Raw genomic sequence first — 1,085,000 nt, forward strand, 5'->3', positions numbered from 1 at the left:
ATTTCATTGTGCGCCTCTAAATTGCGAAGCAAAGATCTCACATTTCAAATCTCATCTGACTTGTAATAAACTTGTAAGCTGTGTTTTAATAGTGAATGAGAAAATTACATACATTTCATACACAATTTTTATCAAAATATTTATATAAGTGAAAGTATAGTAAAGACTCTATTGTGTTTTTATATAAATTATAGATATAAATATGAATATGTAATTAACTATTTTTTTTACTTTATTGTAAATACATAACTATAAGTATGTATTTACAAAAGAAAAAATAGTATATGTAGTATATCAGTTGTCTGTTTACCATAGTACAAGTTTAATTTGCGATCGGATGGCCGTGTGTGAAAAATGTCCCAAGATATTATAATGTCCCATGATATTATATTCGTATCAATACTGATATTATATATGCGAAAGTAACTTTGTCTGTCTGTTACGCTTTCACGACTAAAAGACTGAACCGATTTTGAAGAAAATTAGTAAAAATAAATCTTAAGCCCCGAGGACACAGACTCAATAACAACACCCCTCCCAATATCTCCTTACGTAACACTTATATGATATAAAGACTACCTCGTTGATCTAGTGGCTTGATGTACGGCCGCAGACCCGAAGGTCCTGGGTTCAATTCCCAGGTCAGGCCAATAAAAAGTTATTGGGTTTATCTGTCAGTAAATTTCCGCAGCCCGGATTGTGGAAGTTGGAAGTGTGTACACTCCCATGCCTCGGAAAGCACGTAAAGCCGTTGGTCCTGCGCCTGAACTCTTTCCGGCCGTGTCGGATTGCCGTCCCATCGGATTATGAGAGTTAGGGAATAGAGAGTGCACCTGTGTTTACACACACACTTTATATCACTTAACGAGACAATAACGAAATTACATTTCGTGCAGACACATCTGTACGTTCGTAAATTAATGTTTCAGTAATCGTATAATATTATTTTATTCGACAAACAGTATCCACTTGTAATTATCATTTATCGTTCGGAGTTCTGATTAAATAATATTCATACAGTACGTAACGATTCTCTTGTTTTTCATTACTCGTTCGAAACCGATGTATTTAACCACATCCATATCAATTTATAAAATTAATTTATTGAATCATACTTTACAGACTTTCATGCGTACACACTCGAATATTGTATCAATTTGTACACACACGCATACACTTAAATTTGGATCTTTTTTTTAAATTAATTTATTTAAAATTGGAAATATATACACACACACATACATATATAATTTAGGAAAGGTGTTTGATTGACAATGTAATGAATCATCATTCTAAAATAGGATATTAAACTTCCTGACCAATTTTGGTCATAGCTACACATAGGCATATTATAATGCACAAGTGTGAGTGAGAACACAGTTACAGAGAGTGAGAGAGTTCAAATACAGGACCAATGGCTTTACGTGCTTTTCAAGGCACGGATGGTTTAAAACTGTCAACGTCGGGAAAATAGTGGAGGTTTCTTATATTGGCCCGACCCCGATATTATACCTCGGAATCTGCAGCTTTTAAGCTAGAATAAACAAACAATTAGATTAGCTATTGAAGAGCAGAATAAATAGGGAGGCTTATCAACCAATCTTAACCAGTGGTGTTTTAAAAGTCCGATGCCAAAGAAATGCAATACGACACGAGAATGATCACACGCAGCACGCAGTATGCCTATATATACAAATCTTATTTTCATTTGATACATTTTGTTGTAATATAATGTGGAAAATGTTCCATTTCTGTTCTAAATCAAATGTAAAATATATTTGGAAACAAAGAAGGAGACCTTGCGTAACGTGAAACTTGAATTTAAATTTTTGAACGAACACGTCCGAATCCTGCTTGCTTGAAACATTCACTGCATACATTTATTTAGAGGGAGCACTTGTCTCTTTATAATTTTACGAAGTTTTGATTTCAGCAGACAAATTCTGTTAGAACAAATTTGAAACTGAAAGATCATTCAGTAATGGTGAATTATAAAAGGTCATAATTTTGATAAAATTTACATATTACTTACCACGTTATTCTAACATCAAAAAATATTGCTAAGAACATATTTTACTAGATCTAATGAGTCTGGTATGATTCTATTTAATTTTTTTTATACATAATATACATAAATAGACAAAAACAAAACCGTGCGGTACCTTTTTCTTCTCTGTTTTTCAATCGATTTTCTTTCCTTTTTTTTGTTCGATCACGATTTGGAACAAAGAGTAAAAAAAACATCTTGTGTTGTGTTTTATTGATTGTTACATCAACAATCAATCAGTCACAACACAAGATTATTTAGAGAAATTTAATTATATACAATAGAAATTAAACATTGGAACGATGTTTAAAATAACAATTTTATATATTTATAATTTAATTATATTCACTAATGATCTTCCTGATAAATATTGTTTAGCGTGTAATCAGTTAAACGATGTTGTGTCTCCTTCTTTCGAATAATATGAAATCAATAATGACAGAAAAAGACAAATCAGTGTTTAACCAACCAGCCGGTAAACAAGCTGCTTGTGAATTAAAGTTACTTTAAAAGATACATTTAATATTGTTTTTATTATACATAGTGTTATAATATATTATTATTATATTTATTAATTATATTGTATGGATAACAAAACGCCTCTTTAGATTTAAAAGACGGTCTACTATTGTTCAGTCGCCATCTTGATTCTCTCTAAAGTGACCAATTTACAAAAGTAAATAATTGATAGAACGGATAATTGTGTTAAAATATAAGCCAGGTTTAGTTACAAAGTGGTTTTTCTTTTGTGAAATGAACATATTTTTTCTCCTACAGACATTCGAATCGGTAATATTTGTATTGTATTGAATTGGGGAAACTAAAGATCAAACTGCCGTACCATGGGAGAGGTCTAAGTCCAATAATGGATTGCCAATGAGAGTACAATTAAAAACGATTCTAAGTATAAATCACTAAGACTTCAGCAAATTATATATGGATCGTCTTGAACAATTTTACATCTACGTTTGCAGCGCCTCCACGAGAATGCCCCTTTTCCTTATTCGAGTATATTTTAGACGTTATGTCAGGAGAGAATATTCAGACTTCAGAATAATGTGAATCCCTTGGAATGAAACGGGACAACAGTAAAAGGCACATACAGCTACAACGTTCATTTTATAAATTAATAATATTTAAAATGCGCATGATTTGATTATTGTTTAAGGTCGGAAAAAAATGTTTTTGACGCAAAATTTAATATATATTAAATTTATTATTTAATTTATAATAAGAACTTTAAATAGTAAAAATGGTGTAATTACTAAATACTGCAAATACAAATACCAGATATTATACATAGAATCCCTTGAAATTTACAAATTAGTATCTTGATATGACAGTTTAAAAGATTTATTTTATTTTTTTTATTTCTATTAGGTAGATGGACTGGCAAATGGGCCACTAATGAGTAAGTGGTTACCACCTTCCATAGATATTGACAATGTAAGAAATATTATCCATCCCTTACCTCGTCAATGCGCCACCAATCTCGGGAACTAAGATTAAAAACGATCTAAGTACGTCCCATGACCTTGAAGGTCATTTTTATATCAAACCCACCCGAAAACCTTGTATTTAATAAATTAACCCTTGTCTTGTCTTTAAATCCAGAGTGAATAGGTTTTTTCTAGGCAAGCGTGCTACATCCTAGACCGTTTCGATGCTTAACATCAGGCAAGACAACGGTCAAACGCTGGCCTAATAATGGTAAAAAAAAAAAATTGGAATACAAACAAAATATTTTTTCTTGAGGACAGTGTGTAGCTTAAAAGAGATGAAACTCCCTTGACATTGGAGTCTGTCTCATATAATTAGTCGAGTAAATGAGAACTGAATGACATTCATGACTTTAAATGCAAAATTCAAATTTCGGCTTCCTTATAATATATTCATGTGCGAAAGTTGCGATGACTCAGTGGACAGAACACATGGCTCGTAAACTATGATTGCCGCTTCTAATCTAGATGTCGCTGTCTAATACAATTGGTTACCAACTCACCACTGACCATATACATTCGCGCAATGCCTTACATCACCATACGCCACCAATCTTATGAAAAGAACTGCCTCGTTGGTCTAGTGGCTTGATGTAAAGCCGCAGACTCGGAGGTCCTGGGTTCAATTCCCAGGTCGGGCTAATAAAAAGTTATTCGGTTTTTCTGTCTGAAAATTCTCAGTAGCAGCGCGAAGTCTAGAAGTTGGAAGTGTGTACACTCCCGTGCCTCGGAAAGGACGTAAAGCCGTTGGTCCTGCGCCTGAACTCTTTCCGGTCGTGTCGGATTGCTGCGTAGTTGGCTAATCTGTCTTGAGATTGGCCGCCGTGGCCGAAATCGGTCTGGAGGACATTTATAATCTTATAAATACACAGGGTTAACAATTTTTTGCGGAACAATGTATACGCTTTTACAACAGGATCCCATAAAACATTAAAAAACATTCAATTGTGAAATTTAAAAGAATCGTTAAGGAACGTTGGTATACTAAAGGATATTGGACACAACCAATCACTTTTTAGATGATTACACATAGGAAATGAAACGAATACCTCCAGGCCATTTTAAAATAAATATATATAATTGAGTAATACCTATAATTGTAAAATATGAGGAGGAAATTTCCGCTGAGTTCCTTCACTGATTCATCTCACGTCTGCGGTGTTTATTTCCGAACCGGTGGTAGATTTTTGACAGTCAATAAGCAAGTGTAACGCTTTAAATATTTGGAATAAAGATTAATCTCCTTTGACATTTTGAAAAAACTCAGAATTGTTTGCAATAAGGTTCTATTTTTGTTATTTGATATTGTATTGTGTTGTTTTATAGCTAAAAACTGTTGAAGCTCGATATTGAACTGCTGCTTTGACTAGTTCGTGTTATGCTTTCAGTGATACTGAGTATTCGTTTCAAGCGTAGGTTGTTCTTTTCAATAACAATGTTATATAAAAAGTTTATTATTTTTGTTACTAACAGCTCTATAAACTTTGCTTAGCAGGCGATAAGTTAAACAACGCTGTGTCTTATTCTTTCGAATGTCAAATCAATAATGAGAGAAAGAGCGAAACCAGTGTTTACTTAAACAGCCGCTAAGCAACGTTTAGAAGTTAAGCCGTTATTGTTTATGCAAATTTAACATTCGTTTCGAATTTGGAGATTTGAAGTTAAATAACAAGATATATACTTGACTTTATACGTTTTATGACGTCACAAGAAAATTTTAAAATGGCGGAACGTAATCCCATATGTGTTTCAGTAAAATTTGTTTTAATTGTTGCTTCATGGTCGTGTTTACAGTTCTATTTTTGAATTATAATTATTATTACTATTCGTATTCTACTGCAGATTCATACTAATGAACTAAATCTAGACACAACGACAGTCGCATTGTAGAAACTTCACCTGATCTAGTCAGACCGTGTCGAAGTACGAACCCGTTGTGGCATATTGACAAACTATCTCATGTATATATTTTATATTTTAAGTTTATTCAAATAAGATTCGTTTGTTTGTTTGTTTGTTTAATGGATTTTCTTAAAAACATTTAATACTATCAACGAGTTATTTAAGACATGTTAATTATTGCATTATGCATGCATTATTCATTTACCTAATAAGAGACATACGGCAAAACTAAACCAGTTAAGTGACCGAAAAGGTGTAGAAAAGGGGATTAATTAAAAATGATAAGTTCAAAAACACGCAAACACCTCTAAGTTTTCTGATTACTTACATTAATATATATAATTTGTGTTTATTTTACATCAGATACACGTTGAAGGACAAATCGTACTCGTAAACTGGCTTGTATCGGATGAAATTATGACATATAAGTACCTACACCGAGTAATTTGAAATGTTACAATAAACTCCACTGTGATCGTCTGTGATGAGCAAGGGCATTTATTATCTGTAACAAAGTGTTTTCATAATACAAAGCTTATATGCACAGAGTACATAGTTATTTTATTTATACTTTAATTCAAATTCTAATCATAACAAAAGTGAAAATGGTACACAAATCGCTAAAAGCGATTTCTATCATATAACATGAAGTATGTTCTTGGGTGAATAAGTTTGATAGATAAATATTTTAGTGAGAAAAGCAACAGATTTAATTAAAATATTAATAAATATATTGACTTATAATATGAAACTTTGTTGTAACGCATCCGATGTTCTAAGTCGAGTAGCCTAAAATGGAGTCCTAAAATGGAAGCCATATTTCCAGATAGACCAGGAGCTTATCTCTAATTTTATGACGTAATTTAAATGTCCCATAAATTATTATGAAATGTTTATTTTATTCAAATTTACTTTGTGCCAGGCTTACAAAGGGTTAATAATAGTTTAAAGTATAGAATAGGAATATTCTGGAAGTTTTTAGATTAAATGTTCTTGAAATGTCTGACCCTAATTATTATGGTACTCTTAATGATAATTATAAGTTATTATTACTTCGGTTTAAAATTATCAGTAAAGTCTTACATATAAAATGAAAATCTTAATGTTTTCCGTTAAAATGGTGTTGATTTTTTATTAACTTATTCATACTTATATATCTAAAAAGTATTTATTCAATACGAAAGCAATTTTTTTTGACGAATGTAAGACTTCTTATTTATATTTGATATTTTGTAATTATTAAACAAGCTACTGTTTCTACATTAAAGTTTTGGATGAACAAAGCCATGAGAAAAGTCCTAAGCCGTATTTCCAGTTCAATGATCACATAAAAGTATCAAAATCCCCTCTACCTTAAATAAGTAGTTTTTCAATTTAATTGAGATTATCTTCAGCGAATATCGTGAGAAAACCTACATATCATGTTTGATAAAATTCTTTCCCATGTATATCCAAGCAGCAATGAAACAGCGTGGTGAATTAAATTTCAAATCAACTTCTTTTCAGGAGTTAAGCCTTTGCCAATTAAACATATTAACCGGAAATGAAAATAGTTATAATGCTACCACTAATTTCGGTCATCCATATTAATTATGATAAACTAAACACAAATAAACCCGAGATGACCCAGTGGTAAGAACGCGTGAATCTTAACCGATGATCGTGGGTTCAAGCCCGAGCAAGCGCCACTAAATTTTCATGTGCTTAATTTGTGATTACAATTCATCTCGTGCTTTACGGTGAAGGAAAACATCGTGAGGAAACCTGCATGTGTCTAATTTCACTAAAATTCTGCCACATGTGTATTCCACCATGCGGGTTGCATTGGAGCAGCGTGGTGGAATAAGCTGCAAACCTTCTCCTCAAAATGGACATTCACAGGCTGTTACGGTAAACACAAATAATTTTACAATCGCTCCTCTGCCTAAGTGAAAATAGCAGTTAGGTATTATATTCACGTCGAAGACACTCTCGATAAACTGTTTAATGCGCCACAACTTTCGATTGAGTCGAGATTAGACCGGTTGTATGAAGACTTCGAAGAATGTTAATGCATCAAGCTATGGAAAATATTGATAAGATTAATAAAGCGACGCCATTTATATGGATAAGAGAACATTAAAGGAGAAAGTGCTACAAGGAACTTAAAAATAAATAAGCGTATTTTAACCCAAATAGCTTCCTATTTGGGTTAAAATATGCTTATTTATTTTTTTTCATGTAAATTGGTTACATTTTTTAAAATCTATATTTTGGCAAATCTCTTCGTTGTCAGGTTTGAGAATTTCGTAGAAGGATATCTTAGTATGTATATAATACATGTACGCATGTGATTGAAAACATTTCTCTTATCTCGTCATTAATCACAAAGCTGAAATCACTGCTGGATAGAGGATCCTCCAAGGATCTTAACGATAACTGGTCTTAAGCTTTCCTCATCCAGTAGTTTCTGCTCTCAAGATCGTCTGTTCACCTTGTACTGCCTAATTGGGGTCAAGACCTCACGTCACGTCCTTCGGTTTGTGATCACCACTCGAGGAAGTTTTTTGTACCCCGGCGAATTTCGAATTCGATCTTGCGTAGTACTCTCCATAGCTCTGTTTTTTATTCAAACTAACAAATTTCCACAGAAGTTTCGTCCGTGCTTTAATTTAAATAATTATTGATAAAAGTAATTACCTAATTAGCAAATCAAATAAATCAACGATCCACAAAGCATGTCGTTATATTTAACAATTAAATTAGTTCAACAAATGTTTATACTACAAAACAGATACGCCGTAGTTTTCGACGGAGCTTAAATTAATTTACGTATATAGTTTTCCACTAATTCGAACTAGTTTTAACTTATTTTGGATATACCTACCCGTTTGACTATTTAATTAATGGTTCGAGTTTTCATAACAATATTATAAATGTAATTTGTCTGTGTAAGTCTATTCGAAACATACACGCGCTTGTGTGATTAATAATACGCGTGTGTGTGTGTGTTATAATTCTATATTTGAATATTCTTTTAATTGGCTATTTTATAAATGGGTCGACTTTTCATAATGAGATTATTACCCAAATTTGTCTTTGTAGGCGTGAATCTTACAGATGTATGTGATAAATATTGTGGAGTCTCAGTGTAAAAATAAGTATTAAATTAAATGTATTTATATAATAATATACACTGCTTGTATATTTCTGATATCCCAATAGACACATTTACTATTAAATTAATGTTCAGAGTTCGGCTTACCAATGTAATATATTTTAGTGTTAGTCTAATGGTTCCCTATGCGCTTCGTTTTTGGTTTCAGTTTATCAGTATTATCTATTATGATTTATATACAACCAATTAATTATTAAAACATAAAGATATATCTCGTTGAAATAGTTAAACAGTATGTTAAATATAGCATTCAAAGTTTTTACAATAAGAACGAATTAATTTTATAAAAGTCTCGTATTTTTAAACAACATTTATTATTTAACAATATCTTTAATTTTTCTAGTAAATAACTTCACTTGCCACTGGAAGCACGGAAAACAGGTTCGTCCTGCAACTGAACTGTTTCTATAAACATTATTGGAGATTTCATCTTCAATTTCAACTTAAAACAGATAAATCGATCCAATTTTCAATAAACAAAACTAAATCCACAGTAAATTCTACCGTCTTGATAACGTAAGTGTGGTATAAGCTTAAAATTACTACAATGGCAATTCTTGCCATCCTGAATATACAATAAAAAACCCTTACTACGCAAGTTTATACACCCCTTGTTTGAGTTGCGAACTGTTAACGACTAAACTTGTGGCGATAGATTATTCCCTTCCGATACTCTTGTTGGTTTAAGAATACCCTTTTTGTTTTGCCTTTAAAAGTTCGAGCATCCATCACGGTCCAAACGTTAACGGTCTCTCTATTATATTTCTGTAACTACGTCGCGTCCTATGCCTAAAGGGTCTGTGGAAGTGATTGTTTTTAAGCGATAAGGCCTTTCTCAGTCTTTTTTTGCTGATATAGGTAATATAAGTAGACGTTAATGATAAATACATCTCATAAACTCAAGTATTTGCTGTTGTTTTCTTAAAAAATATGTATGTATTAAGATAATAGCCTCTAAAAGTCCCAAAGCTGGGCCAGGCCTCCTCTCTTTTTGAGGCTTGAAGCTCATCCAACAATACTATTGGATAAACATTTGGTAGATTTTCATCCAGATGACTTGTTGATTGTCTGGCATTGAACCCGCAATCATTGGTAAATATTCACTTATTCTTTCCACCATCCGTTATCAAAAACTTTTATTTAACAACAGTTATTGTATGGATCAAATCTCGTAACTGAATGTTAAATAAGGTATTCCCAAAAAATTGAGCTAATTTTTTGCACACATTTTTGGTATTGATGACAGTACAATTTAGTATATTAAATATTATTGGTTGGATTAAAGAAAGTGTGTTTAAAAAAAACTGTTTATTTATTATTATTTTAAGTGTCGATAATACATTTATTTACATTTCCTATATATATATATATATACATTAAAGCTAAATATATACAATTACAAATTAAAAATAGCAACTGTACAAATCATGCCCACGTTGAATTGAATATTTTTTTATTAGTAATATGTAATGTAATGTAATGTAATACGCGATGTTTTTATTTTATGTACAAAATTAATTTCGATAATTGTGTATTTCGACCTATGTATTTTTATACCTTTATATATCCTCATGTAAAATGAACTTGAAAATACTTAGCACAATCTGTGTGTGTGTGTGTGTGTGTGTGTGTGATAAGTGTTCAATTTACAAAAATTTTAATGTAACTATTCCGGATCTAAACTGATTCAGAGTGTATGCACCGAGAGAAACTGGCAAGAAACTCATTACTTATATCCTGCATGAATTAACAAATGTAATTACGTGCTTCTTCATTATATACAGGATTGAGTTTTTTGACAAAGTAAGCCAGAAATGTTAGTCAAAATGTGTATGTGTGTGTTCATGGTGTGTGCAAATGCGAGAGAGAGAAAGTATTTATAAATATATGTGGTTCCTGCATGATCATATATCCAAAATTCAGAAATCAAGTTAAATATTGCATATTATTTCTTTTTTTCAATACAAAATAATAAAATTCACGCCGAAAAATATTGTTTATGAAACGTTTCGAAAAATATTCTCGCTTCGAACAGCGAAATTTAGGCACCAGCGAGCGATTATTTTCATTGATCGAAAAAAAAAGACCGCAACAGCTGACAATGTACCAACATGGCTGCGACAAATTCAATCAATGTTGTGACAGGCATATTTCCACTACAGTAAACTATTCCGTTCGACGTAACAGTTTCAAATATACGAGGTAACAAGTCACCGTGAGTTCTTCAAACATTAAGCTTTATTATAAATGAGTAAATACTAACCACGATTATTTTTTTTTTTTTTTTTTTATAGAAAAGGAAGGCGGACGAGCATATGGGCCACCTGATGGTAAGTGGTCACCAACGCTCTTAGACATTGGCATTGTAAGAAATGTCAACCATCGCTTACATATCCAATGCGCCACCAACCTTGGGAACTAAGATTTTATGTCCCTTGTGCCTGTAATTACACTGGCTCACTCACCCTTCAAACCGGAACACAACAATATCAAGTATTGCTGTTTTGCGGTAGAATATCTGATGAGTGGGTGGTACCTACCCAGACGAGCTTGCACAAAGCCCTACCACCAGTATATTTATTAGAGCATTAAATACATACATTATTAGAGCATTAAATACATGCCGTCATAAGTTTTTCAGGCATTTTGTTACATACAAGATAACTGTATCCGATATGGTGTTTGTTGTTATTTATTTATTTATTTATAATACCTTATTTATTTATTTATTTATAAAACCTTCAGCCTTTCACGCTGAAGGTTGTGGGTTCGATTCCCACCCAGGACAGACATTTGTGTGCATGAACACACTCGTCTGTTTGTCCTGAGTCTGTTTGTCCTGAGTCTGGGTGTAATTATCTATATAAGTATGTATTTACAAAAGAAAAATAGTATATCAGTTGTCTGGTTTCCATAGCACAAGCTTTGTACAAGCTTAATTTGGGATTAGATGGCCGTGTGTGAAAAATGGCCCAGGATATTATTATTATTATTATAAATACCACTGCTGGTGTGCTGGTTAGTGGTCATCACCGTCCACAGATATTAGCGCTTTATGACATATTATCCATTCCTTACATCACATACAAGTGTTTCATATTTCCTGTAAGTATTTTTAACGAAGAAACTTGTAAAAAATAACATATAAAAAAAAATTTACATCCAAAAAAATTAATTTAAAAAATAATATTAGGTACACAAAATTGACAAATAATATTCGCTCTGGCGTAAAAAGGGGATAAATAAAAAACCTAAATGCCTGCCAATTTACTACTAACGAGCACAACCCTTTAATCTCTCGACGAGCTTCAAAAAACCTGTCCCAGAAATTACAGTTTGACTTTTCTCTGATAAAAATAATTGCTATTTCGTAGCGAACTCCAGGGACGCGGTTTAAATTGGCCAATCAGCGCGTGACATTTTTTCAAAATGGCGGCAGATCGTATTAGCGTAACGACATATGCCTCTAATTGCACATTACAAGGGCGACGCTCTCGTAATAACGCGTGGTGACAATATATACTTTATATTAAATAATCAAATTTGAAGAAATAAATTTGCAATTAGTCACGATTTTTTATTTTATATATATCAATTTAGCTGTTTGTTCCTTTTTTATTTGCAATACAATCTTCGCAGACTGTGATCCGATTTTGATAAGCATTTCTATTGAAGGGTGATTGCGTTTAAATATGATGAAAAATACCACGCGTGGAATACTAGGGTACTCACTACTTATTTCCTTTGATCGGATCATTATATTTGATGATGAAAAAAAGTATTATATTATATAAAACTAATTCAATAATATAATTATAATACGCGCTCTCACTTACATACGTTGCTTAACAACTGTTTCGTTAAATACGATTCGTCACTTTCTGTCATTAGTGATTTGACATTCGAAAGAAGAAGACGCAGCATTGCTTAACTAATCACCCGCTAAATAACGTTTAGAAGTAAGGCCAAAGAACCTTTGGGTATACCCAAGTTTCATTTAAAGCAAGGTAATAATATGTAAATATTACTTTAAAGTTTGTAGTGTACGAACACATGCAGGGTATCTTTAGAAGCTGTTTTTCTAATGTTTCTAGTAACGTGTATGACGATTCCCTTCCGTCACGTCTGTGTACACTGATCACTGGTGGCAGGGCTTTGTGTAAGGTCGCCTGGGTAGGTACCAACCACTCATCAGATATTCTACCGCAAAACAGTAGTACTTGGTATATTGTTGTGTTCCGGTTTGAAGAGTGAGTGAGCCAGTGTAATTACAGGCACAAGGGACATAAAATCGTAGTTCCCAAGCTAAGTGGCACATTGGCTATGTAAGCGATGGTTAACATTTCTTGCAATCCCAATGTCTATGGGCGTTGGTAAGCACTTACCATCAAGAGGCCCATATGCTCGTCCGCCTTCCTATTCTATAAAAAAAAAGAAGCTGAAATTTCACACATCGTAAACATACGCTATTTATCGTGGTTATTCTCGAACCGCACTATATTTGGTTCAAGGCATGCGTAATCCTATTCCTTCTAAGCCATTGCATACTACACGCTCGAGTTACAAGATCCATCTATTTTCAATTTTTCCTTCCCCCACGTGACGCCAAATTGGTTGTCTACCCAAGTTTACGCATGACATGGGTGAGATTGTCGAATTTTTAATTTGAACGGCTTAGAGACAGATCTCGTAATGGGGAAAGGAATTTAAGCATTGATTTTATATTCTTAGGGGTATTTTTAAATCGTTGAATAAATGGCAAGTTAGTTTCTCTTTGTATATACAAAAAAAAAAGATTACGAACTGAAATACAAATTGATAATAAATCATAAGCTTAATTTGTGTTTATATTTCATCTTGAATTCAGCGGTGAAGGGAAACATTATAAGAAAATGTGGGTGATAAAACTTGCCCTCCCCCCTACCCCTCACACACTGACGAACCCACGTGCAGAAAGTAGTTTTTGATAAAAACAACAAATCAAATCAAAATTATTTATTAAACATATAAACATTACACTCCATAACCCACAATGGAATAAGCTCCAGACCTTCTCCTCAAAAGGGAAAGGAGGCCTTAGCCCAGCAGTGGGACATTAGCAGGCTGTTACTTTTACTGTTACGGTCGGATATACCCTGATCTAAAAAGAACCGGCGAAAGAAGCCCAGAACTACTTGAGGATTATTCCTCGGTATTATTATGACTGTGAGTCTTTTGTTTTGTTTATTCAACAATTTACTATTTACGTATTAATTAATAAAGAGAGGTTTCCATTAGAAGGGTCTATATATTATATTTTTATACAGCCTTGTGGCGTTCTATCAATACTATATACTACAATAATAAAAATCAAATCACAGATATTTAGATGAGACCATAGATAATTTAATACTTTTTAATGATTTGACATATTTACTTTACAGAACTATTGTTGGAAATACTTATCGATGTATTTCAATTAATATATTTAATAATTACATATTTTTATATTGTATTGTACCGATTTAATAAAAAAATATAATCGTTTTCAGAACGGCATTGCTTTCCCGCGCTTTTATTAAAAAAAAAGAACTGAACGACTGTCATCGAATTCGCGATGTATGATATTTTGTTTTAATTAGACTTATAAATATCTCAGAAGTTTAAAATACTAATATTAACAATTTAAAAAAAATACTTTTACTGTTGTATTTATTATTATTAAGAATGAATTAAATAATTTTATTTTCAAAGTTTTTTTATCACAAAACTATTTATGAACTATCTTTTTAAATCTATAAACTGTCTGTGAACTATAAAAGAACTGGTAATCCTAAGATGTATAATCTGTGCTAAAAGTAACTTCGAAAGTCTCGATTTCTCAAAGAATGTAATGAAGAAAATAAATTCAATTGAAGCAAATTGAACGTTTCAAACAAACGACATCGCTATGACTAACGAGTTTTATCGAGTAAAACATACCGTCTATCACACCGATGTCAGAATTGCTATTTTTAATAAACTGAATACATGTTTTCATTAAATCCTTTTTGTTGGCTATTAGAGAAATTAAAAAAAAGAACACTAGAATGAAGGCAAATTTATTGATTCCCGTAAATAATAATTAGCCTCAAAATAAGGGTTTAACACTAAGTTATGTAATAAGCCAGAGTTTGCTACATACCATCAAGTAACAAAATTCTTAATTGTTGTATTTCATCCGCGAAACGTGATTGGACCAGTCTAATTACGTAAACAAGATGTTACTCGTAAATTTGTCTCGTGACGCTTTGGTAGTGCTTACGATAATGTTATTTGGACGTATAATTTATTTTTAAGCTGCTGTACTATATCTTTTAGGCCGAGATGGCCTAGTGGTAAGCCGAGATGGCCTAGTGGTAAGAACGCGTGAATCTTAACCGATGATCGTGGGTTCAAACCCGGGCAAGCACCACTGAATTTTCATGTGCTTAATTTGTGTTTATAATTCATCTCGTGCTTAACGGTGAAGGAAAACATCGTGAGGAAACCTGCATGTGTCTAATTTCATTGAAATTCTGCCACATGTGTATTCTACCAACCCGCATTGGAGCAGCGTGGTGGAATAAGCTCCAAACCTTCTCCTCAAAAGGGAGAGGAGGCCTTAGCCCAGCAGTGGGACATTAACAGGCTGTTACTGTTACTATATCTTTTTAACATTAATAATACATTTGGTTTTTTTTTCAGTTTTATCTCTTATTAAAATTATTATTTAAGCAATTGTTTATATTTTTAACTTATCGTTGGAATATTTAATGTATTTTTTATTTCATATTCTACTTTCATTATTTTAAAACGCTTTTCAATTTATTGTTCCTCATTGTCACAAATCACAATACTTTAAATAATTATACAATGGTTTGACACTGACGTGATATAAAATGAAACTGTCTCCTTATTAAGTGGGAACTTTAAATAAATGTGTTATTTTTAATATGTACGGTGTAATCGAGGAACAGTGTAAAATTCGATAAAATTAAGTCGACTAGAAACTTTCTGTGTCAGGATTTAATAAAGAAGCTGCTATAATATACAATAATAAATTAATGTAAATAATCTTTCATTGCAAATGTTTATTTCTATATCACTCTTATTATTAAGCAAAACATTTATTAAGCCTATGACTACCTTTCATTACCTTTAATTACTGGTGGTAGATTACGGGTTTGAACCCACGATCATCGATTAACGCGTTCTTACCACTGGGTTTAATATATGTTGGTAAGGGACTGGAGGACATAACCGACTGGAGCAGCTAGGTATAAAATTCAAATTTATAAACTATATATGATCCAAAGCCAGAGCGATTAGCTACTTTTATAATAGCCAAACTTTGGGACTTAAGGTTAATTGTGGCCGTTGGTACATATCGGTTATAGATGTTCCGTTTTAGTGTTAAGTAAGAAAGAAGAAGTGAATCATTTACTGGTGGTAGGGCTTTGTGCAAGCTCGTCTGGGTAGGTACCACCCACTCATCAGATATTCTATACTACTGCAAAACAGCAGTACTTGATATTGTTGTGTTCCGGTTTGAAGGGTGAGTGAGCCAGTGTAATTACAGGCACAAGGGACAAACCATCTTAGTTCCCAACGTTGGTGGCGCATTAGTGATGTAAGCGATGGTTAAAATTTCTTACAATGCCAATGTGTATGGGCGTTGGTGACCACTTACCATCAGGTGGTACCATATGCTCGTCCGCCTTCCTATTACATAAAATAAAACAACAATAACAAACACTCACTTCACTTAAAAGATTACCAGTAGGACTATTCAGTAAATCGGTCGTGAAATGTCAGAAATTGAAATGCGATATTGACCATAATAATTATAACATTTCAAGAATACAAGCATCAAAATTGTATATCATCATAAGTTTGACAGCATTTCACGGGTGAGTCAGTCAGAAGTGATAGCTTGTGAAGTGATAGCACAATGATTACATTTTCTAATTTTCACGCGTGAAATATTAAAAACCGATGTACGTTGATGCACTATTTTAATACGTGTATCCTATAAATTTTATAATTGTTGGAATTAATTGCGCACTCACTTTTCTGACATTTTAAAAGTCTTGGCTCAGCCATGGAACATTTAGAGGCTGTCATTTGTTTTTGACTAAGTGTATGATTATTGTTTGTAAAGCCTTCGTTCGCCCGCCGGTTTTAGACAAGAATTTTCTTTCAAAGTATAATTGCTTTGTTTCTAAAACCATTCCATAATGCTGAATTAGTTAACACTATAGAAGTACCTCCTCAAACTTATCCTCGAAAAGGAGCCTTAGCCCAGTAGTGGGTCATTTACAGTTTACTTAGGTTCATTGCACCGACAATATTGCAACGTTTTCATTTATGAATTATGTACGCCCATAATATTATACAAATTTAATTATTTTAGTCTGCGTCTCAGCCGATAGCACGGTGGACGCGTCTACTCATTACTCATTTAGCATTAGCGTGTACGTACAGAAGTTTAATTTTACACTTAATAGATGCTTAGGTAAACGACGTATACATTTTTTTTTTATAGAATAGGAAGGCGGACGAGCATATGGGCCACCTGATGGTAAGTGGTCACCAACGCTCTTAGACATTGGCATTGTAAGAAATGTCAACCATCGCTTACATATCCAATGCGCCACCAACCTTGGGAACTAAGATTTTATGTCCCTTGTGCCTGTAATTACACTGGCTCACTCACCCTTCAAACCGGAACACAACAATACCAAGTACTGCTGTTTTGCGGTAGAATATCTGATGAGTGGGTGGTACCTACCCAGACGAGCTTGCACAAAGCCCTACCACCAGTAAAATATATACCACCACATATAGGCTGTCGCTTTACTTTTTTTTTACTTTAAAGAAGTACTAGTACGATTTTCATTAAAAAAGCTACAAGTCGTTTATTTCGTAATTAATTTCATCCATATTACGAAAGTATTTATTGTACAGCGAAGGCTGTACTATTTTATTACCTTTGTACTATAGTAGTGAAGCGGATTTATTTATACATATACTCAATATAATTAAATCCGTGCCAGCTCATTGATGGATAGTTAATGAATAAATCATCAAGAAAATCGTATTTTTTATTAAAAACAAACAATCACCAAAGTATATCTTGCTGCTTGCTTTTCATTTAGGCCTTTACAAAACTTTGTATTGTAATTTTAAACGTGAAACTTAACTACATTGTTTTCAAATGTATCTTAAGCAGAGAAAAACCAAATTTAAAACTCAGTAAGTATATTTTATATGAGTCATAATAGATACTACACATAACAATGTTTGTTTTTTTAGTAAGAGACAGTGAACAGGAGCATATAAGCGTACGCTTGGACAGAAGCTAGACTTTAAGCTCTTAGGAGGTTCACAAAGATCTGACGAGACATATTTGTATTATGAAGATTCAAAAGGGCTTATAAAATCCTATTATAATGATCGACTATGACAAGAGTTTTAAAATTGTATAAAAAGAAAAACACTACGTTCTTAAACTGGATAGAAAATATCAAATCTTTCATATATGTTTACTTTAAATATTCTGATTAGCTATAAGCTTCCAAAATGCCTGTGAATTTTAAAACGATAAAACTAGCATTTACCAACATCCAATGGAGTATTGTGGCTGAAGAGCTCTAAACACTTCTTAAAGAGGTCATTGTTCTGCAGTGAGGTACGAATAGACTGTCACTTCACGTTACTTTGTAAAAATATAAGAAGTTCATCTCCAAACATTAAATAAAGAATCCACAATTGTAAACATCAAAGAAGTATTTCATTAACAACATTTGCATAAAGGATCTACCGTATTAACTCAAACGTTTGCGATATTGAAAAACAAGATTCGCATTCAACATGCGAATGTATAAAAAAAACTTCGAAGCCAATAAACGCCTTTGTGGCTTCGGTAATTCCAGTGAGCCTTTGAGAGCGTCGCTTAGGATTCTTCGAGTGTATTTTTTTGGCCGCGAAATTTGCTTGCAAAGTTGCGTCGGAGCGTTTGTCTTATTTCAGAGGCGTTGTAAATCCGTGACTGAAATAATGCGAGTTCCACTACCATTGTTCTCATTGTAAGTTATATTACAATAACGACGTGTGAAAACCAATAGTTATTTTATTGTAAGTTTTAAAAGAAAAGCACAACTTTTTTGGGTACTATGAAAGTAAAATTTCAAGATCTTTGTATAACATTACTGTAAGCTAAGGTCTGTGTGTTCTGTTCTAGTTTGTTGAAATCACGGGCCAGATCAAGCAAAGGTAGGCTACGTTCATATGGTGGCTATTTCGATTCGACTTTAACGTACGTTAAAAAAATGTATTTTTTGGTTGTATGATAAAATAGTTTCGCGATGCGGCCTATTAAGTGATAATTTGAAACGATATACTGGAAAAAGTAGTTATTTATAATATTTTACTGAAATAAATTACGAAACAAAAATCGTTAAAAATTAAATATTTATATAAGTAATAAATAATAGAGAACAAATAGTCTACTATTTGTTCATCATGTTGGCATTGATTTAGTTTGCTTTGCTTAAGAAAGAATTATGCACGTAAGTGTCAAGCGGAATATGAAATACTCGGAGTTCGTAAAATGTTTTCCGAAGTTCGAAGAATTGTTTTACGAGAAGAGAATTAAAGATAAATCCATTTTACGTAAATCCTTTGTTTTTGTGACCTCTTTTGCTCATTAATTTAATTATTACTCGCTATTCTGTACTAACAATAAAAAATAAATAACAGAATAAAGGTAAGTGCAATCGTTCGCAACAAAATCTAAATATTTTTCATTCAGCACCGCAGGCACTTTTGAATAATCATTACAATATTCAATTACAGTTATCGTCGGTTTGGAAGTTCATTTATTGCTCTATTTCAGAAATTAGATACGTACTCGCATGTTAATTAAATCATATCGATTTATTAGTTAATGAAAAAAAACAAAAGCTAAATTCGAGCTGTTTTATCAAGGATATAATCTTTTAACGAATAATTCGCCTTATTAAACAATGCATTTCTTTTTACATTTGTATTCTTCAACTTCGAATTTGATAAGCTATTTAATTTATTATGAGTATTTATTTACCTTACAACGTTACCACTTCCTCTGATCCTACAGAGATCAAATTTTACATATAATTTCAGTTCAGATGTTTTATTTTGGCATATATGACTTATGTACCCAAGATTAGCTATATAGCAGGGTTTGGCAGGATAGGCATATAAAAGGTTATTTTTAAAAAGGTTTTTATAGATCATGTCATCTTAATATTGAACATAAAGGAAATGGTTATACAATAGAAAGTTTATCTCTATAAAAAAAAATCTTCGAGCACCCTGGAGTGTGAGTAATATGAATATGTTTACATGTACGAATTTATGTAATATAATTTTTTTGCTTCGATATTAATTTTGTCACAGCTACTTTCGGGCGCATTAATAAAATTAAGAGCTTAGAAACGCTCTTTTTGTAACTTTTTCATCCAGCCATCTGTTGTGATCAACGTCCGGTTCGTAGAATTTTCTCGTTCTGGCAAAATTATATCGTTTGTGTACTTTTAAATGGATTCAAACTAACTAGATTAATAATGAATGATGAAATAAAAGCAAGAATAATTATGACAGTACCTTATGGTATCTTAAAATCCATTTCTGAGCTCAGCCCTAGTCATCTTTTCTAGGAGAAAGAGCGGGTATTATCCGCCATATTGCTCCAATGTTCGGTTGGATACATAAAGGATATTTTATTATTATTTTACATTACCAATAACTTCGTTAAAAACTCATGGTATTTTTTTAAATAAATAAGGCTTACAGGGTTATAAATGATAAACTTGGAGTTAGTATTCATTGATGTTCATACAGGATATATAAATTATAAATTATGATTATTACATGTAGTTTTTTGATTGTCAAAACGAGTGACTACTGAGTATCTTGCTGATTCTACTCGGTAGAATCTACATTACAAACCCGTGGTAGCTTTATATTAAAAAATCGTAAAATTTAAAGTGCTCGCGAGAGCATACTTGAATAAAGTATATTTTACAAATAAACATATTTACACACAAAAAATACAACGCAAATTACTGTTTACCGAATTTCAAGGCGCAATCCTATTAAAAAGCTCCCACAGTTCGTCTGAAAATAAAATGTTTTAACGAAAAAACAAAGAAATCCAAAACACGTCCCGTCAAAGACAGAAGATCTTACGTGACTTGGAATTCAATAAGTTGAGATTCAAGTAACAATGAGACAGTTTTTATTGCCTCATCAGAGCCTTATGTCTTTCGAATTCAAAATTCCTCCTGGGAACGCTTCGTGGGGAGAAATCTTAAAGTAAACGTGTTGTTAATTTTTCTTTTCACCATGTATATAATTTTATAATTATCAGTCTAATGACAATTTTTTTTTAATAATGCTTTTACCATAGTCAAAGAACTGCCCTTGAACATCCTAATTTTTTTTTTATTTATAGTCGAGACCGTGTTTCATAAAATCCCGCGTGTATAACCAACGAACCATCACAGCATATTTATTAAATATATTTTACTTATAACCATAAATACAACAATAAAAGTGATAATGTTCTAATACTATGTATAGATAGATATATTATCTATAAGACAATGTCTTGATCTGAGTTCGCAACGCTTAAATCACGTTTTGAAAGTTGTACGAAAATTTTTTTACACTGCAAGTAGTCTTTTTCAGCTGACGTTCCCCTTCCTTGGGAATTATTTAGCTTTACGGTTGGATAGCTTTTACCATATGTGGGGAGAGCGTTGGTTACGTGTTTATGTGCTTACCATATCTATTGGAACAAAACACATTGAACTCGTAACATGGAAAATGTTCTTTGTGTCGTGTGTGTGATTTTTTTTTTTATAGAATATGAAGGCGGACGAGCATATGGGCCACCTGATGGTAAGTGGTCACCAAACTCCCTTAGACATTGGCATTGTAAGAAATGTCAACCATCGCTTACATAGCCAATGCGCCACCAACCTTGGGAACTAAGATTTAATGTCCCTTGTGCCTGTAATTACACTGGCTCACTCGCCCTTCAAACCGGAACACAACAATATCAAGTACTGCTGTTTTGCAATAGTATAGAATATCTGATGAGTGGGTGGTACCTACCCAGACGAGCTTGCACAAAGCCCTACCACCAGTAAATGATTCACTACTTCTTTCTTACTTAACACTAAAACGGAACATCTATAACCGATAAGTACCAACGGCCACAATTAACCTTAAGTCCCAAAGTTTGGCTATTATAAAAGTAGCTAATCGCCCTGGCTTTGGATCATATATAGTTTATAAATTTGGATTTTATACCTAGCTGCGCCAGTCGGTTATGTCCTCCAGTACCTTACCAACATATATTAAACCCAGTGGTAAGAACGCGTTAATCGATGATCGTGGGTTCAAAATCGGGCAATTTGTGATTATAATTCATCTCGTGCTTTACGGTGAAGGAAAACAGCGTGTAGAAACCTGCATGTGACTAATTTCACTGAAATCCTGCCACATGTGTATTCCACCAACCCGCACTAGAGCAGCGTAGCGGAATAAGCTGCAAACCTTCTCCTCAAAATGGACATTCACAGGCTGTTACGGTAAACACAAATAAACCTTCTCCTCAAAAAGGGAGAGGAGGCCTTCAGCCCAACAGTGGTCCATTCACAGGCTGTTACGAAATAAAAAAAATAGTACTGTGCCGTATATGCATGTACCATCTTTATTCAATTTATACCCATCCATATTTGGAAGAACAACTAACTAAAATGGACAAGATGATAAACGAGTATATCAGAGGAAGACTGAAAGTAGCACCAATAGATGAAAAGTTGAAGAGTAATAGATTAGGGTGGTATGGGCATTTGACAAGGAGGGATGAAAAGCATGTTACTAGAAATATGAATGTTTATGGATATAGGGGATGGAGGAGGCCGAAGAACGTGTGGATGGATTGCGTAAGAAAGGACATGTGTATGAAAGGGGTAAATACTGAGATGACGAGTGACAGAGAGAAGTTGAAGGAAAATACATGTTGTGCCGACCCCACGTAGTGGGATAAGGGCAGGAAGAAGAAGAAGATATTTGGAAGAACATTTCTATAAATATGTTTTGATAATCTTAAAATTGTGATCAGTTTATAATATTGATGTGCAGTTTATTGCATGACTGGTTATTTTCTATTTAATTTATTCGTATAAAATAATAAACATAGATAGTAAACGTGTGCAAATCTAGTGTCAGCATCGTCTATCTGAATAATTGCAATGATCGGGTATCGAATCCCTGATCAACATTAATAAAACGTATTGGATAAAATACACAGCCATTCCATGTTCGTGCCAATCAACATTTTATGCTACGTTAAGTTGCGGCGAGAGTGTTAATCCGGTCACTTTATAAAACGTCCGCAAACTATTAATTTGATACTGCCGCGGTCTACGTCATCAGATGCTGCAGTGCGTTCGCATTATAACTGTCACTGGCTTCATACTAATTTATTTTAATTTTTAAAACCAGCTTCATTATGCAACATTAAACGTACGTTACATGAGAAAATGTTATATTAAGCTTTTACTTTTAACATTAAACCACAATCACTGGTGGTAAGGCTTTGTGCAAGCTTATCTAGGTAGGTACCACTTACTATTAATCACAACCTATTTTAACACAAAACGGCAGTAGTTGATATTGTTGTGTTCCGGTTTGAAAGGTGAGTGAGCATAACATTTTAGCTTCCAAGTTTGGTGGCGCATTGGCGATATAAGCGATACATTTCTTACAATGCCAATGACTATGAGCGGTGATGACCACTTACCATCAGGTGGCCCATTTGTTCGTCCACCTACCTAATCTATAAAAAAAACAACCCAACTATATTTTTTAGTTGTCGTGGAATACGATATTGCTTAGTAAGTTGTAATGATAAAAACCGTGACGTCAATTGTTATGGTAATGGCGGTACGCGGACAGAGTCGTATAGGAGAGTGTTTAAGGGCTTAATTTCGAAATCAGTAGAAATTCATAATTTTGTATGTAATTATTAGGCCATGAATCCTGAATTACCCAACCAAGATGATGACGATATCGCTCAGCCATCGCTAACGCCGTCATAACCATCACTTATAATTTGAAATGGCACCGAAGTATGTCCAGTTGTAAAATGAATGCCAATAAGCTAAATAAAATTAAAAACTAATTTCAAAATTATTTACACACCCAGACCTTGGAACCTGTGGCCAACGAAGCAGAGAGAAAAAGAAAATTAAAATATCATTGATGCCACATATTGGGATATTATACAAAAAATACTGACAACATTTTCCCTTATAGTCTTTTTTTTATTAATTTAAAATCCAAAGGCAAAGCCATATTTGCAGAGTGTCTCGCTGACGTTGAATACACAAAAATGCTCAATCCATTATCAAATTGTAAAAACTCATCAATGATAGTACTAGAAACTTACTTAAAATTGTTCATCGATAATTAACATTTTCGCTGTAACAGCTCTTTCTTTATACTTATTTACCGTGTATATTTTTTTTTCTTCTTCAGAATTTTGCTTCTGTGACTTGTAATGTTACCGTTTTATGTATATTTTGATAATTAGTGGTCACGTTACATTGCTATCAATAATAAAATTAATTGTATATCAATTTTTAATGTCATTCTTAATTAATAATACACGATTTTCATTGTTATATAACCGCAAAAATCCAATGATGAATTTGAATGCTTGCGCTAAGGAAGTTGGATTGAAGCAACCCGAGATTTTGTCAACCTCTCAAAAATCGTAGTATCTCTTTTTTATAACAATTTTCATGTTATCAAATAAATCAAAATCAATATATGCGTTATTCAAGTATACTTTTGAAACGAAGCGTCATTTCAAATTATCTTACAAGTGCGCCTGGAGCTAGCAAAGTTTTAGATTTTACCTGCGCTTCTCGTTCATGCCTGCGCTCTCGCGACGCGATCTAATTTTTATTTTTTCTTTCTGCAATGACGGACAGTAATGTATTTTTTTTTCGTGATGCACATATTTTATTATATGAAGAATATGACATAGTTCTTCTAATTAAAATAAAACAAAAGCGTTTTCAAAAAAATCCCTAGATGCAGCCCTATATAATTGCTAAGGCACAACTTTAAAAATAAAGCTTTAAAATTTACCAAAATAAAATTGAATAAAATATCAGCAATTTTGCTTTAAACTCCTCTTAATTATAAAGATACAACCGGTTCGCAATATAAATTCTACCGAGCAAAACCGACAAAAAACACAGTAGTTACTATTTTCCATCACTTAAATGACAAAGCTGAAATAAAATACAATTAAATTTATACCAACCAACCACCTACCGTGGACATAAGTACCAGTTGGCCCATATGCCAGTCCTTCTATCTATATTAAACAATAATCATAAGATACGTTTCAATAATCTATATGAATGTAATCGTAATTGACTGCGAATGTCCCACTGCTGGGCTAAGGCCTCCTCTACCTTTTTAAGGAGAAGTTTTGGAGCTTATTCCACCACGCTGCTTCAATTCGGGTTGGTGGAATACACATGTTGCAGAATTTCAGTGAAATTAGACACATGAACAGACACTAAAAAATAATTAAATAAAAACATGTAATTAACAGAACAAACCATGAGAACCAAACGAAAAACTAATTCGGTTAAGCATATCAAGTGTGCAACAGCAGCGTCATAGCTCGAAGTTTGAATCTCAGTTAGGAAAAGCTATTAAAACTTAATCTGAATTTTGTACGACAGCTTTGTATTAGTATTGGAAATCAAATTAATGTACTAGACGCGTTCGCTGAATATTATAAACAATACAATGCGAATCAAAGTGTTTCGCCGGTCGTTTCAGACAATTTCGGTACTTGAAACAACACTGAAATATCTCGACGGCTTATAATAGACAAGTACTTATGAATCGTCAAGCACTACCACCGGTTCGGAATGTGGATTCTACCGAGAATAAATTATATGTAAGTTTATATAAATATTCAATCGTAAATTTAATAATAAATTTACAACATTTTTATATATATTTGTATTTTTATGGACTTTATTTAATGACTATTTATAATTCGATGCTTTTACGAATGATGTGATAACCTATAATTAGTAGAAAATTTGTCAAAAAACCTTTTCAACCTCTATTTAACTGTCTATCTAATGTATCTACTGTTGGTTATCCAAAATAAATAAAATAAAACCAGCAAGAAACTAATTGAAGCCTGCTTTGTGGCAACTCGAGTATAGACTGGGAAATTTTATTAAAAATGCATATACCTAGCCCTAAAAATAACTTATATATCATATCTACGCCTCTGTGACGTTATCGATGCATGGGTCGCTCCAGACACTTCAATGATTAGCAGAGTAACAAGGGCCTGATCTCCTGCTCTTAGTGAGACTTTCGTAATCTACAAAAAAACAGCAGTGCAGGATATGCTAGTTTCCTTTGATAAAAAAGCTGAAGCCAAAATACCATCATGAATATTGTCAGTTTTTTTTTATTGTAATGAACTTTAAGGAAAAATGTATTGTTTATTATAATCGATACTTCTATTATACTTCATACTATGAGCATTTTCAGGCTTTCAATAATCTTGCAAGATAAGGTGTTTTCTCAGACGACAAAAGTCAATTCTGACATCTCTCGAGGGTATCCATTTTTACGATGAACTCTTTGTACTAGGAAACCTGACGCTATCAAAGTCATTAGAACCATAAAAACTAAAGTTTTACCGGAAAGACGAAAGCAAAGAAATGGAAAGTGTTAATAAAATACAGATTTTTATGACTTTTACAACTTCTTAGTCAACCTCATAGTAACGTGAATAATTTAACAATTTGGTCGTAACCGTTTGGAAGACACCCAATAAAAACAGGTATTTCCAATAAAATTTCACTTAAACACGAAATTTTAAATTTTCACGTTACGGCATTTTCGACACGTTTCCAAAGCGACACATTTACTTTTATAGAATTTTTAAATTCAACTCTATTTCTTGCGACAAAAGGCTTAATTTTAATTAATTTTAGCATTTTTATATTTCTTTTTAGCATAAAATGTTAGAATTGGAAGTCACTGTCAGCGAGTAATGGCTGTTCGTGAGAGGAATGCCATTTGAATTTTGTCGATACACTTTGCCTTGCATGTAAAGCTCTATCTTATGGACGATAGCGATATAAAAAAAAAACAAATTAAAAAATCGAACGTTTTAAAAATTGTTTAACCCTCGAGTCTAGTTCCATCTAGAAAAAAAAATATTCTTTATGTTACGTTAAGAAAATCAAAATAAAAAATATTTAAACAGAAAATTACGCTTAAAACTTTTAGAATGCGAGAGCCGCGCACGAGACAAAGTGTAAACATACATTAAGAATATAAAAATTCGTGATGCTTGCCCGAATTTGAACCGACAATCCTCAATTATGATTCACGTGATCTAATCACTGGGTCATCTCGAATCTTTAACAAGAAAAAAATAATAATCACATACTCTTAAAATTTGAAAAATATAAAACCATAACGTATAACATTGGATTTTTTTTCCGTCAAATTAAAATTGACATCTGTCCCTAAGGAAGAAAATTTGTCATAATTTATTAGACTATACTGAAAAAAGGTTTTATTTACGTCGAATTCTTACGAAGTTTAAATTATGGTTTGTATTACTGACACATTTTTTTCTAATGAGTATGACATAATCAAAGAATATCTCATGACTGTGAATGTTAATACTACTTACAATATTAGTTAGTTGGAAAATCTTCCCTTTTTATAAATTTAACATAAACTTTTTCTTATTTAAACTTAGCTTAGTATCGACTAATTTCTTGCTTCAGCTACAGCTGTAGTCAATTTTTATTTTGTAATGTCATCATTTTGAGTTCCAAAACTAACTTGGAACTCAAAAACTCTTTCGAAGGGCTTATAGAAGAGAACCGGAATGTCGATTCATTAAACAACTTGCTGTGCACAGTACTGACGGAGACCACGAAAAGACACATAGGGGGAAAGAAGCCACATAAAGAGGCGAAATTAACATCTCATACGCTCTCTCTCCTATCCCAAAGAATTGAAGACTGGTAAAACATCAGATCAGAGAGAGAGATTAATAAGGCTGGGTAGGTACCACCCACTCATCAGATATTCTACCGCAAAACAGCAATACTTGATATTGTTGTGTTCCGGTTTGAAGGGTGAGTGAGCCAGTGTAATGACAGGCACAAGGGACATAAAATCTTAGTTCCCAAGGTTGGTGGCGCATTGGCTATAAGCGTTGGTTGACATTTCTTACAATGCCAATGTCTAAAGGCGTTTGGTGACCACTTACCATCAGGTGGCCCATATGCTCGTCCACCTTCCTATTCTATAAAAAAAAGGCTATAAAGCAGGCAATCCGTAATGACTTAAGAAATTATAACACCAAAACTATTTCAAAAACCATCCAATACAATAGGGGCCCGAAAGTTTATAGAAAAAAACTTTGCTTGGGCATGAGGGAAATAAACAAGCTGACGGATCATGCCGGCAATATTGTGTCTGATCGTGACCAAATTATAAAGATCGTCGAAGAGTTTTACAGGGACCTGTATACCTCAAAAATACCGCAATCGATACAAGATGCGACGGACCCCAGAGCAGCGCCAGTAGAGCGAATCGAAAAAGGCGAATTACCTCATATAACACCTGATGAAGTAGAGCATGCGTTAAGCAATATGATAAAAGGTAAAGCCTCTGGTGAGGACGGGGTGCATGTCGAAATGTTGCGGGCAGGTGGTCAATGGAAGAATGCGATTGTCACGATACTTTATAAGAAAGGCGACAAAACAAAACTGACAAACTACCGTCCAATAAGCCTTCTCTCTCAGGTCTACAAACTGTTCGCTAAAGTCCTGTGCCACCGACTCGCTAACACCCTCGACGAATACCAACCTATCGAGCAAGCTGGCTTCCGGAGTGGATACTCAACTATGGACCACATCCATACTGTCAAGCAGCTAATGGAGAAGTGCAATGAGTATAACCGACCCCTGTGCTTTGCCTTCGTTGATTACGAGAAGGCTTTCGACAGTGTCGAACATTGGACCGTGTTTCAATCTCTCCATCGCTGCGGTATTGACAAGCGATACGTAGATATCCTCCGAGAGCTGTACAAATTCGCAACTATGCAGGTGCGCATGCACAAAAACACCAACCTCGTGTCTGTTGACAGAGGGGTCCGACAAGGCGATAACCTCTCGCCGAAACTCTTCAACACCGTCTTAGAAGATCTGTTGAAGACGCTGGATTGGAGGGAGAGAGGTATCAATATAAATGGAACACGCATGACGCACCTTAGGTTCGCGGACGACTTGATTCTTGTCACCGAGAGCACCAAAGAACTTCAACTTATGCTAGCAGATCTGCAAGAAGTTTCACTGAGGATCGGTCTGAGGATAAACATGTCCAAGACCAAAATCATGACTAATCGCCACATACGTGCACCTAACAAAATCGTAGGTAAGGACACCGTACAGGTGGTCAGCGATTATATCTATCTTGGACATCGTTTATCATTTGATCAGAAATCTCAAATACAGGAGATCGAACGACGCATTGGATTAGGGCTGCTTTTGGAAAGCTCGAAGATACGTTGACATCCAAACTCCCATAATGCCTCAAGACCAAGGTGTTTAACCAATGTGTCTTGCCTATACTCACCTACGGTGCCGAAACATGGACGCTTACTAAGCATAACATGCACAAAATAAAAGTGCTGCTGGGCTCAGGCCTCCTCTCCCTTTTGAGGAGAAGGTTTGGAGCTTATTCCACCACGCTTCTCCAATGTGGGTCGGTAGAATACACATGTGGCATTATTTCAATGAAATTAGACACATTCACTGGTGGTAGGGCTTTGTGCAAGCTCGCCTGGGTAGGTACCACCCACTCATCAGATATTCTACCGCAAAACAGCAATACTTGATATTGTTGTGTTCCGGTTTCAAGGGTGAGTGAGCCAGTGTAATTACAGGCACAAGGGACATAAAATCTTAGTTCCCAAGGTTGGTGGCGCATTGGCTATAAGCGATGGTTGACATTTCTTACAATGCCAATGTCTAAGGGCGTTTGGTGACCACTTACCATCAGGTGGCCCATATGCTCGTCCACCTTCCTATTCTATAAAAAAAAAAACATGCAGGTTTCCTCACGATGTTTTCCTTCACCGTCAAGCACGAGATGAATTATAAACACAAATTAAGCACATGAAAATTCAGTGGTGCTTTCCCGGGTTTGAACCTACGATCATAGGTTAAGATTCACGCGTTCTAACCACTAGGCTATATCGGCGTTGAAGTTCATTTATTTATTTTTATTCTATCATGTGTTCTATATATTGTAACTATCGTTCAGAACGTCCAATAGGAGTACTGTATGTTTTTGATAAATATATAAATAAAAAGGCGCATGTGCTTGCTGACAAACGCGACCAAAGCGCCATAGGTTGACGCGCTTCGAATCCACATTTATTGTTAGTATTGCAAAACTGTGGAATACTTCGCCTGAGTCTGTATTTCCTTATAGGTACAACGTTGGTGTCTTTAAATCCAGAGTAAACAGGCTTTCATCTAGGCAAGCGTGCTACGTCCTAGACCGAGTCGATGCTTTACATCAGGCAACTCAACGGTCAAACGGCTTATATGAGATAAAAAATCATATAATACAGGTTGGACATTTCACAGAACACGTATTGTATGTGCGGTGCTAGCCGATCATGAAAACCGTAACGTCGGCAATTCGAATCGCCCGCTCATTAGCACCCGGAGTTGTGTTGAAGCGGGAAAACGTCATATGCTTAATAATCCTTGCCACTCTAAAATAATCCTAGCACACTTTTATAGAATGTTTTTTATCATATCTATGACTTTTTGAGGTTTTTATGTAATATATCATAGCTACGTTACTTCAATGTTTTTAATATATACATATAAATTGTACATAATATCTCGGGATTCAAAATCCACTTTGATGTAAAACGTCTATTAGCGCGCCTTTTCCTGTAAATTATTTCTATAACTATTAATTTATTTTTTTATTGCTTAGGTAGACGGACGAACATATGGGCCACCTGATAGTAAGTGGTCACCAACGCCCGTAGACATTTGTGCGGTAGAATATCTGATGAGTGGATGGTACCTACCCAGACGAGCTTGGACAAAGCCCCACCATATTGCGCATATGACGACGTATCGTGATGGATACCATTATTTGTACAAAGCAAGCTTAAAAAATTTTAGTCTTATATTTCTTTATTATAATTTCTAGGGTATATAAAGATTATTAATATGATAATACTGGTGTAACATATAGGCTACATATAAGCTTGACGGTATTATTGTTGAGTTGATTTGCCAATATGGACCAGTGGTACCATAAGACTATGGTAGTAGCGTAATAACAATTCCATATTAACCGAAAATCGTGGGTCAGAATCCAGGTAGACAACTTAACTTTATGTGCTTAATATGGTTTTAAAATTCATCAATTTTATATTATCTTTAAAAACACGAAAGTTCCATATCGTTTTTTTTTTAATTTTACATTTAAACATTTTTGGACGTTTATGAGATACTGTTGTAAAAGATGTACATATGTATACATTAACAAACTTATCGCACGTAACAATTTCTAGAAAAATCTTTAATGTTTTAAAGCCTTTATAAGTGAAACTTATGTGTCAAATAGTAGTTTTTTTAATACAGTAAAATATATTTGAAGACATAAATGGTATAAGGTAATACGTAGAATTTAAAAATATATATATTTAAGGTTTTAAAAGAAGTTGTTATGTCCTTATACGTATTCGCTAACGATTGTCTTTCGAACGTCATAAAAAATGTGCTTAATTTATCTATTAATTACATTTACTTTATATTCGTGCATTTACTGATTATATTACCGACGTAATGGGGTTATTTTTTATCATTAAATCTATTTTTTAAGTTTTATTTATTTTCATACTATTTATCATACAATATAGTATATGTATATCAAAATCACGCATTAATCAAATGTTCGAACTGAAATTTTGATACTTATTTCTATGAAATTACGAATTTGTGACTTATTACACTCATGTCATTTACCTATATCACTCATGTCATCATTCACATACGTACATAATTATCTAAACTACTGTTTCAGTTCACTCCGCATTTCGAGAATAGACTCAAAAAGTTCATTGAACGCTTTCACACAAGCCGCCTTAATTTGCCTTTGTGAAGTATACGCGTACGGAATATTGATGTATGTTAAATTTGAAAATAATCATTGCGACATATTCGTTTTAGGAAAATCTTTTGTATCTTCATTCATTTGATCCGTTCATTAGGTCCGTTTTGTTAGAAGCGTTTTTACCCAATTAGCACATTTCATATACAACATTTTCTACTTTATTTAAGTAGGTTTTTACAATCAGTAAATAATAAATAATAACACTCCTTATAGAACAGTTTAGAGTGTTTATATACTATATTATACATATAATTTATATATATATATATATATATATATACATTTTTTATTATCTAACTACTCAAATACAAACTGGCAACATACAAAAAATGTTATTGATATATTTTCAAATTCCGAATAATATTGAGAATGCCGTTCAATTAAAATAAAAAAAGTAATATTACATAGATATTTGATATATCTGATGACTCAGCTTCACATTACTTCTCTCCATTTTTTGTCCTACACGCCCTTATTAAGGACGTCGTTTGTCACTAAACTTGAAGGCCTGACGCGACATCCTTTAAAAACATAAGGGTGCACTTTTCAAACGATAATTACAAGCTAAAAGGAACGAGCGTGACTTTTGATATTCCTGAATGAAACTTAAACGCTCACACGTTAAAAAAAAAACTCACCCAACATGCCTCCGACTTTCATTTATTATCCAGTCACATTAATGTAAGAACTCCTTTGTGCTGAGAAAAATATGATTATGACACAAACCGTCCCTCCTATTGTCCTTTATTCGATTTTTTTCTCGCACAAAAAAAACCTCAATATGGCTCGCCTTTTTGCTGCCTAAGCCCAGCCGGGAAATTAAAAAAGGCTAGTAATCATGGCCGCATTGTCGCTGTCATTTTTATTGTATGTTAGAATTTGGGTGACTATTATGTTATTTAATTATATAATTTAACAATTTAAAGAGGTGATATGGCTCAGTGGCTAGAACATGTGAATTTTATCTGAAGATGTTTCGCGTTCAAATCTGGGCAAGTTATTATAATGAAGATTGCCACGTTGAGAATAAAATTCTTCACATATGTATCCACCAACCTGTAATGGATCGGCGAAGTGAGAGCTATTATATATATGTACTTCTCATGTTTGCGGCCTTATTAACAGTTTAATCAATTACATATTTTTTTTTATCTACACATATATATGATATATAAAAGATTTTATTATTATTAATTAATATTTATTGCCTATAAATTTGAGCTCTTAATATTAGAAATCAAATTATTTTGTTATTAAAAATGCCCGTACGGCCTGAACATGATTTTACAGTTTATTAAGCTTGCTTTAATTAATTACAATAAATCTCCTTCAATGTTCTCGTTTCTTCGAAAATCCCTTAATAAATTACTAATTATCCTCAGGTGTTCCACTTCGGTTATTTTACTTTTATTTATTTATTCGTTTAAAAAATCTCATTGTGCCACATAACCTTTGGATACCTTTAATTTGTAGGCAAACGCTTGTAAGCTTTCGATTTGATGATTAATTAAATCAATCAATATTTTTTAATAATTATAAATAAATTTATAATTGTATCCGTTGGTAAAAAATCATCGGCTTGAATCCAAACAATTTCTCGGAGCAATCTGTGAATAATGCGAAAATATCTCACAATTGACGTAGATTATTTTCAATAGTATAAATAATAAAACTCAAGGTAACTGATATACATTTTATTCTACTTCTTAGTGGCTTCTTCTTTCAAGAGCTGGTATATAAATGAGAAATCCTTCTGTCCGTACCCACGAGATTGCACGATGCGGTATAGTTGAGTTGCAACAGCTCCCAGGGGTATGGGAGACCGGATTCCTAGTGCCATTGAGCTAGCTAGCTCCAAGTCCTGAAAACAATACAATGTTTATAATAATACATATATTATAAATTTGGCAAAATTATATTATAGTTAGTGCAATATCTGCCAGTGCCAGCAGGCACACAATAGACTATCTAGGAATATAACATTATTTTTAAAACTACATTAATTATTGTAAAACATAGTTCATTATATTTAGAGTTTTACATAAATATGTAGTTTTACATAAATATGTAGTTTTACATTTTAAAACTGAAACCAGTTTCACTCAATGGTATTTTTGCAAACATATTATGCTGGTGAAAATATCATATTTATATCGAATAATTTGTCGATCCATCGAAGGGTCCTCCCATAAGTAACACAGTTAAAATCTCTAATCATCAATCATCATACATTTATTTACGTACTTTTAATTTACTACTCAACTAACTACTTCGATATTAAATTCATGAGAAACTGTAGGTACGAAATCTTAATAAGTAAATTTTCTTCATAATTTATCTTACAAAAAAACAAAAACATACCTTAACCATCAGCTCATTCTTGAATCCACCATCGTAGTCCCTGCTGGATGGCGCAGTTGGCACCAACCCAGGAACAGGACAGTACACTTCAGTGGACCATGATCTTGCTGATGAGTTGTTTAGCACATCCAGCAAAACTTTCGGGTCAAGTCCCATTCTAAAAGTTAAATATATTCATTTTATTAAATAAATAGGCGGACTTGCATATGGGCTAGCATATGGGCCACCTGTAAGTGTCAGTAAGTGATCAGTAATGCTCATAGACATATCATATTAGCATTATAAGAAATGTTAATCATCGCTTACATCACCAATGTTCTATCAGCCTTGGGAACTAAGATGTTTTGTCCCTTGTGCCTGAAATTACACTAACTCACTCACCCTTCAAACCGGAACAAAACAATACCAAGTATTGCTGCTTTGCGGTAGAATATCTGATAAGTGGGTGGTACCTACCCAGACGAGTTTGCACAAAGCCCTACCAGTAAAATATCTTATATTAATTTGTCGTATATATAGTAAAGTACTGGTGTTAGGTAACATATGTGTTAGGTCAGGGTTTAAGTTACAGTAACAGTAACAGCCTGTTAATGTCCCACTGCTGGGCTAAGGCCTCCTCTCCCTTTTGAGGAGAAGGTTTAAGTTAAAGGGTTTAAGTTAACTAATCCAAATTTCATCCAAATCCGTTATGTAGATTTCGCGTAAAAGAGAAACAAAGATCAATTGATTCTCATAAACTTTTTTTTAGTAAAGAAAGACTTCAGTGTTTATAATATTGGTATGATATTTCTGATTTTGCATTTTATTAAAAACTTCGAATGAATAAATTTGTTTTTATTTCTCCAATGATTACAAGAGAAATTCTTATCAGCTATGTACAATACTGTATTGTTGGTGCTTAAGGTAAAAACTAAAAGGTGAAAGGTCTTGTTCAGGTCATTAAGCTCTCGATACAACTTTATTTATACGTTCAGACAAATATTTAAATGTTAAAATTCTGGATAACAAGGCTTATAGTTAGACTTAGGTGATTTTTTATTTATTTCATAACCATTTAAAAACTATGAAATTGCTCAGACAATATGTCGGACACGTATTCTTTATCCAACATTTTGGAGAGCTGTTTCAAGTGAATTCAACCCTTTAGCTGTTACAATAGAAATTTTTCAACAGTATTTTTAGAGTGACTCGTAAAATTGCACTTGCGATATTTCACAGAGCGCACGACCTTTTAAAGGACAAGAGCGTACCAAAGTGTACTTTTAAACATTAATAGCACAACGGTTTACCGGTTGCTTAGCAATGTGAAAGGTGCAGGTTCGAATTTGGGCTTATTTTATTCCTACTCCTAACACAAGATTTAATATTAACTGTAGAGTGAAATAATATTAGTAATCTACTACAGTTAGTCTCTTCATTTGAGAAAATGAAAGGCGAAAAGCGAAATGAAATTCAACACGCCAACCAGACGTGAATCTTCAACGAATTGACGACAAATTTCACTTCGACTTGTTTAATAAAAAAAAACCCTACACCCTTTCATTTACATATAAATATGATTGGAAAGGTTTCATTTTGTCCGGACTGTCTGGTAATATAACTGGGATCGGTAGTTTCCTTATGAATTAGGGCTGAGACGATCGGAATATCAATTTGCTTTGACTTCGAAATTCTTGTCACAAATAGCGCATATAACGTTACAATATAATTTATTTATCATTATACAGTAAATTAATTGTAACAAACGTGACATTGTTCGCAAAAGGAAAATACTAATTTTTAGAAATAAAATCAACGTAAACAACAGGCACATGAAAATGTATACTCACAAGGTTTAAAAATATGATAATCATCATTTTTTTACAAAAAAAAATACATCAAAATATCAGAGATAACGTTACGCGACATTTTGTCTGATCTATATACATAATTTATTATACAACCATATCTATTTGTCTTTGCGTTGTTAAATAAACAATTTAGGGAGATCGTAATAAAATTTCTCAATATTGAGTGAACCTCTTAATTACACAAGGAAGGTTTTCTTCAAATCTCATCCACATCTTATAGCTTGGGATAAGCATTAACAATTTACCCAGTGTAGGAAAACAAATATAGAATATATAAAAAAAATTTGAATTAAGAATTACCTAAAAAGCTACGAATACACCAAGTAATTACTGTATGTTGGGATGTAAGAATTACACAAAGCAAAGATGATATAGTCAGCTAATTACGTTATTAGTATGATTAACTACAAAACAAGAGGATACAACCAAGTAAATTGCATTTATGCATCTATCTTACTTAATTAAATTAAGCCGCACGCGTGTCTAGAGATGAAGATAGCTTCGCGTAGGGTTATGGAAATTACGTCTTTAAATAATGCAATACATTATTATAGCAATAACAATATTTAAATGATCTAGTCAATTAATAATCGAAGTCAAGCAATAATAGAATAAACTGGCTAAAATAATTTATAAAATAAAAACTACTAGTAATTTTATTTTACCGTTTATAATGTGATGCTTGTGTCAGAAGTGTGGACGAACCCTAAGTAACAACCTGCAAATGTCCCACTGTTAAGCAAGGAGTCTCCTTTTGAGGATTAGGCTTACAGATACACTATAACATTAACATGTAAGCATTAAACTTATTGATAGTCAAATTAGAAACTACATCAAACTTTACCTTACATCATGAAGATTCAAAAGCACTTGAATAAGTATTTTTATTTCAATATTTATATTAAATAAAGCTTGATTGTTTTTTTTATTATTTGTCTCATTAAAATATACAAGGAACAAATCGCTAGCCCTAGTTCAATGCACGCTAAATATAACCATCATATTATTATAACATCACTTCAAGCAGCCCTACTGAGAAGCTTTTGTTATTACTCCACGTGACTATATTTCCGGCTTTCATGAGAAACTGATGGGCAAATTAACTATAATGAAAAGCTATGAACTCGGACGTCTGTAAATGGTGATTTTCCTTTGATTTATTTTGCACTAAATTTAATGGATATTCGTAGAATAAATCAAAATTAAATACCGTACCTAAGCTAGACACATCAATAAAGGCATTTCTTGCAATAAAATTACTTATACTTACTTATATTATAAATATTGAAAGTCAATTTGTCTGTGCATCTGTTACTTGTTATACCTTATCTGAAACAGCTAACCTAATATATTTTGATGATGTTTGACAAAGAGATAGCGCTTATCTCGGAAAAGAACAAAGAATACTATATTATACCCCCCCCCGCATTTGTTATTCCTGTATGATGCAAATATCAAGTCGTTCAAGTTCGATTTCCAACACGTCACCTATTCAATGCTGTCAAGATCAAAGCAAACAATTTACCGACATAGAATGTCAATCAACTTTTTGCCACATGCTGTCAACGACATAGTAATACTGACAATAAGTTTTAATTGCCTAAAGTAAACGGTCATTGTTTGCAAATTACCAACCCTTGAAATCTTTAGATATACATACATATATGTACATATTGATAGATTTAATTACTGGGCCTTCTCAGGTCAGTAGACTTAAACATGTGAGCTACTAACCAATTATTAATATTTAAAGTATACGCCTTGGCCCTGCAGTGGGACATTCACAGGCTGTTACTTTATTTTTAAAGTATAGTAAATGAAAGTAAAGCCTGTAATTGTCCCACTGTAGGGCTAAGGCCTCTTCTCCCTTTGAGGAGAAGATTTGGAGCTTATAACAACACGCCGCTTCAACGCTGGTTTGGGAGATACATACACATGTGGCAGAAATTACTAGCACGAGATGAATTATAAACACAAATTAAAACATGAAAATTCAGTTATTCTTGACTGGAATTGAATATGCAACCATCATTTAAGATTCACGCGTTCTAACCATTGAGTCATCTCAGAATTTTTTAAATATTTACTCACTTGATGCCCATGTTCATACACTCAGCTGTTGCCATACCAGTGATGCCCATGAGCATATTGTTGCTCAACTTGGCAACTTGTCCGGCTCCACTGCCTCCACAGTGGAAATGCTTGGCTCCCATTGCTTGGAGCATTGGTAGAGATCTGTCAAAATCTTCCTTATTACCACCGACCATGAATGCTAGTGTTGCATTCTGGGCGCCCATTACACCTGCATCAACAAAATATCAATTAATTAAAATATCTTTAATGACGCGATCCTCCTTTCGACATAAGATCTAATCAATATTTTTTATCGAATCATTAATCGATTTTTTTACTGGTGATAAACGTCTTTGTGCAAGCTCGCCTGGGTAGTTACCACCCACTCATCAGAAATTCTACCGCAAAACAGCAGTACTTGCTTTTGTTTTGTTCCGGCTTGAAGAGTGAGTGATACAGTGTAATTACAGGCACAAGGAACATAACATCTTAGTTCCCAAGGTTGGTGACGCATTGGCGATGAAAGCGATGGTTAACATTTCATACAATGCTAATGTCTATGAGCGTTGGTGACCACTTATCATCAGGTGCATATGCTAGACCGCCTACCTATAATATAAAAAAAAAACTAATTTTTAATATGTATGCGAATAATAAAATAATATAAATTGATTATAAACTTGACACAATTTTGTAAGTGGCAATATAATTGCGTAATTATTATTCGTCATATTGTAATTGTATTCAACAGACAAAGGTTAATAAGTTATCGAGCAGTTATATTGTAATCAGTATAACAATAATATGTCACAAGAGGAGCGGAGACGGCGTAGTGGTTAGAATACGTACATCTGACACAAGATTTCAGTTTCAAACCCGGGCAATCAAAACTTTTTTTTAATATTCTTAAATTGTTTATTTATCTCAATTTTAAATAAAGTCAAGGGTTTACTTACTCTAAGGGTTACTAAACATTACATATCTGAAGCGCTATACACCAAAATCGTGACGTATAACCTAAATCGACATGATCCATTTGAACTTTCACGCCGAAGGTTGTGGGTTCGATTCCCACCCAGGACAGACGTGTGTGCATGAATATGTCTGTTTGTCCTGAGTCTGACTGTAATTATCTATATAAATATGTATTTACAAAAGAAAAGAAGTATATGTAGTATATCGGTTGTCTGGTTTCCATAGTACAGGCTCTGTCCCAGGATATTATTAACGTTATGGAATACGAAAAAATCATATAGCAAAATATTGTCTAGCTTACTGTCATGTTTTAATATTACTGGACCGTTCAGGATATTTATACACAATTTATACACAAGTATCATTAAATACAGGTGAAAAAAAAATATACCTCCAGAAACTGGGGCATCAATGAAGCCTACGCCACTCTCGGTAGCGACGGGGAATATCTGCTTGGGCACATTTGGATCCACAGTACTTGAGTCGATGAGTAATGAACCCTTAGGAACCTGAAAAAACCGTTTTTTTTTTTTTTTAATTATTAAATTAAAAATATAAAAATATTTCCAGTGGTTCAAACTGGTTATCCTTAACCTTAGAATACGGGTTCAACGCCGGCAAGCACCACTGAATTTTCACTTTATTTGTGTGTATAATTCATCTCGTGCTCATAATTTCTGACATATGTGTATGTATCTACCAAATCGCATTGGAGCGGGTAGGGCCCAGCAGTAGGACATTAGCTTTTAAAAATTTCCACTACTTTTTTACACAGTCACAAAAGTTAACAGTATTTGTTTGATAGAGTTCATAATGAAAATCAGAAAATGGCTGAAATTTCAACCCATATTTGATAGACTATAGTATTACTAACTATGCTGATATTTAGTTAAATACGAATACAGTTTATAAATCTTGATGTTTATAATTTAGTAAAATATTAGTGATTTTATTATCACTGAAACAATATAGATAAGCTTACAACGTCATTAATTTATAATAGAATTATATTACATTCTTATTAACCATGGGATTGTAGAAACAAAAATTAGATGGCCTTGGAATTATAGAACAATCTCAGAATCCGAATTGGTATATTTAATAAATTCTCTAAAATGACGATTCAGAATTGCTTGTAAAACCCACTTGAATAAAGTATATTCTGATTTGATTTGATATCACTTATTTACGTCAATCTCTAGCGTTGGTATATGGTTGCTTATTCTGACTATATATATACAGTATTTGCGCCCTGATGAATTTTGTTATTTTGTTTGAAACGAGTAACACTATTTTATATTAATTATATCTAAATAATGAAATGTATTTTAATAGTTAGTTTTTTTATATTTGCAACAGCTGTTTAGTTACACACTGATTTCGCTCTTCCTGTCATTATTGATTTGAAAGAAGAAGCCAAGGTATAGTTTAACTAAACAATAACAAATTTTATAAGTAAGGCCGTTAATGTTTTATAGTGCACTATAATAATTGTAAATAATAAATGTGATCAAATGACAAAAACATTAAATTTCATACCTTTTATTACTAAATTTACAAAACATTTACAAATGCAAAAAAAAATCTGATTGTTTATTATTATTACTAACCGAAAAATAACCTTTTTGAAACTAGAATAATTGCCTAAAAATATTTTACGTCGTCGTTCATAAAAATTATTCCGCATTTCTTTTAAAATTGCTAGCGACTTGACTTCTCCGTCTGTTTCAAATAGCCTTTCATCAGGGGCCTATAGAAATTCTGTTTCACTTCAAGAGAGAGCGTAGATTCGTATAAAGAAAACATCGCGATACAGCATTTTTTTTTTAAGTTTTATTTTTCTTTTCATTTTATTTCATCACGTAAATATAGTCTAGCTTTATAAATGATCTTAAAAAGAGTTACTATTATTTAATACTACGGTATTATATTGAAATATTATATTTAAGTCCAGTTGAAATGTGTATGATTTATCTTTGATCAATACAAATAAATGTTTGTATGTATCAAAGATAAATCATTCATTCGGCTGTGAAGAAATACTGGTGAAACTGCAATTTCTCCCAAATGTTCTTGGGCCTAAATTTTTAATATGCCTATCCTTCAATATAAAAGATTTATATAGACGTTTATTCTGCCCGTGCGAAGCCGGGATGGGAAGTCGGGTTACCTACCTATAAATCATGATTGAGAGTAATCAATAATTGGTTGTCAACGTTTGGTGCACTGTATCGAGAAGGAAGTATAGTCTGTGACTTATTGCATAATTTTAAATATTATTCATTTCTGTGTTAACGTGTAAAATACTTTAACTTAGATATAATATTTATGTTTCATTTGTTCAGATACTTTAATAATCAATTTTAAGCGACTTTACTGTACACATATATACTATTTTCGTTTAAAAATAACGTTATTTATATCGAAGGTAGATTTAAAACTTGTCTTGTTTATAGTTTTTATAGTAGAAATTACTGTGACGTAATAAAGTAGTAATTAATAAAGAAGTCTTATAAGAATGATTTATCGGGTAAATTTTTGCTCTGGTAACATTATCAACGAAAAATTTTGTATTACGAATTAAGAGCCTTCATCATTTAATAAACATGTCGTTTCATCATCTAACTTCATCGTCGAATCTTATCGTAATAAATAATTTAATGAAAATCGTAGTACTTCGGATACTTTTTGTTACTTACATGTTTAACAACTCCATCTTGGCCGAGATATGCGTCAAGAACGACTTTGTTGCTAGGAAGTATTGACACAACGACATCAGCGCCATCTACAGCTGCGGCGATTGAGGTAGCACCGGTTACACCGTCCTTGGCGGCGGCTGTCAAAGCATCCTTTGATGGATCGTAGCCACGTACATTGAAGCCCTGAAAGAAAGGTACAGTGTTCTTTTACAACTCTTGTTAACAATCATTTTTTATTCGGCGAAATCAGAAACAATTTTTTTTTTCTTACAAATCAAAAAATATTTACAAAATAAATTGTTAATATGTGCGTTTGAAAATGGAATATAAAAAACGTTAACAAACAGTAATAAATTCGTTTGTATTAATTGGTCGATTATTTAGTTAATACTGGTCCCGTGCCTTTTTACGGAGCAAGTAAAGGGCCTGCGCCTAAACTCTCCGGTCGTGATGGATTTGGCTTATCATCGCGTTAATAGAATGAAGGGAAGGGATTTTTTGCACACACTTGTGCACTATAATAATATTTTTAATTTACATGTAAAAAAAAACCTAAACTTATTAATAAAAATTTATCTCTAAGCTTTACTGAACTCAAGGCAAAAAGAATCGTCAATCACGGTTCTTAACAAATAATATATATACGAACTTATACATAGATGAATTTAGCATTCCTTTTTTGAAATTGGTTAATCCCATATCGAGCATATTATTCGTTATATAACTGATCTTATATAAAGATGAAATAAAACTTATTATCTAGACTTAACCTTGTTGTGCCGTAATGTATAATTAACGTTAAGACTGTTGACAATGTGATAAAAACGAATTGTACAATTTAATTAAAATTATACGTCTGACGTAATTCATAATAATATCAGCACATATATAGTTCCTGTACTGTTACATTACACCTAACGCTGACGGAAATTCGGAAACATATAAGAAGAACACATTGCCCTTCAGTGAGATATATAAGCATGGTAGGTGCACGCGGATAAATCATTATAATTGTTTTCTAACTATCTTAGTTTCATATTACAAATTGCGACGCCGTTCAATGTTTGTACGCTACTTGAAACATTTAAACCAACTCATATTGCTATAACAATAGGTTTAGTCTACACTAATTGTTTTTTTTTAATTTGAAATAAGAAACTGATGGTAAGTCACCCATAGACAATAGTAATGTAAGAAATATTACAATAAAATTCAGCTTGAGATTAAACATGCAATCTTCGATTAAGATTGAAGTAGTCTAACCACTGTGACATCACGTAACCCTTACTTGAGCCAAGATTCCCGAATTTCATCTACCTGCCCATCCTCGTATCACGTCAAAGTAATATGAAATAATTGAACTCTCGTTATTGATATCGAAGTACGTAAGCGACTTTATAACAATAATATAAGGCTAATGTATTTTTCATTACTATTCGACCTTAAACATTAACGCGAAAAGCGCCCATCTGCATTATTTAACATAATATTTGCATTAATTGAACTGATTTTAATTTTAAATACCAGTAAAAGCCAGTATTAAATGGTTTCTCAGACTTTTTAGGGTTCAACTTCTAAATAGAAATGATGATCATCTGATCATGTGAATATTTTAAGTACATTAAGGATTGATAATAATTATTGTAGCGGGTATCCGTCCGTTCCAGCTTTTGCTTAATTTTTGATGTGTGTATGATAGAGTAAATTACTAATCGGTAGCGATAGATGGTGTTGATTGAATTTCTCACATTCCTAAATCGCGCTGTCTAGATTCGCTTCCGAGTATACATAGTGTAGTAAGTTTTTATCTTTAAATGATAAAATACGTTTTAAAAAAGACATAAGTTCGGTGTGAACAATATCTATTTGCGTGCTTTGGGGGAATACGCTCCAAACCTTCTCCTCAAAATGAGGAGAGGAGGCCTTTAGCCCAGCAGTGGGACATTCACAGGCTGTTTCGGTTCGGTCGGTTTCGGTGCCTTGGGGGTAAGACCAGCTCGAATGCCGTGACGGTAAACGGAATAACGCTTTCTTACGACGTTATTCTCCCTCTCCGCTTCGGCTTTCTACTCCCTTGTGTGTGCGTGGCACGTGCTCTAAATACTTCGTAGCTTTGCCGTGTATGTATTGCACACGCAATTGGAGATCAATTCAAACAATTTGTAACCGTTACGATTCTATATACGATTACGATAATGTTTAGATACGATTGCAATAAAGTTATAATTTACTAGTAGAACCAGTCCGTTTTCTTACTCTGTTTTTCAACCGATTTCCTATATTTTTTGTCTGATATTTGTTTGCAACCTTTAGTATTATCAATAACTTAATTTCAAGTTTTTAAGTATAATTATGGTCGAATTTCGACTACTGACGATACACTAGTAAAATTAATTCCTACATGTGCGGAATCAACAGAATTTAACATGACTCGAATGCAAGTTTTTTGCTTTCTTAGTCCTTATACAGTTTGATTACCCGTTTTAAATTTTTAATTGTGAAAGCGATTTCAAATGGATCGCTTTCAGTGCGATCAAATATTAGTTTATGACATTTATGCGTTATTTTTATCGGCATTTCAAGGAAATTACTCTTTTGAACTGAAATTTTTCTTCTGATATAATTAATTAAAAGTAATAAACCAACTTATTTTTGCTGACAATTTTTATTTTTATTATTTACTTGTAATCAACAGCGATACAGAAATTTTTGTACAGTCATTACTAAAGGCCGCATAGGATAGGAAGTGTTTATATGTACAATAGAAAACAATTGTGCGTGAAAATAATATGCGTGCGCGCGTGTGTGCGTTTGTGTGTATGTGTATACATATATAACGGAACTGCTACATATTTTAAAGTTTGTAGATCCTCACGTCATAGGTTCAATTCTCGGATCAGATAAATAAAAAGTTATCGAATAGTTCTGACAAGAAATCCAATAAGACCAACTAGTTTCGAAACATCTATACCGCAATAAGCACATAAAGTCTTCGGTTACGCGTCAGCGGCGATGTCGGTTTTGCCGTCCCTTTGTATTATCATGACGGAACAGTGCGTACTTGTATTTGTTCACAAATACGCAGCATCTGGATCTACTCTTTGAGATTCTTTAATATTCTGTCAAGAGGAGTTCATATTATAACAATTAAGCATGAACTCAAAATCAATTTCAAAGTGCGAAATATTAACAAAAAAAATATATACAGGTTCAAAAGATTAATTAAATTAATACATACTTCGTCTAAGAAGTCGCTTTTATTCCTCTATCATTAACTATACTAATTACTCTTTAGCGTTAATAATTAATGCAAAATAATTTATTTAAATTTTATATACTTTTTATTAACAAATGACTCTTTCACTTAAAAATCCTCATGAAACATAATTATTGTACAGTTTTATATCATTTTTAGCGTCTGAGTGTTCATCATTTAGGATAAATACTATCTGTGCGGTCATACCGATTGCAACGACATCAACCATTCGTTATCACGTTGCTATTATCATTTAAAACTCCGCGATAACATATACATTAATACAAACATTTATTGTATTCACTCTGATATTAACTAAACTTGCGTTTCAAGGGCAAAGTTATATGTATATTTGTGACATTTATATTTGTGTGCGAGGTGAAAGGCTGAAAGACAAAGAGACAAGTGGACTTAGTATGTGTTATCACTCATGTCAGTGAATGCATGATTGTATAATTGTATGAATGAACATGAAACTCTTAGTATGAGAACAACTATTAAATGTCAATTGTTCGTCTTTTCCATTTTATTAGCAGTGTTAATAAAGGCAAATTTATTCATTAAAAACGTATAAACCAGTTATTTTCAAGCGAACATACCTATTCTGACATTAGGCTGTTCTACAATAACAAATTTGAAACTTAGCATGATCTCGATAGTAAAATGCCTAAAAATGATATGCTATAGTGTCACAAAATATTTTGCTGAACAAATATCCAATGTATTTATTTATGCTCTTGGCTGTCCATGGTATGCGAAATATCCTTCTCCAAAACCACTTTATAGAACGCCTATCTTTTTCCGAACGTCTATCTTTGTCCGGATCGTCCAGTATTCCGTTCCATAGAGCAATATTGAGCAAAGAAACATAAGGGTAAGCTTTTTCTTGGTTTACCGGACACGGCTGCTTCGGTAAGTACCTGCACAAGATTGCGCGGCGGGAAATGTCACCTTACGATACTAATGTCGATTACGACACGGCGCAACACACCACCCCGCGCGTGGGGGCCCCAGAGGCATTCCCCTGCGGCAGTTGTCGGCGGAGACCTCTCTTTGCCGAGTATCATCAACGCGATGCTCGAAAGCGATGGTAATCCCCCTAGAGAATGGAGGCCTGCATAGGCAGGCCGCCCGTCAGAGTGTCACGATAGCATGCGCAAGCGATCCCGTGGCGCTCCTCGTTATGACGGAAAGGGTACCGCTGATTTTTTAGTGGGTATTCCGAGCCCCACATACCCCCCCCCCCACTGTTTACGTGGGGAAAACGCGTAATGCGTTTTTCGAAAAAAAAACCTTTTTCTAGGCGGTGTTAGAAGCTTTCCGAGCTTGTCAAATATATGTTAGTCTGCTCATAGCAGACTTGACCATTTGTGTCTGACCATTTTATTTTTCTTGTTCACTTTCTCCCTGAATGAAATCCGAGGTACACAAATTCCTTTACAAATTCTATCTCCAAAAGTTTTCTAGTCCTAGAATTGACCAGTTCTGTCGATGAGCATTACTTTAGTCTTTTACTTATTGATAGAGAGTCCAAGTACTCCACTCTCATATTCTACTCATCAGCATTCGTAGATTTTTACCATAGTAGATCAGATTTTCGAACGTAGATAGCGATTACTGCTAAATGCTTTCCACCATAGCACGCGATCATGCTTTGTACAATAGCAATTTTTATTTGTTCCTCAATGGCAATGATTCTTTTTTTTTATAGAAGTGGAAGGTGGACGAGCATATGGGCGACCTGATGGTAAGTGGTCACCAAAGCCCTTAGACATTGGCATTGTAAGAAATGTCAATTATCGCTTACATAGCCAATGCGCCACCAACCTTGGAGACTAAGATTTTATGTCCCTTGTGCCTGTAATTACACTGGCTCACTCACCTTTCAAACCGGAACACAACAGTATCAAGTACTGCTGTTTTGCGGTAGAATATCTGATGAGTGGGTGGTACCTGACCAGATGAGTAAGCACATGCAAATAAAGCTTTGAAGGTGATTTAAATTAATAAATGCGTATTGATTCACAGTATTTAGTATATTTATAATCGATTTAAATAGGTATAATAGATTCATTTATAAACTTTAACCGCATCAAAATTACGATGTCATTATCGTTGTCTCCATTCAAACGTTAAATCAGATAACACTTAAACTGACAATATTATGTTCGTCAACATTTAAACGAGTAATTCAATTATCTTCCGAAAATATATAATAGGGAAATCAAATTAATATTACAATCTAAAGTAACTTCTAAATGTCCCACTGCTGGGCTAGCTTCTCGCCTTTTGAGGAGAAGGTTCCCAGCTGGGATACACATGCTGTTCATATGCATATGACACATGCAGCTTTCCTCACGATGTTTTCCTAGCCTACTCGGCTCGAAATGAATAAAAAAACACAAATGAAGCACGTGGAAATTCTGTGGTGCATGCATACGTTTCAACTCGCAATGATCGAATACGATTCACAACTGATTAAAATCGTATCGATCACGTTTTTATTTTGAAATTTTAAGCTTAATCTGGGAGACTCGAATTGATTTCGTTTATACTGAAAAAACTTATTGATATTTATTTCGTTCATCTTATATAGATGTACTTATACAACCATATTATTTAAACAAGTTCTATGTTACAAAATTATTATCACCATCGATTTTCTGACTATATATTTAAATAAAATATATTTTAATGAATGTAGTAAGTAGCTATTTGTATGCAAATTATGTAAAGTTTTTATCACATATTATGGCGTAAAAGAACCGAGATAGCACAGCGTTGACTTTAGTTTGAGCTTAACCAAAGTTTGCAGATTCAAATCCAAGTAAGCACTTCTCAGTGGTACATTATCATGTGCTTAATTTTAGTGGCGATTAAAAACATCACAAGGGATCTGCATGTATTGCGTGGTGGAATATGCTCCAAATCTTCTTTTAAAATAACTTTACACAAATATGAAATGTTTGATTTACTGAAATGTTAGAATTTGTAAAACATGTTCCAATAATTTAAATTCACGTAAATAAGCCATCGTTTTAAAAATACAAAATTAAAAGTCGGTGTTTGTATCGCCTACGCATTAATAATAAATATTGAAAGTCTAACAAACTAATATAAGAAACTTAAGTTTGAACGAGCTAAGGGATAATATTATATATAATTAGGTACTTAAATGTATTATCGATTGTACGCATATATACATATACGGCAAAGCTTTAAGAAAATAATTTGATACTCGCAATCGTAAAAAACTAACTTACGTAAATACGCTATTTTAATCTTTCTATCCTTTAAATGTTATAATTATTGGAGTAAATATCGCATATCACGTTTTAACATTGCAATATCGTGTACCGTCGAGTTTCGAATTATAACTACATAATAAGTCAATACCAGAACAGGCGTATTAGTTTAATATAAATGCGACCAATTGTCAGTTAATAGAATATAATTAAGAATACGAATCGATAGAATGAATATATTAAAATTTTAATTACCTTTTTGACAAGATTTGCCGCCATATAACCTCCCATGTTCCCAAGGCCGAGGAAAGCGACATTTTTATCTGTCTTCGAGCTGTAATTCCTCGTGGACACAATAAAACACCGGCTGATCGTACGCGCCGCCATTTTGTATGCTATGAATAACACGTTCGTTACCGGCGTGTGCGCAACGCGACTGGCTATGGGCTGGCATAGCAGCAACGGGTTCTCGCACACGTTGTTTACAATAAATTAATCTATGATAAGAATTATAATTTGTGTTTGTTCTTAATTCCTGTATGTTTTCGCATTACGTAAATTGTTTAAAACAGACAATTTATTGGTCTAATTAACTCTTATCACTAGTACCTATCTAGTCTAAATTAATAAAAATAGTTTTATTCTTAAGATAAAGCAAATTAACTAGTTGCTGTTATCTTAAGAATAAATATTATATTCAATTCATTATCTGATGATTGCAGATTCAAACCGGGCGTTCTCAGCTGTTAACGAAAACATTGTTAGGCAACCTGCATGGGTCGAATGTTGAGTCACTTCAATGTGTCTCCACGAACCCGCACTGGAGCAGGTTTGTGGAATAAGCTCCAAGCCTCCTCAAAAGGAAATGAAATCTTAGTCCAGCGATTGCATATTTATAAACATTAATCTTTATTTATTATGCGAAAAACCACTTTAAAGCACGTTTTGTTCTTTAAAATGATACCTCAATTAAGTTTTTTATTAAATAGATTATATTACAAAGCTATCTGGAGTCGAACATACGCGTCAAACGTCTAACACATAATGTCTTCAGTATTTGAAATTGTTTAAAAACCAAAGTTCATCGAAGGATAGGACGTCTGCATCGAAGTTGACTGAGAAGTGATTTAACACTGCCAGCATATTATAGATACTTTATTAAGTATATACTTTTAATAAATAATTTAATTTTTCATTAGTTATTATAACAACTGCAACCTAAGGTGTGTAGCTAAAAGTTGAAAGATTGTGTTGATATTGTGTTTTAGAAGCATGTGTTTTTTTTTATAGAATAGGAAGGCGGACGAGCATATGGGCCACCTGATGGTAAGTGGTCACCAACGCTCTTAGACATTGGCATTGTAAGAAATGTCAACCATCGCTTACATATCCAATGCGCCACCAACCTTGGGAACTAAGATTTTATGTCCCTTGTGCCTGTAATTACACTGGCTCACTCACCCTTCAAACCGGAACACAACAATATCAAGTATTGCTGTTTTGCGGTAGAATATCTGATGAGTGGGTGGTACCTACCCAGACGAGCTTGCACAAAGCCCTACCACCAGTAAGTGTATGTGTATGTGTGTGTTTACACATGTGCTACAGCAGCAGGTTTTATAAAATTGTAATCATATGTGGCTGTACTTTAGTAATAAGTAATAACTGTACAAACATTTCTGTAACGCTGTTGATTACAAGGAAAAATAAATAAATAAATAAAACTCTGCGATGCTTGACCGGGTTTGAATCGCTGTCGACCAACTCCAATTTTCCTTTTGCCAGTAACAAAAAGCGATATAACTCAAACTGCCAATATTGTAGATATTAGATTATCAATATGCTTCCAAAAATGGTACCTAAAGCTATAAATTTACTATAAAACAAGGGCTAATTAAAATCATACGAATAATTAAATGGTTAGTACTTCGTGGTATAGCTCAATAATGAATAAATTGTAATTAAAAAAAATCCATATCTACTATACTACCTTCTCATACTAAGCTGCCAGGACGAACTGTTCATCTCTCCCATTGCAGCTATCAATGATACATCAAGCATACTAATAATATTTCTGTTGCTATGATAAAAGCGTACGTAAGGAATGTTAATAGTGTGTAATCGACCTAATAGTGCGTTGTTTATTCATAGATTCGGGCCACTCAAGGTTACATGACATCAGAGAAGGCGTTACATTTATTATTATAATCTAAAACACGGAAACCTGTATTTGAATATTATCAAATGGATTTTTATTCTTATATTTTTAATTCCTGTATTATTTTTACGAAATTCCAAATACTGATTGCAAACAAATAACTTTATAATTGTCTGTGAAACTCTTGCTTTAGTAAAGATATTGAGTTTTAATTATGACTGTAAAAATATTTATTTAAAATGGTAATAAAATGTATTATCGAAAAAAACCTTGTATCGAAAAATGTATTTTTTTTTTATTAGACGTAATTGCTATTTATTTAATTGAGGCAAATATATGATAGGTGCGAGTAATAAGGCCTGTCGGCTAATAAGGCTTTAATAACAAAAATGGTATTTAAAAAGATCGTATGCACTCGAAGTCATCCTTGTAGGTAGTTAACTCTCATAAATGTCGCTTCAAACTTGTCGCTACCTGTTTGCTTGCTCTCTGCCACCAAAGTTACGTTATTTGTCGTGAGGAGCAGTTGAGCGACTCAAATAATAAGAATTCGTCCAAATCAATTGTGAGTATTTTTTTAAATATTATGCTTATATTTACCCTTTAGTTTTCTTTTATTCTTGGTTTCTATGAACTTGATGTTTAAAAATGTATCATGAGTCTAATAATGATTTATTTAATCTTTATTTATACATGATCAGCGGGTATTAAGACCTACCGAAATTTTTCGTAGGCCTTATTACCTATTATTATAAAAAAAGTCAAGATGGCCCAGTGGTAAGGACGCGTGAATCTTAACCGATGAACGTGGGTTCAAACCGGGGCAAGCACCTCTGAATTTTCATGTGCTTAGTTTCTGTTTATAATTCATCTCGTGCTTTTCGGTGAAGGAAAACATCGTGAGGAAACCTGCATGTGTCTTATTTCATCGAAATTCTGCCACATGTGTATTCCACCAACCCGCATTGGAGCAGCGTGGTGGAATACTTGCCTTCCCAAAGGTTGTGGGTTCGATTCCCACCTAGGACAGACATTTGTGAGCATAAACATGTCTGTTTGTCCTTAGTATGGATGTAATTATCTACATAACTATGTATTTACAAAAGAAAAGTAGTATATGTAGTATATCAGTTGTCTGGTTTCTATAGTACAAGCTCTGCTTAGTTTGGAATCTGATGGCTGTGTGTCAATAATGTTCCAGGATATTATTTATTATTTATTTATCTAATGAAATATTTTATATCAATCATTCGAGATTTCAATCAGCATTTTGCGTAATATTTACTGGTGGTAGAGCTTTGTGCAAGCTCGTCTGGGTAAGGACCACCCACTCATCAGATATTCTACCGCAAAACAGCAGTACTTGGTATTGTTGTGTTCGGTTTGAAGGGTCAGTGAGCCAGTGTAATTATAGGCACAAGGGACATAACATCTTATTTCCCAAGGTTGGTGGCGCATTGGTGATATAAACGATGGTTAACATTTCTTACAATGACAATGTCTAAGGGCGTTGGTGACCACTTACCATCAGGTGGCCCGTATGCTCGTCCGCCTTCCTATTCTATAAAAAAAAACTTTCTTCTTTTTATTTACGGCTCGGTCATTGGACTTATATAAATTTTGGCTTTGAAATTTCTGGGATACTACTACCAACGTGTTCATCAATGTGTCTATCTGATGTTTTCGTCTATTCTTTCTTTATTCGTTCGAGGGCCTGTATGGGCATCTTGCGACTTGCTGGCATTATACACTATAACAAACACACACAAATAGACTAAATTGTTGTACTTTCTGATGAAAAGCGGTATACCGATAATTTATTTCTTCTTTAAGTATTACAATCATAAAACGCGTATATATTTCTTATAAATAAAAAAAAAATGCAGAATGAAATGTCAAAATGACGCGACGTTTCTCGTGAGTTGCGCATGTTAGATGAAATTCGATAATGCGGACGTAACGCCATCTGTCATTGAACACTATGAATATACAAAACAAATTGCATAAAAATCGGTCGAGCCCTTTCGGATGAGTTCGACCACGAACACCGTGACACGAGATTTTTGTATATTAGAAGATTAATATTACTACAATATAATATACGTATAATATATTATATAAATACAATAGTATATAAGACGTAATCCAACATTGGCGAAAAAAATTTTTTTTCTTAATATATAATATTATATTCATGTATTTCTTTTATAATGGCTGTTCATATCCACTAAATATATACTGATCTATCTATTAGTTACTATAAATACACTTATATACCAAACATTTTGGAGTATATACATATCGCATTATCCAGTGAACTGATTGTATCAACATTTTGTATTCAATTCGCCTGTGACCTAGATAAGGTCTAAGTATATAAGGCTATAAGGCATACAAGTTACGGGTAAATATACAGTTATACGAGTTCCTTGAATTCTTGAATTCCAGTAATGTTGGATCAAATTCAACTGAAACGTCAAACTAGCACCAAACTAAACTAAAACCTCGTGAATTTCTCAACATCAAATGTGAACTTATACATACGGATTCAAGTAATTAAAAATTGATATTAATGTAATTCTGATATCTTAATAAAATAGTAATATTATAATCTATTAATTTTAAGCTATGTACAATCATTTTATAACATATAAAATTAAAAAGAAAAACGAAATACGCATTACAAATTTATTGAAAAAACACGTCGTCTAAAAGATTGTCCTGTGGCATTGTACTCAAGACGCTGGCACTATTGCCTCTCTGCACCGCTAGTCTCAGCCTTTGGGCTAACTAATTTAAAAACCTTGTAAGTGAAGATTATCCATATGACATAATACGTATACTCTATTCCAATCGGAGTAGGAATAAAGGTAAAAAAACCGTAGATTTACAAATTGGCTGCGATTTTCTAATTGTTCTGCTGTATTATGCACTATAAACAGTTCTTGATTAATTTACTTTCATTTATAATACAACACTATTCCCCTTAACTAGTTATAACCACATTAATTTAACTATCGAAGTTCCGATTACAACTTCGCGGACATTGAAAACGCCATTTTTACGCGAATCCATAGTGAATATCATAAATTATTCAAGATCTCAACCAATGATATCGCGACAATTGATATCGGTGACCAATGATATCGATGTTTAAGTTGTTTATTTAGGTTAACTCCTCGTGTGGTTGGCTATAGGCTCTAGATTGTAACTTGAAATCGCGGGTTCGAATTAGCAAACTATCGTGTTTCTATACGGTTATGTATTTATGTTAGGAATATGTCAGATTTTTAAAAAGTACTTAATTGTCTATGGTCTCATACTATGTGTCTGTCATATATGATATGTCTGTTAAGTCAGTGGCAATCAACAAGTAAATAGTGAATAGTTAAATAGGATAAAATCTGTAACAATAATACAGTTTTAAATTAATTATATTCGGACTAAAATAACAAATGATCAAATGTTACAGGTTAGGAAAGATCTTTTTTAAAAAAAGCCCTCGTACCCGCTCAGCTTAAGTTAAAACGGATTGCGAATTTTCAGACGCATGAAAGTAAAGTCATATTTACACATACATACGTGCATACCCAAAGTGACCGGAAGTTTGCCTTGGTAAGCTCTGTGTCTCATTCGCCTAAGTACTCATGATAAAAGTTCATTTTTGAAATAATATACAATATCCATTGATATATATTAAGATATAAATTAAGGCATATTAAGGTATGAACATCTTCTTCTTCTTCGTCGTGACACTCATGTCAGAGCGGTCGTGGTCGCCATGAAGTATTATAAATTATTCGGCGCAGATGTTATTTGCCTCACGAATCGATGAACATGTAAAAAATCTTAATTTTCCGCTACCAAAAGTATCCGCCCGTACATGTATATGACGCAATTTCTTAATCGCAATTAATGAATACAGAGCATAAAATATAACTGAACTTTTTTAATGGTTTATCCGCGCCAAACTATTCTCATTAGTCGTCATTCGTCCGCTTTTATAGCCGAAGTTCTTAATTATGAATACTTAGGCGAGGAATAAATAATATTACGAGCAACGACCCTGAGGAAATTGTAATTAAGAATATAATTAATAAATCTTTTTTATTTAACACTTTATTACACAATACGGGCTTAATGCTTAAAGCATTTTTTACCACCCTGCCTTATGTTTGTTGGCTTGTAAGCGTCCTTTTCCACACCTACAAATTGCAGCTGTAGAAAAGAAAAGTAAATGAATTCAAGACGATAAAAAAGGTACTCAATCTCTTACATACAAATATACACATATACAGATATATAAAAACACAAATATATACATATAAAAATATACATTTAAAGACTGTTCTCGGTGTTTAAAATGTAGAATGTGTGTAAAGAACTGCAAACATTATTGTTATTTTCAGTGATTAACATAAATATGTTAATCTTATTCTATATTGCGTTGATTTAATTACTTAATTTATAATAACAGACATTTTTAGTCGAGGTCAATTATATTTTTGAAATTGTTGTATACTGTCGATCTTTGGATATTTATTTGAAGATAAATTCTCCTTATTCATTGTAAAATAATATTCGATAAGATAATCGTTCCATGTTTTATACGTTGGTGGTATTATCTAAGAAATTTCAAAGCCAAAATTTATACAAGGTATGCCATGCAACTGGCTCCATATAATATATGAATAGTGTATGTGGGTGTAAGCCGAGATGGCCTAGTGGTTAGAACGCGTGAATCTTAACCGATGATCGTGGGTTCAAACCCGGGTAAGCACCACTGAATTTTCATGTGCTTAATTTGTGATTATAATTCATCTTGTGCTTGACGGTGAAGAAAAATATCGTGAGGAAACCTGCATGTGTCTAATTTCATTGAAATTATGTCACATGTGTATTCTACCAACCCGCATTAGAGCAGCGTGGTGGAATAAGCTCTAAACCTTCTCCTCAAAAAGAGGAGAGGAGGCCTTTAGCCCAGCAGTGGGACATTCACAGGCTGTTACGGTACGGTATGTGGGTAAATAAAAATGTAAAATCCAATGACCGAGCCGTAAATAAAAAGAAGAAAGCTATTGCAAAATATATAAGCAAAATGCTGAAAAGAAATCTCGAATGATTGATAAAAATTATTTCATGAACTTTAGTTTTTATGAAATACATGATTGTTTTTAAACTCATTTACTTAAAGCGTGTAAACATTATTCCGTACGCAAGTTTTAATCATAATTCTTATTTTATACCCGAAATACATTATGATAGGATAAATTTCATGCATTAATAAAATACTTTGCAATATCGTACAGTCGCTATGCTTACCATTTTTAAGTGACCAAATATATTTATAATATATTTTTTAAATCCATTCAAATTTGCAAGAAATAAAATGCTTCTGACATATTTCTTGCAGGAAAATTTTTAGTGTGACGGCTTCTCTGTTCATAATAAGCTCGTCTCCATATAGATTGTAATTGTAAATTGCTTTTATTTGCTGATGTATTGTAGATCTCAAAGTCATAACAGAAGATTGATTTGATACTCTAACCACAAAGGTAATTGTGAGTTCGCATCACATTCATGATGTGCTTTATAAATGCGATGAAAATTGTGGAACGTGAATTTCTTTGTATCTTGTTATTTGAATAGCTTCTCGAGAATTAAAGAGTTGTGATGACGAAGTTGATATTTGGAACAGTAAAGAAATATCATAAAAAGAATTAGAAACTGGTTTTACAGGTGTAAAAGGACTAATAAAATGAATACTCATTAAGCCATTTTTACCAAAATGTCAGCCAGGGTCACACAATCTCGATAACTTGCCAACTGAACTGGATATATTTTATTGCACGAATGTGTGCGCTATCAAGTGAATTTTTAATTTCTTTACTCTAATAGTTTTGCGAATTTCGTTGCGAGTTTTGTCGAATTGCAATTCGACAAAACTGGAAAGTTTGATCGTAGGATCAACGTCTTTCACGGGTGTGTAACTGACAGCTTCCTAACTGCCAAACTGTATGCTATTACTCAAAGTATTCATACATGAGCCTTATTATAAATATTTAGTTCTATTTTATAACTGAGCAAGTTTTTTAGCAATCATCCACAGACATATTTTGCATACTTTTTGTTCACTTTTTCTATTATTTGGTGATAGAATTTTATTTCCAGGCAATCATATAAAAATAGTAATAAATCCGGTTATACCAATATGAAGCTAGATAAACGTAAGAATATTTCGAATCAATGTTACCGAATGAATTCTAAAATATCAAGTTCTCAAATATCAGTAAAGGAACACGAGGAACGGGAACTGCTTCTTATTCATCGTATCATTGTTTCAACCCGAGATTAACCGATTTTGAATGTATTAAGTTCATTTGTGCTGGTTTTATCTTAATTTTGCAGCGCTTTATCTTTCACAATGAGCCGTGGTGAGTTTTAGTCAGCCATTATGGACTTTTGCTTTGTTCTCTTACGCGCTACGTGACTAAACTTATAAAATATAATACTTCTTATTTATTTTATTCGCGTAAATCTACAAATTATTTTATAGCTTTAAATAAGTATATATTATACAACACAAAAAAATGATTCTTCGAGTTAAGGTTTTTTTTCATATAGCAATTATTAAGCGTAATGACTTTTTGCTATACTTTTTCATTAGGATCAATCTTATTTTTTAATAAATATCGTAGTTTTGTTAAAAAGTTTAATAACAGTAAATAACAGATGTTGATTATTTACATTCTTAGTTTAAAGATAAAATATATATTACATTTATAGCAGATTGGAAAGTATTATGGCCCACAGATGATCAAATTGTACCTCTAATAAAACAGACTCATACTGCAAACAGGAACACAAAAAGTATTTATGTTTTTGTAATTAAGAAAGTATTTCAACAATATATATTGCAATCATAAAATTATATACATTAATGTATTTTTAAAGACGATTAATTTAATTAGAAATAAGGATGTTAGTCAGAGAGACAGAGTCATGAAAGATAAAAAGAGATAATTCAAAGAGCCATAGACGCCTGTGTAGGGAGTATAAGGTATGGTCGAATTACGTATGGTAGACGTAGAGTGTCTGGTACCTAGATGAGCCACCACAAATCCCTGCCACCACCCAAATACGAGGTTAACAATTCGACCAATATATATCATTAAAAAAAGTCGTTTCTTTAATTTGTGGAACGTTCGTTATGGTTAGAAAGTCACGACTATTGATTAACTGTGTACATTTGAGCTTAATAAATATACGTTGCATCGGGACGATTTATCACGGAACAAGCGGCAGCGACTCTTGTTTTAGGTTCAGCCATCGTTTATCGCTTGATTAATGTAATAATTAACGGTCTACGGATTTATAATAAAGCCTGCCAAACACCTCCATTGTTTAGTATTCGCTTTAGTTTAAAGTACAGAATAATAAGGTTTCGAAATGTAAATTTAATAAATCTCTCGTTAAAAATATTAATATTCATAAATAAATAATAAGTGTTTATATAATTTTTAATATGTATAAATATAGAATATTTTAATTATATTTTATATATTTATAATTTAATTTGAAATGAGCGGTAAGACGCGATCAATGGGGAAAAACCGATTCATTATAATTATGTACGTATCAACACATATGAGACGTTTACTTGTATAGTATACCTATGTTTGAGACATTTGCTATTAATTGCCAATAATAAAAATAGTTTTGCATTAACTAATTCATCATAGAAATATAATAATAATCCTATAAATATTTCACATAAGAAAGTAAAACAAACCAAAAATTTAAACGTACAATGAATCGTTACGCTCATGATTTATGGTCAGGTTATTACAGGGCCGTTTTGATTTACTGCTTTCGGGAACGAGTCTCACAGAGGGTAGTGACGTGTAGGAACCAATAAGGCATACTTTAGTAGCATATATCATTATCATTTTGTATGTACTATATTTATATAGATATTATTATAATTTTGAGACTGTTGAAGCGCGCTTAGTGACGTCAAAGTCGCTGGATTGGTTTAAAAATTGTGATATCAACTCGAAACTTTTATACTTAACTAGAGTGAAAAGTGAAATATTAGTAATCTTCTATTGAGAAGTAAGCATAAATTAAATGGAGCAAACCGGAGCGAAGTAACATGTCAGTTTTTAGTTCAATCACCAAAAAAACTTTTCTACGTGGTAGAACTTTGTGCAAGCCCACCTGGCCAGAAAAACTTAGTATTGTTGCTTTCGTGTTTGAAGAGATAGTTAGAGTGTAACTACAGGCACAAAGGACATAACATCTTGTTCCCAAGATTGGTGGCGGGTTGGCGATATAAAGAATGGATAATGTTTCTTGTATTACCAATGTCTAATGGTGGATATCACTTAACATCAAGTGGCTCATTTGCCGTCCGGCTAACTATAACACAAAAAAGCTAAATGGGAAAAATGGGTAATGCAACATTTACACCTCACAGTTCTTCGAATTCCAGATACAGTCATATTCGCTAACGCTTTTGAACGTAAACTGAACACGCTTTCGTGTAACGCACTATTTTATGTTCAGCTTTAATTTGATCTTGCGAATTCTCGAAATATATAGAATCATAAAGTAAATAACAATAACCTTCTGCGAGTTAATATATAAGGCACTTTGTGAAAAGGTAAACAGGATATAAAAACGACTTTGAGATTTTGAAAATAAGATCTATTTTAGTTTGCGATAAAACTGATCTGATAATTTGATTTAGACTTCTAGATTTACCTCATACACCTCCTGAATTAATCTAAAAACTTGTGTAGATTTTTGGTACTACCTGATTGTTGTGCGCCGAGTTTATTTGTTTTTTTTTCTTATAGAATAGGAAGGCGGACGATCATATGGGCCACCTGATGGTGAGTGGTTACCAACGCCCACAGATATTGGCATTGTAAGAAATGTTAACCATACATTACTACATACATACATACTTACATCACCAATCGAATCCCAGGTCGGGCCGATAAAAAGTTATAGAGTGCTAATCAGTAGCAACAGGAGTCTTTAAGTTGGAAGCTTGTACACTCCCGTGCTTCGGAAAGCACGTGAAGCCGTTAGTCTTGCACCTAAACTCTTCCAAATCGTGTCGGATTGCCGTCCTATCGGATTATGAATGAATGAAGCGAGGGAATAAAGAGTGCATCTGTGTTTGTAACAATATTTTAAAAGAAACGATAGTCATGATTTCGACATTTTATTTTATTCTCATTTCTGAAATTGCATATTAATTGAATATCAATTACAACGAGAAGCTATTGTTACAAGTTACTTAAATTGTTATAATATTACAACATTATAATAATTTAAGTAACTTTTACTTACATAATATTACTTGATAAACCACCCAGTCATAAGTTAAACAAAGTTGTAATTGAAGTTGAAAGTAGTATCACAATAATAAAGCAGTTCGAAGATATATCAAGCGCCTGGCGCGCTCTGGACGGCCGACATCAATATAAATGAAGCAAGTTAAGCCTTATGTGTTGTTTGTAACCAAAGGAGGGCAAGGCAAGGCAAATCAAGACAAGAGAAATCTGTTTATATATTATGAACACCTAAATATAACTAATTAGGTATTGTAAATATTGAGTTTAAATTTCAAGTTTAAATGCAGGCAGTTTAGTTTTTTTTTATTAATTAATATTTTTTTTAAGATATTTGTGTTATATTCATAAACAGCAAAGCAAATCCCCGGATATCGGCCGATTTAAGCGCGCTCTCGTAAACAATTTTTTTTTTAAATTCCCAACCGATTCCCATGTCATACAAATAATACCTTAAAACATTTTCATGTGCAAAATTCATATTGTAATTAATTATACGATGTAGTATGAATTGAAACTTATTCTAATACATACATATTATATATAAAGGTTGTATTTAACCAAGTAACCCTCATAACTTCGCCAAGTATCGCCGACGTTCGTTGCTTATGACTGAAACTCAATATAATAGTTACGTTCACATTAAAGTTATATGACATGATTGCCAATAGAGAAATAGTTCTATACTATATAACATGTATACTACTATTTATACTATATATATGTGTGTTGTATTTTAAAAATAATATCATATTTTGGTGACCTCTTTTTATTGAGAACAAAATTTTGCTCGAGGCTTCATCAAATCAACAGCCAATCGTTGTCCACTGCTGAACATAGGCCTCTCCCAAGGTGCGCCAAAGCTCCCTGTCCTCCGCCTTCCGCATCCAGTTGGTGCCCGCCACCTTCTTAAGGTCGTCGGTCCACCTGGCTGGAGGGCGCCCTACGCTGCGCTTGCCGATTCGCGGTCTCCACTCTAGGACTCGTCTGCTCCAACGGCCATCGGTCCTACGACATACGTGACCAGCCCACTGCCACTTCAGCCTGCTAATTTTGCAAGCTATGTCGGTGACTCCGGTTCTTTTCCGGATAATCTCATTTCTGATCTTATCCTTCAAAGATACTCCGAGCATAGCTCGCTCCATAGCACGCTGAGCGACTTTGAATTTGTGGACTAGTCCCGCAGTTAGTGTCCACGTTTCGGCACCGTATGTCATGGCAGGTAAGACGCATTGGTTGAAGACTTTCGTCTTCAAACATTGCGGTATAGACGACTTGAGGACTTGACGAAGGTTGCCAAATGCTGCCCATCCCAAGCGAATTCTTCGATCGGCTTCCTTCTCGAAGTTGTTCCTACCGACTTGTATTATCTGTCCTAGGTAGGTATATTCACTAACAACTTCGAGAGGTTTCCCCTCGACGTATATCGGTCCCGGCACGACATGCCTATTGAACATGACCTTGGTCTTGTCCAAGTTCATACCGAGACCGACACACCGGGAAGACTCGCCTAGGCTACGCAGCATTTCGGTGAGTTGTTCCAACGACTCTGCTATGATGACGATATCGTCGGCAAATCGAAGGTGTGAGATGTACTCGCCGTTTACATTGACTCCATACCTAGTCCAATCCAGCGTTTTGAAAACGTCTTCCAACGCGTTGGTGAACAGTTTCGGGGATATTACATCCCCCTGTCTCACCCCTCTGCGCAGTTGGATCGCCTTCGTCTTACAGTCCTGGATGTGGACAGTCATTGTAGCGGCGTTGTACAGACATCTCAGTACCTCGATATATCTCCAATCGATATGACATCTCTGCAATGAGTCGAGCACTGCCCAGGTTTCGATGGAGTCGAAGGCTTTCTCGTAGTCCACAAATGCCATACACAGCGGCTGATTGTACTCTTCGGTCTTCTGCACAATCTGCCGAACAGTATGGATGTGGTCCACGGTGCTGTAGCCTGATCGAAAGCCGGCTTGCTCTGGGGGCTGGAACTCGTCAAGTCGTCTGGCGAGACGGTTCGTGACGACTCTTGAGAACAGCTTATACACGTGACTCAGGAGGGAGATTGGTCTGTAGTTTTTCAAGAGGGTTTTATCACCTTTCTTGAAAAACAGTACCACCTCACTCCCGCTCCACGTTTCCGAGGTCTTGCCATGTTGGATGACGGAATTAAAGAGGCTTGCTAGCTCTTTCAGGACCGGAGTCCCGCCTGCCTTAAGCAACTCTGTTGTGATTCCGTCATCTCCCGGAGCTTTGTTGTTTTTAAGCTGTTCTAGAGCCGCCCTAATCTCTCCTTGGTCAACGACCGGGAGCTCCTCGGAGTAATGGCGCATAAGAGGGGCGCGCTGGTCATCAATACTGATTCCCACGGGTTTATCCGATCTTGAAGAGAACAACTGCCCATAAAACCTCTCTACTTCTCCGATAATCTCAGGCCTAGAGGTAACGACCCCACCATTTTCAGTTTTAAGTTTTGTCAGACGCGGCCTCCCAAACTTGCGAGCGAACACTTTCGATCCCCGATTTTGCTCAATCGCAGCCTTGATGGCACGGGTATTGGAGCGTCGGAGATCGCGTCGCGTCAGCATTTTTATTGTTCGGTTTAAGGCCTTATCTGACAAAAACGATGGTAGTTCTCGTCGTTTTCTCATGAGCTCGAGTGTCTCAGCAGAGAGTTTTGGTGCGTTGTCTCTTCTCTGTGGCGGAAAACACTTGCGGGATGTGTTTTGCAGTATTTTGACCAGCGTGTCGGTTCTCTCATCAATGCTGCTTATGGTTTCCAACGCGGTGAATTGATTTTGAAGTTCCATTTGGAACTTTTCGGAGCCTTGAGCAGCTTGGAGCATGGTAGGTCGGAGAGTAGACCTCATCATTCTCGATCTTTCGGCTTTTAAGTTGATATTTAGAGTGCCTCGAACCAAGCGGTGATCACTTCCGGTATTAAACCTGTTGATCACTGAATCATCTCTAAATATGTGCCTTTTATTCGAAATGATAAAGTCTATCTCGTTCCTTGTCACGTTATCGGGGCTTCGCCAGGTCCACCTCCTCTGAGGCTTCTTTTGAAAGAAAGAATTCATCAAAAAAAGCCCCTGCGCTTCGAGAAAGTTTACCAGCATTTGCCCCCTGTGATTTCTGCAGCCCAAGCCGTAAGGTCCGACTTTCGATTCACCGCTATCTTGTACTCCCACTTTAGCATTAAAGTCTCCCATAACAACATTGTAGTGGGCCCTCGAGGTGTCGTTGAGGGCCTTCATCGCATTTAAGGAAAGCAGGTGGTACATACCCTCTCTACTCCTTCGTCCACCATACCTCTGATAACATATAGCCAAAATTTCATGACGATCGGTTCATTAATTTAAAGGTTTATCTTGAAGAAAAGAAATTGCCGCGTTAAACAATTAAATCGAATGTCATTATTAGTTTTGGGGATAACTTTTCGATGTGATGTGTATGCATCCAAAGGTTCAAACATATTTTTTTGATAGGTAGGCAGCATATGGGCCACCTGATGGTAAGTGGTCACGAACGCCCATAGACATTGGCATTGTAAGAAATGTTAACCATCGCTTACATCGCCAATGTGCCATCAACCTTGGGAACTAAGATGTTATGTCCCTTGTGCCTGTATTTACACTGGCTCACTCACCCTTCAAACCGGAACACAACAATACCAAGTACTGCTGTTTTGCGGTAGAATATCTGATGAGTGGGTGGTACCTACCTAGAAGAGCTTGTACAACCCTACCAAATACAAACACACCGACCACATTTAACAAAATCATTATATAGCTGAATTTCGGTAGCATCTAAATGTACGATGAAAAATTTTTGACTTACAAAAACGCCAAGACGCAATGATGCTTATCTGACAATCTTATTTAAGACACTAAGAGTCCTAAAACTAAAACTAACTAAACTAAATACCATTTAGTTAATTAACCTTTAAAGCATTAAAAACCGTCAATACAAACTGTTGACTAACTTTTGTACATAAAATAAAATAAACTCTTGGAAACTCAGCTTCCCATACCGTGTTTAGTTCAATCTTAATAATTAAACAAATTGATTGATCATTCTTAGAAGTTAAGAAACTTGAAATCGATCGCAATTTTATCAACCGATTTCAAAGAAAATAGGAGGTTCTCAATTCGGTTGTTTTTAATTAGCTGCCTCACAACACCGTCATTTATGAACCGATTTAGAAAATTCTTATTTTTGTTTTGGTGGATACATTTTTATTCTATTTAGTACCATTTAAATTTTAAGTCGAATTTTATTTGAATTCGATTAATTGTTCAAACAGATAATTATTTGCAGCTGTATATTTCTTTCTTGAACTTGAATGACCTCTAATATAGTATATATAATAAGAGGGTTCAAAACGCCGCTTGAGAGTTCAGGCGCCTCCAGTGATCATGTTCGAGAGTCATCCGACACTCAAAGAAATTAATTAAACCGGTCATTTTTATTTCATAATGTAACTTGAAAACATTTTAAGCAAGCATGGTGTTTGCGTCTAAAATCTGCAAATAATTAACCAAATAATTAATTTAAATAATAGAATAAGGTTGATTACTCAAGATGACCGATTGGTAAAAACACGTAATTTTTAACCTATTACATATACTAAGATGGCCTAGTGGTTAGAACGCGTGAATCTTAACCGATGATCGTGGGTTCAAACCCGGGTAAGCACCACTGAATTTTCATGTGCTTAATTTGTGATTAAAATTCATCTCGTGCTTGACGGTGAAGGAAAACATCGTGAGAAAACCTGCATGTGTCTAATTTCATTGAAATTATGTCACATGTGTATTCTACCAACCCGCATTGGAGCAGCGTGGTGGAATAAGCTCTAAAACCTTCTCCTCAAAAAGAGAGAGGAGGCCTTAGCCCAGCAGTGGGACATTAACAGGCTGTTACATATACTAAGATTGTATGATCGGTTTCATTTGCAGTTATCCAAAAATTGTGACATATATACCATAATTAACGCAAACATAAATTTACAACTCCTACTATCCCGGATGATGAGTGTTACTAGCACAGTGCTTTTAAAGCGCGATCCTAGAAAACGATGCAAATTTTTCAACTGTAAAATTTTAAAACTTGAAGGATATTACTAAACCAATGACCTTTTAGCTTATAGCACACCTTGGTAAAGAAACGATCGCCTACAAGTCAAATAAATATATAAGAGATATATAATAGATATACATAAAGATATAATTTTATCAACCTTATTGTAAAACATATGTATATTTAATTTACTCCAGCTCGTCAGTTTCTTTTCGGAACAGTGGTAGATTTTTGACAATCAAAAAGCATGCGCAACACTTCCATATTAAATAAACATATTTTCTTTGACTTTGACATCAGTGACCTAATTAATATTATAAAGCATTACGTAGAATGAATTAACAAAATTAAATATATAACAGAATTAAAATAACAATATATAAATAAATATAGCGGCGATATGAAGATAAAAAGTATAATTAAGATAAATAATAATTTTATTGTCTTCATTTGCCTACTCGTATATATATAATTTAATTGTTGGAAAGGAGTACCTACACCTTATTCCCATCGAAGACGAAGTAAACATAAAGAAACCATAGATTTACATATACCATGCGATTTGCTAATAGTTCTACTATGTTATGCACTACAAACAGTTCTTGATTAATTTACCTTTATTTATAATTCAACACTTTTCCACTTTACTACTTATAACCACTTTAAATTAACTTTCAAAGTTTCCATTTTTTCGCGAATCACGAAGTTAATATCATAGATTCTTCAAGATCTCGACCAATAATATCGAGTCAATTCACTGTCAAAGTGGATTTGTGTTTACACCTCTGATGGTTGGAATAGGCTAAACAGTTCCCTTTCGATCTTTTCGTTTATCTACATTCCGAACGGTAGCTAACTTTAATCAAACTTGCAAAAAGCGATTTAAAGTACTTATAAGAAACTTATTAATTAAATCAAGTATATTCTAATTTAGGTTAACTGCGATTGGATGAATGAAACAGGAACTTAGGAACAGAAGCAGAGTAGAAGAAACATTTTTTTACTATTTACTACCAAAAGCTGACAGACGTTGTCGCAGATGGTTTTTGTGCGGACGGGCAAAGGGGCCACCTGATGTTTAGTGATCATTACAAAACACTGAGCTCCGTTTATATCAAAGATGGATTGCCAAATATTATATTATCGGAGCTGTTTTGTAAAACAGCTAGCGGTTTCATAAAACGGTTAATAAATCAATCTACATTCCGAACCGTAGCTAACTTTAATCAAACTTGCAAAAAGCGATTTAAAGTACTTATAAGAAACTTATTAATTAAATCAAGTATATTCTAATTTAGGTTAACTGCGATTGAATGAATGAAACAGGAACTTAGGAACAGAAGCAGAGTAGAAGAAACATTTTTTACTATTTACTACCAAAAGCTGACAGACGTTGTCGCAGATGGTTTTTGTGGGGACGGGCAAAGGGGCCACCTGATGTTTAGTGATCATTACAAAACACTGAGCTCCGTTTATATCAAAGATGGATTGCCAAATATTATATTATCGGAGCTGTTTTGTAAAACAGCTAGCGGTTTCATAAAACGGTTAATAAATCAATCCTTCTGCGGCATGCATATGTCAATTGTTATAACTATCGTTTGACCGGTTCAATGTTGATGTGCTGCAGCGCCATCTAAAAATGTAAAAGCAAAATGGCGTATAAAAAAGTTCGCCGTGAAAAAGTACATATATACCTATTGTGCCAACTTTCACGGTAATCAATAAAATAATGCCCACGCCTATTAAACTACGAACTACAAAGATCGATTTCTTTTTTATATTTGTAGAAATAGTATAAAAAACGGACAGTCCAAAATGGTGAGTTGTTAACGTCGCTTATGAATTATCTACAACATACCTGCGACAAATATGTTATCAATCACAAAAATATATCATGTGGACGATATAACATACTATCTTATCGCCACTAATAAATATTATTACATCAAATGTTACCGGCCTTGATAAGTATCAAATATTGTTAAATTATAACACGTATATGTCAAATGTATTTTAACCAAGTACATACTTATGCACTCATATGTACTTTTGCATTGTCACCATTACAAAGGTTTATAATATAACTACCGGTCAAATATGTTTTTTATTTCATCATCATGATGTACTTTTTTTTCTAGAATAACCAGGAATAAAAATGTATTTGCTTCCTTCATACAAATTAAAACGTTTGTACTAATTATTAATTCACAGCAACTATAAAATTTAAATGAAATAACATATTGAAAGATTTGCGTTATTTTTTTTTTTCGTCTTTTAGAATTTAAAATTAGAATCGTTTATTTTTCAGGGGAAAAACCCCAAAATGTTATATTGAATGGAAGTAATATCGATTTCAGGTATTTGATTCAAAACCTTTAAAACCAAATTATTATTCTAATTGAATATATTTATAAAAATGATATACATAAACACAACATTATATTTTAACTTATATTATATTAAGTTATATACATTATTCACATCATTTATTTACAATAATTTTTAAAACAATAAATCTATATATTACTATAGAAATCTGCTTAGAGATTCATGAACTAAACAGCAAGGGGATCACATCCTACGTTTCCAAACGGCGACATGTTAGGAACTTAATAATTATATAAATAAACACAGACAAATAGCTCGTATTAAAATATATAAAAAATATGAAAAATATATACACAAAATTAAATAGGACAAATATATTAATTTGATTCATACATACACTAAAAACTGATTTTATATATTATTTTCTGTACAAATTATAATAATATTTGGTATGTAATTAGTAAAGTGAGCTATATTTCTTAATAACTAAGTAATGCTTGATCTAAAAGTGTGAACATCCCTCATTATCTTTGCTGATTGAAGGATATTTTAAATCTAGGCCTCGTAGTTTTGAGGTTATGAATTCTTCTGCTTGGATCTCCATCTCTGCATCGAAGTGCGTCCTCCAGCCTCCAGCTTCACCTGACAATGTTGTAAAATCGAAATATTCTTTATTCAAGTACGGTCATAAAAAGTGTTGGGGACGATAATAGAGGATTCCGCTGAAATTTCGACTTTTTTATAATTACACTTTGTCACATAAGATAAGTATGTAAAACTTGAGAATATTATTTTTAACCAGTCTTCGCCCACTGTCGATATGATATAAAAACAAAATCGCTTGACAAACTTAGAAAAAAAAGGTACTAAATTGTTTCTCTTTGCATATTTATATATAAAATAGCTGTTAAATATTATCAATACGTTATCAGTTACTTTTGGAATCAAAAGCAAAGTGCTTTGGCTGGCTGATTCTAATATAACAAAACTGAACTTAACACCTGACGTCAAATATTTGTTAGAGGTTTTTCTATATAAATAAAAACTACTTAATAAGTATAACCAAACGTACTACTTAAATAAAACAGAACAGCTTAGGGAAACAAGTTATGGTACCTTAAGATTTCGACTCTTATTGGAGTAAAGATTTTATTCTTTATTTCACTGGTAGAATAAAGATCTACCTAAAACGTTTATATAGTCATAGCCGAGATGGCCCAGTGGTAAGAACGCGGGAATTTTAACCGATGATCGTGGGTTCAAACCCGGGCAAGCACCACAGAATTTCCATGTGCTTAATTTGTGTTTATAATTCATCTCGTGCTTTACCGTGAAGGAAACCATCGTGAGAAAACCTGTATGTGTCTAATTTCATTAAAATTCTGCCATGCCATGTGTATGGGTTCAAACCCGGGCAAGCACCACAGAATTTTCATGTGCTTAATTTGTGTTTATAATTCATCTCGTGCTTTACGGTGAAGGAAACCATCGTGAGAAAACCTGTATGTGTCTAATTTCATTAAAATTCTGCCATGCCATGTATATTCTACCAACCAGCATTTGAGCAGCTTGGTGGAATTAGCGCCAAACTTTTTTCTCAAAAGGGAGAGGAGGCCTTAGCCCAGCAGTGGGACTTTAACAAGCTGTTACTGTATGGGCATACGCGGCCCATACAAGCAAAGCTCCCAGTCGTCATGATTTTTTCCGCAATTTTCAACAATCATCTTTACACAAAACCTTAATAAATTATACATTTAAACCTTCCTTATGAATTACTCCGTCCATTGGTAAAAACCGTATGACAAATGACTTCGGTAGTTTTTGAGTTTATCGCATACAAACAGACAGACTTGTAGGTAAGACATTGGTTTTTAATATGTAGTGATTTAAAATTAAACTCTCAAATAGCGTATTACATAAAAATACATTACAATCAGTACAGTTTACAATCAGTAACAAAATCAGATATGTAGAAACAACATATAAGTCCACTAAAAATACTCTAATCATGCATAGTATTTTTCCATCCTTTAGTTTGACGTATTATTTTATTTCCCCGTAGAATTATTCGGTAAGAGCAAACTCGAAATTCACCATAGAACACGGTAAAAAAATGACAGAAGATGATAAGCGTCGTTGACTGTATTTTTTTTTAAATAGACTAGCGCTTGACTGTTATCACACCTGATGGAAAGTGAAGATACAGTCTAAGGTGGAGCGCGCTTGTCTAGAAGCCTTGCTTGTATAATTCGGATAATCGGAATAGTGTTTCAACAGTATTTAATTCAACATTACAAGAATGAGATTGTAGTTAATTCTTACAAGCACACCTTAATCTATAAGCTTACGTTAATATGTCTTATCCTTATCAAATGAGATAATAGTTTTAAAGTAAATTCTCAAATAATAAAACAGTTACATGTTTGTGATATGGATCTAATCACAAAATACCTTTTCGTATGAACTGGACTTCGCCATTTTCACTTGTACTGTTATTAACGGTCTTGTTTTTTCTTAAGTTGTCGAAACTGAGATGATCCGCTAAGATATTTACTTCCTTTTCAGCCAAATCTCGGTTTAGGAATTTGCTCACGTCACGAATGATTTTCGGTAAATCCTGATAACAAAATATATACAATTACAATTTAATAATCTCAATTTAAAAGCGATTTGGTCATTGTTGTCGAAAATATAACGTAATATTATAACATGATTTTACTTCTTCTACCTGTTAGCTTGTCTTGGATTCTTTTAGTTTCAACATAGTTCAATAAAAGCATGACTTTTAAAAACAAACTGCCTTTGTATTAAGCTTGACACAACTTGCACTCAAGTCGGTCTGACGGTCTACATGCTGTGACGGTAAACTCCATGACGCTCTCTTATGCAGTCATGCCCGCTCTCCGTAACTCTCTATCCCATAGTAAACGTGCCACGCACGGACAACTTCGTCATTTAATATCATTTGCATAATAATAAATAAAAAAATATGTGTTCTCTAATTACAACTTTTTTCATAAACCATTAATTTCGATGTTTCATCTCTGTCGGGCGTCATGTAAATCGTGGCTGGAATCCCACCGGAAGTATTATATTGGCGCCGACTACTTACTTTAATCATTTCTTCGTAAAAAATAAAATGGAGATTTTCATTATGTCGCTGTTTCCAAGCTTCATTTGTGTGCTCAATGATTGGGGTCCAAGGCACTGAAAGCAGAACATCGATTTCTAAATTATTTGATTTTGCATTTTTACGAGACGAAAAGTAATCTATGAAGTAAGATATGGTTTAATAGGATTTATATTACATAGGAAGGGAGACTTTTGCCCAGCTATGGGATATACAATGGGAAACCTAAAATTTTGAATATGGAACTTCTTGCGTCGATGGTCTAGTGGCTTATTATAAGATATTTGACCGACTTGTCTTATCTTCATTCTGGCGTGCTATATAGAGCACAAGTGCGCAAGTACGGGTGCACTCTATTCGCAGTTTATACCCAGGACTAATGGCCTTACGCTCCGACGCACCAGTGTTTAATTGCCAATTACCAAACGCCAGAATTCTAGCTAAGCTAGCAAAGCAATCATATTGCAAATGTTAAATATTGGCGTTTGCTTCCATGTCAGGGCGTGGGCAGCCTATGTTCCTCCTCACGGTTCAAGCTTGCTTCATATCGAATTTCATAAAAATCGGTTCAGTTGTGAAAGCATAACAAACAGACAAACAACCAGAGTTACTTTCGCATATATAATATTAGTTTAGATATAGTTTTCATTTCAACTATCCGTATACTGATTAGTTTTAACAACAAATTATGCAATAAACATGTCACTTGATTTTGATAAATATTTCAACCAATTATATTTAAAAAAAGAATAAATAGTTTCATTTATCAATACACATATCAATTTTATCTGATTTTTTTAAAGCGTGAAATTAATCATTAATATTAGTACATTTGCACTTAAAAGGAAATTAATTGAATCCGCTAGAATAATTCCGTATATCTTATGTGACATTTTGTAAGTGTTGCCAGTAGAAAACCAATATACAGACAATATATAGTTGCATAGATTTGGACTTTACTTCTCGACATTGACTGATATGAATTTCTTGTCGATACTTCTTGGTAATCTAAAACGGTGGTAAATTTACGTTCTATTTTATATGATCGTGTAACATTACGATTTATATAAAAGAATGAGTGATTGATTGATATATCAACGTTCAGCCCAAACCACTGGGGCTAGAACCATGAGAAATTGCAAACGGGTTCGCACAGTAGGTTAGCACTAAGTAGTTTTCAAAATTAAAAACCTAAGGTATTTTTTTAAGAAAGAGCTATATGGAAATTGGTATTATGCAATTCTGAATTGTGACGCGAGCGAATCCGTGGGTAAAACGCTAGTAAGTTTTAAAGAATAGTAGAAGTAGTAGAAGAAGTAAAAGCCTATTTGAATAAAAAAAATTTTTGATATATTTTAGCCCTATCGTAACATGTAAACTCAAGAAATACAATATGACATTAGATGAATATTCTAATGATATTGATGTATACAAATGAATATATATCACTTTATATGCATTAAGATCTGACTATTTAACATCTAGATTTAATACCATTTATCGATGGATAAATACTTAAAACAAATACCAACTAAGGTATAGTGTAAGCCCGGAACTCACTCACGAATTGTCCTACCGTTGTTTGATCAATGTATGAGATAGTATTAACAGTCATCGCAGACAATATATTTTCAACCCCGTAGTTGAATGTCCTACTGCTGGGTTAAAGACCTCCTCTCCCTTTTTTTGAGGAGATGGTTTGGAGCGTATTCCACTAAGCTACTCCAGTGCGGGTTGGTGGAATACACATGTGGCAGGATTTTAGTGAAATTAGACACATGCAGGTTTCCTCACGATATTTTCCTTCTCCATAAAGCACGAGATGAATTATAACCACAAATTAAGCAATGAAAATTCAGTGGTGCTTGCCGGGGTTTGAACCCACGTTCTTACCAATGGGTCATCTCGGCTTAACTTAAGTTTACACTTCATAAAGTTCCAATATCTATAAGGGGAGGTGACTAATTAGGCGGTTATTTCTTGCCTTTTAATAAATTTAAAAAAAACACTCACGCAAATCTCTTCTGAATGCTTCCCAGAAATTTTGGAAAGTAGTCCTCACGAAAATTTTGCCAACCATTTTGTGTAAATAATAATATGAAACAGCAACATCTCTTGGATCTCTAGCTACGTATATGACTTTGGCAGTGTTCAATAGACTTGGGGGCAACATAGATAGGGGCAAGTGAGTTTTAATCAATCGCGGAGAAGGTGCATCCTCAATCGTCTTCAAACTTGAAACTTTAGTTGCTTGATTTAACCCTTGAAAATTTTTCAGATTCATGAAATTATTTTTAATAAGCTTAAACGCTAGCTCGGGTATCTGTGAGGTCAACCTGGAATTGAACAATTTTATATAATTATTATATTTAATTTTATATCAAGGATTATTTTATGATTTATATTCGGCTTGAATAATATTAGATAATGTATATGTAATATCGATAATAGTGCTTATATGTCGTAAACTGTAATTAGCACATGATAGCAGGAGTATTTATTATTTAATTGGACAATTAATTCGTCTTTAAACGTTGTAATTTATATCATAATTTTATTTGTATGTTATATGACCAACGGGTAAAGCTTTACTAGCTTAGCTGCTAGGCTTAATCAAAACTAACCGCAGAACAAAAAATATAAAATGATATGCGACGTTGACGATATTTATTATTGAATTCATGGATCAAGTAAGTTCTAACAGAATAGCTGCCGTTTTGAATAATTTACCGTGTTGGTTTTCGTTTATGATTACTAATCAGGGTAGTACCTCGTAAAATATACTTATATAGTCTTATATATTACTCAATTAATAATATATCGGTCAGACCAAGTAAAAACGTGTTGAACGTGGAATACGTTCAACGCTCGTAGGTATGAATGCATGAGTAGTAGGCATGAATTATTGATATAATCTAAAACTTTTCGTAATAAATAAGATATCAAACAATAAAATAGTTTTCCAAATCTTCCTGCTAATGTCTGTGATTATCGTTCAAACAAACTTCACTCTTATATTAGTAAATACATATGTAAATATATAAATAACTTACTCCAACATAGGAAAGCGTTCATAGAGAGGTTTTTCTTTAGCTGCTTCGAAGTCCAAATCATTTTCAATCAACCAAACCATTTCCTGTGTCCACGTCGTACCTTTGATAAAAAAATCATCAACAGGAAATCATATAATTATTTATTCTGAGTCGTATTTTTATTTCGTTTCCCTTTCCCATATTTATGTACATGTTTTAAAATACATATGCCTTGTTACTATATTAAAAACACGAATCGTTTTTATCGAGGGTAGTAGAAATGTTTAAAATAAATAATTCAATGGTTTTATTTTTTTATTTATTGTTTATAGAAAAGGACGGTACGCGGACGAGTATATGAGCCACCTGATAGTAAGTGGTCATCAACGCTCATAGACATTTATAATAATAGTTCCTATAAACAACGTTCCGTTTAGCTTGTAACGAATACTCATAGGGGCCTTACTTATAGACGTTGCTTAAGGAGTTAGACAATCCTGTGTCTTCTTCTTTCGAATGGAAAATCAATAATGATAGAAAGAGCGAAATCAGTTAACTAAGCAGTCACTACGCAACGTTTATAAGTAAGGCCATTCATGTTATCTGTCATTTCATGTCATCAACATATAATTATATGTTATAAAAACTTAACCTTATTATTAGTTTCATTAAAATAATATTCTGTTTATTCCTATTACTATTAAGTTCATATGCTAATTGCGAGCATTTTTATTTTAATTTTGAAAAAAACGATTACTTTCTTTTCTATTCTTATTTCAAGTTGATTTTCATTGATGAGACTTAAAGCTCCTTAATAGCTACCAAACAAAAGAAAATTATTGACAGACAGACGAGAAAATGCCACTGAATTGTTTTGTTTTTATCTTTTTATATATACACATTAGTCTTTTTTATTGTATATAGGTTGGCAGACAGGCCATCTGTGAGAAATATTAAGCATTCATGTATCAACAACACGAAATATTGCTGTTCGGCGGTAGAATATCTGATGAGTGGGTCGTACCTTTCCTGGTATTCGCACAAAACCCTACGAGTATATTTATATGTGAATTCTTACCTGATCTAGGGAATGTGATCACCCAGATATCATCCGGTCGGACTTTAAGGTTGTATATGGCCTCCGCGTGATTTCTAAACGCGCCCGGCATCACGTATCCCTTCTTGCCACATTTCACGAATGGTTTCGTGTAACCTTTAAAAATAAACAAACTATTAATTTCCTTATAAAATACATACAGTAACAGCCTGTTAATGTCCCACTGCTGGGCTAAGGCCTCCTCTCCCTTTTGAGACGAATGTTTGGCGCTTATTCTACCACGCTGCTCCAATGCGGGTTGGTAGAATACACATGTGACAGAATTTCAATGAAATTAGATACATGCAGGTTTCCTCACGATGTTTTCCTTCACCGTCAAGCACGAGATGAATTATAAACACAAATTAAGCACATGAAAATTCAATGGTGCTTGCCCGGATTTGAACCCACGATCATCGGTTAAGATTCACGCGTTCTAACCACTAGGCCATCTCGACTTAAATATATACACATTTAATAAAATAATCAGTAATTACATTTTTTCCAATCACAAACTGTCTTGTAGTATTAGTACACGAGCCTGTGTACACACACAGTGTACACACTGTGCCTTGTTCCTTTAGGTACACTGACTCACTCTAGAATATGTAATGATTGTAATGTATTACATAACCAAACGAGCTTCCACATAGTTCTATCACCAAGTAAAGCCATTTTTAGGTAACTATGAGTGTAAATGAGTTTTTTCAAATTGTTTTAGTGGCTGATAAATTAACTATTATATTTATTTTTAATTAATTTAATTGTTATTGCGCTACAGGATACAACTGTACTTTTTATCCAAAAAAAATATTTTATATTAAAAAAAAGCAATTCGTTTTGCTTACAGATAGTAGAAACGTGTATGAGTCGTAATTAAAAGCGTTCCAATATATATAGTAACCAAGCAATAATTGTTTCGTAAGCTTGAGTAGCTTAAAGATACAATGCAATCATTTTTATCTACATTTTTCAACTTTATTTTTAATAACGAAACCAAACCCCTGGAATAAGAATAATCAAAAACTTTTCGTAACTCAAAAACGATCGGTTACTGATGCAAAATAACGATGCGTTAAATATAGAAACCAACTGTAGAAGAATTTCTTATAAGCTTAAGCATCCATTAGTCGATGGCATACACCCCTCAACAACCGACCGAGTGACAGGTTGGAACTAATCACCTACAAACGTCAATCAGCAGACCAGACTTCGACTATAAACAAATGGAAAAAGGCAAGCGAATTGCGAATAATATTGAATATTTTTCGATAAATATTAATGACTAATAACAAATAGGCGTTAGTAATTCTTTGTCCTTTCTGTAACGCTTAATAAATAAGGCGTTACGTAAAACGTAATAAATAAACAAACTAGCTTTAACATTTATAATAATACTTTTCATATGAAATAATGAAAATGAATATATATATCTTTATATTTAATTTTGTTCTCATTAAAGTCGGAGCGAGAATTGCGAGAGTCTCTCAAAGGACTTGACTTTCTAGTGTCAATTACTGGCCACTATAATGTCAAAAAGTGTAACATTACATTGTTTTTAAAGTTATTTTCATTTTACAATTGTAAAGATACTTAACCAATTGTTTTAGTGTAACTAAATCGAAATACCCTAAAACGCAAAATAAGGTTAAAACAAAAAAAAATTAATCGTGAAACATCGAAATATAATTTTATTAAAAGAATTTATAAATTAAAAGAGAACAATAACAATATATTTGGTAAAATAAACAAAGACATAGTTTTTCTTTAATAAAATAATAATCAGTATTTTGATTCATATGCAGTACATACACTCAAACAGAAAAGAAACGAAGTGGCGTACAGGCACCACGCACACATACATGCGTCATCGAAGAGACAATAGGGGCAAGAGGCATAAGAGTGTCACGCCATTTGCAGTTTTTTTTTTTTTTTATATAGAATAGGAAGATGGACGATCATATGGGCCACTTGATGGTAAGTGGTCACCAAACGCCCTTAGACATTGGCATTGTAAGAAATGTCAACCATCGCTTACATATCCAATGCGCCACCAACCTTGGGAACTAAGATTTTATGTCCCTTGTGCCTGTAATTACACTGGCTCACTCACCCTTCAAACCGGAACACAACAATATCAAGTATTGCTGTTTTGCGGTAGAATATCTGATGAGTGGGTGGTACCTACCCAGACGAGCTTGCACAAAGCCCTACCACCAGTGCCGATTACAGATTATAATTTTTTTTAAGTTTGTTAATTGATCAATTACGCTATACGATTTTCGATTATAATGTAAGGATGTTTCGGATCGACTTCTAGCTAATTCAAAACAAAAAAAAAATAAAAAAATACTTTTATTTTTGTTATCAAACTTCTTGAAATTTTAGATTGAATTTATTGTCCCTAATTTATTTAATGACGCATGTATGTATTGTTTTGAAACGTTAATCTGATTGCTTAATATCACTACTAATATATTAAGTGCAAAATAGATAAAAGTACATCTGTACCGAGCCTAAGGGCAAACAATATTGCTTAATTAATTTCAGATGATAACGAAATATTAAATAATATATTACTAGTTTAAAACTCGTGGCTTTATTTCCGTGTGGATTTAAATATGGAGTTAAAAAGTTTGTTAGTTCGTTTTAAAAAAATATATAAATTGCATTTTTTTTTAGAGAATTGGAAGGCCGACGAGCATATGGACCACCTGATGGTAAGTGGTCACCAACGCCCATAGACATTAGCATTGTAAGAAATGTTGACCATCGCTTACATAACCAATGCGCCACCAACCTTGGGAACTAGGATTTTATGTCCTTTGTGCCTGTAATTACACTGGCTCACTCACCCTTCAAACCGGAACACAACAATACCAAGTACTGCTGTTTTGCGGTAGAATATCTGATTAGTGGGTGGTACCTACCCAGACGGGCTTGCACAAAGCTCTACCATCAGTAAGATATATATAATTCATAATATCTAATTTTTAGAAACTGTGTATTTCAATACTAGGGCATATGTTTGTTTGATGATGCTTTAACAATCATCATCATCATCACGTCAGCCGAAAGACGTCCACTGCTGGACAAAGGCCTCCCAAAATCCCAAAGATTTCCATGTTGGCCAGTCTAGCGCTGCCCGCATATGCTTTAACAAATTAGATATTAATCACGTCTAATCACATACATACGTCATGTTTTCATTGTTATTGCAAAAATTTTAGTTTTACTTATTTGTATTTTTTTTACTTTTGTTTTTTATATTGTCAAATGAAATCTTACGGAATCCCCTTTGTTTAAAGCAATTGACAATTTTTGTTAACATTGTGTAACTTGAGAGAAGTTAAGCCAAATGTTGATGACCATGATGATTTCCTCCTGACCTTTATCCTCTAAGAAGGACGTATTATAGCAACGTCGGCTTTACGTGCCTTTAGATTCCTCGACAACTTTTTTTTTATTAACAACTAGATTAACAACACAGCTTAAAAATATGTCAAAATGTTTTGTCAAGATTATTTTATTAATGTTCATTCATATAATAAATTTCTAGGACAGATAAGATATTTTTTACGTAATTATATATAGTATTATGTATTTGTTTAATTTTTTAGTGTCTACTTCTATCTACTTTCTTCCATACTTTAAGAAGTTTTGAGTGTTTTTTTTTAATCCTCAAATAATGTGTTGTTTATATTTACAGTTGCAATATACATTATTTTTTATTTATTTTAGCAATTAAAAAAGGAGTATTCGCAATTAAGTTAAAAAATATCTGTGGACATTCAATTTAAAAAAAAACAATTAATTGTTTATTCGAACTCAATATATTGCATCTATTTAAAGATGTACTCGGTGCACTTAATGAAATATTTTCAACTGATCAATACATTTTTGATACGGATAATCGATTCAGCTCAAGGCTGAAAGGAGATCACCGTATCTTTGATATCTTGACTTCAATCTATATAGATTTACTTCATTTAGTAACTAGATAAGATAAATTTACAAAACCCTCTCAAAGGATTATAATATTTACGTTAATAGCAAGAAATATCAAATTGCATTGTTAAAATACCAAAGCTACGACGTTATACTGTGAAACTTGTGTTACCACTTAAATAATTGGAAATTCTGTGTTTAACTGCTTACAATACTTCAGTGAATTGACAACTTTTGTTTAAATTTTGTTGAAATAGAATTAGAATAAGCCTAACTGAAAAATTGTACAACGCACGACTATTATTTCATAATATCTTAACCGCTTAAAATGAAAACACGATTATGAACATATGCATTATTTTGATGTTAAACATTTATTGGCGTGCCTTGGCTATTACGGTAGACATACATACGACCCAATCTACTATGCCAAGACATTAAGCCATTCGAATGAAAACTTCAATGTAGTCCTGTATAATAAGAGTTTTGTTTCTTTTTCTGTGCTAAAATTGTTCAAGCTAATCCATTGAAATCAATGGATTAGCTTGATCAATAGGTTAATAATCTAATGTACTGGATTGTATCCATTTAGACGAAGCCAATATTGGATTGGCTAAGTGGATTGGCTCAGCTATTGGCCTCTGACTGACTCGTATGCCGTGACAGCGAACGGCATGACCGTCTGTTATGCCGTCGTTACCTCTCTCCACCACCGTTTTCTACGCTCTTTTGTGTGTAATACATAATTATATTGTTATAATATAGAATAATATAATTTATTTTATTAATTAAACTATGTTTTTATTTATTGTACACAATATTTATTTGTTATTTCCCTTTATTTGAAAATTATTTGGTTAACTTCGATTACGCGTAAAAGTTGCCAGTTTCAGTTAGTGGACTCGGCCTAAATGACCACGAAATAAGATTTAAAACACCCGGTAATCGTGTACAATGGGAACCATTTGAGTAAGAACAGGAACAGTCATTAGGACTTTGATTTGTCGATTAGCACTTGAAATGTACGGTTTGCAAAAAAGTATTCTGCATACATAGCTTTTTTCCCTACATCGTTTAATTCTTTATCCGAATAATAAAATTTATCTTTACATACTTGTCTGGTATTTTATTTTGAAAATAAATTTAACGGGTTTTTTGTTTTAATATAATATTATACTACTAATTAAGACAGTGATTATGATAATTTATCATCATCGTTTTTGCTACTTGCGTGGAAGACTTTTAAATAATGCAGATTATTGCGAAATTGAAAAACTGGATGCATATATAATTTCATTCATGATTAATAAAAAAAATTGTTTTCAATATTATTTTGCCATCTCTACCTAAATGGTTTCATGACGTCACAGTATGCCGTCAGTTCGTACAGTGAATACATTAAACTTGCTAAGTATATTGTTACGTAGTATGAGTAATAAATTCCAAGTTGATACTAGCTGAAATGGTTTCGAAAACTCGATTAGATTGGAATGCACACTGATATAATGCTGGATTTTTTTAATATATTTTGTCAATCTTTCACGCCGTGTTTGACAATCGAACATATCAATATGATACGTGATAACAAGTGATATAAAACATAAATAGTAAATAAATGTAACGTAAGTGTCCCACGGCTGGGCAAGTGCTAGAAGAGAGGCGGTTCTTTTCTTTAGGATTAAAAGGTTATATGTATTTGATAAATAACTACTTCGCAACATTATAGTGAGGCGGAGGAACCGTCTGCTATCGTTTTTTTTTTTAATTCGATCCATTAAATAAGTAACAAGTTTATTAAATAAAAGGGACGTTTGAACCTTTGCCTTCTTTTATTTATCTTTTAATTTCTATAAAATACTTATATTGATTTTATTAAGAGTTTAAATTCACACGACTAAGTAAGGATTCCTTTTTTTATCCTCGCTGTCGTTATAAAGTAACAGCTTATGAATGTCAATCTCCCTTTGAAGAGAAGGTTCGGAGCTTATGCCACCACGCTGCTCCAATTCGAGTTGATGGATACAGGTATGTTCAGTGAAATTCAGACACATGCAAGCTTCCTCACGATGTTTGCCTTCACATCGGAGAACGAAATGGATAAACACAAGAAAAATCATTGATGCTGGCCTAGGTTTGAACCCGCGATCATCGGTAGTGATAAACGCGTTGTAACTACTATCTTGGCTCTCATATGTTATAAAACACTAGCATACAAAATAAAAATATCCGTTACGAAAATAGTTTTTAAATTGATCTTGAAAAATTCTGAATTTCCACCAGAATTGGTCTGAAGATACCATTCGCGTGGAGGGATAACAGGGACTTTTCAGTAGGAAAGGCCTATGTCCAGTTGAGATAGTAAATAGAAAATGTTTTAATAATTTTCTTACTATATTATTCCATTGAAATAGAATGATGACTTTCCGTGACAAATTAAAGACCAGATGAAGCAAGCCGCGAGCCTAAGTCACATAACCCTTAATTTATATATTGAAGCATATTTCCTTCAAAAATATTTACGGCCTTACTTATTATTTAGCGGGTGATTAGTTAAACAACGTTTTGTCTTCTTCTTTCGAATTTTTAAATCAATAATGACAGAGCGAAATCTGTGTTTAACTAAACAGTCGCTAAGCAACATTTGTAAGTAAGGCCATTAAAATTATCTGTCATATTATATCTTATAAAAACTTAACCTTATTATTAGTTTCATTGAAATAATATTTTACTAATTAAAATATTTATATTTTATATGCTAATCACTAGCATTTTTATTTAAATTAAAAAAAAAAAAACGATTATCGCATTTTCACGCTCATTAAATATTACATTGTATAAATTAATTACACGTTTAACCTCTTTCGTGTATTTCGTTTTTTTTTTTAAATTACTAGTGTCAATAAATCAAACAGCACAGTTTATCGAAAAATAAACACGCCAAAGGTATTCGAAATTTAATAATAAAATCACCGTACCTTACCGTACAACAACTAAAAAAATATAAAATAAACAGGAGATGTAACAAAGCACAACACTACACATCGATAACGCACCTAATAGGCATTTCTTAATAATTTTATCTTCCTCTTTGGTCACGTCCCATATTTCATAGGGTAGTTCTAAGCAAGGTGCCATTTCGACCAAGCAGAGCACTGTACTGCTGTGGAATTGTAAGATCCAGCGGTTTTCAATAAAGCATATCTAATCAATCTCCTATCGATCTACTATTTCGATAAAATTACTATTGCCTACATGTATGACGAAGTCATACCAACTGACAATTATTTCGTCGAAAATTTCACTAATTCGAAATTTGAAACTGAAAACTGTATATTTTTAATTTTTATCCTTATTCACAAATGTTTAAAGTTCGAAATTGTCTATTAAATTGATAACAAAAGCCTTGAATAGCGATATGAGTATGTTAATTTTGTTTTAACCAAAAAGAGTCAAGTTTGACTCTATCGTTATTGAAAATTTTAATGAAAATAAAATTGTGCTATATAATATATATGATAAAATTTACAATCAAATTCAATGAATAATTAAATACATTGCATAAGTTCAATGGTTTTTATTATAGATATTACCTACAAACGAATTCATTACTCGCTATTTTCCCGCTTCTTTGGTCTATTTCCAAAATATACGCAAAGGAATACTGTTAAATCAATACATAATACTTGTATGCTGATGGAATAACCGATAACAGATAGCTTAGGATAATAAAATCGTTATGTTATCAGTTTACCAAAAACACTATGAGTCGACTTTTCTGGGGGTAACCCACACACGCTCATCAGTCATACTACCGCCATGTATACTACGTATTATATTATTTTATTATTATTTGTATTACTCTGTTCTAGTAAGATAGATGAGTAAGTCAGTATAATCAAACGTACAACGGAATGTTATGATTAGAGGTGCATTGATGATATTAGAAGTGAAGTTCTTGCAGTGCCAGTGTCGTCGAAAAACTACTTAATATCTGGGGTTTAAAAAGATGGTAAGAAGTTTTTCGACCACTCACTTGCCCCACCAATAACTTAAGAAATATTTTGGTATCGACACTATTTAATGTTTAGTAGCTTACAAATAATTATTTGAAAATAATTTATCTTAAATAGACATTTCATTCAGACACCATTTAGAAATGCGACCTACTTGCAATCGCTAAGTCATTAATTCAGCCCACATGATAACAAATAGTCAAAGCGTTACAGTCAAACTAACAATTTGAATAAAATATTGTCTAGCTATTTCGTTTTCACAATCCACACCCTCTAAAAATATGATTAAGGATGTGTGTTTGTTAGTTCGTGCTATTTAATGGATGGATTAAGACAAAACAATCCTGTATTTGTGATGCAGTACGAAGCAAGGACTGCAGGGAAAAGGGTGAAATCGATCTGTCATCCACTGAGTCACCTCAGGAAGTTACAGGAGAAGTAGCGGATGCGTAGTGAGGAATAGTTCCCACGGCCTCTCCGATCCGTGCCGGTGACGGCCATCGCATGAGTTTCAATGGATAAGATTCCCACATAATGCGATTGTAGTTTTCACCTATGTAAAAAATGTTATAAAAATTGACGAAGACTGATAATTTCCATAATTAAAACGGTTTAATGGTCATTAACTGCACCGCTTTATATTAAAATAACGAGTAACTAAAGAAAATCTACAGAGCCATTCGTAAATAGAACGTAAAAAGAAAAATATAAAATATTCTCTCGCAATACTCTCCATACAAAACCTTCTTAATTCTCAAAACATTTGTTACAAATTATATATTACTAAGAAATAATTTAAACGTCTCCTTTCAATTATAACGCAAACTGACTATATCCAAGCGTCTAGATTTGATCTTCTTTATCGCAAGACAAACATAGCAAATCGCACTGCATAAGCAATAAAGTTGCTTCCAACGATAATTTTACTACAATCTGCGATTTAATAAAAGAGATTGTAACAGTCCCGCTGTTGGGCGAAGGTTTCGTCTGGTTTGAGATAACTTAGGCCGGCCATACACGGACTGCTCGAGCAGTTAGCCAGTGATCAACATACATGGACCGCTCTTGCAGTCATTGTCAACAGCTTGAAGCTGCCGTTGATAACTGCTCAACAAGTCACAATTTCATTAAAATCCTCACGTTGAATGAAGAGCGCGGGCGAAGGTAACTGCGCGCGAGCAGTCGACAACTCGAGCAATCAGCGTATGCCTGGCCACAGCTTGACCGCACGATGAAATATCACCGCACTGCCAATCGTCCGAAGAAGTCGCAACTGCTCGAGCGGTTCCACGTATGTGTGTACGTAGAAGACTGTAGTTCACTATGCAGTCGCAAGCTGTCCGTGTACGGCTGGCCTTAGAGTGTATTCCCTGTGTTCCATTGGAACCAATTATTGTAAGGGCTCACGGAAATTCAGCGTTGGGACTCGAGTACTCAATATGGCTTTTAGGTTGCAGACATAAAATAATTGATTTGTGACGTCTTTCTTCCGTCCTCTTTGTAGTTAAGTTAGTTTTAGGTTTTTATTATCATTTATAAGTTAAGTATTTGTTTTGTTTATTTTGTCTGCTATTGTTGTGAAATTCAACCGATGAATGCGGCCTTTGAACTAATATTTCTTAGTTGTTACTTTACCGCTCTTTTTATAGATCAAATAAAGGAAGCATGTAATAGTCGAACGTCTTCCACATAAACGTAGTGTACGAAAACAAAATAATATATCGGATATAATGGGAAGGTTTTTACTATCAGAATACAAGATATAATCAATAACGCTACGGTTAACATCCTTATCATTATTATCAGCGATTTTTGCCTACCCAGCAGTATATGTCAATAGGTATAATAATATTATTCTGTAAAAATGAATCTTTTTGATTTATTTTTAGGTTAGAGTGTGATTCATTGTAATGAGCCTGGGCTTGATTAGCAGAAACTCTTTGGAAAGCCGTCTGGAATAGCCGGCACACGATGATGATGCTATACGGAACGATAGGAAAAAAGCCAGGATCGTGATGAATTACTTCCCTCTCCTAAGTGAGATTTACCTTCGACTTGACCTTGAGGACTTGGCTTGATGTGAGGCCAAAGCGCGCGAAGCATGGCACGGCAAGAGGTACAGATGCGCAAAATAAAAACTACTTTTTCACTATAATTATCTATCTACCTAACGAAGACAAAAGTCGTGTATAATAGTGAAAACGATTTTGAACAAAAACATTAACATACAAATATTGTTAACAAAAATAGGACAAACAGCGAAACGGAGAACAAAACGGATGAATAACATATGTTATTCTTCTCGTATGACCAAGAACCGACTACGGTAAAAAATGTATTATGTAATATATATTATATATACGGTACAAGTTATACGAAGGAGACCCACAATTATACAATGAATTACCAAATAGCATTAAGGCAAATTTTAATTCTTCTTTTTTTATAGAATAGGAAGGCGGACGAGCATATGGTCCACCTGATGATAAGTGGTCACCAACGCCCATAGACATTGGCATTGTAAGAAATGTTAACCATCGCTTACATCACTAATGCGCCACTTGAGAACTAAGATGTCATGTCCCTTGTGATCTGATGAGTGGGTGGTAACTACCCAGACGAGCTTGCACAAAGCTCTACCACCAGTAGCTAATGTAATTTAGCTGATGTCGGAGGAAGTATATCTTCACTAGTACTAGCGACCATTCTACATATTGATTTAATTATTGTATATTATTGTACTGTATTATTTTAACAAATTATAATTTGTTAATAAAATCTTATTGTTATAACACAGACGATACGTAATATTGCATCTTGGTTTGTACATTATTTAAATGAAAAGATTAATTTATGTTGTTATTTATTTGTGAGTACCGTCCGTGTGCTGTGTATAAAACATTTAAGTATGTCTATCTTTTTTTCTCAAATCGTTAAAGTGAATTGTATTAATTTTTTTCTGAGTTTCTGTCGCCAGTTCTTCTCAGTAATGTGTGTTTCTTTTCCGAACCGGTGGTAGTTTCTGGTTCGACTATCAATAAGCAAGTATAATGATTCAATTTTGAATAAATCATTTCGATTTTGACTTTTTTAGGAATAAATTCTTAAACCGTAAAAACGATCTAGAAGTCTATCCGACCATAGCAAAGAGTGAAATCGCAAGGCCTGTTTTAAAAACAACAGTTTTATCTTAAACATTTGTTAACTAAAATAAATAATAATAATGTCCTCCAGATCGATTTCGGCCACGGCGGCCAATCTCAAGAGAGATTAGCCAACTGCGCAGGAGATTAAAGTGCACAAGTGTGTGCGCAAACACAGGTGCACTCTCTATTCCCTCTCTATTTTCTCAATCCGATGGGACAACAATCCGACACGACCGGAAAGAGCGCCTGTAGCGCAGGACCAACGGCTTTACGTGCTTTTCGAGGCACGGGAGTGTACACACTTCCAACTTCCAGATACCGGGCTGCTACTGAGAATTTTTTGACAGAAAAACCCAATAACTACATATATACTACATATATATATTTTAAAAGTATATTTTAATTATTTGTCTTATTTAAATCCTTTGAAAAACTGTAAAGAATAATTTGCAATTTTCTGTTTCTAGCTTGAGTTTAGCTTATCGTTTTATAATCTGAAGAAAAAAAAACTTTAAAACTGAAAATGCTCTCTCAGCATATTCTTTATGTAAATTGAGTTTCTGTTGGTCAGACGACGATGTAGACAGATTAATTAGCTATTAAACTTCTTCCAAACTTCAAGGAATCTTACGAGAAATAGAATTCTCTGGAGTACAGTTTTAAATTTATACAATTTAGATAAAAAATGAACCTTATACTTTTAATTTTAAGGGTTAATTTTGCAAAAGCCTCATGCACAAAAAAAATTGTCAGAAGTGTCTTCGCTATATGACTTTTTTCGTCCTTATTGCTTTGATATTAGGGGTTATATTCGAAGAAGAATGGTAATAAATAAAGTTGCTAGGAGTTTTAGTTTTGAGAGGCCTCAGTTCTGAAATCAGATGAGTGGGAGCGATATCAGTTAATTAGTTCGAAAACGTGGCTATCGGTTTAATCATAAAATTTATATCTATGAAAACTTCAAGCCAATTTTCTAGTTGAACGCTCTTTTGTTTTTTCAAAAACTTTTTGTGATATATTTATTCTTTATTTAACAGTATTGTAGACACAATTATTTTTCTCTAAGTATACCGAAAAGGCAATCAATTAAACATGCTTCTATTGAAGTTATTAGAGGAAGTCCTTTTGAACTAATTTCAGCAAAGGCTGCAAATTTAAGGGAATATCAACTGCGCAAGAAATATTACAATGCACAAAATAAATATGCACTCTCTATTCCCTTATAACTCGAAAAGACTTCAAACTAACCTGAGCTGAGCTCCCATTATCCCTGAGAATGGAACCAAGCTTCCGAACTCCGACCTTCTATTGAAAATTTACGAGAGGTCAATAATTTTTTATGCGCCTGATCCATTCTCTTTTACAATGCACGACTGTCTAAAAAAATACACATTTAATTAAATATGCTTCTATGTATTTATCAGAAGTGACAAGATCTAAAAGAAAGGAGAATAACAATATTATAAAAATAAAATTGTTTGATGTTTTTAAAACCCAAAGTTAGATTAATCCTAAAACATTAAACTTGGAAAATTATTCAACATGACAGATAGGATAGAAAGGTAGATATATTTTTTGAAAAATCTTTAAAAACTTCAATGAATATTAAGGTTGTTATTTTTCATGCAACACATAATTCCTTTGATTCTGAACAATTATACAATAATTTAGGCCGGTGAGAGTAAAGCGAGTTTAATTATGAAATTGTTGCAAAGCAACCAACTGCTGCTGACTGTGTTATTATTTGCTTCGTTTTATTAAAATTTAACATTTAATTAAATTCTTCGTGTATTTCAAATCCCGGATATTATGAACATAATAATATTTTGTCTAGTTTGAGTCAGGAGATGGAGGAAGCTTTTACCAATAGGGATCCATATCAAATACTAATAATAAATGAAAGGAAATTTACTAATTTACTAATTTCCTTTCATTTTTTATTATTATACATTTGATTTTCTTACCACATTGCAAAAAAGATATAAAATAAATAAAGCTGTATTATTATTATAAATGATTACTTTCTTTAAAAATAAACCTATTTTATCCCCAAAAAACTTACGTCCATTAAGCGTCCATTTTAAATATAATAATAGGCAAATTGAAGGTAAATGGTCACCTTTGCCCTTTACATTGATGCTTAATAAAATATAATTAATTATTTAAACGGTAAAGCGTCAGAAATACTAGTTCGAGAAAAAAATCTGTCATACGGTGAAGCAACGAAGCATATAGCACCACGCACACGCAAGGGAGTAAAAAGAGACGGCGATGAGTGAGCAAGACGGTATACGAAAGTGCCGTTTACCGTCACGGCATACGAGTCTTACCCTCAAGACGCGCCATAAGATGTCTCACATAAAAAAAACAATACATTTGTAAGAATAACTGAAGGAACTTGTGAATGAGTCATCAATTTTATTAATTTATTGTCTTAATCGACTTTGACTCTGACTTGACGCTACTCGTACTAATATTTGCGGATATTCAAGCTGTAAAGTTTACACAAACATCATCGATCCGTGTTCAATTGATCACGTTCCGTTCCACCGAATCTGTGGACGCAGTTTACGGTTCCGTTACACGGATCAATTAATTTATTTATTCAACAAAGGGCTTATTAAATTTTCAAGTGATTTATAATAGACTACGGATTGCTTTCGACTTTAGATTTATATTTATTAACAGTTAATGCTCGTAAATTTTGTTATGAAATATATTTTATGGCTTACAATAATGTATTTTAATAATTATTTTTCATATTAATTAAATATAAATATCGACATAACAGGAGTTTATTTACAACTTAATATATTTTTTTATATCTGTACAGTGTCATTTCTTCGCTTCTGAATACGCATATGAACCTTATATACGGTTGTTATATTCAAGAAACGTAATTCAAAAGTGGCCCTATAAAAAATGTTCCTAAATATCGATGTTACATGTATCATATATTTTATTGAAAACTTACAGAAAAAACGATTTTAACGAGTCGTTAATCGTAACTCAAACGATATGTTAAGCCGGGCGTTAAACATAAATAAATTCTCACTAGTAGTGCTAATCTGAAAGAATACGATATTCTACCACCAAACAGCTATACTTTGTATTATTGTGTCATAGTTTGTAGGGTGAGTGAGCCAGTGTTACTACAGGTACAAGGGACATAACATCTTAGTTCCCGAGGTTGATGGTGCTTTGGCGAAGTAAGGAACGTATAATATTTCTCATAGCGCAAATGTCTATTACATTTAAAAAAATATATTAATTACATTTTAATTTTCCCTGTCCAAAACGCAAGTAGGTACTAGTAATATTGTATATACGGACTTACGATAAAACAATAACCAGTATGATACTATTCATTGAATCCTAAAAAAAAATTCTATCCCATAAGCGTCACAGGAATAAAACCTTTTTACATCAAAAATGTTACTTATACAAATTCGACCTTGTATTCTCATCATGCCTAAAGAAGTTGTCCTTAAATAAAAACTTTCATAAAACGAAATCAGGTTTAAATCGGGGCAAGGAAACACACACCAAGACAATCACAACAGACGCCCTCAATGTCTTGTGGAATCCGTGACGTGAAATTAATTAATGTTCTGCTCGCTAATGAAGTCCCATTGTTACACCATTTATCACTAAGCACGTGTTTCCAGTGACGTACGCGCTAGGGACGACGTAGACGCTACAGACTAATTAGCTATAGCGTTTTTAAATTAAAATGTATTATAATTATCTGTGCAATTAGTGTTACAGATTAAATAAAGCAAATTATTATCATTTTTTAAATTAAATATTAAAAGCGGTCACGTAACTATTATGTCATGTACAAGAATTAAGTATGGGAGGATTTGTGCAAAATAAAGTGTTTTAAAGACCATTTAGACCCGACTTAATGTCATATAATAATAATAATATTGCTGACATTATTATGTCTTATTTTTAACGTTAATTTCTGTTAACTGCTGACAAAAAAAAACAATCTTCAATATATAAAAACTGCGTAACATTTATAAACCCAGATTTAAATAATTTAAATAATTTATTTATTTATTTTGCAAGCCCAGGTGCATTTTTAATTCCCTTACTCTTATAACTTGATGGTGGCAAGCCAGCATGTACATGAACAAGGCGCAGAACCAACGCATTACCTTTGCAACCGTTGGGTCCAGAGAAAAACCTATGTGACAAGAAGAGTTTTATTAAGACACACACGAAGAAAATAAATCCCACTTGCTGTTTTGCGCTGGACTGACCTGCTGGACGACACTGCTTCACTTGATCCGATGTGTGTGAAAGTCCCAACAAATATACATGCAAGAGGATTATTGGCCGAAACGTATAGTGTTCCGGCTATTCCGTGGCCGGCTACCGGACACCGCATGTTACACGACACTGACAATTTGTATAAATTTGAATTTTCGTGTTTTCTATTTTATTATTTATACCTATACGGTATTTATTAAGTAGATAAGATTGTTATATTATTATATCGGTCTAGATTCCTGAAATAAAAAAATAGTTGAAAAAAATTACACTATGTTTTAGTTTAAAGGGTGAGTTGGCCAGTGGAACTACAGACACAAGGGACATAACATCTTAGTTTCCAACGTTGGTGACGCATTGGCGATGTACGAAATGGCTAATATTTCTTACATTGCCAATATAATGTCTTTGGGCGTGGTGACCACTTACCATCAGACGGCCTGCTAGTGTGTGAACTCGATAGAAGTCAGCCCTACGATTTAACTTGAATTAATTTTATTATTTAAATGTGTTATCTTCAGTTGAGTTTCACTGGTGGTAGGGCTTTGTGCAAGCTCGTCTGGGTAGGTACCACCCACTCATCAGATATTCTACCGCAAAACAGCAATACTTGATATTGTTGTGTTCCGGTTTGAAGGGTGAGTGAGCCAGTGTAATTACAGGCACAAGGGACATAAAATCTTAGTTCCCAAGGTTGGTGGCGCATTGGATATGTAAGCGATGGTTGACATTTCTTACAATGCCAATGTCTAAGAGCGTTGGTGACCACTTACCATCAGGTGGCCCATATGCTCGTCCGCCTTCCTATTCTATAAAAAAAAAAAAAAAAAGTTGAATATCGAATTCCATCCATAAGCTCTCACGGGTCATGTGATGCACACGCACACATAATATTTATGAGCATCTTTTTACATAATTGAAAAAAAAATTTTTTAACGAGAAATATAAAATTGATATAATTTGAAAAATAAATATAACAAATAAATATATTTTTCTAAGTAAGGCCTCAGAGACCACCGCTTATTGGAATTGGCACTGTTTGAAATATAAGCTTTATACAATGATAACCAATATTGTAATCATGGAATGGATATTGAAGATTCCTTATACCTTTAAATACACCAGCCGCTCATACCCACTGATCCCCACCCATGCGGGCCAGCTAAAATCACTACCACGAATCTTTGTTTAATGCACGCCGATATTGTGAACTTTCAAACATACAAAATGCTTTTGTCTTTTAGATATTAAAATTATATATGCATAAATAGTTCGTTGATTTGTGTTGAACTAACAACGAAGAATTAATTATAACATTTTATTAATTCTTCCCCAATATTACCTTAACAATTTATTAAACTAAGCCACCTGTACTCGAATATTATAAAGTGAATCTTATTTTTTAAATGATAAAGTTTAAAATTACGTACGAATACCTTCCATTGCCTCATTAGTATCTCTTTTGTGCAGCAAGCTCGAAAAATTGCATCTGTATGCTACAATGCCCAATTCAGTATTAATTAGTGATTCAATTTGGTATACTGCTACATGATTGTAACAATTGCATGGGTGATACAATATCACTACCCCTGACAAAACCCTCGGCTTCGCCAGCATTAAATTTAGTAAGACTTTTTTTATGTTATAGCTAGGCAAATGGGCCACCTGTTGTTAAGTTACCACCGCCCATAAACATTGCCGATGTCAGAAATATTAACCATTACTTACATCCAATGGGCCACCAACCTTGGGAATAAAGATTTTCTGTCCCTTGTGCCTGTAGTTACCCTGGCTCACTCATATTTCAAGCCGGAACGCAACAATACTAAGTATTGCTGTTAGCGGTAGAATATCTGATGACACGATAACTTCAAATCTACCTATTTGAATTAAACACATGAAATATTTAAATGGCTGGTAACTCGCAAACAGCCACATTACCTTAAATGGAGTCAGTTATGTTGAAATCACAGAGAGACATTTCAATTTTATTTATTTGTATCGATGTATAGATTAGGTAAGTACTAATAATATGTACAGTTTTTGATGCGAAACCCTAACATTAAACAAAAAGCGAACTTATAGTGAGGTAGACTGTTATAGCTTCAGGGGTAAAGATAGAACTAGCGACTATCACATCATTAAATTAACAGCCAGGAAATGTCCCATTGCTGGGCCAGGCGAGGATGATTTATCTCCTCTCCTTTTGAGTTTGGAACTTATACTGCAATGCGATTTGCTGAATTGGTTTGACGAGTGGTTTGAAAACAGAACTTCAAGGTCTGCGCTGCGGCCTTATAAGATAGGAAAAATGAAGCAGGTTTATCTAGAGGCTCTCAGATCTATCTTAATATCGTAAAACTCAATTGACTGCATGTAATGCATCAGAACTTCCTCCGTCATATGTAGACTTCGTGATGAAGTGTCTCGTCGAGGAAGATTACGAGAGACATTATTTAACAAAAATGAAACAATTATACTAATTTTGGTTATTTTTTTCCATCTACTGGTCTATTTTAAGAGCTTTAAAGATAAGCGAGTAAACCCTTTGAACATGCCAATCGCAACATGTATTTTTTATATCAAATATTTGCCCAGCGTCTGCTCATATCTAGCGATAATATTTCAGTACGATGATGTCAGCATTGCACTCAGCCGGAATACGATAATTATTTTTATTTTCGCTTATTGAATTGTGTGGTGCAAATGGAAGAATGGTAAGTTTTTTTTTATTAAACTAGCTTCTCCGCTTCGCACGGGTAGGTGGTCTACATTAAACGTTTATATCGTAATACATGACTCAATTGATTTACGCGGCGCACGCCAGTAAAGCTCCCATTTTGCATGATTTTTCGACATCAACAACTATCGTTATATTTCAGCGAATATTACGCAAAACATTAATGAATTATATACCTAAACCTTCCTCACGGTTCATTCGTGTATTAGTGAAACCGTATTATAATCCGTTCGGTAGATTTTGCATTTGTCACGTTCAGACAGACAGACGCGGGATGACAGACTTTGTTTTATGAAATATTGTGATAATAAGTTATATATCATTGTAGCCCAATAAAGAAAAGAGTAAAAGGAAAGTCACTGCTAGTAAATGCCCCATTGCTGGGCAAGGGTTTTCCGAAGAGGAAGTAGTAGCTCATTCCACCAAGCTGATTCATTGTGGCATAATTTCATCCGTCACATGCAGGTTTCTGTTAAAAAGGTATGGTAGGTCTAGTTCATGAGACATTAACACACGCTCTTAAATAAATTTATTCTGACCTTTGCGGAGACAATATATCACAATGCGTATGCGCAAGCTAAAGTGCACTCTCTATTCACTCACTCTCATAATACGGTAGGTAGGACAACAAATTCAGCACGACGGGATGAGTTCATTTCTGTGAAAAATAAACTATTCAGACAAATAAAACTTGTCAACTATTATGTGTAATTGAAATAGTATGAATTGATAATCTTAGTTAAATTAAAGTAGTACTTGAATTGATAAAATATAAAGTTGCGAGATTTGAGGCAGATAGAGATGTTATCTGATAACAACAGAGTATTTTTGGGATGAACGATTCTGTCGCTATGATGTAATGTAAATATACAATACTAGTTTCTAACCGCGACTTCGCTCGTGTTTGAGTAAGGGCTCAGGGTACCCCCTGATAATATGTAAGCAAAATTTCATGATGATCATACCGATCTTCAAAACGTGAAAGCGTAACAAACGATTTTCTTTCGCTGTTTAGAAATCACATCAAAAGGACATAATTATGATCATCCAATTTATAAACCAAAGTTTCGTCTTGTCTCGTACAACGACGTTTCAGACGAAGCATTAGTCATAAACTAGCAAATTATTATTTATTAGTAGCGCTTCACCCGCGGCGTCGCTCCCGTCATAATTCTGAATTGCTAATTACAAATTTCCATAACTTTTTCCCCAAAAAAGAAGGATTTACATTTACCTTAGGGGTAATATTTTCAAAAGTCCTTCCTTAGTACTAAACTACTGTGTAAAAGGAAACTGTATGCAAATTTTCATGGTGCCCCAGCAGTTTGGGCTGAGCGTTAATATGTCTATGCCTAATGTACTCTAATGACTACAACTTAAAACGGGCTAAAAAATAAAAACAGCGCGGTATTTGAGGAGCTAACCAAATCTCGCTTTGGTTAAATCCGCCTTATTTAGTGCATCATCACGGAGCCATAAAAGAACAACAATTAAAAATAATAAAAAGAGAACCCAAAAAAGCTCGGATGCAAAGTGAGTGGAGAAAAATTAAAAAAATACATCCTTACGAATAAACTACATGTACATGGATTTTCATTAGATAATATATATAATATATAGATATTACATAATATATAAAGACGACAACTGATTCACAGTAACAGTACAGTAACAGCCTGTTAATGTCCCACTGCTGGGCTAAGGCCTCCTCTCCCTTTTTAGGAGAAGGTTTGGAGCTTATTCCACCACGCTGCTCCAATGCGGGTTGGTGGAATACACATGTGGCAGAATTTCAGTGAAATTAGACACATGGTTTCCTCACGATGTTTTCCGAGACGAATTATAATCACAAATTAAGCACATGAAAATTCAGTGGTGCTTGCCCGGGTTTGAACCCACGATCATTGGTTAAGATTCACGCGTTCTTACCACAGGGCCATCTCAGCTTTTAAAATTTATCAACTAAGCTTAAACAACTTAATAGTATTCTAATAATATCCTTGTTTGTCCTTTTGGTTGAAAGCGGAGATAGTCCAGTGCTTTAAACGAGTGCTTCAAACCAAGGCAGGAATGACTGAATTTCTATGTGTTTGGCAGTTAAGAATAATATCGTGAGGTATGTGTCGGATGAAGATCTGACACCTGTGGTAGATTGTGCTAAATCGCAATGGATCAGTGTAAAGGAATAAGCTCCTAACCTTCTCAAATGCAGATGAGATTTTAGCACTTGACATTTACAGAATACTTCTGTATTTATAGAGCAATAACAAACATGTTACATACAAAACCATACTATAAATACAGATGAACAAGTTACAGATCAAATGTTTCCTACCCGGCCAACTCGGCTGGTTAACTGCAAGCATGCCTCATGATGTTGAAGGATATTAAAAAGTCAATAGCGCAATGGTTTTCGGGCCGCCTGGCGAAGTAAACGTTGTCGGTTCGATTCTGATTCCTTGGGCAATTTTTGTCCCCACTCCTAGCAAAAGCTTTACCATCAATTGGAGGAGTAAATAGAAATATTTACAATCCCTTAAAACGGAGATTGCTAGATAGCAATATAATATTGTAATTTAAAAAAAAAACTTACGATATTATTGTTATATATTACGATGTATCATCTTACTAAATCCTTGCAATCCTTACATTGTCAAAATACTCGGCCAAGACCTCAATAATTTGATATGAAGACCCTTATAGAAATTACACATAATACAAAATTATTTTTAGCTAAAATTAAAATTTATATAAAACTGTTATGGTATAGAAAATTTTAAGGATGTACTCAAAACATTTTTCGTGACGTCATGATTTTCTGAAAGCTTCGAAAAATATAAAAGCATTTTTGTATTAAACAAATTATAGTGAATTAAAGCGAAACAAAAAGTTCAATAAAGTTAAGGAGAAAAAAACAACCCGAAAATGCTGCTAAAGCTGGGCAAAAGCCACACTCCTCTTAAAAAAAGGGTTGGGAGCTTATTCCACAACGCCGCACTAAGGCGGGTTCGTAGAACCACATGTAATAGATTTCCTTATATACACAATTTATATATAAATTAAGTACATGAAATATCACGCTATCCCAGGCTTGAACCCGCGATCTCAGATTACGTACTGTCACTGGAAGATATCGACTCAACCCGGTCATTTAAAATCTATAATATATATATACATTTTGTCAATCGCGCAAACTAGTCTGCAAATACATTCATTGCAAACCACACTTATATTATTCCTAGTCCCGAGTGCACGTATTTCGTAATACCACTTCGTATCACTTAGTACCACTTCGAGATTAAGGTAAGTTTTCGTATTATATATTATATATATTTATATTATGAAAGTATAATTTAAGGCAAGAGCCCTTACGGAGAAAGCAAAAGTTTTGTATAAATATTTCTCGTTTAATAAAATCAAATGAAAAATATTTACTTGTTGAACATCACACTAAGAGAATTCGATCCTGGATCCAGGTCGTTTATAGTCTCGAAAATTTTCGGGGTATTTGACCAACCTCGGGATTGACAAAAATAAAAGAAACGCGAACTTAAGCCCTCCATACCTTTGATTTTATAAAGTTTAACGTCTTCATTTTAATTGTTTTTTACTAACGCTTACTTCATTTATTTTAAGAATACTTTTATTTGTGATAAAATAATTTACTCACACTGTGTTTTGTAACGAATCTGGTCATAATCAGTACTAATACTGTGTACACGAATAATAACGTGTGTCCGAGTTAATTTTTGTTTTTAAACTTTAAACAGAAGCTGTTGTTTATTTTAAAATACTTTAAATTTTATTTTGATTAAGTTTAACTTCTGTAGAGTTATTATTTTATGAATATTCAATTATTACTTCTCTAATCACACTAAGCACTTTAAAATAAATATAAATATTAAAAAGTATAGGAAGTAAGATAAAACAGTTCATATAATATAAAAAAGGGATTGAGAAAATTAGAAAGCGAGTTAATGTTTTTTTTAAATATATAATGAAGGTATAATTTTGTCATTCGCCTTAAATTCTGTAGTTGCAATATTTTTTTATAAATAGCCACTACAGTTGTTACTAAACGTTCAATTTATCAAACAATACATTATTGTTCTAAAATACCGAGTGCCGTTTAAGCATTCACAACATTGTTCATTTTATTTTACATCATACATTACTACATATATTATACTGTTAGTAAATCTGTGTACACTGGCTGCAAACATATCGTAACTGTCACGGCCTTTTTTTATAGGCATTCGCCTATTATAATTGTTGTCTTATACACGCCAGAAAAAAAACAGTTATCTGTCAGTGTCAGATATCGATATGATCTATAAATTATTTTTATCGCATAATTAGCTTATTTGAATTGTTCTTTCGTATCTTGACAAAAATGTCGTTAAATTCGTAATTTTGTGATTAATTACTTTTTTTATTGATATTTTCACTTTTGTCCTAAAATTATGACGTGTGCACAAATTCTCTAATCATTTAGATTTAAAAAAATGTGAAATTTCAAAAATAAAGGACAATTTTCAAGAAAATGACTAGTAAATTTTAATTTTAAAAAATTTAACTATTTTTTTAATTATATTTTATAAAGTGAATTTATTTTAAAGACTTAAATATATACAAGTAAAAATTAATAATAGCTACAGTACCAATCGTGACACCGTGGTTTAGCGGCAAGGAATCTTCTAGCATTTCCCTGTTGAACTAATAATATTGCTTTACGCATACAGTAAAGTAACAGCCTGTGAATGTCCCACTGCTGGACTAAGGTCTGCTTTACGCAAAACTCATCAGAACTGCGGAGTGTAAATATCGCATTAAATATAGTGATTGTATTCATTAATAATTGCTTTTTCTGACATTTTGTATGCCTTAGATTCTAATTGCGAATTCATCTCAAGAATATGAAAGTTCGGTTGTTTTTATTATTAATTTTAACCATTTTAAAAACGATTTGAACTCAAAGGGGATAGCTTATATGTAATATTCACCCTTAAACCGTGCATTAGCTCAAGTCGTACTATCGGTATTACAAATTAAATAATACATATTATGTTTTATATATCAGCTCGCTATGCACACACACCGTCTTCACTTCGCGCCAATACCGATATATATATAACTGGTGGTAGGGCTTTGTGCAAGCTCGTCTGGGTAGGTACCACCCACTCATCAGATATTCTATCGCAAAACAGCAATACTTGATATGGTTGTGTTCCGGTTTGAAGGATGAGCCAGTCTAATTACAGGCACAAGGGACATAAAATCTTAGTTCCCAAGGTTGGTGGCGCATTGGCTATAAGCGATGGTTGACATTTCTTACAATGCCAATGTCTAAGGGCGTTTGGTGACCACTTACCATCAGGTGGCCCATATGCTCGTCCTATTCTATAATATATATATATATATATATATATTCAATTTCCCGCGCTCCGCGATGTGTGTCACCCGAGATGACAGATGGATAGACACACAGATAATAGATCAAATTATAAAATTCTAATTAATACATTACTGTAGATGTGTGTACACTACATTATATATTATTAAGGTACATAATTAACAGATGCAGACAATATAAAATCTGTATTTGCCTATTACTTTTCTTAACCTACGTAACTGCATCTACAAAATTCGATCATGTCCTACAAGTTCTAAAAGCAAATAAAACAAGAGTAAAAAATAAATAAATTCTACAACATTTTGAAATCAGTGACAGTGTGCAGTGACAGCCTGTGAATGTCCCACTGCTGGGCTAAGGCCTCCTCTCCCTTTTTTTTTTTGAGGAGAAGGTATGGAGCTGCCACCACGCTGCTCCAATGCGGGTTAGTGGAATACATATGTGGCAGAATTTCAGTGAAATTAGACGCATTCAGGTTTCCTCACGATGTTTTCCTTCACAGTAAAGCACGAGATGAATTATAACCTCAAATTAAGCGCATGAAAATTCAGTGGTGCTTGCCCGGGTTTGAACCCACGATCATCGGTTAAGATTCACGCGTTCTTACCACTGGGCCATCTCGCTATTCGCTATCATTTTGAAATCGCTGCCGAGTATATAATAGTTTAGTTCAGTTGCGTTTCTTTATATAGATGATTAGTTAAATAATTCTGCGTCTTCTTTCGAATGTCAGATCAATAATGAGAGAAAAAGAAATCAGAGTTTAATTAAACAGTCGCTATGCAACGTTTATACATAAGGCCGATAATATTATATAATGCGTTGCTTATAATACGTTCATTGTACATATTATGATTGATATAATCGACAATTCATTATTAATTTGTTATTAAGATTTTTAATCAAAACAAACGTTTTTTGTTAGTAAATTATTGAATAAATGGTAAAAAAACGTTATATCGCCCTTAACAAACTAATACATCAAAAATAAAAGACTCTAAATGTGGCAGATTTTCGTATAATAGCTGCATGCAGTTTTCCTATGTTTTCTTAACGTGATGAATTATATACGTAAACTAAGCAAACGAAAAATTAATCGTTTGAACCTGCAATTTTGTGCATAATTTTCTTAATATTCATTTTGTTTACTTTAAGTTAATAATTGAGTTAAAAACTGACTTTGATTAAATATATCAAATACGTTAAATCCATAGCAAAATTAATTGTAAATCATAAAGACGAGTTTCGCGTACACAGCTCTCTAAAGTCGCCGCACACGCGCTCATTAAACTCGATGACACTTCAAAGCAATCTAACCTTTGTTACCTCCTCTCTACTTTGATCTCAAACACGGATCGATGACGTTTCAGCTTTCTTGTAATTAAAATTGAGCAACTATCTCGGAATGTTCTTACAAATTTTACACCGCAGGACAGGAAAAGTGCGCATAAATATAAATAACATTATTACGTAAATATATTTTGCGGTGAGCGTAATTTCGACATATGGTAATTTGATATATTAAAATATGTAAAACAATCACATAAAACCGCTCTTAATTTGAATCCTGAATCCGTGGCTTTAATTAAAACCACTTTGTTATTAAAATCGTAGAAGATAGTGCGCTTGTAAAGCGATATGCTCCAAAAATTCTTGGCTCAATTCCAAAATATAATAATTGAAAAATCCTTTTTCAGTCCGTATAATATTCCGTTTGATAGACCGAGTTCGTGACTGGAAAGTATATTTTATTGGAGGATTCTAAAAAAAATATATCGTTTGATAGGTTTTACTTAATATAGTCTGAACAGTATAAGTTGATATACATCTCTAATTCAATTTGTCATATCAATGTCTTTTCTGACATAGCTTTTACGCTCAACGTTTTTCAAAATGTCCATCCATATTTTTTTTTCAATAATTTTGCACATGTTTCTGGTCGCGTGTTGTATGGGGGGTGGCGATTTTAGGTAATCAATTCCCGTTTCTGTATAACTGACAATATATATGTAAAATTTCTATATATCAAAAGTTTTATAATCATAATTGATTTTTTTTATACTATATTATGTTAGTAAATGAAAATCAATAGATTTTTATGATAATAAAAACTACAATAAACAACGAACGACTTTCAGAAATTGATTTTATGATTATTAAATTATATAATATGATACAAAATAAATGGCGACATTTGTCTTAATATTTATAGTAACAGTTCTATTTTTACAAATAACATCATAACGATTCTATATAAGGCCAAATTAATATGTTTAGTACCAATACTATTAGACTACTTTAGTACCAATACTAAAATACCCACATTTTGTATCTTTAAATCCAGAGTAAACGGGTTCCTTCTGGGCAGGCGCGCTACATCCTAGACCGTGACTATGCTTAAGATCAGGCAAGTCGTATAAAAAAACAAAACATAGTTGATATGACGAACTCAAAAAGCATGGAACGAACAAAACAAACATGGAACAAAGTCTTGTTGTAATATCTACATGAAGATCAAAATAAGCGAAACCATTGCTTAAAATTAGTTTAAAAAGACAGTTATAATTAATGTTCCTTGTTGCTTGTGAAATGATTAAAGAAGTATCGTAATATGATAATACAAAAATAAAGGTTGATGTCAATGTTAAAGCAATTATATTTATATTTATACTTAATTTGATAGCAAGTGTAGACACTTTATAAGGTGGCAAAATGAAGGAATTTATACCTTCCATTATCAATAACTACGTAAGTACATTGAATTGAGAATTGTTCGTCCCCTTTTAAACTTCTCGTTCCGACTCCTTCGAACCGAAGAGCTTTCTTGAAATGCCAATAATACTCACAAACATTTATTTTGTAAAATGACTCAAATATATTTTTAGAAAAAGTATTTTACATTATTAGTGAACTGTTCCATGTTAAAATATCTAATGATGACAAGGAAATCAACAAACGACACGTCTAAACTTTTTTTATTATATAGATAGTTGATAGAAAGATAGAAAGCCGTCATTACCTCCCTGGAAGAAATATTACCATTGCTTATATTTTTAAGTTGCCACCAACCTTAGGATGTTATGTGCCTTGTGCCTATCCGTAACCGTACCGTAACAGCCTGTGAATGTCCCACTGCTGGGCTAAAGGCCTCCTCTCCTCTTTTTGAGGAAAAGGTTTGGAGCTTATTCCACCACGCTGCTCCAATGCGGGTTGGTAGAATTCACATGTGGCAGAATTTCAGTGAAATTAGACACATGCAGGTTTCCTCACGATGTTTTCCTTCACCGTAAAGCACGAGATGAATTATAATCACAAATTAAGCACATGAAAATTCAGTGGTGCTTGCCCGGGTTTGAACCCACGATCATCGGTTAAGATTCACGCGTTTTTACCACTGGGCCATCTCGGCGGATTCTTGTGCCTATAGTTACACTGAATCACCCAAACTTCAAACCGGAACTCATGGACCTAGACCTAGATATAGTACCTATCCTGGCTTAGCAGTCTTACACCAAGTTAATTTATGGTATCTTTCATATTATTTTCATTTATGCTATTTTTTGTGTGCCTGCATAATTTGGCTTTAATCTTATAAAATGTTATTGGATGTAGGCCTATATTCTGGTGTAATATTTACATTAGTACATTAGTTAGTGTCTATGCATGATCTTTTTTACTTATTATGGATATACTGAAATTCCTATATTATATTCTTACTTCCTTTTTATCATTTCTTTATTATATTCATATACTAATAATATTAATCTAATATTGAGGATAACATTACTTAATATATTGTAGAGAAAGGTTGGGGCATTCTTGAGATATTAAAAAAACAAGCAATTATTTTTAGACCATAGGTATTTAATAACATAAATTCCGTCTCGACTTCGCACGGGTAAACTTTGGATTTATACTCAAATTATGTTATTACCAGACTAGCGTATATCTCCTTCAGCGTCTTTTTCCATAAATTCAAATTTCTTTTAATATGAGTGCTTCTTTGGTCCAGTCAACAACAAAGTTATTGAGTATTTCTGTCAACAAATTCTCAATAGGGGAGTCCCGTGCTACTCGGGCAACGAGTCTTTTCGAAGGGGCGGCTTAAGCCTTCTGAATATGTCCTTTAGTACGTCGTATTGTATGGACTTTAAAGCAATGAAAAGATAAAATAGTTACAAGCAATTCTTTTTTTTTTTTTTTATAGAATAGGAAGGTGGACGAGCATATGGGCCACCTGATGGTAAGTGGTCACCAAACGCCCTTAGACATTGGCATTGTAAGAAATGTCAACCATCGCTTATAGCCAATGCGCCACCAACCTTGGGAACTAAGATTTTATGTCCCTTGTGCCTGTAATTACACTGGCTCACTCACCCTTCAAACCGGAACACAACAATATCAAGTATTGCTGTTTTGCGGTAGAATATCTGATGAGTGGGTGGTACCTACCCAGACGAGCTTGCACAAAGCCCTACTAGATTTAGAAAGTAGGTAGTTTTACACTCCCCATGCCTCGGTGATTAGATTTCTTTGTTTGTCGTTTGTAAACTTTCGTATTGTATGGACTTTAAAGCAATGAAAATATAGAAAGTGAAGAGAGTGCACCTGTATTTGCTCTTACGTGCTGTAATCATTCCTACGCCGGCGACTTGACTGTCCTGTACTGTCCTGACTGTAATATGACCGCTGTGCACGAATTTCAGTTAAGTTATTAATATGTCCAAAAATAATTGTTTAATGGGAAAATAAAGACGGTTTCATACACAGAAAACACTTGAAATTAATTTTCGATGTTGAAATGTGTTATTATTTAACTTATGTATCTATGACTCTCTGCGTGATATTGTAGCTGTGTAGTTAATTTTTTTTTTTTTTTAATGAGGATTTATGAATTTAAGTCAAAACTTACATTCTCATTAGGAATATAATCACACAGGAAACATATTCAAAATTATGCTTTCATAAAATAACGCACACTGAACAATAAGTGCAACAAGCTTGAGTCGCCAAAGAACTAAGTATTGAAAAAATATATAGTTCGAAGGAGTGTGAATGTGTACATTAACATAAGTTACCCGATGTGATTGTAAATAGTGAAAGTTTTACTATATTTAAGAAACGCCTCATTGTATGTACAAAATAGCTGTTAGCCCACATTGGTCTCACCGCTATGCGTTGTGTTGTCAGTTTTCTATAATATATATTATTTTTTCTAGTACTACCTTCATCTGTTTTGAGTTTCTATATATTTGATTGTATCCAAAAAATTTTGAAGCTATATTAATGTAGTTTCTCATTTTAATTGACTTTTTGTATTCTTTATGAGAAATAAATGTCTTTATCTTAAACAAAATGTTCTTTTCTTAAACAAAAAATTTATTACTGTGATTATTATATGTTGTATTCAAGTAAAATAAAACGAAAAGAAGTTTATTAGAAAAGACTAAAGACTCTTGATTTCTGACTCCGAATATTAGTAGTAAAAAACCGTAAAAAATCTAACTCCAGGCTCATACGGATATTATGCTTCGTAATATTAATATTATAAAATATATAATTAATTATAAAAAAAATATTGTCTTTGATATAATCTTTTTTAAGTAGTATAATAACATATATACACATGTATTTTGTACCTTGAAAATGCATGTTGTGGCCGCCTTGAAGAGTCGCGCACTTTATGTCAAAAGTCGAAAATCTTTATTGAATATATGCGTTACACTTACTTATTTACTGTCATAAATCTACCACTTATGTGTGTATTCTATATTAAGTCTGAATGTGTTTTTATTATTACATGCATAAGTTTAGTGAACGCTGTTGGTATAAATTGGATAAATAATGGGTAAATAAATAAATAAATAATCTGACAATTTACTGCTGAAAAGGCTAACGAGTAGACCAAAACGTTGCTTATTTTTAAATAAGTAGGTAGACTGGAAATGGGCCATCAGGCAATAAGTGGTCACCACCGCCCATATGTCGCCAATACACTACCAACCTTGGAAACTAAGCTCCACTAATGTAATACCTTTTAATACAATTTCAGTTATTCAGACCATGTCACATTATCTCAACAAATTGAACTTTTTCTTAATCTGATTCTGAAGTTAATAATAGTATATGTATCATATGTTTCTTTTTCGTTTACAGAACAAAATGGCGGAAAAATTAATATATCCGTATGAGATCAAAAACGTCACGGAAGAAGAAGATAAAGTGGTGAAAAAATACTATAAAGGTATAAAATAAAAGTTATTACTTTACTAGAAACTATTTTGAAAAATATATTTTTTTATGTGGCTAAGTTAGAAATTTCACCCAATCTTCGAATGTCTGTCTGCCTGACTGTCTAACTGTCAGATTGTATTTGTTCTGACGCAATGATGACTAAATCCTTTTAAGCCAGCCCTCTTCTTAATAACTACAACTTATATATTTTATATATCTTAAGCAAAGCTTTAGATAGGAATGTATATCATAAACACTCTAAGAGTTAACTGTGGGGTAATTAATCTGAACCAAGTATTGATTATTCATTCATTTTCCAACAACACTAAGGGAATTCGTCAATGTACCGCTTTTCTGGCATCCATTTTCATGACATCAACACATTTGCTATTACTAAAGTTAGAAAACTGATCTGTATTGTGAAAGGACCTTAGATATGTAACGACTAGGGAATTTGTTCTCAATCAATCTGTATAGGTTATTGTACAGATTCAACTTCAAAAACTAAATTTCTTAAAGTATGCACAAAGATCTTCGCTAAGAGTTATGATTTTTAAACCTTACTGATTCTCTACTGAACGACTTTATAAAAACTATGAATAAACTCTTCCGAGAATATTATACTCGATATAAAGGTCGATAAGTGCATACTTCCGTTTGTTATTATGACTTTAATAAATTAAACTTGAGAAATGAAGAAAAAATGTAGGTTGTTTTACTCTTTGTTCATGAATTCTAACCTTGATCGAAAAATCGAAAAATTGGTAATCGAGAGCACGTTAATATTTTATCTTCCATACTTGGTTGACCATCAGTCGCTCAACTTCGAATTACCATTATACATATACCACGATATATTATCAATCAATTGAATTATTTTGCTTTATAATAAAATAAAATAAATATTAGAAAGCTTTATTTATTCGTTATATTTTATTTAGATTACGTATTATATTAGTATTAAATATATTAGTAGGAAAATCCTTTTCAGTGTTATGAGTATTACTTTATGTTAATATTTGATATAGATCCCGCTTGAGTAAAAACACCGTTCTCTGTGGTAAAGAATGCTCCCCCAAGGCATTGTCAAGGAAACAGTGGGCTATTTCCTTGGTCTACCTTTCTTTCTTTTATTTTTTAAAATCGGGTTTGCTCAATCTGAACTCCAACTGCATTTTGCCATAATTAATGTGATTATTCTTGTTAACATATCACACAACATAAATTGACTAAACTTCCTATTATGTTCCTGATAAAACCACTTTTATTAAACCTTTGTTTCGCAAGCAACCTTAGTCTCAGTCGATTTTAGCTCAATTTCATAGCCCAGTATCCTTTGAAATATCCAATTTGCGTTCCACGTCACTGCACACAAAATTATTGTCATAATAACGCTGTCAGATACAGCAAACATTTTGAGATTAGAAATTTATAAGAGAAATGTTTTGTGCAAGTAATGCATCGAAAATGCAACACGAACGTAATATTTTTAACTTATTCCGTTTGAAATACGAAATGCAACTTTTTAGAAATCACCTAACTTTTTTTTTTATAGAATAGGAAGGCGGACGAGCATATGGGCCACCTGATGGTAAGTGGTCACCAACGCCCATAGACATTGGCATTGTAAGAAATGTTAACCATCGCTTACATCACCAATGCGCCACCAACCTTGGGAACTAAGATGTTATGTCTCTTGTGCCTGTAATTACACTGGCTCACTCACCCTTCAAACCGGAACACAACAATACCAAGTACTGCTGTTTTGCAGTAGAATATCTGATGAGTGGGTGGTACCTACCCAGACGAGCTTGCACATAGGTCTACCATCAGTGATGTGAATGTTTTATAATGAGTGTTTTATAGTCTTACTACGTGAACGTGAACTTTAATGATATTAATTTATTTTGAATGTAATATTTATCTACCTCCTTGGTCTAGTAGCATCTCGAGAAAGTCTATTATTCAAACCCCGGATCTGAGAAATAAGAAAGTATTTTTATTTGTCATCAGCAATGTTAGATTAGGTATGTAGGGTTCAATCAGGCTTATTTTTAAATACCCTTTAGCTTACAACTTACGAAATTAAGTAATAATATAACCACTCAAACTTAATCTTACAATTATATAATATATTTCGCATTTAACTATCTATGTGAATAAATATATGTTTTTTTTAAGACTATATTCGCCCGTTCATCCGTGTCGGGCCTCATGGGTACTTCTCGATGGCGGGTTTCGGTGACCACGCTGCAGACATCTACAACCTTGAAGTGAGACCCGATGATATCTGGGTCGTCTCTTTTTCTAGATCAGGTAATACATCTGAATAAATAGGAGATACCAATGTAGTCGTCGCTGACACATTGCTCATTGGAATCGCGCAAGCTTATATTGCATAAAAAAGACTTGACAGGCTTTTATAGCCGGGCTCCTGCTTGCCAACAAGTCATCCTTAGAATACTTTATTAAATGAAGCATACTTCAGAACTGCGATCGAAATTAAGTTGATTTCTTATGGCTTAATTGTATTTACTTTGTGTGTGTTATATTTAGATCTTCAATGTCTCAAAAAATTTGAGAAATGAGATGTTCAAATGATTGACTACTTGCCCAATGGGCACAGATTACTTTGTGAATGTCGTACGGATGGAAATTGTAAATAAAGTTATTGATGCTAAATTCTTTAATATTATATTAAATACAATTGTATGTGAGTTAAGATTCCAATATAATATTAAACAAAGACTGCATTGTAGAATTTCACATAAATTTTTGGTATTTTCACATGTTGACATTTTTTTGGTTATTTCCTCGTTATCCTTCTACAAAATTCATACCCAATAAAAGTCAAATGGTCGTACAATATACATGTTTTTCATAAGGTACCACGTGGCTACAAGAACTGGCGTGGTTGGTTGCTAACGATCTGGCTTACGATGGTGCTGAGTCCACATCACTTACAAAAAGATACGCATTTATTGAGTAAGGACATTTTAATTTCCTTTTTGCAATTTGAAAACCCATTTATCGAATTTAACATTACGTTACGAATTACAAGATAGCTAGTTGTTTATAATTATCAGATTTTTTCCTATGAATCCTATGATTCCAGTTTACGATTGCAGAATAATAATTAATTCAAAATCATCTACTACTTAGATATCCTACACAGGCTTCAGAAATAAGAAAAGGAGAGCCATCAGTTAACAGCCATCATCGAGCTACATTCGATGACTTCAGAAATCTCCATACATTGACTTCGCCGCGTTTTATTAAAACTCATCTGCCGCTGTCTCTATTGCCGCCGAAGTTACTCGACACTGCCAAGGTACCATCATTTTATAATTTATACAGCATTGTATCCTGTTTCTGATATAATTTTTAGGTTTGACGTATATTAGAGCCGAACAATTTTATTGCTGTTTAACCGAACACCATATGTATAGAAGCCACACATAATTTTTCAATGATGAAGGATTTTATACCATTCGCCTTGTAACTTACCGCTCGATGACGCTGCACATCAACTTCTATACCGTGATTTTTTTTCTTTATTTATCTAGTAAAAATGAATTAATATTGAATTCACAGCATAAGCTTTATGTTTAATTGGAAAGGTAAATTACTAAAATTCCTAATATTAGTAAATTTGATTGATTTAAAAAAAATACTAAAATAATGTACGCGAGGGAAGCCGCGGATGGATAGCTAGTGGCAGCAACTCGAACGCACACAAACTCAATCACTGAATACACTCAAATCACGCAGTGAAAATCACTGAAATTTCACATAAATAAATATATAGTTTTATTGGATTTTGAGATATATAGCCTAGCCTATTGAATTGCTTATCAAAAATAACAATATTTTCAGAAAAAGTAAAACGATAAATTACATAATAGAAAAACTATCAAGATTGCTTAATCACGCGACAGCTCTGTGTCGTAAACTCAAGAACCCGATCGAGTCGTCGTCGTGCGTAAATACCTAATTTTGAAAAATGAAATTTGTGATAGGCCTCTTAACTTGTACAAAGATAAATCCACAATACTGAGCCCTTATGCGGAAGTTATATTTAGCTGGTCATCATGACATCAGAATGACTGGCGACTTTCAAACATTTATTTGGTATGAATGAGTACTAGATATTCAAACAAATATTTTGTATATTACTAAACAGATATTGAACACTGATAATATTTTGACATTTATCTTTATATGACGCACACCCAAACTTTTCGCTATGGATGGCATTCACCAATAAGGATAACGATCCTGTCAGTCAGTCATTTTTATTTTATATTATTTTTATTTGGGAAACATGCAACACATTGAATTAAACAATTATTTCTAATAGATAAACCATTAACTTTAAACTTATAGATACAACAAATTAGAAATAATTCTCTGTAAATAAGCATTGCTATAATTCTTCTAACTGTATATACAAAGATGAAAGCCTGTTGGTTATTGGAAATCAAACAAACAATAAAATTACTTAAACGTAACATATTTCTCAGGTACTATACATAGCCAGAGATCCTCGCGACGTCGCCGTGTCATTCCATTTTATGCACAAACTATTCAGATATTTCGACGAAGGCGTCACATTCGAAGAGTTCTGGGAACTCTTTAAGAAAGACTTGTGTAAGTTTCATACTCGTATTTACCATCATTTTAATAATATTATTAATGCTAAATGCTCCAGTCATATATTTGCTATATAGCAATTAGAAAATATAGACTAATAATAAAATAAAAATATAGACTGTGTCAGTGTAATGTAATCTAGATTTGATACAGAAAAACGAAAATTGCCTTGATTTTTATAGCAATCATTTTGAACTATGAGAAAAAAAGATCGAATTCGGTAAAACTGAGGAGTTTTGACTGCACATTATCTATTTATAATTATAGCATACATTGTTTTAAAGTATATTTGATTATTAAAGTTATAAATCATTTAATAATAAATTGAAAGTGGTAATAATAGTCAAAAGGGAAAATTAGTTTAGTGGCAGACAACTAGCGAGAAAACTCACCATTCAAATGAAATTTTCATAACAATTTCTCGTTTTCAATTTACTAAATTAAACCACAATAGCTTAAAATATAGGCATTTTCCATTCTGACCCCTTAGGCTATTGTTGTGCCCGCTTCGAGTAACTTCAACGCTTAGTTGGAGAATGGAATGGCTTTAAGGCTTTATTAATATTCTTTGTCAAAATTTCAGAACAGTCTTTTGTAAATATAGCGCTTTCGAAACTAGTGATATTTTTTATTTTTTTTTAAGTGAAAAAGACACTGCAGGTCTTTATTAGGATATGTCACCTGGTCGGGATTTAATAAGCATAGCGAAAGCTACAAAGTTTTCAAAAATAACTTTTGCTTTTGTTTTATAAGAACAAAATTTACATCATAAGATAATGAAAATGTGTCAAGCTGTGATTGCTATCACTACTTGATACATTTTCGTACAATGAGAAAGATTTATTTAAGCATGCCGCGAAATAAATTCTGGGAATAAGTAGTATAAGTGGGGATACGATGTACAGCTCAACATCACATGATCAAATACTGATTCAAGAGAAAATCCTCACCAAATTGATGACTTTTCTCTCCATAGAGATGAAAGCTTTACTTTTAATTATTTATAATCAAGACTACAAAATTAGTAAATTAATTAATAAATGCTGCATTTTTGAATACAGATCAATAACTGTAGCATGGAATTTGTTTGTCAGTCCTACAGTTGTATTTTATTGATTGATGAATGAATGTTATTTTATTGATAAAATAGAGATACATTTTCTAATTGGTGGTGTATTTTCTACAACTAAGCAAGTTTTCTTGGACAACGATTTAATATTGCTGGTACCGTTTATGTATCGTATTCTTTCTAACACTTGGGTATATTTAAATACTATCATATGGTTCTGTGTTTAAAATTATTTTTGGTAATATTTTATTTACTGCACTAAATTAAATAAAGTTTTGACAAAAATAAATTTCCAGTGCTACACATGCCAATATTCCCGCACATAGAGGAGGCTTGGGCGAAACGAGATCATCAAAATATGATGTTTTTGTTCTACGAGGAAATGCAAAAGGTATTTATTTTTGATTTAAACATTTATAGAAATAATATAAACGGTATGTTGTATAATATTTATGTAAACCTAGTAGTAGTAGGTTTTTTAATAGATTCACAATGCTTTCTCTCTTTCTTTCAAATGACTATTACTAAGAAGAGAAGAGAGATATCGGTGTATAATTAATCACTCGCCGGTGACACTCTTCTCAGGTCAGACTATTTTCTTTTGCGAACCGGTAGTAGATTTTAATTTAACAATTTTTATATATTTTTAATTTAATAAAGTGTAAAACTTCTATATTGAATAATTGGATTAAATTGAATATAATTTTCAACTTATAAAATGGTAATGTAGGTACATATATAATTATATACAATATAAGGTTTTACCAATGGTCGCTTGATTGATGGTGTTTGTATAGCAAGCAACCATTTAAGTATGTATATGATGCAACGCAAGAAGTCACAAAATGCTATTTACCTATCGTTTGCTTAATCTCAGTATTTTTATTGTGTAGAGCTCGTCACCTTTTTTTAAGTCAAAGACTTGAATAAGTTTCTATCTATGGGGTTAAGTTTTTTGAATCCGTACAAGGAATATAACTCATATACCCGTTTTAATAGTGTAGCATAATTCCGATGTCTTTAATACTTAATATTGTAAACTCTAGTCTGATCTTATTATTTATTAGAGCCTTGGTCCCAAATGTTGTTGGTGACGAGCCGGTTGGCTTAGTTGGTAAATACTTGCCTTTCACGCCGAAGATTGTGAGTTCGATTCCCACCCAGGACAGACATTTGTGTGCATGAACATGTCTGTTTGTCCTGAGTCTAGGTGTAATTATCTATATAAGTATATATTTACAAAGAAAAAGTAGTATTTGTAGTATATCAGTTGTCTGGTTTCCTTCCACAGTACAAGCTCTGCTTAGTTTGGGATCAGATGGCCGTGTGTGAATAATGTCCCAGGCTATTATTATTATCTTCAATTATGTATTAACTAATACGTTATATAATTATGTATATAGTATAATTTGTTTTTTCGAATGTCGAAAATTGGTCATTTTTATTATAAATTTCTAAAACCAAAAAAAAAATATTACAGAATCTACGATCTGTAATCGATAAAGTATCCAAATTCCTCGGCAAAGAATATACACTCGAACAAAAAGAGAAATTGGCTGAATATCTTAGTTTCGAAAACATGAAGAAATCATCTGGTTTTAAATTTGGCAAATCGGACAATAAGGACAACGAAGTAACATTTATGAGAAAAGGTATATGTTTTAGTATTTTTCATTGATTATTATATATATACTTTAATAATTAAATAAACGCAATTTCTTTATATTACACGTGTGAAAATGGGTAACAAGGTTAAAAATAAGTTTGATCTTTACTGCTTCTTCGTAGTTTTAAGTCATAGTCTGCTAAAGATTAATAATATAACAAGCAGTCACAGACAAACAGATAGACAGACAAATTGACACGAAAAAATTTAAGACTTAAGCTAACTAATAAAATGATTTACAATTGTATAATTAATAATATTTATACATATGTTATATAAAAAACTGCGTTCATTTAATTATTAAAGTAACATAAATCCAATATTTTGCAAGCCAAGACACCAATAAATCCCTAACAAATTTAAAAAGCATGGAGGTACACTAATTTCAAAGTCAAACAAATCTGAATTGTGAGTGGAACTAGCGCAATGTGGGTTCAAGTAAGCAAACATGACTGTTTACCGGATGCAAGCGAGTTCCAATCTAATTTATGTTAAGGTTACTTTTAAAGTGATTTATTTACATTTCTGATATAACTAGTACTATACATCTAACCCACTTAGCTGATACACAATAGCAAGCATGGCTCTATACTTATCGTGCTAATGTATTTACTCGAGAGATTATATAGATAATAAAAAAGTGTAGTTATCATTCGTTCATTTTCATGCAGGATGCAATATAATTTAATATTAATTAACTAAGAGATTTTTTTTATTTTATCGACAAGGTATCGAAATAACCACCACCATCTATCTAGCTTGAATTTCTTGAAAACCGTTGTTCACCCTTATGGTCAATTTTATATTTATTTTTATACTCGCAGAGTCTGAAATCTACAGAAATAAATGTTACATTATTTTTCATTTGTGTATTTTATTATTTTTAAAGAGATAACAGCCATTGTCAGAGATTTACCCAACTGTCTTAATTAATTTTTGTTGTTCGCTATCTGGTTTCGCGTTCATTCGTTTTAATTTGTTATTCGTTTATATAATTTTTAAATATATAGTACATATATGCTTCAAGTTAATATTAAAAAAAGTAACAGAACACAATAAGGATAAATAGCTAAGGGTAAATCATTGGCCCTAGAATCGTTTTCGTTTTCCTGAAAATTTATTATTGCTTAAACCATCTCTATCTAAATCAATGATCAAACTAGTTGCAAAGTTGTACTAGGCTTATACCCGTGTTACTGAGTTCTCCGCTCTTCCACCAAGACAAACAAAAGCTATCAATAATGTGTGTGTGTTCAACTTACTAAAAACTTTATTTATATAATAAATATATAATAATAATAAATAACTTTATTCACCAAAACGAAACAAAGACAAAAAAATTAAGGTACATAACCATAAAAAAAAGAGTTAACAATATCATAATTTGGTGAAAAGGTCGTAGTCTCAGCTAGGCTGCTTTTCAGTCTACGCCTTGTACATATGCTGCCAACACAAACGCTACATTCAGTGCAGTAAAAGGTAAAAGGAGATAAAATTACTTAAATAATAAAAGTTAATACAATTTATAACACGCACAATAGGCTAAAATAAAAGAAAACATGCAAGCATTACTAAAACAGTGAGGTCTTTTTTTTATTTTTTATTTATTCTAGAAAAAGGAAAATATTTCATATTGAATAAAAAATGAAAATAAAATAGTAATAAAATGTTTAAAATGTTTAAACAAATAGAGATATATGTTATAATAAATTACAATCAAAGTAACAATTAAATATTGAAGTTTAGTTACACACATTTGTCCAGACACATTGCGTCTTTTGCATAGATAGAAGCGATTGCCTGCATTGTGCCTTAAACTTATTTTGTATAATAATAATCGAAGCATCTCTTTGTATACGTCGTTTGCGGTGTTTTTTTTTTGAGGGTTTAATAAGTTAAAGTAACTTGCAGAGCTCATTCAAGAGCATGAAAGATTAAAACTGTCCATTATTTTGTTTTTTTCACGCAGTGGATACCTTCAGAAATGGACCTGCTTCCTTCGGCGGAGGAACCGGGTTATGTGGAATTCTTACAAACTAAAACCAGTGCGATGGCTTTCTCGGAATGGATTTTAGAAGCTGCGGGATCGTGTTGATATAACACATCCAAAGCCCTGCGGCTCGGCGGAGCTCCTCACAGGGGGCGAATCTAATCTCGTCCGCCACACTCCTCGCCAGTGCGTACGGCAGCGCAAGTCCATCCCGGCTGCTGTCCTCTTCAGGACCGTCTGAAATAGGACACGTGAAGCCGACGTCGTCTCCGCCAAGCAGGATCGGGTCTTTCCCGTTCCGCCGTTCCTTCCGGACTATTACGGTCTCCCAGAAGGAGGCTACGGCCCTACACATATTCGCTCGCAGTGAGAGGTCCTGTAAGACCTGGCATCCGATATAATGGATACCTGCGTAAGTCGGAAGGTGACTAGTCACTTTCGTCTCATCCAGGCTTCGAAGGCCGGTCCGCGTTTGCGCGCGTACCACTGTTTGCAAAGACAACACACCACGTGGCAAGAGCCCTCCACTATTCCCGCCACTTCAACGCCTCGAGACCTGCTGAAAGACCCTCGCATCCATATCCTTCAGAACGTCCAAAGGCGATAAAGACTATCCATGTAATAACAGTTCTCAATAAAATCAATGCCGGCTATGTTCAGACAGGCCTTGGGACTTATTGATTGTCAAGGGAAGCAACTCTTTAAAATGGAACTATATACTTTGACATTCGAATGAATATCTCATGGATGGTATTCTTGGAAGGAAAACTACCTAAACTTGCTAATTCCTAGCTTTACTACCATAATGAAGTTTGGATAAAGAAAACGTATTTCTTGCACGCGCTTTCCCCAGAGGATATCGATATTTTGTAGACATTTTGTATTTTGCATTTCGTTATTTGCACCCAGAAGTATGTAAATGTAGTTTTATTAGTGAATATATCCATATAATCGTATTAACCCTTCAAAAGAAAAACAAAAGTCGCCAACCGTTTAGGTGGAATTTCTAAAAACATTAATCTCATGTTTATTAGTTAAACAAAAATAGTAAATTTCAAGCAGATTAGATCACTATTCATTTTTATACTAAATTTTCCACCCAATTTCTCCCGTTTGGGGTCGATTTTCCAAAATCGACGAAATACGTATGAATTTATCTTTATATCATTCTTCTTACTTCAAAAATGATGGACTCCCCATATAAACCTTCAACCCCTATTTCACCCTCTTAGAAATGTTAATAAGTCTTCTATGGTTCTAAGAAAAGTAATTTATGGCCTTTCATTGTTTTGCTGAAAGATCCACGAGGATACCATATCTTTAATTTCATTTTTGAACTCAAAGACTTTTTTAAAAACTGTTGTTTTACATAATAACTCTGTACGTCTCTTTAACTTTATTTGTTATATTTTTCAGGTAAATCTGGCAACTGGATTAATTATTTTAATACGGACAAAATGAAGGAAGAGGTTGACGAATATTTTGAGAAACACATGAAGAATTCTGACCTACGCTTCCCAGAAATCAATTAAGAAGATATTGATGTTTCCGTTTTTTTTTTGTAATTTACGATCAATACAATTTTATTAAACAATAAACATTATTTATTTACGGTCGATATGTTTTAATAGTCGTGTCATGCAAGAGTGCTGGGTACATGGATGTTTGTTTTCTTCTTAGAGATGTCAAGAATCTTTTTTTAACGAATAATAAATTACAATAAAACAACATCGTACATTTTTAATCCATTTATTATTTTGCATTGTAAACCCATACACTTGATCTATTCATCAACCGTTTATAATTTACCTTATACAAGTCATTACATCACCATAGATAATTAATTAACCAACCTTTATACATTACAAGAAATAAAAAACGTATATTGTAAAAAAAAGCAATGAAAAAAAAACCGCAGTTATAATTATGTTATGCATTGGAGGAGCGTGGTAGAATAAGCTCGTAACCAGTGGGACATTCTAAATCGGGCGCGAAGTATCCAAAATTACAATAACTACGTAAAACACTGTAATTAACTCTCTGGGCAATTTTTATGAAAACTAAAACTGTATTGTCTTGTCATGAATCAAAGATTCCTTTATTAAAAAAAAACTACCTAAATCAGTAAAAATTTTAGTTATAAAGACTTACATCGGAAATATTGATATAAGGATAAATATTTTAATGACAAAAAATTATTTCAAACTAACGGATACTAACATTTAATAAAAAAATATATACACATACATGCATATATATTTCTTGTAATGTGATAAGGTTGTATATGTATAAATTTAACATACTCGCACCATAATTGACTTGAAAAAGCAAAATAGTAATGCATAAAGCATATGATTTTAAAAACAAACAATATTATACATGTTTAAAATAAATTATATAAATTAACAAAAGTATATTCTAAATTCAAAAAATCGTTACAGAACAAACAAAAAATTGATTCACTTTATAATTTTTACGATATATTTATTAATGATGATACTATATTCGAGAAAGATTAATTTAAAAAAAAAATGTTTAATTTTACAATACAGTATGGCACGTACATTACACTCACACGTTCACAGGATATTAAATATGAAATAACCCACACTTTGGTAACTTTGTTTCATTTATTCATTTATGTACGGACCATTGTTTATTGAAATAATGTCGAAATGTTCATAATTGCAAACTTTTAACATAAAATCAATTTAATTTATAATATCAAAAATGTTACACCTGCCTAATTATTTAATAAGAATTTCGTTAAATAGTGTGCATTTATTACATCGAAAGACAGTGAACTTACACATAATATAGCATTATATATTTTGTTATTGCGTGTAGTTTTTTTTTTTTTAATTTTGACAAAAAAAAATTAATAGCGAAATAAAAATATGTATAAAACATGCGATATTCAAATTATACAAGTTGAGCATTTTTTTTTAATTAAAATATTGCAACATACGCAACAATGATGTCTGACTGGAATTAAACATTTGTTTAGAGATTTTTTTTTTTCGTTAAAAGCCTAGAGTTTAATTAAATAAAACATATGGCAATACGCAGCAGCCACGAAAATCTAAAATCTTACATTACACTTACGTTATCTATGCTTATATAAAATTATGCATTATCTTTGGCGAATACACTGCTTACGGTACCGTGAAGTTACGATGAGAAAAAAAGAATATTACATTGACCATATAAAATGTACCAACGTCGTTGTAAAGTCTCACAAAAATTATCTATCATAATACTGAATAAAAACTGGTACCATCCCTATTAACACTTACATACAAATTTACAACTAAGAATATTACGTTCGAAAGATGATCGCGAAAATTACAATATTTGGCGCGAAAATACTTGAGCTGTCATTTCTTTTTCTTTTTTTTTAAACGAGCTTAAATTTTCGGTACAAGAAACTTCCGTGATCATATTCCGTTGATTATAAAATACGTTTTGTGGTGTCACAGTGAGAACATACTTTGTTCATTAATTACTAAACGATCATTGAATGGCAGTTTAAATTTGCACCTTATAACCATACACTTAGGTCGATTTCAGATTACCTTCCTACCAATTCCACTTTAGCTATACTTGATGGAATGTTTTATTGAATATTTCGATTTTAACTATAAATCGAATATTAGTCGAAATGAAAATATACCTAATAAGTGTATATACAAATAGGTCCACTATTTTGAACTAGTTAAAACCGCTTAAATTGAGCCGATTTTAATTACATAGGTAGACAAATTAAGACTATATATTTCATTACGAGATTCTTATCGCAATATATGTGTTCAATCCGATTATATACCTAGATGAGGGTAAATTTAAAAGTCGATCACACGTTACAAGCATACAATCGTCACAAGCGTCATTCGACTTTCAGTAAATTGAAATCATTTGACATTATTTAATATTACCGTATGATATATGTATTAAATATATTTATAAACAATTGATCTATACGATGTACACATCCACTGAACTGTCTTGAAGGCTTCGAGCCTCTAAAACACCAATCGATATCAAATACAATTGTCTATGGCCTATCGCTTATCTTCCTTTAGCTATTCATAAACACATTACATTATTAAATCGAATATGTTCACATAATTTCGATTTATTCCTACATTACTTAGAAACTACACGATTATTATTTATAAAATCCGAATTTATTTTTTAAAAGATATAAAAAAAAATTGTTATTCGTTATTTGTTTCGAAGAGAATTTTTCTTCAAGTCTTTTTTTTTTATATATCAGTGTTTACGTTAACTTTCCTAAGAGAATTTTAGGTTACCTTACAGCTAAGTTGAGCGAAAACCGATTCGATAAATCAATGAAAAGACAGTTTAAACGTATAAAGATATAAGTTATAACGTCATTTAACATAACGTTACAACTTAAAACGTTATAACGTCTAACGTCATTTTAGATGACGTTATTATATACCAAAATCGTATGAACTTTTTGGTCAATTCTTCTGATTATTAGCACAGCCTTTTGTGGACTCCTTATATATTACACGACATTTACAAAGTAATATATGAATCTTTAGATTACTGTCTTTATAATTCCAGTATATCCGTTTTTATTTTAATGTGTTACTTGTGGTTTGAATGAAATATGATTGGAAGATGTCATTTTACTTTCAGATTGTTTGTTACAGTTTTAAAAAGATCACATTTAGATATTTTTAAGCTATGACCGGGCTCCTTTCTTCAGTATAAAATTATAGGCCATACTAAAAATTATCAAAACAATGTCTCGATAATGAATAAATTTCTAAAAAACTTTTGTGCCGAATATATTCAATACGCATACACTAGTGCTACAAAAATATTAGACCACAGTTTATATAAATGATAAACAATTGAACTACGATTGAGCATATTAAAACATTTAAAAATAAGCAAGTTCAAACCCTGCAAACATTATGAAAAATATTTTCAGAGTCAAGGCAACCTTTAAGAGGTCGATGCGGAATAAATTTAATAAATAAAATTCGTTTTCGCTTAATCGTCATCAAATCGCGTCGTCGGACCATTACAACTCTCTTCATTACTATGATAAGCATAGCTAATGTTCGAGTCAATAATAAAATATGATAAATAATTAAATACTTTCGTTCCCGATAAACGAGAAAGTCAACGTGTCCGATGGTTACCAACGAGTAAAATGTTTCGCTCTACTCGTAACTTCTGTATCGTTTCTTGTCGAGTTATCGTAAGCCGATCATTTCATCACTAGAATGTCACTTTCGTAGAAATCACTTTCACCTGAGAACCGTCGACCTAGTGAGACTTCGTAAAACGAATATTCGATAAAAATGTACACGATACACGTTTAGAGTTTCGTAGCCGTTTTATAATCGTAGGAGCTCCGGAGATGCACAGATAGCTGCTTCGTCCCCGGCAGCTGCTCCTACAACTCCGTGACCGCGTAGAGATCCCGCTGGTCCCGCGCGTCGCGCAGGTCGCGCAGGTCGCGCGTGTCGCGCTGGTCGCGCTGCTCGTGGCGGCGCCGGTGCTGGGCGGTCGCGTTCTGCTGGCGGCGCGGGCGCTGCAGGCTGCGGTACTCCAGCGCGGCGGCGGACAGCGGCTGCGGGTCGGCGCGGCGCTGCGGGCGCACGGTGGCGTACTTGTCGGGCCCGACGTGCGCGTGCGGCGCGGGCGGCGCGTGCGGCGCGCGCGCGGCGTGTCCGGCGTGCGCGGCGTGCGCGGCGTGCGCGGCGTGCGCGGCGTGCGCGCGCGGCGCGTCGGGCGAGAACGTGGCGAGGGCGGGCGGCGGCGCGGGCGGGCGGGGGCGCGGCGCGCGCGGCCCGAACGAGGCGTACTTCGGGTCGAAGCGGTTCAGCGAGCCCGAACGATTCGTCTGACCTGGAACGATGGGTTGCAGCGCCTCGTTAATTTCATATTCAAAATTAACATATTTTATATTTGTATCCTCTGACAAATCGGTTCGATTGAACTCTTTTTGAAGAGCGAGCAAATGATCGTCGATTCAGTGACGGCCGAACTCACCCGCCGCGTGTTCAGGAGCCGCGCCGCCCGCCCGCTCTCAGTAGAAGTCGTTGCTCTCCAGCGTCTTGCACTGCTTGCTGAGCGTGGCGTACTTGCCGTTGTGCGGCGGGCGGCCCAGCGTGTGCGAGCCGCCCAGCGCGCCGCCCAGCGCGCCCAGCGCCGGCGCCGCACCCGCCGCGCGGCCCAGCGTGGCGCTGCCCGACATGCGCGACCTGCCGACCGGACCGCGCACGTTCGTATACTCGTCACTACGGTGTGAATGAATACTTCGCACGTTTAAATCATTAACGGGTACACATATTACTTAATTCATACACGAATCTCAATTGAGTCACATATTTCTTATTCTTTCTTTCTTTTACAATATTTTAAAAACCGTACCATTACAATGGGAAAAAAAGCTAACTCCAAAGTTATAATATTGAGCGATAAATAATCATTGATTATAATGGATCGCAGTATATCTTAGTTCATTTTAGCCGACCTGGGTCGCTCGCGTTCCCGGTCGCGGTCGGCCAGGTCCATGAGCTGCACGGCGGCGCTGTAGGAGGGCGGCTTGCCGTTGGGGAAGGGGGCGGGGCGCGGCAGCGTGCGCGAGCCGGCGCTGCCCGTCGACAGGAAGGGAGCCTGCTCCTCGCCGGACACGCTGCGTCTGGAAAGTACAGAGATGTTTCATATCGTGCGCTTATTAATATCTCAACATAGTCAAATAATATTTCATAATTTATTAATACCGTCATAAGGTTAAAAATGAGTACTCACTTGGGGTTGATGTAAATCCAGGCATGAGAATCGACTAGAACGATCGCCGTGAACAGGATGCCCGCAACAATGGTAGCCAACAGTTGCAGAGATAGTGCCTGAAATAACGCGACAGATTGTTAAAACACAAACAGACGTTTCAATTACAAAGACAATAAGCAGCTGGCCGACTGCGGCTCGAGGCGCACCTGCAGGCCGCCGTCGCAGGCGGCGCGCGCGGCGCCCACGAAGTACGCGCGCGCCATGCGGCACTCCAGCGCGCCGCTCAGCGACACCAGCGCGCGCTCCGCCTCGCCCGTGCCGGCGCCCAGCGCGCCCAGCGCCGGCTGCAGCCCTGCGCACACCGCCTTACAGCGCACCGAGCGGGGACCGCGGGCGGCCTCGCTCGAGGACTTAGAAGGGACCGGAGGACGATGAGTGTTCGTCGTTTTTTTAGAACTACCTTCTTCAATTGAACTCGAACATTTCGAGCAGCGGAGTGTCTATGGTCAATCGTTCTATTATTTTTAGTACTTCGAACGTGATACCGCAGCCGAATCGACACCGCACCGCAAGCGCGGTTTAGGAATAGACACCTTGTTAAAAAAGAGCAGGGAAATTGTTTTGCATTTTTTATACTCATTTCTATATATTATAACAAATGCGTTCCTAATATGTACGCAGGTGCACGTACCGGGGTCGTTGAACAGCTGCGGCGCCCCGCGCGACAGCACCGCGAGCGCCTGCCGCACCGCCACCACCGCTCGTTGCGCGTTGCGGAGCTCTGCCGTCAGCACGTTCTCCCGCGACACCTTGCACGACAGATAGTAGTGCACCATCTGGAACGACCAGCCGATACGTTCAACCACGGCTCTGGGCATCGCAACTATCTATCGGAAACATATCGATAGTCGCCGGAGGTTAGTTAGAAGGAGACAGCGAGAATGAGCAAGTGAGAGCGGGCCACTGACGTCGACGGGCAGCCCGTGCGGCGCGTGCAGCGCCAGCGCGCGCGCGGGGTCCTGGCACGCGTCCGCCGCCGCCGCCGCGCCCGCCGCCAGCGCCGCGCTCATCGCCCAGCACGCCACCAGCGCGCCCAGCGCGCACACCTGCGCCACAGCTCCGTTACAGATACATCGACATAAACTCGTAGCACCTAGTTATTCACTCGGGTGACGAAAGTCGTTCCCGAGGACGTAGTTTGCATTGATAACTTTAGGACTTATATTGAAACGTACACGAATCGACGTGAGATATTGAATTGAATCCAATTATCCGTCTTCACTCACTGAACAACAACATTATTGAATCATTCTATCGACAGTTATTGTAATTCTTTATGAAGTCCGGGGTTAGGAAGTAGGACGTAACCCGCCGACGCTATCTCCGGTCACTCACACAGAGCAGCAGCAGCGCGCGGCGGCTGCGGCGGGCGGCGGCGGCCAGCAGCGCCACGCACACGGCGCCGCCGCAGCACCAGCCCACCATGCCGCTCCCCCAGCGCGCCGCCTCCCACACCCACAGCCGCTGCGGAAACATCGACCGTTATTTACTCGCTCATCTTATTCAAATCGGATCGACTCAGACTGACTTGTCCGAATTTTCAATATTAACATAATAAAAATTTTCTTTTTAAATTTAAAGATTTTGTATTTGTAAAATTAACAACATTGAATAATAATGTTCATTCAATAAAAATATTCTCTTTACTTTTTTTATATTAAATTATTGGACAATAATTTTACTTTAATAATGATCGACTTGTTACGTTTAATTATTTACTTTTTCCCATCAAATACGTTTCACATATTGATTATACCTTCATGAACACGTCGAGGTTAAGGGCGGCAAGCGGCCTGCGCAGGTTGTCTGCGGCCGAGACGGCGGCGCTGGCGTTGTTCCGGAGCGCGGACAGCGCCCTCAGCAGTGTGCCCAGCGCGGTCTGGTTGGCCACGGGCGCGTCCAGCGCGTCCGCCAGCCGAGCGAGAGGGGCCCGCGCGCGTGAACCCATCGCCTCCTCCAAAATACTCGACTGGAAGACGATAGAAGGCAGGCATAAAAACATACGTCACGTATAATTTTATGGTTACGATTCAGTAAATTAGATCATTTAACGGGTTTACAAATGTATTTTAGCTTAACCATGCTGCATTAGCAATCAGCCACATGTGTGCTCCAAAACCTTCTCCTCAAAAAGGGAGAGGAGGCCTTAGTCCAGCAGTGGGACAGACACAGACTTTTATTGGATGCTGTGTCTTCTCCTTTAAATTTCAAATTAACGATGACAGAAATAGAAAAAAAACATTGTTTAACTAAACAGTCGCTAAGCGACGTTTGTAGGTGAGGCCGTTAGTGTCAAAAATAAAATATATATTTTCCGAAAGTCGCTTTTAACCGAGCTCGAAGACTTTTTACAATTTAAAGTTGCTGCTGACCCACACCTCGAACTCAATCGAGAAAAATTAAAAAATTCGATAATTATTATTGATGCCGATTATGTTTATATACGATTTATATGCTGGACTGCGTCGCTAAGATTTGCCTATGTTCACACTACTGTACCTCGGAAAGCAAGTAAAGCCGTTGATCCATTGCCTGATTGCCATCCCATCAGGTTATGAGAGTGAGGTAATAGAGTGGACTTGCACATTATAAAACGCTACACACATATAACTAACTTAACTACGTTGACAAGTTTAACATCTATCTCTTTCACACGTGTGAGGTAAACAAGAATACCAAATCTATTGAAATATGACAATTATTAATGTTCCAATGATATTTACGACAAGACCAAACAAATGACAATTATATTTGAGCTTAGACACAGGATAATAAAAATAACTCTTCTTTTGCTTCGCCGTAATCGAGTATTAGCAGAAGTAACACTGACAGTAATCATTTTTTAAATAATATATAATTACTCATAACATACAAGTTAATGGACTTGTTTCAATTTCTTTTATTTTTCAGATTTTGTATTGCACGAGCTACTTTCATACTTACTCTAAACTCATTTCATATTCTTCGAATAAGGACCGTTCATTAATTATTAAAATATGGTAGTATACCTGATTCTTGACGGTGTTGACGAGAGAAGCCAGCTGGTTGCCGGCCTGGATGCTCTGCAGCATCGCATTGTGGAGGTCGTCGTTACCAAAGAGACCGACACCGATTGCGCCGCAGCACAGCACCGATAATATCATCAAAGTTATCTGAAAATAAATTATCAAGTTGATTAAGAACTTTAAAAAACAATATTTTTATTTAATACATTTATCTCAATCGTTTCCTTGGTCTTGCGTCAAAATTCAGTTTCAGAGTTTGACCTATACAACTTCAACTAAGAAATGAAGTTAAATTAATCGTGGCATTAGTAATGGATGCACCTCATTCAGCAAAAAGAAAGTCACTGCTTGAAAATGTCCCATTGGGCCAAGGCATCATCACTCCTAAGGAGAAACTTAATGAGCTTATTATATAAGAGTACCACTACCACAAACCTACAGTGGTTTTTAAAGTTTAAAATTGGAATCAATTTAAAAATAAATAAGAAAACAAAGATGAATTACAGACATAAAAATCGTTACCTAATTATATTACCCAATACGATACAATGTATTTATAATTAACAAGCAATTCATAAACATAACAGTAAACGTTCGACCATGTGAGAAGCGTTAAAACATATGGCGTTTCAAGCAAACCGCATGTGAGATTCGATCTCTTTCACAGGGACGGATAAAATAACATACTCGATAGACATAGTTATATATACAGAACACATACAGGGCAGTTTTATTACAATTTTAAATTAATCGAATTAATTAATTAATAAGTATAATAATTCAATCAATCTATACATGGGAACAGTGCTTCCAACTATCCGATGACTTTGTTTGTTTGTTAGCGCACGTTAATATCTGTGTCTCCGAGAACGATTTGAAAAAAATAGAAATTTTATCGTTAGATAAACCAATTATCGAGAAAGGATACATACTATATAACACCATTCGCTGACTCTCATAGTACAATTTATATTCGTTTTCGAGTCAGAGGTCCACCATCAGTGTTTCTAATATAAAAACTCTAGATTTAGATAATACTGCAAACAAATTGTGTACATATTTTTTTTGGGTGAAAAAAAATGTTATTATTACAATTAAAAGACCCACGAAGACAGAACACTAATGTTTAAGGCGGCTAAAACTGCTCGTAATATATCAGATACATATCAATAAACAATAAAAATGAGAGTAGTTTCTGGTCATAACAGTGATTAGGGTACACACCGAGCTTTCCTATTTTTAATATCCATTAATAAACACAAATCGGACTTCTTATATCATATTGTCAATATTGATCGTTTACATTAACAAAGTTAGATAGAAAATAGAATTTAAACGTCTTTAACGACACGTTTTTATAGCTAAAAAAAGTTTAAACAAAAATAAATTTAAAATTTTATATGTACACGAGATAAAAACCTTGGCCTTTATGAGTGTTAGAAAAACATTTTATCACTAAATAAATTGTCATTTTTAACAGTTTCATTATTTACTATTTCTGTTTCATTTATATTATTTACCAATAGGTGGCACACGAGTCGTACCGTAAAAACCAATGCAAAGCAAGCCGAGCAATTGCTAGTATCGTATGCAATTGGAAACTGACTTCATTATTCATCCATTTTCGTTGACAAATCATTAAAAAATATGTGTTTAATTTCGATTTTAAAATCAAAATATACTTCCATTTCAGTACAAAAACAGCCTGTGAATGTCCCACTGCTGGGCTAAGGCCTCCTCTCCCTTTTTGAGGAGAAGGTATGGAGCTTATTCCACCACGCTGCTCCAATGCGGGTTAGTGGAACCTAGTTAGTGCGGGTGGGTGGTTCCATTTAAGTAGATTCTTACAAACACTTTTGAATCGTAATTTTACAAAAGTCCGGAATGTAGTTTCTAACGAGAAGCACCGTCAAGAAACTCGACAGTTTTAATGTAAACGTACCTTGAGTGCAGTTATGCTTTTCGGCGGCCGCTGTTTCCTGTCGCAACATCTCGTTAGTAGGTATATGAGGAGCACCGTCAGAGTCAAGATGAGCCATGCACCGGGTATGGAGCCGAGGATTCCCAAGCTCTGGAACGATTAATAAACCATCATCATTCGCCATTCATCATTCGCATTAGCTATAATACCATTCGTTGGCGGTCGGTGTGGTGCCGTGCATTATATGTCGCCACGTATATGTTATGTATGTCATTATGTTATTTTAATGTACTTTAAAAGACTAACGCCGATTTAATTTATTATTTTGATATCAACTTGATGGCGTCGTAATAATTATTATTAATGAAGACGGCTCATCTTAAATTCTATTTTAGAATATTATTTCCTGAACTTAAATCCCTAAAATTAAAATATTGTATAGTAAATTTATAATACTACACTATATACATCATGCTAATCCTTCACCAGCGCTTGTCTGGAGATTGCCGATTTGCCTTTTATCCTGAGTGACTTTACCTCGAGGTATATGGGCGAATTGGGCGCGAAAGTGTCGTTGACGCGGTGCAGCGTCACGTTGATGTGCGGTAGCGCGTGCAGCAGCCGCGCCAGCCGTGGCGGCGAGTACTCGTCCGACACGCCCGCCGCGCCCATCCCCGCCGCTCACACTGACACCTACAATGAAACAATTACTGTGATTATAGTAGGTCATTCATTATATTATTATGTATATAAGATTTTTTCTCTCAACTTTATTTCATACATTGCCGTTTCATTGGTTTGTAATAAAGTGTATTTGTATTATATAGCATATCTCAATTAAAAGACATACTGTAACAGCCTGTGAATGTCCCACTGCTGGGCTAAAGGCCTCCTCTCCTCTTTTTGAGGAGAAGGTTTGGAGCTTATTCCACCACGCTGCTCCAATGCGGGTTGGTGGAATACACATGTGGCAGAATTTCAGTGAAATTAGACACATGCAGGTTTCCTCACGATGTTTTCCTTCACCGTAAAGCACGAGATGAATTATAATCACAAATTAAGCACATGAAAATTCAGTGGTGCTTGCCCGGGTTTGAACCCACGATCATCGGTTAAGATTCACATGTTCTTACCACTGGGCCATCTCGGCTTTTTTATTTTTTCATTCATTCATTTCATCTCGGCTAAAAGACATAAAGACATGTAAATGTCGTGACCGTAACCTAAAACATCAATGTTTGGAGATACAATTAAGTAGTACCTAATAACGTAGTGTTATATTATAATTGATGCAGTGAGAGCAAAATGACATCAATCATCGTGTTATACATTGATATATTATATTTATTTTGAATATCGAATATCGTCATATTTATAATTTGAATGAAAGAAAAGAAAAAAACTTAGCGAACATGATGAGTATAACATTGTTTACTGTCTAAACTATAAAACATATTGATTTAAAATTTGGAGAAGGCCTTCGATTCCTAATGATGGGCATTTTATATTATAGTGGATGTATTCTTTCAACCATCAACTTCATCTAATCGGTCCTGTGTCAATATTTTCAGCACACCAATACAAATAAACATCATTGTTATTATATATACACTAGATAAACGTGTCACGTTAAAACGCATTACATTTTTTTTAACAGTTAAACATATGAAGACCTTGTCAACAGCTGTTCAAACATGTCATTTTTTTGTTTAAAATCCTAACTAATATTATAAATGAGAAAGTGAGTTTGTATGTTAGGCATTCACGTCTTAATTACTTAACCTCAGTGTTATAGAAAAGGACATAGGGTACCAAACACGCCCCCCCCTCACAAACGGACACATTTCGTAAATTAGTGCTAAATAAAAAAAAATCTCCAAGAAGAACAATAATATTTTTTTTATAAAGCATATTGTTTATTCCGTCTCTAGTGATCACCGGCCTTGCCTACGCGGAGACATTGTATAACTTATAATTAGCATTCTCTGCGAGTAACATCTGGCTGTGAAAAACATTCGCATCTCGCACACATTGCTGGCGAACGATGTTCACCGTCTCGTTTTTATCTCATCGATCGTAATGCTTAGATAATCTTTTTTTTTATGAATGAAGTCAAACAGATGGCTTATCTATTTCCTTTCTTAGCCAGTATCGAGGTATGGATTAAGTTAAAATGGAACTTTTGTACATATTTCAAGGACTAATAATAAAATGATTGAAAAGAATTGTAACAAAAAAATAAATATGACAAGTAAGCCACAAATTACCGGATGGTAAGCCATTGATAGTCGAGCTGTAAACATTAACGGCCTTACTTATAAACGTTGCTTAGCGGCTGTTTAAGTAAACACTGATTTCGCTCTTTCTGACATTATTGATTTGACATTCGAAAGAAAAAGACAGCGTTGTTTAACATATCGCCCGCTAAACAAAGTATATAAGCAAGGCCGATAATAAATAACTTTATGCCTGTAATTAGGTTATAATAGAGGAATTCACCTCATCTACCCAAAGCACGATTTGTTCATGTTTTTTAAACACATTTTTTTAATCTCCAGTCTATAGGAGTTGTTATAGGCAATTTAAACTAATAAAGGGAGTAAAATAATATATCGACTATGGCATGTTTTGTAAATACACACAACATCAAATTCAAATCGAAGTATAGATAATCCAAGGTAATTCTAAAATATTAATATAATCCATCATACATACATTCGGTTTAATAATCTTAGTAATAATAACACTAGAGAACAATCTATGAAATATTATGAAATATTATCGCAAAGACAAGCGCTATCGAGAATCATCGATTATCTCTGCAACAATACCCTTAATAATTAGCCGTCATATGATCGCAAAATGTTTCACGTAATCGAAACAGTACTCATTTATATTACGCTAATTACACAAACAATAATTAAAGCGAACCGAAATCGCTTAAATATCAGATATTTTATTGTATCGAACATTGCTTGACCGCTCGGTGTATTGTATTACATTGATCACGTATTTGCAACTCCGAAACGTCATGTATTACTTTATAACATAAAACGTCATACGTCTCGGTTCCGCCCTTAAGCGAGTCTCCTAGACGCTCGCTATATCATGACTTTTATTGTTATACATAAGACCATTTAAACAAATTATATGACATTAGAATGTTTATCAGTTCAGGTCAAATCATACTAATTAAATACATAATTGTATGCAGTTGTAATCGCATTAAAAAATCTGACATCAGAAAATCTTCGATGTCCTTTTTTTTAAAAGAAAAGTTAAAGATCTATTTTTGATTATTGTATCGAAATGAAGGGCATCTAATGGGTAGACAAATAAACTTTTACTCACCGCTATAAATAACGCTACGCTGCTTACGACGCCATATTGTTGATAACCTAAGAGATCAGGCCTTTACGGAGAGCATATCTGTAACAAGAGAAGTTTTAATCAGTTAATTACTTGAAAAAGCGATTTATATAAGCTTTCCAAATGCTCCTGTTAACATTCATATCATTCAGTTTACTGATGGTAGAGCTTTGTGCAAGCTCGTCTGGGTAGGTACCACCTACTCATTAGATATTCTACCGCAAAACAGTAGTACTTGCTATTGTTGTTTTCCAGTTTGAAGGGTGATCGAGCCATTGTAATTACAGGCACAAGGGACATAACATGTTAGTTCCCAAAGTTGGTGGCGCATTGGTGATCTAAGCGATGGTTAACATTTCTTACAATGCCAATGTCTATGGAAGTTGATGACCACTTATTATCAGGTGGCCCATATGCTCGTCTGCCTTCCTATTCTATAAAAAAAAATCATACACATACACTACTTCACTGGTGGTATGGTTTTGTTTAAGCCCTTCCTCATCAATTATTCTACCGTATGAAATAATCTTAAAATAATAAGTTATTGTTGTGTTGCGGTTTAAAGGGTGGAATAAACAGCAAGCAAAAAAGGACATAGCATATAATTGGTTTATTTTTTTTATATTTTGTCTTATATTTTTACAATAATTATTAAAAATACAGAATAAACATACATTTATATTTTCAATCGGAGCCCACATTTCAAAACCGAATGAAACACCCTAAGCGTTCGAACACTACTTGTGTTATATATATATATGGCCTATTAAAACTCGCCTATCTAAACTGCGCGTGTCCAAGGAGCCGATATTAAATTTTAAGTGCACCAGCGAATACGAGCTCGTAAAGTATTTGCTTTATAACTCCACTAGCCCTCCCCGGCTCCCGGCTGCGTCTCAACGCTCTGCTGTTATTAAAAAGGTGAAATGGTTACGTCATAAAAAGCAATGAGTTTCGTTTTATGCCTTGAGAGTTTTCGAGCTTTGACTCGGTGCCACAGTTACAAGTTTCAGTCATTACAGCAATAAAATTAACGGTTTATAAAACTCTAATATTCGGTCTGTGAATATTAAAAAGCGAGCCTTTTTTATTACCCGCAAATCATTTTTAATGAAATATGAAACATTTCAACCGGCCGTAGGGCTTCGAACAGGCCCGCCTGGATGGGTACCACCCACTAACCAGTTATTATAAAACAATAATTGACGGTTAATGAAATGATTAATATTTCTTACAGTGCCAGTGTCTATGACAAACGGGACCCAGTTACCAATTATTATAACAATAGCTGATCCATTGCTCGTCTGCTTTCCTAAATGAAACTAAAAAAGCAATGTAAATCAAATTTACAAATGCAACAACACATGTAACACGTTTTTAAGATGCAAATAATAAGTATAATGAATAAGAAACAGGCCAAGCGTTCTCTGTCATACATATAGCGTGCTATTTCATAAATCGGTAAATGATATTTTGTTGTGTTAAAAACACATAATAAATACTCTATAGCAAATTTACTTGACTAAAAAATCGTCGTCTATTTATTTTACAGCGAAAGGTTCTACAAAAACAAAAAATATTGCCATATCAAACAATTTCGTCCACAGATTTAGACTTCCATATACTGATATATAGATAAATAAGATTTAACGCTAAAGACATGGATACGTTGAATTAAAGGCAATGAATATGCAGCAAGTAGTTCTGACACACTAAATATGGTAGGAATACTTTAAAAAAAAAAACAAGTACGAAAGCTCTGACTCAAAGCGATACCGGTCAAACTAGTTTACAATTCCTAGACACGTAGGAAAGCTCACACTTTTTATGGAACTAAATCTAGAACACCTAAGTGGTCCCATTAAACCGTTCAAACAGCTTGACACGTATATTCTGGAAAAAAAAACTACCCAGCGTAGACGCCACGATCTGTCGCCACGTGACTTATCATTACATTAAGATAAATTTAATATGAGTAACATACGTTTAACAAAACTTTATATAGCTTGTTCCAATCAAAGGTAAAGTAAAGCGAGCAAACAAATAACGTTGACATTAATTTGACGCAATATAATTGGTCGAAATTTTGAATAAAGTATGGTATTCATTACGGATTCGCGAATAGATGACGTTTTGAATAACCGTTATATAATTAAAGTATATATAAGTAGTTTAATCGAATAGTATAAAAAAATATATTAAATGTTTGCAGGTAGCAGAGCAATTTGCAAATCATGGGAGTATGTAAATCTAAAGTTTGTTTATTTGTTTACCTTACTCCTTGTTCGATCGTAATAGATCGTCTATCACACGAATGTTTCTCACTGGGATAGTTGAAAACAAACAGACCCTAGTTCTCATAATGAATCACGATCTTGAACGTAATTTCGAAACCCACATGGCGATCGGGGATTTATTGCTTGGTATTTAAAATGTCAAGAGCCGCTCTCTCGATTATATAAGCGAACATTATCCGTTCGTATAATTCATTGAAAGGTTATTATTTCAGTTAACGATTTAATTTTATATTTATATTAAATGGATTCCTTATTTAACGAACACGTTTTAGTTTATAGCGTATATCAATTAACATTCACGAGGTTAAATATCTAATTGATTATTGAGGACAAGTATTGGAGTTTATTCCACGCTGCTCCAATGCGGATTGGTGGATACAAATGTAGCATTTTCATCAGACACATGCAGTTTTCCTTACCATGAAAGTCTGAAAGAAGCAACAATAGATGAAAAGTTGAAGAGTAATTAAGATTAGGGTGGTATGGGTGAATGAGGAGGGATAAAAAGCATGTTACTAGAAGGGTGATGAGTATGAATGTTGATGGATACAGGAGACGGGGGAGGCCGAAGAAAGTGTCCATCCGGATTGCATAAGAAAGGGGTAAGTACTAAGATGACGAGTGAAAGAAAGAAGTGGAAAATACATGTTGTGCCGATCCCACGTAGTGGGATAAGGGCAGGAAGAAAAAAAATCCGAAATAAAACGCAGGCTCTGAACTTACATTGTTACTACTACTCAACTGCTTTAATATTTAATTTTGAGACACAGTGATTAAACAAGCATACAGCGAAATAACATTAATAAACAGCACCGAACGTATTATCAATCATCAATCATACCGAGCGTAATGCACTTCGATAGTGATCTATAAGCTATCATGGATCATTGTTTACAAATCGAGTTCGTGGAACCATTTAATATTTTGATGGAACGTAACAATGAGTGTGATGAAAATTAATGTCAGCTACGAGTATCAAAACAAACAGGTCGTGGTGTAATGGTCTAACAATCATTTTCATACGGAGGGTGGAGACTGCTTCATCGAGCAAAATAAGAGATTACAAAATTAAAAAATTAAAAATAGAGACTTAAAGACAACCTTTCTTGAAGCTAAGAGAGCGACTTAGCGACTTGTTCGCTTCTCTCAGCGAAACATATGTTGCTTAGTATCCACAGCTGCTCAATATATGTATGTACATTGTAGAAATAAAAATGTAGCATATTATATATTTGTAATTGACTAGTTTCTAAAATTTAATCTAAAATTTAATTGAATACTGGAATAAATATATAAGGTCGACGACGTATGTACGATATAATAGTTATTTAGTTTTTGTAATTTCAAATTTGAAGCAAACATTTAATACTAATCAAGAAAGTAAGCCCCAAGTAACGGCTTAATTATAAGGATAATAAAAAGAAAGAAAAAAAATATAATGAAAAGAATCGACAATGACAGAAAGCGAGAAATCAGTGTTTGTTTGAAACTAAACAGTCGTTACCAACTTTTATAAGGGCATAAAAGTAATACTTAGTTTTTTAGTAAAATTAGCAAGTTCCAGTAACCCAGCGAAACATTTTGCACAAAGGAGAAGATATCAATTTTTATTTTGTATAATAAAGTCGTTTATGGTCCACGCCATCTCGTTGTTGGCAATCCGCCATATCTTCCTAGATATTAAACTGCATTACACTTTCAAATAGATTTATAAATATCACAATATTAAAGTCTGTATATGTTTGGATTTGATGTTATTTTATTTATTTTAACATTACAGGTGACCCATTAGGGAATCAAATACAAAAAGATAAGCAGTTATTTTTTTATATTAACTTCATTATTGTTGATTGATTGTATAGATACATGTTCTTTGGTTATATCTCCTTATTATACATATATATAAATTATAATAATAACAAACAAAGAACAACAAGTTTCCGCACGTGTGTGAGAGTAAAAGTACTTGTAGAATACTATTTTAATGAAAATATCTTGATTTGATTTATACAAAAATGACGTAATAAAAAATTCTGATGTCATTTTTCGATGTATAATAAATCAAAACAGGCTTCCCTCTTCTAATTTCCCGTCCAATGTAATGTTTCACGTCGGATTTCCTAAACGACAATTTGTAATTCCATATATATATTTAGCATGAAGTAAAACACTCCGGACTTCAAGATCTAAGAGAATCCAATAACTACTAAAACAATTTCATTAAATTAAAGTGAAATGGAGATAGAGGAAGAAAACTCGAGTGCAGTCGACGTTGAAGGATGCACAGAGCTTCCGGCCAGCTCGTGACCACAACATGAACAACTCCGTCGAAATGTTGAGCAAAATAATAAACAAGGTATGTTCGTGGTTAAACCCTGAATATAATATATGAACGTATAACACGCTGAAATTAACAATTAAATCATATTTACCAAACCTGACTCGAGATAGCCCAGTGGATGAATACAAGGATCTTAGCCGAAGATTACGAGTACAGTTCCAAGCTATTGAATCTTTCTTTGCTTTTCCGGTCGATATTCCATGAAGCCAGATTATCGCTTATCTGAAACTATAACATAGAATTTGTTTCTTCAACGATAAAGGACTATATAAGCTCTGCATACTATCGTGGTTATACTAACTTTTATATCCATAAATCTAATTTCAACAATAAATGTTCTATCTAATTATAACAACGCGTGTGCTGGTAATACCATACAAACAGAACAATGTTTTCATTTTTCAGTTCAATCGAGTTTCTAAATTTTTATTTGTTGATTATACGAATCGATTTAAAATGTTTGCCACAGAGTACCTATACGCCTCATAAATCAGCATATCAGAGCGAGGAAGCGACCGCCGGTATCAGAATTCCGGAATTTCCGGACATCGATCCGCTTCGGATGTACCCGCCTCCCTATATAATATCAGACTTGCTAATGTTTCAATTAGCACTAGCTACATGTTCCGGCTTCGCACGGGTAGATTAACGGTCTACATATAAAGTTTAAATCGTAATTTATATTAGTTTAACTTAATTGGTTTACGCGACGCACGCCAGTTTATATCATCGTCATATTTTAACAATACATCGTCATATTTTAATTATAATTCATTAAAGGTTTTGTGTAATGTTCTGTTGTTCTGAAACACTTCAGATGAACAGTCCCTTGGCGAAACCGTTTGAAAATCCATTCAATAGTTTTTGAATTTATCGCGTTCAGACAAACAGACGCAACAACAACAAAAACAAAACCATAACTGAACACCTAACATTACTTTACGTACGAATATGTGTGTTACGTATAAGGCAAGATGTCCTGTATGGATCGAAATGGCTAGAACACGCGCAACTTGACTGAAGATTGCGAGTTCAAACCAGGTCAAGTTCTTCAATCTATATAATTGTGTACGAAATAATATGCGTTTGCCAGTCATATAATTTTTTTACAAACCTTTACATTGTAAAGTATAAAATAATCTGTGGAATTTTGTTATATTATCGAATATCCCATTGAATGTCCCACTGCTGGGCTAAGGCCTCCTCTCCCTTTTGAGGAGAAGGTTTGGAGCTTCTTTCACAACGCTGCTCCAATGCGGGTTGGTGGAATACACATGTGGCAGAATTTCAGTGAAATTAGACACATGCAGATTTCCTCACGATGTTTTCCTTCACCGTCAAACACGAGATGAATTATAAACACAAATTAAGCACATAAAAATTCAGTGGTGCTTGCCCGGGTTTGAATCCACGATCGTCGGTTAAGATTCACGTGTTCTAACCACTAGGCCATTTCGGCTTTGTTACTGTATCCCATTATCATATTTTCGAAACCGCAAATTTGGAGTTAAAAGTTTAATTATTTTTTCCCCGTAATTCATATAAAAACAATCATACACATGTGACATAAATCTGTCTCATCAGGTTTACATAAATGGACGTAAAACTATATCAACTTATATTCTGACAGGTCGAGATCTCGCGTTACCTTTTTCAACCCATTCGGACCGGCTGATGTCTATATGAGTTTTACTCTCGCTGTGCCGTTGTTACGTCATCGCCTACAAAACGTAACGGCAGTGGTGACTCGTGACCTATATTTTGAGTAACTTTAATAACAGACACATTTATGGTTTGTAAAACCTCGCATAGGTATGAACATTGTTTTCAAGAAATCTTAGAAATATTAAAAATGTCACGTATCTTTTGGAAATATAAGATTTTTTATAACTAATTTATTGCTTGTTATCGAAAAATTTATTGCCCTAATCTGGTTAAGTTATCGGATTTAAAATATAATCTTTCCAATTAGATTAAAATGATTTTGCAGTAGTCTTCGTAAATTGACATACGTATTTACGGTGGCATCATAATATATTAACCACAATATTATTTATAATAATATTAAATATTTTAATAGAAACATTGACAAGCATTGTATAAATACGAGAAGTAAAGAAAAACTTCTAACAGGTTTCCGTTCATTTTTTCTTGTGCGAGGTATTTGCTTCTACTTTTAGCCAATGAATAAAAAGTCTCATGTTGATAAAAAACACATTAAATAATAAGGCGTATTACTCTACAAAATATTGTATAAAAAAAGCACGGAGTTAGCATTCGTTGGAACTGAGGTAGTTTTTTTGATCAATAAGTGTAATGACTTTATTGATTTCCACACCGGATAAATAATTATTAAAATTGTATTTAATTACTACCACGTAATTTAAATGTCGGCAAAGAGTAACTACTGATTTTATTACCAGTTCTCTCGGAAGAATCTACATTCTAAACCGATGGTAACTTCAAATTTATATAAATCTTATAAAAAGACGATACAAAACTGCTCGTAAGAACCTTTGAATTATCGTTCAAACATTCCCAAGACATGTTCCTCTAGAATCGATTACCACTGCTATGTTCCACATAGAAACAATTTATGCTTTAGTTTCAGCTGAGGAAGTTTCCAATCAAATGCCTGGTCGAGGCAGTTGGCTAATTGAATAATCTGCATACTAGACGTTCTTGAATACCCAGGCTGTCCCCCACCGGTTGTAAGAAACAAGACCTAGGATATAACGAATTTAGTAATATGTCTCAAATTCGATAGGTACTTATAGAAAAACAGAACGATGCTTGAAAATCTAATATTATACGAACTCAATGAGTACGTGTTCTCGTGTATAGTTAAGGTAGTCGGACGGACAAATTGGCTCTGATGGTAAGTGGTCACCACCGTCCATAAACGTTCGCGCTGTGGGAAATATTAACCTTTCCTTACATCGCCAATTTGAACTAAGATGTTATGTTCCTTATGCCTATAGTTACACTGGCTCACTCACCGACTCTATAATGTTGCAGATATTATAACTAATTATGTGCCAATGAAAACATGAAAGCAATTAAGCGTGTACCAATGTAAATGTTCAATTTGTTGCCCTAAAAGGAAAGTCCGAGGTTCTAATTAAAATACAAAGCTATATTTCACGAGGGACGTTAGCACTAATAGCCTTTGGGTTTCTTTGAATGACGCATGCGCGCTTGTAATTTAGAACAGAATTCATGTTGAAATTATTCTTTGAAATATCGTTCATGCAGAAGAGACTAACGTTATGTATGATTTGTTTGATTACATTTCATTAATTTTCATAAGGCAATCATGAAGTCCCACTTTGGGCGCCAATCAACAATCAGATTTATATTTGTAATACACATATTATAATAAATTTGTATTTGTAAAATACAAATCACTAAATATAAAAATCAGAATCAACATACAAAACATAATTATTTTAGTTTCATGGTGTTATCATTTATCTATAATGATGCATAACAATGATAACATTATATTAAATACATTATCTAATATTTAAAATGACTATTTGTTATAAGATTATTATCACTACTTCATTTCATTTAGTGATAGTATGTTTAAGCACACGTGGTTTGTCAGTGAATGGAACACGTGGGGTGCGGGCGCGGTCGCTCGATATCGCGGAGGCTGCGCGATGAGCAAATGCCCGGACCTACATCGACCAGACAACCTAGATCTTCACAGTCCCCCTTAGCAACACCGATCATAGGCCATCGAGGTGTTATTTCATAGTGAGCGGAGCTCTCGAATACTGGATGACGCGTCGCGTGCCAATTACTCGAGAGCTATCACGCTGCAAGAGTACTACTGCGAGTGTTACTCTACGTGATCTATATTTGATAGGCAACTGGATGCCATTTAAAAATACTTGTACTGCGATTCAGGTTGCATTTGATATAAGGGGATAGTTCTGAGAGCTCTTTAAAAGCTTCATATTTTCTTTAATATCGTATGAATGTTTATTTTCATTAATACGTTGTAAATGTACGTTTAAACTTCTTTTGATCTTATAAGAGTCGGTTGCCCTTTGATATGTAATTTGGTATTGAGAGCGTAACTTTCTACCATCAATCGGTATTGGCCTATCTTTAATCTTACTAATCATTTTTATAATAGACTTTAATAGTATGATGAGAGATCAAAAAAATCTTGGCCTCGTTACGCCTTAATGGTACTAAAAATATACTATAAGTATAATCTTTTATAATCGGAATAATAACCACTTTATTTAAGCGAATATAAATTAAGTAGTTTTTTGTTCTGTGTAGCTGTTCATGAAATGTTTTTTTAGAAAAGATTAATGGTGGATGGTATTATTCTGAATACGAATGTAGATCAAACAAGCTGCTTTCGGTTAGTTTATTTGTATAATAATTGCTGAAACACTTTAACAAAATTCAAAAAGATTTTTGATATCTGTAAAAGATTTGTATTATGATATAATTGATGTGATAAATTAGACAAAAAATGATTTTCTAGATGATAAACGAACCCTTTATTGAACTTTCTCACAACGTTACAGGCACGTTGAGTAAAAGTAACTTGATATACAATAAATTGGCGTAAATTTGAGCCGGTTGGCGTGGTTGGTAGAACACTTGCCTTTCACGCCGAAGGTTGTGGGTTCGATTCCCACCCAGGACAGACATTTGTGTGCATGAACATGCCTGTTTGTCCTGAGTCTGGGTGTAATTATCTATATAAGTATGTATTTACAAAAGAAAAGTAGTATATGTAGTATATCAGTTGTCTGGTTGCCATAACACAAGCTTTGTACAAGCTTAATTTGGGATCAGATGGCCGTGTGTGAAAAATTTCCCAGGATATTATTACTATTAATTCTCGTTGCTCAACGAATCCTTAGAATAACGCGAAGAGGAACTGATTATCTTGAAACGGGTCACACTAACACCAAAATTAGCTAGGATATTTCAGACATATAAAAAAACAGTTCACGCGTCTGGGAATCAGAACAGTCGTCAAACTTATAACACTTCTCGTTTTTCGCTGTCGGGGCTTAAAAAGACAAAAGCTAAGTAAAACAACTTGCATTAAGATTGGATCAAAAAGGAACATCAAGATCACGAGTCCGAGAAATAACGACAATTGTATCCCTAAAAGCGCGAAGCACTTTCACTCGACAACAAAACATGTTCCAACATCGAGACGCCAATAAACCTAGTTGTTTATTACATTGTCAGAGAATTACAACGAAGTTGACTGGTACAAGGTAAAGAATTTAGCGGACTTCATTCAAATGAAACAATAGGTTCTTACATATGAAATTAGCGTTTTGTCGTACTGACCACTTTGATCTGAAATATCTCCTCTTAGGTTAAGAATTCCAAATTCAAATATATACATTCATTTAGCTGGTACATTTGAGTTTAGAAAATAGTCATTCATTTGTTTTTTCCTCATTATTTTTTTTTGGCGTCGCTTATTACAGCACAATGGAAAACATGAAATTTCGGTATATATACGAGTACGAGTTCTACCGTGGCACCAGTGCTACAGAAACAGCCCCCATGGTTTTTTTAGTAAAGGGATCAATGAACTACCTATGAGATGGCAAAAGTGCATAGATAACAACGGTGCATACTTTGATTAATTAAATATATTTTACAAAAAAAATGGCTTTATATTCCTCCCGTACAAAACGCCAAATTCATATGTAAGGACCTAATATTAAAAATTTAGATATCTTTTGGATACTTTGTCGTGAAAATATTTCTAAAACAATTTGATATGGAACTTTGAAATTATTATCGCTATCAGTATTACAATATTTTCATGTGTCGCATACTGTATGTGGTAAAGCTTATGTCAAAGTACACGTACTGCTCATATATTTAGAGAAAAAAGGACAATCCAAACGTCATGAAAATCGACAAACTATAATAGAAATAGTAAATTTGTATGAGAAAGTTTTGTAGATATTTCTTACATGAATATAAAATATAAGTAACTTTCGCTTTATATGTAACAAGGTATTAATCTTTATAAGATTAAATAACATACATTTAAGCTTACGCCATATATAAACATTGTCGATTAAAAATTTCAATTTGGAACAGTGGTATCATAGATGTTACAAGACATTTGAAATGAGTGAAAAAAGACATAGGGCGTGGGTTAATATGCATCAACCAAGTTAATAGATCACTTTGCTATTTCATTGTATTAGAATATTTTTATATCATATAATTATTATGATGTCGAAACGTATAGCTACTACACGTACGTATGTAAAGTGGCTGAACTTTAAGCTACACTATGTTCAACACATAAATTTACTCTCTATAAAAAACTCATTTTGAATAATAAACCTTCATAATTACAAGCTAATTAAGTGCATTGTAAAACAATGCAATAAAACATTGTACAAACAATAATAAAATAAATTAAAACTAACTACGTCTAAAATAACATAACGGCTACATTTCTTACACTTGTGCCTTATTTCATTGCAACGTACCGCCTTCGACGTATGTGAGCGTCGTAAATTCTGTAACTTTAAGAGCAGCCTGTTCGTTTTGGTGTCACACACTGGAATCAGATCTGAAGGGTGGCTCGTAAGTTTTATTTGTAAACTACCGAATACATAGTAGCGAATAGCGTTGAATTGTGAGAAGTTTCTCTATAATGTCTATTGTAATGATACCACCAGTTGATTCCAGGTATATTAAAATGGAACTATATTATTAATTGAAGAGACTTATTATTTAAGAGAAAGATTTTATTAGTTTTGGTTCCATATATAAATTAACAAAAAGTCCCATTTCATTTAAATATATTCCGAATTTAAATTATTATATATATAAAATAAAAAATGCTGAAAATAAGAGAAAAAACACCTAAAGATGTATCACGTTTAGTTAAAACCAAAAAGATACGAGAATATATATTTGTTCAGGCTGGCTTATTTTCGCTGCAGATGAACTGAAATCCTGCTCGAAGGACCAGTAGTAGTAGACGAGATTCAAGTCATTTCACTCGAGTCTTATTTACGGCACGACACTATTTTCTAACAGTAGAAATAAAATGGCCATTTTCTAACGTAACTGACTTAAAACTTATTAAAGTATATTATACATATAAATGTTCGTATTATACGTACTCGTTTAAAAACATTAAAAGCCTAGACTAAACTATGGAAATTGATACTTTCGAATGCTTGTAAAATATAATTTCCAAACGATTTTTTATGTAATTAACAGCCTGCGATTGAGCCACTGCTGGGATTAGGATTGGGCTGACTTACCGTCGAGCACGAGATGTATTGAAACAAAATAAGCACATGTGTTTAACACAGAAAATTCATATTTGCTTAAGATTAATATCCTCTAACTTCTGATCTAAATAATTGTATGATTAGATTTAAATCTCCTGTGGCACGAGCGGTATTTCGCTTTTTTAAAACATTTCACTTGAAGCTGCGGAGATATAATCTTTACAAGAGAGCACCTTAATTTATTATTTTTAAGATTACCTTACATCAAGTCTAACAAACCAACTTCTCTGAAATGTTTATAATTTTAGAATGTTTTATTAAGGTAGATATCGTGTTGTTGTTTTGCTTGTAATTTCAACCGTTTATACATTTACAATGCAGTTTGTCCTCTTGGGTTATTGTACTCTAACGAGTTTTGAAGATTATCTGTTTCTCGTCGGTCTTAAACCGAATATATTTATTTTATTGAATTACGACATAATACGTATCAACAAATTTTTTGTTGCCGTCCTAGAAATTATTAACAATTACGTTTTATGCCGAGCCGAGATGGTCTAGTGGTTATAACGCGTGAATCTTAACCGATGAACCGATGATGGTTCAAAACCGGGCGAAGCACCACTGAATATTCATGTGCTTAATTTGTGTTTATAATTCATCTCGTGCTTGACGGTGAAGGAATACATCGTGGGGAAACCTGCATGTCTAATTTCATTGAAATTCTGCCACAAGTGTATTCTACCAACCCGCATTGGAGCAGCGTGGTGGAATAAGCTCCAAACCTTCTCTTCAAAATGGAGAGGAGGCCTTAGCTCAGCCCACTGTACACATTTTATTTTTCGTCATAAATTTGCTTCTGTACAATATTTTTTAACATACACATTCTGACTCGTGATTTCATTCTGGCTGGTAAAGTATTGTTACTAATTATGCCTTTAAAATTATTTAACTTACAGGGAAAAATTGTACTGTACTATACGAATCTAACTTTGTCTAGTAAAACCTTTCAACGGATTGAATACATTTTAAAGTACCTACTCAAACATTCTATGCATTCAGATTTTATGTATCTGATAAGATAATTATCTTTTTCTTTATACAAGAAGTCGTGCCGAAAAATCGAATCAAAACGCATGTCGAATTTTTTTTATGACGATGTATTGCATTGCGTGCTGCACGTGCTCACTGCTCATAGCTAAAGTGGGCGGTTCTTTGAACACGCTATTGCCGCGTTATTGAAACACACTGTACAATAAATCGTCGAATATGTGTATTTATATACATAAGTGTGACATATGGTCGTGGGGAGGCCGTCAGGTAAGAGGTGACCGTACCCACTGCAAATGGTAATCAATTCTTTTTTTGCGGTGACTACAATGTAACTCTAAACTTTATAACAATATAAATGCTTTTTTTTTAATTTAAATTACAATATTGGGTCGGTTGGCGTGGTTGGTAGATACTCGCCTTTCACGCCGAAAATTGTGGGTTCGATTCCCACCCATGACGGACATTTATGTGCATGAACATGTCTGTTTGTCCTGAGTCTGGGTCTAATTATGTATATAAGTATGTGTTTACAAAAGAAAAGTAGTATATGTAGTATATCAGTTGTCTGGTTTCCACAGAACAAGCTCTGCTTATTTTGGAATCAGATGGCATGTGTGTAAATAATTTCCCAGGATATTATTATTATTAGTAATGTGTAAAAATGTTTCGAATTAAATTATGTAACAAAGATAAAGCGAATCAAAGTGTTTAAACAACATAAATGAATTAGTTAAGTTAGGTACGTATAAGTTTTGTTAGTTTTTCAACTTTGCATGCATGTGCATAAATGGATATGATTATTATTACTACACACTGCATACATACATTATTATATTATTACATTTATTGATTGTTAAAACGATATAACTCAGTTTCTTGCCGGTTCTTCTCGGTAGAATCCACATTCCTGACCGGTGTTAACTTTATATTAAAAATTGAAATATAATAATATATAATACGGCGTGTTTTTTCTGTAAATGTCCAATGCTTTTTTTTGTTTTTATTTTAGTTTTAGTTATAGAATATATGGATAGAAATTATTGTAAAATGGAAAATTTTAAATTGTAAAATGACGATTCATTTATTGTGAGAGCATAGAAATAAATAGTTAAAAAAAACAATTAATCACTGATTACTGATAATAAATTAATAATAATAATTAATCAATAATAGATTTTTATAGTCTTTTATAATAAATAAAAATATTAACCTTTTAACACAGGCAAGAACATTTGCTATAATTTTGTAATGTGTATTTTGTTTTTTTACTTTATAATAGTTAAAAATATATTATAAAAATGACTGTACATAGTTTCCTTAAGAACATTTAAAATTTTATAATAAAGTAATATTACATAATAAAGTACAATTGACACTAATTAATAATTAATTAACATGAGCCATTTTAATATAATTTTAATCGATCGAGTATAAAATCAAATGCGATTTAATCTTTGAGATTTCTACCAAATTGAAGAAACGTGCCATCCTACAACCGTTTCGATACATTTTAAGTATTTACTTATATTTTTATTTTTAGTATTGACAACAAATATATTGACCAACTTAAATGGAACTGTCTGAACCTTCCATTACAAACATGATTGAGTGTACCGATGGTTGAACTGTAATTGTATCAAATGTAGCGCTACTAGATACAAGTATAAAGAGTTATATAAAACATTTATTATATTCCAGACATCTAACTCCTTGTTTTTTTATATAGTATTGACGATGTATTTATTTAAACTCGTGTTCGCCCGGTGTTTGAAATTCGACCGAATTCGATTCCGATTCTAATTTGAATTCAAAAGAATAAAATCTTTAATATAAAATCCATAAACATATAAATTTCTATTTATCGAAACTTTTTTTCCGACTCTTACATTTAATTTTTATTTATTGATACATTTGACAGTAAGACTCGTGAATAGTTAGTTACCAAAAAAAATTTTTAAAAAAACCTATTGTAAGCAGAAAAAATAATTACTGAACTGTTATTCTGTCTTTGCCTATTTATATATTGATATTTATTAAAAAAAAAAAACAACACAAAATAAATGTGCAACAGTTTTCTTTTAAACTAAAATCATTCTCTAAAAGCCACTCTTAGGAAGTGCGGAAAAGAACATCTGACGTATTTGGTCGAAGGACAATGTTATTACTACGTATTGCTATTGTTGTTATTATATCGTTGTTGCTGTTAGCTGTTGATATTTCTTGGGCTTAAAAATGTTGAAGTCTGTTTCATTGATATTCTAATTAATTTTAAATTGAAATTTATTAAAAAAGACAAACTAAAATTGTTTCTTTATATATCTTGTAAATCCTAATGGCTATTATTTAATTAACGGATGAATATATTTTAAATGAACATCACCTCACCCTCCTAGTTTGGTCGCTTAATTTAAATTTAGAATACTACATCATATCTAATTTATTTCGACGTCCAAAAATTGCCTTATATTTTTTAAAGACGTTTTCATAAGTGATATTCTTATTCATCGTATATATTTTATATATACTGTAAACCGCTTAACGTACCGGTTTACGCAAATAAAATACAATGACTTATACGTACAATAGTCGTAATATTATTCCATGTAAAATATTATATCCAAAACGATATTCAACGCTACGTGGGTACTGATTGATATCTATTTGAATCGAAAAACCGACGAGAACGTGATGAAATGATATCAGGAACACATCGTTACGTGTACGGAGGAAAATAAGCGGTTTTTTTACGTTCAGTATGACCTCAAATGACCTTTTGACTGTGATGAAAAATGTCACCAGTCATTATGCACATGTCATTATACATATGTAAAGACTATTACGTTGTATTTATTATTAAATAGTAGCTTATATAAATGGAAATGCTTTATGCTATAAATATGGACATCAAATATCGGTCAAATTTCGTCGAAAGTAATTTCGACTACGCAATTCTAATGAACATTAATAACTACAGCGTTTCCAACTAACATTGCGGTTATATTTATTTGTGTTTATTTAATATGTATTTGATATTACATTACTTTAACCAACAAATACAAACTGTGGCTTATTTCGATTTGTCATTCATTAATATTGTATTCCCAGAATTAATTACGACGTCACAAAACCACAACACGACTGCGATACCAACTAATAACTGCAATATTGATATCATCTCTGGCTTGTCGAAATGATTTAATTCGTCGATTGGTCTATTTTTTAATCGCCACATAACTTTAACAGCACAACATACTTTATCTAGCAGTTTTTCTGTAAGAAATATTAACCATTACTTGTATCGTCAATACGAAGTGATTGATGATTGACTTGGTAACTGATGTTAAATATCCTAGTGCCTGCTGTTACACAGCTCACTCATCTTTCAAATACAACAATACTGATTATTATTGATTGGCGGTAGAATATGTAATGTTGTGTGTAGGTCCGTCTTTGTAGTACCTACACCAAGTAAAAACTAAATTTTACTTCTGCTAAAGGATATCTTACTTTGCAATTGGAAATTGAAAATCGACCGTTAGTTCAATAAAGATCAAGAATCATGTTTGGTAATGAAATGGAGCTTAGACAGTTTACCTTCTATGGATCTTTTTCCAAATTGATTACAATAATTGTTGTTTGTAATGGCCCTAATAGACTGTACAAGCAGTAACATCTATTTAATAAGCTTGTGGTTAATATACCTACGTAACCTTTAGGAAGGAAGGCACCTACTAAATAATACAATCCAATGTAAAATTAATTTACAGATCACTAAAATTTTAGTTATAAATAAAATTAAAAAGCGAAAGGGTTTTTTTTTGGTTTGTCTGAGAAGGGTGTTCTGTTCACTTTAAATCTGTTATGTTATTGAATCTTTTAAAACTTTAATTTATTATATTCTAGTAAGGACGATATTGCCATTTTATTTTCCGTTTAATGTCGTTAAAAACATGATAAATTTAAGTCGAATTCGGTTGCGACGTTACTGCGTTTCCAATGCAAACACGTTTCAGCTCTCTTCTTATCAATATATTAATTGATTTATATGTTTAAAAATAATAGCAGCAATATCTTCTGTTCTGTCTTAAAGGCTAAATATGAGTCATTCTGTGAGTCAGCGAGGAAAACCTGCTGCTTGTGACCTTTATTTAAATAATTGATCCACAAACTTACAAAAGCTCGACCGTCTAGCTGTAGCGTTTACAAAACCATCTTGACTCACTGGTATTAAGATCAGTAATAACAAAAGTTCAAATTATATATATATGATATATATAATTTGAACTTTTGTATTTATTTTTTGTTTATATATATATATATTACGCCTCAATATTTCAGTTTCAGTCACCTCTTACCTCTTACCTAAACGCTACCGCTGTACCCCCCCGAAACCTCCCCATACTTATCAATAGAGCACCTAAAGAGTTTTTTGCCAAATTATTTATCTTCTAAAATTCCCATTCAAAAATGTTTGTAAAACACTACCTGACTAAAGAATATTTTTCATTTTTATTTGTGTTAATGCAGCCGTTTTTTAATTTATTCTATGTTTATTAATATTACAGGTAGCGTGTTACACAGTACGTAACGTGACGTGACAGAAGTGACACTCCTTTGAAGCCAGAAGGGTTCACTTTAAAAAGTAACATAACATAGAACCTATGCACAAAAATTGTACTCTCATCCTATAATTTTTTTTAAATAGATAATAAATAAAAGTGTAACGTCACATTCGTTTTTAAACGACTTGGATAAGTTGAAGAAATTATTGAAATTAATTCCAAAGCAAAGAGTAAATAAATTATGTCCCGATCATTTGCCTATCCTTACTAATATTATAATTGTGAAAGTGAGTGAGTTTGTTTGTTACGCTTTCACTCTACTCAACCGATAAGAATGAAATTTTGCAAACACGCTGACTGGGGTACAGAAAAAGACACAAGATCCCATCAAAAACCCCTAGTCTATATGAACAGAGCGAAGCAAATAGCAATTTTCTGAAACCATTAACGAACTTAACATCCATTACATACATACTGTTTTTATTGGCTCTCATTCCAATGTCAACTTAGTCCAATAATTTCACACTCATTTCCTCCATAAACATTATCGATCTGACTTGAAAACGTGGCTTAGCGGGTTATTTGTTAAACAACGCTGTGAACTTTTTTTTTTTTGAGAATGTCAAATCAATAATGTTAGAAAGAGCGAAACCAGTGTTTACTTAAACAGCCGCTAAGCAACGTTTATAAGTAAGGCCGTATATTTTCAACACATTTTCCCCCGATCATTTAAACAGTTCACGCAATTGTGGTTTTTAAAATGGAGGTGGTTGACACGTTAACATTAATTATAAAGACACGAAGCTAAGGTCGTCGACCGCACGAGTTCCTCTATACTGTTTTTCAAGGCTCACCTAACGAAGCGCTGGCTAACGACTTCAGTCTCCAACCCTCATTGTCAACGTCATATCTTGACTTCATAAAAAGTTTATTTCGGAATGTTTTTTGCCGCTTTAACGAAATGCCTCGTCTCAAACGGAACAAATAGTTCTTACTAAATCAGAGTCACACCAATATTAATATAATCATTCCTAGATAGTGTGATCAAAAGCTTTGGAACATACAATCTGTACTATAATTTTAAATGCGAATGTAACTGTGTCTGTCTGTCTTTATCGCTTTCACGGCTAAACCGATTTTGATGACATTATGAATATATGATATGAAGCAAGCTCGAAACTCCAAGGAAGGACACACTACCTAACACCTATAAATGCAGCAGACGAAAGCAAGCGTTTCATAAAATACGAATATCGATTATAAATAGCTGCCTGTCCAGACTTCGTACAGGTAAAATTTTCATTTTTTCCAAAAAAATTGGATTTTTCCTTATAGAGCTTTCGAGGCACAATAGTTTTGATTGTGTGTTAATACTTAATCACCTCAACACAACACACAACCAATACTGTCTATAACAAGGACTAATATTATATCTCTCATGCTTGTTTATTTATCTATTACACTAGTTCACTCAATTGTCAACAAAAACCAATATAGCGTATTGACGTTTGGCGGTGGATGAGTGTTAGTATCTAGTCGTGGATTAGCTGCACAAATCCCGACCAACGGTACTTTCGAACTAGTTTTAAAATCTCCGAAGAACGGACTACTTCATTGGAAATACTAAACCCTAAAATAATAGTATTGATATTAATCGTAATATTTTTAAGGTCTCAATTCCGGTATAATAATAATTACATTTCAATACTAAATGAACTGTAAATGTTATAGCTATATTATTAATATTATTATATAATAGGAGTTCAATTACAGTTCAACGACCTACGGAGCTGAAGTCTTCCCGGAACATATCGAGTAGTTCATAATAAATAAAGTTAGTAAGCCGTATTACATTATAATTTTTTTTATCATCGCATAGGTAGGCGGACGAGCATATGGGTCATCTGATGGTAAGTGGTCACCAAAGCCCAAAGACATTGGCATTATAATAAATTTTAACCATTGCTTACATCGCCAATGCGCCACCAACCTTGGGAACTAAGATGTTATGTTCCTTGTGTCTGTAATTACACTGGCTCACTCACCTTTCAAACCGGAACACAACAATACCAAGTACTGCTGTTTTGCGATAGAATATCTGATGAGTGGGTGGTACCTACCCAGACGAGTTTGCGCAAAGCCCTACCACCAGTAAAAATAATACAAAATTATCCGTTATATTTGTCGCTTGGTTTAAAATCAATCTTACAAATCAAACGTGCGCGAGAAAATTAGACAGACATGTGTGTCGAGAACGCAATCTTATAGTCGGATCAGAGAATGAGATGCAAATGGGTCGTGTGTTCCAATTGTTTATATTTGAATCACAGAACAGAACCATTAAACCGGAAAATACATCAGTATTACATTATATCTCTTAAATCAACCCGTCACAGAGGTTATTAATGGAGTCATTAATTTATACTTATAATTTTATGATATATTTTCTATTTAATTTATGTACCTGCTTATATTTCTTTAAAATGTAAACTTTTCCGTTTTTGATATTTTATGACTCCATTACATGATTATTAAAACTGCGAATTATTGTATATTAATAACGGAGTTTATGTGATATATAATATGACTATATTTCATATCACACGTTTTATAACTAAAACAAGGTCAATTATAATACTAATATTGGAGTCAAAAATATTGATTGAAGTAGAGGAAAATTTTATTAGAAAAATTGTGAGAATTCGATGTCGTGTAAGGCGTTATTACCGGTTTGTACATACACAGTTCACACTGATATTAACATATCATTAGATCGCCTTTGACTTGCATGTGTTATTATGCACGTGCTACTTCGATCACACCCTGTTCTGAGGCTGGAACACCGCCATGAATAGTAACAGAATAGAAAAGGCTTTCTATGTATCAACCATGAAAAATGACATTAAATTAATCATCATTTAAAGTTTTCAGAGTTGAAATGGTCCAGTGGTTAGAATAAGTAAATCTTAACTGAAAATAGCGGGTTCAAAACCGGGCAAGCACCACAGAATTTTCAAGTGCTCGGCGGTGAAGGAAAACATCGCAACGCACATTTTAACTGCTGCATTTGAGGTGATATACGCTCCAAACCAAAAGAGATCTTAGCACGGCTTTACAGACTGTTACTTTACTTTACTTAAAGCTTCAGACAAAGACTTATATTCAGGCTGTGATTATTAATTTTGCATCACAAATCTTACTGTACGAGTAAATAGATATTGGTTATCTAAAAATTAAAACGTTGTGCTTTAATAAAATACTCCATTTTAATACAACTAAACGTTATTTCCACGTAGTGTCCGCGCGATGTCTGGTAATACAGCGTACAGCGTGACACGCGATCTCCCTTCTTATCGATTTGCTCAACCGTCTGGCTATATTCTGTCAAAGCACGCTTATTTCACACTTTCATTGACAGTTTATATCCCGTACTCCTATTCAATGAAGATGCATTGCACTTGTCAATTGAGATAGATATATTGACAAATACCCTCACATCGTAGAAAACAGAACAGGACAGAATACACGTTCTCACTTCAAGACTCTGGATATTGTTTTAAAGTACCAAATCTATCCCCATCATTTGCGTTTAAAAATATAATTTTTGTTTATTTTATTTAAAAATATATATCATATTCACTTAATATTTAAACGGAATGAAAAGAATTATCCTACGTGAATATAACGTAACGTAACGAAAAAAAAAACTTTTTCTTTTATACTAAATCCAGGATTCATACAATGGTTGGTACGTACAAACAGCTCTCCATACTCTCCGCTAGGGAAATAGATAGGCAGGTGTTAATTTTAGTAATTGGTTAGCGAGCGTCCTGGCATTCACGTTTGAGGGCCACGAAGTCAGTGTATTATTTTTAATTAATTAAAATATATGTTACATTAACTCGTTAGCATTAAAATGTAAATAGAGGATGAATAGAAAACAAATGTACAGGATGAATAGAAAAATTTACGTGAGTGTGGGTAATAAAATTCCATTGTGATAATGAGTAATTTATTACCACAGTACACAAAATACAGTCACCAGTTACTGATTTGACAATGAGTAAGTGTAATGCTTATACGTTGAATAAAAGATTTTGATTTCGAAAAAATATTAATATTCGATTTACTAAATCGCTTAGTATTTTACAGCAGTAAGAACATTCGATAAAGCAGCCATTTTCCATTTCGTTTCCCAAAGACGTTTTCATTATCGCTCCAGAAAGTAAACTAAACATCGTCACGGTAATCGCTATTTAAATACATAAAATAGCGTATATATACACATTATAGATGTATTTATGGAATAATAATAATAAAAAAAATATTATGTTTATGACTTTTTGTTTAGATACCGAGTAATTTATCTATTATTTATTTATATGTATAATATAGTGGGCATCGAAAACGAGCTACAAATAGCTTGCTTCAATACTGTCACGGTGCTAAATTAGTTATATAAAAATACCACAACTAATTATGACAGAAATAATTCTTAGTAAGGGATGAAGAAGAAACTAATAGCTTGAACAGGGCGTCTAAAAATAAAACTTATTTAAGTTTTCAATTTAAAAAAATCACAAATGAACAATATTAGTCATTTTTGTTTTGACGGTTTAATTTTAGGATTTGACAGTCCGATTTGAAATTGAATTGCGTTACATAGCCCATTCATTGGGAAAGGTTTAAGACTATATAATAATAATAATAATAATACGCTGGGACGTTTTTCACACACGGCCATCTGATTCCAAATTAAGCTTGTACAGAGCTTGTACTATGGAAACCAGACAACTGATATACTACATATACTATTTTTCTTTTGTAAATACATACTTATATAGATAATTACACCCAGACTCAGGACAAACAGACATGTTCATGCACACAAATATCTGTCCTGGGTGGGAATCGAACCCACAACTTCGGCGTGAAAGGCAAGCATCTACCAACCACGCCAACCGGCTCGATATGCTATATAAAATCACGCTACGATGTCTGGTGTAACTAATTACATAACATATGATGAAATCAATATAATCGCGTTTTCCATCGCCCCATGTAATCATAAAGACAGCTCCATTATGTTCACCTATTACAATAGCGGCGCCGACCATACGCTGACAGACGGATAGACACGTCAATGTCAACGGTTGAAAGGCATTACGTGTGAACATGTACAGTGAACGCTCTATACCTTTCTTAGATCTCGGCCGGTTAAAACTTTATACAGGAAACAGTACGGCTGTTTTTGATACCTCCTTAATGTTTAATCCAAGCGGAGGCGCTTATGAGATAAGCCAGGGGCCAATAATTTCGTTTACGTGATTAGGGATAAGATTTTAATGGTTGTAATAGTAAGTTAAAAATAACTAGTTCATCCGTCTAGCATATACCGCCTGCGGTTGGGTGTTCAAATGTCGAGTGAGGCCAGTACAAATTTTACAGGCAAGAAATTTAAAGCTTATAAAAAATGTAGTGTTCCATAGCTTTAAAAAGATTGAGATACCACTGGTATGTACTTAACTCAAATAGTCTTATTTATATACGTACACACAATAACAATAAAACATATACAAAAGCATTTGCCTTTTGTCTATATGAAAATCCCTAAATATTTGATAGATACACATTTGTAACAATAATATTAAAAAAGTTAGTAACATTAATGAAATGCAATGGAATACAACGGAATAGACAGCGGCGCTCCTGGCTCCTTGATCAGTGTAGCGCGAGATTGTCTTTCAGCGCACTTTGGTCGACGCTTTGACGTCACATAAATTGCATTTCAGTTAATGTTACATGTATAATAATTACCACATTTGTAAAAAAAAAAAAACAAATAACGTTTTATGAACCCCTTGAATTATTATTTTTTTTTGACATATTCGCTTGCTACCTGGTGCCTAGAGCGATAGCTCCTCTCGCTCTATCCTAGGGCCGCGCCGAAAATAGAAAAGGATAGAATAGTACTAACATTATTTGGTAACAATAAAGTATGAACTGTTTAGCGGGTACGAAAGAAATTAACTCTGGTATTCGTGTAAATACTTATAATATCTATTGGACGTATTTAAATTATTCAGTGAACACTTATATTAAATCGCAACAAGTGCTTTCACTTCGAGAACAATTTACACCGAAACTTCAGTGGGCGACGCGTGGGCTGTTATTTATTATGCAATCGTTTATGAGAAATAAGACACGCAACAAACATTCCGGTACTAAACATTTCTACTGTATGCAAGCTTAAATGCATGTAATTATTTCATTTTAGAGTAATTCGATAAGAAAAACCAAACTAGTTTATTTATATTTATTTTGCATCATGAAGAATAATTGCCGAATCCTGAAAAGGTTATTGCGGCAAAGTCTATGGCATATATAAGGGCGGTGGTGACAACTTACCATAAGAGGACCCACTTGTAATTCTGCCTATCAAATACAAAAAAAAAACATCTTATTATCGCTTTTTTAAAAATATAATAGCGGTAACATAAACATATTTCTAAATATATTCACAGAATCTAATCTCGAATCGGAATGAGTACAATTTTTTAAGTAAAAGCTTTAGACGATGACTAAGTAACCGCACCAATTACTTGAACACGATTACTTCGCGGAATTAAGTCTTACGGAAACCTCGTGGCACTTTTTAATTTTACGATAAAACTCATAAACTCATAATCACATTTTAATAAATATAATTATAGCGTAAGAAGGAATTTGAGGATAAGGTTTGAAGCTTATTGCACCAAGCTTCTCCAATGCGGATTGAGGGATGCACGTGGCATATTTTCTTCCACCACATGCATGTTTCTTCACGATGTTTTCCTTCATCGCCGAGCACGAAATGAATTATAAACACAAATTTAACTAAACTAATTCATCTTCAATTGTGCATTGAAACCCGGGCAGGTTTCAAATCATCGTTTAAAATTCTCGCCTTCTAAGCACTAAGCTATTCACGTGCATGTGGCACGCATCTCCCAAATTATACATACCTATATATACACACAATTTAGCACATGAAAAAACGTGTGAACACATTAACATAAATAAGGCTATCATGATTACAAGAAGTAATTTTATTGTCATGTTAATCAAAAATTTTTAATAAATGAAATTAATATGGCGAAGAGGATATAAACGTCTCGAGCTGGTGAAACTTCGAACGGAATTCCTTAACTGCATTAAAAGATCGGAGTAAGATAAGCTGAGCAATAACTTTAATTAAAACACAAACATTTTTTAAAGTTTTAAGTAAAATTTCATGTTTACGAAGGAATCAAAACAAATCACTTCCTTTATTGGTCTTTTATATTACGTGTATTATATTATATTACAAGGTACATTATAATATAATGTGCAGAGATGTTGTAACATACAACAATGCATTTCACAAATGTTATGTCCAGACCTCTAAGCGGGTCTTGCGGGGCTTGAAGTTATACCAGTGCGAAATAATAAACTGAAAACCGCCGCGCACCGTATCGCGTAGCGCGGTCAGCTATCGATTTCAGAGTAAACATAACCTCAGAGCAGCTGCGCGCACGTGGCCTCTATTTCCGTACCGGTCGGGTCGACGTCCGGTGGCCTTGCCCCTCAAAATGAACAAGATTACCCAAACGTTGCTGATAACAATATGCAATGGACACGCAAGGCTGATCTCAAACAGCCGGAATATCTCCCTGAATACCGATACATTGTACCAAAACGTATATCAATTTTTTTAATCGAGAATTCGTAACGCTCATCAATGTCAGTCTGTCGGATCAATTTGAATAATGAACAACAATAAAAAAAAAAATGGGCTTACTTTTGGCACGCATTTGGAGCAGAAATTTGTGTGTATATAGAATGTTAGGTTAGTTTTACGTTTACAAAGCAAAGTTTATAAAGCAGCCTTATATATCCGTAAGATGTTATAGCCCCGTAAATAATATGAATAACATTTCTTTCACATTGTTTTCTACCAGCCACACATTTGATTGTTTACAAATCGTCGAAACTAAGCTCTTCAAAACTAAATGTATGATGACGAAATGTCCCTACCTCACTTTTCAAAGCCGTTGCCTATGACCAACCTGTACTAACCATTACCAACCGAGAATTAAAGATGGAGGAGAAATTGCTAACACGCCTATCTGCCACGGGTGACGACTATTCTCGATCTCACTTACAGTAAAATTAAATAGACCATTGTGACGATCTATAACCCTGAACATTTCGATTGGTTACTACCTAATACCAACTATAGCAATTCATTGTTACTATTATTGCTGCAGTTATTATCGTCAACTCGCAGCAATCGTACATATTCATTTTAAATCTGTCATTCGGACGTAGAACGGGATTATTTTCAGCGGATACTGAAAACTTTGGAACAAAATATGTGCTGGTTAAAATCAGTTTATACACAACTGAGTTTTCACTTGGCTAATTCAGTTCAACTCTGAATTCATCGTGACGATACTTTAATGCGTCTGCTACCAGTATATCCACCAATTCGCGAGGAGCAGCTTGGTGCAAAAAAGTAACGTCATGCTTAAGAGATCAGGTCTTTGCCAGGGTATTCGCACAAATACGGAAATTTTAGAAATGTTTATAGTAATAACAATAATAACGAATAATGAGTATGAAATCCTTCATAGAAGATCGCGCGGAAGACAGATAAACATACTTAAAAACCATGCTAACAAATATCTAATGTGGCATCCTGCAAAAACAAAACTCACTTTTATTTATAAATCAATGAGATGTATATTGTATGTATGTAGTTTCATATTAAATAATGGAGAGGAGCCTTTAGCCCAGCAGTGGGACATTCACAGGCTGTTACGGTAATGGAGATATTGAATTGTATTATGTATACAAATATATATGAATATACAAATTTCCTCAGCCTTAAAATTGCCTCGAAGAGCTCTTTAACGATAAAGCCGCCTTTTGTACCGTCTATTACTTTGTTTTCGCTGTAACTGTTTTGTCTTTGTGTGCATAAAGTCATTTAATGCTTTTCTCTTTTCAATTATTCCTTTTCTTAAATTTTAATAAATATTTATAAAGATAATAAGATTCTTTGTTTTAGAACTTTATGTAAGCCCATCATTGCGGGTACCACCCACTCATTCTGCTGCCAAAATAATACATTGTTCCGTCATTAAGAGTGAGTCTTCTTTTTTTGTTATTTAATTATTCGGCGTAATGACGGGCACAATTGACATAACATCTTAATTTCCTTGGTTGGTGACGTATTGACGAATGTAAGATATTGTTACATTTCTGACAGAAGCAATATCAATGTGTGGTGCTTTTCTCGTGTAATATTAAAAACAAAACAAATTGTTAACAAAGATTTATTTAAGATTTCGATGACTTAGATCCCTACAATGCGTAACGTCTCAAGCGCCTTCTGCACCGGTCATTGCTTGATTTTTGGATCAAAGGTATTCCCAGACAGTCTTCGCTTTTAGTCAATTTCTATAAAAGTAAAAACAATCGATATCTCTAATCTAATCGATTCACTATAACTGTGTCAGGTTTATTCGCTGTCCCCCTAGGATTTGGCGACCCGCAGAAGCGGGCCTTTAATTTAAAGGTTTATTCGCTGTAACGTTCATGTCAATGATTATGGGCCAATCCCCGTAGAGCTATGCATGATTATTGAGAACTGGTATAGAATTACGAGTATATTATAACAGTCGACGTAAGTGTTTTTCAATACAAAAACTACATTATTTTTATCAATAACCAAACAGGCTTATGATTGTCTTAAATAAGAGCCGTAAACAGCTTTAATATCACAGTTCAACGAACTTATTTTAATGACAGCAACCATCTTGGAGACGGTAATACCATTAGTTATCTATCATATGGTCTTATCAAAACATAAGTTATAAAAGCAAATTGAGTCGCGTTTAGAGCAAAGCTTATAAATGTCCCAGTGCTGGTCAAAGACCTGTTGGTTTGGAATATATTCTAAAACCGCTTCACAACTTGTTGATAATACATGACAAGTTTAACAAAACTTATGCAGGTTTCTTTGCCATATTTTCGATTTTATACAATATTTTTTTATTATTATTTAATAAACCAGTGTTAAAGCAAATTCACAATTACTTTTCAATGATATAAATTTCGTTACCCTTCTTTTCAACAAGAAATAGTGTCATACTTGATCACAAAAAAAAATACGACGAATTTTGACAACATGCTATGCTAGTAATTGGTTTAATTAATTCGATGTACCGACGCGATAATATTCATGTATGTGGGTTATTGGCCTTATCTCGCCGACTTGAATAGCGGCCGAATAAGCAAAGCCCATTCATAGTGATTACAAGCGTGGCGGCGTCTTTGCTTAATTAATTACATGGTACTTGCCTAGTCGTTTAGCAATGTTTATATTAATGCAGGATTTAGTTTGTTATAATGGCACACTTTAATCGAGATTATTAACGACGCCTCAAAGTAAAAACCTAGTATGTGCAAATCACCTAAATTTATATAAGACCAAAAATATCCCATATACATTTAACTAACGTAGAATATTTAATTAAATGTATTTTAGTGTGAATTTTTATTTTAAATAAATAAGGAAAATCACATAGAAAAATTGTTTACCATTAGTCTAAATGGAAATTAGTAAATAGTATCATTTTAATATACGAGTCATTTGATTGCCGCAACAATAATAATAGCTTACTTTCCATATTTATGTATCGCATTGTAGTAGGTATTAAATACGTATTAATACGTAGTACAATGCAATACATAAGTAGCACATGGGCTTAACCTATTATTACGTCTGTACAATGGGAAATGTTTCAAGAAATTGTTCGACACAGTGGCACCGTCGCTTGCCACCATCGCACCCTTCGCCTTTGGTTTTCATCCACAGCAAAAGGACGATTGGCTCATATACATTTGTCAAGATCATTCAATGTATTTTTTTATATTTTTACAAAGTTATAAAAAAAAGGATTAATTAAATATTCTATATATGTCCATCCGTTATTAAGCGGTTCAATTTGAAAACATAAAATATCGCAGGTCTAAACTTTTGCTAGTTAACTTATAGATTCTATACTTTTTAATTTATTTTATCTCGTCGACGTTCCAACTGATAAGCGATAGTCCTGTTAATCCACAGACATAAAGAAATTGAAACCACTTCTTATACCGCCAATGCACCGCCAACAACGTGATCCATTGTGCGTGTACTTACACTCAGCATTCGAACCAAAACAGCAATTTAAAGCTGTTTAGCGGTATACTAACTGGTCATAAATTTCCTCTCAGACAGACCCACACACAGCCGTACCACCACGGAGCTGTTAACTTCTGACTAATTATTATATAACTATCAAAATACATACCACAATATCAATGACGAACATCGTAGGTGTATCTGTAACAACAAAAAATAAATTAAGAATACAATTAAGTATTATCTTAAGTATAACGATATGTACGGTGCATATCATATGTACTTTCGTAGAAAGTAGCAAAGATGCTATTGAAAACATTCAAACACAGTTCCGTTTCTTTGGGAAAAACAATGAAACGGTCAAGGGTTGTTATTGGTTTATAGATAACAATCATATTATTTATTTATCGAGAAATACTCGACATGTTTCGAGACTAGCACTCATCTCACTCAATCTTATTTACAATTTACCTGGTGTTAAGTAAATCACTTGCGAGCGAATTCACGCAAAAATAGTTGATTATATTCAACCCGTATCATAATTGCATATCATTGTAAGTTTGTTTATAAAATGTTATCTGATCTATGTCAACTATAATCAGCCTACCACATGTCTTGTACTTAGATTTTGTATATTATAATTGTGTTTTTATTTTTTTATTATTATTTCTTTACTTAGTTATATAAAAACTGTTTGTGTAAGGCTATGTTTTTTCTCAATAAATTATTATTGTTGTTATTATCTGTCATAAAGTGTCAAATTTGTTTGCACAGAAAATCTTCGCTGTACATTTACTAGTGGTAGGGCTTTGTGCAAGCTCGTCTGGGTAGGTACCACCCACTTATCAGATATTCTACCGCAAAATAACAGTACTTGTTATTGTTGTGTTCCTTGTTATTATTGTGTGTTTGAAGGGTGAGTGAGCCAGTGTAATTACAGGCACAAGGGACATAAAATCTTAGTTCCCAAGGTTTTTGGCGCATTGGTTATAAGCGATGGTTGACATTTCTTACAATGCCAATGTCTAAGGGCGTTTGGTGACCACTTACCATCAGGTGGCCCTTATGCTCGTCCACCTTCCCATTTTATAAAAAAAAATGTAGATAATCCGGCTTCCAGAGGCGCGCTCGCTACTCGTACTGTGTTTTAATAATCAAGTTTTCATGAATATTCAAGTAATTTAAGACGTCTTTCGTCCTTGTGCTGTTACGTTCTCACCGTTTAACTCTTACTATGTATTTACAGTTCATATTAATCACGTATAAGCATACGGCACCGGTCACTGACCTTTTGAAATTTTTCCTTTAACATTTTATTTTACGAATTGCTTTAAATAAAAATAATAATATGTTTAAATCAATTCACTATATTATCTTGAACTGTTTGACATACAATCAAGAGTATTGTTATCAATGCAACAATACTGATATACTAACTGCTAGTTAGTGAAATTATGAGCAGTCAAATATTAACTAATTTAAAGGAATGAACGCTCATTGGCCGCCTATCGCATCGTTGCCACAGCCAATAGTCATTCAGATAAATTAATCTAACTTTGATTAAGGTAGTTCAAAATTTATATATAAAAAGATAATTCTACTCGTAAAAAAAATTAGTTTAGACATTTAAAAAATTCAAGAAAATAAATACCTTCTTTCGTTTTAATGTTTTGGGTTGACGTATTCTGAATGAACAATAAGCAAACTGATCGTTTTAAGGCATGTTTTTTTAAATCGAGTAAGCAAAAAAGTTAAAATTGTACACTAATATAATGTTGATCCAATCTCGTATATTAGATTCGTTTTACGTAGCAATATAAAAAAAATACTTTCCAGAGTAGTTACATCACGTGACATACCAAGTTTAATTTGAGTATTAAAAAAATATATAATATTAATAGATATATAATATTTCAATCATAGTTAACAAAGAAAACTTAACAAAAATCCTAATTCTTTAAGTCTCCATGACAACGAAATAGTACGGAAACCGTTTAACGCGACTCCGAATCAACAAACATTTATAAATAGATCTCACACGAATATGAGTATAGTATATGAATGAAATATGAATATATAATATACATACATACAGTTACGCATACAAAGTTACAATATATCATAGAAAATTCGTGACGTACGATTTCTCACGCCTTTCAAAGGCTTTGTATCGCCATACTCCAATGTAACAATGAATCCCCCCCCACGTTGACCCATTTACAAGTTGCAAATGACGCATGACCATTGATCATCAAAATTTATTGTACCACAAGTTGGCATTAGATACTATTCACTGAACCACTGAACCTAGAATGACCTAAAGGTAAATTAATGAATTAAATAAAACTATTTTATATCAATTAATTATAAACTCGAAGTGAAACTGATACGACTTATAATTAACAAGATGTAATAGTGATAGTAATAACACAAATACATATTAAGATTTTCATTAAATATTTTTGTATCTGTGAACGGGTGTTGTGCGTTATTTAAATCTGTAAATCATATAGAAATGCCAAGACTGCCATGATTAACATTATTTTTGTATGCGTTGCAAAATAAAACGAGCACAAAACTTGATAATAACAATATATATATATGTATATATATGTATATTCCTTTTGCTTAGGATTAAATATCAAGTTCGTTACCCAATACCGATTATATACTGATAACAATTTCATTGATATTTTATTATAGATATTATTAAATTTTAAACACACACGGACAAATTTTTAAAGAAGTTTATTTTTGAATTAAATTAGATTATCATCCAATCTACATTGGTTCATATATAGTTACAGTATTCATATCAAATCGAGATGTAAATACTGCACAGGCAAAATGAGGTCGTATACATTTTTTTAAATACTACATAATTATCGATGTGGTATGGTATCTATCATATCATATGACCAGGCTCACCACAAATCGGAACCAACAGCGAACGCTCGTGAGGCGAATAACATCTGCACCGAACAATTTGTGACACTACGTGGCGACCACGACCGCTCTGACAAGATTGCTACAATGAAGAAGAATAGATATTTAAGCTGCATTCGCGGTAGATGCAGTCGGTTACGACAGTGTCAATCGCAATCACATGTTCAGTTTATTATTATAGGCCTTCGAATCGCCAAATGCCTTCACAAGTACACATACGTTCAACAACACTTAAGCAATCAGTAACAGCCTGTTAATGTCCCACTGCTGGGCTAAGGCCTCCTCTCCCTTTTAAGAAGAAGGTTTGGAGCTTATTCCACCACGCTGCTCCAATGCGTTTTGGTAGAATACTCATGTGGCATAATTTCAATGAAATTAGACACATGCAGATTTCCTCACGATGTTTTTCTTCAGCGTCAAGCACGAGATGAATTATAATCACAAATTAAGCACATGAAAATTCAGTGGTGCTTGCCAGGGTTTGAACCCACGATCGTCGGTTAAGATTCACGCGTTCTAACCACTAGGCCATCTCGGCTTATCATTCACATATCACGTTACATTATTAAATTGAATATAAAATTATCATCGAATTGGAATAAAGATTTTAACGAGAAAATCCAACAAAACTCATTATTTACTATTTATTAAACAATATATGTTTTGAAATTATTGCACTTATTTGCATATACATGATTTTATATTTAATTTCTTAAATACATTTCTTCCATGGCTGGTTGTAGTTATACAATATATATATATATATATATTAAAAAACATAATTTACATTCGAACAAATAATATTTTAAGCGAGTAAATTTTAAACTACAAATAGAATGAATAACTCATCGGAAACAGCTGTTATTCGATTATTCCGAAAGCAATTTAAACAATAGACATTATTATTAATGGGTTGTACCAAATTTCGACAATTTCAAAGCCCCCATTTTCACAAGATTGATGTAACTTTGAACCGTAAAATACGAATCAACCCGATCGTTTGTTGAAAATTATTTCAAATGACAATTCACAAAAGATTCACAGGCAAGTGAAAATCTATCGATTAACATTTCTATTAAATTTCTGGAACCAGTTTTGTAATAATTGTTCATAATACACGCCGAGTTTGTATCCTGTATTTTTGGTCTAGTTTTATAGTTTAGGCGTAACTTTTTAGGAAGGTAGACGAGCAAATATGCTACCTGATGGTAAATGGTCACTTTGCCTATAACCACCGGCAATGCATGTAATATATACATGAATATAAATATGTACATATACAATTTACATGTGCCTGTAATTATTCTGGCTCAGTCATCCTTCAAATCGGAACAAATCAATAATTAGAGTCATGATGTTTAGCGCTAGAGTCATTGATGTTTGGATATAAGTTGTTTATATATTTCTAGTCAGTCATCCTAATATTAATTTAAAAAAAAAACTCAAATACGCAGAAGTCGTGAGCACGGGTGTTTTTATTGTCTTTTGCTTGACCTCAACACGCCGAAAGAAGCCGAGATGGAAAGAAGCCGAGATGGCCTAGTGGTAAGAACGCGTGAATCTTAACCGATGATCGTGGGTTCAAACCCGGGCAAGCACCACTGAATTTTCATGTGCTTAATTTGTGTTTATAATTCATCTCGTGCTTAACGGTGAAGGAAAACATCGTGAGGAAACCTGCATGTGTCTAATTTCATTGAAATTCTGCCACATGTGTATTCTACCAACCCGCATTGGAGCAGCGTGGTGGAATAAGCTCCAAACCTTCTCCTCAAAAGGGAGAGGAGGCCTTAGCCCAGCAGTGGGACATTACCAGGCTGTTACTGTTACTGTACTGTTACAACACGCCTGATGATAGGTACAGACGCAGTCTAAGACGGAACGCGTTTGCCCATACATATTCCTTCTGCCTTGCTTTGCTCTTTAAATAAAATCAAAATATAGAAATACGAGTAATATCGTACCGTCAAGCTATACCAGCAGTTCGGAATGTCCACAATATCGATAAGAACCAATAAAAAAATCCCTAACCAAGATTGCATTCACACAGTTAATATCGCTTAAATACGTAATAGTGAACTATTATTTTATAAAAAAAAGTTTCTATGAGGGGGAGCGGGGAGCGTTTTGCTTATGGTGTTAGGTACCCTATGTGTTTTGCTTATTTCGTATCCCTGAGAATGTGTATGCAAAATTTCATTTTTAATCTTTTGTGTAGTTAAGACGTGAAAGTGTAACAAACAAACAAACAAATATTAAACTTTATAATATTAGTTAGGATGCGTAATTGCTTATAAAGTATTACTAACTTGTTATCAATATTTTACAACGTCAGACGCTATTGTATATATAAATGGGTAAATACCCAACGTTTGCATTTTTATGTGTAAGCGTTATTCAAATAGTTATTATTTATTATCACATTAAATATGTAATAAATAAAACACTCACAATTAAAACCAAAGTCATTGCAATATATATTGATTTTAAACTAAACACAAATAGGTTAGGATACATAAGTAAATAGATATAAATGAACACTTGTTATTTGCTATGTATGTTATTGTTATGTGCGTTTGTGTTTCTTTCATCCGATTGACAAGTTGTCTATCATCAGACGTCAACGTAGAATAAGCGCAAGTAGTATTGGTAATTGTTTAAAAAATGCAAGTAACATTGCAATGCATACCGTTTATGGCTATAAAAAGAAGTAAGAAGCAAAACAAAGTAAAGGCTTTGATTGACTGCCCTTTTCTTGATAAAGTTTTGGAGCTTATTCCATTACGCTGCTTCCATGCGATAGATGCACATGTGGCAGAATTTCTTAAATCATCTTCTTTTTTAGTTTTCATCCATAGTCAAGCCTACACAACAAATACTTTTTCAAGAAAAAATGTTAGTTTTTCGTAGAAAAAATCATTTAAATTAAATTATTATGTATAAAATAATGAAATAAATACACATAAGGGTATCCAATGTTACAGATACTTTTTCATTTCAAATGTTAAAAAGAGACAACTATATTTACTAACTTACGGCGTTCTTATTTAACAATGTTTAGCGGGTTTAATACTGATTTCTCTCCCACTACCATCATTGATTTACCATTCGCAAGTATAAGAAATTTATTATTTAAATATTCACCTCGAAAAAAACATTTTTGATAATTTTATTATGGAAATGTCACGACGATCCGTTGAGTAGTTCAGACGTGAAATTGTAACAACCACTTTAGTATTTATAATATAAGTAAGGATTACATTTTTGTTTATTTTTAAATTGCTACAATTTTACATTCAAAAATATACAAACAATTACAATAATAATAACATTTAGCGATCTCAATTTTTTGAGGCATCGATCGTTCCGCTACTATTTCGATATACACTCCCAAAGTTTCATTACCCGTAGTAGTGCTACCTATCGACTAAATGCGTTGTAGCATGTAATTCGCCAATCAACTTGCGACATAACATATATACCTACAAAACTAGGCAGACGTGGAGTTACAAACATTATTCAAATTGATGTGAAAAGCCATCTAGCGGCGAGTTGCGAATGATAGTTTAAAAACCTTCATGAAATATTACATAAGATATATACTGACTTTTATGGGGTTCGGTTTAACGTTGTCGAAGTCTATTGATTTCAAACAGCATATATTTTTATACATAAAACAAATACGACGTCAAAGAACAGTGTCTTATACAGATATACATTCAATGACCCTTTGGATGAACGTGAAACACTTAAGCAAAGGTTAAATGTTCGAGTAAATAAGTAAACGCCGTAGTTTGTAATCAGATTACCCGAAGACTGAGGTGGCGAGTTTTACGGATATATGTCATCCTATTAAGCCGAACTTGATACAATGACCCAAACTACTGGAACCTTTCTAAGACTTCTGATGATTTGAAGATATTACATTCTTGCGGATTCGTCCTACCTCGTGTTTGATACCTTTTCTTTTTGAATTAGCATACATGATTTAAACACTTAAGTATTATTAAATCGTCAAAAGAAATAATAATCTCGCTCATCTGGAGAGATACCACTCGCTCATCAGATATTCTACCGCGAAACAGCAGTACTTAATAATATTTATGAGTGATGGTGACCACTTACCATGAGGTTGACCCGTTCACCAACCTATTATATAAAAAAAAGATAAGCCCAAACTCAAGTAATCAATTAGTAGCCTGCCCTGACCCGGTAATGGCATCATAGCGGTTCCATGGTACTCACTTATTTCATTGACTTTCGCATTACTATTGTAATTAACATAATTCAGCTATATTGTATTAAATTACTAAGTAAGTTACATACAATTAAAGCTTATATAACTAACTGATTTTAGGTTCGGTTGTATGTAATGTTTATCTATATATAAATAAAATTCCTTTTTTAGATTAAGAAAAGCTACAAAGTATATAATATTAATAGATTGATTATATTAATATATTGATAGATTTTTAACAGGAAGTAAAGATCAACTTTGAACTTCATGTTACCGGTTCCGCAAATTCAATAAATCTTTTCGGAGGCAAGGTCGTTTCTTTAATAAAATCACACATATTGAGTTTTTTTTAATTATTTAAGATACTTAAAACTCGTTTTTTTTTTTTTAAATATTATTTTATTATATTTTTTATACTATCTATTCTATGATCTAAAAATATTATTGACAAAAAATCCGAATCTAGCATAGAGTAGAATCTAAAAAAAAAAAACAAATAGATGGTGACTTTACATTGTATATTATAAAAATGAAGAATCAAAAATGGTCGTAGAAGCTTACGTGAAGAAAGTATGTTTTCATGTTCATCCTATTCAAAACTTATGTATATAAAACACATAATAAACGGAAGATCGACCGTTTGAAGGCTCGAAGGAACCCTCGTTCAAAGCTGCGACTAAAGGCATAAAAGAACACGTGAGCTTCTGCGCACATTTACCGACCTAGCAAAACTACAACAAAGAATATTTAAGCACTCAAAAATAAATCAAAATATAATATGTATAAGGTCGACTTTTAAATGTAAAGGATTCGTAAAAGATTAAAAAGGTTGCGATTGGAGTCAGAGTTCAAACTAGAAGTATATATTATATATCGTTGACTAAATGAACCTTATTTGTCTATTCAAAAGGTTCAACATTGAATGAATAGTTTCTTACAATCGTATGGAAAAAGATGAATATTGGTTTGTAAGTGGTAGTAGGTGAAGTTTTTGCTCGCCCTATGCCGATAGCTGTTTTATATTTTTCGAAAGATTTTTTTTTGTATTAATGGATCAGCAATGCTATCCTGGTAGTAGGGTTTTGTGCACGCCCGGCGAGGCACCGATCACGACCAACCACCACCACCGCCACAAGCCATCGATCACCTATTCCTTTTTTTATTATTTCATGTGTTTAATATATGATGGATGACTTCTGTTGGATGTTCTACATGAATAAATATTCTACCGACAACCAGCAATACTTTGTATGTTTGTGCTCCGGTTGGAATCGTTAGTGAGCGAGTGTCCAACTACAGGCACTTTTTTTTATAAGGTTTACTTTACCTAGTCTTTAGGTCTAAGTCATTATTAAGTATCATTACGAATAGAAACATAATAAGCGTGAGACGAGGACACAAGTTACAAATTCCACCGTCCAAGACGGTAAAGTTAGGCAACAGTTCAATGTTAAAAAAAAACAATCATATTTCCTCATAATATTGTATAGAGACGAAAATGAGTACTATTACGACGAAATCAGCTCTGTAATGATTCAGAAAATAAAATATACATAGATTAATTCGAGTTTTGAAATTTTCTCATTCACTAGGCTGTTTAAATCCTTCCCTTCACAATAAAACTTATTCAATCAAAGGGAAATCAGCATAAGAAAAGAACCAAGTCGTGGGTTCAACGACCTCTCTTATCTCGAACATGAAACTCCCACGTATTCGAGATCCCCATCCAGTTCTAAAGGAATCTATTCAGAATTACCAACCTTATCGCTAAAGGAATAACGTTTATTACATCACTGAATAATACTAAATTATGCAATCATTTATAGTATGTGTAAGATATACGATTCTTCAATTTTGCGATATTCTATTTCAATATTATTATTATGGCGATACGTCAAAAAAAAACAAAATCCAACGAAATCTTATTCTGCATTAGAAATTAGAATGACATAATGAAACCAATTATAATTTTGTCACCCAATTTTTAAATAGTAATAAATAATACGGCTTCAGATTTTCAAAACACCTTTTTCTAATTATAACAATTATTGGAAAACCAATAAAGCTAGTTTCTTTGCCATGTAAAATAAATAATAACATAAAAATCGAAATTTAAAATGCATGAACTCCAAATGACGTTAATAATAATGGCATGGATTTCGAATACGAAATTCAGACACGCGAAGCCTCTGTAAACTCTAGCCCATTTGGAGACGCCCTGAAAATGGAGCGAGCCAACCGGGACACACGACGACAAACCCATTATATTAGTTATAAAAACAATGAATACAAAAGTAGTTCAAGTTAGTAATGGTTACGTTTTAAAAAATACATTAAGCGAACACGCTACGTGTTAACATTCACCTAAAAACCTTTTTGACTACTAAATTTAATATAACCATCATACAAAGTTAATTGTGTGACTTTAGTGGATATACAATTATTCTATACAGTCAAATTAAGACCTCATAAATTCTAATAACATTGTTAAGGCTAACTGGTTACTTTGAAGACGTTGAATCAAAACAAAAAATACTTTTTTTATGCAACATGGTCATAGTATTATAGTAGCTAAGATGGATCTTGCGTAACTGACTAGCGATGAGTCGTCCATATAGTCGCGACCTCCGTCTGTTCTCGAGATGTTTCTACACATAGTGAAACAAGTGGAATTCTGAGGGGTAGGAGAGATCAAATTTGTCTGGTCGGTTGGAAGTTCCGGGCTACAGCTCACAGCGCAGCCTCCGCTGTATCGAACGACCGCGCCCGCACCCCACGTGGTCCATTCACCGGCTTACCACGTGCAAACCGAATAATCTCAACAATATTTACACATAAAATATCAAACATCACGTTTTCTTAATAATATATCAATTTCGAAGTTGCAAGAATTAATCAATGAATGAAATCATCAACCGTTTAATGATTAAATCCTAAACGTACGAAACTAATCGCTCTTCACAATCACACGAGAGGTCGAACATATCAATGTCACAGCTGATGATAATGTACGGCATAAATCCTGCTCCAGTTTCCGACTAATTAATTGCAACGGAAACAATAGTGACGGCGCATATCCGTCCGATCCTGATTGTGGTACCAACTGCAGCGACTTCTTTAAGTCAAAACTGATTGAATATATTCCGCATCGCAAACATTCAAGGCATTCAATATTCAATTCAATGTTCCAAAAAAAATCATTTAAAAACAAAACTTGCATAATCTTCACTTAAAAATATTTATAACGTTAACCTTTGAAGAAAAAAAAAAGAACAAAATAATACAAGAAATGAATATTGAAATCTCATCTTCAACCGCTGGACTAAGGTTTACACGACAAAGGTTTGTAATAAAATCAACGGTCCCGACACCGGATGTTTTATTGGCTACACGACATATATTTTAAATAACCAGTTTCAAGTAGACTTGACTTTCAACTGTCTCACCGTGTATGTGATTTAAGGCACAGTAATAGAATTTTGTTTGGCTGTAATAGACCATTTGATACTACTTTAATATTCTAGAAATCTACTGGCGTTGTAAAAGTACAATCGCCTATTGACGCTCCTTATTTGAAGGATATATTTGCGGTGCCTTCCTTATTGAGATCGCCGCGGAGCCTTTTGCTCAAAGTACGTGCGTATAAAAATATTTATAACCAATCCTTTAATGTTCTAGCAATAAAGTTTTAGATAAATTCCTATACATATAAAGTAATCTAGTTAGCTTTTAATATTTAAAGCCCGTGTTAAATATCAAATCAAAAAATTGGGAGACGATTGCAAATAATTTTATTATGAAATAAATTCCTTAATATGCTTTAAAAATATTTATGAGTGTATAATATTAATATATATTTAAATTCATTTATTTGTGTTTTATATAGGTATTAGGTACGATTGTGTCACGTTGTAAAAATGGATGATTGAGACCAAGCAGTTTACAGTACTAGGTATATAAATATTATTATGTGTTACTATAGGAACAATTTGTCCAGAGGGTGGATCTACCAGTTATCTGCCCGATAGCTGGTTGGAATCACTACGGGTACGCGACCCCGGACTGCTCTAGCTACTAGTGTCACATTCCTGTATCTTCCGTGATCACAGTATCCTCACCCCTCTCCTTGATACGCTGTTTCCCAAAATTATCCCAGCGTCACGCCAAAGAAGAAGGAAAACTAATATTAAACCCGGAGCGGTGCCTCCGTTTAGGCGTAAGCCAGTCACCTGCGGCCAAACCAGCACCATACGTATTGACTCGTCATTCCTGCGGATCCTGCTGGGGAGGAGGAGAGGGTGGCATGGGTACTGGGCAAGCCCGTGTTGCCACAAAGTCGCCTGGCCCAGGCGTAGCAGCATCCACGGAGAGGTTTTCAGTCATGAACGCAAGTGCCTTCGCGATGCCGCTTAAATCATCTGTCAAAGATGCAGAGGCCTATATATATAGGAACAATATGTATAAAAATGAAACAAACCTTTATAATTTTAACACGAATACGAATTTTTATGCTACTATAGCCGATATCATTACAATAGTGTGATTTGTGATCTGCAGATCGTTGAAAATAATAGCATTCATTTTTCAATTCATACTATTATACATTCGTTAAATAATATTTTAAACTTACAATATAATATCGTGGCAATGTTGAATGTCTGCAAAGGTTACTTAGCTGAGATCGCCCAGTGGTTAATATACGTGAATCTTAACCTAAGATGATGAGTTCAAATCAGGATAAACACTACTGATTTAGCGAGATCGGATTAAACGTATGATAGCGCGGATAAAATGAAATTGATTGTTGTATATAAGTTTAATGGTTCTTGATGATTTATATATAAATTTAAATTTTATTACCGTATCAATCGAATTTTATCATATTTATCCGCTTGTCTTAAAAAGGGATGCTCGACTGTATAACGGCGGTATTGCATCGTAGTGTAAGGATCTACTGGAATTAATTATTGACTTTTTTTTTTTTTTTTTTTCACACACGGCCATCTGATCCCAAACTAAGCAGAGCTTGTGCTATGGAAAACAGACAACTGTATATACTATATACTACATATACTATTTTTCTTTTGTAAATGCATACTTATATAGATAATTACACCCAGACTCAGGACAAACAGACATGTTCATGCACACAAATGTCTATCCTGGGCGGGAATCGAACCCACAACCTTCGGCGAAAGGCAGGTATCTACCAACCACGCCAACCAGCTCGTCTATGACGCGTATATTGACTATGTTTTATAATTTTCATCGTGACCCCAAAAAGTCTTACATCAATATCATTATCTCCAAAAACGTAATCCTCGACAAGAGTTGAATCAAAGTCTAGCAGATATATGTATTAACATATTGATACTGATTATATTTTACTAATGAATTTCAACCATATCGTTATGTGTTTGTCATATCGTTAGTACATCAAGCTTTTAGTTTATATTCATAGAATTACTCGTTTGCGTCACCGTCATTATGTACAGCATAACATATTACTATTTAATTGACTATATTGCTGGTAACAAGCACGCGCCGTAACGAGTTTTAGTTATTAATTGAGTCTAAGGTTTTCAAAATCACTTTCATACCGAATCATCTGCATTCAATCGTCAGTTATTTTTTAGACAAAATGTCGATGTGTTACTATATCTATTATTATAAATAATATTCAAAGAGAATTTATGATATAAACAATATTGTTAGCGTTTATCTGTGGACTTGGGCGTAAAAATACCCACACGATGGCTATCTCGGGATGGCTTCATGTACAGCGTCATTATCGTAGACCATTTGTTCAATTTCGATATTCTGGGATCGTTGTGATTGATGGATTATTTATTATACATATTTCATGTTATTGTTGTTATTTTATAGTCCTGTTCATCTCTATTTTTTTTAATAAATAACTGAATATTAAAACAAATAAGAAAAGAATAACGCAAACAAGCGATAAACATATAAAACGATATTATTTCGAAGTGAATATAAAACATTAAAAGCGTATAAATCTGTCGCGGCACATTCATCGTGAAACAAATGCCGCGAATTTACTGATCCACAAATTGGACTTGATTTGCAATGAAATTCAACGAAATTGAATCGTATCCGATTTATTTGTTGGTAAACATTAAACCCAATGCCTGTGGGAAACATCACTCACAAATGTAGATCATTAAAATTTATTACGACGTAAGTATGGTTAATAAATTATTTATATATTATTATATAATATTATTGATGGAAGCTGGGATTTCAAACTGGCCACTTGATGGGAAGTCGTCACCTCCACTTAAAGATGTTAACACTAAGAATTATTAGCCATTCACACCGTTGAAGGGGAAAACAACTCAAATTACTGCTGTTTCGCTTTGGAAAACCTGATGAATCGGTGGTACGTATTCAGACGAGCTTCTACAACATTAATAGACTAATAATTTGTCCATATAATAAAAGTTAAAAAAGTAACAGTAAATGTCTCACTGCTGGGCTAAAGCCTACACTCCTTTTTGATGACAACGTGTAGAGCCTACTAGAGCCTACAGCCAGCACGCTGCTCTAATTTGGGTTGGTGGATACATGTAGCAGATTTTGAACTAGTGTTTGCCCAATAATCAAAATTCAACCATTATCATTGTTGAAAATTTGAGGAAATCTTATATAAAATTGCATATTTCGAACATTTTTTTCTTGATAACACTGCTCGTCAATAGATCAACTATAAAAAATTAATATATGTTAATAAACAGAGGACAAAAAAGTACTGCACTATTTTGGCTTTGCTTAATTATACATAGGCAATAAAAATTAAACAAGCGGCCATTTCTTAACGTGAATTCGGATGTATCTCTTTCGAAATCATATATTCTGTTGGTATGGTCCCGAATGTAGTGCATCAGAGAGGTTGTTTTTTAGGCATTTACCCATCATCAGCATCTCTGTTTTTCACATCTACCCCTGCACCAGCAAATGTACCTGTTGCGCTGCAGAATCGAGGACACACCAGAATTCTAAATTGATCATTATATTGTACATATGCGAAGATCATCGTAGGCCATTTAGTCGGTCCATTAAGAGCTGGCGTAAGAGCCTTGGCAGTAAGCCCTAAGCATTGTAACGAAGCCTATTCTCTTTTCGATACGATTATTATTTATTAACCATTAAGGAATCGGCGTTGCATAAATAAATAAGTTTATATCGAACGATTACACAACACGTTCCTTTATTGAGCAATCAATAACAGTTCAAAAGTTTCGCTGACACGACACCGTGTTCTCATGATGGATGATGGGTATCGGGTTTCTTGCTTACAACGAGGCAATTGAAATAAGATAGAGTGCTCCAATTACTTGAAAATTTCGAAGTCCTTTGCTTTATAATGTTTCTTGATTGTTTTTATTTTTATTTCTTATAGCATTTTGTTATAGCATTCTATTGATTTTGTATTTATAATTCGTCACGTGCTCGGTGGTGAACGAAAAAATCGTGAGAAACCCTTCATGGTATGTCTACCATCACAGAGATACTGCAACATGTATATCCACCAATCCGCATTGGAGCCACGTGGTTGAATAAGTTCCAAACCTTCTCTCAAAGAGAGAGGAAGCGTTAGCCTAGCAGTAGGACTTTTACATACTGTTACTTAGTAATCTTGTATTATTTTAAAAGTTATAGTGTATTTATTTAACAACAATAAAAATACATGTCTTGTATAAATTACGTACAACTTGTTAATCCCTCTTACGCGCCATTACTCCGAGGAGCTCCCGGTCGTTGACCAAGGCGAGATTAGGGCGGCTCTAGAACAGCTTAAAAACAACAAAGCTCCGGGAGATGACGGAATCACAACAGAGTTGCTTAAGGCAGGCGGGACTCCGGTCCTGAAAGAGCTAGCAAGCCTCTTTAATTCCGTCATCCAACATGGCAAGACCCCGGAAACGTGGAGCGGGAATGAGGTGGTACTGCTTTTCAAGAAAGGTGATAAAACCCTCTTGAAAAACTACAGACCAATCTCCCTCCTGAGTCACGTGTATAAGCTGTTCTCAAGAGTCGTCACGAGCCGTCTCGCCAGACGACTTGACGAGTTCCAGCCCCCAGAGCAAGCCGGCTTTCGACTACAGGCTACAGCACCGTGGACCACATCCATACTGTTCGGCAGATAGTGCAGAAGACCGAAGAGTACAATCAGCCGCTGTGTATAGCATTTGTGGACTACGAGAAAGCCTTCGACTCCATGGAAACCTGGGCAGTGCTCGACTCATTGCAGAGATGTCATATCGATTGGAGGATATATCGAGGTACTGAGATGTCTTTACAACGCCGCTACAATGACTGTCCACATCCAGGACTGTAAGACGAAGGCGATCCAACTGTGCAGAGGGGTGAGACAGGGGGATGTAATATCCCCGAAACTATTCACCAACGCATTGGAAGACGTTTTCAAGACGCTGGATTGGACTGGGTATGGAGTCAATGTAAACGGCGAGTACATCTCACACCTTCGATTTGCCGACGATATCGTCATCATAGCAGAGTCGCTGGAACAACTCACCGAAATGCTGCGTAGCCTAGGCGAGTCTTCCCGGTGTGTCGGTCTCGGTATAAACTTGGACAAGACCAAGGTCATGTTCAATAGGCAAGTCGTGCCGGGACTGATATACGTCGAGGGGAAACCTCTCGAAGTTGTTAGTGAATATACCTACCTAGGACAGATAATACAAGTCGGTAGGAACAACTTCGAGAAGGAAGCCGATCGAAGAATTCGCTTGGGATGGGCAGCATTTGGTAACCTTCGTCAAGTCCTTAAGTCGTCTATACCGCAATGTTTGAAGACGAAAGTCTTCAACCAATGCGTCTTACCTGCCATGACATACGGTTCCGAAACGTGGACACTAACTGCGGGACTAGTCCACAAATTCAAAGTCGCTCAGCGTGCTATGGAGCGAACTATGCTCCGAGTATCTTTGAAGGATAAGATCAGAAATGAGATTATCCGAAAAAGAACCGGAGTCACCGACATAGCTTGCAAAATTAGCAGGCTGAAGTGGCAGTGGGCTGGTCACGTATGTCGTAGGACCGATGGCCGTTGGAGCAGACGAGTCCTAGAGTGGAGACCGCGAATCGGCAAGCGCAGCGTAGGGCGTCCTCCAGCCAAGTGGACCGACGACCTTAAGAAGGTGGCGGGCACCAACTGGATGCGGAAGCCGGAGGACAGGGAGCTTTGGCGCACCTTGGGAGAGGCCTATGTTCAGCAGTGGACAACGATTGGCTGTTGATTGATTGATTGTTGTTAATCCACGCGAGATCCAGCAATCCCTCAAACCAGGCACGTATCAAATATATCTGATACAGGTTTTAAAAACGAGATTATTTTTAATATAATATTAGTTTAATGGACGTTCAATGCGGTAACTTATCCTAAAAAATATTAACTAACCTCATGAAGACGATAGCTTGGCTTGAGAGTTTATTTTCATTTCAATTGATTAATAATAATTAATATGATAACGTGTATAAAAATACGGTGGAGTGATTGAGCCAAATATCCAATTTAGAACTGATAGGTATAAAACTATGTTAAAGCTCATAGACATGTTACTGTAACGGTTATCAACTTAATCCGGATAAAAGTTTCAGACAGGGATCTTCCGACGTTCACTTCAAGGAAACTTCACCGGAACCCCTGTGTTAAACTTCCACTATTCAGGGGACAAGCTCCTTGCGAACTCAAACAATGTACGAGTAATAACGGGTATATAGAAAGAATCTGATCAATTACACTTTGCTAATGACTTTCAATACAACTAGTTCAACTCGGACGAAAATTTCGTTAATTATTATTACTACAGGGTCCAATAATTATCAACTAATTATATATAAATTTTAACATTGTAAATTAAAGTTTCCATTGATTCCTATTTCAAATATATCACAATAGTCGAGATAGTTCAATAGTTAGAACATTTAAATGTTAACATGTAATGCGGGTTCAAGCCAGAGCAAGCACTACTGGGTTTTTATGCGTTATATTTGTGTTTATAATAATTAATCTCGGTGATTAGTGAAAGGAGATGGCCTTTGCCCAGCAGTATTACTAATACATTAATATTTGAAGATTCTTTGTAATTAGAATAAGTACATACTATACATTAGAATATTGGGACAAACACAAAAACTGTGAACAAAATCTTGTAAAAAAAACGATCTTAGTGCTACAAAATCTCCTACCGGCCAATCTTAAGATGCGTAAGACAGAAAGTTAATAGGTAAACATTCACACATACATACAAGTAAGTAAGCAAACATACATACATACAAACAAAATGGCACCCAAATACCGAGTATTGATGTTTGACAGGAGAAGGTAGGTATGGATCCACACATGGCATGTTATTTTTTAATATGGTGATTTTATTTAATTGTTTTTGCTTCGAAGTTGATAAGGAAAGAATATACATTTTGCGTTTTAAAATATCCTCCTTAAGCTACTGAACGGTGAGAAATTGAGGAACTTATCTTAAATAATAAATGTTACCAATTTTTAACTGACAAATCGCCTTCCCAAAATGTTTATTTGATGAAATAAAAACTTACTTCTTGCAATCATCTACGATTTCCATTACAAAAAGGTTATAAATGTATTGTCCCCAATACAATAGACCGAACGCTTCATTGCACTATAGACTGACGGATCTCCAACAACTGCACGCTCGGTCGAAGCTGAAAGAAACCCAATACGACCAAAATGAGTTGCCAATATTGCGTCAGCTTCACTCCATCTATAAGTTTAAAAATAACAACAAAATCTTTTTTATTTAATTAGGCTGATAAAGGCACTTTTGAATCGTCATTTGTTGAACTCAATATTAAGTTACCACCGGTTTAGAATGTAGATTCTACCTAAGAACCGGCAAGAAACTCAGTAGTTTCTTTGAATAACAATCGATTCAAAAACTATAAAAATTCTAAAATAGAATGCGTAATTGTTCCAACATCGCATCGCAAGATTGAGAGTATGATATTAATCTACTCATATTATAAATGCTCAAGTAACAGATTCTGTCTGTTACGCTTTCAAGGAACTCTTCTACTTTTTGTATGAAACAAGCTTGAACCCTAAGGAAGAACATAATTTTTTTTAGAAGCAGACGAAAACTAGAAAGTTATAGGAAACAATTACTTTTTACGGTCTTGTAAAGCACGTAATTTCCTATGAAGGCGTAATCGAAACCCGTCCTCGATCTATAACCACAAATCATTATTATTAATGATTCCCAACAAATTAAGTTTAACCGTATTCGTAACACAATTTGATTTTGTACCTCCAAAATTTCATTTCGATCAAGCAATCTTTCTTATGCAAGTTGCAACATCCATCACCAGCAATCTTTAGATACACCACGCTCCTCTCGTTCATTAAAAACAAAAATAAATTCCGAACACCGTCTACAAGGAGAACGCTTTTAATCTTGAGCTTAACGCTTAAATCTTTTTTTTTTTTTTATAGAAAAGGAAGGCGGACGAGCATATGGGCCACCTGATGGTAAGTGGTCACCAACGCTCTTAGACATTGGCATTGTAAGAAATGTCAACCATCGCTTACATATCCAATGCGCCACCAACCTTGGGAACTAAGATTTTATGTCCCTTGTGCCTGTAATTACACTGGCTCACTCACCCTTCAAACCGGAACACAACAATATCAAGTATTGCTGTTTTGCGGTAGAATATCTGATGAGTGGGTGGTACCTACCCAGACGAGCTTGCACAAAGCCCTACCACCAGTAGGGCTAGAAAGTAGAAGATAAAAACGGAACGAATGAATCACTAGTCCGGAGCAACAAAGACACGAGTCAATTAATTCAATTCATTCGATGAAGCAAATCCGTTCTGAACGGGGCGGCCATTGTCGGTCGCAACCCAATAATAATAAAAACGCAAAGAATTACACAATCATTTTGCATCGACTCAATAAAAAATGCGTTTTAAATGACGTCCAATAAAACGATTTCAAATTATTGAAACAGGGTCAATATTCATTTATTTACATATTAATAAAATAATATGAATTTAAAATTGATTCTATCTACAGAATATAAAATCGGTATGTCTTAAATAAACCAACAAAGGTCCTTATATATAGATACTGATATTTTAAACATTTGGATATAGAACTAGAAGTTAAAACTAACATAAAATGATAAAATAAATAAAATGGGTATATGTTATATATATTTATTATTAAGTATGGATATTGGTACATATCTGTTTGTTGGAATGGAAGCTGGCACATTCATATGTAGGTATTTTTATTGAGATTTTTCTATTATTGACTTTGATGTAACCCACCATTCGTCTATTGCCGAACATCTAGTTTACTCGTATGCCATTCAAGCGATCGATATGACGTAAGGATGGATCTTTCACGCAAATACTACTGAATGGATTTGGATGAAATTTCGAATAGATATACCTTTTTCCCTGACTTAACTCATAAGCTACCGAACATTTGCCCCCTCCCCTCAAACGCGGGCCGTAGCCGGGGGCGAAAGCAGCTGATATAATATAAAATTGTGCTCAGATATATCATAAAGATTTACTGCATACGAAATATTATTTTTTTTTAAATATTAATTAATATGTGTTTCATGTATACATATGTAAGTAAGCGAAAGCGATCTTTTTGCGATAAGTAAGAAAATCCAGGAAAGATAGACTGGGCGATTGAGTGACCCCACTTCTATTCCTATCCGCCTATTAATGTTGATGATCAAACATTAAATCAGTTATGAGGTGGAATATTGGTACAAGTATTTAATAAAATTATGTACATTTTTATCAGAATAAACAACAGCTTTTTAAAAATTTATTGCAGATGAATAAATATGTTATTTTATCTGCACAAGTATTTCCTGTGTGAATTTATCGTGATCATGTTTTTAATGTCGACATTTCGGCAATTACACCGGCAACGATCACGAAAGTCGTGAACGGTCGACTCAAGATGTTTAAAAGTAAAGTTCGCTAAAGGTTAAAATTTATTTAAATGTATGTATTATAGCAATACCCCCAAGTCATTCGTTAAAAAAATAATGAGACAAATGCATAAAAATTGTCTTAATGCATTTGATATTTTTTATTTAAAATTGGAATGGCGACTAACAAATGTTTCATCTGATGGTAAGTTATCGCCACCACCCTTGGACTTTTTTCTTTTTTTTCTCGCAGTGGAAACCTTCAGAAAGGTACCCGGGTCCCATGGAGGTGGAACCGGGTTATGTGGAATTCCTACCCACTAAAACCACTGCGATGGTCGTCCTCAGCACGGATCTTAACCTTAATCATTACAACCACCAACCTTAAGAACTAAGGTGGTATGTCTCTTGTGCCTGTAATTACATTGGCTCACTCACCGGAACACAACAATACCAAGTTTTACAGTTTGGCTGGGCTTGCATATAGCCCTACCGCTAAGTTATGTGTACGCCGTTTAGCATGCAACGCGTGTTGTACAGACGAAATTAACAGCCTGTGAATGTCCCAATGCTGGCCTAAAGCCATCTCTCGTTTTAAGAAAAATGTTTGGAACTTATTCTAACACGCTGCTCCAATGCGGGTCAGTGGTTACACATGTGGCAGATTTACTTCCGACACGTACGGGTTTCCTCACAACCTTTAGCTTCACCACGGAGCACGAGATGAATTATAAACGCAAATTACACATATGAAAATTCAGTGGTACTAAGGTACCACTGAATTTTACGTATTTTAATTTTTTGTATTTTTTATTTTTTACGTTACGTACCGTTGCGTACCACTTATGGTACTTAGTGGTGGTGCCTAGGTTTGAACCCGCACTCTTTGAAGAGATGGTGTTCTTAGTTCCGAAAACTAAATACAAGCCGCTAATATAAAAAAAACGCGGGTTATGATTCTGCAGTGCGACTTTAGCATAAACGCACCGAAATATATGTAACAACAATTACGTCATTGACACTTACAACCAAACTTATAGCTAAACGTTGATTGCGGCTGTTCAGATAAACACTGATTTATCTCTTTCTGTCATGATTGATTTGACATTCGAAAGAAGAATACACAGCATTGTTTAACTAATCACCCGCTAAACAACGTGTATAAATAAGGCCGTTCATGATTAAGTAAACTTGTACCTACTTAAGTTTTCTTTTATCCAGAAACTTCAATGATTTAAATGAAAATAATGGTCGAAACGACTTCAAATTCAATGAATCAATAGGAGCCGGAAAACTATTTGTTTAATAGTTTTAAATCAGCATCGTTACATCCAATTAATTGAATCAAAACGATGACATCACAACAAAGTACCTTCTGACGTGGTTCATTGATTGATATATGACCGACCTTCAATATCAATGACAAATAAATTATTCAAGGTACGGGATAATGGAATAATACTATGAACAAATATTTATTTACAAATATGATCGAACAGTCGTGGTAAACTTATATGAAATTGCGTGTTTCGATTATGTTTTCCTGGTCGAAAGCTGGTCAATAGCTACAAAAAGACTAAAAAATGTTGGAGAAAAAGGTACGGAGCTAATATATTCAACATGATATTTATAGAGAAGTAAAAAGCCGTTTGCAGTTGAACTCTTTGACAATTGAGCCAGGAGCAATATATATATATATATATATAAAATTGGAACATTCACTTACAACTTCCTAAGCTTTGTAAATGAGCTCGATATCCCATCGGCCTTTCTACATTATATTCGTAGGGATATACATATGTATAGGGGAGCAAGCCTAAATACAATTTTTTTTTTTATAGAATAGGAAGGCGGACGAGCATATGGGCCACCTGATGGTAAGTGGTCACCAACGCTCTTAGACATTGGCATTGTAAGAAATGTCAACCATCGCTTACATATCCAATGCGCCACCAACCTTGGGAACTAAGATTTTATGTCCCTTGTGCCTGTAATTACACTGGCTCACTCACCCTTCAAACCGGAACACAACAATATCAAGTATTGCTGTTTTGCGGTAGAATATCTACTAATATCTACTAATAACTATTCTTGATACTTTTATTACAAATGTTGTAATAAAAATGTCAAGAATAGTTATTTTTACCTACCTAAACTGAAATCGTATTATAAATCCGTATTTCTTTAATTTAAATTTATATATAATTGTTATGTACAATTTTATGGGTAAAAGAGAAAGTGAAGTTCATTCCGAACCGATAGTAGTTTTGCATTTAATTTAATCTTGTTAATAGGAACAGAAATGGTTGATAAATAACGTGAAGTTAACATTTATTTTAATTATAATTAGCACTCTTAATTAATAACCTCGTATTACACTCAATTAGTTACGTATATAAGATTATTTTAGATATGATAAAGAAAAATTATAAATATATATATATATATATATATATATATATATATAATTATGCGTTACACACGTTGACCAAAACTTCCTCTTGTTAGTTGATCCACACGTGTAGACATATTTGGGCAGCATCGAATAAGGAAATGCCGCGATTCAATGCACTCTGCGTCCGGTCGGGATAATTTAGGCCCAAGTATTGTCTATGATTCTGTTGTCTATGCATCCTGTACGCTTTTATGGCGCGTTAACTGACAGATATAATGACGAAGCTATTAATAGCGATGAAATGAAATCATAATAAGTAAATAATCATAATAAATTAATCATATTAAAACCTTTGGTTTCAAAGTAACATTAGTACTGTTAAGCTATATAAATATATATAAAATATCCCTTCATATCTTTATCCTAATTATTTGTTTAAATTTTTGAGCGTAAGAGGTACTGACTCCTGACTTATCCTTAAGTGTCTAGCTGTCATAATATTAACAATATATGACATTTTCGAATAACGAGAAAATAAAATGAATATTCTATACCGGGAATGTCTATTTATAGGCTGTATTTTAGTCTCTTGGCAATAGTAGATACATAAATTCGTATAAAATATAACGAAGTTCCGTATCTCTTACGGTCAGTGTCGATTAATACGATAACTTGTCACCTGAACGGGCTTCGCGGCAAAAACTTGCACCGTATATCGTAACATCGCAATTCGCAATCGCAGTAGAAAATTAGCTCCGACAAATTGCGTATTGACTTTTTATATTGATAAATTATCGCAATATATGAAGGAATTTGTACGTTAGTTCCAAGCCTATTATGATTTTACTTATTATTTATACGCCATTTTTCTCCTCGGCATTGTAATAAAAATTTAAAAAAAAGCTTACATCGTCAATGCACCACCAACCTTGGGAACTAAGATGTTATGTCCCTTATGCCTATAATTATACTGGCTCATTCGTATCCCTTATTCATCCTTCAAACCAGAACACAACAATACCAAGTTCCGTTTTGCGGTAGAATACCTGATGAGTGGGTGGTACCTACCCAGACGAGCTTGCACAAAGCCCTACCACAAGTAAATCATCATCAATCATTATTAAATTTAAGAATAAACTTCCAGGTTATGAAACGCGGATGAAATTTAAATTAACGAATTTGACTTTAATCTCTATACTCACTGGCTTCGACGGTCAATCTAACGAACTAGTCATTTGCGTAGGAGATATTATAAAGCACGAATAAGTGTGCAAACAGAGATGCAATCTCTACTCCCTCACTCTCATAGTATGGTGAGACCACCAACTGATCCGACCGGCAAGATCAAGCGCAGGATCCAACGGCGGAGTATAATACTAACCACGGGTTGTCAATAAGAAAAAACCGAAAACCTTTTTTGTTTTTCCCTTCCTAGATCGAATACAAGACCGCAGGATCTACAGCTTTATAGATAGCCAATTCACCAGAGAGACAGTTGAGTCACTACCACTGCAAGGTCAAAGAGTTCAACTGCAAACGGTTTTGTACTTCTCTATAAATATCATGTTGAATATTTTGTAACTTGTTCGTTACACAGTAAGAGATAACTGCTCATTGTTGTGTTTCCTAACAATTAATTTATTATCATATTATTAATAAACTATAGTCCATTGTACATAAACAATATATATTGTTAAGACGTTTATACAATCAGAAAACAGTACAGTTATTCATTTCAAATTTTATGGACTATGTCTGCTTATCATAATTAAGATAGAGGTTCCAACAAAAAAGGTTTTATTGTTAAAATTGATAAGCAATCACTACATAAAACAAACGTTCCGTCAGAGGAATATTATTTGTATTTTTATTGTTGAGTTTGAAATTGTCTTTGTAATGTTACAAATATGCTCTTTGACAAAATTTTGAATCATTTAAAAAAAAAAAAAATAATAACCGCCGCTACTTTTTTAAAACCTGACATTGAAAACTAATTTATTCGTTTGTGTTGAAAAAATACGTAGCTTTGTCTATTTTATTAGCCTTAAAAAAACCTGAAGTACTAAGATTTTTATTGCACTTTTTTTATTTCTATCTATACCCTAAAGTCATTTTTATAGAACTGCTTTTAACTATACTTCAAATTTTTTGTCTTATAATTTACAATGCTAAAATGTAAATACTATAAAAATAATATAATAAAATGTTTTTTTAATTCGATAAAATAAACGAAGTTATTTAAAAAAACTGATATAAAGATACGAACGTGATTCAAAAAAATATTAAATTGTTATAAAAAAACTAGTAATTAATAATATCATCGAAAGCGTTTTTTATCTCGCGTTAAAATAAATCAACTGCAATTAGGTGCAGTTGAACATTTGCTATCTTGGTTCTCCAAACAGATAACTTGGTTGGTGCCAATTGAAATTGGGTTAGCGCAATCGTTTGTAGCTAGACAACTACTGCTACACATTATCGATATTTTAAATTAAAAAAAAAAAAACAACATTACATATTTACTTAAAAAATAATGTCTACGTTATTATATTACTTTTTAAAGAGACAACACACACACATATATGCATAAAAATATAAAAATCTATTTTTATTATTATTCTTTCAAATTCCTCGCTGCTACTTATTTTTTGGGGACATTTTTCACACACGGCCATCTGATCCCAAATTAGGCTTGTACAAAGCTTGTGCTATGGAAATCAGACAACTGATATACCACATATACTACTTTTCTTTTATAAATACATACTTATATAGATAATTACAACCAGACTCAGGACAAACAGACATGTTCATGCACACAAATGTCTGTCCTGGGTGGGAATCGAACCCACAACCTTCGGCGTGAAAGGCAAGTATCTACCAACCACGCCAACCGGCTCGTCATATTGATTGACTTTACTTTCCAATATATATATATTGGACCGACCCGGGGTTTAAGACATGACTTCGAGATCTGCAACTTTATGAACTAGCAACTACACTACCGAAGCAGTTTAGCTATAAATACTAAAGCTTTATGAACCACTACACGAAGAGAGATGAGATGAGGATCCAAGAGGATAACGCAACGCCCCGATAAAAACGATAAAAAAGTATGTATATATTTTTTATTTTTTTTTACTTTTACTTAATCCAAGACTATAAATCTGACTTCGTGAGTTCTAAAGATAATTCGAAACCTTTTTAAACACCGGTGCTATTAATTTGAGGATTATGCTGTCGTATCTGTGCCATCGCAGTTCCAGAAAGCATGATTTCAATGCGTTTTTTAACGATTTTACATTGTAATTATGTTTCAATTTACTAATTATATATGATACAATTTACTAACAGACAGGGCCATGCATACAATGACACCCACTCATCAAATATACAACAACAATGGTTTATATAAGCTTTAAAACTAAAGACGGTTATCAAATCGAATTAGTTTTTTTTGTGTTTGTTCGATTCGATGTCTTAATATATAAAATACGAGGCATATAATTTGAATTCGTCACTCATGGCATCGACATCGCTTTTAGATAGCACATCCATGTTTAATATATGAATTTATTAAGAACTAACATCAGAGTAGGGATTTTTAAAAGTTTAAATTACCATATAATATAATTATTTCATGACTTGGTCAAAGTGAAATCATCTCATGTCGTAATTACGTTTTGACACGTATATACGTCTTACCGAGGAGACCAGGACCCCCTCTGAAAACATCGTGAGGAAAGAAAACATCGTGAGGAAACCTGCATGTGTCTAATTTCACTGAAATTCTGCCACATGTGTATTCCACCAACCCGCATTGGAGCAGCGTGGTGGAATAAGCTCCAAACCTTCTCCTCAAAAAGAGGAGAGGAGGCCTTTAGCCCAGCAGTGGGACATTCACAGGCTGTTACGGATAATTATTTCAGACAATAAATTTAATTTAATGGAATAGCTTTTTTTTAATCAACTAAGTATCGTGTCAAATATAATCCATATGAAGTTCCATTCAAAGTTATGGTATAAAATCAATAGGGTACAATATCAAGTTAGTGATATTACCGATCCATGTGAGCTTGTAAAGCGCATACAACGCTTTCGCGATTAAGGCTTGCAAAATATATGCTCATGTTATCTTTATTCGCGACATAGCTATGTAGTAGCCGATCCACCGATATCAGTCCGGACACCGCCCACCCGCTGATAAGCGTGTGTGAACGGTTGGCTCGTGCATAGATGCATTCACGGGAACTTTGTATTGTGATTACAATACTGATGTCATTGTTTAATAGTATACATAATGTAGAACATTGATAAATGGAAATACAAATATGCTATTTGTAAAACAAATAATAAACGAATATACGAAGATAAAATAAACGTTACAAGACTATTCAGCTATAAAAGCGCTTTGAACACTTCAAAAGGGATTCCTGAAAACCTTCGTTTGAGGACATGAAAATCAATAAAGCGAGGAGGTAATCCAATAACCTGCATTAGAGTAACATGATGGAATAAGCTTCAAAACTTATCCTCAAATGAAGTGGCCTGTTAAGGTGTTACACTTACAGGCTGCTAGTTTTACTTTGAGTAATTTAACAATGCATATATAATATAATACACCTTTAGTAAATATATTTATACATACTCAATATACAATACATATAACTATCTCATTGGTCTTGCTGACTAACGAGCCTGCAGATCTGTGAGAGAGTTTTTATGTGTCGATAAATTCTCAGTAGCCCGATTTGGCTAGTCTCGTCTCGTTAAGAAAAGTCGCAATGGCCGAAATCGGTCAAACGTATTCATAATATACGTAATAAATATATGAAAATTTAATGATTGCTTCGTGGAAATTTGCTTCACATTTTTAATAATTTAATGACATTTTTTTAAAACTACTCTTAGTAAATTATATAGTATTTAATCTTCAAGTGTAGCGTTTCTTCATATCAGACATGAATTATGAATTAAAATTATAATGTTTAAATATATCTACATATTAAATACCATTCTGAAATATTCTTTTATATAATTTTAAATACGGTTTCCGATACGGTTCAATATGCTGCATACTGGGGTTCATGACCTATTTGCACCTGTGAGATGAAATATAGAGACGCAGTTAAAATATTCTACGTATTAAAGAACGTCAAACGATGAATGTAAGAGCAATTTCACATAAAAGTTATATAACATTGTTAAACGTAAAGCTTTTTCTATTATAATTATAATTAATTATAAAGCAATAAATTTATGCTCTTCAGAATATTCACCAAAAATAATGTATGTAATTTATAATAATTATGTACAAAAAATTATACCAAATGAACGATTACATAATTTCTACGTATTGATTGATTTCTTTTATTTGAGCCAAAATTTTGAACATAATAAATTTAAGCGACAAAATATGTAATATGTCTTGCTAAAATCCGAAATGTTCTTAGTTGATGTTTAATAACAAATAGACATAAATTTAACAAAACTTAAAATATATTCTACCGGAGTAAAATAGCCCTTTAAACACTTCCGATTCGTAATCTTACAAGCTAAATTAAATTTAAAACAACTGCCGGTTCGATAACTTCGACTACTTTTACAGAGAAGAAGTAGTAAGAAACTCAAGACAGTCGGCAGTTAGTCGTACAGACACTGTTTAAAATCTGACTTTAATTACTGACTTATTCTTACGAATAAATTTCACTTGTAATGTTCACAACATCACCGAGCAAAAGCCTTTTTCTTACCACCAAATATTCCACCACGTTGATTTACTACAAGATGGTGGTATATATGTGGCAGTTATAGTTCGTTTTGGTTTGGGTAATTCGCAAATAGACATTTTTACTTAAAAAGAGATAGTTCGAAATCACAAACAGACACTTCGATTATATAATTTTGTATAGGTAGGTAGTATATATAAGTAATATTACAAACTTATAAGCATAGAATGTAGGTCATCCAATTCAAAGTGGACGTAATTTTAACGACACGCAAAGCCTCTGAATAATTTAATTAACGAAATTGTCAGACATCCGGCTTAAGCTGGATTTTCGCCATTTTAATTTGGCGTCCGGCTATAAATTTGCATGTCCATGTGTTTGTATGATAGAATAGCATATAATATAACAGCAAAAGCTGGTCGAAATCAGTTCTATTATCAAGTCTCTGACCCCGAAATTCATGACCGTTTATAATTGTATGTTGCAAGTTATCTTTGTAACTAGAAGAGAGGACTGTTAAAGTCACACTTATATGTCAAGGTATCATTTACCGCTCGCTTAAGGCCATAATAAGTAATTGTTTAATACTCATATATTAGTAATATAAAATATTTGTCTTATATCCTTTATTATTTAGAATTTATTTGAAGCGTTAGTTATAAAAACATATATACAAGAAAGTATTTCTATAACGGTTTTATTATAACTTACTATTTTTATTGAAACTTTTTTAAGTAACTGCTAAGTAATTAATTGTTAATATTTAACAAACAATTGCAATGTTATTACGTTATCGACGTCTGTATAAACATTCATTGAAATAACGTAACATACTGTTGTTTTATTTTGTTCTAACAAATTAAAATAGAAAAACAAACGAAAATTTTAATTATCTTTTCTTAATTTTTTTTTTTAAATTACAAGAACGATGTCGGCAAGCGAATTACATTCCCCACAAAGTATTTGTACGGTCATTTGGTTCACAGCCGCGTCAAGCAAGTCGTCGAAACGAATTGAGAGAGCTCACTCGTTGTGGGGAAGTTGATTGGATTTCCACCCCGGCGTCAACACGAACAAGTATTGCTTGTAAATCGAAACATATCAAGATTATAACTTAAAGAATATCAACAAAAAGCACTGGCATTTAGTTAATAAAATAATTACTTTAACGTTACATTGCAAAAAATAAAAGCCTGCGATAAAATTTGCAATTAAAAAACAAAAAACGAATTTGCATAAGCTTGTTAATTCATCACGTATATTCACTTTATTCCATCCAGTGGTTACCAACGCCCATAGGCATTGTAAGAAATGTTAACCATCGCTTACATCGCCAATGCACCACCAACCTTTGGAACTAAGATGTCAAGTCCCTTGTGCCTGTAGTTACACTGACTCACTCACCCTTCAAACCGGAACAGAACAATACCAAGTACTGCTGTTTTGCGGTCGAATATGTGATGTACTACCTACCCAGACGAGCTTGTACAAAGCCCTACCACCAGTAAATTAAGTTAAACTAATGCTGTGCTATATATAATACGCCCATGGCGTGTCACGAGAATGACGCAATGGGTCAGTTTCCATAGACTTACAAAAATGCGATCAATTATAACCATAATTGTCGACTTTTAATTTCGTTTGTTTTATATCGCGTCACACAAGGCGATTTCAGTCGAAGGTCGAAGGAATATTTTTAATATAAATCAATTACATATTTCTGAGCTTTCTACAAACAAATTAATCCGTTTGAACGCTGATTCCCTTCATCGTGGGGTAATCGACTGAGAAAAATATATTACACGAGTTTCAAATAAGAAATACTGAGATATTTGAATGAAAATTTGAACAAATAATAATAATTAAAATAAGTGTGTTCATGTCTTATTATATATTATACAAACGTAATAAACTTTTAGCATTTATACTTTCCGTCGTATAATAATTATAGCACTCTATTAGACAGAAAGTAACCAGTAGTAGTAAGTAAGTAGTAGTAGTAGTAGTAGATTCTTGGTGTTACACACTCCTCATAAATTCTACCTCTAACAGCAATAAGTTTTTTTTTTTTTTTTATATCGCCGGGAGGGCAAATGACTCTACTCCACCTGATGGTAAGTGGTAGTAGAGTCCAAACGCGACGACGGCCAGTACAGACGGGAAAAACGTTCTGCACTAGCCGCCTTCGCCTTGCCGGCCCGCAAGATGCCTCTTCACGCCTCGTTTGAAGGAACCCGGGTTGTAAGAGGAGGGGAATACGTGAGCTGGTAAGGAATTCCATTTTTTGGAAGTGCGACAAAGAAAGGAGTTGCCAAATTTCTTTGTTCGCGATGGAATTGATGTCACAGTTAGGCGGTGACATCGAGAACCAGCTCGCGTGGACTTAAGAAGGAAGGGGGAAGCAGGAATTAGAGAGAATAATTCCTCAGAGCACTCGCCGTGATACAGTCGATAGAAAGCGCTCAGTGCTGCTATCTCACGACGCAATTGTAAAGGTTCAAGGGTGTTTGTGACCTTTACGTCGCCAATAATGCGTACGGCACGTCGCTGCAACCGGTCCAAGGCCTCAAGTAGGTACTTAGCGGAGCCATCCCAAAGGTGCGAGCAATATTCCACGCAAGACCGTACCTGTGTTTTGTACAGCAGGCACAGTTGTTGTGGCGTGAAAAAGCGCCGCACCTTGTTCAGAACTCCGAGTTTTCGTGAAGCTGTTTTTATAACAGCCTCGATGTAATCCCTTGGACTAAGGTCGCAGCGAACGTCAATCCCCAGCATGGCGATTTTGCTTTGCATCACCAGCGGAGTACCACAGAGGGAGGGAAGAGGGGAAAATGTTGACTTTTTCGCCGTGAGAGCGCATACCTGTGTTTTCTTGGCATTAAACTCAACAAGATTATCAGAGCCCCATTTGGCGATGAGATCTAACGTCCTATCGAGTTCAATGACAAGATTCTCCCGCCTCTCCTCAGTTTCCGCCCGCCCAGCCACTGCGCGTCCGTGGTATCCACCATGCACTGTACTATCATCTGCATCAGTATTGTTACGTTCCAGCTTGAAGGGTGTGTGAACCAGTGTAACTACCGGCACAAGAGATATTTATGAGGTTGGTGACGCTATGGCGATGCAAGAAGTTTCTAATAATTAATATAATAGTTAATATTTCTTCTTTTTATTTGTTGCTAATATTGGCCAATGTTTGTAAGCAGGAGGTTACCAGTTATCAGGTCGCCCATTTACCCGTCAACCTTTTTATACACTGGCCTCCAAAAAAATCGACCCACCTACATTTTTTGTAAAAAAGCTATCGTATGGTTTTAAACTACCACATATTTATATTTTTAAGATTGATAATGAAAAAATGCAATTGTAGGATTGTACAAAAACAGAAATAGTGCGCAAAAAATAGGTTTTTAGGTAAATATGTGACAAAACACGAAAACACAAAATTTTACGCAATTTTATTTTTTTGTGTACAAAACGATTATGCCGTTTGTTTTTAAATTTGGGTGCCTAAATCTTACTTTAATAGGGAGTGTTTCCTCCTCTTGACCTAATCACTGCCTGCATACGCCTATTAAGTGACCTGATTAGCTTTTTAATGTCTTTCTGTGGGGTCCGTTGCCATTCTTCAGTTAGGGCAGCTTCCAGTTGATTCAGGGTTTCTGGAATTGGATTTCGTGCTCGAACCGTACGTTTTAGCTGGTCCCAGAGGTGCTCTATCGGGTTTAAGTCCGGACTATTGGCTGGCCACTGCATAACTGGAATTTCGACTTCCCTGAGATAGTATTTAACAATTCTAGCGACGTGAGGTCGTGCGTTGTCGTGCATAAGTTGGAAATTATCCCCAATATATCCAGCGTAAGGCATCACATGAGGCTCCAGATTGTCCGTTATGTAAGTTTCAGCATTAACAGCACGATTACGGAAAACAACCAGCTCTGTGCGTCCCGTCAAAGAAATACCTCCCCAAAACATTGTAGAGCCTCCACCAAATCGGACTGTTTCTCGAATGCAATACTGAGAGTAGCGTTCTCCTGGCCTTCGCATGACGTTACGTCGTCCATCAGAGCCTACTAGAGACATTCGGCTTTCATCACTGAACAATACTGTCTCCCATTGGTCCAGTGTCCAATCGACGTGCTGCCTAGCAAATTGTAGTCTTGCTTGTCGATGGGATGCTGTGAGTTTTGGTCCTGTTGCTGGCTTGTGAAGGGTTAAGTTTTGCTCTCGAAGTCTTTTTCTTACAGTATTTTCACTCACAGACACTCCACGACTTTCTCGGAGTCTACCTTGAACGTCAACAGCCGAAAGATGTCGGTTTCTTAAAGACGTCAAACCAATAAAACGGTCATCGGACGGGTTCGTGACACGCCCCCTGCCAGATCCTGGTCTCCGGCGATACTCCTCAGTCTCCAAGTAGCGTTTGTACACTCTTCGCACCGCTGAACGACTTAATTTTAGTGTTCTAGCCACATTTCGCTGACTTAACCCCTCATGAATAAGAGCTACGACTTGAGCAGCTTCTGCTTCAGTAGTATCCATTTTTTATGTTTAAACTTATTAAAATTATTGTTTCAACAAAGTTTCATACACTTAATCAATAATAAACATCGAACCGAGATGACTCCGCGTTAAGAACTGGAAATAAACTAACAATGCACTTTGTGCACAAAGTAACGTTTTCTTATCAATACTTTAAAAATATTCCAAATATCCTCAATAACACTTACAACTCCTCCAAATCAATATCAAGTGGGTAATAAAATGTTAAATGTATGTCCCATAAGTAATACAATCCACCTAGGTCGTCGCATAGTTAAGATAACAACTTTGTAAGTAAAAAAATCCGGGTGGGTCGATTTTTTTGGCGGCCAGTGTATGATATAAAAGAAATCCAAATGCAAAACAGTGCAATATAAACGACAAATCGATTAGCCACAAAAACAGACAGTCCTATTTGGGGAAACGAGAACATTCAAACGTTCCCACAGCTGGGCCATTAGCACATAATACAATACTGAAAAATAAAACATTAATCCAATTCAAAGCGTTCCAGCCCCGAGGCGAACCCGCTCGAGAACTGCAGTGGACGAATGCTTGAACAAACAATAATTTTAACTCGCTGCCTTTTACAATTCAACGTGCAACACTGCGGCCCATTTTTCGAATAGCACTTTTTATCGCTTCATTTTCATACTCCTAGAACGGACCCGACGCTCTCTTACATTATAATTCGAATTGCTCCCAACGAAATTTTTTCGTCACACCAAATTATGGAAGCGCAAACGAACCGCTACGCCCGCATTACTGTAATGGTAACGAACTCGTTTGAATTATTTGATCGCAATAAACGGCAGTTATAATGTAAGCTTTGAGTCAGCCTGCCGTGCTGATGTCACAAAATAGATTAAACATTTCAATAACAAGTAAAATGAAATCATTGTTAAATTTTTAGGCATATGTTGTTAGTGGTATGCACATATTGTTAGTGGTAGAGCCATGTGCTCATCCATCTCATCACATAATCGATCTAAAATAACGAATTCTAATTTAGTCAATAAACTTTTTCGTTTACTATATAATGAGTTTTTTATTTTTATTTATTTCTATTTTGCAAATTATTTGAAAAGAATGATAGAGAACAAAAACACTAAACAACAAGATACAACCAATAACAGAAACGTTTTTCTTCAAAACATTAATTCTAACATTTCTTAATATTATTAATTAGCTTCAATAATAAATATAATTTCATTAAAAGTATGATTCATTAAATACAAGGAATTATAACTAAAATAATTAACATATAAATGAAAGGACATTACCGCTAGGGAATAAGCGTAATAAAATAAACAATTCACAGCTGGATGTAGCCAATAATAGGCGACCCCATGTTGGTGATTTATGACCTAGATATTTGTGAACGCATTGCCAAACGGAGGGCTTCGAGATCCGTCGTTATACATATCAAGGGATTTAAAAAGAAATATAATGGTTTTAATATACAGAAAGGCGATGGTCTAAATTTCAAGAATATAATTTCAGCGATGGTTTCATTATTGCGGAAAAATATATAGTGGATTTTTCCAATACCACTTACTGCTCCGTCCTAGTGGGTCGTGACGTAATTTTATAGTCTATAAACTTTCCCAATAAATGCGCTCTGTAAAGCAAGAAGGTTTTTCAAATCAGACTGACGGATCCAGAAAATAGAGTTTTCAAACAAACCAACAATCTCGTCAGCTTTTAAATAAAAGTTAAGTACAGATGTAAACAAACATAAAATTGATTGTGTATACAAAATAGTTAGTTAGAAAACGAGAATCATTTGACTCAAGCAAGTATCACTGAATTTTCATGTGCTCAATGTGTGTTTTTGTGTTTGTAATTCATATCGCGCTCGATAGTGAAGGCAAACATCGTGAGCAAACCTACGTACCACTAGCCTGCATTGGAGCAGCACGGTGGAGTAAGCTCCGAATCTTCTCCTCAAAAAGGAGAGAAGGCCTTAGCCCAACAGGCAGTCTTATCGGCAAGACAGCGATCTTTTTTAATAATATCGATATAGATAATTATATTACGGCGGACGGACGAGAAATTTTACGCATTAAACGATTAATCTTGACTTATAGATAAAAAAAAATTTAACAATTTAAAAAGTATAATATTTAAAAAAAATTAAAATTCGTCTATATTATTTGTATACGAAATACGAAATTATGACAAGTTTTAAAAATATTTAGTCTTCTACAGACGGCGACTTTTCCAGAGTCGGTGCACGCAGGCGCGTTTTAGAGGACTCGAAAGCCTCGGCTGTTTCGTTTTGAACTCTCGTTGTTATTTCAGCTCGACTCTATTTATTTTTTGAAATGCAAATGCTTAATATTTTAATTAAGGTAATTAATACTTTATTACTTTTGTATAAACTCTCGAAAGCAGCGCTTCAGTGAGAACGATCGTTTACGGTCTTTCAAGTTTCTAAAGGTTGATTTGTACAACAAATGTACATTTTAACTGAATCTCAACAGAATTAGATAGATAGATAGATAGATAGATAAAGTCTTTATTTGGATCACACCACATGAGTAAAAATAAGAAGAAATGACAAAAGTAACACAGAGTTTAAGTTAATTTATGTCGTAGAAAAAGATAAATAAAAAATTAACTAACTTACAAAAATATTTACAAAAATATTTTCAAAAATATTTTCAAAAATATTTTGCATCCAATTTTATTTAATCTATATCTATTAAATATAATTGGATGCAAAATGGGAATTGCATTATTATGGAAACACAAAGAAAAGAGAAAAAAAAATTAATGCCTTTTGGCTTTGTTTAACTGTAAAGTAGAATACAGATTTTTCAAAAAAAAGGGACATTAATGTATGTATGAAGATTGCCTATCTGGGTTTAGCGCTTTTAGTCGAGTCCACTGTACAAATTCACTCGTCCCGGCACCAGCCAGCGCTCATCAAGGTCCAGTCTCCGACACGTATTGCCATTGATATCAAATATGTAGTAAGCTAATTGAGTTATTAGAACTATAATATGATATGATGCTTTAAGTTGAAAATATTATTATTATTAGTTATTAATTTGCGTGCGCAGTTTCGCCCACAATCGTGCTTTAAAAACTTTTTTTTTTTAAATAAAATTATAATTACACCAGTACGAAGTCGAGACGGGCAGATACTATGTTTATATATTTCATTCATTTCACGTTCGTTTAAAGTATCCTGATCTAAAACTAACAAAGGGTTTAACATGCTTCTTACCAATCACCGCACGTCGTAAAGTCGCAAAAGAGAAATATGGAGCCATGAACTTACACAGGCTGCATATACAGACCAGCAGCCAGTAGCTAACTTGAGAATGTCTAATATGCGTTTTCAATAACTTAGCAATTTCTGTAACTGCATTAAACAATATCGTATGGTAACTTAAGTTATTGTAAAAACTTTTGTTAGCAACTAACGTTGACAACACAAATGTCGCCTGATTTGTGATTATGGAGACGCAATTACATTGTCAAAATTATGATTCGTTCGAACCCACGAATAACAATCATTTAATCGAGATGAATTAGTTGATTTTACACGGCAATCTGAACCGTAAATCGCGAGTTCAGATCCGAGCAAGCGAAGCACGTTTTCTAGTGCTATGTATGTATTGAAATAAATTCAATATATGTTCCTTCCAATCTAAAGAATGCAGTAAAGCAACACGACGGGTAACTTGCCGTAATCTATATAAAATATAGATTTTCATACTAAAACTATACATTATATTAACTCGTTATTTAAACATTTACGTAATAGGTACTCAAGCAATGCTGTCTTCTTTCGAATGTAAAATCAATTATGAGAGAAAGAGATAAATTGTTTAACTAAACACCCTTTGATGATAATTTTATCAAACATTATGGAAGTTTTATAAGCTTTTTTTTTTTAAATTCTGCCTAAAAATATTATGTAACCAACGATTAAGACAGTGCAAACTAAACCCCAATTGACTATATGTGACTCATGAGGGGTGAGAATGAACATTGACTTCACCCTTATTTATGGATGTTATCTCCAAGGTCATGGGGCTGGAAGTGGTATTGAAAATACTTAGTTAATTATTTTTATTACCAACCCTCATCCAATCGAAGAATAAATCGAGCTAGGAAGTTTTTAAACCAGTAGTGTACATTTTTTCTTTCATTTTTTAATACATAAAATTAAACAAATCATATAATACAATATATCAATCTCATTAAACAATTATCATTATTATTTTTACTTCAACATTATTATATAAAAATATACATAGAGGCGTTCAAAACTGTTCAACATAATTTATTTATGAAAGCCAAAAAGTTTACCTAAATAAATTATTTTCTATAAATACAAATAGGTAAGGTTATTGTAAGAATCAAATTATTAAATCAAAATATGAAGAGTATTAGTAGACTAATAAGTAGACTACAAACATCTTGATTTTTTGGGACATTCTCAAATAGAGGGGAGGCATTAGTCCAGCAGTGGGACATTAACAGACTTCTACTTTACTTAATAGGATTTAAATTAATGTATAATTATGTATATGAACTAGTAAGAAACTAAACATTTTTATAATATTCAATAATTTCACCATCAACTTTCGATTAAATGATTATATTAGCATAATTAGATATCAAGCAGTACTGGGCCTAATAAATTTTTATCTCTATTTTGGTGTCAGTTTTGATTTAATTCAAAAAGAGGTTCCAAATCTTTTTTTTTCTAAACAATTTTCTAATCTTACAATTAATACACCAATCAAACTCCTTTGTATCTTCTCCATCTGAGTAACATGGTCGAAATGTGCCTCATCGGCACAATCAAATCTTACTAAGGAAAGAATTGTGTTGAATAGTACATCATGTATATTAATTGATATAAATGTAGGTCAATGAATCTACTTCATTTGATACCAGCAAGCAGGTAAGTCATTTTATAAAATGAAGTGAATCTTATTTAAAATATTTACTTAAATTAATTTAAATTGAGGTCAACATATCTTGAGTAGTATTGTGGAGAATCTTAAATCTAAAATTTAAAATAAATGCCCGTATTTATGCTCTAGGTATAATTATGGGAGTCACATTAGCATAAGCTATCTAGTTTTTATAAATGATAAAATTTTTATTTCTTTATAGTTAATTTTATTTTGTTCAACTTATATTAAAAGTATTATATTGTGTGAAATTATCATAATAGTAAGAACAGAATAAATTTTAATTTCAATTAATTTGGTCATATTTCTATATCTGTATTTTGAATTTTAAAATATTAAACTAAATTAAGTCATAATATATAAATACTTTACAAGAATTTTGATTGGAACAGCAATTTAATATTTAAAACATTATTGAAGTTTTAAATAAAAAAATAGCAAAGAATAATGAATGTCATTCGTATATTATACGAAGACTGAGATTTAGTAAAATATCGACTAAGGGTGGAATAATCCAAGCTTACTATGGAATACTCGTCGCAGCATGTTCGGATAACTTAACTAAACAATCTTGAATTACAATATTAACAGGTTCAATCTTTATATAAAAACTACAAATACGTGAAGTATTTAAAACAAATTACCTGTAAATAACTTTGAACGAAGATTAGGCTCCGGTTCTCGTACCTTGTCTTACAAAACCTTGCACAAGCACTAAACTCAATTTTTTCTAAAATAAAACACACCTGACACTGATGTTCACTTGAAACTTTTATGAAATTAAAAATTCAACCTGTATCACAATGTAATTGTGTTATAAAACGTCCAATAGTCTGTTACAAAATGGAAAAAATGTAGCATCTCCCTATATAAGTACCGGCACACGATTGACACTACCTCAATCCAGAAAACCTATTTAAAACTGACAAAAAACATTTAGCGCGGCGCTACTGTCGCTTTTTGGCGCAAGCGCTAATGAAAGGTTTTTTTTTAATGATTTCAATTCTTATCTATTTGTCCATTTTTGAAATTAAAACAAAAAATATGATGGTCTGTTTTTTTTATTAATATTATCCATATGCATTAGTTCTTAAGACTATATATTGATTTTCAACATTAAATATGTTTATAGCATTAACTTTTGTTGAAATCTTTTTAGGATTAATTAAATAGTTTCCCAAAAAAAATGCACGGCGTTTATGTAAAAATATGATAATTAATCCAGTTATTTCCATAATTTAATAATTGTAAAAAAATGTTCCATACTAAACATTTGTTTCTCAAAAAGTTTGTAAGTATGAGCAATTTAATAATTAATATAAATAAAATATGCGACGGCGACCAATTTTTTCATTTATTAATAAGCTAGTAAAGTGTATAATTTCAAAATTCCTCCAAAACAAGATATATTATTATAGTCATATTTTTTTAAACTTTTTTATTTTATTCCTGAAATTAATAATTATAATTCTGTAGTGTTAAATAATGGTAAGTGATAATTTCAGAACACTTTTACTCACGAATAGTGGTAATAACACTGATAACGGATGAGTGACAGTGACATTAGTTGCCAGAACTTTTTATTTTAGTGTTTATTTTTCTTTTATTGGAAATAGGAGTTTATTATTTTCAATAAAATGTTAGAAGACGTAAAACAAGTTATATTAGTTCTATCAGGAAAAGGTGGAGTGGGAAAATCGACAGTGAGCACACAGTTAGCTTTAACTCTTAAAGAAAACGGATTTAAGGTTAGGCATTTTGATTAAATATGAATAATCATTTTGTATGTGTAGTTTCACATACATAGCAGCATATTTCATCAAATTAATATTTACAGGTTGGGCTACTCGATATTGATTTATGTGGACCGAGTGTTCCCTATCTTCTAAATTTAGAAGACCAGAACATTCATCAAGGTCCAGAGGGTTGGATTCCGGTGTATTTAGACAAGGAAAAAAAGTTAGGTGTCATGTCTATTGGTTTTATTCTGAAGTCTCGTAATGACGCAGTTGTGTGGAGGGGACCTAAGAAAACATCTATGATTAAACAGTTCTTGGAAGATGTCTCTTGGCAGGATTTGGACTATCTCATAATCGATACTCCTCCAGGTAAAAAGAGAAATAAGTAAAGTGTTACAATAAGCTTATGATATTATATATAAATGCATATGAAAGTACTTACAAATATTCTATACAATATAAGAAATTAAATATTTACATGGAAGGTTATTTTTTATACACACAGGACAGCTTGTGCAAACATTTACACAAAACTGTGTAAATGAAGTAATTTTTGGTGGTAGAATAATAGAAAAAATATTAGTAATAGTAATAACTGAGTAAGAAATATTAATAATAAGACTCAAAACCAGAGCTATGTAATGTTATCTTAATTTACAGGAACGTCAGATGAACACATCACAGTGATGGAGAACCTACGTCAGGTGCCTAAATGCTCTGCAATACTGGTTACAACTCCACAACAAGTTGCTATAGAGGATGTCCGTAAAGAAATAACATTTTGTCGAAAAACTGGTATACCAATCATGGGCCTCATTGAAAATATGAGTGGGTAAGGCAAAGTTTCTTGTAAATAAATAATGATGAATATATTTTTTTGTTTTGTTTAAGCGTAACCATCTCTTTTAGATATCTGGTAAGTAAGTCACTATTTCTTTTATTAATGTCAGAAAGCAGTCAGGCAAATTGGATACCTAGTGTTAAGTGGTCATTGCTAATATTATATTCCTTGTACACTGACAGAAAAGTTGCCACATGGGAGTAGAATAAATGATAAGACAATGGTCTCAACACAGACTGACTTTCACAAAGACCTAGCAACAAGTTAAATTTGATTGTAATCTGTAAACAAAATAAATTTAATAATTAAGGACATTGACTTACTAATTATTAATACTTATTAATACTTATGTTATTAATACTTATTAATATTTATGTAAATAATTATTAATACTTATGTTAAGATTTCAATTGGAAATTGTAAGTTTATATTTATGTTACAGATATGAATGTCCAACATGCAGTGAATGTACAAATATATTTTCAACGGGAGGAGGGAAGTCCCTTGCAGAGATATCAAAGATAAAATATCTGGGAAGTATACCCATAGACCCTAGAATCGGGGCATTAGCTGGCAAAGGTGTTGCCGCTGTGAAGGAGTTACCAGAATGTACAACAAGCAAAGTTTTTAATGACTTAATAAATTATTTATCAAACACAACTCCAAATGGTTCATAAATTGTAATATTTCAATTTATATCAAATTGGGACTGAAAGTAACCAATTAGTTATTAAGATAATTTAAAATATATTTGTTTTATATATTACTTGTGAAAATATTCAAAATATATTTTTATTATATATAGAAATAAAAACCATTATAAGTACATAATATTTACTATATACAATTAAGTATGTTGAATGAAGCATCATCTCCGAGCCGTACCTATTGAAGCTTTAAAGTTGTGTAATTTCTTCTGTCTTTATCCGTTACAGTGGAGAAATAGGTATTGAAAGATTGTATTAAAGAAGAATATAACTTGAAAATGGATATTTGTTTTTTTGATTTATAGCAAAATGGCAGATCTCATCGAGAGCATCGGTTACATTTGTTATTATAATTACAAAATTTCACCACACAAAAATCGTTATATTATTTTGGTGGCGTTTCACCAAAATATTCTCCTCTCCTTATTTTTTAAGAAGGTATGGCTATATATTAATTATCATATAAACATACTACATAACCTACATCTACCTTAAATTGTAAGTTGTCTAGTTTTAGGAAGAATAAAAAACAATTACTAAATTATAATATTAGTGAGATAAAATGTTTATAAAATGACGCAATTCAATTTGTTATCATTAAATACATTGGTTTAAATAAAACAACATTTTATTTTATCACATTTATTAAAATATTAAATACAACATCAATATAAATTACGAAATTATGTATATATTTCCAAGTATGTCTTGTGGATGATTTTTATATAGACCTTATTTATATATGTATACAGTGACTTTCAGTATATAAATTTGTTTTTTTGTATAAGTAATACTGCTCCGTTTTTTTATCACAAGATTATTATAATAACTAAAAAATTAAACCAATTTTATCATTACAACAACAGTTTTTGCAATACAACATACATTTAATTACTACCAACTAAAGTACATATATTAAAGAATAATAATATTACAGTTCAAATATTCAGAACATCATATAAATTATCGATAACTTGTATTATATCTAACACCGACACATTTCTAAATATATTCTCTAAAACAGTTATAATAATGATCTGCTTAAAACTATAAAAACTTGCAACACTTGTGCAAAAAAAATTAAAACGTAAGTAAAAGCAAATAACAAATTATCATTTAGTACCACTGATATACATAAAATTATCTTTTTATTGATTAGTATCAAAAATATTTAACTAACTTTTTTGCATGATGAAATGCTTTTAACTTCATAAATGCAATCAAATATTTTAATTTAACTATAATAAATTTATTTTAATCACGAAATATGTATGTTTTTTAGGCAAGTATAAATAATAATAAAAGAACATGATCATATTATTTCTGTTACTTTAGTGTTTTTTTATGAATTAAATTATGCCAGAAAAATTATGCCTGTACTTCAAGATATACATATAAATATATATATGATTAATATAGCGCTTCACAATTAAATAAAGGAAACTGGACCTTATTGGGAGTAAAAATAAGAACGCAACCTTATAAACATGGATATTGAGTCCATTAAATCGAATGAACTAATAAAAATACATTAAATTACATGATATAAAATGTGGAAAAAGTTAGGAAATAAATCTTTAGGTTAACAACATACCGGCAACCAGACAAAATATCTTTAGTAAATGCTGAAAAAAAAATCGTTTAAATATTCCAACAACAAATATAAATGCAAATATTTGACATTGAATAAACGCGATATCATTGGATTCTGAACAATCTATGTTAGGTATTAATTCATTCATTATAGATATCGGTGAATTTTTTATCGAAACTGGAAATAAAAATATGCAAATGGAAAAATTTTGTATTATAAATGACGATTTATTAATCACGAAGTGTTTGTAGTTCATAATATACCAGAGTTATTATCAAATCGCATGGAATAAGTAAATCTAAGGTTTGTTTGTCTTAACTCCTTCTCCGATTGGAATAGACTATAAGTACCAGACGATGTAGTCGATCTATTTAGGCGCTGGGTATATCATTCTGGGTCTCATCGCCGAGCCACATGAACTGACGGACTTCATCCTCCGAAGACGGACAGCAGTGAGGCGGTGCCTTCTCAAGCATTTTACGCAAATCCTGTGAAAAATACAATGTATATCATGTAGCCCCAATATTGAACCGAAACTGCTGCTATTGAAGTAGCAGTGTTTATTTACTTTTTATAAAATTGGTAGGCGGACTGGCAAATGGCCCACCTGGTAGTAAGGAATCACAGTTAATACACATTGACATTGTAAGAAATATTAACTATTGCTCACAACGTCAATCAACCTTGGGAACCAAGATGTTACGTCTCTTGTGCCTATAGTTACACTGGACCACTCACCCCTCATATGAACACAACAAGGCTAAGTATGACCGCTCGGCGTCCTGCGCCGAACGCGCTGAGTGCGCGCTGACGGTATCTGCATGTTGGCGCGCTGACGGTACCTGCATGTTAGCGCGCTGACGGTACCTGCATGTTAGCGCGCTGACGGTACCTGCATGTTGGCGCGGTTGCGCTGCGCGGCGGCGCGGTGGTCGACGACGGGCGCGGGGTAGTGCCGCCCCACCACGCAGCCCGCGCGCTCCTGCACCTCGAGGGGCGCGTTCCACGGCTCGTAGCTGACCACGCGACACAATTTATTGCATATATCAATCATATCGAAGACATCAAGACGACTCCAAAAACAATTAATACTTCTATGAACTAGCTAGGCACCAGATATATCTCAATAATCATTGCAGTAGTCCTGCAACGGTTCACCCGTTCTCCGACCCGGCACAGAGCAGTACCTCCGAAGCATCCATTACTCTTACTGGCCACACGGCCATTTGGCTCACATGTAGTCGACGGGCATGTGCGCCAGCTCGGGCACGTAGCGCCGCACGTAGTGGCCGGACGGCTCGAGGCGGCGGCCGAGGCGCACGGGGCACGCGCACTCGCCGGAGTCCAGCAGCGCCTCGAAGGCGCTGGACGACACCCACATCCAGTTGCCGGCGCACACCGACCTAGCGACGCGCACCGGTTTTATTCTGTCTCCATAAGTTCTTTAAGCTTGAAAATTCTGCGTACGGACTGGGTACGTAATAATTATGAAGTGCACTTTTTGTGAACGCGACGGTTTTAAAATTTTAAGGTCGAATTTGATCACACAGTTTTGAATAAAACATTTCGGTCTCGTCATTTTATTACGCAATGTCAGCGTTTAGATCGGCATTCTAGTAGGTAGTAGTCAGTTCAAGTCCAATCACCCATCTATTCGGTTCTCAATACCGAATACCAAATAATTTAACTATTTAACCAGTTAAGATAATTAAGATTAAGATTGTGTTAACCGTACATGTTTTACACATCTGTCCTTAGTAGTTAATTAAATAATTTCGTTATAAATTTTATATAAGTAAATTATTGATGGTATATTTAATGAATTATACATAGGTATATACATGGGTTATGGGTGGCTATATATATATATTGTTTTTTGATACATAATTGACATCAGCAAACCACGCTATTTTGTTCAAAATCGTTTTAAATAAAACGCCCCCACGACGGCCACAGACTATCACACCGCTACAATAATAAACGAAGTAAGAAGTGTATCCCGAGTCGGCGGCGGGTACCAGTCGGCGTCCAGCAGGTACTTGAGGAAGTGCGCCAGGCCGTGCTCCCACGAGAGCCACAGCGTGCCGCGCGTGAGGAACGACGCCACGGTGTTGCGCACGGCGTGGTGCAGCCAGCCCTCCGAGCGCAGCTGGCGCATGGCCGCGTCCACGAACGGGAACCCCGTGCGACCCTCCTTCCACCTGCGGCACCCGCCTCGGTTACTGATACTGTCACATAGCGATACTTTACATTACTGCAGATAGCGATCTGCAGGCAATATTGCCTTCATATTTTATACGTTAGAAGTTTTCGAGGGGCGTGAATGGCTTACTATAAAAAAATATAAGATAAAGGTGCTCCGATTTTTCATATTTCGTTTTATGTTAGGTATTATATCTCAGACATTATCAAATTGAGTTTCGTAGGGTCTAAAATCCGTCATCACTTTGTAAATTAATATTTGTTTTTCCAGCTGTACCTTTGCAGCTCATCACTCTCCGGCTCCTTCCACGGTATATCCAAGCAGATCGGGTTGTTGGCCATCTGCGCGTAGTTCGGATTGTTCACGCTCATCGTGTAAAAATACTCACGCCATATCAATTGACCTTCAAAAACAAAGCACAGGTTAATGTTTTACTTGAAAATAAAGAATTTGAGACTTCACTCATTGACTGAAAAAGTAGAAGTTCAACTATTATTTTCGTACACATCTAGGGCACGTTGGTTTTCGAATGATATATAAGTGTCTCAGCTATTGGGAAACCTAGAGGTTCTGTCAGCCGGAAGATGTAACTATTATGCCGGAAACCAGACGTCAAGTTTGTAAAATTCAATATCAGAAACTCTTCGTTTGGCGTATCTAGTTGATGATAATCGCCTAGTCCAGTTAGAAAATGTTTTTGAAAAAACGATTAAAAGGGTGTCTGTTTTAACTTTTACCTAATCAAGGTTGAAATATTTTAATTTATTTACCCGTTATAAACTGAGTCGACGCGAGTCGTCCCTGATGCACTTGTTGGAACAGATCTTGGACGCACCAATAGAAACTTGAAAAATGAATTTTATTTTAATTTTAACCAGTGTTGCTAATTTAAATAAAAACCCTAGATTTAGATAATACTGCAAACATATTGTGACGATTCTTTTGGGTGTAAATGAAAAATATTATTTTTATTATTATTAACTGTTTCTTTTTTTAAATCTTTAATTGGAAATAATAAAATAAAAAACAAATTTGTCTATTCCATAATATCATGACATGACAATAAAAACAAAAGGGATATATATATATATATATATATATATATATATATATATATATATTACACTAATATATATATATATATATATATATATATATATATATATATATATATATATATATATATATATATATATATATATATATATATATATATATATATATATATATATATATATATATATATATATATATATAATTCTACACTAATATATATATATATATATATATATATATATATTAGTGTAGAATTATGCAGTTTAACAAAAATATATTATATACTAACGTGTTTGTTTGTGTGTGTTGATAGTGTAAATAGTAGTAGTAACCAAACAGCATCGCATCTATAACATTAGTAATAATAATATCCTGGGACATTCTTTCCACACACGACCATCTGATCCCAAATTAAGCTTGTACAGAGCTTGTACTATGGAACAGACAACTGATATACTACATATACCATTTTTCTTTTGTAAATATATACTTATATAGATAATTACACCCAGACTCAGGACAAACAGACATGTTCATGCACACCAATGTCTGTCCTGGGTGGTAATCGAACCCACAACTTTTGGCGTAAAACGCAAGTATCTACTAACATCATTAATATGAGTAATATTTTTGACATTATCCTCACCGGCGCACAGACAGACAGCCGAACCGCAAGGCCGGACTCAGGGATATCGGTGGTCCGAGCAGGTCAGGGTTACCATGCGTCGGTAAATAGGAACCCCTGTAGGAATGTATACACATATATTAAATAAAAATAGGTATTATCCTAATCATTAGTATTCCGAATAAATATTACTTGTTACGCCAGGAATCTATTTCTTTAACCAAAACATGAAAATTTGTGGGTCGATGGAAAATAAATCTTGCTTTTGGAACTTTGTGTAGGCCTGTCTGAGTATTACGTAAAGCGATTAGTACTTTTTACTACCACTAGTGTCTAAGGGTGAAAGTTTGTACCACTCACTATAACTATAATCAGATATTTATATTTTTCTTTGAAATAGCTAGGCGGACGGGAAAATGTGCTACACGATGGTAAGCGGTCACCATCGCCCATAAACATTGGCATTAAGAACTATCCTTACATCGCCAATGCTCCACCAATCTTGGGAACGAAAATGCCATGATTATATTATATACCCTGTGCCAGTAGTTCCATAAAGAAAAATCGAAAATTGAAACGTTAAAATTCTGTTGCAAATATCGCATACGTATTCCGAAGTCACAATACAAATTAAATAAATAATAAAACTATCCTAGTAAGTATACTAGCGAGTGCTGTCAACCTGCAAAAGGTCTCGTACTCGACGGCCAGGCGGTTCTGCATCTGTTTCAATGCAGCTGTCTCACCCCCCACCCAGCGTATCATACGTATGTCTTCATTCTCCAAAAACACCCCCAAGTCTTCCGGTTTGGGAACCTTGGTAAATATAACAATATGCCTTAAATATGATAATAAAATGAAGTACAAATATTATTCAAAATAGATTGCTGTGCGTTTGGTTCATAGACTAGAAAGAAATTAATATTTAACCCAATGAAGACGAAGGCTTTACGTGATCCGTTTATATTTCTATTCTTAAGCAGATGGTTGTTATTTTAGTTTTAAAAAAAATATATAATATTTTATATATATTATTATTTCTAATATCCATTAAAATATAAAAAATATTTACCTTATGAAACTAAAATCCCTTTTACAATTAAAATAAAATCTCTGTGGGAAGATCTGTCCTTAAACTATTTAAAGACCTATAGGTTAATACACGTCAATAGGGCAAACTTACGGCCCGCCAAGCGATGTAAAAAGGAATATTGTCGTTCCCACACCTGACACGAGCTGTACACTTAATTGGAGGGGTAAATATGAATGTTAGTTGACTATTATTTCATCTGAATTAGATGAAAAAAAAAATGAAAAACAGTTATTTTTATTAATCGTTGTAAATTTCACCAATCATTGTTTTCAGGTTGATAAAATATCAACAAACGACTAAACTTTCTTCTTATTAACGACTTGGTCAAAAAGTCGAACAAAATAAATATAACCGATTTCAAAATCTGAGTGACGTATAAATATATAAATTATACATTTTTATACCTCTTCAAAAATAGTGAACTCGTCGTAGAAACTCCTTGGAAGACTCGCAAAGTTGACTCCCTTCAAGTCCACGTCGCCCACGGGGCGAGGCGGGTCTCCGATAATGGCAACGGTGTGCTAAAAACAATATATATCTTATTATTATTCTGACTAGCTACCCGACCCGGCTTTGCACGGGTAGAATAAAGGTCTCCATAATACTTTAATATCAAATACATATTGGTTAACGCTGGTGATTTTTTCCGACATCTTCGAAAAACCATAATGTATATACATCTAAACCTTCCTCATGACCAATACGTCCACTGGTGAAAACTGTACAAGAGATCGTTTAGTAGGTTTAGAACTTATCGCGTTTACACAGACATACCCAGCGGAGAGACCTTGTTTTATAATATGTAGTGATTTTTATACGTATGTATTACGATAAATAATTTAAATTATAAAAATTATTATATATTCTAAATTAGGCTTAAAGAATCGCAACTCTAGTAAATAACAGACTGTATATGACCTGCTGGGCTAAGGCTCCACTCCTTTTGGAGAGGAAGATTCAAGGTATTTGAAATTTATGTAAATCTACCTCAAAGCCTAATACTAACCAGAAACATTTGATAAGTCAATGGTGGGATTCCACCATTAGCCTGGATGACGCTGTCTGGATCCCATAGTGTATGGGAAACGTTTTCGTGACACGAAATTCCAATCTCACGGCAGAGGTTTCTCACGCAATCGTCACGTGCGCGCCATATTGGCTCACAATCTTGCTCGAAACAAATCTTGCGTATACCTGTCGGAAATGTTTTGTACAATACGTGTATTTTATTTTCTTATTCACTCACAATTTACAAACAAAAATAAAAGAAGACCGGACAGATTTATTTTTACTTGATAGGGCATTGTGCAAGCCCTTCTGGGTATGTACCACAAACTCATCAAATATTCTAATGCCAAGTTAAGTTAATGCTTAGTATTGTTGCGTTCCGGTTTGAAGGTTGGATGAATGTGTTGTGGGAGGGTGTATATATTACCTAACAATGTATAATAACCTATACCCTTTCTTTTGATTATACCCTAAACTCACTATATATTGCTGCAATATTATTCGTCTCGATTTCACATTGCCTTTTTCAAAATAAATCAACTTGTCCGAATTATCGTTTTTGCCCTGTAGCTGAATTTTGCCTACACTTATATGGGTAGTTACCACTCGCTCAACAACACCAAACAACAATAAATAATTAGTATTGAAGTAATCCGGTAATAACGGTGAGTGAGCCAGTGTAATTACTGATTATTTGTTGCCTATTGTAATTACAAAAGGGACATAACATTTTAAAATGCCATGACTGGCATACACAGCATTACACTCTTTAAAATGCGAATATGATGGGCTATGGTGACCATTTACATGTATAACTGTCGCTAAGCTAATTGTCTACAAATAATTCACATATAAAAAAAAAAAAACTTGTATACTAACCTAATACTTCCCAGAAGCGCCTGAACACATGTTCAGGCTTGCCTTTTATCAAGTGCAATTTCCCGCCATACTTCTTAAACTGGAGATCCAAATCGTTCAGCGCCTCCAACAAGTAACGCATGCGATTGTACCCCACGATCTTGGTACCTAGTTAAAGAATAAACCTTTTACGAATATAAAACTAAGTTAGGTTTTCCTTTTTAAGCTAAATCAAATCCTATATCATAGTATGTATTTAAATAATTGACTGTCTTTGTTCTAGTGGCTAATAAGACCGCAGACCCCGAGGTCGAGGGTTAGTTTGATTTTCAGTTCGGAAAATAGAATTGCCGAGTAATTTTACCCGCTGTCTCTCCGTCAAAAATGAAGATAGGGAATAATGGCGTGTTAATATCTTCAAGAGCGTTTTGCAACGACGGATTATCGTGCAGACGTAGCCCATGCCGGAACCAGAGCACGCTACCACCGACCATCTCCGAATTTTCAGGACCTACTAAAAACAATAGAAATATAAAAAAACAAAATAAAATAAACATTCCTTCGAATAAATGTGATAGTAATAAGTTTTTATTTTTATTTAAATAACCACTGAATGCATGGATAGATTAAAAAAAAATAATTAAAATTTACTAATGGCTGAATGGCCCCGGGTCCATAGAATGAATTACAACATAAATACCTAATTAATCGCTAATCTCTGAGCATGCTACTAATACATGATACATATTTTATTCATAAAAATGTTTTTTTTTTTTATAAATTTATGCTCATACAGTTACGAAATTTGTTGTGTATGTGATCGATGGTAATACTTTAACGCACGAAAATTTTTTTGTTGAAGGCATTCAAAAAATGTTCAGTAAACTTCGTCAGAGTGTATGTTATATTATATAGTGCATAAACAAGTCAAAATACCAAATTTAAGTTTTAAAAATGGAACATAGAATAAAATAAAAAGTGTTGTTTATACCCACTTTATTTGAAGTATGTATTTACTTCAAATAAAGTTGTTGCGAAACGGAGAGACCCGTAAGAACAAAGGATCGGGCTCTGAAATATGAAGTTGAAAGCAATAACTTTATAAAGGGAAACAATTGAAGTCAAACTCAAGTTGCTATTTACGTAAATTCTGGAAACAAAGCTCTACAATTTTGATTGCGAAAACAAGTTATCATAAAGTACATATTCCGGTATCACGTTGACGAAAACACGTTTCAGCAAACAAATTAAAATTATTCATTTCGATTCAATACCTATTTCCTAGCATCCAATTACGTTCTGTTTCAGACAGCCGTCGAAGACATTCATCGTGTCAACGAACACAATAACCAGTTGTTAGGAACACGCGCCCCGTAAAAGGGAACTTCAGGTGACCTAGATGGAAACTATACACGTGTTTAGTTGACAAAGTTGGGACATTTTCATTCGGGATGCAACTATTCCAAATTTAAATTGTATGAGTCTCATCGTTACATATATAAATATCAAATAGTATTTCCGTTAGTCCTTTATTCATCGGAATATTTAATATAATCTTTGATAATATACAAAAAAATGTATATATCTTTAAATATATTTCAATGACCACCAGAACACCGGCTCTGTGGTAGAGCAGGAGGAGCATTTGCTCTAGGCGCTAAGCAAGAAAGGGCATAAAAATGTCAAAAACAACAAAAAACGAGGAGTACTTACATAAGCGTTGTTAGATTTTTCTTTATGTGGAAATAATTATTTATATAAAATTCACTGTAATGTATTTTCTGTGAAGTTAAAGCTTCGATCAAAGGGCGCTGAAAGACAATCTCATTATACCCTGAACGAGAGCCAGGGCCGGCGCTGAAGATACATAAACTAATCAATAAAACTGTTGATTCGAAATTTATGCAAAGCAGTCACTTTACATTCATACCTCACTATTTAATTGGATTAACGTACTATAACGACTTCTCGATATATCTTTTATATACTAGCAAAAGCTGGCAGACGTTGGCACGTTGGATGGTATAGATGTTTATATACTGCTGCATCACCTCATGGCGTCAATTATCGTCAATATCGGTCCACAATTTACGAACATATCGCGTAACATATGTAACCTCCTTATTGTTTAAATTCGCCTAATATCAATAATTCATTTATTACAATTAAAATGAAAAATAATTTACTTTACATTTATGTAATGAGTATCATACTAAAAGCGATATAGATTCACCAAACTGTTACGTAATTGTTATAACCACTTGGAAAATATAGCCTTTGCTCAACTTAATGTTTGTGTTTTCAATATCGCACAATAGACGACCATTGTATTAATAAGCCATTGAAGATTGACCTTTAATATATAAGTGAAAACATATTTCGCAAATGGTACCAATTACAGCAGGCAGATCAGTGTTAGTTTGTCACGGGCAAGCTATATTAGAGCATTGATTAAATCATTACTCGAATATTTATTTAAGTTTAAAGTATTATAATCTGTAAATATTCTAACTTACAAATAATAAGTAAGTTAATTATCTTAAATTTATCATTACCGAACATGTTTTTTTACAAAATAAGAAAGCGGACGGGCTGATGGGCCTCGTGGTAAATGGTCACCATCGCCTATAGATATTGGCGCTGTAAGAAATATTCATCATTCATTGCATTACCAATGTACCGCCAACCTATATATAATATGTAATGCCCTTGTGCCTATAGTTAGACTGACTCAAAACCGGAACATAACCATTCCAAGTACTGCTGTAGGTACTTACCTATAGTAATATTTTATTATCATTAGATAATCCGCAAAAAGAAATAGAAACCTCAGACATTGCACAAGCGGGAAATAAAGAACAACAATATTCCAATAATGTTTTATGAATAAATCAATTCATTTACTAAAAAGTCTATTTTTAACGATAAAATAGAATAACTATGCAAGCATGCGCTTGGAAACTACTAAATGAATGATAAATGAAATGTTTAAAGATGTATATGAAGTGCAATCGTATCTGTAGCAGGAATAGCACTAAATTATAATTTAAGGTAGCAATATAAGGATAAAAGGCGTTGTCAGGTAGGAACCTACCAGACTGTGAACGAACCCTATAAGAAATACGGCACTCTGCCCACATAATTATCTAAAATTATGAAACCCAGGAAAGTGATTAAATATAATAATAATTACAATTGATTATAGTGACATTTCACGAAATGTTGATACAGAAAAATTACAACATTTTCTAGTTAAGACAAAAGACCTATCTCCTATCGAATTAGTAACTACATGGAAAATTATAAAAATCAGTGAACATGGTTATTTATAAAAAACAAAACCTAAACAAGCTAACTGAAAATGTTAATAAATTTGTTGGGAAGAATAAAATAAAACAAATGAATATTTCGAAATATCTCCAAACACGACATTACAACCAATTTTATTTGAAACATTTCACAACGATTGCTTGTTTCGAAAGTTACAAATAAACAAAGGCGATCTTTTTAAAAAATTAGGCTTCGTATACTTTAAAACATTGATTTGCTTGATTCTACGTTTTTACATACGAAAGTTGTTAATTTTTTAACAAGCAGCATAGGCATGAAACTCAAGTTCTTATAAAGCAAATAAGTTAATTTAAGGGATTCTTACAATTCAAGTTCTTATAAAGCAAATAAGTTAATTTAACCGAGCCGAGATGGCCCAGTGGTTAGAACACGTGATTCTTAACCGATGATCGTGGGTTCAAACCCGGGCAAGCACCACTGAATTTTCATGTTAAGCACATGAAAATTGTGTTTATAATTCATCTCGTGCTTGACTGTGAAGGAAAACATCGTAAGGAAACCTGCATGTGTCTAATTTCATTGAAATTCTGCCACATGTGTATTCTACCAACCCGCATTGGAGCAGCGTGGTGGAATAAGCTCCAAACCTTCTCCACAAAAGAGAAAGGAGGCCTTAGCCTAACAGTGGGACATTAACAGGCTGTTACTGTTGTAAGGGATTCTTATGAATAGAAAAATTCAAATGCCGTTTGTCTATAGAGTTTGAAATACGGCTATCTTTCATTTGCGAGAATGACATACAAATATTATGTATCTTTTTGGGAGATAGATATTTGTCCAATTCGAATGTCTGGACTAACGATTTGCATCTCGAAGAGGTTTTAAAGCTTATCATGCACCACACTTCAAAGCAGGTTGGCGGATACACATATGGAAGAATTTTCATATGATATTTGGGCCAAAACCAAACAGTCAGTTTGATAAAAACACATACACACATCATTATATACAATAAATCAATATTCAATGTTAGATTGATTAAGTAAAGTCATAAAAAAACGATATGAATATAATTTAATTATTTCATACGAGGTCCGGCGAGATGCGTAAAGAAATAAACCTTCTAATAGGATATAATTTATTATTTTATCTTTATTTATTGAATATGTACTACCACATTGTTCCCTTAGAATAATTCATTTATTGTTAATTTGGAAACTTTTCGCTCGTTTGTCGCTTGTCGTACTATGTTAAATGGCGGGTACTGGTTTTACAAGGAGCGTCTGCCGTCTGACCTCCCCAACCGAGAATACGGAACTAGTTCAGAATAGAGGGACATGATGTTGTGAGGGACGATATAAGAGAGCACGATCTCACTAAGGAGGACGCTTTAGATCGCGGAAAGTGGAGGCATAGACGCAGGAAAGCGGACCCTGGCGTTACTGGGCCGGGAAAACGCTAGGCAGAAGAAGAAGAAGTCGCTTGTCGTACTATATTTATTTCCAATCGAAGAAGGAATAAAGGTAAACTAACTTTAGATTTATGTTTTCCAAGCGATTTGCTAATAACTCTGCGCTACTACTACTAACACTTATATGCGCTTTAATTTTAGTTCAAAATTTTCGATGTCAACTTTACGCAACATTCAAAACGTATTTTTTTCGCAAATCTATAATGAAAATCATAGATAATCCAAGTCGACCAATGATATCGCGTCAATTCAATGTCAAAGATGTTTATTTGTGTTGTTCCACTTGTTTTTTTTTTTAAATTGGCTTCAGGTAGGTACGCTTGAATTGCGCAACGTATTCGAGTTGTTTCAAAAACTTTGACGTTGTGAAATTTTATTCATACTCCATTTCTTTCTGGATATTTATGGACTTCTCTTTATATATTTAGGGCTTCACAAATAATTAAATAAAAAGTTAAAAAGTCTTCGCTACTTCGAAAGGTTATTGTTGTGAAATACCTTCGAAAACATTTGTAATTTTAATTTAGCAAGCCAGTTTATTCTACATTTTATTTGAATATGGACCTTGTTAACATAGGTTAGTTATATTTTTGTCAGGCCAATGAAGTTCACGAAAACCTATTATTGACATTCTCAAAGAACTAGGAACTACAACAGGGATTTTTTTTTAATTTTATAGCATAAGTAGGCGGACGAACATATGGGCCACTTGATGGTAAATGACCACCAACACCCATAGACATTGGCATTTTAAGAAATGTTATTCATCGCTTTCATCGCACATGCGCCACCATACTTGGGAACCAAGATATTATGTTCCTTGTGCCTGTAATTACACGGGCTCCCTTCAAACCAGAACACAACAATACCAATTACTGCTGTTTTGCGGTAGAATATCTGATGAGTGGGTACCTACCCAGACGAGCTTGCACAAAGCCGACCACCAGTAAAAAGTAGGAATCAGAAATACTTTGACTAAGTTATTTAAGTACTCATATATGCTCTCTCTACCCGATTTCTTGTTGCTTGGGAAGCGTTACGTAGGGACCTCGAACGTCTTGAGATATAAAAAAATAATCTTTGATAGTTCTTAGCGCCTTTTTAATAAATTAAATAGCACACCTAAGAATATTTATATAAAAATAATACAATTTATGTTCTATTATATAAGACTTCCACTTCTTCAGAAAACCACAAGCAATTAAAGGTGGTATCATTTTCTAGATGGACATTATTGATGGACGTTGTGCAAGCCCGTCTGGGTAACTAAACAGCAATAACCAGTTTTGCTGTGTTTCGGGTTTCGAAGGGTGAGTGACCTAGTGAAACCAGCACAAGGAACGTTTTAGATCCCAAGCTTGGTGACGCATGTCTGGTTAATATTTCTTGCGCCAATATCTCTGGACGGTTGGTGACCACTGACCACTTACCATCGGGTGGTTAATGTACACATCTGCTAACCATTATTATAAAAATGAAACGTCGATGACTATTATGGTCTTATTTTTGCCACTGGAAGAACACATATTATAGTTTATTTTAAGGTAGCCCAATTGAACCTTAAGGAAATTAGTCGTCATCGCTCTTTGAAAATAGCTCTATAACACCCCCCATAATATCACATTCATCGATATTTTTAAAAGATGGAAAATGATGGAATTAATTGAAGCCCTTTTGAGATAGAGCCGTGATTCAACAAACTTACCAAAATTATAATATCGTACACGAAAGTTGCGAGATCGTAAATGAATGAGATACTCTGGTCTATCTACAACGTGTAAGACAAGAGGGAGCAATTGTTCTATCTAATAGGACATGGGTCATTTATGTGTTAACGTCCATCATCCAATTTTAAGCATATAAAGGTATACAAAGCGTCTATATAAGTAATAACGGTTGCAACTGAATTTTGAAACCGATCTGTTTTTTTATGTAAAACATCTATTGGCGCGCCTTTGGGATAATACCGACTCGTATATCGAAATGGTAAACGGCATGACGCTCTACTAAATTCTTCTCCCTTGAGTGTGCATAGCGCGTATACTATATAGTCTCAGTTACACATTATTATAATAATAAGAAAAGTATATCCATTTTATAAAAAAAAAACTATTATTTAATTAATTTTACTCAAAATTATTTACATTTTCTGTAATTACAAATTCTTTTATTAGCCATTAATTCTGATGTTTCACATATATACTGGGAGTCCCAGGACAATCCATTTCTTTTGCTTTCACAAGCCACCATGGTTATTCTACGAGTTAAAATTATAATTGTTGAATAGTATGTAAAGGATGGTATTGTCTTAAATTTATGATCAACAAACTCAACACTTGCATCCAAACATCCTAATATGGTAATTTCAAAATTATGATTTAGTAAAAAAAAATAAAATGACTAAATAGAAAGCCTGTGTTTTTTTACATGAATTTATTTTTCAATGAGAGCATTTGTATTTTTTCTGTAAGTATATAATTTAATTTGTTCTCAAATTATACTTGTGAGGTAAAATCAAACTGCAAGATTTCATTAATTTTTACATACAGATCAAATTGATAAAAACATATTAAACGAATATTAATATTATTATTATTATACAAATAGTACACATAGTAATGTTTGCAGTTATAGTGGTCGCTACTAAATTGTGATGTATATATAACTGCATATTATATGTAATAGTTAATGAAAATTAACATTATTTTAGCATTAGTTATAAATGAAGAAAATGCTCTGATTTTTGTAAATGCAATAGGAAAAATTTCAATAATATTAATAATTACACAATTCAACAAGTAGCAGAGAACAAGTTCAAAATTTGAAATTATATTTAAAAATCACCTTAAAATCTTTTTAAATATTATAATTTATATTGAAGATTGAATTAATTAATTGGAATGCTAATAAGGGTGAATAATTTGTTATTCAAAAAATTAAATAATATATAAATTTTGTATAAAAAAGTTTTATTAAAAAAATACAAACACTGTTACCACTTACAGATACTTATTTATAATTCAATATAATTTGAAGACTTAAGCTACGTACTTACCTTGAAAAATAAAACCGAAAGAAGCTCAAAATTAAGCTAAAATCGATAATATGATTTCCAAATTAATTCTGTTCCTATACCATTGGTTATAAATAATTAAAAATCTTCTAATCAGAATACTTTTGAATATACGACTGCTATCCAGCGAGTCCTGATGTGGAGTGAGGACTGTGCTGTGGTAAACAGATACACATAATAAATAAAATATACATAATTAAAACTTATATACCTAGTTTACATTTACATCAACAACTACCAACAGTTTCATGTCATCTGTCAAAATTGACATGCGCAAGGATATCGTGAAAAAAAATTTAATAATTTGTTAAATAAATTTATTACAATATTGACAATTCATAAATAAACCTAACAGAAGTATTAAACTGGCGTAAATATCATTTAAAAGTAATCAAATGTGCTGCACTCATTGCATTGTTCTGCCCTATCGTACTGTAATATGTGTCAAATTTTAAAATCATTGTTTTATTTGTGCCCATTTACTTTACAACAGTTTTACTTGGTAGCTTCATTATTTAAATAATAATATTTAAGCACTTACATTGGAATTTAGGAAATACCTGATAAGAACAACTTAAAGAATTTTTAAATGCCGAACTTAACAAAATAAAGTTCTTGAACAAATATTACATAAAATATATCATGGAAAGTTTACACTGTCTTCTTGATACCTAATTTTTTTTCTTATTTTAAAAATTGGCAATTCCTTTTGCTTTTATAGTAATTAGTGTTGCTATACTTTAGTGAATAAAAAGAAAAAGTAAAAAAGTGGAAATCAGTGGAAAGAGCAGGCGGTATCGAGACCATTGAAAATTATAAACTAATAACATAATATTACATTAAGTCATCATGAATAGCATCAGATTATTAAGAGTACTTCCCACACGTCAGTGGCGTTCATTCTCACGATGGTATATAAAAATATCTTCTTTATATTTTATAGGTTATTTATCGCTGTAATAGTCAAACAATTTTTTTCTTGACTAGACTAATTAAAAATAATTGTTCAATGAATTGATAAATCTATATCTAGCTTTATTATCACTGTACAAAATTCGGCTTTGTTATTTATAGCAAATGATTCGATGACAATTGTATTCTCGAATAATGTAAATATTTTCAGCACTGTTCTACATCAAGAGGTAGCGGAAGCGATTAATCCTCTCACTATCCCACCTCCAGAAGGTGTGGACAAGCCAGTTTCTCCTAAAATTGAAAAGATAGTATCAGAAATAACAACCTTAAACTTACTTGAAGTGTCAGAACTAAGTCAAGTTTTGAAGAAGAGGTTGAATCTCCCTGACGCACCGGTCATGCCTATGGGAGGTTTTACTGGAATGGTAGCACAAGCACCTCAAGACGAGGAGGAAGCTGCACCAAAGGCAGTGAAGACAAGCTTTACAGTATGTATATTAATTATATGTATTGGCCTCCTTTAATTTTTGAGGAGGAGGTTTTGAGCTCATTCTACCATGCTGCTCCTATGGGTTGGTGGAGACATAGGTGGCAGAATATCAGTGAAATAAGGCACATACAGGTTTCCCTTCACCAGTGAGCATGCAACGAATTATAAATTAATAAATAATTTGGTCCACCAATATTTGGTTGCATATGTAAACTTCTTTCACTATACAAAAGTGTTCAAGAAGTTGGTTAATATCTATGTATTTCTCTCTAAATTTGAAATAAAAAATTTAAAATTAACAATTTAAACTAAATTTATTTGTGATTTCAGGTTAAAATGACCAAATTCGATGACAAACAGAAGGTGGCACTCATCAAAGAAATTAAGGGTCTTCTAGAAGGGTTCAATTTAGTCCAAGCCAAGAAGTTTGTGGAGAGTGTACCTACAGTAGTTAAGGCTGATATTTCTAAGGATGAAGCCGAAAAATTAAAAGAGGCTTTAACTAAAGTTGGAGCTGTTATAGAAATTGATTAAGTGTAAAGATGATTTTTAATTTTAGTGTATATTAAATTAGTAATTAAAATATTAAACACCATTTTATCTTTCATTACATACATTGACTGGTGGTAGGCCTTTGTGCAAGCTTGTCTGGGTAAATATCAACCTCTCATTAGATATTCTACTGCAAAACAGCAGTCCTTGGTATTGGTGTGTTCCTGTTTTAAAGGGTGAGTGACTCTTGTAATTACGGGCACAAGGGACATCTTCTCAAGGTTGGTGATGTAAACGATAGTTAACATTTCTTACAATGCCAAAGTCTGGACCTTGGTGACCACTAACCATCAGGTGACCCATATGTTCGTCCGCCTACCTATTCTATAAGAAAAAAAGATTTAAAGGCACATTAACTCAATATTATAACAATGATATCTTTCAAGGATAAGAAATGGTTCAAGCCTGTCTGATACTCATTCAATATTTATTCTACAGCTAAACAGCACTATGGCAAAACAGCAATACTTGATATTGTTGTGTTCCGGTTTGAAGGGTGAGTGAGCCAGTGTAATTACAGGCACAAGGGACATAAAATCTTAGTTCCCAAGGTTGGTGGCGCATTGGCTATAAGCGATGGTTGACATTTCTTACAATGCAAATGTCTAAGGGCGTTTGGTGACCACTTACCATCAGGTGGCCCATATGCTCGTCCACCTTCCTATTCTATAAAAAAAAAAAAAATGGCCTATTTCAATAAAGGGTAAAGATAAATAAACAATTTTGACATTGAATTATCATTTTTTTTTTTTTTTTATAGAATAGGAAGGTGGACGAGCATATGGGCCACCTGATGGTAAGTGGTCACCAAACGCCCTTAGACATTGGCATTGTAAGAAATGTCAACCATCGCTTATAGCCAATGCGCCACCAACCTTGGGAACTAAGATTTTATGTCCCTTGTGCCTGTAATTACACTGGCTCACTCACCCTTCAAACCGGAACACAACAATATCAAGTATTGCTGTTTTGCGGTAGAATATCTGATGAGTGGGTGGTACCTACCCAGACGAGCTTGCACAAAGCCCTACCACCAGTACCATACCATACCATACCATCATATCATTGGACAAGATATGGAATAGGCTATTCATAACGGATATATGAAAAAATGGCGAATTTAAAATGTCAGCGAAGTTGTTATTGGACCTTTCGAAGTAAAATTAAAGTGGATAAGTAGTTACGTAGAATGATATAGTACTATGTTTTGACATAATAATTTTATATTAAGAACTATATGTAGTGCATAATATAACAGCTATTAGCATTATAATATATAAATCTAAGGTCTATTTATACTCCTGCTGATTAGAATAGGCTATACTTGAATTACTTCATTCTCAAAATAATACAATGGTCGGCAGAGATTTGGTGTTGCAAGGAATGATTTAGTGCCAACCTCTAATCTCTGAGCAAAGATAACCCCTTACTATCAGGTGGATCATTTTATTGTCTGCCTTCAAATATTAAGTATAAAAATATATATAACTCCATGAACAAAACTGTAACCCCGTGGAGATCTGACAGATAAAGGAATAATGATGTAGGTTAAATATATAAGTAGTCGAAAGTAAATAATTATTACCAGATTGGAGAAAGATACTTTTATAAGACGGAATATAATTCAGGATTAATAATAACCGTGCTGTTTCTTTTTATAAATAAATAATAAAGAAATTCAAACTTTTACCAGACAATATATTCACAAAAATATATATATATACTAGCGCAGAACATTTTTCCCGACTGTACTTTCCGTCGTCGGCTTTGGACTCTACTACCACTTACCATCAGGTGGAGTAGAGTCATTTGCCCTCCCGGCAAATATATATAAAAATATATATATATTTTAAAATGTCCTATGTAATCTAACTACTAATTTGCTATATTACATAATCTCAGTAACAATCTAACGCGTTAATCTCATCATTAATTTCATATATACCTAAAAAATCATCTAATAACGATGAAAGACTTTTAATTCCATTTTTCCAATTATGCTTCTGTTCAATAACTTTTTTGAAGTCTTCGCTTCTAATAAATGAGACAAATAAATATGGCGACGCAAAACTGAGGAATTTCGTTCGGTTTACACTGATTGGGTGTGGTTCATTAGGCTTCAGACTCATGTGCCTTTCATATATGTTTGCTAATAAATTTATATCATCCGCTTTTAAAATACTCTCAATAACATTTTCCGCTTTCTCCAAGTCCTCCGATTGTTCACCGACACAATTTTCCACGTTAATGTTATCCAATTTGATTTTATTCAGCAAATCATTTACATTTTTCGGTTCATTCTCGCTAGGGGTCAAACTTTGTGGAACTTTATATCTATCAAGAATATCTAATAGTTCTGTGGATATTGCGAGAGCGGCGTCCATAATCTCCACTTCGGTTTCATCATGAAGCAATTTCACTAGGACGGTCAGGCATCCAATCGACGCGAGTTCTTCGAGGATTCTTGTCAAACGTTTTTGGATTTCTCCTTGATTGAGTGTGACAATTTTCCGGGTTTCCCTAGAGAATGTCACCGGTGGGAATGTACCATCGAGCATGCCTTGATCGTTTAGTAATGACTGTATAACAATCTTCCAGAATTTGAGTGCAGTCAGCTGAACTTCCCAATGGAAGTCGCTCAGGGCCGCGGACACCATATGATCATATAGAGTTATTTTGAAGTTACGGTTTAATTTAACATTCTGATAAATCTCACAAAGAACGTTGCAGGCTTCTTTGCGGACGATGCCTTCCGGATTATTTGAAAGTATAAATAGAAGTTTTTCCTGTAAACAAAAAAACACGTAATTTAATATTTAAAGAAATAAAAAGATAAGCGAGCTGGCATAGTGAATACAATACGGGCATACATCTGACAATAATGTATTCACCCAGTGTCTGATGATGAAGGAAAATATCGCGACCAACCCACAGCGGAGAAGCATGATGGACTAATAAAATGAAGTCACCAGAGTCATTTATCACGGTCACCATGCAACGTACCTGTACGTCCGGGAACTGCTGCTTGAGGTGTTCCCACAGCGGGACCACCTTGCTGGCCGCGCCCACGCACTTGAGTGCGGACACGTGCACGTAGTACTCATGATCGTTCAGCGCCATCGTCATTGCCACGTTTATAAGATCATTGGCGATAATCTGCTTTTGGAATGGCGGAAACTCTGAAAAATATATATATTAATAGTTGTTTAAAGTGTGTTAGATAAATAAACATAATACATACTTATACTTTTATTATACAGAAAATTTGGTTTAGAGGTATACACAATAACCCAGTATTGATAAGCCGAGATGGCCTAGTGGTTAGAACGCGTGAATCTTAACCGATGATCGTGGGTTCAAACCCGGGCAAGCACCACTGAATTTTCATGTGCTTAATTTGTATTTATAATTCATCTCGTGCTTGACGGTGAAGGAAAACATCGTGAGGAAACCTGCATGTGTCTAATTTCATTGAAATTATGCCACATGTGTATTCTACCAACCCGCATTGGAGCAGCGTGGTGGAATAAGCTCCAAACCTTCTCCTCAAAAGGGAGAGGAGGCCTTAGCCCAGCAGTGGGACATTAACAGGCTGTTACTGTACTGTTACTGTGATATGTTATATAATAATAAATGCACTAAATATATATGCACTATATACATAATTTACAGTATAATGATACTATCGGTAACAGATAATGTATATGTAAATATACTTACAAATACATTGTTTTTTTATTGTATAGATAGGCGGACGAGCATATGGGCCACCTGATGGTAAGTGGTCACCAACGTCCATAGACATTAGCACTGTAAGAAATGTTAACCATCGCTTACATCGATTACAACATTACATGTTATTATATGTCCCATGCGCCTGTAATTACACTGACTCACTCACCATTCAAATTGGAACACAACAAAACCAATTACTGCTGTTTTGCGATAGAATATCTGATGAGTGGGTACTACCTACCCAGACGAGCTTGCACAAAGCCCTACCACCAGTAAATTAAGTAAAACTAATGCTATGCTATATATATGTATGTATGCCAGTGTTATGTGTATTTATACATATATATTATCTGTTACCGATGCTAACGTTAATTAACTTTTTCGGTAGGCGTAGATGACGTCATACGGTGCTGTCCTATTCAAACAGCATTTGGAACGAATAATAATGAAATTCAAAATACCTTTTTACTAGTAATATACATTATCCTCGAAAATATAACAAAAGTTTTATCTTACTTATGAATGAGATGTCTGTGCAAACGTACAGCAGCTCTAGCGCCGAATCTCGCACCTCCCAATGGAAGTCGTTCATCTTCATATAGATAAGTTTCCCGAGCTCGTGCATTGGCGACCCTGGCTTTGAATCCAACAAAAGAGAGAGGTTTGGCGGGAGAAACTTCTTAACTGTCATTTCTATTACGTTCAATGCTGTCACTACAAACTGAAAAAGAAAAAAAAATTGCTGACGAGCAAACAGGTAACCTGATAGTTAATACACGTCGCCTTAGACACTGGCACCGTAGGATATATAAGCTTCCTACACCGTAAAAGTGCTGCCAATGAGTTTATCTAAGATGTTATGTCCCTTGTGCCTGATATTACACTGGCTCACTAACTAAGCCCGAACTCAGCAACACTGTACGTATGTATGTAAGTTAACTGGTTGAGTGGTTGCAATACCGAGGCATGCGTTTAAAAATACATATATAAATTTGTTAAACAAGTGTTTTTAAAAGAAAAATTGGAGTTTCCATCAATTCCTTCACTGACCTTGCATGTAAGATTCTGCCGCTTCAAGACTTTATAAACAACGCTGTAAAGACATAAGACTTCGAAGCTCTCTTGCCAATTTATATTGTAGTTCTTAACAAGCAACAGCAACGAGTCCAAGACGTATGTCATCACGAGTACTTTCTCTTGATCGTCTTCAATATCTTCCTCGTGCTTCAATTCACCTTGATCATCCACCGGATTGTACTCTTGCAAAACGTAGAATAGAGTTTGAAACACTAAATTAGCTTGTTCATTATTCAAATGATCTTTTAAGCAAGTTAAGCGCTTAACACTTTGTAAGGTGGTCGCTTGTATATCCAGTTGCATCATCAGATCTCTCAAGGCATAAGCAGTTCGTGCTGTATGTTCACAAGATGAATCCATTATCTTTGCAATAATGTCGTTAACCCTATCGTCATGTTTATCCATTGATGGTCTCTTATATGTGGCATAAACCAAAGATGGTACGAGGCAAATCACTAACAATTGCTTCTGCAACTCAACTTTCCTACCGTCCAACTCCCACATCGCTGGTTCTGGTTTGTCCCAAATACAACCCCATATTAAATTGCATGCATTACAGAAATCGAATATCAATGTTGCACAGCGACGCTGAATTAGAAACTGTATAGCATTAAAATAGGTCACACTGACTTCTATTAAATCTTCCCGACTGTATTCTATGTTGGTCGCCATGGGTTTCACGACTAATATTTTCCCTATAGTCATCCAAAATACAAATTTCATAATAATCAGAATTATATCTTCTCCACGCAATCTATCCAATATGACGTAACAGTATGTAATAATTTTGAAATCTTTCAGCAAAACATTTATAATGCAATTTGAGGATTTTATATAACCTTTGTAACTCACAACCGCTAAAAGTATTTGAAACATTGGCTCGAGTGTTTTGCGAATGACATCCTCTTCTTCACAGGTTAACGAATCGATTCTCATAAAGTCGTGATCTGAAATCGGCTTTAATATAAAAGTCAGTATTTCCTTGACACTGGCTTCGTTTCCTATACTATTTAATTTCCAGAGAAATAAAGTTGCAAATTTATAGGTTTGACGTACAACAAAAACGGTACGGTTTTCATTGCACAGACTGAGAATTTCTTTCCAGACCCCACTCTCTAAGAGCCAGTAGACGCCTGAATTATGATTAACAAGAGCAAGAGCTACTTCCATGTAGGCTACTCTCAAGCTTGTATCCATGTTCTTTGAATTTATCTCATTGAATGATTTAGCAATCTCGTCACCTTTTTTTGAAAAAATTTTAGAAAAATGTACCTCTCCTTGTGCGATAACTCCTAATATTCTCGTGAGAAACACTTTGACTGTATTATGGTATTTTTCCATGTGATTGAGTGCTTCTATTAGTAAATCAGGTAGTACAGGCCATGTTTTCAAAGAGGTTACATCTACAACAAAATTAAAAAGAAAATATATAGCTACGTGTATATTATATTCATTGTTTGACATTCATTCATTCACAGACAAATGGATAAGGTTCTCTCTAAGCATGGAATATTTTACCCATCACTTGTTGTACACCAGTGCTAGCATACATATGTGATTCGATATTATATTACCGAAAACGCCTTGTACATATGTTGCTATTACAATACAAAAAATTCCATCGTGTAACTGTAAAGCTTGGAATGAGTGCAAAAGATAAAACATTACGTGTAGCGTCTTATGTGACTTCCCAGCCAGAACAAAATATGAGCGAAATTAAATCTTATTCCCAGATATGTTAGGTTTTTATTTGAGTAAAGCTTTTTATAACATTAAGTAAATAACAAGACGTAAGAAAGTAATAGGCCATGATAAAGCTATAAGTAAATTTCAATGTCCGAAACCAGACATCAAAAGATAAAGAATTGCTTACTGCTACTCATAATGATAACATTGAAATATGATAAAATAAATTGGGTTCAAAAATTCTAATGTTTTTTTTTCTGACTTCTAAAATACTTTTATTCTCAGACAAAACCAATCAATATTTTTGACTAATTTTATCTTTGCAACTTAACTTCTTTTAGAAAAATTTAAAATTTTCGAAATCTCCTGTATTTATCTAAAATCGTGAGTCGTAATCATTTAACTACTTCAGTCAATGTGGTCACATTTAGTTATGTTACAATGTTTTCTGAATAATCTTAAGCTCGTTGGCGAGCCAGTAGCCTAATTCTTAGCTATATTATGCTTGAATCACTTCAAGTATTTATAATGCTGGAATCTTCTAGTGTATGTCTCTGCTGTGCGTCGGTATGAAGGAAACTTCATTGAATAGTTATTATTAACAAAATAGTCTTATATCTTATAGCAATTTAACCCCACATTTATAATAAAAGTTAAGTCAAATGTAAGAATATATCTTGATTATTAGTTTCTTATGCTGATATACAAGAAAAAGTCTCAATGCCTGCGTTGGGAAATATATGGCAATTTTTTTGTGAATTTTTTTAAAAATTGAGTAGGCCACAATATCATTAAAAGCTAATAAATCTTTAGAATATTTTTAAAATTAAAGTTAATTTTACAAATTAAATTAATACACATTGCACAGATTCATAAAAGTAGTAAAAACTTAAATTAATAATTATAATACTTTACAAACCTGGATCAGAAGAATTTATTTTAATAAAAAAGTGATCAGCATAATAATTGTTCATAACATATTTTGGGTCTGATATTTTCTCAAACAAAATTTTTATTTTATTTTGTATAAGAACATTTTCCATGATGATAATTTAAAGATAACTTGAGTCAATATTTCATATCATATAAAAAGTTACTTATCAGTTTCAAAAAAAAATGAATACATATGACTTTGGAAAGTGCATTCAAAAGTAAATTTAAATGAAATCGGACTATAATTTTCTTAAATGCGCATATAAAAATACACTTAACTCAAGTTGTACAGAACTTGATTCACATAAGCAAAGTGTATACTATCAACTATCACTGCAATCTATTACTTAGGATTGAAATGACAATGACAACTTGACAATTGACATGTGTTAATATTGACATTTGACGTTAACAAGAATACAGGTTATAAAAATTACAATGTTAAAAATGCAACATTAATAAAGCATTTCTATATGTATCGAATAAAATAATTTGAAAATGAACTATTTATTTAATTTTAGAAAGAGGAGATGTATAGCTATATAAACAATGACGTAACAAGACTTGTACAAAATGCCATTAGGATTTGGATTATTAATAATTAATGATTAGGATAAACGCTTAATAATTATCAATTTTGATTACAGTATAAAGTAATCCCTAGAGGACCTCCGCGCAACCTCTTCATAATTATTCAAAGTTAATCTGTAATCGTGATTGATGATTACACTTTGTAATCCTTAATATGATTTCATTTTGCCCAGTCTGGACGTAACTAGCTTTAACTGTTCCCAATACAGAAACTGGGTGTGGCCTTTTGCCTATTATGAAAACTAATATTGACTGTTGAGTATTGGACTAGAAGTCGACTTATTGCCATTAAGCAACTGAAAGCTGAGTTTTATTATAAGTGAATGAAAACTGAAATTGCAATTGTTTATTATTTTTAAATTTTATTTTATATACGACACAATAAAGGGCTTGTAGTAGAGGTAGATAAACTGAACTTAGACGACCATACGATGATGTTCACAATGATCTCGAATAAATAATGTAGCTTAAATTATGAGTGTGGAATTAAATTACCCATAAGACAATTTTCATGGGGTTTCTTATAGATAAAATAATATATACACGTTTGTGTCTCCCCTACAACCTTCAAAGTTAAATTTTCTGAGTTTCGATATGTGTTTCAATTTTTACTGCTTAAAGCTTTTACTATTAACCAGTGTCTATAATCACTACGTTTTTGCAGAGTATCTAACTCCAACCAAGACGTAGTCGCTATGTACTCTGTGGCTCCAGCTAATGTTTCTATATTTTTTCATAATTAAGGCAATAGTATAACACTATACAACCATAAAGTAAAATTAATAGACTTGAAAACATCACATTATTTTTCATTACCTGTATTTTTTCAATATTTTAATTATAAGATAAAAAATATATTGAATTATTTCAGATACATCAAATATTATTTAACTGAAACACTTAACTGTATGTAGTATGCATGAAATGGATTTTTTATGTGATTGTTCTAGAAAGGAGAATAGTTCTGTCAAAGTTTATCTGCTGAATACGGCGAGTGAGACGGACTAAATTGTTTAGAAATTGTACTATTGTAGTGACACGAGTGAATTTGTTTCGTTTAGCAAATTTGAATTTTTAGTGAAAAACTGTGCATTTTTGTTGTTTGTGAGTGAAATGCCCCTTCGAGGAAGAAGTTTCGTGAGTATCTTATCACTGTTATCTGATATCTAACATCGTTTAGTTTTTTCGCTTTGCACATGATTTTTTATGCACGTTTTTAACACCTTTTTCTATAATGGGTATTATGCAATACATTTTTGGCCTTCATCCCATATTTGTTTACTAATCTCGCGAATTATTTTGACATCGTCGTGCTTGCACCATAATTGCATCGATGATATTCAGTTTTGTTCGCTTCAGTACAAGATACCTGGCATGGGTCCAAGTGTAGTATCCTTGACTGCTTAATAATTATGAGCAATTATTTTTTATAAACTAATATGGGATATATTAATGGATATGCAAACATTTGATATGGTTTTTCACAGGACAGTTGAAGCCTGCCTATAACACAAGTGCTCCTGAGTGCCATCTAACTGCTTGTTTGTGAGGTTAGTTTTATTATATATTAATTTTTTTTTTTTAAATGTTCATACTTTAATTTTTTTTTAAGTTATATAATAATAAAATATGTTACGGAATATACAAAAAAATATTTAACAAAGTATGTATATTATTTTTTTTCGAAATAATGTGATCTAACAATGTTGTCAATCTTGTTAATTATTGTTCGAGTGTTGGTGGTGGATAAATATATTGGCAATAAAATATTTATGCTAATTATGTAAAAGACTGCATCTATTATTCATTGCTTAATGCATCAGATCAATCAATTATTAACGTAACTAACAGTTTCAAAGTATGTCCTATTAGATAGTTAGGACTATATAAAAATTGATAAAAATTTTGCATTTGTCAAGTTAGCCATTATATGGTCGTACTAAGAATAGTATATTTTACTAAACATTTTCGGCCATACTTTAAAATGTTGTTTTGCAGGTAAAATGGGTAAAATTGTTATATAACATTTTTTATTTCCTTGGACTATCAAAAATAACAATCATCTTTTTTTTTAGCCCTTCATTTAATTTTTACTAAAGTTAATGAATGTCATTTTTTCCATGAATAGTCTCTACATAATGTCAAGTAATTAATCTCACGAGAGGATTCCGTTACTCTGACTGGCTATGTATATTCATTATGGGATGTTTTATTATCTGTCGACGTGACCTTCTGTTATGTTTTTCTTAGAATAATTATGTTCAGGTTATTGTGTCATACAGATTCCAGTGTTATTGTTTGCGTTAATGTACAGTCATATGCTGAAATGTTCCATTTTAATTCTTTATAATTAAGTCTAACGATCAATATGTTTTAAAATGCTGGGTTTAAAATTTTGTGATACTAAAATATTTTGTAAGAAACTGTATTTCTTAACTCGATTAATTCCTTTTTGAAAATAAATGTAAAAGCATGTTAATGTCGGCTGCATGGTCTCTTTCCTCATAAGGAGAAGCACTGGAGTTTCATTTATTTAAACAGGTCCAATAATAACAAATTGCAAACAGTGAAAAGTCAGTAACGATTTCCCGGGCTTAAATCTACAATTTTACTCAAGTTACTTTTTTGATGGGATAAATAACAGATGACCTGTATTTCTGTATGATTTGTTATAAACTCTCAACTTAACATTCACATTTCCGGGCTTTACAATAATTTGTAATTCTGTATACTCATTTTTAATTAATTACCTGCCTTAAAGACGTAGTGTAAAATATACACTTAAATCAAAAATTACTAATTATTAGTTTTTCCTGAATTTTTTAATTTTACAAACACTTTTCTTATTTTCATATCTTTAAAAATCTAATTTGGAGTAATATGATTAAAAAAAAAACAAGGATACTTATCAGTTCAGTTCGTGATGTGCTTACTAACTACCAGCACTCGTTTTTATTTATATACAAATAGATGTTTCGGCAACTTCCATCAAGTACACTACGCTATTTTACGGTAATGGCCTCGTAATTACTGTTGACACAATGATTTACAGCAAACAATATACTTAAATGGTCTAAAAATATAGCAGAAAACAATATGTTTTGTTCTGTTCATAAATCAGCCTGTAGAATTGGTTTGCTAATTTACATTATATAAAAAAAAGATCAATTCCTTGACTTTAAGTGTGATATTTATTCTTATCAAATAATTTCGCGTACATAATAAAGCGATATTTTGTTTTTTTTTTGTCACCGATAGTTCCATTGTTCTCGAAATTTATCAGCGATTCTGTATATATTTATTCACATACCATATCTGGTATTACACAGTCTGAGCATCGAATGAAAAAATTGAAACGTTTAAGGTGAGTGACATCTGCCTCATAGTTGGCTAAGTTATGGCTCGCCTTGAGAACATTCCGAGATCACATACTGACTTACGTGTTTAATATAATAGATGTATCAATGAGTCGCATTCAATCGGGTAAGGTTTAATCAGTTACCGTGTTGCATTAAGATAAATAAAGTATAACATAATGCTGATATACAAAGATTTAAATATTAAGCCAAATGATTTTTAGTATCTTGCTAACTTTTTACACTTACTATATGCCTATATATTTTAACTGCCTCGTTGTTCTAGTGGCTAGATATAACGCCGAAGATCCCGAGCTCCTGGGTTCAATACCCGGTTTGGGCTGATAAAAAAGTATTGGTTTTTTTCTATCGAAAAATTCTGTTTAGCATCCCGGAGTATGGATAGATCGAGTCTCTGAAGTGCCTCATTGTTGTAAATAAAACTATCAAAACTTAAGTTTATTACTTATTTCTTCAGAGAATTCCTTTTGACATTATGTGTACGTTCATATTTTGTACGTAAATAATTTTTTTTGTCTCGTCTGTACATGGCAGGAAATACCGTAGACAAACCTATTTGCTTTGTACTTGATAATGGTGTAGTACCAGATATCTGAATATTCTAGATTCAAAATGGATTTTTTTCTTTTTATTTCCTTATTGTCATTCTAACCAGTTAACAGAACGGTAAATACAAATAAGCATATATATAATCAAATAAAGATCTAGTTGCTCACCAACATACGTGTACAGAGAGAACAAATATACGTCCTTCTATTTACAAATTCAAGGCATAACTACTGAAAAATTAAACATGCAGAACAGCGCTTAAGCTAGAATGATTTATATTTCGATAATTCTGAAGTATTTCCGGTCGTGTCAGATTCACCGTCGCATTGGATTATCACATTATGAGATTCATGAAAGAGAGTGCAATTGTGTTTTCGCAAACACATTTATACACACACTGCCCAAACAGCTAATATCTGAGAGAATGGGGTGCCGTGTCCGTAATCCTCTCGGAGGATATCAATATACTATTTATAATACAGATGTTGCTCACTTCTTGTACGTGTCCATTTACTTTATATAAGATTGATATAATACAGAGATTTAAATTAAGAAGCTTGGCATCACTTGTGAGCCCAATGTAAACAAACAATGGGTCAATGACTTTATAATAAAAGTGAATATAATTGTTATTGTTTTAAATAAAAACAATTAAACATCATCTCATAATAGCTGTAATGTATTATAATTTTGTTAATTTGAGAAAAAAATGTACGTAATAATTCAAAGTTAATATAAACTGTAACAGCAATAAATGTCCCACTGCTGGGCAGTTTGAAAAGTTGTTTGAAAAGTTTTGAAGGTTATTCCAACAAGCTATTACTGAAAGTTGTTATCAGGTCATATTAAGTCACCAGTATCATCATCATCATGATGTCAAGGTCAGTCGAGTCCATTCTGGTCCCTTCTTCGATTCATCTGTTCACCTGTTTATCATTAGAAAACATATTAGAGGATGTAATTCTTGTTTTCCTTCACCGTCGAGCACGAGACAAATTTTATAAAAAAATTGATCACTCAGTGGCTTTTGAATTTTCGGATTTGACACATGGGTTTTAAAGTAACAGTCTGTAAATATCTTACCATTTGGCTAAGGCCAGTATGATGTGTACAGTATGAATTATAAACACAAATTAAGTACATGAAAATTTTCCAATCCGATTCGATATGAACTCAGAATGATCGGTTAAGAACATTCACGTCTCCTAACCAATAGGCCATCATGACTAAAGTGTTATTTATTAGTTCTATATTTATAATGTAATAGTCATATTTTGTTGTCACAAGCATTATTTGAAACTATTCTGAATATATTCGCTGATCTATATTTTGATCAGGTGACGCTATAATAAACTCACAACTCGGACTCACACTCACGGAAATCCCCAAGCGTCTAATGCAATTTCATTAAAAATAAATCAAATAAGCTTTATGGAAGTCATGTCATATCATGTCCCGGGTTCCTTCAAACGAGGCGTGAAGAGGCATGTTGCGGGCCGGTAAGGCGAAGGCGGCTAGTGCAGAACGTTTTTCCCGTCTGTACTGGCCGTCGTCGCGTTTGGACTCTACTACCACTTACCATCAGGTGGAGTAGTCATTTGCCCTCCCGACGAATATAAAAAATAAAAAATATGTTATTGGATTTCATTGAATGTAAAACTACCGCCGTTTTCGAAAGTATCTACCGAGAAGCATCGGCATTGAACTTAGTATCTACTCATTATCTCAAATGAAATGACTAAGTCAACTATATATAATTATATTTGTATATAAACAAAGTATAAATCTAAAATAAATGAGTAACACATATACATGTGTGTGCCAATTTCGCACACACGTGTTAGTATTTGCCGCAGCGGATGCAATATATATTTTAGAGGAATCGTTTTCGTTTGAGCTTTGTGAATTTCTATGAGATATTGTTATGTTTGAAAAGAAAAAAAAAACTGTACATTTGAATTTTCATCCGCAATCATGGAATGAGCAATTTTTTTGTTGTTTTCCGTATTAAACTCGTTTATTAATAAATAGTAGTAACGACAAACATAATAAGAAAACTAGAAGTTTTCTTTGAACCAGAAATCTTTTCAACAACTAAGCAAGTTTTCATCACAAGCGGATCAATGGTCTAGGAACGCATAGTGGACAAACATACTAACTTTCATTTTTATCTATATGGAAGAAGTTTGGTATGCCTAAAAATATTTAATCAATTGTATTGAATGAGTTTTGAGTTAAACTACTTGAAATATAAATAGTTCACCCACATAAAAAACAATTTGGTAATGGTTATTAGTATTTACAATTTGGTATTACAATTTGGTAATGGTTATTTGTTTTTTTTATTGTTTATTTCTTATATAAAACCCTATATGTATTTTATCGACCATCATGTGATACTGTTTCACTATATTTAAATGGTTAGGGAGCATGTATTATTACAGATTTAATTATTGCTAAATTACTTCCAAAAACGTGAAACAGAAGGTGAGCCAGGATAGCGAAAGAAGTGTTGTGTTGTTATAAACAATATTCATTAAAGAGGCGTGTGCAACCTAATGCACGCGACAGAATTTAAAATGCTTACCGAATGAAAATTTATAGTTCAGTTATTATGTCGGAAAAATATTATAAGGCTGCATTTTTGATATATACAATATATTTTTAACTCAAATAGTCCAGCGTTTGAACCTTGACTGTTGTTTAATGTGTAGATTTTGCTTAGCGGAGGCTTAGAAAAGCCCAACTTTAAATTTTCGACATAGATAACTAGGAAATATATTCTCGCTTCACTTGCATTTTGTAATTTGAAATGTATTTAAACGTTACATAATTATAGAAAGGTCACAATGAAATTCGACGTCAATTATTAAAATTTGTTTATCAAAAAGAGATTGAATCAAAAAAATCTTGGTATATTTATCACGCCAGCTATTTACGTATATTGCATCCGTTTTTGTACACGTATATAATTATTTAAGTTCAAGGTGATGTCTATTAGCTAGACGAGACAAATTTAATAACCATTGAATCGATTTGATATGGGTCATATAAGTCATTCGTTACAGACGAATCAGTAATCTGCTTCCGTTTCTTAATAACTCAATATGTATGTCAAATATATATAATTGTAAATTCTGTCGTGTCGTAAATCGTGTGTATGATGATATGATTATAGAATTTATTTTCAATGACAATTATTTTTTTTTAATTTATATTTAATTCCAAAATCATTAACTTTAAGTGTTCTCGAATAATTTCAAGGCCAGGATTCTGTGTTTCCTATAACTTTTATTTGAGTTATTAAGGGTTGAACTCACTTCCAACTTTGTAATTGACCCACCATGGAGTGACCCAGGGGGATGGCCTTTGTGATTCGATCCATTCGTAATGGTTGTTATGTAACGCGATGAAAACGAATGTTGTAATGTAATGTAACTAATAGACTGCATATTGTTAACGGAAATAAGACCTTTTCAAAAGTCATAAGACAAAAAGCGCGATAATAGAACAATTTAAATTTCGAATTTGAATAAAACGGCTAACGCAAAAAGGTTTTATATCTTTCAATTGAAGGTAATTTAATTTTATTTTTTCTTTTTTGATAATAATGCAAGTCATTCATATTTTCGTCAAATTGGATCGTATTACATGTATTCGACACAATTTTCTTATGTAAAGATTTTATCATTCGAAATTTGTGAATGCGAAACATCACGATGAAGCCGAGCGTCTTAAAACTTGTAGATTGTAAGAAGTTTCAGTTTCTTTATCTATGCCAACAATCTAGGATGAAGCCTAAAATAACATAATGATTAATAACGCAGTTTAAAAAATATTCCGTCATTAAATATGTTTTTTGTGCCGGCGATATTATTTTGGGTTGAAAATAAATTGTCTTTGTAAAATAAAGTGTAATTGTATTTTTTGAAACATCTAATGTCGAAGCTTAAAGAACATTAGACGTCTCTTTTGACATACTTCTGTTCCATACATTTTATATTTTCAACTCTTCGATAAAATAAAAAAAAACAAAAACGTTCATTCTAATTATTGAATAACTTACTTTGTGTTATGTATTATGTTAAATTTTAATACCTTCGCAATAAATATGCCTCGTATATAGTTTATATTACTTTTTAATTTTGTTTAGATATATAAAAGGTGCACAGAATAAGCAATGTTGACGAGCTTTCTCCTACTGTTCATAAATCATATATACAACATTCATGCTTATATTAAGATATGTTATATTTATATTTACTGGTGGTAGAGCTTTGTGCAAGCTCGTCTGGGTAGTTACCACCCACTCATCAGATATTCTACCGCAAAACAGCAATACTTGATATTGTTATGTTCCGGTTTGAAGGGTGAGTGAGCCAGTGTAATTACAGGCACAAGGGACATAACATCTTAGTTCCCAAGGTTGGTGGCGCATTGGTGATGTAAGCGATGTATAACATTTCTTACAATGCCAATGTCTAAGGGCGTTTGGTGACCACTTACCATCAGGTGGCCCATATGCTCGTCCGCCTTCCTATTATATAAAAAAAAAACAAGCCCGCCCGACCTGGCCTTCCCACTTCGGCTAAAATGATGACCTATAGTTTCGGAGATATTCGAGTCAGTCAGGGGTATTTATATATAGATAACATATTAAGGTTGTAACATTATATCATATAATGTATAAATACTGTGTATATAATATACATATTTATACGTGATTCATTTTAATTATAAATCAATACTCAATTCGGCCCGATGTGATTTATAATAGTCTCGCATTGCTTTATAATCGCGTGACATAATTATAGCGTGACACGAATATTTTTCATATCTATGTTAGTATTCCTACCTGGGCACGTAACGTAACGGCTTACTTATTTGTTATTCAGCCCACGTCGTACTTGAAACTATTTTAATACTAACAAATTGATTATATTAATTGTGATGTGATAATAAATACTATTACATTTAATAAACAGTAACAGCGTGTAAATATCCCACTACTAGGCTAAGGCCTCCTCTCCCTTTTAAGGAGAAAGTTTTGGAACTCAATTTACCATGCTGCTGCAATGCAGGTACGGGGATACAAGTGGAAGTTTCCTAATGTTTTTTTCTTTACCGCCGAGAACTAAATTGTTAACACAAATTAAGCACATGATAATATAGTGGCGCTTGCCCGGGTTTGAACTCGGAATCATCGGTTGGGATTTACGTCTTCTAACCACGAGGCTATCACGGTTCAATTTAACACATCATCGTATATGACATCGTATAAATCTATTGATTGATGGGCACAGATTTCCTCTTCCATTGAGAATATTTGGAGCTTATTTTGCCACGTTAATCTGAGGACGAGTAGGAATAAACTTGGATCCAATATTTCACCCAACACCCGTTTTCAATTACCATTAAACATTGGATGAATTTCAACATCCAAAGTTTGGCATAAATTAAACACGTGAAAACATCGATAGTGCGCCTGGCTGTCTATGAATTTGCGCTTTTTTTATTATAATCCGAGTTTTTATTCACTTCTTCATCTCGGCAACAGTATTTTAGACATAAAAAAAATGTTGGGAGTGCCCATTGTAAATCCAACTCATCAGTTCAATCGCTAAACAACAATACGAGTTTTATTATATGTGAATTATAGTGAGCCAGTGTAATTTCAGATACAGAGAACTATACAATTTAATCTCGCGGTTGGCGGCGCATTCACATTATATTTGCAATACTTTAGATATGTACTAAAGAGAGCATGACAATCAACGTTTAAAATTAATATATATTTATTGTCGAAATAATAAAAAGCAGTCTTAAGATATTAAAAAAACCTTATTATTATTGTAAGAAAAGTTAGACCTCCTGCCCTTTAAAATAAAAAGCTTCGTAAGCATAAAACGTTTATATCATGATATGTAACTATTGGTTTACCTGGCGCACGCTTGTGATGCTACCTTCTCGGCATATTTTTTCCCGACATCTTCAATAATCATCGTCATATTTCAGCCACTTTACACAAAACATTAATATACATCTGGAAAAATAATGTCCACACCCCATTGTATGTAACAGAAGCGGGGTACTTCTGTCCTCAACATTAAATATTCCATAACTCCACAGCGTTGCCATCGTCACTGCATCGCCTTATCAACCTTCTTCGTTAAGAAAGGATTTTGATAACTACGAATTTGCGATGATTATTTAATTAAATAATAGAGTCGAGATACCCAATGGTAATAATTCGTGAATCGTAACCGATGATTGCGAGTCCAAATGCCTGCATTCACTGCCTATGTTTGAACTAGCATCAAGTACAAAACATTAAGTAGCGATTCGTATGTCGTGCCTTTCATCGTAACAAATTTCTAGCCGTTCCGTTTTCTCCAAATCAAAACTTACAGCGTAATTAGTAAAGTATAGTAATGAGTAAAATCGAATTGCAGGGGAGCTGTTTGTTTTTTTTTTTTTTCAAAGATACTTTGAAAATTAGTCGAATATTTATTAACGTTCGTTTGCGACGCGATTTTGAAGTGTAAGGGCACAATGAAATACTAAGTTACATAAGAATCGAGACATTTATAATGACTATTATTTGTCTTAGATTAGTTCGGTGAATACTTGGAATTCCACAGCCCTGCAAACCGTAAGCGCAAGGTTATTAGAAATTGGATGGTAGAACATAAAGTTCTATATTTAGCAGATTATATAATTATGTTAGTTTTTAGACATAAAAGGGACGTGACGTAACAGCTACTGAATCTTTACATAAATAAATAAGCAAACAGCACACTTGACTTATGTTACTGCATGTTTCATATTTCATACGAATGAGGTTAAGGAGTCCCGAGTCGCAATAGCCTGAAGTAATCTTACATTAACTCTACCTTTACGACCAATAACGATTTCGCTTTCAAGATTGTTCTAATATTTATTATAAAATGCGGTCATCCTGCAATTGCGCAATAGCCGTAACTCGTTTATCATTATTATACTCGATACAATAATATATTTATCCGCTATAGTAGGGTTGTCTATTTATAATAATGTATATTTTAAATACGTAAGTTATCAATTTAAATTATTTGGTTAAGAAGAATGAATGCATGTATAAAATATAAAATAAACTGTTTCTAATAAGGTAAAATTGATAATAATTTAACTTAACAATGTAAATGTTGGAATGTATTTTGATGATGCAATAAGCATTTTCTACTTGTTCATCCTAAATAATATCAAAATGTATATAATATATATAATGTATGTAAAAGTAAAATATTTATATATCATTGGTCTTTGGGTTTGGTTCAGCCCTAATGTGAATTACGCTGCGCTATTGCAGTATGGGTTAGTAAAGAACTACGATGTCGACCAATCACACTGATGGAAGCGCGCGTAGGCGCTAATGATTCACGACTGTGGGCCCAAGGATTATCCTTTTACTGCACGTGTCGAGGAAGAAATGTGAGGTGTGCACGTGTACCGCAGAGATATCGCCAAAAAAAGCGATTAATATAAATATAAAATATCATGGACTGTTCAGGCATATAGTAATAATAGTCATACGTTTGTTTACTGATCGTATTGTCAACATTGTTTCCCATCGTCGGTTGAAAATTGTCTATGCTGATGTTTGGATATCTATTACGCAATCCCGCCGATTATATTACTATTAGGGATCATAGGTTGCAAATGTACTTGTATGCGTAAAAATACTTAAAAGTATCATAGATACGAGACATTCCGACATACGTCTGCTCTTGATCTTCATCTCGTCAACAGTGACGCAGGAATATAATTTGTGTAGCGTTATTCCAAAAGTTCTATTTCGGGGTTACGTCTCACCCACCCACCTTGCATGTAAACGCAGAGTCGAACGAGTGAGCTCTGCTGGAGGCGACTTATCGAAAAAAATTAAAATAATTCCAAAGAAAAACGATCATATTATTTTATGGTTTTACGTACGTCCAATGATAAAAGTTTGAAAATGAAGCGAAACGTGAGTACAATGGCAGTTTGTTAGTAATCGTACAATAAATTGGTTTTAATTGTTTCGTTGGTGGTGTTGCCAACAATCAATGTTTATAATATTTAAGAAACTGTTTTATTATATGATGATAAGTATTTTATCGTGTCATCATAATTGCGTAGGTGTTTTTTAGAATTATAGAACTACTCGATAATTCTCGATAAAAACAGTCGAGAATAATATGGAGTAATAATTCCTTATTACGCAATATATTTGTGTGTTACAAAATATTAAATGAAAACTGGTATTTAGTTCTCAGACACAGGGCCTCCTACGTACGCCCCAGTTAGCGTGTTTATAGTTTAGTGATTAACCCTGAAGTATTTTGAATTTAGAAAGGACTGTTTGTGGTATCATTCCATACTGACCATAATATACTCGTCTGCTGCTGGTGCTAATATATTGTGTTCATTCTAAATAATACAACGACGAGGTAGTAACGGTCTAGTTAAATTTTATATAAATAATTTGGATGATACAATTTGTTTATTGTGTTTTTTTTATACGTTATTAATGATTTAAATGGTATTCCGTTTGGTTAATTGCACATGACGCTTCAACTGTTGATTTTCCACTAAGAATACGCCCCCACAGTTTATTTTTGAAATACTGCTTTATTATACATATTTATATTATTAAATTTAGCCATTTATTTGTTAAGTATGAATTTAGTAAGTTTTTTTTTACATTGCGAATTTAAGGTTTAATTTTCTAAAACTATTTTGTTTTTAATAACGCGATGTGCTCGTAATTACAATTGGCAAAACTTCCTAATTACTTAACGGCAGTAAGTACTAATTCGTTGGGGAATTTTATTTACATTGCTTTTAAAAAAGAAGTATTTTTTTTGTTAAAAATGCATGTTTAAGAGTTATAAGTAAAAAATTGTAAAATTGGTACAAACTCATTTTACAAACAAGTGAAGAAACCAAAATATTTTCAGCTTTACGAGAATTAATTAACCGTCTACTTATTATTTTACGATAACTTGAAACGTAAATTGTTTTATCTTTAAAGTTATATTAAGGCGATGACGATATGTGACAATACATTTTATTCTAAGATTCATAGATAAAACAATAAAATATTATTGAACAAAAATGACGCAATACAACACGCTGCTGCAATGCAAGTTGGTGCAAGATGCAAATGTGGCAGGGTTTCATGTAGTTTTCCTATCGTTTTTCTTTCACCGCCGAGCGAGTTAATCCTTTTAATTAAAAAAATACAATTTATCAACGCCACTTTATTCTAATCTATTGAATTGATTCATATTATTGCATGTCAATCGTTACGCTCATTGAATATGGAATTGTATTGCCCGTTGTGTTCCGAGCCTCGATTAATTTGATATGCTCTCTGCGTGTATTCTGATCAGGGCAACGACCGTTCATTAGCTATCGACAGCTGCCAAAATCAGCCAGCTGAACTATGGTGAATGGTGATATGAGATAATGCATGCTTATTAAGATAACATTTAATTTCCATGGAATGTATTTTTTTTTGTGTAATATACATGTCATGATATATAATAATTAAATCAATCTGGTATTAAATTGATAATACGTGCATATACGGATTATATTTTTCTATATAAAGGTGAGCATAAATCGTTATTACTTTTATATTCAATATTAATTAATTACAAAATGACTAATTAGTTACTAGACAAAAATTTTATTATTTCCAAAATAGGAGCACCTATGTGACATTTACAGAACTCGCAATTGTCCCGCAAAGGATTCGTCCTCTTACAATTCTATTTTTGTGTCATCCTTTGAAACTTGATGAAGCAATTTATTGTGTGATTACGTCGAGTTCATATATAATATCTATATTTTAATGGCGGTAGTTGGACCCGTCTGACTGCACACAGATTTAAAATAAATGCTGTATTCCGGAAATCTTGTTAAATATCTATCCTATGGCGATTGAAAGACTTTAATAAAAAATATATGCGTCTAAAAATTTGTGAAATCGGTGCCAAAAGAAGTACTAAATATATAATATTAACGATATATGATAATGAGAAAATGTACAAGAGGGATGACATAAAAGACGTCCATTTAATTAATATTGATATTTATGATTCCTTATAATGCGATAAATGCTAAAAATAATATGATTATTTTGTATTACTTTTTATGTCGGAAAAATACACGGAAACGAAGTTGTGTTTGGTAATTACTAATGGAGACAAGGCAGAGGCATTTTGAACATTGACAGCTTGGTATACACAACACCGGCTGTAACTGTGCTTATGTCTTAATTTTATCACGAAAACAATTCAATTGTATATTTGTGGCAAAATTAAAATCATAAGTGTCTGCCTTGGAATATTTCCCAAAATGCCATTATTAGTTTGAGTAAAGAGCTGGTCGGCCAAGACACATTTACCGAACGGTTTGCTATAATTTACCTGTTGAGTCGGATATTATTAGCATATGGTTTTGTATTGCGCCATCTATAAAATTATAAACACGACATAAAATACAGAACTGATGGTCCAAAACCAAGCGAATCAGCTCTAACAGCAATCATTGATGTTACTTATGCCTCTATACAGGCGATCCATAAGCCTATAAATAAAATTCGCAAATTTGATCTCACTCCTTGGGTAATTGTTATCCCCACTCCTAAAACAAGCTTTACGCTTAAAAGAAGGGGATAAATAGAAGTATGAAGTATCAGTAGTTCTTTGGAAGAAAGGAAGTTGTCGGGGTGACACAGTTGTGTGCGTGAGAGATGTGACGTCCCACCACGTGGAGAAGTACCGCTGGTTCTTAGTGCGTAATCTCTCTTGCAGTAGGAAGAATGCTTAAAGACGTTGCCTGCCATTCTAGAACCAACAAATAAAATCATATTTTTTCCTAATTCTTACTAAGAAATATAATATTTCATAAGCTTATGTATTGTGTTCATACAAGTTACTTGATACTTGAAATCCTATAATCCTTTATGTCATATCATATCGTATAATTTATCTTAAGGATTATAATTATAGCTTTGTAATTAGAACTTATTCAAGTGTTCGGTTACTATCGACATTCATAACAGCATTAATGTCTAGATGCGAATCGTTAAGTATATTGCCAACTTTTGTTATGTTTGCCAACGTGATAGTTCCCATTAAATGTTTCATTTTATTACTGCCTGTCTTAAATTCGTGTGGATATTGAGTGAGGATTTTATCCCGGAGAAATTTTGAAACAATTATATTATTAACATTCGCCAACTATTCTCTATGTGGGAAATCCAAGAAAAAGTTGTTCGAATAATTTAATAAAAACTGCGTGTCGGCAACTTAGCCACGTATCAGGTATAACATGGGTCCAACTATAGCTCATTATCATCATAATCATCAAAGCTGGTTGGGCCGTTTAGGATGGTAAGAGCGCACACCAACATTTTATTTATATGCATACGATAATATATAATTCACGCATAAAATACTAAGCAATAAAATCTAGATTCCTATTTCTTTTTAAATTTAAAATGAAAGTGTTAGGAGATGTGGACATAACAACCTTACTTCCCATTCTTGCGCTTGTAATTTGACTGGATTACTTTCCTTTAATAATATTTAATACATTAAATTTTAAGTTGAAAGACAGCAACACCTCATTACACTTTTATATCGATAAGATTCAATTAAATGAAAAAAAATACTATCCGATTGGATTGCGGTTGGTTGTTAACGGCAAAAACAGGCAAAAATCATCATTGTCTTCATCTAATTAGAGAATTAAACTACACAATATTATATTCACCGTGATATTCATTGAAATACTGTTTGAAAATTGACGAATTCTATATTAAAGCTTATACAGATGATAAAAAGCCAAAACTGATAATGTTTGATTATCAACATAATCTTAGTGTTATGACAATTTTTTTCTTACGATACGAATACATGGACCAAGAAGGGATGGGATGTACTATTAACCTTCTTGACATTATTATGCAATGTGCACTCGTTTTTATTTTTAAATATCTCGCTGTTTAGTGCTATTCATTTAAAACAATAGAATCGAAATATTATTTGTTTACAAAAATGTTTTCTAGCTTTTATTTGACTAATAAATTGTTATTGCCGATCCCATAGAAATAAGAAAAGTGCAAGAAAATAATTATATTAACTTATATAAAAGAAATAATTTGATTCCCTAAAAGTAACTTCTAGTGTTTTTTATATAAACAAAAATCCCTCATCCCTCCCTCTGTGGCACACCGCTGATGATACAAAGCAAAATCGCCATGCTGGGGATGGACGTTCGCTGCGACCTTAGTCCAAGGGATTACATCGAGGCTATTATAAAAACAGCTTCACGGAATCTCGGAGTTCTGAACAAGGTGCGGCGTTTTCACGACACACACGCCACAACAACTGTGCCTGTTATACAAAACACAGGTACGGTCTTGCGTTGAATATTGCTCGCACCTTTGGGATGGCTCCGCTAAGTACCTACTGGAGGCCTTGGACCGGTTGCAGCGACGTGCAGTACGCATTATTGGCGACGTAAAGGTCACAAACACCCTTGAACCTTTACAATTGCGTCGCGAGATAGCAGCACTGAGCGCTTTCTATCGACTGTATCACGGCGAGTGCTCTGAGGAATTATTCTCTCTAATTCCTGCTTCCCCCTTCCTTCTTAAGTCCACGCGAGCTGGTTCTCGATGTCACCGCCTAACTGTGACATCAATTCCATCGCGCACAAAGAAATTTGGCAACTCCTTTCTTTGTCGCACTACCAAAAAATGGAATTCCTTACCAGCTCACGGGTTCCCCTCCTCTTACAACCCGGGTTCCTTCAAACGAGGCGTGAAGAGGCATCTTGCGGGCCGGCAAGGCGGACGGCTAGTACAGAACATTCTTCCCGACTGTACTGGCCGTCGTCGCGTTTGGACTCTACTACCACTTACCATCAGGTGGAGTAGAGTCATTTGCCCTCCCGGGGCATATTAAAAAAAAATCAGTGCAGTAAGTTTAATCTGATATACATATAAACTAAACTATCTAAAAAAAAGAAAGAAAGACAAAAGCAATATAAAAGTGCTTTCGATATTTTACGTAAAGAAAATAAGAATCGCATTATATTTTTGATAATTTGTAATTGTTTGTATTTCATCGCTTCAAGTGCTTTTAGAAGTATCATTAATTTAAGTGGACTTTTTAAAAGAGCGTACGTTATATTTATACGATTCGGTTTTGTAGCGTCTCTTCCGCATGTTTAAGAAAATGTTATTATTTTTAGACGGTCTGCACTATCAATCGACCACAAATGTAATGGATGCGTTGGATTAAACAATTCTTCTCGTTTTATTCATAGTAGCATATAATATATATATATATATATATATATATATATATATATATATATATTTCAATTAGAACTTATTGTTCTAGCCATATGCCATGACTGCCCAAAAAGGTTTGTAATGTTTTCGGGGTGATTTTCTTTATTCCAACATAACTTTTAAATACCTGAACAGATCTGGTTACCTCATAGGTATCATTAGAATGGCGACATCCTTCCGAGTGATGAAGTTAATTTATTCAGGGCAGTCATGATTATTATAAGTTTTATGGCACAAAGTTGATTATTCTGTCGCATCTCTTGTCAAGTCACATGAAACACAATGAATCTACGCCATAGAAAGATTTAACACTATTATTTTTGTCCTTTGTGATTTTGTATAAAATATTACTCACATTATTCCAAGAAATCAAATTTTCTCTATGAATTATTAGAGTTCAACTTTGTACTTTTTACTCGTTGAGAAGAAATAGTCGTGCCAAGTGAGTACAAATTATTATTCATCCAATGTCACGTAGTACTCTATAGAAGTAACGTCCTTTATTGAAAGTGAGTAAAAACATATATTTTATATGCTTAAATATATTTACTTCAATAAAAAAACGGTAAATTATTTATTATTCCTTCCCATAAGCACTCAAGGGCCATCGAATTTTTTGTTGAGTATGAAATTTTCGAAGTAAATAAATATGTACACGTTCCGTCATTTTGTTTAATATTGTCACTTTAAATAAATTATTGCGAAAATGATTCACACGTGTTTACGAAAATAAAATTTATTTTCATTTTCGTTTTTAAAATAACAGTTCGATAATACTTTGTGTAACTTCTGAAAGTACATAAATTAAGTGCTACAAGCTGTCAGAGTATTTTATTTAATACATCTAAAATATAAATATCCATATATACTTAACTGCTCGAAAATTCGGTTAAGGCACATTCCTTTCAGGAATAAAACAAAGATCTTGTTAATATTTCAGAATACATTGCTTGTTGTCGATGGTAAACGTCTCGGTCTTTAAAATTTTAGTCGCTTCAATGCGGCAATGTAAGATTACAAATCCATAAACCCATACAAAAGAACACTTGAATCGATGGACCGTAGCCACGCTTCTCTCGAACAATCCAGACTTTTCGAGAAATCGATGCGTTTGTATAAATACAACCGCTGACTCTACGCCAGCTCAGTTCATATTGTAACACAGTGACGAGCATTTCGCGTTCGTGTTGTGCCATATATATTTTACGATAACTTTTCGTATTGAAGTGTTTTGTGTATTTCTGTGATACATTCCAGTGTTTATTGAGATATGGAATCACCTGTTGTTTTGGATAAACCTCCAGAATATTACGGAAGCGCTACAAATGAGGTAGGTTACTGAATGGAAATCTTTTTCATCGATAAATACTTCTAATTTATGATTAATTATTTTATTTAATTAAAAATTAAAACAATCGAAATGTAATCTAATCTATTCAATTACAGAAAGGTGTAGTAAGTAAATTTATTAATAGTTTTCCAATATTCGCCTGCCTTCAAGTTAGGAAAATGTTATGATGACAAAAATATACATATAAGTATCGATTTAACCCTTATGATAAGAATGTTTTCATATTGTAATCTTTGTAATCTGTCTCTTGTTGATTTGTTTTTTATTACTTGAAAATAATTTTAAATATAAAGTGTATAATTTCCAAAGCCAACAAAATCCAAATTACTGTTGATTGATGAGTTATAAAAAAAGTACATAAATTATGTTTTTATCATATCAAAGTCCGATTTTAATTCAACAGACCATGAACATCTTAAGGCATATAATGAGCCATTCACATGGGCGATAGTCACGTGAGAATTTTGTTATTTAAAATCTTTGTTTTAACTCAAAATAAAACAAAATCCATGTAAACAGTCACGTCGCGCGCCGGTCATGAGTCAACGGCGCGCGCGCAGCTGTTATAGAAACTCCATTTATAGATGTGGGTTCTTTAATAAATACTGTTTTCTACTGAAGTGGCCTTTGGGGACGAGGTCGCTGAGACAAAATAGATGGTACTTTTTTGTAAATATTAAAAGCACATTGATTTGAACTTTACTTTGTTTATTCGAATGCGATATACTTTACTATTTATGAATGATATAATATTATTACAATTAATACAAATAAAAAAAAATACTGTCTAATGATTTAATATCAACAATGTCATTAATATTTAAAAAAAAAGAATAACTTGGAATATTGTAATTGTGTTTTTGAACGTAATGTTAAATTTATTTGGCCTTATGGAAAGAGTGTTTTTATAAACTCTTGTAAAATTAATACTCGTCTCGATCTATATTTTGCGTAACTATTATATAGTCTCGTAAATGTTCATAATATCAAATATAAAATCAACCTTAAACATTTTAAAATCAATAATTTCTTCAAAAAACACGTTTTTATGTATAATTTTTTCGTTCAATATTTTATATATGTATCGTCCAGCGCCGAAAATTTAGCATCTCGATGTGGTGAAACTGGTTAAAGATCAGATACAGGATTTGACGCACACATATTCAACAAGTCACGTTACTTAAAAACTAATAAAAATTGGAAACTTATGCTTTGAAACTGAATTTCTTGTGATAATATCTTTAAATATAAAACGCGAAAATTATAAATCGTCGTTAACATAATTGGCGTCCGTTAAATGTTTAGGGGATGATAAGTTAAACAATGCTGTGTCTTCTTCTTTCGATTGTCAAATCAATTATGTAAGAAGGAGAGAAATTTTACGTTAATAAGTAAAGGCCTCTTTACTGCTTTTTGGAGAGGTGCATACCTATATCAAATCTTTAACGGCAGTTTCACTTAAACATTCACTTATAGTCTCATCTGCTGCAGATAATTCCGCGTCTGCGTAATTTAACATTTTAAGTGCTGCTCCAAATACAGTATTGATAGGAAGGCGCCGCTTTTGAATGCAGTTTCGATTCGATTAAATCGTAACTGTTTTGTGTTATTCAGAGGTTCATGACCAATTGATATATTACAGAGTTCCGCGTTTAGTTAAACATACGTAGCGTTGCAAGTGGCGACTAAAATGTATTGTAATTAATAATTAAAGCATCGAACAAATTTTTTTTTTCTTCGGTTTTTGGTCGTCGTCTATATTAATTATTCAAATACGCTCAATTCAATTTCCTTATCGTCTTAATGTCACCTTCAAAATGACAAAACGTCTTTAATTTTAGAATGTAAATTTTTATTCCATTTGAAAATTATTTATTCAAATATATATAGAAAAATATAAACAATAACCGTCTGTTAGGAATTGAAATCCATCAGTTTTTTTTATTTCTTTTCATATATCATGTTAAATATTATATTAAATTAGTTTTAAGTACAAATAAATATATATATTGACAAAGATATTCCTGACGATAATGTTTTAGCGCTTTGTAAATACAAAAATGTGATATTGATATTGTGTGTAACACCGGACAAGTTCATGGATACATACGCGAAGACCGGCTTCATCGATTCCTCGTTTCAAGTAAACACTAATCTAACTTTAGCCGATGATGTCAGTTCTGTTGGTCTTAGAAGGTAAAATATCGACTACAAACGATCCGGCGTCTCTGTAATGCGTCACATCGCCTACGTATATGATGCAAATACGGTATGACAACGAGAAATCATTCGAGATTAATACATTATTAGTATACCCGTAATCACCGGACGTGTTTCTTGTACCATATAAAGCACGACCTGTCGTTTTCTTATTAACCTCATTAACTTGACACAGACGAAGACAAATGATAATTGGTGTTTCCTTTTAGTTATTAATTCGATTATTTCTTATATCCTCACAATTTGTAATATAGCCATCACTTGCCATGTTTCTGCGTCTTTTCCGCAGTTTGATATAAACAGCATTACCTTTAAAGATTTTGACAACGATCGAGTATTAATATTCTGAGGAAATTATATTTCTGAACGTATAAAGTAACTTGTGATCGTGCTTAGTCACTTATTTTTTAGCCTTATTGTATTAGCTGTCTTCGCATCGCTGTCGATATTAAATTGAATCGAAGTTATTTGCAGGTCAACGACTTAGTACGTAGTATATTTAGTAATATTTAAATGCGAAATTTTAAAATTAAAAAAAAGTAATTTTACGCAGTTTTTAAAGCTCATTTGAAACAAATGCCACCTGATACTAATTAAATCAACTTACATAAAGAAAATTAATGATTTTTTTATTTCAAAACAAACTTTAAACAATTGACTTTACTATCTTACCTTAGGAAGGATGTCGGAAGTCACGGTAACATGCGTAAGTGATCCCGTGGCACTCCTCGTTAAGATGGAAAGGGTACCGCTGGTTTTTTAGTGGGTATTCCGATGTTCGGGGCGCAGTCTATTCCTCTTGGGGAAACGCGTAATGCGTTTTTCCAGAAAAAAGGAAGGATGTCGGAAGCTTAAGCAGTATATAATCGTACCCGATATTTATTCATATCTCTCATCTGTGACGCGGATCTCATCTCCTACACGCGCTGATGTCATCCGCAATAAAAGAATTAAATAACAGCTGCATAAAATGAAATGTTTACTTTAAGGACGCGTTCGTTAGGTAACTTTTGTGAAAGTTCGGCGTGGGTTGTCGTATGTTGTGTGTTTTCTAATCTTCAACGAATAATGACTTAGATTCTTATGCCTTCTAATTTATTATTATCATTGTTTTATTGTTACAAATTTTCTTAAAAAGTGGTTGCAAGCTTTTTCTTAAGATTAATCTGGTTTTTTTTTTTAAATCAGTAGGATTTATTAACCATTTACTAGTACTGTAAAATACGAATGGATTTGATTCATTAATATAATATATAAAAGATAGGTATATGACATAATATACCAATACTATATAAAGAAACTCCACCTTTTTTGAAGTCGGTTCAAAACAGTAAATATAGATCTCTGCTCGTTATGCTAAATATGTTTTTTAGCATGTGGTTGTAATGTTATCGTGTTAGAAATAGTATTATATTTCTAACACGATAACATGATCATGTGTTCATAATAATAATAGTAATAAATGATATTTATATACACTATAAAACAATATATTTATTTTATTTTTTTATTTATGTACCAACAGAGTATACAGAAAATTATATAAATGAAAAATGTGTACAAAGGGATAACTTATCTCTAACAAGAGATCTCTTCCAGAAACCCTGAATCTAGTGGAGATTATTTGTAATACATATTTATGGTGTAGGTACAATATCAATTAGTTTTATATTATAAAATTCAAGTAGACTTAACGATAAATGAATATATTACACACTAAATACAAATAAATATATTAATATATACCATTATCTATAATATATATATATATATACATTCAACTTACATAGATACAAAAAAATATATATACATACATATAAAATAAATTAAACTCAAGTGGAAAGAAAGTGTTGCTTAACTCTGATTTTAAACGATCTTATTGTAACATTATTATGGAAAATATTATCTGGAAGAGAGTTCCATAGGCGAGCGGCAACAACGGAAAACGAGTTACCAAAGGAAGTAGTATTAAAAAATGGTACCTCAAGAGTTTTCGACGCCACACATGCGCGTACTGGTCTTTCACGAGCAGGACAAAACAGAAAACGCTCATGTAGGTAATCAGGGCTACCATGGTTTAATATATTAAAAAGAAGCGATAATATGTGCAACCTCCGGCGGAGTCGGATAGGAAGCCACTTTAACTGACGTCGATATTGAGAAATGTGATCAAATTTCTGATTCTGTGATCTATTCAATAATAATAAATTAGTTCGAAAAAATATAAAGGAAGACTGACTGGCCGGGTCTGCGACCTTACATCAAGCCACTAGACCAACGAGGCAGTCAACCTCACAGAGCCTATTTAAACACTCGGTGTTGGTTAGTGAAATTATGCATTGGTGCAGCAAAATTATTTGGATTTAAACAAGTTTTCTCACGATATATCCCGTCGCCGTCAAGCACAGCATGAAATATAAATACAAATTATGCACTTTTAAACTCATTGGTGATGGACTCGATTTCCGCTTAAGACTAATAATCTATTTTGTGTATAAAATATAACTACACATATAAAAAAGAAATAGTGAAATGTTTAGGCTTGTCTTGCAATTCGTCATAGGTAAGACTAATCTGTCATAATCATAATGAAAGTGTGTTTGTCTTAACAAATCAATAATTATGAAATTATATAAACGCATTGTCAGGGATAAAGAAAAGACATAGCGTACTTGCCCCCAAACGCGGACGGCAACTAGTTTCATAATATTTATAATTTTTTTCCCCCTTTTCTGGCGTGTATCTACGCTATTTGAGCGCAAAATATTCTGCCAATGTCACGTTTAAAATAGATTATACATATGATATGAGATTATTCTGTTTCAAATTTTGTATCGTTTAATGATGGTGAGTTGAAACTATGTAATTCTACAGTAGATTGTTCTAGAAACAATATTATAATTAAATTAAATAATTAATTGAACACAACATATAAATAAAAAAAATATTTATAAATGTTAACGCGAACGGTAGTTACAATCTGGAGATTTATGACAGTCTTCTGTTGACGTCCATTGTTAGTTATTGACTATTCTGTATTATAAAATAAACTTAATTGACATTTCAATATATCGAAGCTATTTTATTCCCATAAAACTATAAAGTTAATAAAATAATTGATTGAATTAAATACGAGTTATTATCAATTCTTGTCGCAAACGTCGAACTTCAGAGGTTTTAGTCGCGGACTAGAATTATCACTTACGGCTTCGACCGAGTAAAGTAAAAAATTATTAGCATTTTCGGCGTGAGACGTTGGCTAATCCGAAAAAGGTATACGACCATTTTTATTTGTCACGCTGTGGTTACAAATAATAACACTTACAAAATATCGAATACAAATAAAACTTTCCAATATCTTTGGCGATACGAAGATCTCTTTCATTTTTCCATTTATAAATTAAAGCTCATATAATAATTACATATAATTAAAATGTATTTTTTTTTTCATTGCCGTATTAAACATCAATACGCCCACATTTTATGTCATGAATAATACGTTCTAAAAAGTAAAAGGAAATATTGTATCGTAAAAACGAACGATGTTATATTAATATTAATATGTCCTCCCGTAAATTGTGTTGTCCTTATTAGGTTATCAATTTATTACTTTGTTTACTTATTCAGTTAGTGAGCCAAGATGACCCAGTGGATAGAGCGTATGGAACTTAATCGAAGGTCGAAGGATTTTATTATTAATTATTGTGAGGATAGTTACAATTCTGCGATATTGCAGCAAATAATATTTAATTAGATTTCCCATTTTTTTAAAGCAGGACTTATAGCTTACTCTTGCTTATTACTTTATTATATTAATTACTGGTGCTAAATGTTATTGGCGGCTTTGTGCTGACACGACTTGGTACCATCCATCAGTTATTCAACTATTCGAATCTTAATCGATGATTTTGAGTCAAACCCGCGTAAGCACCACTGTAATCATCATCTCGTGGTCAAGTCTCATGTGGCGGATGAAAATCTGCCACATGTATCCATCAACCTGCATCGGAGCAGCAAGCAAATAATTAAGAGGCTTGTTGTTCATCTCAGGTTCCATCTATATGTATACAATATAATTCACTTAACTTTACCATACCGGATATACGTGATAATGAGAAAAGCAAATCCATGCACGTGACTTTGTCCTTATGCGTGTCTTTACATGTCTTATCCTTTTTATTATCTTATCATTCTTACTATGAACTAACTGGCATACGAGCGAATAATTAAATTTGTGTCTTATTAGTTACTAGTTTCTGCCCGCCGCTTCGAACGCGGTTTGGGAGGGTATTAGGATAAAAAAGTAACCTATGTCCTTCCTTATGACGAGCCGGTTGGCGTGGTTGGTAGATACTTGCCTTTCACTCCAAAGGTTGTGGGTTCGATTCCCACCCAGGACGAACTTGTGTGTGCATGAACATGTCTGTTTGTCCTGAGTCTGGGTGTAATTATCTATATAAGTATGTATTAACAAAAGAAAAAGTAGTATATGTAGTATATCAGTTGTCTGGTTTCCATAGCACAAGCTTTGTACAAGCTTAATTTGGGATCAGATGGCCGTGTGTGAAAAATGTCCCAGGATATTATTATATTATTATTATTATTAGGTTTCAAGCTTGCTTCATACCAAGATTCATCAAATTCAGTTCAGTGGTTTAGTCATGAAAGGATAAAAGAATGACAGTTACTTTTGATTTTTTTTAAATTTTAGTATAGATTACGCTTGTATCGAATGTAATACCAAATTGTAGGATATTTTAAAACTGTCAAAATAAATATTTTCTTGGTTGTGTTTATTGCGCTCAACTATTAAGCAGATAGAGTATAATAACGATTACAAAACATCTGATGAATTTTAATTTTTTTTTTTACATATTGCGAGTAACTTGTACGTAATTAACGAGCATTTTTATGATAAATTAATAAATAGTTTTATATCTTCAGTTATTTAATTGCTATTTTAATTGTAATTAAACGTCTCATTAAACATGATAATCGTATTTTCACGGAACTGAGTCAGAACAATGGCGCCTCTTTCAAGAATCGGCATTTATCCTATCAGCACGTCCATGTTTTTAAGTACATATTTATTTAGGTATCGACGTAATTATAAAGCATTGTCGTTACTATTACTGAACAAAGGAAGGGTTAGTCATTTTAAATTTCTTTCCAACTTCAGTGCGACTTAGCGTCGAAATACAAATGCGTTTATCCAACTGTAACGAATTGAAACGCCAACGCATACACATATATACGCATTTAATGTCTTTGTTTTAATCTACACTCAGATCTCGAAAAGGCTATGTAAATCTTTTAGGGGATTTTTTATATTTTATCTCCAAATTAAAAAAAATATATACTGTTGAGTAACAAAATAAAATAAATGTAACAATCAGCAAATTGTACATATATTTTCCTGCAATGTATTTTCAATTGTCAGATTTCAGACATGTCGATGGAGACATTTCGTTTGACATGCGATCGTGTATATTGAAACTATAAATTTATGGTGCAGAATGAGAAAGTCCGTGATAATTCCATAAATGCATATATTACGTAAAAAATGAAAGTAATTTTTTTATTATTCGAGGCGTCTGAAGCTTCGAAGATCCCTCGTGGAATGTTTAAGAATATCCGTGTGAATGAATGAGGCGCGGAACTGTATAAATAATCATTTAATTATAAGTCGATAAAACAAGGATCATTTCCATATGTATTTCCTATCGTATCCGTCATCTCCATGTATATTTTTAATAACGCAGTAAACGCAAACGGCCGTTTAACCGAAGGTCTTCAGTTCAATGAATTTTGCATTGATCAATGTTTATCGACGTTTGCGAATATAAATTAAATCGTTGAACCTATAATTATTGCTTTTATCCATCGTCGCTGCCAGCAATAAAATTATTGGAAATGATATTTGATTATACCTCGGCGTGAATAAGCATATTAACCGATTGTTATACGAATTGAATACGAATTTCGTGGATATAAACTTACATGAATTAAACTGATATAGTCGGCGTAATACAGAAGTCTAGACTAGGAAGGCCGTTACTCGACCTCACCTGCCAAATATGGACGGTTCTTCGCCACGCAAATGACACTACTTACTGTACGACATTGTTTTCATTCACTTTGTTATCGTTTATATTCATTCGATATTATTTTCCTAAATACAAAGTCCAAGGTAAAGGATACTGTTGATTGTAATTTAATATTTATTGATATTAAACAATTTTGAAAGTCTACCGCATTTAATTTGTAAACGTCACATTAATTCTTCCCAATTTTTTTTTATACTTATATATATAATTTTATGCAAAACCGATAATTTTGACGAGTAAAGTATTAAATATCCAAGTATATATTATATATTCTACAAACTAGAGCCGTAAATGTCGTTTCAAGCTGCATTATGATTTATATAATGTTAACTACATATATAAATCATTTTGACACACTATATTCTACCAAGGTTGGTAGCGCATTGGTCTATACCAGTTTTAGTGATAACTTACCATTAGATGACCTATTTTTTCGTCCGCCTACTTATTTTATCTATAAAAATGTACTCGTATTATATTATTGAATTATATGGCTAATGTAAAATATGTTTGTTAACAGCGCGGATTTCCATTTGATGAGGAGGAGGGATCGGGCGCGTGGAGCGAGCTCGCGGCGCGCCATCCGGACATAGCGGCGCGGCTGAGGCAGCGCCCCGCCACCTGGGCCAGGAAGCGACGCCCTTCCAGTCAGGACGGCATCGACGGTCCGTGCATTACAATTGATATTTTACCTCGCAGATAACAGTTAAACTAGACATACGTTAATACGTCACAAACACGTCACAACATGATTGCCTGCCATCGAGTTATTTAAAGTTTATAGCTTAAATAGTGTGTTACATACATTGCAAATTGAAAAATATTATGGACCTCGTATCAAATCAAATTTATTGAAGAATTCTTAGTCAAAGAATTGAACCATTTTTTTAAATTGTATTAACAAAGCGCGTAATCGTTACAGATACCGCAGACAGCTTCGGAGGTTTCGACAGATTCCCATTCGACGATATCCCGCCTGAGTTTAGAGAGCACTTTCCTTCACATTGGAATCGAAGATTTGGCCCCAGAGAGGAACAGTATCAGCAACCATCCTCGCCACAACCACACTCACCCCAGCAACAGACAGCAGCCACACAGACTGAACAGGACACGGAACAGTTACAAGACGAGCAGATACCACTACCACAGTACGGTTTGAGAAATACAGTCGACTTAGGACAGAAAAGCCCAGCAGATCCCAGTGTGGTTGATGCGGACGAAAGATCGCACAGGTCAATGTCAGCACCTCCTGATCATCGTACAGTAAATCCAAATTGTAACAAAATGAGTGGACAAAACCACCAAGAACAACAGCAACCGCATCAACCCGAGCAATCTTCTAATGTAAGACACATACCAATTTTCGTCGAAGGAAGAGACGAACCAGTGATTAATAAGTCTGTCGATCATGGGACTCATTTCGCAGAGGCGAAGCCCGCTTATGTACCGCCTCCGCAGCCACATATCGATAGGGAACAATATTTCGCGGATGACGGTCCAGTAGGATTTCCTTTTGCTAAAAGCTTCGATAGACCCTTCTTTAGACAAGGTCCACAACCGTTCACAAAACAGAAGATGTATCCACAAGCCGCGTTCAATAGAGGTCCATCGCCGCAACGATCTCAGTCCCCTAAACCGCAGACATATCAGGAACAAACTGCGCCGAGAGCAGAAACTCCGTCCAGACCGCAACAAAAGCAAGCTCCACCACAACAAAAGCAGCCTTCGCCGCAACAGAGACAAGCACCGCCGCCACAACAGACAGCCCCTCAGCAACCACCGCAAAGCCAAGCTCCCCCTCAAGCCCCTCAGACTCCCCCACAGCCACAAGCACCGTCGGCTAACGATCCCATTACACTGATTCTTAGTATTCAAACCGACGTCCTCAATCTAATGACGGATGTTGAGAACTTCAAAGGTACCAAAAAAGACAAAAAATACTTATATCTAGATGAGATGTTGACTAGGAATCTCATTAAATTAGACAATATTGAAACCGACGGTAAAGAAAACATAAGGCAGGCAAGGAAGGAGGCTATAAAGTGTATTCAAAAATGTATAGCTGTGTTGGAAGCTAAAGCTGAAAGCAACAACAAGGCTCAAGCTGCTACGCCTCAGTCTCAAGATGTAGAAATGCAAAATAGGGATAGTGAAAATGCTGCAGTTACACAAGAAAATGTTCAAAATGGTGATGTAGAAATGAAAGAAACTACCAAAGAAAAAGAGTCTTTGACGGCACAAGAAACGCAAGATACGACTCCCTTATCGGAAGGACAAACTGAGGAGAACATTCGAGAACAAAAACCAGAAGAACCAAAAAATGAAGAAACGCAAGCAACGGACAAAATAGAAAAAGATTTAGTGCAACCAGTGGTAGCCGATACACGACCCGATGAAACCAAAGCCCCCGATGCAACTTCAGAACCTACCACTGAAACCCAGAAGGCTCCAGAAAATGCTGAAAAGAAGCAAAGCCCCAAGAAAACCGTTAAGAAACGAGACAAGAGCAAAGATAAGAAAGATGTTGCTAAAGAAAACAAAAAAATTGATGTGGCCACCGAAAACAAAGAAATCAAGGACAGTGAGAAGGAAGACAAAAAAGAAGTTACAGATAAAGACGCAGTCAGTGAAACTGTAAATACAAATGAAGCAACAGTTGATAAGCAAGATAAGTGTTTAGATAATAAAGACGGAAAGGAGGAAGTGATGCAAGTTGATGCTAATGCTAAGGGAGATTCAAATAAAACAGATGCGCAGGAAATGGAAGTCGACGGTGCTGCTAGTCAATAAATTTAGTTTGGATTAGTGAATTGTTTTAGAAACACGGTTAGATACCGCCGCACGTGGCCTACGACCTGCCTTTCCCTTCTTCATGTTAATTCTTTGTGCTATTTAACACTGGTGTTGCCACATATATTGTTTATGTTTGTACATTTTAAGTTTTAATATTGCAATTTGGCATTAGAGATGCTGTATGTACTTTAGGATTTGGAATGGTCACCTCTAATTTAAAATCCTAATATTTAAATTAATTTATTGTTTATCATTACTTGATAACACAATTTTCTCAATAAACTTATGAATCCATATTTTTGTTTTTGTTTGCACCTACATATACATATATTAATAAGTTTAATTGCATAAATAATGTAAATATTGTTTCAGATTTATATTTGTACACACTTTAAAAAAATGTTTGTGTTCTATCAGATAATAAAAATTTATTATTACCTTACCTCATTAAATAAAACTATATATATATAATATTCGTAATTATTTATTACAATTTAAATACATGAATAGAATAAGCTTATGATCACAGTATTTATTATTATTATTTTATTATAATAGCTTATACAGATGTAAAAAAATTAAACGAAACGAATAAAATAAACTTTCACTAATAATATAACTATGGAACTATTGAAAATAAGACATTCTTTTAAATAAAATTAACCCACTACAAAATATTCTTAAGTAAATTTTCCTATTAATATAAATGTAGAATAGATAAACTCTACTTCCACATCATGGAATAATATTATAACTATTTCTATAAAATAAAGGCAATTATATAATAAAATACATTTCACCAAAAAGCCACAGTAATATTTTTTTTTTTTTGTGAAAGCATATGTATGTGTGCTCACAATTGCCATTTTTCTTTGATTGAGACACCACTATATTGGAAACATTTTTGTATTATGCATAACTTATTTATGTATGTAAATAGATAATAAATCTTATAAGCGTCCAACGAGAGAAAACTTTGACCAGCAGTGAGTTATAAATAATACTTTAAAACACAATCGAGTCGACTAATATGATATAGATTTTTATACACAAAGATTTTCTTAATGGCCATGAATAAAAAAATATTAGTTTTCTTTCATTGGTTTTAACCAATCCTTGAAGCCGAGCTCTTCTAACCAAAGCTATATTATAAACGACTATATCATTCACTCCCATTCCTTCATGACCCGGTCCCAATCTTCGTCTGCAATGAACGGTTTGTCGATGCTAGCGATCATGTGTTCGCCGCAGAAGACGCACTCGCTGGCGACGATGTCGTCTATTTCATTCTTTAGCACTTCCCTGAGAGGCAGCCCGGTCGACGTGACCGTGGACAGCTCTATGTTCGACAGAACTGCGAGCTGGCGCTGCAGATCGGTTAACTTGTTCCGGCGTGCCGGCGCTGTTCAACAATTTGTTTCATATTTAAAATAGTGTAGAAACGGCACAGCCGAGATGGCCCAGTGGTAAGAACGCGTGAATCTTAACCGATGATCGTGGGTTCAAACCCGGGCAAGCACCACTGAATTTTCATGTGCTTAATTTGTGATTATAATTCATCTCGTGCTTTACGGTGAAGGAAAACATCGTGAGGAAACCTGCATGTGTCTAATTTCACTGAAGTTCTGCCACATGTGAATTCTACCAACCCGCATTGGAGCAGCGTGCTGGAATAAGCTCCAAACCTTTTCCTCAAAAAGAGGAGAGGAGGCCTTTAGCCCAGCAGTGGGACATTCACAGGCTGTTACGGATTACGGCACAGTCACAAAAAATATCTATTAATGTTTGCTTGCCAGCGTCTCTTAAGTGTAAATTGTGTAGAAAAAAGTTATGGTGAAATTTCACGCCAACCGTTTCTGGGGTAATTATCTTGCTTCTGGATTAGTTTTCTGCCCACTATACGATTAGTTAAAGCATCGAACTGCTCCACCGATTGATTCCTTTAACAAATACCTTAGCTCTAATCACCCCAATTTGTTCAAATTATTCACACTATAACCCAAATGACGGAAGGAAATGGTTTTCATCCGGAATAAGTACAAACATATATGTTTCATAGAAATAAGCGAAAATCTCCTGAATAATGAGTAATCTTCTGTAGGTAAACCTGTAAGTCTGGCTAACCCTATACTTTACCCAATATGTATATATATTCAAGACCAAGATAGTGGACGAATTTATTTTAACGGTAACCATTTTATACAAAGCATGTATAGCTTATGAATAAAGATGGTCTAAACTTTTTGAATTTTTGAGTGCGATTAAATTAAAACTGTCCCTATGGACCCCGAGGTCGCCGTACCCAGGAGGGGCGACATCTCGGCCAGCAGGCAGTCGCTGTGGAAGCGGTGCGCGCACGGGAACAGGTAGAAGGGGCGCAGCAGCAGCGCGATGTCGCACAGGCAGCACGCGTCGCCCACCGACACCAGCACGCTGCGGTTGCGGAACGACTGGATCTCGTTGCGGACCTGCGGCGCCACAGCGGCGCGTTAGCGTTATATTTGCAAGCATTAGTGCGATTATTATTACATACATAGTCGATTATCGCTATTATAAATTTTGGATCGAGGTGTCTTTATTGAATTTTTATTTGTAATCGTGTGTAATTGTAATATTTAAAGCAAGCGTAAGGTTTTTAAGAAATATATTAGGAAGTGATTTCGATTATATACATTAAAGATTTTATTTTATTTATATAATTAGGTAACACATCTGCATTTTTATTTTAATATTACTAGGGATGTTTCTGAGACGTTAATTAATTTTAAAACGATTGTGAAAGAGAAAATTACATAAAATTAATTAACTAAATCTCCCTAAACAACATATAAAAGTAAGGCCACGTTACTTTAATATAAATAAAAATTACTTTCCAATATTATTACGGTATAAATTAAAAAACTACTTACATATTCGGCTGATTTCGTTGCATCTTCCATCTCAGCCTTCAACTCCTCTATTTGATTATTGTACTCCTAAAATAACACGAATCTTTTAATTACGCTATAGTAAAAGAGGTAAGATAAATTAATTAAAAAAAAACTGAATAAGTTTCAGGTCTTTACTTATAGAACACCTAAAAAATAAAGTTAAACAAGATCGTACCTGCAGAGATTGACAAATAGGTTCTCTAAAGTGGTCGATGGTGACCACGTCGCTGAAGAACGGCAGTATATCTTCTATTTTAATAAGAGGGCACTCTTCAAGTAGAGTCATCGCTTCCTTTATGTCTTGATTCTTCGTTATCACATGTTCCGCTGAAACATTATTTACTAAATTGCCGAAATTATCATTGTATGATTTTAAAAATTTTCAGTTTGGACTGTGGTTTCCGTTTCAACTTAAGCTTTAAAAATAATTAAAAGGTTCAACTTTATAACATTGTCAACCCTCATTAATATTGACGCGCTTAATGGTGAGAACGAAAATAAACAAATAATAACAAAATCATAGAAAAATAAATGCCGCCTAGCGTTAAGGGCTTTTCGTGTGACAAAGCGCGTTACACGTTCGTCCTACTCGCACGTTCCAAGGCCAGCGCCTGTAACGCTACTACAGCGCTGCGTTAGTTACCGATGCCCAGCCACAGCCTGCGCTGCAGCGCGGCGTCGTCCGGCAGGTCGGCGAGGCTCTTGGCGAGCGCCACGTCCACTCCCAGCGCCAGCTCGGCCGCCGACTCCCACAGCCCGAGCAGGGCGGACAGCTTCACGCAGGCCTCGGACAGGCCTTTCTCTCTGCAGAGCCTGAAATTATTTTTAAAATCTTTAGTATAATATGAAATCTGAATATACTTTATTTGAGTAGGCTCTTACAACTTTTCGCACGTCCAGTGATAATATTTTGATAGAATAAGTTTTAATTATTTTATTTATAAAACTGCACTTCATGTCTGTCCACAAATGCAATATGAAGAACAAATGATTGGCAACTAACTAGTTATTTAATGCTCACCTCAAAGCGTAATGAACATCGTAGTTCACCATCGACAGCTCTTGGCCTTGCCTCGCCAGGTACCTCATTAGAGCTAGATGGTCGTGTTCAACGTACAGCGTCAGTAAATAGTTATGTATCGCCCGATCCTTTACATTAAAGTTTTGTAACATAAATTCCAAATATCTTATAATTTCAGTCACGTGGGCTTTATCGTTCTCGCACGAAAGAAAAGCCGGTAGGAGTTTCGAGGGGCTCAGCAGCGGTCCTTGGTCGATCAACGCGTTCACCGTTTGCTTCGGTACTTCCTCCATAAGAGCCGGAGCGAATTGATAGAACAAGTCGGACTTTTTCAAAGACAGAAGCATATTCAGTGCTTCTATATATGACTTCTTGTAAATATTCTGGGCGACCACGTTCTCGTAGTCCTCGTTGATCACAGTTAGTTTGATTAGATTCTGTTTGTCTCCATGGGAGGACATGAGGTCGTACACGACTGACTTTATATGCTGCATGCACTTCACCACCTTCGGCTGTAGTAGAAAAACTTCAAAGTCGCTTTGTATTTGGTGGTATTCTCGCGAATCGCCTTTCCCCATACGTCTAAATGTGCCCAGCTGTGATAAATACAGCTCAGCCATCCAGATCACGATCATCGATATGAGAGTTTTATCGTCTTCCAAGGCGTCCAATCTTTTCCCCAGGTAAACTTTCAGGGCATTCACTTGTTCGACTTCTAGGAACTTTAGGCAGACGGTCTCGAAGCTGCTTTGGGTTTCTGCGTAAATTTCCGCGCTCTTATCGTAATCGCCTTTCCCGAAGAGCAGTTCGGCTTGCTTTACGTTGATAATATCGATGAACGCGGGATTATTTTGGCAATACTGTTTAGCCAAATCGAATTGTTCTTTATCGGAATAAATCCTCCATACATTCCTCTCTTCTCTACTGACTTTGTATCTGAAGACAGCGTTTCCGGTAACCGCCCAAATCGTCCGTCTTATAGGATCCTTGACGATATTCTTTAACTTTCCATGAACTTCAGAATATTTGTCTTCATAAACTAGCTCTTGATTCAATAGAGACACGGCTTTTACTCTATCCGAGTACATGAGAATCGCGTGAAATTCAGTTAAAACAAAGGATATCGGTATCGTTTCTTTACTATTTGCATCGGATGGATAGTTAATGAGTTCGCTCTGCGTGAAAAGTGAGTTCGAGTTTTGTTGCGACGTTGGATCCAACTGCAAATCAAAACAAGAATATTAATTGCATAAGTATTTAGACACAAGAGCGCTTCTATGGACAATATCTTACCTGACCGTAGAATATACCAGGCTCCGTTAACCATGCAAATGTTTTTGGAGTGTTTGTTTTATCAAAATAGAACTGAAGTTTAGAATATTTCAAGGTGGAAGGTATTTCTTGAAATCCAGTCTCCGGTGTGGTCAGATATGAATGGAATATGGACTGGAGGGATGGCTTGTCATCCGTTATTATTGCATGCCCTATAAACTGGTACAATCTTTTCGGAGTAGTGACGAATATAAAGTATTTGCTTGTATTTGTTACTCTATGGAATTGAATTCCTGTAATTGGTGTATCTGTACCTTTACCGATATCAAATATCTGCAAATTAAAACAATTAAAATAAGCTTAGAGTAAGGTGACAATTTTAATATATATTTTTAAGAAAATTAATATTTAATTTATTACTTTAATTTTAAATTATTACTATCCGTTGATTATATATTAAAACACTTCGATTAATTTTTAAGTGACAAGAACAAATAAGAAAATAATGTGCAAAAGATAAAAAAAAAATTGTTACCAAACCATCGATTTCCCTGCCTCCATATAGAGGCATATAATTAGGCAGCTTAAGGAAATAAAAACAAATTTATATAAAAGATGTCAAACAATACATATTTATAAGTCATATTATATAGTGAATCATTAGATTATGTGACGTAATAAATGCAAAGCAAGCTCTGTGCGGTCATTTGTTATAACCAATAAGAAAAAAAAAAACTTTATATAGAAGCACTACACTTGCTTATTGTTATTCAGAAATCTACCTTGAACAGAAGAAATGTCTCAGCATTGAGAACTGGCAAAAATAAATCAGTGGGTTTTTTAACTGAATTTCCAAAAAATCAATTTATTATTGAATCGATACAAAATAAAATATGATTACAATAAAATTTTTATCTGTTATTTTATTATTAGTATTGCAAAATAAGAAGCTAAGCTATCAATACTAATATTATAAATAAAAGTAACTCTGTCTGTGATGCTTTCACAGCTAAACCGCTGAATTGATTTTTATGTTTTTTATTTTTATTTTAAGTATGCAAGCTTGAGCCCCAAGCAATATATAACATGTGAGATTGGTCCCTTACCTGTCTCCAATACTGCTGGCTAGCTGTAAACATTCTGTCAGTATCAGCCTCTAACTCAGTTTCCAGTATATGCCCTTGAGACGTGCCCAACAGTATAGGGCCTGTTGTAACTGTAGACCTGTTTTCATAATTCCAACCAACTTCCGTTACTTCATAGTTTCTAGATTTTGCAACAGATTTAAGCTTGCTACTCTTGCGATGCAAGTATACTAGTTCTGGGTTACCATCTTTGTTCCTTGCAGCAAAGGCCATGAGAAGGTGGTATCCAAGAGGGTCGAGGAAGATGGAGGTTAGTTTTGAGTTTGGTTGCACAAATTTTGTATAGTGTATTTCTGAAAATGTATGATAGAAATATTACTTACACAATTTAATAAGCAAATTTTAATGATTAATTTTTTACTTTATATTTTCCTATTATAGAAATTAGTTAAATTAATAAACTGATAATGTTTTAAGCTTTGTTATCAATGTAAACAAATTTAATTTGAACAAACGATCAAAAATATAGTTGATTGAAGAATAATGATTTGAGTAAAATTTTATTGTATTTTTTTACAAAAACTGAAACTTTATATGCATGTTTAGTTTAAATACATACACAAAACTTCAAGTAGGTTTCATTGTATTGCTTACCTTCATGCTGATCAGGCATTTTTAAATCAAGTCTAAACAGCTTTCCATTAGCCATAGCAAGTACAAGAAAGTCACTAGACACTGCAACATGAGTTATTAAGTCTGAGGGATTGAAATTCATCTTCTGTTTAGAGAACATTGGTGTGTTATCATTTAACTGCATGTTGATATATCCAGAAGATGTCATTTGTTCTGATGCAGGAACAGAGCGTTGGGACACCTGAGATGCTTGCTCGTATTGATCAAAAATCGATGTCATCTTAAAGTTCTATTGATAAGCGCTCCTATTGAAAATGTTTTAAGTTTTTAAAACTAATATTACACTAAGACACTTATTAATCTATATGAATTTGGTAAATTACTACACAACTAAAAAAAATACATAATGATTTTAGTTTATTTATTTTCATAAACAAATCTATCATTTATAGGTAGTAGACCTGGTATTGTTTGACATTTGACAAATGACAATTGAGAATTTACCATTTCGGAGAGTTGACGTTATTGACTACGTTTAAATACCAATTAGTGCGGATAATTCCATTGTTTGAAAACTATAATTCTATATTGTACAATATACTAAACTACTATATTATATTTAAATGAAAGAAAGTTTATAATAATAAGCAAACCAATCGTTTTCTTATTAAAAAAATATTTCATAACACCTTAAAAATCAACTATAGAAAATACTTTCATATTATAAAAAAAACGTAGGATTGTATGTGTACTTTTGTGATTTTATCAAGCTCAAGCCTTAACCTTGGCCTTATGGTTTCTATATAAGAATTGATTTTTCATCAGTACAGTAACAGCTTGTTAATGTCCCACTGCTGGGCTAAGGCCTCCTCTCCCTTTTTGAGGAGAAGGTTTGGAGCTTATTACACCACGCTGCTCCAATGGTGGGTTGGTAGAATACACATGTGGCAGAATTTCAATGAAATTAGACACATTCAGGTTTCCTCACGATGTTTTCCTTTACCGTCAAGTACGAGATGAATTATAAACACAATTTTTTTCATCAGTGATCCCATAATCTTAAAATGATAGCTACCGACAATCAGGGAAGTGAGGTATTGTCATTTTTTTGTATTATATCGTAAACAAAGTAACTAATTTTATTTATAGCGTTTCATTATTATTGAAACGAGTACTTTCTATGATTTGTCAAAAAAATGATTTATACAGACAGACGTTGACAGTCGACACATGACTTTTACCGCTTGACAAATTGTTGACAATGATATCTGTTGAAAATGAATTACCTACCTAAATGAATATTATTTTCATTTGATTATTTATAATTTACCGTCAAATTCATTTTGTTTTAAGAGACTAGCTTAGGTGAGAAGATAGTGTAACTCCTTAATTAAATTTCGTATTGTAGTTTAAAGTAATAATCTTAAAGTTCGTATTTTTTGCAAAAGTATTAAAAATCAGGAGAAATTCAATACAGAATAAACTGACGGGCCCTTAAATTAATTCGACGTGTGACCTTGGTCATTATCATTATTTATCATATGCCGCTTATATGTAATTTCACGACATTTGAGTAATATCAACTTTATTTACAGTCAAAGTATCAAAATGGTTGCAGGCGCGTTATTAACATCAACAAAATTTAGTAAGTAGTTTAAATTTATATTTATTATAGTGACAAATATAAAAATATTAGAATTAGGTTTCTAAGCATAAAAAAAATATATATTGAAATAGATAAATAGACAGTAAATTGTTAAAATGAAGCATATCTTAAAAATATCTTGATCTGATTTACTTGGAAGTCAAGAAATTATCCTATTTACTAATTAATTCAGACTAAAAACTCAACATTACAGAACAGATCTTATTTATATTTATGTATATAAATTTTTTTCAGTCAATCTTTCACAATGCATGAAAGTATTAGTTTCACAAAACCGCAGATTCACCAGCAAGTTGAATGAACAACAGCTTGCTATACAGGAATTGGCTAGAAATTATACTAATCAATATCTTAAGCCTAAAGCATCTCAACTCGACCTACAAGGAAGATTTCCTTTCAATGAGGTAAGTATTATAAAGAATATACATTTAAGATACCGTACATAGTATGTATAAACAACAAAATATTATATGAAAAATTTATTTATTGATATACCAAGCATTTATTTTATTATTTATGTGTCAATAATTAGCCTTATAATATTTAATACTAGTTATAGTAGTATGTGAAGATGTTAGGTCTTTGTACCTTTGACATATAGTCAAAATGCAAAAATTCATGATAATCATTTGAATATTACAGATGTGAAAGTGTAACAAACAAATAAACTCACTTTTACATTTATAATATTAGTTAGGAATAAAAGATAGTTGATTTATTTTTTTCAACTACCCTTACCCTTGAGATGAGATAAGTAACACTAAAATATAACACTTATCATATAATTACTTAAAAAATATGAAAGAAAGAAAGAAATCATCTTTATAACAAATCTAAAAACTATCAACTGATTGTTTTATTTTATTTATTTACTTGTTAGAGATGTTAACAATACGGGAGTTGTTTTGACAACGAGCCGCAAGCATTGTTAGTGTTACATAATGCTTCGACGGAGTCTAGATGGGTCAGTGCGAGTCGGCGACACTAGATTTCAGTGCTAGCCGCCGTACAGACAACAAGTCTGGAAACTGTCTTACGACTCATTGTTATCTTTTACCCGTACCCTCATTTCGCCCACACGTAATGTCTGATGGTGAGGAAATCCGCTCACATGGACCACCTAATCCGTTATCAGAAGTGGGATCGCAATCTCACGTGCTCTGCTATATATATATACGCTTAGCTTCCTGAAATAGGACCGTTGTCTATGCAAATTAAATTAAAGCAGTTACGATTTATTTTACTACCCTACGAAAGTATTATTATTTAGTGAGTGCAGAAAATTTGTGGTAACATACGAAAAAGATCTGGTGAGTACTTTTCAATTTGTTTAAAAGCGATAGACATTGTGTCGTACTTTATAAGTTTCTTAGTAACTTTACAATTTGCTTTGTACATTGCGATAAGTTCTTTATTCACCTACCCTGCTTTGGATTATTAATTAACAGTGATCTTGCGCAATAATAGCTAAGAAACTTGCCTAATAACGGTCAGATGACCGTGACTGATGTTCCAGAAATTGATTAACGTTGTTGGAAGAATAAACCGTTCACGCGGAACGCTGCTGCGACCGCGTGTCCACGGCCTATGGAGGAACATCGGGACCCTACGGCATTGTCTTCGCCAGGACTACCGTGAGTGCTGCCACGAACCACGATACTGGTGCGACCGATCGTATCATTGATGCTATACGACCTATCAATACTACGGTAAGATCCAACCAAAATTCCAATTTCGATCCTAGCATTAATATTTTATGCGAGGAGGTAGGTCGCGCTAAAAATCAAAATATTTTTGGTCGGGGACTTTAGTTTTTAAGGGGCCAAATTTAAGGGACCTTTCGAGGTCAGAGAAATTCTCGAGGGTGACCGTTGTGTAATTTAAAAGCATTTGAACTCTAGGCGTATGTACAAATACGCACACGATAAACTACGAAAAATTCCAGAAAATCAAAGACCAACTTTTTTTTTACAGTTAATAAGCAAGCGCTTCAGCGTTGACTTGCCTGATCTTAAGCATAGTCACGGCCTAGGATGTAGCGCGCCTGCACAGAAGGAACCCGTTTACCCTGGATTTGAAGACACAAAACTAACCAACGAAATTAATATAGAACCATCAAAACTATTAACGGAGGTCGGGTTTCGGTGGAAACCGTAGAGGCAATCCCGTGGGGGTTTGTGTAATTGTGGGGGTATGCGATTCAGGATTTGTTATCTGTTACCCGTACCCTCATTTCGCCCACGCATAATGTCTGATGGTGAGGAAATCCGCTCACATTGACCACCTAATAAGTTATACTTTTAATCAACAGCATTACATAAATGACTGCACAGTTATAACTTATTACTTAATGTACACAGGATTACGATTCTCATTATAAAAATGAAAATGTATAAAAAATACAATGAAAATAAAATAAAAACGTAGTATAAGTATTAATATGTACAATAAAATACATTCTTACCGAATAATAATGTAAGTAAACCATATATTGACAAAGCATTTTTCTTCAGTAAATTTGATACTTTTTTTCAGATAAAAAAAACTATTAAAATAAATATGTATTATATACATAATAAGAGTGATCTTTGAATCGGTTAAAAGTAAAATACATTACCTATTGCTATATAAATGAGAGTAAATTAAATATGATGATTTATTATAACTCAAATTTGGTACAAAATTACTATTTATATCTCATAGAGTAATGACCTTTACAAAGGTAAGGCGATTTCATGGCCTGACGAAATTTATCAGTCGAGTTATAAATATTTACATTTCTTTCAAGGTGTTTGTCGGTACCATAAGGAGGTACATTACCTTTATCATACGTTTTTATCTTAAGTACAAGTCAGCATTTTAATCCCTTAGTACCTTTTGTTCATATACTTGTAGTAAAGAGGGTTTAGTAAATCAATAAAATGAAATAAGAATGCTTGATATATCTTTAAAAAGATTCTACTTGTCACCTCTTTATGAAAATAATACGCTATTCATTCAACAGCTATCTATCTTTTATGCGTGTTTTTGATATTGGATACATACATCCGGCGTTAAATAGATAATGCTATGACATAATAAGATACTGTTATTTTTGTCTTACCTTCTTTATATACATATGTTTTGTTTAGTTTTCGCATTTGTGTGGAATGCTATGACATATAGTTTGAAACAACTAATAAATATTGATTATTTTACTGATGGTAGGGCTTTGTGCAAGCTCGTCTGGGTAGGTACCACCCACTCGTCAGTTATTCAACCGCAAACAATACCAAGTACTGACTTGGTATTGTTTTGTTTCGGTTTGAAGGGTGAGTGAGCCAGTGTAATTACAGGCACAAGGGACATAACATCTTAGTTCTCAAGGTTGGTGGCGCATTGGCGATGTAAGCGATGGTTAACATTTCTTACAATGCCAATGTCTCTGATCGTTGGTGATAACTTACCATCAGGTGGCCCATATGCTCGCCCGCCGATTTCTTTTTCTATAAAAAAGTAATAATAAAAAAATGATTTTATTTAAGTTTTGTAAGAATAAGGTGTGATTATGTTCTCCTGAATGATTTCCGGCCTTGCTCAAAGGGTACTAGCCAATTGCACGGGACATATTATCATGCACAGTGTGTACGCAAACACAGATGCGATCTCTGTTCCTTCACTCTTATAATCCGATGGGATGGCAAATTCCGTTCGAAAATAGTTCAGACGCAACAACAACGGCTTACAACATCAATACAATACTTCGTTGTTGTTTTAACTGATACATTGTAAATAAATATTCTTAGCTGTTTTGACCAATTTGGTTGTTGTAAATAAGTAATTGCCTATGGCGCTAGTCTTCTTTTTAATAAGGTCTTTTTTTTAAATATAATGTTCTTTGTTAATCAAGGGTTGAATATATATTTTTTAATAAGGTTGGCATCGTTAAAATAAATTCGAATTACTTTGTAAAATATTTTCTCTTGATTAATTTAGGTACAAATTATTTTGTATTGTTGTTTAGTTTTGCATCCTCGTGTTAACATAATGTTTGTGATGCAAGCGTGTATTTACAAAGTAGGTATTCGTACTTCGTAAATACATCACGCAGTATCGATTTCTAATATTATAAATAGTGACCATTACTTCAACGAGATATGCCACCATATGAGATATTAGAAAAATAATTGGTTGATTTGTCGATTATCGATCAATATCAATGCCAGTTAGATATTCTTATCTATATTAAGTTTAGTAACAAAACTATAACAAATAAATTAAAAACGTGTTTTATTTATGTAGGATTTCGTGACATTTACATTTAACAATGAATATAACGTCAATATTTAAGCTTTAGACAAGCGTTTCGTGTATCACACGACATAAAACTACGATAAACCACAAGATACACCGATAGTTGAATGTGTTAGTTTGAAGCGAAATACTCTATTTTATGTCTTTATTAATATTATTGAAATATAAGCTTATAGTACCTAATACTCCATTCGATTAATATCTTAAATGAAATAAAGACTATAAAGTTTAATTAATGTTTTTAAGTAGTCCATATTGTTAATTGAAAAAGTTTATTTGCTAGATAAAACATATCACAAACCTTGGTTTAATGGGGGCGTGTGTGGATGACAAGTATGGCGGCCTCGGTCTCGACTACCTGTCATTAGCTGTCGCGATCGAGGAAATATCACGCGGTTGCGCCAGTACCGGCATGATAGTCTCAATACATAACTTCCTGTACGCGAACTTGGTTAACGAGAAAGGCACGCCAGAGCAGAAGGAGAGGTTCCTGAGCGATTTCACTAAGGGATCAATTGGGTGCTTTGCACTGAGTGAACCAGGTCAGTAATTCCTCTCGCTCGCTCCTCTTCGCCCGTTCCCAAGTTTCTCTAGGGATCTGATCAAATCCCTTGGGATCAGGGAATGGGAACTTTGGTTAAGATAAATCGATTTATTGCTACTAGAAAGATGAAATGATCACCATGTCATAGACATTGGCTTTGTAAAAAATCTCAATCGCTTGCTGTAGCGTCAATGCGCTGATCATTATTGCTTCTATATATGTATATAGCCCTTGTACTTGTAATCATACTTACTTACTCTTTGAAATAAGAGATGGCCTAGTAGTTACGACATGCAGGAGAATAAGCCCCAAACCCTCTGCCAAAGGGGGAGTAGACTTGTAGCAAAGCATTTATGAATAAATCAGCTTGGAGAGGTTTTTGCGTTTGTAAAAGTGTAATACATACAAAGAGTAAATTACTAAAATCGAAATAGACCAGTTTGTGCTAGTTACCACGTGCCTCGAACTCCCACGTAAGTAGCGTTAGAAATGTCATTTTGTTTATTATTATTTTAACTGCAAGTGCAACTATTAAAGTATAAGTTTAATGAGTATTTGCGGTACTGTATATGATATTAAATTATAATCAAGATGCGGGCAGTGACGTAGCGAATATCAAGACAAGAGCTAGGCAGGATGGTGACTACTGGATTCTTAACGGCAAGAAGAGTTGGGTAACCTCCGCCGTTGAAGGCTCGGCGGCGGCGGTCTTCGCCACCTTCGATCCCGAACTTAGACATAAGGGACTGGCGTGTAAGTGCAAAATAACTTATATAACTAAAATATTCTAACTTTTATAATATACTTTGCATAATAAATGTATAATATTTTTTTTGTTTTAGTTTACATATTTATGCTAATCAAATATTTTGATATTTGATTAGCATAAACTTAACTAATTACTAATATGTAATTACTCAACAGTAACGTTTATATTTGAGAATTTCTTGTAGGCTTTCTCGTTCCTCTTGATGCGGAGGGTGTGTTTAGAGGGAAGAAGGAACCCCTCATGGGCGTGAGGTGTGTATTTAATTTCTATCGGAATACTACCTTTATTTTTATCTATATTAATCAATTTCTGGTATTGTATTCCTGATTTGAGATGTAATCTTATTAGAATCAGTAATGACCTAATATTAATTACTGGTGGTAGGGCTTTGTGCAAGCTCGTCTGGGTAGGTACCACCCACTCATCAGATATTCTACCGCAAAACAGCAATACTTGACATTGTTGTGTTCCGGTTTGAAGGGTGAGTGAGCCAGTGTAATTACAGGCACAAGGGACATAAAATCTTAGTTCCCAAGGTTGGTGGCGCATTGGCTATAAGCGATGGTTGACATTTCTTACAATGCCAATGTCTAAGGGCGTTTGGTGACCACTTACCATCAGGTGGCCCATATGCTCGTCCACCTTCCTATTCTATAAAAAAAAAAAAATATCCAATAAGAATGAGTTTCTCGTCGGTTCTTCTCGGTAGAATCTACATTCCGAACCGGTGACTACATTAATTTCAATACTGTAACATGACGATTCAAAAGCGTCCTTATAATTATATTTGAATAAAGAATTATTTGATTTAATATACGACCAATACTACTAAGCATATCGTTAGATTTTTAATAACCAAAGACTATATATATACTCCCACTCGTATCTCTATACTTGTAAATCCCTCCAAGCCGTCCATCAAACGGGGCATATAAAACAGAATTGAAGCTCGGGTCACAGGGCGGCCACGGCGTGCGACCTGACGCTGGACGACGTGCGCGTGCCGGCCAGCTGCCTGGTGGGCCGGGCCGGCGAAGGCTTCCGGATCGCCATGCACCAGCTGGACCAGGGCCGGATAGGCATCGCGGCGCACGCCGTCGGTTCGTATACCGTGTACAGTGCTAGCGGAGTAAGATCTGCGATGATAATTACTTAAAGTTATCGGTTTTTGTTTTAACCAATGTGCGAATTATATTCGATTTCTAAAGCGAGTGCCGTCACGGTCTCATTTCACGCGTGTAACTTGTTTTTATAATAATTAGAGAAGAAGACGAGGGGAATTCTTAAAATCACTACAAACATCATTGACGCTCGAATTTTCTCATTTCCTACTCAAAAACCTAAAGAAAAAGCAACGACTCGTGCTCGGTGAAGTGAAGTAAAATCCTCATATGAAGAAACGGTCATACGGTCATCAAAATTTACGCATAGGTCGTTCCTCGCACAGGAATCGCCCAGGCGGCCCTGGACACGGCCGTGATCTACGCGAAGGAGCGGGTCGCGTTCGGCAAGAGTCTGACGTCGCTCCCGTCGGTGAAGGTGAGCACGAGCCGGCACGCGCGGCGGGCGGGCGGCCCAACACTCAGGACGAGTGCGCTTCGCAGGAGCGGCTGGCGGACGCGAGCGTCGCGGTGGACAGCGCGCGGCTGCTGGTGCGGCGCGCGGCGGGCGACGTGCGGCCCAAGCACAGCGCCACGGCCAAGTACGCGGCGGCGCGGGCGGCCTGCACCGCCGCCGCGCACTGCGTGCAGGTGCTGGGCGGCCGCGGCCTGTCCACGCACTACGACGCCGAGCGACACTACAGGTGACTTGACACCCCCCCACCCCCCCTCTACTCCACGTTCGATCCTGATTCCTAGGAGATGAATTACTCGAGTGTAATCCGTACATATATTTTAAAATTCAGTTCTGTCGAATCGTTTAATGTTCGTAATATTTTTCATCAACAATTTACGATAAAATTATTTTTCTAATCGATCATTTAAGTAGTCGTTAGTTCGCGACTGATGCGCGCATGGTGTTCAGTGACCTATAATTCCAGCAAAATGATATGTGTCGATAGGGACGCAAGAGGCACCCAGATATACGGCGGCGTCACGGACGTCCAGAAGCGTCTCGTGGGACACTACCTTCTCAAAGAGTACGACGCCCTCTGATGGACGAGAACTCGGTCAATTAACTTTAGCAGGTTTCAGATGGCCACTCCTAACATATTATAATGGGTATTAAATATTCAATATAATAATAATAATAATAAACTGAGCAACACTTATACAACTTGGCATTAGCCTCTTCACCTTTGAGAGTAGATTATCCGCTCACGTCAAATACAAATACTCTGTATATCTGTATCTGTTCCCCCCCTCTAAGAATAAGTATGGTAACATATTACGAGGGATGTAATATCTTGGAGCTGAACTATAAATGAAACTTGTGCAGTGTATCTTACATGCAGAGGTAGACGTGTAGTCATTTTTTTATGTTATAGGTAAACGGACGGGCAAATGGCCCACCTCATGATAAATAGTCACCCCCCATAGATATTAGTACCGTGAAAAATATTAACCATTCCTTGAGTCGCTAACGCGCCACCAACCTTGGGGGCTGATATGTCCTTTGTGCCTGTAGCTCACACTGGCTAACCCTTCAAGCCGGTATACAACAATACTAAATATTGCTGTTTAGCGGTAGAATATCTTATGAGTCGGTGATACCTACCCAGATGGGCTTGCACAAAGCCCCACCACCTAGAAAACATTTGCTATTTTTCATTTTATTAGGCAAATGTATCTGACATTTGCCAGTCCGTTTATTTATTAAATAAATATTTATAATCTGTGTTTTTTTAATGACCATAAACAAATATATCTATAATGGTGCGAGGTAGAAAGTCGCGATGTGCTCTTGTTGTATGTCAGGCTCGTCTGTAAACTGTTGAAGTAAGTGACCAAATGAACAAAAGCGGTATTCTAAATATATTTTATATGTTAAGGGTTCTCTCACTCATATTGCGGTGTGTAAAGTAATAATAATCTTCATTTGTAAATTTTTTAATAATGCTTTATTTTTTGGTATTTTTGTCATAAAATATGAATTTGCCAAATGGTTCGACTTTTCGACACTGGTTTGGAAAATAGATTCCTAATTAATCTGATTCACATACAGACAGCAGACAATGATTTTTAAAGTTATTTTTACCTTTTCTAGTACTTATTTAGTTATAAAATCCTTCTACGAGCTCTTTTGTGGATATAATATAATGAACTATAATTCCTGAACACTTTTTATACTGTTGCAATTATATTATACATGTACAAAGAAGTAGATATGCTGCCAGCGCGCGCAAATTTAAGTCTCAAATACGTCCCAATTGGGACTTCGCTAATCGTTCAGTTCACTCGTTGTTCAACTCGTATTGGATTATAGAATAGCTGAGACAGTTGTGCAATATTACCGCCTATTTTTCAAATAAAGTACTGTGTTTGTATATAATATTGTATATCATAGTACCTACTGCGTAAGATAAATGTCCCTTCTGTCTATTTATTTTTACTAGTCCTTACCATAAGTACAGTGATCGGTTGATTTGCGTAAAATCTTCGCATAAGTGACAATACTAGCTGTCTTCTTCTTTTGTACTTGTTTAAATACGCACTATTTACATCTCTTTCACACGACATGGCAATGTAGTAAAATGTAAGTAAGATAAAATTCGTTCATTCAATTCGTATGTGTGCTGTCACGGAATATATTTTTCGTTTGTGTTGTTAGAGTATAACAGAAGTATAAATAAATTTTAAAAATCATTGTATTGTTGTCTGAAAAAGATTATTCAAAACATTATAAATTGTTTGAATTTATTTCAGCATTGGTCTAGTGTGAAAACGTCTGTATAAGGCTGATGTTAGGCATTTCTAGTTTAAGATTAAAATGGGCATTCCAAATAAATTTTTTTTGTTAATTTGGCTGTAAATCAGGTTGAAGGCAATTTTTTTTTAATATTAATTTATACTTGTTTTGTTAAATTAACTTATTGTTAAAATTGTAAGTTTCATGTCAAATGAAATTTGACAATAAAAATGTGGTTTTTTAGTAAAAATATTGTATCAATTTTAAAGATTAATCTTCATAATAAAATTGTATAAAAATATATTTATATTAAATAAAATCAGTACTTATGTAACATGTGATTTCAATGCTATGTCGGTAATTTTAATAAATAAATAATTAAAATCTGTATATATTTTATTTGAATATTTTCCATCTTAACCTTATTGGTATTTTTATTTAAAAAAAAATAACGACGTTAAAAAATATAAACGTTACATTCAAAATGGGTAAAAAATTATCTATACTTATAAATGCGAAGGTAATTCTGTCTGTTACGCTTTCACGGCTAAACCACTGAACCAATTTTGAAGCAAAATTGAATTTCAAAAAATGGCTTTTTTAAACAGACAAATTGTTTATTTAACTAACTGGTTTATTTCGGTTCTAGTCGCTGTGTGTTTTACATTACTACGGTTCTGATGGTAGGGCTTTGTGCAAGCCCGTCTGGGTATGTACCACCTACTCATCAGACATTCTACTAGTCTATGGGCGTTGGTGACCACTTACCATCAGGTGGCCCATATGCTCGTCCGCCAACCTATACTATAAAAAAAACTACGAATGCAAAAACGTCACTAACCTGCGAATCGCCCCCCTCTGAAACGCGGGTGAAAACTAGTATGTACATATACATACCGTAACCGTAACAGCTTGTGTATGTCCCACTGCTGGGCTAAAGGCCTCCTCTCCTCTTTTTGAGGAGAAGGTTTTGGAGCTTATTCCACCACGCTGCTCCAATGCGGGTTGGTGGAATTCACATGTGGCAGAACTTCAGTGAAATTAGACACATGCAGGTTTCCTCACGATGTTTTCCTTCACCGTAAAGCACGAGATGAATTATAATCACAAATTAAGCACATGAAAATTCAGTGGTGGTTAAGATTCACGCGTTCCTACCACTAGGCCATCTCTGCTCTTACATATACATATGCAAGTATTATTATAATGTGACTGTGAACTGTTTTATCAAAACTGATTAAGGTAACTACTATTGATAAAGTGACTAGAAATACTAGGGTTTTCAAGCAGTGATTATTGTCAGATAAGTTTTATAGATAAAAAATATAATTGTGTTAAACGCAACTAATAATTTACTCGTATTTTGTGGAGCTGCGTGCATTATCTGTTTCGTTGCAACATATTACTATCTTGGATGATAATATTCGATTTTTAATAATCATTTCATTAATATCGACTTTCTTTTAATTAAATTTTTTTTTTATAGAATAGGAAGGCGGACGAGCATATGGGCCACCTGATGCTAAGTGGTCACCAAACGCCCTTAGACATTGGCATTGTAAGAAATGTTAACCATCGCTTACATCACCAATGCGCCACCAACCTTGGGAACTAAGATGTTATGTCCCTTGTGCCTGTAATTACACTGGCTCACTCACCCTTCAAACCGGAACACAACAATATCAAGTATTGCTGTTTTGCGGTAGAATATCTGATGAGTGGGTGGTACCTACCCAGACGAGCTTGCACAAAGCTCTACCACCAGTATTAGTAGTAGTAGTATATATAGCTTTGACAAATTCGTTTACGTAATTACTGTATTTCATAATTGTATCGCCATGCAGATTTTTAACCGCTACTGTAACAAATTAGTTAAAGGCGCAAGCTACAGATAGTAATTATTATCAATGCATAAATAGCTCATTATTACGCTTCAAATGTCGCAGATCCCGAGGTCCTTGATTCAAATCCCGAATCGGCCAATTAAACTGCGCCTAAACTTTTGCCGGTCATCTCAAGTTTGCCTTCCTATCGGATTAAGAGTGCACCGGTTTGCGCACACACTTGTGCAATATAGGTAATAAGTCCTGCGAAGTTGGCTAGTCTCCCTTGAGATTGGCCGCCGAGGCCGAAATCGGTCAGGAGGACATCATACTATACATTTCCTATTTAATTTAGAAGGAATATTGATAGAAATTAACGAATATATATTTTTTACTAACTGCCTCCTGAAATCAGGCGCTGATACTATCTCTGTGAAACATTTTAAATCTTACTAGTACTGCGGGTTCTTACAAATAGTCTATTAAAAAAATTAAATTGACTTTCAAAATAACGCAAAAAACGCTAAAAAATAACGCAAACTACAAAATTATCAACATTTTTCTGATAAATTGACTTTGTGCCATTGAAAGTAAAACTTCAATAATCCAAATCGATCTAATGCATGACATACAAATGGTGCGTCAAACATGTCTTCCTTTTTTGATGTCGGTTAAAGACCAATTCAGTGACATTGTGGTCAATATAGCGCTTACCTTACCTCGAGGTTGCCTACCTATTGGTAATGAACATTATATTGTTTGGCTCGTGCGACTACAATACGCCTCTTACGTTTCACCCACGCGACATTTATAGCTTCGAAGTTTCTGTTCGCGAATATTTTGTGTTTTAATATTATTATAGTGTTTACAGTTATAAACTTTGTGTTACTATGCATAACAATTTTGAATGTAGGTTTTGAATAGTTTGTTAAGAGGAAGTTGATGTTTAATGTTTATCTTATACACCAACCTAACTTTTAGTATTCTAATCCCTTTCCATCGAGTCTACGTCATTTTCAGCAATGTACACACGCATCACCAATGCCGCGATAACGCAAAGATAAAAAGAATCTTATCATTCCACCTCGATATCGAGCCGTACGTAGATGTGTTAATGTAAAGATTTAAAACATACAACATTGAACATGCGCGCCATAAACAGTTTGACATTTTATTTTTTAATTTTCAATACCGTGCTAGCTCAAGAGGAAGTGACAGAGGAAGTGCACAGATTAATAAAAGTGTGTGAATATTGTACGTGCAGTGAAATACCAGATGTTGATGGTACTCATTTGGTTTTAAATATTCAGTGTTCTGAATTGGACAGGATTGAAAATCTTGCCGATTTAGACAAAATACAGTGGCCCGATAATCCAAATGGATTGAAAATTGCGGCAGCATTCGAAGGCTTGGGACTTTCCACTCTAGGCAAGTGAGTAAACAATTTATGTACTCTATTTTATCTTTAATATATGAATTATTTTTCCAGGGTTACAGTAAAGCACGTTGAATCATCATAAAGATAATATTTTCTATGAAATGTGTTGCGATCCTTTCGCAGGAATTCTATCTTTCAACTTTAAATTGTAATTTTTTGAATGCATTTCGATAAGAGCTATTTATTTCTTCTATTTAAGAAACTTAATTATGAGGGTTGAGTTTCACTCTTACCCAATATGTGTGTTAGATGTTTCATTATTGAGTCAGCTAATAGGTATAATCCAGATCGTAGGTATAAATCGCCTCGATTCTCTTAACTGTTTTATCTCCAATCCCATAAATATTACTTTAAAAGCGATAAACCTTTGAATGATATTTATTCCTTTTTAACAAATACATATATATTCAGGTTGCCTACCTAATCATCATCAGATTATGTTTATAACGAATCTTATTATATTTTTCATACTATAGCCTAGAAAAAATACTTATTATAAACACAGACTTACAAAATTTTACTAGCTAACACAAAACTTTTAGCTGTAACTAAGACACATTTTTATATGTTTCATAATAAGAAAATATATTAATAAAATAAAAAATATATATTCATAAATCTGCGAAAAGTCAAAGTCCTAATGTTAATATGGACAGCAAAAAATGAAGTGAATATATATGAAGTATGTAGAATGCATAAATAATGTTACCTTTTATTATGTAATAAAATGAATTGTTGATGTTTTGTTATATTTTGCAAGTAAGTAAATGAAAAAAAAAATCTTAATTATACTACAATGTAATGTACGTAAATACTTATTTTGAATGAATATTTAAACTTCAAATGATTACGGTTTGCAATTTTTTTTTCTAACCATTAAGAGTTCAATAGAAATACAAAAAATATGTGCGAGTATCATAATATCGGCAGCTACTTATAAATATTTTCTTTATTAGTACAGGTTATCCTATCCTATACCTATCTGCTAGTAGTTAATGTATATCATATTTTTTATGAAATAAAACTAAATAAATGTCTTTGTCATATTTCATGACATAATAGACTATAATCCAATCCTTATAATATTTCTAGACGTGTTAAAAAACATTGATGAAATTTAAACATTGAAATTTCACCTAAAAAAGTTAAGACGTCCATGCGACTACAAAAAAACATTAATTTTGTCTATGCGCACCAACTGCTGTCTAGGACTAGTACTATTATACAGTTCTGTCATCCTTATTTTAATATCTCTATTATTATTAACGAAGAATACTGCAAAAAAGTATGAACAATGAAACGCTTAACGTTTCAATAATACCTACATGTATCACCATACTTAAAATACACTTATATGAATGATATTATCGGTTGTTATCAAATACTTTTACTTACCTACCTTTGTTTATTCATTGATATATTTATATTAATAATATATTATTCTGATTCATTCACGCAATCAAAGCGTTTTGGCCTTTATATGACATTTGTGACTACCCACGTGGAGCTGTTCTAGCGAATTTAGGTACCTATTATACTATTAATCACACCATCTCTGTAATGAGATCTCTTCATTTTGAACCAGTAATAGCTTTACGTTTATTAAATATTGTGAAATGACAGCAAAAAATGCTTGTATTTTTATTGACATTGAAAATGTTCATGTAAATAAATAACAATAAATCAGTATAGTTTATGTGTATGCATATGTCATCAAAAATTCAAATAATATGAGTAATGAGTAACCAAATGAAACGCCTATTGCGAGATAAATAAAACAAAAAAAAGTAAGCACGCCAGTCGCCAACTACATAACGGTTATCGGTTTAGTTTGGTTTTGGCCAGAATGTAAAAGTTCAGTAATTTTCTCTTGAGATTCGCAATTTAAACATCGTAATATTGCTAACTTGATTGATGGCGTTAAAACAAACATGACAGTTCAGTTAAAGGTCATTGACACTCGTGTATCTAATTAAAAACTACTACTATGGAATGGATATGAGGATAAATATCATATTGCTAGGAGACATTTAGTGTGTGATACAAATGCGTGTGGCTGTAAGGGTTACACCAAAGGCAAAGATGTATGGACTGATGATGATGATGTATTGTGCAAGGGATGACATTTCGAAGAAGCAGTGATGGCAACTTGGGGGTTTTACCCCCAAATTTGGGAGAAATCAAGATGTCCAGGGATTTTTAGGGGGTACATATATTTAGGAGGACTTTTTAGGGGGTCTATTATACGATAGAGTCGTATTTTTTTTAAGACAACAATTTATATTAAGCCTCGAACGCAACCAACAAACTATATCAAATATAAACTCCAAGCGTGGCTATAACTGAGATATCAAAAAACTATAATATATTGAGATTGAAATAATAGCTCAACGGTCAGCGTGCTTGTACAATACGTAGGAGGCTCAGGGTTCGCTTCCTGGTCACTGAATTAAAAATAAAAATCGTTTAAATTCATTGTTATAATCATTAGGTCATTAATTAATGAATGTAAATATGTAAAATGCACCTGCATAAATGACATTCATACATAAACAGCTATTTTATACTACTTAAATTTATTTTTAATTTGTATTTGAAATTACCTCTCAAACCGAATGTACGACAAAAAAAATTAGGGGCTCTTAATCGATATTTAGGGGAATTTGAAGTTGGTCCTAGGGGGAATATTCTGTAGGAGTTGGCGTCATTGAAAGGAACTGACGTATTAATGAATAGTGAATACGTAGCTACTGAATAGTGATAAATAAATGGAACAGAAAGTTTAGGAATTAGAATTCGACAATAACAAGGAATGTGTTAAGTCATTAAAAAGTTTATTTTAAAAAGTCAATTAACATCATGTTTTCATCATGAAAAATATTGCTAAAGATTAGAGTATTGACAGTATGCCACAAGGTTCCTTGTGAGTAGGGTCTATAACGAATAACTCTTTAATACCTAATACGTTATATACAAGACAAAAGACATAGGTAGGTATAATAAAAATAATACACAAATAAACAAGTTGTATTTAAATGTCTTCATAATTAGAACTGCTAGATTTGTTAAAACAAAACGTACAATAAATAATGAAGGAACAAGAAATTCTTAAACCGCACCTAACCCATAATTACACTTACCGAATGAGTTGAAAAAAATGTCCTATTATACTCAGTATATTTCACTATCTTTGTTGTAAAATTATGAAAAAAATAAAAATTCTTATGAGATATAAGTATAATGAGATTTAATATAAAGGTTACTTATCATTTTATGTAAATTTGCTTTACTACGTTTAGCTTACGTCATCATTATCAAATAACGGACAAAACACATATCACACGATACCCAAGGACCCTGTTTGGAAAACTTTAAGGTTAAAAATAGTTGACTTTTTAATTAAATCGATTTTCCTATGTTAATTAATTGTATTGAGATTTACACCTTTTGTAATTATAAAACATTAATTGATAAATGATAAATTAAATCTTCCATATAACTGCTAGCTTTTCAAGAATGTTAATTTAACTCACGATCGGTTAAAAGTTACATTTCCTCTAGGAAATACAAAATTCGACTATCATTATTTATATCACACAGGATCACGAGTCAAGACTCAAGTGGTAAATTACTACGACATTAAAAATAGATTACATGATGTAATCTGGACTTCTCGTAGTTTAGATCCCAGTAAATTGTTATAGCTCGTATTTATTTAATGACACCACCACTGCAAGGACTCCGCATTGTCCTCAACATGGCTGTATTTTACATAATTTTAGAATGATTATTATCATACCATACATATATCATATTTGTGTACTGGTGGTAGGGCTTTGTGCAAGCTCGTCTGGGTATGTACCACCCACTCATCAGATATTCTACCTTAAAACAGCAGTACTTGCTATTGTTGTGTTCCGGTTTGAAGGGTTAGTGAGCCAGTGTAATTACAAAGGACATTACATTTTAGTTCCCAAGGTTAATGGCGTATTGGTGATGTAAGTGATGGTTAACATTTCTTACAATGCCAATGTCTATGGGCGTTGGTGACCACTTAACATCAGGTGGCCCATACGCTCGTCCACCTTCCTATTCTATATAAAAAAAAACATTCGTCTGCCTTGTTGAATGAAAAAAAAAATTATGTCATCATCATTAATCTTTATTAAGAAATTAAACCTATTTTTGATCTCCGTGTTGAGACTTACGTATTCCGATTATAATTTTTTTATATAAAACTGTTCAGGCTTTGACAATGGAATATTTGTGGTAGTGGGAGAAATATATTTTAGTTATAATAACTACACAAAATTGCGTACCTTGGAGCGTTATTATTAATGAAAGGTTTAGTTATATTAAACATTTTCAAGGCCTATGAACTGAACCGATTACTTATAGCGGGAATTCCATTAACCACGTTAGTAAAATATAAATTGTACCTGGATTGCTCTAAGCCATATTTTAATAAATTGCAGGTTACCGCCTAATTCGCAAGTAGAAACCCTGAGGTTCAGTAACAATGCCATCAAGACGTACTGGCCGGACCCGTTTAGCGATGTCCCAAACTTGAAGAAACTATCATTTACCCAAAACGAACTAGCTGAGATGACTCCTGATCTCTTCACCAATATCGAAAGTTTGGAGGATTTAGATCTTTCTTACAATAAATTAACAGATCTAAATCCATTAGATTTTAAATTTCTACGTAATGTAAAAAGACTGAATTTACAAAGCAATCTTTTGAAGAAAATTCCTGTAGATGCAATACAGCCAATGATTTTACTGGAGGACTTGGATCTCAGCAAGAACGGCATATTCGACTTGTTACTTAGACGAATTGAAAGTGAACCACTGAAAAGAATCACGAGATTAAATTTGAACGGAAACAGAATTCGATCGATCGTAAAAGAATCATTCCCAGAGAACAACAACATGTAAGTAGATGTAATATTGAACAGTCGACACATGATTTGAATAATTGCTAATTAGATATATATGTATTTGTTCATATAAATCAAGTAATAGTTTTAAGGGCTAGTTATCAAGGAATAGTGTTATGAGAACAATATAGTACAGTAACAGCCTGTGAATGTCTCACTACTGGGCTAAGGCCCCTCTTCCTTTTTGAGGAGAAGGTTTGGAGCTTATTCCACCATGGTGCTCCAATGTGGATTGGTGGAATACACATGTGGTAGAATTTCAGTGAAATTGGACACATGCAGGTTTCCTTACGATGTTTACCTTCATCGTCAAACACAAGATGAATTATAATCAGAAATTAAGCACATGAAAATTCAGTGGTGCTTGCCCGGTTTGAACCCACGATCATCGGCTAAGATTCACGCGTTCTTACCACTAGGCCATTTCGGCTTAGTATAGTGTTATGAGAAAATTATGCAATGTCTTTTAATACAATAAACAACACAGTGGCCTTCTTTCAGAGAGCTCCTGGATTTATCTAACAACATAATTGAGGTAGTCGAAGAGGATTCTTTATTGTCGTGCACTAATTTAAGAGAATTGAATCTTGCACAGAACAACATAACGTTCACTTTCGCTTTACCGCCGACGCTTCAAATCGCTATATTGAAGATAAACACTTTATATCACTGGCCAAAGTTTCCAAGCAATATCACGTATATTGATTTATCATACAATCGATTGTCCGCTCTATACGATGAGAACAATGTTAACTTCAATAATTTAGAGGTAAAAATAATGAATACTCAATAATTGTAAATACTGTGTACTTATAAATTTAGTCTAATTGGTTTTTTTTTATAGGTTCTTAGTATTGGCGGAAACCAAATTAAAGATTTTCATTTGGAAAATAAATTGGCCAAACTTTTTAGTCTTGATATATCATACAACCTCATTTCCGATGTACCAAAATGTTTGAACAGCCAAATATTTCCCAATTTAGAGGAGTTACGGTTAGATGGCAACCCAATAGAAAATATTTATTTTAAAAATATTTTGGCACTAAAAAGTTTGTATATGAATGATCTAAATAAACTATTTGTGGTTGAAGACAAGGCTTTCAGCAATGTGATCGGGCGTAGTAATGAAGAGTTATCGGATTATAAGAATTGTTTTACTCTATTTTTATCAAACTGTGCCTCGTTGCACAGTATACAAGAAGGTGCTTTTGATGGAACATCTTTATGCATGGTAAATATCTTTTACTTTTAAACATATCATAATGAATTAAACGTAAAGTACAAAAAATACAATAAACTTTATACTAATCTTTTAATTTTTAATGAATATGTAAAATTACCATTTAAAAGTACTTGTGAGAGCCTACTAGATTATAATATATTTTGATTTCGCTTAACTAGATTCCGTAACTGTTATCTGTGAAAGATCACGAGCTATAATATACACTGTTTTCAGTTAGACATAAGCAAGAACAATTTAACAAGTCTGTCCAAAACATTACTCGACTGGCCATCGTTGTCAGAGGGCGCCAATTTGCAGTTCAACCCATGGCATTGTTCTTGCGAGCTGCAGTGGCTGCTAGACGACTTACTACCTCAAATGTACCGGGCTAACTCGAGACTTCTAGCCGAACTGAGGTATACAATTATTATTAAGTAATTGTAAGTTATTTTTTATTACTAGAGTGGCATCTTAAGTATTATTAAGCTAGTGATTGATTTCTGAAAAATAGTGAATGCTACTGAATAAGAGAGACAAATATCTCGGGGCGTAGTGCCGATCTCTCTGGGTGGATGCCATTCTGCCACAGAATAACAGTATTCTATATTTCTCTAGAACACAGCTCGTTCGAAAGGTGAGTGCTCCAGGGTAATTACAGACACAAGGGATACAACATACTAATAACTAGTATATGGAAATTAATAATTTATAAGGACTACTACGACGAGCCGGTTGGCGTGGTTGGTAGATACTTGCCTTTCACGTCGAAGGTTGTGGGTTAGATGCCTACCCAGGACAGACATTTGTGTGCATGAACATGTCTGTTTGTCCTGAGTCTGGGTGTAATTATCTATATAAGTGTGTATTTACAAAAGAAAAGTAGTATATGTAGTATATCAGTTGTCTGGTTTCCATAACACAAGCTTTGTACAAGCTTAATTTGGGATCAGATGGCCGTGTGTGAAAAATGTCCCAGGATATTATTATTATTACTACTATTGATGTGAGACAATTATGATCCAGATGTGGGTCCCCGCGTGCTTACGAGGGGCTGCGCCTCGTGCACTGGTACAACTGGACCGAGCAGGCCATGTGCAACGACCTCTACATGCGGGCCGGCCCGCACGGCACCTACGTGGTGAGTTACAATACAGCAATTCTGTAATTTCTGTTCTAATCTAAATAGCTAGAACTCGATCCCGTGTTTTAAAATGAAATTTTATTAAATTTTATTTCAGAGCTTGCAATTTACACCGCATTTTTTGCATAGATTTCTATGCAAATTGTCTTTTTTGTTAGAGAGCGTATTTGAACCTGCTATCTTTAGCAGTTTCACTCGTTTACCGAAGAGGTTTATAGAAATTCGAGAATTTCGAAATGACATCTCTCTGGTTATTGATATTTTTAAAATATTGTATTTTCCAGGTTGAGTCGTCATCAGACCCAGGATCGCAGGTGACATCTCTGACATTGATCCTCGCCGGTTGTATCCTTGTTGCATTGCTTATCGCAATCGCCTTATTCATTTACCTGGTGAAGAGTCGAAGGAGACATAGAATCAGGCAGGCTGCTTTGAACAGAAAGAGACAGAGTATGTCTGACGAGAAAAACTCTAATGGTTTACAAAGAGAACAGTTCACTGCGTTGAACAAAGCTTAAACATGGTGCCATATATATACCTCGTTACCAAAATTTTAAAATAAAAATACGTTTAAGAAATATGACGGACGATGATAAAATCCTAATTGGTGATAAATCACGTGAATGATAGAGTTAAATTTAAATAATGTTCATATCATTTTTAAAAATGAATATAATTTTTCGATCTTTACCTTTTAGTTTTAGGAAGCTAATCTTAATTAAACATGTACCCTTTTTGTTCACATTAGGTGTTAGTTTTAACAGGCCATTGCTAGTCAAACATATATATTTATGTAAACATGTATTCTTAAATTCTTATCTGTGTAATTTATAACAATAAATTAAAAAGTTAATTAATTCATATTTCGGGAACTTCCACTATTACTAGATACATAAAATGTTTTCATAGTTAAATACACGCGTACTTTAGACAAGAGTGCTTGCGCAGATATCGTTGTTAAAATTTAAAAAAACGCGTTTTGCCATATTGCGTCTAACAATAACGTATACACAGTACAGTACAGTTTATCATTGATATTATTTACCATATAACACGAACATCTCTGACAGTCGTGCAATCTAATTTGGCAACTACAGACTGACTAATTTAACAGTCCGTAGATTGTACTTTAAGTTAAGGAATATTTTTTATAAGTAATAATATAATGTAAAAAAGTACCATAAAGTTTAATGTGATTGAAAGTTATAACCACGGGATACACATTGTGCAGTTTTCTATCTTAATATAGCTTAGCTTTGCGCGTCACAAATTAAAAATACCGACCCTATATTGCTTCCGACGTAAATAGATATTTGTAATTATTATATGTGCGTGGATTTCAAGCCGACAACCACTGAATTTTCACGTGCTTAATTTCTGATTATAAATCATTTCGTGCTATACGGTGAAGGAAAACATCGTGAGGAAACCTGCATGTGTCTAATTTCACTGAAATTCGCCACATGTGTATCCCACCAACACGCATTGGAACAGCATAGTGAAATAAGCTCCATCCATCTAAGCACCTTCTCCTCAAAAAGGGAGAGGAGGCCTTAACCCAGCAGTGGGACATTCACAGGTTGTTACTGTAGTGTGGATGTTGACCATAATGTTCCTGACCCGATCTTCGCCATTCATGACCCACAATATTGTAAGGTTGTGATGCACGTAATGTTTACATGTATACCGTATAGATATATATTTTTATAAAGAAGTTCCACAGACAAAATATATTTACAAGAAATTATAGTCTAAAAAGCAGTAACATAGTTTTATTTTAAAAAGTTTGTATATTTTATGCCATTGAAACCACATAGTATTAAAATATACGATATTTTTTTATTAACGTAGCCATGATTAATGTAATTTGTTATGTAGTTTTTAATAAAAAAATAATAATTTTATAATTGTATCAGTTTTTATCTTCCAAAGGGATTAATAAACTTGCGCAGTGTCGTAGGACCATTCCATTTGCCTTTTATTAATTTATTCCAATAGATGTATGGCAACACTTCCTTATTCAAGTAATAAATTGAACGTCGTTCTTTACTCTGAAATAATGTAACGACTATATAAGTTCGCTATACTAAATTTAAAACAAAATACTACATCCAGGTTATTATTTAATAAGAATAAACTATGAAGATTATTTTGTAGTTACAAATCTACTAATAATTTAAATGCGAAAATAATTCTGTCTGTTACGTTTTTGATGGAATTTGGTATGAAGCAATCTTGAACCCCAAGGAAGTACATAGGACATATTACTTTTATATACCAACCTAACCTAACTTGCCCTAACACGCAGGCAAAACCTAGTTACTAATGTTGTGTATTTGAAGAAAAACAAAAATGCAAAAATTTATTAATAATTAGGTACATTATTAGTACTTATTATATTCATTGTGATGAAACGGCAATCTGACATGACCTGAGAACTCTGATACTAAAGATTTATTGACAGAAAATCCCAATATATTTTTGGAGGTGGTGTTTAAATCCTCGGTCAGCTGTCTTTTAAGCTGGTTACTAGTCGCCATGATATCCTCTGAAGCAGTTGGGAGGTTGGCATTATCCACTCCCGTGCCTCATATAACACTGACATCCGTTTATCCTGTATCTGAACTCTCATTTGTACACGGTGTCTCACTTTCTAGTCTACATCATAAGTGGAGCTTACTGCTCATAGACAATGTCATTGTAAGAAATATTCAACATCTCTTACATTGCCAATGCGTCACAAACCTTTGTTTCTGAACTAACCTGATCAAATGGAAACGTTTCACAGAGCTTTTTGTCATATATGAATTCAGCTAGAATGCCGGTCTTGTAAGAGGTGAGCATGGGACAAGCGCCATAGCCGTCGTACTTAGCAGAGGGCTCTTTGCCGTAAATGGTGTCCCATAGGTTGAGCTCTAACACGCGACTTTGTTTAGCTAAAATATTGAGATTTGTAATATATGATTATAATTAAGCAACTATAATGGCATTTATCGTATTATTAAAGTAATTTAGTTTCCTAATTATTTGAAATAATTTTAACAATAAAAGCTTCGATTTATTGTAAAAAAAAATTAGTAAAATAATAAAAAGAAAAAATAAACATACGTTTTTACTTATTACTTACCAAAAAATATTGAACATACAAAGACCCACATACCAGAATAATTGTGAGCCATTAGACAAGTACTTTCGAATCGATTGTCATTACCGGCTGTGGCTTTATCGAGAGGAACCGCCAAGAACAGTAAATCCTAACATTTTATGATACTTATTGAAATCATAAGTTTCTTACCAACAGCAGCCGCAGTCTTGCTGTTAGGAGTATTAGTGCAGTCACCCAATCCGTATATGTTAGAGTACCGCCTGTGCTGCAGTGTGTGGTGGTCGACGTCCAGGTAGCCGGTATCGTCCGCCAGCTGCCTGCACTCGCTCAGGCAGCGCGGCGGAGACATGGCCGGAGTCACGTGCAGGAAATTGTAAGGTAGCGTTATCGTCTGGACGTGGATATAATTTATATGGAATTTGACAAATAGTAGTGTATAAATCAAATCGTAACAGTAGTGTATAAAAACGGCATATTATCAAATGATAGCTAACGTAGCCGGATACGTCAGATTATCGTCACATCGCACTATAATAAGGAGAGTGTACTTGAAAAGCTTGCAAATTCTCCATTTGGTATGGCTGCCGAGGCCAGAATATAGGAAGTCCAAAAATTTAATACCTGACCATTGACATCAAGAAAGACAGCCCCCTGTGGAGTCACCTCTATCAGATCAAGTTGATAGTTCACGATTATGTTCCTATTGCGAGCGACCTTCATTAATGCAGCTGCATATTTTGGTACTCCGAATATAGAGCTTGCGGCAGTATTGTACGTAATATTTGATACTAAATTGATATTTTTCTGTAATATGATCATATTTAATTGATTACGTGGAAATAAAAGATATAAATTATGTTATTACGTGTAAAAAAAATTAAATTACCTGTTTCCAAAAATCATGTGCGAGATACATGATTTTCTGCGCTGCACCGGAGCACTTTCCCGCTTGTTTAGGAAATGTAAATATGGCATGTCCCCCTTTGAACCTCTGTATACAACACCAACATTTTTGGCAGTATTCGGGCGAGTATATTGTAGAGACTGGAGCAAGGGGGTTGCTTAGAGCATGTTTCAAACCTAGAATCTTAAAATAATGTAAAATCAGTGAAACAAGAATAATAAATTGAAAATCTTTATTCAATAAAGAACATATTTAACAAAAATATTTAGTAGGTCACGTTAATACTCACTCTAGGTACCTATAATATATTGTTAATATATAGTGTTATATTATGCAAAAAGTATATAATGTATAAATAGAATATGTAGGGATTAAAGCGTTTAATTTTGAATAAGTCTTAGAGGCTCTCCAAGATGATTTCCATGGCAGATGAAGAAAAGTTGTCATTATTGATCAATGTAATTATTGATTGGTGTATTTTGAGAAGTAGAGGTAAGCGGAATTAACACACACGCCCTTTTGTTGTAGTATGATACTGTCAAATAATATAGATACAAGGTCTAATCAAAGACTATGATGATCCCTTGGACAACTACTCCTTTTTATCTAGCTAAACATTTCTAACAATAGCTACTAAATTAAATCGACCAAACCTGATCGTAATCATTTTCCAAGCCGACTGCCAAAACCATATGATCATATCGCACTTTGGATCCACAGCCAGTATGTACTACATTGTTGCAAGGGTCAAAATGGCTTGCGTGATCTCGAAGCCATATCACATTATGGGGCAACACAGATCTCAAAGGTTTGTGACTTTCAGGGAAATTCTTAATACCAGCACCCACAAGCGAAAAAAGCGGTTGGTAGTAATGGTCCTGTGAGTTTAAAGCGGATTATATTATCCTTATTAATAGTTTTTTTTTAATCTAACTGACCTTCTTTATTCAATATATTTATTACGTTATTCAAGTTTGTGATATGTATGTAACAATGCGCCTCAACTACTTCGCGTCATGGCGGATTGCTGTTCCATTGAAGTGCATACTCATTTCCTTCGCAGAAGGCTAGTTTTTGATATTGGTCAACAGCCTTTACTTAATACTAGGGTAGAAAACATCTATTCCTCATATATTCTGTCGCCATAAACAACAGCAAATTGTGTTCCGGTTAGAAGGTTGAGTGAGCCAGTGTGTAAGTGAGCCAGGCACAAGGGACATAATATCATAGTTAATAAGGTTGGAGACGCATTGGCGATATAAGGAATGGTAAATATTGCTCCCAGTACCAAAATCTATAGTGCTGGTGACCACTTACCATCTGGCACATTTGGCAACCTTCCTAATTTTAAACTCAAATAAATAAAAAAATTATCGATTCGTAGTTCGTACATAAACATCAAAAGATAAATTTATAAATATTTATATGAGATGGCAATTTAAAATTCGTATAGCGCTACACTTGTGTACTGTACCTCATTCGGTTCCAATACGATAATGTCTTTTTTATTTAATTTCTTGGAAAATCGCCAAGCCACACTACACCCACCAGCGCCGCCACCGACGACCAACAGTTTACATCTGCAGTTACACTATACAATGAAATATTGTTTAAGAGCTGTAACGGTCCAGGGGGTAATAGAAGTAAGGGTAACCCTGATAGTTTTAGCTGTAATGCTTCTACATTAAATAAATGAATATTACAATAACATCTTAAGCTCACTTGAATACTTTACACGTGCTTAATCTGGAACAAAGGTTTGATTTAATCTGTCCGTGTATTAGAGGCCTAATTATTCCGTTCATTATTATTGTAAATTATCGATATTTTAATATTCGTTTATAATTTAACTTTTTTTAAGACATTTTGTGTTTTGTGTAATTTTTTAAGCCAACTAGATTCTTACATTGCCCATTATACTCAAGCGTGTGAAAAAAAGTAACCTATATTTTGTAATGTTTACTTTTTTAAATCACTTTAAAAGATCGGCTAAGAGTTATTTTTTCAGTTATATATAGTAATAAAACGACAATTTTAAATGTTACGGTTTTTTAAAGTTTCTGTATCATATACATTAATTTATTTGACCGCATTTACAGCTTTATATTTTATTAATTCCAACAAAAGTATTTATTTTTGTTCTTGGCAACCCGTAAGCCTTGTTTGTTTGAATTTAATAATGTAACATTTAGGTAAAACGCTCCTGAAGACGAAGGGCGACAGAAGTGATGTGGCATATATACGGAATTCAACACGCTGTACTTTTATACAGTATACACAAAAAAAAAACAAATAATATTGTTTCAAAAATTTATTATATCATCATATTGCACAATTCATAAAAAAATATTTTATTATCTCTTTATACACCTACAACCTAATATGTAATGTCAATATGCTTAATCTACAACGGCGTTAGACGTCCTTGTTTTTTCAACAATTTAATTGTTTCATTTCAAATGTCGAATAATTTAAAGCCAAACATCTAAACGAAAACCAATATTTTATTAATTTATGTGAAGAATTTTATTCTAATATAAAATTTTGATACATATTTCATAAAGTTTTTGGAGTATTTTGGCATATATGTACTTTAAAAAAAAAGTAAATAATGCAAATCTTTTTACAATATATCAACAATATATACTCAATATAGTATCAATGTAACTCTCAAGTTCATATTCATCTATTTTCAAACTAATATGCACTCGCCCTTCTAGTAATCACGTTTACTTATAATTAAAAAACGATTCGTTTTGCTCACGGATAGTGAGGTTGACTAATAGACGTTTTACTATTTTTTATAAATTTGTCGTTTGCTCCTACCATCTGTGATTCGTAGCCTCCTCATACATGATTAGTAAGCCGATGGAAAATTCTAAACTACGTTACATAGACCATCCGTAAGTGAAACGAATCGTTTCTCAAATACAGTAACCGGACTTTACAATTTCAATACTTGTCAATTCGAATTAGTATAATTAAATAAAGTGTGACGTGTTTCTTCTATAAATTTGTAATGCGTATTTTGTTTTTATTTTAGTTATAGAATATATTAATATAAATTATACTGTTTATTAAATTAATAAATTTAAAACAATTATTATTTTTAATTATAGAAAAACAAGTATTTGTTATGTAAGGTATGTGTGTATACAATCTAATATAAATCTTATTACAAGTACATAGAGTCGAAGTCAGTCGCTCGTGAGGTTACACAGGATATAAGTAAGTATAAGGTAACGATTTTCATTTAGCAAACGGGTTGATGATCCTCCTGACAAACTCCGGTCCATCGTAGTATCCTTTCAACATGAAGTTCCAATATATGAAAGGAAACAGGTCTCTCTTCATGTAGTACGAGATCACGCTTTCGCGCGCCTGTCGACGTTACAGTTTTATTTAAATATATTATTAAATTGTAATTATAATTCACTCGAAACGTTTGAGGATGTCGACAATCGATTTGTCTACAATTTGATCGAGTCGATAGAGGGGGGAGGCGACGGTACCTGGTTGACGGGGAAGGTCTCGTGCGGCACGCCGTCGTACAGGAACTCGGCCAGCACGCACGTGCGGTACGACGTGACGAGCGGGCACGCGCCGTAGCCGTCGTACGCGCGCCGCCCGCCGCGCCCGCGCAGCGCGGCGCGCGCGTTGTGCTCCACCACCGCCGCCTGCTTCGCTGCGGCGGACGGGACGAGCGTGACCATTGGGCGAGTTGGGAGCTTATGATGCTCCGCAACCGACTCATCTACCCATTTTTTCCCCGAAAATCACGAGCACCGACCAAAAGCAGACGGGCGGCTATCGGGCGGACGACGTCCGTCAAAATTTGCCGATTGCTTTCCATGCCGTTTGCAAAACTTCGCCGACCGCAAACGAATGAGGTAAAAACGAGCGAGTGACGAAGATTTCGGGAAAAGATACCAAATAATACGGCTCCGAGCCCCAAACTCACCGACGGCGGCCGCGGTCTTGCTGTTGGGCGTGTTGGTGCAGTCCCCGATGCCGAATATGTTGGGGTAGTGGATGTGCTGCAGCGAGAACTTGTCCACGGCGAGGAACCCGGCGCTGTCGGCCAGGTGGGCCGCGCTCCGCAGCACGGCGGGCGGCGCCATGGGCGGCGTCACGTGCAGCAGCGCGTACGGCTGGCTCCACTCCTGGAGCGACGTTTGAGTGAGAGTTTTATATATACATTAACGTGGTACTCTTATTTGAAATTTAAATTTCGAAAGACTCACGCCATCTCCTCAAAGGAGCCCAGTAGTGCGACATTTGCAGGATGTTACATTTTTATTTATTTATTTATTTTTAACAAAAAAATATTTGTTCAAATCATTTTTATAATATTTTGTGTCGTTTATTAAAAGGGTAACGGGTGTCGTAAACGTTAGTTCCGCGATTGTTATTTATTTTATATATAAATACTGATTTTTATTTTCTTCCTTAACTCATTCGCACCTTGTGGTATAGCACCTCACCTTGGTCCTGTCGTCCGCGTTGAAGAACACCGCCTCCTTCTTGTCGGGGCGAACCTCTTTTAGCACGGTCTTGTAATTCACATTGATATTCTTCCGCTGGGCAATTTTCATGAGCACGTCGGCGTACTTCTTGACGCCGAATATAACGGGCAGGAACGTGTTGTACGTTATATTGGACTTTGAACGCACGTTCGTCTGGACATCGGAAAACATTTTATTCATCATATATTTATATAATCAACGAGTATTAACTTCGAGCTTTTTATCGTCTGCATCTTGTATATAATTTAAAAAAAAATGCCCTATTTTTTAACATTTGCTTTATTTATTGATTTGCTAGTTTTTATTATATCGTCTAGTTATTATTAATAGAATACTTTGACTTTTGACTTTGAAAAGTTAAAATTTGGTAGAAACACCAAATTTATCTTTCGCCTTATTTATGTATGAGATGTGTTTAACATAAAGCTGATTCACGAACGAATTGGTTAACCATTACCAACTGTAACTAGATATCAGGGAAGGCGAATTATTAAGTGACGTTGGGCGTGTAGTTTATTTCAATAAGTATTAGAAGAAAAATATTGTCACCCAGCATGTTTGAGTAATTAACATCGACTATATTTGATAAATACCTTTGTAAAGTATGAATCAGCCATATATGCGATCTTTTGCGGCGCACCGGGACACTTGATGGGCGTATCCGGGTAAGTGAACACCGCCTCGCCACCCTTGAAATTCCTAAAGTCTGACCACGTCTTCTCGCAATAGTCGGAGGAGTATATTGTCGATACTCCGCTATTTCTGTCTTTTAACGCTTCGATCAGACCGGGAACCTGACGACAGTAGAAACAATTACTGGAATTATTCGTCACACGAACAACGCCGATAACTTTTAATAACTTATTTCCACAATTTGCTAACTTGCTGGTTAGCGGTTATATATACAAATAAAAATAATGGCATACTTTGGCATAATCATTGACCAATCCAACCGCCACGATGAGATATTCATAGTTGATAGTGTCCCCTGTGGCGGTTGTGACCATATTCTGTTCGGGGTGGATGGTCTGGGCCGCGTCCTGCAGCCAGCGCGCGGCGGGCGGCAGCACACTGCGCGCGCTGCGCCGGGTCGCGGCCACCGACGTCACCCCGGCGCCCACCAGCGTGAACAGGGGCTGGTAGTAGTGATCCTGGAAGGGAATGGCAATTTATTCATGTTTATTGTAAAATGCACAATGCTTCATATATACTGCTTGTACTTTTTCCATTACCTACTAAAGTGGCTAACCTACAGCCCTTACCTGTAGTGCTTCGGATACCACGTAAAATCATTGGTCATGCCGCTTGCTTTTTCGAGTTGTGATTCGAATTCGTCGGATTATCCTCCCATTGGATTAAGATATTTTTTTATAGTATAAGTAGGCGGACGAGCATATGGGTCACCTAATAGTAAGTGCTCACCAACGGCCATAGACATTGGCATTGTAAGAAATGTCAACCATCGCTTACATAGCCAAAGCGTCACCAACCTTGGGAACTATGATGTTATGTCCCTTGTGCCCGTAATTACACTGGCTCACTCATCCTTCAAACAGGAAAACAACAATATCGAGTACCGCTGTTTTGCGGTAGAATATCTGATTAGTGGATGATACCTACCCAGACGAGCTTGCACGAAGTGCTACCACCATGTAGACGATGAACGAATAATAGTATGCTGATTTCGCACACACTTGTGCACTATAATGTTATTGGCAGCCGTGGCTAAATACAATCGGAACCTCATCACCAACATCGTGAGTTCATTACTCCATACAAACATACATAATACAAACTAATTGAAGTAAAATAATAATAATATCCTGGGACATTTTCACACAGGTCATCTGATCCCAAATTAAGCTTGTAAAAAGCTTGTGCTATGGAAACCAGACAACTGATATACTACATATACTACTTTTCTTTTGTAAATACATACTTATATAGATAATTACACCTAGACTCAGGACAAACAGACATGTTCATGCACACAAATGTCTGACCTGGGTGGGAATCGAACCCACAACCTTCGGCGTGAAAGTATTTACCAACCACGCCAACCGGCTTATCAATTTATTTAATAACATTTCTCATCATTCAACAACAGCTCACTTGTCTTTGTTCTCATACAAAGTTTTTGTTTCGACTAACGATAAGTACGACACACGTTTGAACAGGCAGTTAAATTCAAATACATTCGAAGAAAATTTAATTTGAAACAAGTTGTCTTTTCTGACATTAGAGTATATTAACAAAGTGTTACGATATATATGATTTTTTATATAATATAGATAGGGCATATCGGCGACCTGATGGTAAATGGGGTGGCATGGGGTTGCACATAGACATTGGTGCTGTACAAAATATAACCGTTCCTCATATCTCCAACGTGCCACCAACCTTGGGAACTCATTATGCCCCTTGTGCCTGTAGTTACACTGGCTTACTTACCTGGGACCGTTACATTTCGAACAGGAACAAGACAATACTACTACGTATTCCTGTTTAGAATACCTAATAAGTGGATGGTATTTCCTTTAAATATGGAAAATAATCAGTAGTTAGTATGAAGTAATTCCTAAATCTGCTATGTAATATAAAGATTACGAATTAATTGAAAATATAAACGTCCAACAAAAATACCTCACAGATAAGAGATAACGTTAATGTGAATTAAGTTGACCTTCGTTACTAGTTGGTCGCGTCACGTAATCACCGCTATTTGTTCGTCGTTATCCATTGTTTTTTTAGCTCTATTCTAACCGATAGCCAACGCATAAAAATGATTATCCATAATATAGAGTGACTCAAACAAACTACTTCAGATCAAATATATATAAAAACATGTATCGAATATCACTTGAACGTTCACCCAAGAACCTGTGTATAGATACCACTCGATGCTTTGTACCTTAAGGTAATAACGATGGCTGAGCATTACAAGTACTCGTGTATGTTTTTTTGGGTATTACCAATTTAAACGTCAAATCTGATATAATGGAATATTGAAAATCAATATTCTTATGGCATAGATACACACAGATAAACGTATGAGTCGTATATTGTTGATGTAGTCATTGAAAGTGTATCTGGTTTGGTGTTCTTGCCGGCGGCTAGCTTATATAGTTGTAGATTTCGAGGTTTAAACCTCAGATCCATCAGCCATAGTTGTTTAGTATTCGATCAATTTTTTTTTTAGTAGCAGCCCAAGGTTGGTTAGACTCACACTTGAAAAAACCTTAAAAGCTGTTAGCAACGCGGTAACGGATCATCTCAATCAAATTGAAATGGCTTCAAATAACAAGGACATTTTGGTGAACGAAAAGTTGACTAAAACCAAGGACTGCAATACGTTATTTTATTTTCTTCGTGGAATAGCAATGCCGCGGGATTTACAGCTGCATCAAGGCACAACGTAAATAAAAAAAAGGAATTATAATGTCCTAATTATAATGCAAATTTTATATTTGTAACCTATAGAAATACTTCCATGTGGTCTGATGCCATCCACCTTGCCTTGAATAACATCCTGGGCATCGCATGGGCATCCTTCCACGTAGTCTGATGGCATCAGACCAAGTGGAAGGACGCCCATGCGATGGACCGACCAAATAAAAACAACTGTTGGCGGTCCTTTGCATGAATGCACGAGGCTTACCACTGACAGGGACATATGGCGCAGGCTCGTGAGGCGAATAACATCTGCGCCAAATAATTTATAATACTTCATGGCGACCACGACCGCTCTGACAAGAGTGACACGACGAAGAAGAAGATAGAAATACTCGGTCAGTAGCGACAGAAAAAACAAAGTTGTACGCAAACATATATTGTATGACTGGCCTTACTAATTTATTGCTACTCTAGCAGTTGCCGTCCCCTATTTTATTACCGAGGAAAATAAATAACACATATTAACAATAACTTCAAGTACTTATTGTTGTTAAATCAAACAGCTATTGTATTCGTCATGTACTATTTGTTTTCAACCAGGTAACTCTACTTAAGGTAATTAAATAGGTCTATATTTTATTACAAACTATGAAACTACTATTCACCCCAGAGTTTAGAGGGAAAAGAGCGGATATAAAATAAAACTCACTTAGTGAGTTAGTAGGGCTAAGTGCAAGCTCGTCTGGGTAGGTACCACCGACTTATTTGTTCCGGTTTGAAGGGTGAGCGAGCCAGTGTAACTACAGGCACAAGGGACATAACATATTCGTTCCCAAGGTTGGTGGCGCATTGGCGATGTAAGGAATGGTTAATATTTCTTACATCCCCAATGTCTATGGGGGGTGGTGACCACTTAACATCAGGCCCATTTGCCCATCCGTTTATAACATTATAGGATGTTGAACATGAAAAAAGTAGCCTACGTCCGTCTTTAGGGTTCAAGCTTCATACCAAATTTTAGCAAAATCGGTTAAGTGGTCTAGCATCGAGAGCGTACTTTCGCTATACATATATACTATAGATTTACATCTACACCAATATCGTTGGCCTGACTGACTATCAACGCGCAGATAAAACTATTAACGCTAGAAAGCTAAAAATTGGAACACAGTTCTATTTTATATAATAAGGGCCCGAAAGTAAGAAACAAAGGAATGGGAGATGCATAAATATTACCCGTACGAAGTCGGGACGGACAGCGATTATGTTGCCCTTAAATCTGCTTTTACGAAACTCACTAACATTAACAACATACCTCGGAAAGATTTTTTTACGAGTTCCTTTATACCAAATTTCAATACCTCCGAAATTTCTGTTCCAAATTATGAAGTCGTAAATGTATTAATACGTTATTTAAATATAATTAATATTTCTGTTCAAGTTTCACGTTATCTATTTTATAGTTATGTTAATGTGAGCCTGAAAACACTTAAATCCGATTTTGTTTTCGACTATATTTCATGTAATAAATTACATCTTAAAAAACATTCAAAACCATCGCGACGCAACCGCGAAGTTTCACCCGCGTTAAACGTAACACCACAATCGACTGAGTGGATCAGAGCAGTAAAGTGGACCACCGTATACCTCATTTCTGGTGTTATTTACGTATTCTATTCTTTCGAAATAAATGTTCCATCTGACACACAAAATATTCTTCAAATTGGACTAGGAGGTTGGGAGGAGGACGTTGAGGTTAGCATCTTCAAACCTCCTCCTATTGGCCTCTGACCGGATTTCGACAACAAAGGCTAACTAGGAGGTATTGTAGAACACAAGGATATGCAAGCAATATTTTTTTCTACAAATGTGAATTTTGGACAGTGTAATCACAAAATAAAGTGCATTTTTAAGAGCAGAGAGTGGTCTAGCATAGAACCTACAACCCTTTTACAAATTTGAACCTGGAGTCTTATGCTCTGTATCCTTAGAAATTAGTCACCAGATCAAGAAGGCAAATATTAGTATTTAATATTACAGTGTCAATATGCATATAAATTATCACTGTTATTAGTTTCAAAGTTAAATATAAATGTTTTAATATATACACAGTGCCACTTACCGAACTGGGTTCTAATACAATAACAGAGTCTTTTTTCAAATGTCTTGCAAACTTAGCCGCCATCGTGCAGCCTCCGGATCCACCGCCCACCACAAGTAATTTGCATCTGTAGTATGTGATAAGTCATGTGTCCATATGTAAAATTTATTTTTTTTAAAAAAAATATATATACAAATATAGAAGTAACAAGTATTGGTAATTTACTTTGCTTAAAACATACCTAATAAAAATGAAAGAACAATGATGTATTGTTTGGAAATAAAAGAATGTATAATAAATTAAAATCACTATTAATTTTTAACGTTAATAAATTATTGGAAAAATATATAAAGTATGCGTAAAATATTATATGAAAACCTTACAAATTTTTATTAAGTAATACAAATTATAAATTTTTCAAAAGATTAAATACATTTTTATACTTACGAATAATTGGCATTTTGAGCCGCTGACACGGAAAAATGTCTAAATATTCCTGCGTTAGTACTTATACAACTAACTTTATATAGAAAATTATTCATATTTACAATACACAAATTCAAACTTTATTTGAGCATGAAGATATATTTTTTTATATTTGTCACATCCAACCTTATCACTTACGCAAGGAAAAATGAATGTTTTCTTTTACTACATAATCATAATGATTTATTATTTTGAGAACTTGCGATTTGTTGATAATTGATATTCTGCCGATCAGTGACAAATTGACAATTAATGCAGTGACAGTTGACGTTTAGTAATTTGCACTTGAATCATGATGGTAAAGTAGTTGTGTGACTAAAACTTTATTTTATCGTTAATATTGTAAATACTGGTACATACAGTAGAAGTATTTTTACTTTAATTTTCAAGTCAATTTTTGTTTTCTAATAATATGTTTAATATAATGTATGATTAAAAACACGAATATTAAAACTATATATCATTAATTATTTAATCTATGATATTGGTAGTTTTTGTTATTTCAACTTTGTCTATTTTATCAGAAAAATGGCGGACGAAGACGAAATTGACGTACTTGGAGACTTTTCTTTTAATTCTTGTTTCGCACAAAACAGTCAAGGAATGTAAGTATTTAAAATCAAATTTTGGTGTTGTAATTCATTAATTAAATTATACATATTCCATACATCACACTTATTATTATTCATTTTATGTTGTTGTTCTACTTTGACACTTATTTACAAAACAAAATATTATGGTATAATAATAGGCAATTAAATGTTTTCATACCTTTTTCATAGGTGCTCAGATTGATAACATTGAGAAAGTTTAAAAGCATTGCATTAGAACGCGTTTTGTTTGTTTTCTAATAATATTTTTTGCAATTTTGTTTCATCTATTTTAGACCCTCTTGTTCAGACAGGGAAGACACAGTGCACCCTCAGTGGCTGCTCGATTTACCAGCGACCAATTGGTATGATACACAGAATATAGATAAAAATAGGTAAGCCTTGATAAAAGGATAAAATTAAAAGAAAAAGCAATTCGGTTTCGGAAGGGGGGGTTCAGCCATCACATTGTTAATATTAATATACTATTTTATGAGAGCATAATTACTATGAGTGTATTTCTATTGTTCTAGGCTTACGGAAGGGCCGTCAAGAAAACTTTCTGGACATAATACAACAGCTAAGTACAACACAGAGCAACGTACCACATGGACTCAAATAGAACGAGATTTGCTTAAGACAGAAATGGTAACAGTAATATATAATTTATTTGGTCATTTGCATGGTATTATGTATAAAAGATATATTTAAAATTTGAACTAACATATAACATATTTTGAAAACTGGTTTTACAGACAAGAGTTTGAACACTTGTAAATTAATGTTTACAGATAAAATATGGTAGAAATGCCCATAAAATTGCAAAAACAATAAAAACCAAGACAGAAGCAGAAATACAGGCATTAATTGAAGCAGAACATGGAATTCATCTCGATACACAAGATCTTCAGAAAACCGAAGAAGAAATACCTCCCGTTGTTCACGAAGAAATTGTTTCAGAGAGTCTTGTTAGCATGAATGATGTCTTGACTATAGTCTCAACTGGAGTTCCAACAATACCAGTGACAAAAAAACCATTCAAGAAAAAGAAATGCAATCAAAATGTGAAAAATAGTTTATCAAAACCAAAAATTAATTTAAACATAAATTCAATTAATTCCGGAGAATTGTATTATGAAGATGATCTTGTCGTTGGTTCTACGGAATCTGTAGGCTCTGAGTCAAATGTAACTCAGGCGTTAACAAAAAAAACCTTTAAGCAAAAAAAAGAAAAAGTTACAGCTATGAAAAAGATTGGCAATCATAGAAGAAAAGTATCCAGGAATTACGAAAAGGGAAGAATTAGGAACAACAGCAATGATAATTTAAAATCCCCTCAAGGTAGACAAAGAAAGGATTCCAGCCTTTCTAATGATAGTGTGAAAAGTCCTCAAATGCAAATAGTTCTCGGCTCAGGACAAGCATTACCCGTCTCGGAGGGAGAGGAAGTTGTAAGTGTATTTAAATATATACTTTCATAAATATAATAATAACGAACTTTTATATATACTTAGAGAAGCTACTTAGGTAATAATATTATATACCTTTTTTTTTTTTTTATATATGCCCCGGGGTGGCAAATGACTCTACTCCACCTGATGGTAAGTGGTAGTAGAGTCCAAACGCGACGACGGCCAGTACAGTCGGGAAGAATGTTCTGTACTAGCCGTCCCCGCCTTGCCGGCCCGCAAGATGCCTCTTCACGCCTCGTTTGAAGGAACCCGGGTTGTAAGAGGAGGGGAACACGTGAGCTGGTAAGGAATTCCATTTTTTGGTAGTGCGACAAAGAAAGGAGTTGCCAAATTTCTTTGTGCGCGATGGAATTGATGTCACAGTTAGGCGGTGACATCGAGAACCAGCTCGCGTGGACTTAAGAAGGAAGGGGGAAGCAGGAATTAGAGAGAATAATTCCTCAGAGCACTCGCCGTGATACAGTCGATAGAAAGCGCTCAGTGCTGCTATCTCGCGACGCAATTGTAAAGGTTCAAGGGTGTTTGTGACCTTTACGTCGCCAATAATGCGTACTGAGCGTCGCTGCAACCGGTCCAAGGCCTCGAGTAGGTACTTAGCGGAGCCATCCCAAAGGTGCGAGCAATATTCCACGCAAGACCGTACCTGTGTTTTGTATAACAGGCACAGTTGTTGTGGCGTGAAAAAACGCCGCACCTTGTTCAGAACTCCGAGTTTTCGTGAAGCTGTTTTTATAATAGCCTCGATGTAATCCCTTGGACTAAGGTCGCAGCGAACGTCCATCCCCAGCATGGCGATTTTGCTTTGTATCATCAGTGGTGTGCCACAGAGGGAGGGATGAGGGTAAAATGGTGACTTTTTCGCTGTGAGAGCGCACACCTGTGTTTTCTTGGCATTAAACTCAACAAGATTATCAGAACCCCATTTGGCGATGAGCTCTAATGTCCTATCGAGTTCAATAACAAGATTCTCCCGCCTCTCCTCAGTTTCCGCCCGCCCAGCCACTGCGCGTCCGTGGTATCCACCATGCACTGTACTATCATCTGCATAGCAATGTATGTTCCCAAGAGAGAGCATATCATTGATACGCAAAAGAAAGAGTGTGGGAGATAGCACAGATCCCTGGGGGACGCCAGCATTCACTACATAGAATTGTGAAGCGCAACCATCTACTAAAACACGAAGGCTACGCTTGTGTAGGAAGCTGGCAATCCAGGTGCATAGCTGAGCAGGCAGACCATATGCCGGTAGCTTGGAGAGAAGACTTCTGTGCCAGACCCTGTCGAAAGCCTTGGAGATATCGAGGCTGACAGCCAACGATTCTCCATGCTTGTCGATAGCTTCACCCCAGAGGTGCGTTACGTACGCTAGAAGATCACCTGTGGACCGTTTTGGTCGAAACCCGTACTGACGATCATTAATTAGACAGTGATCTTCTAGGTAATGGATCAGTTGGTTGTTTAGAATCCGTTCCATCACTTTACAAAGTACTGAGGTGATAGCTATTGGCCGATAATTTGCCGGGTCAGACCGATCCCCTTTTTTGGGAACCGCTTGCACATTAGCTCTTCTCCAAGCCTCCGGCACACATCCCGAAGAGAGAGAAAGTTGGAACAGGCGAGTTAACACAGGAGACAGCTCCGCCGCGCACTTCTTCAGCACAATGGCTGGTATTCCATCGGGACCGCTAGCTTTCCGTATATCGAGTGATTGCAGCTCCGCACGCACATCATGTTGCCTGATTTTGATGTCAGGCATCGTGTGGCCACATAAAGGTATTGTTGGTGGCTGCGCACTACAATCATCGATCACAGAGTTGTCGGCAAAGAGTTTAGCCAGGAGGTCGGCTTTCTCCTGCGGACTGTGAGCTAGCGATCCGTCCGGATTTCTGAGCGGTGGCAGCGAAGGTTGGCAGAAGTTGTTTTGCACAGACTTGGTCAGACGCCAGAAGCTACGGGAGCCCCTAGGATGCGAAATAAGGTCATGACCAATCTGTACAATGCGCTGTGCATCCGCTCTCGTGTATGCCTTCCACAGGACTTGGAATTTTTATTGTAGTTTGCTTTCAGTGAGTCAATGTTAGATGCCCCGCTAATGCAGCCGTTGATCCACGCGCGATATGCCGCCTGCTTAGATGATACAGCGTCGGCACATTCACGCGTGAACCAACGGTTACGCGTACCCCTATTGATGAGATCTGAGCTAGGAATGTAGTATTCCATTCCTAACAGGATCTCACCAGCAACAGCAGCGGCCCTAGCTGTCGGGTCATTGCCACTGTAGCAACGTTCCTTCCAAGGGCCTGACGCATAGTAATCGCGCATACCGTCCCAATCTGCCGACTTATAGTGCCAAACGCGACTTTTGCATACCACTGATGGCGGCAGCTTGGCCTGTGGCACTTTGGTAGATATAAGGCCGTGATCCGAAGAACCAAGTGGAGCTTGAACCACAACCTGATATTCCACCGGGTGAGAAATCAGCAGAAGATCCAGTAGAGAAGGCGCTTGCCCATCAATGTCTGGGGTCCTGGTGGGCTGATCAACCAGTTGGGTCAAGTCGTGTGTGAAAGCAAAAGCATGAGCAGTTCTTCCAGCTTGGTCAGTTTTGAGGGATTTCAACCATGATTCATGGTGAGCATTAAAATCCCCCAAAAACACCAATTCCGCGTTAGGAAACTGCTCTTGCGCAGCATCTGCCACCCGACTAAGATGGTCGAATAATCGGCTTGTCTCCAAGTCACCATTGTGGGATCTGTAGAGGCACACGTAGACTCGACAAAAATTACCTTACTGAAAATGCATTACTGCATCTTCTGGTATAAGTTTATTTATTTTATTAAATAGGATGGCAATGCTGTATATATAATACAATTTTGTTTCTTATTTTAGAGTACAATCTTAAATAACTTAATAATATAATAATAAAAATGGCATAACTCACTTATAGGCTAATTTAATATGTATAGGAAAAAAAAATAGTACAAACTTTGTAAGAAAACTTAAAAAAGAACTAAATTACCTAAGCAAAAAAAGAGGAACTGTTATATAAAAACAAAACACACAAAAATTATAACAAAAAAAGAAGAAAACGTCATTAAATAAATTGTCAATTCAATGAATTAACCTAAATAAAAGAATTTAGGAACTTACTATGACATACATATAATGACGGAAAAATCTTAGAATTAAATAAATGAAGGCAATGCTAAGTGGTTAGATACTTATTTAAAATTTTATGTATGTTTAGTAGTTTTTTTTTATATAGAATAGGAAGGCGGACGAGCCTATGGGCCACCTGATGGTAAGTGGTCACCAAACGCCCTTAGACATTGGTATTGTAAGAAATGTCAACCATCGCTTACATAGCCAATGCGCCACCAACCTTGAGAAATAAGATGTTATGTCCCTTGTGCCTGTAATTACACTGGCTCACTCACCCTTCAAACCGGAACACAACAATAACAAGTACTGCTGTTTTGCAGTAGAAGCTCGTCTGGGTAGGTACCACCCTGAGTGGGTTGCACAAAGCCCTACCACCAGTATTTTATTATATATATTTTCAGTTGGACATTACAAAAAAAAACTTCTCATTTATTAGTTACGATTTTTAATTACATACTGCGGCTATGGCACTTTATATTAAACATATGTATAACATTTACAGATAAAAATTGAAAAGAAGGATTCAGAGTGTGAAAGTGACATAGAAGTGGACATTGATAGTGACAAAGACAGTTCACCAGTAAAGTTAGAAGTGAAGAGACAAGAGAAGGAGAAAGAGGCCGATGGACCAATAGCAGTTCCATTGAGAAAATTCGAACCGATGCCTAAAAGAAACCGAAAGATTAACCTGGTAATTGTATTGTAGAAATTCCGAATGAAATGAAATTCAATTCAGATTGTATTTTTACTTTAAAGTAATATTTGTTAATGGAATCAACTAAGATCTATTTATATTTGAAAATGAATTATTAATATTTTTTTAGGACGGAGGAGGCGGATACACAATAATGCACACGGAATCCGGCGATCTTTACGAAATAGGCCAGGAGCCACGTAAAGAGCGACAACAGAAGAAGCCCGCGATAAATCTGATTCCATGCCGCTTTTACAATGCAGAGAAACCGGTCAGTGCGTCTCGATAATTATAAAACGATTAAGTTTCAACGTAACAGACGTCATAAGGAGTCGTCTAAGTGGCTAACCCCGGCGTGCGCAGGCGCCGTGCGAGGTGGGGCTGCACGTGTCGGCGCTGCTGCACATGGACGCGCACGCGCACGCGTCGCGCGGCGAGGTCATGGGGCTGCTGGGCGGGCGCTGGGCGGCGCCGCGCCTGCGCCTGCGCCTGTACCGCCGCGTGCGCGCCGTGGCCGCGCCCACGCACTGCGACATGGAGCCCGTGTCGCAGGCGCGCGCGGCGGGCTGGCTGCGCGCGCGCGGCGCCGCCGTGTGCGCGTGGCACCACTCGCACCCGCGCTTCCCCGCCGCGCCCTCCGCGCAGGACCTGCGCACGCAGCACGCGCTGCAGGCCGCGCTGCGCTGGCCGCTGCCCTTCCTGGCGCTCGTCACGTCGCAGCACTGGCCGCCCGGCCGCCGCGCCTCCACGCTCCGGTGAGGCCGACGACGGGCCCGGTGCGTCCAGACCGGAAACTGAAGTGCCGAACGTGGCCGTTGAAAGCTTTTCTATTTTAGATGTTTCCGTGTGGAGGAGTACGACGAGGCGGCGGACTTGCCGGTCGGCTACCAGCTGAGCGTGAAGATCTTGCCCGACCTCACGGCGGCCTCGTTGTCGGAGTTCCTGCGGGAGTTGCGCGACCTGCTGTGCAACTTCAGTGATCGCGACCACCTGAGTGTCGATATGGTGAAGGACGTCTGCCCGGAAGCCGGTCTCACATATTTGGAGAAGGTGACACATTTAAATTACCAATTGAATTAAATTTAGAATATATTTTTGGAAACCTAATCAAATAAATATATCTTTTTAGTGCATATCCAGTATTCGTCATCACATGCACTCGGCGGGATACGACGACGACGATCCTCTGATAGAACAGTTGATACAGGGAGTACGAGACATATTCAGATAGAGAACTATTTCAAGACCGTAGAGAAATTGAGCTCAATGAGTTTCCGTTTTAAAACGGCAATCACCTTAAGATCGTATGGTGCTGATTGTGCGAGAGACAAGTGCCTCGTTGAAGGACATGAACTCTGTATAAACTAAAAATAATTACTAAATATTATTTTAATATGGATATAGTTTAGATCTTTGCTTAAAATATGCATATTAAGAAGAAATCGAATGTCGAATATAATGAATTTTATATATGTCTAGTGCTCATAATATGTACCTGTTTAAGTTATTAAGAATTAAAATGTCGATGTATCTTTTGTATATCGTCACCCTGCCATGAAAACAGTAACACGAATTCACAGAAGACATATCTTCATAATATATTTTATATATATTCGTATAGTTACGCGAGCCTGATCAGATGGTGCATAGCTCTTCAAATCAGACGTATGCGAAAAATGATGTCACAAATAATTGGTTATTGAATTTGTTATACGATTAAGAACACGCGTTTAATGAGCGATCGTGAACTATTTAAATGAATTAATAATATTGGCGGAATTGCTCGGTAGCAATTACTCAATGTGTGAGTTACACCGTGCAATGACGTCACTTACGGACGTCTCCCTAGCTTTTATCTGCAGTAGATGACTTTCCATCTCAGTGAACATTCTTTTTGTAGATGCCTTACGAAAATTCCCACCCAATTAGTAAATAATAGCAAGAACTTTCTAATGCAGGTCGATGGTATTCATATTAATTGCTTTAAAATATCATTTAAGTAACAAAATATATTGATAGTTTTTTTATTTATTATTTCGTGTAAAAGTATTTAAATGTAAGTACCTTAAAAATGTTTATTACTGTACTGATTGTAGCCAATAGTTATTATCATATAATTGTCATTGTTTGATTAAAGATTTGTCGAAATTTGATTTGTAATTTTATTTAAAAAAAATATTGACCAAATCTTTAAGTGACTATAAATAAATGTTTATATATAATGTATAATTCTGTGCATCTGTTAAACTATTTGAATAAGGAAAAACGCTTATTTTGAATTTACATTTACTTCAAAAAGTTTTTATACTTTTAATGCAACAATATAGAATTTGCAGATGCACGAGATTAACACTTAAAGGTTAACCGAGACCGCGGCCAAATCTAGACAGGATGCATTAGGTATTTTTGGTATAATAATTATTTTAACGCAAGGTCATTGTCTACTGACATATATATATATATATACACGTGTTAAATAAAAATTGGTGCACTGTGAGGTCAGGACGATGTTATAAATATCTTAAGCGCAATGTTGCTGAATCAAAGACAAAGGTATATGGCACAGTTCCAGTTTATTTTTAAATGTTACATGTGCTAGATAAAAAAATAATACAGTCCGATTAGTGAAACTCTTTTACTATTAGACAAAAGGTCGATCCGACCGCGATTCATCATTGTTGTCGGTAATACTAATTATTTTATTATTACAAATCGATTATTTCCACATTCGTATACACTCTAAACTTGAAAAACATTATACTTTTTACAATTTTTTAACAAGCAATTTTAACTTCGACATATTTGAGCCCACGAGGACTTTTTGGTACATAATTTTTGATAAGGTACTTTTAGACGCTACAGTGTACTGAAAGTGCCTTATTGTATAATTACAACGATATAGTTCATCTATTTATACATTTGGCGCGACTGGTGCAGGCCAGTCGTTTATGTCGCATCTATACTTATATCTGGACACAGACGCCCCGCACTCGTGTTACGCATCATTTGGGTAAAAGTGAGAATTGTACCCTAAATTTAAAAACAAGAATCGTTAATTTTTCGGTGCAAAAGACACTGAAATAATAAAATATATTACAAGAATAAGGAAGACGGAGCGAGTAACTAGGGACCAAGTGACGCGGCACACGAGGCCGTGACGATCTTACGTTATAACAGCCGGCGGGTCTCACTCAACCCGCGACGCAACCTTAGGCAATAAATTAAAAATTAATTAAATAATTAAAAAATAAAGTGTTCGAATCGAAGTAGCGTTACATCTATATTTACAACTGTTAACTTACAACTAATTAGAAGCATCAACTATGAAAAATTTTATCAACATTGAAGGCACATGATTACGCACCCTATTCTCAATATTGTGCAGTAGAGGTGCACTCGTCTCGCTGGCAACTCAACGTCTTACTGTGGACTGGACGTGACGTGACACGCTAAAATAAGTCTTATTTTATGAGAAATAAGTACTATTCGCTCGACCCGCAAACTCGTCGCTGCATTGAAACCTACAACATCAATGTAAACTTTCGATGAAGTTACGAGTGTGCGAGCGTGGACTAGCCATTGTCACTCGAAGGTATAGGGAACTCAGTCTGATTTATTAAGAATATTACAAGCCGCTATGTCAACATATTTAATCATCTACAAACTTTTTTTTTTATATAGAAATAACAAAAATCGTTAAATAATTGACATAGTCAGCTCTGTCATCTGTACTATGACTGACAATAACAAAAAAATGAGTTATATATAAGTCCTATTCACAGCTGTTGAACGGAAACGATATTTACTGTCCACTTATACATTATTTCATTAAAATATATTTTTTTATATATTTCATTGAGATCCCTTCATATGATGGAAGATTTATTACTACACAGTTTTTGATGAACAATTCGACGAAAAAGATACTGATATTTGTAATATATAATAATTAACGAAATTAATTGTCATTCAAGAAATCTTTAAAACTATAGTTATTAATTTTGTTCATTAATATACAATATCTTCTTCGACAATTTGTCTTTACAATACAATTAACAATACTCCCAAATATGATATCTCCATATTTAATAGACATTGAAACGGAACACATGATATTCTATTATTGAATAATGTACAAACTAAGCAGTCATTCAAGTAAACACTAAGATTAAGAAAGAAATTGCATACGACAATTAAAAAATTCGCATTTTAAAAATATATCGTACAATAGTAAGCGTACTCAACTAGCTGAAGTAAAACGTAATATTAAAAATAAAAAGCTAAAATCGTTGAGGAACAGAATTTACATTGTATCCGCCGTATTTATATATAACGTTATAACTATCGTCATATATTTCTTTTTATAATAAATAATTTACAATATATTTATACCGCCCTGGCTGTACTTACTGGTACCGTTTCGTTCACAGGACGAAAATTATTTCATTGTAAATAATCAATATCAATACATACATTACTTATAGTAAAGTCATATACAGGATTATGTACTTTATTATTAAATAATTATTACTCATTCACTACTAATAAATTAGGAAATTATTATTAAATTGTATTAATCTTATAATAACGACATTTTAGACTTAGTTAAAATGGCGCGTTTTGTGAGTCGCTCAATTATTTTTTTTTAACCTATGCTGTCTCACACAATTGCTTTCAGACTGGTATATTTTTTTATTGTTAAGGCCTATAGTAGTAACTGAACAGCCAGGGCGACGTTTAGAATTAGCATAACATAGCTAGTTTAGAGGAGCGAATTCGGGCGATATGTCTGGCAGCTGGGCGGCGGGGCGGCGGGCGGCGGGCGGCGGGCGGCGGGCGGCGGGCGGCGGGCGGCTCGCTCACTCGACGCTCTTGACGCGCGCCATGACCTTCCCCTCGAACATGGGCAGCGTGTCGTTGTCGTTGCTCACTTCCTCCTGGATCACGGTGTTGTCGAGGTCTGCGCACTCCGTTTTAAAGAAGTATCTGAAGGAAAACAAAATTAGTTATTATGTAGAAAACAAAATACTTTCCAATTAAAGTGTGTTTAAATATAACTATTGTAAACAAAATTATCTTTACAAGATAACATTTTTAAGTTGTATTTATATATGTATTAATACTTGAACATTGAAAATAGTTGTACAATTTTGTGCATATATTGTATACGGAATGAAATTTTTATAATTATTATAAATGTGTATGCCATTTGTGTGAGTTACTTTTTTAATTGTCTATTTTTATATATATTATTTACATACTTATAAATTGACCAAAGATATCGGAATATGTATAAAATAAAATTATTCTTTATTCAAGCAATTTAATGTGATGCTACAACTGGTTCATAGATTTTACTGATAAGAACCGGTTGAACCTCCAAACCAGCAGTTACTCCAAGTTTATAAATAGTAGGAGGCATAATATAAGGATGTCTTTAGTTTTTTTTAAATATATATTATAGGTAAATGGACGAGCATATGGGCCATCTGATGGTAAGTGGTCACCAACGCTCATAGACATTAGCATTGTAAGAAATGTTAACCATCCCTTATATCGCCAATGCGCCACCAAACTTGGGAACTAAGGTGTTATGTCCCTTGTGCCTGTAATTACACTGGCTCACTCATCCTTCAAACCGGAACACAACAATACCAAGTACTGCTGTTTTGCGGTAGAATATTTGATGAGTGGGTGGTACCTACCCAGATGACCTTGCACAGAGCCCTACCAACAGTAAATTTTAAGTGTATAGTACCTATAGTTGCCCTTCCTGGGCAAATAGTCCTTGAAGGTGCGCAGTGTGAGCGGCGCAGCGGGCACCTTGAACCGGTAGGGCACGCTCTCGTCCAAGAAGCTGACCACCACCACGGTGTGGTCAGCGCCGCTCGCGCTAGACTTGCTGCCCGTGCTGCCGCCACCACCCACAGCGCTGAAATCAAGTCATAATTTTCATGTTGGTGGGGAGATATTTGTATAAAGAATCTTGAAGTTACTCCTAGTAAAATATATGATGCATTAAAGTTTCATAAAAGCCGCATGCAAAAAATTGAGTTCAATAAATGAAATACTTCTAATGACCTTAAAATAGTAACAGTAGCCAAACTAAACCCAAAATATATCGGGGATTAATTACTCTCTTCGAAGCATATAATACAATCAACACTAAAATACAATCGTTGCTCAGGCGCCGACATCAATTGTCTACTGTTAGGGTTACTCACCGACTTCTCTGCGCCTGTTTTTCTCTCCTTCGATGCTCATCGCGATCAGCTGAAGATCCCCGGGACGAAAGTTCCCGGTAATTCCTACGGTCCATCCTCTCCGAACCCTCCGCTATCCACAATAGGATGCGGGGTTCGACTCCCGCCGCGCTAGTGGTGCCCTCGCTGACCACCGATACGCCACTATCCGTCAACTCGGTGACGGTCTTCTTTGAGAACGACCTAAGATAATATATACAACATCAAAACTGATCTTCTACAGAGAAAAGATATTTTATAAATAAACAAAAATTATATTATTAATTATTTTAATTTAGATTATCTTCAAATCCTGGAATGGTATATACATATTTTTTTTTACATAGGCATAAAATGAGCGCCACCTTGGATTAAAGGTATCGTTGAAATTCGAAAAATTTCGAACAACCTCTACATACCATATAGTTTTAACTGTTTATGATCTACGATTTGCATACTCCAGTAGATGCAGTTTGTCTGTCCGCGTATTTAGCTAGTCGTGTACGACACAATTCGTGATTCCATTCTTTGTTTCAAGTAAGATGCCACTGGATCCCGCAATAAGTCCTTTTGTAGCAATATTATCGCATACCTTCTTGTAAGCGAGTGCGGAAGGTGTAGAGAGTCTGGCGGAGCGTCGTAGTGGCCCGAGTCGGCTGACAGCGCGGACTGGGCGCGCCGCGACCCGTGCGACCCGTGCGTCCCGTGCGTCCCGTGTGACCCGTGCGACCCGTGCGTCCCGTGTGACCCGTGCGACCCGTGCGACCCGTGTCCCCCGTGCCGCGGCCGCGCCCGCCGCCCGCCCGGGGGGGACGCGCCCGGCGTGCGCTCCGACCACACGCGGGATACGTGTTGGTCTGTACGTTCAAATGTTGGTTATATTTTATTATATATTAAATATTATGAAAACTGTTCTTCCATTAGTGGCATAGTGTATACTCAACTTATAACAGCCAAAAGCTATATGTTATACACAATTTTTCAAGAAAAAAATCGGTATCAGTCAAGTTTTTTAACAGTAATAAGATAATAACGTCTAACTCCGGGCCAGTAGTACGGGCGCCAGTAGTACGGGCGCCAGTAGTACGGGCGCCAGTAGTACGGGCGCCAGTGTACGTAACTGTACTCCACAATGTACGGTACGTTGTCGAGAGCTCACCGAGTATGTCCTGGTCGTTGTCGTCGTCGATGTGCAGTTTTTCGCGGATGGCGGCCGCCACCAGCTGCGGTGGCAACATCTCATCACCCTCGCCCTGTAACAAGCATTTGTAAAACACATTTAATATTAATATTATTAACCGGTTATGTAATATAAATTAAAAAAAATAGTATAACATTTCAATTTCCATATATTTAAATCTTTCAACTCGCATTGGAGTTGTGTGATGGGATGAGCTCAAATTCTTATCATTAAGAGCCATTTTAGCCAGTCGTGGGACATTATCGGTATATAACAGTGAGGCAATGATCGGGCATCACCTCGGCGAGCCTCCTCTCGAGGCGCTCCTTGTTCTCCTGGTCGCGCTTGACTCGCTCCAGCTTCTCGATGAGCAGCGGCGCGAACTCCGCCGGCGGCAACACGCGCAGCTGCTCCGCCTGCATGCGCTGCGTGCGCGGGATCACCTGCGGAGATCGATTCATTTATTCGTTGCTCGGACGACACTTTCATTCATAATTATTTTCAAATAGACATAAAAAACACTCCTCTCAAAGATCGTAAAAGCACCAGATGACATAACATTTTACAAGGTAAAATTACCATCGAGAAAAACGGGGGGCGAGAACCAGGAGGCGCTTTTTTTAAAATGAAATTACAAATATACAATTAGCTTATATACGCGTAGCACGACACCACGTACCATGGCGGGGTCGTGCTCCTTGTTGATGACGGCGAGCCGGTCCGGGCCGGGCGGGCGCCGCCGGCCCTCGCGCGCCGGCCGCGCCCCGCGCGCGCTCGCGCCGTCGCTGCGGACACGCACACGATCAGCGGACTCGCTCACACTCACGTGTGTCGCACTTGTTGTCTTGCTTTGAATATGAGGTCGGTCGGCGAGGAGTTAAAAATAAATGAAGCGAAAACTTTAATAGAAAAATAACTTAAAAGGGGAAAAATGAAATGGTGCAAAATTAGTGGGTATCTCTAAGTAAGCGCGGGGGTGGGCTACTCACACGCTGCTGCCGGAGAGCGACACGGCGTCGCTGTCGGTGCGGCCGCTGCTGAGGCTGGCGCGCTCAGAGTCCTGGCGCGACGCGGGCGTGTACCCCGCGTACGACACGTGCGCGCTGTACACCGAGCGCTTGCGGTGCCTACTCGGGTGCGGGTATCGGGGAGGGGGAGCACAATGTGGCGGCCAACATGCAGCGCGGGGACACAAACATGGGGGAAAAACAATATAACGAAAAAAATCAGTAAAGCGCTCGAAAGTAAATTAAAATAAACGAAGCTCGGGTGCTCGCTCATGCAATGCGGGGTCACACTCGGGGAGCTACAAACGACTGCGGCACGCGCGCGCGAGTACTCCTGGTGACACTCAACATAGTCACGAATTTATCGACACATCTAACGTGTCATGTAACTCGAAACGAGCCGGACGGGGCGAGACGTGCCACGCGCGCGTGCGTGTGTGTGCGTGTGCGTGTGCGTGTGGAGACTCACGGCGCGACGTCGGAGTGCAGGCGGCGCGACTGCGTGGCGAGGAGCGCGTCGTGCGTGAGGCGCGCGCCGCCGCCCGCGCACAGCTCCTCGCCCTCGTGCAGCGTGGCCAGCCCGCCCGCGCACACCTGCGGACGAGCGGACGAGCGGACGAGCGCGTTAGAGCGGCTGCACGGCGACCTTACCGCTAGGCGAGCGGGCCGAGCGAGTACCTCTCGGGGGTGCGGCGGCGAGGCGTCGGGCGACGACAGCGGCTGCGTGGCGGCGCTCACGTACGACACGTAGGCCTCGGAGCGCAGGAAGGCCTGGTACGTGGACTCCGTGATGGCGCGCGTCACCTGGGCGGACACACTGTACAGGCACTCGCTCGCTATCGCGGGCGTTTGTGGTCGGCGCGTCGACAGCCGACCACCCGCTCGACGCGAGCCTCACAATAGGCATGATGACAGTATTAAAGAATTAAAAAATAAATGATTTTAGAGAAGAATTTATTTCAAAAGGATTATAAAAAATTCTAATTCAATTTTAATATACACATTTAGATCAATAAGATTTTTAGTAAAATAAAAATATAAAATTCTGCAATCGGCCATTTTATTTGAAACAGATCCAATCAGAGCGAATGACGTCACGCCTCAGTATCTATAACCGTTTCTCTTGAACAGTTATTGTCTTTACGCGTTTCAAAATTAATTTTGCATCATTTAATCGGTTGAGTCGTTGGTTATTCGCGTGTTTGTGAAGAAAATAAAACATCCAAGATGTATCAATGATAGAACAAAATTTTGTTAAGGCTAATTCCTCTAATTTGCCCAGGATTTGTTAATGTTAGGAGATAGAGGATGTTTTTTCATCAAATAAACACTTGCTTATCTGAATTCATCAAATAAACACTATCCGTGCAGTGACGGAGAAAGAATACATTTCACTGCCCCTCTCTTTCCCATGGGTGTCGTAAGAGGCGACTAAGGGATATCTGAGCGACCATCTGCTCACCTGGTGGTAGGATGCTAACATCCGCCTGGCTTGTTACCACCGTACGCATGGTGAAAAACTCGTGAAGTGGCTTGCAGCCGCGTTTCGAGGTCAGCCAGCGTACAGCCAGAGCCCGAGCGAGTATTGCCGCGATGGGTGTTGGTCCGGTTGGAGACGGCTGTTGAACCAATGCCGGGGGAAACTGTATTGACCTGCCGGTCAGGGAGACCCGAAGAAACGGCTGTTCCGCTGGCCGCCCGTGGCATAGTACAGGGGCCCGAGCGTGCCTAACCAGCTCGTGAGGCTGCCCCACCAGGCCACGCATAATCTCGGGGTGGACCGTCGTGCCGGTTGGTGACCGGTAGGTGGGGTCCCGGCGGCCACTTCCGGGGGGGTTCGGGGGCCCTTCCGTCCGGCGGGTCAGTGTATTTTTCCTTTTGGCAACCACTTGGGGAAACACGCCTCCACACTTTGCCCATCCCTATCGTGGCAATACATCGCTCGCTTCACGTCTCTTTTCCATTTAATTTCTCCCAAATGGCGCAACAAAAAAGAAATAACGGTCGTACAGCGGTGCTCACCCCCACCATACCCTCGCTGTTTGAGGTCGAGTTCTCTAACATCCGAGGACTCCACACTAACCTCAACGCTGTCCACCACCATCTCGAGACAGCACGGCCAGCAATGTTGTTTCTCACGGAGACACAAATACTCCGTCCTGCCGATACCAGCTACCTTAATTATCCCGGCTACACGCTTGAAGAATCCTTCAAAGCGAAAGCCGGAGTATGCTTGTTCGTCAGGACGGATGTTTGCTGTCACCGACTGCGCTGCTTGGAGGACCCCTCCTTCTCCATGTTGGTGGTACGTGTGGACCTGGTTCGTCAGAGCCGAGTCTACGTGTGCCTCTACAGATCCCACAATGGTGACTTGGAGACAAGCCGACTATTTGACCATCTTAGTCGGGTGGCAGATGCTGCGCAAGAGCAATTTCCTAACGCGGAATTGGTGTTTTTGGGGGACTTTAATGCTCACCACGAATCCTGGTTGAAATCCCTCAAAACTGACCATGCTGGAAGGACTGCTCATGCTTTTGCTCTCACACATGACTTGACCCAACTGGTTGATCAGCCCACCAGGATCCCAGACATTGATGGGCAAGCACCTTCTCTACTGGACCTTCTGCTGACTTCTCACCCGGTAGAATATCAGGTTGTGGTTCAGGCTCCTCTTGGCTCTTCGGATCACAGCCTTATTTCTACCAGAGTGCCACAGGCCAAGCTGCCGCCACTAGCGGTATGCAAACGTCGCGTTTGGCACTATAAGTCGGCGGATTGGGACGGTATGCGCGATTACTATGCGTCGGTCCCTTGGAAGGAACGTTGCTTCAGTGGGAATGACCCGACAACTAGTGCCGCTGCTGTTGCTGGCGAGATCATGCTGGGAATGGAATACTACATTCCTAGCTCAGATCTCGTCAGTAGGAGTACGCGTAACCGTTGGTTCACTCGTGAATGTGCCGATGCTGTATCAGCTAAGCAGGCGGCATATCGCAAGTGGATCAACGGCTGCATTAGCGGGGCATCTAACATTGACTCACTGAAAGCAAACTATAATAAAAATTCCAAGTCCTGTAGAAAGGCATACACGAGAGCGGATGCACAGCGCATTGTACAGATTGGTCATGACCTTGTTTCGCATCCTAGGGGCTCCCGTAGCTTCTGGCGTCTGACCAAGTCTGTGCAAAACAACTTCTGCCAACCTTCGCTGCCACCGCTCAGAAATCCGGACGGATCGCTAGCTCACAGTCCGCAAGAGCAAGCTGATCTCCTGGCTAAACTCTTTGCCGACAATTCCGTCATCGATGATTGTAGTGCACTGCCACCTACAATACCTGCATGTGGCCATACGATGCCTGACATTAAAATCAGGCAACGTGATGTGCGTGCGGAGCTGCAATCACTTGATGTACGGAAAGCTAGCGGTCCCGATGGAATACCAGCCATAGTGCTGAAGAAGTGCGCAGCGGAGCTGTCTCCTGTGTTAACGCGCCTGTTCCAACTTTCTCTCTCTTCGGGAAGTGTGCCGGAGGCTTGGAGAAGAGCTAATGTGCAAGCGGTTCCCAAAAAAGGGGATCGGTCTGACCCGGCAAATTATCGGCCAATAGCTATCACCTCAGTACTTTGTAAGGTGATGGAACGGATTTTAAACAACCAACTGATCCATTACCTAGAAGATCACTGTCTAATTAATGATCGTCAGTACGGTTTTCGACCAAAACGGTCCACAGGTGATCTTCTAGCGTACGTAACACACCTCTGGGGTGAAGCTATCGACAAGCATGGAGAATCGTTGGCTGTCAGCCTCGATATCTCCAAGGCTTTCGACAGGGTCTGGCACAGAAGTCTTCTCTCCAAGCTACCGGCATATGGTCTGCCTGCTCAGCTATGCACCTGGATTGCCAGCTTCCTACACAAGCGTAGCCTTCGTGTTTTAGTAGATGGTTGCGCTTCACAATTCTATGTAGTGAATGCTGGGGTCCCCCAGGGATCTGTGCTATCTCCCACACTCTTTCTGTTGCATATCAATGATATGCTCTCCCTTGGGAACATACATTGCTATGCAGATGATAGTACAGTGCATGGTGGATACCACGGACGCGCAGTGGCTGGGCGGGCGGAAACTGAGGAGAGGCGGGAGAATCTTGTCATTGAACTCGATAGGACGTTAGATCTCATCGCCAAATGGGGCTCTGATAATCTTGTTGAGTTTAATGCCAAGAAAACACAGGTATGCGCTCTCACGGCGAAAAAGTCAACATTTACCCCTCTTCCCTCCCTCTGTGGTACTCCGCTGGTGATGCAAAGCAAAATCGCCATGCTGGGGATTGACGTTCGCTGCGACCTTAGTCCAAGGGATTACATCGAGGCTGTTATAAAAACAGCTTCACGGAAACTCGGAGTTCTGAACAAGGTGCGGCGCTTTTTCACGCCACAACAACTGTGCCTGCTGTACAAAACACAGGTACGGTCTTGCGTGGAATATTGCTCGCACCTTTGGGATGGCTCCGCTAAGTACCTACTTGAGGCCTTGGACCGGTTGCAGCGACGTGCCGTACGCATTATTGGCGACGTAAAGGTCACAAACACCCTTGAACCTTTACAATTGCGTCGTGAGATAGCAGCACTGAGCGCTTTCTATCGACTGTATCACGGCGAGTGCTCTGAGGAATTATTCTCTCTAATTCCTGCTTCCCCCTTCCTTCTTAAGTCCACGCGGGCTGGTTCTCGATGTCACCGCCTAACTGTGACATCAATTCCATCGCGAACAAAGAAATTTGGCAACTCCTTTCTTTGTCGCACTTCCAAAAAATGGAATTCCTTACCAGCTCACGTATTCCCCTCCTCTTACAACCTGGGTTCCTTCAAACGAGGCGTGAAGAGGCATCTTGCGGGCCGGCAAGGCGAAGGCGGCTAGTGCAGAACGTTTTTCCCGTCTGTACTGGCCGTCGTCGCGTTTGGACTCTACTACCACTTACCATCAGGTGGAGTAGAGTCATTTGCCCTCCCGGCGATATAAAAAAAAAAAAAAAAAAAAAAAAAAAAAATTCGAAATGTGAAAACTTCCTTGTAAGTACATTTTTATTTATCTTTAATGTTATCATACGTTTTTTTTCTGTTAGCTATATAGTATTACTCGTATATGAAGCCCCAATATTTTTACCAGTAAGAACTTTTAAGACAATATTTCATTTAGCTCCACAAGTACTGAATTTGTGAATTTACATATTTACGAATACTTCTATAAATCTAAATAAATCATAAATATTTATTAATCTCTGCCTCTATTTGCAATTTCTTCAAAGTGTTCTGTAACCATACTTTCTTTTAATTGTTTTTCACATTCTTCAAGAAACATCATCTTTCGTTTCTTACTTATATATGGTCGTTCTGCTTCTGTAGATTATTCTTCGATCTGGTTGGCATTCGAATGTATTTTTACACAAAGAGGCCGCGCATCACTTGTAAACTTTGGAATTAATTTTTAACCTTAGGAAATACGCAATACTTTCTGCCTTTCTTCGTTGAGTATACACCATACAATGTTTACTGTCGTTTACTGAGGCGTGACGTCACGTATATGACACCTGCGGGTGTTTTCGAGCGAAATTCAAAATAGGTAAATGAAAATGCAATTATTTACGTAAACAGTTAGTTTATTACTGAAATAAAATTATATTCAGTAATAGTAGACGTGTACCTACATTATAGAAGGTTATTTCAAAATCAGTCATTATGCCTATTGCTGTTGCTGGTGGATCTCTGCGCCACCATATAACCACCCGGTTAGGACGCTTAGTACTGATAAAATTAAATGCGTGTAACGCTAAAACTTCACTCGACCTACCGACACCAACGAGGTGAGATGACGTAGTAGTGACGTTTTCTTTTAAATAAAATAGATCACTAATATACTGATTATATATATTGGATGGTATATATAAGGCATATAATGAAGTTTGAAAACTTTCGGCCTTACTTATAAAAGTTGCTTAGCGGCTGTATCGTGAAATACTGATTTCGCTCTTTCTTTCATTATTAATATGACATTCGAAAGAAGGAGACAAAGCTGTGCAATATTGTGTGACTAAGTATCCGCTAAAGAACGTTTACAAGTAAAAGCCAGCCAATTTATATTCAGGCAAATTAAAGAAAGAGACATAAATAGAAGTCACGATATTGATGGCGGCAGTCACAAAATACAACGACTCGTACCTCCTGTTCCATGTTATCGAAGATCGTCTTCTCGATGTTGGCGCCATCTTTGAGCCCTTGCTTGACGCGCTGCTTTAACTCCTCGGGCATCGCTAGCTGAGACTTGCGCAGGAACCTAATCGACAACATTTAAACACCATCAAAAAAAATTCAAGAATTTCTAGAAGCGAATGGACACAATCACCTTTTGTCCATTTCGCTCACCCGTGCACCAATTTTAACTTCGACAAATATCTCTAAACAGTATCGATACTGTTAGAGTACATGGACTTTGTTTACCTATGGCGTGGTCTTTGAAGTACATAGTTTACTACTAAGTAAATAAAGCTTTAGTGTTCAAAATATTATTATTACGTCAACTCGATGTCGTCGCATCAGCTCCATGATAATGGAAACCGTAGTCTCGTCGAAACCTATCCGTTCTTCATTGATAAAATGTGAAGTGAATTCGGAATTATACATATGTATATTGATTATTAGTTAATCACGAGCTTTTAAATTCAATAACAACCAGAGGTGTGGATGACATAAAAGGTACTGACTTGTATATCGCGGAGACGACCTGGCGTATCTTGGCGGGCTCGGTCTCCTGGCGCAGGCCCTGCACGGCGAAGTAGAAGTTGAGCCGGTCCACGTGCAGGCCCCCCGCGCCCCCCACGAACTTGCGGAACAGCCGCACCCCCTCCGCGTCCTGAGCGACACATACGTTACATCGAACATATATAATTTTACAACGAAATAACTCAATAATTGGAATCAATCTTTATTTCTCATTCTTTAGAAATAAATTAATTATTATAAAATGGATGATTGAAATTTCAATTATGATATCGCCAATTGATTTTTTAATGATTTTTATTATAACAATGACATTATGATTTATTACTGCTTTTAATTTGAATTTGACTATATTGAATCTGAAAGTGCTGTGTACACTTGTAATTGACATGCATATTAAATATTGTTTTATAAGTTCTTTTGTAAATGCCTAATGTATATTGTAAGTGTACTTTTACAAACAAAAAAATAATTGATTTGTCGCCGACTAATTTGTTATGACGCTTCTTATACGTAGAACTGTTCTTCTTGGTGGTGGGGCTTTGGGCGAACTTATTTCTAAATGTAAGTACGTATCCTACCATCGGTTACTTTAACGGCAGACATCAATACCATAAACTGTGATGTTCCTGTTATGGGGTAGATAAGCCAATGCTGGTGGTAGAGCTTTGTGCAAACTCGTCTAGGTAGGTACCACCCACTCATCAGATATTCTACCGCAAAACAGTACTTGGTATTGTTGTGTTCCGGTTTGAAGGGTTTGAAGGGTGAGCCAATGTAATTACAGGCACAAGGGACATAACAACTTAGTTCCCAAGGTTGGTGGCGCATTGGCTATAAGCGATGGTTAACATTTCTTACAATGCCAATGTCTAAGGGCGTTTGGTGACCACTTACCATCAGGTGGCCTATATGCTCGTCCACCAAAATGCAACGGTGTCCAGTCCTGACTTGTCACGTAGTTTTACAAAACACGAGCCGAGTGATAAACACATGAGGAAGACCTTCTCCCATCGGAGGCTACTAGTTACCTCGAGCAGGTGGTGCAGCGTGCGCGCCCAGCGGATGTAGGGCGGCGAGGCGGGCGAGCGCGCCGAGCTGCCCGACGAGCCCTCCGTCTCCTCGCGCCACGACGCCATACCCGCCCTGCGCGCGCACACACACAGGCTGAGTTACGACCGCATTTATTATATTATATTATATCCAAAGAAACATTCAAAACTGGTGTCAACGCGCATCGGTGACAAAAATGCCACAAAATTTATTGACTAAAGTTTACAACACTAATTGCTTAAATAGTTTGTTTATGATTTGAAGTAATGCAAAGGTAGCAAACATAAATATTTTCTGTAAAAATGCACCGTAACGATACAAATATGCTTATTATATACAAAATATACAGGAGGAGGAGGAGTTTGTAGCGTTTTCTTTTTGTTTTAAAAAAGAAAACACTACAAACTTTGCATATTACAGCAAAAAAAATGGCTGATATCTTTATTGTTTTAGACTTCAGCCAAACATTGAAATTATATTTATTCAAGCGACTTCAGCTAACATTGGATATTGGGTGATAACTTAAATAATATTGTGTATTTTTCTTTCGAACATCAAATCAATGACGACGTAAAGAAAGAAACCAGTATTTAATTAAACATCCGTTGAACAACAGTTTATATGTATGGCCGTCAGTAAATAACAATAGGAAGCGTACTTAGAGAGATGTGGCTGAGTGAACACATGTCTGGACTGAGATTTGCACTTCTCCTCCCCTGACGCCGGCGGCAGCGACGACCTGTCTGCAAGCTTGTGCTCCCAACCTGGTATTCGAAAACATATGTACCATGTTACATTCACTAGATAAAAAACTAAAATGCAAACTAAATAAAAAATATATATAAATATATAGAATACATTTGTAAATATTTTCGTCAATTTATTTTAATAAAATACGTAACGTTTTTTAAAAGATGAATATTATTTTCACACATATCGCTTTACCTTGCGGGTGGCCGCCTATAGGAGTGTGGCTCATGGCGCACAGGCCCTGCTCCCACCCGCGCGCTGCATGGCGAGACAATACCTGCATCAAATACAATAATATAAGCCTTTAAATCTCTTCTAACATTTGGATACCATAAGTACCCTACATAAATACTTATTAATTGTAAAATCAAGTAGATTAAAATTTTAACACACACACTTATACAATCACAATATTTTTTTAAATCAATCCTATTGTAAGGAACAATTTTTATTTATAAATAATAAATATACAGATCGAATTGAACCTCCTATTGTTTCCAATATACACATGTTTTAATGCTAATAATAATTTAATTCAGTTTTTTTAAACTTAAAATAAAAAATTACTATACAAATCAGATGTTATTAAAGAAATTTATCACTAAAAATAATATTAGCAATTTCGCATCTTTTTACACAATGTGCTAGAAGCAAACTTAGATATCCTTACTTTTTATAATTATAAAACCAACAGAGTTATTATAATATTTTGTTATAATCATAAAGGGAAATACATTTCATAACAGTCGACATTATTTTAGGCCAGAGGGTAAGAACAAGGGTAAAAAATCAATATAACAAATAAAAAGGATCATGGCATTACATCTGGTACGTAGTGTGTACATGATAGAAAGAGAAAGCAAACCAAAGATGAAGCAACGGCCACAAGTCAAGAGTCTACATCATCGATCGGCGTTGGATGAAAACATATTACACGGACAAAAGTTATAAAACTCCTTTCAAATAGATTATCCCAACACAAACCTTACCACATACAAATTAAAGTTATTTTAGAGCATAATAAACTCAAGTATCACATTTCACAAAAAAGTTAGGAAAAAACTTCATACTGCCTAAGTGTGAATGTTGGGCAATGTACCTCAAAAAACCTTCACTCAAAATATCCCAGTAATATTATACAAAAAGGGATAATCCATAATAGGATCCTGTCATAACAAATTATATCATAACTTCACGGTTCAATAAATATGGAAAAAAAACACAATGCAAAAAATATAAAGGGCCTTACCATGTTCATTGCTTTAACACAAACAATAGAATAAAGTACTTCACCACTAATAAGAATTTATATTAAATATTTTGAGTCTTATATTACTTATATTTTTTGCTATGAATGTATAATTGAGAGTAGCACGACTGCGCAGTGCAATGGCAGTGGTCCGAGTGAGAATCGGATGCTGAAGTACAATAGACTCCGATCGAACATTTCTCGTACCCCTATTGAATGTGTTATAGATATGGTTATGATAGGGTTTAAAAAAATATAAAATCAATATCTTAAAAAACTGTTTTGTAAATTGGTGCAGTGCCTTCTCTTTATACAAATAATACAATTATGAAATTTTTATGTTTCTATCGGTTAAGTGTAGACTGTGGTTTATAAGTGCATGTGAATGTAAATATAATCATCATATATTATATTTTTTGTTTTATGCAAGAACGGCTATAGCTAAAAATTAACTTTGTACTAGTTCTTAAATGATTCATACTTACTGTTTGATAAAACTATTAAAAACAATATTACAGGACACTCATATAACAGTCAGGCAGCACGTTGGAGGAAGTTTGCACGCGTACCATATACTTTTTAATTGACAATGACGGGCATAAAAATTACTAACAAGTTGTACACAAAGAGAAAATTCATAAATCACTAGATAGACGAAAAAACGGACGTTAAAATCGTATGCAACTTTCAGTCATAACTCGATCTTTAAACCTTCGTAACTGTACATTAGCGTCGAATTAGTTGTTGTAAACACCGAATTCCTTCTCGGAAACCCGGAAGAACTATATTTATGGAACATATTGAGTGAAACGCTATATAAAAATTGATACACACACTTTCTACTGAAACGTGATCATAACTATTAAACAAGAATAGAAAACGTGTAAAATAGAAAAGTTAACGTAAATAAATAATAGATTAGCTTGGCTCGGTCTGCTTTTGTATACAATAGTGACAAGTTTGACACTTGACATTATTAAACAGGTTGACATTACAAGCTAACACCGCCATCTAGTGGAAGAGTAGAAAATCTTACGCAGAGCCGACGCTTCGTTGGCTTGTCACGACCAAGATTTGCATAATGTCAAAAGTCACCAACAGATGACGGGACAGAGTTAAAAAACTAATCTTAAAATATGTTATTTCAGCGGAAATGAAATAAAAATTAACACAATCGATACATATACATAATTGATAATAAATACAGTATTGAATGTATATTTATTAAATAATGATTAAACTTACCGTTTAGCAGCTTATTGCCGCTGCATTTTTGTTTTGTTGTGCCAATTTTTGAGTTGATTATGTCTGAAATATATAAAAAAATATTATAGTATACAAATTATAAAAAATGCTCATATAATATATTTACTTTATATATTATACTAGTACACGTAAAATATATTTTTTTATTAATGGCAAGATTTGCTTGTTAAATAAAAACTTTATCAAAGATAATACTTATAATTTATTTGAACGATATTTTGGTTGGAATTTGTACAATAATTATGAAGATTTAGATGTTTATTAAGTAGGTATGTAATGTTATTTATTTATTAGTAGGGCAGTTATCAGCTAACTCCTAAGCTAACTCCTTCGCTAGGATGCTTCGTAAAATGGAATAAAACGTTTTATATAAATAGTTTTACATAAACGTACATAACAAAGTACAAATATAGAATGTTAAGATCACATCTCATAGGCTGTCCCACAGCATTCATATGTTCTTTTAACCCCCGACGCAAAACGAGGGGTGTTATAAAGTTTGACGTGTGTCTGTATCTCTGCTTGTCTGTCTACATGAGATCGTAACTCTCGAACGAATGAAACAGGATTTTTTTTAAATATTTGATTTGACCTATATTTCATTTTGAAACAAGACAATGCCTCTTACCTAAATCTAAGTTTAAAACGCGTAAAATAAAACTTAAATTTAAAAATCCCCGACACTAAAAAAAAACAAAATAAAAGTAAAAATAGGTAAAAAGTAAAAAAAACATAAGAATATTATAAACGTTTTAACAATAAAAAAAATAGTAAAGTTTACATACAAATGTCGACCGAATACATTATATTATAATTTATAATACAAGATAATATAATTATTTAAATTAAAACTTTGTCGTGTCGAGGGACCGCTCAATACCAAACTACATGACTACTTTCAAATATCTTTGTTAGGTACAAAGATATATGTATGATTACCTACATATACCTAATGTTAATTTTTGGTAGGTGGTTAGGTTCATAATTAATTTTATTGTTTAATTTATTTTATTAATTTATTATGTAATATTATTTTAATTTTGTATTAGTTTTTGGTTTTTAAAATTTTTAACTTAAGTTTTATTTATATCTAGTCAAGATATAGACAAAACTTGAGTTAAAAAAAAAAAAATCCTGTGTGATTGTAGTCACAAATAAGCAAACACGCGAACATTCGAAAAAATACATTATTCGTAAGATCAGCATTCGAATTATTTAATCAACGACTTCTGTTGATAATTAAATTTAAAGCGTATCTACCGACTGGAGTACTGGTCCATATTTGCCATTTAAATTAATTCGTTAACATAAACAATAATGAGACAATGGTAGATAAGGAAAAAGTTACTTTAATTCAAATGTAATGAGTAACAGATGGCCTAAGAACCGTGATGACCCAGTAGTTGGCAGACGTGAATCTTAACCGATGATTCCAAATTCAAACCCGGGCAAGCCTACTGATTTTTATGTGATTATAATTCATCTCATGCTCGGTGGTGAAAAAACATCATGGGGAAACATGCATAAGATGAATGAAAAATTGCCACGTGTATCCACCGGCATTGGTGAAGAGTGGTAGAGTAAACTCTAAAGCTTCTCAAAAAAGGAGAAGACGCCTTAGTCCAGCATTGGGTCATTTACAGGTGTTGCCATAAAAGAAGTCCATTAAAATAAAACAAAAATACGTTGCGTTCATAACAAGAGCGTTCATTATTCTTTTTTATCATTGTCTATTTGAGTGATATCGTTTGAAATACTTCCATTATATAATACAACTTTGTAAACATACAAAGATATTCATATTAATAAAATCACTAGTCGACACAGGATATGGCAACTGCTGATTTTATCGACAATCTATTTAATTGACATATTCACATCACTGAAGCTTCATTAGCCTGGCACGCACTAAGCGACTCTTTGATGTGCACAAACTTTCCGTTTTCCTTTGATTGCTATAATGGAACTGCGATGTTATTACACTAATTGAATTTTCGCAAAGTCCGAGCCGCATTAATGGGACGGATTCGGACAATACTGTTAATACCTTCAAAAGCGATATTCGTTCGCTCTCGATTAAAAATATCGATTTTATCATACTTTAATGTTTGAGGTTCGCTTTTCCAACAGGATGTTTACAATGAACGGTTTAAAACGTTCGAACAATCGACGTACACAATTTTATATACATAGTAAATTTAACGTGAACATTATGAAAAAACTTACGTCGGAAAATATAAACGTTTGATAAATATAATTAAAACGATCACAATCGGCGATAGCCCTTTGAAGACCGCACAGATCAGAATGGGGGTCGTTCAGTGGCGACCGTAGACAAAAGAGCACTTTGAACGGACTCCTCGGGAATACCTCCGAGTCGTAGGTACTAATCACTCGTACGTATATCCGATCGGAAAAGGCATTAAAGGCAATAGTTTCAGCTTGCGGTGAACTGTTTGCGAGGGTGAGGGGGCGAGCGGCGCGCGCGGGGGGTGTGGGAGCTCCTCGGCGTACATCAAAGGCGAACCGAGACAAAGCTCGAGGAGCCTTTTAACTTTATTTAGCGGAGTGGTAAGTTTAGCCGGTCGCGAATCGCTCAGGTTAAAGAGTAACACACTCACTTTGAGCTAGGGAGAGGTCAGGGCTGTCTCCGCAGCTTTGTCGCCATAATGATCTACAAAGTCTCGAGGAAACATTGTTGCAGAAGGGCGAGACGCGCGATGCGATGTAGGTTACATGCAAAAACTAGACAGCTTGCTGATCTTAATATTTATGCTTACGTAACACGTAAAATTTTATAGGTACATACACTGTTGTAATTAACACGTCATCGTCGTTTTAAAGCGGCTTAAGATTTACATAAATCGTTTTAATAAAAGTTAACAAATTAAATTTATTTATTTTAATTCATTAACAAATATAGATTAAATCTCACCACTATATATAATCTAAGGGATTACATCAAAATGAAATTGGCGCTTCTTAGAACTCAACTTTAAAATGTTATCAAACAAAAATTACATTTATATTTGAATGGTTTTCATTTACTTTAAACGTATTCTTTGAGTTTAAAATCAATTAATTATTACTGTTATAGGGCTACTCCTGTATAAATTTTTTAAATATACATATTCTACAAAAGTATATATGTATCACTTACAATTTCGAACATGTAATAAGACGCAAAAATGTGGTAACTTTTTTCATGTTATCAGTTTTTTTATTAAAAATATGTTCAAAGTTAAGATAATAGTTCCGGTCTAGCCGATGATCGAATAATATCCACTCGTGTGAACCCGACATAAGATTAAAAAAAACGGGGTCACGTTCTATTTTCCAAACTATAGTTAGTCAATGTATGTAATGCCCTTTCAAGTGTTAAACTAACGTCACGTATTCACTAATACTCAATTTCTCACTTTAAGTTTATGTCTTACATAATATAATTCGTCATTATAAATATTTAATATTACGAACACTTTTATTCGTCATTCTCATTAAGGTAAGTACTTGTATTATAAGAGGTTAAAATTCACCTTTATTAACCTTTTTTATGCTTAGTAAAATTCAAATGATATTTTAGTTTACCTTACATTACAACAGTATTAAATAAACGTATATGTTCAATGTTCACGTATTAATATAAATATTGCTCATGATATAAAATGTAGTATTGAACATCGCACAACCCTGTCGAGGGAGGCACCGCAGCGGCCCGGTAATGCGTCCGTACTGCGCGGCGTCTCTTTGTCGGCTTCCTTTGAGCGCTGATACCACCTAAACTGCGAACAATAACGATTGACAATGTGCGTATTGTGCACTGGCCATTCGCTATTATGTGCATCGATTTAACAATAAAGTACAAGCGGAAAATGAACAATAAATTAATTAGAAATAATAAAATATTACTGCTAAAGTACTTCAAGCGCCACCTGTCTAAATTGCACTAAAATTAAATACTAATATAAGAATATCATATTCTTTAATTTCGTGAAGCAAAATAAGGCAAACACGCTTTGTTAATCTGATCTGGGCAATTTGTTTTATTTTTTTTAAAGCAAAATCGTGTTTTTTACATATTTTTTTTTTACATTAATAAGGAACAAAAACCAATTAACAATAGATTTTTATTTGTCGCAATCAAATAAACTGTTACGATTATATCCACTTAACACAAGCGCACGACATGCTTATTAAAAATAATATAAGTATTAAACCTTAATTACATTCCTATAATTAAGAAACAAATTGCTGCTCTCACTTTAAATCTGTCAAACCGAGAGGTCGCAAAATTTGAATACGATTAACTAGATCGTGGGGCGGCGTACCCTTTGATAAATTAGCCACAGACATTACTTTGCCATCTTAAAAGCACAACCTGTCTTACATAAGAAATTCGCAAAGGCAAAGAAATTCAATTTAAATGTAGACTGTCTTGAAATTATTATCAATAAAATTGTATTTTTTAATATTAAAATTTTATTAATATTAAAAGTCATATTTTTCGAAATACGACTTTTTTAAAACAAATACGTTACTGGTAAAGTTTCGGCATGTAAAGTTTCTGACGTTTCACTTGTATTACATGGTTTTACATTTATGATTTCATTTTAAATCGCGTCTTTGCACAAACCTGTTTACTACTTTATTACTTATGAGATAGTTACTAGTGAGCTGCTGACTGTTTCTTACGGCACCGGCCGAATGGAATTATTTACGCCCCGTTCACACTAGTTGCTCCACAATAGAACAATGTCTCATATGTACATAAATATAATTATGTAAAAGGCCATTTCCTTACTATCAACCAACGGCTTAACTATTTATTTATTTTTTAAGGGAAATATAAAGTTGCTTTATATTTATATTTTTTTAAATACTAGATAAGCAATAGCCAAATGAAATTCCACAGATAATTAAGACATGGTTTAAATCATGCAGAATAATAATTAAGATTAGAACTTTAAGAATCAAAATCAAATTAAATAATAAAAAAAATATACATAAATAATAATTACTTATATATACATATAGTACATATACCTATAATACATAGATAGATAAAAACTTGTAGATATTCATTACTACATGGTCGTATTAAAAAACAAATTTCCGATATTTTCAATGACAAACTATTACGAAATACAGCAATTTCTTTTGCTCTTAATTTTCATCTTCATCTCGTCTCTTTTCCAGGGTGTATGGTGTAATGGTTTAGCTGTATCAGAATTTCACCCTACACATGCAGGTTTCCTCACGATGTTTTCCTTCATCGATATCGAAATGTATTATAAACTCAAATAATGTACAAAAGTCATTTACTCTTGCCCGGGTTTGAACCAACAATCTTCGTTTACCATTCACGTGTACCTTTGAACCATCTCGACTCGTTCTGATATTTGCTCTTGCATAAAAAAAAATACATAACCTGCCACGAATTATATATTAGAAATCATGAAATAATTCATAGTGCTATAAATATACAAACAAATTAAGATTTATTAGTTAATTATACTTTTAATTATGATAATAAGAAACAAAATTCACTTCAGAGCTAGTCCGAGCTAGGTGAGTGAAATGAGACCGGTCGCTGATTACCATGAGTTGGCACAAAGGGCAGCAAGCCCTTTGACGAATTAGCCATACCAACATTACCCAGTAACCTAGCAGCTTTAGCGTTGAGGTGTATTAAAAATATATTGCCTCTTTGTATTCCTGTAAAGTTAATTTGACTGTAATATAATGTTAAAATAATCTTTGATGCAACCGTATTTCTTATTATATACATAAAAGAAATACAGATGCCTCAAAGATAAAACGTATTATATATTATGCAGTTACTAGAATAGGTTCTAAATCATTCGGAACATTATCATCGAAAACTACTGTTCCATAGAAATTTACAAGAAATAATGTTCTAATGTCGTTCTAAAAAAATCATAATAACAATTAACAACAATGTTTTCTAAAAAATGTTTTGACGAACAAGGGCAATAATTAATTAATCGATTTTCTTTGTTCCTTAAAAAAAAACACATAACCAATTATCGAAGCAAGCGATGTTTTTATTTGCGTAATACGTACGAATCTTGTTTATGCATTTTTTAATTCTTCTCAAATATCACACAATGGTCAATGGTAAGTGAGTTCCGTTTTAGATTAAATGTCGCTTAAACGAAACCGACTAATGGTAGGGGCGACGGAATTGATTTCGCGATGATCAAAAGAATCAAATTCTCAAAGGAAGGTAATTTATTTGACCGGGCGCCCGCCCGCAGACCGCTGCCGCGCGCCGCGCTGCTCTCGCCGGCGACACGTACCACGTTTAGAGTACCTACACTTCTCGATTATATATTTTTCCTAGATATTTCTACAGAGATATTAATTTTCTTGTTATTTGCTTTCGTCTATAAATACAACTTCAAATGGGATTCTCTCATTATTTCGGCGTGTAATGAATTTTCTATCGTCGTAATGAAAGGTTATATTATTAAGTATGTACTAAAAGCCAAATAACGTATACAATGGCCACATTGCGCAAGTTATTTCTTTTGCATTGACCAAAAAAAAAAACAATAAGTCGGTTTCATAAACAGTATGCAATAATTTCATTAAACGAATCATTGAACTTTTATCAAATCAAATTAAAAATATACTTTTTACAACCCTTACGCGTTTACGTTTTATTCGTCTTTTTATACGATTATCTTGAAAATAAAACTAGTTACTACTTCATCTCCATCTGCGTTAGCGTTATTATTATCGCATTAAAAATTATGCTCTAAACCTGAGCCACGTTAACGCATTACTTGCAAAAGTTATAACATTAAGTCGTGGGTTAACTGCGCTCAACGGCTGCGCCGGCCGCTCTAATGTGACCAACAAGGTTTTATGCGTAATTGAATGCGTTAAAACTCTTTAATATGTTAAAAACCGGCAACCGAGTTATTGTGTAGTGTGTAGAAGCATTATAAATATAATTAGCAAATGAAATCCTTAACAGTTGACTTAATATTACGCGTCAGGCGCATATCGAGCAGTAAGCATAACATTTGAAGTAAAACAAACAATGCAATCATAATCTATTTGTTTTAAACGACACGAAATATAAATTTGTTTGGGTGCAGAACATTCCACCGGGTACTTAACTTCTGCCTCCCCTCACACTCCTCACCTCAATACATAAAAGCTAATTATTTATAAAAGACAACGCCTCGTAGGGTTGAAATCAAGTCATAGCTTACATCAAAAGATATAAAAAAGACACTCGAAACTTCAAGAAGATATTCGTATTGTAATTGAGTCGTACTAAGAAAATACTGCGATATTTTGATATTATGAAAGCATCCCTCTATTATCAATTTCATCCAATCGACTCGTACAGTTAATCACACCTTTGCGTGAGACAAATAAACATATTTGAGATAAGACTGAAGCGTCACGCCGCAAACGCACTCATATATTTATATCAACGTTACGCTGATCAGCCATTGGTAATGCTAGTCAATACTAACATATATGCACTAATATTATATATGAGGAAGTAACTCTGTCTGTTATGACAGACAGAGACGCTTTCACCAGTTAAACGATTTTGTTGAAATTTGGTACGAAGCTAGCTTGTACCTCATGGAAGGTCATATGACATTTTAATACGTAACACTTCCTCCCCTAAAACGCGAGCGAAGCAACCGACGAAAACTAGTAACAAATAAATCGCAAATACCCATTCGTACGTATATTACATTACTACAACACACGCACGAGATGTATGCCTTAATAAAATCACCTGACATAGGCAGCACGCAAACTAAATCACCGCGAGACGTAACAATATTAATGACTATATTTCGCAGGCGACATTATGCGACTATTTCGCGTACGTCGAACGACACTCGCATATCGATATAATTACCTTCGTTAACCGCTACGCCGCCACCGTAATGTAATATGTATTCTTATTTTCAGGTATGTTTTAGTTTACCGGTATATAATTTAGACGTTAATTGCAGTTTTACTGTAACTACGATAGGGATACTTAACGTAGTTACAGTTATCCCATTGATTCTGTCTTCGTTAAGTATTATCTTGAATTCAGTAATAATTATAGTTTTTCTTTATTCGCTTTTACACTAAGAAAGCTTATATATGATTATAATATATTCTATATTATTTGACTGCCTCGTTGGTCTAGTGGCTCGATGTGAGGCTGCAGACCCGGAGGTCCTGGGATCAATTCCCAGGTCGGGCCAATAAAAAGTTATTGGGTTTTTCTGTCAGAAAATTCTCAGTAGCGTCCCGGAGTCTGTAAGTTAGAAGTGTCTACACTCCCGTGTCTCGGAAAGCTCGTAAAGCCGTTGATCCTGCGCCTGAACTCTTTCCGGTCATGTCGGATGGCCGTCCCATCGGATTTTGAGAGTGAAGGAAGAGAGAGTGCACCTGTGTTTGCGCACACACTTGTGCACTATAATATCTCCTGCGCAGTTGGCTAATATGTCTTGAAATTGGTCGCCGTGGCCAAAATCGTTCTGGAGGACATTATTATTTATTATATTATTTGATATTATATTCTTATTTATGTAAACAGTTCTTCGTAAGCCGATAAAGAGAAAAAATTACAAAATTAATTGCATAGCTACTTAGCTTGTCAACAACTTGTATGGTAGGGGTAGCTGGAAACCAATAACAGGAACTGAATACAGCGTCCCTAACACAGTGGGCTTCAGGAAAAAAAGATTGTAAAGATCTACTAAAACCCTTTTCATGTTAATTTATACTAACATTAAAAAAGTGAAAATAACTCTGCTTACACAGCTGAATCGATTTTGATGAAATTTGATATGAAGCATGCTTGAACCTCAAGGAAGTACATAGACTACTTTTTTTATACCTAACAACTGTACCACCTACCCCTAATACGCGAGCGAAAACTAGTTTCTAATAAATTCAAAAGGTCATGTGAATGACGATAATATTTTTTTACATTTTGAGAAACGTTTCGTACGTATATAAACATTATATTATGGTTTAGTTTTAAATTAATTGTATATATTTATTACATGTACATATATAATTGATAAAAAAAAGAGTAAATACTTAGTTTCTTACCAGTTCCTCTCGGTAGAATCTATATTTCGACCTTTGATAGCTTTAAGCTTATCTTGTAAAATATGACTTGTGCAAAAGTGTTTGAAGAGCCTAATCTAAATATATATGTATAAGCAAAATACCACTCATCACGAGATCTCCTAAACTATGCGCCCGATTCACTTGAAATTTGTCACTTAGTTACTCCTTCCCGGACGTAGACGCTCACTAAAAACGGATTTTACGCAAATCCTATACAAAATACTTTTTTTTTTTGACTACTCGTGCGAAGCCGGGAAGCGAAGCCGATTAGCTAGTTGAATATATAATTTGATATATAAGTATAGTCGAGATGAAAGTAAATAGAGTTGAGAAAGCCTAGTGGGTAAAGCACCTGAATCTTAAATTAAGATTGCGTGTTCAAACCCGAACAAGCGCAGCTGAATTTTTATGTGCTTAATTTGTATTTATGATTCATTTCGACAACGAAATCATCGTAAAGAAACCTGCATGTGTTGGATAAAAATCTGCCAAATATGTATCCATCAATCCACATTACAGAAGCGTTTTGGAAAAAGCTCCTCAAACGGAGAGGAGGCCTTAGCCCAGCACATTTATAGGCAATTTTATAAACAACAATATTTTTTATAAGCAACTATAATCCAATGATTTAAAAGATGAAATAATATTTATAATATAAATACTTAAATTAATGTAAAAGTTGTTTTAAAAGCTGATAACACCTTAACAGCACAAATATTTTTTTCGCAATGTGACTTTATCGTATCATGCTCTAAACCAGAGCTGAGGTCACGTTCATGTATTGTGCTAAAAGTTCGATGAGAGAAAAAAGGAAAAGTGCAACATCACACTTAAACGGTGTCGCCTGAAACTCTGAGGCGCGAATAGGGCTGACAGATAACTTACGTGTTCGGATAATCCAAGTCTCGATCAGTTTACGTAGAGGCGGCAGGAGAGTGAGGAGTAATATGGATATTATTAAAGTTATGTGAGGCTTTAACACTTCCACTGTAGATATGTAGGCGTGTATATGTCCGGTCTAATACAAAGCCTTTGTTTTTTAGGTACTGACAGCCCTAGACGAGAAGTATAATACTCTTTCTTATGAACATCTTCGGTGCTCTACTTTTGGGTAAAGGCTTTCTAGTTTACTGGCATCAGACACTAGTCATATATATACATATATGGTTAATAGGAAAATAGCTATATATAAATATTAATACGTACAATAGAACTTAAAACTACATAATGTTTGGTACTATCCATACATACATATATTCCAACCGAAAGAGTAAATATAAGCAAACCTTATATTTACATATTCTATTTGATTTGCTCGGCTTTATACTACCAAACACTTCTTGATTAATTTATCTATTTATAATACAACACTACTCTAGTTACCTACACCAATATCAACTTTAATTTAACTTACAACACACTCACAAGTCAGGATTACTACTTCCGGGAAATTCAAAACGTACGTGGTACGTTTTCGAGAACCCATTATGAGACAATATAAAACATTATTCAAGATAAAAAAATGATATCGCGACATTTTGATTTCATAGTTGTATTTGTGTTTACTACTCCTGTGGTTACAATAGCCTATAGGTTAATTAGAATTATAACAGATATCTTTATGGTGACCACCAAACTAGACGATAAGCCTTTCTCGTTTTTACATAAAATGTCTAAAAGTCGGTAATAAAAACGATCGTAACATAATATAAATAACGACACATTAATATGTTAAATAAAGAATATAAATTATCTGTTATAACTCTAGTGACCTGCATCGACTTCGTCCGGGTTGAACGATTATTTATCTTGGTAGATATAACGTAGGTATAATTCATTTTGAAACAGGAAGTGTTCGTCAGAAGACGCCGCACTCTCATAGTTATGGCTGAACTTAGAGTTCTATGGCTTCTGCGTGTGACCGCTCACAGTGGCTCATCGTATATTCGTTCCAGATTATGAGACAGACTTCTTAAAAAGTCCGCCCGTTGTTGGTAGGAAGACTAGTATGTGGGCCATCCCATCGTTAGTGGTCACAACCACTCATATATATTGGCACTATAACAAATATTGATAATGTTCCTTGTGCTTGTAGTAACACTGGTTCACTTACCCTTCAAACCGGAACACAACAATAGTAATCGTAAGTGTTGCAGTTTGGCGGTAGAATATGTGATAGATGGGTGTACCTAGATGTGATGCACGAAGCCCTGCCACAGAGTAAACTCTATTAATAATATTAATAATAATAATATCCTGGGACATTTTTCACACACGGCCATCTGATCCCAAATTAAGCTTGTACAAAGCTTGTGCTATGGAAACCAGACAACTGATATACTAAATATACTACTTTTCTTTTGTAAATACATACTTATATAGATAATTACACCCAGACTCAGGACAAACAGACATGTTCATGCACACAAATGTCTGTCCTGGGTGGGAATCGAACCCACAACCTTCGGCGTGAAAAGCAAGTGTTCTACCAACCAATATATAATAGGCAACCGGCGTCAAATATTATAATTTAATTTTTTATAAGAGGCATCTTGTGGGCGGGCAAGGCGGGGGCGGCTAGTGCAGAACATTCTTCACGACTGTACTGGCCGTCGTCACGTTTGGACTCTGCTACCTCTTACCATCGTGTGGAGTAGAGTGATTTGCAATATAAAAAAAATTTAAATCAAGCAAATAGTATAAAGGACAATGTTCTAAGTTTGAGAGATACAGCGAACGTTGTATTTTTAAAGAGCGTTTACGTTTAAAAAAAAACCACGAACGTACTATTTTCATGTTTTTAGTCAGATTTGAATAATTTAATGAGGAATTTACATTAATTTTGAAACTATTAATTGTGAAACTATTTAGTTGCATAAGGATTAATATCATGATACCCATGTCATCATATTTCGATTGTACTCGTGTTTTGATTTGACTAATTTGAACAAAGAGCAGTTATTCTGACATAGCATAATTATTATGAAATATTTAGATATATAACCTCAGTTTTTTTGTAGGTAATGGTGAGTACATGATAAACATGTAATACATTATTTTAGGTATCAATAAGTTTTCGCAGCACGCGCCAAATAATTACTTTTATAGAAAATTTGAGGAAACCCTGCGGTACATTATTGTAAATTTTAATGATATACCACCTTTATTGATAGGTGAAATTAATAAGTTAAAGAATAATTATTTTTAATCTATTAACTATTATTTATATCTATATTATACAAAATAGATTCAACGCGATTCCAACGACGATTCGTTTTACCACTCATATTTATACTATCATGAAAACATCACACAACAAAGAAAACGCATCATCAATAACAGCCTGTGAATGTCCCACCCCGTATATATTTTAAATAACAATAAACAAGAAAACATTTTTTTTTTTCAGAAATTAGAAGATTCTATATTTAAGCGTGTTTGATATAATTTCAACGATTTCGTTTTGCTTCTCAACAACGTGACAAACAACATCGGTTACGCAAACACAACCTTTATATTACCGATATTTCGGCGTTATTACGCATTTTCTTATCACGTCTTATCAGCTCCGTTTTGAAGGAGATAATATAAAACTTCGAGCAAAACGGAAATCTCGATCGCACGCAAAAATACAAATATATCTGATCATCGAAGCGTGACGGCGCACGTCGCCGGCAGATCTTCAGTCAGGCGAGAACATTTTTATCTTCGCATCTTGACCACGACATCACCGACGATTGCGTTCGCATCATATGAAATACCACTATACGTATTTCCATATTGAATATTTTGCATACTGTTCGATTGGAAGCATTTGCAATTTCAAAATTCCGATCGAACATAAAAATTCCTACGTTTATCATTAGTATGATAGTACATCAATCTATACTATATAAATGGCAAAGTAATTATATTCGCCCGTTGTCGCTACGAGTAGCTGAACAGAGTCAATAGTCGAACATGATTCTTGGTCGTAAATTCAAACTCGTATTTTAGTATTCATTGTGAATACTAATTGTATAAAATTAATGTTAATTTAACGCCAAGTTAAATAATTTGGAACTCATTATTTTACATATTACTTATAAGTAGTTTTGGACATATAGAGATAAATACAATATAACTAACAATAAGATTAGACAATAGATAATATAAAAAACACTTAGATTATACGATTACAAAACATAGGCTTCATACAATTGAATACTTTCGATTTGATTAATAAAAAATATCGAAACATGAAAATAAAAAACGAAACGATCCCAGTGTTTAATTGAGATGGGTTTCACAAATCAAGGAATCCGATCGGGCGTGTTGGAGTGTCGCCTGCCTTCCGTTCCGACTGGACGCGATTCGTCCATTTACTCGCCGAAGGGAAATTGGCCATCGCACGTGCTGAACACGTTAATCTCACGTGAATAAACGTATTATGACATACAAAGGAGAATAGACCTTACTACTACGGTATAACTATTCAATGAACCATTGAAACTAGGAATAACCATTGAGAGTGAAATCATACGTGCCGAATATATTTCAAACGAATTGGCTCCTTAATCAAAATACAGTTACATGAACGCTATTTGAAATCATTTTGTAATAGGATTATTTGTTTTATTCAATAGGTAGGCGGACGAGCATATGGGCCACGTGATGGTAAATGGTGACCGACGCCCATAGACATTGGCCTTGTAAGAAATGTTAACCAAACGCCACGACGCCAAGGCGTCAACAACCTTAGGAACTAAGTTGTTATGTCCCTTATGTAATTACACTGGCTCACTCACCCTTCAAACCAGAACACAATCATACCATGTACTGCTGTTTTGCGGTAGAATATCTGATGAGTGGGTGCTGCCTACCCAGATGAGCTTGCACAAAGCCCTACAGCCGGTTAATGATGCTCCGATATGGACAAAGACTAATTTACTCGATATTTTTAACTGGATTATTTACGTCACTAACAAATCTCAAGCGAGATAAGGACATAACGCTAATTGACATAGAGAAAACGAGCCCGCAGGCATACCTACCTACCTGTCTAACCAATCTGCCAGTGCGTATTGTTTTTCCAATTGCAAGCCTGATTAAACTTGTAGACCGACCTGGCAAAGGATTCCTGCAATCAGCCGTACAATGAAATACGGAACCCCGGGGGTTTAGAATAATGGAATCCACCTTAATCTTGAAGAACAATGACATCGCTTGCACGCGACGTTTTGCATACAATGACTTGTCGCGTGACAGCCCGAGTGGGTCGAGATGGGGAAAACGTGACAGGTCGTTTGCGGTTTTTTAAGAACAGGTACATTATCTAACTTTACGTAAACAAAATATATAGCTGTGATTTAAAAGAAAAGCCAACATACTCTATGTTGGCTTTCTTCGATTCATATATTTTTTACAGTCAATCGAAGTCGTTTGCTCGACAAAATCATTGAAAACGAGGAAGGGACGCAATATGATGCGGTTAAAACTGATTTAGTTTTGTCATGTTTCGAATATAACTTGTTGTATGAATCGACAGGTTCGATAGGTTTTCACCGCAACACATCAAAATCGTGTGCACGGAGCGGCGCGTCAACGTCACGGCGCCATCAAATAAAACTGATAACAAACATTGAAACAATAATTGTTTTCATAAAAACTTGAAATATTTCGTAAACATGAATGTAATTAAGCAGCGGTTAACTAAGCCAATAATTTGTGGTCTCAGCGCTGACGTCGCTTTTAACGAGGAATTATTAACAACATTTAAAGAGGGTAACAAAAATGATTTCGTGTCTGCGACGCCTCTAGATGGCACTCTGTGGTATGGATGATTGGATTGATGAATAAAAGATACAGCAATTTGTATAATATAAGGCGAGCGGACAATTATGCACCATTCAATTATTCTGGACTCGAATAAAATCACTGAAGATTCTAAACGTATGAATGTTAAATAAAAATTGTTTGATATTCAATTATATATTTTATGAGAAAAGTTATATATTTTTCAGGAAAATTACTCCGTCACATACAAATGTTACGGCAAATTTAATTACAATCTATTCAGCCGCTCGAGACACACAAAACTATAAAATTCATTATAGTAGTAAGACTAAGTTTTTTTGTATTTAATACATATTCATAAAGCAAGAACTCGAAGATTGATTCGAGAACAAGCCGAATTGTCTGCCAAATATTCTTCTTTCACGCAGCTGATGACAATGATGACATTTTCATTAAACTCCTAATTAATATAACTTTGCGTACGACAGATAAAGTTCACGAATGTAATTAATCGCAAATGACAATCTAACTGTACGCTTTTTCTGTACAAGTCATTGAATTCCATTCATGCGTTTCGATTGCGCCTGACGCATGTCTATTTCACGAGTAAGGGTTGAATTATACGACGTTAAAATAGTAATATGCTACACTGTTTTTAATTATAAAAAATAATATGGTAATTGATTTCGGTGCACATTAAGATTTATAAATTCTTTTCAAAAAAATTGATCTAATTAAACCAAAAAAAAAACATTATACTTGATTAAATGGACGAACTAATAAATATTACTTTAATTATTATTTTTATAATTAATGTAAATGGCATTTTTTTCCTTTAGGCGCAGTAATACTAGTACTAGCAATAATGGCAATAACAAACAATATCGGCCTCAAGACTCGGCCCTGCGAGGGACCGCCCGTCGACGCAGTCAGGTGCATCTGCGGCTGACATCTATGGCTCTCGGTATCGTGAAATGAATATTTAATGTAATGAAAACAAATGAGCGGTGTCTCTTGGAAATACTGACTATTTCATCATTATTCAAATAAAACGAATTCGTTTTGTTTTAAAATGTCAAACTTTTCGAAATAAGTATACGGTACATACCCATTCGTACTAGATTGCATCTACAATACTTTTTTGCCATCTGACAGTTGGTATGTGGCAATTCCGCGATGCATCAGATGCATTTCATATTTCCTTCTTTTTTCATGAAATACACTAAGTATAAACTAGTTACATTACAAAATACAATTTCAGACGTGGATATATCTCGTACAAATGAATATAATTTTTTAAAAGTCATACATTCAGCACGGCGTCGATAGACGAGTACCCTCGTACGATACGTAATATAAAGTTCAGGGGTTATACCAGATCTCATTTGTAGACTGTAGGCTACGAAGCAATCCGCGGTAATCATATTGCGGAGACATGAAAATACGGGAGTGCACATTTCTTAAGTTATCTACGACTGTACATATCATATCTATTGCGATACACAATGTTGATGAGCGCTGATACTGTTAGTAAATCAAATTTATGAATTAGCAAATCAAAGTCGAACAAGTTTCAATAAATGAAATAAAATGTATGCAATCAAATGTTATAAAAATTATCAGAAATATATTTAAGTAAATATAATACCTACTTTATAATAATAATATATACAACTAACAATAATATACCATAATAACGAAATCGATTAAAGAACAATGAAATTTAAGTAGCAACAAGCGTTTATTATTTGCTGTCGAGTCTGTACGAAAAAATGTTCTTTTTAATAAAAGGGGCTGAGCCGGTACGTTAATGGAAAGTCCGAAAGCAATTATCCCAATATAAAGGTTCATCGTCCACTATGCGACACAATGCTTTAATCTACCGCGTTATTACACCGGGAAGACGTTGCAAAAGCCATTGTGGACACAGTATAATTGTCAGAAAAGCCTCCCGGGATAGAAGAGTTGAGGGGCTTTATTTTCGCTTGTCTGCCTCACTTTGTAATAATATAGAAAAAAATTATCTTGATTCAAGTAGACGAACGGTAGAAAAGAATATTAGTCTTTTGATCCTAGGTTATATATCTTGGTAATAAAATTTACGGGTAACAAATTTTTCGGATTTTTTTTCATAAATACGAATGATGTTTTACTTAATACTTTATATGAAAGAAATACTATAGTTAACGTATTTATGACCACATTCAATAACCTTTTCATTTAATTGCATAACAAAACAAATCTAAAATAAGCTAGAAAAAACATTGATCGCCTTAATTTTTGTAGAATTAATACTGGTGGTAGAGCTTTGTGCAAGCTCCTCTGGGTGCTTTGTGCAAGCACCCACTCATCAGATATTCTACCGCAAAACAGCAATACTTGGTATTGTTGTGTTCCGGTTTGAAGGGTGAGTGAGCCAGTGTAATTACAGGCACAAGGGACATAACATCTTAGTTCCCAAGGTTGGTGGCGCATTGGTGATGTAAGCGATGGTTAACATTTCTTACAAGGCCAATGTCTAAGGGCGTTTGGTGACCACTTACCATCAGGTGGCCCATATGCTCGTCCGCCTTCCTATTCTATAAAAAAAAAAAAAAGAATGGAATAAATAAAAACTACAAATCGAATACAGAATACACAACGATACAAAGCTGCTACAAAAAATAAATCGAAAAGAAATGAGAAAGAAATTAGATAAAAGCTATTTCTTCAGGAAACGCAGCTGCCTTATACGATGTCTGTAATTGTGCAAAATGGTGCTCAAAACTTTTCAATTTAAAACAATTTCTGTAACGATTGTTTTGGATTTCTTCTTTAGGCCCAACATTCTAGCTTAGTTTAGTCAATAAATATTCATAACAATCATATACTTCTCATATATATTTTAGTGGCTTCATTAAGTATTGATAAATACCACCGATATAAACAAAAGAGTACGGTGATATTTCACTTATTCAATTAAGATTAATAAATTGATGCAAGTCTATAACTTCCTTGTCCTTGCGTTAAAATACTAAAAAGCTATTTAAAAATAACAGGTTTAGAAATAGGCATAATAAATATCACGATGGTAGTAGCTCGTTGTTTTGGCTCCACGAAATGAAATGTGTGAATTGACTCCGCTTCATGAAAAAAACCGTATTTCGCACGTTTTGTATAAGTTAACCGCACTTGTAGCCAAACAAAGCGCTTTTCGACTACAGCTTCATTCCTCGCAACGATTTTCATCCTAGATTTACGACTATATGGACTGGGCCAACCACGCACTACTGCGACTACCGTTGCGTTGCGACTTGCCTACGGGACTCAACAATTCTACACCAGCGAGCATTTTCTTACGGAGAAAATTAAGCATTTTCGGGGTAGTAATAGCGACGATATTAGCCTGAACGGTGCTGCTGAGCGGTGTAATCCGCGTTGATTGTCCTCAGCACTCGGCTTTCACGTCTCCCTCGACCGGCATTATGCCTCTAATGTCACTTAATTTGCCGTCTAGAGGCTCCTCAGGTGAATGCAGCTTACGAGAGCTGGTTTAATATAAAAATTCGCTCGTTTTTTTTTCCGTGACGCGGATTATACGTTTTACTGTTGCCTCTTTTGAGAGTAAACGCGTAGAAGTAATGGGATTATGAGATCGGTAGTTTTGGTTTTCGCTAGGAAGGTTTTAAAGGGAAATATAAATTATATAAAGCTAAATTAAAATCAAAATTCATAGGCCCGATGGCGAAGTGGAGTACTATACGTCATTAATACTTCACTTGTTCGAACTCTTTAATCCATTCGCTGAATGACGATAATCAAAACCTAATAAACCAAACAAATGTGCTTGCTTGTTAAGTAAAAACACACTGAGCAAGTTATTTACCTCTTATCATATTTTTAACTCAAATAAATAATATTTACGCTTTAAACGATATGATGATCACAACGACCATACCTATTACGTAATTGTAAAAGAAAAAACTAAAAATAAGTCAGCTAAACTCAGTAACGGAAAATGTACGACAAAAGTTTGGGTTATTATGACGGCTAACGAGACTAACTAAGGTATCGACAACGTTACAAACGCTGACGTTGACAATTATTGACCAACAACTCGCAACTGGCGCTATTTATATTTCTCTTTGTTGCCGACGAAACTACAAATGGTTATAGAATTCAATTAGAAGCGATTACTGTGTTCACACTTTTTTGTTTATGAAAAGGGTAGGCGGAACGGAAACATTGCCTCTGTAAGATAAAATTAACCATTCCATACATCGCCAATGCACCACTAACCTTGGGAACTAAGACTTTCCTTGTGCCTGTAATTACACTGGAAGGTATTGCTGTTTAGTGAATACCTACTGGTAGTAGGGCTTTGTGCAAGCTCGTCTGGGTAGGTACCACCCACTCATCAGATATTCTACCGCAAAACAGCAATACTTAATATTGTTGTGTTCCGGTTTGAAGGGTGAGTGAGCCAGTGTAATTACAGGCACAAGGGACATAAAATCTTAGTTCCCAAGGTTGGTGGCGCATTGGCTGTAAGCGATGGTTGACATTTCTTACAATGCCAATGTCTAAGGGCGTTTGGTGACCACTTACCATCAGGTGGCCCATATGCTCGTCCACCTTCCTATTCTATAAAAAAAAAAAAAACCTGATGTGTAGGTGGGATCTACCTAATCCGATAACCCTACCACCAAGTAAACATGTCATTACAATTAAGCTTCATACATATTACGTACGAAGTAGTTATCACGAAACAATAACAATTATAGTTGTTTCATTATTATCAAAAGCGAAATTGGTTACTTTTAATTCACGTAACTAAACTTTCAAATACAACGCTATTAAGATGTGAACAGCTAATCCAAATGGAACTGATAAAACACTTACTTTTTTCCGACGCAATTTCCGACAAATCATATTTTTAAGTTTATCAAATTTATACGTAGGTATTTGATTAACGCCAGGTATATTTCTAATGACACAAATGAAATACAGCTAAACTAAAAAGCTATTTTATTTGATGTCAGCTAATATGGGATCATAGCTATCATATTTTAGCGGATTTAAAGGAAAAATAACATATTTACGTTTAAAATACAACAAATTACTAAAAAAATATTAATTACCTTTAAACTTCAGCTGAAAGGTGCCGTGTATGAGGAGAATAACATCCTGTGGACAAAAAATTAGTTATGTAATTTTTTTAGAGATAAATCTTTAATATAAAGCCCAAATTCGTTAAACATAGCCGAAACTAAACACATGCTAAAGCTTAGTATTTTAGATCTGATAGGTTCAAACTTATATTTCCTTTCAATCACACTAGCACAACACGACGCAATAACTTACGAGAATTTTTAAAAAACAATATTAATTTTTAACTCGACACGTTTTTCAAATCTCAATGACGACGAATATGACCATATTTAATAATAACTTTGGTCGTATCGGTTTGATGGAATTTAATATTGAGCACAATGCATCCCTTTTAAAACTAAGATTACAAAACGAATGACTTGTTCAAATTTCAAGTCTCGTGTTTTATGCTTTTTATAATATTATATAATATTTAAATGATAATCCGCGAATCAACTTTAGCTTTGATTATAATTGATATTAGACATAAGACATAGCAGTGTTATGAAAACGCTTAGTTAATATTCTAAAAAGTCCCACTATTATAATAAGTAAATAAACAAACAAGACGCCGCTAGCGCAAACAGACAGGTACCATGATAATCAGCTAATGGCAGATGATCTCTGCTGTTTACAGTGCTATTCAGAGCCAGTCTAGTGCACCTCGCGAGTAGCGGTACTCTCGCGAAATAATATATCTTATTAACATTATTTAGACAAATTAAGAAATGTATAGTATATAAGCCTTATTTGAATAAATGAATTAATGGAAATGCATTGTCGATTGTGTAGAGATAATTTAGTCAACAAAGTCAAAATACAATTCATCACAATCTGTTAATAATCTTAAGTTATAATCCGACGATATATAATATTATTTATTCTAATTCTATTTATTTAATTCAGTATTTTTTATAATAAAACTTAAAAAAAAAACAGTTATAAGAAAAATAAACTTTAAAAATTTGGACAATCTTACTATATTGAGAATAAGCAGCAATATTTTTTTTTTACTATAGGTGCTTACCAATAGTATAAAAAAAGGACGAGCATATGGACCACTTGATGGTACGTGGTCACAAACGCCCATAGACATTGGCATTGTAAGAAATGTTAACCATCGCTTACTTCGCCAATGCACCACCAACCTAGCGAACTATGTTATAATAGATGTTATGTCCCTTGTGCCTGTAATTACACTGGCTCACTCACCATTCAAACCGGAACACAATAATACCAAGTACCGCCGTTTTGCAGTAGAATATCTGATAAGTATCAGACGAGCTTGTACAAAGCCCTACCACCACTAAAAATTAAGAATATTTTATTGTTTTTCTCCAACAAAATATATAATTGAATGTGTATGTCTTGTAAGGAAATCATTACTAACTCTACGCATTTTTATTAATATATTCCTTGTACTTTAAAATATGTCTTATATTTTAATGTCGGAATTGAAATTTATTAATAAGTGAATTTAAAAATATCTGCGGAATTTGATTAGAAACGAATACGTTGTATTGTCTTCGCGAAACCTTTACGCGAGGTTTTAATAAGTGAACATCTCGTGTACATACACGATACAATTGGACTGTCACTGATTCTATCAAACAAAATTTTATAAACATAATGTTAACATATTCTGAGGTAACTGTATGTATTCTTATTTCGTTAAAAATATCCCGAAGCGAGTTCTAAGAGTATAATTAGGTAATACACTCCATTTTGTATATAAAGAGTAAAGATGAAACGCAATGCACTGGACTGGCTATGTGTACGGCAATAGTTTATTAATTTCTCACTACTGGGCAGAGTATTATAACAACCATTAACACGTATCAACAGACTCAGTATTTATTATTTACTTTATTTAAAAAAATAAACAGCAAAATCGTCACTACAAATTAAAGCATGCCTTAAACAAAAAGGTCCTCCATCGTACCTTCCAAAACAGAAATAAATTTCACTACTTGTTAATCATAAACTAGTCCTGAACAAACTCAAATGTCACGATAAAAGTATAAGGTTACATCAAATATTTGCAACGTGTCCTTTATCAGGCACCAAATGAAGGCAGCGACGCTGGCGCCGGCGGGCCGAGGGACGACCGCGTGGGCAGCACGCATCCAAAGCAAAAAGCCGCTGGCACTGCTGCATTCCGCCACGAAACCGGTCTCGGCTCAATGGAAGCCGATGCGAGCATTTACACGTGTCATGCTCAATCAAAAATCAACCTTCCTCGTGAATTGTAGAAGATTGAAAATCGTGTAAACAAAACAAGTCAATGTAGCAGATGTAAGGATATTATAATCATATTACAAGAGCAATACCGAACAAAAAGTTGAATGATAGCAGCGATGCAGAATATCAAATGGACGTTAGTGTTCGACTTCTAACTGATGGAGATTTGATTGATGAATTGCCAATGAAATTTAAAAAGGTTTCAAATATTTATTCTTTTTAACTTCAAAGATATGAGAAGGTTCACGAAAAAATTTTCTATCAATAGTGTTTTAGTTTACGTAAGAAGTAAGGAATTCCATGATAGTAGTGTGTCATTATCGCTTCATGTAAGAGGCTTCTCTGGTGGTCTCGCAGTCACGATAAAAACTAGTTTGAACAAGGTGATCACTAGAGCTAATAGGTACCTATTGGATGCTCTATCATACCGAGATAACATACCATCTCTTCGAATGTTCACATTTCGAATAACTTACCAGAAACCATTTAAAATATTTCGTCGTAACGTTTTTTTTTTCTTTTAAGAACTGTAAATGTGAAACGAAGTAACTGAGGCGTTTTTTAAACATTGCCCACAGATCAAATAATGCAGACTAAACATGTAGACGGCATAGTTCAATTAGGGGTAAGCATCGGAACCAAGTTGTGGTGTCGTCACAAAAGGGCGTCGTAGGTAGTTGCCTGCCGTTCCTGGAAACGGGCCGTGTGCACAATGCCGACGGTCGCCGCGCGCCGGACGGCAACAGATAATATAAGATGGTATTTGATTTTTTTTGCTTCCTTTGGAATGATAACTTTTGGTTAACGTTAAAATAAATTCGGTATGTTTGATGTCTGCTAAAACGAATTAGAATTCAATTTGAAGAATAGCCAACATCTTGTTTATAGAATGACCATGTTCGGAAATTAGCCGAATTGGTGCAGCTGTGAAAACTGCAGTCGTGAATCTTAATCGAAGACTTGGGTTCAGGCATACATAATACGATTTTCGTAATACCTGTAGCTTACCAGGATGGTTCCAATGTACAGAATATATATATTTTTTAAAGTAAAGTTTTTTTTCATAACAACTAAAATAAAATTATATTTTATAGACGATCTATCCGGCCTGGCTTTACACGGGCAGATTAAGGATCTAAATTAAACATATATATTGAAGAACGAACATACAACAAAGAGAAAAACTACTCTTTTTTAGGCTAATGACCTTGACGGTAGTACGCAGAACAATTCGCCAAAGTTACATCACAATCGGATGAATTATTTAAGAAAACATGAGGAAAAACATACAAAAATTATAAATATTAAGACTCTAGTAATAAATAACGAAGACACTACAGTGAATTAACTGAGACAGAACGAAAACTTATTAACACTTATATATTAATTAAATCATTACGTTTATGCACTCTATTAAAAAGTAAAAAATGAGACTAAAAAGTAAAAAATGAGAAAACAAATCTTGAAAGCAACACGAGCAAGTTTTTGCAAATAAGCGAAATGGACATGGGCGAAGATAAAAAGGGTTTCAAAAGGGAAGTTCCTTTGAGTTAATTTATAAAAATACTTAACAGATTTCTCTTTTTAAAGGCACTGTGATCTGCGAATATTTAGCAAATAAATAACTTTCCTTTTTTCAGATAAAATAATTTCAATCAAATCTCTCATACTGAATTAACGCTATTAAATTAATTGCAGTTTTGATCTAAAATGTTTATCAGTTCGTTTTTCACGTAGCGATTGTTATAATTCTTTAATATAAAAACTTATACTATTAGGACAATAGCGTTAAACATTATTTTTGTTTCGATTTTGCTATATATATTGTTTAATAAAGTTATTTTTGAGCTTTGTGCAAGTTCGTCTTGATAGGTACCACCCACTCATCAGATATTCTACCGCAAAACAGCAGTACTTGGTATTGTTGTGTTCCGGTTTGAATTGTGAGTGAGCCAGTGTAATTACTCGGCCTTCAATTATTAGAAGATTCCAAGTTCTTGAATTGGTACTCTCATTAACAAGTTGACGAACGATTTGTTTTAGCTTTGTTATGAAATATAAGCAACCCCATCGGCAGACGATATAAAATGCGCATTATCTTCTGGTTTAAGTGTTATTAACCTATATTGGTTTAGTAGTTTTCAGTTAGGGTTAATTATATTATATAAACAACGTTAATTACGTAATTTATTAGTAAAAATTATTTATATAAAAAGCAAACAAACAAAACAGCAGAAAAATTAATGCAAATATCAACGGCGAGATCTTATTTAAAAAAAAAAGACATTTTTCCGAAATATTCACACAATCAAAACATTCTTCGTAACAAGATATTTTGAAACGAGTTTGTTTTTAGGGCTTCGTAACTTTGGGAAACCTAAGCGGGCCTTTTACATTACAGTTCTATTTTCAAATTTATTCAATGTTCATTTACAAATTCATTCAAAACTCAAATTAAATTTTAGAACAAAACGATTCAGTTTTGTAGGTCTTGATTAGCTAACGAAAGGCCCGGTTGTGATATTGACAAATACTTACATTTAAATAATTTGAATCTGTAATTGAATCTACGAGGCGCTAAATCTACTGGATCCTAGTTTTGTAATTAGTTAAAGGTTCGTACAAGCGTAGAGTTGAACACAAGGTTGAACATGAGAACACAAGTATTCTGTATTTGAAAAGCAATTCCATCAATCTCAGTAGCTAATTAAAGACATTACATCCAGGGACGGGGTCGCCCGATTAGTTTCCTTACAGTTGAGCCGTGTAAGTGTATATCAGCCTTGCGGGAGTTGAGAGTTGATAGGACATTCCGTATTAATTAACTAAATAAGTCTGCCAAAGCGAGCGAGCTTCTGAAACAGACGACGTTGGCGACTTGCAAGTTGTCAGTCGCGTGTCAATAAGACAGCTAGAGACACGGCGGATTTAAGTACGGGGCCGGGGGCGACGGGCGGCGCCTCCCCGGTGTGTGGTTTCCTTTTGATGTCATCTTCGCGCAAACTTTACTACGGATCGGCTTTGAGATAGAGAGACGGAGAGTGACTAATTTGGCCCAGCATTTGATCTCGGGAACTCCGATGACGGCGTCTCGCTCACACCGCCTCCCGGCCCGCCGCCGCCGGGAAGCTCTTTGCAAAATTTCGCTTTGATCGCAAAGTTAAATTATATGGGAATTGAGCATTAAATGGATACACATGCGAGACGTACGCGTACGTACATCGGGCCCGGCCTTCACTCTGACCGAACGGGTGATATTGTCAAAAATAAATCTCGAGGGAGCGTTTGACGATTACAACGACTTACATAAATAATGAGCGAGCGACTTTCAAAGTTATACATTTGTGAGAGCGGCGCTCGTATTTAACTCCGCCTAATTTGCCGCGAGTACGCAGTACCTTTGAGAGCTTCGTTTTTACTAGTTTACGAAACAGATATTTGCGCCCGCCTTTCCCTTTGATACAGCACTTTGTGGAGCATTTTACACGAGTTTCTTTTGAGGCCATTCAGACGGTGAATAACGAAAGGCTGTCTTTGATAAACACGTGCGAGGACTCTTCAGTACTTATTAGGGGTGCTCTCTTTGAAAGTGCTTCTTCTGAAATCTATTTGAAACGTTCAAACTCAAAGCGGCTCCGATGAAAGCTGTGCTAATTAAACTGTCACTAATATAATTATGCGAAAAAATTAAATGTTTCTTTACGACGTTTAAGTAATGAACACGAGGAGACAGATATTAGACTAATTCTCTTTGACGTCTATCTAAAAATATTTACTGTAATTAATATCATGTTGAACTAAGCAGACCCATAATTACTTATTCTATATGTAAAAAGATTAGCTAAAAAGAGCTATTAGTCGGTTATTAATGTTATATCACACACGATCCCTAGACTCAAAGTCGCAGTCAAAGAAGACTCCACAAAGTGGCGCCTTTGTGAGCGCCGCCGCCGCCGACGCGGGAAACACCGTGTGTTCCTATTCGCTACATACGACAAACCCTTTGTCTTCCGACGCCTTAACAATACAATTCTAAACTAGTACTAGATTAATCGATTTAATTCTATAAACAAATAAGGACAAAAGGTAACTCGCAGATGTAATCAAGTTTGTCCAATGAAATTTGAAATTCACGGTACGATTAAGATTTATTGAAATAATAGCTCCTCTTTGAAGTCGGTTAGTACACGTACAATTAACATCAGAAGGCACGATATTACTTGAGCTCAGCTGTATCGATGATGTTGGAGATCAAAGACCCTTAGGTACACTTTGATGTTTAATTCTAAAAAGACTGGAGTGATGTCTTTGTCGTTTAAATTCGTATGAGCTCTGTTTTAGTTGGAGGTAACTTTGTGCCGGCCTCTTAACGCGACGGGACTTGGGACAAAGACTGGACGACAACCGGCCTCTGATGAAAAACCAACGGACTCACACTTGCATATTAAACATCCTCATTACAGAACTAAATTACAAGATTGTGTAGGACTTTATGAAAAATATAATTTCCATTTCAAAACCGTTAATGTATATATGTATCTTTTATACTATACTTTATATTTTATTAATATATTATATTTAAAAACATTTTATGGTATTTATAGACATTATAGAATATAATATTATTTTTTTACAATATATTTTTATTCAAAGAATATCTATTTAAAAATAAGAATAATAAAGAGTTTTACTAAATATAAAAGCTCACAAAATGTTTTCAGTGAGAATAAAGAATATGCTTTTAAGTATCTGAATATAGTTAAGTTATTATAATAGACAAAGCCGTTCTAAGAAACATTCCTCGTTGATTCTTCGAAGCGACCGTGGAAGGACACGATAAGAACCAATAAAAGTCTATTAGACTACGAATAAAAAATTTAAACGAAATCAAAGGTAGCTCATACCATTGCAATTACGTCCGGAAGTCGATCTGCCAGCTGAGGGGTGAAAAATTTAGAAACAGATTACGGACACTAAATTTAATTAGAGAGCGAACTCGAACACAACAAATTGAAGAGGATAAACGCGACAAAGTAAAAGAGAAAACACATCGAAGGAAACTCGCAACATTGATATAAACGAAATTTAAATTAAGTACAAAGGGAAAGAAGATGAAAAAATCCTTTCAATGAAAGCTCTCATCCCCGAAGTCAGAGGGCCGGGCGGTTACATCAAAGACACCTCCCGTTTCTAGCCTTATCTGCGCGTACCGAGTTTGGAAATTAGCAGAGCGATCCTTCTCCTTGGCGAATCAAAGACGCTTGCGCACCCTTTCAGTCGCTTTTAGCATTACATTTTCATGACAAGTTTTTCTCTACAAACGGACAGAGGTAATGCGATAATGTAGCTAATGACATATTTTATTCAGGCTTTAAAGCGCCGAGTTCGCTTAATTCAAAGGCGAAACGGTAATGTGTCGGGATTATGCGGAGCGGAGTGCTGTGTGAATGATTTTTCAAGTTTTAGCCGGCTTTTAATGAAATGTAGGTTTGGCTGCACTCCTGCTCGTTTCCTTACTTCATGTTTTAATTTAAATACGTATTTTTGAAGGGTTCACTTTGATGTTGCACGGGTTAGACAAACTCCCGAGTAGTAAATGAAATGCTTTCGAGTTTAACTATAAATGCGAATGTTGGCTAATTTTGATCTATGTTTTACTACCGTTGCTAAAACATTTTAATTTCTGGGAACTCCCCGCGGTATAATGTTGACAGAGCTTATTGATATTAACTTCAAGGAAAGGTTATATGAGCCCTCGCAGCATCCGCACTACTATTTAATAGTTCGACGAATAACTTTATATTGAATTAAGTATATATATATATATATTTATATTTATACATACATCGCTTAATATTAATTATAATATATATTTACTGAAATTTTCTTTTTATTTTTTGTTTATAATAAATCTAAATATAACTTTTTTAAATTGATGCTACTTTTTTGTAGCAATTATTTTTTGTAAATTAATTACAATTTTTTTTAAACTAACGACGAGATATTAGCTACACATAAAATTTAATATTTACATATGTAGCTTCTTAGATATGGACGATAACCAAACTTGATAAGAATAAGATCGCGTTGATGTCTTTTCTTTGAAAGTAATCAATAGAAAAAAAAATCAATGAAATACTCTCAAGACACACATGCATAAAAGCTCTAACTTTTTATATAATAGTGTAACGTTTATGGAATAAAGGCAATCAAAATTCAAGTAACGTAATTTAAAAATAAATAACACGATAAAACAAATGAACATAAAATCAAAGTATTACTCAAACAATCAATCCACATTTTAAACAAGCAAAGCTTTTTAAAACAATAGGCAACAATGAAAGGGTCTAAAACAATAGGTCATTCTAATAAACATTTGACACGAGGACTCTATAAGTCCCTTGAAACAATGCCTGCGTACCGTCGAGGGATGCCGGCGACGTAACGCTGCTAAAATCTTATAGTCCCTTATAAATCAACACAACCTCCCAAAAACTTCAATCATTTATACCTGACTTATCGCGTTCAAATCCAAATATTAAAGAAAATCCTCTCAAGCTTATTTAACACTTAACTCACTAGCCACTACACAACTTTTACAACACGCATTCTAATTTAATTAACCGCTATTTAATATTAACCAAGCGAAAAGTTTGAAACAATCTTTCACAGAGTTACGTATATCGTCACACGAAATATTTCTCCGCGCGAAGATACCAGCCCGTACCGAGATACAGAAGGAACTGTCAGAAGAGCGCTGCAAACGTGCGCGCGTCGCACGTGGCCCTAAAAGAAGGCGGGGCTAGCCACGAACGACGTAATCTATTGGACGAGCGTTCCTTTTGATATGCCGCCGGCAACTAACAACGTCTCTTTGCGCCTTAATCTCGGTAGTAACGTCCTTTAAAACAGGTAATTTTATTAAAAAACGTGGATACTTTTTACGAGCAGTCGAGCAAGCATTGCGGCCGGTAAAGTCCGTCGGTTTGGGGCTGTTTCTCTATGCAGGTCCACGGGGCAACTGACGGCGAATGCAATCTCGATAACGTATTACGCAGCCCTGGTCAAAGGATAAAAGGTAGCCTTTTTTGTCGTACTAAGCCATTTTTAAAAATTGTACGCATCCCTTTGATATCCGGACATCAAAGACATTGCATAGAAACCAAAGAAAGAGGTTACTGTGTTCTAAATGTACAGACTGAATTTAATATTGGCTCGAGTCATATCTAATAAGGAGACGCTAAGACAACTCCCACACGAAGATAAGTTCATTACCGTTCTGAAATAGAACATATATCACAGGGACTTACAAAAATGGGTATTGTGTAACAAGTGATACGATATTTTATTTTAACTCTTAAATAATGTAGGAAGATAGGAATAATTACTTGATAAAACGACAGATGTTGTCGTATACTTCACATACGATTTCTAAAGAATATTATTACTTCTCTACATTTAAGGTAGTTCACTAAAGTTAGTAAAAAAGTATACAAAATGTCAAAGATTATTCATTTGTGAACGATTTCCTCATAATATTAATTTAATTTATAGTAATAATATTATTCAAAAAAATATAAGTAACAATACGACGCACGACGTGATCGTTTCACGAATTATTGTAAAACACGACACATTGATTTGCTATTGTTTTAATAGATTTATTTTAACAACATTTTTAATTTTAAAAACTATTTTGAAAAGAACTATCTAATAATAATTAATCCATGCTGCGTAATATAATAATATTATATAATATGAAACCAGTTAATTCGACTTGAAATTCTTTTAAACTGTGCGATGTTGAATTCCATAATATATTTTTAAACCGTTTGAAGTCACACGCAAGTTAACTGGTTGTATTAATAAGTTAGCCCAAAACTTCGAGGTACCAAAAGAAATAAATATAAAAAAAAAATTACGTAGAAATTATTAAAAAAAACTTACGATTCATAACAGATAATAATGTTAACTAAATTAGCGATTTCGCTTATGTATTATTATAGTTGGTAAATATAGGTTCCTATTTACGTAAGTATCTCAATTAGAAAAACAGTTGGACAACATGCAAAACTTTTTATTAACAACAAATATAAAATGAATTAATAATGCCAATGGCATAATTTTCATATAAGAATTAGTTATTTCCATAGATTCCTATTGTCGGATTACAATAATATGGTATAATCAATAAGTACAACCCACTCATAGTATATTCTACTGCCAAACAGCAATAGTTAGTGTTCCCGTTTAAAGGTTTATGAGCCAGTGTGACTACAGGCGAGGGACAGCCCCACGACTTTTGTTGTGGTAACTGCATCGATCTTGTGTCTTGTTGATAAGGCCGCAGATAAGATTCTGGTGTCGGATTGCTGTTATATCGGACTATGAGGCTGAGGTTCGATCTCTTGGGCAAATTGGGATGTTCAGTCTTTGACATCAACTCAAGTGGTTAAAATTATGTAAGGAGGTTATTATTATTATCGAAGGGGATTCAATAGCAATTTTCCTTTGACAATATACTCTTATAAAGTACACGTTAGAGAAATCACTTTAAAACATAGTAAAACAAGGGATTCTTGATGATTAGATTTTTTTTTTATATAGAATAGGAAGGTGGACGAGAAAATGGGCCACCTGATGGTAAGTGGTCACCAAACGCCCTTAGACATTGGCATTGTAAGAAATGTCAACCATCGCTTATAGCCAATGCGCCACCAACCTTGGGAACTAAGTATTGCTGTTTTGCGGTAGAATATCTAATGAGTGGGTGGTACCTACCCAGACGAGCTTGCACAAAGCCCTACCACCAGTAAAAGATATATATTCTTTTTTTTAAATTCAAAGTAGATAAGCAGACTGGCATATGGACCACCAGATGTTACCACCACTACCACCCATACAAAAATATTAACCAGCCACCAACCTTTGGAACTGAAATGTTAGAAAATATATAATTACTTATTATTATTGTTTATACTACTATTTGTTATTATTAAAAAAATAAAGAAAAATAATTGCGTATAATGCAATTATTGATAAAATAATTGCGTATAATGCAATTATTTTATCAATAATTTTATACCTAATAACATGTTATTAATAAAGTGTACGACTGGAAAAAGAACTCGGGTCTGAATCGATATTCTTTCACAAAGAATTTTAAATGAACAATCAGACCTCATTAAGCGTCAACTGCTTGCGAATTACCTTTAAGTATGTCGTAATAAACAACGCGCAGATGTATGTTAAAAAGATCTAATAGTTAGAACACGTGAAACTATATCCAATATTGCGCGTTCAAAACTCTTACAACACTTCAAGTTTTCCAAGTTAGTTTGCTTACAGCATCTTTGAGCGGCAGTCAAGGCACTAGCAATAACTTCACTAACCCGTACTAATGATCGTGGTGAAACAAACTCAAAATTTGTTCTTACCCGTCCGCTAAGCAGTGGGACAGGCTTCCTTAAAGCTAAGGGAGCGATTACAAAGCATATGTTGCTTAGTACCCACAGCTGCTATGTTGATAATATGTGTATGTATTTTGTAGAAATAAGTATATATCATATTATTATATATATATGAAGTTGACTAGTTTGTAGAATTTAATCTAAAATCTAAATGAAAACTAAAATAAATATATATGAGTACGATATAATAGTTATTTAGTTTTTGTCATGTTAAAATCGGAGCAAACGTTTAGTAAGAAACCATATACATATAACCCAAAGCACGGACGCACTATGCCTTGGTGTGAAATCGCATTAAAAAAAGCAGTGAGACATTTATTTATTATAATATATTTATATATTTGTATGAAATCACTAATATCTTTGCCTTTTTTTAAACCTTGTTGGGGATACGAAGGACTTACGAAGGGATCACATAATGTGACTTTGATATGGCTAGGCGATTCTTGTTCCATTAGGCTATGTACAGACACCAACAGATAAGTACGTCTGTTACATAGAATATTTGCAAGTAAAGCTCATAAGGCAACGGTGACTCGCAAACGCATCGCAATAGGATCTGATATTAATAAAGATATCGACTCGAGCGCAACTGCGGCTTGTATCAACAGAGTATTCAAACAAAAACGCTCACGTCTGGAGCTGTGTACGTACACGTTCTTAGATATGAAAAGGCTTTCTGTTCGTAATGAAGTGTTGGAAGAGATCTCATAAGCTTTGAGATATCATTAGTATATAAATATGAGTCAAAAGTCATAAATCTTTGCTAAATATAGAAGCATTACACTTACTTATTGATTGCCAAATAATCATCGCATTATATAATATTGCAACCCGTCATTTAAAAATAATAAGCTTCACTCCTCTCAAAGAGAAACAATAGTAATTGTACGATAAAGTATTACGTTTTTACATATTTCGCGAGGATCTCACGAGCATGACGTCGGGACGGGTTGCGGCTAGCTAGCTTGCATTATTACTAGCTCCCGCACGCCGCGCCACCCGTAGCGCACACACTTGCAGCGCTCGCACACGCGTTCTCATATAATGTCAAAGGGTGAGCGCGCCGCCTCACAAAGCGTAAGTGCAACCACTAAAAGCCAATCCTAAGTTTTATTGATACACATTGTATTGCGACAAAGTCTCCGTCGGCGGCGGCCCGCCCCACCCCACGCGCCGCACAAAGACAATATCGCGACGTCAAAGGAGAGCCGTCCCGCGCCCGACTCGCCGCCCGCCGCCCCGCGCCCGACTCGCCGCCCGCCGCCCCGCGCCTAGAGGAAATGAAAAATTAAATTGTCAACACATTTAATATCTGCGAAAACGTGCACGGCGTCGCCTTTGAACGCGTCTCCTTTGCGGGGCCGTCGCGGCGAAGGCTTTGCGTATTAAAATTTCAAACGTAAAATTGAAATTCTGTTTAAGTTTAATTAGACGTCGCCGGAGTTCGAAGTTGCATTAGATCAGCGGCGCTAATGAGGCCCGCGGTGAGCACACGTCACGGATGCGGGGAAGCCCGGCGCGAGAGGGGACGGGTGGGTGTCCGCCCCGCGTTTGATCGGTGCCGCCGCTTTGACAATTATTAAAATTTGCCTCGTACCTCTCGGGTCTCATCTTTTTCCGTCGCCTCGATTACGCCACGGGTTTGTCTCATTAGGGCTTTTGTATAGTATCGCGAGCTTCCCTTTGATGTGAAGCGAGGAGACACGGGGCGGCTGGTCCACCTGCACTTTTATTGTTCCCGCTCGGCCTCGAATTTGCACGCTCCACTTTGAGCCGTCTCTTTGAGATTAGCGACCGCGCTCTCTGCCCTCTGACCACTGAGACGTTAACGCCGGACGGGACTGAGCGTTATTACGACGCCAACGTCACGATATTGAAAGTCACTCGACGGCTGTTAGTTGTCATTCAAACTATCATAATTAAGAAATACACACTGTAAATATTAATATAGAGTAAATATGTCAACCGCTTTTAAGATATTTTGTTTGTTCAAATATAGTCCGGCTATGGCCATCAATTTTACGGCGTACGTTAGTTTAGTTGTTAGGAAAGTACAAAATATGTCAATTACGTTTGTGTCGACTGAATATAACAAATCATATGTTCAACAAATTGTGTTCATAAAGAAGAGATATTATGTATTAAAAACCCGTTTATTATTTGCCTTAATCCAACAGATTTCAATCAATGTGAATCGTTCCGGTGATAATGTATCGCAGGTTTCCGGAGCGCTATGTTTGCGAGCAAAGCGAGGGCGGTGCGCGATGAACACTTGACACCCCTTTATTACTTTTGTGCCCTTTGTGCGCGCCATCATCATCGAGCATACGACTCGAATTAAAACTTTACACAGCGATTTGTCACGCGTTTATTGAAGCCTGATGGCGCTTTGCGTCAATACTGTACAATGAAGCATTTTATATTACAAACCTTCCACCAATTACCCTCTCAATTCGATTACGAATTTTTAATCGACGGATGCTGGTAGAAGTGTACTGCCGGCCTTGAGACACTCGTGTCGTGGAATATTCTAACTAAGCACACATGTCCAGCGCTATACGTACAAATAAAAAATTTAAAACAGAATTTCCTACAAAAGAGTCACGGACGTCATTAAATACAAGCATTAATTACTAAACAAATACTCCGTGTGTGCACATACTTGAAGCGGCGCTCACAAAGGGGCCTTGGCAATTCTAGTCGAGTTATCACAGACTCCGTGTAATAAGAGAACAGAATCTTCGCGTTTTTAAAATAAAGCTCAGTGGAACACGGGGCACGGACGGAGGATAAAAGAGAATTTTCTCGTTTGTATTAGTAGGTAAAATATACGCGACATTCGTCGGTACACAGCGGCGCCTTTGTGATGCTTGCGTATGCTTACTGAGGGCCTCGACCAAACTCAGGATATTGTTCGAAATATAGCTGATGTCTAGTAAAATTATGTTATTGTGTCAATACATAAAACACATTATATCAGAGCTCTTCTCTTAAAAATAGATATAATAATAAAGAATACATATCAAACATCGGAGCACAACATAGTTACGACTGTTATCATGTAGCGATATATGCATTATAAGATACAGTTTATATGACACAATGCGTGATTGTTGTGTGCAATTGTTACAGACATATTAAACATACATGTTACAAAGGCGTTTATTTGTATTAGTGCATTTATAAATAAATTAACGTACATACAAATACAAAATACAGAGGGTCATTAGAGTGACATCAGTATAATCTAGGCGACTGTACTTTGAATGTGTGAAAAAGTTAACCATCAAAAGCGCTATATTGTACAACTGTACCATCCACTACGTCACTTCACAAGCGCCCTTTAGACAACAGCCCTTTGTCATACATATGGGGTTCTTTTGAACACCTTACACCATATTTTCACGTTAAAAATACGAAATAAATTACCCGCTCGAAGCTATCGCGTTAACAATGTTTTGTAGCTTATTGTATATGAAATCCATTCATTAAATAAGTCGTCGGTTTTAATTATTTACTTAGACATATAATGTTGTAGTAGAATTGAATGTATTCGTACCCAGTACAGTTTTAACAAGTGCCTTCCTTGTATCAATTCAATTTCAAGTAAAGTAAAAAACTGTAAATGTCCCACTGCTGGTTTATGTTCACCTCTCACTTTAAGGAGAAGCTTTCACGCTGTTATTCAGTGAAATCAAGACACAATACAAGGGCCTAATTATTTATACAATGAATAAAGCTAATATACGTTCTATAAAAGAAAAATATATACAATGTAATGCGATGAATGTGTTTAGCGGCATATATTTATAGGTAGTATAACTTTCCGCGTACCTCATTCACAAATAGTAATAAAAGTTCCATAAGCGCGACATTTGATTGTCCCCGAGCTGCAGTCGGAGCGGAGTCGTGATTCAGATTGAAATAGTAATTTGGGCGGGAACCGTGCAATTCGCGAGGCTAAGCAAATTCACTTCGAAGAGCGCCGATATGTGGCACGCGGAATACAATAATGAAGCTACTGCAAAACGATTTGGAAAGAGATGAATTATTTAATATCCGATAAATTATAATTTCGTAACAGAGGATGGTGAGCCATGCTTATACTCCTAGTGTTTTGTTCATTTATATCCTACCCGTCATAAAAAGTAACTTATAAAGTTTCAATTGAACATTAGCTGTGTAAGCACAAAAAAAAGAAATTAATTTTAATCTACGCTCGATTATACAAAGAAAATATCGATAATATCTTATCGTTATAATTCCCACGACAAATGTATGTATATATATATATTACGTATCAGAGGATTTAATATTGGAAATTCTAATTATTGACAAGTTTATAGCTAGATCAAACAAACCACGAACTAGATATGTCCTACTCATCCTTATAATAACTAAATCCTTGAGGAATTCTCTTTAATAAGTTTGAAGATTCATTCGGTATAAAATCACGAACCGTCTGGTATATTCAACCCGATCTACAGTTTACACCTACACCAGTCGAGAATATTAGCCACTACACGCTAACGGAATGTTAAATGGTCATCACTTCAGTGATATGAAATATTAACAATTTTTTATACTGTCAATGATCACGGGATGTAATGTATGTTGTCCCTTTAAATAATCTGGATCACTCAGCACTCCAACCAGAACATTAAACAGCAATATCGTATACTTCATATTAATGTTTAGCGGAATATATCGGTAGTCTAATTGATGTGTGAGGTGCTACCCATTAAGAAGGTATAAAAAGATACATTTTCAAAATTGTTAATAATACTTTTTTTCTAGGTGTACCAGTTCACGTTGAGCTAAAAGATAGACCGTGGGAAAACATCCATTCACATTTAAGTACTTTTTGTATAAAATATTTCACTCATTTTAATTGTTTTAAACAATTGTAGTGCAATGTTTATTCGATAAGTCTCTAAAATTAAAATCAAATTATATCAGATAGAGATATAGGTACATACGATTCCAAAATCACTGCATGCTATTTCAATAAGATGAAACATGCAAAAGTTAATATTAAAATGTCAATTTAGTAAAATATATAAATAGAAAGAAATTTCAATTTCACCACTGTCGAGAGGCACTCCAGTACATTTTTCTATTCAGCGGCAGGCAGATGTTTCTCGCGAATTGAATAGTCAATGCGATAAATTCGGTTTGCGGCAGACGGCGCGGCGCCCGCGCCTTCGATGCCAACAATCTACATAATGCACGAGCCGACGGATAGCGGATGCCACTAAATTGCATTGTTACCAACATTAGACCATTTTAGAGGTGGATTCATTGGAAGGATTCCTTTATATTTTACTTTCAGACAACATTACGGTGACAGTTCCTTAAGATTTTTATGGTTCAGTCCCAACGAATATTTTGATATAGATATCATTTCAAAGTTAATGTGAAATTGAATATTCACATATGAAAAAAAACGTCAGCAAGGATTAAAGTTCAGATCGATTTTATCCAACCAACTAATCAAAAGTCAAAAGTCGCTGCAATTACGTGTTTAGGCGCTTTCAATTATAAAAAAAAATACAAGAGTACAATTATGATGACCATGTCTACCTCTGGGGCCAATGATAAATATCATTGTAAAATATAAAAAAACTACCAGGCACTACATTTGAAAAAGGAAACATCGAGCACTTTGCTCTCTGATTAGGTGCATATATTTTTTTAAATACATATCATTAAGCTTTTATTAATTCGATCGAAATTATCGAATGCGCTTAAATATTTAGTACACGTATATTTTTCACTCCACGCTGGAGACGAGCGTTTAGTTTTTAAAATATTTTCAAAAAATATTTAAATGTCTGCGTATTCGGAATATCAGAGGCGGAGGATGTCTGTCTCGTCGTTTTTCTTCGAAATTAATCAGAAATTTAAATATCAGTCCAAGAGAAACATATGAACAATTCATACAGAACCATAAGCTTATATAAAAAAACTTTTCACTTTGTACGAATACACTTTAATATAATGGGAATATAATGTAAAGATTACCAAATTATTTTCCATGTTCGTATATGGTGATGAAAGGATAAGTTTGAAATATCGAACCTGATAGAATATGATGTTGAAGTTTAAGCAAATGTTGTTGTCTGTTATCAAAGTTACGAGCCTTATGAACATATAGACGAGGTGAGTGATAAACGCGAACTAATCCAACTTACCTTACTAAAGATACTTTGATCACTATTTATAAGCGATATTACAACAAAGAGGCAATGGCAGAATTATTTAATGGAGGCGTATCTTTATCTACAGACTATACTAAGTATTATATTAGACATATTTATTGAAGTTAACGGTCAACGATAGGACGCGAGGCGAAACAAGCTGTATATGGTAATGTCACTGTGCTTTAGGGTAAAAAGCAGGGGAGAGCACTACCTTTTCTACCACACGGACAACGGCCCTGAAGCATTAATTTTTCAATCAATAATATTATAAAATTAAAAATAAAATAAAAATATATATTGTTTTTTTTTTGATTAGCAACCACGAGTAAATAGTGAAAATAAATTAATAATTAAAACGTTAAGTATATTATTGTAAAAAGCAAACAAATGATCAGTCAATAATACGACAAAGATATAATAGAAAATTAATAAAATACAACAATATTATGATTTTTACTGGAAATCTATTATATAGTAAATGCTACGTGACTGTTTTAAGAGGCCAATTACATTTCCTTTCAACAATTCAATATGAGCTAATTTGTAGATACTGAGAGTCATATAAAGAGGAAGCTGACACCGTTTCCTCATACCCCTCTCTCGATAGGCAAAGCAAGTCAAAAGGCTCACTTAACCTTAGCGAAACTCAATAACTTTCACTTTAAATAATAAATTCTCCTTTGAGACGAACCGAACACAACCGGTTCAGGGTTGCGATGTTTAAATGAATACATTATCGTTTGTCTTTAAGCTTTACTCTCTCGGGTGTTAAATAAATTAAAAATAACTAAACAAATTAACATTTAATTAAAAAATTCCTTTGTATAACTTTATGATAGTTCCGTTTGAAATTAATTTTATCGGTATTGCAACGTATAAAGTCTAGCTACTGTGAAACAAGGAGTTTCTATTTCTGTACTTTCAATTAAACTTTATAAAACAAATGAAATAATAACAATACCAAAAGTGAATATTAAATCTAAACATTATAAAGGAGACAATATTTGTATAGCAACCCTGTTATAGCGAAATTGGTGATATCGGAGAGGCGAGGCGGTGGAATCCTCGTAATACAATGAATTGATTGTGAAGCATAGACAAAAGCCTTATAACGCCTTTATTAATTTCTCGCTAAAGATCATACTATTTTATTGTTGCATAAAATGTAATGATAATATTTTCATATTTGAAAGTAATAATTTTATTCTTATTACACACGGTACACCTTATGAAAGCAGCATAAGGCGTCGTTGAACATAAAACGTTCAGAATATTGCTCCAGTACCGATTTTAACGACGGTAACAACGGCGACCAGACTAGTACACCAGACAATAAGTCTATTATGGTGCACATGTGTCTGTGTGTGTCTGATGTACTCTCTATTTCGACATATTCCGATCGGAATTATTTGATTGGTGAACTCGACACGATGCGACGAGAGAACAGGTGTACGAACAACGGCATAACGTTGATTCCGAGGCACGGGTGTAAGTACTGCCAAATTCAAACCTTAGGCTGCTACTAGCAATAATCCTTGACAGTAAAAAATAACAACTCGACTGCCCCGACCTGAAATTCGATTCCGAAGCATGCCAACGTGTAAGCTAGCTCTAGCAGCTAGCTATTCATAACCATGTGCACAGTCTGTTCAATGATTACCTTCTATGTCATAATAATCCCTTTACGACGTTCCAATATAGCATGGGCACTAACTTTGTATACAAAACAAACTAAGCCTGCGTAGGCATCCATTCATTGAATAACGATAACCCGAGTCATTGTTGTGAAAGCACGTTTTAGAGTACAAAGTGGCCAGTGTATTGATAGCGGAAGATAGTTGGACAAGAGCACTAATGGAGTTCAACGGTTAATTTGCGTGGCCGACAGTTTGTTCATAATTAGTTTAATATTCGTCCGGCGGCGGGACGCGCGCGCGCCGTCCGACTCGCGGCTTGCGATCGAATTAGCTAAAATTGCATTGTCAACGAGACTCGCGACTGAACTTGTTGTTTGTACACATTGGGCAGATTATATATAATTAAATGACGTCAAGTTTCACGGATAAATAATTTCCAACATTGTTATTAACATTAAAGTATTGTTTGAAATGTTTGACACTAATATATTATACAAAACAAATGTTAAATAAAGAAATGATACTAGTCTCAATTTATGACGGAAAAAATAAAGTCGTCGTATAATAGAATTCGAGATTTCAATCAGATCGAAGTTGAGAGGTGTCAGTCTCACAGCGCCTAGATAGAACCTCTATAAGAATCTATAACAATAATCGATTGCAGACGCCACAAATGGAGGCACGCGTTAGGCCGACTACCGGGTCTCATTCTGATCTTGTAGCAAACAAAGCTCGGGCGTCAAAGGCTCTGTGTAAAAAGGAATCCAGTGATAGAGGTAGTCGACAATGGGCCGGAGCTTTCGCCTCAGGACAAAGGCGACAGCGGATATTTGAGAGACATTTGGAAAATAATCTCATGTCGACTATTATATTTATTGAATTTATACTGTAGAACGTTGTTCATATTAATGAAATTTATAATAAATATATAAATCGAGTTAGAAATGAATTATTAAATATAATAACATGCTATCAGTTAATCTGTTAGAAGACTGATCCTAAATGTTTTTTGTCAAAATTACCTATTGAGGTAGATAACTTTTTATGTCGTCATCTTTGATTACTGAAAAACGAATATATTACTTTTTGTTGCGTACGTATCTATATATACATTTACAGATATGATGAATCGTTATTGTAATGAAGCGATGAGTATAACACAACGATATATTTTATATAAAACAGCACGCTATTTCTCATGTTTAGCGAACGTGCACTCGCGTGGCAAGGTGAGCTTCCGGAGTCGCTTTGTGGTGCGCTGATACCGAGCCGCCGATAAATATTGTGGCGAGTTCACTACATACCGACTCTTGACAATATTATTACGATTTCTTAATCCCTTGTCGAAACATTGTCAAATACGTAATGTTTAATTAACTCTTAGGGTCATCGATCTGTTCGAATTATATTGATAATATATATTTCAGGTTTGATTTGATTTTTTTTTTATTTATACATTTCAATACAATTTTTTTAATAATTAAATACCTATATATACTATAATAATTGTACAATGTCATAGTGTGGTTTCATAAATATAAATGACTTCTTTATAAAAAATATAGAATCCGTCTTTTAAAACCGTTCAAACGTGATTGATCATCATCAAACATTCGAACACAAACTTTTGCATTTATATGACATAAGATATAACATGGTTTACTTCTGTGATCACGAAATAAAAAAAACTACAATAGACACCGTTTTTTTTTGTTTAACAACAGACGAAGAAAAATGAAAGGAAAGGAATGAAAATGAGTTACAATTTTTGACTATTACGATTACTAGCAGTCGTAGTGACATCATCGACAAGTGAAGCAGGTCTTAGTGCAAAGTTCCTTCTCGTCCCAACTCAAACATCATAAATCGTGTGCGGTGCCCGCCGTGTAAACAGCAGACAATCGTTATGATCTAACCGTGTGTCGTGTGAGGCTGAGCCTTTGACGGAAACCTCAAAGCGCTTTGAGCGCTGACATCATCCGCGCTTGATAAAGTCGTTTTTGCCACTTTTGTTTGTTCAATTTCGACGCGCAGGTATATTATTTGACATCTCGCTTACTATATTCAACGTTAATGATTACTGTTTCAATTTATACAGATAAATGTATTATTTAAATAAAAAGTTTTTACTGTGGTTACACAGACATTTAATCAGATCTATTGACGTCTGCTGCTCTCCTAAAAGAATTACAAAAGCAAAATTAACTTCAATGATGTTACTGTCTTGCAATGTTTTGACTAACACCGAGAAAAAATACTGAAATATTTAATTTTTGTTATAAACAATCGAATATGTTCAACTTATAGTATTAAATAAGTATTATAGTGTATATTAAATTCGGTTAGGCCTTTCAATTCGCGGCGCTAGAATGAGGCGCGTCGTTTAGACAACTTTTATCTCTAAGGTACTGAGATATATATATATATATATTTTGTAAGTTTAAATGAGTCCAACTTGGAAGTATATAGATTATTAAAAATTAAAAATTAAAATCGGACCACAAACGACAAATTAAAAAATAAATATGATAATTGGTAAATTAGGTATTGGTAAATATGATAATTAGGTACTAACATATAATTAATATAAAGTATCGACATATAAGAGTTGCATTGTACTGTGACAAAATTAACATTTAAATAACAAAATAAAACAAAGCCTTTGTCAACCAGACACAAAGATATAATAAAATATATTATGCAGTGCAACATTCGACGCTCCGACGTTCATAAATAAATTATAACATGTAATAAGGATTATGAAATATATATCTTTCGGTTCGTAAACAACGAGCCAGTGACACAGCTAGCAAGATCCCCTGGACGATAGCGAGACTGCGAGGCGGAGCTGTGTAGATCATTTAACAGGGTTGCTGCAATCTGAGTACAGCATTATGTAGCCGATACGATACCTTGCGTGTGGTTGTAAAATTAAAAAAAATACCGCGCCTTTTCGCGACCTTCGATTAAACAAACCGAAAGATTTCAATCAACCTTTCAAAATCGCGATTTAAATCCGTCTAAACCCTAATATTAATCATCTAAGATTATTAATTGTATGATCTTGTATAACCTTGCATGATCATTTTTGTTTGAATAATAATTACATTTAAAATTATATAGCATTCACATGAATCTAATTATGTTAAGAAAGTTCAAATTAGCAATTCAATGCAATATTACATTTATAATTATATAAACAAAAATATATTACGTCCTTGTTCAGTAACATAAAAGCAGTTGAAATATTATAAATAAAATATGTTTTTATTAACACCGGCTTAATTGTTATTAGTTGAACAAAAGCTATAATCGGATCAGCTAAGTTACGAACGTCTAAATTACACAGTTGCAGTCAGCCCTATCGTAGTCGGCGAGTTCCCTTTGATCTGAAGCCGCTCTCACGCCTTCCGCGGCCCTTGATTGATTTCACTACATTCGCCATTAATGCGAACGCCGATCAAACACGACACGACACGCGATTAAAATAGACGGAGTGTGACCTATATACAAATAACAAGCTAAGATTTAGTTTATTCTTATTCATGTACCTAAAGCGAAAGGTTCGCTATTTATGATAAATAACTTTACGAAGAAAAATTGCAATTCTACACTGTGTTTTAAGGCGAATCCACTTGTACAACAGATGTTATGTGATCTGACGGTGATGAGATAAACAAGAGTTGAATACTTGTATTATAGTAGGTAAATATCTTCATAATTCATGTTTAAACGTCTTCAATTCTAATTAATATCAAAATTTATTGAAGTATAAGATAGAGATTTATTTGTTTTTCGAAGACGATTTGAATAAATCGATTACAGACATTAAGCATATTGTCTACTGTCGTAAATATTACGGAAATGTTTTATATCATTATAAAATAGATGCATTGCTTAAGCTAACTGTAACTAAATTTACGCGAAACAACTAAAACTTAATTTCTTAATCAAGAAAATAATTCGTCTCTCGCTAGTGAAAATGGGGCACGACCGCCAGAGTTACCGTGAACTAGGTTCAAGTAAAATGATTGAAACCTCTACGAAGTTTCCCGCTTATTATGCTATAACCGTCAAAGGAATCTCACGGCTACGGGGATAATAAAAATCCCAAGGAGACCATAACGACTCGGCTCGCACACACCAAGGTGCGAAACGTCGATCCGAGCGTGAAATTGTACAAATAAATAGCGGTAAAGATAACAAATTACGGGGAAATTGCTAATGATGAGCGGAGCGGGGCCCGCGGGCGGTGCATTAAGCCGGCGGCAAACATCAAAGGGCCCTTTGACCGAGCCGACACTCCCACTACCCTCCCGCGCGACGCCCCGCGAGCTACTAAAGGTGTGTACGCTGTGGTACTTTTTAACTTTTGAGTATTTTTTTAAATAACGCAAAACGAAAAACCAGTAAAATTTTCTATTCGACACATGACCTTAATTACTTTCATTGAAAGCGTAATTTTTAATTAACATACATTTTAGTTTTGGTAACACTCAATGCAGTGATCTTGAATCCTATGCTTGAGAAGTTTTTTGATATATTTTTTATTATTATCGTTAACCGTTAATTAAAACATTATTAACTTTGACGGACTACGTTACAAACACTCAAAAAATTTGTTCCGCCACGACCCTTACTGCCGCACTGATACCAATTAATCAATGACTCCCGTATTTGGACGGGAGTCGCGCCTTCCGGGCTTTTGCTTTGTAAGTTTTTGTTCGATAGTGATTTAGTGATGGCTTTATAAAGTTTCGTGGCAAAAAATCCTTCATTCATATATTGGGTGTAGGATTCAAATCCAATAAACATTGCAAGCTTATTAAATATGAGACTGATTTAGGACTTTTTATTTTAAAAAGATCTTTCCAATAATCTATTTTAATATTTAATTAACAATGCCGGCACTTCTTAAGTCAATTTGTACATTGTACTTTTAGTTAAATAGTAACCATTTCAATTTTATAAACGGATAAAGAACAAAATACACTAAGCCGTGGAAAATCATATCGGATAACAAAGTCTTCGTCGTAAAATATCTTTCACCATATAACGTCTCCTTAGAGCTTTCTTCGAAATGTTACTTTGTATTTTGCAATTTTGCGACTTTTCAAAAAAAAATACAAGACATTTTACATAGGAGGTGGCGACGAGTGTGAAAGTAGTTACATCTCGTCGGTACTCATGTATCGGGTTGAAATCAGTGCGGTTGGAGCGATGTAGCGATGTAGCGATGCTGGAGTGGCTCGTTATCGCACTCTCGGCCGCATCTCTGACACCGCCTCGCGTCTCACATCTGACATAACACCATCTAACGACACGCTCGAGTGTCGACTACCGAACGAAATGCTCGATGCATCCGCGATATAATTTTTGTATCATGCATAATATAAAAATATCTTGTATTGATATGTCCATATATATTTTACTTGAAACAAATATTAAAATTTACTTTACTTATTTATTTCATTACAAAACACTTTTATAAGTCCTTGGGAATCGTTATCGCTAGTAGTAACGCTATCGCTTCGTAATGAAAATTCTACCGAAAGAAACTATAAGAACTTTAATAGGCGTCTATAACACTCTCGTAAACGAATTAAATATTAACTAATTATTTATTTATAGCTTGCAAGGCGTACATGAAAATTCACTTCTAAGTGAAAATTCACAATCCATTCAATAAATAGGCTATTCCAACCGAAGGAGAAAAGATAAACAAACCTTTAAATTACGTATCCCATGCGATTGGCTAATAACTGATATATTATACACAACAAACAAAAATTACTTCATTAACATTTATTTATTAATAATACAAAAATCCACATTTACTTTAAAAGTTACTTCATCAGTTTATATAACAACTTCGACGGCATTCAAGTCGCCATTTTTTCACGATTCCTTTATGAAAATCATAGATTATTCAAGATCGCGACCAATAATAACGCGCCAATTCGATGTCAAAGTTGTTTATTTGTGTTAACACCTCTTGTAGTTGGAATAGGCTATAAAGCATTGTCACGGTAGCATGCGAAAGCGATCCCGTGGCGCTCCTCGCTAAGACGGAAAGGGTACCTTTTTTTTTTTCGCTGGAAAAACGCGTTTACGCGTTTCCCCCACTTGAAATGGGGGGGTATGTGGGACTCGCCGGCGCCGAATATGTGCCGGAATACCCACTAAAAAACCAGCGGTACCCACACCGCCTTTTCGAGGGGCGTCACGGGATCGCTTGCGCATACTACCGTGACGCCCAGACGGTTGGCCCGCCTCTGCAGGCCTCCAAATCCTAGGGGGTTCTCAGGGTACAAAGACCCCCTAACCCCGGCAACACTTAGGGCGGGAGGAGAAGATGCGCATAGCGCCGACGCCTTCTCCCCGGTCTTCTTCGGCGAAGCGAGTCAGCGGAGGCCCTCTCCTCACGCTCCCGCTCCGCTGCCTCCTTCTGCGACATGACATTTTCGCAGAAGGAGACCGTCTCCAACCAGCACCTCTCGCTACCAAGCATGGCGTTTATCACACTCGGCAGCGAGAGGTCTTCACCGACTAAGGCCGCCAGGGACAGGCGCTGAGGTCCCCAAGCGGCACACTCCATCAGTGTGGCACGCTGTGTCCGAAGGCGCACCACACTCATGGCAGGAGGGTGTCACCTCCCGCCTCGCTATCCGGTGCAGGTACTTACCGAAACAACCATGTCCGGTAAGTAACTGCGTCAGCCTGAATGTGAGTGTGCCGTGACTCCGTTCACCCAGTGACTCAAGTGACCCAGTGACTCAAGTGGGAGCGAACCGCCTCCACTGTCACTAGGCCTGCCGAGGGGGAGCTCAGGTCCTCCTCCCACCTGCGAATCAAGGCTCGCTGGGCTAGGGCCCTGACTCGCTCAACCTCCGCCGACCCTGGACGGACGCCGCTTGACCTCGTTTCCACCCGGAACCGGTGCACTTCCGCAAGCACCTCTGCCTGGAGTTCCCAGGGCGGATCGCTCGCAAGATGTGTCGCTGCCGTCCATGACACCGTACGGTACCCACGTATCGCTCTCACCGCTATGACTATTTGCGGCCTCCGCAGAAGAGCTCTGTTACGAGCGGTGAGAGCATCCACCCAACGGAAAGGGTACCTGGTTTTTAGTAGGTATTCCTATGTTCGGGGAGCACTCGGCGCCTTGGACACTGGCGAGTCTAGTCAGTATTGTCTACTCGCAAAAATTATTCGAAACAAATGCTAAACGTCTCCGAGAACCGAAAAATTAATTCGCATTCAATACTAGCTGGCTGTTTTTCAGTCAAGATGGCCTAGCGACTTGATCACGTAAATTTCAATAGAAGATTGCGTGTCACATCCGGGCATAGTCACGTAGTTTTCATGTGGTTAATTTATGTTTATAATACATCTCATGCTCAACGGTGAAGTGAATGACGTAAAGTACGTAACCTGTATCAATTATTTTCGGATGGTCTTTATTAAAACTTTTACACGAGATCATTTAGCAATTTATCCGTATCAATAAAAACAAAACAAAAAACACAAACTTATATTTCATTTAACAAACATAACTCACCCGTGTAGGGCAAATCTTGCAAGCGAATTATTAGCAAATTTCAGACAGAATAAGCTGAACCGACAGAACCGTCGGTGAAACTTCAAATATTAATCAATTTAATCAATCAGATATAAGCTTATTTCAATATATTTTTAAATATGCTAAGTAGCCTAATACGATAATTTAGTTAAGTGTAAGTATTGTCTTGAAAGACATTTTGGTTACTTAATGGAGTTCGTTTGTCTAGAAAGTTTTGTGAATTATTATAACATGATTATTTTCATTTTACCGACGACGAACGATTCAGAATTTTACTTAAATAAAAATCTATAGTAAGCTTAATTATAATAAAAAAGGTAATCATTGACACACGTTATTAAGACACAAAAATATAATTTACAATTAAAAAACAAAGTATTATTATTTAACATTATTTAATCGAACAAATATATTTAATAATCAAAAAATGTACTATAATTATGCACGATGTCGCGATTAAGTTGTTTTTGAAAAAATATAATATACATTTTTTAATAATATAAAATATAGGATAGCTCTAACTAAGAATTTGAAAGACTTGAAAGGCTTATGAACCCTCGCCGTCGAACTCTCACACGTCTTACTATATCTGCAATTTAATGTTATCAAGTTTAAATTCGCTCACACGTTTCAATTATACAATTTTGTAAAAAAAAAAACAGAAACTTATACTTATTAGTTTCATAAAAATAATATACGATTTAGATATATACGTTTGTATTTAGTTTTTAAGTTATATTGTATATGCAAATATATCGCTTTATTATCTAGACCAGAGTTACTCCGTTTAGTCGCATAGTTTTCAAGTTAAATTGAATCAAGTTTAATTTTTAAACTAATTTTATTTTGAGTGCCAAGTTCTAATTTTTAATGTAATATATTTTTTACATTTTGTATTTTTTTTTCTTTTTGATATATTTACGAGTGAAATAATATGGAATATCAAAATTTTATATACAATCCTGTTGGATTAATAAAAAATACAACACGAAAATAAAAAAGTAACAGTTGGTATTTTTTCACCTTGTTTCAAACACATTTAATTAAAATAGCATATTACTAATTATAATATTACTAATTCAATTAGGTAGATGCACCCTTTTTAACATGAGCACATTTGCACAGTGTCTCATAAAACTATTAATCTTATTGCTAAGAGATGTCAGAATGCCTTTACGTTTTCTTGTGCCAGCCCTTTTCAGGTATGTCTTACCGAAATCGTGGTTGATTTCGACGTTGGGTCCTCATGGACTTCAAGAAGATGGCTTTCAACATAATGACATTTGATAAACAGAAATGAATCGTAAAAAACATCATCTATCTGCCGTTTTTAAACGATTTGAAATTAGAAAAAAATCTCTCCGAGAAAACGCATTGTTTTCCCGCGCTTCGAACAGATGAATCAAGTAATTGGCGCGTCTAACGGAGGCTATTGAAAAAGTGGTAGCAAGTGAACCGGGACTCCTTTGATGCTTATTATTGTGACTAAACAGAGTAATTGCATTCTCTGAATTGTTAATTGTTTGTTGTTATTACTCAACGTAGATGTAAATTGTGTTTTGGTAATTATAAGCTGTTATTTCGGCCTCCTCGTTCGGACCATCGTTTCCTGTAATGTTTCGGATGAAATTGTCAAGAGACATCATATACTCTCGAAAATTTAAGTTTTGTTATTCACGTTTTCAGATGTTATTATAGGTGAAGATGATCTCAATTTTTGACACTTTATTACGACTCTTATTGAGAAAACTTACCGAATTAAAGTTTTCATGATGTATTCGTATAATTTTAAAACTTTCATTAAGATGTGCTTTCGCTTTTGTTAAAGTTTACTTTGACTATGTAGACAATATTAAATACCCCTTTATATACGTTTTAAGTTATTAGTTGGATGCGCAATACCTAATACTCTTAAGCTTAATACGTTGCTATATCATAATTAGTGAATTGTTGTTTCATGTCGTATGTTTTAATTAATTATTATACGTACTTATCTTAACTTACATAACTTATGTATGTTAATCGCTTTGTTAACATAACATTTAATCCCAGTCAACACAAAGATCAAAAGCTCTTAAGGGAGACGTTTGCCAATCGCATATCAACAACAATCGTCTGCATCTAGATTCAATATCAGGTATAGGAGGAACGCATCCTCTGTCTACATACAGATCTACGCCTCGAGTGACACTAGACATCGGTCTCAAAGGCGAGTGTTTGCCCCTTTGTCTTACCAGGCAATTAGTGCAGTCCGTTCATTTAATTCTATCGGTCGATTAGTAGCGGCCCAGGTGGCCATTAATTGTGAAGCCAATTTGTCAGACCCGGCTCGGGCGCCAGTGTCACGGCGACGCTTGTTCTGTTTGATCGTATTTAACTGTTATTACAATTACTATTCCGACATGTTATATAATTAACATCGAATACGAGACAATCAATTTCAATTTAATTAATATTTGAATAAAGAGTAATTACATACATGGACGGATTAGTAAGTTTGATAATCGTAACTAAGCATGACGATGTTTAAATTGAAATAGTAACAAAGTAAGTTGTATTTTGTCAAAATACTTATTTATCGATAATTGACGAAATGCATTTACGAAAGTATTTTCAGGTACATCACAGGAACTTTGTGTTTACTTCGGTAGCGATGAAAGAGTTGAAAACTTGATGAATTATATGAGGGAGGATTGGGAGCCCGCATATCGACTGCGTACCAACTTTTATATTAGAGGATTGAATCCACAGTAGATAACATTAGCGTCGAAACTTTTATATTTGCGTAATTCTGACAGTATAACTAAAAGCTTTTAGTTACATTACATAATGTATTAAAGTAACGAGTTTATAACAATTACTTCTCGGTTTATATTTTCGTTTTAAATGGTATTTATATAAAGATATACATGAAATATAAGCGAATATTCCACTTCTAAATATCAAATGTTTTACTTAAAAAATAAAAATAATTAAATACGTAAAAGAAATGCCTTTTCATCAACTGGAAAATTAACCTTTATAATATTTAAATTAGTAAAATTCAGACGACAAAGTGAATCATTTAAGATACAAACTTCGAGTCAGACACGATGATTCTTGCATTGTGAAAAAAATGTAAGCTTGGCGCTTTTTCGAGCTCGTTCCGTAAGTCGGCAGGACAGTAAGTCCCACTTAGACGACAAAGCTATGAATCGTACTCTGTGATCGTCCCCTTTGCAAGCTGACTCCTTTTGTCTCATTATTGAAACGTCCTAACAGTTGTCTTCGGGCTGTAATTATTTTCTTCGTATATAGTTTGAGTTTTACGAGCTAGTTTCATTCAAGGTTACAACATTGACCGTGTTATACCATCAATTATTAAAATTAATATATATTATTTTTTAATTAATTTCATATAAAAAAACTTGCGTCATTTTAAAATTTGTTTTTATTTCGCTACATTATACTTAAATATCAATTCTATATAAAATATTAGAAACAAAGGCCAAAAATTACACTGTACTGTAAAACAGTAAGATAATAAAAACTTTAATAGCCCTTATAACTAAGAAGAAAGGGTTTATTTTAATAAATGTTTTGTGTCGCGACGCGTGTCGCTTAGGTCTTTGTTCGGCGCGAGGGCGGTATTAGCGCAATGTCGCATCTTCAGAGGGCGGCGAAGATCAAAGGATAGGTACACAGCAACCGCTCCCATTGATGTCGCGCACAAAGGGAATTGATTGTTGCAAACCTCTTTAAAAAAAAAACTAGATATAAGGAGAAAGGATCGATCACACATCTGCCTTTTTTATCAGTCCATGCTATAACAGGCAATGATTTATGAGATTATCGTTATTTAAATGATTAATAAACTTTTGTTTATAAATGTAGATAAATTGAAATAAGTGTTGATGACTACAATTTAATATTTATTTAAATAAGACAGAACACAAACTAAAATAAAGCTTTGAGTAGTTCAGTTCGGTAAACTAATATTGCAAGATTTACTTTTGAGAGGCCTTTATTAAGTTAAAACTAATAAATTCAAATCTATTATTGACTTTTTGATTATTGAATGAAATATTATTATTTGTTGATGTAAAAATACTATTTATTTTTTAATGATGTTAAAATAAATTTCAGTCAAAAAACTTATGTAATATTTATAAATATATGATACTAACTTCTTGTCAATGTCAAATTTGGAGTTTCCTCCAGAGCGGGTACTTGGTTTGTAATATAGAAATTATTTAATTGTATTACTATTTTTTTCATTACTTATGGTTTATTCAATATTCGTTATATTTTCATCTAATTAAATTAAGTTGATTTGTAAAAAACATATAATAAGAATACATATATTTTTTTATATTTAATTGGCAAGGATGAAAATTAGTTATACACTAAACATTTCAAACATTAATTTGAAGGAATTATACTTTTAATTATGATGGATGCAAATGATCAAATCAAGTCAAAGTTGATCATAAAATGTAGGTTTTTATTTAAAATTTGACTTTAATATTTTGCAAATCTAAATATTTTTAAATAACATTAGAGTAAGCAGTTTGTTTTAATATCTTTATAAATTTTGTCTAACGCATTATTTTTAATTAATTTTTATGATCTATATTTTTTTTTTAAATGAAAATAATTCTGTCAATGAATTCTATTGTCAATTTTTATATTATGGCTATTGTATATAAATAAGAAAAAGCTTATTTCGAAATAATTAAAATTATCTAAGTACCAGTAAACTTTTAATTTTTTTTTAAAACTGTACAATTAAGTCAGTTACCTTTATATATATATTTTTAGTAAAAATTTTCTAGTTCTATTCATAGAAAATATTCCACAGAATGAAAGGAACCATAAGTTCACCACTTTGTTTGTTTTGCTATTCAATGAGTTTGAAAGTTATAACAGGTGAATAGGTAAACAAAAGAAACAACAATCTTAAAGGCGGGAAGCATGGAGTATTAATATTTTCATCCTAATATTAACTTATAAAAAAACTTGCAATACACAAACATGTTCAAACTTTTCAGTATATAGTAGGAGTTATTTGAGTAGACGAGACATAACCTTACACACAATTATTTTTAACCATTACCTGTTTTCAAAGTTCCATAAGACGTACGAATAAATATAATTACTAAGTTCAAGAGCGGTTAAACATGCTTTAATGCGTAAAGTGTTAATTTTAGAAGTCGTAATCTTGAAATAAGCTTCGGTTTCTTACCTCGTTGACACCTGAATTCTCAACTGATCCCAGAGTTCGTTACAACTTTTTACACTAAACTTTAAACTTTCTCATAAAAACCTTTACACTTAACAGGTATATGACACTTCAAGTAACTTATCGGAACGTCTTTTCACTTATAAACAAACATAAAACAAGAGTTTTCCTTTAAAAACAAAATTTTATCCACACACGGTTGACGTTGCTTTCGCCATGGTGTTGATAGACGTAAGCGCCATCTAGTGTCGCTTTTTCTTACTCACACGTAAATTCTTTTTATGCTGTTGTCTCTTAATGTCTGTTGCTTATTAATATTTTTGTAATTATTACTAAATTAGCTTCCTTTCTCAACCCAATTGACATATAATTGTATACCGTATTCCCCTTAATTTATTATTCTTCTTAAAATATAGCATATAATACAAAGTATACCTTTGTATATTCAATAGCAAGCAATTATTTAGATTAAAAAAAAAAACATTAAATTTTGGTCAAGGATTTTGGCAAATTTAGGATTAAGTAAACTAGCAGTTGTGAAGATGTAAGTAGTAAAAGTAACATATTGGAACCAATTCAAAGTTAATATCATAACCATAGACAAAATTAATTGTTTTATTAACTAAATAATTGAAGAAGAGTGGCCATCATTTTTACATTTGAAAAATTCTACTAAAAATTTATTTGAAAACAGCAGTCAGGATATCATTTTATTAATATCAAAAACATTAGTTAGTAAGTATTGTATTGAATTATTTTAGTGAGACAGCTATATATCTGTAATTAACTTTATAGATTTAATTAGAAGTTTTATGAATAAAACACAAATTTCATCATCGAATTTATTAAAGAAATACGGCTACAATTTAAACCCTTAAACTAAGATGAAGAAAAGGAGTCAAGGATATATTTTGATATTTTATTCTGTCAACAAAAATCCATGAACATTAAATACAAAAACAAAACATTAATCTACTTCACATGACATAAATAACGCGAAACAAATTTCTTATGAATTTTAAAACGGCAGTTCAAATCTTATCCTATTGCAATTCGGATGGCAATCGATAAATAAATAGTCAGTGCTTCTTAATTGACAGAAAAATAGTACGTATTTCGTCGTATTGTTGAGCAGGTACTAAATAGCAAAATCATGAAATAAAATATTTAAAGAAAACATCACAAATCCACTGTAGATATTAACTAGAACTACGAAAATGACTAAGCGATGTTGACTCCATCTTAACATGCTAAATATTATAATAAATAAAACAATTTTGTATTAGAGAAAGAAATATTGAGGTATATTATAAAGGAACTTACATAAAACTATAAGATTTATTACATGCAATGTTGAATATGTAATTTGTTTGAGATATACAAAAGGGGTCAGTGAGGCATAACAAGACTAATATACTATCTAACATATTTTATTTTGGTTTCGTTACTACTAACTTATCTATCGTTTAGTTTTAGAACTCAGTAAAGTAAAATAGACATATTTATAATTTGATTATAAAAATGTACACTGGGAATAATTTAGCAGTGAGCATAGACAATTTAAAACGACAGCAAGTATATTTTATTCTAAGGGTCGGTGCACATGTACGATGTGCGAGGTAGGGAAAGGTTGAGCAGATTTCACACGCGCCGCACAGTACAGATTATTAATTAGGAGCGCAGGTACTCATAAAAACAGTTTATTTTAACATACGCAAAATTGTTAATTGATGGAGAGTAAAAACCTTAAGCTGCGCTGCGCTTCGCTCCGTAGGGGCCGTGCCCTACAGTTGCTGCATTAGACATTATAACAATTTGAACTCTTGTTACAACATATATATTTAAACAAGGCTATTTTTAACATAATAATTTATTACATTACTTAAAATTATTACGGAAATAAGAAAACTTTTTGTTATTGCTACCACAATAATTTTAATTGATAATAATTAAATATTGAGTGCATACAGTACTCGTGTTTACCAACTTTTAAACAAGAAAAAATTATGTCTCCAATTTAATTCTTTGCAATCAAATTCTTCTCAAAAAATATTTATAAGCCACTCATTTCATAGTAATTTTGTCATATTGATTGATATGGTATTATAAGCATATGGAAAGATTAATAAAAAATACATAAAATTTACAAGAAGCAAATATGATGCATTCAAAAAAATATAATATTTTCACAGTATTTTGTTTAAATCACAGTATCAGCCTCTATAATAATTTTAAAGTTCATATTGTAAAACTATAGCTCTAGTTGCTGCTCATATAATAAAGGATCATTTGGTATGAAAGAATTTATTTCTTTTTATAACATTGCACATACTGTTTTTCAATAAAAAATAATACAATTTTATTTAAGATGTAATATTTAACTATAATAATGCTTTTAGCAAATCCAATAGAGAGAAAGTAAAGTAACAAAATGAATGAATATCACATTTAAGTTTTAAATAGTAAAGAAAGTATTGAATAAGTTGCTTAGGAATTATTTTAATTAAAATATGTTCAATATCAAATGATATAATGCCAAATATAATTTTATTTTTTCTTTTTATTAATAAATGGCCGATCGACTAGTCTCTATGTGGAAATAATTTGCCGCAAGCAATGGTTTGGTATTTAAGGAGTTTGGAATTAACGATAAAGAAAACTGGTACGGGTCCATGGGACCATACTTGGATATGTTTCCAGCATTCTCATTAAGGACCAATTAATTCAGGCTTGGTCATAATAACATGCCCATTACTAAGGTGGATGGCGAACATAAGAGCTTTCCTGTCTCCAAATACGGATTGTCAGGTGCTCATCATCTTCTTTTAGAAGGGGCCACATTTCCGCCAGAGACTTCTCTCTGGCGAAGATCTTCATCTTCCATCGTTCAGAGTCTCGGACCAATGACGGCCTGGTTGTGCATGTTACGTAGCGAGGGGATTTATAGGAAGAAGTAAACGTCAGCGGTAAAGAGGGTCATGGCTCATATACCTTGCACAGATGACGTAATAGAGCTCACTTAAATCGCAAAGCAACCCTCTGAGATATCAATGCTAATCATTCTAGTGGCACAAATATTACTTATCACAACCTCACGACAAGCGAAAAGGATCTTCTTTCCAATCACAATTTTCTCTGCAGTATGGGTAGCACATAAAGACCCTAACAAAATTCCTTAGGTAGGTTCTTCTTTAGTTCGACAGGCGCTGGTGGATGGTATACCTATAAAGGAGCTTCCTTTATGGGTAAACAATTTACTATCGCCGGTCAGATGGAGGAGGAAAGAGCCTCACAGATTGTTTTTCATATCATCTTCAGAACATACAAAGACCTTTCTGTTCTCGAAGCCATCAGCGACGTTGCGAGGTGGTTTGATAGGGAAGCACTGGATGGCTTCTTTAGGCAACAAGGTTCTAAGGTTCTAAGGTTCAAGATAAAGTACTATTCTAAGATCTCGTGTGCTAACCAAACCGGTCTACTGTCAGGGGTCTACAATCAAGTTGTGTCAGTGGCTTGTTTCAGCGGAAGGAGAATTCACACTTTTGATGCCGAATTTTTTGAGCACATCGAGAAACAGAGAGAGTTATAAGTAATGTCAATGACGAGCACTAGAAGAATTACACGAAATTGTTTGCAAATCCAACGGAAAGCTCGACATGGGGACCACTTCATGGAGGGACAACATGTGACGAAATTTTCTGATAATATATACAAATGTGTTATATATTACATAACACCAGAGATTTTTGTGTCCAAAATTTAACTATCACAAAACTAAAGTAAATTTAAATTAAAGTAAATTCATTCATCATTTATTTTACAAACATTCTCGGTCATGATGATATTATATGTTCTAATAAATATATAAAATGTGTCTTGAAATGGATAAAATTGCTTTTGAGACATTCATGTAAATTTAATGAATTATATTGTTAATCGTAATTGTATTTTGTTAAAAATAGAAGTAGAAAATACTTTGTATACATATTTCAAAGTTTAGTTAACATTTCCTCCTCTTACTATTGGAATTGCCTATAGCTTATATTTATTTACGCATATAATGTACAAAGGAAAGCTTTAATATTTAATGTGTAGTATCTTGAGCAAATCTCTTAATAACCAATTGCGATTAACTGTTTAAAAGCCACAAGAAGCCTTTACTCATTTTTTTATCAGCCTAATTTAAATAGTTTATTTTTATACAAACATACAAATTTTTTTAAAATAAATTATTCATCTTATAAACCTATTCGTTATTGTACCTCACTGGCCATTACACATCATACAATCTATTTAAATAATTTCTTTGCTCATATTTACGTAAGTTTATGCTTACATTGTTTTCAGATTCTTGACAAAATTAGTCATATCATACTCTTCTTCATACTGTTTATCGTCCCAAAGGTCTGGAAGAGTTTCTATGAGTGACTTGGCACCTGGCATGGGGGTCTGCGACGTGGAAGACGAGGAGCCACTGGATAGTTGGAAAAGATCCAGCAGCTGATCTGTGCCCATCGTTTCCATTGCTGCATTTTCGCTACTTATCACTGTGTTTGCTGTCATTAGTTTGAATTTCTGTAGTCTGAAATAAAAAATATTTTTTTATAATTATTTATATTAAAACATTTTAAATGTGACGTATTTTTTTATAAAATATATCATTTTATATATATTTTAACGATATTTTTTTAGAAAGATATAAGCAAAAGCAAAATAGGATATATGTATAATAACTTTAAAAAATTTGATAAATAATTGTTTTGCTAACCCCATGATCTTTTCCTCGAGTGTATCCCTAGTGATCAGTCGGTACACATTGACGACTCGTTTCTGTCCGATACGATGAGCTCGGTCCATGGCTTGAAGATCCTTCATGGGATTCCAGTCGTGCTCCACGAAAATAACGGTATCCGCACCGGTGAGGTTAAGACCTAGTCCACCCACCTAAACATAATTAATTAAGTTAGTGATTTCGTATATATACAATCTCGACAACGCGTTAATAAATTTTGCGTCTGTCCATCTCAAAACGCAGAACAATCGTATACTTAAAATATTAGGCAACAAAAATCTTAAAATTTATATTGACAAGTTAATTGAAAATTATTAAAAAATAAGTAAGTACTAACAGCGGTAGTCAAGAGTAGGACGTCAATCGACACGTCCGTGTTGAAGCGCGTAACGATAGCGTGTCGCTGGTGTGGGGGCACGCTGCCGTCCAGCCGAAGATACGTGACGGCCGGCAGGTGCTTCTGCAGCAAGTCGTGCTCCACGATGTTAAGCATCTTCTTTAGCTGGCAGAAGATCAGCGCTCGGTGCTGTGACACGACCGCGCCAGACTCACCGACAGTCGCCGAAGTGCCAATACCGCAGTCAAGCAGTAGTTGTCTGTAACACAAGAATACATATATTTGTATATTATTGATCAGATTATCCGTTTAATTTTTTGCCGTTATGTTACATATATATAAATAATATTGTGTCTATTATTTTTTTTAATACAGTTCAGAACGATGCGTCGAAGTTAAGTTGCATTGTTTACCGTAGTTTTCCAGAAACGTTTTGAGTATTTGATCGACATTGTATATAATATTATCAACGAATAATATTCGCACATGTATTAACATGATTAAAAAAGAAGTATAAATTATCTAGAACTGACTTTAGTGCTGGTAGCTTGGCACCGTGCTCGATGTCGTCGAGCGAGGAGCCCTGCGCGGCAAGCTGTCGCGCCACGCGTGTCGCCTCTGGGTGCTCCGCCATCAGCACCAGTTTCGGGTGGTTGCATACGTTCTGCAGGTAGTGAAGCGCCTACACGACAAATTTTACATTTTGTTAACATTGCATACTGATAACATTAATTACTGCAGCTATGGATTTATTTATGATATTTATTTAAGTTTGTATTGATATAAAAATACTAGGAATATTGTCATATATTAACCTGGAAGACGTGAGTGTGGGCGGAGGTGTTCGATATATCCTGCGGCATGTGCTCGCGCGAGAAGTGCTCATAGAGCCGGCGCTGCAGCGGGCTCAGGTCGCAGTAGTAGTCTTGAGTAATCTTCGGCGGAAGCTCCCGTAGCACGTCTTCCTTCACACGTCGCAATAGGAACGGGAGGACCTGCAATTGTAGAATAAATATTGATTTAGCAAAAAAACAATTCAAATTTTTATGTGATTGAGGTAATAAACTAACCGTCGATTTCAATTTTTACAATAAAGCATTGAACATGTACCGATCATAATCAAAGATTTAGTGTGATCCAATTAAATCCACTAAAGTTAGCTCGAAGCACTAACGAACGTTCATTGTACAAGTTCGATCTCCACGCTGTTCCCTCGCGGAGACAGTCGCCGGCCGTACCTGGCGGTGCAGCGCCTCGCAGGCGAGCGCGCCGGCCTGCAGGTGGTGCGGCGAGGCGCGCGGGTCGCGGGCGGCGAGGATGGGCCGCGAGTAGCGCGCGGTGAACTGGCGCTCCGTGCCCAGCAGCCCGGGCATCAGGAAGTCGAACAGCGACCACAGCTCCAGCACGTTGTTCTGTCGTCGAAAGTAACAATATTATTATTCATTACTTTTATCTTTAATAGAAGTAGAATTTTTATTTTACTCTATATTCCTGTGTGAACAGTTGAATGTGACTTGTAAGAAAATGTTACCTGAATAGGTGTTCCTGACAGGATCAGCCGATGGTTTGCCACCAGCTGCTTTATCGCTTTAAACGCTTTAGTTTTTCCGTTCTTGATCACGTGACCCTCGTCCAGTATGCAGTAATTCCATCTAATACTGCTAAAGAATTCAATATCCTTCCGCACGATGTCGTAGGAGGCTACGATGAGGTTGTAGAATTGTACGTGACTCCGTAACCGTTCTCGCTCCACGGGAGGTCCGACGTATTGAAGAGGCTTCAGATATTTGGATGGTATAAATTTGTTAACTTCGAAAACCCAATGACCTGGAACAAAAAAATTCATTTTACATTAATGATTTTAGAATAAAAGTTTTGGAGTAAAATAACAATATAAATATGAATCAGAATGAGGCTTTTTGTCGTTACATATTTCACGTGGCAATATTTATTTTCTTATTTTTTATACAAACTAAGTTTATTCAATAATTATTGTAATAAGTATTGTTAATTACGCAATAATGCAATTAACATAAACGATGATGCTGGCGGTCACCGTACCGGTGAGCGTGGGCGGGCACACGACGAGCGAGGGCAGCGCGGGCAGCGCGCGCGCGTCGCGCTCGTGGTGCGAGCCCGCCACCACCACGATGGACTGCAGCGTCTTGCCCAGCCCCATGTCGTCGCACAGCACGCCGTGCAGCTTGTACTCGTTCAGGAACCGCAGCCAGTTCACTCCCGCCTGCCGTTTACCATATTTAGTACGTTTTATACATTTATGGAATATATAAAATTTAATGGTAAAAATTAAACAAGAATTGAGTTTTTTCTACTTTTAATACATATTGTATCATTATTAGAATACATTTTTGATTCCTTAGTTTCAGCAACTTGTTAGATGGAATCATGAACACTCACCTGTTGATAGCTTCTCAGTTCAGCGGATACAGGTACAGGTATTTTGTAGTCCTTGATGAACTTAGGATTGAAAAGCTGTTCTAGAAAATGTTTGTCCCGCTGTCGTCTTTCTCGAAGTTCCTGCGAGAGGCCCGCGGGTTCCGGAATGGCGCCGTCGAGCGGCATGAGTTGAATTAATGTAGCAAAGCAACGGGTCGACATCATACGGACCGCCTCGTTGTGATCGCTCATACGTCCTGTAACAGCGAAATATCCAATATCAATCGATATTTATATGTATAAAGTTGTATATAAATTAAGTTAACTATCTATTTTTAAGCTAGATTTCACCGATTCAGATATCTGTGTAACGGTGCACTATAAAGTGGATAATTAATTGGGAAGAATTCTACTTAAATATAAAATTTCGATATGTATGCATCGAAACAACGAAAAAGTGTATGAAATCAATATAATGTTGAGCCGTAGCATCGGTATGCTCGGGCAGCAGTACCTAGCAGCGGCACGACGAGCAGCGCGATGTAGGGCACGAGCTGCAGCTGCAGCGCGTCCACCGCGCGCGCCAGCGCCTCCGCCGCGCCGCACCGCACGCGCTCGCTGCGCACGTCCGACAGCGCCTCGATCACCTGCCGGCGGCGACACGGCACTTTGCAATTTTTTTTTTTTTTTTATAGAATAGGAAGGCGGACGAGCATATGGGCCACCTGATGGTAAGTGGTCACCAACGCTCTTAGACATTGGCATTGTAAGAAATGTCAACCATCGCTTACATATCCAATGCGCCACCAACCTTGGGAACTAAGATTTTATGTCCCTTGTGCCTGTAATTACACTGGCTCACTCACCCTTCAAACCGGAACACAACAATATCAAGTATTGCTGTTTTGCGGTAGAATATCTGATGAGTGGGTGGTACCTACCCAGACGAGCTTGCACAAAGCCCTACCACCAGGAAAATACCAGTAAATTGTTGGCACAAAAATCCATACTAATATTATTTTGTGTAGAATTACAAATAAGCAATAAAGCTACCTGCACAAAACTACATACTAAATGGTAAATGCCTCTGCTCCTCGAAACGTCAAATCATTGCGACATAGTATCAATGCCGGTGTTTAGATTACTCACTTCGCCGCAAAAGATAGTCAGATGATTTGCTCATTGTCCGCGCGGGGAGCGCCACGCGCGCCGGCCTAGTGTCCGGGGGCTCACCTCGCCGACGACGGCCTGCATGACGGCGTGCGGGTCGCGCGCGGCGAGCGCGGCCAGCGCGCGCGCCGCCATGTGCCGCAGCGCCGTGTGCCGCGCGCGGGGAGCGCCACGCGCGCCGGCCTAGTGTCCGGGGGCTCACCTCGCCGACGACGGCCTGCATGACGGCGTGCGGGTCGCGCGCGGCGAGCGCGGCCAGCGCGCGCGCCGCCATGTGCCGCAGCGCCGTGTGCCGCGCGCGGGGAGCGCCACGCGCGCCGGCCTAGTGTCCGGGGGCTCACCTCGCCGACGACGGCCTGCATGACGGCGTGCGGGTCGCGCGCGGCGAGCGCGGCCAGCGCGCGCGCCGCCATGTGCCGCAGCGCCGTGTGCCGCGCGCGGGGAGCGCCACGCGCGCCGGCCTAGTGTCCGGGGGCTCACCTCGCCGACGACGGCCTGCATGACGGCGTGCGGGTCGCGCGCGGCGAGCGCGGCCAGCGCGCGCGCCGCCATGTGCCGCAGCGCCGTGTGCCGCGCGCGGGGAGCGCCACGCGCGCCGGCCTAGTGTCCGGGGGCTCACCTCGCCGACGACGGCCTGCATGACGGCGTGCGGGTCGCGCGCGGCGAGCGCGGCCAGCGCGCGCGCCGCCATGTGCCGCAGCGCCGTGTGCCGCGCGCGGGCGAGCGCCCCGCACGCGCGCGCGCCGCCCGCCACGCGCGCCCACAGCGCGCCGCACACGTGGCCGCTCACCGCCTCCACTACCTGCAGGCGCGACACCAACTCCTCGCCGGCGTCCTCTTCTAAATTCTCCAATTCTATAAAAAAATATATATCAATAAAGAGCGCAGACGTTTCAAATAACTCTTTGATTCATTTGAACTTAGGAATTTTAGAAAATTGGCTCATAACATATACGTCGAGTCGCAAACTATCCTGCGAGTTAAACGAAGAATACCGATTTCGCACTTACCGGCATCGGTCATAACTTTCTCGAATGGTTGCGTGATGAATTCCCATAGTTTAGGCAATTTCTCCGGGAGTTCCTCGCCAAAATATTCAGTTAGACTAGTAAGAGCCATTGTGGCCCCCCGTCTCTGTATTCTGAGTAGCTTCCGAGCCTGAAATCAATGATAGTACAGGGTATCATTTAATAATATAGTAATAAGAATGCGAAAGAAGTAAGAAGTACTATTTTACAATCGTTACAAATACATACCTCATCTTCATGCGGCAGTAGCTGTTCGAGTCCCAGTTCGCTATGTGTATTGTGCGCGTTGTGCGCGTTGTGCGCGTTGTGCGCGGCGGGCGGACGTCCGCGACGCGGCACTACTCGTTCGGCGTTGCGTTGTTGCTCTCGCAGTGTGAGGATACCATTATACTTATCCACTAAAAGTAAATTTACAATTTTTATTGTAGATAGCAATATGGGTAAACTTTAATTTAGATATTTACTGATTTTATTAAATTGTAGTAGATAAGACTACACTAAAAACATGTGCAAAACTTATTTCTCATTCAGGGCAAGTTCTTTCTCGTAGTTATTTATATTGAAAACCGAATATAATTCTCACATGCGGGTCCATGACTAGAATGCACATCGGTCTTGCTTTCGCCGCCGCTATCGCCACTACCCGAGTCACCGTTTGCATCCTCCGTGTGGTCGAGTGATATGCGGGGTGTAAACTCAGGATCACATCTGGAGGAGTAATTAGGAAATTATAGTAGGTTATAAAATTAAACGTCACATGAATCGAATCACATTGAATCATTTGTATCACTCAAACCGGTCAAAGGTCGAAACTAATAATTTACGCAGATGAGGCCAAATTCGTAATGAACCGAATTAGCATTTCAATTAGACTCGGTGCATACCTGAGGAAGGCCTTCAGGTTGACGAGCACCTTGTTGTTGGGGCAGGGCTCCCTGCGCACGAGCTGCGCCAGCAGCGCCGCCAGCGTGCGCGCCGAGCCCCGCTGCAGCTCCTCGGAGCACTCGCGCTTCACGCTGTCCATGAGCGGCCGCACCACCGGGTTGAGGCGCTCGGGCAGCGCGCCCAGGTGCGCCGCCGCGCTGGCCAGCGCCGCCTGCACGCTGCAACACACGCACACACTTCAGTGCTACCACCGCAACATTTGACTATTCTCGCCCCAACTAACGAAATGTTTAGTCATAGACATTGAAGTGAAATAATGTAAAGATTGCTTTATTTGTGTTGTCGGTCTACTCACGACACGTTGAGCGCGGCCTGGTCGCGGCAGCAGGCGGCGACGCTGGCGGCCAGCGCGGCTCGCCTCTCCTCCAGCGAGCTGGCCACGCGCTTCGTCTTCAGCGCCGCCACCAGCGGCTGCGTCATCGCAGTCATCGCCGACACCTGCCACGAATTACACTAGTTAGATACGACTAAATTTTCATAACAGGAGTGGACGCAACTTATTTATTCTATGCTATACGACGAAATATAAAGAAAATAGTTAGGGACAACGTATATTCGACTATATAGCTCGTGTAATAACCGTTTCAATTAAGGTGTCATAGTCGCCTAGCTACCTGCCACGTGCCAGTGATTGTAATTTTAGTAATACCTGCTCAAGCCTTATGATATTGTTGAATTCTTCGTTTTCGACGGGCAGCTTGTAATGCTTCATCATTGCCAATAAATCACGCGTCTCTTGCAGTATCCTGAAATAATAAAATATTTATATTTCGTAACACACGTTTTAATATTAAGTAAGAACTACTTTGCTATTAGAACTTTTCGTTTTTGGGTATAGAGTAAATAATAGCAGACTTCGAAAAAAATTGAATTTTATTTCTGACTTTGCAATATTATCAGCGATGCACACGAATTTTAATTACTTATTTTAATTAAATAGGTTCCTCAAAGGTGGTCCTACATAAGTAAAAAAATTACACCTGTAGTATGGAAGAAAAGGTAGGAGACGCCAAATGTTATTATATATTATTAAATAATCTTACCGATTACAGTTTAAGGCAACTTCGTCGTAATACAGGTTTTGATTTAAAGCAGTGTGAAGAGTTGTGACTAGGAGTGGTGACTTCAGCTTCGATATATCGTTTTGTTTTTCATTCATATTGTTCTCATCCTGTTAACGAAAATGAAACGGTTTAATATATATTACAAGCAAATTAGTCAATCTTTCCGAACGTCATACGTCAAGCTGTCAGATTGGTTTTAAAAATTAATACACTTTTGGCGGGAGGCAGCGCGAAATACGGTCAGGCGTATTACTAATATCATTTTATAATAATTACTTATAAACCAGATTTTAATAAAAGTATTAAGTCAATAGTTCTTATTTTTTTCTTTCATTTTGTTTTGTTTATAATATATTATTTTTAAATGTTTACTGTCACTAATATTAAATTTAAGAATTATTTTATGTGTGCAATTTTTTTTAATTTTTTATTTTAACAAACACGTCATTGACCTTATTAATAAAAAAAAATTGCACACATAAAATAATTCTTAAATTTAATATTAGTCACAGTAAACATTTACTTACATAACAAGTTCGTGTTCATTACACTTATCTGTTGCATAAATGTGTCGCTATTTTTCGAACGTACAATAATAAATCAAAGTAAATACGATTACATATAGACAAGATCCATTGTACAAAACAGACTTCCTCTTATAAAACCGCCAACGTCATGTTTCAGGGTTGGACTACACGGCCTATACCAATAGGAGTAAAGACCAGGGTTCACAACCGTACGATAATTTCTATTATGTACAAAATTTGAGTCGAGATGGCCCAGTGGTAAGAACGCGTGAATCTTAACCGATGAACGTGGGTTCAAACCCGGGCAAGCACCTCTGAATTTTCATGTGCTTAATTTCTGTTTATAATTCATCTCGTGCTTTTCGGTGAAGGAAAACATCGTGAGGAAACCTGCATGTGTCTAATTTCATCGAAATTCTGCCACATGTGTATTCCACCAACCCGCATTGGAGCAGCTTGGTGGAATAAGCTCCAAACCTTCTCCTCAAAAAGGGAGAGGAGGCCTTAGCTCAGCAGTGGGACATTGACAGGCTGTTACTTACTTACAAAATTTGATAATAACACTACTCAATAACAATTACAATTGTTTTTACTGCCATTGCCGCTCATATCATTTTATTGGTTGCTACTGTCTGTCAATCATCGATCGAATTTGATGTGGAGTGTTGGCAGTTACCGTCTTATTTGACCATGTTTGCCGTATATATTGCGTATTTGAGAGTTCTTGTTTTTTTTTTAAGTTTACTGTTGGTTTCAACTACAATTACAAGTTATTTAAAATATGTTGTTGTGATTTTGTATAATATTATTTTATTTTATAATCATTATCCTGATGTACGATAATTTCGCTACATGTACAATAATTTTACGGGCCCTGGTACGATAACTGCCTGGCTTTAGGTTGTGAACCCTGGTGAAGACAAATAAACAACATTGACTTTGGATTGATATGATACATATGGTCAACATCTTGAATAATAATTTATGGTATTTACGAGAGAAAAATTGGCGTTTTGAAAGAAAAATTATTGTGGATATACGTAGTTAAGTGCAATAATTTATATTATAAAAAAGACATATTAAACAAAGACTTCTGTAGTGCATAATATAGCAGAGTTAAATCTAAGATAATCTTTCCTCCATCTTTAAAGGGAACACCTTGTACCTGCGGGTCGGTCGGGTAGCGCTCGTGGGTGGCGCCGCGCCGCGCCCACGCCGCCACCACGAGCCCCGCCACCAGCCGCTGCAGCGCGCTGCCCGAGCGCAGGTACACCACCATCACCTGGAATTTCACACGTTTTTACCGATTAATAAACCCGTCCGAGCATTTGAAATGGTATTATTGACGAACTAATATGGATTACAAATTTACCTTCACATAACAATCGATAGGACTTTCATCCTCTGCCTTATATTCGATGCCGGGGGCCGGCTGGACGAGATAGCAGGATAGATAACCTGAAAGGATTTATTCATAATATTTCAATCCCTATACTTAATACTTCAGAACATGGCACCACAGATATCTGACGTGGCACGCATTCGAGCGGCATGGCACCGTCACCCACCCAGCATCTCCGCGGCGAGACAGCGCGCGCGCGTCACGTTGGCGTCCCGCAGCGCGGCGGGCTGGCTCTCCCCCCCGCCCAGGAACCACTTCTGTCCGGCGCGCAGCCCGGCCTCCCCCGCGTCGCCCCCCGCGTCGCCCCCCACGGGCTCGCCGCCGCTGGTCGCGCGCGCTCGTCGCTCCTGAACGTGAGTAGTAACTCGTCAGTATAGCGGATATGAAAGTTTCCTTAATATAAAAACCAGCTACCATTCATTATTAAGCGACATGTCGTAATGACACCTATTGTATTTTGTAGCAAATTTCTCTGCACTTTGAACGTATAACTTTAATACATCTGGAATTTTGTTATCAGTGGGCAAAATGAATAATTTGTGAACATGTTGACGTTTGTCACAAAGTCGATATACCTTGGGCGGCGGGTGCAGCAGCAGCGCGGGCTCCAGCGGCAGGCGCGCGGGCTGCATGGCGAGACACAGCCACAGCGCCAGCAGCGGGCACGTGGCCACCAGCACCGTGCCCAGCGCCGCGTGCCGCAGGATGTTCTCCCACACCTGCAAACGAGACGTGGGAGCATTATCACTATACTCTAGGTGGAGGGAAGTAGACAAACATATGGCCCTCCGTATGGGAACTGATCACCGCTGCCCGATGACAGTGCGAGTGTAAGAAATATGAACTGTTCCCTACACCGTCAATGCACATGGGGTCTAACATCAACAGCAATTTAAATTTTTGCCGTTTTGTTTGAGAAACTGTTAAATGGGTGGTACCAGCCAAGACAGACCTCAACTGAGTAAGGACCGCTGGTAGCCGCAGTGAGCATTTTCCACATGACTAATGCTTCTTACACCACCCAATATGAATATTCATTGTTACATTATCTAAGTGAAATATTTTATTATTAATAATTTTACATATACTAAGTAATTAATGAATTAATAAAATGTTATTTTATATTAAATAAATAGTATTTAAACTAGTAACGTTATATACCTGCACAGCAATCTCTTGTATTTCATGTACATGCTCGAACAGCACCCTCTGATATATGTACCTCATAGCCTCTTGCAACAACTCTGGCGTCCAGTTGAGGTACTGACCGTTTTCATCATTGTCACACTTCACTTCACTCGTGTCCTTTGTGCCGTGACCTGCGTTTTCACAATTTGTGTTTTTCGCGTCACAATTGGTTTCACAGCTGTCCTCGTTGCCATTGGTCTGACCATTCGTGCCAGTCGTTACGAGGGGTCGCGTGAGAGTACGCAGAGTTTGCAGCGTCGCCTTCCGCACGGAGCTGGTCGTGTGATCTAGGTACGGCCAGAGTCTCGGCAGAACGTCAGATAGATCGATAGGGCTGCAAAATAAACCGATGTAAAATTAGTAAAATGGGTAACTTTCCATTTGAAAAAAAACTTTAACAAAACTATTTCAATAGTTTAGTGGAATTCTCAGATTTCTATCACTGTCCTATGCACCGCAACAAATACTAACTGCAGCTCGGAGGCGGCGGCCGGCAGCGCCAAGAGCTCGGCCAGCAGCGCCATGTAGGCGTGCGCGGGCGCCGCCAGGTCGTCCTGGTCGCGCAGCAGGCGCCACAGGCGGGCGGCCAGGCGCGCCAGGCGCTCGGGCCGCGCCGCCGCCAGCGCCGTGGCCGCCGGCGCCAGCGCGCCCGCCGCCGCGCCCGACACGTCGTCCGCGCCGTCCTCCAGCCCCGCCGTCAGCAGCTCCAGCGCGCCGCACTCCACGGCCAGCTGCTGGCGCGCGGCCAGCAGGTACTTGAAGGCCAGCAGCGCGCCGTGGCGGGCCTCCCACTGCGGCTGCCGCGCCAGCGCCGCCGCGCGCTCCGCCACCAGCCGCACGCGCTCCGCCCGCAGCTGCGCCAGCGCCACGCCCAGCGTCTGCGCGCACGTCTCGCGCACCGGCGCCACCACCTGCCGGCCGCGACGGTATAGTGTGACGACGTCCGGAGCTCCTCGGTCGTGATCGCTACGAATTAATACCTGATCCGATACGAAGTCGCCGAATCTGTCCAATGCGAGCACGCAGAGCAACCGCAGCGACATATCCTCCAGCCACTCCTGATGAGCGTCCTCCATCTGAATAAAAAGGAGTAAGATTTATTTTCATAGGTGTCGTCTGACCCGACTCGACGGGTGTGAAGTGAGCGAAGGTATCCCTCACCTGCTGCGCGGTCATGCCGGCCCGCTGCCCCGCGGAGGCCGCTATCTTGGCTCGCAGCAGCTCCCGCAGCGCGCCGGCGGCCCCGTGCCTCGCCTCCCAGGCGGCGCTGAACAGCTGCGCCTGCAGCGCGCCGCACCACGCCTCCAGCGGCCAGCGCACCCCTTCTCCCCACGAGCCGTCGTGACGCGGGACCGCACATGCGACTTCACCTGCGGTTAATATAATCGAGGTAATTAAATAATACGGCCCGAAATCGATCCATATCACGTTAGATGAATTGTTTTATTGATGACGAGCGTACGAAATTAAAATTTTATTATTACATACACTAAAATTCCTCATAAACTACCAAACGAAAATAAATACAAGATCGGATTGTATAGATAGATGTTTTCTCTAAAAGCAAACTCACAGAGAGATTCATCGACGTGCTCGATCTTCATCTTCTTGCGCTCGGGTTCGAGAGGGGAAGTTGGCGCGGGAGCGGTGGGGGTAATGGGGGTGAGGGGAGCGGTCGAGGCGCCGTCGTCACAGTCACGTGACTTCTGCTTACTGAAGGCTGCGCGCGCGCGACGCTTCGCGAGGTTCATTTCACGCGAACTCAGGCCTTTGCAGGCGACTAGCTCCTGTACCGGTCGCTAGAAGGTTAAAAGGCATAATATAATAATAGTCTTGATATATACAATGTCATATTTTAATGATTTACATACATTATTAAGCAATTTCATTATAAATATTATTTAATTGGATCGGTTATGTTCTTCTGGCCTGATTTGACGTGAATGTCAAATGTGCAAAAAATATACATTTCAAATAAGGCTTACCCTTGTTGTCACTTCAATCTTCGTGGGAGTCTTCACAGGACACAGGTCTTCGTTGGTGTACATCCCACTCAAATCCACTCCCAATGAACACGCCACATCTAAACCTAACCGTGCGTTGAGTTGCTGCCTCTGCTTCGCCAAGCTCTCCTTCATGTCTAATATCAAGAAAATTATATTTAATTTTATATAAGCAACATTTTTTTTTATTTCAATGAAGGATTACAAATCTCTGTAAACAAAGAAACGACATTTAAAGTTGATTATTCCACATTTTCTTCACAATTCCTTATTACTTTTTTTACTAAATAATTCTTTTTAAAAACATCTAATCTTTTATTTAACGTCATTTCTATTTTTTTTAATTAGTACATATAAACTATAACCGAAACTTAAATGCCAGTATGAAGGCAAACCTGGCAAACATTAAAGAAATATTACAATTATGTCTTTACATGTATATATGTATAAAAAAAAGTAAACAGTGGCAATGTCAAATAAAATACAGACTATACAAAATACTGAATTCCCTTATATAACTAAGAATATTATTTAAAGTAAATATTTTATTTATTAATTTTGCCTTATGATACACTTTTTTTTTGTAATTTTTAACGGACGGTGGAATAAACTCGTAAACCTTTTTACTGGTGTTTAGAGCTATGTGAGGGCCTGCCTCGGTGGATATTGTCCACTCATCAGTTATCCATTATATTTTACCGTTCAACTTCATAAGCATAACATTTAATATATCATATAGTATTCCTGAACTCTGTTTTGAAGGGCAAATGAACCAGTGACATTGCAAATAGTTTGGCTGTATTATGAGTGGTTTAAAATTCTTTAGGTGCCACCAAAATTCTTTAGGTGTTTATTATGGATAAAGGTGGCCGATTATTATCTACCGTGGACCATTTGCTATGACTCCCTTAATAAAAAAATAATTAAATAAGTATAGTCTAAAAAGAGCACTTTCACGGTAATCACTTGTAATCCCTATATTTATATCAAGTACTTCTTCTCACCTGCAGCAGACAGCGATTCTTCGTCTATGTCATATTCATGTCCCTCGGAGCCCATGAGGTGGGCGCCATGTTCGAGGACACGTTCTATGTCAAACGTTTCGCAACGCAGTCGCCCGTTGTCATCTTGTTCAGTTTCCTCTTCTAGAACAGATTAAAAGACTCATTTCGAAAACCTCAACTTGTATTTAAATAATTTGTTAAACGTCAATACAAACAAAAGTTTTTTTTCTTAAATGACTATGACTGTTGACCCTAATGGCCTCGAGAGCGTCAGTTTAAGTTTTAGCCACAATTTTTTTAACTCAAGGTCACTAGGTGTTGGAAGCCTATTTAAAGGCTCAGAATACGCGCGTCCTAAGGGTTATTTCAGGTCAAATTAAAATGGCAAAAAATAACAATACTATTCAATCGACAAGACATAACATATTATTATAACCAAAAATATAATAAATAGGAGCATTTAAATGTAGCATTCTTAGTTAAAAAAGCATCATCGAAAGATTAATACAATGTTACAATGAGTACATTATGTGTACGCAGGTTTGACATTATATTAATCCCCTTATTAATAAACTTCTTTACAACCGCTGTGTTGTTACATAGTTACACAATGGTGTCATCTTCATACGAATGTCAAATTAATGATCATGAAATCGATGTGTAAATGTTCGCGATACAATGTTTCAAGAGGAACAGTTCTTCATACAAGTCAGTTCTTAAAAGAGGTTTTAACTCGTCATATGTCATCATCCTAATTAAGATTCTTTTTTTTTTTATATGCGCCGGGATGGCAAATGACTCTACTCCACCTGATGGTAAGTGGTAGTAGAGTCCAAACGCGACGACGGCCAGTACAGTCGGAAAGAATGTTCTGTACTAGCCGTCTCCGCCTTGCCGGCCCGCAAGATGCCTCTTCACGCCTCGTTTGAAGGAACCACGGTTGTAAGAGGAGGGGAAAACGTGAGCTGGTAAGGAATTCCATTTTTTGGTAGTGCGACAAAGAAAGGAGTTGCGAAATTTCTTTGTGCGCGATGGAATTGATGTCACAGCTAGGCGGTGACATCGAGAACCAGCTCGCGTGGACTTAAGAAGGAAGGGGGAAGCAGGAATTCTACTTAGGAGAAACGATAAGACTAGAGTTGAATTTTTCTCAGTTGAACTATATATTCGACTACATACCTAATAAATTTACTATGTATGGAATCAACGAATACAAACTCTACGCGTTTATATTAATTACTCAACTATTTATTTTTCAATACTGCTGCTAATAAGTAATATATAGTAGACTAGTGCTTTGAAAAGTATCATGAATATTTAAGGCGTATTTACGTAGCCACGTTTCGTACACTGATGACATGGTAAGTCCTAAGTCGTAGATCCTGGGAGTTTAACAATCTCGTAATATATATATATGTAATATATATATATATATATATATATATATAATAGGTAGGCGGACGAGCGTATGTGTCACCTGATGGTAAGTGGTCACCAACGTTCATAGACATTGGCATTGTAAGAAATGTTAACTATCGCTTACATCGCCAATGCGCCACCAACCTTGGGAACTAAGATGTTATGTATCTTGTGCCTGTAATTACACTGGCTCACTCACCCTCAAACCGGAACACAACAATGTGGTAGAATATCAGATGAGTGGGTAGCTCATAGGTGGGTAGCTCAAGGTCCTGCCACCAGTATAATAACAATGATAAAAGTCAATATACTGAGGTGGTAATATAACAAAAGGTCAAACGCGTAAACGATACTTAATACGAGGCACGCATATAGGCTATTATTGAGTTAATTATCATTAAGGGGAAGGTGAAATCGATAAATGTTATTAAGAGCCGTGGAAAAACAATAAACCATTGATTTGTTTGTTCGTGCTCGATAGACGTATATTTAATTGCCTTCTTTGTTTAGTGAATAGCTTATAAATTGTTGAGACATTGAGTTTATAATCTGAAATCGAGCCAATACATAAGTTATCGGGTTATTATGTTGACGGTATCAGATTCTCGGACGTCGTAAAGTATATAAAGCCTACGCTGTACCTCTCTCTCTCAGGATTGCCCATCGGACTATGTGACAGAGGCAGCAGAGACCTTTTTACACAGTTTGCATATTTGTGCTGTATATTGATTATCTGCCTTCACTGAAACTTGGTCAAAAGGACTTCAGATATTTGTTTATTTGTCTATCCGTAATCCGTAACAGCCTGTGAATGTCCCACTGCTGGGCTAAAGGCCTCCTCTCCTCTTTTTGAGGAGAAGGTTTGGAGCTTATTCCACCACGCTGCTCCAATGCGGGTTGGTAGAATTCACATGTGGCAGAATTTCAGTGAAATTAGACACATGCAGGTTTCCTCACGATGTTTTCCTTCACCGTAAAGCACGAGATGAATTATAATCACAAATTAAGCACATGAAAATTCAGTGGTGCTTGCCCGGGTTTGAACCCACGATCATCGGTTAAGATTTACGCGTTCTTACCACAGGGCCATCTCGGCTTTGTCTATAACGTACATTAATTACAATAATTAATTGTACTATTGCCGTAACTGGTGAATTTTAAAAACCGGAATTTATAGTGAACTTAATGTGACGCTACTGTGTATATTCCAACCTAGTCGCAAATTCCGATTTCATACAGTTTACTATTAAAAGTTGAAATTTCCAAAAAAACATTTTTAGCTTAAATTACGTGATAAAATAAAGTTATGTTCCAAATCGAATCTTTCTAGAAAATAGATTTAAGCTGTGAGTTGATACTATTGAAATCCGATATAAAAAAAAACCGTTCACGTTCCATAACTCCCAACAGACGTAAGTGAACGTATTTAAAAAGAGAACAGCTTCTAGGGAATACCGAATGAAGGGCGAGCAACGATCTATAGACAGTACATCCGGCAAGTGGTTCTACGGCATCACCGTTTCCTGCGGGGATGAATAAACTTTGTTGTATAGTAAATACAAGTTACTTTAGTTCTGTAGGCAGTGTTATGCCGAGTAATGTCGTACAATACTTGTTTTATTATTTTATATTTGTTTTATTTAATTTAGATCTGAAAGTATATTTTTCCCCAATGAATTTAAAAGCGAGAATATAAATAAAATAGAAGAATATCGCTATTTTATGTATTTCAAATATCATACGTGTTTTAATACGTATGTAGATAAATCTAATTAGTTGTTAATAATGTTATATTAATATGTAACTTAATTATAATCGTCGGAGCAGCGACTTATATATCACAAGATTTTAAGGCCGCTGATCCCGAACTCCCGGGGCCCAAACCCCGAGTCGGACTGAAAAAGTTCTTGGAAATTTTCTGTCGAAATATTCTCAGTTATAGAACCTCGGAAATTGGAAATTGGAAAATCGTACTCTTGTGCCTCGGAAAGCACCTGAATTCAAGTAGGTCGTCCTATAGAATATTAAGGCTGTAGTGAATATAGAGTACTTATATTTTCGCGCATATTTACAGTATAATATGTTCTGCGCAGTTAATTAAAACCTTAAGTTACCTAATGTTCTGCGCAGTTAATTTAAACCTTAGCGCTTAAAAATGTCTTATACTCGAAATACAGGTAAACTTAAACAACATACGAACAATACACGCAAATCGTGCGGTTTTTTTATTACTACGTTTTCTGGCGCGGATCCAGGAATATATAAATGCTTGTCCGCAGTTAAAAATTTGTTATAGTAATTTGATCAGTAATTCTCAAACTTAAGTTTTAGATATGTTTATAAATAGTTTTTAGAATAATGTTTTTAGAGTAATGTTTAGAATAATGTTTAGTTAAATAATGAATTCTCTCTGCCTCTGTCATCATTGACTTGACGGATACGGAAGAAGACAGCATTGTTTAAGCATTCAATCCCTTAATATATTTATAGGTAATTGCTTAAACAACACATCGTGAAACCCGCATGTATCTTATTTCCCTGAGATCCTGCCACACGTATGTATACTAACCAGCATTGGAGCAGAGTGGTGGAATAAGCTTTAAACCTTCTCCTCAAAGGGAGACTTCATTCGTAAAAGATTTGTTTTATTTTTATGTTTTTAAATGTATCGTTAGAGCTACTGGCTAGCTTATAACGCAGATCCTCAAGTTCTGGATTCGGTTGAAAGTCTCTCCACATTTGTGTTCACCAACTCGCATTGGAAGCATAATCTCCAAACCTCGTCAAATACAGGACTTCGCTTAGTAACGGTGCACGGGGACACTTACAGACTGTTACTTTGAAATATAACAGTTTATATATTGTCCTGTCTCCGAATTAAAATAAACTAGCGCACCAAGTCTCGAGTTGGTATTGGCTCGCCCTTGACTTGACGAGGTCACACAACAATCGATTTACGTAAGAACCGGCAGTTACAAATATACCAGTTAAATTACTGTCACGCCTCGTTCTATCTAACATTAGGAAAATATTAACTCGAATAATATTTGTATCTCGTATATATAAAAACGAAATCTTATTAAATATAGATCGAATTTCAGTTGAAAAACAAATACCATATTATATATTTTTTATATTTAAGAAGGCAACTAAATATTGCGTTTAAGAAATTGTCATGTCAATGGAAAAATAATCGTAAACATTCGCACTGGGGCAGCGTGATAGGATAATTGCCAAATCTTCTCGAGACAAAATTATGCCTTCGTCTAGCTTTGGTAGACTGTTCCTACCACAAGAGGTGTAAAGACATGTAAACAAAGTTGACGTCGTATTGACGAGATATCATTGGTCGCAATCTCGAATATTCTATGAATACGTTATGGATTTGCGAAAAAATGGCGAAGTTGTTATTGTAAAGTTTAAATGGAAAATGTAAATTTAAGGTTTGCTTATCTTAAATTCTTGAATTTAAATAGGCTATACAGGTTAGGTTACGTTACATTAATAATTCCGCAGCCTCTCCGATCCGTGCCGAGGACGGCCATCGCATTGGTTTTAGTGGGTAAGAATCCCATTTATTCCCACTTGGGTTATGGTTATATGGAAGCCGAGTGGTACCTTTCTGAAGGTTTCCACTGCGTGAAAAAAAAGAAGGTTACATTAATAAATCATGTTTACATTCATCGTAAAAACCACAAATTTAGTGTCAACAAAATATATATTTTTAAATAAACATTGTTCTTGTACTATTTCCGTCTTATGAATGAAATAAGTGTCTTCAAGCAGAAGATTACACGTTTTCGGTTACGTAACGATCGGTGTGACCGACTTACACAACAGACATTTATTTAATAAAGCCAACAAACCCTAGGTCCGAGTCTAAATTTAAAGCTCCGCCTATTAGGCTATTGTAGCGATTTAAACGGCAAGGTTGAATATACTTCGTTCTGAAACTAGGTCAACAAAGTAACATAAACCTCAATGACATGGAAATATATTTTCCCTAATTGATCGGCTAATATTAGTCTCGTTCGTAACCATTTTTTCGTATTATCTTTTTATTAATAATAATGTTAGAGGTCCTTGGATTAGTTGATAGATCGTATTTCTTAGTTTCGATAACGTTTCGTGTTAAGCACAATACCCGACTGCTACACATAATTACATCCACAAATAGTCAAAAAATCTGTATCCTTATCCATCACTACAGTAAACTTGAACGATTAATATTTATTAATATTATATAATAAATCTACGGTCATAAAACAATACTCAAGTATTTTAATGAAATTGATTTCATACGCGGACTAATCACAAAAACAAGGAAAACCGTTTTAATCCGTTTATGTCACGACATGTGAGCTGTGGGGGGGCTAATATGGGTTCTACAAGAACAAACTCGAAACTAAACGCAGAAAACGATCGTCAAATGCCAGAAAGTGATATGCGACACGACCATGACAATCGTAACATATCAAGAATACAAACATCAAAATATTTTATCACACACAAATAGGTTGTTAGCACTGCTGACTCGAACCGTAATGATTAAACAGAAGGGGAAATATGTAGAATCTATATAGTATGGAAGCAAGTATGGTATAAATGTTTAGGTCTGTATTGTAAGCAACACATAGCGATGATTATGGTTATACTCCTGACCAGTTCCGGTCAAGGCGGCCAATCTCAGCGTGGATCCACAAACTATACTGCACAAGTGTACACGGGCACACCTTATTGCCTCACTCTCCGAATTGAACGACAATCCGACACGACGAGAGAGAATTCAGGCGCAGAACAAACAGCTTTACGTACTTTACAATATATAAAGTATGTATATATATGTACGAGTCCATGAATATGGCTTTACAATACTTAATAATATACAGAGTGAATTATTTGAGGGACGTGCATTGCGCAATCCGAAACTATAATAAACTAGTTAACGCCCGGGGCTTTCCTCTTGTGAGCGGGAAGGGTTCCTTATGTCCTTTTCTGCACACATGATAAGGTTTATGCAAAATTTCATTATGATTGGTTGAGCGTAACAATCAAATAAACTCACTTTCGCATTGATATTAGTAAGAATATCAAACTTTATAAATGCACACAGCTGTATTGCACCAGCTGATAGCACCGCTTATTAGAATCAAATTCAGGATATATATGATATACGGTCGACATCCCTGTCCCTGAGCACAAACTACATTGCCTAACTAAACAGAGAAAGAGGTTCATGTACAATGGGTACAAATATTATTCATTATTATTACTTCCTATCAAAATCAACATACATAATACTTATCGTCTCGGAAAATATAAAAGTTCAAACTCAAAACACTTGTTGACGTAATAAAATTAACAAATAACACTGATTTTTAGCCGTCTGTAAATTTTCAAAACAATTAAATACTACACTAGTAAGATTTATTACTTATTTTATTTGTATTACGCTAATATAATATGTTTAATAAAAAGCTTTTTATTGATCTTTTTTATTATAGAATAGAAAGGTGGACGAGCATATGGGCCACCTGATGGTAAGTGATCACCAAACGCCCTAGACATTGGCATTGTAAGAAATGTCAACCATCGCTTATAGCCAATGCGCCACCAACCTTGGGAACTAAGATTTGATGTCCCTTGTGCCTGTAATTACACTGGCTCACTCACCCTTCAAACCGGAACACAACAATATCAAGTATTGCTGTTTTGCGGTAGAATATCTGATGAGTGGGTGGTACCTACCCAGACGAGCTTGCACAAAGCCCTACCACCAGATCAATTCAATTCCACAAAAAAAATGGACATGGCGAGTGCTATTTTAAAAAGTTTCGATACGAGCAATTAATTTTATTATTAATTAATTTTAATAATGAGTCATTATTAAATGAACTCATAACATCTACTCTGACTTATTATCATTAATTTATCCGATAATTATATTTATTATTATTTATAAATTGCGAAAAACCCATATGTTTAGCTTATCAGCTTCCTTTAACTTTAAACATATTACTAAGCACCCGGTAATAAAATCATTAACGCGGTTATACGATATTACTACGCTAGATACATTTGCGAGTTATATTGCGACCACTCCTACACAGTATTACAAAGCGTCTTATTAAACTAGTAGCAGAGTGTCCGTGTGTAGCGTTAGACTACTTTTTCTCCCCGAAAATTTTGCAAGGGATCGAATCAACAAGCTATATATTTATTGCTAGTCAAATGCTCTTGAGGTGAAGGGACCGATGTCACGGGTTGAAACTATATTAGATAATGCGTTGCTGACGTCAGTCACTTTGTCATCACTAGTAATTTACTACAATGACAAACGACAAAGCATTTAATGTAAATTGATATACTGAAAATGTATTATAAGCAGAGTAAGTCCAACGGTTTTGAACGTCATCACGTCAAGCTGTCAGAATGGTTTCGAAAAGCACTTAGCACAAACTAGAAATCGATAAAAGATAAAAAAATTGTTTTTGTACTACTATTAAATATTTATTTTGTATATATAAATATCGCAAATTCTACGTCAATTTAATGTTACATCGTTAATTCGATCATGGACATGTCAGGAAGTTAAATATATTAATAATGAAAGCCTGGGTAATTAATAAAGAAAAACACTTTTAAAATAATGTATTAATTAAAAAACAATACATATAATTACGATATTTACCTTTGGCAACGGTGACGAGGGGTGGATGCCATTCCGGAACATTGGACAATATCGCTCCAACGGCCTGCAAAAAAGTATTAAAACTATCATATACTAAATGAGGTTACGGAGAAGATCTGATGAAAAAGCAGTTCATTGTTATTTGAAGTGTTTACAAAAATCAACGACGACCTCTAACCGTATTCACAAAATACAAAAGTCGATAAAACATATTACACGCGAGTGCACTTTGGCAGAAATATAATATAGGTGAGTGAGATACTGAGTGAGTATATTCAAGTTTTACTTATAATGTTTGTATATAATTTAATAGGTAAAGCGCAATCCTTTCATACCAAGAAATGCCGTAATACTTATTATTATTCATCACAACCTACTTTAGTAGATTTCGGATATTTTTGTTTTTTTATTTATGATTAGGTTTTCATTGTAAACACAGTTGGTTGAATCCTAGTTCAAATAAGAATAGGCTCATATAAAATCTGGATTAAAAAATTTATGGGTCCAACCTGCGTGGCCGCAATCCTCGTCTCCCAGGCAGGCGAGCGCAGGTGCTTCATAAGACGAGCGAGCAAACGGTGGAGCTCCTCAGGCCGGGCTTTCTGCACCTCGCCGAGCTGTCGGGATGCAGCCCGCCGTGTAGCGGCACCGGCACCCGCCTCCAGCAACACGAACAACCGATCTAGCCTGGTAGATCCACATTTATAAAATATTAGAATTTACCTTGCTGTATATTATTGTACACAAATAAACTTACAAACTCTAAACTTAATTTACGAAAATAGAAGTATAAAAAGACAAAACATTACCCCAATAACGCGGACGGATCGCTTCCTTTCAATATTTGAAATACTGGGGAAGTTATTAAGAAGATAAAAAGCCACGTTCGAACTATGGAAAGCTTGGTGATAGGCTTTTAAAAAACTTTAATTTAATAAATGCTTTAAGTTTGGTAGCGCATTGGCAACGTAAGTGACTGCATTTATACGTTACAACGGCTTGAGACGACCATCAAATGAAATGTAAATTTGGTGAAACACGTGGTTCCACCTGATACACCACAGTCCACAGTTTGATACATAAAAAAAATTCAACTATTTAACGACTATCTTAATTCCTAATACACTTTTGCATCCTAGTAATGCAATCTTGAAAACAGCCAACGAAGCTTGCGCTAAGAAAGACGATTTAAGCACCACATATAGTCTGCCAAGTATGGTCTGCTGCTCAAGCACCGTGGTTTTTATGACCATTTTTAAGTTATTGTCACTTAAAGCGTTGCTTAGCACTATAAGCGTTGCTTCCGGGTGAATATTTATTTATTTTCTATTGCAATATAATCATCAAAATAAAAGGAGGAAGGAAATCCAAATTTCCCAAAAAAAATAATTATTACCGTCGATGTAATAAATTTATTGATTATTATTATTGAGCCGTACCGACAGTTATAACTGAAGTTTCCTCAGCGTACATTATTTTACACCATAATATGACTGACTGACTAAATTGAACATTTCCATTTAAAACAACAATAAAGAAAAAATAATGCACCAAAAGTATAGAGATAATGGTAATGCGTTACATCAGTCCGGACAAACATATATGACACTTGCATATTTTGTGTGTGTCATTCTAATTCGAATTTATAATGTATACGTTGATATCGCATATTGACGTTTAGACATTATGTATGTATTTGTATAATTTATGCAAACAAATTAACATATTTAAAATATAAATAGTCTGGTCGCAATGAAACTTAATTATTGGCTGAAATTCGATACATTCTTTGTGTACATTTACGGCGTTGCACATTGCGAATGATATAGGTATGTATACGAGAATTTTCGATGTGCATATATTAATTTATTTCTCTCGTTGCAATTGGAATATTTTAGTGTGGGAATGTACTAAACAGGCTGAATAGTTCTCATTACGTTTCAATTCATATATACCAGGACGTGGCATTTAAAAAAAAAATCATAAAAATAGTTCTAAATATATTTTAAATCTGTTTATTACTGTTAATTATTATTAATTATTAAAAATTATTTTCATTTGTTTTTTTCTCGACTATGTATTAATTATAATGCGAATGTGGTTCGATATCACAAGATAAGCTTATGCGATAATAACGATCTCAACGAAGGTCAAGTCGCGCGAATTGTTACTTAATTGATAACAATGCTTGAATTTTGAATAAATTGTCTCAAACAACAAAAATTGCCATGTCACCCAATCAACGATTGTTCACGATGTTAAACGATACACACATACTTTATACGAGACAGGACAGAGATTTAATGTAAGCACCGTCTTAAACAATCATCCTTCGACTTCTGAGATAAGATTTGCAAAGCCAAAGATAATAATAATAATATCCTAGGACTTCATTCACACACGGTCATCTGATCCCAAACTAAGCAGAGCTTGTACTATAGAAACCAGACAACTGATATACTACATATACTACTTTTCTTTTGTAAATACATACTTGTATAGATAATTACACCCAACTCAGGACAAACATACATGTTCATGCACACAAATATCTGTCCTGGGTGGGAATCGAACCCACAACCTTCGGCGTGAAAGGCAAATATAAACAACCACGCCAACTGGCTCGTCAGACATGCAATTATTTCGTAACATTTTATAAAAAAATATATCCCCGAAACAATTAATTCACTTTTAGGGAGATATGTGTTACTACATATAAACGATGAAAGCTTATCAGTTTAACTTACCGTGACGTCATAATGTTGAATCAATAAAACGGCAAGCTGTCTATATTTCCACCTAAAACGAAAAAAAAATTCAATTAATATAAAATATGATTAAGCATGTTTAATTTATCAATTCGTACAGCTGTTCACTTTATTATATTTATACTCAATTTTTATTGGCGTTGGGTAAAACGACATGAGGTGCATAGAGGTAGGTATTGTTGAGTGCGATCTCTCAAATAAAACAATTATTTTAGGAAGGCAGACCAGCAAATAAGACGCCGCCAACAATGGTGTCCAAAATCTCTTCGTTACTTGTGTCTGTAATTACACTGGCTCACTGACCATTCAAACAAGTTACTGTTTGAGGGTAGATTAACCAAACTATTTAGTCAGTATACCAAATTTAGCGTGAGTCTCTTCATATTAACACGAGAAAAATTATAAATTTTACCTGTTAATCCAGTGACTAATTATAAAATTAAATATCGAAACCATTTTTCCTGTTATATTTTAATTGAACTATTTTTATTTCAAGTATGATCTTGACGGGTTTCGGTAAACAAAAAACGTTACCAGTCTCTTATGACTCGAACTGGGTTTCCCGCTATCCTCTCTTCAATGTTAGATAAATATTCTAATACTATTCTAGTAAGACTCGACAGTTGTACCCCGGTGACGCTACTGACGCCATTTGGGCCAACAGCAACAAGTCAGTTCGAAAAGAAACAACAGTTGTTATCCTTTTTAGTAGTTAGTTTAGTAACAGCCTGTAAATGTCCCACTGCTGGGCTAAGGCCTCCTCTCCCTTTTTTTTTTTTTTTTTTGAGGAGAAGGTTATTATATAAGCCGAGATGGCCCAGTGGTAAGAACGCTTGAATCTTAACCGATGAACGTGGGTTCAAACCCGGGCAAGCACCTCTGAATTTACATGTGCTTAATTTCTATTTATAATTCATCTCGTGCTTTTCGGTGAAGGAAAACATCGTGAGGAAACCTGCATGTGTCTAATTTCATCGAAATTCTGCCACATGTGTATTCCACCAACCCGCACTGGAGTAGCGTGGTGGAATAAGCTCGAAACCTTCTCCTCAAAAGTTGTTATCCTGCCTGTGTATAATATATACTAATTTTTATGGCGATCAATAGTCGACTATCGATGATTAATCAATATCGAGTCTATCGATAGTATTGTTGCTCGTAAAGAAAAAACTATCGATATTATCAAATGAATTTCTTTTTATATGTATATACATATAAACAATACATACAATTACAATAAAGTAGCTGTATAAAACCTACATGAAAAAGTGGGTACACATATGAGCCGACTTCACGGTAATCGGTCAAACGATGTGGAAGTTTATCTCAATTAGATACACCAACATCCTTTTTTCCATATAAGATAAAGAAAATGATTTGTTTATCGACAAAAAAAAAATTGCCTTTAAAATATTACTCCGCGACTTATACCTAGCAAGCCTGCAAGATAAATCATAAAAATTCACTATCTATATGCAGCAGAATGAATTAATCATAAATTCGTATGTATTTTTAGTAGCGACCTTTCGTGACCCTCGCCGTTTTTAATTTCGCTAACTATTCTCGTGACGTTTATATTTAACATTGTTACTTATTGCTAAGCTTAAAACTATATCTCGAATTATAACAATGTAATCTTCTATCTCGATAAATATACAAGATGTCGCTGATAACCTATTCTGAAACGTCAACAGTTTTTGAGGTCAATAAACGTGTTATCTCGAGCACTAACACCATTGGCACACTTTAGTCTATGAATTTGTTTATATGAAACCTCATTTGAGCAATATAACCGTTTTTTGTTACAATTTCTATATGACATAAGTACAGTTAATATCAAAAAGGTGCAATGAAAAATAGTCAACAATATTTAGTCTTGTTGAACACATTGTTTATTACAGTAAACAGTAACAGCCTGTTAATGTCCCACTGCTGGGCTATGACCTCCTCTCCCTTTTGAGGAATAGATTTGGAGCTTATTCCACCACGCCGCCCCAATGCAGGTTGGTAGAATACACATGTGGCAGAATTTCGATAAAATTACACACATGCAGGTTTCCTCACGATGTTTTCCTTCACTGTCAAGCACAAGATGAATTATAAACACAAATTAAGCACATGACATGAGTGGTGCTTGCCCTGGTTTGATCCCACAATCATCGGTTAAGATTCATGCAGTTAAGGCACTAGGCAATCTCAGTTTTTTTTATTAATTAAATAGAATTATGGAATGTTATATATAAAAATTATGTAATTTTTTCTGTGCATTTTGTTTTTGGACTAACTTGTGACTACACCACAAGTTAGTTATTCATTTTAAAGTAGAATAACAGAAAACTGAAACTGAACTGGAAATGATGGTTCAAAAGTGTGTGTATGAACCTGTATAACCTACTAGAACAATAATAATAATCATTTATTTGTATGTAATGTAGTATTTTTTATAGATTTTATGGTATATGTAAATTTTTATCATTTGGTTGGTTACATTTTGCCATTACATTACAGGCAAGCAAATATTTTTTTAAATAATTTTATAAATCACATTAAGAAATAACATAAAAATTTAACTATATTATAAATTGCCAAAGAGATTTCGTTTCATTGTTAAAGTTTGAAGTTTTCACACCTTAACTACTCAAACCACCATCACAAGACTGTGCATACACATTGTACAGGAAAGGACAAACCTAACACCTCCTCTCTCACAAACAGCAGTTTCATTAAAATCAATTAATTGGTTAATGAAGTAAGTATGATATAAATATTTTATTGTAAAAGTTATCATGTTTTGTTTAAAATTAAAAATTTTATTAATCTAAATTTCCAGCTTCTACTGAGAACTTTGCTGCAACCCAACCCAAAAACTTTTTATTGATAAAACCCAGATTTGATCCAAGGTCCACAGAACTTTATCTTACAAGCTAGCCAGTATTACTATCTAGGTGGTCAGTGAGACATCATAATTATTACATATTATTAGTATCTAGCATATAAAATTACAAGTTAATTATACTGATTTTCACATCATCATCATCATCATAAAAAAAATTAAGGCTAAATTTAGGAGAATACTACTAAATAAAACTCGCAAATACTATGCACCATGATACTAGTCTGAATGAATATCTTGTGTAGTTGCCTGTGTTACATTTCTTTAACTTCAAGGTGATACAAACTTTTCTATTAAGTATCAACTTTACATAATCAGATCATCTAAATATACAATTCTAGTTTTTACATAAAAGCGCAAGGTCTGTGGTCTAAAATCGATATGTCATCAGTGAAAATTTTTTACTCGCAAAACCGAAATATCGCGTCATAGCATATTTTTGTATCCCACAATTCGTACAAATTGACGCTAACAACATTATTGAATAGATCAGTTGAATGAAATGGTTTAATAACGGTATGTATAATATAACGTGAGGCGCTCACACAGACACACATGTTAACATATGGCTGTACGATATAATAGTATTGATTATAAAAAATGTTTTACCACTGTCTTCCTTGTACTTATCTTTTGGATAACTTGCTTCTAAATATGGCAATTCTAAAAGTAGTTGGTAAAGACGTGAATAGAAATATGTTACATTTGCTATTATAATATTTTCTTTATTATCTCGTATCTATATTTCTTTTTACAATTACTTTTGGTTCACCAAGTACTCACCTTGTGTAAAAAGACACATATCACGTCACTGCACCAAAATCTTTCCATATTTTAAACCACTGAAATTCATACACGATAACATTTTCGTCAAAATGCACAAACAAAAAAAAACAACGTGACGAGAGGAAACGCATCGTCCAAGCTTCAAATATATACTGACAGCCATGCTGCTGATGAGTCCGTCTTTATTGTGCACTTGTGTGCTGATTGGCAGAAAACAGAGTATAAAAAAATCGCATCCACCAATCACAAACTAGTATTTTCAAATTCTTGGTGGGTTGCCAAGAAATTACTCACATTGACATTTTGTGAGATATAAATATAAATTATTTAATAATATTTAAAACATGTATTGTTTAGTCGAGTCAAAATAAGATTATTTTTAAAAATATTTCTTTTAATTTTATAAGTGTCAAATATTTATTCAGGTACAATGAAAACTACAAAAAAAATTTCAATTACAATAAATTAGGTAAAACTTTAATTTTAAAAGAAACAATTACTTTTGATCACCTTACTGATATTAAAATGGCAGCAATATATTCATATATAATAAAACAATGTTTAATGTAATAATATAATAAAATTATAATTGTTTTAGCTGTACAAGACAATCAAGATTTTTTATATTAAAAAAAGTATGTTATCGATGGTAAATTTATAAAGATTTACAAAATAAATTTAGTTCCAAGGCTCAATAAACAGTTTTACTGCAACAATACTATAAAAAAAAATAATGTCAAACAAAATTCAATTTAAGGTTTTTAAGGTTATATTTGTCAAGTACTCGTGTTAATCATAACAACAAATATTTTATTAGTAATTTTGTTCTTAAATTTCAACCATGGGCAAGAAACGAAATAAAAATAGTGAAAATAAGCGAAAAATTAGTTTGGTTTTTGATGAAACCAAGAGAAAGTAAATTATGTTTTAAATAGTTTTATCTTTTTATTTTTTTACATTGAACTAATCTATGTATTATGTTTAGGGATTTTTTATGCGGATTTCGCAAAAGAAAATTAGAAAGAAAAAAGAAAGCTCAGGAGGATTTACAGAGAATGTTAAAAGAAGAAAAGCGACGCATAAAACAAGAAGTAAATATTAACTAATAGAAAAAAAAGTGAGCCTGACCGAAATTTGTCCACAGCGGTCATACTCAATCAAAATTCATTTCCATAGTTTAATAATGGCATTTCTTATTAGCCCTAGGGCTTTAACTGATTACTACTGTAACTCTAGAATGCTTTCAAGAATTTCTGGTTTAAAAGCCAATTATTTTTATTAACTCATTCAGAGATTTGAATGAGGTTTCATGGATGACAGCCGTTTAAGCTTACCACTATTCCAATGGTACAGTCATCTTAGCGATAAGAATATTTTTTTAATATTTATGTTAGTTTTGTTTTATTGTTTTTAGAATAAGGAGTCATACAAAAAACTTGTTGTATCTAGTCGTCCTATACCCGATATAGAGCAGCTGCTTCAAGAAGAATATGAAGATGAAGATGTTAATGTTAAAATTGTGGAACTTTCATCTGAAACACTTCAAAAGAAAGATATTGTCATTGGGGAGAACAGACCAAAGGAACCAGTAGACAAAAAAGTAAAAGCAAAAATGAAAGTTGATCTTAGTAAAGAAATTCCTGGAATGACTCCCACTGAACAAAATGAATCTGAAGTTGCAGAATCGGAAGAAGAGAATGATGATGACAAATTAAAGTCAAAAAAGGATGTCAAAAAAATATTAAAGAAACAAGCAACTAAGAAACTGCAAAAAAGTAAAGTATTTCAGATGAAAACTAAGTTAGATAGGATACAAAATAAAAAAAGTCATAAGAAGAAAGCAAAAACAGATCAAAGGAAAGAAAAATCTAAGAAGAAGAATCACAGAAAAATTAAAAATTGATTTAACATAAATTTCTTGGTTTATTTTCATACAATAAAAAGTATACAATTAAAAATTAATATGTAGTGGTAATGATTATAATAACACTTATGACCAAACTTTATATTAATTATGAAAAATCACTCTGTAGTAACTTTCAAAATGTTATGTATGTAACTTTATGTATTTGAATCTTAAAACATATGAAGTATTGTTTATTCTGAATACTGTTTCTTTTCTTATCGAGATTAAGTTTCTTTTTTCGTTTTTATATATTGTTTAGCTATTCTTGGTGACTTCCGTTTTAATACATTTTGAACATTCATAGAGTTATTGGATATTTTAATATCAATTTTAGAATCTTTAATTTCTGAAGCTGTATGTTCAGTTTTTATTTTTAAGTTAATGTTGCTTGAACTTGGTTCAGTAAAGTTTTTTTCGGTAGCCTTCGATAAATGTGGTGACCCATCATCGACTTTTTCAGCTTTAACTTTTTTTGAAATCTTTGGTGATTTCTTATTAGGTGATTTTCTACCCTTATCGCTTGAAGGACAAATATCTCTGTTTAAACACTCGTGACACATTGGCCCCACAGGTAAACATATTGTCTGCCCAAAGCCTACCATTAAATGGTTGACTTCACTCCACAAGTCAACTGGCAGCCAAGTTTGTAATGATTTTCGAGTTTCTTCTGGTGTAGTAGAGGGTTTTTTGACCCAACCTATTCTGTTGCTTATTCTGTGAACATGTGTGTCTACACCTGAGGAATAAAAACTTTCTATTTTAAATGTTAATATTTAAAAAAATCACAGTTTACACCAGATATATATATATATATATATATATATATATGTAAATACCAAAATTAGAATTGGATGAGAACTTAGAAAGAAAGGACTATGATTTTAATAATAGAGTAAAATAGATAAATACCAATTCCTGTAATTTTATTCCATGCAACCTTCATGCAGATGTGAGCCATTTTTGGACCAACACCTGTCAGTTTACAAAGTTTTTCAGCTGTATCTGGTATATCCCCATCATACTGGTCTTTTAAAGTTTGTGTTGTCTTTTTTATGTATTTCACTTTCGTCTATATAATGAAGCAGAGTTAATTTAACAAATTATACTTTAAGAAATAAAAAATTGTATCATAAGATACATTTACTTTTAAAAAAAATTATTTGATATACATTTTAAATAATACATATGTATGATATATCTGTAGATATATAAATGTTTATTTACATACAGATATAATGTAATACATATTTAATGTAAAATAATATACCTTCCAAAATCCAACAGGATAAATGAGTTGACCGAGTTCTTCATCGCTCATTTTCAGCACATTGTCAATAGTGAGTCCTCTTGCCCGTAGACGTTCCATGGCAGCAAATGTCACTTGATCTTTTGTCTGGCTTGACAACATAAGGGATATTAAGCTCTGGTACCTTACCACCTATAAGGAATGAAATGATAATTAGTGTAATTTTCTTATGTACAATAAGTTCCTTCCAAGAAATAATCACAAGCTAATCACCATACATATAATTCAGTTTTATTCAAATTAAGTTGTTAATATAATTTTTTTATTTATTTATTTTACATATGAAATAATTAAAAATTACTTTGGGTGGTGCATTTTCATCCATACACATGTGACAACCCATAGAGTCCACTGGTGCATCATTATTTGATCTCATAATTCTTAAATTTATTAAGAAGTCTTTCCAATTGTTTGGCTCCCATAAACCTTTATCTTTCTAAAAATAAAAGCAAAATAAGTAATTTAACTTTCTTCATGAAGACTAAGTTTTAATAGAAATAGAGAATTAAAATGGTATGTTCGCTGACAACAACACATTAAGTCCTGTTTTGTGTAACCAGTCTGGGTGGATATCACCCACTCATCAATTTTTCTATAACTATTACAGCTTAAGTTTGACTTTTCTTGCTACTTCTGAATTGAATGGTGAGCTCACAGTGTAATTGCAGTCACAAGACACATAACATGTTAGATAACAAGATTGGCCACATTTTGATGGTGTACGAATTTGAATTATGATTAATACAAAAAATGATATAAAATTGTAACTATACTAAATCCTCTATTTAAAATCCTCGTTAAGTAGAAATTTATTAAAATTACCTCTATTACTTAACAACATATTTTACTTTATATTAACGAATTAAAAAAATAACGAAACAAATAATTCAAATTTTAATATACTTTACCTCCTTAACAGGGGAGTCATTTTCAAATTCAATTTTTACATGTGGTTTCTTCTCATATTTAAATTGACTCAAATCTAAAACAGGCTTAGAACCTAAATCATCGACTTCTTTATGATTTTCTGAAACTATTTGTTTAGAGACGTTAGTTTTTTTTGTTACTAGATTTCCAGTAGCTGCCATTGTAATAACATTTTTACGAGGCATTCTTATAAATAATATAACGTTTATTTATGTCAGTATAAATCAAAACAAATTTTGCAAATTCAAAAGAATTTACATCCCAAGTAGTAATAACAAATAACAATCGTTCAAAGTTTCAAACTATTTCAATTTCAAAACACAACAGGAACAGATTACAAAAATCATAGATAATAATAAATAATCATTGTACACGTAAATTTCATGCTTAGAGTAATCGAACGCATGTAATAGGATTTAGATGTGATTTGTAAGTGAGCCGTGAGGCAATTGCAATTGCAGTGACCATTAAACTGCAATTAAACGTGAGGTGTTTATGAATAACTGAAAACGTCAACACGCACTGGCGTTTTTGCTTTATTTGATTTTATAACTACAATGGATTTTTGGAGAGCAGCGTATGTTGTGCTGCTATGTACTACAGGCTGTTAAAAGATCTGTATCCAAAACTGTTCAATGTTCAGTAAATGTCATTTGCAAATATTGACAATTGACAAGTCATTATTTAATAATTCGATTAAATTGTTGAGGTTTTTGTGAATAAATGAAATGTTCGTTTAGAATTATTAATTAAGAGCATTATTTAATGAAATAGTAACTTTATTATAGTAAACAGTAAATCATGGCAGAGTTGTTATTAGATCCGAAAATACGTTTATGGGTTTTTTTACCCATTGTAATTATAACATTTTTAGTTGGAATTGTTAGACATTATGTATCGATTATATTATCATCACAGAAGAAGATAGAAATAATTCAAGTTCAGGATAGGTATCTTTATCTTTATTAACTTTACTTTAGAATTGTAGTTAAATTCAGATAATAAAATAACCTTACTTTTAGTCAAGTGATGATTCGAGCACGGTTACTGCGCGAGAACGGCAAGTATTTGCCGAGGAATTCCTTTGCGATGCGACGGCATTGGTTCAATAATGAGGACACTGGATATTTCAAAGTTCAAAAACGTGCAGCAGCTTCACAAGTAGGAATACCATTTATTATGATTGCTCTTCGCTAACGCTCAATTTTATCAGGATTATAAAAATATGCTAGGTGTTAAAAATGTACAAAGAAGTATTTTCTACAGGTTATTTTTTTTTCTTTATTTTCTAGAACCCCATGACTGACCCAGGCATGATGACTGATATGTTGAAGGGTAATGTTACAAATGTACTACCAATGATTGTGATTGGTGGTTGGATTAATTGGATGTTCAGCGGATTCTTAACTAGTAAGTTTTTTAAAAACTTTTCAATTCAATAATATAAGTGCATTAATTTAATATTTATATAAGGAATATAAAAAATATAATAGTCAAATATAAAGCTTAATATTCAAGAATATTTTTTTAATGTTATTTTAAAAATTCAACAGCTAAAGTACCATTTCCACTTACCCTGCGCTTTAAGCCCATGTTGCAACGTGGTGTTGAATTAGCCTACCTTGATGCATCATGGGTGTCATCAGCTTCGTGGTACTTTTTAAATGTTTTTGGTCTACGCACAATTTATACCCTTGTACTTGGAGAGAATAATGGTAAGTCTTTGAAATGTCTAACTCTTAATTATGTATTTATTACATTTTTTTCTGAATTAATTTTGTGATGCATTTATAATGTACTATTATTGTAGTTTTAAGAAACTTACAAAATAAAATTTATTAATAAAATATGTTTATTATAGCTGCAGATCAATCCAAAGTGATGCAAGATCAGATGTCAGGAGCAGCAATGGCCATGCCCCCCGATCCAAAGGCAGCATTCAAAGCCGAGTGGGAAGCGTTAGAGATCACTGAGCACCGCTGGGCTCTTGCCACAGCAGAGGCTGACTTACTCGTTATTGTAGACAAGGATCAATAACAAGATCAAAATCAATTATTTTGGTGAAATGTTAAATTGGTAATTTAAGTATAGGAATGAATTAAAGTTAAATGTAAACTAATTTGTTTCACTATTTATTGTATGGTAGAATTTTAAAGTGAAAAGGTCTATGTTCGTTGAACTTGTCTTTGGTTGAGTGGTATCAGCATAATAGTTCACTGTCACTATTAAAATAAAAATTTATAAATATATCTTTAAAAGTTTTATTTTAGTCATTCAGGTTTATAAGTTAAATGTATGCTTACTATAATGTTTGTAAAAATTATTCAATTGATTTCTATATAAAGTTTAATAAGGCCCTGTGCAAGCCCAGCTACCAAGCTGGGCTTGCACAGGGCATTATACTGCTAAGCAGGAATAGTAGTCTGTACTGATGGTCTGGTTTAAAGGGACTTAGAATTACCATTTATAATTATTAATGATTACTTTAAAATGTTAAACTCATAAAATTTTAAGAAATTAGTAAAATAATAAAAGTGAATAATCAAAAGAAAAGAAAAACATTATAAAAATTTAATAAATAATTTTATTGCAACAGTTCGTGTATATATCAATTGTGATTAGGTTAACAGGAGTTTTAAAATACACATGTATAAAGACATCATGACTTTATACATTTAAAAAAAAATATACATTGCGCTTACACACACATGTTAACCATTCTATTGAAGTATTATTTACTAAATGTATTAGAATATACTGTCCATTTACAGGGGCAGACTTAATACCTTGGCTGCTGTAAGACTATGAAAAGTTGATTTCTCTTTCTTTAGAATTGAATCTTTTAATTCTGAACACATTTTTGTGTTTTTAAACATTGACATTGACTCCCTTCTTGAGATTGATTGCCATCCTACGCCTGGGCTTGGTTGGCCCATAGGGAAATCCGCCCCTGCCATCAAGTTGCGGTAGTAATTCGGTATACATGTGGATAATACACGCAACTTACCCATTTAATGTTGATTCGATTACAAATTACAGAATAGCTGAAATATATATTTATAAGCATGCAAAAAATAACAAAAATATGAGGTTTACACCCTGATATTAAGAAACAAATTGCCAGTTGAAACAGAAATGAACAAAATATTGCTTGCATTTATTTTCTATTACATTATTCTTTAAAACGTTATTGCTATAGTTAAGTTTTTCTAAATGCGAAATAAAACAATAATAATCACGACCTGGTAGGCTCAGACATCATTATTAAAGATTAGGGGACGTTTGTTATACCCTTTTTTAATAATTTTAAAATAGATTACACAAAAAGTAATACATAATATTATTACATATACTTTGTAATATTTGTATCAAATCAATTTCTACTCACGATATAAACAAAATAATTTACAATGATGAATTTTACTTCGCTGTAGTCTTATTTTTAAACAAGCACTTTGATATACAACAAGTGCTTACATACATATGTCATGTCAAACAGATGAAACAGGGTTACCAAAACATTAAAATGACATTAATCATTCTTATATTTAAAAAATAGAGGTGTATTTGAAGAACGTAATAAAATAATAAAGCTTCAATTGGTATAGTGAATAAAAAGTGTAATTTTTAAAATGTTTATCATCAGTTTTATCTGGTCTTTGTGTAACTTCATCGAGCTTGGTACCCACTTTTGTGAGTGAACTGACTGACTCATCATTAACAAATAAAGTAACTGAGTACATAGAGACATATCAGACATAACATTTTAGAGCCTACATTAGGTCGTATTGGTCGTGTAACGAATAGTTAATATTTCCCGGTGCCAATAATGTCTACGGACGTTGGTAAACACTCACCATCAGGAGATCTAGTTGCTGGTTGTCTTTCCAATTACAAATTAAAATATTATAAAGTAAAGGTATCCGGTATCGTTCGTGTCGCCGTGTAAACGACTACTTCTTGATGAGCTGCACAACGTCCTGGTCGTGCACGGCGTGTGCCAGCCCCACGCGCTGGGGCGAGTACTTGGTGCTGGTGCCCCACACCAACGCGTACTTCAGCTGCGCCGCAAGCGAACGGTGGATCGAGTGGCACACGTGCTCGATTGACACGCCCTGCGCACACACACGCAATTATATCTGTATTACTTTTATAATAATAAATATATAGTCTATATGGTGTTTTAAATATAAATGATAATATTTTATTAGCCCTCGTTTTAAACAAACACTTATAAGTGTTTCGAATTACTGATTTAATTAGAATTGAACAATTGAATAATTGATGCTTGAGTTTTAATATTTTAAAACACATAATAGGAAAACCAAAAATATATATAAATGTATAATCTTTCTCTAACCTTCGAAAACTTACATATTTAGAAACATCATATACACCAAATTTCTTAATATTGAACTCTTAACCTTCATGTGGTATTTATTTTGTAAAATTACTTTGATATAAAATGCAGACGTAACAATGTATGTTTCAATTGTATTTTTTTAAATAATTGATTATTACAAAAGGCTAACTTTATAATAAAAAAAATACCCTTCTTAAAATAAGTCCGTCGTCGAAGTCTGGAGGTTGTCCAGGCTTCTTAGTGTAGACTCTGATAAGAGATAAATATTCCCAGAGCGTCTCCAGAAGGAAGTCCAAGTTCAGCTTCATGTTACAACTATGGAATAAGAAAATTGTTTTAGACTTTAGTATACAAATGGTTTTAATAATATAGCATAGCATTTTCTAAAGTACTTACTTAAGAAAAACTGAAATTTGAAACATATGTTTATTTTTTTTTTTTTTGGAAATTTCAACTTTAAAAAGAGAGCAGCTAGACACAAGCTTATATGAATTTTATGCTTACAAAGTCAGGACGGGAAGATAGTGATTTTTTTTTTAAATGTATAGTTTAAAAAAATGTAATAAAAGAGAATGAACAAACCACATACATAGGAATATAAGGTTTTAATCATATTCTACAGAAAAACTAGAATAGAAATTTCGTGATACGAAATTGATATCCTAGATCTGTCACAGGCTCAGCTAATAATAGTGACGCCTCATCACGTTAACCGTTTGTTTGATTGGGTTTCTATCATCAGTGTGTCATTAAACTGTTAAAATGACGTGCGTCACCTGACGACCACAGAGTGCGGCTGGCGCGCTATCCGGTCGACCTCCTGTATGGAGATCTGATCGATTTTGTTATACACGTAGAGGCACGGCAAGTACACACGGTTGCCGAGAATCACGTCGATCAGGTCGTCTGGAGTGCAGTCCTCACGGAATAGTACCTGGAACATTGAAAGACATTTAAAACAACTACCAAATTAAATATTTAGGTTAGCATGTTATAAATAGCATATATAAATAGCTATAATATAATAATGTATAAAGTAAAATTGTAAAAATAAATTATCAACCTGTGTCCCACAAATTTAAACATGATAATAAGTTTAGATGCAAGAGTTTTATCGACTGAGCTCTTATAGAGTAATTTTTTTAATCAACTACTTGTTAACTCGTCATGTGTTAATTCGTTGTGTGTGTGCTAGTGGTTATAAAAAGTATTATTAAATTACCTCAGCATTGAATATTTTATATTCATGCAGTATCATCTGCACCATTTTTTCATCTACTTTAGTGAGTTGACACGTTGAGTTAAAGGACAGTCCGCCGCCTTTCTTAATCTGAAATTGTCATAATACATCTTTTAATCATTTATCAACGACGTTTAATATTATTTCATAAAAATACATATATTACTATCAAGCAGCAATACTTAGTAGTTTTGGGTACTGATTTCGAGCCAGTGTAAAGTCATGTGGTAGCACATTGACGATGTTAAGTGGTTAATATTTCTTAAAGCGCCATTGTCTATGGGCAGTGGTGAATACTTTAAATCGGGTGGGCCATTTGCCAATCTGCCTACTTATCTACATAAAAAAAACTGTGATGTTACCTTAAAGTATATATTGGGCTTATTCTTATTCAGTCTGATGCCCACACTCTCCAGCTCTCGCTCCAACAGCTGTCGATGCACGTACGGTTTGGTCGCATCTAACATCATCAGCACCAAGTCAGCTGTTCGAGCAACTGCTATCACCTGTTGTGTTAAGTAAACTTTTATATTTAGATATTTTTTATCAAACAAATACTAATTCAATTGAATTGGAAATATCACATTACTATAGCTTATAGTTTCAGGATAGACAGGCTATTTAAAATGGTTGCCAAAGTATACATTTTAATAAAAAAATAAAATCGGATTTTTTCAGATTCAGTAAATAGGTCAAAAATTTTCATATCTAGTAAATAGGTTATTCAAAAATACTAATAATAAAAAAAGGATTTTCTGATTTGGATCACTTATGCATACATAAAAGTTAAATATTATAAAATTTACAAAGATTAAATGATCACCTTACCTGTCGCCCTCTACCCTTGCCCTGAGCAGCACCTTCTATGATACCGGGCAAATCGAGCAGTTGTATGTTTGCACCCCGGTATTCAATAACCCCAGGAATACATGTCAATGTTGTGAACTCATAACTAGCAGCTTCTGAATGTGTGTGAGTCAGCGTGGACAAAAGAGTTGACTAGAAGTGTAAAAAAATAGTGACTTTAAATAATTTCAATATCATGCAATACAAACCTCTTTCCTTATGCTTTCAATTACTACTTTAATTGAATTATTTATATTACAATAATTGTGTTCCTAATAGTTTTCGTTCACAATTATATACTTATTGTGAAAATCATTTATATTTTTTCGTATGATACTTTCTAAAGTTCAAAAAGTCTCAATGGTTGCTTATGTTATTATAACTTTTGAATAATATGTAATAAAATGAAATATCATATCATCTCATTAATCACTTAAAAAATTCTCACCTTACCAACTGATGGGAATCCTATAAGAGCAACTCTGGCATCACCTGATTTGAGCACATCAAAACCCTCACCCTTATCGCCCCCTTTTTTAGATGGTTCAAGTAACTGGGATCTATATTTAGCTAATTTAGCTTTTAGTAAACCCAAATGGTATTCAGTTGCTGTAATAAAAATAGAACATAAAAGTCAACAATAAAAGAAAATAATAGTCGAAAGTGTGAAACCTTAGAGTATAACAAATATAAAAAATACTTTTATCCTTTTTGTAATTACAGCTTCCTATTCCTACCAAATAAAATAAAAATATTATGCTTAATAAAGGATAATATTCTTTATTCAAGTTATCAGATACTTTCAGTAATTTTACAACGTAAATAAAGCTATCAATGGTAATATATAATATACTCCAAATTAAATAACTTCAAAAGAACTATAACCTTTTCTATTTGTGTGCAAAGGTGTAAGTGAGATTTTCTACAACTCTTATACCTATAATCCACAATAAGGATTGTTTTTGTGATTTCTAATAAAAATAATGATGTATATATTCTATCTTTTGTGTTACATTCAAGGCTGGGTATAATTTAATAGTATCAAACTCTTAAAAACTTAATGATTTATATGTAATATTATAGTGTACCTTTATTCTTCTGTGTTCTTGCTATTTCTTTTTCAATTTCAGATATCTTTTCTAAAATACCCATGGTACAAGATCAAAATTTTTAACAATGTTAAAACAAAACTAAATTAATTTAACCCTACACAAAAAGTATACTAAAAGACTACTACGACACAAATATCATTTCGATTTAAGGCATATAGATAATGTTGCTTGTATATTTGTACTTAATTATTATTTAAAAAATAATGTAGGATTGTAAAGTTAGGTTATCAATTTAGTGTTGTCAACATGTCAGCAGCATTTCTTTTTTTAAACCATTGACAGTAGTCATTAGTGACGTTATGTTATCGATTTTATTTGTAATTGAAAGCCTGCCTATTATATTAAAAATATAAATATAGCATCTTTAAGGTGAACAGAACAAGAAATGAAATCGACATGATTTAATGATTATACTTTATTTAAAGATTTTTATGTACTTTGTTCTATTAATTTTAAACTACACTAAAGATTTTTTACAATTTACCTTTTTTCCATAGTCTACTAGATTATATAAACACAATTACAACATGTATGTCTTGAAATTGATATTGCTGTTAATAATTAGAAGGTAATGTTCAGAATTCTAATATATCAAAAAAAAATGTTTTTAACTGCAACATTAAAATAAGTATACATACATACTGAAATACATTATATAACACCAACATTCAATTTTTTTGAGCTTGAAATGCTTATTTGCGATCGTATATAACTCTATTCCTGTAAGACTGTTTATGATATGATATAGTATCTTTGTAAATGACGGAACGTTATATTAGATTTGAATAAGTAACCTAAGAATAAAGAGCGCCATCTAGTATATAAAAATAGCAACATTAAAAAAGTTAAGCATTAAGAATAATATTTTACACCAGGACGACACTCTGATATAATTTTATGAAAAAAACTGTTTACAATTTACAACATAAGAATGTGAATAATGCGTTTGGCTACAAATCAGTTTAAATCTGAAAATGTTATATCGTCCTTTTAAGAATGAAACAAATAACTATCTAATTATAATATTATTACATTTATAATAACAACGTACATACATTTTAAGCTAGTTTACAATCTCGGTTTCACCTGCAATAGGGATGGGAATTATTTTAGCATGTTTAACATGTGTTATGTATAATATAAGTAGCCTATGTATTTCAACAGGCAAACAGAGACATTTTCCCATTTATAATATTAGCATAGATTTTAATCATTTCAGTAGTCATGCTCAAGAGCTGCAAACAAGATCCATAGAAGAATTGGAGTTAGCTTATGAGGACGAAAAGAATTCTATGATTGCAATAACAGAAACAGGTACATAATTATATGTATGTTTATAAAGCTACATATCATGCAAACAACATTAAAAAATAATGTTTGTATGCGTTTCTCATTTGAGATGCTATCCTTATGTACTCATGTCTCCTATATTTAATATTATGTATGTGAAAGTGAGTTTGCTTATTTGAGGAATCCAATAAGTTTTAGTTTAGTTTAATCCCTACTAAAACTATAAGCAACAACGCTATCACAGCTCGAATGAATATTCATTATTATTGTTTTATAACCGTTTTATATGTTCTTTCTGAGTTAGCAGAGGAAATTGCTTACGATGACTTTTATGACGAAGTAGACAACAGAATAAAAAATGAAAACTCAATGGATATGATATTTTTTGGACCATCTAGTTCATTTTCGAGGATCGATCCTGAAACAATACTGCACATATTAATAAACACGAAGAAAAATTTAATACCAATATCAAGAGCGTTATTAGCATGGGATATGGTAACCGGTATGCTTTTTTATACTTAGAGGATGCACTAAGTGTTCAGTAAGGATTTATGTATCATGTTATATTGATTTTTTATAAATAATTTTACACAAGCTTTTGCACCAATTGTTGTAAGATGGAAAAACTGCGGCGTTTTTACAAGATAGAGAGTTCTTGGCATTTGGAAGTCTTTTAAATGTCATACCGGAGGAAGATCTATACTATGTTAATTTTGGAGATCCATCTGTGCACAAATATTTTTCGAAGAATAACGTAGCCTTAAACAAGCGCAAGGTTAGCGGTGTAAACAATAAAATTATTTTATAATAGTAAACGCCGTAAACAACCGTCTAGCCCTGTCACCGCGAAACAACTGACATTGTTGGTGGATTGTTGTTGCAGGTATACTCTTCTAAGTTTAGTCTCACCACTGCATTTTGTAGAATATACCTACTTACTAATTACTATCATAGCATATTTTTAGGTAATTTAGATTTATTTTTTGTATCGTATATAATACTAGTAATAGTAATAACTTCTGGACCGATATCGGCCACGGTGGCCAATCTCAAGAGACATTATCCAACTGCACAGAACATATTATAGTGCACATGTGTGTGCGCAAACACAGGTGCACTCTCTATACTCTAACTCTCATAACCCGATAGGACAATTATTCGACACGACCGGAAAAAGTTCAGGCGTGACTCCGGGCAGCTACTGAGAATTTTCGACAGAAAAACTCAATAACTTCTTATTGGCCCGACCTCATGTTTAAGTACACGTTATAAGTAAAGTTTTTACTTTTAGATTGGTATTTTAGCTGCAGCTTACAGGCGTTACTATGGTAATAGCTGGTATAAAAGTGGTTCTCAAATTAATGAATTAGGATATCTTTTGTGTGGATTTCCTTCGAATGATCTTAGAAGAATATCACCAGTAACATTTAAGGAACTTACATTTGATGTCTTGAGTAAACTTGGTCGATGTAATCCTGAACAAACAAAGGTAACACAAATAGGTTTTCATAAAGGTAATATATTTTTTAGTTGCGCCAGTATTGTGTATGCCATTGTAATTACAGGCACCAGGAAAATAACGTCTTAATTTTCAAAGTGGATGGTACATTGATGGTATGAGCAATGAGTAATTAACATTTCTTACAGTGACAGTGTCTATGGGCGTTTTTTTATAGCATAGGAAGGCGGACGAAGGAGGACGGTGGCCCATATGGCCACCTGATGGTATGTATTCACCAACGCCCATAGACATTAGCATTCTAAGAAATGTTAACCATCGCTCACATCACCAATGCACCACCAACCTTGGGAACTAAGGTATTATGTCCCTTGTGCCTGTAATTACAATGGCTCACTCACCCTTCAAATCGGAGCACATCAATACCAAGTACTGCTGTTTTGTGGTAGAATATCTGATGAGTTGGTGGTACCCACCTAGACGAGCTTGCACAAAGCTCTACTACCTGTAGACCGGTGGTGGCCTTCTCATTTTAAATTTAAATATATAAAAATCAACATATTTGTAATAATTTATAATAATAGTTAGTCTTAATCAATACGTCATAAAAATCGTCATTAGAAAAGTAATACGCAGTTTTCGCAGACTTTATATGACATTGCAATACATCCGAATGCCTACGGGGAGCCGTATAAATGGTCTTCGCATGAAGTTGGCCGACTGAATACTTTATTTACATGTAGGTAATGCTTAATATCTTCCTGCACGAAATATAATCTATATGACTGCAAAGTTTTTTTTATTGTATAAAGTAACGTAACGTTAAATACAGTGGCGTAGCTTTGTTTAATTCGAATTTAGCGCCTTAGGGGGCCCCGTATATTTGATACGGTTGATACGGCGGTAGCTACGCCCCTGGTTAAGTATTCACCTCCGCCTATAGACAGTTAGAGGTACAAATCACTCTTTCCAGCATCAGACAACTTCTTATCACCTTTTAAGCCAGGAATCAGAAATACAAATTATTGCTGTTTGGCGAATATAAAACAATTACTGACATAATAAATTATTTAAAAAAATAATATATTAAATATAAAAAAAAAATTACAGGCATTCCTAAGCAACAAATAAGCTCAATACAATTGGAAGCGATCACAGCTATTAGTCCAAATGTAATGAAATTAATGAAGCAAAATAAATTAGAATTCTTTACTAAGCCACAAATACTGAGAATGAATAAAAAAACACGAAGAATTTATATTTTACGCATACTATTAAAAAATAGCCTAGATACTAGCCAAATTGCTAAAAAAGGTATTCAAAAAATTAAAACAAATGTCCTAGTTAAATTTATTGTCACCTTAGTACTCTTTACAATTATAGAATAGTTTTTTTTTAAATTATCATTGTGAGTACTTAAGCATTATATCAAAATATATACGTAAATAAAATATTGTCAAAACTATTGTTTTAATTTATCTTGTATAAACTTAAACAGTATAAAACAAATTAATTGCCTGAAGATTACGCGCTTTCGCAGTTTGAATATTTATTTTAAAAAAAGTTTCCATTGTATTACAATTCCTCCCAAGTCCCAAATATTGATTTTGAATAGGATAGATATACAAACAATTTGATGCAAAATTGTAATATCACAAATTAATATTATAAAACGATTCAGCATTTATTCAATTTACAATTTAATAGAAGCAAGGCTGAGTAATTATAATACTAACGAATTCAGGAAAAGGAAATATATTTTTAAAAATAGACACGTTATAAATCGCTAAAACGGATGCTTATCCGTTTTTAATTGAAAATAAACCTCTGCATTTTTAAGTAAGAGGAATTACGTACTGAAGTAAGTTTTCATTAATATTTTAATGCTTGTAGAAATATTGAAAAATATTTAAAATAATGACCAAAAAAAAAACATGTATTTGATTTAATTTCAAGGTCATATTAATAACGCCATTTTGTTGCACGCCATTTTATATATGCTTTCTATCAAGTTCTTTCATTTTTCTTGCTCATCAGAAGGGCACGTATATTCAATAAAATAATAAATATTTATTATAAGCTTAAAATATATTAAAAATGCCATCCGTTAAGCATTATTCGTCAAGTGAAGTAAATCAATATGAATTATCGTCAAGATTATTATCGTTAACTGAAAATAACACATCTTATACACTTACACAAATAAATGGTCAAAGAATTTATAGAAAGGCTCCTCATGCTTGGAGTGGTCCTGAGCCTTCAAGGAATTGTGAGGTAATTATTTTTTATTCATACGCGATTTTAAACATACTAATTATTATATACACCTATATAAAAAAAATTATTTGACCTATTTGATTTACCCGCCATCATGTATCTCAAAATATTGGACGCTCTGTACAAATTATGCTCTTGCTGATTCAGTTAGGTCAGAAAATTATTAAGGATTAAAAGATTATATGAAAGTGATATTCTTTTAGTGTTGATTTCCTTTATTTTTCTGTTGATATAAATTTGCTATTCCAGTTTTTTATAATTATAGTTTTCTTATTGTACAAAAAACTCATATGACTAAAGCATTCGGTATTAATTAGTAAACAAGGCAGTTACGAGATCTTATGTATAAACTATATTATAGTTTGTGTTTATTGTTTACACGCCACAGACTTTTGATCTTTTAGTGGGGTTCATATTTCATATAAGTAATGAGTTCATTTTTGTTGTTAATACAGCTGCTAAAACAAATATATTTTCGTATTTTAAGACAATAAAGGTTGCAGCAAGGCTATCATTAGTAGGTATACCATAGTCACCGGTGACTATTACGTCTGATTTGATTTATTCTTCACATGGCTGGCGCTTTTCGCTTCACATTTCATTCACATCAATCGAAATGATTTTAAGCTAAGAAAACTAGGACATTAGCAAGGGTTCATTTTATTTTGCAATGCAAATGATATAAAATATTATTTTATATTGTGTGCGAAACACAATGCCAGCATCTTGTGAGAGCTTAGAGCCAACTCTGGTAGACTTATTTCTTGTTCTTTTACAATCCCTTTAAACGAGTAATAATAAAAATTTAAGTCCTCACCCTCGCCCACATATAAATTTCTAGCATAAACGTTTTGTTACGGAACTCTACACGCGAGTCCTATACACATGTTTATAATCTTTTATATTTTTTAAAGTGTGTGTGTGTGAACTAATAAGTTCGTCTGCCACATGAGTCCATAATATTGTGTTAGTTAATCGTAATATGGAATCACTAAAACCAAAACCTCAAGCATTATGGATGCGAAAATAGTTCGCATAGTCGTTATCTTCATGAGACTAATTCAGCTAATACGTCAGTGATGTCAACTCCAACAGAATATTCCCCCTAGGACCAACTTCAAATTCCCCTAAATATCGATTAAAAACCCCTAAATTTTTTGTTGTACACTCGTTTTGAGAAGTAATTTCAAATACAAATTAAAAATACATTTAAGTAGTATAAAATAGCTGTTGTATTTATACGGGTATACTTTACACATTGTCATACATTAATTAATGACCTAATTATATTAATGATGATAACAATGAAATTAAACGATTTTTATTTTTCATTCAGTGACCAGAAATCTAAGCCCGGACCTCCTACGTGCTGTACAAGCACGCTGACCGTTGAGCTGTTATTTCAATCTCAATATATTATAGTTTTTTGATATTTCAGTTATAGCCACGCTTAGAGTTTATATTTGGTTTAGTTTGTTAGTTGGGTTCGAGGCTTAATATAAATTGTATAAAGTCGTGCGCTTTTTTAAGGAAAAACAAATAAATCTTGAATAATAGACCACCTAAAATGGGGGTATCTTAAAATAAATGTACCCCCTAAAAACCCCTGGACATCTTGATTCTCCCCAAATTTGGGGAGGGGGGCAACTCTTTCTAACGAGCAAATCTTCTGTCTGAAACGTATTCTCAGTTAAATATTGTAGACAACTGGAATCTGAATGTTTTATATATTAAAATATTAGATGGAATCTCGGAAGTTGATCTAACAATATGTTATCTATTATATAGTAGAAACGACATTTTTCACGAAAAACGATAATTGTCGTGAAAAATGGCTTTGGCTGGTTCGTGAAGAATGGTTAATTCCGTATCTAATTATTTATTAGAGCTCGTTTCGTAGAAACTCGTTCGCCTAGGTAATGATTGTCTTATGTCCAACAGTCATTTGTATTTCATGATTGACTGATGGAATAAATATAAAATAATTGACTGACGCCTGACCCGTTAGGACGAAGCGTATCTTAAAAATATATTTTTACATTTTATTTCAATACCCTATTTTCATTTTTAGGTCTTTATTGGACGTATTCCGCACGATTGTTTCGAGGACACGCTTGTACCCCTATTTCGACAGGCAGGCGAACTGTTTGAATTTCGTCTGATGATCAATTTCTCCGGATGGAATAGAGGGTAAGTCCTCGACTTCGTGTAACATTAACAACTTTTTTTATACAATTATAATCTTCAATATAATAACAACTATCAGATTGTTTCGTAAGAAATACTGGAATATACAAGTGCATTTATCGATTTTGTTAAGTTTCGTATCCAAATATAAAATTAGTTATATATTATAATATATTAATTAGTTTTGTTATGGTCCAAAATGTAATTAACAATACATCTATTTAGGTATGCTTTCGCGATGTACACCACGGAGGCAGAGGCGGGAAACGCTATACGCATGTTCAACAATTACATGATTAGGCCTTCATGGCAATTGGGTAATTTTTTTTTGGCGGCATTTTTTATTTTTTTAGCATAGTTGAACGTTATATAAAATAAAATAAATTACATTCCAGGAGTTTGTCCATCGATCAATAATTGTCGCATATTCATATCTCGCATCCCACCGACCACCCCCACGGCGGAGATCATTCGTTTATTGTATGCGTTGACGGACGAGGTGCAGGAGGTTCGCGTGCGTCGCGGCGCCGCTTCGTGCGCTGCCATCGTAGAGTACCGCTCGCACCGCGGAGCAGCTATGGCGCGCAAGGCGCTGGTAGCGGCGGCGGCGGCGGCCTGGGGCTGCGGTGCGCGACCCGCTGTAGACTGGTCGCTGCCGCAGTCACCGCAATTGCTGCGCCAGTATAGAGAGGTGCATATAAAAATAGCGATTATTGTTTTATTGTAATTTAAACAGCAAAAATATGTTAAATAAACATGCAGTGGAACTGTATTAGTCGTCAACTTGATCTAATATAAATTGTCTTATGTAATTTTTTGACATATTTTAAGATACTGTTGAATTTTAGATCGGTCGCTGGAGCCCCGAGCGTGGCGTGGAGCTGTCCCGCGTGGACGACGAAGGGTCGGCGACTAGCGTGGCGGCGACGGCGGGCGCGGGCGGCTCGTACTCGCTGGAGCGCTGGTCGGCGGCGCGGCGCCTGCGCATGATCCGGGAGGCGCAACGCGCCGCGCAGCCGCCAACGCCGCCCTCGCATTCCGCGCCTTTGGAGTTAGTAATTACTTCAATTGACTACAATCCTTTCAAAGACTCATTCTAGTTATCTTAAAAGCATACTCATAGATGTTAGTACAATATTTATTTTATTATAAGTTGTGTTGTTGTCCTCAGCTGGTCGAGCCAGCTGCATAGCATGGAGTCGCTGGTGTCATCGATGTCCACTTTGGGCATGTCGGAGGCGCGCGTGTGGTCTCCGCCGGCCGCTCCGCCGCAGCGAGATTTCAACCCCTGGACTACGCGATACCCGCTCGGGGAGTTTATGACGCCCGCCCGGGACCACCAGTGAGTCAGGACGGCCTGGGACACTCGCAGACAGTTTCGATGCGATTTGTAAACAATATAAACGAAATTGTTGGTTTACGCAGTCTATATATTTTGAATTATTATTATTTTTACAAGTTGACTCGAAACACATTTTGCGATGATATTTTTTGTCAGGTACCTGGACTATGAGCATTTTATTTTTATTTATATCTGATTACAGAAATCTAGATGAAGTAGTAACTTCAGTATTGTGAGATATATTTGTACATTTTTAAGTAAAGTTCATTTTAAAAATTTTGTGCCTATAGTCCAGGTCATAAAAGGAATAATTTGAGAATTGTGGCAGAGCTAACTTTACAGTTAACCAAGGGTCAATTTCTGTATTTTTTTTGTTTATTTTTTAATGTTGATTATTTATTGCATGAATTAAGATTGCACTTATTTCTTTTTGCACTAACTGGTGTTTTGTTATTTTAAAATAAGCTTAATGCACTCAATATGCTAATAATGCTATAAGTATATTGAACAGTGAGGCACAGGCGGAAATAGGAATAAAACTTGATGATAATTTTCTATTTGCGAAACCATCGGTATCTATGTGTATCGTCTTATCAGAACGCACTCAAGAATTGTAGAAATGTTTGCAAATGCGCAAATGAAATGTAACTTTGCATGCTTAATAACGTCCTTTTATAAATAAATATTCTGTGTTTATTATATTCAAATTTCTGCCTCTGTACAACTGTATGTAATTATATTATTTTTAATGCATGTAAACTTGTTCGAAATATTTAAAATGGTTATGGATAGGGGGATTGGGGCGTAAGAGATGACATGTTTAATCAAGTAGCGGAAGTAGTAGTAATCCACATAGATTTGAATAATGAGTTAAATTGATGACTTGTGTTTTTTCTTAGCTTATATACTTGTTACGTGTGATTTCATTTTCTGTAAGAATGTAATTGCTTGCCTTTTATTTGGTCATGGAATGCAGTATATTAACTACAGATTTCGTCTCTTGCGCTCCACATTATTATGTGGGCACAGATTTTTAATGATTGACATTTGTTTTTATTTTTCAAGTACGATATTTTAAATTTAAGAATCCAATTTCAATATCTTTTTAATTTATGTAATTAAATTTCAAGCTTTTAAGCCAGTATCGGTATATTTAAGAACGATTCTGTCATTATTTAATCTTTTTATGTTGCGGTGGAATATGAATTAAGAGCATATAGCGATTGTATTATTGCACAACGATCTGCACTTTTTTGATGTTTTTTCAACGAAATATTCATTAATATCGTAGTTTACTATTTCTGTACAATTCTATATAAAATCAGGTTATAAGTAGAATCAATTTGGAACCGTTTTGTCGGCATCGAATGAATGCAGCATTATGAAATTAACTAGAATCGGCAAAATCTAATCATTCCGCAACGAGACGATATGAATTTAGCTCGGCTCTCGGTGTTTGAGGTTTTAAACAATATCGCACGACGGTATCGATCGGTCGATTAATAAATTTAAGTACAATGATTTACCGCCGTGTTTCATTTGAACGTATCCCTCGACGGTGCGACGCGACGCGTCTCAGGTGAGTACGTTTTCATTCAATGTCACACGCAGAAGCGCGTGAAAATACAAGTTAGTAAGAAGTTAGTGTCAAACAAAAGTGCGCGCTTGCGTCGCTCGGTCGTCCGTCTGTAGCACGCGCCATGCCGCTGTGCGACAAGTGGGTCGCGCTCAAGATCCTACAGTTCGTAAGTACACCGGGCACTATCGTCAATGTGATGCGGGTTCACATTGACGATACCTTATGCTCTAATATCACATATTATATCATATAATATCACTGCGCACCCATATAGACCATATAGTTGACTAATTATATAATATTGTTTACTATTCTCAGTCAAGTACTTAAGCAAGTTTGGTAGAAATTAATAAAGGCGGGTACATAGATACCTATAAATTGTTTATAAAGATAACTATATAAAAAATATTTATTTATTTAAAAAATTTTTGCCCACCACATTGAGTAGCATGACAAAAGGCGGACTTAATGCCTAAAGGCATTCACACATCTACCAGTCAACCTTTAGGCTACCTCTAAAATTACAATTACAAATTCAGAATAAAGTATATTTAATATATTATTATAGTAAAGTAAAACTTTGGTTTTCAAGTGTTCCAAAACTTTGTCCAATTCGTACGCCTCTGGCCAGTGTTGACATTATAGCATGCATATTACCAAATGTTTAGTTTCACAACATGTTATGTAGATGGCTTACTTGCGTTACCTTAGTTCCATTTAGAAGGTCTGCCATATGATTGATTTTGCCATGTTCCAAGTGTAATATAAATTTTACATTTTATGTGTATGTGTTTATTGTAGGCAATTTTTTTTAAAGTAAATAAGGTTGAAGCTTTGTAAATGTATCTGGCAAAAAAAAACATTCATAATAAAATGTTTTTCTTTTAATTTTAACCTTTTTTATATTGTGAAAATTCGGAATAGTATTCGCAGAGATGAGTAGCAACCTGAACATTGGTAATCGCGTAGGTTTTAATACCTATGCGGTTATTCTAAAACTTGTTCGCTTAATTAAAAATTAATTTTCAAATTGATTGTCTAAGTACTTTGTCTGTCTGCATATAGTTTCCCTTATCTCATTTTCGCTGTAAAATTTCCTTATTATTACATGCATTTCAATGCCGATCCCACGGTGGACAATGACGTAACGACAGTCTTACGAGAGGTCGTAGCTCTGAAGGTAAGTGTAGGGCTAAATGCTGACAAATCGCCAGCTATTGTAAGCTGGGTATTGTTCGAAAGGATGTTTAAACAGACTTCCTTTGAAGGAGCTAAATACTAATAATTAGCAAACAATATTGAGACCTGCATGAAATATTTATTAGTTTATAGTGGGGTTTTACGCTTTATATTGCATGTGGTATTTAGTGGGAATATATATTCTGTTACCTATTAGTAATTTAAAATCAAAATTTATAGAGATTTGTTAAAAACGTTGTCTGTGTAAATCAATATATTATGATAGTTGTCGACGGTCGCAACGATAACCACCTTAGACCTACCAGCTTGCAGTGTACCAATTGCACAATGTCGACATACGAGTTTTAGAGCTTAGAACAGAGAGTAGTAAAAATGGCATGTTTCAAATCGTAAATAAAGATAGCAAATTTCCAATCCTACAAACTATTCGTTAGCTTCGCTTACTACACTATTTCTTAATGCAAACATTGATTTGTGTCGTAAGTTGTGTGCAGATAGTTACCTACTTCCCTTTAACTAAAAGAAATCATTTCTATCAAAACAGTTTTCGTGATTTTGTCTCTCGTTGCAATACTTTACTACAATAAAACAGTGTAGGCTAATGAATACATTTATTTCCATTCCACTTATTTCGTTTCAAGTATCGCGTGGGTGACAGACACGCTAATAATAATAAATTGTAACTTGTTAAACAATGCTTGTATAAAGAAATTCTTCGATATATTATAGTCTTAGCTCGAAAAGTAACTCGGTAGGTATACGATTATTATTAGTTATTCATTAACTTTTATTGTTTAGGATAGTTTTAATGGGAATCACGTAGCAAATGTAGGCTATACATATACCACTATTTGCGTAAGTATTATGAGGAGTACGAGGAGATAAAACATAAGTTCACCAGATCGTAGTAATAATAATTCAAATCACGTTTCGATATAAACATTACATAATGTCGTGCGCAGTTGTTCTGCGTGGCGTGCCTGGTTGCGAAGCGAGTGTCCTCTGACGACGAGGCTCGCCTGGCGCTGCTCTTGCAGAAGTTTTCGCGGGAGTGGTCGCTCCTCACGTCCGTTACCTGGGACTCTGTTGGCGGAGCCTTTGCTGATGCCACATATGGAGGTAAAATTGTTTTATATGCCTAGGGTTTGAGTATAAGGTGTCTGCTGTACATTGTCTAGTTTTAATATATTTATTCTTACATAGTGTGTAGTAATTAATAATTCGTATATCAAAAGTAAACAAGATAATAGGATTTTTTTTATATAGACAGTTTTTTTTTATAAACTATTGCAATATTGTTGGTACTTAGTTAACTAGTTACAAGAATTCCAAGGTCGATATTGAGATTATAAGGTAAACAAACATCATTTATTCACATTAAATACCTATAATAATGCACTTGCGACTCGAATCTCGATATCACTTCGTGGATTTGAAGCATAGTAAGGATTTTTAAAATCGATTAAAAAATAATAATTAAGGAACAATTCTAGCAGCATTAATCTTACATTTGTTTTAAAAACGATTCTTGTGTAGGAAAATTAGGGAAATCTAAGGCTGACTTAATCCCGTATGGCCGTATCTGCTAATGGGGTCATTTTCGTCACACTGAAAAAAACCTTATTAAGTTGTAAACATTATGATAATTAGCGACAAAATAGTTCTGGACACATATGGGTTAACATATCCTGACACGGTGTATGATAAATTTTATTTTTTATAGGTCATGAACATTCATAATGTAACTATAATTATTTTTGAAAAGGCTTTAGTAATGTATTATTATTTTTTATAATAGGTTACGTGATAATAACCTTCGCACTTATATTGGGTCGAATCTTTCAAGAAGTACCGAAAGGAAGGCGGATTTTGGAAGGTTTCCTGCTAGGAATTGGAATGCTTTTCTTTTTAATTTTGGGTAAGTTTAAACTAACCTTTATCAATCTTCAAGATCTTTATGGATCTTTAGAAATATTGAATGCCAGTATATGTGTATCTATTATCATGAATGGTTTATTTCAACAGGTGGTCTAGAGCTGGCGTCACTAGACTCAGTCCCAAGAAACTTAATAGTAAACGCGTCTGTTCTCGGATCGCTGTCGCTCGCTACCGCTATTCTATTTCTAATAGACCTTCTGGGCCCCAGAGTGTACACAGCAACACGACCTTCGCAAACCGATCCATTTTCTTCGCCGAAACCTGAGAAGAAAGTTTCAATACTGACCCATACGCCGGCGGCAACCAACGGTCACGTCCCTAATGGAAAGCATAACGGACACGTCCCTGCTGAAAGACCTAAAGATTTAGATCTTAACAAAGCTAAGGAAAAAGAAACGAAAAAAGAAGAGACCAGCTTGTTTGACGAACCCGACAGTGGCTTCACGAAAATAGATAATCTTCCAATAGAGAAAGATCTAGAAAGATCGAAGTTTGGATCTTTGCGCAACGGCGTCGAGGCAGGAAATTATGTTCGACTCTCAGATCCGTTGTCGATACCGGACAAATTGCATTACGAACAAGAGCTTGCAAAATTCAATGAAAAATATCTAAGAGACTATTTAGATAACGTAGCGGGCAGGTTGCCGGTGAAAGAAGACTATTTGCCAGAACTTCAAACGCCGGTGTTCTCTAAAGTTAAGTCGGGGCGATTGAAAAATTTACATGACGAACTCTCCCCGACGTATGACAAAAAACGTCAATCAAAGTCTCCTACGAGAGCGAAGACGGTTCCTTCACCGACGATTCAGCAACTTGAAGATTACTTGCGGAGTTCCAATAGATCAAGAAGATCCGAAACTCCGGCCATGTTCCCGATGGAGCCGATCGAGGAGAAAGACAGGGAAGGACCGGACATAGAAGGAAGGGCGACCGGTACTCCCACGGATCCCGGCTACGTGCACTATACGGCGGGCAAGTGGCCTGACAGAGGGAGGCAAATACGGACGCCCAGGCACAGTCCGACGCAGTGAATTACATAATGATCGACGACTGGACTTAGTCATCGCGAGACGCGAACTTGATGTGGCGTGATTAATGAGTGGTTTGTGCAATTAATGGCTGAGCTGACGAGTGGCTGAGATCGACGGATTCGAGTAATTAATAAGTTTTCCGGTTTGTATGTACGACTAATTAACTGTTAACCAAATATCTTTATAATGCTGCCATAGTCTGGTGTCATAGTGGTTTATGTGTACAGTATTCCGATTTTTTATAATAGTTATCGTTTTACAAGCTTTTATCTAACTTTACCTGTTAGAAGTTGTAAATCTTGCTAGGGCCGGATTTACTGTCTTGGAGGTCCTGGAGCAATAACCACCCAATTGACCAACTTCTTATGTTTACTTACCTTATTTTCTCTAAAGTTCTTTTAATTACCTTAAACACTGTTAATATTTTAATATTAATTTTATATGTGCAAATATATTTAATATTAAAAATAAAGTACGCAGGGACTTAAAACAATTGAGAATACTTAGTTCGACTATGTTTTAGAGCTATAGTCGTCATTTGTCTTTGTTTTTATATATATGTGTGACTCATTTCATCAAACTTTAGCTAGGTTTCATTGTAATTAGTTCCCATACATAAGATAAATTAATATAGCTTGTATTTGATATCTACAAATTTTTTGTGTTCGTAATAAATTGTCGTTTATGTATTTTTAATTATGTTTTTATTGTTGGAAATACCTCTTAATAAAAATTGTTTAGCTATTCGTTAAAGACAAAAGAATTAATAGTCATGGGTTTTAAACCTCGCTTGGCGACGGAAGTTCGTTGCTCTTAAGTGGAAGATTAAAGTTAATTTGAAAATAATGAGTGCGACAACACCGCGCATGTGAGACAATGATATAAAAAATACATAAAATCGGTGCTAGGTTTTTGTTTTATTTGATTTTTGGTTCCAATATTCAGCGTATGTAAATAATATATAAGCAGAATATGTTATTCAATATAACATAATAAATAGATATTTATAATGTATACTAATATACAATATTTCGTAGTCAGGTTTATATTTTTATTCATACCATTATATTTTTAATCATTATATTATTATTTTCTAAAAAACTTGTTCATGCTCTTTATCATAGATCTATTATTCAAATAAACAGTTCGGTAAAATTTGCTGATATTTTTGAAAATTCGATCAGGTCGGTCGACACGCGGAAAATTTCTGTTATTGATATTATTCAGGACCATAAAATTTATCAATTTGATACATGCCTTAATACTATGAGATAAAAATTGTGGTCATGGGCTTTCGTGCTACTAAATACACTAAGACATGTCGCGATAATTAGGAACATTATCAGAAACCCCTTTCTACGAGCGTATGCTTATTGTTCCACACCTATGGGAATGTTCATTGAAATCAGAGCCCAAGAATGTTACTTTCATTTGGCTTTTGCTACATGTTAAATAGAATAGAGATTTCAAATGTAAATCGAAAATTTCTTATTTACATTACGTATATGACCATAGTGGAGTCATAGTGGTCGAAGTATCATTTTTCTCAAATTTTCTCGCGATTTTGGATGAGACGAGTGAAATAAAAAGTCATAATTCTTCAATATCTGAACTTATTGCTATACATAGTAACTTTACCTAGAGGAATTACATCATCTAAGTAGAATAAATGCAATCTGGAAAATGACATCTTGCCATACTGATCTAAGCAAAAAAACTTGATTGGATAATTATGGTACTATTTTGTAAACATGATTTAATAATAATAATAAATAACTTTATTCAACAAAAAGAAACAAAGACAAAAAAAAAATAAGGTACAAAACCATAAAAAAGAGTTAACAATACCATTTTTCATTATTTGGAGAAAAGGTCGTAGTCTCAGCTAGGCTGCTTTTCAGTCTCCGCCTTGTACATATGCTGCCAACACAAACGCTATTTAATTACAATACAAAGATAAGTCGAGATGGCCCAGTGGTAAGAACGCGTGAATCTTAACCGATGAACGTGGGTTCAAACCCGGGCAAGCACCTCTGAATTTACATGTGCTTAATTTCTGTTTATAATTCATCTCGTGCTTTTCGGTGAAGGAAAACATCGTGAGGAAACCTGCATGTGTCTAATTTCATCGAAATTCTGCCACATGTGTATTCTACCAACCCGCACTGGAGCAGCGTGGTGGAATAAGCTGCAAACCTTCTCCTCAAAAAAGGGAGAGGAGGCCTTAGCCCAGCAGTGGGACATTTACAGGCTGTTACTGTTACTGTACCGTTACAAAGATATATTACTGGATGGGTTCCCCCTTTGCAGTAATATATCTATGTATTGTACACGCTTAGTTTTACATTTTTGGGGGTGAAGGCGACCTTATCATGATTCGCCGATAAAAATGTCTTTTATGAACAGCTTTAATAACATTGCAGTTACTGTCCGACGTCCGTCATATCACACACATACACCTTTAACGGTATAACTTTTTTTTAGTTTTTTATAGATACATTTTTATGTTATTTGTTAATTCTCGTATTAATTTAGATTGGTAAGCAAATTGAAAATGGTAACTAAACTCGCTGTGTATGAAGTACAAATGCATTTCGCAAGAGTTTACGCTGATGTGAGTTCTTCATAGTTATGTTAATGAAAGGAACCTCCGAATAGAATGAGTGGGTTTATATCACGATAGGTCAAGTATGGAGATATTGGTTATGGCCTTAAACTTGAATGAAACTCTAAGAAACTATATATTAATTAAAAAACATGTTTTTTTTGTAAATTAATTGATATATTGTGTCGAGTTACGTGCGTGTTGTCGACTCAGGATCAGTCTACAGCCAGCAGGACCCTTTTATACTCAAAGAACATGTTATATACTATCGATCGATCGATCGGCACTAGTCGGTTGGCTGACGGTTTGGATAGCGTCGTAAAGTCCCAAATTTCACGATATATATAATAATACATGTATGTTTCAAGAAATATAAATAACCCACTCCTGCTTATATTTACTGATAGCAAACTCATCATTCAAATCAGAACACATAAAAATAATTCATGTTTTAATTAAAAACATGACGAACACAAATTACTACATCAAGACATTAACTTAAACAATTGAACAGATATAATGTTAACCGCAAGTCAGATAAACACAAGGAAGACATTAATAAACAATAAAGCGTAAATTAAATCTGAATGTGACGTGTTTGGCGCTGAGACGACATCGGCGATAAAGTTCACACGCGTAACTCCAGCCTTGTAAAGTATAACATAATGATAGTTTAGGTGTTATAATTTTATTGTGATCCAAGAAAACATTAAGATGATTCATAAAATGTTATATATTCTGTGACTTGTACTGTAGTTAGATATTATGACAATGATTATTGGCGGGAAAACAGACAGACAGATAGGAATTTTTTTTACGGCGACCAGAAAAGGCCCTTTGGTTTTCCGTTGATCAAGCATTTTAAAACAAGGAAATCAAGCTTTAAAATGTGACCTATTTGATTCAGATGAAATATGTTATTTTTTTCAAGAATATAATAAGTATGTAAACATTACATCGGATAAAATATAAAAAGACAAATTAATCTTCTCAAGCATATACTTTTAAAGACGAAATCAGAATCTTAGTGGAAACAGCGTCGGCCACATTTCACTACTGAAACCTAATAGCTGTTCATCCATTGTTAATCCTTAGAATAACGAAGGTAAAAACAATGAATGAACATTAGACGAAGATATAAAACATTTATTTTCATCTATTCTAATTCTCCGATTTCATAGATATCGCTTGTAACTTTTTTTAGAAAATTATAAAGTTAAATATTGTCAACATTTCATTGTACCTAAACCGTGATGGGTTGATATAATTACGGGGTAAACTTTGAATAATCCTATCTATTACCGGTTTCAAAAGTTAAATAATTTCTTTCTGAAAATTCAAGATTATTTTTATTGTTTAAATCGTATTCATAAGAAATTTTCTTTTGAATTGAAGGTGAAACTTTAATCAAGTAGTTTTCAAATTGATCTCTTATTCAGTGAAAATATTCTGTTACATACTTAAGCAGTATTTGCTTAAGTATGTAAACCGCTGTTGTGTGGTATTTATGTTAAATACCACACAACAGCGGTTGTGGTCGTACAAAAAGGAATTCGTTGACACCCCTCTCTCTATCTAAATTTGAAATGTAATTGTGTTTATATAACAGCCCGTTAATGTCCCACTGCTGGGCTAAGGCCTCCTATCCCTTTTGAGGAGAAGGTTTGGAGCTTATTCCACCACGCTGCTCCAATGCGGGTTGGTAGAATACACATGTGGCATAATTTCAATGAAATTAGACACATGCAGGTTTCCTCACGATGTTTTCCTTCACCGCAAAGCACGAGATGAATTATAAACCCAAATTAAGCACATGAAAATACAGTGGTGCTTGCCCGGGTTTGAACCCACGATCATCGGTTAAGATTCACGCGTTCTAACCTAACTAGGCCATCTCGGCTTCTGGGTCCTGGTCTCCTCGGTAAGTCGTATATACGTGTCAAAACGTAAATACGACATGAGATGATTTCACTTTGACCAAGTCATGAATTGTGTTTACAAAATATAATATGAACGCGGGGTCAGATTTTACCAGCAGCCTTGCGGACTTCGCGCCGTTTAGACAAAGGACAGTTTTTATTCCGTGAGAACAACGTTCAACCTTCGCGCATCGGTTGATGCTTCCTTTAGGGTTGCTACTTGCTTCATTAACAAATTTTAGTATTTGTTTTCTTATATCGACCTCACTATTGAAAACGCACAAAGAAATAAATAATGCATATCTGTCATACGTTTTCCTTTTGAAAACAACCTTGTGGGGTCATGGAGTATTTCATGTAGTAAGTCATTTTAATTCTTTAGAGGACTTTTAGTATCTATGCATGTGTGTATTTATAAAACATTTTAAATTATTGGCTTAGTGTTTTATTTTTTTTACTAGCTTTAATTAATAAATATAATTTTAATATAAAATGTTTGTATAATTTTTATTACTGTATGTTATAAATGATTTCAAAATGTACATAATAAGAATATACAAAAAAATTCATTGCTTGCGCCCATTTTTTAAATATTGTGACTTGAAAAAAATTGTACGTTTTGAATACTAAATTTTGACTAGTAGGTAACTATTTATTTAGTCAGTAAAGAAAGATTCATTTTCCTACAAGATATTCATATTTATGCCATTAAATAAATAAATATTAATAAGTTAGGTAACGAGTTGTTTTTGATATTTTATTGTGGGTGACCCGACCCGCAGAGGCTATCCGTCAGGATGGATCGGTAGTATGAGATCGATTTATCGATTCCGGACGGTTTTTACACTCAACTAGGAGTCCAATATTACCCACTCCAATTTTATGGGGCATTTCCCACTGATAAAAGTATTTACTGCAAAATTTCCGGAAAAAATGAAGTATGTTTCATTTTATTTGTGCAAGCTTTCAGTCATTTCATCTGTGCATGCTTTAGTAATTAATTAATTACAAATTCCAACAGGACTACAACAATTATAACAGGATAGAAATTAAAGCTTTTTTTTGTGAAAATAAAACTTTATTGGTATCTACATTATATTCATACATCGTTTTATTAAATATATTACATGACAACGAAATAACTCATTTATAATCAAATAATCGTGACTCGGACCGTTACGGTCTTTGGAAAATTTTATAAGAGTACCTTAATTAATAAATTATACATGTTTTCAATTTTAAATAAAACCAGGGGCAAACTTCATGCATAAAGAAACATATAGAAATAATAATAAATAGGTACGTTATACACGTAGTAACCAAACATGCAATAATATTTAAGATATAATTAACTGAATTCAGTTTCATTTTAATAACTTCCCCTGGTCACGATATTAACTAGATATAGCACCTTTTTCCAAATACAAAGGAAGACACTAGAATAATCATTGGTAAATATACCAAATGTATTACAAGGGCTAACTAAATTTGTTGATGGAAATAACAACACAATCTTTAATATAGTATGAATTCCATAAACAAAAAGTTTTTGTTAATTACTACTTACAATATATTTTTCTATTGGAATGTTTATATATATATAATGGTTATTTAGGTACGTTATTTATTATCGCGATATGAAAATAAGGTCTACATCAGTGTTACAACACTCGTTGTTGCTACATAAAAATCTGGCTAGCAACACTGTTGGACATTGAAGACCTTATTTTTAACTCCATCATGCGTACAAATATTTTTATAATTGTAAGTACAAATTGAATATATTATTAGTTGTAGGTATTATACAAATGGCCCCGAACTTTTTATAAATCAATTCCTTTTTATAACTTAACTTCCTAGTAATATCATTGGACGACATCTTAAAATGGGGACTAAAATGAAAATAGAATTTTTTGCAACTTTATTCAAAGTATTACAAAAGTTTATCCGATTGTCCTATTCTCATTTTAATCTTACATATGAGTAAATATTAAGTACATTTATTACACTCAAATCTAAGGACGGATTTTTGAGGTATTATACAGTTTGATTATGTCACTTCCATATATTTAACTTTTGAGTCCGTTTAAATATTGTAGTCGCTCACTGGCCGTTGAAAACTGAAAGAAGAAATAATTTATAAAATTATAGAGTAAATTATGTATATTTTATATATTGTAAATAGACATAAAGGCCTCGTGGCCTCGTTGGTCTAGTGGCTACATGTAAGGAGGATACTAGGACCTAGGTTTAAATCCCAGGTCGGGCAATTAAAAAGTTATTGAGTTTTTCTGACGAAAATTCTCAGTAGCAGCCCGGAGTCTGGAAGTTGGAAGTGTGTACACTAACGTGTCTCGGAAAGCACATAAAGCCGTTGGTCCTGCGCCTGAATTCTTTTCGGTCGTGTCGGATTGCCGTCCCATCAGATTATGAGAGTTAGGGAATAGAGAGTGCACCTGCGTTTGCGCACACACTTGTGTACTATAATATGTCCTAAGCAGTTGGCTAATCTCTTGAGATTGGCCGCTGTGGCCGAAATCGGCTAATTAGACAATTATTAATAAATGTGTATATTTTGTAAAGTCTAGAGTTACGTCTTTCAAGAGGAGTTCAAGCTTTATTTGTTTACGGCGACTTACGAGCTCACATAATTTTTTTTATACCTAATAAGCGAGTGGAAAGTGGCAGAGGGGTAATAAGGTCAGTTACCACTCACCAGGCGAGTGCCTGTCGCGCGTGTCCCGCGTGTCCCGCGTGTCGCGCTGGTCGCGCTGCAGCGCGATGTACTGTCGGATGAGTCGCGCCACCTCGTGCGCCTGCTCCGCCTGCAGGCGCGTCACGCGCTGCTGCAGCAGCGAGCCGCACTTCACGTCCAGGAACAGAGTGCCGTCCTCCGACCGCACCTGTGGGACGGGCCGGCTGTATCACTGTGCAGCGAGGAGCGCGCCGGCGGGGCGGTACGCACCTTCCTGGTGGAGATGAGCTCGGCGTAGGGCCAGTGCGCGTCGGTGTCGTGCGTGGCGGGGTGCAGCAGGTGCACGCCGCGCCGGTTGAGCGCCAGCACGTGCTCGCGCCACTCGCCCGCGCCGCCCACGCGCCGCACCGCGAAGAACGACGAGCCGAACAGCGCCCAGCGGGACAGCACCTGCGCGCGAGCGGTTAGCTGCTGTCTCGGGGAGTCCACGCTTCACACTGGAGCCGTACGTACTTGTAGCACTTTCGATTTTGCGGCGGCCGGGGTCTGCGTCCGGACCGTCGGCCACTCGGCGGAGACCCAGGAGGCCCACTTAGCCGGGCGGGGTTCTCTCAGGGCCAGGAGGGGCTTCGGGAGGAGGAACTTGAGGTCCCTCGGATGTGGGGCGTCCGGTAGCCCTGCGGCGCGATGCAGTAGAGCGGCAACTAGCGCGGCGTCCCGAAGCACTCCCGCCGCCGGCGCCCCACCACCTGGCAGCACCAGTAGCAGTCCTTCTAAGTAATCGGGAGCCACCTGTGAAAAATATTAATATTGTAGTGTATAATGGAAATGATTCGTTTAATTAATGCGAAAAAGTACAATACCGAGTAAAAATATTGAGCGTAATGGTTTCGAAAGTCATGAGAAGCGGCTAAAGATGAGACGGAAGGGAGGAACTGACCTGGTTGAAGAGCACCTCGGTGTAGAGCGGCGGCGCGTCGGCTCGTAGCGGGTGGTGCCACACGGAGCGGCAGAAGATGAGGTAGAAGGGGTGGTGCGCGCGCTGCAGTTCGGTGGTCACGTCCAGCACGTACTCGTCGCCCGCCAGCGGCATGGTCAGTGCGTCGCCCGCCACGATGCAGTACAGCGAGAACTCCGCACGCTCCGCCTCGCTCGTCACGCCGATCTGGGTGGAAGTAAGTCGGTAAAGAAAAAAAGTTGCCATAAAAGATAACCGATGAGTTTATAACTTGACTTCATCACGGACCAGCTCGCAGAGTTCGTTGACGATATCCTGTACGACGGTGGCGCAGCGAGTATTCACGACGCGCTCGGCTCCGCCCGGCAACCGGTACAACTGCCGGCGGGCCGATCGTCCGGCGGAAACTGCCGTCACCTGCGCAGATTTGTTAATGTTGAATAATAATAAGAATCAACTAAATAATTCGAGTACTGTCAATGTTAACAGCACAATTTTTTGTCAAGACTATTACGCTCTACTACATACTGGCGTGGATCTATATCTCAGAATTTCTTCTGATATGAATCTTCGTCCACCACGTGTTCTATACAATGTAAAGTAATAACAGAATAAATTGGCCAGTACCTCTTCGACACTGGGTACGTTTTTTCTGCCGCCGCAGCGAAGAGTCTTCCGGAAGTTGGCGAGGCAGACCGCGGCCGTTCCTTGGCAAGGTCGCCGTCTGTCCGCCGCCGCTGCCGATAGGTACTCCACTAGGAAAGGTCTGAAAATCATTTGAAATTAGGATTTATATTTGTCATTGGTAGGAAATAAATAATACTGGGTATGGTATTGGTGATTAGTATATATTCTTTTACCTTAATGTCTCCGAACATGTGAAGTACGAAGCGAGGATGGACATGAGACGCCACGCACGCTGGCACGAGTCCTGGGCTGGAGATCTGTTAGACGTTGTCTGCTTCATCAGTTGGCAGTACACCTCGTCACGCAGCTCCGGGACCGAATGACAGTGCTGAAAATAAAGGTAACGTTTAATGTTTAAGTGAACGGAGCTTCGAACTCGCTTATTGATTCGTTCCTACAAAATAAACTTTAAACAATTTACTTCAATTTAGAATATCAGCTTCCGATCACGGGAGTTGGTAAAATCAATTCAATGTAAGTATTCTAAGATTATGTAATTAGAGAACTATACAAATAATACGACAAAATCGAAGACGCAAGCGCGTCGCGATCGGAATCTAACAAAGCTTCCACGCACCATGAGCACGGTGTAGACGCACTTGACCTCGGTGAGGTCGTGGTGCAGCGCGCGCTCGGCGGGCTGCAGGTCGCCGCAGTAGGCGCGCACGCACGCGAAGCACTCGAGCGCGGGCGGCGCCAGCGCGGCGGGCAGGCGCAGCAGCGGCGCGCGCAGCGGCGTGGCCTGCCACTTCACCACGTCCGTCTGCGCCTTCCACGTCCATTCGTTGCGCTTGGCCTTGCTCTTCAGGGACGAGTCCGCTTTGAGGATTTCTAATCTGTAAATAAAACGATTATCTAATTAATGAATTTAGTTAAAACTAGCAGATTTAGATAGGCACTCACTTTGGTGTAAAGCAAATAAAATGGTACTTAGTATCAGTAAATGCAATTTAGTCGAAATAAGACTATAACACAACACTTATCACATCGACGGACAAAACATAACTTGTGTTGACAATGTTCGCGACTGAGGTGTCTTAATGGACCGTCAGCTAAAATTTGATGACCTTATAAAGTACGTTTCATCTAAGGGTTTCAAAATGCTTGGTTTCGTTCTAAGGAATTGCAAAAATTTTAAAAAGTGCTCTACAAAAATTAAACTTTTTAACAACATTGTCCGGCCAATCCTTGATTACAATTGCATTGTGTGGAACCCGTACTATGATGTGTATGTGAGGATGTTGGAAAAGATCCAAAAAAGATTTGTTTATCATCTATCATACACCGATAGCTTATCTAGGGTAATTGGAGGCTATGAAGATAGATTGAGTCAGTACGATATGTCCTCACTCGCTTGTCGTAGAAACATACACGATAATGTTTTCCTCCACAAGCTATTTAATGGTAGCATTGACTGCAACGAATTAATCTCATCTTTAACTGTTCATACTCCGCCACGTTTGCCCCGACTTAGTGCCTACAACTTCTTTCAAATACCCACATTTAAAACCAACCTCGGACACAATTCTGGTATACCTCGAATATGTAGACAATACAATGAACTCGCAAAAAGCAATAACTTAGATTTTTTTGGATTGCCATTAAAATAATTAATTAATTATGTACTTAACATATAAAAAAATCTTAAGCAATATTTAAAATAAAGTTCATATGTTCATTCTATTTGTATTTTTAGTATTTATTTTTTTAGTATCTTTAGTATTTTTTCTTTGTATTATTTTTATTTTTTAGCTTTTCAAATTTTATTCCTAAATTTTAGCCATTTAACATAAGTTCTGTATTTTGTTTTAGTTCTTTAAGTCATATATCACTTTGAATTTGTTAAGTTCTTAATTTTAATTTTACTATTTATATTAGCTGTTACTTAGTTATTTGTGATGGGTGTTGTGGTTTCCTGTAACTGAGGGAGCACATAGATTTATAACTCGCATATTATATTAAAGCTTGTCATGTGTATTCCTTGTTGGAGATCCTAATAAAATAAAAATATTGTTTACGCTGGTACATTTTTACCATCGATATCCCACTGTAATGCTTCTAAAACAGGCTAAACGAATCTTCACATAATTCTTACACAGCGCTTTTAAATTAAATAGGCAGATTTTATCTCTTAGTTCATTTTCTTAAATTATACTCGTATATTAAAAACGTTTGTTTAGTAAGTGCCGTTTAGCTTTTATGTTATAAACATATTTGTAATGAAAATTTACGTTCACTGAATTATTATAATCGGTACAAAGTTTTTATAGAAAACGTATTGCGACAGAGTACGTTTTGATTTCGCACCTTCACTTGAAAGTTTGCATTAAGAAGCGAAAGAAAACGCGTGAGAATATTAACATTAAACGTCCGGAAGAAATTTAATGTTGTAGTAATCGAGGATATGCAGTGCACTGCACTGCAACTCGACATTGTTTGAAATATCATAACAAAGTAAATTACTTAGTAAGAACAAAGAAGTTACGTACAAGCTTTGGACTTTGCAAAGCATCCCTTGTTACCTCAATTATTAATAATCATTCTTTAAATTCGCTTCCATTTTGATTTTTCCAGACAAACTATAAGGTTATTGGCGGTAAGGGTTAGTGCAAGCCCGTTTAGATTGTTAACACCCGCAATTAATGAATGGAAATGAAGTGATGCAACATATTGCCGTATTTCGGTGTTAGACAGTTTAATTACCTATAAGCACAATGGGCATAAAGTCTGAGATTTAATGGTTCAGAAGGTGACCACTTAACGTTAGATTGCCCGCTTGTCCACTTTTTTTATATAAATAATTAAATTTAAAAACAACTGTTTTTTTTATTGGGCCGTCTGATGTCAAATGGTCACCACCACCATCAACCTTGTTGACTAAGATATTATGTCTATTGTGCCTGTGGTACACTGGCTCACTCACCCTTCAAACCGGAACAGAAAAGTACTAAGTATTGCTGTTTGGCGTTAGAATATCTGATAAGTGGGTGGTACCTACCCAGACGGTCTTGAACATTTATTTATTATTATTTATTTATAACAAAAAATATAAATATATATTTTTATTCTTGACACTCATAACGGTGCTAATAGTTTATTTGGTGGTACACAGCTCTAGCACCAAGTAAACTACTTATTAATCATCTACGTTATAAACGATCTATTCGTATCTATCTATTGCCCATATTTGTAGAAACCCTTGTAGTTTCAGATATAACTAGTAAATCATGTAAATGTTCGTTTATTATTCAAAACACATTTGACATGTGTGTCTTATGATTTATATAATTATCTAAAACGACATCATTAAAATTCAAAGTAAAAGTGACTTATAATTTAGAAATCATAACTTCCAGTTAAATATAAATAAATATGCACGTATAGGAGGTTACTCAACGTACCACCAACGGGCCAAAGTTAACTAATCCGCTTTCAAATTTAATATATTGCTTATCATCGTGAACTGCGATCACGAACTCTAGAACATCAGCAGTCAGTTCAACAAGTAGTTTGATGACTAGCTTAATTCAAATTTCGTAAAATGTTATTATGTTCCGTAAAATGTTAGCCTGGTGGCATTTAATTTACTGGTGGTAGGGCTTTGTGCAAGCTCGTCTGGTAGGTACCACCCACTCATCAGATATTCTACCATAAAACATTCTACCGCAAGCACTTGGTATTGTTGTATTCCATTTTGAAGGGTTAGTGAGCCAGTGTAATAACAGTCACATGGGACATAATATCTTAGTGCCCAATGCGACAGAGGTGTCGCATTGGCGATGTAAGCAATGGTTAACATTTCTTACAATGCCAATGTCTATGGGCGTCGGTGACCACTTACCTTCAGGTGACTCGTATGCTCGTCCGCCTACCCATTCAATAAAAAAGCCTCAAGTAGGACTTATCTAAAAAAGTATGAAAGCAATGTTGCATAGGAAATGCATGTAACATATAATTTCTCAAAATTTTGCTTGTCATAGTCGAGCTAGATCAAATAAACAAAGCTTTTAAAATCAACGTCGGTAAGCAGCAAGAACCACATACGTTCGTTTGAGAAAAAATACGAAAATGTAGTATTACGTTGACTGTAACGTAATAAAAAAATACTACATAAAAACATCTATACCTACTAATAAATGAGGAGACGGTTTTTTTGTAATGCCTAACTAATGAATTTATTTCCTAAACCTTAAATATACTTAAAACTTAACAGAAGATGCAGCGCATTTGTCAATTTCAAGTTCTTGTTAAAAAAATACCTTGGTGATTGTAAAATATATTTTATTGTTTCGTTATATTTTATTTTGTTGAAAATCGGAAATAAAATCGTTATACTAAATGAAGGTGTCGTCAGTTTTAAAAACGGATCACAGTACGCACATACTTTTGCATGCTTCATCTAATTATCTAATTTGACGAGGATTGATTCGTATTTTTTAAGTCCTTGTCAAATGTTCAAAGTATTTAAGAGACTTGTAAATAAGGTCGGAAAGGGCACAAGTCGCTATCACGTATTACATTAAAGCAAACGACAATGTCAGTCAATAGTAGCAAAAAGTAAGTTCATAAAGTTTTATAGTTAACAGCTACGTTTAAATTTTTTATGACAACATTTGCATATGTTATCATTCATAAAATTGATATATTCATAATAATCGACACAAATTAAAACGAGTGAAAATGTTGACCGTTATTTTTTTATGATTTATATAAATACCATGTTAACAGTCCAATTATAAATGAGTATACTTATGTCGTTGGAAGTTGAAACTTATTAGTAGCCTTACCATAGATCATACGTTACAAATGTGAATAAAAGTCAAAACAAATACTGCGATTATAAATTCAAATCGATGTCAAATTTAATTATGATTTACTGTTGACACGAGCCAGTCCGAGTACCGTCTAGTCATTCTAACAAACAAGTGTTGTATTTATGTGATGCGGTATAAAAGACGTGCCATAAATATAACACAGTTAAGTGACGTGGTCATAGATCATGGTTTACAATAGGTAATAGACTGAAGTATCTTGTGCAAACAGATAATAATATCTATTGGCAGAAGTTAAACGACTTAATGCCGAATAGTTAAAAAAAAAAGAAAGTTTAAACTCGTTAAAGGCAGATTTTCTTAAGTTTTCATGAATGTAACCTAATCCATAAATCCATATTCATTTGATGTGAGAAGGTAGTTAACGAAACCCATTTCGTCTCGCAATCAGTGTTTCCATATTTATGTCTAAATAAATCGTAAATAATGTAAAGTGTGACATTAACTTTGTATCGATTTGTGTCAGTATGGATAAAATACATCGCACTCATGTTTTAATCATTCGTTTTTATGCCACAGTTATAACAAGAAGATTATATAAAATCGATTTGAATATCGATATAATATCGCATATTTCAACATGTCGATTATGTTGTGTGGCCGGTGTTACATCGGTGTCGTGATTACGGTAAACAATTAACTATGATATCCGCGTATTGTATTCGCGTTACTAACATAAAAGAATGAGAAGTTTATATATATACACGTTTTCTTTGCTGTAAATATGAAGCTATTAAAATATGATTGTTTGTTGATCAAATTTTAGCCACGGTATTAAATCTCCAAGACTATATAGCTACGTAGGATGTATTATAAGCTTTCATGAGCACACACAGCGGCACTTCCGTTTCCTCACCCACCTATCTGACACGAAAGAATAGATATTAAATAAAACCCATGGCCTCACATTACGAAGTAGAGGAGTGACAGGCAAATTTTCAACTCTCTGTTACTATCGAGATATTTTTGACAAAATATTCAATATTTGTTTTTTTTTTTTTTTATATAGAATAGGAAGGTGGACGAGCATATGGGCCACCTGATGGTAAGTGGTCACCAAACGCCCTTAGACATTGGCATTCTAAGAAATGTCAACCATCGCTTATAGCCAATGCGCCACCAACCTTGGGAACTAAGATTTTATGTCCCTTGTGCCTGTAATTACACTGGCTCACTCACCCTTCAAACCGGAACACAACAATATCAAGTACTGCTGTTTTGCGGTAGAATATCTGATGAGTGGGTGGTACCTACCCAGACGAGCTTGCACAAAGCCCTACCACCAGTAAAACAGTAAACCAGTAAACAGTAACAGGCCGGAAACGGAATTTAAATGTAGTGTATGAGAAACTACATAACAAACATAGAAAATGCACGAATGCAGATACTGAGAGTCATTTTAATATGTGTAAAAATATTATTTACTAGATTTCGTATGCGACTTCGCCCGCGTGTGAGAAGTGTGCGAGGTGTAGGTACCCTCGGAAACGTGTCGCATGCAATTTCATGATAATTGGATGAGTAGTTAAGATGTGAAAGTGTACCAAACAAACTTAATTATGGTATTTATAATATCATTAATATCGGTTAAATGATCAAAATGCTTAAAGAAGTTTAAAAAAAATTAATTTAAGCTTAAAATAAAATTAAATTATTTTTTTGTAGGTATTATAAATAACATTAAAATGTAAATCATTTTAGTAATCAAATTACTTTCTTAGTATAGCAATTAAAATGTATGCAATTCTTTTTGTGCACATAATATGTACATAATTCTATTGTCTTTATTTGCGTGCGTATGTTCGCATTTACGAACCGTGACCGTCTGTTGTTTATGTAATTATTTAAAAGACGGAAGGGTAGTGCTTACCATTTAGCTCACAATCAATGTGTTCTTAGTAAATAGAGAAATTTAATTGCACGTTTAAAAGTTATCTTTACTGCCTATTAAAAATAAATATCTATTAAAAATAAATAGTCAATGCTATCAAATTATCATTTTAATTTAAAACTTAATTAATAATCCAGCCAGGTGGACCGACGACCTTAAGAAGGTGGCGGGCACCAACTGGATGCGGAAGGCGGAGGACAGGGAGCTTTGGCGCACCTTGGGAGAGGCCTATGTTCAGCAGTGGACAACGATTGGCTGTTGATTGATTGATTGATTGATTGAATTGATTGATTGAATCATAGCTTATAGTGGAATTTATAGGATGTATAGAGTAACGAGTTTGGTACAGATTAAATATACCAAAAAGAAAAGCGCAATGCAATCGTTTTATAACTCTTAAATAAAAATATTATTTTTTACTTCGAGCACATGTATTTGAAATGTATGAAAAAAAATTTTAAGAGGATATATAACGGATTTTTTTTTTAATTTAGATCGTTTTTATTTAAGAAACTCGTCAAGTTTTTTTATGAATATGTATGTACTATTATATTATTATTATAACATTTTTTACAACAATGGTCATATTAAAGTGAGATTGAAGAAAGCGCCTTTTATAATTTTATTTAAATTAGTTGCTCTCAGTGTGTATCTTAATTATGTTATGTAATCATTGTTTTCATTTCTTAATAAAACGCACAATCTATGATCCCCTCTACACTATGCTACCTAAAGGGTTAAGTTACACAGAACAAAAATACGTATGGAAAACTGAAATGTGAGCATACCCTAATAAAAGAATCGCCATAAATCTATAGTTCTTGAATATAAGAAAACCGAATACAATTATATATCATTTTAAATAATAGTAGAAATTCCCGATATGAAATGATCCCTAATGAAATATATGTATTATCATTTTATATAAGTTAAGCGATTTAAAAGCAGGCCATTATGGTGATGTATGATCAATACAGTAATAGTCTGTGAATATCTCACCGCAGGGCTAAGACCTCCACTACTTTTTTTGAGAAGGTTTGGAATTACGTTGCTTTAATGCGGGTCGGGGGAATACTCACGTGGCAGAATTTCAGTGAAATTAGACACATGCAGGTTTCCTCTCGATGTTTTTCTTCACCGTCAAGCACGAGATGAATTATAAACACAAATTAAGCACATGAAAATTCAGTGGTGCTTGCCCGGGTTTGAGCTTCATGATCAACCTCACGATCATCGCTTAAGATTCACCGTTATGACTTGTTTGGAAAACACACACTTTAACCTAAAATTAATTTCGGTTTAACCCATTAGGTGATGGTGTACCTATTTAACTGTATATGAGGTTAACAGATGCATTATCATCGGCGCTCTAGTGTAGACTGACCATTTTTGCGAAGTATAAGTGTTATAAAAATAATAAGGATGCAATTAATATAAATTAATAAAACCTTTTTGTTGTAAGTTGATGTCGTTATTTTTAAAACATGGAATGGACGTTACTAATTGTAAGATAATACGTGTAGATTGTAGACGCAGATAAAATTAAGAAGATTTTTTACTTAGTATATCTTATAATTAAATAATGTATGTACAATTGTACAGAGTAGAGAAGTACTGTTTAATATATTATCATATAGGGTCAATGTACCTAGTTGTTTTATTTCGAGTATGTAACACATTAAAAAAAATCTTTAATTAATCACTTTGGTAGTTAATCTTTCACGTAAGAACCATAAATCAACGATACACTAAAAATAACCTCACAAGTATTTGTTGGCAGCACCGTCACCGTCATCTGCAGCGACGTCGGATAAACTGTCACCCGAAATCTCAAAGTCGCTATCGTCCGTCGAGGCCGTCATTTTGTTCGACCGCCGATATATCACTAAATGCTGTTTCGCGCCGATCGGCGAAAGTGGCGGAATACGTTAAACCGATTAATTTGGAATAACTTTGCATTAAAGCACGGAACTCGGGTTGTTTACGAGCAGCGTACTCGCTGTTATGATTAATGTTGCTTAACACTAACTAGGTACCTTACTACCAATGATATTATACATATAAAACAGCGCTTGCTACTTTATTGTTAAGAAAAAAAACCTTTTTACTTCATTCTTCATATATACTTTTTTATTTTTATATTTTTTTATATTATAGGTTGGCGGACGAGCATATGGGCCTGATGGTAAGTGGTTACCAACGTCCATAGACATTGAAAAAAATGTTAACCATCGCTTACATTGCAACCAACCTTGGGAACTAAGATGTTATGTTCTTTGTGCCTGTAATGACACTGGCTCACTCACCCGTCAAGCCGAAACACAACAATAACAAGTACTGCTGTTTTGCGGTAGAATATCTGATGAGTGGGTGGTACCTACCCAGACGGACTTGCACAAAGCCCTACCACCAGTAAATATAGTATATATCATGTAGATACTTACACAATTAAAATGGAAATCAATCTTGTAACGTAATCATACTGACGTGTTGTGTTAGTATGATTAAAAACTATACCGACATAGTATGTGAATATGTACTCGTCTAGGAACTGCAAACGAAGTGTACTTTGTCTTCATCTACTAAATAATTTGTGACACGAGTATGAAGTAAGAGCTGTAGAGCGTGTTTCTGACTCATTTTTATATCTTAATGAATTATTGATTCACGTTTAAGCGGACTACTTTTATATATTGATTTTCAAAGTCATTATTTGTAGAAATATTATATAGAGCATTAATTATTTTAATGTGATTCTATCTCATTATGATCAAGAAAGCAAAGCACTGTCTGGAAGTTTAATACGTTTGAAGATGGATACCGCACTCTTTATCGTAAATAAAACGGTTTTAATAATGACACACACAACACTATTATTGACCGGGTCAAGCAAAATGTCGAAATTGACAGATACTTGCATTATGTGCGTCAGTCGCGTTGCTGCAGCACACGGCATGGCCGACGGTTCTTCGGATCTATCTCACGTCAACTCACGGAGCGTTCCGCGCGAACGATGTTCTCAAGACTACTAACTAGGGCTGTGCACTCTTTAAAAGCATTTTTTATGAGCCATTGTTTTTTGCAAAGTCCGTGAACTAAAAACTTGCCTAATCGTAAGATTGTTATTTTAAAATATAAATATATTTTTTCTCATAATAATATTTCGGACGAAAGTATTGCGTTTGCGCATTTAGACCTATTGATAATGATTATGTCCTCTTGATCAGTTTCGGCCACGGCGGCCGTGTCTAACTGTGCAGAAAACATTATTATAGTTCAAATATGTTATTCACAATTAAACGGCATCCTAACATGATCGTAGATACTTTACGCGCAGGACCAACAGCTTTTATGTGCTATCCGATGCATGGAAGTGTAAACTCATTGACTTTTTATGGCCCCGGCCAGCCAACCCAGGATTCAACCCAGGACCTCACTTCAGGTTCTTATAATCTAACCACTAGACCAACGAGTCACCTACGAGATACCTTTTCATTCAATTTTCAACGCATTTAAAACTAGCGCAAAACTGCTTGACTACGAAATATCATATAATATTGTTTTATTAGTATTTTTATTTAGAATGTTAGCAATTACCGTTTCTAAGGATTTACCAATATTCCTTTTAAAAATAAAATAGCTTTGCTTCGCTTTAATTATTATAAACACTTACGTAGTATTATTACTAACATTAATTAATATACCCACGATTATTTTTTCTTAAAAAAATAGAATACGACTCAATAAAAATCCCTCAATAGTCGAATAGGTATCTATTTATGTTTAGATTTATTTATCTGTTGTAATCAATTTCAAATGAAATGTAGGTATTTTATTACAATAAAGCGTTTTTGAATCGTTAATATTTTAACTCTACCACCGTTACTGACAGCACCCTCTAGAGAGAAGAAACGTTAAGAAAATACGCGCGTAGTTGCTCTTTTTAAAATAATTCAGATTTACAATGTGGTTAGTTTAACTAATTATTGTTTTTGATCAGTCCCGCGTTGAAGACCGAGCTTACCTCCAAGCATCTTGATCCAAAAAGTATTCTTTTAATGCGTAATAAGATTTATTGATTAATTCTGACTTCATAAATATTTCAAATCATAAAATGAAGTGGTTTTGCCCGAATTACACGCAAAACAATGAATTTGAATAAAATTATACCGTGGAAACTAGCTCTTATATTTAACGGACGTTATAACACAAACTCGGCCAAATATTTTGCAATTGACTTATAAAATTCAATATCAAAAGTTTGTCAACATCATGAGACGATTTCATAAAAAAACACTATAAAATAATATGAGACAATAAAGGCAGTTCTTATATAACTATAAATAAAGCATGAGATGGCCAAGTAGTAGGCACGCGTGAATCTTAACCGATGATCGTAGGTTAAAACCCGGGCAAACATTACTGAATTTTCATGTGCTTAATTTGTGGTTATAATTTATCCCGTGCTTGACGGTGAAGGAAAACATCGTGAGGAAACCTGCATGTGTCTAATTTTACTGAAATTCTGACACATGTGTATTCCACCAACCGGCATTGGAGCAGCGTGGGGGAATAAGCTCCAAACCTTCTCCTTTAAAGGAATCGGGGGTCTTAGCGCCGCAGTGGGACATTCACAGACTGTTACTGTATTGTTATATAACTTATTTAAACACGTATTAAAATGGAAAGCAAAAGTGACAGCCCTTGTAAACGTAATTATAGAAATAAATACAGCCATAAAAGTAGTTTGGATTCTTTGTGTACATTGAATGCAAATACAAATTGCCACGGTTTTTGTCGCTGTAAACAATGTTAAGGAATGTTAGAGCTGTTTTACACAAACAGTACTGAAAAGCACGTCGATCAATAAAAGCTGAAAACGTTACATAGAACAAAAAAAATATCATTAAATACTTTGATTCAATTTCGCATCCTTTGAAATAACATTTGTTTTTATAATCGTTTTGTTTTCGAAATGAAGCTGAAGCTTTCTTGCATAACAACACCACCGTAAAATAGGTTTTGCGCGTATAATTTGAGTTATATCGCGATAAAAATTACCGGCATTATCTAATAATATACTGATATGCCAGCGGATTCACTCGCGTGTTAGGGGGGGGGGGGTCAAGAGTTAGTACCTTATGTCCTTTTCTGTACCCTGTTAACATATATTATGCGAAATTTCATGATGATCGGCTGAATAGTTAAGACATGAAAGCGTTACAAATTTTATTTTAATAATTACAAAATTACTTACGCATTACGCACTTACTTTTTTTAATATTCATATAAAAGGACTGGAATTATTTGTGCCGAAGACGTGAGTAAAAAAAAACGTCGAGCTCAACATGTAGAACTTGGAACACACGCTACATTAATTAACAAAGAAAAAAAAAACGTTTAGTCGTTTTTCAGAGCGTCCAGTTTTATGGAGCTTGATTTCACTAGATTTTCCGTCCATGTAACAAACCTTTATGACGAAACCAAACTACCTACTGAAAGAAAACTTAGTTAAACGTTTGAATTTAAAGCAGTAATACGTACAGAAACTTCCAATACTAAACTGTTCATAATTGTTACGAGTGTAACTAATGAAAAAAAAAGTCCAAAGCTACTTTCAGACCCGTATTATGAAGGTGTAATTCCGCGTAAGATTAGGCACGCAACTCAACAGTCAAATACAATAGTGGCCACAACTCTACATGTGATGTGAACGTGATATAACAATGGATTATGTATTAGAATCTAGGTCACTGACCCTTGCCGCTTCTTTATTGCAAAACTGTTTATATATAGGTGAATTAATTATATGTTGATATAGAACAGTGTGTGTTGTTAAGGATTTTCCGAGAAAAATTGGCATTTTTTTATCATGATTCAGAATTTAAAAGGAATTCGTATCTGTGGTCTTATACTAGTTGTCATAAAAACCATAAAAGGCCGCAGTCTGACCTATGACTATTCTCTATTCCCGTCCTTTCTCCTAGCTATAATATTTGGTCAAATTGGTATATTAGTAATTCCATGATTAGTAGAACAAAAATATATTAATTTATTTTCCTAATCAATGAGCTAAACTAGCCAAAGTGTTACTGTCACATGTGTACATCTCTCATAATTCGATAGGACGGCAAATACGACGCGACCGGAAAGAGAATTAGGTGCACAAATGCCTTCAATTGTTTCGAACGAAAAAAAAAAGTCTGGTAATAAGCAAAAATAGTGTCCGTATTAAAAAAATGTACCAACGTCAACAAACAATAGTTACAAACATTAAATTACGATATTGAATTTTTTATTCAATATATAATCTAATATGTTTACAACTTTAACCTATGTATGTTGTTTACGGGGTGGTTAGTTAATCAATCCTGTGTCTACTTTTTTCGAATTTCAAATCGACGACGACAAAAAGAAACAAAATCAAACAACAAATTGTTTAAATGAAGCCCGTATTAATTTATCATTATTAATATAAATTGGCTACCTACACTTTTATTACAAGTTTATTGAAAATCAAGTATAAAGTTTATTTAATAAGTTAGTCAACAACGCCATCTAGTATGCGATGATTGAAGTAAAAAGAGTATAAGCGGAACTATTGCATGACCGCATGGTTTTACTGTCTATAAACAAAGCATTCATAAAATATGTTCATAGCTTAAATCATAGTTCAAAGTCGGGAAACAACAGGTCGCAAATATAAAGAAAATAAAGTTAATGATTTGTTACCGATTTGCTAATATAACATGTAAAATTTGCTCTAATCCAGAGTACGTTACCGAGTTATATGGTGGATATATTTTGGCGGGTAGCAAACACATGCATAGTTAGGTAAATTGTTGAATACTTACTCAGGGCTTTGCCGAAAATGATCCACGGCAAATTGCAAGAGAGGATGACGGCCATCGTGTTGTGGAGTTGATTGCTCCCTTCTCTCCTCTCGCATTTCTCTTTCCCTCTCTCTATCCCTATCTCTTTCTCTTTCACGATCACGTGGCATCGGTGATGAAGTCTGAGCTCTCCTATCCCGCATTTCTACTTCTATTTCTTCTCTAGATTCTCGAATTTCTCTCATATCTCTCGACTCCCTGGATTCCCTCGATCCTCTAGACTCTCGCGACTCCCTCGACTCCCTCGATTCCCTCGATTCTCTGGACTCCCTGGATTCCCTTGATTCTCTGGACTCCCTTGAATCTCGAGCGTCTCTTGATTCACGTTCCGTTACCTTTTCTTTCATGTTCGTTATGCCATTCGTTGTCGGTTTCGGTTGAATCTGTAACAATGTTAAACCTATTATTGAATGTGGATTTTCGATAGGTGACTTGGTGGTAAGGCTTTGTGCAAATCCGTCTGGATGAGTGTCACCTACTCATCATATATCATCGACAAGCAGTAATACTTAGTATTGTTGGGTGCCGGTTTGAAGGTGAGGCAGCCAGTGTAAATAAAGGCAAAAGGGACATAACATCTTAGTACCAAAGATTGGTGGCCCGTTGGCGATGTTAGGGATGGTTAGTGTTTCTTACTGTACTTATTACTATGGGCGGTGGTGATCAATTAACATCAAGTGCTCCTAATACAAAAAGTCTTGTTTACTAAACTACTGCTGGTTTAATTAATTAAAAATATTTTGAATTAGACAAAGTATTTTCTCATAGCTGTTATTAACACTAATATTATGGTATTTCAACAATGAGAGTTGCGAGGCGCGCACGAAAGCGTGATGCACTTAAAATAAATCAACCTACATATTTTCTAGTAAGTACGAGGAAAATTTCATATGCTATCATATCACTGATTTTATATAGAGAATATAGTACTAGCCGAGATGGCCTAGTGGTTAGAACGCGTGAATCTTAACCGATAATCGTGGGTTCAAACCCGGGTAAGCACCACTGAATTTTCATGTGCTTAATTTGTGATTAAAATTCATCTCGTGCTTGACGGTGAAGGAAAACATCGTGAGGAAACCTGCATGTGTCTAATTTCATTGAAATTATGTCACATGTGTATTCTACCAACCCGCATTGGAGCAGCGTGGTGGAATAAGCTCTAAAACCTTCTCCTCAGAAAGGGAGAGGAGGCCTTAGCCCAGCAGTAGGACATTAACAGGCTATTACTGTACTGTTACTGTAAGGTCATAGTGGATGTGACAATTTAGAATATTGAAAATTACTACATTTAACCAACTTTTATAAATGCCAAACAAAAAATAATAGTTAATTCTGTTTACATAATAATATTTATAGATATTAATATAATATTCGAAGATCAGAAGACATTGAGGATGTAACCGGATATACAGATAAGCTATTGTACTAATAACGTTCGCGTGGAACCTCGGAGAAAATGCAATCAGCATCTCTCCGCTTTAAAACACGATCCCGATTCTCTAGCCGAAATTTGTCAGTTGTCACTCGTGGACTCGATAAAAAAGGTTGTTTTTTATTTTAGAAATAAAATATTGTATATAAATAATTTCGTTTTAAGCTGTACGTTGATTTTTTATCAAATTAAATGTGAATCTGAAGTCTGAAGCACTTTCGCCGTGTCGCGCACGCTAATATTAGTACTACATGCGATTATAGATATTTATAAAAGGAAATTAAAAAATTTAGTACTATCGGTTGTGTGTAGAAATTCCTTCATAAAATGTAATGCAGGTAAGAGACTATACTATATTACAGTATTATATACTAGCAAAACCCGCAGATTCGCCGCGTCGAATTCAGTTTGTGACAAAAATCCTTCAAGGCTTGTTCATTTGATTTATAGATACAAAATATTTCAATGATGTGTTAGCACCTGTAGTCTAAAATAAAAAAGTTGTTTCGGTTTTGGTAACTCGCAAATACAAAGTCATATTAACTTAAGAGAGCACTTATTTTAATATAACAGATAGACACTAAAATTTAACGTATTTCATAGATATCAGTGACAGATTAAAACTAAGGGATGCTGTTGCTTGATTTAACCTGTTTTTTACCCTTTTCTGGCGTGTCAATTTAATCTTACTTCGCAAAAAACCTCGACGGCGCGATACCATGTGTCAAAAGAATCGTAATATATACGAAAAAATTTGATAATGACATTAGTACTTTTATTTAATGTATATTAAATTTTATTATATAATATTCAGATATAATTAATGATATAGCCGTCAGCGTATGTAAGCCTTAAATAAGGAAGTAACAACGAAAATAAAACTATCTCAGACGTGAAATTAAGTGATGATACAAAAATAAATATTATAAGGAAACATGCTTTTAGATCTAGAGCTATCACACATTCACAATGATGACGTTTGCAATATTAATTCACATTACATAGCTTAGATTGTACAGATGATATAATCACTTTCATTTTTCTACATTTATTAAATAGTATATAATGATTTTTTAATGTTAAACAACATAGCTAAATAATAGCTCAGGATCAAGTGATTTCGTTTGGCAATTAGCAGTAATGCAGTACTACCTCTCCGTTTCGCGTTCGACGTTTGCAGAAGTATAAGATTTATTTAATGAAAAATAGATTAGCTTAATAGCAAAATGTGAAAATGAACTCGATTAAATATATTATAAAACAGATTTTAATTATAATTTTAACATAAACAAGAAAAAAAACACAATATTTCTGACTAATACGGTACAAGTATCAGAATTACCTTTGGTTTTCGTTTCAAAGTTTTCCTGCTTAACGTACGTATAACACCGTATATATTTTCCATTTTAGATAAAACACTTTCCACATTTATTCACAAAGCGATTCGATTTCGTGTCGATATTTCGATCCGGCGTAAAATTGATTTAAAAATGTTCTAATTGCAGCGGAGCGCCGCGCTGCAGCCGTGATGTGCACCGACGGTATGCACTTGGTCGTTGCGCATCACCGCAGCAACTTTTTACCATTTTTATAAATATTTATGTATTGTCCATTCGCTCCGATAAATCGCGAATACTTTTAGCTAATTAATTCCTTATACCGCTAGTTGACAGTTATGTTTTCAATTATTTTTTCTGGTATAAAGAAAGGGTAAACAGTACCTATTAGAAAATTATATCAAGGCTAAGTGTTCCGTCAAAGAATTGTAGATGAAGCGTTTTAATTACGACTATGTTATTACGTAATAAATTACGGCTAAATAAAAATAAAATAAAATAAATAAAAGACTAGAACGAACATTGATATAGTTAGTGGCGAGTTTCTAAACAGGCAAGTTAAATTTTCGGGGATTTTTTTCCAGAACTACTTATTTATTCGAAAATAATTTGTATTTGCAATTTATGTGATTTTAAATTCGTATTCCGTATTATATTATGAGAAATATTTGATTTTAATATTTATTATTCAAAGTAATTCATAATTATAATACATGATAATTACTAGAGTAAGAGTTCGGACGCGTCATGTCGAGTATTTCTCGATAAATACCGTGAGAGAAAACGGAACATTTGATTATGAAAGCTTACGGCTCATTTATTAGTAAACTGTTTAGTTTAGAAGAAAACGTAAGCGGCGTTTTGGTTCAGCCTATAGACACATATTTGCAAAAGTAGGTCTAGGTGCACCAATATGTACATATTATGTACACAATATATTATTAGTATTTAATAGTTATTTGATGACAACAAGATGAGAAATAACTATTAAGGATATTAAGTATATGTTAAAGATGTATTATTAAAACAATTATAGCGTATATTGTATGTAAATCTACATACGGAAAGGCACTCAAGATAAACTTTCGTGGTTTTTGTAGTGCCATCATTTAATTGTTATTTGGTTTTTTATATTGTTAAATAAATTAAATAAATTTACAAACACAAATATTCCATACAGTAACAGCCTGTTAATGTCCCACTGCTGGGATAAGGCCTCCTCTCCCTTTTGAGGAGAAGGTTGTGGAGCTTATTCCACCACGCTGCTCCAATGCGGTTTGGTAGAATACACATGTGGCAGAATTTCCATGAAATTAGACACATGCAGGTTTCCTCACGATGTTTTCCTTCACCGTTAAGCACGAGATGAATTATAATCACAAATTAAGCACATGAAAATACAGTGATGTTTGCCCGGGTTTGAACCCACGATCGTCGGATAAGATTCACGCGTTCTAACCACTGGGCCATCTCGGCTTCAATATTCCATACTTATACGATACTATGTAAACAAATTAAAAAGTTGTTATTTATAATGTCATAAACTTATAATACAGAGCTATTATAAAAGTTTGTACAATATTATCGACTGTGTGTATCATTTTAAGGTATGAAGTTTGCAGTTATACATCGCACTGTTTAGCATTTGAAATGTATGTTTCAAAGGTGTTAATACACTGATAACAAGTTCTTTAGGTCATATATGTATTTTAAATATTTGTATTAGGTGTTCACGGCAGCATTCGTATTAGAAAAAAAATCGTTTAGATTAATCTAAATCTAAATTCCCATGTAAGTTACATGGGAATTACAATTTAGGTAAGTTCAACAACGATTAAACTTTATAAAAAAATAATTAATATGTATTTGAAATCTAATTGTTGTTTAAATTTAATAATTGTTTAGATTTCATTTTTATATCTACCAATTAATTGTGCTAGCATGTCTTTTTTAACAATATTTAAAAGCAGCCGAATCGAGGTCTTGATTCCGAATTCCGGGATTGGCAATAAAAGTTATTGAGTTTTCTATCAAGAGATTTTCAGTAGCACGTTGAAGTTAGAAAGTTTCACGCTACCATGGTCCGTGCTTTAGAAAGCATGTGAGGCATTGGGCACATTTGTGTACTATATATTGTGATAATAATATATTTCTAAGCAATTGGCATTATATTGACAGTCATTAGATATTAGTCAAGAGACGTGACTGCTATCGTCTAGTAGCTAGATTTAAGGTAGCAAAATCCCTAAAGGTCTTTGGTTCAAACGTCCTTAATGGGCCAGTAAAAAATTATTTTGTTTTTGTTGGAGGTTCTCAGTGACAACTCGGAGTCACACTTGTGCAATATCTCCTGCGCAGTTGGCTAATCCCTCTTGAGATTCAACACTATTTAAGTCGAAGTCAAAATCTTTAATCAACAATCAAACGTTTTAAACACCTGCATGTTGACTGCTGGAAATCTACCACCAGTTTGGAAAAAATACCTCAGATCTCAGTGGAGCCAGCGAAAGTAACTCAATGAAACTTATCTCATATACAACAAACATATCATGATATAAAGATACTAGGGAGTTAATAAATTATACGGTTACTGTGGAATTTTATTAATAAGAACTACGATCAATATTATTTGTATATAGATAATATATAATGTATAAGGTCATACTCATGTCATGCTAACGACATGTAGTGCAGCAAGCATTAGGTAATTGTTTGACTCCGTCGACTTTATGGAAAATATACTTAATACAATGTCGATTTTTTAGATTCTAAGCAAGAACTTAAATAAGTTTTTATAAGTTTTCTTAGAAAGTCTGTTAAAGATTGATTAAGAAATGATTCTTATACATATTTTATTATGCTTACTGAACCCAGATGGTTGTGATAAGAACGCGTAAATCTAAAACGAAGATTGCGGAAGCAGAATGAGCGAGCACCACTCGGTCTTCGTGTGTATGTAATTTATTTTGTGCCTGGGCTGTGAAGTAAAACATAACCTCCTCAAAAAGAGAACCACCGTGGGCCGTTGGCCGTGGCCCAACTGTGGGAAATTTTTTAGGCTGTAACACTACTGTTACTTGCGTTATTTATAGTTTCTCTTTCGCACACGACCGAATCGACGAATATAACCGAAGTAGGATTGTAGTGTTTTGCCGTTCATATCATTAATTCCGTCATTTCCGCCAATGCGGGCCGCTCCACACTTTCTAACTCATTATCTGGACTTATGTTAACTAACTCCCGTTCGAGCTTTTGTTCACGAGGAATCGTATCAGGATATAACCCATAGGAGTCCCTTGCTCAAATAATACATTAACAAATCATAATCAAACGCGGCTATATTATTAAAGAACAAATGTTTTTAAATGAAATATTGAATTTTCTTACGCGCCAGTAACAGCAATAGATACTAGAAAACTAGGGACTTATGTAGTTCGAGTATTTCATTGAATCTTATTAGTGCGATAATTTATGTTAATATTAGCGATCATAATAATTATATATGATAGACCTGAATGATTTAAACTTTTTTCTATTTAGGTAGGTTCTTATATATAAATATATTGAACTCCCGTGAGATATACGGATAATTTACCGTTTTTAAAAATTCATCCGTGATGTTAATTAGACCCACGCTGATGGTTTTCATAAATTTATTTTTGTTTCTCAATAACGTGACAATCGATTTCGACGATTTAAACTGATATATTTATAGAGATTTGAACAAAATCACGTATTTTATTATCGGAAACGATTCAGCAGTTGCTTAGTTATTTAGTAATGCAATCATTGTTAATATTTAATAAAAAAAATTTAGTACGTAAATATAATTGTATCCGTTATTAATAAATTGTTTATAATGCTAACGATAAGTGATACATACTGGAACATTCTTTGGGCTTGGCACCGACTGTAAGACAGCTTTGTTTGTTAATAAAGTTAATGAAAAGCCGGTTAATGTTTGTTAGTTAATGACAGTAAAACCGGCTTGTAACACAAAAAATATTATCTGCATTAAGGATTTATTCCTTAAGTTAGCTGGTATCGTTCGAATGTTTTTTTATACCAAATAGGTTCCTCAAGAAGTCTTTCTTGCAATTAATTAACCTCTAGCCCAAATTCAATTAAAATACATCACGCTTCTTAGCTGTGATCATGTAACAAATATAAAAACATTTACATTATAGTAACGTAATTTTTTTTCTAGTCTACAAACAATCATTAAGAATAGAAGTTAATTTCATAGACAATTAAGATGAAATAAAATACGTGTAATAAATTCCTCAGTAAACACCGACCGACTTCGAGCGGTGACTGACATTTCCAGTAGATAATGAACAGTTTTCTGCCAGCTAGTGGCGCGTGCCATCCACACCGCCCGTGTTTACTGACCGTTACAACTGTAGAGGGAATGTAGCGTCATTAGGATTATACACGGAAGATTTACGGCTTCTATAGTTTTAGTATTATGAAATTGAAAATTGTTGTCATCAAAAAGCGAAGCGCACTTACAATGTAATTATTACGTAACACGGTTGGTTATTTATTTAACTAAGGTAACGATTTTTTTTTGCGATTTAAAACGAAATTGACTTTATTTTTTTTGGTGCTAACTTTGTGATGGATAAAATAATTATAAAACATCCTGAAAATGTGTCATTGCTGAGCAACATGCTCGAAGAATGGGTTCGTTGGTTATTCCAGCACGCTACTCCAATGTGGATTGGTGGATACACAGAATATCATCTGACACGTGTAGGTTTCCCCACGATGTTTTCTTTCATCGCCGACACATGGTGATTTATATTGGGTACGTAATTATAATTAAACACATCAAAACTCAGTAGTGCTTGTACGGGTTTGAACCCGCAATAGTTAAGAGATTGTTAAGATTTACGAGTTCTATCAATTGGGCTACCTCAGCCCAATTGAAATAATATTTGTTATTTTTTTTTTTTATATGTCCGGGATGGCAAATGACTCTACTCCATCCTGATAGTAAGTGGTAGTAGAGTCCAAACGCGACGACGGCCAGTACAGTCGGGAAGAATGTTCTGTACTAGCCGTCACCACCTTGCCGGCCCGCAAGATGCACGCCTCGTTTGAAGGAACCCGGGTTGTAACAGGAGAGGAACACGTGAGCTGGTAAGGAATTCCAATTTTTGGTAGTGCGACAAAGAAAGGAGTTGCCAAATTTCTTTGTGCGCGATGGAATTGATGTCACAGTTAGGCGGTGACATCGAGAACCAGCTCGCGTGGACTTAAGAAGGAAAGGGGAAGCAGGAATTAGAGAGAATAATTCCTCAGAGCACTCGCCGTGATACAGTCGATAGAAAGCGCTCAGTGCTGCTATCTCGCGACGCAATTGTAAAGGTTCAAGAGTGTTTGTGACTTTTACGTCGCCAATAATGCGTACTGCACGTCGCTGCAACCGGTCCAAGGCCTCCAGTAGGTACTTAGCGGAGTCATCCCAAAGGTGCGAGCAATATTCAACGCAAGACCGTACCTGTGTTTTGTATAACAGGCACAGTTGTTGTGGCGTGAAAAAACGCCGCACCTTGTTCAGAACTCCGAGTTTCCGTGAAGCTGTTTTTATAATAGCCTCGATGTAATCCCTTGGACTAAGGTCGCAGCGAACGTCCATCCCCAGCATGGCGAGTTTGCTTTGTATCATCAGCGGTGTGCCACAGAGGGAGGGATGAGGGCAAAATGGTGACTTTTTCGCTATGAGAGCGCATACCTGTGTTTTCTTGGCATTAAACTCAACAAGATTATCAGTACCCCATTTGACGATGAGCTCTAACGTCCTATCGAGTTCAATGACAAGATTCTCCCGCCTCTCCTCAGTTTCCGCCCGCCCAGCCACTGCGCGTCCGTGGTATCCACCATGCACTGTACTATCGTCTGCATAGCAATGTATGTTCCCAAGGGAGAGCATATCATTGATATGCAAAAGAAAGAGTGTGGGAGATAGCACAGATCCCTGGGGGACGCCAGCATTCACTACATAGAATTGTGAAGCGCAACCATCTACTAAAACACGAAGGCTACGCTTGTGTAGGAAGCTGGCAATCCAGGTGCATAGCTGAGCAGGCAGACCATATGCCGGTAGCTTGGAGAGAAGACTTCTTAACGTTTTTTTCGATTCAATTAAATAACAATTGATGTGACGTCAATAATACGATAATAAGTTAAATTATCAACGAAAATGGAGATATAATGTTGGTATCGAACTCGCTTCCCTAACATGGAATACAGAAACACTAATCACTACACTCGGTCGGCGATATTTAATTTCATTATCAGTGTTTGGAATTTATAGCCATAAATAACCTGTCACATTTATTTCATTTCGCGCGACAGGTTTTATCTATCAGTAGCCATTTAATTTAGATTATCGATTGCTTTCGTTATTCCTTAATTATTATTTGTATTCGTTATATAGCATTCATGATTTAATAGACGGTTGCTTATACTTATAATGAAAAGGGTCACATTACGCGTAGGATTATTTTTAAATTTTGTTTTTTTTTCATTATCAAACTTTTTTTAGGATTAGGTATAGATTATAAAAGTTCCCATAATTATTTGCATAAGTCGTTTTTTTATGTAATCGAGTATTCACTACAATGGATTCATTGTTAATAATCCTATTTATCGATTGTTTTTAATTACTTTATTAAAAACAATCGATTTCGTACGTATTCACAATAAAATTTAATCACATTACTGATAGGTTAAACTTTTATCTTCTTTACTTATCTAATAAAATAAGTTTTTAGACACGAGGCGTGAAATATGAGCAAACTAGCTCGTTTTTATAATGAGCAAAATCGTACTGATTATCACGGAATAACAACACTTGTTGTATTCGAAAGCGTAAAATTTTCAATAAAAATAACAAATCTAAAAAGTAGTCAAAATTTCCTCTGAAATAAGAATCTATAACTTTATGGAACTGGAGCCTATATAGAATACCTAAGTTCAAATTTCCCAAAACGATAAAAAAAATCTGTTTAATTTAGATAATCCATTTATTGAGATAATAATCAAATCAGTAATAATAAAAGCCAACCAAACTATAGATACATACTCATCGAAAGTAACATTATTCATGTATAATGGCGGTAATGCACATCAACACAAGTTTAAAAAAAAATGTTACCCGTCTATAAAAATCTATTCTCAAGTCCACTTTAACGATATTCCGATAATGATCTCGCATTGTTATGTTAAAAATTTACTTGTTTTCTCTCACAAATTACTAAGTAATTTAATTATTTACAGTCAAAGAATCTATCGTCGCCATCTTGTTTTATCCATATCGTATTGTATCTTACTGCACAATATTGTTTCGCTAACAATGACTGTAGTCGGTGAACGGAAGATGTGGCTATACGTATAACCATCATTCTGCCTGTCTTTATTGTAGTTGGCCTTGTTGCACGCGATCTAGCTTCATTTATTACTCTTAAACACTATTTCCATGTACATTTTTATAACTCTTAATTGTTATATATTATAAATTTAATGATTTATTATAAAGATATTATATTTAATATTATTATTTCGAAGGTATGCTCTTCTGTTATTTTCGATAAGAATCCATTCAATTTGGCATTTAAATCGATCTCAAATCGATTAAGCGGTCGAAAGTATTTAATTAATTATTCATAAACAACTATACTAAAATTTAAATTTGTTCATCTTACGTGGACGGGCAATACATAAAAGTAATTGTAACTATCTATTTGAATAAAAATAGTTTGTTTTGATTTCATTGTCATATTTGAAACTAGTTGTCTTAGATTTAACATACTTATATTAATATATTTTCTTATGTATAAAAGTTAATAATTATAAAGCCCTCATTTTACTTGCTAACTTTTTAATACATTCAAAATAATAATTTAAGTGATGTTGCCATTGTAAAAATCTGAATAGCGAAATTTTGGTTATATGTAGGTATGAAATGTAAATTAATTAAAAGTGATTGCTACAGATAACAGACACAATTCAAGTAAGTGAACAGTATGAGTTAATAATGTACTTTATTGTTGTTATATAATGAAGAGAGAGTTTTATTAAAAATAAATGACGGTTTAGCTTTTTTTTTATGAATGTTTTAATTTTTTGTTACATTTCAGATTAATTTGACGTTAAATGGTTAATAAAAAAAACACACTTTCGCCTTCTTGGTCATCTCCATTTATAGAATTAGACGAGGTAAAAAGTTTAAACTATTATTGACGTCATTATCGTCGATCTAAGACGTTGTCCCTTGTGCCTGTAATTACACTTGTTGGCCATGTAGGCACGCCCATGAATCAATTGATACTTCAAAGCCTTTATTAGCGAAGTCGAAAGTGAGCAGTCACGCTCTCGTTTGAGCGGCAATTAGTTGAGTTAAATGAAATTGTCAATTACGGCACCCGTGTGATGCACCGCGCGTCTGCCCTGTGCGGTTGCTTCTACAATTATTATTCGAATTTCTTTGACAGAAGAAATGGCGGGAAAGTACAGAACAATTATTAATATTATTATTTTATCATCATTTACCGATTCAAAATTAAATCTCAATTATATTTGTCATCTCTTTTATACGTGTATACATTGGCAGAATATTTTGCACTCAAATAGCGTAGAAACATGCCAGTAAATGAAAAAAAAATTAGGCAAAAAAGTACAAATAGATAGTTGTACTGGTTTCCGCCCACGGCTTACCATGTGAGGGGGGGGGGTATGCGATGCATGTTTATATGACCGTATAGGTAGTTAGGTATAGTCGCACACACACACGAGGCATGTGTATAGTACAAAAGGGAACCACGGCCCGGTGCGTTCAAAGTGTCCAAGTCGAAAGGACAGCAATCAAACGTACGATAACTACTCGAACATAAGAAGAATCTCTTCATCAATGTAACTCGGTCATTTAGAAGAGTGCGTGCAGCGCAGTGTTAGTAAAAACTTAAAAGTATAAAATAAATAAAAATATAATTATTCTCAATTTGCACCAGCAACGTTCTGATCAGCCGGATCACCCGGGGAATAAAGACTAAGCATTCAATGTGCTTAATTGGTATTATAGTAATCAACTAAATGGTACACTCATCAGACGTTCTACCGCTAAACAGCAATACTTGGCTTTGTTGCGTTTCGATTTGAGTCAGTCAGCCAGCCACAAGGCACAGGCTATAGGCACAAGAGACGTAACTCTAGACTATCTTAGTTTCCAAGATTGATGGCGCATTGACGATGTCAGGAATGGTTAATATTTCTTACATTGCCAATGTCTATGAGGTGATGACCACTTACCATCAGGTGGTCCATTTGGCCGTCCACCTAACTATAAAATAAAAAAAAAATAAAAATCTAGGAATATAGGTAAACCTTGTATGAATAGCCCCAAAAATTTGAATTGAAGTTGAAGATAAATTGCAGTTATGTATAAGCTTCGCAACTCGATCTCGATATCTTGATACCCAATCACGATAGCGCAAATATTATGATTGTGGACATCAATTACTATTCTCGATACGTAAATCGACGTCTCGTTTTGTTCTTAATCGACGTAACGGCGAGATCTATTATTCCGGTTCCAACCACGCGTTAGTTATAATAAAAGAAACATAAAAACATGCTTGGATTTATTGCGGTATAGTTTGTTTCTGATATTTATTTTACTAATAAAATCTGTATGATTACCGAGGGCTATATTTAATTCCCAAGACGTGCAATTATATATTATATTATCTATTAATCCACGTAAATTTTGCACACAAACGTTACATATATATATAATTGAGGTAATTTGAACGCTTCCTGAGATGTTGTTAAACAATTAACATTGCCCCAAAAAACAGAAACAGACTCTATATATATATTGTCGAGAATTTTCTTATATATTTCTTATAAATATTGTTAAAACTGGTCAAAAAATATCTAGTTATTCCATGTGGCGTTGTTAATGTAAATTCTAAAATATAACTCAGATAGCGACATACATAGCTACATAGGCTACGTTACTAAGTACAAAAAGCCTCTAAACACGCGGGAGAAATCTAGTGAATGATATATGCAAGTATTTTTTAATTAATGATTATTTTAAAAACTGTAATGTCATTAAAATTAAAATACGATTTACAGCTATTTTTTAATATTTTGCAGGCTGACGAGGATCGGGTTCATCTGATAATATGTGGCTACACCGACCATCGACCACAGATATGTGTACTATAATGAAACACATACGCTATCACCGTCAATGCAGCTTCACGAATGGAAATGTCACTTTGTGTGTCTGTATATAGAGTTAACACTTATTGATCTCCATGAAGCATATATTATACATAACTTTTTTTGTAATTTAATTGGTAGAAAGATGACCACCGAGTTATGTCGGTTCTTCTCGATAGAAACTACTAGATAATTTACAGACTGTTACTTTACATTTTTATAGGCACTTCTTCTCCATAATGACATATCGATAGATATACAACATATTATTGTTTGGTTTTAGATTAATCAATACTTGGGTTATATCTACCAAGGAGAGTTTGCTAAAAGGCCACAAATTGGAAGTTAAAATAAATAAAAGACTAGCAAACTAATAACCTAACGGAGTCACCTGCCTATATGCATTGGTACTCTAACATATATATATATAACACCGTGAGATGTCATGACCCTTGCGCCTTTAATGAAACTGGCTGTATGTAATAATGTAAACTAATACCTTTTAATTAGTTATTTTAGGGATCGTTGAAAGCACATTTGTCACAATTGAAATTGTTCATTATATTATTATGCGTATATTCACACGGATCTGCGTGTAGTATACATTAGGAAACGGAAGCACGCTCCGATTCCCGTCAATTGTCACCTGGCCGTCGACGTGACGAATTGTATCAGTTTTGTGTCGATAACATCACTATCATACAAAGCCATACCGAATTCAAGGCTATTTCGCTTATTTTAAAATGGTGACTGAGTGATTTTGTTTATATTTGACATTAAATATCGTAACCGTATCAGCCTGCGAATTTCCGACTGCTGGGCTAAAGGCCTCTTCTCCTCTTTTTGAGGAGAAGGTTTGGAGCTTACTCCACCACTTTGCTCCAATGCGGATTGGTGGAATACACATGTGGTAGAATTTCAGTGAAATTGGACACATGCAGGTTTCCTCACGATGTTTTCCTTCAGCGTAAAGCACGAGATGAAATATAATCACAAATTAAGCACATAAAAAATTCAGTGGTGCTTGCTCGGGTTTGAACCCACGATCATCGGTTAAGATTCACGCGTTCTTACCACTAGGCCATCTCGGCTCAAATTAAATACACGACATAGTTATTTGTATGTCGTGATTTATTCGAAAGCTTCTCATAACATTAAAGGAATACTTATTTGATTTCTGAGATGGATGTTCATTTCATCGCTACGTCTATAGTTTTGATGTTGAACGCGGATTATGATTTCTTCTTACATGAATATTAAAGTTAACTTTCTCTACAAGACACTCGAACACATTGTGCGACGACTTTTTTCACTTTCCGCGCGTGGTATTATTAAGAAATTATTTCCTATAACCATTGTTACTAAAGTTGTATTTACACACATGAAATAATGACACAATCTTACGACAGATAAAAACCAAAAAACATGGAAATTAATTTATTTAGAACAAATGTTGCGTACGAAACCTTATATTACTTTATTCATTTAAAACGATAGCAATATAACAGAAAAACGTAATGCCTAATCGCTTTATACTTACTTTACTTGGCCAGTTATTAAGGACGGCTGTGTACAAATTATCATCGTTTTTATTTTGTCAATAGATACCCGTCCCGATTCGCCCCGATCGCACGGGAAGAATAATGTTCTGCATATACCGTTTATGTACATATAACTCTATAGGTTTACGGCGCGCAACAATAAACCTCTCAGTCGGTATGATTTTTTATATTTGCGACATTTGTTGTTATATTTAGTTTTTTGTTATATTTCAGCCAATTTTCATAAAACTTAAAGAATTATACACCTAAGCCTCTCTCCCACCGTCCATTGGTATATCAGTATGAAAATCCGTTCTGTACTTTTTGAGTTGATTGCGTTCAAACAGACAGACGCGACGAACTTTGTTTTATGAATACATATCTTATGGAATGAAATAGGAATTTTCTTAAAATGATCGTCAATTAGATAATCCTATATTACGCATGTTTTAATTCAAAGTTAATTCCTAAGCGGTAATCACAATTATCGTTCAAGAAGCGGCTCGCCTTGACATGTAAAGTGTCACGTTTACGAATACTTGCGTGTCAAGTGTCTGAGTAATGGCTAAATAATTAGGGATTGTCCACATCTGTTGGTACAATGTAGATTCTAGATAGTAAAAGATTTTTATGAAATAGGAATACAACTTGTAATCGATTACATACGATTTCCTAAGTGATATTATTTATTGTCAAATCGAGTGTTCGGTACGTTTATTGGTACACGAGTTAGTAACTTGTTTCAATAAATTTGTTGGTGATATTTATTTACTGTTAGGTAACAATAACAAAAGTGTAAAATAAATTTGTTGTGATAACGCTTGCGTAATTAGTTTTCAATTACATATTAATTAATATTATGATGCATACAAGTAAGAATACATTCTGGCATGGCTGTTTATTGTTAAGTTACACCATTATCTTTATTATTTACCGTCGCCACTGAACTTGTCCAACTACATCCAACGTTCGTGAACATCAATTTTACCTGAACGATATCTGTCTTTTCTGTTAAATTCTCGAATCTTGCTAGAATTTCTTTCACAGACACTTTGGGTTCCATAGTCTCTTCGTGTATCGTCTCCATGTGACCACTGGAGGAGGACGAGAAACTTTGGGGGCACTTTTTACGTTCGGGGTTTTTGCGGCGTACAGGTTCTGGGTCGCGGGTATCCGCCCCCGAGTCCGAGTCTTCGGGAGCGGAGGCATCGGCGCTGGACGCGGCGCCTTCGGAGGAGTTTATTAGTGAGTCGAGACTAGGAGCTCGTCGGGGTGGCGAGAAATCCTCTTCGAATTCTAAGCCGTAAACGCGTTGTAAGTGGCGCCAGTTGTCGCGCATCGCGGCGGTGAGGCGCGGCCGCTGCATAGTGCGCGCGGGTGCGCGGTCACGGTTCGACTGCGCGTCGAACGCGGACAGTAGCGCTATGGGGTTTGGAAAGCTCTTCTGTGTTGACATTTTGATTGATGCTTCTGGACATTTAGTTATGGGTTCGACGTGTTTCAAGGTTATTGTGGACACAAATAATCATTGTATACTACGAGATTACGAGAGATTACGAGAGTGCTCTACATCTGCAGCTCTATTCATATGTTACGCACTGCGGGAAATTATTCAAATGTCCAAATGAATTTAAATCAGAGAACATAACTTTTAAGAACGGTAGCAAGTGTTATGTTGACGTTCATCCTCTGCTACGATTAGTTCCTTTTACGTCCCTTCTTGATACCGGATGTTGTTACTCGTTACTACGTGATGTAAGGAAAGGAAATTTATTTACTTCTTGTGACGATTGAGTTTTATATAACAACTTCGGATGATTTCTGCGAAACGTGTATGAAATCGTTTTTAATTTATTTAAATATCAACTGATATCTACTCAATGTTATAAATGAATTGTTTTTTTAAATTATATTTTAAAGATCCATGACGGTTCAGTTGTTAGCACATGTAAATATTTGAATGAGGATACAAATCCGGTTATGTGCTTAATTTGTGTTTATATTTTATATAGTGAAATGAATCATCAATAAATACACATATTTATTGCTACGAAAAAAAATATAGTGTCGAATGAAATTCTGCCATATGCGTAATAACTCGCACGTATTTTTACATTACCAAGAACATATTTTTGTTTTTGGATTTAAATTTCGGAAGTCAAAATATTGAGAAATCTTACCTATTTGAAGCGTCTAGAGGCCAATGATGCGTTTTTAAAAATAAATATGTCATGTATTTATTAAAATATAATGATTTGGTTTGTTTTATTCAAATTCATAAAATAAATTTCTAGTTATTTTGTTAAATATAATTACGACGCGTGTCAATAGAGTCGGTACATGACGATGCAATTATATACGTTATCGACTACGTTATCGATAGCCTAGTGGTTAGAACGCGTGCATCTTAACCGATGATCGTAATTCATACCCGGTCAAGCACCACTGAATATTCATGCGCGTAATTTGTGTTTATACTTCATCTCGTGCTTGGCGGTGAAGGAAAACATCGTGAGGAAACCTGCATGTGTCAAATTTCATTGAAATTCTGCAATACGTGTATTTTACCAACCCGCATTGGAGCAGCGTGGTGGAATAGGCTTCAAACCTTCTCAAAATGGAGAGAAGGCCTTAGCCCAGCAGTGGGACATTAACAGGCTGTTACTGTACATAATTAAAGAGAAATAATTAGCACGTTACTTTATATACACTTGTCTAATACCAGAACGACATTAAACTAATATTTGTGCAGTCAAATCTAATAAATTACCTCAAAATGTTATTCATTTTTTATTATCACTAGCAAATCTTTGAACATTTAATTTAACAAAATAACATAGAAATATTGTAATTTTTAATAAAACCCAATGTTTCACAGAAAATGGCCATGTTGTATTTAATGAATAGATTTGCTGGTCTAATAACTTTTTCATTACTCATCATAATAGTGAAATTTACTATGTAGATTTTATTTTACCAGCTGCTCCAGATTTAAAGGGAAAGTATAAAAATATTTATGTTAATTTTTTACAAAAAATACTTCGAAACAAGGCTTTATGCGCCTATATATAGTACATGAATAATAGTTTTGTAATATATTATTTGTGTTAGTACTTTTTTCGAATTTTCGCTGACTTATCTTACATAATATAAATTATAAGACATAAAATTAATTCCTTTATTAAAATAAATAAATATAATATTTTAAATGTTTACGTAATCATATAATCATTTGCTATGTTGGATCTAGTGGCTAACTAATACAGCTCCTCTAGTATATAACTATCCTATTTGTTAGACTTTATGTAGAGTTGCTTTCTTCTCTTTTCTTTCAGAATTTTCCTCTATCTAATGCAGATCTCGAGGTCCTGGCAATGGCATGCATATACATATTTGTATTTAAGCGTCAACAGGTATATCCGTTCCTTTATAATAAGCTAGCTTTTCCTGTCAATTATGAAGTTCGATATGTCGCTTAATAATATAAGCGATCAATAAATTTCTACTACTAATCAGACTGGTCTCGCAACATTCACGCTTCTCATATCCTATAATCATGACAAGTTCCGCCTCGGTGTAATTATCCTCATATTCAACTAGACATGTCAAAATATACGACGAATACATTTTTATTATTGTCAACAGCACGAAAACTTTTTTTTTATCATCTCGATCGGTTCGGTGAAATTGGTTTTAAATTGGTATAAACTTAACTTCTAGAATTGTAAATAGAAAGAAATACGTCATCTAATACATAACTTAACTCTTTCCGCTCTTAGGTAATCAGACTTTCGACCACGGAGTAAGAAATTTCAGTGTGTTCACGGTCAGTCTAGCGATGTTTAACGGAACTGATTCGAGCAATGTTATATACTTAAGTATACAATTTATAACGATCGGTTTGATTATTAATTAAGATTATACTGTTGAAGCTTGCTAGTGATGGTTACCATGTTGCTTTTAAACAATTAAAGTGTATTAAGTATTAAAAACTGTAAATAATATTTATATTCAATAATGATTTATCATTTTCCTTCTTTAAAATTTGGATGTATTTAAATTTATATATAGGAATATAAGAATTATAATTTAATTAATTTTCTTTGTTTAATAATTTGAATGATATTTTTTTTAATTTTTACACTTTTATAAAAGGCATATACTTAAACTTTTCATCATCATCATCATCATCACCCTTTTCGCGTCCACTGCTGGACATAGGTATCTCCAATGGCACGCCACTGAACTCGATTTTCAGCTCAGAAGTTGTTTCGACCCAACTGCAAAGTTTGCCCAAGGTACACATACTCCTGAACAACTTCGAGAGGAACTCTGTTAAGAGCTATTGGTTCCGGACTGACGTGTTCGTTGAACATTATCTTGGTTTTTTCCAAGTTTATCCGGAGACCAATTCGAGCAGAAGAATCAGCCAGACTGGTCAGCATATATTGCATGTCCTGCACGGTTTCTGCCACGATGACGATATCGTCTGCAAATCTCAAGTGCGAAAGGTACTCGCCGTTTATGTTTATGCCCCCGCCCTTCTCAGTGCAGCGTCTTGAACATATCCTCTAATGCATTAGTGAACAATTTCGGTGAAATGACATCCCCTTGTCTCACTCCTCGATGCAAGAGGATAGGGTCAGACTGCTGATTCTGTACTTTGACGGTCATAACAGCGGCGTCATGCAGGCCTTTCAGCACTGGGATGTATCGCCAATCGATTTGGCACCGTTGTAAGGACTCCAGAACAGACCAGGTCTCAATAGAGTCAAAAGCCTTCTCATAGTCCACAAATGCTAAGCACAGGGGCTGATTATACTCTTCGGTCTTCTGTATAATCTGCCGCACTGTGTAAAAGTGGTCTATGGTTCCGTACCCTCTTCGAAATCCGGCCTGTTCCGGGGGCTGAAACTCGTCAAGTCTACGTGCGAGACGATTCGTGATGACCCTAGAAAACAGCTTATAGACATGGCTTAAGAGGGAAATAGGTCTGTAGTTCTTCAAAAAGGTTTTGTCTCCCCTTTTGAAGAACATTACGACAACACTCTTGCTCCATGCCTTTGGAGTTCTCCCCGAGAATATGACAGACTTAAATATTCGTTGGAGCTGCGCTAGTAAAGGTTTTCCAGCTGCCTTTAGTAGCTCCGTCGTAATTCCATCTTCCCCATTTTTAAGGCTATTCCATTTTTAAGCTGTCCCAAAGCCATCACGATTTCGTCTTGGCTTACATCTGGCAACTCTTCTGTGAAGGGGGCTAAAGTGGCTCTAGGATCCCTAGGGTCGGGTTGAGGACGAGGCGCTACTGATGTATATAATTTACCGTAGAAGTCCTGAACTTCCTTAAGAATCTCGAGCTTAGAGGCAACGATTTTTCCCTTTGAAGTGGTCAGCTTCGTCTGATGGCTTCGATTTAGTTATTAAACAAAGACTTTCGAACCCCGATTTTGCTCAACGCTTCTTTTATAGAGCGTGTATTGGAGTTTCGGAGGTCGCGTCTTACTAGCTTTGATATTTTTTTATTAAGATCTGACGAAGTGACTGTAGGGTTTTCACGTCGTTTTCGCATTAGCTCTAGAGACTCTCCCGAAAGTTTGGTCCTCTTGTCGGTGTTTTGCGCTGGATAGAATTTCGTCCCCTCGTCCCTAAGGATACCCACCACTTGGTCGAGTTCTTGGTTGATGTCAACGTCAGTGTTGGTTTCCAAGGCAGCGAATCGGTTTTCCAGTTTTAACTGAAATGTACTAGACTCCACGGCTTGGAGCAATAATTTAAACTTTTGTTTTGTTTTATTTATTTTTAGTTTTTTAATTTGATTTACAGCACTATGTACATAATAATCTTTAACGCATCGTGAGCATGTGTACCTTGTTAATGTAACTGTATCAATTACTTACTAATGAGGAAATAAATTGAATAGCTAATTATGGCGAGAAGAGATTTTGTGGTGAAATTGAAAATAAGTACATCGTTTTGCATTTTAAATTTATTTTAATTACTATTAAAATGACAGCGATTTTTTGGACAATTAAAACTATATTATATGAGATTGTTAGTAAATATATAATATGTAATGGCGTCTAGTAAGTCTTTAATATGACCTGCGAATATCCCACCTTTGGGAAAAGCTTACACGAGTCAGAATTTCTTCCCAACATGCAGATTTTCTCCCGATGTTTTCTATTATGAGCATGAGAGCATTATAAAGCCAAGATTGATTCAGTCATGCAACCTCAGATATTAACTCGTGACCTTTGGTGAAGATGCACGTGATCTATCCATACTGCTATTCGTACGGACAAAGTGAGAGTACGACGAAAAATAGATCTATCCGTTATTATTGTGCTTTATCATTACGCAGTCTTAATTGTATAAAAAAAATTCAACATATTAGTCTTTGTTTAAGATTAAGTAGAGAGTTCGGTCCTCCTGGCTGGCCTAGGCCAGTCAAGGTACGGGCCGCAGGGTTGCCCACTTTACCCGGGCTGTTCCTCCTCGACTGTTTTGACCGTCACGTCATTTCATTCTAGCCCAAAGGGCCAGGGTCTCTGTGACCCAGTGGCTATTGTTAAAGATTAAGATACATTGTATCAACTGTTAGTATCATTTTCGTCACTAGATGGCGCTAGTTGTAATTTTGTCGCGCTAGTTTGTCTTTTCTTTAACCACATTAACCTTGGCCTATATAAAATATGCGAGAACAATAAAGCTATCTAACTAACAGTACATACAGAAAGATTTATTAAAAAGTATCATAGTACAGTTTACTAGTACTACCGTGTAACCCATACAGTCTTCAACGATAGGCCCGATAATGATACGCGCGATCTAAGTAAGTAATTAGTTACGGCTGGCTGCTCATATATTATGGTTTTTAGGGATAAAATCGGTGAGTGCTAGCTGTAACTTAGACTAGACGACCGAAGCGTTTTAGATACAATCGAGAAGCATTGGATACTCATACTAGACTTATGACAATATGCCACGCACATAAAATATTTGAGCCCTGGACGGTAGCTCAGGCTTCGAGCAGTTATTACGAGCGTTTAGTCCATGGTCGGAAATGTAGTGGGTGTCATTCAAAGAAAGTGTTTCATTACGTTACACGAAAAAGGAAGATTCTAATATATTGCGCGGTGAATATTTGAAAGAAGAGAGTTGCAGACCGGCCAACTTAGATTGCGTTTTTGTACATTAATCTCCAAAGAGAACATTGATTTTTTTTAAATGTATTGATATCGTAGGCCTAATGTTACACAAGATGTAAGTAACTATACCTACACACTAAAAATCATAACATTAAGCTGTTAAAGTCTAATTGTCTGTGTGGTGTGTTTACATAATGCGGCTGAAGTTCGTGATCATGCGGGTTTGAATGCAAGGTCGGGCTAGTAAAAAAAGTTTTTCGGTCGAGACATTATCCCGTAGTTGCGAGTTGAGAACTAGTGCGAAACGAAGCTTGCGCTTGCATGCCACGGCAAGCAAGTTGCAAATGTGTAAATTGGATTCTACACATGATATTTCCCGATCTGTATTTGCCCACACATAAGTGCACTCTAATAACTGCGTAGTTGGCTAATATTACGATATTCGAATAAAAACTTTTTTTTAACACGTAATCATAAAAATATTTGTTTTATAGAAATAGATAGTTGGTCTATCTATTTCTATAAAACAGTGTGTCAGGTGTAAGGAACCAGGATCGATCCTGTAACTCTCGCATGACGTTAAACACTCGAGCGAATTATCTGATTTCAACGCCTATACAGCTAATAAGAATTTCTACTATTAAACTATACAAATTACAAAACATCACTTATTAAACAGATACGTGATTAAGTTTCTTTTATTGATAGTTTCTAGTTTTTCTAATTTGTGCAGTGTGTTTTTTTTGCACAAAGCCCTAATTAGTTCATACTAAGTAGGGCTTTGTGCAAAAAAACTGCCTGGTATGGCCTTTATCCGTGTAGTGACGGAGAAAGAATACATTTCACTGCCCCTCTCGTTCTCATGGGTGTCGTAAGAGGCGACTAAGGGATATCTGAGCGACCATCTGCTCATCTGGTGGTAGGATGTTAAACATCCGCCTGGCTTGTTACTACCGTACGCATGGTGAAAAACTCGTGAAGTGGCTTGCAGCCGCGTTTCGAGGTCAGCCAGCGAACAGCCAGTGCCCGAGTGAGTATTGCCGCGATGGGTGTTGGTCCAATGGAGACGGCTGTTGAACCAATGCCGGGGGAAACTATATTGACCTGCCAGACAGGGAGACCCGAAGAAACAGCTGTTCCGCTTGCCGCCCGTGGTCGGCGGAACAGCTGTTTCTTCGGGTCGGGCAGTACAGGGGTCCGAGCGTGCCTAACCAGCTCGCGAGGCTGCCCCACGAGGCCACGCATAATCTCGGGGTGGACCGTCGTGCTGGTTGGTGACCGGAGGGTGGGGTCCCGGCGACCACTTCCGGGGGGGTTCGGGGGCCCTTCCGTCCGGCGGGTCAGTGTATTTTTCCTTTTGGCAACCACTTGGGGAAACACGCCTCCACACTTTGCCCATCTCTATCGTGGCAATACGTCGCTCGCTTCACGTCTCTTTTCCATTTTTTTCCCAAATGGTAGCGCAACAAAACAGAAATAACGGTTGTACAGCGGTGCACACCCCCACCATACCCTCGCTGTTTGAGGTCGAGTTCTCTAACATCCGTGGACTCCACGCTAACCTCAACGCTGTCCATCTCGAGACAGCACGGCCAGCAATGTTGTTTCTCACGGAGATACAAATACTCCGTCCTGCCGATACCAGCTACCTTAATTATCCCGGCTACACGCCTCCTTCTCCATGTTGGTGGTACGTGTGGACCTAGTTCGTCAGAGTCGAGTCTACGTGTGCCTCTACAGATCCCACAATGGTGACTTGAAGACAAGCCGATTATTTGACCATCTTAGTCGGGTGGCAGATGCTGCGCAAGAGCAATTTCCTAACGCGGAATTGGTGTTTTTAGGGGATTTTAATGCTCACCACGAATCATGGTTGAAATCCCTCAAAACTGACCATGCTGGAAGGACTGCCCATGCTTTTGCTCTCACACATGACTTGACCCAACTGGTTGATCAGCCCACCAGGATCCCAGTCATTGATGCAAGAACCTTCTCTACTGGATCTTCTGCTGACTTCTCACCCGGTGGAATATCAGGTTGTGGTTCAGGCTCCTCTTGGCTCTTCGGATCACAGCCTTATATCTACCAGAGCGCCACAGGCCAAGCTGCCGCCACTAGCGGTATGCAAACGTCGCGTTTGGCACTATAAGTCGGCAGATTGGGACGGTATGCGCGATTACTATGCGTCGGTCCCTTGGAAGAAAGGTTGATTCAGTGGGAATGACCCGACAGCTAGTGCCGCTGCTGTTGCCGACGAGATCATGTTGGGAATGGAATACTACATTCCTAGCCCAGATCTCGTCAGTAGGGGTACGCGTAACCGTTGGTTCAATCGTGAATGTACCGATGCTGTATCATCTAAGCAGGCGGCATATCGCAAGTGGATCAACGGCTGCATTAGCGGGGCATCTAACATTGACTCACTGAAAGCAAACTACAATAAAAATTCCAAGTCCTGTAGAAAGGCATTCACGAGAGCGGATGCATAGCGCTTTGTACAGGTTGGTCATGACCTTGTTTCGCATCCTAGGGGCTCCCGTAGCTTCTGGCGTCGGGAGTGAAAAACAATTTCTGACAACCTTCGCTGCCACCGCTCAGAAATCCGGACGGATCGCTAGCTCACAGTCCGCAAGAGGAAGCTGATCTCCTGGCTAAACTCTTTGCCGATAATTCCGTCATCGATGATTGTAGTGCGCTGCCACCTACAATACCTTCATGTGGCCATACGATGCCTGACATCAAAATCAGGCAACGTGATGTGCGTGCGGAGCTGCAATCAGTTGATGTACGGAAAGCTAGCGGTCCCGATGGAATACCAGCCATAGTGCTGAAGAAGTGCGCAGCGGAGCTGTCTCCTGTGTTAACGCACCTGTTCCAACTTTCTCTCTCTTCGGGATGTGTGCCTGAGGATTGGAGAAGAGCTAATGTGCAAGCGGTTCCCAAAAAAGGGGATCGGTCTGACCCGGCAAATTATCGGCCAACAGCTATCACCTCAGTACTTTGTAAGGTGATGGAACGGATTTTAAACAACCAACTGATCCATTACCTAGAAGATCACTGTCTAATTAATGATCGTCAGTACGGGTTTCGACCAAAACGGTCCACAGGCGATCTTCTAGCGTACGTAACACACCTCTGGGGTGAAGCTATCGACAAGCATGGAGAATCGTTGGCTGTCAGCCTCGATATCTCCAAGGCTTTCGACAGGGTCTGGCACAGAAGTCTTCTCTCCAGGCTGCCGGCATATGGTCTGCCTGCTCAGCTATGCACCTGGATTGCCAGCTTCCTACACAAGCGTAGCCTTCGTGTTTTAGTTGATGGTTGCGCTTCACAATTCTATGTAGTGAATGCTGGGGTCCCCCAGGGATCTGTGCTATCTCCCACACTCTTTCTTTTGCATATCAATGATATGCTTTCTCTTGGGAACATACATTGCTATGCAGACGATAGTACAGTGCATGGTGGATACCACGGACGCGCAGTGGCTGGGCGAGCGGAAATTGAGGAGAGGCGGAAGGATCTTGTCATTGAACTCGATAGGACGTTACAGCTCATCGCCAAATGGGGCTCTGATAATCTTGTTGAGTTTAATGCCAAGAAAACACAGCATTAATACATTTCCTAATTTGAACGTACGCTGAACATTGGAGCATAAAGTAAGCGGCAAGAAAAATGTAAAACTTTTATCGTATTTACAATATTTAACTTTTATAATATTAAAACAAAATAAAGTATTTAATGACCCGTTAAATAAGAATAACATAAAATATAGACGGTAAATAAATTTTCTCTAAATATTTTGGTTTTTTCCTTAGATTGTCTCCTTGTAGCTCAGCGGCGCCATTTAAATTTCATACATTTTTCGGGGCATTTTTGTTACAAAGATACACCTTACCTCCTCTACACTACACAGTGATTATTAATTTAAGAAATTGTTAGCGGTCACATTTTAATCAACCTGAAGTTGTTTCTAATCGCTACAATCTAATTAAATAATATTTTTGCTTGGGGTTGCTAGTCCTTTTTGTCTGCCTCGTTGGTCTCGTGGCTTGATGAAAGGCCGCAGACCCGGAGGTCCTGGATTCAATTCCCAGGTTGTGCCAAAAAAATAAATCGGATTATAAGAGTTAGGGAATAGAGAGTGCACCTGTATTTGCGCACACACTTGTGCACTATAATATCTTTTGCGTAGTTGGCCAATCTCTCTTGAGATTGGCCGCCGTGGCCGAAATCGGTCTGAAGGACATTATATTATTATTACTTTTAAAATATTATTTATTATTTATTAACGTGCTGCCTTACCTTAACTACTCACACGTCATTAATCAAACAATAATTTATGAACAAAAAAGACATAGGACAGCTAACACCTGCCCCTCAAGCGCGAACCCGCGAGCGGATACTAGTACTTAATATAATAAAATTATAATAAATAAAATATATAATTTTATTTATTATCATCGGGTGACTCATATGCCCGACCTCCTATATAATAAGCGTTTTACGATAATTTTATTTTTAAGTTACACATGGTAGCCTCTAGCTTTCCTACTAATATATACCTCGCACAATTATGTTCTTAAATGTTTCTATTGTTGACTAAGTTAAAAAATCATTAAATAAACTGTTTACACTTTTATATTTGGATAAGTGTCTCTGACTAATGGAATAAGTTCTGCCGCTATTATTCATTAGACGGTAAGTGTGTTACGTATCCGTATATTATAAACGTTGTATCTATGAAATCGTGTCTTTATCCGTTGTGTTGTAATGACCACAAAGATGTTTACTAAAACGAATTGTTTAACATAATACGCGTTAGTAGTCATGAGAAATTAACGGAAAAAAGGAAAATATTACGGATATTCCGTATAGATATGTATCTTTTCTGACCTATATAAAAACAATCGATATATTCTTAACATTTTACGTCCAAACAAAAACAGCAATCCTAAAAAAAAGAGGCGGCCCTTGCACATACGAGCCGCTACTAACTAGAGTGTACTACAAATATAGTCGGTCACGCCTCGCAACTTTGATCGAATACTGGTCGTCCAAGGGAACTTATTAAAATAATTAAAAGCGGACAGCGCACGTACCTGCGAGTGTTGCAGCACGAACTCCGCGATGAGCGCGTGCGCGTGGTGCGCGAGCGGCACGTGCAGCGTGAGCGGCGCGTCTCGGGCCGGCGACAGCTGCAGCGTGCCCGGCGTGGGCGCCGCCGCGCGCAGCGAGCCCAGCGGCAGCGAGCGCCGCACCACCAGCCCGCCCGCGCCTGCGCACACCGCGCTCGTACACACCGCGCCCTCCGAGCGGACGCACCCGTCTCGCGAGACGAGAGCCCCCCCCGTACCTTTGACGCCCACGGTGACGGCGGCGTGCGACACGGCCAGCACGGCGCTCTCGCCGGGCGGCAGGCGCGCGGCGAACAGGCGCGCGAAGTAGAAGGGCCAGTCGCGCGCCAGCTCCACGGCGCGGCGGCGGGCGCCGGGCGCGCGCAGCACGGCCGCGCCCGCGCGCCGCTCGGCCGCGCCCAGCCGCAGCGACGCCGCGCCGCTCGACACGTCGTGCGCGATCTGCGGGCAAGGCGCTGTAGGGCTGCGGGCAGCGCGGCGGGGAGCGGCCGCGTCGGCTTACCTGCGCGTACAGCAGCTCTAGGATGGCGGGCTCGTTGTACGTCTCCAGGGGCGTGAACACCTCCTTGCGCACGCGCAGCTTCCACGGCACGCGGGAGTACGTGAGGAACGCTCGGTCGGAAGGCAGCAGGACGGCCGGTGCCGGCGCGTCACCTGAGCGCACGGAATTACAGTTTCGACGATACTCTTCGACGTGTTGAGGTAGATGACGGCACTGAACGATTGATACTTACGTTCGACGTGTTCCGTTTTATCCGTAGCGTGGGTCGAGACCGATTGCCGCCTCTCCGCTTCCAACTTCCTGTCTCTTTCTTTTTGTGCCATGTGGGTCTTAAACGTCGGACGTTCGGCCCTCTTTAGCGTATCGGCGTTGTCCGATGGAAACGTGACGTCGGATCGTGGACTGTCCCTCGCTCGCCCCACGAGCATATCCCGAGAATTTTTTCTACCATCGTACCGCTCGAAATCGTCGTACATAGCAGAGGAACGCTTGCGTTCATAGCTCTCTTCCATGTCGTTATCGTCCTTCCTCCTCTCGGCCCTCGTGGGATGTATTTCATATATTTCGGATGCATCTCGTCCGGAATAATTATCACGCATGTCACGTCTGTTGTCCATTGTCGATTCGGAATCCCATTCGTCTCTTCCGACTCGGCCCTTGTCATCGTCGTAGCTCATTCTGACATCCGAGTCCTCCCCCCACTCGTCTTTTACTCTTCGATCCCGACGATCGGCGGTCAAAAAACGGGACGCCAAATCGTCGCCCTGAACGGATTCATCGTCCTCTTTTCGTCTCGAGCTCCAATTAGCCAAAAAGGCATGTCGGTCGTCAGCCTCCCTGTTCTGGTGCACGCCGAAGGTGTCTCGGTCACGACGCAGCTGCGCGAAGGTGGAGGAGGCGTCGGGAGCGGGCGGCGGCGGGGCGGGGTCGTCGGGTGGTGAAGGGGGCGCCACGGGCGGCGGGGGGGCGGGGCCGGGCGGCGCGGGCGGCAGGGGCGGCGGGGGCGCGTCCCACCGGCCGGCACCTCCCAGCTGCCGTTCGAGCATCAGCTTCCGCGTGTCTTCCAGTTTGTTAATCGCTCGCGGAGTCTCCGCGGCCGACGACGTACTCCGGACGGAGTGGTTGGCGGTGACGCGTTCCAAACGTTGTCTCATTTCAGAGCTCAGTTTAAGTTTCCCTACGCTTCCAGGCGAGGGTCTCTGTGCGCCGATTTCGAAACTCCTTCTCGCCGTCCTCTGGTTGGAGGGCTCCCTGGAGGAAGAGGTGTGACCGTCCACTTCGAATTCCTCCCAGTCTATTCCGGGCGAGGCCTCTGAGCGCGAACGCCCTCGAGGCGGCTCGTGTTCGATGCCGTTGGATTGAGCCTGTGGTGTGATTCTCCGTTGTATCTGTCGCATTTTAAACTTCGTAAAGTCTTGTGGCGTATCTTGCCCGACGGCGTCCTTGGGCGGAGGCCACCTCCATTTTCCTATTCTGACGGTTTTCGCACGTCCATAGGGATCCATAAAGGGTCGGGCTTCGGATGGGTCCATGGCGTGCAGCGGGGGTGGCATGGGTGGTGGCGGTGGAGGCGGCGCTCCCATCGAGGAACTTTCATTTGATTCGCGTCTTGATTTAACGGAATTTCTTGGAGGCGAATGTATTTGTGCGTGTACCACCGTCGATGATCGCACGGGTGACGTTGGTGCAGAATCAGTCGATTCGACCACCTGACCGGCCAGTAAAGTTTGTAGAGCTTGATTTTGTGCCAAAAGCTGCTGCTGTATTTGAAGATTCTGCGCCATCGCATTCTGAAGGAACGCTCGCTGCAGATTTTGGTGGTAGGCGTTAATGTCAACAGTGCCCGGAGGAGGTAAATGAAGTCCTAGAGCCGCCGCCAGCGCCTCAGGAGTCGCCGGCATAGCTGGCATTGAAGGCGGCAAAGATATAGCACCAAAACTGAGCGCGGAAGTGTTCGCGCCTGAAGTTCTAGGCGTCGCACCACCTCCTTTTATGGCGCCAGAGAGTCCCTCACCATCAGTCAACCTCTTTAAGCTGTCGTTCATAAAAATTGGATCGAAAAGATTCGTAATATAGTCATCCATGGAGTCAACATTAGACTCTTTCCTGCTCGTTTTGCCACTCTCCTCCTGACCGCCACCTTTGATAAGTGTCGTCATGCACTCGGGCCTGCTCAGAGTGTCAATATTTTCGGTGTAGGAGCAGCTGAGGACGTCGTCGATGAAGTTTCGGTAGTCTCTGCCACCCTTGATGCTGGCGGCCAACGAGCGGGCGTCGGACAGCTCGTCGATGTTAGGATCCAGGACAGGGGAGAACAGGTCGTCGAGGAACTGGTCCACGTCGGAGGCCTGGCTCGGAACGCGTACTCGCCGCACGTGCGACGCTAAGCTCGGGGCTTCGGATGTGTCGGACATTGCAGACGATCTGTTAATTATAAAAACAAATAACTTTGTTTAGATACGCGTCAGATAACACTGAGTATTAAAATATTTTTATAAATAAAATGAATGCTATATACTAAGATTTCATTGAGGTGATTTACGGGAAATCCAAATTATAAAAATGATGACCAAGTCAGACAAATCTTATAGTTAAAAATTTGATATTTACATTAGATATACACATTAAGGCAGTCTTATCTAAATTCCCAATAATAATAAAAAACCGTTCATTATTCTATTTTTTTTAATTATATATATATTTATTTTCGTAGAACTATTAGATTCTTACCTTACTCCTCCAAATTCCGAGCTCTTCTCTATATAAGCACGGCTGGACTGCGACCCGGCCGGCGCCCGCTTGCCAGCATATTGCGACTTGATGTACCGCGACTGCTGACCGCGGCTGGCCCCGTACTCCGCCTCCATGCCCTTGCTGCTGGACACGCTGGGCGCGCCTCCCAACCGCTCCACCGAGTGGTAGCGGTCGTTAAGACAAGACTGCGACAATCCTAGGTCGGCGAACTTAGTGGGCTGAGGCGCAGGGTTGTCGCCTAGGAGATTATCCAGCGATCTACTTCGAACTTTATCGGATTGCTGCTCGAAGTAGCGCTCGTTCAAAGCCGATTCTCGAGAAAGTATATCGTGCGATATCTTTCTGGAATATTCTGAGGTGATTTTGGGTAAAGTGCGTGGTTCGTCCCTCTCCATCTTCCAGTTGTACTCCGATATATTTTCTTCGATCGAGTCTTGTAGCATGCGTTGGATGCTCGGCGAACGCGACTTCGGAGGTTCCGGCGGTGGGATCTTATTGAAAATAAAACAAACAAACATATTAATATTACATTCGGTTATAAGTTTTAGAATTTTAAGTATATAGTTTTATAGAATATATAATATGGATTTCCTGTAAATTAATCTAATTGTAATCGGTATATTTATTTTGTAAACATTAACTACTGGAATTAATTAATGTTAACAAAGTAAATATACCGCAGTTGTATTTGAGTTGGAGTCGTGTTCCTACCTGTGGCCGATCATCAGTTGCGGATGTGCGGGGAGGGGGCGCGCGGGGTGGTGGCGCTGGAGGGCCCGCACGCGTGGCGGGGGGACCGGCGCGCGCGGCGGGGGCCCGCAGCGCCTCGCTGCGCGGGGTCCACAGCGCAGACCACGTCTCCACCTCGCCCACCGCATCCAGTGCGTACTCGCAGCCCGCCCACTCTGGCACAGGAACATAAAAATAAGTATGCGATGAGTTTTAATTCTATTTTGTTAACCGATAGACCGATATGATCATCTGAATGGCCGTTGAACCGTTTCATTCGACGTCGGGACACCTGGACAGATATAATACGCTACGCATGTGTACACGCACCGGTGAGCTGTCCGTGCAGCTCCATGCTGAGCGTCCAGCCGGTCGCGCCGCGCGCCAGCCCCGCGGCCGCTAGCGCCGCCGCCGCCGCGCGCTCGCACGTGCTCCACGGCGACACGCACACCGTGTGCACGGACTCTGCACACGGGAGAGGACACTCGGATTACCTCGACGTCGCGTGTAAAGTGCATTCACTACCGGCCGAGCCGGGTCCCTCGCTACCGACCGTCGTATAGCCGGAGCGCCAGCGCGGGTCGCGCGTGCTCCCGCTGCGCGCGCCACTCCAGCAGCGTGGGCGGCGCCCGGCGCGACCCGGCGCTCCCCACGCCCCCTCCGCACAGCAGGCGCAGCAGGCGCGAGCGCTCCGCACCCGTCGCCAGCTCCGATATCAGCCGAACGAGGTACCTGGCGAAATCGGATACCCTCACTCCTGCCCGAGTGTGGAGGAGTGCGGCCGAGCTATATGCTCGAAACCTTTATCGTGAAGCCTGTATATTTATGGCTAAGTTTATAGGATAAATATACAGAACACAGACGCGGCGCGTACTTGTGCAGCGCGGGCCCGGGCTGGAAGGCGGCGAGGCAGTGCGCCAGGAGGCGCAGCACGCGCGGGGCGGCGGGGGAGTCCCCGGACGCCTGGTTGACCAGCTGCACGAGGATCTCGTCACGCAGCCCGCGCGAGCTCAGCCCGCGAGACGCGATGTAGTCCGCCAGCACCTGTGACACATTCACACTGACTGACGGTGCTATGGATAACTCGCGTGTCGGCGTCCGACCGAATGTTATAGGTACGGTCCGACGATCGAGCATTGATAAAAATGAACACCTCACTGAACTACTCGTTTCAAATATACCTTCTGCCTGGCTTCGTTTCCAGCGGCAGACTCATCGCACCATCTCAGTATAAGTTTGAATATCGCTACGGCGTCGTTGAAATCTTGATCCCTGAAATAAATATGTGCATATAACAAATCTTAAATTAATAAAAATAATAATTTTATTATTTTAATGATAAATACCGAACAGCCGCTTTTGACAAGAAAGGTTTGGTGATGGGATGTTTCTTCGGACTGAGCTGCCCGCCGTCCGCGAAGTACACGGAGCTGAACTTGGAGAAAGCGAATTGTTGTAAGTCAGGCAGCTGGATGCGCTCCTCTTCCGCGTACACGTCGCCTGACACCTGAAATAATATATTACGTACAATTTTAGAACAAGTTAATAACAAATACTGGTCCTAAAATGTCACACCATCCTGTGATTTTTTATTTTCAAAATCTATGGAATATAGTACTCATTAATGGACGAGCAAACTGCATAAATATCAATCTTACTTTTGTGATATTCTTGTCCGTATGCGGAGGCTGCCACTCGTCGATCTTCGACAGGATGAACGCCAACTCCGCAGGCACCTCCAACACTTGCACGCTCTCCGCTTTAACCTTCTGCTCCGCGGCACGACGTCTGAAATAAAAAAAAGTATAGGTAATGTCCTCGACCAAACATCCGCAGCGTTCGGTCAAGTAATAATTCCCCGTATCCGCGACCCACTTGGCGGCGGCGTGCGCGGCGTCGAGGCGGCGGCGCGCGAGGTCGCGCAGGCCGCGCGCGCGCGCCCGCGCCCGGCGGCCGCGCAGCAGCGCCTGCGCGCGCACCACGCCGCGCCGCACCACCACGAAGCGCCGCCGCTCGCGGGCGCCCTTCCACCACGACTGGATGCGGACGGCCGACTCGCGCATCCGGTCGTAGTGTTTCCTGTGTGACGGTACGGTAGGTATTATGTAGAGGACATTATATATTCTTTGATCGGTGATGGATGAAGTGCGTGTAATGAAATGGGAGCCCCGACGAGTACCTGGTGAGATATCCCCTGATGCGCGCCTGCAGCAGCGTGGCGGCGTCCCGCAGCTTGTCCGCTCGCGCACGCTCCAGCGCGCGGTGCAACGCTTCGCGCACGAACACGCGCGCCGCTCCCAGCTGGAAGTCCGCTCCCACTGAAATATCGAATATACCGAATGGACATTCGCTCCCGTCGGCGATACCCAGCGGACTCCATTCCCGTACTTAATATCATAGCTTTGTAACGGTGGCTGCGTTTCTTTAAACTTTTCCATTTAATTTTGTTAGTTGTCTTCGACATGTTACCTGGACTGTCCGTTTGCGACTGAAACTTAATTATACGATAATGATAATGATTAAATATTTGATAGACGATGACTTTTGATCGCTATGTTAATTGTTTGGTCAATTAAATTTAACTATCGTTAATTCTAACAATCGTATAACGGTGATGTGATTAATCGTTTTGTTATTTAGTTATTGTTATTGCCTCACCGGTCTAGTGGCTAGCTAGCGTCTGAAGATACCGAGCCCCAATTCGAATCCCAGTAAAATAGGCAATACGTAAACATATGTATGTTTTCCTTAAATTTTCGTTATTGATTATTTGTCAAAGGATTTCCGTAAATCGTGTCTTAATGATAATTTTACTTTAGTGAAATGCAGTAGATGGTTCACGACGTTATCAGCTTTCGAGACGTAAAAAAGTATAATACTAATACGTGAGCTAGAACAAGTTTATAGATCGACGGGCCGGTTGGCTTGGTTGGTAGATACATGCCTTTCACGCCGAAGATTGTGGGTTCGATTTCCACCCAGGACTGACTTGTGTGTGCGTGAACATGTCTGTTCGTCCTGAGTGTGGGTGTAGTTATCTATATGAGTATGGATTTACAAAAAGAAAAGTAGTATATGTAGTATATCAGTTGTCTCGTTTCCATAGTACAAGCTCTGCTTAGTTTGTCCTAAGATATATTATAAAAACATAATCGGAAATTTTATAACGTTTGATCACTTTTTTTTAATTGTGTATAATACTTTATCAATTATTACTACAATTCATCTCCCAACTAAAAATACAATTTTATTTATAACAATAAAAGTTTATCCAAAGCAACCAGGACGCACCGCAATTAACACAATTACAGTAGCTACTTTTAATTTTTATTTGTATTTATTTTCTAATAATAATAATATATAAAGTAAGTAATCAGTTTTACATAAAGTATAATTTAAAATACTTTTATTCATACTATCTTCACATTCAAATCGAAATCGCGTCATAGAAAGGATAACCACGTGAGGCGGTGCAGGAACAGAAAGCTATTTTTAACAGTTTTTCGTACCGATAACATGACAGTAATTTTTTTATAAAAGTCAAATTATATGATAAAACATACCTGCCCCGGTCGGTGGCATTTCGGCGAGAATCGAGTTACATATTTCTCTGTACGGCGTCGAACGAACCGGCATCGCCTTCAAGAGGTACCTGAAATATATACAGTATATAATATAATATTTTTCATTATTTAGTTGCATCACTGATAAATCCTGGACCTTTATTGCTTAAGCAAATCATTGGCAAGATGTTACGTAAATTGAAAGAACGTGTCAATCTCACCTCACTATAAACAATAGCCTCACTTTTGGTCTATTTTTTAAGTCTATATAAATTCTTAAAATTAATTTAGCAACTCCTTAATTGAATAAGCGAACTTGAAGGGTTCTCAGTAACCGATTTACTTATTGGGTAAGGATTTCTATTGTCTAATTGTACGGAAACATTACCCATTTTAGCATTTATACGAAATACATGCTCTCAACAGCAATGTTTTATTTTAAAATAAAGGTAAATAATTTTCATCAAAATAACTTTATTCTTCAAACTCACCTATATCTATCCACGAAGGCTTGGAATGGTATTCGTATGGGATATCCCATCTGTCTGATCTTGATCGTATCTAGCATGCCGGTGTACCTCAATTGAGCCAGTACGCACGGCATGTCGAACTTCATGGGTGACTTATCCGTATTAGGCTTAATGCAGCGCACAAACCAGGGGTTGCACCGAGACATTGACTCAAGCAGCTGGTGTAGGCTGTCCGAGAACCTATCGTATGGAATGCGTAGGTAAAGACATTGGAAAATGACAAATGTGCAAATATTATTATATAATACAAGTGACTTTAAAACAATGTCTTTTCTTCGTTCATAATAATTTGGTCTATTTTGTTTTATTTTAGCTGGGATTGCTAAAGTGAAATTAGGAAGTTGTGGTATTTCGAAATTTTTAAACCATTTTATAATACTGTAACGAAATATTTTATTATAACTTTCATATTTATCACGATGTTACTTATTCATTGATAAGATACAAAGTTGTACCTTGCAGCAACAGTTGGAGTCCTCGGCTTCATGGTCACAAAGCGACCATTAGCACCTCGAGGGAGAGTCTTATTGGCATCATGCTGAGCACGAAGTTGCGTCGACATTTCCGCCACTAGAGGTACCTCGCTGCTGCATAAGAGTTCTAACACGTCAGCTCGAAGCGCATCCCGGTTCTTATCGAGGAAACCATCGACATTGTACCAGACTTGTCCGGCGTAGTGTTTAATCTAAAACAATTTAATTATTAATAAAATTAAGTTTATCTAATTAATATATTATAAGTGAAAAATTCTATAAATGTCTTACCCCAAATTCATTAGCTCCTAACCTCGGCCTAGAATACAGCTCATTAAGAGCATGATTGTAATGGCACTTTTCTAGAAACGAGGCGTCGGATGCTCGCGGGAAGTTGCTTTCATCGTCTAATAAGTGTAAGATACCAACCGGTTTCTTGCTGAGCAGTTGAATAACTAAAATAAATAGTTTAATTTATTCTACGTTTATTAAATATATAATATACATAAGCCTGTAGTTGTAATCATTCATGATTAATACCTGGTGAGTTATCATTCCACGTGAGATTGGACCACTCCAATCTTTCTTTTTGGTATTCTTGCTGTTCCAGCTTAAATATGTGTTTATTAAAATAATGTTGAAGCGTTTCGTTAGCGAAGTTTATACAAAGTTGCTCGAATGAATTCTCTTCCAAGTCTTCAAATCCGAAGATATCGAGGAGAGATATTCGTTGAGCGTCGTGTAATCCAGCGCGATGGACTATCGAGTTTATTCGAAAGACAAGCCAACTAAATAACGATGAATATAGTGCCTTGGCGAAAGCATCTCTTGCGTCTAATGCCTGGTCAATGGGCAGAGGAGACCGCATTCGTTCTGCTCGGGCCGCTGTTACCCTTGTCGTGAGAGCTCTTGCTAGCTCTTCGGCAGGTACTTTAAGTAAATGCGCCGCCCAGCGCACTTCAGCACCTCCTCCTAATTGGACACCCTCTTGTCCATGCCTTAGCTGTCTTCTATGAAAATAAACATTTCCTAAATGGAGAACTGCAGCTAAAACTTTAATTATATCCTCTCTCTCAGAATCTCCAATTCCTAAAACTTGCATGGCTCCACATAGAGCAGACCAATCGGCACCGGCACCAGCACCGCCAGAATCACCGCCCTGATTTAAATAAAAATAATGTTCAGCTGTCAATAAGCCTCTCGATCGCCGTTGCTCCTCATCTAAACCAGCTAACAACTCGTAGAAAACGTGGTAGTTCCGCTCACCAGGTGACTGTGTAACGATACGAGACTTTTCAAGCAAATAATGAGCTACTCTAGCTCCGGCCAAAGCGCCATCTTTGAAGTATAGTTCTAATAATTTACCAAATCGACTAGAGTTATGATTTTTTGGCGTTCTCGCATTGCCAAAAGCTTCAAGCAAAGGCGCCGCTTCAAGAATCTGTTCAGAGACGGGAGCTCTACCGGGCGGTGCTGGAGCTACAGCTGCAAGGAATTGGACAGCCAATTTAGTAGATTCTGTTTTTCCAGCGCCCGATTCACCAGATATTAGAATAGCTTGCGGATGAGGTAGAGATGCACGCGCGGCTGCTGCAATGGCGAAAAGATGTGGCGGTAGATCTCCTAACGCTTCTGCTGCGTGGTACCTGCGATTAAAGTTTTTACTTATAGTTGTTACCTTTTATTTCAATGCTACATATTTAAACGAGGAACTGGTATATTGTTTACCTCCTAGCTGTTTGCAATCCATACAACGAATCGACAGGCCTATAGGGATTAACGGCTACTAGTATAGAGCCAGCATATGTATATATAAGGCCTTGTTCGTATCTAAGTTTGAGGTTCCAAAGCAGCGCCGCCTCGTGTAGATCGTGGAGGCGGGTCATGTCTTCGACCCCGGTGGGTCCAAGCTCCTCCCGTGGCCATACTGGGTCACCCTCTTCCTCGCCGTTACCCATTTGCAAAGCAAAAGTTTGGGGCTGTAAAAATATATTCATAAATTAAAGAACATCTTTAATATAATAAGAAAGATGTAGTAACACTTTTCTATAGTAAAAATTTTAGTATAAAATGTTCCATCATCTATATACAGTTTTTTTAACAATATAATAGCAGCGTGCGTCGTAACACCTACTGACTTAGTTGAAGAAATAACGAAACTTCAGCGGCACGGAACTGCAGCCAGATGGAAAATTATTACCGACAACATGCCTACACATGACATAACATAATGACTAGACCACCGCTACCGCACAATCGTATCAATCCATCAAGCTCACCGCTAAAGCACAATTCACTTTCGAGACTATTCTAATTTACCATTCCATTGCTCGCGATCTTTTTTAATTATTTAATTTGAGATGGAAATAAAAAAAATATGTATTTTGTACAACACAAAGATATAGAAATGTGTAAAAATTATAAACGTTTACAAAGCGAAGTAAGTCAGGCGAATCAGCATGCAATGATAAGTAGTTCATTAAGTATACTGTTAAGCGACCCAAAGACTATAAAATAACTATGTTAAACTTTTGATAGATACTTGTGTTAAAGTATTATATACTGACAGTGAGATGGTATTAAATGGTATAAATACAAAACCGACTTATAAATTAAAATTCCAGTAAATAGCTGTTATCCGAAAAATAATTAATGATAAACACTTTTTATAAATAACATTGAGAGAATCTATAGAACTTTTTCCAAAAAATAATAGCTAATGCAACTATACCGTATAACAGCTGTTGGGAGTTTCACATAATATTCTTGAGTATCAGAATTTTAAACAGTAATAAGTACCGATACTTGAATGGTTTTATTTGTTGTGTATGACATTAGCTTGTGTATATAATATAATAAATATAAAGTAGTTAAATAAAAATTGCAAACGTTAGCACAGAAATAGTAATCATACGTAAATTTCGTAATTTTGTTGATACTTTGTTACAATATAAGAAGAGTAATTGAAACAAAATTTATTTAGGAAAGCTTATACAAATTAATTTGTAGATTTGTTAGTATTGCTTAATATGTTCATTATTTATAATTTAACCTATCAGTTCTGCTTGAACATGCAACGAATTTACTATGGTCGTTCTATTGGTCTGTAAAGTTTTTCCTATGGCAAGAGGTTCGTGACTAGAACAATATCTCGCATATAATAAAACATTTTGATTAACTTAAAGTTTATGCCGTAAAAATGGTTAACCGATGACGTGTATTGTAATTCAATACGCTTTTATGACAAAGCATGCAGGGCAATAGCTTATTTAAAGATGCCTTTATATGTTAATAAAGCATTAGGCAGTCCCAAAAACATTAAAGAAATTCATGATGTCCACTTCTACTACAGTCCTTGTTTAATATTTATTTATTTTATTCATGTAATTTAAAAACTATTTTATTGACTTAACCCGAAGAGACATTATTGTTATTAGTTGTATTATGAGCAAATATAATATATAATTATATATATTTTTATAATGTTAACAAGAGCATGAACGCAGTCTTTGGAGATTTTATTGTAAATAAACAAAAAGGGTTAGCTTTTAAAGTGTTGTTGTTAAACATTTTCATGTATGTATTTAAGTATATTCATTTTATTGGGTAAGTTAAGTGGGGTATGTATATGTTTAGAATTTAGCGATTACGTTAAAATTCTCGTAAATTCTCGTAATCACACGTCGTGTAAACGATTCACGTTCTATTTTACTTTCATTAATGTCATTTTTTTATCGCTATGTTGCTTTCACTTGTATCAATCATGATCATTAAAATGATCACACGAAAAATACCAATTTAAAGCGATTTAATTACACTAATGACATACATTAGAGACGAGAACGTCCATGCACAAATCCTTCAATAATGGCACTGATTTTTGTCTTCGTCTTCTCATCGCGTATTTCATACTTGGTTTTTTCTTTAGAATGGGTTTAACCATTACATCCGTGCTCCTCTTTTGTCTTCGAATATCACAAGGCAAGCCGTTTAAATAAGGCTGAGGTTCGAATACCCAGGACTGGGGAGAACTGCGTGGTGTTGGTGCAAAGCGAACACGCATCTACTCGTTACCTATATGATTACTTGATTTGATTTGCTTTCAATTAAATTAGTTATAAAAACTCTTTCGTATATAATTATATTTTCTCTCACTTCGTGGTTATCACCGCTGATAGTTTTTTTCTCGTTATATCTTGATGATTAGCGTCGGTTCTTTTGGTCATTATTAAGCCATTTTATGTGTTATTTTCTTGAGCGCATAATTGTATTAATTATTATTAATTGCATTTCACCTGTCACATGGCATTTATAAGTAGGTTATAATAATAAATAATAACAACGTACTAAAACATTTTTACACAGAATGTAGTTCCACAAGTCACTTTATCCCGCGCCAGACGGCTAACTGATTCACATGCTTGCTAGATGAGAGGCTAACAACTGTTATAGAGCTCAGGATAACGGCACCAACTATCCTGTCTTGGGCTCTTAAGTGTTAATTATAGTATTAATTAACGTAATACTACGTAGTGGTGGTAAGTTATACCGAATATAAATAATTACTCGTTAAAAAAATCAAAAATGATTTTTTACAAGCAAAATAAAATATTCAATGTGATCGAGTAATATTCTAAGGTCGAGTATTTTCTAAGATGTTATTAGGACGGGCAGGATTTTTTTTTAAAAGAAAATCTTGTTTCGCATATGTAGTTTATGTACATCTCGAATGTTGTGCAAAATGATGTTCATAAACACGAGCAATTAGAAAAAAGTAGCGACAAGTTACCAGGCGCGTAGAATATGTCGGAGTTAACTCTCTATCGACATTCCAACGCACGGCCTTGCGTTACGCGCCCGAATGCTTGCGCTTAGGAGGTACACACACAACGCACCGCTTATAGCACTTTTACACTGTATAATTTTTGGGTAAGTGTGCTAAACCAAGTTACGATATTATCTACCGACACAATTATTACTTGCCGAGGTAAAGTTCGGTCCTTAAAGTGCTTGTTTAGTTTTTGTTTGTATATGACTAATGAGGTAATTCAAAATACCAAAATACACTACTATAAGCAATTTAAAATCTATAAAACTATTAAAATTAGATCTCCGCAAATTATATTTAGTATTGAGGAGCGATCGCTCTTGGCGTCAGGTAGCAAGGGGCGCAAAAATTTCAAAAACAATTTGTAAGGTACATAAGCGTTGTTTGATTAATAAGAAACGTGGTAATTATTATTTATATAACAATAACCAAAATGCAATTTATGTGAAGTGTAAGCGTCGACTAAAGGGCACTGAAAGACAATCTCGTTCTACCCTGATCAAGGGCTAGGGCCCATCATAGGGCTTGCCTATCTCGTAATAAAATTATTTTAAATACAAATTATCTCAGATTACAAATTTAATTTATAATTTGAGCAAATTGTCTAGAACTAAAACATAAATATTATTAAATAAAATTAAAATATTTAAGTTTAGATTATATATTAGATTGGAGTAGTTATGTAAGTATTTTATTGTAGGTAACATTTTTCTCTAACAATCATCATCTAAGGCATTATCGCGGGTGGTCTACAGTACCAGACTAAGGTCTGGTATAGTAGATTTCTCCAACTGGTTCTGTTTTGGCTTTCTACCTCTAGTTCTTCACATCGATTCCCTTCAGATCTTCTTCCACGCCATCCGGCTCGGGCATGGTTCGACTTTTAGACACTCTAGCTTTATATTATCATGCCATATATCCACGTGATATATCCTGCCTAACGGAAGCGTCCAATTTTATTGTCTGTACTTCGACTTGTTGCACAGTTCATTCATTTCGTGGTTGTATCGAATTCGCCATCTCTCGTTTCGACTCAGGTCGAAAAAGCGTCGTATTTATTTTATGTTTTCGGAGATAATATATAAGAACTTTTTTAAAGACTTTTGTCATGAGTTTTAATGTTGAAAATAATTAATAATTAATTAATCCTTGTAATATTCGATAGTCGAAATAAATTAAATTCCACTCGAAATTACACAAATATCGGTTGTAGGACTTTTTTTTAACTCTAATTTATAATTAGCTTTATCTAAAAGTACAAATTACAAAACTTTACGTACGACGATTTAATTTTCAAACGATATGTCTCGTATATTAATAAATAAAATATAAGGAAATACAAGTAAGCAGATTAAGCATTAGCCTTGAACCATTAAAAATGCCAAGAAATATATTTATTTATTCTTTATTGCAGACAGTATAAAAAAATGTTTTGGTAAATTTTTGATCACTTATGCTGGGTTACTGCGTTTTTTTCCTTCCCATATTTCCTTATCCCTGTCGTATATGAGAGCACGGACGAGCGATGCTTCCCGGTGACGCTGTCATTTAGGCGAACGGCAAAAAGTTATTTAGAAAAAAACGACCGTTCTTGTTCTAAGGAATTGAATATTACGATTGTGCGTTAAGATTTCTGATAATACTACTGTTTATTTAAAAAAAATACATACACGTAAATAAATATAAATTTAAATCGTCCTGATATAAACGTTATTAAAATGATGCTCTCAACACAAAATAAAATTAATATTACAAAAAATTAAAGATCGAGTTTTTATTTTTATATGTCATGATTTCGAAGTATACACGGATATGTATCACATTTTGCAGACCTTATTTCGGTAAACAAACCTATATTTCATGTTGTTATGGGTATGTTATCAAATTGGATAATGACCACATTATTAAAACGCTTGGCAAACGCTATAGTTGTAAGTCTGCAAGACACGGCAAGGCACCCAAAAAAAATTACTTTAACCGTTTCGGAATTGGGGGGCCTTAATTGTCAAAGGCCTTGGATCTCAAATTCGGGCCTGACTGTTTTATACCTTTTACTCTTCAGGGTCTTTAAAAGTCGACATTGACGCTGAGAGACTAATCATTTTTTATATCGCAAGTGTTTTGATAAGGTTATTATAAAATGACACTATTCAAAAAAAATTAGCATTACTAAAATATGGACTAAATTTCAGATGATGTCATCTCGGATTTTTGTTGTAAAATGTATCAATTTGCTTTGACAATAAATAAATTGATAATTTTGAAGACAAGATTTTTTTGAAACTTATGCAGAAACATTAAAAAGTTTATGACATTAGAACTAAGAGAGATTTTGTAAAGGCATATTGTTAGCAAAGGAATTTAATAGAACACCGTGTAAGGTTCAAAAAATACCCACTTCTATACACATCCTAGATCACGACAAACAGATATAATCGAGAAAAAAGGTATATATAGACTAGTCTTTATATTATAAGCCATGAAAATGACCCTTCTAGACTTACAAGTCATGTACTGAGGTTTAAATAATTGGTTTTCTTTTACTTAACGTATATGTAAGCATACTCATTAATACATATTACATCAGCTGTACATATACTTAAATATAAGGCTCGGCGCGTCTGACTGATAATTATTTGTCGTCTACAGTATTCCGTGTTGGCTTGAAAACGTCCACGCGGTTAATTGTGCGATTATACGAGTAGATTTTCACCGAATTCAATAACTCATATTGGCCTTTAGCACGTACGTACGTGAATTTTATGTGAACATCTATGCCGTGACGGCGAACGGCATGACGCTCTCGTATGCCGTCGTACTTCCTCTCCGCCACCATTCTCTACTCGTACGTACGTACGTATTATACTTCATCGCTATATATTATTATTATAAGAAAAATATATTAATTTGACTATGTAACAAAACTCTGGTTTTATTTATTTAACTATAACATCTTCGACCATCTACTATCCGCAAGACGAAGCGTTTCTACATTAACCGGTCATAAGAGATCAAATTAAAATACAGAATCCCGGCACAGGCACTCCCTTATTTTTAAAAGCACTCAAATCATTACTAAACCAATGAGGTTCCGTCAAATATAAAATCTAATATAAGAGATTTGATGAGCAGTGTCTATGAACATCCATCTAGACCTAAAAACGCTGGCAAATGTTCTTCGGTTTTACAGTTACTGCATATTTAGCTTATATTTTACTGGTGGTAGGGCTTTGTGCAAGCTCGTCTGGGTAGGTACCACCCACTCATTAGATATTCTACCGCAAAACAGCAATACTTGATATTGTTGTGTTTCGGTTTGAAGGGTGAGTGAGCCAGTGTAATTACAGGCACAAGGGACATAAAATCTTAGTTCCCAAGGTTGGTGGCGCATTGGCTATAAGCGATGGTTGACATTTCTTACAATGCCAATGTCTAAGGGCGTTTGGTGTCCACTTACCGTCAGGTTCACCTTCCTATTCTATAAAAAAAAATATATAAAATTCTTTTCAGATTTCTCACCTGGCCATTGACCACGGCGCTGACCAGCAGCACGCGTGCTGCGCGGTGGACTTCGATCAGCTCGCCGGGCAAAGGTGCGGGGGCGCCGGCTGGTTGGAACCACACCGAAGCGCCCTCCGACCACTCCACGAGCCCCCCGGAGCCCGCCATGCTGTACAGATAAAAAAAAACAACTTAGTAAGAGTGAAGTTAAAGGTTAGCGGAAATTAATTTATATTTATTGCATTCGAACACGAAACATGTGCATGTTTAATATTTATCGTAATCGGTTTTGAGAATGAGATTAAGCAATCGTCGACAATCATCTATATTTTAAACAAATTATGCTGAAAATTGTTTAATACTAATTTCCGCCCGCATGTGGAGGAGCGGAGTAGCGTTTGCCCGTCCTTGGGGTTCAAGCTCGCTGCGTACGAAATTTCATCAAAATCGGTTTATTGGTTTGGCCGTGAAAGCGTAACAGACAGACAGAGTTATTGTCGCATTTCTAATATTAGTATAGACAGTAATATTTACCTAATAAGTCAGAGTTTAGAATTATTATACGAATGAGTATCTGTGACCTGTAATTGGGATTTAAATTAAGTAATGTAAACCGGTATTGTGGCGATCTTTGTAAATGTCGCACATTAGTTATGTCGACAGCATGACTGTTGAACCTGACCTGACCTCTTGTAATGATTTCATTAATTTTAAAACCCGGAAACGATGTGAAAAGTGCTTATGAAATATATTTTAGTCTAGGTCATATTCGGATTATTTAAGCAGTCAACGCTGCCAAATTCAAATTTTACATAATTACTTACAACACTGATTCACTTGATATGCTTTTTTAGATAAATGATATTAAAAAAATCGTAGCTCTAATGATAGTTAATTGTATTTAAATAACATCCGGAAACGATGTGACTTGCTTTGTTTATTTTAATGTTATTAACTTGTCGCTAAAGAGTAACTGCTAAGTTTTTTAACGATTCATCGCGGTTGAATTTACATTCCGAACCGAACGTATAAAAGTAACTTGTAGAAGCAGAGCTGCTGAGCTAATGCCTCCTGTCTTTATTGAGAGGTTTGCAGATTACTCCACCACGATGCTACAATGCGAGCTGTGTGATACACGTGGCAGTTTTTTATCCTCCACATACAGGTCACGATAACTTCCTTCACCGTCGAGTACGAGATGAATTATAAAACAATTAAGCACATGAAAATTCAGTAACTTGCCCGGGCTAGAACTCGGAATCGGTAAGGAATCTCGTCTAACCACTGGGCCATCACGGTTAATAAACCACCACGAACGTGGTAACGTGAATTTAATTTATTATCATCAAATGATTCAAACTGGGTTAAGAACCAATTCGATTACAACAGTAAGAATATATATAACAAATAACAAACCATAATAAAACTCAATCAGGCGTTTATTAACGCCGGATAAAATTAGTTTGAAAATTGGAGTGACATCATTTGTTCTCGAGATATGTGCTTACAATCATCTATTCGATTCAATAAAGTATATATATATTCGAATTGACTTGTTGCTGTTGGCCCAAATGACCTCGACAGCGTCACCGGGCGGGGGGCGAGTCTTTAAGATACTCAGCCGGATGTTGGGAGAACCCCGAACCCCGGCTTCTAAGCCGGGGTTCGGGGTTCTAACACCGTCGACGTCAGGAAGGAGGACACTGTGTGTAATGACCCCGTCATAATACATATGTAAGTGTATATTGTTGAATACAAAAAGTTGAGATAAGTATCTACATTCATTAAATAAATACTTGCAACAAGTATTGTTATTGGAGCACTCTCATATATACATATAAATTAAATAAATAATTTTAAATACGTCACTATACCTTCTCCCCCAAAAAAAGGGAGAGGAGGCCTTTAGCCCAGCAGTGGGACATTCACAGGCTGTTACAGTACGGTACGTCACTGTAGAATGCATATGGGAATAAAATTATAAAGTTTCATGCAAGTTTTTTTTCTGTAGAGCGGACATTCCGAACCGGTGATAACGCTAGACGATTAAAAAGTAGGTATTATAAAATATTTCGATTTTATTACACTTAATTGTAGGCATGGAGGACAAATAACGTAATTATTGAACTTGTATATTTAGGTAATTAATTAGGTAGTTAAGTTCCAATTTTTAGGCCTTAATTTTATTGCCTTTGACTTTAGCGAAAATGTTTATTATTTTTTAAGTTTGAAACTTAAAAAACGTTTTAAAGATATTTATATCATCATTTATTTAACTGTATCCCATTATTTTCAGATCGGGGTAGTTCCTATCCCATGTTTTACTAATTTACGGTAATGTATATTTGCTTCATTTTCTTACTTCAATTACCTTTAATTATGTCTGCACATGCGCATAAAATTGTTGTTTCAGTTCTAATGTCAGTGGTTAGGTTAGACCTCTGGTAGATCGTCAGAGCGTCACGGTAGCATGCGCAAGCGATCCCGTGGCGCTTCTCATTAAGACAGAAAGGGTACCGCCGGTGTTTAAGTGGGTATTCTGATGTTCGGGGCGCATTTGGCGACTTGGACACCGGCGAGCCCCACATACCCCCACTGTTCCCGTAGGGGAAACGCGTAATGCGTTTTTTCAGCGTTAAAAAAAGGCCTCTGGTAGATGGGATATGTAAAAAATGACTTAACTAACAATATTCGTTTTAGTTTAACTTATAAATAACTAGTTATCATTCGCTCGCGTATGAGAAGGAGGTGTTAGGTATTCCTAGAATATGTATGTAAAATTTCATTATAATCGGTTCAGTAGTTAAGTCGTGAAAGCGTATCAAACACACAAACAAATAAATAAACTCACTTTCGCATTTATAATATTAGTAAGGATGATATCACAGCTCATTTGCAAATTAATAAAACATTTTCATCAGTCTCCTGGTTAGCGTTCTAATATTGTAAAGCTGTACTTCACATGTAAGGCAAATTGCAAACTTTAGTTTTGTGTTTACATGTGTTTGTAATAAAAATCAATTTAGCAATTACAGAAATTATAAATCATTAAAAATGGACGCTTTATTATTATAATAAGTTTATTTGAATAAATTTTAAATCTTTACATATAATAAAAATATAACTGATCTGTAGCTGTCTGTACATGGAAGATATATGAGTAAAACAATTGCCGGGGACCTTTATCAACGCAATAGAACCCAAAACAATGATTGTTAGAATTTTTGTCTGTTTGTCTGTGCGTTTGTACACGCTTATCTCAGAAACGACTTAACATATTTGGGTGCGGTTTTCACTAATGTATTCTGGCTAACTTCACATAAAATTTAGTGTTTGTTTTATTTCAATCGTTTCATAAACAATAAGGTTTTGTCAATTTAAAGAATCACGTCGAACATTTTTTCGATAAAAATGCTATAAAATAACTGTTCAGTTGAATTGAATTTTATTTAATTTTTTTTTAAATTTTTACTTCAAATTTAAATTTGACGAAATGGAAAGTAAAAAATTGTTTTTCAAATCGATTCATATACGACGAAGTTCGGAGATAGAAAACATAAAAAAATATCACCGAATTGCCTTATTTTTTATAAGTCGGTTAAAAATGAAAACTTTACCCTAAATATGATACAAGGAATTTAAAACGAAATAAATATAATGTACAAATAACAAATTCATTTATTTTCATTGCAATATTGATATACATAAATAACATAATTACATAAAGCTAACTAATTATCAAATAACAATTTTGGTTTTTTTTTATAAATAAATCGGATTAGCCAACGCAGTGGGAGGCAAGCCGCAGCCGCATGGAGGATTCGCTGAACAGGGGGTCGGTGAAAAGCAAATAGGTGGCGGTGGGGGCGGCTGCAGGCAGAAGGGCTCCGGCGGGGGTGGTTGAATGCATAATGGCGGCGGAGGGGGTGGCTGGACACAAATAGGGGGCAGCGGTGGAGGTTGAACGTTGATGGGACACGGTGGAGGTGGCTGCACGTAGATCGGCTCGGGGCTAGGTGGCTGAATCGTTATGGGGCACGGGGGAGGCGGTTGGATGTACATTGGTGGTGGCGCTGGCGGCTGAATCATCATTGGCGGTAGAGGGGGCGGTTGCACTGGCAAGGGTGGCAACGGGGGTGGTTGGATCATTAGAGGAGGCATTGGGGGTGGTTGAACCAAAATCGGCGGCAGCTCAATCATAATTGGCGGAGGTACCGGAAGTTCAATCATTATTGGGGGTGGTATTGGAGGATTGACGTATAGAGCTGGCGGAGTCGGTGGCGTCACGCACATCGGTGGTAGCGGTGGTGGGTTGACACATAATGGAGGTGAAGGAGGCGGTGTTATCGTCATAAGCGGTGACGGTGGTGGAGTAATACAAAACGGCGGCAGAGGCGGAGGTGTTACCGTCATCGGTGGGGGTAAAGGCACTTCTATAAGTAAGGGAGGTAGAGGAGGTGGGGTTACACATATTGGGGGAGGCGTTGGGAGAGATACATAGATGGGGGCTGCTGGTGGCGCGGCGAGGGCTAGTGGGTGTGATGGACAGCTGCAGGACTGTTGGAAGTACAGCGGTGACGTTGCTGGCGATGCATATGGAGATACATAGTACTGGCCCTGAACTGTCTGTAAATTAGAACTACAATTTTAAAAAAAGAAAGTACTTTTAGTACAATTAAGGTATTCGATATAGCCTTGTATTTAAATTGCTCTTTGAAAATATTTCTAATACGTTGTAGTTTATTAATTCCAAAGTGTTAAAAGAACATCCCGGTTATCTCATTAATGACAATAACTTTTCCTGTTTTCAAACTATAATCATATTATTTAATAACATTATATAATCTATTGTAAAATATAAAAACGTTCTTCTAAGCATCGAAACAATAATATAAATAAGACATGTTAGGAATACAATATATTTAATAAATACGCAGTCGTTTCTAATCAGTTATTTCGTTAAATTAAGTTGCATATTTGATAGCAATTACTCTGCATCTGCGCGTCTTTATATGGTAACCTGTGCTATGCTTTTCCGGCAGTTTACTCTTTCAGACGAGATAGATAGAGATAGAATCACCAGTGTCGTAAAAGCCGATTATGTTATATTTTGTGAAGTATATGTAATGCCATCGAGTGTTTAAAAGTATCGATAGCCAGATTGATGTCAGGGAAACGAACTTGAAAACTTATCAAAATCATTCCCACAAATAATTAACCTCAAGCAGGGGACTGGCTTTAAAAATCTGCCAAAATGTATTCCATGCAATGCTAGAAACACAAAATGTCGTCTCCAAATAAATGAGATAAGAAATCGAATGACTTTGGTCAATGAAAATAGAATCTAGCACGCGTAATACAAAAAGTAACTGCTATCAAACAGGGGACCAATTCTACTAACAAAACCAACATAATTTTTAACCAAATGTTAATCAAGCTTCGATTCGTTTGCGATAAAGTGACAATTTGTTAGTAGAATTGGTCCCCAGCGGCTATACACGCACTACGAAACTCATATCACATAGTAATGTCATATTCATAAAAGTACTTACACAAATTAATGATAGGGCAGCTAGAATAACTTTTCTAGTTGTCACCGCCATTGGCGACTAATTAAACTTGTCCTTTTACCTCGAATGCACTTGTTATATACCGATACGTTACCTCAACAATGTTTACGATTAACAAATCACATTGTCGGAATTTATCGGTTTAAGGTTTCACTCCCTTTATCGTTTACGAAACTGCAAATAAGCAGAAGTAGATAAACCACGTATTGTTATAAAGAAATCCTTACACGTAATATATAATAAGTCTAATGTAATAATTTATGTCATAATTTTTTTGATACTACCACAGATAACATGATTATCACTATTATTTTTCTATTTTATGCTTAATATAAAACTTCACTTGTCAGACTACCAAGTCAGCATTTACCAAATATAGGAAGTTGATTTAAGCCTGTTCCTTATTCTCGTACTCCTCAATGACTTCCTTCGTTGGTCTAGTGGCTAAATATAAGGCCGCATATCGCGAACCCTTTCCGGTCGTGTCGGTTTTGCCGTCTCATGGGATTATGAGAGTGACGGAATAGAGAATGCATCTGTGTTTGCACACACACATGTCTATTTTAATATGTCCTGCGTTGGCTAGTCTCTGTTGTGATTGACCGGTTTCGCCGAAATCGATCAGAAGAACATCGTCATAATCATCGTGTCGTATCACGGCAATACAAACGTCTCGTCCCGTCGAATATACAGGAGGTGGATATTGGAACTCATTCTTCAAAGGCTCTAGACCCCTCGAAATATAATAAATAAATCCCTCGAAATTAGGTTAATTTAAACTAGTACGAATGATGACATAACAATAACAAAAGCGTCTTTTATCTTTTTGAAATTGAAGATCTTATATAAAAGACAATGTATACAAACTGTACATAACATAATGACTGTGCAAATGATGACCACGTGGAATGGTGGCGAGACTGCCAAGAATGCAATGGTTGCGTTTTCCTTTTAAATAACAAATCCGCTTCCATTGCTAAATGCAACCTAATGTGACCAGTAGAATACATTACCGCAACTATTCTCACTAACATACTTATTTTAAATTAAAACGAACACACCGAATTCAAATAATGTTTAAGTAAATTAAAAAAATTAAATCAATTTATTCAACTTTTCATTACGATACGCATTCGTTATGCGAACACATATACTACGTAACGTAATCAAATATTCATATAATTATATCATGCAGTAGAGAAATGTGTCATATAACAAATGTGCGATGTCTTGCTTAGTCGCCATAATATGGTAATAAAGTGCAAAATCATCGAACTCGGAATATCTATCTACTACACAAGGTTACACTACAAAGATAAATGGAGAATATGTACGTCTGCACGTGTAGAGCTTAACCATAGTGATTGATAAATAATTTTATTTTGGTTATTTACCTGAGTAGTTTTACCTGTTATTATTTTAACGCTACCTAAAGAGCGGATCAGTGGAACCTTCACGAGCTGCTACTTATGCATTTAAAATTATGCGTTATACTGTAATTATGTGTCACGCTTTTCTTAACTTGGAGAAGGTAACTTTGGGAAAGACACGTAGTATGGCAACGTATAAAAAAATAAAAAGAATATTCTTGCGACTCAGTCTTGACAGCACTATTAACGACCAATTTGACCTCCTTACGACAGGTTCAGATGAAAAACTCGAATCAGCGAATATTAATATTATTGAATATTAAATATTAAATCGTTTTTAAACTTTACATTTGTTTACCGTTAAAATTAAATCGAAATAATAAATTATATATAAATATACTTAATCGATTAAGGATATATATATATATATATATATCATTATCATTCTAATTTAATGTTTGAACAAACACTTTTGAATAATCTTTTCTTAGAATTATATTAAAGTATATGAAAAGCAAATACAATTAAACTGATATAGTACCTCCGTGCTTTATAATGTTTTGAGTAGAATGCTTAATTTAGTAGTTGGAATACCCAAACCGACTCCGATGCATTAGAGACAAAATTTTAGTCTTTTTATGAGTTAATGTTAAAATATTGAATGTAATTTATTCTAAAATCCATAATTTGTTCAATACGCAGTGGATACAATTAGTTCTGAGTGTAAATGTGAAACGAGGAAGTATCTCGGCATACTCTCCTAAAAATGAGACTGGAGACCAAAAAATATGAATATCACCGGACAATCGTATGCAATGTAAATTTATAATAAATATATAAATCTTGAGACACTAAAGGCGTCCAATATCTACTTTATAATATTTTAAGTTCGGTTAGTTATAATTGAGCTGAATCTACACAGTAACAGCCTGTTAATGTCCCACAGCTGGGCTAACGCCTCCTCTCCGTTTTGAGGAGAAGGTTTGGAGCTTATTCAACCACGCTGCTCCAATGGGGGTTGGTAGAATACACATGTGGCAGAATTTCAAAGAAATTAGACACATGCACGATGTTTTCCTTCACCGTCAAGCACGAGATGAATTATAAACACAAATTAAGCACATGAAAATTCAGTGGTGCTTGCCCGGGTTTGAACCCACGATCATCGGTTAAGATTCACGCGTTCTAACCACTGGGCCATCTCGATTTATCTATACATGTATATCATTATCATCATGTACCTATATACAATTGGTTGAAAATTGAGAATACTGACAAAATGTCTTGTAATGATGTCAAGGGTTCTGCTAAATATGACCGAACTGGTTACAATGAATTCAAAATAAGAATGTAAAAAATATCCATTATGGGTCTAAATATTAGTAAAACTTGTTGATCTTAATATATGATATATTTTAAACGATTCCATGTTTAATTCAAAAACGACCCAAAAAGAGTTCATTGAATCCGGTAAACAATCGTGAGGAGACGCTTCCGTCCGGACAAGTGGAACTGCCGTACTGTGGATGAATACCAATATCTATTGCGCTGTAAATAAAATACATACAAGTCGAACAAAGGTTCATTAGAATTGTCTGCCTTTTTGTTTAGTCGGGTTATAATTGCATTCGTATGCGGCATAGCTGCCTCGAGAAAGGCTTTCTAAACGCACGTACGTAGCGTTTAAAATAACGTGTCGGTCAACAACCAACAATTGCTCACCTGAGCAAATTCTCTTCATGTATCTTAAAAGATTTCGAACTAAAAGACTTATTTACTTCGTTTATTATAAACATACATGTGTTGATGTTCACTCTTTTTAGTATTATTCGGATCTTCTCGTTTACTTAGGTGTAATCGGACAATTTGTCTTTTTCTATCGAATGTTAAAATAATTTTGAAGAGTCATGCTGATCCTGCCCAGTTTTTTTTTATTGCATAAGTAGACGGACGAGCATATGGGCCAGCTGATGGTAAGTGATCACCAACGTCCATAGACATTGGCATTGTATGAAATGTTAACCATCGCTTACATTGCCAATGCGCCACTAACCTTGGAAACTAAGATGTTATGTCCATTAAAGTTCTCAAGATGCCTGCTGTATCCAAAAATCGGTTAATACTTCTTACAGCGCCAATGTCTTTGGGCAATGGTTTTCCCGCCCCGTCTTCAATGTTTTCGGTGTAGGAATAAAAACGAAATACTACTAATACTGTGATGTGTATAAATGTTATACTAATTTCTCATAAAAATATCATAAAGCTCAACCCTAATTTAAATCGCGCGAAGTCGGAAATAGGAGTTCATACTTTATATAAATTTTAAATACAGAACAAAAATAATAACGAATATTAACATTACGAACCATCTCACTTTATTGCGTAATTTATTTTCTTGCTTGTTCGTCAGATTCAAATACAAAATGACCATTCATTACAAAGGTATAATAAACGAGCAAAGATGACACTTTGGCCCTAATATCTCTTCCTAGGAAGGGCAGTAGAGAGCTATCTGACTGCACGCCTCGATGATTTATTTGCTGCATCTTGGCGAACAGAGAATGTTTGCTATTTATGACCATTTTTATCCGATTTCTTCGTTATATTGGAATTCATATAAATAATACTAGTATTATAAGGAATTGAAAATGTTTTGAAAATGTAGATGGGTAAAGCGATTCTATATTTATTGTGAGGGAATAAACCACACCACATTCTCCTTAATAATTATCAGTGTTGGGCAACAGTATTAGGACGTACAATATACGTAGTAATATATTAATTAAAAAAAAACAATTAATGATATATATTTTACTTAAATAAGTTCATTATTATATTTCTTTTAATTCCCTAATTAAAGTGTAAATCGCTTTTGTTAAATTAAAAAAAAAAAAACAATTAATGATATATATTTTACTTAAATAAGTTCATTATTATATTTCTTTTAATTCCCTAATTAAAGTGTAAATCGCTTTTGTTAAATTTGATTAAATATGTCCATTGGCTATTTTTTTTTGGGGTCTTAGCGCTGAACATTACACTTAGACAGTTTCATAAATATTTCTACATTTTTGAATGCCTGAACGTCATCATCATCTTAGTTATTAACATTTTGAAATATAATGGCTGAGTCGTACGTCTACCCTCGAATTATTAAAGTTATATAATACATGTTTGATATTAAAAAATTAATAAATAATAATTGTATTCTTTTCATAATACTTCATTTTCATAATACACTTCACAATACTTTCATAATACTTAAAAGACGAGATGGCCTTGTGGTTAGAACGCGTGAATCTTAACCGATGATCGTGGGTTCAAACCTGGGCAAAGCACCACTGAATTTTCATGTGCTTAATTTGTAATTATAATTCATCTCGTGCTTGACGGTGAAGGAAAACATCGTGAGGAAACCTGCATGCGTCTAATTTCATTGAAATTATGTCACATGTGTATTCTACCAACCCGCATTGGAGCAGTGTGGTGGAATAAGCTCTAAACCTTCTCCCCAAAAAGGGAGAGGAGGCCTTAGCCCAGCAGTGGGACATTAAGAGGCTGTTTCTGTTTCTTTCATAATACTTAATAAACAAATTAAGAATATCTTATAAAAGGAGTATATTACTTTGGATTTCGGAATCTAAGCACAATGGTATCATGAACTGGCACTCTTTAGGGAACTACTGACGTTTTATTTTGAGAATAAGATTAAAAAATAAAGAATGTATTACTTCACATATATTTTTTAAATAATATATAAAACAATGCGTATTGTGTAATTTAAGTTAAATAAAGACGTCGTCTATCAAAATAAAAATATCAGACCGCGACTCGTAAGAAACATTGACGCAACATTTGGTCGCCCGTCGATAAACAAGTATTATATGATCCAGCTACAAATTATTGAAAGCAAAATTTAAACGAATTACGCGAGAGAGGCGAGTGTGTTTCCAGCGTGTTTTTTGCACATCGTACCGAAATTAAGACGCGCTTCACATAAATTATCGTGTATGTGTGTAATTCTTTAATAAAAATTAAGATGTATCAATTATAGATACGATTTCAACTTTCATATTTTGTAAGCCTAAAGTGTGAATGACACAGATTGTAACACTTTACTTCGCTATCGCGCAAGTTGATAACGATCTAACATAATTGTGGAAACCTGTCATTTAGTGGTTAAACCGAAAGTCATTTTAGTCTATCGTTGCTAATATAAAAAAAATTATAATTAGAATTGTGTGTAATAAAATTCCTTAGAAAGGATGTAACTTGCACTTAACGAAGTCGTTAATAACAATAGATGTATGATGTAGAATAGTACTCAATCATAGACTAAGATTTAATGGCTTGTTATCATTTAATGACAGGCGATCAGAGGTGCCATATCCAACTAACGAAAGTATCGTCATAGCTTTTCATGCCCTCTCGACAAACAGATTGAACAATTTTCCAACATTACGTAATAAACCTTTTATTGAAGACATAAACTGAGATTGCGTTAATTGATTAACAGGATGAGTTAAAGTCTGTATGTAACAGTCAATTGTAATTAAAAATGTTCAAGATAGTGGGCGTATATAATATGATTGCATAAGAGAGTCTTCAGTGTGGGATCGAGGGCAGAGAGTTCGAATCCGTGTCAGCGGAACAATGCAGTCGGTACGATAGGTAACAATACATCAAAGTCATTAATTGCTACAAGCTATTATCGTCTTTCATTAAAAAGTAATAAGATTGAATTGTGTCTGCTTATTTTGTGCTGTTTGACGTGACCTTTGGTATCTGTGTTCATGGAAATATCTCACCATACTATAAGTATTATTACCAAGTTTTGCATGTAATTGTAAATCATATAGTCAATATGATTTAATTTATCTCCATGTGTTATGGCATATCGTTCCGGCAGATAAACCCATCCTATATGAAGCCTTGGATGACACTGAGATGAGGAATTACATCGTAAAACGTATTGGCAATACGTGGCAGAATCTGGACCAGAGCAGCGAAATTACGTGCATGCATTCTCATAGCCAATATAGTTATTTTTTAAATATTGATAATAGTTTTATTCATATATTTTATAACTAAAACTAAACTAAAACACAAAATACGCATTACAAAGTTACAGAAAAAACAAAGTAATTTATAGTTATATATAAATTTAGTTAGCATTGAAGTTAAGCGAACGAACGCTTAGTCTGTGGAGATTCGAAAATATATATATTATGTATTTTAAAATCGAAAATGTGGATGTCAAAGAAACGTATAAGATTTTTTTTTTGTTAATGCAAATAATAACGTACGTAAGTTCTTCACGTACGTAAGTTCTTTGTATCGTAGTGGGAAACCATCCCACCAGCAAAACCATTCCCAAGAAGTTATGCGATCCTTGTCAATTTTTTTATCATGCAATCGACACGCCGTGTCTACAATGTATTGATTTACAGTTATACGGGTTATTTTCTTATAAAAACGATATAACGCTCAAAATTCAAGTAGATATCTAAAATTTGACGAGCTGCTTGGCGTAGTTGGTAGATATTTGCCTTTTACGCCGAAGGGTATGGGTTCGATTCCCACCCAGGACAGACATTTGTGTGCATGAACATGTCTGTTTATCCTGAGTCTGGGTGTAATTATCTATATAAGTATGTATTTACAAAATAAAAGTAGTATATGTAGTATATCAGTTGTCTGGTTTCCATAGCTCAAGCTTTGTATAAGCTTAATTTGGGATCAGATGGCCGTGTGTGAAAAATGTCCCAGGATATTATTATATTATTATTATAAATATCTGACTAATAATTAATAGATTGTATTTAAAGATGTCCATTACAATTTCACGATATTTGCGTCATCGATGTCATTTGAAATACGCAATTTTTCGTCACGTCAAATTTGAGGCGTTAAATAACTTAACTCACGCCTGCGCAGAAATGTTGCGTAAGATTGTAATTTTTAAGCAACCGCAGAGAAAATTTGTAAATGGTACCGTAAATTATTTTGTTTAAATAAATATATCTGAATCCATTTTGTTAAAAATTAAATTAATAAAGTAATTTGTCACAATGGATGAGGTTAAACTGGCGTTAAATCATCGGCTAGCAAACAATAGAGTGTCACGCAGGAAAGTAGCGAGTTCCGCTCCGTTACCTGAATGGCTTTTATTATAAACGTAATAATACATTAATTTTATTATAATTCGGAGATTGATAATGGTTATTGCGTGAAAGGTCGCAATAAGCCCTAATGATTTTTTCGGGCTCATCTGTGGCTCCGTGTCGTTTAATATAATAAGGATAAATACTTTGTCTGAAAAGTAAATTTATAACTTTGATTATCTTTTACAATTTGTGTTAGTGAAAATGATTAAATTTTTGATAAGCCGTTAACTGTGTTTATTAAATATATAATATAGTAATATGTCACCTGCGAAGTGTTTTTATATCTCCTATAGTTTTTTCATCGTTGCGAGAATCGTTATTGTCGGTAATATTCTACGTTTACATTGACAATAAGCTAAATATCAAAAATATACCATAATGGGTAGGTTGGTACTTTGAGTTTACTTGTTGGTAGGGCTTTATGCGACGACAACAAATCGTTTGTAGGTTTTTATTTATATTTTGTGATATTCGGTATAACACTCCAGTTGCCATGTGGATTTCATTTCATTCAAAAACAAAGTGATGTTTTTGCTTCTCATTGTTCCGTTCGATTTTAAGTGTATATTCAAATGTACCGTGAAGTTGGCATTGAAAACTGATCGGATGTGAATTTACGACTTCTAGTCGTAATATACTAGCTCTAAGCGAAGGATACTTTGATTTAATAGCTTTTAAATTATACCGCGAAGGCGTTACTTATACTGCATGATATACTCGTTATATGCTTTACTGCACTCAAAAGATAATAATGAAATATATATATATAAGGGTTTCCAAAAGTTGCACGAACAGAGGGCCTTAGTAAACGGCCTTAAAGCAGCGAACTTTCAATTTTTCAATTCAATTATAAGCAGAGGACTGATTAAAAAAATATGTAGCTAGGGACACAATAATTTGTTTATTAAAAGTAAACTAACTTACCACATATATATGCGGTAGGTTAATTTAATGTGAATATCACATACATATTTATGTAAAAAATAATACACACATTTTTATGTATATAATAAATAATGTGTAATTTTTTGTAAATAATAAATGTTTCGATTAAAAGTAATGTCGGTCTTTAAGCGGGTCAATGCACCTAACTAGCACAATACCTGTCTAGGTTCTAAAATATTCAAAGAGTTTTCATATGTAAAGTATATCAGCAAATTGAAACCTTGGAACTTTTTTTTAGTTTTATTTCTGCATTTCTATTCTGTATAAACTTATTTCATTACCGTAACAGCCTGTGAATGTCCCACAGCTGGACTAAAGGCCTCCTCTCTCTTATTGAGGAGAAGGTTTGAAGCTTATTCCACCATGCTGCTCCAGTGGTTGTTGGAATACACATATGGCAGAATTTCAGTTAAATTAGACACATGCAGGTTACCTCACCGTCAATCACGAGATGAATTATAATTTCAAATTAAGCACATGAAAATTCAGTGGTGCCTGCCCGGTTTGAACCCAGATCATCGGTCAAGATTCACGCGTTCTTACCACTGGGCCACCTTTGTATATTTCATAACTCACCTGTGAAATGTTGACAACCGACTTATGGCGATACACAATTTTGATGGTATTTTCTTGAAATGTTATAATTATTATGGTTAATGTCGTATATCACTTTCTAACATTACACGACCGTTTTCTGCCGTGAGTTACGAGTTTGTTCTACTCCACTGGGTAAAATATAAATAATATAAGATTTATTATTTGGCCCCATGACGTTTTATACTCCCGAAGTGTTTTTAGCTTGATTTCGTAACACGTCACTATAGTAATGTCAATGCGATACAAACTGTTTCTCCTGTATCAGCTGTTGCAAAATAATTGTGAAACCTCGTAAATTAATTATTTTGACTATAAACTTATAGAATATGTCTAGCAACGCCGTGTGAACATTTTGATACCTTGAGATTGTTATTGTACTCAATAATTAAGTAATAAGTATTATTTTTTTAAATTAATTTGTAATATTAAAAATTAATAAAATTTAATTAAAAAATACGATTGAACTGAATGAATAAATTTAGCCAGTCACTCGGGATGACGTAAGGATTCTAACGATACCCCATACATTTAAATCTGTCCAAGCATTTAAGTCATGATTGAATAAAGAAACTCAAATACATATGTACAGAAAACCTGAAAATATCACACTTCTTTTTTTGAGGAGTCGTGTAAAAGGTAAGGTCTTATAATATCAAGAGTAATTAAACATGAGTCATCTATTATTTTTTTCAAAATTTCCCTTAAGTTCGGCGTGGGCTCGAATCATTGAAAAACAATGGACGTGGGAGTCACAATCATTTATACCACACAATACACAATCAAACATTAACATTGAAACAAGACTGACCTTACACCGACCCATTGAAGTTTCTTGGTTCTGATTAAATAGTCCAGTTGCCTACGAAAAAGTTTTTTATCAATTGTCTTTTGTGGCTTGAGAAAATATTATTATAAATAATAGGATTAATATTCATCTAAGGTTGGAATTGTGGCTGTAGACCTTCAGACGACGCAGACCATTCAGACTATTCAAAGTTTTTTTTTTCTTATTCTTCGGTACACGACACTCGCAACTCGCAAGGTCAAGATGAATATGTTGACTAGTCGTTAGCGATGTTAATTTTCGCAATCTTTAGTCGAGATTGTTCTGTTGAAAATATTTAAACGACTTATATTTCTGTAACTACAATATAGCTTTAGATTTAATACAATAAACGGTCTATTGTAGAAGACTTTAAACACAATTTGCATTAAATGCGATATCATGGTTTTCGCGAAGTGCAAAACGGTGACAGTCTTTTAATATCTTACAATTGGGTTAAGACCTCACTTGAAAAGATAGCTTCGAGTTTAATCCTCCACGGTGCTCCAATGCGCGTTGCTGTATACACATGAGCCAGATTTTCAAATGCAAGCACATAAAAAACTGCATAGCGTTGTCGTAAAATCTGGTGACGCGTTAAAGTTAAATAGCTTACATATTAGAGCTCAGAAAATGCCAAAATATACAGCACTTTGTCACATTTTACACTATGATATTAGTTACAGTAAAATATAGGACACCGTCAGAGCAATGAGAACTTTCAAATGTCATTTTTTTTAATCAAAAATCTTCTCCTTATACTATGCAATTGACACGGCTTGATAATCGTAGCAAGTTTATTTCAATTTTACTCCTCCTAGTCTTACTCTAGACTTTATCGTATTCATTTTGTAGGTTCAGATTTTCTCTGAGTTTGTAGTTTGAGAAGCTTGCCGGCTCTACTCAATAAAATCTTTGTTTTCTATAAGTTCGGCCCTTAGGACTTATTTATAAACGTATTTAAAATGTGAGAAATTATTTACCTACCATTCAACTAAAGTGATCAATTATAATATAACTGACTATTTTGTTTTAATTATTTCTGATTTTTTCTAAATGTGATGTATTATAATGCAAAAAAAATAACGAATAACTTTTTATATATTACTTTTATTATTTTAATGTTGGTTTTCCTAAATAAATGAATAAGTAATGATTTATAAAATATTAAGATTATAACAATAGATAACATCGTACGAGGTCTCAAAGAAGCGTTTCAATTCGGAAAGAATTGTGTAGATAATATAAAAACGTACGGAGTACGCCTAACCTCGCATTGTTCGCTTCGAAAGTTCCCTTAAGAATAGTTGACACACGTGTGTTATGTTTGCCGCGTGAATTATTTGAGAATTTGTGTTGGCACAAAACTTTTACTTAAATTAATTGTTAGTATAAGTCATTATGTTTAGTCGTTTATTACTTTTGAAACCACAAAATTTTGGAACGTAACAATATTATTTTATATGATTCTCGTTTCGCAATGAATTTCACGAACAGAGATTTATACTATTTATACATTATTATATATAAGATTAAAAAGAATATATTACTAGGTGGGTAACTAGAATTTGTTTGGAAGTTTGATTCGCTGTAATCAAAGCGTATAGCTGGCTCTTACTGACGTAATATTAGAAAAAAAAATCGGAGAATCGGCTATGGTTTATACCATATCTATTTATAATTTAAATTGTAAATACTGTTATAAAAAACAAAGGTCGAGTTTTTATATAAAACATTGAAAATGTATAGTGGATAATGGCATAACGAGGTATAATTTCTAAGTGTTCCGCGAACAAGCTGCCGACATATCAGCCGAGTGAGGCGAGGCGAAAGAAAGTTGTCCGCCGCGCCCTCCATCAGACAGCTCTCATGTCACAACAAATAACGACCTACCTACCTTAGCAAAGTACGTAATTTTGTGTGCTTGTTAATTTACAACAAAGTATAACTTGTATTTTAACATAATTATCTATGAATGTATCTATTAAAATAATGTAATAGGTATAGTAACTCGATAGATTCCATTATTTATTTGTAATACACAAGTAATAAGTCCCGTTTGATATAACACAGTACATATATATTTATATAATATTACATTTAAAAAATTACATTATTAATCGAAATTATAGCGAATATGCTCTTGAAAAAGGTGGCAGATACGGGATAGATGCGGGCTGTCGGCTGCCCAAGATTGGGATAGTTGTTCTATGGTTCATGTTCTTTTGTCCAGTAGTGCACTTGAAAGATGTTCTTGAAGATGGCAAGGTGAAAGTAAAAAACGGCAGGTGTGGTATGGACACAATAAGTTTCCGATTCTGCAAAGTCAATACATCCTTCCTGGGAGAAGGTATTCGTTTCTATAATAAAATTCCGCAGCCGGTTTTTCTGGTGGTAGGGCTTTGTGCAAGCTTGTCTGGGTAGGTACCATCCATTCATCAGATATTCTACCGCAACAGCAATACTTGGTATTGTTGTGTTCCAGAGATGAATGAGCCAGTGTAATTAGAGGCACAAGGGATATAACATCTTAGTTCATAAGGATGGTGGCGCATTGGCGATGTAAGCGATGGTTAACATTTCTTACAATGCCAATGTCTATGAGCGTTGATGACCACTTACCATCAGGACGCTCAAATGCTCGCCCGCCTACCTATTATATATAAAAGAATATCAGCAGAATCTACATTTCGAATCAGTGGTAGCTTTACATTGAATGTAATCCTGTAACTGGACTTAAGTATTTATAGCAACCTACTATTATATATTGATTTAATAAATTATGAACAACCAATGAAGCAGATGATTTATATTGAAATAATAAATGTGATCAATTCGATTATGATTGATAATACACCCCTCGGTTCTCTCAGTTTTATTATGTTGCATTTACTTGGTGGTACGGCTTTGTACGAGCTCGCCTGGTGGTACCTAGGTAGTAGTAGTAGTACTTATGCAATATTCTGCCGCCAAACAGCAAGACGAGTATTGTTGTGTTCCGGTTTGAAGGGTGTGTGAATCAGTGTGAACAGGACAAGGGATAAAAAATCATTTTCGCATTGGTGACGTATGGGCGGTGACCACGTGCCATTAGATCATGTGGCAGTCTGTCTTGCTATTTTAAATTAAAATAAATATCGTATAGTCTATGCTCTAATAATGAGAAGGTACGACGTAATTGACGCAGCTGTCGTAAGCGCACTATTATATAACAATATTATGTTACATACAGTTTCGTTGTTAAAATTAATGCGATATAAAAAACTGTTATTCATTTTGTGTAATTAATTACCGCATAGTTTTCAGAAATATCATTTATTTGAACAAAATGTTGCTCGCGTATTTTAATTATAAAACGGTTGCACGTAAATTTTTATCTATGGTCGCCAAAACGCTTTTTAAACTTATGTACTCGCGGTAACGTTACTGACCAGTCCCAGTGGTTCATTTATCGCAAAAAGATACTTATAGATTCTGAGCGCCTTTGTCCAAACACAATTTTATATTATTATAGGTAACAGTGCATGAAAAATGGGATTACCATTGTTGGTTTCTTTCCAATTTAAAGGTGATTGGGTGCTGATATTCTGGATAATATTGATAGATGAATGTAATACTAATTAAAATATGATCGCGTTTGCAGAAATGCTGTTCCGTACGGCTCAGGATCGAAACGAATTCGTTAAGCTGACGGCCAATGATGAGACGCACCCAAGAGAAGAAAGGATAGCAAATTATAATAACAAATAGCATCTTTTCATAAAGAAAAATGATCCACTGACTATTTTTTTTATGTTTTTCGATATAAAACTTTTTAATGAACATTTCGTTATTATTAGTTATTGTAGTGGCTCAGAACAAACTAAATTTAAATTAGAAAATAACAAATATTCTCGCACTTTCTAGCAGGTCGTTACTGCGTAACAATTTTTCTATTATTATAAAGACTTCATTACGTACCGACATTCAGTAAAAGTATGGTGTGTGAACATTGTTATCGGGTTATGTAATTGAAACGGTCGTTAAGGAACCTCTTAAAGGTTAGAAAATACAATTTAATGTTGCGCCTCCAATTACAATTAAACCGGCACTGACACGTGAGCCTTTATCGAAGATTGCGGGTTCAAATGAAGGTATCGTGCTGTAACTTTGCATGTGTCTTATGAAATTTTGCCATTTGTGGTGTATACACAAACCCGCATTGAAACTGCTTGGTGGAATATGTTTCGACCCTTCTCAAGTGTAAGGAGTCTTTGCTCTGCAGTGTAACATTCGCAGGTTATTTTTAAGGGGAAGCTTCGCTGGAATATTAAAAACAATAAGTTGATGTTTGAGAGAGTGTAGCAGCTTCTTACTGCGTCTTTGCATTGAGAAACGGAAATATTCTCCAAATTACACGTATAGTTTATCCTTGCGTTGACAGTTAGTCAATCCATATATGTATTTATATAAATGTATATATCTATATGTACGAATGAGTAAACTTTTTAACTGAAAAAACTACTAAAACAATATAAATAAAACTTATACTTGTGAGTTTGGACGCGCTGATTCCTGGAACTTCTAGTGTAATTCAATTTCATTTAATGGGATCTAGATGTATATGACCGCCTCGGTGGATCGCGACCCACCGAGGCGGAGCAGTATCATTTATCGTCTATTACAACTTTACAAGACTGTTTTAATGCCAATTGCCGTAGACGACCTTGTGTTTTTATTTATTTAACTGCGAGAAGAGTTACAATATCTGATTCTTTTTTATGTTATATGTAGGTTTTCGCCAATGTGCCACCAACCTTGCAAACTAAGATATTATGTCCCTTGTGCCTGTAGTTACACTGGCTCACTCACCCTTCAAACCGGAACGCAACAATACTAAGTATTGCTGTTTAGCAGTAGAATATAATATTTTATCTAATGAGCGAGTCAGATCTACCCAGGCGGGCTTACACGAAGCCCCAAAACCTAGTAAAATGTGTTGTGGAGTTACAAAACTAATACGATACCACATTACTGTTATATACAATCGTAAGACGTTTATTACGTTTATTGTACTTTTTAAGTTTGTCGTGTAACCAATATAAAAAGATTTTCCTTTAACAAACATTTATGTTACTTTATTTTTATTAACGATTGCCGTTTAGATTTAAAGTCGGATTAAATGTTTGAAGATTTTAAAGATTACTTTGCTGTTGCTGTAACACAAATACACATACATAGATACATAAAAGCATCAGCGCTGTTTTTCATTTATACAGATTTACACTTGAAAGTAGCAATTAGTAAGTGCTTGCGTCCGTGTCACTTTCTCAGTAGGTAATTTAATTAGAAATATAAAAAAAAATTATCAACTGCATTAAGTATGAAAAAATCACATATATGTTTTTTAATAAATTTACAAGCTTCAATAATTTCTATGATAAATTACCATAAATATAAAGATCTTTAAGTAGCCTAAATATTAAAATTTCATATTACTTGTACACTAAATTTCTGTTTGATAGGATGCGTGCGCGATACAATCAAGAGCTCGAGAGCTGCGCACGCGCAAATATTATCGATAGGAACTCTCGGCACGCGATGTTTTCTGAACTGAAATAAGACCTAGAACAGATGGATGGAGGATATTTTTTGCCTTTAAAGTAACATTTTTATAATATTATATGTGTGAGAGTATCTTGAATTTAGACTGAACTCAAGTGTGCTATTGTGACTCTCCTAGTTAAATTATTTATTATTTATCAATACTATTTTTATATTAATTTAAATTTTATTACTCACTTAAATTATTAAACGAATACCTTTAAGTAATTCATAATAAGACGGAAAGCGATTGAATAACCAATAACATTAATATTTAACTTAAATTGGTTTCTGATATTGCATTCAATTTAGTCGATTGACATTTATGCGAGTATGTCTATAAAATCAATGTTGTCTTAATAAGGTGGCAAGCTACCCGCTGTTGCGGGAACTTTGTTGCAAAATTGAGTTGAAATAATTTAAAAACAGCTGATTTGTTTCGTATAAATTTAAAATATTCTTTTTCAATATTTCAATCATTCATTTAGTACACTGTTAATTAAATCAAAATGTACTCTACAATAATAATAGGCCCTCGCAAGACCTTTTTTATTGAAAGTAGCTGTACGAAATGTAAATGCTACCGAGAAAATTCGATTACAAACGCCTTCTAGTCGAATATAATATATTTCCGAGCTATATTAAAACAACAGTATTCGTGCAACTTCAGCTTAAAGTGTTGCTCTACATCGATTCTATGAAGCACAAACGCATGTCACTTCAATAACACTTTCTTTTAGATTTTCCGGATACTCATACTGTGTATAATTTGCTACAAATGTACTATTATTAAATAAGATTTATATATATATATATATGTTTTTTTTACTATAAATTTGACGAAAAATTCAAGACGTCGATTATAAGAAATGGATTAGTCGGATTTATGTCATTCACCTAAAGGTTAAACGACCCACGAAGGTTGTATACAAATATTATGTTTATCATTTAACAAGAAATTTCTTTAAGAAAAATAACCGATTAAGTTTAGAATGACCACTAAAACGCGATCTTAGCTTATTCAAAGCCAATTTTAATAATTAATCTAAGTTTTATTGATATATTTTCCGTTATTAATAACACAGATTAAATATTTTTATGCGCTATTATTAAAGATGAAATCATGTTTACAATTTTATTAAAATAATAGTACTGGTTTAATATGAGATTTATTAAATTACCCTTAAGCGTCTTTATCGTAATGAGACAAGTTTTGGGTCAAGTTTCACATTTTTCTTTAAACAGCAATTTCAATTCAAAAATATAAATCCTTTTTTTTTCGAAAGTGGCCCTTGGTCCACTTGCAAGTGATACTTTTATCACTGAGTTTTATGAAATTATAAATTAATAATTTTATGTTTTAAGAAGGTTAAGGTTAAAGGTTGTAAGAGATAATATATAATATAGAATGAAAGAAAGCCTGATGTTAAGAGGTTAGTTATATATATTTGAGATATTTGGATGAATGTGAATTGTGTTTATATTTCAAGTCGTGTTTAGCGGTGAATGAAATTATCGTGAAGATAACTGCACGTGTTGTATAAAAGTCTGTCACATAAGTAATACACCAATCGGCATTGAAGCAGCGTGGTGGTATATGCACTCAACCTTCTCCTCAAACGGAGAGGAGGCCTTAGTATAGCGACGAAACAATTACTTTATATATGTAGGTACGTTATTTTGAAAAGGTAACGGTTAATCATTTTCATTGATTAATTATTTGATATTTTTACTCCAATAAATAAAGTAGATTACTAAAAGAGGAAAAAGCGCGATTCGTGTCATTAAATTCCAGCCAATAAATTGTCTTTCAATTTGTGTTCTAATTACATTGGCTCAATAACTTCACACGCAACGCAAAACATTGTTATTGGTAAAAAAACTACTGCTTGATACCCCAAATAAATCTTGTTGTATGTTGCATATTAATAGCAAACATAAGTATAATAATTTATTGGTTTTATAATGAAGTCTATTTAAATTCAAAATTTAAAAATAAACAGCCATATATATGATTATGATATAACATTATGCCTGTGCTGATCACCCACTTATGATGCATTTCTAATAATTTTATTGCCAAAAATCTCAAGTCACACATACGAATGTATGTAAAAGAGATTACGAAAGCAGTCTGACCACCTTGACCGCTCTTGCGGTCACCTGTTTCGTACCGTTGCCTGCCCAGTGGTCACCTACCGTGACGTGTGAATGAGGAGTTCTCATAGCCGTATATTTAATCCATTATAACGTCAACTTTTGTCAGTCAACAATACTAAGTATTAAGCATTCAAGCTGCACTGACTCTCCACTAACTATTCGATGTATTGGCTGTATTCGGCCTTTAGTTTTGTATGTGGCCGAATACCGAACGCTAAATTACTATTCGCCCGATTACAAACCATTGATTTGAAATAAACACGTTTTTTTATAATCAATTAAGTATATATGTACGTTTCTTCAATTATATCACAGTCAATCGAAAACTGTTCACGAGATTAAACTAAAATAATAATAATATTGTTTTAGTGTACCAATCACAAGAGTGAATTTCAAACGAAGTGTAATATTCGACTGGAGAGAGTCATGCCGAATAATGACGAATAGTTTGGCTAAAAATATGATTAGAGAATCAACTGCTTATCACAACTGTTATAAACTTATATTCAATAGTTAAAATTAATATTTGGAGTTATTATTAGGTATATCACATGTTTGTCTGTTTTGCCTTTTCCTTTCCGCAGTAAATGTTTGTATAAATTGAAGAAAAATCATATCTGATTAATATAATCTACTTATAACGAATTTGCGTAACTTCAGAAGAGATTTGACTTTCGTATGGTAAATTTGACTACCGACCTACTTTAGTCAGTAACCAAATGAATGAATGAATGCCTTTTCATGAAATAACTGAACAATCTGCAGTGAAAATATTTTCGTGTCACATAATACGGCCTACCATCACAGTCATTACAATGTAGCCCACGCCCAGAGTCGGCGCATCTGGGCCGTCTCAATGGCGCGAGAAAGCCGGCTTTCGTTTGACATTTTGTCTGCATGTGACGATCATAGGTGCGGCTCACATGTTAAAGGAAACGCTGTTTATTGTCCCCAATTTCATTACTTGTATTCACAAGTCTTAAAAACTAATATCGTATTTCATACACGTATTTCATGTAGAAATCATCCAGAAGCATACATTATGTGTTCTTTTAACTATGGTCACAAGTTAGCTTACGATAAAATACCTAAAACGCGATATATGAATAAACAAACTTTTAACGTAATATAATATACTGTTTCAGTTTAAACATAATTTATGATATACACAATAAACATAGCAAGGTGAGCCTCCAGGTCACAAAACACGTCGTCGAACAGCTCAAAAAAAAAATAGCTAAAAAGAGACAGCTCTTAGTAATAGTGTCCAATACTACAATTTTGAGCAGCCTTCATAATAATCTTAAAATACAGAAGAAGTTAGTGTGGAAACTGCTCACGACGGAAGAAAATCAACAGCCTACTGACACGTCTAAGCAGTTTTTGGAGCTGTGAATCGATTTCGAGTGTTAAGGTAAAGAATATTTTTAAACCACAATTATGACAAGAAAGCTATTTTTACTCATTTTGAGGGCAATGACCAAAAGATTTTTGGAGATTTAGAAAAGTTATGATAACATCTGCTACAATAAGTATGAACTGAAGTTGATTATATAATTGTAAATTACACATAAAAAAAGTCACGCGGTCATGTAAGTCTGTCAATTACATGTAAGAATGCAAAGGAAGTCTTGCGGTTCCTGGGTCTAGGTTACAATTTAGGAACAGCATTAATGCATTAGTATTCAAGTTACTCGTACAAGAAAGTGTCTGCTGTCTGACTACCAATCGGAAAATGCAACAAATATATAAAAAGTACTGTTGGAATAATAGTTTCATTTATATATTATAATATAATTTAGCGTTATTTATGTATTATATTTTGCAAATTTTAAACGGAATATTTTTAATGAATAATATATATATATATTTCTTTATGAAATTTTTTTTTTCTGTTGGCTGTACGTCCACAATAACGGTCACTTCCGACGTGTGAAGACCTACTTTTGTTTGCTGCATTAGGACCAATACGTGTAGGAAAGTAGGAATCTATTGTTGTACATTGGCATTTACTTTAACCGTATAAACTTTCAAAAAAAGAAAAAAATATATGAGAGGGCCCAGTAAATAGTGAATCTTTTTTATAGAATAGGTAGGCGGACGGGCAAATGGGCTACTTGATGGTAAGTGGTCACCATCGCCCATAGACATTGACATTGTAAGAAATAATAACTACCCCTTACAACGCCAAAGCGACACCTACCTTGAGAACTAGATGTAATTGTACCTGTGGTAACATTGACTTACGCACCCTTTAAAGCAGAACAAAACAATATGTTTTTGCGGTAGAATATCTGGTATCTGATGAGTACCAACCCAGACGAGCTGCCTCAAAGCCTTAGCTCCAAATAGGGCGTTTTACCAAATATTTTAACATAAGATAACGGGTTCAAATACCACACGAGTAGTGATGAGTTTTTGGACAGTGTTTCCTTTATTATTAACATTTATTAATTATTTATTATCTGTAAAAATATCTTTTTAATAAGTTTAAAAATATTTTGCAACTGTATTGTGTAGTTGTATGCTATGTACGTTGTACATGCATGACGAGTTATTTAATTATCAGTAACCGTCAATAAATGTTTAAAGGTCAGGTATTTTATAAGAAAAGTGCGTTCGTTTGTATTCATATAGATAAAAATATTATTATTGCTTAGCAACACATACATTCATTGGAATAAATATATGTTTTTAAATGTTACTGTACACTTACGATTACATGTTTATTTTTTTTATTTAGAACATTTACAATTAAACATTAGCGTGTATATAAGAATAAGCTCCAAACCTTCTCCTCAAAAAGGGAGAGGAGGCCTTAGCCCAGCAGTGGGTCATTCACAGGCTATTACTGCGTTTATATTACTACTACTGTACTGTACTGTACTGTACTGTACTGTACTGTACTCACAATACTATATTTTTTTATTAAACACATAATAAATTAAAAAAATCCTGTGGCGTATAAAAATATTACATTAATTGTATGCTATCTATATTATGACTTGTATATCTATACAATAATTTATACAAAAATCCGCATACATTATAAGCGATTCACGACTTGATTGAAACAAAGCGTAATTATGACATCATTGAGGAGTAAGCGCACCGTCGACGTGTTGCAGAACTATATATTATTAATCTGTGGTGATGCAAGCAAAATAGTAAGGACTTCGCTCAGTTTATAACTAAAGCAGTTGTGATTGGCCGTGACCTTTTTTTTTTTAAGTAAACATTTTTTTTATTAATGGAAGCAAACTGTAATAAAACGTGTTGGAATCGAAGTTGATTTTGTCCTTGATTCAGGACAGACAGAAAAATACACTGACATTCTAACATATATAAGTAAATTGTTTTCGCCCGCTTTTAGAAAAGGGGCAGATGTTAGGTAGAAAAAGTAACCTAAACGATGGACAGTGAAGAATGTCGGTTCAGTAGTATAGCCGTGAAAGCGTAACAGATAGACCAACAGTTACATTCGCATTTATAATATTGTAGTACAGATTCCTTAATCATTCACTGGGAACCAATATATATATCCCATTTACATTTCTTAAGACGCAGGGGAAATAATTTTCCGTGTGCCTTTAATAACTAACTGCACGGAACCCCTTAAGCCGGAACACAGCCATGCAAAGTATTGCAGGTGGTCGAAAGGCCGATGAGTGTATCGTGTTTTCTGTAGTATATGGTTATGTACGGTAGCGATGCAATACCAACTCTTCCAGGGTTAATATAGTTTGAATATATCAGATTTCTATAAAAACAAACTTTCTGCACATAATTTTATCAAATAAATTGCAGTTATGCTAAATAATGCCAATGGTAAATACGTATTAATTTTAGTATGGATGTAAAAAATTGAATTAATATTAATATTACTTTAATTTCTTCTTAGGTATAACTGGAAGAGATAACGCGGCGTCTTGTATTTGTTTCTTGTCTATATTTCATTTATAAATACATTGATTTACTTACAATTAAAAGCATTTATTGTGATATTGCATTACAAACTTATTATGAATCATATTATTTTAGTTGATTATAAGATCATTCATGAGAATAAAAGCAAGACGTATATTTTATTTTAAATGGATTTGATAGTTTAAACCGTTACGATAAAACTAATAGCTCAAATTATATATTTATTATTTGTTTCAAGCTGTTATTATTTTAATTTCAAATATGTTGATTAGTAGACAAAAATCCTAAAATCAACAAAACAATATATAACAATAAAGTTTCTTTTAAAGATTTATTAACATTCGAAACTTGAAATCTATCGTTAAAACAGCAGCTTATTATTCTTTATTTATATTAAAATCGGTAATTTCTAATCGGATTGTTATGTGTTATCATGGAGCAATTTATAACAAATGCGTGCAGGAGTTCTGTCGACGTTAGAAATATAGGAGAAATCCGTTAGAACACTTTTCCATTATCGGGGCGATCGCGACTTTCTACCAAATTCATCACGTCACAGCCGTTGTTCTAATGTAATTTACCTTAAGAATTCATTTCTTCCGCTATAAATATTGTTGTCCATAACATTTGTATTGCCTAGTAAAGCTTTTCTGTTATAAATGAAATATGAAATTAATCATTATGCATTTACAAAAGAAAAGTAGTATATGTAGTATAGCAGTTGTCTGGTTTCCATAGCACAAGCTTTGTACAAGCTTAATTTGGGATCAGATGGCCGTGTGTGAATAATGTCCCAGTATATTATTATTATATGTAAAGTTCTTAATCCAAATTTTTTATCTAGTTCTTAATCTTAGTAAAGTGTGTTGTTAGTGTTTGGTTTGTATTGTTGTATTCCGGTTTGAAGGATGAGTGAGTTAGTGTAACTACAGGTACAAGGGACATAACATTTTAGTTGATAGTTCCCAAGGTGACGGAGGATGACGCAATGATTAATATTTCTTACATTGCCAATGTCTATGTACAGTGGTGGTTACAGTCAGATCGCCAATTTGCCAGTAGGTACGCCAATTTTGAATAAAAAATAATGTTTCAAGCAATAACTCATTAGTTTCATGCAACGCTCATTCATTGGTTAATATTAATAGCCAACCGTGACCTTTGTATCGACTGTCAGGAAAGGTCACAATGGAAAATGATTCATCATTCATAAAGTTTCTTTGGCGTCTTATATTCCGTCGATTTAAGGCATATAAACATTGTTTAGCGGCTGTTTAGTCAAACACTGATTTATCTCTTTCTGTCATCATTGATTTGACATTCGGTAGAAGAAGACACAGTATTGCTTGACTCATCATCTCTTAAACAGCATAGGTAAAACCTTTAATCTTTTTTTCTTTAATCCTCAAACGTAAATGTAATCAATGAAGCTTGAATTATTGCCGAAATTATACATACTAAAATGTTCCAGTATTATAAATTTATCGTTTTAATTTATTTACAAACTGTCGTTTTTTTATGATAAACACATTACTTATACAGATTTTAACTAAAGATTTTTATTAGGCGAATAATATGCCAAAGGTATTTTTATATGTACATTTATGTCATCGATTAACAGAAAGGTATGTGACTTATTAGGTTACGTTAAAGTTTACGATACGGATTACGGTCGCTTATTTGTTTTGGTAGTAACTAATTAAACCTAATATACATATATATACATTTATCCTAGCTGGTATTTTATCGACCCCACCTTCGTGTTTAAGAATTTGTTGTACTAAAGCAATTTATAGTTTTTTTTATTATATTAAAGTAGTTAAATATAACTATAGTAAAAAACCCTAAGATCCATAACTGTACAGCCAGCGGTTTATTATTCTCGTTCATTTGACAACAATATAAAAGTAAATCAGATTCTCTCATTACGACTTCGAATTCGATTGTAGCTTTAAAAGCTACTAGCGAAAAACACGGTGTTGTAAACGCATCTTAGTATCACCGACTTTTCTTTAGAGCTGTTTAACATGAACATTTTCTTTTAGTTTAAATTGTTCATATTACTGTATCGTTTTACTCTAAGGAAATACTCAAGATGCACGATGTTATTCGACTATGTCGACGTAACACTGGCTTGTTTGCACAAATTATTCATAAATCATATACCTACGCGTTTCTCGTTAATAAATTTATTTTTTTAATAATAAAAGCAAAATGAATATCCCGACAGTTGTGTCCAAGATGAGCGTGAAAATACGGAAAGACGAGACGACTTTAATTTGTAATATCATATAATTACTTAGTTTTTGTCTGTATATTTGTGATAAATATTCTATGTAAATATATATATATATGTTAATCAGACCTTGAGGAAAGAGAGAGGACTGTTTTTGAGAGTTAAATATATATATATACTCTCTAGGAGTCTTTCGCCTTTAAAAATACAAATTGCAATTAATTCATGTCTCATGGGATTTCTTAGTGACAGCTATGAATATATTAAAACTTTTTAAATTATTTTTAGGCATAATATTTCGCGCTTGTTGAATGATAACAATTACTACGCGGCGAGCCAGTCACAAAACTTGATTTCGATTTGGCAATACAGTCGGTACATAATAATTAAATTCATATACCATATTATGTGGGTCAATGCACACAGCTGAAGTTTCTATCGATTATAGTGTCATTCATATGAACGACATTAGTCAATAGCTTTCATTTATATATTTTTAGTAAGTACCCCCATCGACTCCAAAAATCCTTTTATAATCAGACCGCAAGGAAATTTAAGTAATCTATTTAAAAAAAAATCACGCGCAATATTTACAATCAAACTGTGCAGTAAAGTGCCTACTAAGATATATAGGTGCAACAAACTGTTTGAAATGCGTAACCAGATACACCTTATTAAGTTGAAACTAGAATTCGTGGTAGACTTATACTAGTCGTAAGACAAGGACTCCAGGAGCAAAAAGCACAACGTCACCGACACGTACGCTAACTTACTTACAGGTAAATAAACCCGAACTTCCTTCAGCCTCCGTCAGCTAAACTTCATAACACAAAGTTTGAACACAATGGTCACAATGCAACACTTATCAACAAACACTGTTGTAACTGCAAATTTCACACATATTTTCGTAATTCTTAGCGCACTGCGTAGCGGCTACAGCGCTGTTGCGAGCGAATGTAAGACTGGTTGTGTTGAGGTTGCGCGAACGCACCGCATTCCAACACTGGTAAAGTTACTATACTTCTCTCTTTCTATTACCAGTTATATCCGTTCGCTAGAAAAGGATGTGGAATACACGTTGAATGCCGTATAGGTAGGTAGCCCCGTTATTCATACACACTACACAGGTAAAATGTTATGACGGTCATTGAAAACTATACTTTAATATTCGCCAATCGATTGAGTCAAAATTATGGAATGTCTTGATTGTTAGGTGAATGTTTGATTTATTGACAAATAATGTTAAGATATGTTGCGTTAATCATAAGCCATGTAGTTTTGTAGATACACGAATACAACGATAAATAAAATAGAAACGATTAAAATGAAACTTTTTACTTACACTTTTTCTAGTTAAATACAAAAGTTTATTTTAGTATAACTAACATCGTGTCTGTTTGTAACACATATTGTTTACCTAAATGTTTCTAGTGGTTAGTTTCTGTATAAACTTTAAAGTTCCTAATAAATGAGCCATACTATAAACCTAGGATGAAGGAAAATAGAAAAGTCTAATTTTCGGGAGAATCAGTGGTTTATAGAACTTGATTAAATAACTACCTCGAACTTAGTGATTGTAAAAATTATATAGTATATTATGTGTACGAATTCCTTGTGTAATAAAGTGTTTCAAAATATCCATACCTAAATTATTATACAGACTCAATGGTCTAGTCCACATATACCAAACCTCAGTAGAATCGAACTTCAAATCCACACTTTGGACCAGAGACCTGACTCCAACTACATTATTGCACAATTCGTGTGCTCCAAATTGAGACATTCAGAAGACATATGTATTGTGTAAGGATAAAATAAGGGTTACAAAGCCACAATTGTATGCGTAGCGTATTTATAATTTATATAACCTTATCCCACTCAGTGGTTGCAATGTCGCATCTCACACAAAAAAACTTTGTTTTTTTTACCGACGACAGCGAGGACGCGTGAAGAAGTCTGGTGAAGAGGGCACAAATGGCCCAGGGAGGGCACCAAGGAGATTTTGGAATCACAATGGTATATAACCGTAAGTCGCTTATCAACATTTCACGGATGACTAATGAAGTGAGTTCTTACAGACAGGCACATTAAAATAACATGAATATACACTAATGATAATATTATAACACACACTACACTGAAGGCACGGACAACACGTCTGTAGAGATACAAATACTTACAAGAAATTATAACTTAATTATCTTCTTCTTCTGCCTAGCGTTTTCCCGGCCTAGTAACGCCAGGATCCGCTTTCCTGCATCTACGCCTCCATTTTGCCCGATCTAAAGCGTCCTCCTTAGTGAGATCGTACTCTCTCATATCGTCCCTCACAACGTCGAGCTTAATTATAACGACAAAAAAATTAAAACAATCACAACATTTCACACTAATACGAAATATTATCAAAACAGAAATGAAATTATAATAGCAATACATTTATATAGCATTTTTTTGGATATGAGTGATATGTGTCATATAAATTAAGAAATTAAAATCCAGAAGTGTGTGACCATCGTCATACTATGATTCATGGCTGATGATATGATTTGACTTCGTCGGTCTAGTGGCTAGATATAAGGCAGATCCCGAGGTTCTGGGTGCAAACCCCAGGTTGGGCTGATAAAAAGTTATTGGGTTTTCCTGTCGAAAAATTGGAAACTCGTCCGGAGTCCTGGATATTAAATTTCCTCTTAAGACCAGGTGTATATAGCTCAGTCGTGTGAAACTGTTTTATTACGAATTTCTTTATAACTATGTAAATGACCCTTGATATGAATAAATCCCATCACCCAATTTACAAATTCGTGCTGTTTGTCGTTGAAGATTTCTGTTGTTTGCCTTACTAGTTCAAGAAGTCAGTCCTGTCCAGCACATTCTCGGTCATACTTAGGTAACTACATTTGGGATTGAAATCTAATAATACCTTAATCATTACTCATTTCCTATTTGATTTTAAGAAGTTCCCTGGTATATCTTTAGAGTCCAAGGTCTAATACCTATGAAATTTAAATGGGGCCAGTTTTAAGCTTGCTCCTTTTTTGTTGGTTGAAGTTGTTTGAAAAATAAGATCGTAATCTTTTTATTTTTATTTTATTTATAATGTATAATAGACATGCGTTCATGGCTTCCAGCTGAGTAGATTAGAATACTCTGCACCGAACCTAAATGGATGACGTGTACGGGATAATGATGTAGATTATAACCGGCAGATTTCCAAGTGTGTGAGCAAAACTAGTGCATATTATATTAATTCACACTTATTGGATTAGAAAGAGTTCAGGTACGGGATCACAGACACTGCAATATAAATTCTGCCCATCTGCATCGATCTGTTCAAAAGACATCTTCATTATATATGTAGCTGGACGCATGATCCTCTTACATATCGCTAAAATTACCAAATAGAACGGTAACTTTTATTCATAGAAAAATTGTCTAAAAACATAATCTTAAAATTAAATATTATTATTTATTTTATTAAGAATACAGATACAACTTTCTATAATTTTTTTAATAAATCTATTTTTAAGATAAAACGTTAATTTTACGTATCTTTTATAATTCAGTCAGTGTAGTATAGTATGGTAAAATGTTAGCAGTCTAATAGCACGTTTGAACTACTTGATTACAAAATATGAAATTGGGTTGTTCTACTATTTTCAAATAATTGAAAATATTAATGATGATATGAAGACTAACCATAAAATGGTTAGTCTTCATATAAAAAATACCTAATAATTATGAAAACAACGTGCAGTTTAAAAGTGAGGTTTTGGCAATGTTCGCTCAGAAAGATACCGGGACCGACAATTTTGTCTTAAGCTACATTGTATCGAAAGTTTTTTATTCACGCCATGTTTTACTCTTATTTAATTTAGAGTTATTTTTCCTACATTTAAAGTTAAATATACTTTAATTATTTCAGTTACTTAAATTAAAAATAAAATATTGAAAAAAGAGGTTAGCCATATTTTGTACCGGGATTAGTATTATTTACGCGCTTTATAATTCATTTTATCGTAGCTGGAAGAATAACATTGAGTTAATACAATCGCTACCTATACAAGTTTTTAAGAATATTTTATTACACATCATATTATTTGAGTATTATATACACAATATAATTATATGGAATGCAGCTATAATGGATTTTTAATCTGTTATCTGTTGAGCTGTCACCAATTTCCAATTATTGTTTTGTCGATGTCACTTTGCATTATAGCTAAACCTTAAAAGTTGTTTGGAATTTGGATTGTTCTGAACTTCTAAATAATATCATACTAAATATTCTAAGTAAAATCTATAAAAAAAACTTATATACACTTTAGTCTACTTTAATTGAAGGTATGTTTTGTTTATATGCAAATATAACGTTACAAATGCTAAATATTCATTTTATTGTGTTTTTACTTTACAGTGAATATAATCTAAAGCAATGCCTAAAGTACGTCGAAGCCGAAAACCGCCTCCCGATGGCTGGGAACTGATTGAACCAACGCTGGAAGAATTGGAACAAAAAATGCGTGAAGGTATTTTAACCTATAACTTTTTCAAACTGAACTTGTTTTAATAAATAATATCGCTCTTATCTTTCAGTGCATAGATAATACTACATTATTTTTAATACTTATTAAGCAAATATTTAAAATAAAAAACTTTTGAGAACAATATGCAAATCAAAGGTTGCATTATGTATGAAATCAATTGTGTATTTTAAGATAATTAGTATAAAATAAATGAAATTTTCAAGATTTGATCATTACATCCTCCAATTGACATTGGTTTTTACAAATATTACTTGTTTAATACAAATTTGAAGTGATGAAAGTATTGTAAAAATAAAATTATTTACTTCCAGCTGAAACAGAACCACACGAGGGAAAAAGAAAACAGGAGTCTCTATGGCCTATATTCAAAATACATCATCAGAAATCTCGCTACATTTATGACTTATTCTATAGAAGGAAAGCTATCAGTAGAGAATTATATCAATACTGCTTAAATGAAAAAATTGCCGATGCAAACCTCATCGCTAAGTGGAAAAAGACTGGTTATGAAAACTTGTGTTGTCTAAGGTGTATTCAGACGAGAGATACAAATTTTGCAACAAATTGTATATGCAGAGTCCCTAAAAGCAAGTTGGAGGAGGGTAGAATAGTTGAATGTGTACATTGTGGGTGCAGGGGTTGTTCAGGGTAGTGTGTAAAATTTTGAAATCAAAGATCTTTGTACAAACACGTACATGAAAATGTTTTAAATTGATAAATGTCCTCACACAACTGAAACATGTGTTTCGACACTAAAGTAGTGTCTATCATAAGTGAGATTGAAGCATTTTGTATTTTCCTTTTATTGTCAGTGTAATTATAATAGAAATTTGTAGAATAACTAATTTCAACACAGTACACAATAAAAGAGTCATAAATTTTTTAATTCTTTATTTTTATTTATTTAGAAAAATAAACTTAAAATAACTTTTCGCTTAATCTTAAATTAATCAAATTTATAACCTGAAGCTAATAACTATTAAATACTCTTTTGTCTGATAAATAATTTCTACTTAAGTAGAAAATATATAATATTAAAGATTACAAACAAAATTTTAAAATAAATGATAACAATATACTTCTTTAATCGTAACTTTGATATTTTTATTATAACTTATATAAAAATTAATTATGAAAAAAAAACTAGACTGTAACAGGTTTATTTCCTACTTCCTTAGAGAGTTCTAAAATTAAGTCTTTATATATTATAGGATTCATATTCTTACCCAGCAAGTATAGAATAAACCAATCACCGAATCCAAAGTTTTTTACAATTTTTGCAACAACACGCCTTTTTACATATCTGAGTTGACCCATAATCATAGAAGTACGAAGAGCAGGTAGTGTAAAAACTAAAATTCGAAATAAAACTGCAGCTGCAGATAGTAATGTGAGGAAGAGGAGCCAAAACCATAGAATAACAAAAATTTTCTCATTTACAATGTTCAATGGTAACACACAAAGCCTATCTTTCAGTTGCAAAGTTCCAGATGGTCCATAATTTCTGAACCAGCACTTTGTAAGCTTTGGGAAAAATTGATCCATGGGGTTAACGGAGGAAAAGTCTATAAAATTCGATGGGACTCTAGGAATGTGTGTAAATGCTGCAACTGCTGCACCATAGTTTCTAAATGCTCCTCCCAAGAACAAATCCAGTAGAAATATTTGGCCAACCTATTAAATTCAACACTCCCTTTTATTGGTAATATTATTAGGATTAATAAAAATTATTACATTAAGCAACTTCTTATGAATGAAATTTTTTAAAGAACATGTTATAATAATTTTTTTTTTAATTTTATGTAAAATGATGACTTACCACATTTAGAAGATTCAGTATCTCACAGAAAGCATAACGCAAAGCATACATATTGTGTGTGTATAAATTGGTATAACTTAGATATGCAATAAGTTCTCCACGTCTATACTCCGTCCAGTCTTTTGTAACCATTGGACTAGCTGTAATTTCACAGAGAGAATGTCCGAACTTTAAATACCTTTTATATATTCGATTTAGTCAAAGAATGAAACTGATAGATTTTTAACAAATAAATACATTTTAACATGAAAGAGATAAGATAACTCCTGTAGTTAACTAATATTTAGAATACTATAAATGTACTGAATTAGAAATAAAAGACATATTTTCTTTTAAACATACCTAAATCAGATGCTAATGCCTTCAGTCTACCGCCTTCCCACATCTTCCAGAGATAACGTGGAGTATAAAACATAGCAGCTTGCCCTAGCAATACAAAACAGACCCATTGGTAATATGTATGTTTTATTTGCTCATCATTGATGTTTGTAGGACCGATACCTAAATATGCCATATGTTTTCCTTCCACACCTTAAAATAGAAAAATATATTTTAAACAAACTGCAATAAGATGACCATGACAATAGAATTCTTAAACTTACCAACAAGTTTACTTTTTAGAGTATACGTCCCGTATATCCAGCAGTAGCTATTGATAGCGTCTTTATCGAGGTCTTTGTTGCCGTCACCCATGCAGTGAATAGGTTCACCGAAAAATTGCTTTGAAGTAACTAGTAATGTGAACACCAGCAGTACTATTACCGTTAACTTGTAATGCATTCGAAAAATATTATTATCCGTACAAACATTTTCAAATTTTAGAAAAGAACGAAAAGGCATGAAAAGGTCTATCATCTTGGAAGTTAAAGGATGGCAAACTACGATCCAAATTGCTTAAAAAATCTACTCGAAACGTGATTAATAAACTTTTTTAACTACCCGCCAATATAAGATACAGTTTACGATTTCGCCAATAATGAACAAAATTATTAATATTTGTCCAGTTTATTTGGATAAACAAAATTACTAGAAACAACTACTAATGAGAATTGAAGCGGGAAAAGCCATATTTATCTGTAATTCGGATTAAGGAAAACAATCAAAACTAAAACTATAGTGAATCTATTTAGACACATTAAGTCCTGTAATGAATATTCTATTATTTTATTTTATAACCGGAAATCAAAAGCAACAAAAAAGGAATAATATAATATTCGTATAAATTATATTACTAATCCGACTTTAAATAATGGCAAATGTAAAATTATAATAAAGAAAAAGATTGGTACAAGTACAAACATATATTTTTAGCAAATGTTTTTTTTAAATTATATATATTGATAATATATGTATAATAATTGTATTATTTATTCTGGACAGGTAAGTTTAGACTATGCTCATACTAATAAAACCTCTTCATACCACTTGGACCTACAAGCGAGTTTGTTTCTGTTATTAATTCAAACGAAATATTTAAAAAAAATAAAATAATAATAAAAAAGGTAAATTTACGCCTAACAAATAAAATAGCATTTGCACGTTCGAGAATTTATTTATTTTTCTTATAAATCAAACCATTCATAGTTTTCTAAACAATTTATGGTAAAATTCTAAATTAACATCTTTATAATAAATAAAAGATTAAGCATAATAATATGTTACGGTTATCTGAAAGGAGAGACTAGAATTTGCCAAAAAAAAAAACTTAACGGAATCGTAATCCATCAATCAATAAATAAACAATAATTATCGAGTAGGTACAAAAAATATTGTCATCTGATATTGTAACACATTTGGCCTCTGGTATGTACATTTATTACATATTAATAAAAAAGATTTAAAATTTCATTTTACAAAACGTCACAAGCAAATACCTTAATACCCAATGTTTAGACATATAAAATACAACTCACTTCCTATTTAGGCGTTCGAAGGTACAACACAGTAGTTAACTTACATGTTTTTTTAAATAATATGCATTTTTAAGAACTTATTCATGTGCTTATTTTCGTGGGGTCGAAGGTACGACAACAGTCCAGGGAGTCAGGAATCAAAATCGAATCTATCGCTAGGCGGCTCGTACACCATTGAGCTATTTAGACTTTTATAAATAGCCTGGCCTTGCTTACAGATAATGAGCCTGGACATTTACACGATATTAAGCTACCTACTTATTCACACGCACACACACACACACTACACCAAGCTACACATTTCACAGGAAAGTTACAAATCGGCAACAGAGACAGCGTGCCATTTTAATAAATGGCGACGGATACTATTTTTTCACAATAAAATATTGTGAAAAAATATAATTTATCGCTCGTATTGAAAACAAACCTTTACCAAAGATTGTTAAATTATTTATTTAATAATAATTCATTATTATCGACTGCGTGATCCTTAATTTGGAAGAAATTTCTAAAGGATATAAACATTCGGGTTTATTTTAACATTTATTTTATTCGGGTGTTTCAATATCAATAATAATTTATTGCAGAATAAATTGAATTCTTTAAACAAACATGTATAAATATAGTATTTAAATATAAAATCCTTGTATTTTACTATAGATTCATAAAATACTACATTAAATCTTAGAAAATGATTTTTTTTTTGTTTTAGAATTTTATATTGGAGACCCTGGAGGGCTGTGGGCTCTCTAAATCCGGTCCTGAGTATATACAGAGTATATAATATAGAATACCATTCTATAACCCACACCATCCCTTGAAATAGGAATCAAAGATTGCGAACGGACCGCAAAATTATCAAAACCTTAAATTGAAAATGAGTTGACAACTTGACAGTATCTCCCTCTCTATTCCTTTGTAGCGCTATCTCTGTCTTCGATTTGTTTAACAGCATTTTATAACTAATATCACTTTGTTATTATTTCTTTGTGATTGTTTAGCACAATTATTTGTCATAGAATGTTACATTCTATATAGCAGTGGAATGTATATTTTTGAATGTGGATTTTCTAAAAAAAGTTTTTTTTTTAATTTTAATTAACAGCCAGCCAGCACCATACTTAACATTCATTTACATAAATAAAAAGGTCACACTTGTTTCTTGTAATCACAAAACATACCCAAGCCGCTCTTAGAGTCCTAAACTAAATATTAAGTAAATTATATTTATACTTATATCAAACCTAAGCCCAACCAACTGAAAAATAGTAGTTACGTTTAATGATCTATTGTTTCTAAGGAGTTGTAGTAAATTGAACCTTATTTTATTTCCCATAAGGATTCTTTACCAGGCTAGAGAATCTGCAGTACAGTAACGTTTATATTTAAAATATCTATTATTTATAATTATTGTACTCATTTATTCGTTGTGTTCTTTAGTTAAATTATTTCTAACCAATTTGTGTTCTCAGGCAAATGTATCTGGAATACATTAAATGTATCAAGAATGAATTTTAGATTCAAAGTCGAGTTGGTAGTTCTCCGCCGTGTTTGTAATCCTACCCTTCCACCAGTTCACCTTATTCACAATTTGCTCTTAACCTCTGCACTGTATTGGTCGAAGGCCATGTTCCCTAAAGCGAAGATATTATCGGGGTCCAAGGCTCCCTTGGCGGCGAGCAGCAGTAGCCTGCCGGGCTCGCTCACCGTGTCCGTGTACCATTTCTTCCTCAGCTTACCGACGCCGTGGTGGTGGGATATCGAACCTGGAAATATCGTTACGTTTTAAACATTGTTATTAAAATATATTCTGAGGAATTTGCATGGGGCTGGTTTACACCTGAAGATGGTGTCAGAAAATTACAAGTAACTATATGTTACGTTAGGTACCCTTTGTCCTTTTCTGTACTCCACGAGACGTAAAATTGATGATCGGTTGAATAGTTAAGACGTAAAAACAGACAAATTCGAAAAGGTAACTAACTGGTTTGAGTTGCTTTAGACTTACCTCCCGATGCGATGATCTCCTCCCGCGCCGCCTGCTCGATCTGCTCGTACACGTGCACGGGGTCGTCGAAGCCGATGGTCTTGAACCCGAAGTAGAAGTATATGCAGCAGCCCGCGTCGTAACTGGAACGTTATACCACGTAGTCAAATTTTTGATGGAGATAGTTGCGACAATATGGTATTGCTAATTGATTGTTTCAATTTATATATTTTTTATTCTAGATTAATGGAGAGTGGTCGCCTATTGTACCAGCAGATGTGGTGTTGCGTGTGTGTGTACTCACGTCTGCGTGAGGCGGCAGGAGATGTGGCAGTGCGCGTGTGTGTACTCACGTCTGCGTGAGGCGGCAGGAGATGTGGCAGTGCGCGTGTGTGTACTCACGTCTGCGTGAGGCGGCAGGAGATGTGGCAGTGCGCGTGTGTGTACTCACGTCTGCGTGAGGCGGCAGGAGATGTGGCAGTGCGCGTGTGTGTACTCACGTCTGCGTGAGGCGGCAGGAGATGTGGCAGTGCCCGTGTGTGTACTCACGTCTGCGTGAGGCGGCAGGAGATGTGGCAGTGCGCGTGTGTGTACTCACGTCTGCGTGAGGCGGCAGGAGATGTGGCAGTGCGCGTGTGTGTACTCACGTCTGAGTGAGGCGGCAGGAGATGTGGCAGTGCGCGTGTGTGTACTCACGTCTGCGTGAGGCGGCAGGAGATGTGGCAGTGCGCGTGTGTGTACTCACGTCTGCGTGAGGCGGCAGGAGATGTGGCAGTGCGCGTGTGTGTACTCACGTCTGCGTGAGGCGGCAGGAGATGTGGCAGTGCGCGTGTGTGTACTCACGTCTGCGTGAGGCGGCAGGAGATGTGGCAGTGCGCGTGTGTGTACTCACGTCTGCGTGAGGCGGCAGGAGATGTGGCAGTGCCCGTGTGTGTACTCACGTCTGCGTGAGGCGGCAGGAGATGTGGCAGTGCGCGTGTGTGTACTCACGTCTGCGTGAGGCGGCAGGAGATGTGGCAGTGCGCGTGTGTGTACTCACGTCTGCGTGAGGCGGCAGGAGATGTGGCAGTGCCCGTGTGTGTACTCACGTCTGCGTGAGGCGGCAGGAGATGTGGCAGTGCGCGTGTGTGTACTCACGTCTGCGTGAGGCGGCAGGAGATGTGGCAGTGCGCGTGTGTGTACTCACGTCTGCGTGAGGCGGCAGGAGATGTGGCAGTGCGCGTGTGTGTACTCACGTCTGCGTGAGGCGGCAGGAGATGTGGCAGTGCCCGTGTGTGTACTCACGTCTGCGTGAGGCGGCAGGAGATGTGGCAGTGCGCGTGTGTGTACTCACGTCTGCGTGAGGCGGCAGGAGATGTGGCAGTGCCCGTGTGTGTACTCACGTCTGCGTGAGGCGGCAGGAGATGTGGCAGTGCGCGTGTGTGTACTCACGTCTGCGTGAGGCGGCAGGAGATGTGGTAGTGCGAGATGTGCCTGCGCGCGCACTGCTCCCGCACGGTGTCTTTGGTGCGGCGACACAGCGACAGCGCGCGTTCCCACGACACGGACGTCTCAAACGACTCCGCCACCACACCGTAATCTAGCGCCAGGTCCTGAGGCGTCATGAGAGTAAATATATAAATATTCTTTACTAGTTTTAATCTGCAGCTATGCCCGCGGGTATGTTATAGGGGGAGGTAGAAGGAACCCGAGGACTAGTCATGTAATAAGGACATTGAAACATTCTATTCATGCTTAAAATCCGATATTCAAAGGTTCCCAAGTGAGAACTACTTGTAATACTGGGTTACTTCAATTTGAATACAGGATCAGATTTCGACCTTGTAGCTCTTGTGAGGAAAAGAACGGACTGAGGCACCGTTATGTAAGAGGCAAACGCTTAATACAAGTTACCGATATCAAACAGTTTTCCCAAAGCTATTCTCGGACACTTTAAGCTTTTCTATTACCTTATACTGAACGCTCAAATCAAAAAGCCAAATATCCTAAAGGTTAAAGTCAGAACGGTAAGCCATTTGAAGAATGAAAAAACCATATGAAGATATGCAATCCCACTTAATAAAAATATGCTCCGGAGAACACGGATCCTGATTGGCGCCCAGAATTTCTTGGCGTCGATGAGAGCTCTGTGTGCAAGAAAGCGTCCATGTGCTAGGGAATGTCCATGTGCTAGAAAGCGTATAGTTCACCAAATAATGGAAATATTTAACAAGGCAATTTAACTCTGCCTATTAGATGTTATGGAAAACTACTGGAAATGGGCACGTCAAAAAATCTTGTTAATCTACTCAGGCCTGATAATGAAGAAGGTATTGCATTTTTAAAAACATAAGACCAACTATTAGACGTTTACATGAGAGCCGGTGTTCGTCAAGGATTCATAATCTTACCATTTTGGTTAATGTTAATATGGTTAGGTAAGATATTAATAAAATTTACTGATCTCTTTTATTTCCTTTTTGTTATGATATAGTCATGGGTATATCATTTTTCTTGTTTTAATCAGCTGTTTTGTTGATATATAATATAAATATTATGATAGAATTATTTGTACAACATAAATAAATACATTTTCTTTCTTTTTTCTTTCAAATACCGTTGGTGATATAGAGACGAAACATGCACCAGGGTGTCATAGGAGAATGGGGAGTTATAATATATTATAATATAATACAGTTTGGTAAATTTGTTCTTATTTCCATAAATGTGCTCACACTATATGTTACGCGGACTTTTTCTCAAAACGAACTTTCAATATCAGATGTAATGTCCCATTAGGAGAATAGCGCAGATGCTACATTTCCGGCCGGTACTGCCAAATATTTCGGGTTCAGAAGCATCTAATATAATATGTAAAAAGATGGGTTATGATTTTGGTCGTGGGCTCTCGTGCTATGATGAAAAAGATCTAAATCTAGTTTTAAGACAAATAGTGACATCACATAAGACTTGGTAAGATCTCACGTTTAGATAAAGGAGAGCCAAAATCAACAAAGTCTAAACAAATAAAAACTTACCCTAATATAAGCGATTACGAAGGTCAAAGTGTATCCCATCTCGCCGTTCTTTGCACCTCCGGGTACGCCTCCATGTTGAGCAGCAATATTGTTCAATTTCTTCTCGCTGTCAGCGACCTGCTCAGCCGTTCCCTCCATGAGAAGGGTCACCACGCACAACTTGAAGGGGTCGAAGCCTTTGATTTTCGTTATGTAGAAACGCTTTATACCATCTAAGAGGACGCCGCCCCAAGATTGCTCCATTTTTAGTGCGTGACCGAAACGGAACTGGTAAAAAGAACTACGGTAAAATTTTATGGTCTGTGTTGACTTTTTATACAAAGAGGTCAACCGATGCTAAGAAGTAACTTATATTATATATAATTCGCTCTTCATTACAGAAGATATATAATTTTATAATTCCAATTTGTGGATTATGTAAACAAGTAAATCATAGAGAATCTTTATCTAAGGGTTTTTACCTGTTCATTGTCCATAAGTCGTATACTAGAGGGCTGTAGTCGCTGCTTAGCTACTTCTCTCTCGAAATAGAAACCGGATTCCCAATCCGGAAATACCAGCGATCCATAACGTACTACGGGCGGTAATGGACGGATTTTCAAAGTGACCTATGGTGGTTAAAAAATATTTGATTGTTAACAAATTCTGAAGCAAAATTATATTTTAACTTTAACTTTCTAAAATATGACTTCGGTAAAACAAAAGTTCGCATACCTCAGTAACAACTCCCAAGCAACCTTCTGATCCCATAAATATATGCTCCCATTCCGGCCCGCAGGACAGACGAGGAACGCGGCAACTTTTTTCTATAACACCTGAAGGGGTTACCACCTGAAAGCAAAGTTTAACAATCGATTGACAGACCAATGACAGAAATGCCAAAATTATCAATTACATATTTACCAAAACGCATTATTTTAAAGTTAATCCTAAGTTGGCACTGCAAAAATCTCTACTTATACCGACGATGCACAGCCACCCTTGAAATACATCTCACAAGTTATTATAGCCCTTGTGCTTGTAATTACACTTCTCACTCTCAATTTAAAACGGAGCACATAACAAATTGTAAAAGTAAAATATTGTTAAATGTTTATACTCGTAAAATACTATTTAATGGCTGTTTGTTTAAACTTCATAAAACACACATTGACTCTTTCTTAAGGTTAAATTATTCGAGAAACGAATGCAGACCTCTCATCAATGTTTCATAAAATTTCCAACCAGAAAATTAACATTGTAATTTATGATATGTGCACTATATTTATTTATGATTTCAATTATCTACCTTTGTTTGGACGACAAGATCTTCTATATTTCCATACGTGTTCTTCTTCATGCCACTAGCTCTGGTTGCCACCCAACCGCCTAATGTAGAGAACTCATAGGAGTCTGGTTCGTGCCCCACTGTGAAGCCTCTCGCACGCATCTCGCGTTCTAAGTCCTGACCAACGATTCCTGCCTAGAAAATAAACAATACGAATTTTATATACGATGTATCTTTTATGTTTTCAAGCAATACGAGTTGAGACCTCAATTATTTGGTTTTATTCTATATTTATAAAATCATTTAACTATAGACGTCCCTAGTCATAAAAAGACAATACATAATGCAAGTTAAGGATGCAGGATACTAGGAAGGTTTTTAGGGGATAACCAAAAAATTTAACCTGTCGTCATAGCATTTTTTTTAATCCCAACTCAAAATCTACGGCCATATCTGCATATATAAAAACCATTATTTTTTAAATAAATATTCTTATCTTAACTATATTACCTGAACCCTCGCAAGTAGCTGATCCTTGTCCAACCACAGTATAGCGTTCATTTCACTCGTGTCGAGGACTACGATGGGTCTGTCCTCATTTGCAGGACACGTCACAGCACCGGACACTGAGGTTCCTCCACCGAAGGGTATGATCACAAAGTGATGTTTAGATGCACAGCGCACTATTTCTTCTACCTTGGAAATTGTATTAAAATACATTATTATAACTGATTAATGTTCTAATTCGTGTACATATCCAGCGTTAAAAGTTTATTATATCTTGAAGGGGTGATCTTTTGTTAATAAACACCGAAACCCACGGGAAGGCTTTTATCGCGAAACTTTACAGTGTTCATTGTTTCGCAACATCACTTTCGCGTGAAGCTTTGTAATTAGTATTAAACTTTCAAAGTTCCACTAGCAAGAGAATACAAGCCTAATTGCGTAGAGCTTTGAGTTTGACACCTAATGTTTAACTTCTGGCGTACCTATTGCTAATTTTATTGTGATTTTCAAATATAAATCTATGGCTTTATTGAATTTCAATAGTCAATAAAAATGAAATTTATCTTAATATCAATGGTTCCAGAGATGTAATTGTTTTAATTAATTATATTAATTAATTTCATTCCTTTATATTATCTATAAAAAAAAAAATTTACTTACCTCATCATGGCTCGTCGGCCAAATCACAGCATCGGGAATTCGAGGAAAACTATTTTGTCTTAAATTATAAACGTCATGCAAAGTCTGCCCGTGTGCCCTTATAAGTCTGTCCACACCGTCGGTACTGAGCAATGATATTTTTTCCAATTCTTCCTTTACATTGTTTGGCAATCGACTTATTGGAAATGAGGTTGGTAGTTCTGGTCTTTTCGGTTCTTTCGATAAGTCTACATCGAACATTTCTTTTACCCACTGTCGTGCGTGCGGTAGATTTTTTCCGGATATTAGATATCTGAAAAAGTATTCATTTTAAACGTTGATTAGGATGCTACAATGTTATTTCGTTGAGGATTATCACATTTCTTGACGGTGGCAACGTGAAATTGCCTTTTTTTCTTAGTGACATTCATTTAATTAATGAGATATAATCAAATGTTATGATGTAATAAAATCAGTGTCGAGCCAAACGGATAGACCGCTTAATCGTATAGTACTGTCATATTTTTAATGGGATGTTCAGTATGAAGTTAAATAAATATAAACGAAAGATTATGTAAAAAAAACCGAATCGATTCGCATCCATGATAAATTGAATCTCTATCTATAGTGAGCAAATTGTATAACGATACGTTCACCGTCTACCTAATCGTATAGTTTATTATATTATTTTAATGGTGGAGTGATCAAATAATTAGATTAATGAGACATTTGTTTCTTTAAATCATCTAAGCCAATCACAATTCACTGCTAGACATAGTTCTCTCCCAACGTGCGCAAAGGACAATGTATATATAATATACAATGTATGTATTATAAAACATCTACAAACTCCTAAAAGGAGGTTAAATATCAACTAGGTCAGTATTACATTATGCTATTACGCTTCGAGCGTAATTTTAACAAATATCTGCATAAATAGTCTGTGAATGTCCCACTGCTGGGCTAAGGCCTCCTCTCCCTTTTTGACGAGAAGCTTATTGCACCACGCTGCTCCAATGCGGGTTGGTGGAATACACATGTGGCAGAATTTCAGTGAACCGTCAAACACGAGATGAAATAAGCACATGAAAATTCAGTGGTGCTTGCCGGGTTTGAACGTACGATCATCAGTTAAGATTCACGAGTCATATTTATGTATGTTTGTAAATATGCTTATACGACTAATAGTCATATAAGCATATTTACAAAACGCAATACCTCAAAGATCTTAAAATTAAATTCGGATATTATTCCATATAAATGCCACTGGTATACCGATATCTTTACACTATATAAATATATATACTTATATTATTGGTTGATATTTTGATTGATACTGATAATTAGTTACTTTAATAAATTATTTTGTCATTATAAAATATCAAAAATACAATTTATCTATTCAATCTCTAATATAGACGACATTTTTTATATATAGTTCTTATATACGTAGTTTTGTGTTTTCCTTTAGTGTAAGATTCTTATAAATGTCAAATTTTTAATCTGCAATAAAAAAAAAAAAAACAAACATTATTTTTAATGTGACATTTGAATTCGTTACATTAATAATAATAATTTATTTATTCAAGTAACAAGACTCATATACAAAATTACAAAAAAATAAAATAAACACTACTATCTACTACTTATACAATTTACTGGTCCAGCTGATACTTTACAACAGCGGTTTATAAATATACAGTCTAGTCTGTTAGCAACCATGATTTGAATTTTGTTTGAGCTGGCCCGCACCCTGTGAACCAAGGATGCACACATTTTTCGTATTAATGCGTAAAAACATTCTATATTCGCTTCAGCGAACATCCCTGAAGCACTACAGAAGCGAGGCAACCCCATCAGCAATTTAAATCTTATTTGTTTCTATAATCTGAGGGTTCTCTCCTCTGTTCTGAACCGCTTATCAGTTATTCTAAAGCCTAATTTTGGTTCAGTTTGTGTAATGACAACGTAAATTCTTTAATTATAAATTAATTGGCGAATTATAAATTATTAAGTTATATAAATTTCTTACAATTCCAATGTCCAAACTGTTCTTGGGAACTCAACAAAATCGACTTATTTTGCATGTATATTGTATGTATTCTTTATCCGTGAGGTGACGGAGAAAGAGTCTCAGCGAAAAAGTCAACATTTTCCCCTCTTCCCTCCCTCTGTGGTACTCCGCTGGTGATGCAAGGAAAATTGCCATGCTGGGGATTGACGTTCGCTGCAACCTTAGTCCAAGGGATTACATCGAGGCTGTTATAAAAACAGCTTCACGGAAACTCGGAGTTCTGAACAAGGTGCGGCGTTTTTTCACGCCACAACAACTGTGCCTGCTGTACAAAACACAGGTACGGTCTTGCGTGGAACGTTGCTCGCACCTTTGGGATGGCTCCGCTAAGTACCTACTGGAGGCCTTGGACCGGTTGCAGCGACGTGCAGTTTACGTCGCCAATACGCATTATTGGCGACGTAAAGGTCACAAACACTCTTGAACCTTTACCATTGCGTCGTGAGATAGCAGCACTGAGCGCTTTCTATCGACTGTATCACGGCGAGTGCTCTGAGGAATTATTCTCTCTAATTCCTGCTTCCCCTTTCCTTCTTAAGTCCACGCGAGCTGGTTCTCGATGTCACCGCCTAACTGTGACATCAATTTCATCGCGAACAAAGAAATTTGGCAACTCCTTTCTTCGTCGCACTTCCAAAAAATGGAATTCCTTACCAGCTCACGTGTTCCCCTCCTCTTACAACCCGGGTTCCTTCAAACGAGGCGTGAAGAGGCATCTTGCGGGCCGGCAAGGCGAAGGCGGCTAGTGCAGAACGTTTTTCCCGTCTGTACTGGCCGTCGTCGCGTTTGGACTCTTCTGCCACTTACCATCAGGTGGAGTAGAGTCATTTACCCTCCCGGCGAATATAAAAAAAAAGTATAAATGATAACACTATAAAGTTCAAAATAATATACATAATAAACGAATCACAATTAAAAATTAATTTGAAACAAGAATGCATTAGAATTTTATAAAATAAGTTAATACTTATATACATATGACGGCGCGTTTATAATTTCAGTGGGAGATTAAGTAGGAATCATAGTTTGCTCATTTTTAATGGTCTGATAATTATTGTGATTTTTTATTATAACAAATTGTTTACGACAGTTATTTGTGATAGAATAATTATTTTAGGAGCGGGTAATTCCGAATAGGGTAGTGTGTCGTAAAACGTGCTGGCAGCTGGTCATTCACTTGTCACCGTCACACGAGGCAGACACTTTCTAACCTATTGGCTCTCAATCTTAGTTAATCAACCTTACCGTATTTTATTTTGTATAATAGGCATGATGACAGTATTAAAGAATTAAAAAATAAATGATTTTAGAGAAGAAACTATTTTAAAAGGATTTTAAAAATTATTCCATTTTAATATGCACATTGAGATTAATAAGATTTTTAATAAAATAAAAGTATAAAATTCTGCAATCGGCCACTTTATTTGAAACACCAATCAGAGCGAATGACGTCACGCCTCTGTATCTATAACCGTTTCTCTTGAACAGTTGTTGTGTTTACGCGTTTCAAATTTAGTTTTGCATCATTTAATTAGTCGAGTCGTTGATTATTCGCGTTTTTGAAATAAAATTATTTTCAGTAATAGTAGACATGTACCTACGTTATAGATGGTTATTTCAAAATCAGTCATCATGCCTATTGTACTGGGAAATTAAATAACAGTGTACTGAACAATTAAAACGTGTCTTTATTTCGGATATTCCGCCATTATCACGCCCACACTGGAGGATAACAGCCAAGATCATTTTAAAGGCACTTCTGAAGTTCCGACATCTATATATACAATTAAAATATAAATAGCTACTATACAAATCATGACCAAGCGGAACGATGGCATGAATGCTAATAGCATTTTCCCTTTAAAATGGCATATCCAATCCTCTGGGTGAAAAACAAAACCAGTCCTCCTTAGTCATAAGCATTCAATAGTTTGAAAAAGATATTAATTTTGGTAAGCACATTTATATATATACATAAATATATAAATATATATAATTTTTATATATATATAAATTAGATTATATTAAGATATGTCAGCCTAAGTGTTAATAGCAATGTTTTTATGAGACATAGATAAAGTTTTTTTTTGTTTTTTTTATATGCCCCGGGATGGCAAATGACTCTACTCCACCTGATGGTAAGTGGTAGTAGAGTCCAAACACGACGACGGCCAGTACAGTCGGGAAGAATGTTCTGTACTAGCCGTCCCCGCCTTGCCGGCCCGCAAGATGCCTCTTCACGCCTCGTTTGAAGGAACCCGGGTTGTAAGAGGATGGGAACACGTGAGCTGGTAAGGAATTCAATTTTTTGGTAGTGCGACAAAGAAAGGAGTTGCCAAATTTCTCTGTGCGCGATGGAATTGATGTCACAGTTAGGCGGTGACATCGAGAACCAGCTCGCGTGGACTTAAGAAGGAAGGGGGAAGCAGGAATTAGAGAGAATAATTCCTCAGAGCACTCACCGTGATACAGACGATAGAAAGCGCTCAGTGCTGCTATCTCGCGACGCAATTGTAAAGGTTCAAGGGTGTTTGTGACCTTTACGTCGCCAATAATGCGTACTGCACGTCGCTGCAACCGATCCAAGGCCTCCATTAGGTACTTAGCGGAGCCATCCCAAAGGTGCGAGCAATATTCAACGCAAGACCGTACCTGTGTTTAGTATAACAGGCACAGTTGTTGTGGCGTGAAAAAACGCCGCACCTTGTTCAGAACTCCGAGTTTTCGTGAAGCTGTTTTTATAATAGCCTCGATGTAATCCCTTGGACTAAGGTCGCAGCGAACGTCCATCCCCAGCATGGCGTTTTGCTTTGTATCATCAGCGGTGTGCCACAGAGGGAGGGATGAGGGTAAAATGGTGACTTTTTCGCTGTGAGAGCGCACACCTGTGTTTTCTTGGCATTAAACTCAACAAGATTATTAGAACCCCATTTGGCGATGAGCTCTAATGTCCTATCGAGTTCAATGACAAGATTCTCCTGCCTCTCCTCAGTTTCCGCCCGCCCAGCCACTGCGCGTCCGTGGTATCCACCATGCACTGTACTATCATCTGCATATCAATGTATGTTCCCAAGAGAGAGCATATCATTGATATGCAAAAGAAAGAGTGTGGGAGATAGCACAGATCCCTGGTGGACCCCAGCATTCACTACATAGAATTGTGAAGCGCAACCATCTACTAAAACACGAAGGCTACGCTTGTGTAGGAAGCTGGCAATCCAGGTGCATAGCTGAGCAGGCAGACCATATGCCGGTAGCTTGGAGAGAAGACTTCTGTGCCAGACCCTGTCGAATGCCTTGGAGATATCAGGGCTGACTGCCCACGATTCTCCATGCTTGTCGATAGCTTCACCCCAGAGGTGCGTTACGTACGCTAGAAGATCACCTGTGGACCGTTTTGGTCGAAACCCGTACTGACGATCATTAATTAGACAGTGATCTTCTAGGTAATGGATCAGTTGGTTGTTTAAAATCCGTTTCATCACCTTACAAAGTACTGAGGTGATAGCTATTGGCCGATAATTTGCCGTGTCAGACCGATCCCCTTTTTTGGGAACCGCTTGCACATTAGCTCTTCTCCAAGCCTCCGGCTTACATCCCGAAGAGAGAGAAAGTTGGAACAGGCGCGTTAACACAGGAGACAGCTCCGCCGCGCACTTCTTCAGCACAATTGCTGGTATTCCATCGGGACCGCTAGCTTTCCGTATATCGAGTGATTGCAGCTCCGCACGCACATCACGTTGCCTGATTTTGATGTCAGGCATCGTGTGGCCACATGAAGGTATTGTTGGTGGCTGCGCACTACAATCATCGATCACAGAGTTGTCGGCAAAGAGTTTAGCCAGGAGGTCGGCTTTCTCCTGCGGACTGTGAGCTAGCGATCCGTCCGGATTTCTGAGCGGTGGCAGCGAAGGTTGGCAGAAATTGTTTTGCACAGACTTGGTCAGACGCCAGAAGCTAAGGGAGCCCCTAGGATGCGAAATAAGGTCATGACCAATCTGTACAATGCGCTGTGCATCCGCTCTCGTGTATGCCTTCCTACAGGGCTTGGAATTTTTATTGTAGTTTGCTTTCAGTGAGTCAATGTTAGATGCCCCGCTAATGCAGCCGTTGATCCACGCGCGATATGCCGCCTGCTTAGATGATACAGCGTCGGCACATTCACGAGTGAACCAACGGTTACGCGTACCCCTATTGATGAGATCTGAGCTAGGAATGTAGTATTCCATTCCTAACATGATCTCATCAGCAACAGCAGCGGCACTAGCTGTCGGGTCATTCCCACTGAAGCAACGTTCCTTCCAAGGGACTGACGCATAGTAATCGCGCATACTGTTGACAAAATGTCAAAATGTTGAAACAACATTGCTGGCCGTGCTATCTCGAGATGGTGGTGGACAGCGTTGAGGTTAGCGTGGAGTCCTCGGATGCTAGAGAACTCGACCTCAAACAGCGTGGGTATAGTGGGGGTGTGCACCGCTGAACGACCGTTATTTCTTAGTTGCGCTACCATTTGGAACAAATAAGGAAAAGAGACGTGCAGCGAGCGACGTATTGCCACGATAGGGATGGGCAAAGTATGGAGGCGTGTTTTCCCAAATGTTTGCCAAAAAGGAAAATATACTGATCCGCCGGAAGGAAGGGCCCCGAACCCCCCCGGAAGTGGCCGCCGGGACCCCACCTTCCGGTCACCAACCGGCACGACGGTCCACCCCGAGATTATGCGTGGTCTGGTGGGGCAGCCTCGCGAGCTGGTTAGGCACGCTCGGGCCCCTGTACTATGCCACGGGCGGCCAGCGGAACAGCCGTTTCTTCAGGTCTCCCTGTCCGGCAGGTCAATACAGTTTCCCCCGGCATTGGTTCAACAGCCGTATTTCAATATAACGCGTAATAAGTAAATCGAACAAAACAGTCAACAGGATATCGATATATCTGTTAGTTTGCGAAACACTACGTATCTCATTCGTGAATTGAAAATCGACTCACGGTGATACGCTATTTTGATACGTGTATCATTTAAATGTTATAATTATTATAGTCAATGTCGCATATCACTTTCTGACAATTAATGATGGTGCTCTGCGGTGAGTTTCGAATTCGTTCTTACAGAACTCTTACCTCTACAAAACAGAATAAAATATATTTATTTACACGAGATTATTTTTCAGATACTAAAGTCAGTGGTAAAATATTGAGAATTACAAAGACACTCGAACAGATGCACTTTGTGCTAACTTGGTACCCACTCGTCAAATGCTTAACCTCCAATCAGTATAATTCGTGTTGGTGCGTTCCGTTTTGAAGGGCGAGTAAGGCAAAGTAATTAGGCCCAAGGGACACCTGATTTTACGTCGCATTGCCGATATATGCAATAAAAAATGTTTTAAGGATAGATTCCTATACAGGGTTACAGGGTAATATGTCACGATCCTTTTAAAGGGTTATAGTTCAGGACAATAGCTATCAAATGACCCCCAAAATGCTTATGCAAAAGTGTATCGTTTTCGAGTTATTAATTTTTTAATATTTTTTTTATTTAAAGGATGTTTAAGATTCTAAAATTCAATAAAAAAAAAACAACGTATTTTCCCTATTTTTTTTGTATTTCTTGCTAGGGTACATCCTAGTTAATAATAACCAGTTATAAAACAAAAACAATCTTCAAGCATTTTTAAATTACAGATCCAAAACTGTACAACTTTTCGATTTTTAATTTTGATTCTTTAAGTTACTCGCAATTATTTTGTAAAAATCACTATGGCTCTTATCGTGCGGATCATTTTAAAAACATCTGCGTTTCCTTAGCTATCCATCGGTACATAAAAAGTACAGTAACAATCATAAACTCAGGAGAAAATTAGATAACAAAGAGACCAGGTAGGAAATTCTAAGAAATGCTATTGTTAAGAAATTAAATCTGGATCAAAGACAAAAGGACCTCAATGCAAAGTAGTTAAAGATTATTTTTAATAGGGGTAATAGGTAAAAAAGGAGAGATAAACCAGAGCTGTCATTGCAATTTTGAATTTAAATCAAAAACAAAATACTTAATCTTTTTAGTTACTTCATACTTTCGAAATTACACTGTTTATTATTCATAATTCGTGTTCAAAATGAGATCCCCTATTTCGTATACAAATACGCATTCTTTTTCTTAATTCACTTTTTACTACAACACTACTCAAGCTATGTCGAATAGAATTTGCAGCATTCATTATTCTTGTTTTGAGTTCTTCAATTGTTTGTACTGGTGAAACATCATAAACCAGGCTTTTCATATGCCCCCAGACATAATAGTCCATCGGAGTCAAATCTGGACTTCTCGCTGGCCATGTGATTGGTCCTCCTCTGCCAATCCATCTATTACGATAATTGCTGTCTAGCCACTGTCTTACGGACATTCGAAAGTGTGCGGGACAACCATCATGCTGGAATATCATTCTCTGCCTAAGTTTCAGCGAAACATTTTCGAGTAACTCATGCAGGATTTCTCTAAGCAAGCTTTCATAACTTTCACCATTTAAGTTATCAGGTAGGAAATGTGGCCCAATAAGATTATCATTGATAATCCCCATCCAGACGTTTACCGAGAAACGTCTTTGGGAACCGCTTAATCGCTTTTTGTGAGGGTTTCCCTGTTCTTTTTGAGACCAATATCGAATATTGTGGTAGTTAGTAATACCATCTTTGTCAAACTTTGACTCGTCTGTCCATAAAATTTTTACTCAAAAAATTGGGATTTTCTGCATCACAGTGTAGCATAAATCGGCAAAAATCTAAACGTCTTGCAGGATCTCCTTCTTCAATCACGTGTACGGGTGTGTAATGATAGGGATACAATCCAGCCGCGTGGACAGTAAACCAGACTCTCCATTGAGATACGCCCAGTCGGTTTGCCACAATATTGGTGGAAACTGTAGGGTCCTCTCGAAAATGACGAATAATTACATCTTCTTCATCTGGAGAACGGACACGAGGGCGTCCGGAATCAGATTGTCTCCTTTGCACGCGACCAGTTTCTCTAATTCGACGATACACACCAATAAAGACACTATTGTCAGGTGTCCGGCGATCCGGAAATCGACGATTATACTCACGACGAGCAGCTGCGGCGTCACCGTTACAATATCCATAGCAAAATAAGATGTCAGCGTATTCCTCATTAGAGTACGGACGACGAGAAGAATTTTGTTCTGCAGTCATAATAGTCCTTTTTACGCGCCAAGTTATCATAAACACAAATCACAAATTCCTTTTAGCTAGCCGAGTCACGAAGTTGTAAGAAACAGAGTCCAGTAAACGAAGCGGTTTTTTTCAAAAATTTAAGAGATCAATATTCACTAAAGCGCGTCCGCACTATACGAGCAGTGCAAGTACAGTGAGTATTATGTACCCCGACAAGGTTTTATTACTCTTATTCCTAAAAGAAATGAGATAAAAGGAAATTAGAAAAAATGACGGTAAATTCAAAGGAATTGATAATAGTATTCCACAAAAAGCTCTGGTTTATCTCTCCTTTTTTACCTATTACCCCTATTAAAAATAATCTTTAACTACTTTGCATTGAGGTCCTTTTGTCTTTGATCCAGATTTAATTTCTTAACAATAGCATTTCTTAGAATTTCCTACCTGGTCTCTTTGTTATCTAATTTTCTCCTGAGTTTATGATTGTTACTGTATTTTTTATGTACCGATGGATAGCTAAGGAAACGCAGATGTTTTTAAAATGATCCGCACGATAAGAGCCATAGTGATTTTTACAAAAAAATTGCGAGTAACTTAAAGAATCAAAATTAAAAATCGAAAAGTTGTACAGTTTTGGATCTGTAATTTAAAAATGCTTGAAGATTGTTTTTGTTTTATAACTGGTTATTATTAACTAGGATGTACCCTAGCAAGAAATACAAAAAAAATAGGGAAAATACGTTGATTTTTTTTTATTGAATTTTAGAATCTTAAACATCCTTTAAATAAAAAAAATATTAAAAAATTAATAACTCGAAAACGATACACTTTTCCATAAGCATTTTGGGGGTCATTTGATAGCTATTGTCCTGAACTATAACCCTTTAAAAGGATCGTGACATATTACCCTGTAACCCTGTATATATCATAACTGAAACAAACAGTACATATAATATCTTCTCCTTACTCTGGCTTTAGAGATCTAAGGCCCCTCGGCACTTCAACATTTGAGCTAAACTGTATTGTTCTTTTTTTGTCGATCGTCAAACTCTAAGCTTATTAAGACCGGACAGCTCTTTTTTGTATTGTTATTATATCTTTAATTTACAAAAAATATATAATAATATATACATTTACATATAAAACTTCCTCACAATAATTTATGTGTACTTAAATTACAGTGAATTTATATTTTTAATTTAAAGTAAAAAATTCAGGTAATACAGTTTTAACCTCATCAACGCAACAAATATGTTGGCTTGTACTTACTGTATCATTAGAATTAAAAGAAGCAATGATTATACTACATTTATTTAAATTATTATAATTTTATTATACCTCCTTGAATTATAATTTGAATTAAAATTGGTTTACAATTTTGTTTTTCAGAATTATATCAAATTATATCAAATAAAAGAATTAAAATTAAAAATGGCCAAATTTTTATTTTATGGAATAAAATTTGACCAAGAAAATGCTTTAAAATCGAACATTTTTTATACAATAAGAATTCTTTAACTCTGTCTATTAGATTGCCAATCGTATTTATTGCAATTTTGTGAAATAAAGAGGGGGTACATTTGCGCCTGAGATCGACCGCCCATGCTGAGATTTGCTTAATAATTGCCTTATTGATCTCGCTTAGTGAGGTTTGGTTATTTTCACAATGTAATGTTATATGGCAATCTACTCTGCAGCCGATAATATTATTTTTGTTTTGCAGAAGAGAGCTATTCGTGCAATTACTACCTGGACACAGGAGATCCCTCAAGATGTCGATTTAAATAAATTAAACTATTAGCCGTCGCTTCTCAATATATTTATATTCGATAATATGCATATAATCAAAAACATAAAAGATTTTCCCAGAAAATGTGACGCACTCGTCACAAGGAACAACAAGCATAAACTTGTACCTCTCTTTTATAACCCGATTACACGCGACTTAGTAAGTGGATCAATGTGTACGCTATCGCAACATTCCGAAAAAAGATTAAAAAATGTTTAATTGTAAAATTTAAGAGAATCGTAAACGGAACGTAAGTTTTTTTTTTTTTATAGAATAGGAAGGCGGACGAGCATATGGGCCACCTGATGGTAAGTGGTCACCAACGCTCTTAGACATTGGCATTGTAAGAAATGTCAACCATCGCTTACATATCCAATGCGCCACCAACCTTAGGAACTAAGATTTTATGTCCCTTGTGCCTGTAATTACACTGGCTCACTCACCCTTCAAACCGGAACACAACAATATCAAGTATTGCTGTTTTGCGGTAGAATATCTGATGAGTGGGTGGTACCTACCCAGACGAGCTTGCACAAAGCCCTACCACCAGTAAAAAGTTAAGTCTGTGTGCTAAAGGATATTTAAAAAAACTAATGACTTTTTAGATGAAGGCATCTCGAGAATGAAACGATTGCCTGCAGGAAATTTCAAATAACTTATTTTATTATAAAGCTGAATAGTTTTTTTGGTTGAACCCCCAAATCTCAGGAACTACTGGTTCGAATTGAATAATTCTTTTAGTGTTGGATAGCCCATTTATTGAGGAAGGCTATAGGTTTCACCCACGTATAACTTAATCACTAATTCCAGACTTATAATATTTCAGTATAAATAACATTTTTAGTTTTATTTTCGTGGGATATTACTATTTATTGGTTTCCGCCGCACCCGGATCTAAACAGAGTGACAAACAATTGGTCATGAGAAAAACAGCATTCCCTTAAATCTATTCGAACATACTTGAATGTATTTCCCTGTGCTTTATTTATTGTGACTGCAAACGATACCTTCGCAGTAAATTGTGTACTTTTAAAACTGAAAGGTGTATGTAAGTAGTTCAAAACATATTAAATTTACTGCTTTTTTTGTTAGTTAATTACTGTGAAATAAATGCATTTAATATTAAAATCTAGACCGTTTTAAAATATTTTTTTGAGATAGCTGACATCCAGACCGACGATTTAAAGATATTAAACATAACAATAAGAAGTAGCATAAATCAAAGTGACTATATTTCTTTACTAAAACTGCAATATAACGTTAATGTTGTCTAGTATAGGTAATTTTTATTCAGAATTTAGAAAAGGTGGCAAATGGGCCACCTGGTCGTAAGTTTTCACTATCGCTCATAGACTTTGGCGCTATAAGAAACAGTAACTATCCCTTACACACATTGTGCCATCTCTCAGGGGAACTAAGATGTAATGTCCCTTATGCCTGTAATTACACTGGCTCTCTCACCCCTTTAACCGGAACATAACAATACCAAGTACTGCTGTTTTGAGATAGAATATCTGTGAGTAGGTGGTACCTAAGCAGACGCAGCTCGAAAAAAGCCCTACCACCAGTAAATATGGATATTAAGTATCAGATTTTAAGCATCAAAGTCAGTCTACTGGTGGTAGGGCTTTGTGCAAGCTCGTCTGGGTAGGTACCACCCACTCATCAGATATTCTACCGCAAAACAGCAATACTTGATATTGTTGTGTTCCGGTTTGAAGGGTGAGTGAGCCAGTGTAATTACAGGCACAAGGGACATAAAATCTTAGTTCCCAAGGTTGGTGGCGCATTGGCTATAAGCGATGGTTGACATTTCTTACAATGCCAATGTCTAAGAGCGTTTGGTGACCACTTACCATCAGGTGGTCCATATGCTCGTCCACCTTCCTATTCTATAAAAAAAAAAAAAAAAAGTCAGTCCTTTGAATTTCTAGCGAGGCACCCACATTTTTTTATTAATAACCTGACTCAATCTAATTATTAGATATACTAACCTATTTGAAGATTATGATGGATTATAGAATACTAAAATATCATAAATGTGTGTTTTATGTATGTCAAGGTAGCGAAGACTGAAACAAATGTTCCACCCTCATTGAGAACGCTGTGTTGCAAAGAACAGGCTCATTCGTTTGTTACATCTGTTTCAAATATTATAACATTAGAGCTCTTGTTATGTAGATAACTTATTGCATTGACTTAGCGACAGGGCAAGCGAGACACAACATGGCACGACTTACAATTTGTGTTTTCGAATATATATATATATTCATGTTTCGGTATATTTAATTTTTGCTGACTTTCTGGACAAGCACCTCTGTTTATACACAAAAGCACTTCATAATCACACATAATTCACCTCCTGCTCGGTGGTGAAGGAAATAACCGTGAGGAGGTTCTACCACACCCACCAGTCCTTAGAAGGGACCTCAGTCCAGCGGTGCGATATTTGCTAGTCATTACTATAAAATAAAAATAATTAATTTGTTTTATGTATTTTATTAGATTTTTCATTGATCTTTAGGTCATGGTCGGGGCCGATTGGCGTTGTCATTTCACGTTTGAATTTAAAAATCTTTACAGTTTTTATAGAATTAATTAAAAATTATAATAAAGTTTTTTTTGGTGTTTTTAATATTTAAATTTTACATTTGCAATTGTTCAAAATCATTAATTAACAATGTATATTTTTCGATAAGTAATTATATTTGGGAATTAATAACAAAGGAAATAATATTCGTTGAATTTTAATCGTTTTTGGAAAAGGAGTAAAGCTAAATCTTATATATTACATACAATAAACATTATTTGTTTGCAGTCTTACTGCCAATGTCAAACTGCAGACATAATATAATAATAATGTCCTCGTGTCCGATTTCGGTCACGACGGCCAATCTCAAGAAAGATTGGCCAACTGCGCAGGAGATATTATAGTGCACAAGTGCGTACGTAAACACAGGTGCACTCTTTATTCCCTAACACTCATGATCCGGTAGTACGGCAATCCGACACGACCTGAAAGAGGTCAAGCACAGGACCGGCTTTACTTGCTTTCCGAAGCATGGGAGTGTACACACTTCCAACTTTCTATTGAGAATTTTCGGCAGAAAAACCCAGTAACTTTTTAATGGCCCAACCTGCTATATCTAGCCAATCGACCAACGAAGTAGTCCTGGTCAAATATAATAATTTTGGCCTTTTATCTATTATCCTGACCAGATTTCACAAAGTTAAACCTCATTTTCATTATCTCTCGTATTCTTCAAATACTCGAAGAAAAGCAATGAATAACGGTCGAATTTCGGCCACTGGGCGACTAGCTGATTCTTATTGGTAGAATATAGTATATTCCGAAATGGCTTAAAATAATTTTTAAAGATAAAATCATTATAAGCAGTCAATTATCGTTTGATTTAATTTGGCAAATCAATGTAAAAAAATAACGTTTAGACTACGTTATAATAATTTAATAAGTCTTACCTATTTTGAATTACAAAATTATCTTTTGTATTGTTCTCTTATATAATTTATTATTTACTTGCTTATTTTTGGACTTGGGTCAGTAATTAATTTTATACTTTTTATATAATTTATATATTTTCTGTTTTTGTATTAGCTTTTTTTTGCTTGGAAACATATCCTATAAATAAACATAGCTATACAAATTTCGAATTTATTCGATTTAAAAGCTTGTCTTTAAAAGATTTCTTAACTTGTATTGTTCTAGAACATAAAAACAAAAGTCCCAGAGTTGCTGAATAAATAAAAATTTGAAGTAAATTACGTATTCGTATAATGTTCGCAACGATTATTGGAAGGGAAGTGACAATTTAGCTCGGCCGCCCACGACATACGCTCGGATCCAGTCATAGCTCGTTGACACCACTTTCTTGTGACCTACGCTACGACCATTTTAGACTTAATTGAACGAGAATACTTTTAATGAAAGATGCGAATAAAGCAAACATTAAAACCGGACAATGACAACTTCCCGCGGGAATTGGCACAGTTAAGGTTTTCGCTTCCGTTAGGTATACGGTCGATATTCCGAATTATATTAAAATAAATACCACAAAATAAATTAATATTATTAATAAAAAACATTTTTAAAACAAGCTTTTATTTAAAATTTATTTTCTAAAAACGTTTAAACTTTAATTACACTAATACTATAATATAAAATCTTGTCGCAAAAATACAAAAGTCTTGAAGATATAATTATTTAGTTATAAGTCCTCTCGTTTTTCCTCCAATCCTGGGTGTAGAATCAAGTCAAGCTTATTAGAAAAATGTTTTTCTATCGAAACTGAACCAACAGTGAAATTTAAGTCCCACGGGATAAGCGGAAGTGACCTAAATTAACTTGCAAGATTTGACCCAAACAAACAAATATTGAAAGTTAAATAAAACCTTTTATAAATATCATCAGAAATATTTTTTTCTATCCTCCTTGGTACATGCGCGCGATTTGCGATTCAAGCGTATGAAAACTCAGTTCGATTACCCGTCTTGCAAAAAAAAAAATTGAAAAATAAAACGATAAAATAATTTCTTGGCTTTTAATTTTTTCTTACGTGATTTTGCAGATAAACACAAGTAATTAAACGGTTCATATGTTTGCAAATAGACTGCTTTGCTGTTTGAGATATCTAACCTGTCGGCATTTACGAATAACCTTAATTATTTAATTCCTATTGATGTCTTATCAACTTAAGCAACGCGCGAAAATCGCATTACGGAAACTCGATTCGATTACAGTAATTATTTATAATCGAACATACATTTATTTCGAAGGTCGCACTGAATTAAGACATTTATCATGTAAAAAAGTATCGTAGTCATCTGCGTTACACGTGAATATGTAATACAGAGGTAGATATTACAAAACTATGTGTAATGGGCGCTTTTATCGCTTACATAGAGTTAGTCTATAACTTTGGATACGACTTTAAGTCGAATAAAGCGGCGAGGTGAACACATGTCTACAAAAATAAATACAATTATTCATTATATAAACAATAAATGCATAAATAATAACTACATAAAGTCATTTGTATTCTGTACATAATATTTGTTTGTCTTTACTACACCTTCTCGCTGTATCGCGCAATTATTACTGAATATACAATAGAAAAATGATACTGACATGACACCGATAGCGTAAATAAACAATAAACATATATTGATACAATAAAAAATAAGGCATCGATTTGTGTAAAAAAAAAATCTTTATGATACAGATAAAAGCTGTTGAATTTGAAACGTTGATAAGATCAATCAATATATTACTCGGAAGCGGATCCTTAGCGTGATGACAAATGAACAATTTCCTACTATCATGCTAATAGTAGAAGATGTAGGTTATATTTATTTTTTGAAGATCACGAAGATGCAGAAGATGCAGATACACATACGATTGAAATAGATCTCTCATATTGGACTTGGTACATGGTTTGACATGGGTTGATGGTTGGGCTTTGTGCCTGGGTAGGTACCACCTACTCGTCAAATATTGTACCGCCAATCAGCAATACGTAGTACTGTTACGTTATTGAAGGGTGTGTGAGCCTGTATTACTACAGGCACGAGTAACAGAACATCTTAGTACCCAAGGTTGGTGGTGCATTGACGATGTGTAACATTTCTTACAGTGCCAATGTCTATTTGCGGTTGTGTCCACTTACAATCGATTGGCTCATTTGCCAGTCTGCCGACCTGTTCTCAATTATCAATTAAAATAACTCTACCCAACTCCACTGGAACCCTATACGGCGTTCAATGTAATATACAGATACATAACATACGTTTTTAGATATGTAGAAAATATACGACGTGTCATATCACGTATAGAATTGTATTTGCAATAATTGTAGGTCTCCTCGATCAAATAATACAAACTTTAACGTTGTTTACTGCGAGTACAACATCCGTCCTTATTTTATATACACCTTGAATAATATTTAAACGAAAGAATAATATTTAACATCTTAGACTGCGTATATATATATAAAATTGATAAAAAATTGATTTAATCTTATTTAAATTTCAAAAACGAACATAACAAAAACATTTTTATTTCAGAATAGTTTTTTTTTCGTTTTGTTTGTTTATATTCATATATGTGTACATATTTCTATATGTGTAATGTATAATTATGTATACGATTTTTATTGTGTCGAGTCCTACCTGTCTCCCGTGAAATACGTGAAATCGTCGCTTAATTTGAACAAAGAGTCCTTGTAGCCCCACCCGTACCATTTGAGCAATTCTTGTCTGCAAGAAAGAAACACAAAATTAATATTATCCTTGGAGTTTTTATTTCAAAATTGTTTACCGTAAACCGTTCAATGTTTACCGTAAACATGTTTGATGACCAATAAAGAAAAAAAATAAAATATTTATTACTAGACCGCGTGGGCGGGGTTTGTCCTATGTCCTTTCTCGTATCTCTGATAACGTGTATGCAAATTTTCATTATCAGTTGAAAAATTAATACGTGAAATCGTAACAAATAAATTCACATTCTAATTTATAATATTAGCAAGTGTTTAAGTAGACTTATAAAACCATGATAAAGAATTCATTTAAATGTAAAGCTACCTGTTCGGAATGTACATTCCTCCGAGGAGAAGAAGAAGAAGTAGGCAAGAAACTCAGTAGTTACTCTTTTCCATCAATTTACATAGACCTATATTAATTGAATGCAATTAAATTAAATATTAAAAAAAAACCTTTTAAAAGGGTTCTTTTATTCAGACGAAGCATGTGAGATTATTTGTTTGTTTTTTTTTTTTTTTTTTATATTCGCCGGGAGGGCAAATGACTCTACTCCACCTGATGGTAAGTGGTAGTAGAGTCCAAACGCGACGACGGCCAGTACAGACGGGAAAAACGTTCTGCACTAGCCGCCATCGCCTTGCCGGCCCGCAAGATGCCTCTTCACGCCTCGTTTGAAGGAACCCGGGTTGTAAGAGGAGGGGAACACGTGAGCTGGTAAGGAATTCCATTTTTTGGAAGTGCGACAAAGAAAGGAGTTGCCAAATTTCTTTGTTCGCGATGGAATTGATGTCACAGTAAGGCGGTGACATCGAGAACCAGCTCGCGTGGACTTAAGAAGGAAGGGGGAAGCAGGAATTGGAGAGAATAATTCCTCAGAGCACTCGCCGTGATACAGTCGATAGAAAGCGCTCAGTGCTGCTATCTCACGACGCAATTGTAAAGGTTCAAGGGTGTTTGTGACCTTTACGTCGCCAATAATGCGTACGGCACGTCGCTGCAACCGGTCCAAGGCCTCAAGTAGGTACTTAGCGGAGCCATCCCAAAGGTGCGAGCAATATTCCACGCAAGACCGTACCTGTGTTTTTTACAGCAGGCACAGTTCTTGTGGCGTGAAAAAGCGCCGCACCTTGTTCAGAACTCCGAGTTTCCGTGAAGCTGTTTTTATAACAGCCTCGATGTAATCCCTTGGACTAAGGTCGCAGCGAACGTCAATCCCCAGCATGGCGATTTTGCTTTGCATCACCAGCGGAGTACCACAGAGGGAGGGAAGAGGGGAAAATGTTGACTTTTTCGCCGTGAGAGCGCATACCTGTGTTTTCTTGGCATTAAACTCAACAAGATTATCAGAGCCCCATTTGGCGCTCTAACGTCCTATCGAGTTCAATGACAAGATTCTCCCGCTTCTCCTCAGTTTCCGCCCGCCCAGCCACTGCGCGTCCGTGGTATCCACCATGCACTGTACTATCATCTGCATAGCAATGTATGTTCCCAAGGGAGAGCATATCATTGATATGCAAAAGAAAGAGTGTGGGAGATAGCACAGATCCCTGGGGGACCCCAGCATTCACTACATAGAATTGTGAAGCGCAACCATCTACTAAAACACGAAGGCTACGCTTGTGAAGAGGTCTTAATTATTTAATTATTAAAATTTAATTTATAATTTTTTTGCTGTTCCTGTCCGTAAATAGTCAATTATATCTTGATATTGTGGTAATATTTCACATAACCAACATCACCGGGACACCCAGCTGGGCTGACAGCTACCTTCCGTAGAAATGTTGTTGCTAGCGAGTTAGTGGCGTCGACACTTTGCTTTGGCGCTTGCGCATAACATACATGTGATTTTATCTATATTGACTAAAAATAAGCACTACTAACGACAAAAACATTAATTTCAAGAAAGTCTTAGTAGTAGTTGAAAAATAACGTCTCCTGTGCCTCGAAAAGTACATAAAGCTTTTACCGCCGGTCTATAAGATTGAGTAAGCAGAGATAACACCTGTACAGCCATCGAAATTATCGCCTCAACAAACCGTATGGTAGCGGTAAATTCCATACCAGAAGAATTATCAAGGATTGAAGCCAGCCGCCAACCCAGCAAGTGTGTACAACAAAATTGCGCCGGCCCAAAGTTAATAAGATAATTTCAAGCAAATTATGATGATTAGTTAAACAATTTGTTTCTCCCTTAAGAAACTAGTATTTTAGTATACTGTCTTAATGTAAATATTGCTGATTTGTCTAAAGATTTAGTAATAGAGAATTACGGGTGGTAGGGCTTTGTGCAAGCTCGTCTGGGTAGGTACCACCCACTCATCAGATATTCTACCGCAAAACAGCAGTACTTGATATTGTTGTGTTCCGGTTTGAAGGGTGAGTGAGCCAGTGTAATTACAGGCACAAGGGACATAAAATCTTAGTTCCCAAGGTTGGTGGCGCATTGGATATGTAAGCGATGTTTGACATTTCTTACAATGCCAATGTCTAAGGGCGTTGGTGACCCTAAAACCCTACTTACCATTAGGTGGCCCATATGCGCGTTCGCCTACCTACTCTATAAAAAAAAAAGTTATGATCCACATAACTATACGACATGTAGCTTATATGGTCGGGGTCTTACGAATTATATTTCAAACTAGCGCTTACTAATTCCGAATTGCTAAATAACAATTTCCAATAGCTCTTTCTTCAAAAATTAAGTATTTTCATACAATCTTTTATCCCCTTTATCACTATCTTAGGGATTAGTTTTTATAAAATCCTTCCTAAGGTCTAACCTAATGTGTAATAGGCAATTTTTCATTTTGCTAGCCCCAGTAGTTTGGGCAGTGCGTTGATATTTCAGTCAGTTATATATATTTCAGATAAATAAAAATACGTCGTCGCGTTTGGACTCTACTACCACTTACCATCAGGTGGAGTAGAGTCATTTGCCATGCCGGACATATAAAAAAAAAAACATGATTGAGTCATGCATGATTGCACGATACCCTGATGTGGTGCGGAATTTCCTCTACCCCGATAAAAGGCTTAGTCTGATGCTGCTTTTGGATTTAGTTGATTTTGTAATGAATAAATGTGAGGGATCAAAGTATTTTATTATCGTTTATATACTAATATACAATCTAATAAATAATATATCGTGAGCTCATGCTAATTTTAAACAAACAATCATTGCACACTGTTTACTGTGTATTGTGTACACTTCATTTAACACACAAACACTATTGTTTAATCGATAAATACTATGTACATAAACAGTTCTATGGCTTAATGAAATGCTCGGAGCATTCAATTACGAGTTATTTAATAACGAATTACTTATATGATGCTATTCTTTGAAATACTATGTAACTTTACTGCTTATAGCCTATTATTGTAAATAGCTGCTGGTTATATATTTAATTTTATGGCTCAACTTTATGTATTAAGTATATATACATCGCTTTATAGTCAGACATCTAGGCGAACTATATATAACTAGCTACCGGTGCCGACTTCGTACCGTAAAATAAGGAATTTTTTTCGTACTATTTTTTGCCGACCTAAAAAGAGGATGTTATCAATCGAATTATTTTCGTAAAATTCATTAATAAGAAATGAAAATATTTATGTGCTCAAATTTTATTTAAAGGTTATAGTCATTCAATGTTTCAAAGAACCCATCTATTCGCCCGCTATATTTTAAAAAATCGTCGTTGCAAAATGTGCATATATGTATTATGATAACGTGGAATGGTGACATTCCCCGATCAAAATATATAGTAAGAGCATACTTGAAAGAGCACCGGCAAATTTAAATATTTTCCTTAAAATAAGATTACATATAAAGACCATATACGGTTTCAAAATTATAAATGAACAAATTGTAAATAAAACAAATGTTTGTTTAGTCCCTCAACAAACAGTTGCTCTTTTTTCTTTTTTTTTTATATTCGCCGGTATATGACTACTCCACGCGACGACGGCCAGTACAGATGGGAAGAATGTTCTGCACTAGCCGCCTTCGCCTTGCCGGCCCGCAAGATGCCTCTTCACGCCTCGTTTGAAGGAACCCGGGTTGTAAGAGGAGGGGAACACGTGAGCTGGTAAGGAATTCCATTTTTTGGAAGTGCGACAAAGAAAGGAGTTGCCAAATTTCTTTGTGCGCGTTGGAATTGATGTCACAGTTAGGCGGTGACATCGAGAGCCAGCTCCAAGGCATCCAGTACGTACATAGCGGAGCCATCCCAAAGGTGCGAGCAATATTCCACGCAAGACCGTACCTGTGTTTTGTATAACAGTCACAGTTGTTGTGGTGAAAAAACGCCGCACCTAGTTCACAACTCCGAGTTTCCGTGTAATTGTTTTTATAACAGCCTCGACGCTCAATTAATATTACATTTTCCTGTATTTATTATTTTTAAACAACTTGTATTTGAATTTTCAACCACTTACCATCAGGTGGAGTAGAGTCATTTGCCCTCCCGGCGAATATAAAAAAAAAAATCGGGCATCAAAATGAAAACATATTTTTACAAATCCGACTGTTGGCTTCAGAGATTATTGTATTCAAACAAATAACAAATATACTTTACGTATTAAAATTTTCTACATAATACTCTATATATTAAGCCGATATAGACCTTTGCATCTAGAATACGTGGGTCGTGGATCATAACCCAATATTGTGGGTTCAAATTCAGGCAAGCTGCAATGACTTTGTCTTAATTTGTGTTTAAAATTAATCTCGCAGTTGTATAGAATTACATCGTAGGATAAGCTTAACCTTAGTCCTTAAGTTTGGCCTGTGTTAATACAAAACTTTATTGATTATTTACCCCTGAGAGACACGATGACGACGAGCCGGTTGGCGTGGTTGGTAGAACACTTGCCTTTCATGCCGAAGGTTGTGGGTTCGATTCCCACTCAGGACAGACGTTTGTGTGCATGAACATGTCTGTTTGTCCTGAGTCTGAGTGTAATTATCTATATGAGTATGTATTTACAAAAGAAAAGTAGTATATGTAGTATATCAGTTGTCTGGTTTCCATAGCACAAGCTCTGTACAAGCTTAATTTGGGATCCGATGGCCTTGTGTGAAAAATGTCCCAGGATATTATTATTATTATTACAATGTCCATTTACTGCTAGGTATTTTTTATTATGAAGACGAGTTTAATAATTTCGTTTATCTACGCATGACATATCAGTCGATTGCGACTTATCACGACACACTGATATCGTATAGCGACCTATTTACGCTAATTGTAAATTGGCTACAATCACTTTTCGGAAAATTGTTATATGAGAACGTGTAATATTTTTTTTTAGTATTTGTCGAACGAGAGCCAATGGACGGAATAGCTGGATCTTAAAGGTTCAAAGCTACCAAGCACCACTGAATTTTTACGTGCTTAATTTGAGTACTACAATTCATCTAGTAGCTAATATGAACTGAGAGCAAACAATAAGTAACAAACCTTCTTGAAAGAAGTGAGTCCCTTTAAATATTAAGAAATATATATATATATACTTAAATAACATACATATGTTATACTTATATACTTAAATAACATACATTTGTTTGGTAGAAAAAAGTAAATACTGAGTTTCTTGCCGGTTCTTCTCGATAGAATTCACAATTTCAAGATATTCGTTTTATAAAAAAACGTAAATTATTTAACATTTAATAATTCATAATTATATCAAAAAATATTTATAGATAAGACGCCCTAATTAATAAGTGTAAGTACTTTATTTATAAAAACGACATACTTCTTGCCGGTTCTTCTTGGTAGAACTTAAATAGCGAACCAGTGGTGACTTCTTTTGTACTCATAAAAAGTAAATTGAAAAGTGCTTGTAAACATCTACTTGAATAAACTGAAATTTAGATTTTTATATATTCTTATAAAGAAAGAGCCGTGATGGACCAGTGATTAGAAGACTTGAATCTTGGAATTGGAGCAAGCATTGAATCTTCATGTGCTTAATTTGTATTACAATTCAACTCGTGTTTGGTGGTGAAGGAAAACACCGTGAAGAAACCTACATGCTATGGAGGAAAATTTGTTATGCATTTTCACCAACTCCCATCGAAACAGCGTTGTGGATTAAGCTCTAAATATTCTCCTGAAGGAGAGGCGGCTTTACCCCTAATCCAGTCGGCCATCACAGCTCTTAGACCAATAAAGTCATATATATATATATTTGATTTATAAATATTGCAAGAAAAACTATAAATGTTTGATGTTATTTCTATACTGACATTTAATCTAAGGTAACTAACACGCTGTAGATTTGTTTACGCTTATACCATTGTATCTTATTTATAGGACACTTATGTTTGTTTTTTCTAAGACGAGATTAGATATATTTGTTTTCTAAAACAGAATTCGAATAAAATTTGTAGTTCTAGTTTTAATTTATGCCATAGGTAGGTGAACGGGCAAACTGATGGCAAGTGGTCACCACCGCCCACAGGCATTGACGACGTAAAAAATCATCCCTTATACCTTCGATGCGCCACAAACTTTGGGAACTAAGATGTTATGTCCCTTTCAACCGGAACCCAATCATACTATATACGAGTATTGTTGTTTGGCGGAATAAAGTTTTACCATCAACTACCAAGAAGAATCTGTTTCGCGTTTGGTTGAAATAAAAAAATATATTTTTAATACATAAAGCGCGACCAATTATTTTAACATCAATAAAGGAGACTTACACAGGAAGTGTAACTTCACATACAAAAAAAATAACACACTTGATTTTTACGTATTTATATTAAAATTAACGACTTTAAGAACGAAGGAGCATTACAATTTTAAAATATTCTTCAAATAATTTAGTTATATATCAATACGTTTTTATTAGACGTAGCGTGTTTTTCTGTATCTGCGGGAATTTTCTTTTTTTTTTAACTACAGTAAATACTTAAAAAACTTTTCTTTACAAAAACCTAGGTCTATATCCACATTTTTATTCAATATAAAACAGTAATGTTTCATTAATTTGCCAGTTTTCAAAAATATATCGAATGTGTTTTGTAGAATATTGTAAGTGATATTATACGCTTTATCATATTTTCATATCAAAAAAATATTAATATCGATATGATAAGGATGGATGACATATTATGATTTGCAGATTTTTAAAGTTAATAGCTTAATACCGTTGATACATTGGGTAATAGATTAAAATTATTGTCGGATAATTTTGGCGGGAAATTATTATAGGGTGCATCCATGTAATGTATGCTTATTAAAACGTTTGCGCTATGCATACATTACAGTTTTGATATTTTTAGAATAACGCCTAGTTAATTATACTTTGAAAACTAGGACAGAAAACCAGACGCTCGTTTTAATAATTAATACACATGTATATTTTTATAGAACTGCACAATATTTTACATAAAAAAATTATTAATAAATAATATTTAAGTTGAACATAGCTGGTTAGTACTTTTTGGTGTGAAATAACAAATAATAACCCACCTTTGCCTAGGGATCGCACTTTTAACTTTGATAACAGTTTCATTTTTCTCATCTACTTCACGGTTCTTATTTTTATCACTAAAAGTAATTGTTTGTTTACTCTGCATTGTCGCACTGTTATTCTTTTTATTTAACTCCGTATTTTCTAACATATTTTTTGCACCAGTTATCATGCCGGTTGACATTTTTACTCGAGTCGAGACTACGATTATAGATTTATGTCCGCCAACATTTGCTACGATTTTTATAAATCGCGCAGCCCGCCGCGCATGTCTGAAATTTTCTGTTGATAAAACAGTTACTGTAAAGCAGCGACATCTATTGTAAATGTTAAAATCTATTTAGTGCGTTTTTTTCTTTGTGCGTGGTTTCAACTACTTACCACAAGATGGCGACTGTCGATATAAAATAAAAAGTCACTATTTATTTATTTTTTTATTTGTATGTTGTACGAGACATACATTAAAGGTTAAACGTATTACAAAAAAAAACTACATTCAATATAGTACGATTATATGACTATTGATACATTACAATAATTTATTAAAAATGATATTTACCAAATAATAATAAATTTAATAAATTTGAAAAAAAATCTAATCTCAGAGCGTTATACATAATACATATATATTCAAAACAATATAAAATAATTCAAAAAACATAGGCACTATTTAGTAAATGCATTTCAGAGCCTCAGCTTTCCAAACAGAGACATTTTATTTCTAACTCTTACCAAAATTGATCAATAAAAAATGGCATACTTAGATCTTGTAAAATATGCTACGTATTTTTGTTTTATATAACATTAAATAAAATTCAGCTTGATGTGACTCTGTTTTGGAATAGTAAGATTAGACATAAATCTATTTGTGTCATCGTATTCTTAATTCTACGTAATAATTTAAATTCGTGACGCAGTCTTAATAACATACCTAAGCACCTATCGATTACTTATTTTTACATCCTAAGCATAAAGCGTTTATTTACAGGAGTATGTACTCCAAATATATGTAATCGGTGTAACATATAATATTAAAGTTATTTAAAATCTAGAGTCCTGCTTTAAATTGATTTATTGCCATCCAAACATAAATTTAATATAACATTTATTAAAACAACACGAAAATTTATATATAATTTCGTGTGATAAAACATTAATGACAGCTTAGAAATTACGCTTACTTTCACAGACTAAAACAAAATCTATGAAAGATTTAAGTAACAGTAGATTTCGATGTACAATTGGAAGTATCGCGTTGCGTATTTTTATTATTTAAATGCAATATTTTTATATTTTCATGATCGATTTAAACAATGTAACATTAAACGAATCCAGGATAAAATAAATAAGCGGTTTTTTAGATTTTTATTATGATAGTTGATGCCTGGTTTTAAAATAATATGTTTGATTGGCTAGAAAATTTATAATACGTCATATTTTAATTTTTATTACATAGACATGTTATTGTAATTTACGTTATGATACATAATTAATGGAAATGGAAGCTTTAGTTATTACGTGTTTCTTAAAAAAATTAATACAATAACATCAGTCTATTTACGGTAGAGTATGAAATAACAGCTGAATTAGGGAAGTAATCTGTGGTACTCCGCGGAATTCTTGTTCTTGTCGATCACGTAGAATGACTTGGGTTTTCCGTTACCAGAGAAATATTTCCTGAACGATGTCTTTTTCGATGGTACGTAGTAAGCCAGCGCATCTATCGAGTTAGGATGATTAATTTTCGGCCAAGTTGGCGTACTTTCGACGTTCACCACATCGTCGTCAAATCTAGCTTGTGGCCGGTTCTTGGCGAGTTTGTGTAATACTGGCAGGTTCCAGTGGTAGACCCTTGCTGGTTTCCCGTTGCTTGTCATCTGTAGTGGCAAGGTTCGTGCCGCGGCCGGGGCGGGATCCGCGTGGGTGTAATAACTCGTGTTCGGCGGTAATTTTATCACATACATTCTTGAATCGCCGGTCGCGTGACGCCGTCCTTGCTCAGCGAGACGTTTTCTGTGATGAGCAGCTGGTATTCTGAGCTTCTTTAAACCGAGCGAGCTGAGTAGTTCGTGAGTTGTGGGCTCCTTTCTATCTAAGGTTAGGTTGTCATCTTGTGATGCGGACGTGGCGCATGTCGCTGCTACCGCGAGTAGCAGTGCTGCACATCTGAAACAATTAAATTTACAAATTAGTACGCAAATATTTAGTTAATATTACATCTCTCTTGAGATAACGCTTTCATTACTTTCCGCCGATATTTATAACTTTGGCTATAAATTAACTTAAATCTTTTGTTTAAAAGTTATTATCTATGTTGTTAATATGACTTAGTGCACACTATAGAGATATATTTCTAGATGTTAGTAAAGTGTAAAGTGAATTCTTAATCTTTGGTTTTTATATATGACATATAAATTTAATTGTATACTTTGGTTATTAAGACCCTTATTTATTTTTTCTTTTAACACCCGCTTAATATTAGTATCTACGCGTGTCAAAATTAATGTTTAGAAAACTACTTTTGGCCTGTGTTAGTTGGCCAAGAATGTAGATTTTAATCTACCCCTAAATGTCGTATAAACTCTAAACTTTTCAAATGTGATATGATAATTTGAGTATATTTACAGTAACAGCCAGTTGATGTCCCACTGCTGGGTTAAGGCCTCCTCTCCCTTTTGAGGAGAAGATTTGGAGCTTATTTTACCACGATGCTCCAATGCCGGTTGGTAAAATACACATGTGGCAAAATTTCAATGAAATTAGACACATGCAGGTTTCCTCATGATATTTTCCTTCACCGTCAAGCACGAGATGAATTATAAACACAAATAAAGCACATGAAAAATCAGTGGTGCTTGCCCGGATTTTCACGCGTTCTTATCATTAGACCATCTCGGCTTTTTATATATTTATTATTATATATTTATTATTATATATTTATAATTATATTAATATATTTATAATTCAATATTTTGGGTGACAATATAATAATTTGTTACTATTGAGAAGAAACAAAGAAAGACATATTAGAACCCTTTATTTTATATGGAAACCTAATATATTACATTACCGAAAGCATGTTTTTATAATATTTTTAAGCTATAATCTCAAGCTATATTTATTTTATAAAATTATATTTATATTGTAAGTACCACGTTTGTTTAACTCATAAAATTGAAAAACAGGTTTTATTATAAAGTTTGCGAAGATTTCAATTCATGTAAATACGCTCTTTCATTTTAAAAGAGGAACAATAGGTCATCGCTGGACGTTTCATCGTATAATAACCTTTATTCGTTGAGTCACAAAATCTATTATCCGATATATTCTACCATGGACAATATATTCAAGATGTTTACAGTGTTCTCTGAGAAAAGGCTCTCGAGAAATCAAACAGTCGAGGTAAGTCGTGTCCTCGTTGTAAAGCCGTTGTGTCTTTGGAGTAATTAGCATACTCTATGAAGTTATGTTAATAAAGCTGTAACTACAGCAAGCTCTCGATTCAAACGTGAAATATGTAACTATAATGCGAACGGGACTTGACAAGTTATTTGTCTAAAAGTCGAGTACAGTAACAGCCTGTGAATGGCCCACTGCTGGGCCTCTTCTCCCTTTTTGATGAGAAGGTTTGGAGCTTATTCCACCACGCTGCTACAATGCAGGTTGGTGGAATATACATGTGGCAGAATTTCAGTGAAATTCAACGCATTCAGGTTTCCTCACGATGTTTTTCCTTCACTATCAAGCACGAGATGAATTATAATAACAGATTAAGCACATGAAAATTCAGTGGTGCTTGCCCGAGTTTGAACCCACAATCGTCGGTTCACATTTACCACTGGGCCATCTCGGCTTTTAAAAGTTTAGACATATTTGATATTAATGTGTGTCTTATGTAAATTATATCAATTCAATATTTATTTATGGTAGAATATAAGCTTATGATGGATATTTCTTATTTTATATTTAAATCATTTTATATTTAAAATTTCTGTTATCAATAAAATTAAAAATAATGAGTTGGTATATAGAACTCGGAATTGATCTTATGATTGTAGAATAGCCCTTATTTCTTTTTGTCATAATGGTTTCCTTCTGACTGATTACAGCCAACAAGAGATATTATAGTGCACAATGTGTGTGCACAAACACAAATCACTCACTCTTAAAAACAATATGACGGTATTCCGACATTTTTAAAGTTCAGGTACAGTATAAACGTCTCTAAGTGCTTTCCGAGCCACGGGGGTGTGAGCACTCCAATTTTCAAACTCCAGGCATATTCAGACAAAATTCTAATAACTTTTTGACCGGCCCGTCCTAGGGGTTTGAACCCTTGAGATCTGAAACCTTGTAGACTAGCTACTAGACTTAGGAAATATTTAAGGCAGTTTTCAGTCATAATACTCGTCGTGATTGAATTTCATTTTAGTTACTTCCTTAACCTTATAACATTATCCAAGATAAAAAAATACATTAGATAGAAAAGAGAATCGATCCCACAACCACTCCTACAATATTCCCTGGCTCCACTAAAACTATGCCATTTGACACATTCATAGAAATTACACGTAAATAAACACAAGAATTCAAGTAATGATTAGCTGTATAAAAACTAGAAGTGTCTAAAATGTATCACGCTATTATCATAACATAAAGTTAATCTCAAACGTTTTCCACACTCAGTACATAGCCAACTTTATCAAACGGAATCGCGCAGGTATCCATAAAATATTTGTGTTTGTCAAAACACAAGAGCAGCAAGCTTCGTAATTGAGAATCGCATGCATATGCAAATTCAACGTCTTTCTACGACACGGCATTTCTTTGAGAGTCCAGAAATACTTCGTGCATGAGTCGTATTATCTATCTTTATTTATCTATCATATAATATTAAAAACATATTGTTAAAGGAGCGAGTATTTTATACAAACGTTAAGTATTTTTTATATTAAAGTAAGTTTTTTAAGCATATTTGATTTTTTTATAGAATACCCACCAGATGGTATGTGGTCACCAACGCCCATAAACATTGGCATTGTAAGAAATGGTAACCATCGCTTACATCGCCAATGCGCCACAAACTTTGGATACTAAGATGTTATGTCATTTGTGCCTGTAATTAAACTGGCTCACTCAGCCTTCAAACCGGAACACAACCATACCAAGTAATGCTATTTTGCGGTAGAATATCTGATGAGTGCGTGGTACCTACCCAGACAAGCTCAAGTAAATAATCATTCATAAAATAACCAATTCGTAGCCATTCCACCAATATTTTACAAAGAGAGATAGCAAAATACTTAGTAACCGAATCAGTATCATTTAAATTAAATATATCTTTATAAAAATATCCTTTATTCAAGTTGGCTCGGATAAAAACGTTTCTCGTCGCAATTTAAGGCGACAAATTACAGACACAGCTACCGTTTCGGAATGCAGATTCTACCGAGAAGAACAAGCAAGAAAATCATTAGTTAATCATTTTCATTAATCAAATCGCATGCTATACGTGTTCCTTAAAGGAACGCATTTTAATCGCAAATTTCCTAGCGGGTTTATTTCACATAGATTAAGATATAGAAGATTGCGTTCGATAACAATATTAGTTAAATTAAGATATAAGATAGTAAGAGAAATCTAATTTAGATCAAGGAATACTTAAGGCTTCGTTGATCTAGTGGCTAACATATAATAAGGCTGCAGAATCCGAGGTCATGAGTCCCCAGCCCCAAGTTCCCGGGATGGGCTAAACAAATTTACCTTTTCTTATAGAGAAAGTGTCATTAGCAGCCCTGGCGCTGAAAGTTGGTCTTTACATTAACTTTTGTCGAAAATCACGTTAAAGCCGTGGCGTTAGTTCTGCACCGGAATTTCATCTTGGATTTTCCAGATGTGATATACAAATGAATGACGAATGATTTTACGAACAAAATGTTTTTGATATCGTAATGTCGTCGCCTTTTGTGCTATGTTTCATTTAAATATTCCAATTCATTAAGTCATACGAGACGAGAGTGTAACCCTTTTTCTGTGATAATAACCATTAAGTACCTACGTTCTTTGTTTTTATTGCAAATTCCAGAAATTTCCAGACAACGGCGACCAAGTGTAAAAAATACAGTGAATAAAACGCCCTTAATCAAGGCAAAGAATGGTAATTATGAAAAGAGAATGTAGCAAAATTACTTAACTTATTTCGTTTAAAAAATTTTATTTTTAATTATATAATTTGTTTTATTATTATAATGAGAACCGCCTGCACTGTGGTCCGTGCCTAGTTTAAATGCAGGGTATGTTAAACGTTAATTGTTTTCTTCGTGGTAGTTCTTGTCATAGACAAGCTATTTTTATTACTTTAATGCAGAACCATAATGTCACAAATTTGTACAAATGAAAACCTCAACAGTATTTTATTTAATTAGAAATAAAAAGTTTATTTAATTTATCAAGTCTTTTTTTTTGGGCGAATCAGGTCTGTATCCCAACAAGCCCTGATATATATATTCCGTTTATCCGTTTTTTTAATGGAACTAATGGCGATTGCCTTAAAAGTTAGTTCTCTAATTTTTTTTGAAAATCAAAAATAGCCTATGCTACTCGCTGATAATACACCAAGTGTAAGAATGTTTAAAATCATTTCAGTATATATTGAGTTTACCATTACAAACAAACATCTAAAAAACCAAATATTTTCTCTTTGCAATACTAGTATAGATAGAAGTACAGATATAAATTGACGTAAAATAACGCTTATATCAATCAATCTTTGTTTCCTAAAAAGGTTCCATATTACACAGATAAAAACTATTAATTATAATAAAGGTACTATTTAATGTTCACTGATACCATGAAGGAAACGTTTAATTACTGTCTTAAAGTAGCGGAGATATTTCTCGTAGATAGTCTATGATTGAGATAAGACAATCTGGTTGTATGTTTTTGTGCTAAATAAAACTATTAAGTAGGTAAAGTATTTTAATCACTTCAATTAATTACTATTTAGCAGACAAGTTAATAAATATATATTGAATTTGATTAAGATAAGAGTTATAAATAAAACTCAAACAAAAATAAGCAACTCGACTAATGACTTGGGCTTGTCACTGGGTAGTGTCGAGCATATATTATAATCACTTATTTAAAATCTATGGTTTATAAGTTTTCCAATAGCAGTGCCTGAGTTGAGAGAGTTCAAAATAAATATTCCAATTTAAAAAATATAAGCATAGATAACATTCTCAATATGTTTCCCTTATTCAGTAAATGGGTATTTCTGGAATTAAACTCAACCGATTAGAAAATAAATTGTAAAGTTGAATATTTCGTTCAAGTCAATTTCTAACAAACTTTACCCAACCAAAAAAAGTATGGGCGTTGATCAATTTTCGTAGCTTAAAAAGCAATTAAGATTCGAAGTAATCACTATTCACAGGTAATTATATAAGTTAACGGACGTGAGAGAATTTCTTTAACCCAAATTAGATGGCAGACTACAGAGCCCAAGGCTTACACGTTTTTCATCAAAGAAATCAGGTTAAAATCACTTAAAATCATATGTCGAACAGCTGTCATTAAAAGTACATGACTTTTAACACTTAGAAATAGTTGTTAGCTGACCCTTCGTACGTTAAGAGCTCTATTAAATAATGAAACTTCCAAAAGGGTTCGAATTATTGTGTACGTTGTGTATCGCTTACGTTGATTTATGTAGTGTCAATTTCTTGCTTTACAAATGAAAACGCATTTTTTTTTCTTCATTTATTATTATTTAAAAGCCAATGGAAGAAGAAAAAGCGATTGACTATAATATAAACTTAGCCTTATAATTATTATGAAAACATACGATGACGAATTATATACTTTCCTTTTTTAGTACATAAACTTACGTTTTGCCAAAAAAATTAAATACAAAAAGTTTCGCTTATTATTTAAATAATTTAAGTAAGTTGTTAAAATGCCTAAAAATAAATTTAAATTGCATCGCTGTTTGATTCTGATCGTTTAAGCTATCGTCGTTCCCAAGTATTACGGCTTCATGATCAAAAGATAGAAAGAGCCGTACCGTCCGTAACCGTAACAGCCTGTGAATGTCCCACTGCTGGGCTAAAGGCCTCCTCTCCTCTTTTTGAGGAGAAGGTTTGGAGCTTATTCCACCACGCTGCTCCAATGCGGGTTGGTGGAATACACATGTGGCAGAATTTCAGTGAAATTAGACACATGCAGGTTTCCTCACGATGTTTTCCTTCACCGTAAAGCACGAGATGAATTATAATCACAAATTAAGCACATGAAAATTCAGTGGTGCTTGCCCGGGTTTGAACCCACGATCATCGGTTAAGATTCACGCGTTCTTACCGCTGGGCCATCTCGACTTTTAACAATGATCACAGTGATTAAATTATTAGATTTTAACTTTAATACAGAATTAGCCTGTCCACGTCGTGAACACATTGCCTATTGAAAAAGCCCTTTTACAGAATTGAATTAATCGCCTCTATCGTGACACGCACACGCGATGCATCTTGTCAATTTGAATAAAAGTTTATCGAAAACTAAATACCACATTTACCATCAAATTTATATTATTCGTTTCCTTTGCTAGACTTCGATACAGGTAAAGGAAGCTATTCCATACAGCCATGAAGGAAGTAGTAACCTTCTTAAGGTTAATATAATATTTTATAACTAATTTTAACAATAAAGCTTAGTATGATGTGAAGTAAATTAAGATCTTTAAATGGTTATATTTAAGATCACTATCAGGATTGTATAACTCAGAACATCGCTTTTCATTGCCTTAGCCTGGTTTAATAATGTCTTTATTCCGACCGACCCTGTTATAAGCTCGTTAAAAGTGCAGTGTTATAACCTATAAAACATATGATAAAAAGCTTGTATAACTCTCTTGAGTATCATATCAATTCTTATTATTTATGACTAATTTGCTGTTAATGCAGAAAATTGGTTTGTGGTATTATTATTTATTTATTCAGTGTCATATTAGTTTCGTCTTAAACAAACGTTATACATTTTTTTCTCGGCTGTATTTCTAAGTCCAGGAAGTAGTTCTCACATAACGTTTAGAAATAGGGACAGATTTTATTTAAAAAAAATATCTGTGTTGATATCTATTTTTTTAAATGATGTTCAAACATGGCCCCGTTATAGTCCGTTATTTATACATATAAGATAATCTTGATACCACATTTAGATAAAATTTAAAATAAAAAACTTTTGCCTAGTGCCTTCGACTTATTTTACAAGTATTTTTATCTCTTTTATCGTGTGTACAGTTTGTTGAATTTGTTATAAAAAATGATACATTGGGTTATCGATTGATTAATTATTATTTATAAAATCACTCATTAAATTACCAAAACTGTGTGTAAGATTTAATATGTATTGAGTTTAATATGTTTAAATACTAAGTAGATTTTATTAATTATAGACAAAAACATCAGGCTTGATTTAAATAAAATCTATTAGGAAAATGTTTATCAATTAACTTTGTACAGCAATTAGTTTAAATGTAATGTATTGCAATTATTAATACAGTTTTTATAATTATAGACCTATGTATTTTTTATTTAACTGTTATAAAATAAAAAATTGGTAATGGTCATAACAATTTCCCGTTGGAAATCAACTAAGATAAATGCATAATCGTTTTTTTCAGGTAGTACACAGCTTCAGAACCATTCTGGCAATTAATGGAGGCCTTCTTTAATAATTTTGCTAGACATTTGTAGGGTAAAACATTCTATACTTAGGTAGGGTAAATTAGGTTGGTAGAAATCTCTGTAAAATTCAATAATACGATCTGATGACACAAGGTTACTGGCGACTACATCGCTAATAATAACATTTATTTTAACTTCAAATTTTAATCTAGACTCCATCTATCCAACATAATTTTTAATCTAATCTTTTCATAATCAAATCATAATTTTTAATCATATATATTATTATTTCGTAACAATTTATCGGCTTGAAAATACCTCAATATAGTTATATATTTGCGACGGTTACAATTCCACCTAGTATAGGTGGAATTGTAACGTGTAGTGCGAGCTTATTTCAGATGTTATGAATATGATAATTCTTTGACTAGATGTTTGCATTTAAATATTTTTTGTTAGCAATTGACTTTATAATAGAACGGTTATTACTTGCATACACGCCAACTTTTATTGATTCCCAAGCGCAAATGATGCATTATGTAGCGTCATTTTTTATATAGAACACGGAACATTTATAGTTTTTCTCACATATATAATGTTTTATATTAACAAAAAACGCGAAACAAACCCCTATTTAACGTTTTTTAAATTCCCATGAAAGTATTTTATGTTAAATAGAGTAATAAGTTACACTGTCATAACAATAATGAATTTCTCATTTTTTAACAAACATATATAGTTTATACGATACTTTGAAACTATTACTATAATAGATATATGTCGTTAATTGAAATAGACCTATATTATATATAAATAAAAATTAGTTTGTAGTGCATAATACAGAAGATCTATTAGCAAATCGCATATCATAGCATCGCGCATTGTAAATACATACCGTGTTTAAGTATAAATTAAAATGATTTTGATTTATACAATAAAATACGCCGTCAATAAACATGCCGGTACTTTGATGTACACAAGCAAATCCAGAGCGGCTAGTTTTCAATAATAGCATAATAATAATATTCGTGCTAATCGTTATAGCTTGGTTCCGCCTGCGCCTCATTTAGCTGTGGGGCGGGATTCATTGACTAATCTTGCATCAATTGCATGAGGAAAGTCCCGTTTCGATGAATAATTCTCATACTTTATTAGTAAGCCAACGTGTATCTCTTGTATTATATTATCTGACGAACAGTATTTAGGTACAGCAATAAAATATACAATATAGTATTACAATTAAAAGCTCCTTGCCGTCGATTTGGTGAAATATTACGCGAGCCAACTAATATAATGAAACGCTCGTACTTTTTGTTCACTTTCTCTGGCATGTATACGACAATTCAACAGTTTCATTTGAATAATTAAATATGATTTTCATTTTCATCATCTAATATTCACGGCAGTTAAGCTGCCTTAACTCTTAAATGTTTTGTAATCACAATAATTTACGGTACTATGTATAGAATGTCGTAGATTAAGCAATTTGTGTCCACATTACATGTTAGTATTACTTGTTCTGAAACGTTGGTTCACGGGTGTGGGCGTGCCTTAACATCGCTGACCGCATGACCTCGACTCCCAGGTCAGAAGCGCGGTCAACGCACTAACGTGCAATGTCGCAGCACTTTCGTAAGCGCGTCTGCCGGCTACTTATTTTAGCGTAGATTAGAAAGAGAATTAGAATTAGAAAACATAGTTAATCGATTGAATTTAATCGAATTAAAAATTTACATCATATGTCTAAAATAGATAGTCTTCTAAAATTTTAATTTTGTATTTATATTATTCTCGCCTGTATTGCTATCAATAAAAGCTCAGTAAAAGTAAAATGGTCATTGGCTGATCTTATCAATGACGGTCGCCTACACCCAGCCAGACCACCGGGCTGTATCTTTCACGTCTAGATACAAATCGTTGCAATGCATACATTTAAAATAGAAGCATTATATCAGACACTTATCGGAAGAGTAGCTAGGATTTTTGGCTTCAATTTTTTTTTCAAGCATCAAAGTCAGGTTACATTGTCTATCTATCTATATTGATACGCAAAACACCAAAAATATCGTACATTTTTTTAAAACTCTAATAATAAAAGACATAGAACTTATGGGTATAACTCAAAAGGAAAAGTCGAAAAGGTTCAAAGTCGAATTTTGACTGTATAGAAAGGGCCGAACCGTATAGCGAAGAGGCAGAGAACTGTAGATTCTTCTTTAGTTTCGCGCAGTGACGCAGGTGTTTGATCCTACAGATTCATGGCAAGAGAATGCGAACCGAGGTTAGTTTAATAGTTTCATTATGTTGTATTTTTATATTTCTAGCCACCGCAGCGACAGTCAACGATCGGCTCTCAACCACAGGATCTTAATTTTTATCATTTCTCTCAGTTCTCGACTAGTATTTCAAAGCGAATTGCGTAATTATGGAAAGTGGAATTGTGAAAGTAATTTTAAGCGTTCTTTTAAGCGTCATGATATTTTTTTCAAATCAATGAAAATGAGCTTTATAAATATATTGAAAAATTTTACGTATTTATACGACGACGTGATGTCGCTATCCGTCGATGATAAGTGAAATCTCCCCAAAATTCTAAACCTCGATAGTTCCGCGTAAGAATGGAATAGGAAAGTTAAATAGTTTTACGTTAGCGTAGAGGGGAGGATAGGATTCCAGGTTAGCCTAGAGGAGAGGATATTCTTATTAAAAAAATCATGCCCAGCGTCCCTCGATGCATAACTTAGGTGAAGCCGGAAAAGTAAAAATAACAATGATCTTCTTTAAATTAAAATTATACCGGTGTTGCAAATCTCCAATATAACGTCATATATAATTTTTTGGAGTCCATATTTTAATATATTCTTTGAAAATACGAAATGAAGACTAAAACCTTCACGTCGATGCGAACACATATACATACACATCCTTCTAAGTATCAGATTATTAATCTCTCTAAATACGTCAAAACGAAAATTCGACAAAATGACAGACTTGTTCCAACTAAGGTAAACTAAACTCTACACTGAAATAGGTAGTTAATCGAATTATATTTTAAAGTCTTCATTTTTAGTCGCTCCCTTCCCTTTTTGGTTACTCGTAGTTTGTCTGGTAAAACCTGTGAATGAAACTAGTGATTTTTGACACAATTGATTTTATTGGCTTGTAGGCGATAGTTTCATTTACAGAGTTTGTTATCATCTAAATTATTATAAGTGAAATTCCAATCACTATCGACTCATCTATCAAGCGTGATCTTAAATCTTTGACAGTTTGAAATTTCGCATGATATACATTTCTCTTTACAAAAACATGATTTACACGAATTTCGTTTTAGGCGACACGCGAATAACGACACGCATTGTCATACTTGCTGACAATAGTCGTCGACAATTAGCGTATTATGTCTCTATTTAGAGCGAAATAATGGAACTACGGTATTACAGTGTGTTATTGGTGACCTCCTTGTGACAATATAATACATATTGGTTTTGTATTGTTTCTACTCCCATCAACAATTGAAGCTTCTTAATTTGCAAGCGATCAGTGTCAGACCTGTCTTCTCTGGTAGAATATTTTGCAATTATGCATTTCGCACCCATGAGCAGATACACCGAGCTAATTACCGTTAGAAAAAAGCACAGTTGCCGAAGTTCAATCATAATCGTTATTGAAAATTTGAGGAAAATACAATTTATATATAATATGAATTTGCACGTTCCGAACATTTTTTACTACTCTTATATCCATTTTTATTGATAATAAAACCAAACTAAAAAATATCGGTTATATATAGAATATTATTACAACGTATTCCAACATATTATAACATATTTTTTTAAATGGGTCATTCTATACTGTACCGTATAACAAACATTCGTATTATGTATATTTATTAATTAAATAATTCAAGTTATGCGTGAATTTCAATGTTTAATCGACCACCTTTAAATATTTCCAGACATTTTCAACCCCTCAAAACTTCAACCATATGTGGGAGCGTCTAACTTTCCATCAGTGCCAGATCAACGAGACCAAAAAACTTATTAGTAATATTTAGAATTAGCTGGTCCAGAACTAACATCCCCGAGTTGAACAGTATTGCTCATAATTTTCTTTTTCAATTATTAAAAAACTTTCACTATGATTTGTTAAATAAACGATTATCATGCGACCCTCGTAACCTGTTGAAGGTGAACCTGTAATCAGCCTGTAATCAACGGCGACCATCACATGTTTGCGGTCTTGAACCCGGGCTAAGGTATGTTTATTAGGTGTGGAACTAGGTTAACGATACCGTTATCCCTAGATAATTTCACGTACATTTTTCAAGAACATTGTCACAGCTTAATATACAATAAAAAAATCAAGGCAAAAGGTCTTATTTATACTTCTACTTTTGAATTGTCATTTAATAGTATTATATTAAATGTCAAGTTATCGCCGGTTCGGAATTCTACCGAAAAAAACCTATAATATATACTATGCGTTTTATAAAAATATTCGATATAAGTTGCCAAAGATTTTACAAATAAACGAGTGTTTAGCAAATATAGGTATGTGTCGGAAATTAAATCCACATGTTACCAAACTGAGTGGACCAGTGAAACGGAATTCATTGCAATTTCTCTCCGTAATATTCTTTGTTACGAATACCTTCAGTTATTTATTTCACAAAATTTTCAAATGATAACATATTTTATATAGTTTGCATAAAACTTAATTTAAAAAGCGACGCTTCGGGCAAAAAAATAAACTTCGAAATTCGACTTTGGTTTAAACTACTACTTATACAAGCACTGTTGAAACTGTTTTTATTTTCAGACTTTTAATGAGCCGATTTTCTGCAGTGAAACCCACAGACAATAGACGCACAATTATCGTGTTTGTCTTGCCTACAGGGACGTATACAATACAAGAGGCGTTAATGACCAGCCGTACACCATTTTTTTGCAGGAATCCTGAGTAATAATAAATAAAAATCTGCTTAAAATTCTAATTTTCCAGTTGCCTGCATATAATATGTCTTCCAATGCAAAACCGCTATCATTAAATAGATATGGGTTACAATTTCGTAGAAAATAAATTTTAAGTTCTATATCAAACAAGCAAAATACATTTATCCTATCATATTAATCGTAGGTTTATAAATAGAACAGCATTCTGTAATACCAGACCGACCTGGAGCTGCATAGCAATTAGCTCAATCTCTACTAGTCGGGTTACCCTAACCTGTTTCTGTATAGCCCTTACTTTCCTAACAATAAAGACCATAATATAATAAATCTTTAATAAGATGTGGATGTTCGCATTATAAACACCAGGAATGTAGACAGGTAAGTTGGTAATTGCGTCGGGATTTTTTTTATGGATAAGTGAATATTTGATATTTGAGACACATGTTTAAAAATATACAGCCAAAGCTCAATACAAAATAACCATTAAATTATAATCGAGAACTTTTTAATGGCTTTCTTAAACACACTTCTCTGCCTGCGAAAATTACTCTGTATATTTTTGGTAAGCGCTCACAATTTAGATAACATTAAAAATCAAATAATTTTATGAACAAAAAAACAAAGCAGAGTTAAATGTTCATTTATATTTTCCGTCTGCCGTTGTTGCTTGAAACGGTTTTATGTGAGTTACATTTTTATAGTCATTGCATTGTTTATCGCATATAGCGATACAAATACACAACACATATACACGTTAGGAATATGTCGAAACGATAAAAAGTACTACAAATTGTCTATGATCTCATCTTGATATTTTTATAAGATGTCAGCTTATGTCAGTTAAATACTATAAAAACAAAGACCAAAGCCTAATTATAACAATAATACAATACATACATAAATACCGTGTAATTAATGAGTATTTGTTTCTTACCATTGATAGAATTTTAAAACTAAAAACCAAAAGAGAACAACATTATAAAAGGCACATAAATTTTATGTTATAAACATTTATTATTATATTTGGTATGGGTTTTAACAAAGCCGCCAATATGAAATATCCTCTATATATCTATGTACAAAACATGAAACAACATTCAACTTGTATATTGTAATACATAAAAATAATAAAAACCGACTCCAAAGTTACGCTTAAATCAGCAAATAAATTTAAGTAAATTATTTTATTGAAGCGACACATTCGATGCATGTAATGAATGATTTTTACTATAAGCTTATTAAAAAACAAAATTTTATGAATATTTACAAAACTGGTTACACTTAAGAACGAAAATGTTCCTTAATTAATCCATTGCCGAAGATATTAATCTACATTATATAAGCTAGGTTACAGTTAAGTCGATTTATAGGCGCTGTCATTTTTGTCTGTACTAGTTATATTATATATCACAATCAGGTTCTATTACAATGCGATTACGACACCGAGGCAGCGGAAATGCACGTCGCTTATGTAAATAATTTAGTTAGTTGGAAACGGCTAGTCGCTACGGTACGGAAAGTTATGTTGAGCTATTTTTCATTTATAACGAAACGTTTGACAGCTGTAATTATTTAATTTATGTTAGGAAGGTAAATGAGAAAACCTGGTATTCTTTAACAGTGACATTGCATAAAGATTAAAAGCCTTACGACAATAACGGCCATTGTACGTAAGATGTTATGTCTTTTGTGTCTGTAATTACTTTGGTTCACTCGCTCTTTGAACCAGAACATGGAAATGAATAGGGCATAAAGCCCTACTAGTGATGGTATTTTTTTTAATTGGCTCGAGTATAATTATAAATAAATTTAAATACTTCAGACGGTGAATAATAAAATACATATTTTATTCCTGTCCAATGCTTTTACTAATAGCTATAATATATCGTACCGATGAAGTTCCCGGCATCGTTGTTGGTCCCACACTTACGCCTAATTATTCAAAGTACGGTGTGAAGTGAGCAATTTGTAAGGCTTTCTGTCTTTAAGAATTCCCTCGAATGTAAGGGACACTAATAAAAATTCCTTTCCACGTTAGTTGCCGTTTGCGCAGCGTAACAAGCTATCCTTCTATAGTAAAGGAACGTGTAACGTTTAAAAAGACACAGATTAAATAATAAATTAAGAAAAAAAATTATTAATCATTATCTAAAAAAAAATCGAACGTTTTTTATTTAAGTAAGAAATAAAACAAAATATTTGTTGTTCAAAACTTAATTTAAATTTAATGAAAAATAAAATTTGATTTACGAGTAACTGCTGTTTTTTACAATGTTTTTGTCTATAGGTAGTTATTTGTACACTATTTCATGAATAAATTTAACTACGTTACAGTATTGATTACAATGTATTGTAATCTTATGAGTTGTGAATTATTCATGTATTTTGTTTAATATTTTTAAATCACTGATATTGTATCGAATGCATTATCTTTAAATTCTTATTTTATTTCTACAGAAATAAATATAACGTCTATCAATCTATTATCAAATAAACTATTTTAATAAAAATAAAAATAGGTTATTATTTCACATAGGGCAACATTTCTTGTATAATTATATCGTGGTTATAATTAATGAAATAAAATAAATTTTCTTTCCCAGACTTAATCTCTAGCTTTATAATATTTGCAGTCAACACACGACAGTATTTTGTGACCGACCGTTAAACTTAGGCGTTAAGTTATTTTACGTTACTAGCCGCAGCCAAAGTTCAATGACCTTAAAACCAATATATACATTTAAAACAATATGTTCGTACGTGTCCTAATAGTAATCTCAAAAATGTTGAAACTATTATAAGGAATGTTTTTGTCTTCATATTTTTTATATTAGATTTTCCACTATTATAGTATATTTTAACAGTATATATTTAATCTTAAATAAAAATAAAATCCTAGCATTATAATTATTACTTTTTCTAATTTTTTTATTGAAATATTGTAATTATTCAAAAAACGTCATAGACAAATCATAGCCAATTTTTACCATTGTTACCAGCTATGTTAATGTATATATATATCGTACATAAGTAAGTGTTAAGAAGTTCAGCTAGCTATTAACGGTTATAATACTCTGTGATCATACCGAAGTCCCTATAAGTCCCTTCAGAGCCGTTAGTGACCGACTAGAGATTAAGACTGCTAGTAATTGCCATGACGTTTAACAACTTTTAAGCTAACACGGCTTATTCATTCACAATTGTTAATGTTAAATAATAATTTGTAATCCTTACTTCGCAAATTATATGATTTCTTAGTACTTTCTTTCCCAATTCGTCACACTGACTTGTTTTTCGGCTGCTGTCCGCGATTCAATCCGAATTTTAAGTAACGTGACAATTAAATAATATCTTTCAATGTTCTTTTTTATTATTAAATAGGAAACCAACGCTGTAAACATTTTTGTTTCTTATACTAGAGTACAGTCTTAAATAACTTAAATATAAAAATTGCATATCTAACTTAACATGCATACTTTTAACATTCTATTAATTGTCATGATCAAATAGTAAATATTTGTGTATAACTTGTATAATATTATTTATATACATATATATATATATATGATAGACAATAGTATACAATATAATATTATGTATTATGTTTGTTGTATTTTTAATGTGTATGTATTAAGTTTGTTTTATATATTCCGATTTTATTTAAAAAAAAAAGTTAATTTTGTAAAATTAGTCAGAGTTTTTTTTCATAATGTGCCGACATTATATCAGTAAGTATATATGCAAAGTCTTGCTATTGATTGGCAGAAAACGCCTAATAGGCGTTAAATCAGCCTCGTATGTACCATTTATTTGTTTGGTCAATAAAGTTAAAAAAAGAATCTACGCAGATAATAAATTGGAAAAATAAAAATAAGAGACACAAATGGTTTCTCTTAATAAACAAGAAACAGTATTGTAATGAGTTGTTACGGCTGTGTGTTTCATAACTCTGACTGACGATACAGTATGAAACGCCGAATCTGAATATACATAGTTTTTTTTAAATATTTCTTTATATTTTCTATGAATAAACCAAGTAGCCTAAAAAAATTGTTTTTAAATAAAATCTGACGTTTTAATGATTAATTTTTGGCCCAGAGGATCGGTCTAGTAATTTAAAGGGGAAATGCTCCTAGCATTCTTTCCACCATACCACGTCGTCATGCTTTGTAACTATTTTTAGTTATTATTTGTGCATATGTTCAAGACTTTATCGTAAATAGTTTTTACGTAAATAAATTAAAATGCTTCATGTACGAATTTAATTTAGGGTACACAAAAAATTATAACTTATTAAACAGTCTACAAATGTAGTAAGCCATTTATAATTTATTACTTTTAAAATAAGCACAAGATATATCAAATTCGGTGGTGCTTGACCAGACTTAATGGCGCAATCTTCGTTTGAGATTAATATGTACTTGGCGGAGTCTGTCTTGGGTATGTTGGCTCTCAGCTTAAGAACATCTTGGTAAGTAGTCGTCACAATACTGCGATAATGATGTTATTTGTATTTAAAAGAGACGTCACCTTTCCCGTATAATAATTTGCTATTCTAAGAGTTCGAATTTTTCGTATTTACTCATTTTTATTTATTTAATGGTTGGTTAGCGTATCCAAAGCCAGTAGGTCTCTTAACCCACTTCTGTTTTGAAACACACGACATAAACACAACACATTGCAAGTATTTTAAATCTCGGGGCCTTCGCCAATTTCCACCCTATTTTACATTGAAACCAAAATTAATTACTAATTTCGTTCATAAAATTACAGAGATAATGCTTCGGTCACGCGTCGTAAGCGAGCGGTATCTTCGACTTGGGCTTCCTATTCAGCTGATTTAGTCGATAATGTTAGTAACGAAGCAATATGTACCCACTCGACCAGTTTCAAGCCAGCGTTATTGACGTTGGAAGCGCAATCTCTGACATCTTTGCGAGGAAGATAGAAGCTCAATGGAGTAGTAGGGAGGTGTTGCGTGAACATTTTATTCGTCTTAGGTCTTATATTAAGTCAATTAAATAGAACCATTAATGTAAAAATAAACGTACGATTTTATAATTAATTACGGTAAGTTATTGATGGCTTTTGTTAAAAGATTTGTTATTTGGGAATTACTAATATTAAATATCAATAATTAGAACTTGCGTTAGGAGCGCCGAGTGGGTACGACAATAGCTGAAGCGAATCTGGAACCTGACAACAGTTATATGTAATATATTTTCTTTTAATTCTTGTAAGCTGATGGTGGATTATTTGCGGTTTTATTTGAATGGAATTAATTTATTTAATCTTATAATCTTCCAAAGTATAACAGTATAAGTTCTACTTTAATGTAGACATCATCACAAACTTATTAGTGATCGATATCAGCACTGATATTCAGTACGAAGCTATCACTATTCAACTTCGCAGTCAATTTCCTTGAACACGCATTAATACCCAAACAGTACGATTGAAGCTCAGTCATGAAGGAAATGACATCGTTGTGATTTATTTTATTAGATAGATAGCTCAGTATATAATAATTATACAATGTGGTAGGTTGTTTAAACAAACTTAATGTTCCGTTTAAACAAATTGTAAAGCCACCGCTCGGAAATGTAGATTGTATCGAGAATTATTACTATAATAACATTACTCTATTATGCCAAATTAATAATAGTTAGTCGTAATATCGTTACAACTGATCCGATCACCTTGAAATTATCGCGTTCAAACTTGCATGTGTTTAAAAAACCCGGAAAGATGTATAATGTATTACAGTTAAGTAATTGGGTTGCATTCAAATAGTTATAGAGTTTTTTTTCAATGTATCGTTGGTATATTGGCTGGTTAATAAAGATCCTGAAGTTATATTTTCAAATTCCGAATCGAGAAAATTAAAGTATTTGAATTTTTAGCAGAATTTGACCGCATATTAATCGAAATGACGCAACAAATAAACAATATAAAAAAAATTTATTATCGTTTATCTTTTGTTGATTCGATCTCTTTGCAAGCGATTCGAGTCGTCTGTACTGTACCTGTCACTCCTGATTAGTTAGTGCGAGCATCTGTCTCACAATTGCTTCATGACTAAACTTCGATCGTAAGCATTAAGTTTAAAAAAAACAGTTTCTAGAAAATCGACTGCGAAATCGAATGGCGATAATATCGCACTGATGTTACTGAGATGAATCAGTAATAAGCTTGGAATGGCTCAAGTTGGAGCGGAACTAAAATCGTTTAATTTTCACATTCCAAAGAATAGCAGTATAAACAATGTACATACGGAGCATATTATTGTTATATTCAGGTTTTATTTGTCATTATTATTATTATTTTTTATCAATTTTATAGGCCCTATTTTTGGAAATCATTTTTTTGTATATTTTTAAGTCTCCTGAATTTTGATTTTTTTTTTATTGAATATTGAAGCACTGCACTTAATTATAACATTTTTATATATATTTTATAAAATTGTTTATGCTAAAATGAGATTATTTTTTCACATGGCAAGGAAATTAAGAAAGAAAAAATCAATAAATACTTCTTAAAAATACGTAAAATATGAATATTGTTGAAACAGCAATGAAAATATCGAAACCAATACAGATATTGCATCTGCATCATACTTTGAAAATTCATAGCAATGTTAATAAATAAACCTCGATCAACATAACTCGTTTAAATTCCTTTACAGTCTTACTGATTTTAACTTTTTTACAATAAAATGTTCGCCGTGTGACCGTACTCTTTGAATTTCTTATAAAATCTAAATATACATCCATGGGAACAGACAATTGGAGTCGTCACGACTTCATGTAATATTCAGAAGACGATAAAAATTACATGTATAAATATCGGTTTAACTAAATCTGCTATTTGTTAATATTTTGCAAATAGGTTATTGATATTCAAGGCCGAGAACATTTTAATAAACCAATAAATGTAACAGATAACTCCTAGAGAAACTTATAAGCTGTCTATCTCATTCTCATCTCGCTCTTCATTCAGACAATTAAATATTTATCTTAGAAATCTCTGAGATGCAATTGTCTATTTCAGTCACGGTTGGTTTACCTTGACAAGAATTTATTGATTGATTTGTTGGTTTATTGATTGAATGTGTTATGAAATTTATTTTATTATTATTATTTATAGATTGACTAATAAATATAGCGTGCTATTCGCCAATGTAAAATATGCAAATTCCATAAATGATCAGTTATCATTTGATTCAGTAATAAAATTACGAGTACGTTTGTCGTGCCGTTTGCAGTTGAAATATTACGATCGTGAAAACAGTAAACGAAATTCTATATATAAATATATGTATTAGATTACCTATATATATATACATATTACTCCATTTTAATCTTCAACTTATTCAATCGATCCGTTTAAGTTTATTATTAGAATCAAACATTATTACATTAGGAAAAATGTATAAACTTATATACATTTTTGGAATTAGCAAAATTGCAACGCTCAATATTCTGTAATGAAATGATATAACCGTAATTTCTTATACTTTACCGCAAAGTCACGGCTAATTCTATTTCTAAATATAAAAATATATTGTTACATTACATTGTTAAAATGTCTGTTAAACATAAAGGTGTAAGTTAAAATTCAAAATGAAATGCGATCTTTTAAAAAGATATCGTTGTTTTATGAAGTCTAGCTTATTATTGCGCTATCTAGATGTCTGTTAGATAACAGATAATGGAATTGAGTGTAGGGTTTGTAGTATAATAGCTGTATGTACTTAGTGATGGATTACTGGAATATACTTTGTGCGAGCCATGAGCGTGCGTTCTGGAATCATTTTAATCGAATAATTAATGGTTTTTTTTTATACATATATTTTTCGCTGATAAACCTATTACGTTAAATATTTTTTTTTAATAAAATTGTGTTTATTTTTAATTATATATCAAATTAAAATTAAATAAGCTCTAAACCTTTTTCTTCAAAAATGGGGAAGACCTCAGCTCAGCAGTGCATATATAGGCTAATTTATATATTTTGTTCATTTATTATATGCTATGAAATGCTTATCTCAAGTCAACTATGCAAAGGAATCGTACATGTAAGGTAATTCTTTTCTTTTGCAGAATTCGAAGTCATGAATAATGCAACAAACATTATAATGGCCGCAATGAATCATTAAACTTGAACGCGTTAAATTCTTCGACACTATTACATCGAGAGTTTATTTTTAGTTCGTGGAGACGTTCCAAGTTTAAAAATTATTTATATAACTATTTAAGCGCTATTAAGCATTGCTTATTATATTATACTTTCGGCAAATAAACTTGTAAGACCTTTTTTTAAGGAAAATTCATTGATTATCTGTCTATGTCTATATAGATTAACAAAAAACATCAATTTATGAGCTTTGTATCTCAGGTTTGCTTACAGTAACAGTAACAGCCTGTTAATGTCCCACTGCCGGGCTAAGGCCTCCTCCCCCTTTTTGAGGAGAATGTTTGGAGCTTATTCCACCACGCTGCTCCAATGCGGGTTAGTGGAATACACATGTGGCAGAATTTCAATGAAATTGGACACATGCAGGTTTCATCACGATGTTTTCCTTCACCGTCGAGCACGAGATGAATTATAAACACAAATTAAGCACATGAAAATTCAGTGGTGCTTGCCCGGGTTTGAACCTACGATCATCGGTTAAGATTCACGCGCTCTAACCACTAGGCCATCTCGGCTTTTGTAATGGTCAGCATAGTTGCCTTCAAGGTTTGCTTGCTTTTTATATATCATATTTTAATCTGATTAAGATCTGTAAATAATTATCATCTGGTCTCGGGGCTCTACAATTTATATAAATGTATTCCAATTTGATTTCCAATTGGGCTTATACATGAATGAGCGTTGCATGTGCGTAATATATTCACCGCTAATTAATAATTAATTTGGTTTAGACCTCAATTATATGTTTATGTAAATATTGGTGTAATTAGTTTTCGTGACGAGTTTTATTACTCACTAACGGTAAACCGCTCCTTTCGTTTTATTTTTAATTTTATTTGAAAAAAATAAACAGGTTCATTAAACATTAGAATAACACTTTTCGACTTTACGCTTAATGGAAATATCACAATCTAGAAGTAGTTAATTGTCTTTATTCTGTCAATTTAATTCGTTAATGAAGTTAATAGTAACCCTCTTTATTCATTTTGTATGTGTGAATGTCACTGAACTCCTAAACAGCGGGACCGATTGTGTTTTTTTTGTTTGATTTTAGATAGCTTAGATTTGCCCCGTAGGCGGCGCTGCGATCGGGTACAGGATTATTATTTTTAACAAAAATATTATTACTATTATTTTACCCGAACAAAGTCGGGACAGGCAGGATGTTTAGTATACATTTAAATATCAAGTTTTTTCATACGTTTAACCAGTCATAAGTCATAGTAATCTGCACTCGCATCTACATATTTCTCTGGCCATACCCGTTTACATTTCGCTATCAAATAAATATTTTTTTTAACGGTAACAAATACTACTCACTAGATATTCATCTTGGAGAGATGATATTATAGTATGTAGGATAAATTTCAATTATAGTTGAGTCATGAGAGTTGAGGAATCGATATACAATTTTAATATTAGTATTAACGGTAAAACTCCAATCCAAATTCATGTTTGTTTATTATTATTTTAAATATTATTCAGATTTTATTTACTACCTCGTTGGCCTGGTACTCATACGTTTGCAGATTTTGGGTTTTTTAATCTCGTGTTCGGTGAATAGAAATAATAGAGTTTTTTCTGTCTAGAGATTCTCGGTATCAGCGTCGAGTTAGGAACTCCCGTGCCTCTCAAATATCATTATCTTGTAAATTGTATAGTGCGTTAAACTCCTGCGCTTGATCTTACTCTTGTCGATTCAAATTACCGTGCGATTGGACTATGAGAGTGAGTGAATAAAGAGTACAAGAGTAATTACACGCATACTTGTACATTTAAAATTTAAAGCTTGGCGTAGCCATTCAGTCAACCGCAGTCCACTAGATATAGACCTTCCTTAAGGTGCGCCAAAGTTCCGGCTCTCAGTGTTCCTAGGTTTCTACTCTTGGACTCATGTGCTCCTACGATCATAAGTACTTCGATAAACGTGACCAGCCTCTGCCACTTCAGTCTGTTAATTTTGCTAGCTATGTCTAACATACTCCAATTTTCACCGGATAATTTCATTACTGATGATATCCTTCTAATTTTCTCCGAATGTTTCCTGTATAACACTGACTGGTCTTGAATGTGCCGATTTATCCCAGATTTCCTGTCCAAGTCCAAGTCCAACGCATGTGACCACAGGTAAATACGTGATGGTACACTGAACACAGGCATCAAAAAAACTTATTTTATTCGTTCTTATATTATAGGTCAAGTTTACGAGTATATAAAACAAACTTCCTTTAGTTAATTGTACTTAGAACTTATATAAGGAAGTTCATACAAAAAGTAATGGAATTAAATAAAGTAGTACGGAAACAATCACCATTTATGTTAGTTGGTTTTCCATAGCCAACAATCCAACTAACATCGAACTCGCATTAAGGCCAAGTCCCATCACGACTGGACTAGTTTACTGATGACGTTTTCATAAATCTTAAACATAACTCGCCAATCGGATGTAAAGTACAGTGGTGATGTAAGCTTCAACAATTCTCCTTAACAAGAATGGCTTACATTTGTATAAATCAAAACTATAAATTCACAAATTATCGTAAATCGAATAAATAATATCGAATTAATATTTTACAATAATTGATAAGTTGATTGCACACATCAATTATTATTAGATTTAAACGGTGAATTTGAATAAGAAACTATTAGCAGCTAGAAAAACATGCTGATCGTTGACCGATTGATAAGATTTCAATTTTAATACAAAACGGTGAAGTTGAAAAATAATTTCTTTTTGTAACGACACGTGCTCCAAGTTTTTTTCCGTCAATTGTGTAACTTGTAAAAACATCAATTCAACTAGTATAAGCAAAGTAAGTGAAATTTAATTTATAGAAGTCAGGATATGTCATTTAAAATTATTTTATTACTAAAGTAAATGTTGTTGCCGCCATCGTAGGACTTTAAATTGATAATTACAAACCTTAAGCTCAAATTTAGAAATCATCTTTTTATTGTTATTTAAAGTTATATATAATTAATAATATATATCTTGTAACTATTTAAATCACAAAAGATAATGATATGATATTTATATTAAATAAAAAAATTAAAAAATTGGGCATTGTAATAAACTTTTTTTTTTTTGTATTTTTCCAATATACTTTTATTATATTTTTTGCGTCATAATACAGTTAGAAGATTTATTTATTACACGTAAGTTTAAATTAAACTACATATTTTAAACCAATATTGACTCATGCGCAGACGTCATGGGTGCGAGTGAGAAAAGTGTGAGTAACCAGTGTAGGGTCACCCACGCCACCATGTGTGGTCATTCAACTTTGTTTTTCTACTTAGACAATACACTCGAACAAAGGCCACATTGCATTCTGCCTGAATGCATTTCTGGTGTCGTTTAGCTTAGATTATTTTCTTAAGTTTCTAACATACAATGCTACTTTCTATTAAATAAAAACTATTTTAAGAAAAGACCTCATTTTATTGCAGCGAAAGTCGATATCTGTGGGCGTTGAAATTGTGTAAATATTTATTCTTAAATATTATAAAAGTAACTGTTCAATAATGATATATTAACAATAAATTGGGTCATTGTGTTCGGAATTTCTAATATTATTCTTTTAGATATTTTACATATTCATTATAATCCATACACGACGGGACATATACTAGATTTTCAACGTGGTTAGAGCGTTTACTTTAATCAGTGATAAATTTACTACGATAGTATTTAACTTTAAAACAAAATATTTAATTGCTTTACGGACGTCTGAATTCCCATTTTACCGAGAAGAACTGATAATAAAAACAGTAATTACGTTTTTAAACATAAAACCAACTGATCAGATTAAGCATACTATGTGAATCAGTGAATTTTTAACAAAACATACTTCATTCTAAATCGAGGAAATATCAGTTATCGTTAATTCCAAAAAACGATTCTTCACTTTTGATGATAATTCTTTATGTCCGTGACCTTTGCAAATACAAAATTCCACTCTTCTGGTGACACAAGAGCTGGCTCTTATTTAGCCCAAAGGCTGAGTCTAGCGGAGGAGAGAGGCAATAGTACCAGCGTCTTGAGTACAATGCCACAGGACAATCGTTTAGAAGGCGTATTTTTGCTATAAATATGTAATGTGTATTTTGTTTTTTTTTTTATTGATTTCATATATTATAAAAATGACTGTACATCGCTTATAAATAAATGAATAAATAGTGAAATAAGATATAAAATTTGATCTAAAACTGAGCAGTGTGGAACGCCCATGCTCATATTAGATCTGGAAGAGCAACGTATATATAAAAACTGTCACTTTTTTATTCACTATGCATAATATTGTGTTTATTATAATCGAACACATTTTTTTTTAAATTCAGTTTTCGTTTTTTAAATTATTCAACAAACAATATATATAAATATATATGTTATATGTATATTCAATTATATGATGTTATAATGATGCATTTTGGAAATTAAAAACCTTTAAATTTTCATCCATTATACTGAATTCCAATCCAATGACATAGGATGATTGATTGCCATTTAAAAAAAGTTGTTTTGATATTCCGTCTTCATTATCCGAGTGCATATTAATACTAACGAAAAAATAACGGGACTACGTGAAATATATCTGGAGTAGATAAATTGTTTAATGTCTGATAAAAATTAACTTATTTCGTTGATATATTTCAGAGCCCAACTGCCCTTTCGATGTTAAAGATATGAAACGACATTGTAATACCTACATATTAGATGTAGTGTTCAATGTATTTATGTAATTAGTGTATTTCTAAACAAAACAATCTGATGTTATACCAATAGCATTATAAAAATATGACAAATTATATAATAGAAGTAAAACACATTATATTATTAACTGGTGGTAGAGCTTTGTGCAAGCTCGTCTGGGTAGGTACCACCCACTCATCAGATATTCTACCGCAAAACAGCAGTACTTGGTATTGTTTTGTTCCGGTTTGAAGGGTGAGTGAGCCAATGTAATTACAGGCACAAGGGACATAACATCTTAATTCCTAAGGATGGTGGCGCATTGATGATGGTTAACATTTACACTTACAATGCCAATGTCTAAGGGCGTTGGTGACCACTTACCATCAGGTGGCCCATATGCTCGTCCGTCTTCCTTTACTATAAATATATATATGCTATAGCTATATAAATATTTCTGAGTAAGATTCATGATTTAAAACAAAATTGTTACCAATTGAAATGAATGATTAGCAAGTGCTACAATTTAACGTGGTAAAAGTTACGTTACTCTAATATTATAATAACAATCATCATCAAAGTCAAACACCGTTATAAAACGTGATCATTGCTACCTATTGACCAGCTACGTTGGTTGAGCAACCGATGTCGTTCATACTTGTAATATTGTATAATGATTCTCTAGCAACGAGAGCTTTATGTTTATTTATAAAATTAATAAATTAACAACTTTTCGAAAATCTTAGTACAACATATAAGTCAAATGAGCCGAGATGGCCCGGTGGTTAGAACGCGTAAATCTTAACCGATGGTGGCGGTTTCTAACCGGGCAAGCACGTTTTATGTGCTTGATTTGTATTTATAATTCATCTTGCGCTTGACAGTGAAGGAAAACACCGTGAGGAAACCTGCATGTGTCTAATTTATCTTAAATAATGCATTACATGTGTATCCACTAACCCGCATTAGAGCAGCGTGATGAAATTAGCTCCAAACCTTCTCCTTAAATAAAAGAGGAGGCCTTAGCCCAGCAGTAGGACACACGGGCTGTTTAATTAATAAATCATAACAATAATTATAGAATAATAATTGTTATTTTAATGACCAGATAAAATAGCTTTTACAATCGCTTCCAATATATATTTTGTATACGTGTGTAGTGTTATCACTATATTATTTATCTATCAATTCACTATGCATACTCTATGCCAATCGAAGAAGGAGAAACAAACCTTAGATTTACGTATTCCATTCGATGTATTGCACAGCACTGCAAACAGTTCTCGATTAATTTAACTTTATTTATAATACAACACTATAACTATAACTTAATTAATTATAACCACTTTAATTTAGCTTCCAAAGTTCCGATTTTTTTTTTTTTTTATAGAATAGGAAGGCGGACGAGCATATGGGCCACCTGATGGTAAGTGGTCACCAACGCTCTTAGACATTAGCATTGTAAGAAATGTCAACCATCGCTTACATATCCAATGCGCCACCAACCTTGGGAACTAAGATTTTATGTCCCATAAGATTACAACTTCGCGGACATTAAAAACGCCATTTTCTCGCGAATCCATAGTGAATATCATAGATTATTCAAGGTCTCGCCAAAGCAACCAATGATAAAGCGTCAATTCATGTCAAATTTGTTTATTTGTCTATACTCCTTTGGTGGTTGGAATAGGCTATACTTATTAATTATGACAGAGGTATCCGTAATAGAGGTTCTGTGTGTGGGTCTACTCACACGTAGCCTTGTGGCGTTCTGTCAATACTAAATAATCAAATATATTAAGATGAAACCATAGACAATTTACTACTTCTTAATACAGTAACAGCCCGTTAATGTGTGGGACATTAACTGGGTGCTGGGCTAAAGCCTCCTATCCCTTTTGAGGAGAAGGTTTGGAGCTTACCACCACGCTGCTCCAATGCGGGTTGGTAGAATACACATGTGGCATAATTTCAATAAAATTAGACACAAGCAGGTTTCCTCACGATGTTTTCCTTCACCGTAAAGCACGAGATGAATTATAAACCCAAATTAAGCACATGAAAATACAGTGGTGCTTGCCCGGGTTTGAGCCCACGATCATCGGTTAAGATTCACGCGTTCTAACCACTAGGCCAACTCGGCTTCATAATTTGACATATTCCTAACAAGCGGATAATTGTAAGTTCGCTTATAATCTAGCCAGACTGTATTTTAAAAATTATGAATATTTATTTTAATGTAACGTGCCATTTATAGTTAAATTATAAACATGTTTTTTAATGTTTTTTATAGTAAATTAAATGCTCCGTTCACAATTTGTCAACAGTTTAAAATATGGCTAGATTTATTACAAACTAACGGTCTTTACAATTTTACGGTGACATACGTCTGGGATGCGTTGCAATGCCCCTTTTTAATGTTTTTGTAAGTAATTATACGATTGGACACGCGCGTTGCCTATCGTTATTTGATGTTACTGGCAGATACCTTAGCGATGTGCGCTGTGTGCGCACAACACATTAAACTTTTAACTATCGATTGAATAGCTTAGGAATACACGGGACGAACGAGGATATTAATTATATTGATATATTAATATACTAGTTTCCGTCCGAGCGTGTGGCAGCTGTTAGGTAGCATACGTGTAAGTCAGGGTATAAGCTCTATATCAAATTTTATTTAAATCCATTCCGCGATTTTTGCATGATTGTATAACAAACATCCAAACATACAAACTAACACATAATAGTAGGCTTTGATTGATACATAAATAATTATAAAAAAAATATTTAAAAAAACTCGTTTAAAAAATTTATTATAATTCTATAATCAATATTTTTTTGTCTTGGTTTAGTAATTATTGTGAAAATAAGCATTAGAATACAACGGTACAAACATCGAATTTTGAACTGATCATAAGGAATTAATTTGCACTTAATATTCTAAGTCTAATCTAATAGATCAATCATTGACATCATTGTTCGATTTAAATTGTCATCGATTTTTTATTGCGTTTATTAATTATATTTTTAAAACACGATTGAATCTCAAATAAATCATAAGGTTGATTGACATTTCAACGGACAACTCAAACAGCTCAACCTACAAACCAAAATGATATCGTGTGTACGGATTAGAAGCTTTTAGGGGTCAAGCTGCCCCGCACGTTCGTGGCTGGTCCACTTATAATACTAAACTATACTTAAAGGACATCTGTTAGTGATTATATTAGACGACTGTCTATAAAGGAGTTTAATGTTTTCAGAATTTACGTATGTATGTATGTAAAGGAGTTTCTTTATTCTACCATAACTTTTAAAGGCCCGAACATATTTGAAAGGTTGGATATCTATAGAATCCACATCATGCCGAGTCGCACTGGCTATAAATTCATTCATTAAAAAAAGTAAAAAATGTATATTTACTTTTTCTATAATTTCTTGATCATAAGGAAGAAAATCAAAACATATATATAATATTTATAGCCAAGGTGTTTTGAAAGAGAAATGCAACTGCGAGTCAAGAGGCACGAGGCGAAGCGAAGTCGTGGACTGTTCATATTTGAGCCATATCTGCCTCATCCCTATACCGCCTCTAATCCGTAATCGCATTTACACATTCATTTTTATTTTAAATAATAAATCAGATTATTATCGTTAGATATTATTATATCATATTGAATTGTTATTGTTTATTATTCAATATACACTTTTATTTACGAACAATGAAATAATAACTATAATGTACACACGTAACGGAGCGAATTTAGAGAAATGAATATTGTCTATTCATAAACGGCCAATAAAGCTTTATCTCATCTGTTATAATTTTCTGACATACATATTTAATCCAAGAGTGTATTACTTTGTTCTATCTTAGTCATTGTCGTTGATTACAAGTAAGAACATAACAGTTAGCACTATTTGTTTACAAGATGTATTTCACGGCTCATTTATTCGTTTCACGGCATTTCGCAGAACTAATCGCCAAGTATCATGTAGTTGGAGAATATCTAAAATAGATTGGTTCTTTATTTAAAAAACCTTTTTATAGATTATCATAAAATCGTTTTATTTTTTTAATTATTTTATTTGTTATAAATAATTTAAAAAAAAAAAACAAACTCGTTATATGATATGTTCAAGTAATTTATTTTATTTTATTTATTTATTTTGAACAAATTATACATATCTTAAACAATATATACGATAGTAACTACATTAGTATAATACTGTGTCGTCGCTACTAACGCCCTACAATTCGACAGCACATTTGTTTATTATTTGTTCATTACAAACATAACAATCAAATATCATTTAATTTAACAAAATATAATATATACATATATACATCTAAATATATATACTATAAGGAAGGGGTGGAGCAGGAAGGAAAAATAGGTTAGGCTAATGTTATATTGATCGTTTTAGTAATGATTCAGTCTCATCATAGCCCAAATTGAGAAGCCAGTTGGTCATTTGAATTTTACACTGGTAAGTCGTAAGTGAGAAAATATTGTTATTCTTATTTATTCTATTGTATAAAATTGAGCTTAAGTAATTGTATTGGTGACTTGCTATCGCTGATTTAAATGGAATGGTCCGGCAAACCCTATCACTTACGTGTTGATTTTGTAATAATAATTTATACTAATATTATAAATGCGAAAGTACCTCTATGTGTTACACTTTCACGGCTAAACCAGTAAACCGATTTTGTTGTAATTTTATATGAATCAAGCTTGAACCCGGAGGTAGGACATCGATTTTTTAACTTCATCATATCAGCTATCTCAATATAACACGCGGGCGAAGCCGCGGCCATAAACTTGTAAGTTATATGGTACTTAATAGTATCTATATAGTTTTATTTCGCACAATTAACTAGTCTACAAGAATATAGAAGAAAACCGAAAGGAAAGAACCTGTTCCGGTTCGATAAGTATACGATCGTTACATTGTAGACTACAACCCGAGCTTGGGATGACTTTATTATTATTACTTGTATCATGGCTACGAGACGAGATGGCCCACTTGATAGAACACACGGTGCTTAACTGAAGGCTGATGGCTTAAAATCCCGACAAGCATGCGTTTGTTGGATGAAATTCACATCAATTCACACAATCATATTTGCTAATAGTGTTGTTTCTATTTACAAACATTAAATCGCAGTGTGTTGACCTGGAATGAGCGCCAATCTTTCATCGTTAGAAGAGATTACTGTATCGTTACGCGCCAAACTTTAGTTATTTTTTTTTTAAATCAACACACAAAAATGGTTAAATGAAGGTAAACGTAATTTACGATAATCATCATAAAAAAAATTAAGCTTACATATAATACGGAAACATTCTTATTAATTTTACAAAAAACAAATTCATGAAGAAATACTGCAATTAAATATTTTATTTATTATGTAAGTATCTATAGTATGTAAATGTATATATTTATAATGTTTATGTATATTATATTATTATATAATTATATATTTATGTAATATTTATTTATGTATCGTATATATACATATATATATTGTATGTATTTTTTTTTATGTATTAAATAATTTGTACACCCCTACCATCCTATCTCTCTCCTCTACCAAAGGTTGCCTGGAAGAGATCGCTGTTTTAGCGATAAGGCCGCCTATTGTACATTTTTCTTTTCTTTGTTTTTGTTTTACTCCTATTATTTTTGTCTATATTGGTGTGCAATAAAGAGTATATAAACAAAATAATAAATAAATAAATAAATAAACAAATAAAAATGAGATTGAATTGTCCTAAAGTTAGTTTCTCGAAGACATTTGCGAATCTAGAACACTACCCGTAAAAATAACAAAAATCAACAATTTCCGCAATAACATATTTATGCAATAAATAACCACGCAATATGTGTATTATCAATCCGCAGGTCAATCTATCGTTTTTAAAACCTACACCAGCGCAGTACCGCTCCTGACATGCTACTAACTGGCCAACTAAGACCGTGCGGACTTTACTTTGCTTTTAGGTATTGCTAATAAAATAATAAAACATATCGCACACAGCCATAACTTTACAATTTAAAAAAAAACTTCGTGCTAAGATCAAATTAAGGCAAAATGTCGGAGACCGGAAGTCGATAAGGCAGTGAGAACATCTGCTTTCAATACGAGTACAGTGGCCAGCAATTAGTCACACGATTCCTCTGAATCAGACGGTACAAAGCTGACTTCACATTCTTTTATAAGAAACGGTACAGTTCGAAACTCATACATATATTGTTTAATATAATGTACATATTTTTGGTATTTCGAAATAAAGCCCCTCTGGCTTTATTACGAAATACCAAAAATATGTACAGCAATTTTATTCATGTGAGTATTAAAGTAACGATATTATGTCACGTTCGTGTGTAATAAACTTAATTGCGTAATTTTTTTTGAAAATCAAAAATAATATTTAAAAAAAGGAGCTAATAAAAATTCCACTACTGAGCCAGAACTTGATACTGTTTAAGAGTTTTGAGCTTATGACGATGATTTCCTGCGTTTTGTTGGGTATTTAATACGTATTTATACATATAACTATTTATATTATATAAAATTCAAAGTTAAGATGATGTGTTCTGTATAGACCTTCTGAGTTACTAACAAGCATGTATATATTTAACAGTCTGGCTTGTAATACTGTTATAAATTATTATATAAATAAAAAGTGCACTTTGCAATACGAAAAAAAAATATATACGAAACATATAATGTATGCGTCAGTCTTGACAGATTTCCGAACGGATTACGAGTAACGTTTGTTAACAGACGAGCTATTATGGTCCTCACTCACTACTGACTGCGTGGGTGCGTTTATTTTTTATGAGTTTCATCGATTTTCCACATTCACGGTAACAACTTATTTATTTAAAAGAGAGGTCAAAGGCCTTTCCGATGTCGTTGCAAACGATTTCTGTCTCGTGATTCCTTTGAATAGAAGTTAAGTTTTCGTATGAATTCAGTATCACTATTAACTACTAGATATTTCTTTTAAGATTTACGAGTACAACTTCTCTTGTGAACGAGTTTTTTCGCTCAATAGTTCGTTCAGTTATTGTTATTGTATTTGCTTAGATCGTTGTGTATTTTCTAAAATGTGTTACATTTTTACTTTGCACAACTTATTTGGATACAAAATATCATTTTATACAATTTATAAATGAATAACTAAGACACGAATAGTCTCTTATTATCTTAAAATATCTCAGATCTGTTGACATAAGTTACTTATGGCGTCGGTGGCTTTTACGAGAAATATGTACGCGATAGACACCAGGATATATATACATAGGCATGCGACAAGACCGGATCCCTCCGAGTAAGAATCATCAACTTACCTTTACCGCCTAGCAATTATATTTCATATTATTATATATTAGTTTATAGTGAAGAAATGATAATTCAGAAGCCAATAAGGCCTCAGGTGCCGCAAGGTCGTTGACCTGCTTAATGTATGCTTAATGTTCTAAAAAGTGCACATATCACTTCTCGTCCATCGCCAAAAATACACTTAATATTACATTCGCCATCTTCTTATAGTCAAGCATCGAGTTGTGATTTTTCTTTTTTTTTTGAGAATCATAGTATTGATTTTATTTTTTATTAATATCTCTATTTACTCTTTAAATTAGCGTTACCTTGTATTTAAATCTAGTATTTAATAGGAAATGGAGGCGACAATTTCCCATGGGGTCAGGATCGAACCTGTAACCTTCACATCGATCGGTAACCATAAACATGAGGCGATGACGCTTCAAATGATTAGAAATCCTATATATAACATACCTACATTAAAAATAGTGTGTAATATATTATGCTAATTGTTAAATAAACGGTAAAAAAAACCTAACCACAGGATATTAAACATTTTCCATAGAAATACCCAGTATTATGATTTATTTGTAAGAAAACTGATCAACGACGTTCATTAGCGTTCCAACTAGAAAGACCACAGTCCACGGTTGTTTATTACGGAGAATCATTACGTATTAGTTCATGAGAAGTGAGCCTTTGGAATAATCGTGAAGTTTGTATTCAGGCCGACAAGTCATTTACATTTAACTCTATTCTTAAAATAAATTTATTGACACATGTAAATTTATTATCTGTTATTTCAAAACAGTATTTGTCTTTTGCCTATTTAAATACATATGCAATTTTAAAAAGTTCCGATTTTCTCTCCGTCCGTTGAAGACAATTTGGCGAAGCAATTAAGAAGTTATCATAATAAATTTAACAAGGAGCAAATTATAATCTGTGAATACTAAAAAATCATATACTTTATAACTTGTAATCAAAGCTCGTAAAATGAAGATTTAATCATATCGAATGTTTTAAATAAATTTCTACCTTTAAACTTTAAAAAGATATCAGTATTATCGAATTATAACGTGTATTTAAAAAAAACTTTTTTTTCATAATCCACATCATGGTTTTTATTTATTTAATATTGTTTGCTATATTTTTATGAAGGAAATTATTTAATAGCTCAAAAGCTCATTTGTGACTGATAGTATTACGAATGGCTTCATACAGTGTAAAACCAATAAGTAAAATTTGTCAAGCCTTGTACAGTGTCAGAGTTGACACGAGCGTTTGCCCATATACATCGATAGTCGATACCTGTCCAATAAATATCGTGACCTACATCGTGAGACAAATAGTATGTCATCGATAACGGTCGTGGAGATGAATCACTAGTTGTTAGCAAGAACCCTGACATTGAATTGCTTATAAAACAACTTGTTTGTTTATAATAGGCATTGCCTATTTTTTGCTGGAATATTTATCTTATTTTAAAAATGTCGTGTCATGAAAATTAAAACACCATGAATTTTCATTACGAGTCAGACGTGTTTTTACTGGCGGCAGTTGCTATGTAAATATTTTTAATTTCACATTGAATATGTATGAATTTGTGTGTGTGAGCACTTGTTAACTGTTTCTCTGTTAAATCATTTTCTTTTTGCACCAGGTAGATTAGGTATCAACGTACTTTCATGCAATACTAAGGTTGACTGATAGAGACTTTCAGCATCGTCATGATGATGATGAGCCGAGATGGCCCAGTGGTAAGAACGCGTTAATCTTAACCGATGATCGTGGGTTCAAGCCCGGGCAGGCACCACTGAATTTTCATGTGCTTAATTTGTGTTTATAATTCATCTCGTGCTTGACGGTGAAGAAAAACATCGTGAGGAAATCTGCATGTGTTGAATTTCACTGAAATTCTGCCACGTGTATTCTATCAGCAGCAGCAGCATTTTAAAAGAAAATCCAAACCTTCTCCTCAAAAAGGGAGAGGAGGCCTTATCCCAGTCGTGGGACATTCACAGGCTGTTACTGATACAACCCAATAACGTTTTATCCGACCGACCTGGGTTTAAACCCAGGACCTCGGGGTTAGCGGCCTTATTTCTAGCCACTAGACCAACGAAACAGTTATTTAGCATCTTACCGAACCGGTAAATAGCACATCAAAGTATTGATAATTGGCGGTAGTATACCGAATTAAGTACATGGTACCTACTCGGGCGGCTGTTGTAAAAACCCTACTATATGCAAATAAAACGATTCGTATAATAATAGAAACTCGGTTTTACAAAAAATATCGATAAGTTTAACCTGGTGCGATGATGTATGTACTCTTTTAAATAACTTGAGTTACAGGACCACCAGTAGGACCAGTAGTCGAGTGGCCCAGTGGTAAGAACGCGTGAATCTTAACCGATGAACGTGGGTTCAAACCCGGGCAAGCACCTCTAAATTTTCATGTGTTTAATTTCTGTTTATAATTCATCTCGTGCTTTTCGGTGAAGGAAAACATCGTGAGGAAACCTGCATGTGTCTAATTTCATCGAAATTCTGCCACATGTGTATTCCACCAACCCGCATTGGAGCAGCGTGGTGGAATAAGCTCCAAACCTTCTCCTCAAAAAGGGAGAGGAGGCCTTAGCTCAGCAGTGGGACATTTATAGGCTGTTACTTTACTTTACTTTTACTTTTACTTTACAGGACCACCACACCGAATGACGTAAGTATTAGGTCAACGTAAAAGGACGTGTGCAGCGGCTGTAGCAAATAACGACACTCGCAATTGAACAGTTAACACGAGAGGTAATCCAGCCATCGAGAGCCAATCGGCTATCTCTTGGTCGCCACAGGTTAAATAGCAACGACATTACTTGTGATGTCTTGACAACTGACAAGATAATTCGCACAAATAACTTTATTCGTTGCCATTGAGCAAAAAATTAAATAGAACCTCGTTTCCTGACGTTTTGAAGTGTAAATATAATGTTAGTTTATATTATCTAGTGTGTCTGACGCGAAGATTTACTTCTGTCATGTATACTGCGCGCTTATCGTTTCACAAACGCACAATCACGGCACAGTGACCGTGCCATGTAAAGTAGTATAGTATGAACTATTATGACAACTTTGTCAGTGTTACCCGTCCTTATCAACTTCAATCAAGGATTCAAATGTCTAATTAGTCATGTGTTGATTTATACAGACTATTTCACATGCACACGAGCGCAACACCGAACGAGCGCCGGAAATGCTATTCAACCGATAAGTGCCTTTTCAGATGCGCATGGTCACGGCGACAATACTGAGACCTCTGCCACCGTCAAACGTGAAACCGCGCGTAAGCAGTGTACATGTGAAAGAGCACAGCACGGAGATGAACCGCTTAAAGAGCAACCGTATGCATGTAAAAAGGCACTAAGTATCCATACCAATATTAGAATTATTTATTACACTCTGTATATTATTGAGTAGGTTCACACAAAGACAAAGGGGAAGGATGTAAGCTTATTGAATTTAACCCATCGAAGTCACATGTTTGCGAGTTTAAAAAGCTCTCTTTAATATAGCGTGGAAATTCTTAATTTCCACTAATTATGTATTGAAAATAAAATAATTTATCATACTCAGACTAAACAGTAAAATTCATTGCAGTGATTTTAGCTTACATAGGCTTACTATCTTTTCAGAGAAATACGCAAAAGCTTGTATGATAATGTATTGTATATTCTTTAAGATTGTATACATGTGTTAATGCCTCATAGTAGTACAACTCCGATACTGTAATACCGCACAATAAAGATTAACGATAAATTAACCGAAGCTCTCGCAGAATAGTTGCGACTCAATACAAAGAAGATAACCTTTGGTTTGTAACGAACATAAACAATGATTACATATATAATGTATGTAATAGCTGTATAATTTATAGAATCCCTTTAACCGAGCATTGCTTCCATTATTTATTAAGGACAAATGAGCTATTCCTTACAAGAACAAATATTTTTTTATAAAATTATATAATAATAATAATAAAATCCTGGTACATTTTTCACACACGGCCTTAATCTGATCCCAAATTAAGCTTGTATAGAGCTTGTACTATGGAAACCAGACAACTGATATACATGTAGTATACTATTTTTCTTTTTGTAAATACATACTTATATAGATAATTACACCCAGACTCAGACAGACAGACAGACAAACAGACATGTTCATGCACACAAATATCTGCCCTGGATGGAAATCAAAACCACAACCTTCGGCGTGAAAGGCAAGCATCCACCAACCTATGCTTTGTTACTTAGCAATTTAATATATTTATTCAACTTGATTATATTACAATTTAGTGTTCAATCGTTTGAGTAAACGGACCTCCACATACTAACAGGTAAAAGTATAATTGTAAAAAATATATCACAGCTTTATATCTGGTGTATAAAACTCCACAAATATAATATATCTCAAAAAATATCTTCTTAAACTAATACATAAATAAATGATTATAAAAATTACTGATAAAACAGTTTACGAAAACGTTATGTTCGTGAAAGTATAAAAATGATCAGATATAATCTTAAAAACCTTTCAACATTCTCTTTCCATAAATCCATAATCTTTTTAAATGATGGTCACCCTTTCATAGATTATGTCGCGATCAATTGATCACGTCTAAGTGGATTAAAAGGTGGAACGAAATAATCACGCATTTTATGCTTTATATTTAAAAAAATATAAATGTACAGATACAAAATCGAACACTATACCTACACGTTCTAAAATACGTATTTCTTAATAATCAAATATGTAGACTAGAATTAATCAAATGAATATAACTTAATTACGGAATTTTCATGCTTATTAAAGAGCTTATTAAAAAACAAAGCTGACAGTTATGTGACGTTACAATTAGTAGCTAATTAAAGCTGGCAATACTATTATGATATGTCAAAAAGATTAGGGTCGAAGATCATTAACATTTGTAAATAATGCGTCGGTTAATACATTACAGTTATCGATGTAACATTATCAAAGGATTGATGGATTTGGTTTTATCGAATACGTAGAGTTAGCTCGCCTTATCTCTGCTTACATGACACTTGCTGAGTATAATTATGAATCTATTATTTTTTCCGTTATAGAATCTTTATCAGAGAGGTCTGGATTAGTTTTTTTTTTTAATATAACCTATACAAGCTATTTTTTTTCCTTATAAGAACACGTTTTCTGTGACTATTGTGCTCCATTAGCTCGGCATTTGTTTTCAAAACAGAAAACTTATAAATTTTGTCTAAATAAATCCTTTCGTACATATTATTATAAAAATAGGGTAGATGAATATTAGTCTATGATATCGAGGAACTCACTAAAAATTACTTATTACATTAACACTTTAAATTTCCTTATTTTTAGACGCACTGGTTTTGTAAATATGAAATAAAATCAATCGAATTTTCTACTGAAAAAATCTACAAATTGGTTTTGTTCTTAAGGCCTTATTATACAATATATAAAATAGCTAGTTTGTAACGAGCTTTGCCTAGAAGTGTTGTTGCATGGGAGGACGTTGAGCAAATAAATTAAGCCTCTAAGGAGTGGCTTGATAAAGAATTAATTGCTCTCGTGCTGACGAAGTAATCTAGATGTGTTGGCTGAAGATACGGTAAATTAATATGTTTCAGATAATTAAAGTAGAAGCTCCTCTTTTGAAAAACGGTTATATATTTATAGTCCTTTGAAATATTTACACGATTTACTTCAACATGATAACATTTACCAGTATTCGCTCAGTGGTCGAATTATGAAAATAATCCGTATTGAAAATATGAGGAAAACATATATGAATTTGCATTTTTTAAATATATTTTTTTATTTTCTTATTTCCAATTTTTTATTGATACCAAGTAAAAAATTAAATTCTCCGTCAATCAGAGGTGAAAACGGTAGGAAGCCGTGTTGTATCTGTTTATATATAGATTTAGGTAATTTCAAAGAGATTTATATGTAATAATAGAAAATATACACTGTATTCAGACCCAGCCGTCTGCCCAAGCGAGTATCGGCAATACTATCTATGTCAAACATAATTTGGTTTGCTTTTTTTTTAATCTAAGCAGAGCTCTTCTTTATCCTTTGTTCCTTAGCGGTATCAGATGTTGAACGTAGAAATCATCCACCTTAGCTTAGATAGAGCTTCTGATTTATCTTTCTTTAAAATAAAACGATATTTAAATATTATTTAAAAATAAAAAGTACACGGAATTTATTGAGCGAATTATTTATTTATTTGTAGGACACATACAATTATTTGTTATTTGTATTAGATTTAGTGATATATAATACATTATTGAGTTGCATATATCAGTGAACCGGAGTCACCGACATAGCTTGCAAAATTAGCAGGCTGAAGTGGCAGTGGGCTGGTCACGTATGTCGTAGGACCGATGGCCATTGGAGCAGACGAGTCCTAGAGTGGAGACCGCGAATCGGCAAGCGCAGCGTAGGGCGCCCTCCAGCCAGGTGGACCGACGACCTTAAGAAGGTGGCGGGCACCAACTGGATGCGGAAGGCGGACGACAGGGAGCTTTGGCGCACCTTGGGAGAGGCCTATGTTCAGCAGTGGACAACGATTGGCTGTTGATTGATTGATTGATTGATATATCAGTTAAGTTTCCACTTAAAAGTCATCATATAAAATCAGCATTGTTAATAAAACTGGTAATTTGACATAGAAAGATAGATGCCGATAGTGCCGATACTCGCCACGCTTGACTTGCAAGTCATGGAGCTTCGGCGCATCTTTGGATTAGCCAATGTCCAGCAGTGGGTTTCGATTGGCTGAATAATGATCATGAACGGATTTAGTTATCATACCTAAGAACTTGATAGAAACAGATGTACCGCAGAGTAAGAATAAAGTAATATTAATAATAAAGCAAAATTATAGACATAACTATTGTTTTAACTGATTCTTGTTTGTTATGACTCTCACTAGAATAAAGTCCTGGAAGTAACGGTTCCTCTTCACTTTCACCGTGACCATGAGAAAAGTTATTTAAAAAACAGTCAAAAAAACTGTTAAAGATCACGGGAATAAAATACTAAATAATATTAAAATACCTCATACTCCTTTGGTTTACAATATAATTTAATGGATGGATAATATATATTTCTCATATCACGCAAGTTCAATGACTCGTCATGTCGTAAAGTATCAGGAAAACGCATTGAAACATAATAGGAAAACTGTTCATAAACGGTAAACTTCAACTTCGAATATTTGACAAAGACACGGCCCCACAAACACATACACACACGCACACACACACCTAACTGTTCTGTGACCGTTTACTACATGAGTACAATTCTAACATAGAAATCCCCTTAAAGCCACCGAGGTGTTAGTGCTTTTAGTGATTTTAGTAAACCGCAGATAGTTTCAATGGGAATTATTCTTGAAATTCTATCTAAAAATTGATTTAGCCACAATTTATGACTCAACAATTCTTGTTTTGATCACATTTAACGGAATACAGATAATACTGTTAAGTTTTTGAATTTTTGAAGCTAGTCACTTGTACAGCATTATTATATAATTTAGTGCGTTATATGTGTAAGATTTATCATATAACTCTATTTCGATAAATATAACGCTGAGTATAGTAGAGTCCACAATACAAAATTGTCAATTATTCTAATGTGAACATGCGTTGGTGACATGTTTCTTAAACGAAATTGTCAACAAAATGTAAGCAAATATCGAGATTTGCGTTTCCGTTTGAGTCGGTACATATCAAAGGAACACGAATGCACGTATTGCCTTTTCGTTGGAATAGATAAAGAATAAACGGTAGAAATTTATTGAAGAGTCGCAAACACAATTGAAAATTTTAGAAGAAAATCACCGTATGTCGAAAAATTTAACATCTTTGAAATTAAAATAATATAACATGTTTTTACGTTCTTGTTATTATTTTAGTATTTATTAATATATTTACTTTCTTAATACTTATAATAAGTATAACTTGAATTAAATAAATTACTAATAATTAAATTATCTTATACTATAAGTAACATTGTAGATCTAATAAATGAAGTTACTGTTAAAAATAACTAAGTTTAAAAGATACTGGAGCTAAAATAAAAAAATATATCATATAAGACGACCCGTCACAGCTTATAGTTATAGGGAAAGTTGTATGAAAATCATTATGCGTAAATTCCTACGATACCGTATCACACTTGTCCAGTCTTGAAACAATGTCACCATAGCAACATTTCTGAATGCAGCTTTATTTTCATTTGTTAATTTTATAAATATCTAATTAATGTAAAAAAATATGATGCAAAATCAATATGAAAACTTTTATTAACTTCGAATAAATAAAAGTAGAATATTATGAAGGATTTTTGAGAAGCGAACGATTTAAATAAGTGGTTTTTTTTCAACACAGTACTGTTAGCACATCTGTACACTGAAACCAATTTCAGTTTCTTTAATTTGCTGTATACAAAGCAAAAACGCAATTCTTTGTACTCGTATATTCATTCCGATTGAGTGAATTTTATTTTATTTAAACTAATGTTATGTTAACGGTAAAGCTTTAAATTTCGAAGAAACTTCAAATAGAGATGCGAATAACGTTTATAATTTAGTTTTATATATCCGTTTTATTATTACCACTAATTTTTAAAATATACTTTTGTATAATGCGTATAATCTTTATCTCATCGTGAAATGATTAATTGTACAAACGATCATTAGATTAACAACGTTGTTTTAAATTAATTTTTATATCATATATCTTAGAGCCGCGATGGCAGAGTGGATAGAATATGTGGATCTGAATAGAAGTCACGAATTAAAATCCAGTCAAGCAGAAGAACGTGTCCTTATTAAGGCTTCCTTCTTGTTTCGGATGCATTTGAGTAGCGTGGTCAAATAAACGTCAAACGGTCCTCTTAAGAGTAGAGGAGGTAGCCAGCAAGACATTTATGAGTATTTTTATATTAAATACCTATTTAAAGTATATAAACTTTATAAAATAAATACATTAACGCCATAAAGCTATTAAAGATGATTGAAACATAGCACAAAAAGTCATCGCGTCTGTATAGTCATTAATGTTTCTGTTAGCACATGACACACGTCCCGGACATCACGCGATTCAATCCCGGGATTCCGCGAACGACGGCCCACACGCAACTTTATATACAACTCGGTTCAACAGTTAAATATATTAAAGACACCGACAAATATAATTGCGGACCATATCCTCGACAATCATTTTCCTTTTTTAGAGACTAAAAACATTTTTACTAGTAATATCCCTCATCTTAAGCTTTCAAATCTTAAAGAGATCTGGAGGCAGTGATACTATTATTACTTATTTTCGGCAACCATTACATAGATGATAAAAATACGCGACGTTAGAATTCGTTGGTCTTCATTAGGGTTGAATAATAATTTAATTGCATTCTAATTTATACATATATTTATACAATTTGATAGTCGGAAACGTATAACTACTGATTTTTTTTTTGAGTTTTCTTTATTCACTCTCAACTCTGAGTCTGACCATCGTCACTTCAATTTAATAGAATCTTGTAAAAATATTTTTTAATAGTGCTCTTTTGTACGTACTTGATTAAAGTATATTTTAATTTTGAATTATAGTAAAGGCTTGTGCAAGCTAATCTTCATTATTTATTCTACCATCAAAAAGCAATCTTTAGTGTCGGTGAATTGCGAGTCAGGAGTAATTACGGGCACAAGAGACATAATATGTTAGGTCTCATGGTTGGCGATGCATGGTGAAAATGTAACAAACCTTATATGACAATTTTACCGTCGGTAGCAAGGTTGCTTCTATATCATCATATTATAAATTTTAAAACACTAATATTGTTAGCATGCCATGATATTAATAACAAATATTTAGTCTTCGACGTCCGGTGGTGTGGAAGAACCGTACATTTTTATTGATTCGAATAATATATAACCTGTTGTAATTAAAGCAATCTAAATGGTTTATATGATGTTTACGAATGTTTCTAAGATATATAAATGTCTTCTTCATATGCAGTGGGGCGTGTAAATTTTTGGATTAGAGGTTATTGAACCAATATGACGTCACATACAAACTTGATGATTAGTTCTGATGAAACATTAAACATATTTTTATGGTTCTGGCTATTACCCCAATAAAAATATCTTGCCATTTTTTCTTTCTTTAATATACTTTGAAACTGTTACGTTGCTAAGTAATTAATTTCTCAATTATTTTCATAGATAGAAATTTACGTGTTATGTGGGCACGTGTAGTTTAAGAATTCTAGTAAAGGTAAAGGGCAGCTTAGATTTACTTTCATACGACAAAAAAAAAACACTTTGTTTACTGGTGGTAGGACTTTGTGCAAGCTCGTCCAGACGAAGGTAGGTACCACTCATTTATTAGATATTCTACGGCAAAACAGCAGTACTTGGTATTGTTGTGTTCCTAAATAAGGGACATAACATCTTAGTTCCCAAGGTTGGTAGCGCATTGGCGATGTAAACGATCGTTAACATTTCTTACAATGCCAATGTCTATGGGCGTTGGTAACTACTTATTATCATATATGCTCGTATGCCTACTATATATATGCCTATACTACAAAAAAAAACATGCAATTAAAGCCAATTCATTCGTTAATATAGAAAAATATATATGTAATTGTTAAAAACGTATTTATGACGATTATAACTATATTATATATATTGTTTTATATACTCTTATATATAGTTGACTATGTTATATGTATTATATTCCGTTGGAATATAATGATAGCTACTGTATTTCTTCCCGGTTTAATTTCATTTATTATATATAAATAGTTATAAGAAATATCATTTATATATCGTTAACGAGAATTTAACAATCTAGAAATAAAAGATAATTATCTGCAGCCATATCTATTATTCAGGAGCGTTAACTTAATGCCTGCAATTGTACGCTGTACCCGCACTTGGCTTACACCCAGGACGAGTCATAAAATATTACTGCCTACTGGCTGTATAATTGGGCAAAAATCTTAGATCGGCCAATTTTAATAAGTATCATGTATCTTCTGGGGTAAAAAAAAAATCTCTATAACGATATATCCATTTAACTCCCTTAGAGAATATATGTACCTATAGAAATATGTACATTTGAAAGATTTTAAACTATACCATTTAATTAAATTAAATTTTAATAATATTAAATAAAATTATGAATTAAAGCATATTACTTCAGACAAGATTATATAGATGATAAAAAGCGTGGAGAAAGTATTTGTTTATTTTCTGGCAGGATAATTTTTAATTAATGAAAAAGAGTAACTACCAAATTTCTTGCCAATTCTTTTTGCGGAATTATCAACATTCGGAACAAGTACTGCACATTCAATATAATGTTGTCAATTGACGATACAAAATAGGCTCCTGCTTGCAGAAAGTATAATTTAATTTAGATTATACTTTTTTGCTTATATCAAAAAGTAATAAAAATGGTAGTGAAGAAGTTTTTTTTTTCGATATAAATTTTAATTTAAGCGCTAATATAATCGAAATTAAATTAATCGAAAAATCGAGTACATATATTTGTTAATTTAATAGCGGTACTCATTAATTATATAAATTTTTAACATAGCCTACATATAACTTATGCATTTACTATTTGATCTGAATATTTTTACACTGGCAATACTAATATATCCAGACACATCATAGCCCAAATCAAAACACAGGCTTTTAGACCTATCCCACTTGATAATTGCATTGAAAACTAAAATCTAACTAATAAATCAAAACGTTTCGTTTAATCTATTAAATATATATATATATATATATATATATATATATATATATATATATATATATATATATATATAAATCGACATAGATGTATTTTTTCTAGTTATAAATATGAAGCGAAAATTTGTATTTTTATCACAATCAAACAATTTAATATCGTAAATGGTTATTTTAATGACGATGTAGAAATAGCATTTTTAATGGGTGTAGCGAAAATAAATACACAAAAACCGTAACGACGCAATTTTAACAATCCATGCATATTATGCTGTACAGACAAATAAAAAAGGCAAAATAAATAGAGCTGGTAACTGTGAACACAGGGCCAACTTTGAATACTTCGTATTTATACTTTATAGAATAATAATTCCACGCCTTTTATCCTCTATAAGTCTATAGTATATAATTTTGCTATCATATAAAATTCTCTGCCTTAATGTTTTTTTAATATAAGCTGTTAACTTAATAAGTGCCTTCAAACATATCCACGCGTACATGCGTAACCTATATACGCAAATACATAAAGAGATATAATAATAGAACATTTTAAATTTTAAATCCAAATCTATAGTTGATTTTTAATTGCTTAGTTTTTGTGATTCACATTATTATTTGTTTATTTATTTAAGTATTAAGTAATTAAACATAAATAATGTAAATCTAATCTGGCTCACGTAAAGTCTATGGTACAATGTAAGTCTATTGTGTAAAATGAAATCATTCTATTTATAAAAAACAAATAAAACAAAAGTAAAATAAATGTACGAACACAAATATAGATCCATATATGTGTTCCTCAAATTGTCAGTAATGGTCGTATTTGACCGATTGCGCCAACTTATTTATATTTCAAAAACATCATTATGTTTATATTATGATATAATCGTTATTTCATAAGTGTTTAAAATATTGGACAGTTCGGTGGGGTCGACCGGTTAAATTTGAAGACTTAAGAAGCTCAGCTCCTTCTTTGAACTAGTAATTGCGTAAAGTCGTTTCCGAGTGCGCATTTAATGCATTAAAAAAATATCTTCTTCAAGTTAATCTTAGTAGTTCAACGGCTTTCCTGTCACGTAGTCATGTCAAAACACAGGTTCGATTTTAATACTTCAGACTATTGTCGTGACCTACCGCACGCTACACACTTTGTTTGGAAGTGAAATAAATTACCAGTATTAAACTATTACTACACCGTATGTACTTCTGTGGTACGTGTCATGAGAAGACTACTATTGGTCCATTAGTGGTCACGAAAATCGGTCATTCACAAAATAGAACAGAGGAACAGCGATTTCTCTATGGACATCTATTGGTGGTAGAGCTTTTTGCAGGCTCGTCTGAGTAGGTACCACAAACTTATCAGATGTTCTACCGCAAAACAGCAGTACTTGGTATTGTTGTGTTCCGGTTTGAAGAGTGAGTCAGTGTAATTACAGGCACAAGGCACAAGACATCTTAGTTACCAAGGCGATCACGTGTCTTTTATTATAGAATAGGAAGGCGGACAAGCAAGTGGGCCACCTGATAGTAAGTGGTCACCAACGGCCATAGACATTGGCAATGTAAGAAATGTTAACCATCGCTTACATCATCAATTCGCCACCAACCTTGGGATCTAAGATGTTATGCCTGTAATTACTCTGGCTCACTTACCCTTCAAACCGGTGTTGTCGTGTACAACACCAAGTACTGCTGTTTTGCGGTAGAATATCTGATGAGTGGGTGATACCTACCCAGACAACCTTGCACAAAACCCTACCACCAGTAAACTTACATCGCCAATGCGCCATCAACCTTGGGAACTAAGATGTTATGTCCCTTGTGCCTGTAATTACTTTGGCTCACTAACCCTTTAAAAGTGAAACACAACAATACTATAAATATTGCTCTTTAGCGGTAGAATATCGGACGAGCGGGTGGTACCCAGACGGGCTTGCATAAACTCTCGTATAACAAGTTCCTTTCTAACAAAAAAATATCAATTAGTCAAACTGTCGGTATAATTTTAACACCAAAGCTTACCCTTATCTTGTGTCGTAATCCAATCCACAGCAAGCAAATTGCCGTCATCTAACCCATACAGAGTTCATTACGATATTACACTTCAATTCCGAGCTAATACAATTTAATATTACGTTAAAACGAAATTTAATACGCTGAAAGGGTTCGAACAGATAACAATCTTGTTTCGACTTCATAAATCATACGTTTCAAGCGAAAACATTCCCTATTATATTGTTTTAAATAATAAAATACGATCATGGGATTTTTCTAATATTATTAATGTCTGGGAAAGGTTTTTAAATTACACTACAGGCAGACTGCAGTCGTTATTTATTCATTATTTCATCATACGATATTGCACTTAATATTGATATGAACAAATTTAACGTATATTGTACATTTTCAGAAGATATTTAAGACGAGTGGTGAACCTCTTTATAGACATTTTAATTCAATGTTTTAACGCTTTAAGGTTTACGTTGTGTGTTTTGAAGATTTGTTAAGGTCAAAAGTCAATGTCAAAAATTTTACTCTATATAGAATCGTTACACTTACTTATCGACTGTCAAAAAATCTACCACCGGTTCCGAAAGAAACACCTCAAACCTGAAATCAGAAGAAGTGGCGAAAAAAACTGAGCGGGATTTTTTTTTTCAACAATGTAAATTACATTACATATAATTATTTTATTTTTTAACTTATTCTGTAATGTAGCAAGATTTAAATAGATTTTTAACTGCTTATATATTTATTGAAACGGAAGATATAATATATTATGACTGAATAGTAAAATAAATATTTAATTGTTTTTAAACTCTTTTATGGTAAAAACCTTCACGCACTTCACATCAAGTGTAAGCAATTGAACAAAATTTCATTTCATTCAATTTCAATTAATTGATGAATGGTATATTATTGCACAGATATACCAAGAAACACATATTTTTATATATGTATATAAATTACAAGAGAAAAAGTATTTAAAATGTTTATTACCTAATGCAGTGAAATAACTTAAACATGATAAGATTGCGAACAGCCAACTGTTTATTAGAACAACATAAATAGCACGTAATTGCCCTACAAAAAACTGCCCTTCTAACTACGACGTTACAAGACGGTAATCATTAGAAACATGTAACATTAATAATTCAATTCTCAAGCAGAACTCGACTTCAGAACTTCATAGTTTGAAGTTGTTCATCCGTGTAGCGATACAAAGTTGTTTTCCTAATAAAGCCAATGAAACTCAAACGGATCGAGTTACGCGAGTAGAACTCGCTGTTACTATGACTTCATTGAATTTCCGAGATATTCATATACATCTTTTGAAGTTTCAACTAATTCGAACTTGTAAGAGCATAAAATAAAAAATAAAACTTTAGGTAAAAATTTAATCATTGACATTTTAAACAAAGATCGCGATTTCAAATCCAGTCAAGTATAGTAATGAAATTCATTCACATATATACATCAACCCACATTTGAGAGAGATGAAATATCCCTTAGAGAGGAGACCTCTACACGAAATTTACATCCTGTAACTTTTTTTTTATTAATCTATTTATTATCTCGAATTGTAGCATATTACCTGTATAAAACAGTTAGACTTTTGATGAAACGATGAATGTTCTTTTTTTAAATAAATGTTTATGGATGAAGATGTCATTAAACAAGGATGTTATAATTTATCCGCCAGGAAGTTGTTGAAATTAAATCCAAACTAGTCATGTTGTTATTTAGTTTTAATTACTTTTAAAAGTAATCTATTTGCTACAGAAATGTCAAAAGCTGCTCCATTAAATTTTAAAAAGTGCAATTAATTTTAACTCTTTCAAATAATTTACGAAATATATTATCTGTTGCAAAGAAGATAGTTACTAGTTCAATAGTTTCATAGGGGAGCGTTGCGAGTTCATAGTGTAATGTTTAGCAACGCCGCCTCGGGCTATTGTCACTACCTCTTGTCACAGTACAAGCTAGAAATATTACAAGCATAGTTGGAAAGAAATTGTTAGCTTTACATAACTTCAGTGCCTATTAAAAACATTATTAAATATTTGTACTGTACTGTATTTTAAATAAACTAGCAAACAAACATTGCAAGTTAAATAAAAGCTTGAAAAACAAATAAGTTTTATATATATTAAATAATGTACATATTAATTTATCAGCCAGTTACAAATATTATAATTTGTACTTTCATGGATAATTTACACAAGCAGAATCCAAACAAAGCTTTTTAGTATACGTATAAGAAAGATAAGTCTCTTAAATTTACTTGAATACGAGAATAGATTAACCAAATCGATTACAAAAGCCGTGGTTTTACTTTACTTCTAAATGATTTACCTAATAATAAACACTTATCAATATTATACTCTATATTACCGTATTACGCTTGTTAATAAATCAACTTGACGTGTAATTACAAGCCGTTCCCTTCACACCTTGAGTCAAATCAATTTTGTCTCCTACAAAAATTATAATTACAATATTTGATTCAAATGTGCCGTCTCTTTTATTATTTTTACATTTTAATGAGTGACATAAAAATTTTAGTTATAGTTTTTAACCAAGTTCAAACAAGAAGGTTCTGGGTTGGTATTTATATGTTTTTTTTTAATAAATAAATAAATTAGAATTTGGGACATTTGTTAAAAATGTATTTATGCAGTAGAATCTTGCAAATTTATTCACTCCTAAATTTTTTAATAAAATTTTTATATTCCACTCACTATGACAAAAAATAAACATAATTGACAGTGCAATCATTTCAATTACGTTCTTATATTTTTTAATTTTATGTTTTTAATTATCTGTAAAGTTTAAAACGTTGTACATAGACCGATTCACTTGATGTTTTAAATAACAATAAAATCTTTATTGAAAGAGATTTTTATTACTTTTAATGAAATTTAATTTAATTATAGTTTAGTATAAAACCTAAGAGCACCAAATATTTAAGCATTAATGTTATGTTGATTAAAATCTATAAGTATTTACGCACTTACCATGTATGCCAAATATATTATGTTACTAAGATATGTGGTAAGAGGAAACTTAATTTTACTACAAGAACAGTTTCTATATTCACGTTTTTGGCAATAAATAATTCAAATAACAAATATTATTATAATAAATATTATAAATTGTTTGAATAATTTATTGATACTTGATATTTTAATCAAGTTAATGTAGATATCAATGATTATTTTTTATATTCAAAAGAGTTATTAGTTATTATGTTAAACATACAGCTGTTTTATTTAAAAAAAAATTTTTGAGTTACGTTTTTTTTAATAATAATAATAATGTATAGACTTTTTATTATTCCCACACTCTGAACTTTATTATGGGAAGTTAGCTTCGCGAGGCTATTGTTTTGGTGTGGCTGACCACATTAAGTGCCGAACACAATTTTATTATTTAGGTCATATGTCAAATTTAAAAAAAATATAACGGAAGTCATAGTCATAGTCATTCGATTTTTTATTATTTGCAAATTGTATATAATAAAGTAATTAAACTGTGAGAAACTAACCTTATAAAGTTCTGCATCGTTGATTGTCCGACGACCTGGCAGCAAAAATCTTATAATAAAGAAAAAATACACTCGTATAAAAATTCAAATTTGAATTACGAATCCACACCGCTCAATCGCGTTAACCGTTCGCGTGCGTTCTACGCGAAAGCTGCGGTATTTCTGATACTCGCCGGCTCGCGCGGCTGCTCTTGAACTTGTGACTTAAGTCTTGACAGGTTGCATTGGCCTGCACACCGTTGCATTTTCGACAGAACGGAACATTATCTGCCTAATGTCACGCAGCCTCCCCTCTGTCGCCTGAAAGTCAAAAACGTGCGGGGGACAAGGTAGGTCTTCTGATATTTGGCTATATACGGGGAAAGCGTATAGCATGTCACGTACGGAATCGTTTGAAATCACAGTAGCATATTTTAGCTAGGTCTTAGCTTTTATTTTCGAAGCAATTAAATGAATTGCGCTCATTAGTGCGTTAGACCGGACTAGCTGGTCTAGTGACTACATAGTCATTTGGGGTTGTTTTATTTGAACGTGTCCGAAGCTTTAACGTTCCTTTCCTCATGGCTTGCTTAATTGAAAATAACTGGACATAACACGCAACACTATGAATTAGGACATTTATTGCATTAATTTGTTTAAAAAAACCATTTACTAATAATATCATTCGGATAATATCTATCATTGTCAGAAATCGCTTGGTATTTGTATCTCACTCACTATTTACGTTATATATAATTTTAATTTAAAATATGAAATAGTTATTTTATATAATTCATAATATCAATGTGTAAACAAGGCTTATTATTTTATACAAGACGAATAAAATTAAGAAGTTATTTTGCATTTTTTTTACATTTTTATTGTCGTGCAATCAGTATCCACCCAAGCGATCTATCAGCCTGTCCTGTTCTAATTTTTACATCTTATAGCAAGTTTCACGTATTTTCATGCATTTACTAAATTTTCTTGTACAACTGTAAAGAATTATCAGTTATTTTTATTTACATTTTAATTTTTATAACAGCAATCCTGTGTCACTCAGTTGAAGTAATTTCCGCGTTCATTTATCCAATTATTTTAAACATAAAAGTTATTATTGTGACGTATCTATAAAATAAATAGATGTATTTTGTTGCAGACTTTTCTATAGACAGACTTGATATTTACTAGTCTCTCGAAAGTTTTATTGTATCTGTATAGTTTTGGCAACGTTCGCTAGCAAGATTATAGGTCCGAAAATTTTCTCTCCGATTACGTTGAAATAATACGAAAAAGTAAAGTAACAGCCATTAAATTTCCCACGGCTGGGCTAAGGCCTCCTCTCCCTTTGAGGAGGTTTGGAGCTTAGAGGTACCACACTACCCTAATGGGTTGCTTTATACAAATGTGACCGAATTTTAGTGAAATAAGACATATTTCCTCACGATGTTTTCCTTCACAATGAGCACGAAATGAATTATAAACACAAATAAAGATGGTGCTTGTCTGGGCTTGAACCTGCGATCATCGGTTAAGACTCACGTGTTCTAACCACTTGGTTTTCTTGGCTTTATTAAATAACAGTATTTACCTCAATAAACATAAACATATGATATCTATATCTATTATGAAACTATAACCTATCATATCGTATTGTATAAATATGGCTGTAAGCTAAAGCTAATAGACTAGACATAAACGTTTCAGATTTCCGTTTTTAAAACTGTATAATATCATAATATATAATCATATAATATGTTTAAATACACTACATCCGTAATCAATTAAATGTGTATCAAATTGTAATTTAAAAAAAAACTTCATCCGTGTCTATTAAGAAAACATTTTAATAATGAATGCATTGAAATTTTAAGATCATTAAAGCAATTTCGAGGCGCGAAATAAGTATCAAATGAATAATCATTATCGTATATATGTTAAACGATTTTATCCACCCATTATATACGCATTAACATAGATTTAAACGGTCACATTATACGGAAAAATTAACCTTATAGAACATCAGGTGTAATTTTTTATACGCACGGTCGTCTGTTGTTGTCACGGTCGACTTAATGTATGTGTTATAGATATATAACAAATACTTTATTTTATATACAAAATATGTAATATTCTTATTGCCCTTAATTTTTCCTAGCTTGTTTTACAATACATATTATTGTATATATATTATGAAAGTACAAAAGCCTTATGAATGAGAAGAAACAGAAAACTGATATGTCAGTTGTCTACAAAGTTCATGGAAGCCAATCTTTCACTTTCACAATATCTCAGGGTTGCCACTGTATATTAATTTAATAAGACTTTTATTTGTTTAATATATAATATGCATTCTACACCATACTATGTATATTATATATATACGACAACCTTTAAATAATCCATAAGGTGAATCCATAATTTTCCAGCTGTCCCATATATGATAACATGATAACGTTACAGAAACAGAAAAGGACACATATTAGGTACGCACACCAACACCTCCTACACAGGCGCAGCCACGGGCGGAAATTAATTATCTATAAAATAGGTAGTAGCTATTACGCTAATAAGACTATTTAAACGAGAATAAGAAAACGCGTGCAACTCACCGTACGTGGCAGATCAGTTTTCTACATTTTGCGTTAAAAACGTTTTATTTTGAATGCTACATAAAATCACGTTGCACTCAAATTTTACCTTGAAATTTATTTTTCATCGTATGAAATTCAGTCCAGGACATGATTAAAAATAATTCAAGCCCAAACGAATCATGGAATGAGGAAGCGACAACTTTTAAAGGCATCAACAGTTCCTGTGAAACAAGGTCGTGCGGCAATCCTAGTTCAGTCAGTATTTCCCGACCATATAATAGTTTAAAATATGGGGAAGTTCTAGAAAGCCCGGTTTTTCTCCTTTTTCTACGCTCGACGGATGTCATTAGGCATCAATGCCAACTTTCATCTTTTTCTGTCACGACGTGTTTCTGTAACGCAACACTCATTGCTCTGTGTACATGTACCAGATACTTATTTTTATTTATTACTTGAAATAACTTATTAGTATTGCAGATATGTCGAAGTAGCTAATAAAGATCCATATTTGGTTATATTAATTTATTGAAAAACCGCTCGGTGAATTTCTTATCGACTTTTATTGGAAATACTGCAAATTAACATTCGTTCTGCTCGATTTATATCGAAGTAATTTTTTGACTTAGATTTACGGTGTTTTTCAATAAGCTATCCTTCGATTTTGAGTAAGAACACAATCAATCATTTCGTCTACAAATGAGTCTAAGCAACATCACTACTACTTCCTACTACCTCTTAGATAGAACATAGTTGCTATATATATATATATATATATATATATATATATATATATGTAGATGGTTAAAAAAAATCGGAAGAATTTTAATTTTATTTATTAGTCACACAATATTAATCCTTATTTACAATTAATAGTATTTTGAAGCATAATCCGTATAAAATAATTGACAGTCTTTGACACTTCGCAATTTGGGCCACTACAAGATATTACACGATGATTATATTGAAATAATAACGAATAAAAAAAAAAAAGACGTTGAGCTTAATAAGAATAGCAATGAGTAGAAAAGAGACCGTTCAATGCAGTACTGACTATATTTAAAATATTCGTTTATTATATTTTTTATTAAATTATCTTGGGGTAAATAAAACCGAGCGAAGCGAGCGAAATGATGTCAGGTGACTAAAATAACAGCTATCTAGCTAATTTTTTGTGTTTATAATTAATACTAGCTGACCCACCCGACATGTTTTATCTTCTCACTGTCAATTTTCACTTACAACAAAAATCCCTTACCAAAAAGTATTACCAGTTTTCCTCGAATTTCCTACATTAACAAGTAAATTTTCTTTTTTCCCCATAAAACATAATTCCCACTATTACGATCATTTAAAAAACATAATACACATCGGTTCAGAAGTTCTCAAGTGATGAGCTTAGCAACGAAGTGCATTTTGTGTTTATATACATATAAACATGAAATATATATTTAACAAGTGCTAGAATAATAGTAGTAATAATAATAGTAAAGACATTTAGCTATGCGTAGGAGTCAAACCCGAAGAAATTTAAAAAATATATAAAAAAATACCTCCAAAATTTTTAGCGGCATCTTTGTCTTGTAATTCTTAAAGGAATGACAGCTTGAAATTGTGGATTGGATGAAGTTGAAGATTTATTAGTACAAAATACCCTGAAATCAATAATAAGCAAAAATATTTCTTACTGCGCCTACATTACGAAATGGAGTTATCCAAATTTCAATGTCTAATAATTAAGGCTATGTATTGATTGAGTCAATCAGTCGAAAAAAAAACTATTTCTATTTATTTAATAAAATTCAGTGCAGTTGTGAACTGAATAAGTTTCCTTTCATAAATAATTGTTATCGTCACAGACGCTGTCTGCAACTCTGTATCCGAGTCGTCGCGTCGACGGCCAGCCAACCGTGGCATTGTATGATATAATTAACGTCAAAGATTCTTTAAAAAAAAAAAGATACATTATACATAAATGCGTTATTGCATTGAAATGAAAAGCTTATTATTAGTTACAATTTAGAACAATAAGCAAAGAAATAGTTGTCCAAAATCTCTACACAAACCTCTTATGACAAGATTAGTTATATTCCTATCCTTTTCTACATCCTACATTTAAGAAAGAAATATAGTCAAGACTTCAGCACAGGAGAAAAGAGCGTCATCATTTCAAACCGAGCAAGTCATAAGAATGATTAAGAGATTTTGGCAGTGGTATGAAACAGTACGCTGATCCAAAATAAACTGCGCTGACAAGCGAATAACATAAAACGAAAAAGAGATAGCAGATTATATATTTTTAGTCTGTCAAATTTGTTTAATTCATATATTGTATACAAAAACAATATCACAAAAATTTTAAATTAAAAAAAAACAACATAACAACAATTTAACATTTACCATAGCACACTCAAAAATTTTAGCACAGAAATATTTCTCACACATTTATTTCTATATAAAATAGCCGAGACATCAGGACTCAAATTGCTTCACGTAATACGAAAGATTGAACGTAATATTACTACGTAATATCGATAGAATATCGATATTTTTTTGTAATATGACTTAAGACCAACTAAAGATTCATCTCCGAGACGAATCGACTCTGATTGCTGTATCTATTTAAATCTATAGCACTTTGTTAATATCGATATTATTGTATAATCTTAAAGTAATAGACTTTATTGTATATCGCATAAAGTCTAAAATAATATAATGTTAATATAAATCGTGATCAATTGAAGATGTTACATATATTACAAATATAAACTTCTATTTAGATCAAAAACGTTCTTATTAATTTAAATGATTAGCTGTCAAGTTATTATTTATACGTTACATAACGATATTTAATTACTGCACAGTTTTACACTATAGCAGTTATCGTTCACATTTTACTTCTGATCTAATATGGTGGTTTTTAAATATAATAAAATTATTATTATTATATATATAGATAAATTCGCAAATAAGGTACCTAAATACCAGAAAGAACATAAAATTTACAAAATGGCACGAACGCAAAACTTTATGGAGACAGTAAATAACAAAAAAAAAGATATGTTAGATTAATATTCCAAAAACAATGTTGTGATTCTATTCTATTTTCATTTTGGAGTATTGCAGTGACCTTTGATGACCACTCCACACATATGCTTAGGATTGAGCGAGTGCAAATGCGCTTGGATTCAAGCAATACTTATCGTTATTATTGTCGTGTTCCGGTTTGATGGGTGAGTGAGCCAACAGCCACACAGTTTCCAAGTTTGTTGGCGCAGAAGATTTCTTACGACACCAATACCTATGGGCGATGATGACCACTTTTTTTTTTTTTTTTTTTTTTTTTTTTTTTTTTTTTTTTTTTTTTTTTTTTTTTTTTTTTTTTTTTTTTTTATATTCTTTATCAAGTTGTACATAGCATATAAAGGTTGGGACCCTCTAGTGATTATAATATAATACTCGTGACAGAAGGACCCGCATCCATAACATACAATTCTGTCCATGTTCTTAAAAAGAATAAACAATATCTTACTATATACTAAAACTCACAATCAGTTGGTAAACTAACATTATATCAAAATGAATTTTAGTTGTGTGTTTGTGTGTGTGTGTGTGTGTGCGTGTGTGTGTGTATGTGTGTGTGTATGTGTAGGTGGGTGTATGTGTAGATTACAGTAGATTAGATTATGTTTTATGAAACAGAATTAATTCGGTGTCATCGTATGTTTTATGTTTTTAACCATTCAAATAATTTCTGTTTGACGTTAAAATATTGTTCGGGATATATGTTGCCGTGGAGTACCGGCTTAGAATAGTACTCCCCCAATCTCATCCCTTGGGTGTCGTAAGAGGCGACTGAGGGACGGGGAAAAGGGGGGATGGGCGGCAGCGTCCCCCCTCCCATAAACATCTTACCCCCTACTGCGCTCGCCAACACGCCTGCCCAGTGCGGCGAGTATGGGCAAACCCCTCCCTTAATGGCAGATGCGCCCAAAAAAAGGCCCCCAGTTACCGGCAAGCCCGCTAGGCCCGACCAAGGTAGCGGTCGCGGTATCGGCAGGGCAGGGGGTGCTAAGAATCACCGGTTCACGGCAGGCTACCGTATAAAACGACTGCACATGGCAACGTATAATGGACGCTCGATGAGGCTGGACCATCACCTCGCCGAATTAGAAGTAGAGTTAAGTCATATAAACTGGCATATACTGGGGTTATCTGAAGTCCGAAGACAGGGGGAGGACACGATAACTCTAGAGTCCGGTAACTTACTCTACTTCCGCGAATGTGATAACCTCTCCCAGGGTGGTGTCGGTTTTCTAGTCAAAAAGGATTTCATTAGCAGCATTGTGGAAATCAGTAGTGTGTCGAACCGGGTAGCGTACCTTGTCCTAAAACTTTCCGACAGGTACTCCCTGAAGGTCGTACAGGTATATGCGCCAACTTCGACATACTCTGATGATGTGGTCGAAGCGATGTACGAGGACATCGCAAAGGCCCTCAACGACACCTCGAAGGCCCACTACAATGTTGTTATGGGAGACTTTAATGCTAAAGTGGGAGTACAAAATAGCGGTGAATCGAAAGTCGGACCTTACGGCTTGGGCTGCAGAAATCACAGGGGGCTAATGCTGGTAAACTTTCTCGAAGCGCAGGGGCTTTTTTTGATGAATTCTTTCTTTCAAAAGAAGCCTCAGAGGAGGTGGACCTGGCGAAGCCCCGATAACGTGACAAGGAACGAGATAGACTTTATCATTTCGAATAAAAGGCACATATTTAGAGATGTTTCAGTGATCAACAGGTTTAATACCGGAAGTGATCACCTCTTGGTTCGAGGCACTCTAAATATCAACTTAAAAGCCGAAAGATCGAGAATGATGAGTTCTACTCTCCGACCTACCATGCTCCAAGCTGCTCAAGGCTCCGAAAAGTTCCAAATGGAACTTCAAAATCAATTCACCGCGTTGGAAACCATAAGCAGCATTGATGAGAGAACCGACACGCTGGTCAAAATACTGCAAAACACATCCCGCAAGTGTTTTCCGCCACAGAGAAGAGACAACGCACCAAAACTCTCTGCTGAGACACTCGAGCTCATGAGAAAACGACGAGAACTACCATCGTTTTTGTCAGATAAGGCCTTAAATCGAATAATAAAAACGCTGACGCAACGCGATCTCCGACGCTCCAATACCCGTGCCATCAAGGCTGCGATTGAGCAAAATCGGGGATCGAAAGTGTTCGCTCGCAAGTTTGGGAGGCCGCGTCTGACAAAACTTAAAACTGAAAATGGTGGGGTCGTTACCTCTAGGCCTGAGATTGTCGGAGAAGTAGAGAGGTTTTATGGGCAGTTGTTTTCTTCAAGATCGGATAAACCCGTGGGAATCCGTATTGATGACCAGCGCGCCCCTCTTATTCGCCATTACTCCGAGGAGCTCCCGTTCGTTGACCAAGAAGAGATTAGGGCGGCTCTAGAACAGCTTAAAAACAACAAAGCTCCGGGAGATGACGGAATCACAACAGAGTTGCTTAAGGCAGGCGGGACTCCGGTCCTGAAAGAGCTAGCAAGCCTCTTTAATTCCGTCATCCAACATGGCAAGACCCCGGAAACGTGGAGCGGGAGTGAGGTGGTACTGTTTTTCAAGAAAGGTGATAAAACCCTCTTGAAAAACTACAGACCAATCTCCCTCCTGAGTCACGTGTATAAGCTGTTCTCAAGAGTCGTCACGAACCGTCTCGCCAGACGACTTGACGAGTTCCAGCCCCCAGAGCAAGCCGGCTTTCGATCAGGCTACAGCACCGTGGACCACATCCATACTGTTCGGCAGATTGTGCAGAAGACCGAAGAGTACAATCAGCCGCTGTGTATGGCATTTATGGACTACGAGCCTTCGACTCCATCGAAACCTGGGCAGTGCTCGACTCATTGCAGAGATGTCATATCGATTGGAGATATATCGAGGTACTGAGATGTCTGTACAACGCCGCTACAATGACTGTCCACATCCAGGACTGTAAGACGAAGGCGATCCAACTGCGCAGAGGGGTGAAACAGGGGGATGTAATATCCCCGAAACTGTTCACCAACGCGTTGGAAGACGTTTTCAAAACGCTGGATTGGACTAGGTATGGAGTCAATGTAAACGGCGAGTACATCTCACACCTTCGATTTGCCGACGATATCGTCATCATAGCAGAGTCGCTGGAACAACTCACCGAAATACTGCGTAGCCTAGGCGAGTCTTCCCGGTGTGTCGGTCTCGGTATGAACTTGGACAAGACCAAGGTCATGTTCAATAGGCATGTCGTGCCGGGACCGATATACGTCGAGGGGAAACCTCTCGAAGTTGTTAGCGAATATACCTACCTAGGACAGATAATACAAGTCGGTAGGAACAACTTCGAGAAGGAAGCCGATCGAAGAATTCGCTTGGGATGGGCAGCATTTGGCAACCTTCGTCAAGTCCTCAAGTCGTCTATACCGCAATGTTTGAAGACGAAAGTCTTCAACCAATGCGTCTTACCTGCGATGACATACGGTGCCGAAACGTGGACACTAACTGCGGGACTAGTCCACAAATTCAAAGTCGCTCAGCGTGCTATGGAGCGAGCTATGCTCGGAGTATCTTTGAAGGATAAGATCAGAAATGAGATTATCCGGAAAAGAACCGGAGTCACCGACATAGCTTGCAAAATTAGCAGGCTGAAGTGGCAGTGGGCTGGTCACGTGTGTCGTAGGACCGATGGCCGTTGGAGCAGACGAGTCCTAGAGTGGAGACCGCGAATTGGCAAGCGCAGCGTAGGGCGCCCTCCAGCCAGGTGGACCGACGACCTTAAGAAGGTGGCGGGCACCAACTGGATGCGGAAGGCGGAGGACAGGGAGCTTTGGCGCACCTTGGGAGAGGCCTATGTTCAGCAGTGGACAACAATTGGCTGTTGATTGATTGATTGATATATGTTTAGAATTTTATTAATTTTATTATAAAGGTAGGCAGAACGTGTTATATATTGGTTGCTAGCAAAAGTAGTCTTAGCACCATACGTTTCAGCAATTTTATGTTTTATTCTTCTGTTTAATGAACTGGATTTAATGAATTTTAATGATTTATGAGCTTTAAGAATGATACGTTGAATATACATATGTCTGACAGTCAGTATCTGGCTCATTGAATATAGCGTGTCCGTTGAGAAGTGATATGGCTTGAAGTGGATAACTTGTAGCAAAAGCCTTTGCGCTCTCTCAACGTCAATGAACTTAGATTTAGCAGCTCCTCCCCATACAGGAATACAGTATTCCAATATTGGCTGCGCCAAAGCTTTATATATTTTATGTAATAAGGCCCAAGAGGCTTTGTGGCGTAACATCTTAAATATCTAAATTAGTTTACGCAATCTACATCCTATAGCTTCTAGCTGTGCATCCCATGATAGTCTTTGATCTATTAACACACCAAGGTACTTGAAAGAGTTCACTCGTTTGATCATGGAGCAGTTATTACAATCCTCACATTTAATGCTATTGGAAACATGAACTGTAATATTATAGTTACTATCTGGCTGGGTTCGATTATAGATGGAAAAAGGCATGTAGTTTGTTTGGTTGTGTTTAGAGACAGTAAATTTGATTTCAGCCAACAGGAGACAGTGAAGAGACCTCTTTCTGTTGTATTTTTAACTTTAGTCCAACTAGTATCTGTAAAAACAATTGCGGTATCGTCTGCATAGGAAAATATTTTAGCATTGTTTATTTTTAAATTACAGAGATCATTAATGTAAATTAGAAACAAGGTAGGTCCTAAGACACTACCTTGCGGTACGCCATAAGTTATTTTTGAGGCACAACCAGCAAACTGTCCAATTTTGACTTCTTGAGTTCGGTCGCTCAAGTAGTCCCTAAAAAGAGCCAGCGAGGTATCTCTGATTCCCAAATTTTCTAACTTTTTCACAAGAATGGGGACAGAGACCGTATCAAAGGCTTTTTTTAAATCAAGGAACACAGCCAAAGACCTTTTACCACTGTCAAGACTCTTAACAATGTGCGAGGTTAGAGCTTCAACAGCGTCCTCCGTGGATTTGCCCTGACGAAAACCATATTGAGAGTCTGACAAAAACTTAAATTTATTTAAATAGTTTAATAATCTCACATTTATAATTTTTTTCTATTAACTTTGATATTGACGGCAAAACGGAAATTGGACGATAGTTACTAACGTCATCTCTGTCACCACCCTTGTGAACGGGAGTTATGATAGATCGTTTAAGCAGGGACGGAAAGATTCCTTTTCTAAAGCAAAGGTTCGTTAGATGACAGATTATTGGAACTACTAATAATTTAGCTATTTTTAAAAATTTAGTTGGAATATTATCCCATCCAGGGGCACTATCTGTTTTAAGAGACATAAGTACATCATGTACTTCTTCAGTCTGTATCAAGAAGTACAAAGGAGTTTAACTGACTTGTATGAGTATTGGAAAAAAATGAACCACTTGTTTGGACAATATCCGTGGCCAGTTTTTTACCTACGCTAGCAAAGTAGTCATTGATATAATTAATTGATTCAGTGGGAGAAGATTTTATGTTTAGTAATTCTGTATTATCTGATTTTGAGCAGTTCAAGTTAGTTATAGATTTAATGTTATACCAAAATTTTTTAGAGTTTTTAGATGATTTTTCCAACTGATCTCTGTCGTATTTTCGTTTTAATTGTTTGATAAGTTTATTGCAGAAATTACGATACCTTACCTTACCATTACCACTTATAATCAGAAATCAGTTTAGAATGCTTCCAGCAAAATATCTATCTAAAAATGCAATTTAAATAAATATAAAAGCGCTTTGCTAAGGCGTTCAACAAGTTTGAGGGTGCTATCTCCCCAATCCCAAGAATTAGACAACTTTATATCAAGCTCCAAATACCAGTTTTGCATAGCAATTCTCTGAATGTATTCAGAATCATAAATTCATACAATTATTAATAAGTTCAACGTATACTTTTTTGTTGTTAGTGAGCTACTCATTTATCTATATAAGTTAATGTATTTTAGTATTTTAATCCTTATTGGCTACTGTTTGTTTCCCTAATAAAAAAAAAATACTGCCACAGATTTATACAAGTGCACTTATCATTTAGTGTTGGCAGCACATAATAAATGAAAAAAAAATCTAAATAAACTGCGAAGCATCAATACTTCGATTATTATAGAACAAAAGCTAACTTGATGTTTTTTTTTATCAATATTTTAGGTATAAGTTAATAATGTGTAACAAATTCAAATATTTTTTTTTATATAGAATAGGAAGGCGGACGAGCATATGGGCCACCTGATGGTAGACATTGGCATTGTAAGAAATGTTAACCATCGCTTACAACACCAATGCGCCACCAACCTTGGGAACTAAGACGTTATGTCCCTTGTGCCTGTAATTACACTGGCTCACTCACCCTTCAAACCGGAATACAACAATACCAAGTACTGTTGTTTTGCGGTAGAATATCTGATGAGTGGGTGGTACCTACCCAGACGAGCTTGCAAAAAGCTCTACCACCAGTAAAATGAATAAAGAATCATTATCCGAAAATCAACCAGTTATAATAATAATTTCCCGCACACTAAATTTTTCTTGTCACTTATAATATTGAAAGTAATATAAAAAAACATAAATACTAAGGAATAAATTCGAAATTTAAATATCATCTGCATCGTATCTTAACGGTTTTTTTTTATTTACGATATTTTCATTGTAAATTTCAAGGCGTAAATAATGTTTCAATTCGCCAGCCAGTCAATTTCTTTATAATTTTTTGTGTCACGCCATTTTTAATCGTATTTTTGAAAGCTGTAGTCAGTTTAATCGAAAAAAAAGTCATTTAAAAATAATATAATTCAAATCGTTCGTTTCGTATGTCAATGTCATTTGTCCGCCATTTTTGGGTTAATAGAGCGTACCCTTTACTTTTTACTTTTATGCATCACTAATCGGATTAAGCTAATCGATGTAGACAAGTTTTTATTATAATTCTAATTTTGTAAGGTAAAACTTAGAATATAATTATGTATAAATTTTATGTCTTAACATTTAATTTTTTATATTTTTGTAAACCAACCGCGACCCATGATTGACAACATTTAGCTCGAACATAAAAACATTATGATAGAACCATATTTTTTTCAAACCTTATTATAATTTCAATGAAATTAAATTATAATTCAACCTAAAGTTTCATTTTAATAGTTTATGAACCAACTACTTGTATAAACAATGTAATGGGAATATATTTAGACTGTCTTAATAAAAATGGTCAATATACTAAATACCTTTTTTGAAATGAATAACAACAGTTAATATTTATTTATATAAAGGCTTTAAAGTATAGTAAATATTCAGTGTATATTAATATTAGTTACTGACGTTAGGGCTGTATAAAAGTTTGTGTACCTATACAACCATGCATCAGCATTTTTCAAACTAGCATATAAGATCAAATAGCTGATAGGCCATTGGCAATGTCTATAAATCATAATACGAGACGGGCCGGTTGGCGTGGTTGGTATAGATATTTGCTTTCCACGCCGAAGGTTGTGGGTTCGATTCCCACCCAGGACAGAAATTTGTGTGTATGAACGTCTTTTTGTCCTGAGTCTGGATGTAATTATCTATATAAGTATTTATTTACAAAAAAAGTATATGTAGTATATCAGTTGTCTGGTCACCATAGTACAAGCTCTGCTTAGTTTGGGATCAGATGGCCGTGTGTGAATAATGTCCCAGGATATTATATTTTCATTTTCATTAGGTGGCCCATTTGCCCATTAGTAAAAAACCCTTCGTTGACTCTTATGACACACAGATTCATGGATCCATCCATTGAGACGGGATGGCAATACATCTGAAACCGCACACTTAAAAATAAATCTATTTATACGATGAATTAAGATACACTTACGATAAAAATAACTTTGTTTGTTGTGATATCGTTTTCATAACTTACTCATGCGGTCGCTCTGGTAAAATGATACCGTGCATTGAGAGTGGCAATCGAACCGTAAGAGATAGTGAACAGGGGTCTCCTAGGCTATTAGAGAGTTTTCAATCAGCTTAATGTTCCAACTATTTATTTCATAGAGGATGATTTTTCTAAGACTACCATTCACTAGAAACCAACCAGCGCTGGTGTTTTTTTTTTGGTAATTTGGCAATGGTTTTTCATTATCTTAATGTGTTACTTTTTGTCTTGCTTTGTATATTAATAGGATTAACGTATCGGTAAAAAATCGACGACTGTCGTTACTTACTAGGTAGGTTTACCGATCAAACATCAACACCATTTATATTTATAGAAACAATATTTCTTTTGAAGGTTGGTTAAATAATCGATTAGTATAATACAAAGCATATGTATGTTACTGTTCTGTCGTCTGCTATAATTAAAACTTCTTTATTTAATGTAGTAGCATTACAAGTTTTATAAGCTACTAGTTGTTCCCCGCGACTTTATCAGCGTCAGTTTAGTTTTTTTGAATACCGTTATTTATATACGAACACAGGTTCTTATCGAAACCCGAGGCTAACATTGGTTGCCGTAGTTCAGTGGTTTAGCAGAAATGTGGCAACAAAGAAACTGATAAAGCTACTTTTACATTTATAATATTAGTATCGTTTTCGTTTGAACTAAATTGCCTTTTTAATGAGTTGTATAATTTTCATTAATAGTATAATGAAAATAAATTAAGGGATTAACATCGATAACTTTACATTACTTTTTCTCTTAAGAGGCGAGACCCAGTGGCTAGAACATGTGCAACTAAACCAAAGATTGCTGGTTCTTATTCGACCAGAATCCATTTAATTTTCATGCAAGCTCATTCAAGTACTTTTGGGCCCTCATTTCACAAGATGAGGAGAACCGGCAAGAAACTTAGTAGGCGTTTCTTTTATTAATCATCATCTAAATGACTATCTTTTATGAAAATCAACGTAGTGTATGTTAACTTCCAGCTCTTTTGTCGTCTATATAATCTTGAACGGTATGGTATGCCTTATTTATTAATACTATTTTCATTTGTGTTTATAATTTATCTCGTGCTCGACTGTGAGAATCATCGTGAGAAAACCTGCATCCGAAACAGCCTGTGAATGTCCCACTGCTGGGCTAAAGGCCTCCTCTCCTCATTTTGAGGAGAAGGTTTGGAGCTTATTCCACCACGCTGCTCCAATGCGGGTTGGTGGAATACACATGTGGCAGAATTTCAGTGAAATTGGACACATGCAGGTTTCCTCACGATGTTTTCCTTCACCGTAAAGCACGAGATGAATTATAATCACAAATTAAGCACATGAAAATTCAGTGGTGCTTGCCCGGGTTTGGATTCACGCGTTCTTACCACTGGGCCATCTCGGCTTTTCAGAAAACCTGCATGTTAAACTGAAATTCTGCCAGAATGAAGCAGCCTGGTCGAATAAACCTTCAGCTCAAGAGGTTAGGCCTTTCCCTACAGGTGAGATATTTACTAGTGGTTACTCAAAAAACCGCGCATTCTTATAACGCGCATGCAATAGCCATGTCTTTAATTTGTTTATTTTAGGATTTCTGATATAACATACAGTAAATAAAACGAAGCAATAAATTGTAAAGAACAGCTCCAAATCTAAAAATTGCCATATTAAAAGGTAACCACGACAAACATGGACAGTTACACTGCATTTCAAATTAAAAATAATGTAAAGTGGAGTAATTAACCTAAAACATTTATACAGTTAGTTTTTAAGAACAATTTAATAGAGAAGTGACAATTTGGAGTTCTTAAATTTAATAATTAATTAAAACTGATTTGAACCGACTACACACACTTTCAAGAAGAAATCGATTCAATAAAAGTTTACCTGATTTTATCTTTTTTTATGTAAGAGGGAAGCAGACGGGCAGGAGACTCAGCTGTTGGAAAATAATTACCACCGAAGGTAATTATAATTTTTCTTTATTATCCTATATCGAAAGCGATTCTGAATTACAAATCAATATATAGTTAGTTTGTGCGTAAATAACAAATAATCAGTCACTCAGGATATTATAATTTATAATATATTATATATGTATATAATACAGTCACAGTGTAAGTATATGTTTAAGACCAACAAAATGGTTAAGCTAATTATATAATTTCGAAATAGATATAATTAAATATACTTAAATAGTAAAAGTTGTTATAAGTATAAGACAGAAATGATCTTTTCAAAATGGCGTTAATAACTAAATTGTTAGAACAAGCCCTTTTTCCCTGGAGCACTAGACAATCCAGTATAATAAGGACTGGTTGTAGTTACACTGGTTTTTAGTTCGTAAATTTATTTTTTATAATACATACACAATCCACTTAATAAACAATATATAGGGACTTCATCTATTTAATATAATTAACAGTTTATTTCGTTAGTAATAGTAAATTATCTATAATATTACGGTAATTTAATAGCCTTGTATTACCTGCCGAATGTCGATACGAACAGACAAATTATCACTGGCTTCATGCCAGCGTATGCAGTAGTCAGTAGAGCCCGCCTCCCGTGCTTAGACTTTGTAATTATGACTTCGTACGGTGTGGAGACTAAAGGCTTCAATTAACTGTTAAATGCTTAGAATAGTTAAGTAGATAATTTGATAGTACACTTAAATACTGGTAAATATATATTTGGGTACATATTTATTACTGATTGCCTATGGGTGGGTAGTTTTTCTGTCGAAATATCCGAGTTCTGGATGTTGGTACTCGGCAGTGTTCTCCTGTGCCTCGAAAAACACGAAAAGCCTTTAGTCCTGCGCCTGAATTCTTTACGATCATGTATTATGAGAGTGAGGAAATAAAGTGTAAGCTTTTTTCAAATCAAGTCAGCTAACGGACTGATTGTTGCATTATCACAAATGTTTTTATTATTTCGTTATGTTAATTAATGTGAAGAAAAAAAATACACTCAATAACTCCGACTATGGCATGTTGCCTAAATGTACATTGTAAATGGCGATTACAATATTAAATTACACATACATATTTGATGATGTAGACAAATAAATATCTCCATATTATTCAACTAATTATCTAAAAACTTGCGCTTAATTATAAGTTTTTGTGTTACGCTTGTTTGTATAAAACAATATACAAACAAGCGTAACACAGACTATTTTACAAAATTGTTTATATATTAATAAAATAAATATTTAATTGAAATATAAATATTCAATAGTATAATTAATCTAAAGATAAGTTCATCATGTGTGATTATTTTTATCAATATAGCTAATTTTATCATGGTAATGACATAATTAAGAGATTGAACACTCAGAGAAAGTAATTGTTACAATTTACTGAGCGAGGCGTGTCGTGCCTCTGAGCAGCCCAACTAGACTGGAAACAAACATTACATCTGTCACTTACTTAAAAAAGTATTTAATTGTATTTTATAAATGGAACTTTTCTTTTTAATTTCGAATGATGACGTAGCATTGGTGCGTCATCTTTGAGATTGTATTCGGGGTTTTTTATCATAATGAATGATATCTCCGGAGACGTGTAACGTGTTGCCCATGTCAGTGGCGGTGCCATTACCTGAATTTACGTTGTTTTTGCATCCAAGCTGAATCACAGTCAAAATTTTAGGATTATTGATGACTGTGTGACTATACAAGTCTTAATTAGACGGTATTCGGGTTTTTTTTGGTAAGGTCTTATTTGTAGTATTATAAACTTTGATATTAAAAGTATTAATCTCCAGAGCTATTAGTCATATTTAGAAAAACTTTGTTGCGTCAATTTGCACGTTATTTGAGAAAAGTATAAGATACGCAGCGCTGTATAAGTTAAATATGCACGCTACGGCCCAGAGCAGAGCAGTAACCATAAACTTCAACCAATCTAGCAGACTGTAGACAAGTACGCATATGTATGAAACGTATATCCTTACCAATGTTATAAATGTGAATTTATTTGTTACGCTTTCTTAATTAATCAATCGAAAAAACTATTTATTATGACATTTTGCATACAGATGTCAGAGGTACAAAAAAGGACATAGGATACCTAACACCTGACGCACAGAGGCGAACCCCCGCATCTCTCCTTCCCTGGCGGAAACTAGTTAATTATAAACACATAAAACTCAGTTTTAGTGAATTGAACCAGTGATTTTCGATGAAGATTCATTTCTCAAATAAACGTAGAATTATAACTACTTTTTCTTGTTATATGTATAATTTGAGTCTGTGTAAAATATACCTTTTAAGCATAAAAAGATAAGGTTGCGACGATTTATTGTAATACTTATTGAAATTCAGTGAATTAGTTTGTCTTTCTTCCTCTAAATAACAAGCATCTATATATCTTAATGCGCAATAATAATATATATATAACAAAATCTTTATCTAAACTGTATGTTTAGTCGAAAATTAAAAGAATTCTAATCACTATTTTCAAATACTTTAACCGTAATGTATGATCATTAAACACTATTCTAGATCAATGACATATTCTATAACTAGAATGTTCATGATTGTAATGTAGATTGAGATGAAGGAATGCGTTCCCAGTGGGTCGGATCTGCATCATTACTGAGTAATCATAGTCAATCAAATACGTGGTACATATGGATATGATCAGAATATTCTGTGATATAAGCCAGAGATCAAAATATATTAGTATGAGGTACAGTTATCCGAACGATTGTAAAATGTTTCCCAACCTTCTTCATGAGTAACGTTTTTGCTCAGCATGAGACATATATCGGCTGTTACTGATTGTAATAATGATGTACACGTAATCACACGTAAGTAAAAGACCGTTTGTCGTGTAACAAAGTAGTTTTATTTTTATTTTAACCTAAAAAAAATACACCACCGACTGAATGTGCTAAAGAACTTCTTTCACTTCAAGTCCTTTATATATGTGACTTATATATTATATAACCTAAGTTATCTATACATAATATATAATATCTTGTCCTGACTGATTCATTAACGCAGAGCCTAAGGTACAGGGGTTAGACTTGTAATGTTGACAGATTAAGTATTTTATGATTAAAACTTAGTTTATACTATAAAAGCATTTTTGGAAATTCTACCCCTAAAAGGGTAAAATAAATGGGGGGGTGTTGTATGAAAACCCGTAATTTCTGGTTAGAAATAAATAAATACAATTTTCAGCGTTTTTGAAAATCTACTCACTAAGAAGGTAAAATAGGGATTGAACGTTTATATGGGCAGTCCGGCATTTTTCTAGTTAATGAAATAAATTTGATATTAAAGCTTCTGTCTGATTTTTGTTTTGATGAGTTATCGCGTTTGTATGGACATATTCGTTTAGAAACTTCATATGCATACTTTTAGGTGCAATTATGACATACAAAATATATAAATCTATGTTCATTGATAATAATTATCAATCTAAAATTTAAAAGAGATTCCGTAATATTCGGTATATTACGAAGTTTCTTTCCTTTTCTTTAACAGAACGAAATTTCGTGATTCTTACTTTGAAAATCACAGTTCCATGCAACCATTTATCCTTTACTTATAATTAAGCGCGAGTTTTTAGATAATTAGTTGAATAATATGGAGATATTTATTTGTCTACATCATCAAATATGTATGTTTAATTTAATATTGTAATCGCCATTTACAATGTATATTTAGGCAACATTCCGTAGTCGGAGTTATTGAGTCTATTTTTTTTCTTCACATTAATTAACATAACGAAATAATAAAAACATTTATGATAATGCAACAATCAGTACGTTAGCTGACTTGATTACAAAATAATTAAATATTCGTACTTCCCAAAGTAGTAGTGAAACCTAATTATTTCTACATAAAAAGGCAGTCTATCGTGTTCCTGGCACTTGAAATGAAATCAAGTATTGCATATTCACATGTTCACTTTGTTTTTGCATCTTTTGTACCGCAGTACGCAAAAAATCTTAAAGCGTGAATACAATTTCACCGACTGAAATTTCACCAAAACTGAAGAAAGTCATCGTTATAATCGCGTGACGCATGCACTAAGACTCTATTCGTGCTACAGAGTTTATAAAATCGAACATTTTATAAAAAATGAATCGGTTTTGACTACTCTGCTCAAAGTAAAAAATCCATGAATTAATTTAACAGCACTACGTGACACTGGCAATATAGCGATATGTGAGCCGTATGTTACACAATAATTATAGTCAGCTAGCTGTTCTTTTGGTTTTTGTTGTATTTTCTACGAAAATAAACAACAATGTTTAATGTTTTGTAAAAATAATATTATATTTACCAATTTTTTGAAAATGGAAGAAGTGATGATTGTGGGCACACTGGCTATTCCTTAGAATTGCTAGCTACGTCGGATATAATAATAGCGTAGAAGTGTGTGCGTAAGTGCAAGTGCTCTCTCCAAGTCTCCCAGTCCAATGCGTCAATTCTAAATAATAGGAATGAGATGATCCGTGGGGCAAACAGCTTTAAATGTTTTCAATGTAGTGGAAATATTAATAAATAGCTACCAATCTCGAAGTCCCAATGGCTAGAAGACATAGGTTTATGTTCGAGTGCTTAATTTATGTTTATAATTCATCTCGTGGTCGGCGTGAAAGAAAAACATAAGGAGGATAAAGCCCTACCACATATATATCTACGTACAAACCTACATTATAGCAGCGTGGTGAAAATAATAGAATAAGTTCCAAACCTTCTTCTCGAAAGGAGAGAAGAAAATAATTCTAATACTTAAAGGCCGTTATTTTTTAAGGCATACCCCTCGCATTTCAGTCATGCGTTTATTCAAATATCTTGTAATAAAAATTTAAAACGACTGGTCTAAATCGCAGTGGTAACGGCAATTTTATTTAGCCGACGATTAAATTAATACGTTATTTATGATAAGGAATACTGTTCGACAACGAAATTGACCTAAAATGAGCATTCTTTTTATTTTATTTTTTTTAAATAATTTTTAATTTATTTAATAGCTGTCTCTTATTTAAAAAAAATTTTTTGATAACGCTTGCTGAATATTTTATTGAGGTCTAAATAAATCGCATCAATCAAATCAAAGTTCATCGGAATGGGCGCACTTTCGCCATTCTGCGAAGGACGCGGATCTGCGTGTCGTTCATATCCGTCAGAATGTCCTTGTTTGTCCGTGACTAAAGAGTCACCTCGAGGAGGTCGTGCGATATCCATCCACTATGTAAATAGCTACACTCCTCTCCGTAGTCTGAAACGTCCACCCCAACGCACCAACCAGTCTTAGCACAAACGGATTGTCCGCATAATAGGACGCAGACTCTGTCTTATTCAATGAGTACTTCATGATTGCTTGTGCTATTTTACAAAGTTTTTTAATTTTATTGTTCAATAAATTTGAGCAAAACAATTAGTAGAGGATTCTAATAGCTTGTATCAGAAAAGCAACTCCTATATAACCTAAACGTTATATACATCATCCAAAAAACAAAAAACTTTTTTGAAACTAAATAAAAACTTTTTTTTGATAATAACTCCGGCCTCCCAAACTTGCGAGCGAACACTTTCGATCCCCGATTTTGCTCAATCGCAGCCTTGATGGCACGGGTATTGGAGCGTCGGAGATCGCGTCGCGTCAGCGTTTTTATTATTCGATTTAAGGCCTTATCTGACAAAAACGATGGTAGTTCTTTACACTTTAGCATTAAAGTCTCCCATAACAACATTGTAGTGGGCCTTCGAGGTGTCGTTGAGGGCCTTTGCGATGTCCTCGTACATCGCTTCGACCACATCATCAGAGTATGTCGAAGTTGGCGCATATACCTGTACGACCTTCAGGGAGTACCTGTCGGAAAGTTTTAGGACAAGGTACGCTACCCGGTTCGACACACTACTGATTTCCACAATGCTGCTAATGAGATCCTTTTTGACTAGAAAACCGACACCACCCTGGGAGAGGTTATCACCTTCGCGGAAGTAGAGTAAGTTACCGGACTCTAGAGTTATCGTGTCCTCCCCCTGTCTTCGGACTTCAGATAACCCCAGTATATGCCAGTTTATATGACTTAACTCTACTTCTAATTCGGCGAGGTGATGGTCCAGCCTCATCGAGCGTCCATTATACGTTGCCATGTGCAGTCGTTTTATACGGTAGCCTGCCGTGAACCGGTGATTCTTAGCACCCCCTACCCTGCCGATACCGCGACCGCTACCTTGGTCGGGTCTAGCGGGCTTGCCGGTAACTGGGGGCCTTTTTTTTGGGCGCATCTGCCATTAAGGGATGGGTTTGCCCATACTCGCCGCGCTGGGCAGGCGTGTTGGCGAGCGCAGAGGGGGGTAAGATGTTTATGGGAGGGGGGGACGCTGCTGCCCATCCCCCCTTTTCCCCGTCCCTCAGTCGCCTCTTACGACACCCACGGGATGAGATTGGGGGAGTACTATTCTAAGCCGGTACTCCACGGCGGCACTCTATAAAATGTTGAAATGAAGGAATTTACGCGCCTTACTGCTCTTACTCAAAACGCCTCTTTCGATTTAGAATAATAATAATAATTCACACCAATCAATTGTGGTGTGATTTTGATATTCGTGAATATTGCGATATTAAATTGCTATAAATAAAAAACTCAAAAAACTCGGCATTATAACAGAATAGAATAAATATTTTCATTAAATCCTTTAATCAGACTGCTGCCATTAATATATTATAAAGATTACGATTTTGCTATAAAAAATATTTTTTATACTTACATATATTTTATAAAGCAACTTAATCAAGTTGTAGATGGTATCAGTCCATAGAGATAAGCGGGGATTAAAAAACAAACAGTACGCAAAGGAAAATCTGCAATGACTTTACATTGACATAGAATCGCGGGCAAAAGTTCCTTGTTAAGTATTGTTTTTGGATAGTACAGTAACAGTAACAGCCTGTAAATGTCCCACTGTTGGCCTAAGGCCTCCTCTCCCATGTTTTTGGATAATGTAAAAAATACTAACTTACGCATCAACATTTAAGAAAAGATAATTTGATTAAATGCAACAAATACCAATAAAGACGAAGAAATACGTATAAATAAAATGTTCCTAATAAGAGTCCATATTATTTGTCTATGCATATGCATATCTATGCAAATAGTATGCATCGTCTTGAACGTCCATTACTTTATTTATCTTTCCCTGTGCTCCATTATGGTGAAAAAAGACTTTAAATTCATCTTGCATAACATAATATTTTGAAATAAAAACTCTCAAGTTCAAAGAGGTTAAAAACTACGTATACAATATAATAATTACTTACTAAAAATAATTACTTATTTCTTAATTTTTATTATAATGTATATTTACTATCTTTGTGTATGTGGAATGTACTTTTTTGAACACTTCATTTAAAAAATCCCATGTCGATAGGTTACAAAAGGAAATGTTTGCAAATTTAATTAAATACGCTATTGAAAAATATATCGAACATCGATATTTTTATGTTTTTTTTTCAAAAAGCTAATTAAAATAAAATATAACAACAAATGTTATTATGTTACCTTGCTACTTCATACATAATAGAATTCTAATGTTATTACATTTTGTCTATCTATTATTTGATATTTATTTATGTTGTCTTTTGTAAATGCTGAATTAACAATGTTAAAGTTAACAAAATAAAATGCACCTGATTATCGACAATCGACATTAAATTATCGATATTATTTCTATCTTTAAGTTTATAGTGTCAGTTAGGGCTGTACAGTATTTATCTATGCCACTTTAAGCTTAAACATAATATGGCGGAGGCGGTGCGAATTGTCAATTTCTCATAATGTTTATTATTTTTTAATTGGAAGCTTAAATAAACTATCAAAATGTCTTCAACGGAGCCGTCTCAAAACAAAACATGGGAACTTTCCCTGTATGAACTTCATCGTACTCCGCAGGAAGTGATAACGGATGCCACTGAAATCGCAGTGTCCCCACGTAGCTTACACAGTGAATTAATGTGTCCCATTTGCCTCGATATGCTTAAAAAGACTATGACTACTAAAGAATGCCTTCATAGATTTTGCTCAGACTGTATTATAACCGCTCTAAGGTCTGGTAACAAAGAGTGTCCTACTTGCCGCAAGAAACTCGTATCAAAACGATCACTAAGGCCCGACCCTAACTTCGATTTGCTCATATCGAAAATATATCCGAGTAGAGATGAATATGAGGCTCACCAGGAGCGCGTGCTAGCTAAAATAAACATGTCGCACTCTCAGGCTTCGCTAGTAAACTCCATAACTGAAGGTATAAAGCTGCAATCACAAAATAGACCGCAAAGAGCTAGAAAAAACCATGAAGATAATTTGAATGCGTCCAACTCTAATGGTAATTCGGAACCAGCACAAAATGGGGGCAGTTCGTCTGTACCCAAGGATACTACATCTACTACAAGCAATCCAACTCCACCTGGTCAATCTACATCAAATCCTGCTTCAGTGAGAAGCACTCCATCCCCAGTCCCATCAAACGTTAGTTCTATATCAAAAAACACGACCACAACTAAAAGAGCAAAATCTATCTTAACTTCAGAGCGAAGTGAGGAGAGTGAATCTAGTGATGGCAGGTTAGTTTCAGAATGATAAATTTGAAATACCATTTTAAAAAATCATTTGTAGCTTTAAACTTTAGATTTTACTGCTATCAAAAGATTTAAACCCACTCACAATTCTTTCACTCAACTTTGTAACAGACTAATATCAAAACACTAAACTATGAAAATTGTAATACTTCATACAGAAATGCTATTTACAGATGTAACTTTTTCATTCAAGTACCTTATTCATACATTTTCTTAAGTTACCCTCTTTTATACATATTTTCTATACTGATGACTTTCTATTTTCTTCTAAGTAATTAATTTTTTTTATTTATTAATTGTAATTCTTTTGCTTACATTTTAGTGTTTATAATTTCATTAACTAATTTTAGAACCGAAGGTGAGAATTCAATGGACACAGAAGGAGAAGGGGAGCCCCTGAACCCAAACGAAATAGAGTTGGTGTTCAAGCCACACCCCACGGAGATGACGGGAGACAACCAGCTCATGAGAGCACTGAGAGACAGCTCTGTTCGTTATCTAAAAACAACTGCAAATGCTTCAGGTACACTACATATATATACATTATTATATACTAACCTTTTTTTTATAGAATATTAAGGTAAGTGGTCACCAATGCCCATAGACATTGGCATTGTAAGAAATGTTAACCATCGCTGACATCACCAATGCGCCACCAACTTTGGGAACTAAGATGTTTGTCCCATGTGCTTGTAATTACACTGGCTCATTCGCCCTTCAAACCGGAAGACAACAATACCAAGTACTGCTGTTTTGTTGTTGAATATGAGTGGGTGGTACCTACCCAGACGAGCTTGCACAAAGCTCTACCACCAGTGCTCTAAATCTCTATTTAATTCAAAGTTTTAAATATAATTTAGGTTGAAATGATATCAGTAAGTGAAACATAAATAAGTTGTCTATGATGGCAACTTACAATATATAATAACTTGTTAAAAGTCACCCATAGCTTTAGGAAAAATTTTGACTTTCATTTTTAGGCTTATCTGCAGCACTCAGCATCTTTTGACTACATTCTCCTTCTCTTAGAATAAATACTATGAAAATCCTGTTTTTATTACATTGTCACAATTACAAGTTTGTATAATTAATTATCAATTTTCTTTTAATAATTAACTATTAAAAATGATTAAATCTAATCTATATAAATCAGCCACATCACAAGACTACATGTAATATTTTCTCTTTCCAGTGGATCATCTTAGCAAGTACTTAGCAATGCGTCTTACTCTAGATTTGGACGCAGAACTTCCAGAAGCATACCGTCTTCTTAACTTTTGCATCTATGTAGCTCCCTCTCCTGGTCAGTTTGTGCCACTTGCTGGCTCGCAAACTTTAAGGCAGATCAATGATAAATTCTGGAAGGTGTGAATTTATTTATACATAATAATTATATACATAAAATTTTACTATTTTAACATAATAATCCTTGTGAATTTTTTTCTTGAAAAAAAATTTAAGTTTTTATTTTTAAATAACACATAAAGCCTGCTTTTAATATTTAAGGTTATATTTCATTCATTATCAGGTATGATCTTAGGCACTGTAATTTATAATAATTAATAAATCAAAACATTCTTTTAAAATAAAAATCTTTGCCCAGAAGTGGGACTTTTACAAGCTTTTACTTTGACATATAAATTTCTGTAACTAGTAATAAAAAATGATACTATACTACATAATTATGATAACAGACTGTGAATGTCCTACTGCTGGGCTAAGGCCTCCTCTCCTTTTTTTTTGAGGAAAAGGTTTGGAGTTTATTCCACCACGCAGCTCCAATACAGATTTTAGCATACACATGTGGCAGAATTTCAGTGAAATTTGACACATGCACATTTCCTCACGATGTTTTCCTTCACTGTCAAGCACGAGATGAATTATAAACACAATTAAGCACATGAAAATTCAGTGGTGCTTTCCCAGATTTCAACCCATAATCATCGGTTAGGATTCACGCGTACTAACCACTGGGCCATCTCATAATTATAGTGCACAATCTGAAAGTTAGTTCTATAAACAAATTTTCCATTTTTTATAAATTAAGTGATTATTTAACCTAATATTAATTTTTTTTTATATTTTTAGGTCAACAAGCCTCTGGAAATGTATTATTCTTGGAAGAAAACCTAGAAATAGTTGCATTTTAGTTGTATTGTAATAACTAAAATGAATATAGTGCATACTAGTTTTAAGGGAAATATAAAAATTTTAATGAGACATGGACTCTTTTATAATATGAAATTTGGAATAAATAGAATATCACTGTGTATGAATAAATTTTAAGGTTAAAAATCTCTTAAAACAATTATCATAACATGAGTGTTTTAAATCTTATTACTGATGATATAAATAATGGATTTCTGCTATTTTATACTATCGTTACATTTACATATAGGAATGAAGATCTGTTGTAAGATTAAATGTAACATATGTATATTTTTAATTGTACACATCTTTTATGAATGAAATGAAATGTTCGAAAATTTTAAACACTTTTATATATTTATGAATAATTTAAAACAATTTTTATTTCTCATGCAGTTTCAGAATAAAAATGTATGTTACAAATTATAATTAATTCAATATATTTCTTTCATATGTTATACATAAATAGAAATGCATTAATTTATAACCCTTTTTTGGATTAATTTTGTAAAATGATATAATAAGTATTGGAGGAATGTACACCAGTTGTGCAATTATTAAATAACATTAAACCTAAAATGTTTTATTTTTTACTAAATCAATTTGAGTTTTTTTTTATGTATAAAGATAAAAGCAGGAGGACATAAAGCATTAAAAATAATTTATTTCTCACTTCAAAATCTTATAACACAACAATAACATTCAACAAAGTACAATTTACAATAAAATACTAAATAGTGCTTTAGTGGTATTAAAACAATATTCACATTTCTTAATATTAATGTGATGTTCACGTCCTTCCCAAAAACAGTTATAAAATCAATTTATCCTGCCAATAGGTAGGTAGGTACTGTTGTAAAACGGCGCGAAATATAAACGCCTGTTAAGCAAGGCACAGTGATTTTTAAAATGTACATCAATTATTTTTAGGAGGTATAAAACGTATTCGAAAAGCGTTATATTCTCTTCTAAGTGCTTTTGTTACTTCTACTTTTAAAGCTCTTAACACTTCTTCCATCTCTTCTTTATTTTCTGATTCGCGTGTAAGGACTAGTCTTTCCATGATAGCAAAGTCTAACTCTTCGACCCTTTCAGCCGCATCGGTCAATCGATCGTAATCTCTCAAGTAGTTACGAAAAGATGAACTGTCATCATCCCTGTAAGTGAGTAATCTTTCTGTATTTTCCCAAAGATCTAAAATCCGACGACCGTGTCTCATGTTACTAGAAAACATGAAATTTCTAAATAGTCGCCTTCCCTTTTCATCGTTGAGAACATTTTCAATTTTATCTGTATATCGATCTAAATCTGATTTAGTTACGCCTTCAAGATCATCACAGCCGCAGACAGCAAAACAATTATCCATATTTTTGTCATTTGTAAATCACGTTAATCGCTTCCATATTTCTTATCGATTTCGATATTTTGACAAAACAAAGGTTAGCATGTACGTCTTAAAATTTTTAACACTGATATCACATCGATCACGTTAAATATAAGAAAATGTTTTATATATTAAACATAAAAACAGTCTATGAATCACCGTATTAATTTTTACCAAAAAGAAGTGAGGTTAACTTTGCTCAAAAATAGGCTTAGATTACTCACGAGCGAACTGTTTTCAAACGCAAATAAACTACATTTGTGTGCATCGTCTACGTTTCACAAGTTCACGACACCGAGATAACATTAATACGCATGCGTAATTTTCTCTATCACAGAATATACACTATAACATTTTATTCCTAAATTTAACGTAGAACAAATTATTTTTCAAATGAACACAAATATGTCTAGATTCTTGAGGTGAATGTATCACGAATGTCGAATACGAATTACATCACGCCAGGTGAAAAAAACACGTCTTGACCTCGAATCGCGGCATTCATTCATGGGAAATATCAGGGCAGAGCGAAAACAATGGAGTCTCGCCCTTTGAATAATCGCGAACCTTCTTGTCTTACTGGTTGATAACAATGCTTATTGCCTAGTTGTATGACTTGACTTCGTAATGTTATTATTTAGTTATAAGAATTGTATAATTTAATAGAATAACCATATGTATACCTACCTATCTTACCAATGTTTGGTTCAAAAGTTTTAGATTAACGAACGTATTTACGTTAATCGTTATTGATATAACTTTGATAAAAAAGAGATACAAAGTGTTTAATATGTAAGTTGGCATATAAGTTTTAAACTATTAAAAACTATTATAGAATAATTTGAAAAATTGGAATCAATATAATCATTGACACTTATCTCAGAAATGTCTCAAATACCATATTTGTAAAGTATTTACTTAGCAATAATGTTATACTAATTCTTTATGGAAATTAGAATAAAAAAGGTATGAAGGTACAAGTAAAAGAATAAACAGATTTATATATATACATTACTGCATAAATTTTATATCCTAGAACTTAACAAGTCCATATTACAATTCCATCAGTTTAAATAGTATCTTTTGCGAATAATGTTTTTGATGGTTGAAACGATATATTTTACATAATACCTACACTTTAAAAATTATATTAAAAACTAAAAGCACACCAACAAAGGTACATTACATACTACGGCGGGATAACGATAATGCAGTAAAATCAATGGATAAGTTAGGAACACGACATTTACTAATGAAGTTGCGTTGTTGATATTAAAGGGTATTCTGTAACTAATGAGAATGTCTAATACGATTTGCAACTATAAAGTAGCGTGGCTTTCAACTTGTTATACTTATTTACAAAGTAAAGATATAAACAGACCTCAATTACCTACAATAATATAATTACCCACAGGGGGCTGGGGCAGTATTTGAATCACTTGTAATTCAATTATAAATATGAACGTATTTGATATAAAATTACTAATATAATTTGGAATTGGTATTTCACATAGGTACGCAATATACTAATACATTTAACAAAAAGATAACTCGAAAGTTTATAAAAAAACAATACAAATCTTTACAAGGAGCCAATTTGACAAAATTGGTCATTACCTACGGAAAATACGATAGACGATAAATTCGACGAGAAAGATATTGGGCTTATGCTTTTAAAGTTTTCTGATATAGAGTTATTGTATCTAGTATTTGTGCCGTATTTCAAGTTTAGGTACATAAGCAATGTGATACTTTTCAAGCGCGAAAGTGGTTATTAGAGAATAGCAGTTCCGACATTAAAATGGTTAAAATAAATATTATATGTATAGTATTTTAATTAAAGCAAATAATGTATTTTACCCAGTACTTATTACAATGTTGTATTTATATGTATATATACATATTTAGTAAATAATATTATAATAAACAAAAAAACTCTTCACGGGCCGGTTTACACGGAACTTTTAGTTCATAATAGCTTAAAGCTGCTTTGATAATAACATCAATGCAGCCAGAGAAAAACATATTACATAATTATAAAATGTGCATATGTGCTAGGGCTTTAAGCAGACCCAATTAGACGGGCATCTGCGACTCATCAATTAAAACTTGCTTGAATGGCGAGTGAGTCAGTATATACTATACAGACACATCTCCTTACGACAGAAATTTTAAACTGAGTATATATTTTATTACTACCTGTTGACTTTTTTTTGCAGTATACCGGTCACCTTTTAAAAAGTGTATTTACCTAATATGTTATCTCTGACTTTTCTTTTATGAATGAAATATCTAAAAATTCAAAAAAATCAGCAAAAAATTCCATCATATTAGTAATTTATGCGTAAATTTGAGAAAAAACTAAACAATAAATAAATAATGGCTTTTTAAAAGAGAAATGGTAAAAAAATTCTACCTAAAAATATGTAAAATGTGGTAACAATAATATCTAAGGTTTTAAAAGATACATTAGATTTAAAATTGAATACGTTAAATTTACTCAAGGATTATGACGAATAGCATAAATACTAACGTAATAATTAATCCAAATATTAACATTAGAAAAAAATAATCGTAGGGGCGCCTTTATTTGAAATTTTTAAATGTAGAGGTACTTTTCACAATATGACACGCCATATTATTAATAGCAAAATACAAATCAAATAAATATATTTTACAATATATAAAATTTAATATTTACTTTAATTAATATAGTGCAAAATTACTTCGATAATTTTAATGAAACTATATATTTAAATGATTGGAGGAGTATTTAAATTTATAATTTTATTGTTGATATTTATAAAGTATGAATAAAGTATTAATTGGAACGTATCTAAGTTTAAAATGTTGCCAACGATGTAAAATTGAAGACGCTGTCATTTATATCAACTGTCTAAGTCGGCCATTTTGTAGGTTTTTCGGCGACTGTAACACGTGTTCTGTAGGTTAAAATAAAAAATTTAGAAAATATCAGTAATTGTTAGTGTTATTTTGAATATTTGTTAAACAAAAAATTATAAATATTTCAGGTTGCCAAAATGGCAGTAGCAAAGAAACCCGTGGCTAAGAAAGGCCAATTGCATCAAAAGTCTGGTAAAAAGGGAATCAAAGGTGGTAAAATCAGAGGCAAGGGCCAAAGGAGGAAAATCAGCCTTAAATTCGCCATTGACTGCACACACCCAGCTGAAGACAGTATCTTAGAAGTCGGCAACTTCGAAAAATACTTAAAAGAACGTGTCAAAGTCGAGGGAAAAACAAATAACCTAGGCAATCACGTTGTCATCGCGAGGGACAAGACCAAAATCATCATCAGTGCGGGTAAGATATTTATGTAAAGCCCTTACTATTTAGCAGACAAATATTTCACAAAGCAAACTAAATAGCATGCTTATTTTCACAAGTACCTATCTTTCCATGGATTATAATTCAAGCTATAGTAATTTTCAACGTTCAAAAAACAGTAAAGCGAATATGGTAGTTTGTTTTTTATATATATATATATATATATTTATCGAATTGATACGATGACTAAATAAATAAATCTGATTACAGTATGAAATCAAATTTTATAAAAAGCTTTGAACTTAAGTTAAATATTGTTTCCATTATAAAATGTGGTTACTAGTTGATGCAAAAAAAGATTATAATGTTCCGCATGGTATGGATTTATGTATTTATTTGTTGTGAGAGTATATATTTAAACTTTAGTCAAAGCATGTTTATAATAATCTGATTTGAAATCATAATGTGTTGTAGATCTTCACCACAATGTGAACTTATAGTAGAAATATTTTTTGGTAAAAAAACCTCTGTATATATTTTTATTATTAATCTGCAGTGGAATGATTGATGCATATATTGATATCATAAAATATTGAATACATATGTGTTCTTGCATATAATATTTGCTGTATTTGAATGTATTTTATTTTTTTGGTGAAAGAAATCACTATGGGACAAGCATTTTCTCATCAGTGATTATTTCTAATATATCAGAGATGATATAATAATGAAATTATGCTACTGAATCTTTAAATATGATCTTAAGCGAGCCACCTCATCACAAATTACACAAAACAAATAAACAATAAAGGATGGCAATATTCATTATAAAAACATACATGTCTCTTCAGGCATCTGAATGCCCTGACTATAAATAAGCATCGATTTATTTTTATTTTGTTAGTCATTTGTCAAATGTCCTTAATTTTATTAATTCTATGAGTGTCAAAAACTTTTATTCAATATAGAAGTGTTACACTTTCTTATTGATTGTCGTAAAACTTAGAAATAAACACCTCAGACCTAAGAAGAACCGGTGAAACAAACTCAGCAGGTTTTTTTTAATTTGAAATAGCCTGGAGGTGATTGTTCCAATCCCAAGGTGTGGAATTATCTAAAAAGTCATAGGTTAATTTCACAATTAAATGTTTTAGAATATTTTCTAGGATCCTGTTGTAAAAGAGTATACATAGTCCAATAAAAGACTTACTAACCCTATGTAATCGGGTAATAGTAGTTATAAGCTTAAACTGTTCCTGGTGTTAACAGTATGTATGTCACAATTTCTAGGAAAATCTATGTTTTTGCATACATACATAACATTATCAAATATATATTGAGAAACAAAAGCCATTATTTTAATTTCTTTAAATATACATTTTAATTAATCTTCTATCTATTTGTACATAGTTAAAATAAGTATATGGCAATAAGAAAAGATGCTTATATGTAATTATTCAGTTACAAATAATGTATGTTTTTGTTTCAGACATTCCCTTCTCAAAGAGATACTTGAAGTACTTGACTAAGCGATACCTCAAGAAAAACAATCTTCGTGACTGGCTCCGAGTTGTTGCTTCCGCGCACGATTCCTACGAGCTCCGTTACTTCAACATCAACGCAGACAGCGACAATGAGGACAATGAAGATTAACCTGTTGCTACAATAAAATAGTTTATACTATAACTTGTCTTATTTATTTATAATCTTATCCTCAAAATAAGGTTTTCTATTTTGAATCTTAAATTATATTTCATAATATCATTTGAATATGAAAGTGTCCATTCCAAATATAAAATCACAACTGTCAACAGTAGTACAAATCTGATGTTAAGTTGTAATTGAGTTTTTATATTATTCTTTGAGTTTATTTGTGGTTATATTATCTGGAACATATTGAGTTTAATTTTTAAATTTATTAACAAATTTATTTAAAATATAATTATAAAAAGCAAAACATCTTTCTCGGGTAAAATAATCTTATCATAATAGAATTTTTATTTCATTTCGAATAAGTATCTTTTTATTTTATCAAGCAGATCTGTTTCATAAAAACTTAAAAATCGACATGATTGATAATCGACTCGCTTGATTGATATTCTTTATAATTATTATAGCCAATGTCTCATTACGCATATTATCACTTAACGATATTTGTTAAATTTTAAAATTAAAACGAAGGCGAGATGGCCTAGTGGTGAGAACGCGTGAATCTTAACCGATGATCGTGAGTTCAAACCTGGGCAAGCACCACTGAATGTTTGTGCTTAATTTGTGTTTATAATTCATCTCGTGCTTTACGGTGAAGGAAAACATCGTGAGGAAACCTGCATGTGTCTAATTTCAATGAAATTCTGCCACATGTGTATTCCACCAACCCGCATTGGAACAGCGTGGTGGAATAAGCTCCAAACCTTCTCAAAAAGAGGAGAGGAGGCCTTTAGCCCAGCAGTGGGACATTCACAGGCTGTTACGGTTACGGTGTAGTTTATTATTGTTATAATAATATTAGCAGTTTTAAAACACATGATTCATTAATTATATAATATAATAAAGCATTTTATAAAAATAAGAAAACAAATTACGTACGTATCTTTTATTTTATATGGTTAACATTATGTACATAAATAATAAAATAAAACAATTTACTTAATAATTGATTTATAGTACATCGAAAAAAAGTTGTTAAACTTATGACCTAATTTCATCAAAATGTTGTAAAACGCTACACTAAGTAAAGATTCTCCACTGTTAAGTATTGCCAGAGTTTGAATTATTAAAATGCACTATTAATTAATTTGCACTAAAAACTGTTCAGGCGTATATAAACACCAGTTTTATTCTACTTTATAACATTCGTAACTGCTCGTTAACAATACTGTTTAGATGCAAACCTCATTCATACGTTAAGTATCGTAAATAAAAAGTAATCTTGTCTATGGTTGTATACATTTCGCAAATCGTTGGTTCTACGTTCGACTATGTTTCAGTGCATGTACAAGTTACGATTGAGTTTACGTTCACTTCCCAGCGGCGATTTCCTTCATCCTGTTTAGAGCGGAGCCAGCCTTGAACCAGGATATTTGTTGCTCGTTCAGCGAATGGTTCAGCTTGATGCGTTCAGTTTTTCCATCTTTGTGTTTGATCTCGCAGTCGACTTGCTAAAAACCAAAAACATTTTTTAAATTATTTTAACGAATTGATTTGGATCATCTGGAGAAAAGGGTAAGAAGTATAAGCGCCGTCGACTATCTGAGAGACAAGTCACATTCTTGTGGCTGTAATTACTCTGAATCACTGCCCTTTAGAATAAAAATAACAACAGGTGCGATGAGATCATGCTTGCACCAAGTTCTACCTAACCGGATTATTCTGGATATTATAATGGTAGAGGATAGCGCGTGTTACCTTTCCAGGTGCGAGATCTTTAAGGCCGAGCAGTGAAATTTTGTCGTCGGGCTTGATCTTATCGTAGTCAGCGGCGTTGGCGAAAGTGAGCGGCAACAGACCCTGCTTCTTTAAATTAGTCTCGTGGATTCTAAGGCAGGAAGAGCAGAATTATGATTAGTCAAAAAATATTTTAAAGTATACTTAAAAGAAACTCATATAATATTGTATACTTCAAACAATCAAAATCAATCAATATCTTAATACTTCAAACGTTGATAAGCAATTAATATTTTAACTATTTTATAGTTAAATAATAATTTTTATTTATCATTTTCACTATAGTTTAATGGGATGTGATAAGGGGTCAGATGTGTTAAATACGATTCTTTCCCATTTTTGATATGAAGATAAAAGGCGCGTCACCTGGCGAAGGACTTGACGATGATGGCGCGGCCGCCCAGGTGTCGCGGCTCGAGCGCGGCGTGCTCGCGGCTGGAGCCCTCCCCGTAGTTCTCGTCGCCCACGACGCACCAGCGCACGCCGGCCGCCTTGTAGGCGCGCGCGGTGGCGGGCACGGCGCCCCACTCGCCGCTCACCTGGTTGCGCACCTTGTTCAGCTCGCCGTTCTCCGCGTTCGTCGCGCTGGAGCACAACGAGAAAATATTATCACTTTTATTAACAAACTCAACATACTATTTTAGGAGCGAGTCTATTCTCCACCAATTAAACATAAACCTTGTTTTAGGATATGGGATCACTTTTGCTGAATAGGTCAGGATCAAACGGACTAAATAACGAGTGTTCTAGACCTAGTGGCTGACTTATAAGGCAGTAGTGTTTCGGTGCGCATGTAAGCTTGTTGGTCCTGCGCCTAAATTCTCTCCAGTCCTATTGGATTGCCGTCCCATCATCCCATTTTCAAGAGTTTACCATGACAAGATGTTTTCTTTCACACTTGTGCACTATAACATGTCGTGCGCAGTTGGCTCGTCTCCAATGACGCTGGCCGCCGCGGCCGAAACCGATCATCATCACATATGTACATATATAAAAATTACAATTAATGTAAACTAATTTTCTTAACTTGTTTTAAACTAATTTAATAATCGAACTCAACTTACGTGATGAACATGTTATTGGAGATGTTGTCCAGATGTCCTCTGTACTTGAGCCAGGGTCCGGCGGCGGAGATGTGGTCGGTAGTACACTTCCCCTTCACCTTGATGAGGATTGTCATGTCCGTCAGGTCTTTGCCGTTCCATTTGTCGAAGGGTTCCAGGAGCTGCAGACGGTCGGACGAAGGTGAGACGTCCACTTGTACCTCTGAAATTTATTAATTTATCATTAGATAAATGTAGTTATAGGATATTAAACCAACATTCGCACGTTCGCATCTATATACAGCACTGAATTTTCAAGAGCTTAATTTGAGTTTATAATTCACATCGTGCTTGACGGTGTAGGAAAAATTCGTGAGGAATCCTCCATGTGTAAACGATTTTATGTCACATTTTCTTAGGGCTTAACAATTTTACTATTAAAAGTCCATCAGCATGAAAGTAGTAAGACTCACTTGATCCATCAGCGGGCGGGTGTTCATACGTGTCCTGGCCGGGGTCGAATCCCTTGGAGGGCAGCTCGTCGGCGAACGGGTCGGACAGTCTGAACTTCTTGCCGTCGGCACCAGTCAGCTCGTCGGTCAAAGGGTTAAAGTCCAGGCGACCTGCGAATTAAATACATAGCATTAATCATAAAAATAAAAATATACAATTTAAGCAATACCTTTATTATAATAGTATAAGGAAACCATCACGGGGCTAAGTGTTTTTTTTTTATAGAATAGGAAGGCGGACGAGCATATGGGCCACCTGATGCTAAGTGGTCACCAAACGCCCTTAGACATTGGCATTGTAAGAAATGTTAACCATCGCTTACATCACCAATGCGCCACCAACCTTGGGAACTAAGATGTCCCTTGTGTCTGTAATTACACTGGCTCACTCACCCTTCAAACCGGAACACAACAATACCAAGTTAAATTAATTATTTCACACCAAGACATTTGCGCTATGTAAATTAGAATAGTTTTGCATGTAACGAGTTTTATAATTATGTTGATTAGTTAATATTAATAAAATAATTTCATGCTTTTTTGTCATTAGGAATATAATCTGTTTAAGAATAATATAGTTTGCTATTATTTATTTTTTAACATAAGCTCCTCAATGGGCAGGCGTGCGTGCGTGCGTACCGGCGAGCGACAGTGCGGTGACGAGCTCGGGGCTGGTGACGAAGCAGTGCGTGGCGGGGTTGGCGTCGTTTCGGCCGGTGAAGTTCCGGTTGTACGACGTGACGATGGTGTTCTTCTCGCCCTTCTTCACGTCCTGGCGGTCCCACTGGCCGATGCAAGGCCCGCAAGCGTTGGCCAGCACCTGCGCGCAACCGGCTCATTGCAAGAAAACATGGAAAAACATCTTCCTAGCGTAAAATCTAAATGAAAGTGGAACTAGTATCAATGGTCGGTGGTAGACCGACGAACGGACAAGCATCCAACGACAGAATATCTTCATCGCTTCCTCTACGCTCGGGCGCGGCACTCACCGTCCCGCCGAAGTCCCGCAGCGTCTGCGCGATGCCGTCCCGCTCGATGGTGGCGCGCACCTGCTCGGAGCCCGGCGTCACGTTGAACGGGATCTTGGACTTCACGCCGTGGCTCAGCGCCTGCGCACACGCACACGTCGTTAGTGTATCGATCGTGGACTTGTATCTATCTGTCTATGTATATATCTCAGGGGTGCATTAATCTAATGATATGATCGCCTCGAAATATAGTTCATTCTAAAAATAAATCTATATTTTTATTCTTATTTCCTAAGTTTCTAGCTTTCCAGCAACTCTTCAGGAGTCCAATAGTTCTCGTAATATGTATTCTTGTATTACGCGTACTATCGTGTAACATTAGGAAAAGGAATCCTTTTACCGATGGTTGCTATTCGACAAATGTTTTAACTGATTATTCGCCAGGCTAACCCCTAAATAACATAGCAATCCTCAAAATAGCTCTACGCCACAGGGTAGATAATAATAGAAACAATTGATGTTTTTAAATGTAACAGGACTAAAGTAATTGAAGTATTTCTAATGTTTATAATTTATTGTTTGTTTTATACGCTCGTTATTAAATCTGCTCGTTATAATATCTCCCCCCTGATATTTATTTGAAAACATTGAACGCCAGACTGTTTCGCAAGGACGGCTTAAAATGTTTAAACTTTTTAAAGTTAGTACATTTATACATATATTTGCGAGATTTCTTAAAATTATAATGCACACTATAATAAAAAACTCGTGCCATTATTTGAAAAAAAAAATTGACTTAATAATATTATGTAGAGTGAATTATATAAATGATGAACCTCCTTGACGATACTGGCGCAGCGACCCATGTCTTCGTACGAGGAGTTGGTGCAGGAGCCAATGAGACCCACGCGGATGTCCACGGGCCAGTTGTTTTTCTTAGCGATATCGCCGAGCTTCGAGATGGGGTTGGCCAAATCCGGAGTGAAGGGTCCGTTGACGTGAGGTTCCAGGGTCGACAGGTCGATCTCGATCAGCTACAAACAATCGTTACTTTAACAAACAATGGCAGTTAATATTTAGAAACTAATATTCTTATAAATAGTTTATTCGAGATGAGAATATAATGAACATACTATTACACTCGAGGAAAAAGAAACAATTTTTGGTACTACAAGGGCAAATAAATAACGAGATAGAATGGGGCGTCGCTTCTATTCAGCTTTAAATTTTCAATTCAATTCTTGTATCTGCACGGGTGGAGTGCGACCGTTGTTCTAAGTCTTCTACTTTAGGTAGGCAGATAAGCAATTTGACCACCTGACGGTGTACGTTCACCTCGGTCCATGGACGCTGGCACTATGAGCAGTTACCGACCATGACGTCTCCACTCAGTGCAAAGTACAAGATCGCCAACAGAGGCAGTATGTAGGCACCTGGTCGTAGGGCGCCTTGGGGTCGGGCGTCAGCAGCGGGCGGTGTCGCGAGGCGGCGGCGGCGATGTCGGCGCGGCCCGTGGACTGCAGGTACGCCTCCATGCGGCTGTTGAACGGGAACACCTGCGGGACAGCCGTTCTGTACTGATCGCTGAGCTTCACTAGCTTTTCATTTGTAAAGTGACATAGTTTCGACGAAATTACACGTACATTTTTAAGACATATTCTGATACAAAACAATAGGCTTCACTATTGAGATTACGTTCATGTCCCATAACTTACACTGGTGGTGGCACCGATCTCCGCGCCCATGTTGCAAATGGTGGCCATACCGGTGCAGGAGATGGAGTCGACGCCGGGTCCGTGGTACTCGACGATGGCTCCGGTCCCACCCTTCACGGTGAGGATGCCTGCGACCTTCAGGATGACGTCCTTGGGGCTAGTCCAGCCTTTCAACTGACCTGGAAAGAAAACAATCATAAAAAAATAAATAAATAGAATTCGATAATGCTAAAAAAGTACATTTACTTCTGTATTTTTTAATTTTTAAAATTCTGTTATTAAAATTTCCCTGCTTAGTCCAATAACTAAGATCTGGCTGTAAATCTGTTATTCCCCTTTTATAATACAATCCAAATATTTGCTAAAAGTATTATAATTATTAACAGAAAAGTACGTAAAACTAATAACGCTCTTATCTGTACGATGCGGGTGACATTGTATCAACAAAGATGAATTGAAATTATATATCATTTTCAATAGAGACTAACTACTCAGGACATACCGTATTTTATAAATGCACTCTCATTATCTTGGCTCTCATAATCGTTTGGAACGGAACAGACACTAGTTGAGTTGAGGCAGCAGAACTAACGGTGTCACGCGCTTTCCGAGGCACCGTATGTGCCTGGAGAGTCTTTTAGGACTGAAATCCTTAAATTTATTTGTCAGAAAAATCGAAAACTTTTTATTGACCCGACGAGATTGAACCGATTGATTGATTGACCAACGAGGCGCACTACGTCTATATCGTTTTATGGTATATTAAAAGCAAGTTTTTTCTCAACAGAGATATTTATTAGTAGCAGTATAATTATTGTTACATTAATTCTGGTAAACGTCTTATTTTTTATCGTTTGATGATAATTTAAGTTCTATAAATAACTTCAAGAAAATACGTAATATTATTACCGTATCCTTAAAAGTACTATTCATTTATTTCATTTTAATTGACACACATTTATTGGATTGCCAGTGCTAAAACGGCAAAAAAGGTTGATGCACAAAATATACGTACTAATCATGAAACGGAGCAGGAAATATAAGAATTCTTGGTTTGAAAATGGAACCTTAATCATTTCAATAAATACACAATAGAAAATGACTGCAATATTAACCGCAAAACCTTCTTGTGATCGTAAAGCGGTCAAGGGTTTCGATTACTACACGTGACATGTATTCTAGAAAACGTATTTAATTTGCATTGTTTGTGAGTTGGAAATGTGTGTGTGTGTGTGTATGTACTTTAGCTGTCGCGTCACACGAACAGCTGAACACACTACATGAGCGGTGGTGAAGACACAAACACTGAACATCTTTAGAGGTTATGGCGGGATAAGCAAGTGTGATAAGGGAGTCTAAGATTTGTCGTACTTTAGACTCTAGGATATGTCAAATCCCGAGGCTTTAAGATAAACCATAATAATGACTTGGCAGATTGAACTGGGAGGAGATATGCGGGAAGAATGAAAATCGCCGAGTGACTTAATTCGTGTAATTGATAAAATAAATAATGACTTTATTTTTTTTTAAACGTCAATTATATAATTCAAATGTTGTAGTTACGTAAGAATATAAATTTAGATATTAATATGCAAGAGAATACAGATTATAATAACGAATTCATATTCGTATATACATATATATTATTACAATAATATATATATATAAGCACCCATCTATTGTCTGTCGACTTCATACTATATAAATAAAAGTAAAAAAACCTAATACGGTTTCTTTGTGTTCGTATGTAAGTGAGGTTTATACATAGCTAATTATATATATGTATTTTAATTGAACGCGCCCAGACGTCATTTGATAGCGCGTATCACATAATACGTCTTCATCGCAGCCAATCTAGATAAATTGTACAAATGTAACACATACCGGGCTAACTTGTTGATAGTGCGGGAAAAGTTTAAATATGATAGTTTCATACCTAAGCGTAATGCGCTTACTGTATTAATTATATCTACATTAATAATATATGTTCTTTTTTAATTTCATCAGTTTCTATAAAATGCAAAACTATTATTAATATTCTTGTCACTGTGTGAAATGTCCTTATTTTTTATCCAGAATCGCGCAAAACATTTCTACCCCCACGTTTATGATGAAATTTGAAGCGAAGTCACTGGGAACGGCGGGAGGACGGGGATATAGTTATTTTTATTTGGTAGGCAGACTGGCAAAACAAAATGTATGATGAACTTTTTAAATCCCTACATTTAATATAAACAAATACTAACTTTATTTATTTGTTTTACCAATTATATAATCTCGTACACAATATTATTATGATTATGCTTATTGATCATATTTTTTTAAATATGAATTAATACCTTGCCTCGATATTAATTTATAATTAAAAACAGTACATCTTCATGTCTCGTGTTTACATATACATCAATTTGGTCTGACTGCCTCGTGGGCAGCCCGGAGGTTGGCTTCACTGCCGTGAAGCACGAAAGGAAAACACGTAAGGACGTTGGTCTTGCGCCTGAACTCTTACCGGTCGTGTCGGGTGCCGTCCCATCGACTACGAGAGCGACGAAATAGAGAGTACACCTGTGTTTGCGCAAACACTCGTGCATTATAATATGTCCTGCACAGTTGGCTAATCTCTCTTGAGACTCGCCGCCGTGGCCGAAATCGGTTCGGAGGACATCATTCTCATCACATTTACATAAAATATTTGTATCTTTATCAATATATTCAGCCGCCCCTCTCGACTTCGTAAGTGTAAAATGTATACAGATTAACCGCTTAATTTTTCAATTTAGTTGACAACTTATGTGCCAAATTTCAGATAGTGAATAATTTATTTTGTAATTTTATCAAATTATCCGTTCTTAGCATCGTCTACGTCTAGCGTCTACGTCTCAAAAGGAGTACCCATGCTAAATTTGTGATGAGTCAGCCAGTTAGTGGTATTTCGCTTCTATATGTCAAGACCAGCTTATTAATATTATATATTAATAAACATTATGAACAAAATGAAAAATGTCTATATCGAAAGTCAAAATTTATTATTTTCTATTGGTGTACATACTTAGCAATTATTACAATTAATTATTTATGTTTATATAGTACTCATTATGAGTCATTATTGAATAATAATATTATTGTCTATTTCACCCATTAATTAGCCTATTGATCTGTAACACAAAGTTCATCAGACAGTCTAAACTACAAGCTCTTAATGTTTTATACTTAAACGTACACAGCATTGCTCGTGACACATACTTTATTTATAAAATATACTTAAAACGTAAACAAACGATAAAGTAACACGTGAATGGGGTGAGGTTTTATATATAGTTTAACAAGAAATTTACGCTTAATTTCGTTAACGTTTGATTCAATGGTAAATCTAAAGCGGATACAAGTGCGAAGCGCAGCTACTTATATTAATTTTATATACAAAAGTCTTCTCCGAATCGCTCTGCATCTTCTGTTATAAGTTTTATGTAGACTTCCCGCTATATTAGTAACCATTTAAATGGTATTAGTATAGATGGATTTAATATTTTAAGTCAGACGAGAGAATTGACATGAGAAAGTATTTCTTTCGTCAAATGCAGGTTAGAGTTGAAGTTTGAAATTGATTTGACAACTATGAAAAAAACATTGACGTCTTGTAGTTAAGGTTAATATAAGGAAATACATATGTATATACATGAACAAATCAGCGGAAACTTTTTTATAACTTTTTTATTATTATTTAACTTAACCTTAATTAATCAGTCAATTTTTTAATTGTATTTTCATGTTTTTTTTTTGTTTTTTTTTTTATTTATCTCATTTATTATTCTATTTGTAATTAAATTTTATATGTAAATTTCGTAAGTATATGTTTAAAATTAACTTCAAAATACGGTGGGTATTATTATTAAACTTATTAACACTTCCTAATTATCTAAAACATAGTACTTAAGATGTAATGACGAATTTAATTGTACACATTATGTAACCTCTGTTCTCAATTAAGTGACTATAATATGTCTTATTGACAATAAATGTCTTTAAACCTAAGGTTTACACGCTAAGAAAATGAGAGATTAACAACAAATAAATGTTACAATATAATAATTTCCAGAGAGAATTTGAGAATGAGGAAGACATTTTCACTATTATAATTGCATTTATATCGAAATGTTATACGTACTTTAAACGGGTTGTTGTAGTAATTTGACCTTTGAAAGAAAAATACAACATTGCGTAAATAAACAACGCAATTAGTAAGAGAGTCAATCAGTGATTAGAATTAAATTGAAAACATTTAAGATTAATTTTGTTTAATTTAGCCTCACACAGATTATAATTATTATTAATTTATTTACGCCGATATCGTCGCAAATTCGCAATTATATTTTACAAACGGTTTATATAACATCAATATATCTATTTAATTTTTTTTTAAATATTAATAGGCCAGCGTTTGACCGTTGACTTGCCTGATGTTAAGCATCGACACGGTCTAGCATGTAGCACGCTTACCTATAAGAAACCTGTTTACTCTGGATTTGAAGACACCAACATTGTACCTATCAGGAAATACGGATTTGAACAGACATTGCTGTACCTAGCGTGCATCCGGGCTAATTCATTCGCCTTAAGATGTTTAGTAAAATGAACTCTGAGAAAATCTGTTATTTTTAAATTTTGAAAAAAAAAAAAACATGTTATATAATACATGTTCACAAACGTGGATAGGTTTTATATTTAATTTGACATTTAATTTGTTTAGAACGTTCTCGATCATTACATTGTTCTTATCTAAACGCATACACGATTCGCTCTTTGGCGTTCTGCCACGGAAAAAATATCTCAGTATTTATAACTTTATATGTTTAATACGCCACTATAAATGCACCGGGCGCAAGTCGGTGAATTTTTGACTCGGAGATTACATACATTACGTCATCATGCTGCAAGTTCAAGTTTGTCTTCGGAATAACTTTTTTAATTATATTTATGTATGTATGTCTCTCTGTATGTATGTTGTTTGATATCTTTTTTTAAGGTCGCCTGGAAGTGATAAGGTCACGTTTTGTAGTATTTCTTATTTATATTTTTAATTTCACACTGTTTTTTTTTTTTTTTTTTATAGAATAGGAAGGTGGACGAGCATATGGGCCACCTGATGGTAAGTGGTCACCAAACGCCCTTAGACATTGGCATTGTAAGAAATGTCAACCATCGCTTATAGCCAATGCGCCACCAACCTTGGGAACTAAGATTTTATGTCCCTTGTGCCTGTAATTACACTGGCTCACTCACCCTTCAAACCGGAACACAACAATATCAAGTATTGCTGTTTTGCGGTAGAATATCTGATGAGTGGGTGGTACCTACCCAGACGAGCTTGCACAAAGCCCTACCACCAGTTTGTGTGCAGTAAACCAATACTACTATAATATATTTCTTAACGATTTATTTAATCGTATTAATAAGTGGTTGTGAATCCCACAGCTGGGCAAACACCTCCTAGTTCATTTGGAGAGGGTTTGGAGGTAGAATTTATTCCACTTCTATTCCGATGCATATTATTGGATACACATATGGCAGAGGGATATGAAATCTTAGTGGTGCCTGGTATTGAACCCGCGATCTTTTCCGTTATCAAACATTTATTATATACTATATTACCAATTATAACCAGTTCTTCGGGTAATGTATAAACAGAACGAGATATTTAAAAAAAAAAAATAACAAGAATTTACTTAAAGATCGCTTTTAAATCTGTCAAAATCGGAGATAAAATCCAACGTTATGTAACGAAATAAGATTCGTTACGGATTAAATTTTTATATTTGATTCGATAAATGATAGCGATAAATACATATTGTATTCCAACATCGTCCTTATTTATAATATACTAGTACAGTATAAAGGCTATTTTATTTTTTTTAAATCTTAAAACCATAAAAGAAAACATAATTTAAAAAAAAAAAATTAAAATATAAATATATTTTATAACGGAGCTTTAAAGAATGCAAAACTAAATCAATGGTTATCTCGCGGTGCTGTATCAATGGCAGATTGTAAAAGTATTTAAAGAAACTTTATCAGAGAACTCGAAAATGTTCTTCAACTTGATGACGTCAGTCAGCAACGTGACGTAGACGACGGCTCACGACACCCGACATTATACGATAAATTTCGTTAGTTAAAGCGTAGCAGTTCATAATAATTCGTATAGGTATTAATATTTTTTAAAAATATTATATACAAGTCTTGACGTCAATATATAACGAAAACAATTTCTACTACCAGTAGGGCTATTCTGTAAGAACAAACTCGAGCCTCACCGCAGTTATCATTAGTGAAATGTCAGAAAGTTATATGCGACATATACCGTAATAATTGTAATATTACAAATAATAATAATAATATCATCGGACATTATTCACAGACGGCCATCTGATCCCAAACTAAGCAGAGCTTGTACTGTGGACACCAGACAACTGATATACAACATAAACTATTTTTCTTTTGTAAATACATACTTATAAAGATGTAATTTTCTACCCAGACTCAGGACAAACAGACATGTTCATGCACACAAATGTCTGTCCCGGGTGGGAATCGAACGCACAACCTTCGGCGTGAAAAGCAAGTATCTACCAACGCCAACTGAACTGCCCCGGCAAATCAATATAGTATATCAATTATAAGTCGATTGTCAACATTTCACGGGTAAGTAATCAAATAAGTTCTTACAGAATAGCACTACAGTTTCTGAAATGATAACTGTTGAATATATTCCGAGCGCTCATTGGCCGCCTGCTGTGTCATCGGCTGATCACGACCAATGACCATTGATTATATTATAATCAAATCCTATTGGCCTATTGGAGCCACACAAGGAGTAAGGACAAAAAAACAAATTCAACATTGAATTAACGCGATATCATTGTTCGAGATCTTGAATAATGTGTAATAAAAATATACATATGTTATATTCATTATTATTCTACCAAACCGCATTGGAGCAGCGTGGTGGAACAAGCTCAAAAAAACCTTCTCAAAAAGGAGGGGAGGCCTTAGCCCAGCAGCGAGACTACCACAGGCTGTTACATACAGATTCGCGAAACAATGGCGGTTTGAATGTAGACGAAGTTGTTATCGGAACTTTGGAAGTTAAAATGAAGATGGATATAAGTAGTTATTTGAATAGTGTCGTGTTATACATAGAGATATTAATCGAGAACTGTTTGTAGTGCATAATACATTACAGCTGGTAGGAAATCGCATGGAAATCGGAAATCCAACAGTTTGTGTATGTCTACTCCTTCGATCAATTCTTTGTTTTTTTTTTTATATTCATAGAACGTGAGTAATAAATATAAAGAACTTACCGGTAAGCTTAACGCCGATAACTTTGGGGCACTTGAGCTCCCACGGGATGTCGGCCATCACGTCCACCGCGTCCGCGCCGCCCACGCCTGCAACGAGCCCGCGTTAGCGCGCGCGCACACACACACACGCACACACACACACACACACACACACGCACACACACACGGTCACAACAGCACATAGAGATGGCAACTTTCTTTTCATTGTTATATCTATACATTATATATGTATTCATAAGAGATATATAGGTGTTTATTTACTATTACGTGAAGTTATATAATTTCCACAATTAAGGGACTTTATAAGGCAAGATTAGCGCTTTCAAATCGTACAAACTCTCCAGCTTTATTGGTTATATATTATTAGTTAGAGATAGTTATAGAGCGTCTCTTGTGTGAGAAACTATAAGACTGCTTTCAATATACACGAAACAAATTACTTTATATTATTTAGTATGGTGTGTATCATGAAATACAGATAATCATTAAAAAGTTAAAAATTTAAGTAAAAATAAAATTCGCATTTATTTATTGAACAGCCTGTATAAATGAAACTCATGTCGATTTGAAGTTAAATTATGTAAATGACAATACTTTTTGTAACAAGCTTGTACGACTTGGCTCTGCGTTTGGCTGGTTGGTATTTGTGGGACAAAATTGGAACTGAATTTTAAACAAATTCTGAGTGAGTGATAAATTTGAAATTTTGCACATTTCTAGTGCTGTTGGCAATAAAAACGAATATACTAAATTTTATATATTTTTTTATAAAAATTAAAGATTTCTTTTTAATAAGACAGTTATAAAAATATATTTTTGATTTTAATTTTTTTTTTTTTTTCTTAAGAAAAGACAAGTATATATGTACACTAAAAAAGCAAAATTGTTAGAGGCGTTTCAGAGCTCTCGCGAACAATATGTATATAAGATTAGCTTGTGTAGTATTATATGTATATAAAATAACATAAAACCTCCAATCTTACTAAATATTCTCACGTAATTTACTCAACTTTAATTTAAGATATTTGTGACTGTAATATTACATAATGTATATTAAAAATTTATCTGCAATTGATGTATTTACTTTATAATTTTTTATTTTTATATTTTTTAATTAATTGGTGTAATGATTGATGACCTGGACGAGATAAAGTTATCTTATAACACTTAAAACAACTACAGCTTTACAGATAATATATGTCTTAGTTTAAAACGATATATATTTTTTAATAATTAAGCTAAGCTAGTCTTACCAATGCAAAGACCTCCAAGTCCGCCTCCATTGGGTGTGTGAGAGTCAGTTCCAATCATTAACAGACCGGGGAAGGCGTAGTTTTCCAAGATGATCTGATGGATGATACCGGAGCCTGGCTTCCAGAAACCAACACCGTACTTAGCACCCGCCGTCTCGAGGAACTTGTATACTTCTTTGTTGATATCCTGACCATTAGAAATAAGAAATCATTAATAAATTAAAATGATTTTATTAGCATTTTAATACTTCTCTAATTTTGTTTACACTAAAATATGATGCTGTAAGATGTTATATCATCAAAATATATGAAAAATACTAAGTGAGTGAATATCAACCATCATAGATTTTAATTATTTCAATCGCAAATGCTGTTGAGCTGAGTATATTTATCAATCTATTTATATTAGGGCCCAATTTCAATTTGGCATCAGTGATGATGATTGCTTACTTTATTTTATTAAGTTTATATAGAGATTAGTATGTAAACAACAAAGACAATAAACAACGTCATAAAGAGCAATGCAGCGAGATATAATGTACATAATTTACATTTTTCTTTCAAATATTCGTTACTCTTTTATTTTTAAATTAAAAAAAAAAATTTTTTATAGCTACATTGCAAGTTACTAAAGCTTGTGTAAAGAGTTGGGGTTCCAATACCAAAGGGACATGAGTGTCAACATCTTCACATCTCTTCTTATGTACTGTTGACCTTTTGAAGATTATATTTTTTATTCAATTTGACTATCTATACCTTTTTGATGTTGACTGTACAGCAAGTACAGTCAGCCTAATGCTAATGATTGTCTATAATAAATAGCTATATTCTCACCTTAGCTCTTGCCAAATCTTTTGCCCCTCCAACCTGTGCTTCAATCAAGTGATCGCAATGGATGGTAGATGGTACTGCGACTTTAGGTAAACCAGACGAAATAAATTGCAACATGGCCATCTGAGCGGTGGCATCTTGCATGGCAACACGATCAGGTCGGAGACGTAGGTAACTTGTGCCACGCTCAATATCCTACAGGAAAATATTTAATTATATACACATTTGGTTTTTCATACAAAAATTACAAATCTTGATATCAAGATTTTCAAGTCCAAAGTTTCTCTATAATCAGTTTAATTAAAAAACACCTTTTTTATGTTTATAATAGGAAGGCAAGGTCACTTTATGGTGTATTTATGGTAAATGATCATCACCATCGCCTCCATAGAATTTGGAAGTTATATAAGTTACATATACCATACCACTTCTGTAAGAAATCATTCCATGAATGCACCACAAACATCCAAAATCCAAGTTGTTGCTGCACGGTAATAAAATTATTGATGACCTTTTTTTTGTGAATTAGACAAACTGTACAGATATATTTTAAGCTTTATTTCATCAAGATTTTTTTATTTAGGGACAGTCATTAGATCTAACTAGATAGATTAGCATATCAACTAATATCTTAATTTTGTAAGTAAGAATTGTTTTAGCAATTTTTATATTAAATTTATGTATAAATTAATAAAATCAAAATAGTTTTAATAAAAACATATTTACAGGTATTTCTCTTAATTTTATACCTTATGTTATTAAAGCCTTTAACAAATATTTGATATTAGACGTAAAAAATACTTAACAAACATAACCAGTTAATGAATAATTGAAAAACAAACATACTTTATTAGTATCTACTATATCTTGCCAGTATAATTAACACATAATATAACCAATGTCATATCTATATGAAATTTATGAATAGACTATATAAAAAACCTAAAATGATACAAAAAAGGTATTATACTTTTTGAACATTTAATAACACTGCAGTCTACAAATTTAATCTGATATTTTAAAGTCAGTCATATTTTGTAGTGATATAAGTTAAAATACAGCAATTCTTTACTTAAGCTAATATTATAATGTGACATTAGAATGCTTACCTGTCCCTTAGGGTCATCAAGGTGAGAGTACAACACCTTTTCAGACAAGGTCATGTCACGACCTAACCTCTTCTTGACAATTTCCAAGGTTTTCGTTAATTTTTCATAAGGAAGCGGGACCTTGTCGAATTTCGACATAGCTACCTAAAACACATCACGGCACCTTTAAATAACAATGTATGAAGCACAACACGAAATTTTCAGTCGCTCTCTGATTACATAACAGTGTTATAAAATCACTGAAACACTATGAAATATAAATTTTTTCAGGGTTCTTCGGTACCTGAGCCGCTGCCGCGGTGAGGGGGGACACGCTGAAGCATCGTTTTTGGATTTCCACGAGAGCTATCCTCGTCCTGCTACCCTGAAACAAAATATATTTTGATGACCTCATACTTTTTTCAGTAATAACAAGTTATTTATATTAAATATGTGAATCGGATCCGGTTACAGATACATCTAACATAAATTGACCTCTGTTTAATTTACGTTTCATGACCTTTTTCATTCATACGTGCTATCTGTAACTCGCTATATTGATAACATCGTAAACAAATATAATTGTTAGTGCATATCCACATATGGGTAATTACGTGCAAAAAATTAATTGATTACACGTGGATTAAATTAAAAAGAAATAACTTACTTGGCCATGCAAAACTCTCGTACAGTGAGCCATGGTTGCGGGACCTATGTATATTAATATTAATTTATTAAATAAATCTTTTAATTAAATGAATATACGCAACATGGATTTTTTTTAAATACTTCGGCCGTATTTAAAACGCAATTTAATTTTCTTTATTATTAATCCAATGAAGTCCCGCTACAACCGCTACTGCGGAATAATTTGGCAGATTGGATTTGATTTGGCACTTGGGAGTTTTGGCACATGTCTCGTGCTATGTTGTCAGCCGTAACTATTTTGCCAAAATTGCTTGTAAAATATGGAAAACGTATACATATTATAATATGAGAACTTATACTAGTATACATTCATTAATACTATTTTTGGCGACTGCAAATTGGTGCGACATCTTTTTGAGGTTTTTAATAATGACAATTTTACTTACAAGTTGATAAATTTCATTTGTCTATTATAATAACTATCAATATATATGCTTAAAAATTTAATTTTATGTTAATATTAAATATGCTATGACTTAATTGTTTCATATAGTTTTAATAAAACTATTTAAATGGGAAAAACGTATTAGCATTCAAGCAACATTTATATATAGCCTGTTTTTAAAATATATGCGATTATTGTAGCTTATATTTTTAAAATGTAAACTGTTTAAACTTTTTACTAACATGATTTACTTTAAGTATTTCGTAAGGATTTTTATCAATTCTTTTAACAATCATATAAAAAAATATTGAAAAAAAAGCTTCAAAGTAACTTCGAGTCATATGATGTTATGATACAGTCAACTAATCTGTTTATGCATAATATGTCACTGTCAAATGTCAATTGTCAAGGAATTTTCATTTTTCATTTGTGAAAAGAAAATAACTAAGTTTTAATTTGAATTGGCCCTTATAATATATATTTTTTCATGAATATAATGTGAAATTATTATAACATCGTATTTTTACTACATTTACTAGTGTTCTCAACATGACCAACGCTACTATTCAGGTACAACGCCCCTTAAAATATCCAAGATATTAAGTTCTATCTTATAAGATCCATTAAAAAGTAGACGAAGTACTTTTGTAACTACGTCAATTTTGTCATTTAATAACGGATAATAAAGATTTTTTACAAACTAACCATAATAACTCAAAATGATTAAAGATTATAATCAAAATAATATTCGTTCAAATAAGCATATTATCGTACGAATAAAAATATGAACTTATTATCTATATTAATATATTTATTATTTATTTATAGGAAATAGAGGGTATAGACGATTATTGGGGTCCTGCCTTCAGGTCAGTGTATGAAGGTGAAGGTGGCCATGAAGCTTTTGTGCAGCAACTGGATGATAGGATACAGCAGCATGACAAGGAGATAGAGAAGTTATGCAACTTTTACTATCAGGTATATAGTAAATACTAGAGAAAATTCATTATGATATAACTATAGATATAACGATATAGAATGAATTACTTAGATTTATTAAATAACAATAAAACACATTTTAGGGCTTTATTGACTCCATTCGTGAATTGTTGCAAGTGCGTTCCCATGCAGAGGAGCTCCATGCTGAGATATCTAATGTTGACGCTAATGTCAAGGAGTCGACTGAAAGTGAGTTTACAACTTTTCAGAGGGTAGACATAACAAATAAATATACCTACTTATTATCTGTACATAAATGTCTGTAAATTAAGTTAACCAAAATCCTTTATGCAAAGTTTTATATAAATAAAAATAATTTAACCAGGATTACACTAATATAGTACCTGATTTCTTTAAGTTAACAGTCAGTTTACTCCTTATAATTTTAATTATAAAAAATTTTAGGAACCATAGTATTTTTTAATGTACACTAATGTATTCATATCTTTTAACAATCCTTTCAGTTTTTCCATTCAATAAGTACTATACACATATTAAGTTAAAAAACAAAAATAGTTAATTAAATACTTGAACTTTACCTAGGAGTATATTATATTTAATTAAATATTTTAAGGTCTCTGTACAAGAGCGGAAGAGCTGATCAAAGCTCGCCGTGTAGAACTAAATATAGCAGCAACAATCGAAAAAATGGAACTGTGTTTGCCACTATTGACTACATATTCAAAGCTCAAAACTCAAGTAGAAGCTAAGAGGTATGTACGTTACTAAGATATTATCTAAGTTTATCATCACTAGGGCTCGGCCGACTGTTAAATTTGGACACGTATCTGAGGTAAAACCCTTCATTAGTTTACTCTCGATAGTGGATAGCTTAGGGTTGTCAGGTAAGCATTATATTCTTTATGCCCATGCGTTTGGACTCTACTACCACTTACCATCAGGTGGAGTAGAGTCATTTGCCATCCCGGGGCATTTAAAAAAAAAAAAAGTCATATCGTAGCGAGTGTGACACAGGCGCACGCAGCGATGGCAGATCGTGCATAAAAGTATGTTTCAATATAACGCGGGAGCGCCCCCGCCTACACCGCCGAGTGCCGCAGGTACTACCCGGCGCTGAAGACGCTGGAGCAGCTGGAGCACGTGCTGCTGCCGCGCGTGGGCGCGTTCGCGTGGTGCGCGCGCATCGCGGCCGACGCGCCGCGCCTGCGCCGCGCCATCCGCGACGCGTCCATGGCCGACCTGCGCGACTTCCTCGAGCACGTGCGCACGCTCAGCCCGCAGGTGACGATCCTTTTCCGCGCTTCTTTCCCGAACCGGTCGTACTCTCTAGTTTGACTATCAGTGAGCGAGTCTAATGCTTCGCTGTCGAATGAAGCATTTTGTTTTTTTTTTTTTTTATAAAATAGGAAGACGGACGAGCATATGGGCCACCTGATGGTAAGTGGTCACCAAACGCCCTTAGACATTGGCATTGTAAGAAATGTCAACCATCGCTTACATAGCCAATGCGCTACCAACCCTGGGAACTAAGATTTTATGTCCCTTGTGCCTGTAATTAAACTGGCTCACTCACACTTCAAACCGGAACACAACAATATTAAGTATTGCTGTTTTGCGGTAGAATATCTGATGAGTGGGTGGTACCTACCCAGACGAGCTTGCACAAAGCCCTACCACCAGTAGATATATATTTTGGGTAGATGCGAGTACGCTACAGTGCGATTATATGCGCGAGAATTTAGCAGTGTTTTTCAGGATGTTAACCCGTCGTAGTGAATTCCACAAGTCTCAAACGCTGGATCGTCTATGTTGCGTTGTGATCGATTACAATTACAGAATCACTTGCCAGTGCTTTTTATTGCTTTACGAGTTCAATTAGATATATATAATCGTATACGACCTTTTTGTGTTTAAGTGGTACCACCGCCCGTAGACAATGGTGCCGTAAAAATAATTAAACGTTACTCGCAACGCCACCAACCCTGGGAACCCTAGTTATGTCTCTTGTGTTGTTAATTAAAATTATTATGTATAATAATATGCCCATGTAGATCAAACTCGTCAGTATTCATTTTGAGCCTTAAAAACCAGCACTTTAGATCCTACCACTTTCTTACCCCCAAAATTCATTGGTATAATACATAAATATCCTTTTAATGTTTAGGTTGGTGCGATGGCGTTAGTACAGACCCAAGACATGCTCGGGAGGAGTTTGGCGAATATCGTCAAGAACAGGAAAGGTGAGCTCTTAAAACAATGCTATTTTATTAAAGGCAAAAATATTGACAACCAAGAAAAAAGAAACACATAATCACTCTTTTATCTGTCTGTACGTCATTCTTAGCCCGTTTCTATAAATCTGTTGAGCTATCTGAACTATTGGCTGATATAAAACATGTATGTATATATTTTATCTCGCAAATATATGGGCAATATAGCCAGCGAAATAAAATAACATAAGAATCTTTATTCGAGTGCAGAGAGTCCGCTGCAGACCCGAGAGAGCAGCGGCCCGCAGTGCCCGCACGAGCTGGTGGACTGCAGCCCGCTGCACCGCTGTCTGCACATACACAGCGTGCTCGGCGCCAAGAACGACTTCGTGCACTACTACCGGTAACGATACTCTGTCTGATTGGCTACCTTATCGTGAGTATCATCTTTGGCCTCGTTGGTCTAGTGGCTAGATATAAGGCCGCAGATCTCGGGGTCCTGGGTTCAAACCCCAGGTCGTGCCAATAAAACGTTATTGGGTTTTCCTTCGAAATTTTCTCAGTAGCAGTCCGGAGTCTAGAAGTTGGAAGTGTATTCACTCGCATAGAGTCGTTGGTATTGTAGCGTTGCAAATATAATACATTAAATTGAACACATGAGCTTAGTTTGGCAGCAGTTAATCGTATATATAATTATGTATATGAAGCGTTGAAACAATTTGTCATTCCACCAGAGCTCAGCGCAAGCAGCAAGCTCGACTCGTGCTTATCCCCGCGTCAGGCAACCTCCACGAGTCCATACAGAACATGAAGAACTACCTCAACGCCGTACTGGGCTTCTTCATTTTGGAGGAGCATCTGCTGTCCACCGGGGCGGGGCTGGTCTCCAAGGACTGGCTGCTGGACACTTGGAGCATGGCCGTGACGAAGGTGGCTTCGACCTTGAGGACCAACACATCGCTGATAACGGACCCGACTCTGATGCTCAGTATAAAGAGGCAGATTGTGCTCTTCATAAATGCTTTAAAGTGCGTCCCATTCCAATGCATATAAAAATATATATTAATATTACATGCGATTCATCACACCTAAGATACAGTACCATCGTTTCCTAGATATATAAAATATAGCATGTACATTGGTGAAAAGTATAACTACTGAGTTTCTTGCTGGCTCTTCTTGGTAGAATCTACATTCCCCTTCTACTCCTGAAGAAGCAATATTTAAAGTTAGCATTGAATTCACCCAATATTTTATTGCTCTTATTTATACATAGCTGAGTTTTATAATTATAATTATTTTAAGTTATTTTGACGAAAAAAAAATGCTGTTTGTTTTGTTGAACCGGTGTGAAGCAGCCCTAAAAAGCAACGTGATTGGCTTCAAAGCCTCTGTGTAATTATGTTGGTACGCAACCCACTTTTATGATTATATATTTAAAATTTGACTGAATATAAAATTTGTAGTTATGTTAAACATACTTTTGAAATATGATTGTGTACTCCGATAGATGTTACGGTCTCCCAACCGACCCTCTGCCACTTCTGCTGCAAGAGATGGCCGAGCACTACACCGAAGTGCTGATGCAGCGTTGGGTAGTCGTCTTCAGGGATATATTGGATAACGCTTCCTTCCTGCCAATAGAGGTACGATAATAATAATGTCCTCCAGACCGATATCGGCCACGGCGCCCGATCTCAAGAGAGGTGCAACACAGGTGCACTCTCTATTCCCTAACTCTCATAATCCGATATGACGACAATCCGGAATTCAGACCGGAAAGAATTCAGGCGCAGGACCAACGGCTTTTTTTGCTTTCCGAGGCACGGGAGTGTACACACTTCCAATTTCCAGACTCCGGGCTGCTACTGAGAATTTTCTGACAGATAAACCAAATAACTTTTTATTTCTTAATTTTGTTTCTAAAGTTTGAAGGGTGATTGAGCCAGTGTAATTGTAGGCAGAAGGGACATAACAGTTTAGTTGGAGTTGGAAGGAACGGTTAATATATATAATATAAGTAAGAATACTTCACCAATGTCTATGGTCGGCGGTGACCGTTTACCATCACGAGGCCCACTTACCCGTCCTCCTTATGTTGCAAAGTTCTTGTATGATTTCTCCATTTTCATACAAGAACTTTGCAGTGTGAGGTGTAATTTTTTCGCTGTATTAATTATATTATTAGTATCATAGCGTCGATGCGGTTGAATTAATTGTATTATATATAAAATTTTTACTAAATAAAAAAAAAAATATATAAATCAAATCATATCTCCAAGGTGGAAAACCAAGAGCAGTTCGACGCCGTCATGGATACATTCCCGTACGACGCCGACGACCTGGAGACGCAGCCCTTCCCGAGAAAGTGAGTTTGGATCGGTTCACCTCATTACGTTTCTCTTGTTTCTTCGATATGTCTTTCTATTTTACACCTTACGAGTTGATTTTTATGTTTCTAACTCTTTCTTAAATATCATGATGATCTTCGACACGGAGCTCGAACTGCTCTTTAATCTCCCTAGGTGGGGAAATTTTAGACAAATACCTCTCTAATGAACGTTACCAAACAAAATAAACATAACAGATTTGCGCCTGTGCCAACAGTAAGTTTTGGTATTCTAACAAGTCGCTACGCGCAGGTTCCCGTTCTCGGGGCTGGTGCCGGCCGTGTACGTGCAGGTGAAGGAGTTCATCTACGCGTGGCTCAAGTACTCGGCCGGCCTGGGGCTGGGCGGCGCGCGGCGGGCGGCGGCGGCGCGCCACTCGGCCGCGCTGCTGCTCAGCCGCTCCTTCGCCGGCTGCCTGGCCGCGCTGTTCCGCCGCCCGCTGCCGCTCATGCAGCTCGTGCAGGTGCGTCGCTCTTCTACTGTCTTATCTTACTCTAGCTGTCGCAATATTATGCGATATCGATATGATTACCGAGCCGCTGCGAACGCGAGGGAGAGATGATCGAGGCACCCCCTCCTCCCACGTCTAGAGTAATGAAACTATCAAAAATAAATAGTGAGCGTTCCATGTGAAATCGGTTAGTAGTTTTTGCGACATACGGAGGTTGTACTTTCGTAATAATAGTATGATTTTCCAGATAATTGTGGACACGCAGTACCTGGAGGACGCTACGTCATTCCTGTACGAGTTCATCAGCAACATCACCGGCTCGGAGCTTGTTACGACGCAGGTAGTTATCGAGTTATCACACTTTTTTAAATTCAAGCACAGGTACTCCTTTGTTCATCTATTGTATATTTTTATTCGTGTAGACGGCGGGCAGCATGTTCCAGGCGGCGCGGGACGACGCCGAGAAGCAAATCTGTGAGAACTTGGAGAAGAAGGTCGATGAATTCCTCGACCTCGAAAACTATGACTGGCTATTAGGTATTTATAGCGACCCGTCTCGGTCGCGGTAAGAGTGATTACCCCTCACCCGTAACACCGCGGTGACTTGTGAACCTGTAAAATATATTGATGTGTGGGAACAGAATAACATCTATATCCTGTTACAATCGAAGGGGTAAAGATAAATAAACGTTAAATTTCCGAATTCTATACGATTTGCTAAAAATATTGATATATTATGCTAGTGTTGCGCAGCTACTAATATTCATATCGATTTAATTCTAAAGTTTCAATGACAACGTCGATATTCAAATCGCCACTCCTTCGTGAATTCATAATGAATTTCATACTCAAGACACGGTAATAAGACCTCGGACAATGATAGTGTAAATTCAATGTCAAAGCTGCTACTTTACTCGTCCGTTGTCAAGTGATAACCAATTCACCAATTCAAAGCCAGACATTCAACCTTCCTTTGTAAGCCGTCGCGGGGGATGGTTTTGGTTTCACGGAGGTACTAGATCTTTGGGTACACTTATAGATTACGTGCTTTTCGAGATGTCATATGAAATTCTCCGGGTGAGTATCGTATTTTGGTTTTGCGTAGTATTTTGCTTTCAGTCGAACCGACCGGCCAAGCGTCGTCCTTCGTCACCGACATGCTGAGCTACCTGACGGGCGTCCTGTCGTCGCTCGAGCAGCTTCCGGAGAGGGCCCGGTTAGTATTCTCAATCGAATAAGACCGAGTCCGTAGCGCAGTGGGCGCGCCCGTGCGAGTACAGTGCTGCCCCCCAGCGCGGCGGCGGCGCGCGCGGCGGCGGCGCGCGTGTCGGGCCGCCTGCGCCGCGCGCTGCTGTCGCCGGCCGTCCGCCAGGTGTCGTCGGGCGCGCTGTACCAGCTGGACCTGGACGTCATCCAGTGCGAGCAGTTCGCGGCCGCCGAGCCCGTGCCCGGCCTGCGCGAGGGCGAGCTGCTGGAGCACTTCGCCGGCCTCAGGTACCGCGCCCGCGACCGGCCCCGCCCGACCGCGCGCGAGCCCCCGTGACCGAGTGCCCTTCCAGGCAGCTGCTGGACCTCATAACGGGCTGGGACTGGTCGTCGTACCTGCACGACGTGGGGCTGGAGGGCGGCAAGTACGCGCTGGTGTCGCCGCGGGACGCCGCCACGCTGCTGGACAAGCTGCGGGAGGCCGAGCAGAAGTCCTCCGTCTTCTCCGTGCTGAAGAAGAACGAGCGCGACAGGAGGAAGCTGCTCGACACGGTCTTGAAGCAGCTCAGGCAGCTGCAGAACCAGGACGGATAGATATTTGATTTACGTCAATTCTTGGTATACTTATTAGTGTATAGTAAATTGCTGTATTTAAAAAAATGCCCTATTTCCTCTAGGACGGTTTCTACTGCCGAGCCGTTTTTTCATATATGAGCAAATAATTAATAATTGCTCGCAAATTAAGAAATTTTTTTTAATGAAATGGGTTATAGTTGGTATCTTATATTTTTAATGCGATATTTATATTACACTATCAGAGAAAATGTCTTCGTGTTTTATTTCGATTTAGTGCGGTGTTGAAGACTAAAGCTGCGCATACACTACGCGCGGCAGCCGCGCGAGACAATATGTAGATATGAATTCAGTAGACCGCGGTTCCCGCGCGGCAAACGATCCAACTAAACTGCCCGCGGCGAATAGTCAGATTAAAGTCATATAGTATAGTATTGTATTAGTTGACGGTACCGTTCGTTGTCCATTGACATATTGCCGCGCGAGCCAATTCACAAAATCGAAAACTTTCCAGAGAGAACGTTCTTTTCTGATAGGGAAACTTCGATATGCAGGAGAATTTGATACAATAGTCTTCATTTCACAATGAGCAAACCTTGATCCTGTAAAATAAAAATAGATAAATTTAAGTAAATAACCCCATCTTTAAATTTGTTTCATGCTACAGTAGGCTTAATAACATACATTGTAGAAACACACAAACAGTGTAGTCTTATAATCCTCTAGAGGTGAGCAGAGAAGAGAGAAGACAGGAATTTCCATTGAAATAAGAGGAGAGAAGATGTAAGAATAGCACTTATTTCTTCTCATCATAACATTGCTTTGGTGGATACTTTACTCTCAATGTAAATTGGCGTAAGCTTTAAAAACTTACATCAAATACTTGTAAATTCGTCTTACCAATACAAAACCCGCCAACGAGCGGATCGTCCCGCCCCGCCCCGTGTCCGTACCGCGCGGCCGCCGCGCGACAATGTTTGAGGGTTTTACGCGCGTTATGTATACGCAACGTAACGCAGGTATCCGGTTCGCTTTTATTTTATCAAATCATGTGCTTTTAGTTTTTTTTTTAAAGATGACATTGTTCTCGTGCCAGACTTACGATGTCACTAAGTAATCAATGTGCCACAATTTTTAAACACACGTGTCAATTCGTCACACGTTCTATAGATCTGATACATCACTGGTAGGGCTTTGTGCAAGTTCGTCTGGGTAGGTACCACACAATCATCAAATATTCTATCGCAAAACAGCAATATGCTCGTCGGCCTACCTATTTTGTAAAAAAAATCACAATTTTTTTTTATGCAAACGCTAAAATTGCTAATAAACGCGGTAGAATAGTTGTGTTCTGTTTAGAACATGAAACTGGCCAGGAAATGATAGAGAATGTGCGCTCGACAATAGAATTAGAAGTAGCAGAGGTAAAACCCTATTTGACCCATTGAATTCTATTGCTCTCCTAGCTCTCAGTTGCTATAGGGATCCCTCAAGGATCAAGAATTGGAGTTTTTCTATTCCTCATATATAACAGTGATATAATATTGTTTTCTGGTGACAAATATTAGTTTTCAAAAATAAAAATGTGAGTAGTCGTAAGTATTTTCTGTGCTTTAGTCACATGATGTATAATAAAGTATAATTATATAATAATATGATCGGTAGTGACTAATAACTTTACATTTAATATAATCCTGAGAGATGACGATTTGAAAGTGCTTACAAAAGCCAACTTGGTTAAAATATATTTTGAGTTAATAGATAGATTGCCACAATGAAAATGAAAAGTCGAAATGAATGAATGTGTTTTATTTATTCTGATATAAAATGTTATTGAGTCCGACTGTTAATTTTGAGTACAAAATAATAAATAAAGAGACTCGACCCTAACAAATCAAACATTAATGAGATTGTGTAACTAAATCTAGATCAATGCGTAAGATTGTATCGCGTACAAGCTTATCGGCGGTCGTGCGCATGCGCTTTGGCGTCAAGGTCGCAATTTGTGACCTTACCATAGAATTTGTATTGCGAATATGTGTAGAAGATTAATGAAATTTTTGGCAGTTTAGAAAGTTGAAATCGAACTTGAATAGTGTGGGGTACTTCGTTTTATTAATAATTTATATATTTATAGCCTCAGTCAAGTCAAGTTAACTTGAGCGACAGTAAGGCTGCTAGTTGAAAGCCAAAGCTTACCTTTAAATGTGCTGCGTTCTGACTTTGAAACTTGTTTATTTTTTAATAGGTTGACTTTTTAGACTAATGTGTCTAGTAGTCCAAAATATAACGATAAATCAATTAGTTGATTCACGTTTCAGACGCATCAGGGTCTTTATAAAAAACATAAAAATGCAATAATCGTGATTTATTGAGATTGACTAATGTATTCATATGAGAGTTGAGATGGTGCTATGGTTAGGACATGTCAATCATAATCAATCAATGCGTGTTCAACCCTCGCAACCATTAAATTTTAGTGACTAAAAACGTCGCCAAGAAATCTGCATATGTCGGGTGAAAATCCCCAAACTCACATTTTAGTAGTGTGGTGTAAATGTAGTAAGGTCCAAGTATCTCCTCAAAGCAACAAAGCCTTAGTTCAGCTGTAGGTCTGGCCGTCGTCGCGTTTGGACTCTACTACCACTTACCACCAGGTGGAGTAGAGTCATTTGCCCTCTCGGCGAATATAAAAAAAAATGGCGGATCAAAATTAAGAAGAGTCATCATCGCCACACCCTAGCTTACAGGTACCGATGTTAAGGGCACATTATGCAAAAAAAAACTTGTACACATATGAGTCAGTGTGAGTGACTTTGACACAAATGTAACCTACATTTGCGGCAGTGGCTGATTATATGTTTTATTTATGATCTCATAAACTTCGGTTAAACTTGAATTTATTAAGTTCCGTTTCAAAAGTACTTCCACCGGAGGTTATATGTCGGTTATTTATTATGTAAACAAAACAAGGTAACAAATTTACAAAATAAAATAAACCAATAATATAGACCTTAAATATGTAAACAGAGCAAGATTATGTTAATAGAATTATAATAAATTAGGTAGTTATTGTGTAAATTCTTAAATCAGCGAAATAGAAAAAAATAGGTTTCTTACTTAAAAGGAAAAAGTAATTTAGTTCTATTTGGTATTTTTGTATGTTTTTAAATAAGTACAAATATATATATTATACCATAGGCACATACTACGCACACACGTTCTGGGTTCTTAATACATTTCGTAGAAGTTGAAATAAAAATATATTACGGATTCTAATTAATAGGTTGTTTTTCATAGTATGTTTTAAATACCCGCAATTATTATTATTTATTTGAGAAAGTAAGATACAACAGTTTATATTCGAAAGAAGTATTTATGGAAATGTCGTCAATTTGTTTTGTTAATATTTAATTGATTGTATCTGCGATATTATATTAGTCCTGCGAAGTTAGTTTTCAATATGGCGCCATTCTTCGCTTGTGTATATTTAAGTAGACGTACATATGTGGAAGCCAGTCTGGATAGGTCACTCATCAGTAATTCTCCCGTTACCGATATAACAATAGTAACAGCCTGTAAATGTCCCACTGCTGGGCTAAGGCCTCCTCTCCCTATTTGAGGAGAAGGTTTGGAGCTTATTCCACCACGCTGCTCCAATGCGGGTTGGTGGAACCAATATAACAATAGGAAGAGTTAACATGTGTCAAAACGCATTTGGAGGTCACTCATATACACATAATCCCACCATCCGATCTCAGTCACCACGCTTGGCAGGCGAGCTGCCTAAGATCGGGATAGTTGGCATTCTATGGGAGAGGCAGTGAACGGCGATAAGTTGAAAAAAAAATACATCTGGAGGTGGCAATATAACTTACTATCATGACCCAATTTCCCGTCTGCAAAATAATCGGTCGGTCTTTCAATCAGTTAGTTTTACTGACATTTCGCAGGTAATATAAATCTTTAGGGACCTTGTCAATTTTTACGGTTGCCTGTTCATTAGCCATTCCATTAAAACTGCCTCGGGCATGGCCTCGCTGAAATTAGAACGATCATAGGTGAATAGGTTGACACACAATCTGTATATGAATCTATTATATGAATTTATTTTATTAGCACTGATTCTCTATCAACCTATATGTATGCTCTGTATGTGCACCACTCGCGAAATGTTTAGGTTTAGATAATTCATGAATAGGTATTTTATTTTAGGTATAAAATCGTGCCCTATAATAACAACAATAATAATTTCCTGGGGCATTATTCACACTTGGCCATCTGGTCCCAAACTGAGCAGAGCTTGTACTATGGAAACCAGACAACTGATATACTACATATACTACTTTTCTTTTGTAAATACATACTTATATAGATAATTACACCCAGACTCAGGACAAACATACATGTTCATGCACACAAATGTCTATGGGTGTCATGGGTGGGAACCGAACACAACCTTCGGTGTGAAAGGCAAAGTATCTACCAACCACGCCAACGGCCCATCATTATGATGTAACTATATTAGACGAATTCAACCACGGCATCCATTTTCAAGAGAAACTAGCCATCTGCGCATGATATTATAGCATACAAGAGTGTGCGTAGCCACAAGTTCGAACAGGAGCAGCGAACCTCGATCGTGCGAACTCTGTTCGCCTCGGACACTGAGAATTGCGTGTCAGAAAAGATTAATTACTTTTTGGGTTCGACCTGGCAAATCCCGAGTGCTCGACATCTGCAGCCTTATAAGGAAGTCACATGACAAAAAGCGCAGGTTAATGTTATATCATATATGTGAGTAATGTTTCTATAATTATATCACTGGTGGTAGGGCTTTGTGCAAGCTCGTCTGGGTAGGTACCACCCACTCATCAGATATTCTACCGCAAAACAGCAATACTTGATATTGTTGTGTTCCGGTTTGAAGGGTGAGTGAGCCAGTGTAATTACAGGCACAAGGGACATAAAATCTTAGTTCCCAAGGTTGGTGGCGCATTGGCTATAAGCGATGGTTGACATTTCTTACAATGCCAATGTCTAAGAGCGTTTGGTGACCACTTACCATCAGGTGGCCCATATGCTCGTCCACCTTCCTATTATATAAAAAAACCTGTATGTTAAAACTAACTTACTATTTACTATTTTGATGTATGTATCCTTTAAATACTGTAAGTATTAATTTGGAATTTAAATAAAGTGCAAAAACCGTTATAAAACTCATAAAAATAGTCTTATTCTCTCCTTAGGCTGTTTAATTTGTCTTGTGTTTTTTTTTTTTATAGAATAGGAATATTCTATAAAAAAAAAAAAAAATCTATCCACATAGTGTACCCACGCGAAGCCATTTCATGGAATTATCATATTTAACAAAGGCTTAAATTATCGTCTCTAAAGTAAATTAGACTATAATCGGTTTGTACATTTATTTAATTGTTACTGGTGGTAGGGCTTTGTGCAAGCTCGTCTGGGTAGGTACCACCCACTCATCAGATATTCTACCGCAAAACAGCAATACTTGATATTGTTGTGTTCCGGTTTGAAGGGTGAGTGAGCCAGTGTAATTACAGGCACAAGGGACATAAAATCTTAGTTCCCAAGGTTGGTGGCGCATTGGATATGTAAGCGATGGTTGACATTTCTTACAATGCCAATGTCTAAGAGCGTTGGTGACCACTTACCATCAGGTGGCCCATATGCTCGTCCGCCTTCCTTTTCTATAAAAAAAAAAAAAAAATTAATCATTAGGCCATACTTCAATGGTCAAGTAATAATTCTCTAGGAAGTAGAATAGGTTATAAATAAATAACTCACTAAACTAAATATATAACAATCGAATGGAATATCGTGTGAATATCGTAATTTGTAAATTAACAAAAAGTTAACGGTAAGTACTTATTATAGCTTTCTTAAGTAACTTTAACTTAAGTAAGAGGCAATTGTTGACAATTGATTACAATTGTAACCGATTTTATATAATTAAAAATCATTTTTACTGATAAATAATAGATATTTAATATATCAATACACTAGATATATACAACTACATATATAGTTTTATATAAATAACAAAAATAAAATTAGTTAAATCGTAGTTTAATATATTTATCCTAGTAACATATCAATATATTAATATATTTAATAGATAAGTTGTTAATTGAATATAAAGTATAACATATAATACGCATAACTATTTCACCACACATGCATTTAAGAGAACGAAATATGCAACCAATAGCGCTCAGCTCGAAGCCTATAGCGAATATTGTCAGTGGGCGAGTCACGTCGCGCCGACGCTGATATGCGATAACAGACCAACATTTGTCAAAACGGACGTGGGCCTGTATGTGACCTACTTTGCTATTAATACGATTATGTACAACAATTCCAAATTCGCTCGACTCGAGAGGCGTTAATTATACTTTGCATATAAATATAGGTTAACCTAGGATCCTGAATCGGTGAACGTCTCGTGAGCTAACTTGGTATGAATAACACTCTCAATGTCATACTCGTTTGATATATTTTTGCATTAATTATGAGAAATATGATGTGTTTATGTTTTGTTATAATATTAGTCAAATTCGAAGACAGAATTTTTATTCCAATAAAAGGAAAATAATAATCTTGATTATTTAGTGTCAAAATCTTCTCTCCAAAGGCTTGAGATTGATATACGCAATCCTTTTGTATCCATTAGTGTTCCAAGTGTCCTCTCAGCCCTATGAATGCATTTTCAATCACAAAGATAATTCTAATTGAATTCATAGATTAAGTAAGTATTCAATTATCGTAAATTAATTTAAAAAGAAGAAAAATAAGGTAATATTAATTAAAGCTAAAAGTATCGATTATAAATATTTTACATTACATACATAAATACACTGGGTTTGACCGCTATCGTACCTTTTTATTATTTTCCCGACGTTTCGACAGAGTGGCACCTGTTGTGGTCATGAAGTAGCAGTCAATCGGCTCGGTTCGGTTAGGATCCGAACATAATCGTCACAGTAGCATGCGAAAGCGATCCCGTGGCGCTCCTCGTTAAGACGGAAAGGGTACCACTGTTTTTATAGTGGGTATTCCGATGTTCGGGGCCCACTCGGCGCCTTGGACACCGGCGAGTCCGACATACCCCCTCACAGTTACCGTGGGGTAAGCACGTAATGAGTTTTTTTAGCGTTAAAAGTGGAGTCGAACATATTGTATGAAATGGACAGTCATGGATCAATTGCGGAAATTGTTTAGAAGTTTTCGCCAATGCAATATCTCGTGCGATAGGGGGAGGAGGGCAGATAATGGGTAAAAAAAGGAACCTATGTCCTTTCTTGGGGTTCAAGCTTGCTCTACACCAAATTTAATCAAAATCGGTCCAGAGGTTTAGCCGTGAAAGCGTAACAGACAGACAGAGCTACTTTCGCATTTATAATGTTAGTGTAAGTTTAATATTGTAAATAAAAAATCCAACCAAATCTTTAATTATTATTCGTTTCGACTAACTTCTTTCTAAAACAAAAAAAAAAAAACAATAGTGAACTTTCAACTCCTCGCCGGTCGACCTTAGCTGCTAATAATACCTTGTCGTTACAGTGTCGGTATTTCATTTAAAACAATCGCGGCGGTTTTTATCCGCTGTGACCTAAATTTCCTTGAATTTAAAATGTAACAATTCCCTTATGGTCTTTTCAAGGCACATCCGTCTTTTTACGTGGGAATCATACTGCCATCGCACGACCAGACCACTAGCGACTCGCCCAGTCGTTGTATGGTACAATATTGATGTATTACTCTTATATGTAATTTATAACTATATATCCGCTTAGTATTATGCTTGTTGTATATATTTTGGGTATAATATACATTGCACTGAGAAAGATGGTCATACTTTGTATTGATGTGACAGTGGAAATGTGAGTGAGCCAGTGTAATTAGATGTGCAAGGCACGTATCATCTTAGACAGCACGGTATAGAGTGCAGGGTATTGCTTAAAAAAAGCTTCGTCATAATGTTAAGCTTTTTCTTTTAATGAAATAAAAAATGAACAAACCCACTTCGACCATTTTGTTTATATTTATTATTTATTGATAAATAGCTAAAGATGTGCAAACTCATCGTGAGAAAACATAACAAATTATTTATTATTTTGCTGATACAAATTCAATTATAGGTACTTGTACGTAAATGACGCATACACAATGTGACGGTTGTATTGATTGGTTGCCATTACTTTTAAGGTAAACATTATTGTAACATTAATTACATTGGTATTCCAAAAATATTTTGAATGTGGAATTGTTTTACAAAATAACACTTCAGAAATATATAATTAAATATATTATTATTTATAAACATTGAAATTAATTTGTTTCCTTTGTTACGCAAAAAAAAACACTAGCGACGGTCTGATGCTAAATGCTGCGAAGACCGAGTATATGGCCTGTGGCAGTACGGACCCTGATCCCATAAAGATAGGCGGAGAATCCGTTATCAAGACGGAAAAGTTTAAATACTTCGGGTCCGTACTACACGAGTCTGGTACAATTGACCACGACGTCAGAGCTCGAATAAATGCAGCTTGGGCCTTAATATGTGACCGCAGGATACCGGTGAAATTAAAGGGCCTTGTGTACAGTGTGCATCATTCGACCAGTCCTGTTATACGGCAGCGAGACGTGGCCAGCTCTCGCGAGACATGTCTAGCAAATTCACGTCGCGGAAATAAAGATGCTGCGGTGGATGTGTGGCTTTACGCGACTTGATCGCATTCGTCACGAGCATATCCGTGGTAGCCTCGGCGTTTGCGATGTAGCGGATAAGTTGCAGGAAAGCCAAACCAATGCAGACGGCGTTGGTTTGGTCACATTAGCCGCAGACCGCCAGACTATGTTGGAAACCGATGCCGGGACTTTGTTGTCGAAGGCCCTAGATCCCGCGGCAGACCCAAGAAGCTCGATGTTATGATGGACGACATGAGAGAGCACGATCTCACTAAGGAGGATGCTTTAGATCGGGAAAAGTGGAGGAATAGATGCAGGAAAGCGGACCCTGGCGTTACTAGGCCGGGAAAACGCTAGGCGGAAGAAGATAGTCCATGTCGCATATTACTTTGTGACATTTCACGATCTTCATTTACGGTGCGTTCAGAGTTTTAGGAGTTTGTTGTTACAAAATAGGTGCCGCCTTTCTTTATTGTCGGTCGATCTTCCTATATTTTCTATTATTGTAATAAAATTATCTGAACTTTAAGAATAATTATAAAAATAAAACACAAATAAATTTTGTGTTTGGAATGTTTTGTGGTTTTAATTGTACTGGTATGAGCTATGCTCCATTTTAGAGTGGTTTATTGTACTTGTTCTTATTAAAATAGGTATGTCCTTAATAACAAGATAGAGGTGTAAAATATAATGTATTACAGTGAAATGTAACACGATACCTTTTATTTATCTTAAATATTATCTTGATAAGTTGTCTTTATAATTGTTGGAGGATAACTTCTTTTACAATGTGTAATTGGGCGATTTTATTGAAATGAAAAAAAGATAAGTAATATTACAAATTGTGAAATATTAAAGTTACACAGCGTGTTACAATATCTATATATATCACATTAACAATTGCTGTAATGTGACATACATTAAGTGTATCGGATACTTCGATTCGATCATTCAATCAATTATAATATTATCTCTTGTCTGTTTGCCATTTTGAAGCTTAAACATTTAAAACCCTTCCCTACTTTGTTTTAGAAATGTTATCTAAATTAGGTTAATGGATTGATGATTCGAAATCAAAAACTTCAAAGAATCAATTTGGGAGTATAAACGATGCTTCGGTGATGTTGTTTAAAACGGAATGAAAATGTATGTACACCTTAATGAAAGCGTTAATACAAAAAATTGTTCAAACCTGGGCAATTTGTGTTTATAATTCATCTCGTGCTTGATGGTGAAGGGAAACATCGTGAGGAAACTTGCATGTGCCTAATTTCACTGAAATTCTGCCACATGTGTATTCCACCAATCCGCACTGGTGCAGCATGTTGGAATAAGCTCCAAAACCTTTTCCTCAAAAAAGGGAAGCCTCCTCGGCTTTAGCCCAACAGTGGGGTATTCGCAGGCTGTTACTGTTACTGTAATACAAAAATTATATTTTAAGGTAAGCTTCTTTGTGTTGCATGGATTGAACCGCTTGCTCAATATGTTAATATTGAATTGGGCATAATTCAGCGACTTTGATTGAAGCGATTTCAATCATGATTATCCTCCTGAACAATTTCGGTCACTAATCACTCGGCACATCTAAAGAAATACGAGCCAACTGTGCGGGACATATTATAGAGCAGCTATGAGCGCAAGCACAGATGCGCTTTCACTTTAATGGGATGGTATTTCTACACGACCGAGTTTGGGACATTTTTTTAAAATAAAATCTATGTATACATCTAATTCATATTATATAACAAGCCTGTATAAATACCGCTAAAATAAGAAAACTCGTTTTAAAGCAAATAAGGGACATATTATAATTAAAGAGTTTTAATCCGTAACCAGTTCACGTTCATAAATTAAGAATATTTTAAATTACTTCAAAGATAAAACGGGTAATGGTATAATTGCATTATACTTAATTTATATATATTATATGTATGTAAATGAGTTCATTATTTAAATGCACGTTCTTGGTGATATAGATATTTTTGTACAAATTAAAATATCGAAAATTGTAAATTTTGAATTATGTCTTTAATATTTAACACATATTTTATTTACCTCGTCATGTAGAGTTGTTGGCACAGGCATTGTAGGGCTAAATACACTGGCCGCCAAAAAAATCGACCCACCCGTATTTTTTTACTTACAAAGTTGTTATCTTAACTATGCGACGACCTAGGTGGATTGTTTTACTTATGGGACATACATTTAACATTTTATTACCCACTTGATATTGATTTGGAGGAGTTGTAAGTGTTATTGAGGATATTTGGAATATTTTTAAAGTATTCATAAGAAAACGTTACTTTGTGCACAAAGTGCATGGTTAGTTTATTTCCAGTTCTTAACGCGGAGTCATCTCGGTTCGATGTTTATTATTGATTAAGTGTATGAAACTTTGTTGAAACAATAATTTTAATAAGTTTAAACATAAAAAATGGATACTACTGAAGCAGAAGCTGCTCAAGTCGTAGCTCTTATTCATGAGGGGTTAAGTCAGCGAAATGTGGCTAGAACACTAAAATTAAGTCGTTCAGCGGTGCGAAGAGTGTACAAACGCTACTTGGAGACTGGGGAGTATCGCCGGAGACCAGGATCTGGCAGGGGGCGTGTCACGAACCCGACCGATGACCGTTTTATTGGTTTGACGTCTTTAAGAAACCGACATCTTTCGGCTGTTGACGTTCAAGGTAGACTCCGAGAAAGTCGTGGAGTATCTGTGAGTGAAAATACTGTAAGAAGAAAACTTCGAGAGCAAAACTTAACCCCTCACAAGCCAGCAATAGGACCAAAACTCACAGCATCCCATCGACAAGCAAGACTACAATTTGCTAGGCAGCACGTCGATTGGACACTGGACCAATGGGAGACAGTATTGTTCAGTGATGAAAGCCGAATGTCTCTAGTAGGCTCTGATGGACGACGTAACGTCATGCGAAGGCCAGGAGAACGCTACTCTCAGTGTTGCATTCGAGAAACAGTCCGATTTGGTGGAGGCTCTACAATGTTTTGGGGAGGTATTTCTTTGACGGGACGCACAGCGCTGGTTTATTTCCGTAATCGTGCTGTTAATGCTGAAACTTACATAACGGACATTCTGGAGCCTCATGTGATGCCTTACGCTGGATATATTGGGAATAATTTCCAACTTATGCACGACAACGCACGACCTTACGTCGCTAGAATTGTTAAAGACTATCTCAGGGAAGTGGAAATTCCAGTTATGCAGTGGCCAGCCAATAGTCCGGACTTAAACCCGATAGAGCACCTCTGGGACCAGCTAAAACGTACGGTTCGAGCACGAAATCCAATTCCAGAAACCCTGAATCAACTGGAAGCTGCCCTAACTGAAGAATTTCAACGGACCCCACAGGAAGACATTAAAAAGCTAATCAGGTCACTTAATAGGCGTATGCAGGCAGTGATTAGGTCAAGAGGAGGAAACACTCCCTATTAAAGTAAGATTTAGGCACCCAAATTTAAAAACAAACGGCATAATCGTTTTGTACACAAAAAAATAAAATTGCGTAAAATTTTGTGTTTTCGTGTTTTGTCACATATTTACCTAAAAACCTATTTTTTGCGCACTATTTCTGTTTTTGTACAATCCTACAATTGCACTTTTTCATTATCAATCTTAAAAATATAAATATGTGGTAGTTTAAAACCGTACGATAGCTTTTTTACAAAAAATGTAGGTGGGTCGATTTTTTTGGAGGCCAGTGTAGTAATAAATTTTTTACCGAATTTTCATTCGACTGAAGCTTACATTTGTTTGAATATTTAGAAGAAACTTAATAAATAGTATTTAAAATTAGTATCTTAGTACAGTTAGTAAGAAAAGTTATGAAAACTTTAAAACTCAAGGATACCAATTTTAATAGAGATGAATGAGACTTATTTATATATTTTATTGAGAAATGTTTGTTTTTAGTAACATTCACTATACATTGGTTTTAGATCAGCCAGGATTTCAGTCTAAAGAAGCCTTGGATAGCCCAAGAAATTGAAAAAAGTTAAGCTTACATTTATTGTAAATTTTCTATAATTTGAATTAATTATTTTGATTTTTTGTTTTAGTTCAGACACTATAGGTTTTTTATACAGTAGTTTACCTTCCTTATACAAAAAAAGGATTATATATAAGTATTATAAACTATCGGGACAAATTAAGTGTAATCCGTGACATGTTTTTAAAAATAGATATAAACAAATATTAAAATGGAAACACGATCGATCGAAGCTTTATACTATCACTTGTAATGAGCCTATCAAGCTCATGAATCCCAAGGACGGACACAAGCTCTCTCTGTACCTGTCCCCACCCACCCAAAACGCGGGAGTAGCCGTTGGTGAAAACCTTTACCCATACTTATAAAAGTATTTCTATACTTATAAAAGTAAGGTATTTCTTTGAATCGAAAACACCGATAATTATTATTAATATGTGTTTGAATAATAATAATAGTAATCAATTTTGCGAAAAATTTACGAGCCCGGTAAATGTGAAACATGGAACTTGACAGTAATTAAAACGATTTGTAGTTAAAGAAAACTAAATTTTCAAAAACTGAGCAACGAAGTATATAAAGTACGCACCACGTATGGTATAGACACGCACAGTTCCGGTGAGACAGCATGTCGGCATAAGATGGCCAGAGGGCGTCATGCCGCTTATCGTCACGGCATACGAGTCGGTCTTATCCCAAGGGGCGCCAATAGATGTCTTACATAACAATAATCTTTTGTACCGACACGGCTCTGTAGATTTCTGTATTATTATTATTATTATAATAACTATAACATTTAAACGATACACTATTATCACCGTGAGTCGATTTTTAACATTTCACGATTGAGATACGAACTGAGTATTTACAGAATAGCCACTGGCGTTGCGGTTTCGGTTTTTTATAGTGATGTCATTGTTCACGCGTGCTAGTAGAAACCACGATTTAATACAAAAGCAATCATTTCGTTCATCAATTATTATTACCAATCCCTTCACTTATATTTCGGACATCCTGTTCATGTCTGAGTCTAGACGGTCTATGGCGTGATTCAGTCTGTGTTGTAATGAATGAATCAGCTTCTGATGGATTGTATCAGCGACTTGATTTGCCTACGAAGCTTTGTGATTTGTAATAAAATAATTTGCATTATTGCTCTTGTCTCATAAAATTTACATTATGTTAAAATACCCTACATTATGAAGCTATAGAGTTTTTATGGTTTGGTGAAACATATTTTGACTTAAGCGTTTTATTTCTATTCTACTCACTTGTGAAATAATATTGATAACCGACTTATGGTATATAATATTTTGATGCGTGTATTCTTGAAATACTTTAATTATTACAGTCAATGTCGCTTATCACTTTCTGAAATTACACGACCGTTATCTGCAGTGAGAAAGCACTAGTAACTATTATTTTTATTGTTTTATTAAGATTATTGTCTAATAAGAACATTAAATGAATTGGACTTATGTACTACTCGTAGGACACATTATAATAAGTGAAATTTTCTGACAAATAATATTTGATAGTTTTTGTAAAGTAGTTCTGCATGCAAAGAAAATTAAAGGGAAGCTGATTTATATTATTATTAACAAGTCGTATTCAACACTTAAACTTTAAAAATAAAACATAAAATTAGAATCGATGGCCCCGTGTCCCACACCCTTGTGGGGGAACGCGTAAATACGTTTTTTCCAGCGAAAAAAAACAACACGTGGATCTTGATATCGCGGCTTCTAATCCGGGCAGACTAATATTTCATGTGCTTAATTAGTGTTTGTGATTCATCTCTTGCTCGTAAAGTAAATTAAAGCAAGGAAACCTGCATGTGTAGGTTAAGGCTCTGCTACATCCATCTACCATCAAAGCAGCGCGGCGGAATAAGCTTTGAATATTCTCCTTGAGAAGTAAAGAAGCTTTTCCTCGGCAGTGGAACATTTTCAGGCTAGTTTTACGTTTGTAAAAATATATATTATTATCAGCTTTTCACAGAACAATAAGTTATTTTTAAGTTTTTTTTTAATAATTTGAGGTCAATTTAAAATAAATACATATTTGTATCGAGTGAGTTATATTAATATTTATTACTTATTATCAGTGACAGCATGTTGACGTGATACGTATAATTAAATTACGAGCATAATGAATAATAAATGTCGAACGTTACGGTTATGACTTAATGTTATGTTATGTTAAGGCAAATACAATGCGACCGAGGCGAGTAGAAAATCTCTAAATGTCACGCGTTTTAAATTGTTATTTATTTGAGTCAGTAGAAATATGATTAGTAAGCTATAAGTCCATTTAATAATAAAACAACACCCCAATCGCTCTTGTTATAGTAGAGGAACCAGATGTGGATGAAGCAAGCGAGCTGTCATATAAAGAATATTATAAAACATTTTCATGAATTGTCGGGAAGCAAATATTGTTCTTATTTTTTTTTTATTTATTAAGTCTTTATTGCACACCATTTACAAAAACATTATATAAAAGAACAGGTAGTACATAAAGTATGCAAAGTCGGCCTTATCACTTACAGTGATCTTCCAGGCAACCTCTATAAAAAAAGAAATTTCTTTTTTCTTGTAATAAAAATGCCGTAAAGTTTATATTTCAAATTTATATAGCGATTTTCAAGAATTTTTCTTAAAAACGAAAAATATCATTAAAAAAAAAATGATCAGTCGATTCTAGAAGTACTTCTAATTTGAATATCGTCCCTGTACCGAGAATTAATTAAAATATATGTATATCAAATTAATTAATTTATTGTTGTTGAAAATGTACCTAAATAAATTCACTTGAAAATTGTATTTTTACAACTTGCACTAACATATAAAATAAAAAGCTTGAAAACTAATATTAAAGACAGTGAACTATTTTTAAAACACATGCAATTTTTTGGGCTTGAAAATAAAATGGTTTGTGATTATTGACTTGTATTTTGCAAAGTATTCGTGTCGATTATGCGCGAAAATTAGAGGGTTTACACAGTTATACTGTATTTAATAATAAGATATAAACATTTACTATATTGTAATTATATATACATGTCACGGTACGGTCAAATATCTTTTAATATTTCTCAAAGTACAGATTAAAATTGAAAAATCAATTGAAGTTAAGTTATCCATTAGCTTTAATTTTTAAATATAATAATGTTTTGTTACATATCTATAAAATATATGTCATCAGATACTTTTCTAATATTTTTTAAGTCTGCAATTAGGTCATGAGTTCTGCACGAAAACCTATTTAATCATTTATATATAAACTCGTTTAAATATCCTTAAATTATTCTAAAGTAATAATTATGTAAAACTTATTAATATAAAGTGTTGTATAATATGGCTAATCAAGAGTTAAATTCGATCGAATAGAAAATTACATATGAATTAGCATCTACTTATTTTGACCCTGTTCTACTTTTAAAAGTCCGCATAACTTTGCAAAAGTTCGTTCATATTTTTTATAAATACATCAATATCAAATAATATATTATCTGTATATTTTTGTAAATTGGCGCGAAAATCGATTAAATGCTGTTACTTAACAATCTTGTTAACAATTTTTCCAAAGAAATTATTTTATATTATATTATTTATTTATACCTATTACTGGTGAATAAAATGAATATTTTACTACAATAAGTAGTTATTAGAAATAAAATATGGCGTGATACAGTTTTTGCTAGTAACGTGTTATTTTATTTATCAGTCTGAACGACGATAACATTAATAAAGTTTTATGATTTTATTAATTTGAAAGCTATGATGATTTTAAAGTTAAAAATAGTAAAATGATAAAAGTATCTATTATTTAATTACATAAATAGGATATTAATGTTACGGCGAAAGTATTTTTCTTATTGGCAACACTGGCCAGTAACGTACATATTTTTGCGTAAGTTACTGTGGATTGATTTACAAGCTTAAATTTAGGTCACCTTTTGAAAGTAGTCCATCCAGATTCCGCGACAAAAAAAAGTAAAGGCCATTATTCTTATACACGACATATCCTAAAGGCTTGACGAATATGCGACGTGGGTCATGTGTGCTTTTGTTTTAGAGATCCGTAGATTGTTGAGCATTATTTGTTTTTTTTTTTTAATTGATTTTCATTCTGTACATTGAATAAAAAATATATTTTCTATATAAAATTTACCGTAATAAAGTCGACAGTAGATATCATTAAGTAGATGAAATTAATATAAATGTGCCAAGGAGATTACCTCGAAATCCTTGCCTATTTCAAAACGAGTAGAAATAGAAATAAATCTAGGCTAAAATATTCCCTACCTCGAATGTCAGGATATATAACGCAATACCATATAACCAATAGTAGACGTGGGTTTCGAGACTTTCAATTTATTCAGAAAGAAATTTAATGCTTTAAACAAACATTAATTAGCTGTTATAATTTAATCCTAGATGATAATGTTTAAATTGTTTGTTCGAATGTTCGAAAGAATAAACTTTATTTACGAGGGCGTGAAAACTCTATCGTCGCTTATTCGTTTTCTTTATATACCGTGGCTATGATTGAGTGAAATGAAAAAATATATGCTAATTTTGTATAAATTACTTTGATAAACGATCATAAATATATTTACTATTGGTCTAAACAGCAGGTTGCGGTTCATGCAGGCCACTTAACGTATAAAACTGTATATCAATGCGCATACGCAGAAAGAAGCATCGCGAAGACGAACGCAAACTTACGATAGCACGCTTAGCGAGCTTGTACTCGTGTCCTAGACCCGCCGTTAGTGTCCACGTTTCGGGACCATATGTCATGGCAGGTAAGATGAATAGGAGATTTAGATACTCGTATTATACGAAACAAAACATGGCCGTTACGCGGTACATGTGAATGATCGATATTGTTGGTTATTAAAATAATTCATAATCATTTATTTTTTCTTATGACTATTATAACATAAAGCAAATACACGAGGGATTAGGGAGTGACGGAGGAATGAGGACATTGCGGCATAAGAGAGCGTTATGCTGTATGCAGTATGCACGGCATACGAGTCAGTCGTACGCCCAAGGCGCGTCAAAAGGTATTTCACATGAAAATGATATGAACATATTACTATAAAGCCGATTAAAAGTGACCAATTAAAGCATAATAAGTATATAATGACGATACAAATGCGATGCACTACAAATAATATGCGCTTTAAGTCATCGCGTTGAAGCCGCGTTATGTGTTATCACGTCCACAGATACGAGTATGTATGTATTAGGGCGATGACGTCGATATATTCAGCTGTTACAAAACGTTACAAAATTAGAACATTTGAATTATGCAATATTGCATGGATCTTAGAACAGGAAACACAGTGAAACTGATATCGTTGGTCCGACTACTACTCCGACTACGCTATAACGCTATTATTATAATAAAAAAAGAAAATTAAAACTACACTTTATTCAGCGTTTTCAGGCACAAGGCACATAACATCTTAGTTCCCAAGTTTAGTGAAGGTTAACATTTCTTACAATGCCAATGTCTATGGGCATTGGTGACCACTTACCATCACGTATTATCTTTATGTTAAATTGTGATAAAAAGCGGCTCTTACAAGCACTTTTGTATCGTCAATTTACAAGATAAGTCTAAAGCTAACACCGCTGCTGAATGTAGATTACATGTAGAAGTAGAAGAACCGGCAATAAACGCCTAAACTTTATCGATTCTATTCTTGGCACATGTCACTCCTAAAACTATTCCTTTTCGATAAAGAGAGAAACTTTCCATTCAAATTTGACTTTAAAATATATATCATGCCATCCAAATAAGTGCTTGTGATAAGGTTTAAGTTTAAAAAAACTGTTTCGATAGTTTAAATTATTTAACTATTAAAAAACTTGACGCTTTTTTCGCACTTAATCAAAAACGCATGTCGTGTCTACATCAAGAGAAATGTAATCATTTGAATTTTTTGATTGTCATTTTGTTTTGTAGACCCATGAACATAAAATAAAATAAAAAAAATAATATAACATATTAAATAACATTATTCTTCAAGTCTATGACACTTTTGTAACTTGCCCTGTTCTGTAATCAAACTGCACTGAATTTTGCCCGTAATATTCATTATTCCTAGACAGATTTATGTGTTTTATTATTTGAAATATTGTTATACAGGAGTATCGTTGCAGTGTTTATATGTACATATGAAACAAATTTTACTATCTAAATAGTAGTAGCCTTTGAGTATTGATCTTTGTTTATATAACAGATAGAGCTTTGGTTATCTACATCATTTTAGTAAATAAAAATGAATGTTTGTATGTATGCGTTCCTAAACCATTCATGAGACTATGATGAAACTTAGTTGAGGTGTTATATAGTCCAGCGGAGGCCCCGGCTCAAAAACAAAATAGACTTTTTTAAGTATGTTCGTCCTTAAACATGTATGCGTATGATACTTTGTGAATATTGTGTACACTTGTAATTGATATACATATCAAAAGTTGTTTTTTTTTCTTTGGATGTTATATATGCAGCCATTTAATATGTATATTGTTAGTGCTCCTATTAAATAAATAAAATTAAAAAAATATATGCGTATGTCCCGTGATTTGCCGGCACGGGTAGCTAGTAATTAATATAATCAGCTTCGAATGAGATCATAAATTTGCCATTTGCATGTTAATTAACAAATAAATAATAATTAATGGTTGTTCAAAACTGTATGATAATAACAGAAGAGGTTTTTTTTTATGTAATTTACATATAATTATTAATTTGTAATCCTAGTACAAGGACATATGATTGCCAAATATAAATCCTAATGTCGATGCCTTGTTATCAATATATTAGATCTCTTTTAAGAGGATTATATGGGAATGGAAACTCAGATTATGTCTTGCGTGATTTAAAAGTGAAATCTACTAATATTTTAATATAAATAAAAAAATATTTAATATAAATGCGATGGTAACTCTGTTTATTACACTTTCACGGCTAAACCACTGAACCGAAACTGATGGTATTTGGTATGAAACTTGCTTGAACCCTGAGGAAAACTTTAGAATTTCTATTTTTATAATACCTAACCCCACCCGAGCACCCACACGAGCGAAGCGACGGGTGAGAACTAGTATTAATATATATAGAAAATCCTGGTGAGTGTGAGGAGAACCTTCTCAAAAGCTTAGCCCACCAGTGGGACATTCACAGGCTGTTACTTTTTACCTGGCGAGTTGAAAACCTTAACCTGTACGATTCGTAAGAGCAAGTGGATTGATGTTAAGCTGATTCAGCAATAACATTTTAGGACCATCTAGGAGCAACCGGCTGGCAGCTTTTTCTCAGTTCCGAGGTTTATTTACGATCCTTTGCTAGTTTATTCAAATTTTGATCATCCTTGAATCTGGATTTTGCACACTAAATAAATATAGCAACAATTTACTTTGCACTATATGCATACTATATATACCGTCTCGCTGAAAATAATGTTTTTAAATTATCTTAGCTTATTACGTCATAGGGTTGACACAGTCACCTAACGATTAAAATTCACGTCACGATTTATAATTCAGTAAATGTCATTTGCGCCGATAACCTATTACTTATTTATATAAGTTATTTATTACAATTATAAAAATTTAATAATTAATTTTTAAGCTGCTTCCTTAGATTAGGCTCTTTTGTATTTTATTAAACATATAAATGTTAATTTGCGACGTAACTATTAAGAAAACTTTTAATGGAAATATTGACTTTGTTGGATATTGGTGGTAGAGCTAGCTCGTCTGGGTAGGTACCACCCACTCATCAGATATTCTACCGCAAAAAAGCAGTACTTGGTATTGTTGTGTTTCGGTTTGAAGGGTGAGTGAGCCAGTGTAATTACAGGCACAAGGGATATAACATCTTAGTTCCCAAAGTTGATGGCGCATTGGTGATGTAAGCGATGATTAACATTTCTTATAATGCCAATGTCTATGGGCGTTGGCGACCACTTACCATCAGGTGGCCCATATGCTCGTCCGCCTTCCTATTATATAAAAAAAACCTGTATGTTAAAACTAACTTACTATTTACTATTTTGATGTATGTATCCTTTAAATACTGTAAGTATTAATTTGGAATTTAAATAAAGTGCAAAAACCGTTATAAAACTCATAAAAATAGTCTTATTCTCTCCTTAGGCTGTTTAATTTGTCGCCCAGATGATTAGAATCGTGTGTGTCCGTTTCCGCACACAATTTGTATTGTATTGTAGCTATTTTTGATTTTGATAATTTTTATGTATATAAATAAAAGTTATTGCGTTCATTGTCACATTCTAACAGCTCACCATCGAGTTGTACGTCGGGTTACGAGTTTTATCTTAAAATATACTGAATAAATATTCGACGAAGCCCATTTAGTACGGTTGCAAGGTATATGTTAATTTCGCTTACCACATTCATAAATGTATAATGCTGATATCAAGATCATTTTGACAAGGTTCCATATATGCACTGTTTGATTTTAATCTCATATCTAGTGTAGTGTAGGTCGCTCTATCGTTTAATAGCGTTTGAATCTCTTATAAATGGTTGTATTAACTATGTGACTCAACTGACATTTAAAATAAGTTCTTTTTGCTACCCTAATGTATGTTTCTAGAATTTGAAACGTCATCGAAATCCGTGCCTCATAAAATTGTCAACTTATTTTTTAAAGCGATTTATATGTGACGCATTAAAGCTTAATATTTAATATTATTAAAATTTCTTGTTTTTTTGGCCTTTACTCCTACTTTAACAGTGTCGATGGTCTAGTAAAAAGCCTATAAAACTGTAAGTCTAGAGACCCCGTAATAAGTTATTGGCTATTTTGAGAGTGAGAGAACAGACAATACACTTGTGCTTGTACAAACTTTTGCTTTATTATATTTTCGATCGTCGTGACCATGCGTGGTAAGGAGATCATTTAAGCAGAACACCAAAGTAACGCTCTATTTTAATGCATATTTTCTATCAATGAGGCTGAAGGGTGGCAATAGGAGATATGGGTGAAAAGTGAATTTCACAAGCTAAGCAACGGCTAGTCGTCGATATAAATGAAGTCACGGTCAAAGGTTAGTGACATAATACAATGTAACATTATCAATAGGAACACTCGTGCTGGCTGAAGCGTGACAGACAACTTCATGTTCGTATAATCTCTATATTACTAATAATACAGGACTGAATTTATATGTAAACACTTGGCCAAGAAAGCGATAAATATATACAAAACTCAAATTGTCACATTTTCAAGCATCACACAAAAACCTACTGAAACGATTTTGATGATAATTTTTCTGCTTAAAAGTTACTGATTTGACTCTTAAACTGGTATTTTAACTCACTACAATTACCGACCCAGATGGGTACAAATTTTATTTCCATAATGAACTAAAATCTAAGCAGGTGATGAGGCCATGCGCTAGTTTGTTAATTAAGATTATTAAAGTATCGTCTGAAGCTGATGTCCAAAAGTGTTACGCAATAACTACTAATCCGATTTACATGCAACTTTGGCGTTATTAGCTTATATTTTCAAGGCTATATATAATAAATATGTATTGTTCGGGATTGGTATACATATTAATAAGCACTCCACCCATCCGCAGCGGTTCACCGTGGTATAAGATTAGATTAGTGGGTATTCCGATGTTCGGGGCGCACTCGGCGCCTTCCATTTGTTCCCGTGGGGGAAACGAGTAACGAGTATTAGCAAACACTCACGCGACCGGAGATTTCTGATGTGTGGGTGATCATGAACATCAACACTTTCATATAAATAATAAAGAACGGTGTTCTTTTTGAATGGAATGTCTAATAGTAAAGTATGTAAAATAATTATTCTAAGGAGTTTTTATACTATATACATTATATATGTCATTTACATTGTACATTTAAAAATAATATAGTATCAAAGCTAATTTCAATGAAGCGTGTCATCTCATCAAGTAATGTGGTTTAATTTAACAGAACGCGTAATAGTAATGTACATAAAACTGGTTGGTCCTTAAAGCTAGCCTATTTGGGTGGGCTTCAAGTATCTAAATGATCGCTTCTCTTTCTTTATATTTTGTCATTAGTTTTGTGCCATTAAATTAATTAATCTTATGATTATTTATGACGATTCAGAAGTGCCACTAAGAACTAATCGTAAAGTTTATCTAGATTTTAATCTTTAAATTAGAAATAGATAAATAAATATGGGATCGTCTGTTTATAAATTTGTTTGAATATAAGATTAATTGTTGATCATATCGTTCGTAACAATAAAATATATAGACAAAAAAGTATCCGTCGGATGAATGTAGATAATGGTCACCCATTTTAGAAACTGAAACTGACGTCGTCAAGTGTTGTCACCTAAAGCTAGTGAATATAAAGCATGTTGTAATATCTGTACTTTAAAAAAATGTTTAAGCAGACAATTTAGATAGTTTGACAAGTAACCTACACATACGTCTCGCAATATGTTGTCAAAAAGCGAGCGAAATCTGGTTGCACCGATAGTGGTTCCCCAAAAGGCAAGCGCTGTTGACCCACATCAATGTTTCGTAACAGTGGTCCGTATGGGCAACCTGTATGTGACAAATTATTTATCTTTATTAGATATTTTAGTTAGACTGAATTTAAGTACAACATACAATTTTAAATGGTTGAGTGTGACGATTCCATTCTGCCATGTGTCCTTCTATATGCATTATTTCATTTTAACTAACAACTGCGTCTATATTATCAATTAATTATTATATTTAATTGCATTTCTAGGACATTATCTTTATGAAAATCATTACATGTTATATTTTAGAAAGAGTGGCGAATATAATCATATATTTATGGAAGATAAAATAATGTAGCCTGAAGTGATTATCTATAATAATATTATTATTGCGAAAGTAGCTCTGTATGTGTTATACGGTTAAATCAATGAACCGATTGAGATGAAATTAGGTATGAAGCAAGCTTGTTGTGGTTCACAAAGGGCATAGGCTACTTTTTTATACCTAACTTGTTTTGTAAATGTTATACTTTTTATACCTAACACAAAGCCCTTTCTCCTAACACGCGAGCGAAAACTAGTTGTCTATAAAACCGTAGTGTCATATTGTCGACGTGAATGGTAGTTACTCAGTTTGTTAAGAATGATCGTTCGCGTCGTATCTCTTACGAGTAATACAGTTGGCTGTTCGACCTCTTTGCCGCACATAGATTAGACATTAGATAATGACATATCGCAGACAATGGTTGAAGGTGGAACGTATGCTAAGGTTCTATGCACGCATTAAGTTATTATGTTAATATATGAATAATAGCTTTAGTGATTTATACAGACCGTGTTGTCTATGGCTTATTTATGTATTTATTTCTCAAATGCCTTTTCGATGATAATGTTATTGACATTCTAATATCATTGACTAGATTTTTGCTTATAATTTTCCCAGATAACAAATTATAATAGAATATGGGCCCATAGATTATCTACCTGTACACATAAACATAAGCCGAGATGGCCTAGTGGTAAGAACGCGTAAATCTTAACCGATGATCGTGGGTTCAAACCCTGGCAAGCACGACTGAATTTTCATGTGCTTAATTTGTGATTATAATTCATCTCGTGCTGTACGGTGAAGGAAAAGATCGTGAGGAAACTTGCATGTGTATAATTTCACTGAAATTCTGCCACATGTGTATTCCACCATGGAGCAGCGTGGTGGAATAACCTCCAAACCTTCTCCTCAAAAAGGCAGAGGAGGCTTTTAGCCCAGCAATGGGACATTCACAGGCTGTTAGGGGACACATAAACAACACATACGTATGCATTCCCATGCGCGACCGCGTACACAATTATTTTTTTTAATGATGTAGATTTATGTACATTTTGTTTTCTTTTTTTTTTGTTTAGTGCTTACATTTAAACATAAATTACAACGTCTGTTTTGATATATTTTTAATCACCATTTTTTTATATGAAACGATGAAAATTTGCATTTCTCAAAATTCATTTATACGAATAAAAATACATCTTAATACGAGCTGTATATTAAGATGTGACAGACATATACTCACCAGTTTCTACGCCGCGTCATCACTGTCGTCGGTGGAGTGTACAGAGTTCTTATGGTGACCCATTATTGCGCGCAACCCTATATTTTGTACGAATAGGTTAGGTTTTAGGCGTTTCGATTTACGTACATAAGGTAGCGCGCGTCGTTTCATATAAACTCAAACTTAAACAGAAAATCCCATATCAATATAGAAATGATACTTATTGATTTTCAAATAAAAAATACCCACATCATTTTTGATAATGTTTGCAAAATAAATAGTATTAAACGCTTATTATTTATTGTTGAATTATATTTAATTTTTTTTGATAAGATAATATATATATATATTTTTTTCTTTATTATTGTCTTGACATTCTTTTTTCTGAATTAAAAATAAAAACAAAATTTCAGAACGACGTTGATTACCGGGAATATAAATTATGATACGAATATCATTTTTTTGTTCAAATGCACAAACATCCTTAAAGCGCCTTATATAGAAGTTGATTAGTATATAATCATTTTAAATGTTTATTATGTGTCATAAATTTAAGTTGCTCTATTTCCATACTAAATATGTTTTATGATATTTTTTATTATCTCTTAGTGTTAATCAATATATGAATAAAATCACATTCACATTATAGAAATAAATTGATCGCAGGCCGTCGGAATGCTATATTTATGTGTTTATTCAAATGTGGTAAATAGATTTAAATGAATATCTTTTGTGTTATATATTAAGAAAATTGTATCACTTAAATCATATTATGAAATCATACATATTGTAATATTTATTGCAAAATCTGATGCGATATTTGCAAATTATAAACATGTTTCATATATTAAATGTTTAAACATTTCTATAGATTTCGTGCGTATTTGCTCTGTTTTATACTTGATAGTAAAGAGAAATAATATTTTTAGAACCGTGATGGCCCAGTGGTTAGAAGACGAGAAGATTAACCGATGAATCCGAGTTCAAACATGGGCAAACACCACTGAATATTCACGTGTTTGATTTGTGTTAATAATTAATCTCGTGCTCCTGAGTGAACCTGCATGTGGCGAACGAAAATCTGCGGTATGTTCCACCAATCTGCTGTGTAGCAGCGTAAGTTCTAAACGCTCTCGAAAAAGAGAGGAGGCCTTAGCCTAGCAATGAGACATTTATAGGCTGTAACTTTACTTTTTTTATAATTACAAGTATATATTATAATACTAGCTGTGCCAGGCTTTACACGTGTTTTGGTATCAGGTGTACATGGAATAATAAAAATATCCTAGTAGTAAGCATAATAATGTTAACGGACGCAAAACAACGGTCTTTCTATCTCAGAATGTCGAAACATCCTAATTATAAATTTTAGAGGTAGTAATATTTTTAATAATCTTTAATTCCTATACAATTAACTATATGCCTGAAACAGCAGGAAACAAATATATAATATAATAAAGTCAAATAGTGGTAGACTCAACCGATTGTGTTAAATAAAGGCTAAATGGTACGTGTACCTTGGAATACTTAGTATTATTATTTACGTTTGTAATTTTTAAATATTTTTACCACATTTTGTCCAGAGTAGGACAAAATGACAGACCGGTCTGCTATAATTCTCGAACTTCTGTCGCTTCACAGGTCTGAGGTGTTTATTTTCGAATCGGTGGTACATTTTTGACCCTAAATTTAATACAATATAAATATATTGAATAAAGCTTTCGAATTAACCGACACAAATAAAAATAATGGTTGTTTTTAGTTTAGATTACTCGAATACTCATATTAACGTTAATAGGAGGCAGTAATTTTGAAATAACAGAAAGACAATTCTTATTTCTTATATAGGTACTTCACATAATTATGTGTGTGTTACGTGAATGTATAAATATTTTTATTAAAGCTGCACTTGACCGTTCTGTTAGGTTACCTACTAACTCTATGAGGTTAGAAACGGCAACGGCAGCGAAGACGCAAAAAAAAACTAAGAAATACAAAGATTTTGACGTAGTCCTTACCGATATCCATTGGCCCCAGCGGCCATTGTCAACGACAATATTGACATTTCAAAATATGTGGGCGGTGTCGAATTATTTATTAAAAAAATATATCTTTTTGGGGTATTATTTAGTTTATCTATCGAGTTTTTGACTGATTTATTTTTGTAATTAAGTCTTTTGTTGATCTCGTGGCAAGGTTATACGGCTACGGATATTGAAGTATAACCTATCTTACTGTTTTTCTCGTTTTAAAATCTTAGAGTTATTTTTAATATTTCAATTACATTAGAATTTTGATTGCAAGCACTAATAAATTTTGTCAGTAGACTGTAAGTATAGGAAACGTTGCAGTGCCAATCCTGCCGTGTATAAAGCAGTAATCGCTACCTTCCAGTAGTAAATAAAAAGACAATGTATTATAAACTATATAATTTTAATAGGAAATATTTACACTTATAATTAATAATAAATAACTTATAAATTAATAAAATACTCTTCAACATGTTAGTCCACAACTTCGTAATATATTGTAGCGGTGAGGTCTGAACCTTCCATTTTGACGAGCTGAAAGGAAAACGGATTTCTAAAGAAGTTTGTTAATTGTAATTTTGAGTATCGCGAAACAAATTAAACTAACATAGGAAACTATGGGGGAATTAAAAATTGTAGTTTTTTTATCTAATACTTACATGTCAACATCAGTCAGACTCAACTATAAGAGTGTAAAGAAGAGATAAATTCTGTAACTCAGTATATCACCAGATAAATATCACCCTTATATGTATCTATTCATAAATTTGTTATTGTGTTATCAGCTTAGTCATTGTTAGGCTACGGTATTAAATCTGCAATATACGGCTAAGATTCAGATATTCGAGCCACTGGGCCATTTAGGACCTAGGTTAAAACTCGACAGGAATTCTGTGAGTTCTTAAAAGTTATTTTTTGCAAGATCCTCTGTGTAGGTACCACCCACTTGTCACATATTCTACCACAAAACAGCAGTACTTGGTATTGTTGTGTCCCAGTTTGAAGGGTGAGTGAGCCAGTGTAATTACAGGCACAAAGGACATAACACCATAATTTATAAGGTTGGTGGCTCATTGGCGATGTAAGCGATGGTTAACATTTCTTACAATGCCTATGGGCATTCTATGGGCGTTAGTGACCACTTACCATCAGGTGGACCACATGCCCGTCCGCCTATTTATATTATAAAAAAAAACTTGATCGTGAAATATGCTACACAATCGATAATTATATTTTAAGATTAAATTAAATCGGCGGGCTAAGACAATACATCAATTCGAGTTGAAGCAGTTCGGTTACTAACATATCAAAGATTTGATTCTTACTAGTACTACGTTATCATGAGCGGATAAGACAATAAGTCCTATCTCCCGTTAGGTTTTATATCATCGCAAAAACTTAATATTATATCACGAATCGAGTGACTACTGTTTTTTTTATATTTTTTTCAATTCAACCCTTTGCGATGGTACTCCACAAGGGAGAGATTCAATAAAAACTTGTTTATATATCTCACCATTTCAACATAATCGCCTTTGATCTCCCTTCTAAAATAAGCAGTCTTTCCATCTGGCATCTTTATCACTTGATTGAGAATGTTATTTCCTTCTCTGGTGTATGTGATTTTCACCTAAAAAAATTAAAAAGAAAAACATCTTTAGACATTAACTGATACCTAACAGACGTAAACCTACAATAATTATAATTATATATCTAGTATAACTCATAGTTCAATTTATTTATCGCGATCTTAAGAAATTGTATAATAAGTATTAATAAAATATATATTTTTGTATGAAGTAATAAAATTAGCACATATGTTCGTAGAATAAAATAATACGCTAAAAATATTTTAAAAATTAAAAATAGGAGATAATAAATAAATAAAATATAAATATAAATCGAATAATATGTCATGTATTTGGTTTTACGCTATTTTATACATAGATGTATTATTATTATATATTTGTTTATATGTTTTATCTTGTTATAAATAGAAGATAGTTCAGTAGGATGTTTTTTCAAGATGGCTTCAGTAGGGACTTCTTAGGTGTGAATTGTTATCATTCTGTCTTTATTTTTAATAAACGATTGACAAACAGATTAAGTTCAACTACACAAAGTAAAAGTAGATTACAATGAGCTTTATTCAGTTACATGCTGTTAAAATATGAAATAAAAAAAATGTAGGTATCGGCTTTTTAAATTATCCATATATTATGTTACGAATAATTTAAATGATCGTGACCTTAATCCTTGTAACCACTTGATTGAACAATAAATTGTTATTTATTTAAGAACAAACTGTGACCAGCATATTTTGTTAAATTTGGTATTTGTTGGTAGTATTTGTTTTATGAATAATGAAGATTAAAATATAGTTATTTAGTTGTATAGTTTTGTTTTGTTTACAATAATATATTCAATGTACGGGTAATACAGATTCTATCGAGAATAACCGGTGAGAATCAAATCATCTGGTGGTAGGATGCTAACATCCGCCTGGCTTGTTACCACCGTACGCATGGTGAAAAACTCGTGAAGTGGCTTGCAGCCGCGTTTCGAGGTCAGCCAGCGTACAGCCAGAGCCCGAGCGAGTATTGCCACGATGGGTGTTGGTCCAGTTGGAGACGGCTGTTGAACCAATGCCGGGGGAAACTGTATTGACCTGCCGGTCAGGGAGACCCGAAGAAACGGCTGTTCCGCTGGCCGCCCGTGGCATAGTACAGGGGCCCGAGCGTGCCTAACCAGCTCGTGAGGCTGCCCCACCAGGCCACGCATAATCTCGGGGTGGACCGTCGTGCCGGTTGGTGACCGGTAGGTGGGGTCCCGGCGGCCACTTCCGGGGGGGTTCGGGGGCCCTTCCGTCCGGCGGGTCAGTGTATTTTTCCTTTTGGCAACCACTTGGGGAAACACGCCTCCACACTTTGCCCATCCCTATCGTGGCAATACATCGCTCGCTTCACGTCTCTTTTCCATTTAATTTCTCCCAAATGGCGCAACAAAAAAGAAATAACGGTCGTACAGCGGTGCTCACCCCCACCATACCCTCGCTGTTTGAGGTCGAGTTCTCTAACATCCGAGGACTCCACACTAACCTCAACGCTGTCCACCACCATCTCGAGACAGCACGGCCAGCAATGTTGTTTCTCACGGAGACACAAATACTCCGTCCTGCCGATACCAGCTACCTTAATTATCCCGGCTACACGCTTGAAGAATCCTTCAAAGCGAAAGCCGGAGTATGCTTGTTCGTCAGGACGGATGTTTGCTGTCACCGACTGCGCTGCTTGGAGGACCCCTCCTTCTCCATGTTGGTGGTACGTGTGGACCTGGTTCGTCAGAGCCGAGTCTACGTGTGCCTCTACAGATCCCACAATGGTGACTTGGAGACAAGCCGATTATTTGACCATCTTAGTCGGGTGGCAGATGCTGCGCAAGAGCAATTTCCTAACGCGGAATTGGTGTTTTTGGTGGACTTCAATGCTCACCACGAATCCTGGTTGAAATCCCTCAAAACTGACCATGCTGGAAGGACTGCTCATGCTTTTGCTCTCACACATGACTTGACCCAACTGGTTGATCAGCCCACCAGGATCCCAGACATTGATGGGCAAGCACCTTCTCTACTGGACCTTCTGCTGACTTCTCACCCGGTGGAATATCAGGTTGTGGTTCAGGCTCCTCTTGGCTCTTCGGATCACAGCCTTATTTCTACCAGAGTGCCACAGGCCAAGCTGCCGCCACTAGCGGTATGCAAACGTCGCGTTTGGCACTATAAGTCGGCGGATTGGGACGGTATGCGCGATTACTATGCGTCGGTCCCTTGGAAGGAACGTTGCTTCAGTGGGAATGACCCGACAGCTAGTGCCGCTGCTGTTGCTGGCGAGATCATGCTGGGAATGGAATACTACATTCCTAGCTCAGATCTCGTCAGTAGGAGTACGCGTAACCGTTGGTTCACTCGTGAATGTGCCGATGCTGTATCAGCTAAGCAGGCGGCATATCGCAAGTGGATCAACGGCTGCATTAGCGGGGCATCTAACATTGACTCACTGAAAGCAAACTATAATAAAAATTCCAAGTCCTGTAGAAAGGCATACACGAGAGCGGATGCACAGCGCATTGTACAGATTGGTCATGACCTTGTTTCGCATCCTAGGGGCTCCCGTAGCTTCTGGCGTCTGACCAAGTCTGTGCAAAACAATTTCTGCCAACCTTCGCTGCCACCGCTCAGAAATCCGGACGGATCGCTAGCTCACAGTCCGCAGGAGAAAGCCGACCTCCTGGCTAAACTCTTTGCCGACAACTCTGTGATCGATGATTGTAGTGCGCAGCCACCAACAATACCTTCATGTGGCCACACGATGCCTGACATCAAAATCAGGCAACGTGATGTGCGTGCGGAGCTGCAATCACTCGATATACGGAAAGCTAGCGGTCCCGATGGAATACCAGCAATTGTGCTGAAGAAGTGCGCGGCGGAGCTGTCTCCTGTGTTAACGCGCCTGTTCCAACTTTCTCTCTCTTCGGGATGTGTGCCGGAGGCTTGGAGAAGAGCTAATGTGCAAGCGGTTCCCAAAAAAGGGGATCGGTCTGACCCGGCAAATTATCGGCCAATAGCTATCACCTCAGTATTTTGTAAGGAGATGGAACGGATTTTAAACAACCAACTGATCCATTACCTAGAAGATCACTGTCTAATTAATGATCGTCAGTACGGGTTTCGACCTAAACGGTCCACAGGTGATCTTCTAGCGTACGTAACACACCTCTGGGGTGAAGCTATCGACAAGCATGGAGAATCGTTGGCTGTCAGCCTCGATATCTCCAAGGCTTTCGACAGGGTCTGGCACAGAAGTCTTCTCTCCAAGCTACCGGCATATGGTCTGCCTGCTCAGCTATGCACCTGGATTGCCAGCTTCCTACACAAGTGTAGCCTTCGTGTTTTAGTAGATGGTTGCGCTTCACAATTCTATGTTGTGAATGCTGGGGTCCCCCAGGGATCTGTGCTATCTCCCACACTCTTTCTTTTGCATATCAATGATATGCTCTCCCTTGGGAACATACATTGCTATGCAGATGATAGTACAGTGCATGGTGGATACCACGGACGCGCAGTGGCTGGGCGGGCGGAAACTGAGGAGAGGCGGGAGAATCTTGTCATTGAACTCGATAGGACGTTAGATCTCATCGCCAAATGGGGCTCTGATAATCTTGTTGAGTTTAATGCCAAGAAAACACAGGTATGCGCTCTCACGGCGAAAAAGTCAACATTTTCCCCTCTTCCCTCCCTCTGTGGTACTCCGCTGGTGATGCAAAGCAAAATCGCCATGCTGGGGATTGACGTTCGCTGCGACCTTAGTCCAAGGGATTACATCGAGGCTGTTATAAAAACAGCTTCACGGAAACTCGGAGTTCTGAACAAGGTGCGGCGCTTTTTCACGCCACAACAACTGTGCCTGCTGTACAAAACACAGGTACGGTCTTGCGTGGAATATTGCTCGCACCTTTGGGATGGCTCCGCTAAGTACCTACTTGAGGCCTTGGACCGGTTGCAGCGACGTGCCGTACGCATTATTGGCGACGTAAAGGTCACAAACACCCTTGAACCTTTACAATTGCGTCGTGAGATAGCAGCACTGAGCGCTTTCTATCGACTGTATCACGGCGAGTGCTCTGAGGAATTATTCTCTCTAATTCCTGCTTCCCCCTTCCTTCTTAAGTCCACGCGAGCTGGTTCTCGATGTCACCGCCTAACTGTGACATCAATTCCATCGCGAACAAAGAAATTTGGCAACTCCTTTCTTTGTCGCACTTCCAAAAAATGGAATTCCTTACCAGCTCACGTGTTCCCCTCCTCTTACAACCCGGGTTCCTTCAAACGAGGCGTGAAGAGGCATCTTGCGGGCCGGCAGGGCGAAGGCGGCTAGTGCAGAACGTTTTTCCCGTCTGTACTGGCCGTCGTCGCGTTTGGACTCTACTACCACTTACCATCAGGTGGAGTAGAGTCATTTGCCCTCCCGGCGATATAAAAAAAAAAAATAAGAGAAAAGCTATTGGGGTTTTTTATTTTATTTTTTTTTAGGTTTTTTAGGTTATTACATTAAAATCACATAATGCTAACTTTGCGTTTTTTTATCATCTATAAGTATTATCTTTTAACGAGTAATTCGTCTTGTTTATTAACGTTGGTCTAGTGGCTAGATATAAGGTCGCAGAGCCCGAGGTTCTGAGTTCACAACCTTTAATAGTCATTAGGTTTGTCCGGTCTTATCGGATTTCCGTCAAATCGGCTTTTCAGATTTAAGGAATAGAGAGGGCATCTGTATTTGCACAAATACTTCTGCAATGTAAAATGTCCTACGCAGTTAGATATTCTCTCTTGAGAATGACTGCCGTGTTCAAAATCCGTTAGGAGCATATAATAATAATAATCATCTGTCATGACTTAGTGCCAATAACTGGTTTCTAAATATCATAAAAATAAATACAAACATGAACTCCTGTTACCCGACTAATTAAGAATTACTAAACTAATTACTGTAGTTAGGTTAGGCAATCAATAAGAAAGAGTAATCCTTATATGTTAAATAGGTTTTCGAAATTCATTTCGAATAGTTTTTCTCACCTTCCCGCCATCTATCCTCTCCATCTCTTGTTCTTTTCCAAACTTGAAGCTGTAAGTTGCGTGTTTGCCATTAATGTCAAGATGCAGATGTATATCTTCGTCCTTAATAGTGAAAGTCACAATAGGGGCCTTTGATTTTAACACGCGGACGATATGTTCGTTTGCCTCTGGGAAAATTATATTGAAGTTAATGTTAGCTTTCGAAATCAATTTTATTTTTAATAATCATATTAAAGCATTATTTTATTGAATTGAGAATTTATATATCTCTTTCGTTGTTGAAAAAAAAGAACCGAGTTATCTGTATAGTGCTGTGTAGCATTTTTATACAAGAAGTATTATTTTAATGTGTAATAAGATTAATTGATTAGTTGTGACTTAATAAAGTTTTTAAATTTATGAAATACTACATTAATTATATTTTCATAGTACATATGCTTATACCATTACCGAAAACGTTCTCTGTACTTAACGCAATCGGAAAGCAGGAATTACATGTTTATTTTTATTTCTAGCATTAATAATATGTTTATTAATTGTATGTTAATGTCCCACTGCTGGACTAAGACCTCCTCTCCCTTTTGAGGATGTTTGGAGCTTATTCCACCACGCTGCTCCAATGCGAGTTGGTAGAATACACATGTGCCAGAATTTCAATGAAATTAGACACATACAGGTTTCCTCTCGATGTTTTCTTTCACCGTCAAGCACGAGATGAATTATAAACATAAATTAAGCACATGAAAATTCAGTGATGCTTGCCCGGGCTTGAACCCACGATCATCGGTTAAGATTTACGCGTTCTAACCACTAGGCCATCTCGGCTCATAGTATGTATCAGTTTTTATGTATTCTATGTTTTATTTTATTAATCATATCATTTACTAAAAGCAACTTTACTGGTGGTAGGGCTTTGTGCAAGCTCGTCTGGGTAGGTACCACCCACTCATCAGATATTCTACCGCAAAACAGCAATACTTGATATTGTTGTGTTCCGGTTTGAAGGGTGAGTGAGCCAGTGTAATTACAGGCACAAGGGACATAAAATCTTAGTTCCCAAGGTTGGTGGCGCATTGGCTGTAAGCGATGGTTGACATTTCTTACAATGCCAATGTCTAAGGGCGTTTGGTGACCACTTAACATCAGGTGGCCTATATGCTCGTCCACCTTCCTACTCTATAAAAAAAAGCAAGCAAAAGCCACAGAGTCGAGATGGCCCAGTAGATAGAACACTTGAATCTTAAGCGATCATCGCGAGTTATAAACCGGCCAAGGACCACCGAGTGTATATGTTCTATGTGAAAACATCATAAGACAACTTGCATGTATCGGATGACATTCTGTCTCATGTGTACCCATCAACCCACATTGGACCAGCACAGTGATAGCTTCAAGACTTTTCCTCAAGAAGACAAATAATCTATACCCAGCAGTCTGTTACTTTCCAGCTTGTTCAGCCTGAAAATATACTTTTACTTTACGAGCAAATTAATATGACATTGCCACTGTTACTAGTGGACATTCTAATACAGGCAAGGCGCCGTCAATCATAGAATCTGAAACGTATCCCTTTTGTCCAGTACGGATTTCTCATAAGGCCAGCCTATATATAACGTACGACGACGATGGCAAATTTCCGAAGGTATAACTTTGCGTTCGCGCCCAACGATTTTTATCTCGTTAAATATATATTATACACCTACTATATAATTTTGTTGTAATCATAATAATCGTATTATTTTGTTTTATAATATTTTTACTTTTATAAGAATTATAACAGGCAGCAATTTTGTCTATAGGCACATTATAAATATGCTGTTATACCACTGACTCACTTGTACTTCAAATTAAAATAAATTATATTTGGTAAAAGGACACATACACGAGTGTATTCGGACGAATTCGCACAAACTTCATAATCATACATAATCGTGTAGTAATCGAGAGTATTTTCTTTGACTTAATGGAATCACTTCTTTGGTCTGGTTTCTAGCTTATATGCATATAAGGTTCCGGGTTAAATACAAGGCCAATTAAAAAAAAAAAAAACTATCGTGGTTTCTTAGTAATAGCCCAGATTTTGTGAGTTGGCTCGGTCTTGTTGATATTAGCCCTGCGCCTGGGTCCCATCGGAGTGTGAAAGTGCACTTAGTTTTGCCCACAAACTTGTGCATTGTAATGGTTCATGCACAAATGGAAATCCTTTGATATTGGCCGCCGTTTCAATTATTTAGTATGAAGGACATTGTTTCATTATAAACCAGTTGACGAGCAAGCGTACACGTACTTACTTTACGTAGGTTACTTTATCAATATCACATCAAATTATTTACTCACATAGAAACTGTCGAAATATATAATTCATGTTAAAACCCCACACACATCCATTATTCAGATTAATTGTGATGATACGTACCAAGTAGCTTCATAAAATAACACTCACAATAATAATAAGCGATCACTCACGAGTTGCTGACAACATTTCGTCGAGGTTCTCACATCTGACTCTTCTAAACCTTTTACCGGAGAACAACATTGTCGTTGTGTGAATAATATTTATCTAACGTAACACAACAGAGCAACAACCGCGAGAGCACCTTAATTCTATCTGACTTTTACTTCGTCATTGCGTTTGATAACATTTATCATATTGCTGTGTCATACTAGATATATTATATATACATAATATGAGTGTATTCGTTTGTTTGTATATTATTATATAAAATACTCTAGTAATGTAAGGAGATAGTTTGGAGCACGTTCCACCAAGCTAATCATGCTGGTAGATACACATTCGGCAGAGTGTCTACAGTTAAAATATATGTTGCCTTACAATTCTTGTCCTTTACCGAAAATCGAATGAATTTTGATGTCAATTAAAGCACGTAAAGTTGGGGTTATTTACTTGGTTTTTAGTGTGTAATTTCGGATTTGTGTTTTTAAGAGCCACGTTTTCATGTACTGTCCTATCTCTATCTATGCTTAATATAAGATAGTCTAGTTACCAGAATAAAAGGCACAATAGCGATTTATTACTTGCTTTATTTCTAATGGTATTATTATAGTTTTTATACTACTAAATAAGGAGACGTTTTCTTGTAATGCCTATCTGAAATAACTAAGAAACCCAGCACGCAGCAGAGCATTTCGGAGATGATTTTAGTATATAATATTATTACATAATAGTCTAAGCGGGGAACGCATAAAAGGGTGGTCATGAGATATAAGTAAATTGACAAATTCTTTTATTTATTTATTTTTTATTTAGGCGTTTAGACTATAAGTTGTTATGCTTCGCAGTGTCACCCGCTTTAAATTTTAAATATTGAAGTGACTAGCGTTAATTACATGTTTTTGTTATATTATATTATATAAAGTACATTAATGTAGAATAAATAAAAAGTATCTACTCGATAAGTAAAGTTTAATAAAATGTTAGTCACAAAAAAAACGCAAACATTTTACTGATAATTACGCTTCGCTAGAGATAACGCCGCCTAAAACGGGATTATTCAGCGATATTGTTTGCGGTCGAGTGTTCACGTTATCATATCTAGGTATTTTTAAGAAATAATTATTTTAGAATTGCTGTTGGTCTAGAATTTGTTTTTTTTTTATAGTATAGGTAGGTAGTACGACGAGCATATGGGCTACCTGATGGTAAGTGGTCACCAACGCCCATAGACATTGGCATTGTAAGAAATGTTAACTATCGCTTACATCACCAACGCGCCACCATCCTTGGCAACTAAGATGTTATGTCCCTTGTGCCTGTAATTACACTGGCTCACTCACCCTTCAAACCGGAACACAACAATACAAAGTGCTGCTGTTTTGCGGTAGAATATCTGATGAGTGGGTGGTATCTACCCAGACGAGCTTGCACAAAGCCCTACCACCACATTATATTTATATTAAAAAGTAAACGGACACATATGAAAAACTGATACGGTTGTATAGATTCTTGGTAATCATTTAATATTCCAATGTACAGGAAAAACACTCAATAAGGAAAATAATACATGGAAAACGATTAAATGTACAGACAGAAATACTATTGCCGTTATTTTATATCATGACAGCACAAAAACAGTACCTGATATTATACATGTGTGTGTATTAATCATTATTCGCTTTATCCCTTATTTATTTGTAATTTGTACAATTGGTTAAATGTGCTCGCAGTTGGAATAAACTCGGAAGGCGGGCGGGTGTATCGAACTTACGGGCGGTAGATTGCTTGACAACATCTCTCCTTAGGTATAATTTTGCTGGAGGCGTGGGTGGATGAGCTTATGCTCGATGGACAAATCACTTAGTTCTCACGATAGTGGCTATCGAGTTGCTTGAGTGGCTTTATTTTAATAACAATATTGGTTAACAAAGTGAAATGCAAATAAAAATGTAAAGCAGTGTTAAAAAAGCAAGAACTCTAAATAACTTCTTAAATAATGTTAACTTTAACATTTTATCCCCAAAGTAGTCTTTAATTGTACCCCGTGGTTGTTTTCATAAAGCGCTGGTCTACCATGACGGCGGTGTACGTGCTTATTATTACAATTATACTTATGTTATTACAATTTTCGCTCAAAATAGTGATACATAAAATAAGATACAGTTTGTTTGGCTATTCAAAATAAGACTTTGATTTTATAATTGTGTAAGTATATACACAGTCACTCAAAATAATTCACGTGTCTCTGAATATATTATCTTCAGTTTTGCGGATATTTAAAGTGCTTATAAATAGCAATAGGTTTTAAAATTATTATATGTATAATATAACATGCTCTGAAATCAGTCAGATAGTAGTTTTATTAATCAATTGTAATATAATATATAATAACATAAAAAAATAAGAAATTCCAGAAGAAGTTACATCCTCCATTATATACATTTAGAACATTTTTATAAATCCTTTCTTAGACCTACTTTATTTAAGGAACTCCTTGTAAAATGTAACAACCCACTGGTATGGGCTTTCTTTTTCAGTTACATATTTGCGGAAGTTATGTTTAACGCAAAAGCAAAGTAAAAACTCTAGATGTGTAACCTCTTCCTAAAAATGTTTCACGGGAGAGCAACTAAAAGGCTTTTCGTTGGTCTTTCGTTTACAATGGCAGCTAATACGATTTGTTTATTTTTACGAAATATTAATAGTAACTGCTATGCAACTGGCAAAAGTGTCCTTTTTGGGAATTATGAATACTAGAAACCTCTTTGTGCTAGAATTTAAACCGATAGTCCAAGGGGTCAGGATTATACATGCGATTTTCACATCGCTAAGCGATTCGACAATACGATATATACAAAAAAATACTTGTTGATTCTTTTAATCAAACAAAAGTTTAATAGCGCAGCGCCAAGTGATCCTAATAGTGTTTATATATAATCATTTAATACAATAGGCCTAAACACAGTCCTCTGATTTCCAATGAACAACAATATTGGAACTTGACACCATTGTTCACCTGTCAAGTTAATGTCAGGGACAATCATGAATTAGATGGGATCAGAATACAACCGGAACAGTTTTTGTGATGTAATCAGTGTTTATATCGTAAGGCTAAAGTTACAGCTTATACATAGTCATAAAAATCACCCATTTTCCGTCTCACTTGCACCCAAATCTTTTACCCGACCACACAAAACTAATTAACGCCTTTGTTCCTTATTATGTATCCATCAATACGCATAATATAAATGATGGCGTGCTCAGTGCTGACAAGCCAACTGCTCAGAATTTTCATAGTGCTAAAAGAGTGTGTGTCAAAGTGTACTTTTATGTTCTAATGGGACGGCAATCCGAAACGAATAGAGATGCTCTACACGCAGGATCAATGGCCTAACGTGCACTGGAGTTAATAACTCTAGTTTTTTTCGGCAGCTTGAGAATCTATAGCAACCAGCCCAATGAAGTAGTTAGTGATCTCTATTAAAAAATATACTTAATGCTTATATTGTAATAATGTGAAATATTCAAGTAGGCTCCCGCTAAAAATTTTGAATCATCAATTTATGTGATATATATATCTCTTAATACGGTGTATATATAAAGATAAATAAATTAAAACGTATATATATATATTGTATATTACAAACGTATTTTTTTTATTAAGTTTTTTTTTTTTCTTAACGCTTTTATTTAACTTAATATATTATGTGTTGGAGTCAAATTAAGCTAAACTGAATGTTAACCAGTGGAAACAAAACATCTGTAGAAATTTGCCAAACACTTTTAGTGTTGACGATACGGATTGATCGATACTAAGGTTCTTGTAATACCAAGCGTCAATAATTGGTATTGCTGTGATCCGGTTTAAATAGTAAGTCAGTGTAGCTACAGGTTCAAAGGATGTAACATCTTAAGACTATGTTGTAGGCGGCGCATTGACGGTGTAAGGTTGTTCAAATACAGTGCCAATGTCTTTTGACAACGGTGACCTCTCTCCATTAGGTGATTACATTAAAATCATGCAATACATTTGGTATCCTTAGATTTAATTTCATGGTGACGTAATGTATATGGAAAGTCTCTCATATTTCATTTCAATGTATGTATAACGTATGCATTATAAGAATGTATTTTAATTTATTATTGTGATATTTAAATGACAACATCCTAAATTCATAACAGAAAGAGTCAATGAATTTTCATGATTCGACTGGAATTCGAACCTGAGATTTTATATATTATATATCAATGACCAGGGACACATATTTAGACAAGTACAATTCTTAATAGTCTAGTCTACTCTAGTTTATATAATATTAACACTTATATAAATTATACTCTTTGAGCTTGAGGCTTGTTCTATGTATAGGGAAGAAGGTAACAAATAGCAATTATAGATCGTACGACATTCTAGTTAGTTAACTTATATAAATTATTTAAAAAACCTTTTTAAATCATGGTCGTGCAATAAAGAGAAGAATGACGCATCCGTTGCATGCGTTATATCGACATGATCCCGCAGCCTTTCCGGTGTCTCCCGAAGGTAGCCATCGTAGTTTTTCTGTGGGAAAAAAATCCAAGAATGGGTAAGGTTCCAAATCGTATTGCTATCTTATATGCTATGTATATGTGTATGCTTATATATTATTTATTAAATTAAATTTATAATTATATTAATCAACGGATTCTGAGTGCTCGCACGTTTTTTTTGTTAATTATCATTTTCTCCACAGATATGTGCGTCCGTGGCTTGTTTTCTAAATATTAATTGAATTTTTGCTCCAAATTTAAAATTCTTAAAAATAAATAGCTATGTACTCATGTACTTCAGCGGCTTAAACCATTAAATACTAAAATTATTCTACGCTGCATTCATTATTCTAGTTTTCTACACATATTTACAATTTTTTTTATCCAAATTAATGGTTCCCCGTACTTCACTCGCTTTGCTTCAAAAAAGGGTCTGTACTTTTTTGGCCATTTCCATGTTGCAATTCCTAACCTCAACAGTCTAAGCCTTCCGAGTGAAGAGAGCGATTCTACCAACATGTTATGTCACTTGTGCCTGTAGTTACACTAGCTCGCTCACCGTTCGAACCGAACAACAACGATATTATTGATAGTATTGCTGTTTGGCGGTAGAATATATGACGAGTGGTGAATCCCTTGAAACTTGGTTTTACAAGTTTATCTTTCAACTTTAAGCGCTTAAACATTACTTGTAATTGTTTTATCAAAACACATTTACTGTCGACGTAACTGATATTCTTTAAATTATTTACCGCCGCAGTAATCATTAAAAACCAAACGAAAAAATATTTGACAGTAAACAGTAACTGCGATTGAAAACAAATTTCTCGTAAAATACAATAGAATACGTAATATATAATGTTTACTATGTTATTTATATTTGTCTGTCTGTGCGTTGAACCGATGAACTGGTTCAATGTTCATCCGGGTATATGAGCCACGTTATCCTTCCAAGCGTGATTTAACCGTTAATATTTATTTAAAGATATTTCTGATAGTTAGTAATTATGAATCGTTATGATTATATTTTGCGTCATCATTATCACTTATTTATATTACATTCAATTGTTTATGTGTTTTGAAATATTGTTTTTAACAGAAGGTCATTTATAAATTTAACTCTTTTATGTAATGCAGTCCTACAATAGGTTAAATATAAGCCAAAAATATTTGCTTGTATTGGTATCTAATAGGTTGTCGAAAATGTCATGATTTTAGAAATTGATTAAGTTTGATACCTAAGTTTAAGTTGAGGCTTTGCGTTTGTTAGGAATAATTTAAAAATGAATATTGCCAGCATGTGTGTTCAAAAACATTGAACGTAGTTACGACATATCATTAACGTAACTAGAGTGACACGTAAAAGCATTCTTGACAGTGCCCCAAGCTTTGGTTGCGAGGCACGGAGAGCGCGCGGCCTTGTAGCGACCACCACCGTCAGGGCGGGGGCGCCTATGTTTGCGGCCGGTCTCGACGGCTTCGCCACTCGTACTGCGGTGATCATCCGACCAACGCGCTTTTTCGAACACGAACGGAGATGACAGTTTGATTTTTTTTAATCATGTGGTTTTGGTTTCTTTGCGTGGCTTCGGCCGCGGTGTATTCGGTCGACGGCGCGGGCGCCGGTGCCGCCCGCCTCGTATGTTACGTTGAAGGCGCGCGCGCATCCGATTTTGCCGAGTGCACGCATCTCGTGTACGCGGGCGACGCGAGAGGAGATAAACTAGACTCTCTGCTGAAGGAATATAGGAAAGATAACCCAAGAACCAAGATATTGCTGCGTGTGACCGAAGCTGATAAGGTAAGTGTTCCATTTATCAGATCATTTCGTTTCAATGTTTTATGGTTGTATCGTTCATGTTTATAAATTGCGTAAGCTTATTAATAAAACATAAGGTAAAAATCAAAGAAAATTTCGAACTCTTGGATTAACGTATCGCCTTTATATGTTAAGCGATAAAAATGTGATATGATATACAAAATACATTCCCCAGGGAACACTTAAAATTTGTAATATTTAAAAACTTACATAAAAAGACGAAATAATCTCAAAAAGTAGATTTATGTCGAATAATTAAAATAACAACTAGTTCCATAAAATCATTTCTTAAGGAAATATAAAATTAATATTATTATTAAAAAGAAAGACATTCATTTTTAAAATTTTAGTACTTGAATTTGGAATCAAATGGAAAAGTTAAAAATTGACGTTAGTAATATCTTTAACATTGACATGTCTATTATCTACTCATTAAGACAAACGGTAAAAGTGAACAACAACAGAGAGAGATAATGTTTAGCGCCAAGTTTTATAAAGGTGAACTAACACTATCCTTTTGCGAAATGTGACATATGAACTCATTCGATCTGGATTCAGTATTACGACTATAATAGTCGAACGCTAACTTTTCTCACCAGAATTCAGAAACTAATTGTTCATATTACTTACTAATTTCGCCGTGTAATTCCGTTTGTGTGAAAAATTAACGTGAGAACTCAACGTTGCTTATATTTTATATTTATGACAAATTAAAATATAGTAACTATATTATTATCATAATAATCAATTAATCAGTTTTGTAAAATTAGTAACTACCTAAAATCCTATTATGTTTAATTAATTCGTTTTATTTAATGACGGGCATATGGGCCACCTGTTAGTAAGTGGTCACCAATGTCACCATAAACATTGGCATTGCAAGAAATGTTAACCATCGCTTACATCACCCGTGCGTCACCAATCTTGGTAACTAAGATGTTATGGCCCTTGTGCTTAATTACACTGGCTTACTCACCCTTCAAACCGGAATACAACAATACCAAGTACTGCTGTTTTGCGGTAGAATATCTGATGAGTGGGTGGTACCTACCCAGACGAGCTTGCACAAAGCTCTACCACTAGTAAAAATAATATTTGTTCCTACAAGTAGAGAACTGATGTTTTTATCTCTGTATTGTATTTCACTGCCATTCTTACTGGTGTTATATGACCGGAGCCCACGAATGGGCTTACAGAAACATGAGTCCTAAACGTTTTTCTAACACAAGAGACTGATAAATATACTCTGCTATCCCTCGCATTTCTCCCTATTAAAGTTGAAATTTTCAAAAATCCTCTTATTGGAACGTACGCAACGTTATATGTTCTAAATTTCTTTCTAAGGTAGCAGTGGCAGAATGTGTGTTAACAGTCAATTGGAACAAAGGATTTTATGTGATAAGATTCCTTGGGGACTGGGCTTAATTTGTATTAATAATTATAAGAAAGTAATACATCCACTTTGAATAAAGAATGAACGACAAATCTCTTTTAACTAAATTTAAAAACCTATCAAATACATTTAGAGAGAATTTATGCTAAAAAACTGTGCTGTTAGTGTGAAAGTTGGCTCGGCCTGTTGTTAATTACTTCCATTGTAAGCTCTGTTGTAATGCTAATGAAGTTACAGGCACCTTGCTTACGTAATTAGTGACCGAAAAGAGAAATGAAACAGAAAACATCTTTCAAGTGTTTTTTAATTAGTCTAGATGCTGGCACTTATCTTATCTCCTGGATAAGGTTTAAAGTGTATACCGTCACGCTGCTCCAATACGACTTGGCGAACACGTGGAACAGAATCTAACGCAAATACAGATTTGTTTACGTTGTTTTTCTTTACCAGCTTGCAGTAATAAAACAAATGACTAGTCTACAAATGTCTCACGGTTGGGTTAATGGCTACTCTCCTTGCTGAGGAGAACGCTTGCTGCTTACGCGGTTCCACCTACACACATGTAAAAGTTTCCATCCAACACATCCATGTTCCCTCGCCATTATTTCCTTCGTCCTCGAGCATGAGTAGAACTATTAATTTGGGCAGTCAGCGGTGCATGGCTCGGATTTGAACCTGCGAGCTTCGATTAAACTTTAAATGAAGATAAACATAAGTTTAACATAAGTTTACAAATTGTCGTATACAATATTGTTATTGCTGTATTTTTCTCATCGCGATGACATTTACCAGCACGAGTTAAATTACTACTAAATATATAAATTGTTTTATTGACAATATTTTTATTTAATTCGTCAATTAAGTTAATTTAAGTATGATTGAGTCGCAAAAATTTCACATCCGAAATAAGGTCTCTGACTTTCGCAATCACGCACTTTAACATTTAAAATCGTGTGAAAACCCGACGAAAATGATATCGACTGACTTATTTAAAATTATTCACAACGACGGGATATTTAATTCCGTCGTATTATCAGCTTTATATTAATTGTTATAAGAGCACACACAGACATGTGGATTGTAGAGGTAACTTTGTATAGACCAGTGACGTCATTAGTCGTTGACTCCATTCCCAGGTACTCGACCTCGCGAGGCGCGCCGGAAAACAGGTGTAGTCTTACGTAAAAGTATTGCACATGTGTTTGTGTGTGTGTGACAAGTCAGCACTTATAACACTGTACTTCAAATTTATTCCTTTGCCTTGTTTCGGATTAAAAATGAATTAAAATCTAAAGATTTTGTAAGGAATATAAAAAAAAAACATCTAAAATTTACATTTAAATTTAGAAAAGTCATGTTTTAGTTAAGTAAGCATTAAGTTCTAATTTAACTGCACTTATGTGTGTGTTACTGTAATTTTATTAATTAATGATTTTAAACTTACGTTGTATTTGTATTATCATGACAACAACAGATGAGAAATATAAGTAATATTTGTCGTATTATTGTCATGCAGACAATGCTAGTATAGAATGTTATATATTATTCTTCTACAAACATTTATGAAATTTTTGCTATCTTTCCTGTGGTTGCCGGTATAAAATATAAGAATACGAATAATTAAATAATCATTATTCTCTGTATATTACACAATTGTGAAATATACGTTAAGAAAACTTTTCAGTATTTAAATAATGGAAAAGGATGGCAATGTTTTCAGAAATAAAACTGAATACATTAAATATGTCAAAAAACTCTTCGTTTAAAATTTATTATCAATGACTCCGCTAATCATTAATATTTTATGACGATTATAATGAAGATTAGTTAAACAACACTGTTTCATTCGATTATCAAATTAATGATGACAAACATGACTAAACACTTAATCTTAAAAAAGTGTAAATAGTTTATTTTTATTTATAATTTTTTTGGTATTGTTTTTCTTGGAAGGCTTGGAACGTATTTGGCTTATGTTATTCATATGTAAATTAATTAATGTCTGAACTACAAATTATATGCATATAATGTTTAAATTATTTGCATTGGGCGGATGTCTAGTGCCTCAGATTTGACGTATATTGCTGTTTTTGTATAATTATGTCACTTGTCTATTAATGGCTTTAGGTTACTAGTTTTGCCCATATTGGGAAAAGCTATTAATATGATTTTGGCTGTTTAAATGTTGGCGTTTTGTTTAATTGTTAAACTTACAGTTTTCGAGCACTGCTTTTTGGATTGATAAAAAATATAGACGAAATTAAATTTGCTCACCCATCAAACCGAAACGCAGCCATACAAAGTAATGTATTAACAGTTGGATATAATAATTGCGCTCTTGCAATTTTGGTACACGTCTTGTCTAACAAAATTATTGCTTTTTTAAATGTAATAATAACAATAATGTTCTCCAGACCGACTTCGGCCACGGCGGCCAATCTCAAGAGAAATTAGCCAACTACGCATTAGGTATTATAGTGCACAAGTGTGTGCGCAAACATAGGTGCACTCTCTATTCCCTAATTCTCATAATCCGATAGGACGGCAATCCGACACGACCGGAAAGAGTTCAGGTGCAGGACCAACGGCTTTACGTGCTTTCTGAGGCACGGGAGTGTACACACTTCCAACTTCCAGACTCAGAGCTGCTACTGGGAATTTTCTTATTGGCCCGATCTGGGAATTGAACCCAGGAGTTCCGGGTCTGCGGCCTTACATCAAGCCACTAGACCAACGAGGCAGTTTTTTAAATGTATTACTATTTTAAAATAGTTCAACATTGTTTGTGAAAAATATATATTAGAATATATTAATTGCATCATTAGGTATAAATCATTCATCGAATGAAAGAAATATCGCAGTTCATTTAAATATATATACAATTTTTGTCCAGTCAAATTGATTATGAAAACACTCGTAAAAACGGCGGTGCTTCTATGGACGTCGTGTGTAATTGAGTTATTTGTAACACTAACGACGTCTTATTTCAAGGAACTTCTAATATTCTTAAATTATCGTCCAATTAACCATTATATGTCCATATTCTATTATAGTATTTTTTTCACGCTGAAAATACCTATTTATGCGTTTCCCCCACGTGAATAGGGCCATGCAGCGCCGGCGAGCCCTACGCATCTTATGTGGTATCTTAGAGGGTATTCCGGCGTTTGGCTGGTTTTTTAAGAAACCAGCGGTATCTACTCATCAAATATTCTACTGCAAAACAGCAGTACTTGGTATTGTTGTGTTCCGATTTGAAGGGTGAGTGAGCCAGTGTAATTACAGGCACAAGGGACATAACATCTTAGTTCCCAAGGTTGGTGGCGCATTGGTGATGTAAGCGATGGTTAACATTTCTTACAATGCCAATGTCTAAGGGCGATTGGTGACCACTTACCATCAGGTGGCCCATATGCTCGTCCGCCTTCCTATTCTATAAAAAAAAACTCCGTCTGCTGGGAGGAACCACGGGATCGCTTACGCACGCTACCGTGATGCCCTGACGGTTGGTGTTGTGATAAAGCACTTTGATATATTTTAACTATATGGTTCACCTCATGTGTGGATGGCGTTTTTATACTATTAGCGAATACAAATATTGTTGGATGAACTAAGCGATATCGCTTAGCCAAGTGGAGTGCCACCCCAAGATTTTGCGACATGAATAATCTGAACTCAAGTTTTATAGTCGTTTAATTCAAATTTTATATTAAAATATTTTACATCGTTTTAAAAATCCTTTTCACAAGCTTTATGTAATAGTTTCTCAATTGAAAGTATTTTTTTCATTGTCACTTTTACAAAGGCCTACATAAAAGAGGTCTATAAATTATATTTTTACTACAACTTTCTCTAAGACTCTATGGTAACCGCTTCGTAACTTATCTCTATATCTCTATGGAATGCTTGTTTTAAAAGATATAATCTTTATATCGATTGTAATTGTAATGCCTTTATATGAAATCAATGATTTGAAGAATGCAATTAATAACGAAAAGCGCCAGTACAACCGGTCATGGTCTTGTTCAGAAATGGAATGGAATTCAAATTAATAAAAATATATGTTAAAAAAAATTTTTAGTATAAAAAATAAGTTATAATAATAAAATACTTCATTGACAAATATATATATTTTTAAAGCTATAGAATTATTAAAGAGTTATATAAATAGGCGGTTTTGTTGCTAAAAAGTTTCGATATTTACAATTAAATGATAATTTAGCGGAAAAAAATGGTATATTAGTTATACGTGTCATAAGCTGTTTATTTGATTAATGTTCGTTTGATACAAATATTATGTAAATTATTTGAATAATGCTTCCTGAATTTGGCGTATTAGGTAAACCGGGTAATTTATATCACATCCGTATGCATCTATAAAAAAAACGAATGTCGCCAAATATACATAACATATACATACAAGGACGTCATTTATCTATTTTTTTTCTTTAATCCGTGACATTGGCATAATAAATTATGCATAACTACCTCGTTGGTCTAGTGGCTTGATGTAAGGCCGCAGACCCGGAGGTCCTGGGTTCAATTCCCAGGTCGGGCCAATAAAAAGTTATTGAGTTTTTCTGTAAGAAAATTCTCAGTAGCAGCCCGGAGTCTGGATGTTGGAAGTGTGTACACTCCCATGCCTCGGAAAGCACGTAAAGCCGTTGGTCCTGCGCCTGAACTCTTTCCGGTCCTGTCGGATTGCCGTCCCATCGGATTATGAGAGTTACGGAATAGAGAGTGAACCTGTGTTTGCGCAAACACTTGTGCACTATAATATCTCCTACGTAGTTGGCTAATCTCTCTTGAGATTGGCCGCCGTGGCCGAAATCGGTCTGGAGGACATTATAAATTATGCGTGTTATAAAATAATTATATACGATTAAATAAATATATATATATATATTTTTTTTTTTTTTTTTTTTTTTTTTTTTTTTTTTTTTTTTTTTTTTTTTTTTTTTTATAGAATAGGAAGGCGGGCGAGCATATGGGCCACCTGATGGTAAGTGGTCACCAACGCTCTTAGACATTGGCATTGTAAGAAATGTCAACCATCGCTTACATATCCAATGCGCCACCAACCTTGGGAACTAAGATTTTATGTCCCTTGTGCCTGTAATTACACTGGCTCACTCACCCTTCAAACCGGAACACAACAATATCAAGTATTGCTGTTTTGCGGTAGAATATCTGATGAGTGGGTGGTACCTACCCAGACGAGCTTGCACAAAGCCCTACCACCAGTGAATATATATATATATATATATATATATATATATATATATATATATATATATATATATATATTATATATATATACATATACACATATATATACATAGACATATTACATAATATTACTACGTTTTGCATCCTTTATTTGCAACATTGTGAGGCTTAAATTTTCGTGCACGTGGTAGATGTGAACAGCTTAAGCGAAAAAGAAAATTAAAAGTAAACAAAAGTCTTAACAGAACGGAGCTCAATTCGCTCGAATCAGATTCAGACTTTATGAAACCGAGATAGCCCAGCGGTTAGAACGCGTGAATTTTAAGATCGCGGAATCAAACCCAGGATGACACCACTGAATGTATTCATTCATTTGTGCTTATAATTTATCTCGTACTCGGCGGTGACGGAAAACAGCTTGAGGAAACCTGCATATGTCTAATTTCACTAAAATTTTTCCTCTAAATTAGAGAAGTGGTGGAGTACGCTCGAAACCTTCTCCCCAATCTACTTTTGACATTACTTATCTACGTTCACTTACATAATTTTTATACGACAACATATATACTGAAGTTATATATTTTATTTTTCCTTTTGTTTTTGGCGAGTCTCGAAGAACGCAATATCTCTGATCTAACGATAATACTCTAAATAATTAATAACAAAACAACGAACTTCACGCTTTTAAGCGGAAAACTGACTTAATGACTTAAAAACAAAAGCCGCATGAAGCCATTAATATCAATGATTCATTCGTGCATTATTTTTGGGCCTTGGACTGTGTGTGTCAAGGTCGATCGTTATGTGTTTGACATATGTGACAGCTCTCTCTCAGACTCGGAATGCGGTTCGGTACATTCTTATTGTCATGTTATGTTGTCGTGTCGTAAACTGGATCTTTAATGTAAATTGATGAATCAAAACACTTCGCGATAGCATGTTTTTGTTTTTGAAAATTTTTGATGTGATCCTACTTATATAAAACCGATAGCTACTTAGATAAAATTGATAGGTAAACGAGAACTGAGAGTGAATTTCAAGAATGCGTCACTACACGTCACATTTATGAGACAGAAGAAAGATATGACGTAGGGAGAAAGAGACCGATATATTTAAAGATTTTTACTTTTATCTTATATAAAAGAATATGAAAACTAAGGACTCACAATGTTACAAAAAGTAAAAATATTAAGTAATCCACATGTAAATACATCCTCAGAAAATTATTTAAAAATAGAAATAATTAAGTGTGTTATGCTTCGATTACTTAAATGCATACCGAGTATACAGCTTACTCATCATGTTTTTGCAACATTGTGATATTTGCAAATTCCATCATATACGAATTATATTAATAAAATTGTCATAAACTTAATAATAAGCAAATAGTCACTACTGTGTCTATTTGTTTATACTTACTTTACTAAGTAGAAAAGCTTTTATGTAAGCATAGAAATGTTGTTTAAGTTTCATCTGTTTGTACTTTATTAAATATTGATATGCAATTTTAATTGCTATCCAATTCCTCAACGCTCAAATTAAATCAACGTCAAAATGAAATTAACTAGTTTGTCTTTCTGAATATATTAATTTCAATGACCATTGGTCGGTTGCAGCCGACGGCGCTGCAGGCGACCAATCACCATTCAGATTAAAGCTAAATTAGTTAATCTTCATTTGAACAGCGATTCAGCAATAAGAAGCTATTCTATACTACAAAAAAAAATAACTACAAAAAAAACTGTTATGCTACCTTATTTTTTATTTCTCAAAGATGAACTAGCAAATGAGGCACCAGATGTCAAGTTATCACCACGCTGTGAAACAGCACCGATGTCTATGGCGGAATTACGGTTATATCTATAAATCATTCTACTAAAGTTAGTGGAACTTTAGGAATTAAGAAGTTATATCCCTAATGCCTGGCTTACTCACCCTTCAAACTTATCCCTATATGTCTTGTTGACTTATCATCAGATGGCCCATTTGTCAGTCTGCCAACCCATTACAATAAAAACACCTTTGCAAAACGTCGTAAAATATATGGTCATTTCGAAATATCTCCTACACCCAGATCACTAATTTAATGCACACGTGTGTCGGTTTCCTAATAACAACAATCACAAATATTTAAATGAATTTAATATTTAGTCGTAAACCTATAAACACACCCGTAAATTTGTAACTATACAATATATATTTTATCTGATATATGGCGTTCTATATACGACATACGTGGTTCCGTACACGTGCGAATTTCAAAATGTAGCTGTCAACGTGCATTAGAAACACTTAGGGTTGTCTGTGACAGACAGCGTACTGATTTGTCTATGGCAATACCACTATTGTTTCTTTTTATCTGAAGAACAAAGTATTTTTTATTATTAACGTCGTTAAATAATTTTAACTCATATTTTTTTATTTGCTGCTATAAAGGATCGATAGTTACGCTTAAATACAATATGAATTTATTTGTTTATTTAAAGACATTTTTGAATAGAAGTATATTTAAATTTAACTTTAATAATATGGCAACCCTGACTGATATATGAGGCCCCAAGTAAACAGGTCCACTTTAATGACATTATTTACAATTTACTTATGAAAGTGCACAATTTAACTTACTATGCTTCGAAATCTCAATAATTAATTGAATCTACACTTAAATTTATTTGAAAATACGCGCCTCTGATCCATATGAGGCGATATGGAGCAAGAGGTAGACTTAATGACTTTATATGTCGTGCTGACTCATTCTATGAGCTGTTATAAAACAAATGTGTCACGTTTTATATATTTTTATATAATTAGGTTATCATTTGTTGTTTATTTCCACGTACTATTATTATTGGTGTCGCACCTAAATCTTGACCAATCACGGGTTCAACGATCAACTCAATTATTTTTAAGTGTTTTTACGTACTCGTGAGGAAATCTATTTGCGCCGAATTAAAATATGTCACAGGATTATGCTCCAAACCGTACTGCAGCGTGGTGTGTTTTGATTCAAACCTTATCCTGAAGAGGAGAGGAAGCCTTCGACCAGCAGTGGACCATTTAAGAGCTGCTGCTTTGACATTGATTATTCCAATAGTTTTTAGAATCTGTGCGCGATTAAAAGGTTAAATGACATTAAAATCCAATGTAATACTAAATGGACTTATTGTGGGTTAAAACGAAAGCTTGAACTTATTACTCATAAATAAATATAAGAAGTGGTTTTACGAGTAAAGGACAAGTGTTACGTAACGTGCAATAAATTGCATTAAGCTTTATTTGTAACGACTTTGGCGCTCTGATAACACGCCGCTAGTTCAACCGAGTTGATAAAGCCACTATTGTATCAGAAATAATACATTATTTCTATATGTGTAATATTATACTTGACATATGGGATTTCTCATAATGTTTTATTTTATCACCGAACACTGATTATAATTGACCATAAGAAACTTATTTATGCATCATCGGATTTGAACCCGCTAACTTCAGTTAAGATTGATATATGCTGTCTAATGAGTCATCTTAGCGTTGTGTTTTAAAAAAATTTTCTTTAGTGACTTTCGCGCAACGTTGAAATCGTTAATGTACTGTGAAACTATATAAAGCCGCAGATCCGGAGGTCCTGTGTTCTATTCCCAGATTGGGCCAATAAAAAGTTATTGGATTTTTCTGTCAGAAAATTCTCAGTAGCAGCCCGAAGTCGTGAAATTGGAAGTGTGTAACACTCTCGTGCCTCAGACCGGTCGTATCGTGTTTCCGGTCGTGTCGGATTGCCCTCCCATAGGATTACGAGAGTTAGGGAAAAAAGGGTGCACCTGTGTTTGCGCACACACTTGTGCACTATAATATCTCTTGCGTAGTTGGTAGATTACTAATCTCCCTTGTGATTGGCCGCCGTGGCCGAAATCTTTTGCGTTTCGTTTTGAAGTGAGTAAGCCAGTGTAACTTTACGCTCAAGAGACATCTTAGTTCCCAAGATTGGTGGCGTATTTGCGATTTGAGGAACGTTTAATTTTTGTTACAACGCCAAAGCCGAACGTCGGTAGTGACTTCCCACGAGGTGGCCATTTCCACGTAGCCCTACGTACTTTATACACTATAATCGTACTTATAAAGTATTTGTTTAATATTGAATAAAGTATTTAAGTTAAGATTATGATTTTTTGATACATGGGGTAGAATGTATAAATACATAATTATTCTATATTTACATAAAATTTTGACCTGTGGTGTGGTTTTGTGCCCGATTAGTGGATGCCACAATAGGGTGTAATCGATTTATTCTACCCCGAAGAGTTAAAAACTTTCCATTGCTGTTATACGAATTGAAAGGTGATCCAATGTTTTCACAGGTGCAAGGGTATCTTAGCCTCGGTAGTTAACGCGATCTCGGTGACAGCGACGGACGGTCGTGAATATTTCTTATCGTGCGAATGTCTGTGGTTGTTACACCACCACCTTATTAGACTATTACCACTTAATTAGACTATTTTATTTGTTTTTTTTTTTGCTCTTTAGATATCGTTTGAGTTTCCGTTCTGTGTTCAAATAACAAACGTCTATGCATTAGTCGAATGATAATTCTGAAGTTTAGATAAATATCACACTTATAAATATTTAATACCGTATGAATGGTGAAACCAATCCCATATTTTGTCAATCTTTTATTTTAGTTTTATTGTAAGACATTTCTGTCGCGCACCGATTTATCGGAGTAGCACAGCGCCATGGTCACCTTAAAACTCGTCTGATTAAAACGATTTCGATTGATAACACGCAACATCCAACGCGAGGTCAACCTTAACGGCGTCCGTGGTGCAAATTTATGTAACTCATAATTGTGTAAATTAGAACACATTATGAAATAGGCATTTTTGAAACATAATATTATGGAATACTTAATAAAATGTGAATAACGTGATGAATTTCCATATATGCATATATAGCATATGTACTTCTGGACTATCATATGCACTCTCCAGCATAGTTGAGTAAACGCTTGAGAAAATTATACTTACAATAACACCTCTTCGTATCTTTTACTAGCTGCACCGCACGGTATCATCATCGTTAAACGTTACTCCCTCTGTGGATCGTAGCGTGTTTTTAAATAGACTATATAAATGCGATATATAACGCTAAATTGAAAAAGTATTTTTTCAAATAAAAAATCCACAAATAATCTTGGCCACATCTTCCTCGTCAAAATATTCCTCAGACATTATTCAATGAGAACTGGTATTCTGTAGAAAGTAATTGATATTTTGATTGATGACCTCGCGCAGTGTTGAAAATTTAAGCATTTAATTTGATATTCATATTAACAACTTATATTTAAGCTACTAGTTAGAAATTCGATTGAAATTATCGATTATATAAGATTATATTATATATTTAGCTAAAACAAACAAATCAAATTATAATAATATTAATATTATAATATTAGAAACTATCCATCATTTAGTATAAATACCTGTTAAGTATGCATCAATCAATATGAGAGACGCTTTGACAGATTAGCGCTGACAATTAAATCAAGCTAAAATGTCGTTATTTTTCCAATTTCTTTTAAATGTCGAATGGGCTACTTTCTGAGTATGATGTTATGTCCCTGTGCCTATAATTACACTGACTTATTTATCTTTCAAACTAGAACACAACAATAGTAAGTATTGCTGTTTCGCGGTAGAATATGTGATGAGTGGCTGACATGTACGTAGACGTCCACCACATACCACCTAGTAGTACCTACCACCAGGTATCCTTGAAATTTTACAAATGCATCTTATAGAAGCGTTAACCCGCGCCAGACGGTGACGGCGTTGTTTAGTCTAGCCGAAGCCGTACCGAAGGAACTATTATTATTAATAATAATATTATGAACACTTTTTCGTTTACTAATAAAACTACAGTTATATACATGGCCATTGTAATGTATAAGACTTTTTATATGTTAGTTTTATAAAAAAACAAAATACTCTGTTATTTGTATTCTTTGATTGCGCAATCCCATAAATATTTAAAAATATTTATGTATATATGTGTAAATTAATCTCGTAAACTATTAAATAACTAATATAGATATCAAATTCTTTAAATATTAAAAAGACCTTACCTTTTAAATACCAAAAGTCACACGAGTCGTACGCCTTGGAGAGCCGAACGTTGATCCAATTACATCGACGTGGCCCCTAAGTGCATAATAATATATAAATTGATAATTTATACGTCCCATATATTATATGGTTCCGTTTGCATGCCACGCCTATATACTAGTGCTATATATGATATATGCAAATGTAAAACACATTCTTTACATGTGTTAAAATCACTTTAAATTTTATTGAAAATGTTCTGTAGGCGATTGCATTGCTATATTATATTATGTTCCACCCACTTGCTTAATGATTATCAAAAAAATTACCACCGGTTCATAAAGACAAACCTTAGATATTGCGGGATATTTACATATATATATATATATATATATATATATATATATATATATATTTACATATATATATATATATATATGTATATTCAAATTTCCAAATTCCTGTGTAAGTACATATTTTGTCATTTAGTTTCGCGATCTTTATATTTCCAATGTATGCTGGCATTTTAAATATCGGCGGGTCTGTGCACTATAGTATGTCTTGCGCAGTTGGGTAGTCTCCCTTGAGAATGGCCGCCGTGGCCGAAATCGGTCAGGACGACACCATCAAGGCTCGAAGGGCTCGTTCAATAAAACCTTGCAACTATTTTCTCCGCGTATTTATCAGTCGTATGGTCTTATCGTAGATCCAGTAGAAAAAAATCTAAATCACTCAAGGTTTGAAAATCCGGTCACCCAAAAATAAGATAAACAGGAGAAATTGCACGTATGCTCGCTCATAATTGCAACAATTTTACGGCTCACAGATTTAGCTTATTAAAAAAGGAGGAGGTTACATATTTGATATATATATCGTTCGTATATTTCTTTATGTATGTTCGCCGATTATTTGAAAACGGCTACACGAACTCAAGTGATTAAAATTTCAGGATATCGAGAAAGTCCATATTTTAGTCAACAATATTTAACTTTCCGCTTTAGCCACTTTAGCCGAGATGGCCCAGTGGTAAGAACACGTGAATCTTAACCGATGATCGTGGGTTCAAGCCCGGGCAAGCACCACTGACTTTTCATGTGCTTAATTTGTAATTATAATTCATCTCGTGCTTTACGGTGAAGGAAAACATCGTGAGGAAACCTGCATGTGCCTAATTTCACTGAAATTCTGCCACATGTGTATTCCACCAACCCGCACTGGAGCAGCGTGGTGGAATAAGCTTCAAACCTTCTCCTCAAAAAAAAAAGGGAGAGGAGGCCTTAGGCCAGCAGTGGGACATTTACAGGCTGTTACTGTTACTGTTACTGTACTGTATTTAACTTTCATTGTTAAGGTTTTTAATTATTTCACACCTAACTATGATAATTTAAACGGCATTGTACTTAAAGATGTATGGACAAAATTGCGTATTATTTTATTTGAAATCGGTTAAGTAAATCATTAGTCATTTAGGCATTACTATATTATATGAGCTTACGTCGAAGCTTACTTAAATAATCCTTATCAAAATTAATAACGATAAAAAAATATTCAAATTTAGCGTTAAACCTTTTTCTGCTAAAACAGTAACACTTAAATTAATTAAGTAATTGGTAAATTAAACATTTTGGGTATGTAGAGCATCTACATAGAATGAATTTCTAAAGGTAATATAAATAATCTTAGTCACTCAGCGTGTTGGAGTATGTTATAAAACTTAATGATCATCGAATACTCAATTTGTAAGATAAACTTAAATAATTTACACATTACATTTTGTTGGTTGTCGCATTATCGATAATATATTATGAATACGTAAGAATAGATTGTTCGTTTATCGGTTTCACACAAAAACTACTAGGCCGACTGAAAAATACTTTGTAATTGTATTTTAAAATGAAAAATACTTCGTACTCGTAGTAAGATGTATCTAGCAATAAAAATCGTAATCATCTTTTTAGCACAGAACCGCGAGACATCGCAAGGGTCTGCACCCATACATATTCCATGAATGCACGACACGTACGAAGCACTCTTGCGTCCTCGTTCCTGATAAGCACCGTAAAGTTCTGGGATACCTTCCGGACCTCCGTTTTCCTTCTACCTACAGCGGATACCTTGAAATCTAGAGTGATGTATAGACTCTTTCTAAACAACCACTCTCTAACTTGGACCGAAGAGTAAAATACGGTTAAGAAAGGTCTGCAAGTCTGTGCCAAAAGCTAAATTATTAGGTGCTCAAAATATCATTCTCATTACAAGCTTTAGGTCGATATTAACTGGTGATATATGACGCACTCAACTTTGTATTTACATTTCTTAATTAAGTAATACAAAAGTGGCGTCACATGAATATAACGTATAATAAATTATATTTGGAATAGGCACATCATGCGAAAACATTTTATTGGTAAATTAAACTTTATAATAATTATAATTTATACTTATTTAACGGCCGTTTGGCAGTATAATGCTGAAGATTGAGTGAGCGAGTGTAGTAATGGAACATGGACCCAGCGGAGAGAAGTATAATGTTATGTTAGCGCATCTATTTTTTATTATATTACAGTATTTATACAATATGAGTAACTCCTTAATTAAATATCTAAAATAATATAATATGACTTTGTTTCTTCTTTAATATAAACCTTTTAGGTACTCTTATTATAAACGACGGATAGCAAGTTTTCTTATTTATTTTAACAATTGTACATGTAACATTTGAAAATGTAATGATTACGGAATGTAGATTATAATTACCCTCAAAGCCTTTCAAAGGCATACAAGCAGTACGTTGATGCGGAAACGTTCGGACTACATATTTTATTATTTATCATAACTTACCAATAACACCTTGATACAAAGTCGGTTAATTATACCACGTACTACATTTATTAATTAAAAAAAACAATCCGCCACAACAGTCTTGGTATTATTTGACGTTTATAAAACTTTAAAAAAAAAGTTTTATAAAAAAATATTTCCAGCATCACTTCTCCGATTTTGATCTTTTGCTAACTTGAAACTTTAAAGTAATTTCAAATTTAATTGAAAGTAATACAATATTATTATGTATTTTAATTTTTATTAGGGTTTAGTAATAATGGAAATCTCAAATAACGAAATGATATAAAACGGTTATTTGTTAATGAAAAATAACAATTGTAGTTAAAATTTATTGTTATTGAAGTCAAAATATAGCGTCGCCTATAAGAATGTAACAGAAAGTGCACACACTGCAGCTATTATTGAAGCTGTTAAATCCGACTCGAAATCCAACGCTTTGATCATCATCTTAATATTATATTACATTAATAATACTCTTGTATGTTGGCAACATTTTAATATTATAATTTTATTATAGCGTTCGTGGGTGAGTAGGGCTGACAACATTAGAAAATATGTTGCTTTTTATATTTATTTTGATTTTTTTTTGCGCGAATTTATGATATGATGATCGTTAGATTTTGTCTTTAAAGGCCATAACACTATATTATATATCTGAGTTACTTAATTAATAGCTGCCTCGTTGGTCCAGTAGCTAGATGTAAGGCCGCAGACACGGAGGTCCTGGGTTCAATTCCCAGGACGGGTCAATAAAAGTTATTGGGATTTTCTGTCAGAAAATTCTCAGTAGCAGCCCGGAGTCTGGAAGTTGGAAGTGTGTAGACTTCCGTGCCTCGGAAAGCACGTTAAGCCTGCGCTTCAACTCTTTCCGGTCGTGTCCTATCGGATTATAAGAGCTAGGGAATAGAGAGTGCACCTGTGTTTGCGCATACACTTGTGCACTATAATATCTCCTGTGCAGGTGGCTAATCTCTCTTGAGATCGGCCGCCGTGGCCGAAATCGGTCTGGAGGACATTATTATTATTATTATATAATTAATGATTACTAAATTTATCTTTACTTTTTAGTAATATTCTGTGGATATAATATAATTTAAAGTGTTCATGTAATCAAAATACATAAATAATTACTTCATCACCACGTCGATGTCTGAAAATCTACAACAGCGCGATTTTTACAAACCACTCTGACATACAGCAACCAATATGACATACAAACCTTCAAGAAAAGAGCGTACTCATTCTTTAAAGACCGGCAACGCACTCGCAAGCTCTCGGGTGTGTTTGTGGAAGTCCGAAGGAAAAATGTTTAAAGACGTGTGTCACGGTGTGTGTAGACCGAGTTACTTTCGCATTTATAATATTAGTATAGATTGACTGTCCGTCAAATTTGCCCTGAAACAAACGTATCTTTCTTATCCAATGATAATTTCCAAGCGCTTAATATGTATACATATTTCACTTTTGCTCCGGCTAGACAAGTCTACGGGCAGCCCTGTGCACCGTGCAGCTAAAACATTAAAATTTCATAATCATATTAAGGTATAGTAAAGATTATACATCTAACAAGTTTGTATATATGTAATTTTTGTGTAATTATTAAAAAGAAACTTTAGTGTTTATTTTGTTTTTGTAGGCAATTTGGAAATTCGCAATTGTCGTAGTTCTTTTTAAGCTTAAATATAATAACATGTTTGCTAGTAAAAAGGTTAATATGGCTATATGGTTATGGTTGGTTGGAATATGGCTATAGCCTGGGCAAGCAATTTTGTCTGTTCATTTATTTAATACGTATTTGTATCATATTTTGTGTTTAGTATTGAAGGAAAACATTCTGAGAAAACCTGCATGTGTCCACCAATAAATATTCACCAAATTGGTGTAATACACATGCACATGCGGATATGATATGTGTGTATTTGTGAATTTAAAAAAAATATTAGAGAACTAATATGTTGCGTGTTTAATTACAATTATACTTTCGTTGTACTGCTAACTCCCCGTCACTTTGCCTCAACTGGTGACAGGTTGCCTCCACGCGATCATAATTTTTAGTCAACTGGCCTTTGTAAACTTTAATTTGTAATAATTTTTTTAGTCCTCAATATTAATTTTTATATAAAACTTAATTAAAGTATTTTATATTTTATCATTTATATTTTAAATATACGTATATAATATTTACTAATATTATATCAGCTGTAAGCACAATTTAAACACAACTTAGATTAACATCCACGTATTCCATGAACTGGACATCTTATTTATTTGTTCTTATTAATCAGTAAAAATATTTGAAGTTTTAATTAAGTATTGAAGCTCTTTGCCAGCTGCTAAAGTGAAATGGCAAACGCTGTGCAAAAATGTATTTTGAAGGCATAATTGACGCCTTAGTAATAAGTAATTTGTTTTCTAATTCACAAGTTGTCATTTGCATATCAAAAGGTTAACCTTCAAATCTGTCTAGACTTTTCCTTCAACCACTGAGATCGTATTTTCTAAATAATTGTGAAATTAACATTTATTTCAAAAGAATATTTTAAGTCGCTGTACGTCGTACGTCGTACGTCGACGAATAACATATTCATGCCCAATGTAATCCTCCTAGAAAATAATTTCGCTGATGTATGGTAATGGTTTATGGTTATTATGGTTTAAATTTAATTTATAAATGAGGAAAAGTCAGCGAAACCGTTTACAATATATTAATTGAACCATGTCGGCCTAAAGCAGTCCGTTTATATTAATTTAGCCTATAATTGAGATTGGTTTATAGCAATTTACCTAAACGACATATCAGGATAGTGTGATTGATAAGGCTGCACCAGCTGCTTGGACGATTTAATTGCCTGGTCAATATTGATCGATCGTATATAGGTTATTACTAAACTATTACCATATACTTGTAACAGCTGATCTACTTACATAACACCGTTAATTTATTATCTAGCTTTACCTTTTAGCTTTATATGATTTATTTTGAAGTTAAATTGTTTTCGAGTGTAACTACGAAGAAGAAGAGGCCCAGTGGTAAGAATGCGTGAATTTTAACCGGTGATCGTGGGTTCAAACCCGGGCAAGCACCGCTGAATTTTCATGTGCTTAATTTGTGATTATATTTCATCTCGTGGTTTACGGTGAAGGAAAACATCGTGAGGAAACCTGCACGTGTCTGATTTCAATGAAATTCTGCCACATGTGTATTCGACCAACCCGCATTAGAGCAGCGTGGTGGAATAAGCTCAAAACCTTCTCCTGAAAAAGAGGAAAGGCGTCCCCTTTAGTCCAGCAGTGAGGCATTCACATATAAATCAACGTAATAACTTGTCTTGTTTAAATAATGTATTTGTCATTGTAACAAATTCATATTGATCACATTAAATACGATAAAAGATAAATATGTCGAATGGCATTGTGTTATGTGTAGAAAATAGTATATAATTAATATATATAATAGTCGTACATATATAAAACCCAATGTCCTGATGGTTTGATTATTATTTATCAAAGCAAAGCTTACACTTGGGATTTAGGGAAAGCCTTCGTTTCGTAATGTAGTGTGGGGACTTGAAGTGTGATAACGTACACCCCCTGTATTTAAGTTTACCCAAACGCCCCGTTCAAAGTATCATTAAATAAATATTATAAATACTTTTAGGATAAGACCATAGGTCTTGTGACGCTGAAAATGAACTAAGAATTTATTATATTCTTTGTTATTCTTTGTTTTTTAAGGGGCTATTGATAATATACTAGTTTCCGCTCACGTCTTATTCCACGTGTTAATCAAAGGATTTTATTCCGCTCGATTTTAGTGTTCGCTTTTTTTCAAAACTATATATAGCAATACGTTACTTACTACCGTGCAATTGTTTTTTATTGGCTTCGTGTAATATTTCATGTTGTGTTACACGTTACTAACGAGGTTAATTTGGTCAGAGACGTTTGAGTAAGTGGTTAAGTTTGATCGCTCCGGCTCTTAATTACTCTACTGCTGTAGCTGTGGGAACTAGTTTTTGTATAGCGTTTTGTAATGTATATTTTGTTCAAATATTAACGATCATAACTATAAAGGACTGGGCTATTTGATTTTTATTTCGAGTACTTCCTTAATTATGAGCTTTATTCTTTATAAGTTCAATAGCTATATCATCAGTCATTTTGAGTAGTACTTGTGTAAACATCAGTTTGTACCTGTGTCGATTAAAATTAATAAAATAAAATAGTTCTAATAGCTTTTAGTGCAAAATCTGCAATTGACTATAGTGCCTATAATTAGTTTAACCATAATTCATATCAATCGTGTCCAAAAAGTGCAGTTTTTTACCTAAAACTATACTCCTAAGTTGCTGTTATTAAGTGCTAGTGGAACAAAGTTATTTTACACCACCCACTTAGCACTGATAATTATTTGCTGCTAAGCTTAAGTACTCTACTGATCAACATTTTCGACCTCCATACCATCTGCACAAATAGCAGCGCGGTAGTAAAAGTGACTGTAATTCAAAGACATCGAGGGGTACCAAGATCAAATCCTGAATACACCGAGCTTTTTTTTTTTTTTTTTCTTCTATTTATTTATTTTTATAAGTATGGTTGTGTGCTACACATGTAACAATAATTTACTTGTAACTCAGAAGAGAGTTAAATGTTCAAATACATCATGTAACCGTCATTTTCATGCGGACTGTATTAAGTTCAATGAGGCACAATCGAGCCGAGCTAAATGGGTTTGCCCAATATGTCAAGGGCCGAAATCAAAAACAGGAAATAAAAGCTCTCCTTCCGATCATGGCAAGAGTATTAAAGAATCTGAAATAGATTCACCAGTTTCCTTAGTAAGTAACATAGACTCCCAAGATGCTATTCTTCAAGAAATTCGAAATCTTCGTAGAGAAATGAATGAAAAATTTGAATACCAACAATTAAGCCTAAACGATTTCAATACGAAATTAAGTGAGATTCGCGGTGAAGTGCGAGATTTAAACTCCAAATTTTCTATAATGCGAAAGGAGTTAGATCAAGTAACTAATACAGTGCAGTTTTTATCTGATAATTTTGACGAACAACAACTCATTAACGATCGTTACAAAACAGATATCTCTCAATTAAAAACAGAAAGCACATCTTTACGTGCGCAACTTAGCAAAGTCGCCAGCCTTATGGAACAGCTTGAGCAACGTGCTCGAGACTGTAATATTGAAATACAGTGTGTTCCGGAGCATAAGTCTGAAAACCTGCTTACTATTGTGAAACAACTCACTAAAGTCGTTTCGTGTGTCATAGATGATAGTGATATTAAAGAATTCCATCGCGTTGCTAAGGTTGATTCTGACTCGAAGCGCTCTCGCAATATCATAGTCAAATTAACCAGCCCGCGCGTCCGTGATACTATACTTGCAGCGGTAAAAATTTTCAACAAAAAGAATGAAAACAATAAACTCAATTCGACTCATTTAGGCATCGCGGGTGATAAGCAATCAATATACGTCAGTGAACATTTGTCCCCAACGAACAAGAAACTTCATGCAGCCACGAGACTCGTCGCAAAAGAGAAGAAATACGAGTTTGTCTGGATCCGAAATAGCCGCATTTATATTCGTAAAAATAAGCATTCACCTGCAATTTTAATAAGAAATATCGATTTTTTAAATAATCTAAAGTAATTTTTTTGGTTATATTATTGTGCTTATTTCTTTTTTATTTATTTTTTCTGCCTGAGTAAGCATTTATTGTGTTTTTTAGTTTTAAAATTCAATATTAAATTTTTTTATCAAAATGTGAGAGGCCTGCGGACCAAGACTGAGGACCTCTATTTATCTGTTCTCTGCTGTGATTATGATGTCATTATTCTTACGGAAACTTGGCTGAATGATACAATATTTGATCATGAATTATTTGACACTCGATATTCAGTATTTAGGCGTGATCGTAGTACAACTTCATCTTATTTGAAAGATGGTGGTGGTGTTGTAATTGCCATACACAAAAAGTTTGAGAGTCTGAGAAAAATCACTTGGGAATCTGTATGTGAAGATCTTTGGGTTTCATTTAAAATAGGTCAAAGTACTCAAATTAATATTTGTGGTGTCTATATTCCACCTCCAGTAAAGGAGTTGGAACTTAATTACTTTCTTAAAAATACTGCACAAGTTATTAACTCTAATACAGATGACGGCACAATAAACGTGGTGATTGGGGATTTCAATTTGAGCAATATTGTCTGGGAATATAGCACTTACAGTCGTAGTCTAATACCTGTACGTACAAACAATAATGTGGATTCTTTATTTATTGACACAATATTTTTTTGTAACCTACATCAATGCAACTCAATTTCTAATAATAACGATAGAATTCTCGACCTAGTACTTAGCTCACATCCATCTTTTCTTACGGTATCTGAAGAAAAACCCTTAGTTCCGCTTGATTGTCATCACCCAGCCTTATTAATAGACCTACAGTATTCTACTCAAAAACACTATCTTAAAAGTAACACTGAACCTAAATATAATTTTGCTTTTTGCGACTATAATACTGTTATTGAGGAACTTTCAAAGATTGATTGGGCACATTTATGGAAAAATTGTGGCTCTGTAGATGAAATGATAGAAGTTTTTTATGAAACTTTACTAAATGCTATTTACAAAAATACCCCAAAATCCAAACCCCGTGATGGCAAGCATCCCATATGGTATTCACGTTCTCTAATACGTACTCTTAAGGAAAAATCAAAATATCATAAAGTATTCAAGAAGTATAAAAATCCTATGGATAAATACACTTATGATCTCCTAAGAGATCGCTCAAACGAAATGATATTTGAATGCTATGATTTCTTCAAAAAAAATATATCAGACCATATTCGTAACAACCCTACATACTTTTGGAAATATTTTAAAGACAGAAAATGCAATTCTAAGTCGATTCCCAATCAAATGATATTAAATGATAGAAAAGCTACAGGAGGACAGGAAATATGTAATCTTTTTTCCTATAATTTTCAGTCGATCTATGATACCACACATAAGTTACCACCTTTCAACCCAAAATATTTAACTAGTATTAAATGTACTAATAACACATACGCCAAATGTTCTGTAACAGACCATGAGGTTAAAACACAGCTTCTATCCTTAAATTGCAATAAAGGGGCGGGACCCGATCTAATACCACCTATATTTATTAAAAATTGTGCTAAAGTTTTAGTTAACCCTCTTACAACTATATATAATAAATCACTTCAATCGGGAATATTCCCAGCTAAATGGAAAGTTGCTTATATAACACCAATTCATAAGTCTGGAGACATTAATAATATATCTAATTACAGACCAATATCCATACTATCTACTTTTGGGAAAGTTTTTGAGTCACTAATTCAAAAAAAGATGTATTCTCATTTAAAACCTTACTTTGATTCATACCAGCATGGCTTTTGTCCACATAAATCCACAACATCTAATCTAGTTAGTTACATATCTGATATTTCTGAAGCTGTGGATAAGAATAATGAGGTACATGCTATATATCTGGATTTTAAAAAAGCGTTCGACTTAGTCCACCACGACATTCTTTTAACCAAATTGGAATGTATGGGTATTCATGGTTCCTTGTTACGTTGGTGTGAGTCATACTTAAAGAATCGATCCCAATTAGTTGCCTTGAAAGGTTTTAAATCTCTCGAATGTAATATACCCTCTGGTGTACCGCAAGGGTCACACCTAGGACCTTTGTTTTTCCTTGTTTTCATTAATGATGTTGGAAAAGTACTTAAATCCAAATATCAAATATACGCAGATGATTTAAAAATATACAGGGAAATTAAATCACCAGAGGATATAGAAATCCTGCAAAGTGACATCGACAACCTTGTTTGTTGGTGTCTTGCAAATCGTATGACTCTAAATAAGGATAAATGTGTTCATATTACATTTTGTAGAAAACGAAAACCACTAAAACACACTTACTACATCGACGGTACGCCCCTTACGGAGTCAACGAGTGTAAGGGATCTCGGGGTGATAATAGATAACACCTTAAGCTTTAGAGATCACATTGATTACATCATATCAAAAGCCTCGCAAGTATCTGGTCTGGTGTTAAGATTAATGAAAATCTTTAAAGATCCAAGCTTGACAATATTAGTTTTCAATAGTATAATAAGGAGTATCCTAGAATATTGTTCAGTTGCTTGGAGTCCTGGGTATGAGGTGCACTCTGATAGAATAGAACGTGTACAAAAACGTTTTCTATATTACTTAGCGTACACAGATCTAAATGCTAAGAATTTTAACTCTTACGATGCACGCCTAATTAATTATAAAGTGCAAAATCTTAAATATAGAAGAGAAGCTGCTGACTTTCTTTTTTTATACAAATTATTGCACGGATATATTGATGCACCTGATCTACTTGCTAAAATTAGTTTCTACATTCCGCGTCAAGGTAGCCGTTTACAAAATCGTAAAATATTTAGCCTACCTGATGTCAAATCAAATCTTGGTCAACATTCGCCAATTTACCGTATTTGCTCGCTTGCGAATTGTAGTCGTCAACACCTAGATGTCTTTAGTGAATCTGTTGGTTCTCTTAAGAATAAACTTAAAACAAAATCACATTAGTTTACGTAATAATTAAATAATTAACTAGTTAGTAATTGCACAAGTACTGTTCTTGTTAAATATGTTTTTTTAAAGCATGCTAGGTTTACATCCAGAAGACTGCAACTTATTAACACTCTGTTTAGCGTAGATTTTATCTTGTATGCACTAGTTGTAAGTCAGTTTTGTAAACTTAAATAAATAAAAAAAAAAAAAAAAAAAAAAAAAAAAAAAAAAAAAAAAAAAAAAAAAAAAAAAAAAAAATAGCTCATCGGTCAGTGGGCTGCCTAGCGATGTGAAAGTCTCAACTTCGATTCTATCCTCTTGTATTATGGTTGTGTCTACAATTACCCATACTATCCAGTCATTTGGGGGGGGGGGAGGTATGAATTATTAATTTCTTTAAAATAAAACTATTAATGTGTGTGTGAAAATAATATAACATTCTGTAAATGTGCCACCTTGTGCACCTAATTGTCCAAGAGGAGAGGTCCCCTCAAGTAGAAGGTTTTTGGAGTCTATCACCACGTTACTCCAGTGCCAGTTGGTGGATACACGTGTATAAAAGAATATCATGTATGAAAGAATATCACGACTTGTGTAGGTATCATCACGATGTTTAACTTAACCGCCAAGAGATTATAAGCATAAATTAAACACATGAAAAATATGGTACTAGCCGAGATTTGTACCCATCTGTTAAAATACAAGTATCAAATCAACTGGGCCATCTCGGATATTGTTAGTGTAAAGCGGATTAAGTACAAGTATTAATGCAAGAAAATGTAACCAACACACAATTAGTTTCCTTAAAAGATATGACTTAGAAGTTAATTAAAAAGATTACTTAAGTTGTACTAATTCATTAATTATCCGAATTCTAGAATAATAATTATATTCATCGCCGGTGATTTTGCCGCTTTGTTACAAAATAAAAGATGATGCAAATATTAAAGTAGTAAATATTAAAATTGCGAGTCTAAGTGCGACTAAGTGCGACTAGAACTTTGCACTGGAAGAAAAATTGATAAAAATACTTTTATATGGTGAAGTAGGTCATACGATACTTATTTTGTATATTTTTGATCATATATAACAAATGACTGCATTTAAAATAGCGTCAAGCGAATCTATATCTATCATACAAGGAAGTAATTAATTCACTATTTCAATCAATTTAGATGTTAAGGAATAATATGTAAAAGCAACAAATTAACTCAGAATCAGTATTTCTACACTTCCATTTACTGGAGCTTTTATCGTGGTTATATTATATTCTGAAACATAAATAACACATATACATTTTTATAAAAATAAGTTGAAACGTTCAAGGGTTTTCTTTATTTAATACCAAATAAATTCGAAAAGACATTACCAGCAAGTGCTGGCGCGCGTTGCGTAACAATGATTTAACTCCTTAAGAGCTATGGGCTTGGCCGTCGGGTGTCGACGTTGTCTTGCAGACGCGTCTCTTAAAAACCGTAATAAGTGACATAATGACAGCTCCCAAATGACAGCTGACAGTTTTATTTTTTAATACTTCAAACAATGGCAATGACTCCAACGTTGTATTGTGAAATGTTTTTTTACGAGGAAAGTAAAATTATTTAATCTTTTGTTACATTGTTTTATTTTTAGCTACTGTGTTGGATATTATATAAGTACAAGATTTTATAGAAACGTTTTATTTATTTTTTGATTGCACCCTCTTCGTACGGAATGAGTGTGATAAGCTATCATGAGTCAAACTATACCGTACGGGTTACATACTCGTGCTTCGGAAGGCACTAATTACCGTTCCATAGAACTATGAGAGTGTGAAGGAGATAGAGTGAGGAAATAAAGTGAAGTGAAGCGGTACAATTTTGCAGGCGCACATACATCCGCACCTTATTATCTCCTGTGCGGTTGCATAGTCTCTTTTCATCGTGACCCACATACCATACACGAGGCAAATTTCACCCAACACGCAGAAAACTCAGTTGACCTTCCCGGATTTAAGCCCTCATTCTTCAGCTTAGAAACACTTATAAGAAGATATCACGTACATGTCTTGACTCTTAAAAATGAAGAATAAATTGCTCGTTTTGTCAAGTTAAGGTAACTTGCCAACCAACATACCGGAAACAATTAATCTTATGTATTAATGATGCAAACGACATTTTGTTAACAACTAATGGTTTTAACGACATTGGCTCATAGAAATCAGAATACGAATATTAATATTTATGATATTATTAAAAAAAACAAATGTTCATATTTCATAAAAACAAATGCAAACAATAATGCAACAAGAATATTTATTTTAAGGGATATGAGAGTTTCATTGCTCATTTTTTATCATTACGAATATAAAAAAAAAAGTTTTGTACACTAAGACAATTTTTTAATAATCTATTGATTGATATAAGTAAAAATAATACCAGTTCAGTTCAGTTTACTCTTTTAATTGAACGAAATAAAGTTAATTATTTCATATTTACTACGATTATATATTTTTTTATTTCCTATCGTCTATATCCAAGGCCTGACTACCGTATCTAGGTCTGATAAATAAAAAGTGCGTGTTTTTATAGCGTAGCCGACCAAATACTATAAATAATTTATGAAATACAATTAGGTAATGCGTAATGAGTTTACAAGTCTAAAAAGTTTTTAATGTTTTTCCCACTGATTTGTGGTCGGACTTAGACATCCTGTCCATATGTTAGTAGTGCCATTAAAATAATCAATATGTCTTGTCAGTATGTGCGTCCCACTTAGGGTTGACACGGTAATCATTTTCTCTAAAAATAATTAAAATACCTAATAATAATAAAAACTGGCGCTGTAAGAAAAACGAGTATTAATCATTCTTTATAACGTCAATGCGAACGAAACTTGGAAACTAAGATGTAATTTCCTTTGTACTTCTACACTGTTTCACTCACATTTCAAACCGTGATACTACCCAGACAGGGTTGCACAAAGCCCTACCACCAAGAACTTAAGTATAAAATTAGTTTAAGCTATATATTTTTACGCGTATATACAATATCTTTATGATATCATAAATTGGGATCACGATATTTTATTGCAATTCGGACAGATCTTATTTCAATAAAGTGTTTTATAGCTTAAACGCGTTGTCCTTTACATCAGAAATGACGTGCACGATTGGAGTTTTCAATAATTTCATATGAGGATATATTTATAGTTTTATTAAATGTATAAATTATGCACGATATTATGTTTAACTTTCGGACTACAGAATAAAATCAAGGTGTTCATTTTAGTTTTTAATAATAAATCTTGTGCACTTATACAGAAAAGGAAGGTACGTTTTTTTAAATACCTTTTTTTGTTAGGTGTAAGTCTCAATAAAATAACTGCATTAATGGGTCAGAATTGTTCATTGGATTCATTTTTATTGTCTTTAATTTATTTTTATAATAACATTAGTGTTATCAAGTTCTTTAAAATTTGAAATAATGCTGAGTAGATATATTTTTTTGTGGCAATAAGAGATATATCGATTACAAAGAATGCAATTATAATTAACGTATTTAATTATAAAATCTGGCAGCCCTGTTCTTGCCTAATGTGATCCTAATTGGGGAATGGAAGGAGGTCACGTGTAATGAAGAGACCAAATGTTTAAATCTGTTCATTTTCAGTGTCGATCGTTAAAATAAATAAATAATTTATAAGATAACATAGATATCCTCCAAGGTACTTTACAAAACGAACACATTGATATATTTATTGTATATATATCAAGAGTATATAAACTGCATGGTTGCGGCTTCGTACAAACAAAACGGCTTGTGTTAGGAGTTGGGATGACAATAGACCAAGTGGTATGGGTCTAACCCGCGATTTGCACATCGCCATGCACCATACGCCATACGCGTAAATCATTTCGCGAGAGACACTTAAAAAAACCAAAAACATCCATAGTGTTTTTGTTCACTTTTTTAGATTACGAAAAAGGTAAACAGCTATCGAAGAAAATATTTGATTTCCCAAAGGTTGCACAGATATATCGTAAACTAAAATAAAGGTGTTTATTGGAATTTTATACAAATTTAATTTATGTAATTAACAGTCGATAAGATCATAGATAAGATATAATTTTACGATAGTGTGCGTATATTTTATTAGACAAACTACACTACATATAAATGTATAATCTGTTCGTAGATATAATGTAACATTTTACTTTTAGCAATGAACAGTAAACTATAAAGCTATTTATTAATATACTTACATTTGATTTATAGTTAGTAGTACCTGCTTATAGCATACGTCGATCCGACAATGTTTTAAGCCGAGGTACATTCTTTTTTTATTTTTATTTATTTATTTTAAGGACCACTAGTAGCTACTACATGTTTTAATGACAAATGTAAAACAATTTAGTGAAAATAGCTAACATGTGAAGCTTTTTAAAGTAGCCACAACAATTACAATATTTGTTTTAAAAATACATTAACACATAATTATAGCAACATGAGTAGAAAGATTAAAAAAAAAAAAAAAAAAGTCCAAATTGGTACAAATTAAAGATCATAAAAAAAAATAAACATGCACTTAATAAAATTAAAATTAATAACACAAATAGTTTGAAATTGATATAGGTACAAATTAAAATTAAATAATTCATTAAATTCATGCAAAGTTTACGTTACAAAAAAATTACTAAAAATATACTAATTAATACAAAATAAAATTAAGATAACATTATTTATTTATTTATTATTTATTTGCATCTCTCAACAATTCTAGCGCCCGTTTACGATAAATCATGGCAGAGTCATTAAAAATATCTAGATCTTGACAAAAACCATTGTACAACCGTGATGATCTAGGCATTGGTGCATTACATCCTAATTTCGTTTTTGATATTCTGACATCAAAAGTGCCCAGAAAACTACGAACATTGCGCCTTGGAATACGATAGTATATCTTTTCAAGTAAGTAAGTACAGTCGATCTCGTTACGAATTATCTTAAATAGGAAAGAGAGATCTAATAATTGTCTGCGTACAGAGAGACTATCCATATTAAAGTCTTTCAAGAGATTGCTGTAATTTTTATTAGATTTATTGTATGAGGTTTTTTTGTTTCTGGATAGATGATATACAAATCGCTTCTGTATTCTCTCTATACGCAGACGATGTACATTGTAACAAGGATTCCACACAACACTACCGTACTCCAGTACACTACGCACGTAAGCGTTATAGATTATTTTTTTCGTGTTATTCGTGAAGTGTTTACCATTTCTAATTAAAAATCCTAACGTTTTGGAACTTTTCGTAATTATTTTATTGAAGTGCGGGACAAAAGTAAGCTTGTCATCAAAAATGACACCCAAATCACTTATTTCAAAAACTTCCTCCAACTTGATGTTATCAATGCTATATATTGTTTTGATTATATTGAGCTTCCGCGTAAATTTTATATGCTTGCATTTACTGACGTTTAATTCCATTTTATTATTTTTACACCAATTATATATAGCATTAATATCCGCCTGTAAGAGCTCTGAGTCAGCTAAGTTGTTTATTACTTTTGTTAATTTTAAATCGTCCGCAAATAAAAATACTCTACTATAATGTACCGTATCGCAAATATCATTAATGAAGATATTAAAGAGCCAAGGTCCTAAGTGTGACCCTTGAGGAACCCCGGAGCAGGCTTTATATAGACTCGAGCTAAAACCTTTTAAGACAACAAATTGTTGTCTATTGTATAAATATGATTTGAAGTTCTCGCGTGAGACACCCTTAAAACTCATCTCACTGAGCCCTCACATCCTCGGCCACCCAGCCGATGCCACTCTATAAAGGCCAGTTGGGCCGGAAGCAATATAGAATATATAAATAAAACTGACATGTATTGTTCATTACTTGCTGTTTACTGCTTCACAATTTAAATTCGTAAATTGAAGTTATATAGTTTAGTAGTTTTAGCCCGCAGTTTTGCCCACTTGTTAAGGGGGGGTGGGCAAGTATTAGATATAAAAAAGTTCCCTATAAAACAATAAACCGTCTGTTTGACCCAAAAATACCCTTATCAAATCGGACAGACTTGTAGTTAGACTACATACAAACTCTCCAACTTTACGGGTATAGATGAGATAATTCAAAACTCTAAGCTTACCGCACGATGGTGAAATGTCAGAAGTTGATTCGCGACATTGACTATAATAAATATAACATTTAAAGAATACACGCATCAAAATAGCGTATCACCGTTTTGAATTTCCATAGTGAGATACGAAGTGCACGGCACGTTCGTTTAAATATATACATACAGACTAAAGTTAATTGCTGTTTTAAATGCATGTTATATACATAATGTTCTATTTATGCCCAGCTTGTCACAACTTATACAAAGCGCTGTAACTGGTTAGCGGATAAAGATTTTAAATGATCAAAGCTGACCTTGTTACGAATTAAGAAGTTAATTCAGTGTCGTATATTACGTTACCTTATTATGTATGAATTTGAATTATGCAATTTTATTTTACCATTCACAAAACTTACGACCGGTTGTTAAGTCGATAATATTTAAATAGTTGTGGATTTTTAGCAGCCTACCTTCAAAAAGGACGCTTATTTTAAATGTATCAGTATAATTTTATTATTCAAATTGTGGATATCAGAGGAAGCCATGTTTTATTTCAAGTCATGTCATTATTTCAATATGTATACACTCTAAACTTTTGCGTTATAAGTGATCATGTGCACAAACGGACGACGCGACAGGTGCAACTTTGTCGACAAGTATAGCAAGATAAATTAGGACAGTCGCGGTTAAAACTCAAATTTATACTAATATTTAAATGCAAAAGTAGCTCCGTGTGTCGAGGCTAAACCCCAAGGGAAGGAATACATTTTATACATATCACCTGCTCCAAGACATAGGCGAAAACTACTATTAGTGCTTTGTCGGGAACGAGAGGTATTAAGAGTTATAAGACTGCAGTTCCGACTTGAGTCATGAGATAAAACCAGTGATCGGCAAAAAAATATCTACAGTCCCGTTTCTCGGAAAGCACGAAGGAAATAATACCCCATGTTTGCGAACACACTTGTGCAATAATAATACCTCTTACGCAATTGGCTATCATTGTCACCATCAGATTGATGAGGACATGATTGTCGTCATTTAGTGTACACTATTTTATTGATAGTTTGTGAATGTTGTGTACACTTATAATTGATATACATATCAGAAGTTGATTTTTTCTCTGTGAATGTTCTGTATGCCACCATTTAATATGTATATTGTTAGTGTTCCTATTAAATAAATAAATAAAATTTTAAATTGTAATGACTTATTAATGAAACAAAAAATATATATACAATTTGTTTTGTAAAACCATCTTGAAGACTATTTTAGAATGGATACACTAAAAGTAAAACAAAAAAATAAATAAATAGTCAAATAACAACAACTAAAATTTCCATGAATAAAATACAAGTATTTAACTAGAGCCGGCAAGTGAAAATCATTTGTTTGTTTTGTTTATTTACTAGATAACATGTATAATGTATACGTATGTATTTTTGGAATAAAACTGATTTCATCAACTCATAAAGATGTCTCTGTTACGAATAACGTTCAATGTTTGCGAAAGATCAAGTGACAGTTTCCTAATACACGTTGCGTTAGAAATAGCTTTAATCAATAATAATAATCAAGGCGAAGTTAATTATTTAAATATCTCAAGGTTAATGACATTTTTTATTATGTCTTTAAGTAAAATACTACTGGGATTCAAGGATATCCCGTCAATTATGATCATAATCTACTTATGGTTATTATATAACATGGCGTACTTAATCTTGGCATGTAACCAATAATATTGAGTTTCTTGCCGGTTCATCTCGGTGTTTTTTTATTTATTAATTGTCTTTGTTTTTCTTTTACAGAAACTTGAAGACCTATTCAAGTCTAAGCATGTCCAAGGTTTGGAAATCTACGGCGCTCACCACATATTCAACAAGTCTAAAGTTCTGGAGACCGTTGATGCTGCCAGATCCGCCATCAGCTCCTCTGGTGGAGGACCATTGTTCTTGGCACTACCAGCGCACCCGGAACTACTGGCGAAGTACTACGATCTTAGGGTTCTCATGAAGAAAGTCGATTTAATGATGGTTCAAACCCACGCCTTGGGTCTGGTGAAGAAGATGACTTATCATCCCAGTCGATTGAGTGGGTTATGGGACATGATGAACACGGTAAGTGATAAAACACATCCACTTATTACCTCTCACCAGTAGAGGTAATAACAGGAGGGCTGGCTCAATTCTCGCCCAGAATTGCGATTTAAAGTAGAAATGTTGCTGCGAACGCGACCATTCCACGCGGTCGGTTGCAGTTAAGTTTAATGTCGGTATAATAGTTTTATAGATATTGACATAAGATGTCAAATTAAAGTTTTGTTATTAAACATTACATTTACTTATTAATAGTAATTCATATAAAGACGATAATGTAGTGAAGAAAACGACTAGACTTGAGTGGAAGTACATACTCGTATGGTTTCTTCAATATTTCTTTAATTTTGCCATTCCTAATAATTAAACTGCTCAATAATAATCTTTTGATACAAACGTTTCTTTTTTAGTTTATTTTAATGATTTTTTGGGATCATAACTATAGTAAAACCGTATATATTGTGCAATTGAGTTACTGAATATAGATTTTAAATAGAATTTGTGTTTTTTACTTTTAATAACTTTTTAATAAAAATAAATTCGTTAATACTTGTCCGAAAATATATAAAAATAACAACAACAGTTGAAAAATATGTATTGTTTTGTTTATACTGAGTACACTGCATTTCATAATTTTTGTGGCAGGTGTTTAATAAAACTTTCCTTATTGCATTTGTGTATTAGTGTGGCTTTTAAAATCTTAGAAAGACGTTTTTTAAGTTTTCCTTATGCCTTAAAAATAAATTGTAGCTATTTTTGTTTAGTTCGCTCTCGTTACTGCTCCTACTTTTAAGGATACACTTTTTTTAACGGTGTCTCGTTATAGCTGTATTTCTATCTCATGTTATTTTTAAGGCACAATGCTATTAAGACGAGGTTTAGGGATTTAGCATTTTAAAAATCTTGTTTCCAATTAAATGTGCATCTGTTATTGTTCGTGTTATAATTATAATTTCTCTGTCATTATCTTAAACTAATATAATGTACTTCTGTTATTTTTTATGAAAATGTTTAAAATTTTATTTATTCAATTATCTTTATATACATATACCTACACGCTTATATTTTGCTGCAGAGTTTATACCATAATCTATAATTTCTATTTCACTCATAATCTTGTGTCATTTTAAACTAGTGCGAAGGTAAACTAGTGTTACAAGAAAAATCCTGCAAGATTGTATTAATTTCGTCTGTTCTAATTTCGTCTTTATTGTCTACACAATAAGAAACAATTCACAGTTCTTTTAAGTAGTAAATACTTCTTACATTTTTGTACAACTAGGCCAAGTAACTGATGCATCTTTTATTTAAAGTTTTAAGTGGCTTCGAGTGTTAATCTAATCTAGATAATGTCTCATGCTTAGTCATCTTTTGACTACAGAAAAGGTTGAGTTTACTAAATCATTCTATAATATACTGAATCACCTTCGCCTAGATGCTAAATTCTATGCAAATCGTGTCAAAGCTTGAAGAGGAATGGAAAATTGCTTGAGTAAATCGTGTAGGCGTTTGTCATGTTATTATAACAAGGATATAAAAATGTTTAAAATGAAATTAATTTGACGTTAAGTGAGTCATCGCCTCTATCCGGCTCCGACAACAAATGTCTCATAATTAAATGTAACAAATTTATAGTTATATCATAGTTGAAACAGGATATTTAATGAGCAAATAATACATGGAGGAAACACATATTTTAGAAAATATGCGTAATGTTGGATACATTAGGAATATTTGTGTTTGTAACAACTTCATTGGATTAATTAAAATGTTTTATGTTATTGTGAAGAATATTAGATAATCTCTTTAAGGAAAGAGTTCATGATTTTTTTTGTACTAATCGGTTAAGGGCAAGTAGTATTATTATTAGTAGAAACAGTTTTTTATAATTAAAATGGTTTTATAGGATTCAGTAGTGGATCTCGTGGTCGGATTGGGAGTACCAGCGTCTAAAATTGTGATCAGTTTACCAGCAACCGCTAGACAATTCACACTCCTCAATGAGACCCTTAGTACTCCTGGAAGCCCTACTCAAGATGATGATCCTAAAGAAATCGATCAAGCTGAACTCTGCAGACAATTGCGCAAAGGAAGATGGACCTTGGAAAGAGATCAGGATCTATCAGCGCCTTACGCATTTAAGTGAGCATTTACGTTTAAACAATACATTGTTGTCATAAATAGCATTAATGAAAAAAGAGATAAATGAAGTTTTCTTTGGAAACTACATTATAATAAGCACTTATTATGACAGTTTATCTTAATATATTAAGAGAACAAATTAGTTAAATGAAAATCTATACCAGAAAGAAACTATTGCTTTTAATCCAGTGTGGATTTAATTTTACCAACCACATTATAGTTTATATTATAATACGGACATTTATTCAATCGCGACCTCACTGATTGACATTTCAGTCTTATGTGCAATTTTTATTAGCATACGTGTGTTAATTATGTTGTGTGAATCAAATCTGCATAAAATAATTAAGTAAAATTAAGTATTGCTAATGTGAATAATTAAATATATCGGCTCTAGCTAAAATAACATGACTTTTTTCATTTTATTAATTCGTCAAACTTATATAATGTAGAAATTTTAGGTAGTTACGTATATTTGAAATTATAAATTAAAATCGTAGCTTTATTAAGCCATTATATTTTTCTTTTCAGGGACAAAACCTGGATATCATTCGAAGACGCGTCCTCAGTTGACGTTAAAGGCAAATATGCGCGTGTCCGAGGCTTAGCAGGCTTGGCGTTGTTTAGGTCGGACCGTGACTCCGAGACTCCCTGCGGCCCGACCCTGAGGGCTGCGTTAACAAAAGTTCTGAACCAGCAGAGCCGAGCCCCTAGGGCTGCTGTACTGAGGTAAAGAAATCATCAAAAATTACGTTGTTCAAATCGAGTTATATATTTATATGAATTTATTTTAAAAGTAACTAAACTTATATCATTCAAAACATACTGTAGGTACCATATATGTGTACAACCTTAAATATTTTTGTTAATTAATTAGTAAATAATATGAGGCCATTTTTCGGACTTTCTAAAAACACTGGGATACGTGATTGACGATGAGTTTAGCACTTTTATTTATATTCTTATAAAGAAAAATAAGTAAGTTGCTTATTTTGTCTGTATATATTATGCCTATAATAATAAATGTCTGATGTTGAACTTATTTAAATATCTTAAATTGTTTTCAATTATACAGATCACTCGAGAACGAGATCCTATCGGCGCCAGGCCACATCCGCGCGTTGGACGCTCTGCAAGTCTCTCCGTACCGAATCACACAAGTTGTCGACTCCGATGGCGTTATACATTCGATAAGAGAGGTAATTACAATTAGAAATTTTTAATTTAGCAAGTTTTCTAACACTTACAAAGTTTTCTTCAAAAAATACACAACTGCGTTTGCACGACTTCGGATTGCACTGTCAAATTTCGCTTAACGCAACTTACTTCTCATACGCTTATATAGCGTTTGTAATAAAATTTATCACTCAGTGGTGGAGGACAACATTGCAAGGAAACCTGCCTTGCCACACGTGTGTTCACTAAGCCGCACTGCAGCAGCGTTATGAAATAAGCTAAACTAAGCTAACCTTCGGTTTAACGAAAGAATATGTCTTTTCCCAGCAGTAAAACATTTACAGACTACTACTTTGTTTTCTTATAATATCACCAAAAATAGTTTTTATAATTCGATGTTGTTTTTAAATTTCAGGACACGAGAACCGAATTTTCCTGCACACGTCAAGGCTACTTCGTCCATCCTCGGTCCTGCGCTAGATTCTATCGTTGTGTCAAATTCGACCAGCTTTCACCCGAATTCACCGTATGTTTTTATTTTCCATTTACCCATGAGTGATAAATTATAATTCGATTATATTTAATTACTAATGTAACTGAATTGTCTGAAACGAGTAACTACTGTATTTTACGATGGTTCCACCATAAAAATAAATATTCAATGGAGCTCGCAAAAATAAACTTAAATAATTTATATTATAATTTGATTCGATCTTGTTGTACGATAAGCTGAGCTATAAATTATGAACTGTCAACTAATGTTAACATTATATATTATATTATTACATACATATAATTATATATTATGTAATAAACAACTTTGGATCTATTTAGGTTTTCGAGTTCGACTGTCCCGCTGGTCTTGCGTTTGACTCTCGCTACGAGGTGTGTGTGTGGCCCGGTAGCTTGCCGCACTCGCAGGCCTGTCCCGGCTCCTCTGAGATTGCGCCAGTACCACACTCTCGATTCCAGTGCCCCGACCGCGAAGGTAAGTTCTTCCTTCTTATCTATTCCGTCTAAACTTCTTATCTATTTGTTTTATTACATTTTTCGATATAATATATACGAGTAGCTGTTAGTTGGAAAGTAATTTTGAGCGTGAGAGGTATGCATTTGGCGAATAATTAAATGAATTAAACAATAGTGGAGTACCAGTTAAATGAATTAAATATTAGTGGCCTGAGATTTGTGTAAACATAAGTATGTGTAGCTCAAATTAATATTTCTTTGTTGGATGAATATATCTATTTTTATAAAAAATATGCTAAACTAAAGGCTCTTTTGGTAGGACAATACATATGTACCTATTGTACCAATATTTCAGCTTAGAGCTTTATCTCTGTTAAAGAATTGACGTCAAAAATTATTTTTCATTTTGTCATTTACAGGATACTACGCGGATCCAGAGAACTGCCGCTGGTTCTTTGCGTGCCTGGACCATGGAAAGGCACCATTGACTGCTTATGAGTTCCGGTGTCCATTCGGTCTCGGCTTCGATGCGGAACGCCTAAAATGCGAATGGCCCTGGCTGGTGCCTGGCTGCGGAAACATTGCCCGATACGAGGCTGAGGCGTTTGGTTTCTCCGCTGGTGCACTTTCTGGTATGTAAATCTAAACATTGCTGGGAAACGATATTTTTTTTGGGTAAATTTTTGTCAATCGCATTCTTAAAGTATAATATATCATACAAATAATGTTAATATTGAAGTAAATAATTTTATTAAGGTAATAATTACAAATAAAAATTAGGTGGTCTCATCTTGGAAAACAGTTTTTAATACCGTAGCGCGTCTAAATATCGATGCATATTTCCTATTTATTTACACGATACTTCCAACTTTCTTTATATTTATGGCATTTACATCCGCATTTGAGAATGTAATTATTCAAGAATAAATAATTTATGTCATGTATATAAAAAATGTGAGCATTTTTAAATAATTTAATTTGCAGAATTTACCGTATTTCTTTGTAAGCAAATTTAATAGACTTATAATATTTTGGTTTTTTTTACAGGCGCAACTGGATTCCAGGGAAAAACCGCTGACTCAGTCAACATAGCTGCTCACCAGAGTTTGGTATCTGGAGCATCTTTGGATAATCTAGTAGGAATACAAAACGGATATCTTACTAAAGATGACATCCTCGATGGCAATTATATTGCTTCCCAAGAACTCTCCAATTTAGGATTTGCTGGACCAGGAACATATCAAATAGATGAAGGGTCTCTAGATTTAGGTTTAGGAGGGCAAGGAGAGTCGAGTGGCCTTTCCTATAATATTGTTTCTGCAGATAATATTAACAAGGGTTTAGTGCAAACTACAAACTACCATGATAATGATAAATACAGTAGTGGATCGTTAATTCTTGATGATTATAGATTACCTAATAATAAGGGCAGCGCTTCAGGAACCTATAGCTCAGCGCAAAAATTAAACACAGGAGCAGCTCAATCATCTTCACGATTCAATTCGGGAAAATATAAAGGAAATCATGCTTATCCTGGCGCATCACCAACATACGACAACGGAAAATATAACAGAGGATATTACCGTAAAGATAAATCTGGAGCGTATGTTCACAATCCTGCTGGAGATCGCGCTAAGCCTTATGAACATATTGATGTTCCTCCCGTGCCCTACGGACACGTTGATTTTAAATATAAACAAACAAACGAGTATGATGTTGGAGGTTATACTGGAACTTACAACACGGGTACTTATAATCAGGAAGACAGTGCATCACGCGGTTACGACTATCCAAAGCCTGCTATCGAGTTTAACGAAGGTCCTGCAATAGCTCAAAATCTGTACAGCATCAAAGGTCAAGTAGGTGCATATACAAGTGGATCTACCGGCACTACTGGTGCCAGCTCTACTACTTACCATGGCAGTTATAACAACGGCGATGCCGGACAATATGTCACAAATGGGGATGTATATAATGGTGCCTCACATACTCTAACAGCTGGAGCAGTTAATGTTGAACTTGTAGGAAAAACATCGTTGGTCGATGTGGATTATGCAAACCGCGGTAACTATCAAGGTCAATCTTATAGTCACAACGTCGTCCATCAAGGTTATACAGCAGCTGTACCTGCAGTCTCTATAAGCCATGTTGGCACTGATAGTCAAAATATTGAAAGTTACAATTTGGGTACCACACCCACTTCATCTGGAGTTCCAACGACAGCGACACCATTACCGGTTACTTACAAAACAACATACGTACCAGAAGCCCCTAGAACTAGTATTAAGCAAATTTTCGGTTACACTCAGCCAGCTGTTACGTTCGTTCAACCAACAGTTGTTCCAATCAAACAGGTTACTCCTCAAGTACAAGTAGCCGATTATAACCAAGAGTTAAATTATCAGTACGAAAATAGGGATTACTCATCAACATATAATGCTGAATCGGGAGGACAAAGAGATTCCATAGGTTACGATTACACAAAACCTGTTGTTAAAGAGAATATTGTTACATACACAACATCAGTACCATCAGCGACCGTAGTATCATATCAACCGCAAGGATTTGGACATAGCCAACAGACTATACATAAAGTAGAGTCTGTAGGTTTCGAGTACTCTACACCAAGACCTGTTACTGAACAGCCATTTAGAAAACTAGTAGCTTATACTACAGGACCATCAGTTTCTACCTATGTTCAACCAACAGCACAATCAATTAGTCAACAAACCATCCACAATACTTATTTGCCTTCGGTTGATACGAGTGGACAAAGTATAGTGAACACAGCTGTAAATTACGAAGTTCCACAAACTGTTACACAATATACAACTCCACAACCAGCTGTATCTGTCCAGCCTATAGTATCAACCTATCAACCACAGGCGTTTAGCCAACAAACTTTGCATACTGTAGACGCTAGTAAATTGAACACCTATTCTCAAGACCATTCGGAAGAAGGATACGAATATAAACAACCAATTATTGAGTTTGAAGAAGCGGCAAAAACAGCTACACAATATTCCACACCATCTCCTACGGTATCTTATACACCACAAAGTTACAGCTCACAAACTGTACAAAGATTCAAAACTAACCAATACGTTACATCAACTGCTCGGCCAACGGTTTCATCAACACCTGTTACCATCAACGAGAACCCTTTCCTGAAGTATACAGTAAAGACTACACCAGTGACATATGTTAGTCCAACTTACGTACCGCAATCGTATAGTCAACAGACGATACATAGAGAAGACTCTAGAGGGTCAAATATCGGATCCACGGAATATCAATATACTTCTGGTAATAATTACGAAGAACCTAGATATTATGCAGAACAATCTACGCCTCAATCCCAGTCTTACAGTCAACAGACGCTGCATAAAGTTGAGGCTAATAAAGTTAATGTTTATGAAGGCACATCATTTTCAGGGTATGATTACACACAGCCAGCTGTAAGTTACGAAAATACCAGGATAGTTTCATCAACACCCACACCTATCATTACTTCAACTTACAGACCAATATCGCATAGTCAACAAACTCTTCATAAAGTTGAAAGACAAAGAATTCCCTCCACAACACCAATTCCGTCAGTTGAATTCACTTACCAACAGCCCGCTGTATCTATTTATAAAAATCCTATCCTACAGTATACTCAAAATATTGCCCCAGTTTCGTACGCGGAACCTACTGCAACCGTATACACGCAAACGTATAAACCTATTCAACAGTCTAAAATAAGTTTCGCTACTAAGCCTGTTCAGTATGAAACTTCGGCACAACAAGCATATATAAATCAAGAAGGATATTCATACAGTCAACCAGAAATACAGAGTAATATTGAGACAACAAATACTGCAAAATACTCTGATGCAAGCGTCGTATCGCATCAAGTATTCCACCAGGCACAGAGAACCGGAAATACTCAATATGAATCTGGGAAAGATGTTGTATTTGTTTCGACAACTCCATCTTCACTAGTATATGAAGATCATTATGCAGAATACGAAGCTCCTAAGAAAGTGAAAACATATAAAGCTCCTGAATATATACCACCACGAAAGGAATATCAACAAACATATACTCTTTCAACGCCCTCTACGCCAATTGTTTATCAAGAAAATTCTTTCGTACGTGCTCAAGACCAGTATGATTATAAACCCGTAGATTATTCTCAACAATATTCTAATACCAAATCAATTTCTGATACATCGCAAATAGTAGAATCAGTACACTTTTCGTCATTCCCAGACACAAAAACAACACAATACAACCAAGCCGGATATCAATCACCTGAAATACAAGTAGAATATAAAGCTGAGGAATATTTGCCACCTGTTGTATCCACTGCTTCATCCGTTGTGACTTCTACTTATCGTCCACGAACATATTCCACGAGTACAACAAGGGAATATTTACCCCCTAGCACACAGCCTAAATTCGCTGCTCCAGATTATTTACCACCAGTAGATAATATTTACAAAACACCATCAACCGCATCACCTAAAACTAAGACTCTGGAATATTCGCCTGCTTTGGAGGAATCGAATTCAAGAGTAGTCAATTATGAAAGCTTCGGTTATAACCAGGGAGGTGAAACAGGAAACACCGATATCAAGTTAAGTACTTATCAAGATTATAGTGTTCCAATTGTTTCTGTATCTTCGACTGCTGCACCAATTTTGAGAAAACAAAATATTGTTGTTGAAACAGCTAAATCAAATCTATTAGGTTTTGGAACAGTTGGACCTGATGCTGGATTAGTTTCTACAGCTTACACTACTTCTGCACCTGTTGTATCAGATAATTATTATGTATCTCCTCAAATTGTTACATCGACTTATGTACCTGAGGTTACGACTACTGCCAGAAAAGTAACAAGACCAAAATATTTAAGACCCGCAGTAAAGTCAACTACTCAATCATACGTAGAATCAACAACAGCGTATCGAGCTCCAGAATACTTGCCACCAGTGGAACAAATTGCACAAAAAAGTATTGAAGGTTTTGAATACAAAAGTACAGATTCTTCAAAAATTAGATATAATCCATATCAAGAACAATCAATTGATAATACTGCGTCCATAGTATCGACAGTTTCAACTCCCACAAGGAAACAAAATATTGTTGTTCAAACAGCCAAATCTCAGCTACTCGGTTTTGGTACGGTTGGAACCGACGCGGGATTAGTTTCTTCGGGCGGTTACAGTACACCAGCATCCGTTGTAGTATCCAACGGAGAATCTTCGTACTCTACGGTGCCCGTCCAACAAGAATTGGTTGAGGTTACACAAGATGTGAGGAGAAAATCAAAGCCTAAAGTAGCTGTAGTTACAAAAATTAACGACTTCAACCCTCTTCTTGTAAGAAAATTAGGTGCAGTTTGTAGTTGTCAATCACCTATATTAGTTCTAAAGGGTAAAAGACCAAATGTCCAAGAAAATGATAATGATGATTACAGTAATACTTACGAGGACGCTGGACGCGAAGACATCAATGGAAATACCTGGACACGAAAGTCAGGTCGAATTTCAACCAGCTCAGCGTTGAATACTGTAGCCACAGCTACGCCGATAGTTTCCTCTACATTTAACCCTATTATTGTACCCGACGATTCCTTCTATCAAGAATACCAGGAAGCCAGTAATGATAATATTGCTTTAACACCTATTCAAAAGGATTATTCCGCGAGTGTTATTTCGAGTACACCCATAATTTCAACGACAGAGAGAGTTGTAAGAATTAAGCCACGTGTCAAGAATGTGACAGTGGCGCCAACATATAAAACAATTGTTTTGAATGGAGAATCCTCGTCCGATATTGTTCAGGAATCCGAATCGCCTGTGTCTGAAATTGATTCACAGGCCTTTGATCGTTACGGCCCTGGAGGTTGGAGAAGCAGAGATGAGACTTTACAAGGTTCGATAGATTGTAAGAGGGCAGGATTGTTCCGTCACCCCAAGCAATGTAATAAGTTCTATGCTTGTCGATGGGACTGTACTAAACAAAGATTTACTCTTCACGTATTCAATTGCCCAGTTCAGCTTAGCTTTGACCCTAACTTAGGCGCTTGTAACTGGCCTAGCCAGGGACCGGCTTGCCAAGGCGACACACTTCTCACAAATGCTCTCTGAAAATATAATATTGCAAATGAACGCTTTGAAATCTCAACGTGCCATCAAAATTGTGATAAGATGTGATCACGAATATCCTACGTTTTTGAAATTTTTATTTGCGTAACTAATTAGCTGAGTCTCTCATTTTTAACTCTCTAGGCTTATTTATTTGTTTGATTGTTATAATTTTAATTCATAGTTATTTATTACTCATGGTCTTTTGAAGCTTATGATTGCAAAGCAAAGCATTACTTTCGGCATTGATTGAACATAAGTTACCATTGTCTAGTTCTTTTAGTATATTATGTTTTGTGAAGTTGTGGAGTCATTTGTATATGTTTTTAAACGCTGTAATGTAAATATATCATTTATTCATGTATGTCTTGTTTTTTATTTCATATCAATTAACAATTATAATGGTTAATAATATTGTGTCAATTATTTAAATACAATTTTAAATATTTAAAGATACTGGCTTCTCTACCTCTGCCAAAGCACCTTTATACTTTTTCAGAATAGGATTTACTTCTTCTTCGATGAATTCGGTAACTTGCTCAGGCGCTCTGCCAATAAAGGTTGATGCATCCAAAATATTTTCTAACTGCGGTATTATAGGAGCAAAATATTTATCATTCTTAACACGGTCAATAAGATCGTTATCTTTTCCTTCTTGTTTTACCACAGCTCCGGCTTCATGAGAGAGTACTCTAATCTTTTCATGACATACTTGACGATCACCTCCGGCTTGTACCATAGCCATTATTATATTTTCAGTTGCCATAAATGGGAGTTCCTGAGCTATGTGGCGAGCTAAAACTTTAGGATATACTACAAGTCCTTGGCAGATGTTAAGAAGCGTAAGCAAAGTTGCATCAGCAGTTAAGAATGCCTCTGCCAATGTAATGCGTCGATTAGCTGAATCGTCTAATGTGCGTTCCAACCATTGTACTGCATGTGTATTTGCAGCATTCGCGTGTAGTGTTATTAAATGACGTGCTAAAGCGCAGCAGCGTTCTGATCTCATAGGATTTCTTTTGTAAGGCATAGCGCTCGAACCTATTTGAGACGCCTCGAAAGGTTCTTCCAATTCTTTGCGTGACGCCAGAATGCGTATATCTGAGCACATCTTATGCACCGTTGCTCCCAAACCTGACAGTGCTGATATAACTTCTAAATCTACTTTTCTGGAATATGTTTGTCCTGTCACGATGTATCGCTTATCAAATCCAGCTAATTCGGCGACTCTTTTATCTAGAGCTTTTACTTTTGCACTATCGCCTTTGAATAGTTGTAAAAATGACGCTTGAGTTCCAGTAGTACCCTTCACCCCGCGGAATCGGAGATCATCATGTGCACGGGATAAAGCGCGCTCGTCCATTAGTAAATCACTGAGCCATAAAGACGCTCGCTTTCCAACAGTTGTCAACTGAGCTGGCTGCAAGTGCGTGAAACCCAAAATGGGTATAGATCTGTAATCGCAAACATATAACAATTATTATCGATATGCCTTATCTAGTTCCTTAGTAACTATAGTAAACATTTAATATAGAAGTTGATGACGTCCTTCTTTTCCGATTTTAGCCTCTGCAGCCATTCTCAATCGTGTGCGCAAACACTCTTTATTACTCTAACCTTATTCTAATAATAGGTCAGGACGACATCATATAGGATTTACAAGACCTATCAAGATTTATTATGGTATAATACATTCATTGTTTCAAGACATATATACAGTACACTTGAGAAACAAAAAGAAATAGATAATAAAGACAGTATAAATTAATATAATAATAATAATGTCCTTCCAGACCGATTTCGGTCACGGCGGCCAATCTCAAGTGAGATTAGCCAACTACGCAGATGATATTACATATACGCAAGACCAACGACTTTACATGCTTTCCGAGGCACGGGAGTGTACACATTTCCAATTTCCAGACTCCGGGCTGCTACTGAAAATTTTCTGACACAAAAACCCAATAAATTTTATTGGTCCGACCTGGGAATTGAACCCAGGACCTCCTGGTCAGCGGCCTAACATAAAGCCACTACACCAACGAGGCAGTTAAATTAATATACTTCAATATCTTAATTAATTTTAAATCTAAACTTACTTATTGTCATCGGCAAATTTCGACAAACGGCTTATCACGGCAGCCAGTCTTGGCAACAATAATTCTAAGCCGTGCTTAAGAACAATTAAATCGGTATTATCGCCAACGTAGCACGAAGTTGCTCCCAGGTGAATTATAGGCGCTGCGAGGGGACAGCGTTCGACCAGGGTATGGACGTGAGCCATTACATCGTGACGAACCTTCTTCTCGTGTTCTGCGGCAGAGGTAAAGTCGATGTCGTGTATGGCGGACTCGAGTTCCGCGATCTGTTCGGCCGAGATGTCGAGGCCTAACTCCTGAAAATTGTAATTAGGGCTTTTTAAAAAATAGTAACATAGATCAAAGTTGAAACATAATGTAAGTACGTTTGTAATAAATAAAGTTTCTTTAATAAGAAATGTTTTTAAGGAGCAAATTTAAGGCTTTCCTAATATTTATGTCGTATAATTGTCATTCGACACTTTCCAACTTCTTTAATTTCCTTTAGCTGAATTTTGTAGTAAGAAATACAGTTGTACAGAAAGATGAATATTTTAATTATTTCAATTAATATAAAATGCATTTGAACTATATAGTTTTGTTATTTTAATATATATTTGATATTAAAACATATTGAGGACCTTGTCCTCCAAAGGACACTGGTCTTAGCCCAGCCGTGGGATTTTTACAGGCAATTACTACCTTACTATGCTAATATGTTTTGTTATACCATATTTACGTAATATGAAAGAAGAAATAATGTTTCTGAAAATAATACCTCAAGTATGGGTAAAATAATTCAATGGGTTTGCTGACGTTAACTGTATCGCGAACTCAATATTGCATTCTGTATAAATTCTAAAATAATACACCACAGGCAACCTGTCCTACTAATTCGTTGAACAGATAAGATTAGACCCAACTGATAAGCCTTAGGTGCTGATAAACGAAGTCAACCAGTGACAGGCCACAAGTTAACAAAAACGGACTGAAAACAAAAGAAAAGTGATCTTGAAATTGATATAAATAACTAAAGAGTGATTTTTAAGGGAAATTTAAGTGTTTTTTGTGATAATGGTGTCTGTGCAGACAATAGCCACCATAGTGGTTAAAGTATTTAAAATCGTAAGTAAATATAAAAGCTGTGTCGCTCAAGAAACACTACAGTATATAAGATTCAGGTTTTTACTAAGTTCTTTAAGTAATAGGAAAAACTATCGAAGAACGGCAGCTAAGATTTCATTGTGAAATTACAGCGTGACAGCGTGACGAAATAACTTTATCAACAGTCAGTTTACCTAGTTGACTTTTTTACGTTTTTATAATAATTACACATAACGAAACATAGTGAATAATTTGCCGAATGAAATTCTGTCCAATATGTAAACCTAACCTAACCTAACCTAACCTATTACCTTCTCCTCAAAAAAAAAAAAAAAGGGAGAGGAGGCCTTAGCCCAGCAGTGGGACATTTACAGGCTGTTACTGTTACTGTACTGTATGTAAACCTAATCGCCTTTGAGTGGGGGGGAAACTCCAAAAGCTCAAGAGGAGAGCGAAGGCTTTTGCCAGCAGTTGGATATTTACAGGCTATTAAATTTAACGTTTGAATCACACTTGAGTTATACATATATAGTTATAAATGTAATTAATACGATGAATCATTCAGTATAAATACTTCTTGCAATGTAGGTGTGGTTATATTGATAAAAACTCTTGCCTGGTTATCAACTGTTATGAGAATATAAAGTTTTATTAATTATATATTATTAATCATATTTAAGTTTGCCGAAGCACAGCCTATGATAGCACTTAAGTTACTTCTCTTTTGCTTGTAATTGACTCGCTTACAATTTCGACACATGACAAAAAGTTATAATTGCTGATTGGCGGAAATTAAAATTGTAATGAATGGTGATTGGTTGATACATACCAGTAAAACAGAAGCGCAAACACCATTTTAATGTGGAACAGAAATGATTTCAAATTATTTAAGACATATACTACATATATTGGTTTGGAATTTTTTAACTGTTTTTCTATTATATGTGCGTTCATTAGATATAAGTAGTAACATTTTTTTGTAATTTTGTATATGAGTCTTGTTACTTGAATAAATAAATAATTATTATTATTAACATAAGAAAAAACTAAATAGGTAGTACCTACGTTTCAAAAGTCTTCGTTGAAGAACACAGTAAAACATATTTTGCATCTATAAGATAAATTTTGCTTATGTCAAGTTTAAATGTTTGCTTGCTTTAGTCAAATAAATAATATAACATATTATAATGATTTTATAATGTAAATAACATTGGAGACTTAAAGTATACACAAAATTGAAAATAGCTGCATGTATTATTTGTCCATCAGTAAGGTTATTCAAACCTACATGGGTTGAACCATAGATTAATAGCAATTAATAAAAACAAGTTAATTAACATAACATTAGTAGTAGCAGTACTCATTTGTTAAAAACACTGATCCTTATATACGCTTATGCTATAAATGGGACACGAGCCCTATGGCCCAATTTCTTATCATCTTGATAACGCCACGCCTTGTTGAATTAGCTACTATCAAACTATTGAAATGCCTCACTAATATCTTAAACGAACGTACAGAATGACTTTACGTAATTAAAACGAGACTTTTACTTAGAACCGCGGACAATGCGTTTATGATTTTTAAGAGCCCGTTAATGTCAACAAAGCAACGACATCTAGTGTTGTAGATTACGACAGGAATCTATTTCACCACGTTACTACAATATGATTTTGTGGACACATTTAACAGAATTCATACAAGTCAAGGATGCAGCACCGAACATGGATAAATTATGTATAAATACCACAGAGGCACGCATTTCCCCTTAGATAGAATTCATGAATTTTTAGTACTGGTAGAGTAATTTTAAAGAAAATCGTGGAATAGTGGAGAAAAGTGGAAACGTTTCGCACCTGCGCTGATTTCTTCCAGACTATATTGTTATTTACTCGAATAAATAATATTATGACTTTGATTTAAAACATGTTTTTATGAGCAAAGTGGTCGGTGAACAGTTGATCATTCATTAGATTAGACGTTTATTACGTTAGATACACACGTTAACACTTTCTAGCTAGATATATTTCTAAGCTGATATATGTATATTTATGTACTAATAAGAGGATGCAACTCAAGACATATGAGTGTCAGAACCGAATATTTTTACGACAGAAGATAGCTTATTCGTTAAAAAATTGACATATATAGAAACGTTACACTTACTCACTCTCGGTGCGCCTGATAAGTTTAATGTCCTTTATATTATATTATATGAGTTTCTGCCGTTCTTTCTGTTTTATGGTGACTCCCTTGTGCATGGTGAATCGTATAGTTACATGAGTGTATGTGATTACGAATCTGTGGTTAGTTAGTTTCGCAATACATATCCACGGCTTATGAGTAACCTCTTTCGATGAGTAATTACAGCACTTGCTACTAATAAATGTAATTTCCGTTATAGTGTTTGCGTTCAATCCTTATCAGATCAGCGGAATTTCGCTTATCTGTGCCGTATCTTGTTTTGAAATATTTTGTTTGAATTAAAGATGAGTTGTCATCTGAGATACAATTAAGGTCAGGTTTTAATGAAACCTTTTTAAATGAGAGAAAGAGGGAATTATATGTTCTGTTTTTTTTGGGTGTCCAAAATAAAACTCGGCACAAGTGACGCGAGTGAAACTTTTTCGCTTAAGAAATGTTAAATATATAACGTGTTAGGTACCAAAAGCAATTTTATTTCAAAATTGCAAAGTAAGAATCTTAAAAACGAAATCTACATTAGTTTACGAGGTTTCATAACTACTCATTTTAATGATTGTACCATATTTGAGTGTGTATGAGTTACTTCAAACATTTATAGTAATTATTATACTCATAACATAAAATTGTTTAAAATTTAATTTTATGTAACGTTCTTAGAAGTAAGCAACAAAGTATTACATTTGATTTAAACTTTATAAGCAACTGTCGTCCTGTCTTATTTATTCGCCGTTGTATATAATACGCTTTGATTTCACGAGGAAGTAATCAATATTCATTATTGTTTGATCCCAGCATCCTGTCGGCGACAATTAAAGCTTGCTATTGTGATAACTTTTATGCTGTCAGCTGCCTGACAGAGTATACAACGAACAGATACACTATGGAGAATGAAAATCAATATATACTTTTATCTAGTTTTCATATACAATAACTTTTAACGATATTTTAAACGTTTAAACTTTTTATTATATTTTAAGTTTAAACCAAATTGATATTATATCAAATGTGATTAATTTAAATTTTAGCAAATTTTATCTTACTTACTTTTCTTAAATACTAAATTTACTGATGTTATATATTTGTTACGGGATTACATTTATATATATTGTATTCTATTAAAATATTATATTATAAATGAAAATATAGACATAGACGGATACGGTTTCCTTCAACTTATTCTTAAATACTATCAATTATTTAAAGTAATTTTGGTATTTTGCCTTTTAAATAAAATATGGAACACATAAATCATTTTACTGAAATAAAATGTTTTATCGTCAGTATTAATTAAGTTTAATTCTATAATTATGATAAATATAGCGTTATTATTTCAAAAACAATTTACCGCGTAATTTGTTTCTTTACTAACAATTAAACGATTAATATAAATTTTCACTTAATCAAGGCTACTTAATTATAATTATTTCGATATCGATTATTATTATGAATGAACTGTCCGATCATTTACACTATGTGTTTCCATCACTATTATTGTAGGTTCTGTGAATTTTATGATATAGTCAAAACAAGATATGGCAGAATCTTATAGGTCTTTGCCAGATCGATGCCAACTTGATGATAAAAAAAGACTGTCAATAAAATAGATTCACATAAAAAATATTATTAAGACAGGGAAGTAGTTGTGATTTCTTAATAAATAGTTTATTTATTGTTATTATACCTTTTTGACAATTACCAGAAATCATACTTAATCAATAATTTATTTTAATATATATACAAAACCAACCGCTACTTAATTAAAAAAAACACTCTACTTAATTAAAAAAAAATTAAATATAGATCTTTTCTATTTATTAAATGGTTAATTAAATATTAAAATAGTTACTAAGCTTTATATATTAACGGCTTGCTATTTCTGTCTTTCAACTGTCGAGTCAATTATCACAGAAAAAGGGAAATCAGTGTTTAATTAAACACTCGCCTAAAAGCGTTTTAATTAAAGCTGAATTTTTTAATACTATGTATGTAGATCTTTATTTGAAACACAAATGAGTTGATGAAATTCCATACAATATTTTATGCCGTTTCGTCTAGGACAGCTAAGCTAACTCGCGATGGTATTTTGAGTATTCAGTTAGAATTTACAAAACCCCATCGTACGACGATACCATAGACATCTCATAATAGTTATCTATACTATTATTATAAATGCGAAAGTAATTCTATCAGTCTGTCAAAAAAGCTAAACCACTGAACCGATATTAACAAAATTAAACTTAGAAGCAATCAAGCTTGCTTAAGGTAAGGTATAGGCGACTTTTTATATCTACCACCTGTCCCCCCCCCCCAACACGAGGCTAAAGTTTTAGATATATAGATTAATACTATAAATATCGTGTGTATCTATGATCATACCATATTCAGTGAACGATATTTAGAAAGTCAGTCCGGATGAGCACATTCAGTCGCTCTGCTGGTTTGCGCTCGATATGTTTAATGTTACTAAACGATACTCTTCATCAGAGTGAGACGGACAGCCTCAACATCGCCTCGTGTAATAACATGTTTGGCTATTTTTCCACAAGCACTTAGTTATTCTAGATAAATCCCCTTGTTTGTTACACACAATACAATTGTTCATTTGCAAAATTATACCATTCATCGTTTATAATTACTGTAATCTATAATGTTTATGTTAAATGAGTATTATATTAACTGACTGGGTGACGTCATTGGGAAGTTAAAAAGACAACATTTAATAAATATTATAAAGCAAATTAATTTCGATTATATCACGTCCAACAAATTCTGCTAATATAAATCTGAATCTGAATATCTAGGCAACCTTTAAATGTAACAGCTCTTGAACATTCCACAGCTGGGTTAAGGTCTCCTCTCCTTTTTTGAGAAGAAGGTTTGGAGCTTATTTCACCGCGCTGGTCCAATGCGGGTTGGTACAATACACATGTGGCAGAATTTCAGAGAATTTCCCAGCATCAGATGAATTATAAACACAAATTAAGCACATGAATATTCAGTGGTGCTTGCCTGGGTTTGAACCCACTATCATCGGTTAAGATTCACGCGTTCTAACCACTCGGCCATCTCGGCTTAACGGAAACCCTTAACCAGTAATCAATATAAAAATTAATTTATTCAAGTACATACAAAAACAGTGTTACTTATGAAGTCGAATGGACATAGATAAGATGAGAAACGAAAAGAAAATGCGTTTGAAAGAAGACTCGTACAAAAGGGGCAGCAACAATATCGAAATAATGACTAAGAGATAGAGATGAATGGATGAGAGAAAATATCTGCGCAAATCCGAAACATATATGAGCAAGCGAATGATGACGTCATAAATTACAATATATTAATGGTCATCACAATATAGAAGAAATATAAACGTGAACAAACTTTATTATTTAATGTTCTTAAAACTGGAACAGTTTTGTATCACAGAGCAATTTCAAATAGTTTAGTACTGCGTTCCAAGTTTGGAAAACTTATTAGAACTAAGTGAAACTAATATTATATATATTAAAAGTAAATAATATTTTACAATTTTCACGTTAGTACTGTTAAAATGTTTATTTAAATTTTATATTCATTATATCTTCATTACTCTGTGGTATGCCTTCCTTGAGATGAATGGAAGTGTTGACTTTTGACCTGCGCATGAGTAATTTTATTAATTAACTAATTTGTCCCCTGTGGCCGGTCTGTCGATATTACGAGTGCTAACTAGAGTGGCATTAATAAAACCAAAAGTCCTGCGAATATATACATAAGCGGGTCCTTATTATGGTGGTAGGGCTTTGTGCAAGCTCGTCTGGGTAGGTACCACCCACTCATCAGATATTCTACCGCAAAACAGCAATACTTGATATTGTTGTGTTCCGGTTTGAAGGGTGAGTGAGCCAGTGTAATTACAGGCACAAGGGACATAAAATCTTAGTTCCCAAGGTTGGTGGCGCATTGGCTATAAGCAATGGTTGACATTTCTTACAATGCCAATGTCTAAGGGCGTTTGGTGACCACTTACCATCAGGTGGGCCATATGCTCGTCCACCTTCCTATTCTATAAAAAAAAAAATGTAACTTAAGATGTAACTGTTGCTTATAATATATATCGTAGAAACTGAAAATGTGGTCTGCGCAGAGCTTACTCTGCCCACGCTGTAAATATTTATAAATTATGTTGTTATAATTTGATATGTCAATAATAGTTTTTTAATGTAATAAGAATTTCATTAAATCTGGTTTAAAAATGCCAATAATAAGAATTGAATTAAAACTTTGAAATGATAATAATTAAAAATTACTTCAATTCATCATATTCATTTTGATCCGTCATTATTAACATAGTGGAGGACGGCGGACAGTTGGAATTATTGAAATATCTCCGTTACATTGGTCGATCTGCCAATGTATATATATACATGCATATAGCGTCACATGTCGTAGGTCAGGGTATCAGTGACGAGAATTTCATGAAACGAGATATGTGAAATATATGTGTGTTTTGGCACGTATATGTGTATCGATGCCGTACACCTGTACTTTATACATATTACACCTAGATTTTTTTTTATAGAATAGAAAGGCGGACGAGCATATGGGCCACCTGATGGTAAGTGGTCACCAACGCCCATAGACATTGGCATTGTAAGAAATGTTAACCATCGCTTACATCACCAATGCGCCACTAACCTTGGGGACTAAGATGTTATGTTCCTTGTGCCTGTAATTACACTGGCTCACTAACCCTTCAAACCGGAATACAACAATACCAAGTATTGCTGTTTTGCGGTAGAATGTCTGATGAGTGAGTCGTACCTACCCAGATGAGCTTGCACAAAGCTCTACCACCAGTGAAATATCGTTAGCAACCAGATTTAAGTAATAATGTTGCTGGTTCTTTGGAGATAATTTGTTGACTAATATAAAATTAGATAGATCTGTCAAGTAATGATTTATTTAATAAGAAATTGTTAAATAAAATAAAAAATGGAACTATGTTATATATATGCGACCGATAGGCAAAGAAATCAGTTTTTATATGTAATCCATAAGGTTTTCTCAGCAATAGTAACGACGACATTGAACATACATAAATACATAAATTATTTAATCGTGGTGATTCTGAGGGCAATGGACAATCGGCAATTAAAGTTGGACAATAAGGAATGACATTAGGTTCTTTTTGAAGTTGCTTTATCTGTTCGATATCCTTATCAAGATATGTTTTGAGATACAAGCGAATAGGACTTCTATACCTTATGAAATAAAGTGCTTAATGCTATCCAATTTGTCAACACGTTTGTATGACAAGAAAATACTAATAAATGTCTTACCTATGAGATCACTTGATAAGAATTCTGGTAAGAAATTATTGTTTGTTAACTCTGAAAAATGACTAATTCTATGCAATCTAGTTGTCGTAAAAGAATATTTATCATCCTGACTTCCGACTTTCTACTAAATAAATAAACACACTTATTTCTGTATACGTACGTACAATACGCTTAATATTAAATCATGTTTTATGTTATTTATTCTAGGTTCTCAACATCGTGATTTTGGTGCTCTATCGCACTGGATACAATGGAGAGTTCCTGGGAGTTGGAGGCACGTGGAACCTCAATGAGGAAAAGAACCCTGATGCAGAAATCGTGGCCTCCGGTGTCATGGTGGGCTATCTCATCTACACACTCGTGCAAATCGTCACATTCCTCTTCGGGACCACTGAGCACAAGAGGTATTTGTGCTTTTTATTTCCACCCACAGACTAAATATCCACTTTAAGTTTCGATTGGTATATTGGCACCGAATCATTATTTAATTGTCGAGTGATTTCTAGTCTTCGTAGTTATTAATAAATATTTGCTGATGACTCATGTCTCCTACGAATGATATAATTTGAGCAGATTTTAAGATATAATTTTTCTCAGAGCACTGTCAGAAATCGTGATGAACTTCATCGGTGTGTTCTTGTGGATTGCGGTTGGCGCTGTCGCGCTGCACTACTGGGGTGGATATCAGGGAGAACATCAATTCCAGTTTGTTTTTGCAGAGAAACAGGTCTGTATATCGATATTTGTTTGTTAGTCAACTGCCGCAATAGTTTGCTGGCTGTTCAAATGTTTAGTAGGGTTATGTGCTTTCCAGAGCACGGGAGTGTAAACACTCCTATAGCTTATTAAGCTACATATCACGAATTTTTAGATTCAAACCCTGGTCAGGTCCATAAAAGTTTTTTTTGCTAAGAAATTTTCAATAACATCTCGGAGCTTGGAAGTTAGCAGTGACATACTCTAGAACTTCAGAAAACAGATAAAGTCGTTAATTCTGTGTGATCTTTCTCTAGTAGTGTTGTATCAATGACCCGTCGGACTCTCCGTCTTTGTACACGCACATTTGAGTACTATATCGTCTTGTGCACTAGTAGTCGCTGAGATTGGTCGAGATTGGTCGAGATTCGGTCTAAAGGAGTAACAATCAGTTAGAATAAATGAGATTTTTCTAATATATTTTCTTCTTCACTATATGGAAAACGTATGTTTGTATTAAATTAGAAGTGTTGAAAGATACATATTTCTTCGAGGTTGTAATAAATATATTAACTCATATGTGCATATGATATATGAGACGGATTCATTACATCCTAGATTCTGATTACAAGTATTTGAAGGATTACTAGAATTGCAACCCCCTTTCTAACAACAAAAGGATTTCTTTTTAAAAAGTCTTATAAATTATTACATCTTGTAACTTAGTGCTTATCTAATTGTGGCTGTTAATTGTCTAGAACTACATATATTTATACTTTAGCACAAATATTTTTAACCTATGATAATACCTAACAAAATGATGGCGTCATTTTGTTAATACTTTATAGGAATAATAAAAAAGTAGCAGGGCGTTGATGTCCCATTGCTGGGCAAAATTATCCTTTCCTCCTAAGAAGGTTTCAAGTTAATTCCAGTCCGTTGCTTAAGTGTATTGAGTTTTATCCAACACATGCGCGTTTTCTCAAGATGTTTTTAATCATTGAATTATAATTACTAATTAATCACATGAAACGTGGTGCTTGCCCTCATTTTAACCGGCTATCTTTACTGGACCATTTCAGCTTTTATATAAAGTGTATATATATGTATATACCTGCTCATAGTGTGATGTTACACTATAGTCAATCTTTCTCAATATATCGGCTAGGTGACACAAATATAGTTTTCGAACTCAAAATCTTTAGCTTTGTAAAATAGTATAGATTCAAATGGTTTTCCTTATTTCATTTCAGGTTGGCTTAGCGGTCGGCGCACTATGTGTCATCCAGGGCGCGGTGTACCTCCTCGATACAGCACTATCCGTCATACATTTCACAAAAGAGATGTAATCTTAATAACATAGATTAATTGTTTTATATGTAAGTTTTAAATAAGCGAAATTTACATATTTCTATAGTTATTCTTCAAAATATAAGGTACTGACCTTACTTACCAACAAACCTATAAGGTTAGGTTATACTAATCGTACACATTTGTGTTTTGTTTGTTTCATGCATTTTCAAGATAGCTCTCCGATGATTTTAACATTACTTCCCACCTGTATACTAATTTAGTTAAGTATTCGATTTTTGATGTTTTATCAATTAAATCTAATTTTCTATATGCTTATTTTTATTTTGAATAAATTTAATTTAAACTATATTGTTTTATTTTATTTAACCGTACTTATAAATGTAGTATAACACTCGTAGTATATCTCGTAGTCTATGGGCGTTGTTGACCACTTGACATCGGGTGGCCCATATGCTCGTCCGCCTAGCTTTACTATAAAAAAGTACCTACTGATGTCTGTAAAAAAATTAACAGTGGATTGATTTCATAATCGGAATATTGTAAAAGAGACATTGTAAACTGAAAACATAATTTGAGAACATTCAATTTGAATTATTTGTATAAGATGAAATATGATAAAATATGATATGTGCATACATGTTTAAGAGGTGATGATATTTTTACAAACAGCAACTTTTACGTATAGAAAGAAGTGTTTTCACCAAATAAATTTAATGTAATGAACTTAAGTTGTCAACAAAAATGTATGCAAATGTTGGTGTGTTTATAAAGAACTCCATAAGTTGCTAATTGAGGTTATCTGTCAGAAAATTCATTGCCCAATCATTAATAACATCGACACCTAATAAAACTACTGAGATACAACGGCTATACTTCCAGGAGATTATCTGATAATAGCAACGTGAACTAAATGACCAAAGTTGAGGTCAATGCAAGTCAAATTAGTTGGGTCAAAAGTTAAATGTAATATACGGAGCATTCTTCTGACTCATTAGAGATCTAGCTTTCGGGTAGGCCAATAGTTTTTTTGGTCACTATAAACGCTTCTGCAAAAATATTGTGTAATATTTTAGTAGAAAATATAAAAAAAAAAACATTTTTAAGGCTTAATTTCATAAAGTTTCTTACGCGCAATCAATTGAAAAATATCGTAATATTTATTTAGTCATTAAATATTAAAAACTTTATTGAAAAAATAAACGTTTTTCAGCAATATATTTTCGACACGGCTAAGAAAATTGTCAACAATTACACACTATTTTCGAGCATTCTTGCAGTTCGATAAATTTAAGTCAAGGATTCGTCAATTGCTGTTTCAATTGAATAATAGTTAATCCTAAGTTGTAACTGAAACTGGAGTATCTATACTCGGGCAGCTTCGTGATAATATCACCCAGATCGAAGGACTTTATGTGCGAAGTCGACGTGTACGCCGGCAACATTGCGCCACTAACGGAGAACGTAAGTCACTCGAATTATTTATTTATATAAATTGGAAAATCTGCTATTAATTTTATATTCAATAGGCTAGCCTAGTAATCTACTCAAACATGCTCATACAAGCAAATTAGAATATTTTGTTAAAATTAAAAGCTACCGCCCGTTCGGAATGTAAATTCTACCGAGAAGAGTAACAGAATCCGTTTCATCAATCATATACAATATAATAACCATATGGAATTAAGTTTATATTATCCTAGAGGAAAATCAACGCATCATAAGCTCTTTTATTATATATAATCTTGTATAGAATAATATGTTTTACTTATTATAAGAAAAATTTTGAACTTCATGACCGTGTCAATTTAATGTTAAAGTTGTTTGTTTTCCTTTACTCCTCTTGTGGTTGGAATAGGCTGTAGAAGACGTCACAGAATAACACTGGTTGCACAATATGTCATAGATTACTCGCTTTAGTACGGCGCTTTGTTTTCTATAGTCGAGATGAGCAGTAGCTAGTACACGTGAATCTTATTCGACAGCTGAGGGTTCAAACCCAAGTACGCATAACTGAGTTTTCAGTTTCTTAATTTTAAGAAATAGTAAGAAAAACTTTATTTAGGCAAAAACAGCTTTTCCAGATACACATATAACCTAAGTAATCAATTTACATATTTGAAAAACAGAAGCAATCAAAATGTAACAAATAACAAACACAATGAAACAGTAAACATTTACGTAATCACATAATATATTCATAGAAAACGCAAATACATAATAAAAAAATAATTTGATTAAACATCTCTTGCTCGACGGCGAAGGAAAACACTGAAAAGAAACCTGCATCGTACAAAGTTTTTATTTTTGTATATCCACCAACCCGCATTGGAGCGGCGTGATGGAATAAAGCTCCAAGCATTCTTCTGAAGCCTAAGCCCACTAATAAGCCATTTACTGTTACATTACTTTTACTTTATAAATATACAAGTATATTTTGCCTATAAATAATTCTAGTCTTGATTTGTACAGGCTTAAAGATATATTACCACATTACAAATTAACAGCCTAATTAGAAAAAAAAATGTATGTACAATATAATTTCGTATTTTCGTATTTGTGTGTATACGGCATCGGTCGTTCAATTGATTTTAAGCATTTTGGTTATTGTTAGCACATCCATGAAGGTTTCTATCAAAATATTGCTTACAAATAACTTGTAGTGTATACATACTCATAAATGTCATAGCATTTAAGTGATAAGGAAATTTGCTAACTATTCGACGAGCCGAGCTATATTACTCAATACTATGATAACATAATATACCAGTGGGTTATTCAAACACAAGTAACAGCTAGACAAACGTATCGTCACTAGGACCTACTTCGTATGCTAATGAATCCCTTGTCGTCCTATACTGCGCGTGCGCATATTTGAAGCGATTGTGCCGTTAGCCGGAACACTGGCTCGGATCAACTATCACAATAACTGTAATCACTGCACTTGCTTTTTAGTTCAATTATATTGTTCAATTAGTATTAATTAGTCGTATATAATACTTATTACGAACTATATGTGACAATTTGAAAGTATTTGCGTTTTTAGTTTCATTTCGAATCGAAAATGCAGTTATTAAGAACATTAATTTTGTCTTATTTTTCTTTTGTGCAAAATACGCACAGATTATTTTGCTAATATTATTAATATATCATTTACTTGTCCGCTTGATATAGCTGACAGAATAACGTATGTACATATGTGTGTATGTTTATACCTTTTTAAACGAGATATTGTGAGTTGATTATGTGTATTCGCTCAAAGTAAACTTTTAGTTTTTGTATTACTTAGTGTAGGTACATGTTTAGACTCGAGAGACTGGCTGGTTGGAAGAGAGTTGACATTAGCTAATTAATTATTAAAAATACGATTAGTAATATAATGATAAGTAATACGATTTAGTAATTTGTAAACGCGAAAAAAAACCGTAATGTTCATATAAATATGTATTGTTTTAGTTTTTATTGCCGACTAAGCCCTTCGTCCGATGTGTCACGTTATGTGATGAAGTAATAGGAATCGTATTTGTATTACAGAATAATACAGATGAAATTACTATTTATTTTATTATTTTTTGATGTTTTGTAAATTGTTTTGTATTTTATGTTTTCTTTCCGCTATTATTAAGTAAAAGGTTTGTTTAGTTTATTTGTGCATTAAAAAAGTTAAAAATATAGAGCGCAGATTATAAATTCGAAACGGCAAACTATGACAATATCCGTTACGATAATCTAGTACATAATTGTCATAAAAACCTTCAATAAAAGCCTCCTTGGAACACAAAGACGTTAGTCTATTCGGAAAACAGGTCAGGCAACGACCTTCTCAAACCCCAGCTAACGTAGAACGTTGGCGCCAAAACTGGCGACGTTATGGCGCCCCATTGGCGGGAGACGATCAATTTCCCTCCCCTATTTACTATTGTTTATATACATTTCATTTAATTACATTTTGTACAAAGGGTTTAAAGTAGTAAAAACAAATACATATATATTAAAATTTCGTCATCCTTTTATTTTTTAATAATTTTATCTTATATAGATTATAAAAGGCAATGTTTCGTTTATAAATCTGGAGCAAAGAGATTTGTAATTTAGAGGTTAACTTCCATATAGAGACGTACTGACAAAAGAATGTAGAGAAATTTTGATAGTATTAAGGCACACCGATCTTTTACTGAATTCTTCTTATATTTAAATGTATTAATGCGGATTATTAATAATTTCTCTTAAATTTTATTTAAAAAAGTATATATTTATAATTTGTTATGGCAACACTGTCAAAACGCTAAACACGCATACGAGTACCAGTAACTTTTATATTGCAAAGAACAATGGCCCATGCTGGCGACAATAACATAAAGTGCGTGTTTGTGTTTCACGTTCGCCCATAACTATAAAACGTGCACTCGACTCATATCAATGCGTCAGTAGCCGTTCACACGTTTCATTTGAACTGAATTTAATTAACAGGTAATTTTTGTTATCTGTGTTATTACAACGCGATAATAAAATATCCACAGAATTACATTTTGTAAGAGAGAAGTTATCCTTTTTATGTTATGTGTTTGTAACTCATGTGTAGTTAATGGAAGTCATGTTTTTAATTCGGCGAAAATCAATGATAAAAACTATAATTATATGATTTATTTCTTTACTTCTTGATATTTCATTTTATATTGTTTAATGAATTATTCCGTTACTTGGTAATGACTGCTAAATACATTTACTTGCCTATAATTAGCGAAATAAATTATATAACTTTTTATATACCTGTCAGTAAAAAATTTATGTTTCATGCAAATAAATGATTATTATTATTGTATTGATATTTTATTTTTTCACTGTTATAAAGTAACAAAACCCTAAACATATGGGCCGTAGCCAAGTGCGTGTAAGGGCTGGTGTTGGTATGAGCAAATGAGATGGATGAAGTTGTGAGGAACTTGCGAATGAGACGGCATGTGTCGAGGATGATTCCCTTTTGGAACAAGTGATGAGTGTGTTGAGGAACCTGTAACATATCAAGGATACTTTGTAGGTTTTATAGGAATAATATAGATGGTGCCTGTTCGCCAACGACGCTTTAATTCTATTCATAAGTCTTGGTATTTACTGAGCTAATCAACTCGATAAATAGTTTTGTTAATTGTTTACGTTAATGTCTTGTTTTATTATTATTATACATTGTAAAGGAGAGCATGTTTACAGGTGCCCTACCTACCTTTATGCAAGCTTGTCTAGGTAAGTATCAACCACTCATCAGATATTCTATCGCAAAACAGCAGTATTTCTTACTGTTGTTTTCCGGTTTGAAGGATAACATCTCAGTTCCCAAGGTTGGTGCCGCATTGGCGATGTTAGCGATACTTAACATTTCTTACAATGCCAATGTCTAGTAGCGTTGGTGACCACTTACCATGAGGTGGCCCATTTGCTCGTCTGCTTACCGATACTATAAAAATAGATATAATAAAAAATATATAAAAATAATGATAATGTAATAGTATAAACGTTATTTAAGGATCTGCTTACGAGCATTTTTGAATTGTCAATTAACACGACTTAATTTAATGAAGGCAACAATCGGTTTCGTATTATTCTACGAGTAGAACTGACAGGAAATACAGTCACGTGCCCACTTATTAAACTTATTAAATTAGTTTTTTTTTTATAGAATAGGAAGGTGGACGAGCATATGGGCCACCTGATGGTAAGTGGTCACCAAACGCCCTTAGACATTGGCATTCTAAGAAATGTCAACCATCGCTTATAGCCAATGCGCCACCAACCTTGGGAACTAAGATTTTATGTCCCTTGTGCCTGTAATTACACTGGCTCACTCACCCTTCAAACCGGAACACAACAATATCAAGTATTGCTGTTTTGCGGTAGAATATCTGATGAGTGGGTGGTACCTACCCAGACGAGCTTGCACAAAGCCCTACCACCAGTTAGATATATCAACTAGACCTATTAAATTGAATAACCTGCATGAAAATCGACTAAGAGTGGACCAATTCTATTAATAGTTGTCACTTTATCGCTATCGAATCGGAACGTAATCGTTGCCGTTTAACAGTTTTTCTATTCTATTAACGCAACGATCCAGTTGCGTTCCGGTCGAGGTTGGTTGAATATAATCGGGAAAGTATTATATCCATTAAAGATTAGTATTTATGTCTAGTACGCTTTATCATCTATATAATCTTGAATAGAACAATATGACTAGTCTTTTGACAGTTTTGATGTCTCGAATAACTTTGCGGAGTTGGAAACTTGGTGTACTAGTTTACCATTACTATGGTTTGTGAACAATCACGTTATTAACCCGGCGTCGATGTCGGGTCACAATGACCGGCCAATGTTGATTCGTGGCTCGTATTGTTTTTATTATAAGCATTAATATTCTTTTTGATGTTATTTGCGATGTCATGTAGCTGATACTAGTTCTAGTCTGTTACGTCTCCATCGGCCAGTTCGACGTCTTCCGCATATTGAACGATACAATAAATTCGTGAAGTTTATTTACCTTTTTTATAAGGTATATTTTGCTATTTCGACTTTGCAGATGTAAAAATTTGCAAGCAAAACTTTTTGTGAGGTGTCATTTTGACCCGCGTCATCGTCCTCGTTATTTTTATCCCACAATGGCGCCGGGTTCATGACGCCATAAATATTATGGGTCAATTTTCAAACGATTTATATAATATTCATCGTGTTATCGCTTGTAATTATGAATAATTTTCAAGACTGTGGTAATTAGTCATCCTGATGAGACGTTTGTCTTCAGACGTTTTCAGTGCATTGATGTTCTTCTTAAATATATATTAATTGGTAATTCGTGTTTTCAAATAAACAATCTAAGTAAGAACACAAAGATGATTGGAATCAATTTAATTAATTCATAGGGAAACAACGATAATATGAAGAAGTTTTAGGTATTGCCTCTATTTGTACATAACAGAAAACTAAATAAAAAAACAAACAAAACTGAAATAAAATAAAGAAAATAACACTAAATGTGTTACGTCACAAATAAAATAGGAAAGAACTTGTATTAGGAGTGGAGACGAGAGTGTCTCAAGGGGTCAGTGCCGAACTTGCGTGGTTCGTAAACTATTGCGCTACTGACGTTTTCGCCGGCTACCTAGAAGCCTTGTCCTCGAGTTTCAACGCTTATTTTCAGTAGCCGTCTAACAATATCTGACGCTTTCGAACGAACATAAAATAAAGAACACATACATATACAATATATAACAATAAAAATTAAAATAAAACCGTTACGCTGCACGCGCCGACTGCGAGCCACTCATCACTAACATTTTGTTAGTAAGATCAATAAATTAATCTAACAAGAAAAACCGTAAGATACTAAATTTTAAAAATATATACATTTATTATATACTTAATTTAATTATAAGAAATAAAATATAATTATTTAATTGTGAACAACGATATATTTCATGGCTTCCATAACAATATAGTCGTGATCGATCGTATTTATCGTCAATGCGATCGCAGTGCGTGCGCGTGCGCATGTATGTATGAAGTTATGCGCTCACGCTGACTTCCAGACCGGAAAACACTAGAAAGTGGCTTTTCAATTTTCGAATAGCTACATATAAACGATCTAGTGGTAAATCTCGCAAGTGATTGAGCGGAAAAACGTCCGAGGGAAATGTCGGACGAATGGGATTGTAATAAAAATACAAAAGCCTAAATTATACTTCTCTTGATTTCCATTAAATCAATTAAACTATTCGTCGTCGGTAGCTGGGCTACAAATATGCGTGCCGTTTCTTAAAACAGTTGAACAAATAAAAGATTGAAGAGACCAACTAAATCAATAGAAACCATAAATCGAAGTTCAACAGCCTTCAATAAGCATAATATAATTGAAACATGATTGAAACCGAAGATTCTTCCGTTATAAGTGAAGATAACGAATGAAATAACGAAAATGAATCAATTATTGTTAACTCTATGATAACCCCCACCGCACATTATTAAGAAGCCATGTACCTGATATTAATAAAAGTAAAAATTGAAACTTACAGTTCGGCAACTCTTTAATTAGCATTCAGTGTATTAATTATAATCATTGACAAATGTTATAATAGAACAATTGTTATGTTCAACTGAAAATACTTTTAAGGCTGGTTAGCAAATGCTACTTTTGTGATTGTTTGGTTAAAAATCCTATGGTTGTAATGGTAAAAATTTAATATTTTACCTGTAGCTAGTTCTCTATAATAATACGTATTATAAACATAAATTCTTTAAGCATATTACTCACTCTAAGGGTGGCTGGTTCTTTTATATAAATGTATAAAAGAATGTGGTATAAATTTATATACATAAATGAAAAATTAAGTAGTTATAAAAAAATATGTCCCATTGAGTTTCTTTCGTTAGTTCTTCTAGTCTGGTCTGAAGTGGTTCTTTCCTAATAATTAAATAAATAAGTGTAATGTTTTAAAAGTAATAGCCTGTAATGATCCCACTGCTGACTTAAGGCCTTCTTTCCTATTAACGAGAAGGTTTTGCTGCGCTGCTTCAATGCGGTTTCGTGGTGCCCTTTGTAGGGTTTTCCTCTAACACACGAAGCATGACACTGAAAGCAAGGTCAGCCGTTGGTGCTGTGCCTGATGTCTTTTCGGTCGTGTAGGATTGTCGTTACATCATTATGAGAGTAAAGAAATAGAGGGATGACCTGGCTGTACAGTAATAATATCACCACCGTAGTCGAGAAATCGGTCAGGAGAACTAATTACGTGACAGTATTATATATAGATAAAAATGCAGCTGACATTCGTGTGTAGTTAAGATTTTAAACAGGGAAGTGATTATATAACTAATTACTAATATTTTATTGTTAAAAAAATGATAGACCTTGTTAGTAATAAGGTCTAATATTTTTTACACGAACAGCCTTAACGCACGAGTCACTTCGTGTGACTTTATCGAGTACAGAGATAAAAAATAGTCAATAAATACTATTATATCGGTTTTAGGAAACAAGGAATTGAATTTTGTTCCATTTACCGCTATAGACGAAACGGTGGTAGAGTTAAAATATTGAAGATCAAATAAATGTATTATTTTATAAATATTCAAGACATAAGTAACATTTCTCTAATAGAAAATGAATTATCAACTGTAACCATTAGTATTCCATTTTTAAATATTCTTACGCAATAATTCTCTAGTATTAGAGTAGTACAAGAGTACAACTATGATGGCTGATAACTGTCACGATAAATCTAAAGGGAACTTCAAGAGCTTTGAAAATAGAATATCGATCTGGTTCTAGAATCGGATGGAAAGATCGATCCATGATTATGTAACGTTTGTTTTATTTTTATTTTTAGCTTTCTTTTAATTTGAACACAACTTATTCGATTAATTCTTCTCGCCGTTTCTTAAGCTTTGCCTGGAAGATATTCTTTATTGGAATTACTCCGTCTTTGTAGATTTGAATTATTGATTATTTAAGTTTAGTATTTTATTGAAAACTTTATTGTAAAATAAAGGTTTTAAAAACAATAATAAATATTTAATTTACGAATATTTATTTCGATCTTGTTGTTGTAAGTATATTAAGATTAAAACGCTGTTTTAAAATAATGTATTTTATATTATAAAGCTGGAGAGTTGTTAGGCTTCAACGTGATTAACTCAGGAACTCGCAATTTGATTTGTAAAATTATTATCTTTGCGTAAGGTACCCGAATATTAAAGAAGGTTATAGGCTATTAAACTTCATGCATTGACCTTAATGATCAGAGTAGTAACCGTAAACATTAACCAATCTGGCAGTCACACACACACACACATCACTTTTTCATACATAAGTATGTATTTATGTTCGGACCAGGCATGTGTAATTGTGCAATCCAAATATAACACGTGTGAAACCTCAAGGTAAAGCTAGTTTTTAATAAAACTTAAAGACCCCTTTATTATATAATGTAAAGTCCACTAACAACCCATCAGTTAATTTACAAGATATTTCTTATTAAACGTTATTTCATTCTGTAAAACACATATATAAACGTACAAATAATATTTTATCGAGTTAAAAATAATCAAGTTATAGATATATGAACACGGTTGAAATCTACGTACGTACTACGGCCCACCGGTTCTACGCTCCAGCGGCAAATTTTTGTTAAGCCATTTTCTCTGCACACAATAAGGGCGGGAAGGTACTGTCAGACATTATACGAGTACTAGGTAGTGCACTTGTATCTAATGTATTGAGTTGCAGCACGCGCTAGCAGAAACACAGTCGACTCGCGACGGACGCGTATAACACTCGTATTTTCCGCTACGCGAAACGCGCTACAGTTTGAATTTCGAATCAGTTGTGTTTTTTTTCTTAATTTAGACAGTGATTGTGGCTATAGACTTTTTGGTCGAGGAATAAAACTGAACCCTATTAAAACTTTTTGGTAAGAATAAATCACGTCATTTAAAATTTGTTTCTGCATTTTAATAGAATTATTTAGTTAATGTAGAATGCAATGAATGATTATTTTAAAACATAATATTTGCTATGTTTATGTATGTTTAATAATTTAACTAGAACATATGATAGGGTAGTTTTTTTTAAATGTTGAAGGTAATAAATAATTAATTTTGGGGTAGTCATCAAAATATACATTTAGATGACAGTAAATACAATGCTATTGATTTAGTTTCAAAATATAATATATAGTAAAAACTATTTTGAAATGTTTTTCTTTTTCATATTTCTATATTTATGACTTAAGACATCGACTTGTTTAAAACGACACTAGTTAGATTAAGTAATATTTGATTTTTGAACGAAATATTTTTTGATTTCATAGTTTAATATAACAATATTTATGACGAAAAACATTTCCAGAAAATCAATGAAAGAAACTTTCGTAAGTCGAAAGTGCGAGACATGCTATAATCTACAAATATTTATAAAATGTGGCGTGTTGGAAAGTGGACATGCGTGTGTTCCGAGCCAGCGGTTGGCATTTATTTGACGATTGTTTATTTATGGCCAATCAAGTGCGGGTGACATGCGTAAATTAATTTTTTAATTTTCATATTTAGTAGTGTATGACTGAAACACGAATTACATTGATTTTGTAAGCGTATTAAGCATTATATTCAATTAATTCATTTATGTATTTAGCTTCTTCATTTAGTTTTTTTTATTTTAATAAAGCTAAGATGGCCCAGTGGTAAGAGCGCGAGAATCTTAATCGATGATCGTGGGTTCAAACCCGGGGAAGCACCACTGAATTTTCATGTGCTTAATTTGTTATTATAATTCATCTCGTGCTTGACGGTGAAGGAAAACATCGTGAGGAAGCCTGCTTGTGTCTAATTTCACTGAAATTCTGCCACATGTGTATTCCACTATCCCGCATTGGAGTAGCGAGATGGAATAAGCTCCAAAACCTTATCCTCAAATGGGAGAGGAGGCCTTAGCCCAGCAGTGGGATATTCACAGGCTGTTACTGCTGCTACTGCTAGTTTATATATATATATATATATATATATATATATAAAATATATATATATATATATATATATATATATATAAAATATATATATATATATATATATATATAATAAAGTATTGGAATTTTTTTTATTTATATAAATAATAATTTGTATACTGAGTATAGTTTATAAAATCCTGAGTACCGAGGATTCAAGTCCGGGTCATGAAAAAAATATTGCATGATTATTAAGAAGTTTTCTGTAGCATCCTCGAGTTAGGAAGTAGGCATGGTAAAATCCTGTACCTTGGTCCTGCATCAAATCTCTCTATGGTCGTTTTTTATGCTATCCTCACTTGTGGTAGGGCTTTGTGCAAGCCGTCTAGGTAGGTACCACCCACTCGTCAGATATTCTACTGCAAAACAGCAGTACTTGATATTGTTGTGTTGTTCAGGCACAAGGGACATAAAATCTTAGTTCCCAAGGTCGGTGGCGCATTGGCTATGTAAGCGATGGTTGACATTTCTTAGAATGCCAATGTCTAAGGGCTTTGGTGACCACTTTCTATCAGGTGGCCCATATGCTCGTCCGCATTCCTATTCTATAAAAAAAAAAAAATTTGCACACCACCCGTGTTTTATAATATCTCCTGTGCAGTTAACTAGTCTCTATTTGGAATGGCCGCCGTGACTGAAATGGGCAACGAGGACTTCGTCATTATTATGAATACTGCGATTTGTGTACAGTAAAGGTTAGGTTAGTTATCGTGTATAGTATAATTATAAATATTATCGTCGAAATCAAAAACGACCTCCAAGGAGTAAATATAGATCAAAGTAAAGGGATAGCCTATGACTTCTTTAGTTGTATCCTAACTATGGATACATTATAAAATATAACTAAATTTGTAAAAAAATAAGGGTTGCACATTTATGTATCAAATATGTATAATTGTATTATGTCCAAAGGTTTCGGAGTACGGCGGCGGCGCAAGAGTAATCTGGGCCATGTCGGCGGGTGACAGGGAGGCGGACGCGCAGGCCAAGAAGGGCGAGGAGGGCTCTGCTACCGACAGAGACAGTCGGGCAGCAGCTGTCCTTAAACATAATTGGTGCATCGGCCTGAGGACGATAGAACTGGTAGGTTTGAACTCTAATCTAACAAAAGAGAATGCCAAAAGATCGGACACGTCTCTTTTACATGCCTTGTTGCAATTGCTCTGCCGTTGATAGAGTTGTAATTTGTCAGCTTTAGCCGATATGAGTCAACTCGTGACTCCATATATTTTAGGCATTGAGCCACATCGGCTCATACTTTCGACTAGAAATATAAACAAGGCTATATAATATGTAATGATTAATTGTTAATAGCCTAAGTGTTCGTCGATACAGGACGGACATAACATTTTAGATTTGGATATTGACTATTAGGCGAAGGAATTCAATAATTACTAATAGATAAAAACTTAAATACATTGTATTTTGTTAAACACGCAATACAGATAATAAATAATTTATAATCTGTTTATGTTCGTCAGAACTTTGAACACTTCTGGCTGAAAACGTAGGTTAGTTAGGTTTAGACTGTAACACTACTCTAAGCGTGTCATCCGATTGTATGTACGTCACTACAAGGACTACGCGGTCACGTAAAACGTATTTCCGAGATGACACGCTTACAGACATAAAACTAACTAAAGTAATTTCATTTAAACATACGTTGAGCCGAGACACGGCTTTATTTCACTTTTCACATTTCATCACTTGCTCGACGAAAACAGCAAAAAAAAACTGCATCTCGAATGAAATTCGATGAACTTGAACAATACTTGAATAGCATGATAGATTAAGTTTTAAATCTTCTTAACAGAAGCCGAGTCGTTTGCCCAGCATTGGGACGTTATTTCAATTAAAATGAACATGCAATATACTCAAAGAGGTCTTATATGCACTATTGAATCGTCATTTTACAAGATGATATTAAATCTTGGAATGTAAATTTTCGTGATTGATTAATCAGTATTTACTTTTTCCTTCAAATAAACTATTCATACATGTTTAAGTATAAATACAATTATTTTCACCAAAGCGTTTATTTAGTCTTTGGATTGACTATGTCATCTCCGTACAAGCAGAGCACACAGTAATTATACTATAGAAATTAAATTACCTAACTAAAAACGATTAAGCAACAACTTAATACTACCAATTCAATAAACCGTTCTTTTGTAAATATTATCATTTAAAATGAGCACAAGCTTTTCTATATACATGTTTTCAATAATAGCTTAGCTTCGTTGAAAAATAATACAATTGAATAATATACTTTGAATTAAATCAACGAATTATCAGCTCCACGCTGTTCCTACAATCTTGTATTGAGTGTCCAATGAGTTTATTTCGATATTTTAAATTTTGATTAAGATTAATAAATAACAAGATATGTTATTGATTTTTGTTGAATCAGCGGAAACAGCCTTGTACTTGTGGGAATAGACAGATGACTTGAAACTGCCGCTGGTACGCGATGTCCTTGATATATCGTGTAATTCTGAATAAACACCCTATTGTTTTGTGACTCATGTTTGCCATTATGACTTGTTCGTTGTAATGAATCGCGTAGAGTAATGTTTACGTATAGAATTAATGGAAAAAGTGAAGTGAGTCCAGCGCTGGAAGCCTCCATCGTATTGATAGCGAGAAAAGTCGGAGTGAATTGGCATTCATGTCTATCGGTCAATCTGAAAGATATTTTATGAAAAATAAGAATAAGAACTTAAACTTTATTCATGACCAAACAAATGTTGCAGATGCAAGAGTTACTATTAAATATTAAAATAAAATAATTTTATAAACAAAATTCATTGTTTAAAATGAAATCAGCAAAATAATATTCTTGTAACAATATTTACAACAACTTCTGTATACGCGATGAACGTTTGCGTGAAAAGTTCGTGAAGAGAAAATATTTTACTTCTGCAATGTGTACTGAATCACACGTTCTTTTTTTAAAATATGTTTCAGAAAATTACGTTAAAAATAGATATAAATTAACGTAAAAAGACAATTATAATTTTAGTTAAATAAGTGTCTTAATAAAAAGAAAATGTTTGTGGAGTGTGAGTGAAAGCGAAAACCGACGTCGTTAAGGAAGCATTTAGGAAAGCATCTACTTGCGGTATTTAGGAATATTCAAACGGTGAAAACGTGTATTTGTCAAGACGAAACGACAGATTGGACTTTCACTTAATCTTTGTCATCGAGCAGTTGTTTAAATTTTATTAATTTTATTCACTTCGTTCTACTGTGACCTGCAGTGCTTAGACCATAAGAACTCACTTTGCATCTCACTCGTGGAATTTTGAAAGCCGACTTACTACGATAAGATATTTTCGTCACATATCATTTTCTGACATTTCACGATCGTGTTTTGCGGTGAGTTCTACTCAAATATATTAATTGTAAATCAACTTACAAGCTCTTTTGAATCATTATTTTACAGTTTACTCATTCTTCGATTGCTATAAGACGTAAATAATTTATTATATACCTTGATCATCTACTCGTAAATAATTGAGTACATTGCTTTATTTATCACCGTTTATTGCGACACGATTTTTTTTAAGAGTTGCGGTTTTTATAAAATATTTCTTGCAAAAATAATAAATCAAACATTTGATTATTGCTTGAGCGATATTTATATCGCTTGAGTAATATAAATATAATAAATCCAGTTTTTATGTATTTTAGTAAAATTTTATAATTATTAACACGGTTCAATTAATGTGTAGGGAAATATATAAATAATAACGACTCGTGGCTAGTGCATATATATTCATCAAACTAATTACAGGCACAAGGGACATAACATCTTAGTTCCCGAAGTTAGTGGCATTGGTGATGTAAGCGATGGTTGATATTTCTTACAATGCCAATGTCTATGTTCGTTGGTGACCACTTACCGTCAGGTAGCCCATATGCTCGTCTGCCAACCTATAATATAAAAAAAAATCGGTTCGAATTTTCATAATCAAGTACAAAATCGATTTCAATCATCTGAACACATTTTAAATCCAAATGAAGTAAAATCATTTTAATAAACGATTGTTGTCTATTGAAAGATGTTCATTTCATGTTGACCAATCGTTTTAAATGTTTTACTGAGCAAGAATTGTAGGTCAAGTAAAATTGAATAATAAAACCTTCTAGTACGCTTTAATGTGAGCTAAAAATTACGGTGTTAAAAGTAAAGTTGAACTTTCTTGTATTAATTTAAGGTTTAAAATAAAGAAAACAGTTTTTTATTGCATCTATTTCCTAGTACTGTAGACGAACGACTAATTACAATATAAAATTTATTAAAACATATCAATGTACATAATATTCGTTCCAAAAATCAGAGTTTACATTGGCTCATATGTGCACACGGCACAAGCTCTTTATTTTTTATTTTTTTTTTTTTATAGAATAGGAAGGTGGACGAGCATATGGGCCACCTGATGATAAGTGGTCACCAAACGCCCTTAGACATTGGCATTGCAAGAAATGTCAACCATCGCTTATAGCCAATGCGCCACCAACCTTGGGAACTAAGATTTTATGTCCCTTGTGCCTGTAATTACACTGGCTCACTCACCCTTCAAACCGGAACACAACAATATCAAGTATTGCTGTTTTGCGGTAGAATATCTGATGAGTGGGTGGTACCTACCCAGACGGGCTTGCACAAAGCCCTACCACCAGTGAAAATTTATATGAAGTGATAAGTACTTCATACTTAAGTCAAAAAGCTCAACAAGTTTCCATTAATGAAATAAAGTATTCTGAATCTGTGCTCAAAATGGGTGTTCTACAAACAAAATTTAAAAATAAATAAAAAATTATCAATTATTTTTTTTTTTTTGGTATTATAAATACCGTAATCATATGTAAAAAGTATTGGTGACATTGTATTGTTTACTGACGATTGTTTAAAATATCTTCTAGAGTAACGAATTAACCCATATCATTTTAGAATCAAGACATCTATTAAGCTTGATACCTGATGAAATTTAACTAATTAACGTATACGCTTTTTTACGTGTGTTCTTCATATGTATCGATTGTCAATATTTTTGAAAATCGAGTCTAGTTTTGAGTTTGTTTTTAATAGGTAACGCCAGGCGGTAACAAAGCCGAAACGACATGAATGCAATAGTATATAAGTGCACGGTCACACCTGTGCGTCCAAGCGAGACATCTATAGCAAAAATGTTTATACATATAAATTTAACACAGAAGCGCGTTTCCGATAATATAAGTAATGAGAAAAAATATTTGAAACGTTTTACTGGTGGTAGGGCTTCGTGCAAGCTCGTCTGGGTAGGTACCACCCACTTATCATATATTTTACCGCAAAATAGCAGTACTTGGTATTGTTGTGTTCCGGTTTTAAGGGTGAGTGAGCCAGTGTAATTACAGGCACAAGGGACATAATCATCAGCTTGCACAAATCTCTACCACCAGTAAAGGTTCCCAAGGTTGGAGGCACATTGGCGATGTAAGCGATGGTTTCTTATAATGCCAATGTCTATGGGCGTTGGTGACCACTTAACATCAGGTGGCCCAAATGTTCGTCTGCCTACCGATACTAAATATTTTATACATAGATATTTTAATTATGTTTGTATTATTCTAGGTGTTGAGAATATATGATGTTTTCAGATCCTTGCCGTAATCGCCATTGGGCTCATAGTGGGCGCGCTGACCGCCCCCCAAGTGGTACAATCTGACCATCGTCACATCGCCCTCATCTTCTCTGCCTATTCGAGTGAGTTTAACAAAACTTTATGGTAATTATTTTGTGCATGTTTTAAGGGTCATTTTTATTATCATAGGATTGTCCGTGAGTTCATTCCTTAAAATAAATTATTAATATTATTAATTTTTTAAACTAATGTTAGCTTTAATATTATTAAATTAAGACTCGATACTATTCTTACGAGAACAATTTTATTGTTCTTAAAAAATATGTATTTTTAATGTTTATATAGATTGATTTATACAAACTCACAGGAGCAAAGGTTAGGTGAACCTAATGATAAATATTAACCACTACTAAACATTACTTCCTCCATAATTAGTTATCAGATTCAGAATTAGAGCAGCCAACTATATAATATACAATATCATTGTGTTTATTTATATATTACCATAAAATCATTTAGAAAAAATCGCGTCTAATAAACCCAAAAGTATCGATCGAATATAAAATGTCACAATCTAACAGCAGAATTTCCCAATAACTGAGAAAATTTCAAACTAAAATAACAAATAAATTGCTTTATTTTGATTCGTCAATGTTTTTTTGTCGTTTCCCGAGTATTTTGTAAACATTTCCCGTTTACAAAACTCAGCTGGACCATGGCCTCGTTGCGAATGCTGTTCAGTTCTGAATTTTTCAATTATGCATTCGATTTCATTGTTTGGAGACTCTAGAACTCTTCACGGTCTATCGAACATTGATAAAGGTCTGTTAGAAACAAATAATAGTTATGGCGTACTGATGTCTAGCATTAACTATTTTTGCCAGATTTCAGAAAGTTTATAGTACGAGTCCAAGAACGTTTTGTATCTCCAAGAATAATTGTATTTTGGAATATAATCCAAACCGTAACTATTTGAATGACACAACGAATTCCAATTTTAACACTAATTAGTCACACAGCACTGTAAGTTTTAGTTAATTACAATATAATTAACATCCTTTGACCGTGAACCTTTTTGTCACAGTTTAAGTTTTTTATTTTGAAGACTTTTTGTAAGTACTTCATTATACGACACGGCCCATATCAAAATTACACTATTAATGTTGGGCATTTTTGAAAAAAGATTTTTTTTACTCTTGCTAAAGAATACTTCAAATGCGTCACTAGTCTTATCTGTTAGGGCCTTGTTCGTGCTTTCGTTTAAATATAACTTAGCCTTAATTTGTTAGCTGATGTTCAAAAGAATAAATGGTATTATTGACAAAGTTGTAAATATACTACTTTTGTAATTATAATCATTTATCTAAACTGCAATTTCGTGCAATACCACTCAATACTTAAGCAATAAATGAGCAAAACAATAACGAGTACCGTGTCATTTAAATTAGTAATTTTAAGATTACAAACCAAGGTAACGCCGTTTTCATAATTGCTAATTGCTGAGTACAATATTAATTGTTAAGATAAACTCAGAAACAATATCGATTTGACTTAAGTTTGTTTAGCAACTAACTATAGTTAACATTTATTTCTTGGCGGTTCGCTACATCGTTAATATTGTACGCATTATCATTTGAAGTCGTTTTCACTTCTTCATTACCTGTTAAATCGGTTTCAATGAACCTCACATTACGTGAAAGTAAATGTGAATTATGCGTTCGTAATAAACCAATAAGTAAGGCTGGCAGCGAAGCGAAGCATCTAGCTATTATATACAAAACGTATTTTTTTACAATAAAATTGAATTTCCAAGCTTTTAGTTCACTCAGGATGGAACCCAAAAGTAGTAGAAGTTCCGATATCTCGTCAGTACAGTCTGAAGAATCTACGTTCCGAACGAATGGTAGTTTAAATAAAATTTAGTTTGTAATTAGAGTATATTTTTGTTTTGATTATGTTATATTTCTGTAGGTTTCATCATCATCACCGGTATACTAATTATCGCCCGTCTTTTCGGCGAGTCTGCTGGATGGAGAACTTCTATTGGGTTCTCTATCATTGGTGTCATCATGTTCACGGCTGCAGCTGCGATCATTTTTTATGGCAAGTATATACTAATATTTCAAATAAGTAATAACGTAATATAGATCGTTTTAATCGGTGTATAAATATTTTTTTAAATATCAACTGGTTTTAAAATTAAGAATATATTTTTATATAATTTGCAGTTCTATCATTAAAAGATTTAGCAATTAATGTTATTAATGAAAACAATACAATGATCTATTATATATATATATATCTATTATATTTCCAACGTATGTGCCGCTACCTAAGTTTTTATGTATCAATTATATGACTAACCAGAGTGAATAATATGCTTGATACGTTTAAGATTATACGTAATTGCGGCTAGTTTAAACATAATTATTAGTTATGTAAGAAAACATAGATAATGGGAACTTTAAATAATAATATTATTGTGGGAATGTTTGTGACAACTTCCGTCTTGAAGATAGAACTATGAATGTGAATGAATGAAATGTTACGAAAAATTACAATTTTATCACTAATACTGTATGCCAGTGAACGATAATACATTTGCCGTACTTAAATATAGTTCTTAGGCTTTTTTATATTTTTTTTAATAGGCTATATATTCGTTTAGTTACCTGTAGAATGTCTGTTTGTGGCTTTTCAAAGTCCCTCCCTCATAGCTGTCTAGTTATTGAAATAGAGATTATATATCACGATGAAAATTCTAAATTGGCTGGGCGTTGGGCAAGCTTATCTCGGTAACCACCAGACATCAATACTTTGTAATTCTGTGTTCACTACCCCCTCTGGTAGTGAGCCAGTGTAATTATAGGTTACATGTTACATACGAGCGTAACGTGGCATGCGTTGGCGTGCACAGGCGTGTAGCATGATATACTTTAAATATAAAAGGAGTATAGTAAATAAATAAATAAATAAGAAAAATTAATATCACAAGCTTTGAGACGCCGAAGAATATTAATATTCCTGGTATAAGCCAAGGATTAAAATAGAAGCGTTTAATTTGGCGTTATTACTTCCGTTTCATGTGCAATGTGTGTAGATGACCTATCAATACAATACAAATATCAAATTATATATACATATATATTATGTTATATGTATTATATATATTGTGCAGGCTTTAATGAAAAGGGTTTACCAACTTATCAATGATTCTACCGCCAAACACCAATACTACATAATAATATTGCTGTTTCGGTTTCAACGGTAAACGTGCCAGGATATAACGGCACGAGCGACTCAAAACTCACAGATCAAAACAAAAAAAACTTATCTGACCATAGAAAGTTACATAAATATACATAAACGGGAATAATTAGTCGTATTGTCGACATTATAGAGCGCTACGCAGACCAAGCGGCGAGAGTTGGTAAAAACGGTTATAAATTGTAATCTTATTTGATATATTTATGGCATTTTCCTGTGGTCGTCTTGACACATTTAATGTTGGTATACAGAAGCTCAGTAAATGTTGGAAGTAAAATAAATATTTAGCAACCAAATCATGAATCCTTAAATTTAGCGTACCCGTCACGTCACGTCATGTCACGGGTACATAAAAGGTAGAGCGTACTGAACGCTCTACATTCGAAAGAAGCCGCATAAAATCCTCGGCATACATTCTATTTGTTGCATTTACGGTTTTCTTTTTTTTCAGATTGGCATAGATCTTACTACGCTAATGTCCGCCCGAACAAAGAGGTCTACAACCTTCTTATATCATCTGGTGTCTTTGCTGTCATTAATGCAGTTGTTTTCCTTGTGCACGCATTCCTTACTTTCAGAAAAGAGGCCGATTATTAATTTTATATAGTAGCCAATGCTTAATATTATAATTTTTTTATTATCGATATAATATAAAATAATCACACATAGTTTTTATAATTAAACATTTATCACTTTTATTTACTCCAAAGTATTATCGTAAGTGTAATTATATGTAATAATAATTAAAAAAATGTATATAATATACAAGTTGTCCTGGAGAGTAGCTTGTTTGATAGTTATAAGATAATATATTAATTATTATAAGTTGTCCAATATGCAGCTGTTGTAATAAATTAAAAAAAAAATACATCGTTTTGGCCGAGACAGTGCAAGTTGAAATAAATATAATGTACTTGCTGGGTAATTTTAATTATATCTACTTTGCTTTTCTTAAATATTAAGTTTAAAGTGTTTCAATGAAAATGGTATAAGTTTTATTAGTTATAGTTTTGATTGTAATCGATGTGCAATTTTGTATTTACTATTCCATCCGAAATACTAAAACATTCCGTTTTAATTTTAACCATATAATGATCTAACTTTTAAATTTAAAAAAAAAAAAACAACGAAAGAACCACCGCTGTTTATTGTTAAGTTTAATACTTCATTTAAATTATTATTAATAAATTAACATTTGTCGAATTCATAACAATTTTATATATAAAATATAGTCAAAAAATATTGATATTAAAAAAAACACGTAATAAATATAAAGGTTATCGTGCACTGAATGTACTCTAAAATCGATTTATTACAATATCTTGTTACGACGAAATAGCGAGTTACACCCCGCATTTTTTTTCACAAATATAATAGTTTTTTTATAGTAATGTGATTTCCGCATGAAACACATAAAACACACACACATGCATAAAATTATTGTAACAGTACCCACTATTATAAATACGTAAGTATTAGATGTATTTTTTTAGTTTTTAAGTCTATATAGGAAGACCAAAGCAGTAATCAGTATCCGTCCAGTGGTAGTTAAGTTTTGTATTATTTTGTGTTGAATATTCTGTTACTCTTTTTTCTATCTGTCAACTGTCAGAAACTTCATTGGCTGTTTAGAAATGGTCTTAACATTTAACTTTCATTACGTCTTGTTAACTACTCAATTTTTGAAATTATTATAGTGTTTTTTATATGTTAGTGCTAACTTTATATTATTTGTAGAGTTAATGTAATATAGACGCTATAATAAATGCTTAATTTGTATCATTATTAAAAATGTAATCTTTAGGTTAAAGAAAATTGTAATATAATAATTTATAAAGACAACAGATTAAGTCACCAATAGAGGATTTATAATTTTGCACCAGCCCATTTGGAATATAATTAAGTAAAGTAAAAGCAAGCAAATTTATAATATTTTTAAGAACACGCATAACGTGTAATCCGGCGCTAATGTTACCTTATAGTATGCTTTTGGTAAAAGGTACCCGCGTAACACAGAAACGATGATATAGTGTGTACTACCCATTATACATGCATCAATGTTGTGACTCGGTTGTTTGTATATAAGATTATGTAATATTGATTGTATCGATGTAATTTTATAAATAAATATAATTGCACAAAGATTGTTGTTTTGTTTTAGTTTTTAAGCTTTAGTTTTTTTATTATTCTTGGATTGGTGCATATTTGACTAGATTATTATTAATAGACTAATTAAAGAGAATACGAATTAGTAAAAATTAATGGCATTACGAGTAGCCAATTGCTAATAATTTGTAAAAATACATAGGTACCTAAATGCTACACATGAAAAATGGTAACTAAGACTTTATATTTTTACTTATATTTAATTCAATAATTTATTCTAATTCTTACAACTAAAAAACTTTTTTTTAAATTATATATTGTTTTTTAATTATATTCTAACTAAACGTCATCAACGACATACGAGTGGTATTAAAAAAGTTCACTTTAAGGCGTGTGGCGTGTCGCGTATTTGCCTTCTACTACTAGTAGCTATTCATGACCAGTTTTCTAAATGGATAGCATCTGATTGTTGATGCAATAAAACCAAAAATCAAGCAATATCTGTCAAATTATGTAATTAATAATTTACTTGCACGTAATGAAAAATTATTAAACTCATTCCAAGAGTATACTTGTGATATTAAGATCTTCAAGTAACAATAGTAACACAGAAAGCTGTTTATTCAGTTTATGAGATGGATTCGATGTTCAGAATTTATTATAAAAATAAAAAAAAACATTGAAAATTATATATTATGATACGAAATAAATACGTAAAATAAAATCATTTACAACATTTGTAGTTTTCATTTATTGATTATGGCAGAACAATTTACTAAGTATGACAACAAAAGGTACGTCGTGATGTGATATTAAATCACCCAAATTTGTCAGCTCTATCCCAGTATTGACAGCCACTCTTCTACAGAACTCTTACAGAATATGTCTCCAAGAACCAACTTCAAATTCCCCTAAATATCGATTAAAAACCCCTAAATTTTTTGTTGTGCACTCACAATGTTTGAGAGGTAATTTCAAATAAAAATTTAAAAAACATTCAAGTAGTATAAAATAGCTGTTGTATTTATGCATGTATTTTATCCATTTACACCATTAATTAATGACGTAATAATATTAATGATCATAACAATGAAATTAAACAATTTTTATTTTTCATTCAGTGACTAGAAAACGAAGCCCGGGCGTCTAATGTGTTGTACAATTGTTTGCTCACTCATATTCAGTCAAATAATGCAGCTATAATTTACTCTGTGGAATTGAACTAAACAAAATAAAATTAACGTGACTTTAATAATATATCGTATAGATCAGCGATAATCAACCTTTTATTTATAGGGACCACAAACACATGTTAGTCATGTTGTCGCGGGCCGCGGACAAAACATATTTAAGTAATTATTTTTTAGGTTTCGGGATTGTTACAAATTAAACTATGAACGGATTTATTGCGTATATTTTAACATTTCGTGTATATGTCCATAAGCAGCTGTTTAATTCAAATTATCTAGGTGTTAATAAAAACCTTTGAAATTTAAAATAGTTCAAATTAAAGTAACATCAAGTGGGCCAACCACTAAAGCCCGGCGGGCCGCAAATTGAGTACAGCATCTCTATATATGAATATTCGTTTAGTTACACTCAATTTTCATTAATCATTTGAAAAGTTTATAAGATCGAATTATTCGAGTTAAATAATTGAAAAATTAAATCGACAAGTGTAATATATACAATAAAATATATATTTTGTATTGTCCCTGTTGCACATTACATGACGTGTATCCGATTTTTTTGACATAACCTATAAAAACAGTAGGTGGGTACCAAAACAAAACATTTGTTTCTTTCATTCATAAGTAACGTTTAAATAAAATAATTTATTAAACTTACCTTTTCAGCCTTTGCTAAGTAAATCCAAAGTTTTCTCCATGTAGAAAATTTCTTTTGGTCACTAAAATTGTACTGCATTTCTTTCGATGCATATCGCGTGCTTAAAGGTGACCGATAGTTGCAAAATTCTGAATTTTGTATTTCCGAGGGAGCGTCGATAGCAAACATTTTAATTCTATTTAACAAACGTTGAAATAATATAACCCCGGGAGTAGTTGACAACTGACTGCTGTTTGCTCTAGTAGCCAAACAAGATGAAGGTTGACCGTCATTTGAGCGGGAGAATTTAATTCTGATAACAAAGGTTATCGATAAAATATCTGATGCAAGTTGAAATTATTGTGAATTGTTACAAAAGTAAAACGTTTTCTTATTTATTGTAAGTATACGTGTTTAATATTATTGTTATCGCCCAGTTGTGTCCTAATGTAAATTTCATCACTAGTTATGTATTTGAAGTATGTTCGATATTCGACCTTGCAACAAAATCGACTTTTAATGATTACTTAATAAACGAACAGGCCGACGATTTTTTTGAGAGATAAGAAAAATAAAATGAAACTTGCTTGCTTTATAAAATGAATTTACCATTCTGTAAATAATACTGAAAACGTGTGTTACTTTACTTGAGTAGATTAGATCTTTACCAAAACGTTTGTTTATTTAAACACTGATTTTTCTCGCTATTGATTTGACATTCGAAAAAAGTAAAAACTTATTGCTTAACTAATCACTTGCTAAGCAACGTTTATATGTAACGCCTTGAGAGTTTATGTCCTTGACACAGGGGTGTACACCCTTAGTGGACTTACTAGTCACTTACTAGAAGGATAAAGGAGATATTAAATCTTAGAATAAAAAAGGTGTGACTTATTGCTCTACCTTATTAGGAGTGCCAACTTTCTAGCAGCGGTTGTCGGGCCAGGGGCTACGTTGCTAATTACAAAAGTAATAAAAAGCAAAAAATTTTTTTTGTAAAATTTAATGCTCCATTTCAACCCCAATACAATTTCATACTCTTGTTTTACCTCCCTTATTATATTATTTCGTTTGATATTCATCAAGTAATTTATATTTAGATGAAATATTTTAATATGTAGTGTCCAGTCAATGCCAATAGTTCATACCAAGCGCTAAAATCGAACGATTTAATCTCAATCATTGCAAATATAAGCGGTATGTTCTAGTTTGAAGGATATATGAGTCAGTGCAATTACAGGCACAACGGATACAATATCTTTGCTTTACAAAAGCTTTCAGCGCCATGTCTATGGGTGGTGACTACTTACCATCAGATGGCCCACCTTCCTACCTATTTTATATAACTGCATCAGTTGATAAATGGTTTGCAAGCTAACCTTCATGTCTTGATGACCTAATGTTGGTTTGTTTAAGCACTTGGTACACTTTTATTGTGAGTGTTTTTTTAGACACAAGTCTATTTTGCTTCATTAGTATTGGAAACCATAGACCTAAGAGAGCATGTCCTTTATTGCCTGTAATTACTCTCTAATGATCACCACCATTCATAACGAAACAGGAATGCTTGTAGTATTGAAGTCTAGAGGTAGATTAATAAAGTAGATCTTATTTACCGAGACAATCTTGCACAAAACGGCCAACTCTAGTCATATTAAATTTAAAAAGTAAAAACATTTAAATAATTCATATCTCAATATTATATATTTCTATTATTGTATGATTTTAGTCATAGTAAAATAACAATAAAAAACATTTCTGATACACTTTTATTAGTTTAATACAATATTCACAATACTTGTCAAAAAATATTCATCAATATTTTTTTTTTAGTTATTCAATACTGATAAGTGAGGTATTAGAAATAATTTACATTTTTCTCTGCTCTATTAAAAATTTAACAATTCAACAGTTTATAATTGACATAGTGAATTTGCACTACAATTATTTTAGTTTTAAATATAGAACAACTATTTTCTAACCAGTAACAAAGAATTGTATATCACTGAACTTTTTTGAACATATAAAAATAAAGCAACATACATTTGATATTGTACCAATACCACAAAATGTAAAATTGCACATAATATCTCCTAATACATACATATGCCGATCATATTATGAAAGTATCAAAATGTCTGCCCTACATAGAACCTCTATCAGAGTATCATATACAATATTTTATATACATTTAAATTATCAGACCTTGCTCTTGAGTGACTTCATCATTTTCTCAAGTTTCATGGCTTTCTGTAAGTCACCCTTTATCTTCAATTTTCCCATCATAAAGGCATTCGTCGCCTTCAATTTGCCTAAAAAAATGCTATTTATTTATAAATAATACTTATAAAAAAAGTATTTAAACACAAAGTAAAATTCTTAAAAGTTTCGTTTTGAAGTGAACTAAAAAAATAAATTTGATAAAAGTATTATTAAAATAATTATTAAATATAAGTATACATTATCATTATTATGCAAGTGGTTACATTATAGATAATTTGATTTTGAGAAGACATCGTTTTAACGTGTGGATATTGAAATATAGGTACCCGCAAACATTTCGGCGAAGTTATTGCTGTCCATAGTGAGAGTCGCATCTGGGGGGTTTTTCGGTTCGCCCTGTCCGCAGGACCCTTCGCCATTCTTCAAGTCTAAGTGCCAAACTCCTTCTTCCTTACCTGCCATTGAAATATATATTATAGCAATAATATTTATATATAAAATTAATTATATTGTTATATATACGAGAATATATGTTATGTAATAGCTCATAGGCACAAATGAGACAATAGAATAAATGAATAAGGCAAATGAAAAAAAAACTCGTATTAGGTATATAGGTATTTGAGTATTGAAAATATATAATATAAAAAATAAATATATTCAAGTAGGAACTTCCAAGCTATAGATTAATAAAGCGTAAAGCTACCAGTTCTAAATCTATCAAATCTCATATTAAATTATATATATATATATAAGGTCAATAAAACATATTACCTTTCACATTGAACTGATACACAGCCTGTGTCTTCTTAATTAACTCGGGTGTAATAGTTTTTCCGATGGCTGCAAATAATTCTGGAATTTGCCCACCCGATGCACCCTGCAATATGTAATTATTATCTTCGATACAGATTATAGATACATTTTAAATTGTACATGTTATCTTCACTATTCTACAATTTATCTGTGATACCTAAGTAAACAATGTGTATGGCAACACATTTTATTGCAAGATAACCCGTTATCATAATTGGTATATTTAATGATAAATTTGTCTAGTGATATTTATACATGAAGGTTGTTTAATAAAATATTTAATTATATTTTTTTAGTATTGGTTTTGTTTAGTTGTAATTTTATTTAGAAATAGAGCAAATAAATTAACGAAATTAGTGGTCATAGGTTTAATATAAAAACGTTACAGATGTTAAGGCATGTTCACACCTTTGTGACAGCTTCCTTTTTTTCCCCCGGAACGTCCAGAAAGAAGTCAGGTAACAGATTGTTTACATTACCTGTGAACAAAGTGAGATGAATCACTAATTTTGATTATTAGCTTGTGTTGTTTTGGAAATATCAACACAAATTAAAAATGAATTTAATTTACTGAATAGGTTTCTCTTGATTCATTTTCTTTTTGGTACAGCGTTTATTTTCTTAAGCATTACCTCGCCTAATATAATGTAATATATACGTATATACTATGTCGTTTATATCTAGTTCTCTTTTAAGTGTTAAATAAATAAATATTATATAAAAAAAGATACCAAACTCATACTGATACAGTTCGCAATGGTTTTCATATAAACATTTAGTAGTTAGTCGAATTTAATTTTCGCAATAATTAATGGATGCTAATTTTAAAAACAATAGGTAAAAACGTAGTTGTTGATAACTTTTATCAATTACAATTACTTATATTTGATAACTTTAAACTATTATGGTAACGTAAATAAGAAAAATATAAAATAGCCTATGACCACTAATCTATTAGACATATTAAATTGCGTCAAACCATTCAACTAACAAATAGTAATTATAATTAATATATTAATAAATTGCAAGCTTATAACATAATTATATCAAATATAGTTTTTAAAGATGACCCTAGTATTATATTTAACATTTTTTATATATATTTTTGGTGTGCTTTTTTTCTCCTGAAGGAGTCATTTTATAAATAGTTACTTATTACTTATAATCTTAGATAAAGTGTAGAATAGAATACTTTTACTGGCCAGTTTAATTAAGCAAGCATTATGTTCTTAAAGGCTAAATTAATATAACATACATTTAATTATGCATATATCTATATGCTATAAATGGTACAAAAATATTTGCAGTTGGCAATACAGTAGTTTTTGTAAATAATGCTGAAATTTTATACAAAACATCGTATTTTATAAACATTTTTTAATTATTGTTTCAATAAAATAGTAATACTTAAAAAAAATAATCCATTTATGGATAACGTTAATCAGTATGATACGTGCGATAAAAAGGTTTAAAAAAATGTTTATAAAATTAATGTACATATTAAAATGAAACATAGGTTTTAACCTATACAAATATAATACTTTATCTATTGTTACAATGAACTTGTCTTGTTATCTATTACACATATCTTGTGAACCAACCTTACCAAGCAACTGTGGGCTGATTTACATTTTTTCAACTTTATTGATCATTGAAGTAACTGGTAGATACGGGAGAGAGATCTGAAGTCATACCATACCATCATAAGTAGTCAAGTTAATATTTAACCGACCGCCGTCATTCGCATATTCTTATCCCGTTAACTAGTGGATGTTGCAGCGTTTCAATATTTTGAGATTAATTTAACAGCATTCCTTGAAAATCCTGCTGTTGGTGGAATGGTTCCCCGAAACCATAGAGATGGTTGTGGTTACGTGTTCGATCTATGGATACGCTTGACATTTTTTTCGAGCTCGGCTCCACCACTACGACATCCACTGACCAAGGTGTGGTGGACAATTATGAGGATTTGATTTACACCACACGACGAGTTTATTTTCAAATGATATATTAAACATTATCAGCAATGTTTAACTAATAAGGCAAATAATCAACTTACCTTTTTCTCGAGTCGTATCGATGCGTTGTAGATTTTTCACTGTAATTGATTGATTTTAGAGAAATATTAAAAATGTTTAAAAAATAGTAGTTAACCTTGTCTTTATAGTTGACGGTTGAGGTATGGTACCGTCGCACCGACGCGGTGGTCACCGTTTGCCGGTGGTGGTTCATAGCCGCAGGATCGTCCAAGAAACCGTCCAACAGCAGATTATCTGCGTTCTCTACGATTTGAATTCACCATGTAGTTTGAATATCACCTGATTAAGCTTTGAGACACACACTACTTAAGTACCGTTAAGAAAAATGTATCTTCCTTAAATAACTTAACAAATATTGTTATAAGTAATGCTTAAAACATAAGTCTGAACTCACTTGGGTCACACGCGTAAGGTGTCAAATCGGATACACCATAGTTTTTGACAACGTCTTCGTCGATCGCAAAGACGCCGGTGTACTTCTTGGGGTCTCTGGAAACGTATTATACCAACATTGATATCTACGTAAACTAATTAACAAAAACCTCTAGCTGTACAAACAAAAGTTTGCACCCTAAACACACAGTACACAAAGCCGACTCCAACGGCAGAGGTAAATATAAAAAACAATTTTGACCTTGAAATGGAATGACGTCATTGGTCGAGAGCTCATTTAACGCATTGTATTCATGCATTGCATGCGTTTTTTTTTCGATTTAAAAGTGTAAACTTCCTTATATTTTAAATTTGATTTTAAAGTGCACACTGTGCGTGTACTTATGTGCATATAAAGTCATGATTTTTTAGACAGGAAACGAATTGAAATGGGGTTTACTGTCAATACATTTTTAGTATCCGTCTAAAGATGAGGATGCCTCGTGCGCACGTAGATTAGTCGATCCTGCGCCTGAACTCCCTCCGGTCGTGTCGGATTGCCGTCCCATCGGATTATGAGTGTAGCGGAAGAGTGCACTACTGTAAGCGCACACAGGCCCGTTTCACAATATCCCCTGCGCTGTGTGGTGTATCTTTAGGCGGCTATAGTAAGGTGTGCGGTCTCACTGCGCGAGCATGACGTAGGCGGCGTCGGCCACGATGTCGGGCTTGCGGCTCGTGCTCGTGTCGCCCGTCAGCATCTCGATGGCCGCCGTCGCGATCGCTGCAACCACACACCGTTATCACTCTTACAATCCCTACGAACGCATAAACTTATTGCCCTCGGCGTGCCGTGGTGCGTGACATTACGGACGGACGGTAACCAGCTCGCCGCATGTGGGAAGAGTATCCTCTGTGGAACGATGACAAGTATCCTTAGCGCTGGGTCGAATCCGTCGCGAGTGGAATGACAAAATGGCTTCGAATCTCGACCGACACAGACAGTCGGAAGTGCTCCGGTGCGGTGCGTCGCTGTCCGTGGTCGTCGGCCGTCCGTGAGTAAAGCACTCTGAGAAGCAACCTTTACACGCAGCAACGGAGCAACACGTCGACGTCATTTTTAGCAATGTTACTTTAAGAACCGGAGATTGTATACGATCATTTTTGACGAGCGTTTTCTGTAATAACTTCATGTCCATATCTGACTTTTTTAAATATCAATTAGAATCATTTTATTCCGAGTAATATGTATTTTCAATTCACATTCATAACTAGATAACCTGTTTGAGAGTAAAATTTCAAGGTCAATGTCCACTTAAAACAACATGTTTACAATTTCCAATTTTACTTATTTGCCATATAATAAGTTAATTAATGAGGTACATGATTATATAGTTACTTATATACACGATGACGTACCGGTTTTGGGCCAGAGCGCGTTGACGGCGATGTTGTAGGGCTTGAACTCCTCGCTCATGCCGAGCACACACATCGACATGCCGTACTTCGCCATCGTGTACGCCACGTGGATCGAGAACCTGCAACGCGAACACGAGACGTCACATACCTGTACAATTCTGACACAAGGGAACTGCAGTGATGGAGGCGAGACAATACAATTGTAAACACTAAGATGCAGCTCTACGAGGCTATTATACTTTAAAATATCGTTAGTACAATGCTAACATTGAATCATTCTGTCTATAGTTCAGGTTTACATCTTTCAGATCAAAAAGTAGAAATTAAATGTTTAACTTCATCTACATTGGAAAACCAAAAAACCTTTGGCGAACTTTTTTGACATATATGTATTATGAAAATATTCCAATTTAATTATATGAAATATCAAACAATTTAAATATTTTTTATTTTAAGTTAATTTTTTTTAACATGATATTATTATTGAATTGTTAGATTAATTATTGTTCAGATGCTCACCAGTAGGGGTTCATGTTGAGTGGTGGGGACAGGTTCAGAATATGGGCATGGTTGCTGTTCTTCAACAGCGGCAGGCACAGCTTCGAACTAAACCACAAGTGACATTTACAGTCATTCTATTATTAAATCATTTTACAAGTGAAAATATAGATAAAAAACATTGTTATTTTCAGTGATATTGCAAATTTTGGGCATTCCATTTTTTTTTTATATATAGTATAGGAAAGCATATGGGCCATCTGATGGTAAGAGGTCACCAACGTCCTTAGACATTGGCATTGTAAGAAATGTTAACCATCGCTTATATCACCAATGCGCCAACCAACTACCAACCTTGAAAACTAAGATGTTATGTCCCTTGTGCCTGTAATTACACTAGCTCACTCACCCTTCACCGGAACACAACAATACCAAGTACTGCTGTTTTGCGGTAGAATATCCGATGAATGGGTGGTACTTACCCAGGCGAGCTTGCACAAAACTCTACCACTAGTAAATCCATATAGGAAACTGAAACTTAACAATATTAAATGGTAACCATTTTTTGAATGGATTAAAAATATTAGTCAGTAATCTCTAATTTGTTAGAACCAAGTTGAAGAGCAGACTCTTACATAAAAAAAAGAATCAACAACCAAACAGGCACCAGATGCAAGACGACACCGCCCATGGGCAGATTCATAAGTACAAAATACCCTCAACTGTCACTCGCATATATACTACTCACATATCACTATATGTACTTGAATATGTTACACTAAAAATTTTGTGAAAAATAAAGTAATTCATTACTTACGCTAAGAATGTCCCCCTTGTGTTAATATTATGCATGAGGTCATATCTCTTCATATCAGTCTGGGCGGTGCCAGTCAGGGAGATAGCAGATGCATTGTTTATTAAGATGTCAATGCCATTGAACTACAATAATAAAAACCAAATGGATAACCGAAGATTGCGAATTCAAACCTGGACAAGCACCAATGAATTTTCATGTGGTCAATTTGTGTTTATAATTCATTTTATACTCAACTCAGGAAGGAAATTGAGGAAACTCATGTGTCATTTGTAATGTATCTGCCGAATGTGTATCCATAAACTTGCATTGGAGCAGAATGGTGGAATTAGATTCTTTTCATCCTTACAAGGAGTCTAGGTTAGGAGTGGGATATTTACAGACTTTATTTACTTTTGTTTGTATATCACTAGTTTTAATGGAAAATATATCAAAGAAAATATCCCTAATCTTGCCAGACATTTAAATAAAATGCAAATGAATTCTTGTACTATATTAAGTCCTATTTGTTATTGTAATATAATAATTATTATTTTGTAAAATTTAATAGATAATAATGAAATAATCCATACCTTCTTAACAGCCTCATCAATTGCATTTTGAATTTGTTTCTCTTCCCTCACATCGACTATACACGGCAAAGCTTTTCCTCCCAGAGCCTCGACTAAATTTAAAACAAAATAGTTTTAATACAAAAATTATATCATTACTACAAATTACATAGTTTAATAATTTTTTATCATTTTTCTAAAGCATAGTTTGTCAACAGGATTCAATTAAAATACAGAATCAGTAACTGATAGTGACATCTTAACCCTTGTAACCTCTACACTTCAATAGTTAAATATTTACTGAGATTAAACTGATTTTGTCTAAATTTTATAGAAATTATGTGAAAATGTCAGAAAGTTGTATAGTTATTACAAGCTAATATATTTTTAAAGTAATTAATAATGTTTAGATATGTTTATTACGACAAAAGTCATTTTGTAATAGGGTAACAGTTTTGACCAAAGGTCAGTGGACTTTTATCCTCAAGTCCAAAGTCCACATATTAGTAAAACATCATCCATAACTATAAAAACGTAATTTCCCATTTGAAAACAGAACATTCTAATTAATTGTAACATTATAATAATATTTCACTAAACTCACTTTCTTCAGCGGTAGTATAAATAGTTCCTGGAAGTTTCGGATGTGGCTCCGCTGTCTTAGCGGCAACAACAACGTTAGCGCCATCCTTAGCTGCTTTTAGCGCGATAGCCTTCCCTATGCCACGCGAAGCCCCCGTTATAAAAAGGGTACGACCCGCTAACTTCCTAATAAGCATAAATTATGTGAAAGTGGTGAAAATGTTTATTTAAAAACATAACACTACAATCTTTTCTTACCCGGTATTTGCAACTAAACTCATCTTAACTAAATTATTAAAATAACTTCAATACGTTAGCCTATTTCAGGTCAGACTAACATACGTTGAATTAAATGTTTTATTATAAATTAAATACACAACAAGTTACAACGAGGTACCTATGTATTAAATTTATTAAAGTTGTAAACTGTCACTGTCAGTAAAAACTGACAACTTGACAAATATCATAATTCAAAGCATAGGTAGTAAAACTTTCATCATAAATACACTTCCACTACTTCACTCGGTCACGATTTGTACAGTAACTATTTTTAATTTTTATTTGTATTTATTTGCTGCTCTATGGTACAATTTTTATGATCAATCACGATTATAACGAAAGTGATTAAAAAAGTAAAATGAATGAGTGAGTGAAGTAAGTGCCACAGAGCATCCTCGCGTTGCTTCAATATCAATTAAAGTTAATCTGTAATCGTAATTGACGATTACACGTTGTAATGGTTAATGAATAATCTAATTACATTTTGCTCAGGCCTTTTTTGAACTTGTAAAGATTTTAAGAAATAACGATTTTTCTTGAAGAACCGACTTATTTACACGTTTTTATTTAACTTGTAATATTTGTTAGTTTGATTAGTTCAAATCTGGCAAGCTGAATTGGGACCGTTGAACATGTTACTTCTACACCTAAGAATGGCTTAAGGCGAAGGAACAGTATAGACACAAAATTACTTTCTAACAGATAATTATATTTAATTTATATTGGGCTTCAATAAACGATTGTAATCAAATATTTTATAGTTAAATAAATGAGCAATCAAATATATAGTTACATATTTAATTATTTCCGTAATGTTTATATTTAACGTAATAAAATGATTACTACAATAATTACTCCTTGTTTTTTGATATTATGCTATACACAAGGTTTTTAAGTGCTTGAGTTGTAAAAATCTTTTCAACTTTTATATTTAAAGACGATTTCTCAAAAATTTAAATGGGTATATTGAAAAAGAACAGCTGGTTGATAATAATTACTGTCATAACATGTAAAGAAAAGAGAAGGCAGAACGTTAACAATTAAAAAATAGTTACTTATTTTATTTACCCGTTCGATTTTTTATAGTTATTTTCGAATTACATTCTATAGTAAGCTTTACACAAATGCAATACGTACAATAAGAAAAAAAAAGAATTAAGATTTCAAATACATTTATTTTGTGCATAATTTTATACTTCCATTTTTCTAGTCTCTAATGTACAACACCGCGAATAAGGGTGAATCTTACACGTTATTAAAATAATCTACAAATAAAACAATTTTATTAATATACCATCATAAGACATTTAGTTAGGCTTTATTGTAACAATAATTGCAATCCGTAAGAATGGCTCGAATCTTTGATATTTTATACAATGTACTAACTACATCAATAATGTTTAACTAACAAAGTGTATTTGAAATCGAAAACGGAAATATAAAAGGAATATTTCAATTTCTGTTGTATTTTGCCCAGATAAAATAATCTTACACACTCGTTGTTATTAAAAAATAGATCGATTCGATTATGTAGAGTTACCAAATTGTAGTTTATACTATTTTACGAGAAATAATTAATAAAAATTATGTTGTATATATATGTATATACATATACAAAAATGAGTTATGGCAATTTAGGTAACACTTTATACGTTAATCTAAAAGTATTCTTAAATATTCCGTTGATTTCAAAAAGCCCTCTTTCGGCATAACCTATACAATCACATAGGATATTCATAATATCAACTACACACAGTACTATCAATTTGTATATGATTATATTAAATTTATTTACATATTTCTTGTTGACCTGGTGTTTTATGAGTTTTTTGGTAGTTATTTGCTTTGAGCAAGAGTAAAATGTTAAGAAATATTTTGAAAATTATTTCATTTGAATTTTTTGAACTCTGTTAATCGTTATTGTGATAAAATTACGTTATATTCTTTCAAATAAATAATCAGGCACTTTCTTTTTTTATGGATATATTATACAGATGATTTTCAATAAATGTAATTATGTATCTTATTTTGTTTCTTATATAGTTAGAATCTGTCTGAAAGAATTATATTGAAAATTAAAGTTGGTTAAAACTTAGGTTCTAGATGTATACTTTTTTAAGATATTTTATATACTGAAAGATAGTTCAAGTGTCGTAGGAATTTGTAGAGCTAGATCTAAATTGTATTAAGAGTAATACACGAGTAACATAGACTGACAGGAAAAGCTACAAAGATTAATTTCTATAGAATATAACAGAGATAAGATTGAAAAGATGTCATTCAAAGAGCGATGTATTTTACAGTCATAAGCACCAAACATTCTGTAATCCATCTAGAGTTACTCACAACTTTCACTATAATACTAGTCGTTTAAAGCATCAAAAAATAATAATTGGCACCGAAAATTAAAATTATTCTATTTTATTCGGAGATATAGACCTCATTTAAAAAATAAAAATAATATATCTTGTATTTATTATCTACATTAATAAATTTAATCTCTTTTCTTAAAATATATTGTTCTAAATTTAAATGTAAGCTGGTTGTTTGGCAGAATGCTGTAGAGCCGCTAACACGTCATGTTTGAGCCTGACGTATAATCTTCCCTTTCTCCATGGGTTCTGGAGCTGGAGCGGTCGAAAATCGTCTCGTAGGCATCTCTCTCTAGCTCCTATAACTGCCACTAAGCAGAAATCTTGAAGTTTCTCCGGACCATAAACAGGACCAGGTTTCCCTTTGAGCACGGCGGCCATGTTGAGCTGCTTGACGACGAGGTCGATGACCTCTCGAGCGGACGTGCGCGGCGTCACGTGCAGCTTCAGCGACGTGCCCGCCGCCAGCCCCGTCTCGTAGGCTGCAAACACCTGCGACCAGTGACAAATATATATATTAATATAATGATAATTTACTTTTGACTGCATTTCGGCCACGACGACAAATTTCTAGCTATAGATAATATGCACTATGTGTGTGCGTAAACAAAGACGCACTTTTGATTGATGCCCCCTTACTTCTATAGAACAATCGAAAATCAGTTTGAGGAACGGAAGCATAACACTGGCAATTTTTTGATTTCGTAAGGAAAAGCAAAAAATTATGCCTAGCTTGGGATTAAAATCAAATAATGAATCTACAGGCTTACAAACTAACCATAACGCCTACGAGACGATCAAATATATATTTAAAAAAATTAATAAATAATGTAAGTACGCACTGTGACTAATATTATAAATGGTAATAATTCCACTTAACCCAAAAGCGTACCTGTAAAATACCCGCTTGCTCCGAAGTTCTCTGTTCTACAGGTAGATTAGCACTTCGCTCCTCGTTATCGCTCTGTCTGCCATCAGTCTTAGGAACCTTATTATTATATTCTATTTCTTCCTGCGTTTCCAACAACGGCTGTCGCTTGACACAGTGTCCCTTGCTGAACATGTCTTGGCCGGTGTCCGTGTAGTCCACTTCAGAACTCTTCACATTGTTCATGCTCTTCGATGAAATAACGTTGCACTGTGTTCGGTGATTCGACGGACGGATTTTGAGCGGAACCGCTGTCGTTATTGGACAGCTTTGGCTCTCGGAGTCACTCGATAGACTTTGGGCGGATTCTGAAACGTTTGTTTTGCCAGTTTTCACACTGATCATGCTACCCGGATAAAAGTTCTTCACCATTAACAGTGGGCTGGACGACGTCGAGACGCTGGCGTTAATACTGTGTGGGCGGGGCTTAGGTTCGATGTTCTCGTTTTGTAGTACCAGCGTGTCTTCGCTCCGGGATGGAGGGAGGCGGCTGTTGGTAATGCTGACGTGAGATCCTGATCCTGATTTGATGTCGAACTGTGAATTGCTACTCATATAATTAGTACTCATAATGCTTGACTGTGTGAATTGCGAATCGGCGCTACCTTTCCTGGCATATTTGGTATCGGAATGAAGATATTGCGAGCCACTCAGGTTTATCGTTGAGACTGAGGTTTGACGGGGGGCTAGGCTTAGTTGTTGCTCAGATTTACTAAATTCCGGATGTAGGCTAGTGTGGTTGCCGTTGCCGGCCGGTCCGGGCCAAGAGCCGCGACCGGGTGACGTCTTAGTAATTTTCCCGTCTCGCGGCGGTATTTGCAGTAAATCTATTTTTAAGTTTATATCTTTCTCAGAATCCCCACCGTCCGGTCTATCGATAGACGTTTTGGACGTCGTTTTATCGAGTACATTTTTGAGCAATATTCCCGAACTGGGGCCAGCTTTATCTTTATCCCTCGCGAAGCCTATCAGGTCCATAAGCCATCGCTCCGCCTTCCATATTAGGTTTAAATTGTTTTGGAGATCTTCTAACTTTGTTAATCTCTCTTTCGCGGTCTGGAGCTCGCTGCAGGAGAACGCTTCTCTTTGGGAATGGGCGGCTAAAGCTACATCTAATTCTAATACACAGCTCAGTTTTGAGTATTTATTTAAAATGTTATTGTGGTAAGTTTGTAAGTGGATCATTTCGAAAGCCTGGATGGGGAGACTAAGTAGATCTCCTTTCTGGAGCAGGATTTCCTTCTGGCCGGGCACGGAACAGGCTTGTTCTGCCGGCGGACATATCATGATGAAACTAACATCGTGGTTGAGTTCAATAACCTCGAGATCATATATTCGGTGGGTGCTGACGTTCTCGTCCGGTATCTCCATGTCTCGGAAGAGTCTGCGCGTGGCGGTTGCTATCTGTTCGATGAACATCTCTTGAGATTCTGAAGGCTGTTCGTTGTTTCCAATTGACACTAAATTATTAATAGACTGTGATTCTTCTGCAGTTTTTCCGGATTGGGACTTAAGGTACTCCCATTCTTCTCTGAAAAAAAAAGCAATAATAATAATATAAAAAAATTAATCCATGTAATAATTTAATTCAACTACCAGTTTCATTCCAACTTTTTTGGGTTTGCTTTGCTTAGCAGGATGGGCAACTAGTACATAATAAAATAAGACAAATTCTGAGTTTCATTCCGTCGGTTCTTCTCACGTTTCATTCCATAAGTTTTCTAATTATAGAAATAATACACAATAGTTAGTTTGTTTAGTACTTACGCGGATACATGAGGATTATCCCTAATCCGTGTGTGTGGAGGGACGTTAGGAGTCCGCGCGGGAGCTACGATCCGTACTACTTCGACTGAGGACTGCAGCTTGAGGTACCCTAAATATAGGCCACGAGGTAACTGATCTCTGGATACCTGCGAAAATAATCATTTGAATTAACAAACAGATTGAACATAGAATTCAGTGTACTAATAAAAAAGGGTCTCTTTTTGTAATGCCTAACTGGAAAAAATACTGATCAACCTACATACATTTTTATATGTAGCTGTGATTCGCAGTTTCACCCGCTTTAAATTTAGACTTTTGACGTGACACGGGTGAATTTCATTCGACTACTAAATTACCGCGGAATACTCGACATATTGCGGGAAAACTTCGATATCAATCTTAATGGAGCAGACATGGACATCAAAATTATACAGATAAAAAAGCAAATTTATATTATGACTGTATTAAAGTTTGTTTTGATAATGTAATTAAAGGATATTAAAATCCGTAGTAACAAAACTAATTATATAACGAAAGTCAAAAAGCTAAAGAGTGTCAAGCTTAAAAAGGAACGAATAACTTAAAGGGGAGAAATTGCTCCCCTGAGCATAAATCGCTAGCGCACTTTTATATTAACCCGCAGACGGCGACTTTTAGTACTGTCTGAGTTAACACTTCAACAAAATTATCGTTAAAATAAAAATATAGTCTTTGTAATAATTATTGATGTTTCTTATTTAGTTTAACTTATGTGGTGAATGTGCGGAATGCCCAGGTTGGACAAAACGAGAACGTTAAAGGCAGGTGTCCACGATTGACCAAGTGGAAAAAGAGAAACTTGAAAGCGGATCTGCTTTGTCGTCATTAGAAAGGAGAAACAATAAAAATAAGAAGGTATTCTTACTAAAATTTTGTTTATTACACTTTCACGTCGTAACTATTCAAATAATCATGAAATTTTGTATAAGCTTTTTTTTATAGAATAGGAATACGAGCATATGAGCTACCTGATGGTAAGTAGTCACCAACGCCCATAGACATTGGCATTGTAAGAAATGTTAACAATCGCTTACATCACCAATGCGCCACCAACCTTGGGAACTAAGATGTTATGTCCCTTGTGCCTGTAATTGTTGTTAGGGCTTTAGAAAAGGACATAAGGTACCTAACAACAGACATCACACACGCGGGCGGAACTTGTCCTTTAACTTGATAGAATTACATCATCATTGTTATACCCGGATCTGGATGAATCAAATTATACCTTACCTGATGGTACGCAATCTGCTCGTGGACAGACGCCATCAGTAGTTCGCCCATCGTGTTATCTTCACTGAGAACTCTCCGTCTAAGTTTGGAGACTGGAGCCCATTTTGAATTCAACGCGGAGACAGATTTAGGCGACTTGACCATATTCACGCAAGAAAGTACCACCGTGCCGTGAGCGTCTCGGAGTGGCTTGTGGTACAGTTGACCTGAGGATTATTTTCATTCTAATTTATTTATTGCTTAAATATCAATGGACGTGATAAGTTATTAATTTTAACGCAGCGTAAGCTTAGAATAGCTTTAAAATATCATACGTTTTTATTTATTCTGTAATTATTTTGCTATTGTACCAATTTTTTAATATGACATAAGCAATACTTTGAAAAAGTAATTTAAAATTAAATACAGATAAAATACACGATCTAATTGGTCAATCACTGTCTTGACAAATAATAACTAATCAGAATGGACTACTCCAAAATGTATTACCTAAGTCTTGTATACACAGCGCGGATTGCATTTGAGCTGCGGCCGTGAGTAGTTTCAACCTAAAGTGTATCGATGAAGAGGTGTGCTTCTCCATGTCTGATCTGAGTGACTTCACTTCATCCCAGGAACACGATACCTGCGTGAAAATATGAATAAATTATTCTATGTATGCAATTGAAAAAGCATTCCTATATACATAAGTAGTATATAGGAAGGTTAAAGTTCTCTATTGAAGTAAGTATATATATAAATAATTAAATTTTATTCAAGTCTACTTGAATAAAATTATTTATTTAAGTGGTACTTGTAAGTACTTGATTCGTTACATGACAGGATTAAATTAAATGGAAATGTTTGGGAATTGTTCTGATTGACTTTAGCAGTGCTATAATCATTTTAATACACGATTAATAATATTATTTTGAAGTGCAAATTTTGATTTTTTTAAGGGAAAACATTTATTTCCCAGGTAGTATATTGAAATAAAAACGTAAGTTACGTTTTCAGTTATATAGTTATTATACAGTTAGATAGCTTGAGCAATGATTCAAGAATCGGTCGGTTATCTAATTTGGTTTCGGTCTTCTCGATCGACGTTTATCCTTTTAGGGGGTCCGATGGAAATAATTTGAGATTTCAGAATGCTGAAGGTCAGTGAAATAACTAATAAATTACGTAGTTGAAATAATGTTAGGTTTCGGACGTTCTTAAGTGTATTTTCAGCATATATTTTATTTCGCACTGACAAAATATATTACGATCAAAATTAAATTAATAAGATTCACTCGTCCTACCTTCATGAGCCAGTGGAAGTCGGTGTAGATGCAGGCGGGGTAGGTCTCGTCCACCTCGATGACCGGCAGGAACTCCTCGCCGGTGACCAGCACCTTGTCCTCGTGGTAGACGATGCACGCCAGGTAGACGCCCCTGCCGGCGGAGCGAACGTTAGCGGGGGGCACCGGGGGGCACCGGGCGACGAGGGCGCCGAGGCGGACTCGCGCGGGCGACGCTCACCTCCGGAGGTTCTTCTGGAACTTGCTGGCGGCGGTGAACAGCTGCCGGATGGTGGTCTTCTTGCGCGTGTGTCGCGCGTGCGAGCGCTGGCGCGCGCTGCCCGCGGCCGCGCACAGCGCCTCCAGCGCCGCGCCCGCGCCGCCCGCCGCGCCGCGCCCGCCGCGCCCGCCGCGCCCCTCGCGGCCCTCGCGCGCGCTCGCGTCGCGCCAGCCTGCGCGCCCGAGCGTTAGTCGACTGACGCCCGGCTCCCGGACATTACGCGGGGGCCGTGGAGCGTATACTCACTGCTGGGGACGACGCTCCTGGGCACGGACACGGTGTGGGGTCCCCAGCCCTTGAGGTTGCCGGCGGCCGCCCTGAAGAAGTACCGCCGGCCGCGGGTGAGGCCCGCCACCGGCACGCGCGTGCTGCTGGCGCCCGACGCCGCCAGCTCGCGGCACCCGCACACGTTGGAGAAGTCGGCGCGGGACGACCACTCCACTGGGGAACGCGGCGATACAATACCGAAGCTATACATTAGTGCATTTCGAAATTACGAGACAATTAATAAGGATATGATACTTAATTATAAGTAGTTTTTAGTTGTCTCGTTTACATAATTAGGTACAAGAAAAAAAACAGGAAACATTTCAGTGGTCTCTTTTGTTCTGTTACATAATAAGAACATTTTTAAGTTTTACATAGGTGTGTGAAGTTCAAGTTTTGAGGAAACCTCCTCCTCAAAAAGGAGCGGAGGGCAGCAGTAGCACATTTACAGGTTTTTTTACTTTTTACTCATGATAATAATAAACGAAAATAAGAACTAAGTGATGTAAGTGTATTTTTTGTTAAGTACTTGTTAAGTCATTTTTAATTACTTCTGGGTGATTGGATATCAGTTTATAAGTAAAGAAATCTTTATCGATTTTGTAGTTTAAATTATAAAGTCAATAAGAGTTTTCTACTTATTTTATGTTCGGTTAACAGACAATATTATAATATCAATCCGTGTTTATTTTAATAGTTAAGAATTATGACCTCACAAGTTAAAGTTCCCGAATGACCCACCGCTGTTCAAGCTACCTCTATAATATACACGGTCGTATTACATTATATTTTCATTTTAAGTAATTAAATATATTAGGGTTTTTTTGTGCTTGAAAGACGATTATAATATTGTTATATAATACTCGTGGCTCGTTTTGAGAGATTAGAGATTATGTATGCAATTATTGAAGCGTACTACTAAGTATTGCCCAGCACATATACATCTGGCTATAGCATAGATCTATATCTATTGAACAGTGAACAGTGTAGTAATACTAAATGAAATCGCGACAATGGCCACATGCCGCACCTCTGTACTTGGAGACGATGTGCGGGTCGCGCGGGTCGCGCAGGCGCACGCTGACGGAGTGCGCGCCGCACACGTCGAGCTCGGGCGGCGGCAGCGCGGGCGGCGCGCGCGCCTGCTGCCAGCCCTGCAGCAAGCGTCTGCAACCACACACGCGCTCAGCCGCGGCTGCACCCTCGCAGTGCCAAATGTAAGAGCGGGTGAACGGTCGGCGACATCAACGTTGCCCATGCCGAACGAGTACCTTCCCTTCTCTAAGGCTAAGTGCGAGATTTCCCACGACGTTTTCCTTCACCGCCGAGCACGAGATGAGTCAAAAACAAATTATTTATTAAGCACATAGACACTCGGAGAGGCTTGCGTTTGTATGAGCCCATGGTCTTCGGTTCGGTTCCACATTTTCTATTCACTGAGCCATTTCGTCTATCTAAGGTTCTAATATTATATAGGAGTATAGTAAACTATATAACGTATTCAATACCAGCTTAAAGTCAAAAGTTCTTAAAATAAAATTCGTAAGAATACTTAATATGCCAGGAGTTTTTCAACATCATCAGCGACTTTTACCACAGTAGACTTGAGCTTAATCAAATTAAAAACCTGTAAACTCACTTCAATGTCCGGACTCTCCTCTCCCAATGTTGAGTTTGTTTGTCTTTCTCGGAGCCTGTTCCTCCAGCACACCCCATAGTTCCAGCCTGACCACCTGACCTAGTGACAAAAATAATTATATCTTAATTACAAAATGTTGCAAACTAACGTCATGTATAAAAATGTAATTTCAGAACCCGGTTTCCATGTTAATAACGTCGGTACTTCGTTTAGAAGTAAAACCATTGTTATCCCCTAATAAATTTAAATAATAAAACTAACATCACAGGATCTTGGTATATAAGGATATTCTTTCACTCCTTAATTGAAGTTGAATTTTTCAAAAATCCTTTCTCAAATGCTAACGTTATAAAATAACTACCAATGTTCCAAAATTCAGCTTTCTAGAGTCATTAGTTCTAGCTGTCTGTTGTCAATCTAGACGAGCGATTTTGTAAATATATGTATAGATTTGTGCAAGTGTTTGTAAGCTTGTACTTATTTGGACGAACGATTTTATAAGTATATATTTGTGTGTATAATTATACGGTTTCTCTTTTCTCTGTCTATGGCAGACATATAAGTCTGCCATATTTTGTTTTGCTGGAAGAAAATTCTTCAAGAAATAAGCACGCCTAATAAATTCTATAATAAACTTCTATTTTTATTTTTTTGAATGTCTATTTTATTTCTTATACGAATAATATACATTGCTGAATAAATAAATATAGCAACAATTTACCTGCAAACGTCATCCCGACAAGCCTTCTCTGGAATGTATCCGGTTACTTCGTGCAGACGCGATTCCGCCTCTCGTGATAATCTGCGCAGATGCGCGCCCAAAGCTTCGGGGTTTTTGACTAGAATAATATATATTTTTTTTTTGATAAATATAAAAAACTTTTTATAGAAAATAAACCTTCGTAACATGCACAGAAGTGGAGGCAAATGTTCAACACTGGCACAAGATTTTAACTTATATTTTTTTTTTTATAGAATAGGAAGGTGGACGAGCATATGGGCCACCTGATGGTAAGTGGTCACCAAACGCCCTTAGACATTGGCATTGTAAGAAATGTCAACCATCGCTTATAGCCAATGCGCCACCAACCTTGGGAACTAAGATTTTATGTCCCTTGTGCCTGTAATTACATATATATTAAGAAACGGGGAAACACCGGAATCTTGATTGCCATCAATCTCATAAGAAGTGATTACGAATGACAAGATCATTTTATATTCACTCAAGACACGAGCTGATAAATTGCCCCGGCGAGCCTTGATAATGAACCTGATAATCGTTTTATCAGAAGATTGATCAAATCGTTCAATTGTCTGTTTCGTGCATCTGTCATTTGTTTTGATCTCGCTATCTCCAAAGATTATCCAGATTTGAATGTCGTCTTTTTGTTCATCTCGAAAAGATCAATTGTTGTCTATAATGACTTGTGGTTTTTGACAAGATATTCGTATGGGTCATGGACTAGTACGTCCATGCGATTTGATTGTTGACGATTTTCTTTCTAAACATTAGCGGTATTTGCTTTATGCCATAAAACCCACCATCTCTCACTGATTCAACTGGAGACAAGCCGCTCTGAGCGAAATTTATTGGTGGTATGGCTTTGTAGAAGCTCGTCTGGGTAGGTACCATCCACTTGTCAGATATTCTACCGCAAAACAGCAGTACTTGGTATTGTTGTGTTCCGGTTTGAATGGCGAGTGAGTCAGTGTAATTAAAGGCACACGGGACATCTTAGTTCCCAAGGTTGGTGGCGCATTGGTGATGTAAGCGATGGATAACATTTCTTACAATGGCAATGTCTATGGGCGTTGGTGACCACTTACCATCAGGTGGCCCACATGCCCGTTTGCCTACTATAGGTAGGTAATAGGAGTAGTAGGTATATAAAAAAAAGAAATGCGGTCAGGTGAACTTGTAGCTTTTCTTACAAGAGGAATTTATGATTTTAGATTAATTCGTATTGGTTATCTACTTTATTATTATGGATGTGCTTTTTTAATAAATATTTATATTTGTTTACTCAATTTAAATTATACCAGAATTGTTTAATTTTCTTTTTTTTTCTCTTCTCTATTCGAATAATATATTATTGGTAATTTATTCATTGTTTTGTGACAGGAAACTTTTCCTGACTTTTCCTTATAAGGTTTTTACATTATTTCTTCTTACATAGTATGCATATAATTGTCCTAACGTACAAAGGCATCTCTAATCAAAGTTCAAAGGCCGTATCGGCAGTATTAACATTTAAACGCCTACGTGAACATATCTTGTCTACAGACTGATACCGTCTGTCGCTAAAATGATAATTGATGGTTCCCAAGGGCTAGCACAAAAACCTCCCCTGAGTATAAATTTATTAATTATGAACAATATCTTCAACTCACATTGGGGCCCTTCTTTAGCTCCAAACTCCATAAGCATTCTGGCGAGTTGCCGATTGCTCGCCAAAACAGCCACGTCCAGGGGCGACAAGTCGTCTGGATTGAGGCTTTGAATTGAAGAAATCTCATTAGTATACACATTTAAGAATTATAAATACCTTAATTTTATCGTAGACTATAGAATTTAAAAAAATTGTATATTATGTCAGCGATATCTCTATTTGTTATTATCATGGAAAGTTTTATTTTCTTACATTAATCGTCCCATTCGGGTTATGTGAAAAAATACATAGCTCTTGAATTATGTAGTAATCGTACAAAAATAAATTATATATAGCATCCGCTTGTAGCTTCCACTGGTGACAATTTCCGTCCAAAGAATGTCTAACATAAGAATATTTTTCTTAATCCGCAATGTATTTCTTGAGATTAAGATAAATAAAACAAACAAACTCTTCAGCTTACGGGACAATACAGTTTTACTATATTTAATTAATCTATCCATATAAATACTTTATCATGTGAAGGAATATTATTCACCTGTTGACATCCACGTCGGTTGACTCCAAGATATTTCTGGCTTTGTCGAGGTAGCCATGTTCGACCGCTGCAAAAAGAGCTGTAACAAAAGATAAAACACATTGCGGATTTAAAATATTACAACTATTAAAATTATATGAAATATTTTTTTTATCGATTGCATATTTTTTATTTTAAGTGATTGTAATGTAAGATAGAAATAAAACATAATAATAAATAAATATTAAATTAGAAATAAAAGAAATAAACAAAAAAATACCCTGTAAATGTATGTTAACTTGTGTGATTTTATCCTGGTGCGCACGCGCATCTTTATGCAGCCGGCGAGCCGCTTTGTCTAGGTGCGGGGGGAGCGGCGCGCATGCGCTCAGCGACGGCAACTCCCCCCCGCACCCATCCAACAGCGCGCCGTACTGGAGCTCTATATAAAATAAAAATAACAGAAAAGAAAATAACTAAAACGTGTAATAAAAAAATAAAAAGAAGATAATATAAAAATAATTTAAATAATTATGAATGATAATGTTTTCCCAGCCTATTTCGGCTTTATAGGTAAATATAATGTACAAGTTGCCAATCATATCGGCCTCTCATAATTCGACCAGTCCGACCGCGGAGAGTTCAGGCGTAAGACCAACAGTTATACGAGCTTTCAGAGACACGGGATTGAAAACACTGTCATCTACCTCCGGAGTGCTACTGATAATTTTTTGACACAAAAGCCCAATAGTATATGCTTATGGGAATGCTCGGATGGATGAGGCACTAACGAGCTCGGTTGACAAAAATGCCATACTCTCTCTTCTCTCGGCTCTTTCGATACCCACGGGAGGAGATGGAGTGGCTCATTAATCTATATATTCAACACCGTCGGGAGTACGCGGACGGCACGGCGGCACGTGTTACGCGGTCGTATTAAAATGCTTAGCTTAAGTGAACTCTATATATATTATAGTCAGCAATCAGATCCTTGAGCATCGTAATGTATCTGAGTAATGAAGTTCGTTAAAATGCTTACAAAATTTTAATGTATTAGTTATTTTATAAAATAATGATAATATAACGCTATGAAACAAAACATAATCACTGTTTATGGTTTGTGGTCTGGCGATAAGGTAATCCACCGGAGATCATTTTGTTTGTCAGTCTACAGTAGCGGTAATTTTCAATAAATTAGTTTTACGACGATGTTAATATTTTAAAAACATATTCTTAATTAGAAAAAGTTTTTATAATTATAATATTTTGGTTTTGTGAAGTCATATTAGGTATGTAAATATGGAAAACTTTTTTGTTAACTACGCAATGCCTGTACTAATGAAGAGTGTTAGTTCTTATAATCTCAATAGTTTCTTGTTCGTTCTTTGTAGAATCTACATTCCAAACCGGTGGTAGCTTCACATTCACTTAATCCTCTAACATTCGTCGATTTGAAAGTCCTTATAACTATTAATAATATTTTTACTTTGATTAAGTTATATTATAATTCAAGAACCAGTTTGTGAATGCTTAATAATATGCCATTAACGTACATAGTGCCTATTTAAATTACACGTGACATAGAATATTAAGATATTCTATGTCATGTGTAATTTAAATAATATAATATACTAAATATTGCAACCATAAACTAAAATAAAAAACGTTTTTTGGTTATGGTTTTTTTTTGTGTACTATAGATAGGCGAACGACTATATGGGCCACCTGGTGGTAAGTAGTCACCAACGCCAATAGATATTGGCATTGCAAGAAATTTTAACCATCGCTTAGCTTGTGGTACCTACTTAGACGGTTTTGCACAAAGCCCTACCACCAAGTGAAAATATCATTGTTTATGAGTAAGGCTGTTTATGTTTAATGAATTCATCAATCGACTCATGACTCGTCTAACCCCTTTTGTTTTTATCTGTTAGACACAAAATATAATTTCAAATTAAGAGACACATTATAAAAACACATATTTATTTATGGCCAGTTTTGCGTATGTCACTTTTAATATAATTTTCGTTCCGAGTTATCCTGTCACTTGTTATGCATAAGCTTTATCGAAGCCAAATGACGTTGTTGAATTATGTCCCGATTCCATTAATTACACGAAGTAACATCTCTCGTCAGACTCAGTTGACCCGTGTAATTAATTTGATCGGTGCTCGTTGCTTACCGCGTGTGATTAACGTTAAATGCATTTCGCATATTGGTAGAACCTTGTGTATTTGGAATATGTGAGGGCTCTGTAACTATTTTCAAAAGTTAGCTATACTGTTAACAGTGCACACTGTCATTTATAATTTCTTAAATCACGCGAAATAGGTATTTATTATAATCTGCACACATCATTAATTCATGATGATGTTGTGCTCATCGCACAGGACATATTATAGTTCACTTGCGTTTTCGCAAAATATATCCACCCTCTATTTCGACTCATAAACCGATGGACGGCAACGACAAGATCAATGGAAAGAGTTCAGGCTCTTGAAAAGTTAAAGCTTTGTGTGTTTTCCATGACTGCATTCTATTTTCGAGAATTACTCGACAGAAATCCTCAAAACATTTTTATTGGTATATACTTAAGACCTCGGGGAGTTTAAACGTATAAGTTAGACACGACAAAATCCAACTAAGTCGTCAGCCACTAGACCAGCGAGCCTCATCGATTATAACAAAATGGCAAACGATATTTGCACTAAGCGTTCGGTAATGTTTTGTTTACGAGAACTGAATGTTCTCTAAAACTTTTCCCTAATATTTCTTTTTTAAACAAAAGCGATTAAGAAAGATAATTTCAACAGATAATTTGTTAACGTTTATTCCACTTGAGATAATACTCACTCATAATGTTTTCTCCTCCAAACAGTCAAGGTTCGGGATTGTATGTTAATAACGCAAATCGTTACTTCCATGAACCTTTTGTTTTATGCAATAGTCTTTTGAGGATGTGAAAATGTTAAGAATTTTAAATAGTTATACCTTACTTGGATAAGTAATAATAAGAATTTTTTTTTGTGGCAGGGCTATGTGCAATCTCGTCTGGGTGGGTACCACCCACTCATCAGATATTCTACCGCAAAACAGCAGTACTTGGTATTGTCGTGTTCCGGTTTGAAGGGTGAGTAAGCCAGTGTAATTACAGGTACAAGGGTCGTCTTGGTTGGTGGTGCAGTGGCGATGTAAGCGATGGTTAACATTTCTTACAATGCCAATGTCTATGGGCAGTGGTGACCACTTACCATCAGGTGGTCTATTTGCTTGTCCACCTTCCATATCTATTAAAAAAAAGTATACTTATAATGTAAATAATAACCTTAAACAATATTGTTATTAATTTTCCTCAGATGTTTATGGATTTTTTTTATCAATAAATCTTAAGATCATAATTGTTTACGTTTTTTTTATAACTTAAATCTTAATTAAATAATCAAAGCCCTACTGTTGGGCTAAGGCGTTTTGAAAGAAAACTTATTTACCACGCTTGAATGAGCTTCCCAAATAAAAGTGTAGTATTTTTAAAATTTTTAATGTAAGATTATATCGAGAAGAAACTGCTAGAAACACTATTATTCTAATTCACAAATAAAATTACATCATCATTTAGATTTATACATCCCGCGAGGAAATCAACTAACAATAAATAATAATATTACACTTTTTTCTCCTTAGATTATATCTCAATATTGTTCAAATTAATAATTCAATTAATTTCAATTAAAATTATTATCAATACTAAGTACAATCAATTTCAAATTTAATTCAATTTAACTATCATATATTATTTATTGTTATTATTAGAAAATGTAATTAATTATATATTTTGGTCACTCAGTTGATACAAATATTAATAATGAGCATGCTGTAATTACCTGTAATTAAAAGTGCAATTAATCTTGTTTAGCCCACATTATATATTGTTTGTTGTGTTATTGTAACATTTGTTGGTATTTCGATATTAAATTAATAAATAAACACTAACGCTTACTTTATTATCATAATTATATTTATTCTTGTATTGTATGTCTTTACATTTGACGAGCCGATTGGCGGGGTTGGTAGATACTCGTCTTACACGCCGAAGGTTGTGGGTTCGATTCCCACCTAGGACAGACATTTGTGTGCATTAACATGTCTGTTTTTTCTGAGTCTGGGTGTAATTATTTATATGTATTATGTGTTTATAAAAGAAAAGTAGTATATGTAGTAAATCAGTTGTCTGGTTTCCATAGTACAAGCTGTGCTTAATTTGGGATCAGATGGCCGCGTGTGGATAATGTCCCAGGATATTATATTATTATTTTTCGACATAATTTTATTATTAATTACCAAAGTTAAACTATACTATACTTTATACCATATAATTACCAAAGTTAAACTATACTATACTTTATACGATTTTATTATAGAAACTTACTATCACCAAAAATAATAAAGTATTTATATTTATAAGGCGTTAGTATACTTTGTTCGATCAACTAATAAAAAATACCACGTGTCAGTTATAAGTGGCGTACAGAATGCGTACAGAATGGAATGATTGATCGTGTTGTATTCTATTCTAACTATACTTAAAAGCTTCAAACTGTCTTGCGACACAGAAAAATAACTCTTATTACAATACGGATAAAGTTACAAGATGTTCATTCCTTAAGTTATAATGAGTGACTTTTCATTTTCAAATTGAATGTTTCGAAGGTTGTCGTGAGGCCTCGAATTGTCACAATAGCCTTATTTGGCAACACACGACAAATTATTATTAGGATTGAAGGTGAATGTATAACCCTTTAGAATTGACAAGTAGCGATTTATTATTTTCGCAATTGACAATATTTATGTTTGTTTTTATACATGTTTGATCATTTTAAACACATACATACTTATTATATAATATGTACATTAAAATATTTTCATACACATAAATACATACATACATATACAAATTTATTCGTTTTCAAAAATAACAGAAAATGCTGTTAAAATTAAAAAGTATTTGGAAGGTTTTTATTAATGTAATAGAATAACGTGTGTATTGAATTTAGTTACTACTGAGTTCAGTAGAATATTTATTTAATCTTGTAAAACAATGATTAAGTAAATAATTATGTTGAGAACTTTTAACCATTTTACGAAACAAATTATTTTATCTTAATTACATGTAAAAAATAATCGCTTATTAAGGCCACCCTTTTTTGTCACCTATAAGTTACATAATGTTGTATGAATATAAAATAAAATATGTATGTATATAGCAAGATTCGCAGCTTCTGATTATTCTGGTTTATTCAGGACGATACTACTCACTAGTAAAGATCTCGCTTATATTTGATAAAAAACAGAATTGAATACAAATATAGCCTATGATATATATATACATCATTTTTTCGAGACATATAGCTTGTATAGAAGTAATAAATATATTTAAAAAAAGAAATTATACATTAATATGTATTTAATATTTAAAGCAATTAATTCAAATGATGCCTATAAATATAATTGATATTATAATTCTACTCGTATAATACCGGATATTGTGAAACTTGATTTTTAGAAGTTTCTTTTCTAAAATTCAATGTGTGAAACTATTTAAAATATTATATTTTTGTACTGACTCGTTTTTATAAATTTGAATTTTTTATCGTGTGGTTTCCGGTAGAATAGAATAGAGCTGGTGATGTCTGCGGGCCGACTAAGGAAATATTTCGTATTAAGTGCATCCGTCGGTAAAAATTTTTAAAAACAAGTAAAGTAAAAGCTTGTTATTCATCCCTATGCAGAGCTAAGCTTCTAGGTTTGCAATACGTATATGCAACGTGCAAGATATCAAACAACCAGCAGTAAGTATGCAAAATCCATTTTCTTGCAATGTTAATAAAATGTCCCGGCATCTAAAACTTGGGGAGTGAATAATAATGATAGTGCATTTTCTCAATTTATGTTTAATTCTGCAAATACATGTTTTGCACAATTTAATATCACTGTTTTAGATTTTGTTACTTTGCTATAAACAAGATTAAAACTATTTTAAAAATAATACCTTAAGTTGTATTAAATAACACATACGTGAAATACAACATACATAAAAACGTTTTTTAATACATAAATTAAAAACACTGCGTTGAGAATTTTTCGATATTTATTAAGGATTCATTATAATAAATTAATAATATAGAAATTTTAGTACGCAATAGCATCCATTATACGTTTTCTATATTTAAGCGATTTCCATTAAAAAGTAGTGCACAGTGCAGTGGTATTCGATTGGTTGAATCAACGTGTCCACCGTAAACATATGTATCACAGACTTGTGGTATTATTTTAGAAATCTCTCAGGACGTCGAGCAAGGCACTTTGGAAACATTTACAAGTTCTTATTTAGAGTAGAATGTCCCACAGCTGGTCTAAGGTCTCCCGTTGAGCTGAAGGTTTTTTGGAGCTTATTCCACCACGCTGCTCGAATGCGGGTCGGTGAATGTATGTGCCAGGATTTTAGTTAAATAAGACACATGCAGGTTATCTCACGATGTTTTCCTCCACCGTCAAGCACGAGATGAATTATATAAAAGCATAACCGCTAAATAAAAGCTCGTTTATACATATTACTCTTTTTAAGTAGACTCCTGAGTCGTTATGTTAGTGAATTAAAGTATAAATCTATCGAAACGTAAACTTAGTACTAACTTTTATCTCAAAATATTATTTACGATTAAATATATATATCCAGTAGGGATTATTCATATTATTCATATAAGTAGTCACCAACGCCCATAGACATTGGCATTGTAAGAAATGTTAACCATCCCTTACATAGCCAATGCGTCACCAACCTTGGGAACTAAGATGTTATGTCCCTTGTGCCTGTAATTACACTGGATCACTCTCCCTTCAAACCGGAACACAACAATACCAAGTACTGCTGTTTTGCGGTAGAATATCTGACGAGTGGGTGGTACCTATCCAGACGAGCTTGCACAAAGCCCTACCACCACCACCATTATTTATATATTCATGTATTGAGTTATAAGATTAATATGTGAACGTTTTTTTCATCATAAGATCAGAAAATTGTCTGCTGGTTTTGTTATAGAATATATATAAACGCAAATACCTGCCCAGGAAAGGATATATTGACTCTACCGAATTGGAAACTTAGTGTTATACTTTTATTGTGTTTATACAATGTTTGTCACTGATTCTATCAATTTATATTATAGTGGTTATAAATCTGACCTAGGTTAAGGTAAAATCTATTGGATTCTCATCTGACAGATTTGTTAATTTAAACCAGCTTGACAAGTACTGGCTACCCTCGAGGTAGCTGATCCCTTCTTATTATTTATTATATTATGAATAATTTTGTTACCACTAAAATTGTTACAATTGTGATGTAAAAATACAAAATGACCTATAATTGATCCTTGCGGAACACCCATTCTTAGTACAGATCCGAGACTTTACCTATTAATTGACTTTTTTTGAAATATGTTCTTATGATTTTGTCTTCAAAGCAATGAGATTTAAAGAGACTTATCATCGTAATGTGTTTGCTTATGTAAAAGTATTTCCTGTATATTAGCTCTACACAATCAAACGCCTTAGATAAATAACAGAATATGCGTTTTTTTTATTCTGCCTGAAATACATATATCTAAGAAATTCTATTCCAATAACGGTATACTGATGCAAAGCTTTTCTGTGTTTGCATCACCGTAAGTTGGTTTTCAATACTTCACGACTCTGACATTATGTAAGTTCTCACAGAAAAGTACTGCTGTTGTCGAAAGTGTAAGGACACATTCGACAACAGCAGTACTTTTCTGTGACTAAGGAGTTAAATGTTAAATTTTAGGTGAAAACTATTTCATTCTTTATATATTATATAGCTTTGTATAAAACGTTAAATATAATTACATAATGATTAAATAACGTTGAAACGTCGGACCAGGAAACTAAGTGAGGAAGATATTAGGGGAGGCATATATCCAGGAGTATGCCTTTTAAGGCGGACGGATTTATAGACACTAGTTTTTTAAATAAAATAAACTACGAAATAAGTCATATTAAATCCAACCCAATGGTATTTTCTTCAATTGCTTCGAGTAGTAGACTATACGAAGGGCTCGTTATTTAAGTAATTTTTAGTTCATTATTTTATGTGGGTGTATGTCAACTTACGTACATCTATTGTATCGTGACAAATTTCTGCTAATTAAGAGTAAAAATAAAGAACAATAGCGCGCTAACGACGGGGTTATTTTTAACACTATTATTTATACTGGAAAGACATGCGTAGCAAATAGGTCGACGTACAATAAGTGGTCTCGTTTCAACACGATGCGAAATTGTATTTGTTTCTTTTAAACTTATTTTAGGAAGGCAGGAGAGGAAACAATATAGTGCTTGACGGTAAGTCAATTTCGATCATGGGCACTGCTACTGCAGGAATTGTAACTCATTTTATACAACGTTAATGTCCCGCTAACGAGGGAGTCTAAGTTATTTCTCTTGTGTAATTACACTGGCTCAATCATCCGAACGGAAACACTGCAATACAACGTATTTATGCTTAACAGTAGAATGGGTATTTGTACTACCTAATACATTACACTAACTACCCAGACCTGAGATGCAACTTGTTTAGCCAATTGTACCTATCAATCAATGCAATGACGAAAATAATTTTTGTAATTATCGTCATAATTTGGAGCTCTCATAAAATTTATTTAAGCTTACAGCTTGCGCCTACAAGACGTTACCCGCCCCGGTGAATGCTTTGTCTGGTGGCTTGTCGACAAAATAAGTGTGTGAAGTAAATTAGTAAATTAAACTCCACTTATTCGGTTTTTACAATTAACTCGGGTTGATTGATATGAATCTGTTAATATATCGAGGTTAAAAAATCCGTGCCAATAAAACTCATATGTAAATTAATATTTTAGTTGTTTAGCAATTAAAATACGCAAGATTTCAGTTTGATTGGACTGTATAACGAAATCGGAAAAAAGTGGCCAACAAACAAACAAACGAAAACATTCCGCAGTTAAAATTATTTAACATTATAGAGTATTAATCACAAACTCGTTCCGTATTTCCGTTTTCATAATTTTAAATCAGCCGCATGTTTTTTATAATCAATTTCAATACCGAACTTCATCGATACTCATAAATTAAATGTATTTTGTAATCAATACAAAAATTTGAGCCAATTTCACCAACCAATTCAATTAAGTTATTGTATTGTACTTACGTTCATATTGATGTGCTTAATTTGTGATGATAATTCATCTCGTGCTTTACGGTGAAGGTAAGCATCGTAAGGAAACCTGCAAACCTGTCTTATTGCACTGAAATTCTGCCATATGTGTTTTCCACCAACCCGCATTGGAGCAGCGTGGTGGAATAAGCTTCACACCTTCTCCTCAAAAAGGGAGAGGAGGCCTTAGCCCAGCAGTGGGACATTCACAGGCTACTGTTATGTTCATATTAAGTGAAGTTTAAGAATTATAAGAACTTTGCTTTGTAGCAACAAATAGCAATCAATTGTATTGAGTACCTAGTATAATTCAGTAGTTTACGTAAACATTTTTACTGGTATGATAGGCATTTATCATAATTAAGATCAAGGTAATTATAAAGTCATCAGAAAATATTTTTAGGAATCTTCGTATTTCCGCAAAGATAGGATAAAAAGCGTTGTTTTGCGTGTTAATATTGTTACGTTCTGGGATGTTTTTATATTTACGTGTATAATAAAAAAAATTACGTGGATAAGACCGCGGAGCGCAGCTTATTATATTATATAATAAATATATATTTAAGCGGAGTTAAGGAAAATCTGCGCTTACCGTGTATTAAAATTGTTTCGGATAATGTAAACCACAAACAATATTACAACATTAACACAAATAATAATAATAATATAAAAAACTCGATTTAGTAATTTCCCATGATTATATAGTGGAGTATAACAATCTATGGTTACAAACTACAATTACGAAAATGTATCGTTCTTATTTACATTCAACTGGAAACATGTATTGTTTTAAATTTCTCGTGACTTCGATTCCGTGCGTCGACACATCGCGTGGGCAATCATTACTCAATTACATGTCCATAAAAACAGTTCGAAAGTAACAGTGATGCATCGTATGTAGGTACTCGATAGCGGAAACAACCGTCTAGGTCACCGTGCGGAACGCGACACGAGATTGACAAAATCGGACGTACTAACGAACGGAAGTAAAAAAACAACACCGACACCGTCGCGCTAAAGTTACAAATAAGCACATCACTATGACCACAGATTAAAACTGGTAATTTCGAAAAAGGAACTGACCGCATGTAAAGAACTCGACCATGTCACTCCATTCGAATAGCATTGTTGTGACTGAAGCGGTGAAGTGGTCGCACGGTTTCGGGCTCAGTTGCATGTGCTATCTTACATCTATGTCATCACCGCATCTGCGAGCGTGGAAAGTGGCGACGTGTAGGATGACGCTTAGTTCGAGTGCAAGTTCAAATTAGTTTACACCCAACACCAGACAGACGGTGGAGCTGTTTATACATGTTTCGCAATTGAAAAATATTATGTTACCTTCTATTGAGGATATGTAACGTTTGTAAAGCGTTAATGTAATCTGTTAAATATTATATCGGTTGTAATTGAATTGGAAAAAAATGCCGAACGTCTTTCGCCGGTTTTTCTTTGATCTGATTTATTACTTTTCAAAGCCAAAGAAAACGTATTTAATTTGTCTTTATTATAGCAACATCATTGCGAAATTTTTTTCTATACTCCGGTTAAACTTAAAGCTTGAGTACGGATGACAATATTCCAAGTGGTATGTGTAATAAAATAAGCCTTATTTATATATAATATACAGAGATATTCTACTATACACAAGAGGTCTATATGTTAAAAGTATTTATACCGGTGAGACGGCATCGAATAACCGATATCTGTATTGGTTAATTGATTGTCAATAAAGGATAGGAAATGGGATAATTAGGGCTACAAGTTCATGGCGTCAATTTAACTTGAAAGAGTTCAACGGTCAATAAGACGAGCGATGGGAATTAAGAAAGCTAATAAATATCAAATCTTTTGAACAACTTCATCAAACGATGGGCCTTGTCTCCAAACATGTCTCCACTTTCAAGATAAGCACTTATTTCGTAACGCTCCACACAATATCGTTCGAAACACTCCCACACCACGATTCTACCCACTTATATAACTCGAACCGCATAATATCATAATACAAATAAGTAGGTCTCATTATGTTTGGGTACAAATGAAAATAATTGGCTTTATAATTCACATCATTATCTAAAACAAAAACAAATTCCTTATTCAAACTTTCAAATTTTCATTCAGCAACCGTTTATGTTATGTGTACGGGTATTATTATAAATTATGTATTGGATATATTTATTAGTTCTTAGAACACTTCGTATGCAAAATTAAAAAAGTAAAAATAGCACGGCGTTTGATATACTACCGTGGTATACGGTATGGTATCTAAGTCGCTGGAGCGAGCGAGTTTTGAGGTAAGCGGCAAGTTTTTGGATAACGTAGATCAGCCGCGTGGAAAGATTTTGAAAAATAAAAATACGTTGTATATAAAAAAAAACTATTTCCTATTGATTTCTGTTTCATTGGTATCTATCTATTATATAAAAAAGTTTTCTATGTTTGTATTCGTTTGTTGTTAACAGCACTGGCGCGGGGTTGGCGTAGTACCATCGACATACTGTTAGCACGCGATTCAAATCAGATAATTGTTTACGTAAAAATTTAAACAGTTATTATAACGCACGATGGTTACTGGCCACTATCGTATATAAACTACGAAATTAATACAATATACTCATACTACACGAAAGATGAAAGACGAAAAAACTATTTAATATAATTAAACAAAGAAATGATCTAATACTTTAATTAAACAAAATGATTACAGTTGTAACACTGAATCAAATCTATGTAAATACATTAAAGTGTAATGTTCATCGTTTAGCAGATCTATTCGGGAAGACACGTAGTTAAAAAATTGCCGTTGAAGTCGATTATGAAATTTAATCTAATAATATCTGATGGTAAGTTCTCTTATACGGTAACTGTAAATGATCGACTGTTGAGCTAAGTCACACGCTGCTCAAATGCGGGCTATACATAAGCACGTGGCAGAATTGCACTCGAAACATGCCGGCCATTTATAACGAAAATTTCCTTTAAATTAACCTCATGAACAGTAGTCATCACCTGAGTTTGAATCCGCTATCTTATGAATATTAGGATTTAATACATTTAACTTTACTTATAAATTAGAATAACAAAACATCGGATAAACAATGAGAGAACACAAAAAGTTTGAAAGATAAACGTAAAGTAGAGATTACAGATTAAAAACTTATTCAACAATACACTTTTATCATTTGTAATTTGCTATCTTTAATGGGAAGTCGCACCGGCTTTGTATGGAGACGATTCTCACGATCGGCGGTGAAACGCACCGTTCTTGTGACGAGTCGCGATAAAATTACTTTTGTTTTTAAATACAAAAAAGGTTTTATGGTACTCTATATATCCGTTATAATTTGTTTTGTTTTTTTTTTTAACATAATTTGAAAGTTCTTTGTAAAGAAAGTTACTGAATCTCATTGCACAATAAACAAAACAACTTACCAATACCATGATTTTTCGAATTATTCCTGTATCCAGACGACGAATATTTCTTTTTCTGATGAACACCTGAATACATTTTTAGTCGTGCTATTTTTTTTATTTCACTATTAATCACACGACATAATTATCATAAACAAAATATACATAAAATATAAAATATTTGGCTGTATAATCACTACCACTGCATTAAATCTACACTATTCAGTAAAATACATAATGTAAGTTGTAACGCATCCAAAATACTAGTGTTAATTTTTTATACTTTGAAATCAAACAGGCTAAGGAATGTTGTTATTATGCTTGGGATTATAATCGGGCGTCACAGTTCACGCAACTCTATTGCGGTTTATGCACATAAATATCTTAAAATTAAGGAAATTACACATATTACTATGTTATGAAACGTGGGCCAATTGTTTTATCGTCCAGTTAACGTGTTAAATAGCATTTAAGTTTGAATATGCACAGCGAAAAGAATACTTATAGAAAGAGTTGTGACATTAAAAAAGATAAGATCTGCATAATATATTTTTTTATTTTTGCTATTGGACATTAACACGAAAAAAAGTCATTGAAGTATTTTTTACTTATTACCTACATACTTATATACATCAATAATATCGTTTATGTAATATTTGTATGTATTTTTACAAGGTAATTTTATACAAGTAATATTTATTCTGAATTATGTATTATTGACAAGCGATGAATATACATGCTTTACCAATTTCGGATGAGTGATGCAATGTTAATGGCAATACGATGAAAAGTACTGAAAAAAGTCAAAAGGTATTGGAATAAAAAGTTCTGCTAACGAATTGTAATTTTATAAAGAACACTATTTTTATTGAACTTCAGCCACGGCCGTCATTATCATTGGGGACATTATCAATTCGCGAGACGAGTTATAATGCACATGTGCGTGTGCAAGCACAAGTGCACTCTCTAATTCCTCGCTTAATAATCCGATGGGACGGGAAAAGCCAAATAAAAGTTATTGTTCTTTACTTAAATATTATTTTGGAATAATTACGGTTACTTATATTTATTTTTTCCCCTATCTGACCTTTGATCTTTCATGTTTAGAAACAGCTTATTAATTTCATGTTATCGGTCTTTAGATTGACCCAGTTGGCAGGCAACACAAAACAAAGGAATTGGTTTCTGAAACGTTGATCAAAGTCAGATTCAATCATTTTACATAAATCTGAATAGTCATTGGTCGATGGAAGCCAATGACACAACTGGCGACCAATGAGCGTTCAGTGTTTAGCCAGTTAGGTTAATCACTTAATTTTAGAAACTGGTCAATGTTATGTTATTGTTTTATAATACATTTAAAATACGTATAACAGGTGGTTTGATTGTATGTTGTAATATATATATATATATATACAAAGGTTATCTGTTGTTACAGATATAAGCGTGTGTTTAATAGTTATTTGTGAGATTAGTCTGAATGGTAAGGCTGTGCTTTTTAGCTGTTATTAAATTCGGCTGATGTAGACCCAACGCCTAGCATGAGATGAATTATAAGCACATCCCAAGATCTTCAGCAAAAAATCACATGTTCTACCTGTAGGGCAATTCGTTTACTTACGGCTATTATTAAGGATTTCAATTTGTTATGTATTTAAAATCAATACTGTCGTCGGTAAGTCATGATATGATAAATGTAATTAATTGATATCCGTACCGCTCGATGAGGCGGCAGTATTAATTAATTATTTATTGAAATACCAATTTAGGTAACGCAAACATTACGATATGGTAGCGGCCTAATAGTGACGCAAAGTTCGGAGTTGTTTGCGTATTAAATCTGAGTCAACATAATCGACCATATCGGGTATAATAAATTGGGTTCTAAATAAAAGTAAACACGATACGTACTTAAGTAGGCCGATGGAGATAAAGGTATCTGCTTCCTATCCTTAGGCGGAGTGCTGTACACGAACGCTTGGTTGACGCACCCACGTGGTTGGCTCCCACACGTCATATCGCTCTCGGAGCCTCTCCGCGTCCGCCGATGTGTAACTGGCTCCGTTATCAACTTAGCGCTCTCCGATTTGCCCATACCTTTTAATTTTCTCTTTCCTTTATCTTTCTCTGGGGAATTGATATGCAAAATCGCCGCAGCTTTCGGTGGTATCTTTTCAGGAACTAGTAGTTCCTTCGCAGAGATGCTCTTCTGTTTCTTATTGAATAAATCACTGAACTTAGTTTTCTCGATCCTCTTGTGCCTCTGCGGTTTCAATGTTAAATCGATGTCGCCGCTCTTCTTCCTCAGTTTCACAGGTTCCTGCTTCCGTTTCGCCATGCTCGGTGTTTTCGCTTTGTACGTGCCGTCGATGCCCGTATACGCTACGTTGTAATCCTTCTCGCCGTTAAATATTTGAGTGAGCACGACCTTGTCACGCTTGATGGATTCAATTTCGTCGGATGTGTCCTCGTCTTTTGTAGATCGCCAACGGTTTCCAATCAATCGTAGGGAAGCGCGGACGGATCGGGACCTTCGTAACCCTCCTTGCTCCTTCTTGAACTTATCGAGGAGGGTCTCCATAGCCCTGCGAGGGGTGAAGGGGCGCGCGGGGCCCTGGGCATTGCACGTCACGATCGACTACGCGCACGCTATTCAGTCGAACGATAGTTACGCGAGTCGTTTTCTTTCCGACGTTCACTCGTAGTGGCGTCGGCCCGTTGAATGCTGGCAACAACAATCAGAGTTCTGCTAGGGCTCGATACGACCCCGGACCTCCTAGAGCCCGGTCTTTGCCTACGGCGGCCGCGACCGCCTGATTGTGATAAACTGATCTCATTTACTCAATCTCTTCATTTGATAAGATAGTTATGCTGATACGACTATTTGAAATGTACGCATGTCAGAGAGACAGATTTGTTTACTGTGACGTATTTAATGAGATAACTAAGAACTTAACTCTAAATATCGTGTCGATTTTAAATAATGCACTGGCCTCGTGATGTACTTGTGAATAGTATTACATTATAGCTGTAAGCCGACGTGACTTATGGCGTAGTAGAAACAAGCTCTGAACCAAGCGTACACGCGATTTATTTCGTTAGAAAATTTTCATTTCCTAGCAGGTTTCGATAAAGATAGTGCAATAGCTTTTATGACTAGTAAGTGTATAATACTGTCATAATATATTACAATGAACGATCTGATCCGTGAACTTTAAGCTTTTAAACTTTATGAACTCCAAAGCATTAAAAATTGATTTTTCTTAAGAATGCCAACTTCGGTAATGAGGCTGAAGTTGTCGGTTCGAGGTTTTTATAATAAGATGCCTTTAATAAAATTATTAAAAAGTTCAAAGCTTTATAAGAGATTTGGCTGGAAATATTTTATATATATATATATATATATATATATATTAACAAAAGCCAATTAAAATAGAGTAGTTAAAATTAAAACCCTTCCATAAAACACTATTTATATAATTTTAAAACAATAAGCAAAACAAATTTTCTTCTTCCTAATTTTTCGTAAACATTAAACACTAATTTATATTTAACACTTTAAATAGCATGTGTTGGAAGGTCTTGTGATTGATTTAAAGGTAATTTTAAAAGAAACCGGGAAAAAAATCTAATAAGGAATAATGCATCATAATGCAATAAGAAAAAAATACAACTTCCCAAATTCGTTCCTTAGTTCGTCCCCACATCACGAAACAAGTCCCAAGTTGTGTCAGTCAGGACATTGCCTTTTTATTTATCTGTACTAAAATTATCAATGCGAAAGTAACTTTCTGTCTGTCTGTTCCGCTTACAAGGCCAAACCAGTGAACCGATTTTGATAAAATTTGGTATGGAGTAAGCTTGAACTCCAAGGCCATAGGATACTTTTTTACCTAATATCCGCCCTAAGGAGGAGAGCCCCTACTAGGCGGGCGAATACTAGTAAGTATATAAATAAAATATCATAACTGCTTATAGAAGTAAGAAATTGATTTCTATGAGCAAATGGTGCGTTAAGTTCGTTTACATCATTATAATACGTACAATATAAGTTGGCCGGTTATAAGTAGTGACTGCGCTGGTTCAGTTTTTACGTACAAAGCGATGTTCTAGGCTAGAAATGATTTTTTGCATACTTCTAAAAAGAAAAATGGCGGATGCTCAATGGATGCAATTAGCACAGATCCGGGAGAATTGGCGCGCCTGTGAGGAGGCCTACGTCCAGCAGTGGATTAATATGGACTGAATATGATGATGATGATGATACTTCTAAATATAGAAGTATAAACGTAGTATTTAAGTAATTATAACGATTGTCCTAAGTTCAGGCCGGCCAACTTATATTGCACGTATTGTAATATAGGTATTACTGCGCGCACTAGCATAAATAAATAAAAAAATATTCTTGTTAAAGATATTTTAAGACTTAATAGAGAAGTCGACATTAGCAGGTTTTTTATCTAATGTATAAGTTAGTAATGTTTCTTTGTTCTTCGAAATCATTTATCCTTATCAGCTTCGGAGGAGTCGATGACTTTCTATTAAACACTGTTTAAGATAAGCAGATTTGAGAGTAGTACTTTTTGAAAACTTCAGGAATAGTCTTTACTGAGAATCTTGTTAGAGCTTTAATGTTCCGTTAAAGAGGAGCTTAAATTTAATTAATGAATAAAAATACATGCAACAAGAAATATTGTGATACAAGGTGACACTAATAAAAGTATGACAATCAAAACTTCCAACTTCCTATTCTTCGAAATATTCAATATTCATCGACCTAAGGTTAATTTGATAAAACGTTTTCGGTTTTCCACCTTGCAAGTACGAAAAATTTCGTTTCGGGAAGATAATCCTTACATAATCCTTTATACATCTAAACTTATGCTACTGGCTATTTTCCAAGAACAAATCATGGAGATCCATCAAAACATAATTGCCATGAAAATTTTCCCATTATAAAGTGATTCACCGATCAACGAATTTGTATGTAAAAATTATATACGTACATAAACAACACAGGTATTCGATATATATCAATGTCCGACAAACGGAAAATTCACTAATTAATAATTACGTCGAAACACGTTTGAATTTAAGCGATCTCATCTCACGACAGGTATCGATGCAAAAATGCAAAAAAATGACCACTTTGACAAATAAATTCCGTATCTTTTTTTTTTAATTCGTTTGATCTCGATATCAACTATGTATGTTAATAATACTGAAGAATTGATGAATGCATTTTATCTAAACCTACAATTGAATAAGCCGTACTCGCTCAGAGTTCAAACCCGGGCAAACCTCATTGAATTTTCATGTATATAATTTATATTGGGTTTCGGCGATCAAGGATGGCGTCACGTGGCCAATGAAATCCACGTGTATCCATCAACTCGCATTAGATGTAGCTTGGTGGAGTACGCTCCGAACCTTCTCCTCAAAAAAGAAAAGGAGGCCCTAACACGACAGTGGGATATTTATAGTCTGTTACTTTAATTTTGATATTGAATTATCCAATTTGTGTTTACTATTGGGTTTCCGGTACTACGGTAATCACAATCTATAGCTGTCGTAAGACGAGACTAAGGATGTTTTCTAATGGCCATATCATGCAACAGTACCATGAGGCGTCTGAACAATTCCGATCTTTATTCTAGCAGTGTTATACAACACCGCCCACTCCGAGTAAAAGAGATACGTGCAATTGAATGATTTCATCATGATATATAATGTCCTCACGTTATGGTTGTTTTAATGTAAGTTAGTATCTATCTGCTACCGTCTGATAGTCCTTGTTAGAAGTTTGCAACACTTTTTAGCTACAAAATGCTAGCAATACGAAGCAGAAAGAATATTCTATTCAAAGATACAGTAAACTTGTCTTTCCAACTTTATACAGAACTTCTGCTCGCGTCCTTGCATTAACTTCGGACAGGACTTTTTTTGATTACTATTTGTACTTAGATTTTTTTCTTGGGTAAATATCGTATAAAGCATACATGAATATAGATGTGACGTTGATTATGTTTTTAATATACCAAATTAGTTGTTCTATAATACATAATCAAATTACCTCCTATGTATATTCTTATGATTCCAATTTAAATAATGAATCTTAATTTTTTTCAGCAATTAAAACTATGTGTATTAGTGTAGTTCTATTTTGCAACATCTGTAGTTAAATAGGCACTTGGTTTATATAATTCTATGGTTTAATATTCTTTTGTATACATATAAGTTAGTGTTGATATATAAAATAAACAAATTAATTAAAAAAAAAAACCAGGTTGTCTTTAACCAAAAATTGGTAACTTATGTACTATGTACTGGTTACGATGTAATCAGCCGAGTGAAATAAATGTATGTGTATTTTTTTCAGCAATTAAAACTATGTGTATTAGTGTAGTTCTATTTTGCAACATCTGTAGTTAAATAGGCACTTGGTTTATATAATTCTATGGTTTAATATTCTTTTGTATACATATAAGTTAGTGTTGATATATAAAATAAACAAATTAATTAAAAAAAAAAACCAGGTTGTCTTTAACCAAAAATTGGTAACTTATGTACTATGTACTGGTTACGATGTAATCAGCCGAGTGAAATAAATGTATAATATTAATAAAACATAAGGAAATGTCTAATTATGCTCTGCTGTAAATCATACATAGCTTTATTACATATTTTTTGTGATAATTTGAACATGTGTTTTAAAAACGTAATATTTCTTTCGGTGTTTAGAATTTTGTTTATTTTGTCTTCACAAACATAATTTTTTTATTATATCTGTATGTTGCTAATTTGAAAAAAGGATAAGTTTCTGACGTCATATGATTTTCAAAGAAAATGTTATGGCATATGAAATTAAACTCGTCCAAAGCGTACACGGAAACTATCCGGTCTTCCGGACTATATTTAATGTCAGATTTCAAAACTTTGTATGTTGTTTGCTATCCGTGACGTCAAGTAACTTGTGATTAAAGGCTACTTCTATAACGATTGTAAGACTAAGTTTAACAATCAGAGGTTTTGTATTTTATATCACAGTACAAAATTCAATTTAACGGTGATAATGTAGTTTTGTCTGAGTATTATTTCATCAATCATTATTTTATTTCGAGAAAAATAATGTTCGTCATAAATCTTCTTTGTCAGTTGTCATCGCATTTCAGTGAAAACGCAAAGCAATTGTAAAGCAAAAATCAATAGCTTTTTTTTCGTATACTTGTAGGATAGAAAATCTTGTAAACTGTATTTAGAGTGAACGTACATATATCGCTATCAAATGCGCTTATTGCCATTTCTTGATACAAATGAGACCCTCGGTAAGCGTCAATGACGGTCATTTTTACGAAGAACTCAATAACACATAGGTATCTGACATCTGGTCAGGTCACGTCTTACTTTGATTTATAAGTTTTTTTACAAAATTAAATTACGAGCATTACTCTTTAGTAATAGCTATGATGTTATAAAATAGCGTGCTGATCGTAAAATCAATGACTAAAAAAATAACTTCTATATTACTTCAATGTAACGAAATTGCAAAATCTAAAGAAATTCAAAGTTTTATTTACACTAAAATTTCAGTAGACGTTTACAAATCATCTAACAAAGTTTGAATTTAATAAAAGTAAAGAATAGAAGGATCAATAAAACATATCCTAAGTTGTAAAAACCGGTAAACTTATTTGAAAGAATTTCGTTGCCGAGCAGGTAGTAGGTGCGACCCTTAATAATTTTAGGATAACTCCCAACCTGTACAAGAAACTTCTCTGGGTATGTCTATTAAATATTAAAATGTTTGTGTTATATTTTTAATACATTCATTGCACCGTTGTATTTTTAGTATACTATTATTATGCTTTTTTAATATGCGTCACAGTTAAGATCTTCATTCGGTATGGAAGCGTTCGAGTTGTTTATAAATTGTCAAAAATCTACCACATGTTCGGAATGAAATTCCTCAGACCTGAGAAGAACCGGGAAAAGAAACTCAGCGAGGTTACATTTTTTTGACATCGTAAATTTGATATACAATAATCACTAATGAATATTAAAAAGTGTGCATCATCTGCGTTATTAAAAATATGATGATGACCTAATCGATGTCCTTATAAAATAAAAACTAAAAAATACTTTTATATAAAAGTGTAATGGATCATGGAAAATTTCACCGGAGCGCTAACTGTCGACAAAACAAAACGAATACGTTTATGTTAGAATTTTTAATATGATGTTGGAACACGCGATACTGACGTTATTTTGCAATATTAATCAAAACAATTATTTTCCCTATTACTCCGTCATGTCTGTTGTGAATATAGCATGATACCAAAATGTATGACCTCTTTTCATTATTAAGCAAGCTTGAGAAAAATAATATGAATATATAATACAGTAAAGTTTTTTTCATGTTTGTTAAATTGATAGTTAGATTTAGTACAATATGTTTGAATCGAATACTTTCACTCAATAAAAATTATATAATAGCTTTTTTTTTAAATTTAGGAGAATATACGCAAAACATACATAAAAGGCAATGTTCTGACTACTGAGTGAGACTTGAAATTTGAAGACCTTTGAGACAGTGAAGGTGCTCTAAAAGTGGATTCCGTGAAATTGTGAATGCTGTGGGTGGGTGTTGCACCCAAGACGAATAAATATAGTCATATACTTTTTTGGATTAGATGAGCGTACCTAAGACATCCTAATATAGATTTTTTTAACAGTCGGCCAAATGGCCAGGGCAAAGTAAAATGAGAATCCAGTGCATTATATCAATTAATAACAAATTAAAAAAACATCAAGAATATTTCCTACTTTTTATTACATTTAAAGACTTGTTAAGACTTTTCTTATGAACTTGTAACTAGATTATAGGATTTGAGGTCACAATCAAAATAGTGAAGGTGATCAAAGACCGGGCTCCGAGGTCTATCGAGTTTCATACATGTCTGCCATAACGACAGGGTCAAACCAGTCACGGGTCTGTGATTATAATAATTATTTTTGGCATACCATTTAATTTTAATAAGATTTTACGTTATTTCAGGTAATAAGAATAGCAATAAAATAACTAAATGAACTCTCAATTAAGAAAAAATATTTAGAAAATCAATCATAATTTAATAAATTATTAAAAACCTTTTACGTATTGTTGGACATTGAACACATTGGTAATATTTAAAGTACTATCCATTCCACACTTAAAACTATTTAGTCTTTATAAAAATAATAACAGTATTCTAACGATTTGATTTTTGTTTTTTGAATAAATCAACTGTCAACATAACCGCACTTTCACTGTTATAGTTCAACACTTTGTCCGAACAAACACACGAAGTATAACACAAACACCACACAAAAAGTTATTTAAATATCTAACACGTAAAATTTTAGCCGCTTCCATTGATAAAACAAAATTTAAAACTACAATATAAGAATACACCAAACATTCAAAACATTATAACGTACTCTGCACCTATAAACAACTGCTGTGGCGTGAAGTTGGCAGCGTTGTATCATGGCCGCCAACTTTTAAGTATGACAGGGAGGCCAACATAGCGGCCACTCTGACCGGGCCGGTCATGTCAGTCAACGGCCTTTGTGACTGCATAGTAATGAATGAGTCTGGTTAGCTGACGAACCTGTTTGATTGATGCAATGACTTGCGCAATTTATGTATTAAAGACAGGATGCTAATATGGACATACGTAAAGATTCAAGGTTAATAAAAAAACTGACCCTTGCTGAGGATTTCTGTTTGCAGTTCCATGTAAACTGCAGATTTTCAACAAACGAACGTTTAATCCCACACATTTTTTAATTAATTTCAAGTACTCTTTGTTTTTTTATTTATTTTAAGAAATGATGACGTGATAAATTTAACAATTGACAGTATTTTTTGTTGTCATAGTAGATTAAAATAAAATGTCTGCAAGTATATAAAATTGGTGAAAAGTTGTTGACGCTCGAAGCAGAGTTAATCCATAGTCCATTTTCAACTTACTGAATAAATTAATAATTATGATGAAACTTTCTCCAGCTTAATTATTAATTTAGTTATGAAATAGTACAAATTCTACGGACTTTATTTTAACAAAAAAATTAGACTAGTCAATTCATTAGCCTCATTATTTATTAATATAAACTTAAACCTACAGGTGGTAGAGCTTTGTTCAAGCTCGTCTGGGTAGGTACCACCCACTATCAGATATTCTACCGCAAAACAGCAGTACTTGGTATTGTTGTGTTCCGGTTTGAAGGGTGAGTGAGCCAGTGTAATTACAGGCACAAGGGACATGACATCTTAGTTCCCAAGGTTGGTGGCGCATTGGTGATGTAAGCGATGGTTAACGTTTATTACAATGCCAATGTCTACGGGCGTTGGTGACCACTTACCATCAGGTGGCCCAAATGCTCGTCCGCCTTCTTATTCTATAAAAAAAAAATTCAAATATATCAAGCATTTTTGAAGAAAAATGTTACCCTCGCAAAAACAAAATCTTTCAAATATTTATAATTAAACTGATTGCATCTCTTCGACATCTTAAAGTTTGAACTTCAACGTATAAACCCCAATTAAAACCCACTAATTGTTGCAAGTTAGTTATGTACATGTATGCTATCATATCAAATATCGTTAAATGGACTAAATTCTTGGATGGGCGTGTACCACCTTCGTCTTCATCAACACTTTCCATCAGGAGAGATGGAAGACAAACGCCTATTCCTTTATAACTATAAAAAAATACTATATACTAACTAATTATATAATGTGATTTTGGTTTTCGATGTATAACATAATTTTCACTTCTTTCGCGTTGCTTTCACTGTCGCCTCAACACAATGAAGTGACGTACTCCAAGCTATTTGTACCGCAACAGTAAAATGAAAATATTTTAACTATATGCGTCTTTGTGCGTTCATTTTATATCCACATTTCTTATCACCTTTATAATTACAGAATGTATTATACAGGTTTTAAGGAAGACGGCCACTCTCAGCCGACTCGAATATGTCACAGTGCCAGATAACGTATATCATTTGGGATCCTTCATCGACCTATCTCATACAGATGGGAAATGTGCGCATGTGAATTTTAAAATGATTGTATCTGGTTCAAATTTTCGACACACTAGTCGAAAGATACACAAGAAAGCGGGGAAGAATAAGAAGTTTAAGGAACACTAATCCGGAATCATAGTTGCATATTTAATGTGGAACAATGTATACTTTAAATGTCACAACAAGGTTAGTAGTGTTTCATCGTATATAATGTTACATATAAAACAAAGTGCTATTATAAAATATATTCGTCATAGTTCGCTCGCCTTTACCTTTACAGTGTATGGGTCAATGCAGCTTGCTTGGGTTGAAATGGTTGACTCTTAAACTTACTCTGCTGTTATACGAAATAATAATAATAATATAATAATTCCACCCGCGGCGAGGGGGAGGGTTAGGTACACTTTGTCCTTTTCTGTACCCCTAACAACGTGTTTGTAAAATTTCATAATGATCAGTTGAATTATCAAGACGTAAAAGCGTAAAAAACAAATAAATAAACGTACTTTTACATTTATAATAAGAAAGGGAAATAGTTATCGGATTGACTGCCTCGTTGGTCTAGTAGCTGGATGTAAGGCCGCAGATCCGGAGGTCCTGGGTTCAATTCCTAGGTCTCAGTAGCAGCTTGGAGTCTGGAAGTTGGAAGTGTATACACTTCCGTGCCTCGGAAAGCACGTAAAGCCGTTGGTCCTGCGGTCCTTTCCGGTCGTGTCGGATTGCCGTCCCATCAGATTATGAGAGTTAGGGAATAGAGAGTGCACCTGTGTTTGCGCACACACAGGTGCACTATAATATCTCCTGAGCAGTTATCTAGTCTCTCTTGAGATTGGCCGCCGTGGACGAAATTGGTCTGGAAGACATTATTAGTTATTGGATAACAAATCTTGAGTTCAAGAAATGAATTTCGGTTAATTGAAAATAATAGACTAGTATTGTGAAGGTTCAATATTCAGCGGCAAACGTTGTGAGGATATTTATTCGAATCTTATGAGGTTTTATCTCTAAAAATCGTCACGTTATCAAACACGCGGCAATTTGCACAGCAATTTACCTCGGTGAAATTGCTAATGTTATGTGGCAATTGTGTTTCATTGTTGGAACAATACAGTAGGCCTAGGGTAGTGAGTTACGATTACGCAATTTGGTCCTTTGTGTTTAGGTCTTCCGTTGTAATAAATTCTCTGAAACATAATATATCAACGACCCGCACGTGGCTTTAGCGAAATAAAAGATTAAAAATATCTAATTTTTATAAGGTAGCATTACTTAATTCATTTTGTACATTTATAGACTTTTATGGCTACCTAACCCTACCGTACTGACAGTCAGTACGGTAGGGTTAGGTAGTCTGTGACTGTACGTTACGTTAATACTAGACGGTACGTTAACTATGTAATAAGTACTTAATATTTCGGTTCTAGTGTGTGGCGGTCATCAGATCGCACATTTGTGTTGAGAAGTAATAGCAAACCACAATGTGTTTCAGAAACTGTACGACAACAACAATTTCGTAAAATATATCGAAGTGATGGTCAAGCTGTAAAGGCAACATCAACATTGTTTTGACAACATTGTGAAGCCTTTACACTGCGCGATCCCTCCTAGCATTTAATTACCTTGAATAACTAAAAAAATATTTGAATTCTACAAATTTTTTTACAAGTCAGCTTTCTTAATTCCTTCAATGGGAACTGTTGCGCTCGTTTTATAATTATAAGTACATAACAATGACAGAAACTGTATTTGTCACGTAATTAAGATTGTTTACGATTTTCTCTCAATTAATTGTCAGTTTGGGGATTTTATCTTTATGACTCGGCGCGTCTTAAGAAGATATCACATTTAAGAATTATCGCAAATACGCCGTCGCAGCGGTACCTGCTTTTCTATCATTATCACGTATTATTCGTACTTTCAACAACAAACCATTTTCAGATGATAATTTTATCTTGTTAATCAACAGTACTTTCGCAAAACGAAGATTCTTCTCGAAACATTTTCTCGTTTGTGAATATTATTTCTTAAAAACGAAGAGCGTAATTACATTTACTGTTAAACGGAAATGTTTTCAAATCCTTGTAATAAAATAGTAATGTTACTAATAAAAGCGTTATGGAGGGAGATGAAGGGAGTTGGTCGGAGGGTACGCGGAGTTGTCGTGGGTGGGTAAATGGAATAAGGGAAATCAAATAATCAAAATGCAATAGAGATAAAAGTTTTATAATAGCAGAAATAGGAGGACGGGCGAACAGGCCACCTGTGGCCTGGTAAGTGGTCACCAACGTAATTAACACTGGCACTGTTAGAAATGGCGCCTTCGGAACAAAGATGTTATATCCCTTGTGACTTTAGTTTCACTGGCTCACTTATCCTTCAAACTAGAATACAACAATATTAAGTTTTGCTGTTTGGCGATAGAAAAAAGATGAGCTTACATGGAGCCTTACCACCAAGTGAAACTACAAGGGTCTTCATAAAACGTTTGTATTAAAGGACAAAAATAGAAAGTTTTTTTTTTTGGTGAAGGTTCCATCAGAATTAATAGCTCGCAAAAGTGTTATCACACATCATTGGTTTAGGTCAAAAATCGTGTTTCCGTTTTGGGAGGTAAACATCAAACTTTAACCAAGGAACCAAGAGAATTGCAACCAGTTGCAAACACAGACATTTCGAAGTGTCTCAGCGGAAACGCACCTTTACATTATCAACATCATATCTTGAACTAGATTGAGATAAATTACTATTTTTTATAACAATGAAGTAGCCTGTTGATAATATAATAAAATAAAAATAATAAGTTCTTTGATAACATTGAAAAGCATCTAATACTAGCAGTGCCCTCTGCTACTCTGTAGGTCTATTACACCTTCGCGGCTAAGCCTCCGAAACGATTTTGATAAAATTTGGTATAAAGTAAACTCGAACTCCTAGGCATAACTCATAGGCTCCATGCATATTTTTTTTACCTAAGACCTGCTTCCTCTCCTAAAACGTGGGCGAAATTAGTTTATCATATGAATTCAACCACTTAAAGGATTTATTGATGGTAGGGCTATGTGCAAGCTCGTCTGGGTAAGTACCGCCCATTCATCAGCTATTCTACCGCAAAACAGCAGTACTTGGTATTGTGGTGTTTCGGTTTGTAGGGCGAGTGAGCCAGTGTAATTATAGGCACAAGGGACATAAAATCTTAGTTGCCTAGGTTGGTGGCGCATTGGCGATAGTTAGCATTTCTTACAATGCTAATATCTTATGGGCGTTGGTGACCACTTACCATCAGGTGGCCTATATGCTCGTCCGCCTTCCTATAATATAAAAAACACACATCAAAATAGCGTATCGCCCTAAGACTGTTTACAACATTTTACGAGTGAGGTATGAATTGAATTCTTACATAATGCACTGCTTTTCTTAAGAGTGTTGGTGTAAAATTATATTGCCAATACCCTTTTTTGAACGAATTATTCAAATCGGATTGTTACAATTCTATTAACTATCAGAGATTACTCTATTTTGCTATAAATAGAAATTACTCTATTTTGCTGCATATATTTATTTATTTTTTTATTTTATTTAACACTTGTTGCACAACATATAAATAAGATGAGAAAAATCAAAGAAAAATAAAAATGGTGCGCAAAGGCGCACCTTATCGCTTATAGCGATCACTCACAGACAACCTTTAGTAAAAGAATTTTTGTAAGAGCAGGTAAGTGCATTTACATATAAAAAGTACATATAAAAAATATATATTTACATTACATATAAAAATTGAGTTTAATTTTTATTTAAATTCATATAATACATGTAAAGTATGCTTAAAATACATTATTACTGGCTTCACTGTGAACTACACTTATAAATTTATATCTTTAAATAGCTTTACTTCAAGTCTTGTTTTTGACATGTAGTTTATTATCTAACGAAACTTAACTGGATTAAGCAATGTAGACGTCCCTAGGCAATGGAAGTTTCGGGCCCATTTTCTCTTTAGGTCTTTAAGTAAATAGTCAAAGTCAAAAGTCTTTATTCAATAAAGAAGCATTACACTTGTTTATTGATAGTTATAACCCTACCACTACAGATTGGAAAAGAAATACTTCAGATCTGAGAAGGATAAGGGAAATAAATGTTTTATTTTATTAGCGGTATTTTTTCAATACTTATATTTTTATTTAAAACGGAGGCAATCGTTTCATTAACAAGGTGTCATGCAATCGAAATCGGTTAATCTGTTTAAGAGCTACGATGGCACAGACTGACACACAGATACATAAGTTCTCACATTCAACATACGTTACAATCATATAACACCCCTTTTTGCGTCGGAGTTTAAAAAGTTGTATAATAATTTAATTTAACTGTTGTAAATTACAATAAAAAATAAATATAGCTGTTTTCCCTCGTCCCTCACACACCGACACCGTACACCGACGAGGTGAAATGTATTACATACTGGTTAATTGGGTAGGTACAAGAGATATTACTTCGTGATATACCGATTATATTAATATGTTTGATATTTGAAATGTATCTCTGGTTTAATCCTTAGTCAGCCGAGATGGCCCAGTGGTAATAACGCGTGAATCTTAACCGATGATCGTGGGTTCAAACCCGGGCAGGCACCACTGAATTTTTATGAGCTTAATTTGTGATTATTATTCATCTCGTGCTTTACGGTGAAGGAAAACATCGTGAGGAAACCTGCATGTGTCTAATTTCACTGAAATTCTGCTACATGTGTATTCCACCAACCCGCATTGGAGCAGCGTGGTGTAATAAGCTCCAAAGCTTCTCCTCAAAAAGAGGAGAGGAGGCCTTTAGCCCAGCAGTGGGACATTCACAGGCTGTTACGGTACGGTACGGTGGAATATGTTCCAAATCTTCTACTCAAAAAAGGGAGAGGAAGCCTTTAGGCCGGCAGTGGGACATTCACAGGCTGTTACGATACTATTAAGATAAACCTTAGTCATACTCCCGCCAGATCAGAAGGGTGACTACTAAAATATAAATTATATTATTTTCTATTATTTGTAACTTAATTCCGAAGCAAATGTAATAATTTCCAGATTCAGCAATTGAACGGAGAATAACTGTAGTGACTTGTTATTTATATTATGTCGTCCGCGTGGTCCGATTCGGTTCGTTAGCGAGACCACTGCGCGCTTAAACGTAGCCTTTTCAAACAAACTGCAAATCGGATTTCTATTCATTATCATTGAATTATTGGCGACTATTGATTAAGTTACTACTAATTAATTGTTAACTTTTTGTGATTGGTAATTGATAAATTAATTACCAGACTAACATTATAACATTGATAGTCTTTTCGTTTGTTTGGTAGCTTATCACAATTCTATCTCTGAATATATCACAATGAAATGTGAGATGAAGATTAAAATTAGGACATACTAAGCACATACATTAAGCGGCGTTCCCTACGCGATTCCACGAAGTTAATTTAGAAAGATACGTTCAAGTAGACTCTACAGTATGTTTAAGCCGTATTTTGCAAGTTGGTTAGGATATATCATCTAAGTTACTACTCTCGAATAATCTATGAATTTATATAATATATCATATTAACTATCAAAATTAATTAGAGTCTAAAACAAAACCTCAAATTTAATAATTTAATAATTTTATCGATAATTTTCTAAACGATCTCGATTAAAGATGGCCGGTTCGAATCTGAGGTAAGCATTAAAAACTTTCTCGTGCTTAATTATACGACACCTCTGACATAACTCAACTCGTATTTGGCGGTAAAGAAATCAGCATGTGTTTCATTAAATACCACATACCACAACCCCAGGCTGGTTTGGTGGTAGCAGCATGGTAAGTTAAGCTTCAAACTTGACAGCAGAGGATTAAGCTTGCGGACCCTTCACGAGCCGTAGGAAATTTTCTGACAGTTACTGTTCTATGTTATGTTTTATTGAATAGTTCACACAAATCCATATTGTACTGAATATTAGTGTTAACAAAATTTCCTAACTTTATTATTATCGCAACCAATTGGAATGCGGATTTTAAACTTAATTACTCTTTAAAGTATATTTTAATGAAAATAGTATTTTGATTTTATTTATTTTGATTAAATCGTAGGATGAATAAGGACTTGAGACCGCAAATCGTAGTGCCGTTAAACTTTATATAAGTAAGACACTTATGTAGTCCGGTGGGATACCATCGGAGAGTTCAGGCGCGGGACCTGAGACTTCTCTTGGGTTAAACCAAGTAACCCAACCCTTAATATGAATATTTATAATAAAACGTGTGCTTTAACATACAAAAGATGCCCGAAACTTCAAAAACTTGAACGATTATAATCGCAATACAGATCCCTTTCGGCCTCATCACAATGTACGAACTATTCCAGCGCTCTAAGCTCGTGTCTTGTTTGGAACTATGCCCATTTCGCCTTTTATCACCACCCTCATAATGCTGAAGGTACTCTCGATATGTAGAAAGTACGAAGCCAAGGTGAAATGGTGCTGGAACTCGCTGACACTTTACGTTTTATACTGATAGTAGACTTATATCATAGACAACAGACTCATCTGTTAAAGATTTTGTTTGTTTTTATTTATATTAGAATTAGAATGGCTCTCGAAGGAGGCTTGCTTTATATAAATGTATAAAGTTTCAATATTAAATACAATTTTATAAGTTATTTCATAACTATTATTGGATTAATTTGACCAATTTAAGTCGCAACGAGTCGATTTGGTGCACTAAATATGTCTCATTTTAATACATCTATAAAATAAAAGCTTTAAAATGATATCTTTAATTATATTCGTGTAACTTTATTTATTTAGGACAACCAAAAGTACATAAATTTAAACTTTAATAACAGGCCATATGTGGCGCTTCTGTCATGTCATGCCGTATGTCATTTTGTGCATCGAACCATGTTAGACAAGGGGGTTCACATCACCTGTTTCTGTTTGGGAATGTGGTTTTCTATAATTTCTCACGTTTGATAATAATATCGAACATTAAACTATCTTATAAGCTTAAACACAAGTGCACGGTGTACCCTAATTACGAAGTGAACATGTAGTACTCTAACTATAACAGCCTGCGAATGCCCCACTGCTAAGAGCTGGGCTAAGACCTCCTCTCCCTTTTTGAGGAGAAGGTTTGGAGCTTATTCCACCACGCTGCTCCAATGCGGTTGGTGGAATATACATGTGTTAGAATTTCAGTGAAATTAGACACATGCAGGTTTCCTCACGACGTTTTCCTTCACCATCAAGCACGAGATGAATTATAATCACAAGCACATGAAAATTCAGTGGTGCTTGCCCAGGTTTGAACCCACGATCATCGGTGAATCACAAGCATCGGAACATGTAGTGGTAAAATATTCGAATAATGAATATAAGCTGAAATTAGTATTGAACTTATACATTTTTGCTATTAGAAAAAGACACTGAAAATATGTTTTAGTAGTTTTAATAGGGATATACTTTAGTATAGAGAAAAAATAGAATAAGTATCGTAAAATAAACATTAAAATCTACGGGATTACAGCAGCGCCATCATGTCATTATCATGTTGATAAAAATATATTTAGAAAAGGAATATATTGCGGCCTTATTTATAAACGTTATTTAGCGGCTGCTGCGTTAAACACTGATTTAACATTTGAAAAAAAGACAACATTAATTAACTAATCACCATAACAAAAATATAAGTAAAGCCGTTTATAAAATTAAACCTAGAACAAAAAGTTTATAAAAAATACACCGAGTAAATCAACGGCGGGAGATTGATAAATAGGCTGTATTTCTCCCCTTGCTGGGCTCAGACCTCCTGTCTTTCTAATGAGAAATTTTAGAACTTATTTCACGACCAAAAATACCCTTAATTCAAGCTCTTACAAGGTTGGTCGATTTTGATAAGAAAAGTGCGAATATTAAGAATGTAGTTATAATAGATAGATGTAATCGTTCACAATTAAATTTTGTGCGCGGCCAGCTTGGAACCACGACAGGTGCAACCACTTGTATTAGTATACCATCCATGCAAGTCACAACAACGACGACCCATAGACAAATGAAAAAAGGTTAGGATAAAGTAGTATTTCTTTCTAGATTTCAGAGAAAAAATCGGTATGGGGTTTTTAAGAACTACACACAATGATTGTAATCACGGTTAAAATTCGAAAATGATAAATATACTGTATAATAAAGAAATAAAATATACAATATCGCGAAAGCTTCGAGTATTTTCTGATTTGAAAAATAATTTCGATTAATGCGATATTGTTTTATAAAATATCGACTATTTTTTAGTATCTTTATCTAAATCATTGAATCTAATTATTATAACACTATGATATTAATTTATAATAAATTTAAATAATTTCCTTTGTTCAATAATTGTTTAAATGGCGTTTTGTTATCGTATAGAATATCATGCCACCTGTCAGCTTACGTGTCAGCTACTGACATTGAAATAGAATAAGAATAATGATATTCAAATTAGCTGCATCGCGCGATTTCGTCCGCGTTAAATATAATAGCTGTCATAGCTCTTCCCCTATGGGCATTGATCTACGTGAAGTGAAGTGATGTTATATAACATATAAATATATTTTTCAATAAATGGGCTGTATAACGTTAAATGTTCTTGTCAAATTTAACTGACAGATCTTGAGAGTATTCAAACATATTATTTATCTTAATAATATTAGATGAGATATTATCCGATTATTACTTATAAAACTTTACATCCTTGTTGGTCTAGTCAACTTATTAGGCTGCTGATCCCAAGGTTCTGGGTTCAATCCGAGTCACGACTTCACCTAGTATTATATATTACCAATTATGTCGACATCTTTGCCGTTCCTGCAGATTGGATTTCATCAACGAATCAATCAATCTCACAAAGGAGAAAGATTATTGTAGTTGTGAATTAAAAAACTTTTTATTCGCCTGCGCTTATTCCACTAAATTAGAGTTAGTATGTGAACTGCATGGAAGTAATTTGTAGTTTGACGGCCAGCCCTGTCGGGAATGTTTAAGTAAATGCATCTTACAAGAAGTCCTTAGTGGGCCCCCTTGAGTTCATGACACTCATATACTTTTGAGACGGGGCACTAGTCTAAAACGACATAATATTAAGTGGTTCGGCGTTGTAAGATAAATTTAATAATAAGACTAAGATAAATAAGATAAATAAGATTTAATAATAAGATAATAATAACAACAGCTATGGTTAACGTTACAGAACTATTTAATAATTTTAAACAAATCCGAATCTACGGTAGACTGTTTAATAGAGACGAGGTGTTTTTTTAATAACAATATTTTTAAGAAATTACTGATATTTTATTGAAGTATCCAATTAAAAAAACTCAAGTGCGGACGACAATAACTCTAAGGATCAGGAATGAACTTGCGACTTTCACGTCGGCAGGCCGCCCGTAAACCTTCGCAATAATCTCTTAAATAGAACGTGTTATTTAAAAATCTTCACATTCGATGAGTTATAAACACAAACACACAAAGCAATCAAATAATAGTTATAATTTTGTGCAAACAATTTAATTGTTGTTTGCGCGCTGACAGCTCACGAAATAGTTCAATTAGTTTTATACGAGTTTAATTAGTATTTAATTTCCATGGACGGAGAAGGAAACATATTTTTGTTTTCCCTTTTGTTGTCCTTTAGTGTTTCATTTTATATCTATATCAAACGGCTGTTACCTAAAACACGGGCGTTAAGTTATATACATGAGTAAATATATTTGTTGTTAAAATTTGTAAACAACGAGTTCAATGCTCTTCGGAGCAATCCTAATGAGGTTAAAGGATTTCGATAGCCGTATCTATACTCTACTAATTTTAACGACCCACTAAAAATGACTAATGTTTATCATAATACCTGCCTTAACGCCCGTAGTCGTTCGGACCGTACGCGTTATTGACATATTTTCACATTTTATTTTAGTATCTCTATAGAACGCGAAGAACAATGGGTCATGGGTTCAAATTCGTGAAAGCTGCACTTAACCACTGAGTTTTAATCTGTTTATAATCCCTCTTGTCACCAATAAATGAAACCTGCATAAGTCGGATAAAAATACAATTGTATCTATCCACTAGCTCGCACTAAAGCAACATAGTGGAATATGCTACATCCCTACCTCTTATTCCCAGAAGTGGGACCTTAAGTTACATTATTTGACTCTCAACCATATTGATCATTGATTCGTATAATGTTGTAAGCAAACTAGCAAAAACATCATTTAAATATATATCAAAAATATTGAATATGCGGAACTTGAGGGAAATTGCCAGGATTGCACTTTTAACATTCATACCTTTCACTCGTCGGTCAATCTGAAGTGTGACTAATTTTAATGGTCTGGTAAATGTTAGACGTGTTTTAATTGTTATTTAGAAATGACGTTTTCGTTGCATTTCTACAAAATAAACCGTTAATGTTTATAATATTATTCAATAGTAAAAATCTTTATTAAATATATATTAATAGAAGAATTGCAATTGATTATTATTTTTGGTAAGAAATACCTATATATACCTAATAGACTTGACTTTTATTCCCAAGATGTGCTGTCATGAATAGTTGTTAGTTTTATTACAATATTTAGCACAAAACGATCTTTACTCTCGAAAGTTTTCTCGAAACAGGGAACAAAGGCGCTGCAGGAGTTGGTTAGCGGTCCCATCGGACTATGTATCTCTAGTAGTGAATTAAGAGTGCATAATATAGTATATTTGAGATTGGGCGACATGAGCGAAATTCGGTCATAATAATCGGATTTGTGAAATACCGACATCATATATCCGAGAATTATTAATTACAATTGGTATATTAAATATATAACGGCGCAATATGATATCTAAAAAGACAAAGAAGTTTTATTTCTATACATAATTCATCTCGTTACATTATCGTACCGTCGGTAGCTTTACATTTAATTTATCTTGTAAAATGATGAATAAAGTATATTTTGATTTAAGATTTTTTCATTCATACATCGTTCTAACTTCTGAGTGATATGGTAGCGGGAAACCAAGTCACCGAAGTCTACCAAATCCCTTCCAATCGGTTTAACATTACACCGCCCACAAACAGATAGGATACCTATATGAATAATGATGAATTAATATTAAACAACACAACGACGACAATGATATATAATATAAAAACCTGGAATAAATTCGTTAATTTTCCTGATTTATAATTAGTATTTTTCTGACTTCGTAACTCTCGTCGGTGTCCCTACCCATTGCATTTATTATGTCACGTCATAATAATGCACCATTGTACGTGTCATGTATATTCGTACGCGAGCAAGTTTCGCGTCCGTTAGTTGACCCGAAAATCCCATCAAGCGGAGAAAGCGACCAATTCCAACTTATACAGCGATGTCAAATGTGATTTGGTTCAACGTCTATCGATTATAATATTGATAAGGGGTAGGGTTAACGTCGCAAGTACGGGCTAAGCAATTAGTCCATAGTAAAAAAACAAGTAAACTCGTTGGTTTCACTTTAAACCTGTGAGATTCTGTAAAAATTAACTCCATTACTCACTCGTAAAATGTTGACAACCGACTTATATAGCTATAGAATTTTGATGCGTGTGTTCTTGAAATGTTATAATTATTATGGTCAATGTCGCGTATCACTTTCTAGCATTTCCCGACTGCTTTCTGCGGTGAGTTTCGAGTTTGCTCCTACAGAATAGCCTTACAGACCTGGATAGGACATAGATATGTTATATTTCATTTATTGGTTACATAAAAAGAGAGACTTGAGACTTATTTTGTTATATAATTAACGAGAAGAAAATATATCTACTTGAAAAATTAAATCAAATTCAAAAATTGCTATTGTTGTACTGAACAAGGTCAATAAAAGGGCAATAATAATGAATGAATGGAATTTTATTAAATTCTCATTCGAATTTGAATGGAATGTCACAATAGATCTCAATAATGTTCTGCCATTAATTTTTAATAACATTGGAAAATTTTTAAGAATCAAAAGAGAATGTTTCTCGTATGTTTTATTTATTCTGATATTTCAACAAGTAAACAATTATTGTTAAAAATATATTCGATATTATTTCAACGGATTAAGTAACTTCATTTTCTTTTCACTTTAAATAAAACGGTTTCGTAGTTTGGATAATACCTAATTTATAAAAGTTGAACATAATTTTTAAATGTCGTCTTAGCCTATTTCTATTGTTAACAAATTTTTCTATTAATATGTATTTTTCTATTATATTCAAAATATAAGTTTTATTTTTAAATTCTTCCCATACATTACGATACCTGATTGCTTATTTCCGGAACATTTATATTTTTGCTTCGGCGAATATCGAGCTTAACTTGATATTTGCTTGAAAATTCGTGATTACGGCGGCGAGTTTGACACAAAATATTAATCTATGTAACTGTGTCAGATAGTTTAGTATTGATTCATTAAGTAAACATCTCAAGACTAATATTGTCAGAGATAGACAAGATATAAAAATCACAAGCAGAATACACTTTATGTTTACTTTAACCTGTATGTTCGTATATAATGTGTTGAAATTTTGTACATTTTACAACTTTAAATATTCATTACTTTATATTTATACGAATAGTTGGCAACAAAAAATCTAGACAATATCAGACATTTGTAAAGCCATCTATAATTTACCGTTTTTTCACGCAGGGGAAATCTTCGAAAGATATCTGAGCTCTTGAACCTTTAACTCACCGAAATCCCCGCGACCTGATGTCCTCAAATTGGAGGACTTGCACAGGGATAGCTTTAATATATGCATCCGCTGCTCATCCGGTATCGTGCTCCACTTGTGGCTCAGTGGTGCTCTCAACTCGTCACTGATGCGAGTGGCGCTATCTATTTAAAACTCTTCTCATAATTTGTCATTCGTCCCTTCCAGTGTTCATTTCAAATCTTTTAAAAAAATATCCTTGGCCCTTAAATGTGGGATTCTGACCCACTTAAAACCCAGCAATGGACGAACCCAACAATCTCTACACGGATCCGTGATCATTTTCAGATACGTATCAGCTGTACATCACGCGGTAAATACGTTGAAAATTCAATGTTACTCTTTCCTTTTTGAACTCGATCGCTCACTGAGAGTGACATTATGTTATATGTACACGTATAATAAAACACAATAATTTTTTTGTGCTCATGTTTGTAACAGATACCTTCTGTTACAGATTCCCAGCCTTGAAGTTGGTTTTCTGTTACCGACTAATATTTCAGCTTTGAATGCCATATTAGACAATATTTTTGTAACTCAATATTGTTTATAGTTTGTTGCCTCCTTGTGATTTAATATACACAATGGTTGTCTCTGACGTCACGGTAACATCAACGTCAAATAATATGGTGACACAAACTTTTTTTACAGCATTATTTATATGGAGATAGCTTTATAATATTCAGGACCCACAGCTTTAAGTACTTTCCGAGGCACGGGAGTGTTCACACTTCCAACTTCCAGACTCCAGGCTGCTACTGAGAATTTTCTGACAGAAAAAATAAAAAATATTTTTTTTGTTGGCCTGACCTGGAATTGATCCCAGGACCTACGGGTCTGCGGCCTTACATCAAGCCACTAGACCAACGAGGGAGTCAAGTTATAAATGTAACAAGTGCTTTATAGGTTATATTATGTGAAGTAATAGACTAAAATATAGCCTAATTGCTTAAATATGTAGAGCTGAATTTATACAAAGTAGGAAGATTATTTTCGAACTTTGACACGTAAAGTAACATTTCTTAAAGTAATATTTAGTATATATATATACTAAATATGATATCAAATACATTTCATCGACGAGACAGCCGAGTACTCATTTGAAATATGCTAAACGCAATATTTTTTTAGATAAGTTCTGTGAATAGATAAGGTGTGAGGATGAGGAATGTGTCCACGTGATTATAATGCAGGACGCGGTGTCAACGGCAGACGCGACGGATCGTTGGCAAAATATCAACCTAGGCACACCGACGAATACCATTTTATTAATATTATAATACGCATTGCAATATGTATTGCTTTTAAATATTGTACGTACAATTTGCATACTTTTAAACGCAACAGGGTTTTATGGTGTGGATAATTGATTTGACATGATCAATAAATAAAAATGTGTGAGCCGAGATTATCAATATTGCAATACGTTAACCGCAATATAAGACTTTAAGCCTTTATCTGAACCTTTTCACGGAACACAGTATTCAGGGCTTTTTTAATGTTAGCATTTAATCTTGACCTTTATCGATAATGAGAAGTTTTAAAAGTTCTCTATGCAATATATGCTCAAATGCTTTTTCTAGTTTTTCGTATTTCGATGAAATTGAATAAAAGTCGATATATAATTAGTTATAAGCAAATGCCTGTATACATATATTATATCTCATAAAACTTGTACACCTATCGCAGTCACTAGACCATTCCTCTCTCTGACATTCGATCTCTTCCAGACAACCGACCCAAAGTTTGTCTGGAGGAGATCGCTTCTTAGCGACAAGACCGCCTTTGGTAACATCTTGTTGTATTTCACTGTAACTGTTCTGCTGTTGTCTGGATGTGTCCAAACTGTATTATTACTATAATTCGTTGTTTTGACACATTATTCTTATTCAATATTAACAAATATTAAAGCTGATCAGTTTCTCGTACTCGTAATTCATCTAGTAATTACTTGGTTTATTCATAAAAATAATCTGGAATAAATCTGTCTCGCTCGACTTGCGATTTCCATATGGATATATAATATTTGAATTTTAAATATAATCTGTAAGTTATGTAACTCGTTTCCACGGCATTGACCGCGGTGTATTCGACCAGCAGGGAAAAAATATCTCAAATAACTGTGAAATTACCAAGTGAAGGATATTTTATGCAAAATAGCTCCAAACTAGTTATGAGTCGGTGTCTTTGAAAGTGTGTTCCAATGACATAAATTTAAATTAAACAAAAAAACATCGCACGATTTAAATCATCAAATGTATCATTAATATCTGATCATCGCCCTCGCTCGTGTTCGTCCAGGACTAGATGTAAGCCTCTTCGGAAGCAAAATCTTAAGCTCCTATAAAATCGTTGCTACTTTATAGACAACAATCAATTTTATGCCACTGTACGTGGCACACAAATGGAAGTAGAACTTGACGCCCAATCGATCAACCAGTATTCGCAATCTCAAAATATACAGAAAAAAAATATTTTGTGTTTTTTGGTTGTATATTTTAAACAAATTATTATTATGACAACATTAATTTGTGAAATCAATGCAATTTTTTTTGTACGATTGCTTTTTATTACAAGCGTTAGAGTATATATTTAGACTTTTTAATACATGCATATGAAGTTGTAACATTTAAGCAGAAAAAATATATATATTATTGAGTGAACTACTAAATTAAATTCAGTTAGATCAACTTACGAGACTGTTGCGGTAAAATGTTCAAACTTAATACCATAATAACATTTATTTAGAGGGTTTATTGGCGATTTTTTTAAATATTTTAAGTCAATTTACTATTGTTTAAAAATCACGATTTTACACACACAAAATTACACAACTATTGCTTTTGTTCTGTCGTTTCGGTCATATGTATCTTTTTCCTCGTTTTCAATTTGCTTTATTAGTATCAGTATAATTTTACACAATTCACTGCAATCAACATGTAATCACTATAACAACAATACTTAAGAATAACTTTATTACAATAACATTACTAAACCGAATAACAGATACGAATTTTAAACTTAGTAATGTATATATCTTATTGTTTTCCATAAAAAAGTTTCCTGCAAATAAAAACTCTTTGTTTAGATACCTGTCTACGTAATCAAAGTAAAAACTATAGGAAAAAATTAAATAAATACATTTATGGTATTCCAACTCTTAGACATTAAATTGAATATAAAAATAATTTCCATTAACGGTACGTCGCTGGGTTATAGCATTTGCGTCGAATTTCTATTTTTAGAGATATTTTTTAATTTTTAAGAATGCAGATGACTAAATGATTTGTGATAGTCGTCTAATGACATTGGCCTTTTCAGCTCGCGAGGAAGCCTTTGGAGTTTAATCAACCATTCATTTGAAATTGTAGGAATGAATGGATACAAGTGGTAGAATTATCATCCGACCATATCATCCAGGTTTGAACCCGCAATTATCGGTTATAATTCACGTGTTCTAGTGACTGTAAAATCTAGCCTCTAGAAATACTAAGCATTATTTATGCAGTAAATACGGGACCAGCTATGGGAACTAAGATGATTGCGACTGTAACTCCACTGTCTGACTCACTTTTCAAATCGATATACAAAGCGCTGTTATTTTACACTGTACACAGTGTGTACTGTTACACAGTGAATAAATAAATATTAGTCAGATGAAAATTAAATATTTTCCAACTTTAAATGAAAATTACGATTTACGGGTACATACACTTTATGAGTAATTTCTAGTTGTAACTTCGATACGCTTTCCTCATAAATAATAATGTTTTAACGTTTTTTGTAACAAAACAATGGATAATGGGATAAAACAATAGACATTAATGTATTTATATGTATGGTGCTTCACACTTGTACACCGTAAAATAGATTTCTTTGAAAGTTTGAAAAGTTAAACGTTATCTTTTCTATCTATGTATATCACATGAATACCAGAATATGGAAAAATGACGGGCTTTGTTTTGTATACAAAAACATATTTTATAACAAAAGGAGGTGACAAAAATAAATTTAATTTGAAAGGTAGCGTACCGTTATGTGCAAAAAAAAATACGCAAATTTTGAACACACTCGTTATTTATAGTAAGTATTAAGACATAAGCGTTGAATACACCGGAATAGCTTATTTTGTTTATTCATTTTATGAATATATTCAATAAAATATTCAGCGGATACGGCGCCAAAGATGAGCATAAAAATGTGAAAAATCTAAATATCAAATTCCCTTAGTCTGAAATAAAAATCATTTTAAAAACTAACTATTTGAGCTTCTTATTTACTTTTAAATTATAAATATGATGAATATAAGTTTAGTTTATTTATTTATAATGATGCTTATGTTGTAAGAAATTATGATTGTATACAATTGTAATTTAGTTTTTTATGATTTTGTACATAAATTTGATTATGCATACGATTATATTTTTGCTATTTACATGATAACAAGCCTTATCGAATTCGGCATGATTGTAATTATGGTCTTAGATCTAGGTATTATATGAATTTTGGAATTTCGACCTTACATATTATGTATTCAATATAATGAACTTATTATGTACCTTATTAATGATAATTATATATTTTGATAGCGGCGAATACCTACAAATTTCTCGTTATTCGACGCTATCAAAACCAATCTACTAAATTAATTTGTAGCTCTTGCAAAATTATTAATTATAAATAACAAAATGTCTACTATAATTAAAAAGTTAATTAAGTTTTATAAATGACAGTCAATGCTTAAGATGAATAATAATTAGGTGACCTTTACGTAATTTAGTATTTCCATAAACGCGACTGTGATGTTAGACTATTTAGAATTTTAAAACATTGTTTATTCAAGTTAATCGTAAACAGAAATTTATTTTTAATTATTGGAAAATTTAATTTAATTATCTTTTTGATTTTATTATTTAATTACAATAATAATATGAATTTTAATTTTAAAATAACATTATTATTTTTCAATAGATTAAATATATTGAGAAAAAAGACATCTTTTTCGTTTTTAAAATAAATATTTTTTAACGTAACCTGTATTTAAGAAAATATAAATTGTAAAGTTAAGATTTATGAGTCTTGTTTGTTAATGTTAGTCAAAACAAAGTGACATACGTTTTAGCTTTATCTTGATTCTGTTCTTCGGACTCCAAGTCAACAAACCAGTCAAGTCAATACCGCGAACATTCATTTACTGACACAAACACATATTTATATCACACACACACTCACTACGGACACAAAACGTATATTAAACAAATACTAAATCCCAACGAAATATTAAATTTTATACAAATTTACCGAATACAAGTATAATAAGCACTGGCGAATACAATACAAAGACATGCGTGTGGGCAACTGTCATTAGGTTCTCGGACCGGCCGGTAGCTGGCGCTCTTACGAGAAAGTGAGACGGCATGTATTTAACAATGAGTGTGAAAGGGATAAAATATTCGGAGCCTTAAAAGCTCGTACACGCATAGCTATGTGTTGATGTATGTATGTATATGCAGTTTGCACGTAGTTTGGCTCTGATTACTTGTAATATACGATATACTTTTGTGGGACTTATTGTGTCCGTTTTTGTATTCACATAACAAACAGGTTGCGACTCGACTTTAGTGTAATTTTGTGGTTAGTTTAGAATAAACGTCACTTAAACTACAAAGCGCGTTTTAATTTCCAATTTTATTTTTACTTAATCAATTACCCATCGGAACCTTTTGAAGGTAATTTACTCTTTAACAATATTCATTTCATTTTTCAAATAAATGTAGTTATAAATTTGTGCACTTTAAATTGAGACTTTTGTAAAATATTTGTTCATGACTTAGCTTTGGTAATTGTACACTTGTATAAAAAAATTAAAGTAATTTGAAAATTATATAGAATTAACATACGAATTTTACGTTGAAATCGATTATCACTTTGTTCTTCGTAATACTTATTTAAATTTAATTCTATATTGTTGATAGTGTGACAAATATTTTAAGTATCTAGGCTTACTGATACTTGAAAGTTAAGTCAACCAATTACCTAATAGCTTTTAGTAATAATATAAATTATACATGCAAAGATTGAGAGTTGCGAGGTCCTAGCCATCTATGAGTGTTTAAGTGTTTGCATGTTTCTAATGAAATTAAGTTTTTTTTTATATTTTAGGAAAAACTGATATTTGTGTATTATATCGCATTGAGGTCAAATGGTCATTGTATAATAAATGCTTGTAAGGATTCGATTACAAAGAATAATGCATGAAGTATAAATAGAAAATGTCGTCTCTATGGATTCTCAATTTGAAGTCGATGACCTCATCAGAGCTATACCTTTATATAATTTAGAACAGATATCCTGTATAATGAATATGTCGTCACGGCAAACCTCAGTGGACGCTTAAAGCAGTTTAAAAGCTTGTGACTACAATAGTATTCGACAATACGCCGGCTTTGTATATAATATACAAGGATCTTGCTTCCGCTCTCACCGCCCATTCAATGGATGAATGCAGACCACACCATTTGTCTGTATGTATTTTTGTTTTCTCATAATATAAAGGGTTCAATAGATAGAGGTAAGTAAAAAATATATTTGTGGCATAATAACGTGAGTTCAAAGCTTAAAATTAAGTTATGAATAAAAAACATAATTATTTTAAATTATAATCCAAGATGGCCAGGAACACGTATAGTCATGGATCGATTAAATAAATCCCTGCGAACACGGACTTTTCGTGTGCTCAGTTCGTATTTATAATTCATTTCGTGTTCAGCGATTAAGGATAGCGTCGCGAGAAAATCTGTCTCGGACGAAATTCTAGCAAGTGAGTATGCAAACAGCAACGCGGTGTAATCAGCTTTGGCCCGCGTTCAGGCTGTTGTTACATTTTATTTTTTTCCCTTATTATTCTGTACCATCGTTATCATCTTGCCATTATCCCATTTGTTTTGGAGCCAGAGTACCGCATTGCACTACAAGACACACAGGTAGACTGGCAGTCAGGCCAACAACGGTGACAACTGGTGGATAGGTTTCCTTCCACTGTACGGGTTAATCGCAACCATTAATAATGAGTGCTTTAGATATGTTTCAGATTAGTGCATAAGCATCGTAAGCTTTACGGCACTCAAGGGTGAAGATGGCTCTCCATTCTGTTAGTAGTAAAGTATCTATAAAAAATTTATATACCACCTGGAAATGATTAAGCATAAGAGATTCTGTATTATTTTGAGTTTTAGTTTGCGAAGTTAACATTAAAGTAAATGATACACTATAACTAAGATTATAGACTATGTAAATAATTGTGAATCTAAATATATAAATAATAAGATATTTTATTTTTATATGATTAATATTTCAATTTTAATGGCTGTCAGTGGACGTCAAGATTCACTTAACATTTTAGTTCAGTTTCATTTATATCGTATATCTATCTATACCAATATATAAAATACCGTAGAGTCTGTTTGTTTAAGTCTGATCTCAGGAACTAGAAGTTTGATTTGAAAATAAATATAACGTTAGTTTATCGAGAATAAAAGCGTCAATAGTGCAATGGTGTGGGCTGCCTCGCAATGTAAAAGTTGCAGGTTCGATTCTGAGTCTTTGAGCTATTGTCGTTCATAATCTTAACACTTAATTGAAAGCTGGACGGTTAATTGAGGGGAAAATATGAATATTAGTAATTCTTTTAAAAAAAATATATTAATAATTACTTTAATAATATAAGAATTATTCTATAAAAAATATTATTATTTTTAAAAAAGGTATCTTATTTAACATAACGCTAAGCCCACAGAGGGTGAGCAGTAAAGTAACGTTTATGGCGGGTAGCGTCGCGCGAACAGTTAGTTAAAATAATAAATCTATTGTCATCGGCTTCGCTCCGTTGAGACCATGTTACTGGTATGATCGACATAAAAACAGACCATTTCCGTCTCAGTGACTAAAAACATCCGTGTGCTGAATTTCGCGACGACCAATTGATGCGTGGAAGCACTCTTAATGTCTTCTTTATTATTATAATATCGCTTGCCTCGTTGGTCTTGTAGATAACTTATAAGGCCGCCGATCCCGAGGCCCTAGGTTCAAACCCCGGTTTGAGTCAATATGTACCTAAAATCCTGCGCCTAATCTTTATCCCGTCGTCTCAGAATTGCCGTCATCGGCATTATGGGAGTAAGGGGAATGGAAAATTCTGCAACATCTGTGAAGTCTTAACCTTATTCTTAAGAAGAGAGGAATCCTATAGAATTATATGTTGTTACTGGATACGAAAAATAAAATTTGAAAATAAATCTCATCAGAACTTTTTTCAGGCTCTATATATTAACATACATAGTTACATACACATGGAGAAGTTACAAGTATAACGGTAGTTTAGGTCGTTAGATCTTACGGAATGTCAGCAAAACTGGCCTCTAACTGCACTAAGCGCTGAGGATTAATAGCCAATAGCCAATGGCCGTGTATCTGTTTGACAAACTGGTTACGTAAGGTTCCCGTTTGTAAATACATAAATAAAGATTTGGATAAGGTTTTTTAATTACTGTAAGTCGTGTCGTGATCGGATCGTATTGTTTTGGGCACAAAATACGCGTCGCCTTTAAGATATTAGGTCAGTAGGTACATACAGGCGGATATATAAATTTGTTTATTTTCTAAGTAATTTACTTTGTTTTAAATTGCAAATTGCATTTAGTTTAATGTTTTCTCTCTACTTTGAACAGTAAATACTTACCAAGGAAATCAACTTAATTTATGAGAAAATTTAAGCTGCTGTATAATAATACTGTGCTTTGATTACACTCACTATTGCCGCTTCCAACTACTTTTAATTGTACCGATATAAATAGTTACAGAAAATAAACTAACAAGAGAAAAATAACTCAATGGGGTTTTTAATGAAATTCGTTATATTAGAGCAACAAAATTTATTAAAGCCAGTGGCGAAAAAATTGATAATGTCAACTTGACAAAAAATTTATAATAGAAAGTTTGCTTAAAGTAAATAGTTAAGTTTTTAAATCTAAATACACTTCATTTGCATAGGAAAAACATGATTTAATTGTCATTTTACAAGGTTACATTTATTATATACATATAATACTTAAACAAAAATTTTTTTACAAATTATTTACAAATTTTCTGCATAAAAAGAATTAGCCAGGAGGCGATCGTTTCATGCCCAAGGTGTTCTGTGATGCATAAACTAAATAAATATATAATAACCTTTTGCATACAAGCGTTACTTTTTAAAAGCGTTAAATAAATTAAAGCGTTTTTTCCTTTAGGAACAGAGATTTTTGGGTCCTGTTGTAAACCATATACATTGAAAAATCCGATTCTATGCAGTCGAGACTTATATTGGAATAGTCGTTTAAATAATCAATAGAATTTATGTAACGTCCCGTGAATCTTAACCGATGATCGTGGTATCAAATCCGGGCAAGCACCACTGAATTTTCATGTGCTTAATTTATGATTATAATTCATCTCGTGCTATTCGGTGAAGTAAAACATGGTGAGGAAAACTGCATGTGTCTAATTTCACTGAAATTATGCCATATGTGTATTCCACCAACCCGAATTGGAACAGCCTGGTGGAATAAGCTCCATACCTTCTCCTCAAAAAGGGAGAGGAGGCCTTAGCCCAGCAGTGGGACATTCACATGCTGTAACTGTAACGTCCCGGCCATTCCTATTTTAAAGTATATGCAAAATTAAATAGATTTTAGAATATTGTACAAACTATTTTTATAGAATAGGAAGGCAGATGAGCATATGGGCCACCATCAGGTAAGTGGTCACCAACGCGCTTAGACATTGGCATTGTAAGAAATGGTAACCATCGCTTACATCATCAATGCGCCACCATCCTTAGGAACTAAGATGTTATGTCCCTTGTGCCTGTAATTACATTGGCTCACTCACCCTTCAAACCGGAACATAACAATACCAAGTACTGCTGTTTTGCGGTAGAGTATCTGATGAGTGGGTGGTACCTACCCAGACAAGCTTGCACAAAGCTTTACCACCAGTGAAACTGAAATGTTTCAATTAAAATTAAATAAATATTGACGATCGCTTCTCAATTTACGATGTATTTCGAAATGGTTAATAGAATAATTAACCATAAGTTGCATATAGGTTTTCTATAAAATCACAATTTCACCATACTGAGCTATACGATCTTATACGTAATCTAATAATGAACAAAAATGAATTTTGATCGTTATTAGATTACAGTAAAATTGTTTTCAATGTTCAAAACGCGAAGCAGATCGTTAACGATCTTTAAAATATATAAGTGCACATTATACACACACGTAGGTCATAGCATATTTTTGTTTTTAAAAATGATCCCAAAAACCTATATTTTTATTAGCAGATAAAAATGTGTCTAAAGGTATTACAGAATTGTCGCATTTATACATAATAATATTTCTTGGAAATTGAACGATCATGTTCATTTAGTAATAAAATATTACTGTAAATATATTTTTTGTAAATAATCCTGCTAAGCTTTTTTGTCAGTTCTTCTCAGGTTTGAGGTATTTCTTTCTTAACCGATTGTATTTTTTTATAATCACCGAAAATATTTTTGCCATACTGTATTAGTTAATAAATTTCTACGTTTAAACTTAGCATTGTTTGTGATAAGTGAAGTAAAACGAGGACCTATTTCTCGTAGCCACGATCCATAATACTCGTACTTTTATTTGGAGAGCTAAGAAAGCCAATGACATATTAATTCAGGTCACCTTTTCCGATTTGCGGTGAGACAAGGTAGAAAAGCCTTCCTAGACACATTTACATTTAAATAGAAACCACAAACAACATTTCATTCCGAATTTGAAATCAGTTACATTCATATGTACATAAATTTCATCAATATATGTATTTATTTATTTGTTATTTTAAGTAATGTTAAAAATAAAACAAATATTACATTACGGCTTTACTTATAAATGTTATATCGCTCTTTCTTTCACTTCACTGCTAATTCATTAAAAACATAAAATATAAATTAGAAAACAGCTTGTACTCGTGGCATCGAAGAGGATAGATGCACAGAAGCAGCATGCAGGAGCGTACGCGCTAATTCAAGCGCCATATTGATAATTCATTGCGCATGTTTAATTATTTCTCGAGGATACGCGAGCGAACTCGCGCTCGCTAATGCGTATGCAAACATAACATACACTTTGCTTCACCTTAACTCTGCCCTTAAGCTTCGGATAGTCTAGTCTAGTCAATTCTGTATGTTATAACCTACCTTATTATTGTTGTGAACTTCCAGCTATCAATTTATTATTACTATAATATATTATAATTGGCCATGGAATTAAAATTCTGGTATTTTTAATTTTTATTCCGATACATTCTTAAAATGAATGGTGTTCTAAATCAAGTAACACAAGTTGTTTTGACTTCAGATGTCAATGACATGTCATTTAAAAGCAAAATGAAATAAAAATGAATTTAGGAGATGGAATTCCAGGTAATTCCAAAAGTCAGCGTTGTCTAAGGAAACAAATTAATGAGCTAAATTCAACGTTCCGCCACGAGTTGTCGAGTACACATCGGAGAGTTGGCTCTCGTAGCGAGAATTATGTTTTAAGGTCTAAGTTACAACATGATTGTGGAATTATACAATACAACACGGACATCGATACGACTTGCTATTATAGTGTGTAGTATTATATTATAATATATTTACTATATTTTTACAGATAACTATTTCTCTTCATCATATTAATGGTTGCACTTAATACTTTAAGGTGACATCTTTGTAAAACCGCAAATGGGTAAAATTATTATTATTGTGATTACTAGTAAAAGGCCAGGTACGAAATATTTAAATATTTTGAAGTTAGTAATTGTTAATCAGTGTACACACTGAATTAATAAAGTTACGCAGTGTCTATTATTGTGTTTTATTTGAAGTTCATGACCATCATATTACAAGAATTTTTTTTTATATTCGCCGGGAGGGCAAATGACTCTACTCCACCTGATGGTAAGTGGTAGTAGAGTCCAAACGCGACGACGGCCAGTACAGACGGGAAAAACGTTCTGCACTAGCCGCCTTCGCCTTGCCGGCCCGCAAGATGCCTCTTCACGCCTCGTTTGAAGGAACCCGGGTTGTAAGAGGAGGGGAACACGTGAGCTGGTAAGGAATTCCATTTTTTGGAAGTGCGACAAAGAAAGGAGTTGCCAAATTTCTTTGTTCGCGATGGAATTGATGTCACAGTTAGGCGGTGACATCGAGAACCAGCTCGCGTAGACTTAAGAAGGAAGGGGGAAGCAGGAATTAGAGAGAATAATTCCTCAGAGCACTCGCCGTGATACAGTCGATAGAAAGTGCTCAGCGCTGCTATCTCTTGACGCAATTGTAAAGGTTCGAGGGTGTTTGTAACCTTTACGTCGCCAATAATGCGGATCGCACGTCGCTGCAATCGATCCAAGGCCTCCAGTAGGTACTTAGCTAAGCCATCTCAAAGGTGCGAGCAATATTCCACGCCAGACCGTACCTGTGATTTGTACAGCAGGCACAGTTGTTGTGGCGTGAAAAAACGCCGCACCTTGTTCAGAACTCCGAGTTTCCGTGAAGCTGTTTTTATAACAGCCTCGATGTGAGATGAGTGTTTTTGCGAGGCGTTACCCTAATGGTACACTCTTAAATAACTTTATTAATGTGGGAGTGAGTTTATGACGCTTTCACGTCTTAACTACTCAACCAATCGTAACAAAGCCAAATTTTGGACCGAGAGTTTTGCTAACTCGCTTCGCCGAAGACGACCGGGGAGCAGGACACCGTGCCTACATTCTTCCACTGCTATACATATGAGCTGAGACTGATGAATCAACAACCATGAATTTAATAATTATTTAAGTATTATATGTTACATATAAATAAAACTTAATCCTAATCGTTAGTATAAAACTAACGTTTGTAAACTATAATAAAACTTTCATTTCGATTAGATTCCTTCCAATATTTCGACGAAAAAAAAGCGCTGGTTTGTCACTTAGAAATATCACGTTGACGCTTAAGCGGTTATCGTTCGCTTGTGAACTGACACCTTCAGCGGAAATTAGTCCATATTGCTATAGTGATAACTTGATTTGCTCCATTTGCGAGTGCCTGATGGAATTATGGCGGGTAGTTTGAGTTTCGTCCGGAAAAGTGCTTCATCATTGTATCCTAAAATAGATTCGGTTACGTGTTTAACCCTTTCGTAACTTATTTAAAACCATGATATTGAGATATTAGAAAGTCATGTATATTTACATTACCTTATTTTAACGACCATAAGACCAGCTGGTCTAACAGTCATGGCAGGTCATTAAAACGTCAAATTTCTACGTCCAACTATATTCAAATTCTTCTAGAAGGATTCGAGGCCTATGTTAGAAGCTACGCGTACAATTTTTTTAGTATTTGTGGATACGAATGATATCCGATATAAATGCAGATATAAGTGTTTCATCTAGCGTCGAAAATTGTTTTATATCGAGTAATAAGGAAATTCACAGTGATTTTCTTGCCGAAAAGTAGATAAAGCTTTTATTCTTGCGCCTGATCTCTCTCAGATCGCGTCGGATTGCCATCTCATCGGGTTGTGAGAGTGCACCGCTGTTTGCTCGCACACAACACACACACACTTTTCCACGATTATAATATTCTGCTCAAATGGCTATTATTTTAGATTGGCCTCGGAATTATCAATTTTATTCTTAATTTTATAAGAAGTAAGTTTAATTAGTTCGTTTATATTTTCTATGAAGGCATAAACTACTTATAAAATTGATATGGAATGAATGAATGAATGAAACTTCGGATTACTGTTGATACTTTACTAACATAAATATCTACTCAATAACGCGAGTTACAATAAGAATACTTGTAAGATGCACAAATCTCCTAAAATTATTAAAATACATAAAGAATATCTCACGACAACATAAAAAGTTTCTATTTTTTATCTATGGAACTATAAGCTATATCTTTTGTTGATTTGATCAGAAGTTTAACCTTAATATCACTAGTAAGCAGTTAGGAGGGTAGCCAGTTCGGTGTAAGTGTTGGTATCGCAAAATCATAAGTGTCTTGTATTTCATTATCCTGAATGAATGTTAAATACGTATTTTATATAAACTGTCATGTTTCGATGCTCTTTTAACCAAATTACTCCACTTAATTAAATATGAATGCAATTCCACGATTAAATATGCTAAGTTAATATGCGACCCGTTGCAATTGTGTACCGTGATTTAAATTAGCAAATTGAATGTATTTGTATAATTTGTAAAATTACTTTATAAGCTATTTATGAAAATAATTAAATTTTATTTGTAATTATTTATTATAGTATTATATATAGTATTATAGTATTTATAATGTTTCGAATAAAATGGTGACACAAGTATATCAATGAAGTATGAACCAACAATAGAGCAGTGTGGTGGTAACCCCAAATTGGCTGGGCTAGCACCACCGAGTTTTTATGTAAATTAGGTTTCTAGTTTATTACTTGTTCCGTGGTGAAGAATAAGGAAAACACCATCCAAATCGGATCAGAAGTTTTATTTGTATGTACATACAATATACATAAAACAAGTAAACAAACATACATAATATAGGTACGTATACCATTATGGGTCGAATGGTAAATCTCATCTTCTGAAGTCAGTTAAAACAACACGACAAAAACTTGCTTCTGCAAAATTTCCTAGTATTTATATAATTTGTGGTAGGGCTTTATGCAGGTCTGGGTAGGTACTTATTATTGTGTTCCGGTTTAAAGGGTCAGTGAGCCAGTGTAACTACAGGCACAATTAACAAAACATTTAAGTTTCCGAGGTAAGTGGCGCTTTGGCATTGTAAGTAATGTTTAATGTTTTTAACAGCGCCAATGTTTTTTGGTGGTAGTGACCATTTACCACCAAGTGCCGCATTTGCCTGTCCGTCTTTCTATGTAACAATAAAAAAAACCGTCAATGCTTGGTTACAGTAGAGCGTAGAGTGCTCTAACAATCAATCACTTAAGCCTGTACTCGGCTGGCTCGTTTAAATATGCTAACGGAAATAATTAAATCAGTGATTTAACTTAACCTTTTTACCTTAAAGCTATTCAATCTCACTAGAAGCAAAAATTATTTTTCCTTTACTTACTGAATGATCGGCTTAGAATGAGAATATCAATAGGATTGCCCTCAGAGTTTTATTAAAGACAAGAAAAACCTGTAAACAGATTAATGAAGAAATTAAATCTCTTTAGCAAATACTTGATAAGAATAATTTGAGATTATTTCTTTAATAAAAGTTAATGAAAAGGATATTAATATAATAGTTATAGTATATATAAGAAGAATTATTTAAAACAATTCGCCGATTTAAAACTTGTAAAAGTCTTACTAAATTAAATACTAAAATAAATCAAGAATAAACGTCATTCATAATTAGTTTTTTCTAATTCCAGGAATTTTTGGAGTCGTCTTGGGTCTTTTAACCGACGCTGAAAAAATGGAGGAGGTTCTCAATTCGGTTGTATATTTTTATGTTTATAACCTCAGAACTCCGTCATTTATGAACCGATTTAGAAAAATCATGGTTTGGAATTAGAATTTTGTATGCCGCCGGGTTTTTTAAAGACTTAATTATTTTATGCAAGATATAGTATCTGGCAGACTTGTACGGTGTGGGTTCGTTTTTTGCTTTATACGGAGCACAAAAACATCTCTACTACGTCTACGGACTGGATGAGATAGTTACTTTTGTTAACTTATTTTTACTTTAACATGAGTAAAAAGTATAGACACATTAGTTTATAAATATTTCAACGGTTTTCACTTCGTTAATGAGTTTGTTATAACTAAAATGTTTTTATCTCTTTAAATAGAATGAACATACGCACAAAAGGTACGAATATCACAACTCACATATGTTAATGAACAATTACTTTCACTAGAAAACAGTATTAAGTACGAACCATTTCACAAAGTGACTTCTAAAGGAGTCACAGACAGAAGTTGGGTTTATTTCATTATCCTTTATAACCGACAGGCAAAGTGAACAGAGGAACCATTTTAATATATTGTTAACTTTATAAAAATCTTATTGCCTCTTATTAAAATTATTCTTATTTGAATATTCTTGTACAAGTGTAGTTCTTTTATTTCGTGCTAGCATTAAAGTAAAAGCCTGAAGATGTCCCACTGCTGGGCTACGACCTCCTTTGGAGAGATTTATAGTTTATATCACCACGATTGTCCAGCGAGGTGGATACGCTTGTGACAGATTTTCATTCCAAAAATGCAGTTTTCTTGACCGCTGAGAACAAGACGAAGTATAAACATAAATAAAGTAGGTGTTGCTTGCCTCAGTTTGAACCTAGAATGATGAGTAAACATTCACGTGTTTTAACCACTGGGCTCTAGCATTATATCTGAATTTCGATTATTTTGAGACAGCCCGAATTCGTTGTTTTTCTATGAGCCGTGTTAATGAGTGCAGTGAAAATGCTAGTCTGAGGATGAACCTATCAAAAACGAAGATCATGGTGTTATCTAAACATAGCTTCGATGACATTGCTATCATTGTAGCAGGCCAAAAAATTGAGAGGGTGCGCAAGTACAAATATCTGGGGACATGGCTTAATGACACCTGGAGCTGTGAACAGGAGGTAAAGACTCGCATCCAAATAGCTCGAAGTGCCTTCTGCACGTTGAAAAAAGTACTATGCAATCGCAGACTTAAGATCCCTGTGCGCATACGACTCCTACATTGTTACATCTGGCCTATACTTCTTTACGGATGCGTGGCGTGGACAATTAAAGAAGACCTCAAAAAACGTATAGAACCTTTCGAGATGTGGGCTTATAGACGTATGTTGGCCATTAGTTGGACTCAGAAGGTCTCGAACGTGGAAGTTCTGCGACGTGTCAACCAAAAACGGCAACTTTTGGAGACTGTCAAGAAGAGAAAAGTTGCATATCTCGGACACGTGCTTAGGCATGAAAGATATGAACTTTTGCAACTGATCATGATGGGAAAAAATGCCGGAAGGAGAGCTGTTGGGCGCAGAAAAAAGTCTTGGCTGTGCAACATCCGTGAATGGACGGGAATCACGAGTGCCGCCGAACTCTTTCGCCTCGCGAAGAACAAGAAGGAGTATTTAAAGCTGACTGCCAACCTTCGCTAGTCGGAGTGGCACTCGAAGAAGAAGAAGAATAAAAATATATTATTATATAGAAAGCACTATGGAGGATATAAAGGATTTTGTGAAATTTTGATTTAAAAGGAAATTGTAGCACAACATATCGTACTCGAACAAAATACAAATCTTAGGAAGTTATAGTACCTGATATTGACGACAATATGAAGTAAATATATAAATATAAACATAATAAAAACAAAACCATTACCGTAGAACACCTATATGAATTTTTCCCAGACGCATTAATACTTATTGCTGTAGTTATATACGCAGGCGCAGCATTGTAAATATTATGTTAGATTTTCAGTAAAAATTACATTTTTAATTCTCTCTTTGGTCATTCAAAATGTATATATTGTAATAACGTATTATGATGAAGCTTAATAGTCACGTCAAAATCTGTATTCAAAAATCAATTGTCAATTACGATGCGAATGAATGCAGACCGACTTTTCTGCACCTACCGCCTTTTGCTAGTTAAGTTTGATTTTTATTTCGTTCTTATTACTGTCTCTGTAACGCGTCTATCTAGACTTTTAATTTGTTTTCATATATGTATTCGCGTGTTCTCGCTATTTTATTAATGTCTCCCTACTGTTCTAAACAGTGTCCTGTAACTATTATGTCGTGTGTGTAATCTGTAATTTTTTTTGTTCTACGTGTGAACATAATCTTCGTTTGTGTGTACGTATATCCGGACATTTTCTCATCCTCTTCTTATATCCACTATCACACCTCTATAAATTATTTATAAAAAATCATTTAATTATTAGCTGTATTCGAAACTGTGCAAGTTTACCTTTGATTTTAATGTATTATAAATTCTTTGTACTTCCCGTAGTTTCATTTCTTATATAATATGCACCCTGACTAAAAACACTCTTGTTAACAGACATGAAAGAAACCGGGCGAGCGATGAAACTATGAGATAAGGGTAAGGACACATTGGTTTATTTTCATGTTAACGTAAGTTTTTTTTTTGAAAATTTTGTTCGTTTAAATTATTTTGATAAAAAGTAAAAAAAGCAAAAAACAATATGTACCTATGAGCCGTTATGACATTATTGCCATTTAAGGTTGAATAGTATTAGTTCAAGCGTCGTCGCGTCCGGAAATCGCAAATCATATTTTACCTACGTTGCCTAGGTTCTTGTGTTTGGGGGTGCATGTCAGTCACCTCCACATGGTGCACCCTGGGCAACGGGGTCGACAAGCAATCCGATGTTTTTCCAGATTACTTGTCGACCGCGGCTGAGACTGACGCGGCGGTAGTGTCACGGGCCGCTCCTGGTACTTCTCTGTTCAGAATAGTGGATTAGCGAGCGGCTTCGTGGCAACTAGGTGGACTCTGGGAACTAGGCGGAAAGGAGGAGGTTTTAGTGGGTAGGACGGTGGCCTTCTGCCCCGTGAGTCCCACATACCCGTCCCGGTCGTAGTCCGGGCGGGAGGCGTAAATGCCTTTTCTCCTCGAAAAAAAAAAGGTTCTTGTGTTTGAATTTCCTCTATTTTTTTAAAAATGCTATACTATATACTATACAACCGACTGATGGTTGTAATTATACTCTTAAGCTTAACTTATGTACATATATCCTATGTAGGTAAAAAATAAGATTTATGGAAATAAAAGTAAGAGTTAAAAAGACAGGAAATGCTTAAGAGATTTATTGCTGATGGGGGAAAAAACGTGAAATAGGTGAATAGCGTTTCAAAGAAAAGTAGCTTCAAAAATAATTTATAGATACGGCTTATTATTCGATACGAATGGGCGAACACAGGAGGTCACATCTTCGAAATACGCCGGAGTTTACAAGTAAGCAGTACTCACACTTCCCCGAAAGGCGTTTAAAGCTTAAAGAGGGAAGAAAAATTGCACGCGTGCACAGTAAAATGCTGCGCAGTTGGTTAGATTTCCTCGAGAATAGCCAACAAGCCGACATGACAGTACTTTTAAAAATGAAAATCTTATTTTCGGTATCAAGTTCTTATATAAGAATAATTTTTCACTTTTTTTAAATTATGACTAAAATTCAGAAAAAAATTATAGAAGACGTCTATAAACAAGCCTTTACAATAAGTTTGTAAACAAATATAAAGCAGACCGCGACGACCAGGGGCAAGTCATCACAATATCAAAGAAGGTCACTATTCTGGGCGTGAAGTCCTTTTAGGTAGGCTTGTAATACTTAGAATACAAATATTCTATTCTATTCTGGGATTCTAAAACTCACATATAATTATGAAGAGTGTAGGTTGTGAAATAGGGGATACGTTTTGATTTCATTTAAAATGGGCCTTTTATTATCGAAGGTGAGATGCTTGTGGGTTGTAACCCGGACAAACGTCGTTTATTTTAATGTGCTTATTTTGTGTTTTTAATTCCTGCTCAACGGTAAATGAAGAATCGTAAAGCAATGCTGCATAATATGTATCTACCAGCTCGTATCTAAGCAGCGTAGTGGAATACACTTCAAACATTCTCCTCGAGAGGAGAGCAGGTCTTTAATCAGCAGGGGCTTTTTCTCTCTATATTTATGTAATAAAATTATAATAATTGTGATAAGATAGTACTCAAGCGAATGTGTTGTTTGTTAGACTTTTGCGCAACTTTATAAATATCCGATAAAATTGATTATTTCTTTGTATCAAAATGAAAATTTAAAATATAGCATATAAAATTATATTTCAATTAATTTTAAACCGAACTCATATATTATTTGATTTATAATTGCAATATAATTATTTAAAAGTTGAATCTCAAATAAATATAGAGAAGTCTAATAATTTTAATTTTCTTTTTTTTTTTTATATATTATCATGCAAATGCTTACAACAAAGTTTACTCGACTTATATAGTACAATTATTAAAAAAATCAAAATGTACTAACTTTTACAAGCACTTTTCAAATCGACATTTTATCAAAAGCTGCTTATGATTATGAACAGCTAACATCGTTTTAAAATGTACATTTTAACGAAGAAGGTGAAGATCCAGTGAGACGCACCACTGAGTAACTGTTCATCAATCACATTTAATTAGTAATCCTTTTTATATAATTATATTTTACTGGTGGTAGGGCTTTATGCAAGCTCGTCTAAGTAGGTACCACCCACTCAGCAGATATTCTACAGAAAAAATATAAATGTTATAAACACTCAATTCAAAAAGTTTTTTGCGGCCTTACTTGTAAACCTTGCTTAGCGACTGTCTAGTTAAACACTTCTCTTTCTGTTATTATTGTTTTGAAAAAAGAAGACACAGCATTGCTTAACTAATCAGTTGCTAAACAAAGTTTATAAGTCAGGCTGTAAATATTCAAATACATCATTATAGATCACTGTGGAACAAACTGAAATTGATGTATGCGGTCAACGTTCGTGATTTATCAGATACGCGATATTCACTGTTATAACTATAATACACCAATAGTGGTCCCCCATTGGTCGAAATTCGGCCGTAATTCATTGCTAGTAAATGTGTGATTTAAAATGAAACTTGATATCATAGAAGTATAGAATACAAAACTTTTTTTTAAATCCAGTTGATTACATTTCAATTTCGGCGAGGTACAAACCTAAACAACAGGAAATTAATTATCAGTTACAAAGCTTTTATTATATGATTTATTAATGCTGCTCTGTGCAATCATTTTCAAGTTACTTGAAAATACGAAGAAGTTGTGTAATTATTGTAACGAAAAATCACTGAATTTAAATATAAATAAATGTTGCATTATTTCTTTTACACGAAAGCCAAATCTATTTATTTAATTAAAAATTGAATAATGACAATATTACCCGAGTAACTGAGGTGAGAGACTTGGGGATATACCTAGACAGCAAATTAACATTCAAATTCCATATAGATTATATAGTTGCCAAGGCATTACGAATGCTTGGCTTTATACTCAGGGTTAGTAAAGATTTTAAAAATGACACAACCTTTGTTCTTTTATATAATTGCTTTGTCCGTTCATTGCCGGAATATGGTTCTGTAGTCTGGAATCCACAATATAAAACTTATATTGTTACAATAGAAAAAATTCAACATAAAATCGTTAAATATCTTAATTCTAAATGTTTCACTCTGGATCAAAATCCGCCGAAAAAATGATTTCCTTACTGCATCGTCGTACACTGCAAGATCAAAGTTTTTAATTTAAACTAATACATAACTTGAATGATAGTCTATATCTTTTAAGCAAAATTTACTTTAGATGTAAAAAAGTGAAGACACGCAATGGTGCTTTATTCCACTTACCCTCCACTTGAACCAATTATGCTCAAAACGAATTTATATATCGCTCTTGTAAGAGCTACAATTTTTTTGTGAACGAGTTAATTGTTGTATAATGTATGTGATGTATACTGTATGTTTTCCCAATTATAATTAAAAATATAAAAACAGGAAAAATTATGATCAACCAAATAAAACCATGTTATTATTACAATAAAAAAAACAAAAAAATATGCGGACTCCATTTCTTAGTTTAACGTGTATTGACATTGGCAGTATGAACGTAAATTATGATGAATGTTTTATTTTATTTATTATATTTTGTGAGCCATATTTTAGTTTTCTGCACTCCATCCATATCACACTTAAACTTCAACAATGCCATACTCCACACTCCTCCGTGCGCGCAATGAGCAATTCATTAAAAGGAGTACAAAGTTTTTTTTCAAGTGTTTATTTTAATATAAATTATAAAATAAAGGATACAAGTAACATAACAGCGTATCACCGTAAGTCGGTTGTTCAGCGTAGCAGATATCAAAGCGGACAATTCACTGAATTCAAAGATAAAGCTCATGAGAACGGACGAGGGATATCGAAAACAAATGAAATTGCCGAATAGTCGAATGACATGCATTGTTTGCTTAAACACTTCGAACCGAGAGATAGAAACGATCACTTTTACGGTGAACTATGATATCATTTCGAATTTGATAGAATTAGATATTGGTAGTGCTGCTTTACGTGGTATAAAATGATAGCCCATTAAACCCAGTTACTCTAAAATAAAAACGATTCGTTACGCTTGAGTACGGTAAAGATATCTAATCGAGGTTTCCAACTTTTTATTGAATCACGACGTAATGGTCATCTTCATATATTTACCTTACTATTCGTTATTCGTAGCAATTTGATCCGTAAGTAGCATGCCAATAGCTTCTGAATTACGATTATTAGACAATTTTACTGTTCAATAACAAAACGAATCGGCTGTTGAGCTATTTTTTTGATTTCTAACAGAATAACAAACAAACTCAAAATTAATAGCACACGGTCGTGAGTCCGAAAGTGATATGTGACGTTGGCTGACATTGATAATTATACATAAAAATATGAATATTGTGTATAATATAATAAATATCTTAACAACTAAAAAACTTAAATAGTTTGATTAAATTTATTGATACTTACCGGCTTGTCCTCTCTGAGATTTTGCTCGCCGGCCGACCGCGGGGGAGACGAGGCTCAAGGCCCGATCAGCTCTCGGCAGCTGTAGCGTGGTAGGACTTGGCTCGGAGTGTCTCGCGCAGATTGCTGCTTCCACCACAGAGTCGATGCTGGCTGAGCGAGGTAACTGTCCTCCTGACTCACGTCTGTAACAATCATTAAAACCTGGAATTTATCTGAAGTTTCTAGAAAAAAGAAGTATAATTCCCTTATCCTTATACTTTTTTTTACTTGATAAGCTTAAATTATCCAGGATTCAAATATCAAACGCGGCTCACGAAAATAAAAAAAAAATGTCTTCACCATTCTCGAAAAACATGGCACGTAAGTCATAACTATCATCATCAGTCGATATTTTTAGAGATCCTTTCTTAGTGTGTCTACACTAGCTTGGTGAACATTGAACGAGGTTCGATCGCATAGAAGACGAACAATTGGATACGACTCCGGCGCCATCTATTGACTATTTAACGTTGATGGTAGCACGTCAGAAACCTTTATGCAAGTGTCATTAACATCGACGACAAACTTGAATTCAATCGGATGAACGAGACGAGAAAGCATATAATACGAACAAAAACATGCTAAGCAAACAAGAGCAAATATATTACTTGGGATATCTACGTTTCAGGATTAAATGTTGATGAGAGATATGGAACTCATTTGTAGTATAAATATTAGTTTGCAGTATTGATACCTAAAATGTATTATATTATTTCATAAGCATGTTCGCGTCACGGTATTTAATGCGACTGAATTTGCAAACGCGACGGAAATGTGTAACAGGAAGAAGTGAGAAGCGCGCGCTGTGTCATTTCTATGATATATACGTTATTAAACGTTACATCATTGGCGATCTCTATAAAGCTCCTATATACATTTATATTGCTGTTTTCAGTTTGTGTGTGTGATTGAATTTCAGCCAATAAGGGCCACTTAGGTAATCATTAAATATAAATTTTGTTATTTTTGTTTATAAAATGGTATTCAAAAGTTCAAAAGAAGAGCAAAATAATAAAAACCGATATAATAATACTTATAAGCTGAATGCAAAAATATAACATGTTAAAATAAAATCAATCGTGCAATAAACTCATAATAGTTTTCACGCTTAGCGCTAACGACTAACGAGGTATAAGAAAGTTTGAATTCAATTAAAATGCAAATAGCGACACCTACCGCTCAGCGCGTACGGCGACACAAACGGTACCCGTGCTCCGGCGTTAAGTCGGGAACCGCAATTGTTTTCAAACAGCTTCCATAATTGAAGAACTATTTAAAATTTATAATTGTAACGTCGTGCGAAATTAAATGAAAATTGTGTTTGCGTCGTGTGAAATTCAAAGTTAAATCTTAATTTTACCAAAACTATATTACCATTCCACACGCATGCCCATAACATTACTAAAACAGAAATAATCAAATCACTAACTTTTCACCAATATTGTGTAGGTAACTAATTTTCGAAAATACTATAATTAATTCAACGATTGATTGATTATAACAATATTTTTTTTTTTGTGACTTTTAACAATTTTAACAGTGTTGCTATAATCTTTAAAATTAAAAGAAAACGTATCGCCGTCGATATATATTTCACTATAAGAAACATAAAGCCCCTATGAACTGGAAATCAGTGTATTTACTGTTTGCTCACTTGCCCTTCAAACCAGTACACATTAGTACGAAATATAGCTGTCTGGTGGCAGAATATGTAATGGGTGAGTATCGCCTGCCATCAAGTATCAAATATTGCCTTGCATGTATTAAACGTATAACATTAGAAATACGTTTTAACAAGAGGGCATAAAAATATACGAGTAGATAGACATAATGTTTAGAAAAGAATGCAAAAGTTTTATAAATAAAGATTCTCAATCTATTTTATTACATACAATTGACAATATCTTTCAAAACGTTAATATACAATGCAAAAAAAAACATTAAAAAGGACTCTACTCCCGAAGTCCTTATTGATTCGTATTGTTATTTAACTGTGTAAGTTCATATGGAAAATAAATCTACAAACGAAAAACACAGCGATCTTAGTTAATTTATTAAATGTAATAAGTTTATAAAGAATTTATAAAATTATACTTCATAAAGAAAAACACAGATATATACTAATATCTACCTGTAGCTAAATATCATGGTGATCTAAGTAATGGATCAAAACTTGAGTTAAGGTCAAGTTGCGGCCCGCGCTCAAGTACGAGTAAGTCGACGAACAAATTTAAATATTTATGTTTAAGGACTCTTTGATCGTGGTAAGTTTCTACATTTTTGGTGTCGTTCCTAACTTCTAAAAGGAGTGCCGTAAAACAATTTGTTTTATTTTTTATTTTTATGGAATAGGTAGGAAGAATGAGCATATGGGCCACCAACGCCCATAGAAATTGGCATTGTAAGAAATATAAACCATGCCAATGCGCCATAAACCTTGGAAACTAAGATGTTATGTCCCCTGTGCCTGACGAGCTTGCACAAAGCCCTTTTTTCTCGCAGTGGAAGCCTTCAGAAAGGTACCCGGGTCCTACGGGGGTAGAACCAGTTATGTGGGATTCTTACCCACTAAAACCACCGCGATGGCCGTCCTCAGCACGGATCGGAGAGGCTCCCGTGCTTTGCTCCGCTTGTGGCTCGGCGGAGCTCTCATCAGGGGGCCAATCTCGCCCCCCCCGCAGTCCCCGCTAGTTGCACAAAGCCTTATCACTAGTAAACCGTTTCGTACCTATTTACTTTTGAATTTGAAATGGCTCCATATGCAATTTCTAGGCCCAAAACTATTACTATTCTATTCTAAGCTTTACGTATGATTTATATGGAAAGCGGCTACGGTGGCATTAACTGATTGCATTGCATGTAATTTATACAAATATGTATTTAATTTTTAGAAAAAGTAAATATTGAGTTTAATGACGCGCAGTGGTCAGAATTCGACAATAATCATTATTTAGTAAAAATTTGAGGAAAAACATAATTATATCTTTCTTATCTCTTTCTACCTTATCTTTTGCTACTCTTATTTCCAAGATTTTTATTATTATTGACACTGAAGCTCGTCAATAGCTATGATACCACAAAAAAAAAATCGATAGACAAACAGGATATGAAGTTACTGAACAGGTTTGTTATTGCCTATTTGCCAAATATATATTATATTTTCTGTTAATATTATTGGAGAATAATAATATAAGGCACTAAAAAATAATCTCCAATAATATGTTATTATTCTCCAAAGAATTATATCACAAAATCCAAACACGATAACTGTTGGTTACAAATAAATTTTATTATTCTTACATAAAGCGATTATACCAAAACTGTTACTTAGTGTGCTAGTAATATGATTGAATATACTTTATACTTATAAAATTATTTCCCAATCAATAAATATACAGTTTACATAATTATATTATGACTACTCGCAAATTTCACAAAAAAGATTAAAAGACGGAATATAAAAGTAAATCGTATGCGTCCTCATTAAATCGTATCTATTGCGAAGGTTGATAACTTCGAGACTTATTTTATATTGCTCTCTTTTACTCGGAGACAAACGGCACGTATCGGATAAAAAAAGTCGGAATTTTTGTCATTGCTAAAAAACGTTTCGACGACAAAAAGTATCTCAAAATGCCATGAATTCGAATGAAAACATTCTTCTATTTTCCTCTCAACATTGGCATTGAAAGATTTTAATTCATCTCTCCATTTCGCACAAAGACAAAGGTTTTTGGCGAACAAACTCGTAACTCAGCACTCGTCTCTCTTCGGTTATTTGGGTCGACCATCACCGACGTGGACCTATCTTTGGATTGTACTTTCAGTGTGAGATTGATTATTCAAAAAATTGCAAATATTATGTTTATATTTCTTTTATAATGATAACTTCACATTAAGCCCAGTAGCTAGCTTTTAAGATCTCACAAATTTATTGTTTTTTTTTTGTGTTGTTTTGTGGAAGTTTTATATTGGAAAGAATCTGTGCTGTAGCGGATTTTTCTTCCGATCGGATATTGGGAGTTTTGAAATAAAGAAGGCACTTATGTTTTGAAATCGGTCAAGAGAACATAACAAAATAAATAAGTTGTAAGGTAAAGTACTATGTGACAATATCAAAGATTATTAGTGAAAATTAAAAATTGGAGTCTTCATGCTATCTGCCTTTTGATATAATAATTGTACTTGTAAACTTATCCATAATAATAACTTATATAAAGTACAATATTTGTGAGAAAAAAGTATTTCATTGGATTATATAAAGTGCTGCTGTTCGGTCAAGTTCGAGACGACACCGTCACATATTATATTTATTCTTCCAAAGGCAAAGTAATATTGAAAGCGCCCGCGGCGAGCGTTTGTGAGGACCAATGTAGCTTTGTCTATTCCATTACAAATTATCAATATTTCTCGTTATCAACTCGCCGCTAATATCGCCACTCTTTTTATTGTCTAAAAAAATTTAATATCGTTATTTTGTTATAGAAACGTTAAGACGTTATTCTGTCCCAGGATGTTGTTTAATTTATGGAGTCGGATCAAACTCTGATGGCCTTTAAAATTTGGGTTATTTTCACTCCGGTCGCTTGTTATATCTTGCTTCATACATTGTCATATTATTTGACTTCAGCATTGCTATTCTGTACGAACGCACGTCGTATCGCACTCGTGAAAGGCATTGATAGCACGGTATCACGGTGATAATCTTTTTTAAAGAATAATAATTTATTTTTAAAATGATTTTAGTAGTTATTACAATACATTTTTTGACTTTTTACGGTTGTGTTCTGCGGCAAATTTTGATTTTGTTCTCACAGAATAGCCCTATAGAGTGAATACATTTTTGTCACAAAGCATTGGAATAAAGGTAATCACGCGGGCTTATTATCCACTAGAACAAGACAAAATACACAATTTACAAAAGAGGACACTAAAAATAACATTGCTCTCAAAAATAAGAGATAAATTTAAACAAAATGATAATGAAGAAGTGTTCGAATACTGTAAAGTACTGTCTATATACTATGTTATTAACATAGCACTTCAAATTTTATGCTGATGACTTGAAAATTTACCGCGTAATAAATAATGATTTAGATAAGCTAATATTGCAAACGGATATAAACTGTATTTGTGATTGGTGCCATTTAAATCAAACCTACCTCAACCCCATAAAATATTTTTACATAAAAAAAAATTCGCAAGGTTATTTCTGATACGGTGACATATATCAATAATAATTCAACTATCCAAGAAGTAATGAGCATTCTTGATCTTGGCGATATACTTGATAGTTCACTAAGCTTTAGGCTACATCTAGATCATATAATAAAAAAAGCGTCAAAATTATCTGGATTTATTAATAGACAGTTAAATATATTTAAGCAACCGAGTGTTTCTATTCTTTTAATTAATTAAACTTAGTTCGAAATATCCTGGAGTATTGCAGTGTAGCGTGGAGCCCTTGCTATCAGGTTCACATAAATAGACTTGAATATTTTCAAAAGAGATTTTTATATCACCTTTTTTACACCGATAATAAATGTCTCGAACTTAAGTCGTATACTCAGAGATTGAATTTTTACAGAGCAAGCTCACTTTACACTCGAAGGAAAATAAATGATATCATCTTTCTATACAAGCTAATTAATTCATGGACTTATTGACTCGTCCGATATCCTGCAATGCATACAGATTTCCATTCCTCGTCCAAATAGTCGCATGCGATATTGTATGACCTTTTGTCTTCTAGGAAGACAAAAGAGGACGGTATAAAGAGACGGTATAGAGGTCCTACCTCTAGAACAATTTTACTTAGCCATTCACCTTTATACCGCATGTGTTTCTCTTATAATAGTATTCGTTTTAATTATGATATTTTTACCGACAGTTCTATAGCCTCATTGAAAAAAAGTTTATAAAAACTGTTTCGATAGTTTAAATTGTTTAGCTATTAAAAAAACTTATAAGCTTAGGTATTTTTTTTTGTTTAATCAAAAGCGCATGTCATGTCTATATCAAGAGAAATGTAATCATTTGAATTTTTTGGTTGTCATTTTGTTTTGTAGACCTATGAACATAAAATTAATAAATTAATAACATAATTATATAGGATATAGACATTTGAGGTGTTTGATTTGAAAATGTTATCAAATATGAGATGTGAAGAAGTCTAGCTTTGCGATTGCTTAGTAAGACTTGAATTCAAAATTCAAGTAGAAGATGATTCGAGATGAATTTAGGCAGCCCACGGCTAAAAGCCTCTTCAATTATACATCACGCTCTAGGACATACAAACTCCCGACGCGAAGTTAAATTTAAAAGTTAGAAACTTCGATCATCTGGGAGTGTTTGCTTGAGAATTGTAAATAATATATTATTTATTTTGCTAGATCGATGTTATGTCTGACATACATAAATACTTATTATTAATAAAGATTAATGCGTAAATAGGAACCACTCTACGCCCAGTCTACAAATATTTCGTAGCTTAAACCATTATTATTGGAAATACGGTCCACGCGACTGTGTTTACGTTCGTTATGGTGGTCTATAACAGTATCCGAAATCAAATACAGCATCACACGGAGCAATATTCTGTAAGCGTGCAACAGAACTACAAATTGAATGATACGCTTGTCGAACCTTAGTGATCTAAATAATCGTTAGCAATTAAATTAATGCTCACACGCTGTGTTGAAAACATGGAAAACTAGTTTTTATGATTAGGTATTATTCCAATTACTGTCTTTTTATTTTTGTTTTAGTAAGTTGTAGATTTTTCTCAGTTAAAATGGTATCATTTATCATATGTAATAATTTTATATTCAATAAAGTCGAAACTGCTTACCTTGATGTTATTCGTGTGTAAATTTACTTTAAATATGAATACGCACGCAATCGAAAATAACAAAGGCGCCTTTTTATAAATAATATTTACTTTTTAGCTTCTTCAGACAAACGATAAAAAGTAGAAGGAAAATGTTCAAAGACTTCATGTGCCTTTGTGATTTTGCTTAAAATCTATGCTAAGAGAAACTAAGTTTTATTAATTATTTTAATATAATAAAGTTTTTCACGTATGAATTCCAGCACAGCAGCTTCGAGAAACCCATTCTCAACGTGAGGATGTCATTATGATAATGTCCTTCTAATCAATTTCGGGCACGGTGGCCAATCTCAAGGGATACCAGCCTTAGGACCCATTATAGCGCACAAATGAGTGCACAATTATGATTAATATATACATAAAAAAAGTTATTGGTCAGGGGAAATTATTGTTAGATGAAATGTCAGATAAACAATAATAATATATAAACCCGCAAAGCCGCAATAGTTAAGCATTATGATATTATTCGAAGTCCATGATTTACTACACCATTCCACCGGTTAATGAACTACCTATTTTATTTATAGATGTCTTAACACAGTCCATAATTGTTAAGTTAATCAAGAGTTACGCCTCAGAAGCCAATTGAACACAAAGCTTAATTGGCAATTATAGGTATTTGGGTCTAGGGGCTTGGGTTCATATCTAGTGTCATTACTTTACAAATTAATTCTATAATTAGACATCACGTTTTCCTTAATTCTCAAATATGTATTACGTACGTAATTATACCATTATCATCATTTACCTGCACTTGTCGATTTTTGTCACACGAAACCTATAATGGAAACCATTATATAGATGGTGAATTTCTAACAACATTAAATTTCTAAAATAGTCTTTGCATCTGCTCGATCGGGGAGTAGGTACTCTAAATGCTCCTAAAACACCAACCATCTGGCTACTTGGACGTTCAAATCGCTATCATGGAAAATGGATCACCTAATAAAATGGATTGTCCATTGAGTCACATTTGTCTTTTATTGGTGGTACCAACAACAAGAATTCTTCAAGATATCTTCTTGCACAGTGTTTTTATCCGTGCAGTGACGGAGAAAGAATACATTTCACTGCCCCTCTCTTTCCCATGGGTGTCGTAAGAGGCGACTAAGGGATATCTGAGCGACCATCTGCTCATCTGGTGGTAGGATGCTAACATCCGCCTGGCTTGTTACCACCGTACGCATGGTGAAAAACTCGTGAAGTGGCTTGCAGCCGCGTTTCGAGGTCAGCCAGCGTACAGCCAGAGCCCGAGCGAGTATTGCCGCGATGGGTGTTGGTCCGGTTGGAGACGGCTGTTGAACCAATGCCGGGGGAAACTGTATTGACCTGCCGGTCAGGGAGACCCGAAGAAACGGCTGTTCCGCTGGCCGCCCGTGGCATAGTACAGGGGCCCGAGCGTGCCTAACCAGCTCGTGAGGCTGCCCCACCAGGCCACGCATAATCTCGGGGTGGACCGTCGTGCCGGTTGGTGACCGGTAGGTGGGGTCCCGGCGGCCACTTCCGGGGGGGTTCGGGGGCCCTTCCGTCCGGCGGGTCAGTGTATTTTTCCTTTTGGCAACCACTTGGGGAAACACGCCTCCACACTTTGCCCATCCCTATCGTGGCAATACATCGCTCGCTTCACGTCTCTTTTCCATTTAATTTCTCCCAAATGGCGCAACAAAAAAGAAATAACGGTCGTACAGCGGTGCTCACCCCCACCATACCCTCGCTGTTTGAGGTCGAGTTCTCTAACATCCGAGGACTCCACACTAACCTCAACGCTGTCCACCACCATCTCGAGACAGCACGGCCAGCAATGTTGTTTCTCACGGAGACACAAATACTCCGTCCTGCCGATACCAGCTACCTTAATTATCCCGGCTACACGCTTGAAGAATCCTTCAAAGCGAAAGCCGGAGTATGCTTGTTCGTCAGGACGGATGTTTGCTGTCACCGACTGCGCTGCTTGGAGGACCCCTCCTTCTCCATGTTGGTGGTACGTGTGGACCTGGTTCGTCAGAGCCGAGTCTACGTGTGCCTCTACAGATCCCACAATGGTGACTTGGAGACAAGCCGACTATTTGACCATCTTAGTCGGGTGGCAGATGCTGCGCAAGAGCAATTTCCTAACGCGGAATTGGTGTTTTTGGGGGACTTTAATGCTCACCACGAATCCTGGTTGAAATCCCTCAAAACTGACCATGCTGGAAGGACTGCTCATGCTTTTGCTCTCACACATGACTTGACCCAACTGGTTGATCAACCCACCAGGATCCCAGACATTGATGGGCAAGCACCTTCTCTACTGGACCTTCTGCTGACTTCTCACCCGGAGGAATATCAGGTTGTGGTTCAGGCTCCTCTTGGCTCTTCGGATCACAGCCTTATTTCTACCAGAGTGCCACAGGCCAAGCTGCCGCCACTAGCGGTATGCAAACGTCGCGTTTGGCACTATAAGTCGGCGGATTGGGACGGTATGCGCGATTACTATGCGTCGGTCCCTTGGAAGGAACGTTGCTTCAGTGGGAATGACCCGACAGCTAGTGCCGCTGCTGTTGCTGGCGAGATCATGCTGGGAATGGAATACTACATTCCTAGCTCAGATCTCGTCAGTAGGAGTACGCGTAACCGTTGGTTCACTCGTGAATGTGCCGATGCTGTATCAGCTAAGCAGGCGGCATATCGCAAGTGGATCAACGGCCGCATTAGCGGGGCATCTAACATTGACTCACTGGAAGCAAACTATAATAAAAATTCCAAGTCCTGTAGAAAGGCATACACGAGAGCGGATGCACAGCGCATTGTACAGATTGGTCATGACCTTGTTTCGCATCCTAGGGGCTCCCGTAGCTTCTGGCGTCTGACCAAGTCTGTGCAAAACAATTTCTGCCAACCTTCGCTGCCACCGCTCAGAAATCCGGACGGATCGCTAGCTCACAGTCCGCAAGAGCAAGCTGATCTCCTGGCTAAACTCTTTGCCGACAATTCCGTCATCGATGATTGTAGTGCACTGCCACCTACAATACCTGCATGTGGCCATACGATGCCTGACATTAAAATCAGGCAACGTGATGTGCGTGCGGAGCTGCAATCACTTGATGTACGGAAAGCTAGCGGTCCCGATGGAATACCAGCCAAAGTGCTGAAGAAGTGCGCAGCGGAGCTGTCTCCTGTGTTAACGCGCCTGTTCCAACTTTCTCTCTCTTCGGGAAGTGTGCCGGAGGCTTGGAGAAGAGCTAATGTGCAAGCGGTTCCCAAAAAAGGGGATCGGTCTGACCCGGCAAATTATCGGCCAATAGCTATCACCTCAGTACGTTGTAAGGTGATGGAACGGATTTTAAACAACCAACTGATCCATTACCTAGAAGATCACTGTCTAATTAATGATCGTCAGTACGGGTTTCGACCAAAACGGTCCACAGGTGATCTTCTAGTGTACGTAACACACCTCTGGGGTGAAGCTATCGACAAGCATGGAGAATCGTTGGCTGTCAGCCTCGATATCTCCAAGGCTTTCGACAGGGTCTGGCACAGAAGTCTTCTCTCCAAGCTACCGGCATATGGTCTGCCTGCTCAGCTATGCACCTGGATTGCCAGCTTCCTACACAAGCGTAGCCTTCGTGTTTTAGTAGATGGTTGCGCTTCACAATTCTATGTAGTGAATGCTGGGGTCCCCCAGGGATCTGTGCTATCTCCCACACTCTTTCTTTTGCATATCAATGATATGCTCTCCCTTGGGAACATACATTGCTATGCAGATGATAGTACAGTGCATGGTGGATACCACGGACGCGCAGTGGCTGGGCGGGCGGAAACTGAGGAGAGGCGGGAGAATCTTGTCATTGAACTCGATAGGACGTTAGATCTCATCGCCAAATGGGGCTCTGATAATCTTGTTGAGTTTAATGCCAAGAAAACACAGGTATGCGCTCTCACGGCGAAAAAGTCAACATTTTCCCCTCTTCCCTCCCTCTGTGGTACTCCGCTGGTGATGCAAAGCAAAATCGCCATGCTGGGGATTGACGTTCGCTGCGACCTTAGTCCAAGGGATTACATCGAGGCTGTTATAAAAACAGCTTCACGGAAACTCGGAGTTCTGAACAAGGTGCGGCGCTTTTTCACGCCACAACAACTGTGCCTGCTGTACAAAACACAGGTACGGTCTTGCGTGGAATATTGCTCGCACCTTTGGGATGGCTCCGCTAAGTACCTACTTGAGGCCTTGGACCGGTTGCAGCGACGTGCCGTACGCATTATTGGCGACGTAAAGGTCACAAACACCCTTGAACCTTTACAATTGCGTCGTGACATAGCAGCACTGAGCGCTTTCTATCGACTGTATCACGGCGAGTGCTCTGAGGAATTATTCTCTCTAATTCCTGCTTCCCCCTTCCTTCTTAAGTCCACGCGAGCTGGTTCTCGATGTCACCGCCTAACTGTGACATCAATTCCATCGCGAACAAAGAAATTTGGCAACTCCTTTCTTTGTCGCACTTCCAAAAAATGGAATTCCTTACCAGCTCACGTATTCCCCTCCTCTTACAACCCGGGTTCCTTCAAACGAGGCGTGAAGAGGCATCTTGCGGGCCGGCAAGGCGAAGGCGGCTAGTGCAGAACGTTTTTCCCGTCTATACTGGCCGTCGTCGCGTTTGGACTCTACTACCACTTACCATCAGGTGGAGTAGAGTCATTTGCCCTCCCGGCGATTTAAAAAAAAAAAAAAAAAGAGATTTAGGTCGATATTATGCTTGGTCAATCACCTTCTAAATTGAACAAATCGGTACAAGGTTTAGTCGTAAAATATATAAAGAATGGCTGGTTTCAAAAGCGCCTGCACAAATCGCCGGTAATAGTAAACATTTATTTAGTAAATGTTTTTATCTAGACAAAGTATTTTTTCCAAGACATAGCCGGAATGATTTCAAGATCGTTAGCTTTTGCGATAATGACATAGATTCCTATTTAGTGCTACTAAATAGAACGTATCTTATCTAAAACCATTTTACCCAGTGGCGTTGATAGATCAGCTGCGTAAGAAATTTCATTCCGGTTAAATGTGGCCGAACAAATGACTTTATGTTGCTTGTCAGTTGCCAAGAAAGTTAAAAATAATAGTTTTACGCTTACAATATTGTTCATTTATATTATATGAAAAACAGATCTTGTATCGTATTGTTCCTAATTGAGTTGAAACTTCCTACAGCATCAAAGTCCATAGACTGTAGTCACCACTCATCACGTGACCCATTTGACAGTCTGTCTACCTATTTGAAATAAATAATAAATGTTATAGAACTAAAGGTCTTGAATTATATTTTTAAATAATTCTCCTCAACCTATTGAGTTAAATTTTACATTCATTTTTTACGGTACTATATAATATTATAACGAGGTTTTTATTTTTATCGCTAACAAATATTTGTCTTCAGGGCCACTCTCATCGTCGGAACGTCTAATATTGTATTATGTATTCCATTATACAGTTTAGAGATAAGTTAATGAAATGTGTTTATTGTTAAGTTTCAATTGTTATAAGCATCCTTTGTATATTTAAACAGTCGGTTATGAGGTTGTGTTTCAACCAAGTAGTTGACTTTAGTTTGTACTTTGTGGGTATTTGAAAGCATTCGATGTTCCTCGCATCTTTGTTTATTAACATAATATTGTAAGTTCAATATTTATATAATCTCATTATATCTGGATGGTATAAGGAATTCATACAGCTATGGAAATCCAAAAATCACTCTAACTATTGAACTTTTGAAGCAAGTTAAATATAAGTTAAAGGGTTATGTGCAAGCCGGTCTGGGTAGGAACCACCCACTCATATATTCTACCACTAAACAACAATACTTAGTATTGTTGTGTTCCAGTTTGAAGGGTGAATGAGCCAGTGTAAGTGCAGGCAATGGGTAGAAGGAACATGACATCTTAGTTCCCAAGATTGGTAGCGCATTAGCGTTGAAAGTAACGGTTAATATTTCATACAGCGCCAATTTCTAAAGGCGGTGGTGACCACTTAGCATCAGGTGACCCATTTGTTCGTCCATCTACCTAATATATACATACTTTACAAAAACAATGCGGTCTGTGTCCCTCGTCAGGAACGAAGTTCTTTGCGAAAATTTTCAACTCAAACGTGTCTTAAAACCACACCGATAAGCGCAGTCATCCTTTACTTAACTCTCTCTAATTTGTATATTTTTTACGCTTAGCATATGTTTTTACTATAATTTCTCTGTAATATATGTAAATAGTGAACACTCGAATCATATGTATATTGAATGTATGTAATATGTAAATACTTGTATTAAGTTATATGATTTATTAATTTACTTTTCTATGTTTTCATTATTTACACTTGCTGCAGTTTCAGTTTCTCGACTTTCCATCATAAACATGCGATGAAGACACGTGTAAATCACAACGAAGTCCCGAGTAAAGATATTTACGTGTATAGAATTGTGGTTACATCGTTGACCGTTGACCGCACAGGGCGCATGTTGGCATTTATCGCCAATAGCTCTCAAATATTGATCTTTTTCTCAAATATTTCTTTTTGTTTTAATTTATCGTTTAAATTTATTATATTTTATTTTTATAAATGTAATTTACATTCTAATCGTTATTAAAAATATTAGACCATTATTTATCAAGCTATTAACATTTAAATTATAGTAACTTTTAATAATATTTTATGATTTTTGTTTCTTGGGTTTTTTTTTCTAATGTGTGCAGATTTTCTGATAGAAAAACAACGTTTGAATTATTATAGATACTATTTAATACCAATGTTCTTCCAGCCCTGTCATCTCTAAAATCATCTATTTTTTTATTTATCTATCTCGGTTATAAAAGCATTTTGTCGTGTCATGGATTAAAAATAGTGAACGTAAATCCTTCTGGACCAGCATCACATAAACTTAATCTGAAAATCGGATCTTCTGTAATTCCATTAAGAAATCTTACCCCACCTAAAATCTGCATTGGACTCAGATTGCAAGTGAAAGCTTTGCACAAAAATATTTTGCTCGGAGAGAACTCGTTTCCTCGTTTTTAGACATGGGGTGCTCGAACATAAATTCTCTTCTCTTAAACCAGTTTGAGTCCAGTAGGTTTAGTTGTAAAACGAATGCTTTCGATAGTTTTCACAGCGATTCCAAACTTTGTTTTTCTTGAGCCATTTGTACACAGTTTATCATCGATATTGAAACGATATTTTATTCGTTATAGATAGATATCGAAATATTTTCTAAAAGTGATCAATATTGTCAAGTGTATGTATGAAAAATTTAATGTGATTTCGTTGATTTCTATTATTTCTCCTAATACGGCAATAGTTAGTCCCTCAAAATCAAAGTTAAATACAAAATCTTTATTGAAAGCAACAGGGGGTCATAAAACTAATGTTATCAAAGTACTTAGATAGTGTTTTGGGGCTTCCTGACTAAGAGGATGATATTTTTAAAAATTAAAAACCTTAAAGCTTTTTGTAAGTCTAGTCGCAAGACATGTGTTTGTCATATTAAAAATAAAATTATATTATATATAGGAGTTTAATTTAAATTAATCGTTCCCGTCGTCTGTCGTGAAGTCAAAGCGCTGGTTCCGAGATCGCAGCCTTAACATACATATTATTGTAGAAATATTTTATGACAGCCATTCAACGTACCAGTTTATTCTCCCTGCATACTTCATTAATGTTATCGTTGTACGTTTTCACGCGTCTAAGATAAATGGCGCGATATATTTCCAGTAGCCACGACCCCATTGTGTCAAGAGACGAAACTTATAGAATCCGGATAAACAACTTGATTACGGATACGTTCTTTATTGAAACTGTAAGGCGACCCCGGTACAAAATATCCGGTTGCAATGTATTTAATACCTACTACATTAATTAGGAATAATGTGTCAGAATATAAGACTTATTCCTTTACTTGAAACATTGTAGATCTGTTGTCATAAGTTATTCGATTAAAAATAGCGTTGCAACGGTGTACGATACATTTTTTTTATTGCAGTTCGAAAATGATACGCTAACTGATTTTAACGAGACAAAACGGCTTGTATAAAATTTAGAAGCGACGCTTTCGCGCTGTGATCGAACGCTACACCCGGGATTCAAATTACACGTTCCAATTGTTATTTGTTACAGCCGTTGAATAATAGGTGAAAATGACGCTCCGGAAAATAGTAATTGCTAACAAACTATGAATAAAAATATCTTATTGCAGGTCCAGCCACGCAAATTTAAGTAAATTACAATATAATATAGTTAGATGATTTCTTTTCTATTTACATCTCTACAACAGCCTTGTAAAAAAGTAGCGCTCTAATCTCAAACAGACATTTTGTTGGTGGGCAGAAATGTCATTAATTGATTATAAGCGCCACTTGTAAGAAGTGGTTACACTTCCTACAGTGCCAGTATCTATGGGAACGTGAACATACCATCAGTAGGTCCATTTGCCTATATATCTTCCAAAATAATTAAAATATGCCAAAATTGAATTTGTAGTAGAGTGTAAGGTAGTGTGACAATGAATATCTAAACAACATAATCACTGAAATTATGTTCAAACAGTAAACTAGCGTGTGAGTTAGCTCGGATGTTACGGCACGACTGTTGAAACATCTGGCGGTGCTCAGCGAGGATTAGGTGATGTGTGTTTGAATATACAGTACAACTCACAGGCATTCATTAAAACTTGCTAATGAATGGCCCGAGGAAACACATTCGTTTCAAGTATAATAAAATGGTTTATCTAACTTTGCCTCATACACATTATCAAAAGCGATCGTTTGTGGGCGAAAGATAAAACACATCATGTTAGTCATAATATGAGTTTTCGGCAAAATCTGAAGCTATACAAGTTAACCATTGAGGTATTAAAACAATATATTTTAATAGCACTAAGGTAATTAGTTGACTCTGGCTATAACAATACAAAGTATTGATGTTTGGAGGTGGTAATAACTGAGTGACTAAATGATAAGTGGGTGACGCTAGTACCACGGCATACATGCTAGACCACGAGTAAATATGTATCAAAGAAATATTGTAATAAATAAAATTGTTAATAAAAATGTAATAAAATAAATAACTCCTAATTTTAGGCTTAGGATAATATTATTAAAGTCGAAGCTTGTTTTAAGATAAAAAAGTTAAAACTAGCAACTCATATTTAGACCGGTACGTACCTTTCCCAACTGAGTCGGCGTGGTGTATCAGCGCCGGTTTCTTCCGGAGTCCCACGCACGGTTTGAGTGAGTAAGCGCGCAAGTCGAGACCCACTGCTACTCCCGCCTGCGCTCGACACTGACCCGCGAGGTGTTGGAACTCTAAAAGATTATATTGAAATTGTAATTTTTAAGTTACGTTTCTTTTGGTTGGTATTTTAACAGTTAAAGTTCTTAACAACCAAATGAAATATTTATAATAAATATTATAAAGTCATAGTCACTTGCCGAGTTACACTCGCTGTTTTTTATACAACTGCCTTTGAACCAAATAAAAACTCTAACTCATATCTACCTGATTTTTATAAAACGCGTTAACATGTATTAAAACTTTGTAAAAAACGAAAATATCTTTATTAAATATCTAAATATAACATTAGTGCTTGTGTAAATTTACTTGAAACGCTGTCACATAGCGTCATCGCACACAATCTTACAAAAACACTCTCTAGAGGACAATAGTGCAGAGAACAATGCAGACTCCTTGCACACTATTAACGTTAACTATAAAATAATGTTATCATAAAACTCATTTTACAGAGGAGTACTCTTTCGACGCGTAACGTTAGTGATGAATAAATTTACCCTAAGTGGTCCAGAAGTCAATTATACGCTAAAGCGATGACTTTGTCATTCCCTTTGGTGCATTTTTGTATAATAATTTTTTTTAATTCGCTTGCATTTTCAAAGCGTACAAGATAACTCAAGTATTCTATGTATTATAGATAATAAGAATGCGATTCATCTACAGAGACAATACGCCGCATTTAATAGGTTTATATTTTATCGAGTTATATCGGTGACGTGGTCTTATTATTCCTTGTAAAATAATTAAAGTTTTCCAGAATCAAATTAATATTATAATTAACACATATATTTTCTATTTATTTAATAAAAATTATTGTAAGGCATAGTTTAAATCAAGTATTGATTGTGTAAAAATAAATACACATGTCACAAGAATAAATAATCATAATAAATATATAATATGAAGGTAAATATTTCAAATGCTAAAATTCGAAAATAAAATCGAAAAAAAGAACCTCAACCCTTCCTAACGACAAATAAACTTTCTACTGTTTTATTCTACAAATGTCCGTAGAATAGCGACGGACGCAAAATCTTGAGTTACTGAAAGGGTGAAATTTTGCGGTAAGGTTTTCATCGTTACAATAAAGGAAATAGACCAGATAGAAGAATTTGTTTTCTTTGAAGATTTTGCATTTTCTCGTACTCATAATCCGATGGTACGGCAATCCGACACATCTCAGTTCTCTATGTCGGTGGTGCATTGGCGATGTAAAGGAAGACAAATCTTACTTACAGCGCCAATCTCTTTGGGACAGGTAGCCACTTACCATCAGATGGCTCTTTAGCCAATTATCTACCTATCTTAAAACAATAAATAAAATAATATTGGCACAAGAGACAAAATATCTTAGACTTTTTGGTTAATCATTACTTGACAACGTAACAAGTGATTCGTAATTGTTGGTGTCCAAGGAAGAAGGCGACCTCTCGCCATCAGTTTGCCCATTTACAGTACAGTAACAGTTTGTTAATGTCCCTCTGCTGGGCTAAGGCCTCCTCTCCCTTTTTAAAGGGAAAATATTTAGAGCTTATTCCACCACGCTGCTCCAATGCGGGTTGGTAGAATACACATGTGACATAATTTCAATGAAATTAGACACATGCAGGTTTCCTCACGATGTTTTCCTTCACCGTCAACACGAGATGAATTATAATCACAAATTAAGCACATGAAAATCATCGGTTAAGATTCACGCGCTCTAACCACTAGGCCAGCTTCACTTTTAAAATATAATAATCGATCCATCCTAAATCTGTACACGACGTTTGATATAGAAATTCGTCGCGATGACTTAACATTAATATTTATAATTTCATTATGGATGCTCAAAACTCAATTACATTAGCGTTCCAATTTGAGGCTGTCACGACCACGTGGGCTTACTGAAGTCATATTAATAATCCGAACACAACCCACTTCACTATCCCTTATTAGAAAACTTGAACGAATACGCGAATGTTAAACTTTCTTCATTAACTTCGAAAAGCCTAGTTCCACTAGCATATAAATGTAGATAACCTATAACTTTAATGTTTTATACATATTTTCTGTACATATTTCTTTACTTCTTCACGATTTTTCTTTTGTTAATACATACATATATAGATCATTACACGCAGACTCAGGACAAACAGACATGTTCATGTACACGAATATCTGTCCTAGGTGGGAATCGAACCCACAATCTTCGGCAAGAAAGGCAAGCATCCATCAACCATGCCAACCGCCTCGTCGTCGTCGTCATCATATGAGGGATCCAGTGTTATTACGAGAACAAGGCGCAAAACTTATTAGATATCGAGGTTCAGAAGCGCCTGTCGAATGGAATCTCCACAATATATAATTATAGTGGTCTATTTATCTTAATGACGACATTTTTCTCGAACTTTGTCAAATCATTCACATCTTTAAAATTTCTAAACAGCTCACAGTCAGTTTCCTAATGTCTATTAAAACTATGTTATTTAATTATGTCCTATCACTAATTCGTCGGACGCAAGGTATCTTAATTTTAACCGAGAACTGTCTTAATAAACTTGAGTGAGCTTAGGATATTTTAAGACTACGATTATAAGACAATGTATAATAATTCCTTTTAAAGCTACATTTTCACAGGAAACTACATATTTTCTCTTTTCTGTTATGTAGCCCGAATATCCTTGCATTCCTTAAGAAGTATCTCGAGCTCTTGTACTCGCATGGGAATAAGATAAGGTCGTCAGAAACCCTGTAGCCTGTCAACATTCTTCAACAATTTTACAAGAACAATATTTCAATGTGCAGTGATTGAGTTATGACGCGGTCTATCTTTGAATATAAAACAACCTTAATCTATATTCAGATTTAAAATATTGGTATAAGAAAATAATTTAAAATGTTGTTTCTAACATTCGATTTTGGAATATAGTTTTTTTCTCATATAATATTTGTTGTTTCTATTTCATTGCATCCATTTTGTGTATTATTTATATTATGTCAATATGTGTTAAGTATTTTTGAGTTGTAGATATAAATAATAGCACTACCCACCAAATATCAGTTTTTTTTTAATTTAAACCTAATTTGCAGTTTTGTATTGCATAGTATATGTTTCTTTACCTCGTATTTTATAATGATTGGTTATAATTACGAGGTGTATAATGAAGTTCAAATAAAATATACCAATTCTTAGGAAAAAAAAAACTATTTTATAAATGTACACCCATGTATAAAATACAGCGTGTCCTTTTATTAGAACCATTTATTGAACTCAACAGCAACATATTTATATTACACCTTTTTTTATTATCTTATGTACTCTGACCTTATTCTTAATAATTACGTTCGTGTAGATACTTAATAATGTAATATAAAGTTTATGTCATTTACGATACTTTATGTTGATAAATTATATTTTATCCTTAATTAACGCTTTTTACGATTTATTGTTTATTTTATCGTATCTGTATTATTGCATGTATCTCATATACTTATATATTAGAACGTAATTATTTAATCAATTACTTTAGGAGACAGTGTCAGTGATCATTTTTGTTTTTGTGTTTGGTGTGTGAACGAGTTAATTGTTGTATAATGTATGTGGTGTGTACTGTATGTTTCCCAATTATAATATAAATATAAAAAATCATATTATTTAATAAATAATTATTTCTGTACTTAACCAACCAAACCAAAAAATAACTGATCGAGTAAGTGTCAATTATCATATTATCCGTCTTTATTCAATACTCAGGGATGGATTTTTTTTTTTCAAATTAAAATAAACCGTCAGTCTATTAATAAAAAGTAACTACTTAGTAACTTTAAACATAATATAACGATTTATCGTTATATTATGTTTAAAGACACACACGTGAGAAATCCTCTAGTTTTCTACCCTTATTCCACTTTTAGTGACAAATTATTCTTTTTGACGAATAATATAACTAAGTTAAGATGATTTTTTTTAATTTTTTTTATAGAATAGGAAGACGAGCATATGGGCCACCTGATGGTAATTGGTCACCAACGCCCATAGACAATGGCATTGTAAGAAATGTTAACCATCGCTTACATCACCAATGCGCCACCAACCTTGGTAACTAAGATGTTATGTCCCTTGAGCCTGTAATAACACTGGCTCACTCACCCTTCAAACTGGAACACAACAATACCAAGTACTGCTGTTTTGCGGTAAAATATCTGATTAGTGGCTGGTATCTACCGACGAGCTTGCACAAAGCTCTACCACTAGTAATCATTTTTGAATCGTCAGTATATTAACTCTATCTTCGTTTCATCTTTAGCAAGAAGAAACGGTAATAGAAATATCAAAATCGGTTCAAGATCGAACAAGATATCGTGTAACATACCCACGAATACAAAGGAAGCCGTAAACACGACCTCCTTTATTTTGAGGTCGGTTAAAAATGAATGTGAAAGAAATAACTTCCCACCATTGTATGTTCAGTGCGGGTCAAATCACACCTGAAAGTTATCATAAATTTTTTTATTGTTAATCGGGGTTAAGAAGCAAGGTATTCAATTCGGGCTTCACGAGGCCTCTCCGCGAGTCGAATATTGAAAACGACAATTGTATTACAAGGGTAGATGTAAAGGGATTGTTATTCAGTAAAGCATTACTCATATAAATCGGAAACGTACATACGTAATGTATGTATTTTTCAACTTAATACGTATACATATCATTTATTTATTTCGGTGAAATTGACGACTTTAGCGAGCTGATGCTTAGTTGACAGATTAAAAATGTTACGACTTTGTATTTGAAATTATCATAAGAAGTATAATGCTGAATTATTATTTTAACAGAATTTTGAAAGCTTAAATTCAGTTCAAAGTTAAAATCAATATATCGTAGGTATAACTGTATTATATTTCCAAGGGTTGTGCATGCTCAAAAACATCACGGTAGCGTGCGCAAGCGATCCCGTAGCGCTCCTTGTTAAGACGGAAAGGGTACCGCTGGTTTTTTAGTGGTGTTCCGAAATATACAAGAATAAACTTTTATCGATAGAAAATATCACTCGTAATGCTGTACGTTATTGAGACAAATACTAGATAATTAATTAAATTTTCAAATAATCTTGGGCCCATACTTTACACATATATTACATTCTTAAATCACTGCTGCGCTGTTGAGACAACATGACTACGGAAAATGATTGACAGCTATGTATAAGTATGAATTAATATCATTCTATACATAAAAGAAGGATACCATTTTCTCCAAAATAATTTGTAAAATAAATGCAAAAAAAAATGCAACACAAAATGAACAAATGTAATACTGTTGTTGAAGAATAGAAAAAGCAAGCAAGCAAGAGAGGGCCGTAAAAGGGACGCGCGGGTGAAAACTGAAGTTTTAATGCCTTTAGTTTCGTAATCCTATTGAAATTAGGGCTTTTAATAACAAATCATAAGATTTCTAGTTTTTATAAGATTTCTAGTTTCAGGGAGCTTCGGCGCACCTTGGGAGAGGCCTATGTTCAGCCACTGCTGAACATAGGCCTCTCAACGACGATTGGCTGTTGATTGATTGATTGATATTATATATGGTTACACCTTTAATATTTATATAATTTAATCACGATCACGGTGGTCGACCTTAACGGAAGCTGGTAGACTGCGAGGAGATATTATAATTTACAGGAGCTTCAAAAAACACACATGAAGAGTGGGATGCCTGATGGTCAGTGGTCACAAATATTAACCAAACATTACATTGACAATGGGCTACTAACCTTCTGAACTAAGTAACTTCTGAACTAATATATTCCATGTCCCTGTAGTTACACTGACTTACTGCGCCGTGTGCTTGTAGTTAATGTTGGAACACAACAATATTAGGTATTGTTCCTTCGCGGTACCACCAATTTCTATTTTGTCACTCTCATAATCCGATGGGATTGTAATCGTACAAAAACATAGAGAGCTTAAAAATCAGATGTGTTACCAACAGCTTTGCGTGGTTTTTGAGCCATGGGAGTGTAAGTACTGCACTTCCAAACTCTGGGCTGCTACTGAGATTTTTTGATAAAAAACTTAATATTATATATTTTTTAGCGTAGAACCTTTGATTGAGAAAAAAAATATCTTTTTTCAGCTAGTTATTGTATAAATCAAACCTTATACATATAATGAAGAGTTATTAGTAAGTCTGAATTCAAATTATTAACAAAAATTATTAGATTTCATAATCATCGGTTTTTAATAGTTTTTAACTCGTAGCAAAATACCATAGCACTGAATTACATCCTCTAAAAGCAACTGTCAAAAATTTCCATATAAATTTCTTCACAGTATAATTTTAATTAATCACTTACAAATATACAAAATAAACGAAATTTTCAGTTTTACCCCGCAGCTTCCGACGGAGGCAATTACTGAATTAAGTGCAACTTGCTTTACGAGATGAATTTTCGCGTGACTCATTTCCAAGCTTGGTTTTCAGTTTTCGTAGTACAATATCTTACTAATTACCCAACCCATTCTAACCCCTCCCATTTTAACCCGTGGATGTCTTAAGAATTGTCTATTAATATAGGAAGACGGATTAGCTAATGGACTACCCGATGATTACTATCAATATAATTTCTATCAATGTTCCATGCGCCATAAGCCATGGGGACTAAGATGTTTACCAAAAATAAAATTTAATCGATCATGTGTCCTTAAATAAAAGTCAGCTAGTGTTATACACTACATGTGTAAATAAAATGCAATATATAATTGATTTTACAACATATAGTTTTTAATTTAAATCTTAAGTATTCCGTAGATTATTTAATTAATAGCTTAACTTAAGTAAGCGTAATGTTCATTGTTGGTGTCAAAACGTACATTAATGTGCAAACAGCAGTTTACGCTTCCAGTGCGATGCTCGGGAAGCTGCATATGATAATTCGTGTTCATAAACACATTGCTATATGCACTAAATTAATTAAATGTTATTTAAAAATTAAATACATTGCACATATAATTACATAGTAATAATACTAATAATAATATCCTGGGACATTATTCACACACGGCCATCTGATTCCAAACTAAGTAGAGCTTGTGCTATGTATATATGCTTGTGCATATATTATTGAAAAATTTTATGAACATTCTTGTGTTCACAAGCTCATAATTAGATTCAAAAACTGGTGCCTATTTTATCTAGCTGCGATGACGGAAACCAGAAGTTGCTTATGAAATAATGCGCTAAAAAATTATATACTAATACTTGTATTCTAAGCGGGCAAGACCGCGGAAAACGCTGGTTACATTAAAATTAACTATTACACTTATATACATTATATTTTTGCATTTTAAACATGAAACCTTTACCTTATAGTACATATGTTTATGTTGTATATCTTTAGTAAGGTATAATATACGCAATGTTATTTCGTATTAATTTTTGTATTACAAATATGTACATATATTTATGTACTGAAATGATTATCAAAAAAATTTCCAAATCCTATTAAAGAAATTCGTTTCATCTTATCTATAGCTTCTATTGAAGATTGCAAGTATGATAATAATTAATGGAGTTCGCGAAGAATGTCTGAAGTTTTAAACTTTCCTCAGTGATGAATAAGCGCACTACACACCGCAGTGATTGTATCAAAGCATCAACTCGATCATCTATCAAAGTTAAACTCTCTAACTCACAGCGGGAGGATATAATTACTATCATAACATAATTTAAGGGATAAAATGTTTCTATTTGGCCCCTGAGACTACCCTCGCAATTTTATATGCATATAAAATATACTTTTAAAATACAAATATTTTATATGTTTTTATAATTATATTTTATTTATACAGCTGACCTATTAAGGATGGTACCAAATTGCATATATTGTTTTCATCCGAATGACACACTTGAATCGATACGAAAATCGGTATAAATCGTCTTTCTAAATTTGTTTATACATACACACTGACTTAGTAACTACATTTAGGTAAGGCGTGTAGAATATGTAATTTTCAGGCACAGTATTAACATTATACTCGTAAAACATGTACTTAAGGTGTTCACGCTCACACGTTCGTATAAAGCATATTAAGTTAACATTTTATTTACTATGGTGCCAAAAGATGATTACCTTAAAATGAATATTACAAATCAATATGTATAATGTTTGTTGAAGAGTCTCATTCGGAGTGCAATTAAGCGCAAAGAAACCTGCGCTTCATCGCTAGAATAAAACGGATAAAATTGTAAAAGAGTTCTATTGTTGTTCTTTATTATTTTTATACATTATTTTGTTTTGACATAACTTTGTCTAACCTGCTTGACTTTGGCAATTATTCAATTTTAATCACATGTTAAAAAGTAATTAATAGGACGATAAAAAGCGTGGTGTTAGTGTTTGACGGTTATCAGTCATTTAATTAAGAAAAGTACAGTGTTTAATTGACAAAGTGTAATAGCTGGATGCTGAAAGTCATGGTATCGAAATTAACATACTGCAGCGCCATCTGGTGGTGAGTCACAAAAAGGAGAGCGTGCAAAACTTATTCATGACGAATCAAAATATATTTATGTAGCAAATTTCACGGTGATCGGTCAAACGGTATCGAAGTCTATTAATCTAAATCATATATACCAACATGATTTTTTTCATTTTTCACCCCAACTTGTATGTACTTCGATCAATAGCTTTTTCAGATCACTTCAAATTTGGATTCCTGCCAGCTAATTTATTAACGAGATGAAATTTACTCGCTGCTGGGCGAGCGTGAACGTATGTTAATATCAATTTCGTGCGAGACGTCTCGGAGGAGCTTTTAAATATAACGTTATAATTACACGAAGCCCTTGTGAAGGTCAAGGCTTATGACATAAGCTAATTTTTTGGATATTTTAATCAGAATATAAAAATTTAAATGATAAATACAGATGCGGGTGTATACGAAAATGAATAACTACTGTATCTTGTCTGTAACATGACGATTCAAAAGTGCCCTTAAAGAATTATTTCATGTACTAATATACTGACCTCCACGTCACATGGATACAACTAGGTATAATTTTTTTTACACTATAGTGCAGGTGTATGAGTGCGAATACAAGTGCATTTTTATGAGGGTTGAAAACTATTCTAATCTTCCAATCTGACACAATCGGAAAGAGTTCAGCCGTACAACCAACCGCCGGCTTTTAATTTGAATATTTTAATTGAATAGGGGTCAAACGAGCATGAGGCTCATCTGATGGAAACAGTCTTCCACCGCCCATGGACATTTGAAATATCGGAGAACATGTGTTGCAGGCCTTTTAGGAAGACGGGAAAACATCCGGGATATCAACCCAAGACTCTGGGTCTGCAGCCCTATATGCTAGCTACTAAACTAACGAGTCAATTGTAAATATATATAAAATAAGTGTAACGGAAATTAGGTAAATGAAACAAAAACACAAAGTTACAAGACATATTCAAATCTCTCACAAATTACAAGTAACATACGATTCGTATTACATACTAACTAAGTGTGGTACGAATGTATAAAATATATTTGTATAAAACAATGGATATTTCGGTGCTTTAAAAGTAGCCAGAAGAAAAGCGAGGTTGGCTTTGTATTCAACACAACAGACGTTCTTTCCTTGCAGTTAAATACAGCAAAATAAAATTATATTGTACTGTTTGGTTTAAAACGCTGTTATATTTTTGCGGTAAATCTATTTTTGGTGCGATGTTAGTACAGTTTCATTTTTTTTTGAAATAGGTAGGCGGACGAGCATATGGGCTACCTGATGGTAAGTGGTCACCAACGCCCATAAACGTTGGTAGTGTAAGAAATGTTTACCACCGCTTACATCGCCAATGCGCACCAACCTTGCAAACTAAAATGTTATGTGATGGTCCTTGTGCCTGTAAATACACTAATTAACTCACCCTTCAAGCCGGAACACAACAATACCAAGTACTACTGTTTTGCGGTAGAATATTTGATGAGTGGGTGGTACCTACCCAGACGAGCGTGCGCAAAGCCCTACCACCGTCATTGTCAAATTTTCATGCGACATTTCAAAATGAAAAGTTGTACACACTGGATAGTCCCACAGATAGACATGGAGTCCCACTATACTTGTATACTGTAAGTGCGTTGTTTTGTCCTGCTTTTAAGGTATTGCTGTTATTTCTATTTTCCGCTCCAATGAAGCGAAGCATTCGCGTTGCTTCTGTCAAGAGTGAAGACAAGACCTAGTAGTCGAAGAGATCAAACCAGCGAGATTAATGTCGTCAAGCTGTTCGTATTGAGCTGTAGCTTATAATGTACAGATAGAGAATATTTTCTTAATTTATTTTTCGTTCCACATATATTTTAATCAAATTTTCCATTTAACGATTGTAGCCTTTTAATTTTCTTAGCTAGTGGCAGTCGCCGCAATCTCATGTCAGCCACAATTAACGCGTTAATCAAAATGGCCGCAAGATATTCAATTAAGAGTAGCTATGTCACTATTTTCTGGAGTATAATTAAGGTAAATGCCAACCCGTTTTATTAAAAACCCACTCATGGTTTGTTTGTGCTGTATACATAGACAGGTAGACTAAGATTTAACTATACATTTATTTAGATAACATTATCAAAAATTTTTATTATTTTATAATTATTGATATAAAATTGAGTTAAAAAACGGAGTTAGTATTGTCTAAGTATTATTACCTATTTCGATTCGTGACTTAATAAATGTAAGTTAACCTTTAAATTAACAATCGCTATACAAAATATGATATACCTACTTATAAATATAATAAGCGAATATTAAAGATAAAGATAAGAAAATGTCCTTTACTTCTTCGCCGGTATTTTAAATTAAGGATTTTTTTTAGAACCGATATAGACAGACAAATAATTAATAAGGAGAATTTTTGCATATACAAAAGACATGAGCTTATTAAATCAGCAGTACAAACTACAAAGATCAAATATTCCGACAAAAACTTGTTTTTTATAACAATAACTCGTATTTATGTCGTACAGAAACTAAAAGCTTTCCTCGTATTTATTCAATATCGGTAGTATATAATAAGCCGAGATGGCCCAGTGGTTAGAAAACGTGACTCTTAACCGATGATCGTGGGTTCAAACCCGGGAAAGCACCATTGAATTTTCATGTGCTTAATTTCTGTTTATAGTTCTACACCTCGTGCTTGACGGTGAAGAAAAACATCGTAAGGATCGAATTGAACTGTGGACCTCCGGGTCTGCAGACCCACTATCCCAACTTACATCAAGCCACGAAGACCAACGAGGTAGTTGTAGATAAGAAGGAATACTGTGTGGGCAAATAAGTTTTTAAATTTAACGTTCCTTTCCTATTTTGTGACTTATCTATAAAAGATAGATATATGATGTAAATGCGGACTTTTTTGTAGGATCTGCAATAGAGGATTACTCGTATATTAATTCTGTACCTATTTACTCATGGTAAGCCGTATCAGCATCATAATTACAATTATATTTATTAATGTACTAAATGTACACTAAAACCTCACCAACCATTTAAATATGTAAAAATATACATACGTATATACCGCTCAATAACGATAAATCTAAATCGTAAATTGAGATTCTATTTACAGCTATTGAATCAACGAAAATTCATGCATTGATACGTACTCAAAGCAACACCAACATTTTATAAATGTGATATAAAAGAAAAATCACCTATATTTCCATTCGTTCTCCACGGTTCCCATTCAATTTCGAATTGAATCCGACTCACGCGTATCCCATGTAAATGTTCTCAAATACAATTCGTACGTCTGAGTGTTCGTGGAACGGTCCGAGACTAGAGTTTGATGTAGTGTGGTATGCGGCGTCGATGATTTTACACCGATCATAACCAATTCCATCAATCGCTTTATAACCGTCGGATATTCGCTCGGGAGCGTTGACCGATCAACTGGCTGATGTAACGTATGGAATTCGATTTATTTCATCGATTTCCAGGAAATTTTCACTATTGGCAGACGATTTCCTTTTTTAAATGTAACTTTGCTAAGTTTGGGTAGCAATTGCCAAGTTTGACTTTCATTTAAATTATTCAACAAAACATAGTAAATAAATAAATATGATAATAAGCATAAAAGAGGATTATGTTATATGTAGAAATACAGTTTCACCAAAGAATATAAATATTGTATTTATATTCAGAGAAGTATAGACAGATCGAAATCACTTTTACTGATTATTACCCTCTTTATAAGACAATGCTCTTTTAAAATATTTCTTATTCACAAAAGTCTATTTAGAAATACAAAAAAATATAAAATGAAAAAGGAACAACGAAAATGAAGAGTAAACCAAAGAAATACCGTCTTTTGCTGACTAGAAACGGAACTAATAACGCAAACAAATCGTCTCCTTTATAAAACTTTCCTCACGTTTTGAGTCTTTGTATAATAAAAAAAGTATTAAACGTATTCATGTTTCCTCGCAAAAGACCTCCTCAGTGCTCATGGTAGCGATATTGGTTTTTTTTATTTTTCACCTTGGGAATGCTTTATTGGAATCTGATATGAAATGTTATTAATAACAGACAATGGATAATTTCGCCAAATCAAACTTTTGTTTTTTGAAAGTGAATTTAAATATGTTTATAGTTTGTTTATAAACTTGTCTCCGTGCATTTACCATTCTGTCTCTCATAAATCAACGGGAAAGCAATCCGAGACGACCGCGGAGTTCGGGCGCAGGACCAACGGATTTACGTAGAATATCTCGAGAGTAGCTTTAGAGTTTTTATATGGCCTGACCCGGCGTTGCAATCCAGGACTTCGAATTCTGCAACTTTATAAGCTAGCTATTACACCAACGAGATAATGCATATTTTATTGCAGATTTAGAACCAAACTAGCTACCCGTCCCTGCCTCGCCCGGGTAGAATTAAAGTCTACATAGAACGTTTATATCGTAAAACATACATATGACTCTATTGGTTTGCACTTTGCACGCCAGTAAAGCTTCCAATCGGCATGATTTTTTTCCAACATCTTCAACAATCTTAGCCATACAATTTACGTCCCGACTTATCACTATACCCATTAGTGAAAACCCTATGAAAATGTGTTTAATGGTTTTCAGTTAATCTCGTTCAAACAGATAGATGGACGAGCGGGGGGGGTGTACTTTGTTTTATAATATGTAACGGTGGAATCAAAAGGAAAACAATAGGGTAACATTATATATATAGTCCCATGTCTAAGGACACAACAACAAAGTTTTAGCGTTCTGTAATCATCCTGTTCATCATCCATCAGCATTATATTGTGTAAATAGGTGTGTTGTTTTCTCATGACAAAAGTAAAATTGTGCATATTTCGGCAAACATTTCTGAAGCTGCACGTCGGCCCTTACAATACTGTGAATACATTATTATTCTGAATGCGAATTATTTGTCCGCGAAGTGCACTCGGCTCACAACTAACATATTTCGTTCCTTGGGTCTCTTGTATACTACATACATAACTTTTACATTGAAATGTAACCGCGCGACATTCTTGTAAATAAAGCTTCTTTTTTATTAAAATACGATATCTTTATCTGGTTCTGGTTTGTAAAAATATCGAGTAACTTGCTCTTACTTTAGTCTTCAGAATCAGTTCTTACTTTATAAACAATAAAGGTCCCACTGTATGTGCACAACATTTATGTTTCAAATATAATGGTTGTATAATCTTTGAGTATGTTTGTTTGTCTGGTTTGAGACTGAGCACAGACTGAGTTGCAAACAAACCATTACAGCAGATACGATGCCAGGGCTTGGCAGTTGAAGCTACGTTTACCGCGTGGCAGCTAAACTATACAGTACGCGTTCATACTCCTGTTGGTTCTAAGAAAATGTCAGTTGTTTGGCTAAATGCAAAAGTAAAATGTGTTTTAAGTCAGTGAGTTGATATTTGTTCTCGTCCGTAGTAATTATTTAATTGTATTTTTAACATAGTCTAGATGACGTGTGCACTACAACGAAAACAACAACGACCAAACAAGATAAAGATAAACAGATTATAATAAAAAAACAGTTGTAAGTAATTACTGAAATATTTGACTTTTTTGCTTTACAGCATAATTAGCATTAAAATATTAGATACAATACTGACGACACTTCCGCGGACTTTTGCTTTAGTTTGTGATTTTCGCTAACGCAAACCATGAAAAAACCGGTCGCTAGTAAAAACAAATTACTCTCCATTTGCGTGGAAGTCACTTTTAGGGATATAATCCCGCTCTTTGTTGTTCATCTGGTACATTGAAGCTTAGAATATTTAATCAATTGATTCTTATTGAGAAGGTCTTTAAAGACCAGTCAATAAACAGATGAAAAGAATTTATATCCTTTACATTAACTACATAATGAACGAATAGATGTAAATAAAACCAATATTTTGCAATAATGGGAGGTTGTGCGAACATTGGCATTCGTGTTTAGGATTTTTCATGAGGATAAGTTAAACTTGTGTGCTGGCTCCCAAAGGACCGTTTCCAATCAAACTGTGTGAGAGTGTATTTTTTCTACAAATAAGTATATAGATAATATAATTATACTGTGTACTTCAGTGTGCCATTAAACAAGTTTACTGATCCTGGAGTGTTTTATGTAATAGGCCTCGACTCTAGACTTAATCATACTTTTATAGTCCACGTTGATGTATGTTTATATAACTTCTATTAAAATACCTCGTTCGTCTATTAGCTTGTGTTATCAATTAATACTTGCGGTGCTACATATACGGCTAGTTCGGGTACATCTTGATGATTATTTATAAGTATACATTAAAACTTCTGTTTAACAATTTAATTAGTAATTTCATAATCAAATAAATAGTTGATTCATATTTGTTTATACTTGGAACATTTTATTATATATTATTCTATTTATTAATGGCGCCTTCTGCTTGTCAGCTTCCGACGCAATTAATAAATAGTGCTTATTGTTTATTTATATTTTCTCAAATTATGTCGATTAATCAATGCTATTATAATTTTGTTTTATTATGTATAATGTAAGGATTAAGCTACTAGAATCTTATTTTACTGATCTGGCTAGGTTATCTGCTGCTTATCAACTTCCGGTGTAATATATTAATCTTTAATATTTAATGTTACATAATCCTGTATTATTAAATAATATTTGTCCGTAAATAATCATTAGAATAATTAAGATAAACAATGTTTAATATTATCTTTTAAGTTTGTAAATCTAGTATTAAATTAGGTCAAGATGTTTTTGTATAAATACCGCCAGTTTAAATATATCGGGCATTGGTATTGTAACCGTTGTAACGAGCATTACAAGTGTTTTCTTATATAACGTATCGTCATTTTCGCCGCCACCCTGGTAATCCACCTTCTATACTTCAGAAGTGGGATAATGTCTGGCCCATATATCGACGGACTTGGTACGAAGAAAAGGAGACGCTGCGAGAACGCTGTACTCGACAGCGACGAATCATCAAGTTTTTTTTTCTTCATCCGATGACGAAGAGATCTTGGAGAAACACAGGCGATATAAGAAGCGGCGTGTCACCCAAACCGATGCGGAGGTTATTCCAATGTTCCGACCGGATGAAAAATCTAGCAACGTCAAGGGATGGTTGCATAAGATCGACCAATTGGGCGACGTGTACGGATGGGACAACAAAGATCGACAGTTCATCATGCAGATACGTCTTCGAGGGTCGGCTAGAGACTGGTATGACGATCTGGATGACTATGACCTCACATGGATGGAGTGGAAGGACGCTTTAGGGACCGCGTTCCCACGTTCTACTGACTTTGTGGATCTACTTGAATCTATGCTTGCTAGAAAGAAAACGAATACGGAAACTATGACAAAATATTTCCACGAGAAGGTTTCCTTATTAAAAAAATGCAATATCATTGGCGAGTCTGCAATTTCGTGCATAATTCGCGGTCTACCCATGGAAATAAGAGCCAACGCGAAAGCTTTCCAATGCAGTACACCACAGCAACTATACTACGGGTATTTGTCGTCATTGGAAAACTACAGACAAATTGAAGCCAGCCATCCGCGACCGACTACCACGTGGCGAAGAGCGGACGCCGTTGCTACAATTGCAAGAGGGAGTGACTTTCAACCGAAGAAATGTTACGCCTGTCGAAGAGAAGGTCATGAAGCAAAGGACTGCAAGGTGCCACGCTGCGAGGTGTGCCATCGCCCGGGTCACACGTCTGCCAGCTGCTGGCATGCGGCCAGCTCTTCACACCAAAAAGTAAGTGATGTTTTATTTACAACATACAACATATACATAGATTTGTATAAAAAGGTAGTAGCAATTAATGGTTGTAGTCTCATCGCATACATAGATACGGGCAGCAAATTAAATATTCTTACTATGGCATATGCTGATAAGCTAAAATTAAAAATTCAGCCGTCCGTTGTTACAATGAGAGGTTTTGGAGGTGCACATTCGACCTCTTTGGGAACATCCCACGTGGATGTTCACATAGACAATGTTGTTCTAAGTGGATTCGTAGAATTAACCAATTACGATGTAGCTGATAGATTTAATAATCGGACAATCAATGATAAATCAACCTAATATCAGTTTAATTATATCACAAAATTCTGTTAAATTTATTGGTAGTAGTGATACTTTTAATAGTACTCTTAGTGATATAAAACTATGTGATACAGACTTTATAACAAAATTTCCAGTGTATTTGAGACACAGTTGTATAATACCACAACAAAGTGCTGCTTTGGTGCAAGTTTATCTCGATACTAATAGTAATGAAACATATCTTGTGAGTTCTGTATATGTTGAGTTAGGCTGTATGTCCTATGTAATTTTAGGGGGACTTGTAAGGTCGAAAGATTGCTTTTTAAAAATAATTAATATCGGAAACGAAGTTATTGAATGGGAACCGAATAGACTAATAGCACGCGCGGAAATTGTTACTAATAAACATGACAGTTTACAAAGTTATGAGATTTATAGAACAAAACTTGTGCAGAACAAATATTGTATTGAGAAAAATAAACTGTTATACAAAATATTTATCCATTCTTTCTATCCGATAAAAAAAAATCAAACTACTTTAGGATACAGGTTGTATAAATTACATTAAATAAAAGCCGGGTGCTGTGTAATAAAAAAAAAAAAGAGATATAGGATAAATTGAAGCTGTGTGATGTAGAACAAATAAAAGCTGTGTGATATAGGATAAATTAAAGCTGTGTGATGTAGAACAAATAAAAGCTGTGTGATGTTGGACAAATAAAAGCTGTGTGATGTAGGACAAATAAAAGCTGTGTGATGTAGGATAAATTGAAGCTGTGTGATGTAGATCAAATAAAAGCTGTGTGATATAGGATAAATAAAAACTGTGTGAAGGAGGACGAATAAAAGTTGTGTTATCTAGGATAAATAAAAGTTGTATACTTAAATTAGATAATACAAGATTTAATTACGGCTTAGACATGTCAACTTCAGGTGCCGTACAGCAGCGACAAACCAGGCGCCAATAGCAGCGCTGATCGCCGTGGGACACGGCATACACAGGATGGCCGAATGTTATCAATTAATACTTGCGGTGCTACATATACGGCTAGTTCGGGTACATCTTGATGATTATTTATAAGTATACATTAAAACTTCTGTTTAACAATTTAATTAGTAATTTCATAATCAAATAAATAGTTGATTCATATTTGTTTATACTTGGAACATTTTATTATATATTATTCTATTTATTAATGGCGCCTTCTGCTTGTCAGCTTCCGACGCAATTAATAAATAGTGCTTATTGTTTATTTATATTTTCTCAAATTATGTCGATTAATCAATGCTATTATAATTTTGTTTTATTATGTATAATGTAAGGATTAAGCTACTAGAATCTTATTTTACTGATCTGGCTAGGTTATCTGCTGCTTATCAACTTCCGGTGTAATATATTAATCTTTAATATTTAATGTTACATAATCCTGTATTATTAAATAATATTTGTCCGTAAATAATCATTAGAATAATTAAGATAAACAATGTTTAATATTATCTTTTAAGTTTGTAAATCTAGTATTAAATTAGGTCAAGATGTTTTTGTATAAATACCGCCAGTTTAAATATATCGGGCATTGGTATTGTAACCGTTGTAACGAGCATTACAAGTGTTTTCTTATATAACGTATCGTCATTTTCGCCGCCACCCTGGTAATCCACCTTCTATACTTGCTTATTCTGATGTCACTAATTTTGAGTCAGGCCACTTAAAAAATATTATTTCAACTTTTGAATCATCACATACGTATTATTTGTTGTAACCATCCGTTCAGTTAGTAAGTTCTGAAAATTATCAGCAATTAACTTACGTTTAACTTATGCAAAATAAACAATTTAAAATTGTCTGCAAGACATGCTTAAGTAAGTTAATTACGAAAATCTATTCTTATGACTTTTTCCAACAGTTTAGTACGCGTGTGTTTCTGAATAAAAGTATTTTGTTGTAAGTATTACTCGAATTAGTATCGAACTGGGCTTAATGCTTTAAAAGTACTGTAGGGTTCAAATAAATGAAAATAAAAATAAAAAGTTAAAGTAGGCATCTAGTATTCGCAATATACTCGAATATGATTTTGTTTTGCATCGCCTTTGTTATGGGTCCGCTGGGTCGGTGACTTGTCCGTAATGCTTAGCTAGGGATTATTTGTAATGCGTAGGTTAGTTTGTGAGCTCGTGTGGGTATTTGTTAAATTAATATTTTAGAACTTATGGATTTTTTTATCGTACAATTTACCTTAGGAACTGGTTATGACATTTTTAAATAACTAACTTCTGTGTAAAATTGCAAATTCATATGTTTCATTTTAGAATTTTACTTTGGGTCGGTCGTAAAATACTAAAATAACAATCCCTTTGTATTTTATCTCGACTTTCTAAAATAACGGTGCAATTTAATAATGCGATGCTTTCTTTTAGTCACATGACAATTTTCTTTTACGTATAAATATTTTAGTATTTAAAATCATACTACATCTTGAATGAAATGAATTAAAAGTTGATGAGAGTAATTTAATAAAAATCTTTGATAAGGTTTTATAAAAGTAAAATAATATTTTCAACAACAGGAATAATAATAGCGAAAACTATTACTATAATTTTTCTCGAAGAAAACATTGAAACGCCATTATTATAAAAACAATGTTCAAATTAGGACTTATTTTATATCAAGTTGCTGTTTAGATAATGTAATAACGTTATAACTAGCTCGGCGACACGTAGTTTATATTTAGTTCCTAGCTTCACTCGCCAGGTCGTTTAAGCCCCAATTAAAATGTGGACGGTCTCCGAGAAGTAAGGCTGAATAACTACAGGTGATGCACGCGCTATGCTGATGATGCTATGTTGTAAGATGGAGTAATATGATTTTTCAATGGCATGCTACTTCAGTCGAGACGAGAGCTTTTGTGGTATAAAGCTTTCTACAAATTTTTGTAAAACGTTGAACACGTAATGCAAGTCCGAATGGTTTCAGTTGACGGGTTACTGTTGTGCCGCACTCGTTGCAGAAGATAATAAAGATGTGTTAATAATAATGAGCGTTTAACTATACTGAGTTTTTTATAAATTTCATTAAAACAATTTTGACAACGGTATTATTTATTTAAAATAGTTAGGCAATGGCATGACTCACCTGATGGTAGAAGACATTGGTACTACGAATTATTAAGCAATATTAAACATCCCTTACATTGCCAATGTGCTACCAACTTTTGGAACTAAGGTGTTATATGCATTTTATCTTTAATTACATATATAAAGTCAGTAGTAGTTACATACGTTACATATAAATATTGCATAAACTAATTTTTTTGTACAAATTATCCTTTGAATTGTTATAAATCTGCTTTTTGTATTTAAGCAAAAATATGTTTTCAAATGAAAAAAAAGGTGCGAAGTGCGTGTCGGACACACGTGAAAATAGTTTCGTGCTATCACGATACAAATAAAAAGAGTGAAATATTTTTATTTACAATTATGAAAATAACAATAGAAAAGATAATGAAATAAAATAAATACATTTTTATTCGAATATTCTTATGCAAGTACTTTTAAACGAGAAGAACCGACCAGACTACCTGTCTGGTCGGTTCTTAGTAATACTAATAATAAGATTATTATTATTATTATATAGGTAATCGAAGCTTGCTTAGCGGCAGCTCGGGTAAAACCTGCGTAGTCAAGTAAATAATATAATAACATCGTTATTATACTATAATAATTAGACGAAGAAAACGTTTTTAACGGTTAAACCACGAGCGTGTTGGCGTGGTTGGTACATACTTGCCTTTCACACCGATGGTTGTGGGTTCGATTCATACCCAGGACAGACATTTTTTTTGCATGAGTCTATATAAATATGTATTTACAAAAGAAAAGTAGTATATGTAGTATATTAGTTGTCTGCTTTCCATAGTACAAGCTCTGCTTAATTTGGGATCAGATGGCCGCGTGTGAATAATGTCCAAGGATATTTATTATTATTATTATTGTTTACGTTCACCGCTAATACACGATAGTAAGTTTGAGTATAAAAAAACATTTTTAAAAATAAGTTACACTAATTTGTAGTTATTAAAAATGTTTGTTAAATTGTAGCGTCAGTCGGACAAACTGTTGCGTGTGCTGCTGCTATTCTGACTGCGTAGTTTCTTTTTTTTTTGTTTAAATTAAGTATTCCATTTCGTAGGCAATTTTTAATACTTGACATATGCAGTTTTTTTCAAAGAAAGACAAAAAAATGGAGAGAAATTCTCAATATTTTTCAATCTTTTTAAAAAAAATGATACCTCTTCTTCTTTTAATTTAATCAAACCAAGCGACTGATGCTAAGCTATACTGTTCTATGCTACGCTATAAACATATAAAGAGAACGGTTTACGTCTATGTATATATATACATAGTTTTACAGCTGGCCCGTCTTAAGATGTTAATCCTCAAAGGTCAAATGGGCACAGCGCTGAAATATGTATCTTTTGTAGAATAATTCTTTCATGAAGATTAAACAAAGTCGCTTCTCAATATTTGTTCAGTCTTTGAGGCGTTTGGATTACATTTCGAGATCTTTGTCGAAGTCGGTCGGTCGTGGGGGTTCGTTCGGTCAGCTGGGGAATACTTGTCATGATTTTGATTATTTTTTATGCAGCCTCCACAAATGCGTGGCGAACGCGAATGTAGATGATTTTTACGCAAGTTCGCAACTTGTTTTCGCTGTAAGTCAGTACTTGTACCCAATACGAGGATAAAGAATTTACGCGATTAAGAATTTCGCGAACATTGAGGAAATACAAACTCAGTAGAGTAGTGTCTATTTATTTCTTATATATACACCATTGTCGTAAGTCAAAGTAGCATTTATAACGCTATATAGAAGCTAATATTTATGCATTTAAGCTCGGTGAACGCGAGAACTAAATTGAATTAAGGCAGCGAATGATTACGCATTAAGAGAAACACGTTATTTATAATAACTTCAAATGGAAACTCGAGTAGAATTTACACTGTGATTTACGCAATAGTCTGGAAGCTGTTTTAAATAAAGCAATTTTACTAAAGTGACATAAAAATATCAGAACGAAATGTACCAGTTTGAGATTAAAATATTATATTCAGCGCTGCTGACATTTTATAACTATTCTTCGTTTATATAATGTATTTATCAAATATCATATACAGAGTTATATTACCTCGGTTACCTTCTCAGAACATTATTAATTCTTTCGCGAGAAAAGTAATTTGCTTTTACAACAGAATCCCAGAAAGCGTTTAAAAATATTTCTCGTAAAATTAAAAAAACAAATCTTGAAGTTGTTTTGTTAAAAGTTTTGTAAAAATTTGTAAATTAGTAACTTTTTCGATGTAATTAGTAACTCCTTGGGAATAAAGTGAGCGCTTTGAGGCTATTTTAAATAAAAATATAATTAAATACGCTGTATACAAAAAATGAAAATATAAATAATCCCGCTGCTCGTGCTCGTCTAAGGTATATATTTCATTATTACTCTTTCATTATTATTTATTGAAAAAAGAGTGTGACCTTAACATGTCTTGTGACTAATGAGTTTTTTATGAGCAAACCTCATGTCATGAGCAACTCTCAACGGCCAAGAGGGAAGTAAAAAAAGCTCTTATTTTACTTACTTTTTCCTTTTTCTTTTATTGTTCTACAATAATGATGATATAGAAGATATAAATGCGTGGAATTAATATTAGTTGTGCGGGATATTTATTGTTTAAAATAAATACAATAAATTTACTTATACGATGCTTTAGCTATACTTAAAATTTGTAAGAGTATGTATAAGTATATTATTATTTGGATTTATACTATTTCTATGTTGCAATAACGTTACGTTAGGTACATGTCGAATTTATTGAACTTCGGATTGTTATATCGAATGCGCTTCTGTCGTAAGTGCAAGCAATGTTTAGTCTGCTCTCCAAGTATTATTGCCAATGGCACAGATATGAACTTTCAGTGCAAGACAAGAACATCTGGCATCTGCGTCAATATAACATAATAACATGTAAGAAAACATGCATAAAAGATTACATAGACGATAAAAAGCTTGGAATCAGTATTCGTTGGTTTTGCAGGATATTACATCATATTTTAATTGGAGTATCTATGTAGGTACCACCAACCAGCAATACTTAGTATTTTTGTATCAGTTAGAACGGTGAGATTTAGAAAAAGAGTCAGAAGTTATCAACAGATTTGTGAAACATTTGTACTAAAAAACGTCGTCTGGTACTTACCTAAGTACCAATCCATCAGCTCTGTCGTCACTCGCTATGCTGGATCTCGGCGAGTTACCGAGACGACTGGAGGCTGACTTGCGACGAAGTTCATGAGGATCGGGTTCGTCCTTGTTGATGAAGGAAAGCCGGGGTGCGTGAGGACGTAGACCGCAGACTTTGTGTGTTGACACCCCCCGACAGAGAAGTTGACTTTGTGTTATTTCTGGAACAATGTTATAATGTGAGACTACAGCTACACGTGAAACCAAATTCACAAATGTTTCAACGAGATCAAAGTACAAAAGATATTCGATTTGATTTGTTACTTTAAGTTTAAATAACGCGCCGCTTAAAAACAGTCTATATGTTATACACACTAGCACTGGATAGTTAAATATAATATAAAAAAGTATAAAGTGAGGGGCTAATATCAACTTCTAAATGGCCAGCAGTGGGAGGGTAGGGTTGGAGTTTATTTCATTACGTTCATGGGAATCGAGGTGGAAATGTATAGGATAAATATAAATTAGTAATCTAATTTATAACACGAGTCTTTGAGAGGATTTAGGAAGGACAATATATTATACTGATTATTATTATAATTAGCATCTTTCAACAACTCGATTCAATTAATGTACTAATAAAAACATTAGCGAAGAATATCTTTGTTTCATATTATGCCCCTAAAAACAATGTCGCAAAAAATATGATTGAACATTATTAGAAAAATGTACTTCAATTTAATATTAAAAAGTAAACATTGAAACATATTTGATATATTAACGTTATAAACTGTTTAAGCGGAATTACGTATTAGTTCCCGTTCCCGTTCTTTATATAAAGAACAAAAACATCCAATACCTAAAGGTTAGTAATATAAAAATTCCTCGAACATTTTTGCGTCTTCACGCGGCGTTGGCGGTATTCGGTAAATATTTGCCGATGGCTGTTGTGAAAGTTTTTTTATATTAAGTATATTATATGGATTTGGAGTCTCATCCATCAGTCTCATTATATGTGGAATCATATTTTTTTATCTTAAACTTTATGAAAATGATCGTTATGTGGTTATGAAAAATTGACACACATTGACTCAAAATAAACATTATGCACTATTTATATAAAAAGTAAAATATTGTAGTATTAATCTTGTGAATTTGGTATAGATATACGCCATAAATACTGAATAACCGGCATATACGTGCCCGCAACGGCAAAGTTCTCTTGGCTTGCTCTAAATAAAATATTATAAATGCGAGTAGATTCGTTTATTCGTTTATTTGTTACGCTTTCACTTCTTAACTACCTAACTGATTATTTTATAAAATTAACAAATGTTGAAGTAAAGTCCGATACCGTTCCTAACGCTTTATGTCGTCTATCGTCCGATTCATGACGATTCATGGACTAGATCAGTTACAGAAACCGTTAAAAAACTATTTAAGACTAATAAAGTCCTACTACAAAAACTTAGTATTTTTACTATTGTCTGTTAAAACGACGGTATTTTCTTGGTACATAATTATCGGGACAGAAAGAACTGTCAGAAGATCCAAGGAAATGTCACCAAGAGAAGTTCATTAAGTTAATGAGTGAAAACGAAGCGCTTCCGATTTCATCATGAACGACTAACTTCAGCTCCGTAAACATTGGGTGCCCTATTTCAGTAATTTTTCTTTCCATTTCGTAAATGAAATGTTGGATTTTCTCGCTACGTAATGACTGTGCTAGTTGACGCGGAACACGTGAAACCAATCGGAGTTACCGATCGTACGAGCGAAAATCGACGAGTTTTTCTTGGTTCAAATTCACAATTTATCACGTTTTTTTGGTTAGCGGAATTATTGAATACGTTAAAAGATGGCTTTTTAAGTTTGGATTTACGATTGAAGCTGACAGGTGAAGTGTTACGCTTCTATTTTGAATAAAAATTTTGACATTAACTTTATCGTTAGATGTTTAAGTTGTAGTAAAATAAAATGTCAGTTATTCTTTTCTATAAATATAGATTAGTTAAAGTCATGATATATTCGCGCATTTTAATTGAAGTCGCACGACAATATTGTACGGCTGAATTATTCTTCAAAAATAATGTCAACTGTAGTTTAGATTCTTAAATTTATACCCTTATGAAAAAAATACATAATATTTATTTTAAACGCTTCATGTAGATGAATATTGCCTTACTAATACTTTGTAATTTAATCCAGTGATAATATAAATATTACAAACCAACGTATGAAAAAATACACAGAGCGTGCTGTGTGATACCTTAGCTCTTAGAATTGGTTTGGGGAAAGTTTATATCTCATTGATTAAAAAACAGCACGGGATAAAATTCTTATTTTACCGAAGAACGAAGTCGGGCACAAAATAAAGACGGTTGACAAAATTCAGCGTAATGTAGGTATAAGTGTCATTATAATGCCCCAGACCTTTGTCAATAATCCTGCAACATATGTATATATCAGATGGTTACATCAAATCCCCGGCCTCGGAGTTAGACGTCCCACACGAACGATCTATGAATAAGTGAATTTGGAATTCATCAGTCTCATTGACACGTCAAATTGAGACATGTTCGATTTAGCTCTGCTCATGATAATTTAGATATTTCCTTGTTAGGGTCTATTGCTGAACTAGAACTAGCACAGTATAAATCTATGTTATTAATAAGTCACTTTTAGTTCAAATTAACATCAATCGTCTCGTCTTAATACAAATTAAGTAATAATAGTAATTTATATTACCACTATGTAAACTGTATGAGGTTATCATTATTATTAGTAATACTACCATTACGTGGTGGTTACCTTTTTTGTCAGCGACGTGATTTCGTCATGGGAAAAAATCCTCTCCAGCTGAAAGTTGCTCCGGTGTTCGCGAGATATATATGAAGGATATTATCATTCAACATATTATTTTAACTTTTTCACGATGTTTTTCTTCACTGCCGAAAATAGTCGTCAGATAACGTCCGCCGTAAAACAAGGAGCCCGACTGACATCATTTGTTTTATAGCCATACTTATAAAAGTTGTTGCGGGTGCTCAGGTATATACTGATTTCTCTTTTGTCATCAGTGATGTGGCATTTGAAAAGAACAAGGGACAGCTTTGTTTAACTTATTACTCACTGAACGACTTTTATAGTTAAAGAAGTTAAAGTTTAATAATATGTACTTTTATTAAGAATCGTCTTAACTTTAATATATCAGAAACTGAAAAATTTCATGGACCGTAAATATTTAGCCCACTTCTGGGCTAACTTTACGATGTTTTTCTTCAAGGCCGACATGAGGTGAATTATAAACACAAATTAAGGACATTAAAATTAATTTGTGCCTGTCCGGATTTGAAACTGGAAATTTCGCACTGTCTGGTCTATCTCGACTTTTTCATTCATCATCATTATCTGCGCTACAGAAAAATCAACAGTATCAATATACTCGATATATTTTAACAGAAAATAGAACTTTTGTCTTTTTAAGAATAAAACTTGCAAACATTAAAGTCTCTTTTCTAGAGTATTTTCCGCCACTAAACGTAACCTTTTACTGTGTCACGGTGTATAGCGTATCTGCATAGTAAATGCTTGTAGCCATTAGTTGTATATTCATGTTCGTTGCTCCGAAAATCGATGTGACTTCAGAGCTGGCCGAAAAAATATAATCGCGTTATAATTAGTATAAGCCAAGTTTTATGTGGGTTTCAATGGGTGTTAAGTGTTAACATTTTTAGTCTCAATAGCTTAATTTAATTTTTAATATTTACAAACTTATGGAACAAAACATACGGCCAATAACATGTTTGATCTTGACATTCAGTCATCCGCCAACAGTACCCGCTCCTTATATACGCTTAACGCTTAATAGGAACATTAGTAAATCTCTGAAAATAGGAATTATTAATATTAATCTTTTAAAAAAATATATTATATTAGGAATTTTAAATACAATACAAACTGCATCCCCCTTTCGCAACTCCACCTCCTCACTTTATAATATAATCTTATACCTCACTTACACATCATTTTTTTATATAGAATAGGAAGGCGGACGAGCATATGGGACACCTGATGGTAAGTGGTCACCATCGATCTTAGACATTGGCATTGTAAAAAATGTCAACCATCGTTTACATAGCCATTGCGCCGCCAACCTTGGGAACTAAGATTTTATGTCCATTGTGCCTGTAATTACACTGGCTCACTGACCCTTCACACCGGAACACAATAATATCAAGTACTGCTGTTTTGCGGTATAATATCTGATGAATGGGTGGTAAATACACAGACGAGGTTGTACAAAGCCCTACTTCCAGTAAAATCTATATATAAAGACAATTATATGACGCCGCGGACTTTTCTATAAACATAATCAATAAATTTTACACGCAAGGTGAAAACAGTTTATTGTTTCATATTTCAACAACGTACGCTTGGAAACCTTCCGGAAAGTATAAAACTGAAACTATAAACTGTCATAATACGAAATACCCCTTGGCGGGTTGTTCATACTTCGTTTCCGAGGATGCTAGAAGATTAGCGGTGCAAATACCTTCTCTATTCATCCACACATCCAATAAACTTTACTCAGATATCAATTCAGTCTCTACATATTATAGTGATGTCAGCCAGTTCAGTGCCTTTTATATTTTAAACACATATAAAGAATACTCTTTTCTGTAATATTTAATTTAAACACAATTGCAAACGAGCAAATGGGGGCTGATAAATATGCAATATGCAAATAAAAATATAATTCTATGGGGAGTCCTGGAGTAGATCCTTCCATTCCCAACGTGTGCCATCGTGGTTTTGTAATATCTTTTAACATACAAACGTTCCATAGCAATGCTTTTTAATTTTACAACTGAATATATTAAAACGCTTACTTTGATACTATTGTAAGATTTTTTGTGTAATCGGATATTAGAAGTTACAAGTTTATGCTCGGAAACGATGGCCGATGTACCTTAACAATTAATAGATAAGTTAGTATATATGAAAGATGATGATGAGCTTCGAAGGCGTAGAAAAATAAAATTTGCGTTAGGTTTTCAATCACAATTGCATGTAATATCTTTAACGAATATACAGAGATCAAGGAGAAGGGGTGCGGGTACAATATTTAAATCAATCGCGGCCGATAAAAAGTTTGTTTGGTTAAGTATCTCGACGCGAGATGTCGCTACCTGTCCTTAACTGGATAGGAAGTATGAACAATACGTTTCATTTTCAACCTCTGTCAATGCGTTCATGTTACTTCCTTCCACTCTATGCTGAACTACCTAGATGATTTCTTATAGTCTACACTACTTCTTATATTCTATATTATAAAGCTCATTGTAAAGTGAATTGCTTGTACATATTATTGCTCATATACCTAATAGGTATTTTTGTTGCTTGTGGTCAGTGAAAATCGAACAGAAACAGTGAACGCCTACAAACGATTATATTGTTATGACGTCATAACAATAATTATGTTGTGACGTTTTTATGCTATCGTATCTAGTGTATTGTACTGTGTTAACTTATTACGTTAGCTTTGGTTCGTTGGGTTGGTGACCAAATGGGAAAATTTATGTTGATTGGCTAACTACACTATACATATACTGTACATATACATTTATTAATACTTCAAGAAGTATACGCTAATTCATAATATACTCTTGGTAAAAATGCAATAAGTCGTTTAAATGTGAAGTAAAAGCAACGTATTCAGCAAATGTAATAAATAGAATTCATTTGAAGTAACGCGTCTCGCTTCGGGGCATTGCAAAACATGTCGTTTTGAGCTTCGTCGCGACTGTTGGCATTATAAAAATGAAAGAACATGTTTAAATATAATTAATTCAGCTACACATGATATTTACAAATAGTTTGAATATAAAATAGCACCTTTAAATAATTTTATTTAAGGCGCTATTTTATATTATCTTATACTAGTACAGCAATATCAATACCGTAATCATAACTGTAAAAATAACAAAGTTATCCTTGTAGCTTGAGGACCGTTTTACTCTCCGCGCCTGTAATAAAGTTCAGGTGTGTGTGATAGGGCTTTGTGTTGGCCCGTCTGGGTGGTTACCATCTGTTTACCGTCTGCTCATCAGATATTGTGCCGCTAAGCAGCAATACCTAATATTAATGCGTTCCGGTTTGAAGGCTGAGTGAGCGAGTGTAACTACAGGCACAAGGGACATAACATCCCAGTTCTCAAGGTTGGTGGCGCATTGGCGATGTAAGGAATGAACAAATGAGTCCCAGTAAATGTGCAACAGCGGTAGAATATGCGGGCGTGCACAATCAACTCATGAGATAGTGTGTGATACTGTGTGTGTTAGATTTGAATTAGTTATCCAAATTTTCATCAAAAAGTTTCTATACTTTATTTTTTAAGCAAAGTAGTATCTTTGACAAAACTAAAACGCTCATTTATTTTAAACATTAATAGAGGAAACGAATACAAACTTATGACGCGTGCAATTTGTCAACTTCATGGTCATAATTAATACAGTTTTATTACTACAGAATCCCAGAATACATCCAGTATTCATATCGCTAAATTTAAAGAATGTAAAGTTACGTTTGTGTGCAAAAGGGTATTGTAGTTCTGGTTAATTGTGGATGTTCAATATAACATAAAAACAATAGAATATGTATTTTATTTGAGAGCTACTGAGTTTTGTGCGTGTTCAGCCCTGCCCTGCCTCATGTCTTGATCCAAAGCGATTAAATTCACCCCGGTTTTATAGCAGTTGTTCTATACAATAAGTATTTTTCATTCGATTACATTCAAATGTTATTATAAAGCTGTTTACTTATGTAATTGAATAAAAAAGCTAAATTGTGTAGTCATACTCCTTGTGTATGCGAGTTACGCTGAGTCAATTATATTAAGCACATTATAATATAATTTAATTCTCAGGATTCAACGGAATAAAGATTAATATTATGTAATAGCGTGTAGGTCTTTATTAAAATATTTTACGTTAAAATTGTTAATATTGTATAAGACCTAATATACTTTAGAAGATTTTTTTAATCTGTGATCTTATTAAGGTGTCAATGTTTATATTTTTCTGTCATAATGATGTTCTACTATACCATTTCCTTCACGGCGATTATTCTTAACGGAAAATAGCCAACTAAGCAGAATATATTATACGGATAGTTTTCAAGTGTGTGCACTTTTAATCTCACCCCCATATGGATTATGGAACGACGATATAACATGACATCGAGTCCAGGCTCGGGGTTAAAGGTTTCACGTGCTTTTTTAATTATATTTAATTAACAAATTAAAAATGACTCATAAAAACGCCCGAACTGCGCTTAAGATCGGCTCACTTATTTTATTCGTGTAATCATTTGTTCGTACAGTGTTTGTACAGTGTGTTGGTTAGTATATTTCATTTTTAAGAGTTGTCAGTTATAAACTAACTAAAGTATGATAAAGATTACGTATTTCCCGCTCAAAAACTGTATTTAATTGGAGGCTATTAACAATTTAATATTAATAGATTAGACTGTATATTTATAAAGCGCTGTTGTAAAGTTTCAGCTAGACCAGTAAATGGTAGTAGTAGATAGTAGTGTTTATTTTATTTTGTTTAGTTAAAACTTGTTTGTAATTTTGTATATGAGTCTTTAGTTACTTTAATAAATAAATTATTATTATTATTAACACTACCTACCTACCTAAAAACCTAGTTATTTTTCTAGCTGAAGAAAGTATTAAGCATCAAATAAAGTTGTGTGACAATGAGACGAATAGCGTTTGCGATACAATTACGACGCGACTACGGTTGTAACGCTGCAAATAAGAGCGCTTTTTCACGTGACGTCATTAAACGAAAGCTTATAAAACATAACATGTGATTTTAAGTATTTCATATGTGTGTGAGCCGAGATGGCCCATTAGCTAGAACATGTGCATCTTAACTCAAGATTGCGGGCTCAAGTCCAGGCGATCATGACTGATTCTGTCACAGTCCAGAAGTCCAGGCATGTTTTCAAGTATCAATAGCTAAAATTACTAAAAAATCTCGTCATTCGTCTTGTATTCCGCCTCCGCAAATATGACCATGTACAGAATTTCCTCTAAAGTTCAAATAACTTTCTGTGCTCTGTCATGTGACTTTCATATTTTTTTTTATAGTATGCTTAATTTATTCCCAATTCTTATTAAAAACTAGATTGTTACGAAGCCTTATATATATATGTTAAAATTTCTGCGCGTTAAAGTAAATTTAAGACGATAAAATTATGTAATGGAACTGTGCGAATAAAATAATCCAAATCGCTATTAACATTAGTTTAAATATTTGTTAAGTAATAATTGGAAACGCCTATAGTTGTCTTATAAATTAAAGTTTATAAATGGTTTTATTATATTTATTAGTTTTTATTTCATATGTAGGTATATTGAGTTAGATACTCATCGTATCGTATCAATGTGAGTTTGTTCTTATTTTACTGCACTTTTTTCATTACAGTTCCACCTACTCACATTTTTTTTTAAATTCCCATTTGAATGTGTTGTCAGGAATAAACACCCAATTAGCCCCAAGTTCTGCCCCTGACTACTCAATACAATTAGTTTTAAGTTTTTTTCTGAACTGTTACCACGTAACGTATTAATTATCATGTATCATTAAGTATGTTATCAGTAACGAATTAATAAGTAATTTATATTTCATTAGAATAAACCCAATCAAATAATACAAAGATAATTGTATATTTTGTTTGCAGCAGAATTGGGAATAGAATTCTGCCACCTTGCAAGCGGGTGACGTGATAGCATCGTTTTTTTAGTGCTCACGTTATTTCGATGTTACTGACATATATATTTAACTTTTTATTGTCACTTACAAACTTTATAATAGTTATTTAGTTTAATAGTATTCTGTTACGCATTTTTCTTTTTCAATCTTAAACCCCTAATTACTAAATGAAAACTTGTGTCTGTCTCTCATCCCCCAAAACTGAGCACTCTAATTTACCTACATGGATGGGCCAGTGATGCGTAGCCTTACATAAGTGTTTTCTCCCTTTGCTCGATTTGTTTATCTTCACTAACAATGTTTGATCTCTTAATAATATTAACAAAATTGTTTCCAACGAATCCAACGCAAATACATAAGCAATACCAAATAAATACGTAATGTAAACACTGTTCGCAATTCCATTAAGATAGAGACACATCTGCGCTAACATTAACAAAGTAAAGATATGTGCACACTTGCGAATCGCTTGCACGACGTTGATGGTGATGTTGTTTCATTTAGTCGTATACACCCGTACGTCTTGTTACTTTTGTATGATTTTTGGCGCATTTATGCTTAAATTAACCTATTTTACCTGAATACGAAGGGTACATATGTATATTAATTCTGCAAACTGCTTTATCATGCAAAATTATTCTCATCTGTTTTCGCATATCTTCTAAACTACCTACCTATCATAATTCGACAAATAAATGAGGTATTGGTAGAAGGATCTTGATCGTCCGCTGCTTATATGACGTCACAGTTACTTTAATGTGGAGCTTTATAAGGGACACAAAGACAATAACTATTTAACACATAAATATATTCAAAGGTTAAGCGTGACCGCATGCCACCTTAAAAAATTGTCAAAATTTGGATTTTCGAAAATCGAGTTAATAATAAATTTATATGAAATAAATAAGCAATTTATTTCTTTAAATAAACAAATCGTGTAAAAAACAGATCCAAACTCGTGCCAGCTTCCGATGCAATCTTCTTCAACTTCAACGAAATTATTTTATTGGACGTTCCATGTCCTGACAATTTCAACTCCAAGTTTGAAAGTATGTGACAGTTTGATAACGGAGAAATATTTTCGCTAAGTCTGCAGCAAAATAAAAGATTCCAACGGTACGTGGGATATGTTACGGCTGTACAGTACGGACCGTTCAATGTGTTATTTTATTTGTAGACGAAGGAGGACGTTTGATCTTTGTAGCTTGCTTGAGCTTGAGGTCAAATTAAATCAGGGATCATTTTTAGGCTGTTTTATAGGTTGAATGACTGCCTCAGTGATTAAGTTTAAGGCCACAGATCATGAGTCGTTTGCTTAAGCGCGGATCGCCATTTATTAAATTAATACATATATTAAATACAAATGCTTAAAAAATGCAGAAAGTTTTTCATGATACAGTTTGTTTTAGACTTGTTTTCTTTCATACGATATTAATTAACAAAATATATGCCGAAATATTTATTCTAATTACGAAGCCTATAATCTTCCATGTCTTTTATCAAAAATGGTAAGATTTACTAAATAAATTTAAACAGTAAATATAAAAAAAAGGCAATGTTCATCGTGGAAACGATAACCGCACCGTAAAACGTACGTTCAATTTGTTTAAAAACAGTTTCAACTTGGTTATTTCGCTTCTCCAGCGAAGTTTGAGAAAACTCATACATTTTGAGTATAACTTACTAAGATTAATTACGAACATTTGTTTTGATAAAAATACAAGTTTTATCGAATAACAATAAAATTTATTTTAAACTAGCCATTAGTTCTACTAATTCATAACGACGATCACAAATAAATGCAAGATAAAATGGTTTTTTATGTACTATTTAGGTTTCAATAAATTTTCCAATTAAATTGTCAGCAGTAGAAACATTAAAATAATATAAATATATTTGTACGTTTAAGTGTAAGTTAATTCCACGTTCTTTTCGGAACTTTCAAAGGTGGGCTCATAGAGAATGCTTCTAGGGATGAGTTGTAAAAGTAAAATAGTAAAAATAGACCTTAAATGACACACCGCTGGGCTAAGGTATCCTCTCATTTTGAGGAGAAGATTTAAAGGTTTCTCCACCACTCTGCTCCAGTGCTGGTCGGTGGAAGTCTTCTCAAGGACAGGAGGACTTTTTATGTGTGTATCATGTTAATTATGATCTTTACATTTTTTACTCAAAACGTTTCATTTCTAACCTCTCATTTTGTGTATTAATAATAATTATTGCTATAATTAATATTTAAAATGTCTAATACACATATGTACAATTACAAAACCCTATTTTATCAATAAGAACACACTTATTATTATTATCATCTTAATAGAGTAACTTTTCTCTTAGAAGTTTATTGTTAGAGCAGAAAAGTTTCACAATTAAGTTGCCTATACAAATCTGTGACAACGAGGCCAAGGAGTTGCATGTTTCAGCTTACTCAGTACATAAAAGGTTTGCCAACCGAATAAATTACTGGTGGTAGAGCTTTGTGCAAGCTCGTCTGGGTAGGTACAACACACTCATCAGATATTCTACCGCAAAACAGCAATACTTGGTATTGTTGTGTTCCGGTTTGAAGGGTGAGTGAGCCAGCGTAATTACAGGCACAAGGGACATAACATCTTAGTTCCCAAGGTTGATGGCGCATTGGCGATGTAAGCGACGGTTAACATTTCTTACAATGCTAATGTCTATAGGCGTTGGTGACCACTTATCATCAGGTGGCCCATACGCTCGTCCGCCTTCCTATTCTATAAAAAAAAAAAATATTCCTGAGGCATGTCGCTATCCTTCTTATATAGATACTTTTATTTCTCATACATCTTTTATCTTTCATAAAGAATATTATTTATCCATTTTATTATATGCGTTTAATTATGTATACTACACACATTTTATGTTTTGTTATTGTGTATTATATTTCTTTAATTCTTATCTTAGTTACCTCAGTTTCTGTCACAAAATCTTGAAAAGGTCAACATTTGCTTCGATATTGACCTGGTACATACCTCATGTTTTATTACGTATTTGAGTGCAATACATTTGAAAAATTATAAAAATTATGATATTTAATATTTACAAATAAAACAGTTTCTGATATTATAAACATAAACGAAATCGCTGTTAACGAGCCGCTTGTCATATACTGCGTCTTATTTTCAATCAAAAGAGTCGTTGTGTGCCTTCGTATCCTGTTTCCGAAGCTTGATTGGTGACAACCCGAACGTGAAGTAACAAACTTTATAAGTAGACACAATTAAACTCAGAAGTCCCTGTTTATTATATAGCTAAACCTGCAACGTCGAGTTGATTTTATTTAAATTTAAGAATCCACCTGATTCTAGCAACTGGACCATGTCAGCTTTATTTTAGCTTGCAAAACCTTTAATCGTTTATAATAATATTATATAAGAAAGTTACATCACATGAGATTTATAGAGATTCGTATTTGACCTTGGCGATTCCAAAAGGACAAGCTCACAATATTGGGTGAAAATAATCTTCCAATCTCGCGTTAACGACTATTCCTCGTGCTTTATTAAGCTGGATCGGTGACAATCTAACGTCCCATATGAAACACATTCGGAGTTACATCTTATACAATAACGGCCTTACTTAAAATAATTCTTTAGCGGATGATTAGTCAAACAATGCTGTGTCTTTGCATGTTAAATCAATAATGACAGAAAGAGAGAAATAAGTGTTTGATTACGTAACACGTTCCACCGTTTAGAAGTAAGGCCGCAAACGCTTGTCTTTTAAATAATAACTAAAAAATGGACTGATTCAATAATCGTAGCTTGTCAATATCCTGTTGTGGCTCTCACCAGGGTGGAAACGAATAACTCTTTTTTTAAAACAATATGTAAGTGGCAAATGGGATACCAGTAAATACCAGCGCCAATAAACATTGGCGATAGAATAAGAGATGAGTGGTACCTACCTAGTCGCGCTTGCAGAAACCCCTACCACCTTATAATTTATTCTACTACTAACATAAAACTTCGTTCTGTGTTCTGGAATAAAAAAAATAAAAACTACATGTTCTTTACTTCTATAGTACTTATCTTTAAATATTATTTTGAGTCACTGCTCATTTCTACTGGCACTATTTCAAAACCTACGGTTTTTTAAATGAATGTGCTCAACGAAATTTGAATATTGAACTTGAAACATTTTATACTTTTTAGATTATTCAAAAAAACCTTTAAACTATCACTGTCCGCCTTTATTTTGGAACATAATTTGTCAAATTAAACTTTGTCTGTCGCGAGCTTACAATCCCAACAGAGATTCCTCTATGGCCAAGAGAATGCTTCATATCATTTTTTTGTGAGCAATAGAACATTATTATAATATTTGATCTGCTAGGAACCCTTTTCCTTTCACAGTAATGAAGTTTTGTTTTAAGAATATGATCAGATCTCGAATCTCGTATGACTCGAGTCTTGTGTTCAAACCCTGGTTCAGGTCAATTAAACGGCTAATTTTTTTGTCTAACAAAGATATTGTTTGTAGCAGTCGGTAGATTGCATTATTATCACGTACACAACAGAACTGGGCGAAATATGTTTCAAATAGATGTATTTAAAATAATAGTTATAATATTTTAAGCACATAAACTACAAAATATATTTAGAACTTTTGATTTATTTATTTATTTATTTATTTATGGTCCACAAAACAGATTATAACTAAAGACACATTTAATATATAAGTAAACATTATAAGCAAGCTAAGTTATAACCCAACAACTATGTGAACACAGATTGTAGACGAAATATTTCACTTATAAAAATCAAATAACATCAGCACTTAAGAATACATCGTACACTTTACAAAAAACGTTTACAATAAATGAAAAGAAAAAATTATACAGAAAAATATGAACAAGTTATGACAATGAAAAATAAAATGAAATTATGAAATGTTGAAATGAGGAACTAAATAATGAATAAGAAAATAGATTTAATCACTATTATTAGTTGTTAATTGAAAATATTGAAACCAATTGTTTTCTAAATAGATTTAGGTTATTGTTGAAAATGTCAATACCATCATTCGCGTCTTTTTCGAGAAAAATTTTGTTATATACGCGACACATACGACCGATAGGATTATGATATGATATGTTGTTATTGTATGCGTCCAGGGTAAATATTCTAGGGTGTCGGTATTTAAAGTTAGTGTTTATGTTGATGGATCTTAAAAGCAAGGGTGAATCAATAACACCGTGTATTATTTTATGCAAATATACTAAGTTATTGCAGTCACGACGCATTTCTAGTGTTTGCAATTTAAAATGACTAAGCCTGTCATTGTAGCATTCGAGTTTACGTCCGTACTGATAGCGAAAACTGAGCAATCGTAAAAACCTTTTCTGTACGGCTTCTATCTTTTCACAGTGAGTGGCATAGTTAGGTGACCATATAACCGAGTTATATTCTAAAATACTGCGAACTATGGAACAGTAAAGATGTATAGTAGTTTTAGGCCTTTTAAAACTTTTAGTGCACCTGTTTATGAATCCACACAATCTGTTACTCTTGTTAATTATGTACCCGTAATGATCCCTAAAAGAGAGTTTTTCGTCAAATATTACTCCCAGGTCTTTTGCGGTGGATTTGCGTGAAAGTATGTTTTCGTTTATAGTGTAATCAAAAAGTACTTTTTTCGATCTTTTCAGTGTAAAACTTATTACAAAGCACTTTTCTATATTTAGCGTCATATGATTATTAGTGCACCATCTGGAAAGAGTATCTAAGTCCTTTTGAAGAGATATAGCATCATTGACGTTATTAATCGAAGAATACATTTTAAGATCATCGGCGTATAGTAAAAATTGACACGACAACTTTTTAGCTAGGTCATTAATAAATATTATGAAAAAATAAAGGTCCAAGGTTCGACCCCTGTGGTACCCCAGATGTAATTGTTGCGGGGGAGGAAGTGTACCCTTTGGTTGCAACTAATTGTGTTCTCCTGTCTAGGTATGATTCTACCCATCTTAATAAGGAGCCATGGATTCCGTATGCTTTTAGTTTGCGACAGAGCAAAATGTGGTTTACCTTGTCAAACGCTTTTGAGAAGTCAGTATATATCGAGTCCGTTTGTCCACATTTCGCAAAAGTGTTGCAAATATAGTTCTTATATTCTACCAAATTTGATGTAGTGGAACGATTTTTTACAAAGCTATGCTGTTTGTTACACAGTGCCGGATATACGTGATGATAAATTTTATCGTATACGATAGATTCTAAGATTTTGGAGAAACATGACAAAATACTGATAGGACGGTAATTTTCGCAATGTGAACGGTCTCCAGATTTATAAATTGGTATAATATAGGCAGTTTTTCAGTATTTAGGGAAGATACCATTGTTCAGGGACATGTTGAACAGAATAGACAGTGGAGTGCTAAGTTCTTGAGCACATAATTTTATGAAAGAAGGTGGAATCCCGTCAGGGCCTGCACCCTTATTTTGATCAAGATTCCTAATTTTTTTGTATATTTCATTTTTAGAGATAGAAAAGTTACTTAGTGTATTATTATTGTAATCGACCGCATGAAAATTATGTGAGCCTTTTAGATTGGAGGAACTAAATACTGAACTAAAATAATTCGCAAGCGTCCTGGGCGTTTTTAGAAGTTTTATTCGCATATTTAACAACTTCCGGTATTGAGTTAATTTTAGAGCCTTTTTTATCATTTATGAATCGGTAGAAAATTTTTGAATTACTGTGTATTGAGTCTTCCACCGAACACACGAAATCGTTATAGCATTTGTCTATAAGGTTCTTACTCCTTTTACGTAGCAAAGAAAAAGTGTCATAGTCTCGCGGATTATTAAATTTTTTAAACTTTTTATGATATTTATGCTTTTCAGTGAGACAACGCTTAAGTCCATGGCTGAACCAAACTGGGTAACGAAACGATTCGTCTCGTACCAGAGGTGTGTTTTCCTTGATTACTTTGTTTAAGATCTTGTAGAATGCAAGAAATTATCGTTTCTACTTTTCTAAAAGCAACTTTAACTTATAAGTAAAATACGCTTGAAAGTATCATATTGCTTATGTAAACATGAAATACGGTAGAAATACATAATACAAATTTTATCAGAAAGGGTTTTGGGTAAGGGCAACCTAATGGTGATAAATATAAAACTAACTACTCGTCAAACTAGTTTTATATTAGTTATAGTTTTATAAACCATAAAGATAATGAATTTAAATAAGTTCTTACTGCTTTTGAATCATTTCGGAATGCAGATCTGATCTAGAGGAACCGAAACCTAGTAGTTAATCTTTTTTATTAATTAATCAAAAAATATTAACGCCAAGATCATTCATCGTCCATATTATACAAAATAATATTAGCCTTATTTATTATAAATTGTTTTACAAGAGCTTCAAAATTTCAAATGGGTAAATATAACTACATACCTCGCTAAAAAGTTACTTTAAATTAGAATAGAAATCCGACAGTAATGTGCCGGCAAAAGAATCTGTATTTATTTTTTCACTAATGCAATTACACAGGTAATTAAATACTATAATATTTATTATTTATCCGGAAGGAAGTTTTGTTATAATTTCACATATCGAAGGATCGCTCAACAAACTCGTTCTAACTATCTCTTTACACAACTTACTACTTAGTTATACGAGAACTAAAACAGAACTTGGATCCTCCTGTATTAAATCTAGACACTTAGAAATCTTGTTCGAAATGTTTAACATCGATTCCTTGGTTATAACTTTCAATGTAACTAATTTGATCATTTGAGTTATGTACTTAAGAAATTCTCGTCGGTGAATTTAATTGAGCGATGTCCTAGTGTCCAGATAGATTACCAGAATTTTTATCTCAAAAATGTAAATAAATTTGTCTATCTTTCCACGAAACTGTTATTAGCTCCAACAGTTACAATGATATGCTAAAGCGTCGTCCCAATCGTTAATTCTTCGTTCGCTCAACGCTTTGATCCATTCGTTTTGCCTTTCATATATAATAAAGTAATCAAATTATGCGACATCAAAGTCAGCACTATAAAAAAAGCTAAAAAGGCTGGTTAGTCACACTTTCGTATGATATGACAGAAAGAATTCTAACCGTGCTGTCGTGATTAAAAAAAATGTATCTATATTTTTCGTCGTCGTGACACTCTTGTCAGAGCGGTCGTGGTCACCATGAAGTATTATAAATTATTCGGCGCAGATGTTATTCGCCTCACGAGCCTGCGCCATATGTCCCTGTCAGTGGTAAGCCTCGTGCATTCATGCAAAGGACCGCCAACAGTTGTTTTTATTTGCTCGGTCCATCGCATGGGCGTCCTTCCACGTGGTCTGAAGCCATCCACCTTGCCTTGAATAACAAGGCCCTCAATGGAGTCATTTCCTTGTCGGGAGACCTGTCCAAAAAATGTTAGTATGCGCTTTCGAACCAGCGCTGAAAGACGCTGTTTGATGCAGAGTTCTTGAAGAATGGAGATATTGGTGCGAAATTCGGTCCACGAAACTCTTAACATTCGTTTCCAGCACCAATTTTCATCTCCAGAGTTCATCGATGTTCTTTTTTTCGACCTGCCGCAAAGTCCACGTCTCCACACCGTATAGAAATGTGGGGAAAACAAGCGTTTGTACGAGCCGGATCTTGGTTGCTTTGGTAATGTTTCTGTTCCTCCATATTTTCTTCAGCCTCTCCATTGCAGTTTTTGTAATTGCCATATGCCGCTTGACCTCATCTACGCATCCGCCATTATTCGATATTAAAGCTCCCAGATATATATAGGATTGGACGACCTCACAGTTCTGTCAATCTGAGTGATCTCGGGCGAGTTGTTTTTCGCCCGGTCTACAATCATCATCTTCGTTTTACTGCGGTTAAGCTTTAATCCGAATTCTTGGCATTTTAAGAAGCAATTCTTTCATATGAATCGCGTCAGACGCAAACAGGGTCGTGTTGTCGGCATAGCGCAAATTTGTAATCTTGCGCCCACCGACTGCAACACCGTCACTCCAGTCCTCAAGCGCAATGCGCATTAACAGTTATGTGTAAGCATTAAACAAGAGCGGTGATATTATGCATCCTTGGCGAACTCCAGCGCTGGGATGAAAATCTTCAGATAAAACATCATCCGTCCGCATGGATGCAGTCCCATCTTCGTAAAGACGTCTAAGAAGATGAACTAAGTGTTTCGGTGTACCCATGTCCAGTAAAACCCTCCATAGTCTGGGCCATTTTACTGAGTCAAATGCCTTTGAGAAGTCAACAAAGCAAATAAAGGTAGGCTTGTTAAACTCTTGTACCTTCTCTATTATCTGGCGAACAATGAGGATCTGTTCACGCGTACCCCTTCCTTTTACAAAACCGGCTTGTTCTGGTGCAATTTCCTTGGACAGAAAGTTCTTCAGTCGTTCATTGAGTATGTGTAGTAAAATTTTACTAGAATGAGATATGAGGGCTATAAGGCGGTAGTTGCTACACTTCTTAGTTGAACCCTTCTTGTACAAAGGAATGAAAACCGTGTGAGACCATTCTGTGGGCCATGTTCCTGAATGCCATATCTTGTTGCATATGTTGTGGAAGATATTGACACCTATTTCGCCTAAGGCTCTTATAGTTTTGATCGGTATAGCATCTCTTCCTGTGGGTTTCCCCTTCTTTAGATGCATAATGGCGGTTTTTACTTCCGATCGAAGAATGTCTGACTCTTGGTTTTAATTTCTGGGCTCTGTATCAGGAAAGTTTTTCGACCAGTTGTCCTGGAACAAGGACTGGCAGTATCGCTTCCAAACGTCAGTTATATGGTTTAGCTCATTGACCACTCTACCATCACTATCTTCAATGGCCCAGGTCTTGGAAGGAAGTGTCTTTGTGATGGATCGAATTTTATGATAGAGATCTCTGGACTCATGTCTATTTGCATGAGCATCGATTTCCTCACATATTTTGCAGAGATAGGCATTACAATCCTTCCTGCAACCTGCCTGAATTTGTGCTGACAGTTTGTTTAAGTCGCCAATGCCTGCACCTGTTGACTTTAGCGTGCGTCTCCGTTCAACTAGTTCTAAGGTATATATCTGACATCCAGTGTTGTCGCTTGCATGTTGCAGCTGATGATCCTGAGACCGAAGCAGACTCTATTATTAGTTTTTTGGTTCGGTCCCACAACCTCTCTTTTTACTTTACAGAGGAGACGCCTGTCTCCTCTGTAAAGTCTGCATTCGGCCATTCTACCCACTTCTGTTTTGTAGCAGCGTAAAACTTTGAGTTGTCCTGAACTTCAATTCTTCTCTGTTTTTGGTGACTTCGAGCCGCTTTTAACTTTAATTTAAACTTTGAAATTAGAAGTCGGTGATCAGATCCACAATCTGCCCCGGGTGGGCATTTCTAATTGATGTTTTCCATCGCGATCTAATTAGGATATAATCTATTTGATTGCGATATTTACCATCTGGCAATGTCCAAGTGTATAGCCTGCGAGGATGGTGCTGGAAAAGGCTATTGGCTATCACCAGGTCATTTTCATTTGCAAACTGTATGAGACGTTCTCCTCTTTCGTTGCGAGTTCCAAGTCCAAATTTGCCCACACAATGTCCAGGCTGGTGAAAATTTTCTCCAATTTTGGCAATGAAGTCGCCCAGTATTATTAGAGTTTCTCTATTAGGTTTATTATTCTCTATTATCATTTAACGATGGAAGTTTCTATTTCAAAATAGAATCTCTCAATGTCCTCTTCACTTGCAGTGCTAGTAGGGGCATATATCTGCATAATGTTCAGATTCACTGGTGATGCTTTAAGTTTGACGCTTAATATTCTGTCATTCACTGCTTCAAAGCCAATCACACAGTTCCCCTTGTGGACAGCTACTAATAGAGGTACTCCATTCTGGCTGCTGGTGTCATTTCCAGAAAAGTATACGGCGTGGGAATCAGTGACGAAATAGCCGTTGCCTTTCCAGTGGGTTTCACTGAGTCCACAGATGTTAAGACTCCATCTGACTATCTACTTTTCCAAAATAGTAAATTTCCCAGGGCTGAGTAGTCCGCGCACATTCCATGTCCCTATTGTTTGGATTTGGCGTAGCTTGTAATACGGTCCAGTTGCTGAATTTTCATGTGGAGCCTGGTTCCCTGCTACCCCGTGGCCGGTAACATATTTCAGATCGCCTGCCCCGGACGCAGAACGGCGCCGGTTCCTACGCGGGTCGCATGGCAATCGTATTCTCTCTGTTCGTAGTTTCATGTTGACTTTCTTGGGAAGGATAGTTGCAGTGCTTTCCCCTTGCCTTCTGCACCAAACCTTTTGGAGATTATTTGTATCCCCAGGCTGTTGAAGCGACTTCTGTCAGATTTTTTTTCGTTTCAGCAAACAACCCAGCTATTGTATCAAGTGCGTCATATTTTGCTATACACGTGGGGAAACGCGTAATGCGTTATTCATATATTACGATAAAAAAATGTGCACTCCTTAACCATCGCTTCTACTAAGAACTCCTCTAAATTTTATCGCCAGTCACAATAATTGCAGTATTCCATACCTATCCCCGTAGGAGTATTACATGGCTTAATGGAATTAATGCATTTCGGATAACGTAATCGTTAAGATATATATTTGGTATAAATCTCACAGTGATACAAATAAACCCAAACGCTACAGCAATTATTATGTTGGGTAATTACATATGTAATATTATCCACATATTTCGTAATAAACTCGAGCATCTATACAGAAAGGGTGACCTAAAAACGAAGCTTATTCTAATAAAAATTGAGCCTCCCCATCAAAGGCAATAGCGCTGGCGTCTTGGGTACTATGTCACGGAAATGTCTATCAGGTGGCGGTATCCTAAAACCTACATAAAAGTCCGTTATAGTATTTGTTTATGTAAGCCAAATCGGGATTATCTATAATGCAATGGGAGCACCAGTCTGTAGGCCCGATGTTACTGAGGGTCAGGCCCAAGACGAAAAACGACAAATTGTATATATTTTTTTATAATATTTTATAGGTAGGCGCACGAGCATATGGTAAGTGGTCACCAACGCCCATAGACATATATAGAGAAATTTTTACCATCGCTTACATTCCCAATGCGCCACCAACCTTGAGAACTAAGATGTTGTCCCTTGTGCCTGTAATTACACTGGCTAACTCACCCTTCAAACCGGAAGAAAAAACAATTAACATTTCTTACTTCATGAGTGCCGAGATATTATGATGTATTTATAACCTTTAAAAGCAAGAAGACCCGAGTATTTAGACAGTGTCATCGAAAGACATCACATAAAATTAAAAATATTTATTTAATATTAAAGCATTACACTTACTAATTCATTATCAATTTAGAAACTACCAGTGGTTCTGAAACAAAAAAAAAAAACCCGGACCTGGAAAGAACCGGCGGAAGAAGCTGTGTGGGTTAGACAATTCGATCATTTTTAAACCTATATTAATAAAATATTTTGGATGTTTTGAGTTTGACATTTAAATTAAATTATCCTCTACATTTATATGTCATAGTTTAATTCTTTATATCAGTTGATTCTGATTATTTGTTTTAATGTTGTTTAAAATAATCCGTTTAGCTAACCGAAAATAACTATTCTATCGAAATACAAAAAATAGAACGCATAACATAACTACAAAATATACAGTTTAACAAATTGACAAAGTAATATATTTCTGGTAAAGATTTTTTACATTGACAAATGAAAGAAACATTAAGAAGAAGTCGTACCAACAAATATTAAGAAGTTATAACAAAAATCTATATCAGCTGATATCATTGCGAAGTCTTGTCTCTAGCTGTATTGTTCATTTAACATGAAAACTTAGTTCTGGTTCCTTTTGGTCGAACAAGTAATCCTGGCCACCTCATCCAAGTTAACTCTAAGCAAGTGTAAATAACCATGTATGTATATGAAGGAGGCTTAAATAATTCCAATATAATGAAGCGCAGCCAGTACTATGTATAAATAAATCGGCAACTAATAGTTTTCCAGACTTCAAGTGCGCGGCGAGCTGAGAGGATATATTCTCAAAGAACTATTTGAGAGTATGGGTCAGAGAAGTTTAACTCTATAAATTACGTCATGTATAAAATGCTTTAGATTGTTTGAAGAATTTTGTCCATAAATAATAATAATAATAAATAATAATATAGCCATTTATTCAGATCTTAAACCTAAAAAAACAATATTCTAACAATCCATAAATAGCAAGATTAATTTAAATATTTTTAAATTATTTTAATAAAGTATATATATTACGCCGTTAGTAGTTTGTCATTTGTATTTAAAATAAATATTGTAAAAAAAATCTTAGATTCGAAGAGCTATTCTGTGGGAATAAACGTTTCTTTTTTAATTACAGGTAGGCGGGCAAATGGGCCACTTGGGGGTAAGTAGTCTTTAACTCATTAACGCTAATTTTTAATTCTTATTGGCATTCTTTTGCTAAAATATGTAACCTATACAAAATTACTTATTCTTTGTAGTCGGGTAACAGAGGCATCACAAATACTAGCCTATTAAACAGGAGATTTTGAAGAGCGAAGTCAGTGCGCGGGCAAACACAGGTGTGCGTCCCAGAAGTAAGTAAAGCTTTATTGATCTTCGAGTCACAGGAATGCACACTGCGTACTTCTTAAGACCTCGGACGAGCGAGCTAGCTTGTTGCAGCTGCAACTGAGTGTCATGACAAAAAAAGTTAATGAATTTTATTGGCACAGCTCAGTAACCGGAAAAACCAGAAATACCAAAGTCATTTGACGTAGTTAGTACAACGGTACTTTGGTATTTCTGTTTAATAAACAATTGAAACACAATTATTTCACAGTAAGGAACGTCTGCGGTATTATTCACGAGATCCTTTCCATAGGCCGCTGTCTGTCTCATCATTAGTAAATCCTTAGAGGTTGTATGTGTACCTTCTATAGATTTTTATGCGATCTAATTGGGTATTAAGGTACGCTCGAAGTGGAAGGATCCTTCCTTGATAAAATATGTCAATTATTAAATTTTATTGATAATATTTAGTCTAGTAAAATAAAAGTAATAAGTAATATCGAGTTACATAGATTAAAATATATAAAAAATATACAATATGAACGAGTTATATAAATGAACATGATCCGCAACTACAATATATACGTATTTATTAGTTGCCATTTCCCCTTTACTTAATTGTAAGGTCCAATAATAGTGAGGATCGTTCCTACGGTTTTCACTTCGCTTAGCTCCCCAACTACAGTTGTACAGGTACGAAAGCTTTGAGACGTTATTATTTTTAGAAATAAATAATTTATTGTTTAGATATCGTTACCAATAATTCAATTATATCTAAATAACCGTTGAATAAGTGCTCCGTCTATATAGATGGTTCCAAATGATGTATGTTCCAAATGAAATTCTCTAATTCCCGCTTCCCCCTTCCTTCTTAAGTCCACGCAAGCTGGTTCTCGATGTCACCGCCTAACTGTGACATCAATTCCATCGCGAACAAAGAAATTTGGCAACTCCTTTCTTTGTCGCACTTCCAAAAAATGGAATTCCTTACCAGCTCACGTGTTCCCCTCCTCTTACAACCCGGGTTCCTTCAAACGAGGCGTGAAGAGGCATCTTGCGGGCCGGCAAGGCGAAGGCGGCTAGTGCAGAACGTTTTTCCCGTCTGTACTGGCCGTCGTCGCGTTTGGACTCTACTACCACTTACCATCAGGTGGAGTAGTCATTTGCCCTCCCGGCGAATATAAAAAAAAAAAAAAAATGAAAAACAGGTTTTATTAGGATTTTGGATTATTTTACTAATTTACAATTTTAAAAGTGCTATTAGTAGCTAATAAAAGAGACCTAAGATATTTATAAATATAACTGATATGGGATTCTATTATATAATATAACATAGCGTTTTAACATCAAATAAATAAAGTTTCAATTGAATTGCGTGCTTAAATATATAAAACGCGTAATTCAAATGAACACGATATACATTTTTGAACGATTAATTAAGGTGTAGATTGAAAATAAACAAAATTTCGAACGCGCGAAATTCAAAATAATAAAATAAAAGTAAAGGTTTCGCTACGTAAATAAAAACAAAGTTTCCGTAGCATTTCATGAGGACATAACGACTGAGTTCAATGAACTTTAGCTTCATTTAGTTTATTTATTAAATAAGCCAATGAGAACTTAATAATTTATAATATTAAAAAATGGATGAAACAATACTTTCTTCTCCTACATTTTTTCTAAAGAAGTACTTTTTGTACTACTCAAATCTATACGTTCAAAGTGTAATCTAATGTATATATATTTTTAATATGTGTAGCACAAGTGACAGGAGAATAAATTAAAAGAAACAGTTGACTGAGTATGTTTTAATTATTATTAATTGAAATATTGAAAGCGTAATTCAGACTCATAAATATGTCTGACTCTCATAATCTTATAGACGCATTTAACGTTACGTAAAAAATATAGTAATGAATATGTTAGTATGTTTTTCATTGTTGTATTTTTTCAGGCATTAATAATTCAACGCGAAGGCAAACAATACTGCAGGACAGTGTTAACAAGTGTGTTGTGTGGACAGTTAACATTAATATTAAACAAAACTTTTTCAATTTCATATACAAATTTTGTTCTATTTAACCAATTCGTAACATTAATCTTGTTTCTTTAAATAAATCTGATTTCTTTACAAACTGAATCAAAGTTACTTTTACGTGAACTTTTAACAAAAGGCCAGTTCAAAATACAGATTTCATTTCACCCCTTATAAATATATAAGTCCCTTCCTTTCATACGTCCATAACACGATTACCCATTTATACTGACTTGTAATTGATCAACTTAAACAAAACAGTATAGTTGGTTCAGTAAGAGAAGACATTGATCTTAACTGAAGATCACAGGTTTAAATCCGGACAAGCGACATAAAGTTTTCATATACTTGTATTTATATTTTGGGAAGCGCTTCCCAAAGGACATCTTGGCGCTCTATCATCTACAAAAAGATCAAGACGTTTGAGGAAAACCGCCTTCACGCACTAGACGAGTTAAGAAAAGCGCCAGTTAAGAAAAGAGAGAACTAAGCCATCCTACACATACACCTCTGCGGGTCAACTTTATTGTAACACGTGTCGTAGGGTTTTTAAAACCAAATTTTGTCTAGCGAGCCACATTAGGGCTCATGCTAGAAATAACAATTAATTTCTAGGGTCGCCGTCATATATATATATATATATATATTTTAATATAATTCATCGCGCACTCGGCGGATAAGAAATACATCGTGCTGTAACCTAGGTAACCTGCTTACGTCAGTTGAAATTCTGCCGCATATATATCGATGAACTTGTGTTGGATAAACGTGATTGAATACCCTCCAAACGTCCTTACTAGGAGAAGGCCTTTGAAAAGACGTGGGGCATAGTATTATTTTGTAAAGGTACATAACATAAAACATTTTCATCGTTGTTAATTTTTATTTTGTCCTGTTAAGAATCCTAAGTCTGCACGCTTACGTATATAACTAACTTCAGTTGTCGTCAGCGCAGCGATTCAAAAATAGTCTGTATTATATACGGACCATTTCTGAAGTCTATGAAAGTCTAGTATGTTATGTCTCTAAAAATATAAAGGTCAAACAATTCTAGTAACCGTAAGCAGTAATCTTTTTGTATATATACCGGGCTTTAGTACATATAAATCATAGCCAATGTAAATTATTTTTGTATGGCTATCGGTTAAAATTCCAGTATGCTCGCCGCATTGCTGAATGCAGCCGGCGCTAGCTGACAACAAGAATTTTCGACGAGAATTCTCTTCCAAAGAGACTTCTGAGCAGAATATTTCTCGACTATTTATATTCATGTTATCATTAAAATTAGTAATCTTTTCTTTATCTTTTATCTTTATCAAATCAAACATTAATTGTATCAATTTAAATCTTCTTTAAATAATACAACTTAATAATATATTTTATTTATTTTTATTTCTTTGGGAAACAAACCGTACATAGACAAGTTTACGGGAGCAGGACAGACTTTTTTAAAAGAGATACATTTTAGTTTTAAAATATTTAATTATAATTAAAATTGACACGACCGAACAGAGGTCTATGCTCTAGTCGAATGTTCTTCATATGTCCCAAGCCATGGAATGACACAATGACTTACATTCCGCTGATTAAGCATTTACTTCTATTGTCTTCATGCTTTGAACTAATATAACATTCATTCTTAAAACTATAATATTAACATTAGCACTCATCTCTGTTAAGTTTCTACTTATAACTAAAACATAATTTGAGCAGAACAAACTAATAAAAATAAAAAATCACGAGAGAAGGGAATCAATTTTATCAGTAGCTTAAAATATAAGCTTATATCCGCATAATCAAATAATAAAATATCTGTGCAATGCAATATAGTATCTACCTATTTGTATTAGTGTCCGAGCGCAGTTCCATTTTTGGCCGAAGCCGAAGGTCATTAAATCTTAAGAAATTCAGTTCAAGATTGGCTATAAGTGATTAATATATTTTTTAATATTTTATTTAAAAAATATATTTATTGAAATTGTTGGTGACTGTACATAATCAACGTACTGGAATAAAATATATTTGGATTCAACATATTTTCATTGTAAAAAAGATATTTATCTCTAGGTAATCAAACTTTATACGCAAACATGTCGTTTTATTACTGCAACATAGAGCTAAAAATTAAAAAAAAGTAATGGCTTGACTAAAATAGAAATATCATAGTATTTGCAAGTCTAAGTGGCTGGCGGTGATCCAAAGCGTTTTTCGAGGCTACGTTTCTGCACGACGGCTGTATTTTCGAGATAATTAAACATGGCTTATGGTGCTTGTTTCAGTTTTAATGTGCTTTGTGGCATTTACCTTGATTACCTTGTAAAACACGACCTGGTCTAACGTTATCGTATATCTACTATTATATTGAAACCTCTTAGGGCTTATATATACCTACAAATGCAATGAGAGCCTCATTGCTTTTTATCTAAGACAATATTACTTAATATACACAATATAATAAGGTCATTAGAAAAAAAACAGTAACATTTACGTTAAACTTGTAAAGGCTTTATTACATCGAACATTATAGTCGCCTTGTAACAAGTCTCCGATCTGCCTCGTTGTTTAAGTGGCTAGATATAAAGCCGCAGATCCCGAGGCCCTAATTTTTAAGCAAGTTATTATTGGCTTTTCAAAGTCTGAAGCAAATCTTAAGTTAATAAAACTTACTGTTTTTACGCATTGCAATCTTATAACGGTCAACTTCACATCCTTGACGTGCTGCAGAATTATGGCAATCAAATTAAAGGAATCTTAAACGATTCTTGTATTGTGATTGTAATTAGTGATACAAATAATTGCACTATGCCATAGCTTAGAACTATTAATGAGTGGGTTCCTACGCTGACAGCCTTGGAAAAATGCCAACCAACATCTAACGCCTGTGATAATTTTAATTAGATATGTATTCATAAATATGTTAGTAAGTACTGTGCTAAAAGAAATAATTATTTTATCTTCGCACTACATGAAAAAAGTTAATTTGCAAAGTAAATAATAGCAAAAAAATTGTCTTTTGTATCTACAATTTTGAATACGCAAGCCATTCGGTCTCGACGAACGTTCATTTCGGTGACAATCATAGCACTTCGCATTCATGAGGTGAAAATAATATCTTTATTTTCTTGTAAAAATATCTAGCTCTCGGAGATATTCGTGGTAATGTATCAAAGGTTTGAAGTAAAATATCTCAGGCCTGATAAGAACTGGTGACAAAATCAGCAGGTTTTTTTTCAACAATCCTTGTTTATTGGAATATTTTTATTTGAAACAGCTCGGACGCGATCTCTTTATTTCCAGGATTTATGTTACCATCTCGGTAATAATTACATATAATAAATTTTACAAGACGTTTGGAATTTTAAATCTTTATTAAAGCTTGATTTTTACATAAGCATAACATTACATTTTAATATATTTTGCGTTTGTGTGTGCACGCACGTTCACACTACGAGTTACATACATTTTTGATTAGTTTCGTTGGTACCGTTCAGTTATAAAGTTGCGTCGGTCAAGAAGTTAAAATGTATATTTTGTTAGGTTTCCTGATAGTTCGTCTGATGAAAATAAAGAGGAAATTGATGAACTATTTACTCTACTTAAAATATAAATATTGGGTATCATCGGTGAGCGATATTTCTTTATATATCGGGATGTAAGTAATACCGGGTGAAAATAATACCGTAAGTCTCCGGTTTCCCTATAATTATTAATCAATTGAACACATCTCTGTATATGGAAACACTCAAGGTATATGGAAGCGATATTAAATTACCTTTAAAATTATCTTGTTGTTCCGTTATATTTTTACTTTTTGTTTTATAAGTAACTAGCTAACACCCGGATTTCGTTGTAGTCTCTTTGTTGTAATCGATTATCCGTTACAACCCGCCGCCATTATTGTTGATGGTACAATAAGAGAAAGCTCAAAGCAAGTGCCAACAGCTACTGTTTTAGACGACAATATTTCAACTTAATCAGTTAAATTAGTTTGAAAAATTTAAAGCATCCTTACTTGATTATAATATTAAACATCATTGTCTCATTATATTAAAGTAAATTGTACTAATTTAGTACAATTTCGAACTAACGATATGGCTATATTAGTATGTAACATTAAATGAACTCTAAATGAAATACCTATTTATAATAATATTCCGAACTAGTGCCTCGACGAGGTGCTTAAGCACCGGCGCACCACTCTGTTTGCTAACATTATATTCAACATAATGTCGGTACCCGAACGTTGTCTTGCCAGCAACGAGGAATAATCACGTTAAGATCCTGGCTTCGGTTTTGAACGAATATATAGAAATATGCCCAGCCCAAAATCTTGAATCTATTAATATTCCACTGCTAAGCAAAGATCTGCTCTGCAATTAATGGAAAAGATGGAGCTTACGCTAAGGTGCTCCAATGCGGGCAGGTCGTTACATATGTGTCAGAATTTTAATCGGTTTAAGTTTCTCAATATTCTTTGTCGCCGTTTTGCACGCGCGATGAATTACCTAATTTCACGTGAGGATCAAGTCTTGCGACTACATTTTACAAGTCATTGTTCATTGAGCTGAAGTTTTGTAGATCCATTTGTAACTAACACTGTGATCAGAAAATCGAATTTATTAAAAACTTTGTTTTTAAAAAGTTTTATTGTTATCAATTTTTAAATTCTCATCCTCCCTATCTGTAACGGATCGTTCTCCGTAAGTATTATGTTTCGCGAAGTTTTATTTCTTACTATATAAATTTGAAATGTACATCAAGCGTGTCAAGGTCATGAATGCATGAATCTCCCTCCCAACATGTCGAGTTACCCTCCATGTGCAGTGACGTGCTTCGTAATTTACCTTTGCAGTGTATACTAAAGTTCTGTAAGCCATAGAATATTTGAAATATTAATTTAACGCGGTATCAGACGGTTATGTTTATGTGACAAGCCATAAAACAAACCGATAACAGCTATTGTGCTATACATTGCATTCCACTTTACATTGCATTTTTTTCTCCCTTTTGATACAAAAATAATTAGATATGAACAGTCAATTATATATATGTAATAGAAAATATATCTACGTAATCGCCTATTTGTGCATCTTAGATAGTGTTATATCTATCTATATTTATAAATTACGAGACTTTTTTGTAATACTTAACTGTAAAAATAAATAGCAGCGCTGCGCAATAATATTTATTTTTACCCTTGGCGCTCATATGCTCTGTAAGCTTGTTTGGGTGCTATAGTGGTGTTTGCTCTAGTCATTAATATCGTACTATGTACATCCTTTGGGGTGCAAAACAGAATATTATTATGTTACTTGTATTGATTTTAAATGTACATAAACTGAATTGAAATTGAGTGCTTTTTCAGATTTGATAAATTTTGACGTCTGTCTGCAGCGATAGCAAATTCGTCATCGAAGCGAATGCTTTCAATTCAATTCTCGCTCCGAAGGATATAATATTGGCCCTTTGGACATTTGGTGCGATCGGTATACTGTTCTTGTTGACCTCAATCTTAATTAGATTACTTTAATATTCGATTGTGATAATATTTCAACCGTGGTTATATAAACACATATAGAGACTTGTTAGAAGATAAAACATACAAATGGAAAAGAATATTAAGTCGACAGATTATCAATTATTTTACTTGTGAAGATAATATAATAGACTGTAATAATTGCAGTTAATTTCGATGTCAATATCTGATACTAATAGACGTGCGCTTAATGTAATTATGCATTTAATAGGAATTACCTTGAGACTTTATGCCTCTGAAACATCATTATTTCACGTTTCAAACGCTTAAGAATAGTATTTCTTGACTTGGTTTAGTATTATTTAAAGTTTAGCGTTATTATATTGTGGCTTGTGAAACTTAATGACAGAAATGTCCTTACTAGTTGCACATCTCGTACTGTCACAAATAAAACATATGCGACAAACTGAGCAGTTATTGCTCTCCTAAAAAAATTAAATTCTACCAGATAAAACGTTTGATATTACTCCTCATTGAAGCGGTCAATTTAAAGCAGCTGAATGTCCTACCGACTAAACATTTCCAGAAGTGCTGGCAACATGATTGCGTAAAAGCAGCCCTAGTCGACGGCTATTGATACTTTTAGTATGTATATATTTTTTATTACTTTGTTTGTGATAAAATTACTCAGCGCATATTTTATTGAGGAGCGTAACGACGCTATTGGAATAAATAATACAATACACAAATAAAACACAGGCCGCTATTGAATTCCTAACTGCGGAAGATTTATCTCTCGAAAATACTAAATTTTATTTGTCAACTCAAATTCTTGTACAGGATTTGGAACCCAGTGAAGCATGAGCCATGAGGCACCAAGAAGCCTTTTTTTCAATTAGATTATAAATTTAAGTTAAATTATTCGCTTTTATTGTTTCATTAGTACTTTCAGTGAAAAAACATGGTGTAATTTTAACATTGTGACGTGATTATTACAATCAGTTTTTTAGTGTACTGAGATTTCATATGCTTAATTTGTGTTTATTAAGAATATTTTGACCGGTGGCGAAGGTAAATGTAAGGAAACCTGCACGTGTCGGATTTAATTCTGCAATATATATATCCACCAAGAAATGGTGGTGTAAATTGTGCCTTCTCTCCTCAAGAGGAGAGAAGACACAATTACCCACCCTCTGGCAAAAGGTCCAGCAGTGAGGAATTTTGCTAACTTAGTTTTACTTCAAATACACTTAAATGAAACAGTTAAAGAATAATCAGATTCAATATTAAATTGATACGGAAGTTGAGTCACGATTTAAAATCTATAGAACATTAAAGCACCCGAAACGACTTAAACGCTAAACTGTTGCAATAAAACGGTTGCATGTTGCGCATTGAGATTCTTTTTATTACGAAACTAGTGATATCGCCACATTGCAGGATTCATATGTCGATGTATTATATTAAACCTACATATAGAGATGTAGTGACGTCGGGTCACTCTGCACCCTCTATCGTATATATCACGGAGAATGTATTGTGTGTTAATATTTATGTATTAAATATATGTATATAATTTTACCACCGGACATCGCGCCAGATTTCTAATTCCGTCTTCACCACCTCGATGTTTGGAAATCTACAACAATTAAGGTATTTTCTGCCTCGCACAACTCCTCTGTGGAACCAGCTTTCGCCGGTGCCTTTTCCGAACCGATAAGAAAAGAGCGTACTCATTATTAAAGGCAACGCACCTACAATCCCTCGGGTGTTGCAGGTTCATCAGGTGAGCCTTCTGCTCGTTTGCTCCTCTCACATGTCTCAAATATATATATATATATATATATATATAGTGATGAGAAGCATAGTTATTCCCAATAATTTCAGTTAATTTAATTTTATCCAAAACATTGCGCTTGACGTGGCACTTTATTACTTTCAACTTCCTGTCCCAAGGTTGAGAAGTTATTGGCGAAACACATCACAGCTTCTATTGACCCGACCTGGGATCCGAACCTGGGATCTCGAGAAATTGCAGTCATGAGCTAAATCAACGGCAGGCTAACAATGTTTGTTTTATAAACTTGATCTATAACAAAAATATAATATTACCGTACTATTGTTGAAAATTAATATTTGTTATATTTAAATTCATTAACTACAACATCAAAATGTAATTTTAAGGTCCCAAAACACGTCTAAACATTTTCAGTTTCAGTTTTTATATATACGTTTATCATATTCTAATTGATGTTTTTTTATTATTTTCAAAAACGTTATATTATACGTCAAAGAAAATTATACGGAATCAACTAAATACTTGAACCACATACCGACACCATCGCAACAGACTATTACTTCGGCGAGGTCTGTCGTAGTGTCTGGAGGCAACTTTACTTCGCGTGCTTTTTGAATTGCGCCGCGCGTAACGGCTTTGAATCACGCTAGGGTATGATTCAGGTCGTTTTAATCCGAATGATAAAACCATTACGACACAACTATAAACGAAACGAGTGAAGTTAATAATATATACTCATGGTTTTCTGCCTGCCTGACGTTTGTCTAATGAACGAAAATATTTTTGTTCATACCTAAAAATGAATGTCAATGAATGAATCGTGCAGGTGAAGTTCAAAGTCGGAGGTTCAACATAAAATTAAAATTTAGTAAAATATATAGAACGCCACCTTTCGTAGAGCGCTTCTACTTAACAAAGTTCTCTTCAAACACGGCTAACGTCTGGAAGTCAGTCGGAACATTGCCGTTTATATATTATATTCATAATATGTAACTTTTAGAGAAAAAATTTAAATTCTTCATATAAAAACGCCTAATTAATTATATTACGTACTATGAACATAACATATTTGAAAAAATATTTTTATTGACGCTAAAAAAATTTTATATAAAATATACCGTGTTTTTATAATAAATTAAATAAAAATAAAAATTAGTAAGGGATACACAAACCAAGGATTCACGTAATTTACTACCACCTTACTATTTTAGTAGCGACTCGAAAACCCGACTTAGCTCACAGAAATTTGACGATTTAAGGCATAGAAGTCCAAATTTTTCCAAGTTGTGAGGTCCGAAGGCTTGCAAGATGTTTTTACATTGAGATATGTATAAAGTACAAACTGTACAAGATAATAAGTAATATACCTTACGTAAATATTATTCAATGTGCATTGCGATATTTTCATAAGTTGTAAAATCGGCACGCGAGGAATCCCCGCGCCTGACGGCACTCGACAAAGATGCTGCATTATTCTGCATTAAGGTAAGTGAATGGCTTTGACTTATGTTCTTATACTTTAGTCGATTTCATTAGAGGAAAAAATAATGTAAATATGGAATACATATGTATAACAAATATACGTATTTCGAACGATTTGTAACAAACGCCTCTTGAATAATATACCTGATTCACAACATAAAAGTTAACACTAGTTAATTACAACACAATCATAAAGGTACGTGACCTTTGGAAGGTCAGGTACGTCAACAGCGTCGCTACCACTCAAGACGATCTATCTCCTTGACAATGAATGTCACAGTACACAGTTATAGCATGTGACCAGGGTTGTTCGTAAAATAAACGATAAATTAAAAATTTAAAATCAATTAATAAGTATTGTAATATATAAAATAAATATTTAATTCGTATTGTAAACATTAAGCAAATAAAAACGATAAATAATAATAATTAATATTGGATACTTTATGCAATGTTATTGTACGGGTTTTATTATAAAATATACTTAACAATATAGTAAGAATCCCACATAACTTACCAGTAGTCCTTTGAGGATCGATTTGAGCATGCAGTATTGAAAAGCCGGGCGCTATTATTGCAGGCAGTGTGCGCGAGCGCAGCAATGGTGGCGGTCCTCGGCGACCGACAAATGGATCGACCGCTGCAGCAGACGCAGCCGCCGCACTGCACATAAAAAATAAACTATGAAATAATATCACACCATAATTATAATGATTACTAATTACTAACTTTATCAATTTATGGAATCCGTCTGTCACCAAAACATCAATAATTTCTACTGCAGTGTTCCGATTCAAGATTACTCCATCAGCAAGTGTAAAGGCACGAGTCTGAAAATCTTATATTTAATGGAAAGGAGTAGCTTATTTATCTTTCAGTACCTGTGTTTTTAAAATATAATCTAATACACGATCTAAAAATCATTTGATGTTCATTAGTTTAGTTATTAGTATTAGTTATTTTTATATTAATTTAGTTCATAAATTTGTTTATCATTAATATACATTGATATTATACCGATCACAATAAAATATTGCCCCATAGGTGTATGCAATTTTTTATGGTATTTTTAAATTATTCACTAGTTCACACTCCGCGATAGATCGCGCTGAAGCAAATCGAAGTTGATACCGTTCAGCCGATCGCCGTGATAATTTTTATATAAACACAGGCAGGACGTGTGCCGGGTTTTGCTAGTACATGTTTTGTAGTTTTTGGTCATCTGAATATGTAAAAGAATAATATTGATGCGAATCAGGTCTTATAATTCTAAATACGTAATAATAATACTCATCAGTCGTTTGGAAAAAGTATTTCAAGTGTATTTGTGTATTGTTTCTTAAGTAGAACTAACTATAATAGACTGTATAGTTTTGGCCCAGAGTCGAGTTTCGTTTGTTGTTGTTTATAAGGTACCTTATATACTTCCATTATTATTCATTCTTATGTAGTTTATGTGTCTACATATTTTTAAAAGATTTCCGATTTGAAACCATAACTGCTTAAATAGCGAGTTCAACGTCGACGAAGTCAATTACTATAAAGGCTATAGAAAATACATCATTGAGAAGCGAAATACCTACACGGAAGATGACGGACTATGCGGTATATTGACTAACTGTATTTTGTGTACTTCGGTAATAAATCACTTATTACTTTCACCGATAGCATCTCATTACCCACAAACTCGTAACATTATGAAGTAAATCAATTATAAAACATTATACATAACAATATCCTTAAAAAAGGGTTACTAATAACGCTTATCTTCCAGTATGTATTTTACTTGATGGAAGGGCTTTATGTCAGCTCGTCTGGGTACCACCCAGTCATCAGATATTCTACCGCTAAACATAGATACTTAATAGTGTTGTGTTCCGTTTTGAAGGGTAAATGAGCAAATATAACTACATCATCACAAAGTTGGTGACGCTTTGGCGATGTAAGTTATTTTTAATATTTTTTACAGTGTCGATGTAGCATCTTATCTGAATCAATATATATTTTATCAACGCTGTCAGCCGTCCACTTTCGTAGCGAAGTATTACAAAGTTTTATTAAAGAATAAATTTATTAAGACTTACTGCGATATTTCCGGAAGTACTGCCGTAATATCTCAACAAAAGGGCATTTTCTGTTAAATTAAACGTCCAGTGCTGAACAAGAAAATCCTCGTGATAAATTTTACACAAAAGTTAGAGAGGAAACTATAAAACGAGAAACGAGAACTCAAAACTAAACCAATATATTGCTTCGTAGACGATTTCGATGTCTCAAGTAGTGCTCGCGGTCCATTTCAAAACTTGTATGGACATGTTTTAAAACTTTATCTTTTTCGTAAAACTTTGCTTAAGTATTAACAACGAAAACAGTAGTATACATCTTATAGACGGGGCGAGGTCTTCTGTTAAAGAGAAGGTTTTTTCACATTTACATCCACCGAACCCTAATGAAACAGGGTAGTTCTGGTGGAAAGGCTTTGTGCAAGCTCATTTGGGTTGGTACCACCCTCATTAGATATTCTACCGTAAAACAGCAGTACTTAATTTTATATTATACATATAATATTATATTTGTTATGTTCCGGTTTGAAGGGTGAGTGTAATTACAGGCACAAGGGACATAACATCTTAGTTCCCAAGGTTGGTGGCGCATTGGCAATGTAAGCGATGGTTAACATTTAACGTTGGTAACCACTTACCATCAGGTCGCCCATATGCTCGTCCGCCTACCTATTCAATAAAAAAAATAGTAATAATGAATGTAAGAATAATATATTAATCTAAACATATTCAAAACAAAAACATACCTCTTGCTTTAAATATTTATAAAAAAAAAAATTTTTATAAGACAAATGAAATAATATGTGTTCGTTATTTGATTTCATGCCACAAAAGTGTAGCAACACACTCGCCGCCCTTGGGTTTCAACCGATACTATTATCCGAGTCTAATGTTCCACAATGTTTTTATAGCGTCCATCATCGTGGGATTTTATGCAAATACTTAAGTAATACTGCTGGTATAAAATATTACCACGAGAAAGCAAAATCATCATTTTATTCACTTCATACCGGTCAAAAATAATATTAATACCTTACTAAGTAGGTTTTACTTTAACGTTCACTTCGCTTTGTGCAAGTAGCTTGGGTAGACGCCGTTTTTATTATTTTGTCAAAAAGTAAAAACCTAGTTTTGTTTTATTCCAGTTTCAATAGGGAGTGTGAGCCTGTGAAGTTGTACATTACATCTTAAATGCTGTAGTTAGCGACGCATTTGAACGACAACTTTGTAAGAAGAGGTCAAGTTTCTTGGCCATCTGACGGTAAGGTGACTTACCACACGTCATATTACTAAATAGAGACGCTTTTTATCAAAGATATACATATAATAATAATATTAATTTAAACTTATATACTTTGCTTGAAAACGAAGAATAGTAATTATATACGTTTTTATTATCTACATAATTTTGTACAGAATTACGTCTCATTTATTTATAAATGTATTTATATTGGAGATATACATATGTATGATGTTCGCTTAACATTGGAAGACCAAGTTTTATATTGTTCGCAAGATAAAATTTCTGCGAGATAAAAACTTCTTGTCTATTTGATTATATAACTCATATAATCATATGAGTAAATATATCAAGCGGTAATGCGATTAACAACAAATCTTAATTAGCCAACAAAAATGTTTCTGATACTGGACGCCTTGCATATATGAAACATTGAAATTGGTGGTAACTGAATTGAAAGAATTTGCATTTAATTAAAAACATGAGTCAAATACGGGCGTTCCGATATTAAAATAAATAGATATTTCAATTTACTTTAGCGACAAAGTATATAGAGTATGTGCCACGCACAAACAAAGGAGCAGAAATTATGAGCGTCTTGCCAAACTTTACGTCACAAGTGTCGTCCACCTCCAAGGCGAGCCAATGCATGTCTCATATTAAAACAGAGGTATTTAAAAAAAACATAAACATATGTAGAAGTAGCAAAACATAATGCCGAAATGGTTAATACTTATAAATATTAAATAGCACTTGGCGCCATCTGTGGTTGACGAGCGCACGCTGTAAATAGATGAATATTACAATGGAGATTGTATTAAGGAAACATTATCGAATGAATAGATTATAATATTAAAATGTTATATTACATTTTTTGCATTACTTGTTAAGATTTATTCATAATAAATATGTACTGTACTGGAATAAATACGTTTGGTTTTGTTATCAATCGAAAGTTTATGAAACTAGTCATCTCGTCAAGCCACGGGCCTCACCCGCCTTAAATTTGAATAACAAATGCCTGTGTCGTACAGTTTGCTATGTTAGGTGACGTTTCTGATTATTGTTCTTATAGCGCTAAATTATATAACCCATAATCAGTCTCAATAACCGGACTAACATTAAAATATTTTTAGTTCATGATATTAGAGCGTTTAACCATACACACACTGTCTATCTTTATAAAATATAAAAAGAACAAGGCAACTTATAAATTTCTCTGCGCGTTACACATCTAATTTCTTCTTTTAAGTAAAATGTATTATCTTACTTAAAAGATGAAAGAATCATTTATTCAATTAGTAGCCTATACCTTCTTCAGTCAGCGAATTGCTAGTTATTTTTTTGTTTTAATTGAAAAATATTAAAATTTCCTTACATCGTCAAGGCGCCACCAACCTTGGGAACTAAGATGTCAGGTCCAACGTGCCTTTGTTTACATTGGTTCACTCACCCTTCAAACCGGAACCCAATAATACTACGTATTGCTATTTAGGGGTAGAATATCTAAATGTAAGGCAATGTAACTGTTGTCTTGATCCAAGACGATAGGAACCGAGATGTCCTACCTGAACGTTTAGATCTTAATTACTAATTTTTCAAAACATCATAACTACCGACGAAACCTGGAAGCACATGTATGTAACATAGCACAGTAGCTACATGGTAGCATAGACTTCACACGAGACCAGACCTTTCTAATAAAAGAATAAGGAAGTCTTGGCTTCGTAGTGAAAACTTAAGAGGTTGTAAGTTTAATGTAATACAAGCCCTCCATATATGCGGTGGAAATACGCCTGGCCTTCATTTAATTAAAGTATAAGTTCATTAATGTATGTACAATCGAAGGCAAATTCTCTATTTTCCTCTCATGGCACGACATTTCAATATTTCAATATTACTGGAAAGGAATCAGATGCACGACAAACGACTGTACGTGCTTTTCGAGGCACAGAAGCATAACATTGCTATCTCCGTGTAGATATTAAGAATTTTACTACTAATTACATGTAGACTAGTGTAACTTCTTATTTTACGATATCATTTAATTGTTATACCAGCCCTTCGAGATCTGGTTACCAGTTATTTTATCTCGTGACGCACTAATCGGGCGAGTTTGTCCGAAACATCAATCATTGTTGAAATTTAAAAAAAATGTTGTTACATATAATAAATTATTCATGATCTCTTAAGTTTCGAAGACAATACATACTTCTACTTTTACAAGTATACAATCAAGTTTGATAACAAAGTAAGAAAAAGAAAGACACAAAAGATGTGTCACTCGAAATGTCTGCGGCCCGTCGGGAAAAATCAACTACCGAATTTTCTTTTAGAGAAAATATTACAAAAATATTTTTTTATCTAAGCGTCTCGTTTATCACTCAACTCTCAGGTCACGTATAAACGTCTCCTTTGGTGTCAATGGTTTTAAAAATAAAATACTAATTGCACAATTTCTGGGAACTTGTCTTGAGATTCATGACAAATTCAAATCATTCAATGGGCATAATATTTTTTATAAATTTAAAATAAGAAGACGGAGGGACAACTTGATTATAAGTGACAACGACCACCCGCGACGCATAAGATAATTAAACTGCCTCGCTCACTCACTCTTCAAACCGGAACACAGCTTAGTTAGTTCTGCCCAAGCAGACACCCGTCTTTGATAGTAAATGAGTGCCTTAGAGATTTATTATTAAACTTTAATATCTTGGTTACGTATTTCTGATTGCTAACGCAATATATAAATGCCAAATTTTCTTGCGATAATTTTTCTAAAATTTGCTAGCATGTAAATAATTCTCTAATCTTAATCTGATAAGTTTCTTGAATTCATTTATATTTCAATTGTTAAGTACATAGAATCAAAAAGGAAAAAAGTAGATTATTCAATTACTCTTGTATTTGGTTTTTATTTTTTGTTAATAAGACGAAATGATTTTTTTTATGAAAACAAGCTAAGTAACTAGGCTGTCGAACATTTGTGAAATCTACACTTTACTTTTCCAAGCAAATAGAACAGATAGATAGATTTTTTTATTGATTTTAACGTAAGCAATAATGAATATCAAGTACAGAATTTTATTGCATTAAATCGAAAAAAAAATAAGGGCTAAAAGAATAATCTCTTTAGGTCATTAAAATTTACATCGAATCAAGAGGCAGCTTGGGTCATTGAACGACAATTTGCGGGCTCTACGCCGACGCGACGATCTTCAAGATCTCTTCAGCATCGTACTGATACCATAAAGCTTGTTTATCATTTATGCAATATCCAAGCTAAGTTATTCATGTATATTTTCAAAAATATTTGAAGCATCAAATTTACAATGTGTTAATATATTGAAAGACATTGAATCGCTGCTTTTATATCAAAACTGTCACTAATTTGGGATGGGGCATGATTGTATCCCATATACTTTGGGTTTTATATTAAATATATTCAATCCAACAATTAGTAATCAATTAATTGGCCAACAATCATTTATACAAAATTAATTTGTAACTTGTTACTTTAGCATTCGTTGCATTACAATTTAACATTGATATATATATATAAAGATAGATTTATTGTATTTAGTACCTTGTACCAAAAATGACAACTTTGTTTTTAACCAACAGTACAAAATAAATAGTTAGCTGATGTACAATTACATACATAATATATTTATGTATCTTATGTCTTTAATAGTATTGTGTCGTTTGAATTCCTCCTGTTTGAATTTTTGCAACGTCGGCCTATTTCAAAGGATTTGCCAGCAGCTCATGTGATATTACAGTACACGAACCATGTCCTCGCATAAATTGATGACCTCGGGATTTGTATCAAATTATACACTAGATCAATAAGAAAGTGCGTTTTAAGGCTGGCTCATATATTAAGACAACCACGAATAATAATATACATTACTTTAAGAAATTAACACAGAGGTTTACACAAGTTTTATAGATAAAACAACAAAAGAAAAACACTCATCTTAGTACATACATTTATAATTTCTTAATGTACTTGACTAATATTAATAAAACACAATGTTAGTATATTGTGTAAAATATCATTGACATCCTGATTTAACATGTTTACTTATCGCTTTTTAGTTACTCATATTTTACTCGTCCACAGCTCCCGTAGCTGAAACGTCTGAGCTTAATAAGGCGACGGTTACGCTTTCTTCAGTAGAATTAATTACAAGGGGATCGGGCGTTGTTTCAGTACTTAATATGTCATTAACATCATTAAGTGAAGGTGTATTGTTAAATTCTATGCTTCTTCTAAACTGAGGTGCGTCATCTAAATTGATCTCATTGTTGTTGTTTTCATTTTCTCTGATTTTAATTTTTTTATCGCAGGGATTTCTAAGGTCTGAAGTACCTAGAAAGTACATTGATGCATGAATGTTGTAGTTTGTAAAAAAAACATGTTATCAAAGTAAAAAGTAGAAAGTATATGAATGTAATTAATTGATAAGGTTGGTAGAGCGACGTGACCGCGATCGACAAGCAATGCGGGTTCGATTCGGCTCGATTTTGTGTCAAATATTTTGAATTCGAATTTTACCTTCTGATTATGTAAGTGAGACTTGTCTTATCGTCAAAATAAATGAAGCAGGTGAATTATAACCGCAGATTAACGGCTTACATCCGAGCAAGCAGCTAGCAGTTATTTATTTAGTAAATATTACTATAGTTGCTTTTAATAACAATAATTTTGATTATATTCATTGAAAATTAATATGATACGTACCTCTTAGTAAATTATTTAACCCTGGTATATAGATGGTGCCGTCGCTAACACCTAGTCTGAGCTGGGTTTTTCCTACATTAGAAATGCCCGTAGCGTTTAAATTTAATGTACTATTACCTAAAATATAAAAGATTTATAATTGCTAACATTATTATTTCACTGTGTATTTTTGTCATGTGACGCGTCTTTACCCGATTCTCCAAATTTCAACCGTATATCAGTCTCACCGACTGCTATTATTCCATTTGCTTTTATGTTAAGATCTATATCATTCGGTTGCAATTCACATTTTGTTTCTACAGCTTCATTACGGTTTTCAACTTGATCAGTCTTTTTCTTCTTTTTATCTCGGACTTCTTTTAACTTAGCTTCTAACTGCAAATTAATATTACCCGTGAAATATCACAGCTTTTGTGTTTATATAAAATTTAATCATTTTATCAATCATCAAATATGTAATTTTCTATTCGTCTTTATCGTTACCATGTCTAGTAGAATATCCTTTTGTTCTGAAAACGCTTTGCCACCGATATCATTCCTTCTTTTTGGATCTAAAATTGATACTGTTGGTGTTGAAGATGAGTTTATTAAATTCAATACGTTCCCTTCCGCTAAATAATGAGATAATATCTAGAAAGAAAATGATAATATTGTGATACTGAAATCGTTTGGCTCGATATATTTACATAGCCTTACTTTTTAAATATATTAAAATGATGTCACTCTGCGTGTCACAATAATTCAAATAAGAATAGTTGGGCAATAAAATCGGCTTTATTCAAGATCGGCTGCTGAAGAGTGTTCAAATAAATCCAGTCACTTGACATCATTTGTATTCCCAGCGTTGTTAAGGCGTTTAGCAAATTTAGTCAGATTTACATATTAAACGAATTTACAGTAGACATTGGCACTTGGAAACTTCGTAGATTTGCTTTGATTTGAACCCGTGGAGTTAAGGAAAATTAAAAGAAACAAAATTTAGAGAATTTTTAAATAAACTTCAAAATAACAAGTTTAACAATTTCATTCTAGTCGGCGGCTTAAATAAAGCTTGTTTAAGTTACTGCCTTAATATGGTAACATTCACACAGCTCAAAATGCAATATTGTTAAACGGACAAAACACTCAAAGCAAAATGATGACTATATTATGTTATATTTGAAACAGGAATTTTGAAACAAAATCAATTTGAAGTAATGACATACCAGAATAGCGAGTGGTGAATACATGAGGGCCATACGTGCGTTTTGCTGTTTCCGACCGAAGGCAATATAGGAATTTTACGAGCCGTTACTGAAATCGACGTTTATAAATAAATACAATTTAAATGAATTTTATCGTCCGTGCAACACGAGTAGCGTTGAACGCATTTAGCTGAAAATAGGGATAAACCTCGCAGGGACACTTCAGTGCACCATAAAACTGAAACGTTTAAGTACGGTCTCTCCGGAGTATTGCAGACGTCCAATAAACTTATAATAAACGATAGATTACTTTATTTAATGATTATCAAAACGAATTATTTATCACAATATTAATGATCATTTTCTGGTCACAGTAACTAGTCATATATTTGTCGTATTATTGTGAAATAAAAGTCTTTGCTTACAAAAAAATAATTTACATTCTATACGAAATAAGTCTTTAAAGTGATTTTGAAATAAAATCGATTATAAAAACTATTAATACGATACTTTGAGTACGCGTTGTTGTTTTTAATACACGAACACATTAAAAAAACGTAACAAAATCTCGATATAAAACAGCAAACGTCGTATATTATGTACTCGAAGTGGAATGCCCGGATGCGTTTGGCAGTATTTTTTTTTTATAGAATAGGAAGGCGGACGAGAATATGGGCCACATTGTGGTAAGTGGTCACCAACGCCCTTAGACATTGGCATTGTAAGAAATGTCAACCATATCTTACATAGCCAATGCGCCACCAACCTTTTAACTAAGATTTTATGTCCCTTGTGCCTGTAATTACACTGGCTCACTCACCCTTCAAACCGGAACACAACAATATCAAGTATTGCTGTTTTGCGGTAGAATATCTGACGAGTGGGTGGTAACTACCCAGAAGAGCTTGCACAAAGCCCTACCACCTGTAAACAGTAACTTGTTACATCGCATTTGTATTCAAAAATATAACATTAAAGTGTCAACATAATATCCAGTTACAATTATAACTAAAGCGTTTATTATAATATATTTATATTTATAATTATGAAACTTAAAATGCCGTAAGATATATATGTTATGTAATAATTATAATTTTAACAATATAAAGTGATTGTTTATTTACGAGTAAGCCTGCATTCTTTTCTGACGTAAATTTAAATGGACTCGTAGGCAATTTAGTGTTACGCAAGGTAGACCATAAAACACGCGTCCAATAAACAATGAAATCGATGTTGCGAAATGTTCTGAATTAGATTCGAACGGAATTTGAATCGCATTTTTAGCCTTATTGCTCGCGTCGGGCGAATTCAGCAGAACTTACTTTAACTTCTGAAACCCAGTATTAAAAGTTTTTGGTTAAACAAAGGTTTCTCAAAAGGACTTTTATTCATCTTGATTTAAATAGCTCTCAAGTTTCGTAAAACAGTGAATTTCATTAAGAGATTTGCTAAAATTAATTTGTGAGCCTTTGGTATCGTTTGTAAAATTAGGCCTAATTGTCTATATCTAATCTAGAATTAACTTCAATAATCAACTGCTGCCTTATCTTTAGGATTGCTTCACTAATGGTTTTTGTTTTTAGATTATGCTGCGTCTAATAGCTTCGCTGCTAACATGCTTAGCTGCAGTTGGGGCCAGAGACGTGGGTAAGGCTTTTAGGACTATGCCTATTGTCACCAACTCTCTGGTTAATTTGGGCAAAATGGATATTGCTTTTTACTTCAATGCCCGTCCGCAAGGTAATTCTGTTCATTTTTTTTGGATTTAGCTCATAATCATAATAATCTTAGATAATTTATATTTTATACTAAACAGGCCTATAAAATTTATATTATTTATTCAATTAATTTCATAATTGAAAATATCACATTTTTTAGATTTAGCTCGATCTGAGCTCGCAAGTCACAGATCCAGTTCAATGTTTGGCTCAAGAGTTGAATCCTTGATGACAGAGCCTTGCCCATGTTCAAGCTTAAAATACATAAGAGACTCTTCACAAAACAACCCATCTGACCTCTTGAGAAAAATTCTTTCTGGAAATGACCTATTTTCTTTTAAAGAGCCAGCCTCCTCGACTCTTTGTTGTGATTCACATGAAAATGTACAAGAAGACGTACTTTTAGAATTCGGTCCAAAACAAAGTCAAATTTTGGCGAATCAACAAGATTCCTTCCCATTACTGCCGTTTTTGCTTAATAGCGTTCAAAGTAAACCAAATTCACATTCTATGACACCGAAAGCAAAGTCTGTAGAAATTATTATATTCCCAAAGAAAAGAGGATTGTCTATAGACATTGACAAATTTACGAGCAAAAATAAGGATGTCATAAAACTAGTTGGTAATAAAGAAATCAGAAATGATATTAAGTCCAACCAATTCGTTCCACCTTTCATAACTTCTGTCAAGAAAGATTTAGCCCATCAAGCAAAAACTGAAAATGTTACGAAAAAAGGAGATGAAACGAAATTAACTGTTGATAATAAATCAAATGTAGTGTGATGTTGCAATAAAGTTTAAACATGTAACTCCCGCTATACAAATTTTTATTTTCTATAATGAGAGTTAGTAACTAAAACGTAAACAAAGTGCAAACTTCGGAGAACAAACCATGGTTCCAATATCAATACTATTAACAAAAAGAAAACATTTTCTTTGATATAATGACCATATGTCAAAATAGCATTTTATAATATAAATTTTTTCTCTAATCACCACAAACAAAGAAAAGATCGAAATGCGTAACATAACGTAATACACCCACGGAGTTTTGTACCAAGACGAGTCAATTTGGTACAACAATGAGTATTAGGTAAAATTGGAACGTGAGATGAATAACAAGGTCCTCATTTACATAAAGTTATATTAGCAATGGTATTTTCTGCGCAACAAAGATTACTAAATTAAAGCCAAATGTTACTTTTAAGTTTATTAAGCGGTGTCAAGTCACCTCTTAACTTATAATCAATGCGCATCTAATCGTTTCTTACGATGATTTTGCTTTATTTTATACTAGCTTTTATCCGTGACTTTACACGCGTGAAGCATACCGCCCCTGTGGTTAGAAGCGTGATGTTTCAATTAGACATTCTCAATAAATGGACTTTCTAACGTAAACATATATTTTCTAATCGAAATGTTAGGTATTTAAGGTTAGTGCATTCTTTTTTATGTAAAAAAAGTTGACGCAGCTGGCAATTCTTAAAAATCGGAACAAAGTATTGCTGTTTGGCGGTAAAATATGTGATGACCACAGATGGATTTGCACAAAACCTCCTCACAAAGTAATTTAAAGTATAGCATACATACAAATAGAAAAAAAAACTTTGCGTTATATTATATTAATATAGATTGTTTTCTTCCATAAATAAAGATTTACACGCCGTAATAAAATATATCATTAAAAAAGAACATGAATGTCATTAAAATTTCGTTTCAAATATTAACTAACACGTCCACAGACGGTATAATTCTCACTTCGGATCAACTCAATTCATCGTATCAAAATTACTTTCATTAAAACTAATCGGACACATTGCATCGTCGGCACTGCTTTGAACAGGGAACCGAGGAATACAAGTCGAAATCGAAACTTCAATAAATGTAATAAAAATGTATACGTAAAAAACTACGTCGTATAAACTAATTACTAAGGAACGTAAAACTTTGTACAGACGTCATTTTAACCCATTTCTTTTATGAAAGGAACTTAATTACGTTGTTTTACATAAGGATGAAATTCGTTTATTTCGTTTGCTACTTTTATTTAACACTTCAGTTTGTCATTTTAATTTAGACAATATTATTTTATTTATAAAATTGGCGATTTGTGTGTCTGCCTTTTGACAGGCAAATCACTTACTGGTTAATGGCCATATGTATGCAAGCAACAACTGTCCATCTAGTGCTTATAAAAAAGATAAAAAATTAAATAACTTACTGTTTTTCCTTTCTCTGCTGCCGTTTCTTTTTGAACGCTCTCCTGACCCGTAGGAGAAGAAACGCGGCCCGGTCTATTGTTAACACGGACGGCCGCTTGGCGGCGCTAGGCTCGTCCATCCCCTCCTCTTCGTCTGCAGCTTCATCGCACAACTTCAGGCCAAGCCATCGCTGTTTTGTTGCAGTCCTCGTGGTGCTTCTGAGTGAAACACACGCAAGCCGAGCAAGCACCCGCGTTAAACGTTAAACTTTTATATTTATAGTCTACTAGCTTGTACAATCACAGAATAATAACAAAAAATATCACTTATAAGCTATCACTCATTCACAAAACCACTTTGTTAAAATACTTTTCATAACACATATACCGCTACCTGCAACAAAAAGAAAGGAATTTAAATTTTATGCAGTTATACAAAATAAATTGATAATTAAAGTTGTATATAATATGTAGGTACTGAAGACTAGGTAGCCTTTATTTATTTTTTAAGACTTCAGAATATTTGAAAAAATACGCTTCTATTTTATATATTCCCCATATTCCAAGTTTCCAGTTTTCAGTAACTACTTCGATAGTTTTATTTCAGTTAGAGAAAAATGCTTCATATTTTTTTCCTAACGAAGCTCCTACGATAACTGTATGGTAACCCTGTTATTGCACCTTCATTAAAAATACAAAATAACTTCGAGATTCGCTTTTATCGAATTGAAAGGCGATTTAAAACATACTAAGAGTAATTTGTATTCTTACTTATTTGTTACATTTTTCACATATTTTGTACTTATTTGTGAAATAATTTTTGAAAGTAGTTAATTAAGATTTTCCGGCGTGGCAACACGATTATTGTTGTATGAACCGTCATGAAATGACACTTTACTACATAAAACCATTTTAACTCGTTTGTTTGTAGCTTTGTTGCCTATACATTTTTCCTTGATGTATAATAAATACTAGGATCGGGAATAACTATGTTTAATAATGCTTTTCTTGGAATGTATTTTATTCTACAATAACGAGAACGGTGGTGGTTTAGATTGAGTTATATTTGTGAAGGTTCGGACAAAACTGTAATTCGGTTAGGTATAAAGGTAGGTTTCTGGGAACAAAGTATAGTATATTTGTATTTTCTGGTATATGTAATCTGGTATATTCTCCACAGAGTATGTTATTTTTGTTCCAATTTTTTTTATTGATCGTTTGTTTTTTTTAAACTGAAACTTCGTAGTATTCGACATGAGTGACATTTCCAGGTTACCCTATAGATACGACGTTTCGGAGCTAAACGTTTCTAGCGGTTGATCTGAATAAAGATATTCTATTCGAACAATTCCAGTTCTTTCGTTCAGTGTAATATAAAAAAGTGATATGCGACATTGATTACAATAATAATAATAATATTTAAAGGATCAAGAAACAGTAACATCTTAGGTTGGTTTTTACAAGAAACGAGATGCGCTCGTACAGAATATCACTGTACTGTTAGAAAGGCACTTGTATTGTTGTTACACGTGACCTCTTTGAAATTTAAATTATTTAATGCAAATTGTACCTTGGAAAATAATTTATCACCAAGGTTATTCGACTCGGTACTTTCGTTAGAACAACGGCGGCGGCTTAAGGCCCTCGGCGATACTAATAAGCGGCCTCCTCTCGGAATATAACCTTAGTTTGAAGACACCTTCCACTTATCATCCTTACGCAATGTTCTTTTATGTTTGTCGAGTTTTAAATTGTTTCAATGCATAAACATTTTTTTACCCATAATTTGCATTATTTATCATCTCACTAATACAAAAGTGTCGCATAAGAAAGCATGGTACGTTTTTGGTTTCAACGTTTTTGTTCTGGAAATTTCGACCTTCAGAACCAACCCCGTGAACGGCCAGAGACCAAAGTGGAAAATGAAGAATTAAAGGCTATTGTGGAAGCGGATCCATCACAGAGCACTCACACATTTCACACATTCAGATATAGCTGCAGGCTTCGGGTAAGTGATAAAACTGTATTAATCCAATTGAAGCCAATGGGGAAAGTAAAAAAACTTGAACGATGGGTACCTCAAGAATTGAGTGAATCGAACTTTCAAACACGCGTCGACTGCTGTATTACTTTGCTCAACCGATACAATAATGAAGGAATTTTAAATCGAATCATTACTTGTGGATCAGTGGAAATCCAAAAGTGGATCATCATCATCATCATCATATCAGCCGAAAGACGTCCACTGCTGGACAAAGGCCACCCCCAAGGATTTCCACGCTGGCCGGTCTTGCGTTGCCCGCATCCAAAATTAATTAAATATAATTTACAAAAAAAAAATTACTCTATATTCCTCCCGTACAAAACGCCAATTTCATATGTAAGGACCTAATATACAATGATAAAAAAGGGTTTAATAAAAAGTTCATATTCTTTGATTTTCTTAAAGCGAATATAATTTCTATTGCATATAACTGATAATTTATTTAATAAAGAAGAACTACTACTCTTTCTGAGTATCTTAAGAAAGAGTATCAATCAATAAAGCTTATAACCGGTTCTTATCGGTAGAATCAACATTCAAGAACGGTGATATCTTTACATTTAAATTAATCAGAAAACAGCCTCCTTGAATAAATAATATTCTGGTTTTGATAAACTACTAAAAAAAACTTCTAAGCTAGCATACATAAGACTTATACCAGAAGAAGCAGCGCATTATGGAGAAGGTACTAGTAACTATATAAAATTATTATATAAGTAGCGGCGCCTTGCAGTTTCACCCGCTTTAAAGTTAGACCAATGACGCGATAAGCGTGAGCTTAATGTTATATATATAATAACAAAAGATACTGCTAGTTTTAAAATAGACAGTATTCAGTAACGGTCGTAAATAGTCCAATACGTCCAGCGGCACTTAATTTTCCTTAATGGTCAGTTTTATTCGAGTATGAAGTCGTAAAATTTACAACTACTGTTTTTATTAACGCTAAAAGATGAGATTTGATTATAATAAATAATTTGGCTTCACCGGTTTAGAAGTACGTGTGAGTCAAATCTTGCTACTGAATTTTTAGTCAGTTCCGTTTACCCGATTGAGCTGAATTCCGCATATACTTTGGGTGATCGTTATAATAATAACTAGTACAAAATGAAGTGCGTAGAAGTAAATTATGTACAATGTTATACCATTATTACTATTCATGTACCGACCATTCGAAATATAAAGCTCATAAAGTAAAAAACTATAATTCCACCCGCCACATATGTTATATCTGCTTCGCTGTATTTGTTTTAATACAAAATTGAATAAAAGCTTTTTTGTAAACATTTATAGTTACTTATATTAAGTTATATTTGTCATGTGTAATAACTGGTGTGTAATACTGGTGGTAGGGCTTTGTGCAAGCTCGTCTGGGTAGGTACCACCCACTCATCAGATATTCTACCGCAAAACAGCAATACTTGATATTGTTGATATTGATATTGTTGTGTTCCGGTTTGAAGGGTGAGTGAGCCAGTGTAATTACAGGCACAAGGGACATAAAATCTTAGTTCCCAAGGTTGGTGGCGCATTGGATATGTAAGCGATGGTTGACATTTCTTACAATGCCAATGTCTAAGAGCGTTGGTGACCACTTACCATCAGGTGGCCCATATGCTCGTCCGCCTTCCTATTCTATAAAAAAAAAAAATCTAATAATATTAATAACATTCGTTTTTTTCCAGTTACGATACTATTTTAGTTCCACTAACGTTATTATTTTAATTTATTTTCCGCCCAGACAATCAGGATTATGTTTTCACGAGAAAATGCTGCATTCATAATGCAATTGTGAGATGTAATCATTCTTAAAAGATTGTCTCGAGCTTAAATAACGTGAACCGTTATTTTTTTTTTTGGAAAATAAAACCAGTTTAAGTATTACCACAAACTAATATTATTTAATCAAGCAATCAACGTTCAATAGATTTCATATTATGATGCGAGTGATATGAAATTGGACCGGTCCCGTGGAATTGTCATATAAAGCGAATAATTTCAAGTGAGTTCGGGTCTGCCTACGGTGAAGTCAAAAATACAGATATAACTTAGATTTTAACGGGAAAATCACATTTCAGAGAATGAACAATATGTTTCTGATAATTGGATTTATTTAAATGAATATGTATTTATAATATTATGTAAAATTATAATATAGGGCATTTATAGGAAAAAAAATTAATCCATTATGACATATAACTTACTTGTCAAGTTAGTTTTTGTAAATATCATTGATGAATGTGTGTAATCAAAGTATACATTCTCCTCGACGGTCGCCTCGCTAAGTAAATAAAATAATTAATTCATACGCGTGTTTTCGAATATGAACAGCCTATGAATGTTTTAACCTAGTTCTCGTGATAAGTTGAAATAATTTACCTACATCCTCTTGATTACACTATAGAGTCGAAGTGACTTTCTGGATAGATCACATCGAAGGTCTGAAAAGGTAGCGAGTTCAAATTTGGATAGACTACTGACTTTACACGGGCTTAAAAGTTATATCATATGAGTATTATTTGATATAAAGGTCGAGGTGCCTATGTCAAAATTTTTGAAATTGACAAGAATTATACATAGAAAAAAATATTGGTAAGGGTTAAGTTATTTAAATATGAGTACACTTTTGTTACAGAAGTTTTTTTTTTAAACTATGACTATTAATAAGCAAGTACAGTAATTAACAGTACAGTAACAGTCTGTTAATATCCCACTGCTGGGCTAAGGCCTCCTCTCCCTTTTTGAGGAGAAGGTTTGGAGCTTATTCTACCACGCTGCTCCAATGCGGGTTGGTAGAATACACATGTGGCATAATTTCAATGAAATTAGACACATGAAGGTTTCCTCACGATGTTTTTCTTCACCGTCAAGTACGAGATGAATTATAAACACAAATTAAGCACATGAAAATTCAGTGGTTTAATAAGCAAGTATTTAATAAAGAAGTCGTACTTGTCCTTATTTAAAAGTGAGACATTCGATGCAGATTAGTAATTAATATTGCAGTCACAGGTTGACTATTAAACCTCGCCGAAACGTCGGACAAAAGAAAAAAACATCGTCGCGGAACAACTCGAATAATATTATGTAGAAATGTAGTTCGCACGAGTTTAATGTGTAAATATCCACAGCTATCAAATACGACTTTGTAAGCTAGCTGGGAGCTTCGTGACGCTTGTTCACGGGGTACTCACCCCGTGAACAAGCGTCACGGTTGCTCCGCGTGGAATAAATACGTCGTGTCAGTTTAATCGCTACACTTGGGGAGAGTTTGGTTAATTAGCGTTCAGCGAGTTGAGGTGCAGGTTCAACTTTTGTTACCGACTTTTTTGCATGCTTTTATATTTAATTATAAGATTTTCTTAATCTTGTCTATTTAATTGCTCAGGAACTGTTTAACTTAACTGTAGAATGCACATGCATTCTAAGTCCTTCACTTTTATAATCAGCTGAGACGGCAATCAGTCGCGACTTGCGCCTGATCAACGGTTTTTCGTACTTTTCGAGGCACGACATCTTAAACTGCTATTAAAAATTTGCCGGAAAACCCCAATATATTTTTTTTAGCATGACCCGATGTTTCAATTCAGGATCTGGGGCTCTGTAGTCTTACAAGCAAAACACTAGCCCAAAGAGGCAGCCATGCTCTATGTTGCCGTAAGTTTGTAATTACACCAACATTAAATTAGAACCCGCTGACAGTACGCTAAGAACATCAGCGGTCGTTGTATAATTGAAATCGTATATTTAAAAGCCCATCTAACAATAACTGGCGATGGGAAACGAACCAATAAATATAATCTCTTTCATGAATGTCAAGCAGCCAGCCATTACAGTTAAATCTGATTTAACCGCGCTGACCCGAAATTAATAGTACAAGGCAAACAAGCGATATAGTAGAAATCAGGTTGGCATTGTCCGCAGTACTATTGTACAATTAGTCTAACTAATGCAGCAGACAGACATATCTGATATAATAAGTCATCTACATATATGTTTGTAAACCAATATCCCGGCTGACCGACCATCAATGTAAAACTCAAGCCACAGCTGCAACTTGAATTTCGAAGGAGGCTCATAATGGCATCCAAACGACTCTTTCAATGTTTTATTTTTTAACAAAAATAACACATGTAAGATATTACACAGACGTGTCACGCTGGTAAAAAAAATATCAGAATATTTTCTTAAATACATCGTCGCTGGCGACTGCGATAGGTGTTTAATAATACTTGTTGTAACAAGACACAAAGGTATACCCGGAGATCAGCGCTTCAGTCAAGTAATAATCACAACGATCGGACGGTTACGTCACGTTTCATCTCTAATTAAACTTTGTAATCCATCTAAAAGTTAGCTGGTCACGTCGAAATTAAACTTCTTGTCTCCTGGGTATTATTGCCTAAATACAGGTTAAATATAATCTAAATTATTCTGAATATAATTATCCAAATTGCATTTTATGTCTCCTATAAATGATCTTTTATGGATCTTTAACTTTATGTAATACTAACTTATGTTATTTTTTTATACAATAAATAAATTATCCCATACGACTTGCACGTCACGTCACGCAGTATACAGCCGACTACACACTCGCGCATGAATCGCGGCCGCGAACTTTAGCCGAGATTCAGGCGTCGTCTCTGCGTCAAAAATAAAACAACAAACATTATCAACTCTCGCAACGTTCACTGTTTCTATCTCAGTGAAACAGTTTTCTAACCCAGTGTGAAACCTTTGTCGCGGGACAAAAACCGACACCGACCGGGGAACACTGCGAAGCGCGAATGCGGAGCCACGAAATCCTCTACAGTTGCGTTTCACGGCTTTCACGGGCATACGCGCCGCGACTGTAGAGCCAGCATAAAACCTAAAACGGAAGACAAATATACAAAAATGTCATATCTAAGGAGTTTAAATTAAAAGTCAAGGTTGCACTGTCAGTAAAAAATGGATTAATTTCAATTTAATACGTAAAATAAATACATACTACATAACAGTGAAAGATATAAGGCGTAGACTGAAAAGCAGCCTAGCTGAGACTACGACCTTTTCACCAAATTATGATAACAATAACTCTTTTTTTTATGGTTATGTACCTTAATTTTTTTGTCTTTGTTTCTTTTTGGTGAATAAAGTTATTTATTATTATCATATAAATGCTAATATGATATGAATTAAATTAATAAATATAAAAACACAGTACAATGCCACACGACAATCTTTTAGACGGTGTGTTTTTGCTTTAAATTTTTAGTGTGTATTTTGTTCTTTTTATTTTAATTTTGTATTTTGTAAAAAAATATATAAAAACTGGAACGTTTGATAATATGAATAACAATTACCATTAATTTAGTACCTTGTAAAAATATCATATAATATTCGAAAAATAAATGTTATTTTAAAAATAGTTTCAAACGTAATATTTACTATACTCCTTATTTATATCCTCCTTTTTTCACCAAGAGTACCCTAAATATGATCTTCCCGAACCATAAGCCTTAACACTTGGATGTCACTTAATAAATAAAATAATTATAACTTATTAACCTACGTATTCAATTAGAGCGCCGAAATGGCCCAGTGGCTAGAACAAGTGAATGAAGATTTAAGCCCAGAAAAGCTTTGTGCCGCATTTATGCTTATAATTCATCTTCTACATTGGAGCAGTGTGGTGGAATAATCTTCGAATCTGCCTCTCAAAAAAAGGCTTTTGCCCAAGTAGTAAGTAAGTAGTAAGCGATTTTACAAGAAAACCCATAAACATGAACTTCCAACAGCAGTTATTTTACAACCTTTCTGCACTTATCATGTTCGGTATGTTCTGCGGGCTGTCAACATTATCAGCTCTGGCACGCCGCCAGGACGTACATCACCAGATAATCTCCATAGACGTGAACGGCGCTGAATAGTTTAAAATTCATTATTGCCTGCTTATCGCACCGTGTAAGATTTAACTTGAAACTATTGGATACTCGAAGTTACTTTATGTGCTTGATAATTTTCATACATTTCTGTTAAGAGTTTGAAACATTGGATGAATCATCCAGGATTTATATAACTTTTCTTTTGTGAAATTAGTGATTTCTGCGCCAAGTTTTCCTCTGGTTTATTTTAGGTAGACGAGCAAATAGGCTACCTGTCAAGTTAACCCACAGACGTCGTCGATGGTCGGAATCACCCAAAATGTTAGTACAAATAAAGTTAGATTTAAAAAAATCTACGTCCAGTATTACTTTTTTTATTTATGTTACATCTTATATAATATCTGAAGACACCGCATGTCGATTTTACGCGGAGTAAGATTAAAGTTAGCAACAATATGAGTAAGCCTGCACAAATCCCTACTTTCAGTCAAGAATATATTCACATAACACCACCCCTTCCTCAGCATCAATCGATCCCGATCATTACGAAGATGTTCCATTATTAATAAATACACAAACACCGAACACATTCTTTTACCTTTAAAATTGATAATTTACAAAATGTTATAAATGCGTTGTACTTATTATAGGCAACTCGATTCAGTAGTTTTTTCATAAAAATCTGTTACAAAGTAAATGCATTACAGTATACAGGTTAATCATTAGTTAAACTGAAAATTTTCAATATACAAACATTTCACTCTCTGTCTATCTATTGATTTTAATAAATACATACCGTACCGTAACCGTAACAGCCTGTGAATGTCCCACTGCCGGGCTAAAGGCCTCCTTTCCACTTTTTGAGGAGAAGGTTTGGAGCTTATTCCACCACGCTGCTCCAATGCGGGTTGGTAGAATTCACATGTGGCAGAACTTCAGTGAAATTAGACAAATGCAGGTTTCCTCACGATGTTTTCCTTCACCGTAAAGCACGAGATGAATTATAATCACAAATTAAGCACATGAAAATTCAGTGGTGCTTGCCCGGGTTTGAACCCACGATCATCGTTTAAGATTCACGCGTTCTTACCACAGGGCCATCTCGGCTTTTTTAAATATAATATTTATTAATAATAATATAAATACATAGTTTATACATAAATACATACATAATTCATATATTGTGCTTCAAACGACAGGATGTCATCAAGTCTAAGTGGGTTATCACCAGTGAAAACGCTAAACTTATGGTAGCCTTTAGCTCATAATTAGCAATTTAAATAAATATTTGTTGATAATTGTGTGCAACATTCATTAAAGCGTATTTAAGGTACCCGAATATATTCCTTACTCAGCTGAGTGGCACAATTCACGGGGGTTTTCCAGCCACATGGCGTGGATCTTATCAGAGGCGACGTGATACATACGAGAGATACAGGATTTAAAAGATTTAACAACTTAACTTTTGAAATTTTAACTGAAATATACACTTCATTATTATTAACAGACTTATGACATTGACTTGGTACTAATTAGTTCTTTTCTTTTATTTTTCTTGAAGAGTTCGGTATGGCAATTAAACCAAGGTAAAGCACAGACAAATTCCAAACTAAGAATTTCTTGAAAAATCCAAAAATATTTTTACTGGGACGCCCCGATATTTAAGGCCATTTAAATAACCTCGAGATTACAAGTTAACCACCAAATAACGCAGCAGTATAATGAAGTGAAAAGCGTACGAGACAACCTGCCGGTCGGTCGGAATAAATTTACATTGCTAAGTGTCCCCTGATATCAAGCGAAGAACTTCGTTTTTAAAAATTCTAAACTTAACAAAAAATTTGCTTTAAGCAAAAACAAATACTTACATTTAAGTATAACCTCAACTACAAAAGAGTGAGTGCACGGATCCTTGTTTAAATATTTCTCTGTAAAGTCTTAAAAGGCTTGAGTTCTCTAGTTGTTAACGTTTTCGAGATCTCTTAAGAAACAGTAAAAAAGCTGCTGTGATATATGCTTTAAGATTTCAAGCAACATTTATATTACGTTACAAATGGAAATGTAAAACGAAACTTTTATTCGCAAATCAGTAATCCATTTGCAAAACAATACTCAAATTTTAATCAAAATATATATTTCAATTTGTAATTTGTTATCTTATTATGATAACTACACCTAGCACGTGACACTTGCAAATAATCGGAAGGATTTTACTGAAAGTCGATATTTTTAGGTTTGTATTCGATCTTGCAGCTTGCTTCAGTAAATAGGCGATCTTTCATCCCTAGAAATAAAAGATTATCTGAACTCTGCTATTCAAAATGCAATTCAACTCCATGAGAATGAGGACTGGCACAGCTGCTAGAGCAGCTTATGAGCAAAGCAAAAGCATTATCCTTTTTAGTTGTCCGGGAGTCGGAGGAATTACGTCCACGTTTTCTCCATGTATATTATTTGCAGAATACGTTCTACAATATATCGCAGCTATTCTGCGAAGTGTTTCGTTATATCATCCCGACATTGACCTCTGAAATATCATTTCATTTCTAGTATACGTTCGTCTCAGAAAATTGCCCGTCGAGATAAAGAGCTTGAAGGAAATGGCTATCCCTTATCCGAAAGTTATTATTTTACGTTGACATTGCAACGGGGGTTGTCTACGATTATCTGATGATGTCATTCATTTGAACGATACTTATTAAGAGTTGGTTTTATTTATAAATTGAGCTTAACTGTAACTTTCAAATGATCCGTGTTTTCGACGGTTCAAATTATCTTATATTGCTATTTATAAAATTACTAAATTGTGTAATATATCATGATTAATAATAAGTAATGATAATAATGAAATCGTCATCTTTAAGTGGCATTGAACCGCATACAGATAAATTACCTTTATTTACATTATCGAAAATTATTTTTCAATTTCTTTAATTTGTACATATTTAAAGCTTTAATGTACATTTTAATAATATATATATAATATACATTTTAATAATATTAAATTACATTAAATTGTTAAAAAATAACTGTACATGTTACACATTGAATCGTATTTTTTTTTCAAACATATTGTAATGTTAATATAGGCAAGGCTGTTAAAATAGTATAAAATAAAATTTATATAAAACAACCATTTTTGAATATTATCTATCAGTCTGTTTGTCTGGGGTTATTTTTAAAATGGATAAACATTACAAATATAAATAGTTTGATTATTATTATTGGAATTATTTCAAAGTACCGCTAAGTGACCGAAACCGGTCGAGTATATCAAAGTTATACTAACTTAATGTTTACGTACATATTGATTCGACTTACGATATAAGTTTAACGTGGGTGAGGTCGCGCGGTATAGCCAGACGAAAAATAAGACTAGTCGGCTTTCCTGGACAATTGTTCAAATCATAGAATCTAATTGAAATTCCGTAGTGAAAATGACAAACTTTATACCGCTCAAAGTTTTAGTATCCAGAGGGATTCAGGGCACCTGTGTCCGCTTTTACCAAACGCTTCGAGTTGATTTGACTTAATCCTTAAAAGGTAATAAATTTAGTGGTTACCTTAAGATAATTTTGTCTTGGACCTTTTCTACGAGATCTACTTTCAAATGACATAAATTACTCGTATGTAACTGAATATAGATATGATAATGAAACAAGAAATAATGTTACATATACTAATAATGTATTAAATAATGTTATAAATACGTAGACCTTCAAAACAAAATATATAAAAAGTCATTAATTTTTTTTCTAATTAAAAATCCTTTATTCAAAAAAACTACCACCTGCTAAAGATGTTAAGCAGTTTTTTTCAATATTAATTATCCTAAAGTTTTGGGATGAGCTGTGATCTGAGCCCGGGTTCAAACCCACGCACCACTGAATGTCCTCGCGTTCGGCGGTGTAGGTAAACATCATGATGAAATCCCGCATGTGACTAATTTAACCAAAATTTCATCACGTGTGGTCGAATAAGCTTAAAACCCGCAGAAGATTGAGAAGAGTGGAAATCATTGTCCAGCTGTGGGATATTAACAGATTGTAACTTCACTTTTCTGGATTAATTAACTGAAAAACTACCATTTTATACTTTCAAGAAACGGCGTGTTATTTGTTCTCATAAATGCACGCTGTCAACATTATTTTAATTTCAAGCTTTCATTTTACTCTGCGTCCGCAAATCCCGCAATCTCATATTTACTCGACGCATCCTTAATTGCAATTTTTCCATGAGACTTAAAGCTGGCGTCGGATCACGCGCTCATATAATTAAAAGCTTGCAGTATAATTTACGAGTGCACTTCATTTTAAAATAAAATATACTTTATTAAAGAAGGCTTTTACAAGCTCTTACACTTTTTTTAATAAATTAATAATTACCATTTTAATTGCTAATTTAGTATTATCATATTTATCAATTAAAAAGAGAGAGAGAGTTCTTCCTGACTGGCCCAAAAAGCCAGTCTGGGTACGCGCCTCGGGGTTGCCCTCTTTAACCTCACTATTCCTCACCGGCAAGTCATACTTGCCGTGTCATTTTAATTTTGGAACGAAGAGCCAAGTTCTCAATGCCGAAGTGGCTGTCGTCTTGTAGTTCGGTACTTATGTTATTTAAGATGTATTTAAAGAGTACAGCTACGTCATAACGGCCTTGGGTGTCGTAGGAGCCGACTATGTGGTCTCCTGTTAAAGTTAATCATATTTTTTCTTAAAAATATAATGTAGTTTATATACAATATATTATTTTTAACTTTGGACTAACACCCATGAAAACAAATAAAATATTAGCAATATTGATTTATATCACCTTAAAGTTTATTTTTTATTTTATTTTTCAATAATATAAAATAATAAAAAAAAAATCTTTAATTATTTTTGTTAATTCAAAACCCTTTTTCTTTTTGTAATTTTGTAATTATGTTTCTGTTACTTGAATAAATAAATAACAAATATTATTATTAAAGTACTAGGTTTGAGTGTTTCCATCGGTAATGTTTTAAAATGAAACGTTGCACTTCTGTCACTTATACTTTACATTCTGTTATGTTTTTATACATTTTTTGACTTCATACTATACGATAGCTTATATTTATTTTTATTACAATTATTTTTCCATATACTATATAATTATAATCACAAATTATAATTATAATTATAATTATAATATAATATAATTATAATTATATATTATAAAAATAATAAAAATAATTGTATACTATATAATTATAATTCATCTCGTGCTTGACGGTGAAGGAAAACATCGTGAGGAAACCTGCATGTGTCTAATTTCACTGAAATTCTGCCACATGTGTATTCCACCAACCCGCATTGGAGCAGCGTGGTGGAATAAGCTCCAAACCTTCTCCTCAAAAAGAGGTGCGGAGGCCTTTAGCCCAGCAGTGGGACATTCACAGGCTGTTACGGTACGGATACTATATAATATTCAATATGTATATGTGTGTGTGTGTGAGTTTCTTAATATTTTGACACTGAAATAATATCTCCCTAAATGTTTGTCATCCGATAGGTTTTCCTTTGGTAGATTGTCTCGTACATAGCTCTAAAGTTTCCGTCTATAAGCGTTACATTATAGTTTTTATTATATTATAACACTGATTTTTATCTGGAATAAAGTTATGAAATAGCTTTTCAGATTCATTTTTTTCATTATCTTTCGAAGAAAATGACCGAACGACAAATTAAGTTGCTCTCGATTTGCTATTATTTAATTAGAACTACGAGTGTAATTTAGGATGACATGACATTTTAGATTTTAAAATAGTAGAACTAATGATGACTGATCATTTACTTTATAGCAATATATTATATTGAATCGTAAGCCTAATCTATTACATTACTTGAACACTGAGGCTGACTTTGTTCGCTGTATTACATTGGCCTACTCAAAAGTAAAATAAAGTGACGTAACTCAACGAATTTAAATTTTTAAAATGTTACGCCCCCATTCTTGTTCTATAGTTATCTCTTCCATCATAAACTAGTAAAGCAAATTGTCTGACACCGAACTTATCACAGATGTGTTTTTCACTATTTACATTTAAAACAATCGGATTTGTGATGCATGAATGAAAATTGCATCGATTTAATTGAAAGAAGAAAAGTAATTCAATTTTTTAATTTAATTCGATACGTAGATATATAATAAGAGTAAAAAACAAGTTATGTATTTTATTGTGCTTATAATAATAATAACTCAACTACAACAATAAACCTGAACAACTCACTACAATAGACCTGATATTACAATAGTCGACAAAGTATAAAAAACAACATTTTTAATAGATATTGCCGTACCTAATACACGCAATCTGCAAAGTACCATAAATAAAATAACTTACAAAATACATGGAACTAAAAAAAGAAATAGCACGTATGTGGCACTTGCAGAATGTTACAATTAGTACAGTACAGAACAGCCTGTTAATGTCCCACTGCTGTGCTAAGGCCTCCTCTCCCTTTTTTGAGGAGAAGGTTTGGAGCTTATTCCACCACGCTCCAATGCGGGTTGGAACATTCTGCGACATGTGTATTCCACACATGTCGCAGAATTTCAGTGAAATTGAAACATACAGGTTTTTTCACGATGTTTTCTTCACCGTAAAGCACGAGTTGTATTCTAAACACAAATTAAGCACATAAAATTCAATGGTGCTTGCCCGGGTTTGAACCCACGATCATCGGTTAAGATTGACGCGTTCTAACCCCTGGGCCATCTCGGCTTAGTTACAATAGTCCCTTTAATTCTCTCAACAACCGGCGTCATACCCAAACAAATGCATACGTCCTTAAAAGCTCTAAATTTTTCAAATTTTCTTTTTGTTAATATGCAGAAGGATGTATACTGAACACATGCCGAATTGTGTATAAATTCCTTGCAATAGAAGGTGAACGGGAATTGCTTTAAAAGCTTAAGGTTTTAACAAGTATCTGCTCACTTTGCTTCGGCCCGTGAATACGACATAAATCCCGGCTCTAAGCCGAGCTGTAAAGTATGATAAAATAATAATAATAATAATGTTCTTCTCACCAAATAGACGCCCCGCTTAATCATTCACACTGATTGCCTATTATTGGAGTGCTACAGAGAATTTATTAAAAGAAAGATCCACCAACTTTAGTCTCCCGACTAGCAATATGACCTTGAGATCTGCTGGAATATAAGCTCCATCAGACCATCGAGGTGGTTAAATCTTGTGCTACGAGCTGAAGAAAAGCATCATGTTGAAATCTGCGTATGTCGGTATAGCTTGTGTTGCTACGAGTAACAACGCTCAGTAAAGCAGAAGTCACGCTTTTACGCCAATATTCCAAATTAAGGCGGTGAAAACTGCAAAGCGCAGCTTCTTATATATTAATATTACCTTCTCCGAATCCCGCTGAATCTTTTGGTACAAATGTTATGTAAAAAAGTATATTAGTTTAGTAGTTTTTTCAGTTAGTTTTACAAAAAAGAAACTATATATGAAACGATATATTATTACTCCCTACATAACAGTATACCTAAATGAAGAAATGCTCATAACTAATTATTGTGTATAACAAGGGGGCAGCCTAATGGCTAATTATACATATAGAATTTATTTTTATCTCGAAAGATACTACACCACTTACAAGATAACGTTCGCGTTTTTCAAGATGGCAGATAGCACTCCCTCAAACTAGGATTTACGTTTCGCTGAATTAATTATCAGGATTTTCAGTTTAGCGACAGCTTATCTTTCCTAGAGTAAGCGATTTTTCCTAGACGTGCAGAATAAGAATAAAATTATTCGAAGTTTTAAATAATTCAACAGTAAAAGCCGCATATGGGATGTGCACTCACACATATTATCAGGAGCTGAAACGATTTATTCAAGTAATAAATACCCCAAGGGAACTCCCCCTTTTCGATAACCCTGCACGATTGCTTTTACTATTGAAAAGTACGTATCTCAACTGTTTGCACTTTATAAGTTGTAATTTATCACAACTGCAACCACGGACTTTAAGCTTAAGTGATATTTTTAAACACCAACTTTTATTGTTATATATTATTTATATTATCATTTCTTTTAATATATATAAACTTTAAAATTTTATACTAAAGACACACACATATAGTATATTATAATAAAACAATCAATAATTAATGATGTTTAAGAAACGAACGAATTAGAAACTATAAATAGTTAATTTCATATCAAAAGAGTTATTTTCATGCTCAAGTCACGGTCCAAGGGTATAACTCGTCGCCGATATTTTACAAAGAAAAAGTAATTGCGGGTCCAAGTCAACCCTTACGTTATCGAGGGCCACTTCGACCGGGATAGCAGGATATTGCTTCCGAATATCTTTACCAAGGAAACCACTGACTTCTTCGTCATTTCGATTTATGTGTATCGATTTGTCGAGAGAATTACGTAATAATAAATCAACTCACTAAAGCAATCGTGATCGTTCAGTGTCGAGATATATCCATATTTATATAGAAAAAACGTTTATAATAAAATGCTGCCCATTTGTCTGTTGCTAATGTCGGCATTTTTACTAAGTTAGATTTAATATAGAATCGTCATACATATAAAAGTAAAAAAAATAATTATTCCGGATACCGTACTCGTCAGGGACGTATGTATATTCTATTCACTAGGTCACATAAACACGTTATTAAAATAAATAGGTAGAACACGTAAGCGACAATTGCGAGTTTAAATTCATGCTATTCATGCTTGCAACATTGAATTTTCATGTGCTCATTTGTGTTTATAGCGCGTATCGTGCGCGGATACGCGTTATAAACCTGCATGTGTCGGGTGAGAATCTGCCAAAAGCATATTCACAAACCCCGCATTGGAGCAGCGTTTTAAAAACTTCTCGAGAGCAAAGGAGGCTTCAGCCCAGCTGTGGGACCTATGTACGCTGTTACCTCACTTGACGTGAAGTATTAATTTTTAGGCAATATTTGTACCTGTTTTTATTGAAGCAAAATATTTGATTTTCCTGCATTAATATATAGCTGACTACAAGATACTGGATGAGGCTAGTTCGTGTATCGACTAGAGAATACAAATTGCAATTCAACGGGGAAATCCTGTCATGATTTGTGCAGCGAACGTTTTAGAATTTTAGTTCGTACATTAGTGTATTATATATCAGGCGTTTAAAGGTACACAAATTTAAAATATACTATTAACGCAGATTCGTAACTTAACTCTCTTATCATTATTATCATGTCTCGGAATATAAATAGTAACGAGAAGAACCGGCCAGAAACTCAGTCGTTGCTATGTTCCACCAATGACAATTCAATGTATATAGGATATATATATGTATATAGGCATTAAAATAAAATTACACGCCGATAAAAATTATTCGCGAAATATATAAATCCTCAGGTGAGGTATGTCGTAAAGCAGTAAATTCGATAAAATAAGAATCACCAACAACGTTATCATCTGTAAAAAACATAGAAAACAGACGAATTGGTAACCTCCCTTATTTAAAGTCACCTAATAAGTATTTACATTAAAACAAGAGTTGAATAACAGAATAGAAAGGAAACTAATGAAATGAATACTTGCTTTCTCGTGCTTATTCATCCGCGAACCGCATTTTTTTAATTGAAGCTCCTTTGATCTGCATCAGTTTTTCTTTAAGAAACGCGTTTTTTCTTCTAATAATTAAGGTTAATAATGGTAAGTATATTCTAGTAATACAGCGAGAGCTTATACATATTACAGGGGAGAGGAGGCCTTCCACCATATCAAATCAAATCAAAATATTTTTTATTCAAATAGACTTGACGATTCAAGAGTACCTAACTCTTGAATCGTCAAGCGCCACCTATTCGGAATGTGGATGTTACCGATAAGAAACGGTAAGAAACTCAGCTTTCCGCTACTCCACGCGTGGCATGTTTAATTAATAATAAGTAATAAATTTTAAATATGTTAAATATATAATATATTTCATATTAACGAGGAACATCTATTTTGGCGCGCGTCGTGGATAAGAACGACTCATATCCCGTGACTGCAAACGACATGACTATATTATTACAAGAATAAGAAAATTTTATTTTTGTATTTATTCATAGATTTTCTTTTAACATAGATTCAACGCTTCACTTTTGCAGGGCGCTCCGCAACGGACACGATTTTTATATGGACGATACTATATAGATCTGGCAAAACATACTAATATCGAAGTAACGGCAAATATTTATTGTTATTTCAAGATAGGCGTTTTTAAAATTAAGTTTCTTTAATGTTTTGTCAAAAGATATACAGTTTTATCATGAAGTATTTTCTGTACTCGGAATCTCCGTTTCGGCTGAATTACAAACAATCTCGAGGGTGCACTAAACTTGACCCGAGACCCGTCGAAGCTAGGAAAAAATAAAGTATGAGATCTCAGATCGAAGAATCATAAGAAGATATCCTTGAGAATTCTCTGAAGACATACTAAGCACTGGAAATAATTGTAATAAAATTGTTTACTTCATAGAAAATAAAATAAATCAATAATAAAGTACTCTTCAGGGGGTATATTTCTTTTTTCCGATCTATCTACTACAACTTAATATTTTGATTTTTAATATTATTATTTTTTTGTTAACTCGAAATTTTGATATATTTTGCTACACCTATAATTTAGGAGACACTTGACTTGTATTACGTTATGTTTAAAGACTCAATTGTATTTATTAGTGTGCTTCTTGTTGGTGTTGATATTATAATAAATAAACTTTACTGTAACTGTGGATATTGTAGATTCTTATTTAAAAAAAAACACGGCTCTTTTAAGAAACTTCTAATAAAACTCTTATTTTTATCTTATATTCCTCCGTATTTTGTTTTAAATGTATAAAAAAAACAGGATTTTAATGCGAAAAAACTTACTTTATTCGAGCCACAAAATAATATGCATCATTTTTATACAATAAAAGTATCGTCATTTTTTTTTGTTCAAGAACAAACAATCTATCACTTCGGAGTTCAATATGAGTCGAGACTTTGACAAGGGTTTCGTCACAGCGTCTGACAAAGCTAACTAACTTTGCCATTTAAAAACGCTGATATCGTAAAACTACTGAATTTGGGACGTTCGAAAGCTGTGGTTTTGTAAAAATTGGCATTCATCAAACATTTCAGACATTAGCAGACCTTTTCGTTAGCTAACTAACTTTTCACGGTAGGATTTTGTGCACTTACCCAAGGTTTTTTCTTAGATTAAAAAAAGAGAATAGTAAAACGTCCACTTTTTACTAGCATTATTTATTATGTATAATTCAAATAAAAGAATTCTGTAATTGTTTCACCTATACACATATAATGACTTGTATTAAATAACAACATTAATGAAGATTTTTGTGTGAAAGAATATATTATTATTTAATAAAATCAAAGATTCTACAGCGACAATCCGTCATTAATTATTCTACAGCCAAACAATGACATTCTGGTTTGAGGTGAAGGAGCCATCGATGTTACAGGCACAAAGAACATTAGACAAAAAGTGTAAGAAATTACTTCATTCAGTTCCGATGTATAAGGCCGAAAGTGATCAAACTCTAAGAGGATTAGGAAGTTATATGTATATTTTTTTATTAAACAACATGACACGTAGAAATGACAAAATCTTAATTTCTTCGTTTGTAGAAATAGCATTATTTTCATTAAAATGACCCGCTCGTTTTTGCCAACATAGCTTTTGCCTCTGATCCCTGGTCCCAATTTTCATAACTATGTTTTTTAAGTTCGAGCATTCGAGCGCCGCATTTCACTCCATCTTGACCTGCTTCTCAATGTTTCGTTATAAATATTTGACGGGTATCACGACACAAACTTTCTCGAACAATATAAGCCATTATATTTTTAGTGTGCTTGTACGTACGCACGTTAGTTCATAAAGCCTTAACTTGGTTTCTATATTTAACGCATCTTCGTTATACAAAAGTTATAAATAAGCGACAAATCAGACTTAACGAACGTTAACGTTTTTTGTATGGCTCTTTCGATATCCATAAGAAGAACGAAACTTTCTTGTATTTATTATAGTAACCGGAGAAATTTATCTTATCTACCCGCTTTTAGCCTCGGCAGCCTTTCTTAAAAGAGACTAGCCAAAAGCGCGTAAACGGGGGACATATTATAGTGCTTACTCTACTCTCTAACTCTCATATTCCGATGGGACGCCAATCCGACATGACGTAAGCGAAATCATATGAAGAAACACCGGTTTCACCTGCTTTCTGAAAAACCACTATTAATGACCCAATAAGGACTTGGCCCAACCCAGGCCATAAAATTTAGTAAATCCTATAACTAGTAAATATACCAACGAAGCAGTCGTAAGTAAAACTATTATAGGCTAATGCGCTATTCAGTTACATAAATACGTGTGAGTTCTCATCAATCATGATAATAACATAATCCCCTATTGTATTGACGCGTTCGTTTAATCACTTTTCATATATTGTATTACCATTAATCGTTAACTCATATTAAAACTATCAAACGTCATCATTCTATGTTTGTTAAAAATATAAAATTATTAACATATAATAATTGTATATTACCATCATAATTGTTACATGTTAAAAGAATATATCTCCTCGGAACAAATGTGTTATAAGTATGTTTTGATTTAAAATGATTACTCTTATACTATACAGTAACAGCCTGTGAATGTTCCAATGCTGGGCTAAGGCCTCCTCTCCCTTTTTGAGGAGAAGGTTTGGAGCTTATTCCATAAGATAAGATTTTTTTGACCAAATCTTATACTATAGCTGCATATAATACTCTCTTATTAAATTCCGCTAATAAATTAATAAAGTGTCAAACGCGAAAAGGGATCGCTGACGGAAATTATTCAGCACTTTTTCATAATTAAACGCGTGAAGGCGTTCATGTTTCGGCGCTAATGAGAGAATATTATTTACGTCAAATCGGTTGAGGTCGATGAACTTTACTCTGTCTTGTGTAGTGATACCTCACCATGGCATAGTTTCTACTATGCATGTATTATAAATAAAACTATGTCAAAACTAAGTCAGTGAGTCGAATGAAATGAAGTGTATGTTTTGAAATAATATGATAATGAATCATAATATTTGTTGAAATTCAAGTGATCGAAAATATTATCTGAACATCAAGATCGAACGGAAGTTAAGAACGGATGTCGAAAATCAAGCAATGGATTAGACATGTCTAGACAGAAAGTTCACCGAAGCATATCTAAGGAACCCGGATCGTTCAATAGCGATGTGGATAAGATAGTTGCCTGGCCTAGTGGATTGAAAATGCGGATCTACACCAAAACGGTGGCCCAGCTATGGGTTCAGTTAATATAATTTTCAATCCATTTGGTATTAAAGAACGCCTGCGGTTGTATCAGAAAATATTATAAAAAAGTAACATAATATTATGAACATAAATTGAAAATAATGGTTTTCAAATTTAGCATTTTTATAAACAACCCGATTTCTTTGCATTTGAATATCATTACCAAAGACGTAGCAAATATAATTAGCGAGAGGTCTCCCCCTTAGGTAAGGATTATCTCGCATATCAGTGGAGCTTATACACCTCCATCATATTAGGTTATCATAAGTAGTCCCGGCCGCTAAGGTGTGAGATAAACATGTTCATACTCCAGGGTCGCACCTTTTGTGATCGTTGACTTTGACAAACTTAGTATTAGGCATCGTGCACTTAAATGAACATGTGTTGAATTTGTTATCTTCATTAAATATCATCTTAATTAAAAAAAACTAGTAAATAGTCCTTAAAAAGGTATGATGCTCTTTTTGCATATGGGCACAGACGTTTCTTGTTCATTTCTTATCACCTACACAATGAAATCGATTGTTTTCACCATAAAAAAATCCAAGGTTTTAATTATTGATATATAATATACTAGGTTCCGCCCTCGGCTGCGCCCGTGTGTAAAGGAAGGAGGATCCGCTTAGTAGTATTTGCATGAAAGAGTAACAAATTCATTCATCTTCACAATTTTTCGCGTTCATTGTTTACAAGATATTTGATTAAACAGTTCGCGGGAGGGTGGATTAGCAGGTACTACGAGAGGATAAGCTTGGATTCGGTCCTGATTATAATATAACTAGCTGCCCCGCACGGTTTTACTCGCGCTAAACGTTACTGTTTCACCCTCGTAGGTATTAGCTTCAAATTAAATAATCTGAAACCTATTTCAATAAATGCGCTATTTAATGCATAAAGGTTTTTTAGATCCGACTGATAGATCCCGAGATTAGCGTGTTTTAACAAACAAATACACACTTCAGCTTAAAAAATATATATCAATATTTAACTATTATCATGAAACATAACTTTAATTATGACCGTGCGAATGGTACGTGTAGCTATTTACATTTTAATTACATACATAATAATATGGATAATGATGTTCAGAAATGATTATTGAGAAGTGAGTATACATAGAACAAAACAGTCACTCTAAATGCGTATTAACAATAATATCTTAATAATTAAAAATATATAAATCAAACTTAACTTGAAAATGAAGTTGACTGGACGTGGTAGAAATATTAACCATGGAATAAGCCATGACCTCTGACATAAAAGACAAATGCAGTCGCCACTGCGGCAAATGATCCATCAAAATTATGTAACAGTTGCGCGGAGGTGGTAGCGGTAGATACGGCCGTAAAATGTTATAACGCTATTTAATAGCTAACCTACGAAATTACCCGAAGTAACTACTCGTTAATGTTGACTCATATCGGCACGGATTCTTGTATTCCTTATACCGTGTTGGCGTACATGTTTCTGAATCCCCGTCTGGTACTGCAGCCTAATTGGCCAACGCCTGACCACATGCTGGTTTTTAAAAATAAGTTGATACTCTTAATTGTGATCGCTGGTTTATCTTAAATGTACTTCGGATATAAGTTTCTTATATTGAACTGCAAACGTAAAAAATCTCAAAACTGTATTCGGCTTTATGTTCTACATTTCACAAATAAAAGTATTTGAGCATTTTTATATAATTTTTACCCATTAGTAATCACTAGCAGTAATATATTTTTTGTTGTTAGAACATCATCACATATACTCAGTACTAGCGCCGCAAATTTAGATTTAAAAAATGTTCACATTAACCGATTGCAACTGACTTTATACTGCTCTTCACCAATAAGGTTTTTTTATAAAGGTGTTGCCTATCTAAGAAGTAGCTAGGTTTGTATTACTTAAAATATTATTCGACCGAAACCACAGCACACCACTAGAGTCATAATGAAGTCCCCTTATTAATATATCTCATGAAAATGTAAGTCGATGTCATTATTTTATATGAAAATCAGGCGAGACCTGAGCGTAGGACTCAAATTATTTAATTAAAAAGCTTATAATTACACAGTCGTAGCAAGACTAATTGTAAAAGGTTTTTAAGTGTAGTAAATAACTTTGTTGAAGTTAACAAAATGTTAGTTATAAAAAAACATATAAATGTACATATTTATATATTCGTATATAACATGGTATATAAGCGACTTCATATGATTAATCTATCCATATACAAATAAATAAAGTTGTACCTACATACGTAAAACAGTTTCAAGACTAAAAATGGTATTTTGGTAGCCGTACTTATAAAAGTTGCTTAGCTGCTATTTAGTAAATTCTGGTTTCGCTTTTTCTGTCAATAATGATTTGACTTGTACCCTACCGGCTTTGTGCAAGCTCGTCTGGGTAGGTACCACCTACTCATTAGATATTCTACCGTAAAACAGTAGTACTTAGTATTGTTGTGTTCCGGTTTGAAGGCTGAGTGAGCCAACAAAAACCTGACCATCAAAGTTTAAAAAAAATCTATCAAAAACTTAGTGACGTTAGTTACTACCCTTGATTAAGTAAATAAAATAATGTCATCTAGTTGCTGTTGCTACCATGTTTGAATTAATAATATATATTAATGTATGTGTACAAATATTGTAATATTAGTATGATTAACCAAACTGAACCTAGGTCAGTATAGATTCGATCGTCTGTCTAGCAAACCTTTGCGGGGTGAATCGAATATTTCTCCCGTTATTCTCTCAAAGCGCTATTCTCTGTGATTTTCGTAAAACGTACGTGAGCTGGTTAACTTGATTTGTAGAGACCTACGGAATAAATTTGGCCCTTTCAAACATTTCAGTCTCCCATATTAATATGTTCAGCAGGTAAGGTGAGAGACAAACAAATGTGTGCCGACGCAACACGCGGGATGATTTAATATTACTTGGAATTAAATTACCAAACAAACTTTACCGTCAACATTACTTATAGTTTGTAATAAAAAACTATATTTAATGGAATTTACTTTGGTTTCATTTTAAATTCAATATTCTCTACTTTTATTTATAAGTGATAATATAATTTACAAAGACGTTCGTCGAAAACCTTTATGTATATAAAGGTTTTAAGCTTTACATCTTAATAGCAACAAGAATATTATATCGAGCGTATTTAAATAATAAAATATAATATATTATTTCAACACAAGAAGCAAAATTTGGAATAATTTGTAAATTGTAATTTTAAACAATGATTGCTCCAATCTCTCAGTATTGCGATATTTATTCTGTATTTGTTATTGTACGTAATTTATTACAGTTTCCAACAAAACGTTCATTTTTATCAAAATAAACGCATTGTATTGAATGCTTTCATATTCGATAGTGTTTGATAATATTTTAGAAGTTTGTTTGAAAAACAAACGGTTACCTGCGCCGCGCGCGTTTTATGTTTACTTTCATATTCACTTTCGATCTGCGCTCTGTCTCTTGAGGCTTCCGCTGAATATTCAGTCAATTTAGAATCTAGTACAATATTAATCTTTAATCAAACATAATATAACATTATGCTATTATTAATTTGCGTGTGAAGTTCAAAAGTAACATCAATTTGGTGGAACTTAAGCATCCCATGTGCAAGCTAGTTAGTTTCAATAATATAATGCACTTTTTGAAAATATACAGAAAATATACGAGTCCAACATATTCTGATAGATATTACATAATATTAAAATATAAGTTAAAATGCGATCTTCAAATACTCGTCCGTAGACTCGACTCGACTCGACTCGACTCGACTCGCCTCGTATCTCAACTAAGACGTAACGATAGATACTTGTAGATATTTTTAGAACGAGAGCTTTTCACGTTCGAGTCAAAAAGCACTTGATAGGTTTTATCTAAGAAGGTTACACGAGTTTCGTTAGGTCATATCGCCTGTAATTTTCTGTGCGTATTATTTATTATATATTTATTATACATATTCAACTGTTATTTTATGAGATCCTTGTGGTAGTTTTGGTGCAGGTTTCAGCAGACCGGAAAAAGCCTTCTAAATCCATGATAAAGACTTTCTATAGCAATAAGTACTTATTCTATTATAGTTATTGCATATAGATAAACTTTAATACATTTTTAGTTTTTGTCTAGAATGCAAAATAAACTTTAAAAAAATATGATTTATTATTGAATGTATTTTTTCTGTTCCAATATTCCAATGTTGTCTATCAATGTCTATATCTCTAATAGAGCTATAATTTGTAACAGGATGTACGTTGTAAATTATTTGCAGTGACAGTCGGTGTGACTGAGCACTCGCTTGCGTCAAAACACTATCGCACTAATTAATAGATAACAGCAGGTTAAAAATACGAATAACGATAAAAGGATCACGTAGAGTTCAATTTACATACTATACAAGTATAGTTATATTTTTAACAACATTTGTTTTGTTGAAGCCAACAAAAACAAACGTTGTTAAAAAGTATAATTATTAAATAACCAAAGTAATGTGCTTTAGTTTTATTTCAGATTCACGCAGTTTCATCCAACCACTGAAATTTAAAATTATATAATATAATTATATAATTTATTTTCAAGAAATCAATGTTTATACGGTGGCTTTTTTGTTATAACGATATGTATAAAAAAACTTTTTGTAAAACAGTCGACAGAATAGTTATCCACTGTCATCCAAATAATCATTCCATCTTTGAAAGATAAATGAAAAGATCAATAGTTACAGTAAATTTATTAATTTATTTTAGACTGAGAGTATGTTTATACATATGTTCTTAGTTACTATCCACAGGTGGTAGAGCTTTGTACAAGCTCGTCTAGGTAGGTACCACCCACTCATCCGATATTCTACCGCAAAAATGCAGTACTTGGTGTTGTTGTGTTCCGATTTGAAGGATGAGTGAGCCAGTGTAATTACAGGCACAAGGGACATAACATCTTAGTTCCCAAGGTTGGTGGTGCATTGGTGATGTAAGCGTAGTCTGTACTTAGGAATTTACGAGTATTTCCCTAAAGTCTTAAAAATAATTAAGCCCAACTAGCCATTTTATTCCAAAAAATTATAATTCTGTTTTCCGTTTGTAAAAGTCCCAAGTGGCATATATGTATGTTATAGTTAGCTGCAAAAAGGTATGTTTATTGCTGAAAACAATATTTTTGATATAATAAATTGTAACACTTTGTATTCACAAACGACGAGCTTCGCATAAAGCTGTACTTATTACTACCCGATAAAATGGCATTATCCATAAAATTTCAGATGTGAATTTTATGTTCACATCAGTCTTTGTAAGTTAAATTCTACTTCTTTAATGTCGTCCTGACCGATATCGGTCACGATCGGCCATTTTCAAGAAAAACTAATCAACAGTTTGGGACATATAGCACATACGTTCGTGTGCGAACAAGTGCACTTTCTGTTTCCTCTCTCATAATCCGATGTCCGCAAATCTGACACAACCGTAAAGAGTTCAAGCGCAGGACGGCTTTACGTACTTTCTGAGACAAAAGCGTTAACACTGCCAACTTCCAATCTCTGGGCCGCTACTGAGTGTTGCTCGACAGAAAAACTTATAACTTTATTATGTTTAATTAGCCAAACTCAGACCTGCAGCTTTAAAAGTTAGCCACTAGACCGACAATTAACAACAGATACCTGTGACAAAGGAAAATTCCTACATATTTCCTTGTATCAGTTGGGAGACCTATTAATATGTCTACGGCGTGGCTTAAACGCACTGTGTTTGTCTATCGACATATGCAATATCATTGTCGTTACATGTAAAATAATACTATAATAACAGTGATGATGATGTCCTCCTGACCGACTATAGTAATACCGAATATAGTATAACCTGTCACACAATCGCGTTAAGTAGAAGTAAAGTAGCAACACGTAACTGTTCAATAGCTAGACAAAGATTCTCTTTCCTCCTACGACCTCATTCCCTCGACCTTCAATAAAATGTCCACGTGTCCACGTGTTCTATCAACTGGACTGTCTTATAGTAGCACCGTAATAATTAAAATCAAATAATGGTTGGCAATAATAAACTTACACTAAAACCTTACTCTTTAGACATTACCCTCACTAGTAACAAGAAAAACCAATGAGTTCTTTGTTGTGGTTTCAACAACACATTTATCATAACATTTTGTATTACTTTGTCATTTAATTATTATTTTTTAGTCTAAGTCTAGTGGCTTGATGTAAGGCCGCAGTCCCGGAGGTCCTGGGTTCAATTCCCAGGTCGGACCAGTAAAAAGTTATTGGGTTTTTCAGAAAATTCTAAGTAGCAGCCCGGAGTCTGGAAGTTGGAAGTGTACAGAAGGAAGAGAAACTCCCGTGCCTCGGAAAGCACGTAAAGTCGTTGGTTCTGCGCCCGCACTCTTTCCGGTCGTATCGGATTGCCGTCCCATCGGATTATGAGAGTTAGGGAATAGAGAGTGCACCTGTGTTTGCGCACACTCTTGTGCACAATATATTATCTCCTGCGTAGTTGGCTTATCTCTCTTGAGATTGGCCGCCGTGGCCGAAATCGAACTGGAGGACATTATTATTATTAATTTTTTTTGCGTCTTTCAATTTCATCCCTTACCGTAACAGCCTGTGAATATCTCACTGCTGGGCTAAATGCCTCTTCTCCCTTTTTGAGGAGAAGGTTTGGAGCTTATTCCACCACGCTCCTCCAATGCGGGTTAGTTTCATCCCACACATTTTCTAAATTCGTTTAGTGTTTTAGAGCGATAACATTGCTTATACTGAATATTCTTAATATAAATAATTATAAGGGACGTATGTTTAAAAAAAGCCCTAAGTGCAATTTGGGACAAATGAATCTATCTTTTTATATGGAATATATACAAATACTCACTAGATGGAACGTAGCCACGATCACCCACGGATATCTGCAATACTGGAAGGCAAGGTCCGTTGTCGGCCTTTAAAGGATAAGTGAGCTCTTTTATTGCAGATTCCCAAGTCTTATCGGTTCGAAAGATCAAGTGGTTGTGCAAGGCAGAAAATGCCTTAAAAATCGCGCTGCTTTTAATTTTAGACGTCTGCAATAATTCTGCTATCTAAAATAATCATAATCGTCATATTGTTGTTATTTAATGCATATTATTATTATAAAAAAAAAAAAATGTCATTTTGTGAAATTTTACGATAGTATTATGCGGTAAGTTTTTAATTTGTTCTTAAAAAATGCATGAAACTTATCAAATTTCCAATATCATAATATTAAGAAGAGATTTGATAAAAATACTTTTAAAATGCAGATGACTTGGTAAAGAAGGATTATTAAGCAGACCAAATAATCATAAATCAAAGTATTGACAGTCGCCAGTAAAAGATTGACCGCAAAACTCGATTTACGAAACCTTTTTAGCAGCTTTCTTCTTTGTATTTTCTTCACATTAATCAATGTCACATAGTGAAGAGTTTACCTATGTATAATTGAGCATTTAGAAAAAAATTAAACTTTTTATTTAGTAGATTTTAAATATGGTAAGTATTCATAGATTTAAAAATGATGAGTTCTCCTAGATTTTTTGTATAACGACCGAGACATAACCATCGATTAATAATCGAGATTGCAATCTTTACTCAATTTTAAAATCAAACGTGAATAAATATTATCACAAATGCCATCATTAATCGTTTACCTATAACAACGTATTTTAAAAGACTTAACCATAAAACTGCGACTAAAATGCAGACAGTACAATAGAACAAAATTGTGTGAATATTCCGTACACGGATTTTGTTAAGAAAGGTTGATTTTAGAAATTTATTCTTTTATTCTATTTTTTCTATAAATTAACGTTTGTTCTGAAAAGTGTATTTTAATTTCAGAAATATCGAAGAGCCAATTAATGCACCGACAAATATAGCGAATCAGCATCGAGAAAAACAGAATTTAAAAATGGAAATATTGAGCGATCATTGATCACCTCCGAATTTCCTAATTACCGAAAATCAAAGAATTCCTTAAAGTGAGTCAAGCAGTATATCAATATGTAACCCTCGTCCACAACATTCACATACAGAGCGCGGCCACAAACCCCTAGATTAATAAACTTCCACGCCCTTACCTGAGTTCGAACCGTAAACATTTAGGAATAAGTACATCGGCTCTTTATAAGGCTCATAGGTTTATGATCAACAAAACGTATAATGTAGAAGGCGAGAACTCCCTGGAGCTGCGATTAATTAACCTTGCTGGATAACGCGGGTTTATTGTTTTTTACGTAACTAGTCAGTATCAAGCGGATTTTAGTAATTGAATTGTACATAGAACAGAGTGACTAATTAGAAAAAAATGTGTAGATATTTGTATTGTATTGTATTGTATTGATATGTTACATTTTAGCACACAAGCATAATCATTCTTCTTTTATATATTTCTTAATAATATTAAAAATATATAAAAGAAAAAAATAAGGAGTCTTCATGAATCAACTTGTAAATCGGTCAGGTAACTTCAGACATTGAAAGACAAAGTCCTGCCGTCTCTATGCTGGTGTCGTGTGATCGATAGGCCTTCTACGGGGCGCCCGTTTGGACTCACAGGCTTTCGAGTGTCCACGACTGCAGTACTGAGATCCAAAGTTCACAGCAGAGAGTGGCCATCGTTCGTACGAGGCAGCGATCGTCCTAGCGTGGATGCGTAAGGTAGGGGGGGCCTCGCGTGTCCTATTTCAGACGGTATGGCCGGGATGGCCTCACGCTAGCGAGAAGTGTGTGGGCGAGATTAACTTCTCCCCCTGAGAAGAGCTCTGCAGAGCCACGAGCGAAGCTAGTACGGGAGAGGCCGGAGTTGCGTTATATTAACTCGATTTCCTCTTCGATCCGTGCTAAGGATGGCCATCGCAGTAGTTTTAATGGGTTATAATCCCACATAACCCGGCATCCGTCCCCCCCAAAGAAGCTGGGTACCTTTTGAAGGTTTCCACTGCGTGAAAAAAAAGAAAACCCTTTATGTTATTTCTCATTTATTTTATAAAAAAATTCCCAACTCAGAGTATCTAAAGCGCTGCGTCAGCGCTATTTAATTATACTCTATAGAGATAATATGAAGAAAACTGCGGCAAATTAAACGAGCTGGCTGCAGCGCTTTATTTTTAAAATATTTTTCATAGTGGAGTTAAATATCAGATTAAGCACACATACACATACGAATAAAATGCAAAAGCGATATGAAGATTAATTACACTAAAAATAGTAACATCCTATGTCGATGCAGATTATGGTGAAAAATTGTGTATGAAAACTTTTATTAGCTATTACAATAATTTTAAGTTATAATACAAAACACGCGAGGAACAAACTAACGGAGAAAGAAAGTAAATAAAGTAATAATGAAATCGTGTTAGCAAAAAATTTTAAAGTATTTATTTACTGTTCGGGCATCCAATTAATTATGCTACACAAAGGATTCTTAACGAAGCTGCTCTGTCATTACCATAAACAAGGATCACACCCAGCTGTAGTGAGCCCTACCTGAGAACAGTATGAATTCATTTTGTTAGTACACTACACTTTCGAAACATATTCTATTCATTGATTTACTAAAAATATACAAATGTAAGCGTATGAATGTAGTTTATATAGATGTCTTGTGTAGAAGCATTTTTATCTTTAATTTATTTTCCGAGTCTGTAAGGAATGTTATTTATTTAATCATAATACTTCATTGTGTAACAATACGTTTTACTTAAAAATATTTTATTTAAGATGTTATGTAAATAAAAATTAATAATAATAAAAACTATATAATCTCATTGTAATTACAATAATTATTATTATATGAGAAGGTGGCCCAGTGTAAACGACACGTGGGTCTCAACCGAAGGTCGAGTCACATGCCTGGATTTGTGAATGTGTTAATATTTTATCTCGTGCTCGCCGGTGACGGCTAACATGGCGACCGAACTATAAAGCTATGATTTAGACGTGTGAATGTTTAAGTTGTCAACATACAATTTGGCACGTTTGGAGACTTCTAGACTTTTACTACTTATTAGTTGGTTGATGTTTATACGGTTGATATTTCAATCAATTAAATTTAAAATGTTTTGATTTTTATCTCGCCTGAAGTAAAAGATAACTTAAATAACTAATTATTATTTATCGACAACTCAAAACGCACAATAATCTCATATAAAACATAATAAAACCGTTTTATTATTCTTTTAACAGTCCTCTCTCAGTGTTGAGTAACGCAAACAACAAAAAATGGAAACATAAAAGAAATACTTAGGAGGAAATCGTAAACCGCAATAAATGACAAAAACGCGTTCTAAAAATGTTTTCATACTCTGTGGTGTCAAAATATCCACATACAAGTCAAAGTTATGTAAATAGACAGTATAAAAAGTATTTCTCAACTTTAAAATTAGACACGTCAGAAATGGCGGGAACTGTGACGACGATTTCGCCCGCGCCAACGTTGCATTTGAATTTAGAACGTTAGGCACAGATTATTAAATTTTAAATTATATTTCAGTTTGTATTTTCACTTATAAACAAAAATGATTTTGAAAGAATATAAAATTTATTATAAGATTATAAGTTGTTGTACACAGACTGTTAGTTTACTTTTTTAACCGGCTTCAAAGTATATAGCTTATATATTTGCAGTATGTTTTGCAGTATGCTTATATATTTGTGTATGTATGTAAATCCAAGACTTACATTTTCAGTTTCAAACAAATTACTTAAAAACTAAAAAAAAAAAACAAATTAACTTAAATACGACGTAGTCTTAGTAATTCTTAATTACTAGAGCAGAGCAATGTATCAACGTCTGATACGAATGCTGCCTTCCTCGTAACTTTGACGGGGAGCTGGGATATTAAATAAGATAAATCTGATAGTCAATTTATCTTTACGTACTTAATATCTCTCGTATTCATAGAAAGCGCGCGTACATGTAACGTTTTTATTTAGGAGCAAAGAAGTTACTTTAGTCGCTGTAGCGATCAGTAACTACTTGAATCCCCTACCCTTTACTATCTTAACTCCAATAGCCATGCTTCGTTTTCCTATGTTGCAAATTCCAAGGTAAACTGGTGTACTAATAGGGAACACTGAAATACCTGACTAATTCAAGGTATGCAGCCCATATTTCTAATATACATGTCCCTTAACTACAGCCTCATCAATTACTCAGTTAACAATGTCTGCCTATTCATTGGAATTTAAATCACTCAAGGCGTAATAATGATATGAAAATGTGCGAAAAATGCTGCGTGCGCATGTTTATTTTAAAGAAGTAAAGTACAAATACCCCGCGTGTCTCGTCATGTCTTCTTTTACACAAGGATAGCTCAAAGCCTAAAGATCTCTTGACCCACTTCATATAAGATCGCGGCTGCATTAAATTCTTGTCTACATGGTACTTTACATTGCGGTTAATCGAGAGACGCGGCCTTAGGCTTTTTTTACAGAATTTGTCATTTTTACTATTATTAAAGTTCAAAAATATATATCACTAACTTAAAATTATATCTGACAAACTGTAAGGTTGTTCCTATGCCGCGACCGCCGATACGATAAATCAACACGATCCCGCAGCCTTTACGATCCATGCCGAAGACGGGCATCGCAGTCTTTTTAGTGGTTAAGATTACCACATAAGCCAGTTCTTCAAGAGAGAGCCGGGCACCTTTCTGAAGGTTTGTGGCACTAAAGCTCCCAGTTAAAATATTTTTTCCAATATCTTCATAAATCATCGTCATATTTTGGCCAAAATACATGAAATCTTAACATACCTAGACCTTCCTCACGAATCAGTCCATCGTACGTTTTTGAATTTATCGCGTTCAGACAGGCAGACAGACGTGGCGGGACTTGTTTTATCCGTAGTGATAACCTTTCTAATAAAATGAACGACATAGATTAATTTAATGAAATGACAGTTTTTTCATTCGACCGTATAAACTATCCAGCTTTATGATATACACATATCGATGCTTCAAAATTTAATAATATGGATTATGTTTTTTTGTTAAAACTATCGTTTGTGATTTGAATTTCAAAAATTTTTAAAGTGGCTGGAGGGAGAGTGAGATTTTTCGAAAGTAACACGAAAGATTTGACAGCATTGCACGAATAAAAAGAATTATTAACGTATCAATTAATTTTTGCAAGTTTTTATTTCACTAATCTATTAGTATGTATGAAAAATTGCACACATTTTATTGCTGGTGACGATACAATCGAGCTCAGACAATTTTATTCGTTTTTATACATAGATCAAATAAGAACTTGTTTTTACAATGTATTTATATCGACATGTTTTTTTTTATTTCTGACAAATGCAGCTCCGTCCGTTATGCGCAAATACGTACTCAGATTAATGATAATTGTCTCCTATCTATCCTAACCAATTCACATTCAGGCCAGACAATGACAGCGACAAGAGATTTTCTTGACATTTCAGCGTCCTATCTCCGAGAGTAATTGAAGCCAGAGGTCTCATTCAGAAGCCACTTTTTTATCCAAGAATAACGTTATCTGATCCTGTTGTATTGTTTTCTATATCTTCCCACACATCTCAATTAGTATAATTAATAATTTCATTTTAAGCGACAATAGTGGTTTTAAGGAGACCACTTTCTACCGTCTGCCTTTATTAATAGAACTATCGTCTATACATTTAAGGATGTATCTGAAATAATTAAGGCCATGTCACATCGCCTCAATAAGGAATTCAAAGCGGAAGATGTGACAGTTCATTGAACCGCAACATGCGTTAACAAGTTATTTTGATTATACATCGGTTACTCTAGGGAACTTATCTTTGTATCGATTTCAATAAAATTGGTTGAGTAATATTATGTATGTTATTACAGATAATAATAGAAGTTTACTCTACTTAATCTGTGAGGCTAAATAATTCTTAAAAATTTACGGTATTTTATTGCAAATTAAGAATCTTTTTTAGTAAGTGGTGATTGTAAGAAATATTAACGATTCTTTATATCACCAATGCCAAACCAACCTTGGGAACTAAGATATTATGTCTCTTGTGCCTGTTACTAGCTAGCTCACTCACCCTTTAAGCTATAAATAGTAAACATAAAAGGTGCAGGCGTAACCATATATAAGATATATTTGGTTACGTACTTATCACAGATATGGAAAAGTCATGTATAATCCAAATGTCACGCAAGTTTGACATTTAACCTTCACATAATATAATCGAGAATACTTTAACATACTAAGATTATTTCAAATCAAATAATAAGAAGAAATAATCATAAAATTTCGCTGATTTTCCATTAAATCAACTATTCTGCACACTGTCTCAGACTTGAGCGCATTCAAAAAAGGTTTTTATGGCACATTTCCTATCAAGCCAGAGTTCCAGTTAAAAAAGTTAAGAGTTATATATATATATATATATATATATATATATATATATGGTGTCTGTCAATTTAAACTGGTATTTTGTAATGTAGCATCTCAGACGTTTTTGTTATTTCGTTCTCTTTGTTTACCGCAATATCCTATATTTGTCACATTTATTTTTTCTCTTTCTGTTATTGTTACTTATTAGTCAAGCACTTTAATAGCTTTATGTAATTGTAATCAGCGCAAAACACTATGCACACAGTGTTTGCTCGCAAATGGGTGAACATAAGCTGTTTCTAGATTTAGTACATGATTTACTAAGATATTATTTACGTAATATTCGTTAGCAAACCTAAATAAATATATAAAATACAACAGACAAGAATAGAGCTTTTTATAGAATAGATAGGCGGATAGGGAAATGGGTTACCAGATAGTAAGCGGTCACCACCGCCAATCGACATTGGTGCTATAAATAATATTAAGCATTCCTTGCATCGCCCACGCGCCACATATCTTGGAAACTAAGATATTTTGTACCTTGTGCCATTGTCGCTTCTTGCACTGACTTACCCATCCTTTAAACCAAAATATCAGTTCGTCAGCTCACTTGTATCTCTCCGAGCGTCCTTTTTATTTTCACATATGATATGATCATGTTGATCATTCTCGTGATTTATAATACAATTACATATAAGAAATTGTTAGCGCTGTCTCTAAGACACCTAATTCGAACCTTGACAGATAACAACCGCGGGTAAAATTAGGAGCGACAGTGTAGGGACCGCCTCCTGTATCCGATGCCAGCTCGTCAAAATATGAAGATGTAAAGTCCCTTGTGTATGTTATTATATTCATTCGCACACCTTTTCAACCGTAACACGGCAATGCCCAACACACATATTAAGTATTTCAATCAAAATAAAATATTAATTATTTTTCCTCCGAAAATATGTAAATCTGCAATTTAATTTATTCAGCGCATCATCCATCACTCATAAAACAATACCCGTCGCGGGTAACCGACGTTCATACATTGTAAGAATTAATCATTTTTAAAGCAATACTGAATGCTATAGTAATACAGTTTTCAATGAATTATTAAAATTACGATAATTTACCATTTATATTTTTTTTAGAATTTCACCGTCCACTGCTGGGCGAAAGTCTCCCCCATAGAACGTCAACCTTCCCAAATTAACATATGCGAAGTCATATATTTAAAGTTGATTGTAAAAAATTGATAGAAATAGACTAACTACTGAGCTTTCTCGAGCTTCACCGTAAACATTTACACATGTCACATTTCCGTAGAAATTCTAAGACCGGGACCCTTAGTTTAGTAGATTGAGGAGAAAGTTATTGTCTCTTTTAGTTTAACTATTTGATTATTCAGGATTAGAAAAGTTAGTGTTTATAATATCAACTAGAATTCGAAAGTATATATATATATGAATATATATATATATATATATATATATATATATATATATATATATATATATATATATATATATAACCTTATGCATTGTCCAGAAGACTACACTTTAATTAATCAAAAAGTGATTACTGAGTTCCAAGCCGGTTCTTCTTAAAATCTACTCTCTGAACCGTTAATATTAAGCTACGTCGTAGTATACTGTCTAAAATACTAACAGAATGGTTCGCACCATGGCTTTAAAATATTAAAGCACCTATTTCATGTAATAGCGTGAGTGATCTCAGTCGATGCTTTGAGGGAAATAATAAAGTGATTGAGTGCATTTAGCTCTGCGACCCTATAAAGATTTTATAACGCCTTTTATTGTTACGACGTATGGTGTGGAAAGAGGTTTTATATCTTTCCAGTGCGAATGATTGTCACTACGAGAGTCACATTTAGCTCCAAAATAATTAAAAAGTCATTTTTCTAATTGCATTTATCTTTATTAAGCTTATACTTTATATAATATAACTCTGTAAATATTTTATAGCATGTATGTATGTGTATTTTTATTTATTTTTATAGTATTATTGTTTATGATATAATTTACTAATTATCGTCTTAACGGATTTCTGTTTAGCTTAAAGGATGACTGGCAGAAATTGCCTTTAGGCATTAAGTCCGCCTTTTGTTCAAACTACATATTTTCAATAGAGAATTTAAATTAAAAATATATCTATATATCCCTTTAAATAAACCTTCTCCTCAAATAGAAGAGGAAGCCTTCGCCCAGTAGTGGGATATTTACAGGTTGTTACTTCACTATATAAAGATCGTCAGTACAGTTTATTATATATCATGGTGTTTTCAAAAGTAGCTGTTATATTATTATAAGCTAGGAATAACACAATCTACTAATTAAACACCTTTATTACTGTTATTATTTTCTACTTAAAACCATTTCACACTATTATATTTATATTTATCAATAAACCAACAATCATTATTAAAGCAGGCCTGATTGAATTTCGACCACATCAGTCATTGTAATCGAAGACTAGTCGACGACGTCAGGTAGTGCCGACGTGTGTGTGCGGAGTTACACGTCTCTTTCCTCTCATAGTTTGATAAGATGGCAATTTAAAATAGTCGAAAAAAGATCAAGCGTAGCACTAAACGCTTAATATGATTTCTGAAATACAGGGGTATTAAACTTCTTCTTCTTCTTTGAGTGCCACTCTGACTAGCGAAGGTTGGTAGTCAGCTTTAAATACTCCTTCTTGTTCTTCGCGAGGTGAAAAATTTCGGCAGCACTCGCGATTCCCGTCCATTCACGGATGTTGCACGGCCAAGACTTTTTTCTGCGCCCAACAGCTCTCCTTCCGGCAACTTTTCCCATCATAATCAGTTGCAAAAGTTCATATCTTTCATGCCTAAGCACGTGTCCGAGATATGCAACTTTTCTCTTCTTGACAGTCTCCAAAAGTTGCCGTTTTTGGTTGACGCGTCACAGAACTTCCACGTTCGAGACCTTTTGAGTCCAACTAATGGCCAACATACGTCTATAAGCCCATATCTCGAAAGCTTCTATACGATTTTTGAGGTCTTCTTTAATTGTCTACGCCTCGCATCCGTAAAGAAGTATAGGCCAGATGTAACAATGTAGGAGTCGTATGCGCACAGGGATCTTAAGTCTGCGATTGCAGAGTACTTTTTTCAACGTGCAGAAGGCACTTCGAGCTATTTCAATGCGAGTCTTTACCTCCTGTTCACAGCTCCAGGTGTCATTAAGCTATGTCCCCAGATATTTGTACTTGCGCACCCTCTCAATTTTTTGGCCTTCTACAATGATAGCAATGTCATCGAAGCTATGTTTAGATAACACCATGATCTTCGTTTTTAATAGGTTCATCCTCAGACAAGCGTTTTCACTGCACTCATTAACACGGCTCATAATTAATTGCAGCTCTTCAGGAGATGATGCTATTAGGACTGTATCGTCAGCGTATCTGACGTTGTTAATATACCGGCCATTTATTTTGACTCCACATTCTTGGCCTTCAATTGCTTCTGCTATTATTTGTTCCGAGTACAAATTAAATAGCGTGGGTGATAATATACAGCCCTGTCGGAATCCTCTCTTTATTTCTACCTCATCAGTCTCCTCATTGTCAACTCGTACAGTAGCCTTCTGGTTCCTATACAGATTCTGGATAATACGTACATCTTTGTTATCTAAGCCGATATCATGTAATATTGCAATTAGACGGTCAAAGGCTTTTTCGTAATCGATGAAACAAAGGAAAACGTCTCGTTGCATGTCTCTGCATTTTTGTATGAGAACCTGCATTGCAAAAAGAGCCTCTCTCATGCCCATTCCTATTCGAAAACCAAACTGACTATCTGCGAGATGTTCGTCGCATTTAGCTCTTATTCGCTCGTGGATGATATTCAGAAATAGTTTCAATACTTGACTCATAAGGCTAATCGTTCAAAACTCTTCGCACCTTCTTGCGTTGATCTTCTTAGGAAGCGTAATAAAAGTTGAGGTTAGCCAGTCTTTGGGTAAGTGGCCAGAGTCGTATACCAAGTTAAAGAGTTTAACCAGGAAATCAATATTTTCGTCTTCAATAAGTTTGAGTACCTCTATGGGAACATTATCCGGTCCGGTTGATTTTCCCGTTTTAGCTTTTTTAAGAGCGTTTGTGACTTTATTATGTGACTTTGTGTCCTACCAAAAATTTTATTTCCTTATGCAGGTTAAATGCATCACGTTTAGCATAAAGGTCCTCCACAAAATCACACTTGCGCTGATACCAAGCATCTCTAGCATAACGAACTTCACGCCGAATTTTCGTATCAATCTCAGTATACTTGCTATTGTCGGAATTCTTGTAGATTCTCCTTTCTTCGATAAGATCATAAATTTTTTCAGTCATCCAACTCTGCTTAGGAATCCAATCTCTTTTCAAGTGTGTCTTATTGATGTTTAGTATTTTGTTCTTCATTGAACACCACTCTTCCTCCACCGTACGCATTATCCCAGGTTTCTTATCTCCTGCCTACTCGTTTATTTCTTTCGCCACTTTATCTTGGATATTAAGTTCTTTAAGTTTCCTCACGTCTATTGCGTGGTACTGTGTTCTCTTCTTTAGTTGTTTGAGTCTACATGATATTGTTGCTACAACTGGATTATGGTCAGATCTTATATCAGCCCCAGGATAGGTCTTAGCACTTTTGACACTGTTGCGGCGCTTCACTATCTATCATCGCGGGGTGCGGGGACGCGCCTACCAACTTAGCTTCACTTGTCGTCTCGACTCGCGGGCGCGACACACATCAGTTCTTATAATTATTTATTATTAATATAAGTATTCAATTTCCAAAGTCTTCGTTATTTTTACCACCACAAAAGCAGCTATCGAAGCTAACAAATGGTCCTTCGAGCCAACAAAATGGTCCTTCGAGCCGGATTTGAACCAGCGATCTATGGATTTGAAGAGCGTTTGAAGAGATGTCAACCTGCTTAGTTCAGATAGAGGCAATTCTTATTTCCCGTCCTTTAACACCTCTATCCTCAGATCCTTCAGACCTTTCCTGCCTTACCCCAGCCCACTTCCTCATAGGACGAACTTTTCTAACTGTTCCTCAGCCACCACTAGACAATGAAAACATTCAACAACTGCAACGCTATGAACGAATTGAAAAACTAAAACAGCATTTTTGGCAGCGTTTCTCACACGAATACGTGACTGCGCTGCAACGGAAGGTCAAGTGGCAGTCTTCCAACAGGGACCTGGAACTGGGTTCCATGGTTCTCGTCCGGGACAGGACTCAGCCACCGCTCTTATGGGTCTTGGGCAGGATAACAGGACTTCATCCTGGACCAGACGGGGTGAACAGGGTCGCTGAGATTCTAACCAAAAAAGGGACTATTCGGAGAGCGTACAATAACATATGCCCTCTTCCGGAGACATCTAGTTGTTGAAGAATCCTTCAACCCCGGGGAGTATGTTGCGGCGCTTCACTATCTATCATCGCGGGGTGCGGGGACGCGCCTACCAACTTAGCTTCACTTGTCGTCTCGACTCGCGTGCGCGACACACATCAGTTCTTATAATTATTTATTATTAATATAAGTATTCAATTTCCAAAGTCTTCGTTATTTTTACCACCACAAAAGCAGCTATCGAAGCTAACAAATGGTCCTTCGAGCCAACAACACAATTACGAAAGCGATTATTGATCAGGATGTAATCTATCTGATTTCTTATAATTTGCTGAGGGGTATGCTTAGGTGATGTCCATGTATACAACCTCCTTGGTGGTAATTGAAAATAAGTGTTTATGATAGCAAAATCACTCTCTTGGCAGAATTGTACAAGTGCATCTCCTCTCTCATTCCTTTCCCCAAGTCCGAACTTTCCGGCTACTTTTGGCACTTCTCCTTTCCCTACTTTAGCATTAAAATCGCCAATCACTAGATTTATTTCGTGATTTTTTGTCATTTGGAGCAGATCTTCTATTTCTTTATAAAAGTTTCGAACTTCTTGATCTGACCCATCTGTAGTGGGAGCATACACTTGAAGAATGTTGATATTTCTTGGCTTGGCTTCTATTTGAAGTAACATGGTTCGGTTTGATTTTGGTACTAAGTTAACAGGTATTAAACTACCAACTTAATAACTTCGAGCCGCTGTTGAATTTTTTTTGATAAAAAACTATATTTTTTAGTGATTTCTTTCGACCCGATCTTTGAACCTTGATCCTAGATCTGCAGCCTTGTAAGTTTGTCATTAAAAGACGAGGCATTGAATAGTTGTAATAGATATGCAATAGTATTCATACGCTAAGAATCAATTTGTCATCCACATTTGTCAATTATATTAATGTATATTATTTCAACAGCATTGTCTATTCAAGCGTTCCTATTAAAAGAAAAATCAAACAAACATACGACATTTGTTTTCTATTTAAAATAAGAGTTTTCAGTAAATAAAACAATAGGATTTCAAGATAATATGTTAATGTCGTAAAAGACAATAACTTACAAGGTCGTGACGTCAATTTTATAACATGACGTAATATGTGTAAAGAGAAGAGAATAATAATGAGGTGGGTTTTTTCTAAAAGTTTAACCCAGTTGATTTGCGAAATGGAGAAAGATGTTTGTAGCAATCGAAATAGGAAAATACCACAGTCCATAGATTACAATATATCTTATATTATTAAATATAGCAAATTATGTAAATAAGCAAATTATGAATTTTTGGATCGCAATTTCTTTATAAATAAGGTTTTACTTAAGTTTATCTATATAAATATTATATATTATAGTAAATAATATATATAATACATATAAATATATATATATATATATATATATATCCTGAAAATATGCATTTTTTTCATAATTACGTATTAATTAAAAAAGTAGGTCACCCACGTATTTAAATTAATAAAATGGTGAAATCAGTTCTGTTATAGAATACCTTAACAGGATTCACCAGCTGGTCCTCGTAATGAATGCGACCTTATTTGCGTATAATTAGGATTCGAGACTCGCTACGTGAATGTGGCCTTGACGAAGGTATCCTCTTCAACTGTCCTAAACACCCTTATCCTGTTTATTACGCTTTTCCTCGTAAGCCCCTCGCCCTTTCAATATTAAACGTATTTTGGTATCTGAATTATATGTTATGTTTTTTATTATTTACTTAGATCTGGATGCACTATGATTTGTTTTTTTTTAATCATGTAAAACTATATATGTACATATTTAAAAAATTAAATTTAACGTGAAAGTGAACCTTAACACTTATCTAACAGCTGAGGTTCTATTTCTAACTCGCATAATAACCAAATGCCTCTATTTTCACACAACGTCACAGTTTTTCCATTTTCGCTACGTCAGCGTTAAACGCTCTTCAGTTTTATATTCTTATTTCTCACATCCGGACTCTTAGCGTGGCACTTAAAATGTATCGTCAGTCATGAAGTCAGCTTGCGTAACGGAGAAATTAAAAATAATACGAATAGAAATGCCATTGATATTTAAAAGTGCTCTTCGGTTCTGGAATATTTTTTACACTTAATAAACAATGACTTCACTATTTTTGTAGTCCAATTAATTGGCTTCAGTGTCAATTTACAATAAAAGCCACTCGACAGCCAGAGAGACTTCAGCGCTTTGCAGATTTACAAAAAACAGATAAACGTTGTCACGAGTGTGATAATGATGCTTATCCTAAATCAAAGCCGTATAACATAACTATCACACCAGTATTTTTAAATTCATCGTACACACTGTATGTGCAAGCAATGTTCATTGCCCAGGAGTATTTAGTACACAGTACACATTTAGAACAGTTTACTATTCGTAGTTTTACCGGTGGTGGGCTTTGCGCAAACTTGTCTGAGCGGGTACCACCCACTCATCAGATATTCTACCGCAAAACAGCATTACTTGGTATTGTTGTGTTCCGGTTTGAAGGGTGAGTGAGCCAGTGTAATTATAGGCACAAGGAACATAACATCTTTCCCAAGGTTGGTGCATTGGCGATGTAAGCGATAGCCCATATGCTCGTCCGCCAACCTATTCCATAAAAAAGTACAGTTACTTATATATTTATAATCCTTTGATAATTAATATTCGTTTATTATTTTCTATTCGTTTATTATGGCGTGTGTCTAAGCCAAAACATTCTGCAAATGTGACGCATAGTCTTTGATAATAATAATTATAACTTTTCTGTATCATTTACCAGCAGAATTGTCGTAGATTACATCGCAAAAGAATGAAACAAAAATCCGAATAAGCTCCTTCGCGCCGTCTCCGTGCTACGTGTCATTGGCAAATATGTTCAGTTGGCAACACTAAAAGCCGTTAAGAAAAAGTTGAATCTAAGCAAAGAGAAAACATATTCAAAGTACGTTATTTTAATTGAATTCGATAAAAGAGATAAATTAATACATGTGAATTACCTAATGTCTTATTTCGAAACACTTACACACTCCGCCATGATTCGAATCCAACAATTATACTTATATTAAACATAGATATAGAATAGGTGAGCATTTCATTTTGTTAAATATATTCAGCATTTATTCAAATAATTTTTATATAATTGATTTAAAAATAAATTAAAACTCAAATAAAATAATTCTAGAAAACATTTACAACAAATGAACTTCAAATAAACTCGAGAAAGTTCTCTGCAACTTTAGAAACTATTGTAAAACCTAACATACGAATCTACCGTCTCGCAAAGTGTCCGTTGTAACGATACTCTAGACACCAGGACATTGTAACTGCAGTACAGTTTATTGCTTACAAAGAGAACAATATAATTATAATTTAATACAATTATATATAAATATGTTTTAACTCGGTTAAAAAGGAACTAATGATTCGGTATTTCGTATTAAGTAAAATATTATATACTAGATCCGCCCACGGCTTTGCCGGCGTGTTTGAAGACCAGGGTCAGGTATTAGGCAAAAAGCCTGTGTTTTTCTTTGGGTTCAAACTTGCTTCATACCAGATTTCATTAAAATCAGTTCAGTGGTTTAACCGTGAAGGCGAAACAGATAGAAAAAATTACTTTATTAGTTTAGATATAGCACTTCATGTCTTGTATAAGACCGTCCTTTGCATACTCTTAATTTGAATATTATTAATATAATCTTGTCTGCATTTTGTAGTTGTTTTGTGTATGGATGTTATATAAAATAATGAGACCAAACTCAAGTGTCAAGAGACTTGCCAGCCATTGAGATTCTACTATTATATTGTATTAGTGGTGCTTACTCGGGTTTGAACGCGCAATCTTCGGTTCACTGCTAAGAATAAAAATGTACTTCTGCAACAAATCATAAAATACATCATACGTCATTCTGTATAATTTTACCTGCAATTATAACAATGTATTCAAATCGTAAATCAGATTACGGATTTAATTAACGTGATTTAGCTCACAGAATGGTAATTAAGCTGTGATATTGCCTTCATTAGTCACCGCAAGAGCTTAGAAACCCTTTAAACGAAGCACTATAACTAAAATTATTGAGAATTATTTTGTTTGAAGTATTAATTGGCTCATAGAAAAGTAAATATTGATAAGGAATACTAACTCCGAGCTTTATTCCTTATTAATATTTTTAACATTAAATTTAAATGTATTCATTGCTTATTGACGTTTATAAAGTGGTCGGTTGTATTTAATTAAAGAATCGAATACTCTGCCCACGAAGGATTTATTGACTTTTAAGGTCGAAAACTTTGTTTTACAAGCTTATTTTTCCTTCTCGAACTTACACATTGTTTTTTTTTTCTTGTATTTGAATCTGCACAGACGTGATGTATCTCATCTTTAATTTATGCATATATAGCATGTGCCTGCATGCTCATTACCAGGCAAGCAGGCAGGCAGGCAGGCACCATCACAATCTAGGTGTCAGTATTAAAGTTGTTAGGTATGTTGTCTTCGTGAGATTCTGGATTTCTTAGTCACTGTGGGCGGTATTCGGCGTACCATCGGCGGACATCTAAATATTTATGGATCGCCATTTTTAGATTGTAATACAGAATCTCCTCGGTAGTCGCCCTCTTCGCCAGTGTTTATATGACAATGTTTGACACTGTTTCTATCCAAATCATCATTGTGATTTACCGTAAGTATTTGTACTCATTTACAAACAACTTGAAGACATATAATAATTAAAAGATTTTGACTATGCTCCGGAATTTACAGCACTTCACATGATGAAAATAATGTCTATAAGGTAATTAATATAATGTCTTAATTTGGTCCAAACTTGAAATTAACGCACTTCGATAGAATCTAGCGAAATGCTCGTGCGAGTCAATAAAAGGAAGATAGCGTGACACGCAACCCATCACATTATCACACATCGTGCTCGTCCGCACGTTGTTTAATAAGAGACTGATTTACGTTTCCTTGCGGTGGCTTATGAATGAGACACCAGAGTGTTGATTTTGAACAAAATTGCTAACAACGAAATAAATGATTTACAAGTAACAACAAGGAAATATAAAAATCAACGACAGTTCTTAATTTCTTCTTAAAATATAATTAATTTTATCTTACTTCTCTTGGATGTACGTTGTATTATAATTGTTATTATAAAATATATTAAAGTATACTATTAATCAGTAGCTATCTGACATTGCGGAATTGCGGCCGTCCCGGTATGACAGGATCCACCGGGCCGGCACTGCGCGATTCGGTGCTATATAATATACATAAGTGTTTTTGTTTTTGTTAGTGGCGGATAGAGTATTTATTGAACCGCGTAATCACAGGGTAACACGAGTATTATTCATTTATGAGCAAGGAAATCAACGGGCAACAACAAACGTTATTACGTTACAAAACCCTAAGTTAGCGTAGCTTCCACATGAACCAAGTAATATGCCGTATAAACAGCCCGCCGCTATAGCCGTGAGAGCCGCACCTAATGCATAGCGTCGAGTCGTGCTTACCTCATACTAATATAAAGTTAACACATAATGTTTATCGTTTGTTATAAATTCAATTACTTTTATAGAAAGATTCAAACTCGAGGTTACTCAAGCGACCGCCGCATTTCTCTAAGCGCGGCTCTCTTATATCGATAAAACTAAGAATTCAGGCTATAGAAGTGTTTGAAAGCTCTATTTTATTCGATGTGGAACAAAGAGATATTCGATATGTCGTTGGAACAAGTTTGATGAAAAGAAAAATTTACATCAAATTTTCCCTTGACGCTGCAGAAGAAATCGGAGACTCCTGTACGTTCATTGAAATTTTTATATATATGAAACTATTAGTGCTGAAAATGAAAATTTAGCAGAGTAAAAATATTGCTTTTCCAATAAAAGTAAAACTAAAAAAACACACACACACACACACACACACACATAGTTGCACACAACAACACAAGAAAAAAATCGACAATGTATGAAAAGGAACTTGTTTAAACAAACTAAATAGGAAATTAATAAAATGATAAGTGAAATAAAAAATGTAATTTAACAAAATGTGAAACTCTGCACATCTACACATTGGATACATTTATCAAACATCCAAGAAAATTATAAAAAGTTTTGGTAGCAAATTAGGCAATTAAAACATCCCCTTGAGACTTTGCCTTATTCATAGTTATTATATAGCGAGCTGTAGTTTGAAAGGCAAACCACGACTACTAGGGTAGACGGTCGTCACATAGTATAATAAAATATGCTTATGATGAGTAAGCTGCAAAAATATAGTACATTTACTTGAGTTATTATATAGCGCGACGTCGCTGGTTATCTCAATTTATTTCTACCTTGCTGCCTTTTTTCTTATATTTCTGTTGGCTCTCAAAACAGCTTACACAAGCTGACGAAATATGGCAAGTAGTTTGAATTTAGGGAAAGCTGCTCTTGGTGTTTTAACACGCGTTAAGCGTTATTTCGCCCCAGGGTACACTAGCGTGTAGATTTTTACTATATTACATATATTGTAATAATCTGCAAGACCCAGATAATACAAGGCATATGCTTTAATATTTTAAGACCTTAATCAAGGCATATTAACCGATATATTTGGAAAACACATTTCCGCAGGCGAAACTATTACTGGTCATGTTAAATTATATTTTATAATGTTTTAACAACACATTCCTAATTATAAATATTTATAGTAATTGACTTTTTTGTTTATGAAAACAAAGTGAATCGATTCAAAAATTACAATTAAACGTAAATAGTTACTGCCCAAAAATGTCCCAAAACTGAGCAAAAGTAAATAGTCTTGAGTAAATTTCCTATTGAGCTAAGGCCACTTCTCCTTTTGAGGAAGAGATTTGAATCTACATAAACACATGCATGTTTGCTCAAGATAGTTTTCTTCGCCGCCCAGCACGAGACGAATTATAATTAAATATAAACTAGTAGAAAATTCAATTGTGCTTGCCCGAATTCGAACCCACCATCTTCTGTTAATATTCACAATACTCTAATATTCAAGTAAATATTTGTAAAGCATTTTTTTAAAGAATTTGAATATCAGCAGATTCCAAAAAGGTAGAAAACGGAATGCCAAAATTTCACTGCAAATTGAATTCGAAAAAGGATGAATATAAAAAAGGAAAAAAACATAGCGCTGTGCTCCAGCTAGGGAGAGCCTAAGTGCTCATCCCATTCTCTTAACCAATTGCTATTTACGTTGTTGTAATTTGATACCAAAAATGGAATTTTTAATATTTAGGCATCAATCTTAAGTATCAATAGTCTACTAATTAAATACTACTGTACCTAAAAGTGGACATCAGACCTGAGATAAATTGGAAATAAACTTGGCGTCTTTTTTCTCAATCGTTTAAAATTTTCGATATAAGCAATAGCCTAGAGGCAATCGTTTAATTCACAAGGCATGATGTCTCTTAAACTGTATAGTGTAGACTACAAACTCATTACCTATTGATAATATACACATAACAATAAAACTTAAATAAACATCGTGTTTGCAATCTATAAACAATACCGACCATTACAAAAACTCATCAGACACAGAATCAAATATTTATCTAACATGGATGTCGATCCCTCCGCCGATAGTGTAGATGAAGCTGCAAGAGGTACTTTGCTAATGAGCTGTAAAAACACAATAAAATAATTTCTTATTACTAATATCCGTTATTTGAAGTAGAACAGAACTCATAAATAGCTTAAAATCTCGTTTTGTTCGAATAAAACATTTAAAAGTGTTCGTGATTATTTTTTGTACATTTTCAGGATGTATTTTTGTATTAGAGAATAGCAGAGGTCTCCTGCTGGTTTTATATCCAGTTACAGAAATGTTCTAGAAACGAAACTCGTTACCACAACAAAGAAAATAAATACTATGAACATTTGTCAGAAACGAGCCGAAGAAACTTCAGCTTCAGTACAATTTAACGATATATTGGATTTGCAAGGTATTTTTAATTGTAATACTAATATAGAAATATATTTTGTTATTTTATATAATAAGGCAATTTTGAACTGTAATTTAAAGAGTTAATTGTGTCAAATAAACTAATAACCGTTGGCGTGGAACACTGATAAAAAGCCGTGAAACAAGCAGGTACGACTTCCATTACATATCTACAAAATGATATACAAATATTATATTACGTACATACGTATTACGACAAATAACGTAACACCGTTGTTAATTATCGTCACGCTGTGTCACCGTCGATTGCCGGTGGTTACATGTGTGTTTCATCCTACATGTAACTTACATCACGATGTTTTCATTCACCGCTGTGCACGCGTTGAATAAACACATAACGTGAACATGACAACTTATGGATGCCAGCCCAGTCTCACCCCGCGATTAGCGCTTTAGTTCAAGGTATTGTATTCGCCGTCTTCTCACCTTTAGTTATCTATTATCTACTTTATATTTGAACTGGTGGTAGGGCTTTGTGCAAGCTCGTCTGGGTAGGTACCACCCACTCATCAGATATTCTACCGCAAAACAGCAATACTTGATATTGTTGTGTTCCGGTTTGAAGGGTGAGTGAGCCAGTGTAATTACAGGCACAAGGGACATAAAATCTTAGTTCCCAAGGTTGGTGGCGCATTGGATATGTAAGCGATGGTTGACATTTCTTACAATGCCAATGTCTAAGAGCGTTGGTGATCACTTACCATCAGGTGGCCCATATGCTCGTCCGCCTTCCTATTCTATAAAAAAAAAAAAAAAATATTTATCGGGTATTTATAATTTTATCCCTAAAGTAATATTTAAAAAATATAACTTAAAAATATTAGCTTGAAGCACGTTCGGCATTTTATAAAAAAAATACTTAAACATAGATATGAAGCATATATTTAAACATCACAAACGAGAATTTCTCAATAAGCAAAAGATTTTCCTTAGCGGTCATTAATCCTTAGATAAGTTCTACAAGCAAAAAATTTCCGGCACCGTGAGAGCTCTCGCTAATGACTTCATACGTCTTGTCAGTCGGCGGATGCTGCCGTGCTCCTACCTAATGCTGCACTGGTTGTATTCACTGCGATGAGCTTCATGAAAGTTTAAAGATATATTTGGGAGTATGAACAACATAGCAGTTTATTTAGTTTTATTTTTTGTTAAGATCTGATTTCCCAGAAATTACACAAAATTTAATCAACTATTATTGTTGTTAACAATATGAGATAGACAATATTTTGACGACAATTTCAGATCAGTTATCAGTTCTTATGTATGTATGTATCATTTATAAAATATATTTGTTAGTTCTTAATTTCATTTATATTTGAAACATTTACTTATTACTTACATGTACGTCTTAACAACTTTCCCATCCATGCATCAGACACACAGTTTTTTTTTTTTTTTTATAGAATAGGAAGGCGGACGAGCATATGGGCCACCTGATGGTAAGTGGTCACCAACGCTCTTAGACATTGGCATTGTAAGAAATGTCAACCATCGCTTACATATCCGATGCGCCACCAACCTTGGGAACTAAGATTTTATGTCCCTTGTGCCTGTAATTACACTGGCTCACTCACCCTTCAAACCGGAACACAACAATATCAAGTATTGCTGTTTTGCGGTAGAATATCTGATGAGTGGGTGGTACCTACCCAGACGAGCTTGCACAAAGCCCTACCACCAGTAGTAGTTGAATAACAACTAAGAGTCAAGTGTGACCCATGGGTTCGGGAATTGTTTGTTAAGTAACCTTTAACGCTATTCAATTTATATTAAAATTAATAAAAACAAAAACAGCAAAAATATTCAATATAATTTATTTAAGCTATATTGCTTAATGGAAGACGAAAAAGACAATTCTTACTAGAAGCGTGCACTATTTTCTTAACGGCTGATAAAAACGTGCAAATTTCGTGCACCGACAACGCCTCGACGAGTTTTTACGACGCGCCTCGGAAGTGCTTCGAAGAATCGACAACGCCACGTGTCCTCGACATTTTCTCTCCGTTTGGATTTTTTCAATTTGTGATTCATTGACCTCTTAAATAAGTAAATGTGCCACCTGACGGTAAGTGGTCACTTTTGCTCATAAGTACGGGCACATTAGGAAAGGCTGGCTGACTGGCTCACTGGTGAATGAATGAAACCCGGTTGGTCTTGTTCGAGTAAGAAAACTAATAATTCGAGTAATTAAACAGAAAAACAATGTCGTAAGATGGATGGATTTGGAAAGCGATTTAAGCAATTGATTGCTTGTAATATTTTTGTAATTGTCAGGATACCATTATTTTATATTGAATTTCTTCTCCAAGTCATACATTTTAATAAAAAAATTATTGTTTTAAATAATTTAAACAAATATTCGAAATTCAAGTTTATATTCGACACGAGACGAGCCAGCGTCGCATTATAACCCTAACATCAGCAAAATTAAAACGGAAGACCGCTTCGCATTGTAAAGTGATTTCATTACTCTAACGAATGGTCTTCATATTATGTATTTTCTGCTTGCATATAAGCATGCACGAAAGGAAGTTAGATTATTATTATTAAAAAATGCTCCGGTTTCACTTGCATTATAATTTATCGTTGAATGTGCCTCGATAAAATAATATAAGTGAGTCTGGAACATATAATAATAATAATTGAAAATGATTATACAGTCATTTTCAATTATATATAATAAGCTAACATATTTTGATTCGAAAACCTTAATGTAAATGCTATTCTGCTATGCTATGCGTTATTGAATAAGAACGATCATAAAATATTTTCTATACAAAAATGGTTCACTAAGGATAAAAATGTAAAATTAAAGAGTAACGTAACATACGCCGCAGTTTAGGTTGTTACATCTTCGCGGGACGGCGAGCTGTGATAACAACGGAATACTAATTTCGCCTTCGGATTAAAGCTAACTAACTGAACATTAAATAATTAAATTGAAAATGCTCATCGTTTATCGTAATTAATATCATATCAATCATATATATATATAGCATGCACACATACGATTTTCTCGCGTTAATATTAAGCAAGAATGATTTTTTTTACTCTTAATATTAATATTTATACTATTTCTTTACTTTAATTTTTTTCTCAAGCTTCGTATTATAAAATTGTAATCATATGTGGCCTTACTTTAGAAACGAGTAATAACTGTACAACTATTTCTGTAACGCTGTTGATGACGAGTAAATATAAATAAATAACTCCCCTGAAAATCTGTAAGTGCTGTATATCTAAAGGATTTGTATAGCAAAGTAAGTGGAAACTTACTGCAGCCAGATCGAATTAGTCGAGATAGGACAGGACATAAAGTCCTGAAACTATAGGAGTCAGTTTGTTGATTTTAAGACAAGATATATAAATTTAATTATACTATATAGGAAAAAGCCGAGATGGCCTAGTGGTAAGAACGCGTGAATCTTAACCGATGATCGTGGGTTCAAACCCGGGCAAGCACCACTGAATTTTCATGTGCTTAATTTGTGATTATAATTCATCTCGTGCTTGACGGTGAAGGAAAACATCGTGAGGAAACCTGCATGTGTCTAATTTCACTGAAATTCTGCCACATGTGTATTCCACCAACCCGCATTGGAGCAGCGTGGTGGAATAAGCTCCAAACCTTCTCCTCAAAAAGAGGTGCGGAGGCCTTTAGCCCAGCAGTGGAACATTCACAGGCTGTTACGGATATAGAAAATACTGAGTTGCATGCTAGTTATTCTCGGTAGAATCTACATACACTCCGAACCGATGGTAGCTCTACATTAAATATAATCCTGTTACATGACGATTCAATGCTCGCAAGAACCTCCTTAAATAGATTATGTTTTGAAAATAAAAATGAAAATAATATTTTTTTTAAATATTTAACTTTTCTAATGTTTAAATTTATGTCTCAGTACGTAAGTCAGGACGTTCAGATCTCAGCTTTATGCCACATCAAACGTTCATATTGAAGGACAGATATATTTTTCTTTTTTTTTGAGCTACAAACTTTCACTTTCCTGCACAGAACCACTCACCGCCGATGAGACATTCATCCGATAAAGAACATGCGCATAAAGGACAAACATACAAAGATCTATTCATTTTTATATATTGAAAAGATTGAATAGTAACAATTGTTACATTAGAATACAAACCAAACCCGCGCTACAGTCTCAATAAGGTTTGCCAACTGTATTCATTTCATTTAACAAACATTTATTGTATTTAAAAAGCAAACGAGTTAACATATTATAAGCAAAGAAATAAGCACCTTATATAACACCAGCTTATAAAAATTAAGTAAATAAGAAAGTAAACATCAATTGTGATTTATCATTACGAATCGTACTTAACTTTTATGCGTTCATCAACGTTATTCAAACGAGCCGCACCTTTTATAGTTCGTACAAAGGCTTTGTCATTTAAAGAAATACCTGCTGAAACCGGATTACTTTAAGTGTACTTTTGCACAAATAAAATGCAAAACAAAAGAGGGGAAGTTTAAATCGTTTCTAGAAGTTTTTCAGGCGGCTTAAGCAACGTTCAAGTTGGTCGAATTTACTCATCGCTTAATTTCATCGGTCACTTTTGCGATGCACCTTATATTATAACGTTTGTTCTCTTTTTTAATATCGATTTCCTGACAAACTTTGGCTGACAAGCTTATTTATAGATTTCCTACAGCATTGTTTACATAAACATCGCCATAATATTTCAATGATTTTTTTTTGTTGACTAATTTTTAATACAGTACAGTAAAAGTAGTAAGATAGTAAAGATAGTACAGTGCATGGTGGATACCACGGACGCGCAGTGGCTGGGCGAGCGGAAATTGAGGAGAGGCGGAGGGATCTTGTCATTGAACTCGATAGGACTTTAGAGCTCATCGCCAAATGGGGCTCTGATAATCTTGTTGAGTTTAATGCCAAGAAAACACAGGTATGCGCTCTCACGGCGAAAAAGTCAACATTTTCCCCTCTTCCCTCCCTCTGTGGTACTCCGCTGGTGATGCAAAGCAAAATCGCCATGCTGGGGATTGACGTTTGTTGCGACCTTAGTCCAAGGGATTACATCGAGGCTGTTATAAAAACAGCTTCACGGAAACTCGGAGTTCTGAACAAGGTGCGGCGCTTTTTCATGCCACATCAACTGTGCCTGCTGTACAAAACACAGGTACGGTCTTGCGTGGAATATTGCTCGCACCTTTGGGATGGCTCCGCTAAGTACCTACTTGAGGCCTTGGGCCGGTTGCAGCGACGTGCCGTACGCATTATTGGCGACGTAAAGGTCGCAAACACCCTTGAACCTTTACAATTGCGTCGTGAGATAGCAGCACTGAGCGCTTTCTATCGACTGTATCACGGCGAATGCTCTGAGGAATTATTCTCTCTAATTCCTGCTTCCCCCTTCCTTCTTAAGTCCACGCGAGCTGGTTCTCGATGTCACCGCCTAACTGTGCCATCAATTCCATCGCGAACAAAGAAATTTGGCAATTCCTTTCTTTGTCGCACTTCCAAAAAATTGAATTCCTTACCAGCTCACGTGTTCCCCTCCTCTTACAACCCGGGTTCCTTCAAACGAGGCGTGAAAAGGCATCTTGCGGGCCGGCAAGGCGAAGGCGGCTAGTGCAGAACGTTTTTTCCGTCTGTACTGGCCGTCGTCGCGTTTGGACTCTACTACCACTTACCATCAGGTGGAGTAGAGTCATTTGCCCTCCCGGCGAATATATAAAAAAAAAAAAAAGTAACAGCCTATTAATGTCCCACTGCTGGACTAAGGCCTCCTCTCCCTTTTGAGGAGATGGCTTGGAGCTTATTCCACCACGCTGCTCCAATGCGACTTGGTAGAATACACATGTGGCAGAATTTCAATGAAATTAGACACATGCAGGTTTCCTCACGATGTTTTCCTTCACCGTCAAGCACGAGATGAATTATAAACACAAGCACATGAAAATTCAGTGGTGCTTGCCCGGGTTTAAACCCACGATCATCGGTTAAGATTCACGCGTTCTAAGCACGACGCTATCTCGGCTTTTTAATATCACAGTTAAATTACTTAGATGAGTTTTTTACTTCATAGTTGGTTAGTATATATTACTTGCAGTAATATTTTTATTTGAAATATAAACATCTCTTGTTACAATGTAAATCTATGAATGACATCTCCCAAAAAAACCGTGTTCCATCTCCCAAAAAAGATACGTCAGTGATTGCGGTGCAGGGAAAACAAACCACAGCTTATGAAACTTCAGAGTTCTATAGCGATCAGTTTTAGTTGAGTTTGTTTGTTTTATAAGTACGAGTCGACGACGAGCGTCGAGTAAGTAGCCGTTGCTCCCGCGAACTCGATGGTAAATATTAAACTTGGACATATCATTTGCGACTAATCTCTGAGAACCCATATATATCGGCAGAGACTATATTCTACATTTTGAAGTAGCTGCTGGATGGATTTATTAGACTGGAGAGTATACTATCTTACCTAGGGGGAGGGGGGCATCCCCAACGACACGCATAATATCATATCACCGCATTTCATGTAGCGTAATATATCATTTTAAAATACGTCTAAAAATATTCATTTATATTTTACATACATTTTACGTACTCATAACCACTATAAAACACTTAACGCTAAAAATATTTTTCTTTTTACTATAATGAATGAATTTGCAGCGCAGTATTTAAAACCCTCGATCCGCGGTCGTCAGATATCAAAAAGACTCTAAAAGACCTTTCCCCACCACTGGTCTAGGCTTAGTGTGTCAAGAGTACGTACTGAGCTCGAAGACTGAGTCTCGGCATTCAGAAACTGTATTATTTTAATCTAAAGCGTGTAAAAAGTTATAGCTCTCCAATTAAATACTTAAACGTAATAATTATGAAACCAAAATATTTATTTATTAATATATTACTCAAGTAAATTAAATACATTATTTATGGAAACAGCTGAAGGAAAAATGTAAATACTACATTAGAAGATATATCAATTTTAGTTATTGGTAACAAGTTTTTGAGGCTAGGGGTTTGAAAGTTGGCACTGCTTACCGAGTAAAGCCGCTACGGATTAGCCATCCCATTGCATTTTGATAATAAGGGAATGGAGAGTACACCTGTGTTAGCACACACACCTGTGCACTACAATATGTCCTGCGAAGTTGGCTAGTCTCCCTAGAGAATGGCCGGCATGGCCGAAATCCGTCGGGGGGACATCATCATGCTTATGTTAATTAAATTTTCAAATATTCTGAGAGAAAAGCAATGTACTAGATCTTTAACTCATAATTTACGATGTTTAAGTAGAATTTAATCAAAGACTTATTAATTATAATAACGAACTTTATCTAATAATTGATAGCAAACGTTACAAGTATGATAGCACCTACACTCGAACACAACGACACGCGATGTCAACAGCCTTGTATATATTATCACGTATCAGGTTGCAGGTATCACGGTCGTATGTAATAAGTGATTGATCGTTTTCATATAACATATCTTATCGCAGTTGTAACAGACATGGCACATCTCGCTGTGGGTTGTTAGACATTACCTTTCACACTAGCGCACACGTCGTTATGCAGTTTGTAAATATTTGATAAAAATAGTAGAACATCAACGACCTCGCGGCCGAGCACTGACGATATAGACAAACCTCATTGAACTGACTACGAGGTGTCCCCTTGCTGAATGTACACACAATGTAACGAATAGGAGGAGATGGAGAAGTCTCTCAAAACCTGCAACCAACCTACCAGATAATCCATGACCACTACTACTTCGAGTAATAATAATAAGACTAAGAAGATTAAGGAAGTAACAGCATGTATAATAATGTCCTATTAAAAATAATGTTACTGATATATGACGAAGCCTGATCAAGAAAAACAGCGATTTTTTTATTATGTATAAAGTCAATGCTATGTTGAAATTAAGAATTACGATAAATTAATGGGTAGGATATATATACACTGAAATGAACATATAATGTTCGATAGAACGTACCGGACGAGGTTGAAGAAGTTTCTTTTCAAAAATAATTCTTAACACAAAAAACACTATCCCTATAAGCGCCGAATACGATCAAACGATTGCATTTCATAAATATGTAGATTGAACACCGTCTGAGCTGTTCGGATCGTTTATTCAAGAATTTGAGTCTTGTATCCTCAACCCGCGGTATAATAAATAATAAACGAGAAGTTTCTAGAACATTCTGCAACTTCACTATTATAAGTGACGAGTTCACTTTGAACATGTCCAATAGCGAGGCAAATGTCTCATCTCCTCTCAAAGAAAAGAATTAGAACTTATTCCACCACTCCAGGTTCGTGGGTACATGATATTTTCCTTCACCGCCGATGGGACAATTTAAGCAGATTAATATATCTAATAAGAACTGGAAATATCTGCATAAAATCAACGTATTCTATTCGTTGGGCCATCTCTAAACGTTATTAATCAAGTGTCTAAACAATAACCTACAGGTTCACATATTACAAACTTACGAGAAGCGATTTTTTTAAATATTTTATAATTTACCTCCATAGATTTCAAACTCGTTCCTTTTGAGACATCATATAAGCAGCTGTGCCCGAGGTTTCATCAATGTTATATAATGACGACACAGTTTGCCATATGGGTTGACGTTCCAGTGACTACTGCGCCCCTGAGGCAATCCGTGGTCGCGTAGCTTGAAAATAGGACAAACAATAAATACATTTTCGCATTGATATTAATATTTATGATGAAACGGTAATACTAAGGTGTAGTCGATTAAATCTTTTTACTTCGTTACAAGGTGAAAAGTTTGCATTCCACTAATAAACGTGAGAGCAATTTTATAGTTCTTCTTAGGGAATATTATGTCTTTGTCAGAAATTGCATTGTTTATTCAAACTCAATCAGCGTAAAAGCCTTTACGAAGTTATAAGTGTATTAAAGTTGAAACTTTGAAGGTTGAGCGAGATAAATCTTTGGGAAGTAAAACACTAAAGTATAAAATATTTGTTATTTGTTATTGTAATCGCTGATAATAGTAATCGACACGAACTACAAGCCAGTTTGAACACCACAGGGGTGAACAGATTGTGCATTATAATTCTATGTTATATAAAACGGCAACTTAATCACCGCCAGTATTTACATTTTGTTATTTAAATCACTCTACAAGAAAACGCTTATTCCTTTCAACGGAAATCATGAAGGTGAAGTTCAATATAAAAGTTTGTACGCCACTGGTAGGAAAATGATTAGTAATACGATCCTTTGAAATTAGATCCTTTGAGTTAAAGCAAAAGTACATATCGGCCAGGTTCTCAATTTTTTATTCATAGTCTATAATTTATAATTGTGTGATGATTAAGTTTATTCGATTTCTGTAAAGCTATACGCGACATACAATACTATACAATGTTTGCACATGTACGAGTAAGTTATAATGTGATACAGTTTAGCGTGTTTTGTTAATTATATTATTTTTGTTATATAGAAGGCCCAAAAATTAAAAAAGGGAAGACTATACACTATGTATACATATGTTGTGTGAATTATAACAAGTCCTTGCAGAGACGCTGATTCATTGAATTATTTGAAAGACTGAAGCGTTAATGAATTGGTAACCACAGGAACTAATATAGTATGTCCCTCGTTCTTGTAATCACAGAACAAGCTTTAAAGAAGCTCATCTTTAAAGAAATACAAGCTATTCATGTTTAACGGGGTAATAAATAATGAGTGGGATACCACCCACCAGAAAGACCTAAACAAAGCCCTAAATAAGTAAAGTAAGTAACAGGTTGTGAATGTCCCGCTGCGGGGCTACAGCCTACTCTTCTTATTTTGTCAATGCGTGGTATATGGTGGAATATACATGTACATGTGTCAGAATTTCAGTGTAATTAGACAAATTTCCTCACGATTTTTTCTTTCAACGTCAAGCACGGAATGAATTATAAGCACAAATTAAGCACATTCAAATTCAATTTTGTTCGTGGGTTCAACCCACGATCATGGTTAAGATTCACGCGTTTTAACCACTAGGCCATCTCGGCTTATACGACTTACACAAAGCCCCTACCGTCAATAAAATTACCACCATATAGAAAATCAAAAATTTAAATGATAAATAATTAAAGAGCTCATTCGGGACATTTTCAATCGTCATTCTACAGTTTCGAGAGTTATATTAAAGCAAGTGTAAGCTTTCAAATCACAGCGTGCTAATATTTCCATCGACACGCCGCAGTCAGATCACATTCACCAACATTTTTAATAAACATGTCTGCAAAACTTTGTTCGCGCCAAACTTTATCAACATTAATAAAATTCAGTAAAATTTGAAAAGTTTTTTTTCGATCGAACACAAAAATATTGCTCTCGTTATGATTACGATTGATCTAAATTTTAAATTATTTCAATGTTGCGGGTTTACGATTGATTTAAATATCAAATTGTGAATTTTTTTATTAGTTTTCGGCGCTTATTTCGGTAAATTGAAATTAAAAACAGTAAGTGACAACTGTTTTTTATAATATAAATTATATAAAAATTTCTGGTTTGTTTCAATTATTAGACAATGCATAGGTTTCATTGAAAATGCATAGATATTTAAAATATAGCGAAATATATGTCAAAACAAAAGTTTCGTTTTTGTTTTCTTAATTATTTCTATTTAAATTTTCCATAAAGCGTCACACGATGACGCATTCAATAATAATTAAGTTAACGTGACGTGCATCCAAAGATTGTATTGAAGTTATTTCGATATGTAGGTAATTCCAACTCACTACTACGCCGCTTAGCGATCAATATTGTTTATAATGTTAAAATCATAGCAACTTATTTATTAAACTGACAACCCTAAATTGATTAACCTTCGTCACGTAGCCACGACAGAGGTTAATGATCTGACGGTCAAATGTCTCTCCCTTCGTGTCAGAAGGCATAACAAACACGATCGTTGCTTTGAAAACAACATAATGTTTCAAAACTATTTGACTTAACATTCTCGAAAATTTCTAAAATATTTTAGAGCTATTTACACAATTATCAGTTAAAGACATTTAAACATAAGTGCCATTATTGAGAACGGACAAGAATATTTCAACTATAGATACATGAATCTTGTACTATCTCGTAAACTTCTAAAAGTAGGAGGAAGTTAGTTGAGTTAAAGTGCTCGTAAAACTCGGGGATTTACACGCAATAAATTGCCTAGTCTAGAATATATTATAGACACTTCAATCATAAAAACAACTGACTCAAGTCATGAAAAGGCAAAATACGTCTTGACTTACTAATAAATAGAAACTGACGAGTTTTAGTTTATGGTAACCACCATTAACCTCCTTTCTTTGTCGCACTTCCAAAAAATGGAATTCCTTACCAGCTCACGTGTTCCCCTCCTCTTACAACCCGGGTTCCTTCAAACGAGGCGTGAAGAGGCATCTTGCGGGCTGGCAAGGCGAAGGCGGCTAGTGCAGAACGTTTTTCCCGTCTGTACTGGCCGTCGTCGCGTTTGGACTCTACTACCACTTACCATCAGGTGGAGTAGAGTCATTTGCCCTCCCGGCGAATATAAAAAAAATAAAAAAATAACCAATAACAATTTTTATTAAAAACTAACGATAATAATTCCTTTACCGTCGGGCTCTAGCAGCAGGGGCTTTAAAAACTAAACGTACACTTCCGATTCAATCATTATTCAGCATTTTCAAAAACATTGACGGCCTTGTGGACTAAAACCAAAAACAATTTACTAATGAGTACGAGATCGTATCGTCACCAGAATCTAAAACTGTGTTCAATATTTTAACTCAATCGGTTTAGTTGCTCCGTAAAGCTAAATTTTGTAAAAAGAAAATCTTAGGACACGTATTTAACATGAAAAAAGGGAAACACTTTGCTCTCTGTGGGTCTCTCTTGCAGGCACGATCTTCATCTCGATCAACTTCAGACCTGGCAGTGACCTTTGAAACACAAGTTAGCTGTTTACCTTAACAACTCAATTTGGTACTTTAACTTTGATAAGTGCAAAGGTCAAACGCTCCTACCGAAAACTCTAAAGGTTAATTGGCTAAAAGTAGTAAAGACAACAACCTGTAAAATGTTCTATTGGTTCGCAAATGTCGCCTCATTGTGAGCGAGTAGGAGTTGACACTCGGCCCACCACGCTATGCATGTCTCGACACAAAATTATTAAATTCAAGTCAAGAGTGAATAGACATCCTCTAGGCAAGCGCGCTCCACCTTAGACTGTATCATCACTTTCATCAGGTCTGATAACAGTCAAGCGCTAGCTTAATATTTATATTAGGTACGGTTGGGTACGGTATATTCTATCCTGAATATTTACTTTGACAGTATTTAAATTTAAAGTATATATTTATTTGTTTTATATTCTCAGATGAACAAATGATTCTCCTGGCAGTAAATGGTCACTATTGAACATAAATAATGTCATTGTTATATATATAAATTACTTCTTCACACCGTCAATGTGCCGCGCACCACGGAAGCTGTTTTTTGTGTAACATTGACCATTGTAATTACAGTAGATATCCCTTTAATTTCGAATTTGATCTTTAATTAATATATATAAGACTGATTTTCGTTGCGGTGTTTTAAAATTAATCAGGTGGCCCATATGCTCGTCCGCCTTCCTATTCTATAAAAAAAAAATACTCGATAAAGTATTACTTGGAACTTAACAGTTTTGATAAAACCTTAAATTTTGTAAGATCATATGCAACTTTCTATGTTATGACTGCCGCGAGCTACGAACTTTGTAAGTTAAGCAGTTAAGAACTTGTAAAAATGTAATATAAAAATTATAAAATAAATTTTAAATACAACAAATTCTTGCCTCGCGCAGACTGACAGACAAAGGGAATGTGATGTGTTGTCGTGTGAGAGATGTTTTCGATTATTGTCATCATCATGTAATGTTTAACATAGTAACATCCGATAAATGTCCCACTGCTGAGCAAAAACCTCTCCTTTTTTGGATCAGGGTTTCCAGCTTATTCCCGCACGCTGCTCGTGCGAGTGTCCTAATGATGTAATTATCACCGAGCACGAGTGTGCTCAATTGCTAAATTTGTAACATAATTTAAGCACTTGAAAGCTCAGCGGTGATTGCTTATAGCTGAATGTAATGTTTGTCTTGAATGAGAATTAAAAACACGTAACGTACGGATCGCCTTCTCGTGTTTTAGAATATAATGTTTATTAAGGCATCCGTGTCGCCTTTGTTTGAAAAACAATTCAGTATTATATTTAGTGTAATAACTTTTAAAAGCGGTACATACGCCAAGCTATTCCCGTTATCTCCTTTCACGTAATTTGAATTACAGTAACAGTGCAGTAACAGCCTGTGAATATCCCACTGCTGGCCTAAGGCCTCCTCTCCAATTTTGAGGAGAAGGTTTGGAGCTTATTATAAAACATCTAAATCTGAAAATAAAAAATGCTTTTTATAAATTAAAAGTTCTATATAGCTTGAGACCTTTCATGTCGGAGAAAGTGAGAGTTACCCTGGTTGAGTCAAAATGCTTGCACTAGGTTTTGTTTTGACGTTCCTAAGAGATCACATGTAGCTCCTTTCATTAATTGTCACAATATTTTAAACATGAAATCACGTAGGAAGCTTCATCTAGCAGTATCTTTACATAAAATTGTACGGAGCAAAAAGCCAAATTACTTATATCAAAAGCTTGACTGGCTAGAGAATAGAAAAGATAGGAGTGTCCGAGAAAATGAGAAGATTAAACTATTAATTCCTAAACATAAGACAGTAGGATTTAAAGGTTCTTTCAAATATGCTGCAGCAAAAATTTGGAATAACCTACCACCTCCCTTACGTGAATGTCATTTTTCAATTGTAATTTAAAAAAAATGCCTTAAAGAATATTACCTTCGTCTACAAGTAGAAGTGGCTACGTAACAAAAACTTTACAAATTAATGCGAATGAAGCAAAATATGAAAGAATAGAATCCTAAAAACTTAGACTTCTCTTTATTTTTATTTAGTCAGTTTCAATTGTCCTAGCCGTGACGTACACATAGAGTTATGGTTGTTATGATGCGAAGATGTGCGTGCGTGTATTAAGTTTTATTTATTGTTGTTCTATTAATGTTCAGCTTTAAAATGTAGTTATTGATCTGGAGAAATTGCTTATTTACTTCTTTTTGTGCTATATAATTATGTCACCGGTTTCTCTTTTACTTGCTTTTATATCAGTTTTTGTTTCTTTTTATTTTTTGTTTTATCATTTTCATTATACTTTAATATGATACGGAACGGTGCGGCGCTCTCAACTAAATCAACATAATATAGAAGGAGCAAGCTGAAAATCAGCGCTGGGCATAGCACAGCACATAGCTGAGCTTGCAACCAATTGCGATACGGTCGTCAATGAAAAAGAGTGGTAAATTAGAAAAAATGTGTCCAGTATGAATAATTTGTATCTCATAAAAAATATGTATGTTTTTCTTAAGAGTTACTTTGTAATGTACGACCTATCTGAAGCAATAAATTTTTATTATTATTATTATTATTATTCCACTACGGTGCTCCAATGCGGGTTGGTGGAATACACATGTGGCAGAATTTTAGTGAAATTAGACACATGCAGGTTTCCTCACGATGTTTTCCTTCACCGTTATGCACGAGATTAATTATAATCACAAATTAAGCACACGAAAATTTAGTGCTTGCCCGGGTTTGAACCCACGATCCATCTCGGTCTCACTTGAATTATATTAGTACATACATAATATAAAATTCTAGTATATCCATTGAACTATATTTTTTGTCACTTATGAATTTTCGCAAATGATGCATGAATATAATTAGTTTATATATAGTATTTATTTACTAAATCAAAATAAGAAAAAATACAATTACAAAATCAATTTCAATTACCCTGGACACCTAAACGCGGATAACGCATGACTTAGTCATGCATAGACTTAGTTAGAGGTCAGTGATTCACTACAAGACAGTGATTACCTGAACGTCTGAACCATCTGGAATACTCAAATCAAAAATTGATATTTCCTTTTAGTAATTAAATTTTTGTTGTGTTTTCCGCAGAGTTTAATAGTATGGGCTAACTATACGTCCACGTTGTTTCATAAGAGCCAGCAAAGTAAATTATTAACTACTACGTAGTTAGAAACTCATTTCTTACCGCTTTTTCGCGGTAGAATCTACATTCCGAACCGTTTGTAGCTTTACGTTTAATTAAATACTATAACATGACGATTCAAAAATGCTTTTATGAATAATAATAATAATAATGTTCTCCAGACTGATATCGGCCACGGCGGCCAATCTCAAGAGAGATTAGACAACTACGCAGGAGATATTATAGTGCACAAGTGTGTGCGCAAACACTGGTGCACTCTTTATTTCCTAGCTCTCATAATCCGATGGGACAGCAATCCGACACGATCGGAAAGAGTTCAGGCGCAAGACCAACCCCTTTACGTGCTAGAGCTTTGTGCAAGCTCGTCTGGGTAGGTACCACCCACTCATCAGATATTCTACCACAAAACAGCAGTACTTGGTGTTTGTTCGGTTTAAGGCCTTATCTGACAAAAACGATGGTAGTTCTCGTCGTTTTCTCATGAGCTCGAGTGTCTCAGCAGAGAGTTTTGGTGCGTTGTCTCTTCTCTGTGGCGGAAAACACTTGCGGGATGTGTTTTGCAGTATTTTGACCAGCGTGTCGGTTCTCTCATCAATGCTGCTTATGGTTTCCAACGCGGTGAATTGATTTTGAAGTTCCATTTGGAACTTTTCGGAGCCTTGAGCAGCTTGGAGCATGGTAGGTCGGAGAGTAGACCTCATCATTCTCGATCTTTCGGCTTTTAAGTTGATATTTAGAGTGCCTCGAACCAAGCGGTGATCACTTCCGGTATTAAACCTGTTGATCACTGAAACATCTCTAAATATGTGCCTTTTATTCGAAATGATAAAGTCTATCTCGTGCCTTGTCACGTTATCGGGGCTTCGCCAGGTCCACCTCCTCTGAGGCTTCTTTTGAAAGAAAGAATTCATCAAAAAAAGCCCCTGCGCTTCGAGAAAGTTTACCAGCATTTGCCCCCTGTGATTTCTGCAGCCCAAGCCGTAAGGTCCGACTTTCGATTCACCGCTATCTTGTACTCCCACTTTAGCATTAAAGTCTCCCATAACAACATTGTAGTGGGCCCTCGAGGTGTCGTTGAGGGCCTTTGCGATGTCCTCGTACATCGCTTCGACCACATCATCAGAGTATGTCGAAGTTGGCGCATATACCTGTACAACCTTCAGGGAGTACCTGTCGGAAAGTTTTAGGACAAGGTACGCTACCCGATTCGACACACTACTGATTTCCACAATGCTGCTAATGAGATCCTTTTTGACAAGAAAACCGACACCACCCTGGGAGAGGTTATCACCTTCGCGGAAGTAGAGTAAGTTACCGGACTCTAGAGTTATCGTGTCCTCCCCCTGTCTTCGGACTTCAGATAACCCCAGTATATGCCAGTTTATATGACTTAACTCTACTTCTAATTCGGCGAGGTGATGGTCCAGCCTCATCGAGCGTCCATTATACGTTGCCATTTTCAGTCGTTTTATACGGTAGCCTGCCGTGAACCGGTGATTCTTAGCACCCCCTGCCCTGCCGATACCGCGACCGCTACCTTGGTCGGGCCTAGCGGGCTTGCCGGTAACTGGGGGCCTTTTTTTTGGGCGCATCTGCCATTAAGGGAGGGGTTTGCCCATACTCGCCGCGCTGGGCAGGCGTGTTGGCGAGCGCAGTAGGGGGTAAGATGTTTATGGGAGGGGGGACGCTGCTGCCCATCCCCCCTTTTCCCCGTCCCTCAGTCGCCTCTTACGACACCCACGGGATGAGATTGGGGGAGTACTATTCTAAGCCGGTACTCTTAATAATAATATAATAGTCATAGAATGATAAATTGTTTGTAAAGTAGTTAGTGCTGGGGAATTACATTAATTCCTGATGTCCTCCTGTGTTTCTTCAACGGAACTATCATCAGTAATAGTAAACAAGGACCGCTTGTTTCCTCGGGATGGAATTTCATTTCATTTCATGGACGGCATACGACCGGATAGAGATCAGCTGCAGACCCAACAAACTAGTAACTTTCTAACTCCGGGCCGCTACGGTGATTTTTTTAAAGAAAAACAATTTTATTTCATTTGGCCTTTCCCATAATAAGATCCCGCGACTTCGGGATCTGTAGTCTTATATAACAGTACTAGATCAACGATGCTATGAATATTGTTTGTCTTGTCTCCCCCATGATTAAAATATTTCACATATTTTTTATGTGACCCCTAACATTTTTTATATTATGTATAAATTAATTAAACAGCTGGCGTAATAGCGGTGGCTTAGCGCATCAGCATACAGATTAGGTTTCAGTGAGAGAAATCGCACATTTTTCTATCTTATATAAAGAAGAGATTACTTCAAGTGACGCTGGCACCGGCTGAGACGAGAAAAACGCATTACAATTATTCTTACACTTAAGAATTTATTTTAAGGGTATAAGGATTAATGATAAAACGTATTAAATTTAACATTTTATATACTGAAAAAAAATGTAATAAACGTTTTAAATACATTTTTATAATAATATTTTTTAAGCTATGAACCTATGAAACTGCTTCCTTCGAGAGATGTCGAATGAAAATGTAATTGTGTTGTCGTAATATGAACTTCTATTATTTATTTATTTATTTTTTGGAACGAAAATCATAATATTGACAAGAAACAAAAATTAGTTGAGAGGTCAATTAACCTCGTTTGTCGGCGTTCCTCCAGCGGGACGAAATCTCGAACAAACAAACCTAACGAGGAAAACATTCAATTAACTTTCTATTCATAACGGTCGTCCAATAGAAACATTTCTCTCTTATAATTATTAACATACTGAGCCCTATTAGTCTATTATGAAATATTACACGGTATATTTTCCTAGAGAGCCGTGGTTGGTCGTGGTCGAGTCAATGCTAGATCGCCGATTTCAATCTGGGACAGCACGACTGACTTCTCGCGGGCTTAGTTGAACTCGTCTCCTGCTTTGTGCTAAAGGAAAATATCGTAGTGAAACCTGCTTGACTTATACAAATAAATTTGCTGCTCCACAATTTTATATATTTCAGCTTTCGGTGATCAGAAAGGAGATATTTTTGTACAAATCTTATCAACTCAAAAGTAATATATAATTATCTCAAAAGTCACATCAAATCAAATTAGCTTAATACAGGGGTCTGACGAGATTGATAATTGCGTAACTTAGAGTATACTTTACCTTCGTCTTAGTTTTATTTTTAATTTGTATTAACATTTACGTAGTCTGTTTGTCACGTGTCAATGTTTCTTAGTATTTATAATAAAAACATTAATGGTATTATATAATGAAAAAACTTAGGGGTTGCTTCTGCATGTGAAATATTTTAATAATTTATTTAATAACAAGACAAACAATATACATAGCATTATTGATCAAGTAACTGTCATATAAGACTACATATCCCAGTCCTGGGGTCACATTATGGGACAGCCAAAAAATATAAAAAATGTTTTACTTATTCACTTAATCAGTGCCAATATTTCTAAGTATGTATATAAAATAAAATCCTTATTACATCTTAAATACAAAAAGTACACGTAATAAATAAGATACATTAGTATGATAAATATTTTTAAAAGCCACGACTCGTTGTCTCCATTGGCGACGGGTACATTTATTTGTAACTTAGGGGAAATGTACACTACATTTATTTCTCGCTGAGAAAATCGGAATTGTGATACAACTGCTACTCGTAGCATTCTTGTTGCCATTTTAAACGGTCTTAATTTGTACAGTAAATGTTTCTGTCGTTTTTTTATAAATAATGTAAATGTTTTGCAAGGAAGTTACTAATATAATAACTATAGTATATAACTCTCCCCGAGTATTGTGATTTTACAACATTTTTTTATATCTGAGAAAACTGAAGAACATTCTAAAAATAAACCAGTAATAAAAAACATGTACGCGCGTTTCTATTCTTACATATATTTGATGAAAGACACTACTATAACTATTAAGTTTGTAAAGATGCCTTTTTTTCTTAATTTAATTAAAGTTAAATGATAATATTATGATGCATGTAAATAATCACCTTTTACCTAAAACGTGTCTTTGGAAAGAGGCACAATATATGCCAACCACACGCAAACCCTTGGTTCTAATATGTACATCCCTCGTGATTGTAATAACACTGGCAATAAAAAATGGACGACAAAATTAGTTAGTAAATATTTAAAAAAAATATTTTAATATAAAATAGGAATTTTTGCACTGGCAGTTTTATATACAGATAAACAGTTACAGTTTTATATATATACACCCATACGTATGTATTTTGGCCGAAGCCGAAGCCGAATCACATAAAGTATTCGTTTTTCTCAAGTAGTGTGAAACAAAAATAGCAAACTAGTCCACTAAATTCAAATTTTAGAAAACTGAGCAAATTAAAATTAAACATATTAATTACAATAGAATTATAAATAATCATCAGTGTTATACCAAAACACAAGTTAAATAAACGTTGACTTACCGTAACTTTATTATATAACTCCGACAGTTAAAATGAGAATTTCGCAGTGTTCGATTATTCAACCAAAGCTCACTCTGCCCTAAGGTCGCCAGGCACACGTGTGACATAATGTCATATGTAAAATACAAATTTAAATGTAAAATACGTTTAATTCAATTATGCAATAACAAACACTTTTGAATGGTCATTACTAATGAACCGTCAGAAACTCAGTAGTTACTGTTTTACTTCAACCTAAGTCTAAGGCTTCCTTTCCGTTTAAGAAGGTGTGGAGCTTATTCCATCATGCTGCTTTTGGGCGTTCAAGTGGTTCAATTACAGATTAAGCCTTATAAAGCCTATTTCAAACAGTTATTTTCATGCTCCTTAGTGTCTTAGAATGTAATGTGTGTGTAACGAGCAAACAAAATGTAAAACTGCTGACGAATGTATATTATATATATCAAATGACATTTTAAAAATATTAAATATTTTTTTACTCATGAAATATACTGAATAAAACAAAGCTGAAGCTTATAAAAATATGTCAGCAATAAATATTTTTTATGATTTTATTATAAGATTTGAAATTATACAATTAGAGACTCGGTAACGACAAGCCATCAAAATAAAAGGATTTACTCCGCGCCTTTCATTTTCAAACAAAGCCTCTAAACCGAGGCGTTGACAAAAAAAAACCTTTGAATATCTCACGCCTACCCCTCTCAAGTTTGAAGTATTTTCTTTCCGAAACCAGTAGAACATTTATAATGAGAAAGTAACGCGTCAATATTGAATGAGATTTCGACTCTTAACTAATTATGGGACAAATGTATTTTAATCGAATGTACACAGCCGAGTTAGTTCTGACGATGTTGTCTTAATCGACCCGTTTGTTAAATGTAATTTCTAGAATAATCTATCCAGAGGCTAACATAATAAAGGCTTAGCTTCAGCGCGCTCGCTATAATCTTGATGCTTATTCCATTTTGCTAGCGACAGGTGTTGGGCGGTGAGGGTTAACCAAAGAGGTCCTTTCGGTCTGGGCTGACGAATTTTCAAGCTCTTCCGAACAACAAATTTTATTAGATTCACAAACATATTCTAAATGTACGTAATGTATCAAAGTAACAGCCTGGAAGTGTCAAACGTCTCCTTTCCTCTTGGCGACATGGAACTTATTTAACGAGCCGCCTTAAGATTAACGTTTTCAACCAAACAAACGTCCAGCTTTATACTGTTACTAGCTTCTGCTCGCAGTTTCAACCACATTAAGCCTTACTGCCCCGTGCTCGTGGAACGACTGGCGTACTTTAATATATGATTAAACGCGCTTATCTGAGCGTTAAAGTAAATCAATAAGCAAAACTTAATATTATTAGTATATACAATATAAACATTGATTACATTACCGTTAATTTTTTTTATCAATAAAAGTTTAGTGTTAAGCTTAATTTTGAGGCTTTAGAAACATAAACCACATATTTTACTTATAAGCTGATTGAACGGTTGCGGTCGGTATAATAAGACGTAACTTTTGTTTTAGTCTTTTTATAATATAGTTGTTTCAACAATCTTGTCAATTGTCATTTTTGTCAAATGTTTTATTATCGAGAGATGACCCAGTAAAAAAAAACCTTTGGTCTTCACCGAAAACGTCGGTTCAAATGCGAGCAAGCAGCTATGAATGTCCGACTGGTTAGTTTGTGCTTATAATTCATCTCCTTCGTCGGTTAACGAACAAGTTGTGAGAATACTTACATGTACGTATATAAGATTTCTCATAGGAGATTTTTGCCCAGCTATGGAACGTCTACGAACAAAAACTTTAAATGTATAGTTAACAGTATACCACAAAACTCCGATAGAATATGTATGCCTTAAAACAAATGACGTTTTTTGGAAAGCCGCCAAGTCACCTGAATATTGTTCTTTTAATAAAAAAGGCAAAATGACAAATATAACGGTAGCACGTGTGTTTCACCACTTATACGTGCAAGTATTATGTGAAATATATTTTTCCAGTCAGCCAATGGTTTAGAGGCGATAAGGGGAAGTATTATATTTAAATATAAGTTTATGCTTATATAAGTCATACTTCGGCTATAAAAGGTAATTTTGGTAAACTAGCAAGTACCGCTTATATATGTATACTAGCTGTCCACCCCGACTTCGTACGGGTAAAATAAGGATTTTATCCCGTGCATTTTTAATCAATAAGGTACAAACATTCGTCAATTGATCTATTATTATATGCATAAAGGATAACTCTGCGTATTTTTTAATGCGTTTATTCTTTTTGTCTACGTATTTTATGTATGAGTAGTGGCTTATCGTACAATCGTCCCACATTATGAGACAGAACTTTTAAAAAAGTTGGCCCGTTATTTGTTTCCTTTTTAATATTGGTAAATGGTCACCCCTACCCATATATATTGGCACTATAAGAAATATTAACCATCCCTTACATCGCCAATGCACCACAAACCTTGGGAACTAAATTGTCCCTGGTGCTTGTAGTTACACTAGCTCATTCGCCCTTTAAGCTGGAACACAACAATACTAAATATTGCGGTTTGGCGGTACGTGATAATCGTAGTACATACGAATGGAACATACAAAATCTTTGTGCCGGCTATTTCGCTATCGCATCATTGGCCATCACCATATTTTTTCTTGCGCGAGAATTTTAATTTTGCCGTGACTCCTAAGATATTAATTTAAATTAAGCATTTAGTTTAAATTTTTAAAGTTTGAAAGGGCACCGAGACTGCTTAATTTTTATATAGCGGCTTTAAGTTGTAATAATAACAAAAAATATTGTAACGTGCTTTAACACGTTTTGAGTTGAAAAGTTTTTTTTATATTTGGGCAAATGACTCTATTCCACCTGATGGTAAGTGGTATTATAGTTCAAACGCGATGACGGCCAGTACAGTCGGGAAGAATGTTCTGGACTAGCCACCCCCACCTTTCCGGCCCGCAAGATGCCTCTTCACGCCTCGTTTGAAGGAACCCGGTTTGTAAGAGGAGTGGAACATGTGAGCTGGTAAAGAATTCCATTTTTCGGAAGTGCGACAAAGAAAGGAGTTGCCAAATTTCTTTGTGTGCGATGGAATTGATGTCACAGTTAGGCAGTGACATCAAGAGCCAGCACGCGTAGACTTATGAAGGAAGGGCTAAGCACTCGCCGTGATACAGTCGATAGAAAGCGCTCAGCGCTGCTATCTCTCGACGCATTTGTAAAGGTTCGAGGATGTTTCTGACCTTTACGTCGCCAATAGTGCGAACCGCACGTCGCTACAGCCGATCCAAGGCCTCCAGTACATACTTAGCGGAGCCATCCCAAAGATGTAGATTTTTATAAATTACATTACTGTGTTTTTGGCAAACCAAAAAGTGTAGTCTTCCTTTACTCAACTCTGTCTCTATAACAATATTAAGTAAGGATTTAAATTAATAAATTTCATTTAACATTTTAGTAAAATAGCAATTTATTCAAAATTATAAATATAAAATAGCCAATTATAAGTTATATTAAAAAAAAAAAACTTTACCAAATTTATTTTTTGTCAATTTCGCAGAACTGTCCTTTTATAATTCCAGTTATACAACCGTGTCTTTTTATTCCCTTTCAACCGATTCAACGCGGCCAAGTCCGGTCAAGTTTCAAATAATAAAAACAGAGTCTATAAATTAAATATTGTTTTACTGGTATACTATTAAATACTGTTACTGGATACTTTTATTAGTGGTAGAGCTTTGCGCAAGTTCGTCTGGGTAGGTACCACCCACTCATTAGATATTCTACCGCAAAACAGCAGTACTTAGTATTGTTGTGTTCCGATTTGAAGGGTGAGTGAGCCAGTGTAATTACAGGCACAAGGGACATAACATCTTAGTTCCCAAGGTTGGTGGTGCATTGGTGATGTAAGCGATGGTTAACATTTCTCAGCTCACGTGTTCTCCTCCTCTTACAACCCGGGTTCCTTCAAACGAGGCGTGAAGAGGCATCTTGCGCGCCGGCAAGGCGGAGGCGGCTAGTGCAGAACGTTTTTCCCGTCTGTACTGGCCGTCGTCGCGTTTGGACTCTACTACCACTTACCATCAGGTGGAGTAGAGTCATTTGCCCTCCCGGCGATTATATATATGTCTATGGGCGTTGGTGACCACTTACCATCAGGTGGCCCATATGTTCGTCCGCCTTCCTATTCTATAAAAAAAAAAATGTGCCGATGAGTAAACCATTTAATGGTAACATGCTCAAACGCACATTTTCGGTATCTTATTGGATTTGTTCGTCTGTTCTTTCTGTTCCACTATTTCTCATATTTGTTGCTTTATTCGTTCGAAGGCCCGTATGGGCATTAAGCGTCTTGCTGGGATCATTCACTATAACAAACACACGCAAATAGACCAAATTATAGTAGTTACCGATGGAAAACGGTATACCTATAATGTATTTTTTCTTTTAGTATTACAATTATAAAACACGTATATAATAAATATTGCTTCTAAATTAAAAACAATCGTACAAAATTTTGCACGCACTGCGTTGTGATACATAACAAAAAAGTAAGTAAGTAACAGCCTGTAAATGTCCCACTTCTGGGCTAAGGACTCCTCTCCCTTTTTGAGGAGTAGGCTTGGAGCTTATTCCACCACGCTGCTCCAATGCGGGTTGGTGGAATACACATGTGGCAGAATTTCGATGAAATTAGACACATGCAGGTTTCCTCACGACGTTTTCCTTCACCGAAAAGCACGAGATGAATTATCAACAGAAATTAAGCACATGAAAATTCAGAGGTGCTTGCCCGGGTTTGAACCCACGTTCATCGGTTAAGATTCACGCGTTCTTACCACTAGGCCATCTCGGCTCGGTCTCCTCGATAATTCGTAAATACGTGTAAAAACGTAGATACGACATGAGATGAATTCGACTTTGACCAAATCATACATTACAAATGCAGAATTAAATGTCAAAACGCGAAGCTTCCCGTGAATGACTTGCGCAAGTATGGATGAAGTTCGATGAGGCAGACTTAGCGCCATCTGTCATTCAACACTATGAATAATTTCGTTTTGTTTGAAATTGATATTGACGGTTAAATTATTTGGATATTGTTCATACTAAAATCGTGATTTAAAAATGTGATGATGGGTTAGAAGGGTGAAATTTTGGAGTTATATCTATTTTTGATGCCAAATCAAAATAAAATACAAATTTAAAAAAATATCTAAAAAATAGAAAAAAAAATCTGGATAGGGACACCCTTATCACCTAGCGGTATGAAGATATATACAAAACAAATTTCATAAAAATCGGTCGAGCCGTTTCGGAGGAGTTCGACCACAAACACCGTGACACGAGATTTTTATATATTAGATTAATATGCGAAGGTCTATGAGCAAGCCTCACTTTTTGGAGAATGTCTGTATAAATGCGAAACGAAGATGAAGTGCTTCTACTGCGCGTTGACCCAGGCTACCCGAGGTAAATAGATTTACAATATACAGACAATATTGCGCAAGCAAAAACTTATAAATAATTGTCCACTTCCTCATGCAGTTAACAATAATACTAGCGCCTGTATAATACAGACAGTATAAATTCATGGGATAGAATTTTTTCCAAAGAACAAGATTTTAATATACATCCTTTATGTTTTTTTCATGTAGCACCAACCGTTTATATCTATGTCTGTTTTTAAATTTTCCGTCTCCTCTAGTTAACAAGTTCATTTTACGCGTTATATGAAGGTACTTCAAATAAATATTAATTAACAACGGCAATATTTAATCACTACTGTAAAAGTAGTCTTGAAATATATCTTAAAAAATCAAATAACTTGACTCCGTTAAAATCTTTTATACTGAAATCATCATTTTAGCTTTTTATTCTGTCGCTGGACTAAAATATATTGCGTGGGTACGTTCACGTTACAATATTAAGTATTACCTGCCTACAGTACAGTATTAGTATACAGACGTATACTCATATTGGTGTACACGTGAGTCTTAACAAAAGCTAAGCGTTTCTCACGAAAGCATCGTGATTAAAGCTGTGTGTGTGAAATATAATCCTGCCTCATGTGTATATCAGCTTGCTGGAATAAGCTCCTTAAGTGGAGAGGAAGAGAGGTCTTTGCCCAGCAGTTGGACATTACTGGTTTTATTTTTTTACTATACTCTAATTGCACAAGATTATGCTTCGGTGATTAAGTTTCGATACAAAGTTAAAATGTGAAAATTTTAATTCTGTGATTCGATCAGGAGATATAAATTATATAATCTAATCATGTTTCACTCACCCGCGGCGCGATGGCGGCGGCCGGAGGTCAGATGTAATCGCACGTTTTCACGACACCGATAAAGCGACACGAGCCGGTTCAAATACAAACGTAAAACTTACCACCAAATGATAGAACACAAAAGGTTTGTAGCCAAATGCCTTCTTTCTATCGCAGTCGTAACTTTGTATTTCCGACGCCCGCCTAGATCATTTTATGAGCCCGAAGAATCTTGGTACCCAAGTATCATGGTAAATTGAATTAAAATACTACTTATTTTTATATTTCAACATTTATATCAGTGTCAGGATAAATACTAATGTATTTAAAATAGGGAGGCGGACTGGCATGGGTCATCTGATGGGAAATGGTCACCACCGCCCAGATATCGGCATTGTGAGAAATATTAACGATTTATGTCCTTTGTGCCTGTCGTTACAATAGCTTACTCCGCCAATTAATTTTATAAAGTTTCTATGAACATTATAATTAGTCTTTGTTGTTATATCTATACACGTATAGCTGAATATGTCAATTTGTAGCCAGATAGAAAAGCTTTTCAGAAGCTTCGAGTGCAAGGGATTTTCAAGTCTAAATCTTATATTTAAATATACCAAATAACTACAATATATTCGTGCACTTTGTACAGTTGTTAGTGATACTTTCTGTGATTGTTTACAAAAAATAAAATAAACAGGCATGGCGATAGCTTTTAATATTATAGCATAACTACCTGATGAAACAGTGAATTCTTTATTAATACATAATGAAGTCTTTATTAATACAATAACTGCAAGTAATTTATTTCTCATATAACTATATTCGAAGAAATTAACACAGTAACATATGATTATATTATAACCCGCAAAGCCACTTTATTTTATTATAAAACTCCAAAAGCTTCAATTTGAATCTGCTCTATATATATTTATAAACAACCTTTATTTCATTACTTCATAGTGTTAAAATGTATGCACCCGTTTAAAATTTCAACATATTATGTAGAGATTGTGTATGCTATACACAATCGCCGACGCCCGCCTAGATCATTTTATGAGCCCGAAGAATCTTGGTACCCAAGTATCATGGTAAATTGAATTAAAATACTACTTATTTTTATATTTCAACATTTATATCAGTGTCAGGATAAATACTAATGTATTTAAAATAGGGAGGCGGACTGGCATGGGTCATCTGATGGGAAATGGTCACCACCGCCCAGATATCGGCATTGTGAGAAATATTAACGATTTATGTCCTTTGTGCCTGTCGTTACAATAGCTTACTCCGCCAATTAATTTTATAAAGTTTCTATGAACATTATAATTAGTCTTTGTTGTTATATCTATACACGTATAGCTGAATATGTCAATTTGTAGCCAGATAGAAAAGCTTTTCAGAAGCTTCGAGTGCAAGGGATTTTCAAGTCTAAATCTTATATTTAAATATACCAAATAACTACAATATATTCGTGCACTTTGTACAGTTGTTAGTGATACTTTCTGTGATTGTTTACAAAAAATAAAATAAACAGGCATGGCGATAGCTTTTAATATTATAGCATAACTACCTGATGAAACAGTGAATTCTTTATTAATACATAATGAAGTCTTTATTAATACAATAACTGCAAGTAATTTATTTCTCATATAACTATATTCGAAGAAATTAACACAGTAACATATGATTATATTATAACCCGCAAAGCCACTTTATTTTATTATAAAACTCCAAAAGCTTCAATTTGAATCTGCTCTATATATATTTATAAACAACCTTTATTTCATTACTTCATAGTGTTAAAATGTATGCACCCGTTTAAAATTTCAACATATTATGTAGAGATTGTGTATGCTATTGATTGTGTTGCTAGTATCTTAATAATAAATGTGATTATTAAAATAAATGCTAGATTTCACGGAAGTAATATGAGTATGCCAGTACATTCTACAGTTTCAGTTACTTGTAGGCAGGCGTTCCCATTTTCAAGGCGGTCACTGAAAACCAGCGTTAGTAATCATGGTCCCTAATGTCGGGCCAACAAAATGTACTCGGTGATTAAACTTTGTACAGATAACGTTAGTAAAAAATAAACTAGTTTTAGTCGGTAGTATGTAGTTGTACTTTTTGTATTTTTGATTATTATTATATTTTGTTTACCTCTGTAACGTAACGCGTTGTTTGCTAAAAAATAAAGTTGCATATCATAATATATGATATATCGTCTAAATCCCTCATCTATCTTCAATTACACTGTTGTTTGTGTCACCGTGAAATCGTAAGGGCCATTAGTTTATAAGTTAAGGCAGATTGTGTACAACGCATGTTGTTTTTAATATAAAGAGCCAAATTCAGTTCAAATATAAACGTACTAACCTACCTGACCAAAACAAATATAAGGTATCGAAATTTTATGAGTTTTATTGTTTCAGTATTTTTCAACAGCTAGAAATATTTATTATAACGCAACTATCCTAATCAATTTAATTCAATTATACATGATTTAAAAGAAAGTATTTTATAAATTTAAATCACTGTATGCAATAAAAATTAATAACGAAAACACAAATAACAGCCGAGGCAATAAAACACAAGCGTCAGAGTTTCATCACACACAGAAGGGTTTCCGACTCACACCGACGCAAGAGATGAATACAAATGAAACACACGAAAAGATAGTTTTACTTGCTCGTATTTAAGCTCGCGATGTTCGGCTCAGACCCACATACTGTGTTAAATAAACTGATAATCATAAAAAGAAGTTCATACGTAACTGTATTATAATGATCTCCAGACTGCACGCCGCTTATATCAGGGACTCATAGTGACAGAATTTAAATAATAAGACATAAACCAATACAATCGGCCCGTATTGTAAACTATTTTATCTTTCTCATTCACAAAAATATATTGCAATAACATAACAGGTACACGATCATAATTATTGAAAAGTATAAGCGGCAATGAGCCGTGCGGTGACGGCGACGAATATCACCACCCCATCTCATCTTCAATATACACCAGAGAACGGGCAGCAGCGTCTCTCTGAGTACTATGACCAACTTACTGCGATTGCCAACCCGTCTGCCAAGCGTGGCGATTACGGCATATGCCCCCAAATGATGCGTACAACTAAACAACGGCCCCTAGTCCCCGGCAGTCCTGCTATTCGTAGTCCATAAAACGAGTCGCGGGAAGCCGTTAGATGCGGGCAGCGCCAAACCGGCTAAAGTGGAAATCTTGGGAGAGGTCTTTGTCCAGCAGTGGACGTCCTCCAGCTGATATGGTGATAAGCGGCAATTTGTATATAAAATTTTAACAATTTTGATATAGATATATATTGTGTGACAAATAAATTGAACTGGAGTTATCGCTTAATTTGTTTGTTGTTTTTCATTGTTATTATTTAAGAAACAAAAGGCACCATTGTTGAAAGTTATTTGCGAATGTATACACACTTTCACAGATAATAATACTTTAGTAAATGCCAGCACGAAGATAGCGTTTATTCCGGAAGATACACTGATTACCAAAGGATAGATAAATAAGTACCTATTTCTCCCTATTTAATTCAAATGTCGTGTAGACGAAATGTGAGCGCAGCTCTGACAATATTTTTTTATAGTTTTTCAATATGTCCGCCACTAGAACTTTGATGACATTATAGACGTTGGTTTCAGGACACATCTAGATGTCATAGACAGAGAACATTTACGTTTAATGTAATAGTCGTAATCATCACAGGCACTGAATGGATAACAGTGTATCTCTCGCGCTGTCAGTTAATGGAACCTGCTTGGTGTGAAAAAATGACAGGCGGCTCATTCCGTTACGTTGGCGCGGACGAGGATGGATTCTTCGAGGCGCTAATGAGGATGGATTCCTCCTGAACCTTTCTCTTGATGTATCGCCGACAACTTTAATTTTCAGAAAAACTTACATTCACAAATTATATATATTATTGTTTTTATTACATTTTTTGTATGTGTAAATTGAACAGAATTACACATATAATATTAAGTTTTATTTTATTTTCTAAAGCGATTTTGTATATTCTATTATTATCATTATAATAAGTAATTTTATATAATACGAGTATATGATGTTTTCCTTATATGATAAGTTTTAAAAACAATGGTTAATTGTCAAATAAACTGATAATAATATAATAACGTTTACAACTGGATTAGAAACGTATAAAATGTTTTCATCTCCGACGTAGAACAAGAAATGTATTCAACTCATTTGATTTTAAACTTACTCGACATCTTGTCCACGTCTTCAAAGATACTAATTAATATTTTACAAGCGACGTTGACAATCAAAAATTGTAACGAAGATTTTTATTACTTAAGCATCTTTGCATGCTATGCCATAAACTATTAAATTATTTTGCAAATAAAAAATACGTCTCACATGTCAATTAAATTTAAACAAACACTAAAGATAACTTACTGTTAAGTGTATCGATAATATAAGGATGTACAATAACACTTACCCGTTATTAAGAATTGTAGATGTAGATAAAAAACACTCAACTGTATTTATTTCACTTAAAATAATATACGATCTCTTCACACTTCACTGAAAGCCGGCCATAGATAACGAAATAAATTTAAATTAATTCGAGTTTAGTTCGAAAGGCGGGAAAGCGAGTTCGTGCGTGCGTTCACAGTTTTTCAGGCAAACTGAAGGGAGACGCGTTGAGTGGACATACCCGGGCGCTACGCTCATGCGCGTTCATTCAGCGAATATTCTTTGGTCTTTCGTATTTAGAATTAAAACAAATATTTAAATAAAATATTAATATTAATATCAATTCGTTATTCTCTTTAAATATTATATTTATTATACAAATCTAGTGGAATAATTAAATAAGAAATAAACTTTAAGTTCATTTGGTTTAAGAAACTTTATAAGAAGTTTATAATATAACGTACCTTAGACAATTATTATAAAAATATTTATAATATATTTAAATTAATATTAATGTACTGTGATGAGATAAAAATATACAAAATTCAGCATCTAACATCGATGAGCAGCAAAAAGAATAATGTAGAATATCCTTTTTCTATACCTACATAGTTGAGGTTAGTAACAAGTTACGTTTTTTGCAGAAATTGTGGAATTAAGATAATATGTCATAAATAAATAATTATAATCATTTCATAAAACACCATAGGGTAACCGAAGTTTCCCTATTACAAGAGGTTAGTTAGGCTTTGCAGGACGGGGTGCATGTCAGTCACCTCCACGTGGTGCACCCTGGGCAACGGGGTCGACCAGCAATCCGATGTTTTTGTTTTCCGGAATGCTTGTCGATCGCGGCTGAAACTGACGCGGCGGAAGTGTCGCGGGCCGCTCCTGGGACTTCTCTGTTGCGCAGAGTGGACCAGCGAGCGGCTTCGTGGCAAATAGGAGGACTCCGGGGTCCTTTTGGGCCGCCGGAGAGAGGAGGAGTTGGTCTCCGGAGTCCTTTCGGACTGCCGGAGACAGGAGTAGAGGAGTAGAGGAGGAAGGAGAGGCGGGTTCGTCCAGTTTCGGTGTCGATGCTGGGCGGACAGACTTCGGTCACCGCCTTCTCAAACTCGTTTCCCCATCCAGGCGCCAGCCTGTGAAGGGACCGAGGGCCTTGCCTTCACCGGCCGGGCCGAGAGGAGAAAACTTCAATAAAAAACAACAGGTGGGTCGCTCACCCAAAGCGACGGCCGCAGGTGGGGTCGCGGTGGTGAGCTAACGCGTTCCCGTAACCCCGCCACCATGCGGTGAGAAGGAAACGAGGAGGTTTTAGTGGGTAGGACGGTGGCCTTCTGCCCCATGAGTCCCACATACCCATCCCGGTCGTGTCCGGGCGGCAGGCGTAAATGCCTTTCCTCCTCGAAAAAAAAAGGCTTTGCAGAACGATGGGTACCTACGGTTTTTGAAACGGATTTCAGATAACGTTCAAACGTAAATTGAATTAGATTTTCTTTTTATATAGAATAGGTAGGTAGACGAACATACGGGCCACCTGATGGTAATTGGTCACCAACGCCCATAGATATTGGCATTGTAAGAAATGTTAACCATCGCTTACATCGCCAATATGCCACCAACCTTGGAAAATAAAATGTTATTGTTATGTTGTTAATGTTATGTCCCTTGTGCCTATAATTACACTGGCTCACTCACCCTTCAATCCGAAACACAACAATACCAAAACTGCTGTTTTGCGGTAGAATATCTGATGAGTGGGTGGTACCTACCCAGACTAGCTTGCACAAATCCCTACCACCAGTAAAATTATTTTTAGTTAATTTATTAAGATTTTTTCCCGATATCGCAGTTACTATTTGACTTTATTTTGCAGGGGTAAGTCTAGTTTAATGTTAAAATAAATTATTGTGTGTATATGTACATTATAATTTCAAGGATGAACATAAATGTAAAAGAGTCGAATCGGATATTTTGACGTTGACACCTCAGTTGAGGTAATATTTGCATTATCTTTAAAATATACCTGTAGGTACCAGCTGAGGACCGTATTTGACTAGCAATGCGACCTGTTATGTAATATAGTGTTAAATACGATAGTTATATTCTATCCAGGCATTTATTATTAACAATAACGTCTTTAATAATAATATTTTTCTTCATTAATAAGTCGAAGAATCATCGAGACAATTGTAAACATAAATTCGGGATGTTTATTATACAATGCTATTTGCCCTGATTTGAACCTTTCGGGCAAAACAGGTCCATCCACAAAGCCTCTTACTAATTTATTACAAAATATTAATAAATTAATCATTACGTACAATTAAGTGACTACGCCATAGTAAATATAATCTACAAAAAAAGACATCCATAAAAGGCATTTACGATAAGCAGATTTGAATGAGGCAAATAAATTCCTTCCACGTTAATTCTTTGAAGACAAACGTTTATAATATACAAGACATTACCAGACTCTAGTCTGTCCTTCTTAAAACTAAAAAATGCGTAATACTAAAGGCGACTGACTGACACCAAAAGACGATCCAACGAAGAGGGCGGAACGTATGTTTTCAACAAAAACTTTCACATTTGCATTAATAGTAATTTTTATAGAGGGGCGCACATGACTCCCGTGTATAATTAACTAAACGAGGCTTCTTCCTTCGTTTAGACTTACAGAAGTAGTAAAGTTTGCGCCAAAGACACGTTCGTCCCGATAGCCGCACGGCATTAACGAGCTCTGTGCCGCAACTTCTTTTACGTGATCATTGTACACACAGGAGTCGACCGTCCCTTGGAAACTTTTCCATTTCCCACAATAAAAATTTATGTTACAAGTATAAATATTGACCGAAGATTTAGAGGACACACCATTGACAAACTTGATGTTTCATAATGCACTGTTGTCAATAATATTATTTAAATCGAAACACAACAATACTAATTATAGTACTCTTTATTGCCATTCGGCGGTGAAAAAATTATGAGTTGTTGGTAACAAGCCTGAGACGCACAAACATATAAGTGAAGTTGGTGTAAAGTATTAATTTACTTTATGATTTAATGAACTCCAAGAGTAATATCCTCATTATTAAATTAGTTTTAAACATTTCCATATTATTAGTTATTTCAAGTTATTGAAATCCTAAACATTCTGTCTTTCTTCAGAATTCCCAAAACGTTCTTCCTTTTCATCTAAACAAGTCCAATTTTTACAATGAAATATAATGAGTATAATGCCTATATATTACGCCCAGGGGAAAGCATTTCACTTACCTTCATTTTGAATAGAACCTTTTGCACTTAAATGTAATATGTATTAGGTGAATCCCAAACTATAAATAGGTACTTATTCGGACAATCGGGCGATATTTACAGCTTTTATTACACTTTCCGTCCCCTTGTTATGTCGTCCACCCTCGTATCCACTTTTAGTTTTTATCTTTCAATTTATTTACCGCTAATAATTTTATAAAGTTTATATTAATTTCGACGTTCATATGTTTCACATAAAGTACACATGTACCTACACCTACTCCACACTGTCTTCGTTTGACGAACTCTCCGGGTAATTGAGAAACAAAATAATGTATAAATTTTAACGTATCGACTTTATAACTTCACTTGACAAATATAACTATGTATCTCGTAGACTGAATGCCAATCGTGGGATGTAACATCATTGCATATATAAATCAGGAAATGAAATTTATATATAGCATCGTAATGATCAAGCTTCAGGTTCAGTGAACCTAGCGTTGAATATTGCCATTAGCGTGACACTGAGACAACACTGAACCGTGCAACGTGAGGAGACCAGAGGACACAGACATGTATCGCAACTGTCCCCGCAGGATATGTCTCGTTTTGTTAACGAGATCGAATTCTCATAGTCATTTTTATTATTTTTTTATATTTTGAAACTGGTAACGTAAACATTGTGTACACTCGAATCCTTTTTAATGATGCCAATGCCATGGTGAAATGATTCCCATCTATATTTATTTCTACAACTTTTTTTATTCCTTTATGAATAAAAAAACTATTATTTATTACGTCAAATATGTTATAGTAAAAATATAGATAGGCGGACGGGCTTGTGACCCACCTGACGGTATCTGTGCAGTGACGGAGAAAGAATACATTTCACTGCCCCTCTCTGTCCCATGGGTGTCGTAACTAAGGGATATCTGAGCGACCATCTGCTTATCTGGTGGTAGGGTGATAAACATCCGCCTGGCTTGTTACCACCGTACGCATGGTGAACGCATGAAAAACTCGTGAAGTGTATTTTCCCTTTTGGCAAACACTTGGGGAAACACGCCTCCACACTTTGCCCATCCCTATCGTGGCAATACGTCGCTCGCTTCACGTCTCTTTTCCATTTTTTCCATGCTGGAAGGACTGCTCATGCTTTTGCTCTCACACATGACTTGACCCAACTGGTTGATCAGCCCACCAGGATCCCAGACATTGATGGGCAAGCACCTTATCTACTGGACCTTCTGCTGACTTCTTACCAGGTGGAATATCAGGTTGAGGTTCAAGCTCCACTTGGTTCTTCGGATCACAGTCTTATATCTACCAAAGTGCCACAGGCCAAGCTGCCGCCACTAGCGGTATGCAAACTATACTATACTATAAGTCGGCAGATTGGGACGGTATGCGCGATTACTATGCATCGGTCCCTTGGAAGGAACGTTGCTTCAGTGGGAATGACCCGACAGCTAGTGCCGCTGCTGTTGCTGACGAGATCATGTTGGGAATGGAATACTACATTCCTAGCTCAGATCTCGTCAGTAGGGGTACGCGTAACCGTTGGTTCACTCGTGAATGTGCCGATGCTGTATCATCTAAGCAGGCGGCATATCGCGCGTGGATCAACGGCTGCGTTAGCGGGGCATCTAACATTGACTCACTGAAAGCAAACTACAATAAAAATTCCAAGTCCTCTAGGAAGGCATACACAAGAGCGGATGCACAGCGCATTGTACAGATTGGTCATGACCTTGTTTTGCATCCTAGGCGCTCCCGTAGCTTCTGGCGTCTGACCAAGTCTGTGCAAAACAATTTCTGCCAACCTTCGCTGACACCGCTCAGAAATCCGGACGGATCGCTAGCTCACAGTCCGCAGGAGAAAGCCGACCTCCTGGCTAAACTCTTTGCCGACAACTCTGTGATCGATGATTGTAGTGCGCTGCCACCAACAATACCTACATGTGGCCACACGATGCCTGACATCAAAATCAGGCAACGTGGTATGCGTGCGGAGCTGCAATCACTTGATATACGGAAAGCTAGCGGTCCCGATGGAATACCAGCCATAGTGCTGAAGAAGTGCGCGGCGATGCTGTCTCCTGTGTTAACGCGCCTGTTCCGACTTTCTCTCTCTTCGGGATGTGTGCCGGAGGCTTGGAAAAGAGCTAATGTGCAAGCGGTTCCCAAAAAAGGGGATCGGTCTGACCCGGCAAATTATCGGCCAATACCTATCACCTCAGTACTTTGTAAGGTAGGTAGGATGGAACAGATTCTAAACAACCAATTGATCGATCGTGTTTTAGTTGACGGTTGCGCTTCACAATGCTATGTAGTGAATGCTGGGGTCCCCCAGGGATCTGTGCTATCTCCCACACTCTTTCTTTTGCATATCAATGATATGCTCTCTATGTTTCCAACATACATTGCTATGAAGACGATAGTACAGTGCATGGTGGATACCACGGACGCGCAGTGGCTGGACGAGCGGAAATTGAGGAGAGGCGGAAGGATCTTGTCATTGAACTCGATAGGACATTAGAACTCATCGCCAAATGGGGCTCTGATAATCTTGTTAAGTTTAATGCCAAGAAAACATAGGTAGGCACTCTCACAGCGAAAAAGTCAACATTTTCCCCTCTTCCCTCCCTCTATGGTACTCCGCTGGTGATGTAAAGCAAAATCGCCATGCTGGGGATTGACGTTCGCTGCGACCTTAGTCCAAGGGATTACATCGAGGCTGTTATAAAAACAGCTTCACGGAAACTCGGAGTTCTGAACAAGGTGCGGCGTTTTTTCACGCCACAACAACTGTGCCTGTTATACAAAACACAGGTACGGTCTTGCGTGGAATATTGCTCGCACCTTTGGGATGGCTCCGCAAAGTACCTACTGGAAGTCTTGGATCTGTTGCAGCGACGTGCGGTCCGCATTATTGGCGACGTAAAGGTCACAAACACCCTTGAACCTTTACAATTGTGTCGAGAGATAGCAGCGCTGAGCGCTTTCAATCGACTGTATCACAGCGAGTGCTTTGAGGAATTATTCTCTCTAATTCCTGCTTCCCCCTTCCTTCATAAATCTACGCGAGCTGGCTCTCGATGTCACCGCCTAACTGTGACATCAATTCCATCGCGCACAAAGAAATTTGGCAACTCCTTTCTTTGCCGCACTTCCAAAAAATGGAATTCCTTACCAGCTCACGCGTTCCCCTCCTCTTACAACCCGGGTTCCTTCAAACGAGGCATGAAGAGGCATCTTGCGGGCCGGCAAGGCGAAGGCGGCTAGTGCAGAACATTCTTCCCGTCTGTACAGGCCGTCGTCGCGTTTGGACTCTACTACCACTTACCATCAGGTGGAGTAGCTATTTGCCCTCTCGGCGAATATAAAAAAAAATGGTCACCACCGTCTATAGACATTAGCGCCGTAAGAAATATTAACCATTCTACATATTTATTTATTTATTTATTATAATATCAACACCAACAAGAAGTACACTAATAAATACAATTGAGTATTTAAACATGACGTTATACAAATTATAGGTGTTGCAAAATATATGAACATTTTGAGTTAGCAAAAAAATAATAAATTTAACAATCAAAATATTTATAATAAATAGAAAAGACATTAACAATTAAATTATTATAAAATTATTACTTGATTGGTATAAAATAAATAAAATATAAATATCTGAGAATATTTAAAATTTTTGAATATTAATCAAATAATTAGCAAATAAAAGTAAGAGGTACATTTATACATAAAGAAAAATATGTTAAAAACAAAAATTTATACATTATTTTTATACATTATTGTTGAGGAAAAAAAGATATTGTTCTACGAAACTGATTCAAATTGTCATTAAAAATATCAATTATAAGAGCTTCGTTTGACACTTTCTTATTGTTAATCATATTATTGAGCATTTTGTAGATATTATTAAAATCGATGATTAACCTGTTAATTGGAGAGTAGCGCCCCTGACGAGAGTGAGTAAGTTTTTCAACAAAGGGAGTATACACAGATGGTCTAGTGGCCTTTTTAGGAGTACAAAGAAGGTAACTACAGTCGATTGTTCCGTTCAATAACTTATATAGGAAAATGTTATCGAGGACGCGTCTACCATCGTAAAGAAAAAGAAGCTTAAAATGTGAGAGTCTATCTTCGTTACTTGGCAGCTTTTTAGCTAAATTTTGACTATAAGATAAATCCCATAAGAGCCTTTTTTGTACACTTTCAAGTCTATTCTTATAAATATCGTAGTGAGGATTCCATACAATGCTACCGTATTCTAAAACACTGCGAACTAAAGCAGTGTATAAAATAATTTTAGTCTGAGGCCTTTTAAAATCCCCACAATTTCGCAAGACAAAACCCAAAAGCCTGAAAGCCTTAGTTACTATAGTGTCCACATGAAATCGCAGTTTAGAGTCTAAATTGATGCCTAAATCACCCACATTGTCCACCTCTGCAAGCAATTGTCCCTTGATGGTGTACGATCTAACATAAGTGGTTTTTTTCCTACTGAACCGTATAATGGAACATTTTTCAGTGTTTAAGCTCATGTCGTCTATGTGACACCATAAGACCAAACTATTTAAATCTCTCTGCAGAAGTATGGCATCTGAAACAGTGGATACAGGTCTAAACAACTTGAGATCGTCAGCGAATAAATAGCATTTAGTATGTTTGAAACATGAACAAATGTCATTAATAAAGTTGTTAAACAGTAAAGGTCCCAGGTGGGATCCCTGAGGTACTCCAGAGTGAGATATGAAGGGGTTGTATGCGTAACAGTGAGAGTGCCCGTTATACCAATCGATTCAAGTTTTTGCAACAGTTTATGATGATTAACTTTATCAAAGGCCTTACTAAAGTCGGTATATATAGCATCAATGGATTTACCATTATCCACCGCATCAGTAAGGTCTTCTACAAACGAAACAAGGTTAGTTGTGGTAGAAATGGCCCTCAAAAAACCGTGTTGTTGCGGTACAATGATCTGCTTTAGTTGTGATAAGATACACGGGTATACAAGAAGGTCGAATATTTTACCAAACACTGAGATTACAGATATCGGTCTGTAATTTTCTACACAAGCCCTATCGCCTTTTTATGCAATGGTATAACCAAGGCTTCCTTCCAAGCTGATATGATACTAAGAAAATATACTAATCGCCCCGAGAGTCAAGGTGGCCCAGTTCACAGAAGATTGCGAGTTCAAACCCGGGCAAGCAACACTTATTATCAACCTCACTTATCGAGCAGATTCATTATTTTGGTTGTTGAAGCTGTGGTCTTCTCCCACATTATAAATACACGTTTAATTATTATACTTCACATATTACACATTTCTACAACATTAATTATAGACTACCACTTACTGGTGGTAGGGCTTTGTGCAAGCTCGTCTGGGTAGGTACCACCCACTCATCAGATATTCTACCGCAAAACAGCAATACTTGATATTGTTGTGTTCCGGTTTGAAGGGTGAGTGAGCCAGTGTAATTACAGGCACAAGGGACATAAAATCTTAGTTCCCAAGGTTGGTGGCGCATTGGATATGTAAGCGATGGTTGACATTTCTTACAATGCCAATGTCTAAGAGCGTTGGTGACCACTTACCATCAGGTGGCCCATATGCTCGTCCGCCTTCCTATTCTATAAAAAAAAAAAAGACAAACATTAATATACATAAACAAACATAATATAACATCATAATTAGGTACGTTCGGCCATAAGCAGGTAGCGGGCCTGCTCAATGCTCATACCTGCGCATTACGCACCACTCGCTCGAGATTCATCTTTCCGACGCGAAGCCCATGTCTGTCGATAGTAGTTCGCTCGATAACTTACGCATTTCGCTCATTAATATATAAAAAACAAATAGATACACACACAGCGTCTCAAAATCGTCTGCATTAAATGAGAGCACAATTCAACATTGTGTTGGCTGGCAGGCTGTCAAAGACTATGATAATTTTTCAAATCCATTTAAAACAACCTCCACGTCGTCTCAACAAGCTTCAAACTCGTTGAAATTCCACATAGGATAGCTCCACGATACTCTCGACAGTTACCTCTTTTCGGATTTATAAGTATTTTTTTGGGTAATATATGCCTTGTATGACAGAAAAAAAACGGTATGTAAAGTAGCACGCAGTATAATAAATATTATACTTATTTATAAGGCTATAAATTAAACGTATTGCTTTATGAGTATTTTTTTTAAATAGAGGTCTTTAAAAATCGAATGATTTTAATTAAAAAAAGGAATTTTTGTAATGCTGTGAAAATTTGTTTCTTTTTACTGGGATAATATATAAATTAACACAACTCAAATATCCCCCATAATAGTTTTAATTGTAAATACGATTTTAAATAACAGACAAAATTCATGAGTACTATTACGCGCGACGTCGAGGCGAGCCGTAAGCGATAGCTGCGAAAATCTAAGTAAGATGTTGTATAAAAAGAAGTGTTTTATTGTCCAAATCAGTAATTGACATTGTAACAGTATGCTTCAATTAATATCCTCATTGCGTATGTATGATTTCATTGTATGGTGACCATGAAAACAAAATTGATACTATAAAAATATATATATTAAAATAAATACTACAGGTAGTAAAAGACCAATATCCATTTGAAACATATAAATTTAATATGATTTCTATAAACATTACCTATTGTATAATTTATAAACCGAAATCTTACACTGAACATAATAACTTTGTATACGATTATTTGTGACTATAATGTGTTATATGGGGTACGGTACAAAAAAACTGTCAGATGGTGTTTGTCTGTTTATTAAAAAGTTATATTTGCTGATAGTTAAAAATTGGCGAATGGACCGGTCGGGACCGGTCGCAACCGGCTATCGAGGAGGTCGGAGTGATCCCCGACCTCTAAACGTGCGGAGTATGGCGACTACTCGATGACGGTTTGTTCCTCTTTAATAAAGAATTCTATAACTTCTTCCACAGTGTTCGTCGGGTCCGTGTCGAGACCGTCCGTGTCTACATCTGGAACGGAAATAATAACATTAAAGACTTAAGTGGGTGGCTGACGTCACAACATTGCCTTGTCCTGTCCTAGATAGGTAGGAGTCTGTAGCAGTGTGTAAACTGCACGGAAACGTATTGGCAGGTATTAAAGTTCGGTAGCCTGCCTGCCTGGAATTCATTTATTAACGACACACTCAGGAAAAAATGGCTGTCCTACAGTGCCGGGCCCCGACCAGAGCGATGCCCACCAAGGGAGTGAATATGCTTACAGTTCCTGAGCTCGAGTCTGCGCGGCTTCTGCTCGGCCCACTCGCGCGCCTTCAGCTCGCGATACTCCACGTACTTCTTCATCTGCTCCGTGCGCTTCGCCACCAGCTCCTACAACACCAAGGATATATTATATACTATATACTGGACATAACATGTACAGAGCGAGTGGTGTTCAATTATAAGATAAACAGTAGGTTCATCAATTACCCCTAATCGGTAGAGAGTATGATAACAGACATACAACTCACATTATATTTACTATTATTATTATTAGCTAATTCGGTAATGTTAAATTTTATGTGATACTAAAAATCTTGTATTTGTCTTTACACTTGAATTATACAATTTTCTATTATTTTGTCGCACACTTAGAGCCAGTGACGATGACCTTCACAACTACCACTTACGAAAGAACAGCTTGTCAGAAGATTGTCGTAAGTATAGAGTGTAATTATCAAATATTGATGAGCTGTTTTAGTATGTATACAAATATTTATTTAATATAAATGATTATTATATCAATAAATTTATCGATAAAGGTAGTTTGATCATAAAATATCAAATTTTCCTCTACTGAAATCTTAGCAAAAGCTAAAAGCAAATGCTTTACAGATTATTATGTCAAGCAGTAATTTTTTGCAGTGATTTTACAGCACACATGACATGTTGTTATTAGTGTGACAAAGTCGTGTTGTCTCACCTTGCTGGCCTTGCTGCTGCGCATGCGGTCCTTAGACTCAAACTGCGAGTAGTACTTCTTGAGGTTCTTCTTAATCTCCTTTTGCTGTTTCTCCGACAACAGAGTGGGCGGTCGCGGCCGCCACAGGAACTGGGCGAAGCCTTCTTTCATCACTCTGCAATATGCAAAAGCAAAATATTATCATTATATTGTAAATTAGTAATATCCAATTGTTAAATATAAATATTTTTTACTATTACTCATTAAACTTATAATTACATAACTTCTATTAACCATGGCATTTATTCATTAAAATATGTAAATAAAACGATGTATTGCATAATCATATACAAAAAGCTTACCTTCGAATGATCTTGCCCTGGAAGGACCACAGATAGTATCCACAGTCCATCTTGCACTTGAGTGACGACACGCCGGTCACGACGTAGCGCCCGGTTGGGTCCCACTCTATGCCAGAAACCTACAACAATATTTTCATAAAATATCTGTCTGTGTTACTATAAATGATTCAAAAACTGCTCATGTATATTTTATATAAAAAATAAACTTTAAGGAGGAAATTGCATATAAATCAAGATTGCACTTTTTAATTTAATAGATAAAACTATTGAAATGATTTAACAAACTTAAAAGTATTGAAAACTATAGTATGATTTTAAATATTTAAAAATGTTACCTGGTAATGGTCAGATATGTTCATGATGGTAAAGTCATTGGTGTCCACAAAAGCCAAAGCTCCACCAGTGAGCCCAAGGTTGGCTAACACAATAAATTGCCCCATCGGAGACCAGAACAGGTGGTTGAAAGTTCTGTCTAGCTTCTTCAACAATGTCGGAGCTTGACCAGTGTTTACTTGGTAGAAACTTATACAATTATTTGCTGCATCACCGTGTATAATAGAGAACTTAGAACCAATTGGTTCCCATGCAAATGCTTGTATTGGCTCTTTAATTTCAACAGAGTCCACAGGAATCTCTTTTTCTCTCATATGGAATATTTCAAAGTTGTAGTACATTCCAGAGTATTTAATTTCGTTTTTGTCTTTTTTGACTTTCGAGTAACGGTCTACTTTGACACAGAGATAATCACCGCTCTTCTGCCAATGTATTTTGCAGTCCGCAACAGAGAACAGATTTTTAGAACGTATTTCAGTGCGATTGGGGAGTTCTAGAAGTGTTACACGCGCGGGCACGTCTTTGTCTTCCGCGACCCAGTATGCTAGAACATTGTCGGTTGGCGACCAACAGAAGTCTCTGGAAATTGTAGAATTATTTTAAATACTAACAAGAGTACTATTTAAGAGATATGTTATCATTAAAAAGTTATATATGCCCATAGAGGTATGTATATCACTTTCAGTTATTAGATATTTTAGTTTTTTTTTGTATATGACAATTTACAATCAATTTCAGCTAATCAATGACATTTTTATTATTTTTTCTAAAACAATATGTACTTGTCTGGATTATAATTAATATTTACTATTTCTTTCATTTACACAATCTACAAATGTATGCATCACTGTTATACTCACCTAATACCAGGTATTTTAATTGATTTCTTATCTAGCAGACCGAAACTGGGAGTCTCATATACAGAGAGCATGTCAGCACCCAGCCGAGCAAAGAAACGATCGTCCTTACTCCAACGGAAGATTGGCCATGTCACATATTCATCAGGTGGAGGGAATGAGCGCTTTTCCTGTCCTGTTCTGTTGTTTAAAAATTATATTTTACTATAGGAAATTTTCTCATCTGTTTGTTATTTCTTAAGTATGTAATTATTCATAGAATACTTTGTTTCTAGGTCATCAAATAAATAAGTGCCAACAACATCTTTATTATAAACTGATGACATAGACATGATTTTGTTGTGCAGTATTTATTAAGATGTGTCATTATTGAAGTATGCATATAATACATACATTGAATACATTGAATACATTTTTAACATGTAATTTTTTATAATGCTATTATATAAAATATTTGTTAAATATACACAAAATTTAATTTTCTAACTTATAATTAAACTATGCAAAGTGATCACCAGAACCTGTTGGATGCAAATATTTAAATATTGTATATGGTTTAACATCTATTTAGAAAATAAGTTGTTAAAAGTCCTGGATGATTACATAATTTAAAAACTCATAAAGGTTAAATGTATTTACCTAATATCCCAAATAATTAGTTTCTTATCGTCACCTCTATCACTGTTTGGTGAAAAGGTAACAATATAGTTCTCACACGGTGAGAAGGATATAAATCTTGCCTCAGGATGGTAGAACTTTTGAAACTGACTGAACTTAGGGCCAGCCCATAAAGCCACTCCTCGCCAATGGAATGTAGCCAAATATGTACCAAGGGGTGACCATACTGCATATGTTTCCGTCCAGTTCTGAAATCAAACTCAAATAATACTATTGATTTAAAACTATCCTGATATGTGAAATATCTGAAAATTAGAATATATTTTACAATAATACAAATTATCAGCATAATATGTTGTTGAAATGTTTATAATTGTACACACAAGCCATTGATTATTAATTAACTTCAACAACAACAAACATTAATGCTACGCTGATGTTAACCACAAAAAACAAGCACATGACAGTCTTATCCCGAGTTTCCAATTAATTAGAATAATGGAATATTGTTGAAAGTAAGCAGCAATTACTTAATTTCTTATTAAATGATAAGATTACACTAATATTACCGGTCGCTCCTGTAGCACTATAGGCTCTGGTAAGGTGTTCTGCCACACTTGCAACGCTACCCCAGTACCAATGCCAACAAGGAACTGGTCATATGCATCTGGATCCATAAGATACCATTGCAGGTCAGACTGCACTTTGAATGGCTGAGGCGCTGGTGGCTCCCATTCTTTTGGAATATCTGAATACCTGGATAATAAGTTTTCAAAGTTAACATCTAGATCTTTGTACTTAAAAAAATTTAATTCATATGCACTATTACTTCGTACTGGATAATGATATTGATTATAAAACATGCAAACATCTAAATGTTATCTACTCAACACTTACATAGACGTTTTGATTAAGATTTAATGTTATTATATATTATGTTTAAATAATCATTGACTTTAAGGATCTGATTTAATATTTATTGTTGTGGATATCGAATAAAAACCGAAGAATATTAATTGATACTCACTTTTTGAAATCGGTGAAAAGATTCACTAAAAAGGTATGTTGTTTATCTAATTTACAATTATTAGTGGCTTGTACAGCTTCAGCGGCGTTCTGAGGATTGCTGTATTCTAGGAAAATGTAGCCTGTTGTGACTCCTGTCTCGGTGGTTGGATAATACTCGTTGACGATTTTCCCAAACTTGCTAAAGATCTTGTTTATTACACTCTGAAGTTTCTCCAGGCGCTCAGGCCCGACTTGGGGGCAGCCGTCAACAATTATCACATTTTCGTAACCGTCAGACTCCTTCGGCTTCTGTTCCAAGAGGTCTGCCAACAGTTCTGCAACGTCAAAGTGAGGTTATGAAATTTATTGAAGTCACCTTTTTCAATGGACAATCACAATAAATCAATTGAATGTCATAAAATAATTAACATTACGATTTCACATTGCTTTGAATACATCAAAAACACTAAAGAAATGCTTAAAGTTGTAGGTGACGCATATGGCCGGACCAACCTCGCATTAGCGGATTACCTACCCTCATCGGTTATATCATCTACGAATCCTTCAGTATCCTCAAAATTGGGCTCTTCATCAAAACTCTGTTCCTCATTATCACTTTGAGGTGTTTGATTCACTTTCTCATCGCCTTTTTTCTTTGCCATTTTGACGTTATAACGTGTGTTACCGGAAGACACGCCATTAGTGAACTAAATCCATAGATTATTCCAGTGACATAAACTAAAAATTGTTATCAAAATGGCCGCCTCCTTTCACCTGCGTTCGAATTAACTAACTGCAACATCAATTATCAAATCATTGTACAGGTTAATAAAAATGTATATTACTGTAATTATTTAAATTATTATTTCAGTAATTATTATTTAAATTACTGAAATTTTTAAAATAAATGTATTTGGACTCATAGACAAAAACATTTCTAATAATATTATGCTAATATGTATCTGTTTAGGGTTGCACTTAAAAATGAGCGGCATTTTTAATATTCAATTCCTTGAAACTGTGCCAACGTTTGCCTGAAAAAGTACCTTTTTAAATATGTTTATTTTTTTATAGTAAGTATAGGTAGGCGGACGTGCATATGATTCATCTGATGGTAAGTGATCAATAACGCCCATAGACATAGGCATTGTAAGAAATGTTAACCATCGCTTACATCGCCAATGCTCCACCATCTTGGGGAACTAAAATGTTATGTCCCTTGTGCCTGTAATTACACTGGCTCACTCACCCTTCACATCTGAACACAACAATACCAAGTACAGTGTGTTTGCTGTAGAATATCTGATGAGTGTGTGGTACCTTTTTTTTTATATATTCGCCGGGAGGGCAAATGACTCTACTCCACCTGATGATAAGTGGTAGTAGAGTTCAAACGCGACGACGGCCAGTACAGACGGAAAAAACGTTCTGCACTAGCCATCTTCGCCTTGCCGGCCCGCAAGATGCCTCTATATATGCCTCTATATATATATATATATATATATATATATATATATATATATATATATATATATATATATATTGGTCATCTCATCCCAAATTAAGCAGAGCTTGTGCTATGGAAACCAGACAACTGATATACTACATATACTACTTTTCTTTTGTAAACACATACTTATACAGATAATTACACCCAGACTCCAGATAACTACAACCTTCGACGTGAAAGGCAGGTTACAAACAGTTGTGCTTTAATTCTCAAAAGCCGAATTAGTAGCTACTCAAAATAGACTTAGACTAAATAAAGCGGATCCGACGCAAAATCGCTAAAATAATAAAACGCCAGAAAGCGTTTTATCATCAACAGTTACTTGGTTGAATACTTCGTATTTCGCGTGCGTTTGTTAGACGATGTAAAAGGTGAAGGAGCATACTATCTGGAACACACAGGTAATGGCACGTTACGTTCCTGGGGCATGCTTCATCATTATCAATTTTAGAATGTCGATTCAAAAGCCTTCTTGAATCTATATTATTAGGTCCTTACATATGAAATTGGCGTTTTGTACGGGAGGAATATAAAGTCACTTTTTTATGTAAAATATATTTAATTAATAAAATTATGCACCGTTGTTATCTATGCACTTTTGCCATCTCATAGGTGGTTTATTGATCCCTTTACTAAAAAAACCATGGGGGCGAGAATCAATAAACTTTTTGAAGGCGGTTTGGACTGCCGCATCGGAGTTGAATTTTTTTCCTTGTAAGAAGTTATCAAAATTCCGGAAAAAATGGTAATCTGTTGGAGCAAGGTCCGGGGCGTACGGTGGATTTCACAGACATTCCAATTGTAGCTCATCTGACTTAATGGTTGTTTGTTGTGCAGTGTGTGTTCTTGCGTTGTCGTGAAGCAGCTGTGGCCTAGAGCGATTGACCAATCTCGGTTGTTTAGCAGCTAGTTCATCCTTTATGGTTTGCAGATGCTGACAATACATATCTGCCGTAATCGTTTGGCAAGATTTTAAAAAGATGTAGTGAACGACACCGGCGCTAGTCCACCAAACACTCACAAGTAACCTTTTCTGAGTCAATTTTCGTTTATGGCAGGATTTGGCTGGGTCTCCAGGGTTCAGCTATTGCGACGAGCTCTTCCAATTATCGTACAGTATCCACTTTTCATCGCAAGTAATGATTCGATTTAAAATTACTTCATTATTGTGTCGGTTGAGCAAAGTAACACAGCAGTCGACGCGCGTTTTCAAGTTCGATTCACTCAATTCATGAGGTACCCATCGTTCAAGTTTTGTTACTTTCCCGATTTGCTTCAAGTGGATTAATACAGTTTTATCACTTACCCCGAAGCCTGCAGCTATCTCTGAAGTGTTTTGTGATGGATCCGCTTCCACAATAGCCTTTAATTCTTCATTTTAAACTTTGGTCTTCGGCCGTCCACGGGGTTGGTTCTAAAGGTCGAAATTTCCAGAACGAAAACATTGAAACCAAAAACATACCGTGCTTTCTTTTGCGATACCAGCGCCGTACACGTCATTAATCCTTCGAGCTGTTTCTGCAGCACTGGTACCACAGTTGAACTTGTACTCGTAAATATACCGATATTTCATGTTTCTCATTATGCGTTAATAAGCGACGCCAAAGAAAAAAATAATGAGGAAAAAACAAATGAATAACTGTTTCCAAAACTCAAATGTACCAGCTAAATGAATTTATAAATTTGAATTTGAAATTCTTTACCAAAGTGGCCAGTTCGACAAAGCGCTAATTTCATATGTAAGGACCTAATATTATTAATAATACCTAATATTATTTTAAAATAAATTATAAAGTTGAACCGTTTTTACGGTTGGCGAATATTTCAAGTACCGAACTAAAAATGGGTTTTGTTTTGGATAGGCTGTTTTTACACGTTTACGTACGGCTACGTACGGTTTACGTACGGCTGTTTACGTACCTACAGCTATTAAATGTATCTCAGTGTAATAGAAGCGATATTAACAGAAATGTTGCTGGGTCAGCGAACATAAAAATCGAGGTCACTTGCAGGTTGCATACACAAGTTAACTAAGTATAGGTTATTGGCTCCACGATAATAGCGCTTTATGAAATGTATATGTATGTATATGTATGTGTGCTTTGTATGACGAAAAACAATTGTTAAGTTATATATATATGTTGGATACACTTATGTAACCAATAAAACCAACAACATTGTGTTTATAAAACATTCTAATTATATATGTAGTACTTAGCTATGTGGTAGTAAATATTATTTCTCCTTTGTTTTAAATAATATCATATTTGTGATGTAGAAAATAATGCATAAATATATAAACTTCTCCTCAAAAAGAGGAGAGGAGGCCTTTAGCCCAGCAGTGGGACATTCACAGGCTGTTACGGCATATAGCCAACAACCTGTATTGGAAAAACGTAGTGGAAAACTTTAAACCTTTCCTTAAGAGAGGAGAGGAAGTCTTTGTTCAGAATTGTGAAATTTAATTGAAATTAAATTGTACTTAGGTACATTTTTTTATCGGAATACCCACTAAAAAACCAGCGGTACCCTTTCCGTCTTAACGAGGAGCGCCACGGGATCGCTTTCGCGTGCTGGTGTACTTAGGTACCTAATTCAAGCAAAGAATTTAGGTTATATCCAAACTAACCGACCAGCCAATCGGCACTGTTTTCTACCAGTTAGGTTATATATGTTAATATACAATTAAATGTATTTCACTATCAACATCAACAAATATCAGCTCCACAATTATGAGAGGTAATTACATAATAATTAAGAGTCGTTATCAGTAGAAGGCGGAAATACAAACAACGTTATCACAACGATTACGAGTCACATAGAAATTTTGTTCAACAATGAGCTTACGGTGTCCTACTTTCTACGATATCTTAGCTGCGAATGGGGTCGCGACTCGCGACGGTGTTTACAGACAGATGCATTCGTCATACTCACACCGCTAGTTCATTGAACGTCTTACTCGTTTTTGGTTAGGAATGTGGTGTCGTGGTCAAAATGTATTGTACACATATAACTACATACAAACAAGTTTCTAAAGACAAATCCTACAGCCGATTAATGAACTTAATGCTTATAAAAGAAACATCAAGAGCTTGAAAAAGTTTAATGTCACATCTCAGAACACAGATCGATTATATTGACAGAGAATAATCTATTTATTCATCTAAGAAATGATGCAATTACATCATCATTTATTTATTACCTATACGAAAGACAAAGAGTTACAAAGTACCTACACATAAAATTATCACATAAAAAAAATCACAATCAAATCAAAATTCATTACATAACAGTTTGTTGAGACGGTAACAACTAAAGTTATATTATTAATAACGAATAACAATTAAAATTACAAATTAATTAAAATTTCATTCAATATGACCAAATTAATAAATAAAATGTATGAACAATCATTAACATATTCATTATATTTAGGTTGATAATTTTATTTTTTTAAATAAATAAATCAAGATCGTTGAATTTTTTATTACGATTTATGCACGTTCGTAAAGAAAACTATTGCGTTACGTATGCACATCTAATAAATATGTTAAGAAGGGATTAGACATAAGTATTGTAATGATCGTATAGCAAAAAAGTGTGGATTACCCACTCTATCTTTAACCTTATATTTTTACAATAATAATTACAGTAACTGCTCTTTACGGTTTACCCGCATGAAAAGTTAAAGCTCCGCCCTCGTGGATCGAATCGTGACACTAATAACATGGTACCTATAAAACCTTTCTCAATTAATGGGCTATCAAATGTAAAAGTAATATTTTATATCCTACTAGTAGCATATAGTATGTATTAATAATAAATACAATATTAAGCGCTTGTAAATTTGCAAATACATAATAATTAATCCTTGTTATTTACAGTTGTAAAATTCATCTAACATATGCACCAAAATACTAAACAGCCTAAAGTGAACTACTGCTACAATACTAATAATATTAACCTAACTATGTTTTATAAACATCTTCATGTTATTGATATTAAATAGAAAAAAGTATTCTCACGATAATCTACGACTTCATGGCAAATACTATACGGAAAACAGACCGAGCAAGCGAACGGTTTGCGTCATTTTCTTACGAGTGTATGTGAGTACTTAGGAGGTGTCGGTGCAATGAGCGACTATAATCAATTGGGACTTGGAATCGGTATTTAATTAATAATTTTAAATAAATCGCACCAATTCGCTTCAATAACCAAATTTTAATAAAAGCGAATTAGAAGTATTTAAATGATCTCTTGACCTGCCTGCACTGCTGCTTACAAGCACTTGGTAGGTACCTATGCCTCTCTATTCTCCATGATTGGTGCTATTTGACAATAATGAAGACGGTGTAAAATTACACATATTCGGATAACCATAGTAAGTTGATACATATAAATATGAAGCATCTTCATGCTCAAATCAATGGCTTTGTGTATTTGGTAAAGTTCTAAGTCTACTAGAATAAAGTATATTTCAATTTGATTTGATTGGTACTCATAAAGCCTATTCTATAAATTATATCCATCAGTCATTATTTCCCTAGGGATTATGACGTCATCTAATGAAATAATGAAATCATCCACAAAGAAGACGCTGCAAAGACTTATTTAAATTCCAACGTGGGTAAGCTGATAACCAATGAAATGCAATATCTTTTATCATCATCACCAAAATTAATTTGCCCATAGCTCATATTTATGGGGTTAGCGCAGTGTGTTTTATAACACAGCTTTGATTTGGGGTCTATGATAAAAGAGACTGACTGAATTTTACAGCCGGCAGTACGCATGATTTCCTGGGGACTGGTTTTATTAGTGGGTTGGTTTCCTGCTACTACAATGGTTCTCAAGGCGCTATCCTGAAGCTAAGGATGGATAAGTTGAATCCAAAAGCAGACCCAAGTTTGCGAGCTAGGGTGACTCAGAACTACAGTGCTGGAAGGTACCCCGCTATTCAGCATATAACATAATATAAGCAACTAATTTGCAGTAATTTTTTGATATAACGATATATATTCAGATATTAATTTATATCATATTCATATTATATAATAAATGTTAAATCATTTGCATCACTAGGAAGCGAACTTCTTCAGTTAAATTTTCGTAAAACAATAATCAAAACCGGTCGAAACCAACATTAAAAACATCGAGTTACATATTATATGAAATTAACTTTTATTTAAGTATTAGAAATATATACAATATTTGAATTGACACACGTGTACGGTATATACACGACTTAATGGTTTAATTCGGTAAACATAATTATATATATAATAAATGAGAAATAATGTATTGATATGCAAACATTTAAGCTAGTAGCGAGGTGTCCGTTGTGTCACTCACATTATATTTTCATCTGCATTGTCATTACATGTGTCTTATCAGTTTTGTTTTCCACCAGCTGTACCCGGGACTTTGTAACTAACATAATTGTAGGAATAAAGATTAAAAACGAATTGGAAATGGCTTCGCAAATAAACTTTAGTGTTTTTTCTAATCGGTATTATATAAAAATAGTTATTGTACACTCGCAAAAAAAGAGAGGTTTATGCTATAACAGACTTTTCTATAGGCCTTATAGCTCTTATGATTTAAAGATTACTCCGGATAAACAGTCAGACATGAAAATAAAAATATTTTGGTTTTGGTAACTCACAAATAGCTATAACATATAAAAAGCGGCAGTTATTTTGAAATCGCAAACTATTCTTTTTATATAGATGGTGACGTACAGATACATAGATAACATAAATACACTACTCTCTAATAAAGTTCTATCTACTTAAACATATTAACAATATCCATAACTCCATATTTAATGCCTGACAGAGTTTTCACTGCAGTCGTACCGTAGGTACCGTAATAAGTAATGTGCTTTCATTCATTATTATGTCAGCGTCAAATCATTTTTTGTTAACGTTCGAATTTGTAGTACAAGAGACACGACCACATGTACGGGTACGACGTACGTACAAAGCCTGTTTCATTTTCTTTGAGGCCAGTTAAGCCCAGTCCGCTCGCTATATCGCAGTGGGGACGCCGTGTCTCCCGCTATTTTATTGCCACAGATTAATAAATCTCCATCTATATTGTACATAATATTCCCGCGAAAAAGGTATTTGTGTTATTGTTTTTTAATGTGAAGTGTCGTCTCTACTTTCTGTTTTTCAAATTTACGTTCAAGTAATTTGAGAAATGCAACAACTACTTATTCATCAATATTTGTGACGCATTTGATTTTGCTCGAGAAAAACCACTAGATTCTTCCACGGTATTACTAGTTAATAATCTACTTTTTTATTCAAGATTTGTTATTATTATGACATAAATACATAATTATATTATGGTACGGGAAACAATAAAAGATAAGTAAAAAAAGTAGATTTTTTCAAACTTGAATATATTACAAATAATTTTACTAAGCAATGATAGGTATTCATTTGAAAAACTTACAAAGTATTTATTTAAAATTTGCCTCGGTTTTAAATACAAGTGCAGACGAAGTGCAATTGAACATCTGTGTTCACAATAAAATAATATAATATCGAATTGAAATACTATTTCATTGTATCATTACATAATAATTGGTTAAATATTTACAATTATTCATTCCATTTGCCAAGATCAATCATGCAATTCCATAAGCAACAACAAATTTCTATAAATTCTAAATTTATAGAAAGTTTGTTTAAGCCTTTTTATTATAGTCTTACATCGACGACGTTAAGGTGCGATCTTGCAGACGCCTTTGGGACAGTCTGGGGGAGAAGCTTATTCGATCACACTGATTTCTTCTCCCGAACTTACTGGTTACCCTGAAAATCCAAAATTATTGTATTGAGCAAAATTAAAAACGAATTAGCTGTTAAATTCTTGTGTATTTTAAATATTAAGATTGCCTATATGATTTTAATTTCATAATTCAAAATTTGATAAGCGCACAGCTACTTGGTGGTACCGTTTTATGCAAGTGTAGGTACTATCTAAACAGCCAAACAGCAATAGTTAGTATTTTGCTCTAGTTTAAAGGGTGACTAAGTCAGTGTAATTACAGGCACTAGGAATATAAAATCTTAGTTTCCGAGGTTGGTGGCGCATTGGCAATGTAGGCCCATTTATATAAAATACAGCTGTTACTATACCGATTTTTTAAACTATCAAGCGCGGAAGCCGCAGATATAAACAAACGAAATGTTACTTGGTTTGTTTTTTTTTTGTTCTTGATTTAAATTTTCGTTTTCGTTTACTAAAACGAAAATTAAAACGTAATTAACTAAAAGGTTTCGTTTTAGTTTACTTAAACTACTAACTAAAGTTAATATTTTTAGTTTCATTTTATTTGTTTTCCTATAATTGGAGGTACATTTAATCATTTTCCTGAAACTTGTATAGGTATTTGTACTTCTATATGTACCTACTTATGTTGAAGTGCCATCTAAATAAATAATAATATAAACAATTCACATTGGTAAAAATGGGTTTTACTAATAATACATACATAGTATAACTTAAAAAGAGTAGGTAGACACGCGACAATGTTTTATTATAATAAAACCTAAAGATATCTAACTTGATAATCTGTTCCGAAAAAATTCCTAATTTTTAAACAAAAACGTCCATCCGTTTTAATAAAATATTATCGGACATCTCTAGCCGTATTTAAAATTAAAAGCGTTCTCAACAAAATACGAGTACTGTGATTAAGCGTGGGCCGGTCTGAGCTAACATGAACCTCCAGAGCACAGATACCATCGCGGTGCTTTCCCCAAACCTGTCTTCATTTATTTAACTTATTTACAGCTAACCTATGATGCGCTTAATATTATTAGGCGCTCTGGCGCTCGCCACCCTGGCCTATAGTCAGGAGACTTGCCACTCAACAGACGAGGATCCCTACTTGCTCTTTGGGACCAAGACTGCGTATACATTCTCGAATCAGGGCATCCCCCTCAACAGAGCGCATGATGTACCTGGTAAGTTTCGACTTTATTATATATCGTTTATTAACTACCGATAAACTTATTTCTTTTCAAATCCGTTAATGTGTATAACGGTTAAAAAATAAATAAAGTAACAAATAAAAATATGTATGTCGGCAGTTTGGCGAATTGGAGTTGTGCTTGGTTATAAATTATGCTTAATGCAGAAGATTTCGGCCATCGGCCCATGTTACATATACATAATTATATCATCACTAAAATATTGAAAACAATACGTGAATACAACAACACAATAATCTATAACTATATACGATATGGCATGTGGCATTATTACATAAAATGAACTGACTACCTACCTAATTTACATACAACACTGAAACGAACCGAACATATGCAGAGTGATGTGTCATTGTACGAGCTGGGGAAATAAATGGATTCAGAGTTGTTTAGCATCAGATTAACGCTTCAGTTACGTATATACATACATACATGTCTTTTAACTTACTTAAGATATAAATTGACTCTGTAACCTTTTTACTAGATGTATTAAAGAGTATTCGACAAAATATTTGTCCACCACAAGTGGTCAGTCGGCGGTACAAACTACATCGAGCATTTACCTATTCGATCGATTTGGCTCAACACCTTCCGACTGAAATAACCATTTATATTTTGACTAATAAAGCAATATTTGCAGTAACCGATTGGCACCTACTCGTATATTAATCATAGGACGTTAATAATAAACACGGCTTTGAGGACGATCATTAAATTCGTTTCCTAGTACAATACATTTGTGATATTATATGATATATTTGTATCAAGCGAATGGGCCCGGTAGTCCAAGTGCAGAAGGTGTAAACGATAAGCAATACAAAGTATTATTGTTCACCGGTAGAGTAACTATTAAGTGGATAGTCCTCATCCTCTGGGTGGGCCTAGCACAATGCTCCACCAACTCACCACACCACTTTTGATCAGTAATAGAATGTGTCACCATGCATGTCGTCATTAGTTTACTACTATTATTAATTCTATTATAGTTAATTTTGGACAACGTCCAAATAGTTAAACGAGGCAGTTAGATAACGAGGTGACGGAAATGCAAGTTTACGAGTCCCATAGCCACCATGATGGAAATAGCTGAAGGACGTTGAATCACATGTTGTTACTTACAATAGCTGTTTGTCCGTTTCACTTCATATTAAATGGATGTTTGGTCGTACATTCTAATTTGACAATAAATAATTTTAGGCTATTTATTATATTTTATTGCCAGTTTTATTTATAACATTAAATCCTCTTAACTGGTATATACGTGGTCATATACGGTGCTCTTAAGAATGTATTGTATCTACTTACTTCTATAAGGAGCTAGAGGCTCTGAAGAAACTATAGAACTACTATTACAAGCCATGCGTTAACGATCGGATTTGCTATTGCTTATTTAGAAATAAGAACACCCAATAGCTAGGCCTCTGGTGCCTTCCTCAATTGCTCTTCCGTCTACAATTCCGCTATGTGCATAATTGGTACCTTCATAAAAAAATCACGTAAACATTAAGTTATAACTTCATCATCGATTCCCAACACGCGTCATGTGCAATGTTCGCTTCGGACTGTTCGCGATGTACAGGTGATCTAACCTTGAACGAACCTGGCATGGTATTATTTACATTTCTATAACAGGCGTTATTTACATCTGTGCTTAAGAAGAAAAGTACATACGACTTCATAATATAATAAACTTTAGAAATTTTAACATTACATAAGCACACCTGTGTTAAATATTTTTGAAGGCCGTGATGAGCATAAAATTATCGGCGCAGGGGTTAACGACATTTTAAAAACTTACTTTTGAACATTCTCTGTTACATGTTCGCATTTCCACGCGGATGTCATTCGATGGGTTACATTTGAAATAAGTTTTTATAGACACCACTTTTTACAAAGTTACTTTTAATTAGGCAGTGTAGATAATAATAATAATAATAATATCCTGGGACATTTTTCACACACGGCCATCTGATCCCAAATTAAGCTTGTACAAAGCTTGTGCTATGGGAACCAGACAACTGATATACTACATATACTACCTTTATTTTGTAAATACATAATTATATAGAAAACTACACCCAGACTCAGGACAAACAGACATGTTCATGCACACAAATGTCTGTCCTGGGTGGGAATCGAACCCACAACCTTCGGCGTGAAAAGGCAAGTATCTACCAACCACGCCAACCGATTCTTGTTATGATTCTTAATAATGTATTGATGAATGTATGAAAACTCATTTGTGTATGACGGTTTAAAGCCCGCGATCTTCTACTACTATCCGCATATTCAATCCACTGCACAGTAATCCGGAAGCACTTAAAATATTTATCGAGGAATGTTCGCCATGTTTCCGGAAGATTACAATGAAATTAGTAAGTGGCGCTATTCATGTCGAGCACCGTATCTCCACATCAACGTAACTTAATCTAAATTCATTAACAAAACATAGAACATTCCATACGTCTTTTAACTGAATTCAACTATCTCGTATGATGTTTCAATTCTAGTTTGTTTAATGAGACTTAGCTTTCAGTCACAAATCAGTCCAATTCGAAGGCAATTCCTTTACGGGTATTCGATCTCAGAAACTTATTTTTAATTCTATCAGGACTGTTACATGTTTAGGAATATTTAGTTTTTGAATTTGCAAAGCTCCTCGTGATCATATACACCTGCATATCAGTCGCGTAAATCAGTTTGACTTAAATAACAATATTTTTGGCATTAGTTCATTTGTAAACACGAAATGAAAATTAATTAAAATAGTAAATAGGTTCATAAGAATAAGTAATAAAAAGGAGTAATTTATAATATTTTTATAAATAGGAATCATTTTAGAGTTACGTTAAATTAAAGCATTCATACGTTATTTTTTTTTTTGGCTGACAGTCTGATCGTCTGTCTGACTGTCCGTCTAGTTACTACGGTAGTCGGGTATGGGGATGAGTCAGCATCAAGCCAGTTTAATTACACGAGGAACGTAATAACCAATGTCGGTGTTGAGCCCAAGGACTCATAGTAATTATTAATTAGCTCCTGAACATTCTGTACACCATTCGTTCTTATGCTTGACCTTTTGCTTGAATGAATCTTTGTTTGATATTAATTGCATTAGTCTAGTTAATTAGAACTTCCCGAAACAAACTACACGCTAACGCAGGTGTGTACATCTGTAATGACATCACATTTCTTAATATTATGTAGATGTAAGATCTTGGAGGACGCAAAATATTCAATAAATATATTAAAATAATTCAATATGATAATATCATTACAATGTCATGCATAACAATATGACTTGTTTTCTATACTAATTCTTATGTTTTAATTTCTCATAAATAACTGCCTCGGTGGTTTAGTGGCCGATAAATAGATATAAGGCCGCAGATCCCGAGGTCTTGGCTGCAAACCCCAGGGCGTGCCTACAAAAAAGTATTTGGTTTTTCTGACGATGATTCTCAGTAGCAGTCTGGAGTCTGGAAATTCGTAGTGTTTACACTCGTGTGCCTCGGAAAGCATTTAAAGTCGTTGGTCCTGCACCTGAACTATTTCTGATTGAGTCTAATTACCGTTATGAGAGTGGCTGAAATCGGTCAGCAGGACATCATTGGGTTGTACTGACAGGATATTCAACGCGTGAGGGAATACAAAGAGCGACTGGGTTTCGCGCAAACCCGCCTGCCTGTCCTGAGAAATTTGCTATAATCCTTGACATTGACCCTCGTGGCTGAAAGCCGGTCACGATCAGGGTCCTTGAGAACATTATTATGACTTTGCATAAGCAGCGTGTAACATGAACGAGCCACGCTATGCAGAATTAAAATAATATGAACATTCGTTTAACATGAAAATATTACTTACATCAATTCTATTAACTTAAACTAATAAGTAACAAAACGAAATAAAATGTAAAATCGCAACCAGACGAAATCATTTATCTTTTTGAAAATACACTGATACTATTGTTATAAATTATCTATAGGATATTATATTTATCACAGATATGGAGAGTAAATATTTTGGACAAAGAAACAAAAATCTTATATTAAAATATATATTCTTAAACATTAAATTATTATTAGTTTAACATTTCGAAAATGTACGATGAAGGCGACGTGAATAAATCACTAGCCACCTCATTATGAAGTAAAACAATACAGTTTGTCCGTATGTGTGTGTGTTATTGCATTTTATCTCAGTACTTTATACATCTACTGCCTATAGCGAAACCTCAAGATACAGTTCGGATAACGTTAACTGTGCTTAACCTCAAGCCAGCACTTTCAATAGCAGTGGCATTCGTGAAGAGTGGCTCAATAAGTACACTTACATAATAAAGTACTCTGGCTAGCTACTTGTCCCTTACTTCGAACGCGTTACATTACTAGTGTACAGCATGTTATTTAAATATAGAGATGTGAGACGAGCGATCTATCCCAAATATAAAGTGCCTCAGGAATAATATCTCTAAATGGAATGTACACGTCGATCAGTTTAGTGTTGAAGTCCGGAAAAGTCTGTATCTCTTCGTAATATATTTATGATTACACTTCAGAGTTCTATTAGATACAGGGAGGTATAAATAAGGTGTGTGCATTTATTCAGCGACGGACTTGTCACTCGACCCAACCGGTTTAATAATAAAAATGATAATAGTGTTATTTTTTTCTTAAACGCAGAGAATTTTAGCGTCAATGTAATTGAATATAAACGATTTATCGTTGATTTACACTACGTCGTAGAACGGAACATTTAACGAGCGATGCGCAATAAGCGAGTACCAGTGCGAGTACTGTAGGTACGAGTACGCTTATATAATATCTCAGATATTTGTGCAATACTGACTGATTAAATACTATATTCCTTTTTAGAGACGAGTAGCGCAGAATGCGGTCTCGGTTCTTAATGACCAACTGGGATGAAAAATATCGGTTTATATATAGTATGAACCCTCTCAGAAAATATTTCATACATTACTTTTACCTAAATAATCCAAATGTGTATCAATCTCGCGCACTTGACTCGTGATACTAGCAGACACGTAATTTATGAAAATTTCCATTAGATACTTGTTTAGGTTTTAAATAAAGCTGGGAAAATGTGACAGATTACGGACGAAATTACTGAATTTGTTTATGCTAGTACTAGCATATTTGTGCTTTAATAAAATTAGCACATCAATAGATAACAAGCGAAAGAAATTTACACGTGACTGTCTGAAAGTGCGGTCAATGGTCGTTCCGTCATTCAAACAGAAAATGATCTCAGCCATAGGTCAGAGAACTTAAAATAAAGACTTGTAATTATTATAAATCTACATACATTTAGGAAGAAGAAAGAAAGAAAAAGTCTTCATTACACACAAGATAAAAACGCAAAAGATAATTACAATAAACATATAAATGGTTTAGTTAGAACGCTAGAGTGGCGACTGGCGACGTTACTGCGTTTTGTTAAATTAAACCAAACTATACTTGATGAGAAAACACGTTTTATTGAAATTGGCTTTGTAATTATATTATTTTTAAATGTTCAATGTCTGTGCGAATCTGACGAGAATAACTTCTAATATCTGTCATGTATTAATATTTTACATACTTTTCTATTAGACACGATCTCTTACAGACAACCTCTATCGTGGGGATTACTGGTACGGAGTCGGGATAGTGAAAATATTATACATACATACCCACTGTATTGTTTATATTCAATTGTTTCAATTGGATATAAATATTGATATTGTTTTATATGTCTTCGAATTTCACAACGAAAACACAATATCGGAGTAACTGTCGCAACAAGTTTGGATACAAATCAGAAACAAAACCGATATTGAACTCTTTAGTTTGCTGCTTTTGGTGTATTTTTTTAACAATTTCAAATGTTACTTAAAATAAAAATCCGGTAAAGAACTTTAGTCGGTAAAAGTATAAACTTACTCAGTTTCATTGCAGTTTATTGGGACTCAATATGAATATTTTCAATTGATAACCGTTGAACATTGTGCACGACCCAGATTAGTTGAGCACACATGAACGGTCTCCCTATATACATTGTTCATCTCGGTGGCTGATCTATCGGTGGGTCTGTTTCATAATCTCTTTTTATAATGGCGGCCAACGTGCTTGTGTAAGGTTTGTTTATTACAAGATATGTTTCATATATTACTGTTATAATTGTACATATTCTTAATTTTTAAAAATTATAATAAATTAATAATATCAAGTCAACTACAAAGAACACGTGTAGGAGACTACTACTACATCATTCCTATAATAAAGGTCATGGTGTATGTTAATTGCATTAGGGCCGGCGCGTTCGACTGACTAATGAGGTCAGCACTTGGGATTTGATTTACAGCTGATTGAAAAGAATATACTATATCATAATTACTTTGCGAATATTATACCTGCTGTTATTTAGACTCATTATGTCATTGTAACATCATTCCATCAGTTAATGGGACAATTGTACCGCGTTGACAACGTGTGACACGTCACTGATGATGTTTTGAGTGATATGTTAAGTATATTGACACTTCAATTGCTAATAATATTGTTCTCTTTTCAGGTTGTCAGCCCATTGCGATTTGGTTGCTGAACCGTCATGGCTCCCACAACCCGGAGGCGGATGAAATCGCCGGCCTTCAGAAGCTTAGTGATTTAAAAAGCAACATCATCTCTAATTATAGAAAAGGCAACTTTAGAGATACAAATGTACGCTACATTATTATACACGGTCAAATGCATATGCAATATTATATAATAAATTACATAAAAATAAAATAAGTTAAGTAATATTATACACCTACTTAAAATATGAATGCTATTCTCAATAGAGACTAACGCTGCAGATATTATATTATAGGGCAAAAGTAGGTTCCTTTACAAACGCAGGTGCAATCTCGTTTTCTTCACTTTTACGGGATCCTAGAAAGCATTCTAACTTCTTCTGTTGCAAAAGAAAACTTGTCTATAAAAGAATGATGCTAGTAGTAGTGAGAGTAATGCTTCTTCAAAATATAATTGAATCTGAATTACGTAATAATGTGGCATCGGTATGTTATCGGTTAAATCTTAACGCAAGCATCTTGCTAAATATCATTCGACGACTCCAGTTTAATGTTTAAACCAGTTCGTAACAAGTCCCTCTGCTACTTCATCTAATTTGTTTATTTATGAATTATGACGTCTCCAATATAGATTACGTAAGCCACGCGAACACTTCATTATAGGAGTAACATTAAAACATGTGAGTTATCTGCGTCGGCAATGTCTGAGTTCGCATTACGTGCGTGCCAGTGTTGTAATGAAATCAGCTATCGAAGTTGTCGTACTTAATGTTAACAAAAATACGTGACTATTTTGATACTGTTTTGCTCATTATCAACTCATTTGCTTAGCATTTTACCATTTTATTTTTCTAATATACCTTCGTAAAGTTCTCCTAAACATATTTATATTGTTATGAGATGAATTTATCAATGAAAAAGTATATAAAATATAAATTTAACTGTAATTTATAATTTAATTTTAAAGTACTTTACCATTTTCTAGAACCTTTTCGAAAAAGTTTATAAAGTAAAGACAGACTTTCACCATAATATGACCATATTATTTTCAACACCCTAATTTCTGCCTAGATTCGCATGTGCCCGTCAGACGTTAACCTGCTCGAGAGGTGGGAATGGAACCCTCGTCAGAATATGACCTTCGCCGGAGATCTCACCAGCGACGGCTACATTTCAACGCAACAACTGGCGCAGGCTTGGAAGCAAAAGTTCCCTGGATTGTTAACCGACAATCTTCATGATTATGTAGTAAGTGATGTATAAAACATTAAATATATAAATATACTTGATATTTTTTTCAATCTCAAACGTTTTAAGAAATAAGCATGAAAGAATATATAATAGAATATAAGAATAGTTACGTGTAATATTTTCACACGAAAAATAAACCTCCCAATTTTGTTTTAAAAAGTCGCCTTTAATTTCAGTTCAAATATGTAAACGATCAGCGCTCGAGCACAACGTTCCGTGCTTTCACTGAAGGGTTATTCAGAGCCCGAGAAGACACATACGACATTACAAAGGAAAACGACGAGAAACTGCTTCGCGTAAGTTATTTTCAATTAAATCATTAATATAACGTTTTTAAAATTTCCTCTCTGATAATAATGACATAATGATTATGTTCCAGCCGGAAAAATTCTGCTCCTCGTGGATTAGTAACGTTGAAGAAAATAACGATACTTTGACACAGTTACGCATCTTTGAATCCAAACAAGAATACAAAGAGGTAACATTAATACCAATAATTTAAAAATAAAATAATATATTTTTTTTTACACTTGAAACGTAAACAGTATTTATGAAATAAAAATCTGGTACATTTCAGATGATAAGCAACATCTCGTTACGGATGGGTTTCAATTACGATATCCAGAAGGAAATAATGAAACAGATGTATCAGATGTGTCGCTACAACAAGGCGTGGGATGTCTCGCAGATCTCACCCTGGTGTGCCGTGAGTATAAAGCTCCTTAATGAATTACCGTGTCATTAAAGAATATCAACAATGTCGTTGGTTTCCGTTGAAACTTATCTCTCTTCAGCAATACCATGAGTACTTACACAAACAATGTCGTTGGTTTCCGTTGAAACTTTGTGTAAGTACTCATGGTATTGCTGAAGAGAGATCATATGACGAGCCACAAGAGACAACATCTTAGTATTTGACACATTGACATTGTAAGGTTCTTGTTTATATTATTTAATCCACCATCATCAGATTTTTTTATATAATATAGTAAATAATAAGTATACGTATATAATATAGTAACTGACCGACAGCCACCTTATATATATATAAAGGCTCATTCAACATTCGAACTGACGCACGCACTGGCAGGCGGGCTTACACAACACCTCCCACCACTTTATATGCATTTAAATATAATATTCTCTTTCCTCAAAGGCATTTTCCAAGGACGATCTTAAGCGCCTAGAATACGCAGAAGACTTGGAAACCTATTACAAATACGGCTACGGAACTCCGATGAATCAGCAACTGGGATGTACTGGCATCAAGGATATGATGGACTTCTTCAAAATACACGTGGAGCGAAGTAAGATGTCTTACAGTCGTTATAGTTTTTGTTTTGAACCTTTAATGTCAATAAATTTGATCCTTTTAATTTCAATCTGATCGTGAGCCCTGTTATTCAATCAAATATCAAAAGATTGAATTTACATTATAGAGGCACTGGGTCGTTACAGACTAAAAATTTGTAGATCTATATCCATTTTGACTTGCTTCTAAAAAATACTCGAATTGATACTCTACCTGGAATAGACTTTTCTCAAAATATTACAAGTGCAATTCTGAATATCTCATAGAGCTCGCGAAATAATTAAATATGGACTCACGACTTTGTGGAAAATTTAACGATATGATACTCGTATAAAGCAAAAATGGGAATATTCAATGCGAGTATATTTATGTTTCACAAATCGATCTCATGAACATAAGAAAAAAATTGCAATTACTATGCAATGTGTTGACACATCGGACGATGCAATGAACCGTACATAATTCGAAACTATCGATATAATCCGAACCTTGCTGAAATAAATTAGTACAGTAGAATGTTTAGCAAATAACCAAAATAATTTAACCTATGTTCCCAAAACTTCTTGTTTAAGTACAAGTCAAAAGGAGGCCGTGATTGCAGTCAACGTTTATAATTGTTATATATGTATATCAGATACACTCTCTTTTAAAGTATATGTTTATTATGCTAAATAAATTCCGTCCGCAGACACGCCGCAGCAGCCGCGCGCGAGCGTGCAGCTGGCGGACGCGGCGGCGCTGCTGCGCGCGCTGGTGGGCGCGGGCGCGCGCCGCGACGCCGCGCCGCTCACGGGCGACAACTACCGGCGGGCGGGCGCGCGGGCGCGCAGGTGGGCCACCTCCAGCATGGTGCCGTTCAACGCTAATTTCGCTGCCGTTCTTTACAAGTACGTATAGTATGAGGTGCGAGGCGAGCGAGTGAAAGATCATATAGATCCTGCGAGTGCATCGGTATGAATAAAAATGTCTTAAATTTTTACACAATCGCGTTCTGTCGTGGCTCCATATTTTTTTTAATTAAATCTAATTTTTATCTCAAATTCAATTTCAGATGCACACCGAACAGCAATTTACAAATCGACGACCAGTATCAAGTGCTGTTCATGGAAAACGAGAGACCGTTAAATTTGGAAGAGTGTAGAGTCGGCCTTTGCAATTACACTTTCGTCAAAAACCGTTTCGGCGTCATCGCTGATAACTGCAATCTGGAGTTCTGCAACTCGGCAACCAAAGCGAATAGTATTGTTGCATTAAGTTTAGTTTTTGTATTTATAGCTAAATTACTTTGAAATAATTTCGTAAGTTCTTAGAGTTTCAGCTATGAGTTTAATTTTAAGTATCTAATAAATCATCAAATCCTTGTAAAATAAAATAGATACAAAAATAAAATGAATATAATATACGTATATTGTATATTATATTGAAATAGTAATATTTCTTTGCAGTATCTAGTTTCTTCATTGAGAACTACTGTAAAATAAGTGCAATGTTGTCATACACTTCTAGTGATACAAACGTGTATTTCATGATACGCTTATTTTAATATTTACTCCGTTGTTTTTATATTGAGATCCTAAGATTACACTTTGCGGAACTCCCAAAAAATAATTGCTATTACCGAATTATTTAAATCAAAAAATTTAAAATCTTCATTAAATCTTTTGTTGTTTCATTAAATGTTTTAAAGGTAAGATAAATAATTCTATTATAACTTGCATAAAGCTTCATATTCGTATATTGTATATTTTATTGTTATTTATTTAAATAGTCATTACGTTTCTATATTAATGTAATAAAGTTTCTTGTTGTGATTAAAATATATCAATGTTATAATTTGCCTGTTATATCATTAACCTGTAATAAGTACAGTTTCAATTTTACTTGCGAGATGTAAATAACACAAACGCACATTTATAAATTTTTGGTGTTTTTAGACAGTTATTATAGAACAATGTATCAATAAATTTTGTAAAAGTTAATTACAGAAACTTATAAACCATAACATAGTCTTACTCAACGTTATGCTTTAAATTTCACAGCATTGAAGAAAATAAAAATTGTAGTTGTTGAATTAGCACCAAATCGTTTTATGAATAAATTGAGTTAACGCTATTTTCATTTTTATTTTACTTACAAGATCCTCGTGATGATGTCATTTTCAAGTTTTGAAAAACCAAGAAAAATGAATGGCAACACGTCATAATGTTGTAGTAACTAATATTAATTTACTGGTGGTAGGGCTTTGTGCAAGCTCGTCTGGGTAGGTACCACCCACTCATCAGATATTCTACCGCAAAACAGCAATACTTGATATTGTTGTCTCCCGGTTTGAAGGGTGAGTGAGCCAGTGTAATTACAGGCACAAGGGACATAAAATCTTAGTTCCCAAGGTTGGTGGCGCATTGGCTATAAACGATGGTTGACATTTCTTACAATGCCAATGTCTAAGAGCGTTGGTGACCACTTACCATCAGGTGGCCCATATGCTCGTCCGCCTTCCTTTACTATAAAAAAAAAAAAAAAAAAAAAAAAAAAAAAAAAAAAAAAAAAAAAAAAAAAAAAAAAAAAAAAAAAAAAAAAAAAATAGTCCCCAACTGAACTTTTAGAAACGGTGTTGTCAGCATAACTGACCTCACCCTCCTTATACATATCGTAGCGGACAATGTACGCGGACAAATTAGAATGCACAAAAGACTTTTCTTAATTTAAAAAAAAGTAATCTTCGAATTCCCGTCCACCACTCTAGCAACCATCGCCTGTGGCGCTCAGCAACGGCTATTCTCTCAAGATGGCCGTCACTCAGTTAATAAGCTTACTTTTAAATAATGAAATTAGAGTTAACAGTTTTACCGGAATATCATTTTAAGTTATTAAATTGTAAAACAATTTTTGAAAATTATTTAAACACACTTAGAATTTTAGAATGTAAATCTAATAATAAAAAACATTTTAAAAACTGAAGTCCATTAATTAAAACACTCACTTTAAAATAATGATACTAAAGATAACAATTTTATTGCAACACAATTCTAATTTATTAAATTATGAAACAATATTAAAATAAGCTTTGTTACTTATACATACTTACAGTTTAATTTTAGCAATCATTCTGTATGCATCATTCCTTATAGTACATACGAGATAATGCTTATATACTTTAGTACATAGAGAATAATAACTTGTAAAAATTTTATACATAGGGAATAATGCTTTATATACTTTTTATACATAAGGAATTATTACTTATAAACTTTTTATACATCACATTATTGTATGTCAATGTGTCAAAGTCAATCTGTCAATCTGACACATTACTAGTGGTAGGGCTTTGTGCAAGCTCGTCTGGGTAGGTAACACCCGCTCATCAAATATTCTACCGCAAAACAGCAATACTTGATATTGTTGTGTTCCGGTTTGATGGATGAGTGAGCCAGTGTAATTACAGGCACAAGAGACATAAAATCTTAGTTCCCAAGGTTGGTGGCGCATTGGCTATGTAAGCGATGGTTGACCAATGCCAATGTCTATGGGCGTTGGTGACCACTTACTTAAACTGTCAATGTCAATGTGTCAAAATCAATCTGCAAATGTCAAAGTCAATCTGTCAACATAAACGTCAAAATGTCAATGTGTCAATAAAGTCAATGGGTCAAAATCAATCTGTCAATGTTAAAGTCAATGTGTTAATCTGTCAATGTCAATCTTCGAAGAACTATCGACGGTCCTTACTCAAGTTGAGGCGTGTTTAAATTCGCGCCCCATATCGTGTTTGAGTAATTATCCAGAAGACCCATTACCTCTTACTCCGAGACATTTTTTTTTTTTTTTTTCATGAGAACCGATTATTACAATTCCAGATGGGAATTATAATGACTATTAGAATTATTTTACTTAGAAATGTGAACTAACTCAAAGAATGGTTGAATAACTTTTGGAAAAGGTGGTTCGAGGAATACTTGGTGAACTTAAATCAACGGTTTAAATGATCTATGAAAAGATCTGAACCTGAAATTAATGACATCGTGGTAGTAAAAGATCAAAATATACCACCTGCTAAGTGGTTACTAGGTAGGGTCATTGAAAAA

At 34.5% G+C, this 1,085,000-nt stretch overlaps 44 protein-coding genes and 2 long non-coding RNA genes across 71 annotated transcripts; 22 read left to right on the top strand and 24 right to left on the bottom strand.

Moving 5' to 3' along the window:
- Positions 1 to 33,627: 33,627 nt before the first annotated feature.
- Positions 33,628 to 48,842, bottom strand: LOC126770616 (NAD-dependent L-serine dehydrogenase). The gene is made up of 6 exons (XM_050490101.1): positions 48,663 to 48,842; positions 41,907 to 42,089; positions 39,599 to 39,716; positions 38,251 to 38,461; positions 34,310 to 34,466; positions 33,628 to 33,809 (listed from the first exon to the last, which is right to left on the bottom strand). Exons 1-6 carry the CDS (start codon positions 48,792 to 48,794, stop codon positions 33,648 to 33,650), a joined length of 963 nt encoding a protein of 320 aa, XP_050346058.1. The 5' UTR covers positions 48,795 to 48,842; the 3' UTR covers positions 33,628 to 33,647.
- Positions 48,843 to 67,828: 18,986 nt separating this feature from the next.
- LOC126770611 (sulfotransferase 1C4-like) lies at positions 67,829 to 81,687 on the bottom strand. The gene is made up of 7 exons (XM_050490093.1): positions 81,606 to 81,687; positions 74,587 to 74,721; positions 73,530 to 73,629; positions 72,490 to 72,812; positions 70,459 to 70,553; positions 69,798 to 69,963; positions 67,829 to 67,988 (listed from the first exon to the last, which is right to left on the bottom strand). The coding sequence occupies exons 1-7, from the start codon at positions 81,685 to 81,687 to the stop codon at positions 67,849 to 67,851; spliced, it is 1,041 nt and encodes a 346-aa protein (XP_050346050.1). The 3' UTR covers positions 67,829 to 67,848.
- Positions 81,688 to 92,616: 10,929 nt separating this feature from the next.
- Positions 92,617 to 115,369, top strand: LOC126770610 (sulfotransferase 1C3-like). Of its 4 annotated transcripts, none has more exons than XM_050490088.1 (9): positions 92,617 to 92,706; positions 104,299 to 104,386; positions 106,558 to 106,692; positions 107,262 to 107,361; positions 107,539 to 107,707; positions 108,900 to 109,026; positions 110,395 to 110,489; positions 111,579 to 111,750; positions 115,171 to 115,369. In XM_050490088.1, the coding sequence occupies exons 1-9, from the start codon at positions 92,704 to 92,706 to the stop codon at positions 115,284 to 115,286; spliced, it is 1,005 nt and encodes a 334-aa protein (XP_050346045.1). In that variant the 5' UTR covers positions 92,617 to 92,703; the 3' UTR covers positions 115,287 to 115,369. The 4 variants fall into 4 exon arrangements, with proteins under 4 accessions (XP_050346045.1, XP_050346046.1, XP_050346048.1 ...); XM_050490089.1 differs by lacking the exon at positions 92,617 to 92,706 and adding an exon at positions 95,939 to 96,032; XM_050490090.1 differs by lacking the exon at positions 92,617 to 92,706 and adding an exon at positions 102,974 to 102,998.
- A 4,149-nt stretch (positions 115,370 to 119,518) lies between these two features.
- LOC126770536 (protein tweety-like) lies at positions 119,519 to 196,291 on the bottom strand. Of its 3 annotated transcripts, XM_050489974.1 has the most exons (16): positions 196,033 to 196,291; positions 157,786 to 157,817; positions 133,619 to 133,755; positions 128,872 to 128,949; positions 126,058 to 126,213; positions 125,542 to 125,670; positions 123,603 to 123,746; positions 122,351 to 122,563; positions 121,930 to 122,058; positions 121,503 to 121,640; positions 121,226 to 121,370; positions 120,741 to 120,886; positions 120,553 to 120,650; positions 120,275 to 120,442; positions 119,791 to 120,038; positions 119,519 to 119,646 (listed from the first exon to the last, which is right to left on the bottom strand). In XM_050489974.1, exons 5-15 carry the CDS (start codon positions 126,190 to 126,192, stop codon positions 119,828 to 119,830), a joined length of 1,656 nt encoding a protein of 551 aa, XP_050345931.1. In that variant the 5' UTR covers positions 126,193 to 126,213; positions 128,872 to 128,949; positions 133,619 to 133,755; positions 157,786 to 157,817; positions 196,033 to 196,291; the 3' UTR covers positions 119,519 to 119,646; positions 119,791 to 119,827. The 3 variants fall into 3 exon arrangements, with proteins under 3 accessions (XP_050345931.1, XP_050345932.1, XP_050345930.1); XM_050489975.1 differs by lacking the exon at positions 133,619 to 133,755 and having other exon boundaries at positions 119,791 to 120,002; XM_050489973.1 differs by lacking the exon at positions 133,619 to 133,755.
- Positions 196,292 to 196,938: 647 nt separating this feature from the next.
- On the top strand, positions 196,939 to 198,958 carry LOC126770633 (cytosolic Fe-S cluster assembly factor NUBP2 homolog). Its single transcript, XM_050490134.1, has 4 exons — positions 196,939 to 197,136; positions 197,226 to 197,496; positions 197,788 to 197,959; positions 198,411 to 198,958. Exons 1-4 carry the CDS (start codon positions 197,026 to 197,028, stop codon positions 198,643 to 198,645), a joined length of 789 nt encoding a protein of 262 aa, XP_050346091.1. The 5' UTR covers positions 196,939 to 197,025; the 3' UTR covers positions 198,646 to 198,958.
- A 1,097-nt stretch (positions 198,959 to 200,055) lies between these two features.
- Positions 200,056 to 215,138, bottom strand: LOC126770542 (cryptochrome-1). Of its 2 annotated transcripts, none has more exons than XM_050489987.1 (13): positions 214,930 to 215,138; positions 207,477 to 207,623; positions 207,134 to 207,280; positions 206,253 to 206,440; positions 205,651 to 205,767; positions 204,836 to 204,969; positions 204,175 to 204,270; positions 203,243 to 203,316; positions 202,749 to 202,875; positions 202,288 to 202,470; positions 201,505 to 201,672; positions 201,162 to 201,285; positions 200,056 to 200,757 (listed from the first exon to the last, which is right to left on the bottom strand). In XM_050489987.1, exons 2-13 carry the CDS (start codon positions 207,604 to 207,606, stop codon positions 200,641 to 200,643), a joined length of 1,605 nt encoding a protein of 534 aa, XP_050345944.1. In that variant the 5' UTR covers positions 207,607 to 207,623; positions 214,930 to 215,138; the 3' UTR covers positions 200,056 to 200,640. The 2 variants fall into 2 exon arrangements, with proteins under 2 accessions (XP_050345944.1, XP_050345943.1); XM_050489986.1 differs by having other exon boundaries at positions 207,477 to 207,626.
- A 553-nt stretch (positions 215,139 to 215,691) lies between these two features.
- LOC126770666 (39S ribosomal protein L12, mitochondrial) lies at positions 215,692 to 216,947 on the top strand. Its single transcript, XM_050490175.1, has 3 exons — positions 215,692 to 215,858; positions 216,071 to 216,350; positions 216,683 to 216,947. The coding sequence occupies exons 1-3, from the start codon at positions 215,797 to 215,799 to the stop codon at positions 216,884 to 216,886; spliced, it is 546 nt and encodes a 181-aa protein (XP_050346132.1). The 5' UTR covers positions 215,692 to 215,796; the 3' UTR covers positions 216,887 to 216,947.
- A 1,634-nt stretch (positions 216,948 to 218,581) lies between these two features.
- Positions 218,582 to 224,610, bottom strand: LOC126770497 (uncharacterized). Its single transcript, XM_050489900.1, has 5 exons — positions 224,322 to 224,610; positions 221,690 to 223,119; positions 221,156 to 221,360; positions 219,908 to 220,083; positions 218,582 to 219,690 (listed from the first exon to the last, which is right to left on the bottom strand). Exons 1-5 carry the CDS (start codon positions 224,443 to 224,445, stop codon positions 218,803 to 218,805), a joined length of 2,823 nt encoding a protein of 940 aa, XP_050345857.1. The 5' UTR covers positions 224,446 to 224,610; the 3' UTR covers positions 218,582 to 218,802.
- A 1,285-nt stretch (positions 224,611 to 225,895) lies between these two features.
- On the top strand, positions 225,896 to 255,010 carry LOC126770516 (BAG domain-containing protein Samui-like). Of its 3 annotated transcripts, none has more exons than XM_050489937.1 (3): positions 225,896 to 226,063; positions 252,444 to 252,588; positions 252,846 to 255,010. In XM_050489937.1, the coding sequence occupies exons 1-3, from the start codon at positions 226,040 to 226,042 to the stop codon at positions 254,711 to 254,713; spliced, it is 2,037 nt and encodes a 678-aa protein (XP_050345894.1). In that variant the 5' UTR covers positions 225,896 to 226,039; the 3' UTR covers positions 254,714 to 255,010. The 3 variants fall into 3 exon arrangements, with proteins under 3 accessions (XP_050345894.1, XP_050345893.1, XP_050345892.1); XM_050489936.1 differs by lacking the exon at positions 225,896 to 226,063 and adding an exon at positions 236,744 to 236,857; XM_050489935.1 differs by lacking the exon at positions 225,896 to 226,063 and adding an exon at positions 243,406 to 243,575.
- A 336-nt stretch (positions 255,011 to 255,346) lies between these two features.
- Positions 255,347 to 262,112, bottom strand: LOC126770494 (vacuolar protein sorting-associated protein 18 homolog). 2 transcript variants are annotated; one of them, XM_050489895.1, is made up of 11 exons: positions 262,041 to 262,096; positions 261,679 to 261,962; positions 261,046 to 261,377; positions 260,475 to 260,522; positions 259,961 to 260,272; positions 258,668 to 259,887; positions 258,290 to 258,459; positions 257,822 to 257,973; positions 257,626 to 257,691; positions 257,019 to 257,184; positions 255,347 to 256,118 (listed from the first exon to the last, which is right to left on the bottom strand). In XM_050489895.1, the coding sequence occupies exons 2-11, from the start codon at positions 261,935 to 261,937 to the stop codon at positions 255,883 to 255,885; spliced, it is 2,961 nt and encodes a 986-aa protein (XP_050345852.1). In that variant the 5' UTR covers positions 261,938 to 261,962; positions 262,041 to 262,096; the 3' UTR covers positions 255,347 to 255,882. The 2 variants fall into 2 exon arrangements, with proteins under 2 accessions (XP_050345852.1, XP_050345853.1); XM_050489896.1 differs by lacking the exon at positions 260,475 to 260,522 and having other exon boundaries at positions 255,348 to 256,118; positions 261,679 to 262,112.
- A 797-nt stretch (positions 262,113 to 262,909) lies between these two features.
- Positions 262,910 to 273,150, top strand: LOC126770581 (short-chain specific acyl-CoA dehydrogenase, mitochondrial-like). 3 transcript variants are annotated; one of them, XM_050490047.1, is made up of 11 exons: positions 262,922 to 263,022; positions 263,106 to 263,177; positions 263,253 to 263,302; positions 263,558 to 263,727; positions 267,900 to 268,158; positions 268,752 to 268,913; positions 269,114 to 269,180; positions 269,878 to 270,029; positions 270,377 to 270,468; positions 270,534 to 270,733; positions 270,992 to 273,150. In XM_050490047.1, the coding sequence occupies exons 3-11, from the start codon at positions 263,266 to 263,268 to the stop codon at positions 271,083 to 271,085; spliced, it is 1,233 nt and encodes a 410-aa protein (XP_050346004.1). In that variant the 5' UTR covers positions 262,922 to 263,022; positions 263,106 to 263,177; positions 263,253 to 263,265; the 3' UTR covers positions 271,086 to 273,150. The 3 variants fall into 3 exon arrangements, with proteins under 3 accessions (XP_050346003.1, XP_050346004.1, XP_050346005.1); XM_050490046.1 differs by lacking the exon at positions 263,106 to 263,177 and having other exon boundaries at positions 262,910 to 263,022; XM_050490048.1 differs by lacking the exon at positions 262,922 to 263,022 and having other exon boundaries at positions 263,029 to 263,177; positions 269,890 to 270,029.
- A 2,242-nt stretch (positions 273,151 to 275,392) lies between these two features.
- On the top strand, positions 275,393 to 285,310 carry LOC126770521 (carboxypeptidase N subunit 2-like). The gene is made up of 7 exons (XM_050489944.1): positions 275,393 to 276,033; positions 280,515 to 280,973; positions 281,481 to 281,748; positions 281,824 to 282,210; positions 282,436 to 282,617; positions 283,225 to 283,339; positions 283,627 to 285,310. The coding sequence occupies exons 1-7, from the start codon at positions 275,747 to 275,749 to the stop codon at positions 283,858 to 283,860; spliced, it is 1,932 nt and encodes a 643-aa protein (XP_050345901.1). The 5' UTR covers positions 275,393 to 275,746; the 3' UTR covers positions 283,861 to 285,310.
- Positions 285,255 to 298,087, bottom strand: LOC126770687 (sulfide:quinone oxidoreductase, mitochondrial). Its single transcript, XM_050490198.1, has 14 exons — positions 297,820 to 298,087; positions 297,394 to 297,499; positions 292,805 to 293,029; positions 292,472 to 292,672; positions 291,837 to 292,031; positions 291,314 to 291,515; positions 290,874 to 291,037; positions 288,827 to 288,943; positions 288,006 to 288,230; positions 287,335 to 287,535; positions 287,070 to 287,252; positions 286,638 to 286,839; positions 286,106 to 286,278; positions 285,255 to 285,393 (listed from the first exon to the last, which is right to left on the bottom strand). Exons 1-14 carry the CDS (start codon positions 297,912 to 297,914, stop codon positions 285,262 to 285,264), a joined length of 2,421 nt encoding a protein of 806 aa, XP_050346155.1. The 5' UTR covers positions 297,915 to 298,087; the 3' UTR covers positions 285,255 to 285,261.
- Positions 298,088 to 298,377: 290 nt separating this feature from the next.
- On the top strand, positions 298,378 to 305,929 carry LOC126770519 (uncharacterized). Of its 2 annotated transcripts, none has more exons than XM_050489941.1 (9): positions 298,378 to 298,463; positions 298,745 to 298,843; positions 298,982 to 299,096; positions 299,240 to 299,899; positions 303,585 to 303,773; positions 303,907 to 304,047; positions 304,140 to 304,531; positions 304,613 to 304,826; positions 304,906 to 305,929. In XM_050489941.1, exons 1-9 carry the CDS (start codon positions 298,387 to 298,389, stop codon positions 305,005 to 305,007), a joined length of 1,989 nt encoding a protein of 662 aa, XP_050345898.1. In that variant the 5' UTR covers positions 298,378 to 298,386; the 3' UTR covers positions 305,008 to 305,929. The 2 variants fall into 2 exon arrangements, with proteins under 2 accessions (XP_050345898.1, XP_050345899.1); XM_050489942.1 differs by having other exon boundaries at positions 298,745 to 298,813.
- A 401-nt stretch (positions 305,930 to 306,330) lies between these two features.
- LOC126770517 (axin) lies at positions 306,331 to 375,897 on the bottom strand. 3 transcript variants are annotated; one of them, XM_050489938.1, is made up of 18 exons: positions 375,692 to 375,897; positions 343,322 to 343,367; positions 323,277 to 323,339; positions 320,978 to 321,059; positions 320,691 to 320,796; positions 320,011 to 320,125; positions 318,964 to 319,112; positions 318,422 to 318,536; positions 312,884 to 313,009; positions 312,675 to 312,799; positions 312,188 to 312,325; positions 311,878 to 311,983; positions 311,498 to 311,641; positions 311,178 to 311,271; positions 310,611 to 310,875; positions 310,001 to 310,222; positions 309,535 to 309,708; positions 306,331 to 308,762 (listed from the first exon to the last, which is right to left on the bottom strand). In XM_050489938.1, the coding sequence occupies exons 4-18, from the start codon at positions 321,009 to 321,011 to the stop codon at positions 308,636 to 308,638; spliced, it is 2,040 nt and encodes a 679-aa protein (XP_050345895.1). In that variant the 5' UTR covers positions 321,012 to 321,059; positions 323,277 to 323,339; positions 343,322 to 343,367; positions 375,692 to 375,897; the 3' UTR covers positions 306,331 to 308,635. The 3 variants fall into 3 exon arrangements, with proteins under 3 accessions (XP_050345895.1, XP_050345896.1, XP_050345897.1); XM_050489939.1 differs by lacking the exon at positions 375,692 to 375,897 and adding an exon at positions 352,084 to 352,272; XM_050489940.1 differs by lacking the exons at positions 323,277 to 323,339; positions 343,322 to 343,367; positions 375,692 to 375,897 and adding an exon at positions 322,517 to 322,969.
- Positions 319,343 to 320,701, top strand: LOC126770691 (uncharacterized). The gene is made up of 3 exons (XR_007669475.1): positions 319,343 to 319,665; positions 319,999 to 320,150; positions 320,486 to 320,701. It is a non-coding gene; the product is annotated as an uncharacterized LOC126770691 (long non-coding RNA).
- A 634-nt stretch (positions 375,898 to 376,531) lies between the features above and the next one.
- On the bottom strand, positions 376,532 to 408,326 carry LOC126770478 (TATA-binding protein-associated factor 172). The gene is made up of 33 exons (XM_050489868.1): positions 408,100 to 408,326; positions 404,403 to 404,454; positions 402,165 to 402,342; positions 401,656 to 401,719; positions 393,546 to 393,686; positions 392,524 to 392,678; positions 392,112 to 392,337; positions 391,700 to 391,908; positions 391,519 to 391,614; positions 391,010 to 391,449; positions 390,512 to 390,872; positions 389,926 to 390,069; positions 389,517 to 389,697; positions 389,321 to 389,406; positions 389,114 to 389,230; positions 387,401 to 387,528; positions 387,007 to 387,103; positions 386,653 to 386,795; positions 386,297 to 386,515; positions 385,996 to 386,120; positions 385,641 to 385,810; positions 385,395 to 385,542; positions 385,004 to 385,239; positions 383,729 to 383,861; positions 383,236 to 383,471; positions 382,879 to 383,059; positions 382,349 to 382,644; positions 382,056 to 382,229; positions 381,633 to 381,812; positions 381,351 to 381,499; positions 380,818 to 381,076; positions 380,457 to 380,632; positions 376,532 to 380,270 (listed from the first exon to the last, which is right to left on the bottom strand). The coding sequence occupies exons 2-33, from the start codon at positions 404,411 to 404,413 to the stop codon at positions 380,021 to 380,023; spliced, it is 5,709 nt and encodes a 1,902-aa protein (XP_050345825.1). The 5' UTR covers positions 404,414 to 404,454; positions 408,100 to 408,326; the 3' UTR covers positions 376,532 to 380,020.
- Positions 408,327 to 408,868: 542 nt separating this feature from the next.
- Positions 408,869 to 410,016, top strand: LOC126770648 (nucleolar protein 12). The gene is made up of 3 exons (XM_050490156.1): positions 408,869 to 409,017; positions 409,088 to 409,193; positions 409,517 to 410,016. The coding sequence occupies exons 1-3, from the start codon at positions 408,944 to 408,946 to the stop codon at positions 410,003 to 410,005; spliced, it is 669 nt and encodes a 222-aa protein (XP_050346113.1). The 5' UTR covers positions 408,869 to 408,943; the 3' UTR covers positions 410,006 to 410,016.
- Positions 410,017 to 410,070: 54 nt separating this feature from the next.
- On the bottom strand, positions 410,071 to 412,498 carry LOC126770587 (endonuclease III-like protein 1). The gene is made up of 5 exons (XM_050490058.1): positions 412,223 to 412,498; positions 411,616 to 411,750; positions 411,276 to 411,446; positions 410,918 to 411,077; positions 410,071 to 410,744 (listed from the first exon to the last, which is right to left on the bottom strand). Exons 1-5 carry the CDS (start codon positions 412,424 to 412,426, stop codon positions 410,233 to 410,235), a joined length of 1,182 nt encoding a protein of 393 aa, XP_050346015.1. The 5' UTR covers positions 412,427 to 412,498; the 3' UTR covers positions 410,071 to 410,232.
- Positions 412,499 to 412,908: 410 nt separating this feature from the next.
- Positions 412,909 to 414,488, top strand: LOC126770643 (ER membrane protein complex subunit 3). The gene is made up of 5 exons (XM_050490149.1): positions 412,909 to 413,191; positions 413,264 to 413,402; positions 413,534 to 413,651; positions 413,795 to 413,956; positions 414,103 to 414,488. The coding sequence occupies exons 1-5, from the start codon at positions 413,043 to 413,045 to the stop codon at positions 414,276 to 414,278; spliced, it is 744 nt and encodes a 247-aa protein (XP_050346106.1). The 5' UTR covers positions 412,909 to 413,042; the 3' UTR covers positions 414,279 to 414,488.
- A 319-nt stretch (positions 414,489 to 414,807) lies between these two features.
- Positions 414,808 to 420,054, bottom strand: LOC126770598 (developmentally-regulated GTP-binding protein 2). The gene is made up of 8 exons (XM_050490074.1): positions 419,779 to 420,054; positions 419,139 to 419,299; positions 418,673 to 418,843; positions 418,207 to 418,350; positions 417,827 to 417,934; positions 417,381 to 417,538; positions 416,793 to 416,919; positions 414,808 to 416,356 (listed from the first exon to the last, which is right to left on the bottom strand). The coding sequence occupies exons 1-8, from the start codon at positions 419,840 to 419,842 to the stop codon at positions 416,195 to 416,197; spliced, it is 1,095 nt and encodes a 364-aa protein (XP_050346031.1). The 5' UTR covers positions 419,843 to 420,054; the 3' UTR covers positions 414,808 to 416,194.
- A 507-nt stretch (positions 420,055 to 420,561) lies between these two features.
- On the top strand, positions 420,562 to 423,942 carry LOC126770911 (uncharacterized). Its single transcript, XM_050490520.1, has 7 exons — positions 420,562 to 420,571; positions 420,967 to 421,116; positions 421,400 to 421,597; positions 421,713 to 421,870; positions 422,387 to 422,584; positions 423,200 to 423,293; positions 423,665 to 423,942. Exons 1-7 carry the CDS (start codon positions 420,562 to 420,564, stop codon positions 423,940 to 423,942), a joined length of 1,086 nt encoding a protein of 361 aa, XP_050346477.1.
- A 709-nt stretch (positions 423,943 to 424,651) lies between these two features.
- LOC126770601 (probable RNA-binding protein 46) lies at positions 424,652 to 428,369 on the top strand. Its single transcript, XM_050490077.1, has 6 exons — positions 424,652 to 424,828; positions 426,903 to 427,021; positions 427,244 to 427,335; positions 427,414 to 427,709; positions 427,867 to 428,069; positions 428,190 to 428,369. The coding sequence occupies exons 1-6, from the start codon at positions 424,652 to 424,654 to the stop codon at positions 428,362 to 428,364; spliced, it is 1,062 nt and encodes a 353-aa protein (XP_050346034.1). The 3' UTR covers positions 428,365 to 428,369.
- Positions 428,370 to 429,989: 1,620 nt separating this feature from the next.
- On the top strand, positions 429,990 to 434,954 carry LOC126770577 (uncharacterized). The gene is made up of 4 exons (XM_050490041.1): positions 429,990 to 430,105; positions 432,102 to 432,258; positions 432,938 to 433,057; positions 433,165 to 434,954. The coding sequence occupies exons 1-4, from the start codon at positions 430,061 to 430,063 to the stop codon at positions 434,106 to 434,108; spliced, it is 1,266 nt and encodes a 421-aa protein (XP_050345998.1). The 5' UTR covers positions 429,990 to 430,060; the 3' UTR covers positions 434,109 to 434,954.
- Positions 434,955 to 439,694: 4,740 nt separating this feature from the next.
- LOC126770473 (unconventional myosin-XV) lies at positions 439,695 to 530,621 on the bottom strand. The gene is made up of 32 exons (XM_050489864.1): positions 530,456 to 530,621; positions 500,319 to 500,469; positions 493,700 to 493,950; positions 492,512 to 493,617; positions 492,263 to 492,426; positions 491,954 to 492,183; positions 491,460 to 491,678; positions 490,969 to 491,057; positions 489,585 to 489,723; positions 489,281 to 489,484; positions 489,064 to 489,193; positions 488,752 to 488,912; positions 488,587 to 488,677; positions 488,280 to 488,449; positions 487,959 to 488,137; positions 487,736 to 487,870; positions 487,388 to 487,581; positions 486,653 to 487,167; positions 484,155 to 486,346; positions 483,923 to 484,074; positions 483,639 to 483,861; positions 483,385 to 483,560; positions 456,550 to 456,971; positions 443,550 to 443,808; positions 443,146 to 443,300; positions 442,913 to 443,051; positions 442,574 to 442,702; positions 442,268 to 442,492; positions 441,841 to 442,119; positions 441,598 to 441,777; positions 441,349 to 441,535; positions 439,695 to 440,752 (listed from the first exon to the last, which is right to left on the bottom strand). The coding sequence occupies exons 2-32, from the start codon at positions 500,466 to 500,468 to the stop codon at positions 440,736 to 440,738; spliced, it is 8,862 nt and encodes a 2,953-aa protein (XP_050345821.1). The 5' UTR covers position 500,469; positions 530,456 to 530,621; the 3' UTR covers positions 439,695 to 440,735.
- On the bottom strand, positions 504,006 to 505,941 carry LOC126770619 (uncharacterized). The gene is made up of 2 exons (XM_050490109.1): positions 505,853 to 505,941; positions 504,006 to 504,926 (listed from the first exon to the last, which is right to left on the bottom strand). Exons 1-2 carry the CDS (start codon positions 505,901 to 505,903, stop codon positions 504,063 to 504,065), a joined length of 915 nt encoding a protein of 304 aa, XP_050346066.1. The 5' UTR covers positions 505,904 to 505,941; the 3' UTR covers positions 504,006 to 504,062.
- A 3,259-nt stretch (positions 530,622 to 533,880) lies between the features above and the next one.
- Positions 533,881 to 535,111, top strand: LOC126770674 (protein BUD31 homolog). Its single transcript, XM_050490184.1, has 3 exons — positions 533,881 to 534,022; positions 534,096 to 534,207; positions 534,537 to 535,111. The coding sequence occupies exons 2-3, from the start codon at positions 534,114 to 534,116 to the stop codon at positions 534,875 to 534,877; spliced, it is 435 nt and encodes a 144-aa protein (XP_050346141.1). The 5' UTR covers positions 533,881 to 534,022; positions 534,096 to 534,113; the 3' UTR covers positions 534,878 to 535,111.
- A 61-nt stretch (positions 535,112 to 535,172) lies between these two features.
- Positions 535,173 to 537,084, bottom strand: LOC126770595 (innexin inx2-like). Its single transcript, XM_050490070.1, has 4 exons — positions 536,647 to 537,084; positions 536,387 to 536,575; positions 536,045 to 536,184; positions 535,173 to 535,899 (listed from the first exon to the last, which is right to left on the bottom strand). The coding sequence occupies exons 1-4, from the start codon at positions 536,897 to 536,899 to the stop codon at positions 535,369 to 535,371; spliced, it is 1,113 nt and encodes a 370-aa protein (XP_050346027.1). The 5' UTR covers positions 536,900 to 537,084; the 3' UTR covers positions 535,173 to 535,368.
- Positions 537,085 to 537,719: 635 nt separating this feature from the next.
- Positions 537,720 to 570,436, bottom strand: LOC126770522 (alkyldihydroxyacetonephosphate synthase). The gene is made up of 11 exons (XM_050489946.1): positions 570,186 to 570,436; positions 562,609 to 562,695; positions 545,396 to 545,687; positions 544,739 to 544,924; positions 544,250 to 544,423; positions 543,676 to 543,792; positions 543,423 to 543,569; positions 542,962 to 543,228; positions 541,376 to 541,536; positions 539,966 to 540,087; positions 537,720 to 539,723 (listed from the first exon to the last, which is right to left on the bottom strand). Exons 1-11 carry the CDS (start codon positions 570,368 to 570,370, stop codon positions 539,542 to 539,544), a joined length of 1,920 nt encoding a protein of 639 aa, XP_050345903.1. The 5' UTR covers positions 570,371 to 570,436; the 3' UTR covers positions 537,720 to 539,541.
- A 419-nt stretch (positions 570,437 to 570,855) lies between these two features.
- LOC126770662 (uncharacterized) lies at positions 570,856 to 622,628 on the bottom strand. Its single transcript, XM_050490171.1, has 2 exons — positions 622,443 to 622,628; positions 570,856 to 572,352 (listed from the first exon to the last, which is right to left on the bottom strand). Exons 1-2 carry the CDS (start codon positions 622,457 to 622,459, stop codon positions 571,773 to 571,775), a joined length of 597 nt encoding a protein of 198 aa, XP_050346128.1. The 5' UTR covers positions 622,460 to 622,628; the 3' UTR covers positions 570,856 to 571,772.
- Positions 583,702 to 584,895, top strand: LOC126770695 (uncharacterized). Its single transcript, XR_007669479.1, has 3 exons — positions 583,702 to 583,752; positions 583,828 to 584,127; positions 584,691 to 584,895. It is a non-coding gene; the product is annotated as an uncharacterized LOC126770695 (long non-coding RNA).
- A 23,119-nt stretch (positions 622,629 to 645,747) lies between the features above and the next one.
- Positions 645,748 to 649,094, top strand: LOC126770591 (E3 ubiquitin-protein ligase RING1). Its single transcript, XM_050490063.1, has 4 exons — positions 645,748 to 646,603; positions 646,969 to 647,141; positions 647,811 to 647,983; positions 648,707 to 649,094. The coding sequence occupies exons 1-4, from the start codon at positions 645,861 to 645,863 to the stop codon at positions 648,749 to 648,751; spliced, it is 1,134 nt and encodes a 377-aa protein (XP_050346020.1). The 5' UTR covers positions 645,748 to 645,860; the 3' UTR covers positions 648,752 to 649,094.
- Positions 649,095 to 649,406: 312 nt separating this feature from the next.
- Positions 649,407 to 650,706, bottom strand: LOC126770671 (uncharacterized). The gene has a single exon (XM_050490180.1). It carries the CDS (start codon positions 650,130 to 650,132, stop codon positions 649,683 to 649,685), a length of 450 nt encoding a protein of 149 aa, XP_050346137.1. The 5' UTR covers positions 650,133 to 650,706; the 3' UTR covers positions 649,407 to 649,682.
- A 2,301-nt stretch (positions 650,707 to 653,007) lies between these two features.
- LOC126770672 (60S ribosomal protein L22-like) lies at positions 653,008 to 655,121 on the top strand. 2 transcript variants are annotated; one of them, XM_050490182.1, is made up of 3 exons: positions 653,008 to 653,094; positions 653,183 to 653,471; positions 654,925 to 655,121. In XM_050490182.1, the coding sequence occupies exons 2-3, from the start codon at positions 653,192 to 653,194 to the stop codon at positions 655,086 to 655,088; spliced, it is 444 nt and encodes a 147-aa protein (XP_050346139.1). In that variant the 5' UTR covers positions 653,008 to 653,094; positions 653,183 to 653,191; the 3' UTR covers positions 655,089 to 655,121. The 2 variants fall into 2 exon arrangements, with proteins under 2 accessions (XP_050346139.1, XP_050346138.1); XM_050490181.1 differs by having other exon boundaries at positions 653,075 to 653,098.
- An 895-nt stretch (positions 655,122 to 656,016) lies between these two features.
- Positions 656,017 to 672,571, bottom strand: LOC126770508 (probable aconitate hydratase, mitochondrial). The gene is made up of 16 exons (XM_050489924.1): positions 672,321 to 672,571; positions 671,958 to 672,038; positions 671,675 to 671,818; positions 670,569 to 670,760; positions 669,735 to 669,921; positions 668,482 to 668,568; positions 661,121 to 661,299; positions 660,839 to 660,961; positions 660,242 to 660,439; positions 659,427 to 659,546; positions 659,077 to 659,257; positions 658,399 to 658,548; positions 657,947 to 658,148; positions 657,249 to 657,467; positions 656,844 to 656,973; positions 656,017 to 656,596 (listed from the first exon to the last, which is right to left on the bottom strand). Exons 1-16 carry the CDS (start codon positions 672,351 to 672,353, stop codon positions 656,456 to 656,458), a joined length of 2,367 nt encoding a protein of 788 aa, XP_050345881.1. The 5' UTR covers positions 672,354 to 672,571; the 3' UTR covers positions 656,017 to 656,455.
- Positions 672,572 to 673,149: 578 nt separating this feature from the next.
- LOC126770510 (exocyst complex component 6) lies at positions 673,150 to 680,789 on the top strand. The gene is made up of 16 exons (XM_050489926.1): positions 673,150 to 673,316; positions 673,575 to 673,724; positions 673,829 to 673,934; positions 674,320 to 674,458; positions 674,807 to 674,987; positions 675,871 to 675,946; positions 676,187 to 676,319; positions 676,651 to 676,944; positions 677,427 to 677,562; positions 678,199 to 678,284; positions 678,559 to 678,769; positions 679,005 to 679,097; positions 679,180 to 679,294; positions 679,877 to 679,973; positions 680,051 to 680,251; positions 680,317 to 680,789. Exons 1-16 carry the CDS (start codon positions 673,296 to 673,298, stop codon positions 680,555 to 680,557), a joined length of 2,280 nt encoding a protein of 759 aa, XP_050345883.1. The 5' UTR covers positions 673,150 to 673,295; the 3' UTR covers positions 680,558 to 680,789.
- Positions 680,790 to 707,747: 26,958 nt separating this feature from the next.
- On the bottom strand, positions 707,748 to 716,609 carry LOC126770860 (fatty acid-binding protein type 3-like). Its single transcript, XM_050490462.1, has 4 exons — positions 716,457 to 716,609; positions 713,991 to 714,157; positions 708,876 to 708,989; positions 707,748 to 707,893 (listed from the first exon to the last, which is right to left on the bottom strand). The coding sequence occupies exons 1-4, from the start codon at positions 716,524 to 716,526 to the stop codon at positions 707,834 to 707,836; spliced, it is 411 nt and encodes a 136-aa protein (XP_050346419.1). The 5' UTR covers positions 716,527 to 716,609; the 3' UTR covers positions 707,748 to 707,833.
- A 5,877-nt stretch (positions 716,610 to 722,486) lies between these two features.
- On the top strand, positions 722,487 to 765,961 carry LOC126770697 (uncharacterized). The gene is made up of 9 exons (XM_050490199.1): positions 722,487 to 722,776; positions 754,886 to 755,194; positions 757,080 to 757,315; positions 757,847 to 758,044; positions 758,391 to 758,514; positions 758,907 to 759,017; positions 759,326 to 759,479; positions 759,880 to 760,092; positions 760,508 to 765,961. Exons 1-9 carry the CDS (start codon positions 722,537 to 722,539, stop codon positions 765,598 to 765,600), a joined length of 6,678 nt encoding a protein of 2,225 aa, XP_050346156.1. The 5' UTR covers positions 722,487 to 722,536; the 3' UTR covers positions 765,601 to 765,961.
- On the bottom strand, positions 765,937 to 802,962 carry LOC126770700 (adenylosuccinate lyase). 2 transcript variants are annotated; one of them, XM_050490204.1, is made up of 3 exons: positions 802,707 to 802,962; positions 767,697 to 767,992; positions 765,937 to 767,051 (listed from the first exon to the last, which is right to left on the bottom strand). In XM_050490204.1, the coding sequence occupies exons 1-3, from the start codon at positions 802,872 to 802,874 to the stop codon at positions 766,037 to 766,039; spliced, it is 1,479 nt and encodes a 492-aa protein (XP_050346161.1). In that variant the 5' UTR covers positions 802,875 to 802,962; the 3' UTR covers positions 765,937 to 766,036. The 2 variants fall into 2 exon arrangements, with proteins under 2 accessions (XP_050346161.1, XP_050346162.1); XM_050490205.1 differs by lacking the exon at positions 802,707 to 802,962 and adding an exon at positions 768,454 to 768,558.
- Positions 768,610 to 800,892, top strand: LOC126770704 (uncharacterized). The gene is made up of 9 exons (XM_050490216.1): positions 768,610 to 768,800; positions 776,513 to 776,709; positions 776,903 to 777,032; positions 778,255 to 778,347; positions 779,663 to 779,776; positions 790,768 to 790,938; positions 795,502 to 795,607; positions 797,457 to 797,588; positions 799,204 to 800,892. The coding sequence occupies exons 1-9, from the start codon at positions 768,750 to 768,752 to the stop codon at positions 799,347 to 799,349; spliced, it is 1,140 nt and encodes a 379-aa protein (XP_050346173.1). The 5' UTR covers positions 768,610 to 768,749; the 3' UTR covers positions 799,350 to 800,892.
- Positions 802,963 to 804,433: 1,471 nt separating the features above from the next.
- Positions 804,434 to 812,457, bottom strand: LOC126770701 (hydroxysteroid dehydrogenase-like protein 2). 2 transcript variants are annotated; one of them, XM_050490207.1, is made up of 12 exons: positions 812,258 to 812,457; positions 812,022 to 812,185; positions 811,439 to 811,530; positions 810,870 to 810,991; positions 810,074 to 810,160; positions 809,555 to 809,673; positions 808,823 to 808,919; positions 808,158 to 808,252; positions 806,133 to 806,203; positions 805,683 to 805,788; positions 805,235 to 805,363; positions 804,434 to 804,997 (listed from the first exon to the last, which is right to left on the bottom strand). In XM_050490207.1, the coding sequence occupies exons 1-12, from the start codon at positions 812,278 to 812,280 to the stop codon at positions 804,885 to 804,887; spliced, it is 1,218 nt and encodes a 405-aa protein (XP_050346164.1). In that variant the 5' UTR covers positions 812,281 to 812,457; the 3' UTR covers positions 804,434 to 804,884. The 2 variants fall into 2 exon arrangements, with proteins under 2 accessions (XP_050346164.1, XP_050346163.1); XM_050490206.1 differs by lacking the exon at positions 806,133 to 806,203 and adding an exon at positions 807,879 to 808,006.
- A 976-nt stretch (positions 812,458 to 813,433) lies between these two features.
- Positions 813,434 to 1,048,047, bottom strand: LOC126770698 (uncharacterized). 3 transcript variants are annotated; one of them, XM_050490200.1, is made up of 20 exons: positions 1,047,884 to 1,048,047; positions 969,487 to 969,859; positions 956,828 to 956,973; positions 923,186 to 923,390; positions 900,260 to 900,400; positions 884,143 to 884,324; positions 825,250 to 825,411; positions 824,991 to 825,069; positions 824,454 to 824,557; positions 822,784 to 822,901; positions 822,063 to 822,161; positions 821,454 to 821,590; positions 820,403 to 820,597; positions 820,118 to 820,328; positions 819,898 to 820,030; positions 819,104 to 819,239; positions 818,615 to 818,820; positions 817,346 to 817,491; positions 815,543 to 817,109; positions 813,434 to 815,142 (listed from the first exon to the last, which is right to left on the bottom strand). In XM_050490200.1, the coding sequence occupies exons 2-20, from the start codon at positions 969,603 to 969,605 to the stop codon at positions 814,807 to 814,809; spliced, it is 4,422 nt and encodes a 1,473-aa protein (XP_050346157.1). In that variant the 5' UTR covers positions 969,606 to 969,859; positions 1,047,884 to 1,048,047; the 3' UTR covers positions 813,434 to 814,806. The 3 variants fall into 3 exon arrangements, with proteins under 3 accessions (XP_050346157.1, XP_050346158.1, XP_050346159.1); XM_050490201.1 differs by lacking the exons at positions 884,143 to 884,324; positions 900,260 to 900,400; positions 923,186 to 923,390; ... (1 more) ...; positions 969,487 to 969,859; positions 1,047,884 to 1,048,047 and adding exons at positions 839,557 to 840,370; positions 846,793 to 847,067; XM_050490202.1 differs by lacking the exons at positions 884,143 to 884,324; positions 900,260 to 900,400; positions 923,186 to 923,390; ... (1 more) ...; positions 969,487 to 969,859; positions 1,047,884 to 1,048,047 and adding an exon at positions 866,611 to 866,800.
- LOC126770703 (uncharacterized) lies at positions 963,602 to 1,019,126 on the bottom strand. Of its 4 annotated transcripts, XM_050490212.1 has the most exons (7): positions 966,672 to 966,756; positions 966,368 to 966,471; positions 965,569 to 965,656; positions 964,847 to 964,993; positions 964,555 to 964,738; positions 964,364 to 964,480; positions 963,602 to 963,991 (listed from the first exon to the last, which is right to left on the bottom strand). In XM_050490212.1, the coding sequence occupies exons 3-7, from the start codon at positions 965,599 to 965,601 to the stop codon at positions 963,729 to 963,731; spliced, it is 744 nt and encodes a 247-aa protein (XP_050346169.1). In that variant the 5' UTR covers positions 965,602 to 965,656; positions 966,368 to 966,471; positions 966,672 to 966,756; the 3' UTR covers positions 963,602 to 963,728. The 4 variants fall into 4 exon arrangements, with proteins under 4 accessions (XP_050346169.1, XP_050346172.1, XP_050346171.1 ...); XM_050490215.1 differs by lacking the exons at positions 966,368 to 966,471; positions 966,672 to 966,756 and adding an exon at positions 1,019,071 to 1,019,126; XM_050490214.1 differs by lacking the exon at positions 966,368 to 966,471 and having other exon boundaries at positions 966,672 to 966,752.
- On the top strand, positions 966,754 to 968,079 carry LOC126770702 (uncharacterized). Of its 3 annotated transcripts, none has more exons than XM_050490210.1 (3): positions 966,754 to 967,008; positions 967,131 to 967,287; positions 967,426 to 968,079. In XM_050490210.1, exons 2-3 carry the CDS (start codon positions 967,134 to 967,136, stop codon positions 968,046 to 968,048), a joined length of 777 nt encoding a protein of 258 aa, XP_050346167.1. In that variant the 5' UTR covers positions 966,754 to 967,008; positions 967,131 to 967,133; the 3' UTR covers positions 968,049 to 968,079. The 3 variants fall into 3 exon arrangements, with proteins under 3 accessions (XP_050346167.1, XP_050346168.1, XP_050346166.1); XM_050490211.1 differs by having other exon boundaries at positions 966,754 to 966,960; XM_050490209.1 differs by having other exon boundaries at positions 966,754 to 966,914.
- Positions 1,048,048 to 1,057,763: 9,716 nt separating the features above from the next.
- Positions 1,057,764 to 1,062,976, bottom strand: LOC126770868 (eukaryotic translation initiation factor 3 subunit B). Its single transcript, XM_050490475.1, has 10 exons — positions 1,062,795 to 1,062,976; positions 1,062,279 to 1,062,594; positions 1,061,821 to 1,062,007; positions 1,061,273 to 1,061,499; positions 1,060,637 to 1,060,813; positions 1,059,779 to 1,060,355; positions 1,059,444 to 1,059,562; positions 1,059,103 to 1,059,256; positions 1,058,402 to 1,058,510; positions 1,057,764 to 1,058,150 (listed from the first exon to the last, which is right to left on the bottom strand). The coding sequence occupies exons 1-10, from the start codon at positions 1,062,919 to 1,062,921 to the stop codon at positions 1,058,056 to 1,058,058; spliced, it is 2,088 nt and encodes a 695-aa protein (XP_050346432.1). The 5' UTR covers positions 1,062,922 to 1,062,976; the 3' UTR covers positions 1,057,764 to 1,058,055.
- Positions 1,062,977 to 1,069,772: 6,796 nt separating this feature from the next.
- LOC126770920 (multiple inositol polyphosphate phosphatase 1-like) lies at positions 1,069,773 to 1,083,027 on the top strand. 2 transcript variants are annotated; one of them, XM_050490532.1, is made up of 10 exons: positions 1,069,773 to 1,069,902; positions 1,071,582 to 1,071,754; positions 1,078,352 to 1,078,497; positions 1,079,424 to 1,079,600; positions 1,079,780 to 1,079,899; positions 1,079,983 to 1,080,081; positions 1,080,181 to 1,080,309; positions 1,080,760 to 1,080,910; positions 1,081,604 to 1,081,802; positions 1,081,967 to 1,083,027. In XM_050490532.1, exons 2-10 carry the CDS (start codon positions 1,071,589 to 1,071,591, stop codon positions 1,082,202 to 1,082,204), a joined length of 1,425 nt encoding a protein of 474 aa, XP_050346489.1. In that variant the 5' UTR covers positions 1,069,773 to 1,069,902; positions 1,071,582 to 1,071,588; the 3' UTR covers positions 1,082,205 to 1,083,027. The 2 variants fall into 2 exon arrangements, with proteins under 2 accessions (XP_050346489.1, XP_050346488.1); XM_050490531.1 differs by having other exon boundaries at positions 1,069,799 to 1,069,896.
- The last annotated feature ends 1,973 nt before the right edge of the window (positions 1,083,028 to 1,085,000 follow it).

This window comes from Nymphalis io, chromosome 9 (assembly GCF_905147045.1).
Source record: "Nymphalis io chromosome 9, ilAglIoxx1.1, whole genome shotgun sequence".
Lineage (NCBI taxonomy): Eukaryota > Metazoa > Arthropoda > Insecta > Lepidoptera > Nymphalidae > Nymphalis > Nymphalis io.

Coding starts and splice junctions, on each gene's coding strand:
- LOC126770616 (XM_050490101.1), bottom strand. CDS start 48,794: ATGGCGGCGCGTACGATCAGCCGGTGTTTTATTGTGTCCACGAGGAAT. Junction 42,090..48,662: donor CGGCAAATCTTGTCAAAAAG/GTAATTAAAATT, acceptor CCTTTCTTTCAG/GGCTTCAATGTACGTGGCTA. Junction 34,467..38,250: donor TGTATGAACATGGGCATCAA/GTGAGTAAATAT, acceptor TTTAACTTTTAG/AATGGGACTTGACCCGAAAG.
- LOC126770611 (XM_050490093.1), bottom strand. CDS start 81,687: ATGGCACCTTGCTTAGAACTACCCTATGAAATATGGGACGTGACCAAA. Junction 73,630..74,586: donor GATCACATTCCCTAGATCAG/GTAAGAATTCAC, acceptor TTTTTATCAAAG/GTACGACGTGGACACAGGAA. Junction 67,989..69,797: donor AGTCCAGTTCATACGAAAAG/GTATTTTGTGAT, acceptor CAACATTGTCAG/GTGAAGCTGGAGGCTGGAGG.
- LOC126770610 (XM_050490088.1), top strand. Junction 106,693..107,261: donor CGTCTCTTTTTCTAGATCAG/GTAATACATCTG, acceptor GTTTTTCATAAG/GTACCACGTGGCTACAAGAA. Junction 107,708..108,899: donor AGTTACTCGACACTGCCAAG/GTACCATCATTT, acceptor CATATTTCTCAG/GTACTATACATAGCCAGAGA.
- LOC126770536 (XM_050489973.1), bottom strand. CDS start 126,192: ATGGGCGCGGCGGGCGTGTCGGACGAGTACTCGCCGCCACGGCTGGCG. Junction 121,641..121,929: donor GCGCGCTGCTGCTGCTCTGT/GTGAGTGACCGG, acceptor GCTGTGGCGCAG/GTGTGCGCGCTGGGCGCGCT. Junction 121,371..121,502: donor CGCACGGGCTGCCCGTCGAC/GTCAGTGGCCCG, acceptor TGGTCGTTCCAG/ATGGTGCACTACTATCTGTC.
- LOC126770633 (XM_050490134.1), top strand. CDS start 197,026: ATGTTAGAAGACGTAAAACAAGTTATATTAGTTCTATCAGGAAAAGGT. Junction 197,497..197,787: donor CATAATCGATACTCCTCCAG/GTAAAAAGAGAA, acceptor CTTAATTTACAG/GAACGTCAGATGAACACATC. Junction 197,960..198,410: donor CTCATTGAAAATATGAGTGG/GTAAGGCAAAGT, acceptor TTTATGTTACAG/ATATGAATGTCCAACATGCA.
- LOC126770542 (XM_050489987.1), bottom strand. CDS start 207,606: ATGGTCGGTGGTAGCGTGCTCTGGTTCCGGCATGGGCTACGTCTGCAC. Junction 203,317..204,174: donor GGCTGTCTGTCTGTGCGCCG/GTGAGGATAATG, acceptor TCATTTTTCAAG/TTTCTATTGGTGCGTCCAAG. Junction 200,758..201,161: donor GCAACCGCGCCAACATGCAG/GTACCGTCAGCG, acceptor TATTTTTCACAG/GATTTGCGTAAAATGCTTGA.
- LOC126770666 (XM_050490175.1), top strand. CDS start 215,797: ATGAATAGCATCAGATTATTAAGAGTACTTCCCACACGTCAGTGGCGT. Junction 215,859..216,070: donor TGGCGTTCATTCTCACGATG/GTATATAAAAAT, acceptor AAATATTTTCAG/CACTGTTCTACATCAAGAGG. Junction 216,351..216,682: donor CAGTGAAGACAAGCTTTACA/GTATGTATATTA, acceptor TTGTGATTTCAG/GTTAAAATGACCAAATTCGA.
- LOC126770497 (XM_050489900.1), bottom strand. CDS start 224,445: ATGGAAAATGTTCTTATACAAAATAAAATAAAAATTTTGTTTGAGAAA. Junction 221,361..221,689: donor GGCAGAATCTTACATGCAAG/GTCAGTGAAGGA, acceptor TTTCTTTTTCAG/TTTGTAGTGACAGCATTGAA. Junction 219,691..219,907: donor AGCAGTTCCCGGACGTACAG/GTACGTTGCATG, acceptor TTTTGTTTACAG/GAAAAACTTCTATTTATACT.
- LOC126770516 (XM_050489935.1), top strand. CDS start 243,516: ATGGAATCACCTGTTGTTTTGGATAAACCTCCAGAATATTACGGAAGC. Junction 243,576..252,443: donor ACGGAAGCGCTACAAATGAG/GTAGGTTACTGA, acceptor GTTTGTTAACAG/CGCGGATTTCCATTTGATGA. Junction 252,589..252,845: donor CAGTCAGGACGGCATCGACG/GTCCGTGCATTA, acceptor TAATCGTTACAG/ATACCGCAGACAGCTTCGGA.
- LOC126770494 (XM_050489895.1), bottom strand. CDS start 261,937: ATGACATCGATTTTTGATCAATACGAGCAAGCATCTCAGGTGTCCCAA. Junction 257,974..258,289: donor CAGGCTGTGGCTGGGCATCG/GTAACTAACGCA, acceptor ATAATGTTTCAG/CGGAACATGTGATAACGAAG. Junction 257,185..257,625: donor CAACGAAATCAGCCGAATAT/GTAAGTAGTTTT, acceptor GTGGCGCCGCAG/GTCCGCAACGAGATCCAGTC.
- LOC126770581 (XM_050490046.1), top strand. CDS start 263,266: ATGGTTGCAGGCGCGTTATTAACATCAACAAAATTTA. Junction 269,181..269,877: donor GAACCCCTCATGGGCGTGAG/GTGTGTATTTAA, acceptor ACAGAATTGAAG/CTCGGGTCACAGGGCGGCCA. Junction 270,469..270,533: donor CGTCGCTCCCGTCGGTGAAG/GTGAGCACGAGC, acceptor TGCGCTTCGCAG/GAGCGGCTGGCGGACGCGAG.
- LOC126770521 (XM_050489944.1), top strand. CDS start 275,747: ATGCGCGCCATAAACAGTTTGACATTTTATTTTTTAATTTTCAATACC. Junction 281,749..281,823: donor TTAACTTCAATAATTTAGAG/GTAAAAATAATG, acceptor TTTTTTTTATAG/GTTCTTAGTATTGGCGGAAA. Junction 282,211..282,435: donor ATGGAACATCTTTATGCATG/GTAAATATCTTT, acceptor CACTGTTTTCAG/TTAGACATAAGCAAGAACAA.
- LOC126770687 (XM_050490198.1), bottom strand. CDS start 297,914: ATGAATAATTTTCTATATAAAGTTAGTTGTATAAGTACTAACGCAGGA. Junction 287,253..287,334: donor CACATGATTTTTGGAAACAG/GTAATTTAATTT, acceptor ATCATATTACAG/AAAAATATCAATTTAGTATC. Junction 286,279..286,637: donor CAAGACTGCGGCTGCTGTTG/GTAAGAAACTTA, acceptor TCAATATTTTAG/CTAAACAAAGTCGCGTGTTA.
- LOC126770519 (XM_050489941.1), top strand. CDS start 298,387: ATGGCGGACGAAGACGAAATTGACGTACTTGGAGACTTTTCTTTTAAT. Junction 304,048..304,139: donor TTTACAATGCAGAGAAACCG/GTCAGTGCGTCT, acceptor CGGCGTGCGCAG/GCGCCGTGCGAGGTGGGGCT. Junction 304,827..304,905: donor GTCTCACATATTTGGAGAAG/GTGACACATTTA, acceptor ATATCTTTTTAG/TGCATATCCAGTATTCGTCA.
- LOC126770517 (XM_050489938.1), bottom strand. CDS start 321,011: ATGAGCCACACTCCTATAGGCGGCCACCCGCAAG. Junction 312,800..312,883: donor CGCCGCCGCACCCCCGAGAG/GTACTCGCTCGG, acceptor GCTCGTCCGCAG/GTGTGCGCGGGCGGGCTGGC. Junction 309,709..310,000: donor AAACAGGCGCAGAGAAGTCG/GTGAGTAACCCT, acceptor ACTTGATTTCAG/CGCTGTGGGTGGTGGCGGCA.
- LOC126770478 (XM_050489868.1), bottom strand. Junction 387,529..389,113: donor GCTACCCGACCGACCCGCAG/GTACAAGGTGTT, acceptor TTTCGTTAACAG/GATGAGAACAATATGAATGA. Junction 381,813..382,055: donor GCGAGGCGCTGCACCGCCAG/GTACGGCCGGCG, acceptor CTACAATTGCAG/GTCCTCCCGTTCCTATTGCG.
- LOC126770648 (XM_050490156.1), top strand. CDS start 408,944: ATGGGCAAGAAACGAAATAAAAATAGTGAAAATAAGCGAAAAATTAGT. Junction 409,018..409,087: donor TTTGATGAAACCAAGAGAAA/GTAAATTATGTT, acceptor TATTATGTTTAG/GGATTTTTTATGCGGATTTC. Junction 409,194..409,516: donor AGCGACGCATAAAACAAGAA/GTAAATATTAAC, acceptor TATTGTTTTTAG/AATAAGGAGTCATACAAAAA.
- LOC126770587 (XM_050490058.1), bottom strand. CDS start 412,426: ATGCCTCGTAAAAATGTTATTACAATGGCAGCTACTGGAAATCTAGTA. Junction 411,751..412,222: donor ATGACTCCCCTGTTAAGGAG/GTAAAGTATATT, acceptor TTTTATTTTTAG/AAAGATAAAGGTTTATGGGA. Junction 410,745..410,917: donor GAATAAAATTACAGGAATTG/GTATTTATCTAT, acceptor TTTATTCCTCAG/GTGTAGACACACATGTTCAC.
- LOC126770643 (XM_050490149.1), top strand. CDS start 413,043: ATGGCAGAGTTGTTATTAGATCCGAAAATACGTTTATGGGTTTTTTTA. Junction 413,192..413,263: donor ATAATTCAAGTTCAGGATAG/GTATCTTTATCT, acceptor CCTTACTTTTAG/TCAAGTGATGATTCGAGCAC. Junction 413,403..413,533: donor AACGTGCAGCAGCTTCACAA/GTAGGAATACCA, acceptor TTTATTTTCTAG/AACCCCATGACTGACCCAGG.
- LOC126770598 (XM_050490074.1), bottom strand. CDS start 419,842: ATGGGTATTTTAGAAAAGATATCTGAAATTGAAAAAGAAATAGCAAGA. Junction 416,920..417,380: donor CCGCACTCTGTGGTCGTCAG/GTGACGCACGTC, acceptor CTTATTCCATAG/TTGTAACATGAAGCTGAACT. Junction 416,357..416,792: donor ACGGACTTATTTTAAGAAGG/GTATTTTTTTTA, acceptor GTGTGTGCGCAG/GGCGTGTCAATCGAGCACGT.
- LOC126770911 (XM_050490520.1), top strand. Junction 422,585..423,199: donor GTAATCCTGAACAAACAAAG/GTAACACAAATA, acceptor CAGTTTTCGCAG/ACTTTATATGACATTGCAAT. Junction 423,294..423,664: donor ACTGAATACTTTATTTACAT/GTAGGTAATGCT, acceptor AAAAAATTACAG/GCATTCCTAAGCAACAAATA.
- LOC126770601 (XM_050490077.1), top strand. CDS start 424,652: ATGCCATCCGTTAAGCATTATTCGTCAAGTGAAGTAAATCAATATGAA. Junction 427,022..427,243: donor TTCTCCGGATGGAATAGAGG/GTAAGTCCTCGA, acceptor ACATCTATTTAG/GTATGCTTTCGCGATGTACA. Junction 427,710..427,866: donor TGCTGCGCCAGTATAGAGAG/GTGCATATAAAA, acceptor GTTGAATTTTAG/ATCGGTCGCTGGAGCCCCGA.
- LOC126770577 (XM_050490041.1), top strand. CDS start 430,061: ATGCCGCTGTGCGACAAGTGGGTCGCGCTCAAGATCCTACAGTTC. Junction 430,106..432,101: donor CGCTCAAGATCCTACAGTTC/GTAAGTACACCG, acceptor TGTCGTGCGCAG/TTGTTCTGCGTGGCGTGCCT. Junction 433,058..433,164: donor GCTTTTCTTTTTAATTTTGG/GTAAGTTTAAAC, acceptor TTATTTCAACAG/GTGGTCTAGAGCTGGCGTCA.
- LOC126770473 (XM_050489864.1), bottom strand. CDS start 500,468: ATGGCGGGCTCCGGGGGGCTCGTGGAGTGGTCGGAGGGCGCTTCGGTG. Junction 493,618..493,699: donor GGATTGCAAACAGCTAGGAG/GTAAACAATATA, acceptor CTTTAATCGCAG/GTACCACGCAGCAGAAGCGT. Junction 484,075..484,154: donor TAAAACGGAACACGTCGAAC/GTAAGTATCAAT, acceptor CCGTGCGCTCAG/GTGACGCGCCGGCACCGGCC.
- LOC126770619 (XM_050490109.1), bottom strand. CDS start 505,903: ATGGCGGTGACAACTAGAAAAGTTATTCTAGCTGCCCTATCATTAATT. Junction 504,927..505,852: donor CTGCCCTATCATTAATTTGT/GTAAGTACTTTT, acceptor TCTAATTTACAG/ACAGTTCAGGGCCAGTACTA.
- LOC126770674 (XM_050490184.1), top strand. CDS start 534,114: ATGCCTAAAGTACGTCGAAGCCGAAAACCGCCTCCCGATGGCTGGGAA. Junction 534,208..534,536: donor GGAACAAAAAATGCGTGAAG/GTATTTTAACCT, acceptor ATTTACTTCCAG/CTGAAACAGAACCACACGAG.
- LOC126770595 (XM_050490070.1), bottom strand. CDS start 536,899: ATGATAGACCTTTTCATGCCTTTTCGTTCTTTTCTAAAATTTGAAAAT. Junction 536,576..536,646: donor TCTAAAAAGTAAACTTGTTG/GTAAGTTTAAGA, acceptor TTCTATTTTAAG/GTGTGGAAGGAAAACATATG. Junction 535,900..536,044: donor TACTGAATCTTCTAAATGTG/GTAAGTCATCAT, acceptor TGAATTTAATAG/GTTGGCCAAATATTTCTACT.
- LOC126770522 (XM_050489946.1), bottom strand. CDS start 570,370: ATGTCAACCGGCATGATAACTGGTGCAAAAAATATGTTAGAAAATACG. Junction 562,696..570,185: donor AGTGCGATCCCTAGGCAAAG/GTGGGTTATTAT, acceptor TCTTTCTTGCAG/ACAAGAATTGCTCAAATGGT. Junction 543,793..544,249: donor ATCTTGTCGTCCAAACAAAG/GTAGATAATTGA, acceptor CTTTGCTTTCAG/GTGGTAACCCCTTCAGGTGT.
- LOC126770591 (XM_050490063.1), top strand. CDS start 645,861: ATGTCTTCAACGGAGCCGTCTCAAAACAAAACATGGGAACTTTCCCTG. Junction 647,142..647,810: donor AACAACTGCAAATGCTTCAG/GTACACTACATA, acceptor TTCTCTTTCCAG/TGGATCATCTTAGCAAGTAC. Junction 647,984..648,706: donor TCAATGATAAATTCTGGAAG/GTGTGAATTTAT, acceptor TTATATTTTTAG/GTCAACAAGCCTCTGGAAAT.
- LOC126770671 (XM_050490180.1), bottom strand. CDS start 650,132: ATGGATAATTGTTTTGCTGTCTGCGGCTGTGATGATCTTGAAGGCGTA.
- LOC126770672 (XM_050490182.1), top strand. CDS start 653,192: ATGGCAGTAGCAAAGAAACCCGTGGCTAAGAAAGGCCAATTGCATCAA. Junction 653,472..654,924: donor CAAAATCATCATCAGTGCGG/GTAAGATATTTA, acceptor TTTTTGTTTCAG/ACATTCCCTTCTCAAAGAGA.
- LOC126770508 (XM_050489924.1), bottom strand. CDS start 672,353: ATGGCTCACTGTACGAGAGTTTTGCATGGCCAA. Junction 672,039..672,320: donor CGAGAGTTTTGCATGGCCAA/GTAAGTTATTTC, acceptor ATTTTGTTTCAG/GGTAGCAGGACGAGGATAGC. Junction 658,149..658,398: donor CCCGCCCGCTGATGGATCAA/GTGAGTCTTACT, acceptor AATAAATTTCAG/AGGTACAAGTGGACGTCTCA.
- LOC126770510 (XM_050489926.1), top strand. CDS start 673,296: ATGACCAACGCTACTATTCAG. Junction 675,947..676,186: donor TATCGTCAAGAACAGGAAAG/GTGAGCTCTTAA, acceptor ATTCGAGTGCAG/AGAGTCCGCTGCAGACCCGA. Junction 678,285..678,558: donor ACGCAGCCCTTCCCGAGAAA/GTGAGTTTGGAT, acceptor CGCTACGCGCAG/GTTCCCGTTCTCGGGGCTGG.
- LOC126770860 (XM_050490462.1), bottom strand. CDS start 716,526: ATGTTGTTCTCCGGTAAAAGGTTTAGAAGAGTCAGATGTGAGAACCTC. Junction 708,990..713,990: donor AGAGGATAGATGGCGGGAAG/GTGAGAAAAACT, acceptor TAATTTTTTTAG/GTGAAAATCACATACACCAG. Junction 707,894..708,875: donor AAGGCGATTATGTTGAAATG/GTGAGATATATA, acceptor TTTTCCTTTCAG/CTCGTCAAAATGGAAGGTTC.
- LOC126770697 (XM_050490199.1), top strand. CDS start 722,537: ATGTGGTTTTGGTTTCTTTGCGTGGCTTCGGCCGCGGTGTATTCGGTC. Junction 759,018..759,325: donor AGCTTTCACCCGAATTCACC/GTATGTTTTTAT, acceptor GGATCTATTTAG/GTTTTCGAGTTCGACTGTCC. Junction 759,480..759,879: donor CCAGTGCCCCGACCGCGAAG/GTAAGTTCTTCC, acceptor TGTCATTTACAG/GATACTACGCGGATCCAGAG.
- LOC126770704 (XM_050490216.1), top strand. CDS start 768,750: ATGGTGTCTGTGCAGACAATAGCCACCATAGTGGTTAAAGTATTTAAA. Junction 778,348..779,662: donor TACATTTCACAAAAGAGATG/TAATCTTAATAA, acceptor CCTAAGTTGTAA/CTGAAACTGGAGTATCTATA. Junction 790,939..795,501: donor GCCTGAGGACGATAGAACTG/GTAGGTTTGAAC, acceptor TGATGTTTTCAG/ATCCTTGCCGTAATCGCCAT.
- LOC126770700 (XM_050490204.1), bottom strand. CDS start 802,874: ATGTTTGCTATCGACGCTCCCTCGGAAATACAAAATTCAGAATTTTGC. Junction 767,993..802,706: donor ACTTAGCAAAGGCTGAAAAG/GTAAGTTTAATA, acceptor TACAATTTTCAG/GAGTTAGGCCTCGACATCTC. Junction 767,052..767,696: donor AAATTTGCCGATGACAATAA/GTAAGTTTAGAT, acceptor TTGCGATTACAG/ATCTATACCCATTTTGGGTT.
- LOC126770701 (XM_050490206.1), bottom strand. CDS start 812,280: ATGAGTTTAGTTGCAAATACCGG. Junction 810,161..810,869: donor ACAAGGGGGACATTCTTAGC/GTAAGTAATGAA, acceptor CTTGTGGTTTAG/TTCGAAGCTGTGCCTGCCGC. Junction 804,998..805,234: donor CTTCGCCGAAATGTTTGCGG/GTACCTATATTT, acceptor GCATTTTTTTAG/GCAAATTGAAGGCGACGAAT.
- LOC126770703 (XM_050490215.1), bottom strand. CDS start 965,601: ATGGCCCTCATGTATTCACCACTCGCTATTCTG. Junction 964,481..964,554: donor GTTGAAATTTGGAGAATCGG/GTAAAGACGCGT, acceptor TTTATATTTTAG/GTAATAGTACATTAAATTTA. Junction 963,992..964,363: donor GTTAAATAATTTACTAAGAG/GTACGTATCATA, acceptor TGTACTTTCTAG/GTACTTCAGACCTTAGAAAT.
- LOC126770702 (XM_050490210.1), top strand. CDS start 967,134: ATGCTGCGTCTAATAGCTTCGCTGCTAACATGCTTAGCTGCAGTTGGG. Junction 967,288..967,425: donor CTTCAATGCCCGTCCGCAAG/GTAATTCTGTTC, acceptor CACATTTTTTAG/ATTTAGCTCGATCTGAGCTC.
- LOC126770698 (XM_050490200.1), bottom strand. CDS start 969,605: ATGGACGAGCCTAGCGCCGCCAAGCGGCCGTCCGTGTTAACAATAGAC. Junction 822,162..822,783: donor TGTCGGGATGACGTTTGCAG/GTAAATTGTTGC, acceptor TTTTGTCACTAG/GTCAGGTGGTCAGGCTGGAA. Junction 817,110..817,345: donor GATAATCCTCATGTATCCGC/GTAAGTACTAAA, acceptor TTTTTTTTTCAG/AGAAGAATGGGAGTACCTTA.
- LOC126770868 (XM_050490475.1), bottom strand. CDS start 1,062,921: ATGGCAAAGAAAAAAGGCGATGAGAAAGTGAATCAAACACCTCAAAGT. Junction 1,060,814..1,061,272: donor CTAATTATTTGGGATATTAG/GTAAATACATTT, acceptor TTTAAACAACAG/AACAGGACAGGAAAAGCGCT. Junction 1,058,151..1,058,401: donor CAGACTCGAGCTCAGGAACT/GTAAGCATATTC, acceptor TTTCCGTTCCAG/ATGTAGACACGGACGGTCTC.
- LOC126770920 (XM_050490532.1), top strand. CDS start 1,071,589: ATGATGCGCTTAATATTATTAGGCGCTCTGGCGCTCGCCACCCTGGCC. Junction 1,079,900..1,079,982: donor ACGACGAGAAACTGCTTCGC/GTAAGTTATTTT, acceptor ATTATGTTCCAG/CCGGAAAAATTCTGCTCCTC. Junction 1,081,803..1,081,966: donor TTCGCTGCCGTTCTTTACAA/GTACGTATAGTA, acceptor ATTCAATTTCAG/ATGCACACCGAACAGCAATT.